The sequence below is a fragment of the Microtus pennsylvanicus genome, chromosome 8 (genome assembly GCF_037038515.1).
Source record: "Microtus pennsylvanicus isolate mMicPen1 chromosome 8, mMicPen1.hap1, whole genome shotgun sequence".
In the NCBI taxonomy this organism is placed as follows: domain Eukaryota; kingdom Metazoa; phylum Chordata; class Mammalia; order Rodentia; family Cricetidae; genus Microtus; species Microtus pennsylvanicus.
Window position 1 is genome coordinate 53,237,879 of NC_134586.1, and position 1,068,111 is coordinate 54,305,989.

Genomic DNA, 1,068,111 nt, shown 5'->3' on the forward strand with positions numbered 1-1,068,111 from the left:
TTAATTAAAACCGAGAGGATCAACCATTACAAAGAATTCTAAGCGCAGAGTGATATCAGTAGCCTTGTAAAGACACTTAACTTCATTCCAGTCAACCAATATTTATCTTAATACTAAACTGCCAAATAAACCAGATAAAAACAAATGATAAAATTCCATATCAACCTCAAGGACAGTTTTTGGTCTGTATAGATTAACTATGGCATCAAAAATATGTCCAGATGGGTAGCAGGTAAAATACAAGAGAAAATGTCTTTTTAATCTAAATGTTCTGCTCAGATTGCTATTTAAGATTCTTTTTTTTATTGTAAAAAGTCTAATTAGAGGAGGCACATAGTCATGGAAGACAGGCGTGTTTCGGTCACTGTGACTGCAAATGTAATTACATCCAATTCCCAGGAGTCTACCTAATAAGAGAAGGGTGTACCAAGGATGGCTAACAAGGGAAGCTAATCGCGGTAACTTCTTTTCAACATTTTCCTCGGCTAAACCTATTTAGCAGAGTTGCTGCAAGGACTGAGACTCCCTGGCTCTAGTTGCCTTCCTCTCCTCCACACACCCAGTATCCCTCAGCCAGTCTCCTTCACCCTTTGATGAAGAAGTCAGGAAGCCATGAAGTAGCCAAAAGCTGTGGGAGGAAGAAGAAGGAAGAAAAGCTGGCCAAAACCTAGAAAAAAAAGTAAGCGATTTTTATATAGTAAAATAGCAATGAACATATTATTTTTATAACAGCATTCTGATCAGACATACATGTACTTGTCAAATACAATTTAATAAACCCTAAGTGGTGCAGAAAACAATTTTTTAAACATTAAAAAATATAGATATGGTAAACACTTCCTTTTGATCTTTATTCTAAAAATTTAGACCAGTTGTTTCTTCAACAGGAACTCTGCCATCTAGACTCTTGCTTATTACACCAAAAATGTTCAGTTTTAATGTTTGCATAGAAATTTAGTCAGAGAAAATGACTATGTTCTTTTCTTGTACAGTAGTAATTGACTTCCTCTGAAGCACAGTGGTGCACACATCCAGCCACAGTGAGCAACTCATTGCCTTAGCTGGAAGTGTTGCCAACAGATGTTTTCAGTTGTTCAGAGAGACACCCAGAGTTGCCTCCTCCTCCTGGAGGCAAGTACATCCAAAGACTGACCCAGTTTCGTTTGATACACATGCACTAGTTATTCAAGTTCATTACCGCCCTAAACATACCTCACCGGGATGGTTATCTTCTTAGCTCCCAAGGACCCTGTGGGGTGACTGAGCCCATTCCTGGTTCTACATCACATCCTGGTTCTACTTCACAGCTCTTGTTCCCTTGCCCAATCCTGCCTTAAGAATATTGCTAGTAAACACCCCGAACAATTTCGTCTTTCTCAGGGAGCTGCCCTTCTGGGTTGTTTGTTCATTTTTTCATCTTGAAAGGCCTACTAGTTAAGAAACACAGATATATCCTTTAATATTGGAATGTCTACATCAGAATTTGGTGGTTTTCTGTTTGTCTTTCTCCCCGAACCTGTGTATAAACTACATTATGATTGGATGTGGCTAAGTTACCAAGTTCTGTTCAGGGGATCGTGGAGGAAAGAGACAGGTGACCCTTTCTCCCAGCTTTGAGGAAAAAAATATAAAACTATATAAATCTATAAATCATTTAAAACATTGAATACAACACAACCAGCAATAGTATTGGCATCTGGGCACTTATTGTCAAAACAGCCTCATTCACTTGGCCACATCACAGCTTGCTCGGTGGTCCTCCCTGAACCTCCTTTGTCCTCACACTGCACATCATCCAGAGGAGGGCTGTGTGAGCCTCAGACAACACGAGATCTGGCCCAGTTGCTTTCAAAGGTTACACTACAAACTCAAAAGGTCACAAAAGGTTGCTGTGCAAACCGTCTTTGAAACCTCCACGCTACGCCATGTGTCTGTTCCAAGACCTATGGTGTGGATGAGATGGGGAATACACAACACAAAGATTCTTAGGCCCACACTGGAGGCGCAAAAACTTATTTCACTTCTCAAATTCCTCCCATTTTTGTGGTCTTTGGGGTTGCAATAGAATTCAAACCTTGCTGGGTACAAGTTCATGTTATCTTGACAAACTCTGACTTCCTATGGGAGTGAAAGGAGGTTTTGGTTTTCTTGTTAAATGAAGGTAATTTGATAAAATAGATAGTTTTGACCAACTATAAGTGAATTAAGACTAGATTTTGTTAGCATACACATGGGAATGAAACATAGGCAGTGACCCTATTTGAGGTTGCCTTTGCTTTCTCATTTCAGAAAATTGAGAATTCCTGTTTCAAACTTGGTAAGAGGGCAAAAAGGCACCGAACAAAAATATAGGGTTTAAATAGGCATATCATTGTTAATCATTGAACTTAAATTTGATCTCAGGCATCTACGCTGTTATCCTCTTTCTGGGATGATATGCATTTATTTATTATATCAAGAGTTATTGTGTCGTCTTTGTGAAAGGGTTAGAAATTAGCTCTACAGTGGGATGGGGAGATTTTGAAATACATTAGTAAGTGCAGTTCATAAACACATCTTTATAAACTGAAACGGCTGCAAAGACAATAGTAAGTAGACTTCACCAACCAAGAGTGAGAAGTAGGCTGTGTAGACAAGGTTTCTCCAGGCCCATACACATGAAGGGACATGGACTACATTAACTTCTCATGAGAAACGAAGACAGAGAAGGGTTGGGACCACTTGGAGATTGTGATTAGAGCATCCTACAAAAATGATTCAGGATGTCCTGAGGGTAGCATGGGCTGGATGACCCCAGACAATGCAACGTCACTGGAGAGGGTAGCATGGGCTGGATGATCCAGACAATGGAATCTCACTGGAGGGTTTTAAGCAAAGAGATAATGAGGTCTGATTCACTTTTTAGAAACCTCATTTCAGTTGTAACGCATATACTCCATTTCAAGGGAGATATGAAAGAGAAAAGGTGAGAGAAAGCAGGGGATAAGAGATCTTTAAAAATCGAGACATGCAAGAAATAAAGGCAGAATGTATTTATTCATCTATTCCTTTGTCATTGGCTGAACTCTTTTGGAACTCTGTCCAAACTGACATGAATGTGCAGTGTTTGAATCCATATAGCATGGATTCCATTAAGTATGCTTAGTAAATTACAGTCAGGCTTGAAGGAAAATTTAAAGTTTGTGAATTGTTTAAGGCCACAAGAATCCAAAATATCTCTGTCTGTGATTATACCAATGTGCAAAATATTTGACTATCTGGGTTTGGGCCAGTGTTTGCATGTGATGCTGAAGGTCATCATGAGAGTGGGCCCTCTGACAGGGGTGTTAGGAGATGCTCTTGGCCTTGGACCAGTTACCAGTTAATGGAGAAGGCAGGCTGTATCAAGCACAGTGAGTTTCCAGTTGTTCTGTGCTTGTGTTTACAGACTATATGAATAGAAAGGGGGGCATGCCATCTGTTGCCTAGTGGCCATGTTAGAAGGGTTAAGATGCTTCATAGAAAAGCTTTATTAGGGATTTTTCTGACTGGATCTCATATGTTCCACCATTTGGAGATATCATACACCACATGGGAACATTGGCAGAAGCTGTATTAGGCTGATTTCTCTTTTAAGTATGTCACAGTCCTCCAAAAATACCTGTAAGATTGCCTAGGCTTATTCATGGATTATCTGTTCTGGACAAAGTGGACATTGAGAGTCCCACATTGCCCCATGGTCTTGACAAGTGCTACTGAACCCCCATTTGAGATCTGTGGCTGTAAATTTCAGGTGAAGTCGGTTGCTTCTTTAAAATATTAAGGTAACCCAGACCTAGAAAGACAAACATCACTTGTCATTTCTTATTGTGGATCCTCACTCTGAGTCTTTGGATTTGGATACTTAACCAGAAATAAGCCCCAAAGCCAGGAAAGGGGGAAGGGACCATGGGTTAAATGGGGGAAAAGGACTGGAGAATACTGGTGAATGGGAAAATGGGGAGAACTTTACCTGGGTATAGAGGGAAGAGGGGTAAATAACACAAAGGATATTTGGAAAAATCATAGGGAAACATGTTATTTTTTAAGCATTCTTAAAATACATATATGCATGTGTTTACATGTACATGCACATGTGACCATTATGTGTGCACACTAAGTGCCTAGTTGGACTGAGGGTCCCTTCAACAGGAAGGAACTAATGCCTGATACTCTAAACATAGTTAAACACCCATGACTGCAGAGACCATAGACCCTAAAGGAGAATCTTCTCTGCCATTTTCTGAGAGCAGTATAATTTCTGTGTTCTAAAGACTTAACCACAAATATGCATAACAACCCTCATCAGAGAAGCTTCTTATTGTGAGAGAGGCTACTACAGAGACCCATAACTGGACAAAAGGCAGCAAATAAATGATGGTGGGGTGCCCAAGCCCAGTCGACACATCTACAGTGTAACTCCTAACCCCAGACGACACATCTACAGTGTAACTCCTAATCCCAGCCGACACATCTACAGTGTAACTCCTAATCCCAGCCGACACATCTACAATGTAACTCCTAACCCCAGTCAACACATCTACAGTGTAACTCCTAATCCCAGCCGACACATTACAGTGTAACTCCTAATCACCGTCGACACATCTACAGTGTAACTCCTAACCCCAGTTGACACATCTACAGTGTAACTCCTAATCCCAGTTGACACATCTACAGTGTAACCCCCAACCCCAGTCAACACATCTACAGTGTAACCCCCAACCCCAGTGGACACATCTACAGCGTAACCCCCAACCCCAGTGGACACATCTACAGTGTAACCCCCAACCCCAGTGGACACATCCACAGTGTAACCCCCAACCCCAGTAGACACATCCACAGTGTAACCCCTCTACCTAAGTGCCAAGGAAGAATGACTGTAAGAGCCAAAGGACAAAGACGCCTGCTGCATCCATGAACTCCCAACAATATGACTACCTGCATAAGAGCAGCATAATAGCGCTCGCTGACATGCTAACACGGACAGGGGAAGATTTACCAGGTCCCACATCCAGATGAAGAGCTGCAAGGAATCCATGGCTACTGAGAAAGGAACAATCTGTTTTCTCCAGGACAAGCTTCCTGATATCCAAGGCAATCCCAAGTGGTCACATGATTGATACTAGATGGACTAAGACGACTGTGCATGTATACATATATACATATACATATATACACACATATGTAACAATAATAACTAAAGAGGAAGAGGTCATGATTTTGAGAGGGAATCAGGTGGACAGAAGGTGCAAGAGGGAAAGAAGGAGGAAAGATTTTGCAAATGATGTAAACACAGTACTCATGCAAGAAATTCTGAAAACAAACATAAAATATTCCTACAAGACAAATAACATATTCAATTATAAGTTTGTTTAGGGCTGAACACGTAACTCAGTTAGAAAAAAATCTGTCTCCAGAATTTAGATGTGGTAGCCTGGATTCCAGCACTGGTGAGGCCAAGACAGGCTGATCACTGGACAGTCAAATTAGCTCCAAACCGATGAGAAATCTTTCCTCAGAAAAGGAACAAATGGGTGGACATGAAGAGTGACAGAAAAACAACACACACAGCTGTTCTCCGGTCTCCACACACATGTGCACACATGTACACACACAGCTGTTCTCCGGTCTCCACATGCATGTGAACACACGTACACACACAGCTGTTCTCTGGTCTCCACACGCATGTGCACACACGTACACACATAGCTGGTCTCTGGTCTCCACACGCATGTGCACACACGTACACACATAGCTGTTCTCTGGTCTCCACACGCATGTGCACACACGTACACACATAGCTGTTCTCTGGTCTCCACATGCATGTGCACACACGTACACACACAGCTGTTCTCTGGTCTCCACATGCATGTGCACACACGTACACACACAGCTGTTCTCTGGTCTCCACATGCATGTGCACACACGTACACACACAGCTGTTCTCTGGTCTCCACATGCATGTGCACACATGTACACACACAGCTGTTCTCTGGTCTCCACATGCATGTGCACACACGTACACACACAGCTGTTCTCCGGTCTCCACATGCACGTGCACACATGTACACACACAGCTGTTCTCTGGTCTCCACATGCACGTGCACACATGTACACACACAGCTGTTCTCTGGTCCCCACATGCGTGTGCACACACGTACTTGCATGCATGCATGCATGCGCACAAGGACACACAAAGTTTGTCTATTTTATTTCCCTTAGTTGTAGCTTGGGTCTTTTCTTAGGTTGCAATCACTGACTGAGCATCTGTTAAAAGCTTAATGCTGTGCAGACTGAATCCTCAGCATGAAGCTAAGGGAAGAAGAACGGGGGTGGAAGGAGACGGAGGAGGTGGAAGTCACGAGAAAGATGGAAATAAAATCAGCAAAGGAATCCTTAATTCTTCCTCTTCACGTCCCCTGTCACTTCCGGTCTAGTTGATTTGGAGGGACACATGACTCCATGTTTATGCTGCCTTCTTCAAATCCTAAGGCTTAGTCAGGTGTGATGATGGCTCATCCCCTTCTCTCTGCCGTACTCAGGGGGAAAGGCAGGCAGATCTCTGTGAGTTTGAAACCAGCCTGGCATACACAGCAGAGTTCCAGGCCAGCCATGGCTTCATAGTGAGATCTGTCTCAAAACAAATGCAATTTGAGGGCTTACTTAAGCACCAGCGTTCTTGGCAGGCTCCTAGGGAAGGGTGCGATCAAAGTGCTGCTTATGGCATAGTTCGTATCCCACGGATCTGAAACAAGCAACTCTTAAAGATTTGAATATCTTTAATCTTTACAATTGTGTTTCTCTCTGTCCTTCTCCTCTTCTCCCTCCTCTCCCTCCCTCCCCCATCCCCTTTTTCCTGTTCTGTGCAGTGCAGTGTGTGTGTGTGTGTGTGTGTGTGTGTGTGTGTGTAGCTCAGAGGACAATTTTCATGAGCCAGTCCCACCATGTGGGGCCTGGGGGTCCAGTTCAGGTTGGCAGGCTTGGCTTGGCAGCACCTCCCTTACCTCTTGAACCATCTCACTGGTCTAGATTTAGGAATCTTATTTAATAAGCAACAACAGCAAGTAACTTTGATAAAGTTCTCCTCAGATGCCATGCTCTGAGCTCTTGGTGGCATTTTCTGTTCCCAAGGGAGGAAACAAGAGAAACTGCTGTTCAAAGGTTTGTGTGCTGCAACTTTTTGCTGTGTCACCGAGAACACAACCCTACAATTTGGATGCACACACGCGCATGCGTGTGTGTATAGTTATATATAATTATATACAATTTTGACAACATTATTAAATATTTGCAGTGGTGGCATCAAAGTCCGCTCTCATTTGCATTTCCTTTTCTCCATTTCTAGCTCTTTGCATTGACGTTGTTCTTGACGCTGATTTAGTGAAGTGTGGCTGATCTAGACACTAACAGGGCCGCGTGCCACTCTGGGGATCCTTTGGTTGTCTCGCCAGTTTTCCCAGGAAAATGGTGAAAATATCTCCCTACTGTAAAGATCTAAGACAGAACTTTCTGTACTCCATAGTAAGTCTTTTGCAGTTCAGGTAGGCATCCACGATCTAGGGAACAGTCGTTCTTAGTCCGAGGCCACTGGGTGAGTACAATGTCTAGACATTTTTTCATTGTCAAGGAATGGGAAAAAAAAAGTATAGGTAGAGACCAGAGATGTGGCTAAGTTTCCCAAACTGCACATGGCAGCCCCCACAACAAAAAGTTATTTGATCCAAAGTGCAGTGGTGCTGTCTATCACTCCTTGCTATTTGAATGTGTTCCCCGCAGGGCAGTGTGTGGAAGGCTCGCTTGGCAGACTGTGATGCTATTAGAAGGTCAAAGAACTGTTAAGAAATAGAGTTTCGTGTGAAGAAATTAGGTCACTAGGGGGAAAGCTTTGAAGGGAGTAGAGGGACCCTCACCCCATCATCTATTTCTTTCTTCTGAGCTGTCACCAGGTGAGCAGTATCTCTCCACCATGCACTTCGACCTCGACGCACCACCTCACTGCAGACGCCAGAACCAGGTACCTGACCTGAACTGAGACACCCAAAAGAAATCCTGCCGCATGAAACAAGCTAGACACAAAGGACAGTCATTGAGTGACTCCTAGACTAGCCCTGTTCCTAGTGTTAGAAGTTATTTCCAGGAGTGAGCTCAAGGGACAGCACAGAGTTATCTCTGAGGGGTTCAGAATTTTAGTTTGGGATAACTAGAATGTTCCAGAGATGAATGGTAGTGAGGGTTCTACAAGCACAGTGTCCTTATGCATAGTGAAGTGTATCCTGAGAAATAGGTGCTTTCTGTGCTTTCTTACATATAATTATCCCGGTAAACTATTTTAAAGTAATCATAATATAATAAGATTATTTTTAAATGCATATGCTTGAAAAAAAGCATAGCATAATTTATTCGATATGTTATATACCACGCTGATCATTTTAGAATGCTTAATTAATTCAATCCTTGTAATAATTAATGCTTCATTAACTAATTTACTTCCAGGACTCAAATACTCACGTAGCTCAGTATTCCCACGCAGCAATAAGGTAACCCAAGTTTACATAGCTAGGAGGGGAAGACCTCGGATTAAAACATAGGTATCTCCCTCTACCTTTTCAAAAGACACAGATGATTTATTTATTTTTTAAAGGGTACTTTCAAAATGCCACACATGATTACTTATTATGAATCCTGAAGCAATCTGGATGAAGATGAGGGGTAGAGGAACTGAAGACCCACACAAACCAAGATGACCCCCAGCTGATTGCAAACCTCAATCACAACCCTGTCAGCAGTAGAACAGGAAGGAGATGCAATGTAGGCCGCAACTCCATTTAGCCCTGTCCACCTCACCCTCACCAAAGATGCCAGTCACCTGCTGATCAATGGCATTGCAGAGTTCTGCATTCTTCACTCTGACCTTAGACTCCATGGGAAACCCTCATGATGATGTCAAAGTCACCAACAGTCTTCAAGGTGTGTATGGTGTATCCAATACCATTCCTTTTCTGACACGAATAACCTGTCAGACTTGGCGTATCACACACTTAGACCAAGAATATTTTAGAGCAGTGGTGGTTACGGGGAGGTCTCTGAGGGCAGAACTCAGCAGGTCTTTATTCTGCATAACAACACTGCCAAACAATAACTTGTTGATGACATTATTTCTCTTCTGGCTTAGATGAAGACCAATGAATGTTCTAACCTCATTCGGTTCGTAAGACTGGCCCATTTGAAGAATATAGTAGCTTCCACTTTTGAAAGGATGCTTTCAAGTGTTTTTCTTCATATCCTAGGTGACAAGACCATCCAACACTCTCACCAGATGACTTTTGCAGTTGCATTATCACAAATATCAGACAACACAGCAAAAATCACCAAACGGAGACCTCCTCTGGCCCTGCTTGTTCTTGACTGTGTGGTGGATAGAGACATGAGAGGTAGGTAGTCGTCTCAGACCACGTAGACTCTGGTTGTGCCTTCTCTGAGTGAAATTCCAACAGCAGCACCTACTAGACTGATTACCTGGAAGGAAACCACAGTTTCTGCACTATCTAACCCTTCTCTTGAATTCCTTCACCAGCGGTTGGGGGGGGCGTGGTGGTCCAAGCACCATATGTGTTTATGAATCCCGGGCAACATTGAGAACTGTGATAGGGATCTTGGCCTTCGGTGCACACAGCTTGACGGGAGTCTGAAGGAGTGTCTTTGCTCTACTGATGTAGTCTGAAATGCGATACCATATGGTCTGCGTATGCCTTCAAGGCTAGGTAGCACCTGGTCTCTGAGGCGTCCTTGCTATTGGAGCCCTGCATCGCTGTGGACACTACCACGATCCTCCAGCTTACATATGATTTCCACCAGCATCGTTTTTTGGATGCAGCTCTCTGTAGGGTTCTTCTGCCCATATTGATTGGCTCAACCACTGCAGCAACACTTATAGCTGGAGAAGCCAGGACCTTCACGAATGCATACAGGTTCAAATAAAGTCTGGCCATATTGGCATCATCTTCGGGAAAATTATGTGCCAGCATGGACTGAAACCACCACCCCCTCCCCATTTCCGGAAATCCATTAGCTCAGACGCATTTCTGACTGCCAGGCCGGCGTCTCTGAGAGCTTTTTTTAATTAATTAATTTATTTATTTTTTAAAGATTTCTGCCTCCTCCCAGCCACCGCCTCCCATTTCCCTCCCCCCAATCAAGTCCCCCTCCCTCATCAGCCCGAAGAGCAATCAGGGTTCCCTGACCTGTGGGAAGTCCAAGGACCATCCACCTCCATCCAGGTCTAGTAAGGTGAGCATCCAAACTGCCTAGGCTCCCACAAAGCCAGTACGTGCAGTAGGATCAAAAACCCATTGCCATTGTTCTTGAGTTCTCAGTATTCCTCATTGTCCACTGTGTTCAGCGAGTCTGGTTTTATCCCATGCTTTTTCAGACCCAGTCCAGCTGGCCTTGGTGAGTTCCCGATAGAACATCCCCATTGTCTCAGTGTGTGGGTGCACCCCTCGCGGTCCTGAGTTCCTTGCTCGTGCTCTCTCTCCTTCTGCTCCTGATTTGGACCTTGGGATTTCAGTCCTGTGCTCCAATGTGGGTCTCTTTCTCTGTATCCTTTCATCACCTGATGAAGGTTAATATCCAGGAGGATGCCTATATGTTTTTCTTTTGGGTTCTGACTGCCAGGCTGGCATCTCTGAGAGCTTTTTACCATGCCTCTAGTGATTAGATTCAAACTAACAGAGGCAAAGTTTCAAGAAAGTTCTATGAGGCTAGTTTTGTGAGACGCTGAACAGGGAGAGGTGACTGGGAGCCCTGGTTGAAGGGTCTGAGCACCAGGCACGCAGGAGACATGCACATGGAGCCTGGCATTGCTGCCTCATCTTACAATTCAGGAAGTGGTGGGCAGGGCTGGCCACTAGACTTCCTTCATCACCTGGTCCTTACATGGAGATGTAGTCACAAGTCTTCAGTCTTTAGTCCAGACCTTAGAAGAATACTACTTTATTCCTCCTGAAAGCAATTGTGAAAGAGTTCCCATTAACTCTGCACAAAGGTGAAAACGGAAGCACTGGGAGGTGCAACAGCTTGCTCATGCCTCATCTGTAGCAGAACTGGGAATCCAAGCCAATTTAAAGCCAAAGTCTTCATATAACTCCCACCCTGAATGACCCACGAGATTCCTAATCAAGTATATATTTTTTGATATTTTAAATTTTCTGAGCTGCAGATTCATTTTATCTCACCAATACAGTTCTCTCCAACACACCAATATTAATTTGCTTGATATCATCGAAGAGCTCAGGGAGTGGAAGTTCCAGGGCTTAGAATATAGCATAAGTATACAGCATTATATGTTTGCTTTAAAGAAGTATCTGCCTGCAGAGGACCAAAAACTAGCTCTTCAGTGCAAAAATGCAAGAGGAAACATTCAGGTGGCAAGAATGGTTTCTCGAGAGGCCCTTCTAAAACCCTCCAATGAGGTGCCTCTGAGGCCAAAAATCTGTCATGCTAAGATTAGGTCATGTGACAATTATTTAGACATTAATAATAAATGCATGTTGTATGTCTACATGAGAATATGCCTACATAATTTGAGAAAGTTGAAATCTTCCGATGGTCCCTCCAACTGCTGTTCCCACACTGGCCCCATGTGGTACTTTCTTCTCAGGAGTTATCTTTGCCCCACTACTGAGACCTGGGATGCTGTGTGAGCCATGGGTCTTTGTATGACATTGGTAGCTTGCTTTTTTAAGAAGTTCACAATTGCCCCCAGATTACAGAAAACAGGGCAGGACAACTTGGAGCCAAATAAGGGGCTCTGCAGCCTGTATCCTTGGCCTGTGCAGCTCTTAAGAGAGGCCCAGGAAAGGCCAAGGACTCAGATTTATTTTGCTGTGCGAGTTCTCTAACAACCCCTGCTCCTTAGGCAACATAGGGAAAAGGCCAGGTTTCCCATAGCAGAGCAACCTTTTATTAACATCAAGTGGATCCGGTGTCTTGACTAGAAAGAAGAAATGACCTGAAGGCAGCAAAAGAAATAAGAAAGGGGTTGGCACAATTTTCCCCTCCTCTGCCTCCCATTTTCCTCCCTCCCTCCCTCCCTCCCTTCCTTCCTCCCTTCCTCCCTCTCTCCTTCCTTCCCTTCCTCCCTCCCTTCTTGACCTTTTTCTCTTCACTTCATTGCCCTCCCTCCAAGCATGAGAGTATCTTCCAGGAACCCACACCTAGATCTCAAAATTTTTACTTAAGGGAATAATTGGGTATCCCTTGACGATTACAATGCTTAGAAGCTGCTGGCAGTAAAGGGAATCACTTCCTGAGGACTGTTATTTTTGGTGGCTCTAGGAATCAAATCCAGGATCTGCCCTATGCTAAACAATGATCTTCGTGGGGTTACATCCCTAGTCCCCTGCAATTTTTGTTGTTGTTGCTGTTGAGAAAATACATATCATTTCACAAAATTTAGCCAAAGTTTGGGTAGCTAGTTTAAAATACTCCCCAGATTTGCACGTTGTTGCCGATACCGTGAACCCGAAGTGCAGCTGTGATTTCAAGACTGGCTGACCTCACCGTTCTGTAATATTCGGGAGGGCACATGAGCCTCTGTCTGCAGAGGGTTTTGAATTATCCTCATCATCTAATATTCATGCTATAAAAACTCTGCAAAATGCTATTTCCTAAATAAATGTCAAGAGTCTAGATGGCATTCAGTGGATGATCCCACGAAGAGCGCAAACAGTGTTTCCTTAATTAAAAGCAAGCAAAAATGATAGTTAATTAAATGTCATCATGAGCGGGAGAAAGGAAGAGCTCCTGGGGAAACCATGTCAGAGGATGGGGTGCAGATTCTGAGATGAGCCCACAGGGGAGGCTGGGAAAAACACCCCTAACTCTGTAGGGTCAGATCCAACAGTGCCCATGGGCTAAAATATTAGAAACTGAGTCCACAGAGGAAAGGCCTGGAGAACATAACCGTCCACCTATCCCTCCTTTCATCCCTCTCTCCCTCCTGATTTCCCCAGTGAAGATCTCACTGTGTGGGCCAAGCTGGCCTGCAATTCTTGATCCTCCTACTTCCAGTTGCTGGAATAATAGGCTTGTGACACCATGTTCATCGTTAGCATCCATTTAAAGCAACAGAAACCATAGGAAATGACTTGGAGTCTTTATTATTATTATTGTTGTTGTTGTTATTATTGTTATTATTATTATTATTAAAATCAGAGCAGACTGTGCTGGGTCACCCTGCCTCCGGTGCCGAGGAATATCTCAATCTGTCACTGAACATCATTTCACCAAATGAAGTTTGTGAAGGACACCAATACAGTTTGTGTGTTTGTTTGCCAGAAAGTGGTATTTTGAGTTCCCTCCAAAGTATCAATCCCTATCAGAAGAAAATTTGGCACATTACTGAAGTTGTTGGGAGGACACTGCCTTCGTTCCTATTTTGAACCAGAACTGGTATTTCATGTGATTTAGTGGGTGGGTAGGCAGTACCACAATCTTTTTAGCATGGCAAAGTTCCTAAGTGCTCGCCAGAGCCAGTGGTCTCCATTACTGCTGCTCTGGCTGTAACTGCCACCAGGCACGTCCATGGACAGGAGAAAGAAAGGCACACAGCTTTGCATTAGATCGTGTGACTGTCCTGGCAGGACTGAAGATACTCTACAGGACACCTTGCCCTTGACTTTGGCTTCCAGACTATTGAGACAATGGTCTCCAAGAAATCAGGATTTGCCTAAAAATCCCATGCTGAGAAGAGGATACACAGAACCTTCTTGCCAGCCAAAGAAATTTGTGTTCTAAAAGAAGATTCCATGCAGTTCTGTCTGCTGGTCAGGCCACCTTGCAAGACAGACTGAAGCTGAGAGACCGGTGGATCAGCGGTGGTCAGGGTCACACCTTGACCAGCACTTATTGGCTGCGCATAACTCTAACCTTTGGTTTAAACCCAAATCTCCTGTTGGGATCCCGAGATTGACTCACTGGTGGTGGGAGAGTCACTGGACCGCTTTGCTTCTCTGCATGATGTGATTGTTTTGAATAAATCCCCTTTTTCTGGTTTTCACTCTTGTGTTTTTAACCTACTGATGTTGAGCCTAGCTTGTTAGGGTTGCTGAGGCCCAGACCCTAACATCTCTAACAATTCTCTCTCCAGACTTAAACTTGCTTTGAGCCCCATGACTGGAATCCCATCTGTCCATCTTGGCTATCCTGCCTGCTGGAGATTCCTGTTGTTATTCTGTGCACTCTGTGCCTCATCCCACCCCATCACTTCCCGGGATATTTCTTCCCAGGTTGCAATGACATGTCCTCTTTCCAGGCATCTGCTTCAGGTTTCCTGGATGGCCGTGTAATGTGTTTGTTTAACTCACTTAGCAGTAGGCTATAGATTTTGCCAGTGGCCTCTGGCACACCGGCCTCAGGATGTTTGTTTTTCTGAGTTCTGCCTTATCTTACTTCCTCTGAAAAAGTCTCACTTTCCACCTCTCAGCTGCAGATCGAGCCTGCAGCTCCCTGGGCCCTGCCTAGAGAGCTTGCCCAAGTGTGAGGCCAAACCATCTGCAGTTTGAAAATCACAAGCTCTCTGCCTTGTAGTATGTCATCAGGTGAGAAGACCAACCCAAGACGGTGGCTGGGACACAGAGGACTGTATCAGCAGCCGTGTATTTCCGCCTGCTACTTAGTCTCTCACCAGTGCATGAAAGTTGGCTGAAGTTCAGAAATTCTCCTACCCATGGGATGTGCTTGCGTAGCTTGACAAAATTCAAATTCCCGACTCACATCTGAGAGACCAACTTAAAACAGCTGGAGGGGCCTGGGGCAATTATGAATTAACTCATAATCATTTTATTATTAACTAATTCGTAATTATTTTACTGCCCATGGGCAGTGCTTTTAATTGAAATACCCCTTGATGAAATATAGATCTGAATGGGAGAAACCTCAATAAAGTGTTGGGAACCTGGCCTTTGAACATCCCGTGTTAGCTCGCTGAGCACCCATCTAAATGCCCTGAACCCATTGTCTTCAAATGTGGGCAGAAGAGAAGTTTTGTGAGGGTCTCCTGGATTTGGCACAGCCACGCCGGAGAGCAGTTTTCATTTTCACATTGTTTTTCAAAAGGGTCAGAAGAGAAACGAAAACAGGGTTTGAATGTACAGATGGTGGGCCTAGAGACGAAGAGCAACATGTACAGAGACTGCAGTATGAACGGTAGAAAGAATTGCCTTCCTCGGCCATTTCTGATGATCTACGGCACATGCCTCTTCTTGGCTTGGCACTGTCTTGAGCATCTTTCAGCAGTTTCTACTTCTTTAGAGAGCGGAGCTTCCAGATGCCTGGGTCAAGCCTGTAGCAGTGGTTAATTCTCTCCATATGCTCGTCTTACTGCTGATTTCTAACTTGATGTCTGCCTTCCTGGCAGAGACTGAATTCCATAAAGCGATGGGATCTTGTTGCCCATACCTGCCGTTATTCCTGGGCTTCATAAGATGAGCCTGGTATACAACCTTTGTGGATAAAAGGTTTCCAGCATGTGCTTGGTAGACTCACCCATGCTGTTCAGCTCTGGAAAGGAAAGTCAGAGACACCGACGTGCCTGGCACAGAAGGTCCATTCAAATGGATGACTTGGACATCCTTGCAATGAACTTGTTGACTCTTATGTTTTCTTCCAGCCAGCGAAAGCATCTTCTGGAACATCTGAAGAAAATTTCGGACCATTTATTAAAGAAAGGCAAAATCATAACGAATGCAAATAGACAAATCGCACAAAGAAACCCCAAATAACAACATCAATATTAGTTAGTTTTCCATGAAATGCCTGAAGGGGCAATCTAAAGGATGCATTTCTACAGCCTACAGGACCTGTTGGGGTTGGGGGAGAGTTAGAGGGATCGAGACAAAATTATTTGATTTACCAATCTTTGAAGCTTTGCTGGTTTCCCCTCCCTCATATGGGAAATTTTACATCAGTGCTAATGTTCCCCACACAAAATGGGATTCACTGGGAGAATGAATGAAGTATTACATCAGACCCATTCTGCATGCTGGGGAAACAGCAAAATTCACACACCATTGCCAATCTAGAAAAGCTGAGCTCAAGTTTTTCTCCATTGTCTTTTGATTTCTGATTCTAGACTCAAGCAGAAAGCCACTTTTATATCCTTTGACACGTGTTTCTTGTCAGGAAAGAAACCTTCCAAGTGGAAGTCGACTCGGGGAATAAGTGCAAAGCTCTATTTCTTTTGGCATGGAGTCTTTACTTAAATTTTGTTCACCTGGCTGGAGTTTACATTTCTATGCTCTAGAAAGACACCTGGAATAAAAGTGAGGGAGGCTGTGTTTTTAATCAGCTTAGTTCTTAATACAATTTAATCCACAAGACAGTCCCTTAGACTGAATGTTTATTCTTCAGTACAATGCCGTAAAGACTCCCAGGTCATGCTAACAAGTACATGAAAGTGGGCGCAAATACACCTTCATCCTTTGTTTTGTAAAGTCATGGAGACGCCATATTTAAGGTTTTCTACAGAATTCTGTTTATTTCACTAAACCCCTTTTTTTCCAGTAAAGAAAATACATTGAGAAGGTAGAAACAATTTATTCTCCAGCCAAATGCTGCCAGCTCCAACCCCAGATGACCCCCAAGTTCTCTGAGGTCATTTCACAGAGGCCGGGAACTCAGACTGACTAAATCCTACCCTCTGGATTGCTGTTTCAGCTTTCTTGGGCTTGCCACTTGTCACTGGCAAGGACCAACCAAGCCAGTGTGCCCTTCCCATACACTCAGGTGGCTTAGGGTAGGATGTTATATGGGAACAGAATTGCTTTCTTTCCCACCTTCAAAAAAAATCTACCAGGAAGAACAGCCCACCCTTCCCAATGTGGGCATAGGGTAAGATGATTTCCCTGTAGCCGTCAGCAAGGTGTGTTCCTCGGGAGCCAGGGCCCAGCTAGAGCTTCTCCAACAACCCCATGATGCTTTTACTTTTTACTTTTAATACAAGATGATGTATCACTCAGTTAAAGAATAACACAGACATCATTTATATTACCTCTTTCCAGATTCATTGACTTCTATGGGTCAGCCCACCTGCCTTCCAGCATCTCTCTTAATAATTACAGAATCCCTGTTTAGGTCACCAGCCCCTTCCTTACTCACCTACCCTGTCCTCTTGTTGGGCCTTTTGTATTGTCAAGATTTACTGTGGTAGTCTCCGAATTGTTGCATGTGTTTTGCATGCAAGTCATAGAAGGCAAGAAAAAATGGGAACACTTGCTTGTTTCACACACTGTAATGCTTACTGATCCTACCCTTCTCCTTTATGTCGTTGGGTTCTATTGCCTTACTTCCCTTATCTGCCATAAACATTCTGTTTATTAGAGAAAATGCATGATGCACTTTGCTTTCAGTAGTGCCGGCCTAGCCCTGAGGCCACTCTCTCTAGAGTCAAGAGGATCCATCGCGTGGAAAAACCTGTCACACAGCTTATCAACTGGGAAATCGCACCCTGAAGAGTTAGCAGATGTGCAGAAGGTGACCCCATTTCATCTGCTGCAAATATTCAAGCTGATAAACGGATCCTTTCTGTTGGCCCATGGCAGACTGGCTGCTGGGCCAGGTATCCACAGTGAAGTCAGGAGTGAGCTCTGGAGTTGGTGTCCTCTGGCCTTGTGCCCACTCCCCCCGCAACTGTTCACAGAGCACGGATGCTCTATGATGGGGACGAATAGCTGCCTCTTTGCTGACACGTGGCCAGTGCATTTCTTCTTTCCTGTCTTGGTTTCTGCTAGAGGCAGAAAAGCAGAGAGAGGAGGTTTGAAGGAGGGCTGGTCCATTCTCTGCATGGCTGGGGGATTTTTTTCACTTCCTTTCAATTACAGTCAGGCTTCTCTGATGGAGGAAGATCATTGGTCAAATAAAGAAACTGCCTGAACTTGCCTAAAGGTGAGATGATCTCTCGGGGTTCCTGATTCATGAAGGAGTCTGTGAGACATTCTACAGGACACAGCAGATAGTGACTGAACTGCCTTTGAAATTTCCTGCTTCATTGAAATGTCTGCTGGAAACTATGGGCCTGTAGGCCGAAGATGGATGCCCCAACTGTACAGAGGAACTTTGGGTGACTGTCCAGGCAGCAAGATGTCTCTGTGATTTCTAGAGTTTCGTAATACTATATTTTTCTGGCGTCTTTGATGGAGTTGAAGAATAGATAGATAGTTATAGTTTTCCTTTGTTATGATAAAAGATAAAGTAGATATAAATATTGTAACTGTAATTCTTACTTGATAACTGTTTTGTTATATGTAATTTTGCTATGTTAAAGTTAAAGCCTTCCTTCCTTTTTATTTAAACAGAAAAAGGGGAAATGATGGAGGAAGGCCATTGGTCAAATAAAGAAACTGCCTTGGCCCTGATTGGTTAGAACATAGGTGGGTGGAGTAAACAGAACAAAATGCTGGGAGGAAGAGGAAGTGAGCTCAGACGCTATGCTTCCCCTCTCTGGGCCAGACACGATGCAGCCAGCAGCCAGGTCAGACATGCTGAATCTTTCCCGGTAAGTGCACCTAGTGGTGCTACGCAGATTATTAGAAATGGGTTAGGCAAAATATGAGAATTAGCCCGTAAGAGGCTAGAGCTAGTGGGCCAAGCAGTGTTTAAATGAATACAGTTTGTGTGTTGTTATTTCGGTGTAAAGCTAGCCAGGTGGCCGGGAGCCAGGGCAGCAGGAACACAGCCCGCAGCTCCCTCAACACTTCTCTCTCTGTCTGTCTGTCTATCTGTGTCTGTCTCAGCACTTGCCTCTGTGTGAGTGTGCACACGCGCACACGCATCTCCCCTAGCATGTGTGTGCAAGTGCATATGAATGTGTAGGTGGTGTCTACTGTTCCTCAGTGGTTGTTAACCTTGACTTTTTGAGACCAAGTTTCTCACTGCCTTGGAACTTCCCAAGTAGCTTAGAGCAACTGGCCAGTGTGAAGGGCAAGTTGCTCTTTGGGGATCTCCTCACATTTGTCCTTGTGTCAATTCTGTGTACCTTCAAGCCAACAGCTGGTTCTGATTTTCAATGCCAGCACTGCAAATGCTGGAGACAAACATTGCCAGGTGGGTGGCCGTTGGCAGAGAAAGTCACATTAAGATGGGCTTGTGGGTATTGGTAGGATTCCAGGTGTTTTCCAAATACGTTTTTAAATTCTAATTCTTGCCCCACATTGAAATCTCTGGGCTCTTTTGTCATTATTATTTCCAATTAAATAGTTTGTCTTCTTTTCCTTTCCATCAAAAGTAGCCCATACCCATATCTCTGCATTAATCTACAAATGAGTAAAGTGAAAGAAAACCCAGAGGTACCAATAACACCATCATGTAACTAGAACCCTAGTTAGCACTATGTATTTCTCCTAGTCTTCCCATACATACTGTTCAGTTACTTGAAATCATGGAAATGTCTGTGTATAATGTATTATAAACATTTCCTACTTGCTTATGCATCTTGACTCTTTTTAGAGGCTGAGGGATGCTATTTGGTGCTCGAATCGGTTCTGCTCTGTGACTCTCTGTGTGGTGATATCATTGATTCATACTCTTTGGTAACATGGCAGGTAGTAGCTTAATGCTTTGGGTTTTTTTCCCCACTATAAGACAAGTTTGTAGCTAACATCCCCATAACAATATCTTTACCCTCACACCCTCAGGTTTTTTTTTTAAATCTCCTTTGAAATAGCAAAAGCACAGAATGTTATCATTTGACTTTGAAGTGTCTTGTGTTTTAAATGCATCATTCTTAGCAAGTAGCAGCTTAAAGAATGTAGGCTCTTCGGCAAGGCCTGGCTTGTGGAAGAAGGTCACTAGGAGTGGTGCTGTGGGACAATGATCTTGTACCCTGCAAGGATTTACAATTTGTATTGCTTTAATAAAACACTGATTGGCCAGTAGCTGGGCAGTATAGGTGGGACAACCAGGCAGGAAGTATAGGAGAGGTGGCAAGAACAAGAGAATTCTAGGAAAACACTCAGTCTAAAGTCATCACCCAGACACAGAGGGAGCCAGACACAGAGGAAGCAAGATGAGAACACCTCATTGATAAAAGGTACCAAGCCATGTGGCTATCAAAGACAAGAATTGTGGGCTGATGTAAGGTATCAGAGTTAATAAGATCTGAGCTAATAGGTCAACCAGTTTATAATTAATGTAAGCCTCTGTGTGTTTCTTTGGGACTGAACAGTTGTGGGACTGGGTGGAACAAATAACCTCTGTCAATGACAGTAGCCAGGAAGTATAGGCAGGGTGACCAGGCTGGAAGTAGAGGCAAGGTGACAGGAACAGACAAATTCTGAGAAGAGGAAAGACTCAGTCTGTAGTCATCACCCAGATGCAGAGGAAGCCAGACTCAGAGGAAGAAGGAAACACCTCACTGATAAAAGGTACCAAGCCACGTGGCTAACATAGACAAGAATTATGGGCTAATGTAAGGTATAAGAGTTAATAAGAAATCTAAGCTGATAGGCCAACCAATTTATAATTAATGCAAGCCTCTGTGTGTTTCTTTGGGATGGAAATTTCTGTCAACAAATGGTGCCAACGTAGACAACTATATCCACATAAAACATGAGAGAGTTTGAAAAGTAATTATAGACAAAAAAAAGTTAACCATGGCTTCTTAGTAGCAGCATTTTCTCAGATGGGCTCTGTTTGCTAGAGGCAAGCACATCTCATTTAAAAGAGATTTCCTGACTCAGCTTTAACTGCAAAAAACTTACAGCTCTTTTAAGAGGCTCTGCTACAAAGCATTTGAGTGGTGTTTATGAGTAGCAGACAGCAAGCTTCTTGGTGGTGGCAGGGACTTTGAAATGCCATAGAGTTGTGGCAATAAATAGGGCTCCAGCAGCACCTATGCCATGAGGCTAGACTCTCAGAAAGCTAAGGAATGGGGTGGATCCAGTTGTCAAAGCCATAACTTTAATCCTGGCCATACAGCTTAGCAAATTAAAGACTCATGTGGATAAAAAAAAAAGACAAAAACAGATATACAGTAAAGATAGATTCAGATGAAGAAAACCTCTAAATGGTTTACAATGTGTTTAAAAATATATGTAGGCCTGGGAGAGAAAGCAAAAAGGATAAAGTCCTTAAAATAAAATATGTGTGGTGGTACATACCTTTAATCCCAACAATTGAGAGGCAGAGACAGATAGATCTCTGTGAGTTCAAGGTGTGGTGGCACACACCTTTAATTCCAACACTTGGGAGGCAGAGGCAGGCGGATCTCTGTGAGTTCAAAGACAACCTGATCTACGGAGTGAGTGCCAGGACAGCCAAAGATACACAGAGAAACCTAGCCTCAGAAAACCAAATAAATAAATAAAAATTAAATAAATAGAGTTTAAAATAAAGTCATGTAAAGATAGAAAATATGGGCTGGTGAGATGGCTCTGAGGTTAAGAGCATTGCCTGCTCTTCCAAAGGTCCTAGCAATTACATGGTGACTCACAACCATCTGTAATGGAGTCTGATGTCCTCTTCTAGCCTGCAGGCACACACACAGACAGAATATTGTATACGTAATAAATAAATAAATAAGATAGAAAATACACAGAGAGTCTGGATACTGTATATTATTGTGTTGTCTTTGAATTGTATGACTGCTGAGGAAGGAGCAACAGCTGCCAAAAGACATTAAAGTTTCATATTTTGAAGCATTTCAGACTATGGTACTGAATTCCATGTTTGAAGCGAGTGTTCATGTGGTCAATGACATTGGTTTTATTCTCAAGTCTACTTGTTGCTTAGATAACTGCAATAAACTAACTCAACTTTGTCATGAGCAATTATCTTCTGTGTGGGCGGTGTTTGTGTGAGTGTGTGTTTGTTTGAGTGCACATGTATGTAGAAGCCAGGGACCAACCTTGGATGTTGTCCCTTAGAAGCTTCTGGACTTCTTGTTTTTGTAAATGGAGTATCTTATTGGCCTGGATATTAGGGAATAAGTTGAGCTGGCTGTTCAGTGAGCTCCAGGGATCTGCCCATCCATCTCCCCAGTGCTGGACCTAGAAGTGTGCACCACCACATCCTACATTTTTGCATGGGTTCTGGGGATCAAACCCAGATTTTTATCCTCTAGCAGCAAGGACTTTCCTAAGCTTGTTATCCCCAGGCCATAGTGAATTATTTTTAAGTATCGTGTATTATTTGCTTGTCTCATTTGTAATTTTCCTTTTGCCATCCAGTTTCTAAATGGTGGGTTATCTTCATCCTAAAAAGAATTCAGTATCACCCTTATATGCTAGGAGTTGAGGCGCTACAGTCTCTCCTTGCCCTATAGAGATCCTAAGACTGGATTTCCTTGATCTTTCAGTCCCATTGAGCCAGTCCAATTTTTCTTAGAAGCTATGATTTCACTCAGTGACTCATTTTGTTCCTTGTGGATGGTGCCACCTTCACACAAAAGCTCTCATCACACCCATCACGGGCAATGAAATGAGTCTCCTGGGAAGTCCCCTCTGCTATACAACCTCACAATAGCTGCCTTGGAAGGCTTCTGACAGCAACTTCCTGCAGTCTGATGCTGCTCAGCAGATACTGGGTGAGTAATGCCTCCCACAGGGGAGGAGATGCTTCTGTTCAGTCATTGCCATGGTCTCTCTCTTCCCTTTTATTCACTCGTGTGCTGATCATAACTTTCATTAATTTTCTGAAAAGATCAGAATACCACCATGAGGTTATTATATTACCATTTGGTTATTGCTAAATAGATGCTATTTTTTTGAATTTATTTATTTATTAAGGATTTCTGCCTTCTCCCCGCCACCGCCTCCCATTTCCCTCCCCCTCTCCCGATCAAGTCCCCCTCCCTCATCAGCTCGAAGAGCAATCAGGGTTCCCGTTTGAAATATTATAATTTAATATGCTGGACACTTTTCCATATGATTTGTCAATGATGGTCAACTAAATGCAAAACTGGAACATCATTCTTCCATTGGAGAGGTGAGTAACTGTTTGTGCTGGATAGTTTTATGTTAACTTGACACAGGCTAAAGTCATCTGAGAGAAGGGGGTCTCAATAAAGAAATTCTGTCCATTAGATTGGGTCATAGGTAAGCCTGTAGGGTATTTTCTTAATCAGTGATTGATGTAGAAGGGACAAGCCCATTGTGGGTGCTGCCATTCCTGGGCTTGTGTCCTGGGTTCTCAGGAAAGCAGGCTGAGCATCCCAGAAGGAGGAAGCCAGTAAGCAGCACTCCTCTAAGGTTTCTATATCATCTCCTGCCTCCACTCTCCTTCCCTTTTTGAGTTCCTGTCCTCACTCTCTTTGAAGATGTCTTAGTCAGTACTCTATTGCTGTGATAAAAACACCAAGATTTATAAAGTTATTATAAAGGAAACTCTTATAAAGGGAAGGATTTAACTGGGGCTTGCTTACAGTTTCAGAGGTTTAGTCCATTATCATAATGGTGGGGAACGTAAAGACATACAGTCAGGCATGGTGCTGGAGAGGTAGCCCAGAGTTCTACATCTGGATTGGCAGGCAACAGAAAGAGAGAGAAAGAGAGGACTTGAGCATTTGAAACCCCAAAGCCCTAGGGACATAATTTTTCCAACTAGGTCACACCAACTCCAACAAGGCCACACTCCTAATTCCTGTCAATAACACCACTCCTGATAACCAAGCATTCAAATATATGAGCCTATGGAGACCATTTCTACTCAAATCACCACAATGATGATGAAAGTGTAAACCAAATAAACCTTTCCCTACAACTTCCTTTTTGGTCATGGTGTTTTATCACAACAATAGAAACCTTAACCAGGATGCTCTTCTCTTATGTCTGCAAGACACTGGATCTGCTTTGAGCAGGAAAATAAGCAAAACATGACAATGAACCATTGTCGGTTCAAGCCTTAATAGGCTTAAATGTCTACTTCCTGTCCCTTAGAATCCACATTCAAGGGTGAGGCTAACTTCCAAGTGGGAACTTCAACAACTGGAAGCATCCCATGTTTGGGGAAAGTCCACATTACCCCTAGACAGCATACAGACCTAACTAACCACCCACCTGCTCTAGTCACCTGTTTTATTTAGGGTTTCTATTGCTATGAAGAGACACCATGACCACAGCAACTCTTATAAAGGAAAACATTTAACTGGGGATGACTTACAGTTTCAGAGGTTCAGTTCATTATCATCATGGTGGGTAGCATGGTGCAGGCAAAAAGGGTGCTGGCTATATCTTGACAGAAGACAAGAGGAAATGGTCTGTCACACTGAGTGAAGCTTGAGCAGAAGACACCTCAAAGCCCAACCCCATGGTGAAACTCTTCCTCCAAGAAGGCCACACCTATTTCAACAAGGCCACATCTACTAATAGTCCCATTCCCTTTGGGATTATGGAGGTCAATTACATTCAAACTACCACACCATCCCAGCCCAGCTACCAGGATACGGGTGGAGAAGCCCTCAGATGGGTCAGGTTTACTGCCATCTGACTATGTCCTGGAAAGGACTTGGGGGAGAGGAATACTCATGATGCCATCTGTCAACACATATAACTGAACAAGCTCATGATAAAAGTCTTTCTTAAGCAACTACAGCCTGACGTAATGGGAAACAAGATAAGGAATCATCTTATTTAACTTTTATTAAATCCTTTGGAGGCAGAGGCCACCATGATGCTCATTTTACAGATCAACAAAGAGAGATTACATGCTTGCCCACATTTGACCTAGAAAGGTGCAGCATGGAGGAGAAGCTGTCTCCATGACTACACACCTGCCAGTGCTCAGGAGGGCAGGACACATGTTTTGATCTTTCTTTCTTCATTGCAACTAAAAGCAAATGTTTTGTGTTCACAGGACCCTTTGAACCTAATAAATATAAACAACCATGAAAAACAAATGAGGCAGTATTTGTTGAATGAGGTGGATTAATTGGACAAAAATAACCTGTGTCTAATATGAAACTTTGTCCTGAGAGAGTGAAGAAGTTCTCTGAGAATTCACAGCTCAGGAGGCAGGAGGGAAGGTTCTTGGTTCCCTGTGTTCCATATACTTTCCCTAAAGACCATGATATTCCCATAGTCAGTAGGAATTTGCTACTTAAGAAGTATTAGCAATTAACCCTCTCTTTAGAGCAATTGTTTTGGGGACTTCTTCTGTGACTATCATTGCCTGGTGGCTCTAGAGTTTGACCAAAGTCATTGACTAAAGAAACTCAGTGATGGAGAAGCAGAGACAAGTGGCTCTCTGGGACTTGCTGGTGAGCTAGACTAGCCTTGTTGGCAAGCTCCAGGCCAGTGAGAGATCCTCTCTCTTAAAAAATGAGTACTACTTGAGGAATGATATCCAAGGCTATCCTCTGACTGCCACAATGCACATACACACACATAAAATGCACACTTTCACACATATGCACAAAAAGAAATGGCAAGAGGGCAAAGAAATCATGGCTCCTGAAACAACTTTTAACCAGAATGCATAAGACAATCATCAGGGAAATCTTTGCATAACCTGAACACCTGGACTGCATCCTAACAAACCATATCACGATTGCAGGAGAATCGGACTGTCCTTGCACAACCCCCAGGTGATTCCGATGCTCAGGTGAGGCTGAGGGCTGTCCCTATGAAATTGGCTCGAAGTACTGAAGGTATCCTTTGCTGGCACATGACTTTCCAGCTCTCCTCCCTCTCTTATTCCCCCTTTCACTTGGTTCTAGAACTTGATGAAGTTATTAACTTGTTCATTCAGATGTATGATGGTTTCTGACTAGACAGGTAGCCTGTATCAATGTGGTCCCCTATGGATACCTGCTGTGCTGACATGGGAAATGGAGAAGACTCGGACTTGTTTCTAGACAAACACAAGTTGGATTTTGGTTGCATTGTGTTTGCTGTGTTGTCTTCATAGAGTAGAGCTGCTTGAGATTCGAGCTGAAGGTTGTAGCCCCCTCTTGTAGGGAAAGGTTGTTCACTCTAAGTAAGGGTTACATTATAGTGTAAGAGGTTCAGATAGATAGAGATAGAGAGGAAGGGGGGTAATGTGATTCATACAACTCCACCACTTCCCAAGGCAATTCTTGTGTTCCCAAGGAAAACTAGCAACTCTGCCTCCCCTATAAAACTAAAGTGAAATATAAAATTGGAAAGCACTCTTTTAGAATATGGGCCACTGCTTATGGGAATGGTGTGGTCTTTTGTGCAAACATGTTCCCAGGGTGAAGCTTATTTGAGAAGCTATCACTTCCTGTATCTTTTTTCATGGCTTATAAAGACCTACCCAATATAGTCCTTGACTCTTGGCCAGGCCTCATTTCCTTTCCAGGTGTCCCTGCTTCACTTTTCTCAAACCATTGAGCTTTTCAATACACACAGAGCCTTCTTCCTTTCCTCCTTTCTCTTCTTTATTTTTGGAAAAAGAGAGAGAGGGAGAGTGTACATGCATGTTCATGTGTGCTATGTGCCTGATGTATGTAAGCCAATGTGCACACACATGCAGAGGTCAGAAACGGATTATTGATGACTTCTTTGCTCACTCTCCATCTTGTATATTGAGACATCGGAACTCCATTTGAACCCAGAGCACAATCAATCACCTGGTCTGGCTTCCTGTCTTCCTCTGGGGTTCCCTTGCCTCAGTTTTCCAAGTGCTGAGCTTCTAGGTGAGCCACCACACCTGCCCAGCCTTACATAAGTGCTGGGATCTGCTCTTCATCCCACACCTGCCCAGCCTTACACAGGGCTGGGGATCTGCTCTGCATCCCCAGACCTGCCCAACATCACACAGGACTGGGGATCTGCTCTCCATCCCACACCTGTACAGCCTTACACAGGGCTGGGCTATGCTCTGCATTCCCACACCTGCCCTGCCTTACACAGGGCTGGGAATCTGCTCTCTATCCCTCATGCACACATAGTACTCATCCGCTGAGCCATCTCCCCATAGGCTTTCCCAGGTACCTCTTGCTCAAAGTCAAAAGTGAGCCTAAGGAGAGCTATCATCTTTTCCAAAAGGCTGTGTCTACATTTAACAGTCACACTTGCCTTTGCTTTTAAAAAGCATCTATTTGTCTCTAATACATTATTTTTCACTTTACCTTACCATTACCTTTATAATGTCAGGACTTTGGGGATTCCAATTCCTGGAAATTAACTAGTGCATAGGTGTCCAGTAATCAGCTTTCCTGAAGCTTCCCTGCTGGTGCATCTCTGTTCATCCCAGTCGAGAGCTAACCCTGCCTGTTACTAAAATTGGCTGCATTTTTCCCTGATTCTCATATAGTGTCTTCCTTAAGCAAGAGACTATAACAGTAGACTCACAAGACAAAGCTAATTGCTAAAGATGTCCCCCAAATGCAAAGTCTAAGGGTAAAACTTAATTGTTGGTGTTGACCTTAAGCACCAAATTCCCATTGCCTGGTAGGACTGTGTTGTTTCACAAGGAAAAAATACACAGAACTGGAGGGCAAGCCACGGGTGGTATATATGCCAAATTCAGAATTTTCCACATTAGTGTCTTTCTTGGATATTACACGTTAAAATAAGATAGGAAAGTAGCTTAGCAGTCCTCTTGGGAACAGAGGTTTTGGCATTTTAAAGGTCACATCTGTACCCCAAGGGAACTGTATAGAAAATAGCAGCAGGTTCATTCCCTAAGCCCATGACTTGAGTGATTTGAGGACCATGCTGATGTGGCTGATGGACAATGTGGAGCAACACAGGTTGACAAAGAAGCAAAAGCAAAGCAGACAAATCTTCTTTTCAGAGGAAATCAAACTATAATCCCAATTCCTAGAACTGATCAAAGCACAGGAGCTCTGTTTGAAGTGGATTTGTAGCCTGGAGGCCCAGCTCTGTCAGGTAGCTTTATGCAGTCCCTATCCCCAGGAGGCCCTGGAGGACAGAAGCCTCATGCTCCGCTAAGTGTGATTTGGAAAGCATTATCTTAGATACTGCCTTTCAGGGGTGATGGGTACAGATCTCTTCTAAGAAAACCTGCGATGAGAACATTGGGCTAATGAACGGCAGATACAGCAGGAATCTGCTTTCTTTGGTTTCACCATTGCATGTGACAGTGAGATTGGCCACACTTGAATCCCTTCTGAAGGCATTTCTGTGCACAGAAGCATCTTCCAGAGCTGTGATAGATCTGAGATATGGCTCCAGATCTGCGATTCTGCCGAGCTGCCGAGGGCTGTCATAAGTTTGGGCTCACATATTGAGACAACATGAGGCAGAGAGAAAGAAAATTGGGAATGTGTCCAGCGTTTGAAACCTCAAAACCCACCTCCAATGACACACCTATTCCATCAAGGCCACACCTCTTAATCCTTCCCAGACAATTTTGCCAACTGGAGACCAAACATTTGAACATTTTAGCCTATGGGAGCCACTCTCATTCAAACCACCACTTCCACATTCTATTTCCTGGCCCCTATAGGCTGGCAGCTGTTATGGTAAAATGCTGAAGGTCCCCAAGTGGTGGCATTAGGCAGTGGGCCATGAGACCACGTCAAGTCACAAAGACAGCCAGTCCCAAGCAGGGAGCCATGTGACAGGTGAGAGATAGAGATGGATAGACAAATAGGCATGCCATGCAGAATGAGGTTGGCTATTTATTTAGTGGGTTATGGAAGGGAAGGAGAAAGGGGAGAAGGGGAGAAGGGGGAAGAGCAGAGAGAGGCAGAGAGAGAGAAAGAGAAGCAGGGGGGGATGGGGAAGAGAAGAGCCATGGCAGCAGCTACCTCTTCAGGAGAAAGATGGCAAAGAAGGAACTCAGGCTGGAAGTAGAAGGAAGATCTGCTTGCCTCAGTGGATGATGGTGGAGAGGGAGTTGGCGGAGCTTGTCTTTTAAAGGGACAGGACAGACCATTACAGTGGCCATCCCTAGGAGGTGTGCTTTGAGAGTTCAAAGACCCATGTCATTCCCAGTAATCTCTTGCTCTTTGCCTCCTTCTTGTGGATCAAAAAATAGCTGTCAGCTATTGTTCTAGCACCATGCCTGCCTGGCTGCTGCCAGGTTTCCTGACCCCAATGGTCGTGGACTCACCCTCTGAAAGTGTAAATTCATGATAAACTCTTTCTTCTATAAGTTGCTTTGGTTATCGCATTTTGCCACAGCAGTAAGAGATTAACCAAGCAAGAAACTTATGCCAAAGAGTAGGCTACTGCTTTCACAAGCCATACCATGCTGTATTTGGAAGGAATGTAGAAGTTTTGGGATTTGGGGCTGGGAAAATGGTTGAACTCCATAAGCAGAACTTTATTGGCCTTTATCATAGAAGCTTGGAAGACAGTCATGCTAAGAGCAATGTGGTCTATGGAGGCCCCGCTCAAGAGATTTCAGAGGGGAATAGTATTAGTAATGGGACTAGAAACTATTGTAATGTTTTGGCAAAGAATGTGGCTGGGTTTTGCCCTTGTCTTAAGAATCTGCCTGACGCTAAACTGAAGAGTTTGGGACTAATTTCACTGGCAGAGGAGATATCAAGATCGTCTAATAATAGTTCTGTACTTGGTTATTAGTAATCACTCTTATGAAGTTCTACAATGAAAAAGAGCAACTAGGGCAAAAGAAACACAAAATGCACAGTTTAAAGAGAAAGGGGGACAATTGGAAATTTAACATTGATGCCAAGGCTTGTACTAAAGGAGAAGGATGGGAGGCTTGAAGGGAAGTAGAAAAAAGGGAGTGGTAACCTCAGGGCAAGACCCTCCCAACTAAACATCCACCTTGTAATAAGAAAATGCTGAAGGATAACTGTTACTAAAGCAACAATCAAAGCAAATCTTATGTAAATGTAATTCACATAATTGATCACAGTTAAGTTCTCTCCCAAATGCTAGAGCTGTGGATATATGCCAAGGAGAGCTACAGACAGGGCATGGAATCAGCCTAAGAGAGAGAAATATGTTACAGTCAGCAAAGCTGTAAGGAAAGAGCCACCCAAGCCTATTAGCATCCAAAATAGAGCGGGATTTGGAGTTTTTCCTGCTAGGTTTTACTCTTGCTTTTATCCAACATTTTTTCGCTATGCCCCCTTTCCTCCCTTATGGAATGGTAATATGTATTTTGTGTTCATTATATGTTGGAAGGATGTAATTTGCTTATTTTATTTTTACAGGGGGTTATAATTAAAAGTGCCTTGAGTCTCAGAAGAGACTTTGAACTTTTAAACTTTGTTGAGATTCTGAAGTTGAACTAAATACATTTTGCACTATGATGTGGCCACAAGCCTATGGGGGGGCCAGGCAGTGGGATGTAGTCATTTGAGGAGGAATGACCTCCAAGGGCTCATTTTTTTTTTTTGGTTTTTTTCGAGACAGGGTTTCTCTGTGGTTTTGGAGCCTGTCCTGGAACTAGCTCTTGTAGACCAGGCTGGTCTCGAACTCACAGAGATCCGCCTGCCTCTGCCTCCCAAGTGCTGGGATTAAAGGCGTGCGCCACCACCGCCCGGCTGAGGGCTCATATTTTTGATCACAGTGGTGGAACTGTGTGAGAAGGATGAGGAAGTGTAACCTTGTGGGAGGGGGTGTACCCCTGGAGGTAGGTTTTGAGGTTTCAAAAGTCCAAGCCATTCTCAGCCTTCTCTGGCTCCTGTTTATGGACAATACGCAAGCTCTCAGCAACTGCCCCAGCACCATGCCAGTCTGCCTATTGCCATGCCCCTGACCATGATGGTCATGGACTCTAACTTTCTGGAACCCTGAGCCCCCAAATTAAATGCTTTCTTTTTTAAGTTGCCTTGATCATGGTGCTTTGTTGTGGCAATAGGACAGTAACTAAGACAAGGATGTACCTTCTTCCTCTAGGGACTGAGGATGCGCAATTGCAATAGTCTGTAATGTTTTGGGAGTCTCTTGGAAAACCCTGATCTCTAATTACATCCTAAATATTTCTCCTTATGTATATAGATAAGTGCAGTCCTCATCTCTCATCGAGGAAACTTCTTTTTGCAACAGATGGAAAGCATTACAGAAAACTGCAACCAATAAAGGTGGATGGCACTGTAAAAATGAGACCTGAAGTTGTCCTCTGGACTCTTCATGCATGTGTACACACAGGTACACATCCCCATGCACATAAGTACATTCGCATACACACCAACGTGCACACTCACATACACACCCCACTGCAGCAAGTCTTTCTCTGTACCGCTAGCTCCCAAATAACAACCCAGAGGTTTATTTTATTTTTTTAATTAATTAATTTATTTATTTATTTATTAAAGATTTCTGTCGCCTCCCTGCCACCGCCTCCCATTTCCCTCCCCCTCCCCCGATCAAGTCCCCCTCCCTTGTCAGCCCGAAGAGCAATGAGGGTTCCTTGCCTTGTGGGAATTCCAAGGACCACCCACCTCCATCCAGGTCTAGTAAGGTGAGCATCCAAACTGCCTAGGCTCCCATAAAGCCAGTACGTGCAATAGGATCAAAAACCCATTGCCATTTTTCTAGAGTTCTCAGAGATTTATAAATTATGAAAGCTCAACCTTAGCTTAGGCTTGCCCGGCTCACTCTTATAACTTAAACTAACCCCTTTATTTTAATCTACGTCCTGTTGCGTGACTCATTACTTCATCTCTCATTCTAGTCATGCTGCTGACTCTGCCTTCTTCCTCCCAGAGTTTTTCCTCTTCCCTGAAGTGCCGCCTATACCTCCTGCCTAGCTATTGGCCATTGAGCTTTTTATCACACCAATCACAGCAATACATTGTCACACAGTGCACAAATATCCCACAACACCCCACACAAAGAGTAGAATCAAAGCAGGCATAACAACAATGGACCATGGATAGCCGGGGAAATTTATGCAGGGTAGAATCTTAGTTTTGCTAAACTGCTTTGAGTTTCAGTTTTCTCAAGAGTGAATCGGAGAAACCAATAGATGTAATGTCATTAGGTTTTGTGAATACTTACTTAATGGTTAGTGTAAAATGTTTATCACAGAGTCTTTTACATTTTTTAAAAATGCTGCAAGATCCCCAGCGGCAGTAGGCAGCAGGAATGCTGTAGGTCCCAAATGGTGGTAGCAAACCATGTGGAGGCAGACAGTGGGCCCTGGGAGCAGCCAGTCCCAGGCAGAGATGGCTGTCAGTCCCCAAGCAGTGGCTGGTCCCAGGCAGGGAGACACATGGCAGGTGGACAGGAGACTGAGATGTGGATAGACACGACTTGCAGAGTGAGGTTGAATATTTATTCAGGGGGTTATGGAGGGGGAAGGGGGAAGGCGACAGAGAGAGAGAGAGAGAGAGAGAGAGAGAGAGAGAGAGAGAGGAGAAGAGGAGAGAGAGAGAGAGACAGGGAGGGGAAGCAGAGAAGTGGGGAGAGAGGCAGAAACGAAGCTACCTCTCCGAGAGGAAGATGGAAAAGAGAGCAAGCTCAGGCTGGAAGCTGAAGATCAGCCTGCCTCAGCGGATGGGGGAGGGAATGGGTGTGACTTGTCTCTTAAAGGGACCAGGGGCGAAAACCACAACAGAGTCTGGTACACAGTAAGAACTGAATCCAGCAGTAGCCCTGTGGTTGACAAAAGCAATACAAAAGATGGCTATCAATGCCAGCAGAGTCCACCCAGGAGGCTCCCTTTAAGAGTTGCAGGTTAAGAATTAGTGTGAACTCCCCATGCCCTGGTCTTATGTAACAGGACAGAATGGATAAACCTGGTTTTGTACAACTTCCAGATAAACCTTTCTGTAAGGTGTGTGATGTCACTACAGTAAGGCCACAAGTTTACTGAGATACTGAGGAATGGAGTTACTGGTTGGAAGCCAGAGGACAACCGTATAGAGACAGTCAAGGGGTGGGAAGAGTGGGGGGTCTAAAATGAATTCTCCACAAGCCTCTTTCTACAAGGTCCAAATACTGGCAGCCCAACTTAGAGCCTGCTGCAGATAATTGGTACGAGGGTTTCTGGGGCAACGTGTTCCAATCATCAGCCAGCCATTGTAAGCAGGTTATTTTTAGCCTGATTACTAAACGGAAGAATGTGACTTTGAAAGGCAAGCTTTAAGAGTTCTCTTGGGCAGTCAAGCTTGTGTGATCATTACTACCAGGAAGTGTGTTTTCTCAAGTGTTCGAGGTTTTTTGATACAGTTGTGATTGTCAAACACTCTGCCCCCTTTTACTGTGTGAGTAAAATTCTGTTTGTCTAATCAGATACCTTGAGTTTGTGGGGAAGTACTTGAGGAAATCTGAGCAGCATAGACCAGCACAGATATCACATTGAATATTCTGGGTGTGTTGAGGTAAAAGTCCTGCTTATTATAATTCGGCACGACGTTTCCTGTACCTCAGTTATGAGTCAGAGTTGCCTTTTGTTTGGCCTTTGCAGTTGTAAGTGACAGAAACTAATTCAAACCAGGTTAAACTAAAGGGGATTTACCCGATATATAACTGAAAAATCCTGAGGATTCATGGTTGGTTGGCTGGCTGCATGTTCTCAACCAATGACCTGGTTAATGGGCCTGCTTACCTCTTGCTTCCTGTCCACTTGTGTTGGTCTTACACTCTTGTGTTGACTCATCTTTGAATGTCCCCAGAAGACCTTGGCATAGCCTACCAACTTAGTGTCCAGACAAGAAGGCTGTAACTTCTTGAACTATTTCGTCAAAATTTCTGGCTGAGTCTGGCTCATTTGTCGTCCCTCTTCTATCAGTCAGAGGACTGTGTGGACCACATGCAAGATCCATTCCACTTTCCGCCTCAAAGATACTGAGCCTGTGGTGTCTATTATGACTTGAATGAGAAATGGCCCTTACAGGCTCACATGTTTGCACGCTCAGTCCCAGCTGTTGCCATTGTCCCGGGTGGTCACAACCTCTACTACCTAGGCCATATCAGGCAAATAAAGTCAAACTTTGAAGCTCAGAGGCCATCCCTTGCTCTCAGTTCCATCTCTGATTTCCTGATTTGCCAAGATGTGAACAAACCAAGCCACACACCTCCCCATTACCCCTTCCTGCCAGGATGGCCACACCCACTGAGGTCAAGAGCCCAAATCAATCCCCCCTTCTTTAAATTGCTTGAGTCAGGGTAATCTGTCAGAGTACAGAGAAAACATAAGACCCAAAGAGGATGGCATCGTCACTAGGGAGGGAAACAGAAAGTCTCCTGCATTTCCCATTGCTTCTTTATGGCTAGTTTTCCTCCAGTGAAATCCCCCTCTCACCCCTTGGGATCTACCTACAAGAGATCTGCCTCTTGCTTACCGATGCTACTCCTCTGGCAGCTGAGTGTCTGAAGCACATGTGACCCTGTGACCACTGTGTTCTGCCTGCCAACTCTCTCCATGTGAGTGAATATTCCTGGAGATTTTCTTCCTGACATGTTGACTTCATCGGTCTCCATGAGAGTCTGCCTCTCAACTCCTGCAATCCTTTCACAGCTGTAGAAAGGAGGGAGATGCTTGCTGCCCTGGACTGCCAGGAAGTGATGCTTCTGGGGTTGCCTAGGAAACGTGGAGATCCCTCTGTGCACCATCTTTGCAGCATCACTGGTAACAGAAGAATGTGCCCACAGCTCGTCTTAACCAGAGCTTGCAGGATGATCTACCCATATCCCATCTGCAAATAGCGTTTAGAGAACCAATTACTTAGGCATTTTCAAATGAGAACCGCCGTCCCTATGTGGAACAATTTACTTTCTTCACAGAAAACTGACATGGTATGCGATAAAAAACCTTAGCATATTAATGCTCATAGCGAGGCAGGAGGAAGAATTCCATTTGCCTGGCATTTAACTGAAGATCTGAGGATTTGGAAAGGGTCTGGGAGACAAAACATGGACACTTCAATAGAATACACATTTTTACTTAATGCAGTGAATTAAACCTCCTGGAGGGCTGATTGCAAAGGACCAACATTAGTGTTGTGGAATATTCCTTTACCTTGTGTAAAATGTGTTACTGTGATTGGTTCAATAAAAAGCTAGACAGCCAATAGCTAGGCAGGAGGTACAGCAGGGACTTCTGGACAGAGAGAGCTCTGGGAAGAAGAGAAGCAGAGTCACCAGGCTGATGCAGAAAGAGAGAGCAAAATAAGCCTCAAGTCACATGGTAACACATCGATGAATAACTGGACAAGCCTAAGCTATAGGCCGAGCTTTCATAATTAATAATAAGTCTCCATTTTGCTATTTTGTGAGCTGGAGACCCAAAGAAAAAAATCCATCTGCACACTGGGGGCTGAAGAGATGATTCAGAAGCTAGCAACATTTGCTTCAGGTTCTGTTCCCAGCATTTATGTCAGGCAGCTCACGAACACCTGTAACTCCAGTTCCGTGTAATCTGATGCCCTCTTCTAGCCTCTGCAGGCACCCATACATATGTGTGCATACTCACATACAGAAAATAGTAATAAATAAAAGAAAAAATTTAAAGTGCCAACAATTATGCACTGTTTGTTATCTCCTCAGACAGCCCATAAAACCCATTCACTTAACTACACTTTTTGAGAGGGAAAATACTATTTTTATTTCCATTTGCTAGTTAAGAAAACCAGGGTGCTGTGAGGGTTAGCTCCAGGAACTGCTCTGCACGGAAGCTTCCAGCCATTGTTATTTGGATCCTAGACTCTAGCACACTGGCAATAGCAGATATTTCAGCTATTCATAGGCAATTTAGTTTTAATTTTTAATTAAGTATTGAAGGCCTCAGCAGTGCCAGAGATACACTGAAAGTTTTTGAAAAATAATTTCCAGATAGTTACCTGAGAGAAAAGGCAACAAAACCGAAAACATGCAGACACTTTCTGATTTATCCTTTATTCTACTTTACAAGTTCCATTCTCTGACCCTCACACAGCTTCCTGAGTTAGAGACGGTGCCCAGTTTAGAGAAAGGAACGAGGGCCATAGAGAAGCTTACTGATGAGCATCTATGAGGTGAGAGGTGGGGCTGTGAACTGAACCCACCAACCTGCAACCTTTACCCTTGATGTCCTATGCTATGACAACCAGCTGGAGCCTGGCATCTTCTAGCAGAGGCCAATCACAGCCTCTTAGGATCCAATGACTTTGTGTGTGTGTGTGTGTGTGTGTGTATGTGCGCGCGCGTGCACGCGCGCATGTGTGTGTGTGCCTGCATGTGGGCATGGTGTAGAGGTCAGAGGTCACTATTATTCCCTGCTTTCATGCAAACACACACACACACACACACACACACAATTATATATGTGTGTATATATATGGAGAGGGAGTCTTGCTTTGTATCCCACTCTAGCCTCTGACTTGTGATTCTCCTGCCTCTGCCTCCTGACAACTGAGATTTTTACAAGCGTGGATCTCCACACCTTGCTTAATCTTTTAAAGTTTTATTTTTGAAGTCCTTTTAAAACAACTCACGATGGGTGTTTCCATTAAAATTCAATTTCAAAAGGAGAATAAGTGGAGTAAGATTCATGTTGCTGAGGAAACTGACAGCGCTGTGTTCTTCAGTCATCTTACAAATTTCCCAGAAGCTTTGGATGCCATGGTCCATGCTGGGTGCAATACACAGCCATGCATTAACATACGCTCTGGCAACAGGCAGATGGAGAAGTGCAAGGCCTTTGCTACATGCTGAACTAGAGGAAAGGTTGATCCACATTAGGGGACTTTCTCAGATGTACTTGCGCCAGACAGTGAAGAAATCTTCCAGCAGCTGGCTATGGAAGACGCATGCTCCACCAAAGGAATGTATTTATAAAACTGCGTATTTCTTTGAGAACAACTTCAACTGCAAATTTTAAAGACTGCCAACCTAACAGATATTGAAATAGTACCCAGCCAGGTAGCTTCCAGGGTTAGCTTGGGTGCTCCCTGGTCTCACTGGATCCTCTGGTTTGCTGTGTTTGTTAGTTGTTGCTAATTCCCACCTATATGTGGGAATATAATCTTCTGTATTATCACAACATGGCTGCTGTTACCCCACATGACTTCAAGGTAGAAAGTGGGCAACAGAATGTAGAGGGAAAGTATCTTCCTTATGATGGTACTCTCTTCTAGTCAATGAAGGAAGAAGATTTATCTGAAGTTTCTCAGAATACTTCACGTTAGATTGGTGTAATGGTGTCAAATGTCCCTGGATCATATGGCAAGAACGGACTGGACTCAACTTGTGCCACGTAGTGTTAATCTTTATTCAGAACCAACTTTTGGAGATGTTGCTTAGGTGGGTAAGCAGGTTTCTCAACACAGAATCATTATTTGCCTCAAAAGTATGTCTTGAGGTCCCAAGGATAAATAATGTGAAATGCTTTGGGTTTGGTCAGTTCCAGCCACTTTGTAGCCCTTGTCAAAGACTTTTGTATCTGTATCAGCCTTTTGAGTTCCCTAGAGGACTTCCACACTTGCCTAAACCTGTGGTATGGGACCGTGTGGGGGTTAGCTTTAACATCACCCCCAACATAAACAGGATAATGCTATATGTAGGCGCTTGCACATATAAACTTGTGTCTGCCCAATCCAGAGGCAAAGTCAGGTCGCGTTTAAAACGCCCTCAGCAAGAATCTTCTCTCAGACATTTTGGATGCCACTGCTATAATGGTTAACGTGGACGTGGTTAATTTGCAAAAGGGAAATTATGAATCATGATGACTGCTCCCTCTGCCATGAACACAGTATGGGACTGGGAAAACCTGGACTTCGTGACAAACTGTCACCTGACAGAGCCCTGTATTCAGCTGCCCTCCCACTCCAGCAAGGGGAACATCTTATGACAGAGGGGAGGTGAGTTCTGAACACTGCGGAGGCTTCTCCTGAGCTTGCCACCTGAGTGCTTACCTGCTAAGATGTGCAAACGCATGAGGGTAGGCTTTGATCTAAGACTTGCTCTCACAGTGACTTCTTATCAGAAAACAAGCTTGAATCATAAGGGGCCCGTCTGAAGTGCAAAAATATTTATGGAAATAACCACGTTGTTTGGCCAAGTAGGCTGAAGGCTCTCACCATGGAGCTGGCGTTCTGACAATAGACTCCAGGGAACAAGGAGATAACTCACAAGCCGGGAGTTCATTTCTTGAAGAGACATGTCCAACAGTCTAGAATACTCTGGGATCATTCATTTAGTTCTTTTTCTGTTTGGAATATTTTCTGATTTATTGAGTAATCTGGAAGGAAAGTCTTAGCTATCAAAATAAAATCTCATTTGATTTTGTATCTAATGACCTGATTTATTGAAGTTTTTGAGTAAATCTGAGGAAGTTCAGGAGGGAAGAAATCAAGCCCAGTTGCTCTACCTCTTCACAGGCCATTGTGATTACCTCAGACACTAGACTCTCGGGTATCAGCTGGGTGCTTCTGTGCGCTTCCATGGTTTCCTGTTTTAGAATGTCATTTGACTGACTGGGGAAATCATGGTCCTGTAAGACGCATGCTGGGAAAGTTAAGTCCTTTGTGGCACTAACTCTGCTTTAGTGTGGCATCCACATATTTAGTACTGAGCTGCAAAGTGGAGGGAAGCTGGGAATAAATGCAAGCCGAGTCCTGCCCGATCCCTTTGAGAAGAGGAAGTGGGTCCTTTCTAATCTTTGATGCACAAAAGCACATTGCTTGATAACGGATATTCCACAGAAAAAGCAAAATGCAAACAAACAACATCATTTTGCTCTAGCCTACGTACAGCGTCAGTGAGATTCCAACTATGCGCATGGTGGGAGGAAAAGAACGGCGTTCTTCCCATCCTCAGCCCGTGCCCACTGCCCACAATCTGAGCCTTGAACGCACAAGGACTGATCCACATCCACTGCTGCTTCTTCCTGGGCTCTGGAATTTGGACTTCAGTCCATGTTTGTTGTTGCTGCTGTGCCTGTGGTGCTGGGATGGGGAGAGGAGACTGCAGGATTGCACTTGTGCTAGGCAGGGATTCATCCCTCATCTGACCTTTGCTTTGTGTTTGAATGTGTGATATGTGATTATATATGGGGTGCGCGCACATGTGTGGGGGTGCCTGTGCACATGTGTGAGGGTGCCTGTGCATGTGTGTGGGGAAATGAATGGGCTGAAGAAGGAGAGAGTACAAAAAGTTTTTGGAAGGAGGTACCCTTTACACTGAGACAAAGGGAGGGGAGATGCGAGCCTTGCAGATGGAGGAGGGGTGGAAGAATGCCTGGCAGGGGAAAGTGTATTTATTGCACAGTACAGTGTGGCAACCATAACACAGGGGACAGTGTGTAGCAGTTTGCTGGGGTGGAAAGTGATGCCAGAAAGCTTGCACCAGACAGAGGTGTCTACATGTTCCCCCTCGGGCTACACGAAGCCTGTATTGGAGGAGAAGCAGGAATAAACTCAAAGAAGGACACTTCAGGAGAAGGAAGAATTCAGGCTCAGTTGGAAATGGAGAGAAATAATTACTTTCTAGGGACGTTTGTGGTATAGAGCCAGAGAGACTTGCTGGAGAGTTGGGGAGGGGATATTCAGGTGATATTAGTATTTGACTTCATGAGGAGGCTAGTGGGATTTTCATCTATTGAGATAAGACTTGTAGGGAATGTTCTTGATGAAGAAGAGCCAAAATGACTTGAAGGCAAGTAGTCTGCATGAAATAGAAATCTGGTGTGCCGACGAAAGGCTGATTCTGACTGAGGAGGAATGTGGGTGTCATTGGCATCTAGGTTACACTGTGTAGGAATGACATAGTTTAGGATGGGGACCGGTTTTTGACAGTCGGTCAAGTCAAAGAAAGTAAAAGGAAACCAGCAGAATAGAAGAAAATATTGTAAAGATCTGCTTATTATTCAGGACTTGTCAAAAGCTTTACAATTAAGCAACAGGAAAAAGATTTAAATGGATATTTCTCTCAAGAAGACATACAATCTTTGCATATTGCAAAAATGTAAATGAAAGTCACAAGAAGATGACTCTTCATGTCCACAGGATGCTGTTGTCGTTGGGGTTTCTGTTGCTGTGGTAAAACACGGTGACGAAAAGCAACTTGAGGAGGAAAGAGTTCATTTCAGTTTGCAATTTACAGTTCATCCTCAGGGCAAGAACTCAAGGCAGGAACCTGGTAAGCAGTAACTGAAGTAGAGACCACAGAGGAACACTGCTTACTGACTTGTTCCTTATGGCTTGTTCAGGTGGCCTTTTTAATGCATCCCAGGACCTCAGGAGTGGCACTGACCACTGTAGGCTGGGCTCTCCTCTATCAACTAACCACAAGCCGATCTGGTTGGGGCATTTTCTCAGATGAGATTCCCTCTTCCAAAAGGACTCTAGCTTAGGTCAAGTTGACAAAATGCTAACCAGGACATATGCTATCAAGAATAAATGTTGACAAAAATGTGAAAATGTCAGGACCTTTTTCAGTTGCTATAGAAGTGTAAAATGATTCTACTGCTATGGAAAGAATCTTAGTAAGTTAATATATATATACATCACATACTAGTGGATTTTTGCTAAGTCCTCCTCATGCATCTAAAGGATAAAAGCAGTGGTTTGAATGAATAGCTCCCATAGGTCCATAGGGAGTGGTACTATAGGAGGTGTGGCCTCGTTGGAGGAAGTGTGTCACTGGGGGTGTGCTTTTAGGTTTCAGAAGCTCCAGCCAGGTCCGTGTCATTGGTTGCCTGCTGATCCAGACATAGAACTCTTAGCTACTTCTCCAGCACTATGTCTACCTGCATGGCACCACACTTTCCGCCATGATGACAATGGACTAAACCTCTGAGACTGTAAGTCAGCCCCAATGACATGTTTTCCTTTGTAAGAGTTTGTTCTTGATCTTATTGTCACAGCTAAGTAATATTTCATTTGTGTATGTGTATCACGTGTTCTTAATCTGTTCTTCAGTTGATAGACATCTTGGTTAATTCCATTTCCTAATTATTGAGAACTGAACCACAGTGAATGTGGATGCGCCAGAGTCTCTGTGGTAGATATAAAGTCCTTTCTATCCAGGAGTTACATAGCTGGGTCAGATGGAGTTCGGCATCTTGGTGTTTTTGTGTTTTGTCTTTTGTCTTTTTAGAAACCTCCAGAGTGATTTCCAAGTGGCTGCAGTCGTTACTAGTTTACATCCCCGCTAACACTGTGTAAGGATTCTCCTTTTCCCCATCCCCACCAGCATTTGCTGTTACTTGTATTCCCGATCATGGCCACTCTGACTGCCATGAGATTAAATTGTCAAGCCATTTGAATCTTCACATTCCCTATAGCTATGAGCACTTTTAAAGGTATTTCCTAGCCATTTGTATTTCTTGTTTTGAAAACTTTTAGTTCAATTCCATAACCCATTTCATTAAGTTGTTTGCTTTCTTGAAGTTTAGGTTGTAATGCTCTTTGAATATGCGTGACACTGATTCTCCGTCAGATGTACAGCTGGCCAAGGCTTTCTTCTGCTCTGTGGCTACGTCTTCACTCCATTGACAGTTTCCTTTGCTCCGCAGAAGCTTTTGTACTTTCACGAGATCCCATTTGTGACCCATTTGTCCTGCTTCCTGTGCCGTGGGAGACCAATTCAGTTTTGAATTAACCAGAAAATATTCACCCTGCTTACTAGTTTACATAATTCCATAAGATGCTATGCAGGTTGCTGGGGGAGAAAAGTCATCATTGTTCTTACCCTGCTCTGGGCCATTCATCTACAATACCAACCTGCTGCCAAGATGTACATGAGACATGCTCTCTAGCAGGGATTTCGTACCTGGTACTATAAACATGGTCAAAAGCCCATGACTGGGCAGGTCATGGGCCCAGGGGACCTCCCGTTGTTTTGTTAAATGACCATGCTCTGACACCACCTTCTTTGTGTTAATATATGTTTATTTGTGCTGTCTCAATTTTGATCAGAGAAGCTTTCTTTTGCAGGGGGTAGTGGTTAATACAGACAGTCATAAGTAGCCAAAATGCTGTTTATATGTAACTCTGAGCACTCAGTTATGGATGGATCATTGATATCAACCTCCTACCATACACAGCTCTAGGAACTTTACAGAAGAAGAAAGAATGGAAGCGGGAGCAGATGGAGAGAGCTATGAAATGTATCAAATCCAGGCAGTCTCAGCTGCCTGCAGAAGACCTGGACATGATCAAGCCAATGGGGGAGGGACTCCTCGGACTCTAATCATAGCAGAGGAGCTGTCGGCAGTCCAGAGCTACTGTGGGAAGGATTGTCACTCTTCTTTGAATATAGGGTCACTGATAGAGTGTTTGTTCCCTAGTAAACGACTGTATACACACACACACACACACACACACACACACACACTCATATAGGCACTTACTGGACTCAGGGGGGTACTAATAAAAAAATTAAGAGAGGACATAAAGTTGGGAAAGAAATAAAGAAATGGTATGGTCTGGGGAAGTTGTAGGGAGGTAGTGGTGGATCTATCTATACAGTCAAAGTGCATTGTATGAACACATGAAACTTTCAAAGAACGAAAAAAATCATTGTCTTTAAACATTAAAAACAGAATATCACATGTTTTTAGCCTGCATTTCTACATTTAAGAGAAATGAAGGCATTTGTTTGCACAGAAACTTCTTCATGGGTGTTTATAACCGTGGTTATTCATCACAGCCCAGAGGCAAGAAGATCAAATGCTTATGCCCATCATCAGATGAGCAGATTCGTACATTTAGTTACATACGTAAAGTGAAATATTATCCAACCATAAAAGGGCAAGCCTTGGAAATATTCTAAGTGAAAGACAAACATAAGTCACATAATGCATGAATTTTTAAATAAAACATCTATAATAGAGATGCTGTCAAGGCAGAAAGACACATTGTATTTGCAAAGGGAAGAGGAAGAAGGCATGTGGAATTTCTCTGAGGCCATAAAGAATTCACACTAAAACACACAAGGGTTGTATAATATGATTACTGTGACAAATGCCATTGGATTCTACATTTTAACATGTTTAGCATTACATGAGTTCCACCTCTGCTAAAACAGGATAAAAACAACACTGTCAGATATGTATTCCTGGTGAGAAATGCATAATAAAACAATGTATATGTACAGGTACTCAGGCTTACAGTATGAAGAAATGTCTGTCACATTTGAAAACAGCAACATAAAGGACATGGACAACAATTAAACAGCTTAGGTTGTAAGTAAAGAGAGCAGGCAGCAACAGAAATCTCCAGGAAGAACTGGAGCAAACCATCCACAGTGAAGGAAAGATCAGTCTACCTTCTGCAGACACAATCTCACTTTATTATAGATCCTATATGATACATACAGAGCTTCTAGAAGGCGTTTGGCCTAGGTAATATATATATATATGTATACACACACACACACACACACACACACACACATATATATATACATACATACATATATATATATATATATATATATATATATATATATATATGGGTTTAATTTGAGTTACCCTACAGAGGAGATGCTTCTCTAAAAACCTATGGGTTACCAAGTAAAAAGCCATATGTATGTATGTACATACGTATGCATGTATGAATATATTTAAAGATGACAAAATTGGAGGTGTAGGGAGAAGGCTAAATCTGGAAGGAGTTAGTTAGGAAGAAAGGAGAGTAAATATGACCAAAATACAATGTATAAAATTCACAAAAATATTAATAAAAATATTTTAAAAGAAAAATAAAAAGCTCAAGTACCAGGTGAGATCAGCGTTGTCGAAACATGATAGGCTGCTGCTGTCATTCTTAGTTGTCCCCCAGAACTTGATATTAAGACCTTATTGCTGAAGACTCCACAACTTTGGTCACAGTCCTGGAAGGGTGCTGTGCAATCTATTGGGAGAAGAAAAGACCATCAACAATTTTACTCAGTTGTGAACACTTGGAGTTACGACAACAGCTGTGCCATAAGAAGTGTTGATGGGTGCAATAGAGGCACAAATATTATGGCATCAACCAACTACCTTCGGATTGGATTTAAGGCTTGCTCTAGAGAGGAGATACCTGCCTGATATTACACATCTGGCCAAGAACCCATGGTTGGGGAGTTCACAGACTCCATGTATGAACATAACACTATTACTTTTTAGATGGACTTTGTAGTGATCTGATATTTCTATACTGCTAGGTTAGGATAGTTCTCACATAGGAGAAGTTTCTTTGTACAGTAAACAGCAGCTAATGCAGAAACTCACAAAGTGCAGAGAACATGGATCTGTGGAGCTCTCAGTCTGAAGTGGGACACTTGTATCACACCCGCTCCTCCAAAGCTCAGGATTGTTTTGGAAGAAGGAGCAGAAGAATTATGAGGGTGAGAGGTTGGGGAGGACTGGAGGGAAACAATGACTTCTGGATATGACAAGACAAGTGTACTCATAAACCCACAGCTTCAGTGCTCGTCTGCATAAGACCTGTGCAAGAGCAAGCCACTCAGTATCCCAGCACAGAGAGGGAGGCTGTCCTGAGTCCCCACCCCTCAATGAGGAACTGTTGATGGTTGATGGCTTCTGGGAATAGAGGAGTCCACTTTGAATAAGGGTGTGGCTCTTAGTATGTTAAACAAGCAGGCAGGGTATGGTTCCCCACCCAAGCTATATAGGCAGTATAAACTGGACTTACTATTTGTTATTAAAAAAAAAAGAGGAAGAAGATTTAAAGTTGAGAGGGAATGGAGAGTGGAGCGTGGAAATAAACCCAGCAAGAACTGGAGGTAAGAGTGACAGTAAATATAATTTAAAACACATTGTATTTATGTATGACATTCTCAAAAAATTAATGAAAACTTATTTTAATTTTTAAAATCAAAGACATGAAAATGCTGTACTATTATATATCTATCCCTTGTAATGGCGACAGTAAAAGAGGGATAAAATCTATGAGCAACATTTGAAGCACGGAAAGCCAAAAGCAAAGTGGCAGAAGTAAATTGAACCTTAATTACAAATAATTACCCAATCCAGTCAAAAGGCAGGGATTATCAGACCGTATTAAAACATGAAACAAGACCCAAGTATACGCCTCATAAAGGAAACACACTTTAGATCCAAAGATACAAATAGGCTGAAAGCAATAGGAAGGGAAAGATAAACCATGCAAACAGCAGCTCTGAGCAAGCTGCATTAATATCAGACAAAGGGGACTTTGAAATAAGAGCTAGAAAAGGGAAGACCACCCAGGAAGAAGACAGGGGTAGCTAGGAACAGAAAGTTTGGGGTGAGACTCTGGGAATTCTCAAATTAAGAAGTAGGACAAAGAGGAAAGATTTTTGTGAAAGAAAACCCATACTATGGCCTTTCTGTAGGCCATGGTCTAAAGTGCACACCTTAGAAGCCTTCAGCCCCTGCTTGCGCACTGACCCCGTGTCTGACAAATGAGGAACCGATAGACATGAATAGTGACTTTCCAGGCAGAGGGGTAACAAAGCAGGGCTGAACCTAAAACCTTCTATTTTCTTTCTCTGTGTCTTTCTGTTCTACCCTCCCTTTATTCCCTACCCCCTCCTTAGACCCCTTCTTCTCTCATGCTCATTGGGGTTTGAATTAGTCAGGGTTCCCTAGAGGTGCAGAACTTACAGAAAGAATCTCTGTTTATAGAGAAAGGGGTTTTATTAGAATAGCTTACAGGCTGTGGCCCCACTGGGTCAACAATGGCTGCCTATGAAGGCAATGTCTAAGAATCCAGTGGCTGTTCAGTCCACAGGCTGGCTGTCTCAGCTGGTCTTCAGCAGACATTGGAATTCCAAAGAAGTAGACTCTAATGCCACCACAGGAATGGGCTTGCTACAGAGACAGAGCAAGCAGGCAAAGAGCAGCACCTTCCTTCTTTCATGTCCTTATATAGGCTCCCAGCAGAAGGCTTGGCCCAGATTGGAGGGGTCTCTTCCCATCTCAAAGATCCAGATTAGAATTGGATCATTCCACTTTAAATTCAGGGGGAAAAATCCCTCAGAGATGTTCCCCATGTAGAGGCTTTAGTTAATTCCACATGGAGTCAAGTTGACAACCAAGAACAGCCATCACAGTCTATACAACTACTTTTGGAACTTCAAAATTGTAGATGTGCAGCCTGCTGGGATTTTTGGAGAGGCACCATCAAGATTTCAAGTGTATGGAAGGAATTCAAGCTGTCCTTGAACTATCTGTTCCTTCAGGAATGACTGGCTGGCTCCCTGGGGTTTAGATTTGAAAAGTCACACTCCTAAGAAGATGTGACTGCTGCGTGAGGAACATGCCCTACTTCTGTGAGTCGATGCATTGGCTTGAAGAACACAGTCATCCTATCAGAGACCTTGAAAGCCCAGGGAGATCCGAAGGGACCTGTAAGAAGTAATGCCCCTGCAGCAAGAACTTGATCCACAGGTAGAAAGAGGCAATTAGGGAGAGTCTAGAGATGCTACCATGTTGTGGCTTTGATGCCATTGCAAATATCCCAATGACTCCAGATGTTTGAACCCACTTAGGTCTACAAGAAAGCAAATGCATGGCCACTCTTACCATGGAAATGTCAATGATTCTTTATTGCCTGGACATTTCAATTGTTTGTTGGCATTGACGCATGACGTCTATGCCCTTGGGTGGCTTTTATTTGGGAAAACCATCAACAGGCAGATCCTCCCATTCTCAGAGGTCCATGAGAATTCAGTAGAGATAAGCCGAGTTTATGGTTTATATCCTTCATAGTGATGTCCCTGCTTCCTCACTGGCATTATCTGCAATAAGAATCTGATCCCAGGGCGAGTCCTAATCAACCACAGTAGAATCAAATTCCTCTCCTTAAGGAGGAGGGGGAAGAGGAGGAAGGAATAAAGGGCTGTTGTATACAGAATTGTATTTAGTAATGGTAAATAGTAATTGTTTAGAATAGTACATCACTATCACAATAAATACAAACGGAGCCAGCTCCTCTTGGAACATAAGCAGTGATGAGGGCAAAGATTACGTAGTTTGGAAAACCATAGAGCCCTGACATGGGTTACAGCCGAAGGTCTCAGACAACTTGCAATTGCATTCATGAAGAATGAATTTGACATGGGACAGTGTAAGGCGATTTATTGGTTCCTTCCCACTGTTATATGAGCATGGGAGGCTGAGCCAAACATTTTGTTATTTATAAACTCCAGCATATTAAGCTATTGCTCTGGGCTCGAGTTCATTTCACATAACTCATTTCCTCTTCAATTCTAGGCATCTGGGCACAGTAAGAATTCTGATACTCAGTGGAAGGTGACCCTGAGGGGTGTTGGCAGCTTTCCTTATTACTGTCAATAGAAGAAAGAAATTATCGATGCATAAGTTCCGCTTTTCTGCTGATGCCTTATAGAGAACTCTCAGATAGCTTGGGGCTCATGAAAGAGACAGAATCACTATTGACAATGCTCCCTGTAGGACATTATAAGTGAACCAAATTGGACTACTCAAGTGCACGGAGAGAGGTATGGGTTCGCATGTTTACTTGAGTGCGTATATATGTATAGGCGCCTGCACGTGTGTGGAAGCCAGAATTTCAACCACAGGTATAAGTCTTCAGAAGGCATTCACCTTGGTTTTTGAGACAGAACTCACACTTGAATCTGTGGTTCACCTATTAAATTAGACCTGGTGGTCAGCCAGCCCCAGGATCCAGCTGTCTCTACCTACTCAGCACTAGAATTATAAATGCATGCCATCATTCCTGACTTCTTTTATGTGGGTCCTGGGAATCGAACTTAGGCCCTCATGCTTATTCTGCAAATACTTTAAAAACTGAACCACCTCCATACTCCTTAATCCTCTCTCAGTTTGGTGTTCATGATGTGGAAAGTAAGAGCCATCATGACTTCTTAGGAGCAATTGTAATGTGGAGAGAGCATGGAAGGAAAAGGAAACCCTAATAACTCTCATTGCTATAATTCATCACATCTTTAAATGTTTAAAAAAATCTTTAGTGTTTTCTTAATTAAATATGGATGCTACTATTAAGAAAGAGAAAATAGACTTGTGGACATTTATAGTCAACTTTTATCAACAAAATTGTTTAGTTCTGTGTATGCAACTTTTTAATATTAAAGTATAATGTCCATCCTTATTTCTGAAGACTATGAACCAGGTAAGTGTAACACATGTCTCTAAATACAAATGAAAGCCAACAGTGCTGAATATAGAAAACACTCTTAAAACACAACTTGTTTTTACTAGGTCCTAACCTTTTCTTGAGATTTTATTTCATTGTAAAGATTTTATTCCTTAGGAACTTCATTCACAATATGGTAAGCAAAGAGTCATTAATAAGAGTCCTGTATCATTATAATCTGCTGGACTCCACGCTGACGCTTTATACGTGGTGCTTCTCAACCACAGCAGCATTATCTAAAGCTGCTCACATCAATATATTAGTTGTGTTTTAATAAATAAATCTTGTCTGAAGATCAGAGGGCAAAACAGCCACACTAGTCAGCCATATAGGCCAGGGAGTCATGGCAAACACCTCTAATCCCAGGACTCAGGAGACAGAGGCAGACGAATCTCTGTGAGTTTAAGGCCACCCTGGGTTACCAAAGATCGGTCAAGAAACAGATCCGGGTGGGGGTGGTTCACACTTTTAATCCCAGCACTAGAGACATGGGGAGAGGAGCGACATGACTGGGCAGAAAGAGGAGGATAAAGGAGAAGAGACAGGAACTCACTGCGGTGTGGAGTCTGAGGATTTGTGGAGACAGGATTTCGCCTATTCAGTATGAAGATCTGGTAGAGGTAAAAGGTCTCTCTAGTGCTTGACTGCTTTGCTTTTCTGATCTTCAGCTTGAACCCCAACATGTCTCTGGGTTTTTATTATTCTTGCCATACATCAATGTACCAATGGGCCTGTGCCGCGTCATTTTTAAGTCTGCCAAATCCAAGAAAGCACTGATTGTACCCATTCAACAAAAATATTGCCTGTCTAGAGGGATAACCAGAATAGCAGAAGAAATCAGCTTCCCAAATGCTTTTCCCGCCACGATCTAGTTATTCTCTCCTGCAATATTCTAATAGATATACCCCTATGTGGCTACTTAAAGAAGGAAGCAGGGCTATGTGTGTGAAGAGATAGTTTCCAGAAAGGGCTCTGTCAGGAATCATCACTGCCCAAGTCAGGTTGGCATGAGCACTAAATGTCTCTGTGGATAGCCATTTCCTCCTTAGCACCAAAGATCCAATCAATGATGCTTCTTAACTGTCCAGGAATCCCAAGCTGGATTGACAGGAATGAGTTCCTTGTCTTCTCATTCTATCAAACAGAATAGCTGTAGGCTTTCTACAAGGAGGCAATGTCAGGAAATAATACAGTAGTGTCAGATAGTCCAGGTTTGGAGGTCCTCCTCGGGATCTCAGAATTATCTCTTCTAAACTGAATGAACGTAAGTCACTGGTACCCATCTCATCTTGGAACAAGGACTCCCTTGAGAATCTGCAGAAGGAGTGCTGGAGCTTCTCCTCCCTGAAAAATACACAAAAATAAAGACTTCCTTCAAACCTATTCATAAAACCAGCTCAGGTGAGGGGAAACAGGCCCAAGAACCCCAGGTTGCCTACCCATGTTCCTGTTAGTTGCTCCTCTTCAAATTATTCATTGCTACCTTTTACAAGGGCTGGATTACACTCAGGGGTCGCACAGCAACCCGATGAAATCACATTCAGGTTCCGTGTGGTCCAGCTTTCTTTACCCCAGAACTATGTTTGTCAAATGTATCTATACATCAGGTGCTATGCCAGCTCATTCTTCCCTTTTCTGTCCCTGACCTCAAACCAAAGCATCAAATCAGAAATCCTACCTAATGGGTTTCACTGCTGGCAAAGTCCCGCAGAATACTATTCTGCTGGTGCTTTCTGTGAGGTGAAAGCCTTCCAAATGGTCCTAGCTCTACCCAGAACATGCAGTACTTTTCCGGTACTTTTCCGATCTAATCTGATTCCCTTTTCAGCAATGGAAGCCCTTGCTTACACACTACATTTGTGTGCACTTACATCTCGACAGAGTTGTCATCTCCACGTGACTCTCCTCACGACAGACATTTCTACTCCACGCTATTTCTAAGTCAGTGCAGCTGGGCAGGGAAGATTGACAGGTGGGTAGTAGTAAGGCTTCTCATTACAAGCATGAGAACCTGAGTCCAAATCCCTGACGCTCACATAGAAAGTGGGGTGTGATTACATATATCTATAACCACAGCCCTGGGGGTGACCAATGACAAGAGGATTGCTTGGGTTTGCTGGCCACTAGCCCTGCTCCAGGTTTGCAGAGAGACCCTGTCTCAAAGTAGGAAGTCTGTCTCAAACTGATGGACACATGGAGGCCTCTGTGCTCCGCACATATACAGTGTCCTGTGTACCAGTGCATGTGTGCACATGCATACACACACACACACACACACACACACACACACACACACACACACACACCAGACACACACCATACAAACACACACAATGTAAAACTAAAAAAATAATCAGTACTGCTGCTTAATCAAATGTTTCCCCTTCAGAAATATAGTTTGATTCATTTTTCAAAGCAGCAATGACTTCTCCCTGGATCCTCTTTTGATTGCCCACCTTAAAATTCCCAGCCGCTTTTCTTCTTCCCAATTCTTATAGCTCATGCCCATGTGTGTGTGGGGAGGGGGTAGTAGTTGATCCTGTTTGTCTCTTCCTTCATCCACCACTTAGTACCACCAAGCAGGTTTATGGCTCGCTATTGACTCTACCTCACCTCTTGATGAGTCAGTTTAAATGAAGACTGGTTTAAAAAATAGAAAAGAAGAGAGAAAGAAAAGGTCATTCCTCAAATGAGCCCAAACTATCAGACATTTTAGTCGACCACTAAGGGCTGTCCCCATACTGGCTGAAAACATGGAGTCTGCCTTGAATATGGAGCCTTAGCTGAGAATGTTCCTCTGGCTTCTATTTTCTTTCACTGTCGTTTTTTATTATTAAGACCAATTACCCACACTACAGGTTGCCTTTGGGAGTAATAGGGTGAATATCACTCAGGCCAAACCAACCAGCCTCTTTCTGTAAACGAACTTTGTACAAAAGGAGTCTAACATGGAGTAGCTTCCATTTCACTGCATGGCCCTAAATGCCTCCTGGTTGTAATTAAGTACTTCAAAGTCTTCCAAACACCCTTTTAGAAATGACTGCCCCAAATACAAAATGATGTCCAATCAGATGTAAATCATCCCGCAGCAGGGAGGGAGACGCTTGGGCAGCAGTCATCAGCCCTTGGACTAATCAGAAAGCCTGGTCCCCTGATGAGGATTTTCGTTTCCTCGTTTGTCATTCTAACCACTGAGGTCTCAAGTGGCCAATTTGCTCCCTATTGGTAATCAGCTAGTTATTTTTACTCTCGTTCCTCCCTCTGGGACTGTCAAACTACTCGGAGTAATTCATCACCCTTTTGGGCCAAACTCTTCTATGACGGGAAGTGAGGGAAGAGAGATATTATCCTGCAAAAGATAAAATCGAAGAATAGTTCATCATTCATATTCAGTTTTTAAACAATGATTTTCCCAATGAGGTAAGTAAAATGATGACACAACTGGGTAGATGTGGAAAAAAATGAAAGAAAGAAAGACAGACAGACAGAAAGAAAGACAGAGCAGCTCCAGGCTAAGCACATTATGCAATGGAAGTGATCTCCAGCTGTGAAGTCTGTAGCTCTGAAATGACGTGTTCTTAGATTGTCTTTACAACTCCCCAAAGAGTGTCATCTTACATTCATTACTTACTTTGCAGGAAGCTGCCCCTATGAAAATTATCAATGCAGAAAGGAGCATACTAAGGCTGCAGGAGACATTAGTGGTTATCCTAAACCACGCTAACCCAGCCGCCACCTGGGAGGAAGGTAGCCTTTGAAGGTTGTTTGGTCTGAAACAGGACAGTTGCTGTGGTACCGAACATACCTCCTTCCATCTGCCCCTGCGGGGACTTCTCACTTACAGGATCCTACTTTGGACCGCCTCCCTCATTTCCCTCCTTTCCCCCCTAGCAATTGCCGTCTGGCTCTAGCAAAATCATTTCCAAACACGGTTGGTTCCAGGCGTTTCATTTCTCAGAGTTCACCTTGGGGGCCACGCAAAGGTTGGCTTCGCTTCTCTCTGCAACCGAGCCTCTTGATGTCAATATGCTTTCTCATTAGTGGGTGTCTGTGGTGCTGTCCTCTCAGGGTTCCCTCAGCCATCCTGAAGAACCAAATTTCAAGGGCCGACTGGTCCCTACAGCCGGTAGTTTGTACTCCCCAAGTAAGTCCAGGCTCAGCCTTGAGAGAGATGTTAGTATGACAGAAATCGGCATTTTCTTGGCATTTCCTTTGCCTATAGCCAGCTCTTTATTCCTTGAAAGAAAGCTGAGAGCTGAATAGCCCTTCTAGCTGTTTCCTTAGAGACCGGCTTTGGGCCGCAACATGATCTGAATCTTGAAAGGGTTGTCTTCCTCTGCCAGTTTCGCTGTCTTGAACCTCCTCTTGTGTCTTTACACTGTATACATGTTGCCCCGCGTCACTTTTCAGTTGTGCCTATCTCTAACGAGAATGCAAGGCGACAGAGAAAGCACATTTACACGCCCATTTCAAGTGCTCCAACTTTTCGTCTGCTAATTCCCTCCAAGCAGGGCTGTTTGCACACCAGGTGATGTCACCCAACAGCTGTCTTGGACTGAAAACTGAAATGCTTGTGGATTTCCAGTCTTTTGTCTTACCTACCCAACGATCTGTCTCCTTTCCAAAACACTAGAGAAATAAAAGAATGTTTGGCTCCCTTGTCCGAGAATTGAATCTTATGGCTTTAAAGAAACTGTTTCACAATTTACTCAGCTAATGCTTTAGTGTAATTGTCTAATTTAGTTTGTAATTGTCAAATTTGATTCTAAATTTGCTTTCAAGAATCATTAACTGTAATGTGTTATAGAAATGAGCTTTAATATTTAGTGGAAAAAATACATTTTTATACAAGTCTATTTTCCAATTTGTAGTTTGGGGAAAGGAAGTGTGTGTGTGTGTGTGTGTGTGTGTGTGTGTGTGTGTGTGTTTGCATGTGTTTGTGTGCACGTGTATTAAAGAGTGTGCACTAGGGTGGGAGAGATTATAATTTATCTGCACAGTGTCTCCAGGTTTACCGAAATATACTACACCTTTATATCTGGTGTAGTTTAGGCTTATAAATCCCTTAGATATAATAAATGGAGCTTTCTGTGTCCCGTTTTATGCAAAAATTAATCAGTTTAATTACGTATCTTTTAATGGGTATCCTTATTAGCCATCCTTACCAAATGACATCCTGTTACATACACACATGCGTTATCAGTGACATCTTGATTTCTCCCCCCATCTTCTACCCTTTCATCTTGTTCTCCAGCATCATGACACTGCATCCTCTGCTCCTTGCCCCTGCTGTGGCCATTGCGTTCATTCTCTTTATTCCTCCAAATGTTTGTTTATACAAGACCAAGGCAGTTGCCAGTGACTGCCATGGATCACCTGGAGGCCATGCGGACCTTGCTTGTGGTGCAGCACCACGTTCTTAGAAACTCTATCTGTTTAGCCAGCACCCAAACTGAGGGAAAGAATTCCGAAACTGGAGGGCACTTGACATAATCATTATAAACAAAACAGTAGCTCATATTTTGTTGTCTCCCTCTTTCCTCTTCCCCTTTTACTCATTATCTTTTATAAATGTTAAAAAAAAGTTATTGGCTGGTGAAAGATTCAGAAAGAACCATCCAAACCAAATGAAATTAAACAACAGGACAGTCCTTTGTCTCAGGTCAGTTGGAAAGAACTCACTTTGATAACCTAAAACCCTATCAGATTTTGCCCCAGCTTGAACCCAGTCTATTCTAGGTTGCTTAGGGAGCCTTCTGTAAAATTGTGAAATCTATCTGTCCTTTTCAGGGACCCAGCTCTCCAAAGAGTCAGGAGCACACCCCTCCAGCACGCTTCATTACAAGAGGCTGCTACGCCAACTACAAAGCCATTTATTTGGGCTTAAATGAAGTTACAACAACATGTCTCTTCAGGGACTTAAAGTCTCTTGCTTTCCCTTAGGGCCCTTGCCTTGAAAATGTCAGAGAGGTCCAGAAATGACGAGGGAAAGGCTCCCTGGCTGAAGGCCAGCCTCTGGTACATTGATTACATCATGAGGTACGCCATAGGAATTATTTCCCTGGTTCCTGTATAGAAGCTGACACACAGGACTGTGCTTTTCCTCCTTCATGTTAAGATCATCTGCAGATGTCAAATTTTCCTGTCCTGAATGGGTACAAGCTGTGATATTGCCATTCAAGGACTTCCAGTAGCAGCAAAAGGAAAATTACGAACCAACTCCCCTCGGAGAGGAAGTGCCTATTCAAACAGCCAGTGTCGGCCGTGAGCACAGGCAATGGCTACCTCCTTCCTTCCAGGAATGGCCCGGTCTCCAGCCCCGCTGCCTCTCCAATCACCGGCTGGTAATATTGGCACTGAGGGAGGATGCTTGACAAAAGCAGTATTTGGCATAGTCTCACGTATCCCAGAAGCACTCGGGGAAAGAACTGTCTACGTGCATTTTTTACAAAAACAGAATCACGCTCATTCATTGATTCTGTTAAAGTTATAACAAATGCTTTAAAAAAAGGGGGGGGGCAGACACAGCTTGGAAGTCTTCTACACATTCTAATGACAAATGTCTCCAGGATTGCCATCTGCTTATCCTCACTACTGGACTGGGGTGTGGCCAGGAAAGAAGTAGGGCAGAGAGGAAGGGCCCTTGCTGGGTCACCTCATGTCCTTCTCTCATTTTCAGTCTAAGACTGGAGAGAGAGCCATTGGTGCGACCACTCAGTCCACCTTTTTATTGTCTCCCAGGAACCTCACTGTCTAAGTTCTGGTGCCTGCTTTTTGACCAGGTCTCATTTGGGATAAAATAACGGGAGGTTTCCAGAAGGGAGTCCCTCCTTACATGCCTTTCCCTTCACCTTTCCTTCACTTGTTTTGGGGGTCAAGACAAAACACGCCTTTTTAAAAAAATGATTTATTTTTATCTTGTGTGCATTGGCGTTTTGCCTACATGTATGTCTGTTTGAGGGTGTCAAATCATTTAAAGCTGGATTACAGACAGTTGTGAGCTGCCATGTGGGTGGCGGGACTTGAACCTGTGTTCTCTGGAGAAATAGCAGTGCTTCCGACCTCTGAGCCTTCTCTCCAGGCCCAAGACAAGACACTCATAATTGTGGGGGTGGGGCTGCCTTCCTGCCAAGGGCTCTGCCTGGGTATCACTTGAGAAATACTGGGCAGATGAATTCTCACCACTAATAACTCCAAAGTAGGCCCTCAAAGTGGAATCCCTTCTGTGACAACAGTGACAAAGGTTCACTGTGGCCTTCACAGGAATCTCTTCTTAAAACGCCCTGCCTGATGAGGATTGTGCATTATTCTTGTAGTTGTGAAAAGATACCCAACAAATACCTTAAGGGAGAAAGGCTTTGTTTTGGCACAGAGTTTGAGCGCACAGAGAGTTCATCATGGGGGTTATGATGGCGGGAGCTCAGTGCATCCACAGTCAGGAAGCAGGGAGAGATGAAGGCTGCTTCTCAGTCCCTGTCTCCTTTTTATGGGTGGCTCTTTCCACAGTCTTAACGTAATGTAGAAGTTTGATCACAGAGATGTCCAGACATTTATCTCCTCTGATTCCAGACACTGCCAAACTGTCACTATTAACTATCGCAGGTGGTATTTAAATCATTGGTACTAACATTGTTACTTGATTCCTTCATACAGGTCACCCTCATGTTTGGGGGCCTTAGCTAAAATCTGATACTGTGCTCTGGACCAGTGGACAGCTTTGAAGAGGGCATACATTGTCCCTTGCCTACAGAGCCCCATTTGCTAGGACACAGAATATAAGGCCAGCAGATATATCAGAGTGTGATATGTGTAGGAGACTTTGCCAAGAGGGACTTCTAAGGACTGGGGCTGGGACCTTGACTAAGCAACCTGGGTCACCTCTCTATCATCAGATTCTTCCCTGTGTGCTGCTACTAATGAGCATGGTACTTCCTGGCAGGCATTGGGGTGTGCAAAGGCCTCATTATCATGTCTCCCCTGGGATCCCAGCTGTACTAGCACACCTTAAGGTGACTTCCTTCTAATGAAGCTCACCTTCCACCTTGAGGTAAACATCAATCAAAAGTAAGACAGGGCTGAAAAGGAAGGGGAATAGGTAGAGACAAGAAGAGAATCAACAATAGAGACCAAGAAACAAAAAAGATATCTATGAACAGGAAGTGGGGTGGGCCGGAGGGAGAGAGGGAAAGAGAGAACGTGATCATGCCGAACTTGCAAGTAGTCCTACTGACATTCTTCCTTGTCTGGGAGCACACATATATAGAGCTTGACTCAGGACACCTGGATATGAGTCACACGCCACACTCCCATCACGCACGAACTCTGGCTTTTAGGACATATTGTCTCTGTATCCTCATTTGCAAAATAGGAGTTGTAAAGATTCAGTCCCACAAGCTGGGCTTTCGGCACTGGAATAAGATAAGCAAGTTGATGCCCGTTAGCAGTGCGTTCAGTGTGCAGAAACGCTTTAAAAGCCTCCTGCTCATTGCTCTTCGCGTAAACGAGCGTATGTACTGTGAATGTGAAAAACTGCTCGCTGCCTTGGAGTTGCTGAACTTAAAAGGCAAACTAAGGCTGTGGAATTTTGTGCTACCCAGAAAGAGGGAACGTGGGCTCTTTTCTCTACAATATTTGCTTTCTCATCGTCTCCAGTGTGTCCATGGTGTTCCTAATGTCTCAGCGCTCTCATACATCAATCATTTCCCATCTGTGCTCATCTATCTTGATGAGCTTGCTATCTAGTGACCACATCCAAGCTTGCAGGAGTCCACTTGCCAGTTCTTTGGCATGTGTCCATGAATGTTCTCATGAGGCTGTAGGGAGATAGAACACAATTGCTGTCTGAGAACACTTATATTTGGCAGGCAAAGTCCTCCTACATTGTATGGCTCTGCGAGCCCATGGGGAAGAAGAATTGCAGTACAAGGAGCTGAGGCCAGACTTAGGGGAGACCATTTGTGAAAGCCATACTTGCCAAGTCAAAAGCTATCAAGTTTGTGAACAGTTGGTTCTTCATGAGCACCCAGAAAGATGATAAGCTAACTTCTTACCTTCGGTGCCTGAGAGTCTACTGTTCATTAGCAGAAGAGAGTTTGGCATGGGGAACTGAGAGCAACAAACTTTGAGAAAACGTTCCAGTTTGGTAGTACTACCGAATGATGGTTGGAGCACAAAGACTCCACAGTCATCAATGGGCCCGGCTACTGATGGCTTTATAATGTGTTGATCTTATTGGGAATGGGAGAAATTTAGAAGGTGGAGTTGGCTTGGACGAAGCAAATTACTGGAGCATGTTCTTGGAGCTGCGTCACCATCCATGAGGTGACAGCTGTACTCTTTCACTGTGACATTCCATCTTACCACAGGCCCAGAAACATTGGGACGAGCTGAATATGGTCTGTAACATCTTAAACTGTAAGCCAAAATACATCTTCCCTCCTTTTCAGAGGCTCTCGAGTGTTGCTCTTGGGAACTGCTTCTCCACACTAGCTGTCTGTAAACAGAGATTGCGCCTTTGTTTCCTGGCCATCCAGACATGAATAATCACATAAAGCTATATTAATTACAACACTGTTGGACCAGTGGCTCCAGCATATTCCTAACTATCTCTTACATCTTAAATCAACTCATTTCTATTAACTTATATATTGCCATGAGGCTGTAGCTTTACCTCATTTTCTAAATGTCTTGCTTTCTTGGCGGCTGGCTGGCTTCTTTCTCCTTCGGTAGCTACATGGCTTCTGATTCCTCTCTCTCTCTCTCTCTCTCTCTCTCTTTCTTTCTCTTCATATATATATATATTTAGATTTTCTTCTTGGATTTACTCTGCTAAGCCATTGGCCAAAACAGCTCTACTCATCAACTAATAAACGCAACATATATACAGAAGGACATCCCACATCAGTTGTCTGCCTCAAAAAGAACAAAACCATTAGCACCATGCTGCAAAAGGGCATGCTCAAGAGGATTGAACAGGGAGAAAAGCAAGCAACCACCCAGATTCAGGCCACCTGGTCTCTCAAGGAGTGAAACAAGGTGGACCACTCAAGTCAGGACTGACTGTGCACAGTTCTTCCTTGCTTTCGATTCCTCATCTATCCAGGACAGAAGAAGGAACAAGGAAGGGCAAGGTGCTAGAAGGCAGGAGGTCGGCAGGGTAAAGGGGCGGTCAGATAGGAGGAAAGGTAGTTCAGTTGTAGGAAGGGCAGGAGAGTGGCAGTCCGAAGAACAGAGAGGAGTTGGACCTGAGTTTACAGCCCAGCCACACATCACTTATTAACTGAATAATCTTGACCAGTCTCTGTTATTCTTGCTGAGACTCAACGTTCTCATCCGAGAAATGGATACTATTGTTTTTCAGCTACTATAAGAATTCCAAGAGAAACTACTGAGAAAGTACTCGGTCTAGCGCCTAACATATAGTGATGCTTAATCTGCAGTAGATTTTTTTTCATTAATTCATTTGAGAGGACCAATATAGTTTAGACCTCTTAAAAATCTTTCCTTCATTTCTCAAAGGTGACTTAATCACTGATTCTTGTCTGAACTGTTTTATCTAGACTGTGAGTTTGTGTCAGAGACCCTATTGCCACAGCTGCCTCCCAACCAAACTCACCAACCTTTGGTGTTGCCTTGTTTCTATCCCAGGGGACCATCTCGTTTGGTGGGTCACATAGTTGACTTAGTTTCATGATGTCCATTCTGTGTCATACTGGCATTGACCTTTGCCTCTAAAACTTCTTTTTTTTTTTGCAAGTAGAAAGCAACGTGACAAATAGTAGGTGCTAAGCAATACCTACAAAATATACTAGAAAGGACTCAAGCAGTCACTTAGGTATGGATGCAAGGCTGGTGTTTCCTGGCACTATGAATGTAAAGTTTTGAAAATTCCTGTTGGCCTGCTTTCTCCCCTGTAAGCTACTAAAGATGCTCTTTTTCTCAGGGTAGATTCAGAGCATAGCAGACCAAGCAAACCTGGCAAGAACAGCCTACCATCTTTCAAAATGAGAAGAGGATCTGAGAGAAAACAGCAAAGAGAAGCTTCCTCCATACTGCAAGAACATCAGTGTAGGCTTTGAGATGCCCAGGGAGACATCAAGACACATATACGGTCAAGAACTGCTCCTGCAAATGTCTCCAACTGAGCGAGGCTCGTGTCCAGTGTGGTGACCAAGATAAAGAGGCAGAGGACCATTGCCATCTTTCAGGGTCATCTCTAGTGCATCCATAGGGACAATTGCTCCAGGTGACAACATAAGAATGTATCTTTGTACCCTTCCCCTGCTTCTGGGAAGTGAAGATAGGCAACATCATTACTGTGGTCCAGTGCAGGGTCTGAGCAAGACTGTGGCCTTCAACATCTTAAAACTACTAAGGTGACCAACACCAAAAACAGTCCCATGAAGTCTGAGACTGAATGGTATCTGACCCCAAATCAAGTTGTTTTCCCATTCAAAGAAAGCAAAACAGCAACAGCTACTGGTGGTGACCGTTTCCAAGCTCAGAGGGTGGAGTGAGATAATCCCTGGGGAGCACTGGCCAGTGTCTCTGGGGCAGAATCGCCACTAGTTGCAGCAGCTGAAATACATGCTGAAGAGTTTCTTGATTTACGAGCTAGAATCTACAAGAAGACAATAAACCTTCTTCCATCTGTCTGGATCCCTGAGCCTACACAGCCAACCAGGTGGGCTTGCCTCTCCTCGGCACCTCGTTTTTCACATTCTGCTCCAAAATTGCACACCGTGTGGGTGGCCAGTGGAAAGTTCAGGCACTGTCAGAGGTTTGGCCCACAGGTTGACTAGGGCTGGGATCAGAGCAGCGTGGCTGCTCACAGATCTGTCATGCTCCCATGAGTCTATCTTGTGAGCGAAGTGAGAATCATTGTCACTGGCCTTAAGCACCCGGTAATTCCACATTTTCTCAAACCCAGAACAAGGCTCTCCATGACAGCAGACATCATCATCTGGAAATGTGTGTGTGCTCATGCATGCTTACATCCCTGAGGCTGGGGATGTGCAAGAGTCACCTGAGTTTCCGGCTAATGGGGAAGGCAGCTGTTGCCTTTTCCTACATCCCTTCCACTAATACGTAAACCTTAAGGTAGATTACTGGAATGTATTAAAAATGAAACCTGAAGCCAGCTCAATTCTGGGATGTTTTACTTCATTGGGGAAGAAGCTTAACCTTTCTAAAAGTGGTTAAAACTAGCATTTGTTGATGTGCCAGGTACTTTATATGTATTCATCATTTATCCAGCCATTTGCTTGTTTAACCAGCATTGATTGAATGCCGGCTTTATGCCAGCCACTGTGGATACAGTGTTGAATAGGATGTCTTTGCATCCTATATCATGAAGCTTTGATATTGATGATGTAGGTAAGAAACCTGATATCCTTCTATAGAAACCAACTCAGTTCCCTGAGACTTAGCCTAGCTACAGATGAGCGTCCGTACATTTAGGAATACATGTAGGCCTAAGGCGAAGGCTCACCTGGGAAACTACATGTTCACAAACACAAGGACCTAGTTCAGATTCCCAATAGCCAATATTATGCCTGTAATCCCAGTGCTGGGGAGACAGAAGAATCTATGGGGTGCCTCGTCGCAAAGTCCAGCTGAATCAGTCCAGGCTCAGTTAGTGACCTTATCCCAAAAGATAAGGTAGAAGTCAATAGAAGAAAATACTCAAAATTCACCCCTAACTGTCATGAACATGTTCACATGTGTGTATGGGTGGGCAACCATACAGAAAAATATACGCATGCATAAACACACACACACACGCCACAAAGAATTAATTGAGCCTCCATAATTTAACCAACCATTATGCCTCCATTTCTTAAACATTCCAAGACTTTTCAAACAGGGACAAGAAATTTTAAGGGAACAATGATTCCTGAACCCTAACACACTGGATTTCATGGAGTCCGGATTTAATAGATTCAGTTCTAACTCCAGAACTGGGGTTCTTTCTGGCCTGCTGTAACTGATGTAATTCATAAAACTATATTTTAATATTGCTAAAAAGATCTTTTGCTAAGTCTCTGAAATCTTCAGGGCGGGGGTCTCTGAGGAGGTTCTGGTTCATCAAGTCCAATGGACTGAGAAAGTGAGGGCACATCTGTGTGGTTCCACGTGTGATTGGGTACACAACACTGAAGAAAACATTGCCTGGATCTTCCCGCCACTCTGCTCCGGGACTCAGTTACAGCACTTCGTGGTGGAAGAGAATACTACTGTTTGTCTTGGCTCTCCACGTCACTCGCAGTCCCAGCACTCTGGACCTTGGGGTCCCCCACTACGTCAGGGCTTCCCAAGTTCATTAAATGACGGTCATATGCCCCAGTCTGGACAACTGTCCCTGAATCCCCAGAGAAAGCATCCAGGAATAGGCCCTTACTGGAAGTTTCCATTTGACTGAGTCGTAGATGATCTCAAAGGTCCCTTCTGACTTGGAAATCCTCTGCATCTATGAAGTCAGTCAACCCCAGTGGCCGGGAGACATTACAGAACAGTGGAGAACGCAGGCAACATTACAGAAAGCTCAGCTCTGGGGAAGTGGGGCTGGGCATTGACGCATGGCCAAGACCCGCTGCTCCGCTCGGCAGTGTCTTTGTGAAAATAGTAGCCCCCCCCCCCCCCCGACTGATTTATGGGACAGTTGGAAAGCAGCTCCCAGAACAGCATGTTCCTCCCCTCCACTATTAACATAAACATGTGCACGGGCCCTCGGCTCCCACTTATCTGTGTACACTAGGCTTAAGGGGCCTTGAAAGCCGCAGGCCAGCTGAAGAAAAACCAGAGAGAGGAAGTGTTGTTGGAGACCCGAGAATGAAAAGGGGAAAAGGACAGGAGGTTGCTAAGAGACAATGTCAAGCTGGGCCATGGGATTAACAACCAAAATCAAAGCAAGAACTTAATGGTATATTCTTGCAGTAGGAGCCTTTCCCAAGCACAAAGGGGGAAAGGGTGATTACCCAAGTAATTCCACTCCAAGTCAGGCAGAAAGGGCTCCCTTTCCTTCTTGGACGGATGGAAAGTACAAGCTAAGTGATTAAAAAAAAATAATACTAGCTAATCCTATCCTCTAGCTTGCGGTAAAGCGGACAGTGCTCAACTGCAGGCTGATTTGCCGTCTTTAGTGTGCTAATGAGCGGCGAGAATTACCAATGCTGAAATTATGTGCAACCTGTTTACTGAGAATGATCAAACATTTTCCAAGATATCCTTGGGAAACTATGGTTTACCAAATGACTACGATGATATTTCAGAGCCCCGTGCTTTTGTTTCACATAAATCAGTTTATTGGATTTAAGCAACAGTCTTATGAATTGGTTGTTTTCTCCCCACATATGCAGAAGTAAAGACACCAAGAGTCTCAGCAATTCATCCAAAATGACTCAGCCACTGGAGAATAAGAAACTGGGGTAGGAGTTTCTAGAAAGTGGATTTGAATCTTGCCCCTACCAACACTTCAAACTCTGACTCAGTTTTCACATGTGAAAAATGGAGACATATCTTCCAGGGTGGCTGAGCTTAAAGATAATATAACACACATGCTATATATCCCCAAAGTAGCTGCAGATAACATATTCCTTCTCAGATCATCACCACCACCACCATCGCCATTATCATCATCTTTGCTTGGAAAGGCAGTTCACAGAGACACGCAGCAATGAATGTGTATCTTGGTTTAATCAAGTGAAATAAAAGGTTTAGGTATGCAAGAGTCTAGGTAAATGATGGATTTATTTAGAGAAACAGAAAATCTTGCTTTGGGCCAAACCTCTTTATACCCAGTCACCATCTACCACCACGGCATTCCTTTGGGGTTTATGAAGCCAACAGCAAGAGACTTCATGGGATTGGGTTCTGTTTTACAGCAAGTGCTTAGCAGAGCAGAAGGAACTGGTGACTTTTGTCTGGCTAGTCACCAGAATCCTTCAGGGGCTTGTTCAGACAGCTTTCTAAGCCCTGGCCCCGGTGTGCCTAAAGCCACACGTCTATGATGGCTCCTGGGAAACATGGGCTTATGGAACGTGCAGCCTGCTTCTGAAACCACTGGACTGGACAAGGTAGCACAGTTTTAAATCCAGCACTCGGGAAGCAGAGGCAAAGACAAAGACAGAAGCAGGTCGTACTTTATGAGTTCGAGGTCAGTCCACATAGTGAGTTCAAGTTCACTAGGACTACATAATAAAAAAAAAACTGTCAGAAAACAAAACCAAAGAAACGAAACAAAGGAATAAACCAAACCTACCAACCCCTGGACGGATTCAAACTTGGGAAGTCTTTCTATTCATTTACCCCTCAAGGATTCAGAGGAACTGGTGGAATAATTTTTTTTTGATCCAGAGAGACTACTGTGGTCTTCCCTTGTGCAAGTACACAACTTTCAGATGTCCTGAGCTCTGAGTGACAACTTTTTTTTTCCAGGCTTCATGTTCAATCCAGTGGCCTGAATTGGTGGAAAAACAGATCTTGAGAAGGGTTTGTGTGGTGGTAATGCACAGGTTTGTATACCAGACAGGCCTGGGTTCAGATCCCAGTGTGGAATTAAGAAGGGAGAGAGGACACACTCTAGCTGGGAAAAAGACAAATATGTGGTATGGGGGCCCACTCTCAAAGACCCTGATATTCACAGTATTTAACATCACTGCCATCAGCTACATAATGCAAGTGAAAAGCCAGCAGGAGACATAAAATCCTCAGTTATGGTTTAGTAATTGCTTTCAAGACAGCAGGAAATAAAAACGCTCCCAAGTCCTTGTACCTTGGCATGTTTCCCTTCGTGGATGCGCATGCGCACGGGTGACATTTTCATGACTGGCTTTAAATTAGCCTTGATTTCTCTGGCAAGAAGAGTTCAAGTTTACTGTAAGATATTTCATTGCTTGTCTTAAAGTGATAACTTCAAATCTTCTAAATATTTAAGCCACTGTCATTATTTAGGAAAATAATCAAAAATAAAAGGCTATCCTTCACCACTATTATCGGCCCGGAGTTCTAACGTATGTGTTAAAACAGTTCATACCTGAAAATCAAATTCTTTATTAAAATGTCACTGCAATAAGATATGTACTGGAAAAGAATATGAATGCTTGCCTCTTTCTAGCTACATAATCAGAGACAACATTCACAAACTCTTTAACTATTTTTCTTCACCTTGATTCAAAGATAATTGTATCTGAGTTTGATGGTTTCAAGGAAGGTGAAGTTAGAGGACCAATATTCAGAGCTGGCAAAAGTGCGGCATATGCTAAAGGCTTCAAAAATTGTAGCACTCCTCTTTAGTTTGGTTCAATTCAGTTTACACCAGGTTGTCTGTCTCCTTTGTGGATAAGCACCGGTACCTCCCTGTGAAATGATGAGCGGTCCGCTCATCTGTGAAATAGGAATAATGATATATATTTACAATGTTGTCAATGTGATATGGGTGATAACTACATGCAAAACACCCAGCATCCTGCATGTTAATCAGTGTTGACTTGTGTTATTTTCAGGAATGATGCGCTATCTTTTTGTTGTTGTTGTTCAAAACTCTTGAGTCTTTCATTTAAAAACGATACCATTCATTTGTTGGGATAAATACATCTCCACCCATTTTGGAGCCCTAGAAATGTAGTAACCCAAAACTGGGATGTCACCGCTTTCTTTTCTCCGGAGGGTTTCCCTCTAACGTGGAAGGGACCGAGAGTCGAGTGTAAAGAAGCAAGTGTTGCACCTAGCGAGACCCAGGGCCCTTTGGCCTTTGGAACTTTTGTTATCATCTTCCAAAATGTTCTGTCAACCATAATGCTGACTGACACCAGATACAATGCAAGAGACTAAGGGCAGAAGGATAAACTGTGTTGAAGATTTTATGTCGACTTGACAGAAGCTAAAGTCATTTGAGTAGAAGGAAACTCAATTGAGAAAATACCTCCATAACATCGGGCTGTAGGCAAGCCTGTAGGGCATTTGCTTAATCAGTGATTGATGGGGGAGGTCTCAGACATCTGTGGGTGGTACCATCTCTGGGCTGGTGGTCCCGGGTTATATATATATATATAAAGAAGCAGGTTGAGCAAGCAATGGAACGCAAGCCACTACGCAGCACACTCCATAGCCTCTGCACCAGGTACTGTGTCTCTGCTCCTGCCCCTGTCTCTAGGTTCCTGGCCTGTTGGAGTTCCTGTCCTGACTTCTATCCATGTTGTTTTTGTCATGGCGTTTCATCACAGAAATGATAAACCAGGACAGTGCTAAACTGCTGGCGCTCTCTTTCCCCCATGAACACTCTAGACGAAAGGAGGAGTGCTCATTTATCTGGGGGTGATGCGGATTGAAGAAGACGGTGTTTGATAGAGCGATGGGGAGAGAAACAGCTTGCTACAAAGAACACACAGAGCAGAAGCATGGGTGACGACACACAGTCAACTCGAGGTGACGTAAGAACAGTTAAGACCAGACAGGGAAGCCTAGGCCAGGACAACAGGCCTCCAGACCCATGGTAGGATGGGTGAAGAGCAGCATGGACCACCAAAAGATTCTGAGCAGGGGGCTGTCATGATCAGACCTGAGTTTCAGGAACTCCATCCTGGCTGCTTTGTGGTGAAAAGTGTAAGTATACGGAGCAGAAGAGGGAACTTTCAGCTTCTTATATCTGCCATCGTAAGTGCTCCATTCTCTGAAGTGAGTGTAAGAGGCAAGAGTCTAGGAAAGTGTGAACGTCAGTGTGGCTATTCCTTCTCAGGGCATTTAGAGGAAGTAGATATGCCGCTAGACACGGCACACAATTTCTGCGGGAGACGGGCTTCACAGCCTGCTCTCCCTACCCTTGAATAACCCTTTCCTCATGAAGGGCTGCTGTACTTCTTTTTAGCAAAAGAGCGTAGCTAAAGTAACGAGAGGAGACTCCACGATTGTCTGCAGAAGACTGCTGGCATTGCTCCTAACTCTACCCTGATGAAATCCATGCAGAGAGGCCCACATATCAAGGAACAGAGCAGTCCAACTGCCCTCAAAAAACCAAATCCCATCCACAGTCCCTGAGCCTGTGAACAGTTCCAGCCTTAGCTGGGAAAGGCAGAGCCTCCTTGAGCTTGAGAGACATCCCAATACAAATGAGTTGGATAAGCTGTGCCTGGCTTCCCAACCCACAGGAAACGTTAAGCCAGAAATTGTCATTTTTTAAGCTCCTCAGATGGAACCAGTGTGTTCCACAACCCTTGGCTGGATACTCTCATATGACGTCAGACATCAAGAGAAGGCAGAGCATTGAAGAGAGTGGATGACATGTCTTATCACAGGTGGTCAGGAGAGTGGATGCAGCGAAGGATGGTGAAGCAGGAGGAAGCTTTACTTCTGGCAAGTAGACAGGTGCTATGATTCACAACGAAATCATGTGACCATTCTGGGAAGGGTTGGGGAGGAAAGGGAATCAGGGACCCCATGGACTTACACACACCCCTTAAGTGATGCTTTTAAGGTTAAACTCCAGTTACCTCTACAGATAGGGGCATGACTTTTTGAGGATTAGTAATATATGATCTGGTTTTGGTTTCTATGTTATGCTCAAATTCTTGTTTGGATGTTATGATCCTGCATTTCTAAGTGCTCCCCCAAAGACATTTATTAATGAACTTAGCAGCTGGCTCTGCAGTGACCCTCCAAGTTCTTCCTTTTCTCTGGATTCTGAACCCAGTGGTCCACTCCATAAACCCTGACCATGTGTGTCTTTTCTAGTCTTCATCGGTCATCTTTTGGGCTGACTTAGAAACACTGTGGAAAATCTATACACGCGAGAAGATCCGAGTGTGAAGTTGGAATCTCCCCAACTACGGAGCCAACTTTTTTCTTTGCTGGAATTTTTTGCCTGTCAGGAGTTTGTGGGTTGTGACGGGTCACTCTCTCCACCCTAAACTGTCCCATTCGGCTTAGAAGCAGAACTGTCGAGGGATCCAGAGCTACCACTGCTTTGCTGTGTTAGTTCAAGGAAATGTATCAGCCTTTTTGAGCCTGTCTGTGGGACTGTTTGGAGGAAGGTGGCAGAACTAAGCAAAGGCCGAGCACCAACTCCCAAATGCTCAGGTCTGTGATAAAGCAGCTAACCTTTGTGGTTTCGTACCTGCCTGGTAAACACTGCGGTCCTCTAGAAACTGCCAAGCCAGCAGCTGCCTGAGACACGTCATAAACAGCCTGCAGGGCAATTTGCTTTCAAAGAGAAACAGGCAAGGGGTGGAAGGAGGCAGCCATCAGTGGGCCCAGCCCTAAGTCTGGACAAATTTGGCAGCAGCAAGATGCACGTTGCTCAATGTGTGTCTCTGCAGGACCTCACAAGCTCAATGCTGTCCCAAAACCCCACCCTTGCATCCATGAACAAGATCAGTTAGGGCTACCCCATGGCACCTGTACCTACCTATTCTAAAGCCAGGAAATCATCTTGCTTTTGGTGTGTGCCACCAACGATTTCCCCACCTTCTGCCAATCAAGTTTGTTTTTCTCTCCTTAACGTCTCCTGAGGCGGTGCTAGTTGGTTGTGGCACCAGGACTGGACTTTTAAAAGCATAGTTACGCCATCCAACATGTTAGTCATGTATTGCTGTTGAGTTCTTGAACTGGGGCTGCCCTAAACTGAAATATTCTATAAATATAAACTACACACTAGAGTTGAAAGACTTAATCCCAGTTGGGTAACCCTTATGCCAAATGTTTGGGACCAGAAGTGCTCAGCTTTCCGGATTTTCAGGTTTGGGGATATTTGCATAGGCTTACTGATTGAGCACACTTAAACTGAAAGTCTGAACATGCTCAGAGCTAACATGATCCTCAAAAGCTTTTGACTTTGGAGCATTTCAGGGTTCCCAGTTTTATATTAGACATGGTCAACTGTGTGATAATGAGGAGGTTATTAAGTTATGCCATTACTGTATTTACCCTGATTGCAGTATAATTATTATTTTATTTTATTGGTCTTTAGAGACAGGGTTTCTCTGTAACTTCAGAATCTGTCCTAGAACTAGCTCTTGTAGATCAGGCTGACCTTGAACTCACGGAGTACTGGCTACCTCTGCCTCCCGAGTTCTGTGATTAAAGGCATGTGCCACCATTGCCTAGCGTATAATGATGATTTTATAAATTAGGTGAAATAAAGTAGATTACCATAATTAATTTTGGCAGCCTCTTCTTCTAAAAATTCCATTTCAGTTGTATTTCTGTGGTACAGCGCTGAACTATTCCTTTTATCATGGTACTAGTAAGAAGCGAAATGCCAGTAGACTTGACGCAGTATCTCTACGGTCACTACTGGCACCAGTAATTTAGAATCCTCTCTACTGGTTTCAAAAGTTCATTTTTAAAAAGTTAAAAAAAAAAGTTAAAAGTTTAAAAAGTTCAACCACGAAAACAGATAGGTTGGTTAAAATGATGGTAAACCCACATTAAAAGCAAATAACTAAAGCCAGGAAAAGCACATTTCCAAAGTAAAGGGGGTTGTTTTTGAATTAAAGGGGATATCTTAGCAAACAGAGAGGTGAGTTCATGATGCCTGCTTTAGTGTTCTCTCTAGGGAGGAATTATGAACATCTTGGCTGAAAGTAAAGGCACTGGCACTGAAGCTTCCAAACAGAAGGGAAACGTAACAGGAAATTAAAAAGAGAAAGGTGTTGTTTGTTTGTTTGGTGTGTATGTGTGTGTATGTCTGTATGTGTGTGTATGTGTGTATGTGTGTATGTGTGTATGTGTATGTGTGTGTATGTGTGTGTGAGTGTATGTGTGTGTATGTGTGTGCATGTGTGTATATGTGTGTGCATGTGTGTGTATGTGTGTTTATGTGTGTGTGTGTGTATGTGTGTGTATGTGTATGTGAGTGTATGTGTGTGTATGTGTGTGCATGTGTGTATATGTGTGTGCATGTGTGTATGTGTGTTTATGTGTGTGTGTGTATGTGTGTGTGAGTGTATGTGTGTGTATGTGTGTGTATGTGTGTATGTGTGTGTATGTGTGTGTATGTGTGTGTATGTGTGTGTATGTGTGTGTGTATATGTGTGTGTGAGTGTATGTGTGTGTATGTGTGTGTATGTGTATGTGTGTTTATGTGTGTGTGTATATGTGTGTGTGAGTGTATGTGTGTGTATGTGTGTGTATGTGTATGTGTGTACATGTACATTGTATGAGCATAATGAGCTTTACCCATGAATTTTTAACATAGCAGTTCACAACCTGTGAGTGACTCCTTTGGGGGTTGAACAACTCTTTACAGGGGTCAACCAGGGCCATCAGAAAACACAGAGATTTAAATGATGATTCATAACAATAGCAAAATTACAGTTACGAAGTAGTAAAGAAAATAATTTTATGCTTGGGAGTCAACACAGCATGAGGACATTGAAGGGTGGCAGCACTAGGAAGACTGAGAACCACTGCTCTAAAGGCATCTTTGACCGTTATGTCTGCTCAGGACCACAACATGCACATGCAGACGCTGTGAGCATGCAGACGCATGCACATGCAGACGCTGTGCACATGCAGACGCTGTTCACATGCAGACGCTGTGCGCATGTAGACGCTGTTCACATGCAGACGCTGTGCGCATGCAGACGCTGTGCACATGCAGACGCTGTGCACATGCAGACTTGTGCACATGCAGACGCTGTGCGCATGCAGATGCTGTGCACATGCAGACTTGTGCACATGCAGACGCTGTGCGCATGCAGATGCTGTGCACATGCAGATGCTGTGCGCATGCAGACGCTTTGCACATGCAGACGCTGTGCACATGCAGACGCTGTGCACATGCAGAGGCTGTGCAAATGCAGACGCTGTGCACATGCAGACGCTGTGCGCATGTAGACGCTGTGCAAATGCAGAGACTATGCACATGCAGAGGTTGTGCAAATGCAGACGCTGTGCACATGCAGACGCTGTGCGCATGTAGACGCTGTGCAAATGCAGACACTGCAGCAATGAGTGTGCTTGATCGCAGCACTGCTACTTTTGTGTCGCTGCTACTGAAAGGTCCAACAGAAACAACTTGGGAGCGGGAGTTTGCTTCAGATGACTGCTTCAGAGGTTCTCTAGCCGTGGTGATGGGGAAGGCCTGGCTCTAGGAGTGTGTGGCAGAGGCTTGTCATACAGTAGATCAGAAAACAGTGTGGCTAGAATGAGGGGCCGGGCTCCAACCTGTAGAGATGTACCTTTCTGATCCACTCCTGCAGGCTGGGCACGGCCTCTGAAGGGTTTGAGGGTCTCCCAAAACAGTACCACCAGCTGGGAATGCCTCACAAATGAACCTGTCGGGGACAGTTTATATCCAAGCTCTAACGATGTCTTACACCTCTGGAACACTGCTGTGAACAATTTATTAAGTCCTAACAGTGCAGAGAAGAATTAAAACCAGTTCTGGTCTAATAGATGAATGGGGCACCTCACTAATATTATCTGAACATGCTCTGCAGCGAAATGGAAAGCTTTCCCACTCACAATCAAAACCTCTCTCTCTCTCTCTCTCTCTCTCTCTCTCTCTCTCTCTCTCTCTCTCTCTCTCTCTCTCTCTCTCTCTGACATTCTGGTCCCTATACAGGAAATGTGTTTTCTCTTTGTTTGTAAAACTCACCTCTCACCGTCCCACCATATCCATGAACACAGACTCTGCCACGAGACTCACATTTGGACGCATTTTTAGGATGGTGGATATTGGGCTTCAGGACTAGGTGAAACTGTACATACTGACTAGATCTTGGAGTGGTTGAGCAGCCCACCCATATCTTGGAATCTCAGTGGATATTTTGGTATATTCATCTCACTTCATAAAGAGATGTTTGGAAACGTGCTACCTTCTTTTATTTCTGAAACCATAAATCGTGGGGTTTTATTCTCTTGTTTTCTTCCTGGTTCCATCAGCACAAAGAGATGAGACTCTAGCTTTTCAGCCCGAATGCTGGGGTCCCGTCTAAGTCACCAGGGCAGAAGGAGTGAGGCTTTGCTATGCATGTCTGAAGCATCATGATAGCAAGAGTCAGTTTGTTGGTGGAAGGTTCTAGTTTAGAGAAAGAGGCGGGGAATAGGGTTGTTTACGTAGTAACTCAGGGCTAGTGTGGACTGCACCCAGTCATCACGTTCCTGGACCCCTTGGAGCTGATGATTCCATTACCTCACCTTCACCGTGCTTCATGGAAGTCACAGATCAGTGGGCACAAGAGGTCGACAGCATCAGTAAGCTGAGACTCTTTAGCAGTGTGCTGAGAGTGAAGAAATCACAGGAGCTTTCTTTGCACTGATCCTCATGACACAGGATTCAGTTTTTCTGGTGTGGGACACACTGATACTTTCTACAGATCACTGGAAGTTAGTTCTCTACTATGTACAGTGTCTCGGACATGGAGATCTAGAAAGATGTTCTTAAAAGCGGTGAGTGGTACTTGGGAAACATGTTTTCCTTCCTGGAAGCTTTCATGTTTAATTAAATCTGTGAATTCAACATTTCCCCCCTTCTTATTTTAAATCCCAGCCAACTGGGGCCTTGCCTTTCTGGCCCAGACAGCAACCTACATGTCTAGCTTTGCAGGTAATGGTGGTGATTCACTGTTGTAACCGAGGGAGGGAAGAAAACACACACAGAGGGCTTCTTCTCTTTCGGCAGAGCACAGAGTGTCATTTTTGGAACAGTCAGTAACTTCTAGTTAAACATTGCCAGGTTTATTTTAAAGGGACATTCCATGGCTTTGTTTGTGTGTAGTTTTTATTTTTATGTTTGAAGTTATTTCAAAGTAAAGATAAAAAAGGTTAACTATTCATGTGCATAACCAAGTGTGGGGTTGTAATTATTTGCCTGGGTAAAACATCAGTAACCCTGAGGTCAGAATGCCCCATTCTGCTTAATTTTGGACATTAAAAACAGCGAGAGCTTTTGGCAGTAAGACCCTTAGTTACCTTTTGCTGTAACTCGGATATTTTTCTTATTCTATCCGAGTTCTTTTCTACAGTGTTATCCACCACATTGCCTTGATGATTTGAGTACCCAGAAGACAAGCAATTTGGCTTTTATCCTGCGGTGAAAGAGGAAATAATTTGATATAAATGATTAAGACCTTTATCTCCATAATTAAGAACTGGATCAAATGACTCAGATTTCTACTAAATCCCGAAATATTAGGCAAGGAATTTAGCGTTCAGAGTTCTCTGCCTCGTTACTACCTCCTGGCCTTTGAACATGCTGTTCCTGCCGACACCTCCCTGTCCACTCCCTGTTTTTCCTCTGAGTATCTCCCAATCATCACTCCTCAGTTTAATGTCATGTCTCGGAGCCTGCCTGGCTAGTTTAGTCCTCACGGAGTACTCTCATTTTTCTTACAAAAATTGTAATTCATCATATCTGCTCAAAATTTATGGTCTGTGTCGAGGCAGTTATTGTGAGGTAAGAGTGGCTGCAGTGTCAAGTTTCCCGACTTATTAAAGACTCTGTTGATATTAATTAATCCATTTAACTGACACACATGCTCTTTGTTCTGTGCATGGCATCACGCCACACAATGCCAACAAACTCAGATTCCAGAGCAGTGTATGTTATAATCTGAACTGGGACATGTGTGTGCGTGTGCACACGCGTGCGTGTGAGTGTGTGTTTTGTGCTCTCATGAAAATACATGATTTAATTTTGAAAACAAAGATTTTAAACATTTTCCCACTGTCATTCTTTAGCATGTAAGTATTAAATGAAGCTATCTTTGGATTACACTATATTAGAATGTTTCCCATTAAATAACACTGTTTGTATTGCTGATTTAAGTGTCATTAAAATAAACAAACAAACTAAGACATTCATTGAATTTTGCCTTGGGATTAAGGCAGAATTTCTAACCATTTCTGAAGCGGCCTTACACATGTTTCTGCTGTTTTGTGCTGCATAGCTATAAGGAACCTGCTCAGGGTTCATGATCATAAAATCAAAACACTGATCAACTCTGAAAAACGGTGATATTCTACGACATGTGCTATTAAATATTTAGGAAAATATATGTTTACAAAACTATCTTTAAGTAAGTTTACAGTTATTATTAGTAAATGTTTGGTTTATATTCCTGTCTTATATATACCTATATATACTGGGTAATACAGAAAGTTCTTATGTGTAAAGGAGCCACGAGGGGAAAACGTCTAAGAAGTCCCATTTCAGAAACCATATTTTGACCAAATCCAGCTGCCATGCTTGCAAATATAGAAGCTGTCCTTCTGTCTCACTGCTATGACAAAATATCCGACAAAAATACCTGAATGAAGAGTGCATTTGGCTCACCATTGGAGGGCGCTCTCCGCGCTGGCGGTGAGGTCATGGCAGCGAGAGCTTGAGGCGGATGTCCCACTGTCCCACTGTGGACATGCTGGGGAGCAGAAATGAGGAATGCCTGCCTTGCTCGCCCCTTTTAATTCAGTCCAGGATCCCATCTTGAGTAGATCTTCCTGCCCCAGGTCATCTAATCTAAATAATCCACCACAGGCATGCCTACAGGTATGTCTCCTAGATCAGTGGTTCTCAACCTTCCCAACACTGTAACCCTGAAATACCGTTCCCCATGTCATGGTGAACCCCCTCCTCCCACCTATTTTCATTGCTCCTTAATAACTATAATTTTGCTACTGTTAGAAATCGTGATGTAAATATCTGTGTTTTCCAGTGGTCTTAGGTGACCCCCTGGTGAAAGAGTTTGGATGTTTGACCAAAGTGGTCATGACCCACAGATTGAGAACCACTTCCCTAGATGATCCTAGAACCTTTCAAGTTGGCAATGAAGATAAACAGGTTCTATGGAGAGGTCCATGTAGAAAGAAGCTGAGGCATTCATAACCAGTGAAGGCCAGGATCCTTTAGCTCTGAAATAGCTTCTGAACCTTGAGCTCATGGTTTCGGGAAGAAATCAAAATATGACAGACCTAATTTTCGATTCTTTACACTTTGTCAGACAACATCTTCAGAAGGCGTCCGGAAATGAACGTGGGAACTTGCCTGGCCTGGATAACACAGCACTGACCTAGGGTGCTTAACATCTGGGGTTTCATACTCAGGACCAGGAAAAATGGGGGAAGTTTTATGGGAACTGCACAGTAGGTGAACGCTTGCTCAACAGGTTTAAGGCCTTGAAGTCTACCCCAGCCCTTGGGTGGCATGGACAATAATAATTGTAACAGAGATGAAAGTTGTTTTCATTTGTCTAATATTGATTGAAAGCTCAGACTCTGAATATTCTTCAGAACCAGACTAAAGCAATGGGTTCTTTTCCATTAAAATCAGTTTCGTGGGTCAAACAATAGTTTCAATAACCCCAATCTCATCAGCAAGCTGGCCTTTATATTTTTCATAATGAAGTTTTAGCTCCCAGAATACTTCAGTCCACAATGGCTTTGTAGGCCACACCTGGAATTTGACTTTTTGCATTCTAACTGGTGGTTTCTGGGAGCATTATCCCTCAGGAAGAAGAACTTCAATCAAACTGCAATGTGTATTATGTAGTTTATGAAAGTGTTGGTCTCTATGCAGCTTTTTCAAATCCCTGGTGTCAGACATGCCTCTCTCTTCCCAAGTTCCTGATCCCTTAGTACGTCTGCTCTGACCTTTCCCCCCACGAGAGGGTTTCTCAGGCTTCAAACACCTTAAGTGAAGACCAAGCATGGTGGTGGACAGAGTGCACACCGCCTTCATTGAGGACAGTGTTGCAGGGTGAGGGCCACTTGCTTGTCCCAGATGCCTGGCTAGCTTAGCCCCAAAATAACCACACAGAAATTGTATTAATTATATCACTGCTTGGCTCATTATCTCTAGCCTCTTATTGGATAAATCTCACATCTTGATTTAATCCATTTCTATTCATCTGTATCTCGCCATGTGGCAGTGGCTTACCCGGAAAGATACTAACCAGCATCTGTCTCAGGCAGAGGATCCATGATGTCTCTCTCCTTTCTTCCTCCCAGCATTCAGTTCTGTTTTCCCCACCTACCTAAGTTCTGTCCTATCAACTAGGCCAAGGCAGTTTCTTTATTCATTAACCAATGAAAGCAACACACAAACAGAAGGACCTCCTACATCAGGACAGTTCTGAGCACTTTGTCATATTAACAAGGCAAAGGATGACAGACTGCATCTACTCCCAACATAAAGAACATATGTGCTGTGCTGTTCTGCTGCTTCATATCTGTCCCCATTTTGTGTCATGGAGCCCTTGTTTTCTGTTTCCCCAAGTTGTTTTTGTTAGTGTGTTTCTGTTTTTCATTTTTGTTATTGCTGATTGGTTGATGGCTTTCTTGTTTTCTGGGTTTCTTCTTTTTTTGCATTTAGGCTGGCTTTAGTTGGGGTCGTCTGATCGTTTGCCATACTAGCCTGTGTTAGACTGCACATTGTATCCTGTACTTCAAGGGCAGAGCTGCTCCTTTTATACTTTCATACTTCCTTTATTATAATATATTCTCATTAGAGAGATAACAAATCTCAAGTGATAGACAAGTATTTAAGGCAGATGAAAGTCACCTCTGTCCCCTGTGTTTAATAGTTTTGATTGTATATATTTCAAAGTTTCTATGTTTGTGTTTTCTTTGTATAAGTAAGAATATATGCAAATTTTGAAATTTGGGAACTTTTGTATAAACAAGAGCAGTTAATAGTATTCTGTATCTTTAAAAAATCTCAACAATATAAAGATATTTATTTAACAGAAGTAACTTACATTTACTGAGCAAGTTGGATGCAAAATCATCTTCCCTAATCCTCAAACAAGTACCATGTGAGGACCACTGCTAATGTCTCTGCTTTATAGATAGTGGTGTGGTCTTAGAGAATTTAGCATCTTGTGTGGTGCCAGATAGCTAGCTAGTAAGAGTTGAGCCAGTATTCAGTTTTCAGCAGTTGTACATTAGAGGCAAATCTCAGGCACCATCCACCTCGCTATCAGGACTGTGCCTTTTCAGAGCAGTCCCAAATCTCTGATTTACATGTGCTGCATTCCATGGTCACCTTGTCTGCCCTCGAACGGGAATGGGCATTATCCTGCTTAGCCCTCTCCAGCCACCTCCCCTTGCTGGTCACAGTTTTGCTCTACGGTGGCCTACAAGCAGTGACAGTCTTTTCTCTCAGGGAATGTTTTTGCCCTCTTAAAAAGATCTAAAAGTAGAGTTAAGGATTCGGTACAATTTGGGAGTCCTTATTCATGAAATTTTGTGGGCCTGGCCTCTTAGAAATAAATACATCTGAAGGGCAATGGTCCCTTCTCTTTCTTTCTTTCTCTTCCTTGCACTGTTCATGCCTTACTCGTTCGTGGTTTCCCACTGAACGTTCCCAGCAATGCTTTGGGCTTGTTCCCATGGCTTTAAATTTTTCTCTTGAGAAAGAAGAAAATCTACTTGCTCTGTGGCCTGGAATTAGAAGGAGGATGGGAGGAGATCAAGGGGCATGGAGAGGTGAAGCAACTGCGCTTGGTTTACAGACAAGGAAGGCAGTCTAATGAGTCTCTAAATCCATACAGTGTCATGACCCAGGCCACTCCCGGATAGGGCCCAGGGAAAAGCACATTTTCTGAGAAGCAGACCTAAGCCTTCAGGCAGGAGGTGGGCCTTCTGCTTTGTTCTTGGCACAGGGTAGTATGTAGTTTTCCTTTTCTGGGATGCAAAAGGCCATCAGGGTTTGGGAAGTTGGTGACTTCCCAACTGGCTTCACCAAGGGAACTTCCCTTCACCAGGGAACTCTGGGACTTTTTACCAAACAGATTGCTCTGCAGCTTGCGGAGCATCAAGTCTCTGATGATCTCTGATTTTTGGAACTTGCCCAGCAGTCCGCATAAAGCAACACCAATCACACAGTGTGCGCAGGTAACCATGCAGCATTTTCATGGTAACCATGCAATGTTGTCATAGAAGCTGTCAGGGAACTAGGCAGGAGGAGCTGACTCTGAGGAGAGGACAGACTTGATACTGAAGGTGAGCTACAACAGGCCAGTTCTGGCTCTCCACTTCCTACTTCCAGCAGCACAGACATTAAGGGCCTCATTGAATAAATGGGACCTCCTGAGACTGAGAAGCTTCTGTAAAGCAAAGGACACTGTCACTAAGACAAAAAGGCAACTCACTGACTGGGAGAAGATCTTCACCAACCCGGCAACTGACAAAGGTCTGATCTCCAAAATATATAAAGAACTTAAGAAACTAGACCGTAAAAGGCTAATTAACCCAATTATAAAATGGAGCACTGAGCTGAACAGAGAACTCTCAACAGAAGAAGTTCAAATGGCCAAAAGACACTTAAGGTCATGCTCAACTTCCTTAGCGATCAGGGAAATGCAAATCAAGACAACTTTAAGATACCATCTTACACCTGTCAGAATGGCTAAAATAAAAAACACCAATGATAGTCTTTGCTGGAGAAGTTGTGGAGAAAGGGGTATACTCATCCATTGCTGGTGGGAATAAAAAATTGTTTTCTGTATGTGAGCTTTTGCCTGCAAGTATGTCTGCCTACGACACACATGCCTGGTGCCTGCAGTAGCCAGGAGAAGGCATCAGATTCCATGGAATTGGAATTACAGACAGTTGTAAGCTTTTGAGTGAGTTCTGGGAATCAAACCCAGGACATCTGGAAGAGCACCAAAACCCGAGCAGCGAAAGCAGTGTGGTGTATTTCCAGTAGTGTAATTCCAGTTTGGGGTGAGTGGGGTAGAGACAGGTAGATCCCTGGAGCTCACTGGCCAGTCAGCCTAGAGGAATGGTGAACTCCAAGGTCAGAAAGAGATCCCGTGTCAAAATCTAAGGTAGCAATTGAAGAAAATAACTCACATTGACTTCTGATCTCTTCATGTATACACACACACACATATACACATACACGGGCACACATTTATTCACACATGTACACATGAGCATATGCATATACTATACATACACAAACAAGAAAGCTTCATTTGCAATGGCATGGCTCTTGTATTACTAGAGGTTAAAATGAGATACTCTGGTTGTTTTTTTGTTGTGTCTTTGTGCAAATTATTTAATGGCTCTAAGGTTCAGTTTTCCATTTAGATTAAATAAACATTTATTATAGAAGATTTTCCTAACAGTTTATTCAAATAATTCAATCCTCTTGGAAGTATCAGAGGGACTCTATAAGGAATTAATAATATCACTATTCTTTTCCTGCAAATAGCTTATGATTTCAGTTGGTCTAGGAATAGCCGAAAACAAATTTCAAAATGACATGAAATTGACCCCCCCACCCCCGTGACATGCTTGAGGACTGCATCTCCTATGCCCACCCAGCAAGCTCCTTTTCTAGGCAGCAACCTCAGGGCTGTATCAACTTCACTTACTTATACAGCATTCCTGCCCATCCTTCTTTCAAGGTAGAGAGCCTTGAAAGAGTCGCTATTGAAGATGTGTACTGAGCACCTCCTCCAAACACCAGAGGAGTGCCTGTGACGATCAGTCCTCTGACTCCACAAAAAAGTCTGCTTTTAAACTTAGAGATGTCACCCATCCCTAGTGTATCTGGGACCAGTTCTAATACCAAGCATCAACACTAAACTGTCCCAAGACTGAACCCTAGGTACCATTCAGCCGGTCCACAGCGTGTCAAGTTGGGATAATAAGGAAACAGAGATCCAAACACCCACTGAGAAAAAGGGAGACGAAATACCCAAACCAGGGAATTCTAATAACTACCTAAGTCCAGATGTCTGGGTCCCATTGCAAATACAGAAACAAAATCATGAAGACAATGTATCTCCTCCAAAAATTTGTAAGCCCTAAAAAAAGCAATTAAGATGTTGTACAAGACGAAGATTTCAAAATAGCAATAATAAATATTATCAAGGAACTCAAAGAGGATAAGAATGAATTCTGAAGTGAAGATTGTGAAAGCACAAGGAATTTAATGAAATAATGAAAAGAATTCATGATATGAAAATAAAATTTAATTGAGATAGGATTTTTGAAGTTAAGCCAAGCAGAAATAAAACTCAAAATGAAAAAAAAATATCAGAAATTCAATTAGGAAAAAAAAAACTAGGGGCAACGTTTTAACAATAGATTGTATAAAATGGAAGAGAGGATATTAAGGTTTTTGGAAATATTATTATTATTTTGTTGGTGTTTTGTCTATATGTCTGTCTCTGTGAGGGTGTCAGATCCTGGAGTTACAGATAGTTGTGAGCTGCCATGTGGGTGCCAGAGATTGAACCCGAGTTCTCTGGAAGAGTTGTCAGTGTTCTTAACCACTGAGCAACCCCTCCAGCCCCAAGATTATCAGGGTTTTAAAGACAATGTAGAGGAATTGAATCACTTCAATTTTAAAAAGAAGTTAAATCTGGAAAAAAATAAAACAACTATAAACAGAGCATACAGAAAGTCTGGGCATGATAAAAAGATTAAATCTATGAATCATAGATAGAGAAAAGCAAAAGAGACCCATGTAAAAAGCACGGAAAACACTTTCAATAATAATAGGGGAAAAATACTCTTCTCTAATCTAAGGAAAGAGAAGCTTATCCAGGTGCAAGAAGGATCTAGAACAATAAATAGAGAGGATCAGAAAAGAAACTCACGTCATCATACAAAGGCCCAAACACCAAATATATAGAACAAAAAAAGAATACTGAAAGCTTCAAGAAAGAGCACGTCACATATAAAGGTTTATCAGAATAATAACTTATTTGTCAAAAGAGACTAGAAAGCCCTCCAAGGGCTTGCACTGCTGTTCTACAAGTTATTAAAGATCACAGATGCCAGCCCAGACTTCTATACACAAAACTGTCAGTCATAAGAGACAGAGAAAAAAAACTCTCCATGATAAAAACAGATTTAATGAATCTATGACCGCTAAGCCAGGTTTACAGAGGATGCTGGAAGAAATATTTCAGTGTGGAAAGGTTAACAGTTTCTAGCACCTACATGGTGGCTCACAAACATCCATAACTCCAGCTCCATGGCTCGAATGCCTTCTTCTGAATTTCAAAAACACCAGGTAGGCTCCCCCCTCTCTCTCTGTCACACACACACACACACACACACGCACACGCACACGCACGGGCACAGAGAGAGAGAGGGGGAGAGGGAGGGAGGAAGGGAGGGAGGGAGGGAGAGAGAGAGAGAGAGAGAGAGAGAGAGAGAGAGAGAGAGAGACCCATATAACATCAAAAGCAGTGAGGGCAGTAACTCACATGGAGCAGGAACCTGGAGGTAGGAGCTGATGCAGAGGCCAATGGAGGTCTTACTGGCCTGCTCCCCATGGGGTGCTCAATGTGCTTTCTAATAGAACCCAGGACCACCGGTCCAGGAGTGGAACCACCCATCGTGGGGTGGGTCCTACCCCATCAATCACTAGGCTGCCCACAACAGGATCTTATGGAGCTTGTGTAAAATTGACAGAAAACTAGCCAGCACATGACCTGTCTTCTTCAGTTGCTCTTCACCTTAGTTTTTTGAGCCAGAGCGTCTCACTAAAATTGGAGTCCACCAGTCCCACTAGACTGGCTGGCCAGTGAGCTTCAGGGATCCACTTGTCTTCACCCCACCCATGCCAGGACTGGAGTGTTCATGTACGCACAAAATAAAAGCAAATAAATATTTTTAAAAGAATTTGCACAACAAATTAATTGTGATATCTAAAAAAAACTCAACACAGTAAAATAACAAAAACTAATACATAGTATACAACAATAATTCCCAATATTGACAATATCATTTCCCCCAATAAAGTGATACGGACTATCAGATTGATGAGAAAACAGGATCTGTCTTTTTGTTGCCTCCAAGAAACACCATCAAAGATTGACACCACCCCAGGGGAAGGCATTCCATGAAACTAAGAAAGAAGTTAATGTAGCTACTCCAATACCCAGCAAAATATACTTCAAACAATAGTCAAAGACATAAGAAGGGCTCATTAAAGACAAATCCACCTATAGGGTGTTATAATCCTAAACATGTATGCTTCCTGGTTTCATAAAAGAAATACTATTAAATCTAAAACCACAGATTAAACACAGCATAGTGTTAGCGGGCAATCTCACTACTTTATTCTTACCAATGAAAAGGTCATCTGGAAAAAACTAAGCATAGAAACTCTGGAGTTAAATTAAATCATAAATCAAATAGATCTAACAGATATCTACAGAAAATTCCACCCAAGCTCTAAAGAACACAGGATATTCTCAGTAGCCCATGGAACTTTCTCCAGAATCAGCCACACATTAGGATATAAATCAAGCCTTAACAAATATAGGAAAATTGAAATCACATCCTGCATTCTGTCTGAACACAATGGAATAAAACTGGATATCAACAACAATAGGAACTACCAAGAATACACAAACTCATGGAAATTAAGCGATGTTCTACCAAACGTTACTAGGGTAATGAAAGAAATCAAATAGAAAGTTCAAAAATTCCTAAAATTGAATGAAAAAATAATAAGTATGTCTATTATATGATATATTATTCATATAAAATACACATTCCCATATATATAAATAGATTTCATCAAGTAACTGAAAGACTTATATAATAAAGGCTTTTAGACACTGAATTAAAAACTGAAGATACTAAAAGATGAAAAGACTCACAGATTTATAGAATATTGTGAAAATGACCAACCTACCAGAAGCAATCTATAAGTTCAATGCAATTCTCATCAAAATTCCAATCCACAACTTTATATAAATTGAAAAACTAATCTTCAGTTTCAAATGGAAACACAAAATACCAAGGGAAGCCCAAACAATCCTCAACAAATGATTGTTGGAGGAATCACCATCTCAGATATCAAGTTGCACTTCAAAGATATAGTAGTAAAAACAGCATGACACTGGCTTAAAAGCAAACTTGTTCATCAATGAAATAAAATTGAGGACCCACATAGAAGGCCACACTCCTAAAGCCACCTGATTTTTGACAAAGACACCAGCAGTCTTTCTCTCTTATCCTGCACAAAACTCAACTCCAAATGAGTCAAAGACCTTGTGTTGGTTAGAACAGGTATTCAACCCCCTCCCGTAGACTCATATGTTTGAATGCTTGATCCATAGGGGATGTCACTATTAGGAGGTGAAGCGTTATTGGATAGGTATGGCCTTGTTGGAGAACGCGTATCACCATGGAGGCGGGCTTTGAGGTCTCACATGCTCAAGCCAGGCCTAATGTCATAGTCCCCTTCTGCTGCTGCAGATCAAGACGAAGAACTAGCTATTTCTCCAGCACCATGTCTGCTGTGTTTCCCACCATGATGATCACAGACTAAACCTCTGAAACTGTAAGCCAGCCCCAGTTAAATGTTTTCCTTTATAAGAGTTGTAATGGTCATGTCTTTACAGCAATAGAAACCCTAACCAAGGCAGAAGAGAATGTAGAGAATATACTTCAACCATGGGCACCAAAAAGGACTTTTCGAACAGGACCCTGGTACATAGGCATTAAGACCAACAATTAATACATGGGACCTTATGAAACTGAAAGGATTTCTGTTCAAGCAAGCACACCATCCTCTGGGTGGAAAGGCAGCCTACAGAATGGGAAGTAATCCTAGCATGGAGTCCCAGCCTAGCCGAGGAGCTGCTAGAAGTAGGACCAGGAGTTTGTTTGTTTGTTTTAATAGCATGGTCCTTGGTAGGTTGACCACACACCCAAGAGTTATAGAGACAGCACAAATTGGACTTGATGTTTTTTTTTTAATTGAGGGTGGTCCCCAAAGCTTCAGAGAAACCCTGTCTCAAAAAACAAAAACAACAACAACAGAAAATGGAGTGAAAATTAGGGGCATGTGTGGAATAGTGTGTAGATTTGGAGGAACTAGGGAAGAGGGGTAAATATGATCAAAATACAATGTATGCAACTCTCAAATAATTATTACGAAAATGAAAAAAATGTCATGAAAAGACCATAGTACCTTGCAGATCTTACAGCTTCTTAAGTGTCTGTCAGTAAGATGTGTTAGAGTAGTATTTCTCAACCTCCCTAATGCTGTGACCCTTTAATTCAGTTCCTCATGTTGTGGTGACCCCAACCATAAAAATACTTTTATTACTACTGCATAACTGTGATTTTGTTACTACTGTAAATCACATTGTAATTATCTGATATTTCTGGTAGTCTTAGGTGACGTGTGTGAAAGACCCACAGGTTGAGAACCACTGCTTTAACGTCATTTCTGCCCAACCACCCAAGAATAGGCTACCACATAAAACTTGGGAAGCTCAGTTCACTTTAATTTTTAGTTTCAGACAAGTAATTAGTGGAACATATTTATAATTACTTTTTATTTATCTGAAAATCAAACCTTATTTCTGAGATTTCAATGTGCCCCCAAAGGTTCATATGTTGGAAACTCAGCCCCAAATTAATCTATCAATAATATTTGGAAATGAAGTATTTGGGAAGTCATTAGGATCCAATCAGGTCAATAATGATGGCATTAATTGTTTTATAGGAAGAGAAAGGGTTGTCAAGATGGTCATATGGGTAAGTGCACCTGTGGTGCAGCCTGCTGAGTGATCTGAGCTTAACCCTTGGCCCAGGTTCCGGAAGGGGAGAACCAGTTCCCTCTGGTTGTCTTGTGACCTTCACACACTCACTGTGACACACCCTTCCCCAAATAAACAAATGTAATTTAAAAAATTAAAGTAGAGAGAGAGAGCAGAGCTGGCACACTTGCTCTGTCTCACCAGGGGATACCCTATCCTGGTGAAGGTAGGGTAGTTATAATGAAGCAAGCAGGCCCTCAGCAAATGCTGGGGCGATGCCAGCACCACGTGATCTTACCAGACTCCAGGATGTTGAGCCACTATAAACTACCATTCTTAGACATTCCTTGGACCAAGATCCTTTATAACAACTCAAAATGAACTAACCTTGAGTAGCTGAGATCTATGATATTACTGAGTAGGAGAAGTGGTTAAAATTATAACACCTATTGGATGTATTAATTATAAATTATGGGGTCCATTATCTAGCATCACAATGGCATTGGAATTCATTGTATTTGTAAGAACACTCAAATATTTTCAAGCATCTTATGTCCTTTGCTCGTCTCCCCAGCTCCTGAGGGGGCAGGGTTGGTATTTTTGTACCACTAGCAAAGGGAGGAATTTAGAATCCAGGATGAAGAGGCAACTTAGTCCAAGTCGCCTTGCACAATGAATGGGTATGACCCACAAGCTTGGTTCCAAAGTCCATGTTCATTTTCTGACTTGTGGCACTTCCTTTTGTGTATATATATTCTTGCATTAGAGCTTCCAACAAGGTCTGATTCAGCTTTTATTAAATTAAGATCAGCACTCATAGCCAAAGACAACTGGGGTGTTCCTTGTTATAAAAATTCCCTCTATGTTGGATTTTTTCATCCCTATTTATCTATAAGGTAATAAAAGCAAATAATTCACAAATCCTGGGGAGAGATCAGAAAAACAAATCTCACTGCTATTTTTGGGCAATAAGCACAGTGAGCAAGGGCTGTAATTGGTAGCAAATGTTCTGTAGCCTGCACCATTTCGCCCTGCTGGTCATAAAGCAAAGGGCGCTTCACCTCACAAGTCTTTAAGACTCCCGACTATCATTTCCCCATGTTATTACAGCAGTTTACATTTTCAGCAGAACTCCAAATGGTCATTTGGAAGTCAATGGCCTTCTTGTTCTGTGTGTCTCTAGATTATCACTGCTCATCTTTGAATTTCTTTCTACTTAAAAAGAGAGAGAAAAAGAGAGGAGAGAGAGAAGAAAAGAAAAAAGATGTTTATGGAAAATGCTGTGTTTGGAGACCTTAAACGGGAAGAGCTTTGAAAGATCAGGCAGGCATCCAAGCTAACCTCAGGCCAAAGACTCTCTGAAAGCTGATGGTCTCCAGCCCACTGGTACAGCACAGCATGGGAGGAATGGATGATGGGCTGATGGGCAGAGCCACGAGCTTCTCTGTCCTTCTGGAATACCTGCTGTTGGGGACAGAAGGCCAGAGGCAGCAACCTTGTGCTTCTGCACAAGGACTAAAGGCCCAGCACACACAGTGCATGTAAGATGAGCAAGGAAAGAAAAGTAATTCATTGTGTGGATTAAAACCATTATTCACGGTGGGGTGGGGGGAGGTAGAGGAAGCAGGAGGAGGGGAGGGAGTGGGACTGGGATTGGTATGTAAAATGAGAAATGTTTTGATAAAATAAATATTTTTTAAAAAGATCATTATTCATTCAAAAAACAAGTAGAAACAATGACGACAACAACAACAACAAACCTAACAGAATAGAATATAAAATTGAAATGGTTCTTTGTGAGTGGCTAGTCAATATGATATGATTCCACTCGTAAGCAACAGATTTCCAGACGAAACCAGTCTAAGTGAAAGCAATGAAAAGGAGCACACGCAGCAATGATTGATAGCTCCAGCCAGGGCTAGATTTGGGTCTTTAAAGTGTCTCTAGGCCCCCTAGATGTGGGAGTTATTTCTTTCTAATTTGTTGCTTTCATTGGTTAATTAATAAAGAAACTGCCTTGGCCCATTTGATAGGCCAACCCTTAGGTGGGTAGAGTAAACAGAACAGAATGCTGGGAGAAAGAAGCCGAGTCAGTGAGTCGCCATGATTCTCCCACTCCAGACAGACGCAGGTTAATATCTTTCCTGGTAAGCCACCTCGTGGGCTACACAGATTATTAGAAATGGGTTAGATCAATATATAAGAGCTAGCCAATAAGAGGCTGAAACTAATGGGCCAGGCAGTGTTTAAAAGAATACAGTTTCCGTGTAATTATTTCGGGGCATAAACTAGCCATGCAGGCGGCTGGGTGCCCGGGACGCAGCCCGCCGTTCTTCAACACCCGCCCACTTCCTATTCCTTCTAGAAAACTGGAAGCTGCTCCCTCCTGTGTTCTTCAGACTTCCTAATTCTGTCTTCAACAGCCCAGGAGATGAGAGCATCTTTCAGTAGCTTCAATAGAAGATTTGTCCAAGTGGCTTTGCGATGCCCTGTCCCACACCTAAGGTAGAGTGAGCTCCATGCAGTTCATGTAGATTGAGGGATTACGGAATAATCTGGGGAATTGGCATCCTACAGAAAGGGATGCAGGCCAAGCAAAACCATATACTCTGGACTGTTTTTGCTAGACTGTTTTTTTGTTGTTGTTTAGAATGACTTGTAACAATCCTGTATTAAATATTATAATTTATCACAACCCTACGAAAAGATTTAAGGTTTTGTTTTGAAAGGTATTTTGAAGCAGGGATGGGTCTAGCACCTCCAGGGTCCTACACTTTAATGTCTACAGTTGCCTTCTAAGTCGTTGGCTAGCAGCTCATGACATCAACAGTGGCTACTCCGGCCACATTTGGCCTTGCCATAGATAACGACCATAAAAATAAAAGAGCACAGGCAGGGCCTGTTGATGCTTCCCTGTGCAAATGAGGAAGCAGAGAGTGCTTTGCCAACCATTCAATGCTCTGCCCCCACTTCCTCACATACTTTTTATGACACATTTGCGAGACAAAGGAGGCAGGGTACCATACACATCTCCATAGTTACTTAGCTGCTGGCAAGCCAAAGGAGTCAGTGAGCAAATTCACTTCTCTTTCCGTGCTCCTAAATTCCCAATCTAAATTTATCTTCTGACACTGATTTCACTGTGCCTGGAATTATTAGGTAGTCAAATATGTCTTTCCTTTTCAAGGGGTCATTGTGACTGGTACCTGGTATCTGTGAATTACTCCTTCTTAGGGGACATAGAGCAGGAGTGCTGTAACTGTAAGTGACAGAGAATTGACATTGATCCAGGTTCCTGACCAATGCTTTTGTGGAGGACAGACACCTCTGTTATGATTTCAGCTCAAGGGCTGGGCTCTTCCGTCTCTGCTCCTGAACCTGACCTTGCTAGATATTATAGAGCCAACATTCTTTGCCGTTCAGGGATAATGTATTCTTAAAACTGATCCATTACAGCTATCCTCATGGCACAAGGCAATATGCTGTAGCTGCATCATGGGAATCCTGCCTCCAGGTATTGACAGTCTATGGAGTGTTTGCATTGCCTGGGTGGAGACAATACTTCAGCAAGTATCTCTATAGAGACACTGAGCCCAGCTCCTTCCAACAAGAAGAGGTCATCTCAAAGATGTGTCCTGCTTCATGAAGCCACTGCCTTGTGGAGAGTCTTTGAAGGGAAGGTAGTTTGTAAGGACTGGTTTCAGTTTGTGAGATGGCTTGAGATCTTGGGAAGAAACGTCAAAGAACAGGATGAGTCCTCCTGGCTTGGTCTTCCAGAAACGCTTCAGGGAACTTCCCTCTGGAGGGGGCTCAGAAGCCCAGGCTCGTGGAGCAGTGCAAGTGAGATCTGCTGCTCTGGGAAGCTGCTTCCTTAGCAAGCAATTTGGGGAAGAATATATTAAATTTCCGCCTCTATTAAAGAAGCAGATCATAGTGATGGAACACACCACCATCAATCCCAGCTCTGGAGAGGATGAGACTGGTGGGTCCCTTGGACACCCTGACCAGCCAACCTAGACAGTAGCAGACCCTGCCTGAAAAAGGACATAAATGGCACCAGAGGAGTGACATCTGAGGTTGGCCTCTACACACACACACACACACACACACACACACACAAAGGCATACACATAGACATGCAGATAGACAGACAGACACACACACACACAGAGGCATACACATAGACATGCAGACAGACAGACACACACACACAGAGGCATACACATGTAGATATACAGACACACTCACACCACACACACAGGCATACACATAGACATGCAGACAGACAGACACACATACACACACACAGAGGCATACACGTAGACATGCAGACAGACAGACACACACACACAGAGGCATACACATGTAGATATACAGACACACTCACACCACACACACAGGCATACACATAGACATGCAGACAGACAGACAGACACACACACAGGCATATACGTAGACATGGAGACAGACAGACACACACAGGCATATACGTAGATACACACACATACACACACTGACAACTTCTACCTGCAGCCTTCCTTGCCTGACTTTCTCTAATCACAGACTTGCCTTTTGTCTTGATACTTCACATCCCTTCCTCTGTTCCTGAACTATTCAGTTGTCTTCTTATCATTGGGTCTTTGAGCTCACCATCTTCTGCTCCCCCATACACATCCGAGATGCCCTTTCTCCTGTTCCATCCTATCAAGGTAGGGTCAGCTAATATTTTTCTTCCTCCACGATGTCATTCTCCTTTAGTTTCTTCCTCCTCAATATTCTTTCTAAGGTCTTTGTTACGCTTACCACTTCTATAGCTGTTTTTCTCTACAGGGATATTATTGGACTTTGACAGACTATAACTTTGTTAAGAAAGGGTTCTCATGGCTTTTATGCCTATGCTTTCTAAGTACCATCCTGTGCTCATCATCCCCAGGGCTCAGTTAGGATACCATCCTCTGCCCGTGGCTGTGGAGAGAGGATTGCTGTTTCACAGACAGACAACATCAGAACCTGACTACGGTTGGAGTTTTGAAACCTCTTTTGTGTGGCAGCACCCCACACGCTATGATCTTCCAAGGCTATTTCCGCTGAGCCTGAAATTTATGTGCTTGGTATTGGTGGCATTTATGGGAATTCCTTTTGGAGTTTTACCAGCTATAGAATAATGCTGCCTCTGTGTGTCAAGCTAAATCAGGGCTTTTTAGAATTCGTGAGACTGCTCAGATGCATTGGGCATTCTGTTCTCCAATTTTTCTTTCTCAAATACTGCTTCTACCAGACCTCACTGTGATTCCTGTCTGAAACAGAAAAAGGCGAAGGGAACAGCGTGCCTCACATGATTATGTCACTCTCCCATCAACATGTCAGTGCTCCGGTACAGTGACTCAAAGGCACCATGACAAGCACCTGCTGTGACCGTCAGCACTGAGGCCATGCTCTCGGTGTTGTGCTAGGTGGGCTGGAAAGACCATGAAAGAGGCTGCCCATTAACCATGGCTACTGAGCATTAGTGCTTTAGTAACCAGCTACCTGCTCCTTAGACAAGACATCCGTGAAGCACATTCTTCACTGCAGTCCCGAGGATCGGTTGTCCAAAAATTTAAATCATCTTTTTCATGCAACTTGAGTTGGTTTTAATTTCCGGCATAGCTTCCTGTCTCTCCTGCTAATACTTCTTATACATTCACCTTCCATATAAAACTGCTTACATTAAATCCTTATCTTGAGATTTGCTTTTGCTGCCGCCTAATCTAAGATTGCATTCTACAATTAAACATGCAAAATAAACATAGATATATGTGTTACGGTCATCCCCCCCCCTCCGCGTCAAACCCTCCCTTCTATGACCTTTGACTTCTCTAATGGGCTAATATGCATTGTGAAATTCCAAGGCAGGGCTTGTGGCAGCATTCCCTTTAACTGTGGAATCTGAAGGATTATTACCCTCTCTAAAAGAAGCATGTGTAACCGGTGTACCTTAGAACAACACACACTTGAGCAATCATTTATCCCGGTCAAGGAAGTTCAGAAGTATGCTTCTGAAATCCTAGAAGTCAGGAGGCTGAGGCAAGAGGATTGTGAGTTCAAGGCCAATACTGAGACATTATCACAGCAGCAAGAAAAACAATAGCAATAGTAATGATAACCACTTATCCCGCTCCTGCACACATTCTTTCTTTGGTAGCAGTCCCCTGAGCTCGGAGTTCTGTGGTTCGTCAATTGGAAGGCAGGAGCAACCCTCCTATAGCAGTCTGCAAATTCGCTTGGCAAAAGTGGCCAGTTTAAAAGCAACAGGACAGAAGAACCTTCCAGAGTCGCCCCTTTTCCCAAGCAAGCATCAGGCTGTAGGTGAACAGCCAATCTCGTCCCTTATGTTCATCTTGTCCTGTTGAACACCACAGGGTTAGAAGTGAGCTGATAGGAGCTGGTATATCGATGGTTCAAAGGTTGGGGATGGGAGGGTACTCACAAGCCAGCCCTTCACACCACCCAATGTGAGACAGATAGAGGCAGGGTCTGGTGGAGCCTCAGCCCAGGACAGGAAGGCCAATGCAGAACTGAGTTGTGAAGATAACCAATCTCTACTCTCACTGTGGCGTGTCCCTTGTCAGGAGAGCTTATGTCCGGAGCACTAGTCTTGAAGCAAGGACTCACCAAGGCCAGATGGACTGGGTCTGAATAAGCATGGGATAAAACCGGACTCGCTGAACATAGCAGACAATGAGGACTGCTGAGAAGTCAAGAACAATGACACTGGGTTTTGATCCTACTGCACGTACTGGCTTTGTGGGAGCCTATGCAGTTTGGATGCTCACCTTACTAGACCTGGAAAGGAGGTGGGAGGTCCTTGGACTTCCCACAGGGCAGGGAACCCTCACTGCTCTTTGGGCTGATGAGGGAGGGGGACTTGATTGGGGGAGGGGGGAAATGGGAGGCGGTGGCGGGGAGGAGGCAGAAATCTTTAATAAATAAATTTTTTTTAAAAAAAGGATGTGAAGGGTGAGGAGGGATGACTGTCAATAGGGAGACTCGAGCCTGAGAGTAGAAAGAAATGAGACTTCAGGGGACCAGTTTCCAATGTCTGGAGATGACAGTGACACACAGTGGTGTAGACAGATGAGCGTGGGCCAGGTCAAGTTCCTGTATTTGCTTCTGAACTCAGCTTCCCTCTTGCTCCTGCTCTGTAAAAGGGTAAAGGGATAGCAGCAGCTGCTATGTGGGCTATGTGAGGGGATGACTTGAAATTAACATTTGTAAAGGACTTAAGGACCATCCTGCCCTGAAGTTCACCTGCCACTTTCTTCAGGGACTTCCAAGACTCAAAGTTGGCTCTTTCTGGTGGGTCCTTCCCAATTAGCAGTGCTGATATATGTTCCAGGTTGACTCTGTTGACTGTCTCTCATAAGATTCTGTGAATTATTAAGGGGTCCCTGTGCAAAATGATTTTGAAAATATCTAGAAATTAAACATGCAAAAAAGTGGTTATAATACTTTAGAAAGAAAATACATTTTTTAGATTTTTAATTATAATCATTATGACTATGTTTTGAAATAGGTAGAACAGAATAGATTTTAAAAAAATCAAGATGGCCATGTGGTGACTTAATGTCATATTTATAACTCTCCCTCCCAGAACGTGAAAAACCTCCGAAAGTCCTAGGTGTTCCTCCTGGCCCAATATTTAGGAATTACTCATTTCCCTGGTTCTGGAAAAGAAAATCATGTGTAGGACTCACCTCCTACCAGGAATTGACTTAAAAGACTATGAATCAAACTCGAGAAAGAGTCCAGCCAGTGTTGACACTCCTCTTTAAAGAGGAAGGGGTACTTCCTGCTTTTAATGGAACTCAATATGAAGTCTAGGAGTGGTCCACTTCCGGTCCTGGCAAGCATCCCACTGCTCAGAGCATTCGTAGACCCATTGGCTAGCAGCAGCTGCAAGTGCACTCACACGCAGGGGCACTCATGCTGGTGCAAACACCACACACACACACACACACACACACACACACACACACACACACACACACACACACGGCAGCCACATTAGCTTCATTTCTTTACTTTGGCTCAAAGGCTTAAGGGATTTTCCTGAGTATTATATTGAGAACTGGGCTTAGGTAACACCTTGGAATTATTAGAGAAGTCATTTTGACCCAGAGAGAAAGCATATGCACACAAGGTTCTTATTCCCCCTTTGTATGTAGCCACAAACATACCACCAGGCTGTGGGTTCAAGCCCACTAAAAGAATGAAGAACAAAGGGCTAGTTACATGAGTTTTACAGGGTTTGAACATTCTTAAAAGCATCCATTCTCTATACTCCCACCCCCTGCAGGGTGTGTGTGTGTGTGTGTGTGTGTGTGTGTGTGTGTAGATATGTCACAAAATAGAGAGGGAGATCCGAGGACAGCAGATATGGGTTGTCACCTTTCACCTTATTTGAGATAGCGTCATTGCCATTGCCTAAGCTAGCCTCGCTGGTCCACAGGCCTTGGGGAATTCTCCCATTTTAGGCTCCCATCTCACCTGAGTGTTCTGGGATTGCAGACATATGTTGCTATGCCCAGATTTACATGGATTCTGGGGATCCGAACTCAGTTCCCTATGTTTGCCTGGCAAGTGCTCTTGAGCCCTGCTCGCTTGTCTCTTCGGTTTTTGTTTACACCCTCAGATCACAGAGTGTCTTAGACTGACAAATTCCATGAGCTGGAAAGTGTTTGGTGGGGAAAAAAAACTGCTGTGGTATTGAGTCAGAACGCTGATGCTGCACGAGGAACTTTTATGTGGATTAGGATGTTCAAACCAGAGACAGACAGATAGACAGACCGACAGACAGAGAACTGTCTCTTGCCAAATTCTCTCCCATCTCTCTCCTCCAAAAACCTGCAGCTTCCTGTATCATCCCGAAGCATCTCAGGGGACAATCATTTATTACGTCTACTTTGCTTCACATATTGCACAGACGTGCTCAGAGGAGGGAGAAAGCAGCCACTTCTCCAGCAGGCAGACTCTCGGCAAATATTTCTGAGGTAAATCAGGATTTATTTGAAGCTTCAGATGGAGGATGTGGACTCCAGATGGCACTTGTGTGAGTATGAACTTTTAAGTAAAACATGACTGACCTTGGAGTGTAAGGAGCACGTTTTTGCAAATTATTAGACCATCTGTCACTTGAGGACATTTGAGTAATGCCTTCCATAGGAAATTGGAAGAAATTATATGCCTGTTTCTGAAGGTCTCATTTCTGAAAGAGTACGCGCATGAGGCATTTCATCGATTTCAGAGGGTGGACCCCCAGGGTATCCAAAAGGTGTGCTGAAACCCTCAGGACCTCCTGATTCCCTTCAGCAGCCATGATCAATCAGTGCATTAAAACAATAAACAAATAGAATATTTCCATGTGTTGGTGCAGAAGGGTATTTCCAGTGGTCGGCTCAGTGCCGAACTCTGATGTTCCCTGACTTGCTGGCGTTCTATTAGGAAGGATCTGAGGCCCTTTTGAGATAGAGGTGAAAGATACAGTCTGAGGTCTTCAAAATCAGCAGTCATGTTTCTTAAGGCCTGGACTTATACTCAATAGCATCATCTTTCCTGTGTTCAGTCTGTGATAACCCCATCTTCATTTCCTTCCTGGATGAGGTTTTTTTTTTGTTTTTTTGTTTTTTGTGCAAGATTCTCCTGGGCAAATCTCATTCAGCCAGGCAGGCATCACTTGGTTCTCCAGATGGCAGTCCCACTGCGATCCTGTGAGCAAGGAGCTGTCTCTCTGGGCTGTGAGGACCTGCAAGGATGGTGTTAATCATTTCTGTACCTCACCGACATAGGATGGAGCCTGAAGCAGCTGTGATGGAACGAACTAGAAAACGAAGAGTGGTCTAAGACACTAATGCTGCTCTTGTTCATGGATTGTGTAACACACACACACACACACACACATGCATACACGCATGTGCACAAGCATGCAAACATATACTCAAAGAAGAGCAACGAGATGTATCTTAATGGTTACCTGAAAATGGTTTGAAATAAAATCCAAACATCACCTGGCACAGTTTTTGAATGTCTGTACTGGGAAGAGGTACAATGATATTAGTGTAGGTGTACTATGAGATTATATTTTATGAATCTTTTTCAGTTATTTATTTATTATTATGGGTGGGGGCATATACATTCCTCAACATAAATGTGGAGGTCAAGGGACACTTTTCTTTTCTCTTTCTTTTATTTATTTATTTATTTATTTATTTTTGAGACAGGGTTTCTCTGTGTAGCTTTGGTGCCTATTTTGCTAGCTCTTGTAGACATGACTGGTCTTGAACTCACAAAGATATACCTGACTCTGCCACCCAAGTGCTGGAACTAAAGGTGTATACCACCACCTCGCGGCCAGGGGACACTTTTCAATTACACTTTCTCTTTCCAAGGACCAAACTAAGGCTTTCTGGCTTCAAGGCTCTTTTACGCACTGAGTCATCTTGCCAGGCCCTTATGTAAATTTTTTATGAACAGCTAATGTAGTGGTCCAATGTGTCATTTTTATGGGTCAGAGAAGCTGGGTTGGATCATGTGACCTTATACAAATAACTTGTGCTGTCTCCAAATTCCAACATCATTGCTGTAAACTGGGGGATAACTTTATCGCATCAACTTATTATTTTGGTTAAATCAGTGTAAGTGAACTTGCTTACTTTGGCCCATGGCACAGAGTCAGTTCTCAACAAATATTAGCTATTTTCATTATCAAGCAATAATCTGCACTGGCATTTGGGAGCCAAATAGGTTTCAAATGAAAATGCATAGCTTTGCTCAGCTTAGCAAACCTTCTCACCGGTGCTCATTGTGTTGTGTAGTATGCTGGGTGCAGGATGCTCAGGAAGGATGATGGATGCTCCTCTCTCAAAGTCTCAAAATACATCATGGAAAACCCAAACATAAGCAAGTCATTCAAACATGGTGTCTATGTATGATTTCTAGAGTCATAAACAAGGTGCTGTGACAGACATGGCAAACGGATTGTTTGCTAATCAAGGCTAAGACTGGCTGCTGTGGAATGCTGTTAAGAAGAGACCTGTGATCAATTAGTAATTTCTGTTGGCTATAAAAGTCAGGCAACTTAAGGGTTCTAGTACCACGCACATATCTATCGAGAAACAGAGTGCAGGAGAGACAACCAAACAGAATAGATGTTTCCATTATATGACCGTTCATATTCTTGGGGCAAATACAGAATGGTAAAGGGATAAAGTAAGGCTTGATAAAGTTAGTTTGATCAGTGATTCATCATGGATTGGACAGCCACTAGAAGTGGCTCAGAAGTTTCTAGAAGGGAATGTAAACTGAATTTTTTGCAGGACGGGCACAGAAGTAAAACAGTAAATCTTTGGTTGTAGTCATATAGTTGTTGCAATTGGTCTACCTCATTGGAAAGGCCCTAGTTATATAAGGATGAGTTTGTTTGTTGCTTCTGATTCATTGAGCCTGAGTTCTGTTTATGTTTTTCTTATAATATAAGCATTTATAAGGAACCAATCAAGTTAAGCTTTACTTATTCTTGCATAAGTGATTAAGGTTGTGGCCAAGAGTCTAGCTCCATGGTAGAGCTTGTGCTTAGCATGTTCAAAGCCCTTGGTCCAATCCAACGAAAACAACAATAGAGCCAACAACGAAATTAAACAAGTTTGAGCCTAGCATGCATTTTCCACCTAGAGAGTCTTCAGACTTGTTTACATTTGAATTTTCTTTAGCAGGGATCATATCTAAAGCAATCCTGGGTCTGTTTTATTTATTATTTGCTTGCTTGAGCCAGCTAACTAGAGCTAGGTAGGCCCTGGTATGTTGCCCATACTCATCTTGAACTCACGGGGCTCAAAAAAATTCTCCTTCCCCTCCTGCCTTCTGAATAACTGGAGATACAAAAGCGTGCCACCATGCTCACCTGCGGAGTTGAACTGGCACTTGTTGCCTTTGTTTTGTACAAGTTACTAAGTATTTCTGAACCTCATCGGTCACCAAGGTAACACGGAGATGATTATTGTGTGGATTACATACAAATACCTGGCAACGGGCTTGGCTCTCCGAAGGTGCTCAACAAATGATATTAATCATTGCCACAGTGACCAAGGACTTCCTAAACCACCTTGCACTCATGATGTGGCCACATTATTTTCTGCTCACTCAAATCAAAGACTCAACCCCATCTGATATTAAACTGATAAGAACAGATAATACACTTTATTTTAGCAAATATGCAAAGAAGGGATTCAACTCCATTCGAAATTCAGGAAAATAGCTCTGCTGTTTTTTTTTTCCTTATCAAAACTACAGCTCCCTCTTTTACCATCGTCCTCAGTTGCCTCCCAGAAATTGAAGACACCACCATGTTGGCTGGAGGGCTTATAGTACCAAAAGGAGCCTTATAAGCTGCCAAGGGAGAAATCTTACCCAGCTGTGACACCCACGAACCCTAAGGACCAGAATGACAAGCTATTCTGAAAGGCGAGTTAGCAGCATTTATATGTTAGGGTAACAAAAGCCATCTAATTGGATGTAAGGACTGCTCAGTAGGATGGAATCCATGCCTAGTGCTGAAACCTTGAACTACCCTTGACTGGTGAGGCTAGGAACTCAAGAGGAGAACCACAACCGCTACTTCCCAAACCACTGTAATTTATAATTCCATTCTAAGCACTTATACCCAGAGATCAGTGTAGCATCAACAAAGCAGACAAAAACAATTACAGGAAGACATGACCGGTCACAATCCAGAGAACTGACTGTGGGAGTCCCCAACTCCATTTGTTCTATCCTCAACAGAACCTCTGCACTTGAGTATCATAGAACCGCTCTGAAGAGCAGGCAGAAGGATTGGTTGTAGGAACCAGAAGACCAGGTCATGTAGAAGACATGGAGGCTGCACCCAGGAAATCTCAGCCTAAACAAGACCTGAACAATGATGACACCAATTGATGAACAAACACAGGTGGGAAAAATCTCATAAAACCCCACCTTTAGAAGAGCTATAAACAATAGGTGCTAAGTGTAGGAGAAAAAGTCTCTCCAAAGAAGAACCCCCTGATAGATTATCTAATTCCAAGTGGTCAGCCCTAATCACATCCATATGAGAATTATTAAATGGGCTCATCAGGTTGTATTTCTGAATATGTGTGTGAATATATATACATGCATATAATGTGATAATTAAAGAATATGAGGTTATTGGATTTAAGAAGGAATGGAGGGGACAAGGAAGACCTGGAAGGAGGAGAAGGAGAAAGAGAAGGAAAATTGTATAAATATGGTATTTAGACATGAAATTATCCAAAACTTAATTAATTAAAAAAAAATAATTGGTTTCAAAAGAGACCTGGAGAGAGAATTGAGAAAACCTACCTACTTTCTAGTAAAAAGGTCAGTGGCACAAATGGTTCTCATTCTCAATTATTCTCTTAAAAAAATGCATCTTGTCTTTTTTTCTAAGCAAACTGTAAAAATCAGAATTGTATTATACATGAGTTCTATAGATCTCAAGCACACACAGTGAGTGTTTAATAAGTGATAATGATGAAAAGAACCCAGTAAAATATGAAAAGTATTAAAATTGTTTCATTCAGGCTATGAGAAATAGGAAAAGCCAAACTTCAAATCTGTAATGCTACCTTGTCGCTAACAAGCTTTCAGTCATATGATCATTCCTCTTAAATATGATAGGCAAGAGAACCAACTCATATATTTGGCATGCATATCAACCTGTTAGAAATAATTCTTTTTTATCTTTTGTGTCGTGCAGATAACTTTGCATTACAGAGCTGTACAAATGGCTCCCAACTTAGCATGGCCTAACTCCTTTCAGCTTTATGATGGAGTCAAAACTACACTCACTCAGTAGGAGTGAATGACTCATTTAGATCACTTCCAGGACTGTAGTTCTTTCTGTGATTTTGGGCACTGATAGTGAGTCTCATCTCCCAGGCAGCCACATGACATAACAGAAATTTTGGGATATTGTGTTTTTTGAGTTTCATAATTTCTGAAAGACTCCCATGTGCAAACACACACACACACACACACACACACACACACACACACACACACTATAAAGTGGATTTTTTGTGTTAGGTGGTGTTGGCAAATGAAGTAGCCAGGACACAGATTAAATAGGTACACTAGACTAGACCTTAAATAGGTACATTAGACTGGACCTTAAATAGGTACACTAGACTAGACCTTAAATAGGTACACTAGACTAGACCTTAAATAGATATACTAGACTAATCAATGATGTTCAGTAATTTAGAAGTACCAAATGCATTTTCACCATATGGAATGTTCAGCTTCTCATGGGGTTACTAGAGGCTGCAATCTCACTGTCAATCAGGAGTATCTGTATATAGACCCGGAGCCCACACCACATGCTTGATTCTAGCAAGGTTTGAGATGGTTAAATCTTGCACACTTGAGTATAATTCTTTAACATACTTTGATTTTCTTCTGAAAGTTATAGGTGATGGCTGTGGGGATAGGTCAGTCTGGTAAGTGTTTGCCACTCAAGCCTGAGGACTAGGGTTCAGTCCCCACCCAGACGTGGTGATCCATGGTGCTTATAAACCTGATACTAAGGAAGTAGGAACAAGCAGATCCTTGGGGCTCCCTGACAAAGAAACTCTCGTGCTCAGTAAGTTCTAGGCCAATGAGAGACCCTATCTCAACAAGCCTGTGGTGATTCCTCGAGGAGCACCTAAGACTGTCCTCTGCCCTCCACATACATAGGCATACGTATATTTTCCTGTGTACCCCCCACACACACATCACAATTATAGATCATGAAGTCAGGGTTACATTAAATTCAAAGACTCAAAACTCAGTGCTTCTGATTCCAAATGCCATGACCCATGCTCCAAAAGAAACAAGTGTAGTTTTAATGTTTATAAAATCAAAAATTCATAAAGTTTGTTTCAAAATCTTAAAAATGTGTCTGTCTAGCCCTTGCTATACTTGTTCAGTTTATTCAGATTTTCCTATCTAAAGCTTGATTGACTCAGAGCACACCTAGTATGACTTACAAATTCTGAACCTGTTAGTGCCTTTAGAGTCTAGCAAAATGCTGACACATAGTCACCTTGTAAGTCATGGCTATAAAAACGAATAATCAACTGATTGAAATCAGCGCCGCACATCCGACTATGCAAATATCCAGTTAATCAGTGCCAGTAATTCTTACGTTTAGATGCTTTTGACCACTAGATTATTTCACAACCACCTTGGGAATTTAGTTCATCTTTATCAGGACATAATCAGCTCTATGGTTGTGAAACACTGTGTCCTAAGTCGTGACTGGCACTGCAATAATTGTGAGGTGTATATCATTTCCTTTTTGGTAAAGTAGACAATAGAAACTTAATTAGGAAGGTAGTTTACCCACTGCCAATAGACATATTTTTTCTCTGAAATACAAGCTTCATCACTTAATTTCAAAACTTATGTCTGCCATAAAAGGAAACTTGGGGCCATTATGTGATCCTTAGAGATTCTACACAAATACAATCAACAATTGCCTTGTCAAAGTATAGAACCAAAATGTCAGCTGACAATACATCTATCACAAGATCTAGCTATACCATTCCTGGGTATATACCCCAAACCAAAGGACTTACATCTTGCTACGAGATCTCTTTTCATTCATGTTCATTGCTGCTCTATTCATAGTAGCTGGAAATTGGAAACAGACTAGATTTCCATTAAATGATGAATGGATAATGAAAATGTGATAATTTACACAATAGAATATTATTTAATGGTTAAGAAAAATAAAATTACAAAATTCCCAGGCAAATGGATGGAGCTAGAAATAATTATCCTGAATGAGGTGACCCAGAAAGACAAATGTCTCATGTTTCCTCTCACATGTGGAGTCTAGTTTTTATACTTTTTATATTCCATTCAGAATACCCACAATATTTAGCTATAAAGGGACCATGGGAGAGATGAGGGTCTCCCAAGGAAAAGGAACTAGAATATAGTGTTATAAAGGAAAATGGAAGAAATTAGAATAAGAAAACGAGATGAGGTCAGGATGGGAGAGCAGGGTAGAGGGGGGACTGTGAGGAGAGATAATCACTACTAACAGCCTTTTTAAAAAAGGCATATGGGTGAGCATCTAAACTGAGGGGGACTTGATTGGGGGAGGGGGAGGGAAATGGAAGGCAGTGGTGGGGAGGAGGCAGAAATCTTAAATAAATAAAAAGGCACATGGGGAAATATTACTGTAGAAGCTCCCTAAACCACATAACACATATAAAAGGAGTTTAGCCGGGCGGTGGTGGCGCACACCTTTAATCCCAGCACTCGGGAGGCAGAGGCAGGTGGATCTCTGTGAGTTCGAGACCAGCCTGGTCTACAAGAGCTAGTTCCAGGACAGGCTCCAAAAACACAGAGAAACCCTGTCTCGAAAAAAACCACAAAAAAAAGGAGTTTAAATTGAATTACCATAAAATGACAATAAATACCCCAACTGGGTACCATATGCTATCAATTAAAACCCCCAGTTCCAGGAACAGGTTACATCTTTTAGATTCGTTGGCCAAGGAGATTTCAACGACACTCCCTCCACCCACAAGCATCACAGGCTGTTGCCAGTACTATTAGTTACCATCTCAAACTTGATGACAAGACCCTGTTGCTAAAGGCAGCACATCCTTATGGCAGAGAACATGGAGAAATCTAGATGTTCCTCAATAACTGAAATGTTCACCCCTACTGCCTAGTATTCATAGTGGAATACTATTCATAGTTCATGCCACCAAAGGAGATGAGTAATCATCAATGTTATCCAGCTACGAATCCTGGAAGCTACAACAACCTGCCTGCAAGAGAGGCCCACTTGTGCAATAGTGGCATGAACATATGGAAGTAACCAACCACTTTTTAAAAATCAGATTTCAGGCCCATTCCGTGAGATAGAAGCTACAGATGACAGTCTCAATAAAGCCAAAACCCTAAGGTTATGTAGGTCAGACGCCCTAGGGGAAAAATGTACTACTTGTATTCTAGTAAATGAACATAGCAACAAAAAGAAAGACTACTTATGACATATTACTACACCTACAGATCACCGTATCGCTAAACCCTCATCAGAGACGCTTCTTGCAGTAGACAATAATTAAACTTGTCAAATATGTAGAGAATAAGAGACTTTAGAATGTTCAGTCCTAAATGGGATATCTGCGTCACACCCCTCCATTCAAGGTTTAAGCATCTTTGCAAAAGTAGGGGCAGAGAGATAGCAAGTCTGAAGAGATGGATGTTTTACACCACACAACAGAGCAGATACACACATGAATTCACGGTGCTTGTGACAATAGGCACAAGACCTGTGTAGGTTCAAGCTAGACAAAGTCCCAGCACGGTGGGAGGAAAGTGAGCAGGAAGTCCTATCCCTAATCAAGGAGCTATTAGAAACTGATAGCTGCTGGGAGAGGGAAAACCAGTTTTCTTCACTGGAGTGAGCTCAGGAGCAGTGGGCCATCTCAAAATGGACTCTGTTTTCTTTTCTTCTCTTTTGGAAGAGAGAGAGAGAGAGAGAGAGAGAGAGAGAGAGAGAGAGAGAGAGAGAGAGAGAGAGAGAGAATAGCATGTTAAGGAAGCAGGAATACAGGAGACATTCAGGAGGCCTTGGGAGAAGGGAATGAATATGATTGAAATAATTTGAATGAAATCCTCAAAGGATAAATGAAAACATTAAAGAAAATCAGTAAATTTAAACAACAAAAACATCTTAGGGTTTGTTCTTTTTGAATTTTACTGCTAGTACGTGTGTGTGTGTGTGTGTGTGTGTGTGTGTGGTGTGCGTGTTAGAGTAGATACAAACATGCCATGATGCATGTGTGGAAATTATGGCACAACTTTCAGGAGTCAGTTATCTCCTTGTACTGTATGGGTTTGGGAACAGAACTTGGTCACAGAGTTTCATGGCATTTGCCAGCTTTTACTGGCTGAGCTGACTCATTGGTGCTAAACAAAGTGTCATTGTACAGAGCTCACTGCACCTCCTCAGTTCCTTCATGTAATTAGAAAACATATAGACAATATACACTACTTAATTAGATGCATACATGACCAGGTCTACAATGTGAATTAATAGGCATTTAAATATTAAATCTCTCTCTCTCTCTCTCTCTCTCTCTCTCACACACACACACACACAAACACATGTACACATGTATGTATGTGTCTGCACATGGATCTGCTTACATGTTAATACACTGTATAAGCATACTTGCATGCACCCAAGCATGCACATGCACTATGCACGCATGCACACATACACACAGTCATTTTCCTTATCTCATTTTTACTTCGGGAAAAACAGCAAAATCATTCTATACCTACTGTTAATGTGAAAAGTGGTTCTTTTCCATTCAAAGACTATGATTATAGTGGGTATGTGGCATAGTTTGGGAATTAACTCTATCTGGTTTCTATCTATACCATTTGCAGATAACCAGATGTCACAGAGATTATAATGCAATGCTCTGAAAAGCCCCTCTGTGGAATGTGACCCCAGCTAAGATGGAGTAAGCATGTTCCACCTGGTTTCCCCCACTGAATGTAACTGCAAACCTCAGACAGAAGACAGGCAGCATGCATAAGAAACAGCATGCCATGTATGATCTAGACATGAAGTTTTCTGGGTCTACTAATCTGGGTCCCATAGCAAATGAGTTAGTGTTTGAGGCACAGAGGGAGCCAGCCCAGCAGAATCTGCCCCACTAGTCTGAGCTACAAGGAGAGCTCTAAGAGACAAAGAAAATAACAGAATGTGTTATGAGTTCCTTTTCTTCCTTTTACATTGTGGTCCAGAAGCCATAATTCCAGGCAGTGGCAAGCACCGAAGAGTCATGCAGAGGGAAGAGAATCTGCTGGCTGAACACCGCAAGTGGGCTCCAGGGAGATGAGAAAGGGAAGGTTGCAGGGACTTTCTTTTTATTCCTCTGTCCATTTCCTGATTGCCCTGGCAGCAGTTGCAGTTGTGAGTACAGGGAAGATGAAGTCTTTGTTTCCTAGTGAAAGGACCAGCACAGTGTAGCGTTCCCTGTCAATCAAAGAACATCCAGTAGAGATAATGTGTTTTATGCAGTCCACGTATCTGAGCTATTCCAACAGCAAAAGTATTAGTTGATGTATCAGTTTACACACACAAATATAGTGCATTTGATTTCGTATGGATGTAATACACACATATATATTTTTATGTGCATATGTATGCGTATATACACACACACACACACACACATGTCTGTGTGTACTAAGGCCTCTGATACTCTAGTTCTACGTGACTTTTGAGCAAACAAAATGTGACAAGTTAAAACTGAGATGTGCTCTCGGGATAAAATCCATATTAGATTTTAAAATGCATTTTGAAATGGATTCTTCAATGTCAGTACCTCTGATTACTCTTTTCTTAGTCAAATCACTAGAAGATGTACAATGAGTTCTAATCACGTTGCGATATCGTGCTGCTATAGGAGTCAGTATTTCACTGTAAGACCTTTGGGGAGATGCTGATGCAGGCTAGGCCTTGGGGAACAGTGCCACTGAGTGTCGTGGATCCTTGAGGGCATGGGTACAGTTGGAAGCGGGGGGGCTGCTTTCCCATTGATCAGATAGGAGCTGACATGGGAAACCCTAGAACAATGATTCTCAACCTGAAATCCACACATACACTTGGGGCCGCGTATCTGATATCCTACATATCAGATATTTAGCTTGTGATTCATAACAGTAGCGAAATTACAGTATGAACCACCACAACAAGAAGAACTGTATTAAAGGACCGCAGCAATAGGAAGGCTGAGAACCACTGACCTAAAGGGAGGGAAGTCTGTAGATTCCTAAGACCTCTGGTGTGAGGATGCTGAAGTTTGCTCTTACCAATAAACTTAGGAAGGCTGGGGGGTCCTATGGAGCTGACTTGCTCTTCAAAGCCAGGACCCAACAAAGAGAGTCTGCAGAGGAAGTAGGTGACCCCCCCACAACTAAGGAGTATCTCTATTCATTAGCATAACACAAAGCCTTGTAGATAAAAATCTGGCCTAGAAGCTGTCTGGTCCCAATTTACTGACATTTTTTTTCTCTAGGAAACAGTCTCGATGGAGGAAGGGCGGTTTTAGGTGACTGTCTTCCCATCCCCAATTTTGCTGAACTGAGTGTTAAAAAGAATAACCCTGGCTTGGATTTATTTAACAGCTTATAATGTTTCTGAGACTGTACTGGGGGCTCTCTCACACATACTCTAGGGGAACATAGGTCTGTAGATACGAGTAATTTTCTTTTCTAATAAAGGGAAAAATGCTCAGAGCAATATACATATTCAATCAACTGCACAGCCGTAGAGTCTGATTGGAGGATGTAGGCTGGCTCCTCAAGAGCTGCCCCACTGTAACCTCAACAGTGGGTTGGTTTCTCAACTACTGCAGCCTTCAGCATCCTCCGCTGCCCCCAAAGGGCTCACAGAAACAAGGATGTTGTTTCCAGCCTGCCAGAATCAAGGACCTGTGTTGCCACTGAGATCTGTGAGCTTACGTCACATCCCAGGGAGTACTTTGGGTCAGGTATGCTACTTCAGAAAAGTGAGCAAGGAGATCTGCTCCTGCCCAGCTTTGGGTGAATAGAGTCTTGTTCTAGCACTATGGAAGTTTCTTTTGCCCAGGACAATGGCCGAATTTACTAAATCACAATTCAGACACACGGAGACCCACCCTGATGAACGAGCGCTATTTCCACACATTCTCAGCTTCTGCTCAGTCCCCATGGCTTTGAGAGTCTGGAACTGGTCTATTTCCCTCATAAGTTGGAGGAGTACAAGGCACAAAACAGCCACCCAACACGGACTGCTTTAAATAGATTCCAATTTTCATGTCCACCTGACTCTACCTCCAGCCCATAGCAAATACAAAAATGTATCTGCTTCTTGAATCAAGTCCCTGGGAAGTAAAACAATAAATGAAGCTCGGAAGTAGAGTAGGAAGGAGGCATCACCACTAAGTGTGTCTAAGGAGGAAAGGGGAGTGGCGAGGCACAGCCTGAAGTCATTAGGAGCCACGGAAACCGAAGTGTGGGAACAGCCTCCAGACGTGAGGGTGCTCCAGAGGCTTCCTGAAGGACACGCAGAACTATTGAACTCTGTTTTCCAAACCGTAGGTCATGATCTTCAGGTCAGGAAATCATTTTCATGAATCACGACCAGAAATATCTTTTATCATAAAGCTTAATCAAATAGAATGTAGAATACCATATATATTACTGTTTCACAGCATAGAGCTTATTTCTCTATGTAACTGTAATCCGAGAGTTGAAAATCTATTGCTCTGGGCTCTGATTCCCGAGAGGATGCTACTCCCTAAATTCAGCACACCCTGCTGACGAGCTTTCCCAATGCTAGTAACGGGAGCTGGGGTACAATACTCTCATCCCAAAAGCACCTTTCTCCTTTCTCCTGTCTCTTCCTACAGAGAACAAACCTCAGCAGAGTATTTTGTCAATGAAGATAAGAGCTAATACTTACACACATGATCCACATTCAATCTTCCTCGCACTGCCTTTTCAACTCATAGCTGCCACTACAAGGCAAAGGGGCCCCTCTGCACCCATGTGAAGAATCGGGGTCAGGCTTGATGACATTATTGATAGGCACTTTCTTGCAAGTTGGTTAGGATGAGATTTGAACCCTCTCTTTCTTGGGCACACGAGTGTGGTGTGCACGTGTGTGGGGTGTGTCTGCACGTGGGGGTGTGGTGTGCACGCGTGAGTATGAAGTGTGCGATACGTGTGTGTGGTGTGCAGGTGTATGACAGGTGTGGTGCGGGTGTACATGTGTGTGTGTGTGGTGTGCAGGTGTATGACAGGTGTGGTGCGGGTGTACATGTGTGTGTGTGGTGTGCAGGTGTATGACAGGTGTGGTGCGGGTGTACATGTGTGTGTGTGTGGTGTGCAGGTGTATGACAGGTGTGGTGCGGGTGTACATGTGTGTGTGTGTGGTGTGCAGGTGTATGACAGGTGTGGTGCGGGTGTACATGTGTGTGTGTGTGGTGTGCAGGTGTATGACAGGTGTGGTGCGGGTGTACATGTGTGTGTGTGTGGTGTGCAGGTGTATGACAGGTGTGGTGCGGGTGTACATGTGTGTGTGTGTGGTGTGCAGGTGTATGACAGGTGTGGTGCGGGTGTACATGTGTGTGTGTGTGGTGTGCAGGTGTATGACAGGTGTGGTGCGGGTGTACATGTGTGTGTGTGTGTGCAGGTGTATAACAGGTGTGGTGCGGGTGTACATGTGTGTGTGTGTGTGGTGTGCAGGTGTATGACAGGTGTGGTGCGGGTGTACATGTGTGTGTGTGTGGTGTGCAGGTGTATGACAGGTGTGGTGCGGGTGTACATGTGTGTGTGTGTGGTGTGCAGGTGTATGACAGGTGTGGTGCGGGTGTACATGTGTGTGTGTGTGTGCAGGTGTATAACAGGTGTGGTGCGGGTGTACATGTGTGTGTGTGTGGTGTGCAGGTGTATGACAGGTGTGGTGCGGGTGTACATGTGTGTGTGTGGTGTGCAGGTGTATGACAGGTATGGTGCGGGTGTACATGTGTGTGTGTGGTGTGCAGGTGTGTAACAGGTGTGGTGCGGGTGTACATGTGTGTGTGTGTGGTGTGCAGGTGTATGACAGGTGTGGTGCGGGTGTACATGTGTGTGTGTGTGGTGTGCAGGTGTATGACAGGTGTGGTGCGGGTGTACATGTGTGTGTGTGTGGTGTGCAGGTGTATGACAGGTGTGGTGCGGGTGTACATGTGTGTGTGTGGTGTGCAGGTGTATGACAGGTGTGGTGCGGGTGTACATGTGTGTGTGTGTGGTGTGCAGGTGTATGACAGGTGTGGTGCGGGTGTACATGTGTGTGTGTGTGGTGTGCAGGTGTATGACAGGTGTGGTGCGGGTGTACATGTGTGTGTGTGTGGTGTGCAGGTGTATGACAGGTGTGGTGCGGGTGTACATGTGTGTGTGTGTGGTGTGCAGGTGTATGACAGGTGTGGTGCGGGTGTACGTGTGTGTGTGTGGTGTGCAGGTGTATGACGGGTGTGGTGCGGGTGTACATGTGTGTGTGTGGTGTGCAGGTGTATGACAGGTGTGGTTCAGGTGTACATGTGTGTGTGTGTGTGTGGTGTGCAGGTGTATGACAGGTGTGGTGCGGGTGTACATGTGTGTGTGTGTGGTGTGCAGGTGTATGACAGGTGTGGTGCAGGTGTACATGTGTGTGTGGTGTGCAGGTGTATGACAGGTGTGGTGCGGGTGTACATGTGTGTGTGTGTGGTGTGCAGGTATATGACAGGTGTGGTGCAGGTATACATGTGTGTGTGTGTGTGTGGTGTGCAGGTGTATGACAGGTGTGGTGCGGGTGTACATGTGTGTGTGTGTGTGGTGTGCAGGTGTATGACGGGTGTGGTGCGGGTGTACATGTGTGTGTGGTGTGAAGGTGTATGACAGGTGTGGTGCGGGTGTACATGTGTGTGTGGTGTGCAGGTGTATGACAGGTGTGGTGCGGGTGTACATGTGTGTGTGGTGTGCAGGTGTATGACAGGTGTGGTGCGGGTGTACATGTGTGTGTGTGGTGTGCAGGTGTATGACAGGTGTGGTGCGGGTGTACATGTGTGTGTGGTGTGCAGGTGTATAACAGGTGTGGTGCGGGTGTACATGTGTGTGTGGTGTGCAGGTGTATAACAGGTGTGGTGCGGGTGTACATGTGTGTGTGGTTTGCAGGTGTATGACAGGTGTGGTGCGGGTGTACATGTGTGTGTGTGTGTGTGTGTGTGTGCACGTGGAGGCTTACAACAGCTGTTTTCCTTGATGACTTTCACTTTGTTGAGTCATGGTCTCTTGATGAACCCAAACTCACTGACTGCAGCTAGCTTAGCTCCAGGCCCCGCTCAGTCTCTGCTTCCTTAGTCCTGGTTTTACAGGTGGCCGCCACCTCCCTTCTGCTCTTGATGCTAGCGAAAACTGCCCAGTGCCGTCAAAATTGTTCCTGGGCCAAGTTTAAAGTGGGGCAGCATGGATATGCAAGTGTTAGTAGCGTTGCCAGTCAGACTATGCAGCCTGGGTTCTGTCTTTGGATCTGTCAACTCCTGTTTCAGAAGGCTGGAGTTTTGCATTTCCTAGTTCCAGATCATGCCTTGCTCTCTTGTCTAGACTCTGCATCCTCAGATCCTCAGCAGGGTGGGGCCACTTTCACAGTTGATCACCGCGCGGCATCCCAACACCACATCTTACCAGAGGCCCTGTACTGCTTTTCAAGTTCTCTCTACAGTCTCGTCTCTTCTGGTTTGCCTCAAATGCAAGCTACATCAACCGCCTGTTCCCGTGTTTCAGTGGCTTCTCTTTGCCAGTACATAGAGACAGTCTTTGCCAGGGCAGCTTCATAGCACTGTGGTCTACCCACCTTCTCCTTTTCAGATTTCTTCCCTCCCCAAATGTAATTACATATTTATTCTGTCACTTTTGGCATCATTTCAGCAAAAATTACTAATGAGTATCATAAAGGTTTCTTTACACTTTCAAATGAAACTTTTTGGTTGGCAAAGAAATGATTTCATTATATTAATATTCTTTCTCTCTTGTTTTTATTAGATTTTGATGATTTCATACAATGTATTTTTTTATCTTATTCATCTTCTTCCTCAGCCCCTCCCAGACCCATCCCTCTTCCCTACCCAGCTGGTTTTATGTCCTCTCTCTTTTTTATAGACTCGTCAAATTCAAATTATGCCATCTATATTCTTGTTCATGTGGCCGTCCACTGGAGTGTGGGCCTCTTACTGCGGTCTACGCTGTGAAAGCAAGCTGCCTGTCCTCTCCCTGATGCTGCCACTTCTCAGCTAGGGGCTCAGATTTCTTGGTATTATAATATTTGCCGTGGTCCTTCCCGGGATCTTGACCCAGGCTGTGCTTTCTCCTGGCATCGCTCGTTTTATTGAGTGCACTAGAAGAGGTCCCCAGCTTTCCAGGCAGGTGACTTACTATGCTGTCTCAGGGCACCCTGGGGCTGTTGCTTCACAGTGTTGTTCTTATTTGATGTCTGTCTTCCTCACTGGACTATGCGCCCTGGTAGGACGAGCAGAGTGTGCATGTGCTTTCTGTCCCAGAGTCTAGAACTGTGCTCAGTTCCCAGTATGGAGGCAGACTTTTCATAGTGAACTTTTTTGACTTCTTTAGAAGCAGGTGTGTGAAAGCCCCAGGTGCTCCCGTTTGTCCTGGAGTCTGGGATCAGTGGGGAACACCCAAAGGCAAATCTCCAAGGGATTAAAGAGCCAGGCTGAGGAGCAGGGAGAAACTTTACATATCAACCTTGCTGCCTCAATGCCTTGGTGTTTATAGTTTCTCCTTTATTTGGTTTGGACACAGGAATCCCTCTATCCCTTTTAGAGTCTGTCATTTCCTTGTTTAGAAATTTAATTAAGTCTGTTCCTAACTTGCTACAAACAGAGAAAGAGAGACAGACAGACAGAGAGAGAGAGAGAGAGAGAGAGAGAGAGAGAGAGAGAGAGAGAGAGAGAGAGAGAGAGAGAGAGAGAGAGAGGTGTCTGCTTTATGGCACCGGGGGAAATGTTAGCTGTGCGCAGTGAGGTGACACTGGAGGATTTACTGTGTGTAATTCCACGGCTCCACGGCAGAGCACACGTGCTGGTAGCCTAATCCCAAATTTCAAGCTGTTCCTTGGGCTTTGTGTTTTCTAAGGGATGTAAGGATAAGCCGTAGCAAAAACAGAAATCAGACTTATCCATAAACAAAGAAAATTATCTTCTTCAGGCCCCTAATTCCAGCGATGGATGGACCACGCTGTGGGAATGCTAGCAGTTATCAGCGGTAGTAACAACAACTGTCTGGAGCACCAGCCTTGATTGAGCTTCTCTTTTATAGTCAAGGGTTTTGGCTACCCTGTCTTATTTAACTTCTACATCGACCAGGGAGGAAGCTGCAGCAGAGAGAAGCCAGGCTCCTTCCTGGAGACCACACATGAAGCAACAGGTGGTAAAAGGATTCTGAGCGAGGCAGATGATCTTTCTGTCTCATCCCCCTTGACCACCGTTTTATCTGCCCCCTTTGGTCTTTCATCATTCCTCCCATAAATCTTTTATTTCAGGAATTTATTGTATTATGGCCACTGGGGAATCAAAGGATGATAGCTTCCAAGGGGCTCGCTCCCTGGAAAAGCTGACCGCCCTGGGGAGATGTAGACTCACCAATTCCCTTGTTGACATCTTTTCTCTTTCCTCTCCTTTTCGTCTTTTTAAATGAATTAACGAATTCATTTTGTTAAGAAGAATATTACCCATAGTCCAAGCTGGCCTAGAATTCATTATGCATCCCAAACTGGCTTTGAATTGAAGGCCACTATCTTTTCTCAGCCTCCCAGGTGCTGGGATTACAGGCATGTGCCCCCATGCCTGGATTCTTGCTGACCCTGACTGAGCACTTCTGTGACCAGGCTTGTGATACTGTATCGGGCCTCAGAACTATTGTGTTACCAAGTCGATGGTCTTACCTGACACCTTTTAGAAATGAGAAAATGAAAGCGTAAGGAAAAATATCTTACCGATGGATTCAGGGAGGCACCTAAGAGTTAGTCAATTCTAAGGTCATTTACTCAGGCCGGATGAAAGAGGGCTTCAGGGTCACCTGACTCAGTCACACGTCCCTACACAGCGCCAACCACGGCGATATGGAGAATGCACAGGCAGGGGGACCTTCAGAGCACTGTAAGAGCACTAGGTAGGATGCACGTGACTTACAGCAGAGAAACCGGAGATGGTTTCTTGGTGAAGTCTAGTGCTGAGAAAAGGTAAAAGTATAGAGTTTTTGTGGTCACTTTGCGCTTTGCATTACAAGAGCTATACACACAATCTGGCAGGGACTTCCACCAAGTACCAATTCCTTGGCTTTCCCACTTAACAGTCTGTCTTCTTAGAGTGCTAAGGATCAAATCACAGGCCTTGCACACACTAGAAATGTACTCTCCCACTGAGAGTACATCCAGCATCCTTTCCCTGGATGTTCTGATGCCATAGGTCAGGGCCAGATTCCCAACACACCTGCATCATCTGCATTTGTAACAAGCTCTCAATGCAGTTCTTGAGTTCCTGTTCACTGTGACGTCACTGAACCTCAGGTGAATAGAGAAGGTATAGAATTCTTTCCAACATCGCAGGTCTCCAAGCTCAGGTTTCCCAGTGCATGTCGTAAACCATTCGGCTTGAAAAAGGATCAACTGTCTTGTTCTTTGGAAAGCTAACCCGTGGAGAATCTAGACTTTCTAGGTTGTCTTGTCTCCATCACGACGAGTCAACTTAAAGCCACAGAGAGTGTGTAAATGGGTGGGCTGGTTGTGCTCCAGTAACATTGGAAGAGGTGGAGTAAGCACTAATAACTTTATTAAGCACTTGCTGATTGTCTACTGCCATAGGAAAGCTTTGATCTAAATTTGTAATTCTCAACCGGAATGAGTTCGCTAAGTAGGGTGTGGTGGAGTCCTTTATAATCACTGTGACAGGAAGAGGCTGTGAAGACCCATTGGTGGAAGCCAGCAATGCTGCCAGGTACCTACAGGACAAGACAGCGCTACATGTCCACAGGGCCAGAGACAAGAAGCTTGTCTGATTTCTGCCGTGCTGTAAAGTTACAGGGTGAGGAGGATGCTTGAGAAAACATTAAAACAAAACAAAAGGACCAGGGCAGTAAGAAATTTAATCTTGTTGCCTCCAGGCTCCCCACAGTGAGAAACTGTGCACACACTGCTAAGAACTGGAGTACAGTTACTCACGGCAACGGCAAACAACATCAGTGGCCACTCAAAGCCTCTGACACCACACGCTCCTGCCGTGGTTTTCAGAGCACCCTTCCCTCCTGCCCCTTCTTCCCTTTGGACCTCATCACCTTTTGTCTACTGCTGATGCATTAGGTAACTGTTCTAGAATGTTGACCAGCCCACAAAACATATCTACAATGACCACTGAAATACTCCTTATTAAAGCCTTGCATTCCATCTGATGACAGCCTGGCCACTTACAATGAATTACCTTTGTGACATTAGACCAGTGATTTTAATCTACAGGTCTTGGTTTCACCATCTGGAATGGGAACAATACTTAATTCAGTCAGTTCCACTCAGACAGAAGCCATAGGCTCAAGATTGTGCCTGGAGAATTGGGGGGATCCCAGGAATGCAAAACCTCCCAGGGAGAATATGTTGAGGTGATGGGATCTTGGAGGAGGAGGAGGCAAATTCCTTGTTTTTATAAGCCAGCCCAGATCCAGTTTCCCCAGCAGCTAGAAGAATGTTGCAAAGTATGGAAGTGGGTTTCAGGGGGTCTGGACAGCATCACCAAAGGACAGTCGTTAGCTCTTATGCGTGGTCGGGTATAAAATGAGCCAGAAGGACATGAGTGGCGGCACATCAGGAAGGGAAAAGATGCTAGGTCTGCCTCCAAGAAGACAGTGAAGATGACCATGATCAAGATGCCTTGAGGACATCATCAGGGCCTCTGCTCTCCGGACAACTCATTCTCCTGTCTGTTAATTAGGAAATGTGAAGCCTGGGCACTTCATTTTTTATCACGGCTAAGTTGAGCGATCCATTTGAGACAGTGCATGAATAAGGAGGCTGTTTCTGGAAACACGATGCCCCCGTGGATTCTCATGAAACCCTGAAAGCAGTGCTCAGAAAATAAAAGCAACCGAATAGCAGGAGTCTTTCAAATGGCACTTCCTAGCTGTAGCGTCTGGGGATGGCTTGAAGCTCCCAGCCACAAGAGGTTAGGCGGTCCTCACTGCCTTTCATCTTTTGCTCTTCTTGGTGACATCAGCTCCTTTGTTCTCCTTCCATCTATACCACTCTGGCAGTTCAATTATTTCACAGAGAGAGGAGAGTTGCTCCTGGAATTGGAAATGACAAAAGAGAAGCCACAATCGTGATGAAACTTTCTTCTCAGGATCTCATAGTCGCGTGGAAATGAGCAACGGCCGAGCCCGATGTGCTTGCTCTTCACAGACACCAGGAATTAAAGAGTAAGGAAAAAACTAATGAAAGACATGGCTCTTATTCACTTATCCCCTCTCCCCAACATTAACACAGGAAGGAGAAATAATATGAGGAGAGTGTGGGTCACAGTCTGAAGACATCCAGGAGGGTGCTGAGTAGGGAACTGTAGGTACATCCCCGGGAGCTTCACGGGGATTGCCCAACTCGCCAATGGCTGAACCACATACTTCTTCAGTTAAGTCATAGCAAGGACTATGTCCTTTTATGAAGGGTGTTTTTGGCACATCCTAATTTGTTGTGCCAGAGTCTCCTCTTTGCTTTTCTCATGTCTACTTTCGACACTGCTTTTAGGAAGATGGTAAAGAGAGTGAAAGGCATATTTGTAATCGAGAAAACCTGAGGTTCTTGTCTTGGCTCTACCCTTGGTTAACCGGATGCATTTGAACCGATGGATTCGCCTCTCTGGGATTTAATTTTCTTAATCTTCCAATGAGGAGATTTTATTGATCTCACTGGCTTCTTGGGAGAAATGAAGGAAATGGTGCATGCCAGGTGCTTAGGCTCTTTAAAGTGGCAACTTATTTTCTAGGCAAATAAAAATGAAATGACATTGATACCGCAGGGAACTGTTTATTGAAGATACTTGAGCTGGGAAATGGTTCCAGGGCTGAAGTACTTCCTGAGTGAGTAGAAGGTCCAGCATTCAGGTCCACAGAACCCTTGTAAATTGGAAATAGATGTAGTAGCCTGTCTGCAATTCCAGCCTTGAAAGGTAGAGATGGGATCCCTAGAACAGGCTGACCAGCAAGACTAGTCTTCCAGCTAGCTGTAGGTTGGCTGAGAGACCCTGCTAGTAACAGGTTACTTTCCCATTGCTCTGACATAGCATCACAATCAAGGTAAATTATTGATGGAAGCATGTACTCGGGCTTACAGTTCCAGAGGGCTAAGAGTCCATGATAGTGGAATGGGGGCAAAGCAACAAGCATGGAGTCTGAGAGCTCACATCCTGAACTTCAAGCACAAAACAGAGCGAGAAAACTGGAAATGGCATGGGGATTTTAAACTTTCAAAGCCCTTCTCCTGTGACATCCCAGGCCCACAAAGCCATACCTCTATGACCTCCCCAAACAGAGCCACCAACTGGGAACCATGTATTCAAACATTTGAGGTTATGGGGGACATACTCATTCAAACCAACACTACCTTGATAATAAATAAGATGAGAGAGAAATCAAGTAAGAATCCAGAAACTGGCCTGGGGTTTCACATGTGTGTGTGCCCACACAGACACACACAGAAAGAGAGTCAAAGGTATCTAGTATACCTCATAAAGAAGGTGAGCTTGCCTTTGGTGTACCTGATCATCAGTGGCAAACCACACTGACCACAGTTTTGACTCCTTGCTTGGTTAGGTGGCTGGTCAAACTAGGAAGAAACAGCACAGGGGAGCAGAGACAACAGCCAGGGTCAGTGCACTTACAGGAATCCAGATCAGAGTACAGATACACGATTTTTAAGGAATCCTTGTAAACACAGGGTTAATCTCCAACAGGAGCACAGTCAGATCTGGTTCATGTTATCATTTCTGGGTTTCCTAAAACCAGTGACTCAAAACCGGGCCGCCCTTTCAGCCTGGGAAATCTGTAAAGCGGAAACTGGGGGAAAGAGGCCCTTTGTGATTCGCCTCCAAATGAATCACTAGTGATTAGAGCCAAATTCAATTTGGGATTCATTCAGCTCTGTTACCTTGAAAAGTGGAAGCACCCTGCCTTTCCCTTTTCCTCTCTTTGTTCCCCTCCCGGCCAGGACTCTCTCCCTCCACTACACCCTTCACCTTTTGCACAAAGACCTTTGGAATCCCAAAACTTCAGTGGCTCCCTGGGGAAGAGGCCAGTGGACCTCCCACTCCAGGACCACCCTCTAGTCTTTCCCCTCAGGTGCAGTCAGGGAAGCTTGACTCAGTTTTTCCTCGGCACAACCGTGGTACTCTGTCTCTCCTCTCTTTCCGAAACTCCCACGAGTCAGGTCATCACATTTGAGTTAGCAAATGCTTGGGGCATGAACCCAGTCCTCATTGGTGGACGAGACTCAGAGTTGTTGATTGTGTTCAAGGCAAGGTGAGTTTCATACATCTCCAAATAGGCATTCCCACTGCCTAGGAAACCTGGTAGAATAGATAACCAAACAAAGGAATCTGGGAATTACTTGAGCATAGGCTCCTCCGGTCCTCTGTGGGGCCTCTTGGGGAAGTGCTGGGGACAAGGATATTTGGGATGTCCCTTACTGTCTTCTGTCCTAAGACCATCACTATGACAAGGGTAAGTCTGGGGCCGACTTTCAATGTTTTGTCATCGACTTCAGCTCAGTCAACTGTCCCTGACTGTGGGATTTCTGGAACCTACAGGTCTTACTTTGGCCCCATCCTTACCTTCTGAGAACTGCCTTCCATGGGAAATAGCTATGAAGTCATCTGTATTACAACATATCCCCTTCTCTAGTGCTGGCCTGCTTGATTGCACCTCACCTTCACACCATCCCTAGAAAGTCAATGAACAGACGGCATTTTTCCCACAGTGGTTCTTCAGGTCATCCTTCCCTTATTACATGTAGTTTCATCCTAACCAATATGCTCTGGGAAATTATAGGTAGATACATGGTTATACTATTATATGTACACATGAAAATAAATACTTATATAAGGAAAATTGTTCATCTGTGTACCTTGTGTGTGGTATACTGCCCATATTCCCCATGGTGTGTGTTGCCCACAGGAGATCCTGGTCACATGGTAAACTATGTTTAGCTATGAGTCAGATGTCTCACAGAAGCTGAGGCAGTAAGTCCAGGGATCAGAGAGGTGGAACAGGTGTGGTAAACTTCCTTAAGAGCTTGGAACTAAGACTCAAAACATGAAAAGGAGTTTGCTAGACATTCCTGGTGGGAAACGGTGCTCCCAGCACAAGGAACAGAGACTTTTAGTTTTAAAATAGTGGAGGAGGAGTAAGGACAGGATATTTATCTAATCGGTATTTTATGAGTGCTTACCTGAGTCACGTCTATCAGCCTTCTTTGTGATGCCGAGACCACTTACAAGGAAATTTGATAAGCAGTTCCTCCTCAGGTTGTTTATACTCCAGTTAGATAGTAGACACACACACACACACACACACACACACACAGACACGTACATGGACACAGCTCTCACCTATCTCTGGATTCACACACAGCCTTAGATTCAGCCAATCCAAACAGAAAATTATGCCTTTATAGAAAAAAAATGGGATCTTTGTTGTTGTTATTTCTCCCTATGCAAAATGGTATAACTACGTCTATTTATATCATACTGGGTGTTAGAAGTAATCTAGATATGCCTGGAAGTGGGTGGGAAGAAGGGCTAAGGCTATATGCTTGAGCAGCTGCGGACGGTCCTGTCCAAGGGGGCTGCTAAAGTCAATCCCCTGCAGACACAGAAGGAAAAGTGCACAGGCCACAGAGATAAGCATTTGAAGAGAGTGCACACTTAAAGGCCAGAATAGCAACCCTGCTGATAAGAGTCAGTGTGAGCTCTGAGGGGGAGCTCCCATAGAAGCCCAGACTGGAAAAGGCATCCCAGAAGCCAGGGACCATGAGGAATGAGGTGAAATCTGGAAGGCAGAGTAAACAATACTTCAGGCTGGAGGAAGAGATGAGAAGAAACAGAGGCGGCAAGCCAGCGGGGCTGCAACCCCAGAACCTACAGACCCTGCCTCCATCCTTTGCAGCGAGGCAGATGCAGATGGTAGGAACAGCTTCTAACCCAAGCGCTTAACCCAGTGTTCCGGGTGGATACTACCAGGATCTGTGAATCCTGTGAGTTCCTACATGCCCTGGGGGAGGGGCTCTGAGCATCTCTACTTTTTGCCATGGCCTCCAAAATCACTTAGGAGTTTCTCAGTGTCTTTGGTTTTCTTATCCCAGCCTCCTATTTTGCTTCTTTAGAGATCTGATTTTTTTTTCATTACCAAGAGAATCCAATTTTCACAATCTGGAAAGCAAACAAAATTTCTCAGAATGATGAGATTAACTTGCCCAAGGACGCTCAGTAAAATGGGGCCTCTCGGCGAGGTCAAGGTCTAACGCCCACCAGAGCTCTCTGCCAAGCTCTCTGCTTCCTTGGGTTTTCGCATGGCTTACACGCCTTCCCCGGCTCAGAGTCTTGCCTCCCCGATCAGGACTTTATCATCTCAGCTCCGTGAAACATTAGTTGGGTATTCCTCCCGGTCACTGACCATGACTTGTGTGCACATTTTTTTCCCTTTGACACTTGGCTCTGCTACCCACTTCGCTGTCCTCAAGGGTCACAAGAACTTGTAGAAAGGGAGCTGGCTTCATAGGCCTTTTTACATCCCCAGAGGACAGCGCGGTATTTCCTCGCACTAGCATGACATGCAATGATGGTCAGAAACAGCGCTGCCCTTTACAAACTGAGCCTGCTTGCAAGTCCACTGCTACTGCGTGATTATTACACCAATCATCTCTCGTTCTTCATTATGTAACAGTATGGTGAAGTCGATAAGCAAGCCTCACATCCTCGCCTGCTCCTATCATCGAACGACTCACGGCCAACCTTGCTTCCTCTTAGCTCTTTTCATACACAGTGCCTACTCAGATTGTTTTTAAACAAATGGTATAGATCATACAGTTTTGCCTCCAAACATTTCAGCATTGTTCAGGATTTTAAATAGACTTTGATATATATAAATAGCCCGGGGCTCTTGCCAGGCCATAGAAAAGTCTGAGGCTCTACAATACCACGTGGGGGCAGGTGGATAGGAGCAGCCCCAAGGTCTCTCTCTGAAATATTTCTTTGTTCAGCTAGAGTCTCTTGGACCCTGTGAACTACCGCTTGAGTCGTTTCTGTGGAATTAGCTGTGTAAGCTTGGTTCTGTTATCTACCTTGTTTGGTAAACACGCACGGGCTCCAGCGCCACCAGGATGGGAAGGAGTCGTGTGAACGTAAACTAAATTTCACATTCACTTACTCACAGCTCAGCTGAATGCAGAAAGCAGTGCCAATGGCCTGGCTTCAAGGGAACAGGCCCTGCCTGCATCAGAACCTACCTGCGCCATCCACCTCAGCCCACTGGGGGTAATGAACCCTATCCATGTTACACCTACGCTACATCTGGGGGTTACAGACGCCCCTTCCACCATTTCCCAGTAGCTCACAAACAGCAGCCCTGCTGACACTCATTTCCACAGGCAAATGCCCGGTCCTTCGCAAAGCTGACTACAGTACATATTGCTGTACCTACAAATCTACGAAACATTTAGCATGAGCTAAGTTGTGCTAGTACTTAACCAGGTTTTATCTTTTTTTTTTGTTCCTTTCTGCAATTTTTGAGAATTGTGCACAAATCCAGGGTTTCCCAGCCTTAGCCCTGCTAAGATGCTGGCTGGGTAATTCGTTGCTGGGGGTAAGTGGGAAGCCCATGTATTTAAAGATGTGTAGTAGCAGTTTGTCCTGGTCTTTATTCACTAGGAATGCCAAACTCTGATCTCCCCTACCACACCTTAGCAACCAAAAAACGACTATAGACATTGCAAATATCCCCTGGGGATAAGGGTCAAAAGCACAGAAAATCTTTCTGAGTGGTTGGGAATGGTTGCCATAATTCTGCTTCCCATAATCTCTGTAGTAGCTACCACGTTACGCAAATAGGATCGTTTTAGAAATAAGTGGGCATTACAGCAGAGCCTGTTCTGTCTGTACCTTACACAGATACCTCTGAACAGGTCCGCAAACTACATGACTTACTATGTGCTGTAGAACTAGCAGTGTGAATCTACAATTCAAGATCACTGATGGCTAACAAGATCTCTGCTTTCAAAGTCTGCAGACCTTGAACCATACCAAGTCTTATAACAAGAATAATGCTGGCAGCAATGGCTACCATTTACTGGGTTGACTCATAGTTTGACCTTCACAAGAGCTGCTCCTTCGGGTCACTGTCCACCACTCCTCACATGCAGGTCTTTAATAGACAGAACCCTAAGGAAGAAAATTGAGGCCCTGAAAATGGAGTAATCTGCTTGATGTCTGCCATCTGTCTACCTGAGAAAGAGAGGCATCAGGTCTTGGCCATAAACTACCTGTAACGCTCCTGGAACCTCTTCCCAAGGATACCAGCAGCTACTTCCTAAATACCTGTGCATGTTCCCAAAGTAGAGACTATCATTCATAATTCAGAAGAGTCAAAAGTTCTGCCGTCCTTACCCAACCCAACTAAATATGGCAAAAATGATCTCAGGACTACATAGAAACTGTATGCTGCTGTTAAAAGTAAGGCAACAGAAATGAGGCTGATTATCTAGAAATGTGCTCACAGATTAGGATTTTTAAAATGTATCATTCTTGTATGCATATGTGGTGACTGTGTGAGCACAGGAATGTGCATACCACAGCATGCGTAAAGAGGTCAGAGGACAATTGGCGGGCTAGCTCTCCCCTTCCAAATCCCGGAAACCAGGCCTGCATGGCTAGCGCTCTTAGACACCGAGCCATCTTGCCTGCCTTATCTTTTTTTTTAAAAAAAAGAAAAAACAAGCAAAACAAAGAAACAAAACAATTCTTGTCCATTTGTTGAGATAGGTTATCACATATCCCAGGCTAGGCTTGACCTTACCACAGGGCTGAGGATGACCTGGAAGTGTTTATCCCCTTTTCTCTACCTCTCTAGTGCTGGGATGGTAGACGTGAGCCACTACCTTCAGCTTTTTGTGATGCTGGAGATCAAACGCAAGGCCTAGCGCCTGTGAGACAAGTCCCCTGCTTGTCACCAATGTCACAAGCTGTTCTCATGCTTTACCAATCCAACATCATATATACTGTTTCTACATTAAAAAAAAAAATCCAGCCGGGCAGTGGTGGTGCACGCCTTTAATCCCAGCACTCAGGAGGCAGACGCAGGTGGATCTCTGTGAGTTTGAGGCCAGCCTGGTCTAGAAGAGCTAGTTCCAGGACAGGAACCAAAAAGCTACGGAGAAACCCTGTCTCGAAAAAAAAAAAAACAATAAAACAAAAAACAAAGACATTATCTCCAATCAAGAAGTACCCTTACCGCTGTCTGTGTACAAGAAGAACGGAGTATATTTTTAAACAACTTCTTTTTGTATATGTTCAGCCATGAACATACATTACATACATGTAGGTGGATTTATTTTTTCTTTAGAAACATCTTTAGAAAGGGGGACTGCGGACAAAAATTGCACAAGAGATAATAACAGAGGAACTAGATACTTAATGAGTTCAAGTTGGATTAAATTCTAGAATACAAAAGGCCTTGCAGATGTGATTACAAAACCACTGTCAGTGCGCTTAAAGAAGTCAGGGACTGGGATGCAGGCCAGGGTATTGGAGACAAGAATATGCTACTCCAGTCTGCAAAAATGAGGAAAATGTGCATCATGAAAACTAGAAGGCAGCGAGCAGAGGATACGGCATCCGATTATTTCCTCCTATTTTGGAGCCTTTAGGAAGGGATACTTGGCAAAGATGGCTGGGAGCCTGCAGGGCTTTCAATCCACTGCCGTGAGCTGCTTCCTCTTTCGATGGTTTACTTTTGATAGATCAATAAAATATCTTAGACAGTATGCATTCCCGCAAGCTCATTTGAGACACAGATGTGTGTGTTTCTTTGTGAAGCACGGGCTGATGATCTGGTGATTGCATTCACAGCTAACTGAACTGTGAAGCGTCACTACCAAAGGCTCCAAACTGCCTTCCTGGTAACTATGCTCAGTACCTGGGACTGAGCATACCAGGCAGATGGCCACCATGGCTAGTCTCACGTCCAAAGGCAGAGCTTTGGATGCTTCCAGGGTGGAATCATATTCTTGAAGACACACCATTTCAAGAGCTGAGTTGGGACTGCATTTTGACCTCACAAGCTCTCTATTGCCTTCCTAATAAGCAATGGGATTGAAAAGGAGGACTCTAATTAAGGCTGTGGTTTTTCTCCCATGCAGTATGTGGATAAATGTTTCCTCAGAATTAGCTACCCTGTACTGGGTTCCACTTCCTCTCCTTCGCTCGGACCTGGGTGGACTTTTCAACGGGTGTAGCCGGGCCAGATTCCCTAAGGGACTCCAGTTCCCTTTTTCCAAAAACATCATCTCTAAGGCCAATGTGAGATTTATGTTTTGCCTGAATAAGAAAAAAGGATTTAGCCCATTTATTTTACTAGTTCAGTCACAAACAGATCTTTTGGGATAACAATCCCTCTGGCTTTAAAAATAAAGGATTTCTTTCTGTCTTAAAGGTTCGCCAACAGTACTTTGCTTTGGAAGCAAAGAAAAGAAGGAAAGGAGAGACAGCAAGAGGTGGGTAATGAACATGGGGAGGAAAGACAAGGTTTTTAAAGAAGGGAAGAGAGGAAGAGACCCACAAAGCAAGGAATAAGCTGTGGAAGCCTCTCCCTTGTGCGGTATAACCAAATTCCTCTTCAAGTCAGCAGGGCAAAATTAAATGGTTGCAGTTCCCCCAGCTGTTTGGTCTGAGATGCTGTGTAAACATGCCCGCCCCTCATCTGGCCCCCAGGAGGCTGGAACCTCGGGAGGGGAGGGAATCCTGCTCTGCCAAAACCACCATGAACTCTGCAGTGGGGTCCCTCGCCTGCTTAGTCAGCAGGAGCCACCAGAGGAATTCGACTGTTTCCAATTTCGTTTCTTCTCCATGCCAAGAGGGGAGTTTTCAGGTGAAGGGTGAAGTCCTGGAACAATCGAGGTCAGTTCCAGCTTAGAAATGGGGACATGGCTCTCAGATCATTCCTGATAAAGTGGCGTCCAAGTTTGTGGCGAGATTACTCCTCTCTGGTGTCATCTAACAAGCACAGGGAGAGTTTGATGGGGCAGAAAACTTTAGGCTTTGTGTTCCGCTGTTCTTTGTGAGACAAACTTTAGGCTTTGTGTTCCGCTGTTCTTTCCCTCTCTGTACTATATCCTGGCATTTTTGCATCAATGGAAAGCTCTGTGGTCATTAACAGATTTGGCATAGTATTGAGCAATATATATTGTTTGTCATGAGAAGGTGCCCGCCATCCATTGGCTGCAGAAACACTGCAATTAACATCAGTTATCTCTAGAACGTGGTTTTGAAGTTTTATATTTTTCTTTAGTTAGATTCTTCTGCTTAGGATTATAGGTAACATGCACAAGGAGCTTCCTGTGCATGAGGTAGCATTTCACATCAGTCACCCCAAGGCATCCTTGCAAAAGACCCATAAAGTAGCTACTGTTCTATTTGATGAGGCAACCTTATAAAGTCACTCGCCATGCTTATGCAGCCAAAACAATAACAGAAGTCAGGCTTGAACCTCCAACCCACACTAGAGGCCGTTCTCAGTTCTCATAGGCACCTGTGCTGATACGGTTTAAAAAAAAAAAGCAGACCAATTAAACGTAAATACATTCTGAAAACTTTTATAATCTGCTTCCAAACCGAATGCAGATAATTGAAATGAATTGGCAGGCAAACCCCTACTAACATGCACAATGTCCCTAGTGCTAAATTATGTGGCCAGGCTGACCGCAGGCAGCATTCTGTTGTTTGCGTGTGCTTTGTGTAGCCCCCAAGAAACACAAAACCTTCCATCTGATATGCTAACCACTGTTCCTTTAATGACAGGATGGGATAATTTTAGATTCTTTTTTCGATTCTTGGTATTTTAAAATTGTCTGTCATAGCAACTATGACTTTTGTAGGAGGCCCAGGTGAAGGATGGGGTGAGGAGCTTCAACCCCACTTTCCAGCTTTTCCATGTACCACCTCAGTCCTCTGTCCTAAGGAGCTTCTTGAACAACTGCTCATCTTCCCCTTCTCTGTCTACCTGGGGAATTCAGCTTTCTTTAGAGAAAACTGATGCTGGTGCCTTGAGACAAGACACACAATCCAGGACCTCCACAGAGTTGGCAACATACTGAGAGATAAGGCTGACTAAGTTTTACTTCTCTGGCCTGACTACACTTTGGCAGCTCAGAGGCCAAGAACTGCTTATCCGATGGCGCTCATTAGTGCTAAAATCCCTTGATTCCTGGGGCTCGGGGATGGGCTGATCATTAAAAAGTCATGTTAAGATTGCCGACAAGACCTCCATGAAGGCCACGTCACCCTTTTCCTTGTTCCTGAAGGAGAGGCTATGTGTCAGGGAGAAACTGAAGAAACCCTCCAGGTTCCCTGACTCCTCATGCATGCTCCGTTCTTCTCTGTAATCCAGGATTGATGTGCTTAGTGAGTGCCTACTATGGTCAAGATAATGTTCTGATTGATTGGGAGGGTCTGTGACTTGAATCTGAAATGTCCCCAGCAGGCAAAATTTATCATGTGTGGGAGAAAGCATCCAGGTGCTTTTCATATAGGTCTTTGTGGACATTTTTTATTTCCCAGCCATCTAGTAGCTAGAATTAAAAGAACAATTCTCGATAAATGATATCCTGAAAAAGGCAACTCACAAGAATATAAGAGCGAGCAAAGGTTGCCACAGATTGAAGCGAATGAAGATCAGAGTTGATTACAAATGTGCAGAAAGGAAACTTTGAAATGATGGCCCTGTTCTTCGTTTGATCACTGTAGTGGTTACACAATGGTCCGCAGTGGTCCAAACTTGTAGAACTAATATTCTTTATAGTTGTGTTTGGGGATAGGGAAGAAAGAAAACAGGAAAACACAAACGGTCTTGGACTTGGTGCCTGTGGACACTTTAAAATTAAAAAATGGAAAGAAGAAATAAAATTCTCCCCAATACTTTACCTGGCATCTCCAAGACTGACCGCACAATAATGGCTCATGGTCAACACCAGGAGTCGACCCACCCAGTGATACAATCACCCTTGTTCGTTTCTCAGTCCCACCTACTTTTATTTACTTCTGCCTCTCAGTGCTACATCCATAACCAAACAGCAGAAAAGGCTTCTGCTTAAGCTCTGCTTTGAAAGGAACTTGGAGGAAGACATCAGCTATGTCTCTGTGATAGGCTTGTCAAGAGAAATTGGGGCTAATATAGGTCCTGGATCCACACCCTGCAGCACGCTCTTCCCAAACCTCCTCTTTGCCTTTCTTTGAGCTAAACCAAAGCCACAGACTGGACCAACGTGAACTGACAAGAGACTTTGAGAGAGCAAGTGTCGGGACACTTGCCCAGCATATTCCAGTGCCCGGGTTTGACTTCCACACCCCCAAATTGCAAAAAAAAACCCACAAAACCACATAGATAAATCCAGATATCCAAAGAAATGGAGAAATGATGGTATGGAAGAATTTTGCTTAATAAGAACGACAGAAATCTGGATGTCGGAAGGGAGCTTGGTTCATGAAGTGCTCACCTAGCAGGCGGGGTGCTCTGCATTTGATCCCAAGAGCATATTAAACTGGGTGCGGTGGAGTTTAGTTCACGGAGTATGCTTTCCAACTGGCTTCACCAAGGGAACTTCCCTTCACCAGGGAACTCTGGGACTTTTACCAAACAGATTGATCTGCAGCTTGGGGAGCATCAAGTCTCTGATGATCTCTGATTCTCGAACTTGCCCAGCAGTCCGCATAAAGCAACACCAATCACACAGTGTGCACAGGTAACCATGCGGTGTTGTCATGGTAACCATGCAATGTTGTCATAGAAGCTGTTAAGGGAACTAGGCAGGAGGAGCTGACTCTGAGGAGAAGACAGACTTGATACTGAAGGTGAGCTACAACAGGCCAGTTCTGGCTCTCCACCATAAAGGAAAGAGAGTTCTGCAGAATCAAAAGGAAACAGTTCTATGTTTGACTTGTAATGCCTGAAGCATAATGAAGCCGAGTATGTGTCCACAGGACTAATCAAAAAGTGCTTTTAAGACTGAGCTCAGCTCTACTCCTCCTTAGCCGGAACAAGAACCTCGTATGATCAACTTGATTTTGTAGACTCACCTAGCTCTGCATCCCCCCCACCCCCCGCACCACCTTAAACCAGGTGCAGGGGTATGTGCCTGCAGTCCCAGCACTGAGAGGTAGAAGCAGGAAGATAGCGTGGCCAGAGGCGTAGTTCCTTAAATACTGAGTTCAAGGCCATCCTGGGAGATTTGAACGCCTGTCTTGTAACAAGGGAGATACTGAGACCTTCGTTTATGGGAAGCTATGGTATCTTAAGGTCTTTTTCTTAAAGCAACACCATCCTTAATCCCATATATTATCACTGAAATTGCAAGAACCTTAGGGGTATGTGAGTGGTATGAGTAATGGATCTAGAATATAGGACTAAAATTAATTCTCTATCTGTAGAGAACTCCTTACTTCGAAGAAATTGCTGCACTTAGTTCTGTATTTCAATGACCACAGTTGGGAGGAAGGATGGAGAGTGTCACCAGCCCAAAAGCAGGAGACCAAATGAGAGTTTTGGGCTGGAAAGTTGCTGGGTTTTATACATACAGTGCCTGTGGGATTTTCCATTCCAGGGGCATAGAACAGAGGCGCTCACAGCCTTGGAGACAGCACCATAATACTAGATAAGCCTGAAAGGATTTCTACAATAATTGGGGATATCTAATGGATAAGAGGAATACAGGAGCATCTGCACTTGAAGTAGGGTTGAGGGGGAGTCTCTAAGTGGATTTTGTTTGTTTGACATTTGCATTTTAATGTTTCATTTACTGAGGAATGCAGGTGTGCCCGTGTGTGAGTATCTGGAAGCCTAGACATCAACATAGGTGCCTTCCTCTGTTATGCTGTACGGCCCTACTCTTTGAAACAGGGTCTCTCACTAAGCCTGAGCTCACCCATTCACTAGTCTAGCTAGCCAGGAGCTCCCTGTATTTTTCTTGTCTTCAACACCTTCCCCACCCACAGTAGGGAATTATAGATGCATATGCTTAGCTTTTGGGGTAAGTCCTAGAATGGAGGGTTCCAAACTCAGTCACCATCGTCACATGATAAGAACTTTATCACTAGCCCCAGAAGGTAGATCTCAAAAGGGCTTCCCTGAGAAGATGGTAGGAGGTAGCCTAAGGCCCAGTCTCCCTTCCTGGAGCTAAAGCATGTCAACACGTGTGTGTGTGTGTGTGTGTGTGTGTGTGTGTGTGTGTGTGTATTTGTATATTTAGAGAATGCATATGGATGCCAGAGCACAATCTCAGATGTCATCCATCAGAAGCTACCCACCTTCATTTTATTGAATTTTGAGTCAAGTTCTCTCATTGGCCTGAAACTCAGCGAGTGGGTTTAGGCTGGCTGGCTAGTGAGCTGCAGGGATCTGTCTCTCTTCGTCTATGCTAGTAGTGAGGTTTCAGGCACATGGTTCCCTGCCCAGCTTTTTTCACATAGTTTCCAGAGGTCAAACTCAGGTTTTCATACACTTTGCTGACTGAGCTGTTTCGAAATACCTTTTCAGACCAACTCCAGCTAGAGGAGGAAGTCCCAGAGTGCTGTGGTAGAACCTTGGTATCAAAGTCTTCGCTGAGCATGGCTTCAACAGCTCGAACTTAATAAGAAAGCAACGGCACCGCCCTTACCTTCTACCCTGCTGGTAACTACAACGCTATGCCAACTCCTTTCCGTTCGCCCTCCACACTGCCTTTGCTGACCATGGATAGCTTAGAGAATGAAATGACAATGGAAAATCAAGTCATGAGGTGAATCTAAGAATGCATTGTTCCTCTGAGATGTAGTTTATAGATTAAAAAATTCACACCGTGCCTCTTCCTCTGCAAACACCATTGGTCCCAGATAAGGAACGTCATCCTAAGAAAACTCACATCTGTCTCCCTCCCGCTCCACTGCTTTTTGCTCCCTTTCTAACTATGTTGTTTTTGTTTTTTATTTGCTTAGGTTTGTTTTTCGAGACAGCATTTTTCTCTGTAGCCCTGACTGTGCTGGAACTTATACTGTAGACCAGGTTGGCCTTGAACTCAGAGATTCCTCCTATCTCGGCCTCCCAAGTGCTGGGATTAAAGGCAGGTGACACCACTGCCTGACTGTCATTCTTACTGGCTCGTCTCATCATTAAGTCTTATAGCACTGTGTAAGGACAAGTCAGCTCAGGTTGAGTTTTAATCACATGGGATTCAAGTAGCGAAAGAGCAAGCCAGCTGCCATGAAAGCAAGCGTTCCACCATCTGCCCCTTCCTTGTCTCCCCTCCTCTGCACATGTTCAGATGTTCTGTCTTGTTTATCTGTCTGCAGGATGAAGAGTTGTCGTTGTCATCCTCACTCCAGCCGCTGGATGCTACTACGCCCTAAGCACCATGTTTGTAAAACTAAATACATATAAATTACTTTAGATAAGCCAAAGCGAATGAAGTAGTAAGCCCCATTTTCCTGGTGGTAAACGGAGGACGAGGAAGCTGACGGGACTTGCCAGACGCCACATGGCTTAAGTGGGGCTTTCAGGAATTTGAACCTCTCCCTTCTGAAGAAAGCTTGGGCTTCACTGAAAACCATCAAGTATGTTTGGGTAGCTTTGGCACCCTTTCCATCTGCTCTTTTAAGTTTCTAGAATTATTTTTAGGAAGTGCATGAAATTTAGTGGGTTTCCTGATGGCATTTCCTTGTGCGTGTATCAGCGCACTTTGCTCTTGCTTCTGTCCGCCGCAGCTCTCTCTGCCTCCCTCCTGCCCAGTGCCTCTCCTTCCCTCAGAGTCCCCCGTTGTTTTTTGTGTCACACACATGTAGATGTACACATATGCACTATAATTCTGGATCCCGCACTTGTGAGATCGGGCAATACTGTTTTCCTTTCTGTTATCACGGTCTTTTCTTGATCCTCCTCCTGTCCCCCTCCCACGTCCCCTTCCTGCGGGTGTTTGTATCACGTTTTCTTTATGTGCTCACCTGTTGACTGGCATCTAGACTGGTTCCATATCTTGGCTATTCTGACTAGGGCTGATGAACATCTCTGTGCAAGCATCTCTGAAGCACCCTATTAGATTTGTTTGTGTATCTACCCTTGATTTACAGAGTCGGATGGTACGGTAGCTATGTTTTCAGTTGTTTTGAGGAACCACCATACTGACTCGCACAGCGTCTGGACTAGTTTCGAGTATGCTCTATTCAAGCTAGAGAAATGCCCTTCCGGCATCTGCTTTCTCCAACCTGCCAAGGGTCTCAAGAATTCCAAGATTATCTTCTCTTGTAGACATTTCTACCTGATAGGACAGTCTTTGAGGACCAAGGGCTGGGAGTCAAAGGCTTGAACCTGCTGCTGAGTCTCAGAGCTTGGGAATCAGGCAGAGAAGAATGGGCCTGCTCCGTTTTCATGGAGGAGTCCTCCCTAAGACTCTTCAGTGACTGATGCGAGGGACCCTTCGCCCCCTCCCCCGCGTGCAACACTTCCCAAAACAGATACACGCAAATTCTCAAATTTACTCAGACCAAAGCTACAGTTCTTTAAGGCCATGGATTTAAACCCATAGAGTTTGAGGAAGTAGCGAGGACGGTTTTTATAAACACAGCAGTTTCAGATCCCTGGCATGGCTCGTGTCAGATGGGCCAGGAGCTGGCTTTCTAGAAAACAAAAACACGCTCTCTGACTATTCATCCCCTTCAGTCCCCAGAACATGTCTTCTCCCCGCTGTTGACAGTCCAAAACATTTCAGTTGGCAGAACAATAGACTTTACTCCGGGTAGACCACTGAGAGCTGACTTTGGACAACGATTGTTCTATTTCCAGAACGTCGCTGGGGATGGTGGAAGGCAGCCTCAGAAATCCAGCCACAGTCAGATACCACCTCAGGGGCTTCTGCACCCCAGACCTTCCACCCCAAGCCTGGAACTGTGTGTGCAGATGGTTTGCAATGTTTGAACTTCACCGAAGAGCTGGAGGCAAGGGGGTGTTTTTCCCGCACTGCTCTGCTCTGCAACTATGCATCTGAATTCCGTGTCCCGAAGACCTCGTGTGTGCCGACCCGGGAGCCGCTAGATGCAATTCAACAAGAAAGTGCTTGTTCTTCCCACAACATTCTGCTCTATGCAGGAAGAAAGGTTGGGTAAGAGGTGTTCTGGGCCTGCTATTGGCCTCAGATGTAGGTTTGCGGAAACAAATGTATCCCTGAGGGTTTTCTATGGTAAGAACATTTTTCTCCATTACTAAATGAGTAATTAATGTTCTAATATGGAGTTAGGCCTTATGTCTAAAATTTATGTGCACAAAACCACCCTCCTTTTCCCTCAAAGCAACTAGATCCCCCCCTCCCCAAATGACTAGGAGGACAGCTTAAAATAAGTAAACATTTGGGTGGTCTGTTGATATTCACAGAGCACATTTGAAATGAACTAATTTGCCTTCTATGAGAAACAGATTTTAATGCTGTTCAAAGAGTTGCTTCTTTGAAATGAAGTAGCACGGGTTGTCTTTGCATGTCCTCGGACTTGTTTAGGATGTAGTCCTAATGGCGGCATGTGCTGATGAAGGGTAAAGAAGTTGCCAGACCTGGGCACAGAGGCCCAGAGGATCTTAACCATCAGCAGCAAAGAGGCAGAGGCAATAGCAGTCCCGTATTTCTGATAATGCCCCAGGGGACTGAGCCTTGTAAAACACGTTCTGGATGCTCCGGGACTAGCCAGACTCTAGCCACGAAGCCACAAGGAAGGGGGATCCTTAAAGGCTTTCCTGCTCTCTCAGATTCTGTAATCCTTTACAGTACACCAGTTCCAGCATCTCCAGCCCAAGGGATCTTCAGGAAGGCTGAGCTTGTCAATCTCTGGGCATCTTCCCAATGCTCCTGTTTCCCAAGCCACTCCCATACCAATTAACAACTTTCAGTGCAATTGGTTAACTGCCAACATTGTGAAAAGTGACTCTGCTGGCTTTGCCTGAGAAAGCCTAAAGAGGACTAGGAGCGTCTGCTAATGATGGCTCTAGAGTGGAGACATGCATGACAGTCCCCTGGGATTTAACCTTTCCTAAGCTTTCTGATGTCCTGTGCCAAGCCTTGTAAACTAGAATCTCAAAACATGGGATTGAGCAAGTATACCAATGTCAAGGACAATGGGGCAGGCACCTCTGACAGGGCATCTCCCAAAGAAAGGATTTATAAATAGAAATATTAAACATCATTTTTGTAGGTAACATTAATTATCCCAAACAGTGGGCTTCTGTATGATACTTTCATATGGCCCTATTCACTTTGGGTATTACTCCTATTTATAAAATGTTTCCTATCAAGGGCACCAGGTAGATGTGAACCATTTCTTTGATGAATAGTTGTTATGAATATGTCATTAACTCTTGCTGTTTCAGGGGCAGTGACAGCCGAGCAGCATTTGACCCTGCAAACACGTTAAGGTTGAAGCAATGGTGAGTTTTTCTTTTACTGAGATATAATACTCCAGAAACTTCACCCTTTTTAGAGGCAAATTCTATGGATTTTAGGATGCTCTTCATAGTTGAGCAACCACCACCACTATGAACTTCCAGATTTCTGTCATCACTCCCAATTGAAATCCCATAACTGTTCGAGCCTTCTTCTCAGCCCCTAGAAACCACTAACTTCTGGTCCCTGTGGACTTGCCTGCTCTAGCATTTCATGTAAGTGGAATTAGGCAGACTTTCACAACTGGCTTCTTTCACATAGCATATTATCCTCAGGCTACATTTGTTTTATAAATATAGTCTTTCATCCTTTATGGCTGAGCAGCCTCCCACAGTGTGATAATACCCAGTCACTTTACCTTGGCGTTGGCTGACAGGCATTCAGATTGTGTACCTTTGAGGTACAGTGCTTGATACTCTTATCAGCATTTGGGCATACGATGGGATGTGGGCGTGCATACCAGTTCTCTTGAGAACTATGTGCTTTTGACTACCCACACAAGCCCTTCTTCGTTCTCATGATCGCTGTTTGTGGTTCGTATGTGCTTGATTAGTGCCAGGGATGGCCATTTGATCAAAATTAGTCAACGAAAGGATTCTGTACTCTTGGCCATGGTCATCAGTTCATTCAGTAAGGATCATTTAAAGTGAGCCAGTCAGTGTCCTTTGCTGGAATAATATGGCTACCCAGACATAGGTAGAAGATATGATCTCCTCGGAGGGTAGCTAATCACATCGATATGAGAGTTCTCCCAGTAGGGAGAACCTACTCAAATCATGGAGAGAAGCATTTGAGTGCCTGGATCCTCCAGGCTTTGAAGTTACACTGCTGAGCTTACTCTTTTTTCTGAGTGCTACAGGGTCACTGTCTGCTTCTCCCCACCTCCCCCAGTTCCTTGCTTAGGAACCAGAAGCATATACAGAAGCATCTCCTTCTGTGTGATGCACAACAGAAAGGGTTGGTTCTGTGTTTCTGGGGGCTGGTGGGCTGAGAGATTCCAGGCTCCTAGGGGCATCCTCTAGAGTGCTTCGGGTTTTGTCGCTCTCGCTTTTGTGGCAGCGATGAAGCTAAGAAAAGAAAATAATTCCTCTTTGCATCGAAGAGGCTCGTTATGGAGTTGGTTAGCCATTTGGGTAAGAAAATGCTCTTGCCTGGACTGCTTGTAGTTATGCTGTATGAACTGGACTTGGAGGACCCACAGAAAAATGACAGCTGAAGCTGCCTAAAAAAGGTGAGACAGTTCTTCAGGGTTCCTGCTTCATGAAAGAGTTTGCAAGACATTCTGCAGGACACAGAAGAAAGTGACTGACAAACTGCCAATATAGGTCAAACTGTCTTTGAAATTTCCTGCTTCATGGAAAAGTCTGTGGGATACTGTGGGCCTGTAGTCTGAAGATTGGATGCCCCAACGGTACTTTGGGTGACTGTCCAGGCAGTGAGATGTCTCTGTCAATTCTAGAGTTTTGGAAGTTACTTATAATGCACTTCCTGTTTACTTTGTAATATGTTTTTCTGGAGTCTTTGAAACGTTTGAAAAATGCCTATCCATTGAAATACATCTCTGTACATCTAGAAGACCTAATTAACATGACTACAAGCTTGACTGTTATTGATGACTATCTATTAACCTGTATTTTTTTAATTATACATTACATTTTTAAATGAGCTGCACAAACACAATACCTTAATCAAGAGCAGAAATATATGTATAACAAAATTGACCTTAAATTTGTATCAATAAAGCAAGATCCATACCAATGCAAATCTCTATAGCACTAACTTCTTGATCTTCTCTTGGAATGTATGTTTTTTCTCTTACCTTTACAGAGCAAGTTTGGGGGTTGTATTTGGAGCATGCTTGCAGTACTGGTGCCTGGCAGCAGAGGTAGGGAGTAGAGCAGTGGTTTGCATATTTTTCCTGTTTTATGTCGATCTTATGTATGCCAAATGACCTTTTAAAAGCTTTTTATGTTCTGTTAGTTTCCAGAGACACTGAATTCATGGTGTGACATCTGTCATAGGCATGAGCATTTCCGATGACACACTGAGCAAAAACAAGCCAAGTCAGGATCAAGGTGGCACTTCAAGGTTAGAAAAATTAAAGGCAGAGTATGTTCAAATCAGAACGAGATAAATCAAAGAGAAGAACTTAGGCTTGTAAGATCAGATTGGAGGCAATAGATATCACTTCTCCCTGGCCCCATGATCTTGTTGGCTTTCTAATGTGATAGGAAAAGTGACACGGTTAGCAAGCACTGACATGATCTAATTTCATCGTTGCAACATCTCTGTGATCTAATTGTTCTCATTACCATTATGTAGATGAGAAAACTGATGCTCAAAGAAATTAGATAAATTGCCCAAGATCATACAGCTCGTATACAGCATTAATCTCCATCCGTATGGTACCAAAGCCTTTAAAATGAGAGTATGAAACTGCCGATCTATACACGCAGCTTTGATTTTATTTTTAGTTGTGTAGGTTTTGATTACTCAAAAAATCAAGCCATAAGTTTTATGTAAATAAAAAGAGAGAAGTTCCCGTCTTTCTCCTTATTATTTTCTGTGCCGTCTCTAACTTCTTGCATGGTCCTGGCTATAGCTTCATGGACCCTGACCCAATCTTCAATGCCTTAGCCACTGTTGACTTGTTAGGAAAGTTGAGCATTTTTTTCTGGGAGAATAATATGCCCAGTATTTAATATTGACTCTGTTTAAATCAAATTAATACTGTGTATAACTGTTCAATCTCTTTGTCATAGTATACTTTGTAAAGTTTAAGAAACAAAGTACCTCAAATATACATATCTAGTACTTAACTCCGTAGCAAGGGACACGGGAGGATGACCAGAAGGGCTTAAAGAGAATCGAACAGGTGGTTTATACATATGTAGTCAGTTAGCAATGCGAGAGACACAGAGAAGGGAGGGGTTCATGAAGCTCCATCCCTATCTGACGAGCTATTAGCTGTTGTGGCTCTTGGAGGAAGGAGGATTGTTTTCTCAGTGATGTGTCTACTGGTAAATTGTCCTTACTCTAGTAAATATAACTCAACACCCATGCTCATAAAAGCAACCCTAATTAAACCCAGTAGATCAGTAAAAACAAGTCAAGAGGGGTCTTGTTAAGAAGAAGGGAATACAGATTAAGATATATGCACGTATGACTTTATCACAGAGTGAATGAATGAATGTTTTTAATTTCAGAACAAGATTGTGAGTTTTGTTCAAACTGGTTGACTTTATGGCAATTAACTCCAAACTATAGGCTTATCCTTTTCTTGAACAAAAAATATTTTCACGGCTAAAATAAGGCATGCATCCAACTTTATGAAATCCGGGCTCTGATTAATAGTCAAATTTAGTGCAACTTTACTTCCCTTAGAGGAATTATCTGAACAAATTTTCTGTAATAAAGGAACTAGTCTCTGACTCATCTGGCTAGGAGAGCCGCTGGCTAGCTTCAAGCAGTCTTTGAGATTTCGGTATGCGTGACCAGGAAACTAAAGCTTTAACTTCATTTAATTTTGATTGATTAATGTTTCATTTGAAGAGCCATGTGGGACTAGAGACCACATTATTGTATAGTCAACTCCTGGACTGAACATCGAATGGCCTAACCGTGTGAACTAGCTAGAACAGTTAGTATGACTTTGAAAGGGCTCAGGGTACTATGCGTCTTATTTCCAAGCTTGGGGACTGCCATAGTTCCTTTTGTCAACTTGACACAAACCTAAACACATCTGGGAAGAAGGGAGCCTCAGCTGAGGAATTGCCTCCATAGGTCATGGCTTGTGGGCATATCTGTGGGGGATTTACCTGATTGCCAATTGATGTAGCAGGACCCAGCCCAGTGTGGGCCTAGCTTCCAGCAAACAGGCCTGGGTTGTATAAGGATGCTAGCTGAGCACGAGCCAAAACAAACAAACAAACGAGCCAGAAAGCAGCAACCCTCCATGGTCTCTGCTTCAATTCCTATACCTTCAGGTCCCTTCCGGGGCTTCCTTGGATCATGGACTATAAGCTGCAAGCCAAACCAACCCTTGCCCCTCCCCACCCAAGTTGGTTATGGTCAGCTTTCACCACAGCCACAGAGGAACAAAGGTGGTCAGGGCTATTTTTTTTCCAATCAGTCTATTTTCTTTTCCTCCTCTATTTCCTTCTGTCAATCTACGCACTTCTTCTTTGCTGAAAAAAGCGGGAAGAGGCTAGTCTGTTTACAGACGGCTGCCAATGGTGGCCCCCTTCCAGCTTTCAGGTCACACTAATGCCTCTCTGGGGAGAGAGACGCAGTCCTGGGGCACTGCAGTTGGGGTGGACGCAGGCCCAGCTGGGGACAGAGAGAACGGACATGCTGTCCCCAGGAGGTGAGGAGTAAATGTCACGAGAAAGTCCTTGGAAATGGTTCTCATCGCGTCTCTCCATCAAGGACCTTGGGAGATGAAGTGTCCTGTAAGGCTGGACTTTAGTGTTATTCAGGTCCGAGATGGGCTTTTCCTGGGGAAATCCCAGAATAAGGAGATCACTGGATTTAATTGTTTATCAGGCTCTTCATACAGAGAACGACATTATCTAATAAGAAAGAGAGGGAGGGGAAAAAGAAAAATCTATTTTCCTTGTGGTAAGCCCATGCAAAAGGGATTGTGGGTGAGACAGCATTATTTATGAAGCAGGGACATTTCAAAACAAAAAGAGGTGGGGGGAGGGGTAGTGGAAAGAATGCCCCTTTTAGAGGACTTGGTGTACCTCGCTTAAAATGAACCAGGTAACTGTGTTTGTGGAACCTTCTCCCTGGTCTACGTTCCTGGCTCTTGCAGGGTCTTTTGCCCTTACGGAATTCAGTGCTCTTTCCTGCTGGATCCTCAGCTTCCCCACACTAGCGCCCAGAGCTGTCCAAGGCTGCTTTCGGTGGTTCTTCGGCATGGGATCCCAGCAGTTATGTTTGGCTTCCTTTGCCTTGAAGACTGTCTGAAAACAGACTGTTGTTTGCCCTGAATTTGGGGGGAGCCTGTCTCGGAATAGGATCTAAGGCCCAAGGATTCTGAGTTAGGAATCCATTTTCCAGGCCTGGCATCCTGCAAGGCTGATTTCTTCAATCTTCTTCTTTCGCATTGCTCCAAAATAAACGGAGGCATTTACTGGAAGGTTAAGAAAACTTTGACGGAAGTCACAAGAAGTCCCAGCGAAGGAAAGAAAGTCAAAGCAGGGACGCTGGCTGCTTTCAGATAGCCTTGGAAATTTTCCCTTCAGTATTTCTAAGCCCTGTTCACTTTAAAAGGAAAGACTTCTGAAACTATGTGTCAACTATCCCATAAAACCAGAATGCTTATCATTCCCCCAACCTAGATAATGGACCTAAACAATGGTTTATTGCTCTACTGTCCCTTGTTCGGCAACACTGTTCCTGAGTTATAATAAACGCGGTTTGTTGAGTAATTACTGTGACTCAGCCGATGTGTAAGAGCTGTCAATGAAGGGTCTCTTTCAATACTCACCATGCACAGTTAGTGGTGTGTTCCCCTAAGAAAAGTTAAACGCTTCACTCGAGATTACTTATCTAGCAAGTATGAGACCTAAACCCACAGACTAAATGCTAGGTGTGCTCAATCCTATGGCCCAACTCAACAAGATCTTGAGTTCTAAGCCCAGCTTTGAGTGTTAGAAAACAAAGAAGTTGTTTGGCTTTATGAGTATCTATCTGTTCACTTATTTGTAAAATGAAGATGATGATATTCTCTTAAAATGCTAAGGAGTTAGGTGAGACTTGTGAGAATTTATGCATCCGTTAGTGGCATACTGTTAATAAGATTCTAATTAATTGACAAAGTGTGCTCAGATGGTAGACAGAAAGCCTCACTATCTATAAAAGGAAGACATTGGTGTAAAACCTCCTGGCTTTGGACTTGATCCAGCTTGGCTGAGTTACTGAATGACATTGAGTAGCTCACTAAAAGCTGGTCTGGCTAATGAAATAGCCAAGTCCTAGCTCCCTGGTTTTGCCCTGCATTTTGACACTCTAATTTATTTTTACAAAATATGTAAACATACAGGAGTCCAGATAAGAGACAGTTGCACTGTTTGTCTTATATGTGTTTAGGGTCTAGGTTAGAAATCTTGGCATGAATTTGAAGAACCAAATAATTTTTGCCTTATTCCAACTTTTGGGTGATTTTTCTGACTCTGCCTATTCTATATTATTACTGCTATCCTAATGAGTCAGATGATCTTTCTAATTTTGAATGAAGCTTCTCCTGACTTAGGGTTCTTTTTTTCTGACCCAGAGCAAAGAAAAGCAAAATGGACTTCATTGAGATCAGTTTTTGATAGTAAAGTCCTGTGTTTTTTCAGAAAAGCTAATGTCATGTGTCTCTAATCAGAGAAATGGCCTTCTAAAGTTATCCAGGACAGGATGACACAATTTTAGGGGACATGAACTTTAACATGTTGGAGAACTGTTCCATGCAGTATTGATACTTAACTTTTAATTTTTCAACTTCAGGAAAAAAAAAATGCTTTCCTAGTTTAAACAAAGCCTTCTTTAAGGGAAACTGGAAGAAATAGCCAAGTCACTGGAAACCTACTTGGCAGCACTGCTGAATATTCATGAGATTGAATTTTTAAATCATTCTCAAGGCAAATTTAGTGGACATGTCAGATTTCAGCAACCAAGGGGAAAAGAAGTTAAACATACCCACAGACATGATCACAGAATATGATCTATTTTCCATTTCTTCCCTAGTGGGGCACTTCTGAAGACACTGTGAGAGAATCTGTGCCATTCCGTAACCTGAAGTTAGCAAGATGGTACCGAAGTGCTAGGCAAAATGATGCTGATGCTGATGATTGATGGTGATGAAAAAGGAGAGGGGAGAAGAAAAAAAAGAGGAGGAGGAGAAAGAAGGAGGAGGAGGGAAGGAAGGAGAGTGAGAGAGACAGAAAGAAAGACAGACAGACAGACAGAAAGAAAGAAAGAAAGAAAGAAAGAAAGAAAGAAAGAAAGAAAGAAAACATGCCTAACATTGGTTAATAAGTGAGATATGGCAAAGTTACATTCTTTTTTTTTCTCCAAATATTTGACTCTTCTTTCCTCCAGGTATTATTAATGCTCAGAAGACATTTTCAAATACCTGACCTCCGTGTCTAAGGCCAGCCAGGAATTGGGATTGAGGGAAAGGACAAACAAAAATCAAAAGAACCTAGGAACATTTGGCTTGGACTTTACATCAGGGAGCAGTTAAATAAAATACATGGCCAAAGAAATATTTACCTAGTAAATCCTACCTGTCAACATCACAAATTTGATATTAAAAGCCCCAGACCTGTATTTAGGAAGCAATGATAGAGCCAAGGGAAGACAAACAAAAGCAACCATCTGCTTGCATTTAAAAAGCCTTCTGTAGTAAATTCTCTAGGTCTTCTTAGAATGGGATTGATCATGCCTCTTTGGGGGAAGAAAGGCAGGAGAGAAAACTTACACCCTTTATGTTGACACATACCACATGAAGAAGACAAAGCCTTCGAAATTTGATTAAGCTGACCCTTGATTTTCTCTTCTGAAGGAAAAAGACTATCTTGATTGCTCTTGCAGACTGTAAAAGCAAGGCTTACCTCTAATTATGTGTCTTACCAATGAAGCCTCAGAGGGCATGGGAAAGATCAATCTGATCATGATTAGGCTTCCTGTTTTAATTTGATTGATGCCGAGAAAGCTCTATCACTTGGAAGGCTTCAAACAGCTTTCAAACACAACCAGGCCATTTCCTTGGCCCCAGCAGGGCTCCTGAGACTTGGGCCTTAAGGTTTTCTTTCTGGTTTTTTTTTTCCCTCCTCCCTCTCTGGGTTCTGCATATGAATCAGAAAGCTTTGTACCATGGAGAAACAATATAGATAAATCATGTGATAAAATGACCTTTTTGAAATCATGTTTTGGCTGGGAGATGCTTTCTGCAGCTGTCTCTCTGCTCCGACTGTAGACGCTAGTGAGAGTGGAGCTTTTACAAGCCCCACGCTGAAGTCTGATATCCGTTGAATCCAATTCTGGGGAAGCTAAATTCAACACACTTTTCTCTCTCTCTCTCTCTCTCTCTCTCTCTCTCTCTCTCTCTCTCTCTCTCTCTCTCTCTCTCTCTTTCTCTCTCTCTTCGAAAACCCACACTGTCAGCGACCTGGCATATGTACAAATAATATCCTTATCTTCGGCCTTCCACGTTGCTTCTGGAGAGAAGAAAGTGGTTTCTGGGAGAAGGGGCCTGAGAAAAGGATCTGAAGACAGACTGTTCATGTATTTACTGTGTTTGTTTACTGGCTTGCATACGAAAGCCAGTTGAGCTGTCTTGGGAATTGTTGCCTTGAGTGGCATAAAGAAGGAAGAGACTTGAGAAGTGACATGGGAGTCCTCTTTGTCTGTTGTACTTTCACTAAAAATTGTGACAGGTCTCCACAGGCCAGGAGATGAGACACAGATACTGGGGGCAGGGCGCGAGATGAGTGGGGGGCCCATTTCTCCAGGTGTGGGAGCTTTGAGGCGGTATCTGGCAGATGCTCTATTTGTCAACATGGCCTAATCCACATGTCAAACAACATTTTCTCCCTGTTTCCAGGACAGGTCCTGTTTGTGTTCCTTTCCAGAAGGATTAGAATTCACAGATGCATGAGTTCCCATAAGGATGGAGAGGCCATGACAGAGAAAAGCATGGCCGTCTGGACCGCTTTCTATCTTCCAGTTTGTTTCCAGTAAGTTTTTTGTAAAATAAAATTTTGGACCGAGACATCTTATGTCATTGGAAGCAGAATAAGAAGTAGAAGTTATGCATTCTCTCTCTCAAAGCAGTTCTGGAATTCCTACCCCTTGCTTTCCTTGTCACACTATGTTCTTTCGGAAGGATGCAAGGAATAAGTTATGATTTAGGAGCAAGAAACATTTATTCTCGTCTAGTGGCCCATGTGTGGCTCTGCCTGGAAGCTCCGCACTATTTTTCTGGTCCCCTCCTTTGGCTCACTCAGCTCTTTCACTTCTCAGAATTTGTCTACTTCTAATTCTCCTTCTCTTCTCTCTCCCTCTTTATAAGACGGTCTCCATATCTAGTCTACTTACTTTTTAATTTAGAAATTGGTTTATGGTTTTCCTCAGAATCCTAGTGCAGACACAGCGCACTGAGGTGGACATGGAAGAGGGATGGAGTCCCCCTCCTCCATTCCTCTTCTGGACTTCTTTTTGATCATTAAGCTGGAAATTGAGCTTGTTATGGGCCAGTTCCATCAGCAATTGTTGCAAATTCTACAGCATAAATAAAGAAGTAAACAAGCAAACAGTAAAATAAATCAGAGTCTTAAAAACTGAGTTAGCTTCATCTCAGTGGTCAGACTTCCATCTGGACAAGAAAAAAAGTCCTTTTGTGTTTCTTGAGGTCAAGTCATAAAAAGTAGATACTTTATCCTTTTATTTACAGTTTGAAATTTGGTTATGTCTTGCATGGGGGGAAAATGCAGATAAAAAAATCAATGTCAACCATTTAATAAATGTAATAAATAGATAAAATACTTCCTTTGCATTAAAGACCATTGAGATGCTAGCTAAACTCTAGTGTAGATTCCATAATGCTGCCACCAGTCAGCCATTTTCAACCTACAAAATTCAGACTTTCGTGTGGTTCCACATAAAGGACTGAATTTATGTAAAATTTTGATTTGGGCTAAGTATCTCAATAGTTTCTAGGTCTTGGAGAACCCACAGGATTCCTCCCTCACTCCGCTCGTCAATCCTCAGGATTCCTAGGGGTTGGCTCTTTTCCTCTGACGATGTGATGCTACAGCTCGCCAAAAGGCACCAATCACAAGTCAACAGCTTAGCTCGTATTGATCTAGTACAGGTCAGATATACATCAGGAGACGCAATGTCTCAACCCGGACTATGCAATTCTAAGAGCTGTACGTGACACACATGATGAAGATGTGGTTGTGTAGATCAGAGATGGCATGCCATACTGTTTAGGATGAGATCAGCCTAAAACATCCATTTTCACCAACCCTTTAAAAGGAGAAAATGAGTACAGGGGCTGGAGCTCATTGGGAAGGATGCTAGCCTAGCATATACAAAATCCTGAGTTCAGTTCCCAGTGCTGAATAAACTAGGTAGATGACACATGCCTGGGATCCTATCATTCTGAAGGCAGGCAGGTAAGGAAGTTGTTCTCAGCTACATACTAAGTTAAAAACTAGCCTGAGTTATAGGAGAACCAGTCTCAAAAAGTGATGAAAATAAATAAAAGGTCAAAAAAGAAACTATAACACACTTGCAAGTGACTTAGAGTTTCTATTGCTGTGAAGATGTGAAAGAACACCACAACCAAACGAAAACGTTTAATTAGGACTCGTTCACAGGTTCAGAGACTTAGTACATTATTAAGGCAGGAGACACGGCAGCATGCAGGCAGACATGTGCTGGAGCAGAGGGTTCTACGTTTGGATTGGCAGGCAGCAGGGAGAGGAAGAGAAAGAGAGAGAGAGAGGAATCCGGGCCTGGTTTGAGCATTTGAAACCTCAAAGCCCACCCCCAGTGACACATACTTCCTCTAAGAAGGCCACACCTATTTCAGCAAGGTCACATGCCCTAATCCTTTCAAATAGTGCCACTCCCTATGAGGCTCTGGAGGCCACTTTCATAAAATAGATAGATGATAGATAGATAGATAGATAGATAGATAGATAGATAGATAGATAATAAAAAAAAACACAGTAAGCATCAACACCAGACCCTCACACAGTACCTCAGGGTGCAAGTGTTTATACCTTTGTGCTTAGCTTTAACTGCTGCTGAATGTTCAAAACCAGAAAGGGACTTTCCCTGGCTATTTACCTGTGGGAAAACCCCAGAAAATAGAGATTTGCATTAGACTGAGGTAAAACTCCAGCCCAGCATGTGTTGAGAAGATTTGATGTTTTGCAACTTCCATGTTTCCTCCCCAGCCCAGGCTTAGTGACAGCCCTTGCCCCTCCCTTGGTCCTACACTAAGTTTTATCAATTCATAAGAAAATATGAAGCCACTCTTCCCTACTCACTTCACTCCAATGAGATTTTCATACGGTCCATCAATAACATATAACATTGTTCATCTGTTTATACGACAGACATCTGCACTTTGAACGTAAGATGAGTATGAGAATTTGCTCTAAGGAATACATCTAATACATTTAGATTTCCACCACTTTTCCTTCCTACAAGGCTATTTACAATTTACTAAAGTCTCTGTTTGGTAGATATTATTTTGGCTTATTTACAGCACTAAGTGGTTTACTGAGCCAAAAATAAGTAAACACCATATATCAAATTATAATCATTTTAGTCCCTCACATATGAATTTGATGAAGTATGAGTTTGAAGAGAGATAAAAATTTGTTTAAACAAATGTGATTTGCTTGAATAGAAGTAGCCATACTCAGTGGAGCTTCATTTAGTAGCTTTTGACTACTGTATTCGTCCATTTATGCTGCACCAAGAAATACATGATGCTGGTTATTTTATACAAAAAGAGACTGCTTTTGCTCACAATCTTGGGAGTTGACAATCCAAGATCAGATGGCCTCACATGTTCAACTTCTAAAGAGCCCACTGGGCCACCATAATATGGTAGAGGGGCAGAAAAGGCCAGACATACGGTCTCTTTGTAACAACTCTGTTGTTGAGAACTAACTCTTCAAGATTAGTGTTCATCCTTCCCGAGGATGGAGCCCCCAGTAACCCACCTCACAGTGTGATTTTTCACTCACGTTTCCATTGCTCCAGCACTGACACACTGGGGACCAGGCCCCACCACATCTAAATTAAAGCAACTATCCAATAAGACATCATGCCTTCTGATGCCAACAACTCAGCAAGCAGATAAATGCAGAGCTTAAGATGTTCGTTATCTTACAGAGCTAGTTCCAGGACAGGCTCCAAAGCCACAGCGAAACCCTGTCTCGAAAAACCAAAAAAAAAAAAAAAAAAAAAAAAAAAAAAAAAAAAAAAAGATGTTCGTTATCTCTGGGATATTTTTAAAGACTTAGCTCCAAAGATACGGCATTGAAAGATTGCAAAGGAGTGTTCGTTAGTTCACAGTAACAGCTTCTCCCCAAGTACAGTAGCACCTTGACCCACATGTAAATGGATAATTAATGGCCTTGTCGGAATTCTGGAACAGAGCCAATGAACGGTTCTTCTATGCGGTTCTATTTTTGCCAAGCCCGTGTCATTATATCCTTTCCCTGTTAAAGTTTGATTAATCAATGAATCAAAAAGGTAACAACTTTCTCTTTTAAACTCATATTTTAATTAAGGGATTTCATTACTCTCCAATTGTCTTTCCCGTCAATACTTCTAATTTAGTGAAACTTTTCCTTCGAGTCCATTTTTAACATCTTTCTTAGCGTGGGTCTATCGGTGTTGGGGTGGTTTGGTTGATTCATATGGCACTGATCATTTTCAAAATGATCAATCAGAATTTTCTTTGATGAACACGAAATCTGGAAAAAATAAATGATGCTTTTCTAGAAACTTTTGGTTAATTAGGTCATATTAGGGAATAAAACCTATGTACATAATAAGTATGAAGAATGACTCCTTAATGACTCTGCCGATGAACACGAGGAGGCTCTCAGGCAGCAGCCGAGTGTCCCCTGCTGTGCACATACAGGAAGCAGGCCGAGTGGTCGAGAGCTAGTTCCAGATTTGCAGGCTATATATATATATATATATATTTGTACATGTGTATATATATACACATGTACAAGTATATTTTCAGGAAGTTTCTCTAGCGCTGGGTTTCCATATGACTTTTTCACATAGAACCTTTGAAGAATTTCCAAGTCCCCAGGATCTGATGTCTAAACAATTAATCAAACTTGTCATTGTCTCAAGCCTTGAGTTTCTTAAACATGGAAGCCTAAAGTCATAGATAAGGTGATGGGACAGCAGAACTCAAAGTCTCAAGGCTTCCTGTTGCCATATCATCTACACCAGAAGTCTTTAGTGAGGGATGGGACTCATGATCCTAACCTCGAATGTGTTCTCGCTCTCTGGCAAATTACCTGCCCACAGTACTAAGGCACAAAATGCAGGGAAATATGTTTTGTTATTCCTCCCTCATCACCCCATGAGGAAATTAAAGCTCAAGGTGCTTAAAGTTACTGCGCAATCCTTCTGTCGGATCACAAATCCTGGGCTGAGACCAGGCCATTCATTCTCAGCTAGGGCAGATTCTTTTTCCTTTCCCAGTGGTCATCAGGCATTGTCTGGAGATGTTTCTAGTTGCTTCCACTTGAGAAGAGTGCTACTGTGACCAGTGGCTGCTAGCTGTTCAGCATCCTCTAGAGCAGTGGTTCTCAACCTTCCTGACCCTTTAATACAGTTCCTCAAGTGTGGTGACCCCCAAACATAAAATTATTTCATTGCTACTTCATCCTAACTACAATTTTGCTATTCTTATGAACTGTAATGCAAATATCTGATATATGGGATATCTGATATGCGACCCCTGTGAAAGGGTCATTCAACACCCCCTAAAGGATCATAGCCCACAGGTTGAGAACCAGTTTTCTAAAGTACAGGAATGTCACTGTGTGCATACAATGGGGCCATGGTATCACTGTTGAGCAAACTAGGTCCAGGGTCTCCAGTACTGTCCAACTAAACCCTTGCAATGATGGATATGTTCCACAAATCACTTGAAGTGCTGACTGACGTGGCTGGGATGAAGTTAATGGCAATTCCTGTCATTCATAAATGCTATGAGTAGGCCAGTGGTCATTCAGCCAGACACTTCGGGTCTTCCTTCTGTAGTAGTCAGTCCTTCCTTGTTTGTGGCACACCATGAGAGTAACACTTCCACAGAGATACGAGAAGAGTGGAATACAAGAAGTGTGTGTGGATTAGGCTAGTAGCTGCTGTTAGGATACAGACATGAAATCTATACAGTTCGGGTATATATGTATAAAAGCTTAGGGACAGAAAGGGTTTTTGTTTTGATTTTGGACTTTTTTCAGATTTCGAACTACTTAACTATAATGAGATATTGTAGGTATGGAATCTGAGTTTCAACTCCAAATTCATTTGTGTTTATACACACACACACACAAACACATACATATTCTCTAGAGGTAACTTTGTACAGTATTTTAGTAATTTTGTGCATGAAACAAAGTTTGAATACTTTGAACCACAAGGGGTCAGGTATTAAATCTTCCACCTGTCTAATTGTGTTGGCATTCAAAATATTTCAGATTTTGATATCGTGGATGCTGAACCTACATGTGAATACTGCTAAGTGTTTGCATATGTTTATTATACGCACACACACATCCCTGAAGCAATTTCCCAAGGAATGGTTTTAAATAATAACTGCATGTTTAGAGATCTCACAGAGGAGAAAATGAGAAAGTCCTTGATCCTGCTTAGTCCCCATGAGCCATCTCCTGCAGCTGCCATACATGTCAGGACCCCAAATATGAAAGACCCACTTCTCCTGGACCCAGGAACAACAAAACTGGCATAAATCGATGAGAATGGATATTAGTGCTAGCAAGGCCCCTAACTTCCACCACCTTAAACAGGTTTCCTTAAACAGCAGTATTGTTGCTATAACCACAGTGAGATCTAAAGAGTAAGATGTGTGTGCCCTTTGTGGAAACACATCGTTTGATGCCTTTCTTTTTAGTGTCCCGGAGACCAACTCTACTCCTGTAGCTTCAAAGTGTTTCTGGAAGAAAAGGAAAGTGACCCTTTAGGACATTGTGTCGGCCCAGGGGACTAGGCAAGCTCTCTAGTGATGGCCTTTGGAGGCTGATGTTGGGGGCCGGACTCAGATCTTTATGCTGCCAGGGAATAAAGTTAGTCCTTACATCTCGACGTGTCCATGTGTCAGAGAAAGGAATCAACTGATGAAAAGCCTCGCAACTTAATATTAGAAAAAGGTCAGTTAAATTCCCTTTGCATTTATGTTCTCATGATCTTTGAGTTGCGCGCACTGGGGAACAGTGTCTAAACTCAGAAGAAAAGAGTCCAGGCTTAAAGAATGAGTCAGGAGAAAGATATATGGTCCTTCCTTCCCATCTTTTTTTCTGGGTTTTGTATCCCTTGACAACTTTCTAGAAAAACTGATCCCAAACAGCATGCACTCTTTGCTCTCATCTGCCTTATTGTTTTTATCTTAGTAATTTTCTTCATAACCCTCAGGAATCATTACTATGTGTTTGTAGAGCCACTGCCTAGTGTCTCGATGTCTAACCATTGCCATAATGTGCCTCAAGGTGGAAACAGTTTCTACCCTTTTCATCAAGACATCATCTATAGAAGCTAGCACAGTACCTGATACACAGTCTGTGGTTATTGAACATGTGGATGAAGGAATAAATGTAAACCACATTGATTTGCCCCGAAACACAGCCAGTTCCTTTTTTTTTTACTCACATAAGCCATGAACCACTACCAAAAGATAAGTTTCTCATGTTCTACAAATGAATATTCACAACTTAATGTTTCTCCCTGGATTTGAGATAAGTTTGATTTAGAAGTAGTTTCCCAATTCATAATTGTCTCTAGCTTCAAGATCACAGGAATAGAGCTTCCTAGGATGAGGCCCTTAAAGGGAAAATTATTCAAATAGTTATGTGAAACATGCAAAGGTCGGGTCCAAAGCCCACTTAGACATGAGTTCTCGGAGAGTGCAGGAGGTACCCAGCTCCACGATGTTCAACAAAGCCCCTATTTTAGAACCTTTGGGTATACAGCTGCTGAGACAGCCTTCTTGCAAGCACTTAGCACTTACTACGATTCTACTGTGCCTACTGGAACAGGGGTCAGGGTTAAGGCACAAAGAATATCAAGGTGTTACAGCTTCATTTAAGCTAGTAAATCTTACAAATCTGGTTTTGCTTCCCAGCTTGGTCACTTTCTGGTGGTATTGGACAAGTTACACATCTTTCTTGAACTTTTCATTTCTTGTCTGTTAACCAAGGTGACAACAGACTGTACACTGTACTGCTGCAATATGATTTGGGTGTTTTTGCTTAAGAATTTGCTACAGTGTCCAGCATATAGAAAGTATTTTATAATGTCAATCAGATATGATAGTTTTAAAACTGGCTTACAAATTCTTTGGTGTTGTTCCATTGAAAGGTGAAGGCAAGTCCCTTTTCCAGACTTATGGATGAGTGTCTGGTGACTCATTAATGATAAAGTATGGCGACCCTGACATTTAGTTGCCTTCCAAGCAAGAAGTAGTAAGAAGATAATAGCCCCCATCTTGTTTTCTGGAATATTGACTGACCTTGGAAAGAGGTCAATAACCCACTTCCATGAGGCTACCATGCTGTGCACTTGATGCCCTAAGCTACTTGGCCAGTGAGCTTCTGGGATTCTCCTGGCTCTGCTTTCCATCTTCCCATAGGAGTGTTGGGTTTCCAGGCAATCAATTACGCTGCAAGCTAGACTCTTAGGTAGGGTCTATGGATTCAAATCCAGGTCCTCAGGCTTGTACAACTTGTATTTTACCCACTTAACCACTACCCCTGTCCTATTCTGAAGTTCTGAGAAGTCCACTCATGTTGCTGGCCTGCGTCTATATCTTCTCATCCAGTTTTCAAGGGGTGAAGAATATCCCATCCATACAGTTTCCCCTTCATTCGGCAAATCAAAGTCTGTTTAAAACCAGCATCCAAATGCCATTTCAGATACTTCCTTTGTCTTTTTAAGGAGTTTTGATCCCTGTCAGGTCTGCTGATGGCCTGACCCTGTGTAGTACAAGTGGGTAAACAAACGACCTCTTTCTTTCTTCTTTCTTTCTTCTTCCTTCCTTCTTTCCTTCCTCCGTCCCTCCCTCCCTCCGTTCCTCCCTCTTTCCCTCCCTTCTTCCCTCCCTCCCTTCCTTCCTGTCTGTCTGTCTTTCTGTCTTTTCTTTTTTGTTTTTTTGAGTAACTATGTGAGGGTGTTAAAATGGGCTGTTAAGGTACTTTCTCTGACACATTTTGTCCCCTCCCCTCTTCAGAGGAATCAACTAGGCTTATTCATAAGGAAATGAATGACTGGTCACAGAGTCACCCAGAAACTGACCCTCCTTGGCAGCTGCAGAATGCTTTTTCCTGTTTCATGTCTGTTCAGAAGCACCCTCGTGCATACATCCATATAGAACTGTTCCCGACCAGAGAAAACCTTTAATTATGAAAGAATTATGGAATCCTGTGGCCTTGGATCAGCAAAAACCTTAGAAAGAAGGAAAATGGAAACATCTCCCTAGGAGCACACCTGTGAGCCCCTCTGACTAGGGCGTTGTGAATGAAGTGGCCTGTTATCTCTCTCCCGGTGTTGTGGCCACAGCTAAACACTGGCACCCACACAGCTGTTCACAGCTGCACACAGGATGTCAGCCAGCAATGGTGTCAGACATTTGTCCTCACGTGGTGCAGCTTCATTCGGTTCCTTTGAGAATGAACCCTAACACCGTGTTCTAGCAAGGATCTAATCAGCAAATCTGAAAGGCACGCATGGCCCTGATTTCCTGGAATGAGGTGATGCTCTCTGCAGGTCTCTCCTCTCAGTCCTCACCCCCACCCTTAGAACATAGTGAGTCCTCAGTAGCCCGCCCCCAACTACGAACACATTGAGCTGAGAGAGAATCTTGACAGTGTTTTTAATAGACCCTGAGCAGGAAGTGAACTGAGGTGGAACAAATGTCCTCATGATTTGAGGGAGAACCACAGCTGCCCTGAACTCCTCAGTTGTGTTAACTGACACCAGAATGTTCTTCACCAAACAGTTCAATGTCATATGACAACAAAAATATTTTTTAAACAATTATTTTTTTTAAAAAAAATTGAGCATTTACTACATGCCAAGCAAATGTACAGGGCCCCAAAGGGCTCCAACATGTTTTCTATTTATTAGAGTACAAGTTTCACATTTTGCTCCTGAATGCCTTTAACATGGCAGGCACATTTCTTATGTTCAATAAATGGTGAAGGAATGAAAAATAATACACACAGAAAATTGATCTGGTGAGCCACCCATGATAGATTGGCAGTAGCCCCCCAAGGACCAGGAAGTCACATCCAGGTACAACAGAACTGTGATCCTGAGAGCCGTGTCTCTTAAGGGCAGGAAAAGGTAAGATCCATGAGTGGGCTGTGCACCAGCCCTTTGTGTGCTAAACATACCGGATGCAGCTGTTCCTATGCCCTTCACCTGCCAGCTTAGGGGCTTGATTTTCTTTTTAATGCTTTGCTCTCAGTTTCTGAAATGAGTGGCTATCAGGGTCTAATTCCTGTAAAACTCTCTATCTTTGCAGTCCCCAGGTCTTCTCAATCCACGCACTTCCTCTTTACACCCCAAAAGTTTTATGGTTTTTGTAAGTTTCACAGTATATCTTGCTAAGAAGAAGAACACTGAAACACACACATTTAGTCAGGTATGGCGGACCATGCCCACTATCTTAGCACGTAGGAGATGATGGCAGGTGGATCAGGAGCTCAAGCCCAGCCTAAGCTACATGAGACCCCGTTTCAAAAACAGTGGGGCTCTACATACAAATGCCATGCTCTAACAGCAACACCAAGAATACAGAGAGACATGAGATCTGCAGAGGGAGATGGCTAGCTAGATCAGCCAAATTAGAGGGCTCCGGGTGCTCAAGTAAGAGATCCTGCCTCAATACATCATGGAAGGAAACCAAAAAGACACCTGACATCAAACTCTGGTCTCTTCCATGTCCACACAAGAAAACATAATCACATACACAATAAACCCACACACGTAAAATACAAATGTTTAAAACTCATGCTCAATTAACAATGCTGTCCTCTTGCATTTAACTCTATTAAATTGAAAAGAACAAGCTTGGGCATTACGAGAAGAAACTGCAAGACAATGCTATTTTCTGAATGTTATCTAGAGTTTCGCATTTAAGGGTTCAACTAAACTCATCCCAAAACCCTTGGAGAGCACCTCCTGTGCCAGCAATTGGGGGCAGAAATATCTAACCGCAGCTTCTGGTTGCAGAAACCAATCTAACAGATTTTTGAACAATTAGGTCCAAGGGCTTGCCAAGCATAGCCAACTTTTCCCTTCATTCCTCTTTTGGATTTTTAATAAGTGTGCATTAACTCATAAATCAGAGAAAAGAATTCATGTGAATTTAATAAAGAAATACATGTGAATATATAATCAGAAGGTCATGTTTCTAATGACATCTTTCTTTGATATTAGAAGTAAATGAACCAGATTCACAAGTGGATGCCTAGCTGTTCTTCCTTAAAATTAAGACCCAATGTGATGGAAAACTTGAACTTAGCCATTTTAAATAGTAAAGGGAAGTGAAGAATGGATTCCACATCCAAGTGGCATAGCACATTATTCCGGTGACGTTAACATGGCATAATATCTGATCTGATAAAATTCCTCATTCCCTATTTTTTCCTGGAAATATTTGTTGGAGAAGTAAATAAAGATATATCCATACTTAGAAACATATCTTAGTGGTATAAAAAAGATTAATCGTGTGTGTGTGTGTGTGTGTGTGTGTGTGTGTGTGTGTGTGCCTGAGTGTTTTCCATGTGCACCATGTATGTGCAAGAGCGTGTGGAGGTCAGGAGAGGGCATCAGATTGCATCTGGAACTGGATGTTGTAAGCTGCTGTAAGAGTGCTGGGAACTGAATACTGTTTCTCCAAAAGAACAAAACATGCTCTTAACTGCTGAGCCATCTCTCCAGCTCCTTGGGATTTCTGATTCTAAAGTGAAGGTTTAAATTCGTGGACCATACTGATAGCCGAGAACATGAACAGTTGATACGGCCATCTTGATTCCTGAGCATGGGTATGCTTTGAAACCCTCACAATCAAATAAGTACATAGTAAAGTGAACACGTAACTAAGTCACTGAAAGTGTGGCACTAACCACAGCAGTGGGGATTAGAGAACATATTGTAATTCCTTTAAGTTGCCGGTGTTAGCACTTACAGTTCAAAGCTACAATTACATATGCTGCTGCTCATATAGTAGGAGACCCCCTTAGCCAAGCAGACAATGGAGCCTACAGCAATTGGCAGACAGGAAACACCCAGTTATGCACAAAGCCTCCATCTCAAGCCTACTTCGTGCCTCTTGGAGACAAGTTTCTCACTTAGGGATTCAGTTCCATGCTACCAGTATCAGGATGGATTTGTGAGAGGTGTTTCGTAATCCCAAGAAAACAAAAGCCTATGACACGCGAATGACTTATTGATCGATCAGTGGAGATGAGGAAGAAATAATTTGAGTTCTAGCCCTATGAACAGAATTGGAAAGATACCAGAAGAGAAAGGCTGGGGTTGGGTGATGGATGACTGCTTACTACACTAATAACTACCTTGCTAAGAGGAGGCTGGGGCATTGGTTTACATATTAGTTATTTCTTCCGACTGCTATGACAAAATGTCTGACAAAGAGGAACTAAGAGAGGAAGGGTTTATGTCATGATCTTCCAGGAGTCACAGTCCATTGTGGCTGAAAGGTGGCGCTCGAGCCACTGGGTCACACTGCATCCACAGTGGTCACACTGTATCCACAGCGGTCACACTGCATCCACAGTGGTCACACTGCATCCACAGTGAGCCACTGGGTAACACTGCATCCACAGAGAGGCACTGGGTCACACTGCATCCACAGAGAGGCACTGGGTCACACTGCATCCACAGAGAGGCACTGGGTCACACTGCATCCACAGAGAGGCACTGGGTCACACTGCATCCACAGAGAGGCACTGGGTCACACTGCATCCACAGAGAGGCACTGGGTCACACTGCATCCACAGAGAGGCACTGGGTCACACTGCATCCACAGAGAGGCACTGGGTCACACTGCATCCACAGAGAGGCACTGGGTCACACTGCATCCACAGCGAGGCACTGGGTCACACTGCATTCACAGCGAGGCACTGGGTCACACTGCATCCACAGTGGTCACACTGCATCCACAGGGAGACACTGGGTCACACTGCATCCACAGAGAGGCACTGGGTCACACTGCATCCACAGAGAGGCACTGGGTCACACTGCATCCACAGCGAGGCACTGGGTCACACAGCATCCGCAGTGAGGCACTGGGTCACACTGCATGCACAGCTGGAAGCATGGAGGCGAACCCTGGTGCTGAGTTCCCTACCTCCTTTTTACTCAGTCCAGTACCCCAGCTCATGTGCTGATGTCACCCACATTTAGGGTGTGTCTTCCAATCTCCATTTCCCCAATCTAAAAACATTCCTCACTGAGGTGCCTAGAAGCTTGTCTCCTGGCTAACCGTAGAGGCTGTCAAGTGGACAAGCTCCAGGCTTGTGGCTGAGGATGGCGGTCATTGGCTTATGTGTCGAGATCTGGCTTGGGCTCCCTGACCTACCTTTGTGTTCTCTTTCTTCATAGGTCTGGATTTTGGGTCAGAAAGAAAAACTCTGCCCAGGGTAACCTCCAGCTGTTGTCCTAACAGCCTATAGGGCAGCCTTCTGTAATTGGCTGCCACCGAACCTGAGCTTACAGAGACTGGGAGAGGAACCCCTTGAACGAGCTTGAGTTTAGAGACAAGGCACACTGTATACTGTCCCCATTCCAGGGACAGACCGTGAGCCTCATTCTTGTTCTCATAATCTGGGGGACGAGACACTATCTTGAAGACCATGTCAATGCTTCTGAAATCGTAACAGTCGTAGAATTGCCTGATGGTCTTTTTGAAACAGACAGCTAGCTCTGACCTCAGAATCCACAGTGCAGCGAATCTGGGGCCCAGTGACGTCTTCAAGCCTGATTCCAGGTGTCGCTTTTCTCTGAGAGCAAGCTTCTGAGGACCACTGTTTTAGAAATCATTTAAAGTGAGGTTGATTTTATTTTGTCTTAAAACTCCTTGGACCAGGGCTGTTTCTGTAATGCGCCATGCGCGGCCAGAAAAGTGAAAAGATGCCATTATATGCACATGACCTCCACCGTCCGCCTGGATCCCACCAGCAGCATCCACTGTTCTCATTCCTGCAAGCATTTCCCAAACGATCTCAGTTCTTCCTAGTGCCAGGCCTTGGCTCTGGCTCCGCCATGGCTCCCTCCCTGATGGGCGGGCACTGTTTAGGCATCCCTCCAATGACTACTTGCCTCACGAATTTCTAGAGTAAAATCCAAAAGCCCTAAACCTAAACCATAATTTGCTGTGCTGGCAGCAAAAACTAGCAGCCTTCTTTTAAAGGCCATTTTGACAGTTTCACATGCAAGCAATGCGCAGGGCTGTATTTCGTCCTGCTTTCTTTCTCTCTGTCTTTTCCCCTACTAGCTGTCCAGTGGCCACACCATCTAAGCAAATGACACTTCCTGCTGTAGCAACCATCAACATGTAACGGTCAATGTAACAGGAGGGGTGAGTCCCCTGGGCGCCCCTCTACACATGATGCAATGCCGAGGCCCCAGGCTTGTGCAGTGTCTACTCCTGCTTTGTGGTTGCAGTGGCCATGCGCAGGTGGATGGCAGCATTGCACGGCACCCCTCTCTACCCCCCTGTTCTCACAGTCTTCCCACCCGCTTCCTTATGCTCCCAGCGCCTTGGAGAGACGATGGAGACGTCCCATTTAGGGCTGAGTGCCCAGCCATCATATGCCTTCAGCACTGCAACCAGAGCTGTCTTTCACGGTTAAAGATGAATATGGTTTGTTTCTTTCAGGCTGATTCAATATTACAAAAGAAAAAAATATTAGTGTTGCTCCCGGTGCAGCATTCTCAAGCTGCATCTCTTGATGTATTTCTGGGTTTCTATGCATAGTGCTACACTTCACATGAAGTGTGCGTGTCTCCCTATGCTGCTTTCATTGTCTTTCCCTATATGTGGGGTTGCTGAATTATGAACTAGCTCTGTGTTTTGATTTTGAGGAGCCTCCACATTCTTCCCATCATCGCTGTACTATTTACCCTCTCACCGGCAATGGATGGGTCCCATTTTCTCCACATCTCACAGTGCTTGTTATATTTGGTGTTTTTTGATAGTAATCACCCTCGTAAAAGTGAGGTCCTATGTCCTTGTGAGTTTGATTTGTATTATCCTGGTGAGTTTTTTTTATAATGAGCCCCTTTCCCTATACTCTTGGTCATTTGATAGACTTTTGAGAAATACCTGATAAAATCTATCTCCCAATTTCCAGTCAGGTTTTTTATTTTTGCTATAGATTTTTTAAAAGTCCTTCAAGAGGAAGGCCCTAGCAAACAAGCAGCTGTCATCCGATCTCCTTTACTGTCTATGACATGTGTCTCTCTTTTAAACATTGTTGAGGCCTGGTTGTGTATTCCTTGCTGTGTGCCGGGAGCATTGTGTGGTTGCTAACTAAGGCATGTTCTTTACTGACTCTCTTCACTGTAGTCTGAGCATCTCACAGACAAGACACTCACCCTCAGCTCAGAGGAAAAAAGTGAGGTCCTGGGAATGCATCATGTGCATGAGATAACTCTGAGAAGGCAGGTGCACTCGCGGCTTGTAAGCCTGTGTCCTCACACCTGTGTTTCAGGCTTTGGTCCTTCTTTAACTCCAGGTCTTTTCCTTCAGGAACCCAGACAAGCTGTGTGCTTTATGCAAAGCCTCCTGGGAAGGCACTGGGAGCCTGAGGACTACAGGTACAGCTCTACCCTTGCTAATTACGTCTGGGGAGGCTTCACTTTCTTGTGTGAGCGTCAATGAGTTCTCAGCCAGTTTTCAAGAACGATTGCTCCTGAGAGCTCAGGAGACATCCTACAACAGATGGGCTCTGTGGTCAGGTCATGGGAAAGGGTGTGCTGTCTAGGATCACTGCCATATTCTGGGCTGTAATCGTGAGCCAGGAACAATGGTAAATTTTTGATATGTTGTTTATTATAGCATTTATGTCTGCATCTCTCTGACCAAATACGAGACATCACAGCTTAAGGGGAGAAAGTTTTCTTTTGGCACACAACTTCAAAGTACAATCTACCCCTTTGTGGAAGACAAGACTCAACTCAGTGGTCACGAGCCCATGGCTGAGCCTTGTTCACAGTCTGGCTGTGGACCAGGAAGCAGGAGGAGAAGACTAGAATCAGAAGAGAGCACCATCTTTCTATCCCACACACCAACATCTACAGTATCCAAGGCCTTCAAAATGATGCTCAGATTAAGCTTAAAAATGAAGAACCTGTGGGGTAGAGAGACTGACTAGAATATGGGCTCTTTTGAGATGGATGCAGCTAGGCACTATATTAAAGGATTGACTTTACTTAACACTTCCCTAAACTTAGAGGTAAAGGAATCCCTTTCTTATACAACCATTGATTTAAACAATGTAGATGCACATGGAAATAGACTAGAAACAAAACACTAAAGGTTTTTTTCAGCTCCCACATTCTATGATCATATGAATGCTTTTCATGCTCAACACCTTAGAAAAGCCCAAAAAATTCAAAAATAATAATAGGTCTACCTTATAGTAAGTGCTCTCATTAACCCTACACTAGACCAGACACCTAAATCCTGTTCAGAGTGCTTTATACTAATTGGCTTACTTAACACCTATAACCAACCACTGCACTATGACAATTGAGTAGCTATTGTCTATAATTGGTATAGACAGTTGGTGTGGGAGGTCCTTCTGTCTATGTATTGCTCTTATTGGTTAATGAATAAAGAAACTGACTTGGCCTGATAGGGTAGAACAGAGCTAGGCAGGGAAAACTAAACTGAATGCTGGGAAAAAGGAGGCAGAGTCAGTGAGAAGCCATGTAGCCCCACAGGAGCTGGATGGAACTTTACCCAATAAGCCACAGCCACATGGTGATACATCGATTACTAGAAATAGGTTAAATTAAGATGTAAGAGTCAGCCAATAATAAGCTAGAGCTAATGGGTCAAACAGTGGTTTAATTAATACAGTTTCTGTGTGGTTATTTCAGGAGTCTGGGCAGCCAGGAAACAAACAAGCGGCCTCCTACAACAGACAGTATTATCCCATTTTACAGATGAAGAAGCTGAGGCCCACAAGGAACAGCCTTTTCTAAAAATGAACCCTCTCAGAGAGACTTGGGTTTTCCTGTTGTCCCGCGGGCAGGGTTAGGCAACACTCAAACATTCAAGCCCATCCTATTTGTACTTGATTGCCCCACACTCATCAAAGTCCCTAAGGTGGCTATAATCTGTACTGTTGAACATTTCTGACTTTTTCTATTGTCCCTCTGCTTAAAAACCTGGCTCACGTTCATCACCCTCTTGATGAAGTTACAGACAAAAGCAGCCTTCAAATGAGGCCGATTAAGATTTATTTTTAATGAGGAGATAATTCCTCTAACAACACATGCCAGACTCGTGTGGGTATGATTACACAATCAGGCTGTCTTCAAAAAGAGTAAAGAAAAGCAGGTCTGTGCCTCCCTTTGCTCGCAAGGAGGTCAGTCTGCCTTGATGAACGCCATGCTCCTAAAAAGCCACACAGTACAAGGGAGAGCTTTTGTGAGCCCCCGCCTCCCCATCTAGGATTAAGCTGTCACTGTGACAGAGGGAGTTTCTGGTCCAGGAATGTGGACATCTTTAGAAGGTGCATGTCCTGAGCTGTGGAGCTGGAAGTCACCAGAGGAAGGCCAGCCTGTTCCTTCTCCTGGCTGCACTGTCCTACATTCCCCGAATTCCCTGGCTAACCCTCAGTGGTTTTCCTGTGTCACTGCAGGGAAAAAAATTTGACAATTGACCCCAACATTTTGGGGTCCCTCTGTCTCATTTTTATGCTTATTTTATAGTGGAAAATGATGTGAAAAGAAACTTACCATACGCACTTTCTAAAATACCCCAAGTCATCTTTAGACGTCTCTATCCTATGGGCAATCCTTTTTTTTTTAACTCCAGGCAAACAAATCACTTTACTTTAATAAGTAACTTATCTAGTAATCTCTTTATATTTAAAAACTATCCCAAATATTCACAAATATGAAATTATCATATAGTTCACAGCAAGGAGAAGTCAGGCCATCGTAGACTCTGTGATCCCTAATATTACTCCCTGGCTCTTTTGCTCTCCTACTGTAGCGCTGCGGAGAGAGCTGATTAATCTACTCGAGGAGCAGATGAGACTGAGCAACGGCACATTGTTGAAGACGTTTGTGCGGAACTGATCTTAGCAGGAACATCAGGCAGAGCTCCTAAGCACAGGCAAGGCAGACAGATAAAGGCAACCATGGAGAAGCACTAGGGTCATCAGCATGCCATGGGATGCTTCTGCTTGTAATCCTAGACTCAGTCAAGTGGTTAGCTTGTTTGTGTAAGCACAGCAGGAAGTGCTGTGCCATGGTCAGGGGATAAGAAAATGGATCACGGACAATGGGATGGTCCAAAACCAGGAGATCGAGCCTAACGTGTCCTAGGGCACCGCGGCTCCTGTTCCCACCAGATGTGCGCACACATTAACACGTTCCCACATGACTCATCATGGACTCTTGCACACTTCATCTGTGTAGTAAATGTGTCTTCTTCCAGTTCTGTCAACACTCAGCTTTTGTTTTCATTTTTCTCCCACTTGGTTGTGATCTTTTTTGCGTACTGTTTTGGATTTCTAGAAGTCTCTTCATTCCAACATTCACATGGCTTTTTTTTTCTCTCTCTCTCTGCTCTTCTTCGTTAGCTCAAGTAAATCACGCACAGTAACTCAAGGCGTTATTTCTAAAGCCATCCACCCCACTGGTTCTGCATCTCGTTTGACTAGTTATTCAGGTGTAACACTGAGTGACTGGGTTTGCTCTTTCATTCTTTTCAGGCTTGTTATTATAATGATCTTTGAAGGTAAAGAATCCATCCATCCTGCCTTTTCCTATAGCCCCTGCCCACGAAGAATATGATAAAATAAGTACTTTATATTTAACTTGCTTAGCATACGTTACTTACTGGTTCAAATTTCATCAGCCATTTTGGTTTTCATTTTCTGGTATGAATTCCCTTCACTGGAGGTAAAAGTTGGGCTGCTAATGTGAATCCCAACCAGTTTTTAAGGAATGACTCTCACCTCCCATTCACGTGTTTTGAGTGTGGTTTCACCCACCACCTCTCAGTGAGTGCTGTAGGTAAAACTGCTGGAGAACTCCGTCCTTTGAAACGCCACTTAATATTTCTCCCAGATGAATGTGCTGCCTCACAATAGGACTCTTTGTCTCTCACATTTAACAGGCTCTTTGTCTAGGCTGGACTCCAGCATCCCAGAGTAAAATGTCAACGCTCTCTGTTTAATCAGTGTTTGATTCTTGGCTTGTATTTCAATAAGGGGGATGAAATGGTAATTCAAATGTCGTCGTAGATATACCTCTTTGTCCCCTTTCCTGGTATATGTTATGTGAATCTCAACAACACAGAATTTATTTTCAACCTGCATCAATCCCTTAGAGAAATGCGCTATTCATTTGCCAAAGGGCTAAACAGCTGCACTGACATGTCAGACACCAAAAGCATGCATATCCCTTCCCATCAACAAGGTCGTTTGATTGCGCTTTGTGGCTCTTTTCCTCCTCCTCTTTTTTTTCAATTCAAAATTGTCAGTCTCTATTGTTAAAAGACTACTAGCTCCCAACGTCCATTTTGAGGAACACTAATCCATAACATAAATGTTTTAAAGCATGGTTTGTGTGGATCAAAGTGCTTCAATACCCAAACACTAACACCAAGACAGAGAAAATATATCAGCAAAGTATCCTGATGCATTTGATTGACTAGTTCCTCAATTTCTTTGACTGTAGCAATGGTTCACAGACTGGGGTCTCCAGGCCACCAGATAACTTGTTAGAAATGTAAACTATTGGGTCCTGACAGTAAATTATAGAATCCAGAACCCTAGAGGGGAGAGGAGGCCTTGAAATCTGTATTTCACCAGCTCTTGTGGGGGTGTTGGTGTATATTTAGCTTTAAAAGCCCCTGGAGGGGGATGGCGTGGTGACTTGGTGATGAAGAGCACTTGTTCTTGCAGTGGCCCCAGGTTCAGTTCCTAGCTCCCACACAGTGACTCCCAACCGTCTGTAACTCTAGTTGCAGGGAACCCAATGCTCTTTTCTGACGTCTCTGGGCACCAAGCATATGTGTAGTACATAGACATATGTGAAGGCAAATGCTCATACTCATAAATTAAAAATAAATAACCATAAAATTTTTTTAAAAAATACAAAGAACTACTGGAATATGGAATTCATGGGTTAGGACCATCTTCCTCTGTCTTAGGGCCATTGTGCTTCATTCATCTGGGAACCACACAGTAGATGTGGGTGTGGCCCATGATTTCACACAGGATACAAGCTGTTAGGTAATATTGATACTTGGAGTACACATTGAATAGCAAGACCTTAAAACACTCATAGCCTGAGACAGGCATGGCTGATGTGGATACAGGAGACTGTTTAGACAGGTTATTGTAAGAAAAGTCCCAGGCGAAGTGTTTCCTGTGCTCCATCTGACTAGTGGTCCTCCAGCTCTCCACACTCATTGTTGAAAGATGAGTGGAAATAGCAACGAGATTTTCCCTTATCAGCCACACCAGGTGGCAGGGGAGGAGGCGGGGCTACACATTCTGGAACAGTGGCAATTTCCTTGCAATCACAAGTGCAAAGGTAACATGGTATGACATTGGCAATGTGCACAACTACCATGAGACTCAGTTTCCCCAGTCAGTCAAAGCACCGCGGGGGGGCTTAGCTGTTAGGAGAGGCTGACGCTGTGGCACAAAAGTGACGATGATGTCATTATGATGAAGTAGCTAGTAGTCACCTCATGGTTCCATCGGAGAAAAGGATGTGAAAGCCAACGTCAGACCATCTTGTTTCTTCTACCCCTGGGGAATACAAACTGCCTTTTCATCCTGACTCTCTTTGTGTAGTTCCATGTGTCCTAAGAACCTGCTGACATACCCACCTCTTTGTTAACTGTAGACTTTATAAGCCCCTGATCCTTTATTTAAAAAAGAAGAAGAAAAATATATGTGCCCATACACATACACACATATATCAAGAGACTGGAAAAAAAGACAAAACCCCCGGTCTCCCCTAAGGGTTTATAACTTCCCCTCATCTCTAAACATTCCAAAGAAGAGTTCCTATTTACTTGGGCTCTGTGCCTGTTGCTGTGTGGGCTAGGTGATGGGCAAGCTTGTCCAATGGGAAGAGTTAGCTGGATACAAACTAGAAAAACCAGAGAGCTACATGTGAAAAGAAAACCAAGTCTGTGAACTAAGGTTCGGTCAAGGAGAGGAGGCTGGGAAGACAGTAGGGGTCAGCCGCTGGGGTCATGTTTGGAGATGTACTAGCAACTGCTGCAAGAAGAGAAACTAACAGAGGGACGTGAGCGCACGTCTGTGGCCTTGAACTACATTTTCTATCAGTGCATCTCTTAGAGGAGAGTTCCAGAAGAATGTAAATTTAATTTTTATAGATTTGATGTCAGAATCCCACTTTTATTTATTAAAACAAAATGCCAACACTAACTCTGAGGTGATACATTATTACCTGAATAACATGTTTCCGTATTTTATCAATACAAGGATTTGTTATGTTTATAATAAGAATGACTAACATCTACTTCCTCCTTTAATAAAGGAACTATCTCTTTAAAATGTAAACACTTAGATTTATCTAAATTAGTGTTTTTCAGCTGGGGACTGCTTTACCACGCTCACCAGGAGATTTTGGCAAGAGCTAGATATCACTTGTTACTGCTGTTATTTTTTTAAAGATTTATTTATTTGTTGTATACATATGTGTGTGCCTAAGTGCGTTCATGTAGGCATCTGTAGAGGTCAGAAAGGTATTAGATCCCCTGGAATTGGAGTTACAGGTGGTTGTAAGCTTCCTGACTTGGTTGCTGGGGCCCTAACCCGGATCTTCTGCAAGAGTGGACAGTGTTTTTTAATCCCGGAGCCATCTCTAGTTTCTTTTATTGCTTTTTTTTTTTTTTTGAGAAAGGATCTCATGTAGGCCAGGATGGCCTTGAATTGGTGATCTTCCTGTCTCTACTTCCTGAGAGCTGAGATTATAGGTATATATGCCATGCTTGATTTATGTGGTATGGGAGATGGAACCTGGCTTTATACATACTAAAAACCCAAAGCCCTATGCATACCGGGCAAGCGTGCTACAAACTGAGCTAGAAGCAAGGTTCCAAAGCATTGCCCAGGTTTACTTTGAGTTCTCTGTTGTTGTTGTTGTTGTTTTGAGTGTTGTTTCTCTGTGCAACCTTCTGTCCCAGGCTGCCCTTGAACTCAGAGATCTGACTGCCTCTGCCTCCCAAGTTCTGGAATCACAGGCATGAGTCACCATGCCCAGTTTATCCAGTATTTATAATCGAGCCCAAGGCTTTACACCGTATGAAATATTCCGACAGCCAACTGAGCTACATTCGAAGCTCTAGGCATCATTTTGGTTACCACAACTTGGGGTGGTTGTTAGCATCTGGCAGGGAGAAGCCAAGGGAACTGCTAAACATCTGCAATCATAATTAAACCCTTGCAGAACAAAGAATTGTCTGGCTCCAAATGTCAGTGGCACTGTAGATTCCAACTACAGTCTGCTTTGCGGGGGAGGGGTGGAAATCATCTCAATATAATTTATACACTTACAGTAATTAAAACTCTAAGGGAAGTTTTCTACATATATTAAGTAAGGGGCTATTTTCTCCCTTTTATTTAGTCATGTCAATCCTAATAATGACCAGTTTGGGAGGAATAATGAACTCAATTGACAAAATATCTAATTCTATGTCGTCCTATGTTAAAGTTTTCCTGCAAGTAACAAGATATGTGTTGTCGGGTCTGACTGGTAGGGTCAGTGCTTCCCATGCAGCCGCCATCTTGGCTGTTTTTGCCAAGCAGGGGAGGGGTGGTACTGCCTTAGTAAGAGCTCCGTGGAGTTCATGTGCAGGCTCAGTCCAGCGACCCTTAAGCCCTGTTCTTTCCCATTTGTGCTAAGGCTCTGTGTACACTCTGAACTCTTGATCAATGTGAACTCTGGCTGAGAGCCTTCTCCATGAGGGAATGATGCCTTTCTGTCCATCTCTGACAGAATATTAAATAAAGGTCAGGTCAGCCTCGAGTTCAAGTGTTTGTGCTGCTCCTGAATAAAAGTTAAAACAAAAAAGGAAAGAAAAGGAGGCCTTGCCAGCGCTAAATTATGTCTAAATGGAAACGGAGTGTTTTCCCGACTATGAGAAATCTGTATCCAAATAGAATTTGAAAAATAACAAAGTGTAGATTCCCACAACACAACAGTGAATCAACACTAACATCTGTGGGATTTGTTTTTTCATATGCCAGACCAACATCACATTACAAGCCATGGCTAGCACTAGCTCACTCTCCCTGTTACCCCTCCGAGACCAAGCAAAATAGTTTTAAACACACACACAAAACAATTTGCTTTGACTTCATTGTAACAGAATGTAAAGCAAAACACACCTTTGAAGTTCCCCACACAGATGGCTCGGACCAGCCCTTCCATGGTAAATGCTAAGCATAAAATGTGACTTCAACCACGGGAAGCTGAGGAGACCACAAATACCTAACACCACACAGAGAAAGCCCCCAGAAAGCCACAGACCTCTGGGAAATATGCTGAGCCTACCATTGCTCTGAAGCACTCACTCTATCTCTGGCACTTCTGTGGCAACTGCTTCTTTTATTTTTTATTTTTATTTTTTGTTTTTTTTGTTTTGTTTTTAATTTATTTATTTATTAAAGATTTCTGCCTCCTCCCCGCACTGCCTCCCATGTCCCTCCCTCTCCCCCGATCAAGTCCCCCTCCCTCATCAGCCCAAAGAGCAATCAGGGTTCCCTGACCTGTGGGAAGTCCAAGGACCACCCACCTCCATCCAGGTCTAGTAAGGTGAGCACGGGAACCTGCTAGTCAGCTTTTTCATCTGAGCAATGGGGCTTGCTCTCCTGGGTCTCATAATTTCAGTAGGAGAAAGGGATATGTGTACTACCTTGGTGACATCTACTACCTGGTTCCCATGGTAACATGCAGCAGACATTGGCAAGGCTTCCTCAGGTTTGGAGTCATACTGGGCAAACTGTTTTGACCTCAGCACCCAGTACACACAGCCGCACGGACTCTTAAGCACCTACCAATCCTTCGTGAATCTTCAGCCCTCTATGTTTAGAGTGTAGGAAAGTTCTTTTTCTCTTCTGTTCTCAGCTTCCTTTCTGCTCACAGGCTGGTTATCAGCCCTTGCTTTGACTCAATAGCCCAGTCAGAGAAGTTCAAGAAAATCAGGATCTTTACAACAACTTTTAGTACGAGCAGTACTCACCGGCGTAAGCCATAGTCTCACATAGCCCTAATCTTGGCACTGAAGCCAAGTCAACCCTCTACCCTTCCTCTGGAGTGATGTTTTCACTGTGCAAAATGGATGTGATTTTTCACCTACTTCACACTCTTTAGTGGGGACCGGGAGGATCTGATTAATAGTGCATTTGCTGCATAATCATGGAGATCTGGGCTTGGATTTCCAGTACCCATGGACAACGCTGGACACTGAGCTACATGCCTGTCGTTTCTGCACAGGGCAGAGACAGGCAGATTCCTGGGCCAACTCAGTGAAATCTAGGTCTCCAGGGTCAATGAGAGACCCACCCTCAAAACTCAAAGTGGTGAGCAATAGACAAAGACACCCAACATCGATTTCTGTCCTCCTGATCCATATGCATGATACTTGCAAGTACAAGCAAGTGCCTACATACACATGAACACACACATGCCTTCCGATGGCTTCTTGTTCTCCTTTGGAGAAAGGCCTTCATAAGGGCTACAGAGCTTGTCGAGACATGGTTACCACTCAACTTCTCTATCTTTAGCCCTCAGTGAAAAGTCTGCATCTGCCATCCGCTTCTGTGCACATGTGTGCACAGAGCTGTCAGGGTCCTAAGCACTTGTTGACTTTTCCTGCTAGGTCTTATATAACCAGCACCGTCTGCCAGATCCTTGTTCCCAAAATGTACACTATACACATCAAAGGAAGGCATAAAGTTTTTATTTTTATTTTATAAAGAAGCCAGTTGGTGTTCTCTAATTCAAGTCTTGAGAAGTAGCATTCCTACTTCTAGAGACTCAGAACATTATTTTTTTTTTGCCATGTATTTTGCTTTTCGCTGTGACAGGGTCTCGTGTAATCCAGGCTAGCCCCAGGCTTTCTATGAATGAGGACACCATTGACCTTCTGATCCTTCTGCCAACACCTGCCAAGGGCTGTGCTATGAGCATGTGCCACTACCCCACACCAAGTGTATGCAGTGCTGAGGACCACACCCTAGGTCTCATGCTGAGCTGCATCCCAGCAGCACAGTAGAGACTGCCAGCTACAGAGAGGACCCTAGGGAACTCAGCTGACAACACAGAAGGACACAAGAAGAGAGGAGGCGAGAAGTTCAGCAAGACCCCAATCTTTTTGCTGAAGGGATAACAGGAACCTTAGTCCCCAAAAAGGAATTTGAGTAAAATCTCATAGCACAAGCCCAGTAAGGATCTTGGTGGGAAGTAATGGTTACTTCAATGTGATTCTTAAAGTGCAAATGAAAATTCTATAATCAGTGTGTGCTATAAGAAATAATCATACGTGAAAGACAAGTGATGAATGATTATATGCAAGTTAGGCTTTTGAGAAAATAAAACAAGGGTGAATTTTATACCCCCATATTAGTAAGTTATTGCTTTTCTGGTAAACATGTTTATATACGTGTCCACATGTGGCTAAGTACATGTGTGTGTGCAAGTGTATGGGAAATCAGAGGTTAAAATGGGTGTCCTCCTTGGTCACTTTATATACTTGGTCGTCTTATATATTGATGCAGGGTCTCTCACTCAAACCCAGAGATCACCAATTCAGCTATTCTAGCCATTGAGCTTGTTTCAGAAATGTCCTGCCTCTGACCTCTGAGCACTGGGGGCTACCAGGCCCACACAGCATTTGCTTGGATGGTTGGAATCCAGCCTCCAGTCCTCATGGTTTCATGGCAAGAACTTTACCCCCCAGATCTTTGTTAGATAAACTGTAGTATCTGTGGGTGAAACTGAATGAAAAGAACATTCTTTAGAAAACAGATGAAAATTAAAATGCCAAAATGACAATAAGACTAATGTGGTCCTTTCTTGGCTTTTATAAGTTTTATGCATCTCCATAATAAAAAGTTAATTAAAATCATTATGAGATAGATTAGGAAGAAATATGCTTGGCATCTTAGATTGGGTTTCTTGGGAAAGTGGCTCTGAGGTGGAGATGTACATAGGACCTAGTCTGTATTCTCTTGAAGAGGTTACAGGAAGTAGAAACAGGCAGAAAGCGATGTTAAACTACGACACAGCCACAGGAAGGACCACAACTCTACAATGGAGGTTTGGGGGCTGGCATTAGGGAGCCGGGTTCTTGGGCGCCTCTTCTCATCCTTCTCCTCACATATATATGCTGACCAACCAATCACCAGAGGGACATGGCTAGGACAAGACACTCTGGCTGAGGAAAAGACCTACAGAGTGACTCTTGTAACCAAGACCCTGAACTTTCGACATTGGGGGCTGGGAGAAACCTTAATCCTTGAAGAAGAAACTGGACGAAATAACATGACATCCACTACACTCATCATTTCCTCACTCTTTTTTCTCTTGTGTGTTGTGTGTATATTATATTCACAAGCATGCGTAATTGTGTGTATACAGAGACCAGGAGGACAACAGTGAGCATGTTCCTCTACTCTGCTTTGTTTCCTTGAGAGTTCATGTTTTGGCTAGTTTGGCAGCCAGTGAGCTTCAGAAATATCATCTCTGTCCCGCTACCCCCAGCATCAGGATTTCAGGCACATAGGGCCACGCCTGGCTTTTTGTGAGTACCGGGGATCCTAACTCACAACCTCATGCTTGCAAGGTACATGCTCTTACCATGGAGCCATCTCCCCAGGCTTATCTCTCCACTCTTACACATTCGCAATGACAATGTACCCTGCTCTGCACCTTGTGGAGCAGATGATGGTGTTTGTGTACGGCTGGCTATTGTAAAGAGGGGGTATATTTGCATAAAGAGGGCATGTTTTGACAAGACAGAGATCTCCTGCTCTACATTCCTCTTGCAAGTGGTTTTCATTGAAATAGCAGGAAACTAATGTCCTTTTAAAACTTTATTAAAATCATCTGGATGTACTCAGCCTAATAAAAGCACCGTGCATGGCTGCTGGACTTCCTGTAGCTGTAGATAGGGAGAAAAGGCTTAAGCAGTATCCTACATTTGCAATCATGTAGACAGATATGCTATAGGCGTACGGAAATATGTCTGTAATGGGGTAGGCTCACTAATGGCATCCCTGCTCCATTTCCGGGGCAGAACATCTGGTGTCTTAGTCTATTCTGTCTCACGTGGTCCTTTTGTTGCCTGTTCACAAACATCAGTACCATCTTGTTGGGCCTATCACCTCATCTCTAAGACATCTCACCTCTGTACTGGGGAAAGGCTAGTTACCAGGTGTGCCTTTACACAGAGCTGTCCAATAACCGCAGACTTCAGAACCGTGTCTGCTTCCTTTTCTAAACACCAGAGGCCAGTTCCACCATTGTAACTCAGAGCTACTTGGCCATCTTAAGACTAATTGTTAACCAGAGGGATGAGGCAGCCATGTGTAATGAGCTCACTCACATGGAAGTGGCCAGGCTTTCCTCAATCTCTTCTCCCTCGGCCTCCTCTTGCTTCTACTCTCTCATCAGTTCCTCTCTTTTCGATTTTTTCCCTTTTCTTTCCTTTATTTTTTAAAATAAATTTCTGGCAAAAAAAAGAAAGAAAAAGGAAGAAAGGAAGAAAAAGAAACATTTTGAGCTGCTATTCACTAAGGGCACAGATGTATATGAGTCCCAAACATGCCCTCCAACTTTAACATGAAACCTTAACTGTATTTAATTCTAGAGCTTTGAAATGCAAAGATAAACATAAAACGCAGTAGGGAGAATAGTTCTTTGCAACCGGGAACTAGGAGGAAGTCGTGAATAACATTGCTCTGGCCAGTGTATACAAGCTGAACACTACATTTAACCTGTGGCCATGTGCATTGAAGATGAGTATTTTTGCCTGTGAAAAACTAATGTCCCAGACCTCTGAGAACTATTGTTTCTTTGTGTAAGTGAAGCCTGTAAGATGTCTTTTAACAATGCAACCTTTTGCAGGAAGTAGATCGCTTCTCTTCCGTGGCCTGTGCAGCTAGTTGAGAAGGAATGTGAAACAAGGGGACCGCTGTCAGGTAGAGACGCTGGGGTTCACAACACAGGAATGGTCGAGCTGCCTGGTGAGATGGTGAACCTTCCTGGTAAACAAATAAAATATTTCTTCTGCTTTTTTGTTTTGATCTTGTAAAAACATAAAGGCTTGTCTGCTCTTTTCTTGGCTAATAGACTAAGCTTCAGACAAAGAAATCTCGTTTTAAAAGTCATGGTCAGGAGAGCTCCACCGAGGATGGGGCTGGCCTGGAAACGGTACGAGCTATGGGATTTATGTTGTGTCTGGAGTAGAGACCGTGATAACCAAGTCTCAGGGGGGCCGATACAATTTAATTTTGATGAATGACCAGTTTGGTAAGTATTATTTACACTACTGCAGTTGGTGCTGTTTCGTTCATGTTTGAGCAGCTCACGCTGTCTTCTGTGAAATAGTTTCTCAAGTTAATCCCCACAGGCCGCCTCTCCCCATTGTTAATTCACAATTACGAGGATGATTGGTAATGAGCAAGCTTTGCTTTGAACTAAAAATGAGAACATGAGCTCATCACTCAGTAATCTAAAATTGTAACCTTTTTTTTTTTTGCCTGAAAAACTTCAAAAGTATATTTCTGACGATCTACAGGGATGGAACTAATATTTTTTTAAATTTGTTTCTGCTTTTAAAATATAAATATTGTGTGTGTGTATGTGTGTGATGTATGCACACAGTGCACATGTGGGCATATGAGCATGTGAGGTGTGTGTTCGCCCACGGGTGCTCTCGTTCCTGCATGAGCATATGGAGGTCAGAGTTCAGCATCTGGTGTTTTCTGTCGCTCTCCACATGACTTTTGGAGGAACGGCCTCACACTGAACCTGCTGCTCTCCTGTCTGGCGAGGCTGGGAGCCCTAGGGACCCGCCTGTCTCTGACCAATCAATGCTGGGGTTATAAGCACCATCACATCTAGGTTTCACGGAGATATTGGGGATTTGAATTCAGGTTCTCATGCTTGCATAGGCCAGCAAGGCAACCTCTCTACAGAGTCAGATCCATAGCCCTATAATATTAAGCAAAAGACAAGATTTAAGCAAGACAGCCCAGTCTAGTCTCATTCCTTTAATCCATCCGCATTGTGTCCTCCCCTCTTTGTCCTGGTGTGTGTCTGTTTATTCTGTGTTTGCAAAGCACTTCATGTACGTCAGCCTGTTTTCTGGGTAAGGGTCAGCAAACACATTTATCACAGACCAGGTGGTATTAGGTTTTGAGGGCCCCATGATGTCTGATACAACCACTTAGCCCCCACATGCAAAGTTGTTGCCAATAACACATGAGCAAAGAGGTTGGTGGTGTTCTAATAAAACTTTATTCATAAAATAATGGCTCCGAATTAGCCCAGTGCTACCACAGACTGTGAAACTATAGACACAAGTTAAAGAAAAGGTCTTATTGAATATTGCAATGCTGGGGGTGGGGCAGTGGGTAACTAATAACAAAAAAGAGTGATTATCATATTTCTCATATTAAAATTAAATTAGTTCAATTTAAGTTCAGTGTGATGACTTCTCAGCTTTTTTGTGAGTGTTCTTTGCACCTAGTCAGCCAGCATGATTTTCCTGCCTCCTCACATCCTGCCTAAGAACCGCTACCCCAGGTCTCACTCAGTCCTCCCTCTAATCCCTTTAGTTCATCCTAACTTATGGGAACACAAAAGAGAGAGCAAGGGCATCAATGTGTTCGTCTTATAAGCGGTTCTGCCTCTACTCTTTGCTTCTGCTTTAGACAGAGAAACCCAGAAATTCTGATTAGAAAAGATTTATAAATGCAGAAGGTGCTGAGTATCGGCTGTGGAGTTGGTGCTAGCATCTACAGCTGTCCTGCAGCTTCAGGGGATCCTGAAAACCAGATCCTGAAGACTGGAAGTTCAGAAAAATATAAGGGAACAGACACGCAGGACCCCACGCTTCCGGTCAGGTTTTGGAGACTGCTACCGTGTTTCAACCAGCCCCTTGCCATTTATTCAGCTGGGAGTAAAGTGTCTTTAAGGCAAGTGTGCTCTTCTTCAAACTCATCAAGCATTCATTGAATGCCACGTGGATATAGAGTTCAGGGAGTAGGCTCCTATCGGGGAAAGACTCCCGGGTAGTACAACACAACCCCTCTGTCTAGAAGACAGTCCTGAAGGGAGGGGACAGGTTTGGGGTTGATGGAGTGAGATGACAAAATAAGTGGGACAAAGTCTTCTTCCTCTCTGCCAGACATTTGGTGCCAACCCTACTCCAGGACTCGGGAGCACCAGAGAGCCGCTGTGCTCAGCCCTCTTACTTACGCATGTCTCTTTGGGGAGGAGCTTCACTGGAGCTCTCTAATAGGGTGACAGAGTTCTCCAGATAATAAGAATGGCAAACATATCTGAGTTTCTATACATCAGTCACAAATGTTACCATTTGCTCAATCCTCATATCTGACTAACTAGGTAGCGCCATTATCATCCTCATTTTATACATGGGGAAACTGAGTCACAGGAATAGAGACTTGTACAGCCAAGCCTAGCCCTGGGATTTGTGTTCTCCATGTTTCTTCTCCATGACTCCCATGAGGAGTGAGAATATTGTGCTGAAATCTTCCGTGTGAGAACACATCCAAGTCGTAGGCTGTACCCCAGGCCTTATGCAAAGCTTCCCTCTCTCCGACAAAGGCACTGGGAAAACTGACATCTGTGGATACCCAGCATTCTGCACGATGTGTACTGAGCACTGCGTTTGGTAGATGTGAACAGAAACACCAATCTACACCAATAAATTCAGCCATTTTTGGAAGAAAATGAGGGTTTTCATCTCTCTTGCTTTGCAGCTTGTATCTAATTTCTCAAATACCCGCTATTGAGGAACAAGGATGTAATTAATTCTTGTCCCATTACCCCAACATAACATAAGTGTGGGCAATAGCAATAGTGAAAAGTCGCTAAAATAACTGTGACCTAGCAGGCATAGATCCATGTCCAGGGTAGATCCCATGCATTGCTACTATTCCACTGAGGGAGAATACTGCGAGGTATAGAAGGCAAAGAAGGAATTAGATTTGAGGTTTTCAAGTGGGCTTTTGGTAGATAAAAGGGCAATGACTATTTTATTGGCTACATGACGTCTTAATAGGCAAGTCTGAGATTTGATTACAATGGCCTTTGATGTTAACATCAAATAATTTTGCCTTTCATGGAACCACTCACAATAGTTGGTAATTAGTATTGTCTGGGAGCATTCAAAGGTAGAAGTGGCTCAGAGGTACTGACTGCAAAATAGCAATGCAAGATTAGGTCAGGTCACCGCACTGGGAGACCACTTTGATCTGTCCTCCTCTTCAGCATGTGGACATAGCCGATAGCCTGTCACTTGCACTATGCACACAGCCCCGATACTCTCAGCCTTGACGATATATTGTAGTCTCCTCCTGCTACTTTCACAGCGCACACAGTGGAGCCTTTCCAAAAGCCATGGCTTTCCCATACAGGACGTTCAACACCAGCCTTTGTTTAGGATGAGAAGAAAATCTGTAGCACGCTGGACATTCTGAGCCCTGTTGTCTGTGGATCCCTGTGCTCCAGTCCTCCCTCTGTTTCTTCACCACCTTGTCTCCCTTGGCTGCCTTATATTCCTTCCTGATTTGAGTTTCATCCTCTTCTCCTGAACCCTCATTCCCTAGTGTGGTTGTCTCATTCATAAACATACTATTCTTCAGGTTCCACTCTGAATGTCGTACCTTTGGGCTTCCTTCTAAAGGAAGCTTGGATTAACAGTTCCTCCGCTAGAATACCATGTGCCTTACTCTTCCTGTATTTCTCAGCAGGTATCTCAATCTATTTATTTGGTTTTTCTAGCTATGAATTCTTTTGTCTGACTTTACAAGAGCAGATGTCTGTCTTGTTCACTGTTCTGATCTCAGTGCCTCACGTCATATGTGGAACATGCTTGATACTGTCTGTGGACATTAAATCTTGGTGATGTTGTAAGCCTAAGGCTTCTATGCACAGCACTGAGGTGGTCAGTACCAATATCAGTGATAAGTAATTTAAATGCTGTTGATTTATATCTAGTGGATGCAGTTGCACAGACTGTGAACTTTCCAGCTCCATTACTGTCCACCTAGACATTAGTATCAGTAGCGTTGATTAGAAACATAAAGCACACGGCTCCTTATTGGGTAAATGAAAGAATAAATCAATGGAGTAATGACAGAAACAATTGATTGGCCATTAATCCAGAATTATCTACTGGGGTAAGCCATATTTGACAGACTATCTTTCCTAAAAACTGCAAAATTCCATGTGGATATAAATGTCTTCATATGTCATATGTCAGAGCCCCAATTATTTTGATATTACACGTGTTCCAAATGAAAACTTTTCCCTCGTCATTTGAATTCCACAAATACCTTTTATAATCTTGAACCTCACCCTCCACGTGACAGTATGACATCCTGTTTTGACTTGTTCAGTGTAAAGGGACCTCATTTTTGATTTGCAGTGAGAAGGAGCTAAAAGCTGCACTCATTGGGGAGCCCGCATGCACTTTCAATATAGCATCTTCTCCACTGGGACCCCTTGAGTGACAGCTGCAGTATGGTAGTACGATAGCGAATTAAATGCAATCATCAGGGGAGGAAATGTGACACCCAGAAGAAAGGTCTAGATTGTGGTGCTGAGAGTCAAATTAGAAACGTCAGATAACTACATGGCTGTTTGGCTGGGGTGCCCTTCTCCAGGTCTTCTCACACAGGACCTTCTGTTCCTGACCCCAGGCTCTAGTTCATCCGAAACTGATGTGTGCTTGTTAGCAGTGCCATTTATTAGTACGCTTAAAAAGGGAAATGGTGCAAGAATAAAACGAGGCCTTAGAAACAAGATGATGCATACAGCTCAGCAAGGAAGAATTTGCCTACCATGCATGAGGTTATTGTTATAATCACCAGCGGGGCAAAAACCAATCCTTCCTCCTCCTCTCACTCCCATTTTTATTGATTTTTATTGATTGATTGATTGATTGATTGAGGGGTGGGGGCAAGACTGGTTTTGACAAAGTCTCTTGTATCACATATTGGCTTTGACCCACCACGTAGATGAAGTTGGCATTGAACTTCTGATCCTCCAAGCTCTACCTCTCTGGTGCCGAGGCCTCAGATACAAACACCGCACCTGACTGACCTCTGGCCTCTGGACAAGCACACACCCACATTTATATACATACGAGTACCTATAAATACATGTAGCACACTATTGATGACACACTAGCGTAAAGGCATTTAATAACAGTATTCTAACAAACTAGAGGTCCAAGAAAGAATGGAGACCACTGAGGGGAGACACGGGCTACATCATCATGCTTACTGTCTGTTGGTGACTGCTGTCATGGTACCATGCAGAAGGAAACAGAATCAACTAATTATGACAAACCCTTCACAGCCTACAAAGTCTAGCATACAGTTTGTCTCCTCATAAAGTTTGCTGAGCCCATTCTGGGGTGACATTAGCTGACTCTAAGAGAATGTTCAGTGAATGAGCACTCTGAGGAGGAGACACCACTTTCTATGTCGGTAGCAAGGAAAGCTCTCATCTCTGGATGCTGAGGTTAGAGAGGTAACTCTCATCCCACTCTCTTTGCTCTGTAGTTTCTAGAAGAAACAAGCATTGCTTTGATAATAAGAACATGAATAAATGCTATGGGGATTGCTCTTAAAAATCACTCTTAATATTTTACCCCTCTTTCTTGAGTAATTTTTAAAAATTTTTTACCACCATTAATGATTTTGTGATAAGATGGCCGTTTAGAAATCTTCTCTGAGTGGATGGGGTGGATACTGAAGAATTGTCTCCTAACACTGATCCATCCCCACATTGAGTCAAAGGAAAATATGTTAACAATGCACTGTAGACAGAGAAGCCTCACTAGCTTTGGGGTAAGTGGCCAACTGGCCATCCGACATTTCCTTCTTTCTTTCTTTCTTTCTTTCTTTCTTTTTTTCTTTCTTTCCTTTGTTTTTGTTTTTTTTGTTTTTTGGTTTTTCTGGCCATTATTCTGGTGTTTCATTTCTATATGTTTCCCTTAAAACAATAGGGTTCCTGAGCTGTTCCTACAACAACTTGCTATATATGATTGTATATACATTCTATGCTGAGAAAAATGGTCTTATTTAGCCTGTGGGTGGCAGTGCTTTTTAAATTCTTTAGCGAATACAGAATAACAGCCCATTTCTGGCTATAAAAATAACATAGCCAGCATTACAATAATATTACTAATGATTTTGGAACAATTCTCCAAAGAAACACCAAGCTCACAGTCAGTGCGTTCTGTCCTCTTAATGAATTTTCAAGATAGAGCCTGGCAGCCCACTCCACCTGAGAAAGTCAAACTCTAGGAAAGGTGAGCAGGTGTCCAAAGAGTGACCTCCCGACACACAAACAAAGAGGGGAGAAGGGGAGAGAGTGAAAAGAGAGGAGACAGAGAGAGAGAGGAGACAGTGTGGGGAGGAGACAGAGAGAGGGGGAGACAGAGAGAGAGAGGAGATGGTGGGGGGGAGACAGAGAGAAAGGGGGACACAGAGAGAGAGGAGATGGGGGGACAGAGAGAGGGGGGGAAACAGAGAAAGAAGGGAAAGAAAGAGGAGGAAAGGGAGAGAGACGAGAGAGAAAGAGAGGGGGGTCACAGATGTCATGACACTCAGGAGTGGTGAGAAGGCCTGACTTTTGTTCATAAGATCACTGAGAATATTATCCAGAATGGACAGAAAACACAATCAAATTAATTTCAGGTGATGCTAAGAGACTTCTTATTTAAAATAATTTTAGGAACTTTTTTGGTAAAATGCTCTATAAATCCAAATTGGGTTTTTTTGTCCAAATAAATACTAAATTTCAGACAGCAGTCACACTGCTGATTTTCACACTTCACCTGACATTATTTATTATATCACATGGAAAAACACAGGCTAGATGGATAAGTCCATTGTGTTCTGGAAATTCTGGAGAAGCGTGTTCTCACCACTTGAAACCTTTTTGTTTTGCTGTTTAAATTAAAGCAAGCATTGTTGGCTTTCTGACTTGGCGACCATGGGTCTGAAGAGATGTTGGAAAATGTCTGTATCGATAATTGATCTTTTCATAGAACTAAACGGAAACAGAACTATTTTAGCATTTTGAAATTAGTATTTTTAGTTATGCCAAACAAACACCCAATTTTTGGCAAAGGCTTCTCTTTTCATATATAGAACTGAAAGTCATTCTGTATTCATCCTATAGTAAAAGAAAATACTAAGTTGGGTTTTGGAACCAAAATATAAATGCTAGAATACCATCTTATTCCAATAAGAGTGGCATTTCTTTAGAAACACTGCTAAAAATCTGGACAAAGGGGATGTTTCATGCTATTGGTGGAAACATAGGTTAGAGCAGCCATTGTGGAAAATGGCACCGAGGGTCCTCAGACAACTAGGGCCAGAACCACCATATGTTCAGCAAAAACCCATAGAAAATGTGCTCAGCATCCTGCTGGCACATCTGCTCTCGCAATACCCACAACAATCAAGACATGGCTACCAAGGGGTCTACTGACAGATGAATAAACAAAACAGAAGCTCCCTGCCCCCACCCCGCCACACACACACACACACACAAACACACACACACACACACACACACACACGCAATGAGGCAATAGTCAGAGACAAGAATGAATTGCTGACATCTGTGTCAAAATGGACAGAATTAGAAGACACTTTCTTCAATGAACTATCCAGGCATAGAAAGACAAACAAGGCAACAAGGCATTCTCTCAGTCATCGTGGAGGCGAAAAGCTTCATAAAGCAGACTACAGGTCATTAGGGATTAGGAGGGAAGTGGTATATACACAGAAATATACCACTATTGGCGTGTTCAATAAACAGGAGGAATGACTTTCTGTGTTTTATGCTGAAATGGGGGAATTGTTGCCTACAACAATTCATGATGTACTTCAAAATAACTAGAAGGCCTTGGTGCTTCCCAGGGCACAGAATCATAAATGAGGGAATGGAAATGCAAAATCCTCCAGCCTGACCTTTACTCATCATGTGCACACGCATTAACTTACTGTGCCGAACGCCAGAAAAATGGACAAATGTGAATTAATTTAATACATGTTAAGCTGACAATTTACCCTCAAATCATGGGACCTTCTACTTGAAACACACAAGGAAATCGATAAAAATAGAATATATTTTCAAACCTTTACATCTTCTTTGATTGAACATTAATAAAATTAGGTATTTTACTGTTATCTTTATTTTATAGAAAAAGACCTTGAAGTTCAGATGGCTCAGGAAACATGCCAAGAATACTGGGTATGCCTGCCATCCCAGTGCTAAGAAGGCAGTGACAGATGGATCTCTGGTCAGCCAGCCTTGTCTACTTGCTACAATCCATGCCTGTGAGAGACTATGTCTCAAAACAAGGGCAGTTTACACACTCAAACCTGCACATATACACAACATATACACATACAAAGAAATAAACACACCAAGGTCACACAACCACAAAGAGGCAACATAAGACATAACTTCTAGACTGTGAGGCTGGATTTTTCAGTTTGGATGCTGTTGACATGGAGCCTGGATTGTCCTTTGTGTCCCAGGAGGTGGCATGTTATTTCAAAATTGCTCAGCAGCCATTTGATGGCTGTAGTAGATTTTCTGTCTCCCCAAGCTGTAGCAATCAAGTGTCCCTGGGCTACCAGTTCCTTCAGGTGCCATGTCCCTGTTTTAGAACTCTTCTTGAAGCCCCTATCTTCAAATACTATGTTTTCTGCCTTTTCCAGACAGGTCAAGATCACCTCTGTTCAGTGGCCCGAGCAAGTTCTTCTCCATGTGTGCACATCTGGACCATAGCCAACTTCAATTCTCTCTCATTTACCTGGGAAGGAAATGCCAGGTGCTCACAGTCTGAGGTGACTTGGGATATGGATCTAGAGCTAAATGAATAAAAAATAATGAATTGTCTTGCTCTCATTACCAGAGATCTGAGCTAGAACTGGATCCATGTGCTCAAGGCGGGGACTGTTGAGGGGAGGCTGGGTGGGAAGACCTCAAGTTCTGAGTATTCACCGCTTCACTTAGAACTAATTTGATGAAGAAATACAATGAGAAATGCAAAGTCATCAAAGATGATGGGTTTTTCTTTATGACCCTTGGCACCAGAACAGAGGGTCTATTTTTGTGGGTTTTTGAATTTCCAGAATAAAGAGAATAAGAATGTTTAGGTAATGTTTGGATGGTTTGGAGACTATTCTTACATTAGCGATAGGTCAATTAATATCAGAACAGTTCAAAGAAGCAATTATTTTAATTTATAAATCACTTCAGAGGTAGGAAGCTGCCATCTATTAATGTGGTTTGTGCACATCAGAGCGCGCATGGTTGTGTGTTTGTGTGTGTGCTTCTCGCTCCATGTCGTCCTATCTGGACCGAATTTTCCAGACCGGATTACATACCTCCCTGATTATGTATTTGTCTCCAGGGCTATGCCAAAAACATAAAGCATCGAATCTTGACATTTGAGCTCTAGCTGAGACTGCCTTCCCTTTCGAGTTTTTGCTGAGAGGTAGCGTCACAGACGATGTGGCTTCTCAAATTCTCTGTAAATGGCAGGGTCTGTGAGTGGGCACTCCTCCCTAGGTCACATAGCTTCCCAGTGACTGTGCAAAAAAGAGAAAACCAGAGTGGTTTCTGGGTAGAGTGAGCATAGTGAACAATTAGCTGGTGAGTTGCCACCAAATGTCATTTAAAGCTTTGCAAATCAAACTTTTTTATTCTTTTTTTAAATCTATTTATCAGTCTGTTTTTGTTTTTGGTTTGTGTTTTTTGAAACAGGGTTTTCCTGGGTAGTCCTTGCTGTCATGGACTCACTTTTTAGATCAGGCTGGCCTCGAACTCACAGAGATCTGCCTGCCCTGCAGCATCACGTCTAAGCTCTCCCTCTCTCTCCCTTCCTTTCTTCTTCCCTCTCTCCCTCCTTCCTTCCCTCCCTCTCTTCCTTCCTTCCTTTCTTTTTTCTTTCTTTCTTTCACCAAGAACTCTAGTTCCAGAGGAAGTAAAACTTTCTTCTTGCTTCTGGAGCACCCATATAACTTTAAAAACAAAAAACAAAATATCAAAAACAAAACAAAATAACTCCTCAACACAGTGCCAAGCACTGCGCCCAGCACTAGAGCTAGAAAAAGACTCACGGCTCACGGCAAATACAAACTTAACGGGGAGGCCAACTAAAAAGCTGAGTATTGGGGGAAACCTGCTTTTTGTCATGGGTAAAATATATGCTATCATCTTCTAGAAGTTTTCAGAAGGAGAGGACTATCACCTCAAAGCTGACATGAACAGTTGTAGCCTAGTCACTTGGAGCACAGGAGGTGCAGCTGAGGTGGAATGAGGGGAGGCATAGCAAGGGGCAGGAGCCAAGGTCTAGAAGCAGGAGAGTTTCTGGCAATCCCAGAAAGTAGATTTCAAGACAAAGGAGCTCAGAAGAAAAAAGGGGTGGGTGGGAAGTGGAGCTAGCAATGTGAGCAACCACAAGAGCATTAAATATTTCCTAAGTCACGAGAGAGCTGAGCTGAGGACATTGGCATATGCCATCAGGATATGGCATATTGACACTTCCTCTGAGCTGAGGAATACTAGGGTAAGAGTAATGAAGAACAATGGGAACCAAAGAGTCCTGCTGCAAAAGGGGCGAGGGAGCAAGCATGGTGGGGGAGCATAGTGGGAGAGGTGGTTCTGGGCCCAGGCCAGTGAGTGTGAGACCAGAAAGTGGAGCTTCTTATGGTCAATGACATTTCAGAATTTAGTTGCGACTCAATCCTGCTAATAATAACCCTTTCCATTACATATCTTTCTCATCTAATAATTTAGAATATAATTCTGTTGTCCGAAATCAAGATTCAGAAATCGAGATTCAAGCTAGTGGACACACACACACACATATACACACACACAAACATACACACACACACACACAGAGAGAGAGAGAGAGAGAGAGAGAGAGAGAGAGAGAGAGAGAGAGAGAGAGAGATTGATTGTATTTTAGGCTTTTTTTTTTTTTTGTGCCTACTCCATGCCTGGTGGCTCTGTTCCAGGGCTGACCATTGCTATCCTTGCTTTCAGACCACACTCTTCTTAGTCATGGGATGGGACTGGTCCCCGGAGTGCCAAGCAGGTGTTCACACAACAATCAGCTCTAGAGACAAGAAACCACAAGATTACACAGCATATCATTCTTTACAGAGAGGAAATCTCTTCAAAGGTGATGCTGCAGCTAAGACAACAGCCAAGAAGAGCCTATCAAGGTAACTCCAACGCACAACCAAGGCCCTGGGATGAAGTGATGCTGGGCTAGAGACTCGGGGAAGAATATTACAGAGATTCAGGGAAGAGTATTATAGAGACTCGGGGAAGAGTATTATCGAGACTCAGGGAAGAATATTATAGAGACTCAGGGAAGAATATTATAGAGATTCAGGGAAGAGTATTAGGAGGAGCCTTGTGAACCACAGTGTGGCAGCTTAGAGACCAGGACATGTGGATGTTAAAGTCACTTCCTTAACAATTCGACATTGGCAGACCCATTCCAAAGGTTGAAATAAATGGTCTGCTTTGAGCTATGACATTTCTGTGCGATTGCTGCAAATTGTTTATTGTGAGATTTCTACATCCCACCTTTGACTGATAGAGCCTTCGCTGTAATACATTTCAGTGGGAAAGCAAAGCAGATGGCCTGCATAAGAAGCCTTAATTAGAGCAATGACTATTCTAGCCCAAGTCCAGGCTGCTAGGTGTGTCCAGGCCACCAGGTGTTGGTCAATAATCCCATCCTTTTCTGGAAAGAAGAAGAAAAGGAAGCTGCGGAACTTTCCACTTAGAGGAACACACCCAAAACAAAGAGGACCTGTGGGCCAGGTCCCCCGCCAGTAATTAATTCAACTCTTTAATTATGAAAGTGTTTAGGAAACTGAAGTAATGAGATGAGCAGCCTTGGGGATGTCTGTGCTCCCAGGACCCTTCTGCCACTGCCAAGTCTCCTGTGCCAGCTGGGAAGGGATTTAAGCATCTAGAGGAAGGAGATGGTTCCGTGTGTTAAGCGCTTGCCACACAAGTATGCGGACCTCCGTTTCTATCCCTAGATGCCACATAAAAGCTAAATGCAGTAATACAGGCATCTGTAATCCTCATGCTCCCATGGGAAGATGGGCAATGGAGACAGAATTCTGGGAACTTTGAAGTACAGCCTGCTATATGCAGCAAGGAGACCTGTGGCAAACCAGGAGGAAATGGATGAGCAGCATCCATGATTCTCCTCTAGCCTCCACATCCCATGCACATACCCACACAAACACCCCGGACGTACACACACACACACACACACACACACACACACACACACACCGTTGTGGGTGTGAGACTGGCTTCCATTTCTTACTGTGACCTCAGGGATAAAACATCTCAACCTCAGTTTTCCAAGTCTACAAACTGGGGATCATTACTGATGAGGGGAACCCCAGGACACAGGGTAGACGTTGTTGCTTACACTTTGTTGGCTTCTTGGCTCCATGGGCCTCTCCTATTCAGTGAAATACGGGTTTTACAGCCTCCAACTATCCCACTGGTTGGTTATTTCTTCTCCAGCCACCACCTTCCTCTGTTAACTTGGCTTCGTTTTATCACCACCAAAGGATGGCTGTTAATCAAGGCATGCTATAAAGAAAACCATGAGATTGTCTTCATGATGAAAGACTTACCTAAAGGCTATTGTTTGTTATTGAAGTGCTGTTAGTGTCTAGCAGAATTTAAAAATACAAAACAAGATGTGGGTTGAATACATGGAGGCTGAGGAGGAGATTTCTTAGAACTGTTAATTTATGTGTGGCTCATATAACATGTTACATCACGCTGTTTTGAAAATATTATCATAGTACCATTAAATTTAATCTTCTGGTCCAATGACATTATCACATGCAAGTCAAGAATACTTGTTCCTATGAAGGTATATCAGTAGATAGAAACTTAGATAGTCATTTTATTTTGGATAAATTTCAACATTTAACACCTCCTACTTTGTTCATGTTTTGTGGAATCTTAACATTCAGAGACCACAGGAAACTGAGTGGTCTTGAAAGAATATGGGCGTGGACCCACTTGGTAATTAATTAGGTGTTACCTTCACAAGACTTGGACAGTTTTGTTGCAAACTCAGGAACTGTGAAGTCTGCCATTTGAGTCCCAGCTCTGCCTCTTAGCAGATATTTGATCTTAGTACAAACCGTGTTGTCTCTAAACCTCAGTTTCCTTCTCTGTAAGATGTGGGAAACAGCAAGAAGATTCACCTTATAAGCTGTTATTAGACTTGAGCCCTGGGACAGTGCTTGCAGGAGGACCTACCAGAGTAAGAGGTCAGAGAAAGAAGCCATCGTCCCCTGCTGGCTGTGCTGCCTTTAGCAGGTCACTCTAAGCAACCTGGACTCTAAATACTTCATCTGTAAAACACAGGCCTCCCTCCTGTCCCTCCCCCCGCCCCCCCCCCCCCCGTGCTCTGCCCCCTTCTCCCTTTCTCCTTTTTGCAAAGTCTTTCTACAAAGCCTGGAGAAGCCTTGAACTCATAATCCTTCTGCCTCAGCCTCTTTCATACCAGCAAAATACAGACTTTGGATGAGAATCAGTGTTCTCTAAATTTAATTATTCTTATATGGATTTTAAGTTAGCATTTTTGTGAAAAATATAATTCTAAAAAGAAATTGCCCATGGTATATCCATGTAAATCTATGAATTTAAAATAAATATGTCATTCTGTGTAGTAAAGGGACTGTTTGATGTGGGGATCAGAGGAAACCCTGAGTGAATGAAGTCCTTAGTGAAATCTGTGCTGTGGCCACAGACATGGCCATATCAGGGACCCCAAAGCTTCAGCCTCATGAGAAATGCCAAAGTCTTACATCCTGGTCCAAGTGTGTGTGGGAAATGCCCATCATAGCTTTCTCTCCACCATGGATACTTAGAGCCTGAAGACTGCTTCCTTCTAGAAGCTGCTCCTACTGAGATTAGCTAACCAGCCTTCTTGGTTCACTGTGTACCATGACCCCGCCTCCTTGATTCAGTTGTGTGCAATAACCCCACTTCCCCATCCAGCTGTATACGGTTATACAGCTTATAATCATAGACTCCACCATCATTACCCAATGCAGTGTTTGCAATTTCTAAATGAATTTATTGATAGCTAACAAATCCTTCAATTTTCTCATTACTTATTCTATACCCACTGGAAGATAAACTTACTGATATGTCTCTCATGTCTAGGATAGTCTTTGACACATAGCAGGGCTTTAATAAATAAGTCTTTAATTATAAAACTGTTTAATGACTGAAGCTGGAGAGATGGCTCAGACGTTAAGAGCACTGGCTGCTCTTTCAGAGAACCAGGTTGAGTTCCCAGCACCCACACAGCAGCTATCTCAAATTCCAATTCCAGGGGCTCTAATGCCCTCTTCTGGCCTCACTGGGTATCAGGCATGCACAGACATACATGCAGGAAAAATACACACATAGGATAAAAATAAATAAATTTAATGGAAATGACTCTTTAAAAACTGATTAATGAAGTACATTACATTTTTTAATGAATATCTCTTGAATTCCACAAGGTCCTCTAGTCCATCTGGCAGGACCCACCTTGGTGCAAAGGTAAAAATGCTTGCTTCCCCAGAGGCCTTTTAAATGAAGGCTCCATTTTCACATCTGTGCTCCTGCCCAGCAACAGAGGACTAGATCAAATGACCTCCTGAGAGCTCTCTGGCCCTTGACATTCTAATTCAATTCTACTTAAATGTCCTAAAAGTAATTTGTGGAGAAATTCTTTTCTTCCTCCTTTCTGGACTGGAGTTTGCATTTATCTAATTATTTCCTTGGTAGATTGACCCAGCTTGAAAGAAGCACCATGTCATCTCCCCTGGACATGCTCTAAGCCCTCACTCTATAAACCGGGAAGGCTAAAGGCTCAGCTCTCTAGGGAATTAAATTGCATTCGAATAAGATTAAGGCTTTTTGACTCACAAAAGCAAGGACAATCAGAGGCCAACCAAGCCAAAGCAATTGTTCAGCAAACTAATCCAGACATGTTATTCACAAAAGGACTCTCACAACTGGTTGGCAAAGAAAAAAAGTGCCCAGAAAGGAATTCTGGGCTGGGCTGGGCTGGATTGAGTTAGGGGAGAGTTCTTTCTTCAGATCTGAAACCTTGTCCCTCCCCTCCAAGGTGCAGAATGTGTCCTTCCTTGGATCTGCTGACTCAACACCTCCCAATGACCTCAGTGAGAACCAGTGATGGGGAAGTAGGATGTTGGCCATCTGCAATGTTGGGCGAGTGGAGAGCCAAGGTGGAAAACAGTGTCACCAAGGGTCAAAGGATGAGTTTGTGTGCCTTGATTCGAAGCATGGTATTTTGATTGCTTGCAGAATAAAGATTCCTTCCTAAAAATACTATTTTGGAATAATAAAGTAAAGAGCACAAAATTGCAAAGAAAACTAATTCTACTAAAATCAATGTAGCAAAATAATCCCCCAAAACAGGTGCGTAGTGCATCTGTATTTATTCATTAACATAGCAAGTCGAGGACCAGCAGCAGTCAGTCTTTTAATCATAATAATTTTATAGTGGTGACAAGTTTAAATGATAGTTGGGTGCATTTCAACAAACAGTAGTGTGATATAAAAATACCTACAATTGTATACATTTTGTATGAAAAGTCCAGACATCACAGGGAAAGCCTGTGCTACTATGGCTTACTCTCTGCATTCATACTAGAAGGAAGTATTTAATTTTAGGTAAATATGAGTGTGAGCAAAGATGGATGCACCCTTCCCATTCAATTCAGCTCTATCTCAGGTTGGGAACTCCTGGTGTAGACATTGGAGGGTTCTCAAAGGTCCTTCCGTAGCTAATAAACAGTGTCCCCACCTTCACTTGTAACATTTATTCTGACCATTGGCAGCCAACAAGTATTCTTGCTGGCCAGGTCAGTAAGTAGAAAGCTTGAATAACTGGAAGGTGACCAGTCCTGTCATGTGTGCTTTCTGCTTTGAGAATAGACCTCTTCAGACCGATGAAGAAGAACTGCCAGTTGCCATAGATTCTGACTCTGGATGGCTCAACTTGCCCCTAATGTGGCCACAAGTATTGCTCGAGCAAAACAAGCCTCTCCCGTAGAAACAGCTCAGTCTTTGACAATGCAGGATGATTAGTGGGCGCTCTAGAGTTGGAACAGAACGGTGGGATCCCACCAGAGCATTTACCTCTCTGAGACTGAGCATCTTAATCTCAATATCGGAATCACAACATCGTCAAGACTGTAACAAGAATGAAGTGAGATTATACATGGAATGTGGTGTCTGTCGTAGTCTACCCACTTAAGATGCATTGTCATTTGTAATCATTGCTGCTGTTGTTGCAGCATCTCCTTTCTTTCCATTGGTCTGACTATCCTGTGTGCTAACGTAACATGCAAAATTCAAGACCCTCCACATAGTCTGCTTTTTCATAAAGATAATTTCAGATATGTATGAAAGAGCATGCTCAGTTAAACCCATGAAACTGACAAGTTTTGTAGGACAACAGTCTACGATTGATAATGTCACACAGTCCAGTGCAGTATATGATGTCTCTAGCAGGGACTGGTGTATAGGAGGCTGTCTCTGTAAAGAGCCAGCCTGCCTGGCTTCCTTCCTTCCTTCCCCCTTCCTTCCTTCCTTCCTTCCTTCCTTCCTTCCTTCCTTCCTTCCTTCCCCCTCCTTCCTCCTTTCCTGATTCTGCCCATCCTTCCAGAACATTCTCAACTCATTGTTTCCACAGTCACCCCTGATGTTCTGTGAGGCTTCTCGTTTTCTGTTATGAAACTCTTTTCTATTAAGACAATTACTTCAGTGCTTAATAAAGTTATTCTTAACATTATATAAGCTACATGAGAAAAATAATAAATCAAACAACATGACGGTGCATGCATGCCTGTAATCCTGGCATTCAGGAGGCTGAGGCAGGTTACTTAGTGAAACTCTGTCTTCAAAGAAGAAGAAAACAATTAATAAATCAAAAGAGAGATTCTTAGGAACTGTGTGTTAGCTCTACACAGCAGCCCTGAGCCACCTACACACTGCGCTGAGAAGCGGGTAGCACCTTGTATTATTTCCTTGATTCATTAGCACATGTGTGGGTTTGTAAATGTAATATTTTTTGTAAAAAGTAATATATTCCTATATCTTTTATAATAGTCATTGTCATAAGGAAGCACATTAATTGAGGATGATTGAAAATGAGAACTTAAATACCATGGAAAATGTTATATAACTGAGGTTGGGGACTCAAAATACCATTGCTTTGGTAAAATCATTTAACTCAGTATTGAGAACAGCACTGTCCTATGCGGAAAGCCCAGCTTCATGTGCCTCTGAATTCCCTGAAAGGCAATTAGCAGAAGTGAAGTGTGGCCATGCACTAAAATGCTGCAGCATGAAATACGCTCTGGATTTCAAAGACTAAGATATAAAATGCATCATTAATCATCATAGTGATCGCACACGGAGAGCTCAGTAATTTGGATGTATCTAGTATTTCCATAAATCCAAAGTTTAGCCAATAACACAAAAACAGTAGTAAAATAGCTTCTCTCTTTAGACTGGCTTTTTCCAATGTGGCTACTGGAACACATAATGCCTCATACGTGACCCAGCCAAATGTTCCTGGACAGATGGGTAAGTGAAATGAAGACTCATGAAGTAGAACACTAGCCTTAAGGAGGAGTGAATTCCCTCCACAACAACACAGACAACCTTTAAAAACACATCACGGTAAGAAGAACAAGTCAAACACAGCGTTGTACATATTGTTGGATTCTGCTTCTAAGCAGCACCCAGAGTGGGCAAATCCACAGAGAAAGAAAAAGAGGATTGAGTGATGGAGGGGAAAGAAAAGAACAAACAGAACACGATTGCTGAATGGCTGCAGAATTCGCACTGCGGGCTCTGGAAATGCATAGGAAAGAAGGACCACGCAACAGAAATATTCTGAATACTACTGAACTGTGCTAAAACGGATGGAACGGTAAATCTATGTTATATGTATTTTGTCATAGTCAAGGCCTTCCACATGGCTCCCTCGTGAGGCTTACATATCGGGGGAGGCTGCTCTAGAGCTAGCCAAGTGCTAAGAGGCAAGTCCTACCTGCCACGCTTCTGTGGTTGCTGTGCTCGCCTTTGCTGTAGGAAACCACGGGACTCGGGTGCTGGCTAGTTCAAAGAGCTTGGGACATGCCAGAGCTGTGACTCCTTCAGCTTCCTCATCTGAAAAGTAGGGACAGCGTGTGGCTCATTGTGTTTGTTCGTCTAGTGAGTGGCATAAACAGAAGCGATGCTGAACAAGTGGCGCTCACAGCCCACACAGGGGAAGCCAAGGCCTTTGGTTGCTGTCGAGATTCCACTCTTTTAAGGCTGCCTAAGGAACACCCCAAAGGTCCAGGCAGTGTTGTGAGATTGTGCTTGTGTTCTGACAAATAAAGCTTTCCTGGAGATCAGAGGGTAGAGCTAGCCACTAGTTATCCATAGAGGTCCAGAGGTCTATAAAGACAGACAGGAAGTGATAAGGCTGGGCAGAGAGAGGAAGTGATAAGGGGAGGCAGAGATGGGAGCTTAACCCTTATCAGTTTGAGAAGTCGGAGAGGTAAGAGGTGACAGTGGCTGGTCCTTTACTTTGCTGATCTTTCAGCTTTTGCCCCAATATCTGACTCGGTTTTTATTTTTATATTTTTATTTTTTGGTTTTTCGAGACAGGGTTTCTCTGTGGTTTTGGAGCCTGTCCTGGAACTAGCTCTTGTAGACCAGGCTGGTCTCGAACTCACAGAGATCCGCCTGCCTCTGCCTCCCGAGTGCTGGGATTAAAGGGGTGCGCCACCAGCACCCGGATGGTTTTTATTGTTAAAACTAATTAGAGTTGTGCATCATCCAGCACTTAACATGGGGCTAAACGTGACCCTGAGGTTAAAAGTCTCGTGCTCTACCGACGGCGGTGCCACCCAGTTTTCCTGGGCAAAACTTTTCTCAACAAGTGTAGCTCCCATTCTGGGGACCACAAGAGAAGGGTTGAGCTCTGTTTTATAGGAAATGTATACTCTGGGGCCATGCAGATAGCTCGGTATATCAAGTGTTTGCTGCACAAGCACTTGAACCCAAGTCCAACTTCCTGAACCCAGGCGCCGTGGCACGTATTTGTAATTCTGGTCGTGAGGAGAACATTATAATTCCTGAGATCTTTGAGGATCCTGGCCAGTAGGCCTGACGGAGTCAGCAAGCCCCAGACCAAAGAGAGACCCTGACTCAAAACACAAGGCTGAAGAACAGCACTGGAGGTTATCCCCTGCCCTCCCTACACATACACTCGTACCCGTGTATGTTCATGTACCCTTCCTTACATGTGTGCGGCACCCACAGCGGTGTTCTCTTTGAATCCCTCATTCTCATACAGCAGCTCATGATGGGACAGACTCCCCCCAAAAATTCTCCTGTCCCAAGATGCGCACCAGCAACAGCTGAGCCAGAGAGGTGCGGATGACGTCAGCATTCCTACCTTTGTCTCTAATGAAAACAATGTGTTGCACAGGGACGGGGCCAGGCAAGCCATCCAGCACTGCTGAAATCTGCTGTCATGGTGGTGGTGGTGGTGGTGCACTTTAAAATGCACAGCCACACGTGTGCACACACTGGCAAGAGTGGGTGAGCCAGGCAGTTCCGCAGCCTCGCCAGGACAAGGGCCAAGAGAATGCAGCTGGAAGCAGAACTCCAAGCCATGGGGCTGCTACAGAGCTGGGCACCACAGGAAGTGCAACCTGCCAGGACTAAGAGCCAAGTTGACCCTTGGATTCCTGTTTCCGAAGATGCCCCAGATGTGGACACTTGTGTTAACGTATTCTTTTTTTAAAAAAAAATTGACTATCTCCTAATGGCAATAGTATTGCAGGGCAAGCTGAGGTTATCCTTTTGGATCCTTGCTGTCCCGGGGCACCTTGCCTATGGAAAAGAAACATCACTGATGAATTCCTTCCGCATGCCCAGGGCAGACAACATCTGCTTAGAATAAAGGTTCAGAACTCTGAACCAAGGGTGTCTGTGTTTGTTTCGTTCTAACAACTGTGCTCCATAGATCATCCTGCTTGTTACTTGGTGCAATGCCTCTGCACCAACGATGCCACTAAGTGCAGCTTGCAGTAGCTGCTTTACTCAACAATCCCATAGCAATTGAGTTGCTTTGGGCTTCCCATTAAGTCTGCTAACCCCCAAAAACATTCTCTTTTTAGGCTATTAGAGTTAGAATACAGATGACCAGAACCTTGCGTCCACTGACTCCTCAGCCCTTTCTGAATTGCCCTTTAACTCTAGTGCCAGTGAAAACAACTTAGATGACCCACAACTATGTTGTTACTGGTATTTGAAAGACAGGGTCTCGTATCAAAGGCCAGGCTGGCCTCTCATAGCAACACCCCTGCCTCAGCCTTGGAATTGCTGGGATTAAAAGTGTAAACTGTTCATGCCAGCTGATCCGGGGGACTTTTCTTGTCTAAAATAAACAATGGAAGCAGAAGGGGAGATCATCATCTTAGTGGGGCTCTATCTCCGGGGCTATTTTTATGAGTTTATCACCTGTCGAGTAAGAAGCAGAAAATCCCTGGCTGATTGCAGATAGCAAGCAGCCTGTGTAAGCAGGATTGTCCGTATCCATCCCCCACTGCAGTTACTGATGAGCACTTCACAACAAGCAATCAAGTCTTCAAAGCTAGCAAGACGTCTAATGAGGAAAGTTCTTGATTAAAATTTAAAATTTGCTGCCCCTTCTAGGGTGTTCAGTTAATGAGGGCCCACTTGCCTGTAAGATACTAAAGAATTCAAATGTCGTAGGTAAGTGCCCATCTCTCAAGCCCTCCAAATGTCCCTTCTACAAGGTGATCACAGCTGCCGAGACTTCTGGAGCTACGTGCTTCAGTTCCTGAGAACGTCCCAGCTTTGCAACTGGACGATCTCATTAACCAGTGCCTCCTCCCATACTGTTTAGTCCTTGCTTCCAGCCTTGTCCCTGCCTTTCTTCCACTCTGGAGCTACACTCCTGAGATCACAGCAGCCCGTTGATATTCATGACTCAAGGAGCAGAGAGAGAAAGGACACATCGGGAAACAACACGATCCTGCTGCTCTGAATCATTTAGCTACCATTTGAGCTACTGTTTGAACACGAGTGTGTGTGTGTGTGTTTATGAACAACCTCTAGATGCTTCAAGTTCTGTGGGTTGACCCTATTTGATTTTCAGATAAGCCTTTTTTAATGTTCAAGAGTGTGTTTAGGTATTAGTTCAATGCTGGAATGGAGCTCACTTGTGAGCATTTATAAAGCCCTGAGTTGGATTTTTAGCATCTCAAAAGTTTTTTCAGCTCAAAGATTAAGCCATAGATAAGGAAAGGAAAGAAGGAAGGAAGGAAGGAAGGAAGGAAGGAAGGAAGGAAGGAAGGAAGGAAGGAAGGGAAGGAGGGAGGGAGGGAAGGAGGGAGGGAGGGAGGGAGGGAGGGAGGGAGGAAGGAAGGAAGGAAGGAAGGAAGGAAGGAAGGAAGGAAGGAAGGAAGGAGGAGGGAAGGAGGGAGGGAGGGAGGAAGGAAGGAAGGAAGTTTGTTGAGTATAGTTTTCCCCCATTCCCTTTATCTTCTTCTGCAGCTCCCCCTTGGATACTCAGCTCTCAGATTATCCCCCGAAGGTACTCAAGTCTGCATGTGTTTCCTAAGCACTCTTGAAACTCTTTGTCCTAAGTACCTGCACATCAGTTGAACTGACCCCAGCAGGCTGTCCACAGCAAGCTATGCTAGTTCTACTTGGTACTGAGAAAAGAGTATACAAAATCTCTTGGGCTATGGTGAGCCGACTTGTACTGAGCAATGGCTATAAAATTACTGTGGAGAGGTGGTCAATTTAATTAACCACTTTATCAGACTTAGGCAGGTCTAATTAGATTTGATTCCTCTTTAATGTAGTACCAATGAGAATATTTTGATGATTCTTCTGGGCTTTACAGAAGACCCATGCTCATCCCCTTCCCTTGGGCTCTTTCCCTCCCTGTTTTAATGGATGCCATGATGAATCATCCTAAAGTCTTCCTGAGAGCTGAGGATGGGATCTGGGGCACTCGGGCAGCTTCTGGCTGTGGGCCACTTCCCTAGATTATTCATGTGGAGCCAAGATTGGTGTGTGTTCAGCCACAAAGAACCAGGACCAAGGCCCAGGGGGGAGACTCTGGTCAGAAATAATCACAGACAGTTCTCCTGGCGCCTCTGACTTGGAAGCTTCAAGGAGAACCACATGACTTCAGCCTTAAGTCCAAGTAGCCTTCGACCCTCCGCCCAGTTCTTATGCTCACCAGTAGAGGAACTCCAAGGAGTTAAGGTGTATCTCTGACCTGTCTTAAGCCTGTTTTTTGAATCTTTTTTTTTTTGAGCCACCCTGCAAAGGCTTTTAGAAAGTCTTGAGATTTTAGAACAAACAACAATCTCTAACCCCTAATTCTCTCCTTCTGAACGCTTGCAATTATCCGATTGGCGTGAAGTTGATTCTGTGTTCTTAGAATAACCACTGAGTGCCCATGTCACACACACAGTGTTGAGAAAAGCAGGATGGGGCTGTAGAGGTGGAGAAGACACTGCAATGGTGACTTTACAGGGAGCCACCTTGATAGCTGATGTTAAAGGCGAAGTTTTTAGGTGAAGCTTTTAGAAGAATTCCGAGGTTCCGCAAAGAATCATGGGATAGACGAGTGGGCTCTAGTCTTGCCATCTGTGGCAGAGAACCCCTTCTGACCAGCATTCTTATACAAGAGATATGATGTCCTCTTTGTCACCCATTCAACTTGAGGAACATGTCAGCCAAAGAAAACTAGTTGCTACTACTTTCTGTATACCACATCTGTGTAAGATGTTAGGTAGGCATTTCATAAATAGTTACTTTCATAGTTTAAGAATACTTAGTGTTGTCCCATCAGGGTCACTAAGTTTGATCTATGGAGTCTTCTCGACGCTTTAGATGCAGATACATGACTTTATATTTATCCAGTGTGTGATAAAAGCAGGCATTCAGCATCTCAGAGCTGTCTTACACTTCAGCCCTCCGCTCTCGCAATGTAAACTGTTGGTGGCACTTTGATTTCTTAGGTCCATTCCAGCTCCATGAGCTGCATCTCATTTCCCTCCCTTGTGGATGGGCTGGACAAACGTCACTGACAGAAAGTGATCAAAACCAGGCACGGGCCCTGTCTGGAAACAGCTTCGAGGCTTATTGGCTGTCATCTTGAAAAAAGAAAGGGATGCTTGCTGCTAAGTGACCACACACAGCCTATCTGAGTAGATGTTGGGTTCCCCTAGGTTTGTGGAGGTTTCAGTCAAGGAAGTCACCCAGGGTGTGGTAACTTAAGTACACAGAGTGACTATAAGATTTGCTCGTCTCTCATAGCTATGACCAGGTCACTAAAGGCATGCGGGAAGAAAATGTTCCGATAAAGGCTACAAAATTGTTAACACTTTTAATTATGTTCGGGGCACCCAGCATTGTGAATGAACGGGGTGGACATTATTGAAACCCGTGTCAGCTGTCATTCAGTTACTCAGCCAGCCAGGGAAGCTCCTGGGAACCTTTGCTCTGTCCTTTATTCAGGTTGTTTGTCTATCTGTGTGACTTTAGGAATGCTCTTCTAAACAATACGACAGCTGCTGACCCTAACAACCAACAGCCTTTAATTCTAGTTTTCTTTGTCTCATAATAGTTATACCAAAAGATAGAGAGGAATATCCCCTTGCTCTATTTTGCTATTATTTCCAGAATGTGGTCTCAAAAAACAGAGCCAGTTGATATATGGGAGAATGCAAACAGATTCTATCTATCTGTCTGTCTGTCTGTCCGTCCGTCCGTCCGTCCGTCCATCCATCCATCCATCCATCCATCCATCCATCCATCCATCTATCTATCTATCTATCTATCTATCTATCTATCTATCTATCTATCTATCTATCTATCCATCCATACTAAATATGTTTCCTTAACCTGTCTTAGAAAACACGTTGGAATTTAAAGAGCTGGAAGACACTGTCCCTTACCTTTGTATTTTTATTTTGCCATGCATTCATGCTTGAATTGAAGCAATATTTTTTATGACATTTTTAAAAAGGGCTGGATATGGTGGTAGCCCCCTCCCCGTATTTGGGAAGGCTGAGCAAGAAGGCTTACCTGTAACAGGCCAGCCTGGGCTACCTAGCAAGGTCCTATCTCCAAAACAAACAAAAGGAAACACACACATCAGACAAAACAGAAAGATAAAACACTACAAATGTCATATTAAAATTTGAAATCCAGAAGAAGGGATTGGCACCAGGTAATGAAACAGCTTACATTTATGAGCTAGCTGGGGGCGATACCCTGAATCTTGCTGTGGAAAGTTACTCCTTGGTATTTGTTCGGGGAGGGGGCAGTTACTGTTAGACCATGTATAAGAAGGAACTGCCTGAGACAACTGTAAGGGTATTAAGCAAAAGACCTGGAAGCTTTCCTTCCCAGCAGGTCAAGTGAGTGAGCAGACCAAATAGTTGAGCCCTGCAAGCAGCCTCTGGAAGAAATAGTGGAAATGGGTTTTGGTTCCCCACCTTTCATTCTTCTCAGCTCTCCAATCAGAATGAACCCAGCATAACCTTCAAATAAGAGCCAAGCAGTATCCAGGAAGGCTAAAGAGAGGCAGGAGGCCCTCTGAGTGTCTGAAGCTGTATCATTACTTTCTCTCTCCATCCATGTCTTTCAACCTCAGATGGGAGGAGGCAATTGCAGAAATATTTCAGGGACACCCAGCAGTCTCTGGATTTGCATTAGTTCTAACTGCTCTTTTGATTATTCCTGTATCCAAAGCTTTTAGCACCCCCTTTAATTGGTCATCCTGGTGTTTGGCCAGTTGGGTGGCTCTTCCGTAGGTTTCATGTGACGTGGGTTATAAGACGGCCTCACCACCATGGGCAGCATCTCACGCTAGCTCAGCTTGACTCATCTTTCTAGAAAGAGGCTCTGGATCTTTACCTGGGTAACACCATGCTGAGGGGCAACAGTGACTTCTGATTTATACTTTGTGGGGGGCTGCAGAACTCTAACAACTTAATCCACTCAGCAAGAATGGGTAACAGGAAAGACTTTGAAGTGTTGGTGAAAGAACAGAGGACAAGACTCCAAGACTTGGAATTACTGCCTCCAAGTTAAGGCAAGGGAGGGTGATGTAGACATTTTTTTCACACACAGAAAGGCCCTCAGTCCTGATATAGAAAAGTGGCCTGCCAAAAATGAGTTGGGTATTTCCAAAAAAATTCTTTTCCCTCCACTGGTTTAACACCAGAATGAGTACTGGCCATATATTTTGCCCAATTATTTATTTCTCATGGTCTGAATTAGTAATCACGTATTCTTGAAAGCACCTGTTGCACATTGTAAAATAAGCTTTTATTCTTTTTTGGTCACTGAGGTTATGGAGTGCTAGTGATGTGAACAGAAAGTTAGACATTAGAGTGTTTAGGTTTTCAAAAGCATCGCCTAGCCACTCTTGGGACTTCAACATTGAGAAATTGTCTTAGCACAGCCAACTTGAACACTGCAGCTGTGTAACGGACATACTCACACACAATTGCTTCTGAGCTATTTGTCTGGAGGACCATGTGCAAGATCAGAGACTCTCCAATTTGGAAAGAATCTCAGCACTTTCCTCTTTGATACCCTACTGTGGTCTAAACGATTCAAGACACAGGGACTTGGCTTGAACTGATATTCCCTTCACGCCAAGTCCCTCTCCCCATCACATGGCCACCCTGCCCCTGATGGTTTAAAAATGCATTTATGAATATATAAGATAAGTGGACCCTGAAGGTGTTTTATAGCCTGGGCAAATGAGAGAGAGGGAGAGAGACAGCATGTGAGGCAGAGAGGGAAGGAGGGAGAGAAAGAGACGTGATGTGTTGAAAGACAGCAGAGGGAGAGACAGAAGATAGCATTCAGAGGTTTGGGCAGTCTTCCAAAAAACAGCCTGACTTTACTTTCCCCACGTTCCAGGCAACTGCAGGCAGCTAAGCATTGCTGTGGTGTGAGAGCATTGTCTTCCAGATGTGCTTATATTCTTCCATGAGGCATATAGACAGGAAAAGACGACAATGCACACAACATTGCCTCTAATGTCCTGCAAGCTCTTGCTTCAATTTAGGCCACACTAACCCACACCTTGTTTTTTCCATCGTTATAAAATGGGGGTGCACTATCACCTCACCAATGAGTGACCCCCTTGCACCTATCCAGTTTTGACACCCAGAGTACTAGAAGCCCAGCATCCATTTGGGGAGGTGTTTTGCTAAGTGATGTCCCTTCATATGGCAGAGAGCACAACCAGTAAGGCCTTGAGCCTAAAGCTGGGGAAGATGGGAAGAAAACAGATCCTTGGGCTCACGGCCACTGAGTCTAGCCTAACTGGCAAGTTCAGGGCTAAGGAGAGACCCCATCTCCATATAAAGGCAGTGCCTAAAGAATGACACTTAAGGTTTTCCTTCACACTTCCTTTTCATGTGAATACACAGGCATGTGCACACACCCCCCTCCCCCCGCCAGCACTCAAGGGAATGCACTTTCCAACAGAGCCCATTAAAGATAGTTTTCCTGGCAAAGATTTACAGTGGCTAGCTTTCGGCTTCTCAGGAATATCCATTTGTTTCCCTAATTGCCACAGATTCTCAAATTGTTATCAGTGGAGTGTAGTAGATATTTATTTAGGACTATCGTTTGCAGCACTTTCCCCTAATTGGAAACAAAGCGTCTGCCTTGTCCTTCGAGGAACAAGGCTTGTCCCTTTGATCCAACATTTACAGCAGATAGGGATTACACGTATTTACTTAGGATTTTTAGAAACAGGGCTGGGGTCAGTTCTTTGCAGAATGGAAATGATTTCTTGGGAATCTTCAGCCGTGAGATTACTGCAGTGAATGGAAAAGCAGTAACTTGAGATTAAATGGCACTCCCCTGGCTCAAACACTATGCACAGGGTGTTTCTACCTGAAATGTGCGACTTATGGGGTCGTGGTCTTCGCTGGCAGTGGCTGAGAGCGACCACGTAAATCCACAAGGTTGCTGACTTCTTAACCAGTCTGCTAGCTGGCCACACCAGGAGTTGTTCTCCAAGATCGATTGCTCACTCCAAAGAGGAAAAAAAAATCATGTATGGTCTTGCCGTTAATTCAAACTATAAAAACATAAAAATGAATGTCTAGATTTTTAATGGATAATTTGCATTGTTTTATTGTGGACAAAATGAGGCAAATGGCTTAAAACCAAGCTTTGTTTTTAAAACTTAAAGTGGATGGAAAGGCAACATTCTTGCTTGTGTTTATGCATAAAGTATATGATGAATATTGGCTTTTCCCACATAAAAAAAGGTATTGTTTGTATATGAAAAAACTGCTACACTTTTAGGAAGGAAAACTTAAAAGTGAGTTGACTCTTACTGTAGCTGTATTAACGTAAGAGGAAAAGGCTGTGTTTACTAATGCCTTAGTTAACTGTGTGAAGTTTAATTTATAATTTATAAAGAATCATATACAAGTAGTTTATTGTTTACAAATTTCTCTGTTGAAAAAAAAAAGTCTTAAAGCAGAGATTTAAGTAGACTTCTATCAACAGAGCATTCCCACCCACAGTCACTGGGCAGCTGTTCCAGACCATCTTCAAGGGAGATGGCTTCTTACCCAGTAATCAACACAGTCTAGTAGTCTTCTTTGGGGTGGAGAGGGTTGGGAATGGGCATGGGCATTGCTTTCCACTCCAGTTCATGATATTGGACAATAGTAAATGTAACTAAAGGTTCTTGTCCATGTCAGGAAGTTGGTCTGTGTTTTCGCTCTTCAGTGTTGAGAATTGAACCCTTAACAGAATAGGATAACAAGTTGGTGTCATGGACTCCAGGAGCAGCCTGAGGGCTCTTTTCAGAATTCCCACACATAAAACAAAATAAAACAAAACAACAACAACAAAAAAAAAAAAACCTCAACGAGATAGTAAAAGTAAACACTGGACCCAAATAGCAAGGGTCAGAAAGTATGCCCTTGAAGGTTGCCATCTGAAAAGACAGCCATGGTGAGCTTCAATAGCAATGGGGAAACCAGTTCTGGAGGTTGGCTTCTTCATGGTCACCAGTCTTCAGTGACAACAGTCCCAGATCAAAAGCCAGGCCTTTACATCACCTGTGCTCTGGAACTCTTCATGGTCTTTCTCTCCAGATGATTTTTATTGCCTTTGCAACAGCTGTGATAACACCATGTGCCTTCTTTGGGTAGGGTACTTGAGTATAAAATGTGTTCTGTTTTTCTTTTTCTTTCACTTTTTTGGGAAAGATTCTTGTGTACGTGAGAACGGACTTAAAGTCTATTTTTTCTGCCTCCACCATTCAAGGCAGGCATTACAGATATGTATAACCACACCCAGTGTATGCAATGCTGGTGTTACAGATGTGTATAACCACAGCCAGTGTATGCAGTGCAGGCATTACAGATGTACATAACCACACCCAGTGTATGCAGTGCAGGCATTACAGATGTGTATAACTACAGTCAGTGTATGCAACTGCAGCCATTAGAGGTGTGCATAACCACAGCCAGTGTATGCAGTGCTGGCATTATAGATTGCATAACCACAGCCAGTGTATGCAGTGCTGGCATTACAGGTGTGCATAACCACAGCCAGTGCATGCAGTGCTGGCATTAGAGGTGTGCATAACCACACCCAGTGTATGCAATGCAGGCATTACAGGTGTGCATAACCACAGCCAGTGTGTGCAGTGCAGGCATTACAGGTGTGCATAACCACACCCAGTGTATGCAGTGCAGGCATTACAGGTGTGCATAACCACAGCCAGTGTGTGCAGTGCAGGCATTACAGGTGTGCATAACCACACCCAGTGTATGCAGTGCAGGCATTACAGATGTGCATAACCACACCCAGTGTATGCAGTGCAGGCATTACAGGTGTGCATAACCACACCCAGTGTATGCAGTGCAGGCATTACAGGTGTACATAACCACACTCAGTGTATGCAGTGCTAGAAACAGAACCCAGAGCTTCATGCTTGTGAACACTGCCAACTGGGCTAATGTCATATCGATTGATTGATTGATTGCTCAACATTTGTCTCTTCTTTAAGTCATTCCTTGAATCCTCAGCATCAATTGCATGTCTGATAGCAAACAGATTTGAGTGAAGAGATGTTGACTAAGGTATAGTTTCAAGGGATGGAGATGTTGCTCAGTGATAGAACACTTGCCCGGAGTCTATGATGCCTGGGGTTTCACTCCTAGATCTACTATATTAAAACAACAACCAAAAATGTTAATAAAAACCTCATTTCATTGCAAAATTTTTTTTCCTTTTCTGGTGCTTTGAGATAAGATTTCTCTGTGCAGCTTTGAAGCCTGTTTGGCACTTGCTCTGTAAACCAGGCTGGCCTCGAATTCACAGAGATCCACTTGCCTCTGCCTCCCAAGTGCTGAGATTAAAGTCGTGCATCACCATTGCAGGGCAAGTGTATGTATTCTCACAAGGTATGGACAATGGATGATCAGGAGCACATGGGGGTAAAGGGATGCTTGCTGGTGCTGACCTTGAAGACTGGCATGATGTGGCCCCAAATCCAAGAAGGGCCACCTAAAAAAGCAGAAAGACGCAAGAAGACAATTGCATCCTAGAGCCCCAAAGAGGGTATGACCCTGCCAACACCTTGATTTTGGCCAGGGGGGACACCGATTCCAGGCTTTGGGACTAGAGCACTGTGAGAGAATTACTTTCTGAGCCTTTTCTTTTTTAATTATAGTACTTACAGGGAGCTAATATACTTATGAAATGGAGGAATTGTATCTTTGCTTTTAAAAACCTTGGGCCACAATATAACTACTGTCAAAAATGTTGAATAGACAAATTATCCCATTAAAATCATACAGCTTTTCAGATAAACCCATCTTTTCTAGCATACATGCTTCTGAGTTAACTGGAGTATATTTTGTATTTTGCATGTATTTACAAGAGGTTCTTCCTGACAAAACTCATAGATGCCTTCAAAAGACTCTTTTATCTTACAAGCAAAGTGTGCAAGCAGTATAATCTATTACATACCTTTTGCCAAGAAATTTATATGGTATTATGCTACTGTTACAGCTTTAATTTTTTCAGAAAATAATTTTTTATTACTTTTTAATGAATTATAAACTATAGTTGCATCATTTTCTTCTCCTTTCTTTTCTCTCCAACCTCACACAAGCCCCCAGCTTTCTTTACAATTCATGGCTTCTTTTTATTATTGCTGCATACATACACATACAAACGCATATATATGCACATATATGTACTATTAAAGTACTATTTATTTGCTTATACATAAGCAAATACAAAAATGCAACCTGTCTCTAGGGCTGACCACTCAGGATTGGATAACTGTTCGGGACTCATCTCTGGGAAAGACTAATGGTTCCTCTCTTAGCAGTTGTTAACTGTCTGCAGCTCTTCAACAGGGGTAGATTCCTATGTGATTTTTCTGTAAACTGGCCCCAAAGCAGGACACACTCCCTCTGGAGGAGTTAGGCTACAGACAGTTCCCACGGCCATCCACTCCTCCTTCTACCTCAGCATGGAATCAGATCTAGTGCCTCATCTTGGTTTGCATGGTATCCGCTGTTTGATTTTGTCTTTAAAAAAAATGCCTATATAAGTTTAAATCTTAATCATGTATAAGCCAGTATTGCAAAGGAGGTGGCAATATCTGTTGCTTATTGATACACTGACCCTTTGCTATATAGGGAAGCACAATTGAAAGCAAACAATAAAATAAAAGAATAATTAACTATTGCTATATATTTTTCTAAATCAATTATGACTAAGGTTAAAATTTTAATGTCCACTAGTCTGTTGGCCTTAGGGTGCATATTGCTAGGCATTAGCCTCCCGTAGCACTTGAGATTCATCTTCTGGGAGTTGACTGGCTTTTGTGATATGTTTATCCACAGTTCCCATATGGTGAACACAGAAAACAAACTTGCTCAAAGTTAAACAATTAACTCATTCCAAAATAAAACATGTTATGATAAATTTTGTATACTCTTCTGTCGGATATCTCAGCACAGAAAGAAAAAGAATGTAGTGTTGTGTCTACAACTGAAGTAAGAAGACACTCCCAAGGGACAGAGGTAAATTGAGACTCATTCTCCTGGAGAGCAAGAATCACTTGTTTATTGCTATTGATGGTTAGAGTGCGAGAGAACCCACATCAAGTCAGAGTAATATGGGTGGCACCATTCTGTGGGATGGATGGATTCTCACAGCAAATAAATCTCATGTTCTTTTGTTAGACTCAGAGGAGGTGCATACATGAGGAGATGAGAGAGAACGTAGTGGAATAATGACTGAGTGCCTATTGTGTCTTAGGTGGCACTTTGGGAGATGTGAACAAATATGTAATCTCAGCTAATCTTCACAAAAGCAGCATCTGCTAGCTATATTGCTAGAAGAACATGGAGGCTAAAACCTCACTATATTTTGCTGAGATTATAAATCTAGTAGGTGGCTGACCTGTGATTCATACCTAGGACTGACAGAATTCAGAGACACTGCTGATGTCACAATTTCACATAACGTATTTGTGATGCGTGTGTGTGTGTGTGTGTGTGTGTGTGTGTGTGTGTGTGTGTGTGAAGAGACAGAGAAAGTTGGAAGCTTATGTTAATGGATATTCCGTAACCCACAGCAGAGAAACAACTTTCAGAAATGTCATATTCGTGTCAATCTACATGCCTGATACACAATGACCCAATAGTTTACAAAACGTACAATTACTTAGCATTTCCTCCCTCTGTCTAGCATGTCATATTCCAATCTCCCTCCTCCCATAATTGTAAATAAAAATCTTCATAACCATTGAGACCCAATACAGATGCCTTTTCTAAAAAACAAAACAAAAAGCCCTCTAGTTGATTCCTAAATTTCTCCAAACTAATGACTTTTCATCCTTTTCTTCTCCAAGTTGTTCATATGGAACAGCTGTGATCCTGAGGCTTTTATGATAGCAAGAATTGTGTGCGTCCTTCCTTTATGATGCAAGTACTGTGTGTGTGTCCTTCTTTTCTGTATAGGACATTTGTAAGATTTACCCTCTGCGATGTCAATTGTCAACTTGACAAGACATTCAATTATGAGAAATAATTCTAGAAGAGAAATGTAGCCCTAGCTGCCTACATTAAAAAGTTAGAAAGAGAGCAAATAAATGATTTAGTCATATAATTCAGAGATTTGGATAAACAAGGACAAACCAGACCCAAATCCATTAGACAGCAAAAAATAAAAATCATAGTTAAAATTAATGAAATAGAAACAAAGAAAACAACACAAAAAATCAAAGCCTCTAAGAGTTGGTTCTTTGTGAAGATCAACAGACCCTTGTTTCAACTAAGCAAAAGTAAGAAAAAAAGTACACAAATTAACAACATAGGAAAAGAGCTGGGAAACATTATAATATGAGCCAAAAAAATTCAGAATACCAAAAGTGAATAATTAAAAAACCTGTACTCCATTAAGTTTTGGAAAACTTAAAAGAAATGCACAAATTTCTAGATTCAGTGAAACCACCAAAAGTCCACCAAGAAGTCCACAACCTAAGCAGACCCATAGCAAATGAAAATACTGAATAGATAGCAAAAAGTCTTCCAAAGAAAAACCTCCTTGTCGATCAATGTGCTGCTGTCGTTCTCTGTTCATTCGGGCCAGAGGCCTAAGGAAAAAAAAAACCCTCCAGGCCCAGATGGATTCACAAATGAATTCTATCAGACTTTAAGAGAGGACTAGCTGAACATAGCGGACAATGAAGAATACTGAGAACTCAAGAACAATCGCAGTGGGTTTTTGATCCTACTGCACGTACTGGCTTTGGGGGAGCCTAGGCAGTTTGGATGCTCACCTTAGGAGACCTGGATAGAGGTGGGCGGTCCTTGGGCTTCCCACAGGTCAGGGATCCCTAATTGCTCTTCGAGCAGATGAGGGAGGGGGACTTGATCGGGGGAGGGGGAGGGAAATGGGAGGTGGTTGCGGGGAGGAGGCAGAAATCCTTAACAAATAAATAAATTAAATAAAAAATAAAAAAAAGAATTGTACATGTTCATGAAAAATTTGTAATAAAACTGGGAAAGCACTTATAGGCAAAAAAAAAAAAAAGAGAGTATCTTCAGCCAATGCTTCTTTTTTTTTTTTTTTTTTTTTTGGTTTTTTGAGACAGGGTTTCTCTGTGGCTTTGGGGCCTGTCCTGGAACTTGCTCTGTAGACCAGGCTGGTCTCGAACTCACAGAGATCCATCTACCTCTGCCTCCCGAGTGCTGGGATTAAAGGCATGCGCCACCATCGCCCGGCCAGCCAATGCTTCTTAACTGTAAGTAAGTAAATAAGTAAACAGAAGGAGCAGGCCCAAAGTCGTTTGAAAGCAGGATCATGCTAATATCCAAACTGGGTAAAGGTACATCAAAAACAACAAAATCTATAGGTCAATATCTTTATTGAACATATATTGAAATATGCTCAATAAAATACTTTCAAGATGATTACAGACATACATCAAAAATATTGTCCACCATGACCAAGTTAGGTTTATCCCAGGCATGCCAGGATGGTTCAGCATAAATGGACTTTTAAAAAATTACATGATGATCTCAATAGACTCAGAAAAAAACTTTGACAAATTCTAACATGCCTTCATGATAATGGGCCTAGAGGACTAGAGGGAACACACCTGCACATAATAAGAGCTATATAAGAGGAATCTACTTTTAACATGATCATAAATGGAAAAGTCGTAAGCCAATCCCACCGAACTCAAGGAAGAAATAGGGCTGTTCATTATTCCCACTCCTTAATATTGGGCTTGAAGCACTAGCGGGAGCAATATGACAAGAGAAGCAAATTAAAGGATTACAAAAGGAAATTAGTCACACTATCCCTATTTGCAGATGGCCGGATACAATACATAATCAATCCCAAAAATTCTACAGGAAAACTTCCAGAACTAATAAACAATCTCAGCAACGTGTCAGGGTACACAGTCAACGGGCATAATTCAACAGCCTTTCTATACACCATCAACAAATGTACAGAGAAGGAGATCATGGACACACTCCCATTCACAACAGCCTCAAAGAAAGTAAATGTCTAGGATTAATCCTAACCAAGAAAGGGGAGGACCTTTAGGGAGAAAACTATAAACCTCTGAAGGAAAAGAGAGAGATACTAGATAATGGAAAGACACTCATTACTTATGGAGTGTGATACAATGAATATTGTGAAAATATACATTCTACAAAAGCCATTTACAAATTCAATGCAGTCTCAGTCAAAATTACTATCGTTTTCATCACAGAAATAGAAAAAAATTATCCCGAAGTACACGTGAAATCATAAAAGACCCTGAAGAGCCAAAACAATCCTGAGCAAAAAGAACAATGCTGGAGGGATTAACATTTGGACCTCAGATATAGTGCAGATACAGTGTAATAAATACAATATGGGATTGGCACAAAAACAGATCAGCGGAACAAAACTGAAGATCCAAGCACGAGTAATAAAACTATAGCCATCTAATATTTGCAAAGATGCCAAAAACATACACTGGAGAAAAAAACAGCATCTCCAACAAACCGTGCTTGGGAAACTAGATATCTACTCATAGACGAATGAAATGAGAGCCGTAACTATTACCTTGCACAAAAATTAACCTCAAATGGATCAAAGACTCCAATGTGAGACCTGAAACACTGAAACTGCTAGAATAAAACATAGATAGTACTCTACAGGATATAGGTGCAGAAAAGGAATTTATGAACAGGACCCCATTTGTTTAGGAATTGAGGCCAAAAACTGACAAGAGGAGACTGTGAGTGTGTCTTTGCCACTTATATTTTGGACAGAGTAGTAATATCCAGAATATGTAAGGAACTCAAAAAACAGAATCACAAAACAAATGACCTATTCAAAACACGGACTTGGGATCTGAACAGAGAATGCTCAAAAGAAGACATGGCCAAGAAACATACTAGGGACATGCAAATCAAACAAGTTTGCGATTTCATTGTATCCCTGTCAGAATCTTCAAGATAAACAAAAACAGCCACCAACAGCAAATGCTGAAGAGGATGCTGGGGAAAGAAAACCCTCACTTACTGTTGGTTAGATTGTAAACTGGCCCATCCACCCTGGCCCTCACCCTGGAAATCAGTGTGAGGAATCCTCAGAAAACTGAAAATGAATCTAACATATGACCAAGCTGCATCACTCCTTAACATATTCCCCCATTTACAGCCTACTCCACAGATACTTGCTCAGGATATTCATTGCTTCTCTATTCACAATAGTTAAGAAATAGAAACAAGCTAAATGTCTCTCGACTGATGACTGGCTAATGAAAATGTGGTATGTATACATGATGGAGCACCATTCAACTGTAAAGAAAAATAAAATTGCCAGTTATGGTTTTACATGCCTTCAATTCCCGCACTCAGAAGGCAGAGGGAGGTGGATCTCTGTGAGTTCAAGGCCAACATGGGGTACATTGTGAGTTCCAGGACAGTCAGGGGTATGTAGAGAGACCCTCTCTCAAAAAAAAAAAAACTGAAATAAGGAAACTTTCAGGTAAATTGATGCAACTAGAAGAAACCATATTGAACGTTTTAACCCATAATCAAAAAGGAAAATGTTGCATGTCTTTTCTCATCTGTAGTTTCTAGTGCCATGTCTTCAATGTGATATAATCTTGACTAACTGTAGAAATCAGGAAAACAAAAGGGGACCATGGTGTGGGGTGGGAGAGTAAGACAATAAAGAGCAACAGTCAGGTGCAAGTGATTTGAAGAGAGAAATGAGAAAGTGGGGAGCTTTGTTTAGAGTGGGGGGATAAACATAGAAGTAGGAAGGATAGAACAATGGTAAGGATGTCTGCAAAGGCCACAGGAAGCATATTACTGTCAATTTACCTAAAATTATACATATGAGTTTGTGGATACATATGCATACACAGCTTAAGGCAATCTCCTATGGACTGACAATGCTCATTCCAAAAGTCATAGACTAGATTATCTAACAAAACCCTCCAATATCAGCTCTAAGAATTCCCCATTTGCGTTGTTGGTCAGGGTTGTCTAAGAGACTCCCCAAGCATTGTAGGTGATTGCCATTGCCCTCGGTTGCTTCCCAGAGGTGAAAGGTGAGTTCCTAGTGATGAAGACAGCATGCTCTTTAGAGAAAAAATCAGAAGACCCCCTCTGGGTCTGACTGGAAGCCTCTTCCTGGAGAACTAGCATCCATAGTACCTGAGGGCTCCAGGCCAGGTTCCCAGGGACAGAAGTAATCAATAGTTCTATTCAGCTATGACCAGCATGGCATAAAATCCCTAAGAGGGTAATACTGATAGAACTTGGTGATGACCAACATCTTTCTAATTGGTTTTATGGCCCATTCAACAAAAGGGCAATATCGCCTAGTGTTAGAAACATAGAAGCTAACTGGGACTAGTGAAGTCATGGATCTTGGAGGAGAGCCTACAACTTTCACTTTAGTAACCAACATACTGTAACTGCATAATAGATATTTATCCTTATGACTACAAATAAATATAACTCTCAGCCCTCATCACAGAAACTTCTTTTTGCATCAGATAAGGAGGCCATTATAGAAAACTACCACAGATCAAAATACAGAGAACAAGTTGGTGCCCAGTCCCAACTGATAAACCGAAACTTGATTCCTGTACCTAAGACTCAGACACCATTATGGAAGAGGGGCAGAAAACTTATGAGAGGCAGACAAACAGGAAGTTTGCTGTGAGACTGTGTCATTAGAATGTCAAAAAATGCACACCCAGGGAAGAGCCTCCAAACTTGTTACCTAATGCCAAGATCCGATAATATCACACAGACTGAGAAGGCTGTGTTTATGTATGTATATATATATATATATATAAACACATGTATATATGTAACAACAATTAAAGAAAAAGAGCCTATGCATACATGAAAGAGCAAGGGGGATATTTAGAAAGATGCACAGAAGATATTGGAGTGAAGAAACAGAAGGGAAAAATGACGGAATTGCAATTTCAAAAAATGAAAAAATTATATATAAAGCAAAATTACAGAAGAAAAATCTCTGGGTGTGTCTGTGAGGGACTTTCAATATTATGTTAATTGAGGTAAAATCATTGTCCCTAAATGTGGATAGCACTATTCTATGGGACTGGAGTCCCAGAATGAATGCAAAGGAAAATGCAAACCAAACACCAGCATTCACTGCTCTCTGCTTCCTGAGTCTGGCTGCACTGCTGACTAGCTACCACAAGTTCCTGCTACCATCATGCTCTCTCTGCTATGGTGGACTGTATCCTCTCAAACTGTAAGCTAAAATAAAACCTTCCTTCCTTAAATAGCTCTTTGTCAGGTATTTGGTCACAATGACCAGAACAGTAACTAATACACTGTCTCGGCCTCTATTCCTCTATATTTGGGTATCAGTCTCTGGACTCTCTTTGAGGAATACTGTTTCCCTTATATTCAATTACTGTGGTTATTTTAGAACTGGGTCCACTCTAGCTCTATGATTGGGCATTGACAGAGTTCTGATCAATCAGAACCTTCTCCCAGGCTCAGTGGTTGACCCGTGACCCAGTCAACACTAATAAAGCGTTATCTGTAGACTTTTGCTGGAGTGTATGATAGAAGCAGTTGGGGGAGAGTGAAGGCATGAGAGTCTGCTCTGTCACATGCTATGAAATATAAGTAATATATAATATAAAATCAATAAAAACAATGTAAGATCTGGGGCCTCTATCTAGCTAAAGTCTGTCCAGAAGAGAAGTAGAGGCAGAGGGAATTGAAGTGAGAGGATTTGGAAAGGCCATCCTGGTGACATCTGCTTGAATCTCCTGTGTTAGACAGTGGTACCTCTACTTCTTCAAGCCCATAAGCCAGAATATTTCAGTTTCAGATCCTTCCAACAAAACATTCCTAACTCCAGCTACCCAGAAGAGCATCTGACTGGAAGTGCTTAGAAAGCCTCCCTGGAGCCAACTGAATGGAATCTGTTCACACTCATTGGTCCAGATGACAAGTTCCTAAAATCAAAATCAAGTCCACAGCTGCTTCTTCCAAGGTTCGGAGGTAGCACTGACATGTGCCTTTTGGAGACTCACAGAACTCTATGTTCTCTTTCTGTCCATGACACAATAGCAGGGAGATACATTGTGGTTAAAGAAATGCATGTGGAAGCCAGAGCTACTCCTGATGTTTGCAAGGCCTTGGAAACTGGTGACAAATCTGCTGATGTGTCCAACCCATCTGCTCAGCTGTTCCCATCAACTGTTTGTCATGTGTGCAGGGTAAAGATGTTTGAGATGTTAACAGCATAGGAATAATAAGGTTGAGACTTTTTTTCCTAGTGTCTTCTTATTGGCAGTTATGTAAACTTGTTTGTTCTTGGGCTTCCCTTCCAAATAGAGTATATGACACTTCTTGGTTTATACAACCAGTTTACAATGAATTATTTACTAATTGTCACCCAATCCATAGTAAAAGACCAACAGAAGCCATGTCTGCAGTTTTCACAACCAATAGGAATAGAGATGAGAGTCTGAAGTGGCCCAGGTCACCGTTTCCTAGAAAGAACAATGTTGATTCAGTCATTCTATGTGGGTGGAGCTCCTGCATGTGGCCTTGGGAGATGTGGGTGGGTATCTTTCCCCATCTCGTGAAATGAGCAGAAAAGAGCAGCAGATGAATATACAGCCGAGCTGGGCATTGCCTCAGGCCTTGTCAACTCTTCCCTTGCCCATTCTCATTTTTCCTCCCACTTCTGTCTTCAAACTGTTACACAGCAAGATCATTGTGTCTCTAGAGGAGATAATGATTTTATGTTGATGTTACCCAGGTCGATCTCAAACTGCGTAGGCTTAGGATCACCCTGTATTAATGGCTCAAGTAACTGACTACATGTTCACACCTGGGTAGTTTTTCATTTATTGATTGAGTTAACCCAAGGTAATGTCTGGTTCATTCCACCCTTCCCTGTAGTGGGAGCTGTGGGCTGTGTTCCTAACGCCTGGCTCCTGGCTGCCTGGCTAGCTTATGCCCCAAAATAACAACACACAAACTGTATTCATTTAAACACTGCTTGGCCCACTAGCTCTAGCCTCTAACTGGCTAATTCTCATATTTTGCTTAACCCTGGCTTACCAGGGAAGATTCAGCATGTCTAACCTGGTGGCTGGCTGCATTGCATATGCCCTAAAGAGGAGTAGCATGGCGTCTGTCTGAGGCACCTTACCTCACTGCCTTCTTCCTCCCAGCATTCTGTTCTGTTTACTCCACCCACCTATGTTCTAACGTATCAGGACAAGCAGTTTCTTTATTAATTAACCAATGAAATCAACAGATTGATAAATGACACTCCCACATCACTTTCCCTCAGACAAAACCTCATACATCAGCCAAAACTTTACTAACATGGGAATCACCAAGATGGGAAGGCTAATAGCAAATTCCTAAAGCCCCAAAGACATTTCTCTCAGCACCAAGAAGAAAACAAAGCTGCCCCATATCCAAGGTGCCGGACTAAAATAGCATGCATAAAACTACTCCTTGGGTTCACACCACTGCCCAAAGTGGATTCCTTCTCGCAGTTTTCAACCTGCTGGTAAGCTGGGAAATTCACTCCTAAGTTCCATTCTATGACTTCGTAGCAGCATTGGCACACCATAGAGACGGCCAAATTGAGATACTATGCTTACATCATCCCTGCCTGTCATGGAGATAACTATTCAGATGTTCAGTAAAGCCAGTGTCCTTTACTAGCACATCAGATGGTTTGGCACTCCTGTGTCTCAATGGCCTTCATTGGGTAGGATTTCCCCAGATTGGTTCATTAAGAAGAAACAGGCATGATGACTGTATCAGAACACACTGGTAGGTTTTTCTTCTCCCGTTACTGTTGCTCATTGGTATTTGTGGAAGGCAACAGATTTCAGGTTATGAAACCTATGTGGTAGAAGGGAGTGTCATCACCTCTAACACACAAATGAATTGGCATCATTATAAAAAAAAAACATCTATCTTTGTTTTTTTACAGCTGAGCAGATGAACCGTTCAAAACAATAGGACTTTTTTTGTCCTTAAAACAATGACCTTTCACTTGCCATGATTGTCACATGATCCACACATCATTTGATATCCTTTCTTAAATGCCTAGATAAAGTTACAGATGTCACACTAATGACATCTACAGATGACACGAAGCTGGGAAATGCTGCTTTTGTTTTTAAAGACAATGACGTCGAAGGCCGCCAGATACAGCAACATCAGTAATGAAATGAAGACCATTATACTCTTAAGAAAGAGAACAGGAGTTGTAAAAACTTAAATCTACAGGGCAGGAGTAGAGTGAGGGCAGACAGACAGGCCCTGAGAACATCTCATATCTACACAGACACACAGCGGACAGCAATTAGAAGTTCGAATACCCTGGGGAATGAGAACCGGGCTATTTTTAGTCCCACAAGCCCGGGCATTGTGTCTCAGAACAGATAGTCTTTTCTTCTGAAACTTTAATAAGGCCGCACCTGGCATGGGGTGTGCGGTTCTGGAACTGTACCAGAATGACATGAAAATACATTCTAAAATGGAAATTTTCAGGTTTTTGTTCTCCTAAGAAAGAAATGCAGCCATATCTTTACATTCCCCAAGTTCTTTCTGACAACGTCTCAACTGTATTTGTTGATTGGCTCATAACTGAGCATATCCAAAAGAACTGTGAACGCCTACTAAGCAAATTATTCCCCAAATTATCATTTCCAAGCCCAAGCTCTGGCCTGCTTCCCAAACGCCTGTTGAAGCCTGCCCACTCCTCGGGGTTTCCCTTCTCAATTATGGAACTCTGGGACTCCACTTGGTCCCAACTTTAGAGCATCCTGAGGCTCCACTCTTTAAACAACACATCCAATTCACATCAACTACTAGTAGCTTTACCTGCACGTAGACCCATAGACTATAACCACATATCACATTTTCCCATGCTACCACACAGATGCAGATCATGTGAGCTGCCTTCTCAGAAGACCCCACCGAGTCAATAAGACCAGAGAGGGTCAGACTCCCTTTACTCCACTCCTCACATTTTCTATTCCTGCCTTGCACTACTTCACAGCACTCCGGCATCTCCGCCATTAATATAACACCCAAGGCAAATTTGACTTGTGTCTTTGCCTTGAGATTCCCTACGCCTGGAATTGCCTTGTCTGGATAGACACATGGCTCTCCTCCTCACATTTTATTTCAAAACTGTCTTTCTTTTCAGGAAGCAGGAGAGGGGGCACTTGTATTGATACCACACATCTGCTTTCTTCTTCTTCATACTTTATCTTTCCCATCATGCCTTTCTCCATCTACAGTGCAAATGACTTCCACAAGGAGGTTAAACAGCACTTTCTATTCTCACCTGTCTAGCTGGAACACTGCTCTGGGAATTGAATTTTTAATCCCTGGGAAGATAGTCACATAAGTGGGTAATAGCTAAGGTAAAAGTCCGCTTTAAAAATCTCAGAAATTAGGAGCATGGGGTTTCTGAAATCTAGTGGAAAGAACATTCATTCAAGAACTGGACAAGAGCCGACGTTGCCAGCTGGTGTTTGCAGAGACCGTTGGTGTCAGCTCACTCAAAAGTCACGAGCACAGTTAAAACAGAACTACTCTTGCTGTCCCCCTCACACTGACGGGAAAGGAAGAGAAAGTGGGAACACTGCTCAGTGTCCAAAATCTCTTAACAGGCAATAGGGTCGGTCTCCCCGGAAGATGTGGCTCCAGAGTCCACGTTCTGACACAAAGATCTTCAACTGCTTGGGCTCAGGACTCCCTTACATACCTGAAAAATCAATGCAGACCCAGGATCGTTTTGATTCTGTATAATATATGATTGATGTTTATTGTATTCAAAATTAGAGTTTTTAATAGAACATCCTCATTCAGTTATTTTAATAATAATTATTTAATAATAAAAAATTCACTATATACTAACACATATACCATATTTTAAAGTGAAATTATTGTATTTTCCAAAAAATTAAAACAAAACAAAAACAAAAACAACCAAACATTTGGTGTGATAGATGATAATCTTGGTTGTCAATTTAGCCACATCTGAATCAACCAAAACCAAGCATTTGGCATGGCTGTTGGGGATTTTCTTGGTTGGATCATTTGGGGTTGGAAGATCCATTTTAAACTAAGATCAGCTGGGGTCAGAAGACCCATCTAAATCTAGGCCACAACCTCTGGTGGTGGCACATGTGAAAGCACATGGAACGGGGAAGCTTGTGTTTCTTGCCGGCTTGCCCTCCCTCTCACCCACAAGTTCATCTACCCCGTTGCTGAGACATTCCTCCGTTGCTATACCTATTTCTTCCTGGTTCCAGTGCAGAACAGAGCCCAGAAGCTCTCTAGGTATTCCCCAGACCCCCCCCCCCCCCAATCAGACTGGGACTGATGAGACAGCCAGACCTGTGGAGGAAACAGCTACCAGATCCTTGGCCTCTCTGATGGGAGACAGCCATGACTGGACCACACAGCCCACAGCCTGTCAGGCACGCCAATAAATTACATATATTCATGCTATCAGCTCGGTTCCTCTGGAGACCTCTGACTAAGACACTTGGTAAAGGATGGGTATCCACTGGCCTGGTATATCTGGTTGAACAGAAAGCGGCTTGATGATCCTATCTACTTCTGCTCTCAATCCGCTGCGATGGGTTGTTTTGACTGAAGTCTATGAAGATAATCCAGCTGCGCAGATGCATAATTGGAAAAGGAGCCATTTTGATAGCTTTCTCAGTCGCTGGAGCCATGCTTGAATAGCATGCCGTACCTGACGAGCATAGAATCTGAAGGCATGGCAGTGAACTTTCCGTGGTCTGTTTCAGGAGAAGCTCTGTCTTCTCTGCATTTTCACCAGCTCATCAACTGAGGTGAGACTCTTCAATGTTACGCAGTGGACATTCAGAAGTACGGGTTCCCTGGGCTTCATCAATCTTCCCAAAATTGTTTTTAGAAGCCACCCTTTTTATGTCACCTCAGCGGTCACTTATAAAGGCCTTAAGAGGTGAAAAGTTGACAAGGTCCTTGTTGGGGCCACATGTTTTCTAAAATTCTATTTTTATGTACAAATCATGTTATTGACAACTGTATGTGGCTGTCCCAAGGGCCTTTATCGTCACGGATACTGTTTATAGGCATTAGTTTTCAGAGACGGTCATGCTTGTCTTCTGATGCTTTGTGTGGCTGTGTTTATATAAAACCCTCATTTATCTAGGGGAAAACCTACTTCAACTCCATGATTAACGTTGCTAATAAAAAATTAAACATGTTTCTGAGGTAGAGACAGCTTTATTCACCCTTGCTTCTGACTCACAGCTGCAAATGCCAACACATTACCAAAGATAAATAGCGTCTTGGCACCGTTGGGAGAGATGTTGACCACTTGCCCCTTGCAGAGGCGTTGGGCATCACAGAGCATGCAGAGGCCACTCACTGGGGACTGATTCACAGTGCCAAACACACATAAATTGTACCATTTACCTCCTCCAGGCTGCAGTCTCCCACCCAACATAAAACAAAGATATTTATCTTATATGTATGTATATAAATATATACATATGATATATCACTCTGGTTTTGCAAGATTGTCAAGGCAACTTCATGCATTTGTAAGTCAAGTTCTTGGAAAAATATGCGGCACACCGAAGGTTCTTGAAAAGTGGTCATGGCTAAGCCAGTGCAAATACTAGAAAGAAATTCTTGCTTGCCCCGCTGCTTCCTACCAGCTGAGCACAGCAGACCTCAGTGTGGCTCGGGCTGCAGGAAGGAGCAGAGGAGCCCATTCTTTTCCGTTGATCCGCCATCTTCCTGGTAAGTGCTGGGCAATGACGGCAGCAGTCAGGTGATGTCGAAGTTGTGAAGACTACGATCTGTTCGTGGGTTCTAAATGTGCTGTCAACCAGCTATGTGACCTTCTTTCTAGTGTAATGTCAGACTTGGATAACGAGAACATCCTGGGAGGGAGCCGTGAGAATTAAATGAGATAACACACAGGTAGATGCTTAGTAATGCATGTGCCCCAAATAAGTGTTCAACTAATGGTTAGCCTCTTGTTCTTATAATAACAGGGCTCATTGGGTAAATGTACCTGCTACCAAGCCTGGTGACCTCAGTTCAATCTTAGGGACCTACACAGTGGAAGGAGAGCACCAATTCCTGAACTTTGTCCTCTGACTTCCACATGTGAATCTTGGCGTGAGTGCCTAGAAACACACACATACACAGAGGTTCAAAATCAACCAAAAGTTCAGTCAATCAACCAACATAAAAATAATAATAGGCACCTTTTCTTAGGTTCCAATCTCAGTTTAGTATCACTTTCTCTGGGAGATTTTTATGGCCACCCCATAAAGGTTACCTATTTTCAGATCTCATTGATCCTTACACCCTCTTTCTAGACGTGCAGCAACAGCAGCACTATGTCTTGTTACACATGTGATTACCGTTTGCCATGCACACAAGGCTCCAAGTTCAATGAAGACAGACAAGAGTCTGTTTTGCCCTCTATTATAGGCCTGGTGCTGGCTCGAGGCCTGGCACAAAGCAGGTTTCAATAAGAACTTACTGAAAGAATGAATGAAATAACTAATTTACTAGCCTGGCAAGGAATAGCTTTACTTCATTATAATTTTATCAGAACTTCCTCTAGCACTTGTGACTCCAGTGTGGTCTGTAGACCAGGACCAGTAACCCTTGTTGAAATGCAGATTTCAGCCCTGACTACAGAGTGAAAAGCTCACAAGTTAACGCAGTCGGTCCCAAGGTGATGTATATGTTCAAAAGCTCACAAGTTAACACAGTCAGTCCCAAGGTGATGTCTATGTTCAAAGTACTGATGCCCTGTTTCTCTTCTTCAGGCATTGTGGAGAGAGAAGAGAAGACTCAGGGGAGGAGAGAGAGAAAAGAGGGGGAACAGAAGTGATGAAGTAAAGCAAAGAAGAAAGAAGATGACTCCCTGATTCCTCCTGAGGAGCACCCCTTCCTGCTATTCCAGGTCCATTCCATCCCAAATACAAACACTGCCACGAACATTGCCCTGTCCGAACCCCAGCTGACTCATTCAGCGAGCTCGCCTCTCATTTTATATATATTGTTTTCTTCCCAGGAGACTATTTTAGCCTAGGTTAAATAATTTATTATAGACTTTAAATTCTAAAATATTCTCTAGAGGCTAAAGAAACTCCATCCGTGCCCACTCCTGGATAAACATCACCAGGCCATGTTTTAGTGTTGCCAACTCTGAATGCCTTCTTGTCCTTTGCAACATACAGCAAAAACTCCTCTATTCTAGCACCAAAGCAGAACTTGGGCAACACAGAGGAATTTTTAGGCAACAAACAACTTCCTGCTGCCTGTCCACCCCCAATCCCATGCATGGTGGGGGGAACCTAGCTCCCTCTGTAATAGAAAGGCCATTGGTTTCAGGATTTATCACCACATAGACATGGTAAAGCTATGCAAAAATCTGATGAAGGCTCCTTTTTCCCATGCTCGATCTTCCTCACATTGTGGGGACCTGCCTTTGGCATTCCCCTTGCTGCCGTGGTCCCTGCTCCCAACAAACAAAAAAGTTTTGGTTTGTTACCCAACAAACCTGGAACATAATTGAATGTGTTGGTTGGAATCTCTTTCTCTCTTCTCTTCTGGTTTTGTTGTATTTTCCTTGGGCCTAGACATGGTGACTGATGGTAAGGCAGAGATGGTTCAGTTGGCAAAGAACTGGCTATGTAAGTTTAAGAACTTGGGTTCAACCCCTAGCACCCACATACGAACCTGGGGGCACACCTATAATTCCAAATTTCTGGAGGCAAAGTCAAGAAGATCCCTGGGGCCAGTTTAGCTAAATCGTTGAGCTCCAGGTTCAATGAGAGACTCTCTCTCAAAAAATAAGACGGAGAGAGATTGAGGAAGACAGCCGGTGTTGACCCCTGCACACACGTGTGCACTCACTGGAACACTTGTATACCCAGAGAGACAAAAGAAATGCTGATGGGAAATGAGAGGAAGAAACGAGGGAGGATCAAGAGGAGAAGATAAAAAGCAAAACGTTCGAGCTAGAACTGATCTGCAAACATGACTTACACAGAGTGTGTTTGTCTAACTCACTACACCTCCGAGGTTATAAGGAGAAGAAGGATTTTTTAAAAACACAAAACCTACTACAGGTTTATCTATTTTTTTATCTTTTCCATTTACCTATTTGAGGGTTATTTTTTTAAAACTCTTGGTTCCACTATTGAAATACGTTTCTTTTCTGCCACCTGTGTGCTTCATTTTGGTCTTTATGAACTCACAAAGATGTCTCTGACTCATGGTCAAAGCTTTGAAGCTTCCTCTAATTGCCCAGTGGTGGCCCAAGGAGGCATCTATTGTAATCATAGGATGGTTCTGTTATTAGCACGGTGGTGCCCAGAGAAAATAATACTTGGGGAGATTGATGGGAAATCACATCTTCATGGAACTCTTCACCTGTGGACCTCTTGGTGGCAGGCAACACAGATAATCTGTGATGGTCTCTTTGTAGCAGAGAAAACATCAGTCCCCAGATGTCTACTGACCCTCTCATCCTTAGACATTGGTGTCTCTGGGAGGAAAAGTCTAGACGGTGAAGATAGGAATCTCCCTCCAGTCTTCTGGGCCATTGGTGATGATGAATGGAGTTGGTTTTTCTTGGAAGATGGTAAGAGGGGTGGGCAGTGTAGCCTGAGCAATGAGCTACAGAAGGATGTGCCTCGGCTATGAGTGCCATGGAAACGCTGTTGGGATGTTTAAAGTCGAGGCATCATCCTATTTGGCAAGGGGTTGCTAACTTAGAACATTAACCACGTACAGCATCTTGTAGGCAGTTAAGTTGTTGGACTAGTGTGACCTGACCAGCTGTCTCACCACACATGAATTCTGTGACAAGTGGCAAGAGCTGTCTGTTTCCTTCACTAGTTGTGCCGAGTCACAAATGACGCTTTTCTGTAAGCTTTCTGATGTGCTATGAAGAAACATGGCTACAGGGGCTAGAGAGACGAAAAGTCAGGAAGCAACCTGCTGGCCTTGAAAGCGTGAAGACCTGAGCTTGATCCCTAAAACCCATGTTTTAAAAGCCTGATGTGGCATGCCTTTGTAATCCCAGCATTGAGGAGGCTGAAGCAGGCATTCCAGGGCTCACTAGCTCAGCAAGCTAGCCTACTTGGCTCACTAGCGCAAGCTCCAGACCTAGTAGACTTTGTCTACAAACCCAAACAAAGAAAACAAAACAGACAAAGGAGACAGACAACACCTGAGAAATGGCCCCAGAGGCTCTGGCCTCTCCATACACAAACATACATACATGAACACGCATGTGTTCACACACACACACACACACACACACACACACACACACTGGAACATACAAAAGAATTTACAAAACAGAAAGTAGAGCAGTCTGGCCCTTTAGGATGACCTGGGGGGACACAGTCCAGGTCACACACTATGCCCCGCTGAACCTGAGTCTTGGAGGGATGCAGGAGCAGGCTTTGTTTTGAAAGTGTCCCAAATGATTCTAATATGAAACCATGTTACAGTTTCTAATATTCTAATATGAACCAGAGGTCCAGCCTAAAGAGGCTATGAGCAGGGTAATGTGGTCAGATCTAATATCACTTTAAATGATTCATCCGGGACTCTTGGCAGTGATGGATCCTGGGCAATCGAGGAAGGCAATTTTCGGAAGGTGTTGACAACTGTTTTGGTATGTTTTATGAAACATTTTATGAAAAGTCAATTATGCCTACAGTAAGGGTCAGCACTTCAGGAAGTATAGGAGATAAGCCCACAACCTTGATGGAAAACAAAACAAAACAAACCGACAAACAACATCAAAAACACAACTTCACAGATGTTTTCACCTGTGTTCTCTGCCGCAGTCACAATGAACACGGCTAATGATGTGAAGACCAGGACCGCGACAGCAGCAGCAACGGGCATTCACGGCATCCGCCCTGGCCAGCTACTGTGCTAACCACGGGGCGGTGTTTCCTCAGAACGTATGATAACTGAAGAAGTCGAATCACCACCTCAGTCTAGAGAGTCAGCACATGTCAGAGGTGAGGCTTCAAGCCCCAGATACCATCCACAATTTTAATTTCTTTAGCCGATTTTTAAATTTTTCATTTGGTATCACCAGAACACCGGAACTATAGCCTCACAATATCCTATAGAAAGCATTTGCTGAGGTTAAGCCTGTTCGGATTTCTGAGCCTGGCACAGAACATGGGAACTTGGTGGTTTTTACCAAAATATATTTATTAGTAGATGCCACAAATGTCAGGACACAAACTAGAGAACATTTCACTCACTTAGGTAGAAAGGATGATGGTGACTGACATATAGAGGGTATTTTTAGAGGAGCCTGCCAGACCGAGACTAAAGGAAGCATGCCACAGGGAGTGAAAGACCACATGGACAACAGCAAAAGTCGAAAGCTCCCTGACAAAATAAATACCTCGCCTGGATCAATCAAGCCTCACCATTTAGCTGAACTGAAATCACTTGCAGGCTTTTTCAACACACTAAGGAGCCAGCCAAGTCCCGGGGCTTCTGATGAACTGAAATTTGCATTTCTTAGTGAATTCTCACGAGCAGCTTTGGACTACTCTGTGCTGAGAGCCTCTTCCCCCAAACCAAGGAAACTGTCTGGAACCCCCACCGCTTGTGTCTAAACCAGGAGAGAGACGCCAGGGTCGGCAAGCCCCGCTCCAAAATTCCCAGAAGACCTGAGGCTTTCTTTGCCTGCAAGGAGTGGTAGTGAAATTTTACTGTTAGTTTTGGGAGCAATTAATACTGAAGCTGTCCAGTGGGAGGAAATGGGAAACCACAGCTTGAGGCTGAGCGGAGGGAACCTAGGATTTTATGGTGTTTCTGTCCCCTCAGTGCCCCTATTCACAGGCGGGTGAGGGCCTGAGGCAAGAGCGTTGAGAAACACTAGTTCTTTTGTTGTGGGAGTGAGGAGGGCGTCTGATTTGCAGGGAAATAATGTTTTCACAATTCCTCCTCCAATTCTGAGGCTGCGTCTCCTGACTACAGCTGAGTTTGTATGTCTCAGGTGCTTCTGTGGACCTCAGCGCCCAGCCAAGAGCTAGGAGGGATAAGCAGGAATCCTAGCCCCAGGAAGGACAGGAGCAAGGCCTGGCCAGGCTCTGTGGATGCAGCTGGGACAGATGAGAGCCCTGGGAAATCCTTCCACTTCTAATTCAATGCCTATGCTCAGTTCTTATTTTCCAGGATGGAAAAAATCTCGACTCTGAAAGGTCAGCTTCCAATCCTTGAATCTCCCTCTCTGGCCACACCCACCGACTCCCACAAACTGGCCCTGCAGCTCTGAAGGTCACTCTGCCCAAGAACAGAGGAACAGGAACCTTCTAAGCCTGCACTTCTTTTCGCCAGGTTGCTTTGCCAGCTGACAGTCATCAGCCGCGTTAACATTCCTGGCAGGTCCCCTCTGAACCCGCCATTATTGGCACAGAGGGTAAGGAAAAGAGGGCATTGGCTCCTAGAGACCGGGAAAAGGAGATGAATTCAAGACATTCGGGTTCTGTGGTCCATCTCCTCGTTCATTTCTGCTATCGCTTCTCGTTGCTCTGGAAAAGTCTTGTGGAAATTTCTCGAGATCTACTTGGCAGTCCCCTTAGCTACTAGACCATTACGGTCCCAGAGATACTTAGTTCAGGATTTTCGTTGTGCTACTGCTGACCAAGAAGGAAGAGTCTGAGCACAATTATCCAGAAGGCAAATACTGCCGGAGTCAGCACCATCCTATGTCCTTTTCACCAGGGACTTAGGCTGTTCCTACCCGGGTAACGGAGGTCCACACTTTCTTTCCAGAGAGGTAGTATTTTTGTCATCATGTCTATTCCACACAAGAACACAATTAGGGGAGATTGCCTCAACAGAGGAAGCTGATTAAGTTCACAGATTCATTGCAAAACCATTCGGGAGTTGTGGAAAATGAGTTTCACTGCTAAGCTTTCTTACTTTAAGGCGAAAAAAAAAAAACCCCACCAAACTGCACCTTGAATTATCCGTCTATAACAGATCATAAAATACCCATAGTCTTCCATGTAGTTTATTCATCTCGAGAGAGATGCTGAATGCTTCTTCCAGGTTCTTAGTACCGTCCCAAGAGGTCAGTGATGTTATGGGATGGGGTGGTGGGGGTGGGTAGGGCGTGGGGGTGGTTCTGACCCTACAGTAGGGTTGGGCAGACAGTGGCGTGCTGCCGGGATACATGTCACAGTAGAAGACTGTACTTCGCGGAGCTTGCACACCAGTGGGCGGGTGAGCCTTGTTTTGTTTTGAGTCCCGGGAAAGCTGCTGTAAATAGGACTGATGTAAAACGGAATCCTCTTTCAATAGCAACGAAGACAGCATTAATGATGCACTTTTGACCTGAGTCCTGGAGAAGTAATCAGAAGCCATACCCCCAATCCTTGCTTTAATGGGGGTACCAACACACACAGTTTCAGCTTTCGCTTATTTAAGACAGTATCTTCCATGCTGTTGCTGACAGGCTTGCCCAGCTTCTTCAGAATACGTGGGGTTTTAGGGTGAGAGCGTTCAAAATGGTGCTCCATGCGGTGTGCCCCTTCATTCAGAATCCTTAACACTTGAATAAAAGGGAACAGTTCATAAAACTCTACCTGAACTAAGCATTTCTGTTTTTATTTTATTAAATCAAAATTTCAAGAATACCGAGATGAACATTATCTCATTTGCCACACGCAGGGCTTGAGCGTTGGATTGGTTTATTGAAATGAATGATTAAAAGTGCAACTTGGCTTCAAATCCATTCTCGTTGCCCGGTCTATGATCATTAACCACTAAGCTTATCTCGTTTCTGATACTCTTATCACGGGACTGCTAAATGGACCTTAATTCACCATTGCTTTGTTTAAAACAGTAAAAAACGCAATTGAGTTCCTTTCTAGCCCTAACAGGTGATCATCTTTGCTGGGATCTGTAGTTTTCAGTAACAGAGCCCGCCTGGTATCTCTCTGGGTGATAGCTTTCCCAGCATCATATCATTGTCTTCCCGTCTTCCAGGGCTTCCCTTCCCATAATCCCTTCAAGCATGCTTTTTAGGATTGACATCTGTATGTATGTTGGATATACAAAGGTGTAAGGGATCAGGCTGGTGCTGGGTTTGTAATCTACCTTGGATAAAGCAAATTTGCTCTGTGTAGGGCCCTGGTCTCCCTTATTCCTGTGGTGCATTCATGAGGACAGTTTATGATCAACTACTAAGCTTCCTGTGTGTTTTTGTGCTATGCCTGCCCCGCCTGGTGGTTAGCTGTAGGGCATTTATTCCATTGATAATATGGTAATTTCCCACCTGCCTGGGTGGAGATCCTTGTGCTGCAGTCAGGTAGATAAAAACTCCCCCAACGCTGAATAAAGTGGCATTCGGCTGATCTCCTTTCGAATGACCCTGGTCTCTCTGTGTCTTCTTTTCAATCTCCAGGCCCTTGCCCGACTCGCGTTCGGTACAGAGGCGCGCGAACTGTACCGAGGGTGTAACACCAAATCGGGTGTTACAGCTCTGCAAAAGTCAAGTGTGTAAATCATGATAAAGAAATGATGTTCAATGCCTAGAGTCTTATGAGATTTACATTTCTTTCCTCTGCCTCCTCCTTCTCCTCCTCCTCTTCTTCTACAGAACTATAATTCAGGAATGCACGTAGAACTGTCCTCTCTAAACAAGAACAATAGGCCAGTGGGTCTTGCTGTCTTGCTGCCTCCTGGTCATCACCCTGTAAGAGCTGCCAAGTTCAGGACATCTCTGTGCAGAGGCACAGAGAAAGCAGAGCAGCAACGACACAGGAAGAAACATGATCCACAGAGGGTCAAGAGCCCGCTGGTGGAGGCACAGATGCAGGAACTCCTGGCTCACTTTTTATAATGTGGAATCCTAGATTTAGATTTCTTGTATTATTAATATCTTATGGTGAAATTATATAAGAGGAGAAAGAGGATTGGGGAGAGGCAAGGGGTGATTCGGAATCCTTCAGTTAACCTCAAGTTAACTGTTAACCAAATCTGGAAAACACGCACAAGGGCAGTAGGCTCAGACAGGAAAGTGCTTGCAATGCGCGCATGAGGACCCGAGTTTAGACTCCTCAAACACACTTAAAAAGCCTAGAATGTTAGGACACACCTGTAATTCCAGTCATGGGAGACAGGAGGATTTCTGGAGCTAAGCAGCCATCAGTATTACTACAAAGTGGGCTTCACATTCTGTGAGAGACCCTGTCTCAAAACAATGAAGTGGGGGACGGTTTCAGAAGATCCCTAAAGTCGCTCTCTGGCCCCCACACACAAGTAAACACACACACACTCACACTTTTACTTGGGAATCACACTGACTACTAATGACATCTCTGGTACAGACACTTGCTCCGGAAATGGGACTTTTGAGGCAGGCAGAGTGAAGAGTGCAGCTATTATCAGTGACTCGGTCATAGCAGGGGTTGAGTCCAAAATGGAGAAGGGATGTGCTCAATTCTGTGCCATTTCACATGACCCCTGACCTTTTCATTTCCCTTCACCTCAGTGAAGCTGGTTTCCTGGACAGACTTAGCTATGTCTAGGAACACATCTGTGACAGGATCCATCCAGCTTTTGCCACTGCCGACAGTCAGGACTAATTTAATGATCACCTAAATGGACTCAGCCCTTCCTTTCTCCATGGACCAAAGGCCCTGCATAGATTACTGCTGTGTGCAGAGGGGTTTTGTTGTTGCCTCTGCTGTCGATACGCTCCAAAGGTTTTCCCCTTTGACCTCCAGAACATCTTCGAAGGCGGGAACTGTCATTAGTTATGTGAATACGCCGAGTCTTGGGGAGAAATGGATGTTTAAGAACACATCTTTCCGGGGCAAGGCAAGGACAGTCTGCTCAGGCCTGGCATTCTGTGATCTGTACTCGCCACAGTGAGCTCCCATCCCAGCCTCAGTGTCACAGTATGACTGGACAGGAACACCTTTTACCATATTACTTTGCTAGACAGATACGGTACGTTCTGGAAATATAAATAGAAAGGAAAAAATGTGGGACCCATGTATCAAATGTGAATTTGTGAATGCTATTACTGTAAGTGGGACCTCCAATGTTGCTGGGGGGAAAAACCAGGAGATCATTTATTTCTGGAGAAACACTAATTATATGACATATAAATTCATCTGGATACAATTGCCATGAGTACCAATGTTGCCTGAAGCCCATGCCAACTTAATGTAGTTGAATCACAGTTGACATATTAGAGTTTGCTCTGTTTCTCTACCTTACCAAAAACACTTAAAATTGCTTTTTAGTCATTTTAGTTTTTGAAATACCACATACAATAAGGCCCTTTCTAAAATTAGGTTATCTCATAGGAAATAATAAAAAAGAAAATGAATATAGGGCCAAGAATATCAGTTGTTACATGAAAAGCTTTTAGAGTAAGGTAGAAGCTATTGGGCAAAGAGGTGTGGATGCTGCTCCATGGCACAGCACTTGTACAGCTGGCAAAGTCCCTAGGTTCAATCCCTAGCACCTGAAGAAACTAATGAGTAGTAAAAAGATATGAACTATCAAGTCACACAAGAAGGGGAAAGGTTATCCCAATGCCTAGCTAAAGATGCTGGTCTGAGTGACCACTGTGACGATCCTACCTCTATGGCATTCTAGAACAGGTAAAGCTGAAGAGTGGGAAAGCATTGGCACCTGCCTGGGGAGAGTGGGAGGTGGGAATGTGGGTGATCTGGTAGAGCACACGAGACTTTGAGGGTAGAAAGACTCCTTTATAATTCCCCGTACAGTGGTAGTTATGTGTCATAATACTGACCAAGAGCACCATGGACAATGCAGAGTGAACCTACAGTAAACTGCGTACTTGGGATGTAATACAATTAGTATAAAAGAGTATTGTTACTGATTTATCACCCGTTTAGCAAACCCTAAATGCAAATGACATTGCTAGGGAAAAGTAGAAGGAGGTGCTGGGGAACAGGAGGCAAGTCATTGTACTGTCTTTGTGTTTATCATAGGAATTTACTCATACAGTCTTAATTTTAAAAATTAAACGTGAAGCTGAAGAGACACACACAGTATTTCCATAGATGGCATGCCTGTTTTGGGGGGAAGGAGAATATTCTCAAGGCTCCCTAACACCTTGGCACTTGAGCTGTGACAACCACAGAGTATATGAAAGGTCAATTTCATCCTCTCAGTGAGTCATAAAAGACAAGGCAGACTTTGTCCCCAGGAGAATTCGCCCCTTGAAACCCTTGCGATGGCAGGAGATAAAACAATACTCCTTATCAAGGCAGATTAACCAGCAAAGACACGTTTGCTCTCCATTTATCCTATAGGCTTCTAAGGACAATGGGCCTTTTGTCCTTGTACCTGCGGTGGGGGCAAGAGCCAGGACGGAGGCTGCTGAGGGCTAGATGAGGTCATTGGCTTCAGATTTCTTACCTGCTTCTCCAATGATGCATCCCATTCTGTAACATGCTTCCATGGAAGAACATGCTCTTAGGATGCAGGGGGATGTGAGCAGGTCCCAGTCTTAGTGGAGGAGAGAGATACAATGAAAATCCTAGCTGGAGGGAAACAGAACATGGCTGTGGCATGGTTCAGCTTTCAAGCAGACTTCAGATATGGGTGCCTTGAAGGTCTTGCTACTGCCTTGATCTCAGCTTCTAGTGTAGCACGAGGCATAGAACAGGGGGCTCACCAGAGGCTCAACAGGTGGATGAACCTTGAGGTCTTGTCTGTAAGAAAAGAACACAGAAAACCAGCTCATCCACATCAGGTTTACCCATCTGCTGCACTAACGTTTCTTGGCTCACGGTTTTACATGTGTGTGTGCTGATGTCCCACATCCTGAACTCACTTGGAATGGGATCTGTCAGTTTTGACTTTCCCTTTGCCTTTTTTGGGGAACAATGCTCTAGTTTTACTTTGAAGCCACCAACCTTTCCCCTCCTCTTAAAATGTGAAGGCTGAATTCAATACTTCTGCTTCACCTAAGGGGATTGGGTATGGCCAGCCAATCAAGGTGCTGTTTCCATTTTCTCAGAGAACAGCACATAATTCATGCTGAACCCACGAAAATTTCCTCCTGGAAACTCACTGGATGGTCTGTAGTGCTTTGGCGACCCATGACCGGGTAAGCCTAAAGCGGAAGGGCTAGAATAGAACAATTGCTGTTTAAGTATGAGGATGCAAGTTAAATCTCTGGAATCCACATAAACACCAGGTGGGTGTGGCGCCTGCCTGTAATCCAAATGCTTGGGAGACACAGACAAGGACCCCAGGGACTGCTGACAAGCTAAACTAGCTGAAGCTGCAAGCTCTGGGCTGTAATGGTAAGACTGTGCCTCGGTGAATAAGGTGGAGAGTGATTAACTAAGACTCCTAGGGTCAGCTTGGAGTCTATTTACCTACACACACACATACATACATACACACAAACACACATATTCATACACATATATACACACATACATACATACACATACGCACACATACACATACACACAACACACACATACACACACAAATACATACAAACACATAAAAGTCTGAAACTAGAGCTAGAGGTACACATGGCCAGACCTCTGAAGAAAGGGATGTCTGTTAAGATAGATACGAGAGGCATACAGAGTACCATTAAGACAGCACCCAAAAAAAATTCTCCATAATATATATTAATACAAACATTAAATATACAGAATGAAGGTAGGATATTAAAAATTGAAAGAAAAAATACCAAGTAACATATACAAACAGACTAATGAGAATAACACCTAATTTCTCAATGGGGAATTTGAACTCTGGAAGGGCCAAGATTAATGCTCTACAAGTTCCCATTATAAAAAGAAATTTAAGGAATAATCTTAAAACAATTATACAGAGGATAATAGAAGGAAATATTTGTTTGAAGCGAAGATTAAACACACCCAAAAAATCACAAGGAAAAAATAACACCAGAAATGTTACTCAAAATAAGTCTAAGAAAACAATATCATAACAATAACAAGGATTAGTAAACACTGTTCAATAATAACTCTCAATAGTAATAGCCTCAATTCCACAATAAAAAGACACAGATTGACAGACTGGATTAGAAAATGTGATCCATCTTTCTGCGTCCTCCAAGAAATACATCTCACTATCAAGGGAAGAAACTACATTAAGGTAAAAGGATGGGAAAAGGTATTCCAAGAGGGTGGAACTAAAAACAAGCAAGCATAGCCATTCTAATAGCATGTAAAATATTCTTCAAACCACAAATATTCAGAAAACATGGGAGAGTACACTGCACATTCATTAAAGGAAAAAATCATCAAGAAGATGTTACAATTCTAAATATCTACACCAAACACAGTAGTACTCAATTTTATAAAAGAAAAATAATTATATTCTAAAATCACATATTGATCCTAACACAATTATAGTGGGTGACTTTACTACTCCACTATTATCAACAAACAAATCATTCAGATGGAATTTAAATAGAGAAATGTTGGCATTAAATAACATTATAAATCAAATGATCTAACAGATATCTAAAGAGCATTCCATTAAGACACTAAATACAATTCCTTCTCAGCAGTCATGGAACTTCCCACAAACTTGGCCACATATTAGGACATAAAGCAAGTCTAAATAAATAACAGACAACTGAAATAACAATCAGCATCCAATCTTACTATGAAGGAATAAAGCTAGATCTCAGCAACAATAGAAATGTTATTTTTTAAAAAATATACACTCATGGAAAGTAAACAACACAATACTGAGTGAAAATTGGGTCAGGAGAGAAATCAAAAAATTAAAATCTATGGAATATAATTAAGGCTAAAGGAACATTTACAGCTCTAATGAGCCTACATTTAAATAAATAAATCAATAGATAGATCCCGTATTAATAACTTAATGATATCTTTGAGCTTTAGAAAAGTGAGACCAACTGATAGAGGGTTAGTATCTAAAATATAAAGACATAAAATAACTGAACATCCTGAAAACAAGTAACACAATTAAAATTAAATATGCGGTGAAGAACTAAGCAGAGAATTCTCAAAAGATGAAACACACAGAGAGGTATGACATACTTAAAGAAATGTTCACTATCCTTAGCCATTGGAAAATGCAAATTAAAACCACTTTGAGATTTCATCTTACATCAGAGTGGCCAAGATCAATAATACAAATGATAACACATGCTGGTAATGATGCAGAGAAAGGAAAGCACTTGTTCATTGCTAAAGGGAGTGCAAACTGGCCCAGCAACTATGGAAATGAATGTGGTGGTTCCCCAAGAATCTTGGAATGGATATACCTCAAGATCCAGCTATACCACTCTTAAGCATATATCCAAAGAACTCTACATCCTACTACAGAGACACTTGCAAAACCATGTTCATTACTGCTCTTTCATAACAGCCAGAAGCTGGAAAGAACCTAGATATCCTCCCTCATTCGATGAATAAATAAATAAAACATGTCACATTTAAACAATAGAATATTATTCAGCTGTTAAAAATGAAATTATGAAATCAAAAGGTAAACATATGGAGCTGGAATTAATCATTCTGAGTGAGATAACCCAGAGTCAGAAAAACAAATATCATGTATTTTTTTCTCAGCTTTGAATCTTTAGATATGTGCTTCATTTGTAATACCCATAGAGGTTATAAAATTAGTAAAGTATATAGGATATTTCAAGGGGGAGAGATAGAACATAGTGTTATACAGGGAAAAAATAAAACAGGAGTCATTAAATGGAGAGTTAAATGAGAAGGCAGGTAGAGTAGGGGAATATAGGAAGGGATAACTAATACTGAAGACATTTTTGAGAAAGTCATACAGAAGTTTATTACTATAGAAACTTCCTAAAATATATGCTTACATGTTTATAAAAAAATTTAAATTGAGTTTTTTTTTCTGTAATGAATCAGTTATATATCTAGTAGATACCATAGGATAACAAATAAAAGCCCAGTGTCAGAGGTACAGTTGTGGGCAAGTGATGTTACACAGACCTCCAAATATTACAAGATATTGCCAGTGCCCTTGGTTGCCCTCTAGAACTTCACAGTGAGACATCACATACTGAGTCCCTGAACAAGGAGAAGACAAGCTGCTATTCACCTGAAAGCTTCATTCCAACTATTTTTCATAGGCCTGGAAGGTGCAATGTATACTACCAGGTGAGAAAATTAATAATCTCTTTTAGCTGTGAATGCTACAAGCTACAAAATGACTAGCTGGGCAAGGTAGTCCCACTGGTTCAATAGTGGCACAAATGTTATGGGAGCAAACAACCACTTTCTGATTGCACTTAAGGTCCACTCCACAAGATGAAACACACAGATGCACGGTGTGTGGGGGAAAATCTGTGGTATGATCAGCTCAAAGGCTCTAGGGGAAAACCTACTACTATTATTCTGCTAAATAGACATAGCATTAAACTGACTGCTGATGAGTTATTGTTATACACATAGAGTAGTAGTGCATCTGTTAACCTTCATCGGAGAAGCTAGCTTCTTTTTCTTTTTAGTATGTGGTCATTACCTCAAATACCCGCAACTGTTCAGGGTGCAAAGAATAAGAGACTGCAACATTCTCAACCCTAAATTGGACATCTATTTTATTCCTACCCATACCCCAACTGAAGCTCAGGAGGAAGAGGGGCTGAATGACTGTAAGAACAGAGGTGGTGAATAACAACTATGAAGAAACATTTTCCTACACAGAAGGCTATTTGCACAGTATGAATTCACAGTGGTTCTGACAGCATATACAAGATCTGCACAAGGTCAAGTCAGACAAAATCCCAGCATGGAGCTAGGGGAGGTGGTAGTGGGGTTTCCCTGACTAAAGAATTATGGACAATTAGAGCTGTTGGGAGAGGAAGGGTCAGTTTTCTTTAAAGGTCCAGCCCATGGTGGGTTGAGCAAAGGCAGAGAATGCCACATATTCAAGAGTAAGTGAGCAGCAAAAACTATATTTGATGTGTTTCTGTTGTTGTTTTGTTTTTTAATAGCAAAGTTGAATGGTAAGAGAAGAGACATGGATTTGGTAGGAGTCTGGGAGGGGTGAATACCATGAAATGCACTGTATGAAAGTCTCAGAGAACTAATTAAAAGGAGAGGGATACATTTACTTTTATTGCAATGCATGTGCAGAGTGCTCAGGTCAGTACGATGCAAGTTCTCTGCTTGGTGGTATTGGCACAAAAATAGAAACACTGATAGACTTGAAGAACCAGAAATAAGTCTACACACCTATGGACACCTGATTTTTGGTAAAGAGCCAGAAATACACACTGGAAAAAAACATATCTTCAACAAATGGTGCTGGTCACACTGAATGTCTGCGTGTAGAAGAAACCAAATAGACCTGTACTCATTACCCTGCACAAAACTCAACTCCAAATGGATCAAAGGCCTCAACACAAGGCCAGATATACTGAAACTGATAGAAGAGAAAGTGGGAAATATTCTTGAACTTAGCAGCACAGGAAAAGACTTTCTGAACAGAACACCCATAACACAGGCACTACAATCAACAATTGCCAGGCAACAGTGGCACACACCTTTAATCCCAGACTCAGGAGGCAGAGGCAGGCAGATCTCTTTGAGTTTGAGGCCAACCTGGTCTATGTTCCAGGACAGACTCTAAAGATACACAGAGAAACCCTGTTTTTAAAAAAGGCAAATGAAAAAACAAAAACAAAAAAAATAAACAGTTAATAAATGGTGCCTCATGAAACTGAAAAGCTTCTGTGTGGCAAAATAGCAGCCTAAAGACAGGGAAAATATTTTTTTAAACTACAAATCTGATAAAAGGCTAATATCTAAAACCTAAATAAAGACCTCAAAAAAACTGGACATCAAGAGAACAAGCATCCTAATTTAAATACAGGGTAGCCATCTAAACAGAGGATTTTCAAAAGAGACAACTGCTTGGTTAGAGTTAACCCAAGATATTTTATGCTATTTGTGGCTATCGTGAAAGGTGATGCTTCTCTTATTTCCCTCTCTGCTTCCTTATCCTTTGTGTATAGGAGGGCAACTGATTTTTTGGAATTAATCTTGTATCCTGCCACGCTACTAAAGGTTTTTATCAGCTGTAGGAGTTCTTTGCTGGAATTTTTGGAGTCGCTTATGTACACTATCATATCATCTGCAAATAATGAAAGTTTAGCTTCTTCCTTACCAATTCGAATCCCTTTGATCCCCTTATGTTGTCTTATTGCTATTGCTAGAACTTCAAGCACTATATTGAAGAGGTATGGAGAAAGTGGACAGCCTTGTCGTGTTCCTGATTTTAGTGGGATGGCTTTGAGTTTCTCTCCATTTAATTTGATGTTAGCTGTCAGCTTGCTATAAATAGCTTTTATTATAATTAGGTATGACTTGTATCCCTAATCTCTCTAAGACCTTTATCATAAAGGGATGTTGAATTTTGTCAAATGCTTTTTCAGCAACTAATGAAATGATCATATGGTTTTTTTTCTTTCAGTTTATTTATATGATGGATTACATTGATAGATTTTAGTATGTTGAACCAGCCCTGCATCCCTGGGATGAAGCCTACTTGATCATAATGGATAATTTTTCTAATGTGTTCTTGGATTCTGTTTGCCAGTATTTTATTGAGGATTTTCGCATCTATGTTCATGAGTGAGATTGGCCTGTAATTCTCTTTCTTGGTTGAGTCTTTGTGTGGTTTTGTTATCAGGGTAACTGTAGCTTCATAGAAGTGAAGGATCTATTTGACAAGAACTTTAAGTATTTGAAGAAAGAGATTGAGGAGGATACCAGAAAATGGAAGGATCTCCCTTGCTCTTGGTTTGGGAGGATCAACATAGTAAAAATGGCAATTCTACCAAGGGCAATTTACAGATTCAATGCAATCCCCATTAAAATCCCATCAAAATTCTTCACAGATCTTGAGAAGACATTAGTCAACTTTATATGGAAAAACAAAAAACCCAGGATAGCGAAAACAATCTTATACAATAAAGGAACTTCTGGAGGCATTACCATCCCTGACTTCAAACTCTATTACAGACCTTCAGTATTGAAAACAGCTTGGTATTGGCATAAAAACAGAGAAGTCGATCAATGGAATAGAGTAGAAGACCCAGATTTTAACCCACAAACCTATGAACAACTGATTTTTCATAAAGGAGCTAAAAGTATTCAATGGAAGAAAGAGAGCATCTTCAACAAATGTTGCTGCCAGAACTGGTTGTCAACCTGTAGAAGAATGAAAATAGATCCATAACAATCGCCATGTACAAAACTCAAGTCCAAATGGATTAAAGACCTCAATATCAGGCTGAACACACTGAACCTGATAGAAGAGAAAGTGGGAAGCACTCTACAACATATGGGCACAGGAGATCACTTCCCACGTATATCCTCAGCAGCACAGACATTAAGGACAACATTGAATAAATGGGACCTCCTGAAACTGAGAAGCTTCTGTAAAGCAAAGGACACTGTCACTAAGACACAAAGGCAACCCATTGACTGGGAGAAGATCTTCACCAACCCTGCAACAGACAAAGGTCTGATCCCCAAAATATATAGAGAACTCAAGAAACTAGACTTTAAAATGCTAATTAACCCAATTAAAAAATGGGGCACTGAACTGAAAGAGAATTTACAACAGAAAAAAAATTCACATGTCCAAAAGACACTTAAGGTCATGCTCAACCTCCTTGGTGATCAGGGAAATGCAAATTAAAACAACTTTGAGATACCATCTTACACCTGTCAGAAAGGCTAAAATCAAAAACACCAATGATAGCCTTTGCTGGAGAGGTTGTGGAGTAAGGGGCACACCCATCCATTGCTGGTGGTAATGCAAACTTGTGCAACCACTTTGAAAATCAGTGTGGCTATTTCTCAGGAAATTCGGGACCAACCTACCCCAAGATCCAGTAATACCACTCTTGGGAATATACCCAAGAGATGCCCTACCATACAACAAAAGTATATGCTCAACTATGTTCATAGCAGCATTATTTGTAATAGCCAGAACCTGGAAACAACCTAGATGCCCTTCAATGGAAGAATGGATGAAGAAAGTGTGGAATATATACATATTAGAGTACTACTCAGTGGTAAAAAACAATGACTTTGCGAATTTTGCATGCAAATGGATGGAAATAGAAAACACTATCCTGAGTGAGTTATCCCAGTCCCAAAAAGATGAACATGGGATGTACTCACTCCTAATTGGTTTCTAGCCATAAATAAAGGACATTGAGCATATAATTTGTGATCCTAGAGAAGCTAAATAAGAGGGTGAACCCAAAGAAAAACATATAGTCATCCACCTGGATATAGGAAGTAGACAAGATTGCCGGGCAAAAACTGGGAACTTGGGGGTGAGGTGGCATGGGGCTAAGGGGAATTGGGGTAAGAAACGTGAGAAGGGGAGGATTGGGGGAGCTTGGGGGAATGGGATGTTTGGGATAAAGGAAGGGTGGACATGGGAGCAGAGAAATATATATCCTAATTAAGAGAGCCACCTTAGTGTTGGCAAGAGACTTGACTCTAGAGGGGCTAGCAGGTGTCCAGGGAGATGTCCCCAGATAGTATCTTGGGTAACTGAGAAGAGGGAACCTGAAATGACCCTATCCTATAGCCATACTGATGAATATCTTGCATATCATCTTAGAACCTTCATCTGGCGATGGATTGAGATAGAGATAGAGACCCAAATAGGAACACTGGACTGAGCTCTTAAGATCCAATTGAGGAGCAGAAGGAGGGAGAACATGAGCAAGGAAGTCAGGACCACGAGGGGTGCACCCACCCACTGTGACAGTGGAACTGATCTATTGGGAGCTCACCAAGGCCAGCAGGACTGGGACTGAATAAGCATGGGATGAAACCGAACTTTCTGAACATGGCGAACAATGAAGGCTGATGAGAAACCAAGGACAATGGCACTAGGTTTCAATCCTAATACATGAACTGGCTTTGTGGGAGCCTAGCCTGTTTGGATGCTCACCCTCTTGGACCTGGATAGAAGTGGGAGGACCTTGGTCTTCCTGCAGGGCAGGGAATCTGGACTGTTTTTCATTCTCGAGAGGGAGGGGGAATGGAGTGGGGGGGAGGGGGAGAGGGGTAGGGGAGTGGGGGGGGACAATGTGTGGGAGGAGGAGGAGGGAAATGGGAAATGGGGAGGAGGCGGAAATTTTTTTTTCAACAACTAAAAAAAAATAAAAAAAACAAAAGAGAAAACTCAAATGGCTGAGAAACACTTAAAGAAATGTTCAACACCCTTATTCATCAGGGAAATCCAAATCAAACTTTCTTCGCTATTTCATTTTATATCACAATGGACAAGATCAATAAAACAAAAGACAAATCATGCTGACTAGGAAGTGGTGTAAGAGGTACACTCATTTGTGGCTGGTGGGACTGAAAACTTGTATAGCCACTGCAGAAATCAGGATTGCAATTCCTCAGAAAGATGGGAATCAAACTATCCCATGATCAAACTATACCACTCTTAAGCATACACCCAAAGGATGCTTCATCCTACCCCAAAGATGCTTACCCAATCATATTTGTTGCTGCTCTATTCATTATAGGCAGAAATCAGAAATATCCTAAATGTCTGTCAGTGGGTGAATGGATAAAGAAAATGAGATACATTTATATAATAGAATATAACTCGGCCATTAAAATAATGAACTTTGCAGGTTAATGGATGAAACTAAAAAAAAAAAAATAATAATGCTGGGTGAGGTAACTCAGGCCCAGAAAGACAAAATGTGGTATGTGTTCACTTGTATGTGAATGTTGGCTGTTAAGTAATTAATAACCATACTACAATCCATATAATCACAGAGGTTTATGTGGAGTAAGGATCTAATGCGGAGAGTGAATCTCCCTAGGAAAAGGATATAGAATGGATAGTTAGGGACAAACAGGGCAGGAGGACTGGAATGGGAGGATCAAGCTTTGAGTGAGGAAAAACGAGGAACTCCAGGGAGGGGAAATAGGGAAGGACAGCTAAAACTAGAGGGACATTTTACAGTAGAAGCGTCCTTTAATATCGATATATGAAGGTCATCTAAATGAAATCTCATGTAGTGGGGGAGATAAAGCCTTAATTGGATATCTCATCACCAAACGAAGCTTCCAGTACCAGGAATGGGAACATACACATTCATTTTCTGTGACTAACTGCTTCAGGCTTCTGTAAGGGTCTGTCCTGTCCCTTTAAGAGACAAGTCCTACCCACTCCCTCCCCTCCCCCATCCACTGAACCAAGGGGGATCTTCCTTCTGCTTCAAGTCTGAGCTCTCTCCTTCTTTTCCATCTCTCTCCCAAAGAGGTAGCTTCCCCTCTCCTCTCCCCACTCTGTTTCTCTCTCTCTCTCTCTCTCTCTCTCTCTCTCTCTCTCTCTCTCTCTCTCTCTCTCTCCTTTTCCCCTTTTCCCCTTACCCCCTTACCCCTTTCCCTTTTCCCTCCATAACCCACTAAATAAATACTCACTTTCTCAGCAAGTCTTGCCTATCTGCCTCTTTGCCTCTCACCTGTCACAACTCCTCATGGGGGGAAGCGACAGACCCTGAGGTCTCTCACCAGCTGCTCTTCCCTGCCTGGAATCCACTGCCCCTTATGGCCCATGGGCCCCTTGGGGAACAACGCTGTTTTATTTTTACCATTACTAAGAGAGTGAATTCCTGTCTCATCCCATTTTATAGCCCTATCTAGTGCTCGGATTATTGGGGTTCAAGCAGAGAGATCAGATAAACAAAGCAGCCAACCACTAGAGAGCTCTTACCTCTATGAAATCTTCAGACTGAAAAGAGAGCAAGTTCTTGAATATTCCTAGCACAAACTCTCTGCCGACACAAAAATCCCAATCAAGCCAAATCACAACAAGCCAAATTAAAGGATATTCAGGTTTAATGGGATTCCTGAGTTCTTGGGTGGGGACGACATGGGGACCATGAAGGAACTTTACAGGGGAGCAGTTTAAATAGACTGGGGGCATGGTCAAGATTTTGGCGGGCTGTCTTGACCCTCCTCTGGGGAGGGGTCAAGGATTGACGGGAACAGGGACGGGGGGGGGGGGCTCTAAAGTTAGAGGCTAGAGACTAGGACTTACATCATGCATCACCACTGCCCAGCCTCTGTGACTAACTAGTGTGGCTGCTGGGATTAAAGGTGTGTGCCACACTGCCTGGCCTGTATGGCTGACTAGTGTGGCTAGTTTTGCACTCTGACCTTCAGGCAAGCTTTATTGTCAGATCATAAATAAGATATCACTATACACAGGAAACCTCAGAGCCCGCCCCCACAGTAACACACTTCCTCCAACTAGGCCACACCTCCTAAAAGTGCCACTCCCTATGAGATTCTGTGGGCCAATTACATTCAAGCCATCACATACAGAGAGTGCGAGACCCCAGAACACTCAACCCTAAAAGGGATATTTCTATCAAATCCTTCCCCTCAGGGCTCAAGAACACTGAGGAAGAGAAGGGGAGTAAGAGGGAATTAAGGACACCAGGAAATCAAGGCCTTCTTGACGCAATAGCACTGAAACATGTATGACCACACAGGGCCTGCATGGGTCTGCGCCAGATGGGGTCCTCGAGCTGAAAGAAGCGGATGCATGCTCCAGTCCCTAACCCAGCAGCAATCTCCAACTGACAGCCACTTGCAAATAAATACTTAGTTTCATCAAGAGAGTCTCACTGGGGAAACAAACCACTGACTCTTAAAGGTAGACCTACCATACAGGTCCTTTGGGTATGTATTATGGCTTCCAGTTTTGGGTGCTTAGGAGAATCCCGAGAGTGTGAGAGTCTCACATTCCTTATACTTTTTCTTTGGCTCTTTTTCTTGTTTGGTTGTTTTGTCCTATTCATATTTGGTTTTATTTTATTCTTATTCCTTAGAAGTCCATTTATTTTCTAACAAAAGACAAGAAAGGGTATTGATTCAGAGAGGAAGGGAGAGGGAGGAACTGGAAGCCATCATCAGAATAGGTTGTATACAAAAATCTATTTTTGATAAAAGAAAAAATTTAAAGATAACATAAAATTATAGGACAAAACAAAATAATATACACAACTTAAAAAAAGAAACTTGCAGAGAAATGGGTGGACTGGAAAATATTATACTGTATGAGATAACTCACCCAGAAAGGCAGATGCCACATGCTTTCCCTTGCGTATTGAGTTGCTCTGAATTTTCAGAATTGAATATATAACTGCATAAGAGCAGAAGCCAGGAAATCAAAGAAGAACCATGGGAGTAGGAGAGAAGAGAGTGGGCTAGAGACGGGGAGTAGGACTCGGGTATCATAAAGGGGGAAATCAAATAGGCAGGGGATTTTACCTGGTGGGGGAGGGTAATTCAGAAGATGTTCAAAAAAGACATAAGAAACATATTACTTTAAAAACTTGAGCCGGGCGGTGGTGGCACACGCCTTTAATCCCAGCACTTGGGAGGCAGAGGCAGGCGGATCTCTGTGAGTTCAAGGCCAGCCTGGTCTACAAGAGCTAGTTCTGGGATGGACACCAAAACCACAGAGAAACTCTGTCTCGAAAAACCAAAAATAAAAAATAAAAAAAAAATAAAAACTTGCTTAAACATGCACACACACTCTCTCTCTCTCTCACACACACGTATGTGTAAAACAACAATGATTAAAGAAGAGGTTATGGAGGGACACAGGAGGAGGTGGAAGGGGAGAGAGGAAGGGGGAAATTACGGAAATATAGTACTTGTGTATATGTTTCACCAAAGGATAAAAAAATTAAATTAAAATACAAGTTAGAGTCAGTGAAGTACGGTATTATGTTGTTTCCTATACACCATGTTAAGAACCAATAATTCTGATTAAAGGAGTAAGTCACCATGTTTTGACGCGACTGGGCCTTCAGGCCTAATATTGAATAGCCTCTGAGTGCACTTAGAACCCCTTAGCTGCACTAGTTTTCCTTGCTGGCTACTTATGGTAACAGATTTACATTGCGGGGAGGTGGGAGGTGGAGGTGACATTTAGACAATTTATTTCAATGACACTTTGATTCTAAAGTGGCAAAGCCAAGACCTGACTTTAATATTTCTGATATGAAATTCCATCCTGCCGCCTGCTGTGTGATACCAGCATCCACACAAACACATACATGAGGATTAACAAATATTATTAACAATCCTTAGAATGTGCTGTGTAATAAGACACACAGGAAGTGATAAAAACACTTTCCCTACCCTATCCCTTGCAGGTGTGTAAAATACTTCTTCCCCAAGTTTGAGTATTAACAACAATCCTTGGGCACTGATCTGAAGGTCAAGGGTCAATATGCCTTGCAGCTTGGCATAGATCACTCAAGCGAGCATTTTGCTTTTAAGTTTTCTGGGAAATTATTTATCTATAAAATGACCATAGTACTTGTTGTGTTGTCTTTGAGGACTCATGACAGGTAAGTCCGTGCATTCTTTCTCTCTTTTTTTGTCCCAACAATCAGAACACTGCATCTTGGGCAATCATTCCATAGGAAATTAAAGTTACTTCCTTTACATGTTTATGGCTCATAGTACAAAAGAAAAGAATAGATGAATTATGCATTTGTTCTATGTTTTATCAAATGCAAAAGATTGTATTATTGAGCTTCTGCCCTAGGAAGCCCTGCTTGGGTAATTATTTTTGCTTTTAAAAATAAGAAACTACAGTCATCTCTTAGTATTTTTGGGGAATTTGTTCCACCTTCATGAATATCAAAACCCGAGGGTATCTGAGTACATTGGATAAATGGATGATGTTTGCATAACCTGTAAACCTTTCTGTGAGCCTCAGAACAATATACGACTCAAACATGAGATATGTTCATTTGTTTTTTTTTTTTAAAAAAAAACTTCATTATTTAGGGAATGATGACAGAGGAAAGGGTGTGCAAATACAATTTAGTTTTAAAATTTTAAATCCAGGGTTTGTTGACTGAGGATAGAAAGTGCCAACTGAAATTGTTGAAGAACCGTGAGCTTACATTCAAATTAGGAGTCCAGTAGCAAAATGTTTGTAATGTTGCCAAAGTTGCTTGTAAACTTTATGTCATACAGGTAAGGAGTGTGTGAGTTTCTCATAACATAAAGCTAAGTAGCTGTATATGTGTGTATGTGCATGTGTGTGTCTAAGTGAGTGTGTGTGTGTGTGTGTGTGTGTGTGTGTGTGTGTGTGTGTGTAGATATTGTCTTACCTTGCCAGAAAACCCCAGGGATCTTCCTGCCTCTCCCTTTCCAGTGATGAAATTAAAATATTCACACCACACCCCTGGACATTTTAGACAGCTTCTGGGATTGAGAAAGGTACTTTTCCAACCGAGGTGTCCCACCAGCTCCCAAAGCAGCTTTTATTGTTAGGAAGTGGGTTTGAGACTTTCATTTGAATACACCTAACATGTGGAGAGGGTATTCAGTGTTATTTAGCAATTTAGTCCAGGTGTTTGGAAACAGAAGGGGACCTCTGACATTTCCAGAGCTTATGAGACCCCAGGCCTAGACTTTCCTGACAGACTGTCTCAATAGATTGTGAACCATTGTCTAGGCAAATGGGTTGCATTGGATAAGAATATATATTTGAATACATCTACGAAACAACTCCCACACCTAAGGCTCAGGAAACCCTGTGGAAAAGGGGACAGAAAAACTGAAAAAGTCAGAGGATTGGGGGTTTTGCTATGAGACTGTCTCTCAGAAACATCGAAGGCTATACTTATAAAGTCTCACCAACACGGCTGCCTAAACATGAACTAAATAAGGACAACACCAATAGACACAGCCAAGTGCACTGGAGTTTAGAGAGCCCAAGAGGCCCCTGACCCTACACAAAGAAGTGTAGGCAACTAAGGAATGCTGAGTGTGAGAAACAGACTTCCCCTAGGAAGAGCTCGCCAGTTAGCTATCCAGTACCAAATATCAAATGGTCATCACTGGAATCATACACACCAGTGACATTATACAGTCCGAGTAGGTTCTATTTAGAAACAAACACATACACAAATATGCATCTAACAACAATGAATAAAAAACAAGGCCATGAATTTGAAAGAGAGCAAGGAGGGGTAGATGGAAAGATTTGGATAAAGGAAAGGGGAAGTTAATGTAATTACATCGTATGTAATCCCAACAACAAAAGGAAGAAAAAAGAATACACATCTGCACTTTGTGCCATCAGTCCAAGCATTGATGTCTAACACCATCATCTCCGCCCTACCCATAAAATCCTGCTTGTATTTGCATTCAGTCTTTCTACCCAATTAATCTTCAAGTGTTACTGTTTCTGCTTGATTGCTAGCTCATACCCATACTTCCAGTTAGGACTATGGCCCACCTAGATGATGATGCCAGCCTCTACGTGAGTTACCTGATCCTTTCTGCCTTTGGTCCTGCTGCTTGGTAAGTGAAAGGTCTAATCATATCACTCTCTGACTTAATCTCTTCAATGGCTTCCTGTAGCTCTTCAGATAAAGCCCCAAGTCCATTGTACAGCTAGCAGGCCCTGCAGGAGGGGGCCTTGTTAATTGTCTGAGCCCCCAGGTCCCTCTCCTCCATTTCTCTGCTTCAGTCAAGTAAAACTAATTTCAACAATTCCCGTGCCTCACTTTCAGACTCCCATGCATGTGGAAAACACCCTCCCTTTTCAAATCCATAGCTAGGGTTTGCCTCCCCATGAAGGCTTGCTCTCCTCCCAGGCTTGTTTCGTGTCTCCTGCTCCAGGACTGCTTTCTTCTTTCGGATTATCCTATCCATTCATCAATTTCCTGAGCACGGGAACAGTCTCTGATCCTCTGCTGTACACCTGCTGAACACTAGTCTGCACATCTACTAGGTCAGTGATTGTCCTTTGGGCTGTCTCCGGGTTTTCGTTATCATGAACAGCAGCGCTGTGCATATCCGTGTGCCTACCTCCTACACATATGCAAGATTTTTGCTGAAAATGTTGGGTCATAGAATAAATGAATCATTAACTGGCAGATGTTGATTTTCAATCCAGTGAACTAAAACCTATTTTTACTCCCATCAGGTACATACAAGAAATCCTATGGATCCACATCCTTAGCAGTACTTGGAGTGGTCAGACTTTTCCTTCGAGCCATGCCAACGCCCACAAAAGAGTGCCTAATGTGATCTTGAATGGAATTTCTCTAATTGTGAATAATACTGCACATTTCTTCATGAATTTATTATCTATGTTTATCTCTACACATTTTAACAGTTCTAATTTCTGTCCTTTTTTTCTCTGCTCATTTGTCCTATTCTTACTGGTTTCTAGGAATTGAAATTCATACTATTGTGTGATCACTGAAGACTGTGTGTCAGCTTTTTTGCTGCCGCTAGTACCTTGCCTCTCTGATAGGACCAGAGTGTCCTAGCCAGAGTACAGCACACAAATGTCATTATGTGCGTTTATCTGCCCTTCATAGTGGCTGCTCTTTCTGTATCGATTTTCTCACTTGGAAGTAGTTTAAATTTTTTTTTTGGTAGTGTTTTTTTTGAGGAAGGGTTTCTCTGTGTAACATCCTTGGCTGTCATGGAACTCAATATGTAGACCAGGTTGGCCTCTAACTCACAGAGATTCTGCTGCCTCTGCCCCCCGAATGCTGGGATGGGACTTACGGTATGCACCACCACACCCAGCTTGGGAATGGTTTACTTTTTAGGATGGTAATATGAGGTTTGCTTTCAAACTATAATTGAGTGAAAATGAGATTTTAAAATGGAAAATAACCTAAAATATTATTTATGAATGTAATAAAATTTATTTATTTATTTTTGGTTTTTCGAGACAGGGTTTCTCTGTGGCTTTGGAGCCTGTCCTGGAACTAGCTCTGTAGACCAGGCTGGTCTCGAACTCACAGAGATCTGCCTGCCTCTGCCTCCCGAGTGCTGGGATTAAAGGCGTGTGCCACCATCGCCCGGCTTGTAATAAAATTTATATTAAACTCCACATCATGCAAGACACTGAACTATATTGAAGTAGACTCCTAGGAAATGAAACTACTCGATTTCAGGGCTCAAAAAGTCAACAGCTGCTTCTCCACTAGGACACACTGCTGTGCCCACTGTCTTACCATGCACATCAGGGGATTTTACCAGAATTTCCTAGAATATACTCAAGTGCTTGGTGGGGAAAAAAAGCAAGCTAATAAGAACACTCATTGATCAAATTGTTCACACAGATGGCTTATTTTTGAAAGAGGACAGATGTGTTATATAAGTTAAAACTATGATTGACCTGAGTTGATTCTGTCGCTAAGGAACTCTTACTGGCAAGATAGGACCTATGGGAAGGCTTGACTGTTCTCTCCCACTCTCTAAATCGAGGTTTTTTAGAACCTTGATAGTTTTTGTTTTGTTTTGCTTTCCTTTGTTTTTCCTTTCACTGATTCATTTTTTTTATTTCACTATTATTTTTATGTGTGTATGTGTGTATACACACACATGCATGCACAAGTGAGGGCACCCTAAACCACCACACAAACCCCTTATGGACTCGTCTTAAAGAACTTTTGCACATTGCCTTAGTTACTTTTCTCATAACTGGGACCAAAATACTTGTCAAAAGCCTCTTCTGGAAGAGAGGATGGATATTGGCTCACAGTGTCTGGAGATGGTCTCCTGTGGCAGGGAAGTAACAACAACATTAGCTTGAGGCAGCTAGTGAGATGTCATCTCCAGTGAGGAGCAGAGATGGATAGGGATTAGTGTTTTCCTCTCTATTCAGTCTGGGGCACTGCCCCCTGGGATGGCACTGTCCACATTAGGGATGGTTTACTTAATCTCAATAAACACTTACAGATGATCTCAAAGATTTGCTTCCATCGTGTTACTAAGGCCCATCAAGTTGATTATCAAGCACACACATTATTGTAGAATTTAATATTGATGCTAAAGAAAAGTAAAATTTAATTATGGCTGCATAGAGACAGCTACTCCTGACCTTGAGGTCCTAAGAAACCCACCCTCTCTCTCACCACTGTTTAGTAAAAAGCAGGACTCATGAGCATAGCCATTTTGATGTAAAATTATAAGTCTGCTCTTCATGTAAACTGTGGGACCCTCAACCTCTCTGAGACTCCTCATGTGACTATTATCCATTCTACCAGAACTTCCATCTTACTCCTAGGAGGGCCAAGGAAAGACTTAAGAAGCAAAATAACTTGTATGTGGAGGTGAAGTGAAGATGCCTCTTTTGTACCTCATTTGGTCATGTTTTCCACTGTAAAAGTTTAATGGTGAACTTTAATATTTTTTTTGAGGCAGGGCTTCTTTGTAGCTTTGGAGCCTATCTTGGAACTAGTTAGTTCTTGTTGACCAGGCTGGCTTCGAACTCACAGAGCTCTACCTGACTCTGCCTCCCAAGCGTGCGATTAAAAGTGTGCGCCACCACTGCCCAGCGAACTTTAACTTTTTAAATTACTGTGTTCTGTAATCCAGAAGACAACAGCATTGCATCTGTGCAGGGTAAGGAAAAGTGTCCCACACACCCTGTCTATGTGCCCATGGTTAGTGACAGAACTACAGCAACTCTACTCTCGCTGTCTGCACCAATCCCCACCTCCCTGTCTGCACCAATCCCCACCTCCCTGTCTGCACCAATCCCCACCTCCCTGTCTGCACCAATCCCCACCTCCCTGTCTGCACCAATCCCCACCTCCCTGTCTGCACCAATCCCCACCTCCCTGTCTGCACCAATCCCATCTCCCTGTCTGCATCAATCCCCATCTCCCTGTCTGCATCAATCCCATCTCCCTGTCTGCACCAATCCCCACCTCCCTGTTTGCACCAATCCCATCTCCCTGTCTGCACCAATCCCAACTCCCTGTCTGCACCAATCCCATCTCCCTGTCTGCACCAATCCCATCTCCCTGTCTGCACCAATCCCCACCTCCCTGTCTGCATCAATCCCATCTCCCTGTCTGCATCAATCCCCACCTCCCTGTCTGCACCAATCCCATCTCCCTGTCTGCACCAATCCCCACCTCCCTGTCTGCACCAATCCCATCTCCCTGTCTGCACCAATCCCATCTCCCTGTCTGCATCAATCCCCATCTCTTTTCATTTGTTTCACTCAGAAATATTTTAGTGATCACCAGATGTCATGCACTCTCTGGACCCTGGAATAACAGACAGGAAACTGAAATAACAAACAGGCAAGCAAACTGCTGATTTATGGAGCTTCTTCTCTCTCATGTTACAGAATTGCTTTGTGAACTCAGGTTATAAGTGTTCTGTAGAACACTTGTTTAGATGTGCAGCACCCTAGGTCTAATCGCTAGCATCAGAAACAAATAACATGTTTTAAAAGATACTCTTCTGATGTGGGGTCTGTCCTTCTCCTTAACCTTATAGCTTTAATTATGTAACTATGACTATCCAAATTATTTGTACTGGCTGGTTTTGTGTGTCAACTTGACACAAGCTAGTCATCAGAAAGGGAGGAGCCTCAGTTGAGGAAATGCTTCCATGAGATCCAGCTGTAAGGCATTTTCTCAATTACTGATTGATGGGGAGGGTCCAGACCATTGTGGGTGGTACCATCCCCGGGCTGGTGGTCCTGGGTTCCATAAGAAAGCAGATTGAGAAAGCCAGGTGAAGCAAGCCAGTAAACAACACACCTCCATGGCCTCTACATAAGCTCTTGCCTCCAGGATACTGCCCTGTTTGAGTTCCTGTCCTGATTTCCTTCAATGATGGATTACAATGTGGAAGTGCAAGCCAAATAAACCCTTTCCTCCCCAACTTGCATTTTGTTAATAGTGTTTTGTTGCAGCAATAGAAATCGTCACTAAGACATTACTTGTGAGCTTACAATAGCACCATATGTATTCTTGTAAGCTATTTTATCACTTAATGATGTTATACAGGAAATACTAGTCTATTTTTAGTCTTTGAGGTTTTCTATTGTGTGCCAGTGTCACAGTTTATCCATCTTTTTGCTGCTGAATGTTTCACTGTTTTTGAAATTTTTACTATTGCAAACAATGCTTCTATAATATGTATTACACAAATATATTCAGCTTATTATATGTGCATTTTACCTTTGGACTTATCTCAGCATTTATTTCACGCAAAATTTCTGACATGACACACAAATATGGAGGGCACATGTGTGTGGAAGGAAGCTGAGTCTTAAGGTAGGTATCTGCCTATTTTGGTGGCTGCTGGTGGAGGATCATCAGGAGTGGTTATGACCTCTGCGCTCCCCCCACAGAAGGTTTGCATATCTGTTCTGTCCCTGTGAACCGTGTTCACTCTACTGCCACCTTCCATCTGTCTGATAAGTAAATATAGTGAGGATTGGGCAGAGTGTGCTGGTTGTTTGATGGCTTCTCTCGTGATACACAGATTCTGCCTTCTTTGTTAATTACTGCATATTACGCACATATTTTCTGCTGATTGGATATATATACAAGTTTATATATAAAATAGTATGCATGTCTATATCTCTAAACATACAAAAGACCACAGAGAAACTGCTAAGTAAATACGACAATAAAATGTGCTTATCTCATTCCCAACCTCAGAGGTAAAAGAATTCACTTAAATCACATTATTTTAGGTCTTAAATAGGTTAACAGACAGCAGAAGTTCCTTTTCCTTCAGTGTCAGGTTTCTTTGTGTGTGTATCTCACAACTTTAATAGAATATTCTAACTATTCTGTACATATTGAAAATATTGTACTCAGTTATAAATGTGTTATCAGTTAAGGCTAAGCACGCTCTACACGGCTAGTCATTGTGGACACGGCTGTCCCCACTGCCCAAACCCACAACCACACACTTTGGAACTCCACACAAACCAACCACCAACTAGTCACTAAGCCCAGGGGTGGCCCTGGTGTGCACAGGCCAAGCTGAAGCTGTGCTCAGCAAGCCCTAGTGAGGAAGTGGTAGGTTTTACTGTGGAATCAATCTGGATTTCAACAACTTTCTCTGTAGCTATAGAGATAATCACATGCGTTTTCTTTTCCTAATATGCTTAGTTGCATTGGGTGATTTCTCTTTGCAACTCTGTAAACTGATAAAATACATATAACACAAAATTTGCTGTGTCATTTTGGTATAGAACTTGGTGATGCTAAAAACATTGACTTCCAATCATCTTTATAATTCTTTCATCTTATAAAATCAAAAGTCTACCCATAAAGCAATAACCTCTCATTCTTCCATGCCTGACAACCCCGCTATTCTGCTTTCTACTCCTGGAACTTGATTATTTGATGTGTCTCAGATGAGCAAAGTCATATAGTGTTTGTCTTTTTGAGATGGGCATATTACTCTTAGCACAGTGCCCCAAATGTTCATCCATATAGTGGAATAATACAGAATTTCGCATTTGTACTTATAGGTAGGTAATAATAGTACCCAACTGCATAGGTTCAACATATTTTTTTTATTCATGAACTTATCATTGGATCTTTGTGACTTCCACGTTCTATTATGAGAACTGATGCTGTGATTTGCCTCTCACAGTCCCAAAGTGGAGCTGCTGCATCAGGTGGGAATTTTGTTTTTAAATTTTGAGAAACCGCCTTGTCATTTTCTGCAGCAGGTACAATCATATTTTTAATATAATCCCACCAGCAAGGATTCAATTTTATTCATGTTCTTGCTACACTGGCTTTTTCTTCCTACTTTGTTTTAGACTTTTTGCATCAGCTATCCTAATAATTATAATGTGGGATTTGTGATTCAGATTTGTCATTTCCTAATGATTCATAATATTGAATATCGTTCATGTTCATCTGGGCTCTCTGTGCCTCCTCACTGAGGTGGGCAAATGTCTAGTTGAGTCCTTTGCCCATTTTTACAGCTGGTTGTTAGTGTGTAGTGGTGCATGCCACAGCCATGGAGTGCATGTGAGGTCAGGTGACAACTTACAGGAGTTGGTTCTCCCCCTTATCATGTAGACTGAGGACCGAACATCACACGTGGCAGCCTTTCCAGCTCTTATTTGCCCAGCTTTGAATAAGCATTTTGTCGTTGCTGCTTCATTTTAGAAGTACTTATTTGGGACATTAATCTCTTCTCAGACACATGATATTAAAATTATAAAAATCTTTCCTCACATTCTATGGGTGACACATTTTATTCAGTGGATAGTACCTTTGACATGCATTTTTAAAAAAAATTATATAGTCCAACTTCTCTAATTTTTCTGGCATTGCTTATATATTTTGTACCATATCTAAAAATGGTTACCAAATCCAGCCACATGAGGCTTTTGTTTTCTGTTTTTCTTCTAAGCGTTGCACTGGTTTTCTGCTCCATTCTCAGTTCATTTTGCATAACAAATTTCATATGGACAACCAGTCTTCCTGGTAGCTTTCTTAAGATAGCCCTTTCCTCACTAAACACAGCCTCAGCACTTTTGTCAAAACTATTTACATATACATAAGAGGTGTGTGCATGTGCGTGCATGTGTGAAGAGATATGAAATCCAGAGGACAACCTTACGTGTAATTCCTTAGCTACAATCATCTTTCCTCTTTTTTAGCCAGTCTCTCATTGGCCCAGAGATTTCCAAGCAGCTAACTGAGTGTCCAATGAACACCAGGGACCTGCCTGTCTCCACCCTCCTAGTGCTGGGATTACAAGCATCTGCCACGCCATCTAGTTTTTTCCCAGCGGGTTTTGGGTGATCGCACTCAGATCTTTGTGCTTAAAAGGCAAACCTTTACAAACCGAGCCCTCTTGCTCTCTCCTGCAGTAGTTATTCCTGACTCTCCATTATCTCTATTTAGTCTATATTATATTGAATTGTCTTTATGCCTGTATTGCTTATTCTACATTAGTCATAAGTTTTGATACCAGAAGATGGAATTCCTTTAGCTTTGTTACTTTTCAAGATTATGTTGACTATTTAGCATTTTAAAGAATCTATGTGAGTTTTTAGGTTGCTTTCCTATTCTTACCAAAAAGGACAAAGGGATTTTGATAAGAGTTGCAGAGACTTTGCTGAAAACATTGCTTAATGTGGCCATTTTAACAATATTAAGTTTTCCAACCCAAGAACATGGATGCACTTCAATTTTTAATCTTCATTTATTTGTTTCATTAATTTTGATTATTGGCCTTTCATGACTTTGGTTGGGTGAATTACTAAATATTTTACTCTTGAATGCGAATGAAGTTTGTTTCACAATGTTTCTTTTTGATTGTTCATTCTTAGCATGTGGAGAGGTGACTGACGGGCCTTTTAATAATGATCTAGCTCCTTTGCTGAACTGATCTACTAGTTCTGAGGGATTTGTCATCTTCACTTTTTCATAGAGCTCTTATGGTTTCTACATAGAAAATCCTGCCATCTACAAACAGATATAATTCTGCTTCTCCTTCCTTGTTAGGAATATGTGTTTTTTCCTTGCCTAATCTTAGAAAAAGTTGTAACTTTTTGGCCACTGGATGTGATCCTGCCCGGGAAGTTTTCAAGCATAGTGTTCACTGTGCTGCCACACATTCCTGTAGGCCTAGCCAGGGAGTTCTAGGATTACAAGATGCTAATTTTAAAGGATTCTCAGTTGCCTTCTTGTCCATCAGTTGAGATGATCATAAATTTCTTTTCTTTTCACTCAGCCAAAGTAATGCTTCATATATTGGCACATCTCTGCCTCCTGAATGGATCACACTTGGTCATAGTACACAGACCATTTAATATGTTGCAGGCTTCACTTTCCTAGTATTTTACTAAGAATTTCTCTATTCACGTTTCAAAGGAATAATGAACTATACTTTTGTTGTGAAGTATCTTTCTCCAACTTTGATGTCAAGGTAATGACCTCATAGGATGTGTCCAGAAAGACTGCTTCCTTTTCAGTCTTGTTTGTTTGTCTGAAAAAGTTTGAGGAGGATTTGTATAATTTCTTCTTTCAGAGTTTAGTGTCATTCACGAATAAAGCCATCAGATCCAGAGCTTTTGGGGAGATTTTTTTTTTGTTATTCATTCAATCCCTTATAAAGCAAAGAGATCTGTTCAGTTTTAGATTTTGTTCTTTATATTTCTTCATGATTTGATAAGTTTTATATTTCTAGGAATTTTTCAATTAGATGTGGGTCATCTGGTTTACTGGTGGCTTCTTGCTTTCCCTGTGGAATCACAAGCAATGTCCTCAGTTTTATTTCTAAGTAATGTAATTTGAATCTTCTCTCAGTCTATAGAGCTAAACGCTTGTCAGGCTTGTTGTTATCCTCAAACAATCATCTTTGATTTCATTGTTTTTATTTTGTTTTGCCTGTTGTTTTTCTGTTCTATTTTATCTCTGTTCTAATCTTTATCACTTCCTTCCTTCTGATAGTTTTGAGTGTTCTTTTCTAGTTTCTTAAGTTGTTAAACTAGATCGCTGATATGGAGTCTTTCTTATTTGTCAATATGAGTATTTATAACTATGAATTTCTTCCTTGTTGCTTCTACTGCATCAAGAAAGTAATAGTATGTGGTATTTTTGTGTTCATTCATTTCTGCAGCAGTGCTGTGTGTTCAGGTTTTTCTTTTCTTTTCTTTCTCTTTCTTTTTCTTTTTTTTCTTCTTTTTTTTTTTTTTTTTTTGACACAGTGCCTCACTGTGGTACCCCTATGTGGCTGGTCTGGAATTCCCTATGTAGACCAGGCTAGCCTGGAAAGCATAGGGATCTGCTTACGTTTGCCTCCTAATGCTGGGATTAAGAGTCCGTGCCACTACCCTTTGTGGGTTTTGCTTGTTTGTTTTTATCTTCACTTTTTGATCTACAACACCCTTGATTACCAGGCAATATCTGATCCAAGTACTAATCAGGCCTGACCTGCGAAGCTTCTGAGATTGGACACCTTCCGAGTGGTATAGCCAATCATGTTCATTCACTTCTAAGTGTTTTCATTTTTCTGATTTTTTTTTGGTATGTTTCTTTTTTAGTCTACACGTAATTTAAATGTATAGTTTAATTGCCACAAATTGTTTGATGATTCTAGTGTTAATCTAAGTAGTTTCTAACTTTGTCCTCTCGCATTGAGAGAAGATCTATTTTTAAAACCCTATTGAATGGTGGTGCACACTATAGCCCTGCCTCTTGAGAGTCCGAAGAAGCAGGACCCTGGTTTGCAGTAAGCATGGACTGCATAGTAAGCTGTGATCTCAAAAGACTCTTGACACTTAATTTGGAGCATGACACAGTCTGTCCTTGAAAGGCCCGTGTGCTGTTAAGGTGTAGGGCTCTGTTTACATCTCCGTCCTCATGTTAGTCTACTGTCTTGCATACATTCTTCATATGTGTATCTACGGGCATGTTGTTTTATCTATGATAGGAAGAGACATATTGAGGTTTCCAACTATTACTGCATAGCCATCTTTCCCCCATCAGTGAGTACAATTTTTCCTTGTATAATCTGAGAACCCAGAATGTTTATAATGGTTGCACACACTTGTGAACTGGATTTTCACTAACATAAAGTATCTATCTTTTTCTTGTCTCACTTGAAATCTTTTTTTCCCATATTGGCAAGCTTATTTTCCTCTTTGGGTAATCATTTGCATAGAATGTCTTCCTTCATACATACCTTCAATCTGCTTGTGTCTTTAATTCTAATGTAAGTCTCTTACAGATAACACATTCCTATTATCTGCTTTTACCCATTCTATCAATTGTTGTCTTTTGATTAGGATGCCCGATCCATTTGTGTTTAAAATAACTACCAATAAGGGGAGAGTCTTCTCTCATTTTATTGTTCATGCCTCGTAGATTTTTGCCCTTCATTGCCTGCCTTTCAGGACTTAGCTGATTTCTCATAGTGAATATTGGGAGTTCATTCTCATTTTCTTTAATTTCCTCCACTATCAAGTCTGTTTGCTGGTATCCAACAGATTACATCAGCTACACTCACTTCTTTCTAGTCTTTTTTCTTTCTGTTACTTAGAGTCAATCCTTTCTATTGTTCTATCTTTAAACACCCCGATGAATTCTTCCATCTGCTCAAATCTTCTTGTGAGACCCTATAACAAATTTTTCGTTTCAGTCATACCTTACTTCAGATTGCTTTTTTTTAACATGCTCGATTTATTGGTTTCTTTTTAAAAATACATGAAGTTTTTTTCCTTTGAATAGCTTCAATCAAAAGAAGATTTCATAAGGTTATTTACAAGGCTAAATGTACAATTATGAATATCTACCTTTTTGACAACAGGGCATCATTCTTGAACAGCAATACAATTTTAAAAAATACAAAGATGTGGTGTTACTTCTGATATAAAAAAAATCCATGGTCTTAGGGAATCACAGATCTTAACAGGAAGTAACTTCTATTAATTTCATGTGTGCATAATTACCAAATTGTAATACCCTAAAAATACATGTAAATGCCCAGATAGTAAAAAGTTAACACCTTATCTTGTTAAAAAATTCCGAGTAACCTCTCACTATAAATAGTAAACCCTTTTCTTTGATTCATCAAAGCTGCATGCATGAGACATTAGATGATCTCTGAAGCTCAGAGGTGCTCTTAGCTGGATATGAGCTTCTGTTACTGTGTTTTCTGGTTTCTATTCTTTTTCACTTCCTCTACATCTATGAGCATCTTGAAGACATTTTAATGCCTCTATAGAAGCTGAGTTGTCAAGTATTTTCCTGGCCAGTTTTTGTAATTTCCTTTTTTAAGATCAGATCCCTGATTTTTTTTTTAATGCCTTTCGATTTGTTGTTGAAATTTGAACATTTGAGCCTAAAACTCTGGTGACTGTGGAATCAGATTCTCCTCCTCCTAATGGCCTTTGTCACTCTTCTGCTGTAGTTGTAACTGGCTTTAGAGGTTCACTGTCTGCATAGTGCCCGTCTGAGATGTCATCTTAGCTCTTCTCAGACCCCGTATGCGCCTGCACGTTCTGCTATGCACGAACAGTCACTTTCCAACTTTTCCTATGTATGCCACTGTTGTGGGGTTTTTTGCATATGTATCTCAATTTTATATCAGTGTTAATTTTAAATGGTGTGTTAGGGTTTCTATAACTGTGAATAGACACCATAAAAATGCCAACTCTTTTTTTCTTATGTGTTTTTTAAAAAGAAAACAAACTATCTTTTTTATTTTACATACCAACCCCAGTTCCCACTCCCTCCCCTCCTCCCATGCCATCTACCCTTCCTTACCTTCCTCCTATTCCAACCCCCCATCCACTCCTCAGAGAGGGTAAGGCACATTGCTTTGGAGAAAATCCAAGGCCCCCCCTACTATATCTAGGCTGAGCAAGTCATCCATCCAAAAAGACTAGGTTCCCCAAAAGCCAGTACAAGCAGTAAGGATAAATCCTGGTGCCACTGCCAGTGGCCCTGCAGTCTGCCACAGTACATTCAGAGGGTCTAGTTTGGTTCTATGCTGGTTCCTCCCCTGTTCAGCTGGAATTGATGAGCTCTCATTAGCTCAGGTAAGCTATTTTAGTGTGTGTCCCTATCACGGTCTTGGCCTCTTTGCTCATATTCTCACACCTACCACTCTTTATCTGGATTTTGGGAGCTCAGCCCAATACTCCACTGCAGGCCTCTGCCATGGCAACTCTTAAAAAGGAAAGTATTTCATTGGACAGGCTTATGGTTTCAGAGGCTTAAGTCCATTATCATTATTGTGGGACATGATAGCATGCAGGCAGACACTGGGCTGGAGAAGGAGCTGAGAGTTCTACAACTTGATCTGCAGGCAACAGGAAGTGTACTATCCACCACACTGAGTACAGCTTGAGCAAAGGAAACCTCAAAGCCCACTGCCACAGAAACACACTTCTTACAAAGCCACACCTACTCCAACAAGGGCACACCTCCTAATAGTATCACTGCCTATGGTGGCCATTTTCTTTCAAACCACCATAGTTGGCATACAACCTAATAAGTTTCAATATGATATATTCACACACACACACACACACACACACACACACACACACACACACACATATATATATATATATATATATATATATATATATATATATATATACTGTAAATCTTTCATTTCCTCCTCCAATTTCCTTGTTTGTCCCTACTCCCTTTTCCCACTGAATTCCTTTCTCAACCAGTACTTCTTAGTTTTTGTCAACTTGCTATAAACTAGAGTTACCCAAGAAGAGGGAAACTCACCCGAGGAATTGTATACATCCGATTGGCTTAGGCAAGTCTATAGTGCATATTCTTGATTGGTGATTGATGATTGATAGGGAAAGGGTCCATGTCACTGTGAGCAGTACCACCCATGAGAAGGTGGTTCTGAGAACTGCAAGAAAGAAGGCTGAGCCGAAGCTGGTGGTCCATGGCTTTAATTCTAACACTCACGAGGGAGAGGCAGGCAGATCTCTGTTGAGTTCAAAGCCAGCCTAGTCTATGTAGCAAGTTCCAGGATAGTCAGGGCTACATAGACCTTGTCTCCAAAAAAATGAAAGAAAATAAATAAAGGTGGGGGGGAGAAGGAAAGGAAGGAAAAAAAAAAGAAAGCAAGGAAGGAGACAAGGAGGAAGTAAGAAAGGAAGAGGGAAAGAATAAAGAAAGGAGACAAAATAAAGGAAAAAAAGGAAGGCAAGAAGGTTGAATAAGCCATGTTGAGTAAGCTAATAAAAAAACATTGTTCTACAGCCTCTGCTTTAGTTCCAGTCTCCAGATTCTTGCTACAAGTCCCTGCCCCGACTTTCCTTGACAATTGACTCTGGCCTAGGAAATGCAATAAACCCCAAGTTTGTTTTGGTCAGTGTTTTATCCCAGAAACAGAGACTCAAAGTAGGATACATTCCAAATATTGCATTCTATTTTATATCAAATAATGCAAAGGTTTGTGGACGAGGAGGTAATAAGGTCTATGGTAGGATCTGCCATTGGACAGTGTCTCTCCCAGAAGACATGGGCAATTAAATGAAAGTTGCAATACAAGGCATGGCATATCTCTATCTAAGTTCCTGGTCAAGGAGGCTGCAGAGGTCTCCAAACCATCACAGGCTATTGATTGCCATTGCGCTTGGTTATCCACCACAACTACATGGTAAGAGAGAAATCAACCCCAAATCCACATGGAAACTTACTCCTTGCTGGCTAGCTTTCACAGTGTTGGAAGATGCTATGCATGCTGCTATAGGAGAAAAGGTTATCAGCAATCTTGCCCAGCACTGCACTCTGTGTCCTTTAATATTGACAAGCTATTCAAACGTGTTCCCTGGCGCAATAGTGGCATGACTGTTGTGGGGTATGGAGTACCTACTCGCTCACTGGATTTGAGACAGGCTCCACAGGAGGGAATTGCATATTTTCTTGTGATCCTGCTTAAGCCTTTCTGGCCTAGTACTCTGCTCTCAAAATTCATTTTACCTGCAATCTACAACCTCCTTTCCCTTACTGTGTCTTTCTCTTAAAAACAAAAAGTTCCCGTTCTAGTTTCCTAGCTTCCACTTGTGCTCCAAATTGAACACAACACAAAAGATTTGAAGTTGGGTCCGCCTATGAGAGAACACATGGTATCTGTATCTTGTTTTCTGGTTCTGAGTTACTTCACTGGGTATAAACTTTTTTTCAGTTCCAATCATTTACCTGCAAATGTCATGATTATATTTTTCTTTATAGCTGAGTTATGTTCCATTGTGAATATGTACATTTTTCTTAATCATTTATTCATTGATGAATACTTAGATTGGTTCATAGACATTGTGAATAAAGCAGATATGATATAAAGTCTGTGGGTATGTGGCCTCAGTGATATAGCTGGATCATACAGTAGTTTTATTTCTAGTTTTTTTTAGGACTCCTCCATGCAAATTCCCCAAATGGCTGTACTAGTTTTTCAGGCAGTCAACAGTGCACAAGAGTCCCTCTTTGCCACATTCAAACTAGTATTTATTGTTATGTGATTGTTTAATTTGGCCAATCTGACTGGAGTGAGATAGAATCTTAATGTAATTTTAATTCGCATTTTACTGATAGCAAGGATGCTACCTTAGTTTTCTTTCCACTGCTGTTATCAAAAATACTGACCAAGACAAGGCTGTCCACTGTCTCCACGTCTATTTAATATAGTACTTGAAGTTCTAGCTAGAGCAATAAGATGACAAGAGGACATAAAGGGGATACAAACTGGAAAGGAAGAAGTGAAACTTTCACTATTTGCAGATGACATGATTGTATACATTAGTGACCCCCAAATTCTACCAGGGAATTCCAACAGCTGAAAAATACCTTCAGTAATGTGGCAAGATACAAAATTGACTCAAAAAAAAAATCACTAGTCCTCTTTTACACAGATGATAAACGGGCTAAGAAAGAAATCAGTGAAACATCACCCTTCACAATAGCCACCAACCACATGAAATATCTTAGGGTAACTCTAACCAAACAAGTGGAAGACCTGTATGATAAGGACTTTAAGTCTTTAAAGAAATAAATTGAAGAAGATATAAGAAAATGGTAAGATCTCCCATGTTCTTTGGTAGGTAGAATCAACAGAGTAAAAATGGCAATCTTACCAAAAGCAATCTACAGATTCAATGGAATCCCTATCAAAATCCTAGCACAATTCTCCACAGACCTTGAAGAGCAATACTTAACTTTGTATGGAAAAGCAAAAACCTCAGGATAGCCAAAACACTCCTACACAAGAAAGGAACTTCTGAAACATCACCATCCCTGACTTCAATCTCCACTATACAGCTATGTGGTGTCGGAAGTCCTTCTGTATATATGTTGCTTTTATTGGTTAACAAATAAAGCTGTTTCAGCTAGTGGCTTAGCAGAATAGAGATAGGAGGGAAAACTAAACTGAATGCTTGGAGAAAGAAGGGGGAGCAAAGGAAAGTCATGTAGCCACCCACAGGAGACAGACATACCAGAACCTTGCTGATAAGCCACAACCATGTGGTGATACACAAATTAATAGAAATGGGTTAATTTAAGATATAAGTTAGCCAGAAATACACTTAAGCTATTGTCCAAATAGTATTGTAATTAATGCAGATTTCTGTGTGATTATTTTGGGAGTCTGTGTAGCCGGGAAATGAGCAAACATCCTCCCCAAACAGCTATAGTAATGAAAACAGCTTAGTATTGGCACAAAAACAGACATGTGGACCAATGAAATCAAATCAAATCAAAGACCCTGATATTAACCCACACACCAATGAACACCTGATTTCTGACAAAGATACTAAAATTGTACAATTGGAAAAAAGAAAGTATCTTCAACAAATGGTGCTGGCATAACTGGATGTCAACATGTAAAAGAATGCAAATAGCTCCATATCTATCCCCATGTACAAAACTCAAGTTCAAAGGATCAAAGACCCTCAACATAAATCCAACCACACTGAACCTCATAGAAAAGAAAGTGGGAAGTAGCACTGAATGCACTGGCACAGGAGAAGACTTCCTGAATATAACACCAGTAGCACAGACACTGAGAGAAACAATTAATAAATGGACCTTCTGAAACCAAGAAATTTCTGTAAGGACACAGCAATACAAAACAGAAGTCTACAGAATGTAAAAAAAAAAAATCTTCATCAACCCCTCTTCAGAAAGTTTATCTCCAAAGTATACAAAGAACTTAAGAAACTAGATATCAAAATATCAAATAATCCAATTAAAAATGGGGTACAAATCTAAACAGAGAATTCTCAACAGAGGAATCTCTAATAACCAAAAGGCACTGATCAACATCTTTAACCATGAGGGAAACACAAATCAAAACAACTCTGAGATACCATCTAACACTAGTCAGAATGGCTAAGATCAAAAACACTGATGACAGCTTATGCTGAAGAGGATGTGGAATAAGGGGAACATGCCTCCTCTTCTGGTGGAAGTGCAAACTTGTACAGCCACTTTGAAAATCAGTAAGGCAGTTTCTCTAAAAATTGGGAATCAGTCTACCTCAAGACCCAATAAAACCACTTTTGGGCATATACCCAAAGGATGCAGACCCATACCAGAAGGATATTTGCTCAACTGTGTTTACAGCAGCATTATTTGTAACAGTGGGACCAATATTTATCCCTAGTGTATGAACTAGCTCTTTGTAGCCCATTCCCAATGAAGGGATACCTTGCTCATCCTAGATACAGGGTGGGGAGGACCTTGGTCCTGCATCAAGTTATATGACAGACTTGGTTTACTGCCCATGGGAGGCCTCACCCTCTATGAGGAGTGCATGGAGGGTTGGGTGGGGAGGTAAGAGGAGTTGGAGAATGGGAGGGAGAGGGAACTGGGATTGGTATGTAAAATAAGATTGTTTTTAAATATACTGAAAAAACTTGGGAAGAAGAGCATAATTTTGGTTACATATCCAAGATCATAGTTCATTGAGAGAAGTAAGTCAGTAACTCAGGACAGGAACCTAGAGGCAGAAACTGAAGCAGAGACCATGGAGGAATGATTATCCTGGCTTTCTCAGTTTGATTTCTTGTACATGCCAGAAAACCTCCCAGGTCTGGTACCACATACCTGGATTGAATCTTTCCACATCAACCATCAGTTGGGAAAATGCCCCTGCAGACTTGCCTATAGGCCAAGCTTATAGGGGAATTTTCTCAATTGAAGTTGCCTCTTCTCAGATGACTTTAGCTTACGTGAAGTTGACAAACAACCAACACAGATGTTGGCACTTTAGAAAAAAGTTTCCTGGCTATTTTCATTTCTTCTCTTGAGGATTTTCAGTTTAGTTCTATAGCCCATTTTATAAATTGTGATATTTGTTTTCTTAATGTTTAGTTGTTTTCATTCTTTGTATAACTTGAACACAGATCCTTTGTTAGAAAAACAGCTGGCAGAGATGTTTCCTTATTCTGGGGGCTGCCTCCTTTGGTCACTTGGCACTTTCAAGTTGCATGAACACTTGCAACTTGAAACCAGCAACATTTGTCTGTTGCTGGTCTTATTTCATTAGAAGGCACTTACCCGTGCCTATAAGATGAAGTGTACTCCCCCATTTCCCCTTCTACCTCTTAGGTTGAGGCCTTTAATCCATTTGGAGTAGAGTTCTCTGCTGGGTGAGACATAGGATCTAGTTTAATTTTTCTGTTTGTTGAAATTCAGCCTTTCCAGTATCATTTGTTGAAGATGCTGTCTTTTCTCCACTGTATATTTTCGTCATCTTTTCAAATATCAAGTAACTGTAGTTGCATGGACTTACATCTGAGTTCTCAATTTTATCCTATTCCATTGATCTGTATCTGTTTGGGGCCAATGGGATGCTGTTTTTCTAACAATGGCTCTGTAGTATAATCTAAAATCAGGTTGGTGGTAGTTCCTACATTCTTTTTTGTTAAGGGTTATTTTATTTTTATTATTTTATCTTTTTTATTTTCATTTTTATTTTATGTTTCCATATAAATATTTTTGGATGGTGATTTCTATGTCTGTGAAGAACAGCATTGGAATTTTTATTGTGATTGCATTGAATCTATAGATTACTTTTGGGATGATGGTTATTTCATAATATTATGTCTTCCAGTACATGAGATAACTCCCTATCTTCCTCCTATTTTTGACTTAAAATGTACTTTTTTCATATATTAAATTACCTGTACCTGATTGTTTTTTAGTTTCATTGTCTTAGAATAACATTTTTTTTTCATCCTTTTACTGTACGATGGTATTTACCTTTGGTGGAGAGGTGTGTTTCTTGGAGGCATGATGTATATCCTGTTTTCTAATCCAATCTGCTAGCATGTCTATTTTCATTGGTTAAACAAAACCATTAACATTCAGAATTATTCTTGAAAAATGTATGTTAATTTCTGTGGTTTTACTGATTTTGTAATATTTTTCTTAAACCACCTTTGAGTAGTTGTGCTGGTTTTGTTATTTACACTGTGCACTTAATATCCTATTCTCTATTGTCTGGATGAGAGATGAGCAAAGAGAGAAAAGAACATTGGACAATGGCTTTTTAAAGGTGTTGGAAGTGACTTCTATTGGAGGAGGAAGCAATATAATGCTGAGGTAGGTGCAAGTCAACAAGCATTGACCTCTCATGGTTCTGGAGGCTGGGGAGTTAAAGATCAAGGTGTTGATGGATCTGATGCCCAGTGAAGCCTATTCCTGGTTTGCACATGGCTTCCTTGTCTGCATGCCCCCATATGTCAGGACTGAGAAATATAGGCAAGTTCTTAGTATCTCTTCCTTTAAGGGTACTGCTCCCACCTTTACAACCTCACCCAAACCTAACTATTTTTTCAAGGATGCATCTTCATACCATCTCATTGGGGATTAATCCATCAACAACTATATTTTGAGAATGGGAAGATATACTGTAGTGAAATGCAGAGGCCATTCTGAACACATGAATTTACTTTGTCAAAAGTTACACTAAGAAAATACAGAGGAAGGTAGTTATTCAAAATACATAGAGACAAAGACAATAGGAACCTTAGTTAGTCATTTCAAATTAATTAAGTAAGTAAGCAATTTTTTGTTGCTGTGGGGTCAAACCCAGAGCCTTTTTGAATACCAAGCAAGCCACCTACCACTGAACTACAGTTCTAGCCTTAGCCCCATCTCCTTCTCCCCTTCTTAAACCATTTCTGATCTAGTATATACTCAGTTTGGATGTCTAACTTATTTGCTCCAGCATTCTTTTTTTGAAATGAGTAAACTTACGTAGGAAGCATAAGATCATATAGGAAGAGGCAAAGCTAATTATCTGACTTTAGGTTCTCAACCCTTGAGGGTTAAATCATTCTATTTTTTTCATGATTCTTCACAGAGTAGAGTTCATAAGAGCTAGCACTGTTCTTTTAATATTTGGAACCTCAATCAGAATGAAAGACTTCAAGACAAATAAATCTTAGGCGAGGTCTCTGATTGGACCCTGGTATGGGTCACATGCCAACAGGCCAGAAGTAAGAGTGCTATAATTGGATACTGTTCTTTTTCAAAGGAGAAAATAAATTTTAAAATCAAATATTTCCAAAAATAACTTTTCACAATTCCACATAAGATTTAAGCCATAGCTTTAAAATAGTCTTGCTAGGTGATGGCATCCAGTCAAAAGACAATAAGAAGAAGGAACCAATTGGTTTCTTAGTCAAGCCAGCCTACTGACCAGCTACATTCGACAGACAGAATGATAAACCAGATTGAAAGCCAAGACATGTCTATCAAACCACACTTTCTGTGTTTATCCTGATATATATTCCACTTGAGACTTAATATTCTACTCATAAATGTGGCAATTGTCATAAGTTGTTCCCAAAGCCCTCCCAGCTCTCAGGTAGTTCTAATTTTCTATATTTGGTCATGAATTTTGGAGACAGATTTCCAGATAGCTGGGTATGGGGAAAAGAGAAACGTTATATTCTGATTCAGTAGAAATGCCTCCTTTTATCCTTGTTTGGTCTTGCAGTGCTTACTTGCTTGTAGGACCAGAGACATTCTAGTTCTCCATGGGCATCACAGGGAGTGCACATATTCTGTGCAGTGCCCAGCTTACTCCAGTCAGAATCTTACAGAAGGAAAATTTAAACAAACAAAAGCAAACAAAATACCACATTATTGTTCAGTGAATCGGATTCTCCATAAAGGAAACTGAAGCAAAAGTACAATTTGAGCTCTCACTGGGGCCAAAAGAACACTAAAGAGGAAAAATTGCATAAGTACTGAGATCATTCATCAAGAGCAGTTACAGAGTTTTGTAGCCTTTTGATAAACACCCCACGCCAGCTCCCAGAGTTTCTCAAACGTCTACCCCTGTGGTGGAAAACTTTTTCTCCCATTATCCATTAATAGTCAACAAAGCCTCCAATTTTCACATGCTGTTCCTAGGAAAGACTTATTAAAATTTGCTTGTCCCAACTCTGTAATTTAAAATTTTTTATTTGCCAATTAAGTCAAAATATTAACTATGTATTTATTACCCCCTGTCCACTCCATCATTCCCCTAGCCATGGAAAGGAGGCTCTAATATGGCCCCCTTGCTAGAAGAAAAGGCACTCAGAAGACACTCACACTAATAATCCCTGCTTACCACAGACTCTCCTGTTCTCTCCGTGTATTTTTTGTTTGTTTAACTTCTGCAAGGCGGTTTCTGAACATGATTCCTTCATGAATAAATGACACACAATAAAGTTCCATGAACACTGGCTGTGAAATTGCTGGCATGATTATTTGTGAACCATCATGGAAGGCCAGCAAATGTTAGATTTTGATGGTACGTGCTGCTGTGCCCGAGCTACACACTGCATAGCTCCAGGGGCTGTGAGCCTAACTCCAGTGGGAAAGATGGCTCCTGTGATACCTAGGCAATAACAGATATGAGGATAGATGGATGAATGGGGGTGGGGGAGATAGATGGGAAGCCATCTTATTTTACATTCTCAATGAACTCTGTAAATTGCCCAGGATCGGGGCGACTGAATTACCCAGCCTCATTTTCTGCTCCCGCTGCACGGTATCATCAGCAGGGCAGGAAGTCCAAGCCAGCCAAGTATGCAGCATCAGGCCATCGGGATCCTAGCCAAGTGATTTCCCAGGCCAGCTTTGGAAAAGGAATAGCATTTGTGACCCACCACAAATGGGAGTGGAGACGTGAAACATCCAGAAGGGGCCACATGAGGTCTTCTGTAACTTCTCAGGCTCACAAGGAAAGAGCTTGTATCATTTTAAATATTGGCTGTTTCGATTGGGATCACCCCGAGAGCAGCTGCTCAGTTGTACTGAGTGTACACAGAGGAGGGGATCTCTCTCTCTGGGCCCGTGGTGAATGTCTGCTCTGCAGCCTGTGGGATAGAAGTGTTTCATAACCGGGGATGCTTCAGCTCATGCTGGAGACGTGTGTCCGCAAAACAACTGGAAAGGACAGGACAAGTCAGAGCAAAGGAAGACTGGAAGATGTTCAATTCACCACAGGCTCCTGGACCATGTGTTTTATGGCATGAAACACTCCAAGAGGAATGTGACATTAAAGGAAATAAGGGGATCTGTGACCAAACAATAGTAGTGTGGAGAATTCTAATTGGCCTTTCTACTCAGAGAAGTTCAAATCCTTCCAACTAGTGGAAAGTGTATCTCCTGGATCACCCGCACGTGAAATGGGACTGCTAACTTTTCTACTCTCCTCCCATCCATCCCTTATTAACCCCAATAATGCCAAAAGCTGGGCTTTCGTGGCAGGAACTATCTAAGCATTTGGTTCCATTTCAAAGGCTATTCAGTGCCTACCTACTATGTGCTGAGTAAAAGGGTGGCAAAGTAGGACTACAATGAAAAGAAGTACACTCTCTCCTGGAAGGCACATGGAATGGTCAGCCGAAAGGGAAATGCTTACACAGGGGCAAGCGTGCAATCACCCAGTGACACGCACAGTCCTTTGAGAATCACGGGCAATCAGAGAAAATAAGACACAAATAGCCAATTTTGTCTCATAGGAAATTTAGAAAGAAGCCTACGACACAAAGCAGTATTGAATTTAGAACAGAATCGTATTTGCTGAGGGAAAGATACCCAGGGCATCTCCAGGGAGGTGCACATCTGTAGCGTTTTGGGAAGTTGTGTTTTCACCTGCTAAACTGAAGTTTCTATCTATTTGGTTTCACCTCAGACATTGAATCCATGATTAATTAACTGATGGAGGGAAAATTCATGCTTTAGTTACATCTAATTTATTTGCTGAACTCAATTTTTTTTTGGGGGGGTGAGCAAGTGGGTTAACAGCCTTTAGAAACTCTTCCCTCTGTCTTGGTTTCTAGCTACACACACCCTTCACCCTGCAGAAGTAATCACCACTTTCAAATGCGAATAGGAAAACTGGCTAAATTTGAGCCTGGACAAACAGAAGGCCATTTATACCAGTTTAATATCTTTGATATTTAAAAAAATAATCCAGCTGGGTGGTGGTGGTGGTGCACGCCTTTAATCCCAGCACTCGGGAGGCAGAGGCAGGCAGATCTCTGTGTGTTCGAGGACAGCCTGGTCTACAAGAACTAGCTCCAGGACAGGCACCAAAAGCTACAGAGAAACCCTGTCTCAAAAATAAGAATAAATAAATAAATAAATGATCTGGTAGACAATAACAAAATTGGAATTTTTAATTTTTTAAAATGAAAATATAATTATATAATTTTCCCCCTTACTCCCTCCAACCTTTCCCATCTACTGCCCCCCCAACTCTTTCTCAAATTCATGTCCTCTGGACTCTTTAATAATCATATATATATATATGTGTGTGTGTGTGTGTGTGTGTGTGTATACATATACATATATAAAATTAGGAATATATATGTAACATTAGGAATAGACATGTACCTAATGGTGCAAATACATGTTTCTAATTATGTAAATACAATCTGTTCCGTCCATATAATGTTAATTCTATATAAATTATTTCATGGCTGACTACTTGAAAGTAGATAACCAATTGAATATCTCCTGGGGAAGACTATTTTTCCTGCTCTTTGTATTCCTTAGTTGTCCAGGATTGAGGCCTGTGAGACTTCCTGCTTCCAAATCAGTAGTCAGTTGGTGTCCCTCCTGTTCAGCTCTTGTTTCGGGAGCCATGTTGTTGAGACTTCATGGATGCAGCTTCCCTGCCATTTCTAGGAGGAGACAGAGTCTCATAGCAGACATCCTGTTTCTCTGGCTTTTACAATCTCTCTTGACCCATCACTACAACATCATCTACAATGTTCCCTGCGCCTTGGTGTTGTACGTGGATCAGCACCACATGGCCATCTGCTCTCGGCATTTTGACCAGTTACTTTCTGTAAGGATTTTCATCTGTTGCAAAAAGAAGTTTCTTTAATGAGGGGTGAGAGCAACTGGGTGTAAAGGCATCTCTGGGTATAAGGAGAAATACTTTAATACAATTAGTAATAGTGCTGGCTTAGTCAAATATAGGTTCACTTCCAAGATCCACAGCCTCACTAGGCTCAAGTAGTTAGCAAGACTTTCAGGACCAGCCCTCTTGTTCATCAGACCTTAAGTCCAATAAGAGAGCTGTGGGTCAGCACCAAGATCTGAGTGCCAACATTGTGCCCTTCCAGTTATCATGCCACGCATGATGCTATGTAAGCACTGTAGCTTGTGGGAGCCCATGGATGGGAATTTGTTCCACCTTGACCAAAGGTCAAAGAGTTCAGGCCTATTCTTGCTCCTTCAAGGCTGTACGACAGGTGGCTTGACCCAAGGTGTGGTTACAGGATGTTTGGACCTAGGGTGTGGTTACTTGATGCTTTGGGTATTGAAAAGGTGATTGTTTTGTTTGTTCCTTGAACCATGGTAAGGAAGTCTTTTGTCTGCCCCCCTCTTCTTTGGATTGATATACATAAAGCCTATGAGAAGTAAACATGGGCAGACTCAGTATTCACTGGGTTGCCCTCCCAACACTATCTTGTGTCTCTGTCTTTTCTTTTGTAGCTTTCATTTTTCTGCCTGCCACTTCTTAATCCTCAAGTTTCCCAGTCTCTGTGAGTGAGTGACAGACAGACACCTACTCCCATGGGATCCAATTTTTCCCCAGGGGGTTACATCAGCACCATGTCCTTTTAGATATGTATTTAACCTTGGAGGAGACCATACAGTTTACACCAAGAAAAAGCAAGCTCAGTTTGAAAGAGATCAAGTCTGGGTTTTCTTTTCCCTTTCCTGGAAACGGAGCTCTATTGTAATAGAGTTGAGGTTAGGCACCAAACCCATAAGTGGATCATATATAAAGAGGAATTTCCATAGTTCATTTTTATATGAATACTTGTGCTTTAGAGTCACATACAATCTGCCTCAGGACAAGTTCAAAGTCTGGCGGGGGCAAAAAAAAGTCTTTATTAATGTGTTCCCTATGACAGTCAGGAGAAGACAGAAATAATTCTTCTTTCATTATAAAAGGGGCCAGAGAGGCTCTGGCTGATGTAGACAAAGGGAGCCACGAGCACGGCTTCATTCAGTGATTTCCTTATCAGTTCACTTATGTGATGGTGGATGTTCCTTACGGTAGGGCTGTGGGACAGTTTTCCATGTATAGATGCAGTCACTGTTTTGATTTGTAAATGTACTAATGTTCCAAACTTGTGAAATAGTGTGTAAGACTTCTCAGATAAGAATTTGAATATCCAGATTTAAAGAGATCAATCATAACAGTTTGCTTATTTAGTTAATACCAGGGAAAATGAGGCACAGAACAAATAGAGGAGGTATCTAGCTCACAGGTGGCAGAGAAATCTAGTCACCTGAAACTGAGTGACCTTTCTACTTGAATTGCTTTGGCACAGGGACTCCCGATTCCTTGTCAGTAGTGAACATCAATATTCCATCTTACTATTGTCCCCAGGAAGATAAATCTATTTTGCCCCCATAAGACTAAAATGCTTAATGCGATTGGGAAGCTATTACTTAATGATGGGCACCTAGTGAGCAACAGGCAGGGTTTAGGCAGCCTTTGGTGGTAACATCACAAAGACCGTATGAGGTTGACACTGTCACCAATGTGAAGACTGAAGCTAAGAGAGACTATGTATCTTGGTCAAAGCCCCACAGCCCATGGGCAGCTGAATGAAGATTTGACTGTAGGTCTTAAAAAGAAACGTGTCCATCCATATATGCATATATTTCACTCAGTTTTCTGTGCTGTTTCAATGCAGTGATGATACCATCTTTACTCTGCTTTTCAGTTATCCAGATTCTGGAGAGGTGGGTTTCTTTTTCCTCTCTGAATTCAACAGTAAGAGCGGATGTTCCAAGCTCGCTGGCTTTGAAACCCAAAGCAGGCCTCTATCTTTGCCATCTCACCTCTGTTGTAACTTGTTGCAGGTCAGCGGAGATCTTTTCCTGAAAGCCATATTTGGCAAAATACAGACTGCCTTTTGTTCGTGCTTTCTTGAGGCTATGCTTACTGCATGCCGTGTTTTATCCACTTCCAGCCCCCACCCCACCCTCACCCCACCAGCTGCCTCACACAACTTCCTGACCATCCTTGTCCTGGGACAAAAATCAACACATTCAGCCCTGCTGGTCCTGGCATGGTCCACAGAACTAGGGCCAGGCCACAGTCAAATCCTCTAGCATTTTCCTGCCGTTTGCCGGCAGGAGGAATCCCACAGGTTTATGGCAGCTTTCGGTTATATACAAATGTCACCCATAGACCAAGAGACCTGGCATATATTCTAGGGCCTCTATCTTGCTTAATCAAAAGTGGAAAACTAAAATCTAAAAACCCAGGAGTGGTTTCTTAGCCATAACTTTGTTAGTGGCTCACCCAAGTCTGGAGCACGAAGTTCAAAGAAGATCACAACAGTGTCCCTTTTGAAACATGAAAAGAATCCATGAAGTAGACCATTCCTCAACCAGTATGGCCAGCCTTGGACAGCTCAGCTTTGCTGCCAGATTAGAAACTGGGAATTCCAACCAATGCCTTCAGTATTAGCATGTGGCCCTCATGGGTCACAGGTCACCAGCCCCTCTGTAAGCTTTAATGTAAAGTCAAGGAATATCAGTGGTACCAAATGATCATCTCAAAAGAGCAAAATTCTTTTTGCTTCCAATTAAAGAAGTCAAAAACAACTATCATTGATGTTTGTGTACTGGGAGCTAAGAATCCAGCCTCTGTTGTGGAAGCAATACCCTCCTTCTGTTTCTGAACTGTCTAACTTCTGCTAATCACATGTTCCCGTCCCCTTAGGAAGATGAGCAGATCACAGCCCCTGGGGATGTTGGCTATGATTGCTTGCTCTGCTAGCATAAAACCCAAGTTGCTAAAAAGAGTTTTTCCTATCTGCAGACACAGGCATCATCAGTAAACAGTTTATTCTTACCTCCTTAATACTAAGAGATACTTAACATAAACTCGGAATTATTTAAACTCTGTGCAGTGCTTGGAAACACAGCTGCACCTCCTGGTGTCTTGTTGAAATCTCTCTGTTTGGTCTCCATCAGAATCATATAGCAGTCATATGCTGGGAAGCAGAGATAAATAGTTCTTGGTTTCAGCATCTCCGTACATCTGTGTTTGTAAGCACTGGGCTGGTTGGAGGTATAGGCAAATGTCATCTGAGGTTCTTTGGTTGAGTTGCGCTGAAGAAGTGCTGTGTCCACACAGACTACAAGTGAAATCTAACCAGCATACACATCCAAACTAAACAAGGAAAACAGTTTATAGCGCATGCAGACAATACAATGATTCTTAGGAAAGAGAGATTCAGGGGGTTAGGGAAATGGAAGACTCAGTGGGTAAACTGCTTGCTGTACAAATATGAAGACTTAGATTCCATCACCCAGAACCCTCTTAAAACTGGTGCATCTGTAATTCTAGCACAATGGCATGGGAGGCAGCTGTTCTTCCTAAGAACAGCTTGCTTGCTAGCTTGAGAAATCCAGCAGCAAACAAACAGACACTATCTCAAACCAGGAGGAAGGCAAGGACCGACACCCAATGATGTCCTCCATTGACCTCAAACACACACAGTGGCGGGATCAGGCATGCCTCCCCCACCTCTCTCTCTCTCTCTCTCTCTCTCTCTCTCTCTCTCTCTCTCTCTCTCTCTCACACACACACACACACACACACATACACACACACACACACACATACACAAACAAGAGAGAGATTTTTAAAAAGAGAATGTGAACTCATCCTATAAGGGGGTAGTACTGGGCATGCACACTGAGTAGCATTCCACTAGACATGAATGAGCTAGATGACACACACACCTACAACATGACTTTGAAAGCAAAAGCTTGCATGCCAATTTGTATGTCATTTACATGCCTACTCTTATGCCTGCCACATTCTAGATTTATTTATTTTTCTTCTTCTTTAACATCCTTTCTTCCCTCTCCTCCTAAGAGCTCTGTCTGTGTGAGTGTCAGTCACATGTGCATCCTCAATTATCCCTTATCCACTGTCATTATGCCTGTAGTACATGGTTTCCATTCAGCAAACATTTATTGAATTAAAATTCAATCCACAATCTACTTCTCTGTTACTTTTCCAATCTCATCCTATGAATTATTTGTTTTTGCCTCTGTCTGCTATGATGTGCCTCTTATTTGCCTCAATTGTAACATTAAGTTTACAGCTATGTGGGCAAGATAAAAAGGATTTATAGATTAGAATTCTAATACTGAGGCATGATGAGGCTGAGCCCATCCCAGGGGGTTATCTTACTGAATCATCTGAACAGCACCGTGAAGCTAGGAACCATTGCTCTTGTGATGTTGCAGATGACAAAAGACAGAGAGGAAAACCACTGGTTCAAGGTTCCCCCAGATCACATGTGGGAGATATAGCTCAATTGATGTGAGATTCTCCTCTGATGCTACGAATATGTTTTATTACCATTGGTTAATAAGAAGCCGCTTTGGCCTATGGCAAGACAGAATATAACTAGACTGGAAAACTAAACTGAAGGGAAGGAGAGAGAAAGTGGAACCAGGCAGATGCCACGTAGCTCCCGAAAGAGAAAGATGCCAGAATCTTACTGGTAAGCCACAGGCTCCTGGCGATACATAGATTAATAGAAATGGGTTAATGTAAGATGTAAGAGCTATCTAGGAATAAGCCTGAGCCATCAGCCAAAGAATGTTGTAATTAATAGAGTTTCTGTGTGATTATTCAGGTCGAAGCAACCGGGAAACTAAAGCACAGTCTCCATTTACACTCAATACTGCCCACTTCATCTCAGCTCTCAGATCTGGGGCCTGGTCAACAAGTAAACCATTATTTCAAGATTCCATACAATAAGGTATGGCTAGGTCCCTCCTTCAAGACACCTGCGATCTCTATGAAGTGGAGAAAAATACCAAAGAAGAAAGGCTGAACGAGTACAACAAAGATATCACAAACTGAGCAGTTCATAAATGCCAGAAAGCTGTTGTTGACAGCTATGGATAGTGGGAACTTGGGATCAAAGTGTCAGCAGGGCTGGGGTCTGAAGAGCACTAGTTCCTCACAGGTGGTACCTTCCATGTGTCCATGTGGCAGAAGTACCAAAGGGCCTGCAGCATCCTAAGAGACTGGCTTCCTAGGAGACCCCAATTCTTATACTGTCACCCCGGGGGTTAGGTTTCAAGAAGTGAATTGTGAAAGAATGTAGACAGCCTTTAAGAAAACCAAAAGGCAGAGGAGGGAAGGGCAGAGTCTATGGCTCAGTCCACCACCAAAGCCAGCTCATATATGCATGGTTTCTAGGGAGGGTTTGTTCGTCCTTGAGTTGTTTCTATACTTTCGTCTTCCGAATGAGTAGAACAGTGCAGGAAGCACCAGTTTATTGCACGAAGTCTACTCAGGAAGCCAAGAGTTGCTGGAGAACGTGCCACAGTCATCTCCGAGGGGCTTTCCTCTGTGTAGCTGTTCTTTCCCTTGCTTGCCAATGTCAGGGAGAACATCACTGGGAGATGTGGAGGAATTCCTTACCTCTCCCCACTTCCAGGCTACCGATTTTCCCACCAGAGCTGTGAACACAGGTTTAATGTATATCAGTGTTTGACTCTGTCCACCCGTTTGGACCCATCTGAAAGATGTGACTGGGGGAAATATCTCTGCTTCCTTCATGCCTTTTTCTGCCCATTTCTTGGAATTAAGGCTGTCTTCCATCTTTGGGACAGGGTTCAAATGCACACTGACCAAGAGCTTAGTTATCATTGAACATTTTCCAGGGCTTATCACAACTACACAGGTAGAAGGGATGCCTACGAAAACAGGAAGGGGAGAAAAAAAGGTACCGCCTACCTATGTGCACCAAGTGGAGCTTTGCTGCAAAGACCTTCGTGGGCTCGGATGCTCCTGTTTGTAAGATTTCTATCTAGGAAAATGAGGAAATTGAAAGTCCTCAAGAAGTGATTTTTCATGAATTTTAAGTTTGGAAGGAGTTTTAGCAATTTTTCAGGTCGGTAATTTTATAAGTAAAGGGACCAAAATATTCCTGCAGCAAGACAATTTTGTTCCTTTCAGTAAAGATCAGAAAACAAACCCCAAACACATTTAAGAATTTTCTATTCCTAACTTGAAAATGAGGGAGAGCTAGTAAACATTTCATAAAAGTGTATTTCACCCTCAAATAAATACAAAGTACTTTCTTCTCTTTGCCTTCTTCTTCGCTGCCCTCCTCCCCAGGTCTGAGGTCTCGAGACTTTTCCGTGTGCTTTTCACAACATGATTATGAAAATTTCTTCTCACAACCTGACCTTCTTGCCGGGCAAAATCATCCTTTCTATTCTACTACATCCCCAGTGACTTTACTATATTAGAATGCATACAAAGAAAAGTCACTTTGAGAAAAGGGCTATTGCACTGGACTCAATTCTTCTGTTACTAATAAATTAAACTGTTTATCCAATTGCCGCCACTCAAATTTCTGTCTGGTGACTGAAGGGGCTGTAAGTGTCAAGTGGAAAGATCACCTCCTGAGCCTCCCCCTCCCCAGATCCCACACTGGGCTGTAGAAAAAGACATCCCTACCTCAGGAACCCAGACAGCTGTGCCACAAAATCATAGACTCATTGAGTGCGGGAGGTTACACTTAAAGAAATGGAGGGGGGATCTGTCAATCATTCTATCAGCCTCCTATGAGTGGCTTCCTTCTCTCACTGCCTGGCCACTGCAGCATAGAGAAGCCATGAGGTCACATGGGTAACCCCAGGCCACCAGGGCTATGCTCCATCATTCTGGATGTTTATACTGGCCTCCTTCCAAGAGACTAAATATTTTCAGAAGAGGAGGAGGGGAGAATTAAAGGAAAAGAAAGTGCTTCTAGTTAGAGTTGTCTAGCACTTCCCTGCAGAGTGAACTTGAAAAGAAGCAAACCGGAACAACCTTGCCCATGTGGAATGTTGGGGGATCCTCCAGACTTGTGGGAGGATCCTGAGCGTTTCCTAGGAAGCCAAGTGACTCTGGCCTCATTACTAAGTGGCCCCGCAAGGCCTGCAGTAGTACCAGCTCTTCACGTTCTCTTCGTTCCCTTCGTGGGCACAAGGAGGCCTCGGTCTTGGCTTCCCTGACTCCTCAGCCTTACTTATCTAATGCCCATGGATCCCTGTGTCTCCGCCTTCATTTGTCTCCTTTGGGGATACATTCCCGCCTATCATCACCACCCACGTGTTCTGGAATACGTGCTGGGAAATCGAAAAACTTTCATGAAAGGTCCAGATAGCAATTATCTTTGCCTTGGGGAAGAAAAACAAAAAAAAGAGGCTTTGCCTTGCAACAACTCAGGATTGCCATTGGAGGCATAGTGAACAGGAGCACATTTGTGGTCTGTGTTCACTGCTTCAGTGAAACTTTATTGATGGATACAAATGATGAGTTGGATTTTGCCAACAATAACCTATGTTTTCCTGGTATCTTTATCTTTAGTCTGTCAAGACATAAACAAGAAACCATGAGCATAATAAGCACATTGGGAGTGTAAGTCTCTAATATCTATTCTCACAGACAGCCAACACAGTACATGATGTCCAAGAGGGGCTGTAGGTGAAGAAAGTGATGGTCTAGCAATCCATAGACCAATTAATGCATCCATCCAATTTCCTCTTCCATAAACTACTTTTTCTTCATAAAATAGAGCACAAACAGTTTCTTTTGTTGTTGATTGAGATGGGATGTATGTAGCCCAGGTAGATCCAGAACTTGCTACCAAATAGCCGGAGATGATCTTGAATTCCTGATTCTCCCGCCTCCACCTTCTAATACTGGGGTTAACCAACCCTGGCTGTGGAATGTTTTGAAAAACACTACAAATGTGTTTGGATAGGAATGGCAGATGGAGTTAGCAAGAAGTTTGATGGGGTCAGTTCTCTGAGAGGGGACAAAAAGCACATAAAATGTCTTCTTTTTTTAAGACTGATTTTTAAAACCGTATATGCACGAATGCTCTGCCTGCATGTGTGTACGTGGTCCGGGAAAGTGTCTAGTGTTTGTAGAGCTCAGAAGAGATAGGAGATGCCCCAAAAGTAGGGTTGAGCATGGTTGTCAACTGTGATGTGGGTGCTGTCAACAGAACTCAGTAGAACAGGACTTGTTCTTAACCACTGAGCCGCCTGTTCAGTCCCAGGAAATTTCTGGGACAAGCAACAGTCTGCTTGCTGAGGGAGCTTACTGAGACACTTTCCTGAACTGCCCTCTGCTCAGCACCCAGCCAGCCTGGCTGCTTCTAGGCAGGCTTTTCTGGCTGTCTCGCCAAAGCTGTGATAACTAGCTATAATGCCTGGGCAAGACTGGGTAACCTTCTGTACCCTTTGTGGAGTAAGGAAATCTCCTTCCGTCCAGTCCAGTCAGTAGATCAAAGCCTCCTTTGCTTTTCTGTTCCCACCTCCTATGTATTCCTGTCAGCATCCTCCCCTCTCTTCCTTTGGTTACATGCTTTGTGTGAGCTAAGTCTAGGGGAAGGTGCACACTCAGTCCTGTGCATCCCCCTTCCTGGCTTGAGAGACTTACTCAGACCATCCCAACTTTAACCCAACTATTCCTGGGACTTCCAGAAGAGAGACTGGGGAAAATGTGCAAGTTCGAAGATACCATATATGTAAGAATTGACTGGCTGCTACTCGATCAGCAGATACCGGGTGAGCGACAGTCAAGGTTAGGATTCTTGCCTCCTTTTGTTTTGTGCTTTCTGTTTGTTTTTGCATTTTTGAAACAAGGACCCACACAGCCCTGGCTGCCTTGATGCTCAGGCTTGAATTCATTATATAGCCAAGGATGATCTTGAACTTCTGATCCTCCTCCAGGCCTGGGGCAGAACCAGGGTTCTAGTGGGACTGTTTGGGCCTCTGATCCAGCCTGACCTGCCTCTTAGCATCCTCTCTGAAACTTCCTGGATTTGGGGTCAATACACTATGATTTTTACTTAAGTTTGAGTCTGGTTTTGGACACTGTGGCTCAAGGAATTCTGGATAACGCAAGGCATAAACAGTCCCATTAACTGCTGGAAAAAGCTGGGGAGCGTGGGATTCCCCATTCCGAGAAAGGAATTCTACCATTGGCTCTGCTGAGATTTCCTCTTGACACTTTCTCCTGTGGTAAATACACATGAGGAAGTGACCTTTTTTTTTTCTTGGATTTTTGAGGCAGGGTTTTTCTGTGAAACAATCCTGGCTGTCTTGGAACTCACTTTGTAGACCATGCTGGCCTCGAACTCACAGAGATTCACCTGCCTCTGCCTCCTGAGTACTGGGATTAAAGGTGTGCACCACCACCCCCTGGCAGGACAAATTTGTTGACTTCACTGGGAAATCTAATGCACCAGGGATTGAACTCAGGGCCTTGTACATGCTGGTCAAGTGCTCTAACATGGAGCCAGACCTCAACCCTCAGTGTTTTCTTCTAATCACACAAGTGCAAGGCACATACGCACCCACACTTAGACACACACCTACGCACACACAGACACACACACAGTCAGGGGGGCAGAATGTATTCCCACTGTTTCACCTTGATTGACAGGAGGGGGCCCAGCACAGAGTGACTGGTGTCATCCTTGTGCAGGTCCTGGCTAGAATAAGACAGCAAGCTGCAAGCCAGCAAGCTGAGAGCTAGTAAAGTGGACAGCCTCCTCCATGGTCCCTGCCTCTGCTGCTGCTTGAGGTCCTGCCCTGACTTCCCTCAGTGATGTGGATGTGTGAGTCAATTAAATCCTTTTCTCTCCCAAGTAGCTTTTGGTCAGTGTTTTCTCACCGCAGCAGGGGACACACTAGGACACATGTGTACTAGGCTTTGCTGGCTAGTGAGCACCTAAGGATTCTCCTGTCTTTGCTTCTCCTCTCACTGTAGAATCTCAGGGATTACAGATGTTTGCCACCATCTGTAGAGGACCTGGACTCTGGGGACCCGAACTCAGGTCCTCATGATTGTGCCGCAAGTGCTTTACCCACTGAGCCATCTCCTCCGCCCTGGAATACTCTTTCTTCGCAAGGAATTTTACCATAAATCACTTATGTCCTTCTACTCTTAGTTTGTATTTCCGGGGTCTTGTGGTGAGAAAATAGTAGAATTAGGATGTATATATAGATTTGCCCTTTTAAAATGCTCATTTATTTCAGCACTATTTATAGCAGTTCAATGTCTGAAACATCCTAAACATCCATGCACTGGAAGTGGCAATTGTGTATGGAATTTCAGGAATGGCTCAGTTTGGGCTGAGTTGGCTCGAAGACCCATCGTTAGGAAGTTAGAAACCACTACTTAGTAAGGGTGAGTACTGGCCAGCCTCTAACCACTGACGAGGATACAGCAAAACACGGGCACTTGAGATAGGTGCCTTGTATTCACTTATTTTAGTAAAGGTGGGTGGATTTAGTTTATTCTATGCATTTGTGGTTAATAAAATTTATCCAAACACACTAAAATGATGAAAACTTGTTCATTTGTATGATTTCTTTGTTTGAGGGGGAAAAAATCATGAAGTGGCTGTACAGCACTTATAGCCACTTGTATATCTTATATGACAATATACAAGTAAAAGAAAAATCTAGAAGAGTATTTAAATAATCTGAGCAGTAGGCCCAAAGATTTCATTTTATCTTCTCTTGCTGTCTACTTGTTTTCAGTGAGTGTTTTTCTTTATTTGTCTTTCGTGAACATCTCCCCACATAGCCCTGGCAGTCCACAGCTCACTCTATACAGTAGGATCGCCTTAAACTTGTGCTGATTCTATAGGGTTGGCATTTTGTTTATTGTTCTTTAAAAGTATTTTTACTATACAAATTAAAATGTGCTCCCCGTTTGAAAAAGAAAATCACCATGCAAATAGAATCCAAAATAAAAACAACTCCAGGTCCTTCAAATAACTGCTTGTTCATGATTTCTTGGGTGCCCTTCCAAAGCACACACAAGCACAGGTGAGGAGAGCTGAGATTTCCATGGTATAAAGTTTGCTGGATGTAGAAATAGAAGCAAGCCAGCAGCACTGCCTGGAGTTAGCTCTTCTTTGCAGTTTATCTTGTGCAGATTTTAGGACCAGTGCTTATAAATAAACCCACGCTTTTTTCAAATCGCTGCAGATTGTTCCACTATCACGAAGCCAAACCAGTTGTAACTCATTTGCAAATCTCAAATCCTATTACAATTTTTCTTCAACAGATTTGCAAATATTCGGTGCATTAGGCTATTGGAAACGGAATTGGAAGGACCATGGATATCAGCGTGATTATCTTTGTTTTATATGCTTGTATTTAATATTCTCTAAGATTCCATGGTGCAAGCTTTAAAATAAAAAAATACATATAAGCTACTTTTAAGTGACATTGGTGAAGCACAGTTCTTTCATAAGTCCTTGTTAAGTTCAACCGTTGTTCATTTGACCCATGTAGTAAGCTTATTGTGGTGCCATGCCCAAAGGGCACATTCTCACTGAGATGATGGCTAGAGTCCAAAGTCACAGACTTAATATACAGTCCGTGTTATCATCCAAGAAAATCTCGCGGCTATTTCCCAACACTGTAAACCTATTTAACAAAAGAACCAGCCAAGAAAGTGTTGGCTGGAGGAACTGGGGCTGTACTGCTGATGTCTTTCGCATCAAAATGCCATGGAGACAGGCTTGAGAGATGGCTCGATAGTTAAATACACTTACTACTCTTCCAGAGGACACAGGTTCAGTTCACAGCTCCTACTTCAGTTTCAGGGAATGTAATATCCTCTTCTGGCCCCTGTGGGTAACAGGCATGCACGTGATGCACACACATCCATGCAGGCAACAACCTCATGCATAGAAAATAAAAATCCTCTTTCGATGCTACTGAGGGAGGTGACGTGGTGAAACAGCACAAGGGAACTTCCGTGGTTTATTACAAGTACCACGGCAGGACGGGGAGATGGGACTGAAGTTCCATAGAACCATTGTTCAGACAAATCGGCTCTAAGTCATCCCAGACTATTATTACCAAGCAATGTTAGTGAGCCAGGGTTGAGGCAACATACAAATGACTAACAATAATTCTCCTTGCAGCTGAGATCATAGCAAAAATCCATTAATTGTGTGTTCAGGGATAAGATCAGAAAGAAGCATTAAAGCAGCCATTTTTACAGGATGATATGGGAGTGTATTTGCTATGTTTCCTCAAAGGGGAGGAAGGTAAGTGTTCAGAACATTCCTCAAATGGAAGAAAATGTGTTTGCTTGGCTCACCCAGACACGGGATTAAAATAACACCATCCAACTAATTATCTCCCACTCCTTAAGCTTCCTATTCTGGTAACCTTACTCAGCTTGTTTTAAAATATATTGTTTACAGAAATGGAGAGATGGTTCAGTGCTTAAGACCATGTACTGCTCTTGCAGAAGACCAGAGTTTGGTTCCTAACACCCGTATTAGATGGATTACAACTGTCTAGCTCTGGGGGATCCAACACCTTCTTCTGCAGTTTGTAGGCTCTTACACTCATCTTTGCACAAACCACACATACATGCATAATCAAAAATAAAAATATAAACCTTTTATATAGGTATATATTTTTTGTGGCTCAACGTTTACATATAAATAATATAATAATAAAATACATCTAGTTTTGCTTTGTGGTTCCACCTCTAAAAATTGTTTTTGATTTGTACTTTCTTAATGCTGATGCTAGCAATAAATCAGAGAAAATTAACTTACGGCAGATATAATTCAGATATTAGATTAAATACATTTAGAAGCCAGAGAATAGAAGAAGTGAGAGGGATTAAAAGTAAACAACAGAATGAACAAGGCAGAGGCTGGAGGGGATGGTTCAGTCAGCAGAGTGCCGGCCATACAAGCTTGAGGACCTAAATTCAATCCTCAGAACCTGTGTAAAAAAGCCATGTAGGGCATTGCCTGCCTACAATCCCTGTCCAGGGGTGGGAGGAGGGTATGCAGGGGAAAGGAGGTGGAAAGGAGGCAGCAACTTGGAGCCCTCTGATCAGCTAGACTAGCCAAACTGGTGAATTCCAGGTTCAGTGAGAGACTATCTCAAAAATACAAAACAAAATAACAAACCAAACAAAAAAAAAAAAAAGAAGGAGCACGAATGATGAAGGCACTTGACCTTGACCTCTGACCTACACACATGCATACACACGTGTGCAATCACATATGCACATCTACAAAAAGAATGAACGGTTCTGGTGTGTGTGTTTTCTGAGCTGTCTCCACCACACTACTCAGTCCCATTCAATAGCTCCACTTGGTCCATGGCTTCTGGATTGGCCAGTGTGGGTTTAAAACAAACCATCACAGGACATTCCAGTGGAACGCACCCTGGGAATCCTTCTCAAAGTCTCTAATGTGGCCATCCTAATTCACACAAGTACCACTCAGGTTTCTGAACGTCACCACTAGCCATCCCCATCTCACTTTTAGTCCTCCCTTTCATGCCATCAGGTAAAGGAACAAGAATAGCTACCGCTAGTCAGAAGTTCCCAAAGGACAGTATGATGTATTACGCCTACTTCAAGGTCTGGAATAGAACTGACTCTTACTACATGTTTATTGACAAACTGACGGATCTGTTGAAGAAGGAATGGAAGAATTCTCTGCCACAACTAAACTGATCTTTCCAGACAACCCGTGGTCTTCTTAAAGGACAGCAAACAACAAACTAAAGTCTAAAAAGAAGCACTGGGCAGTAGAGACCATGCTGTTCTCAATCTGTAGCACAGACTTCGGTTAGACTTGCGGACGCCGTCGCATCTGTACGCTCCTCATGACTGTAACGCTTCCTGTAACAGACAATGCCGTGTGTGGTCTGCAGGCTTGCATGCCAAGAGAGCACACATGGCTGTGGGAAGAACACTGTCCATGCATCGGCTTAAATCTTGTCTCTGCCACTGTCATCTTTTCAAATCTCCCCCTCATCTGCAAACAGAGGAGCTGCTCCAGTCAGCTGATCACCTAACCATTGTTTTTTTCTTTAAGCTGAGGAGCAAGATACAAGAAGCAAAGTTCTGTGACATTACCTAGCATGAGAACGGATCATGAGACACACAACGGAACCCACTTTAAGAGTTTACTGGGTGAGAACTGGGCAGTGGTGGTGCTCGCCTTTAATCCCAGCACTCAGGAGGTAGAGTCAGGCGGATCTTTGTGAGTTTGAGGTCAGCCTGGTCTACAAGATCTACACAGAGAAACCCTGTCTCAGAAAGAGAGCGAGAGAAAGAGAGAGAGGGAGAGAGAGAAGGAGGGAGGGAGAGAGAGAACGAGGGGGAGAGAGAGAGAGAGAGAGAGAGAGAGAGAGAGAGAGAGAGAGAAGGAGGGAGGGAGAGAGAGAACGAGGGAGAGAGAGAGAGAGAGAGAGAGAGAGAGAGAGAGAGAGAGAAGAAAAGAAAACAAACCAAAGAAAAGAAATGAAAAAGAGAGAGTTTATTGGGAGAAAAATAAAGACACATGCCCAGACATGGGTAAGCTGGGGTTGGGGAAGAGAACGTGGAGTGTACGTGTTCAGCTTTTAGCTGCGTAGCGCATGCTTACAGGGTCTTACATAGGTATGTTATATGTAGATCATGTGACCACGTTACACGTAGATCACGTGGGGTTTGAGGACCCTGGGTGGCTGTGTAAGTTGCCTGAATGTTTGATGAAACATGTACAGTCATGGAACCCGCAGGTGCCGGAGTTTGGGGTATCTAGACATTTGCCAGAGCACTGGGTGATGGAAATGGTAACACCGTGGCCTTTGCCATCCATGGTATGTGGCAAAACAGACATTGTAGGAGAAATTAAGGTCAGTAATGAGTAGACTTTGCAGCAGACTATCTGGAGGGGCCCTGCTTAGTCACTGCACTTGAGAAGCAGAATGCATCCTGGCGGTGCGGGGGAAGAGGAAATCAGTGAGACTCAGGTATGAGGTGGGGGATGCATGCCCTTGGGCCCAGCATTGTGAGACTTGAACAGGAGAATGCCACGCTTGAGATCAGTCTCAAACTACAGATTGAGACCCTGACCCCACCACAAAAATACAAGGAGGGTTCGGGGGGAAAGGGAGCTTTCCATTGCTGGCTTTGAAGTGACACTGCGGGGGTCACATGAGAAGGACAGGATGAGCAATCTTTTCTAGGAACAAATAGATAAACACCAAGTTATCTTTGTGAGGAAAGGAGTCAAGAACTTATCAGCAAAGGATGCAGCAAAGTCACGCCAAGCTCCATTCGCTCCATTTTGTCAGCAGCCAGAGCAGGCTTCAAGTGGAGTTTTCCAGACCATCCAGGCTGACTGAAACCTTGTAAAGCCCTAAGTAAAGATACCGAGGCCACCCAGACTTTCAGCTTCTAGCACTCTGAGGTATGGGCTGTTACTTTAAGACTCGGTCTGTGGGCTGAGGAGATGGTACCCACTGTGACTGAAAATGCTTGCTGTGCAGGGATGAGGCCATCTGCAGGATTATTTGAAGTACTTTTGTGTCTGAGTAGTGTGTGTTGTGCGTCTGTGGGTGCGAGTGCAGGGGCCAGGGGGGGGCAGCGCATCCAAAGTCTTCCTCAGTTGCTCTCTGCCTTACAACAGGGCTCTCCTGTGATCAGCCAGGAGCTTGTCTCTATGCTAAGCCAGCAGGCCAGGGAGCACTCAGGATCCAGCTCCGCCTCCCACTGAGAGAGCTACACGCATGTGCAGCTAATTTCAGGTTATGTGGGCGCTGTGGGTTCTATCCCACTCTTACCCACCAACCCGTGCCCCTATCCCCATCACAACCTTTTGTGTTTAATGTTTCATCTAGGTGTGGTAGAACCATTTTTACAAGCAATGACACTGGGAATTGCTTTTAAATCCTTCACTCGTGAACACAAAAGCTATGTGCAGCATGTGCCAAAAGAGCGACTGAAGCTTTACACCCTGAATCAGAGTTTAATGGCCGATTTTTGGCAGAGAGAAAAAAAAATAAGAATAAAGTAACTGTTGGAAAAGCTCAAGATTAGATTTAAAGCTGAGAGGGCTGGAATGCGCCTTGCGGGTTCCTAATGACTGTTGAATAGAAGATAAGTGATCTGTGTCTTGGTTACAGACTTGGAGGTAAATTGGCCCCATTAAAAAATAATTTGAAGAATCGTATTGATGATGATCATGCTAATGTGGCAATAATAGCATTCCACTCTGACCTTGACTGGGTTTTGGTTCCAGCCAGCTTCCTTCTAGCCCAACCACTTAGCTCACACTGACTTTCCAACTGCCGATCATCGTAAACGTTTGCATCCCTTGTTCAGGACAAAGGGCAGCCGCCTACCTCAGAAGTAAACAAATAAACATGACAGTCAGGCCTTCCCTGGATGCCCACCCAGGTGAGGCTTTTGGCCAATGTGACCTAAGATGCAGACAAATTTAAGGGACCTTTGCCATTTACTGGAAATCTATGTAACAGGAAGACTTATTGAGGCCAATGATTCTAAAACAATAAATACAAAAGATAGGGACTCAAGTCCCAACCCGTACAAGACTGCCTGGCAGGTTGCAGAGAAAATCTAAACACTAAAGGAGAAACGTGGACACAAACCATCACGCTTCCGTCAGCCCGTCCCAGCTGTTTATAATCACTGCCAGCCAAACTTCATTTTCAGGCAAGATTTCTGTAGTTATCTGGACATAAGCATGAAAATGACCTCTTATCATGGTAAGCAGGCAGATCCAGGGCTGTATTTTCACTGCCTAAGAACAGCCCTGGCGTCATACGGTGGGCATAACTTCTGCAGCCGCCATCTTAAGCCTAGGAAATGCGGTGCAGTGGTGGATTGCTCTGACCAAGGGACAAACACACCACTCCTCCTTCGCTGTCTCTCCTCTCCGTTCCTGGCTTTCTTCATCCTCTCCCCTTCGTGAGGTTCTGTTTGGGGTTGCACTTTTAAACAGAGAGCTGCTTACTCACACATGTTCCTTATCCTCGGTGAAGCTAAACCAAAAGTGCAAAGCACACTCCCACCGTGGCACTTGCCAATGAACTCTGCATGTGTCTGGGGCTGATCTCATCCTTAACCTCCCTCCAGGGCCCATCAGAATAATGGATAGTGTAACTTTTCCCTGCTAATGTGTGTGCTGCAGTTGGGGTTTTTTGCTTCTCTGATTAATAGGTATTCAGGCCTTGCAACCCTCTCTCACTGTTTTCTTTAGATTAAGAGCAAGCTCAGTGTCCAAATGATGAAGCCCAAAGGGAGGTAAGGGGGGCTTTTCAAACCAGGGCGGAAGGAGTTGCTATCATTTACTTTCTGCTTGCTTTTCACCTAGTAGTACAACCAGGCACTAGTGGACGAGGAAGGCCACACTGCGTTTTTGCTGAGTTGGCAGGAAAAGGCACTCCAGAACTTTCCAGCCCACCTCCTCTCTGGGGTGAAACAGTAAGAGTCTCTGTCTCTCAGAGGTTGTGGGAGTCATTATACATGTGTGCACAAGTCCGTGTGTGTGTGTGTCCGTGCACACACGTGCATGTGTGTGTGTATCTAGGTGGAAAGGCTACAGCTCAAACTCCAATATTGTGCCTCAGGTGCCATCCACCAGGAGCTCACTATTTAGGGTAGGCTGGAAGCCCTGGGAACCCCAGAGAACCCCAGGGATCCTTGGATTTTCACTCTCCACCTCTCAATCATGAATGAGTGTTGCTGTGTCCAGCTGTTCACTTAGCTTCCTGAGCTCAAACTGGGGTCTTTATGCTCGTAAAGCAAGCACTTTGCCAACTAAGGTGTCCCCTTAATCCCATTAGGAATTATCTTGCCAGATGAGATGACTCTAATGTTGCCAGAAGGGTTCTTAAATTCCCCAGGGAGCCTGGGGTCAGGTCTCAAAATGAGCTTTGGCCTTGGTTACCTGGCTGGCTGTTCAGGGAAGGACAGAGCATTATCAGATAGCAGTGCAGGTGTTGCCAGGGACATCGGAGTCCCGGTCTTAGCGTTCTTGGTCTTGTTGATAAAATAATTTAAGAACAGATTTGAAAGGAAACTGGAGGAAGCTTTATTAGAACTTTAAAAAAATATCTCAGAGAGCTGTCAGTCTAGAGAGCTGCCCAGAGGAGGGAGGTCGGATAGAGGACTAGAGAAAGCCATGCCATTTGAATTCAGCTTGGTGGTCAGTCGGGTGGTGGGCTCTCAGTAAGGCTGGAGAGGGAGGGGAGTTCTAGAGAAAGTGCCAGAAAAAGCATATTTAAGCTCTGGTCAGCATCCAAAAGACAGCAGAGAAGAAAAAGGGAAAGTTAGGACTTTGAATCTCATGGTGACTGTACTGACCACATTTAGGGGGTGGGGATTCTGGGAAAGAAAGCACATTATCACATTAAACAGATAACTGTTCCTTCTATCTCTTTAGCATGACTCAAGATGGATCTGCCTTGTGGAGCAGTGGTCCCTTAGTCAAGTGGTTGATTATGCAACTCAACTGGATTCGTAGGTCTCCAACCAGGTCGGAGATACCATTGTCTTGACCAGAATGAAATTTAATAGTTTTTCCTTAATGGGCATCTACTGTAACATAGGTGCACACATGGAAATGACCTCGGGTTTGTAGACATTAAATATAATGGTAGAATTAATGCTCTGTGTTGAATTGATACTGGTGTTTACAAATTTACAGAGATAACAGTTTGTGGTGGGCAAGGAAGACATGTTGGTTAGAACCACTCCGGCTCGTGACAGTGGACACGTCTCATTGTATTAGGCAACAGGTAATAGAAAAGGCTTGGGCAGGAAGTACGGTCAGGTTTTACCCTTAAGGCCTGTCCTCTCCCACCTACTAATTACCCATTTCCTCTATATTCCACCTCCTAAAGGTTCACAACCTAAACAACTCTATCTGCTGAACACCAAGAGTGTGCACATTAAACCTGTGGAGGACATTTCACAGGTAAAACATAAAATATCTTATTTCTAAATGGACCATGACAAGACCTGAAGATTCTCTCTTGCTACGACAACAGGGCCATGACAGCTCAGAGCTCCTTGAGTTTGGTTCCAGTAGCAACGGAGTCTAGAGATCTCTCAGAAATGCAAATTCCTAGGCCCCCATTCTGACCTAATATTTAAAAATGATGAGGGTGAAGCCCTCAAAATACGTGTTAAGAAGTCATCCATGTAAATATGACGTGCATTAGAGAGAAACATCCGGGGCCTCACTGACAGGGTGAGGGATAAGACTGGAGGAACCTGTTAGAGGAAGCAAGCTAAGGGCTGGGTCTCCATGCCAGAAGTGACTTGGTCCTTTGAAGAGCGCATGAAGCTAGCAATCAGCCATCATACTGTGAAAGTCCTTCTAGATATGGATGTTAAGCACAGCTCAGCCAAGCAGCTGACTGCTACTTCTGTTCACTCTGTGGTATTAGGGAGCAGCGCCAGGAACTAGGGCAATGTTGGCTTTTCTGCCCTGTGAGCCTGTAGTCAGGAATGGAGATGAAGTAAAAAGCTCCAATGTGCTGACTCTGAGGACAGAATTTCAAAGTCAAGCAGAGTGAGGAGCAGACATGGCTGCCGGACTTCATTGCCTGAGAACATGGCTATGGTGGGTGTTCCTTTGTTCTTAATCTTGACCACCACCACCCTCATCTCATATAAGCGGCGGCCAAGAGCCAGACTGGCTCCATGTTGGTTTCTCAGATAGGCTTTAACTGAACATCACATGGGCCAGAGTTCTTTTCCTTACCATAATGATTGGTCAGGAAACCTCAGCTAGTCTGTGAGAACAGGTTATGTCCCTAATGGAGAGACCAGAGTGGTCCAAGCCAGAGATGTTCCTTGGTCTGAATGAAGCTCCTTATTAACTGCATTGGAGATGGAGTTCACGCCCATGAATAATGGATGCTTACATTGGACAAGGCTGACATACAGAATCATAAAAGTCAGGCAGGAGAACTACCAGTTCCATCCTTCAGCATGTCCCAACTCTTATACAGTGTGGGATTTACAAGAACTGCTGCATGAAGCTAGAGGGAGGAAGGAAGGATTGCTGATGCGACTAGAGATAAAGAAAGACACAAGAAATTCAAAACAAAATAAAAAAACAAATCAAGACAGAACATGATAAAATCACTACATACAAGTCTAGTGCTATAACTCAACATTGGAGACCTCATGACTCCCACCACTGGGGTCAGGGCTCAGAAGGTATGACATGTGTGATGTAGAATGTAAATAGTAAGACGAGGAGTGGAAGTAAAAAGACCCTTTGAGGCATGTCAGAGATCTCAGAGCAAAACGAAATATAGCAAGTATAACAGATTGATGATAAAGCCAGCAGTTAGAACAGACAAAGCAAGAAGCATGGTACACGAGTACTCTTAACAGCAGTGTTCCTGGCGGGTTGAGGTGGTTGTTTCTTTTACTCTGTTGAGTAGCTGGCTCCCATGCACAAGTTAGCCTATGGTGGGCTTTATTCTGTGGGCCACGGGAGGCTACACATTGAACTGTAGTGCCGTGATTCATTTTGGAGAAAGACAAGTTCATGCGCCCCTCTCCTCACTAGTCTCTGCCCATGCAATGATGTGTGAGGGGTCACAACGCTTCTGTGATCTTGGCAGAATCCATAGGGTTTCCTCAATGGCCGTGGCAACTTTTCCCACTGACGGGAGCTTTGGGAAAGGTAAAAGAGGAGCTCACACATCCATTCCCATAGAAAGGAAGCCCCACACAGAGCCCCGAGCTAAAACGGACACTCCTCAACCTTGGAACATGATTCCCAATAGGTCCTGCAGCTGCAGCTGGCTCCAGTGCTGTGTCACCTGCAGGAACAGAGGGTTCCACTTCCTCCAGTGGCCATTCCCTTCAACTGGAAGAAGCTCCCAGTGCTCTTTACAGACTCATGTTTCTGAAACTAAGACAAGAATTATAATAGATACTTAATATAGGATCATCTACTTTACCCTCAAAACAATGCTAAATAAAAGGTGTGTCTTATAAGAAATGGTACGAAGATGATACTCTTGATGATGACTATCTTCTTTCAGTGTGTGTGTGTGTGTGTGTGTGTGTGTGTGTGTGTGAACTGATGGCCATATGTGTGTATGCAGGTACACAGCTGTGTGCCAGTGAGTATACACGAGTGTGCCATGGGAAGGCCAGAAGTGGGTGTTGGTTGTCTTCCTCTATTGCTCTCCACTTTATATTTTGAGACAGGGGCTCTCCCTGAAGCTTGTGCTTACTGATTCTGCTAATTTGACTGGCCAGTGAACCCTAGCATCCTCCTATTTCCTCCACAGTGTTGGGATCACAGAAGTACACCCCTACAACCAGATCTGTATGTGCTGGGAGTCTGAACTCAGATCCTCACACTTCTGTGGCAATCACTTTCCTGACTGAGCCATGCCCGCAAGTCCCTCCTCTCCTCTTAGGTTAATAAAACTTTAAGGTTTGCATTTTCCCCTCACTGGCACATACAACCTGTTCGAGTCTTTCCTTTCCCCACATACAGTGAGCTCCCCTGGGACAGTGTTGTATTCCCCTGGACACCTCTCCTGTCTCCTGGCCAAGCACCACTTAGTAAGTCCTAGCACATACTAGGTGTACAACACTTCTTGAATTAATGGAGAGACTAATGGGTGGCTATATAAATAATACCCTAAACATGTATGGTTCGGGAATATCTTCTAAAAAGCACTTATTAGTAACATATAGTTCTTTTTCCTCTGTAACCTGGGCAGAATCTATAATATTGAACATTTTTTAAAGGACCCACAATTGAACCAAACTCTGTGCTAAAAGCTTTATATGAGGACACCTCATTAAACTGCAAATGAAGCTTCAATTACTATAATATCATTCTCTCCATCTTTTAGGATGTACTGATGTGGGAGAGTCTGTGTCCCCAGGTCAATAGCTTAAAAGTAGCAATGAGACACCTTAATTCTGTCCCCGGACTGTCCTCCTAGTGAGCAGAGTGACTGCTCAAACATCCCGCCTCTGAATTTCAGTATGAAGTTAAGGACCAAGCTCCTCCGAACACTGAGACTCTGTATCCTTTCCCAGCTCTCTGCAGTCAGAGCAGACCTGGCTGCAGAGTCGGGAAAGCCACATGGTGAAATGTGCCTTAACTCCAAAACCCAGTTCAGGAAAAGATAGACATGTTAATAGAACTGTTTGCAGATTTATCTCTATCTAGGGGATTTTCTTTTATCCCATTTCAAGTGGGTGAGGTTTATCTGCTGAATTCAACTCTGAATGTAAAAATGCATGCTTACTAAATCAGACACCGTAATGGGATGAAGGCACAGATGAGTCAGCAGAGATAAAATTCAGAGGGAGGTATTTTTCCATTCAGATGAGAGCCCAATCACGTTCCCGGACCTGGCTGTCTTAGGAACTGCTAGTTGTTTCTGTTGCCTGGGCTTTTCTCCCCTTAGGTAGGAAGAAAGATCTCATTTTTAAGGGGGGTACCTGGAAAACAGAAACAAAGACTGTACTTCTCAGGGTTGTGGGGAGGCAGATGGTTGGAGTTATGTGTCTAAATTCTGCCCAGAAACTTGTAAGTGAAAGGATCACATGACTGATTTCAAGCACAGCTTGAATGGCTGCTGCCATGTCTCCCTGTGCTGTCCTTTTTATCCCTTCCTTTCTGATGGCTGAAGTTTCAGTGTAGCAGCTGAAGGTGAAGTCACCATCTTGGGCCATGGTTCCCTTGGGAATGAAAATTCCATACAGTGAAATGAGACGGAACAAGATGGAACCTTCGTTACAGATCTGCGCTGATTACATCTAGATTCTGTTGTTGATGATGACAGGGGCGATGATGTGTGTGAGTGTGTGTGGGGGGAGGTGTGGGGGGGTGTTCCTATGCTGTGACACAGAGGCGGAGGTCAGAAGATGCCTTAGTTAGGTTTCTGTTGCTGTGAAGAGATCCTGTGACCACAGCAGCTATTATCAAGGGAAAACATTTCACTGGAGTGGCTCACACTTTCAAAAGTTAGTCCACTGTCATCATAGTGTGACGGGGTGGTGTGTGGGCAGGCATGGGGCTGGAGAAGTAGTCAAGTGTCCTGCATCTTGTCTTGCAGGTAACAGGAAATGGTATGTCTCACTGGGCATGGTTTGAACATAATGAGACCTCAAAGCCTGCCTCTACAGTGACACACTTCCTCCAGCAAAGCCATACTGCCTAATAATGCTACTCCCTTTGGGGCCATTTTTTTTTTACACCACCACAGTGGATGACTTTAAGAAATTGGTTCTGTTCTCCCACCATCGGGTCCAGGAATCAAATTTAGATCACTGTACATGCACAGCAAGCACTTTTACCTGTTGAGACATCTTGTACCTATTTCTACATTTGAACACAAGAGAAGAATAAACATATATTTTATAAGCCATTGTCTGCAGTTTAATATTTTAAGTCAGATCTTATTGTAACATATATATGCCAGTAGCATTCAGTAAGCTCTGATAGTAACTCATAGGTCACCGGGATGAATGCCAAGTGTATACCAATCTTACAATGGGATCAAATAGCTTCCTTTTAAGATATTGGTATTTTATGCATATGCTACCTGGAATTATAATACAAACAAATGATTATTTCTCAAGAGTTAAGAAGCTCTACAATCCTTAGAAAAATAGTTAATAAAACACACACACACCTCCCTCACCCCCAACACAAAACAAAACACCATGAAGAGTTGAGCTGCAAAATGCAAGAAAGATATTCACCTAGAAATTAGAGCAGTAAGGGTAGGGAAGAGGATGGGCAGCAGGGTAACTTGACAACTCAGGATGCTTGGGAAAGCTGAACAGAAACCTCTTTTCTAAACTTCATATAAAAGACTCGGAGCTATGCTCATCCCACTACCCACTGACTCAGCACAGCTCTCAGATATCATCAGAGAATGATGGGTGATGATGAACACAGAAGCTCCCAACTGGTCTGTACTGGCTAGGCTTGGGTCAACTTGACACATGAAATGGAGGTATTTGAAAGGTGGGAAGTTTAACTGAGAAAGCACCTCCTTAAGATCCAACTCTTAGGCATCTTATCAATTATTTACTGATGAGGAGGAGCCCAGCCCATTGTGAATGGTTCCATCCCTGAGCTAATGGTCCTGGGTTGTATAAGAAAGCAGGCTGAGCAAGTCAGGGGAAGCAAGCCAGTAAGTAGCAGCCCTCCATGGCCTCTGCATCAGCTCCCGCCTTTAGGTTCCTACCCTGTTTGAGTTCCTTTCCTGGCTTCCTTCAGTGATGACTACGATGCTAAAGTATAAGCCACATAAACCCTTTCCTCCTCAACTTGCTTTTTGATCATAATGCTTTGTAGCAGCCATAGTAATCCTAACGAAGTCATGGTCAAAGTTCAAATAACTGAGTGCACAGCCAAATGGGACCTTTTTCACACCCTCTCTTCAAGGCCCAGGGATCATCTCAGAAGAGTGGAGGTTGAAAGATTGTAAGAGCCAGAGGTCAGAGAGGCCAAGAGTGAAACTGTCTTCTGGACATGATAGAACCACAGCAGCACCATCATGAGATCAAGCCGGTCACATTCTTGCATGGAACAGAAAGGGGTTCATGAGACCCCAACACTAACTGACGGCTCCTGGGGAGGGAGAGTCAGTTTCACTATGAGTTGGCTCCTGATAATCAATTCCACTCCAAAGGATTGCCCTACATCCAGAACTTAACAGACAGCACAAATGAGACATAAAATACATATAAGGATATAGTACATAAAATAAGTATAAGAATATAGAATCACATTAAATAGTCCAATGAGAAGTAGGATATGAAAACCAATTTAGGTTGGATCATTAAGATCTGCTTAGTACAATTTATTTCCTAGGCCCGTGAAGAGCCTATCACATGACCCTTCATCCTCAGCTCATCCCATTTACTCTGTTAGAGCAGCAAGTACTCTACCTGGCCACAATGAAAATGAAGATACTGCCTTAGACAACCTGGGAAGACCTCTACACTCTGTCTTTTAAAAGTATACATTGACACATAATACTTGTATATACCTACAGGGGAGAGGATAAAATTCAATACATACGCAGAATACGTAATGAGCCAATCAGAACATTTGGGATTTCTAGCTTCTTAAACATTTGTTTCTTTCTCTTTGTAGCCTAGGAAATCTTTCCTCAGGCTTTGGAAATCATTCAGTAAGTTATTGTAATCAACATTTGCTCTGTTGTATATAGAAGCATCTCATTTATTTCTCTTACTGAATTTTAGAAGTCACCATCTAACATTCCTTCATCCTCCCCCTTGACCTCACCAGCCCTTTCAAAACTCTTAGTGACTTCTTCTCTCTCTTCTTTGACATCTGTTTTCTTTGCTTCTACATATGGTTGAGAACACGCAGGATTTGTAGCCTGACTTACTTCACTGCCTATAATGTTCTACATTTCTTTAACTTTTGCCATAACTAATAGGACTTCATTCTACTTTAGTGATTAAATAAGAGTCTATATACTACATCTACACCAAGTTTTCCTTGTTCATTCATTTGCTGGCAGGCATCGTAGTTGAGTGTGTCTGCTAGCTACTAGGGGGAGTGTTCCAATAAATACTGGGATACACATATCTTGTTAGTATCCTAGTTTCATTTCCCCAAAACATGAACTAAGAAGTGAGAGAGAAAGCTTAGAGGTTAAGAGCACTGACTGTTCTTCCAGAGGACCTGAGTTCAATTCCCAGCAACCACATGGTGGCTCACAAACATCTGTAATAAGATCTGGTGCCCACTTCTGACCTGCAGGGACACAAGCAGGCAGAACACTGTATACATAATTAAATAAATCCTTTTTTTAAAAAGTAAGAGCAGGATTGCAGTGGAAAAGATTCCACACTGGTTCCCTAATGGCTGCATGAATGTACATCTCAGCAGCAGTCAAACCAGCCTTCCCTTTGAGCTCCACGAGGGTGGCATGCTGCCAGTTCACAGGCAGGTCATGTTCGAGTACAAAGACTCCACAGAGTGCCAAAGAGATCTCTGAATTCTCAACCAGAAACTTCCATTTTCTGCTTAAAGCCCTCCAATAGCTTCCCCTACCATGTCTCATGAGACCCACCGTCACCTGGCTTGAGCCACACAGCTGTCACAACAACCCCCCCACCCCCGTCCACACTGTGGCTGCCACAAGTGGATTTATTTCTGCCTCTGAACCCACTGCCATCATCCCCTCACCATGTTTAATTTTGTTTATATGATGCCTGAGGGCATGAGCATTTCCTACTTACCTAATAAGCCTGTGGAATGGACGTTTCTGGAAACACAGTGTTCTCAACACCTAGAGCAGTGCCTCCTACAGAAAAGGAATTCAGTACAAAGGAGTGATAAAACCTCAAGGCTGGGGCTGAGGAGACAGCTCAGCAAATAAAATACGTGCTCAGCAAGTGTGCACGAAGACCTGAGTTCGATCCCAAACACCACCTAAAAAGGCAGCTGTGTGTGCACATGTGTGTAGTCCTAGTTCAGGTGAGGCAGAGACAGGGGGATCCCTGGAGCTCGATGGCCAGACAGCCTAGCTGAATTGGCAAACCCCTGGTTTTGCTGAGAGATCCTGTCACACACAAAAACACATCAAAGACGACAGCAAAAACCACAGTGGAGGGCTCCTAAGAAACAATAACCACAGTCTGGCCTCCACGTATGTATATGCACACACACACACACACATTAAAAAATGACAAGATAAGTAAAAAGTTGGACTCCCAAACCAAATTTAGCAAAAAAAAAAAAATCATCTCCAAGACCCATACAAATCAGATGGACAAGAGGAGCTTAAAGACTGAGTAGCAATGCCATTGTCTATAACACTACACACACACACACACACACACACACACACACACACTCACACTCATACACACATACTAGCATCCTAGAGGAACTGATTCTAATTTACAACAATCACCACAGCAAACAGTTCTGGAGCTGTACGCCCAGTCTGACAGCAGATGGTGCATCCCCAGCAACATCAGAAACAGCCATCGACCAAGACAACACATGCCGTTGGGCACACGCTTAGGCTTTGGTGTAAAGGCCAGCCTCGGGTTTCAGAGAAGGGCTTTTGTGAGACTGTTTCGGTAGCAAGGGAGATGTGGCCACAACAACTGAGATGCCCTCTCCCACTGCTGGCCTCCTGAAGAAAGTGCACCTCACGCAGTCCATCCTCCTGCCTCTTGTGATGCCGAGAAACACGAACACGCACAGACCAGGAGGCTGGCCAGTTCGTGCCATGGAAAATGGCCTTCATGTGTTTTCTTTCAGCTCACCCCTGATTCCCTCCACAAGGGTGGAAATAAAACATTTTGAAGGTCTGAGAACATTCAAAACAAGCCATCATTTAGAAGTAACGGCTGCTTGTGCTGTGCACATAAATAAAAATCCACTCTAAGCTTAAACACATTTACAAGGTCTATGTAAAGACTTTGCCTTTTCTCTATAAATGTCTGAAAAGATTAATTAAGAGCAGTTTGACTCATCCATCTAGATTGATTTAATGTATATTTAAGGGTCAGACTGGAAACAATGCTTAGACACATTACCATACAATTTGCCCACGGTCATTAGTCTATTTATTTTACTTGCTGACAATATTTCTAGAATTAAGTCATTGTTAATCTATGTCTGGGAGGAGAGACAGGACCACCCAACTCCTGATCCAAGAGGACACATCTTCTTCTCTTTCTTCTCAATATGACCCTACTTCTAAATTCCAGTCTTCTTCAGAGTTTGGGATGATATCAGGATATCCCAATATACAGGGAATGTTACAAAAGGTACCGTCCCACTCTCAGGCCTCTGAACAACACCTCTGGGCTTCTTTATCTTGTTTTAAACAGTGTCCACTTGCACTAGGGCACATTTTCTGAAAACCTTCAGGGAACGGCACTGGCTGCATTTCTGTTGCTGTGACAAAGGGACATGACTGAAATCTGCTCATGGAAAAAAAGAGTTTATTTTGGCTTGTGGTTCCAGGAGGAGAGTCTGTCATGGTGGGTAAACATGGCAGCAGGTGGCCAGAGCAGGAAGCAGGGCGACCATATTCACAACCACAAGCATGAAGCAGAACGAACAAACTGGAGGTGGAACCAGGCTATGAGCTCTCAAAGCCCGTCCCCAGTAACATATGTCCTCCAGCAAGACTGAACCACTAGCTCCAACAGCACCAGGAACATGGGCTGAGAGCTCAAGTTCCGTGACTATGGGGAACAAGTCTTGTTCAAATCACCATAGGAACTAATGTCCTCTTCCCAGAAACAAATCATACTATGTATATGAATAAAGAATAATAGCTAACTATTTGTAACATATCTTTACATGCTTTGTGCCTTCTTTAATTAATATGCATAAGTCTGTAAGAAGTTCAAAATGTTTTCATAGATAAGAGAAACTTTTGACTACTTTCCTGCAACTTGAAGGGCTGTAATTGGGTTTCTATATATAGATGTAGGTAGCTTAGTGTGTCAAATCTATACTCCAGGATTTTTGTGTCAGATCTTGGTCAGATCTGCTGCCTTGGGGTAAGCATCCTAAATAAGGGCTAAGTTCCATCACTGTCCATACACCTAGTGGCCAAGCAGAGTCAGTCTAGGTCCCTCAAAACTTTTGGTGGGGTTGTTGGAATGCTTGGTATGTTGGTAATTTTTATTTGGCTGCTCTTTGGTTATGGTGGCCCGTTCTCAATGCCATGTTTATTGATATAACTCCTAGGAGGATTTTTAAAGCTGATCATGCTTTTAGGCTGACCACACAGTTCTAAAATGAGACTACCAAACAGAGTGAAGGAAACCAAAGTAGAAGGAACCAGGACGCTGGTCTCCTGATGTGTAGGATTGAGTAAGAAGGAATCTCTGGGTTGGGATCTGCATACTACCATTATTCTTGCGCAGGAGAGTCACCTCATTTGAATTTCAGACTTAGGGATAGTTGACTTATAGGGTAATTGAAAATATGAAATGAGATGATGAAGATAAGGTAAGGCGTATTGTGTCTGTCACATAGCAGAGTCCCAAGCATTAAGCGTTCGAGGATCCCTGCCTTAGGTTCTATGTATGATAAATAACAATGCTGATGGTGGTAGCTGTTTGAACAATATACTAGGTCTTGTTCTAAGCACCTTGTACCATAACACATTTAATGCTCACAATAGCTCTAAGAGGAAGTTGCTTTTTACTGATATGCTGAAGGCCAGAGAATTTACCTGTTTTCCCAAGGTTATATTGCTCATAAGAAACGAATGCAGAAAATGAATGCAGCCTCCAGGGCTGTCCATGTCTCTTCCTTCCCCAACTTCCTTCCCACTGTTTGAGTTTCTAGATACCACGAAGCTAAGGAGATCGCATATGGCAGACTATTCTGCTCTAACATAATTCTTAAGAATGCAGCTCTCTTAGATCCATTTTGATAGCTTTTAAGATGCTAGCATGATGTAGCCAGTTTGGACAATAATGAAACACAACATAGCACTATCCAAGTAAAAGTCTTACACCCAACAACTTTCTCTAATCCAGTCCATCCCCCAGACTTACTCTCCCCATGAAGGTATCTGCTATGATGTATACTTCTGCCTCGACAATACCTCATCTCCAGGTACCCACCTCTCCTCAGACCCCAATCTTACCCACATGATTCTACTTACCTCCCATGTTTCAGACCGGAGTTTCCATATGGCAGAAAACCCAACTGGATACCAATATTCACATCACTCTGTTAGGATTAACTAGCGTAGCATGAATCTGGAATATTCCCCCAAAAGTGGTTATTATTTAGAAGATGGGGCCTGAATGGCAGAAGTGGGTCACTAGGGACAGGTCTTTGAAGGAGATATCCACTCCTGGTTCTAATCTTAGTTTCTACTTCCTGGTTCATCATATCCCTGATGCCAGGAATTCCACCATCCCTTGCTTGTGATGATGCACTGTAACTATGAGTCAAAATAACTTTTTGTTCTCCTTCATTTCTGTCAAAAATTTTGGTCACAAGACCAGAAAAGTAGCTAATGTAAGTGGCCTTTGCTGAGTTGCTGTGGGGTCCATCATAATGTAAAGCAGCTATTCCTCCTTCTGTGTCCCCCAGTAGCCTGAAAATTCCATGAGGGAAGAGATCAGAGTCTACGATCTTCATCTGTCACCAAGTGTACCACTGTGCTTGAGAAATATTTAGACACCTCATCACATGGGTACCAAAGGTAACCTTGGATAACCACAAAGCAGAATGTTTTGGTCTAGTGTATGAGCGTGACTTGGTGACTTGTTTTGTTCTAGCAACAGAATGTTAACTATGACTGTAGCCCACAACGTTCAACTGATCTGTTCATTTCAATGCCATTTATTTTTTTTAATCTTACTCCTACCTTTTAGGGTCGGGGGTATTTTAAGCAAATGGAAATTAAACGCAGGCGATTTCAGTATTCACTGGCACTCCCTCCCAATTCTATCCTATTCTTCGGTTTTATTGTCTTCCCTGGCATCTTAGTACCCTTTACTACTCTTCTAATCCCCAAGCCCCTACCCTGGTAAGTGGCATTTTTGCCAAAGCTTATCTCCGCCAAGGGCTTCAATGGTAATTATAACATTTTTCTTTAGCTTTGTCATCTAGATTTAATATCACTACCTTCTTCAGCTTTCCCTCTCAAGTCTACTAACAATTTTCATTGCTTTATCATTTCTTTATGTCATTTAAATCTTATGTTAAAACCCATAAGAAAATAACACTTGAAAACATAATTTGAAATAGTCTAACCTTTGATCACAGAAGGCTTAAAGACAAAAATAAATAAATAAAACAGAAACCCAAAACTTGATCTGTTAACATCTGCCAAGTGGGACATGAAATAGAAGTTTAGTTGATGATCATTTGGTCTCATTGTGTGTGTGTGTGTGTGTGTGTGTGTGTGTGTGTGTGTGTGTGTGTAAACCTAAGGCTCATATTTTAAAATATTTAAAACATGTGCACAGGCTAGGGAAGAGGCTGTACTGGTACATGGAAAAGAACATGCACTGTATGTGCACAAGTTCCTGTTTTGCTCCACAGGAACGAGGGAGAAGGAGAACAAAAAGAAAGGACAATCAACAACCAAGAAGTATTTAAAATGCTCTTTAAGTTAATTTGAAAGAGATTGTATGAAGTCCATGGCCTAGCATAAACATATACATAGGATATTAGAAATCATTATCTCCAGAATGTTCTGTACACTCTGGTTAAAGTCGAGGAAATGCTGATTGGGAGGGGGGGTGTTATTTTTTTCACAAATTAATCTAGTAAAAGAAGCAGTAGTTTCTTAATACTTATATGATTTTGACACAAGTAAGCAGGGTTTTTTCACTTGGTTGGCAATGCTAGAAAATGGACTAACTCCTCAGGAGAGACTACATTGGTAATATCTAGAAATGAAGGAGAACGTATTGATGTATATAAGTGTAAGCCCTGGCTCTGGTTCCCTTGGCAGAATAACAGGTCCACCAGGCTGATCCAAGCCTTCTCTGAGCATCCTACCTTCTAGAAAATTCTCTGCAACTGGCTGTCTACTTGAAGATACCCTGTGAAGTGTAAAATGATATGCAGAATGGTGGACTTTCCTCTCATTACTTCCAGACAAGAAGGATTCAGGAGTGCTGAACTTGCCCATGGCTCTGAAGAATGGGAAGAATGAGGTGACGTAACTGGGGAAGGTCAGATATTGTAAACTTAATGGAGTCCTCTGAAACCCTACCCCTAATATGAAGGTATTGGGAGAGGTCTTTAAGGAAATAGGTATAGTTAAATGAGATCGTAAGGATGGAGCCCTAATCCAGTAGGGCCAGTGACTTTGCAAGAAGAAGCAGAGATACAGGAGTCAACATACAGAGAGGGGAAGAGCCACCTACAAGCCAACGAGAGAGAACTCAGGAGAAGACAAACCTCCAACATAAACTTCCAGCCTTCTAGACTCTTGAGGAAAAGAATTTCAGTTGTTGAAGCCAGCCACCCAGTAGGACTGTATTATGGCAGTCCGAGCAGGGTCACATGGGGGCGTATCTGGAACAATTGGTCTCAGTAGGGAATGGTAATAGTCAATGAGTTAGGAAGAGTTTGGTGGCAAAAATCCAGAGGTTGAATGTGCATTTGGTGGTCAGGTATCCAATTTGGTCCTTACAATCAGAGCTATGTGTCCCAGATGCCTTCTCAATGCCCTACTGCTTGTTGTAAGGCATTAGGTTTTGGAATGGGTTGTCTTTTGGCCAGAGGAACTCAGGAGACCATGACCGGTCTCTTCTGGAGGCACACAGCACACAGTGAGGGTTCCTAGCTTTGTTTCTAAGGCTCGCCACTTTAGTTCCTCCCTCCCAGTGTTTCAACAAGCAAGTCTGTCCCTCTGCCTCCCCCTCCCTCTTTTTCTCTCTTCCTGTTTCCCCTGAGGCTGCTCTGAAAAAGCTCTCTCCGGGCTAATAAATAAAGAAATAAACAAACACACCTTTTCACCCATGTACTCTTAGCCAGAACCTGGCAGAAAGGGCCCTAAAAATACATAGCACATAATAGCGAGAACTACGCGAACTCTGCCCCCTTCTGTTTTCTCGTTCCTCTCCAGGGTGAGTCAGTTCTCCCACTGATTTGCCATCACTACCTTTACTAGCATCCTTCCCTTCCTGTGTGCTTCTCCCATGCCCCTACTGGTATTTCCTAAATAGCACCAATGAGCCTTTTTTTTTTCTTTTTCTGGAATCCTGGTCTTGAGATGTGCTTCAAAGAATATAAACCAAACTATTGCGCAGCTGTAAACAGAGTTCCCCAATCTTTCTGACCCTGGTTTCCTTAACGGTGAGTAAAACAGGGGCTCTGCGACCACTTACAGGAAGTCATCGTGAGGACATATTTTGGTGATGCTAACCAAATTAATCCCCAGCACTGCTTTTGGTGATGATGGCGCTTTAACCTCTGTACAGTCTCTGATGGTTGGGCAAGCGCACTCAGTGTTCAAGTGACAGGCCAGGCTCTTCCTGGAGACACAGGTTATCATCCAATAAAAGGCAACAGATACCATTAAACACAGAGCCATAGTGCAGATGGATTTATTGTGTCCACTCTCCCCCCCAACAGTCACGTCCCAAATCAGAAGTCTCGGGGCTGTGCCGCAAGTCCCCGTCTGAAGGACGCCATGGCTCCTGAGTTCCTGGTTAGCACACTGGGCTGGAGCCTGCTGCGTGCCTGACCCCAGGAAACGGCCCGGATCTCAAGGAGGAAAAGAGTCAAGGAAGTGAAGCAGACAATCAGAAATCACATCCCCGTAGCGGAGTAGACCGTGAGCGTGACTTCTTTGGGGAAGGAAGCTTGCCTTTTCTCCTGTCGAAGAGAAATCTGTCCACTCTGAACCCTGCCCTCCCTGTGACAGCCAATAAGTACAACACGCAGCCTAGTAAAAAACAAACAAAACAAAACTTAAAAACAGGCTTCCTCCTCAGAGTGCACATTCCATGTGCTTTGGTTTTTCCGGTTCTTATTTAAAGGTGATCTTCTTAGTCCCCCTTAGTTATGACTTCAAACATTCATGGGGTCTCCGAGGGAGAACCAAACACCACGGTGCACTCCAGGAACTCAGAAGCTCCCGGGGCCCTGAGGTAAAGCAACCTAAGATGTCAAGAGCAGCGCTCTGGATCAGGGCCAGGCCAGGAATAACAACAAAGCTGAAATTACCCAAGAGGACTTGGAGTGGAAATGACTATTTTAGAACCCGGGAACATCTAACCCGCTTCGTGGAGACACTATTGGGAAAACCCCTTTTTACTGGTGTTGCCTCTCGTCCTGCAGTGTCGGGGACATTTCCTATTAGAAAATCATAAGGCTCCAATGTGGCACTTGGAGAAGCTTGAAAGGTTGCCCTGGTTACAAGCTTTGACCCTGGTTGAAACGCTAGCGTTTCTCCTTTCAGGGGAAAGCAGTTTCGTTCTAGTGTTTTATTGGGTAACAAAATTAAAACAGTTTGTGCCACGGTCTCTCTGGTCATGGAGTATAAAGTCTTAGCAATTTATGCTTGCATGCAAGGGTTTCTAGGTACTTGGAGAACGAGTACGATGGGAATAGAATGTGGTGGTTTTAGCTCACACAGCCTTGTTCTCTCACGGCCTCGGGAACCCATCTGTTCCCACAGAGAGCCCTAACCCCACCTCCTGACAATGTTAGAAATACCTAAGGTACAAACTCTCAAATTCCTTTTACAAGGCATGCGCTCAAACCAAGTGAACTCTGGGATTTGAAGGAGCCTTGCGGTTCTTCAGTTCCTAAAGAAAAGAATGCAAGGGCCAGGCCTTTGTGAATTCCAGGCCAGCCTGGTCTACAGAGCAAGTTCCAGGACAGCTAGGGCTGTTACACAGAGAAACCCGATCTCGAAAAACCAGAGAGAGAGAGAGAGAGAGAGAGAGAGAGAGAGAGAGAGAGAGAGAGAGAGAGAGAGAGAGAGAGAAAAGGAAAGAACACAAGTCCCTCCTATAGTGGTTAACTGCTTTCGGTAGTGTCATAAACCAGATTTTTTTTCATGCCTGCGATCTTGAGCTGTTAAATCCAGGAATGGGTTTCTAAAAAATAAAAATAAAAGCTGTGCATGCATGCATGTGTGTATGTATGGTTACATGTTTGTAAGTATGTGATTATGAGTGTGAGTGTGGTTGTGTGGGGGAGTTACATGTTTGTAAGTATGTGAACATGTATGAATGTGAGTGGATATGTGGGGGGTTACATGTTTGTAAGCACGTGAACATGTATGACTGTGTATAGTGTTACATGTTTGTAAGCATGTGAACATATATGAGTATGAGTGTGGGTATTTGTGTGTGATGTTACATGTTTGTAACTATATGAGTGTGTGTGTGTATGATGTTACCTGTTGGTAAGCATGTGAACATGTATGAGTGTGTGTGGTGTTACCTGTTTGTAATTATATGAACACGTATGAGTGTGAGTATGTGTGTGGTGTTACATGTTTATAAGTGTGTGAATATGTTTGAGTGTGCATGTGTCGTGTTACAGGTTTGTAAGTATATGGGTGTGAGTGTGTGTGTGTGTGTGTGTGTGTGTGTCAAGGCTGAGAACAAACTCAAGTGCTCATCCTCACTGTTCAACGTGTTTGAAACAGAGTGTGTTGGCTGACACTGTGTATACCAGTCGAGCTGGCCTGCAAACTTCTCTGCCTCACGCGCTTTCTTTACCCATGGACCATCGCCCCAGTTCGTGGGGGAAAATACTTGACAGCCATTGTGCTGGCTTATTTCATGCCAACCTGATGCAAGCCAAAGTCATCTGAGAGGAGCGGATCTCAAATAAGAAAATACACCCAATTGCAAAAGAGTCATTGCAGAGGTTTGAGGTCTCTGGTTCCTGCTCCATTTCTGAGGCTGGGCCCTTCCTAGAGCTCCTCCTGGTCATCCTGCTATTGCCCTGTGTTGTGTAGATTATGCAAGACCAGTCTGTTCATGTACTCCAGCAAGATCAAGTTTTCTTTTTTTTTCCTCTTAAATTTTATTTTATTTTAATTTGAGGGGGAGATTGCAGAGGCAGAGGGCAGATATGAAAGGACTGGGAAATGAATGGGATGGAGATGCATGATGTGAGAGACACAAAATAAATAAATAAATAAATAAGAAAGTTTTTTAAAAAAAGAAAAGAAAAAGAAAATACACTCACAAGATCAGGCTAGAGGCAAGCCTGGATGGCACTTTCTTAATTAGTGATTGATAGGGAAGGCCCACCCCATTTTGGGGCTAGTTGGAGCTCATTTTGGGTTCGTGGACCTGAGTTCTATAATAAAGCAGACTGAGCAAACCATGGGGAGTAAGCCAGTATGCAGCACACCCCCCCCACACACACACACACATGGCCTCTGTGTCAACTCCTGCCTCCAGGTTCCTGCCCTGTCTGAGTTCCTGTCCTGACTTCCTCTGATGGTGGACTATGATGCAGAAGTGTGCGCCAAGTAAACCCTTTCCTCTCCTACATACTTTTGATCATGCTGTTTCAGCCTGGCCACAGTAACCCTGATTGAGACCGCCCATCAGAAACACAGGATAGTAACATCACAATTGCTGGGGAACAACTTTCAAGACTACAGACTCCAGCCAAGATGAAGCTGGCGACTCCTGTTATCACAGAGGGCAATTCGGATCCTCGGATGTCATGCTGTACCTGCTCCATCCGTCTGAACTCTGCCACAACAGTCTCCGTCACTAGTGTGAGGCCTGGTAAAAGGAAGGTGTTATGAATTTTACATAGAGTGTTTGGTCTATGAAAGATTCTGTTACAAATAACAAATTGGGCCAGAAACAAGGCTACCCAGACCAAGCACATGTCTATTTCCCTGCAATTACGAGGCTTTGTTGTTGCTAAGTGAGAGACCGTGGAGAGGATTTGCAGCTTGCACTCTGAGCGTGTCTGAATCTATATTGATTACAGCGAACGTTCCCGGCTTACCTGCACCTTATGTTGTCCATTCATTTACTTTTCCATTGGTATTTATTGTTTTTTTTCTATTTAATTCACTCGGTACAAAGGGAAAAATTAACCTTCTTGTTCTCATTTCACATATGCCATGTCCCCATGTCCAAAGCTCACTGAAGATTAAGCAGCATGATCTTGGTCAGCTCGGTGTGTGCCACCTGGGGATTTGCCACCACTCTGGAAATGAGTTTCCAATTCTATGTATGCTTATGCCTACCTAGAGTTAGAGCAATCCCTGCCTGGCAGGGCATAGAGTGAAGAGCTAGGCTTCTGGAGAATAGACTTCATTCATTGTTTCCTTTCAGTTAGAAGAAAATCTGAAGTCTCCCAGAAGTACTAAGAAGCCAATAGATGCGTTAATTTACTTTCCATCTCTGTAACAAAATACCTGAGGTAAATGACTTTTAAAAAGACGTCTCTTGGTCTACGGTTTTAGAGATTTTAATTCATGGTTACTTGTCCATGGGCCTTCAGGCTTGAAGCAGAGCATCGTGACAGGTAATGTGGTCATCTCCTTGTTAGGAAGTGGAGAAAAAGATAAGGGCCAGACTGTCCATATCTCCTTCAAGGTCATACTTCCTATGACCCAGCTTCCTCTGGTTGACTCTACTTCCTAAAGGTTCATTGCATGCCATTTCTGGCTGGTGACAAGGCTTTAGCATACGGCCCTTTGGGAGATGCTTCAGAGCCATACCACAGCAGTAAACCAACCACAAGTCACTTACAGGCTCCATCACAACCAAGAGGCCCTTGACAGACAGCTCGACCCAGCAATGAATTAACAGATAGAAGCCTTCCTGCGTGCATGGAAACAGCCACTTTGTAAACAGCATCATCCACATCCTCTCGCTGATCCCTTCAGACCATCTTACAGATGCAAAATCAACACCAAGCACCACCAGACAAAAAAGAAGCAGAAGGGCTGGGCAGGGAGAAAAGGATTTAAAGCCCACATCGGCAAAAATTGAATGTCAGTGACCGTCCATACGTGCTCAGTTTCGCTGAAGCACTGAAGAACTCAGTCACATTTTCCATATTCTGTTTTTAAAGCAAACATTATGTTAAGGGACCCACATAATTCTTTAATTGTAAGACTGAAACATTTTAGACAGTAACCTAGAGGAACTCCTGCATCTCAAAGAAGTCCATGGTTTGCGCACTCAGTGCTACGCATGTCTCCCTGCCAGTCCACGGGTACACTGTGAGGATGGCCACATGTACATTAATGATAACCAAGGAGCCCCCGAGTTGGAAGGCTCATTCTGAAAACTAATGTTGGTGGGCTGCGGTGATGGCTCAGTCAGTAAGTGCTTGCTGTTACAAACAAGAGGGCTTGCATTTAAATCCTCAGAATCTACAAGAAGAAAAGCAGATTATGGTAGTGATCCCATTGCAGGCCAGGCAGAGCTACACTGATCCCTAGGGATCTCTGGTCAGCCAGCCTAGCCTGCTTGGCAAGTTCCAGGCCAATAAGAGACTCCATCTCCAAAAACAAGGTGTCTAGAAACTGAAAAATGACACCTAAAGTGGTCCTTGGGGCTTTATACACACACACATGCATACATATCCACACACATGTATCTGCACACACATACTCATGCACACACATAGACATCCACTATTAAACTGGTGTTTATTTACTGGCTTTTTTGTCCACATTGAAAATACTTGGAAAACACACACACACACACACACACACAGAGAGAGAGAGAGAGAGAGAGAGAGAGAGAGAGAGAGAGAGAGAGAGAGAGAGAGAAAGGTTGCATTGTCGTTATGGCAAGCCATGTAGTTGGGTTTGCAATGGCTGCATCTGTACTGACCTAAGCAGAGGCCATTTGCGTTGAGCCAGACTGCCGTAAATACTGGCCAAGGAGCAAGAGCTAGCCCAGCAAAAGACCTGAGCTGTGCCAGGCTTCATCCTTGGGTCATGAGCCATGGCAGTAGCCTGCTGCAGGGGGCAAGAAGAGAGAGCACAGAAGTTCTTTATGATGCAACCCTTCTCTCTATGTGTTCAAGAGGCTCTGAAGAAATTCCAGAACAAAAGTGACACAATCAAGATTTGTCTTCAATACTGTCCTGACAAAGTGTGGCAGTGAAAAGGAGGGAAGGCAGGTTTAAGGAAGGTGTGAAGCTCCCAGCCCGGGCACTTCTGCTGGCCGGAAAGATCTTCCCCAAACTGGAGACTTAGCAGGCTGAATGAAGCTCAGAGATGACTATGCCCAGTATTGTACAAACTCTTTTCTTCTTGAAATCCCTGTTCTCAGTTGACCAAGCAGCAGTTCAAAGATGTGGACCAAGAAGAACGACACCCCTCCCCCACATTTATAGGGGAGGAAGTGTCGTCCAGAGCAAGCCCACAGTGCAATCTCCTGTGAGTGTAACTGTGTGTTAGCCATGCCTCACTAGAATTGGAATCCTTTTCAAGGGTTTGTTTATTTTTATTTTATGGGTATGATTATTTATTCTTATTTTATGTGGATAGGTGGATGGGTGCTCTGTGCATGACGGGTGCCTACAAAGGGGATATGTGAACCCCTGGAATTGTATGTAGGTGCTGTGAACAAGGGATCTCTGAAAGAACAGCAAGCCATCTTGACTGCTGAGCCATCTCTGCAGCCTCTAAAACAGAATTTAATGCATGGAGCTTTGAAAAAATAATAGGCTTAAAATGCTGGGAAAACAACTCTTCAATGCCCATCAGCAGGAATGAATGGCAAGCGATGATCCACAAGCACACTGACTTCAAAAACAAAAGACTAAGTAAATAATACGAATAAGTGAAAACTGTAGTCTGAAAGTAAACATCAAGAAGAGTGAGATACAACACTTGGGAAGGGTGCACAAGAATCTGATTCTTGTAATAAAGAATCAGAACCTTGAGCAAACAGTCAACGTTGCTTATCTGGGAAGAAACCTCAGTTTTAAAAAAAAGGAACTATTTCAGACATCAAGAGGTGGATAGGAATCATGAGGGCTGCATTCCAGGCACTAGGAAAGGTTTGGTCAACAAGAGACATAACGACAACAACAAAATTACAAGTACATGAGCTGCCTTCTTTACAACTCTGAAACCTGGACAATGAAACGCTCCTCAGAACAAGGGCTGAAAGTGTTTGAGATGGCATGTCTCAGGACGATTCTAGGCATCACACGAAGAGATAGGCTGTGCAGTGATGACATTAAGAAACATCTCCATCTACAGAAGGAAGTAAACTACAGGATACAGCAATGGCACTTGAGATACTTCGGCCATGTTATGAGAATGAATGACAGCAGATACCAGAGATAGCACTGCTTGGAGGAGTGCACGGGATAAGGCGAACAGGAAGACCTAAAAATTGCTGGATAGACAGCATAAAGGAAGACTGTGGAACCTTGGATATGACAATAACACAAGCATCTAGGACTGCCCAAGACAGGAACAACTGGAGAACCGCCATAAATTGGCTGCCTGTGCATGCTTAAGAGTTGCTGGGGCATAAGTGTCTGCCATATAAACTTACGGACCTGAATCTGAATCTCCAGAACCCACACAAATAGCTGGTCACAATGTATGGACCCATAGCCCCAGTACTAGGGAAGACAGAGACTGGTGATTTCCTGAATCGCATTAGCCTGCCAGCCTTGCTAAATCAATGAGATTCAGTTTCTTTGGGGGCCCTGTCTCAAAACCATTCAAACTGGAAAGAAATCAAGGAAAGACACCAACATCTATCTCTGGCTTCCAGAAGCACCATCTACATGCACGCATATACCTACACTAACACACACACTACACATACAATATAACAGATTACATATACCCCAAAATACTTGACAGAAAATATTATCAATTCCCATATCTAATATGCATAGCATTTAAAACATGTTTAGATATGAAAATTTAAGATTACTTAATTTTGAAGATTACAACTCTTAGCAGGCTGTGCTAATATTAGCCTAAAAAGTACTTTGAACTGCTGGCTGAGTTCTCTGAATCATAAGGGAAAATCAGTGGTATATTCCGTGTGAAGGCTGAAGCAACCTAGGCCTCAACCCAAGGCTTAAGGCCTGAATAGACAGGTAGTGGGGTAGGAGCTGTGCTATTGGTCCATAGTGCCGCTTAAGCAGGGACCAAATTTGCTCTTATTTGGACTCTTTATTTCAAACCTTCAAGGCACTATATGAATTCCATCGGAACTGGTGAAGTTGCTCTTCAATCATTCCGTTTGTATTAACGATAAAGTTCATCTCTTACAGAAACACCCACACAAAGTAGTAATTCACCCACACTTTGGGCATCCAGTAGCCCTGTGAAGTTGACACACAAAATTAATCATCACAATATTTTCCCCTGGCATCTCTTTTTGTAAGTTCTCCAGTACCTATAGATAACATTCCCAAAGTCAGGGAGAAAGATAATGAAGTGACGTGCCCTTTAATATGAGGTACAATTTGTATCTTCAACTTGGCGTTTCAGTAGAACAAGCCAAAATATGATCAGGCCAGGTTTGTTTAATGGTTCTACATGGTCAAGAGAAATTCCAGGTGACGAGAAAAGCAGAATGACTTCAATGCCCTTGAGTTCTCTTTTGCAGACATTGTGGCATCAGTGTAAGATGATCCATGGGCTCTAACTGCCTGGCTTCCAGCTGCGTCTCCTACTGTGTCTGTGACATTATTTCCTTCATTTGCTCTTCCTGTACCTCGAGGGAGACCTGCATGTCTCCCAGATGCACCAAACACCCTCCTAGCTGAGGCCTTTGCACTTACAGCTTGTATTTTCCAAAAACATCTGCTCCTTTGGGTGTTTTCAGGCTCACTTCCTTCCTTCTCTCACACTCTTCTTGAACAGCCATTCTACAAGATGACTTCCGTTAGCCCCTTAGCCTGTTTTTTGTTGTTATCAGGAATCCCTGAATCTAGGCACTTTGTGAAAAACAGATTTATGTAGCTCATGATTTTGGAAGTCTGTAAGCATGGTTGGCATCTGGGTGGCTTCTGACGGGCTCCTGGGTTACTTCAAGTTGTTAGAAAAGACAGAAGGGAGAACAGTTGCTTGAAAAAAACAAACCACATGATGTGACCTTGTTTAAGAAAACCACACTCTAGAAAACTGACCCACTTTCCTGGAAGCTAGATTAATCCATCCGTAAGAGAAAATCCTTCATGTACTGAAGTGCCCCTTCAAAGTCACATCAGCTATCAATGAGATCAAATTGGAAATCTAACTTCAACATGAGTTGTGCAGGAGACAATGAACACACAAATCAGAGCAATCATTAAGTGGGACTCATTCATTGCTCATTATTATTATTTTTATTATTATTATCCCTTCTAGAGGCCCTGGATATTCCCAGCATTTGTGTCTACCTACTTGCATCTTTTTGTATTTATGATCTACTCCTACCCCACCAGAAAACAGAAAATCCACGAATGTCAGAACTTTGTTCTTTTTCCTCTCAACTCCAAAGACCTTCAGCTTGTGTTGGCAAATAAATCCAATCAATAATTATAGAAGAGAAAAATGGAGAAAAGAAAAGAAATATCAGTGTACTAAGATGGCAGAAGTTATTCCCATTAACTGTACAATTTTATTAAAATGATATCTACTAATCATCTTCTTTCAGAGATTTAAACTTTTTTATTAGTAGCAAAATACATAGAGCATAGGTATACCATCATAAGAATTTTTAAGTAATAGTTCAGCAGTGCTTGCTGCAGTCACCACCATCAACACCCTTCACAATAGCCACAAATAGTAGAGAATATCTCGGAGTAACTCTAACTAAACAAGTGGAAGACTTGTATCACAAGAACTATAAATCTTTGAAGAAAGAAATTGAAGAGGACACCAGAAAGTGAGAAGATCCCCCATGCTCTTAGGTAGGCAGAATTAACATAGCAAAAATGGCAATCTTACCAAAAGCAATCTACAGATTCAATGCAATGCCCATCAAAATCCTAGGAAAATTTTTCACAGACCTTGAAAGAATGGTACTCAACTTCATATGGAAAAGAAAAAAAAAAACCTGGATAGCCAGAACAACCCTGTACAATAAAAGAATTTCTGGAAGCATTGCAATTCCTGACTTCAAACTCTACTACAGAGCTACAGTATTGAAAACAGCCTGGTATTGGCATAAGAACAGACAGGAAGACCAATGGAACCGAAATGAAGACCTTTCTCAAGACCCAGTAATACCACTTTTGGGTATACATCCAAAGGATGCTCAATTGTGCCACAAGGACATGTGCTCAACTATGTTCATAGCAGCATTGTTTGTCATAGCCAGAACCTGGAAACAACCTAAATGGCCCTCAACTGAAGAATGGATAAGGAAAATGTGGTACATGTACACAATGGAGTACTACACAGCAGAAAAAAATAATGACATTTTGAATTTTGTAGGCAAATGGATGGATCTAGAAAACATTATTTTGAGTAAGGTAACCCAGACCCAGAAAGACAATCATCATATGTACTCACTCATAGTTGGTTTTTAAACATAAAACAAAGAAAACCAGCCTCCAAATTACAACCCCAAAGAACTTAGACAACAATGAGGACACTAAGAGAGACTTACATAGATCTAATCTACATGGGAAGTAGAAAAAGACAAGATCTCCTGAGTAAATTGGGAGCCTTAGGGGAGGGTTGAAGGGGGGGGGGGTAAAGCAGGGATAGGAGCAGAGAAAAATGTAGAGCTCAATAAAAATCAATAAAAAATGTGTTTAAAAGAGATTTATTTTCTTTTATGTGTAGTATCTTTACTTCGTGTATGTAAACCATGTTCATGCTTAGTCCCCAAAAAGGTCAGAAGAGGGTGTCAGATCCCCTACAGCCCTTCCAAATAAATCACATGTACAAACAGTGAACTTCTGTATAAATTTTGTCTCATGGGGAACCCTGGACCTGGCTCTCCATTATAAGCTTCTAAATTCATCGGATGATGTGAGATTCCCCCCCTGTATGCTGTAATTAATAAAGATGTGATTAATAAAGATGCAGCTTTGGGCCTATAGCAGGGCAGAACAGAGCCAGGAGAGGAAAACTAAACTGAATTCTGGAAGAAACAAGGTGGAGTCAGAGATGATGGAGGAAGGTCATTGGCTAATAAAGAAACTGCCTTGGCCCATCTGATGGGGCAGAATTTAGATAGGCGGAGTGAACAGAACAGAATGCTGGGAGGAAGAGGAAGTGAGCTCAGAAATCATGCAGCTCCTCTCAGAGCCAGACGCGATGAAGCAAGCCGCCAGGTCAGACATACTGAATCTTTCCCAGTAAGCGGACCTAGTGGTGCTACACAGATTATTAGAAATGGGCTAAAGTAATACGTGAGAATTAGCCTAGAAGAGGCTAGATATAATGGGCCAGGCAGTGTTTAAAAGAATACAGTTTGTGTGTTGTTATTTCTGGTAAAGCTAGCTGGTGGCGGGAGCTGGGTGGCAGAATGCAACCCGCAACTCCTTCAACACAGAGAGAAGCCATGCAGCTGCTGCTAGGGACAGAAAGAAGTGTTGGAACCTTACCAGTAAACCACAACCACATGGCACTAATAGATTAATAGAAATGGGTTAACCAAAGATATAAGAGCTAGCTAGTAATGCGCTTAAGTGATTGGCCAAGATGTGATTTAAATAATACAGTTTTGTGTGATTATTTCGGGTCTGGATGGCCAGCAATGAATGAGCAACCTCCAACAACAATCAGACTTTGTAGCGATATTTTGGTTCAAAAATTTATGCTTCATTCCTAAATATTTTCATTAATGAGGTCAATTTTTACATCATAAACAATGCAGTGTAATGTTCTTCTGCCAAAGCAAGGTAAAAGAATTTGACCCCCAAACAGAACAGCATGACCCATTAATTTATAATACACTGAGTCCTATGGTCCAATGATAAAACAAAAATTTAAAGCAATATAATTAACTATTTCCTGTTTCATCAGTGATCTAAGGAACTCTAAGCTGGACCTTAAACAGTAAGCATGTCAGACACCTGTGTTTGGAGCTCTTTATGAACAAGGAGTGGATCAAATGACCCTTGAAACCCAATTGTTTTAGATCATAAGATTGACCAGGTGGCAACTGAGCCTAGGGGAAGGCTGCCCATCCAAGTAAAGCTAGTACTCCATCTGGGTCTTTTGACAGCAAGTTCTGATAGTTCCTTTACACTAGGCTACAAAATGGCATTCCTGGATTAATAGGTTCACTTCCATCTTTGTTTTTTTATATCTACTTGGCTATTCAAAAGTCATTCTACATGGAAATCTCTTCCTTCAAGACTCACATCAAACTTTGCTTTTTTTTTTTTTAAGGGAAACTTAGAATGAACTCGGTAGACTACATCTTAGCAATAAAAACACCTTTCCTCAGAAAGTGGCTTACCATAGCACCTGGCAGCTAGACCTTACTTTAGGAAATACAACTTTATTGAATTGGGGTGCTGAGAAGCTTGGGATGAATGCAGCATTTTAATATAGTTTCTGGCCAGATGGTATTCACTCACGCCTGAACTTCCCCTTGTATTATTACAAGATGGCTTTATTTAGATTTCCATAGTAATGACTGAAGAGGTTGGGGGTCACAGTTTTGATCCTAGAGGGATCAATTTTCTTTTCTAGAGCTTTAAGGTGTTAGTGGATGACTGGCTCCATCCCACGGGCAGCACCATTTCAAGTCACAGAGTGAAACAGGAGGGAAGACTCAACACGAACCCATTTCCAGAGATCCTGCAGCAAGTAGTCAAGACACTCAACCAAAGGCAACTATGAAACTCTAGATATATTTGCATATGTTCTATACATCTAATCCAGTGCAGGGGATACTTTTAAATAAATACAAAATGTTGCTTTCTCGTGGCTTTTAAAATCATCCTTAGTGTTCTTTATCCCTCTACCCTCCCTTTCACTCAGTGTCTCCCTCTACCCCCTCCCCCACTAAAGCTCCATCCCCCATTTCTTTTATTGCCTCATTTACAGCACCCATTTCCTAAAGCTCTCACACCCCTTCTCTACTCCCCCTTTATACATCCCTGGCTTCTGCTCTTATCCTGGGTGATATATTCACCTCTAGAGACTCAGAGCCAGCAGCCACGAGCCCAAGAAAATGACAGCATCTGTCTTTCCGAGCCGGAGTCCCCGTTTCTCTTGCCGTCCTATTTTCTCGGTCCATCCACTTATCTACACATTTCATCTTCCTCCACGGCTGAGTTGTGTATATGCAGCGCATTTTCATTTTCTGCTCACCAGCTGAATGGCGTTTAAATTGTTTCCATTCCCTCAGTATCGTGAGGGGGGGTGACAATGAAATGGCTGAGCAGGCGTCTGTGGAGCAGGGTGTTGAGACCTTTGTGTGTATGTCGAGGAGTGCTATAGCTATAGGTAGATCTACTTGTAACTTCTTGAGACTTCTCTATACTTATTTGGTATACAAAATTTCAAAAATAGCCAGGCGATGGTGGTGCACGCCTTTAATCCCAGCACTCGGGAGGCAGAGGCAGGCGGATCTCTGTGAGTTCGAGACCAGCCTGGTCTACAGAGCTAGTTCCAGGAAAGGCTCCAAAGCCACAGAGAAACCCTGTCTCGAAAAAAAAAAAAGAATGTCAGTTGTCAGCTACCTGCAAGGGTCTAGTTTAGGGGAATTGAGTCACTATGAAGTTCCCACTCAGATGAACTATGAACATTTCTACAATATAGTTTTTGTTAGAAAAAGATAACCCAGGTTTTGGACAGGTTCTCAGAGAGCAGAAGCTGATGTTGCTATCTGCATTTCTATGTGGAGATCATGACCCTGAGTGTCTGAGAGATCTACGTTTGAATCTAGACCCTGGACTTTCTGAAATCGTCATTTTTACCTGAGTGGGTAGGGCATTAGCTACTTTTTATAGCTATGACAAAATGCACAGCAGAAATAACTTGAGAAACGATACATTTTGGTTAATGGTTTCAAAGTCTGTCATTATGGAGAAGGAATACCAAAGTAACTCAGATTATGACAGTGGGATGTGGGGCAGAAACTACTCACAGCATGGTGGATCAGGAGAAGGGAGTGGGTGAGATTAGTTCCATAGGTTGTAACAGTATCTAAGATCCATCCTTTTAAGTCTAGGATAGGCTGAAGTAATCTTTCTTCAAGAAATGGTTGGGAGGGTTGGCAATAACAAAGCCCATACCTGCTCGATAATATGAACATGCTAACAGTGATGTTATTGGGGATAGCAATGGTAAGGATGGAACAGCAGGTACCCAAGGTGTGAACTGCTGATAGCATGATGTTGATATGTTTGGTGTGTGTTTCTCTTGCATCCAAGTCATTTCTTTAACTGTGTGATGTCACACAGCTGAATCATATTGAAATATATAGGAAATATAGTAATCCCAAACTCCAAAGACTTTGAGATTATTCCTCCATATTTCCTAGGCCAACCCATCCTTTGAAACGAAACTAATTCATGTGAGATGGTTAACTTGCTTTCACAAAGTTAATTGGCCCTGCCAGGAACAAGATCTTGACCTCACTAATATCATCTCATACCCAACTAAGCTAACTAGTCTAACACAAGAATGAAAATGGTCCCAAAACAGACCCTGGGATATTTTCATTGGCTCCATTATGGAACTGGCTGCAAGAGATATTTTTTATTATTCTAGTCCTTTTTAAAGCTCCTCGGCGAATTTTCACTTGGAACATTTTCCTTTGAATTGCAATGGTTCTCTAAGCAAAGGCTTAAGAAGGTGGAAAGCAACATACTTTCCTGAGACATAAGAATAAATATTCCATTTCATTGTGATGATCTAATGAGCCAAAAAAAAAATGCAAGCACCATAGTAACATGGAAAGTCAAGGCAATTTGAAATTCCAAAGAGAAAACAGCAAACAGTAAGTTACTTTCCTTTGTAACTCTATTTTCTTTACTGTATGGAAAATATCCATTACTCCATACATGAGAAATGGATACCTGCACAATACTATTTTTTTTTTACATAGTTTGGTCTTTAATGGCATTAGCTGGTCAGATTTCAGCATGCACAATGAAGGAAAAGCTTTGAATATGCACAGTTCAAAATGGGCTGAGAACTACATCAACATGTTAGCATTTGACACCACTGTCTACAAGTCGGCTTCTGCTTTGGCAACGCCACACGCTTCACTTGTAGCCGTTCCAGCTTGGTGAAATGTGTCACACAATACTTAGCTACAGTGTTTTCAAAACCTTTAATAAATGTAGATGGAGCCTGGCCTGAATTTCTTAGACAAATATCTTTCCTTATTACATTGTCATGTAAGAGGTAGAAAACCAAGGGTTTGAAACAATGAAATTCATCTAATATTTTTATTGAGCTCTTTAACCCTTGTATCACAGTGATTCTGTTGGGAACATAGTCATGTTCCACAAAGGGTTGGAAGTGAATGTTTCAGTGTGAATAATGAAAATCTGGAGGTTGCAGGAAGAGTCATTTTTTTAAAAATGGGAGTATATTAGTTGGGATTCGCTAAAGGAACAGAACTAATAGAATTAATATACATATATCTTATATTTATATTACATATGCGTACATATAATTAAAGGAGGATTTATTTGAATGACTTGCAGGCTATGTTTCTCATAGTCCAACAATGGGCCTCTCAAAGGAATGACCAAGGATCCAAAAGTTCTTCAACCCATGAGACTGGATATCTTAGCAATCCCAATCTGGTGCTGGAGTTCCAGAAGAGTCTGAAAGAGTTTCCTGTCTTTTAGGCCAGCAGAATGTAAGGTTCCAGGAATAGGAAGCAAAAAATTGTCCCCATGAATGATAGTGAATAATACTTCAATTTCCACCCCTGATTCCTGGATCCAGGCATCCTGCCTAAGGGAGAAACTGTAGACAGAAGTTTCTGTCCTACCCAGTCCTGGAGCTGTTCAGTCCCCCCCCAAAAAAAAACAGAGGGTTATATTGACTATAAGCTGTTTGGCCTGTTAGCTCAGGCTTATTATTAATTAGCTCTTATAATGTAAACCTCAATTCTCGTCTATGTTTAGCCATGTGGCTTGGTACCTTTTTTCAGTGAAGCATTCTCATCTTGCTTCCTCTGCTTCTGGTTGGTGACTAGACCCTCTGATTTCCTCTTCCCAGAAGTCTCCTAGTCTGGTTGCCTGTCTGGTTACTGGCCAATCAGCATCTTATTAAACTAATACGCGTGACAAATCTTCACAGTATACAAGAGTATTATCCCACAGCAAGAAGCCATATTGGATGCTGATTCAAAGCATATATCACCCTCTGAAGAATCCTGCCCCAGCCCTCCAGATTACTGCCACCTCATTGGTGCTATAACTGTGTCTTTCAAAAGAAGACAATGTTCAGTTAAATCAGCCACTTTAAGACAGTGAGGGACATAGAAATATGAGTGAATTGCATGAATGTGGGCCCACTGTTACACTAGCAATGCATGAGTCCCTTGGTCAGAAACAGTCCTGCATAGAATACCATGATGGTGAAAGTCTACATATGGCTGTTTGAGTAGAAGCAGTACATGCAGGAAAAGCAAATCCAAAACTTGCTGTGGAATAATCTTCTTTGTCACTCTAATTGGTTTAAGAAAATTAAGCTCCTGATTGGCCAGCAGCCAGTCAGGACTTATAGGAGGGATAGCCAAACTAGGAGAATGATGGGAAGAAGGAGGGTGGAGTCAGGAAAGATGCCAGACAATCACTGAGCAAGTAGGATGTGTAAAATGTGAGGTAACAAGCCAGTAGCCACATGGCAAAGTATAGATAAAAATGGGCTAATTTAAATGAATGAGTTATCTAGTAATAAGCCTGTGCTATTAGCCAAGCATTTATAATTTATATTCAGCCTCTGAATCAGCTGTTTGGGACCAAGCAGTGGGAACAGAAAATGTCCATTTACAATAACCAGAATGAGTATCCACTTCTATAAGAACAAAGTGTTACACTTCCCATGAAGGAAGGGGTTCAACATAGTCAACGCCCACCCCACCCCCACCAGACCATTGACTGGAAACAGCATCATATCTGGGCTCATTTTTGGTCCCTAATGCTAGTAGGTCTGGCACTCTGCTGCAGATGTAGCTAGATCAGCTTTGGTGAGTGGAAGTCTGTGTAGTTGAATCCATGTATAACCTCCATTTCTGTCACCATGGCCACTTTGTATGACAGGGATAGCTGGGGGAAGAGGTTGACTGTCCACAGAACTGGTTATCCTATCCATTCAACTACTGACCTCCTCCACCAAAGTACCTTTCGATGAACATTTACATGAGACACAGTATCTTCATACCCTTCACCCATTCGGATAAATCCATCCACATTTGCTTTCCCCCCGATGTCTTTCTCACCAATTTCCCAATCACTCTTTCCAAGGGGCTGACTATCTAGGCAATCCATTAGCGTCACCCCAAAAATCAGTGAACAATTCTATATCTGGCCATTTCTCATTGCAAACAAATGTATGGCCATGTATACCACCTGAAGTTCTTTCTGCCCACTGTGAAGATTACTCTTCACTTGTGTCTTTCAGGGTGGGCCCAGAAGGACATGCTGCAGCTGTCCACTTCTGGGTGGTGCCTGCATAGTGTGCAGGACCATCAGCAAACCAGGCCCTACTCAGAAGACTTCCTTGGTCGGCAGATCATAGGGCACACTCCTCTAGGCTACTGGTGCATGCTTCAGAGAAGGCATTGTAATGGGAGCAGAAACCATAGGAATTTGGGCAACTTCTTCAGGCAACTTTCTTGTCTACTCAGGACCTTCATAGTCCAATCACATATGTACAACTTCCATTTGATATTGGATTGCTAGACCTGTGTATGTCCTATTTTATGGCTTGATAACAGCCAGCTCATGATGGGCAACTCAGGCTGCATGATAACTTGGTGGCCCCAGTGCCCAGCGTTCAGCTTCCACTAAGGTCCAATGGCAGGCCAAGAGCTGACTCTCAAAGGAAAACTAGTTATCTGAAGATGATGGCAGAGCCTTTCTTCAAAATCTCCAAAGTCTTCACTCTGATTCATCCAGCATTAGCTCTGTTAAGCATATCTTATTTAATTAATCATAGCACTCCAAATAAAAAAGCTACTATGAAGTAGAAAGGAGGATTTATTGAGCTACAATGTTTATCTAAATGGTATTATAGGAAAAGAACATCCCAACCTCCAAATACTGTTTTTTTAGAGATACAGGCATAAACATATATACGTATGTACATAGTTGATTTCACTTGACACCCCCTAGTGTGAAGAATGGAGGAAGCAATCCCCAGCCAAAACAACCTTTATATCTCACTTATTCATCATTTGTCCCTTGAATTTGATTGATTGCTCTGTGCCATACATTATGGTGTCTGGAAGTCCAGAGAAGATAATGAGACAGACCTGCTTCTGCCTTCAAGGCATTCACTGTGCAATATGAGACTCGTAGCAAATAATTGAAAAAAATTTCAGTTCCTGTTTGTGATAAGGTCCTTGCTAGCAACAACCTAGGTCCTGAGGTGGAAAGAATGGGGAGGCTCTAGCAGGAGATCATTCTGCTGAACTGAAGAATGTTCTGAGCGTGGAACAGTAGGTGCACAGGGCAAATGTGCCCTATGGGATGCATCCCATCATGGCTGGAGCCTTGTGAGAGATTAATGAACCTTGGTATATAAGGCAGCCATGCTTTCATGAAGACGAACACGGTTTTAAAAATGTCTGCCTGTGTGTGAAGGGAAGCAGGCAAGGAATTTAGGCTTGGGCATAACTGTGGGCTGCTGTACTATGAAGACCAATTGTACTGGCTTCTCTGGGCAGAAAGGTTTCCCAGTGTAAAGAAAAGTCTTGCTGTTACCGGAGAAAGACAATATAAGATGGCTGTTGGAAGAAGAGGGTGGTTCTTCAGATTGGATCAGAGGTTTTCTAGCCCCAGGAAATTTCTTCCAGGACAACATCAGTGATGTTTAAAGGAATGTATGGTTTAGGAGCCCCCACTGATAGCCAAAGGAGAAAGAACAGGGAGCTACCCACAGTGTTACAGGGCTGAGGAAAGCCCCCGTAACAATGACAGGAACCCACCTGGCCAAATGTCACTAATACAGCTGGAAAACCCCAGGCTACAGACTGGAAGTCCTGACGGACACAAGCAGTTATGGTCATTTTGTTTGAACTACAGAAGAAGGGCTCTTAGTGCCTGGAGAGTGACAAGGGCACGGGAGGTGTTCAGCCTGACCATCCCAGGGTTACTACAGCAATGATGAAATACCGGGATCAAAACCAAGCTGAGGAAAGGGTCTACGTTGTAGTCCATCGCTGAAGAAAGTCAGGGCAGGAACTCAAACAGCCCCAGAACCCGATGTAGAAGCCATCGAGGAGTGCTGCTTATGGTTTGTCCTTCATGGCTTGCTCAACCTGCTTTCTCATAGAACCCGGGACCACCAGTCCAGAGGTGACACCATCCACCATGGGTTGGGCCCTCCCCTGTCAATCACCAATTAAGAAAATGCCCTACATCTGGGTTTTCTGGAGTCATTTTCTCATTAGCAGGTCTCTCCTCTCAGATGACTGTATCTTACATCAAGCTGACATAAAACTAGCCAGCACGATGACTCTGCAGCTCTCTGGCTTAAACAATGGTGGGGTGCCCTTTACTGTGACAGAGGAGGCTGAGAGAAGCTGAACTAATAGCATGGAACTAACTCAACTCGGCTTTGAATATGTCAAATCTGAGCTGTGACAGAGCCATGTGGCGAGGGCAGATCTTCCAGAATCTAGAGCTCATGGATATTGGTTAACAGTGATTAGTGGGCATCATTGTGAGAATTTTGTTTCACATCATTTTTTTCAATTCTATCAAGTGAAGATCGACATTTGTTCTTTGAATCCTTTTGATGTATAGTTAAGTTTCCACATTAGAACCAAAGAATCTCGCTCTAATATTAAAAAATTTCCTCTCAGATAAGAGCACACTACTGAAAGCTAACAGTAAACACATGTTTCCTAATCACACAGAGGACCAGTGAGATGGGGCATCCTAACCACTCTGCCATAAACATCTTTCAAATTGGATCATTATTGTTCAAATGGCTTTCACTGGTTTTAACTTTGGAAACATCCTGAAATTATTTGTCTTCTTTCGAATCTCTAGTTTGGACAATAGCCACACTTTGCTCCAAGGAGAGCACCACTTAAGAAATGCATGCACGCTTTCTAGAAACAATGGAACACTCTTAGACAGGCTTCTGCCATTTAATATTTGTGCAAAGCCATCTGGCCTTCGACTTTCCCAGCCAAATGACACAGTGTCTTTAAAATAAGCAGATGGTCACTCACTCAAGTCAGAGAGCCTGGAGAAAGCCCACAGCCAGGCTCTGAGTTATATGATACAGAAGTCAGACCCCCGTGCCCTTGATGGATGTCTGGGAACAGTTTGACTCATTTGGTCTGAGAAAAAAAAAGAGGGAATCTTAAATAGCATGACTCTGAAAGCTCATATTGTCCCTGCCTAGGTCCTCTTGTGGTTATGAGATTCAGCTAGACCCTTAGGAAAACGGGACTCTGGTTAGGAATTCATCAACACAGCCAATTCTTGGTGGAGTCCATTTGTAATTTGGCGTGAGCCCAGAGGTTCAGGTCAACCCGCAGGAAAAGAGAAAATAAAGTACTTTGTTCAGTGGGGAAAGAGCTGCTCAGCTCGGTCTAGGGATGCAAACTACTGGTGGTCCTCACACATCCTGGGACGGTCTATCAGAGACTTTTCTTCAGTTACTGATCCCTCCATGCTACTGAGATCTTGGCAGGGCTGTTCCAGGTGAGAAACACTGCTGACAAGCAAGGCCCTTCCTTGACATGACAGAAGGTGCCCATCCATCTACAAGGGCCGTAAATACAGTCTCCAACTGCATCCTGCAATGCATGTTTTCTTTGTTAGGTCCAAGGCGTCTTCAGAGAAAAAAAAAAGAATTTCTAAATTCTGCAGTTGGCGAGACTGTATTGAAAATCCCTTCCTTAGAGCCAACAGCTTTTCCTGCCCCTCGTTACACAATTTCCTTAGCTGTTCTAAAAGTGGCTTTGGGAGTTTTTTTTCCCCCTCCAGGAAAGGAGGAGGGTCAAAGAATGGAGCAGTGAGCAGAGCTGCAGTGCTGTTTTGGGCTGCTGGGAGCAGCCAGGACAAGGTGCTTGTGCTAGGCAGTGTGGAGCAACAAGGTACCTCCTCCCATGGGTCTGCTACCTTGCACAGGCTGCCTGGTCAGGGAAAGGACTTTTTCACCTCACTAGTCCCAAACAGAATTTCAACCAAAGGCTGTAAAAATGCTGGAAGAATGCTTTTTAACACGCAGTTCAACCTACCTACCTTTCTGGAAGAGGGCATCTCTTCTTTGGGAGGAAATGGGGAAAGTTTCATGATATCTGTAATTCCACAGAATATACAATTGATAATGTCCTAATAAGCAAATATATAAACCTTCCACTGCATTCACTCTTCTTCTATTTTATGGCCCATATTTTAAAATTCTGTGTATCCTTACTTTGTGTCTTATAGTTTCAATTCAATATCATTAGGAATTTCTGCAATACGTGTACCCTGTTGGATGATTAGATCCTTGAATAAGGAAAGAATTAAGCTTATATTGTGGGCCCAGCTCTCTGCAGGGATTTTATCTACAGTGGTTAACTCATTTAACTAGTAATAAACAGTGAACTCATATGCATATTCACATTGGTAGTATACAACTATCTTTAATTCTGAAAGCAATGAATGTATATTCTTTATCCATAAAATTAATACATGAATATCAAATGGATGACGGCAAAAGAAATATAAGCTTGGAAAGAGGTCATAGTCATATTCCCAAGAAATAATCACTGTTTAGCATTTTCTCACATTCATTTTCCATGTTAAGATTTTTTTGTCTTATTTTACATGTGTGAATACTTTGCCTATACACACACACACACACACACACCCTCTTGTGCTGAAACTTTTTAAAAGTTACTTGCAATGATATTAAATTTAGTTGTCATGCATTACTTTTAATAACATAATTGTAATAATGCATAATGGTTAATTCTTTCAAACAACATTAAAAATGTCTTTTGATAATGCATTGTCACCTTAGGTTTTTTTTAGTTCTCTGAGAGTTTTGTACAGCCTGTTTTGACCATATTTATTCCCCACCCCTCAACTCTTCAAAGATTTACCCATTTTTCCCTACCCACCCGCGCAACTTTGCAGCCTTTTTTCTTCTTTTTTAAACTCTTGGAGACCAATTTGTGCTTCCCTAATATCTTTGGGTGTGTGGTCTTCCACTCGATCATGGCCAACTTACCAAGGGCTACACTCAGAAAAATGTCTTTCCCTCTCACAGCAGCTAACAATTGCCAATAGCTCCATGGCTAGGGGTGGAATAGTACGTCAAACCCATCCTTCATTCTGAAATTTGTCTGGCTTGGCTTTACACAGATTTTGTGTATGCTATCACAATCACAAGTTCACATGTGCAATTGCCTTGGTGTGTCCAGAAGACAGTTTCCTTTTAATCACCCATCACCTTTGGCTCTTACACTTTCTCCTCTCCTTCTTTCCTATCTCTGAGCCATGGTGGGGGGTTGGGTAGGCTGCTGTATATGCATTGCAGTCAGTTGTAGGTACCTGCATTCATCACCATCTACTAAAAATAGAAGCTTCTCTGATGACCTATGGTTTTAACAAGTTAGTTAGAAGTTAGTTTAAAGCTATGTCTATTTAGCTTTAGCAACACAATAGTATTGTTTATCCCCTCAAAACCATGACTGGTCTATCCATAGGGCTCAGCAATGGTGCTCATTATAGGTTTTCAGTTTGTGGAGTGAAACTTAAATCTAATGGGAAAGTGATTGTTTACACGCATGATGTCTGTGCCACTATTGCATCAGTGGACCTGTCTGTTGTTGTAGCTAGCAGGGTTCACGGCTGGGTATGATTAATAGTTACTTTTCTCCTCCAGTAGCTTCTAGTACTATGAAGGTTAGTCAATAGGGATGAAGCTTCCCTGTCTGTACCAGATTGATTTCTTCGTAGTCTATGACTCAACTACGTTGTCTCTTCAGGAATATGGTCTTAACATCATGTTCTGGAGGGTAACCTCAAGCAATGGCAATAGTATGTAATGTCTGGGGGAATCTGTGGGACCTCATTGCTTGACAACTTTAAAATAGGTAACCCATTCCTACTACTGGGCTTTTTATTTGTTATTATCTGGTGTGTAGTAAGGTCATTGTTGACCTGTTTGGGGATAAAACCCCTTAAACTCTCTCTCTCTCTCTCCCACTTCTTTCTCTCTCTCATTCTGTGTGTATGTGTGTATACACACACATACATATAAACACATAAGCTTCTAGAGTAACAGGTATCCATATGTATTTTCAAAGATCTTTAGTTTTAGTTATCCCTCCCCATACCCTTTTCCACTACCTTATGCTCTTCTCTGCCATCCCAGTTTAACATGCCCTCTTCTAGTTCCATTGCTCCCCCTTTAACCCTTTATACCAGGGTGTTCTTTCGCCTTGCCTCTGTCAGGTCGCTTACTAATTTTCTGACCTCTATGAATATTTTAAATGAAACATCCATAACTGAAGATATATGATTTTTTTTTCTTTTTGGCTGGGTTAGCTCATTTAGAATGACTGTTTCCAGCTCCATGCATTTACCTACACGTTTTATTTTTTCCTGATAGCTAAATAATATTCCACTGTGTAAATACACCACTTTTTCTTTGGTTTGTGGACATCTAGGCTGTTTCTATTTCCTGGTTATTATGAGTGGAGCAGCAGTGGACATGGATAAGTGGATATCTCTAGAGTAGGATATGGAGGGCTTTGGGTGTGTTTATGCCCAATAGTCAGATGGTTGGATTGTATGGTAGACCTATTTGCAGTTTTCTTTAAGGAACTTCCACACTGTTTTCCATAGTGATTGCACCAGTTTGCACCTCACTAGCGGTGAATAAGTGTTTTCCTTTCCCCACACCTATGACAGTATTTGTGACAGTATTTGGTTTTTTTTTTTTTTTTGGACCTTAGCTAATTTGATTAGAGGAAATTAACTACCAAAGACGTTTGAATTTGCACTTTTTTGATGGCAAAGGTGTTGAACATTTCTAAGCATTTCTCAGCCCTTTGTATTTCATTTTTTGAGAACATTCTGTTTAGCTCTGTACCCGACTATTTTGAACCTTTTTTGATGTTGTTGGTCAGGGAACTCCTAGAGACTCCCAAAACAATATAGACTATTGCTGCTGCTCTTGATTTCCCCTCAAAAGTCAAAGGTAAATCCCTGTTACCAAGGACATAACTCACTTTGGATAAAGAACTTGGAGGAATCAAGCTGCATCTGACCCAAAAAGCCTCTTCCCTGAAGATGTACTTCCAACTTCTAGAAGCCCAGTTATGACAGACATGAACCACAACAGAGATCAGGATGGCAAGATATCCCAAAAGCGCAAGAGTGGCATTTTTATCTTGGTGGTAACTAACAGCTAATTGGACTTAAGGCTCATTGAACAGGAAGGAAATCATGCCTGATACTGATAACTTAACCAACAGCTGTGGTTAGTGAGGTCATAGGTCTCAGAGGAAAACCTACTACCACCGTTTTTCTAAACCAGTTTAATCCTTATTGGAATTCTAAATCCTGTCTTTACTCCCAGAGATAAGCATAGCTCTCACCCCTCCATGAAGAAGCTTCTCTCCAGAGCAGACAGAAATCACTACAGAAAACTACAAGTGCGGAAAACAGCTGACTTAGGGTACACAACCCCTACAACTATTTTGTTTATTTTTTTTGTTTTTCAAGACAGGGTTTCTTTGGTAACCCTGGCTATAATGGAACTTGTCCCGTAGTCCAGACTGGCCTTGAGCTCAGAGATTCACCTGCCTCTGTCTCAAGAGTGTTAGGATAAAAGGTGTGCACAAGGATGCCTGGCTGTATGACAACTCTCACACCTAAGGCTCGGGAAATGTTGTGGATGTAGGACTGAAAGATTGTAAGAACCAGAGGACCAAGAAACCTCATGACAAGGAAACTACACCCATGAAATCTCACCAATATGGGTGCTTAACCAAGATGAGAACAATGGCAGCACCAGAGGCTTGACATGCCAACATGGATGGAGAGAATCTCATGAGACCCCATCCCTAAATGAAGAGTTACAGGCAATTAAAAGCTACTGAGAGAGGAAGAATTAGCCTTTTCTAGAGGTGAGCACCCTAAATAATTATCAAATCCCAAATGGCCAGTCCCATAAAAATACATATATACAACACTAAATAAACTCAGCAGGTTGTACTTTATATATGCATATATATGCATATTTACACATATACTCATGGTGTGTGTGTGTGTGTGTGTGTGTGTGTGTGTGTGTGTGTGTGTGTGTGTGTGTGAATAAGCAGCCATGAATTTTAAAGGGGATAGTGAGGGCTACAGAAAAGGTTGGAAGGAGGAGAGGGAAGGCAAAATGATTATTAAATAAGCAAAGGAAAGACAATCAGAAAACAAACTACTATTCTCCTGTCTGTAGCAATCACCCCTATGTTATGGAAACTGTTACTTAACTTGATAGACACCCTTGGTCATATGGCTACAACAAAATACCACACACTGATGGTGTAATTCAGAAGAGTTTTTTCCCCTTCTAGTAATGGAGGCTGGAAGTTTAGTGTCTGTAGGTTTTGTTTCTCCTGGGTTTAATCTCTTGGGCTCATAGGTAGCTGTCTCATGACTCATATGGTCTCTCCTCACCATGTACGTTTCTTCCCATGAATACTTCTGATTTTGAAGGAGGGCCTACTCGCATGTCCTCATTTTACCTTAATCACTTCTCAGAAGGCTGTGTCATCAAGTACTGTCACATTCTGTGGTCCTAATTCAACATAAGAATATTGAGCAGATTTATAAACCCTTCACACGCATGCGTGGTTCTCATTGAGGAGACCCTTTTACCTTCCCTCTCGGGCTAGGATGATGAGCAGAGAATCTCACTTCTAGAAAAGGAAGAAAAGGAAAACAGATGTGGCGTCTCTCTAACACTCCCCAGCCTTCAACATCAAGGGAAAAACAATCGAAGTTATTTTCCCCATCTGAAGTATCAAATCACTACTGCTTTGGGCAGGTTTTCAAATCTTGGGCAACATTTCAGAAGAGCGAGACCCACGACGTTTGCACTGCATTCCTTTAAGAAAGAGCCCCAGTTTAACCTGCAGTGTCAAGAAAGAGGAAAAGGGGGAGGGAGGAATGAAAAGAATATGCTCCTGGAAACTGGCTCAACACACCCTGGAGGCCACTCTTGTCAACCAGCCTCTGACACCTGAGCCTTGGGAACACTGTCCAGGGCTGGCCATGGGTCTGTCCCACTTGAGCCCCAGACTAGAAATAAGCCCTCCTTTCTTCTTTGTACCTGACTGTAGTGTTTCCTACTAAATCAAAACTCAAAATCTGCCCTGAAAGGGATCCTCAAGAAAAAAATATATATACTGTGAACTAAAACATCTGAACCTCTAATGGTTTTGTTTAAAATGAACCACCAAAACCTCCATGTCAGAAGGAAGTTGAGGCCCAGCAGACACTCTTTAGGGAAGGCTCTTCTTTGAAGACATGGCCGCTGGCTCCTTTGTTCTCTGACTTTTGCACGAGACAGGGGGGCAGGTTTTTGTATCCTTTCCCGTATCTTTTTGTGAAATCTAATCCTGTTTCCCTAAAGGTTGCCTCCTGTTCAGTTTGCTGCACAGGTGGGGGTGGAAAGCTGCAGTTTAACCCAGCATGGAGCTCTCTTGAGCTTATTACACGGGGCTGCTGAAGAAAGTCAGTCTCCCTGCAAGGGCCGCGGCTCCCAGGCGAAATATCCGCTTTCTCTATGACATGTTATGGTAAATACAATACCAGAAGATTATTGTATTTGAGATGAAGTGACTGATTCTGAATTTCCTCTCTCTGCTGAAATGAAAATAAAAGATTACACAAAATCCTAATGGGAGCACAGAGAGACCGTTTTTGCCTTTCTTTTGGCTGGTGATAGAAACAGATTACTCTTGGGTCTTTTTCTGTGTTGTGACTGTGGGCAGGCCACCTGCTCTGTCAGGAGCCTGCTTGTTGTGGACCATTACATGGGGCAGAGCAAAGGACAAATGCTTCATCGCTTTCATCTTCTTAAGATCATTTCATCAACGCTAGGGAAGAAAAGCCCACCGACCAGAGCAGATGTGCTTATTTCGGCCCTGCTCTCCTCTACGGCCTGAGGCAATACTGAAACCCCACCGTGTCCACCATGCAAGGAGACATCACTGTCATTTTAAAGTGGATGAGTTCAGGAAAATCTCTAGAAAACTCAACTCATCGACCTGACAATGTAAGTCACAAAGATCAACTTTCACTATTTGAAATGTATAAATTTCTAGTGTTTTTCTCTAAACCATAATTCTGTGAGATTGGATTGAATGAGTAAAGAATTGAAGGAGAGACTGAAAAACAACATCCAAGTACAGCACATGACCGCTGAGACCTTGAAAAGGAATTAAATGCTTTAATTCTGTGACCACGAAGGGTTTTTCTGAACGATGCCTGTGCTTCTTGCATAAGGTCAAGTATTTTAGTCTTCATTTTTCATCTCTGCAATAAAAATAACTATTTTCTGATTTCATATTCTAAGTTCCTGACTCTTGGTTGACCAAACATCCTTACTTGGAATTGCTAAGGTTGCTGGGGTAGAGGATTGGGGGTTAACCTTGGAAAGCTCTAGGGAAAATAGGCCAGGTAGTGCACACTGTGACCCTGACGTCACATTGGTCTTTATTCATCTCATCCTCACCAGAGCCCTCTCAGATACACTGCTACTTTTATTACCCCATCTCTCAGCAAGACTCATGTATGTTGAGTACCAAAAACTCAGAACTGTCTTTGTCAAAGTCTGAAAACTGGTTACATACAAGTAGAATAGGAACGACAGTGACTACTGATTGCATAATCCTAGTACCTGAGGTGATGGTAACAAACCCCCATGCAGTATTTTATTATCCACAATTATCAGTATCTCACCATTTACCTGGGGTTAAATCATTCATCAGTAACCTAAGACTATCAGCATCCGAGGGTGGAGACCGGTCCCTGTACTAGTTAGTGTTCACATCCACCTGTGGGTTTCATGAGACCAAATCTACTTTGTATTTAATCAATACAAAGGAAACCAGAGGATCACCTTAGAGTGGGGCTTTTATACCTACTTCGTTCTGGGGTCAGCAAACATAATAAAGTCAGAAAAGAAAGAAAAGGCAGAACTTGAAGAAGGAAGGCACGGCAGGCTGGTTTCTAATCTTCAATAATACAACTGCTGTGGTTTGTATCATGGGTAAAACCTTACCATGAAGTTGGCATGGTGGAGATTTCAAAACAAGATGCTTACCTAGGTTTGGTGAAAGAAGTTTATTTGGGCGTTGCCACCAGTTCTTGACACACACCATCTGAACCCTTGAGGATTTCCTGACAGATGGGGTGAATCAAATTCTGCCACCCAGGAGAGTCCCCATTGTTTCTGCTCTTAATGTCTGGATGGTAAGTTGGGCTGAATTGGCTTAAATAATCAAAACAGCCTCAAGAAATCTGTCATAGATGGTGAATTACTATTAAGATGAAAAACTACTGTCAACAATGTGAATGAACACAAAGCAAGGCCAGTATATACGCAGATAAAAGAGAACATAAAATAGCACTTTTCTAGTAATATTAGTAAGCAAAATTACAGGTCTATCAAAGACCATGGCAAATAAAGTTCAAAGAAAACATTTAAGACAGAAAGAAAACATTTACAAATGAGTCTGATAAAGGTCCAGTATGAAGAATATGTAAAGAATTTCTACAACTCAACAGGGAAAGACCACCATGTTTTAAAATAGAAAACTAAATAGATATTTATTTCTCCAAAGGTATACAAAGTTCAACAAGCACAACAAGACACTCTTGGTATTACTGGTTAATTGGAAAATGCTTACCAAAGTCACAACGAGGTACTTTATACACATCCTCCTTCTCTCTCTCTCTCTCTCTCTCTCTCTCTCTCTCTTTCTCTCTCTCTCTCTCTCTCTCACACACACACACTCATACACACACCACACATACACACACTCATTCACACACATCACATACACTAACACATGTACTTATATACAAACACAATCACACACTCATACACACACAAACTCACATACAATAACATACACACACTCATACACACAGTCAAACACAATACTATAGCACACACACCATAGATTGCAATATTTAGAAAATAGACAATAGCAAGTGTTGGGGGGAATGTAGAGGAATTGAAGTTTTTGTGTATTTCTCATTGGAATGGAAAATATTAATACATTGGTTATTCATCAAAAATTAAAATCAGGATTACCATATTATCCAGAAATGCAATTCCTAGACAAGGATAAATTAAAAAAAAACTGAAACCAGGGACTAGTGCTATCGTTCAGTGACTATTCCAATAGCATGAAGATCCATGTTTGGTCCCTAGGACCATGTCTTCAAACTGGGTGTGGTAGCATGAACTTGTCACCCAGCACCACTGAGAGGTGGAAGGTCCTCAGAGCTCATGGCCAGTCAGCCTCACAGAATTGCTAAAGCCTCAAGTCTCAGCAAAAGACTGTCTTGAAAACTACGGTAGTCAAAGCCTGAAGACAACACAAAGATTAGCTTGTAGCATCTATATCCACACACACTTAACACACATGTGCACTTGTACTCACATACCCCCCCCCACAAAGTCAGGAACTCAAAAGATATGTACATGTGACTGTTCACAATAACACCCTAAATGTGGAAAGAAACTCAAGTGACTTAGATTAAAAAAACTAAAGAGTGTTATATCCAAACAATAGGGTATTACTTGATCGTAATAATTATATTGATACATGCTACAATTTAGATAAACCTTGAAAATAGGCTGAATCAAAGGAGCTAGACACAGATGGTCACATATGAGTCCATTTGTGCAAAATGTCTAGAATGAGCGCTAGAGAGACTGAATGAAGACTGGTGGTTACCAGGGCCTGAGGAAGGAGGAGGACGGGAGAAAACAATTACTTAATGGGCACAAGGTCATTCCTGGGGTGATGAAAATGTTTTGGAACTAGATGTGATATTTGTACATTGTGAATGTATTAAAGATAACTGGAATATTCACTCTTAAATGGTTAATACAGTGTGTGACTTTCATCTAAATAACAGCCTAATAAAAATGGAAGTATCATTGGGATAATTTCATTAGAACAAATTTCATTTTAAATGTATTTAAAAATATTTGCTTACGAAACAAATCTTGCTATGCTGCCCAGATTAACCACAAACTGCTGAGCTCAATGAGTCCCCTGATTCAGCCCTCCAAATGGCTGGGACTATTTGCCATGCCTAGTTCTACATGTCATTTTAAAGCAATGTACTAAATGTGTCTGTTCTTTTTTGATTGGGTAAAGATTTACTTGTTTCTTCTTCACAGATAGTCCATTGGAGAGAAATGCATGATGTCTGATGTGTCTGATAAACAGGGAGAGGATGCTGTGAAAATCCCCACACAGCAGGGTCACCTTGAGTCTGAAGCATTGGCAGCGGCCATGACCCTGCTCCGCAATCTCAGATCTACCATGTCCTCGAGTTTAGCATAACGCAGGACTGTTGTGCATAGTTGGCTTTCCTGGACTCCGTTAACTTACTACTGGGAAGGTTTGCTTGTAGCACATTTAAATTTTTTCTCATTAACTATTTTATTATAAATTTCCTAATATCGGACATAAGCTTGATTCAGCTTCTTTTGAAAATGGAAAATTTAAAACAGCATCCAATCACTTTGATTAATCACTTTGTTAAACTTTGGATCTACGCATGCACACAGGTATGATGATATGTGTATACACATTTGCATAAAATATTGTCGTCCTTTTCATGCAAAGCATGAGCAATTCTCTGCCACTGAAGGCCTTCGTTCTTCATACCCAGTCTCCTCCCGATGTCTGCAACGCCGGTTTTATTGTTGTTCCTTCACTAGAGGAGCATGCTTAAATAAACCCAGGGGGGTTCCAGATATTTCCTTTGCTCTGACATTCAATTTTCAAACTTTTATTTCTTCTTTTTCTTTACAGCAATATAACACCAGCAAATTCAGTGTTTAAATCCTTAAAAATAGGAATCCAGCATACTCATACTTATCTGTGGGCTAAGTAATCTAGAAGTTTCTGACACATTCAGACAAACGTCCTTCTTATTGCCGTCCAGGGACCATTGACCTACATTCTTGGCAAAATGGCAGTCATTAACCAAAGGGTTACTTTGCCTTTTTAAGCCTATTTTTAATTAGACAATCTATAATATGGTTTCAATATCCAAGAAGAATAGAGCACACAGGGAAACAGTACATACGGCTCCCTGGGAGTAACCCATATCCACAGCCTTTTTCATTTCATTGTAGGAAAAAAGGAACGACACATTCATAAATACTAGTAATCCACATATTCTGCACCTTGTGCTTTCTACCTGTTTGTGTTATTGTAACACACATAGTTTACTCTTCTTTACAAATGTTTATTCTACATTTTTGCATGTCAATACACTACACCAATCTGTTTTTGATGAATGTTCAAGTCGTCTTTAACCTTTGACACCTGAGAACCATCCTCTGAACAGAGCACTTAGTCCAAGAACTAGGATGTGTCTCTAACTCAAAACCACCTTGCTGTTTTTACCGATGTTGAACACTACTTCAAATGAAGGCCTTAAAGCAGGAAGAAAAGCTGGAAAAACTAAGTGGTTGTTAGCAGGAAACACCACAAGTTCCCCAGGCTGTGCACTTGGGAAGTTCCTGGTCTCCTTCTTCCACAGCTTCCCTCAGCTTAGGGTTGGAAATTTTCAGAAGATAAACAGCGGAAAACGGATGGGTGCTAAAACCCCAAAGGCAGAATCACTTCCACCCCACAGCTGCTGTCCAAACCAGGAACTACAACACCTTGCGCCAGAGCACTGTCTGGATACAGGAAGGACCCAGGCTGAAGCCCTGGAGCGGTACTTAGCACTTCCTGTTCACAGATTCAGAAAGAAAACTCGTGTGGGATAGAAGATTTTCCACAGATGTCATGCACATCCTGACAGATTGAAATTTCAAAATCTCAGTGATAGGCATTTACTTAACTCTGACTTCCTATTTTTATGAAAGAAATTGATTTCATTTACTAAATGGGAAACTTTTGAAGAACCTTCAAAGTAGCAGGGACATTGATCACCATGGTGTAACTTAATGAATTTTTTTCATAAAGTAAGTGCATTTAGGAAACTTCCATGCAGATCAAGCTGGAATGTGACCAGGAGCCCAGAACTGAGACAAATCGCTCCCCCCAGGAGCTCCCAGTGTTCCTGCATCTCTATGGTTCCCGCTGTCCTGCACCATTGCGTAAATTGAAGAGCACGATGTGCTCTTCCCTGCTCTGCTTCTCCGGGCAGCGTAGAATTTATCTGTGGTTCTACTTTTATCTTTCTTTTGTGTGGCTTCAACTCATTCCACAAATATTTACGGTTACTCTATGCTCCGCACGATGCTGGTACTGGAACACAATGGCAACCATACCGATAAGGTCCCCGCTCTTCTGGAACACACACGTAGAAAGATTGTCTTCTAATCCTGAAAGGGAACATCTGAGGATTTAAAAGTCATTGCTTTCCAGGGAGTCGAAGGTGGTTTGTCAACACTGGTCACTTCGGGGATTCCATTTGTTTACAAAATCAAGGGTATTGTTGGGACAAAGTGGGCTTCAGGGATTTCCTGCATTTGGACCCACAGATGCGCCCAGAATCGCTACCTGCTATAAAAGACCAGAAATCGGCAGAATAAAAGTCTTGGCTACGTTTCAGAATTGTATTCATCTTAACACTGACTACTCTAACATATCTACCACGTCAGGCCCTAAGGGGAGGCAGTTGTATCCGTGAAATGTTGCTTTAAACGAGCGTTGCAGAAAAGTAACGGCCAAGCAAGGCTTATCATTCATTCATTCATTCATTCATTCAGCTTCTAACCTTTTCTTGGCTGAAAAAAATAGACTGGGAAATACACTTCATGTGTGCTAGTGGGTATTCTGAACTAATCCAGGAAAGAGGATAGACTAGGAACATTTTGGTATCACTATACCAGTTTGGTGGCTCACATAGTCAGACATTCGAGTATATGCAGGAAATACTGCTGTTTTCAATGTACCTTTAAAAACTTAAATTAGCACAGCACTGAAATAATAGAATATGTGTGTTTACCCAAATGCCTAAAGTGTCAGGACACTACAAATAAATTTGAAGTGCCTTTAACCAAGCATCTTCTACAGACTTGCTTCTCTTTCCCCTTCCTCCAGACAAGAATTTGGAGCATTCTAGACCTTTATAAGTGTCTATATATAAACATCTAGTGAACTATTTTTTAGGTAAGTGAGCATATTGCAGCTTAGATTCTTCCCTTCAGAAATACATGGCCAGTCAGCTGCTACCTGGTTCCCTCTTTGGATCTGAAATAAAGTGTCAGAAACTTGTCATTCCTTGGCCTGAGGGCTGAGGACATGTAGCCTCCTGCTCATCACCTTCTAAGCAGTGTTGCTACATACATCCTTGGCATGAGTTCTTTTACATGCCAACACATATATCTGTAAAAGTGACTAGAGGGACCGCGGAGATGGCTCAGTGGGTAACAGTATTGGCTGCCCAAGCACAGAACTTGTCTCCAAACCCCAGAGTCCACATAAAAACAAAATAGAGGGAGGGTGCAGGAGGAGGGGCTTGCTGGCTGCCAGCCTTGCCCCAGGTTCAATGAGATGTTGTTGGAGAGGAGTAAAGTGGAGAGTGACCGAAGCAGGGCACTCAATATCTGCCCCTGCTCACTCGCTCTCTCTGTCTCTTTCTCTCTGTCTCTCTCTCTCTCTCTCTCTCTCTCTCTCTCTCTCTCTCTCTCTCTGTCTGTCTGTCTTTTTCTGTCTCTCTCTCTCTCTGTCTCTCTCTCTCTCTGTCTTTTTCTGTCTCTCTCTCTCACAAACACACACACTCACACACACAAACATACACATTGGTAGTGCAAATAGAACTCATGCACATATGTCACATTCACATAAACACACAGAGAGAAGTATCTTAGTCTATTTTATCCTAGAGATTAGACATTTTGCTGTCTTCATACATCTTAAGTTACTTAATCGGTCTTCTATTAATTTATATTTCTTTGTAAATTTTTTTTTTGCCATTAGAAATGATCTGATTATCCCATCCCGGCTTTTTTGATTGAGTCGAGAAGCACTTCTACTCTGAAGAGCTTGTATATGGCATTTCCTGCGCATGAAAACATGACACATTTAAAATGGAAAGGGCCAGGCCAAAGTATAGGATGTTCCGTCCTGATGCAAGTTATCAAGTTGCCGTCTCAGGAATTAGGGCAACTCTGACACCCAACAAAGGTGTCTAGGAACACCCAAATCTTATCCGACTGTGTTTATCAAATTGTAGGATTTACACATCTGGTAAAGGCTGAAATCAGGAGATTTTCAATTTGTATGTTTTTTTATGAGCAAAATCGAGTATCTTTTCCTATTTGTGACACATATCTCCTTTCTTTCCAGATATCTTCATGCTGTGCAAGTTTTTCTTAGATGCTGAAGGAAAACTCTTTCTTGTGTTATGACTTGAGTTTTGCTTTTTTGTTTGTTTACTTGTTGGTTTGTTTTTCTTGTTTGTCCTTTGATTGTGATGAGATGTGGCTTGAATGTGTCTACTCCAAAAGCAGATGTTAGGAACTTAATTCTAGGAGGTAGGACCCAATGAAAGGTGATCAGGTCATGAGGGTAGAGTGAATGATTTAATGTCATTATTGCTGGAACGGATTCCTGCTGAAGGGAGAGTTCAGCGTCTTTCTGTTTCCCTCTGTCTTTTCCTCACCCTTCCACCACATGAGCTAGAATGCAGTAAGATGTCCCTCGTTAGATGCTGACACCGTGATATAGGACTTCCTGTCTCCAGGAACTGTTGGTGACATAGGGCTTCCCCTCACCGAGAACTGTCGGCTGTTACCTTTCTGCTCTTTACACTTTGCCCAGTCTGAGGAGTGGGTGAAGACACGATGTTTCTTGCCAGGCACAGTTTGTTTGTTTGGTTCCTAATGAAGCAGAACATTTTGTGTTTTTCTTTTCTGGCTCATGGATTTTGAGTCATAATCCAGAGGGCTTTCTTCTGATGCTTCAGTCACAGGGACAATATTCCTTCCCGCTTTCTTCTAGAGCAGAATTAATGTTTTATGCTCAATTTCTGGTACATTTGTTACAGGCGAAGCATACATTTAAAGTATCAGGTACAGTTTCCACTTCATAAAATGTTGTGTGTGTGTGTGTGGGAGTGGGACTATGTATGTATATGTGTGTATGTACATGTGTGTATGTGTGTATGTATATGTGAATGTAGCGGGCTGGGCAGGTGTATATGTGCTTGCACAGATTCTGTCTCTAGCACCACATAAACTTGCAGGGGTCCGTGCCTGTAATCCTAGCCTTCCAGAGGAGGAGACAGCAGGATCATAAGGTCAAGGTCATCCTTGAACAGAATGGCAAATTACTGTGAGAATAAATATGGAAACGAGCTTAACAGAAACTATATGAGTTTTCTGTAGCTCTAGATGAGGAAGAACCGTTGGTACCATTTGGCTGTGTATCTATTATTTGAGACATTTAACCTATCTGGAATAGGTGGAGTTGGTTGTTTATCTAGCATAGGTGGAGTTGGTTGTTGTTTTTCTTTGTTTTTATGATGGGAGGATGAAGTTAAATAAATGCCAGTGTGACCTGGTTGCCAGGCCAAGCATTTCTGACGTGAGTAGGAGCTGAACACATCCTTTGACTACAACTCCCTAATGTTCTATTTGTTGACTGTCTCTGGACAGTCCCTTTACAGCAGGACAACCGAGCAGGATAGAGACGGTTTCCCTACTACAGCCTCCATTTGGTTAGAAACGGAATCACAGAAGAATGAATAAGTACCTGAGTCCAGGTTTATGTTCATGATTAAGAGGCTAAATAATCTAAGGAATACTGACTTCAGATTTTTACATAGGTCCATACTGTGACCAGACTTCACTGATGCTCACTGATACCCTGATGCCCAACAAGGCCCTGGTGTCTGAAGCTGTGCCTCCTGAGCACATGCATCAGTAGCTGCGGCCTGTTCAGTTATGTTCCTGTGAATGCCACTGATGTGCGCAGTCACACCTTTTCAGAGTAGCGGGACAATCTGTACAAGGAGTTATCCTTCTCAGCACCTGATAGGGACTTGACAAGACACTAATTGCTAGGCTTACATTCCAGGAAGCAACTCACCCTGCTGTTGGCATTTGTTAATGCAGAGGTCATGCGTGGCGAATACACCGTGGACAACTAGCATTGATCTCATGCCGGTTAACCTCATTACCGGGTCTCGTTGAAACATGTGATACATGCATGGTTCTGTAGATTTCCAATGTCTGCATGTTCCTACAGAAAGCCACCTGCCCCTTCCCACTGTCCTTGGTAATGTCCTCTAAGAGTTGTTTGAAAGGCTCTTTGGAGAGGCCCCAAATGAGCTTGCAAAAAGCACAAATCCAGCCCCACTTTGAAAGCCCCAGGCAGGTGATATTTATTCAGAAGAACCACAGCATAGCCTAGAGAACATAAAGACCCTGGACAGAACTGGAGACAGTGGGGCTTAAAGGAAGGGGTGTGAATGCAAAGCCATTGAAGACCAGGGACTGCAAAGGCCAGTCTTTTTAGTCTAACCTTCTAGGACAATCATCCACTAGGTGCCTAGCATCCCAGGTTCATGACAGACTCCCTGCGCCATTTTCATTGGCTCCTTTGCTTCCAATTGCCTTAAATTTGAATTCTGTTGACATTCACGTCTCCATTCTCTGGAACAAAAGTCTTAGGCTTTATCATTTACCCTGAACTAAGGTTGGTAAAATAGAAACACCTGTGAGAGACGCAGAGCTAGTGGAGGCTCTGAAATCAGTCATCATGGCTTTGCATCCTCATCCAGTCACAACAGCTGCGCATCTCCGGCTAGTCGTCTAACTTGTCTGAGACTTCATTGCTTCCTCTGCAAAGTCTTCTTTGTTCTTGGGAAGATGACTCACTGGCCCCGGATGTGAGCTTTATTATAATATAATTAGGACAGGAAACCTATCAAACATCATCTGACACCATTACTTAATTAAAAACTTACATTTTTGTGCATGTGTAAAAACTGATTTACCATTAAAAAAAAAAACAGGAATGTCCTTAAATGTTCACAGGGAAATTAAGTGTTGGCTATTTCAAGAATTGTGGGACCAGTAAGATGGGACAACTTGTAAGGGACCGTTCCACCAAGCCTGTCAACCTGAGTTCCATCCCCAGAGTCCACGTGGAAGGAAAGAACCAATGCCCTCAGTCCTGTTACAAAGAAGTCAAAGCCAAACAAACAAAAGACCACTGGATATCAAGAAAACAAATGCCCAATTTACAAGAGGGTTGCAGATCTAAACAGAACCAGCAAAAGAGGAAACTCAAATGGCTGAGAAGCACTTAAAGGAGTGTTCATTATCCTTAGTCATCACGGAAACGCATGAAAACTACTGTCAGAAGGGCTAAGATCAATAAAACAAATGCCAACTCATGCTGGTGATGACGCTGAATAAGGGGTACACTCATTCATTGTTAGTGGGGCTGCAAACTTCTACAGTCACTACAGCAGTTCCTCAGAAAGATGGGAATCAAATTACTTCAAGATCCAGTGGTACATATACACAATAGAATATTACTTAGTCATTAAAAAAATGAAATCATGAAGTTCACAGTAAATAGATAGAACTTTAAGTAATATCAAGTGAGGTAAACCAGATGCAGGAAGACAAATATAGTAAGTATTCACTCATATGTGAATATTAGCTGTTAAGTCAACAATAAGCAAACTACAGTCAATCCATAGAACCACAGAGAATGAGCAAATTGTCTATACCTGTTCCTTGTGCCTTTTCTTGGGTTCTTTTCCTTCTGCTTGTTTGTTTTGTCCCTATTCTGATGTGTTATGGTTTGGTTTTTAATCTTATTACATTATATCGTATTGTGTCTCTTAGACACCTAGTTGTTTTCTAATGAGAGATAGAAAGGGTAGATCCTGATGGAAGGGAAGGTTGGAGGGGGGGAATAGTTGGAGGAGTAGAAACTGCAATCAGGATATAGTTTACTTAAAAAAGTCAATTTTCAGTAAAACAAACAAACAAACAAAAAACCCAGGTAGTCCTCTACCCTGCCAGTATATGCTGTGACATGCAGGGGGACGAGGGTGCACACACACTAAATAAACAAATGACAAAAAGTCCAGATTAAAAAATAAAATAAAAGGTGAAATGCCTGAGAAAGAAACGTGCAACCTACATGCACTGATTGCTTGATGAGGATATGAGAAGAGAGAGTAAATCTCTTTCAATATAAGTCAAGCGAAGGGACAACCAGGCCAGTAAATTATTTGCAGCACAGGCATGAAGACCTGAGTTCAAGCCCTTGAGCCCCTGTTAAAAATCTGAACATGGGGAGGTAGAAAAAGGTCGAGCCTGGACTCATGGGCCAGCCATAGCCAAGTAAGTGAATTCACAAACCAAGAAGGACACACACAACTGTACTCACATGCATATATATCTATAGATAGATATGTAGATTATATACAGACACACACACACACACACAGGCACACACAAAGAAAAACAAATTTGCCAAACAATGATGGGACTAGCAGCAAGGGTATGTATGAGAAACGTTCAAATCAATGACATGTAAGAACACATTGGGGAAGTGGAGAAGGCTCTTAAATTGAGTGGGATGATGGGAAGGCTAATTGACAAAGAAATGCTAAGCCTCTAGCTCCCTCTTGGTCAGAAATCAAGACGGACCCCTCAATCAGCAGGCAGGTTCCAGGGACACCACTGACTGGAAAGTGTAGAGACCTTGACGTGGAGACAGTGTTGAGCCAGCACAGCCCAGTCTTTTCCTGGCACTCTCTAAGACTGGTGACCATCACTCCTCCATCTTTAGGTCCTGTAAAGATATGTATTGTCCACAGAAGAGGCCTAACTCTTGCGTGCTGCACTGAGGAGACATGGAGTGTTCCCAGGTGTCTGGTGAGTCATAGTCTAGAAGCAGCCACTACAGGAGACTAGCCCTGAAACTATCTTATTCCAGGAAAAAAAAATGAAATTCTGATGATTTTTACTAAAGCAGTACTTGGGTCCCCCAGAACAGTGACATCATGAGAAACAAAAATTTACCTCAACTGTGTAAAATTGCACAAAATCTATATGAGTACACATTTATTACAGAATGGTTTTTGCAAATGAAATAAAATGGCCCCTTTAAAAACAAGAACAAAATTGGTGACAACAGTCAACACATTTAAAAAGTAAGGCAGTACCTACTCTGTATCCTTGTCCTTTACATTGTTTCATGGGACAACAAGCACATGCATTCCAACTGGGCTGGAAAAAGTTCCGGACTCTGGGCATGCACATTCTAATACAATTCTAAACGACCTGACGCTTGCCAGCTTCCGGGAGGATATATGTATGGTAACTGTCTCTGTCAATATCCTCTTTTAGGAAAGAGAGAACTCAGAACAGCCCAAGTGGCATCCACATCTAATCTAGCTTTCGTTGGGGTGGCTTGGAGGCTAATCTTGAAGTCCGGCATTTCTGAATTCCATTTGTGGTTAAACCCTGGGGCCTGATGGTCTGTCTCACTCCATAGGGCACCAGAGGAAGCAGCGGAACAACGTGCAGAGTCGCAAAGGAATCAACGGTAGGATTCATATTAGGAATCACTAGACACGCGGTGTCACCAGAACAACAAGGAAGCAAGGTGATTAACCAGGCCAAAGGTGGAACCAATGTTATCAACCAGATGTGTGTTTTGAAGAGCTATCTCACAAACAGGACCAAGGACTTTTACAGAAGCTTTTCAAAACACTAAATGCAGCAATGTCCTCACATGTCGGGTATAAAGGCTGAAAGACCTTGAATAGCCAGACAGAGGACTGTATGTCAAGTAGGCTGTTCTGTATCATGGAAACCGCCAGCTTTGGAGCTGAGCCCAGTTCGGATCACAGGGCTACCCAGCACTCTTGGTTCTGTGATGCTCGGCAGTGCACTGCCCTTTGGCGGCTGAGTCTCTGCTTAAGAGGAGGACAAGAAAAAACCTAATAGATTGCTCTAAGAACTAAATAACTGGCACAAAGGAAGAACTCAGTGGTGCTCACCCGTGATCCCGGAACTCTGGAGACAGAGTCAACTTCAACTTCCAGGCCAGTGAGTTCCGGGTTACCCATAATCTTGTTGTTGTTAATGATGCAAGAAGCTACGTTCTAGCATGATACTTTGCTTGACGTCAGCAGCTGTAACACTAAAAGAATGTACACAGGACATTTACTCCTGTGGCAGGCAAAGATGTGTTTTCTTTCCAGTTCCATCCTGTAGATAAGTGATTCCCAGGGCTCGAGCAATGGTTCACTGTGTCAGAGCACCAGCTTCTGTGGCAGAGGGTTGTATTCTGAGCACCCATGTGGCTGCTCACAACTCCAGTCCCAGGCATGCCCTCTTCTGGCCTCCCCAGGTATTGCACACTTGGTACACAGACACCAAGCTCAACATTTAAACATATGTATGCATGCATTATGTATGCATGTGTCCATGTGTATGCTCTCCTTCCTGTTGTTTCAATGGCATTTGTTTCAGCAAATAGAATCATCTATGGTATGATCTCTCTTTTTTTCATCATCTAGACAATCCACTGCCAACATCACTCCTCAGGGACCCAATTTTTATGCAGAATCAGCCAAAGAAGGCCTCCACTTTAACCTACAGTAACATTCAATTCCAGTAAAAACCCAGAGAGGAAAACTGGCTTAAAAACTCTGTGTTAACTCAAAATGACCTCAGAAAGCACTGAATCTTTCAGAGGACAGTTTTGTGTGCATGGGGCGGGGGTGGGGGTTCAGTTAAAATCCACATTTCTCTTCTAGACTCAGGTAATTTTAATACCACTTTATATAGCCAACATCCAACACCCTTCCCTGTGTGAGCACATGTGTATTGAAGGTGAAGGGTTATAGTGAATTATTTATTTATTCAAAGCTTTTGAGCACACACTATGTGTGGCATTGTTGCAAGTTCTAAGGAAAAGCTATAAAAATCCGAGACAATTATTGCTACTCTGCATTAGAGAAAAGTTCAAGCTAAATGTGGAGGCTCACACCTCTAACTTCAGCTACTCTTAAAGATGACACCAGACGATGACAAGTTCAAAACCTGAGACCTGCCTGGGCTACAGTGGGAGTTCAAGACCAGCCTGAACTTCTTAGATCCAGCCCCTGGTTCCAAAAACAAACAAAACACAAAAACAAAAATCTTTTTTCAGGACTAGAGACATAGTGGTATAGCACTACCACAGGATGTGATAGGCCTGCATTTAACGGTTTAATCCCCAGAACTGGGGAGAAGAGAGGAGAGGGAACAGGAGAGGAGTGGGGAGGGAAGGAGAGGGCGGAATAGGAAACTGAACAACAATTTTCTGGACAATATTAGCCCCCCTCTCCAAATCTAGCTAGCCTTATAATTAACCATTGGTTGTATAATAATTATGGGTTTATTGTTTGTCTTCTGAGATGGGTATTGTATACCCATGACTGGCCTGGAAGTCACTGCATAGAACCAACCTGTGAGTTGTGACCCCTTGGGGGGTGGGTCAAAAGACCCTTTCACAGGGGTCGTCTGTGACCTTTGGAAAACACAGATTCTTACCTCATGATTCATAACAGTAGAAACATTACAATTATGAAGTAGCAATGAAAATAATTGTATGGTTGGGGAATCACCACAACATGAGGAACTATATGAAAGGGTCATAGCATTAGGAAGGTTGAGAACCACTGGTATAGACCAAGCTGTTCTCAACTTCACAGAGACCTGCCTGCCCCTGCCTTCATAATACTGGGCAGGATTCAAGGTGTGTATGCCACCATCTCAGCTTACAGATAATAAGTATGAAGTTAGATTGAGCTTTCAAAATAATTTGAGTTATGTCACTTACTAGTCAAGGATTCTTGTCCAAGTACTTCGATTTTTGTTTTTGTTTCTTAAATTTGGTATTTTAATTTATAAAATGAAATAACTATCACCTCCTGCCTTGTCAGGCCATTATACAAGCTGAGTTAGATGCAGTGTATTAGCATGCGGTCTAGTACGGGGTAAATTTTCAATAAAAGAGGTATTACTTAAGATGAACACCTGATTAGCAAGCTCACTGATCTCAGGATTTGAAACATGCTTCTCTGCTATGTTTTGTTCCATCTTTGTGGCTCAGAACTTCTGATGCTCAGATGCTCGCTTTACAGATGCTCAGATGAGCACTTGCATGAAGATGAGAAGTCATGAGCCTGTGGTCCTGAGACCTCAGGAGGTCACAGCAGGTACTGCGAACTTCTCTTCCAATAAGCTCTTATGGAAAACATGACCCCTGCCTCAGAAACGATTTGAAAACTGCAAACTGAATCTATACTCCTTTCTAAAGATTTGTTTTCTATATATTGAGGTTTTGCCTGCATGCATGTCTGTGTGAGGATGCCACATCCCCTGAAACTGGAATTACATTTGTGAGCAATTTGGGTGCTAGGAATTAAAGCTGGGTCCTTTGGAAGAGCAGCCAGTGATCTGAACCACTGAACCATCTCTCCTTTCTTAACAATTTAGAAAGAAACCAAAGGACTGAAGCTACACACATGTCCCTCTGTGTGGTGAGTTTTAAGATATTTTTAAATTTCTAATTATAGGTATGTGTGTTGTGTGTAGAGGTGCTGGGAAGGCCAGAAGAGGGAATCAGATCCCCTGAAACAAGTTAGGGACAGTTGTAAGCAGTCATGTGTGTGTGCTAGGAACCAAGCTCAGGACCTCTGTAAGAGTAGCAAGTGTTCCTTAACAAGGAGCCATCTCTCCTGCCCCTCCTGTAGTAATGCCTGAGCTGTTAGCATCTCTTGATCAGGAGGTATCTGAGTTAAAATAGAGGAACTTCCTGCCTGGTAGAGAAGAGTTTCGAGGGTGCCCGGCTTGTGAAAATGGTAGAGATGCTGTAAGGTCTCCACTAGAGTCAACTCCTGTAGATTGATTCCTTGATGTTTCTTACTTCAACTCTGAGCATCTCCCAGGAGCGAGGATGAAAAGAAGATGGCGTCCTTTAAAAAATTCCTGTTTCTTTTGTTATTTTATTTTGTATTGAGATGGGGTCTTCTAGCAGCTTAGGCTGGTCTAAGATCTCTCCAATTTCCTGCCTGGGCCTCCTGATTAGGGAGATTTCAAGTGCACACCACGCAGGGAAACCGGGTGTCTGTCCCTTTCAGTGGTGCCTAACCAATTGGATTAGCAACATCTTTGGGAAATTGTAGCCCTGCCAGGTCATTTTTCCGCTATCATCAGAACTGTATACATCATTGTTTTCAGGATGGGCGGCGCTCCCAGCGCACTGTTTTCGGGTTTCTATTGGCACTTTGATAGTCTCAGTTCTGAGTGGCAGGCCAAGCAGCAGCAAACTCCGGTTCTAGGAAACTCGGGCAATTATAAATTTGTTAGTCATATCTCTTCCTGAAATTGCCATTTCCTTTCCTTTGGAATGAGCACATCCTCTCCTTCCTGCGAGCTAAAGGGAAAAGGTGCTTTTGAAATATCCAGGATTTAACAGTTCTCCCTCTTTACCTCCCTTCCCCTCTCTTTTTCTCCCCTTCTAGAGTTCTGACTTTCAAACGTGCACCCTCAACCGGAGAGAGGTGATAGCTTGAGGTGTCTGGCTTGGAGTCACTTCCCTGCTCCCATGTCTCTACTGTTAAAAGCCAGCGGAAGTGACTGAGAAATCCCGGGGAGGGGGGTCGAGTGACACCCCCCCCCCCGAGACCAACAGCTTCTCAGTTTTCCCCTTCTCCCTTCCCCTCAAATCTCGGGCAGAGTCGGGGGCTCCCAAACTACAGTAAACTTTTTAACTTTTTGTGAGCGGTGACCTACAGAAACCCGTAGACGCTCTAGCCATGGGATAGACTCCTGAGAAGACCCGGGTTTAAACTGTTGCAAACTTTCAGGGAACTGCGGATCTGAAACAGAACCTGGAACCATAGGAGTCTAAAACTCTTGACTTGGGTCAATTAAACGGAGAGTAGAGCTCAGGTGACAAATCTGATTCCTCGTGATCAAGTATGAGATTGGGACTCCGGCGCAGCGCTACTTTCTCTTGTAAGAAATCCCAAGTGCCGTAGTGAAAAGAGATGGGGACAAAATGAACGGGACCGGCAGAAATGGGGAAACGGGGAAGACACAGTAGAAAGCAGAGAAAGAAGAGACCATCGGAGAGGAGGGACGGGCCCAGAGAGATCCTCACCAAGACCTGGAGAGGGAGAGAGAGATTCCAAACCGGAGAGACCCAGATAGGAGAGGAGGAGAGTCGAAGTGAATAGCAGAGCGCCACCGAGAGAAGGGAACTTTCTCTGCTCTCCCTTCCTAGCAGGCCGACTCTGAAAACCCCACCTCGGGGAGGTGACGCGAATGGCCACCGGTTGCTCCGGCCATTGCGGGCGTCTCTGGCCTCCGCCTCCGGCAGCTGGAGGGGCCTAAAGCGCTGTGTCCTGGCACCAGCGGCTGAGGAGGGGACTGGAGGCGGGCCGCCTGCCTCGTTTTCTCCTCCCCTCTCCTCCTCCTGGAGGCGTGCACCCAGGGTATTTGAGCGCCCGCGGGGGCCCCCGCCCCCTGGCCCCCCATTCAAGAAGCGGCTCGGCTAACTCGGCCAGCACAGGGCGCCCGGCGCGCCTCGGAGCGCACGTTCCGCGCCTTCTCCTGTCCGCTGGCTGGACATTATGCGGCCGAGCAGCCGAGCCCCAGTCCTCCTCCTCCTTCTCCTCCTTCTGCGGCCAGAGCGGCTCAGCTCACGGCAGGCGGCAGCGTTGCTCAGCCGAGCGCACACGGGACCCTCTCTGCAAGACCTCAGCGACTCCTAAAGTCAAAAAGTTGGCGGCAGGGCGCTGGGGTTCCGCGCGCTCTCCACTGCTACTGCCTTGCGTCGCCGCCAGCCACCAAAGCCGGCAGGAGGGAGGGGGGGTGAGAGAAGCGGGGGGGGAGGGGTGAAGAGCACCATGCAGTTAGTATCCTGGGCCACACTGCTAACGCTCCTGGTGCCGGACCTGGTTGAGATGAGGAGCCCTGACGCCGCGGCGGCCGTGCGCAAGGACAGGCTGCACCCGAGGCAAGGTAACGTGGCTCTGGACCCTCAAGGTCCCCCCTCCCACACACACACACTCCGTCTCCACCTCCTCAACACACGCTCTGGGGCGGGCACCCCACAACAGAGGCCTCTCTCCTTTTCCTAGAAAGAATTACCTCGCGTTTTGGGCCTCTCCCTTTTCTGGGTCATCCTTAGCCAACCGGAGGGAGGGAGGCACCGCAAGAATTTTAGGGCCACCCCCAGCCTTTTTTTTGCCTGATTTTTACTCTTTCTCCTTATTCCCCGTCCCAAATCAATGCTACTTAGTAGCTGGGATCACTGGAGAGCGCACATTTGATTTTATTCAGGAATTTATCAGAACCTGTAATTATTTTATGTTTCTAGATTTATTCATTGTCTGAGTTCTCATGTTGTATTCTGGGCGCCTCGCATAGTTGTGGGCTGTTACTATTACAGTAGGCGTTCAACAAATATTTGTCCAGAGATGGAAGGTGAAAGAATTGACAGGACGGGCTGCGAAGTTAGGACAAAGCCCCCCATCTCCTTTTTAAATTAAAGCTTTCCCAGAAACGAATCATTAGCTCATTTGTCTCTGCTTCTCCCTGCAGTGAAATTATTAGAGACTCTGAGCGAATATGAGATCGCGTCTCCCATCCGAGTGAACACCCTCGGGGAACCCTTTCCCACGAACGTGCACTTCAAAAGAAGGCGACGAAGCATTAACTCTGCCTCTGACCCCTGGCCTGCCTTCGCCTCCTCCTCGCCTTCCTCTACCTCTTCCCAGGCACATTATCGCCTCTCAGTCTTCGGCCAGCAGTTCCTATTTAATCTCACCGCCCATACCGGATTTATCGCTCCACTGTTCACTGTCACCCTCCTTGGAGAGCCAGGGGTGAACCAGACCAAGCAGTATTCAGAAGAAGAAACGGAACTTAGGCACTGTTTCTACAAAGGCCATGTCAATACCAAGTCCGAGCACACTGCGGTCATCAGCCTGTGCTCCGGAATGGTAAGTGGGCGCGTGCCCCTTTCCTCCTCCCCGCCTCCTCGTCTGCTTCTTTAAGACTTAATTGCACCCTAGTCTGAACCTACGGAGTCTATGCTCTGGGGTTAAATATCAACACTGGCTTTGGTCCCAGGATTTGGGGGTCTACCGGCGGGGTGCTTGCGCTTACACTCGAGAAGAAAGTACGCATCTATCCCCCAGAGGGTCGTGGATCTTATGAAGCTGTCTCGGAGATGCATTGCGCTTGCTGCGCGTAGCCCAACTCTGCAGAGTAGCTTGCACGTCGACTTACAAACTCAGAGAAAGTTGCTGGGGTTGTGGTTTCTTGTAGCAAACTTGGCCGCCCTGGAGCGGAGCAGCTGAGCACAGGGCGGACCTAACTCCTCATTGGTGCTTCCCGAGCCAGGGATGTAAACTGACAATCCCGGGACACCCCTTCTGGAGTGCTGGGATATCTCTCGTTATGGACAGGAGTACATAACCTAGTGTCCCCGCATTCTTTCTTCTCGGAACCTTTTATCACGTGCAAGGAATTTTGAAACTGAACCAGACTGACAGGGAAGCCAATTCTGTCCCGGGAAAGGAAGGGTGGGCCAAGTACTCTGAGAGCCCGGAGTGAGGGCGGAGCCTGTCTCTAAGGCGGTATTTGAGGGTGGAAGGGCGGCGGCGGGGGGCGGGGGGGGGGGGTAGCACTGCAGTCCGACTCTGCACCCTGCTGGCGTGGTGGCTGCTGGAGGCGCTAGAGTAGTGGGAGAGAGCCTGGAGAGGTAGCCTTAAGAAGAGTCCCGTTTTTTCTAGAACCCGTGGCAGTTCCAAATAGACAGGAATAGGAACAAACAGCGCACTTTTCTCTACGAAGGTTGAGTGTGACGGATACCACCCTGAGCTGCCTAGTGGGCACTTAGTGGGAGATCCAAGTTGGTATCTCCATCCCCTCCTTCCTGACCCCTCTGTTTACCCTCCAGTGGAACTAACAAGGCATCCGCCTCCAATTCGTACGACAATTGAGAGTCTCTTAAAATTCTGGACCCAACTAGGGTGGTCCTTCACTTTCCCAGGCGACGTGCGTCCTTCCACGCGCTTATGACGCAGAAACTTTCCCACGGCTCGCTCTTCTAGCTCACAGCACTGCGCATTACGCACAATTGGCTATTAAAAGTCCGCGCCCCCGGGGCATTTACTCTCTTCCCTTGGCACACCCACCCACCTCCTCCTCTTTCTAAGTGGGGGCTTGGGTACTCACTCGAGAGCTAGGCTGCCACATTCGCTGGCTGGTTCTTGCGTCTTAAATTCCCGGTCTGGAGGTTACATCCTTCTAAGCCTTCGAGAGCAGAATCCTGGCGAGAGCTCCGCACTCCAGAAGACTGGGTGGAAAGGCCGTCTAGCCTGCTGGGTTATGGGGAAGGGGGTGAGCCCCTTTACCCACCAGCTAAGCCCTGGGAATCCTGGCGCCCAGAGTGCCTGGTTGAGATTGATTGGGGATAGGCGGAGACCGCAGTTTGTCACGGGGAGGGGATGCTGCGTTGAGTCATCATGGCCTCAAACCTGGTCCTGGACGCTAGAATGGCTCCGCTTTTGAGAGGTTATCGCCTAGATAGGCTGAAAAGCCTTGAGGCGAATCCCAGAGAAACAACGCACCCCTGATTTAAAGCTAGGGACCCCAATTCCTGGTTCTTAGATAGGGCTGCTGTGTACTTGGTTGGTAAACACTCTTTACTCCTCCTCTTTCCCCGCCTACACACCGGTGGAATCCGAGTGGCCCCAGCAGTTGTATAAATATTTTTCTGCGTAGGACCTTAATTTCCATTGGTGGTTTTACATGGTAACACAGTGCACGTGGTCTCCTTGAGAACTGAGAATCCGGGCTTCTGGACTGACCTAACCCCATTCGAAAGGCATATAATTTGCAACGGGCCTTTTTGGGGGGATAGGGCGACATATATTTTAAAAATATGCCAACTAGGTTTTTGTATCTTTGGCCACTAATCTAACTCTGAGCTTCCTGCCTTCGTTGTCTCCTGGAATTTTTATTTCCTCCCACAACTCATCTTTATCATTTCTGTAGCGGTCTCTCCATAATGGTGTTCCTGACTCCCCAGGAAGGCTTCCAGGAAATCTGCCCTGTTTGGAGTGATCTAAAACGGTACACCTGCCACACACACTCCCGCACCTGCCAGTTCTCAGTGTCTCTGACTCCCATCTCACACATGGCTCTCCTCTGCTGAGCGAATGTATGTACCTCAGTCCATGCTCCCCTTCTCTCCTCAGGACCACTGTCTGAGAAATACCTCCATCTACCTGTTTCTCTTCTTCTTTTGTTTTTGTTTTTGTTTTTTCGATCCCTGCCGCACATCAAGAGCAGGTCCCTAAGTGGGCTGTGAGATCTCATTGCTGTGCTTGTCCCCATAACCTACACATCTCCTCATAGTCTCGCAAACAGTAGCAAGTGCCGCAGCTGGTGTTTAAGATTCTGATGTTACATCTCCTCACCCATATGTCCCAACAAAGTCCGATTTCATCTTAGTTTCTTCTTCTGAAATTCCCTATTTCAAGTAGTCAGCTTTACGCTTTCTCTAAACTCTCTTAATTGCCTATGTTCAGTCCATATATTTCCCGCCGTGTGTGTGTGTGTGTGTGTGTGTGTGTGTGTGTGTGTGTGTGTGTGTTGCTGATAACTCTGGGTCTTGTATCTGCGAGCAAGAGAGCTAAATTCCTGGGTCAACATTTTTTCTTTTAAAACGTTTCATGTTTCTTCCTTACAAGACTCCATCGTCTTCCACCTGGTGTCCTCTGCTCCAAAATCATAGACACTGTTTCCTTCAGCTGTGCCCCGTGTTCTCTGTGCCCGTGTTCTCCTCTTCTGTCCCAGGCATTTGCACTCACGCCTAGCTGTTCCTCTCGCGTGCTGTAGTGTAGACTGAGCATAGCGTGTTTGTGGATATGGTGATGGCCATAATGGTCACCTCAGCCAACACAAGATATGTGGGGTCCCGGTGATTCTTTCTGAAACAACAACAAAATTCTTTCTGAAACAACAACAAAATTACTTTTTCCTCCACATTGTTACCATTTATTGAGCTTTTGCTGCATGATCTGTGATACAAGGCCCCCACCATCAGAGCTAACCATTTTTGCTGGTAAGAGTTCCTGGGCCTTCAGAACAACCTTCTTGCCCCAGACCTCATGCTGATAGGTGACCAGGTTGTAATTTCACCTCAGCCTTTCTTCTCCATACTTTTCACCAGAGGCCAGAGGCCCCGTTCACACTCCTCCGGAGAAGGACTTTTATTTTTTGCAGACACTGATGTAAAATCAGGATTCTGAGTTCAAGAATCACCATTAACACTAACCTGCTCTGTACTACTTAAGGGCCACTTAGGACAAGTCCCTTCCTTTCTGTGCCTCTCGGGATTCTTTCACTAGTCCCGGCTCCGGTAGGCTTTCCGTTCCCTGTACTTAGGAAACCCCAGTTACATACTGACTGCAGATAGACATGCTTTGGCTAGCATGAATGTGCTGACCTGGTGCTTCTCTGGGATCCGTCAGTTTGTCACAGACTATGCTAAAAGTGACTGAATCTATGTGCTTGAGTCATGAGGGGGGCTTCTTTAAAAAGTCCGGTTCTAGACGTCACGTCTAGAAATTTTGAATCTGTAAATACAGAGTGGCGCCCCCCTCAAATCTCAGCAGGAAAAAGAATTCTTTCAGGCTTCTCGATCTTCCTTGGTTTGGGAAAGCAGTGCCTTAGCCTGGCGGGGCGTCTTGCATGCCATTTCTTGTATACGAACCATGGGAGCGTCTTAAAATTTTCATTCTTGAACTGATCCCAGAGATTTGGGTGCAGGACAGCAAATGTGAGGCAGAGGATCTGGAGGATGCGGGTACAGGTGTCCGCACTTCTGGACAATGCAGGTACAGGTGTCCGCACCTCTGGACGATGCAGGTACAGGTGTCCGCACCTCTGGACGATGCAGGTACAGGTGTCCGCACCTCTGGACGATGCGGGTACAGGTGTCCGCACCTCTGGACGATGCGGGTACAGGTGTCCGCACCTCTGGTCGATGCGGGTACAGGTGTCCGCACCTCTGGACGATGCGGGTACAGGTGTCCGCACCTCTGGACGATGCGGGTACAGGTGTCCGTGCCTCTTCAGGGCTCTCTTTTCTTCTGTGCCCAGGAAATAAGGGAAGACTTCTGGTTATTTTCAGTGTGGGAAGAGGGAAGAGTTTGGTGTCTCCTCTGAGACGCTGCCCATTGGGCACTTTCAGCGTTCATAAAGCATTGCATGGTTCAAGCTGGAGGCATCATGGAACATTTGCAAAACTTGGAGCTACGTGAGGAGGGGGGCGGGAAAATGGCTTTTACAAGGTGCCCATCATACTCGGCAAGAACAAACTGGCTCAAAACTAATGAGCTACACCAGAACCCACTGATCACTTCAAAGCCTCAGAAGGCTTGCACACTGGGCTACGCGCGTGTGGCTGGGATGATCCCCTTTAACCTTCACAGGTGATGTTGAAGAAGGAACTTTATCTCCAGCTGACGAAAGTGACAGCTCAGAGCAGTGAGAACGTTGCTCAAGGGGGATAGGTGTGGTGCTGGGTGTGCACGCAGAAGACTGTGACAACACTGCCTTTTGGGATATCACTCTGCCTTGGCAAAGGGAACAGGAGGAGACTGGGTCAGGGTGACAGGCAAGACCACCCTGAGGGCACTGTGGCCATCCTGTACCTGGTGAACGTGAAAGGAGGAAGTTTTGGCTAACCAGCTTGTCCCTCCGTTATGCCTTGGCATTTGTGAATTTCTAGGCAGCCTGGGCACTTAGTACTCTCGTTGAGCCTCCTGGAGGAAGAATGAGAGATTTGGAATTTAGGTACCAAGGAAAAGCTAGACTTGGAAAGCAGGCATAGCATGCTACAATCTAGTCAAGAATTAGCTTCTAGTGTGGTAGAGAGCAAAGATAAGACACAGCTGCCCCAGGCTGCCTTGGTCCTCTCAGGGAGGGGCCGGACAAACTACTCTGCTCCTACCTGGGATTAGCTCCTTCTTTGTGTTGTGTTTTTGCCCCTCCCATTGATTGAGTTGTGTTGAATCAACCTCTCATCTCTCCACAGATGGGTACGTTCCGATCCCATGATGGAGATTATTTTATTGAACCACTGCTGTCTGTGGATGAGCAAGAGGATGAAGAGGAGCAGAACAAACCCCACATTATCTATAGGCGCAGTGCCCCTCAGAGGGAGTCCTCAACAGGAAGGCGTGCCTGTGACACCTCAGGTATTTGCTTCTTGATTAAATACAGATGCTGTGTTGACGTGTGTTCATTGCCACACTGCAAGAACGCAGCAGCTTTTTTGCTGTTTGCAGAACACCGCCGTGATACGATATGGTTTATTCAATGCTCTGGTAAGGTAGGTATAGCCCCTTGTATAAATGGAAACTACAAAGAGATTTAGTGACTTTTCCAAGGCTGCACGGCTAAGAATGTACAGTCAGGATTCGAAATCAGAAAGCAAGGACTCCAGTCCATCTGTGGGCAAAGTCACCTCTTCTGTTGAAGTTGTTGAGACTTCAGACAAAGCTGGAGTCTGAACCTGTTACTGCGGTGAGCAGTCGTTGGCACTTTCTTGATGGCTTCTTTTCGTTTGGTTTCACTTTTGATTTGTGTCACATTTGTGACATATGCATGCTGCACAGGGTTTTGGATTTCATTTTGTTTTGCTTTGCTTATCTTATAATGGAATTCACAAAGCCTGCTGTGTGTTTATTGATCTGGCTAATGCCTGCGGTTTTAGGAAACCCAGAAATGGATCTGGAAGCTTCCTTCTAGGTTTCAGTCCCATCCATACACTGTGGGCCTGCTGCTGTGTTTCACTGCATTCTGGGCAGATTGTCACTGGTGTTTGGCTGATATACAGTCCATCCCTAAAGATGCATTTTCCTGGGCACCTGAGGAAATTGATGCTTGTCTGTGGCCTTCAGTCTGCAGTGTTGTAACATCCCTCACCGACCTCTAGGCCTGGCTGTTGTTCACCTGCTGGCAGCATCCCACTGAGTAGCATCCTTAAGGTTGTTCTTATGTGCTAAGATGATTGTTAAAATGTTTTTAAAATTTCATCGATTTCTTGCTTATGGAACTCTTTCTTCATACCTGTATCAACAAAGTAAGTAGCTATTCAGAGTTTTCTGGTATCTTTTACTACATATCATCAGAATAGTCAACAGCAAGAGGATAGAATTACAGGTCTTTCAGCTTATTACATCCATTCTTGTGTTCTCACCATGACAGCAAGGTGGGATATAACTGGAGTCACTGTTACCTGCTCTCCCTAAAGGAATGAAAAAGCCATATGTGGAGGATCGCAAGTTCAAGACTAGCCTGGGCTACTTTGTGACTTCCAGGTCTCCTGGTCTATATATTGAGACTTTGTCTGCAAAGGAAAAAGGCAAAAAGAAAAGTCCAAAAGTTGTTGTTGGGTGGTTGTCCTCAGAAACAATAGTCTCAGGAACTGGAGTAGTGGCAAGCCTGCTAGCTGCCAGCTACTTTAATCATTAGGACATTTGTCCTAGTTTTATTTTTTTTTTTTACTATCCTACATCAGGTTTATTTTATTTCTCAAATATGCAATAGCAAGTATATATTTTAAACATGTTATACACTGGATAGAAGGGAAATGCATGATCTTTCCCTTCTGTCTAATTGATGTGTTAAAAAGTACATGGTACTTATATTTAATGCACTGAACACTAATCTAGATTTTGATGTTCTTCTCCCTAAAGTGGCTACAGAATAGCTTTTTGGAAGTCAGCCAGAGATGTCCTGACTTTTTCTAGATAGTCACCAAAAGCTCAGGCCCTTCCCTCTTTCCCTTCATCTCTACTCCAGACTTAACTAGGCAGGACTCCCTCTCATTGCCTCTTATCTGGTAAGGAAATTGATACTCACACAGATGAAGTGACCTGCCCAAGGCCTCACTGACCGTCCAAAGGAAAGCCCTCCAAGTGTTTTCCTCCTCTGCCACCCATTTTAATGTAGGCAGAGACTGCTCATTTGTTCCCGGCCACCCAGACCCGAGTATTCACACAGAAACTATATTAATTACAACACTGCTTGGCCCATTGGGTCAGGCTTCTTATTAACTAACTCTTACATCTTAAATTAACCCATGTCAATTAATCCATGTATCGGCATGAGGCTGTGGCTTACTGGTAAGGATCTGGTGTGTCTTCTTTGGCAGCTACATGGCATCTCCCTGACTCTACCTACTCTTTCTCGTATCTCTTCCAGCCGGGCTTTATTCTATCTTGTCATAGGCTGAAGCAGCTTCTTTATTAACCAACGGTAATAAAGCATATTCACAGCATACAGAAGGGAACCACATCATTTTAATTCTGTAGGAATGCATGTGGGGAAGGGAAATAGGGTAGAGAAAGTCAACACTATCATTCAGGAACATATTCAAGGTCTTTTTTTCAAATGAATTATACAAGTAATAGACTTTTGATTGTTTTGGTCTAGAGGACACATTTTCAGATCTTGTTTTTTAAAAAAGAAAAATACAAAGAAAAAAGTTTATATATATGAAATTGAGGATGATCAATGAAAGGTACTCATCTTTGCAGAAAAGGTCACTCGGGCTCTAGTCATTGTTGATATTGAAGTCTGAGGGTACAGCCTCCAAAAAACCAAGACCAAGTGTTTGTTTGTTTGTTTTCTGGTATTTACTTGCCAGTGACCAATCTGCCAAACACACTCCCTTCACCCTCTGTGATGAATCAGGAGTCTGGCAGTTTTAGATTGTTTGTTTTAAGACAAGGGCTTCTGTGTAGCCTAGGCTAACTTGTAACTCACTTATGTAGACCTGGCTGGTTTTGAACTCATGGAGACCCACCTATCTCTGTCCACAGAGCACTGGGATTTAGGGTGTGTGTCACCACGCCCAGAAAGCCTGGCAGTTTTCATTGGCTCTGCCAAAGGTGTCTGCAGGACCCTGCCTCTCTGGTTTTCTGTTCCAGTTGCTCCTGTGTCTCTTTGAACTCAGATGCAGGAGCCCTACCGTTAGGAAAAGGTTTTGGAATGTGGCACAATTCCCCAGCACCCTTACAGGCACTGACCCGCAGATACAGGTAGCCTTTGCCGGGAAGTAAACATAGCATGCAAGTGGGAAGCAATAGCTCTTGGCAGAGAGGGAAAGAGATGCCCAATGATGTCTGTCCACTCAGCTACAGTGATTTCTCCTTCTAGTCATGAGCAGTGATTGGTCACCTGCCTTCCAGAGTTCCCATATACGAGTGCAGATTCCCATAAACAAAGAAACCAACCAACCCGTGTCTCTCAGGCAAATGGGGTAGAGTCATACCAGCAGTTTTAATAAGTGTCCAAGCAATTGGGATAGTCTGGTAAATCTGAGTGTCACTGCTGAAGCTGAATTTAAGGCATTAGTCACTCTCTGGCACGTGTGACTTGTACCTTAAGGACTTCACTTTCTCAGGGTAATTTTTTCCGATCTTTTCTAGAAGGGTAGTAGAATATTTGGACTGAAAGAATCTTCAGTAGTTACGTCTAGTTCAACACTCTAGTTGTAGATGGGAGAGGAAACTGGAGTGCAGGGCGTAGAGTCGGTCGCTTATTATCAGGAACACACCACATATTCGACACCTGTTGGAACTTCTCGCCCAAGTCTGAGAGTGGCTCCTGGAAGCCCCATGCAGAGTACATGTCACATTGTAGTTACTGGGTTATGGGATTCTCAGCAGGGCAGGCTACTCTGGCTGTTGCACTGCTACATACAGTAGGGACGTGAGCCTTGCTCATTTCTGATTCTTAATGTAGGTCTCATTTTCAGAAAGAGTCTGAGATCATGTAATCAAAAACTGTGTGAAGGAGTCTAATGTGCTAGAAACCATGGGCTTACGAAGGAAAAAGTGGCTTTGTATGCAATTTTTTTTCCCACTGAGTAATCAAGAACTTATTGAGCCACTTGTCTATGTCATGATGAGAAAAGTAGAAACCATCCCTATTCTATTGCGTGTGACCTAAGTCACATTATAGAATATCAAGTAAAAATGACGTGACCTTGCCGAGGTGTGCTCAGAACTGAGCGTGAAATAATGGAGGTCCCGGGACAGGGTTAGCAGATGGTCGGCATTCACAGGCTGCAAGATGAAAAAGAAGGGTCATGAAAATGGGGAAGATAGCATTGTGGTGGGAGAAGGGGAAACTGGAAACACCAAACCCAGATGTAATCACTTGGAGCTTTGCAGTAAACACATTGTAAATCAATTATGAGACTTGCCCAAAGCCATTGTGCCCACCATGGTGGGGCGGAGAGCACTTCCTGCTTGCTTATTTTCCCTTCCCCCGTGTAGAATTCTGTTGATGGAAAGCTTCTCTTGGCCTAGCATCTGCCCTTTCGGGCTCAGCTTTGTTTGGAGGTCAGTTTAAATGTATCTTGACTGCTTGGATGTCTCTCCGTGCTTTGTCCTTTTATTCTGTTTTCAAGTCGTTAGGATTCAAAACGGAGAGTAGCGGGGTGCTGTCTTCCTGTGGCGTGTGTTTGTGAGGGCAGGAACAGATTTTTTCTGGGATCTCTGTCCACCTGCCCTTCATCTCAGGGCCCCCGGAGGGGCGGGCTGGGCACCTCAGAAAGAACATTGCTGTTAGTCCTTTCCACTGACTGCTTCCAGGTAAAAGCACAGGTCCTATGTGCCCTCTTTCTCTGTCTGTGTGTGTGTGTGCGCGCGCGCACATGCATGTTTTTGGGGTGTGTGTAAGTCTGTGCAAATGCATGTGAAGGCTAGACATTAACATCAGGTTTCCCCCCAATGCTCTCCTTATTTCTTCGGGATGGGGTCTCTCACTAAACCGGGAGCCTGTCAACTTGGCTAAGATTGGCTGGTCAATGAGCCTCAGCGATCCAGCCGTCGCCATCTCCCCAGTGCTGGGATTTGTAACAAGCTCCCTTACTGAGTGGGCTTTTTATAATGGTTTAAGGCCCTCATGCTTGCACAGCTAACATTTTATTTTATTTTATTTACCTTTTTTCCCCGCTTATTTATTTATTAAAGATTTCTGTCTCTTCCCCGCCACAGCCTCCCATTTCCCTCCCCCTCCCCCAATCAAGTCCCCTCCCTCTCAGCCCAAAGAGCAATCAGGGTTCCTTGCCCTGTGGGAAGTCCAAGGACCACTCACCTCCATCCAGGTCTAGTAAGGTGAGCATCCAAACTGCCTAGGCTCCCACAAAGCCAGTACGTGCAGTAAGATCAAAAACCCATTGCCATTGTTCTTGAGTTCTCAGTAGCATTTTACAGACTCCCCATCCCCAAGTTCTGTTTCTGCGTGACCCTGAATTTTTCACAGGAGGGTTAGCTCTCATCAATGAACTAATCAGATTCGCTGGTGGGCAACGGAGAAGAGGCATTTTGTCTAGACCTGTAAGATACTGCTTCCTGTTGCAACAATTTCTCCTTCAGTCTCCTATTGCACCAAGGCCAGCTTCCCCCATCCCCATTAGAACATTTAGAATTAAGTGCTCCTTGGTGTATCAATGCCACACCTAAAGGAACAGTCAGCCAGTGGTGTGAAAGTTTGTGAAATGGTCAATGCTGTGTATGGAAGGAAAGGACTATAAACAAAACTCCTAGAGAAAGATGATAAATACAATACCTTGCTAACATAAGGATTCCCGTGCAGCCATTACAAATGAGGGTGTAGATTTAACATATCGAGAAGTACATATTTAGTGATCAGACAGATGATGAACATCTGTAAGTTCCTAGCTTTTAAAAATGATAGAGTTTATTTATGTTTATGATTTTGTTGGGTGCTGTATCCTGGGGTTCAAGTGGTCAGTGAGTCATATTAATAATAGTGGACCAATAACTATATATTTATAATTCACATATAATTATATAATAACACAGTATAACAGTATGTGCAAGTAAAATTAATCTTTAGCAGAAACACAAAGATATGAGAAGTGATTGTTTCTGGTTACAAAGAACTTAGGCAATCTTTGGTTTTTAAGTTGATTTTTTTTATGTTTGTTTTATTCTTTTGGTTTTATTCTGTAGTGCTTTCCACAAGATTTACCAAGTGTGTCCAACCTACGGTTCACTGGCTACATGAGCCTGAGGATGCATTGCTCAAAACAAAGAGTTTACCTGAAATGTTATGAGCGCACGCACACGTATTTGTGTGTGTGTGTGTGTGTGTGTGTGTGTGTGTGTGTGTGTGTTTGTGTAGTTAAACGGCATGGTTCTTAAGCATGAACTTTGTAGATGGCAACATTGTGTTGCAGTGTCAAAGAATTGAACCCACCTCATTGTAATCCCTTAGGACTAGTGATTGGCCAGCAGCTTTTAAGTGGGCTTGTCATGATGAGACAGATGAAAGCCCCACTTTGTGTTTACGTCTCTGGGATACACATGGCCAGTCAAAGTTGAGTCTGTCTCTCAGCACAGGTCAGCTGCCTCTTGAACTGGCCACTGGGTACTAGAGAGTTTGTACTCTAAGCACTTGGTTGGACCTTCAAGAGTGCAGGCTTAAAGGCTGGTCAGTCCATACAGTTCAGGTCATGCATCAAACTCTCATGTGCTTGATGGATGCTCTGCCACGTACGTTATATTAGCATATCAATATGTTCCTCACCATCATGGGGAGGGCATCTTGTCCCTATTTAACAACTGAGCAAAAGCACAGCTCAGAGAAGTTGAACAACTTTCCAAAATCACACCGATGGTAGAAAATGGCCCTACAGCTCCATTTGTTCTATGGTAGGGGCCAGACTTGACTGAAAACACAAACAGAAGCTCCTTTCTAGAAAATTCTTCTCCTATCCCCCACTTTGGTGAGGCAAGTTGTTCCTGTATAGCCTCCCCTCCCCTTGAGCCTCTGTTTCCCCTCGCTCAGCCTCTCAGGACTAAGATTACAGGCGGTGTCGTCATACCCAGCTAACAAATCCTTTCCGACTTAAATGTGCAGAGCATCTTCTTTGGTTTGGATTAACAACGTCCAGTTTTCAAGCAAATTTCCTATGGCTTATGTTGGTCATGCATCCTATATGGTTCCAAGCCTTTACACGGATTCTATGAGGTTTTGTCTTTCATCTTTATTGCTCTATGTGTATTATACATAGTAGGTATTGTTATGACATGTAATACAATGATATTCATGCCCCCCTTGCCGTCTGTTGTCCCCACTCTTTTGCTGCTCCCTTTCCTTTTCCCAACTACTTCGTGCCCCTTAACTCTGTTTTGTAATGACCCAGTGCGTTTTAGTAGGGCTGCTTACAGAGGATGAGTGAAGGGTGGTTTACAGGAGACTGTGCACCTCATCAGTGGGTCCACCACTGAAGTAAATGTTTCTCCCTCAACCCTACCAACCATTAACAGAGTACAAACCCCCAGGCTGGGGTGGAGCCTTGTGAGCTGCTTCTGTTTGTTAGTGAAAAAACTGAAACACAGGAGCTGATAAAGAAGAGCTAGCCAAGGTCACAATGCTCCCAAGCCTAGCATTTTCCCCACGCCTAAGGTCTGGTCTAGTTAGAAGACTGCTCCTTTGTGGAGCCAACCACAGTCGTAGGAATTACAGTTCTTGGGCAGATTGTAGACTTGCCTGCCTGGAGTCTGGTTTGATATGAGGAAATCCTTCCTCCAACTTCTCACCAAGACTCTAATGACACCCAACAGCTTTGTGGCTCTAGCATGCCCCAATTGGAGTGTCTTGCTTGTTATAGATTAACTTCTGGGATCCCAGTAACAATTTAGCATCAATCCACTGATTAGATTAGCAGCCCTGTGAATTGGGCCCCAAAGCAGTGAAAGGCGGCCCTCAGGATTCCCTCAGCGGGCTTTCTATGAACCACCGGAGGAGGTAGCCAGTGTCTGGGGTAATAGTGGCCCATGGTGTGCTAATCGGTGTCTTGGGCTGAAATCAACCGGACTCTCCTTAGTACACTTTTCTGCAGCCCTCTTTCCTCTCCATCTCTCATCCTGGGAAATAAGAACAGGTAACTTCTAATGCACGGGCACCCTCGTATCATGGTGCAGATCTCAGATAAGTCACTGGACAGTAGTGCAATGAGGGACTTTGGATGTAGGAATAAATGATTTCTTCTTTTATTTATTCTCATAGTATCATTAGCTACCCCAGGCTGGTCTTCAATTTGACCTTTTACTCTTAGACCCCGAAATCTAAGAATGTAGGTGTGCCCCCACCACATCTGGCTCCTTTTTTTTTTTGCTTAAAAAGAAATCCACTTTATTATGAACATATTAGTGTACATAAATACAGGTGACAGCGGAGTGACCACCATTGAATGCACCATCTACACTGAATAGAGACCAAGAATTTCCACAGTTACTTCCTGTTTGCTTGCTTTTTTTGCTGGGGTGTTTTAAGGCACACTCAAGATACCTGACTTTCCACCTCTAAATATCCCAATATGGGAAACAAAGGCTATTTCTCTATGTAACTGAAATACATTTACTGTGGTGAGCACCCACACCTGAACAGCACCTATATTAAAGCTGCTCCTAGTGTCTCCCAGCTTTCTGTTTGGTTAGATTGTGATCTCAACACAGTCTGCACTTTGTGAGTGGTAGCTGCTTCTCCAATAGCCTTCATGGTGACGTTACAATTGCCGCAGAGGTTTAGATTTGTTCTACCTGGCCAATTTTTCCCCACCCACTTATTCTAGTCTGTGTTTCATCCTGATCAGTTTCCTGCTATACTAAATCGTATAGCACAGATGGAAGTAGCCCTCAACCACAGAGCAGGTACCACACAGAGCCTCTGATGGCTCCTCCAAAACGGAGGGGTTTGGTGAAATACAAAAGGCAACGCGGTTGGGCGTTTTTGTTGCTGCTTGCCTGTGTGCAGTATGCATGTATGTAAGTATGTGTGTTCACAAGTATGTGGACTCACATTTGTGCAGGTATGTATGTACATATGTGCTCTTGTGTATAGAAGCCAGAGTCGGTGTCAGGTGTCTTCCTCAATTGTGCTCCACTTCATTTATGGAGGGAAGGTTGCTTGCTAGACACGGAGCTCATTAACTCTATCTAATCTAGCTAACAAGCTTGCCCTGGGGATCTTGCCTCCCAAATGATGGGTTTACTCCCATTCAGCGTCTCCGTGGGTGTTAGGAGTCTGAATTGTGTCCTCGCATCTACACAGTGAGACCTTAATCTGCTGAGCCATCTCGCTAGAATTGGGCTGTTTTTGTGTTTTGTTTATTACGTTGTCTCTTGCCGGCGTTTTCCGGCCTATGGAAACATTCTCAGTCCACAGTATTTCTTCTCACCATCTCCCTTGCCATTCAGGATAGTCCCTTACCTGTGATTTCGCAGAGGAGCTAATTTGAGGATGGAAGTGTACAGTGGCCAGCAGGTTTGGACCGGAGGGCACGGCTCTTCCCACCGATGTGCGAAGGACTATCCTGTCCCCTTCTTAGAGCACTTTGAGTTTCTGAACCCAGAAAGAGCCAGGGGGTTGGGCTCATGGCTGCCAACCTCAGGCATTTCCTGTGTCTTGCCCAGCAGGATCTTTGGAGTTCCTGCTATACTTCAGACATTGCTCTCAGTTGCTAATAAGGGAGCAGGTAGGGCGGCTGCTGGCTAACGTTGTCATACTCCCGGAGGCCACCTGAAATGGGTACGGATGCTCATCTTCTATAGGCGGGCCTGAGAATTAGCAGACAGGGGCAGAGCTCTCGGGAGTTAACATGAGGATCCTTCCTCCAGCCTTTACCCAGGATGGGTTATTTTCAAATCAGACATTGTAGAGTCTCTTTATAGGGAATAAGATCATTGGGCCAAGGAAAGGCTGTTTATCATACCATGGAGATTTAAAATTCACAGCTTTGTCTCCACTGAGTTGTTCTGTTTTTTTTTTGTTTGTTTGTTTTGTTTTGTTTGAAAATCAGACTGTTTCGGAGTTGATATTGTAGTCATTCCTTGGTGAATCATTTGTGGGTGAATTTTTTTCATGTGTCTTCTTTATGTTTGGACCAGATGTCTGCATGAATACACTATGAAAATGCAAATCCTTAATGAATAGGAAGTACTGCAGAGAGAGAGGTAGGAAAGTCTGAGTCTTGTGTGTACTGGCACTGATAAATTTTACCCAGAGAGCAGACCGAGATTAAGGCTGTGTTGGGGTGAGTCTTCCTTTTTTTATTGGCTACCTGTTCTTGTGTGGTATTAGGATAGAGCATTTGAAAAATGCAGTTTGTGTCTGGAAAGGGTTCAAGCTGCTCTTTCCGAATGTTACAGAACTTTTTCTTTTCCTCTAGTTTCCCAGTGTTCATCTTTCCATTTTATATTAAGGTACATCTTACATGCTCTAAGATTCATCTTCTTAGACCACAGTTCTGTGAATCTGGGCAAATATTATCTTGTCATAATATTAGTATCACTTTTCCAAAATATTATATAAACAGGATCAGCAAGCTCATTGCATTTGAGATTCATCCACACTGCTGCCTTTACCAGTCCGTCACCCTTTATACTATGGAGTACTATTCCGTTGTCTGGTTATAAATGTTATACTATGGATAGCCATAGTATCCATTGTATATCCATACTATTCATTGTATGGATATAATATTCACCCACTATATAGTTGATGAACACTGGTTTTCTTTTACATTGCAATAAACCCATTCTAAATCTTTGAGTACTTTTCTACAAATAGTAATTCCTATGGAGTGACCTAAGAACCCTAAAGATCCCTCCACCTCAGTACTCCCAAACTAACCAATTTCAAATGGTGTCAAAGTGCATACTATTTATAACGCTGTCTCTGAGACCAACAATAGCCAAGAAAGAGCCTTGGGTTTTACCCACTTGAAGCTAAGGACTTCATTTGTTTGCTTCTTCCACTCTTATCTAACATAATGGGCTTCTGTTCTGCTCCTTTTCTCTGTGCTGAGAAGATCAAAGCCCTGAGCCAGGATGAATGGCAGCTTAAGCCCACGACCCAAGCCTCAGTTTTCAGACCTGTAGCCTTTCTGGGGTATGACTCAAGGGAAAGCTGCTTGTGGATGGTGCCCAGAAGGGGATGTTTCAAAGCAGGAGCAAAATGAAGTTCGGATCTAAGTGTGAGGATAATTAAGAATGAACTTGTGGGGTTGTTCAAGAAGCTGCCTCAGACCTGCAGAAAAGAAAGCTTTCGTCCTTTTGTTCATTTAAGAGATTAAATTGTCCCTGCAAGAGCTGAATGGATACAAAATACAACTTAAGAGTAACAAAATAGCTGCTGGGTGTTGGAAAGATGGCTTGGCTAGTGAGTGCTTGCCACACAATGAATGTATAGGTGAGCTCAAATGCCCAACACTCACATGGAAAAGCCAGACTCAGTAGCCCGTGTCTGTAACCCCTGGGGCATTGGGGAGTGGAGACAAATTAGTGAACTCCAAGTTAAGTGAGAAAATGAGACAGAGAAGAAATTGGATGTTGACCTCTGGCCTCAACACATATGAAAACATATGTACACGGTAGCTTTACATACACACACACACACACACACACACACACACGAGAATGATAAAAAAGAAAAGAAAAACAGAGCTCTTTAGAACCAGGCCAGAATACTGGGAAAGGTAGCCTATAACTGTGGAGGTCAGATTGACATTGGAAATACAGAAACCTAAGGACTCCTCCCTTCCCTGTCCAGGGGAGTAGGCACCCTGGGGAGGGAATGAGTTACTGTTGCAAGCCCTGTTGGACAGAGGCATCCCCATCCCCAGGAGGCTCCTGTATCAATCCCATTCAGAAGGAATGCTCTCTGGGACTTGGTCCCAGTCTTTAAAGAGCTCCAGTCCCACGAGCTCTTTAATCTCAGCTCTGAGAAGGAAACCTTGTTCCTGCCACAGGCATTGCAAGGCCACCCACGGGCTGTACTGAAGTGTCAAGACAGCAGGCAAGCTCAGGAGCCACCTGGCTCTCGCAGCCTCAAGGCAGCTACTAGGTGCCTTGGAAAGCCACCACAGCTGTCACCTCTAGAGCGCTTGTCGTGTATAGACCCTGTAATACCCAGTACATCTTAAGTCGCTTACGTCTGCCTGCCACCCCAAAACAGAGTAGCTGGTAGGTGTTCACATTTTGTAGGTAAGGAGAAAATGGTGTGGGTGCAAGGTCACACAGAACGGATGTGGAGAAGCCGGGATTTGAACGTAAGTCCCTTTGAATGCTGACCTGCATGCACATCTGAACTCCCCAGTCCCACTGCCTCCTGCATTTACTTTGTAAACTACCTGGAAGGCTCCATCCTCTGTGGTCTCCAACTGGTCTTGGACATGGCTAAAGCTGTGTCTTAAACTGGTCATACTCTGGATAAGGTATATTAAGTAGACTATATTATTAAGATCAATTTCTTTTTAAATATTTGTATGTATGTGCATGCATACATGTGTGTGCATATGTATGCATATGTTTGTGGGGGTATATGGGTGTGGGTGGGCACATGTACCACAAACTGGGGACCGAGTGTTCAAATACCTGAGCCTAAGGAGGATGGTGGACATGGCTCGCTTAAACCAGCACAGGTCTCTTTTGGTCCCTGTTTCATGCCATATACCCACACTCACTCCTGTCTCTCTCTCTTTTTCTCTCCCCACTTTCTCTCCCTTTCCCTCTCTCTCTGTTCCCCACCACCACCATGTGTGTGTGTAATTCTGGGTGTTATCCCTGCCTGAAATATGACTAAGAAAGTTTTCCTCCCAATCTGTTGACTGTCTCTTCACTCTGTGCTCTCCTTGTTGTACAGAAACTTTTTAATTTCATGTGGCTACATTTGTCAGTTCTTGGGGTTAGTTCCTGGACTCTTAAAACCCTTTGCAGGAAGTTCTTACCTGTGCCTGTACTGTCAAGTAGCTTCCCTATGTTTTCCAGATAGATGTTCTGGAAATATCTTTTCAAGTGATGTCAAGCATCTTTTGGTTTTCTATCTATGACCTAGAGTTAATAATCCCTGCCAAAGTGGTCTCCATGAGGAACAATGAAGTCCATCTCTGTAAAGTGCCTAGGACAGGAACTCCTACAGAGAAAAACCACACAGAGCAGCCAGTAGCATCCTCGCCCAGAGCTGTCATTGCTGCGCCAGGACAGTCTTCTCTCTTTGTAAAGAGAGTTCTCATATGCAATCGTCTGTCTTGTTGTATTTCCCGGGGTGCTTAGTTCCCACCCTTCTCTTAAATGGGGAAAGATCCCATAACCTCATGCACACACACAAGAAGTAATTAAATAGATGTAAGCTGGTTTCTGTCATGAAAGATGTCTCAGAGCTCTCAAAATGCTTCTATGTGTGGAGAAAGTTCCAGATGTGGATACTGTCTGACGTGTTTAACCTAATTAACCTAATTGATTTGTTTTTGAAAATACCTGATAAGACTAATATCCATAAGCTACTCTCACAAAACACCATTCATCAAGATTCAAGCAGTTAAAAATAAGTCTTTTCACCCCAAACCTCTGTGCCCCTGCCTTTGCACCCGTCAGTTGCCAGCACGTGAATAAGTCACTTGGCAGTGGGTGGCACAGCCCTTTTGTTCTTGTTGCTTTTATTTTTTTCAAAACACAACTTCTAGTTTGTTACAAGAACTGGTCTTGGGAACATGATCTTGAGAGTATCTCAGGATCCGCTATTGTTTTTGAAGTTAGCATGCTGAGGGCCCTTCAGGAATGATTAAACCATGTGGTTTCCACTCACACCAACTAGTGCTTTATGCAAGTGTAATAACCCCTGCCCCTCACTGAACTCTTTCTCCCCCTGCATTCCAGAAGCACATGGTACTTCATTAAAACATCCATGGGGTTTGGGGGGCGTTGTTTTCTTCCTTTTTTCCCCTAGCCACATTGTTTTGCTGTTCTTGTTGTTTATTTTTGGTTTGTTTTTTTAAATTCCTATGATCCCAATAGAGCTTTTCTCTCTCGCCTTCTTTTGTCTCTGGTCAAAGACTTCATTAAGTATCCCCAACCACATCCCCAATAGTGAAGATCTTAGCTTTGACTAGAACTAAGATGGTGGAGGCTAGTCTGCTTTGGGCTGTAGACTTAGCTCCCAGAACGGTTAAGACGTGAGACTGTTGCAATGACCCAGCCTCCTTTTTTCCTTGCTATCTCGAAATGCCTGATGAAAGAACTTACAGAGAGAAGCCTTCATTTTAGGTAAAGGGGTATAGACCATCATGGCAGTGGGAGCATGAGGCAGCCGGTCACACTGCACACTCAGTCAGGAGCAAAAGAGACTAAGTCAGGTGCCCCCAACTCCTCTTCTTTTTTGTTCCATCTCTGGCCCCAATCTATGGGGTGGTGTTGCTCACATTCCGGGTAAGCCTTCCCCTTTCAGATAAGCCTCTCTGGAAACAGCCTCTCAACTGCCCCTGGTGTCTCCTTACTGATTCCAAACCCAGTCACAATAGAGGTAGAGATTAACCATCAGGGCCAGTCAGAGCTCAGGCTCCGCCCTCTCACTGCCGGTCCTTATGCGCTTGTCCAAATCCTTTGCAAGCAGGAATCGACTGCTCATGCTTTCAGATCTTCTCTCCTCTCATCTATCTTCCCTTCCACCGGTGGTCTTTATAAGAGTCACTCTGTTGTATAATTGTTTGTTTGAAGGTCCCTAATTCTAATGCACTCATGTGTAGAGAGGAGTCTCTTCTATACAGTCAGTATAACAGTACCCATTCTCTTACCGTGTTAAGTGGGGGTATTTAATCTTTCCTGTAAGCTGGGCCCTGCTCTAAAACAATTGACTGTATCATCTCCTTTAGTATCTACAACTCCCCTCTTACATATTTACCGGTATTATCTTTAGTTTACTGATGAGGACTCTGAGGTTTCCAGGCAAGAGATTATCCAAGGAAGGGCAGCTACTATTGAGTTAGAACATGAGTGAGAACCAAGACCTATGACCAGGATCGAAGTGGGAAACACTAATGATGGCTTCCTGCCTTCCTCCCTTGGTTACGTTCAGGTGAAACAGAGGGATTGGGCCTTGTTCTTGAACCCTTCCTTTGGTCCTTGCCTTGTGATTCCTCAGCCCACCAAGCCCGTGAGGTCACTCTGCCTTGAGAACGCTCAGTTAAAATTTGATAAGCCTTGTGAAAATCTGCAGCAGTAATTAACTCCCAGGGTTACCATTAGCTTTCCCATTGGCTCTGCTCAGCCCAGTTGGCAGAAACACTTTGGTGAGTAGCCACTGAGTAACAAGGTGTGTGTGTGTGTGTGTGTGTGTATTTTTCTCTAAAATAAGTCCGATTCTTTAGTAGCACAATAAGCACTTCCTTGCATTGTAAAATGAAACTGACTTAAAATGTTTTTACCAAAGTATGAGCAAATATCCTCAAAATTTTGATTGTAAAATATTTCTTTTTCCTAATAATGCAATCTTAAATGTTTACAATAGGAGGACTTTAAGGGCTGAACTGTTTTAAACTTGCTTTTTGGTTATTTTTCAACTTTCTTAGGCACAAAATTAGGTGTTAAACTTCTGATTCGTAAGAAATGTTTCCTCTAAATCCTTTCTTATTTAATTTCCAAGCACCCTTTAAATGGAAGCAGGATATGTTCTGCTCATTTGGGAGACGGAAGCCCACCCTCAGCACCTCTGGTTGACCCCCTGTTATTCCTTCTACTGTAAGGTCCAGTCAGATGTCAGGAACAAATCGTGGTATGCTCTGTTCATCTGTCGCACCCATGAGGACAAACAACACCTTTGGAAGCATTATCCCAAGCCAGAACATTATTTTTAAGTGTACTTAGTCACTCTACCTAAAATGGTTCCTTTTAAAATCTAACTCGTATTATAATTTTATGACTGGTTTAAAGATAGCAAATGAGAATAACGATGGGATTTATTTACTCCTTCCTGCCCACCAGGCAGGAGTTAGCATGTTGCAGTTCATAAACACCCATTATTCCTCCAAGAAGCTGTAAACAGACAAGACTTCCCCTGAGTTTCTAAGTGGGAGACCAGAGTGATGGACAGGGATGTTCCCAAGGTCAAGAGGTGCTGATGCACGCAGTCTCCTCTCACTGTGTGGGTTCCTAAAGCCCCAGTGGTTTGGTGATTGGGAGAAGCATTAGTATTTGCCTTTTGACAGCAGTGAAGCCAAAATGATTGCAAATGCCAACGTTAACCTAGGCTTAGTAATTACCATTCACAACTTTAGAGCTGATGGGGTAGTCACAGGAAAACACACACTGCCTGACAGAAAGTCCCCCCTCTCTCTTTCTATTTGTGTGTGTGTGTGTGTGTGTGTTGTATAACATGTAGCCCAAGCTGGCTTCAAACTCTAGACCTGCCTGCCCCCACTTCCCAAATACTGGGATTACCAGTGTGCACCACCACAACCAACAGAGAATCTGTGTACATGCCTCTGTGAGACTCGTATTGCTAAATACTATCTTTTCTCAGCCATGGGCTTGGTCCTTAGAAGACTCAACACATTATTGTAGGGTTTGAATGAGATCAGGTTTCTTGTAAACTATTGGACAAAATAAATGAAACTAATTTTCCAAGACTGCTTAAAGAACAAGAGACATGTAAAAAGATAGCTTGTTTCTGGGGGTTTTGTTCAAACCTCAGGAGGCAACATGGCTGATGAAATGGCTCAGTGGGCAAAGCCGCTTACTGAGAGGACCTGAATAGGCCTGGAGGCTTGAAATAGATTCCTAATGGGGGGCCAACTCTGCCAGGGGGGCTGTCCCCTGACCTCCATGTGAGTGCCATAACATATATATGCCCACACTTACACAATAATACAATTTAATGTTTTTTGTTTGTATAGGCAGCCACATTGGAAAACAATTTTTGTAGCTGTTCAAAATGTAGAATGTGGAGTTGCCTTCAGCTGGTTTGCTGACTATCCACCCAGATGCCAAATGGACAGGCATATCTGCATATTCCTCACAATGGGCCCCTTGACAGCAAAAGCAATAGACTAGATCTATACTACAGCTTGAAAGCATCGAGTGAGGTGAAAGACTCGAGATACAAATGCTAGGTATTGTACGAATCCGTTCATGTGGCACTGCAGAAGAGGCAAACCCATGGATGGAAAAACATGGACTACTATTTGGTAGGGCCCGGGAAAGAGGAAGAATGGGGAGTGGCTGCTGAGAGGTATAGGAGTTCTCTTGGAGACAATCGGATTGTTCTAAAATCAGACAATGGCGATGATGGCTCGTGCCGTTCCATCACTTAGTCTATTCTGTGAATAGGCTATAACTCACTAAACTGGGCTGAAGGTGTAACTCAGAGGCAGAGTGTTTATATAGCATGCATGAGGTAATGGGCACCTGTGAGAGCGCGTGCGCATGTGCACACAGACACACACACACACACACACACACACACACACACACACGGTGTGGGGATTATACATTTTAAAGGTATGGAAATTTAATGGTATGTAAGTCTTAACGAAATGGTCATTGAAAAGCTATAGTAAATAAGAAGTTGTGTATGAGGGGGGAAATTGCACTACTACTTAGTCAAGAATAAAATTTCATTAATTAGTCCATTCTTATAAAAGTTTTAGCCAAGGGACATTGTAAATTCCTAAGACACAACCCTTGGTTGTATTATGCTGGAAGACCACTGAAGAGCAGTGTGGGTGAACTTCCTTTTTTTATCCTAACAGTGTGTTCCCTCAGCTGAGAACTAAAACTATTACTACAATTCTATTTTGAGGCTAGAGAATAGGTAGGTATATTAGGTGCAGTATCTATTTTTGTGCCATTTTAATGCTAATTTGTTGTTGTTATTGTTGTTGTTAAAATTGGGTTTCACTATGTCATCCTGACTGTCCTGGAGCTCACTATATAGACCAGGCTGGCCTACAACTCACAGAGATTCTCCTGCCTCTGATTCCCCAGACTGGAATTAAAGATGTGGGCCACCACCCATGACTCTAGCGTTACATTTTGAATCGATTGCTACAGTGATCAATGTGCTAGGAATTAGTTGAACTAATTAAATCTGTAGGTAAGATTCTATCGCATGAGGAGACAGGTGAAGTCAGTAAAGGCTGAGCAGGATCTCCCAGGAGGATGTGCTGGTTTGTTAGGAAGAAATGACTTGGTTCCTGCAATTTGGTTTCATTTTTATTTCACTTTTCATCTGCACATGGGAGGATGGGCTAGTGAGTTCTGGTGTAGAGGTAGAGTCAGAGCACAAAGTTCCAAGGTCAGTTCTCTCCTCCCACCCTGTGGATCTTGGGGAGTCAGGTTGTCCCATTTCTAAGTTCATCCTGATAACTCTAAAAGCAAACTGTTTTTTTTTCCTTCCTGGTTATAATAGTGAATCCCATGCCTTTTCCTTACTGAAGATAGAGTTTTCTTTAAGTAAACCAAACCCATCAAATCACGGTGTGCTATCATTTGGTGTAGATTGTCCCTTCAAGGTTTGTGCATTCAGGTCTCAGTCCCAGAGTAACAGAGTAAAAACTGAAGGATTTTTTTTTTAAACTGAAGGATTTTTAATGGGTGAGATAGTAGGTGAGACCTGGTGGAAGGCTGCTGGGCTGCTGGGCTGCTGGGGGGTCTCCCCTAGAAGAGACTTGGTGACTCTCTTGAATCCCTTGTTAATTCCTGCAAGAGTTTATTAAGAGTGAGCCTGGCCCTGCGTCCTAACATCCCATCTCACCATCTGATGATGTCTGTCGCACTTGCTTCCCCTGTGATGCTAACGACAAACAAATACGCTTTTCTTTATACACTGCTCAATTCTAGGTATTTATTACAATGTTTTTTACAATAAACATTAAGAATTATTTAGTTTTAGCAAGCTTAGTGACATGTTTTTTTGTTTTAAATAAAGCTACTTATTTAGTTTTTGAGAATTTCATTTGTATGCTGTATTTATATCAAACTTCTTCATTTCCTTCCAGTTCCTTCTAAGTCTCTCCTACTACTCAAATTCGTGACCCCTTATTCTTTAATTATAATTTCTAGACACACACACACACACACACACACACACACACACACACACACCAGATTATAAGCAAAATTTGCAGCGATCATTGAGTGTTACTCATGTGTTAGGGCTGACCTCTTGAGATTTGCTAGCCTATCAGGGTCTTGTCCCTGTGGAAGACTGATTCTCTGTCTCTCAGCTATTATCAGTTGCCTGCAGTTATTCTAGAGGGTAACAGAGATTTCTTTGTCAAGTCCTTTGGGCATATGGCAATAAGGGGTATAGCTGGGCTATATGGTAGATCTATTTTTTGCTTTTTGAGATTCATCCACACTGATTCCCATAGTGACTGGGCCAGTTTACAACCCAAACAACAGTGAAATCTCTGCCCCCACATCCTTGCTGGCATTTGTTGTTGGTTGTTTTGTTGGTCTTAGCTATCTAACTGGTGTCAGATGAAGTCTCCAAGTTGTCTGAGTTTGAATCTCCTAACTGGTGAAACTGTTAAACATTTTTGAGATATCTCTTAGCCATCGTGATTTCTTCTTCTGAGAACATTTGTCCTTTGTTGTCTTTGCTCTGGTTTTGGAGTTCCTAATATGTTCTGGATATTAACTGTTAGCTGCACAGAGGGCAAAGATACTTTCCCACTCCATGGGCTTCCTCTTCACTCAGCTGGTTATTTCTTTTGCTGTACAGAACCTTTTTAGTTTTATAAGGTCCTATCTGTCAATGATTGGCTTTAGTTCTCAGGCAAATAGAATCCTGTTCCAAAAATTTCACTAAAGTGGCAGAATACAAAATCAATTTAAGAAAATCAGTAACTTTTCTATGCATCAGCAAGAAACACACTGAAAAAATAGATTATGGAAACAATTTCATTGGCAACAACTTCAAAAATTGAACAAACCTAACCAAGGAGGCAAAAGATTTTACAGTGAAAACTCCAGAAAGAGAATGAGGAGACCCCAGAAGCTGGAACGGCCTCCCATGCTCCCGGGTTGGCAGAATTAATACCGTGAGAATGACCATCCTACCCCAAGTCATTTAAAAATTTAATGTAATCTCTATCAAATACCTACAGGCATCTGATATTTGACAAAGATGCCAAAAATACACATTGGGGAAAAGACAGCATCTTCAACAAATGGTACGGGGGAACTGGGTGTCCGGGGGGAGCGGGGGACAACGGGGGAACTGGGTGTCCATGGATGGGGGGATGAAATCAGCCCTGTGTCTGTCACTTTGCACAAAACTCATCTCTAAATTGATTAGAGACCCCAGTGTGAAACTTGAAACACTGACTCTGGTAGAAGAAAAGGTAGGCAGTGCCCTACAACGTATTGTCTTTTGAAAGGAATGTGATCAAGTCGCTCTGGCCGAACTACTCAGTCATGTAATGTATAGAAGCATGTGGGGTACATCCACAGATAGATGGAAATATTACGGCTTTATTGCACACTTTGAGATTAGAACACCGTTTCTCTTTAGGTGTCACGTTCCTCTTCTCATCCTAACTGCATCCCTAGCCTGCAGCAGCTGCTCCTCTATCTTCTCACTCTACACATATTCTTGTTCTGAGCTTTCCATTCGACTGAAGTCATTGTGGCTGATAGCTGTCACTTTGCTGATAAAGTTCTACACAGTGTCTTCTGATGGACTCAAAGGTCAAATCAGTAGGAAAGTCCAAACTGTAAGCCTGGTACAGTCAGTAAGCAGAAGGACCTGAGTTTAATCTCCAGGACCCACAGAGCAAACAAAAGCCTGTTTGACAGCTGGGGAAAAAAAAGTTCACCATTTTAATAATCAAAATGTTCAGGTTGGTCCAGGGCACATCCTGGTCTTAATTTTTTTCAGCAAGTGGTTATAATTGTCAAGTATTTGGGCCCTTCAAATATGAAGCCGCTCAGAGTTTATCCTTTTGGTTTATATTCGTTTGGTGTTGATGAAAGAAAGAATTTCTCAGGTTTTAGCCACTGAAGCATACTTCTTAGTCATACAATTCTGCTTTGTTGTTATAATGTGAATGAATGCACATTCATGAACCAGTAAACAAGGTAACTGATTAAATGAAGTTATAGTCAAAATGTGTTTTTAGCAGGCCCTTTTATGAGTGTTCTGTTTGCTCTGTGATTGGTGATATGAAAATTGAACGGGGTATTTCAAAATTCGAGCACACTATGAAACACTTTGGGGACAGTTTAAGCCTAGCTTCTGTGGCTACACCACACACACACACACACACACACACACACACACACACACACCCCTAGGCCTGGGATCTCCTTCCCAACAAGCTTCCAATTCTTCCCAGGGCTGCTGCCCCATAAACCACAGTTTCTCATAGACTGGAATCCAGGATACCTGGAGATTCATCTCACTATGCTGAAATAAGTCATGGTCCAGCTCCTGGCCCACACTCTGCCCTCATTTGCTCCCTTTACTGATGACTGAAATGAATCAATTGCAAGTTCAGAGACATTGAATGGCAGTGACTCTATTCTTCTATTTCACTTGTGATGGCAGCCTGATAAAGAAATGGAACATTTTATTCTGTGTTTTCTAGTGTCTTTTGTGTTGTCTGTTAGACAATTACCTCTCAGACCTCTCTCTCTGCTATCTATCATCAAATTTCAAAAAAAAAATATTAAAAGGGAATATAATTTTTCTTCCTTCCAGCTCTTTTGTAAAATTGACTTTTACTTTATCCATGATCCTAACAAGGCTTCTGTTACCCAATGGAAGGAACTGCATGCTTCCATTTCTTTTAAGCCAAGCCTGATATTTTAGAGTAACCAGTGTACATCAACTGAATATTCTTTCCTGTAGTAGGAGACCGCTTGTTCATTTCCCTGCAGCCCAGACTCACGTAATAATCACACAGAAACCATATTATTTAAATCAATGCTTGGCCCATTAGCTCTAGCTTCTTATTGGCTAACTCTTACACATTAATTTAACCCATCTCCATTAATCTCTGTATAGCCACATGGCTGTGGCTTACCAGGTAAAGTTACGACATCTGTCTCCTCTGGTGGCTCCATGGCTTCTCTCTGACTCTGCCTTCTTCCTCCCAGCATTCAGTTTAGTTTTCCCCATATAGCTATGTTCTGCCCTGCTACAGGTCCAAAGCAGTCCTTTATTAACCAATAGTATTCCTAGCATACATAGGGGAATCCCACATCATATCCCAGGGAAGCTAGCTCCAGACACATAGGCATTTCAGAGAGAGTGTGGCTTGGGTTCTATACAACTCATAGTCTGTAGTTTATTTTGTATGACATTTGACTATAGAGACATTCTATTTACTTATGTTCTTATTTTTTGGGGTGAGTGTGGTATGTGTATGTGTTCTTGTGTGTGTATATGTGCATGTGTATGTGCATCCAGGTGTACATGCACATGTGTGTATATGTGTGTGTGCATGTGTGTACCAGTGGACTCTAGAGGTCATTGTTATTAGATGTCTTCCATAGTTGTTCAGTACCTTATTATTTTTGAGACAGTGTCTCTCTTGAACCTGAAGCTCACCAATTCATCTATACTAAATTACCAGTAAATTCCAAGGATCTGCCAGTGTCTACCCTCCCAGCCACAATATTTCAGTTCTCAGAACCAACCTGCCTTTACATGTGGGTGCCAGGGATCCAGACTCCAAAGTCAGGCCCTTGTGTCTGGACAGCAAGCCCTTGACTGATTGAGCCACCTCCTTACCATCTAAGGCATCATTTGAACCTACGAACAGTTCTGAGGGTAAATAATGAATGTCATCTGATTTCTTACAGAACTCAAAAGTAGTCGCAGTAAAGACAAGCGGAAAATCAGAATGCAAATGCGGACAAAGAGGAACAGCCTGGCCGACGACGTGGCGCTGTTAAAGAGCGGCTTGGCAACCAAGGTGTCCTCTGGGTATATCACCAAGACAAATGGCACCAGGGACAGAAGGAACCACAAAAGAACCAAACGCTTTCTGTCCTATCCACGGTTTGTAGAAGTGATGGTGGTAGCTGACCACAGAATGGTTTTGTACCATGGATCAAACCTTCAACATTATATTTTAACCCTCATGTCAATTGTAAGTATACCACACGGAAGGCGATTCATGGGTTGACCCAATGTGTCTGGAGGACGGGTTTTCTTTTCCATTCTGCTTGTAGCATCAATCAGGGCTGGCATTTCAGCCATCTGGGCAAACAGCCAAAGGCAGTATGTGGTTGTTCACAGCTGTCAATAGTGCGTGTTGATCCTCTGCTAGATAGTGCACTCACTACTTGGAAAGCATTGTTTCTAACCCTTCCGGTGATGGGCTTAGGTTGAACTACCATCCTCTTTTTATAGGACTCTCAAAAAAAAAAAAAAGTTATGCCGCTTGCCCATAGGCAGGCAGAGCTAGCCAATGGCTTAGATGCTATGTGTGACCTTCTTCTTGTTCATTCTGGAACCTCATGTTCTCTGTCTAACTTAGGAGCTACGCACAGCCTGGCAGGAGTGTGTGATGCTGGCTTGGAGTCCCAGTTATCCCCATTGCTTTTTCAGAATGCATCTGTCTAGTCTTGCATCTTACTGAGGGTTATAAGCAAACAGGCTAGGGGTGAAGCCTACAAATTTCTGGTTTTCTACTCTCATATTATATTGGAGACACAATGAATCTGTATGATGGGAAAGTCAAGTAAAACCTAATGTAAGGACCTGAGTTCAACCACAGCTCATATATCGAAAGCAGGTGTAGTGGTGTAAACTTGTAATCCCAGAAATGGGAAGGCAGAGAAAGCTGGACTGCCTCCTTGACAGGCTTTCAGCCTGTGAGAACCTTTGTCAAAAGGGCAAGGTGGACAGCTTCTGAGGAAAAAAAACCACTCCACATGCACAATTGTGCACTCAAATACACACATATACATACACATGCATATGTATACACACACGCTTCAGAAAAGATCTTGTACCTATGCTAAACACATGGATTTTCTTCTTATCATTCCCTAATCAATAAGACATAACAACTATGTACATTGTCTTAGCTATTCTAAGTAACCGAAAGGCCGTGGAAGGTTGAACACGGACTCCTTGTAGAGGACATACCGTTTTATAGAGGCAGTGTGAGTGTGTTCGTGTTTTGCTCTCCTCAGCAATCCTGGAGCCAGGGTCTCAGAGATACAAAGAGATTACTTCACAACTTTCATTCAAGCAGAAAAGGAACATTCTCATATACTCCCCTATACCTCGGTATTTTTTTTTAATTAATCTTACATGGTAGTGCATGGATTAACCCTTCTTTACCTGAACAACAACCTGCTTTGAATAAATTCCCAGTTGTGTTGTGAAAACCACCATGCTTGCAAAGGTTGCTTTAGGGCCTAAGGCTTAGCTGTTTCTTTCCTCACCATGACCTGTCCTGCTCCTTGCTTCTTCCCTTGCAACTGTGAGTTATCCCCACCCCATGTTACCCAGCCCAGCTCCCCCTCAACCTTATCCTCACTTCTGTCCCCACATGTTCCATACACCCCCGGGCCTCTCATACCCAGGGGATAGAAGGAAAACCTGAACAGACCTTGTAAGTCTCAGCTCCATATCCACGCCATTATTTCAGGTCTATCAGAGACTTTTGACTACAGTAATGGCTCTTGGGTCAGATGGCATAGGCTGTAACTTCCGGTTCTGCTGTTTGCCACTGGATAGCCTCAGACAAGTTACCTAATCTCTCTGAGCCTCCATGACATCCCTGTTTCAAAGGGACAGTCATGGTACCTTGCCCAGAGTTTGCTGTGGGGACTAAATGCAAATCTAGTTTTCTGCTGGAATCTAGTCTATGGTAAGTGACAGTTAATGTAGCTGACATAATAAATTATGATAACAAAACAATGCAGAAATCAGGTTACACTGATGTCGAACATATTAATGGACAATGAGCATGAGGAACAAGTGTCAGCATTGATGTGGGAAACCAAATGACAGGCAAGTACTTGATGGAAAGTTAGTATGCAATACTTTGAAACGAATAACTGTCATATGATAATTCAGCTTCAAGGGAAAATGCCTCAGAACTTAAATTTGCTAGAGTTCATTTTTATCTAAAACTGCCATCTATGAATTTGACAGAGACTGTAAGTCAGTGTGTGTGCAGTGAACATTCAGACCGGAAAACACATGTGTTGCATGAAATATCTAAAGGGCTGGAACACAACCTAAGAAGTGAATTGCTTGTTGCTTACACAGAGCCCACCATTAACTTTGAAAAATTTATCTTGGTTGCAGGTAGCTTCTATCTATAAAGACTCAAGTATTGGAAATTTAATTAATATTGTTATTGTGAACTTAGTTGTGATTCATAATGAACAGGTAATAAAGTTTATTTTTCTCCCTTTTTTTCTATCTGTATCCAAAATGGCATATCTAACTGGTGTTGATGCATAGACCAAGAGCATTTCTTCTCTGTGTTTAGGAAGGACCTTCCATAAACTTCAATGCCCAGACAACATTAAAAAACTTCTGCCAGTGGCAGCATTCCAAGAACCACTTCGGTGGGATACATCATGACACTGCTGTTCTGGTCACAAGGTAAATGGATTGCTCATTATTCATACCTCTTGGTGTCAGGCCCCAGTTGATGGGAAGGGTCCTGCATTGCTGGGAGCCAGTTCTGCTAGGGATGTTCTCGGCTTAGTCACTATAGACGATGGGAAGGGTCCTGCATTGCTGGGAGCCAGTCCTACTAGGGAGGTTCTCAGCTTAGTCACTATGGATGATTTAGAGCAGATAATTCTTTGTTGAACAGGCTGCTCTAAGCACGGTAGTACTCTTAGCAGCATCTCTACATGTCAGTGAAACTCTCTCTTCTCAGTTATGACAACCTGCGGGGTCACCAAACACTATCGCTTGTGACCTGAGGATAAGGGAGGGTACCGTTCTAGCTGAGAATCTCTATCATATACACGCCAGAAGAGGACTCAGTATGTAAAGCAGGCCTGAAAGCAAATGTCCTTCTACAGCAAGGGAAGCTGCTAACCGCATCCAGCCAGTGGCTGCCTTGCAGGACCCTAAATCTAGTGTTGCCGACTTATGTGATTGGTTTTGTTGCGGCTGCTGCTGTTGTTGTTATTTGGTTTTGTTCGCAAAAAGACAGAAAGAAGGAAGTGGTTTTTAATGAGAAACTTCCCCATTTTTATATAAGTTTCTCTTGAAAAATGTTGTTTAAATGTAGAAGGCAGGAAGGAGATGCTGGCTTCCTGGTTTCTCTCATCTTGGACCATCTCTGAAGTCGTTATAAACACGCTCATTGCCCCACAAGCCCTTGCTGGAAATTGAATCCAGGGCTTTGCTTGGGCCTTGCGCATGGATTTTACACCTAAGCCACAACTGCCAGTCCACCACTCCTCTTAAATAAACTCAAAAAGCAGTGAGCACTTCAGTGGGTGTTGAGGGAAGTGTTTCTGCGGTGGGGTGCATCTAACCGTTCTGTGGCTGTGGAGACAACAGTAGACTTCAACACATAACCTTTAACCCTTAAATCCGGGCTTAACCATGTTTGCGGGTTGCAAAACCCTGGCCTTGCCAGTTTGTGTTTTGTTATTCCCCTCCCTAAAAAGAACTAGATATTGAGGGTTTTCTTGTGTTGACCTGTGCTCTGGTGTTGTCACAGCCTAAGTCTGCTTTTTCTTTTAGGGAGGATATCTGCAGAGCACAAGACAAATGTGACACCTTAGGTGAGTCCTCGTCCGTGTCCCCATGGCTAGAATGGTCTTCTCGATGTTTCTCGTCCAAGTCACAATTGCTTTTGAAAGTAAATCCGTGTTGGTCTCTCCCCTTCCGTCCTAATAGGTCTTGCTGAACTGGGAACCATTTGTGACCCTTACAGAAGTTGTTCCATTAGTGAAGACAGTGGGCTGAGCACAGCTTTTACGATCGCCCATGAGCTGGGCCATGTGTAAGTCATCCTTGTCATAGACGTCTAAGACTTTGTTCCTAAACCGGGTGGTGGTGGCACACGCCTTTAATCCCAGCGTTCAGGAAGCAGAGGCAGGCCGATCTCTATGAGTTCAAGAGCAGCCTGGTCTACAAGGACAGCTAGGATTATGACATAGAGAAACTCTGTCTCAGAAACAAAAAAACAAAAAACTTAGTTTCTTTTTACCTATGTCTGTCTTCTACTTTAGTGGAGTCAAGACTTCAGATTAGATTTGACAGGATTGAAGGAGCTGAGCCTTGGTGAGAAGCTGAGTACAGGCGACCCACCCTCTTGAACCCTAGTTCTGTGTGTCTTTGGGTGAGCTGTTTATGCTTGATGTGCAAAGTTTAATAATTTTTCTCTTCCCACTGGGGACTTGGAGAAAGGCATTTTTATTAGTTCTAGCACACTGGAGGATGAATTAGCTTGGAGAATTTTCTTGATTCACATCTATGTCTGAAAGGTTGCCTCGACATAGCTCTGGTCCACAGATTTTTAACTAATCCAGATCATTCCCAACTCACAGCTATAACTCAGACAGTTAGCATCTAAAACAGTAATGTCCTCCTTGAGAGAAGAAGAGGAATAAAGCTGCAGAGAAAGATTCAGTTTCCAGATTACGGCCAGAAGGTGGCCATTATGAGATAGATAACTCCCCTGTTTGTTTTCCTGAGAGACAGGGCAAATCGGTGTAAATCTCCCAGAAATGTTCTGATCTGGGGCCACGCTAGGGTCTTCTAAAATAATTACAGTGCGTATCATTGCTTTCTTTAAGATGGTCTCCTCAGGAGAAACGTTAGTGTAGTGGAGCTGCATGTCCTTTCGTGTCCAGTTTGAACTTGGTATACAGCTAACATCTAACATCAGCGAAGGACGCTTCTTCCATTGAAACACTTTTCAACCACCTCTTGTATATGCTGTGCTAGGGATGAAGCAAGATGTATATGCACATATACAGACTGACAAGCACACACCCAGAAGTCCAGTTCAGTAAGAGACTTTCACCCTTTGCCTTTTCATACACCTTTGCTGTTTCTCCCAAGGAAACTTTGTCAGAGATCAAATGTTTAGGATGGAATCCAGGCTTTCGATGGAGGCAGGCCAGACTGGCTTAGTCAGCATCTCCTTGGTCCTTCTGATTCCTGAGCCATAGTCATGAAATGCAGAGACTCCTCAGGATGATTTCTCTCTCTAGTTCCCTGTCTGAGTGACACTATGACCTGAATTATCAGGCGTTGGAAGCTCTGTGTGCCTTAGTTGCTCGTCTACAAAGTGTGGGAAATAGTACACTCATTGTTGGGTGTCTGTGAGAGACTGGTTCCAAGACCTGGATACTCCACAGACACTCAAGCCCCTTTTATGAAGAGGCATTGAATTTTCATGTCACCTGTGATAATTTGCTATATACATTAAATAAAATTTAGAGACTCATAATATCTAATATAATATAAATAGCCATTATATTATATTATATTATATTATATTATATTATATTTATTATATTGGCTGGAGGAGGAGGAAATCCATGCATGTTCTATACAGACACAAGTTTGGTTTCTATCCACAACTGATAGTCCCTGAAGATGCTTGACCCTCGGCTGCAGTGAGTCAAATGTACCGTTCACTGCATAAAATAAGTTGAGAAAGAATATCTAAAACACAGAATCCAATCTTAGTGTACTATGGATGTGAACAGTCTTGGCTATTATTGGTCAGTAAGTATTTCAAAATAGGTATTATAGTCCCAGCAGTGAGCAAATGTGCTTATTTAAATAAAGATAAGTTTTTGTTCATTTGTATGATAAAATAAGTAAACTTGATTTGACCTAGTTCTGGTGAGTTGGGGATAAAGGGGCAGCTCTTGTCTACCATAGAGAAAGAAGCAGGGTAGGGTTTGAATGCTCGCCTCGCCTGAGGTGTGCTTGAACCAGAGTTCTGTTATCCTCTTTTAAGAAATGGGCTCTTCAGTATTAAAACCTTTAAGTAAATTCATCCAATACAGATTACATTTTCCCATCTCTACTGGCAAACCAAAGGCCCCACATTTTTTAAAGAAAAAAGAAGCAGAACACCAGAGAATTAGTGGAGCAGATGCACAGGCTTTACTCCAGATTTTTCTTTTATAAGAAACAGCTCTACACCCTTCTATCTTCCTCACATTTCCCGAGTTCAGCGTGAACTAGGGAAGGGAATTCCTCTCTTGGTGCTAAATTAACCACATGTTCAGTTTTCTGATTGACAGCAGCCTTTCCCAGAGAGAAAAGATGACCCCCTGACCTTGTCACCTGGTAGATAATTGCCTGGGCTGGGAGGCCATGTGGGTCATGGAGGGGGTGTGCACTGAGGAAATGCTATCATTTTCCCCGCACGTCCTCTGGTGAAGCCAAGAATGGAAAGTATGTGTGAATGCTGTCGTCACCCGCCCAAGCCCAAGAGGACACTGGCATTGCTCCATAGCCTCCCCTCAGGCAAAACGAGAAAGAGTTTGAAGTCTTTTTATGCTTGCCTTTTCCAGCTGGCATTAGTGTGTGAATCCCTTTGCCATCTTTACCTTCAGTTGGCTGGACTTGTATGCCTGTGGTGTCTACGTCACTTCCTACAAGTTCATGCACACACTTTACATACCTTCAGAAGGGTACTTTACTTGATAAACATAGGTGTATCACTCGTCACCCTGATCTAGAAACGGAAGATGCAAGACCCACAAGGATCCTCTTTTTGCAAAGCACTTGGCTTCCATTTTTGACACTGATTCATTTTTATGCTGACATTAGTATAGCATCCTGCTAAAATTTTGACTCTATGGATTGCCCTGTAACTGTCAATTAGGATTTCCAACTCCTGTATTCTAGCACCAACTACAGCACATTCAGAGCCTCTGCAATTCCAAAAAGCATGCTTACACCCGACAAATGGCCATGCATTCACCAAAGGTACTTTCCATTAAATTGGATAAAAATCCCCTCGTGTTCTACACTCCATCTTGAATTGTCTTACAATTTATCCTGCTCACCTGGATTCATACTCTTTCCCATAGCCCAGTAGACGGTTATAATGTTTTCTTAATCAACTGTTAAGCAACAACGCCTGCATGAAGCACTGGTGTGCACTGACATTCTCACTGTTGTTTCATTGACTTTAGGTTTAATATGCCTCATGATGACAGCAATAAATGTAAAGAAGAAGGTATGAAGAGCCCCCAGCATGTCATGGCGCCAACATTGAACTTTTACACCAACCCTTGGATGTGGTCGAAGTGCAGTCGAAAATACATCACCGAGTTCTTGGAGTAAGACTTAAACTTTCTTTTAGTTGCGGCCCCTAGGGTAGCAGTTCTCAACCTGTGGGTTGCGACCCCTTTGGGGGTTGAACAACCCTCTCACAGGTGTCGCATATCTGATATCCCGCGTATCGGATGTTTTCATTATGATTCATAAGAGTATCAAAATTGCAGTTATGAAGTAGCAATGAAATGATTTTTTTATGGTTGGGGTCACCACAACATGAGGAACTGAACGAAAGGGTGGAGGGGTAGGAAGGTTGAAAACCGCTGATCTAGTGTCTGGTCTACATGAAGTAAACCAGGAAGGGAAAGACAGTGCAGAGTTGAGCATTCCTTTGGGGTGATTGTCTTTGATAACATTCCTTGGAAGAGGAACACAAATTACCCTGTTCGTTCATAGCCTTGGCAGTTTGGGGGAGATTACAAACTGACCAGAGCAAAGAGTTGGGTTCTTAAAGGGAATATGCAAATATTTCTGCATTTGTGTAATGCTTTGAAATTTATTCAGGTCTTTGGAGAGCACAGTGATGATGAAGGGCTTAAATATTTATGTACCACTAACCTAGTAATCTTGGCTTGGAATTAATGGGGTAGTATGTGGTTGCCAGAAGAGAGTATGTGGTAGAAATAAGGGCATAGTCAATCAGTCTCTCTCTCTCTCTCTCTCTCTCTCTCTCTCTCTCTCTCTCTCTCTGTCCCCTCTCCTCTCTCCTCTCTTTATGCCCTTTACCTTTTTAAAGCTTCCCAAAGATCCACTTACATTATACAAGGGCCACACATCACAGACTGACGCTCTCCTTCCCCAGAGGTGCAGAACATTAAGCAATTGCCTCAGGTCACTGGTTTGTATTTCTGCAACCTGAGGCAGGGAGGGGGGCTTTGTTCATCAGCACTCACCTGGTGTAAATTTTCCAGAGGAGATGATGTTTGCAGAAACCTGGATGAACTAGAGAGGGCTGGTGTCTTTCTAAGCAGGTAGCCTGAGATGCTTTCTTGCTCTGAGTCCTTGAACCCTTCCTCATCAGTTCAGCAAACACAGGAATACCTCTTGCTACAGACTGGGCCCTGTGCAGAGACAAACAGACAGTAGCTGTGGCCCTAAGATACTTACAGCCTATTGGGAAGGATGGTAAACAAACAAGCAGATAATGGTCCCTCAGACACTATACTTCCTCCTGGCTATGTCGTATGTGAAGAATCTCTTTCTACAGAGTATGTGTCAAAAATACACCTTTAGCGTCTGGATTTACCTTGATTTGTCTTTGGATGTAAAGAATAGATCAAAGCCAAAAAGAACAGTTCTTGCTGCCATTAGGTGTGTGTGTGTGTGTGTATGTGTGTGTGTGTGTGTGTGTGTATGTGTGTGTGTGTGTGTGACTGTGTGTGTGTGTGTGTGACTGTGTGTGTGCGTGTGTGTGTGACTGTGTGTGTGTGACTGTGTGTGTGTGTGTGACTGTGTGTGTGTGTGTGTGTGTGTGTGTGTGTGTGTGTGTGTGTGGCCTTCGCCCCATCTGCAGCCTGCAGAAACCTGGCTCACCATCTGTGTTTCTGCTTCCCGTAGCACTGGGTATGGCGAGTGTTTGTTGAATGAACCTGAATCCAGAACCTACCCTTTGCCTTCCCAACTCCCAGGCCTCCTCTACGACGTGGATAAACAATGTGAATTGATTTTTGGGCCGGGTTCTCAGGTGTGCCCATACATGGTAAGTGTTCGGGGTAGGTTTCTGCCCTCCACTGTTGACTCTGGACTTGTTCATGGTCACATTTTCCCGCTGGAGTCTCACTCTAAATCAGTTACGCGAGAAAAGGTTCAGAATGACCTTGTTAATGTGCCTGCGATGTGGTTATGAGGCAGTGGTGGGCTCAGCATCACCGCATTCAGCCCAGGTTTTCTCATGGTGCTCACATGATAGCCCAGAGGGGAAATGCCATTGTCATCTGCAGAAAGTCAGAAAGTAAGCCCAAGATTGTGGAGGCCCTTTAATGCCCTTCGGCTTGTAAAAGCGACCTGAATTATAGGGACTCTTCCAGATCCAGTACAAGGAATTCATGAGCCAACCGTGGCTCCCTGACTTAACTTGTTAGGCTTGTGTTCTGTGACCAACTGGGTCTTCAGTTCTCTTCTGGTCATCATCCAGCTGGCTGGCTTGCTGGCTTGGTGGCTGGATGGTGTTTTAATGTATGAGGATTTAATGTATCAAGGATTTGTGTGGGTAAGCGGACTCACGCTTTTGTGGGATGCCTCGGGTTGTGTCTTTGGGAAATGTATGTTTGTTTTGCTCAAGAGGAATACTCTGGCAATGGTTGGTGATTGGAGAAATATAGGGAGTCCACATAAGTGATTTAAAAGGTCAAATAACTCCATCCAAAATAATGTCCACTTCTGTGTAATTCATAAAAATGTTGAGCCACTGGTTATAGACATGGTAGTATCTATCTATAATCCTAGCACTCAGGGATCTGAGGCAGGATGATAGAGAGACAGCCTGAGTCTAGCACAAACTAAATAGTTCTGTCTCTAAACACCACTGGTTGTAGGAAGGTGATGGGAGAAAGATCAAGCACGTTTTAGTGCCTTCTTTCAGTAAACTATTCCATAGCCCTGTAAATGCTAGATCCTTAGGAATGTACTCCACAACAGACAGTTTGATAGCGTAAGTCTTCAACATCAAAAGGAGAAAGGAAAGTACCCCAAACTAGGGGGCTTCTTTTGCTGCTTTTTAAAAATGAATTTCTGGTAACTGTTAAACTTTTCTTCTGTAAGTATGGTTTGTTTTAATAATTAGGATAAAATTAAACTTTAGAATCATCTTTTAAAAGTATACCTTGAGGGATTGGAGGGTTGGCTCAGTTGATAGAGCACTTCCCTTGAGAGCAGGAAGATTTGAGTTTCGTCCCCAGAGCCCATGTGGAAATGCTGTGTGGTAGCCTTGGCTTGCAAGCCCAGTGCTGGGGAGGCAGAGACAGGAAAAGCCGGTATCTTGCTGGCCAGCCAGTCTTGCCTAACTGGTAAGCTCCACGCCAATGAGAGAGCCTGTCTCAAAGAATGTAAATGGTGTTACCGAAGATGACACTGGGGCTATCCTCTGGCTTACACACACACACACACACACACACACACACACACACACACACACACACACACACACATTTGTGAACATGCCTGAACATACACCAACATACACAATTACGTATGCACACACACATTTGTGAGCATGCCTGAACATACACCAACATACACCATTACATATGCACACACACACACTGAAGAGAATACCTTGAAATACTTCCATACATACGTACATACATGCGGATAAGTCTTAAAAGCAGAACTCGGTAGAGGGAAGAAAGAAGTTGCAAAGTGTGTTGTGTGCTCTAGTCAATAGGAAGCTTAAAAGTTGTGTATCCCTGGTGGATGTTTAAGCCTCTGTACTGAAGCATCTGTATCCTGAAGGCATGAGCATTCCTAAAGATAGAGTCACTTTTGGGGTCAAAGGAGCAGGAAAGGGACACAGGATGTATACGCAAGGACTTAGCTTGCTTATGAATTGATCTTTTCCTTAGTTTTGTAATGATGACATCTTAACAGAAGGGAGAAATATATTTTAATTTTTTTCTGTATTTCCTCCCAAAGTGTCGAGAGTTTATGGCTCATTACATGATCATGATATTATACACACAGTGCACATGTACATGAAAATGCTCATGCACAGACACGGGCACACATGCATGCACAAAAACACACTAATTTTGGAACTGAGACAAAGCAAAATTCAAATCACATCCATTTTCAGAATTCTGGTGTAGTTTCAAGAATGATCCTGCGTCTCACTGTACCTCAGTTTCCTCATCATTAACACAGGGGTGGTCCAGACAAATGACCCTGTGATGTCATGCATATCTCAGAGTCTCCTTCAGAAAGTCTCCCTTTTATGGAACAGTGTCTCTCCCTGGAATGGAAATGAGTCTCAGGTGGCTGTACTTTGGAATACTTTAGAATGATAAAAATACCATACCAAGAAAAAAAACATCCCTTTGCAAACCAACTTCTACCCCTGGCAAACGGTGACTGGAAAGGGACACTTGCCCTATGTGCTCACACTGTGTCGTGTCTTCCCTGAATGGAACAGATGCAATGCCGGCGTCTCTGGTGCAATAACGTGGATGGAGCCCATAAAGGCTGCAGGACTCAGCACACGCCCTGGGCTGATGGAACCGAGTGTGAGACTGGAAAGGCAAGTAACGCGGTGTGGTGCCTGTCCTCTGGGGACAGACCCGCTCCTCACTTGGGTGGATCCAGCGTGGTGTGCGTCATATAACATATTACAGTGTGGTTCAGTGGACTTATTCTTTTCAGAATGAAAGCATGGCTTGCTATTGAGAATGCTGAAACTTAATAGATAAACCATTTAGGGTGTGGTGACATTTTTTTTCTCTTCTGAGAGTGGCATTGGAAAGTAATTATGAGCATATTACAATAAAAGAAATGCCCAAACACTGCAAGCCTAACACCTTCGTTATTGTTTTACCAGGCCTCTTACCAAGTATGCTGTTTTCTTTTATATGGTGTCATGATGTTACCCTGAACGTATCTCAACCCAGATTCTCATGAGCTGATTTTGGTTTTAATGGTTCTCACCATTTCGTTAATAACTAAACAGAGCCCACTGTTTGTGCAGGCCAGTGATAACAGAGTCCCACGCCATTGGAGTATGATTAATCTAACCTTCTGTACCTGCTGTGCCCCTCTGAACAGTGGCCGTGGGCTGCTCATATTGTCTTCATTATCACCCAGTCACTTACTGAAGGGAATTTTAGGTCTAGGTCCACATGACTTGTGTCTCTCACCAGGGATGCAATCTGTGGGCTCTATTTCCAGAACTCTTGTCATCCTTATCATTTCTTGCATTTTTCCCTCTCTTCCCATTTTTTTTTTTACTTTGCTTCCTTTGAACAGTTTTGAACATCTGACTTCTTCACCTTGTAAATTTAATCATATCCAGGATGTTTCCTTGGAAGAAATCACTAACAAATTGATTTCCAGAATTTTATTCTCCCTTACATGGTTTTATACTTAGGGAGCTGATTTAAAACACACACACATACACGTTTTTTTCTCTTGAGATCAGTCAAGTCATTTGGGGAAGAACTGCCCCAAACCCTTCCAAGGTGAACCTTTCCTACCATAGTTCTTCTGCTTGCTTGTGAGAGACATTGGGTTGCTTGATGGACCCTGAACTACTTCATTTTCCAGTGGTCAAACATGAGGACTCCATTTTCATCACTGTATCTCAGTGATGAAAGGAAACAAGGATGTGGAAATTATTTGGTTAAGTTATATTTTTGAAGATGATTTTGTATAAAGTAAGTTGATGACAAAGTCAGTTCATCCCTCCATTTCCCCTGTGCTATTCCAAAAAGATAATTCAAAGTGCAGCTTTCCCTAGTGATTGCCTAGAAAGAAACAATAGACTGAGTGGCTTCTGGAACTTCCATTATCTTAAAAGAAAAGCATATCTCTTTGTTCAAAGATCGAAGTTTGAGTTTTTTGTGGAGCATTAAACTTAATGCGTTGAGGGAGGGGAGAGGTGGCTCAGTGGTTGAGAGCACTGTCTGCTCTTCCAGAGGACCCAGGTTCAATTCCTAGCACCCACATGGTGGCTTCCAATTGTCTGTAACTCATATGCATGTGGTATATAGACACATGCAGAAAAAAAAATGCCAGTACACACATTAAAAACAAAACAAACAAACCTTAGTAAGTAAGTGGGTGTAGGCCCCAGGTGTTGGTGGGAATGTACTTCTCAGGTTCCCATAGCAGTCAGTACAAATTGAATGTGACACTCATTCTTATGCAATCAAGATGTCACTTCTGAGTCCTTCTAAACACTGTAACCCCAAGACTGCTATCAGTTTGCTAACTGGTAGCTAACAATAAGCGTGACTCCTACTTGACAACTTGATTAGTTGATTAGGATAGAGCCAGCTAATCAGGTAGAGCCACCATATTCCATGGTGTGGTAGTGCATACCTTAAGACTAGAACTCAGAGGCAGAGGCATTTGCCTCTGTGAACTCAAGGGCAGCCCGATCTACATAGGAAGTTCCAGGCAAGTAAGGACGTTGTCTTCAAAACACAGAAGGAAACATCACTGCGGGGTGAGAGAAATGAGTCAGTGGTACAGGGCGCATGTTGTTCTTGCAGAGGACCTGAGTCTGGTTCGCAGCACCCGTTATACCTTTCTCAGATGCGGTGAGAAGATGATTACAGAGGAGGCCAGATAGCCCAAGACTTTACTCTTCCGTTTCCCACCAAGCCCTTCCCTCCTAGGAAGGATGAATCTTCCCTTAGTGTCCTTTACCTGCCTCTTGCTTGCCTCTGCAAACCACCCCTGGCCTCCTCCTTCCTCTGCCTCTTACCTTACTCCTGCTTCCCCACAGAGATGTCACAACAGCCCAGCTCCGCTCCACTTCAGAGATCAGAGAACCGCAGGGATCACCCTCCCTGGGCTGTGCCTTTCTTTTTGTCTCCTGACCAGTTGCTTGGCTTTAGGTCACACACAAACAATAGCAGGGAGTGGAAATAAGTCCCTCCACTCCCTGTCTTGCTGGGGAGTTTTATTGTGTTTTATTATTACCACCATTTTAAACATCAAGGCTCTCCTGATGTAGAGAGTCTGAAACCATCAGTACAAGAAAAATATAATAAAGCTTAGGACTCTGTAATCTGTCTCTTTTGCTTTAGTCTAATCCTACGTGTTTTCTTGGGAGTGGGTTTATAAGAATTAAGTAGCTAATTCCTCCTCCCCGGTTTATTTGAAATTGGGGTTTTCAAATAAAGGGTAATATAATAATAAAACCTTCGATTTTAGAAAGACTGCAGAGTCTCCAAGCCTTGCTAATAGAGATTCACTCTGCAAATTCTATACTTCATTTTGGCCCCTGACTGCAGTCCATGCCCCATTTCCACTCCTCCTTTTTCCAAGCACACAGACTAATTGAGCAGTTTAAAGCTGGCCATTAGAGCTACCCATTTAGGATGGAGCCAATCACGCTCACTGGCCTGTGATTTTTAGAGCAAGCGGTAAATGCAAACACCGCCTAAAATCAATGAGCACGATATTAAAATGCCTGCAGTATCCATTATTCATAGAAGTAGCACATTTGCAGTGCTTCAAGCCAGCGCATGGGGGAAAACTTGAAAATGTGATGTATTTCTGGGGACAGCTGGTCCTCTGATGACTCGCAGCTCCCAGCTCTCCCTCACTCTTCTCCCTATTAAATACAGCACTGCAAATTTGGATTCTGTGTTCCCAAAGAAACGGAGGCCCCTGCGATCGATGGATCCTGGGGAAGCTGGAGTCACTTTGGAACCTGCTCAAGAACATGTGGAGGAGGCATCAAAACAGCCATCAGAGAATGTAACAGACCAGAGTGAGTCTATGTCTATGTCTATGGCTGCCATCGGTGATGCAGCAGGGTGGACGAGTACCCGGAACTCTTCAGCTGGGGGCTGAGGAGGAGCGAGTGGGTGGACGTCCAGGGCTGCGAGACCCCGGGTATCCTGAACACCTTCATTCTACAGTATTCTTTCTCTTTCCGGATCTGCTGCTGTTCGTTATATCTGTCTGCCAAACAATTGGTACTTTTGCATCGGCCGCTCTTAATGATCAGGCAGCTCTCATTGCACCCTAGAATTTGGGATGGCATGCTCAGAGTGAGCAAATAGATTGCATAAGAAACGAGGCCCGCCACAAGGACAAGCTGGTGCATCAAACACTAGCTGGTGCAGGAAGAGGCACCATCAGGCCCGTGGGTCCTAACTCTTGTTATTTTGTTTGCGTTTGGCCCTGAGAGGCCTGATGGCAGAAACAAGAGCCCCTAAAATCGGCGCAGTCTTCAAAGCAGGAAGGAGAAACAAATGGCCTAGTTAAGAAGGCAGACGCATCTCCTTCCTTAGTGATTCTGTTCTGTTTTTAAATTAAGAAATAGGCTAAATTTCAAGATAATTAATTTGTCAATTTGGAACAGAGATTGTGAACTAAATATTTCCCACTCGGGCTCTTACCATAACAACTGCGTATAAAATCTTACTTTAAGATATCAGGACATATCTGTTTCATTTTTTAAAACATAAACTCTGATTTTTTTTGTCAGTACAGATAAAACAAAAATGTTTATATTTTTTTACATATTGATTCCTTGGGCCATGTTCATGCACAGGTGTGCCACACACATGTGGAGGTCAGACCTGGGGGAGCCTGAACCTTTACCTAGCAAGTCAAGTAATTGTGGGCTCCCCCCATCCCCACTCCCTAGTTTTTGGAAGCAGGGATTAGATGAACCATTTTCAAAATGTTGAGAACCGGTTACTATGGAAGAGCCATTAACTCATGATACAATTTAAACATCAGTCCCCTAGTGTGCCCCATTAGAAAAGATCATTGAAGGTAGATTAATAAAATTCCCTCTTTTCTTACCTAACTCTTAAGTAGAAATTCTCCCCATTGAGACCTCAGCCTCTTCTGGTAGCCTGGAAGCATAGGAAGCAGCCTACCTTCATTATTTCAGGAAAGAATTTTTGGACTAACCCAAATCTGATTGCACTGATTCATGCAAATAAACAAAGGAGCTGATGTATCTGTTCCAGCCAATTTGTAGACAAAAACCCAGGTGTCTTTAAGAGTAGAATGCACCTGTGATGGTGTTTGCAAAAACTCCTTTGTAACATTAAGGATGTCTGTTCTCAAATTTAATCAGCTGGGTCGTATAACATGTACTTGAAGGAATGACCTAAGCCGGCTGTGCAGAGTGATAATTAATCTCCCAATTTCCTGAAGTCCTTTGTATTCCTATTTGGCACAAAGTATTCTTAAAAAATCTTTTTACTAGGGAGATGTGGCTAACAGTATTTCCAAAGTTGAATTTCCAATAGTTTCAAAATTTGCCTACGTGGAAAAAATAGTCATACCCAAACAAATGTTTTAATTATGAGATTAATTCTTCCATTCTGAAACGTTTATGGCTGTAGATCTCCATGTTACACAGTACACACAAATGAGATGGAAACTGCATTGCCTAGGAGACATGTAGTTTAAAAGGGCACCTTTCCAGTCCTTAAAGCCATATGCAGAGTTAAGGAGGAAATTATTGTCTGCCTTTACACACGCAAAAACTAACAAACAAACAAAACAAAGTCACAGGCTGAGTTTGATATGCAGAGTTCCTAGCTATATGCACTCATTTTAAAGAAAGGGGCATCTGGAGCTCAGGACACAGTAAAGAGAGCAATAGTCAAAGCCAGAACCAACCATACCACCTCCATCCTACCCTAACCCCATTATGGCCATGATTGGTGTGTTTCCCAGCACTTAAAACCTCTGTTTGAAGAACAAAACAAAATCCGGTTCTTATACTTAGGATTACTCCGAAAACAATCATTGAAACAGAAAAAAAAATGTGAACTTCCTCTTGGAGCTCCATGGTGTTCAGAAACAGCTCTGTATTCTGAGCTGTTTGAGTGTTTGTGGTTGAGTTCTGAGGGCTTCCCTACCTCTGTGATGAATTTGGCCAGCTGCTGATAGCTGGGGGGGGGGGGTGTTGTGTAATTTATACTCTGGGCAACATCTGGAAAAGACACGTGCAGAGTTTCACACTGAGAATGAACTTGCACCATGGTGCTTCGCCAGAGTGTACCCCACTTGAGCAACAGAGTAAGGAAATCAGTGTGCTTCCTCCCCCTATGACACAGACCAAAGTGTGGACATATGCACACTAGTTTATTTTATAAACCAAATCAAAAGAGTAGCTGTTAGAAAGAAGATGAGGGAGGACAAAATGAGAGGTGTGGAAGGGAGTGTGTTCCTGTGGTCTCCTGTGAGGAGGTCAAAGGGTAAAGGACAGACAGAAGACAGTCTAGTAGCAGTACCACCTTTCCTTACAAAATTATTAAAGTTGAAAGGCTGCAATCATTTGGGAAAAAAGGAGACAAAGACCAGCTTCATATGTTCAGACTTTCTGTTTGATACTTGACATATTATCCTCAAAGCAGGTTTACAAAAACTAGGTATGGCGATGCATGCCTATTCTGGAGCTAGAGGCAGGAGGATTCAGATTTCAGGGTCATCCTTAACTCCACAGGGAGTTTTAGGACAGCCTGGCATACATAAGCTAGTCTCAAAGAAAACAACAGCAGCAAAATCCAGACACAAAACAGGCACATCCCATTTCATAGCTGAAAACGCTGAGGCAAGGTTTTGACAATTCTGGCAAAGCCAGAATTGATAGGAGGCAGAATGCAAACCTGGAATCTGGAGCCATATTCTTTTCCCTTTGTCATTTGTTATTTCAAAGCTGCTTCCTAGAGACCCAGCCAGTCATAAGTGAAGGAGTGATGAGGAGAGAAACAGGTTCCCATACATTGAATCTGTTGTTTCCATGTTTTCTTTTCCAGGCCAAAAAATGGTGGGAAGTACTGCTTAGGGAGGAGAATGAAGTTCAAATCCTGCAACACCGAGCCGTGCCTGAAGCAGAAGCGAGATTTCCGAGAAGAGCAGTGTGCCCACTTTGATGGCAAGCACTTTAACATCAATGGTCTGCTGCCCAGCGTGCGCTGGGTCCCTAAGTACAGTGGAAGTAAGTGCAGTGGGGCAGAAGCTTGTGGCTGCCAGGCTGGAACTCAGTCCAGGCATGGGAGTCACGGAGCCTCATGATCTTCCTCTCTAGTTTTGATGAAGGACCGATGTAAGTTGTTCTGCAGAGTGGCAGGGAACACAGCCTACTACCAGCTCCGAGACAGAGTGATCGATGGAACCCCTTGCGGACAGGACACAAATGATATCTGTGTCCAAGGTCTTTGCCGGGTAAGTCCACGTGACAATTTCTTCACTGCGCTGTCTTGTTACCTAATTGATGTGTGCCTCCCTTAGTTAAATGACAGCTACTTTTGTCTGTGCTCCTTGGCAGTATTTCTCAAAGTCTGGGCCCTGAATACTGTTAGCATCTATTCTGATGCGTGTTATACCAAAGAGAACCACAGTTCTAGACTGTTCCTGATGTTTTCAGTCTCTATGGGAACATATGTAAAAATTCTCCTTATGGATATTTTTTATACCAGCTTACACACACACACACATACACACACACATGCACACACGCACACACATGCACATACACTCACACACATGCATGCATACACATGCACACACACGCATACACACATACTGCGCACACACGCACACATGCGCACACACACGCACACATGCACATACATCTGCACACATGCATACATACACTTTTACCATAACTGAGTGCTTAAAAGCAAACCCAAAAGCTTCCTAACAGAAATATTTCTAGGTTGAACTGCTGTGTTCCAGAACACGGGAAGGAGGAAACGCCAGCCTTCCTCAGATGTCTCTGTCATTTTAACTACAGTTGCCTCACCCAATACACACCTGCCCTTAGTGTTGGAAAGTAAGCTGAGAAATTCCTGGCGATGTGCAAAGAATCTGACAGTGACTTCTCAAGCCCTTAATACTATTTCGTTGTTTTTATGAATTAGAAATCATTGCTAGCTCGGCCAAGCTCTGAACTGATGAATGTGGTCGCTGTATGGGGCCCAAGGATCAACTAGAAGTACCAGTGGATCTGGTTTCGTTGAAATATCACCTAAGGGGCTAGAGAGGTCATTCCATGGTTAAGAACACCAGCAACTCTTGCGGAGGACTTGGCTTGGGTTTCCAGCACCTGCAAGGCACTTGACAACCATCCCAAAATCCAGGAGGATCTGGTGCCTTCTTCTGACCTTTGAAGACATTAGGCATGCATATAGTTCACACACATATGCAGGCAATACTTGGACATACATAAAATTAAATAAATATTTAGAAAGGAAGAGTGCCTAAGAGGTCTACCTACCTTTCGGCTTGCACTGACAGTGCAGATTCTCTTGTCATTCCACTCAAGGGCACTGCATTGAGCTGCTCTAAGAGAAACGCACAGTAAGGAGCGAAAGAGATGAGGCTGTGGTCTCCCTTCTGCAGGCTTGGCTGTTGCCATGGTCCTCCCTGAATTTTCCAGGGTCCTCCCTCTTCATTGCTTTGTTAAATAAATAAGGTGCTGAGGGGACTGCACAGCAAAACAAACGCCCAATTTCTCCTGATAAACTGAAACTCTTTAAACTGGACTTGTGGTGCTAAACATCATCAGAGTGACGAGCAGCTTATCTGTCCCTTAGATGTGTAGGAGCTCTCTGGTGTGGCACCTAGTTTTCTTTGCTGGACAGTTTTTCTCCTTTACTCTGTTTAGTCATAGACCATTACATCTCAAACTTTAATCTGTGCATGAAGCACCTGGGCAGTTGGCTAAAAGGCCAGTTCTGATGCACTAGAGATGCGTGGCTCTAGAGGTTCAATATGCCGACCAGCGTCAAGGATGTTAGGTTGCTGTGAGCTTAATGTCCACATCTGAAATGGCAAACTGTGGGCAATTTGAGTTCTCAACCTTTGCGAGCTTTAAAGGGCTCAGCTTTCTTGTCTGTTTTGGATTCACATCACTGAAAGGAATACATGACTTGCCATTTTTTTATCGCTGTAATACTTACCGCTTATTTCAATTGTTTTCTTTTCAAAAGCAAGCTGGATGTGATCATATTTTAAACTCAAAAGCCCGGAAAGATAAATGTGGGATTTGTGGTGGCGATAATTCTTCATGCAAAACAGTGGCAGGAACATTTAACACGGTCCATTATGGTAAGAGTCAGCTCCTAAGAACCAGGGGGAAGAAAAGGTTTAAAAATAAATTGTTGACTTTATGTAATACAGGAAAGCATTAATGTGGGAGTAAAATCAGCCTTGCTATAGTATATGATCAATCTGCCTATAAGACATTTAGTGGTGGTAATTGTCTTTCTTTGCTACCTGACTTTTATTCTGTCCTTAGAGAATGCGAGATGTTCAGTAGAATACTGATTTTCTGCTAAATTCTACGCAGGTTACAACACTGTTGTCCGAATTCCGGCTGGGGCTACCAGCCTTGACGTGCGGCAGCACAGCTTCTCAGGGAAATCCGAAGATGACAACTACTTAGGTAAGAGCAGCGTCCCTGATGTTTCCATGAATCCTGAACCCTGAGTCTCTTCCCGGAGCAGCAGGTACTCCCTGCTTCCTTCCTCTCATGACGAGCTTCCTTCCATCAAAGGAGTTGATCATGAAATTCATTATCCTTTCCTCTCCTGAATTTCCCCTCAGAATATTGACTCAAGGGTTATATCATTGCAGCATTCAATAGCAAGGGATTTGCTCCAGAGCTTGCATTGTCCGAGTCTAGCATAGAGTCGTGGATCTCATGGAACACTTTGTAAACGTCTGTCTCGTGGGGAACTGACTTGCAAATGTTTTCTTAAAAGCATTATTTGACTGAATTTGTATATTATCAGCTCTAACCAGGAGCAGACTCTCTATGGGCCTATTCGATATTTTATTACGCCGGGTCTATAGCTCCATTTCTTCCAAAAGAGCTATAATGGCGTGCATTTTTAAAGCCACTGTTAGAAAACTCAGCCAACACTGCTATAGTGTTGACTCCTCAGTTTTTTTTCTTTAGAATTATTTCACATATTTCTTTATATCTAACCACACAATTATTTTATATATTTTCTTATACTTTACCAAGTAAGTCGTTCATACATATTCCTCATTTTTAAACCACAACACACCAAAGACTTCTGCTGATTTTTTAGCAGCCTCTCAAACCACACCAACTGTAATTTATTGTTCTTCAGATCACCTTAAGTAACAATGAAATTTGCCCACTTCCTGTGAAGGAAGGATATGAGGAAGAGCGGAGTGACTGAGAGGGATTTGGCAGGTCACCTTGTACAACTAGGCTCCTTCTGCCTTGAAGCTTGGTCATAGCTGGTACTTGGCTCTAGAAGAAATCAAGGCCATCTTGCTGAGTAGTTATTGTTTAGAAAAAAAATTGATTTACTGTTTTATTCTATTTATCCATCTGAGTGCGGCCCATAGAGGCCTAATCCAAGCATTTGGACATGCTACACTGGTTAATGGATAGTTTTTTAATCAAATGAGAACCTCCATCTGTATTTTGAAATTTCTGCATGAACTCATGCATTCCTAGCCAGGCATGCTAGTCATGCTAACTTCTATGTGACTCTGCTAAAGCATTTTCTGCTATGCCACCGTCCCTTCCTGCTTTTACATGTTTATCACATGTCAGCGTTACTTCCAACACAGTAAACCAAACAGACTAAAATCGCAAAGACCCAGGCCGTCTTTTCCTGGGTCAAGAAAGACAATAAACAGTAACATAATCAACATGGTCTGTACTGGAAGAAAATGCTAAGTGGTATTAGAAATCCGAGCAGCACACAGAGTGGATTCCAAGGTTAAGACAGAGCTGAAACCTTTACAGTGACAGGCCATTCAAGAAAGTCATTCTAGGAAGAGGGAGTCCTTGGAAACCTTTGCGTATGTGTGTGGAGGTGGTGGTGGAGTACATGCATACATGCGCACACAGAGAAGATCATATCCCCTACCCTGCTCTATTGCTCCTATTGCTTTTATCAGGATTCTCACTGGATTCAAGCCTAGGCTGAGGGCCAGCAGGCAACCTTAGTGATCCTCCTGTATCTGCTTACCATATTTCCCTGGACTTAGATGCCTGTATAGCCGCCCCCATCTTCTTACTTGGGTGCTAAGGATTTGTATTCAGGTCCTTAAATGTATGTACAGCCAGTGCTCTGACTCATTAAACCACTTCTCAGCCCCTCTTTGCAAAGTCTTTGAAGCAGGAGTGGGCAAAGAGCAGGAGGGTGTATCTGTTACTGAATGCAAATGGAGCATCGTAGGGCTAAACGGCATTAGGACGAGATCAGGTTGAACCCTGTGACTATCATAAGGACTTTGTTGTAAGCTCTGAGAGGCACAGGGAGCTGTTGGTGGTTTTGACCTGGTAATGATGTACATTTTCAAAAGTACTTTTGGGCTGTTATGTTGAGCATCACTGGTAGAACAGCAATACTGGTTAAGGTGTATCTATCAAGAATCTAAGAGAAGCTTGGTGTGGTGGTACCAACCCTTCACCCCTGCACAGCAGAGACAGGAAAGGATGATAGTGCATTTGAGGTCACTCTGGGCTACATAGGGAGACTTTGTCTCAAATTTTAAAAAGCAAAGATAAAGAGAAAGTTTCTATAAAGAGGGGTGCTGATGGTTTGGCCTCAACAAGGAACATGGAGGTGATGGTGAGTGGTAAGGGTCTGTCTCTTTTCAGCTTCCACTATCTTGACTTGTTGATGGGTTGAGTGTAGCATAGGAGGGAAAAAGAAGGACCAGGGACTATTAACCTTGGATTCTGTCCCTTGCACCCCACGAACAGAACATGATGGCAGGTACCTGTAATCCCAGGACTCAGGAGGTACAGTCAGGAGGATCAGAAGTTCAAGGTCACTTCAACTATATAGTGAGTTTAAGGCTAGCCTGGGCTACATGAGACTCATGAAAGAGAGAGACAGAAAGAGACAGAGACAGAGAGAGAGAGAGAGAGAGAAAGAGAGAGAGAGAGAGAGAGAGAGAGAGAGAGGAAGGATTAAGGGAAGGGATGAAGGGAAAGAAATAGAGAGAGAGAAAACAATGGTCAAAGCTGTCTTAAAGTCAAAGGAGTCAAAAATTCTTAGGTTTAAACCTAAGTAGTGGGAAGGAGGCAGTTGCCACCACAAAGATAAGACTTGTTACTTATTCATCCACACAAGCCCAGTAGTTTAAGGTCAGGGCTGTTGCCTGCCTGTTTAGCTCCTGATACAATGTGCACATGAGAAGCCTGAGTCAATATTTGCTGGATTGCCGAACAACCATTGCTGATTCTTCATGGAAAACACGATTCTCTCAGAGATAATGGCTCATCTTCTTTGAAAGACTATAAAGTCTAACTTGTAATCAATTACTAAACAGCTGCATCTGTTTTTTAATACCAAGTATTAAATTGAGTGGTAGTTTTACAAGAAAATGAACTGGATTGTGTTCATAACTCAACTATGAACCATGTGTTTACAATCAAACATTTACTGGCCCTAGGTTCATCAACACACACACACACACACACACATGCATGCATGAATTGAAATAAGATAATTAGCCACCTTCGAGTTACTCTTTTGGGGAACCTCACATTTCTCATTCTACAACTGTTTAAAGAATGTCAGGCATTTTTCTCCACGTACTTAGTTATAGATTTGAGCCTCCAGTAGTTTGTGTGTTCTGAGTTCATCCTTATTAAGTTAAGCAGCATGGCATGAAGTGTCCCTTACAAATTAATTTCTTGAGAGCTGAAGGCCATGTTGAATTGTTCTGTTCTTCGCTTCCAGAGGAAAAGGAAGGGTTCTCTTCTGTTTTCCTTGGGAAAATAACCTCTTTCCAGATAGCGGCCTCGGTTCTGTTTGGCTTAATCAGCACATGTCAGGAGTCTGAAGTCTGATGGAATCTCCTGATGATCTTTTCTTCTTTGCTGGACGTTTCTTAATCCCCTTGTTAAAGAACGAAAACAAAATTAAGGAAGATTCATCCGGGGACGGGCAGTATGGGGACGACACTTCTCGCCCCATGATGGCCTCTCTGAAAGTGAATGAGCAGCGTGCAAGCATTGACCGCAAGTCACAGCTCACTGAGTGTGAAAACAGACCTCGGGGCTGAGCTTCACAATGGTTCCTTGCAGGGTTAGGGAGGATTTGACATCCCCCAGTGAAGGGGGGTGGTGCATATTTACTCTTGGCTGGACACAAGGTGCTGTTAGCTACTTTACAACCCACCACCCCAGTCTTGCTGAGTCTAGTCATTGATTCTCTATGGCCAAACAACCTTCCTCCTTAGCCCTGATAGCTGGGTAAAGATTCGTCAAGTCTCACACTCTTCCTGTGTGTTTTGAAGGGGAAGGTTTTTCTAGCGGACCTTCTGTAGCAACCTCATGGGTGTGACAGGAGAGACAGCAATCCAGGAAATTAGCTTCTCCCTAATCTCATTAGCAGGAAGTGGAGCAGGAGTCTCTTGTTTGGGGGAAACAATTTGTTTCACCAGGTACTGAAGCAGAAAGCCTGCCAGTCAAAGGTCACCTTCCACTGGGATCTCTCATCGGGTGAAAACCATGTTTACTGCCTCTGCTGAGTCTCTATCTCTTTAGGAGAAAGTGTAACCAGTTCTGTGAGCCTTCCTTGCCTCTGGGATGCTTAGCTCTGAATTAACTCTGGCAGCGGGAAATCACACATCCATGCGGTGCAAGAGAAAGCTGGACTTTCATTTCCAGTCTGTGGGCAAACCATCTGTAGGAACCAATCACGAGAAGGGTTTTACGTCATTCGAGAGCTTGCAGTGAAGGGTGCCATTCCCCCAGTTCCGCAGAGGCACGTGAGGCAACTTGAAGCCATGGGAAGAGACCACGTGCATTTTGAACAAAACCAGATTGCCGCTCCATTTGTAACTCTGGCATGTGACATTTCCTTCCCCTTCTCGGCGTAGCTAGTGTGTGACTTGAAAGAACTGGGTGGTGGAGTGGACAGCACATATGTAAGTGACCTGCTTTGGAAACAGCCTGAGGTGCTAAGGGAACAACCTTATTTAGCCTTTGTTACCCGTGGAAGATCTGCATCCGACGTGGCTGGTAGCTCATTCACTGCAGGAGCTAAGGGTGAGGCAGGGTTTTCTGAGGTTCACCCCAGCTAGGGGACAGTCATGTGGGCGGACGTGTTCCAGTCTCCTTCCAGGTGTACCACCTTTAAGAAATTAATTTAAAGATATGAAAATTTATTTCTTCCATCTTATAACTAATCAAATTACATTTTAATATCAATCATGCCACTGCTATTGTAATGGAAGTTAAATGGTCAATCCAACAGTATTTTCACACAGGTTATTCAGTCATATCACATGGAAAAGTAATGTGTTCTTAGGATTCAGTTTATTGGCAAACTGCAATGTAGTCATTTTAGAGAGAATTTCTGGTTACACTAGTCATGGTGGCCTCTGCTCTCAGTCCCAGCACTCAGGTGACAGAGGCTGGAGGAACACTGCAAGTTTGAGGACAGAGTGATAAACACAGTGAGTTTAGCCCAACTCTGGCTACAAAGGGAGACCTCACTTCAAACAAAAGCTTCTGGAACTTTTAACTTGCCAGTAGCTTCTCTCTACCCTCTAAAAAGTAAGGAATTCCTTCTGGGGCCGCTGCCTCTACACCTGGTAGCCTATGTGTGTATCAGATCTTAATGCTTTAGCTTCCACGTATAATCCCGCAACTGTCAATACTGTGTAACTAACTTCAGGCTGATGAGGACGTTTATATAATATTTCTCTTAGTTTACATAGGCACCATAATGGGTGGGTGTTTCTATGCCCAATAAAAAATTGAGACCAAGAAGGATTGGTCATCCACGGTCACATAGCTAGCATACAGCGAATCAAGGCTATGAACTCATGGTCTGGCTGAGAAGCCCCCATTCTTCTGCCAGTCCCTGCCAATTCAAATGTTCTTTCTTTGTTTGTTGTTTTGTTTTAGGCAGCACCTCACCTAATTCTCTTTTCTCATCTGCAGCTTTATCAAACAGTAAAGGCGAATTCCTGCTGAATGGAGACTTCGTTGTCTCAATGTCCAAAAGGGAGGTCCGCGTGGGGAGCGCCGTCATTGAGTACAGCGGGTCGGACAATATTGTGGAAAGACTTAACTCCACAGACCGCATCGAGGAAGAGCTCATCCTTCAGGTAGAAACACGGCTTCTGGCCAGTGGCTCTCTCCTCGTGGCATTGCGGGGCCCGCAGACTTCTCTTCAGTGTTCCCCGTGTTGCAGGTGCTGTCGGTGGGAAAGCTCTACAACCCTGACGTGCGGTACTCGTTCAACATTCCAATTGAGGGCAAACCTCAACAGTTCTACTGGAACAGCCACGGGCCATGGCAAGCCTGCAGCAAGCCCTGCCAAGGTATCTGCTCAAAAGTTTCCGCCTTTGTGGGTTTAAGGATTTTTTGGGGGGGAGAGGGAGATGTTTTATTTACTTACTGATTTTTTTTAAGAACAGTTATATACATATAACCTGTAAACCTTTCTACCTGCATCTTCTCACCTCATTTACCTGGACCTTTCTGGTTATTTTGGCTGTCAAATTGAACTTCATAGGATTCAGGTCATGACTGGTCATGCTGCATTTTCTCCTCAGAAGTTCAAATATATATGTGAAGCCATGCGGAATCAATACTGCCACCTTAATTTTCCATCATGTGGCTTTACGGGTCATAATTTATATTGGTTTTGTTTCCTTGTGTTAAATTGGGGTCAGCAAACTACAGCAACGGGATCAAATTCAGCTACCACACTCTTTTTATTAATAAAGTTTTATTAGAACATGGCTACATCAGCTTGTTGACATACCGTCTACGAACAGCTGGTTTTGTCCTGTCCTGGTGGAATTGAAAAGTCTAACAGTAATCATATGGCCAACAAAACTGAAAAAAAAAAAAACCAAACAACTCTATAGAAAACTTAGGCAAGTCCTTGATCTCATTTAGATTAGGTTATTTCCTTGGCATAATGTTCCTACTCTTTGCTTAGGGGAGCGGAGACGAAAACTTGTTTGCACCAGAGAGTCTGATCAGCTCACTGTTTCTGATCAAAGATGTGACCGGCTGCCCCAGCCAGGACCTGTCACTGAAGCGTGTGGCACGGACTGCGACTTGAGGTATGGTCTCTGTTCCTTGTATCTTTCTTCCAGAGTCTGGAGGGCTTGAGGGGAGTTTCTGTGGGGAATGAGTTAGAGACAAGAGTTGCTGACCTTTTTCTAGCCTTCCAGTGTTTTCCTCACACAAGCTCAAGACGGTTCTAACACCACTTAGCCGAGATCTGTGACTGGATCTCTTGTTCTCCTAAAGATTCAAAGTAGTTAACACAGCATAGCACTTGTCGGAATACATTCTCTCTTGATCTTCACGACTCAAAGATGAGCTATTGACCCTATCACTGAGTCATATCTTATGTAAGAGTCCTCGTGGTGTTCCCCTTCCATCCAGAGTAGACACCATGCAGAATTTGTATGTACACAAAAGTTTCAATCCACATATGCCATACACATACACCACTCACAAAGACACACAGAGGGGCAAGAGAAGACGCTATGCATTAAGGTAAAAGGCATGAGGGAATGAGAAAAAAATTCTAAATACAACTATCTAGTCTGTGTTTAAGAAAGGTATGGCACCTGATAGGAGAAATAATTGAGAGGTTGGAGAATTCTCAAGTGTTGCGGTTGCCTGAGAGGTTGACTGTGTCATATGTAAATATCTAACAGCTGGAAGGCTGTACAGTGTAATCTGCCTGTCAGGCTGGTGACTACTTGACCATTTACAGAAGAGAGATTGTTAGCATAGAATAGTACAAGAATGTGATAAGGTCTCTCCTCATTAGCATAGAATGATAAGTCTGATAAGGTCTCTCCTTTCACTAACATACAATAGCAGGAGGATGTGCTAAGGTCTCTCCATTCACAAGTAGCTGAGTACACACAGAAGCGTTTTGGAGGTTCCACATCACCACATTATAAGGCCCTCTTGTGTGCCTGAGAAAAGGTGCTCTGATGAATTACTAGTGTTCTGTCCTAGGAGTCAACAAGCAAGGGTAGCAGGTGTGCCAAAGATCTTCCAATCCTAACCTGAGGCTCTGATTTCAAACCAGGCTCTTTCCACCCTACCACACTTTTTCTGAAGCAATTGTCACCACCTGGGTTGCTCAGCAGCTTGTCAAAAAGTGTGGACAAAAGTCATTGTAAAAGCAAGACGTTACAAAGTAGATGTTAATGTAAATATTAGGCAGATTTTATCTTAGGTAGTGTCCATATAAACCCGGTTTCATTTGTCAATTGAGTCAAATTAGAATTAAGGAGTCTTTGATGGGGGTGGGAAATGCAAGTAACAGTTGAACTGAGCAGTCCCTGAACTCATGTACACCTTCCTTGAGATGCAAGGTTAACAGGCCGAGGAAGACGACATTTTTAGATTGCCCTGAATCCAGCCATCACTATATCTCCTATAAGTAATTATGGCAGAGGAAGTCCTTTCCGAGGTCTGGGTTTTCTTGTGGATGTTGTGTTTGTTGTTGTTGTTGCTTTCTGAGTACTGGGGGACTTGTACATGCTAGACCAGTGTTCTGGCCCGGAGTCAACCCCCACCTTCTCTTTACTTTTAAAGAGAGAGTCTCACTAAGCTAAGAATTATTTTTTTTTATTGAGAAAAGGAGAAAAAAAAACAAGTTTCCACCTCCTCCCAGCCTCCCATTTCCCTCCCCCTCCTCCCACCCTTCTCCCCCTCCTCCCATCCTCCTCCCCCTCCCCCCACTACTTTCCCCCTCCTTCTCCAGTCCAAAGAGCAATCAGGGTTTTCTGCCCTGTGGTAAGTCCTAGGTCCTCCCCCCTCCGTCCATATCTAGGAAGGTGAACATCCAAACTGGCTAGGCTCCCACAAAGCCAGCACATTATGTAGGATCAAAACCCCATGCCATTGTCCTTTGCGTCTCATCAGCCCTCATTGTTCGCCATGTTCAGAGAGTCCAGTTTTATCCCATGCTTTTTCAGTCACAGTCCAGCTGGCCTTGGTGAGCTCCCAATAGATCAGCTCCACTGTCTCAGTGGGTGGGTGCACCCCTCGTGGTCCCGACTTCTTTGCTCATGTTCTCCCTCCTTCTGCTCCTCATTGGGACCTTGGGAGCTCAGTCCAGTGCTCCAGTGTGGGTCTCTGTCTCTATCTCCATCCATCACCAGATGAAGGTTCCGTCCTGATGGGATTCCTCAGCCTCTAAGAATTATTTTTAACAGCTATATGTAATATCCCCACATTAGTAAGATGGTTTTTATTATCCTTTAGTACAACTAATAGCCTATTAATTTTTCAGTTACTATTACTGTCTTTGTCATTGTGCCGCAGCTATGAACAGACACTGTGACCAAGGCAACTCTTTTTATTTAATTTCTTTTCATTTTTTTAATTAAATTTCTTGGTCTGTTTTACATCCCAACTAGTTTCTCCTCCCTCCTCTTCTCCCATCCCCTGCCCCTTCAAGGCAACGCTTATATGAAAAGAAAGCATTTAATTGGGAGCTTGTTTACAGTTTCAGAGGCTTAGTCCGTGCTCATCATGGCGGGGAGCATGGTGGCGCACATGGTAGCAGGCAGGCGCAATGCTGGAGAAGAGATACCCCCTGACCTTTAGGTGAGGGACTTGGCATGAGCTTCTGAAGTCCCAGGGACACACTTCCTCTCCCAAGGCCACACTCCCTAAACTTTCCCAAAAAGTGCTGTTCCCTGATAACATTCAAATATAGAAGCCTATGGGGCCATTCTTATTCAAACCACATCTCTAACATAGATTTTATCCTTGTTTTGTGTGTAAAAATCTTAAATCTGAGAGTTGCTATGCAAGTTGCTTTAGATCCCGCTGGTTCGCATAGTAGCCTAAGGTGAGATGTGGTCCATCCCTTAGGAGGGCCTGTATGCTTCAACTCGAGAAGAAAGCTGTTCTCATTCTTACTTTGTTAATTCTGTAGCATGGTATTCATATCCCACATATGAAGAATTCATCTCTACCAGTGTCTGTCCTGTCCCATCCATTCTGGGACGTTCTGGGGCTCTGTGTATCTGGTTTTTCTCCACATGTTTGAATCAGATTGGAGCTTGTCACATCCTGAACGATACATGCAGATACTGTAGGGATGCTGCGGAGACCACTAAACCTCCTCCTTTTATGATGCCAAAGAAAACAAGTCTGTACAAAGCATTTCAAGACATAGAATGTGACAGTAAAAACAAACAAATGATATTTTAATAATCTTATTCCAAGTTTACCTAGCAAGTGTTCTTTTCAAAGCAGAGTTACTTTTTGCCCTGTTACTTCAAGAACCAAGTACTTTTCTCTTTGAGCAACCTCCATACAAGCCACAATTTGGGGTGCAATGGTGCCAGTTTCTCCTGCAGGGGAAGCTGTAAACACAAGGTTTACCCAGATCTTAAAGATCTATGCAGGACAAGGTAGGATCAACTCAGAAGAGTCAGGCTGCACAGAATATCACAAGGGGGCTGCCTCCTCACTGGCCAATGCTTCAGACTTAGTGGAAGCTCAGCATCACGACTTATGTCTGGGTTCTCAGCAGCAGGGAAGCAGAGGCGGGACACCCTGATCTCTTCAAGACCTTTATCTCCAATGCTCTTAGTACTCTTGCTAAAATAGAAAAAAAACATTGTAAAATATCAACCATGAATTTAACAAAGTTACAACCTCCCAAGAGAATTGGTAGGAAGGCTGAGAGTTTGAGACCAGCCTCAGCTACCCAGTGAGACCCTGTCTCATTAAACCAAAGGCCCAAGATGCTGCAGCATGGACAAGGCTCTGGTCTGATCTTCAGCACTGCAGAAAATGAAGGGTATGAGGCAAAAATAGAAGTTTCTTGGAGAATGAAATGCCAAGGATAGCAATAGTCATAATAATCATAGCTAACTTATTGAGTATCTTCTGCAGTTGTTAAATGTCCATCTTGTCCCAATTACGACTCCCTCTATGAGGTGGCTCCTGTTTCCCCCATCTTGCAGGAAGCTTCAGCTTGATGAGACGAAGTGATTGACTCAGGCTGCCTTCGGTAATAAGTGTGGGAGCTTCCATTCATACCCAACGCCTGCTGATTAAATAACACGTGCTCTGATTTTCATTTATATTTTCATAATAGCAGATAAATCTTTGGCCCAATTTTTTTTTTATTCTGACCAATAGCTAGGTCAATGTGTTATTCTAAATCCCCCATTCAGAGTCTACTTTTAGAAACTTTTTTTTTTAAAAAAAAAAAAAAAAACAACTCTGCAGAGGCCAAGTGAGGACAACAGCCGGAAACCAGGGTTGGATGACAAAAGCAGTTCTGATTGCAGATAAGAAGGCAAAGGGATTTTCTCCCTTCAGATCAGAGTGGGGAGGAAGTAAGGAGCAAGTGGCGGAGAGAGTTCAGGATTAACTTTAGAGCTACCGAACTAGGCACGCGTATGCTCGTGCCTAAAAGTCAGTGAGAGACTATGGCTTTCACTCGGTGCTCAGACTCATCTCTTACTGGCTTCTGCTGATTGCTGGAAAAAAATTAATGGTGCCTGCTAAAATATACAGAGATGCAAACCAAGCCTAAGGAAGATACACCGTCCCCTTTGCCCATCTGACAATCCGTCTAATCAAAACTTATGCCAAAGTGTGGCCAATTAGCTGTGTGCACCACCGAGAGAATGGAGAGGGAATGGTTACTGCTCGGTCAAATTCCAAAATAGCTTCTCCCAGAGCATGTTTGTGGATCGCTAGTCTGGTGGAGTTCACCAGCCTCTGTGTCTGAGCGGCCCTCCAAAACATTGTCTGCTGCGTGGAGGCTCACGACACTCGCTGATCATGGCTGTGAAGCTCTGAAGAGCTCCAGGGTAGGAACCCATTTCACCTGGTAGTTCTCAGAGATGTTTCACCGCCAGCCCCCATTGCTGCTCCTGCACTGACATAACACATGTTTCTTGATGTTCACTTGTTAACATATTGGAACATGGGTTTTGTCTTACTTATTCAGTATTGGTGGCTGAACATAGACATCACTTTCCGCCTCCTAGGCAAGGGCTCTGCCATTGAAGTATATCCTCAGTCTTCAGGTTTCTGAGGCAGGAGATCTCTATGTAGGATAAGCGGCTGTAAGTCCACAGTTCTCCAGCCCCTGAGTACCAAGACACATGTACGCACCACCGTGCCTGACTAGAAAATACTTTCCTGAAATTTAATAGTTGAATAGGAGAATAGTATTTTATTGCCCGTAAAATGAACTATGAGTACATTGTGCTGAAGAACACATCACTGTCCGGAAAGAATATAAGGCAAATTAGATATCATTTTGAGTTTTGTTGCTTTTTTTTAAGGTAGCGCCCATGAACTTCTTGCAGATTCTTCCAGGATCTCTGCCTGGACCCCTAGGGATTATGGGATATGAGGGAAGTGACTTTGGCAGCCTGAACTGCCAGGACACCTCCCTCCTTTGGCCAGATGGTAAATAGGCTTCCCACAGGGAAGTGACGCTGGAGACCACGGAGAGGTAGCCAAAAATCAAAGTGCAGATGAAAGTTCCAGATGCCTCTGTTGAATGAGCTCCCTTTTTTCACCTCACTTCCTCTAGGAAGTGACAGTTTGCCCCAGCGGCCTGTGACAGGATGAGATAAAGGGCGAGCTTACAAGGCCTCGTTTACCGCGTTAGAACAAAATCTCCCTGACGCTGTCTCCCTGACGCTGTTTCAGCGTAATGGAAAAGCCACAGCCTGCTTTATTTGCCGGTGCTCAACTCTGACCTACTTTCGGACATTACTGAGAAATTCCTTGATAAGCGTGTTGGCTTCTAGTCCTCTTTCTTTCCCGACTCCTCCCCCAGACAGGTGTGCACGTGTGAACTGTCAGGAAGTTGAGAAGTGGCATGCCACCCAAGCGCTCAGATGTCGAGAACTGACAGTGGAGAATAAATCGCCTGGAGAGAGTAGAAGGAAATGATCTTTTTCTAGATTTCCAAATACATTTCAAGATCGCTGACTCAGAAAACTCTAACTTTTTTTTTTTTAATTTATGTTTTAAATTCAAGCACTCTGGACTCTGTTCCTATTGCATTGTAAAAATAAGAGTAGGCTTTAGTCTATGCTGTGCCCCTGAGTGAGTCTGAAGGCTTCATTATGGATATCAGGGATTAAAAGGTGGCCAATTCTGATGGACTTAAAAGTGGAGAAGTAGGGTTAGGGAGACAGCCCAATTGTAAACCCAGGAAACTGAGTTCAGTCTCCAGAACCCACACTTAAAATGTTGAGTAGAATGGTGTGGCCTTGTAACCTCAAAGCTGGGGAGATAGAGGAGCCCTGGGTTTCTTGGTTGACCAGCCTACAAAATCGGAGAGTCCCGGGTCTCAGTGAGCCTCCCTCAGAAAATAATGTAAGGTGGTAAGACAGTTTAGGGGGGAAAGGCACATGCCCCAAGCTTCATGACCCATGTTTGAGCCCTGGGGCCCATATGATAAATGAGAACTGACTCTCACAACTTGTACTCTGACCACCAGACCTGGTACACACACACACACACACACACACACACACACACACACAATAAATGTGATTAAAACAGCAAGGTAGAGGGGCACCTGAGAAGCAACACCTGATGTGGCCTCCACATGGACCCACACATATTTACATCTACACAGACACACACACATAGACACACACTTACAGTTAACACTGGCACACATGTTCATAACACATACAAACACACACACAATGCCTGCTGTCCTCAAGAAATTTACTGTCATGTGTGTGTATGTGTATAGTATATGCGCTCATGTGAAAGGCTGCTTGCCGGCTTCACAAGCTAGAGGAGGAGGCCTGCTTCATTACTCTCTGCTTCATTCTGTTGAGACAGGGTCTCTTCTTGATCCCGAAGCTGGGCCGGTGGTCAGACCCAAGAAGCTTACGTCTTTACTTCACAGCATAATAATAATGTACACCATGTATAGTGCACTTGAAATTTTTCAATTACACTACATATTATTCATTCCTGCATTGTTATCAGAATAGTCACTGAGCACTTACAAGCACAGCCACATTCACAGGGGAACCCTGCAGGTGAGTTTTCCAAGAGCGGGCCTAAGGAGCCAAATGAGATGCTTGCCTGGACTTCTTAAATATAAAAATTGCCTTTTTTTTTTTTTGCTATGCTGAGTCCCCTCCCCCCCCCCTTTTTTCTTTCTGTGGTTTGAATTTCAGACAGACTGTACCAGGCAGATTCTTCGCAGAGATAGCATTTCTGGCTATGGTTCTGTGACTTCCATGTACATTGGCAGCTGTGAAAAATACATGGATACGTTGGCTTGAAATTGGATTTTTAACTGGCTGTGGCTTTGAGCTTTCATCATATCTGAATTAAGAAAGAAAGAAATCACCTTTCCCGCTAGTTGGATGTGACACATAAATGTAATGCGTTGTTGGTTTTCCACCGTTATTTCTGCTTAGGTGGCACGTGGCCAGCAGGAGTGAATGCAGCGCCCAGTGTGGTTTGGGTTACCGCACTTTGGACATCTACTGTGCCAAGTACAGCAGGGTGGATGGGAGGTCCGAGAAAGTCGATGACAGTTTTTGCAGCAGTCAACCCAAACCGAGCAACCAGGAAAAATGCTCAGGAGAGTGTAACACAGGTGGCTGGCGCTATTCGGCCTGGACAGAAGTAAGTCGGTTCTCGCTCTGAGAGAGTCTTGGATACTAAATTCAATGAGTTGATGGTGGCTCCTTCTTGGATTGTGTTACGAAACCCATTTAAACTGGATGGAAAAGAGAGCTGTGATTGATTTATAATGCCTGGCCAAGTCAAGCTTTGCAAGAAAGAATCCCAAGGTTAAATTGCAATGTCTGACTCAGGCATAACATCCAGAAAATTGTTCATGGTGAAGCTAATCAGCCAACCATTTTTATAGCCTATTTTTGGTCTCAATTTGCCAGTGAGATAATATTGACTTCAGGATAAACCTCATAATGAACATTGAAAAAGAATCTCCCACATAAAAACTAGAATCGGCTATGGTAGGGCACTCGTTTCTTAAGGGTTGAAAGAAACGGTGTAGCCATGATTTTAAGCGTATTTTATAAGTCACTCAGGAATGCCCAATTTCTTTATTGTTTATGCTCCTAGTGTTCTAAAAGCTGTGATGGTGGTACCCAGAGAAGAAGAGCTATTTGCGTCAACACCCAAAATGATGTCCTGGATGATAGCAAATGCACACATCAGGAGAAAGTTGTCGTACAGAGATGCAATGAGTTCTCTTGTCCTCATTGGAAATCAGGGGACTGGTCAGAGGTGAGGAGGGCAATGCTGGTCCCTAGGTCAACTCAAATGATCATCCAGGGTCCGGTGGGGGTGTAGACTGCTGAATCTGTCTTTCTTCTCCCCTGGGGAAGCAATGATTCTTCATTTCCATCATGATTGAAATCCTTCGGTCCACCAGGGACTTCAGAGTCACTTGTGCTTTGCCTGACTCTTGCAGCCAGTAGCTGCTGCTGCTGCTGCTGAGTTTGAAGTAATGACTCTTCCCCTCCCCGTTTTTGTGTCAGTTGAAAATTAATTAAGTGTGAAGTTAAAATAGTTTAGACACGAGTCCAAGAAGGAGGGTTTCCATCTTCCTTGTCTTTGAAATATGAGAGTTAGAGAGCAGTGAACAGCTCACCTGACTTACACATCTGGGCACGTGGGAGCACTTGCCAGAAAGAGAAGGCCAGGCTGAGTGTCCAGAATGATGCGTCTCATTCCTTGCACGATGAAACCCAAGGCAATCAATCCTGTTTATGTCTGTCTCCCTATCTTTGGATGCAGTATCCATCCTCACTATTACTGTAGCCCAGCATTGTCACAGCCCAGTGAGGTTCTCAGCAAGACGGAGCCTAGATCCACCTTCATCCATCAGGGGATGCAAGGAGTTGAGGAGTAGGTGGTGCCCCTTATTAACTGGCCAAGTCAGGAATGTGGTGGAGCGAAGTAGCCACAACCACAGCTCCTGTCTGCAAGCCCTTCCCTTCCCCATGTGAGCTTACTTCGGATGTCAAGCCTGCAAAAAAAAAAAAAACCCTTCACACTCCTGGAATGGTGAAACAGGACTGTGCGTCTCCACCGGTGTCTGCTTTGTGGGCAAATGATCTAGTGCTTTCCCAGGAGGCAGTGGGCTAAATCCTTGATTTTTAAAACATAACAGAAGATGGTGGTGTCACATTTTACTTAGATAGCTAATATTAGTTCAAGTGGAATTATAGATGAAGTAATAGCCAGGCATGGTGGACATGCCTGTAATCCCACCCGTGGGAGATCAGGAGTTCAATACCACCCTTGGCTGCGTGTAATGTAGTGAAATTAAGGCTTCATTAGCCTGAGCTACATGAGACCATTTTCTAAAACAAAATAAAAAGGAAAGGAAAGGAAACTTTTGTAGCTAGTCTTAGCTGCATGGGAGTTTGAATCATACTGAATATACAGTGTGATTGTTCCAGCACCCAGTTCCCACGCAACACCCTTGGATAAAAAGACTGGAAAGAAAAGAGTAAAGAGTATAACATACTTTCAATTATTTTAGCTTTGTCTTGTATGCTCCTTCCACGGTTTTTAATTTTTTTCCAAAATGAGCACAAATGATAATGATGATTATAGTTAACAATTTTTCTTTCTTGAGAATGTCATACATGTATACTGTATATGCTAGACGTTTTAGTTTCTCTGAGTCAGAATTATTGTTATCCCCATTTTACAGATGTAAATATTGAGTCACAGAGACATTGTGACTGGGTTATAGAGGTGTATGAGTTGATTGAGCTTTTAATTCTTCACACTGAACCTCTGGGCTGGGAAATCCTGACTATTGCTTCTCAGAGCATGGTACGCTGTTAAGGTTCTGTGTTTGAATCTGGGCATAAGACATTAAATATAAAGGGAACATGAGGAAATGATGCAGGAGGGAAAGAGGAAAAGGAGATCAGAAAAAGTTTGGAGGAATGGGAGCAGCTAGCGGGAGCAAACACGGGTGAAGCGTCATGGTGTGTGTATGTGTGTGTATGTATGTATGAAAAAGTCAGAATGAAGTCGAGGAAGAATCCAGAAAGAAAGGGGCTGACAATGCAGCTTCCTTAGCAGAGCACTCGCCTCGTCCTCAAAAAGCCCTGGGTTGGATCCCTGCAGCACATGAACCAGCCTTAGTAGGCACACCTATATGGCAGGGGTGGGCAGGAGAGGCGAGCGGATCAGAATGTTCAGGCTCCCTCAGTCACAGAGTGAGCTGGAGGCCAGCCTGGGCTCTGGGAGGCACTGCCAGGATAAAAAGAAGGAAGGGGGAGAAGAAAGAGAAAGTGATGAAGGCGCGGGGAAAGAGCTGGCTGTATTTGCTCATTGCTGCCGAGCAGCAGAGAGGGCCTGTGTATGAGAAAGGGCCACCTGTTCTCATTAGCCACCAGCCCCCAAGGGCCCCAGCGCGTTGATCAGAAACAACCCTGACAGCCTCTGCTTTTCATTCCAGTGCTTGGTCACCTGTGGAAAAGGACAGAAGCACCGCCAGGTCTGGTGTCAGTTCGGCGAAGATCGATTAAGTGATAGAATGTGTGACGCTGGGGTCAAGCCAGAGTCCAGGCAGACCTGTCAGCAGCCAGAGTGTGCAGCCTGGCAGGCAGGTCCCTGGGGACAGGTATTTTGAATGATAAGATTCTTAACTGCATTCTTTCCTGCTTATCTGAAGAGGGGCATTCCAGGGGTGGGGTTTCACCACCAAGCTCTGTGTAGGTTGGTTTGCCCTGTACCTCTGTGGCTCTGGGTTTAGTGCAGGGGACTCAGTGGCCTGCAGCCCTGCCGTGCAGTGAGGGTTACCTTGCCCTGCTGGAGCAGATTACTCCGGTTACAACCCCACGTGCAGGTTTTCACCCCTTCCTAAACTGCAGCACACAAGCATTTAAACAAATTCACAACAGACGTGGCATCTGGCAGAAGCAATCCTCTGTGGGGATGTGATCCTGTCTGCCAGCTGATTTGGAGCAGAGGGGCTAGGCTGGGCTTTGGAAGGGATATTTCGGCTGCCAGCATAAGGGATCCAAAACTCCACTCTCATAAATAAGTGAGATTCTTCAGACGTAGTTGGTTAGATCAAAGGGGTCCGGAATCATAATCATCAGGTCGAGAATCTTTTCCCAGTTGTCTCGAGTGTAATAGGTTCCACTGCCTTAGCCTTCTACCATTTCAAAAGGAGAGAGGGCATGTCCCCTGGGCCCAGTTTGCTCTTGGAATCCAGTCTTTCCTAATATAGAAGCAAGAGAGTGCTGTGTACGATTTAAGCAGCACTCCAAGTTCCCCGAAGAAGTGAACAGCTGTCTGCTGTCACTTATGCAATCTGTTGAAGAATGGCTCCTCCACCCTGACCAGCCACCGGCACTCCTGTTCTTCAGCCTCTGTCTCCATTTCCAAACTTGTGTGCAATGTGCAGGCAGCTTTACAGCCACCTCTGGGGCTTCCTCATTCTTACTGATTAACATGTAGTGTGTGTGTGGGGGGGGGTGTTAAAGAGGATGTGTGCGAGTCTGTGTGCCATGGTGTACTTGTGGGAGTTAAGGTACCACTTACACAGACGGTTCCATACCAAGAAGCCAACTCAAGTCTTACTCTTAAAGGCAAGCACTTCTACCCTCTGAGCCCTTTTCTGACCCCCATACTGACACTTTTCTGCTAGAATATTCTGAACAAACAAGAAGAGCCCCTTTATCCTTTCTAATAGTGCTTCCTGTTTGTCCAAATCTAGAGAGTTTCTCGATTAAGGACAAGGTGTTAGCACACGTTGAGATCAATGTCAAGATAGGACTGTCACATCTCCTACAACTGACCGACCCGTCCATCCTTCTCCCATCTCTTATAAGCGATTTGGTCTTTCTTTAACCAGGCATGCAACTTAGGCAAACAGTTTTTAAGATGTTATTAAAAGAGTCAATAAATATTCGCATGAAAATATTTTCCAAAATATGTGATAGCAAAGAGAAAAAATCCAACACACTGCTGAAGTGAAAAATGCGGGGCATTCTTTGTTGTTGTTTGGCTTTTGTTGCTGTTGCCATTTATTCAGGATTTTTATATTTGTAAACTTGGAATTGTATTCTGTCTGTATTTTTTGATTGAAAAGAAACATGCAGGGCATGTTTGACTGTCTTAAAGGGAACAGCTCAGTGGTATTCAGTATATCCATGTTTTATGATCTCAGTGTACTGTCAAACTGTTTCCAGCACTCCAAAAGAAACCCCATATACATTCAACAGCTCTTTCCCATCCCCTGCTTCCCTAACCTCTGGCAACCATCCATTTGCATTCTGGGTCTGTGGATTTGCATATGCTGGACTGTTCATAAAAGTGGGCGGCGGTGCTAACACATGGCTGATGGGGCCGGCGTCAGTCACACTACATCAATCTTTTGGCACCCATCCGCACAGTAGCGTGGGCCAGCACTCCTTTCTCTTAATTTCTGAATCGTATTCCACTGTGTGAATGAGCATCCAAGATAGACATTTGGGTTCTTTTCACATCTGGGCTACTATGAATATTTCTGGCATAAATGAACAAGTATTTATTTTCATAGCTAATGCCACTTATTTGGAAGCTATTACCCAGAGAGGTAATTATTGGTTCCTATAGTAATTCTGTGTCGAGGTTTTTAACTTCCAAGTGGCTTTCTATGGAGGCTATACCATTTTCCATCCCTCCCAGCAATATGTAAGCAGTATACAATTTTTCCATGTCGTTGTCAACAGTTACTATTTTCCACTTTTGAAACTGTAGTCTGCCTACTGAGTGTAAAGTGCTGTCTCACTATGGCTTCTAGTTATATTCCTTTAATAGAAAAAGATGTTGAGCAGTTTGTCATGTGTTTGTCACCATTTGAATGTCTTCTTTAGAGGAATGTCTAGCCAAACTGCCTGTCCATTTAAAAAGATTATAATTCACCCCATTGGGATCAAAAACCCATTGCCATTGTTCTTGAGTTCTCAGTAGTCCTCATTGTCTGCTATGTTCAGAGAGTCCGGTTTTATCCCATGCTTTTTTAGACCCAGACCAGCTGGCCTTAGTGGGTTCCCGATAGAACATCCCCATTGTCTCAGTGTGTGGGTGCACCCCTCGCGGTCCAGAGTTCCTTGCTCGTGCTCTCTCTCCTTCTGCTCCTGATTTGGACCTTGAGATTTAGGCAGTTTGGATGCTCACCTTACTAGACCTGGATGGAGGTGGGTGGTCCTTGGACTTCCCACAGGTCAGGGAACCCTGATTGCTCTTCCAGCTGATGAGGGAGGGGGACTTGATCGGGGGAGGGGGAGGGAAATGGGAGGTGGTGGCGGGGAGGAGGCAGAAATCTTTAATAAATAAATAAATTAAATAAAAAAATGAAAAAGAAAAAAAATAATTCACCCCATTGGAGCTGGGGCTGTAGCTTCACAGGTAGAGTGCTTGCCTTGCACAAACAAAGTCCTGGAGTCCATCCCTAACACCGCAGACACTGTAAACAGTGCTGCATTCCTATCATTTCAGTAATCAAGAGGTGGAGGTAGGGGGATCCGAAGTTCAGGGTCAACCCTGAGGATCATAGACAGTGGAAGGTCAGCCTGAGTTACAGGAAACTCTGTCTAAAAACGGGGAGGGGGAGAATCAATCAATCAATCAATCAAACAAACAAACCTCTAAACCACTTTAAAATGGACCTTCTCCCATTTTTCATGCACTCCACCGTTCCTTTTCCTAGTCTCATCCAATTCTTTAAAGGGCGTGAGGTTGTGGATGATACTATGTGAATTGTGCATATGTCCCTGGTACTAATTTTTAATCTCCCTGGTTGCCTTTTTACTCTGCTGATCATGTCTTCTGATGGGCAGATGTTTTTCCATTCTGATGGAGTTGCGATTCCCTTATTCTTTTGTTGTCTTTGCTTGTAATATCACAGTGGACAAACAAACACCATATCACACATGCCCTTTTATTTTTTTTAGAGTTAAATAGTTGGCTTTAGGCAACTGATCCATTGTTAAGGTTTTGTACATATGATGTGGGAGTCTGGCTTCACACATGTGGGTAAGCAGCTGTTCCTGCTCTGTTTGTTGAAGAGACATACTTTCTCCATTAAGAGTATTGGCACACCTGTCAAAAATCACTTGAGCAAAAATGCAGTTTTTTCCTGGACTCGGAACTAGTCTGATGCCTGTCTTTATGCCAGCATAAGACCATTCCAATTCCTCTCAAAGTTTTTGAGATTGGAAAATACAAGTCCTCCTAATTTCTTCTTTTTTTATATGTGTTGGTACTTGGAATCTCTTAACTTACCATTTTGTATGAACTTAAAGATAAGCTTTTTCATTCTTCACACAGGTCATGTGATTTGCCATTGGGTTTGAATGAATTCTGGATCAGTTTGAGGAATATTGGCATTTTTAGCCGTAGTTTACAGTGATTAAGTAATTTTCCATTTATTTAGGCCTTTTCATTTCTTCTGCACTCCTTTAGAGATTTTTACTGTAGAAGTCTCACATTTATGATCACATTTTTTCCTTTATTTTCTATTCGTTGGGATGTTACTCTAAATGCACTTACTTTCTTAATTTCCCTTTTTGTTATTTCTGATGGTGTATAGAAATACTTCTGATTTTTTTATTGTTATTTTGCCTCAGTCAGTGTCCTGAACCTGCTGGCTTTGCACGGTAGCTATAGTGATTTCCCTGCAGATTCTTTGGGATGTTTGTGCCTGTTGTGGTAACCTCTGCAGATAGTCCAGGCTTGGTTTCTCTCTCTCCAGTCTGCCTTTTACTTCTCCTAGCTTTTGCCTCTAGCTAGACCTCCAGTGTGTGCAGAACAGCAGAGATGATAGAAGACACCATTGAGTACCAATAATGCTTGTAGGGGCTTATAGGTACTCTTCACCACGTTGAGGAAGTGTCCTCTCATTTGTTTTTTTGGGGGGAGTTCTTTTGGTGGTGGGTGTAAGTTTGCCTGACAAGTTCAATTTTGCCAACTTCTTTTTATAGGTTGATATGTTCATAGGTCTTTTTAGGTATTTTTTTCCTGTTTTATCTACTTATATGAACTTTTAAAATTGCATTCCTGTGCTAAATCCCACGTAACTATGACCCACACTATGCCACAGGATTTGATTGTTAGTGTCTTCCTGAAAGGTTTTGCATCTTTATTTACATGAGATATTTGTCCTTATTCTTCCCCCTTCGCTTTTGATATTAAGATAATGCTGGCCCTCTGGGATAAATTCTTAAGAAATAATTGAAAGTTGCATCAGTATTCTGGCCTAGAATGCTCATTGCAGTGTTTTTTTAAAATAAGAGACAAGATATTTTGTTCATGCATATTTAGGTGCTGACCTTGTGGGAAATGATTACTCTTCTTCCATATTTTGGAAGTGCCTGAAAAGGGCTGATGTTAACCTTTTTTTAAAAAAAGATTTAGTAGCATTTGCTTGTACTTTTTTATTGAATTTCTTTTTATTTTTAAAATTTTTATTATTAAGTCAGTGTCTTTTGTGGATATATTCATATTCATATCTCTCTCTCTCTCTCTCTCTCTCTCTCTCACACACACACACACACACACACACACACACACACTAGGGATTGAACCTAGGACCTCATGCACACCAGTCATGAGCTTTCCCACTGAAGCACATTGCCTGTCCTCTGTTGTTTTATTTTGTTCTGTAACCTGTTCAGATCTATTCTGGACTTATTACTTTCTTTGTCTTTGGGGTTTAGTTTGCTCTGCAATTTGTTCCTTGAGATACAAAGCAAAGTTAGGTTATTTTTTATTTCTTTTAATTTATTCTTTGAGAATTTTATGCAGTGTATTTTTCCTCGTGTTCTTTCCTATCCCTTAACTCCTCATAAATCCTCCCGACTCCTACCTACCCAACATCATGTTCTTTCTCTCTCTTAAAAAAAGAAAAAGAAAAAAAGAAGAAGAAAGAAATAGGAAAGGAAAGGAAAGGAAAGGAAAGGAAAGGAAAGGAAAGGAAAGGAAAGGAAAGGAAAGGGCCACTAAAAACCATGGAGTCTGATTCTTATTGGTCATCTACTCCTGAGATTGGATCTGCCTTGGAGTATTGAGCTTAAACAAAGTCACCACATGTAGGGGACAACATCCCAACTAGACACCAAATGCTACCAAATGAAATCCCCAGTACCAGTACTGGGTTACACATCTTTTTGAGTCGGTGACCAAAAGGATCCCATAGACTCCCGCCCCAAATACTATAGGCTATTGCCAGTGCTATCGGTTACCCTCCACAACTTGATGATAAGCTCCTATTGCTAAGGCTCGGCTGCTGTTTTAAAGTCTTTGTTCTTAATGTGTATAGACATTTGCAGTGATACGTTTCCTGATGAACGCTGCTTTCTCCATGTCTTCTGGTTCTCTACCATGTCTTTCATCTTTCTCTCCAGTGTTTTCTAATATCTCTGTGATTTCTTCTCTGACATATTGCTTAAGAATCTATCAGCTCCCACACATTGGTTCCACATACAAAACACACATCAGTTCCACACACAAAACTTTCCAGGTTTGCTTCTGTTATTGTCCCATTTCTTTGTTGTCAGAGAAGATAAGCATGTTACAATGCTATCTTTTAGATGTGCTAATACTTGTTGGGTGGCCTCCCTGGGAGCCTATCTTGAAACAATTCCTCATGAGCATTGAGCTGAATGCACCAGGTGGTTGAAAGAACAAAAGTGTTGAGCTACTTTGTTACCCAATCTGGCAGCTTCTTCCTTAGGTACTCCTCTACTTACTGCATGGCTTAAAAGTTATTATCACTACATCTCCAGCTCCATCAACAGTGCACCTTTAGCACTTGTTGCTGGCTCAGTGAGCTCTCCGGTCTAGGAACTGATTCTACATCTTTGCCTATCTTCCCCATAGCGCCCCAACCCCCATGCCCTTCTTTGGCTTGGAACTCTGGCAGTGTGCCTTGCACCCGTCTTATTGATCTCTGTATTACTCATGTGCTGTGATATATTTAACTAACTCTTGGCTGTTGCACATGTAGGTCCTTTCCAATATCTTATCTCTTTCTCATAAATGCGACTGCCAAGCGTGTCCTATGCAGAAACATTGATTCAGCTTTCAGTTATTGCCCGAGAATTCTTTTCCAGAAATCAAAGGTCACAGACCTTTGTTAAGACAGACACCTGTGTTAGCCAGAACGCTCCAGTGGGTAGAGTGAAGACTATGACAATTATGGATATTCTCCTCTCCCACCTGGCGCTCACGGTCAAGGAGTTGTGCCTTTTACCAGTGTGATTCCATTAGCAGACAGAGATCCTTGTAAATATCATTACAATGATGGACCAGTGTAAACTGTATAAAACGGGATAGCATAGTTTTACCTAATCTCTGGGTGTCGGCCCTTGGTTCACTCTGGTAGGAGGACTTTTCTCTTACAGAATATCATGGGGCGAGGACATGCAAGAAAAGGTTTTACAGTTTTGTCTCGTTTCCTTCCCCCAGTGCAGTGTCACTTGTGGCCAGGGCTACCAACTGAGGGCAGTGAAGTGCGTCCTTGGGCCTTACATGTCAGTGGTGGATGACAATGACTGCAATGCCGCAACTAGGCCGACCGATACCCAGGTGAGTCTCCCATCGCAGTCCAGTCATTGGCTGGGGGTGGTGCGGGGCCAAAGTGTCGCACTGGTTCAGGCAAAAGTGAAACATTTTCATAGAGGAATCCATACATAGAACACCTGTAACTAGAAGTTACTTATTTTCTACATTTAGAATCTAACTTTTTGGGGGGCGGGGAGACAGGGTTTCTCATGGCTTTGGAGCCTATCCTGGAACTTGCTCTGTAGACCAGGCTGGCCACGAACTCACAGAGATCCTCCTGCCTCTGCTTCCCAAGTGATGAGATTAAAGGCATGTGCCATCTCTTCCAAGCTTAGAATCTAACTTTTTTTCTGGTTTTATCTTTTGGTTTGTTTAAGTATCTATAGATTAGAGTTTCATTCTTGTTGGCTAGCAAATATTAGTCAGTCTTGCCTTGAACTTGGATATCTTACATTATTTATTTAAAGACTCCAGTAGCTCAGACACAATTAATTGCAAGAAGTGTGTTCAGCTCAAGCCAGTTTGGAGCAGCTCGCAAGACCCAACAGCACTTCAGAGAAGCCTCGGGAGCTAGAGGCTGCGTATGGCTTCTCTTTAACTGGGAAACACTGGAGAGGAGGAGAGCTGATAAATCCTCAAAAGTCCCCACTCAGATTTTTACTAGATGTCGCAGTCGCCTGTGCTCACAGGGTCACTAACATCTGTACGTGTCTGTGGTGTGCTGCTAGAAGTGTCTCCTTAGCACTGTATCAAGGTCAAGTGCATGGCTTGGAGACTGGCCTGGTGAGAGAGCAAGGCACACAGATACCAGCAGGAGCTATAATTACAGCTTCGTTTCCTGCTTGTCAGCTGTTACCACCCTAAGAAAGTGATGGGGAAACTTTAAGAATCTGAAGTGGTTTCACTACCAATAACACCCAAAAGTGAATATTTGAAGATTATTATCTGGTTCTGCAAAGAATTTTTCTCCTGTCGGGTCTCAGGCAGCCCAGCCTGGCTGCATTCTTTGCAGTTAAAGACAATCTTGATCTTCTGATCCACTGGTAATCTACCTCCTGAGCTGTGAGATTTCAGATATCTGTTGCCCTAGTTTAGCAGTTCTGCGTGTTGAACTGAGGGTTTCGCGCATGCTAGCATGGACTCTGCCCACTCAGCTGCACCCCCACTCTCACCTCAACAAGATTTTCCAAGGTTGTAGTCAGGTTGGAAGAAACATCTACATTCCTCGTTCACCTTCCTCCTAAACACCCAACCGTTATAATTCAGTAACACACTTTTCAACTATATTTTCAGCAATTATAGTCATCCTTTGGCAATAGGTTCAAAAGTTGAGCAAAAAAAAAATCAATAAGAGCCATTTATATTTGCATCAGATGGCTAAATAAAATTTGAGATCGTTGTAAATTTTAATGTCATTTGTAAAATTTTTGCTATACATCATTTAACTCAGTAAAATTTCTACACACGCACACAGATACAAATATCTGTATGTAATGTCTGTGTGTATAAGCAAATGCACACACACATACATGTACACATGCACACGCATGTATATGAGCTGTTCCCCTCCTAAGAGTGCTGCCTCACAAGCTCACTGTTGTGTGCCTGCCTTGATCTTGGTATTATTTATGATGAGAGAAGATTTGAATTTTCATATCAGATTTGATAACAATGAAAGTAGATTTTAGCCAAGGCTGTACCGGGAACTCATGTCTTGAGAAAGGCCTTGTACAGCCAGTCGGCTCCCTCTGTGTGGGCACTCTCAGCCGGATGCACTTCATCATGTATCATCTATGGATAAAGACTCACAAAGGGTGAATATGGTGGTGGTGATCATATTATTGTTGCCAATCAACTACCCTAACAAGTACTGTACCTGTATAAACTTTGGGGTTTTTTTTCTTCTTTTTATGTTTTTTGTTTGTTTATTTGTTTGTTTGTTTTGGGTTTTTTTAAGTCAGGGTTTCTCTGTGTAACAGATTTGGCTGTCCTGAAACTTGCTTCATAGACCAGGCTGGCCTCGAACTCACAGACATCTGCCTGCCACTGCCACCCGAGTGCTGGGATTAAAGGCATGTGCCACCACCACCCAGTTTAAACTTTGTTTTTATAATTTTTCTAAATGTTCAAACTGACATGGAGGTGGGGGCAGGGAATTGGCTCAGTTGAGAAGATTCTTGCTGCACCATCATGAGAACTTGAGTTCATTTCTTCAGTTCCCTGTATAAGCTGGGCATGGTGGTGTGTATCTTTGATGTGTGTGTAACCTTGAGGCAGGACGCAGAGACAGGTATATCCCTGGAACTCATGGGCCAGCAAGCAAAGCTAGCCAGTGAGCTGTGCATTGTATAAGAGATCCTGTCTCTAAAATTAAGGTATGGAGTCATTAAGGAAAACAGCCAATAAACGCCCTCTGGCCTCCACATGCTCACATACACATCACACGGTCCTTAGTCCCAAGAAAATGTCAGTCCTTACATCAAGTGCCAACTTAGCAATTTCCTTAAAGATTCAAACCAGGATTCTCACTCTCATTCTAGAGTGTTCCTTTGTCCGTAGGCTCCCACGGCTGAAGCCTATGGATAAGTTATTTGCTTTTTGCAAAAGTCCCCTGGACTCTCTTTGGTGCACTGGCAAAGGGAAAGGCCAGGCGTGGAGCCAGTAGCAGAATTTCTCTGCCATATGTAAAGGTTTAAGGCAAGGAAACATCAGTGACCTTCAGTCCCAGACCACAACGCTTTTGCTCCAGGTCAGCAGGCTCTTGGGCCTTTGATAACTATGTCTCGAATCGAGGCGGCTGGGAGTGATTATAAACAGGTGTGCTCTTTGGTTCTCCACTCTGTAAATAAGAGCCTACTATCCATCCACAGACCACTGAGTTCACTACAAGTCTCTCGGAGTGACTGAAGGGCATTATGTGAATTCCAGCCATTGGCCTGCAGAAAATTCCTTTTATATCTGAGGCTGACCTTCAGGACCCTGGGTGTTATCTTTAGGTGCCCTGGGAAAACAAGTTCATGATTAGCAGGTTTTGATTAGGAAACTACCTGAAATGTGAGAACACAATTTAGCCTTGAGAATTTTTAAACATTAACAGTTAATAATTTTTAGACGCTATCCTGCTCTTTCCAGACATGCGCAGTGCTTCACAATGTTCCCTCTCTTTTCCTAGGGGCAGGTGAATAAACACGGCTTTAATGACTAAGTAGACCCTGCCTTGTGTTAAGGCATCCAGAAAATGATTCAGATTGTATCCCTCTTTTGCCATTGAAGAGACTGGGGCTAAGAGGGGTCGGGAGACTTGTAGAAACAGACAGAAATAAAAGTTCTTAGATTTCTTGGTACAATACGCTTTCTGACCATGACTGTACATCTATAAACGCCTGTTTCCTGGAAGGTAAATGTTCTCTCCTTTCACATCTAGGACTGTGAATTATCATCTTGTCACCCTCTCCTACTGGGCCCGGAACCAAGGAGAAACACACACAGTGTGCCCAGAACCCAGTGGCGATTTGGGTCTTGGACTCCAGTAAGAAACAGACGGGGAGAAAAGTGGGGAGGTGTTCAGAGGAGACAACTATTCTCTGGCATGACTCTAGAAAGAGAGCTAAGAACTGATAAGAAAGTGGGCTAAGTGAAAAACACTAAGCTGCCATTTCAAATGACATGTCTGTGTCCTTTCACTCCAACACCCAGTGCTCAGCCACTTGTGGAAAAGGTACCCGGATGAGATACGTCAGTTGTCGGGACGAGGATGGTTCTGTGGCTGACGAGAGTGCCTGTGCTACCTTGCCTAAGCCAGTAGCCAAGGAAGAGTGTTCTGTGACACCCTGTGGACAGTGGAAGGCGCTAGACTGGAGTTCTGTAAGCGTGGATTTTGTGGGGTTGGGTAGGATTGGAAGATGGGGGAGGATAAGGAGTTGAAGGGTCCATATTAGGAATGGGTTATCTATTTTAGAGTTGGACTTGAGATTTAAATTGTCCTGTTCCATATATGTGTATCTAGCTAAGTATAGAAGAAACCTTAGTCAATCGTGCAAGGAACGCACATTTAAAAACCTAGTCATTTATTGGTTGCCCGATTTTGAGCAAATTAAAGTGTTTGGACCTCATTTTTCCTCTGCTCTTAAGAGAACGGGCTGAGGATGTTGGTCAGTGGGGAGGAGTACTCTGTGCCAGCCTGAGAGTCTGAGTTTAAATTCCCAGCACCCATGTAAAAGCTGGGCATGGCTGGTACACTGCTAAACTCAGTGCTGGGGAGCAGAGATAAACAGACCCCAGTGGCTTCCTAGAGCTTGCTGGCTAGCCAACCTAGCTGAAAATTGAGAGCTTCTGCTTTGTGAGAGACTGTCACCAGGGTCTAGGACAAGGAGCTCTAGATGGACAACACCGGCCATTTTCTTCTGGTGTATACAAGCACACACACACACACACACACACACACACACACACACACCATACAAATGCACATACACACAGAAATAAAACTGAATAGGTGAATAAAATTAAATTTTAGAAAGAAACAGGGTGAATACCTATTTTTTGATGTTGTTATGATTGAGATTATATACGTTAACTGCTTAGCAGAAAGTGAGTAGTCAACGAAAGACGAATAATCTCACTTTTATGCATGCAGTAGGGTAGAAAAGCACAACGCTATCTGTGTGGTGCCACAGATACTGCAGAAGACAGGATGCCCCTGAGATGGAGTTTTGGGTTTGTTCGAGAAGCTTTAAATGCAGTATATGGAGAATGTGAGAACAGCCAAGGAAATAGCCAGAGGCTCCATAATCAAGGGCCTAGCAAATCAACAAGGAGTTTGGGTGTTATTTTAAGTGAACTGGGAAGTCACCAGAAGGATGCATGAGTTAAGCGGTAGTGGGTGGCATTTTGTCACTGGCAAACAGCGCATATGTGGGGCATGTCAGTCTGGAAGTCCAGCTGGTAATGATTACATTAATCCTGGCAAGGGAAGGTTATGCTTTTCATAGACAAGAGAAGTGAGGGTAGAAACAGAGCGGCTGGATCTGGATGTGTTTTGAATGCTGTGTTTCTTGGAGAAAGAGATATTGGATGGGAACAAAAGAAAGTAGTCAAGATGATTCTGAGACTTTAAACTGGGCACCTGGGAAAATGTTCAGCCACCCAAAGAAACATATTTTCAATAATGTAAGTTGGACTCCCAAATGATAGCCCCTTTTTCTTTCTGGATATTCAACATAGTGTTCCGTGACTTGCGGGCAAGGTAAGGCGACCCGACAAGTGGTGTGTGTCAACTACAGCGACCACGTGATTGATCGGAGTGAGTGTGACCCAGATTATATCCCCGAGACTGAACAGGACTGTTCCATGTCACCATGCCCTCAACGGATCTCAGGCACTGGCTTGGTTTACCCATATCAAAATGAGGACTTCCGTCCCAGGAGTGACAGCCCTAGCCGCACCCACGTGCTTGGAGGAAACCAGTGGAGAACTGGCCCCTGGGGAGCAGTGAGTATCCCCTTTGCCTGTCTCCCCTACTTGTGCCTGGAGGAAAACAGACTAGAGCTGCTTCTGAAGAAAGTTTCCTTTGAAAGTTTATTGACACACATTTGCTGTCAAGCTGGGTGAATACAATGGCTTCATTGCAGTCCCAGAGTAGAGTTCCTTTGTAGTTGGAGGAGGAGGTGTCCCTTCTGGGTGACAAGACTTCTGTTGAAGGAGGAGGGGCAGGCAGAGTATGCTGGAGGAGAGGGGCCAGAGGAACTTTTCTGAAGAGGAATTCTTTTTTCTTTCTTTACCTTTTTAATGTTTATTTATTTATAAATGTGTGCATCATGGCACGGTTGTGAAAATCAGAGGCTAGTTGGCAGAAGCTGGTTCTCTTCTTCCACTGTGTGGGCTCAAGGATTGAACTCAATGAGTCTGGGCAGCAAACATATTAAACCTGTTGAGCTATCTCCTAGATTAGAAGGGAGTTCTTAACCAAGGCTGGTGCCCTTCCCTCTGTAGGCCTCAGTTTCCCCGGCTGCAAAAGAAGGACAACATTGTCTTGCTTTTGATAGTTTCCGTAGCTAAAGGAGATGATTCGAGGGAAGTGCTTTCTGCTTTGCTCGCTACAGGATGGAGCCAGCAACTACTGTGACAGTTATCTTTGTCACAGTCCTTACTGCTGTCCTTCTGACTACAAAAGGCCTTGAAACGAAACATAAAAAGGAAAAAAAAACCTGCATGTGGATGTTTTAAACTGTTTTGCTGGAAAATTTTTCAAGAATACATTGTGGAATACTGAAACGCTGGCTGGCATATTCTGAAGGGTCTGGGTGACAACAGATTCTGGGAGCCACATAATTAGAGGGGACAGGCTGACCACTGTGAGGTCTTGTTAGCTTTTTAATTTTAATGTCTTTCTGGGTCTAGGACTGCTAACTATGTTATTTCTGGGCTAAAAGGAATTAGAAGTCTGTCATTCCCTAAGGTAAACGTAAATGCAGAAATACTGGCCCCTGAGTGCTGATTGGATTCTGTGCTTAGACACCTCAGTGTGACTGTTGGCTTTGTGCTAGCCAGCCCCTTCACCTTCTCAGCTCCTCCTCTCCTGTATCCTGGGAGTCTTCCCATTTGGGGAAGCTTTCAGTTCTAAAAACTGGTGGAGGATGGGGAGAGTGTGTCCTGGGCTTTCCTGTTTAAAAAAAAAAATTAGGAAGTCACATATGTGTATTTTGGCGATCCTATGAAAGCTTTTTGTTGTGATTTGGTTTGGTGTGGGGGTTTGTTTCATGGTTTAGTGCTATTTTCATTTAAATCCATTTATAGGGAACATATATTTGTTTCAGGTTGAATGATTCTGTCCTAAGGTAGAGTGGCTTCCCCCTCCCCCCCCCCCATCAAGGAGGGTTAGTTGGAGAAAATTGCATTGCTTTGGAGACTCAATGAGTATAAGCTTGCCAATTTTACAACAAGGGTCATATAGAGGGTTCTAGGATATGCACTAGGTTAAAGAGGGAAAGACTTTCTGGAAAGAGAAGCACTCCACCTGTACACTCATGGGAGAGCTATGTATGAGAAGTGAGTGGGGGAAACCAGCTGAAATGCAAACAACAGCCTTTCAAGAACATTCCACTGAAACGAACCAAGGAGAGGTTGGTGGCAATGGGATTCAATTGAGCTCATTGAGGAAGTGAAAAGCAAATAGAGTATGTCTTACTACCATCAGCCACTAAAATATAGGCTCTTGTGAAGAGGGGGAGAAGGGATTATCCCCCACTAGGAAGTAATGTCTAAATGACATTCTGTGGTACATTTATGGACTCACTGAGTCTGTGTGGAAGTTCACTTTCCACAACTGGCAGTTCATTAAGTATGAGTTAACGTCTGTATTCAAAGAGGCCCCAACATTGGTTCTAAAGGAGCTCTTGAGACTTTGAAAAAAATGCCCACAAACAGTGTCCCTTGACACTTCTGTCCCTCTCAGAAATGTGGACAAGGTGGGCAATGAACGGGGCTGCACAGAGGACTCCATAAACAGTATCACTCCATAGGGCTGACTACCTACCGATGGCCTGGAGAATAGGGGGAGAAGCTCCTCTCCACCGTCCAGCCATTTGCCTGGACGGTGAACAGCCCCACCTTGGGGAAGTGCCCAGTTTTCCAGTTACCTTCCTCCACTGTGTATGAAGACCTAAAGGCAGTCTCTGTCATTTGTCACTGGCCTTTCAGCCAGCTGGTCTATGTGTGTGTGCAGAAGGCAAGCGATGTGAAGATAAATCTGCTGTTGTGTGTGCTTAGTGTTCTAGTACCTGTGCCGGAGGGTCCCAGAGGCGAGTGGTGGTGTGTCAGGATGAAAACGGATACCCCGCCAGTGACTGTGTAGAGAGAATCAAACCTGATGAGCAAAGGGCCTGTGAATCTGGCCCATGTCCCCAATGGGCCTACGGCAGCTGGGGAGAGGTAAGAGCAAACCATTTTCTATCTTTCCTCGGTTGATTGGCTGCTATTGTTTAATATTTTATTTTTAGGAACTAGATTTAGGAGGAGCTTCCAGATCTGGGGTTCTCTAGGAGATCTCTGTTAGCTCTCCCCTGCTTCTTAAATGTACGTATTACTAAGAAGAGAACGCCTGGATGGGCAGGGGCTGGAGAATGACAGAAGATTGCATGCGTAAATCTAGCCTAAGTCGTTTATTAGTTAACCTCTGATGATTAAGAAATGGATGCTTTTTAGGAAGGAAATCACATGTTGAAGTAGCCTAAGGGAGTCTTGCTATTTCTGCTATAGTTTTGGGTTCACTTATTACCGTGGCAGAGTGCCTTCTAAGATTTCAAATTCCTCACAAAACCAGAAAGGGTGTTATTCTTACCACAGATGACATTAAAGGATGAGCTGTATAAGAGTGATTTCTTCCACTGTTGACTTTATAGAATTGCCTACTTTGCCTGACAAAGGGAAACACAGTGCATAAAACAGGTCCATTTCCTGGCCCTGTGTGTGTGTGTGTGTGTGTGTGTGTGTGTGTGTGTGTGTGTTTTAAGACCATATTACCTCACTTCCCCTCTTCCCTTTTTGCTATACTCTAGGCCTTTCCATGTACCCCTTGTTCTCTTTCAAATTCATGGTCCCTTTTTTTCTATATGTTTTATACATACATATAATAACCCTAAATATGTAAATACAATATGCTCTTTTCCTACATTGTTACTTGTATGTACATGATTTCAGGGATGACCCCTTGCTATTGATAACTAATTTGGGTATTCTTCCCTGAGGAAGACTGTTTCTCCTGCTCTCAGTATTCATTAGTTGCCTGTAGTTTTTTGTTTAGGGTTTGGGCCCTATGAGATGTCCCTTCCATGTTGTCAAATCTATTGGTGCCATCCTTGTTTGGAGCTTGCTTAGGCAGTCCTGTTGATAAGACTTCGTAAGTGTAGTTTCTCTGACATTTCTAAGGGATGAACTCTCACAGAGAACATCCTGTTCTCCTAGCTGCTACAATTTTTCCATAGCTCTTCCACTCTGATCCCTGAGCCTTAGCTGCCTGGGTTGTGTTAGCTCTAGTTAGGACTGGGCACCACATGGCTACTTATTCTCTGTATTTTGATTGGTTGAGGTTTTCTGGAATGATTGCAAAGAGATATTTCTCCAATGGTGGATATAAGAATAAATACTTAGAATGAAGTTAGAATTATGCTGATCTAGAAAAGTGGTGGCTATAGGTTCTTCTCCAAGACCACAGATTTATTAGCCTCAGGTAGCTGGCTATGTTTACAGTACCTTGCATGATTTCTCTTTCACTGAACAGACCTTAAGTCCAATTGGAGAGCTGTTGGTTACCACAGAGATATACATGCCAATACTGCACCCTTGGGGCTATTACCATGCTGGATATTTTTATTGCATAGGCATCGTAGCTGGGTAGGACTGTTGGTTACTTTCCTCATTTGAAAGCTTGCATGGCAGCTTCTGGTCCCACAAAGCTGGTCCTCACAGAGGAGTCTTTGAGCTTGGATCCTCTGGATCCTGTACATGGTGTCTTCAGCAGTAGGACCTCTTCCTTCTCTGGGAGGCAATCAAGGGCAACTGCAATAGCCTATGTTTTGAGTTTCTTGACAACTCCAACCAACAACTCAAAAGAAGGCTTCTCACCTCTGGTGTCGGGGTACTGTTAGGTAGCCCATAGCTCTTGGAAGGAGCATTGTCAGCCGGGACAACATATGCAACTATATGTGTACATGTATACACAGATTTATCAGTCTTGTATATAATGTTAGGTGGAATACAATGATTCCTTCTGACTTTTACAGACATCTCTACTGTTTTCTTACCCTCCTCTCCACTTCTTTATCTTCCTCCCCTAATTGAAGAACCCCCTTTTGTCCCCAGTCCTCTTCAAATCACTTGTACAATGTTATTCGCCTCTCGATTGCTTCCCTCACCCCATGGTCCCTTTCGAGAAATGCAGATGAGAGAGAGAACAGTGATATTTGTCTCTCTGGGTCCACATTACTTTTTCAATATTATCTTTCCTGGGTTCACCCTGAGAATTTCATGATTTCATTTTAGTTTCCAGCTGAATGATATTTCATAATATATATGTATCACATTTTCATTATCTGTGGTCAGTTGAAGGACTTTTAGGTTGTTTCCCTTTCCCAGCTATTGTGAGCAGAGCTTCAGTGACCACAACTAAGGAGGTGTCTGTGGAACAGACGTCCAATCCTTTGCGCATATATCAAGGAGTGGTATATCTGGGTTGTATGGTAGATTTATTTTTTGCTTTTGAGGATTCTCCATGCTGATTTCCATCTGGACCAGTTTTCAATCCCACCAACAGTGGAAGAGAGTTCCCTTTCCCTCAGATCTCCTCCAGCAACTGTTATCACTTGGTTTATTAATCTTTGCCATTCTGACTGGGGTAAAATGGAATCTCAGGATTGATTTGATTTTTATTTCTCTAATTGCTAGGGATGATGAACATTTTTTGAGATATTTCTCAGCCATTTTTTCTTTTTTTAAGAACTCTCTATTCAGATCGCAAGCCTATTTTTTGTAAAGTGGGCCTTTTTATTTTAACTTCTTTTTGTACTTTGAGTTCTCCATGCACTTATGACAGGTATTAATTCTCTGTCAGATGTATAGCTGGCAAAGATTCCTTCCCACCCTGTAGGACTCCTCCTCGCTCCACTGCTTGTTTCCTTAGCTGGACAGAGCTTTTTAGTTTTATGGGATCTCTCTTGCCAGTTGTTGGCCTCAGTTGCTGGACAAATTGGGTCCTGAAGAAAGCTCTTCCCTACAGCTCCATCCTATGCCTATGTTTCTTCTGGTCATTTCCATGCTTTAGGTTTCGTAATTAAGTCTTTGGACTATTTGGAACTAGTTTTTGTATAAATTGATAGGTAAAGATCTAATTTCATCTTTCTTCAAAGGACAGCCAGTTTCCCAAGCACCATCTGTTAAAGATGCTTTTATTTCTCTAATATTCATATTTGGAATCTTTTTCAAATATTATATATCAGAGGACTGTAGTTTAGTGTATTCATATCATTAGGTATTCAATTTGGACATCCTATTGTTCCATTGGTCTCTATGTCCGTTTTTGCATCAGTACTTTTGTTTTTCATGGGTTTTTTTTTCCTTGGAAATTTGAGACAAGCTAGAGTTATCTGAGAGAAGGGAAATGAGAACATGCCTTAACAAGATGGTTCTGTAGGCAAGTGTGTGGGACATTTTCTTAACTAGTAATTGATGTTGGAGGACCCAGCCCATTGTAAGTGTTATCATTCCTGGGCCAATGGTCCTGGACAATATACGAAAGCAAATCAAGTAAGACATAGAGAGCAAGCCATGGCTTCTTAATCAGCTCCTGCCTCCAGGTTCCTGCCCTGCATGAGTTCCTATCCTGATTTCCCTCAGTGAAGGGCTGTTGCCTGAAGTGTAAGATGAAATGAACACTTGTTTCTTTGGGTCATGGTGTTCTATCACAGTGATAGAAAAACCTAAGGCAAGTACATGTTGTTTAGATTACTATGATCCTGTAATACAGCTTGAGGTCTAGAATGCTTATCTCTCCAGCATTGTCCTTTTGATCAGGATTATTTTTGCTATTCAGGGTCTTTTTTTTGTAACAAGATTTTTTTTTCTTAAGTTTCTGTGAAGAATGAGATGGTAATTTTGATTGGGACTGCACAGAATCTGTAAATAACTTTTGACAGGATGGTCATTTTCACAATACTAATTCTGTCAATCCATGAACATGGTAATGGCATGCCTTTCCATTTTCTAGTACCTTTCTATATCTTTTCCTTCCGAGATTTAAAGTTTTCATTGCCGAGTTTGTTTACCTCCTGATTAAATTTATTCCTAGATATTTTGTTTTCCTTGAGCCTATTGTGAATGGGAGTATGTCTGTGGTCTCTTCCTCTGTATGCCTGGAAGTTGAAGGCCATGCGAGCTGGGGTGTGACTGTTTCAGGGCACTGGATGAGGATGGCTACATCTGGGGAGCTGAGGAGGTGACATGGAGGGAAGGATCAGGCAGTCTCACCCAGCTAGACCTTGACTCAGGGTGTGCAGGTTCTGGCTGGACCTAGGCATGACCTTTATCATTTTTGTGATATTAACAAGTAACATAATTTGGCTCAATTTTCATGTCATTACACATAAACTGGAATAGTAATAGTACCACCTGCATAATATTTATGACTATTATATGAGATAGCATCCATTAAGTGCCTAACATGTAACTTTCAATCAATCAAGTGATACTATAATAATGCAATAATAACTTTATTCATAGTAAGAATGATAATCAATAGCAGTAGTGTTGGGCCTTTTGAACTCTTGTTATACTTTATAGAAGGATTTACATGCGTATTTATGTTACTAAAATCTTCCTCTCTGGTTGAATCTGTAAGAGACGCACATATTTAAGGCTTACCGAGTTGTTGTGTCTTGACTGTTTACCAAATAAAACCTGAAAATGAACACCTGGAAGACCACAGCACCAAGAGGAAGTAAAAAGGCATAGGAGATGATGGGCTCATTAGGCCACCTTCCTGTGTCTCATCATTTCATGCACATAACCTAGAAGGGACAGGCAGTTGGCCCAGGAATTTTTGTTGACTTTCACTGATGTTTTCCTAGGCAGTGATGCTGAGGGAGGGAGGGGGAGAGGGGCTTTGAGACTCCTGGGATGTGAGTCTTCCCAACACTCAGTGCAGTTTTGTCCTGCGGGATCCATAATTAGACTTCTGTAGTTGAATCCAAGCCAGGCGGAGTCCACGTCTTTGCTGGGCTGCTGTTAGTCCTCATAGGCTGACCCTTCCCCGTGTGGGAGAGCCGCCCTTGACGTAGCAGGGAAACTGGATGTCTGTGTTCCTGGATCTGAGTGCAGCGGCGCTGTCCAAGAAATACAACTTGTTCCCGTCTCACAAATGTGAGTCCTGCCGGGAGTCAGGACGTCAGCTCGCGTCCATTCCCGTCATGCTCTTGTTCATCCTAAGGGACAGTTGTACTTGTCCTGAGGTCCAGAGGCTGAGTTAAATGGTTGCACATCACAACTGGAATAAGAGAATCAGCAAAGGTCCATCCGTGACAGCTTCATAGAAGTTGCCGGCACATGTGGGTTGTATAAAACTCAGTCCCTGGATTAAATCCTCAGCAACATTTTAAAATAAAACTTGGAGTTGACCCTGACTGCTTGTCTCTATGACCCCAGCATTCAGGAGGCTGAGACAGAAAGTCAGTCTGGATTCCACTGAGTTCCAGCCTAGCCTAGACTGCACAGTGAAACTTTGTCTCAAAACAAAAGCCAAAGAAAAACTTATCAACTACCATAAAATAAAAGGAATAAAACTAAACAAAACAAAGCAGGCCAAGTCATTATCTCTTTTATTTGATATTGAAGTAGTTTCTGGTTATTTTTTTTTATTTACTTGTTTCTGTATGCCTCAAAGAACTTTATCTTAGCTACTGGCTAATGAATCAAGATTGATTACATTCATTTTAAATATGAGGCAAGTAACTGTGTTCTCAACCTGATGAGGCGAGCTATATAAAAGCCCTTACTTCAGATCTAAAGGAAGCCCTCACTGAGGGATACTTAATATTCCCAGGAACCATGGTCCATTGACTCTGTCATTGTTGGCAATTCGCCTTGGCTCTGTCTGTCAGACTTAGGCTGCCCAACATTATAACAAAGTGTAGCCAAGAAAAGTTTCCTGTGGGGAAATAGAATTTGCCATGTGCTGTTCACACAAAATAACTGTCGCGTTCTTTGTCCCTCTTCCAGTGTACCAAGCGGTGTGGTGGAGGCATGCGGACAAGACTGGTGGTCTGTCAGCGGGCCAACGGTGACCGGTTCCCAGATTTGAGCTGTGAAGTTCTTGACAAGCCTCCAGACCGTGAGCAGTGCAACACACACGCTTGCCCACGAGACGCTGCATGGAGTACTGGCCCTTGGAGCTCGGTACGGCCCTAATGCTGCATGTTTGCTACCCAAACTCTCAGTGTTATAATATTCTGGGGCATGCCTTCACAGCCAAGAACTGTCACGCCCGTGAAGGCGTCCTAGATACTGTGCTATGAATGCCCGGTTACCTTCTCTCTATTCTGCCATGGTATAATTTATACCGTGTGATACTGCCAAAGTGACTTTATAGAATCCATATACCTCATGCAGGAATGGTGCCAAGAAGTAGCTTCCTTTGCCTAGAAGAGCTGTATGTATGTACATTGATAATGATTTAGAGAAATGGCTCAAAAGTAGCCAGTCTTTGCTTTCTAAGCTGTGGTAGCTCTGTCTATCAGAGCAAGGTTCCTGCTTATTGAGGCCAAGGCATTTTTTTTTCTTCAACTACTATCATTTGCTTCTGCGAGGCTTGGAAATACCTTAGCATAACCCGCATAACGTTTAGAGCCACCAATAGCTAGCAATTTTGTAAATATAGGTGACCAGCCGCGTAACCAGTGACCCGATACCTTCTGAGGTATCTGGAATCTCTTCCCTGCCCCCAGACAAGAAGGCCATCTGAGATCAGCTTTTACTTTGCTCCTCGTTTTCCTTAGGCAGGAGCTGGCACGGCAAGGCAGGTTTGTCACTGTAAATGCAAACTACTGGGGCAGCTCTTAGCAAACAGATGGACTAACCGTGTCAGCACAGTTCCTAGGCTAAGCTGTGACAAAAAATTATGAAGCCAGTAGGTCTGATGTATCTAATACAGTAAATATTCCTGGAAGCACATTCATTGCAATGAAGCTGAAATCAGTATTATTTCACTTCCAGATGACTTTTTATTCAGACTTGTCTTGGAAGGTTTTACTCATTCCCAATGCCAGGTGAACAGCAGGTTAGCTGAAGTAGCTTGATTGACACCCACTGATGTGTCTCAAAGTCAGGCTTTCGGACATCAGTGGCTGCCTCGGCAGGGCTGGTTCCGTGCCCCAGTTAGCCGCAAGGCTTCTGTATGCAGTAGAGAACTGGGAGAAGAAACACGAGCTCGGGTTGTGCTCTTTCACTAGGCTGTGGGATTTATCCCAGAGTTTAAGAAAAGTCACAGCGGCACATCTGTGGTTCTCTAAGTGTGGTGTCTTCATCGCTGGCACCTTTCCAGATGCATGCTGTGAAGAAAGTCTGAGGTAACGTTAGGGCAGACAGGATAGCCTCTGAAAATCCCAGTGTCTCTGTCACTGCTGCTTACTACTGTCCTTGAAACGTTCCGGCTCGAGCCCATGGCATGCTCACTCTGTGTACAGGCGACACCAGAGCTAATTCCCCCGGGTCCCTTCACACTCTCAAGAGTAGTATGTCGCTAGTTCTAACGTCACTGGTTACACTGCTGTGAGAACCTCCTCGTGCATAGTCTTGTGGTTTGATGAAGAAAAGAAATCTGTGTTTTCCTTCTCTAAATATTAACCCTTAGATCTCATACTTTTCTCAAATACATTTTTAGGAAGATAGAAAAAATGTATTCATAATGAGTTATAAATATAGTTCTGGGGATGTGTCTGTGTATATGCACACACACACACTGTGTGTCTGTATATACATATATATGCTAGTTCCTTTTTCTGAGATGTTCTGACAGTATATCTCCTATTAATAATTTAATAGCTTAAGTCTTTAAATATAAGCTGCTGATTGTTTTAACTGAAAACCTGGGGCATATTTAATATTGCTGTTCTTCTTGGGGCTACATATAGTTTTCTAAACTATGAGAGAGGAAGAAAAGACAGTAAGTCCTCTGCGCTCCAGCATATGTAGACATAAATTTTAAAGCAAGCTCTACTGCCTGTGTGATCTCAGAAAGCGACTGTTAGTTTGACTTCCAGATTTCAATTCTACTGTCTTAAGAGAGTAGCCACTTTGGCAAGGCTTTTAAACTGTGATTTTTTTTTTTTAAAGAACTAAATCAAAAGCATTTTGTTTTAGTAGATAGGCCGTTTAAATAGATTAATTTTATGTACACGGAAGAGAGCAATCATTCAGACTCTTGCTATAGCATTTTGGTTTGGATTATTTTATGTTTATTTAATGGATGATTTGGTATAATGTCTTAGGACTTCTACATTTCAGCATACCTCAATGACTCCTGTTTCTAGCTCTAAAGTCTTTCCTATGGTGCTTTCCCACTGTGGCTACAGTGAAGTTAGCAAGTGGAGGAAAGAGAGACGCACATTCGAGGTGCTAACGTCTCGCTTCCAATAGAGCGCAGGGTGGCACTAACTCCTCCAGCAGGTTGCTTTTGCTCCCGGGGACTCCCACACGTAGACACTGTCATAGCACAAAGCAGCCACCACTGTGGGACACAGCCAAGGTCAAGCGGAGACAGCTGACGTCAAGCTGCCTGGGAAGGAGTAGCATTTGAGAAAGAAACCCAAATCATTGTTGCCACAACCCCCAGAGTCTCCACAAACAACCCTTTTACAGAGACCTTGGCTCTGACTTGAGTCACAGCAGGTCTGTGACTCATTATTGTAACACTGGTTGCAGCAGCTCACATCTGTGACCCAGTACTCAGGAGAATGAGTCAGGAGGATCACCTATAGTTTGGGGCCATAATAAGTTTCAGCGCAGCCAGAGCTACAAGACTCTGCCTCAAAAAAAAAAAAAAAAAAATCCTGCAAAAATTTCTCTTCTGGCCTTTTAAAAATAACATCCCTGGACTCTTGCTTTGTTTAAGAAACTGTTCTTCAGCTCTGTTGAACTATGGAACTATGGATCTAGTTCTAAAAACAAGCTGGGAAATAAATATACCTGTCCCATGACACATGGGACAAGCCGGACAGAGAACTCTCTACTGTCAAGGGAAGCAAGAAATGTCCTACAAATCAGGAGCATTCTAGACTGAGCAAATGCATCCAGAGGAAGAAAGTGGTGTCTGCCACTGCCACCGCCACACCCCCAGGGTAGTTCAGTGGCGTTTGTTTTTGCATTGCCCTGTATTTCTGTTCACTGGTCTCTTGTAGATAGTGGTTCTTCTCTACAGAAATTGCTTGTTTGGGTGTTTTCATGACAACTCAGTGTATTCACTGAGCCTTTGAGAGCTGTGCTCATGGCTCTGAATGATGAGGGGCCATGAGCGGGGAAGGGGGCTATGCTTGTGTTTCAGCCTGGCCAACTTAAGGATTTGTGTCTACCTCATTTTCATATCACACTGTGCAGTGCCTATAGGTAGAAAGACCAAAGGTTTGACGTCAGTGTTTGACAACCTCATTATATCACAGAGTCAAAGATGATAAATATCACAACCCGTATTTTCTGAAAAATAGTTTCAAGCAGTCACATTTACGTATTTCTGAATATTTTGGGTGGTACAGATTTATATGTCTTTATATAATAAAGCGTATTTATTTTTCCAAGTTATTTAATTTCGTAAGCAATGTTTAAAAAACTAGTGTGTGAGAGGCGACTATGAAGGCAAATATAAGATTTAGAAGTGAATGTATGTTTCTTTTGATTAAAATATATATATATATTTAAATTTTGTAAACTCTCTCTATCACCCCCCTCCTAACTCCAAGTAGCCATGTATTAAACTTCATGTCGTTGGCTGAGCTGAAGTGTGCGTTTGAAAGGTTGCTATAAAACAGTTCTGAATTAGAGATGATGATGAGTTCTCTGAACAGAAATCTGTGAGGCTTAACCTTGCGTTGGGTAGCTTTTCCTTTCCTAATAATGTTGTCTTGATTCATTGAGTTTCAACTATGAAATCAGAAAGCCTTGCTTACTGAATTTGAAGATACTGGAAAAAAAAAACCACCCAGAAGACAAAGAAAGATGGGCTAGAAGAGAAGATTCTGAGACAAAGCACTAAAGCATCCACACAGGGGTCCACCTGGTCTCTGGCCAGACAACGGCAGAAGGCTTCCGTTTGTCATTTTTATTTGTTCACCCTTGATACACATCAAAAAGAATCTATTATTAAAGACAAATAAATATTATAGCAATGAAGGTGGAAGTTCCAAGGCAGCCTCCCCTTTGCCAAAATATGTATTCAGATGATAATGCCTCGTTCCATCCTCCACGTCACCCCATTGTTGGTAGTAGTACTTGACACAAAAAAAAAAATCCAAAATGAGTGGAGGGGAGAGCTACTTGTGTGAGTAAGAAGTTTATAAAGATGTGACAAAAAATAGCATTGCAAAGTAGATAACAATAACCATAGCTAACCTTATTGAGCATGTCTATGGGCGCCAGCCTTTTTGCTGTCCTGTGAGGGGACCACTGCTACACCACATTACATGTTACTATAGCTACACCACATTACATGTTACTATAGCTACATTAGTGACAAGACTGCTCGTGGCGGCTGTCCACTCCATTAATCCTATTTTGGGAGACGTGAAACAGGTTATGTTCAGTGAGTTATGAGACCTTTGCTAAGAGATTCCTGAAATTCAAATACCATCCTCCCTGAACAATGCTAGACTGATTCCGACACTGTGCATTTGAGTTCAATAACAGAAAATCCTAAATTATTGCTGCTATTGGCAAATTCCCATAACCAGATGTTTCAGAAATGTCATGTAAAGGCAAAACAACTCTCATGTTACAGAGAAATTTTTGGCCAGAGTAGGGCAATCATGTAAGATTTCAACTATGAATAAAATGCAACTAAGTATAAAAATGTAAATGATATTTTTCCTAAGTGAACACGAGTCTTAAACACACACCTAGACTTATAAAAACAAAAGATCCTCACTACCTGTTGGCTTTATTTTGAGGCAACATCTTGCTGGAGCCTAGGTTGGCCTTGAACTTCTTGGCCCTCTTCCTCAATCTGAGCTAAACAGTATTGTTTTGGATTTTTTTATTATTCAAAAGACCATGACTTAGAAAATCACATTTTCACTAAGTTCAATATAGATTAAGACAAACTATAAAACACCTCTGTCCAGTGTTTAGAGCCATCAGAATGCTTGTCTGCATCTACTAATTGAGAAAGAAACTCAACAGACTGTAAATATTGCTTATCTGTTGATGATGGCTGTGTGACTGTGTCACCTCTGTGGACAGCTGTTTTATCACATCTTTTGACAGCTTGTTCAGGGTGGCTTAGCAGATCTCTATTCTTATGTATTTACAAAGCCCAGAGATGGGAGGATGTGCTCTCAGGGAAAGCTATGCCCTCTACCTGACTCAGGAGTTGTCTGGCTAATGAGGAGAGGGATGAGAACACTGGAATGTGGAGGGGGAAGAAGGGGTTACATCCAAGAGTAATTGGCTGGGAGGGGATCCTGGACATCAGCAAAGACTTTTCCAGAAGGTTCGTCTTGGGGAAGAATATAAGGGATTAAAGATGTCACCTTGTTATCTTCCAAATAAAAGCCATCCATTTGCCAGCAGATATTTCCGGGTGCCTACTGTGGGTTGGGTCCTGTTACACACATGACAGGTACAGGTACAGCAGGGAACTTGTCAGAGCCGTGCTTTACAAAGGACAAAGGGAACTTTTAGCAAGAAATGGAGAAAGTCAAGCTCCTGTAATCAAAGACCCAACACTTCTTTGGCTGGCAGCTCCATCAGCTAAAAATAAAAGAATAAATTGCTACTAGAACCCACGACTTCCCTGTTGCTGATGATATTCGCTCAATAAAAAAAATTAGCAATCCGATTAGAGGTGAAGTTGTTCAATCATTTTTAAATAGACACCCAACACCGTGGAAACAGAACCTTAGTTGTTATTGTTGTTTTGTTTTTGTTTTTTTAAGTCCTGCCCACATTAGGTCCCTAATGTGACTGATTGGTCTGGGCTCCTTCTGGGGAAGCTGTGCCCTAAGGGCACAGATCCCCTTTGTTATTTAACAGAGGCCAATAAAAACATCTGGAGCAGAGTGCTGTCTTCCCCACTTTTTACCATTCCCTTGCAGTGGAATTGTTGTTGTGAACAGTTTTAAAACCCTTTCCAGAGTTTGTAAAATAGAAAATTGGCAGGTAAAACAAATATACAGTTAGCAGTAAATAAGATAGAGCACACACTGGCTTAGTGCAGAGCCCATCGTTCCTGTCCAGATCTGCATCCCATTGCTCCTCTGTGGAAGAAGTTATGCCTTGATCCACAGACCTACAGCATCTCACAGTGAGGAAACTATTCTGTGTTGCTGGTGTCCAATATGAAAGTCATTGGTAATATGTTGCCAACACTAGATACATACATACACATACACACACTGGTGACACAGGCCTTTAATTTCAGCAACAAGGGAACTTGAGGCAGGAGAATCCCAAATTTTGAAGGCCTTGGCTTCCAGGCAAATTAAAGATCAGCCTGGACAACTTAGCCATCCCTTTTTACAAAGATTCTCTGGAAAGGTTAAAAAGTAGTTAGGGATAAGTACAGCTCAGTGACAAAGCATGTTCTAGCTGGGACCGGGCCCACCATTCTATCCCCACACCAGCCAAAACAAATCCCAAACACATAGAATGTAAACAAGGGGCTGGAAGCCTCTCTTTTAAGGGTATTAACTTATAAATCTATTAATCACCCTAAAGACTGCAATACCAGATGGACAACCTGGCAACAGTGCATATTTAACAATTAGTTATAAACTAGACAAAAATCAAATTTATAAAAGTAAAGGGAGAAGACTCCTGTGTCAGTACGTCCCCGGTAACTAGTCTTCTCCTGCCCTTCTTGGAGTTTGTGCTTTTGTTTTACAAAACATCAGTGGGCCACAACTAGGCATTAGAGAAAAGCAGGGTAGGGTAAAGACAGACAGTCAGAACCAGCTGTGCTGGGAGGCATAGCTCCAGCTTTTCATCATCAAAGCAGCTGTTGAAACAAACGCTCCTCTTCTGTGGCTGAGCATTCAAGTTCGCAGTGACCAGAAGCTCACTAAAGAAGACAGTCTGTGTGTGCCATGGGTTGGAAGGGCCAACCCTGGTTGAGGCCTTTAGCGAGAAGGTGAAATTGAAAGCTCCAGGTAGACTCTGAATTTCCAAGAGATCATTGTCTCCATGAGGGGAAAGCTTTAGGAAGACAGCTTTTTCAGAGTCACTGAACCCAGCAGGTGACATGGAGCAGATTAGCTTGGCAGGACTCCATTTCAAAGACACATCGGGGGACTCCAGAGAGGCACTGATCTCGCCCTCTTCTCCTTTGTTATCATCGCCTCTGCAAACCCCAGCCTCTGTGGTGTTAAGGAAACCTCAATGGGTCCATTCACAGCCACACCTCAAACTGACAAGCTCTCTCCCCCACCAAACTGAAACATGTGCAAAAGCATCCCCTGCAAATTGACTCACAAGGTCCTCAATTAATTGCTATTCTCAGTGGCCAGACATAAAATCCTCCATGCACACATTTTAGGGAGGCATCCTAAATTGAGATGCCATCCAGAAGGTGGGCTATCTAAATATTGGAACAATAAAAAATTAAAGTAATTTTGCCCCTAAGCCACTTCCAAAACATTAAAAACAAACAAAAACTCTCAGTCATCCAAAAATGACCTGATAGTGTGATGGTTGAGGAAAATGATCATAGCCTGTATGTAGGTGAGAAGGCAGACACAGGTAGCCAGAGGGCTGACGGACTGAGGGAGCTGTTGATGTTGGTGGTCGGGGGAACTCCAGATGAGGTGGGGAAAGAGAATGCGCATTTGAAATTCCACAAAATTCTTAAACATCTATTTAAATAAATATGTTCATATTGCCTTTTCCTTCACAAGGAGGAAAAGAGTAGATTTGGATTTATTTCAAAGCATTAAACTTGGAGAAATTTTAGGGGGCATTTGTCACCACACTTTGGCCCTGCAGTGACAAAGAAAGGGGCTTGCCCCTCCCACCCAGGATCCAATCTTTCCTTTCTTGCTTTTCGCTTTCTTGCCCTCTCTCTTCCTCCCTGTACTGTTCCCTCTGTCCTGTGCAACAGAAATAAAAGGCCTCAGGGCATCTGAAAGCTGTGCCTTTTATGTCTCCCTTCCCCAGGGAAATCCAAGCTTTCTTTCAATGCAATCCCTACTCTCAAATTCTAATACATAACACAGGCCCCCTTTTAACTCACCCCTACCCAAAGTCTAAATTCTTTGGAAAACAAAAGATTTTTTTCCCCCAAACATGTGTGCTGTTTGTTTTCTTTGAGCATAGTCAAAACCCCTCGACCAGCCAGCTTACCTGTTGTGCAGTTCTGTATGCAGGACACTGATAAAGCCATGTTCCCTTCTCCGTGGTTGCCTTGAATCAGATGTGACCTAAGCATCCCTTAGATGGCCAGTCGTCAGCTGATGTCAGGGAGAAATGTTGTCCCCTAGAGCTTGCTACTGTAATTGAAATCCTGTTAAACATGTTCCAAGGGATTTCGTGCTGTACAGGACATGTCCTTTAGAGAGAGAGAGGCTCCCCGACTTATTGACCCAAGTCCCTAACTTTGCAGCAGTGATACCCACATGGCTCTATAACCTCCATTTATCAGGAAGGCTGTGTGCCCCACCCCCTCAACATCTATTCAAATCAAGCCAGCTCAGGGAACTTGAAGGACTTTCCAGGAGCCTTAGGATAAATCACTGATTCTCACGTGGGACTGATTTTATCCCCAATGAACCTTTAAGCAAAGTCAGGAAACACTTTTGATAGTTTCTTCTGGGAGTGGAGGTTCTCCCAGCATCAAGTATTTGAAAGGGGAGTGGTATTAGTCATTCAGCGAAGACAGGACAGCCCAGCAAAGTTTTACTTCACCTAGTACCTCGAAAGAGGGCTAAAATGGAAAGGTCTGGTATATATTAAAGAGAGAGAGAGAGAGGAGAGAGACCTTCCCATTGAAAGTCTGACTGATGGAAGAGCTATTGGAAATCCCTCTCCAGAGAGGTGACATTCCTGTCAAACAACATTCTGAGATCCTAGGAAGCCATCCTTATCTGTCAACTCCCAACAAGATTAAGCTGAAAGTAGAAGTCTCCAGAAAGTGGATTGTCTAGCCAGACTGTGGACTTGCAAACCAGGAAAGAGTGCCACTCATTCTAGAGGCTGAGCGCACAGGGAGCACACAGGGGTAGGGGTGAGTGTATATGTATGCTGAAGTGGCCCATTAAGGCGAGAGAAATTTCACCTGGCAATTCGGGCTTGAGTAAACACCTTTCTAAACCAAATAGTGACCATGCAAATGGGATATTCCTCGACATTCCAGAACATTTGATAGTTCTTGGTGATTCTTTTGAATTAGCTGTTCTGGCAATGACAGAACTCCCCTCCCTTGTAAGAGCCCAACTGCATTTAGCATCTCACGAGGTTTAAATGTCACATTTGAATATGTAGGTTGCTGTTTGGGAATATTTTCAAAAGTAAGATTAATTCTAATGAGCATGTTGTCTGGGAAATGGGTGAGCATGATTCTGATTAGGAATTAAAATAGCGGTGCATAGAGCAATCTACACATTTTAAACAAGTATAGATTAGACTTTTCCCATCTTGACACTTGAGACCAGATACCTCCTTCCTGGAGGGCATCCTTCTGGGCACTGGAGAATGCTTATCAGCTTCCCTGGTCTCTACCTTCCTGGTGCCTATTTCACACCCTCTACACTGTGATAACCAAAACTGTCTTCAGACATCAGTCAATGATGGGCTGGGAGGATGGCAAAATGACCTGCCCAATAAATTTATTGATTTCTCACGGCAGAATTTGGCTTTTCATGTTTTTATAAGCACTGGGTCACTGACCCTCAACATTTCCAAATGTACTTGATACCAAATCCCTACTTTTGAGTCAGTAAAGTCTTTGAGGTTGTACAGTTATTCTCCTCCTCTTCGCTGGGAAGAGCAAGGTTGTCTTGCACAGATGGCCAAGTTTTCGCTATTTTGTGACCTCGGGACATTAATTATGTCTCAGTTTTGTTTTAATTCATTGGAGGAAACTATTCAGAGAATCAGTTATTCAAGATGTATGACTTTGACTTTTTCTGTACATGAATTTCTGGGAAAGAGAGTTTCTGAGTTCCATTCCTCCAGACAAACACATTTTTCTCTTTGCAAATCCTTGCTGCTTTAGCAGATGGCAAATGCTATATATCTGCCAGTCCTCCACCCATGCCACAAATACAGACAAATAGACTCAGATTGGAAGGTGTGATTCTGAGGTCACAGAGGCAGAGAACATTGTAGTCCATGAATTTCTTTGATCAGAAAGGAAAGTCGTATTTCTTCTCTTTTTAAAAAAGGTCACAAATACAACCAAAACTCCAGACCCTCAAATGCCTACTAATGACATTGCTAACTTCACAGTTCACACTTAAGAATTATACAAATGCATTACAAAAATATCAGAGTGGCTGGAGAGATGGTTTTTCCAGAGAACCTGAATTTGGTTCCCAGCACCCAAGTCAAGCACCTCACAACTTCCTGGAACTCCAGCTTTGGGGTATCTAACACCCTCTCGTAGTCTCCACGGTCATCGGCAAACAGTTGACACACATTCACTTAAACACACACACACACAAGTAAATAAAATCTAAAAACAAATCTTTGTGAAAATCATCACACGCACAAATTCTCTTACGTTTTCACTAAATCTGTGATTTTTGTGCTGGACACACTCACCACTGTCCCCAGCTACATGGGGCTCCAGGTCTGTGTGTGTCGACCCTGCCAAAGTGCCACTAAAGCTGGGATGCTAGCTAGCTAACATAGTCAGCTGGTAGGGAAAAGCAAATAAAATAAAATCCAGGTACTGCCATTATCCTAAGGAATTGCATAATGGGGTTTAACATGTAATGAAATAATGCATCCCCCACACCCCAAATTTAAACAATTTGATGGAAGAAGACTGGAGAAAAGCAGACATTCATATTTGACTCCCCATGAGATAAATGAATGCAGTTTTCTACAATTAAATTGAACCTTAAGTTGTTAATGGACCATGCCAAACAAGCACTTTAAATTAAAGTTAGAAGGTCTGGGAAGCAGCTCAGTAGGTGAAGTGTTTGCCTAGCGTGCACAGAGCCCTGGGCTCCAGTACTGATGCTGCATGAACTGGCCACAGCTCAACACTCAGTATTTAGATGCAAAAGGATCAGGAGCTTAAGGTTATCCTCAGCTACCTAGGAAGTTCAAGACCAGCCTGGGATACATGCGACCATGTCTCAAATTCATTCATTCATTTATTTTAATTTTGACCTTTGAGCACATATAATCTTGCCAGTAATTCAAGGTTAGATTCTAATGTGCAGATTTTCCCTAAAAACGATGAGCAATGAAGCCACTTGAAAATCATACTTGCTTGACTTAATCCACTCCCAAACAGTCTCCGTTCGGCGATCCATTGGCTTACACTTCTTGACTTGGCACACTAGGTACCCATCTGTAGTTGATCAGATGGTTTGGACTGGGATGCAGAAACAATTACAAAGACACCCAAATTTTGGACCTGTGCTCTGAGCCATGGCCCAGATCATGTGTGTTATACACATCACTGAAGAATACATTTGATTGAGTCTATCGTGTGGGTAGGAAAACTGTGACACCAGAAGGTTAAATACATTCTCAGAAAGCTTTGGATGAATATATGATGGAGTCCAAAGCTCTGAGTTTTGAGCCGACTCAAATCTTCCATCAAAAGTTCCATTAAGAAGAAAAGCACCCCTTGCCAGGTGAAAAAGGTTTAGCCCTACTTCTGCTTTTGAAAATTCCTTGAGGCTGATTCTTTGATATCCGAAGGTTCCCCAAGTGTGTTTTAGCCAAGACTTATTTTTCTCCATTTTACTTATCACTAGTTGAGGGAAGCTGAACATTTGCATTGTTTGAACTGGATCTTTTTTTCCACTTCGCTTGCTTCAATAAAGCTATCTAGGGACCTTGGAAATTGGAATTGGTCACCCAGCATTCTCTGAGCACTGACTTTGAAATGACTTCATTTTTCCCTGACTATTAACAGTACTCTGGAAGGCTGAGGATTCATTCCTGTGTCTGTCCTGGAAACAAAGGATGTGCTGTCTTTCTGGACATGGCCTCATCATAACAGCTGGAGAATTAGGACCTTGCCAAATAGATAGGTGTGCTGGGGGCATCCTCCCCTCCTCCTCCTCTTCCTCTTCCTCCCCCTCCTTCACCTCCTCACTCCTCCTCTTGATCCTCTCATGGAGACAGTCTCATGTATCCCAGGCTCGTCTCTATGTAGCAAGAGAATAACAGGTCTGTCACCAGACCCGCTTTTACTTGATGCTGTGACTCAAGCATGGGATTTCATCCATACTAGGAGAGCTCTCTACCACTGAAACTGTATCCCTAGCTCTTGCCTATTGCAATATATATTTACATTATATATATTTCTCCCTGGAAAATCAGAAGTCATCATCCGTTATTCCCTTCTTCCCCTTCCGTCCTTCTTTTCTTTCTTCTTGATTATCATTGCTGTTGTTTGAGGCAGGTTCTCATTATGTCACCCAGGCAGGCCTTGAATTTAGGATGACCCTTCTGTCTGGGCTTCCTGAATGCTGGTCTTACAGACAGCGTGTGCCACCACTTTCAGCTCAAGCTGAACTTTCATATGCATTTGAGGGTAGCATAGTGCTCAGTTTCTAGTTTCTGCCTTTTGCTGTTTGTTTGCTATTACAATCTCAGATACGCTTCTTCTTGGTTGTCCCCTGTACTGTGCTCAGCTTTATAGTTGTGAATTAAATACTAAACCACAAGGGTAATTAGTCAGTTTGAAGGTGAATGGACACAAGAGATTAGAGATAACAGTTGCTATTTATTTGTCCTTAGACTGAGCCTTGTGAAAATGTGGGCTTATTACTTCAGTGTTCTTGGGATAAATGGCTGTAGCTTAGGTGCCCTACAACGATGCACTCATTTGTGTACTGTATAATTATTTGGGTGTTTTCCATACTCCAGACATGCTTTTAGTCACTAGGGATTCAACAGAACACACACACTATTGTATACAGGAGCGCGTGCGCACACACACGCATACACACACAGTCTCAAAAATTATTAAGTGTATATTCTAAGAAGTGAAGCGTTAAGTGTTATTTATAGGGAAGCCTATAAATAACAACAACATAAAGACTAGAATAGAGATCTTGAAAGAAAGTGATAAAATTTATAGGTAAAACTAGATTAAGGGGGAAAGAGTAGGGATCTGCATGGAATAGGAGAAGGGAACTATTGTTTTAAGAACTGAGGAAGTCTCCGATAATCTCCATTTGACATAGACAAGGGAAAATACAAAAGAAAACCAAGTGGCATCCAGAAACAGGATGCTTCTGGAGGCAGGAGTGAGCTGCATTTAGTGATTCAGAGAGGCCAGGCGAGCTGAAGTAGAGGAGGTAGAGACAGGATACAGGAATAACGGAGGGAATGGGGGACGGGGAGATAAACTGTGGTGTGAGCAGAGGGAGGCAAGGGTTAGATCCCTGAGAGAAAGATAAGACACCCCTAGGGAGGGATGGCGTGGGCTGAACAGGAACATGGGTTTATTTTAAAAGGTTGCCTCGGCTTCTGAATTCAAGGAAGGAAGCGGGGGTACCCCTTTCTAGGAAGCCACGTGGTGACTGGCGTGACAACAACAGTGGCTGAATAAGGATGACAGTGGCTTAGATAACTGTGGACACAGGAACCGTGAGCAGCATGGGGGGTTCCCGAGATATTTCTGAGCTAGAGCTAAAGTTAGCTGAAGTCTGGATATAGCATACAAAAGACATAATGGAGTCAAGTGACTGCAAGTTTTATGGACTAGGAAAATGGAAATAAGGTGTTCCTATTGTTTAAAATGGAAATATCTATAGCAGGAACAGATGCGTGGCAAGATAAGAGAGCTTCTGTCGGGAACCTATGCATTTGAGATGCGTGTTTGCTGTGATTTCACAATTCCGCTGATCACCAACGCAAGTAGACATCTGCAAACAGTGTTAGATGTCTTTAGTAGTATAACAGAGGGAAGTATGGCACTTACCAAAGCAGAACCTTCTTCCTTAGCCTTTGGATACCCTCTCCAATAAATCCTAGAGCAGTGCTGCAATAATTTCAATTTGTGACACAAAACCAAAAAAAAAAGCATAAGTCTTCCTAATGTCAAGTTGTTTATTTTGCATACATGTCAGTCTTGATTTCTTCTCCTCTCATCCCTTCTCAGTGGTATTGTTGAGACATTTCTTTACCAAGATGTGGGCAGAAGGAGGAGATGAGGAAAGAAATAAACGATTTGAATAAAGCATGTTGGAAAGAATGAAATGCTGTTTGCTCTCTCAGTAGAGCAATATGAAGCTGGATGAGCATCTGATGCAATTCATGTTTAAAGTGACCTTTTGTCCATCTGTTCAGACACCAATCTCTGCAAACAGGCTCAAATATTTATGCATGTCTCACTTCTGGGGTGGGCTTAGTATCCACCCAAATGCTACTTGGTTACCCAGGCTTCTTCCTAAAATGTAGGATATTATTTTTTCAGTTCTCCCTTGGTATCTTGGGGGCTTGGGGAGTTCCAGAACCCCTTGCTGGAATCCCTATGTTCTGTAGACAGAGAAGTTTCAGTTCCTTTATAAAAAATAGTATATTTCTATACTACCTATGAATGTCTTCCATAATACTTTAAATCAATGTAAATGTCCTGCAGATATTTCTGTGCTGTTTAGGGAACAAGAACAAAGAAAAGTTTCTACATGTTAAGTGCAGGTGTAATTTATTTTCCCCCAGATATTTTTGATCCAAGATTGGTTGAATCTATGGACTCAGAGTCCAAGGACATAGGGAGCCACCTGTGTGGTCTAGTTTAGAGCTGCTTCATATAAATAAAGAAAGATGTTCCCTTTACACCAAAGGAGAAAGCAGGGCAGGCCGGAGGAGACAATGAAAGCACAGTGCAGCCATGTCTTCTAGATGACTGATCGGTGCGTGGCTAGAGAGGGATGCAGTTCTGCAGGCGCGCACCACAGACAAGAGACAACCCGATGAACTGCTTTCCTACAGAAGCCTTCCTGGTGGTGACTGAAGCTTCCCAGACCTTGGATACTACTAACACAGGCCACATCAAGTGGGACTGCCAAGGCTTGACAGCTGCTAGCTGACAACCATCTCCAGATGGCCTCGATCCTTCCCGTCCAAGCCCTTGTTCACAGTCTACCACCTTCAAGTTTCAAGAAATTTTGGGTTACTGTTCCTACCAACCCTAGCTTGCCCATCAGTAACTGACTCAGACCCCTCTTATTTTTCTCCCTTTTGTGTATGGCACACAGGAACGTGGGTGTGAGTATTCAAATGTGTGAGTACATGTGCCTGCACGCGCTCCTGCACAGATGTGCACATGTACAGAATCCCCAGTCGTCTGCTGTTGCCCTCCACCTTATTCATTGAGTCGGGGTCTCTCAGACGAACCCAGAACTCTCCAATACAGCTAGTCTTAGTGAACCAGCTTGCCCTAGGGATCCCTGTCTCATCCTTCTGAACGACAGTGACCACCGTGCCCAACTCACGTTTACACAGGGCTGGGGTCTTAAATACCAGTTCTCATGTTTACAACGCCAGTGTTTGAACCCCTGAGCCACCTCCCAGTCCGCTTCTCAGACACCTCTTCACCTACCATTGGACTATTCGACTAAGGGTTTTGGAGCTTGTGTCTCACCCACTACCCTCTTTTTCTTCCAGCTGGTTCTGTACTTTCATTGTGGGCAGAGTGGGTCCTTATACTATCGTCATCAGTCCTTCCCTGGAAAGCATCCTTACTGTCTTTAAGCCGGATTACAAACAGCCATAATGGGTAACCTGGAGAAGGACAGCAGAGCTACAAAACTGGGTAGTGGCCTTGGACATGGGGAATGACAGGGTACGGGTACATAAAGAGGATCAGGCCTGGCAGTGGAACATGCCTCATACTGTCAGAACACCATTTAGCTATGATAGAATTCACCTGACACCATATTTTCAGATCTTCATGGGTGTTGTGTCTCTCTTGTTGAGGGGAAAAACTGTGACAATCACATCCTTGTAGAACAAAATGTATAGCAGTTTGGATGTTCAGATCATCTGATTTCATGTGCTTTTGTGTTTAGTGTTAAAAGACATTTCTTCCTCTAGTACGAACTAGTTACACCATAAGAAGGAGCATGGAAAGGGGAAGCTGGGGAACCCTGTGTGTGCCTCCTGATTCTTGGGGGGCTGCTGGATTGCAGGCATGAGCACTTCTTGCTCTTTGTCTCCCTGGCCCTGGCATCTCTCTTGTTGGGAGAGGTCACCTACTTGGCCTCAATACTGACAGATGTTTTGAAGTGTGGCCCAACAGTTGACATGTGAATCACAGTTCCTTTCCTTAGATCTTTTTGGCATTTAGCATTAACAGATGGGCTAATGCGGATGGGGTGGGGTAAGGCCAAGAATGAGAGGATGGCCCAGTGCCCCTTCCGGCTGGGATGATTGTGTCTTCCCTATCAGCTTTCTTCTGCATGGTTCCCTGACAACCTCGTGCCTTCTGGGGTCCTTAACATTTTAATATGTGCCAGAGTAGTCCCAGCCATCAAGCAAGCCTGTCAACGCTGGCTTTACACCCTGGAATCACAGCTCTTATTTCCTACTGAAACGCTCTTTTCCTGCTCAATGTTTTGGTTTTGACAAAGGGAAGAAACGACTCCCACATGAGTGTGGACAGGAAGGGAGTGGATATATATTTAGTGATAGTTGTTTCTGATGCTAATTCTGTACTGAGGCTATCTGACATAACAACATAAAGGCCAGGGTGAGCAGAAGTGTGGATGGAGGTGAAAAGGATAAAGAAAAGTGATGAGCAGAAAAGGTGCATGGTCTCAGACACGGTGCCCATGTTTCTTATTGTGGTTCAAAGAGACCTATGGAACAGGGAAACATCTAGAGAGGAGCAAAGGGAGCTAGCAAAGGTGATTTTAGCACACATGTCTGCTCTGTAGATTTCTTCATGCTCTTTAGAAAAGAAGCCCTTCATACGTTCACCCTCCTGGAATTTTGCCAAAGTCCTGTCTTCAATGGCCAGCATCACTTAAAATGTCATCTTAGGGTACATAAGTTGACAAATATTTTCTCTAAAAATGCTACCTTTTTGAAGGCATATTTGGAGACATCCAAGAAGACTCCATTGGGTTGAAAATAATGGTGATAATAGCAAATCTGTATTATTTTTATGTTGTCTGCCCAAAATACCAAGAGTTTTTAATGCATTGTTTTCTTTAGCTGTCACATAACAGCGTTTCTCAGAGATACTGTGCCTGTCTTATCTTAGCGGAGGACAAGTCTAAGCCAAGGGGAGTTATGTATCCCCAGTAGTAGGGTGTTACAATGGCAGTTGTGGTACCAGCTGACGTCTGCCTGACTTCAAACCCTCTGTTGCGTTTGAGCAAGGTGAACCCCTTGTGACCCCTGTCATTTCCTGCTTTAGCTTCCATGCATAACCTCCTCTTAGATAGACTCTGTTCTTTACTGGCTTCGCGGACCCACTCTGACTCTGGTCCATATTGGTCCCGAGCATCCCTCAAAATCAGAAGACTTTTGATCTAGCCTTCATGCTAACTGTGGATGACATACCTCATTGGCAAAGCAAAGAGTCAGGTCCTGGTTAGCTGTAGTTCTGGGCCACAGCCCTCCAGTGTGGCTAATATTTAATGGCTTCCTCTTCTGATTATCAAAACTATATGTGTGCCTTTCTTTCTGCATTACCTTAAATGTATCATCATGTGTCTTCCCAAGCCTTGAGTCTGAAATCAAAAGCTGGACCGGATAATCTTCATGATGGCTCACATTTCAAGTTTGTGAGAAATTGACCCTCCATGAATTGAGAGCCCATAACTTACAGCCTAGGCAGGTCCCAATGGGTTAATATACCTCGAAATGGTCAAGAGAGAACAGGGTGTGTTTTCAGCTAAGGGGCAATGTGGGTTTGTATTTATGTGATTGTATCTGTTCTTTATAATGCCTTCAGTTTCCCGAGTGTTGACAATACTATCAAAAGGTGTTGGAGTCAGAACTACTAGCAAAGCTTAGGCACTTGCTTTTTAGGGGGCTGAGTTATCAGAGGACTCTGAAGGAGTCTTGCAAGGCATTTGTAGAAGGTCCTCATGTCCAGGCATTCCCATAGGGAGGTAGAAGTGAACACTTATCTGGCCTTACCCAGCTCCTTATCTGGTCTCAGGGGAGAGATACATGCTGCTTTTAAATTAGCTTGACTCTGCTGCTTCCTACTTTCGTGATCTTGGGTAAGTTATGGTACTCAGGCCCTCAGCATCTTTGTCTATATAAAAGACTCTTAATAATACCTGAGCCACATGTTTCTTTGGAATTAAATGAGAGAAGCTAATGTACTTTAGCCCAGTGTCCTGTTCATATTAACAATTAAATAGGAGATGCCTAATCTAGTGGTTAGTAATTATGGACAAAGTTTATCTTTGGGTGGCCTTCTTGAATCTTCATTTGTAGCAAATTAGCTCAGCAGTAGCACCGAGAGATTCTAAGGGGTTCTTCCTTTATGAATATAATATGTCACTTATGGTGCTATTCTATGATGGCTATAGCTTTTCTGTGTTCATTCATTTTATAAATATGTTCTGAGTGGCTATAGGGCACAGAGAAATAAATTTAAAATGTGTGAACCGTAGCTACTTTCTACCGTCTTTTCCCATATTCCACATGGTTCTCTAGGCCTGTTGCTCATCAGACTTCGAAACTGTGACCTCAGCTCTGAAGCCTTGTATTTGCGTTGTTTCTATGGTGGAACAGCAGTTCTAGGCAGTTGTCCTTCTGCCTTCCCCAGTGCTGTGACCCTGGGGCACTGTTCACTTCATTTGTTGCTGTATTGGCAATGGCAGGCCTGAGCCTTGCCCCTGTCATTGCATCCTGTCTGGTGGAATACCTTGTGGGTGACATTTAATTTTGTTTTGCTAAAGGCAAAATGAAGCTAGAATCAAAACCTTCTTGTTATGACCAGTAATTTTAATGTAATAGTTTATGTATTATTTTCAAATTCTGTAGGATCAGAAAAAGCAAGTGATAAATACAGTGTGTAACTAGAACTCTATCCACCTGCCTCAGAATGGTGTTAGCCATCTGACTGCCAGCATCACTTAGGCTAATCTCACTCTGCTGCTAACAGGCCCCAGTACGTGACATTCTCTTGGCCTTCCAACCCTTGTTATTTTCTACCTGAAATTAGTCAATCCTGGGCTTAGAAATACATACGAGTTGGTCAGGCTCCCTCACTATACATTTCACATCAACACCACCTCATCAGTCAAGATTGCAAATCAACAGCGCGGACACTGAGCAAGGGCTGTCGTCCTGGACCACTCACTAACCCTCATCCTTCAGACATCTGGTACAGTTAGTTCCTCCAGTCCTGACCTACATACAGCCTCCCAGACCTGAAACCTTCAAGCTCCACCCACACATTTTCCCTAAGTACACCTGACCCCCACCCTCTTCTTCTTACCTCCACATCCCCCTCTTCTTCCTCCTGGGTTCTTTGTGATGAACTTGCCAAGTCCATGCAGAACTCCATCGTCATGGCTATGTCCGCATCCTCAGCAAAGGTACAGCCCGGAGAATTCCTTCTCTTTTGGCGTTCAGCCCTTCTCAATCAGGCGCGTGCACCAGGGTTGTGTTCAGACTTCTTGATGATTAAGGAACCGTGACCCTTAGCACAAGTGAAAAGACGAACACAAGGATCCCCCTAAGACCAGGGCTAGTGCACCAGACCCACATCCATCCTCATAGACAGAGCTACTTCTCTAGAGAGCTTAAGCCTCAGGAAGAAACCAAGAACACACTACCTTCATCTTGAGTTTTATTCCCCCCAGTGGAGCTGAAATGCAAGGATTTCAAATTTTGGACCTTAGTGAGTACGAGGTGTCAGCACGTCCGAACACTGCCCAGCCCGGATCATGCCCTTTTTTGAATGGCCTCATGGAAACAAGCTTGCAATGCCAGGCATTCAGCTGGCTGACCTTGGTGCTTCTGAGTACCAAGCAGTGGTTACGCTGTTCAAGAATCTTGCTCAAATTTGGAGGGGGGAAGGGAAAGAATCAATCTCTTAAATAGTTGAGTCATTTTCCAAGAGGAAAAAAAAAGTCGGTATTACTGGCACACTCAGAGGATATTTCAGCTGCAAAATGTAAGGAATTAAATGTTCCCAGGAGCAAGAACTTTCAGATATGTAGCCAATAAATAACAAATTCTAGATGACGTACTAAATATAACGGCCATGTCTTGGTGACGCAGGTTGATGTAAATGTCATCTTTGCCTGGGGGAAGACTGGGAATGATCCGATGGAATTTTCCCCTGGAATGCCAGAGCTAGAACCTGTATTTAGTTGACTCTTACAGTGGGGGCTCCTTTATGAAGTCATAATAGACCCATTAATAAGCTTGTTAGGTTTGAGTATTTCTATGAACAGCTGCTTTTCTTCCTTGGTAATTTAGTAAACCTTAAATGGAGAGCGTTTGCTGTCAGTTGACACCTTGAGGGTTTCCTAATCACTTTGAGATCTTAATAATTCCGGGCAAATAACATATGTGGTGAATCATGCCTAAGTCTTGCATTCTTCTTTCCTCTTGCCATTTGCATTCAAGTCCCCTCCAAAGAAAATGCACATAAAAATGGGCAGAGAGCAGCTAATCTATGTATCGAAGGCATTAGACTTGGATCGTTCATCACTGGCTCGTTGGCAATAGACGCTAGTGGATTGGTGGCCTGCCTCGAATTAGTTATTGACAGCAAGACTCTTGATCACTTATTTTTTTCATAGCACTGTTATTTTTTTCCCATCAGAAATATATTTACTTGTACTGGAACAGCATTGTGACACTGTATCCAAAGCATTGTGCTTGTACTGTTGTGCAAATACCACTTGATTTGGCTCTGGGAACAGTACCTATCTCTTTTATTGAACTGTGTTGGGAAGTTGGGATGGCTAACCTGTACAAGTCTTAGGGCTAATAGCATCTTAGGGCAGTGGCTGAATGTGAGAACATCAAGTCTTTTCTAATTCTGACTCTGGAGATCATTGCCTACTTTTAGACTGTGTCTGCTAATGACGCTGGCACTTTATTAACGGCCTCATGATTCCCTTTTCCTACTTCCCATGGAGGACTGGCTTCTTTGGACAGCTTGCATACTGAAAGGACTATTCCTCAGGATATATTTGTTCTACATTCACTGTCTATTTGATGAGCCAAAAAAAAAAAAAAAAAGAAAGAAAAAACCTAGTTTTTTACTCTAATCAAGCATTGTTCCCTGTGCTTTCTCTTAGACCCGCTTCCTACAGGTAAAACCCTCTCGCCTCTTAGTGCTTTGCTCCAGTGTGTACCATCTCTTAAAGCAGTAGCAAATGTTGTCACCATCGGTTCAGCTGCCCAAACCAGAAATCTGAATGTCACATTTGCCCTTTTCCCTACAACTGACCCATAAGGTACCTTCTTTCTACTTAAAAAAAGAAAATGCAGCCTTAACCTACCATGTTTCTCCACCCAAGCCTTTCGTACACTTCTCCAAGCTGCCGCCACCTCTCACTAGCACAAATAGGCTGACTTCCTTCATGGTGGAAATGAGGGCACCCTGTCTTCACATCTAGTACTTGACGCGGTAATCAACGGAGAAGTTTTGAAATAAAAATTAGATAATTCCTTCCCCTGAATTAAGGCTCCTCAGAGATTTCCCATCACGGGCCGAATATAATTCAATCTCATTTTTATGACCCAGCAGCTCGGCTGGTGTAGCCCAGTGGAAGACCACAGGGAGCCTTCCTCTAATCACTCGAGCTTATGTGTTTCTTAGAAGTCAGTTCATGAATATTCATATACAGTACCTACATTTGTCATCTCTCAATCAACGTTAATTTCTAGTACTTGTCTATGAGCTCCCTGAGGTCAAGGACTATGTCAATTTTGTTCTCCTGGTATCTCCAGTGTGTTCTATAATTTCTAACACATGGTATATACAAAATAGATGTTTTGTTCACTAAGCAAATGAACTTATCCCAAATTGTAATTATGACCCCATCTTTTCTTGTTGAAGTAACCCTTTAAAAATTATGGACTGGTGACTTACAATAGGCAGTATCCTTGTGCAAGTCTTTAGCCATTCTCTGAGACTGAAGTCCTAAGAACCTTGTCACAGAAGCCTTTGTAAAGAATCCTCAGTATTCTACATGAATCCAAACTCTGTAGGTTAACTGTCACAGGCTTTGTTTGGATACAGACCTTCAGCTCGCTCTTTCCAAATTGTAAAATATGACAATTTCCAAAATAGGTACTCCAAATCATATATTCATGAATATTTCACATCTTAAAGTAAGAAGTTAAAGCCAAATGTGTTAATATACATATTTTAAATTTCTCTGCCAGTTCAACTGAAACTCTTATAATGGTTTGTTTTTAACAGAAAAACATGTTTGACACATGTATGAATGCTATAACTTTGAGGATGTCTGGTAATAATGATAAAATTAGTATTAGGCTCCTTGTTTGACATGGAGTTGTTAGTCTATTAGGGCATCAAAGGGCACTCTGGTAACTTAAGCCAAAAAATAACAAAGTTATTGGGGGAAATAAGAAACATGAAGTCAAGAAAAATCTAATGGGAAGTCTGTTTTCATTGAGACTTTACATTTTAGTCTTCTTTCTTAAATTTACCCCCCTCTAGAAAACAAGGGGAGTAATTTAGGTAAATTTATATTGGGAAATAAATTGTCTTTAAAGACCTGAGCCACCAGTTTAGGGTGGCTGTAGTAAGGACTTTGTAATTGCTAATGAGGCCTTGGATGTTGAGTCTCAGTGCATCCATTGGGGCCAGCCTCTTGCCTGTTCTACGCGAAGCTGTCACATCAGATTCTTGTCCAGACTCCGTGGGCACTTTGATTCCTAAACCTTTCTGAGAAACCTAATCTGAAATCAAAGTCAAGTTTCTTAGATGTGGTCAGACAAGGTCACATTTAAAACAGCTGAGTGAACCCAGAGATCAAAGTTGAAAGGTAATGCCTCCCTCCTGAAGTTGGCACCGACTTACCCACCAGTGAACCTTTCAGGGTTTTTTTTTTTTTCCTGCCTTTTTCACCTCTTTCCAAAGGGCTGGGGAAATGAGAGTTTTTTTCCCTTAAAGAAATAGCTGTAGGGTTTCCTTAAATTCGATCTTTAAAAAATTGAACACGGTCATGTTGGAAATGCACTTTATACCAACCAGTGAATCAGGAGACATCTTACCGAAAGTGTGTTTTAGTGTTCTGTAGTGGGATTTCCCTCAGGAAAAAAAATCAGTGAATCAGGAGACATCTTACCGAAAGTGTGTTTTAGTGTTCTGTAGGTGGGATTTCCCTCAGGAAAAAAAATCAGTGAATCAGGAGACATCTTACCGAAAGTGTGTTTTAGTGTTCTGTAGGTGGGATTTCCCTCAGGAAAAAAAATCAGTGAATCAGGAGACATCTTACCGAAAGTGTGTTTTAGTGTTCTGTAGGTGGGATTTCCCTCAGGAAAAAAAAGAGACCATAGTAATTTCAGATCATGAGGTTTTCAGGTTAAATTGTTACTATCCTCCCATACCACCATGTTCACCAACATGCCACACAGGGCTGTTGCTACTGTCATGCATAGGGCTTTTTGGTTTTTTTCCCCGTTGCTATCTTTCTTCCCTGTAAGGCTTTGAATTATTCTCCAGATAACTCTGGAAAGAAGGAGGTAATGATAACTCTCATAGACATGATCTTATCGTCACATAACACTTTTGGGGCTTTTTTTTTTAAAAAAAATCAAAGTCACTGTGATTAAAAAACAACAACAACCTTGCCATTGCTTTATATTGCAGTGTTCTGTCTCTTGTGGTCGAGGGCATAAACAACGAAATGTTTACTGCTTGGCAAAAGATGGAAGCCATTTAGAGAGTGATTACTGTAAGCACCTTACTAAGCCACATGGGCACAGAAGGTGCCGAGGAGGACGGTGCCCCAGATGGAAGGCTGGCGCATGGAGTCAGGTGAGCAACGCTTCTCCTCTACCCAAACGCTCCCTTCTGTTCAGCCCCATGCCTGACACCAGCACGTTCTCTTACGTTTTTTTCTGTGTTGTTCTCATCTTACAAACCAGGAAGAATCTTCACCTGGGCAGCCTGGGTGGCCTTGGACAAGTGACCTCAGTCAGCAGAGCTTTGGCTGTCCCTGAGTGGTGCGGTTGGGAGGCTGAATCTCACACAGTGATAGACGGCAGGTGCTGTAAGGCAGACTAGTCCTTCGGTATCTGGCTGGTGGCCACGTAGAAAAAGCCCAGCGTAGGTTGCACTTAGGTGAACTGTTGTCACCTGACCGGAACTGAGGCTCAGTTTACCTTGGAGATTCTCAAAGTACTTTCTTATGACTGTCCTGGCTTACCTCTCAGAAAGAGCCTATGGCAGGGAGGGCGTAGTTGGAATTACTATTTCAGGGGCTATCCATCTATCGCAGGGAAGGCAAGGCAGCTGGCAGAGCGCAGTCTGTGAGTCAGTGTTGGGCAGGGACACAGCTTTTCACATCTTGGCTGCCAGAAAGCAGAGAGACAGAGCTAAAAGTGGGACCGATCTGTAACCTTCAAAGGCAACTCCAATGACCTATCTCTCCAGTAGTTACACTTCCCATCCCAAAGGTACCACAACCTCACAAAACAGCACCACTGTTTGTGAAGTAAGATGACCCTGTGGGACAATTCACACAAACCAGAGCAGCGTCAATATAAAATACTAGCCAATATCTCTCTGCCTGTTTGCTTCTTTACAACTGAGACTGATGACATAAAGGGAGAGTGTTGTATCACTTTGTAGCTGTGTAACATTGGGTGGTTTGTTTGACCTTCCCTGGGCCTATTTCGTGTGGTCCTTAAGAGGGTTTTAGCTCTGGCTCTCTGCTTCCTGACCTGCCAATGATCTGCAACCAAGAGCTTTGCTCAGGGGGGCCTTAATACAGTAGACTTTCAAGAGCGATATTTTGTTTGGATGAGAGTGATATATGTAGGCTTTAGAAGGGGAAGAGAAGAGGAACCCAGGGCATCAATTACAGTCTCTTGTTGAACCTGCAAAAGCAACTTTAAATGCTTGGCGAATTGAAGTCTCTTGTACATACTCATTTGAATAGGTCTCACAACCCCCACTGCTTGTATGCTTTCTCATCATGGTTTAAGGTACTTTCTTGAAAATAACAAGATTCGATTTCTTTGAAAACATTCTGTGCTTATTGCTCAGCCTTCTCTCTGGAGATCAGATTCAGCAGGCGCTCTCCAGTTGTCTCCTTCTCTGATGCCATGGTGACTCATGCCAATGACTCCTAGGGATCAGTAGAAACTAGGCTCAAGGTGGGTGGCCTCGGGAAGAATTCCTCCAGCTTTGGATGCAGCCCTATTAAACGCAGGAAGAGCTGAGGGTTTTCCACTTTAATGTTCTAGTGGGAATCCCTCTAGAAACCTGGATGTTCCTTGAATGTCCTTTCAGTGACATCATTGCTCTCTATACTCGTGTTCCACTTTACAAAAGAATCAGCGTAGCGCATCGTTCCCCAGCACAGTTGCCTTGTCCTTCTCGAGGCTTGTGTCATAAAGAAACATCTGGGTTTTGCTTGTTGGCTTTAATTTGGCAATCAAAGAATCGGTGCTCTGTCTTCCTCTGGCTTCTGTCGGGGATCATTCTTGTCCTCCCGCCTAATGGTTTCTAAGTGGCCATTATCATCTTCTGACTTGCAGCCCTTTTGTTTTTGGAGCTATTCAGTCCCTGCGAAGCCCGCAGCTAACATTCTTTAAGATGCCACACTAATTAGGTTGTCCTCTTGTAGGCTTTCATGCTCTGTTACTCTTCATTCTATTCCTTGGCCTTTTCTTATCTACTTATCTAATGCATTTTCCCCAGAATATTAAGCTCAGGGCATGTCAGCGCCCTGCGTCTTAAAGGCTAATTTATTCACTAAAGCGATGAATGAAAGAATCTTTGGCTCTTTATTGGTAAACACAGACTGAGTTTTACTACAATATCCAGGAGAAGCCTAAAATTGGTTATAAAGCTAGGATGGTTAGGCCTAAAGACTTTTTTGTTTGTTTGTTTAGCAGACATAGATTAAAAAGTATTATCAAAATGCCTCCCTAGAAAGAAACACAGCCACCTGTTCAAGACAATCACTCAGAATTCATTTGTAGGGGTAAATCATAAGAAGAGGAAAGACCTGAACATCACTAGAGCCACTGATTGATGGAGAAAGATGATCTGCATGATCGCTAATTATCCCGTGGTAAACAAGACTATTCCTAAAGCAACGATATTAGCAAAAGTAATGAGCGCTCACTTACTACAGTACTTAAATTTTATATCTGGCCTCTCTGTTTTCTGCTAATAGCTATACTCCAGTCATCTTGTCTTCAAGGTCTGAAGAATAATTAGAACAGTTTTTCATTATGTCAAAATGTCTGATGATGAGACACACTGAAAGTTGGCACAGGACACTACCATACTTAATAATCCTTCCACAAGTGCAGTGTTTTGAGATGGAAAGTGGTGGTTTCATTTCTGGATCCTTCGAAATCTGGAAGCTGTAAAGAACGTTTACTTTAAAAAAAGATCCTCGCTAAAGTCTTAAAGGATTTCTTTTTCCCTCAAACATTCATGTCTAATTTGTTTGGATGATCTTGACCAAGAGCTAAGGGATGCTGATGAAATTTTAAGACAGAAATTGCCGTTGGGTTCTTGAGTCAGCCTATGCTGTGAAGGCTTGGTGCTCTCCTGGGACCAAAGCCTTGCAGAGAAGAGTTTGCCAGGATTATGCCAATCCTCTAGGAAGCCCTCTCCCCATCTCTAAAATGATGGGGAAAGACATATTAGATTGAAAGTAATACTTCCTTCATTCATCAGTCCAGTTCATTCATCATCACTCCCGAGCCACCAGCCTTTTTCTCAGCTTAACACCTTTGGGGTCAGGAGGGGCCTTACAAACCGTGGTGGTTTGATTTACTTCCTTACCGACCTAATACAGAACAGAATGCTATAAAGCCATGGTGCCTTGGAGTCATAGGAATTAATTTTCAAGTGATCTCTGTCTGCAAATGTAGAAATGAAGCTGGCAGTTTGCCCTGAGAGTCAGCCGCCATTCTTGAGGTTGACTTTTCCTGTAGTGAGAAGGAAGGCAGCCTGATTGTGGTGCTGGCTGCGGGAGCATCTCCCGCGGTCTCTGGAAATGGTGGTAACTATGCAGCTGAGGAATTAAGGAAATGACCCTATGGTGGTGGTGAGAAAGCGTTGCTTTAGCACTTTCTGTTCTCTTGGTTCTTAGGGGTTTTAGTTTAGCCATGAGCCTTGATGGTGCACCACTGCCTGGGTGTGAGCTTCCTGCCCAGCTTTCTCTGGTCTAGCGCTGTGTCTAGCCGTCATGGCGGCACTGGGTTTTAAAATTAGGATCCCAGTTCTAATCCACAGCGCATTGCCACATTGCCTTGCCAAATTTGGTTTTGATTCGAATTCTTTTTTTTTTCTTCTCCTTCAGCTAAGGTAATTGTCTCTGTTCTTCATTTTATTTATTTGTGGAATATCTATTGAAAAGGCTTATTAGGAAATAAAAATTATTTTATAAAAGATGCTTAGTATGCTGCTGGTGACCCAACAAGAGGTAATTCTGTACCACATGAGACAATTAGCAATGTCTGGAGATAAAGGAAAAACGTGCCCAAGCGTCTACAGCACTCAGAGCATCCCTGCAAACAAAGAAGCGCATTGCTGAGACCCTTATATAGAATTCAGCCTATGGGATGCACTTGGTGAAAGACTAGTGGCTGATGTTATTATTTATGAAAGTTGATTTATATACCCATTTTCAAGTTAGTTCCCGCCTTAAAATAAATGGTATCGTTGTAATAGTAGGAGAGATTGTGTGTGTGGGGGGGGGGGTATCCTTTCTAGTTTTTCAAGAATCTGTTGATTCCCCAAACATGAGGAATTTCACAGAACTTTTTTGTTTGTTTGTTTGTTTGCTTTGTTCTTTAAATCTACATTAGTGTCAAGTTCTGCTTAAGCCAGTGAGTTCTGCAGTCTGGCTTCGCACAGCAGGGAACTCAAAGAGATGGGGCCTGGCTCCCAGCTCAGCAGTCTGCCATGAAAACATCTCCTTTGACACCCTTTCAAACAGCCTGGCCTGCCAGGATGATGGGAGGGGTACATCGTAAGGGCGCGCAGATGTCCTCTGCCTTGGAACTAAAAAGTTCACTGAGCCTCACCAGATCAGGACCGTGCTGGGGACATTCTACTGTTGGGTTTTTCCTCAGGGATTCTGCACAAATCTCTCAGAATTTATCAAAAAAGCAGCTGTCTCTATACATAAATTGTTGTCTCTCATGGACCAGCGCAGGAGAATGAAACGTGCTTGTAGCAGATATGACAATTGCATTATCTAGAAAGGCGGGGTTTGCTCTGTACTCTTCATTGAAGGCATGGTGATAGTTTTTAATTAATAAAAGGTCATTTCAAAGTTGCCTTCAATTTTATGATAATCAGAAGCCAGAACAACATACTATATGATAAAAAAATTTCCTGCGCCCCATTAGTCTTACGCAGAATTATGAAACATTGTAAGAAATGATTATTAAAACCATAGCTACTGGTGACTCTTAGTACCTTCCCTTCGCCACACTTTGGGGTTTGGTGGCCTGGGGAAATAGCTCAGCAGGAAAACACATGCTCTGCCAGCATGGGTTTAGATTCCTGGCACCCAGGTCAGAAACTGAGTGCACACCCTTGTAGTCCCATTGCAAGGGAGGCAGAGCTAAAAAGGTCTCTGGTGCTCGTTGGCCATCCAGTGTAAGCTGTGAGCTCTGTGTCCAGGGAAAGACCCTTCCTCAATAAACAGGGTGGAGAACTTCTGGAGACCATACCCTACACTGACTAGGGGGCACCATACACATGCCCGCAGACAACAAAGGAGTTTTCATTTATTCAACAGCCACATCAGTGCTTGATGCTCTAAAGCTCTTTCCCATCTTCTCTGTTGTGAAAACTTGATGTGACCTTTCAACTTCCATCAGCTTTGTATCAAAGTCCAGTGTGCTTACATGATTATCCTCTTTATATTTCTGGTTGCACATTGTTCTAGATGTGTACTCTTGGATTTAAGAGTCCAGATTCGACTATCCAGAACTCTTTGGCTGTCGTCGATGACATTTGAATGTTTCTGTCACTTACTGGGTAACTCTGCTCCCAGTCTTTTCCGGTACCGCCAGCGTGAAGCATTACTCACGTAGACCCTGTGAACATTAAGTGGCTCTTGTCTGGGGACAAAGCCATTTGTGGCATTTAAGAGTCCTTGCCTTCTCCCAGAACATAATGACTTTAAAGTCTGGTTTCTTGTGGGTCACAAGCTCATTCAATTCAATTAATCCAATTAAACCCAAACAATAGCAGCAATGTTGGGACGAAGCATTGTCTTCGGCTCGCTTTGATGTGAGCTACGCCCCAGCATAGATTTTTCTGAAACAATGGGATTTCGCAAGCTGCCTTCTAAGTAAAGCTTAAGCTGCAGAAGCATCCACTTGGGTGTACATCTTGACAGAATTTCCATCATTTGCAGGGCACCTTGAATTTTCCTACCAGTAAATCAGACAAGCGTGCAATCGCAGTAAGGAGCCTGGTTCTGTTCTAAGAAAAGATTTCCTCTTGGCTCTAAGGCATGAATGTCTGATAACTTTGTTTTCTCAGCACCAGGCAAATTAATAGAGATTGAGTTATACCCCCCAAAATTGCTAATAACCTGTAATAACTAAGTGCATTATTATGCAGTTCTTTCTAATCAAAGGTTGCCTTTGGTTTCTGACCGCCAAAACTGTAATAAAGACAATAATTCTTGGCTTGCCCATAAGTGAGATTATGCAACCAGCAATGAGGAAACCATTAAAAAATTAATTTAGGAGAAAGTTAATTCATGTTTTGCAACTTGGTCAACAAAATGTTTCATCATGATTAATGGGAATTTTTCAAGGACTGAAAACATTAAGCCTGAGGAAATTATTTTTCCTTATTAGCTTTTATTCTTCATCTGTTCATTTGAGATTATAAGTAGGCAGAGATTCTTAAGAGAAGTCCACGATTTAAACAAACAAACAACAAGCAAAGCAATGTTCTGTCTCCAGAAATAGAAACTAGAAAAAAACCTAAAGGGGCGGGAGAGTATCATTCTACTTGTACGGCTTTAATCATCAATGGTTGGTTCTCTGCGGCTTCGACTCTAGAACTGTCTCTCTGTTTTCACAAGCCATACACCTTCCAGGCAATGGAAGTCATGCACGGTTTTTTTGTTTGTTTGTTTGTTTGTTTGTTTCAATGTGGTAGCGTTACTTCTGGGCTGTGCCATTTCCCCGCGGTCTCTCTATCCTCTGTCATCCACTGAGCGCTTTGGTTCATCCCCACTTGGGGCTCCTGCTCCCGCTCCAGCATTGCCAGTGAGTTTCCAGCTTTTAGACATGACCTTGGTGTCCCCCTCCTTGGGAATGAGAAAGCATTTTGACTGCTGTGAAAATCATTGGATTAAGAAAGCATTGCCCTCCTCTGCAACCCACCCCTTCCCGCCCTCCAGCAAGAGCCCAAGTGCCTACTTACCGTCCTGTGTCTTCTCAGTGCTCTGTGTCCTGTGGCCAAGGCGTGCAGCAGAGGCATGTGGACTGTCAGATCGGGACACACAAAACAGCCAGAGAGAGTGAGTGCAGCCCATACACCAGACCCGAGTCGGAGCGTGTCTGCCAAGCCTCGCCATGTCCTCTCTACACTTGGAGGGCAGAGCAATGGCAAGAAGTAAGTAGAGCCACGAAGTAAGTGCGCACCTGCCTGCCTGTCGCTCCGCCCCCTTGTCAGAATCCTATCCGCACCCTATGGAGGCAGCAAAGCCATTGAGCACAGTGGCATTGCTGGCTCCTTCCCAACAAGTCCTCTGTCAGTCTCTAGGCAATTCCTGTGTATGTCTCCCTGTTTTCTTGAAGGTTCCAGAGCTGTCTTCACTGAAAGGGTGTGTGTGTGTGTGTGTGTGTGTGTGTGTGTGTGTGTGTGTGTGTGTGTTGGGGGAGTGGAGCTTTAACTTGCCTTTGGCCAAGAGTATAAACGTAGGGACAATCTTCACAGGAGAGGAGATGGGAGGAATATTTTAATACGTCAGTTTGGATTTGGTTGTTCTGTGTTAATTTAAATAACCATAAACTGCAAGTCCCAGCCCTTGGGGTAAAACCTAGGCTTTGTTTTCCTCCTTTCTGTGGCACAGACTGTCAGGGAGCACAGATGAGCGCTCATGAGAAACACTCACTAATTAGTGTAGGATTTCCAACAGTTTCAACAATAAGTGACGTCCAAAGAACTGTCGAGTTAATGCAAGAAGAGGCCAGGCTTATTGGTCCTTTACTCCACAAGTTAATGCTTGACTAAAATAGACGCTCAAGTATCCATTGCTGGAAAGTCTAGTGGCTGGGAGGTGGGGGCAGGGGGAGAGGAGGTGTAAGACATTATAAGAAGGCAACCCCAGTTTGCAGAACAGAATGCTAGACTGTAGTAAGAGGGGAACAGAACTGGGAAGTAAACGTAGACCTGCTAACATTGGAATGAAATAAAACATGCACCCTGCGTAAGCGGGGAGATGAAGGACTCCCCTGCTCTGAGAGTTGGCTCTCAACTCAAGGCAGTGTGGTTGGGAGGTCATCGGCCTGCACTTGGCACTGCACTGGGAGCTTCTGTCCATCATCTCGCTGTATCTCCTGAACAGCTGGATGAGGTGAGACTTGGCATCATCCCTTTCGTCAGGTGGTAAAACTAAGGCTCAGACAGACTTTGCCGCGGGTCCCAGGGTCCCACATCTAGCACCTGGAGGCAGTCACACATGATGCTGTTTGTTCTCTTCAGTCTTCGGGATTTTCCCACTGTAGTCTGCTCCCCTGGGATCAGTGTCCCAGCCCTGCCCTTCCCCGTGGTGAATCCATTCCTTACCGCAGTGATTCTTTAGGAATTCCTCCTTCTCCACCGGCCTAGTCTAGGTTTTTCATTTCCCTTCTGGATTTTTCTTGGCTTCTGTCAGATAGTATCAGGGAGAATACCTAAAGCAGTTAAATTTCAGATCATCTGAACTGGAGCCAGATACGTTATCTATCAGGAACTCGGATGCTAAGAATAATATCAGTGTGGTCCCTATCTCAGCTCTGCCATCAATGGCCCCATGACTCAGAACAAGCATCCTTCTATCTCTGAGCCTTGGCTTGCCTCCCGGAGAATGGGAATGGTAGAGTTTGTAGAGCTGTTTTGAGGAACTGGGAAAGGCCACTTATCTGTGCTCAGCTGCAGTCCTGGGACTGGCGGTGTCAGGTAGAGAAGAGGTTACCTCACCTCCCTGATAAAACTTGCCACTGTCTTTGGAATTCTTACCTAGGAACTATCCCTGCCCATTTTCTCCTCCTCATTCCTCACACTGAACTCTATCCTGTGTCCCTGTTCCAAAGATCAGGAAGTGAGAAAGGGTTCCCGGGTGAATCTAAGCTTACCCTGTAGCCAGCGTGCTAGAGTCCAAGAGCCAACCACGGAGAGAATAAACGTTCCCAATTCCTTCTGATTCCCTTAGGGTAGAAAACTACACAAGAGACTCGCCCAGAAGCTTCCGTCTTTGCATTTACTGTGCAGATGGCCTTCTGAAAGTCTTCCTCAAATGTTGCTATCAAGCTCCATATAAAAAGACCAGAGTGGTGGCGCACACCTGTAATCCCAGCACTCAGGAGGCAGAGGCAGGTGGATCTCTCTGAGTTCCAGGCCCACCTGATCTTCATAGTGAGTTCCAGGCCAGCTAAGGATATATACTGAGACCCTGTCTTGGAGGAGGAGGAGCAGGAGGACAATGACTTGTGGCCTGGTGGGGCTTGTATTTAGGAAATTCAGCAGAGATTAACCATAGTCACAGAGTGAATGGGCTCTGTAAATGCTAAGAAACCAGGTTCCCGGCTTTACCCTTCCTCTACTGTGCTTTCTCGTATGCCCAAGGAGGAGAGTTTTAAGGGGCGCCAGATGGTGAGGGTGGCTGGGAACCCATAAGGGGCACAGGGTGGGAAAGTGGAGTCCACAGTAGCAGAGGAGAGAGAGGTCCCATCAGACCCTTTGTGTTTCCCACTCGCAAGGCACGGTGGGCGGCTACTCGAGATGTCTGCAAAGCATCAAGATTTAGAGGGAAGGTTGAAAACCACTAGGCAGCTGTCTTAAATTACCACGTCAGGGATGCCACAGCCTCAGTCCCGCTCACCTGCAGCAGGGCTACGCTCAAGACCAAAGTTGCTCTCATTAACCAGTAAGTTGGTGTCCAGTGTGTGATGCAGCACTTCCCCGCCATCTCGTCCCTGTGCGGGGTTGCCTAGGGACACACGACCTAAGGTTGGTGATAAACACCAGCACAGCCTCCCAGCCAATCAAATGGGACACACCTGAGCTTCATCTCCCAGAAGCGTCTTTCTTTCCTAGCAGGCCTTGGCAACCTCTTCTTGTCCTGTTTGCCTTTTGTCTACGCATGCCCACCTTTTGCTCCCCCCTTTGTGTACTATTAAGACTCAGTAGATTGTTGTCAAGATGAATTTCCTACTAGGCTCGTGAGCAAATGACAGCCCTCTCTCACTAAGAAATAACCAGGGCACCGGAAATGAGAAGCACGGCTTTTGAGTGTTCATCTGCAATGATTATCTGGGCTATTTTATCCAGGATTGCGAACTGCACAATCTCAGGGAGTGCTTTTCCTGTAGCGTCCACCGTGAAAAGCTTCCCTGGGAGTTGTCTAGTTCAGAGGTCCCACACCGATAATACAAAACACAGTAGAACGTAGTGTTTACTAAGAAATGAACGAGGCATTTAATGATTATTTTACATGAAGTAACCTGTTGAACTACCTCCTTGACTCTTTGATGCAGTCATGTTTTATCCCATTAATTTGAAGAAACGAGACACTAAGGCAGGTTAATCCATCAAAGGTCTTGCATGAAAAGCTAGAATTGGAGGCCTGGGAGCCTGGCCTCTAGAACACAAACTATGAGCGTTTCTGTTCTTGGTTCCTCATGTCAGCATGTCCCTCGCCCAAGTTATTTTATTTCCTTCTTAATGGTGTCATAGCCTTTTCCTGAAGAGTTGGTTTCAATGTATCGCTTGCTTTCCCGGGTTGCATTCCCACCTCCTTCTAAAGTCACGCTCCTCTGTGCGCTTGGGCAACTCTGACCTACAAACGGTAGGAAGGCTTTGGTGTTGGTGCCTGTCTGTTCAGGGCGATGCCTTTGGCTATGCCAGGGAGAGAGTGGCAGCTGTTTAAGATGGGGACTTTGTTTTCCAGCATTTGTATAGTCCCCAGAGGACATAGGATACCAGTGTGTAGTTGGATCTAGGGACCGAGGGACAAAAGCTGTTGTGGGGAGCAGGGATGGGGTGGGCGGGCCAGGCCTCTTCAGCTGAAGAATAAAGGCATTCCAGTGTCTTCCGGAACAATGTTCCTTAGCCAATGTTCCTTCTGGAAGGGCAGCGGCTGTGTTTTCTTGTCACAAGGCCATGAACATGCTGTGACTTTGCAGAACTGCCTAGCCTGTTGCTGTTTGGCCCAGAACAGGCACTGGGGCCTCTCTAGCGCACATTTCAAATTTAAGAGCATTTATTACACTCAGCTGTAGAATGAGTTCCAAGTTCATCTCCTTAGAGTAGAACCGTTGGAATGAGCAGCAGTTCCTTGGTCAGCTGAGTGATAAGATTTTCATGGTGTTTACAGCAAGGAGTAGAAAGAGCTAGTTGTGTTCGGAGTTAGCCCTCAACCCTTTTGTATACACTGCCTCATTCGCTTATTAAATCATATGTGTCAATCACCTGAAAATTACCAGGCACTGAGCATTCGGAGTGTTTAGTCTTTGTTTTTGTTTGTCTCTTGTTTTTTGACCCCAAACCTCAAATCCTATCCCCTAACCTCAACTTAAGGCTAAATGGCATGGTGGCATGTGCCTACATTCCCAGCAACAAGAAGGCTGAAGTGGGAAACCAACCAGGACTGTATAGGGAGACCCCAACCAAAAAAGAGCTGAGCGGGTAATAACTCAGTGGTAGAGCTTTGGTTGCTTGGCTACCATGTTAAGACCTTGGATTCAGGCCCTGGTGCTATGGAAAGGTTAAAATGAGAGGAAATGCGATTGAAACCCTACCGGCTGGAATCCTCACCCCTGCGCGTGCTGTTGCTGCTAACCTCCGTCCTTGCAAAACTTGAGAGGTCCTGTTCCCTTCTGACCCTAGCTAACTCACTTCCTCCTTCACCCCTTTTCATCAGCTGCCACATCCCCCACTTTTACACAGGAGGCCCTTGGGATCAAACCTCAGTGGTTACTTAAGGGACATGGGAGACCCCAGGCAAACAGTGGCTGGCTGAGTTAGAAGAATTGGAAGCATCAAGCTGACTGACTCCCAACACAGACCTGTGCCCATTGCAAATGTTAGTCAGATGGGTGACGAGAGACTTCAAGAACGCCTCCGTAGCAGTGCCTCTGCCTCTTTTTTGAATGACTGCTTTTTCTTTCTTTTAGACAATGGTAGATGAATCCATTTGTCCTAACCTTTCATTGGGACATAAAAACCCAGCAAATGCAACCCAGTGTTATCCACCCGTTGGGTCTATGATTCATCTGCCCATATGCTTCCTAACACCAGCAATCTGCTGCCAGAAATGACACATCCCTTCATCCTTGGGGAAGGCATCCTTTAAAAGGTAGAACCTGTGAGTGTCCAGTGCTTTTCTTTTCCCCCGTGGCCAGGGAACTGTGACAAAAGACATGTTTCAAAACAAAAAACAGCTTTATTATAATGTTTAGACCATCAGCCTATGCAAACGGACATGTTAAAAGAAAATAGTACCTTAAGGGTTTATTTTAGGTCTTCCTCACCTCGGATTTTGAAGTGTTTTTCTGATAGTTTCAGCCCCTTTGATGGCATGCATCCTGCAGGACAGTGGATGCGCTACCCTGTTGAACCCGACACTGTGATTATTTCCTTTCTGCATCTCACGCATGCTGAAGTTCAGAGGCTGATGCTTTAGTCCTTTACTTGGTTGCTGCTTTTTTAGCTCAGAAAGTCATAATGAAAACCCGGGAAAACCTTCTGCAAGTTGAAATGAGGCTGTTTGAATTTTCCATTTTCTTAGAATAGTCTAGATGATATTTCAGGGCAGGAAGCATTGTAGATTATTGAAGTCCAGGGGAATGGCATTTACCAACACAGAAGCACCCAGTAGCATGGGCTGGGTTTGCTTTCCCCCAGCACTCTGCTAAGGTTTAAGATTCCAGAAGAAAACCTTTGTCATGTGGTTCCCAAAGTGTAAAAGACACCAATTATTTACCTTGTTTAATTTTAATTCCCAGAAAGTTTTCTTCTGGGTAGATTTTCTCAGTACAATTCAATGCCGCTGTCAAAACAGATTTTATAATAGTTAACTATTCTTCAAGACTGGGAAGGAAAATACTTAATGAGCAGAAACTGTTGAGGAACCCTGGCATTTCTGCTGGGATCTGTTACTTATTGACAGTGATTCAGCCTTATGAGGTAGTGCAAATGTACTTTAATATAGCAAGAGTTAGTTTAGGTTTAGCTGTGATCTGATGTCCGGAAGTCTTAATTTTCCAAGGAATTATTATTATTTTCTGTGGGTAAATGTTCTTTTTTCAGAGATCTGGGTGGTTTCTAACATTCAGCAAAACATTGCAACTCCCCAATTGCTGTCATTTTACTCCAAGGGGAACCAAAAACTCCAGACTCCTGAAGCTTGAACCGGGGAACCAGGCCCAGCTGGTCCCCACTGGTTTGAAGTGGTTCAGCTTCTTCTCATCTCGCTGTGACTTCAGGTCATATTTATGCCTCTGGATACATGCCAGCTATGGAGATTTGCTTCCAAGCAGAGAGACGTTCGAGTTTCCAAAGTGAAAACTACTCAGATGACCTAGCAGGTATCTTTTGCCTCCCAAAAGAACAGAGTGACTCATGAAAGACAGGGACCACTGTCATCTGCTCCAACAATTCTATTCCTAGCACAGACTCAGAAGAATCAAATCAAGTGTTCAAACTGGCGTCTGAATGTCCATAATAGCATCATTCATGGTAGTTCAAAGGGAAGCCACCAAATGTCCATTAACAGATAAGTGAGTAAACTAAGTGGGGCATATACATACATTGAGGCTGGATGTATGGATATACACTGAAGCCCTGAGACATGCTCCAATATGGAAGAACTTTGGAAACACTGTGCTAAGAGAGAGAAGCCTAGCAGAAAAGAGCACATACTGGATATGACCATGAAGTCCCCAGAATAAGCAAATCTATGGATACAGCAAGCATGGTCATAGTTGCTAGGGTCTAGGTTAGAAGAAGGAAAGATGGGTGATTGCTTAATAGAGACAGGATTGGAGTGATGAACCTGTTCTACCATTGTGTTGTAGCAATGGCTGCACAACGTTGCATTCAGGTCGCTGCACTTTCTTATTTATCATTACTGATGTTTGTGTGTATGTGTATGTGTGTACACATGTGTGCAATCATGTGTGTGAATGAAAGTATCTGTGAGCCACACACGTGGTGGTCAGAGGACAAATGTTACTTGTTTGAGAGAGCCTTGTGTTGTTCTCGGCTGTGTGCCCAGCTAGATGACCCTCTACCTCCCAGGATCCTCCTGGCTCATTTCCCACTTCCCCCACAGGGGTGCTGGCATTGCCAGTACTCACACTGTTCCCCCAGATTTTATGGAGGTTCTGGGGATTCAAATTCAGGTCTTCATGCTTGCATGGCAAATGCTTCTACCACTGAGACATCTCCCAGCCCCTGTACTATTCCTTTTTTTTTTATCATGCATACATTAAAAGACATAGGTGCATTGGGGAAGACATTTCAGAGTGAAGCTGTATCTCAAACTCAAATGGTTTTGAGGCAAAGCAGATAAAAGAAAATTCCTGCCTGTGCCGGCTAGTTTTATGTCAACTTGACACAGGCTGGAGTCCTCTATAGTATGGGCTATAGGCAAACCCATAGAGCAGCTTCTTCATTAATGAATGACGGCAGAGGGTCCAGCCCTTTGTGGGTGGTGGCACTCTCTGGGTTCTATAAGAAAGCAGGCTGAGCAGCCCATAAAGAGTAAGGCAATAAGCAGCATCCTCCATGGCTTCTGCATCAGCTCCTGCCTCCAGGTTCCTGCTCTGCTTGGGTTCCTGCCCTCACTGCCTTCAATGATACACAGGGATGTGGAAATCTCAGTGACATAAACCCTTTCCTTTCCAAGTTGCTTTTGGAAATGGTGCTTAATCACAGCAATAGAAACAGTAAATTAGGTACTGCCATTATGTAGAGAGAGAGACAGAGAGACAGACAGACAGACAGACAGACAGACAGAGAGAGACAGAGAGACAGAGAGAGACAGAGAAACAGAGAGAGAGAGAGAGAGAGAGAGAGAGAGAGAGAGAGAGAGAGAGAGAGAGAGAGAGAGGTCTATAGCCCTCCCTACAGAACTTAAAATGCAGAGTTCTGAAATTTTGGAAGTATGCTAATAACACAGCCAAAGCTGGTGTTTGAGAAGCAGGGGCAGCAGACACCCATCGACGTAAAGGATTCACACCCCTCATGGCAGCAGCCAGTCTCTTCCCTGAAGTTTTCTGAAGTAGTCCAAACTTAGAATATCAGGTGACAGTGATGCTTTGGACAGGCTTTGGTGATGAAGCAGACGGCAGAGGTCTACCTTCCAAGCGAGGTTTGCTGTTGAAATGAAAGCCTGCCTCTTGTTCTGTTTTCCTTTGCTGGATTATGGGAGGAATCAGGTCTAACAGGGCAAGTGACATAGGCTCCAACAGTCCCAGGTTCTACACCTATGGGTTGGAGATGAAGGCCTTTGCTCTTTCACGCTGCCCTTTACTGCCCATCCTTTCTGAGAACCAGGGAGGTCCTGATCACGGCCATCCTTGTCCATCAGGACCTACCTTCCGTCGCAACTCGGTGGGTAGCTCTCTAGAATTGAGAGCAGAGAGCAGTCCACCTGCCAGACCACACCTGACAGTGGCTTCATTGAAGATGGAAAATGGACCCTTTAGGGGTCATGGAATAAAAAATAGACCAAAGCAGCATAATCTGTGAAGACATTATTCTAATTATCTATGGGATGTGATGAACAGCTGGACAGGTAATAACCTTCCTGGCCCCTAGAAGTGTTTTGATGCTACCTTGGCAATTGTGAGACATGGTTTCTTTTCTTCTCTTCTCTTTTCCTTCTACCTTTCCTCCTCGTCCTCCACTTCCTTCCTTTTCTTTTTCAGACACCATCTCTCTGTGTAGCCCTGGCTGTCCTAGAACTTACTGTGTAGAACAGGCTAGCTTAAAACTCCAAGATCTGCCTGTCTCTGCCTCCAGAGTGCTGAGATTAAAAGGTGTGTGCCACCATGCCTTGTGTTTGTGCCTTCTTTCTCTTCCTCTACCTTCTTATTTCTCCTATCTTCTTTCTATTTTCCTTCCTCCCTTTCTCCTCCCATCTCTCACATCTTTCTCTTCCTTCCTCTCTTTTTCCTCCCCTCTCCTTTCCTTCCTATTCTTTTCTTCAGTAATATAGATTAATCCCAGGGTCTTACACATACTAAACAAGTGCTCTCTTCCTGTGCTACATCCCCAGCAATGGATTTAGTGTTTAAATGAATGTTGAACTAAAAAAAAAAAAAGCTTGAAAGTCTCATCCAAGCAGGTATTCATTCATTCATTCATTCATTCATTCACCCTTTCATTTTCTCATTCAGACAGACAAGTGTGGAAAGCACATCCCTGTGTCAAGGATAAAGCTGTCAGATATCTAGATAGAAACAGCCAATGACTAGGGATCTTGCCACTTTATCAGCTGGCTAGCTAAGTCATCAAAAAGCTGCAAGAATAAGAGTGTGAAGCTGTGTACGGCTTCATCTCACCCCAGCCCATTTGTCTCTTGCAGTGCACCAAGACCTGCGGTGAAGGCTCCCGGTACCGACAGGTGGTGTGTATAGCGGAGGACCAAAGCGAGGTGCATAGTGCGCACTGTGACCCAGACCAGCGGCCTCCAGACCGTGAGAGCTGCAGTCTGCAACCCTGCGAGTATGTGTGGATCACAGGAGAATGGTCTGAGGTATGGTCCTGGGGAATGAGGGAATTTGTCTAGGGGCTGATGCCTTCAGGTGCCAGCAGAAAGCTATGTAGGGATGTATCTTGAGGCTGGGGAGAAAACTGTGTGAAGTGTTTGCAGTGCAGGTGTGAGTACTTGCGTTCAAATCCCAAGAACCCAAATAGAAGCTAAGCATCAATGACTTGAGCATCTATAATTTCAGTGCCCCTACTGGGAGATGGAAAGTGAAGAAAAGATAATGCTTAGAAGTGTATGGGCAAGCTAGCCTGTGGTATGCAGAGGAAGGGCAAGCTAGAGACCCTGTCTCTAAACAAGATGGAAGATGAAAACCAACACTCAGGGTTGCCTTCTGACCAGCATGCACCCTGTGGCATATGCATATCACATTCACACAGATAAATTTGCATGCACACCTACACATGCATACACACACTAAAATAAAAATAAAAATGATATCTTAGTGTCAGAGAAATACTAGGTAGAGATGGGGACAGGGAGTTGACTGAGACAGTGGGCAGTACCCTGAGTATAGGAACCCTCAAATCCTGTCCCCACAGTGATTACTCTGTCAAGGTCATACCCATTCCAACAAAGCCACACCTTCTAATAGTGCCACACCCTATGCTAATTACATAGCAATGGTGACCAGTGACCAGGCTCTCTTCTACGGTGATGGTTGTGCACAAACATACATCGACTCTCCCCAATTGGAGTTCTCAAAAGAGGATAAAAGTGGGCTCCTAATTGAGAAACAAGGCCTGACATTTTTATTTGAAAATGTTTCCTTCAACCTGGGTATGGGTTGCCCATTTAAAAACCTTGGTCCCAACAAAACAAAGACTGTTCTGTGATATCTAATAGATCCCAAGCCTCTTTTTTCATTATAGGCTCCTGAGGGCAAGGCCTACATAGACAGCTTTAGTTAATAAACCAATACCAACCATAGCATGATTACCTAATCTTCAAACCTCATAGTATTTCAAAGCAATGGAAGATCTAAAACTTCAGAACCATTGCCGTTGCCCAAAAGAGCCCAGAGATTTAAAGTCAAAGCACATTGATTCACAGGACAGGTGATAATGATGATGGCTAACATACGTGTTCACATGGGATCTCTTCATATAGGCCAGAAAGTTCACCCCGAATGACATGAGTATTTGCCTTTATATTTGCTGTGCTGAACTATGTCTTCACTCAAATTGGCCCCAAAATTCTTTTCTAACCATGTCCCCCCATCCTGTTCCCTACAATACTGATTTTCATCCTCTGAGGGGGCCTTTGTCAATGTTCGGAGACATGTCTGGTTATCACAGCTAGGACAGGGCGTACTTCTGGCATGTGGTAGGTGGAGGCCAGTGTCATTATATAGTGATGTACAGTGCACTAGACACACCCACAACACACACTTCCACATTTGAGGTCCAGAGTTCCGAGGTCTTTTCTCCACCATGTCCCACACATCTCCCGACAGCATGAAGAGCCTTTAGACAGCGAAGGGAGAGCTGGGAAAGCCTGAGAACCTAAGTTCAGATCTCCAGCACTATGGAAAAAGCCAGCATGCTCACACATACCTGCAGTTCCACGGCTTTGGGCAGTGACAGGAAGCTCTCCATGGATCCCACTGGCCACTCAGCCTAGCCAATCAGTGAGCTCAAGCTTCAGTGAGAAACCTCTCAATAGTGGAGAATGAGAGAAAAAAGATTCAGCCTTGAACTTGGACTGCTACGTGTGTACCTATGATCATACATACACACATGTGCATGCATGTATGCACACACACAAAGATACAACATTACGGTATACATTTACACAGTTGCCAGCCAGGAACAGGTGAGTCCAGAAGCGTGTTCAGAAAATTCATTGATTAGCTTGGGGTAAAAGCTTCCAACCCTTTAGGGAAGGCTGGGAAGGGTCTCTGGATGCACCTCCTCTCCTTTCATCCCTTCTTCTTCTGTTCCTCAGCAGGCATGGCCTCTAACTTCTGACCATTGCAAGAGGTCCAGCTCCCCTTGCTCTCAGCATGGGGAGATCTCTCCCTTGGGCCCCCTTCTGTCTCTCCACAGGTCTCTTTGTCTCTGCGCCTTTCCAGCCTTCTGCCTCTCAGCAGACTCCTCTTTTTGGCTCTCATTTTTCTCTATCTGGCTGTAGTTTCTGTGCCTCCCTCTCAGCCCAAACTGGCATCCACCTTTGGTCAGTCTCTTCTATGGGGCTTATTTACGTCGACAGACTTTTTGTCTCTTTCTGAGAGCCACAATGCACCTTTAGTCTTACCATAACCTCAACCATCAGCAGATGAGAGAATGTCTTTGTGTGCACGTGTGTGCATGTTTATGTGTGCACATTGTTTAAGTGTGTGTAATGGAGGCCAGAGGACAGCCTCAAGGGTTATTCCTCTGGCACTGTCCACCACTGTATTGTATTGTATGGTATTGTATTTTTACATTTTGGACACCGGGTCTCTTACTACATCAGGTTATCAAGTAGGGTAGGCTGGCTGACCAGCAAGCCCCTTGGGTCCACCCGTCTCCCTCCTAGGGCTAGGATTCCATGTGTATGCCACCACTTCTGGCTTCTTCTGCATGGATTCTGGGGATCAAACTCAATCCTTTTAATTGCATAGCAAGCATTTGACTCACAGAGTTACCTCCCCAGCCCTAAAAAAACATCCGTTGGCACAGAGTTTTCCATGCTTCCACAGATTTTTTCAAGTATGTTATGGATTGAAAGCAAACCCACATATTTTTATAGCAAAGGGTTAAAAACAGATCTGGGCACAGAACACAAGGACCACAGCGCTTGCGAGGAGACAGTCAGGGAGAGGCTATTCCTTTACTCTGAGGCCTTGGCTGTGGGAGAGTTCTCTGTGTTGTTCTCAGCATTCACACCCCCTGAGTGTGCAAGGCCTAGAACAGACTTGTGAAGAGGGGCTGTAAGGACAACATGCATCTCCGGCATGAGGCCTGAAATACAGCCCTGGTGAACATGGGGGTGTTGGTGTTGCTTTGTTGTTTCATTCAAGTTAGAAAAGGAGAGTTTCCCTGTGCACACAAGGCCACGGCATTTGGAGTCTACTTACCATAGTGCTGCTAATCACGCACTTCCAACCCCTGGCCTAGAGGGTCTGGGGAAGCCCAGCAATTGTTTCACAACGCTGCCAGCAACTGGCCCATAGTATCTAGCTGTTCTGGATGCTTCTCAGGGATTTGGAGGCTTCTGACCACGTTTGTGGCCCAGGTTCATCAGCAAATGTGTGTCTCCTAAGATGCACAAATCGCCGGCAAGCTGCTTTTGCTTTTGATGTATAAGAGCTTGGCTCTCAGCATCCGCCTTCTCCAGCATACAGTACAGACTGAGGCTATAAAGGCATGAGGTCATACTCTCTAGAACACCCACAGCTCAGCTAGGCAGAGCTTGTCAACATCTCTCTACGCCGAGACACTGGGGTAGCCTGAAGTCTCCTGGCCAGGAGTCAGCTGGGTCCTCCCACATGTGAGCAGCAAGAGCCAAAGAAGGAAGAAATCTGGATGGCCCATTTCCAGGTCTCCAGCCAGCTGGGAGGGAGAGCTGGGGATGCTCAGCATGCCTCTGGCTGACTTTCTTCTCTCTTGTTGCTAGGATTTCCATCAAGGCCAGCCCAGAAAGGTTAAAGGGGAAGAAAATGGAGTAGCTTAAAGCCACAGGGCACGGGACATCAGGCAGACAGGGTGACTTTAAATCATCTTTGGGGATTAATGAAAATTGGACCCTCACTCAGGAAAGAACACAACATGCATGTGGCATCCTATGTCCAGGAGTTCCTCCCGTGCCTTACAGTGTAGGGAGAGGTGTAGAGAAGACTGCCTCCACCCTGTGTCTGTGCAGAGCCTTTACAAAGAGTGGCCCCAACTCATAGCACTGCCTGGAAGTGCCATCCAAATGGCATGAATTGTAACTTAATTTTATTATTTCTATTAGCATAAGTAAATTATAAATTTAAAATGGGTCTCGTTATGATAATTTCATCCCATTATCCTCTCTCGTCCTCTCCTATTCCCACTGATCCCCTTATCTTTCCTACTATTCCCCCTTGTACTGTATGTGTGTATATGTGTGTGTGTGTGTGTGTGTATGTGTGTGTGGTGTGTGTGTATGTGCGCGCGCATGCATGTGTGGTTGGAGTTGCATTAGAGTTGCTTACAGGAGCATAGGTGAGAAGTTATTTGTAGAAGAATATGGTGGGCTACCCCACTGGGAGGAAAATGTCTCTTTCTCTCCCAGAAACCATTGATTTCGTACAGATCCTCAGAAGGGGTGGGGCCCTGCGCTTCTCCTCCCCTCCATAGACAGATGTTGACTGGCTCAATTGTGTACGGCTCTCCTACGGGCCATCACAGCTCCTGTGCTCTCAAGCCTGCCGCAGCCATGCCGTGCCTAGCAGTCCAGCATCCCACGGATCTCATCATCTGGCTTTTACGTTCCTTCTGGTCTGCCCTCTCTTCCACAACCTTCCCTGAGCCACGGAAGGGGTACTAGGATGCCTTATTTATGGCCGAGCACCCAACAGTCTCTTGTTTTCTGCTCTCTGACCAGTTACGAGTCTCTGTAATAACTGCTGCCTACACAGAAAGAAGCCTCTCTCACCAGAGCCGATGGCAGCACTACACAATGGACATAAATATAATTATTTAAGAGCCAGCTGATGGGTACATCATGTCCACCAGTGCCCAAGAGGCACGCTGGCAGTGCCTGAGTAAAGCTGTTGTTGACCGGTCTCCCGGCAGCAACCTGTAGACCACAGTCCATCACTGTGAAATTAGGGAGGGCGCTGCCAGCTGTTTCTCCAGGTCCTACTGTCAACGTGTGGGGTATCTTTAGCCAGTAGGGTCTTACCATCTAGTTATGGTGGACAACCACTCTCAGCAGCAGTTGCCTCTATCATTTGGGGGCTCACTGGGAGGTGGGCTACCTCATCGGTGAGATTTTTTCAGTTTTGTTATCTGTAGTTTATTGGGTCATTTTTCTTCACCTCTTCTGGATAGACTTTGGAAAACATTTTATTCTTAGTTTCTCTTTTTAGTTAGATTGTCAGGTTGCCCTGCACCTTTTCCATATATCCTTGGTTTTCATTGTCCCCCCCCCCCGCCCCCAGCGACCCTATTGCTCGTCTCCCAGCTCTGATCGCCCTCTCCACTTAAACCATTCCAAACCCAGTCTTCACCCTTCTGTCTTCATGCACTCTACTGCCCTCCCCTGTCCACTCTCAACCTCCACCATGGTCCCTTTCTAGTTTCCTGACTTCCATACTTACGCTCACAGAAACATCCACATGTACAAATCAGCAGCTAGGACCTGCTTATGAAAGACAACATGCAATATTTGTCTGATTTGTCACTTAATATAAACTTTTCCAACTCCATCCATTTTCCTGAAGATTTAAGATTTTCATGTTTATTAATGGCTGGGTTAAATGCCATCATATATGGCCTTTAATTTCTTAAAGGCTTGATTTTTAGTTATGTATAGATGTATGTGTCCATGGGAGGCTGTTCACCTGAGTGTAGTTCTCAAGGAGGCCAAAAGAGGGCGTCAGATTCCCCTGAAGCTGGAGTTACAGATGGTTGTGAGTCGCTGCATGTTGGTGCTGAGACTCAGACTCAGGAGCCAGTTTGCAAGAGCAGTGTGTGAATCTAACCAGGAAGCCGTCCCTCCAGCCCATGCACCACGTCTTCGTTATCCATTCTTCTGTTGAAGCACACCTAAGCTGGTTCCATTCCTCCCTATTGTGACTAGAGTAGCCATAACCATGAGTGTGCAAGCGTCTGGGTGATAGGATTCAGAGTCCTCTGGCTTTGTTTCCAGAGCAGCATATCTGGGTCGTGGGGTAGTATTATGGGAAACTTCTACACTGATTTCCATAGTAGCAGCATCAGCTCACCCACCCACAGTAAATAAGGTGTTTCCATTCTCTCTGCCCTTGCCAGCATTCGCTGTTAATTGTTTACATTACAGTAAGAATTTTGACAGGTAGAGGTAGGACCTCAAAAACTTTTAATATGCATATCTCTGGTGGAAAATGATATTGAACACTTCTTTAAATGTTTATTAGCTATTAAGAATTTTTATTTTGAGAAGTCTCTGTTCAGATCCAGAGTCTTTTTTTTTTTTACTTTTATTGATTCTTTGTGGATTTCACATTATGAATTCCAATCCTGCTGAGCTCCATGTCCCTCCCCCCGTATCTGTTCCCTGCTCTTGCAAACCCCCCCACAATTCAGAACCAAATTTAAAAAGAAAAAGTAAAAACAAAACAAAGAAACCAAATAAAAACAAACAAGCCCAAAACGCCTGCCATGGAATCTGTCATCTGTTGTGGAAGCTGTCACGTGGCATTGAGTCAGTTTCCCCTTTAGTCCATTCGTCTTTATGTACAAGTGTTCATTGCCTGCAGCCATTGGTCTGACTAGAGGCCACTCGTTTTTGCTATATTACCAATTATGGGCTTTTCCTGGAGCTCCTCTTGGATCTCCTGTTGCTGTCCTGTGTCACAGAGCTCCCGCTCCGTAGGTTCGTTCCCTTCACATGCTCCAACGGTACATAGATTCGGTAGCTGTTGGGGTGGCCCAATTCAGCCCTGGTTCTGGGCCTGGCTAGAGCCTGCCAGCTCTCCCTCATCATCACTACCCAGGCTAGCTCGCCCCGTGCATCCTACAGCAAGGAGTGGGGCCAGTCCTTCTGCTCCCAGTTCTGGGTCCCCCACACTCACATCACCAGGCCCAGCTCTACTGTTTTGCCCAGGCAAGGTGCAGGGCCCTCTCTCCCGATTGCTGTAGGGGCGTAGGGAGGGAGCAGTGGGTGGTCAGCTCTCCTGCTCTCAAGCATCATTATCAAAGATCTGGTGGCTGTAGCTGTGTGGCTTATATGTAGTTCTCAACCTGTGGGTCGAGTGAGACCCCTTGGGGTCACATTATCCTATATCCTGCATATCAGCTATTTACATTGCAATTCATAACGGTAGCAAAATTACAGTGATGAGGAAGCAATGAAAATGATTTTATGATTGGGGATCACCACAACATGAGGAGATGTATTGGCGGGTCACAGCATTAAGAAAGTTGAGAAGCACTGTTCTCTTCTATTTCGTTGTCCTAGGTAGATCTGTTTTCATGCCAAGACAATGTTGGTTCTATTACAGTAGCTCTGCAGCATAACTTGAAGTCAGGCATGATGATACCTCCAGCGTTATTCTTTTACTAAGGGTTGCTTTGGCTCGTTGGTGCTTCCATATGAATTTTTATTTTTATTTCTTTGAGGAATGACATTGGAATTTGGGTGGGCACTGCCCTGAATCTGTAGATTGCTTTTAGTAGGATGACTGTTTTTTTCAATATTAACCCAATCCATAAGAGGTTTCTGCATCTTCTCAGACCGCCTTTGTACTGTGGAGTGCCGCTGTGGAGAGCTGTCGCTGCCTTGTTTTGGCTTCTTTCCGAGTTGGTTGGATTTTTCAAGGCTGTTGTAGATGAGATTGTTTTCCTGATTTTTTTTTTCATGCTTGTCATTGGTATACAGGAAAGCTACAGCTTTTTATATGTTAATCTTGTTTCCTGCCATTTTGTTAGGTGTGTTTATCAGCTGCAAGAGTTTTCTGGCAGAGTCCTTAGAGATTTTATGTAGAATCATATTACCTGCAAATAGGGATGGTTTTTACTTCTTTTTTTCTACTTATCTGTCTTTTATCTTGTCACTATCACTCAGACTTCAAGCATTCTACTGAGCATAGAGACTGGACAACCTCTTGTTCCTGATCTTGGAGGAAATGCTTTGAGGTCCTCTGCTGAGTGTGCTTGGCTATAGAATTGCTTTGTACAGCTTTCATTGCGTTAGAGTGCCTTCCCTCAACTCACAGACTCTTTGTGGCTTTTATCATGAAAGAACATTGGATTGATGTCAATGGCTTTTTCTGCATCTACTGAGAAGGTCACATAGTTTCCATCTTTGAGTGCGTTTAAATGATATATTGCATTTGTGGATTTACATATGTTAAACCATCTCTGCATCTCTGGGAAAGCGCCGACTTGATCACAATAAGTAATACTTTTGATATGTTCAGGAACTTAGCTTGCAGGTATTTTATTAATTTTTGTGTTTGTTTTCATCTGGGCTATTGGTCTATCATTTTCATTTTGTCATTGCTGTGTCTTCTGCCATAAGCTTACAATAAAAGAATCATGATGCCATGATTTAGAAAGAAAAGAAAGCAGGAAGGTGACTTGGTGTCCAAAACACATAGCGAAGGAGAGAAGAGAGAAGGAAACTGGGAAAGGCAGATGTGCTCAAGCAGAGCATCACAGAGAGTAGGAGACTGAATGGGGGGTGGGTTGGTGGGTTCTAAGGTCTCCTGAAAACGGTCTACACTGCACTCTGAGAATGTGGCTCACAAGTCGGCTGCAAGCCCCCTTTCCTCTCTACATGCCGTTGAGTTTCTGGCATGGTCTTAGAAGCATAGAAAGGATGAGTTTGATGGCATGTGGGTATCCATATCCTTCTCTGGGAGCCCCAGAGAAAGAAGGGTTTTGAGGTCCCTGCCTGGAGAAGCCCCAGTTTGGGGAGTTTCTGACAGAACCTGCTGTTGCCTGAGATGAAGGTTTCAACCGATAAATAAGAGAGAACATTCTGCAGCTCCCACGGGAGGGCAAACTTGATATGGAGGGTTGGGGCTTATTGGGGTTGCCACAGGAAAAGTCTGGAACATCCTCTCTTGACCCCCTCTCTTCTCAGTGCTCAGTGACCTGTGGAAAGGGCTACAGGCAAAGGCTGGTCTCCTGCAGTGAGATCTATACCGGCAAGGAGAATTATGAATACAGCTACCAAACCACAGTGAACTGCCCAGGCACACAGCCACCAAGTGTCCATCCCTGCTACCTGAGGGACTGTCCTGTCTCAGCCTCCTGGAGAGTTGGTAACTGGGGCAGTGTAAGTAGGGGGCTGGGTTGTGAACTCTGAAATCACAAGCTTTCCCTGAACCCCTCCTGCCTACCTGCAACTTGCTAAGGCTGATAGGTGGAGAACTGGCTTAGCTAACTCTAAGCAGCTGATGGGTCGGCTTGCTTCGTCCCAGGAAAATGCAAGTTGTCAAGTTTTTTGCCTCAGTTTCTTCATTTGTAAAATGGATACCTATGAAGCTGATTCAACCTATAAAAGGCATTTAGATTTTTGTGGTCGATTTTATGTTACCTTTTGCTGTTTTTCCTACATCTTTACTACACATTTTTCCAGCCAACCTTTAGAATCTGGCCTCTCCTAAGAGTGGCGCAGGGCGTGTTTTGACTGCTTCCATTGTGGAGGATTCAACACTCCAGTCTGCCCGTGCTGGGAGAGCTTTGTTTACTTGGGACACAAAACAGAATATTCTAAATAGAGTCTGTTTGGAAAAATCATTATCACAGTCTTCTGGTTTTGGGCTCCCAAGCTCTGAGGCGAAAGGTGTGTGACGTGATGGAAGTCATTAGGACTTGCATCCCAACTCCACTATGACCTTGAACAAATTCCTTGACATCTGAATCCAGATCTTCCATCTGTAAAAGCAAGTAATGTCCATGCTATCCCACAAGGTTATTTATGCAGTTTAAATGGGGAGAGTGTGTGGATCACTACATACAGTGACACACATACATAAATGTTTTATATAGAAATGTGTTTTATTCATATATAGTATATATATTCATATATATGTATTCATGTATATATATATGTATTCATATATATATATATAATCAAGTAAGTATATATGAAGCATAACAGCAGCTAAGCTAGCCATGGTAAGAAATCAATAAATGCCAGCTGTTTGTCACACAACCCCAAGGCTCCAAGCTTTGTGTCATGATGCTTACACCTCCCCGGTTCAAGAGCCACCCACTGACTCTGCTTTGCCTTCCAGTGCTCGGTGTCCTGTGGCGTGGGAGTCATGCATAGATCTGTGCAGTGTTTAACCAACGAGGACCAACCCAGCAACCTGTGTCCCTCCGACCTAAAGCCAGAAGAGCGAAAAGCCTGTCACAACATTTATAACTGTAAGTCGCTCGACTGAAGTCCTCTTTGTCCGGCACGGAGAGCGAAGCATCTCTGTTTGTCTGTGTCTTCTTTAGAAATGTAATTTTCTGTGCTTGTACGGTGCGCTCGTGGGGACTGCACTTTTATGCTCACATTTTTGGAGGCCAGAGATCGATCTCAAGTGCTTTTCCTTAGTCGCCTCTACCTTTCTGTTGAGACAAAGTGGTCTCAGCCTAGCGCTCCTGCGGATCTTTGTCGTCCCTCTCTCTCCGCCTCCCTGACTCTGAGACTCCACAGTGCCTAGTCACAGCCAGCTGTGTGTGAGTTCCAGGACATCAGCCTCAGGTCTTCATGTTTGCCTGGCAAGCTCTCTACTGACTGAACTGTCTCCCTCTCCTAGTCTCTCTTCTCCCCACCAGCCTCCCTCTCTCTTTTTAATCTAACTCTTGGCTGGTTCGTGCAGACAGTGTGACGTGTTCTGTTGGTAGACTGTGAACATAGGAGATAATTGCACCATTTTTTGGATTTGTGTTTCCTAGGCGAGTTACCCCAGAACTGCAAGGAGGTGAAAAGACTCAACAGTGCCAGTGTAGATGGCGAATATTTCCTGATCGTCAGAGGGAAACCCCTAAAGGTGAGTGCCGAAAGCAGTCGTTGTTTGCAGACTGTTTACACGGCCATCTCTGCTCTCGGTCGCCCTTCCTGAGTGCCTCTGCTGGAGTCTTCCTCATGTGTGTTGTAGGTATTCTGTGCAGGCATGCACTCCGACTATCCCAAGGAGTATGTGACCCTGGCCCACGGTGACTCCGAGAATTTCTCCGAAGTTTACGGGCACAGGTAGGAGACTCGGTCCCAGAAGAGCTTAGCTGCTTCCAGGGGCCCTAGAGAAAACTTGCCCATTCCTACTGCAATGCTATCTTTGTTGCGTAGGTTGCACAACCCAACAGAATGTCCCTATAATGGGAGCCGACGAGATGACTGCCATTGCCGCAAGGATTACACAGCTGCTGGCTTCTCCACTTTCCAGAAAATCCGGATCGACCTGACCAGCATGCAGATCATAAGTGAGTTCAGGAAAGCACCCGGCAGAAGTGCTCAGGTCCCGGGAGTGGGGAGTGGGAGAAGGGAAGTCACAGTCTGGTAGTGACAACCCTGCCCTACGCTCCACAGGTCAAGGCTTTGCCCTTTGTGTTCTGTGCTGAGTTTCAGTGTCTGGAGTGTGACTGGCATAGGCCAGGTCTCTGGTTTTTATTAAATGAGGGAAGAAAAGAGATAAATATTTGCCATGGAAGTCTCACCAATGCACACTGGGCCTCAGTGCAACATCACAGTGGGCGTGGCCTTGGGACAGGACCTTAAGGATGTGATGGGGTTAGACACTGGGTGTCTACACAGGGAAAACAGTAGAGCAGAAAGAAGCTTCTAGAGAAGAAACAGCAGCTAGGAAACAGTAGCAAGGTCATTTTTAAGACACATCCCCCGCCAGATGGCTCTCCCCAGCACAGAACACATACATACATAGGCAGAAAACTCATTTTATCTGATTGTTGATTTATGGAAGAAAAATGGCTCCAGAATTACCTTTCCTAACAAGTCTGCCCATAGCCTGATTTCATACGCTGGCCAGGACTCTGGTTCTACAGGGCACATTAATCATTAGAGCTGCTAAAGACAGCTAAAATACCTAAACAGGCTCTCTTGAGTAGAGGAATAACAGAAATAATGAAGAATTAAATCTTTTCTTATTAACATTGCACAAATAACATTGCATACCCTGGCTTCCTCTTGAGCTCGACTGAGCGTGATTTGTCCTGAGAGTTTTTATTTGCCATCAGCTGTACAGTTAGGGATAGATGCAGGGGCTCTATGGTTTCTTAGTTGAGAAAAAAATGCCCCAACTTGAGATCATCAAGACGGGGTGGGGTTCACAGCCTTAACCCCTGAGAAACCATTGCCTTTAAATCCTCCTCCACTCAGGAACTAAAGGCAGTTAAGTTGTTAGGGAAGGGAGACATGATTTCTTTAGTGGTGTAGCCATGGAAATAACCCCTCACCCATATTCCTGTAAGTGATGAAACATATCGGGTCATACACACAAAAGAAGCACCAAAGATACAAAAATAAGTAAAGTACTTGGGAAGAGGAAAGAGTTGAGTGGGCCTGGGAGGGGGACAAGAGGAGGCATTGGGTGAATATGGTCAGAAGATAGGTAGAAGATAGATAGATAGATAGATAGATAGATAGATAGATAGATAGATAGATAGATAGATAGATGATAGATAGATAGATAGATAGATAGATAGATAGATAGATAGATAGATAGATAGACAGACAGACAGATAAGGTGTGTGCATACATATATGTGGAGTGCCCTAACCCACTATTACATGTAATTAATATATGCTAATGAAAACTTTAAGAAGAAAAGACCCCAGTGAGGAGCTATTGAAGTAACCAAGGATGACTTTCCTTCAAAATGGGAGTCTCAGATTTCCTTCCCGCGACAGCAGAGTTTGCTGTTGAAAGTGCCGGGCCCGCAGCAGTCCCTGGAAGGGCAGAGAGATTCAACCACAAACCAACACGACCCACTGCCACCCTCTGCGGCCCCTCTGTGGCTTGTCCTGTAGCCTCCCGTGCGATTGCAGAGCTTCGAGGAGCGGCAGCAGGGTTAAGAAACAACTGTGGCTCAAGAGTTTCTGGTGGCTTTCCCCCACTTTTAAACTAGATGCTATCCCCGGACCCGAGAAATTGCCCTGAGTCATCGCAAGCTGTGTGTTCTAATTGTCCTCCGTTCTGGCAGGAATAGGGCCTAGGCCACTGGAGGACAGAGGAAACTTGGGGGATGGCCCCTAAGGGGCTGAGAATACCTTCCTGGCTTTTTGCCCTGTCCTTAAGCCCGGGATGCAGGGTAACAGGAGGTTCGCCCGGACTCAATTACTGCACATAAGTGATTCCTACTTATGTAGGAATCAATTCTAAGGTCACATTAAACCTCTTTTTGGCTCCTATGCTCTGTGGAGACAGACAGTCAGTGCTGATGAATCCCAGGGAAAGGAACTCTCAGAACCACAAGTGTGATGAGGAAAACACCAGTGCACATCTGGATCCATTGGCTCACTAATGATTTGAGTTTTTTCTTCTCTCCCATCCCTTCCTCCCCTTCTTCCTCCTCCTCCTCCTCCTCTTCCTTCTTTCTCTGTCTCCCATATCCTTATTGCTGTCCTGTCCCCTCATTATTTCTCTCCCCTGCCTTTCTTTCACTTTCTTTAACCCTTCCCCCAACCCCCACAGCCACTGACTTAGAGTTTGCAAGGACAAGTGAAGGGCATCCTGTCCCTTTTGCCACTGCTGGGGACTGCTACAGCGCTGCCAAATGCCCACAGGTATGTCCACAAGCCTTCCCCCTTCCCGGGAACTGTCTGCTCGCCCTGCATCAGAGGCCGTTCTGTCCATGCATTCCTATAGCCAGAACCTGTGTAGCTGATCATGGGGCGGTCAGGCTGCATTGCATCAAGGGCCTCACAAATGTGTTTGGAGTCTAACCCAGGACTTTGATTTTTAAGAAATGGTCACAGCTACAGGCATGACTTCTGCATTCAGCAAGATGCATCGGGTATCATGGTCAAGACTTATAAGCAAATCAGACGTAGGGTGGCAAAGACTTGGCCCGATAAATTATGGCTCAATAAATGAATACTGCAGTCAGTAGAATGCTGGTTAATGCTCACCGACAGACTTTCCATAAAATTCATGCTTTGTAGCAGTTTCCAGTTTCTATGGTATAAATATTCTTCCCATGACTGATTTAAGCACTGACCTGTCTGTCACTAAATGGGAAAAAACACACAGAATTGACTCAAAAAAAAATCAATATAGAGCCAAGCCTGGTGATGCAGGCCTGAGGTCTCAGATCTTTGAGAGGATAAGGCAGGAGGTGTGGAAGCTGAAAGTCTACGTGGGCCACAAAATGGGTCACAAGTCAGCTTGGCAACCAGCATTCATACACAAGACCACAGATCCAATCCCAGCACCTATCCAGGCAAACCAAGACAAGTGGAGGAGGAAAAGATCATAAATGAGTCTTAGCATACCTGTTTGTCTTTATAAATTCTGAGTATTACAACTCTAGGAAAACACACATGGAGTTACTGAAGAGAGACCGATGTCAAAATTATAGCGTGTACCATGACCCCATCTGTGTGTTCTGGGTTGTTTTTCAGGGTGTATATGTGCATTATATGTGTGTTGTGTATGTGTGTGGTTTAGGTGTGTGCCATGTATGTGGTACGTATGTGTGTGGTGTGTGAATGTATGTGTATGTGTGGTGTGTGTGTGTATGTGGGATATGTTTGTGGGGTAGTATTGTGTGTGTGTTATATGTATGTTGTGTGCGTGGTATTGTGTGTTATGTGTGTGGTGTGTGTGATATGTATGTATGTGGTTGTGTATTATATGTGCATGGTGTATATAGGTATATGTGTGTGATGTGTGGGCATGTGTGGTGTGTACATATGTGTTGTGGAATGGTGGTGTATATGTATGTATGTGAGATGTGTGTGATGTATGTGTGTGCTGTGTGTGTATATATGTATGGTATATATGTGTGGTGTGTATATATGTATGTGGGGTATGTTGTGTGTGGTGTGTATGTGGTGTGTATGTATGTAGGTTATGTTTGTGGTGTGTATGTATGTATGTATGGTATATGTGTATGTTTGTGGGGTGTGTTTGTGACATGTGTGTTGTGTGTGGTATGTGTGTATGTGGGTATGTTTGTGGTGTGTGTGGTGTGTGTGTGGTATGTGTGTATGTGGGGTGTGTTTGTGGTGTGTGTGGTGTGTGTGTATATGTATGTGGGGTATATTTGTGGTGTGGGAGAATGTGTATGTGTGTGGTGTATGTGTATGTATGTAGGGTATGTTTGTGGTGTGTATGTGTGGTGTATGTATGTATGTGGTGTGTGTTTGTGGTGTGTGTGTGGTGTGTGTATATATATGTGGAGTATATTTGTGGTGTGTGTGTGTATGGGGTGTGTGTGTGTATGTATGTGGGATATGTTTGTGGTGTGTGTGTATGTGAGGGGGTATGTTTGTGGTGTGTGTGTCTGTATGTATGTGGGGTGTGTTTGTGGTGTGTGTGTCTGTATGTATGTGGAGTGTGTTTGTGGTGTGTGTGTGGTGTGTGTATATGTATGTGGGGTATATTTGTGGTGTGTGTGGAGTGTATATGTGTAGTATGTGTGTATATGTGGGGTACATTTGTGGTGTGGGGGTGTATGATGTGTGGTGTGTGTGTATGTGTGTGTTGTATGTTTGTGGTGTGTGTAGTAGTGTGTGTTGTAGTACTTGGAATTAAACCCAAGGCCTCTTGCATGCTAAACGCCTGCTGCACAGCTGAACTACACCACCAGCCCGTTTTCTCTTAAATTAATATTTTGAGTATTTCATGAGTACTGTGTTTACATCCTTCCCTCTCCCCTGCGCTTTTAAAAAATGTGTATCGGTAGAGAAACGGTCTGGAAGGGGATTTCTTTTTAAAGTATCGTGGGGTGTTTTATGATTTTAAATAAATAAATATTGGATCGGAGGTCTTGGGATTCGTGAGGCACACACGGGCATCCTCTGGCCCGACAATGCCAGGCCTCTAGAGCAGCAACTGAGCCGCCACTGCTTCTACATTTGCTCTGAGCCAGGCCACATCTTTGTTATTGGAAACTCACAATCAACCATGATATATTCTAAAAGTCCCCTTCGCCTGGGGCTTGGGGCTCTGGAGGCCCTGATTCCGTCTGTTAGCTCCACTCCAGATGGATGGAATTTTGTAGAGTTCGTACCAGAAATGCAAGCTAAGCATCTTCACCTCTTCCTGCCCATTCTACAGTCATAGCCTTTGGGGGAAATGCTTCATTTTCAAGTGTTAATCAGCCTGGACTAATTTTCAAAATGGCCAGTAGCTTTTGCAAGAAGCTTCAGCACTTGGGGTGTAGGACAAACATGAAGACTCCTCTTCCAGACAGGAGCACAAAGCTCGCTGTTTTCTTCGGTTCCTGTGAGGTCTTTGCAAAGCTGCCCTTAGACTGCACTGGGAACTGCCCATTTGTGAGCGCTCAGAAGTCTGGGCACTGGGATTGAAAGATGCATTCCGAGTCCCAGATCTTACCTCTGAAGGATGGGTGCATTAGTCCCCAACCACAGATTCATCCCAACTCACCTGAACTTTCTTCTAAGGAAACAGTGTCCTCAAAGTGTTTTATGAGTCCCAAGCTCTAGGACAGCATCAGGAGGCATTTTAGAGGCACCGCAGGGGCACCTGTAGCAGAGAGAAAAGCAGCAAAGGACCCAGTGGTTAAAGGGGACTTTCCTCCATCACCAAGGAGTTCTAAACGTTTGCAGTGCAGTTTCTTTAGAGAGTGGATGACTCCAGGCATCCGTCAGCGCAGCTTGCATCTCAGTGGCTAAGAGGCTGACCCTGCCCTGCCCTTTTCAACTGCCTCAGGATTTTCTCCTTTCTAAGTGCATATCCTTTGAGAAGTTAACTCTCCAGTAAATGAAGGGTAATTTGTTTTTTATTTATTTTAATAACTCAGAGCCGTGAGCTCATTGACTGATCTCTAGTAAGAATCAGGAAGCTATTGTTAAGTAAGAAAACTCTCTGCCAGGGAGAAGATTGCTGTTTTGCATCAGCCAGTTCTACTGGGTCCCTTCAGGGCTCCTTAAAAGTTCTTTGAGCACTGGCTGTACCTTAGTGAAAACCTGGATTTTTCTGGTTGTTTTTTTTTTCAATTTGATATTCCATGGAAAGGTTTATAGGCAGCCTGACTAGGTGCGGTCTGCAATCTCATGTTTGCACTGAAATCAAAGCAGGATACTGAAGGATGCTGAAGGATACTCCGTTTGAGCCTCTCTTCCTTCCTCTTCACCTTTTGTCTTTGCTTTAAAACCTGTTTTTCAGTACAAGTAAATTCCCTAACCATCACCTCAACAGATGGCTAGGATATGATTTTTTTTATATTTATTTATTTAGTATGGATACAATATTCTTTCTATAGTATGCCTGCAGGCCAGAAGAGGGCACCAGACCCCATTACAGATGGTTGTGAGCCACCATGTGGGTAGCTGGGAATTGAACTCAGGACCTCTGGAAGAGCAGGCAATGCTCTTAACCACTGAGCCATCTCTCCAGCCCCCTAGAATATGATTTTTTTTATCCTGATCAAGATAACTCAGTATTGTTTCCTCTGACACTGAAATCAATCACTCACCTTTATGGAGAATTTTCTGTATTCCAGGCATTGTGCTGAACATTCTTGAGACATTAGCACAGAGTCTCAGCCTTCCTTCCATCCCCTTAGGATGAAATTCTAACGTTGCCACAGGACACACACAAATGTCTCCAGACAGGCTGGATTTGATTTCAAGTCATCTGAATTCCTCTCTGCTGTGGCCAATGTTTCTTTCTCACCCTGTTTCCAGGCCGAGTCCAGCCACATCTACTCCTGCAGGACAAGGATAGGGTCCCTCTTGGTCTGAGTACTTCTTCTGCAGACCTCTAGAGATCAGCTAGCCTCTGTACAACTCTTTGTTTCTCTCCCTCCTAAATCAAGAGTCAGTAGTTACAAGTCTTACGCTTTTTAGCATAAGATGCCAGAGACAGGACCGTAGGTGCAAATACATCCTACAACAGAGACGGAGAGACCATGAGATCTCTTCTTCTCCAGGGTACTTAATTTTTAGAGTGCCAGTCACCTAGAATGTTTATGGGAAAATGCAAGCCATTCAACCAGAAAATTCCAGAGAATGAGGAAGACAACCTGCTGTTGCCTTCAAATGTGTCCCCCTGCTGAGAGTATGGACCTAAAAAGATGACAGGGAGCATGCTCAGTCACAGAAAGCCCAGAATGTTAGGGGCACTGTGAGAACAGGAGCTAGGCTGGCTGCATCTACCTCTGAGAAGGGCAGTGCCCAAGCAGGCCAGGTATTGATTTTTTTAGGCATGCAGCAAGACAGAGGGAATGGGGGCGGGGGAAGGTAGGTAGGAGGGGGAAGACAGCAGCCCGGGTAACTGTGTGATGTGAGACATGATGTCTGGTGGGTTCTGCCCCTCTGAATAGCAGCAGCCATGAAGTAGTGACCAGGGGGATCTGGGCATGGCAATCTACACACCAGCACTCTCGACACTCTGGAGGCCAAAGCAGGATGGCACTGGGTTCCAGGCAGCCTGGGCTACACAAGGAGACTTTCTCTCCAAAGTGTTCTGTTTTTTCTGTTGTTGCTGCTGTTTAATTTTTTAAGATTAGGAATGAAAACAAAACAAAAAGACCAGAAACAGAAAGCTGTGTGTGGAAGCTGGTGTGAAAGGTCAGCCCAGGCGTATTCACAAACACCTAGGCTGAGGCCACTCAGTGAAGGACTTCTAACACCTACAGAGTGTAGTCGTTAAAAATATCTAGTAGCACCTTCTACTCTCTGCCAGGGAAGGAGCTAGGTGCAATGTGGGGAGCACGGGTTCATCCCATAACCTCCTTTTCCAGGCTTTGGTCTGACGAGCCCCTTTGATGGGTGGGCTGAGGCAGTTAGCTCCTTGCTTACAGTCTACTGGGGCAGATGCAGGAGGGGGTGCTGTGGAACGATTCCATCTTTACCCCCAACTTTTCTCACTCTCAGCTTGTTGGATCTTGTGGACCAGGCCTGGGTAACGCTCTGTGGGAGACCAGGGCTGTCCTGTTACAGGCAATCCTGTGGAGTCTTTGATGTCCACCTGCCGCACATCCTCCTCCCCTGCCACCATCTGGGATGCCTCAGACTGTCTATAGATGTTGCCACATTTCCTATGAAGACGTTTCACCCCCACTGTGACCACTGGCCAGTCACCCCATGGACAGAAACCCTCTTTCCCATGTCATGTGCCTACACCTCAGCTCCAGCAGGGTTTGCACGTCTTGGTTGTACCTATTTAAGGAGCCAGTGGGAAGAAAAACCCAGAGCCACACCTCGTCCAGGAGTTTTCAGCCACACACTTAGGATGTGCCGTCTGCTGGGAAATCTATCAGGTGTCAGTTAGATCCCTGCTGGTCACTGGTATAAACAGACAAGTAATACTGAACCCCTCCCCTAAATAGCTATCATTATTCATTGAAAACAAGAATCTATGATGAAACAATTAGAAAATGTAGAAATCAAAATCAAATTTTGATTATAGATACCAGTATTTCTGCTAAATATCAACCATACAGGATTTTTATTTATTTGTTTGTTTATTTACTTAGCCTAGAGTTTCATTTTTGCCTTCAGGCAGATTTCCCGAGGTAATGCAGATGGCCTAGATCTGACTGCCATACCCCTGTCTCAGTCTCCTGAGCATTGGGATCGCAGGCAGGGGCCACCATGCCCAGTTTATGTGTGGCTGATTAATGTATTCCTCACTACAGCGAATGAGGAAGGTGTGAGCCTTACCTGAACCAGCAGAGGTCTTGAGAGGCTAGGCTATCTCCCTGGGATCTAAAAACTGCTGAAGGAATTAACTCTTTTATACCAGGGTTTGGTTGTGAGTGGCCCCTCCCATCCTCTCTTTGATTTAACTTTTGACAAAGCTGTGGGTTCTCAGTTTGGGGGAGAAAGTAATTCTAAGAGCGTGTACACGTTCAAATAGAACATTCTCAGCTCGGAAATCGCCAGTGGTGGAGATGGTTTTAAAAGAAAGAAAAGACCGAGACACTGCACAGGCTCCTTAGAGATAAATATCAAAACGTCCCAGACCACACACCCTGGGGGCCTTTGGGAAATCTGTCCCCGGAGCAAGGCTGGGAGGGCGGGGAGGGCTAGCGAGGGTGGGGATGGAAGCTTCTTCAGCAGGCCAAGCGCGCCCTCTTCTGGCTGCTATGGGGAACGCGCCTCTGCTTTGAACTCACATCCAGCGGTGTTTGGTACACAGTGTGCTTGCTCTTCGCCCCAGGGAACTGGAAGCCCAGGAAACTTTGGCAGCTAGATCTTGTTAGAAAAATTACACTGTGGCATTTTGGTCGTGAAGGAATCTGATAATTGTGAGCAACATCAGGGAGGGTTGCTGTGCTACGGAGGCCGACTGGAGGACGCTGTGAGGGAGGATTTAGAAGTCAGTAAGAGATGATGACCTGGGCGCTTACCGTGTACTGGAAGGAGTTAATCACCTGCAGTCCTGGGTTTCACGGTCTGAAAACAGAATCTCTACCTAGAAATCATGAATGTAAAGTGTGTGGCTCAGATAATGGAACAAGATACCCCCAACAATGAGTGGCCATCAAAACTAGTTAACACCCTTCTCCTTACCGAAGTGCCTTTAAATGTGTCATCTTTAAAGCTTTGTTTCCTTTGGTACGTCTCCTGGGCTGAAAGTCTTCTGTGCTGGCCATGTGTTCCAGGGACGCTTCAGCATCAACCTTTATGGGACCGGCCTGTCTTTAACCGAGTCTGCCAGATGGACGTCCCAAGGGAATTATGCCGTTTCGGACATCAAGAAGTCTCCGGTAAGGCGGCTACATATTGCTTGGGGGATAGGGGATGGCCCTTGCTTTCATTTTATGATATGGTGGCTGTGTGCCGTAGGAACCAGTGTCTTTTCCCACTCTTCAAATCTTTTCTCCCCCCAGAGAGAAAATTTAGAATGTAAATAGAGACCCAGGGGAGTCTCATTGCGCCTGGTTGGAACTTTTCCCACCTAGTAAATGCAAAGCTGGCCAGGCACCTGGGAGGACTACCTAATCAAACAAGAGGCAGGGGGCTCTAGAATACACACCGCTCAAAGGTCTTTACTAGTCCAAGGCGTGATCCCTCACCGGTGTGAACCTAGGAAAATGATGTTTTGCTTTCTTCCACTCAAAAGCAATTGTGAGCCCAACAGGAAGAGGTTATGGGGTGATCGTGTCTGGGAAGTTAGGGATACACCTGGCTTCTATGATAATCCACTTTGGGGCCACCCTTCACCCAGTGCACGTGGCCTGTCAGCATCACAGAGCATGTTGGAATGCAGGCCCTGGGACTCTGGTCTGCTGGGCCCAGTTCTGTAGCTGAACGAGCCCCAAGTGATTGACAAGCACAGCACAGCCAGGAAATGCTGCATCCTGTGTGCAGCGGAGTCATCGGGGAAGTTTAAAGGTACCGGCTGGTCCCTCTGACTGGGTTAAGGAATCTGAACCTCTGGGTCTCTGTCTCCATGGTGATTCTAAGAGATAGAAGGGCAGAAACTCCCCCATCCCTTACAGCCCTACCACCCAGCGAGAGTCCCCTGGAGACAGAGGACATTTCCCCACTCCTGCTCAGGTGCCTGAGTTGAGTGGAGAAGAAAAGGAAGCAGGTGAAGAAAACAGACCTGAGTCCAGAATAATGCGGCCAGGTGAGGCGCAGAGCCTGGTTAGAGCTGCAGTTAGAGCTGCAGTTAGAGCTGCGTTAGAGCTGCAGTTAGAGCTGCAGTTAGAGCTGCAGTTAGAGCCTGGTTAGAGCCTGGTTAGAGCTGCAGTTAGAGCTGCGTTAGAGCTGCAGTTAGAGCCTGGTTAGAGCTGCAGTTAGAGCTGCGTTAGAGCTGCAGTTAGAGCTGCAGTTAGAGCCTGGTTAGAGCTGCAGTTAGAGCTGCGTTAGAGCTGCAGTTAGAGCTGCGTTAGAGCTGCAGTTAGAGCCTGGTTAGAGCTGCAGTTAGAGCTGCGTTAGAGCTGCAGTTAGAGCTGCAGTTAGAGCCTGGTTAGAGCTGCAGTTAGAGCTGCGTTAGAGCTGCAGTTAGAGCTGCGTTAGAGCTGCAAGGCAGCTGTGAAAATGTGAAATGGTTTTTTGTTTGTTTGTGTTTTTTTAACTATTTCTTGAACAGGATAGGATATGCATATTTTAAAAATGATCTGTCTCCAACTATGGGGTACACACCTGTAGCTTCAGCAATGGGGAGGCAGAACTAGGGGTGTCTTCAGTTTAAGGCCTGCTTGGGCTACATAGCTCGACCCTGTCTCCAAACCCCCACTACTACAAGGTAACATGTTGCTTATATAAATCCATATTTGACTGGTGGTGTCTGTATTTTCTTTTGCTAAATTTGGCAGCCCTTTCAAGGGTGCTACCTCGGAGTTAGAACCAAAGGATAAAGTAAGAGTTCAGCCTGTTGTGCCCCAAAGCTCCAGGATGGGGAAGGCCCCATTCCAGCTTTCTCAGGAAAATGTGTTTCCTGACCCCTTTTTAATCTTCTGGAGTTCTATCTGCATCTCAAGTCCTGATTTTGCCACCAAGCTAGTGAGGGATCACAAATCCGACTCAATGGCCACATTGATAGCTCGTGATTTAATCACAAGTACTGCCCTCCCCTCCCAGTTGAAATGGCACAGTGACCTTTGACTGCACCCCGAGATTACAATATTCTCTCCCTAACATTCCCCCATGACTCCAGATTTATAGATTTATTTTTTACAAGAAATAAAATTAGTATATTTTTTGTGTTGGTTTTTTGATTGTGCGATGTCTCAATGACCAAAATTGAAAATTTTAACTGTTTTAAATGTGGCTAAGTGAAGTCATGTTTATAATACGTGTTATATTATATATGTAATATATAATATACATAATTACAATTCTGGTAGACTATTTCAATACTGAAAGTTCAGCCAGAAACTAAAAATATCTGAAGGCTGTGGTGCCATCTTATGGACATGATGAGTACTGCAAGGTTGTTTCCCACCCTCTGAGAATTTAGTGTGAGTTCTTGGAGCTCAGGCAAATTGAAGGTTAGCAGGCTTTTCTGTCAGCCTATCTCTCTGTCTCTCTCCTCTCTCCCTTACCTCCTGGCAGTCTAGAGCAGAGCTGCTGGTTTAGCTTCAGAGCAGCACCCCCTAGGGGTGATCCGTGGAAATGGACTTTCCAGAGCTGTGGTTGGGAAAAGGTACAGCTCTTCCTGAAGAGCATCTCCTGCCTGCAAGACTCAGGGACCACCACAGAGGAGCAAGTGGAAGCATTGTAAGAGCCACAAGGTGTGGACTTCTGAAGCAGCTGTGTCTGAGTTGCTCTCCGCGAACTCACAGTGGCTGTGGGCACATGCGCAGGACATGCACAGGATCACAACAGCCCAAAGTCCAGCATGGAGGGAGGAGGGGCTCATGAAGACCCACCCCAGCCTGAGATTGCTACTGGCAGTTGATGGTTGCTGGAGAAGAGTCGGTTTCCTGCAGGGAGGCAGCCCCGAGAGGGTACCTATGTCCCAGCAGACGGTCTCATAGCCACACACATACAGGCAGCTGCCAACGGACTCAGTGGGTTTTAGGAAACAGGAGAAGACAAGATAAAGTTGGGAGAGCAGTGTGGTAGAAGGATCAGGAAGAGATTGAAAGGGAATAAATGGGGTAGGTTTGATCAGAACGTAGTATAAGTATGTATGAATATTAAATAGTACCTTTTTTGTTTTTTTGGTTTTTCAAGACAGGGTTTCTCTGTATAACAGCCCTAACTGTCCTGGAACTAGCTCTGTCGACGAGGCTGGCCTTCGCCTCACAGAGATCTGCCTCCCAATTGCTGGGGTTAAAGGCATGCACCACCACCACCTGACTAAATAGAATATTTTTAAATTAAAACAAAATTGTGAAAGTCATAGGAACATTAGCCTTATAGTGAAAATGGTAAAATATTGACATGAAACCCCTGTGACCTTATTTGAACCCCTGTGACCTTATTTGAACCCCTGTGACCTTATTTGAACCCCTGTGACCTTATTTGAACCCCTGTGACCTTATTTGAACCCCTGTGACCTTATTTGAACCCCTGTGACCTTATTTGAACCCCTGTGACCTTATTTGAACCCCTGTGACCTTATTTGAACCCCTGTGACCTTATTTGAACCCCTGTGACCTTATTTGAACCCCTGTGACCTTATTTGAACCCCTGTGACCTTATTTGAAGCTGAGTCCCACAGAAGAAGCAGGTGCTGCAGTGTGTTACCCGCAGGGCTTGATAAACCACAGCCAACTTTTTTTCTTTAACTCTTCCCCCGCCCCATTTTTCTTTTTCTTTTTTTCTCCCATTCTTGGTACTGGGATCAGATGTAGGTTCCAGCACATGCTCTATAACTGAGCTGCATGCTGAGCCCGCAAATGTCCCTAATCTATCTAGAAGAAACCAGAAACATCTATCTCTAATGGTTTCCCGGGAGATGCCATATTCCCAGTCAATAACTACGGTTTGAAAACTCCTGCCCTTTGTTAAGTCAACCTGCTTGTCACATTCAGACCTTCAGTAGGTCTGCATAAGCTGTTCTGCGTGGGGCACTCTGGGAACTGTGTAACATTTCCACTCCCAATCAATGCCCCCCACGCATTCTCCCTGAGCAAAACTAAAAGGAAATCCCAGTGGTGCAGGTTAAACATGGATCTGTAATGCCGCAGAAAGCCAGAGATGCCACCTCACCCGTGGGGACAAAGTTTCTGTGCACTTCCTTGTTCACAGCGGAAAGAACCTTGATGCCCGTCTTTACCTAAGACAGATCATTCTTATCATTCTGATGCTGTGGTCCCCTCTTGTGCTTGGATGACTCTCAGTAGATTCCTGAGACCTCAGGACATACCAAACTCTAACTTTACTGGTTTTCCTCTGTCCATACCTATGATGGCTTAATCTGCAAACAGGGCCCGGTAAGAGATTAACAACTTCTAATAAAATAAAAGCAATTGTAGCGGTGTGTTCTAAGCAGAGAGGTGTGAATATTTGCTGTAAAACATCCTGTGCTCACCTCATCATGTGATAATATTACATGGGATCCCTTTGAGAGGACGTGAATGTACAGGAGCTGGACGAAGTGTCGGGCTGTGTCGGAGTTCCTTGACCGCAAACCGTGATAGCAGAACAATTGACTGGCTACCGGGATGCTCTGAGTCTCTGAGGAGCAGGTGTATGTGTGCCGTGGATAAGCTGGACCAAGTAGGGTAGAGCATGATAGTGAGAAGTTTTACCATATTCAGAGTGGCTTGGATTTCTTTTTGAAAATGCTAGCATTTAACTGGCCTCCCTAAGTGGAGAACACAGGCACCTCCAACACCCTTCATCTTCTCTTCAGTGCTTCTGCTGAAAAAATTGGCTTTTACAATGTCAGGCTGCTTAGGGAGCCTTCCCTTCCCCAGAACTTCCACTGGGTCTTCAGGACCAGGCAGCTGAAAGGGCGCCCTCTTCTGGTTGGTTGAGGTTGATGCTCAGGGTGTCCCTGCCTTGCTTATGTGCTTGGGGGATATTTAAGGTAGGGGGAGCCTGTTCTCTGGGACTGCCATCTATCAGGGATTCCTTGTGCTATAGGAAGGATTGTAAATACTATAATCGCTTTATAAAATAAGAAAAGTTATATTGTGTGGAGCAAACAGGCGTTTTCTACCTCCGAATTCCTTTATAATAACAGAGTTAAGAAATGAACATTGCACGTGTGTGTTCATGGTATAGTGGAATCCAGTGTATGTGTGTGGACTGCCCTCCACCTTGTGGAAACCCACTATTTACCAAGTCTCCAAAGCATTCCACAGACCTACAAGGTCGAGTTCTGTAGATTCTTATTTTCTATGCATGTACATTTTAGTCTGCACGTTTCTATGGAAACCGTACAGTGTTTATGCGTCAATTTGTACGTACATAGTTGTCTGAGGATCATGTTTGGGAGAAAATACGTGTGCTGTGTTTTGTAGGTAGTTTCAGATAAAGTTCATTTCGCGTGTCATCTTAACCCTAACATTTCATTTGAAGTCCTAAAATTATGTCTTTAATTATTAATATCACCATGGATTTTCTTAACAAACCTGAGCCTCCTTCCCTGTCCACTAAAGGCAGGCAAATGAACATACTTAGTGAGATAGACCCCCTCAGTAAATCACAGACACCAGATTTCCAAAATCCTATCCCCTGAGAGAAATGAAAGACTTAGTGAAAACTGAGAATATAGGCTCTGCTGATGAGGCCGTGAGTCATTTTCTCCCTTTATTATATGCAGCAGCTGGAGCGATGATTAACAAAATATTTATTTAAAAGAGAATTAGACTGGAATAAAGAAATAAAAGCCAGAGTTTCATTACATGTCAGAGAGGGCTTCTAGCACCTTTTTTTCTATGAAAGAAGCTGTCTCCATGGCAGCCATGTTTTCTTACTGCGCAATTTTGTTTTGCTTTGTTTTCAGTCTGGCAACTGCCGGGATGCTGACATCTTCAGCCTCCTCTGAGAGCAGTATCGTCATCCATAGTTCAGCTTCTCTCAATTGTTTTGCCTCAATTAGCAGAGTCTCATTGGAGGAGACAGTGTGACTATCGTAAAGCCAATAGCAACTTTATTTTCTTTTCAATATATTACTGCTCAGGTCTTTTCTGTCAGTGAAGACAGGCTAGGATGGAGGTTCTCACAAAATTAATGTGTAAGGACAGAGAGATATAATCAACAAAGCACTATGCTCAATTCCAGGAACCCACATAAAGTAGCCGGCTGGGTGTGGCAGCACACACTTACAATCCCAGCACTGAGATAGGCAGATCCCTGGGCCTCACTGGCCAGCTGTAGCCTATTTGGTGAGTGCCAGGCTGGTAAGAGACCCTATTTCAGCAAGTGTGGAACAATACCCAAGGGTGGCCCCAGGTTCCACACATACATACAAACCTCATGTGCACAGATACACACACAAGTGCCTCCATGATAGGACACAGATACACTCACAAGTATCCCCTTGATAGCAGTTTATTAAGCACACAGGTTAAATGAACCCTGTGCCAATGGCTGATATGTGTTATTTCACTACAGAAAAGTATGAGGAGAGACCAGTTTGCCCATTTAACAGATGCTCCAGGAATCCGCAGCTGCCAGGACTTCTTTAAAGAGGCCGATCCTAAGCCCTGCAACCAAAACAAATTGGCAATGCATCAGTAATCCCAAACCAAAGCAACCAATGCATCAGTAACGAGGCCATATCAGCTGCAGACCTGAGTTCCAGAGCCTCTCCCATGATGGACTGGGAGAGTCTGGGCTCAGCTTAGATTTGAGGATACTAAAGATGGCCCTGGATGTCCTGACGGTCACCAGCCCTCTGTTACAACCAGTGTTCTGCTTACAGCTCCTGACTGGAGAGCCAGAGGCTGCAGGGACTACTTCCAGACCTAGCAGACAGGAGCCAGCACCAGAGGAGTGATGGGAATCTCTTCCCGTATCAGTCACACCCAAAGTCAAATGTATGAAAAATCTTAAGAGAGAGAAAGCATTTTGTTCTCTCATTTTGTTGTTAAACTCGCAGTGTTTTCTTTCTTGATCTCTCTTCCAGGATTCCTCCTTTCCTCCCTTAAAAAAAAAAGAAAAGAAAAACAAACAAACTAAACTGAGATGACCCAGTTTTTGCAAGAGACATCACAACTGTGCTATAGGAAGCCGGTCTTTATGACCCTTGCCGCAGTTCTGGGGATGGAGCCCACAGACATGAGGGGAAAGTGTGTGCAGGTCATTCTCCCGTCATGGAGGAGGCATGGTTTCCAGGGCTCACGTGGTGTGGGCAACACAGAGTGGGGTACGGCACTGGCACTACACTGGAGCAGGGCGTGTTTTCAACATGCGGGAAAGCCTTAGCGAAACTAATTAACAAGGCTTTTACAGCTCAAAGAGAATCGGGCTTTGATTTTTCCATCATTCATCTCATCATTTAATAAATGTGTGATTGGCGTCACTGTTAGCCTTACACAGCCCTTGCTCTTAGATACTTCCAGTTTTAGCAAGATGCCACTTTTACATCATGGAGCTTACATTCTAGCGTGAAAAAAAAAGTTATAAAAAAAGGTACAGTTGCAGAGAACTGGCCAAGGACAACTGAGCCGAGAACACGTCCCAGAGGAAGCTGCCTTTGAACTGAGCTCTGATGAGTTTAGCAGGGTCGGAGGGATGTATAGGAAGCACAAAAGAGCATCTCAGCCGGCAGAGAATGACACGTGCAAAGGCCCTGTCAGAAATGGACGTGTGGAAGAGCCGCACGAGACGAATGTGCCTGGGTTCCAGCACTGACTATGAGGGACTTAGACCAGGAATCAGCAACCCTTTTCAGTGAAGGGCTACATAGAAAAGATTGAGGGTTTTTCAGCCAAATGGCAGGATTAGTTATATTATATATGTATAATAATGTATGTTGTCTGAGGTTTCTGTCCTGCCCAGCTCCCGCAGTCATTAAGTCCCAAAGAAATCACACAGAGGTCTACATTAATTATAAACTGATTGTCCCATTAGCTAACTTGTATAACTTATATTAGCCCATTATTCTTGTCTATGTTAGCCACGTGGCTCAGTACCTTATTCAGTGAGGCAGTCACATCTTACTTCTGTGGCTGGGTCACGACTGTAGTCTATTCTTCCCTCTTCCCAGCATTCTTGTTTCCTCGCCTCTACTTCCTGCCTGGTCGCCCTGCCTATACTTTCTGCCTGGCTACTGGCCAATCAGCATTTATTAAAAATAATACAAGTGACAGGATAAAAGACCATAGTCCCACAGCATATGTATATATGTCAAGAGAATACAGACATGCTCAAAAATTATATTAGTGAGGCTGAAGAGATGGCTCAGTGATTAAAGCACTTATTGCTCTTGCAGAGGACCCAGGTTTCATTCCTAGAACACATGGGGGCTTGTCACCATCTCTGACTCCAGTCGCAGGGCACCTGCTGCCCTCTTCTGGTCTCTTCAGATGCATGTGCTTGTGCGCACGCATTCACAATTTTTTTTTTTAAATGTTACTGGTTGAATTCTAAATATACTAATAACTGAGTAGCATTTTAAACACAAATCTACTAAGGGAGGAATTTCTCCAATATTGGAGAAATAAACATTTGATCTCACTAGTGTTTTCTATTATCAAGATTTATGGTAAACATTTGATTGCTGGTGATGATGGAAATGAAGTTTTGTTTCATGTTGCTAAATGCCTTTTTACGTAAACAGATATTGGCAAACACAATTACCTGTTACCTGTTCACACCTATACAATTTTAATTAAGCATGCTCATGTTTGGCCGGCCTTGATATAATTTTCCCAGAGTTGTCTTTTGATGTTGGCTAGTTTAAAAAATGTGTTGATTTGTTTATATGTGTGCTCCTGCCTGCCTGAGCTGTACTCACGAGATGTGTGCAGGTACCCAAGGAGGCTCGAAGGTATCACGTTCCTTGGAGCTGAAGTTAGGGGCAGTGTGAGCTGCCTGGCGTGGGTGCTGGGAACCAAGTCCAGGTTCTCTTCAGGAGCAGTGAGCATTCTTAACTGCAGAGTCATCTCTCTAGCACCGTGATACCTGCTTTTCAATGGATCATTTGCAGCTGAAAATTACATGGAAGCTTCTTGTTAAATAACCTAGTTAAATGGATTTTGAAATATGAAGGTTCTTTTCTCCTCACATTAAAGCCCAGACCACACTAAAGGGTCTGCAGTTTGTGCTCAGGAAATACAATCACTGTAAGTGTGTGCGGGATAGAGATGCATGTGGCTCCTTATTACAACTGGTGATGGACCAGGAAGAATGCTTAACATCACTTATTATGTAAGCAATATTATTTTAACATAGTATAAGGTTTCCCTGTACGGGTCATTTTCCGCGGTTATAGGGTAAGTTTCTTAAGGACTATTACAGACTTCATAGCAAAGCTAACATTCAAAGTCACTTAAAGTGACAGGGAACAGTTTTTATTCTCATCTCTGACCTCACAAAACTTACTCAAAATATTGACGGATGCTAAGTCCTTACACTCCTGCACAACGGATGAGTCAAGTGTTCAGGCTCTAGGTCTCACCAAAACCAATCCTAGAACTGGGTGGTGACATCACAAGGGCTGGGCTCCCGGATCAGCGGATCAGCGCTGTTTCTCAGCCTCCTGACAATGGATACAGTGTTGTGACCAGCTGCTCACCCTCCAACTGCCCCTGCCTTCGCCCACGTGACTCTCAAACTGCGGCCTCAAATAAACCCATTCTCCTCCCTTAAGTTGCTTTTGTGAGGAATTTTGTCGGTGAGAAAAGTAACTGATAGAACATCCCAGAGAGTGGTTCGTCCCTCTGCTCTGGTTCTTTCTCAGCCTCTTGGAGTCTGTCTATTTAACAGAGGCAGTGCACAGGCATCCGTTCTAGTTCCTGCAGAATGAGTGTTGTCTCCTCAAATAAACAGCAACATCTGTTGACTCATCGGGAGCCAGAGAAAAACTGGACAAAGTGATCTGTCTGCCTTTCTCTTAACTGACTGATGCCCTGCCTCCCATTCCCAGGGACTCGCAAGAACCCCTTCTTGCCAAGGAGCCGATATTCTCAGGCCTGCTCATTTCTTCTCTAACCGCTTCTTTGGTTCTTGCTGTTAAACCAAACATAATTAACTCAATGGGTAAATTATTTTTTGTTATTTTGCTAATAGTTGAACCACATGGAATGCACTTATTCTCACTTTCCGTGGTTGTGAACCCAGTATACTGTGTTGCTAGCCTATCTTAAATTTTTTACATTCCGACCACTGCTTCCTCCTACATTGGAAACATTGTAACAAGTGCTTAGTGTGGTGACGTCAGTGTATGTTTTCTTCCTTCAGCACCTGTGTGCTGCCACGGTGTGATAAACGCAGTCATCTGTCGTCTGGAGTTGGCCCCAGATCACTCGCACGCCCCTGTGTATCAAAGCAGGTCATTTAAAACCCACTGTTCTCATCTTTTTCTTGATTATCACGGTGCAGCAGGCTGGTGGCATGTTAGTCACTTGTCCCATTGCTGTGACAAAATACACAACAGAAGAGACCGGAAGGAGGAAGGGTTTCCTCCTACTTGGTCTCAGGGTGCAGGCCATCATGGTGAGAAAGCATGGTGGCAGGATCGAGACAGTGACCACAAGGCATCCACGGTCAGACAGCAAAAAGATGGAGGGGGAACACATCCCGCTTTCTGATTCTTCCGGGCTTTGGTTCAGTCTAAGCTCTGAGCCTGTATTGAGAGTGCGAGCTTCCCTCCTCTGGAACACGTCCAGAATTGTCTTTCTAGGTAATTCTAAAACCCAGACAAGCTGACAATGAAGGCTCGCCCTCGCAACTGTAGTATGAAAATGTTATGATTTCTCGATACACTTCACCCTCGCAAGAGCTGAGTTGCGCGGCTGGGATTCACGGTGTATTGGGCAGCGGCACAGAGTTAGAAACTATTCTTTTCTCTTATGACAGCGTGAAAGCAGCTATAGGCTGCAGGCACATAAATGATGCTGACCGTGCCAGAATTTGAATTTTCAGGTGTCAAGATATGATTTGATTTTTCTCGACTGCATAGTAAAGTCAAAACTAACGAGGCATGGAGATATATACCTTTAATCTCAGACTCTGGGAGGCTGAGGTAAGCCTGGGACACATAGCAAAACCCTTGCTTTGTTTCAGACAAACCAACAAGGTAAAAACCACTCTAGCTTTTAGGTCAACCAGAGCCAGACGGTAGTGTCTGGATTGAATCTGCGAGCCTCGTCTGCCGGCCTATGCAATTAGACCGGTTTGGGTGTGTAGAGTTTCATTTCAACACTTACTATGGGTACAGGGATTCATTTCCCTGAAAACCAGTTATAAGCCCCCAAAATCCCCAACCTCACAAGTCATCTAAGGTGATGCGTGTTTTTGCAGGATGGTACCCGGGTTGTGGGGAAATGTGGCGGTTACTGTGGGAAGTGCACTCCATCCTCGGGCACTGGCCTGGAGGTGCGAGTTTCATAACTAAGGTAAGTGCCCTCCCCGCTCCTTTCATCTTACTCTGTAGCCTACTGACGAGCAGATCTGAGTGAAGTGTCCTTTCCTCCAGACAGGGCTCCTGTCGAGATCATGAAGCTGACCCAATAATGACATTCTTGCTTATCTGACGTTCTGTGCCTGAGACATCTGTCTCTCGCTCTTGACCCCAAGTCTCAGGTCTTAGACATTAGTTCCTCTGTATTGCCTGTTGAAAACCTGCCTGCTGGGCTTCACCTCCAGGAACCTCACTTCCTAAGGTCTCTGGTAGATCCAGAGATCTATGTTTTGAATATTAAAAATTGTGATGCAGGGGGGTTGAGATAAGCCCTGCAAGAATATAATAAGCACAGTCGCGCCGATGCTTTCTGAGCTCCGCTGTGCTGAGCAGCTTACCAGGCATGGTTTCATTGAATCCTCACAAGGACATCGTGAGGTAGAGCTCCTGTCCTTATTTTGCAGTAGAAGAAACTGAAGCCCACAACCTTATGGTCACAGTGACCTTCCCTTGCAGCCCCAGTGAGAGCTTACATCAACAGCAATGCTCTCAATCACTGCAGATTTGCCACTCCCAGTGGGACCAACAGCTCAGTGTCATCTAGATCTTGTTGTAAATGCGGGTCTTAATGTCTCCCTTCCCCTCCCCTGCGCACACACACCTTATACAAGAGATCAGAATCTTTATCATAATCCGCAAGAGACTCATATGCCAACAAGTGCTCCCTCTGCTGGGCAAAAAACTACACTGCCCACTTTTCATTATCCTGATGCCTTCAGCTACAAGGCACAGGTCAACAAAACTCAGCTTATATATGCTAGAGACCCCATTTTCATATGTGTTTTATATCTGCTTTTCTTGTATGTTATCTGTCATGAAATATGAGTACATATGTACAAAATTTATATGTATGTAAGAAGACTGGAAGGAAATGTCATAACATTTGAATATTATCACAGATGAGATTTCTAGGCACTGAACTTTTTTCTCTGTCATTCTTTTGTAATTATTCTTTTTTTCCTTTTTTAAAAAAATTACATTTATTTATGTGTGTATATGTTGGGGCATGCACATTTGTCACATGCCTATGGACCGAAGGCCAACTCACAAGGCTCAGCTCTCATCTTCCAGCAAGTGCCTCTCCTCAATACACCGCTTGCCTGTTCTCTGTTGCACAAATTCTAGTTGGCCATATAATAAAAACCCAGAGTCAGATATTAGGGTAAAGCTGAAAGATCAGAGAAACAGAGCAGTCAGCCACTAATGTTCTTTTTACCTCGACCAAATCCTCAGACCAAAGGGTCCAAGATCCTGTCTCAAAATTTTCAGACTGAATGCCACTAGCTCCTGTCTCCTCCTGCCTTATATTCCCCTCTCTCCACCCAGCCATGCCCCTTCCTGTCTCCATCTTGCTAATGCTGGGATTAAAGGTGTGTGATTCCCAATACTGGGATTAAAGGTGGTGAGCCACCACTGCCTGGTTCTGTTTCTCTTTTAGACTAAATCACTTTCATGTAGCCTAGGGTGGCTTTGAATTTACAGAGATCCTTGGGCCGGTCACCCGAGTGCTGGGATTAAAAGTGTGTGCCACCACTGCCGGGCCTCTCTAGCTGACTAGAGTCTTAGCTCTGCACACTGATCTTCAGGCAAGCTTTATTTGTTAGATCACAAACAAAATATCACCACAGCTCTCCTTTTGTGGTTCTGGAGTCAAACCCAGGACCTCACACAACTAGACAGACACCCCACTATGGAGCTACCTCTCCAGCCCACTTCTGTGTTGCTTATGGAAAAGAAATAAGTAAAGAGATGACCAAATAAATAGGAATTCACTTTCTAACCTGGAGAAGATCCTAAGCGACGCTTTATAATTCTGCATGTGGAAGTAGCTGATTCGCCTTTTCTTGACCTCCAGTCTTTGGTGTAGAAAGTTTGTAACTCCTGACTTGTTTTTTTTTCCCAGGGGCTCTGAAGAGGAAGCCATTATGGAATGGATGAAGGATAGTAATTCAATACCTCCACCTTAAATTTGGGTGCATCTGTGTGCGTGCGTACAGACCTGTCTGCTTGTGTGTGTGAATGTGTGTGTATATGTGTGTACATATGCATATATATAAATATATATATAAATATATATATATACAGGTTGAGCATCCCTTATCCAAAAATTTCTGAAATCTTTTGAGTACCAGCATGAGACCTCAAATGGAAAATTTCATGCTATGAAACTTTGTTTCATACACAAAATTTGTTGAAGTGCCATGATGCAAAATTACGTTTCTGTCATATATGTAAAGGTGCATTGGCCCATATCCCACATTCTTGGGCATGTGTTGCTCTCTTCCTGAGTACCCTACTGCTTAAAATCTATACTAAAAAAAAATCTCCTAGTGAACCCCAACTCCATTTAAAAGAAGGAAACATGAGTGAATACCATATTCAGATTTGAGTCCCATCCCCAAGATATCTCACTTTGTATATGAAAACATCCCCAAGTCTTTGAAGTGTCTGAAATATACACTGACGGTCTCAAGCATTTCAATGAGGGATACTCAACCCGTGGAATACCCTGATGATGTAAAGTTTAATATTTATGTTTGAAATTATTTATTGTGATGTAATATTTTTGTACGTAAAATGATTTTTATTGCGACTGCCTGTGCATGACGTCCTCCCTTGCAGTCATACCACTGCATTTTACGTACTCTACATTATATGTAGTATATGACAAGGTGACCCTTCATTATCACGGTACACTGTTGTTTACTTCTTACCTGAAAATGTGTTTGACTGTTACCTTTTGAGAATTGTAATTATTTTTTTTAACAACCTAACTGTCATCGAGGTGCTATGTGAGTTGAATAAGGGTATTTTTGGCAATTGTGGGAACGTTTCATTAGCCAATGAGCGAGTTAGCAACATCACAGATTGTACCAACTGCTAACTATAGTATCTATTCCGTTTCATGAGATCTCGGGGAAAAATATACTGCCTTGGTGCTAATGTTATATGTTTTTAAAGTAATCTTCAGAGTAAAAAAAAATAAACACTTACTAAAAGGGAGTAACAGAAAGACAATTCCCAAGGGATAAAATTACTTGGCTCGGGTAAGATCCACTATTTATACTTATTTTTAGAAAGCTGCCGTTTTTGGATAGTAGCCGAACTCGTTTCTTCCTGCTGCTGTTGGGAATATGCTTTACTCCGGTCCATGGTGCCCTGGACTCCTCGCCATCACTGGGAGGGTCCACCAATAGCTTCATTACAGAGTGACACTGGGAAAGGGGGCATCTCCTGCTGTTTTGTCAAGATATCCTCAAAGACACCCAAGTTTACCAGCATCGAGACAAAAGTTAAACAGCGGGAGCGTAGCCTTCCCACCCCTCGGCCTTACTGATGGCCTTCAGCACCCCTGAGCACACTCAGAGAGCTACAGGAGCAGATTCTGAGCCGTGGAGATCGACCACCTTTTACATGAAAACTTTGGCCAATGAGATGACTTCCCCGCAGGCTGGGAGCCTAATACCCTGCCGGGTTTCCTGTGGTCTTCAGCGTCGGTGTGAGAAATGAACTGGCATATAAGATGCCCAAGTCTTTCTGCGCTTCTGCCAATCCGCCTTTTGTTACTTCTTTCAGAAATGGAAGTGCTGAAGCAGTGGTCACAAGACACTTTGCTTGAGAAAGCCTGCCCAAGCATTCCGAGACCAAAGAGACTAGGAAAACCCTGACAGTATTCTCCAACTCCACAGAAATACCAGAGCACGGTATACTCGGTATATGAACAAGTGTCCTCCTCTATTGTTAATATATGTGAAACATATTATAAATAAATATTGTGACCACATCCAAACCATGTATGGTTCTCTTGGCTTCTAGACTCTTGATTAACGTTCAATTACAAATGTCTCTAGGTTTTTATTCCTATATTTTTGAGATTATAATATAATTTCATCATTTCTCCCATCCCTTTCCTCTCTCCATACCCTTTATCTTAGGGTTTCTATTACTGTGAAGAGACACCATCACCATGGCAACTCTTCTAAAGCAAGAACATTTCATTGTGGTGGCTTCCACTTCAGAGGTTTAGTCCACTGTCATCATGGTGTGACGTGGTGTGCAGGCAGACATGGTGCAGGAGCTGAGAGTCCTACATCTGTCTCACTGGGTGTGGCTTGAGCATATATAACCCTTAAAGCCCACCTCCACAATGTCACACTTCCTCCAACAAAACTACACTTCCTCCAACAAGGTCACACCTCCCATTAACACCACTCCTTTTGGGTGCCATTGTTTTTATCTGAGTTGTTCTATTAACCAATAAAGATTCAGGAGTCCGATATTAGGATGAAAACCTGAAGAAGCAACCATCTGACCTTCGTTTTGGTCAGAGACCCAGCAAGAGAGCATCTCTCCACCCATCCCAAACCAAAAAAAAAAAAATCTACTCTTTCCTCTGAGTCTCTCTATTGGTATTCCTGGCTTCTCCATCTTTTCTATAGCTAATTCCTGTCAACTCGTAACTGGCCCCGCTCCCAATCCAAGGTTAATTTTATTAACACAGTCTCTAAGTTTCACAGCGCCATCAAATATCCCACAACAGGGCCATTTTCTTTCAAACCACCACACCTTCCATACACTCCTCCTTGCTCTCTTTCAAGTTCATGGCCTCTTTTGTCATTAATTGTGGATACATGTATAAATACAACTTTCTCAGTCTGTTACTTGTCTGTCTGTTTTCAGGGCTCACCTTTTGGTATTGCATAACCAGCTAAGGTTGAGGTTTCGTGGCCTTGCCCCGTCCACTCTGACATGTCTGGTGGTGTTATCGTGTTCAGTTCGTGCCTAGGTAGTCATGTTAATGAGATTTTATGGATGTAGCTTTTGACATTCCTTGGAGACACAGTCTCACAGCCAACTCTCTGGTCCTCTGGCTCTTATTGTCTTTCCATCCCTCTTCTACAATGTTCCCTGAGCCTTAGGTGAGGGAATGTTTTGTAGATGTAATCATTGGGACTGGGCTCCACAACACTGCATTTTGGTTGCTTGGGATTTTCTGTAATGGCATCAATCTGTTGCAAAGAGGTTCCTTGATGAGTGAGGGCTTTACTTCTCTTTGGGTATAAGGACAAGTATTTAGAATGTAGTGAGGGATTGTGTTGAATCAGTAAAAGTGGTGGTTGTAGGTTCTCCTCCGAGAGACATGACTTCACCATCCGTGGATGCTAGCCAAGACTCTGCCTTGTTAAGCAGGTGTCAAGTCCAATTAGAGAGCTCTTGCTTTCCACCAAGGCCTGCACACCACTACTGTACCCTTGGGTTATTGTGCTGTGCTGGTCATTGTCACGGCTCATATGCACCATAGCTGGGAATGACTATTGGTTGGTCCCTCCTTTGGAAGCTTGTGTGGTGCCTTCTGGTGCCATGAGCGAGTACTCAGGGAGAAGGCATTCAGGTCAGTTCCAGCTCAGGGGCCTCTGGTCCCTGTGTCTGAAGTGCATGGTGTCTTCAGCAATAGGGAATTACCTTCCACCACTGTGGGACAACCAAGGGAAATATCAATAGTTTGTAAGTTTTTTGGAGTCCCTTAGACAACCCTTACCAATAGTTCAAAAGAGGCTTCTCCTGTATGTAGAAGGAGCAGCAAGCCTGCTTTTTGTCCTGCCTGGCTGCCGGCTGCCTGGCTAGCTTATGCCCAGAAATAACACACAAACTGTATTCATTTAAACACTGCCTGGCCCATTATATCTAGCCTCTTCTTGGCTAACTCTCATATCTTGCTTAACCCATATTTAGTAATCTGTGTAGCACCACGAGGTGGTGTCTTACCAGAAAGATTCTAGTGTATGCCCATCTTGGGCTGGAGCTTCATCGCGGCTGCCCCAGAGAGGAGAAGCATGGTGATTGTCTCACTTCCCTCTTCCTCCCAGCATTCTGTTCTGTCTACTCCACCAACCTAAAGGCTGGCCTATCAAATGGGCCAAGGCAGTTTCTTTATTAACCAAATGACCTTCCTCCATCATTTCCCCTTCTTCTGTTTAAACAAAAAAAGGAAGGCTTTAACTTTAACATAGCAAAATTACATATAACAAAACAGTTATCAAGTAAGAATTACAGTTACAATATTTACATCTACTTTGTCTTTTATCATAACTAAGGAAAACTATAACTATCTATATATTCTTTAACTCCATCAAAGACTCCAGAACGATATAATATTACCTAAGCAAACAAGAAATAAGCAACTTCCAAACTCTAGAAATGACAGAGACATCTCACTGCCTGGGCAGTCACCCAAAGTTCCTCTGTACTGTTGGGGCATCCATCTTCAGCCTACAGGCCCATAGTATCCAGTAGACATTTCCATGAAGCAAGAAATTTCAAAGACAGTTCAGTCACTATCTGCTGTGTCCTGCAGAATGTCTCACAGACTCTTTCATGAATCAGGAACCCTGAAAGACCATCTCACCTTTAGGCAAGTTCAGCAGTCCTTTTTCTGTGGGTATTTTGTGTTCAGTTTATGCAACAGTCCAGACAAGAACAGTTTCTTGCCCAAATGGCTATCAACCTCTCTTGTATATGTAATCAACTTTTTGTATCATAGTGGTTATTTAGATAGATGGTTAATCATGTGATTCCTTGTAGCCTTTTCAGACATCCTTATTATTTTACCCTCCTCTCTCCTTCTGTATTTCCTCCCTCCCTCCCTCCCTAGTTAGATCCCCTCTTTTTTTTCTCATTTCCCTGATCAGATAGTTGAACCCTACTGTTCTCCCCTTTCTATTGCTCCTCCATCCCCCCCCCTACTCTGGAAACAGTCCCTTTTCTACTTTCCTGGTCTCTCTCTCTGCAGTTGCTCTAGGATATATGCTCACATCTGAAATTTTGGAGCTAGTAGGCTCTGATGAGAGAGAACATGTGATGTTTGTCTTTCTGGGTCTGGATTACCTCATTCAACAAGATATTTTCTAGTTAAATCCTCTTGCCCTCAAAGGCCATGATTTTGTTTCTCTTTACCGCTGAAGAGTGTTCACTAGTATATGAACCACATTTTCATCATCTGTTTGGTGGCTTAGGACATTGAGGTGGTTTCCATTTCTTTGATGGGAACAGCAATGAGCATGGCCAAGCAAATATCTGTAGAGCAGGGTGTTGATTCCTTTGGGCATATGCCGAGGAGTGGTAGATCCAGGTCGTATTGTAGATTTACATCTAGGTTTTTGAGCATTCTCCATGTTGATTTTCATAGTGTTTATACCAGTCTGTAATCCCCAGATATGTGACTGAGGGCTGGTTCCTCTGTCCCCACATCCACATCAGCGTTGGTTGTTAGCTGTTTGGTTGATCTTTGCCATTCTAATGGGGATAAGATAAAACCTCAAAGTTGCTTTAATTTTCATTTCCCTAATTGCTAGGGACAAAGAACATTTTTTTTCTTCTTTTGAGAACTCTCTGTTCAGGTTCTAAGCCCATTTTTTGAAATGGGTCATTGTTGGGATTTATGGGTTTTTTTGGTTTGTATTTTTGTTGTTGTTGTTGTTTTTATTCTCTATGTTTTGAGTTCTTTACATATTCTGAATATTAGTCCTTTCTCAGATGAGTAGCTGGCAAAAATTCTCTCCCAGTCTGTGTGCTTCCTCTTCACCCAGTTGACTGTTTCCTCCATGCCCTGTGGCCAATAAATATGGTGTCTTCAGCAACAGGGTCTTACCATCAGGTTCTGATGGGTAACCATAAACTGTAAAGTGTCCTGTGTTGTTTGGGAGATCTCTGCAACACCTCTGATAAGCAACTAAAGTAGTGGTAGTCCACACATGGCAACCAGGCTTTTTATTTAGCAACCTATAGCTTTTAGGTTGAAACAATCCCTTGTGTAGGGTAACTCCAATTAAATTCTTGTATACGAATCTATGTGTGTGAAACATAAAATATTGGACTTCCATATGGCATTTCAAATACCCTTAAAGTTGGCTATACCTCTTCCAGCACACTCCTCTGCTATGCCCTCCCATCTCTTTTTCAAGTAAGCCTCCCTTCTCGTTATTCCCTCTTCCCCTCCAGTCACCTGTGTTCTACTCTCTCAGCTCCCTGGGATCTTTCCTCTATCTCCCCTCTAATCGTCCCTTTCTAGCTCCCTTGATTCTATGAGTACTTCAAATTAAACACAAGAGTCAGAAGATTCGCTGCTAAGATCTGCATATAAATGATAATATGTGACATTTGTCTTCTAGGGTTACCTCACTCACGATAATGTTGTCTAGCTCCATCTATAATGAAACTTCATCATTTATTTTTTTTACAGCTAAATAAATTGTCTGTTGTCTACATTTTCATTATCTATTCTTCATCTGCCATAGCTATTGTGAATAGAGCAGCTATGAAGATGGATGATCAGGTGTCTTTGTGGTAAGAAGTCCTTTGGGTAGATGCCCAGGAGAGGTAGAATTGTATCATATGAAAGATGTATTTCTAGTTTTCTGGGGAATGACCATACTGATTCCCACCTGTTTACACCCCTATCAACATTGTTCAAGTGTTCCGCACACCCCATAGCCCTGTAACCTCTTTAGAACTACTGTTGGTTGCCTTTTGTTCTCTTAACTTAGCCACTCTGACTGGGGATAAGATGAAATCTCAAGGTAGTTTTACTTTGCATCTCCCTAGTGGCTAAAGATGGTGAATGCTTTTAAAAATATTTCTTCTGAGAACTTTCTGTTCATTTATGTACTCCACTTGTTTTTTTAAGATGCGTTTATTATGTACCCCTGGCATGCCAGGAACTTAATTTGTAGACCAGGCTGGCTTCAAACTCATAGAGATACCCCCATCTCTGTCTCCTGAGTGCTGAGATCAAGGCATATGCTACCACACCTAGCCCCATAGCCCACTGTTTGATTGGGTTGTTTGTTTTCTTAAAAGCTTAGCTTTTTCACTTCCTTGTATTTTATAGACACTAACCCTCAGTCTGATGTATATGTGCAGACTTTCGCTACCCTGAAGGCTGCCTCTTTGGTTGATTAAAAGTTTTCCTTTGCAGCACAGACACTTTTTGAATTTTATGAAGTCCTGCTTGATGACTGTTGTCTTACTTCCTGGGTACTAGAGTCCTATTCACATAGTCTATATTCTGAAGTGTACTCTTTCTTCTAGACATTTCCGAGTTCCAAGTCTAACACTGAAATTGATCCTCTTGGAAGTGATTTATGTGCAGAGAGAGAAGAATCAGGTTTCATTTTCTACACATAGATATCCAGTTTTATCAACACCATTTATTGAAGATGCTGCCTTTTCTCTAATATATGTTTTTTTAGTCTTTGTCAAAAACAGGTAACTGTAGTTGCATTAACTTATATCTGGGTCCTTGGACCTTTCTCCTCTGGTCCATGTGTCTGTTTTTGTGTCAGTATCATGATGTTTTTAATGCTATGGTTCTGTAATAGAACCTGAAATAAGGCACAGTGATATTTTCAGCAGTGTTTTTATTCTTCAGTATTCTTTTTTTTTTGACACATAAAGTTGTTTAATTAGGTTGACAGCAATTTAGAAAACCAGTTTGTGAGGATACATCCCGTTCGTCAGATGGAACTGAGAGCGCAGGTAGCCCTGCAGCTGAGGAACAGCTTTGATCTTTGGCAGAATCTGCAAGTCCACCGCTTTCTGATCAGCCTTGCGCTGCTTGTATTCTCATATTTCTCCTTCTCCGTGTCAAAGATCTCGCCCTCCTGATGCCTGGGCTTACACAGCTGCTTTTTCTTGAAGTAAGCATCAGTCAGGTGTTTGGGGATTTTAACTGTGCTGATATCAACTTTTGTAGAGGTGGCGATGACAAACTTCTGATGTGTTCTTCTTAAAGGAACTCTGTTGAGGGCAAGAGGTCCTGTCACAAGCAGTAAACCACTGCCCAGTTGCTTCAGGAAAACCACTCTCTTGCCCCTGTGGCGCCCGGTAAGGATGATGAGGACAGTCCCAGGAGTGATGCTGGCACGCAGGCATCTCACATGCTGACTGAAGGGCTTTTTGCCATGGCTCAGCAGCTTCCGAGGCACATCTTCAGTAGGATAATACCAGGGCATTTTTCGAAGCTTAACCACCCGGGTACCACCATTCTTGTCACCACCAACTGGTTTTGTGACAGTGGCAAGGACCTTTTCCTTTTTCTTCTTTTCAACCTTGATTTTCGCAGCTGTATATTTCCTTTTGTACGTGGCCTCTCTGGAATACATAGCAGATCGGGAGTACCTGCCAATTCCTCTAACAAGGACTAGATTTCGGCTACAATGGGGCTTCCCCTTCTTGAGCTTTTTAGCCTTAGAGTCCCTTTTTTTGGCTGCACCAGCGGCAGGGGCATCACTGCCAGCCTTCTTGGCTGCAGGTTTCTTCTCTTTTGTGTAAGGTTTCTCGCCTTTTTCACCCGCCATCTTGCAAGATGGGAAAGAGAACTAAGGTCTATTCTTCAGTATTCTTCTTGCTATCTTGGGTCTTCTGTGCTTCCACATGAATCTTAATATTGTTTTTGAAATTTCCGTGAAGGATTGCATTGAAATTTTGATGAGGATTATATTGAATCTGTAGGCTGCTTTGGTAAAACGTTGATGTTTCAGAATATTGATCCTACCAATCCATGGGCATGGGAGATCTGTTCATCATCTGGTACTTCACCTTTTTTTCAGTGTCTTGAAGTTTTATAAGACAAATCTTTCACTTCCTTGGTTAGATTGGTTTTCTAGGATTATTTTTTGAGGCTATTGTGATGGATTGTATTCCTGATTTCTTTCTCTGATCTTGGCATATAGAAAGGCTACTGATTTGTACATATTCATTATATACCCTGCTACTTTGATGAGTGTTTTTATCAGCAATAGGAGTTTTCTGGTGGAGTCATTGGGATCTTTTATGTATATAAGCATATCACCTGCAAATAAAGATACTTTGGCTTCTTTTTTTCCTATATGTATCCCTTTGTTGTTGTGGAATATTTAACTATGTAAAGATGTGTTTATGATGAGGAATATCACTTAACTGTGTAAAGGTGTGTTACATTGGTTTCTGCTGCCTTTGTTAATGATGTAAAATGCGTTACTAGCTGACCACAATAGAATACAGTGGGATATCAGCAACACTGCTAACTATAGACTCAGACTCATGAAAACTAAACATGACACGACTGGAAGATAATTGAGTCATGGGGAAAAAATCAAGAAAGAAAAAATTTAAACTCCTTAAACTGGATGCAAAAGAAAATACAGCATACCAAGCCTGTTGGGACACAAAGAAGGCAGTTCCATGAGGAAAAATTATATTACTAAGTGCCTACATAAAAGAATATGGAAGATATCAAATTAAAACTTAATGATATGTCTGAAGATCCTGGAAAAACTAGAAAACAATACCCCAAAACAGTAGATAGGAAAAGATAATCAAATCAGGAGTGAAATTAGAAAGAAACAAATTAAAAATAATGCAAAGATTCAATGAAAAGGAGACTTGGTTCTTGGAAAAGATTAACAAGATTGACAAACCTTTAGCTGAATTAACCAAAAGAAAGAGACCCAAATTATCCAAATTAATAAAATTTGTGTTGAAAAGGGAGCTATGATGACAGAGACTAAGGAAACTTAGTAAAGACGTACTTTAGCATCTATATTCCATTAACTCAGAAAACTTTAAAAAAATGGATGAATTTCCAGATGAATATGGCCTATTAATGTTAAATCAAGATGAAGTAAATAATTTAAACAGACACATAATAACCGATGCAATAGAAGCAGGAATTAAAAATCTCCAGGTGAAGTAAGCCCAAGGTCATATGGACTCAGCACAGAATTCTAGATAGAGAACTAATACTAGTACTACTCAGATTATTCCACAAGATAGAAAGGAGGAGGCTCCTCTCAAGACTTCTTCTGAAGCCAGTACGACCTGAGGCCATTAATACTGAGTTATTATAGATCAATGTACATTAATTCCAGGGTTTTGATGTTGTTGTTATTGTTGTTGTTATTTTGTGGTGTTTCCTTAGCCTTTTTAAAAAATTAACTGCCCTAGAATTGTTTGTTTATTCCCTGTGATCTCTTTCTTGTGTTTATCCTTGTTAACAAACTGAAGTATTCCTCCTGGAATCCTACATAGAACTGGCTAAGGGTTCATAAATTCTTTCATCTGCCTTTATCATGGAAAGTGTTGACAGAGGTTTCTGTCCTGCCTGGTCCTGTAGCCATTCAGTCACAAATAAAAACAGAGGTCTATATTAATCATAAACTGATTGGCCTAGTAGCTCAGGCTTCTTATTAATTATTTCTTACATCTTACATTAACCCATTATTCTTGTCTGTGTTAGTCATGTGGCTTGGTACCTTTTTTGGTGAGGCAGTTACATCTTGCTTAGTCTGTGTCTGTCTTCCTCTGTGTCTGAGTTACGACTGCAGGCTGAAACTTCCTTCTTCCAAGAATCCTCATTGCCCTGCCTCTACTTCCTGCCTGACTCCTGTTTATTTGAAATACAAGTGACAGGGTACAGACCATTGTCCCACAGCACTCCCCCATCTTTTTTTAAAACAAGAACTCTGAATCAAATCTCCTTTGTTTAGCTTTTCTCCTGACTATTATCCATAACAACGTTAACCAACATTCTAAACAAAGGAAAATATCCATCGTCCATTTTTTGGCAATATGGGCATAGTTTTCCAGGCTACTTCTTGCTGATTGGGCATACTGATAATCTTATGAGGACCTAAAGTAAATTTAGAATTATGGTCAATTCCTGGCTGCAGTATTCTGTGAGGCTTGATCATATCAGCCAACAGTCTTGAAACTGTTCTGGATGTAGAACTCAGACATCTAGGCCATCAGCTCCTATTGGAAATTTCTCAGGGGGTCTTCCTTGATCAAATCTGATTTTTCTTACCCTGGAATGAATCCACAGCCTCTCATTTCCTGTGGAAACAAAAGCAAAACCTCTTCTCCAAAGTAACATACATTTTGACTTCAATTTTGAATTGAAGGCATTTTCAAAATATATATGTTGAATTAATCCAGCAGCATTTATAACAAAATATCTTTTGGCAGCTTTTTCTCCTTCCTCAACCATCAAACAAGTTAAAGACAACACAATAACATACTGTATCCAGACTCTTTGTGCATTTTTCATCTTTATGTGGCTTTATTTTTATATCTATTTCTTTTATTTTTATTTTTAATTTTTTGCTTTTTGAAACAGGGTTTCTCTGTGTATCTTTGTCTGTTCTGGAATTCACTCTGTAGACCAGGCTGTCCTTGACTCACAGAGTTCTGTCTGCCTCTGCCTCCCAAGTGTTGGGATTAAAGGTATGTACACCACACCCAATTACTCTTTTTTTTTCTTTTAAGGACTTTATCCTTTTTTTCCCCTTTCAAGTCTACATATATTTTTAAATGCACAATAAACCATTTAGAGGTTTTCTTTGTCTTTGAATCTATCTTTACTATATATCTCTCTTTTTCTGATAACATGAGTCTTTAATTTGCTAAGCAATTTGACTAGGATTAAAGTCATAGATTTGACAGCTAGATACAGCCCATTTCTTAGCTTTTTTTTCTGAGAGTTTAGCCTCATGGCAGAGGTACTGCCTGGAATCATGTTTATTGCCACAACCAAGATCCCTGCCACCACCAAAAAGAATGCAGTCAGCTTTTCATCAAAACCATTTAAATGTTTTGTGGCAGGACCTCTTAAAGAAGTTGCAAGGTTTTGCAGCTAAAGCTGAGTCAGCAAGCCTCTCTTAAATGAGAGTGCTTACCTCTAGCAAGGAAAGCCCACTTGAGAAAATGCTGCTATCAAGAAGCTGTGCTTAACTCTATTCTTTTATGTCTAGAAGTACTTCCCAAGCTCTCTCAGGCTTTATGTGGATGCAGTTGTCCACATGGGCACCATTTTGTTGTTTCTGGCCTGCCTGGTCCTGCAGCCATTCAGTCCCAAATAAACACACAGAGGTCTATATTAATCATAAACTGGTTGCCCTAGTATCTCAGGCTCCTTATTAACTCATAACTTATATTAGGCCATAATTCTTGTCTGTGTTAGCCATATAGCTTGGTACCTTTTTTTGGCAAGGCAGTCACTTCTTGCTTCCTCTGTGTCTGGGTGACAATTGGAGACTGAAACTTCCCTCTTCCCAGAATTCTCATTGTCCTGCCTGGCTACTGGCCAATCAGCATTTATTTAAAATACAAGTGACAGGGTACAGACCATTGTTCCATAGCAGGAAAGCTTCTGTTTTTCTTTCTATTTTAATAAATAGTTTTGCTGGGCATGTTATTTTGGGTTGATAGTTATCTTTCAGAACTTGGAATGCATCTTTCTAGGCTTTTCTGCCTTTAAAAGCTTTTGTTAAATAACCAGGTTTTATTCAAATGTGCCAGCCTTTATAAATTATTTTCCATTTCCCTCTTGCAACTTTTAATTCCCTCTGCGCTGCCTGCACATTTCTAATGGTTTTGTTCCAATATGGCATGTTTTCTGGTCCTGTCTATTAAGAAATCCATGTGCCTTTTTTAATTGATGGGCATGGTTCTCTCTAAGTTTAGGATTTTTTTCTGTGATTTTATTGGAAATACTCTCTGTGCCTTTATTCTGCCACCCTTCTTCCACAATCCAAAGATTGTATCTTTTGATAATGTTCCAGATTTATTGTTCAATTTGGTCTTTACTGAGTACTCCAGTTCCATTGTCATCTGCTGTCTTTGAGTTTCTGTTTTTATATTCCATTAGCAAGGCTTTCCACTGAGGTTTTTATTTGGCTTGTTGAGTTTTTTTATTTCCAGTGTCATATAGGTTTGAATTTTCTTCAGCAATCCTATCTCTATTTCCATGTCCTGGACCAACTTCCTCATTTTAGTCACGATCTTCTAGAGTATATTTATATCTCCTTTGCATTGTTTGAATAAACTTTTAATCATTCTTTTGGAATCTTTGGTAGTTCCTCGAGGTCATTTTTATTAGGTGATGTTACAGGGTTAGTGACACATCTTGGTATTTTTAAATGTTATTTTTATTTCTTCACCAGGAAGGAACATATTTGGAGTTAGTACATTGGTTAAGTTTTTCTTTATTTGTATTTTTTGTTTTTAAGATTGTAGTTACTTTCTCTCACTCTCTCTCTCCTCTCTCTCTCTTTTCCCCCTTCTCTCTCAATGGTAGTATTTTCAGTTTTCAGTGGAGAACTAAGTCCTTTCCCTCTGTGATATTTAGAGCTGGAGGCTTTATCTTCAGTCTTCTCTGAGGTTGAGGTACTATCCTATGTCTGCCAAAGCCTCCTACCTGGGTCTACAGCTTTCCTTTTGAGTTGTGATACTATCCACACACATTAGGGCCTTCCCAGTGTCAGATCTGATCCACTTCCTGGTTTTGAAGCCACTGCAAAATGTAGAACTCCCCAAGCACCAATAGACCTTACCTAGGTTCAGATTGCTTTGCCTCCTGGCCCTTGGCAACCACCATGCTGGATCTGCTGGGAGATGTGGAATTTCATGAGTGTTTCCCATCTTGTTTTTTGAGATAAGATCTCTTACTGGCCTGGAACTGTCCAATTAGGCTGACTAGTGGTTGCGTCCCAAGGATCACCTCCACAGCACAGAGATTACAAGCATATATCACCATACCAACTTTTATATTTAGGTTCTGAGGATCAGGATCAGGTCTTCGTGTTTGTATAGCAGTAAGCAAATAGCTTACTGACTGAGCTATTGTTCTAGGTACAGAGATACTTTCATTACACAACTATACAACTGAAAAAGAATCTGCTACATGCTCATTACGAATGGAAAACACCTGTCACCAACAGACGGTAGGTGGGGGCCTATTCAATTCACTTTTATGTCAAGCCCAGGCCCTGGCACTGTTGAGCTGTTACTTGCTTTTGTCTTCTGCCCAGAGTGATGACAATCCTTGGATACCCTAAGCCCCCAACAAGCAGGCTGTCCCGTGGGATATGTCTTTCAGAAATAAAAATACCTTTAACTCATAATCCTAATATTTTTCATGATAAGTTTATTTCTGGTTTGGGTTTCTTGGGGGTTTTGTTATTGTTGTTTTCTGTTTTACCAATTATGAATTTCCTCTAAAAACCTCAAAGCCATCCTTGCTGTGACCCTGGGCACATATTTTATCTTCCTGGTGGGTGATCCAGTTAGTTTTACATCATTCATCATAAAGACTTCTCATGGGAACAAAAAGGACCTATCATTCAAAGATCAAATAAGAGGACTATCCCCATTACAATGTCAAATAAAGAAAATGTAACTCAAATAGAAATGTCCACCTTTATATGCAACTTATATGGGTGACTTTGCTAAGACCTAGTATCAAATGCCCTTCAGACTGTTGACATGGTATCAGGATGCTTGAACAAGGGGCTCATGTCTAAGAAATCTATTTAATAATTTACTTGTTACTTTTTAAGTCAAGGGCCTAATTTCTCTTTAAGCCCTTGAGTTCTGCTTGCTAATCTTATTATTTTACTGACTGATTAGCTTAGTTGTTAGAATTTACTATAAAATGAACTCAATGAGAAAGAGAAAGAAGGAATGGGGCTAAATGGGTGGGGGTGGGGAGGATCTGGGAGGAGAAAAGGGATGTAAAACTATAACCAGATTATATTATATGAAAAAAATGATTAGAAAATTTTTGGATGATATTTATTTTATCATAATTTAGTTCAATATATTTAAAGCAATATTTATATGTTCCATGGATTTTATTTCTATCTAGTTCATTAATAATGTGACATAGCAAGCAAACTTTCTGAACTTAAATAAAACTTTAAATAAAAAATATAATTGGTATAATTAATTAGCTGTTTTGAAACACTCCAAAATGGGAATTTAACCTAACTTAGAATAATGAGATTTTTCTTGTTTGCTTTTGTTGTTCTTTATTTTGAAACAGAGTCTTGGTATGTAACCCTGGCTTGTACTGACTGACTGTACAGTGATCCTCCTGCCTCTGCTTCCTGAGTGCTGAGATTGTAAGGATATACTACCACATCCACTCACTTAGTAAAAATTTTATGTAAAATCACATGCCTAACTCAGTTCTCCACGGTATACTTTAAGAAAGCTGTCTGTGAGTTTAAATGTTGTAAATCATGACATTTATGTAAAGTATTAAATGTTCACGGTTTTAATACAAAAGTCTTAATACAGTGTTTCTTAACTCTTTAAGCATTTTTTTTACCTTAAATGGATCTCCTCGTGAAAACAAAATAAGCTTTTCAGTAACTGCTGTATACCCAGAGATGTCTCCTGGGCTAAGATCAGGAGTGTCAGGATACCAGTGCTTCTGTTTGCTTCTACTGGATAAACTCTTAGGTGACCCCACGTGAAGTTGACAGAAGCCGTTCAATGTCTTTCCTATTGCTATGGCAAATCCAGTGGCCATAAAACAGTTTCATTGTCTTGGTGTTCTTGATGTCAAAGATTCTCTTGTCTTTCCCTGTTTCTTGTAGTCTTTTGCTTGAGGCATTCTTCAGCTTTGAAATCAGAAGTGTCTTACCTTCAAATCTGTTTCTTCTCACACCTGCTTCTGGTGTTGACCTGGTGCGGGAGAATTGTCTGTATTCTATCAATCATGTTTTAAATAAACGCTGATTGGCCAGGCAGGAAGTAAAGGTGGGACAACCAGACAGGAAGTAAAGGTGGGGCAATAAGAACAGGAGAATGCTGGGAAGGAGGAAGCCCATTCTTCTCACAGTCCTGCCCAGACCACAGAAGAAGCAACAAGATGTGACCAACCCTGCTAAAAAAGGTACTGAGCCATGTGGCTAACATATACTAGAATAATGGGCTAATATAAGTTATAAGAGTTAACAAGAAACCTGAGCTAATGGGCCAATCAGTTTTATCATTAATATAGACTTCTGTGTATTTTCTTTGGGGCATAACGACAGTGGAAATCGGGCAGAACAGAAACTCCAATGAGCAGGCCCTTGTGTTACATTGACCTGTTTGCTTCCTTCCTGTATGGACCCTTGTGATCACACTGAGCCTACCAGATGAGCAGGAAAATCTCTTCATCTCACAATGCTTCATTAGGCATGTCTGCAAACTCCCCATTTCCTTTTGCAGTAGAAAATAACACAGAAGCTTCAAAGACTGAGACATAAGTATCTTTAAGGGTCATTATTTTGTTCAACATCCCTTCGCCAAACAAGGGACATAGTAACCATACCATAAGAATATTTGGAACCATAACTATGAAGCGTGTCTCAGCCCATCTGAAAGGTCATAACAAAACAAACACCATAGACTGGGTATATATATATATTACAGAAATATGTTCCTTAGTTCTAGAGATTGGGAAGTTGGGGATCAAGACACTGAGAGATTCTCCTCATTCAAACTCCATACAACAGAAAGATTGGGGGGTCTCTCTTGCTTTTATAAGGTCATTAATACTATTCATCAGGGCTTTGCCCCCAAGGCCTAATTACTTTCCAGGAATCCTAACTCCTAACAGGGCCTCTTTGGAGGTGAAGGTCTCTATACACAAATTTGGCAGCAGCAGCAGCAGCGGCACAAAGATTCCAACTGCAGCTGCCCTTGTTAACCTTAACTGTTACTTAGCCCAGCCCTTAAAGTTATCTGAGAGGAGAAACCTCATTTAGTGACTACCCAGATCAGGTGGGTGTGTGGGCATGTCTGCGATGAGTTTATCTTGATTATTAATTAGCATAGGAGGGCCCACCTATGTGGGTGACACCATTCCTCAGGTGGTCCTGGGCTGCATAAAAGAAATCTAGTGAAGAGCCAAGGAGGAAGCCAGCAAGCGGTGTTCCTTCACAGTCTCTGACCTAGGTTCCTGCCGTGAGTTCTTGCCCCGATGCCCCTCAGTAATGGACGGTGACCCAAAGTGTAGGAGGCACTGAAACCTTTCCTCCTTGAGTTGTTTTTGATTGTGGTGTGTGTCGTAGGAGCAGAAAGAAAAGAGAGCCCCAGCCATCCTCATTTGTCTCCTGTTACAGTGGGCAAAGCCAACTTGGGGAGGAGAGGACTGATTTGGCTTATAGATTACACTCTGCCATGGAGGGACGCCAAGGCAGAAAGTTGAGGCAGGGACTCAAATGGAGACCATGAAAGTATGTTATGTACTGGCTTCCTCAGTTCTCCTGTTCTTATACTGACCAGAAGTTTTGGACCCTCCCACATCAATCATTGATCAAAAAAGCACCCCACAGACATGTACAACATGCTTTTGTGATGGAGGCAATTTCCCAAAGTAAGAGTCTTTCTTCCTAGTGACTCCAGCCGTGTCATGCTGACAGAACAGTACAACAGTAGACTGACTTTTTTTTTTCCTGATACAGGGTTTCTTTGTGTAGCCTTGGCTGTCCTGGAACTAACTCGGTAAACTAGGCTGGCCTTGAACTCGGAGATCTGCCTGCCTCTGTCTCCTGAATTCTAGGATTGAGGTCGTGTGCCACCACTGCCCAGCTTGTTGTGGGTTAATTTTGTGTTAATTTTGAATAGACTAAAAGATATGGTTTGTGGTCAAACAACAGTCTCAATGTTGCTATGAAGGTAATTTTTTAAATATTTATTTATTATGTATACAGTGTTCTGCCTGCACACCAGAAGAGGGCATCATTACAGATGGTTGTGAGCCACCATGTGGTTGTTGGGAATTGAACTTAGCACCTCTGGAAAAAGCAGTCAGTGCCATCTTAGCACTCTGAGCCATCTCCCCAGCCCCATGAAGGTTGTTTTTAAAATATGTATAATAACATTTAAATCCAAACTCTTGGAGTAAAGCAGATTAACCTCTATTAGGTTTTATTTAATCAGCTGAAGACATTTAGAGAAAAAGACCATAGTTCACCATAAAATTAGGAATTCTGCCTCCAGACTCAGGAGGCAACATCACCTCCATACTGTTGCTCCAGCTGACCATCCCTCCTGCCATGCAGACTTGCAATTGCCAGACCTGACTGCCTGTGAGTAATTCTCCTTCCTCCTCATTGCTATAGACAATTGTCATAGAGCAACTCAGATACATATATGTAGCGTATATCAGCACAAACATACAACTCTCACCTTAAGAGGTATAAGAGAGTTTATTCTGGAGTCAATTAGAGTGGCATGACCTAGGACATGTTACAAGGTAGAAGCTATGTCATGAAGCTTTTATAGTAACAAAGAAAGTCACTAATCATTGTGCTTCTCAAATAAATACACTGGAGGATGTCGTAAGTGGGCAGTTACAACAAACTGGCGAAATCTCAGCTGTAGGCTGATGCTATCTGATGACTTTTGGTTTAGAGTAGCCATGACTTCATTAAGACAGTCCATGTGTTTTCATCTGTTAGTTATAGGATATCAGGTCCAACACATAGGTGAACAAGGGCCTAAAAATAGCCCAAAGGTAAATTGTAAGCTCTAGACTTTGAACATTCTTGCCTCAACATCTTTGAAACTTTAAAGAGTAATTCAACATTTGCAGACACAGCTTCTTTCCAAGAGAGAGATACAGCTCTAAGTATGGATGACATCGTTTGTGTATCTCAATATTGTTGGTTCTCTCTCTATGGAGATCCTGACAATGACCCATACAGTATATGACAGACCAGGGTTTATTCTGATTCCAGGGGATGCCATGTGCCCCAAACCCAAAATTCTACAGGCTTTACTAAACTCTTATGAAGTTCTCATGATACCTTTCAGCCAGATCTGCTCTTTTTATTCCCATTTTAAAGACGAGGGAATTGAGCTGACTCATACTCACTATCTGGCTCAGTCAGTGTAAGTGAGCTCCAAAGTCACTGTGTCTAAAACATAAAGCTGAGGTGCAGCACAACACTGGAGCCAGAGCCGGAGTCCTGACATAATGGCCTTCACCCTAACAGCCTCCTCACGGGAAGCAAAGCAAACAGGACCTTATGCTTCATGGGAGCTCACGGAAGAAGAGAGAATTGGTCCTCATAGACTAGTTCCTGTTCCTCTAGACTATTCTGCCACAAAAACTAACCGTTAGAAGTCCCAGGCTGCTCGGAACTAAAGATAAAGTCATTTTCCAGTTATTTAGCTAGGACAGCCTCCTCTTCACTTGCTCTTTTTGAGTCAAGTTTGGAAGCTGTTAGAAATGCCTTAGCTCTTTGGTACAGAAAGATCCAGCAATAGTACAAGCTCATTTGCACCCCTCAGCAAGAAGAAGGAAGTAAACACTCCTTGTCCAAGGAAAGAGCCAAGCTTTTCACTCAGCAGCCGTCTGAGGTGCAGAACCCCGTGGCTGTTAAGTAGCCCTGTGTGTTGTCTTTCTGAGGTGAGAGTTGTTTTCTGACTCCCCCATGAGTATTATTCAATATAGTAAGTACAGTGTTAAAGCAATTGCTAGGCTGGTTTAGGCTCACCCAGGGGTTAGCAAATCCATGCTTCTTGTACAATTTACCAAATATTTTCTTTGTAGTTGTCCTTGAAGCCCAAGTGGGACTAATGGCTTTAACTACCACCCAACATGTTTCAAAGTGATTTCCACACCAGGAAGCCATTGTCAGCTTCCCCAAACACTTAATTGGTACAGGATGTGAGCCATTCTAAAAGACACACTTCTGGGCTTGCCTCAATCATGGTTCCAAGAGGGGCTGGTTCCCAGTAAGCATTTCCATTTCTGCCTCTTTGTGTACCCTTAATCATTTTGTGGTTCCATTTTTTCTGTGGACTCAACAGTTTCCTTGGTAATGAAAACACATTATAATCACCCTTGGTACCCAAGAAATGGATTTGGCTTTGTTGTCACAAGACTAAGTTGCCATAAAATCATAGAGGAACTGTTGTCAAGCATAGACTTGTCAGTTTGGGGGGGAGTATGTGGGAGAGAAAGTGGGTGGGTGTGGATGGGTGTGTGGCTAGGTGTGTGGGTGGGATATGAGTGGGTGTGGATGTGGGAAGGCGTGTGAGAGGGAGGATGTGGGTGTAGTTATGGGTGTGTGTGTGTATAGACAGGAAGGGGAGTGGGTGGGTTTGTGGGAAGGGTTGTGGGTAGGTATGGGAGTGTGGAAAGGGGTGTGGGTGGGAGGGGTGTGTGTATGTGGGGAGTGTGGTTGTGGGTGTGTGGGTGTGGATAGACAAGGGGATATAAAAGAGTGTAGCTTGAGTAGCTGAACAAGTTCCTTCCTTTCAGGCCTCAGTTTCCTCATCTGTGGAGCAGTTCAATGTGGACAATAGTGACTCAAGGATTAATTGAGTAACATACACTTCATTAGAACAGAGACTGGCACACAGGACAGGAACTACATAATTTCAATTTCCCTTTTCTTTCTCCCATCATTGCCATCATTTTCATTATCATCTTGGAGGAAGGACCTCTTTTCAGAAATGATGGAAACTCAATCAGGTTAGCACACAGAAAATTTAAAAATCACATATGAAAGAAAGAAAACAACCTGAACTGAGTCTAAAGATAAATTACAAGGTGGGAGGAAAGTGTTTTCCACGCACCTGCCAGATGTAAGGCGTTACTGCTACTGACAAAGAAGAGCTACCTGTTTCCCCCCCTAGGCTATTTTTTACCTTTTTAAAGAAAATCCTGACATTACAGAACTAAACTGAAATGTATGAACATTCTTCTCTTATATTTCCAAGATAAAAATTCATGAGCCAATAAAAGGGAAAAAGGGGAAGAAGCTTATAAAATATGGGTATCCCACCATAACTGTTTGACCGAGAAAGGAATGAAAATGCTTTAAATAAGAAATCATGAGTGGATGATAAAGTATGTAGAAACTGAAAATTGACAAACTATTTAAAACCTGGAATCACAAACTGTTCAGAACTACCTAGATGGATCATGAGTGATGGTGAACAGCAGAAAGGGATTATGGATCTTCTTTTCCTAATTTAGGGTTGGACAGTTTAAAGAAAGAGAGGGAATCTGATAGGCTCACAGCTTGGAGTAAAAATGTCTGTCCAGGGTCAGCCTTGAACGTATTAGGTGAGTCTGCCATCAGGGGCCCTGCTGGGAAGGGAAGGAGTTGTTGGGCTAGTGTCAGGTCAAGGGGATTTGAGAGAGGTCAGAAATTCACCATCTTTATTATCTGTCTGAGGCCTCTTCCCCATCTCTCTGCCTACTCCTATCCTTCAGAAAGAAAAAGAAATCATAAGGAAAGAGACAGCCTCAATAAGAAAGGACTGCACCTGTAGAATGACACTCAGTTGTCACCTCACATCCAGATGCATACAAACATACACATACATGCACCACATATACGTATGTACTCTCATTCACACAAACACACACACAGAATGCTCACTGAAGGGAGAGAACAGAGTAGTCAAAATACAGGGTGAAGATAGAAAAAGAACGAGGAGGGAAAGAAAAGGAAGAAAACTGATGAAAAGACAGAAATCTGCAGTTCTCAGAACATTTCAAATAAAGACAAGCAAATGAGAAATGCCCGGTTTATTATCCTAATGAATAATAAAGTATCAATGAAAACATTCCATTAGTAGAAGAGGAAAAGTTGTTGAAAGCAGAGGCTGCTTGTTTGTTTACTGGCCACTCAGCCCCGAAATAACCACACAGAAACTGTATTAATTAAAACACTACTTGGCCAATCACTTAAGCATATTGCTAGCTAGCTCTTATATCTTAAATTAACCCATTTCTGTTCATCTGTGTATTGTCACAAGGTTGTGGCCTACCAGTAAGGTTCCATCTGGCGTCTGTCCCTTGTGACAGCGACATGGCTTCTCTTTGACTTTGCCTACTCTGTCCTCCACGATCTTCTTGGAATTCCTACCTTGCCCTATTCTGTGCTGCAATAGGCCCAAAGAAGATTCTTTACTAACCAATGATATTCACAGCATATAGAGGGGAATCCCACATCGAGTTGTTACTGCTCAATAATTGATAAAGTGTTCTCTGCAATGTATTTATCTTTATTTAAACTACTTTTCATAGCTTACTTCTTTACAATACTTTAAAGAAAGCAACACTGACAGAGGTATAAATTGGAAAATTATCTGGAGGTTAGTTTGGGAATTCTTACAACCCTGAAGCCTTAAGAACACTTTAAGAATGCTTTCTTTTTTTTAAATTTATTTATTTATTATGTATACAATATTCTGTCTGTGTGTATGCCTGCAGGCCAGAAGAGGGCACCAGACCCCATTACAGATGGTTGTGAGCCATCATGTGGTTGCTGGGAATTGAACTCAGGACCTTTGGAAGAGCAGACAATGCTCTTAACCTCTGAGCCATCTCTCCAGCCCAAGAATGCTTTCTTAAAATGGGATTAGGAAGTCTATTGCATCATTACTCATTGGAACAATAGCTTGAATGTCCCTTAACAGTGGGTTAGCTATGTGAATAGATGTAAACTACATAACGATGTATCAGTTGCTTATTGCTGCATAACAAATCAGGCTAAGCCTTAACAGCTTCAAACACATGTATAATTACTACCAGTTAAAGAAATCATAAGAAGCCCAAACAGCACGCATTTATTTTCTCATAGTATCTATGGCTTGGCAACCAGGTGTGGCTCCGCTGAGTCTAAGATAGATGGTGATGAGATTTGTAGTGAGTTCTGGAAAGAGCCAGAAAAAGAATGGTGGGGTGAGACATTCTCTCTCTCTCTCTCTCTCTCTCTCTCTCTCTCTCTCTCTCTCTCTGTGCATGGGTGGTCAAATAAACTAATCTCAGAGGTGACATCCTAGCCTCCTTGCTGTATTCTATTCATTAGAAACAGTTCATTAGAAATTTTCAGCATTGCCAGGCGGTGGTGGCGCACGCCTTTAATCCCAGCACTCGGGAGGCAGAGGCAGGTGGATCTCTGTGAATTCGACACCAGCCTGGTCTACAAGAGCTAGTTCCAGGACAGGCTCCAAAGCCACAGAGAAACCCTGTCTCGAAAAAAACCAAAAAAAAAAATTTCAGCATTATGAGTTTTCAATACCAAATTATTCAGTGTTCATCTCTGAGTCACAAGAACCTTGGCCTCATCAATCACAATGCAATCATGGCATCTAGTGTAATTAAAATAATTTCTTATTGTCACCTTAGATCCTGTTTTCATTTTAAAGAATTTTCAGTTGTCCCCCAAATCTCTTAGAGATGTTTTGTTATATCCATGATCCAACTAAAATCCACATATTGAATAAAGTTGATTGCTGTGTCTTTTAACTCTCTTTTAACCCAAACCACCACTGCCTTTATATACACATACCATAGACTTATTGGAAAGAGAAGAGTGTAGTCCCAACATCTTCTGGATTTGTCTGAGTACTTCCATGGACATTCTTGAACTTATTCCTTTTACTTCTGTATTTATTATATAGATACTGGATTTTAGCATTCAGAGAAGCTATTTCTTAAGTGCTATCATTTTCCTCCTGTTGCAGGAGTTGCATATGTCTGTTTGTATTACTACTTGAAGCTTTAAAACTGACCAGAATGGTTTTTTAAATGCTCAAGTCCCAGGCTAGAGAGGTAGCTCAGTTAGTAAAGAGCTTGCCTTGCAAGCATGAAGACCTACGCTTGATCCCATAGAAACCACGTAATTCCCATAAATCCCCCAATCCCTGCTGTGCTTATCATTTCAGCCTGAGGAGGTTGATCCCTGGGGCTTTCTGGCCAGCTAAGCAGCCTACCTGGTGAGCTCCAGGCCTATGAGAAACCCTGCATCACAAAACAAGGTGGATAACCCTCCAGCCTCCACACACACAGGCACCTGTACCCACACACAAGTACACCCCAAGGCACACATGTACCTCTAACATATACATGCTCACCCCAAAACATACATGTGCACCCCTAACATACACATGTTCACTAACACACACATGCACACACTCGCATGCATTTTCACACACATAAAAACCCCTCACCATAATTCAACCACTGTCTAATTCTTTAGCCATTTGTCCTTTGAACCTGTCAAGTTCTTTCTCCGGTTAGCACCTTTGCACCGACAGCCTATTGTACTATGAGAACAAGGCACCCAGTCTGTAATAAAGTCAAGAGTCTTGTGAAATCAAAGCAGTCCTCCACATACCAATCTGTAGAAAGGGACTGTTGTGATACGGCGTGAGAGAGACCTTGGCAGGTTGTAGCCAAGGGGTCCCACAGCAGGTGGGAGACAGACACGCCATGCAGAGAGCCCTATATGGAGGGGCTTTTACTGGGAGGGAGGGAATGAAAAATGTGAGGGGCAAGACCAGCCTCTGGGGACAGGAGCTGCAGAAGAGGAGAGGCAGAGGGAGAGGTGCAAGGGCTGCCTGCCTCTTCAGAGGAATGTGGCGGGAAAGAGAGAGGGAATGGGAAGAGTTTGTCTCTTAGAGGGGCCTTTTGCGCATACATATAGAGCCTTAGGCAGCCACACATCAGCACAAGTACGTAGATTATATAGTGATATACAGCCGTAGGACCCTTGGCTGACTAAGTGTTTGCCTGAGTACTGACAAGGGCATCCTGCCAAGTGATGAGGGTGGGCCAGCATAATATCTGAATGCTAACATTCCAACTTTTGTTTATTATTAAAAGTGAGTTAGAGATGACAACTGGGAGTGGAAAATAAGGGCACCGAGTTCTCAAGACTGCCTCCTGCTGATTTATGGGTGTTGAACTCTTGGGGACCTAAGAAACCTGGGGTTCTGGCCACAATGTCCTGGGGTAGCTGGTTGTTTCACAGGCTCTGTGGAACCACCTGGCACGGCTTGGACCTGAAGAGGTGCTAGCAGATCAGAGGACAAGGTTAAGTTTAGGGGAAAGAGGAGGGGAGTGTCAAGACCAGGGAAAGGTAGGGAGGCTTAGGCTGTTGATTGACAGTACTTAATTGAGGGGTACATCTGGTGTGTTCAAAGTGTATCCTAGTTGATTTCCTTGAACTTACAAGAATTCTTTGAGTTCGTGAAAAGATAAGTTTTAGACACTTTAACATTCCCACTGTCTATAATCTGTACTGAAATCCACATTGGAGAAACAGCAGTGTACTCATGCCAGAAATGATTCCGGTTGAAAGCATCAACACTCTTTTTCTATCAAGAAAACTGGGACAGATGTTTTTAGCACAATGAAAGGTACCTTTTAAATTTATAGTTAGAAAACAACCAAAGGGAATTTAAAATCCTGATCTTGTAGCTATGACTGTCTAATGTATAGTATGGTGTTTAGTACTCTGCCAGAGCTAAGTTAATAGTTTATCAGGATTCCATCGATTAATATTAAGACTATGAACTTTTGGAGTCCTCATATAACAGTGGCATAATGAGAGAGAGAGAGAGAGAGAGAGAGAGAGAGAGAGAGAGAGAGAGAGAGAGAGAGAGAATCGTGTTTCATTCTTTTAAACATCTCAAATCACTTTCTCTTTATTAGCCGTTAAGTCTTTTCACCATCAGACCTCCATGGGTTGTTGCATCTGCACACCTTAAGTGACAACAAATAATAAATATAACAAACAATATTGAGAACAAAAGTTTTGCTAAACATTCTATCTCAAGGAGTCTAAATAATGTAGAGAGTAACTACAATTATATAATCTTCACTCCTCGGCCTCTAGAGCCAGTTTAGGGCTTGGATTAGAGGCTCTTCTTACCCTGATAGCAAGTACCCTGTCCCAGTCTCCCCCCTGGAGGCTGAGCCGCACAGGGGTGGCATTGAAGCAGCCATGGATTGGGGGAACTGCCATTGAAAATAGAAGCATAGTAAGCCACGGTGGGAGGCGTCGGAAGATCAGTGTTGCAGTGGGCAGCTGTAGTGGGCGGGAGAGAGAATACCAGCGTAGCCAGTTCACACGCCAGGAACAAGAGGCAGACAGACAGGCAAAGAGAACAGGGAGGAATAACAAAGAAAGCTTGGGGCAATAGGTTACCCCCTTCCAACTACTGAATGTTGTAAAGGCCACGTAAAATACCGGAATATGAGGTGCCAGTAAGCTGCCAAATGGATTGATATCTGAGGGGTACTGTGGCAAAGGCGGGTAAGTTTAGGCACATTTTCCATGAGTGAGGTAGAGAAATAAGGTCCAAAGGCTGAACTCTAGTTCCCCAGAAATTCAGCGAGGACCCACAAGGCAGCACAGGTTGGCCTTGGGTCACCACCACAAGGTCCAAGGGCTATGAAGAGTAGGCACACACTGTACCCTACATCATCAGAAAGGAACAGGGGCTGAGAGGGGCTTTGAGCCCGAGAGACACATGGTTGCCTGGGTACCCAGGCTTGCTGGCAGAGCCAAAAGGTGAGAAACCACAGTTGAGAGAGAAATCCTCACTCTTGGGAACTAGCCGGAGGTGGAAAAAATCCTCACTCATGGGAGCTAGCCAGAGGTGGAGAAGGAGGGGCTTGCCAATCATGTCAGTGTTGGATGAAGGAGAGCCTTGCCAATCATATTAGTGTTGAATGGCGAAGGAGGGGCTTGGCAATCATGTCGGTGTTGGATCGAGGGGTCCAGCGATCTTATAGTTGGAAGAGTGACTCAGTTGAAAGTTTCAGGGTCCCGGTGCACTTCAAGGTGGGCACCAGGAGGGGCCTGTCATTGAGTCTCAGCACAAATGTTATGATATGGTGTGAGAGGGACCTTGGTGGATTGTAGCCAATGGGCATCCATGGTGGGTAAGAGACAGGCCATGTAGATAGCACTTGCGTGAAGGGGTTTTTATTGGGAGAGAGTGAATGGAAAATGGGGGGGGGGAGACTGGTCTCTGGGAATAAGGGCTGTGCAAGAGAAGAGAGAGGGACAGAGAGAGACAGACGGGGGGGGGGGCAAAAAAGACACAAAGAGACTGACAGAGAGAAAGAAGTGCAAAGGCCTGCCTGCCTCTTCAGAGGAGCAGCGGGAAAGACAGAAGGAATGGGAGGAGCTTATCTCTTAAAGGGGGCCTTTTATATGTGCATACAGAGCCTTATGCAGCCACGCAGCACATGTACTTGGATTATGTAGTGATGTCCGGCAATAGGACCAGGGGCTGACTAAGTATTTACCTGAATACTGACAAGTGCATCCTGTCAGATGACGGAATGAGGGAGCAGTATAATGCCTGAATGCTAACAGAGACCCCAGCGTAGAGAAAAGGCTGGCATGTGGATTTGATGCAAGACAGTGGTTTTTACAGTCCTTGATTGTGATAAATCCCTGCCTTCTTTTTCCCACATGCTGGTACTCCGGAGAGATACAATCTTCCAGCATAGATGCCTTCCCAAATTCCCCATCCTTTTGACTCACAATACAAACGCTTTCTAATGAATGCCCTGTTGCTTTTCTGATGGGGTTCAGTCATGTGGCAGACAGCCTGCAACTTTCCACCTCTCAGAGTTCTGAGATAAGCAGGCAGCAACCGCCATCTGGGGGAGATTAGTGGGTGTGTGGGAGGGGGGCTCAAACGGGATTCTTTGATGAACTCTGAGTGTGCCTCGTGCTGAAAACAGACCTAGAACTTTGTATGGCTGATTGTTTTTCACCTCTTCCCAAGAAGTCACCCTTTAACCTATGACCTTGTTTGATGCACATGTGTGCATGTGTGTGTCTGTACATAAAAGTATATTCTCTGTCTCCCACTTGAGATGTAAACTACTCTAAAAAAAAGCCATTATCATGGTTGCCCATTTTTACACCCCAAACCTTGCAACAAAACTTGTCCCTTATTAGAGCCTTGATTAATATTTGCTGAGCATGTAAATGAGCGTAACCAGAATTATTTTCTTAGGCAGCTTACGTTGAGAGTATTGATGCCAAGATACAACTCTCACCTCAAAGGGAATAAAAGGTAGTTTATTCTGAAGCCAGATACCCATGACTGGAACACAATTTAAGCTGACTCAAATGCCATATTCTAGTGTGGTAACAATTTTTCTAAGTTTTTATAGTAATAAAAAAAGCAAAATATCAAGACTCAAAACAAAACCAAAAATTGGCAGAAACATCAGATAGGTGGGTCAAAGCAAGGTGAAATGTCATAGGCCACCATCACTCCGCAGTTAATCCCCCTTTTAGAATCTTTAACATAAATGTCGTTTTTTGTTTGTTGTTTTGTTTTGTTTCTTTGTGGATATTTCAGTTCACAAGCCGAAGATCCTAGAACACCTACTAGAGAATGAAATGAAAACACTGCCCAGTCTTTCTCCTTCTGGGGAGCACTGCCCAGTCTTTCTCCTTCTGGGGAACCCTTTGCTTGCTCTTCTCCTTCTCTTTTGTAGGCTATGTAATGCTTTCGTGGCAGAGAGGGTGGCTTCTCCAAGTGTCCATCCAGGCACTTGTTAGACACACAGAAGCTCCTGATGAGACTTACCAAACAGGAGCTTCATTTAAAAGCCCTCACGGGGTTCATATTCATTTTATTTGCATTACAGCTTATTAGGCTATGTTTATGTATTTACTTTTACCTTTGTTTTTAAATTAGTATAAAAAGTAATAAATTTCTCCATGCACACTCATTAGTTTTGGATGATTCCTCTCCCACTTCATCCCCCTGATGTCTACACTCCCGCCTCTCTCCCACTCCCACTCCACCCACCCCTACCCCACCCTACTCCCTCCCTCTGGATCCTTCATCCCCATTAAGGCCCCTTTTAATTTCATCTCTCACATGTTCTCTTGCCCAGCTCATCCTCCTCCCTTTAACCCCCTTTTCTCCAACTCCTAGGCCTCTTTCTAGTTTCCTGGCCTCACCTGCCTTTGGCTGGCCCTGTAAAAACCTACATCAAATTAAAAGCTAAGGGCGACAAGTGGGAGAGAACACGCATTATTTATTTGTCTTTCTGAGTTGAGGTTTCCTCAGGTTTTTCTCTGTTTTGTCTTTGTTCTTTCTAGTTATATCCATTTTCCTAAAAATTTAGCAGTTTTGTTTTTACAACTGAATAAAATTCCATTGTGTGTGTGCTACATTCACAGGCTCCACTTCTCTGCTGATGGACGTCTAGCACGATTCCATTTCCTCTACATGCATTTTAAAATTGGAGAAGAGCTCATCTGAACCTTTCTCTCCTTCTCCCTCCACCCTTCATAGCCCCTAGCCTCCACCCTTTCCTCTCCACCCTCCACCCTTCCCCCTCCACTCTCCACCCACCAGTCTGAACCCAGCCAACGTCATTGTTAAACTTCAGGGCCCATCCCAGGAAGCAGCTTTGGTGGCTCTTGGAGTATTTATCTACTCAGTTCCTTCCCTGCAAATTTGAGCTGTTTATAAACATTAAAATTGACTTGTAAACTAGGCTGGCACACATCTGCAGAGGCTCCATGTTTCCTGGCAAGTCCGTCTGTCCCCTTCCACTTCAGCTCTCTGGGGACAGCTTTGCCCCCACTTAAAGAATGCTGGCTTTTCCCTTAGTCTTGACTGACAAGCAGTTGATACTGGTGTTTACTTTCAAAGCATGAAGGATTTGCTGCGGTCCTCAGCCGTGGGTTTAAGACACAGATCACCACGACTGGTGCTTTTGGGGAGCAGAAGGTCCTAAGACTGTCCCCAAAGCCTCCTTTATGTAAGACTCAGGATCCTTCCCTCTTTTTCCTTGGGGAAAAAGAAAGCTGCTTCGGAAGCTACACACACACACACACACACACACACACACACACACACACACACACTGAGGACCAGGGAGGGTCAAGGGCAAAGCTTCTTTTACCTCCACTCAGCAGAATTTTCCTGAGCATCTATTATGTTGCGTTGATGGGAGCCATTCTCATGGACCATAAAGTCCAGTGTAAATGGGACCAAGAAGTATTCTCAGTGCATTTAGTTACAGAAAAGACATCACTGAAGTATGTAGACAACACTAGAGTATATATTATTTTGTTGTTGTTGTTTGATTGGGCTTTTGGTTCTTCTTGTTGTTGTTTGGTTTTTCAAGGCAGGATTTCTCTGTGTAACCCTGTCTGTCCTGGAACTCGCTCTGTAGACCAGACTAGCCTTGAACTCACAGAAATCCACCTGCCTTTGCCTCCTGAGTGCTGAGTGCTCATGATTAAAGGCATGCAGATTTATTAATGTCTTCTGTTTAAGAAACAGCAAGGTTAAGTCAGGAAGTGTGGCAGTACAAGCCTTCAACCAGAGCCTGAGGACATGGATATCTGAGTTTGAGGCCAGCCTGGTCTACAGAGTGAATTCCAGGACAACCAGGGCTACACAGAGAAACCCTGTCAGACAGTGCAGGCCTTTCATGGGGGAGGTGTTCAGTGAAAAGTTTTTGCAGCCCAATAAAACTCTCCACTGAGGCAATAATCCAAATCAAACCAAATTAGAAAAAGCGCAGGTTTAATGAATACTAGCATCTCCTCAGAGAAGAGAGGGGGAAAGGAAGACTGGAAAACCACATGTTTGTTCTGGAAGCAGTTTAAACACCCTGTGGGAGTGGTTTGGAACATCTCTGGGGAGGGGTCATTGCTTGATGGGCTTTCTCAGAGGTGGAGTCTGGACTGAGGCAACTCCCAAGGGAGGGAGGGGGCTTGGGATGGGACTTTCACCCAAATATTCCAGGCTTTTTGGATATATAGATGCCAGGGGCTGAGGTGAAGCCTCAACCCAAACATTCCATACTCTTTGGGTATATGGTTGCCAGGGGCTGGGGTGAAGCCTTAGCCCAAACATTCCAGACTCTTTTGGTATAGGGGTGTCAGGGGCTGGGGTGAACTTAACCCAAACATTCCAGAGTCTTTGGGTGTATGAATGTCAGCGGCTGGGGTGACACTTTCAACCAAATATTCAGGGCAGAGGGTTCCTGGTAAGAATCGGAGCACTCTACCTGCCACATGCTTACAAGGTGATGGGGCAGAGGGAGCTAACAGGGCCGTGAACAGTGAGTGAAAGAACACAGGACTCAGCAGAGCATCTCTCGGGGCAGTCCCCATTGGACAGTCACAAGGAGGGTAGGGGTGGGGCAGTTATCATTGGAGAGTCCCGAGGGGAGTGGAGGTGGGGCAGGACCTAGGCTTTATAATGGCCAGATATTATGTGGAGGTCAGTGTGGCAGGAATCTGGGCTTTAATGTTGGAATGCTAATGACTGTGCTTCGGGGGAAATTTGTCACTGATTAGCAAAACTGGAAGAACCAACAGAGATTTTAAAGCCTCATTCTAAAATTCTCTGTTCAGTTTCATTTTTAGTAGCTCATTTGTGTTATTGATAAACCTTCCTAGGTATTTAATCTTTATAAATCTACTAAATTAATCTAATTGGTATAGGGATCCTTAAAGCATCTTAAATACTCTAACTTAATTAGATTTCAAATTAAAATTCTGAATCAAGATCAGTTATTACTCAATCACACATCTTAAGTGGATTCTACTGGGCTCGCCCATTCATTCTCATAGAATTATTAAATATAAACATATAAAATGTATTTTCACACAAGCCATTTAACATGTGTTGCTATGAATTTGATCACGTTGGCATTTATATATATATATATATTTTAAAAAAATAAAGTCTACTCATAAATTTCCACAGTGTTGGAATGATGGTGATGGTCCCTTCAGATCTGAGAGGCCTCCTTTCCAGCTTGTATAACTTGATGGCTTTTGTGGCTTTAACTCTTCAACTCTCCAAAGATACCTAAAGAAAGGTTTGGGGGGATTGAATCAGTCCTTCTGCTCCACAAAAGCATCAGATTTGGGAATCAAGGAGACTCATGATATGGTGGTCCATGTCTTAGATCCATGTTTGGGAAACAGAACAGAACATCCTTTGTGCTTTGAAACTAAATGCCAGTAATCATGTCTTCCTGCTCAGGTACCAAACATTGGCTGTTCCTTCTTTTTCTGTGCACAACTAAGTCCATTCATTCCTATTTGCCTAAAAGGTACATGAATTTAACCAGAATCTGGCTTTTTAAAAAATAAGTTGATAACCATAGGACAATTGCAGATGTGTGGCTGAATTGTGACTTTCTTTCTAGAAGATGTGAAATTTTAAAGTCTAATGTCCAAGACCATCCTCCCAAGATGTTTGAACTGAAGATAGATCAGAGCAAGGAGATTGTGGCTGATGTGAAGACTGCTGTTTTATAGGTGATCAGGGTTAGCCGTGGGATCGCTGGCTGAGAATGGAGTGGACAGGGCCATGAAGACTGCCTTGCATGAGAGAGTAGTGTTCAAGGTAGAGGACTTGCTTGTCATTTTTGAAGGAACAAACAGGAACACAAGTGAGGGGAATATGTTGAGGCACGGGGTGGGGGCGGTGAAAGTAGAGCAGAGGGCGTTTATGCATTACTATAGGAATCAGGTCTTTTTCAAGTAAGTTAGAAGACATTTATTAAACTTCAGCTATAAGGAGCATCCTCTTTCTATTAGAGACAGAAGTCCAGGGATGAGATAGAGGTAGAGAAAAGGTAGGAAGAACTTCCTGAAATAAGCCAGGTCAGAAAACATGTGGTCTGTGGTTGCCATGGAAACGGTGCAGTGTCTAGCTCTTAGACCTGTCTTCATAGCCACGCTGTGATTAGCAAGCAGAGGGAACTGGGAGAACCACACACCTGGAAGCATAAGGTACATCGTTTGGAAGCCTGAGACTGGTCATCAGGGAGGCACACCGGGGAGATACGGAGGAATACGGGGAGACACCGAGGAACACGCAGGCATGTGGAACTAGAACTGGGGTGGAGACAGAATACATGGCTGGCATCCGTTCTCATCCAGCTCCAGGCTGGTGCCCAGCTGCACTTTGGTGCCTCCACCGCATGTCTAAACGGCATCTGGGGCTGAAGCAGGAAGCAGTGACTCTCCGTGAGCACTGTCTGCCGTGGGTGTTTGGTGAGAAAGAGCCTAGGGGAAGGACTTGATCTTTTCTACTAAGATAAGTAAACCCTCTGGATGGGTTTCTAGAATTCCTAGTTACTTTTGTGGTGGGATTTTAAGGCTAACCTGTGCCAGCTGTCCAATCAGGCTGAGCCAATTGGATGCCATTTCCTTAGTACATGGCAGGCTAAGGACTCAGCATGAAATCCTAATGTGAACCCATTCACCCACCAACTTCTGACATTATGGGGGTGCTTCTCATGTGCTGGGGTATTTTGCAGAGATGCTTAGGAAATGTCAACACTTTCTCCCCTAGACACGGGGGCCACAGGCCAGAAACAAGTTGTAAGCAGAGCTGTTCTCCCTGGGAGATTCAAAGAGAGACCCTTTGGCCACTTGGGATGGTGGTAACGGTTGGCATTCCTGCGGCTTCAGCATTTTAGTCTTGGCCTCCAAATTCAAAGTCATCTTCTCTTCCTGTCTCCAACTCTCATGAGGATCTTCTCATTGGATTTAGGTCCCACCCGAGTGACACAGGATGATTGCATCTCAAGAACTATAAATTAATTGTATCTCCATAGACCCGTTTTTCCAAGTGAAGTCATCTTCACAAGTCTGGGAAGCCAGAATGTTGAATTCATCATATCCAGAAGGTGCTCAAACCAAAAGAAGGGTTCTACCATTTCCATATTTCTCTACCAGTGAAGTCTTCAAAGCACTATTCTTTGGGCATACGCTTTATTGGTGAATCCATATTGACTCCTGCAGATACTGAGTCAATGATCACTGGTGAAAGCCTACCAGGCTTCCCAGCTTTAGGGAGCAGCATAAAAACACTGGGCCCTCCCAACTGCTCATGGCTTTCTCTTGTCTGTAATTCTGTTCAGTCCTCTCAGTTAAGGAGTTAGTACCTCAGATAGGGAGGTACCTATCCAGGCTTGCATCCACCACTGTCAAACAACTCGCACAGAGTGACACTCACTAATATGGTCAGGTTTGGAACTCAGGTCGTCTCTGCCTCAGCACAGCTCGCTCTGGCTCCATCAGCTTTGCTGTCCCCCAGGACACTCTCTGCTCTTGTCAGGCCTGACTGACCACTGTGGCCCAAAGCTCAAGATGAGAGGAAGCAGTTTTGAAGTGGATGTCTATCTATGTAGCTGGACAGAGTAAAACATGCCTGGAGTCTTCAGGTCAATTCTTCAGGCAAAATGCTCTTGCTGATTTTATATTCTGAAAATCTATAGGTCTTGGCTTAGCCTACAATGAGAAGCTTCAGAGGCCTCCATCCTAGTAAATAATCCAAGAATGACTTAGGTATCTTTGCCTCAGCAGCGAAGGATTTGGGTTGTGTCTGAAATCGATATCCTCAAAATCGATTACATCCCCAAACCAATACTCCTTATATTGATTATACTGAGAGCCAATCCAGAGGCCCCACCTGGAGAAGCATGCCTGTATGCAGAGCAGGTTTTGGAAAGATGACCTTTGTTTAGCTTTACTATCTAGAAAGAAGTAAGAGAGTAGGGAAGCCATTTTTTAAATTTTTTTATTTCCCACAGTGTAGCTTCCAAAGCTCTGGCCTGGTCCCAAGAGCCCTGCAGTCCTCTCAGTGATGCAATTCTTGGTCCCTGAGGGACGGAGGTTGTGCTGCTTCCAACCTGAGCCTCAGATTCGTGTTTCCACAGTCCCCAGTCCCCTCTGACTCTGAAATGTTACAACCACTTAGTGCTAATTCCATTAGCTAGGATGTGTTCTTATGGTTAGGCACGGTTCACATTTTTTAATAAAACAGATGGATGAGGTTAATAAGAATAGTTAATTTTAAAAGATATTGAATTCTGAGTAGACATTCTGCTATGAATTAAATTATGGGGAGGGATAATTATGTCGCTCTAGGACTTGAAATTTGTCCACTTGCTGCACTCACCAAGCGATGGGCAGTTTCTTTATAGTCAGCTCTACCGCACTGCCTGGGCAAAAGGAGCGCACACTTCCTAAGTGTATGACAAATTCAGGGGTACTGTCGTGTGGCATCATGGGACTCTTTGTTAAGTTAGCACACCCACAATGAGTAAGAAATGTCCATTATAAAAATGTCCCCCTACTCTTATCCCCCAATGTGTGCTCTAACTACACAGTTGCCCTTAGACATACAGACTCTTACTTGCAAACTGGCACACTCTACCCCTTTAGGAAACTCCACTCTGCAAGCAACTCAATGGACAGAGGTTCTGAACTAGGGTGTGGCCAGACAGTAGAACTGGGATTAGTTATGGTGCATACTTGTCCCCTTGGCAATGAACATTCTGTCCCACCAGACGGAGCAACCCTGTCTGTCTCAACCGCTTAAATCCCCACTCTGCCCAGGATTATCTTTTCTTTGAAACCCCCTGAAATAGCTTTGTTAGATGTTGCACACAGAGGATCTTGGGCGTGGGGGAGAGAATGACGTCTTGGAGGAATGGAGAAAGAGCCTATGGCTGAAACCACCCAACATGAGTGAGGTGTCTGGGCTTTACACAGGTCTGGCAGATCTCTGGAAGAAGGGAAGGAAACCTTATTCAGAGGCAAAACAAAACAACTGAGACTTGGACAAGGATGACGCTGATTGAAAAGGGGGGAGGGTGCATGGAGAATAAGGTTTGAAGCTAAATTTCCTCCTAGTGCTAATGGATTATTTGGAGGAAGACAGGGAGGTAACCACAGCTAACGTAACACTGTGATGAACACTAAACATGTATTTGTTCATTTCCTCCATGTAGTGACGTGACCATGGCTTTCTCCACTTTGCCTGGGGAACTGTAGGCCCAGAGAAAATGAGAAACTTGGACAATGGCTGAATAAAGAAGGTAAGACGGGAACCACAGAATCAGGGTGTGTGTAAATTCTTGCTCTGTAACAGGGATCCTCAGCTGCAGAGGGATTTGCTCCTGGGGACAGTTGACAATGTTTGGAGAATATTTGGGGCTGGGGTTCTGTGGGTATATCATGGGTGGAGGCCAGGGACACTGGTAAACATCCTCCAAGTCACGGGACAGGCCTACAGCCAAGATCCGCCAAGAGGGAAGGGCTGCAGATTGTCGGAGACTTCCGTGGCTCCAGCTCAGACATGTGTGGCAGTATTAGGAGTGATTCTCTATTCTGGCAAGTGGACCATAGTATGTCATCCTGGATTCATTAGGCTGTATCCTACCCTCTTCTTAGGCTGCAAAGCTGCTAACAAAGGAAAGAAACACCAGGTGTATGTCAGTTATCCCTAGGGGGGGGTAGCTCAGTCAGCCAGTACTGTGCTTAACACCAAGCTCGAGAAGCTGAGTTTGAAACCTGGCACCTGCACTATGAGCCAGGTGTGGTGGCAGAAGTTTGAAATCCTGGTGCTGAGGAAACAGACAGGTGGACCCATGAAGCTTGTAGAACAACCAATGAAGCCTAGGCCGGCCCCAGTGAAAGCCTGTTTTAAACAAGATGGGCGGTTCCTGAGGAGCACCGCCTGCCTTAGTTAGGGTTTCTATTGCTGTGAAGAGAACCATGACCATGGCAGTTCTTGTTGTTTTGTTTTGTTTTGCTTTGTTTTGTTTTGTTTTGTTTTTCGAGACAGGGTCTCTCTGTAGCTGCTTTGGGGCCTGTCCTATAACTAGATCTTGTAAACCAGGCTGGCCTCAAACTCACAGAGATCCGCCTGCCTCGGCCTCCCTAGTGCTTCGACTTAGGGCGTACACCACCACCACCTAGCTGGCAGTTCTTATAAAGGAAAACATTTAATTGCTCAGAGTTCAGAGGTTCAGTCCATCATCATCATGGCAGGGGCCATGGCAGCATGTAGGCAGACATGGTGCTGGCCACAGCTTGATCAGAAGGCAACAGGAAGGGTTGTATATCACACTGAGCCAGGCTTGAGCAAGACCTCAAATCCTACCTCCACAGTGACACACTTTCTCCAACAAGGTCACACCTACTTCAACAAGGCCACACCTCCTAATAGTACCATTCTCTTTGGGATTATGGGGGTCAATTACATTCAAACTACCATACCACCCAAAGTTGTCCTCTACCCCCCACATATATGAGTATACCTATGTAAACATATACTCATGTACACGAATATGCACTCATGAACACAAGCACATACACACACACATACATAAGAAGCTAAAGAACACAAAACATAGGGTGGAGACAGCATGGAGGCAGATATGAGGCCTAAAATGATGACATTTCTAGCAACCGTAGATCTGGTGTGAGGTTGTGAACAGTCCCTGTGCGGTAGGGAGCTATAGAGGACTGTGGAGTGATACCACTGAAGGTCACTGAGTGTCCACTTCCCCCTTTTCCAGTAAAACCCTCAACATATCTGGGGATAAGCTTAGAAGTCTAGTACACCCAAAACTCTGGATTCAGTCCTAGCTTGTTGCATTCCTATAATCTGCATCTGAGATGTAGAGACAGGAAGGTTCCGAGATCAAGGTCATCCTTGGCTAGGCGATGAGTTCACAGGATACAGGGGACCCTGTCTCAAATAAACAGACACCTCAGAAAACAAAACAATAACAGCAAAACTCCAACCAACAAAGCACCACCACCACCACCACCAACAAACAAACAAACAAATCTCCCTATAATTTAACAATAGGGACAATAGTATGCAATCAAGAATCATTCCTATCTCTTGGGAACAGTGAGTTTGGAGACGATTATTTCATCCTTCAAGGTCTCAGTTTCTGTCTCTGTAAAATGGAGCTAGTAGTCATGTCATAAGATTATTACAAAGATTAAATGAGAATTTATGTCATGTTGAAAGACGATCTGGATGTTATATATTTATAATGTATGATAACTAAGTATTATAGTATCTATAATATATAATTGTGTGAGCCTTTTATTGCAAATGTCTCCAAAGTCTCTACCATGGAAAGACTAGAGCTGACATTATAGTCACCTTTTGACTGATTTGTTTTCCTGGCATTCCTGTAAGTTAGGACAATTCCTATAAAATAATGAATGTTCAATAAGGGTTCACCTGGGTAATGAGACTTTGAAAGATCTGGAATTGAACTCGAGGTCCAAATTTTTGAACACCACCATCTTCCCTTTCGCCAAAATTTGACTTAGGAAAAGTAAACTTTCATTCTTATGCTCCCTCCCTGCTCTTCTTTTCCCACAGCCTTCTCTTAGAGGACCTCAGACAACTCAACTTTCCTGTACTATGATCAAGGACACCTCTCCTATGGCCATTTGCCTTTGAAGTCATCTCTATAATTTTGGAAACTAATAATAGCGTGGGGATCTGCGTGCAGGTAGAGAACTCATCAAGGACTCAGGAAATGAGGTAGAGACTGTTAAGCTGCCAGAAATTTTGAGAAGATTGTTGTCGTTCTCAATAGTTTTTAAACGTTCAACCTCTGCCTTAAAAATCCTGGATTTGTCTTGTAAAGACTTGATCATATTTTTATTATCAAACCACATAGTACCAAGGAAAACTATGAATCCCAGAAAGATCCATAGATGTGGGGTGATAGACACCTCTTGTAAAATCTCCCACATGGTACACTCAAAAATTCTGTTAAAGTCTCGAATTGTAATGTTTTTAGACATTTTATTTATAAAAGAATTTTTTTTACCTGCAATGACCGGTTCCTGCCAGTGGTGGCGAAAGAGTCCACTTGAGGCCACGTGGCCTAAGTCTGAAAGAATTGACTCAAAACAGAAAGTTGGAACAGACACCAGACTGATAAATAGCAATTGGGGGGGAAGGCCAAGAAGCCCGGCAGAGCCAAGGCCAAACTAAGCCACCCATGGGGAGGAGATGCGCTGTGTACTGATTACACTGTTACAGAGGCGCTTGTACCACTGTAGGGCAGGGTGGGGCGCACAGACTCGGCTAATTCCAAACCGCCGGGGCTAAATATCCCGTCCCATTTGGCAACTTTCTAGCAGGTGCCAGGAAAAATCGAGTCTCTGTAGATGTTCAGTGAATCAAAATCTCAGCTGCTTCTGCCACTGTAGTCGGGCAGAAGCAAACCGGCAAGGAGCAGTGCTGAGAGGATACAATCTGCGTGAAGAGGGAGGCCTCCGGAGGGGGGTTGCCGCTGGCTCCCAGCGGTCGCCCCGAGGAGGCTCTGATTTGGGGCGGGTATCCGCAAAGCCCCACGTTGGGCGCCAAGTGTACTGTCGTAAAATGAATGCAGACAGATTGTAAAAAATATATACAGCTTTAATGTAGAAATAGACTTACAGTACCACAGTTCCCGTGAAGAAACAGGAAGCAGAAGGGGCGGCTGGGGGCTTAACCCTACACATGAGACTACATTTCCCAGCTTCCCTTGCTAAGTGTAACCATGAGTTGTAGCTCTGGCACAGCCTGTTGGAGAGAACTTGCTAAGTTTGATCCATCACAACTTCCCTTCCTCCTTCCCTTACAGGAGGTCACCTGTTACAGACAGAAGACCCCAAAGAGGGATGGTACCTGTGTCTTTGAAGTGATGATCAAAAGAGATGCCCTGGCCTGCAGATCATTTATTGAATAGGTCAAAATTTCTATGTGAAGGCTTTGAGTTTGGGAAGATGGATATTTACCATCCATATCACTCAGTGTTCCCTCAACCATTACAGCAATAAGTGACCCCACAAAAGAAAGCTGAATGAGATACAGTCAACACTCAGCTGTGGATTCAATTAGCCATTATCTATTAAGAACAGAGTTAGGCCTGTTGTTGTTGTATCAGCTCTAAACATTACACGTTCTATTAGTGCCATCATTTCCTAAATAACATAATACAAGAGATGCTTGCAGAGCACTGATTTTGAATTAGGTAATCGGGGCAATACAGAGATGATTAAAGCTATCTGGGAGGAGCTACAGAAAGTAAATGCGAACGTTACCCTTGGATTTTAGTTTTTACCGAAGGGTCTAGATTACTGGATGCCAGGAGGTTGCTGAGGCAGGGGGTTGTACTCTGATGCTGTACTGACTCCAGGACAGGCTGGGCAGAATGTGTTCTGGTCCTACCTCTACCCCTCCCTGTCTGTGCTGTTCCTCTGAAGACTCTGAGCAAACTTTTAAAAAATACCAAGTGTTCAGCTGCCCATCACGGCATTGCCATTCTCTTCTGAAGTGATTCTAGGAGAGCCCCCGAGCTGGAAAACAAGGCAAGGGGTTTTTGACTTCAGCTCCATTTTATATTTCTGCCTTGGTTAAGAATGTAGAGTTTAAAATCTCCATGGGAAGAGTTCTCATCTCTGGGCTTTGCCTGTTTCTTTCTCTGTGTGGTGGCGAGCATGGAAGCAACTGGCCAAAGTTCATGATCAACGCCGTCTCTCCAGGAGTGTGGCCTCAGCCAAGTTTCTTAGCCTTTCTTGATCTCTGCTGAAGATACCACCACCTACCTTTCCAGGCCCTCATGTGGATTAGAGACACACTGTTAAGTGATAACAACACAATAAACCCTTGCATCTGATGTCACATCTTCTGGTCCTGTCTCCACTAACTCCTTCATTCGGCAGCCATTTATTGAGTACCAGGTAGTGATCAAGATGAAACCCCTGCCTTCAGAAGCCTTGAAATCTAGCACATTATTGAATGTGTCCTATGTTAACAGACTTGTAAAAGAATTACAAAATGTAATAAATGCCATAAAGGAAATAAATAGATTGGTGAGAAAAAGAATATTGAGAAAGAAAAGAGGGGAGGCATATACTGAATATGGCAGTCAGGGAATATTTCCCAAAGGATGTGACATTTTATGAGTCCCATAGACTAAAAGGTAGCCAGACAGCAAAACTATAGGTAGGTCCATCTGGCAGAGATAGGAACTGGTGTGAAGATCTCTAGGTGGACAGGGACAGGCAGGAGGCAAGGGGCTAAAGCAGAGGAATTGAGAAACTGGAAGATGAGCTGAGCCATACACTGCCCAGCAGACGATGTGGGACAGAATGTGGATTTTTAATGTTTGTTTTATATTTATGTATTGTGGTGTTGGGGATGGAACCCAGAACTTCGCATGTTCTAGGCAGCTGCTATACCACTGAACCACAGGTTTGGCTCCCACCCTGTGCTTTGACCCAGCATGGTTTTAGTGTGGTCCTCAGGTCAGCAGTAACACGGGGGGTTTGTGAGGAATGGAAGTTCTCATGACTACTAAATCAGAAGCCATGGGTGAGCCTCAGTGGTCTGAGGGTTTTCAGGGCTTCTGCTCTGGTCTGAACATCGAGTGATTTTTTTTTCTATCCATCTGCACAGAAGAATCATCTAGACACTTAAGGAGCCATGCATGTTGGCTTTCTTTCTCTGCTCCCCATCTTCAAGACATCTTTAGTTGGAGATTAGTTACCTCAGCTCTGAAAAGTTTCCAGGGTGAGGGCTACAGAAGCTGGAACCATGATTCCACTGCCTTCTGAAGGCAGCTGACCCATGAACTAGACAACGCCCCGGACAGCGATGGTGACTGGTATTAAGATGGTGTTGCACAACAGGGAAGAGCACATGAATGGCTTTAAACACATTTTGATAAAAGATTAAACATATCTTTTAGGTTGATGGAGGCAGGAAGTGGCACTTAAGTTCAACATCAGAAGGAAGATTAAGTAATTGCTGTCTCGTGCTTTCGGTAGCCACCCCCTAGACACCGTGGGATCATGGTTATTAGGACCATATGGAGAGTAGGGACCAAAGCAGTCCACCTTCTCCCTCTGCCTGGCTGTGAAGGCTGTGATTTTTTCCTGAGGCTTCAAGGTACCAGCCTCTCTCTTTTTTCCTCCCTCCTCTGAACTTTCTCCCTCTGCCACTCCTCTGTGCGCTTTACCAAAGGCTGCAAGTGGGAGGATGACCAGCAGGGGGCGAGCAAGACTCAGAAATATGCTTTCAGGGCGCAAGGCAGGTCTTGATTTTGCCATTTACCAGGTATTCGATGAGAATCACGTTGTGTGCTTTACTCAGCAACTTCTACGTGTGAGAAACTGTGCAAGTGTGTTGTTGGATGTTTCTCATCGAATCCTCCTTAGGTGCCCTCATATCATACAACTCAAGAGTCAGAAGTGACATGGCCAGTGTCATCCAAGCAGAGGCACAACTGGACTTGCGCTCTAATCTGTCTGACTCTTGTCTTCAGCAAAAGCAGGCTCCCCATAGCTCCTTGCCAGTGGTAGGGCTTTGTTTCTCTCGGAGAGATGGCAATGGAAGGTTGCTTAGCTAGCTTAGTTACCAGCTTAAAGGCATGGAGTCAGGCTCCCCTGACTTTTACCAAACACTTGCTGTGTGATGGTGAATGAGCGACTTAGCCTTTCTGAAGTTTACACACGTCTAGAATGAGTTCACACATGAGGTAGTAAGCCTGTAGTTAGATGATCCTATTGAGAGGACCGAGACCCTTGACTGGACCAGAGGACGGGCTCAATGACAAGTCACTCTTCTGACCTGAGTGACATCACAGTGGGCAGATAACAATTTTGAGAACCCTAGGACTGTGTTTTCCAGAAGCACATAATGTAGAGAATGTTTTCTGTGCACTGTCCAATAGACAAGCTCTGGCCATGCGTGACTCTAGAACCTTTGGTACCTAGGTTGTGAGGTTGAACTGAATTTAAAATTTCAAATGCAATGAACTTAATTCTCGATTCCCATGTTTGACTAGTAGCCATGCTGTTAATAGCGCAGGTCTAAAATGTAGCTAAGTGTAAAAATCTACATATCCCCGAGAACTCCTTGGGGGTGAAATAAAATAAACCATGCTCACCATTAGTAGCCTGGTTTACAGCAAGGGTTTGATGCATTTGAGTTTGGAAGAAAGAAGTATAAAAGGAAGGACAATCTGCAAGCGGTGTTACATTTTGTGCTTGGCAGGTTTTGTCGGGGTGGGGGGGTAGGCTTTCTTAAGGGAACCCTCTTCTGCCCCAGGAGAGCTCAGCACCTGGGGGGGGGGGGGTAGATGCTATGGGTCGTTATATTTGTTCCCCTCTCAAGCAGAGTTCTTTAAATATTGCTCCACCTTGCATTCAATCCGCAGTGTATGTTCTATGCAAATTCCCCTCACGCATTTGCTGAGTAAGGAAGTCTTCCTGTTTGGAGCCTCTCACTTCAGTTTGCTTTAACAGTTTCATAGACAGACAATCCCACAGGAAAACCTTAAAGGTTTCACGTGTAAATAATAAAATAATTGGGCCCTCTGATCAGTGCAGTTCTCGGTTTTGGAACTGTCTCTGTAGGTATTCGGCCTGTAGGTAATGGCAGCGGCCATTGGTGGTATCTGCAGGAGTCTACTGGCAGAAAACCACCCTACAGAGGTCAGTCTGCCTTGGGGACAATGTTATTCGTGTCTCCCTGAGGGGTGCTCCTCTGACACTCTCAGGGTCAGTTCGCCTCCAGTCATATAAGGCTGAATTAGCAGGCACAATGTTTCCAGCATATTCTAGAACATGAGCAGTGTTCCTTGCACACAGACACCCTGAGCTGCTGGCTTGCCCCTCCTCTGACCCTGGCCTAATTACGACACAGCCACTGTCTTCCTCTTTCAGAGGCTTTCCTGCTTGCTCACCAGGTCCTGCTTTCCTGGGTGGCCAGTTAATCCCCTTGTGTCATTCCTCACCTCCCTGGGGACTCGCATTCTCTGTGGGTGCCCTGGCTACCAGGCAGAACCCTAATCACAGTAACTGGAGCAAGATTGATAGCTCTGGCAGTGAGCAGCCAAGGGAGGAGCTGGTTTTGCTTCCTGTGTTCTGTTTCTTTTTGCTGCTTTGTTTTTCCTCATTGTACAAAGATCCGTCCTTCTGTCTTTTTAGACTTTTTCTTGACACAAGCACTTTGCCAGTTTTGCCACTAAGGTCCTTTTGACTACATAGGGCCCCGAAGAAAATAGAGCACTTGCCTATCTGACTTCACCATAACAGAAGCAAAGGCATCTACAGACTGACTTCCCACCTCTTCCCTCACCTCAGTGCACCCTCCTCCTTCCCCGATTGTGTGTCTTTGTCCCTAGAATTGTAGCAACCAAGCAGCTATGACCTGTCCACAAGGTGTGTGTAACTGTTGTCAATGAGAGAGTCCTCATAGAACTCTGAGGCTCTGTAGGACAAGAACCTTCTGCCAGGCTTAGCTGACTCCTTCTTGAAATGCCCTGGTGGCTGGGTTACATTCTTGCTCCTCAACATCAGAATCCTTGCCTCTGGAGCCCTTAGGAACTGGTTTGCTTCAACCTTTTCTCAAGGGAGAGGAGAAGGGGCTACCCTCATATTCTCGCCCTGGTATCTTGGAATTTTCCACTCCAGGCTCCCTCCCCTGCTCATGGTGACTGATCATTGGCCATAGCCCTTTGGAGTTGAATTGGGCTCAGCCAATGCAGAATCAAGGGACTTGGGGACGAATAGCAAGAGGGTGGGGATTCCTTGACCCTTACCCTTGAGATTCCCCTACGCCAGGCAGTGTTAGCAAACTAAGATCTCTGCTGCTTTCAGATGGTTCCTGTCACACTTCTCTCATGGGTGCCAAGCACCACTTTCTTCCGTTGTTCCACATCCTTGAAGCGTGCAGAGCCCACTGTTGCCTCTGACTCTGCATTCTCTCTTCTCCAGTGCCCATTGGTTCCCGGACACATGGCTTCTCTAAGTGAGTATTTGATTTCCAGTTAGCCTAGCTTGAGTGACCCATCTGGCCCTCTCAGGTCCCTCATCAATCACTTTGGCGTATTGATACATTTCATGCCTTTGCTGTATTTCTGCTCTTGGCTGTTCCATGAATCTTCCTATTGACATTTCCTTTTCCTATTTTGGGTTGAGTCATTTGCTGAATCTTCCACCATCTTGAATGTCCCAGTTCTGGTCTCTTCACAAAAAACATCAATCTGTCCTCCTTCCTCTTCCTTCTTGCATCCTGTCCTTCCTTCTGTCTTCTCTGCTGCCCTTCCTCCTGGCCAGTTGTGCATATAAAACACTGGAATTGGCCTGCCTTAATTCAATTCCCAGGTTATCTACCTACTGATGTTGCGATATGGACTCTTGAACTTAAATTTTCCCCTTTGGCAGATAGGGCTAGCGATGTGGGTAGTCACAAAAACTAGGCAACATCTCAAGATGCCATTTTCACCTTCTAGGGTCTTAACTCAGGTTTCCAAAGACTCACTTGCTTGCCTTTCTGCCTGATCTCTGTCCTCCCCTGTCTGTCCATACTATCCAGAGTCCTGAAGTAACCTTGTGAGTCCTAATCACTAAAGAAATCCTTATCTCTAATCCACAAGGAAATCCTGGCATGCCCAATATAACCAGAGAACAAACTCTTACCTACTTCCTATACTTCAGGTTGCCTATCGCCCATAGCTACTGGTGGAGGGGAACAGAAGGAAGTTTTAAATTGGATTATTATTTTTAGGATCCCCTATCTAGATATTCACAGTGCCACGGAAGGAAGCATCAAGAGACACGCATGGCTCTTTTCTTGCCAGAACTGGGCACAGCAAGAGGGACTGACACCAATTCTAGCAGGCTTAAGGAGGAGGAAAGAACAGCATAGGTGAACAGTGAGTGCTTGTGGCTTTGCACGGGGCTTCACACAGATTGTAGAAGAGTCTCTACACCAGCAGTTACGCTTACCTCGACCATTTGGGAAGAAATGCTCCAGTCCACAGCTGGACCACTGACAGCTTTATGGAGGGCTGACAGTATGATCTGTTATTTCTAAGCATCTGAGGGTTTTAGGAAAGGAATCGGGAAGGTAGTACGTGTGTGTGTGTGTGTGTGTGTGTGTGTGTGTGTGTGTTCACACAAATCACTGACAGAGTTGAAGATGCAGTTAGAATACACCCACAGCTGAACCAATTTTCCTGATGCTCCATTTATTTTATATTTTTATTTTCTTAACAGTTTCCCAAAATAGCAATCTATGCACATTTGTCTTCTCGTCTAATTTTGCCTTAATAACAGTTGGGAAAACACAGCCAGATGCTTTCTTTAAAAAAAAGAAAGAAGATGTCTTCGTGTTGGTATCAATGTAAAAATTAACCCTCAGGCTCCAGGAAGGCACTCTTTCAATTAATTATATTTCAATAGTTTCAATTATAATTCAATTAATTTCAATTAATAATTCAGTTGATAATGCTGTTCGCACACTTACCTCAATTTCTGGGATGGCACAGTTACAGTCTAAACCTAGATCTAACCTCAGCAAAGTCAGCTAGCTAATTTTCTTCTTCTCGGACCTTTCTGGAAAATCATGCCCATAGGTAGGCTTCCCTGTTTAACAGTTAAATGTTACTTACCTAAGTAGGAGGTGAAAACATATATTTAGGGTCTATTTTTCCAGACCTTTTAATTGGATTTTATAATATATATATATATATATATATATATATATATATATATATATATACACATACACACACATAGAAAGTAAACAGCATGTGTTTTTCTCCCGGCCCACTTTTCCCATCAATTTCTTAGTCTTGTTTTCTCTGGCTTCATGAAGATTCCTAAGACCACAGAGACCTGAGGAGCATGTTGTTTATTTTCACTTGGAAGTAGGAAGTTGCCAGAGCCCTTTCTGTGTACAACTTACAATTGAAAATGACATAAAGTGGGGACTCTAGAATGACTTAGTAAAGTATTGTTGTGCAAGCGTGGGAAGCTGAGCTTGGATTCCCAGCGCCAAGGGAGGGAGGGAGCTCTATAATCCCAGCACTCCAGAGGCAACAGGAGGAACCTGACAGGAGGAACCCAGGGCTTGGGGTTGTGGGCTGGCTAGTTAGTGTAGCCAAATCAGTGAGCTCTATGTTCAGTGAGATATTCTGTCTCAAAAAACAACGTGGAGAGTGATCAACACTCAGTGTAAACCTGTGGCACACACACGTGAACATACGTGTACGTGCACATACATGAACATGTACATACGTCTATACTACATATACACTCTCAGAAAGGGGAAAAATGTCAGGTGGTAAAAAAAAAATCACCTCACTTTTACTTCCAGTCCAGTGATGCTTAATAGAAAATTAAGAAACACTTTCCCGCTAAGAATGTAGCCATAGAGTTTAAATGGGGAAGATTTCATATAGTGTACATTTTACACACCAAAAACCACATTCGCAAAAGGAAATGGTGCAGCCCAAAAGACACGCTAACAAATAAACAGCGGTAGATGGGGCCAGTGCCCCCACTCCTCCCTTCTTCCCTCCTACTGTATCCCCTCTTCCTTCTTTCTCCTAATTCAGCAAAGTTCTACTTACTTGACACATATGGGCGTTTGGGGAGCCTTGTGCTGCTTCAAGGTCACTCAGCTAAACCTCCCCCACCCCAGAAACTTACAAGTCACCCAATTAGAGCTCCTTCTGGTCTCTTGCATCCCCACTGGGCCATGTCAGTGGTTAAGTCCTCTGCTGATGGACTGGGCCCTAGCGCTGTATCTCTCTCTCTTCTATGACTTTTCATCGTCCAAAGCAAGTTCTGTGGCCACATATGCCAAGTGGACAGGGACTATGGATGCAGCCCTCCCCTCCCTAAAGAGAGCAGCACGAAGAACTAGCATCTTGATTTCTGCTTGCTCTTTGCTTCTTGAGGAAAGGTCTCAACGTGCATTCTAGGCTGGCCTTCTGCCTGAGTCCCTGTCGCTTGGGTTATAGGTGTGTGTCACCATTCCCAGTTCTAAAATCTCACCTTAAAAACCTATCATTTTACTTTTTTTTTTTTTGTCAGTATAATAAAAACTTGGTGGTGGCAGGGTAGTGGTCAACAGTGTTTTTATTTAACTTCCCCTTTAATCCAAGCCAGACTCTTGTAGTTGTATCCTCCGTGGCAAACTCATCTCCTCGCCCCCTATTCATGGACTTTCTGCCTTGAATTTCTTAGTGTCCCAAGCTGGCGACTTAATGCTGACGGAGGCTGTACTAAAAAGGATTATAGGGTACTTTTACACATCTACCCTCACAGGACACCACAGGAGGCTGCTGCCACTATTATCCGCACAGGGGAAGACTTGTCTTTAGAGACTATGCCTACATGGCCATGATACTCTCACAGCACACAGCAAAGCTGGGATCAAATTCTGTTTGCTCCTCTCCTCCAAGGCTTGCCCTCTCGGCTGCACCCTGTGCTACCATGTATTCAGTATCTTTTCAGAACAAACAAGAAGGCATTAGAAAGGGGAGAGGCAGATTAGACACACTGGGTAGGCTGGCACACTGCCCTCAAGGCAGTGGGAACTCCGTGCATGGTAACGACTAATTGAAATGTGGCCTGGGCAAGACACCTGCAATCATATTTGGCACATCCTGAAATCTAAACGGGTAGTAGGTATTACTAATTTGCAGGGCCAATTATGTCAGCATTTACACCATTCAAATCCTCGGAAGATCAAGCTTCCCTTGTCCTCATCATGGGTTTCAAAGGTACTAGGGGATAATGGTATGATGTAGGCACTTGGCAAATATTTATTTCTTATTAATGGATATTTCACAGACTGAGGATTATCCTCCCTGTGAATTAGAATTACACTTACTTTTGATGAGTGACAGAAGCTGTCTTGGCATGGATATCAATCAACGGCTGGCACATCCCTAGTTATTAATTCTAGATATGGTTCAAGAGCTACAACTCCCTGTAATAGAGAAGCTGTCATTTGATCGGCTCATGTAATCTGTACACAGGGTTCACTCCTGGTTGCTATTCTTTTCTCTGCCCCCCTCCTCCACCACTCTTCAGACCATTGCATAAACTCCAGCGCCCCCTCTGGCCCAGTACGGAGCTGGGGACAGTGCTTCCCTACCTCCGTAGTGCAGAGTTTCTCATGCTGTGTCACCGTTGTCATTTCACACGAGTCCCAGACACCTCATTCACCCTGAGTTCCTGGTCGTGTCTGAAGTTCCTGATTGCTTCCCTGTGGTCTACAGATGCAGGACTTTTAAAGAGATGCTGTAGTGTCTTTTAACTGTCTCCCCTAGAGTTCACAACGAATTGGAATAAGTCCAGATTCCCAGGACTTTTCCTTCCTCTAGCCTTCCCCCACCCCCTTGAGGGCAAACCAGGTCACATTTTTCTAGCCAGGTCTCTGTTACCAACGAATGTATTGTTTATTCAGTTAATAATTATGATTTATTCATTGAAAAATGTTTTAAAATTATTTTTAGCATTGACCATATGTCATACATTGGGCTAGGTCTGGGAGACACTAGAAAATGTAGTTGACAGTGTATATCAACTGGGAACCTAGAATCCCGTGGGGACGACAGATATCCTTCAGAGGTACCCAGGGAACAATAAGACGGTGCATGACAGATACTGTGGAAAAACTCACCAGGGACAGTGAGGGCATAAAACAAAGGGTTGGGAGCATCAGGAAAGGGAAAGTTACCCGGAAGCTAAGCACTCTGTGTGAGTTTGCTGTGTGGTGTGAAGGGAAGATGGTCCAGGGAAAAGTACATCATGGGGCCTTGGTCAGGAGGACGGGCCTAATGACACAGGGAACACATCCTAGAGGCTCCGGAAACCTGGAGAAGAAATCACGCACCAAACTGCTGCCTTTCAAAAAACAAATGCTCCTCTGTTGGAACCAAAATAACTGGCTGGTGGGTGAGAAACCCACGATCAAAACAAGTGGCCCAGTTGTCACTGAATTGGAAAGCATTTTATTGACGTCAAGATGTTTAAAAATATGAGTGGCAAGTCTAAAATAGCCCCTTCCTGCTTTTTCGGGAGCTGTTCCTTCTCTGATGATCAGAACTTCAGACCTTCGGGGACCTCCTGGGAAGGAGGAGTCAGTGAGCCCTGGTCTACTTTTGGCCTCAGTCTGTTGGTGGAGGCAATGATCCTCAAGGCCTGAAGGGCAAGTGTAGAGGAAGAGAGGCAGGTCTGGAAGCCCACTCCGAAGACTATACCCGGATGTATAACCTTACTGTTATCCATGATTTTTGCATCTGCCTCTTGAACATTGTCGTCTTCAACTCAGCAGTCAAGAGCAAATGCAACAGGCGTTACTGTCGCGTCCACCCTCGACCAGCAAGGAAAACGCAACACCCAGAGCTCTTCTTGCAGCAGTTTTCAGGACTTTATTTACAGCAATCTATCTCCTTCTCCTCCTCTTTCTCTCTCTCTCCGGGCAAACCTCTTCCAGCCCTTAAGTAGGCATGGGCTGCCAACCCCGAACTGTCAGGTGGGCACTGCCCATAGGTTCACGTATATGCAAGCAGCTGATAATAATTGCGTGATCATAGCATAGGTCAGGCCTTAGCCATCTCAGGAGTTGATTATACACCTCCATCAGGTGTGACACCACGCAGCTTGCTACACGTTACCTCCCTGTCAGACGTGGCCCGAAAGCCCTACACATGTCTTCTTGCTGAATCTCTGCAGAACTCCACAATGCAAACAGTTAGACAGGAGGATGTTAGTTGTCGATATCTGACAGCTTTATACAGAAGGTTGGTTACATAAAGTGGAGCTAATGATATTTTTTTTCTCTAGGAGTCATAGGGCTTACGACACAGGTCCCAGTTCATGGCTAGGGAGATGCTGAGCTGAGATTCCCACCCGCTTGTATAGGGCCAGAGTTACAGTCTTCCGAAGAGATATAAAGTGAAATAAAGAGGAAGGGAGGCGGGAAGTAATTACCATGAAGGTTCTCACTCTGTCTCTCTCTCTCTCCTCCCTCCTTCTTCCCCTTCTTCCCCCCCTCCCTCTCTTGCTTCCTCCCTCCCTCTCCTGTCCTTACTGACCAGTCTCTGTGACTAAGTGGGTTCAGATGAGGGAAGAGCCAGAAGAGCTGGGGTTGAAGAGACTGCATCCATTACTCTGCTAAGCCATCCCCACCCTCACCCCATTGAAACCCATCTGCCATCCAGAGGGGATCTGTGCTAAAGTCCTGAAAAGTCTGCACTCATCCGGGCAGACTCAGGCTCTCAAACAGTACTAAGAAAGACTCTCTGTCTAGATTTATCAGATCGTTTTTTACATATTGGTGCAGGCTCACAGCCCACAGCCCATGGCATATCACCCCACTGGGGAAGGCACGGGGGAGGGGGAGGAAGGGAAAGGACAGGGAGAGGATATGAGGCGCTTCCAAAGCAATACCATTGGCCTCCATACCATGTATCAAGGTTTGAACAGTGATGCTCCCTTCCCTCTCTTCCTGGGAATGTACCAAATGCTTTTCCTTTTTTTGCATTTGATAATTTTATTAAAAATAGAAGAATAAGAATAGACAGCTTCTCCATCTTGACATTTTCCCCAAACCTACAGCTAACAAGACACATCATGGTGATAGATTGCTTTCTTCTTTAAATTTTTTTTATTAATTTTTAAGAATTTTATATGGTATATCTTGATCATATTTATCCCCCATCCTCCCCTCAGGTCACTCAGGTCATTCCAGAACCACCCTCGCTCCCCTCACCCAACTCCCACTCTCTGTCCAAAAAAAAAAAAAAGAAGAAGAAGAAAGAAAAAGGAAAAGAAATTTACCTTGAAGTAGACTTTCCTGGTCCTCTGGCTCTTCCAGTCTTTGCACACTTGGTTCAACAATGTTCCCTGAGCCTCAGGTGGAGTTGTGTCGCATTTATGGGGAACAGGCACCCTATGGTCAGTTGATCTCTGCACATTGACTAGTGGCTTTCTTTAATGATCTCTGCTGAATAACAAACAAACAAAGACTTTGTTTTTAGCCTTTGGAGAATTCTCCGCAGGGGTTTCCACGCTGGTTGCACCAGTTGGCAGTCCCACCAACAGTGAAGCTCAACCCCCCTTCCCACATCTGCGCCAGCATTTGCTCTGGGTTGTTTTCTTGACTTTTTCTGTTCTGACTGCAGTAGGGTGAAATCTTAAAGTGGTTTTAATTTGCATATCCCTAATTACTAAGAATACTGGGAAGTTTTAAGATATTTCTTAGTCATTTTTGTTTCTAGTTTGGAGAAATCTCTGTTCAGATCTATAGCCACTTTTTAACTGGGTTGCCTTTTGGTGACTCTTTGTGTTTTGAGTTCTTTATATATTACAGATATTAATCCTCTTTCAGGAGTTTTGACTATTTTAAAAAGTGTTGGTGATAGATCTTCATAGAATTCTGCTGTGTATCCATCTCTGCCTAGGCTTCTTAGTTGGAAGGCTTTTTAATCACTGTTTAGACCGCATGGTTATGTGTTTGAGTTGTCAATCTCTTCTTGGCTTAATTTTGGTGGTTTGGATGAATCTAGAAATCTACCCATTCTCTTTAGATTTTCTAACTTAATGCAGGGTAGTTTTTAAAGTACTGCCCTGTAATATTCCAACTTAGTGTTTTGTTTGTTTGTTTGTTTGTTTGGTATTTATAAATGCTTATCTGTTCAGCTCTGATTCTATTCATTTAGGTCCTCTATTTCTTTTGGCTTTCTAGGCAAAAGGTCTCTTGATCTTGTTTATCTCCTCAAAGAACCAGCTCTGAGATTCATTGATCTTTTGTATTGTTTTCTTTTATTCTAGTTCATTAATTTCTGTTCTGATTTTTAATATTTCTTGCCAACTGAATTTAGGTTTGGTTTATTCTTATTTCTCCAAAGTCCTGGAGATACATCATTAAGTTATTTATTTGTGCTCCTTCTGAGTTTTATGTGCACTTGGGGCTATAGGACTTACGTACCCTATAGGATGTATAGGGCCTTATGTACACTATAGGGCATGTAGGGACTTGTGTGCCCTAAAGGGCATGTAGGGGCCTTCTATACACTATAGGGTGTGTATGGCCTTATGTACACTATAGAGAATGTAGGGCCTTATGTACACTATCGAGGGTAAATAAACTTATGTACACTATAGGGTTGTAGGGCCTTATGTACATTATAGGGTGTATATGGGGCTTATGTACACTATAGGGTGTGTAGGGACTTGTGTACCCTATAGGGTATGTAGGGACTTATGTACCCTATAGGGCATGTGGGGACTTATGTACACTATAGGGCATGTAGGGATTTGTGTACCCTATAGGGCATGTGGGGACTTATGTACACTATAGGGCATGTAGGGACTTGTGTACCCTATAGGGCATGTAGGGACTTGTGTACACTATAGGGCATGTAGGGACTTGTGTACACTATAGGGCATGTAGGGATTTGTGTACCCTATAGGGCATGTAGGGATTTGTGTACCCTATAGGGCATGTAGGGACTTATGTACACTATAGGGCATGTAGGGATTTGTGTACCCTATAGGGCATGTAGGGACTTATGTACACTATAGGGCATGTAGGGATTTGTGTACACTATAGGGCATGTAGGGATTTGTGTACCCTATAGGGCATGTAGGGACTTGTGTACACTATAGGGCGTGTAGGAACTTGTGTACCTTATAGGGAGTGTAGGGACTTATATACACTATAGGGCGTGTAGGGACTTATTACACTACAGGGTGTGTAGGGGCCTTTAAAATGCCCCAAAGGTTTTGTTGTAATGTTTTTTCACTGTCATTTTGTTCCAGGAAGTCTTTCGTTTCTTCTTCGGTTTCTTCTTTGACCCAATTAATCATTCAGCAATGTGTTGTTTATCTAATCTTCCTCAATTTGTGTTCTTACTAGAGATTCATTGGCTATTGGCTATGCAAATTGGTTATGCTTTATCACAGTGTGGCCAAACATTTGTGATGTTTATTTTTCTTCCTTTTTCTCCTCAACAGCTCTACAAATGAAGAGCTCTCATTGCTACCCCATTTCACAGAGACAGAGGGTAGACTACAGCAGGAATGGTTGGGGAAGCCATGGCAGGACGGAAAGCTAGTAGACTCGAGGTACGCTGCCTGCCTTTCTAAGGACTTGGAACGCATGATAGCCACGGCTATGTCTGTGATGAGGAGCTGGATGAAGGATTAGCTCTGAGGAATAAGTAGCACTAATTCCACACAGACTGATAGCATGAGACTTTTTTTCCAAGGGAAACACAGTTCCTCCCTGGAGAGGTGGGTGTGAGTACCATACAAGTGCGTTCCACTATGAGACTCCTGAAATTCCTTTGTTTTTCTATTTTTTAACACAGAGGATATTTTTCTCTGCAGTCTGAGGGTGTGCCCCAATTTCAAATCACTGAGGCTATCTGTCAAAAGTTCAGAGGAAGGAAGTGCTAATTAAAATGTCCCCACTGGGTTCTAGGGTCAGAAAAACCATAGCATTATACATTAGAGAGACTCATAGCCTATCGCTTACTACCAGGAGTTGGAGGCAGGATAGCCGGCAGCGGTTCATCCCAAGAGCAACAGAGAGATAGGTCTTCTCCAACTCCTTTTTTTCCATGTACAAAATGGAGATAAAATCATGTAGTATATTGATAGAATTGGATGACTTAATACAAGGCAAATCTTGGGCCTGGTGCTTGGCATATGGCTAAGAATACTGTGTATTCTTAGTACATGGTAATGACTGACAGGAATGTTAAAGCTATTCAGATAGCAGAAGCCTCGCCACTCTTCCTCACAGGCCCCTCTTAACGCTTCTGTTCTTTATACAGGATCACAAGATCAAGGGCTTCTCCCAATATCTATGATCTCAGAGCTCCCTTGGCATTTTTCCCAGGACATATGGTGTGAATTGGGGATAGACAACATGGCTGCCATCCACATGTGTCATTCCAGGGTTTTCTACCTTCTTCCGTCAGAGGTCTGGTCAGGAGTATACCAGTGACACACCGTGGTGCCATTATTCCCTCCCACTGCTTGGTTTCCTAAGGGCATCCTGGTCAAACTCTATACTCCACCATCCTTGGCTAGTTCTCCTGGCAGCCTTGCAGGGCTCAGCCTCAGAACCCGCTTTTCTGCCCTGCTTTCTATTTGAACTCTGCCAGGGCTCTGTGCACTTGACACTGTAGACTTTGGTCATTTCCTGATTGATGGATCCAGTTTCTCTTTGTAGCAAATGACAGAAACCCAATTGAGGTGAACTTAACAACCATGTGATTGTAAAGTCAAGACACAGTAGAATCTAAAGATTCGGACAACATTGTCTGGTCTCTGTCTCTACTGTTCACCTCTGTTGGCTTTATTTGGGTGGCTTCCCAATTAGGAGACAACAGGGCTACCAGTAAAGATAGCGTACATTGGTTGGCTGCATGACTGAGCTCAACTGTCACCCATTCTGTGTGCTGGCTCTCTGCCTATGACGTAATCTCTTTCACCAGAGGTAGAGCACATTCGGCATCTTACCCATGTTGTAGAGAACCTTGATCTTCGTAAGCCAAAGGAATAGAGTTGTAAATCACAAGGTGCTAGTTCTGAGCCTGTGTCTTAAGAGAAATCTCCTGTTTCCATTTGTTGCTTCCTTGTATGTTTGAAATTGTCCTGAGCAGATGTCACACACAGCCTGCTAGTTCGGTAGAAGCCAAAGACTATGAGAGGAGAGCTCCGCCACACGACCACAAATGCACACCCAGAAGCAGAGATACCCTGGGTACCTAGAGAGGTGTGGATGTGGTAACAAATACTGCCATACGACACTGGGTTATGGGATGACAAGTTCTATGTCATTATTAGATCGCAGTTGATAAATGTACAAACCATATGCTAACAGCCATGATCCAAAGAGATTTTCCTGTGGACAGTCCAGTTTCCATTGGGCAGACTTAGACCCACCGCTAACACCCAGATGGTAAACAAAGACAAGTATCCCATACAAAACCACAGGATCAAAAGTGAAGAAGGAATCATGGTGCTGGTGATGAAAGAAACATAAAGGATGCTGAGCGGACAAAACGACTTATTCTCATTCACCATCCCAGAATGGATTGTAGACTGTATAGTCCATGGTAAACCAGGACTCAGGCATCTCTTAGCTCCACATGGCTACCTAGGGCAGAAATAGATCCAGGTGCTAACCACCAGAAGGCCATATAGTGAGTCCAGTCTGAATTTGCAGCCAATCCAAATCAACAAGTCTGTACCTTGACTTCTCTCCCTTTGCAGGGTGGGTTGTTAGCTAATGGGCTCCACTTGGCAACACAACATCTTTCCCCAAAGTATAGTTCAACCCAGAGGAGAAAAGTAATGACTAGCTGCCGAGTCTGTGCTTGGCTCTGAATTAGCCCAGATCTTTCTTGGCCAGCCCTGAGATTTGAGTGTACACAGGGGTCTTTATTCTCCAGTCTAGCAATAGCGCTCCGTGTTTGCCTATTATAGAGAGCAGACCTGAACTGGAAGCATGACAAGAGATAAATGTAACTCTGTGCCCTACTTCATGGGGCCATTGTGCCTTCTGCTGGATATAATGTAAAACTAAGAGAGACAAAAGCTGCAGGGGCCATGTTTTCCTTTCTCCCTCCAAATTCCACTTTTCTGTTCCCATCTTTCCCTTCTTGATTTAGCAGCTGATGACTCTAAGGAGCGCTGCTTGGTTTGAAGATGGCATTATTGTTATCATTTTATTTTTGTGCAGGGTGGGTGGGATGGGGTGAACATGGAGGCAAAAGTTGGCATCTGGTATCTTGCTCAATCATTCTCTGTCTTGTTTTTTGAGATAGGGTCTCTCTCACTGAATCAGGAGCTCATCACTTCAGCTAGACTGGTTGGCCAGCAAGCTCCAGGACCCTCTTACCTCCAGCTCTCTCTAGCACTGGAATTACAAGCAAATGCAGTCTTTTCTGACTTTTTTTTTTACATAGGTGTTGGGGATCTGACCTCAAGTGCTCATGCTTGGACAGGAAGCAGTTTTCCAAAGGAGACTTCTCAGCCCATCATGGGGCATTTTTGATGGACACTATGTTGAGAGGCGGCTATTTTATGTCTCATTCCGACGGCATTTATCTCAGTGCCACAGGCATCTTGCATTTCCTCCAGGGCATTTGTTACTTGGAAATATTTACAGTTAATAAAAAGGCTTTACTTTCTTTACTCTCCGGAATCACCCAACACTTTTGCTACATCCCCTCTCCCCCCATGCTTTCTTTAAATGCCAAATCTCCCTCTGGAGATGGGAGAAAATGTTGGGAGAAAGCCCGGTGGGGAAAACAAACAGTGGCCAGTGTGTTCCCTCTGATTAGGCCGTAAGTGCCAGACAATAGCTACTGTGGGCCCAAGCAAGCAGAGTTCAATGCATCTTTCTTTCCTTCTCAATACAGCTCTGATCCAGCCATGGCTACCCAGGAGGAATGGCCATCTAACTGAGGCAGCTCAACCTGGGAATCAGGCGCCACTCTCTTGGGCTGTCTCCTCATGTGATCTGGGAAGCACGTGAGACCAAGCGAAGTGTTTGCCTAACATGAACCACATTCGCACCAACAGAGACCCTTACAAAAAGTCTAACCTTTTATCCTTCTTTTTAAAAATTGATTTTTATTGAGCTCTACGTTTTTCTCTGCTTCCCTCCCTGCCCCCCCCCCTTCAACCCTCTCCCAAGGTCCCCGTGCTCCCAATTTACTCAGGAGATCTTGTCTTTTTCTACTACCCATGTAGATTAGGTCTATGTAAGTCTCTCTTACTGTCATCTTTGTTGTCTAAGTTCTTTGGGGTGATTTGTAGGCTGGGTCTCTTTGCTTTATATTTAAAAACTACTTATGAGTGAGTACATGTGATAATTATCTTTCTGTGTCTGGGTTACCTCACTCAAAATGATGTTTTCTAGCTCCATCCATTTTCCTGCAAAATTTAAGGTGTCGTTATTTTTTTCTGCTATGCAGTACTCCATTGTATAAATGTACCACATTTTCCTTATCCATTCTTTGGCTGAGGGCATTTAGGTTGTTTCCAGGTTCTGGCTTATGACAAAAAATGCTCTATGAACACAGTTGAGCACATGTCCTTGGGGCACGATTGAGCATCCTTTGGATATATACCCAAAAGTGGTATTACTGGGTCTTGAGGAAGGTTGTTTCCTAATTTTCTGAGAAATTGCCACACTGACATCCAAAGGAGCTGTACCAGCTTGCATTCCCACCAGCAATGCAGAAGTGTTCCCTTTACCCCACACCTTCTCCAGCATAAGTTGTCATCAGTGTTTTTGATCTTGGCCATTCTTACAGGTGTAAGATGAAATCTCAGAGTTGTTTTGATTTGTATTTCTCTGATTACTAAAGATGTTGAACATTTTCTTAAGTGTTTTTCAGCCATTTTAGATTCCTCTGTGGAGAGTTCTCTATTTAGGTCTGTACTCCATTTTTTTTTTATTGGATTATGTGTTCTTTTGGTGACCAGTTTCTTGAGTTCTTTGTATATTTTGGAGGTCAGACCTCTGTCTGATGTGGGGTTAGTGAAGATCTTTTCTCATTCTGTCTTGTTGACTGTGTCCTTTGCTTTACAGAAGCTTCTCAGTTTCAGGAGGTCCCATTTATTAATTGTTTCTCTTAGTGTCTGTGCTACTGGAATTATATTTAAGAACTGGTCTCCTGTGCCAATGCATTCAAGTGTACTTCCCACTTTCTCTTCTATGAGGTTCAAACCCAGGATAACCAAAACAATCATGTACAATATAAGAACTTCCAGAGGCATCACAATCCCTGACTTCAAACTCTACTACAGAGCTACAGTACTGAAAACAGCCTGGTATTGGCATAAGAACAGGAGGGCCAATGGAAACGAATTGAAGACCTGGATATTAATCCACACACTTTTGAATACCTGATCTTTGACAAAGAAGCAAAAAATATCAAATAAAAAAAAGCATATTTAACAAATGATGCTGGCATAACTGGATATCATCATGTAAAAAGTCTAACTTTTGTTAGCACACAAATCTATTGTAGGTAGGATTAGTAGCTAGACAGCAGGCTGCGATCTCTCAGGCTCAAATCTACTGGCGTTTTTTGTGAGGTGGTACTTACCATTTTGCCTCTCTGGCGCCATATTAGACTTCGCCACTAGGCGGCATCAGAGGGTGATTGCAAAGCTCTGGCGGGGGGGGGGGGGGGGGGGGGGGGGAGGCGGGAGGCTTGTGTCTTCTAATTCTTAACTTCTTCCTGCCAGTAGCATTTGTTTTATTTCTAGCTTTCTCAACACTATTAGCACCAGCCTCTTACTCATTTTTCTGTCCCATGATTAAATCTACAAAATTTACAAAATTTCTCCTCCTTTGTTAAAAGATGCTCTTCCGGTTTTTAAAACACAATTCCTGCTCTCTGTATACATTTTTGCTCGAAACACAGACGAGAAACATGAACAGCTGTTTCCGTGGAGAGAAAGGTCCCTCATGCTTAAAGATCCAATTTCCTCCTGGGTGGTGGATAAAGCTAAGGAGATAAAAAATGACCTTTCACCTCCAGGCACAGTAATGCAAGATTAATCTGAGGCTTTGAAACTAATGAGTTGGCTCATCTCTGCAGAGCAGCCCATGAATAGCACACCGTGTGTGGAGCCAGCAACCTGGCAGCTTCGGTTCATCATATGGGGCTTGGGAGGGAGGAGCGCCGGGAAAGAAATTCATTTTTAAAAATAATCCTCAGAGGATGCTATCTGCGAGCTCCCCCACGAAGCTGGTATTAGAGGAGGAAGTGGGGGGCGGGGGACTGTGAGCCTTTAATGAGTTTGGCTTTTCACCTCAGAATAACAGAAGGACTCTGACAGGCAAGAGCTCTGTGAGGTAGTTAAGGCCATGAACTTGGAGTTAGCCCTCTTGGTGTCCAAGGCCCGATCTGTGGATTTCTCCATGTGTAATCATGTGTGTGTTTCTTAACTTGTGCCTTGGGAGGTTTGGATTAGATAGTTCACGGAAAGTACGACATGCTAGCCAAGAGTCTGGTTAGGTTTGCATTTTTACTAGTGATTGAAGGAGGCAGGAACAATTTGAGGGTGATTTATCCAAGGGGTAGAAAGTCTAAGGTTTCTTCTCTGACAAGAGGAAATGTCTAACAGCAGAATACAAAAGTAAATCACAGAAACACTGGTCTCAGACTCGCCCGAGAAGGAGTGAACAGTCCCAGCACCCCAGGATGGCTGAGCAGCCAAGGGGAGGGCTGTCTAAACAGACACTGTGAACACCATCTCAGCAGGCACCCATGCAAGCGGAAACCCTCTACTCCAGGAAATGATGAGAGAAGTTATTTGTTAGGATCCTTATCCTGCTAAAAGTCTGCCTGTCCTTCTTGTTAAAAAGGGCTCCTAGAGTTATTGGGTTTCTCTGGTTTGCTTCGTTTGTGAATTAAGCTGATAGAGTTATTGATCTCCCTCTTAGGATCATGCTCCCTTTGTCTGTTAATTCCTCCGACAAACTAGCGCTCATGAAGCATAGGCACCGTGCTAGGAACTGGGACACTAATAGAAGTGGGGGGATATATAGACATTGATTTGGCAAAAATGCAAACGTTTAGTGAAGGGGACAGAAAAATAAACAGGCAATTATAAAGCAAATTTGCAGGCACACGGATAGACAGCCATTGATTGTTCTGGGAACACAGAGCAGGGACACCTAACGCAATAGAGAAGATGTAGGAAAGGAGCCGGAGAATGCTTTACCATTGGACGTTGCTGAACCGATTGCACAGAGAAGCATCAGAAGCAGAAGAGGCTGTAAACAGATACCTAGAAACAGGACACAGCAAAGGGCACAGGGAACTATAGAAAAGTAGCGCCACAAAGTGGGACGCAAGAGTGAGCGACCCAAGATGAAGCTTAAGAGGTGGCAGAGGCATCGGAACGTGAGTCCAAATCCTGTGTATCACCATCATCAGTAGCTGATCTTATGTAGTAGAGTGACGTCCAGATTTCCAGGTCAGAATGACCTTTCTGGAGACAGGTCACTGTGGAAGATGAATTAGAAAGAGACCAGGCCAGGCCAGCAGCTGACAGGCTGTTGAAGTCAGCGAGCCATCTAAGCCAGAAGTAAAGATGCCAGTGACAAAGCTTTGCACAGAATGGAAGGAGCAATCTGATCACAGGATGCCCTTGGAAGCCCAGAGCAGCAGCCTTTTCTTATATGCAGAGGGTCGGTATAATTAGAGTCACTCTGTAAAAACTGGATTGGGGGCTTATTATAAATCTGAGCCCCCTATATGAGCTAGATTTGGCTTAAAAGCTGCTTCCCTGAGGATAACCTTTCATGATGCCTGAAGGTGCCATGTAGGCTTCCAAGTGAGGGAAGCCACCAGCAGTCATACCTGGCTACAATGCCTATGAGCTAAAACAATGACTCGCCCCAGCATGGCATGATATCCCTAAGGATGCACTCGTGGCACACATACCTTGGTGGTAACCAACAGCTCTCTAGTTGAATGTAAGGCCTACTCAACAGAAGGGAAACCATGCCTGTCCTGAAACTTGCTTTGTAGACTAGGCTAGCCTCGAACTCACTGAGATCCATCTACCTCCACCTCTCGAGCGCTGAGATCAAAGGCATGTGCCACCATCACTCAGCTAAGTATAGGTCTTATTACACATCTAATAAACATCTTGAAACAGATATAGACCATTATAGAGAACCACAACCAACCAAAATAAAGGGAGAAGTGACCCTGTGGTACCCAGCCCTAGCTGACACATCTACAATACAATTCTTGTGCCAAAGGCCCAGGGATTGTAGTGGAAGAAGGGACAGGAAGACTGTAAAAGCCAGAGGAACATGAAGTTTGCTGTCAGATTTCACCTCCTAGAAATGTCAGAGAAGCTATACCCTTTTAGTCTCACCGACATGGTTGCTAAACAGGACCTGAACAAGGATGGCACCAATAGACATGCTCACATGGAAATAAATGGAGCCCTAGCCGTAGACAAAGACTACAGGCAACTAAGGAATGTGAGTAGGAAAACTAGTCTTACCCAGGGAACATCACACCAATTCGTTATAAAACAGCAAGTGGTCAGTGCTGAAATCATATACAAGTAATATTATTCAAACGAGTAGGTTGTGTGTGTGCATAATTAAAGAAATAGGCAGCACGAATAAGTCAAGAGAGAACAAGGGGTCATGGGTAGAGGGGACGAACAGAAGGTAGGAAAGAGAAGGGAGAAAACGATGTACTTGGCCTTCTCATAACTTTACCTAAGCAGGGACAATAAAAATGCACACATGTAGTCTATAGGAATATTAATGGTGCTTATCCCGAACAAAAGCTTTTAAGATGGTAATGAGACCATTGACTTGCAAAATCATTTTGAAGATGTTTCCAGAATAATAATAATAATGTTAATAATAATAATAGACTGAATTTTGTTGCTAATGGAAGAATGAGGCAGAGAAACACAATATTGGATTTCACGCAGGCCAAGTAAAAGAGGATACTCTCAAGTGTGCTGAGCTGCTTTTGCAGATAGCTGTAAATTCACCAGCATAATCTTTTGTTCCCAGCATATTTTGGATCTTTGGAAAGGTGCCCTGGAATACCCCACCTCAGGGAAATAGAGGGGAGTGTCTCCGTGCAAGTGTGGTGTCTGCTTCCAGTGCTGTTTATGGCAGAGTAGAAAACTGTCTTCGAAATTAACAATAGATGTGCATAAATCTTCCTCAGTTACCTAGCAACTGATCTAAGACAAGGCTGAGGTTCACCAGGCTGGGTGGAGGTAGCACTTGTTTCAGGAATGCCTGAGGGTGGTCTAATAATACTTAGAGACTGCAAAAGGGAAAGAAAGAAAATTAACGTGGTAATTAGACGTTCAAGTTTCTTCTTGGTGGTGTTGTTTTGTTTTTAGTAGAAGTGATACAATAATAAAAACCTTTTGCTATCTCAGATGTCTAACAATAGCAAGGTTTTAGAAAGACTGACTAGGGTTGTCTTTTTTTTTTTTTTTGAAGGGAAGTGGGACAGGGTGCCACTATTCAGCCCTGACTGGCTTGGATTTCACTATGTAGACCATGATGGGCTTGACCTCACAGGAATTCACCTGCTTCTGTCTCCCAAGGATTGGGGTTAAAGGCATGCACCTCCACATCTGGCTTACATTAGGTGGCTTCTGATGTATGTTTCCTAAGCTAAATTTGAGACCATTAATTAGTTGTATGATCTTGTGTGTAAAATTAGAAGTCACATTAAAAAGATTGTAGTTTTAACCTCATTTCTAGGATTTATGGGACCCCAGGGTGCTTGGGTTGGTTTTGTTGAACTTGACACCAAAGGCATTGTGTGCAAGGTTTAGGTTAATTTTGTAAAAAGCAACAGTGTTGAAATCAGATGCCATAGGTGGCTTAAGAAACACACATATGGCATGTGTTCTCCTCTCTCTCTCTCTCTCTCTCTCTCTCTCTCTCTCTCTCTCTCTCTTTCTCTCTCTCTCTCTGTCTCTGTGTGTGTGCACATGCACAAGCAAGTGTCCATACAAATGTCTATATTATTCATGTTGTTTTAGTTATATGAATCAGAGCATACATGAAACTTTAAGTTAGATATTCTACATGTTAGCTATGCTACATGCCCAGGCTGATGGATGAAGAATGCAGAGACACACAGTGAGTCAGAGAACTAGAGTCCAGCACTGCCAGATCTTTGACTTTTTTTAAAGACCCAAATCCAGAATCTATGTAGGTTGTACTGTTTTTAAAATATTAACAACTAATTTGAATTTTTTTTAAAAAAAACAAGTAGTATGTGGGCTAAGCAAAGTAAAGAAGTGATGTGGTTGATGAAGATTCATGAAAAGGATGTAAACTTGTACAGACTACTGGCTAACAAGATTATCAAGTCCCTTTAAAAAACTAAAAATTTAAAGTTATTTGAACAGAGTGAAAGGCAATAATAGCATTCTCCATAGTCTGTGCTTCAGTCTGTGCTCCAGGTTCCTACCTTGAGGTCCTGTCTTAGCTTCTCTCAGTGATGGAATATAAGCTGTAAGATGAATTAGACTGTTTCCATCAACAGTTGCTTTTGGTTACTGTGTTTATAACAGCAACGAGTAACCAAAGCAGGACTCCACATGTTCAGTAACCCCCTATTGGGAGGTTAAGGAAAGAAAACAAGAGATGTGTAAGAAGGGTTCTTCATGCACAGAGTCCCAACCCTTCTAGTCCTGTTATCTTCAGGAGCCCTGAGTTTTACTTGACTCTGCTGGGGGAGCCAACTGATGTTTTACGAACCCTGTCTCTGTGTCTCAATATTTTCACAGAAGGATACCAGTCTTGGTGGGTTAGAGTCACCCCAAGACTTCATTTTAGCTTACCTCTTCAGAGATCTTATTATCAAATATAAATTCTTTAGTTACTTTCTTACGTAGCCACAACGAAATACTCAACAGAGGCAACTTAAGGCAAGAAAGATTCATCTGGGCTCATTGTTTGGAGGTGTAGCCTATCATAGCAGGTAAGGCATGGTGATTAAGAGCAGCCTATAGCCATGCATAAGGCAGGGCCCCTGGGCACAGTCTATTGTCATGGGTAAGGTATGGCTGCTGGGTGCAGCCTATTGTCTTGGGTAAGGCATGGCTGCTGGGTGCAGCCTATTGTCATGAGTAAGGCAGGGCCCCTGGGCACAGCCTATTGTCATGGGTAAGGCATGGCTGCTGGGGGCAGCCTATTGACAGAGTAAGGCATGGCCACTGGGTGCAGCCTATTGTCATGGGTAAGGTATGGCTGCTGGGTGCAGCCTATTGTCATGGGTAAGGCATGGCTGCTGGGTACAGCCTATTGTCTTGGGCAAGGCAAGGCTTGTTGGGTGCAGTCTATCATGGTGAGTGAGGCTTGGCAGTTGGGTCTAGCCTATCCTGGTAGGTAAGGCATGGCTGCTGGGTCTTCTTGTGGATGTGGTGGCAGGAGTGTGTGGTTGTTCAAAACTGCAGATCAGGAAACAGAGAAGGAGCCCTCTCCACTGGGGAACAGGGCCAACCTATAAGCCAAAAGACCATCAGTGCCCCACTTCCTCCAGTGAGGCCCCGCTTTCTAAAAGTCCTACAACCTCTCCAAATAGCCCAAACAACTGGGGACCAAATGCTCAGGCACACAAGCCCACACAGGACATGTTCCACTCGAACTATAACATTGTGAGATACTATGACAAGGACTTTAAGGTAGGAAGTGGGAGGCACAATTCAGCTCACAAGAGAAGCCATCCATTTTCTTTTTCACTGATGTCATTTTAAAATCACTGTTAGTGTCGGTGTGGCTGAGAGACGCCTCTTGCACTCTGAAGCCAGAGTATGTGGCAGGATATTGGAGGACCTGAGGCCATGTCTTTATCTCCTGACTCCCATAAAGGCTGACCCAGCTTTCAGAAACCACAGCCCTTGCTGAGGAGGAAGGCAGCATCTTCACAATCTGTGCCTCAGCCTGACACTGTAAAATGCAAGAAACGGGAGATTACAGTTAGCAATGCCAGGGCTTTTGTTTGTTTTTGTTTTTTTAAAGCATCGTTGCTTCTATCCACCTGCTTTGATAACATGGATGTAAAGGAGTAGCATTATTTATTACATCAGAGATTGGAAATGATCTCAAAGGCCAGCGAGAGGTTTCGGTGTAATAGGATTTTATGTATACTTTGGAAAGTGCTGTAGAAAAATTGGTGATGTGTGAAAATACACATGATGGATGAAATGAAAACAAAAGCTCTTTACAAAGAAATACCTAGTGTTTTGCCTTGAGCTTTTAGAAATTTTATTTTGTGTGCATTTATCTTTATACTTATGTTTTCGTCTATAACGAAATATAATAATATAAATAATATAAATAAATAAATATAAATAATATACTCCAACAATATTTTAAGTTACTGATTTCTCAATGAAGTGACATACTTTGAATTTTCTTTTGTTGTCCTAATATTTTCTGTTCTCTAACTCTTGCAATAAAGGGAAAAATTAAAATAAAAACCTGGGCACACAGTCTGCAGAGAATGTCCTTTTCCTTACTTGCTGTCACAAGGAACTGCTTTACTCTCATGGGGATGGCAATTGTAAAATCCCATCTGGACCAGGGAGATGGGAAGACTGTTTGCAAAGCCTGAAGACCTGAGTTAAGTACGGTGAGCACATGTGTCTTAGTCACTGTTACCATGAAGAGACACCATGACCAAGGCAACTTATAAAAGAAGAAATGTAATTGGGGCCTTGCTTACAGTTTCAGAGGCTTAGGCCATGGTGATCGTGGCAGGAAGCACGGCAGCAAGCAGGCAGACATGGTGCTGGTATAGCAGTTGAGAACTCACACCTGCTCTGCAATGTGGAGGCAGAAAGAACGAAACTGAGCCTGGCATGAGCTTTTGAAATCTCAAAGCCCACCCCCAGTGACACACCTCCTCCAACAAGGCCACACCCCCTCCCAGAAGAACACACCTCCTAATCCTTCTTAAAGAGTCCACCAACGGGGAACCAAAAATTCAAATATATGATCTTATGAGGCTCATATAGACAACCACAGCTTGTAAAGCCAGACCAAATCGCATGTGTCTGTAATGCTAGCACTTTTACAGTGAGATCAGAGACCAAGACAAGACAATCTCTTGAAGTCTATAGGCCTAGTGTACACCTTGGTGAGACCCTGTCTCAAGTGTTATGGACAGCAAAGACACACTCATGAGGTTGACCACCCACATGTTTTCAGTGACACACACACACACAATTTTTAAAAAGGTTTAACTTATCATGTTTTCCGATATAATTCCTAGCACCACTCCCTGTATTCTAGAAGTTTTTTGTGTGGTAGGACTGAGAAGCTCTTCTCTCCTTTATATTTTCCTATGGTTCTCAGTTCCCATTAAAGGGTTATGGAAAAGATACCATCCCACAGATCTGGAAAAAGAGTAATAAAAATAAACAAATGGACTACTTTAGTGTGTCCAAAATATCATCCAAGCTGACCTAAAAAGAGGGAGGATGTTGCTTCTCTTTCTCTTTGTCTGAGGCCTCCTTTAGACACATCTTTTTAGAGCAGGCTTTGATTGGTTAAATACTCTACAATGCATTATTCTACAAGGCAGGCTCAGGGGGAGTGTGCTGTCAGGGCAGTAGAGGGCCAGCTCCAGGCATCCTGGGTTCATCAAACTTCAGCGTTCCCTGCAGAGCTATTGTGAAGGTGAGGGCTCCACAGCATCACAGAACTAGAAGGGACCTGGATTGGGATCCTGAATATGATGAACTCTGTCCATACAGTTCATGCCCTGTCCCTTTAATGTCTCAGTAGGCAGTGACTGACTACAAGTTGTCCTCATTTGGTTTTCTTTTGCTGTGATAAACACTATGGCCGAATGCCACACTTGGTGAGAGGGGTTTATTTTTGTCTTTTAGCTCATACTCAAGGAGGGAAGCTGAGGTAGGAACTCAAGGTAGGAATCTGGAGTTGAAACTGAAGCAGAGACCACGGAAGAGTGGTACTTATAGGCTTCCTTTCTCCGGTTTTGTCAGAGCTACCTTAAGTTTTCTTTGTTTCATTTCTTTATGTGTGTATGTGTGTGAGCAGGAGGAGTCCATGGAAATCCCAAGAGAGCATCAGATCCCCAGGAACTGAAGTCCCAAGAAGCTATAAGTTGCCTAGTATGGGTGCTGGGAACCTGGGTTCTCTGCACTAGCAAGCACTGTTAACTGCTGGCCCATCCCTCCTGTACATGTTTTTTTTCAATCTATGTTTTGTTTTAGAATTTCATACATGAGTATTGTATGTACCTAATTATCCCTTCTCTCCCTCTGCCAACACCTCCTATGTCCACCCTTAGTCTCTCTCAAATTCATATCTTCTTCAGTTACTATTATTTACACATATATAACTTATTACAAGCATCAACATTATACATACATACATATATACTTACACATTCTATTGAGTCCATTTAGTGTTCTTCCTATGTAGATGTGCTTGAGCACTTGGGATTGAATGACCTCTCAGACATCTTGATCCTGAAGGAAGTTGATTCTCCCCCTTTCAGTAGCTGTTGATTGCCAATAGCTCTTCTTCTAAGGGTGGGACCTTGTAGGGTTTCCTCCATCCACACCGGTACAACTGGTGGTATCATTATACGGTAAAGACTATAGTTCAGACAACTATATTGTTGAGATTTTCTGGGTGCAGATTCCTTATCATATCTAGATACATGCCATCTAACATGTGGTCCTGGTCCTTTGGAATCTTTCTTACCCTCTGTACCAAAACTTCCTCTGAGTCTTAGGTGTAGAAGTTGGGTTATAGATGTAGCTACTGTGGTTGAACACCCAACAGTCATGTGATCTCTGTGCTTTGACCAGTTGTGGATCTCTGTAGTAGTTCCCTTCTGCTGAAAAGGAAAAATAAACCAAACCAAAACAAAACAAGAAAACCATTTTCATTGATGACGGGTGAGATCTGTGGACATAAGGAGAAGTACTTAAAATGCACTTAGAAATTACTTCAATTTTGGAAATTGACAGCAATAGGGTCTTCCCCTCCTCCTGAGTTTGTGGCCTTTCCTGCTAGGGGTGCCTGGCTAGACTATGCAGTTCTAGGAATGGACTTTCTCCTGTCAAGGCAGTCTTTGGTTCATGTAGACAGCTATTGGCTACTCTCAAGAGAAAAATGCCATGATTGTACCAATGGGCCCATCTTGCCAGGCCAGTCAGGTTTGCAGGTTTTGCAGCTGGGTAGAGGTACCTTAGCAGCTTGCATAAGACCTACTCAAGCAGGAGACTTCCCGGTCGGTGCCAGCTTGATTTCTCCAGGTCCTATGTCTGATGTGTATGGTGTCTCAGCAATAGGGTCTTATCTTCAGTTTCTGGGAGGCAACCAGGACAACAGCAAGAGGCTACATTGTTTTAGGAGTTGCTTAGAACTCCCTAGTCAACAACTCCAAGGGAAGTTTCCCATGTCTGGCACTGGCATGTTTACTAGATAGTCTTTGGCTGTTGAGGGAAGCATTATCTCTGCATGTAGGATAACCTCATAAAAATTACATATCATTATTTTATATATATTATATTAATATATATTTAAAATAATATACAATTTAAAAATATGTATATGGCCAGTGTCCACCTGCCTAAGGATGGTACCTCCATGGTAGGTCGGACCATCCTATATTAATTAGCAATTAAGAAAATGTCTCATAGACATGACCATGGGTCAATCTGATCTAGACAATTTTCACATGGGATTCTCTCTTTGAAGCACAATTAATAAAAACTCAGGGTCAGAAATTGGGGTTCAACCGAAGATCAGAAAAGCAAAACAACCAGCCACTGGTGGGTTACCTCAACCAGTCCAACATGGTGATCCTGCCTCAAGGAATCTCAGAATGAGACTGTGTCTGGGGGCTGACCCCACCCAGGGCTATCCCTCACTCCTCAGTCTCTCTAGAGCTGGGATTAAAGGCACGCACCACCTGATTTCTATGGCAGCTAGTGTGACTACTGGGATTAAAAGTGAATGTCATTGTGGCTACTGGGATTACAGGTGTGTGTTCCCATAACCTGTAAGGCTCCCCAGTGGGGCTGTTTTACTCTCCATCTTCGGGCAGTCTTTATTGAAATACAATTGAATTGCCACTCCACCTCTTACCAGGTGACTTCTTTGTATCAAACTGACAGCTGATGCATTTCACCTGTATAGACATGGCGCATGCATGGCCTAGCTCATGAGCTAACCTGTTTAACTGTTAGAAAGCAATGACTATTGTGATTCTCTTTTTGCATATAATTTAGATTCCTTCACACGTTGAAATGGGATCACTTTGCTAGTATAACCCAAGTCAATCCCATGGCCCAGCATAATCAGATTTCTGAACTGAGTCAAAATGATTGCAATGGAAACTTGACAGTTTCAGAAGGATGACACACAGCATCCAATTTGTAACCTTTATAGACTTTCTCAAGACCGTTTTACTTTTCCTTCCTGAGCCTTTCAGAGCATCTCACCCATTGCCCTCACCCCGGATCTCTCTGAGAACAGCCCACGGGCTTTTTATTTCATTAGCCCTCACCTGCGTTCACGCTCAGCAACACAGTGGATCGATTGTTTTCTTTTTCCTCTTTCTGCTTGATCTTCATTCTTGTTCTTCTTTCCCTTCCCTGCTAGCCACACTTTCTACAACAAAGGAAAAGCCCACGAAATGTTTAACAAACAAAATCTTGCCCCTGCTCTTCTACCCTAACAGGGTTTGTTTCTCTAGATGCAACATCCTGGTTTTATGATTTTTTTTTAAAAGATGGAAACTAAGGACAAGTGAAGTTGGTGTCAAAGACAAATTTCCCTTTATTAAGATTAGGGTGGTTTAAAAGTGGCTGCCTGGCTAATTAATAAGCCTTGTGCTCATTCCAATATTGACTTCTCCACCTGCCCCCATAGCCCACAGGCCCTTCCATAGGGTATGTCCTTCTCAGGCCATTTTAACAGACGGGTATTTCAAACAAAACCCATCCACTCCCAGCTACTGTCAATACACTTTTTTATTCAGCCCCTGCTCTTGTTTCCACCCTCTGGGAATATCTCCAGCTGAGTTACTGGGGAATATTAAACAATACTGTTTTGTGCACTGGTGGCTTAGAGTGAAATATATCCACTGCACTCTAGATCCTGGTCCGTTCACGAACCAACGCTGGCTTTTTATCACAGTTCTTTCTGCCGTGCGACACTGAGCCACTCAACCTCACCTCAGCTTCCCCCTTCTGTAAGTGGAGAACCATAGAGTCAAACTCCAAGTGTCATGAGTTTAAGTTTAATTAGCTCAAGTAGAGTGCTTTTCCCAGTGAAAAAGCTAATTCTATATAGTGTTTCCATTTTGATTTTAACCGGTTTTTCCTGTCAGAAGAGAAGGGTGATTTAGCCAGGAAAGTGTACCAGTCAAGTTCTCTAGAGAAACGGGACCAATACTAATATTTAAAGTATTTTTTTTGTACATGTCTATAGGTGGTTACTAGATTGGATTACATGATTGAATGCCAGAGAGTCCTGTTACAATCGTATGTGTACAGTGGAGAGGCAGAGAAAGCAGCAATTGCTTAGTCGAGGGTGAAAGTCTCAGAAAAAAGGGGACCAGTGATGTGGACTCAGTGCAAGGCTGAGAGTCAGGATGTCCATGGAGATCCATGGAGACTTTCTGGAATGCATCCCCATGGGAAGGATACAGGAGGACCACAGGCTATGGCAGCCGCCAGAGGTGTTCTCTGAAGGAGCAGATCTCACAGACTGACTTTCTCTCCGTCTGCTTTACTCCGCTCAGGTCACTGCTGTAATGGACAGTGTGCTGCCCGTGGTCCAGGAAGGGCTTTTCCCCTCGGCTGCTGTTCCAGATGTTCATTTCTTTCTGGGATGCCCTCACAGACACAGGCAGGAGAGCACTTCACTAATCCCCTAGACATCTCTTAACCCAGTCAAGTTGATGACCAAGATGAATCATCACAGACAGGAAGGAGATCTGGGAAACAGCTTAGAGCAGTTGTGCCCAGGAGCCAAATTCAACCCACTACCTGTTTCTGTAAAGTTTCAATGGAGCCTACTCACACTTACTCAGGGATGGCTGCCTTTGCAGAGAGGAGTCGTGATTTAAAAAAAAAACAAAACAAAACTGTATGACCCATAGAGCCTAACAAATTTCTTCATCTGGCCCTTTACAGAAAGGTCTTGTCATTGCTTGGCTTAGAATATAAAAACAAAATAGCCTTTCTATATGACCCAGAGTGATGTGGAGTCTAATCTCATTTTTCTATCAGAGTTGTTGACCATTGTTTAGGCATTCTTGTGCCTAATGGCTAACTCTGTTGATTTTTGAAGTCTTTGTTTTTCTAGCAAAAGGTAGCATCCATGAGGCTCGATCAAGATGGCTCAGAGGTTAAGAGCACTGCCTGCTCTTCCAAAGGTCCTGAGTTCAGTTCCCAGCAACCACATGGTGGCTCACAACCATCTGTAATGGGGTCTGGTGCCCTCTTCTGGCCTGCAGGTATACACACAGACAGAATATTGTATACATAATAAATAAATAAATAAATATTTTAAAAAAAAGAACGAGGTAAGAGGGCTTGGGGTGTGGCTAGTGGTACAACACTTGACTTGCATAGCCTGTGCAAGGCTCGGTGGCCAGTACCCAGCAATACATGCAACAGCACATACCAGGATGCATTGCTGTCCCTTAGAAGCTTGGCTGGTGCTAGTGGTCATGTGGCAGGTGGAGTCTAAAACAGCATTGCTCTTCTGCTCAGACCACTGTGGTGGTGATGCTAAGCCTGTGCTTATATTACCTGAGCACAGGATAGGACGTTTCTCCTCCAGGAGGGCACGTCCTGACTCAAGGTTCTGAAAATGACTTGAACGGTGAAATAAAGCTGACACTCTATGCTAACCCTCCCTTGTCTCCTCTTCCTTGTCTGTAGGTTAGGTTCATACAATCCAGTGACAAACTCTAGTGTTTAAAACAAGCAATCTAACAGAACTTTTTGGAATAGTGGAAAGTTTCTATTCTGCGTTGTGCTGTCTAGTACCATCTAACTATATGTAGCTATGATTGAAGAAGCGGATTTTTACTTTTAATTCACATACCTGAATAGCCACAAGTGACCAGTGACTACCATAATAGGACAGTGAAGTCCTGTGTGATGCACACGCAGCCACTAGTCACAGACCTGAATATTTGGGTAGAGCTGAGTGCTACCTCCCACCTGCCTGTGTCCTGCAACCCTCTCAAGCACCTCCCACCCTCTCCACCCTCTCCACCACCTCCACCCTCTCCACCACCTCCACCCTCTCCACCAGCTCCAACCCTCTCCACCACCTCCACCCTCTCCACCACCTCCACCCTCTCCACCACCTCCACCCTCTCCACCACCTCCCACCCTCTCCACCACCTCCACCCTCTCCACCACCTCTACCCTCTCCACCAGCTCCAACCCTCTCCACCACCTCCACCCTCTCCACCACCTCCACCCTCTCCACCACCTCCCACCCTCTCCACCACCTCCACCACCTCCACCACCTCCACCACCTCCACCACCTCCACCCTCTCCACCACCTCCCACCCTCTCCACCACCTCCACCCTCTCCACCACCTCCACCACCTCCCACCCTCTCCACCACCTCCACCCTCTCCACCACCTCCACCACCTCCACCCTCTCCACCACCTCCACCCTCTCCACCACCTCCACCACCTCCACCCTCTCCACCACCTCCACCCTCTCCACCACCTCCACCCTCTCCACCACCTCCACCCTCTCCACCACCTCTACCCTCTCCACCACCTCCACCCTCTCCACCACCTCTACCCTCTACACCACCTCCACCCTCTCCACCACCTCCCACCCTCTCCACCACCTCCACCACCTCCCACCCTCTCCACAACCTCCACCCTCTCCACCACCTCCACCCTCTCCACCACCTCCACCCTCTCCAGCACCTCCACCCTCTCTAGCACCTCCACCACCTCCACCCTCTCCACCACCTCCCACCCTCTCCACCACCTCCACCCTCTCCACCACCTCCACCCTCTCCAGCACCTCCACCCTCTCCACCACCTCCACCACCTCCACCCTCTTCACCACCTCCACCCTCTCCACCACCTCCACCCTCTCCACCACCTCCACCCTCTCCACCACCTCCACCCTCTCCACCACCTCCACCCTCTCCACCACCTCCACCCTCTCTACCTGCTTCATTGCTATAGGCGTAAAAACACACTGTTCTTCTGGTAGTTCTTTGGAATTTAGTTTTCTTGGAATAGCCAGAAGCCTGCCCTGACTAATACAGACCCAAATCCCATGAATCAATCTACCACTCATCTATTTTACAAGCTCAAAGAATGCCAGGAGCCATTGTTTGGGTCTCGTTTCCAACTTAGTCCATGGCGCTGATTATTTTGATTAAAAGGCAAGGAGGACACCGAGCAATTGGCCGACTGACCCCGACTATGAGCTATGAATGAAGGTTCTGTTTCTTCCAAAATCAAGTTCGGTGATTTTTTTTTTTTTAAACAACCACTCTAAATTGTACATGCCCGATACATGATAGAGAGAGAACCATCTGGTCTGTTGATTTATGTATGGTGTGGAAGAAGAGCACATGAAAAACAAAAGCAGAGGTTTCAAACCCAGGAGCGGAAATGAGTTCATGTCCAGGAGGCACTGAGAGGCCAGGCAGCCCTCTCTCGGGGCAGTTCCCACGCGGGCCATGAACATTAGCATAACATTTTTCTTGGTCCTTTCCAAAGTGTAACGTTTAACTGGCCACTGGAGCAAGATCTCTAGAGGCGCCTTCTGATTCCCGGACCCTCCCCTCTCCCATAGTAACTCAGGAAAGTCCTTGAAGTTTCTGTGGTGGTATTTTGCTTGTTCTTTAACCAAGAAAGCTTGCCTGAATATCAGACTGCGGAGCTAGCCACACTAGTTAGTCATGGAGCCCCAGCAGTGGTAGCACACACCTTTCATGCCAGCACTCAGGAGACAGAGGCAGACAGATCTCTGTGAGTTCAAGGCCAACCCAGGCTACAGAGATTGAATCAGTTTAAAAGAGAAACAGAGCCTCGCAATGATGGCTCACACTTTTAATCCCAGTCCCAGAGAGGTGAAGACAGGAAGCGATATGGCTGGATGGAGAGAGGAATATAAGGCAGGAGGAGACAGGATCTCAGGGCATTCCGTCTGAGGATTCCTAGAGACAGGTCTAAGGATTTAGTAGACATAAAGACTAGTCGCTGGCTGCTCTGCTTCTCTGATCTTTCAGCTTTCACTCCCTAATGTCTGACTCTGGGTTTTTATTGTTAAGACCAACTAGAATTCACGCTACAAGTTTCTTTCCAAAGCAACAAGAGTTGAGATCACAGCAGCAACTTACCTACTGTGTGCATCGACCTGCTTCTGGTCAAAGGGATCTAGCATAAGATTTCTCATTTAAAAAAAAAAGCAGAACCAACTCCCCCCATCCCCAACTTTAGAATCAAAGAGATCTCCATCAAACATCAAATCCTGAATCTGTCACTAACAAGGACAAAGTCACTTCACTTTTTCCCAGCCTTACTTTCTTTCAATAGAGAATAATAATGAACCTACCTCTCAAAATCTCAAGGATGCAGAAACACGTTAGCAGACTGAGAGTGGTGGCGTGCAACTTTAATCTCAGCACTTGGGAGGTAGAGGAAGGCAGATCTCTGTGAGTTGGAGGCCAACCTTGTTTACATAGAGGATTTCAGGACAGCCAATGATACAGTGAGACCCTGTCTCAACAACAACAGCAACAAGACCCCAAATACAGGTGTAGGTGTGTGTGTGTGTGTGTGTGTGTGTGTGTGTGTGTTGATAATAAAGACACGCACTAAAGCAGCATTTTGTAGAGTCCATATCTTGGAAAAACTAAGTGATTGCACCATATAAATCCAGGCCCCATGAATCAAGGAGGTGCTTCTGGGTGTCCCTGCATTGAAGCTGTGGGCTTGCACCTTCATTAGAACAGTCCTTCTCAAACTATAACATGTCTTCCTATTGCGGGGAGATCCTGTTCCAGGAAGCTTCTGAGAGATTGGACCAAACAAGGTCAGGGAGCACACGGGTGACTGCAAGGCTGCTGGGTCTCTGATATTACAGTCTGGGGCAAGGAATTGGAACCTCATTTGATCTTCTCTGTCTTCTGTCAGCTACATCAAGGGAAGAGAAGTCACAGACTAATGTGAGTACTGAGGATGAAGAGGCTTGTTAAAATGATAACACGGAACAGCATAGTGCACAGAAGCAACATCTGGGCAGGTGAGCAGAACACCTGGGAAAAAGAAAGATTCTCAAGCACACTAGACTTTTAACTTACCTGGAGAACATTAAAAATGATCATCGTCTGGTCCCAACTCGGGATGCTCTTTTAAGTCATTTGGATGGGACCATCTGTGACATAAGAAATAAAACAGCTCCCCAGCTAATTCTAGTGTGTAGCTGGGTCTGAGAACTGCTGGGCTAAAGAGGCAACTTTCCAGCTGGAAAGAATCAGGGACGGGTCCAGTCACTATGCCAAAGTTGTTTGGGTTTTTGTCTGCTGTTTGCTTTGCTTTGTTTTATTGGTTTTTGATTTTTTTAGGGGCTGGAGGAGTTACTAGTTACATAAGAAAAAAAAATCACAGTAATTTCAGGTAGGATAAATCAGTTGGTTGAAATCTTAAACAATCAGATTCCTTTGATCACAAGATTTTAGAAAAACATTAAATCTCCAATTCACCTGAAATCACAGACATTTAGCCTTAAATCTTTAAACTGATTTGTCTGTTGAGACTCCAAGTGTAAGAGAAATGAAATCTATGATATTTATTAAGATTGGACTTGCTTCTCTCATTAGATTGTGGATTTTGCTAGACTCCGTGCTTGCTGAAACTGGGGAACTAATTTTAATTAGGACATGTAAGCTACTCTATTTTGGGAATCTTTGGGGGCATTTGCCACAGGGGCAGTGAATATTAGCATGACATGTCTCTCAGTCCCTTCAAAAGTGAGACATTTAGCTTGTCACTGGTGCAAGACCTCTGGAAGCAGTCCGAAACAAGGCAAGCTGATGTCACACTCACTGCTTGCGACCTACTGTGTGCATCGTGACCTGCTTCTGGCTAAAGTGATTCAACGTCTGATTTCTCATAAAGAAAACCAACATTGGAATTAAACAGATCTCCATCAAAATCCTGAATCTGTCGCATACTAGCATGGACAGAATCACTTTATTTTTCTCAGACTTACGGTCTTTGATAAGGAGTAACAACAAATAAACCTACCTGATGTGGGAATCCCCTCTGTGTGTTGCTTCTATTGGTTAATGAATAAAGAAACTGCCTTGGCCTGATAGGGCAGAACTTAGGTAGGCGGAGAAGACAGAACTGAATTCTGGGAGGAAGAAAGCAGAGTCAGAGAGACGCTATGGATCCACAGGAGACAGAGGCTGGGATTTTTACCTGGTAAGCCACTGCCACATGGCAATATACAGATTAATAGAAATGAGTTAAATTAAGATGTAAGAATTAGCCAATAAGAAACTAGAGCTAATGGGCCAAGCAGTGATTTAATTAATACAGTTTCTGTGTTGTTATTTTGGGGCTAAGCTAGCCTGGTGGCCAGGATGAACAAGCAGGCCTTCCTTTAACACCTACCTCACAAAAAAAAGATAGCAAGGATGCAGAAATACTTCAAGCAGGATTTTGTAGAGTCCATACTGCAGGGAACAGAGGGTTTGAACTGTCCTTTGAATGACTCTCTTCCTTCATTGAGAATGTTGTAGAATATGGCACAGTTTTTTTCTGAATATTAATCCATTTGAAAAGCAGTTTACAAAATAGTAATTAAAACACACATATCAAAGATCTGGGGAAACCACTGTATTTAAAGATAAAACATGAGCATTCATAAATAAATAAATAACAGAAAGAAAGAAAATTCCAGAAATGACAATAAAAAATCTTACTAGTTAAGATAGTTTGACTTTCAAGTGATTGACTAGTTTGCTGTTATGATTATTAATCTTCACATTCTGTGTCTTCGTTAGCTCTGAAGAGACACCAGAACCACAGCTCTTTTTGCAAAGGAAAATATTTCATTGGGGCTGGCTGACAGGTTCGGAGGTTTAGTCTGTTATTGTCATGGCAAGAAGCTTGACAGCATGCAGGTGCTGGAGAAGGAGCTGAGAATTTTGCATCTTGATCCACAGGAAGCAGAAGGAGTCTGTGAGACACAGACAGGCTTGAGCTTCTGAATGATGTGGGAGTGTCATATATCAATCTGTTGATTTCATTGGTTAAGCAATAAAGAAACTGCTTGGCCCTGATAGGTTAAAACATAGGTGGGAGGAGTAAACAGAACAGAATGCTGGGAGGAAGAGTAAGTGAGCTCAGAGACGCCATGCTCCCCGCTCCTGGGCAGACACATGCTATGAAGCTCGGACCCAGGATGGACATAGGCTAGAATCTTCCCGGTAAGCGCACCTCAGTGCTACACATTATTAGAAATGGGCTAGTCCAGTTGCGAGAGTTAGCCGAGAAGAGGCTAGATATAATGGGCCAAGCAGTGTTTAAAAGAATACAATTTGTCTGTTGTTATTTCGGGGCATAAGCTAGCAGGCGGCCGGGGTGCTGGGGACGCAGCCCCGCTGCTCCTATTACAACATCTGAAACCTCAAAATATGACCCCACAGTGACACACTTCCTTCAACAAGGCCACACCCACTCCAACAAGGCCACACCTCCTAATAGTGTCACTCCCTATGGGCCAAGCATGTAAACACATGAGTCTATGGGGGCCATACCTATTCAAACTATCACAGTCTGCTTGGATAGATTTAGAATCACCATGGAAATACACCTCTGAGGGTGTCTATGAGAATGTTTCCAGAAAGACTTACAGAGCAGAGAGGAACTACTCAAAATGTGAATGGAACCATTCTATGGGCTGGAGTAGTGAACTAAATAAAAAGGAGAAAGTGAGCCTGGTGGTGGTGGTGCACACCTTTAATCCCAGCACTTGGGAGGCAGAAGCAGGCAAATCTCTGTGAGTTTGAGGTCAACCTGGTCTACAGCGTTAGTTCCAGGACAGCTAGAGCTGTTACACAGAGAAACCCTGTCTCGAAAAACAAAAAAAACAACAAAAAAAGAAGAAAGTGAGCTAAGCACCAGTGTTCATCTCTCTACAGACCGCGTGACAGCCGCCTCATGCTCGCGTGACAGCCGCCTCATGCTCTGGCCGCCATGCCTTCGCCACTGCACTGGACTATATTCCCAAACTCTGAGCCAACATAAACCTGTCAGCCTTAAGTTGCTTTACTCAGGCATTCTGTCACAGCAATGAGAAAAGTAATTAATACAACTATTGACCTTTTATACAGTTTGTTTATGTTTCTTCTTAAAATGGGTAAAGCTGAAAACATTAATTCTTAGTTCATTTGAGTTTTGAATGCTGCAGCCCTCCGGATGTCTTTAGGTACAAAATAGTGGATTTTTAACTAATGTATTTATTTTCAATTTATACCAAAATTAAGGTTTACTTTTAAGCTGAAAGTATACATTTTAAATACACACAGATAATTGTCATATGAGATAAATATTAGGAATTTTGATGAAGATATTTCAGATCTTTCTCTTTGCAATTTTCTAACTAATAATAACTTTTGGGTTATTATTCCAATGAATATTATATGGGTTTTTTTGGTAATAACAGAAAACTATGCCTTTGGCCTCTTCAGGCTTTACTAGGTGTGTGTGTTTGCTAAAATTTCTCTAAAAGCATGATGATCCAAAGTTAATTTTAGTCACATCTTCCTTCTGTCACAGACCAGTGCAGTAGAGCATGTTTCTCAGTGTCTTTATTAGATAGAGCCTCAGTGAAGATGGGGATGGGGGGAGCAAGTAAGAGCGCGACTTGCCTAGTCGCCAGTCCTAGAGAGAGAGGTGGCCGCAGAAGGGATGAAACTCAAGAGTATCGATCCCTTCGTGTCTCAAGGAATAACTTCATCTGAAAGTCTCATTCACCCCCTCCCATGGATTGTTCAGCTCCCACGTGTAGCCTGATATGAGATCTGGATGCATCCAGAAAGGGTTAGTGCCTTCCATTCACCCGGAAGTGTTCTACAGGAACCAGCACACCCTAGGAAGGACAGCATGTTCCGGGGGTGGGGAAAGAGTAGACGTTCACAGTCTCTTCATATTTGTTTCCTGATAAATCCTAACCTTTTTCTCCAGTTCTTCCCCAGTGTTGTACTGCTTCTCTGCAATGCTTAGGTTGGTCATAGCATCATATAAATGAAAAGAGCTGCAAAAAGGAAGAAGGACACTTCCACGCATAGCCTTGCCACAGTCTTCCTAATCCATCCTTGAGAGGCACCAAGAAATGAAGGCTAGTGTTTGGACACAGAAATTTGTTATGTCTTCTCAATAATAGATAAAAATTAATTCTCCCTGTTCATCTCCCTTTCTCACATTCTCCCCTCCACACATACTGAACTCTTTGTCTCAACAAGGATCAGAATTAGGGGCTGGAGAGATGACTCAGCCAGTGAGAACACTTGTTGCTTTTGCAGGGACCCAGGTTTGTGGCAGCTCACAACCAACCATAACTCCAGTTTCAGGAGGTCTGATGCACTCCCCAGCCCTCAGAGGGCACCAGGCATGCACATGGTATATATACATGCATGCAGGCAGGCCAAACAGTCATATACATAAAAGAAAATAAAAAAAATCTTTTTAAAAAAATTAAGAATTAGAGTGGTTTTCCAGCTTTCTGTGCTTCTGATGGTAGAACTGGGGTTTAATCAAATTCAATCCTAGCTAATGGATTAAAAACTTCCAAACAAAACTCAAAGTAGGTCAACTACCGGGACATGACCATTACAACATGAGCATTGTGGTGGTTTGGATAGGAATGGCCTCATAGACTCATGTGCTTGAAATGCTTTTCACTTTCAGGAGGCGTGGTCTTGTTGGAATAGGTGTGGCCTTGTTGGAGGAGGTGTGTTACTGTGAGGGTGGGCTTTGAAGCTATAAATACTCAAGCTAGGCTTTAGTATAGCACACAGTCTCCTGTTGTTGCCTGCAGATCAAGATGTAGAACCCTCCGGCTCCTTCTCCAGCACCTTGTCCATCTGCACACAGTCATGCTTCTCACCATGATGATAATGCACTAAACCTCTGGAACTGTAAGTCGGCCCCAATTAAATGTTTTCCTTTATCAGAGTTGCCATGGTCATGGCATCTCTTCACAGCAATAGAACCTAAGACAGACATCAACTGTGGGTCTCCTTTCCCTTTGACCAGGACACCTAAGCAGCTCAGTTAGAACACTGTCAATTAAATCTGAATCTGGGGCAAAGTCATGACCTGGTCATACACATTTTAAGAATTTCCCAGGTAAGGTTTTGGGAGTAGGAAAAGGAAGAGGAAAATGACAAAATTGTATTATAATCTCAAAAAATAAAAGAAATTATAAAAAAGAGCTCCCCAGGTAACTCTTTAGAGCAAGTATCTTTGCCCATGTTATAACAAATATTCCCCTAGGCAGCTGCTGTAGCTGCGGTCAGTATCTAAGAAACTGTGTCCAGTTCCACTTCCATCAGAATGACCTGGTCAACAAATCCTGTGATGGTTACCATGGTATCTATGGAGGCAGGATCTGGTCTCTACAAGATTTTGTATTTGGCATACTTGGTATACTCTGAACAAGTGATGTTTGTGTATAACCAAAATAGCTGAAATAAATAACTTGAAGGAAGGAGATATTATTTTGGCTCACGGTTCCAGAGGGTCTTAGTCCATCGTAGTAAGAAAATACAGTTGAGTGGCTCAGTCTGTGGCTGTAGGAACATATGGAAGAGGCTGTGCCCTAGAAAGCAGACCAAAGCATAGGAAGCTGGGCACCTGGGTCTGTGATCTGTGTAATTAAAACTCTTGGTTATTTAGTAGTTTCTGTTGTTTAGTAAGCTCTGAGCTTAGATGTTCAGATAACTGGTGACTCTCTTGTCTCAGAAACAACACTCCTTTAGCCACGTATGTGTCCTTGTGTGCCTTTACCATTTAGGATGAGCTGGGCCAATGTCTCTACAAAGTGCTAAGGCTTTTCAAAGGGAAGTATTACATTGGTTAGTTCTTTTTTATCTTCCCAAAGAATGTTTGCTTTAAATGCATTATTAGTTCCAGATGATTTAATGTTTTGTGAAGTATTCGGCCTAAACACTCTATTTTTGTTCTTTCTTTTTAAATTTGTTTAATGAATATATATCCACATAAATAAAATGATCCATATATATATAATGATGCAAATATATATATATATACATATATATATCCACCTATATGTAAAATGATCCGTGTGTGTGTGCGCTATTCTGAGATACAAAAATTTGTCAAGTATAAAAAATGACTGGTTGGGAAGAAAGAGAAAAATCTGTGTATTTTATCACTCAGAGAGAATTCTCTCTGTGTCTCCCTGGCCCTTAATTTCCCCAGCGCTCTAAGTCTAAAAACCTCTTTTGCAGAATGCTACTTGTAGACGCCTGATTCCCAAGGACATGCTGATGGTACTTGTAAGTGCAGGCTGCGTTCAGGGTTATTTTACCCCTTTTACCACATCCACAGTTGTCTCTAGTACACACCACAAATAAATGTGCCCCTGGTGAGGCTGCACTTCCACACTCTGTTCTTCGTTCCTGTTATAGGAAGCTCTTTATGAACACATCTTTGAGGTTTTCTGCAGGTATGCTGGCACAGCAGGAGAGAAGCTTCACTTGACTAAAAGAGAAAAAAAACACAGATTTATATAAGAGAAAAAATAGAAAGCCAAACTAAATAGGTACCTTTATATAGGTTAAGGTGAGGGGAGACACATAGAGTTTGCTATACCTGGTCCAGATTTGATGTTAAAAAAAAAAAAACTCTCAAGCATCAAGGGCATATCTCTCCATTTTAGATACTTTCATTTTTCTGATTATAGAATGAACATATGTTCATTGCAGCAAATATATTGCAGAAGCAGAAAGGTGAAAAACGTTATAACATCACATCAATCTGTTCTAAGGTGTGGTGCGTGTCTCTCTTAACCAATGCTACTCTGACTTAGCTTTGGTTTTCCACTTTATGTTTCTGCAAAGATCCCCATGCTAGCAAATATGTATGAAGATTGCTTCATGTTCCCTTAGGAATCACATTGTCTGAAGAGACAAGGGAACACAAATCAAAGATTACAAAAGCAAAGATACAGCCAAACGAAGTTCCCTGGTGTTTGCATCAGCCGATGGGAAGGGTCTTACTCTCCTTTCTTTCTAAATTTTATCTTCCTAAACAATAGAACGTGACTGATGAGTAGGTGGGGATGATCTTACAAGCCACAGGATGTTTGCACCTGCCTGGTAGAAATGCCTCAGTAAGGACCACGTCCATGAGAAGGAGTTCTTACAAAAATATGCCTGGAGAAAGCACTTCTGCAGCCTAATTTGTGGGGTGGCTAGGTCCTGGTACCAGTGTGTTGTGAGATACTATCCCTGGGGAGATATGAACAAATGTCTACTCACCCCAGATTGGGAACTAATGACAGACCAAAGTGTGGATATCACCAAAGAGCAATTTGGTGAACAGGTGAGTTCTATTGGGTTTACTTAGAGTAATATGGGTGAGGGGTTACATCCAGGAACAGAAATGACTCAACTACAGCTACATCAACAAAGCTCACCCACCGCTGGTGACAGCTCATGGAATCTTGGAAATCTGGAGCACACTCACAGCTTGCAGGCAGCTGTACAGGTTTTTGAGTATCCTTTCTAGGTCTGAGCCTTTTTCAGGCAGCTCGGCTTGTCTAAGCGTGTACCCCCAGCAGTCTTTACTGTTTATATATGCCCAGGAAGGGAAGAACCTAGTGAAGCTGCTCAGTTTCAGGGACTTCCTAAAGTCTTTGAGTTGTTTACTTCCTTAGCTTCCCTGTAAGAGAGAGTGTGTCATCTCCATTTAGAATAACCTGTGTTTCACCCCCTTTCTAACCTCTTAATATTAATTCTCTCCAAGCAGGAAGGTTTTAATTTCAAAGAAACTACTTGTGTCCCCTATATACTACTCAGAGGTATAAGACCATCTACTGGATCTTAGTAGACCTACCAAAAAACATACCCTTAAAGAAAATTGACTTTCTCTCCCTGAGAAGTCATCAAATGCCAGTAGCTCCTTAGAAAGGAATAGGAGATGGAGCCCTTTCTTTTCCACATTGGTTGGAATGGTGATTGGCTTGATCTGTGTCAGTTTCCCTCCAGATGCTATGGCTTACTCTCTACAGCTGCCGCCAAATATGATAGTGGATGACCACCACTCAGATCGATGAAATAGAAGATAATCAGTCCTCTCTGTCTGAATTTCAGAACACTGTTTGTGTCCATATGTGTCCATGTCCAAGTGTGCGCAGATGCTCTGCTGTCTTCTCTTAAATGTTATCCTCTCTGTTTTTTTTTTTTTTAAACAGGGCCTTTTGTTGGTCTGGAGCTCATCAAACAGGCTAGGCTGGCTGGACACTGAACCCTGAAGCTCTTCCTGCCTCCATATTCCCCAGCTGAGTTTGCATGTGTGTTCCATCGTGCCTAGCTTTTGTCTTGTAGTTTTTAAATGTGGGTTCTGAGGATTGAACTCAAGCCTTATCCTTGTACATCAAGCACTCTGCCAGCCCAGCTCCCCCTGTGGCCCTCTGAGTCTCAGAGCGTTTTTATCAGGGCTAGGAGGAGGGTGAGGTAAGTGAGGCAGGGCAAAATAAAGTAGATTCTGTAGATATTTTTTGATATTGATTTTGTTTCTTTGGTTATGATACAGAAATATTTGTCTAAATTACTGAATTTGTCCTCTGTAAATTTTGCTCCCGAGGCAAAGACGTTACATGCCTCCCCTTAGTTATGGCCCAGAAACCAAACTAAACTTTACTGTCTTGTTGGAGAAGATGGATGGGTAGTTCTCATGGAGGAGGGGGTCTGAGTTGTGTCCTGCTATTCTTTTGACTTTGATAGATAGGTACACTGGTGCTGTAAAATATTATTTTAAGATGTGTTACATTTGCTTTGCTGTGCAATATTTGTTTCATGATGCAAAGATATCTTGCATTCTTTTAGGTTGCATTTTTTTAAAAAACTCTGCGACGCTGTGTTACTTTGCTGGTCTAAAACACTAGAATTGTCTAACAAAGAGCTAAACGAACAAGGCAGAAGAAAGGATAGGCAGGGCTGGCAGGCAGAGAGAATAAATAGGAGGAGAAACCTGGGAAGAAGAGATTGAGGAACAAGAAAAGGAGGAGAGAAGGACATCAGGGGTCAGTCCCCCAGCTACATGGCAAGCCACATGTTATCCCAGGCTGAGATGGCTTTCTTCTTCTTATATATAAAGTGCTAAGCCAGACATTCAGCTCTTTTTCAAAAATGACAAGAAGCCTTCTTTGGACTTCCAGGAGTATCTAGAGTGTGAAAGCACTGTGTAATTGCAAATGCAAAGAAGACAATGACCCTTTTGTCATATTGGTTTGGTGGAGAACGGATAACTTCAGTGCATACTTTGTATGGCATGAGTGTGTAAGAGATAGAACAGTAGGAAATGGAGCGAGTGCAAAGAAAATGCTTTTTGAGCTAAAACATCAATGAAGAATGGACACGATAGCCTGTGCCTCTTAGGACGACATCCTTGTTACTGATCCCTAATCGCCAATGAACCCTGTTTGTGCCTGTACAACAACTCACATGTCCAGACCCATTCTTCATTGATGCTACCGGATATGATGGAGGAAGGTCATTGGTTAAATAAAAAGAAACTGCTTGGCCCTCATTGGTTAGAAGATAGGTGGGAGGAGTAAACAGAACAGAACACTGAGAGGAAGAGGAAGTGAGCTCAGACTCCACAACTCCCCTCTCGGGAGCAGACACCTCAGAGAGACGCCATGCTCCCTGCTCCCGGGAAGATGCACGCGATGAAGCTCGGACCCAGGATGGACATAGGCTAGAATTTTCCCGGTAAGACTGGTGCTACACAGATGATAAGAAATGGGCTAGTCCAGTTGCGAGAGTTAGCCTAGAAGAGGCTAGATAGAAATGGGCCAAGCAGTGTTTAAATGAATACCGTTTGTGTGTTGTTATTTCGGGGCATAAGCTAGCCGTGTAGGCGACTGGGGTGCTGGGGATGCAGCCCCGCCGCTCATATTACTACAAAGATTTCTGTCACATCTTTATAAGAAGTACTGATAGAAGGGTAAAAACAAGACTTTAATCCTATCACTCCTGTCTTAGGGTTTCTCTTGCTGTGAAGAGACACCATGACGATGGCAACTCTTATAAAGGAAACATTTAATTGGGGTGGCTTACAGTTTCAGAGGTTTAGTCCATTGTTATCATGATAGGACATGGTGACATGCAGGCAGATATGGTGCTGGAGAGAGAGTCCTACATTTTGGTTCACAGGCAACAGGAAGTGAACTGAGACACTGAGCATATCTTGAGCACAGAAGACCTCAAAGCCTGCCCCCACAGTGACACGCTTCATCCAACAAGGCCACACCTTCTCCAACAAAGCCACGCGTCCTAACAGTGCCATTCCCAATGAGTTTATGGAGGTCAATTACATTTAAACTACCACAACTCAGGAGGCAGAGGCAGGCCAACACTTGTGAGTTCAAGACCAGTGTCTTCTACATAGGCCAGCCAGGGCTACATAATGATACTTGTGTTTGTGTGTGTGTATATATACATATGCATTTATATTAGACACCCATATTGATAAGACATACAAGTTTAACAAATGTTGAGAGGTCACTAATACACCGTGGAAGAAAAGGTGGAATGAAGGGATGTGGTGTCACACTCTACATAATACAATTAATGAGCATTCAATGAACACTTTACTATATTCCAGACTCCGTACATTTAGGGGCACAGCTGATCTTCTGTTCAGCTCTTCTTTTCTCTAAGTCATCTACCAACCTTAATGAATGTTAATTACATTTCTAGAAAAGCTTTAAGGGGTCATGAGACTATTTTGTATCATGATTGTGGTGATGGTTGCCTGCGTGTTATGAATTTGTCAAACAGGCCAAAGCTATGCACTAAATAGGTTAACTTTTACTCTATGTCACTTAAACATTAAAGTATAAAAAATTAAAAAAAAAAATCACTCATCTCTGCATCTCCACCCGACATCTGTGAAGTACCCCTGCCCCCTAACTTCGGGGACCAGGGTGAGCGGAAGAGCTTTTAGGGGCTAGGCCAGCCAAAGAGTTCTCCCCAGAGGGCAAGGAAGCAGGAGAAAGGAGAAAGTGGCCTCAGCTGGTGCCAGAGAGGATGGGACTGGCTGGGGGAGGGCGGGGAACACGCGGAGAGGGGAGGGACCAGCAGGCGGGGAGCGAGCTGCAGAGGGAAGGGAGGAGGGGAGACGTGCTCTCCCGAACCAGCCGGGACAGCTAGGCGGAGACCGCCCGGCTGACGACCGCGCCGGCCCAGGCCACCCGCCCTCCCGGTGGCTGCGGTGCGGACACATCCAACCGACCGCGCTGCGTGCGGGAAGCGCCCGGCCATGTTCAGCCGGAGCTCACGGAAAAGACTGTCCCGCCGCTCGGTGAGTGTCCTCCACCCGAGCGGGGCCGCCCGCCCGGTCCCCACCGCCGGCAGCCAGCGCCCGGGCCCAGCCCCTCTCCGCCCCGCGGCGGCGCACCTGTGGCCCCAGGTAAGCTGGTCCCGCGGGCGCGCGAGGGGCTGGGTCCTACTCCAGGCCAGGCGACAGTGCCACCAGGGACCTGGACCCTAAATGCCATAGTTTGGGGGCGCCTGGGGTGAACCTTCTTCATTATCCTGTCTCTTAAGGAAAATGGGAACCCCAGCGCCCAGACCAGACCTGGGACTGGCTTTTGGATGTTCCCACTACCGTCTTCCTAGGAGCCCCAGCTTAGTCCAGGGCAGCCACCAGGTGGTCCCCGCAACTCCAGGGAACAGAAAGGTCTTGCTTTTGTTTCTTAGAAACCGGTGACCAAGGTGTCTGGGGGAGACAAAGCCCCAGCCAAGCCATTTCTTGATGATTCTGTGCCTATGCTCTATAGACAGCCCACCTGGGACCACACGCCCTTCTCCAGGTGCGAGAATCTGTTCCCAAGTCCCCAACATCAGAGAACAGTTGAGTCCAATCTCAGAGGCAGGGTGGGAGGGGCAGGCCTCCCCGCCTAGGATACAAGTGGGGCTTTGAAGGAAGCCCTGGTGGTGGACATGCTTGTGTTGTCTTTTTGTTTTGAAGTTGACCGGACTGGGTCGGATTGAGAGAGGCCAGCCATGTAACGCCTGTGGTGACCAGTGCCCCGGGTTCGCCTTGCATAAATGGAGGTAGGATGGTCTTAAGTGCACCACACTGTAGGGAGGAAAAGAAATACACTTTCCCCCCTTTTAAGTCTATCCTGTAAGTCACATGGAAAGAATGCAAACACTGTTCCTTTAAGAGCCCAGCTACATCTGCTACAAATATTGAAGGTGGAAGTGGTGGCCAGACACCGGAGGATGCAGGAGATGCATTTTCCTGATGCCAGAGCTTTAAGTGGGAAGTGTCTAGGTAACTCGGCCCCAAACAATTCAAACCTGGAGCCTGACGGTGTTGCCAGGCACCATGGTACAACGGGTGGAGGATTGCCTAGACTAACTGGTGTTTTCCAATTGTGCTTTCAGCTGAGCCCTTGTAACTCTGGGTCCCAACCACAAATCCACCACTGCCTGTGCTGTGTCAACCCTCTTCCCGGGGCCAGATGTTTCTTATTAATGTGCCTCGAATGTTGATTTTCAGGCAGCCTCAGCTGGCTTGCAATGATTTTGTTTGGGAGTGGAGGGATTTGGGTACCCTCCCACCGCATCGGATGGGTAGGGCGGTGGTTGGGAAAAGTTGGGGTGTGGTGTTCACAGACTCTGCTTGGTGATAGAAAGGTGAGTCCTCTTCCCTTGGCGTCTTCATGGAAAGGAAAAAGTGGGCACAGTGGATAGTTGACCGGTGTCATTCCTGGATTAAAGCGACCCCCTCCACACCAATCACAGCTCCTTTGAAGAAGACGGTTTAGCACACAAAGGAGGAAAGTTATCTCTGCCCCCTGCCACCTTTGCATATCTCTGGTTTCCTACAACCATGGCATCTGCTGGGCACCCCACGTTAAGGAAATCCCCGGCTGGTTTCTTCAGAGATGAAGTGCTTTTGTTCCCACCTCAGATGAGTCTGGCAGGCTCTCTGCCTTTGTTTCAGGACACTGAGCACAGACTTGGGGCTTTCAAGCATGTAACGACCAGTGTGGCAGAGTCAGGTGGGCAACCTTATAAATATGTGGTTGGGGACATAGGCGTCTATCAGTAGCGCTAGTGCTGTCTTCAGGTAGGTGTGGCACCTGTGGGCGGGCCCTGTGGATAGGCCCTGGGGTGTCTCGGGTATGAAAGTGGGTTGCACATGGGCTGGGTTTTGAAACCTCGTTTCGCAAAATTCAGTATGAGCGAGAATAGCTCGTGGCTTCCCTTGATCCACTGGTAATGTAATGGAAGTGATGAGCAGGGCAGGTGACTTGAAGCTTCCCTGTCTTCCTTTGCCTACAGGTCCCTTTCTGACCAGAGGCCAGGAGGCTAATGTCTCTGTGAGAGTATATGACTCAGCTTGTTCTTGTTCTCAAGCCTTGAACAACCTCTGAACGTTCGGTCCCTAAGGGTCCATCGTTCCCCATTTCTCTACTTGTTAAGATGGGGGTGACAAGGACGCTTATCTGAGGATTACATGAGATATTGAAAGTATTGTTTGTTTATGCCCAGGCCCAGAGGAAATGTGCCCTGATTTCGTTGTTCCCAGCTTCCTGCCACGGGCTGCTCAGGGGGAGATGTAGCTCATTTGTTTGAGGATGCTGGATGACCGGGGTCACTTTGACCTTCATGATCATGGTTCTTCGAACTTTACAGTTGATGTTGTGATGGGAAAACAAGGGTTTTATTTTTAGCCCGTGAAGGAAAAGAGACCTTTTCATCAAACTGAGGGATTTTCACATGGAAGCAATTTCCCCCCTAGCTCCAGCAAAAAGACATCCCTTTGTGCCATGAATAGGGTTTTATGGTGTTTCCTCCCGTCCTGGACAGGAAGCCGCTTGGCTGACCTTCTGCCTGATCATTTTTGGTTTCTAGCAATCTTTGTAGTCTTCCTTAAAAGACCTTGTTACCCTCTTTTACTGGGAAGCCCTAAGTCGATGGTGGACACTGATGCCCATGTAGGAAGAAGGGTTGGAGTGTCAGACACTGGGAGCTTATTTTTGTCCTGACCCAAGGAGAATACACATCGCTTTCCCCAGATTCCAGGTCTTATTGCTGTGACAAACTGTATGGCAAAAGTAACTTAAGGAAGGGACAGGGTTTTTTTGGTTTTTCTTTTTTAGCTGTAATCTGAAGGCAGTCTCTGATGATGGAAAGGACACAAGGGTAGACGCTTGAATCAGCTAGTCACATCATAGCCACAATCAGGAAGCAGAGAAAGCTGACTGCTGGCACTCTGGCCTGTGGGGTCGTGTCTCCCATATTCAGCGTGGTTCTCTCCTCCTCAGTTATACTTCTCTGGAAAGAGTCCCATAGATATACTTAGAGATGCATTTCCTAGGTGACGCTAAGTCCAACCAACTTGACAATGAAGACTAGCCATTACAACAACAACAACAACCCTAAGACCTTCCCACGTGACTTCAACCACTTTCCTGGTCTGTGTATATCCAGCTTGATCCTCCTCCTTCTCACTTCCCACCTGGGCATCTCTTTGGAATAATGTAGGATTAAGATATCACCTCCCAGTCCAAAGAGCCATGAGTTCTAGGAAGGAAGCAAGCGGAAACAAACTGCTTTCTTCTGGCATCGTGCTCAGACCTGGAGCTTTGAAGTACACCCAGAACTTAGCTGGCATTTGTTCTGTGGCTAGCTCTGTGACCTTGGACTCTTTCCTGTCCCGCTGGAAGACTCTACAGAGCAAGTATTTGGATGGCTGTCACATGCCAGGTGCTCTGGTGGTGGTGGTAGTGGCCACTCAGCAAGAGACAGGCCGTCAGGATGGCACAAAGAATTAGATCCTAGATAGGGCGGTTCATGCAACGACATTTGGGTGGAGATGACGTTGGGTGGAGAGATTGGAGCTGGTAAGGGAACTGTCATTCCAGCTCCTGGAAGCCTGTTAGGAATGTACAGTCTGGATCCCATCCCCGGATGACCCACTCAGTCTATCTTGAACGGGAGGAGCCTGGTACTGGCTGACTTGCATGTCCATTTACATCAAGAGGCACCCGGTGAATGGCAACATTGTTCCCCTCCCTTTGGGTCTTGCCATGAAGCGGGAAAGATGTCTGTGAGAGACTGTGGGTCTTGTCAAAGCTATTGGATTGTGTTACATGGGCTTTGCTGAGCGATGGTGCACTCCCATTTTTATTGTTCCGTTTTCCTTTAGGCAGACAATGCGGATATTTTCTAAATTTCTATTAAAGATAGGGGTTATGTGGGTCCTTGGGAAACAGGACCCACAATCCTTGCACTTTGTGTGGAGCAGCTGGAAGCAGGTGACCTAGTGAGGAGAAATCATCCTCTCATGGTAGCTTAGTGAAAACTGTCACAGCTTTCAGGCTGCAGAGAAGATCCTTAGGAGGAGAATGGAAGAAGGCAGCTTCATGGACTGTGGCTGGGTGCTTACTACTCTGCTAGAGCAGGGCTACTGGGAGCCTATTATGCTTGCAGGTTTGGGGCAGGGCATGGGGATTTGCACGTGAAAGTTTAGTCTCTGCACTTTCGTATACTAATGGGTAATGGTACCAAGAGTGCCAGATCTCCATCACAGAAGACCTGCAATAACAGGACAGACTGACTGGTAGGTGTCAGGCTCCCGGGTACAGCACATCTTTTTAGTCAAGCTTGCCAAACCTTGTGAGGTAGGTGTTATTTTATTGGTAAGGAAATCAAAACTCCCTAGCTGCTACATCACTTAGCCATGACCACTGGGATACCGAGGATCATGCTCATCCCCTGTGACTTGCATGCCTCTTGCCTTAGTCTAAAGCAGTGGCCACAACCCAAAGCCTCAAGTCGCTCAGCAGTTACTGGGTTCTGTTTTCTGAGCTTGGCATATTAAGCAAGTAACCCAACAATATTAGATTCTGACCAGCTCTCCTAGTTGACACAAACCAGTGACTCTTGATTGGTTTCCCTTCAGATGGGACTGACTCTGGCTTACCTTAGGCTCCAGCATCCCGGTTAGTTCTAGGACCTCTTTGGAGTTACCCGTCCAGTACTGGAAATCCCAAGCCACCGCTCTCGTCTTTGCAAATAAGGATTGGGGGGTGGGGAACAATCTTCTCTATTACTAGCCACCCTGTGGAAAACAGTGGCATAACCAGACAGGGGCTTTGTGTCCTTTCTCCCAGGCTTGGCAACTCTTGAATGTGGGCGTGACTACTCATTCCTTTAGTGGGAGGGAAATTGAGTCTCAGAGGTGTAGCAGGTGATCCTCCAAACCTGACTATAAATGTCTTTCTTCTGGAGCACAGCATCTCAAATTTTATCTGCCTATAAAGGATTTTTGCTCAGACTCAGGTTCTGGTTCTCTTGGTTTAAGGTAGGACCCAAGAGTCTGTCCTTCTGAGAAGTTCCAAAATGCTGCTGTTCCCATGCCAGGGCCCACGTTGTGAGTTGCAAATATCTAGGCGATGACCTGCAAACTCTGACTCTTGACCTTCTAAGTCTCTAGTCTTTTGCATGATCATAAATCAAAACTGGATTTTATAATTTTAAAGAGCAGGGGGATTATTAAGAGAATAATCTTCTACAATTTAGGAAAATAATCTGAAATTCAAATTTCCATATGTTTATATATGAATTTACTGAACAAAGCCTAGCTCATCTGTTGACATTTCACCTTTTTTGTTTTGTGACAGCGGTAGGGTTGAGTAGTTGAGGATGAGACCATAGCTCACATAGCCCAAACTATTTAGTATCTGACACTTATTTACCGAAAACCAGTGCTGGCCTCTAGTCTGTATTACTGTTTAGAGTGCATGCATGCCTAGTTTAGAAAGAAGGAATCTGAGAGTCTTTGGAGTCAGGGTCTTAAAGGCATTTCCCTCCTAGCCAGCTGAGAAGAGAGGTAAAATAAAAGCAGTCAGAGAAGCAGGGCACAGACTACAGCTCTTCCTAAAGGGCTGTGGTAGACAGGGTTTGCAAGGCCAGATCAATGACCCTCCAGGGGCTTCTAAGCCCCTTGTAATCTCTTTAACATTGCAACTTTACATATACATGTAGGTTCAATTTGAACAGGAAGAGGTAGACTTTTACAACAGCCTCCTGGAGTCCCATTTTCATGAGCAGCTGACCGGCAGTCCACAGCAGGGCTGGCTTGGCGAAGCCATTATAATTATGTAGAACAGTTAGTCTCTGGATAAGGGAGGCTTTTTCAGGCACATGCTTTGGCTGGACCTCGGTTGCTCCAGAGGCATTGCCCTTGTTGGGGGCAGGCAGCCACGCCTGTGCCTTGAAAAGCATCCTTTCTTAGTTGCCTTGGCGACTCTGGGCTGCTAACTGCAGCTGTAATTTGGGGTGAAGCTGGCCTGGTTTCCTTTAGTGGATTGTGATTTGGCTATGGAGTAGTTTTCCAACTATTGTGCTGTCTCAGTCGATGAATTTGCCAAGGAAAGAGAGAATGTGTCTGCATATGAGTGAGACAGACCGATAGACAGACAGACTGGCTTAGACACTTACGCCTGGGATCATCTTCTAGGCAGGACTAAGAAAGTTGCTGGTTATATGATTTGCATTTGATAAATTTATAAATTTGATAAATATATGATAGAATTTGAGACCATTAGTAGGGGTTTCTTAAGAAAAACACCCAGTCCATTTCAATACATTTGACATCTCTTATTTGGAAATGAATATTGGTGTTATGAAAGGAATTAAAATCTTCTTCCACACACACACACATGCGCAGCAGGCCACCGAAGAAGAAAACTGCCGCTGTGGGGCAGAGCCTGCTACCTGTTTCTTGCTTTGGTTCTTGCTTTTTTCATGCTTAGAAATAATCTGTGGATATTTCCCACATTCGTCTATACAGGGCATAAAGAGCTAATGCATTCCTTGCTGTCCAGCCTCCGTTGTATATGGAGCATACAGAGTCCGAGATTTCACGGTCATGTTGTTTCCACCGCTTCGTATCGAGTTCACACCGTCACTGTCCCCATGCCCGTGTTTGTCCAGTTCGATATTTCTGTCACATAACTGGCACTGCTGGGTCAGAGGATATGGACGTGAAGAATTTTAAAAACACTCGTCAACTTCTCCTGACAATTTCTGTCCTAACTCTTTTAAAAGCCCAAGGGCGTTCGCATGCTCGTAGCGCTGCGATGTTGAGGCATCTCAGCTTGTACGGCAACCTGATAATCCTTGCTTAATTGCCCCAAGTGACAGTGTGTGCCTGACGAACAGTGAGAAAACACAGGCCATCAGTGGCGGCCATCTACTTTCCACGATATATTTTAATTTCTCTCTAATCTGGCATGCGATGCCCACACTCTGTTGAGCGGCTTCGCTCACCCCAGTGCCTCTGTGGTTTACCTTGGCAGGAGGAAGGAGAACCGAATACATTTGCTATCTTATTGTCTTTTGGTTCTAAAGGCTCAAAGGTTAGCCTTTAACCTTGCCATGAATGAGTACCTCAGAGGGATTCCCCTGTGCAGAGAGGGAACATTGCCTACTGGGAATCATTCCCACCTCCCTCAGCTTCTTGAGATCAAAGGTTTTCTACGTCGCTCCATATGGGACAGTAAATAGGTGCAGTCTCTGGGGGCAAACGTGTGGTTCTAGCCACTGCCGTAACTGTGTCTTGGAGGCTTGTAAAGACTTACCTGGGAGCCTGAAAGTGGAGTGGCTACAGGGGCAGACTTTAAGAGCTGGTTGCTGGCTTGCTGTCCTTATGTGTGTGGAGGTCTCAGACTCAGATGTCATCCCACAGGAACCACTGCTTTATATTGAGACAATCTGTCTCTCACTGGGGCTTGGGGCTTCCTGATTTCAGTGAGCTGGGACTGAGTCTCAGGGGACCCCCTCCTGCTTCCACCTCCCCAGAGCAGACTACAGATGTGTGTGCTGCCACACCCAGCTTTTTACTTGGGCTCTGTGGATGTCACTCAGTTTTTCATGCTTTTGTAGCCATCCCCTAAAAAGTCACCTTGGCTCTGCTTCTGAGGCTGCACTGCCCTGAGCAAGGGATGTAACCTTTCTGCACCCAGCTTTCTCAGTGAACTGGAGGTATTATGATTTGTCTGGTGAGGTGGTTGTAGGATTAATGGGATGAAACATAGATACTTCCCCCTGTGCCTTCGATGAAGCTTGGGTTGCATGAATGCATTGACTTCAAAAAGATTCAGCAGAAACAGGGCTGTATGAGGAGCTAGAAGATCTGGGTTCAAGGCCTGAGGAACTGTAGGTTATAAGATAGATTTAAAAAAAGCTACTCGCCCAGGGACTGAAGACATGTCAGTCTCAGTGGGAATGATGATTCTCCTCTTAGAGTCAGAGAGACAATATAGCACTCCTTCTTGCCTTAGCTGATATTAACAGAATGAGATCTCACAGAAGGGTGGATTTAGATCCTTACTGTATGCAGACTCTCAATGATGGGTTTATACACACCATGTGGAAACAAATGGCTTTTGTTAGAATTATACCCTTATAACCTCCACCCGAGTACAGTATGCATAAGGTGTTCATAAAAACAGTTTGCAAAGTCCAAGAGGAAGGTAACTTTCAAACTTGGCCTCTAGGGGCCTCTAGTGAGCATCCTGCTTCACCAACTACACTATGAAAACTGAGGTTCACAGTCTGTTTCTCCCTGGCTAACCTGATAATAGTCACTGAGTCTGTGACCTCCTGCCTTGCTAAGAGCTTCCATTTATACGAGCACTAGTCCTTAATTCAAAGATCCCTCTTAATATGGCAGAACATCTAAGTAGAACATTTATTCAATATCTGAACCTGAGAGCATGTTTTGGAACCTCTTAAAGCAAGATCTGTGTTTGTATCTTGTTAGCATTATACAGGATTTAAATCTTGAATTGGTTGACATTTGATAATGGGGGCAAACATATGATTTTTTTTTGCCATCTTGCGATAACTGAAACTATATGCCAACTCTCGTCTTACAGTTTTTTTAGATGGAGCATGCGTGTCCAGTGGGCACAGTTGCTACCCTTTGTCGTCTTCTCATACTTGCGCTGCCTTGCTTGTTCATACTGACGGCTAGTCTCAGTACACAGCTGCTTTTGTAGCTACAGATTTGAAAGAAACCATGGCCAGAAGGATGCTAGGAATGTTAAGTCACTGCTTGGCAGGAACAGCCATGCAAAACAAGACATCTAGGCAACAAAATCCTCCATGTCTGGGAGATGCTGTGGGGGTAGAACTAACGTGATGGAGACCTTATGTGTGCCTGGTGTCTGACATGCATCACTTCGTGTCATTTTTCAAAAGGTTTTTTTGAGATTTGCCTTTGGCCCTCCATTTTTCAAGTGTAAGCAAGCAGGGAGGGGATGTAACCAGCTAGCAAAGTCCCGTTCACACCGACAGCAAGTCACAGGTCTTTGGGGCTCAAGATACCAAGTTGTTCAAGACGTGTTTAGTTATAGTGTTTTGATTTTCAGTGTCAACATGAAACTGCACTGTGGCATAACCCATCTTCCACGTTCACTAGCTTGCGGATGGAATCTGCTTCGTGTCTGTAAATGAACACAGTATCTGAAGGACTCTGGATTAGCTGCTGTGTGTGAGGCTGGGGCCATTCACGTGAAACTCCTCTCAAATTGGAGGGGATGGTGATTGTTAGGTAGGGTTCCTGAAGGGTGCTTCCTGGAGTCCCAGCTCTGTAGAAGAGGAATTAGAGCTTGACCAGATCTGTGAGCATTAAAGGGAGCATCATTCATGTTGATAGCTTGGGTTTTGGTTGGGCAGACTGGAGAGTCTGAGGAGGAAATGTCTTTAAGAAGATCATCATAAGGGCCTGGGGAGCTGGCTCAGTGAATACAGGACTTTCCCGCCATACAGGCGTGAGGATCCCTAGAAACCATGTAGAAACTGGAGGTGGTAGCTAGGACCCATAATGTCAGCACACTTATGGTGAGATAAGAGAGACAAGAATTTCTGGCCCAGCTGTGAACAACGAGGGACCCTGGCCCAAACCAGGTGAAAGACGGGGACTAGTACCATAGGTTGTTCCTTTGACCACTATATGCATGTGTGGCACATGCGCACCACTCTGACACATGAACATACACACATACATACTCCCGAAACCACATACATAAAAACCAAGAAAGGTTGTGATCATTTGCATGTTTCCTGAAGGAAATCCCCCACCAAAGGGACCAGCCAACAGAGAACTCATAGTATGCCCTTGACGACCAGCTTGAAGCTAGCATAACAGCATGTCATGTGACCATTTTTCAGTCTTTGGACTTGGGTTTTGAATGCGTGACTTGACACTTAGGAGATCCAGGTGTCTCCGTGGCAAAATGAACGCAATCACGTGGTGGACAGTGAAAGGCTTGAATGTGGGCATTATGAGATCTTATGTTTATTAAAGAATGAGGTGATACAGAATTGGATTGCCCAGGCTTAGGCATTGACTCCTTATGCGCACGTATAACATGGGGACGCATGCTCCACCTTCAAATGCTAAGGAGCTAGGCCTCAGGGGGAACTTATTCAAAGAGTGCAAGTGCTTTCTCTTTTTCAATGGCTCCACAACATTGTCTCGATGACATAATTTTCAAAGCCTTTTGCTTTACAGTCGGGCACCCAGGATTTTCTTTCTCATTTGTCTCTTTGATGACTTGGCTTTTGAAGCTTGCCCAGCAACTTGTTGAGTTGTTTACAAATCTCGGTGTTTTTAATCTTTATGAATCCCAAGATTAGAGGCAGTGGATGAACTGGAGAATGCCCATGCATGCTTTCTCTTGGGCTTGGAATCTTGGTGGTCCTATGAAGGACACAGTGGTTTTTCTTGTGTTCTAGAGGTGGAGGAACAATAGCTATGTCCTGAGATCTGGGGTTATTTTTACAGTCCGTGTGAGAACGTTCCCCGCGGACTCATGTGTCTAAATGAGCCTAGCTCGGGTACTAACTACTTGGGGAAGTTATAGCATGCTAGGATGTAAGGTCCAGACATGGGGTTTGAGAAATCTCAGCCCTTTTTTTTATCCTGTCTAATTCTTAAATCTGTCAAGTTGTGAACACACCACAGGCACCACTATGAGCGTCCGCTGTCACAGACAGAACAGACTCTTCTCTGCCATGATAGATACCCCCTGTAAACTGAACACAAAAAACTCCTCTCTTTTAATTGCTTCTGTGGGATAGTTTGTCACAATGACAAGAAAAGTAACTAATAGGGAATTTAATTTTTAACGTAGTAGATAACAACATTTAAAGGTAGAATCATCTCTTAGTTTAATTGTGGTTGAATTTCCCCTTCTTCTGTGGGGTTTCCCTGGATCCTAATGTTTGACTGTGGGTCTCTGCATCTGTTCCCGTCAGTTGCTGAAAGATGACAATTGGGCTAGGCAACAATCTGTGAGTATTACAGAGTATTGTTAGGAATCATTTAATTGACTTTTTTTTTGCCAGTTGTGTTTGGCTCTATCCTGGGTCTCTGGGCTCTGTGTAGTCAGGAAAATTTTGAAGATTCAGCAAATTGATTTATGAATTAACATAAAGAATGAGTATAACTCCACCACCTAGAAATGTATAGTCCCAGCAGTAAGATGTGATTTTCTTCTAGTCTGTTTCCTTTGCGTACAGCTTCCCATAGCTGTAAGACTTCCTGAGAGCTTCTGAGACACATTCCTAACTGACTGCCTGAAAGCAACCAACAGAAGCTCCCGCGTCTTCTGAAGTTAGAGAACTCCAGAATCAAGGTATCAGTGGAGTGTGTTCTCCCTGGAGACTATGACAAATCTGGTCCATGCCCCTCAGTGTGCCTGGTTTGTGGGTTCACCACTCCATCTCCTCTCCTTCATCATATGGCTTTCTTCCTGCTTGATGTGTCCACTAAGGATTTATCTTTGGATTGAGAGCCACCTTAATCCAGAATGATCTCATCTCAATTCTTAATTATATCTGCAAAGACTGTATTCTTTTATAATAAAAGAACCCTGTCAAGTCCATCCTGCCAGGTGCATCTTTTGGGAGTCTCTCTATTGATGCCAACATAATAGTCATGGGAAAAAAATTTGTGACTGTTCTTATATACAAATTTTTAATAAACTACTTAAATAAATTTAGGAGTATAATATCCTAGAAGTAATAAAAGTGATAAAACAATTTTCAGCACTGGTACATTTTTTTCTCTTGTACATTACATCCTGGCAATTGCAGTTTCCTCTCCCTCTATTCCTCTAAATCCCTCTTCCAATTTCTCTGCTCAGATCAACTCCTCTGGTTTTCTTACAAAAAAAAAAAAGCAGGCCTCCCAGGGATATCCACCTAACATGGCCTAACAAGTTGCAATAAGACAAGGCACAAACCCTCATACCAAGGCTGGATGAGGCAATGCAATATGAAAAGGGTCCCAAACACAGGCAGAAGAGTAAGAGCCCCCCCCCCCCCCCGCCTACTGTTGGAGTCCCATAAGAACATCAAACTACACAACCATAGGTATATGTAGAGGACCTAGGTCAGACCCTTGCAGGTCCCCTGATTGTCGCTCGAGTCTCTATGAACCCCTATGAACCCTGCTTAGTTGATTCTGTGGGCTGTGTTCTCATGCTGTCCTTGACCCCTCTAGCTCATACAATCCTTCCTCCCCCTCTTCTGTGGGGTTTTCCTGGCTCCTAATGTTTGACTGTGGGTCTCTGCATCTGTTCCCGTCAGTTGCTGAAAGATGACAATTGGGCTAGGCAACAATCTGTGAGTATTACAGAGTATTGTTAGGAATCATTTAATTGACTTTTTTTGCCAGTTGTGTTTGGTTCTATCCTGGGTCTCTGGGCTGTCCTACCTCTGGTTCCTGGCCATCCAGGAAGTGTCGGGGGTAGGCTCCTTCTCATGATGTGGGTCTCATGTTGGATCAGTCATTGGTTGGCCACTCCCACAAGTTCTGCACCACCATTACCCCAGCCCATCTTGCAGGCAGGAAAAATTGTAGGTTGAAGATTTTGTGTCTGGGTTGATGCCCCAATCCCACTGCTAGGAGCTTTGCCTGGCTAGAGAAAATGGCTCTGTATTACCCATTATTAGGAGACTTCGGTGACAGCAGTCTGAGCTCTGTATCCATCATTACTAGGAGACTTCAGTGATTACCTTCTTTTTTTATTTTTTTAAAAGAAGGAAATAAACTATCTTTTTTATTTTACAAACAATCCCAGTTCCCACTCCCTGTCCTCCTCTCATTCCCCAGTGCTTACCTTCTTATGTATCCTGTCCAATATTAACTTTCTTTAAAAAAAAGAGATTTATTTTACTTATTTGGGTCTTTCCCTGAATATGTACGACATATGTGCCCCTAATGCCATTGTGATGGTTTGAAAGAAAATCGCCCCCAAAGGGAATGTCACTTTTAGGAGGTGTGGCCTTGTTGGAGGAAGTCTGTTACTGTGTATTCAGGCTTTGAGATCTCATATATGCTCAAGCTATACCCAGTGAGACAGTTCACTTCGTATTGTCTGTGCAAGATGTAAAACTCTGAGCTACCATGTCTGCCTGCATGCCACCATGTCCCACCATTATAATGGACTGAGCCTTTGAAACCATAAGCTACCCAACTAAATGTTTTCCTTTATAAGAGTTGCTGTGATCATGGTGTCTCTTCACAGCAGTAGAAACCCTAACTAAAGTAGCCATGGAACCAGAAGATAGTGTTGGAGCCCCTGGAAGTGGAGTTAAGGACAGCTATGAGCCATCATGTGGATGCTGTGTGCCAAACCCAGGCCCTCTATAATCGTAACCAGTGTTCTTAACCATTGAGCCCTCTCTCTGGCTTCCAGTAATGGCTTTCTAACTGTGTCATTTGTAATACCACGTGGCTGCATATAATAGCTGAGCCTTGACTTTGGGGCAATTTTGTAAGGAATCCACTTGACCTTTTTAAAGGCACATATTGAGGGCTTGCAACAGGAAAGGATTGTTGAAGCTGCTATCAGTGGATGGAATTCTGCAATGGAATTTGGAGCTCATACTGGTGAGGTCTGAATCATTTGACACACGCATGCACACACACACACACACACACACACGGTCACCCTACAGAGTTCATGCATCCATGCATCTTCTTTTAGTTTTCTTTTGAGCCTTGCCAAGAAAACATGTAGGAAATGAACTAGTAAAGTGTGGGGAGTTATTTGTGTAAAGAGCATCTGACCTTTTGACCTTTTAATGAAGGTCATATAATGAATTCACTCTCAAAGAAGAGAAAATAGTCTGTCTTAGAAAAGGAGATGTTTAATAATCCGGAATATGAATGCCATTCCTCCCAATCCTGCTGGAGCCTGATTAGTCCCCATAAACTCCACTTGGTAAAGAGAACCAGGAGAGGCAGAACATTAATGCTCCCTCCCAAGTGTCCCATTTCAACCCTGTGAAGGGATCTAGATTTACTAGAGTAACTCATCTAAAGGAAAATGAAAGCAAACAGTGTTTTTTTTCTATGTTGTGTTCATTAGCTTATAGCTATCATTAATTGAACATTTACAATTTGCCAGGAGTACTATAAAAAGCACATTCCTTGAAATCTCTTATATGGTAATAATAACTATTATTTTTATTTGAGACAGGGTCTCCCTTGTAGCCTAAGCTGGCCTAGAACTCGAAGTCTTCCCAGTACCTTCCCAAGTGCTGAGGTCAGAGGTATCACCAGCAAACCCAGTCTCTTAAGTCAGGTTTGAAACCACTTAGAAGGCAGAGAGCATTGCCTTTGTTGCCTGCAGAAACTGAGCTGCTCTGCTGCAGGTCTTGGCTGTAGAGCAAGTTGTTCCCAACATTGATATTATATGTCTTTTGGCTCTGATTGAAGTCTGGACTCTTAATCTGTATGCACCCCTCAGGCTCTGGAGGGCTGGTGTAGACTTTAAAACACTAGAATATTCTGGAGCTTGCACATCAACCTCACGGTGTCCATTTATTTGGTTTTACTTGGGACTTAGAATTGAAAAGTTCTCAGGAACTGGTAGTCTGGGAATGTGGTTGGAAACTTGTGAGTCTCAAATGTAGCCCAGCCTTCCAAAATTTGATAACCATGTCAAGAACACCAGAAGAACATACAAACACATGTGCGTGGCTTAAATAATTTAAACATCAATTTCGCCCAGCTGCCCAATACCTTGCTTTATTCACAGACTTCAACTGCCTGTTAAAGGAATTGGGGTGGGGCTAGCAAGGAGATTGAATTAGAGGGAGACATTCCCTCCCTCTCTTCATTCCTCCCTTTCTCTTACCCCCATCCCAACCTTGGACAGAGTCTCCTGTGTATAACAGACATGTACCAAACCTGGCCCTGGGTTTTCGTTTCTCACCATCTCCTTTCCTATCATTTACAGTTTGTGGACTTAGTGGTCTAAATCATGGGTCGGATGTAGACTTGTACAAGCCAAGGTTATAATATATCCATGAAAATGATCAGTCATGAATGAGACAGCCTACGACAGTGGTTTATAACCTGTGGCTCATGGCCTCTTTGGGGGTTGAACTAAGACCATCAGAAAATGCAGATATTATCATTATGATTCATAACAGTAGCAAAATTACAGTGATGAAGTAATAATGAAAATAATTTTATGGTTGGAGATCACCACACAGAAGAAACTGTATTAAAGGATCACAGCAATAGGAAGGTTGAGAACCACTGGTCTACTGGGTAGTAAAATGAACACCCTTAGAAATCAAAATATTATAGACCTGGACAGAAACAGAGCCCTGGGACAGAGCAGAACACTGAAAACTAGATCCAAGCCTCTGGGAACCGTAGAAGTCGGGTGGTTTTTCAAAAGAAGTGATCAATTGATTTGATCGATGTTACTAGGAAAAACACCCAGTTTTCCCTCTGGCTTGGCATAAAAGAGATAAATCTAAAACTAAAAGAAAAACCCACAGGGCTGGAGAGATGGTATGGCAGTTAAGAGCACTGGCTGCTCTTCCAGAGATCCTGAGTTTAATTCCCAGCAACCACATAGTGGCTCACAATCATCTCTAGTGGGATCTGATGTCCTGTTCTGACATAAAGGTGAACATGCAGATAGAGCTCTCATATACATAAAATAAATAAGCCTTAAAATAAAAGCTACGCTTTTATTGAGGTCAGCTCTTACAGACTTGGGAGAAAAAGGCATATCTAAACATAGACTTTTAGCATCCTTCCTTCCCTCACTGCCCTGGAGCCACACAGACAAAGCAGTAGGTACCTTCTAGCCTCAGGCATTGGCACATACTGGGGGCACCACCTGGGTGTGTTTCTGTGGCTTGATCGTCTCTTACCCACCAGGCCAGTCTGCCTGTTCCTTCTCTAGAATCGTTTTCACAACTGATCTAAAATGAAACTCGAGTTCCTAAGCCCCCCTTTCTCTTTCATGTTTTCATAGTGTGTGCCCCACCTGAAATTATATGTGAATGAATTATGTGCTTTTTGTTTGTCCCCGGGAATAGTTTAGCTTATGTAAGCATGCCAGTGCCACGCGGTTATTATATTGCTTGCTGCTTTTGTTCAGTCCCTGACCCCTGGAGCAGTACCTGGTGCTTAGCAAAAATCCACTGCAGGTACATTGACTGACTGAATAAACAGGAGGGGGGCATGAAACTCAGCAGTCGTAAAGGAAGACGGATTATTTTGTCATTAATAATTTTTTAAAAATACAGAAAAAAATTTACAGGCAGGAGAAAATTTGAACAAATTATTTGGTTACCTGTACTATGCAGAGACAGTCTTTTTAATAAAGAAAACCATTTCTTGCTAATGACAGAAATAAGCGTGAGACAATTTCTTCTGAAACAAACATACTCATTCTTGGCAAGGGTCTCAGTAGAGAAGCTAAATAAGAAGGTGAACCCAAAGACAAACATATAGGCACCCTCCTGAATATTAACCTTCATCAGGCGATGAAAGGAGACAGAGACAGAGACCCACACTGGAGCACCAGACTGAAATCTCAAGGTCCAAATCAGGAGCAGGAGAGGGAGCACGAGCAAGGAACTCAGGACCGCGAGGGGCGCACCCACACACGGAGACAATGGGGATGTTCTATTGGGAACCCACTAAGGCCAGCTGGCCTGGGTCTGAAAAAGCACGGGATAAAACCGGACTTGCTGAACATAGTGGACAATGAGGACTACTGAGAACTCAAGAACAATGGCAATGGGTTTTTGATCCTACTGCACTTACTGGCTTTGGGGGAGCCTAGGCAGTTTGGATGCTCACCTTACTAGACCTGGATGGAGGTGGGTGGTCCTTGGACTTCCCACAGGTCAGGAAACCCTGATTGCTCTTCGAGTTGATGAGGGAGGGGGACTTGATTGGGGGAGGGGGAGGGAAATGGGAGGCGGTGGCGGGGAGGAGGCAGAAATCTTTAATAAATAAATAAATTTAAAAAAATAAATAAAACATCAAATCCCACAAAAAAAAAAGAAAAAAGAAAACCATTTCTTGCTAATGACAGAAATAAGCGTGAGACAATTTCTTCTGAAACAAACATACTCATTCTCGGCAAGGGTCTCAGTGGGTGAATGTGAGAAAACCGTATTTGTTTTCTCAAGGGGGGTGTGACTGTTTCTCTTGTTTCTGTTAATTTGCACATCCAATACAAGCCGACTGTCTCACGGCGAACTCTGTCTCCAGTGAGCGCGACAACGTCTTCTTGTAGAAATTGCTAAAATAGTAGCTATCATATAATGTGCTCAAGGTTAAGCTTGATTCATTTCTGTCAAGAGTTTAAAACCTCTTCTGGTACTGAAGGATTTGGAATTGCCCATAAGTGTAACAAGATTGATAATTGTGATTCTGTGATCTAAGGAATAGTAAGAAAGTAATGACAGAACTACCTTTCCAGACCTCAAAACATCGCCTTTGCATTTAGAGATCCATGGATTTGGGCACCTGTGTATGTGTGTATGTGTGTGTGCGCGCGCCTTTATTTCTTTCTCTTTTTTTTCCTTATCATGATGAGTAAGAATGGGGCAGCTGGCATTTAGTAGGCTGGGGCCAGCGGTACATTAAGCATTCATGAAGTCTATGAGAAAATACCATGGAGGTGGAGGTAGTCCTGTTCCCAAGGGGGGAACGGAGTTGGAAGAAGCAGGTGCCCATGGATGAATACATGCTACCCATGTTTCTGAGGCTAGTAGACCCGGTAACCTCTCTGGACATGGTCTTCTGCATTTATAACTAGGAAGAAGTTGTAGAATCAGAACGGTTCTGTCATCATGAACACTCGGTAAAGCACATTCAGAAGTCTCTCTCCAGAGCCATCTTCGAAAGCTTCTCACTGTGTACAAGTGCGTCTTCCTACTGCCAAGTGTACTTGGGCTGTTGGCTGCTGTGCTCCCAGTCACCTTTGGAAACCCAGGAAGCATGGGCACAAAGGGAGCAAAACTACTATTCCTGGGGAAACTGAGCCGAGTGCTTGGGTATAACTAAAAAGGAATGTTAAAACCAGTGATGTTAACATGCTGGAAGCATAAAAGATTAGTAAAGAGGCAGATTGTAAAAGGAATTTTTTTTGACAATGTCTTTAAAGTTTAGACACTACTCTTTAGAAAGAACAAAGTAAATCCCGAGCTGAAATTTAGAAGAATTTTATTATAGGTACGTTTGATTCAAGAAATAGAAGCTATTTGAATCTGTAAAAGCTATATTTAAAGTCCTTTACCTGATTAGAATGAGTCCATAGTTACATATTTCAAGAAAAAGATCAAGATTGAAGATTTATATCCATGTGGTTTTTGTGTGTATGTATTCCTTAATGTGACAATTATTGCTAGTTATCCCTACATTCATAATTTTATCCTTTGGATTATATCCTTCCAAAAGAAAACAAACAAACAAACAAACAAAACCAAAGAAGCATAACCCCCAGTGAGTGTGTGACCCAAGAACAATGATCTCGTTTCTAGTCCTCGTCTCTCCTAGGACTTTCCCTTCAGTTAGGTTCTAGCCAGAGGGATAGAAGAGAAAGCTGTGGATGTGCAGATATAGCTCCTGCGATGTGTGTTATGGAAAGCAAACAACCCTTTCTTTCCTGGCTCCCACCCATCAGAACTTGGGTGAGACCGTTGAAGCTTACATAGCTGCAAAGAGGTAGAAACTCAGTGTTGAGAAAGGCAGACAAAGAGCGTGTTTGTGACAACCAGAAAGATGCTGTACTAGCCTTGGGCTGCATAATTCTAGTCTACATTTACTTGGGGGGAGAAATGAATTTCCATTTTGTTGAAGTCACTATGATTTTTGGTTTTACTTGTTTATAGCTAAATTTCATTCCAGCTGGATTCTTAAAACTTAACAAACCAACTGCAGATGCTGATTCTGCTAGACAAAGGGTTCCTTATAGCAGATACTGCCCCGGGGTTAAGAATTAAATTCAACTGCTCAGCAGAGTTGCCATAACTGTCTTTTCTTTTGAAACAAAATATTTACCTTTCTTTTCAGTGTATGAGTTTTTTTTTTTTTGCCTGCACGTATGTTTCTGATCTGTATGTATGCAATGCCCATAGAGGTCAGAAGGAGGCATCGGATCTTCTTGAAACTGAAATTACAGAGAGTTGCTAGCTGCCATGTGGTTGCTGGGAATTGAACCCAGGTCCACTGGAAGAGCACCAAGTGCTCTTAACCACTGAGCCATCTCTGCAGCCCAGAACTGTCTTTTCTAACTATCTCTTCTGTGTTCTTAGTGCTTGGAAATTTAAAACCAACCTTTCATTTTTAGACATTCAAAAATATATTTTAATTAAAATGGAAGTCCTTTTTTATTCCTTCTGCCCCCTCCCAGATAACCCCTTATAACCCCTTCCATGCCACTCCCTCAAGTTGATAGTACTTTTTCCTTTGGTTATTATAGTAACATGTGTGTTTGCATGTAATACATGTATAAATATATATTTTTGAAGCCTTGGCTAAGGACAAATGTCCTCTTGCAGATAATGACATTGTCAGAAATCTTGGCTTTCATAAGTTGCTAGAGGAAATTTAATAAATTTGGATGTAGTAGGTATTAAGAGATGGCTTATTTTCACACTCAGTTTCTCTGTGACTATGTGCCCTTATCTATCACGGACTGACCTGAACCATCTTAGGAATGCCATCCTGTAACACAGGCTCCCATCATCTGAGGAAGTGCATCTGTTGCTGTAGACTGCATTTGAGAATGCTTACTTTAGGATTAGAGGGTATAGGATGAGTGAGCCCTGTGAATCCCTCTGATAGCCCCTATCGAGTTACCAGCCAGCTAAGCAGAGGGATCAAGTTCAGGTTACGTCTTTGGAGAGGAATGCCTGAGAGCTATAGTGTGAGTGTGTGTGAGGGGTGAAACCCTACCACCTTGTGTGTGTGTGTGCACCAGGGTGTGTGCCTTTTAACCTCTTAATTCAATAATCACCACCCAGAAGATGTTCTTGCTGGGAAGTCGGCTTTACTGCTTGTGACCCAAGATAATGTGTGAAGACTTTAAGCTTTATCTTTCTGGTGGTCATTACCAGCTGGCTTCCTCCAAGAAGAGTATCAAATTGGTGATAAAGGCTTGAGAAAATGGGACTGGAGAGATGGCTCAGGACAAAAGCTCTCTCCCTGATTGTTTGAGTGCCAGTACCCACATGGCTGTCAAACTGTTTGTAGTTCCAGTTCCCAGGGGTCCAGCACATTCTTCTGACCTCGAAGGGTACTACGTATATACATGGTACACAGACATACATGCAATCAAAATAAAATAAAAAATTAAAAGTTTAAAACCAGAATATTGGCTTACAAGAAACTTGGTTAAAGAAATTTTTTTGTGTGCTGCCCCTAGCCTCATATTCAATGAAATATGATTTAAAAGGTATAAGTTTCTATGTTTAAATGTAGTTGCATATCTTTTTTAATGTACATAGTTACACATATATATTCATACTAAGGTCAATGTGACTGTGTGTGTTTATGTAGTGTTTGTGTCTGTGTCTACGTATGTTTACATGCTTTGTAAAAATATATAAGTAATGTTAAATCAGACTATTTATGTAGCAGTAGGTCTTATAGCCATTTTGCCTTCTGTACATATAAAAATTTCTAAAAGACTGTATAATATCATTGCACCATGTAGTTACACTGTATTTTTTTTAACCAGCTCTCCACTGATGGTCATTGTGAATGTTTTCATTGTCTACTTATTCTGAATGGTATCTCAACATTCATTTGACTCTGTGTCAGTCCTGCGCTGAGGAGAGAAAACGTCAACAGGATAAATTCCTACAAGGAGGGCGATTGGTTCCAGGAGGACATAACATTTTCACTGAGTGGCTATTACTAAAAGGGAAAAATGCCATTATTCCAAACATGTGTAGACCTGTCAAATCGTAGGAGGGAGAATGCTAGGCAATTCTAGATGTCTAAAAAGAACCTGACTTTAGTAAACTTTGGAATTCTATAAAAAAAAACTTATTAAAATGTTTTCTGTTGTATGTTATCCTGATAGTCTATGTGAGAACACAGCTACTGCCCTAATGAAGACATGGGCCCATGTGTGGACAGTCATCTAGCTAATGTGTGTGGTTATGAACTCAGGCGGATCGGAAGAATCACTTGTTTCCTCATAGCATTTGGGGGAGGGAAGCGCATGGCTAGAATTTGAGTCTATTCTGCCTCCCCCTTTTAATCCCTTTTCTCACGGGATCTGTATTTACACACTTGTGAAAGGCAAGGGCTACATGGTTTAGGGAATAAGGCCTTTTTCCTTCGTCCTTTCCGCCACACCTTCTAGAGCTATTTCTTCACAGTAAAGCTTGAACCTAGTTTGAAAAGTCACAGGTTCAAGGCCAGGTCCGGTAGTGCACCCCTTTAATTCCAGCACTCAGTAGACAGAGGCAGCATGAACTCTATGTCTAAGGTCAACCAGGGCTATGTAGTAGGACTCTGCCTCAAACACACAAACAAATACAACCCCCTTCCAAATAACAACAAAAACAAACCCACACACTCATCCCAAACAAAAAAACAAGTCATAGGTTCTTGTGTCTGGAAAGTGTATCAATACCTGTGTCCAGACAAACATGGATTCTTGCCTGTGTACTTTTGTTCACCTTGTATCTGCCCTCCCCACTTCTCCCTTCTCCCTTTAATCCATTTTCCACATGATAGTCAAATACAAAGAAAGAGTTCTATAAAATATTGAGCAGATGCAAAAATATCGATAAAATATGTATAACACACAGACAGTGGGCGTAAGTGAGCCTCCTGCTTGGCTTTAGGAAAATGAGTCTTGCCATCCTATTTTCTGTTTACATTATTGCCTCCCCATCACGGTACCACTCTCTTCAATTACATTCTTATGATCTTTGCTTAATGCTTTTGTCAGAAACATGTTTCTCTGGTAGTTGGTTTCTTTGTGTGTTCTTTGGAGACACAGAGACGAGAGTGGCTCTGGCATACGGAGCCAGCAGTGGGTCTGCAAAGCCGTGGTATATGAGTCTGTAGCTTTGCTAGATAAAGAAGCATTCTTTTCCAAAGACATTTGTTCATTTGTGCTCCTGTTTGCAGATAAGATCCTACTTGTTCCTTACCTTTCTCCCTGTTTAATCTTGTCACATCTCTAGGCCCTCTTTTTACATGTGGTTTCCTCCTTCTCAAATATCCTCCCCCTGCCTTTTCTATGTGAGCTTCTCATCTTACCCTCCAGGTTTGAGGCTAAACATCCCCTCAGAGCCCCTTTTATATGCTGTGTTCTCCTTGCCCCAAGGCTGTAAGCTCCAGGGAGGGCTGTGTCCATGTCCCTTTGGTTCCCCAGGTTGTTCTCCCAGTACAGCACTACACCTAGACATGGTCGATGCTTAGAATCTAGTTGGCAAAATGAGTAAGTGGCTGTGAGTGAAGTCCTCTCTGTTGAGAAGTTCTCTGTTCAGTGAATATGAATTGGATAAAGATGTAAGAAAGTTAATGGAACCCTGTTCCATGGGTCCTCTGGCTTCTGAGCCATCCCGTGATAACATTATCTGAAGTCGTCTTCAAAGGACCCTAGAAGCTAAACTACACTGGTGGAATAGAATATTCCAGCACTGGACACTATAAGGGATGTCCAGATGAAATAAACAAGCACATAGATAGAACTATGAAAGAGTCATTCATATGCATGTTCGTCTCCAAAGACAAAGAGGACATCAGTGGGGGAGGCCTTGGGTGTATGTTAAAACCTACGAACTGACCAACGTTACATTGAAAATACAAGTAAAGTTAAGTGGGTTCAGATGGGCAGCCTGGAAATGTTTTCTCGGAGTCCAGGCTCTCCTGGTAGCTGTCCAGATTTGTTTATGGGTAATTTTGTTTTGTTGCATGTGCTCCTGGGGATTAGAGCCCTTCAGGCCTCACAGTTGCAGATTGCCTGTGAGCTGTGTGTACCAAGCTGTGCAGTGCAGCCAAGTACCAGGCATCCAGGATGCAGATGTCTTGCTATCACTGGAAACAGAGGCAAGTAGCTCTCTAGAAGTTGTTGGTCCTCCTATGCAGAATCCCTTACCATCAGAAGAGCCTTCTCCATACATCATTTCATCAGACTGGAGGTGCGGAAAGCTGATGGGTGCTCAGTGTTCCTAGCAGGAGAGACACCACCCGTGAGGTCTGTAATAGGCTCTATCAGGAGTCTCAGCTTGATCATTGTCTGGCTTTGAACTCTTAGACTTGGCAAGTCGCTTAGCATGTGCTTTGGCACCCATGGAGAACAGTGGTACAGCCAAGGTAAAAGCTTTGCATGGTACCCAGTGCATGGAAAGTTCTCGGAGACTTTTGCTCTGTTTAGCTATAGTGGAGTAGGGCGTGTGTTGAAGAGATTGGATTGCTGAAGTTGTAGAGTTCAAACTGTGCCCAGAAGCCACAGCCCATTGCTCTTTACTCTGAAATTCCTCTGTTAATTTCTACTGAGTTAAGACCTTGAAGACCTCAAACCTATCAGTTAAATTCTGTGAAGGGTTGCTTTTAACCTTTTTTAAAGCTTTCTTATATATTAATTTATTTCTGCTCTCATATTTACAAACAATAAAAATTGGTTGAGTCAGAGATAGAAGGCAGAGCTAAGCAATAAGGGAGGATATGTAGAAAGATGGAGTAACTACAATCTCTCCTCTGTTCAGCTATGACTCAGAAAATACTAAATCACCATGAAGGTTCAACAGGAAGACCCACCTGACCCCAGAAACATGCTTAGACTTCCCAAGAACTGTGTGTGAAGGCCCCAGCTGCAGAGGTGGTCCATTGCAATGCTCTGACTGAGGAATTCTTAAGCAATCTGACTGGATTCATCATATGCATAAGGACATGAGATTTTAAGTCAGTGGTACATGGATACTGTGGTTCCTTTGCAGTGTTTTGTCGTAACAAAACACAAAGCTAATACAGTGGCGAACCATCTGAAGATATCCTTCTGCTCTGGGGTTAGACGATGCTCAGCATAGCTCAGGAGACTTGGGACTGACTGGTTCTATGACTGCGACAAGGGAAAGACGGCGCTGCAGAAGAAATTCTCTGCTGTCTAAATTGTTGGGAGCATGGGAGGGTAATGGGTCTTAGAAGTTTCTTTGCTGATGGGCATTGGCTCCTAACTAGTGTTAAATTTTGAGGTGTTCTGGAGGAATTGCCACATTACTGGGGAAATCATCAGAGTCTCCTCTTGGGGTTCTGTCTTAGTTACTGTTGGTTGATCTGAAGAGACACCATGACCAAGGCAATTTATAAAGGGAAACAGTTATTTAGGGGCTTGCTTACAGTTTCAAAGGGCCGGTCTATGACCAGCATGGAGGAAAATGAAGTACCATGGTGCTGGAGCAGTAGCTAAGTGCACATGTCTGATTGGTAAATTGTAGGCTGAAAGGGAGAATGGGCCTGGTCTGAGATTTTTAAACTGTGAGTGACACACCCCCTCCAACAAGGCCACACCCCTCCAAAAAGGCCACACCTCTTAATCATTTCTAAACACTTCATGAACTGGGAATAAAATATTTAACTATATGAGCATATGAAGGCTGTTTTCATTCAAACCACCACAGGTTCTTCATCTCATTAATAAAACAAGAAAGACTCCAAATGAAGCTTGAGGAAGATTTTCTTAGTGCTTTGAAGAAAGGCCCAAGGGTGGCAAGCTGCAAATCTTAGCAGCAGCTTAGAGGAGGAAGATGGAGAGGAAAAAGAGAACAAATCTTTCCATTTGAGTTAGGCTGGCATGGACATCATCCTCATGGTCAATGAGCCCACATGGTGGGGGGGGGGAGCTACCGAATCAGAAAAGCTCTATGTGGACTCTGGCCAGCATCAGAAGGACAGAAGAGAAGAAAAAGGAGAAGTTGGCCTTTCAGAGTCAGGACTTTCCCCTCAAATCTCTTTCCAGACACTGGCCAAAGCTTTCTTTTCTCTCTACACCTGCTGTTAAACAAACGGAACTATCTATACACTTTTAGGGCCATTAAATCCCATGGGAGGGTGTTCCCGTGCTACACGCGACAGCTCCACTTGGGTCTCAGAAAGGCAGGCAGACCCAATAGAGCCTCCAGATAGTGCTGTAGCAACTGCACATAGCGCAGGAATTCAGGGAAGGAAAAAGAATGTTATCGCATTGAAGGGATAATTATTCCTCCTGTCTCTGTAGTGAGACATAAGGCAGATATACTTTCCTGAGGGGTGGCTCCTGACCAACCTGGATTAACTTTTAAGGACAGAGACAATGGCATATCTCTATCCAGGGGTAGATTCCGTTTTTTTACTGCTAACATTTCCCCCTCTGAACAGATAACCCCAAAGTCATTTAGGAAATGGGCTGAAATTAGGTAATAGACATTACCCATTTTACCATGAAAATCTGGAGATTCAGTGTCAAAACTCTTCACCAAAAGAGGAGCTGTCTGGAGGTCAGTTTCATTCTCAGATACAGACTTAAGGTAGGGTGTTCATTTAGGAGGAGATAAGAAACCTCTGGCACTCCTGGAAGAACCGAGAACGGTTCTGGAGGTGCTGCTTTGGGGCCTCTGCACTCGACTGCCTGCCTAAGTTTCTGTCTCCTGTTCTCATCATCCCCAATTACCAAAGGAACTTCCCTTCAGGGGATTGATCTTTCTCTTGGCTTTGAGATGAGTGAGGTTGTCAGGTGTATCAGTTGGGGGTACCCCTCCAATGTTATCTAGGGGCTCCCAAAAGTGGATCAAGTGATTCTTATTTAACAGCCACGTATAAGGAGGAAAGGAAGTCTTTGTCTGGTGCACGAGAACAGACTTGAGGGAGGGTAAAGGCAGCAGTTCCTAGGATTACAAACCCTTGGCAAAGAACCTGGAGCAGCTAGAACAAAGGACAGTTATAAGATGTCTGTGCTAAAGTCCTTAGATCGCTTCATTGCTTCCCAGAAGCATCTGACCATTGACATCTTTCTCTGGTTTTGTTGTTATTTCTTTTCGTCTCCAAAGCTGAACTCAGGGTTCACTTTCAGAGACTTTGATAGCTTCTAACCAGGCAAGAATCAGAGCTGGAGAGATGGCTCAGTAGTTAAGAGACTGACTGCTCTTACAGAGGACCAAGTTTCAATTCCCATCACCCACATGGTGACTCACAACCACCTGTAACCCCAGTTCTAAAGGATCTGATGTCCTCATCTGATCTCCACAGGTACCAGGCACACACATGGCAAACAGATATACATCCAGGCAAAACATTCATACACACAAAAAATAATTTTAAAAAATTTAAAGTGCTAGAATCCCAGTATGAGGTTCTTCTTGGATGGCTTCTAGAGAGGGAAAGAGGGAAGAAATTTAATCACTGTATTTTCAGGTTAGAGCGATATTGGGGCTGTGCTCTGCACCATAGGTACCTTGTGGGTGCACTTGCACTAGTGGTGTTAAAATGGAGCCAAGTCTCATAACTTGACAATATTTTTTCTTAGTAATAAAATCATTAGTTATCTGAATTAAAAAATCAATAATCGTCTGGATAACATTTCATGAATTTCAGCCAAATGTCCAGAGAGTGGGATCCGTTGGAGGTGTTTTCTAAAAAGCATACCAATATTAACCTTTGATTATACTTTTCCTATGGATTGTCTAAGGCCATCCAGGCAGCCAAATTCACAATTTTCTTTTTTATTGTCAAGACCAGTTAAGGATCTGGTTCTCTGTGGTTATTTGGGCTGGGGGAGGTAACTCCTTTAGCTTTTTTTTTTTTTTTTTTTTTTTTTTTTTTTTTTTTTTTTGCTATTTTTTCCTTCTGTTTGAGAAAGAGTTGGAGGTCTGACTGGAATGTAGCCTCACTTGGCTGCTGTGGAAACTCCTTCAGCCAATAGCCTTTAAGATACTGGCACACTTTGGGTGTGGTGACATGTATATACAGATGTAAAAATATGTACAGTCCCTTGGCTGCTGGATTTCATTCCTATGCCCCGCTCATGCAGAGGGCTGCTGATCTGTGAGTCTACCCCTAAATAACGAAACCTTTATTATATTCCATTCTGAACTAGTGTGGGACTATTTTATTATAATTGACAACACTTGGCAGCACTGAAGGGATTTTCCTCTTTGCTGACTTTCCTCTCTGCAGAATGCACACCAGTTAGAGTCTGCCTGGTGGGGTCTCCATGGCATCTCTGACCAAGAGGACATGTGACTTGCCAGAGCTGTAGACCATTTTGAGAGATGCCTCATAGTTCCCTGGAACCTGGTTGATCTTGGAAGGAAAGGGTCAAAATAGCATCCCTTTTAGTCCCTCTTATTACATTAGTTTAGGTATTGAACACCCTGAAATTCATGGTACTAGTAACTTTTGTGTATAATTAGCGTAGACATGAATAAGAGCCAAACTTTTTATTTAATTGATTTTTATTGAGCTCTACGTTTTTCTCTGCTCCCCTCCATGCCTCTCCCCTCCCCCATTCAAATTTTCCCCAAGGTCCCCATGCTCCCAATTTACTCAGGAGATCTTGCCTTTTTCTACTTTCTACTTCCCATGTAGATTAGATCTACGTACGTCTCTCTTAGTGTTTTCATTGTTGTCTAAGTTCTCTGGGATTGTGTTTTGTAGGCTAGCTTTCTTTGCTTTATGTTTAAAAACCACCTATGAGTGAGTACATGTGATAATTGTCTTTCTGTGTCTGGGTTGCCTCACTCAAAATAATGTTTCCTAGCTCCATCCATTTTGCTGCAAAATTCAAGATGTCGTTATTTTTTTCTGCTGTGTAGTACTTCATTGTGTAAAAGTACCACATTTTCCTTATCCATTCTTTGGTTGAGGGGCATTTAGGTTGTTTCCAGGTTCTGGCTATGACAAACAAAGCTGCTATGAACATAGTTGAGCACATGTCCTTGTGGCACGATTGAGCATCTTTTGGATATATACCCAAAAGTGGTATTACTGGGTCTTGAGGAAGGTTGTTTCCTAATTTTCTGAGAAATCGCCACACTGACATCCAAAGGAGCTGTACCAGCTTCCATTCCCACCAGCAATGCAGAAATGTTTCATTTTCCCCACAACCTCTCCAGCATAAGTTGTCATCAGTGCTTTTGATCTTGGCCATTCTTACAGGTGTAAGATGGAATCTCAGAGTTGTTTTGATTTGCATTTCTCTGATTACTAAAGATGTTGAACATTTTCTTAAGTGTTTTTCAGCCATTTTAGATTCCTCTGTGGAGAGTTCTCTATTTAGGTCTGTACTCCATTTTTTTTTATTGGATTATGTGTTCTTTTGGTGACCAATTTCTTGAGTTCTTTGTATATTTTGGAGATCAGACCTCTGTCTGAGGTGGGGTTAGTGACGATCTTTTCTCATTCTGTAGGCTGTCGTTTTGCCGTGTTGACCATGTCCTTTGCTTTATAGAAGCTTTTCAGTTTCAGGAGGCCCCATTTATTAATTGTTTCTCTCCTGTCCTGCTGGGGTTGTATTTAGGAAGTGGTTTCCTGTGCCAATGCATTCAAGTGTACTTCCCACTTTCTTTTCTATAAGTTTCATTGTGAGCCAAACAGTTTTAACTAAACCTTTATTTGTCCTATAGCTTCGACTTTTCAAGTCACCCCTTGTAAGTGTGACTAAAAATAGCCTAATGATGGCAGCGGAGACCTGGGCTGACCAACTCAGTTACCACCCAGGCCCAGATCCAGGCTCTTGACTTCACCCACCCAAACATCTGCCCCATCTATAAGTTGCTAGAGCACATAAAGGGGCCAGTCCTGTGGAACCATAGCTGCAGGATCTCCATGACTTAGGACAACAGCAGGATATCCAAGAGGAGTATCCATGAGTGTCCAGTATTGATGGTGTAGCTTGAAACTGACCCATGATTCATTGCAATGAATATTTGCAAGTAAAGCTATTTAGGCAAAGGGGTAGACACTGCGTGACACCCCCAGCTTTCAGTGCCACTACAGTGAGTGAGTATGTGATGGGGAGCTGGGAAAGATGGAGGCACGGAGTGGCACAGGCATGACGGGACTGGAGAAGCAACAGCTGTGACTGTGTGAGACAAGGCTGCGATTGAGAGGGGACAGGTCATTGCTCAATGGAGTCAGCAAGATGGTTTCTGTTTGGTTTTTTGTTTTTGTTTATTTTTATTTTTAATTTTTTATTTTCTTTGAGAAAGTTTACAAGGGTAGAGGACAGATATGGAAGAACTGGAAAATGAGTGAAATGGCATTGCATGATGTGAAATTCCCAAAGAATCAATAAAAAATGTTTAAAAATGTTGGACTATATTTTTTATTGTGATACTAATATGAGAGCTGGATAAACATGGACGGAACAGTTATAATTTAATTGTGATGTGTTATGTGTCCTGTTGACCAGGGGTCAGTTGTTGTGGCTGGGTTTTTTTTGTCAACTTGACACAAACTAGAGTCATCTGGAAAGAGGGACCTTCAAGAGAGAAAATGCCTCCTTCAGATTGGCCTATAGGCAAGTCTATGGGGGCATTTTCCTGATCAGTAAGGGAGAACCCAGACCACTGTGCATAGTGCCATCCCTGGGCAGGTAGTCCTGGTTTGTATAAAAAAGCAAACCAAACGTGGCATGGGGAGCAAGGCAACAGTAACATTTCTCCATGGCCTCTGCTTCAGTTCTTGCTTGCAGGTTCCTACCTCAAGCACCTGCCTTGGCTTTCCTCGGGGATGTGGAAGGAAATAAACCCTTTGCACCTCACATTGTTCTGGGTCAGAGTGCTATCACAGCAACAGAAAAATGGTACCACAGCAGTGACATAAATATATTGAATGTTGACCTCTGAAAGTTTAATACCATTTGTCGATAATTTACTGTCTTCTTCAGTTTTACAGAGGAACACATGCCTTTTGTGTATGATTAGGTTTGCAAGCTGTCATGTGCTGTTTGAGCTCACTGAGAAACTGGCTCTGAGGATGGGATTTGACCTTCCTACTTTAGACTCAAGCATGTTTTTCTCAAAGTGTCTTTCAAAGTCATCTCTCCTGAGTCAGTCTGGCTCCTAGACTGTGACAGAGAGAAAGGAGAACAGCCCGAGAGTACACACATCGTACCCTTCCACGGACCTCATGTTTAGGAGTAGTTGACCAACCTACAATGGGCTCCACAGTTTGTGGGTGCTTTTATTTGGATACAGTTTAGGGTGTGTGTGTGGCGGGGGGTATTTTTGTTGTTGTTGTATTGGGTTTTTGTTTGTTTTTTTTGAGATAGAATTTCAAGTAGGGAGGGAAAGAGGATCTGGAAGGACTTGGAGGAGGGCAAGAATATGGTCAGAATATATTTAAATTTAAAAATTGTTTTAAATAATAAAAAGTATTTTTTTAAAAAAGGGCAGCTAAGGAGTAAATTGCTCCCAACAGGGACCACTGTTTATAAGATGTTGTAGTAGAGATAGCTAATAAAATCTGTGGAGAGGAGTCTGCCTAGACGTCCTCAATCTGTAACTCCAGCATTGCAGTTTTAACAGGGTGACCCTAGTTGATTTGTCCTAATGATATAAACAATATCAACGTGGTAATGTTTTGACATTTATCAGCAGCATTTTTGTAACTTCAACTTACACTTATTTAAAAGCATAGCTATGGCAGCTCATTCTCTGACTGTACAGAACACACAGAAAACTTTTGACTGGCTTATGTTTTCTATAAGATTTTCCTGAGAACTTATAAAGCCTAGGAGTTTTATAGTATATCTGTAAGTCACATTAATTTATTTCATTATCTGTATATACTGTTTGGATTCTGCTATCTTTTAATACGATAGTAATTTTATATACTAGTGGTACAACACCTTATGGTATTAAACATGAACTCAAATAAGAAGCCATTAAGTAGGAAAGAGAAATGTCAAAAGAATGTAAACATAAAATTTTGTAGTAAAGAAATATTTCTGTGTGATAAGACATTGTCCTGTGATGGCTGGATATTTCCAAAATGCAAAAGGTAAAAAATAAATCTGGAAGGCCTAAATGCCATTAAAATGCTGAGTGAATTACATAAGGGATGTGAAAGATGTTATTTGGACTGGTATATGTATCATATATCACAAGGCAATGTCTTATCACACAAAAATATTTCTTTACTAGAAAATTTTATGTTTACATCCTTTTGACATTTCTCTCTCCTACTTTTTTTAAAAAATATTTATTTATTTATTATGTATACAATATTCTGTCTGTGTGTATGTCTGCAGGCCAGAAGAGGGCCCCAGACCTCATTCCAGATGGTTGTGAGCCACCATGTGGTTGCCGGGAATTGAACTCAGGACCTTTGGAAGAGCAGGCAATGCTCTTAACCACTGAGCCATCTCTCCAGCCCTCTCTCTCCTACTTAATGGCTTATTTTATTTCATGTTTAATACCAAAAGGCATTGTATTACTAGCAAATAAAATTACTATCATATTAAAAGATAGCAGAATCCAAACAACATATAGAGATAATGAAATAAATTAATATGACTTACATATATCAGATTTATACATATCTGATATATACACACGAATGCTATTAAATTTTTAACAGTCTCACAGACCTCTTTGTCTCATACATACTTAGTTACTATGAAGTAAAGCTGGAAGAGCTAAAACTGAGCAGTGGGGACATAGGCCGGAGTAGGAGCGGCTTTGGAGATTTGTTAAAATGAAGCAGAAGTGAAAGGCTGTTATGAAGAACTCCAGCCCTCACTGTCTCTGGCTGACAGGGAAGGGGAGAGCCTTGGGGTTGCTCTGTGGCCCTCGCTTGCTAATGAGTGTAGTCTTCTTTTAAGACTGTGGCTGAGAGGCAGTACCTTTGTCAAAAGTCACAGTGTGACGAGAACTGGCAGGCTAGTGTGATAACTAGCCAGTCTGTGAGCCTGAAATATGCCCTCCAAGGTGGCAGGCACCTTCTGGCCTCTAGTTCTTCTTTTTCAGCCCTGAGAATTCTGGACATAATTCTTTTCCAGAATACTTCCTTACTGCAATCCTACTCCTGGAGCTCAGAATACTCCCGAAACTTGGGTGGGAAAGGTTTGTTTTTGCTCCTAGTAACCCCTGTTTGATCTCTGGCATTTCCCTCAATTAAGTATTAATCAGAGTCATTAGAATACCTGTGGTTTTGTTGTCAATAAAATTCCAGATGTTTTCAAATCATCAAACAGTTGTGGCAGTCATATTGAAGTATGGCTGGCTTATGTTCATCACTGCCTGGAAAAGATAGTAACCATTAGTCTTTTTGCTGAGCTTTGTGTATCATTTTAATAAACATATTAATACTACATATACTAAATTATATGAGACACATGTATGGTGTTGTACAAGGTATATTATATGTGCATGTATTCCATGTGTATATCTACATGACAGATGTATGTGCTGTCTACCTAATAAATACTTTATTATAAAGTATGCAATACATCTTATGTGTATATACATATGTTCTATATATTAACCTATGAGAGAAATGTAAATTATGCCACCAAAGCTTAAAAACATTTTCATAACAGTTCTCATGTAATTTCTTTATGTTTTGACACATTTTGTTTTGTTCGTTTTTTCGTTGATAGGGAGTACATTAATGTCCCCAGAGACTGCCAGGGCGTGTGAGACACAGAGAGTTATAGCCCTGGGCCTGCTGTGAAGGGCAGGAAGTGTTTGTTCTAAGAGAAGCATTTGCACCCGGCTGTTCTGTGCGTTATCCTGTCCTCTGAGCCCCTTAGGATAGAGACAGAGAATATTCAGTTATTGGAGATTTTTGAAGGCCTTGGTGGCTCTGCCTTTCCATCCCAAGTCTTCTCCTCATGGTCACTGACATCACACAGAACAGGCAATTACTTTCTCTTCCTCTCTCTTCAGTGGGTGATGAACCCTTTCCCCCTCCATCTCCCAGCCTGAGCTTGGAAAGGGAGGACACACTACATTTGCTGAGATTCACTGGCAAAGGGACAAGGCCTGACAGCCTGGTTTTCCCTCCAGGGTACTGTGACCAGCTTTTCCTCTGCCCCGGTCCATGGCTTTTGTCACGTCTAAGGACCCTCCCTGTTGCTAGAGATTCTTTTGTGTCATGGTTTGTTTGAGAGCCCCATATGCGAGCATGTGTCTGACTCCACCATGTGTTAAACCTCATGGGGCTCAGTGCCCATTTCCTTGTCTATAATGTGTGACTGGAATGGGCTTCCTTGGGCTCTTGCTGTGAGGGTAAAGTGAGTCACCACATGGAGGGCTGAGAGCAGCAAGGGACATAATAACAGCCACTTAAGCACCGGCTATCAAAATTAGTGATTTATAGCTTAATGTTTTCCTTAAAATTGGCTTACTCAAGAACAATGGCAATGGGTTTTTGATGCTACTGCACGTACTGGCTTTGTGGGAGCCTAGGCAGTTTGGATGCTCACCTTACTAGACCTGGATGGAGGTGGGTGGTCCTTGGACTTCCCACAGGGCAGGGAACCCTGATTGCTCTTTGGGCTGACGAGGAAGAGGGACTTGATTGGGGGAGGGTGAGGGAAATGGGAGGCGGTGGCTGGGAAGAGACAGAAATCTTTAATAAATAAATAAACGGAAAAAAATTGGCTTATAAAAATCAACATGGTACATTTGGACAGGATATGACTGAAGAAGAGAATAGTGTGTGTGTAATGGAGGAGGAACTTTGTTTTGGGGAGAGAAGGAATTCTTGAGTGAGACAGCACAGGCTTGGGAGAGCAAGGAGGAGTTGGGCATAGCATGGGCCTGGGGGAAGCAATGGTGAGGAGGGAGGTATGGGCACAGCACAGGCTTCAGGGAGTTCAAGGACAGCCAGGGCTGTTACACAGAGAAAAACAAGAAGATAACTGTGTTTGCTAGGTTCCTTCTTGAAAACGATGATACCATTCTCAAAATCATTTTGATTGGGCTTAGCCTAGGGGAGGATTTTGTGAACTTCATGGTTTTGTGAGGATTAAATGAGCTAATATATTAATGTTTTTACAAGTGCCTGATATATATTAAATCCCTTCTCAACTATGAATTACTGTAGTGATCCAATAGAGGTATTTAATAAGTGTTACCTTCAGCTGTTGTCAAGCCTGCTTGCAGTGTTTGTTCAATCTCATTATTGAACGTGTGTCGTTAATGTTAGCCGGTAATGGCTAGTCCTTGGGGCTAGAGCATCTAATCACAGAGAGATTCCCCTTAATAGTGATGCCTAATGGGACCCAAGCCTCTTACCATTGACTCCTTCCCTAAGGAAGCATTCAATTTCAATTTTTGTTTTCTCTACAGTGGATACAGGCTCTGTGAAGAGGTCTGTGTATTCTCTTTCTTAAAAGGTGAAGATTTATTTTCTTGTCTTGGCCTTGACACCAGTCCTCAAGATTAACAATTAAAAGAAAAAAGAATGAGGTCTTTGAGAAAACCACTTCAGCTTCATCTCCTTAGGAAGAGGAGGGAGGTTTTGTGGTAGGGTATCCATTTTCAAATATCATGAAAGATTGCCTCTGGAAAGCAAAATGTGTTCTTGTGAAAAGTTCTAAGGCATAGAACAGTCACTGGCTCTGAAATAGCAGCGGAGATTTCCAATTCAATCTTTCTTTCTTTCTTTCTTTCTTTCTTTCTTTCTTTCTTTCTTTCTTTCTTTCTTTCTTATTTCTTCCTCAAACTTCCCAAGGTGGAAAAGGTCAGGATAGTTTGTGAAGAAAACTGATGCAGGTTTTATTTTTCTCATTTTGTAATCATTTTCCTTTTTTTTAAAAAAAATTATCTCTTCTCAAGTACCAATATTCTAAAAATAGCCTTGTGTTGGTTTGTGAGCTTCCTCAGTCTGGGCCAGGATAATTTTTTTTTTAAGAGATGTTATCGTGGCATTTGGTTTCAACTGATAATTTACATGGCCACAGAATTCCCCAAGCAAACCCCTGTAAGGTCGTCCAGGGCAAATGTTTAACATTTTGCCAAATTGTCTCTGTGTTTGTTTAGCATTTCTTAGCTTTTGAAGCTGCCCATAAATAGTTATGAAGTTATCACAGAGGAGATCAGCGCCAATGGATTGGTGTTATTCCCAGATGCACGTCTAGTACCAGAAGCTGGCTGGTATTTCTAGAAAGTGGCCGTGGGAACAATATTAACTGTCTCGTGGAAAGCCGTTCATTGTTGCCTCGCTGTAAGCAGCACCGTTTGTGGTCCTCTGTGAGACCAACCCTGCCAGACTTTGGAATTTTTACTTCATCCTAAAGGGATGTAAGTAAGAATTAGGAAACAGAAAATCTATATTCCTCAACCATAGCTTGATGAATGTTTCCATTTGGGAGGAAACATGAGGTAACCCCCAAATACTACCCCAGCACAAATACACTGTCAAATCTGCCATCAAGTATTTGGAGAGCCCAGAATAGAAACACATACCAGAATAGATAACTGTATCAGCTTCTGTGACCTGGGTAATTGGACTAATGACCTTTTATGTTGGGTTGTGGAAGCCTTTTGCTGAGAAGCATGGCAGATATATTATGCTGTTTGAAAGTCCTGCCTGAGATACCAGCTCCAAAATATGATGACCTCAGAGCTCTCGGTGGAACACAGGGTAGCACCTTTGCCAGGACCTGGGTACCCCCTAACCTGATGCAATAACTTAATTTCCATTGTTGCGTTGGCTCTTCTCCTGCCACCCTCCCAGGCTGGCACTGTTAGAACCATTTTACAAGGGGAACAGTTGAGGCACAGGAGGATGAAGTTGCTTGCCAGGCGCTACAAAGCTAATGGAGTCGTATTCTGTCGTCTCCACTGACCATTTGAACACAGCCTCCTGTCGTCTATGCGGTCTCCAATCCTTTGTTACACCATTCTCTTATTATACTACTTTATTTTCTGAGTAAGATCAATTCGTCCCCGTTTATGGCAAAGTACTGCTTCTTTATTTAATATAAAAATTAACCTAGCATTTACATTCCTAAGCATTTGCGTTAGGGGGTATTTTCTTCTGTTTGTGCTTTGGGGGTCGTGGTGGTGTATATGTATGTGTGTTGTTTTTCGGCAACCCTGGGGAAGGGATTGAATCAAGGACATCACACATGGGAGTTACATCCCCAGTGCAGGAATTTGGATTTTAACAGGTTCATTTCATTTTATTATTTTTTTAAATTTTGAGATTATAATTTAATTACAACATTTTTGTCATCCTTTTACTTCCTCCAAACCTTCCCACTTTCCCCTCACTGCTGTTCTTCAAACTTATGGCCTCCTTTCCCACCAATTAGCAGGTTCATTTTCTATGAGAAGAGACATATCCACATTGGTACATCTGTAATAATGGAAGTGGGAAGCTTTTGAGGTGGAAGGAGAAATTGGCTGTGAGGAGGTTGGTCTTGTTGATGGCATCATGGTGGGGTTCTCTAGAAAGCTGTAGTGAAAGAAGTGGACATTAGGGGCTGCCCTGCTCGGGGTATCTATCCCCAGTGCAAGTGCAAGCGGCATCTTACACAGTGAGTTGTTTTGTTTTCCTTAGTTTTGAGGCAAGATCTTGGGATGCTCATACCAGCCCCGTTCTGTAGCCACATCACCGTACTCACTTTGGTTGATTACCTTGGTTACCTTATCCTTCTGTCTCAGCCTCCCACATGCTGGGCTTACAGGCCTGCATCACTACACCTCCTCCGTATGATACCCGGTGTACCAGGAATCAAGCCCAGAGCTTTGTGCATGCTGGACAAGCACTCTAACAACCAAACCTATCCCTAACTCTGTTACTCAGCTCTCTATCACTTGGGAGGAGTATATGAGAAAATCGATGTGAAGGAGGGAAGATTTACTTAGCTTGTAAGTTCAGAGGTTTCTGGTTCAGGATTGGATGGCTGTATTGCTTTTCTACCTATGAGAAGGTAGAGCATCCGTCATGGCAGGCAGTGGGTGGTGGAGCCAATCTCACTTCATGATGGCTGGGAGCAGAAGGAGAAAGGAAGGACCAGGGAAAAACTGTGCCCTTCAGGAGCACACCTCCAATGACCTGCTTCCCCCTGGGCTCTCCTTAGGAGCCACTTTGAAAGTTTTTTCACTCTCTTTCAAATAGTAATCCACTGATGAGGTCAGAGCCTGCCTGATCCAGTCGCCTCCCCACCTTTGCATTGGAGACTAATCCTTAAACACGTGAGCATTAGGAACACTTAGCATCTGCATCATAACAAGAAGAAGCAGATGCCCCCACTCTTGCTGACTTAGTTTTTAAAAGCTTCTGGTGGTGCAGGCTGCTCACCACACCGTGTAGAGCAGGACACCCCTGACACGAGTCTTTTAATTCAAGCCAGTGACTCTCTGCAGTGTTCAGTAGACGCATCAGTGTCTGTATTATCGTTGGAGGAAAATGGCCACCGTATACTAGTAGAGGTGGTTAACACTCATTGAGAGGTCATGTGTTTTCACACAGCCCATTTCTAAGAGACCATGATTCCTTGCAGCAGGGTTTCTGAACTTCAGCACTATTAACGTTTTAAAGCCCAATTTTCCTTTGCTGGGGGGCTTTCCTGGACATTGAAGGACAGTTAGCAGCAGCATGGGTCTCTGTTGCTAGACATCCATCGTGACAATCAGTAGTATATCCAGACACTGGTACATGTCCCCTGCAGGGCAAATCTGCCTAAGTCAAGAATTACTGCTGTCCTTGAGCTGATTTTGTATACTGACTCTGAAATCTGCGTCTTACCTAATATGAGGCTTCTGTTTATGAGGCTCCTGGAAAGCGGCCATGGATGTGCTACCCTAGGTCTGTAGAGATGGGTGAATCTCCTCACCCTTAAATCGTTTATTGACTGATCATTTACTGAGCTCATGTGCCGGGTATTGATCTGAAGGCCCCGGAGCTGCAGAATGAAGCTCCAGCTGTCACAAAGGTTAGATGTTGCTTCTTTGTGATCACAAAGTACGAAGCATCAAATAGCAGGTGCCCTGAGGGAAACGCACGGCTTGACAGAACTCAGAGACCCAGGGAAGATGTCACTGAATTTGAGAATCCGAAGATGCCTGCATAGGAGGCAAGCGAGGGAAAAAGTGTCTCTGGTCCTTTTGAGCAGAACAGAAAGCAGCTTCACATGGTGTATGGGCTTCAGGCCAGACTACTTAATATGTAAGAAACTAGGCAGATTCGGACAGATGCGCCAGACCAGGAATGCCCAGGCCAGACTGTCATGGAGATTAACGATTATATCCGAAGAACAGTGGGAAACCGATGAACGATTTTGTGCAGGGAGTGACGTGCCATGATTCGACTGGCACTTTGAAAAGATCAATCTGTTCCTGCCTGGGTCCAGAAAGTACAAGTTCCCCTCTAGCCATGAGGGTTCATCTTGTTCCCTGCTGGGCCACTTGGATATGGAGTCTTTTGACGTTGTCACTGCCTTTGGTGCCTGTACCCTTCCTCCAAGCACCCCGATTGGGAACCTTTTAAGTCTTCAAATGAGAAAGCAATTCCTGTCCGTGTTCTACCTTTGTTCTCCTTTAAACTGTGATTGAAGTCAGGCTCCAGATCTTTGAAAGCCCCAGAGAAGAAAATGATTTCCATGGTAGCTGTAACCATGGGAAACCTTAGACTAACTCCCACCCTGTGTTCCACGGTGCCCCTTTCCCTCTCAGTCGGTTGATGAGAAACGAGGACTCATGTTCGGGTCTTTTCATCCCAGTGCATGCAGATGAGTGCCTAGCTTCTCCCTTCATCCCGTCATTATTTTGGGAGAAGGAAAAGTGTTGCTTGCATACCTTCCTTTGTTCGCGGCTAAAGGAACTCAAGTGGATATTGGTGTAGAGGATACAATACAGGTTTCGCTCTGTAAACTGTTACTCGGCCGGTTACTCAGTCTAGAGGTTGTTACCCGCCTGGCAGTTCAGTAATTCCAGGGTCCCGGAGAGGTGCTATCTGGAAGATATGGGCGGAAAGAGAGGAAGGAGGCCAAGTGGGGTTCTTGTCAAAGCCTCCGTTTATTAGAGACAGGGTTATAGCTTATATAGAATAAGGAATTGGGGGGGGGGGGCACAGGGGCCTGGACTTTTGCCGTGTGGTTCATGTTGGTCACGTAGGCCAGGAAGTCACAAGTTGACACACCTAGTTCTCTAGATAGTTTGGAATGTGGGGCAGGTTCCGCTAACAGATAGCTCTCTATTAACAGATAATTGGGTGTGGGGTAGGCTCTGCCAGTAAAACAGTTCTTAATACAATTGGGAGTGTGGGGTTCTCTGCAGACTCCCCAGGGCGATGGTTCCTGTAATAATTTTGTGGGAAAAACGGCTCCTGACATCGCTCCCTGCCCCTTGCCACTCCTCAAGTTGAACGACAACTCCAGGACAACATAGATCTTCTTTGAAGTACGTGAAGATTAATTTTTTTTCACAAGACATTAAAAGTAGCTTTTATCAGTTTCTCTTCAATTTTTTTCTCTCATGCTCTCGGTGATGAAACATCTCTTAGTCATTTATAGACATGTCCAACCTTTTGACAATGTGACATGGCACTCTCATCCACGGATGTGTTTGGGGCTAAATTCCTAGCTGTCCAAGACACATGTGGACTGTGGTCCACAGGTTGAAAACAGCTATCATTAAAAAGATCCTTAAAACACTTCCAGGAACACATAATTCCCTTGTGAAAGTCTTACATCATCAAGATCAGGGCTTCAGGATGCAGTTTCTAGTCCATTGCCTCTACTGAGGATGGGTACAAGGCAGAAGTGGGCTGATCAGTCTCTCTGTTTCCCTCTGTCTCTCCCTCTCTGTCTCTCTCTATTTCTGTCTCTCTCTCGCTCGTTCTCCCCACCATCCTGGCTTTTTAAAGACAAGGTTTCTCTACGTAACAACTCTGGCTGACCTGGAACTCAGGCTGGCCTCGAACTAGCAGAGATCGGCTTGCCTCCTGAGTGCTGGGATTAAAGTGCACCCATGCCCAACTCCAATGTTCCTCTTGATGATTGTATTCTAAAGACTGAATCAGAAGCTGCCATAGACGTGAATAAAGAGACAGGAAGGCTGTGGGAAGAAGTGGGGTGTACATGAGATATGCTTGAAAAATATAGTAGAGAATGCCCTGTAATAGACTAGGTAGAGAATGTACACATTAACCCCAAACAACTGAGCAATATACAAACAAAAGTCAAAATATCATGAACTCTACATATATGCATATGCAAATACACACATATGTAGAGATTAAAAAATAAAAAATAACTTCCCACATCCTTCCATTTTCTCTCATCTTTGTCCCCTTTACCTTTAACCCTCCAGAGCGTTCACAATCTCTAAACTCTGTGGACTCTGACTGCATCCCTCCCTGCTCTCTTTCTTATCCACCTCAGTTTCTTTCTTTTCTATGTTGACTTCTGTGGTGTCTGTTCTCAGTTGTCAACTTGCCTTTGTCTGACTAAAAAACCTAAGTAGCTGGGCACACCTGTGAGGGATTTTTGTTGTTGTTGTTGTTGTTGAGTTATTTGAGGTGGGAAGGCCCAACTTAAATTGGGGCCACACTTTCTGATGGCAGCCTATATGAAGGACATGGAAGAAGGAAGCTTTTTATTTTTCACCTGCTTCCCCTCACTCTCACTGGCAAGGCCATCTATCCTGTTGCTGATGCACTCCTTCACTGGTATTACAGCCGACTTTTTCAGATTCCTGTGTGTACTGAAGACCACCTGAGGCATCCAGCCTCACAGACTGAACAACTATTGGATTCTTGGACTTTTTGTCAGGAGACAGCCATTGGTGGACTAACTAGACCACAGTCTGTAAGTCAGTCTAATAAATTCCATATAAGTGTGTGTGTGTGTGTGTGTGTATGGTGTGGGATGTCCTTCTGTATGTGTGTTTCTTTTATTGACTAATAAATAAAAACATTTTTAAAAAAAGAGACAGGAAGGCACAAGAGTAGGTGTGCCTTTGGAGAGACTTCAGAGGAGAGCTTGAGAAAGGAAGTTCAAAAGAAGCTGAAACAGTCTTACCTCCAAAACCTTTGAAAAGTACATTGTAAATGTATTGCCCAGGTTCAGCCAGCTGTGGACAGTTTTTATATTCAGCTCTTGTCTGTGTTACTACATAGCCAGATTATTTTTTCATCATCTCTCTGTATGATAGACAACAGGGACGATGCCCTCTACACAGCAGCCTCTTCTCAACACGGTGGTACCCTGTGGCCTCCAGAACACCCTTCTAAATATAATGAGCAAGTGTTGTTGAGCTGGACTTATCTTCTGTTATTGTTTGTTTGGGTTTATGTTCTCAAACAAGGTCCTCTGGGACAGTCAGAATCACCAAGCTGGTAGTTAGATGTAGACAGAGGGACATATTGACAGTATACAGAAGGGAGAGTTGCACTGGAAGTTGGGCCTGCCTTTCCAGGTCTTCCTCACCCTCCCCGCCCCCCCCAGCCCCGCATTGCCATCTGTGTGTCTGATGGGAGTACACTTGTAAGCGTTAAGTAAGATGGCCTGTGGTACAGCAACATAGCCCAATAAATGTCAGCTCCCGGATCTTGTTAAGCTCTGGTGAAGCTGATCTTGGGGACAACAGTGGAATCTGGGAAAAGGATGCTTGATGTGGCTGTGGTGAGAGATACCTGTCAGCTCTTTTCTAGGAGGCCTGTGACATGGAGTCAGACCAAGAGACAAGGACTGTGTCTTAGTTTCTGCTCTCATTGAAGGCAATTAACCGGCAAGTAATCATTTCTCTACAAGCAGTCCCCAAGAGTGTGGCATGGGACAGTTTGGCTTGCTAGTATGTGACAGCCTCTCTGAAACCCCCTTCAGTCTCCACCCCCACACTCACAGCCTCCATTGCTGGCACCCTGCACTTTGAATTTCTTCAAGTTGGCCTTGAGGAAAGTGTTCTTCCTCTTAATCCATTAGCATTTAAATAACAACCACCTCTGAATCTTTACAGTGTAATTGGGCTCATTAATTTTTTTCAGTGTGTATCTGTCCTTAGTAGTTCGAGAAATTTCTCCACGAAAGACTTCCTGTCTTTGCAGACTCTGTTGTTCAATGCTTGAAGAATAGGAGCATTTTACTCAAGGTTTTACTTAATCTCAACACAAACTCCCTTCTCTTTATTTCCCCTAAAGTGTCCCAGACCAAGGACAAAGTGTGATATGGCTTACCTCTTGTATCAAGTTGAGAAAAGTTATTCACGAGGGAGGGAGTGACTCTCAGAGAGTGGTTTGGCTGTATTGCTGAGGCCAGATCCTGGGTGTGGGGTGATAATTTTCAAACTAAGGTCTGTAACTCTTAAAATTAAAACAAAAATAAAAGTTACTCATATATTTAAAACCTCTGTCTTAACATGGGTGATTTAGAACTGATGGATGTTTTAATTGCTTAAGATTTAAGTTGGCTTAAGGTTTTTCCAATCACGGTCCTAGTCCATGGAGACTGGCAGATGGGGGTGAGCATGCTGAGCTGGTGAAGGAACTGTCACACTTACATACTCTAAGGCTTACTCTACAAAAAGGTGAGCTTTAGGTGTAAGGCATCTGACTCCGAAGGGTCAGAAGACTCTGGAATTATTCTGGATAATCTTTTGGAGTGCTTTTTTGTGAGTTCAGTTTCTAGTACTTCCAACTTTTGTTGCTTGTGAACAAGATATTTACTGAACGGACTAACGCCCTATTCCTTTGCACCATGATGAAGTTCACAAGGCTACTGTAGAAATTGATGCCTACCACAGTCTATGGTTGGTATTCAATCAAGGATTGTTGTTCGAGAGACCACGGGGATTGCAAATTTGGATGCTCAAGTCCTTTGTATAAATTAGCATAGCACCTGCATATAGCCTGTACTGGTGTAGTAATAGGAGCAGCGGGCTGCTTCCCACTGCACGGCTAGCTTTATACCCGAAATAATTACACTGAAACTGTATTCTTTTAAACACTGCTTGGCCCATTAGCTCTGCCTCTTACTGGCTAAATCTCACATCTTGATTAACCCATTTCTAATAATCTGTGTAGCATCACAAGGTGGTGTCTTACCGGGAATATTCTTAACCTGCATCCATCTCGGAGAGGAGAACTATGGTGACTGTCTCACTGCCTTCTTCCATTCTGTTCTGTCTACTCCGCCTACCTAATTTTCTGTCCTATCAGGGCCAAGGCAGTTTCTTTATTAACCAATGAAAGTAACACATAGACCCTCCTCCATCATACTGGTACTCCTGTATACTTTCAGGCTTGTCCTTCCACTTATACCCTGAGGGATACATGTGCTCCACGATAGCTTGCAATGTGACCCAACACAAAATTATATAATTAAAACATTATGAATTTTTGGGGTTTTATTCTATAACTTAATTATGCAGTCCTCAAACATGAACTTTATTGAATGTCATGCCACTATGTCAATAGCTTAGACACACCTACATAACTTATAAAACATAATATAGATGTACAAGCATGGTGATGCATGTGTTCTTAGTACTCAAGACACAGAAGGGTCATGAGTCTGAGCCCAGCTAGGTTATATAGCAAGACCTTGTCTCAAAAAAAATCTCCATAATACAATATAAATGCTCTCTGTCATCAATATTATATTGGTTATGGGATATGAAAGAAGCAAAATCAGTACAGTACAGATGCAATTTTTTCTATGAATATGTTGTTTGAATCCATGAACTTGGAACTCCTAGACATACAACACTAACTGCATATAAAGTCTTTAGCACAGATACTGATATTAGCTAAAAGCTGTTATTAGATGCTATGATTGGTACCTAATTTCCACTCTTGAACATGAACCCAATGTCAACAAGGAGACCTCATCCAACTTTCCTGTAACAGGAAGAACTTTTTTAACCAGCTGATTGCTTTCTTTTTGCTACTTCCCTTAGCCTGACAGAATAGCACTAAGTAAGAAAAGATGGCATTTGTTAATTGGATATTAACGGTTTCCTCTTAAAAGTTTCCTGTATCCATATTCAGATGTATCCTCTGAATTTAAGCTTTTTTTTTTTTAAACCAGAGTCTTGATAGACCAATTTTATCTACATATTTTGTTTCTAACCCTTTCATTTATCCTTGGGAATCTGAGTCCCCACAGCAGGGATACAAAGGTTCTATTTAAAAATATATAACTGTAGAGGAAAAACCCAGGAAATCTTTCAGGTCAATGCAGAAATGTATTATATATCACATTTTCTCACACATGGAACTAATTGTGACATCCTGGAGCCAGTTCCTGCACATGGATCCCAGGGCTACACTGTAAAGATTATTGGAATCCCACCTCTGCTGATGCCCAGTTGGAGAGCCTGCAATATCAGCCCAAAGCTATGAAAGAATAATAAAGCTGAACCGTTTGTTTGAAAGATGACCCATATGTTTAATACATTTCTGTACGGGAACTGAAGTCAGGCTTGATCATAAGCCATATAATAACTTCAGTTAGACTGTGCTCTTAGTTCTCAGAGAGGAAGGTTTTTTTTTTTTTTTTTGAGCTGGGTTCTCTCTCTGGAAGCTCCAATCTCCCTGCCTCTGCTTACCCATTCTGTCCTACTACAATTGGAGGATACTTTGAATCTTGCATTCACTCTCTGAGGTCCTAGGCTATGGTTTCATGAACATGACTTCCTAGATAAAAGCAACATTAATCATAATATTAGAGATAATAGAATGTTACGCTTCCCACACTCTTGAAAAACCTCTTTAAATTGAAATTTCATGTTTGATTGGATAGTTCTCAGTAAATGGATCCCATTGAAGTTGATATGTTTTTAACCTATAGAGCATCAATCTTTATGACCGAGGATCATTTTTAAGTACTGTTAGTTCACTTTCCCTTGTTACACACCATTCAACAGGAGTGCCTCTTGAATATATGACTGTGGTATCTTGAGGAGTCACTTAATTTACATGTTTTAAAAAATTGTTTTGCCTATTACTATTATCTGAGGTGTCTTTTGTTGTTGTTTTACAGTTGCTATTTTGTAGAGGGTGAAAGGGGCTTGTTCAGCAGAACTGTGATATAACAGAACCAGGTGAAACTTTAGTCCTTGTCTCTGCCATTCCCAACCCTCAAAAGAAGCTTACATCAGAGTTAAGAGAACATTCAACTTCCCGCCCTTATAAAATTCCTTTAGATATGTAGACGGAAGCTGCTCGTTCATTCGTGGCCATTCTGATCTGAAATAGTCACACAGCAACTGTATTAATTTCAACACTGCTTGGCCAATGACTCTAGTGTATTCCTAGCAAACTCTTACATCTTAAATTAACCCATTCTTATTATATTTTACCATGAGGCTCGTGGCTTACTGGCAAGATTCCAGCTGGTGGCTCGTGTCTTTCTCCTCTGGTGGCTACATGGCTTCTCACTGACTCCACCTACTCTCTCTATATCTTTTCCGGCCTGGCTATATTCTGTGAAGCCATTGGCCAAAAGCAGCTTCTTTATTAACCAATAAAAGCAACACATATACAGAAGGACCTCCTACACCATTGATAGACCACTAACCAACAGGCCAACACTTAGCTTTATGTATATCTTCCATAGCCAAGTGATACAGATATGAGTTCTAATCTGTATATTCCCTATGAGGTAAGTGAGAATCCCATTTTACAGATGAGAAAACAAGCTCATGAAGCCATGTCTTGTACAAGTTTGGAAATTATTAAGACGTCAGTCACAGGTGGTGGTGGCGGCAGCACAAGCCTTTAATTTTAGCACTCAGGAGGCAGAGGCAGGCAGATCTCTGTGAATTAGAGGCCAGCCTGGCACATGAATCTTGTAGGGATACACATGAGTCTTAGGGATGCACATGAGGAGTCTTAGGGATGAGCACGAGTTTTAGGGGTACACACGAGCCTTAGGGGTGCACACGAGTCTTAGGGATGCTTCTTGAAGTTGCCTTGTCTTTGTTTCTCTGGGCCTTTTCCTGATCTCAAGGCTGAATCTCAGGGGTGTGAGTTGTTCTTTTCAAAGGGCATCCTGTTGTCTGTGATGCTCTCCAAACATCCCTTCCTGTGGTTACAAACACTGTGGGGTTCTTGTTCCATTTGGAAGGCAGAGAGCAGAGTTGAGTAGGTCAGAGTCCTCTACTGGCACAAGACCCAAGGTTCCTGAACTTGAAAAATCCAAGTATCTAAACTTCCTGCAGTACTGACAATGCACAGCAGAGGGCAGCCTCCCACATATGGCAAGCTGTCTTTGGCCCTGAGATTATTTAATTGAAAAACCTACAGAAACATAATTAGCCTGGCTTCATAAGAGAGGCAAATCCCTTGCTGCTCCTCAGCCCATCTATTGTTTGAAGAAGACCATTTGTTCTTGAAGTGGAGATTCTTCCCAGTCCTTCCCCTTTTGTGCCCTGCCCTCATTGTTAGGTATAATTTCTGTAACTCAAAGATAGAAAGGGGTTAATTTTGGAGAAGCAACCCCCATTTACTTTGTTCTATATGCAGAATGGGAAGAACATTTAAACATGGCACCACCAGGCTTGCAGTTTGTCAGACTTTCTTGGTCCCCTCTTGAGAAGACAAGCCTGGAAGAAGGGTCTGAATCCCAAGCACGTGTTTCGCTCCCTCCTGCCAGGCACTCCGGCAAGGCTGTCTCACCAAGTGAGCATAGATCCCCTAAAGCAGATCTGCTTACTGTTGCCACTTGCACAAGGGAGATGGAGACCCTGAAATTGACAGGTGTGCTGTGTGACTCTCTGAGCTTTACCTTGCTCAGATGGTTTAAAACAGGGAGCATCAGCTCAGATAGCTTTTGAAACCCCTGTTTCCTCTCCATTCGGGACAAAAAGCACAGAAGCCAGGTTTCACAGGAAAACGGGTGTGTCCAAGGGAGGAGGTGCTGCTGTTATTGACAAAGAGCTTTTGTTACTGTTTTCCAATTCCCTGGGCAGAGCCTATGCCTCACCAGAAGCTCAACGCTGGCTCGGCTTATCCATCAGTACTAGGCTGAACCTGGTCCAATTTTAGCAGGAGCCCGTTTCAGCTCCACAGGAATGTTGCAATGGGAGTCGCAGCCCTGGTTCTGCAAGCCTGGCCGGCTCCAATAGGCTTCTGCTCATCCTCAGAATACAGACATCAAACGTAGGTTCCATTTCTCAGGAATGATCCACCTTGGTTTTCTAAGAGTCTCTCTCTGGAACAGAAGGACAGATAGAGACAGGTCAGCAAGCCCATGGGAAGCCCGCCTCTTCCTCTTCAACACTGGGACCACAGATGCCTGTCACATACTCATCTTCTCCTTTCTTTCTTTCTTTCTTTCTTCCTTCCTTCCTTTCTTTTTTTTAAATTGGGCTTTGGGTATCAAGCTGTGGTCCTTGTACGGCAAGCTTGTTGGCTATTTTTTACTAGATAGAAGTTTTACTCTCTGAGGCATCAGTCAGCCATCAGATTTATTCTGAGTGTTTCCAGCCAATATTTCACTCTGTAAACCAGGCTGGTCTCAAATTTACAGAGATCTGCTTGCCTCTGCCTCCTGAGTGCTGGGATTAAAGGTGTGTGCTGCCACTACCACCTAACTGACACCTTAATAACTTTCAGACTTGTGTAAGACATGGCTTCATGAGCCTGATTCCTCATCTGTAAAATGGGTCTCTAACCCAGTACCAGGTCCTGGGAGCTACTTGACAGAAGTTGGACAGTTGCTGGAGTGAAAAAGTCACACTGTGATGCCTTTAAAGTAAATATAGGCACACCTTGGCCACTGTCCTGGTTAGCCTTAATGGTCTACTTGACCTGGAGTCGTGAGAGGAAAGCTTCAGTTGAGGAACTCCCTAGACTGGGTTGGCCCACAGACTCTCTAGAAATCGACTTGATTATTAGTTGGGATAGGAAAGCCCAGACCACTGTGGGCTGAACCATCCCTAGTCAGGAGGGCAGGGCTGTATAGGAAAAAGAGCTAAGTCCAAAGCCGTGAGCCAACTAGCAAATAGTGTCCTTCCATGGCATCTGTCTCAAGCTGCTGTCTGAGCCCATGGCTGGACTTCTCTTAATGATGGACTTGACCTCTGTGAGTCAAATACATCCTTTCTTGCCCGAAGTTGCTTTTTGTCGGAATGTTTTGTCACAGCAATAGAAAGAGAAGAGAAACAGTTACCTTGCAGCTGGTTCACAAAGGTTATAAATGGCAATAGGTACAGATTTTATGGGTTTTATGGGTTTACAAATCATGTGACTAGAAGGCATCATTTAGAGAGAGAGAGCGCGCTGATGGTAGGAGTGAGATTTTTTTTTTTAACTGGTTGCTATATTAAGCTGTACCATATGAAATCGCTGTTTGCTAGGGAAGAGCTGGGCTGGGAAACATAAATTTGGGAAGCATAGGCATATTGATGGTATTTAAATCTGTGAATGAGATCACTTAAGGAGAAAATGGAGGTAGGGCTGGGACTGAGAGCCTGCTGCTACATCCTGAGGCCCTGCAGCCTTTGGAGGAGTCACAGAAGAACAACCAGCCCTCAACAGAGTTATAAAGGAGGGAAACGTGTCCCAAGAAAAACATCCTTCCTAGTTGTGAGCTTGACTGCACATGCGTGTGTGCATACTTGCACACGGTTAGAAGTCCTGGTTCTGTGATTGCTTTTGACATGTAACCTCCCGGCTGGTTAGCCTCACTTGGGGAAGATGTGGATGAAGGCAAAAGGGTAGCAGGGGCTGAAGCTGAGCTGATGACTCATTATCTGTTAATGGTTTCTCCCCATGGTTTCCCTCCCTTCCTCCTAGCCCACACCTGCTTTTAGTGAAATTTTCTACATGCTATCTAGAAAATCTGTCTGGGTAAAAGTCTCCAGGATTTTGAAACCTGCAGGGCTGCTCTTGATGGATCATTTTGTGTGTCAACTTGGCTATTCCACAAGGCACACAGATACTTGATCTTACAATATTCTAGGCTTTTCTGTGATGGTATTCTTGGAGGGGATGAGCATCTAAATCCTTGGACTTCCCTAAAGCAGAGTGTTCCTTAAAATATCGGTGAGTGTCACCCAGCCAGCTGAAGACCTACACGAAATGGCATCAAGATCGCCCCTCCCCACTCATGCCCAACATGGGCTCTTTAAGCCTGGTGGCCTTTTAGTGGGAACAGTGTGTGTCTTAGTTAGGGCTCCTATTGCTGTGAAGCGACATCATGATCACAGCAACTCTTAGAAAGGAAAACGTTCAGTTGGGGCTGGCTTAGGTTTCAGAGGTTTAGTCCATTGTCATCATGGCAGGAAACCATGGTGGCATGCAGGCAGACGTGGTGCTGGAGAGGAGCTGAGAGTTCTACATCTGGATCCACAGGTAGCAGGAAGTGAATTGAGACACACTTCCCCCAACAAGGTCACACGTACTCCAGCAAGGCCACACCTCCTAATAGTGCCACTCTCTATGGGGCTGTGGGGGCCATTTTCTTTCATATCACCACAGTGCATCTTCCTGGATCTTTTGCACACTAGTCCACACTGTAGGCTTGGCTTTCTCAGCCTCTGTGGTTGTGGGAGCTGATTTCTTGCCATCAGTCCCTGTGCTGGCCCCTCCTCTGTCTGCTTTCCTACTTCTGTCTTTCTGTGTGTCCATCTCTTATTGGATTCGCCTTTTGGAAAGAACCCCACCTAAGACAGTGCTTTAGAGTCTCTGTGTAACATAAGCTTCCAAGGCATTGGCTCGGGTAGGACCTGTCTGTTACACCATTGCTGCTGTTGGGACACGCTCCACAGGGTGAGGGTCTTGGAACCGTCACATCCAGTGAAAACCTCTGCTTCATAGGCCTTCATGATGGAGATGCCGCCCATGTTAGATGTTCATAAGGCCTATGCTGACAAGAAACACTGTTTTGTCCCTCTCCTGATAGCTGCTTGCACTGTGCCTGATCAGAGTTGTATGCTGACGGAGTCACCCTTTTAAATTTTAGTCTTTGCTTTTTCAAACATGCTTTGCAGGCTGTTTTCTTGGAATTCATGAACAGAAAGCCAGAGAGAATGAAAAAGAAATGTTTCTGTTTTCTTTGCTTTACCGTGTACAACGCAGTGGCTCCTCTAAGGTGTCCTCCAAACATATTTTAAGCAATATTTACTGTTTGTTTTGAAAGACATCTTTTCATGAATTAATTAATTAACAACACAAGATTCCTGGAAGGCATAAAAATAAGTATTTCTCAGGGGTGGAATTTAGTCTGGAGGCCCCAGCACAGCTGGGCTGTGGTTAAGGTGCCAGTTGACAACAATTTCTGAAGCCGTGAGGTGGTGACAGTGCTCTGAGAAGTCAGGTAGCAGCCGGACGGACACAGATACAGCATAGTACTGATGAGGCTAGAGCACCAGGGGGGACTTTGGGGAAGGAGTGGGGGTTGGAGGTGTGGGCGACATTGATAGCTGAGGCCAAGCTTGGCTTTCTATATCTAGGTCGTGTGGAAGGAGCTGATACTTGCTCACTGGCCAAGATGCACAGTGGCATCTGGACTCATTCTCATTAGAGCAAGGTGCCTGCGGCTGGGGCCCTGGTGATTGGGACAGAATGTCTTTGGAAAGGGTTGGGGATGTTTCCCTTTGTCAACCATCATTTAGACAGGGACATCATTTGCTAGTAAGGACCTCACCACACAGGAGGTTATGCGAGTGAGTCCCCGAATCAGCAAACGACTTGGGAAATGGTTTGATCCATCATATGTGGTACGGTGGCTGATACAAAGCAATGTTGTCAACAACCCGTGTTTCTGCATAGATAAATGTGCTCCAACCTTTTGACATGTGTTCTTAGATCAATGTGTATTAAGTTTATTACTTTGGATATGACAGACAGTTGTTTCATCCTGTGGGAAAGTAAGAAGGCTGTCTGGCACCAAATGCTAGGCTTCTGTTTTTTCTCCCCGTGACTCCTTGGAGCCTGTGACGGTTTGAACAAGAATGGCCCCAATAGGCCACCAGCTCCTGGTTCCAACTTCTGTTTTAGTTACTTTTCTATTGCTGTGAAGAGACACCATGGCAAACGTAACGTCTAAAAGAGGCCTTGCTTGTTGTTTCATAGGGCAAGTCTATGGCCAGCACAGTAGGGAGCATGGTCATAGGCAGGCAGGTAGGATGGTCCTGGAACAGTAGCTAAGAGCTTACATCTTGACTGAAAGGCAGAGGCACAAAGCAAGAGACTGGTCTTGCCTTGGGCTTTTGAAACTTGAAACCCTCAGTAACATGCCTCACCTCCTCCAACAAGGCCACAGTCGTTAGTCCTTCCTGACACAGTTCCACTCACGAGGGACCAAGAGTTCAACTATATGGTGGGGGTCATTCTCAAAGCACCACAGAACTTTGCTGATTTCTTCCAAGCATGAATTTTACAAATACATTTACAGTAACCAGTCAGACCTTGTGTCTTTAGTCCTGTCCCATTTGCTCCCCTGGACACATTCTTAGTTAACGTACAAAAGGACAAAACATTAAGTCGGACTAGTAGCACCGAGTAAGATAGAAAATAGATTTTTAAATTATTATATAGAATAGGCTTCCTTCCTGTGGCTGAGAAAGACTCTGAAGCACTGAGGATTAGTTATAAACAATAGAGGGAGGCATGACAAGCCCAGCAAGGTTCACGGAAGAGAGAGAGCAGTTCCATGGGAAAAGCAGACACACCCAGGTTCAAGTCCCGACTCTTCCTTTTGCTGTGGGTTCTTGGCCCATTTGTTTCACTCTTGGCATCAGTTTCTCGTCTGTAAAACTGGCTTACTCAAAGAGTATGCATCTGCACACAGGTTTATTTTAAGCCTTAAGAGGAGCAAGCGTAGAAAGTGCTTAGCATGCTATGGTGCCTAGGATATGATTGTTTACTAAGGGCTTGTAATTGTCGCTGTTTGCATTGGGAAGCCGTCATGGGCAGTAAACACACTCTATTCTAGATCTGTCACCAATGTCCATGCTTTCATGTTTCCCTTTGTTGGTATCGACCATTCTGGTTTCCAGTATAGTCCCAATTCGTGAACTTTTCTTCCAGGTGATTGATAAGTTATATATAATTCCACCAATATGTTTCAGAAATGTCTTAGTTTTGCCATATAGACCATCCTTCTCTGACCACTATTTCTCCATTGGAAGAGAAAAATAAAAACAAAGGAAAAAAAAACAAAAACATGTTCCAAATTGATATGGGATTCAGAAAGTGATTAAAGTCTCTGCCAGTGCCCTGGAGCACTGTAGTTTTGAATGACAATTATGGATGGATTTCTCCCTCTCTTGTTTTTGCTATTTGTGGTGTCCCTTTGTTCTGACTGTGAGCTCAGTCGTGGGCCTGCTGGGCCAGTAAAATGTCAGTTAACCTAAGGCAAACAAAGACTAGGAAAAGGGGCCTATGGTCTGCTGCCATCTTCCATGGCATTGCTGTTAGAAAAAAAAATACCTGGTTCCAGAGAATGAACAGCATGGAAGGAAGCAGAGTAAATACCAGTGCCCCATGTCGGCCAGCGTAGCTGCAAAGGGAAGCCCTGTAGACAGGCTCGAGAGCAATGACTCACAGATCTTATAATTCAACATTGTTGCTGTAATAGGGTAGTGATATACCCAGGCTTGGGGAAAGTATATATTCTAGTAGTCAAATTTTCCATGGGGGAAATGTTACTTTTTTGCCTTTTAAAATTTTTATTTCCCAAATATGTTTGGTACCTCAAAGGTATTGTAGCTTCAAGCTGACATGTCCTCAGCAGTGCCAAGCAGATTTTCAGCCCGTGGCAGGACATCGTTATTTAAAGTCTGTAGGGAAATAAAACCTGTGTACTCATTTGGAGCGGCTTGTAAGTGTCAGGAACAATCATCTGTAAAAATAAGGAAGGGGATTATATTTCTCTGCAGAATTCTACTGATAACTACCCAGGATAGTGAGAGTCTAGGTCCTCACATTGCTATCGAGTGAAATCTCTTAGATGCACTCATAATTGCCCTGGTACATACTGATGCAGACTTCCTGTGTGCTCTGTTGCCAGGGGTGAAGGATTGTGACAAAGGACAAGTCACCTTTGAGTGTTGTAAAGGCTGGGGTGTTTGTGCGAGGCTCCAGTGCTAGGGATTTTGGCAGGGAAACTACTCCCTGTGTCTACCATCTTCTAGACACATGATCCTGTAGCCGTTTATTGAGCATTTCATTTTCCACTTAGTGTCTGTCTGATGTGTGAGCATCACTCATTCGATTATGATTCCTCTATGGGCAGCAAGTGGGGCTTATTCTTTTACTTATGAAGCATTTAGCATACTCTTAAAACTCACAGGAGGGAGGAAGGAAGTGAAGAAAGTAAGGAAACAGGCCATTAAATATTGATAAGTTGCTGCTTTGTCTTACATGGACTGTGTACTTTTAAGACCCTAGAACAAGAACGAGAAAGAGGTCTGTGTAATGCTAGACATGCTATGCAATCTCTTCAGTATTGTTTTCCCATAGGTCTTGTTCCATAGGGCTGGGATGAAGATGTTGAATCAGGCCCAAGGGATTTAGTATAGAGTGCTGTACACATTGCTGACACTAAGCTATTGCTGGAGCTGATGATGCCGATGGAATTTAAAGCTTGATAATATACATTATACCTAAAGACATACACTCCTCCTCCAAGAGAATTTACACAGAATACTTCAATAGAACCAATACAATAAGAAAACTAGTCCCAACAGAAGTCGTAGTAAGGACACAGCTGCCACAAACATCCCCTGTATGCAGTACAGGCTGAAAGGGTCACAGGAGCATGGGTTGGGCAGAGACGGTCTAAGGGTGGGTGGCAACTGAAGGATGATGAGACCTAGCTCATGTGACATAGACTTCAGGTCTTCATGGAATCCTGCGGAAGTACCTGTCTGCCAGGGCTAGTGGACCTGGGAGCTTGGTGAGGAAGCTGCACCTCACATAGGGAATACTGTAAGGGAAAGCCTGGCCTTGCTTCTTGGACACTGTTTGGTTCTACTCCCAAGTTCTGGAGAGAGAGACTGCAACTCAGAGACACACTAGTTGTTTCTCCTGCTTTGTCTTTCCGTTTCTTTTTCCCCCCATATCTTCTATTTCTTTCCATCAGTCCATAAAATACCACACTTGTGAATTCGGAGAGATCTGAAGTCTAGGTTCAGACACTGCCACTTGCTTATTTATCTGTTTGCTTATTTATTTGCTTATTCAAAAATCATAATTTTGCTTTGTGGTCATTTGCATGTATTTGGCCCCCATAAGCTCATAGAGAGTGGCGCTTGGAGGAGATGTGGTCTTGTTGGAGGAGGCTGGATGACGTGTACCTTTAATCCAGACCTGGAAGCTGGAGGGCACACCTTTAATCTGGGCCACTCTTTCTGTTGGAAGTGTGACACTGTGGAGGGGGGGCTTTGAGGTTTCATATACTCAGGATACTTCCCAGTGTGCCTGTTGACTCCCTGTTGCCTGCAAGATGTCGGGCACTCAGCTATTTCTCCAGCACCATGCCTGCCTGCATGCCACCATGCTCACCTTCATGATCAAAATGGACTGAACCTCTGAACTGTAAGTGAGCCAAAACAATTAAATGCTTCCTTTATAAAAGTTATCATGGTCATGGCGTCTCTTCACAGCAACTGTAAACCCTAAGACATGCTTTTTTTTTTTTGCACTCTTTTTCTCATCTATGAAATGGAAAAAATAATTCCTATTTGAGAAAGTTCTTGGGAAGGCAATAAAAGATAATATATAATCAGGGCTGGGTTCTGAGTTGATAGGAACAATTACCCCTTCTTTTTATTCCTTCCACTATCTAGGTAAAGGAGTCTTTACACCCGAGTTGAGCCTCTTTGACAACCAGTTTAGATAGTTCTAAGTGGCCTCACGTTCCCCTGGAGTGGAGCTCCCTCTCTATAGTTGTGTAGGTTTCCTGTGGGCATGGCTTGGTACTCACATAGGCCATTATGGAAAAGTGCCAAAAGTTTCCTAAACATCCCCAGATATTTCCTGATGAAGGGTGATCTTGGAGTGTGCATAGTGATGTCCTTGGTAGAGAATGTGTGATTAGCCAAGGGGAACTACTGAGTAATTCTCTCTCTCTCTCTCTCTCTCTCTCTCTCTCTCTCTCTCTCTCTCTCTCTCTCTCTCTCTATTTCTCTCCCCCCCTCTCTCCTTTCCTCCTTCCCTCCCTCTCTTCCTCTCTCCTTCTCACCCTGTGTGTGTGGTAGTGAGGTAAAATTTACTACAAAGTGTTACGTAAAAAAAAAATAGCTATTGAACACTCGCCACTCAGTTCTTTAGCTGTGCTTTTCAGAATTGGTGGGTTGCAGGTCTCAGCGGTTCCCGTAGCTCCTGGCAGCAATTCTACCATTTGGGGATTGGCTAGGTGCTGGGGAGCACCTTTGGGAATCAGATGCACTCTTCCCCTTTGTAGGCCCTGCAGGGTGTATTAACACCTTTGCTCTCAAGGCTTAGGCAGCAGGAACCTTGGAAGAGAATGCCTGTTTACCTTCTGTAGTAGTTACTCCTCTCGTCGGTGTCACACAGTGTGGGACAAAGTACGAGGAAGAAGTTGTTCATCTTGGCTCACAGTTCGAAGGTACAGTCCACGGTGGCTGGGAAGTTATAACAGCTGAACCTTGAGGCGGTTGGTCACATTGCATTCAATGCCAGCCTCAGCTTGCTTTCTCCTAATGTGGTCCAGGGCCCCAGCCCAAGGTTTGGTGCCCCTGACAGAGTTAGTTAATCCAGTGTAGAAACTCCCACACAGACATGCCCTGGCCCAAAGATTTTTCTGGAAGGTGATTCTAGAATCCTGTCAAGTTGAAGGTCATTATTAATTGTTAAACTTTTTTATTCCATTCTAGAGATGAAACATTATCTTTGATCTGGGATTTCATAAAACAATATGTATGCCTATGGGATCTCAACTAATGGATTTATTCTCTTTTTATCTTTGGTATAAAACAAGAAAAAAAGGGACTATAAATATTCAAAATGTTTAATAAACACTGGCACAGATGCCCAGTGTGGATAACCTATGGTGACAATGGCCTTGGAAGTGAGCCTTGGAGGACCCCTCCTGACCCAAAGTAAATATTTTTGTGTGGCAAGGGTATCATTTGGAAGGTACAGACAGATGGCCGTTTGCCACTAAGTCCTGTCACATTGCTGCAACAGGCAGGGGTATTAATGATGACCACTTGAAAGTTATCCTTGAAGGCCAAGCATGGTGACCTTTCATACATGGGAAGCTTTCCCATGCCACTAAGAGCTAAGTCCTGTGCATGATCTCCCTTGCCTCTGGATGGCTTCCTCAGTGAGTGACACTCAAATTCGTTTTTATGAATTATACATATGTCCAGTTATTCAGGACAGGCATTGTACACATTGAACAAGAATGTAATACGTCTGGAAGGCAGTGATGTCTCTCCCATTGCAAACCAGTTCTGTTCATCTTTGTGGGGGGGTATTAAGAATAACCTTTTATTAACATTGAAATTCAGGCTAAGATCTGAAGTATAAAATACTAACCACAGTGCTGAACAGAGAACAATAACGGCATTGAGACCTGAGGAATACACTCATCAATTGTGTATAATATTTTAATGCAAAATATATGCATGATCGAATGTTTATTTTTTTTAAGTCTAGATCAGAGATACTTGTTCATTCCAGGAATAGGTTACTTTATCAGAAGTCTGGTCCAGATTAACTCGTTAGGAAAGATAAGAAGGCAAATAGGTACCTGCCAGGATTCGCTTGTTTCTTTCTTAAGATTATTCTGTAAAATTGTAATTATTTCACAATATCCCTAGAGACTTAAGGTTAACTCCTACAAAATGTTTCTTAATCATATCAAAGTAAGTTCATAACCTGAAATAACTTATAAGATATACTGTGAAGCTACTATCTCCTGAGGTAGAGATGTGGTACTTCCAAGGGTTTCCACTTGTACCTTTGCATGCACTGACCTGGAGACACACAGTTGTAGGCACAGAGAGTTTCCTGCTTATCCTAGGGGTCATCAATGACACTCATCTGTGAATATAAAAAACCCTGCAAATGAGGACCATGTTTATATCATCTCAATCCCTCCTCATCCCTTCTCTAACACCTTCTGTCTCCCTTCTCTCTCCCTCCCTCCCTCCCTCTCTCTCTCTCTCTCTCTCTCTCTCTCTCTCTCTCTCTCTCTCTCTCTCACACACACACACACACACACACACACACACACACACACACACACACCCCTGCTGAGTCTATTTAGTATTGCTTGCTTATACATATGTTTAAGGCTGATCACACACCTAGGAATGAATGATCTATCAGGGAGCCCATCCCTAAGGAAGACTGATTTCCTGTCTGGGCAGCCACTGAAAGCCTGTATCTCTTCAATTAGGGCTAGTGATTCATGAGATTCCCCCATCCAATGTTGGCATGTCAACTGGTGTCACTGTGCCGGTCTTGTTTCGGTGACCATGTTGTTGAGCTTCTGTAGGTATAGCTCCCTATGATATACAGAAGACACGATTTTGCAGCAAGCATACTAGTCCTCCAACTCTTACAGTCTCCCCCCACCTCTTTCATATGTTCCCTGAGTCTTGGAGGGGTTGTTTATATATGTATCAATTGGAGTTGGACATCCCACAGTCATGAATTCTCTGCATTCTGACCAGTTGTGAAACATTTTGGTAGTCATCAGCTGCTGAAAAAGTGGTGAGAGTGTGAACTATATTTATCTAAGGGCACATGAGTAAGTATTTGGAACGCAGTCAGAAATTATATTGATTTAGGAAATAGTAGTAGGTTCTCTTCTAGGGGTCATGACCTCACCAACCATGGGTAGATTAGATGTCAAAGTTTATAGTACCAAGTATAAATTCCCTTTCATTTAGTAGACCCTAAATCCAGTTAGGCAGCTGTGGTTGCCCCTAAGATGGAAGTGACATTGTTACACCCTTGGGGGATGTGTTGCTGTGTTGGTCATTGTTGTGGTTGTGAAGATTTACACGGGTAGGACTATAGATTGCTTTTATCCCTTGGCAGCTTGCATGGCTCCTTTAGATACTAGGAGAGCTAGTCTTCCGGCTTCCAGGTCAAATTTTTTAAAGATTTTTTTTAAATTTATGTATATACCTGTGCATGCATGTTATGCATATACGGGTGCCTACAGAAGTCAGAAGAAGGCAGTCACCTCCTGAGCTGGGGTTTCATGTCTTTGTGAGCCTTTTCACATGGGTACTGGGAACTGAACTCGGGTTCTCTGGTAGAGCAGTGAGAGCTTGTACTCTTTGAGCCATCTCTCCAGCCTTCATCGTACACAAGCTTGTCTTTCTACAAATGGCCCCGCCTTTCTTCAGTCCCTTAGAGTGTGGGCTGCTGCTCTCTGGGAATCAATACCCGGCGCCTACTCTTGGTGGTTACTCTGGTGGTTTCAGTACAGACCCCTTCCATTTGTCCAGTGTAGCATACATGCTTGGATAGAACTTTCTGAAGTTAATTGACATACTTCTTTTACAAATTGCTACCTTTGGAGATTGCTTTTCTTTGGCAAATTCACTCTCTGTACAGAATCTTGGCAGCCTCCGATGTGTGCTTGGCTTTTGTGTGTTTAATGTTATACTTCAGTGGTTCTCAGCATATGGCTTGTGGCCCCTTTGACAAACATCTATCTCCAAAAATATTTACACTAAGATTCATAACAGTAGCAAAATTACAGTTATGAAGTAGCAACAAAATAATTTTATGGTTGGGGGTCACCACAACATGAGGAACTGTATTAGAAAGTCACAGCATTAGGAAGGTTGAGAACCACTGTACTTGACTTGATATCTGATCTTACTCGTAACGTGGTGGGACTGCTTTTGCCCAGTGCCTTCTGTGCATACAAAGAATACTGTAAATCTCTTAAGTGTAATTTGATTTCTGCTCACTGGAATATTTTAATAGGCTCTTTAAGACTTCAGGGCAGAATGGGTGATGTTGAATCTAGTTGATAATCACTAACAGCCCAAGTGAGAACATGGGAAGGGATACTTTTCCTAATTATAACTCAGAAATGTGAATGAGCCTTTGAAAGAAAGTGCATATGAGTTGGTGGAACTTCACAGCAGACTGTTCAGCAAATACTCCTGAAGCTGCAAGTCATTACACCATCATTATTCCTGGCTTTAGGTGAAAGGACTTAGTTTGTCAATTGCATTACCAAAAGAAAAAAAATGCCTCTATAGTGGACTTACTGATTTTAGGAAGTCATTTATTTATTTGCTTGTACTGTTGAAAATGTTCAGGGTTAAGTTTTTTAATTTTAATTTAATTTTATTTTATGTATATGGAGATTTTGCCCGAGTGCATGTCTGTGTACCCTGTGTGTGCTTGGTACTCATGGGGGCCAGGGGACACTAGAACTGAACTTAAAATGTAGTTGTGACCTACAATGTGGGTGCTGGCAATCACACCTGGATCCTCTGGACCAATAGTAAATGCTCTTAAACATTGAGCCATTTCTGTGGCTCAAACTTCTAAAAATATTTTATTTTAATTCGTTCTTTGAGAATGTCATTTATTTATACAATGCCCTTAGGTCACACTCGTCTCCAGATCCTCTACTCAGCTCCTCTCATCCCTCTCCCCTTTCCAAATTTCATGCTTTCTTCTTAAAAAATAAATTTATAACTTACCATGCTGGTTAGTTTTTTTTTTTTTTTTTTGTCAACTTGTCATAGACCAGGGTCATCTAGGAAGAGAGACCATTAGTTCAGAAAATGCCTCCATTAGATGGACCGGTAGGAACATCCATGGGAGCATTTTCTTAATGAATGATTGATGTGAGATAGCGCAGCACACTGTGGACAATGCTACACTTGAGCAGGTCATCCTGGGAAGTATAAAAAAGATAGCCAAACATTAGACCGAGGAGCAACCCATGAAACAGCATTCCTGCCCAGCCTCTGCATCATTTCCTGCCTTGAGTCCCCACCTTGACTTCCCTCCGGGATGTGCTGTAACTTGTAAGGCCAAATAAACCCTTTCCTCCCCAAGTTGCTTGCTGTCATGGCGTTTGCCACAGGAATAAAAGAAGACTATGACACTCGCCCAGTCCAGTTTGTGCTGCCCATGTTCTCGTGGGTGTTGGACCGTTCACTAAGCATGGCCAACTTACTAGGGGTCATGTTCTTTAAGAAAACAGGTTCTTCCTCCCCCAGAAGTCCTCAGTTGTCAATGCCTTCTGAGCTAGGGTTGGGGGCTTGCGAGCCCCAGCCCTGTCTGTGCTGGGAATGTTTTAATTTGATCTTGTGTAGTCCTGTGAAGACAGCCATGGCCACTGTGAGGTCAGGAGTGCAGTGCTCCTGTCGTGTACAGGAGACACCGTGTCACTTCCTGCCCCTCTGAGGGTCCCTGAGCCTTGGGATGAGAGGACACAATATAGATGCCCCATTGGTGACGAAGCATGTGGCTTTCTGTGTTAACGGCCATCCATGGTTCAAAGGACATTCTCTGATGAGGTCTTCGAGCCACACTATGGGTAGAGAGATACATATTTAAAGGGATGCTTGGGACTGTGTCCATTTAGCAAAATAATAGTGGTAAGGTTACCCTTGGGGCCTGTGAAGCTATGGTTTCTTTGTCGGATTTACTGTATCACACATCACACATGCATTCTTTCCCATGGATGGGGCCTTGAGTCCAGTCAGAAACAAGGGACACGTTTTCTTTTTTCTCTCTACACTTCTTTGTACTGTTTTGGTTCTTTGCTCTTTGGGAGGCCTGCCCACCCTCCCAGCTCCCAGTAAATCACACACAGAGTCTTATTCCTTCTTATAAATCCTGGCCTTAGCTTGGCTTATTTCTAGACAACTTTTCTTTTTTTCTTTTTTAAGTTCTCTTTAAAACCTTATTTATCTATTTTATGTATGTCTGCATGTACACCAGCACACCAGAAGAGGGCATCCAGCCTCACTACAGATGGTTGTGAGCCACCATGTTACTGATGGGACTTGAACTCAGGACCTCTGAAAGAGCAGTCAGTACACTTAACTTCTGAGCCATCTCCTTAGCCAAGGGATAAGTTTTAAACAGATAATTATCTAATCACAGATCAGCACCCTGTGTAAACTGTCACTGAGATGTCACACAGTCCCTGCGATGGTTCATATGGCTTACTCTGGTCCTCTTGAAGGACCTGAAAGGCTCATTCTCATCCTTTCTTTTCCTCTGTGGTCAGTGTTCTCACTTTGCTTTCTGTATCTGAAGCCCCTGCTGAAATTTGCAGAGGACAAGTGTGAGGACAGCAGTAAAGGCCACCAGAGGGGAAGTAAGACGTTGGGGAAGGAATAAAGTGAGACACAGACCAGCCCTTTGCCCAGCTGACGCTCTGGGGGTAGCTCCAAGTGTAGTGTACAAGGTGCCCAGCATACACTTCTGTATTGTGATAAAATGTGGTAGAAATTTACAAACCAGGAATGGTAGAAATGGCACTTAGCTGTTACTGGTGCAGCTCTCCACCATTTAACATATTAAGAGCTTTGATTCAATTGTCCCATAGCTTCAGGTGGCTGCAATTTATGATCTTTATTTCCTTGAAGGAGAAACTCAAACAAATAATTGTTAAACTGGAAATGGGAAATTGTTGATCCAAATATCTGACTTCCATAATATTCCAGAAACTAAATTTTCTTCGGCATCAACATGATGCGATGGACGGGAAATTCCAGCACCTGACTTTGTGACAAGCCAAAATGTGGTACTGTAGAAAATTACTTTCAGTCCATGTAGATAAGACATCTGAGAATCATACATGATGGTTTCATATTTAGACGTGGCTCTCATCACCCAAATTTCCCATTGTTTATATATGTAAATATTACCCCACCCCACCGCACGGGAGTTATAAGCACATACTAGTATGCCTGGCTTTTTGGTTTTGTTGAGACAGGGTTTTTCTGTGTAACAGTCTAGGTTGCCCAGGAACTCACTTTTGTAGACCAGGTTGGTCTCGAGCTCACAGAGATCCCCCTGCCTCTGCCTCCCAAGTGCTGAGGTTAAAGGCATGCGCCACCACCGCCCGGCTGATGTCTGACTTTTTGACATGGAGTCTGGGAATGAACTTCAGGCTCTCATATTGGAGGGAAAACACTTTCCTGCCTGAGCTATCTCTCTCTCCAGCCCCAGGATTTAGAGCTTTTAATATTAATATTTGTCACAGAGTTCCTAGAAGTGCATCTGGTTTCTATTTTTCAAATTAACTCAGATATAGGACCTCCCACCTGCGTTTGTGTGATACTAATAGAGATATGTTATCAGAAATAGTTAAACTAGAATGAAAACAGTTCCATTGTCTTCATTATAAAGTTGGGAAGACATTTTTGTTGTGGAATTTTTTCATTCCAAAATAATTACATCTTATCGTTCTTTAGTTTTACCCCTAAACAAGAGCATTTCAAGTTCCTGTTTTTAATTTTTTAGTTTTTTAACTTTTTTATTATCTTTTTTCATTTATTTTACATACAGACCACAGTTTCCCCTTCCTCCTCTCCTCCTGGTTACCGTTTAGTTTATAACCAACGTAACGTCAACTTTTGAGAGAGTACATATCATGTTTGTCTTTTAGGTTCTGAATTACCTCACTCAGGATGATTTTTTTCTAGTTCCACCCATTTGCCTGCAATGTCATTATTTTTTATTGCTGAGTTATACTCCATCATGTAAATGTACCACATTTTCTTTATCCATTCTTCAGTTGAGGAGCATAACAATGCTATGAACATAATTGAGCAAGTGTCATTGTGGTATGGTTGAGTATCCTTTGCATATATGCCCAAGACTGGTATTGCTGGGTCTTGAGGTAGATTGATTCCCAATTTTATGAGAAACTGCCATACCAATTTCCAAAGCATCACCTGCAAGTTTAATTATTTGCAGTTGCCGCCAGACTCACTTTTAATTCCAACACTCAGGAGACGGATAGAGACAGGTAGATCTCCAAAAGTTTGAGGCCAAATTAGATCTCCATAGTGAAAGACCATGTCTCAGAAACAAGAAAGCAACAATAATAAAAATCTGTTGCTTTTCTTTGTGGCTGGAAATCTCAGAAAAGCATATTTAAAACAATGAGTTGGTTGAACACTGACACACAGTAGGTGTTGATTCTGTACCAACATTGGCTAGGAAGTACTCAATCTGCTGGGACTGAGAATCCCCAATTTGTGGGAGCTGGGAGATGGCCCAGTGGATAAGAGGGCTTGTGAGTTTGCATAGGGACCTAAGCTTGAATCTCCAGGACCTACATAAAAAGCCAGGCGAGACCACGTGTCTGTAACTCCAGCCTTAGGGCAGGGGCAGCAGGAGAATCCCTGGGGCTTGCTGGGTACCAGCCTAGCTCTAGGATCAGTGAGAATGTTAGAGTGGAACCCCTGACACATTCCTCAGACCCACACCCCCTGCACACACACACCGCAAAGACTCCGTGTTAATTCAGAGTGGAGTCCTTCCAAGATGTGCTATTGTTCTTCTGACTTAGTGTTTGTGGTGAGATGTGACTAGAAGGCAAGCCACTAGATCAGTCCAATCTCTCATCTGTATAGTTGAAGAAGAACAGACACCATCTCCCAAAATTCCATGGGCCAATAAATCATGAACTCAGTAAGACATCCAACAGAGCAAGGCAGCATATGGCAGAAACCTGTCCTTGGATGCTGTATGGGTTTGTCTTCCCTCTGTTCCTCTCTTTGTTCCTCCTTCCCTCTTCTCCCTCCCTCTCTTATGTCCTCCCTTTCTTTATTTTTATTTTCCTTTGTTGCATCAGCAGTTGAACTAGTTGTATAAGGATACTTTCTGACATCAAGAGGGAACATGCAGGAAAGGTGGACTCTTGGGAGGAACAGATCCCGCGGGTAACATGCTCTTTGCTTTGAGGACCCATCCTCTGCAGGTCTCCGACCATGCTGAACCTCCAAAACATCAGGGAAACCCAGTTCCTCTGTTAGAACTTGAGATAGTGCAAAAGGCCACTGCAGCACAGCTTCTGCCCCACTGATGGTCCGCGGTACAGTTCTGGTTAAAATAGCAAACATCTTCCTCCCCAGCAGTGCCATAATTGTGGTAGGTTTTGTTTTTACATTTCTGTCTTTTAAACTTCATTGACAATTCTGCTCATGCCTTTAAATACTCTGGGCCCAGAGTGAGGCCTTCATGGTGCTGATTTTGATTGCGCCCACACACTGTACTTATTTGCCATTTAAATTATCTTTGTCTAGAGCAGGTCCCTCAGCTGCAGCATCTGATCCCTGCTGTTGTTGATGAAGGATAAGGGAAGGGGAGGCAGGTCCCCTCCGAGCAGCCTATTGTGTGAGGATCCCATGGGAAGGGGAGAGAATATGAAATTCAGCAGGACCAAGAGCGGTTGGCTGTTGTTGGAGAGGCTTTGTCTGAGTTGGTGTCTCTCCCTGGTCCTAGGATTGATGGATGGATGAGCCTCCAGGACTGCTCTAATCATGAGAAATACACAGCAACCATTGTTTGCCTTCCATTCAGTTGTTTGGGTACTTTTCTTGGACTCTGGCCCCTTTCGTCAAGGGTGATGTCAAGCGCTGGGTGACCAAGAGCTGCCTGTTGGCCATGAGTGTGAAATCTGGAGTTCAGAATCCCTTCCCAGTGCCTCCTGCTTCCCCCTATTCCCCGCCTCTTGTCCCCCACCCAAGGCAGAAGAGTAAAAATCAGGTGTTTGAATAAACTATTCTTAAGTAATGGCACAATTTGAACAGAACTAGGACTTTTGAAGAAAATAAGGCTGGCAGTTAACCCCATTTCTTCTTAAGACTTTTTGCTATTTTCTTCATTGTCAATTTATTTTTTTGTATTAATTTACTAAGAATCAAAACCTGGAGTCCTCTAGATGTCAGGGAAGTCGTCTGCTGCTAACCTGCATAGCCAATCTTTTGATCTTCTAACAATACAGTTTGAAGTTGTTCTCCATCCTTGAGTTCTTTGATGCACCTAAAATTTTGTGTCTAAGGATCTCCACTGCTTCCCATGATCCCTGTAATCCCTAGTAATAAGTTTGACATGAATGTTTTAAAAATGATTGGGGGTGAGTGCTAGAGAGATGGCTGAGCTGTTGAAAGTGTGCCCTGATCTTCTAGAGGATGAGTTAGATTCTCAGAACCTACACTGGGGCAGCTCACAACCGCCTGTAACTCCAGCTCCAGGGAATCTGATGCCTCTGGCCATCACAGGTAGCTAGCTGCACAGGTACCTTCACTCATGTGCAGGTACACACACATACTCATACACTTGCACATACACATGCATGCACATATACAGATGATGGAGGAAGGTCATTGGTTAAAAAATAAAGAAACTGCATGGCCCTGATAGGTTAGAAAATAGGTGGGTGGAGTAAACAGAACAGAATGCTGGGAGGAAGAGGAAGTGAGCTCAGACGCCATGCTCTCCTCTCTGGAGCAGATGCGATGAAGCTCTAACCCAGGATGGACGTAGGCTAGAATCTTCCTGGTAAGCACACCTTGGGGTGCTACACACATTATTAGAAATGGGCTAGTCCAGGTGCGAGAGTTAGCCGAGAAGAGGCTAGATATAATGGGCCAAGCAGTGTTTAAAAGAATACAATTTGTGTGTTGTTATTTCAGGGCATAACCTAGCCAGGTGGCCAGGAGCTGGGCTGTGGGAAGAGGCCCGCAGCTCCTTCAACACACAGAGAATTAAAAATGTTATAAAGATACTTTTTCCATTTAGTATTTATTATTCAGGGTTGTGGGTGTTAGGGGAGGAGGCCGCTAGTCAGTTCCCAGCCACTTAGCCCCGAAATAATCACACAGAAATTGTATTAATTAAATCACTGCTTGGCCCATTAGTTTTAGCTTCTTAATGGCTAACTCAGTTTAACCCATTTCTATTAATCTGTCTATTGCCATGTGGCTGTGGCTTACAGGTAAAGTTCCCAGCATCTGTCTCCAGCGGCTCCATGGCTTCCCTCCAACTCTGCCTTTCTTTCTCCCAGCATTCAGCTTAGTTTTCTCTGCCTAGCTAAATTCTGCCCTGCTATAGGTCCAAAGCAGTTTCTTTCTTTATTAATGGTAATCACAGCATACAGAGGGGAATCCCACATCATGTGGGGACTGGGGGATTGACCTCTAGTCATCAGACTGGCAGTAAGTGCCCCTGTGTACTGAGCCATCCCATGAATACTTTTAATAACACTATTCTTGTATTATTGGTTATGGTATTTCCTGTCTTTTGAACTCTGGTTCCAGGCATGATGAATATATTGTCAGCCCTGACGGAAGTAGATACAGTGGCTATTCCTATAGATATGAAGCTATGGAGACACCAAGAAATTACTCAAGTCAACATATAAGCAAGAAAGGTGAAAGCAGGAGGCTCTCCTCCATGTGGGTCGCTCTAATTCTCTTCTCTAGTCCCTCTGAAGGGTGCTTCCCCCTGCCTCCCATTCTCTGGAGATGGATCTCCTGGTTTTCCCAGTTAGCAACTAGAACTTGTTCACACAAGACACTGAGTGTCATCATTTCTGCTCAGGTGATACCCACCAAGATCAAGTGGAGCCTGAAATACAAGATCTGAAGGGTGTATGTGGAAGTTCTCATTTGTATCCATCCCTGAAGAAAGGCTAGAGGCATGCCAGTCTGGTGTCTTCCCACTCAGAAGAACAGTGGCTCATATAGTAATTGTTTATATAGGGCTCTTGCACAAATATAATATGGAAATATTGTTTTTTCAGTGATATTATAGCTTATCTCTTTGCTTTCACTTGTGTTTTTTTTTTTTTCGCCTTGAATATATTCACCTTGAATTCTTGGGAATCTGAAATTTTATTACCCTCATTCTGTGCATTGCCCACTATGGTAGCCATCTACCTCCTTTGGCTAATTCTAATTAATGTATTATCTATGCCAGTTCACACTGAAGTTTTAAACCACAAAACCTTAAGTGCCTTTATATTATCAAAGTATTTTTTAATTAAAATAATTCTTTTTTTTGCTGGGCATGGTGCCGCACACTTTTAATCCCAGCACCCAGTCAGAGGTAGGTGGATCTCTGTGAGTTTAAAGTTAGCTTGGTCTACATAGAGAGGTCCAGGACAACTAGACCTACATAGAGAAACTTTATAAAAAATCAAAATCAAAACCAAACAAACAGAAAAAGAAAAGAATTCCTGTCTTAACCAGGGCATGGAGGCACCTACCTTTAATGCCAGTACTTGGGAACAGAGACAGATAAATGTCTGAGTTTGAGGCCAGCCTGGTCTACATAGTGAATTCCAAGACAGCCAGAGTTGCCTAGAGAAACCCTGTCTCAAAAAAAATTACTTTAAAATTTTTACATCATTTTTTTCATACATTATATTTTGATTAAATTTTCCACCTCCATCACTTCCTCCAAGCTCCTTCCCACCTCTCTATTTACCCAACTTCATGTCCTTTTCTCTTTCTCACTCAAAAAGAAAGGAAGGAAGGATGGAAGGAAGGAAAAACAGTAACAAGAAAAACAACAGAAAATAAAAAAAAATAAAAATCAGTAAGACAAAAGCAAAACAAAACATGAAACACACACATACACTCAAAACAGAATCTGTTTTTATGTTGGTTTCCTACTCCTGGACATGGTACCTACCCAAGTGTAGTTGACATACTCAGCGACTCTATTGAGGAAAACTGATTTTCCCTTCCCCAGCAGGTAGCAATTACAAAGAGCTTCTTGCTTGGGGTGAGACTGTGTTGGTTCCCCTTCTCGGTGCTGGGGGTTTTGTCTGTTTTGAGCATGTGCAGGTCTCCTCAGAGTCTGTGAGTTCACATTTGTATCTGTTTTGTTGTGCCTGGAGATGCTCATTATATTTGATGCTCGCTTGCTTGTTTTACAGAACTTTTATTTCACATGCATCAGTGAGTGATTTTTGTTTCATTTCTGCAATGTCTACTAGATCGTCTTATTAAACATTAGGACTCAATAAGCCTATTATATTTTGGCATAAGTTTTCTCACAAAATTGTAGAACAGCAACTCTGAGTAGCCACCCGGGCAAGGTTAGGCTTCCTTCTGTTTAGAGGGTGATTGTGTAGCAGTGACGTAGCAGGAACCTCTGCATGGTTCTCTGAGAGTTGGTGTCTCCTAGTGGTGGTTCTCAACCTGTGGATCACGTCCCCTTTGGAGGTTGTATGTCAGATAACCTGCATGTCAGATACTTACATTACAATTCATAACACTAGTAAAATTACACTAACGATGTAGTAACAAAATAATTTTATAGTTGGTCACCACAGCATGAGGAACTGTATCGAAGGGTCACAGCATTAAAGTTGAGAACTTTTTTGTGACAGCTCAGGACGCCACTGTAAGGTTTTATGTCCTAGCTCTCTTTACACATCTGGAGCTTTCTTACTTCAGAAGTCTACTTTTGATGTATTTCCTCAGGATGCTGCACACCTTGCTGGAGATAGTCTCTCACTTTTACTTGGAATCCACTAATTTGGCTCCCAGTAGCCCCAGGGGTTTTCCTGTCTCTGCCTTCTCATCACTATGACTATAAGCTCGTGGTACCACATCCTGCATTTGACAGGGTTCTGGAATCAAATTTAGGTCCTCGTGTTTGCATGGCAAGCACTGCACTGACTGAGTACCTCTGGCCCCAACACAACATTTAAAAATAATTATTCTAATTAATATGTCATCATGTACCTTGCATGCTGAGCCATGAGGCAATGAAAATGGAATTCCAAATGTCTCTCTTGTTTACTAGTCCTGTAGATTCTGGTAAGGTTCCAAGGCCCTCGAGGTCTCAGTTTTCTCATTTATAAAATAAGGCTAGCGTGGCACCTCCCATATTAAGCAGTGTTAGGATTCAGTGAGGTGCTGTGCATAGAGTACACAGCACAGCAGCGGGCTAATAAAGCTGAATTAAGTCACTGATGATTATGATGAACAAGAATGTCTTCATTCACTCAGTCCATATTTTACTTTGCTTCATGCTAGGCTCCTGACTCAATTTTGGTTCTAGAGGACTTCTTGCTTCTTGGTGGAGGTACCCTGTAAACAGACGATCCAAGCCTATGCTTATAACCCATGACCCATGTGGCTCACTCAGTCCCAGAGTTGTGTGCATACAAATGGCATTTTGAACTAATTCAGACTTCTAGGAACTCTACCACTGAACCCTAATTTAGAGTTCTAGAGCACTGTGGAAGAGAAGCAAACACTCCTTCAGAACTATCTGCTTCCTTCTTTCTCTTTTATGAGCATTCTTAACCCTTTGAGACCACAAGTCAGTTCATGTCATAGATCTCTTTCGACTTTGCTGGCTGACGTCCACAATATCCTGATGCCAAGAGTCCCAGAGGTACTGTTATTCCCTTGCCTCTAATTCTCCACATGGCATTCACTCTGCTCCAAGTCTGTCTCCATTGCTGCAACTCGGGTTATACCTGGTTTTTCTTCCAGGCTTAGCTCACTTGTCACCTTCCGTGATGGTCTTGTTAGTGGTCTTGAATGATGTCCCTCTTTGGAGTTCTCCAGTATCCAGGGCAGGCTCTCCTGAGCTCTTCAATGCTTTGACAATGTAACTGTTGACAACTTCCCGTCTTCCTGAATGCCAGCAGGTGACAGGTTGATGATCTTCCTGAGGGGATAAAGGACTCCTAGTGTCCATTAGTCCATTGGCATCCTGGTATCTTGTGGGATGGATGGGTGAGATGAGAAAAGTAACCCTTCTTTTTTTTTTTGTTTTTTGAGACAGGGTTTCTCTGAAGCTTTGCAGCCTACCCTGGAACTAGCTTATGTAGACCAGGCTGGCCTCGAACTCACAGAGATTCACCTGCCTCTGTTTCCCAAGTGCTGGGATTAAAGGCGTGCGTCACCACCGCCCAGCAAAAGTAACCCTTCTTATAAATAACCTAGAACATCTAAGTTTGACAGTCCTCATTGGAGATAATTTCTAGTACGATTTCCATATGTAAATGACATTTTCAGGCATAGCTTATGAAATGACAGCAAAAGTAGATTAGGGTAGTCTACTATCACTTTCAACTCTTCAATCTCCTTATGGCCAAATGGACATGATAACAGAGCTTGCCCTGAGGTTGCTGTGGGTTTGTGGGATGATCCAGAAAAAGCCCACCTCAATACTTGGCACCTGAGAAAATCTCCAGGGACAGTAAATGCTATTACTGAAAGTGCAGAAGAATGTTCCAGAGACTTCCAATGTTGTTTCTAAGATGAACCACCACCAATAGTTTTCTTCAAGGTATCAGCTTGATTTTTAAAAAACAAAGATAATTAGGAAGAGAGAAGCAAACACCGTATTGGTTGCAGAGAGGGAAAGGTATTTTGTTTTGCTTGGTTTTGCTTTTTTCACACCTGCTTTCTCAAAGGAATGGAACTCAGTGTCTTGACAAAACTTGGCAACAAGTAAAATATGTGGTTTAAAGTCGTCAGCAGTCATAGCAAATGTGAAACCAAATCTCTCATTTGCTTTGGAGGGTCTGGACAGCAAGGACAGCTGGAGTGTTGCTATTTTTTATTTCAAATAAAAGAGTCAGCTATTCGTTACCATAGAAACCTCCAACCTAATTATAAGGAGTTTTGCTCACTGGATAAAAGTCATCATTTCTCTTTCCTTCCCATGCTCACCCAGATCTCCAAAATATTGCCATGGATTTGGTCTTGGATGAAGGGATTTGCTCCCCTTTTCAAGATGATTAGAATGTATTGACAGCTAATCCAGAAAAGAAAAGCAAGAGACTTGGAAAACCTGCATTCACATCCACAACTTGTCTTCCACTTTGAAGGAGAGAAAGAAAAAAACCTAAATAAAATTCACAAGCAGCTACCAAGAACAAATTAATCTCCAAAATAAAATCCAAAGGAGCGGATGGTTCTAAACCTGCCATGCACATGTTAGATACTCTCGTTCTTATGTAAGGTCAGAAGAGTGGTTTCTATTCTAAGTCTAGCTCTGGGGTCCTCCTGGTCCACAATCTAATTTAGCATTGTATGGCCAGTCATATTACACAACAGTCCAGTTTGAAGGAGTACTCCCTGTACCCTGAGAATGAACAGGTTGATCAGAGCAAGTTTGGAGATAGTTACCATCCATGGCAGCATTTCTCAGAATGTGGGTCCTGACCATATTTCCTATGGTCTTAGCAACTGAGACACTGCTCAGTAGCAAAATTACAGTTACAAAGTAGAAACGAAAATAATCTCATGGTTGGGAGTCACCGCAGCATGAGGAACTGTATTAAAGGGTCACCGCGTTAGGAGGGTTGAAAACTATTGATGGAGGGTCAACTCGGGGAGCTTGGTTCCGTCTGTCCTTTATATAACTGTCTTTAAACTTTGTCTGCCTGTTTACTGGTCATCATATTTATCTGTGTCTATCTGGATTGTTTTTTTTTTGCCTGACCTCAAATAAATATTCCCCCAGTAGTTAGCAGATAGAAAACTAACTGGCATTGAGGAGCAAGCATTATGGATATATTTTGGATGTAAGATTCCTCGGGGATTAGAGATTTGTATCTCCAGCCAGTATATTTTGAAGGGATTGCATTTATAGGACATAGCAGCTGTAAGCTAATGCTAGTGTTAGGCGCGTTGCTTACATCGTGTTGACCTAAAATGCTCAGTTGAGCTATAAATGTTTTATACATTCTAGGAGTTCTGAGACATCCTTCGGGCTATTTGGGATTGGAGGAGGGATCATACTTCAAAGGACAGACAAACATCTGTGAAGATGAGGTCTTTGTGGAGGCTGCAAACACTACAATAAACATAGAAGTCTGTTGGAGACAGCTGGCAAAGAGTGTGTTAGAAATGGAGTAGTTTCCACAATTTCTATAACATTCCATGATGAGCGACTTATTTTGTGATGCCCAGAGCAGATTTCTAGACCTGGACAGAAATCGTCTTTCCTTACACGCTTGTGTGTGTGGTTTTGCTTTGCTCTCCCTGCACTTCCTCCTCCTTCCCCATTGCTCCTCCCCCTCCTTCTAGCTCTCACTTTGTGGGGTGGTCATACATGTATGGGAGTGTGAAGGCGTGTACACTTGGAGGCCAGAGTAGGACGCCAATTTTCTTCATCTATCACCTTCTGAATTTTGACCTTGGAGATCGTCACTGAACTGGAAGCTCACCTTCCTAGCTGGGCTGGCTGTCTAGAGGCCTCTCGGGATCTGCCCATTTCAATATTGCCTTTCTAAACACCCAGGGCCATACACATGAGATCATTTAAGATTTTTTTTTTTAGTTCTTTGAAAACACGATACGTATTGTTATTAGCCAGTCAGCCTACTGGGCAATAGAACACTAGAACAGGTAGCTGTATAACTGACACCCCCCGCCCCCCGTGAGCAGCATCTCTCCTCCCATGAACGCTTCCTCCAGCTCTGTTGTCTCCTTCCCCATCCATCCCCCTTCCTCTCTGCTATCCACTATTCTCTTCTTCCCAGAGCTCCACTTAGGCACATCTAAGTGCCATCCTATGGCTTTGACCTTTGTGTCTCTGCATCTGCCATGTTTCACTTAGGGTGACATGCTCTGGGCTTATCCATATTGTTACAAATGACAGACTTTTTGCCTCTTTTGGATTGCGGGTGTTTATGTCACATTTCAAGTGGCCCAGTTGCATTTCCTTTTGGCTGTTGTGAATCAATAATGCTACAATGACCATGGAGAGAGGATGCCTCTTGAGAATAGTGTTTTCAGTTTCTTTGGGTCTGAACCCAATTGTGGGATCGCTGGCTTATGTGGTAATTCTTTTCTGATCTTCTGAGAATCCTCAGCACTGTTTTACGAAATGGTTGTGCTAATTTGCAGTCTTACCAGGAGTGTCCAGGAATTCCTTTCTCTCACATCCCTGTCAACACTTACATTGTTCATCATCTAACAGGTGTAAGTTGATCTCTTACAGCGGCTTTGACAATGAACATTTTTTTTCCATGTGTCTCTTGGACATTCCTACCACCAATCTGTTCTGCTGTTCTTTGGGGAAATGTCTAGTCAGGCCCTACTGAATTTTGTAATAAGATTATTTTTCAGTGTTGGAAAGTTTGAGTTTCTTCTTCATTTTAGGTGTTAGTCCCTTGTGTGATGTGTGATTTTCAAATTCTTTGTCTTGCCCTGTAGGCTGTCTCTTCATTCTTTTCACTGTATTCTTTGTTGAACAAGTTCCTTCCCATTGATGCAGATGCTATTTATCGATTCTGGCTTTTGTTGCCTATGATTTAGAGTCACATTCAAGAAGTTACTCCTTAGGTTGATATCATGTTGCCTTCCCATTTTTTTTTCTCAAGAAGTATTTCAGTTTGTAGTCTTACATTTGAATCTTTAAATGTTTTTCTTTAGTTTTGAGAATCTCATGCATGAGTGCAATGAAATATGATTGTGCCCCCCACTTCCCCTCAACTCTACCCTACCTTCTCAAACATATCCCCTCCCAACCTCATACGTTCAGAAAAGAAACTAACCCTCTAGTATAGTTAGAACTGTCCACATGCGCCTGTGTGGGACAACTCTCTCAAGGATCAGTTGACTACCAATTTTGGGGTTTATTTCTGGGCTGTCTCTTTCATTCATCAGTTTTGGGGGAGTAGAATTGTGCTTTGTAATGTGTCTTGATTTCCAGTACTGTGACTCTCCCCCAGTCTTGTTCTCTTTGCTTCAGATTATTTGGGCTATTCATGGTCTTTTTGATTCTATATGAAATCTGGAGTTGTTTTCCCCCATGTCTTTAAAGAATGACCTGGGAGTTTTGAGGATTGTCTAGAGCTCTTGGCATTATGGACACTTCAACAATATGATTTTTTTTCTAACCCATGAATGTGGAATGCTTTCATTTGTGTCATCAATTTATTTATTTGGTGTTTTATAACTGTGTTTTATATAAGTGGGGTGTTTTAGTTCTATGGTTAGTTTTATTTAGATGCAATTTTCTTGATTTCTTTTTGGATAGTTTGCTATTATATAGAAATGCAACTTAATTCTTATTTCACTTGAAAGAGTCAAAGTTTTCTACATGTAAGATTATAGCATCTACAAACTGGCAATTTTACTTCCTCTAGTCCAATTTGAATGCCTTATCTATCTTTTTTCCCCAATTGCTATAGGTTTTCAATATGTAGATCTTTAACCTTTATGTTTAAATTTACACCTAAGGGTTTGTTTTTGTTTTGTTTATTTTGATGCTATTATTATTTCCTTATTTCTTTCTGATATTTTTGCCACTGATTTTTTTAATATGTATGGAATTTTGCCTGCTTATATTTCTATGTTCCATATACTTGCCTGGCAGCCTCAGAGGCCAGAGCCGGGCAGCAGATCCCCTGGGGGTAGAGTTAAGGAAGGTTGTGAGCTGCCATGTGGGTGCTGAGAATTGAGTCCAGGTCCTCTGGAAGAGCAGTCTCTACCCTTCGTTGATGAGCCACCTCCTCAATCTTTGCCTCTCTGGTCTTATTATGGGATGCTCTTTGTTTCATACTGGTTTCTTTTCAACCTTAGCTTCCTCAGAGAGCACTCTACTTTCTTGGCTATCTTGGTTTTTATAGTAGCAAAATGCATTACCCATCCTTCACCGATCTATCCCATTCACCTGTTAAATTTTTCTTACAGAATTTCATAACACTGTTTAATCCTATTATCAAGTGTGATAGAGAAGCTTAGTTTTCTAGAATATAAACTTAAAAGGAATATCCTCTAAGTTATTTCCTTGTATTTACTTACAGTTTAGGATACTACTTCATGCTAAGAATCCATAAATATAGGTTAAGAGCATTAACCAGCGAGAAGTTGGCACAATAAAATGAATGCTAAGAGTTATAGTGTTGTCTTCGTCTAGAGACAAAGAAGCTGAGCTTAATTTTGTAGAGATAATTGTGATGTCCTGTGCTTCCACAGGGAAAAGGTAAGTACTTGACTTTCCTAAGACACTCTGCTCCTTGAGTTCGTTAACTCCTGAAATTGTTATTCAGTGATCCAGCCCTGCCAGGCCTAATACATTTTCTCGGTTATACAACCTTATTGACTGTATTTGAGATGTTTTATTCATAAGACACCGTCTTAGTCTATTTGTAACTCTCTTTCATAATACCTGAGATGGAATATTGTAAGCAAACCGTGCCGGCTCATATAGTCCTGGAGGCTAGGAAGTCCAGGCTGCTGTCTACTTCCTTTACCGTCCTGTGGCAGAAGATAAAAGGGGGAAAGAGCATAAAAAGGAAAACAAAGGGAACCTCAACTCTGCCTTTTATAATGGACACGCGCATGAGCCTGAGGTAATGACATCTGTCATTCCACTCCTCCTCATGACCTCATCACTTCCCATTGTCACACATCCCAACTCTTTTGCATTGGAGATGACATTTTCAAAGTGTGGTGGGGGGTTTTCCCTGGGGAGGAGGGGTAAATCTTCAAGCCATAGCAATGACTTCTAAGTCACTGTGTGAATTTACTTTTGTTAAATTTTAGCAATGCTGTTGTAGGTTATTTTATCAGTAGTCATACATGATCGGCCAGTTTAAATGATGCAAGCTCTCCTGTTTCAACATATGCACAGAGTCACTCATCAGTTCACTTCAGAAGCTGAGCATCACCACCCCTAGTAATGAATTGCATCATCCCCTAGTCTAGTCTAGCGTTGTCTTGTAGGTTTGCCTTTTCTGGTCAGTTTACAAATGGAGTCACCAAACCCGTGGCCCTTTGCGTCTGACTTCTGTTACCTTGGCATTCTGTTGTTGAGATTGTTCTGGACTGCAGCAGGTATCAGTACTCCATATTTGCCTCAATATATCACTTTTTATTGATTGATTCATCCTTTGATGGACATTTGGGTTGTTTTATTTTAAGGCTATTCTGAATCATGCTGCTGTATTTATGCATATGTTTTTATGTGGGCAGGCATCTTCAACTTGGGGGTGGGGTTAAGCTTTCTGAGGATTTCCACTAACTGATTTTCCAAGGTTGTTGCTAATCTTTCTCTGTCCTGCCAGTCAGCTCCCAAATCATGACAAAAGGACGTATTAATTATGAAAACTCGGCTGATAGCTTAGGCTTGTTCTAACTAGCTCTTATGACTAAAATCAACCCATTTCTAATAATTTATGTGCTATCATGTGGCTCATGGCTTGTTACCTCATCTTCTACATGGCATGCTTCCCCTGTGAGTCTCCTCACTAGTCCACCGTCTTCTTTCCAGCATGTTCTCTGTCCCGAAAATCCTGCCTAGCTATTGGCCATTCACAGTGTATGTAAAGATGATTCTACAACACGAACAATGTCAGAGGGTCACTATTTCTTCACACTTGTTATTATCTGCCTTTTTATTTTTTGATTACAGACTATTAAAATTTCTTAGTGTATACAAATGGGAATTCAGTGTTGTTGTTTTGTTTCTCACAGAGAAGGTAAACCGTGAGAGCTGTCATCTTGAAAATGATATGGTCTAAGTAAAATTCTGAATTTGATTGTTAAAAATTAAAAAACAGCCACCTTTTATTTATCTTTAGTAGTGAAGTAATTACATTGATTTTTTTTTAAAAAAATAGCTCTAGTGAGATGTAATTTACATCCCACACAATTCACCCTTCAGCTAGTATAATTTGGTGATTTTTAGTAATATTCAGAGAATTATGCATTTGTCATGAAATTTTTCAAATATCTTTTTATTACCTCAGGAGGGAACCTTGTGTTTAATCCCAAGATTTCATTCCTGTAGGTACCTCTCCCCAACCCATCCATAAGCAACCATTAAGATTTATTCTGTCTTGATTGATTTAACCTCTTCAAGCATTTCCCATATTTTTTTAAACAGTGTTTACTTTCCACTTACTTCAGAATTTATTAGTTTTCTCAGGAATTTAAAGTTTCCTTTAAATAATAACACTAGTCAGCATCAGTATCACATCACCATAGTAACAGTGATGTGTGCAAACAGGGTAGAGGTTACCACAGAGGTTGTGGGATCCACTGAGCTGGAGACAGCCACCTGGTTGAACAAGAGCCATTGTTTGAGAAATGGTGGCTGATACTTGTTTTTTCAGTAGAATGGTCCAGAAGAATATGACATCTTTGTGCACACATCCTCAAAGAGTGCCTGCCTGCCTCTAGGGAACTGAGTGACTCCCACTCTCCAGTGTGCTAATGGGTCATAAAAATCTCATACTGTTGTGATTTCAGCAAGGATAGGGAGATTGACAGAGGAAAAGTATGACCCAAACTGCTAGCTGGTTTCAACCATAGCCACTAGGAAGCTCGGCTCGTACCCGTCCTCTGTCCTCCTCAAGTTTTTGTTTTCCTTATGTATCCCAAGCTGGCCTTGAACTCACTACGTAGCTGAGGATGCCCTTGAACATCTCTGCTCCTGCCTCAGGCTACTAAGTACCAGGATGGCCTCTGAATCTGAGTTTGTGTGGTGTGTTAGAACCCATGGCTTCATGCACGCTAGCTAAGCAAGGACTCCACCAACTGAGCAGCTCTCCCGGTTTCACCAGCTGCCTCCCTACTGCATTGGGCTCACCTCCCAGGCAGGGCTTGGGTATAAGAGTATTCACTTCTAAGCAAGGAAAAGCTTTGCTCAGCTGAGGGTATTTGCGTAGCTGTGTTTTCCTGCTCAAACATCCCAGCCAGCTTTCAAGTTTTAAACACACTGCCCTTAGCTGTGTTGACAAAACCACAAGTTACCTCTTTATGTTTTTGCAAATTGTATCCAATCAAATCCTGCCAGCCACGTTCTGTGGTGGGCAGAGTGCTTCCTTATGGGCTTCTAAAGTGACCCGAAGGCATGTACACACATCCATACCTCAGCATTTGGAAAGCATCAGCAAACCAGAAACATGCTAAATGATTTCTTTTAAAAACATTCTGCAAGTGAAGTGGGATTTTAAAAATTCATTTAACATGTTTTGCTTTGGTTGGATCAACCATATGTTACAGCAAGCTTCACCTATGGCAACAGTTTTCATCTGAGGCTTATTATAGCTTAATAAAATAGTGTGGGGGTGGAGAGCGGAACTTTGTGCAGATCGGCGAGGGAAAGTGGGACTAGTATTTTGCCTCATTGATCTACAGATGGCCTGATTTTTCACCTTGATTGTGGATGGGTGAAGCTAAGTCACCATTACTAAGGACCTTCCCTCCAGTCAGCATGCCAAAGAACCACACTTTGGGGTCTCATTTCCCTAGCCTCAGTCCTGTAGTGCCCACACACAGCACGGTGGGCAGCCACAGAAAAGGCTACCAGCTGGCTCTGAAGAAGTCCTAGGAAAATCGCAGAGGAGATATTAGAGTTGAAATTTAGTGGTTAAACACCAGTGATGAGTGTGGCAGCGGGAAGCAGGCTGCTGTGTCCGGATTAGGAAATGTCAGAGAGCCGGAAGGCACAAGAGGAAAGGTGCAGGAGGACAGGAATCTGGGGAGGGAAAGGAAGGGTGGACAGGAATCTGGGGAGGGAAAGGAAGGGTGGACAGGCAACCTGGGGAGGGAAGGTACAGGTGGACAGGAATCTGGGGAGGGAAGGTGAGGGTGGACAGGAATCTGGGGAGGGAAAGGAAGGGTGGACAGGAATCTGGGGCGGGAAAGGAAGGGTGGACAGGCAACCTGGGGAGGGAAAGGAAGGGTGGACAGGAAACCTGGGGAGGGAAGGTACAGGTGGACAGGAATCTGGGGAGGGAAGGTGCAGATGGACAGTTATCTGGGGCTGCATGTGGTATGAGCTGACTCCACAAGGAAAACCTCTTCTCTGGTATACAGATGCCTCCCCAGGCCTGTGGGGATCTGTGCAGATGGTACCTTGTGACCTCAAGGACAGAGGTGTAAGATCACCAGATCTCCCTAGGCAACTTGGAACAGCCCCTCCCCTCAGAAAGACTTCACATGTACGCTGGCTGGCAACATCTTCTGTTCGGAAAGGGTAATGCTTGGTGTTCATATCCCTGGTTTCTGTCTGGTCACTTTTGGGTTGTGAGTAAAAAAAACAAAATCCAAATGACTATCAGGCCATGTGCCTAAACAGCCAGTGGCTGTTGCTGTAGAACACAGGACGAAAGGATTGTTCAGTGGGCCTACCTGCCCCAGCCTGTCTGTCTGTCTCTGTCACTTTGCTTTCTTATGTTCCTTCTGTCTCCTTCTCCCTTTCCCCCTCTTTGCTCCTTGGTGTGATCCTGAAAGACTGCCCTCTCCTTGTATAGAAGGAGGCCCACAACATCTGAGATAGCACACTGTTTAAATGGTACTCAGTGAAAGAATGACCCTCTGTCCTGATTATCCCTGTAAACTTCATGACGTAGCCTTGCACTGGCATGGTAGATAGATATGCCCATCTCTGAGCTTTCTGGCCAATCATGGCTTCTTTGTATTAGACTAGTACTAGACATGCCAGTTTGCCTAGCTCATGGATCAAAGGGGGGTCCTCCACAAAACAAACTTAAGAGATAAAACCACAGTGGAAATGGATCTTGAAGCAAATGGAGAACAAGAATATGCTGGAAAACATAGTTCCCCTTCAGTGTGATCTAATCACACTGGTCAGCGGAAGCCAGATGACCTGCACTAGATCGTCAGAGCAATTATCAAGGAGGGAGGAGGGGAGTAGAGAATAACTACATGGTGGGAAGACAGATTTGCAGCAAGGTCTAGTCTCGACAGGTACCCCCTGCCTCTTAGTTTCTGTTTAAACACCTTAAGAAAAGAGAGAATTGATTGCATTTAATTGCTTATAAAATGCTGAGAAGATATTTATTGCACAGTAGAAAAGGGTAAACACCTGCAAGATGAGGCCACTCACCCAAAATCAGAAGCAGAAATGGGGAATTGTCATTTTGCTTGTATTTAGGATTTAGCAATAAGACTGAAGCTAAGAGGAGGCTATTGACTCGGGACTGGTCGCTCATCATACTGGCTGCACGTGGAGACTGGAGGGTCCCAGGACCAGGGTCAGGCAGCGCAGGCTCACTTCACAGGCATAGGATTGGTACCACACTCTTATAAGGACACACAAGAATGTTTTACTCCCCAGGGTTTATCAGTTATGAAGTATAGACATAGGTTACCTTCCCCCTCTGATCTTCATGCATGATTAAAAAATTGAAATGGGGCCAGTAAGATGGCCCAGCAGGTAAAGGCACTGACTGCCAAGCCTGACAACCTGAATTCAATCCCCAAAACGCACACAGTGGAAAGAGACAGCCAGTTCCTCCCCATTGTCCTCTGACGTCCACATGTGTGCCGTGGTGCATGCAGACACAAAGAAATAAATGCATAAGTAAAATGTAATAATAAAAATCTTGAAATGCTCTCCACATATAGCTGTTTCCTGTAACAATTTTGGAGAAGGATTAGTCAGTATTTGATGTAACAGAATGGATGTCAGGTGGAGAAGCCACCGTGGTAATTCTCTTTAGGGCTGACTTTTAGAAGCTATGGAGCCATTGTGGGGATGGCTCTGCAATGCTTGGCTGGCTAGAAACCATGGGAGGCTATAAACCTTCTCTTTTTCCCTGGGAACTGTCCCTTCTGCTGAGGCTATCCTAGCATATCGTAGGCTCGTATATCGATTCTTTTGTTGCTTTTTGTTCTCTTACTAAAGTCTGTGTGGACATTGCTTTTATGCACGTGAAACCATGTTTGAATTATACATGCAACGTCATAGGCACATGCTCACAAATGCTACATTGTCAGTGAAAGTTAGGATGAGGTCATATTCAAGAGTTAGTGAGAAAGCCAGAAATAGAAGAAGTGAGTTTTCCTAACAGTGTCTGCATGGCTTTATAAATTCCAGATCTCTTCATTAGTCACAAACAATGGCTGTTCTTACTGAGCACTCACTGTTTGCCAGGTATTATGCTGAAGTTTTTACATGTCTTATTTAATTCTCACAATTTAGTCCTTGAATGGTAGCCTGACTTGAAATAAACATTGATTGTCCAGCTGAAGAGAAGTAGCGGCAACAGCAGCTTATCCTATTCTCACCATGTTCCAGGTACTGTCAAAATAATCTTATTTGAAATCATTTTCTGTTAATATCTCAGAGAAAGCATTATATTTTGCCCACTGTCTTAGAACTTGTAAACACAAAACTAGGCATTAAACTTAAGCCAGTTGGATGTGAAGGCCATATGCCCATGTTGCATGTAAGTGTTTTTGGCTGAAAGTTGGTGTTTGGTCAACTTTGCATCCATGTGTAGAAGCCAGGGGAAAGGTCTGTACCATGTCAGGTTCAATTAGCAATGTAAAGTAGCACCTCAGGAGAGAGAGAGAGGGAGGGGAGGGGAGGGGAGGGGAGGGGAGGGGAGGGGAGGGGAGGAGAGGGGAGGGGAGGGGAGGAGAGGGGAGGGGAGGGGAGGGGACGGGAGAGGAGAGGAGAGGAGAGGAGAGGAGAGGAGAGGAGAAGAGAAGAGAAGAGAAGAGAAGAGAAGAGAAGAGAAGAGAAGAGAAGAGAAGAGAAGAGACATTGGTGGTATTTGTGGTCCTGGTCTAGTAGGTGTCTGTCCCTTTAGGATGCATTGCCTGAAAAGCGGGTTGTGAATTATAAGGCCAAACAGAGCATACTCTATTAGCTGTCTCTCAGGTTGGTCACAATAGGCCTTTCCAGACAAGGTGACTTTGACCTGGCTGTTCCAGACCTTCTGTAGGTCCCACTTGCCATCAAGTAGGAAATGTTCATCGACTTCTGTCATTTACAATGAGACCACTTCTTGCAAGGAGATATGGTTAGACAGCCTATGTAAACACTGCTCCAGGCCTCGAGTTGTACTGCTCTTTTTAACGCTCCAGTCTTTTTGCTTTGCCTCTGGAACGCCCATCTCTCTGCAGCTTGGTAAAGCCCAGGCACTCTCTGTGCTGCCCTCATTCCAGATGAGGAATGGGGACAGCTCTCCCGAAAGCATGGGTTCTTAAAGAGTTAACAGATTTCTGTATATTCCGTATGTGTAAGAAACAACATGCAGAGAATTGCAATATGAAGTAGAAGGTGAAAAGACTAACATATCAAAGACAAAACAGGAAGGTAAGCTGCATTCCAGAAAAGAAAAGTGAAACTGGTAATTATAGGATCAAACAGCATAGTCTAGTAAATCCTATGTGGCTTTTATGGTCATACAAAAAAACGTTTTGAATGTCCAAGTCTCCTACAGGGGGTCCTTTACTGAACCATTCCCTTGGCTCCTGGGTTCTTCTGAACTGGATTTGCCCCGGTTCTATGACAGCTCCCTGGGCATTCTGCATGGTGGGCCTGTCAGCATGGTGAGCCAGCATCCTGTGGTACAGGCTCCATGCATCTCAGGCAGATGAAGGCAACATGAGCTTTGACAGATCTCCAATTTTCCTTCTAATTACAAGCTATTGTTGGAGGCAGACCTCATCGGGGCTTTTTGTGTGTGTGTGGACTAGTGACCCTCCCCATCTGAGTTCCTGCAGCTTTCTTCTCTGAGTGGTACTTGTGAACTCTGGGTTAAAAATTATACAAAGAATGACATATGTAGGACAAGGGTGCCCGCAATCATTGCTCTGCCCTGGGGACATACAGGACAATCTCTTATCAGAATGGATTAGCTGACATTCATGACCTTTGCCAGCACTAGACCAGCAATGAGAAGACAATTTAAAATAAGAAAAAAGTGGAAGGCAGAGGCAGGACCCATTCTTGACTTTTACAGATGATAACTGCTTTGAAAGTGCCTTCCAAAAGGGCAAAGCACAGGAAGCGGGACGTTCTGGAGACGTCAAATTCACAAGGCGAGTGGATTTCAAAGGTTCTGTGCACCAGCACACAAACAGTACAAATTAAAATGAGCGAAAGAAAAAAAAAGGCAATGCCATTGTGTCTATCAGATAGCAAAGGCGTTTTTGGGAGTGTGGAGGGGATTGATTGCATGTTCCTGGGGTTAAGTGTTGATGAACGGTTGGGTGACTGACACTCACATAGTGTTAGGGACACACATTGGTTCAAAATCTGACCCAGTGTTATCAGAAGGCCAAGAAAAGTGTGTACTTTTTTGACTCAATAAGTAATATCATTTTCAGGAGTCTTGCTTAGGAAATAATCATAAAGGGGAAGAAAAAGAAGTGTTTATGCCAATGTTATTTTTATAGTTGCAAATTGGAAACAATCTAACTGTGTAGCCTTAAGGTATGAAACATTCTTGCAATAGGCATGGGAATAGGAATGCTGAAATAATGTAGCTATTAGAGAGATGGTCTCAAAAAACTCCGATGATGTAGGGAAAGCCCATTCAATCGAATGTATTTATTGTGTGTGTGTTCACTTGTGTGTGCCCTAGCCCATGTGCAGAAGCCAAAGGACAACTCACAGGAGCTGGCTCTGCCCTTCCATCTTGTGAGTTCCAGGGATGGAACTCAGGTCTTCAAGCTTGGGCGGAGTGTGCCTTTACCTGACATCTTGCCGGTCCAGAAAAGCGAATTCTCTATTAAAGATGAATGTCTTATAGTTTGCTCCCCGATGTTTTTTTAATGTAAAAAGGAGTGTGTCCAAATGTTAATAACGATTGCTTCATGGGTGGAATTTTCTTATAAATTCTGCTCCTCCCCTTTTAATAAAGTTTCTATGCCTGAGTATTTTAATTCTCTTCAGCATTGATGTCAAAGGATTAATATTGGTCAGATGCTGATTATGTATCAGCACCAATTTATTAGTGCTGTTTGTTGTAGAGGCATTTTTGTTTCTGTGTTCATAAGTGCAGGATGACACTGAAAGTGTCTTCCTTATGACTGTCAAGTGCCGAGCCCTAGCAGATGAGGTGGCTGTTAGGCTGGGAGCCTAGGCCCCAGTCCCTGGCATCTATCTCAGTCCCCAGGCCTGGTCTGGACTTCAAATCCCAGCAGGCCAGTGCTGACCCCTCCCTGGGGGGTGGGGTCAGGACCACTCCCCAGGGTACTTAAGTGATCCCCCAAAAGAAGAACACGTGGTCCCCCTTTCTTCCTCCCGGGGGTTGCATTCCTTTGTTGTCCTCATTGTGAAGGTGCTGTCCGTCACTCCTCCATTTTCTCATGCTATTATGTCATAGTCTTACAAATACTAACTTGATATCTGGAACATGGCCTTAAGAGATGGTGCTGGAGAGGTTAGAGAGATGGCCCAGGGTTTCAGAGCTTTTGCAGATGACCAAGTTCAGCTTCTAGTACCCATGGCAGGTGACTCACAATTGCCTGGAGCTCCAGCAATGGGGGAACTTGAGGCATCTGGCCTAAGTGGGCACCTGCTCTCATTCAAATCCCGCTCCCCCCATATACATAGCTAAAAACATCTTGAAAGAGCTTTGGAAAAAGAAATGGCACTAAAGGTGCTATGAAAATGTCAAAGAAATCCATATGTAATAGATGCTGAAAGCGCAGAATTTACAAGAAAATGCTCACGAGAATGTAGTCAAGGAAACAAAGCCCAAACCAGCAGATTCGCCACTACCCCACCCCCACATCAGAAGGTACCTTAATCACCAGGACTGAGGGGATTAGCCAATAACTGTAGAAAAGTGGGCAGTAGGTGTGAAAATATGTGTTGAAATGACCTGACTTAAGGGCAATTTGAATGCCTGGGGCAGGATTGTAAGTATATTGAGGCAGACTTTATCCAAAATCCCTAGGTTAGGATGATCTGGTTAAGCTGATTCTTTTGTTCCCAGGAATAATACATCCTCTTACATATGAAAGAGCCAGATGCAGTGGTGTCCATTTGTTTTGTTTGTTTAATTTATTTCTGTGTGCATAAGTGTTATGTTTTCATGTGTGTCTGTAAACCAAGTCCAATGCAGTACCCTTGGGGGTTAGAAGCAGGCACTGGATTCTCTAGGACTGGAGTTACAGATGTTGTGAGCCATAATGTGGGTGCTGGGTCCTCTAGAAGAGCAGACAGTGCTCTGTATTACTGAGTCATCTTTCTAGCCCCAATGGTACACATTTGTAATTGTTTCACTCCTACTGGAGATGGGAGGCAGACATGGTGGATGGGAGGCAGACATGGTGGATGGGAGGCAGACATGGGGGATGGAAAGGGATCGGAAGCAGACATGGAGGATGGGAAGCAGACTGGAGATGGGAGGCAGACATGGGGGTGGGAGGCAGACATGGGGGATGGGAGGCAGACATGGGATAATCACCCACAACTCTTGAGCAAGTTTACTTGGATTTTGCAGAACAGCTGAAAGGAGAGGCCCTGCTTCAGCGAGGTAGACAGAGAGAACCAACTCCCAAAACTTGTCTATTCTCTATACTTGGACATGGCACTCATGGCCCCGTGCTCACCCATACATCATACACATAGACTACATTGAGTTTCCATCACTTCAGTCTGATCGAGTACCCTCGGGGAGACTAAAAGACAGCTGTTGTCCAGGATGTCAAGGAGTAGGGAAAAGAACCCTTATGCATTGATGCTGGGTATGTAAATTAGTCTGTCCTCTATGGAAATGATTGTGAAGGGTTTTCAAACTATTAAAAATAGAATTACCACTCTTAGATATATGCTCCCACGAATCACTGTAAGTACACAATAGAGGTACCTGCTCAACTACAGTTACTGCAGTGCTATCCCAATAGCCAAGTTAAAGAACCAGCCTAGGCTAAGGGTGTGTGTGTGTTTGTGTGTGTGCGCATGCGTGCATGCATGAGTGTGCTTAATTTAAACACAGAATGGAATTTAATTCAGCTATTAGAAAGAATAAAATTATGTCCTACACAAGAAAATGGCTGGTGCCAGAGATTAACATATTAAGTAAAATAAGCCACTTTGAAAGACAAGCATGCTTTGTCTCCTGTGCCCAATGTAACTGGGGAAAAGGTAATTTTAGGGATATAGAGGGGAGAAGGGAGAGGAGACAAGAACGTGCAATAGAGGGCAATTGTGTTCCCAGTGCACCATGTCATGTACAGAAATACCAGGAAGCCCACTGAGTTGTGCAATTAATATACACTGCTAAAATATTGTTCAAAACTGGGCGGTGACATGTCAGGCACATGATGCTGAGAGACTGGTGACGCTTGGTGACGGTTGCCCTTTTACAGGGAAGATCAGTGTATGACTTACTGCTTAGCAGCCCCCACCCTCACGTGAGTTCTCAGGTTGAAAGATGAATTGAATCTTTCCAGTGTTGTGAAAACAGCACCGTCGGTTCCTGAATGATTGTGCTACAGCTCAGAGACGATAGACTTGAAAACACTACAAATGTGCACGTCCACCCCCGCCCGCTTCTCCCTCTCAGCGTCACTGAATGCCACGTCTGAAGATGTACAAAGCATTCTCAGGTACACAGTGTGCAAGAGAAGCCTTATGTTTACAGGAGGCTCTATCAGAACACTGCCTAAGATGATGAGCTCACTCAAATTATGGCTCCTTTATTAAGGCTTTGAATTTAGAGCAACTGCTTAGAAATGCCTGGCAGAATGCATGGTCCTCCAGTGTTTAAGTAGTTTGCTGTTTGCAGTGTCTGGTCTGCTGTAGCAGTCAGTGGGTGTATGCATGCTAGTATTGTTTAATGGGACATTCATTCTCAGCTATTGGCTTTTATAAAGGCCAGTTATGCGTATTTACATAACTTCTTGCTCTGGGACTGTTTCACTTTTTGTAAAATGGAGTTATTTGAGAATTAAAGTGCCTGTGTGCATATAAAAACTCAGTATTGTATCTAGAACTTAAACATGGTGCCAGGCAGGTTAGAATGAATGACCTCCCCTTATTACAACTATTACTATTTTTCCCCTGTGTGGTAATCCCCCAAAAACTTGTTGAAATTCCTCTCATTCCCGACCTCACTACTTTCCAATATTGTTGGACGTTTTCATTTTATCTGAGAGGCTGTGCCCTACTTTAGATAGCGTTTTCTTTCTGATGTGAGCAAAGAGCAGGAAGCAACTGTGTCTGGTAAAGGGCACTGTTTGTGAGCCATTTCCTAGTGATCGTGTTTGGAAAGCACACAACTCTGGGAGTGGCTGAATGTGAGGCCTGTGCTGGGGATGGATGGGGTTGGCCTGGGTCAGTATCTAGGCATTGGCTACTCCGAGAGAGACCCTCCAGAAGTGAGCACCCTCTCTCAGTGGCCATCCCAGGAACTTGTGCACCCTACTTCTGTGCCAGGCCAGGGGTAGATGCCAGGTGAGAGGACTGGCAAGGCACTGGGACCTCTTTCTGTGATTTTTCTTCCCTTTCTGTTCTGCACTTTCCCTTTGGCTGCCTGAGAACACAGGGTTCTGGTTGTTGATGTGCTCGTGGCACTGGGAAGTAATGCTGCCTGTGTTCTTTGGATTTCTCGTGACAGAACATGAAGATTTACTCCCCAGTCTCTCAGACACACACAACCTGGTCTGTTTTCCTCCAGTATCCCTTTTGCCTGTCTACTATTCTGAAACTGAGGATGAAGAGGTACCACTGAGGAGACCGGTCTCCTTTGCAGCTGAATGGATCATGTCCCTCCTTTAGAGCCAGTCCTTATATGGAAATCTAGGGTCACACACCACTTTCTCCCTAGTGGATGGACTGTGGCTGTGGAGTTTTGAATGAGAATGGCCCTCATAGGCTCATAGGTTTGAACACTTGGTGTCCCCAGTTGATGAAACTGTTTGGGAAGGATTGAGGGGTGTGGCCCATTGGAGAAGATGTGTTACTGGGGGTTTTGAGGCTTTTCCAGTGTGTTTTTCTATGCCTCCCACTTGTGTACCGAAATGTATCTCAGCTGTTCTGCCACCATGCCTTCATTCCGCCATCATGGACCCATAACTCTTCTCTAAATTGCCTTGGTCATGGTGTTTTATCACAGTAACAGAAGAGTAACTAAGACAGTGTCAGCGGGAATAACAAGCCATCTCTGCCCTGTGAAGATGCAGATAATGGTGCCCCCAGGAAGGATTCTGGGTCCCTGGTTCCCCGCAGTCTCTACATCAGCCTTGTGCATACTCGACTGTTGCACAGAGAGAAGGGAATGTTCTCCTCAGAAGCATGGCTATCTTGAACCGTGATGATTGACCTTGCAGCCATGCACACACATACATGTGCACAAACATGTCCTTTGGCCCAGATCTATGACTGTGTCCCCAGAAGCTTCTGTAGATATGTTCTCAGGGCTTTGGAGTATCTGTGACTTGCTTCCCAAGATACGAGGAGACAGAGTTTGCAGTTAGAGGAATCTGCATTTGAGATTTGGCTCTGCTTCTCATTATCTGTGTGTCTCTGAATGAACTAACCTCACTGAGCCTTGAGGTCCTGATGTCTCCCTCGGGAAGTATTTCTGAAAAGCATTTTAACCATTTCTTGAGCATATGTCACTTAAGGAGGAGCTTGGTGGATTTGGTCGTGAGTTCTGACATGTTGGGATCATGGCACTATTGTTTTCATCAGTATGTATCTCTCGATATATGCTTTTCAGAACTGTGTATCTGTCGTGTTGACAGAAAAGGGGGACACTAGGGATTTAAGACTAAATTGTGAAGTTAGACTCTTTATCACATCTGTGTGTGTGTGCGTGTGTTTAACTGCATGAACACAGCAAGTTTCCTAGCTATCTGGGCCTTGGTTTTTACAGCTATAAAATGGAAGCAATAATTTATGTCTTCAGAGCCTGCTGTGATGTGAAATTGACAGTCACAGCCTCCCTCTTACACCATTTCAGTCTCTGCGGTCCTTGACTATTAGTGTACTAGGGCTGCAAATGTCACTAGTGTTAGCTGGTTTGTTCCTGAAGTTCAACAATTAAAGATACATTTTAGAAAAAATAGATAGGCCAACATTATTGGTGAGGATTCAGGACCCATTGGCCTAAAGCCAAATCCTGCATTTTTTTTTCAGTTCTACAAGGAATTTTTTTATGTTTGTGATAGTTAGAATAAACCAATAAATGCAGCATGACATGGAGAATAATCTCAAACTCAGACTTTGGTGTCAGCAAATGCTCCGATCAGGTTTCGCTCACACCCATCCATTTCTCTTTCTTTCTCTCTTGCTACAGCAGTGGAGCTGTGTAGCCAGCGACAGAAATAGTCAGGCCCACAGACCTTAAAATACTTTCCCTCTGGCTCTTCCCTGGAAAAGCTTGCTGACTCTGATTCTTGGTAAATTAAAGACAGGGTTTGGTACAGTAACATGAGTCTGTTCATCCTTTTACCACCAAACTAGCTTCTTTCCTTCGCTGGGTTCTTTACCCCTTTGTCTCAATTTTCTAATCTATATATGTCATAGGATTGTTTTAAGGACCAAAAAAAACCTATGTGTATGACTATGTATGGAAAAGAATAAAAATAATCTCTATGACAAAAGCTGCTGTTTGAAACCATTTTTACCATGTTTCTGAGAAAATTATTATGTGTATATATACATAAATATGGGAATATATGTGTGAACATATGTATGTATGGGAATATATGTGGAGAATATATGGTGGCATGCATGTGTGTATGCATAAGTGTTTCCAGTTATATATATATATATATATATATATATATACACACACACACACACACACATATATGCACATATATAGTGTATCTCTAGTAACATATGTACAGAGATTTATATGCATTTATATATTTAAACTATATGTATACATACACATACATATTTAAACTAATACCATTGAAAGGAGATCCTGGGTGGTAGAATTATAAATGATATTTTTAATGTTATAAATCTGTGCCTTTAGGGGTTTTATGTTTTTTATTTTCAATTTTATACACTGAGCATATAATTTACAAGGTATTTCAAACTAATAAAATAGTACTAGCATCAGTAGCATAGAAGGAGCAGAATCAACCCAGTCTAACCATGTTTTAGGGCCAGTGTTGTGCGGAAAATAAAGAAGTTGACATACCAGTGTGTCTCATGCAAACCTCTCCTGCTGCTTTGGGTGCCACCTGGAAACGGATAGCCTGTTCTTTCCACACTGTTCTTGGCTCCACCAGGGACCTGGCATCCCCTGGGTCCTCTAGAGATTGTATATAAGAATTTGTGACTTCCGAGAACACCCCAGAACTTCAGCTGCTGTAAGAACTGCATGTCCAGGGGGAGCAGCTGGCTTACTAGTTTCCCTGGTCACATTGCCCAGAGCCAGTTCAACTTCTTAAGAACGCACATCTAGGGCTTGCATGCAGGCTAGCCCCTCCCCACCACCTTGGGGTTGGACCTTCGGTGTCTATTCTTGGAGGGCTTGTGGAGTGAACTGATGACAAGGAGCTGTCCAAAGAAGATAGTTTTCAGCGAAGGGACAGAGGTGGTTTGTAGGACACAGTGTACCAGATACCAGCCTCTTTATTCAGCCTTGGACTTAGCACCCGGGTACCAGAAGCACCTTGCCATCAGAAGCCACCCTGTTGTGGAGTCTCTAAGATTATGAAGCTAATACAACTCATCCTTTGTTTTCTTCAGGGCCTGGGCACACCAAATGTTCCCCAAAAGGCATCTCAACAGGTGTTCTTAAAAGTATGAACTTTACTTAGATTTCCTCAAGCTATAGCACTCAGTGGAAAGGAAATACAAGATGGAAAATATAAGTCCCCACACACAAAAAAAACCCAGAGATTAAAGAACAGTCATGTTCCATCAGAGGAAAACCAATTCACCATTGTTTGTAATGGGCTTACACTGGGCTTTTGTTCCAGGGTGAAGGAGACAGAGAGAGGCAACTTCACACCAATAATAGACAATAATAACATCAAAGGGGGAGCATCTCTTTCTTAATTCAAAATGGGTTATCTAGTTGATCTCTGTAACTCTATAGAACTTAAACTTCCTATGCCCATTTTATAGATGAGGTAAAAGAGGCCCCAATGAGTCTGAGTTGCCTAAGGCTATCATGGGAGATTTGGTATTTAAACCCAAGCCATCTGAAGCTAGAGTTCTGCACAGACAGTATTTCTGCAGACATTTTCATGGTTGAACACAGCTTGCCCCCCTTTTTTGTTTATCCGTTCTTTGGGAGCCATGTATCACTATGTAGCTCCAACTCAGGATCCTCCCTGTTCAGCCTCTCAAGTGCTGGCATTACAGTTGTGCGTCCCTTCTGGCAGCTGAGACTGCTCCCATGAAGCCTAGAGGGTACGAGAGAAATGCCTTCAAAGTCAGACTTCAGGCTGGCCTTGGAAGACGTGAATCCCCCATGCTTTGAAAGCTTTAGTTTTTGATTTCACTAAATAAATCTGTGAAATGCCTGATCCAAAAGAACTAGCTGCTGGATCTTGTGGAAATGTGAATCCTGCAGGTGGCTCAAGGTAATAATTAGGCAGGTATTGAGGTGAGAATCCACTTCTCCACTTAGACCTTTCTGCTTCTGTTTCTCAGTGCGACAAAAACGAAAGCATCCACCTGACTGCTCTCTGTGGCCAGGCCTCTCCACTTGGGTGTCCTGGCGCTTGGAGGCCTGGCCTGTCTGCTGTAGCATGTCACACAGCACCATTTAATTCTAGGCACGCTTTCACCCACTCTTCCAGGTGATGTCCCCTGGGATGGGAAATGACTCCCTGCTGAGAGTCACATACTAGCCACTCTGCTGCTGGATGCTGGCACCGAGGACGGTCCCTTCCATTGCCCTAGACATAGTCTCTCAGCTTTAGGTTCCTCCTCTACATTTAAAAGGGAAGGTGAATCCCTGTCCCGATGGTGGCCCAGTGGATGGAGTGAGAAAAGCAAAGCGTGCAAATGGCAGGCCCTAACATACTCGTGCTGGCTAGTTTAAGGCTTGAAAGGAGTCCCCTCTACTCTCCACATTGAAATCTCAACTAGGGAATCTCTGCCATCCCATTGGCCTGTGTGGGACATTTTCTTGATTAATGATTGATGTGGGAGGACCGAGCCCACCATGAGTGGTGTCACCTCTGTGGTCCTGGGCTGTGTATGAAAGCAGCAGGTTGAGCCCCATGGTGGTGGTGGTGGTGGTGGGGGGCAAGCCAGTAAGCAGCGTTCCTGCATGGTCTCTGCTTCAGTTCTTCCCTATAAAGCAAATAAACCCTTTCCTTCCCACATTGTTTTAGTATCCCAGCTGGGATACAGTGGTGTATCACAGCAACAGAAAGCAAGCTAAGACCGTGCTATGACTGATCTGCCTGCTTTAACCATTCTTTCCCTCCGTCCTCCCAAATTCAACCAATCTAATCTTAGTTTCGGATTCTTAGTTTCAGTTCACATATGTGTGATAAAACAAATATATTTATATGGACGGCAACTCTTGGGAATGAGAATGTTGGGCTTTTTCTTCATTATCTCCCTCTCTCCCTGCTCAGAGTTGATAGATCCCTTTTCTTTTTCAAAGGCCACAGGAAAGTCTTTGATGCTCCTATTCAATGTGAAGCATTACTTCATAGTCAATCAAGGCCAACTCCTTTGAAAACAGACTAGAAGTTGAGAAGGAAATCAGCTGAAATAGCAGCTCCTGGGACTTTTTGATAAAAGGAACTTTCAGGCAAAACTAGCAAACAGTGGGTGTTCACTGCTGGGCCAGGGGTAGAATGGCCTTTCTTGGGGAATGGCAAAGCCTAGAAAGGCACTGATCTGGAACAGTCAGGAGTAAGGCTTCTTTGGGAAGCATTCCAAACCTTGTGCTTTCACCCTTGAATAATCTGCCAGCCTCCCTCTGGACCCACACTTCTAAGAATGGTTCTGGGACAAGCCGAGAGTCTAATCCTTCGCCTCCCTTTGGTTCTACCTGTGACCCTTTCTCCTTGTCTTCACATCATGAAAAAGAACCTGAGAGATGGTTGCTGAGTTTTGACACTCAAGACCTTGGCAAATGCAGAAAGAAAAGAGAAACAGTCGTCCCATTCTGCCAGCTTAGACATTGTATGCTTTCAATGTGACTGCATTACTAGAGACAGAACCAAGCCGGGGTCACGGGTCTGCTGGATCACACTGCATTGTTTGGAGAGGACTCAAAGCTTCCAGGAAACCTATCACACACACACACACACACACACACACACACACACACACACACACACCTGGTGGTGGGGAGACAGAGACCATGAATGGACAAAAACCACTCCTGATCCAGTTCAGACCGTGTGTTCTATCCTGATACCTCCCCTCCAGTGGAAGGCAAAAATGCTAACATAGCCATTGAAATGATGGCCTGAGATCTTTCAGACTTGTCCTTCGCACAATGCCCTGTGCTACAGAGCTACAGCCTGTTGATAAGTTGATATTATTGCCACTGTCCTCCCTGCCACCTCTGACCTAGAAACCTCAGGTTTTTCTCTCAGTTTCCAACCTACTCACTAATTCTAGACAATTCCAAGTGTTTTTTTGTTTGTTTGCTTGTTTGTTTCTAAAAGCTCCCTCCCTGTTTCCCATTTTGGCCTTCCAATTCATTCTAGCCACAGCATCTTCACTGATCTGGTTCCCTACTTTCTGCCCTTTCTCCAAGCGGCAGCTGGAGCTATCTTCAAATGTGCACTGTGTGTCATTTCCTTACTTAAAACCCTTCCTTCACCGGAAATAAAGCTAACTCTTTGCCATCGTGTGCACAACCCTGCTCTGTCTAAAATGGCAGACATTGTCCAATACCACTTTCTGTCCTGCCTACTGTGTTTGAGTTCCAATGATCTCTGATCATCCTGGGATGGATTTTTCTCTCCCTTGGAATCTTTGCAAAGGGCTCCCCTAGCAGGTTTTCTTTTGGGCCACCAACCAGCTCCCAAATCACGACACAGAACTTCTTATTAGTTATGAATGCTTAATCTTAGCTTATGCTTGTTTCTAGCTAGCGCCTATAACTTAGTTTAACTTGTTTCTCTTCATCTGTGCTTTGCCTCGGGGCTTTTTACCCTTCATTTTGTGTGTCCTACTTTTCCTGCTTCCTCCCTGTCTGGCTTGACTGGCTTCTCCCTTTCTTTCTCTCTTGTTCTCGCCTCTTCCCGAGAGCCTAGATTCCTCCTCCTCCTTATTCTCTCTGCTCGCCAGTCCCACCTATCCCTCTACTGCATAGCTATTGGTCACTCAGCTTTTTACTAGACCAATCAGGTTCTTTAGGCAGGAAAAACAACACATCTTTACATCATTAAGCAAATGCAGCATAAACACATGTAACATGTCTTTACATAGTTAATGTTCCGCAAGAGCCTGCTTCTGTAAATTTCAGGCTATTCTGAGATCCACTTCTCACTTGGGGCTTCAACTGTTTTCACTTCTTCAAGGAGGCCTTAGCTGCAGATACCCCTATGAAGCCTTTATCTTATTGTATGTCATGTTTATTCATAACTTGGTGTGTTTTGTGATGGTTCCCTTGTATTTTGTCACATTCTCTTTCTGTCACATGAAGAAGCATCGTTGGTTTATTCACCAGCCTGCCCATGGCTTCTGCTTCAGTGCTTTTTGTGTCCTTTATGCTTAGGAAATACTCATGGATTAAAAGGTTGGATGAATGAAACGTGAACAGGTGGATGGGCTTATTTTTCTCTTGTCCACAGATACTTGGATAATAACTCCTGTGACAGGACCTAGCAGAGCCCCCAAGAGGAGCAGGAACAGAGTGCTAATGACCATACATAGATGTATTTTAATTTTTCTAGAAATACTGGATGGGTTTTACTTTTTAGACACAGTTCTGTAATTGTATAATTTTTTTCCATGTTGACTGCTACAAAATTAGAGCCAAATTTGTGGCCCATACGTCTTTTGGGTAGGCAATTCAGTCCCATTCTTGGATCTGTTTCATGTCCCTGTCCTCATTTTTCTTCTCCTTTTGTTCCTATTTTAAATTATGCCATCTTATATTTCATATGTCCTCGTAGCTGCCTTAAGTTCCCTCTAAAGCAAGACAGAGTGTCAATCAAGCAATATGTGAACATGTGAAGCAAAAAGCCCCTGAAGTATAAAGCGAGTGCCTCCTGCCTCATGGAGGGAGCAGTGCCCACATGAGTTCTGGAAGCCCCAGGGAGCAGGTGGAGGGATAAGAGACATCTCCAGAGAGGCCATGCCTCCTCGGGCGCAGGAAATACGCCGTCAACTGAGATTATTTAAGAAGAGCTTAATTTTGGTAACTGGTTATTTTGCTTGTTTGGGCTGCATACCGAGGCTCTAGATGTCACGCTGGGTTTTCCCACTATCTCCTTCCTCTAGAAGCACCATATAATTTTCAAAATAATTGGGAGTCACCCATTCTGCCGTCTGACATATACGTATATATATTCTAAATGTAAGCCTTCATCCCCTGCACTAAATGGGAGTAGAGGAATCTTAGTGATGTATCCCCCAGGGCCTAGAGCAGTATCTAGCACACTAGTTCTCCATGATTTTTGTTGAATTAATGAATGAGGCCATCTGTCTTCTCGTGTGAGAATGACTTGCATTTCTTATTGTCCTTTAGCCTGATGTCCTGTCTGTTTTATAAGATACCCTGTAAAGTGTTAATTGCTTTGACAAAACTGGGGCTGATTCCTCCCAAAGGCAACTGTTTGTGACTGTGCAGTCTTCTCCACGTAAATCCAGCACAGCTCTTCAGTAACCTCTCTCCTCTCCTTGAGCCTCCTAGATCCATCTGGAAATCATTCTAACAACCCTTCTATAAAATAGATTACTGCTTTCCTTTTTAATAGGACTCTGGATCCCCAGAGCCCACAGCCAGCATTGAGATGGATTCCTTATCTCTCCTGCTTCATTAAGAATGTGCACATATTTGGTTGCCAAAGCTACAGTCCTCCACAGTGCAGTTTGTTGCAACAAAGGAAAGTGTTTGCCAAATGACTTGTCAGCATATGTTCCAGAACTGCACAGGCATACTGTATGTAACTGGAAAATACTGATCCCAGTTAGTTAGAGATTAAAGACCAGGAAAGAAAGACTCTAGCATTATTTAAAGGCACCTAGAAGTCTTGGATAAAAACACAAGGGTTTGGTGGTGTGGAAAGAGAAAGGTAGGGGAGAGAATAGAAAAATAAGCAGGCTATAGGGAGCACAATAAAATTCTGGAACCACAGAAACAGGGTTCAGCTCCCAGGTGCTGATGGTGCATCTTGCCCATCCCCAGTGTCCTTCCTGGTATTAACTAACCTGTGCAAGCCCACTGGTGGCTGTATCAAGTATGTGGAACAGAAGCATCTTTGGACTTTCTAAGGTGGACCTGGCTATAGCGAAACAATCCTCCTGCATGCTGAGCCCCTAGATGGGCTGGGGAGTCAGAGGCACTGGTGCTCAGCAAGGGGAATTCTGAGTCCTGTGGTTGTCGGCCACGTGTGCACTCAGCAGCTGGCCATTCCGGCAGCCTCTGGGGAAAACGTGTTAGTAAGCCTGGCCTCTTCGCTGCAGCAGAGGAGTGTCTGACTTCTTGATGTTCTCCAGACAGTTTCCTAATTAGGAAACTCTGGCAGATCTCACAGAATAAACCAAACATGACTCGCAGTACAGGCAGAGCTCTCATCTGTATGTTCAATGCTGAAGCCCACAGCACCAGGGCAATCAATGGCATGGGAGCACCTCTTAGACTCATCGCTTGTGGAAACAGTGAGCGGCGTGCAGGTTTGTTTTCATTAAAAGGACAATTTCTCATCGTGAAACCCTATATTGATCTAGTCAAAGGCTTGCTTCAGCTGGCATTCCTTGGGGTGATGTCAACAAGTCAGTGTAAGCGTTTGCAGGACAGACAGGGGTATCCTCTCAGGACAGAGGGCTTCTGCTAATTGCGTTTGTGTTGTCCTGGCAGAGGTATCTCACTGTGTGCTGCTTCTAATTGAATAAACTCAAGAATTTACAATTGGGAGATCATGGCAGGGCTTTACAGTTTGATGGTTGTGGCTATGAGAAAACCTGTCTGAGAACGAAGATACTCGAATCACAGAAAAAATGGGGAACTAAAGTACTTGTCCTCTCTCACACACACAGGGGCTGCTGGCTTCAGCTGCCTCTGCTTTACATTATGTCTGAACTAACAGTTTTCTGTGGATGGAAAGCAGCCTCCCCCCAGTCCCCACCCCGTCCCCCAGTCATGTCAACAGGAAGAGATTTTACATTAAAAAGAGATTCCTCAGGAAATGAAGAGAATGTGGAGTTTGGCTGAAAAATTCCAAATGGTTTTTGAGTCAAGTGATTTTTGTCTTTCTGTCTAGTTGGCAAGGTGACCTCCCCCACAGCCCCACTCAAGCTGAGAGGAAGTACATGCTGAGGACATGTAAGGCAGCCAGCAGCAACGGGGGCAGCAGAAAAGCCATCGCAAGCATGAAATGTGGTTCATTATCAACCCAGGTGGACATCTTGGGCAGTCGGCTGTGCAGTTCTAGCAGATGCGATGAGCAGCAAGCGCTTTGCCATGGTTAGCGTCCCAACTCTCTTTGGCTAGCATTTGATTACAGTGGTGTAGGTTCTTTTAAAGTGTCTTAAACACACACACACACACACACACACACACACACACACACACACGGACAGAGTGCTGCCTACAGATTATGTTTTCATCGTGTTACATGAGAGGAATGTTATGTTTTCTGCGAACAATCTGTGAACACTAATAAGGCATTGTTCCAACCTGTAGCAGCTTCTTCCCTTAGGGAATCATGTACTTATGGTGGACAACCCAGATCTACTTTGGATTTTCATATTCTCTTTCTCCATCCCCTTCAAGTCCTGCTTTGAATTTGGGGACAGCCTGGACGACATAGCAAGACAGTGTCTCCATACAACAGACGCCAAGCTAGTCTTCCCAGTGTTGTCCCGTAGGTATGTGAATACCTGTGCCATCATGTCTTCTGGGGATGAACACATTATCATTTTAGTAGTTAGGTGTAGAAGAAGGCTGGATACAAGGTCTCCAGGGTGCCATACTCTGAGGATCTAAGTATCAGAGTTGGATGTGATGTAAATAAAATCTTCGCGGACTTCTTGATGCTTTAAAGATGCTAAGAGGGACTTAGAAGACTTTCAGGGACAAAAGACTCAGGTCCTACACAGACTACTATATAATATCACCCTAAAGCAAAGCAAGATTCATCAACCCATGGGTACTGAGCCAAATCGAACTTGTGCATGCACACGTGTGTAGAGGTCAAAGGGCAACTTCAGATGTTGTTTCCCAGGTGCTATCTGCCCTGTTTTTAGGCTATGCTGGCAGGGCAGTGAATACCTGTTTCCACCTGCTCTGGGATTATGAGTGTGGACAACTAAGCCTGATTTTTTTTTTAAATGTGAGTTCTGGGGATCAAACTTTGGTCCTCATGTATATGATGCAAGCACTTTGTTGACTGAGCTATTAGCCAAGTCCCTCACTGCTCTCTGTTTTTTTTCTAAGTAAAATTTTATGGGAATATTCCATATGGTTTTCTGCTGCTTCTGTGTTGTAGCAGTAAAGTTGAGTAGTTATGACAAAGACCATATGACCTGCAAAGCCAAAAAAATAAATAAATAAAATCACTGTCAGGTCTCTTGTAGACTTTCCAATGCTTGATCTAAAGCACTGGTTCTCAACCTGTGGGTGGAGACCCCTTTCGCTAACCTCTCTCTCCAAAAATATTTACATTAGAATTCATAACAATAATAGCAAAATTGAAATTATGAAGTAGCAATGAAAATAATTTATGGTTGGAGGTCACCACAACATGAGGAACTGTATTAAAGGGTCACAGCATTAAGAAGGCTGAGAACCATTGCTCTAAAGGAATGATGTTTAACTTGCCACAGTTCTCCAGGAACGTTCACTGATGATGGCCTTTAGTAATAGGAGTTCATTGAAGTTACGTGTAGAATGGTTGCCTGTGTGTATATGCATGCCTGCATGAGATTTTCTCGAGAGGGTCGTGCATTATAGCAGTCCTTCCAGGGTGTCTGTGATACTAAGACAAAGATATGCATGTTTTACCCCATTTGCACTCCTGACCTCTGCTTTCTCTTAGAGCCTGTTTGTGTATAAGTGTTTTTAGTATCCTGTTAAGTAATTGGTTGTAAACATGAATTAAATCTGAAGCATTGCATCCCCGGTCTACCATGGAAGTGTTTGGTTCCACACGTATAGTGTACCATCAAATGGGGGTTAGGGTAGGGTGGGTGAGGCTCATATTTGGGTCTGCCATGCCAATTTCAGAAGCCACGATTATTCACTTTTAAGACTTGGCTTTAAAAAAAATTCTACTCTGGGCAACTTCATGCTCCCTAGAATGTGGAGCCTCTTCCCAAAAGTCCCCAGAAAGAATGCCATAATGTTGGTGCTCAACAATGTGTCACCTCCCCACACACCCATTTCCACCTCATCTCACTTCCTGCAATTTCTTCCTTTACCTATGGTCCTCAGTCCAGGCCGTCACCGGCATCATCTGGGAAACATCTCCAAATGCAAGTTCCCAGTGACCAAGCCCTGCTACATCCAGACTTCTGCCGGGACGTAGCCAGGGAATCTGTTTATTTTATTAATCAATGTAAGCAGCTGTGTTCTGGTCAGCCAAGCACAAGAACAGCTATTCCAGGTCGCAGGAACTCTAGACCAAGTAAGGTGGCCATTGTGAGTGAGGTCTGTGCACTGCTGCTGGGAGAACTGACTGCCTAAACTCAAGTGACCTGCCCATTTGCAGAAACAGGCAGCATGTTCCCTGTGTGCTCTGGGTTTCCTGTCCACAGGGAGCCAACTGTTTGTGGGTGGTCCTAGGCTCACAGGAGGGCTCCCTTCTGCCACAGCCCTGGGAACAGGCTGAGATGCATTTGGTTCTTACGGAGGAAGAGTAGGATGGGGGTGGCTAGCCCGGGAGCAGGGGAATTAGGAAGTCATTTGGAACACCAAGTAGAGTGGGAGGAAAAATTAGCGCCCCCCCCAAGTATAAAGTCTTTACTAATATTTTCATTTAACTCACAAGAGTCATGAAACTTTGGCATGATAAAAAACAGTTTATGGCCTTTTATTTCATCGTTTGTGGACAGTAACTCTGGTGTTCAAACGAATGGCCGCCTCCAGATCCTGTGCTATTTATACATTGTCAGCTGGAGTTGAGATCTTTGTAAGTCTAAAACACAAACCAACTCTGACTGTGAGGGGCTGGTTGCAGGTCTGAAGCGGCTGCAGAACAAAGCCGTGCATTTGCAGATACTGGACGAGAAATCTGTATACAACCGAAATTAGAGCAAGGCGCTGTGTCTGTTTCTGTGCATGCACACGCACTGGTCTGCCCTGGTCTTTTGCCTGAGGGAGGTGGTGGGTGTTGGAGCAATTAACCTTATTTTTTTCTTTTAACTAGAAGTTTAGAACATTTAAAGTTTAGAAAGTGCACAAGGAACAGATGTATTTATGTTAAACTTGATATTTGAAAGTTTTCTTCCCCCCCTCCCCCCCCCCCCCCCACCCAGCGCAAACACAGCTAACTTTCACCTTAAAAGGACTAAGTGTTTATTTTGGAGCCACATGTGAGTGGCCATGCCCCTGGAACAAAGATTCAGATGACCCCAAATACCATGTTCACTATGGAGGTGTTGACATGAGACTTTATTAATTACAGAACAAAGAAAGTCATAAATCAAGACATTCACCAGTTATATTCATGGAGACCACATGTTTTATGTTGACATTCTTAGCTTTGGAATCAGTGTAGCTCAGAGCTGGAGAGATGGTTCAGTAATTAAGAGGACTTGCTGCACTTCCAGAAGACTCAGGTCCAGTTCCTAGAACCCACATGGCAGCTCACAACCAACCATTTGGAACTCTAGTTCCAGGGGATCCAATGCCCTCTTTTAGCCCCTGTGGGCACTAGGCACCAATATGGTACACACACACACACACACACACACAGGCAAAACACCCACACACATAAAGAAATACATTTTAAAGGTTTTAATGCTTTAATAGTCCCAAGGATGTTAGGGTGGACAGTGGATGCCTTTCAGGGGCGCCCTTGTAAGGACTCAGGGAAAATGGGTTCTAGTGGCTAGCATTTTAATTCTCCACAATCATGAAGTTCAGTCATTTGTTTAAACTATTTAATACAGGTGTGTATCCTCCCCTCGTTCCCAGGAGAACTTCAGTTTATACTCCACAGCAATATGAGTCCTGCATGTAGCTTTCTGCCTGGCTTTTGCTGGTAAATTGTGATGCCCTCGAAATCTCCAGGGCACATGGAAATGTTATTTTTAGCATTTTGCTAAAGTACTTGACTCCTGGGTTAACTCATGCAGGAGGGATATAATAAATGAGATGTAAATTACCCATAGCATCTCAGCTAATTGAATTTTTAATTGGACAAGCCCTTCTCACGTTCAAACTTCTCTGAATCCTCTGCTGTTCGAACCCAACCGGTAAGTAAGTTTGGATTCTGATGCAATCTCATGTTCTGTTAGTGTGTGGATTTAAGAAGGGGCGGCAGATGGAGGTAGGCTAATTAAAATGAAAGCTCTAATTAGCCGTGGAGAAAGAGAACAATTCGGCGATGCACTCGTACAACATGAACAGTCATTTCTTTCTCTGCCATCTTCCCCGGACTAAGTTGTTTTTTAAAGACCAAGACACGAGCCCCTTCCCCCTGTGAGTATTTCCATCTCCTCAAAGAGGACTCTCAAAGCAGACACTACTCCATGGCAAAGCTGGTTCAGAAGCTGGTAGCTCTGTTACTCAAGACCTTCCTGGAGGGGCTTCGCTGCCCTGCTGCCCTCATCTTCATTCCTCCAAAACAAAGCAAGACCCATATTTTACTCTGTAGCAGTAGACAGGTACAAAAGTGGGACTGGGTCAAAAATGAACCCCAAACTTTGGCTTCAATCATCCCAACTGCCCTCAGACTGGGAAGATTATGGGAGTGGTCCTCAACACCCTAGTGTTTCCAACAACTTTACTGAGATGTAACTAAACTTTAAAGGCCATTAGTGTAAAATGGATGGCTCATTGAGTTTTAGCAGGATCTTTTAACCATAGTCACTGTTTGGGGGGCTTTTTCTTCACCTGTAGAAAGGTGAAAAGGGATCCTTCATCCTTTGGCAGTAACCACCTCCATCCCCCTTCTGCCTGTTCTCCCCAGTTCTGGGTAATCCCCAGGCTAGTTTCTGCCTTTACGGACTTGACTGTTCTGGACATTTTGTATAAATTGAATCACTATGTGGTCAGCTTTCCCTGGCTTCTTTCAAAATGTAGCATAATTGTCAAGGTTCATTCATATGTGTGCTAGTTAGTTTTTGTAAACTTGAAACAAATTAAAGTCCTCTAGGAAGAGGGACCTCAGCTGAGGAATTGCTGTGTGTGTATGTGTGTGTAGGGGGGAATATGTTCTTGACCAATGATTGATGCATTTGCTTTCTTATATGTAGTAATATGAGCGTTGGGTGCCGTTCTGTTGTATTAGGAGCGGTGGGGCTGCGTCCCCAGCACCCCGGCTGCCTGGCTAGCTTATGCCCGAAATAACAACTCACAAACTGTATTCATTTAATCACTGCTTGGCCCATTTCTATCTAGCCTCTTCTAGGCTAATTCTCACATATTAATTTAGCCCATTTCTAATCATCTGTGTAGCGCCCCTAGGTGCGCTTACCAGGAAGATTCTAGCCTATGTCCATCCTGGGTCGGAGCTTCATCACTTGCGTCTGCCTGGGAGCGGGGAGCATGGCGTTTCTCTGAGGCGTCTGCTCCCGAGAGGAGAGCTATGGAGTCTGAGCTCACTTCCTCTTCCTCCCAGCGTTCTGTTCTGTTTACTCCTCCCACCTATCTTCTAACCAATGAGGGCCAAGCAGTTTGTTTTTATTTAACCAATGACCTTCCTCCATCATTTCCCCTTTTTCGGTTTAAACAAAAAAAAAAAGGCTTTAACTTTAACATAGCAAAATTACATATAACAAAACAGTTATCAAGTAAAAGTTACAATAATCTTTATCATAACTAAGGAAAACTATAACTATAACTAACTATTCTTAACTCCATCAAAGACTCCAGAAAGATACAATACTACCTAAGAAAACAAGAAAAAAGCAACTTTTAAAACTCTAGAAATGACAGAGACATCTCGCTGCCTGGACAGTCACCCAAAGTTCCTCTGTACCGTTGGGGCATCCATCTTCAGCCTTCAGGCCCATGGTATCAAGCAGACATTTCCATAAAGCAGGAAAATTCAAAGTCAGTTCAGTCACTATCTGTTGTGTCCTGCAGAATGTCTCGCAGACTCTTTCATGAATCAGGAACCCCGAAAGATCATCTCACCTTTAGGCAAGTTCAGTAGTCCTCTCTCTGTGGGTTCTCTGTGTCCAGTTTATGCAATAGTCCAGGCAAGAGCAGTTTCTTGCCCAAATGGCTATCAAACTCCATAACGAGCCTCTTCGATGCCCATCTTCCTCTTGAAGTAGATTGGTGCTGCCAAGAGCAGAGTGTCTCATTGTCATGAAAAGTCCTCAGTTATTAAAACATTTAAAATGCCATATTCTATAATCTTTGAAAAATATGAAGAATGCCTATCTAAAATATATCTACGCACATCTAAAAAATATTAACTAACATGACTACAAACTTGACTATTATGATTATCTATTAACTACCTATATATCTTAATTATACAGTACATATTTAAATGAACTACACAATCACAATACCTTAATCAAAATCAGAAACACTTATACATATAACAAAATTGACCTTAAATCTCTATCAATAAAGCAAAATCTATACTAATACAAATTATTCATATCTATATCATATCCCCCTTTAAATGTAAAAGAACATTTATAAACCATATTTGGGAACATGGGCGCAGTTTTTTCTCTCCAAACTGCTTCCTGCTGAATGGGGGCGTCGTTAATTAGGTCTTTCATGGTATAACCTGTGTGCTAGTTTCATCTCAGTTGGCAGTTGAGCGAAGCAATTTTCTGAAGATGTTCACAACAACCCTTCAGGAGGGCGTGGTCCATCATACCAAATCGGAATAGAAGAAATGAACATGATCTCATCCTCTGTGAAAACAAAATAAGAAACTCCTTTTCAAAGCATCATGTCCTTAGATCCAAATTTCAAAGTCAAGGCATCAAAATATCTATGTTGGATTAGTTCAGCAGCATTTATAAACAAATATCTTTTAGCAGCTGTTGCTCCTTCCTCAGCATTCAAACAATTCAAAGAGAGCATAATAGCATACAGTATCAAAATTCTCTATTTTCCATCTTTGCACAGCTTTGTTTTAACCTCTATTTCGTTTATTTTTACTTTTAACTTTTTGCTTTTTGAGACAGGTTCTCTGTATCTTTGACCTAGAATAACTCTGTAGACCAGGCTGTCCTTGAACTCTCAGAGATCGGCCTGTCTCTGCCTTCCAGGCATTGGGATTAAAGGCGTGTGCTACCACACCTTGAAGTCACAGAGGTCAATCTCCCTCTGCCTTCCAAGTGTTGGAATTAAAGGTGTGTACTACCACATACAACAACTCTCTTCCTTTTTTTTTTTACTTTAAGAACTTCAACTTTTAGCTTGCATATATTTTTAATGCACAGTAAACCATTTAGAAATTTTCTTTGTCTTTGAATCTCTCTTTACTATATATCTCTCTTTTTCTGACCACATAAGTCCCTATTTTAGCAAGCAATATCAGTAGGATTAAAGCCATGGCTTTGCCAGCTAGATCCAGTCCATTCCTTAGCTTTCCAGCCTCATGGTTGAGGTACTGGCTGTAGCCATGTTTACTGCCACAACTCTATGGCATTTCAAGGTCCCTGCCAGCAAGCGAGATTCAGCAGCCTGTACTTGCAAACCGCACGAACCACCTGTGTAAAAGAGTCAGCGTTTGCCCTGGCAGGACAGCCCAGAAAGCTGGCATTTTTAAACAGCGCAGCTTTTTTCCTGCTATGGCTGAAAACCGAAAAGCATGCGTTCAGCTTTTAGTCAACACCATTTAAGTGTTTCGTGGCAGGACCTCTTAATGAGCTGCAGGGTTTTGCAGCTAAAGCTGAGTCAGGAAGCTTCTCTTAGATGAGAGCGCTTGCTTGCCTCTAGCAAGCAGAGTGCCACAAATGCTTTAAAGCCAGAGTTCACACTGGCAGCACAGCCCCAAGAAGCTGCGCTTTAAAATGACATAGCGTTTTTTCTGCTGCTGTTGCCGAATCAGGAAATCTCTCTACAGCACGCCACCAACAAGCAGCAAAAATCTGTGTTAAACTCTCTCTCCCTTATTTTTAAGCCTTCTCAGGTTTTTTAAGTGGGTTTAGTCCATCACGTCAGGCGCCATTTGTAGTAAAAGTTAAAGCCTTTTTTTTTTGTTTAAACCGAAAAAGGGGAAATGATGGAGGAAGGTCATTGGTTAAATAAAAACAAACTGCTTGGCCCTCATTGGTTAGAAGATAGGTCGGAGGAGTAAACAGAACAGAACGCTGGGAGGAAGAGGAAGTGAGCTCAGACTTGACAGCTCTGCTCTCGGGGGTAGACGCCTCAGAGAGACACCATGCTCCCCACTCCCAGGAAGATGCACGCGATGAAGCTCTGACCCAGGATGGACATAGGCTAGAATCTTCCCGGTAAGACTGGTGCTACACAGATGATAAGAAATGGGCTAGTCCAGGTGCAAGAGTTAGCCTAGAAGAGGCTAAATAGAAATGGGCCAAGCAGTGCTTAAAAGAATACAGTTTCCGTGTAATTATTTCGGGTAAAGCTAGCCGTGGGGGCGGCCGGGTGCCGGGGACGCAGCCCCGCCACTCTTATTTCAACACTTATATAACAGAAGACCAACTGTCTGTGCGTGTGTGTGTGTGTGTGTGTGTGTGTGTGTGTATGTGTGTGTGTGTAAGATCAGAAGACATCCTTACAAGATCTCTTGATGTCCAGTGTTATATATACAAACTAGCAGGCCTGTAAGTGTAATACGAGAGCATGAACAATAAAAAACCAGAGACAGATATTGGGGTTCAACCTGATGGTCAGAAAATCAAAACAGTCAGCCATTGGCTCTTACCTCTACTTTAGTCTGAAATGATAATCCTGTCTCCAGGAATCTCAAAATGAGACTCTTAATTTCAGGACTGTGGGTTTGAGCCCCACATTGGGCGTTATATGTAAGCATCTAGCGTTCTCGTGTCCCTGCCACAGGAACAACAAATATGCTGCTGCATCTTCCTTTACATAGCAAGGCATCTAAACTTAGCCTCTGCTGTTTCCCTGGTACCGTTCCTCCATACATTTTTTTCTTTAAGAAAAGATTTATTTTATATTCATGAGTGTTTTGTATGCATGCATGTATGTATGTGCTCCATGTGAGTACCCAGTTCACATGGAGATGAGAAGAAAGCATTAGATCCCTGGAACTGGAGTTACAGGTGGTTGTGAGCCACTGTGTGGGTGCTGGGAACTGAACCCAGGAGCACTACAAGAATAATAAATGCTCTAAACCACTGAGCCATCTCTTTAGCCCCCACATACTTTGTACCCTCTCAGGAGAAAATATTTGAACATAGACTGCCAATCAATGCATATTTACTCATCAATAAATGATGCACATATAGTATAATTATCTAAATCAAGTAGTACTTTGCATAGTAGGGTGAGACCATGAACATAACCACAAAAGCCAGAATTTTACCAAGCAATCCTAATAAGCAGTGAGAGAAATTTTAATTGTAATGTGACCTTTAAAATACTTTGCAAACCATTAAAAAAATCTCTTATTGTTGGTTATATTTGCATAGGGAAATAAGAAAAATGGTAAAGCTAATGTTTGCATAGTGCACTTAAAATTAAAATAAGAAACATGGAAAATTAAAATATTGTATTTCCTTATAAAATCTTATCAAGAAGAGTTTGTGATAATCTTTTATCTCCTGTCACATGACTACAATTTAAATCAGGCATGTTTTCTGTAACTTGACCAATTGTCATATTTCACTTAAGTTAGGGAATCAGTATCTAATACTCTTGTGGTTTCAGTATCTTGAAATAGCTCTGAGAGATTGCTTAAGGTCGAGCTTTTCGTTTGTCAGTTCTGCTGGGACAAATTCATCCTTTCTGTCAAAACCACTTTCCTGTTTTATATGGACAAGGTAGCATGTATTAAATTCCTCTGACAGTGTAACTGGGTTTTCTTCACTCTGTGGTCAGCTCTTTCTTTTATAATTCCATTTACATTCTATTTTAATTTCACTCCCACAGTTATTGCCTTTTGGTTTGGAATTGCATTTCCAATTTTGGTGGCCACTTGACTCAATTTTGGAAAAGGTCAAATATTGTTTCATGGCAGATGAGGAGGCGGTGCAGCATGCAGTTCACTATCTGAAAGTGAAATGAGTAATAGCTATGCAGTGACCAATCACTGACAGACTTTGAAATGGATGTGCTGGTCATTGACTGCCATGTGCATTGGTTATGTGCATAGTGATTTGAGGCCTGAAGCAGCAAATGGTTCGGTGAATGCATGGAACCTGAAATTTGTATAGACCTGAGCTATTAAGTAGAAATTGCCTTTACACTAAAACAAGCTATGTAAAATCCATACTTTAAACAGTCACCTTGATTATTTTTATTTTTATAATCAAATTATCATTACTACTTGTTACTGTTTTTATTTTATAGTACGATAGTCTAGAGTTTTTCTCAGATGTAGAACATGTACCCATGTGATCATTTTTTTTTGTTTTCATAACTTGCATAATTACAGTTATACTCTATGGTTTTGGTTCGAAAGAAAATGACCCTCCCAAAGGGAATAGTAATAATAGGAGGTGTAGCCTTGTTAGGGTAGGTATGGTCTGGTTGGAGGAAGTATACCACCATGGTGGTGGGCTTTGAGGTCTCATAAATGCTTAAGCCACACCCAGTGAAACAGTCTACTTCCTTTGCCTGTAAGATGTAGAACCCTCAGCTACTGTTCCACCACCATGTCTGACTGTACACCACCATGCTTCAACATGATAATGAACTGAACCTCTGAAATTGTAAGCTGCCACCTCAATTAAATGTTTTTCCTATGTAAGAGTTACTATGATCATGGTGTTTCTTCACAACAATAGAACCCCTAGCTAAGATAGAAGTTGGTACCAGGAACTAGGGTATTGCTGTGATAAATAAGCTGGACCTTGATTTTATTTGAAGGAATTTTGTACTTTGGAACTTTATATTAAGAAAGCACAGAAACTACTTTAAGCACTGCTTAATGGGTCATACTAGTAGGAGCATGGAAAACAGTATTGCTGAGTGTGATTTGATGAAATGTGTGGGCCATGCTTAAGAGGTTACAGAGGAGAATACTAATATGTGGCCTAGAAATTGTGATATTTTGGTGAAGAATATGTCTGCTGTTTGCCCTTGTCTGAAGAGTCTACCTGAGGCTAAAATGAAGTTTGGATTAAATCTGTTGGAAGAGAAAGTCTCAAAACAGCCTAGTGTCCTATGGTTATTAGCGTTAACTTTGATAAAGATTTATAATGAAAAGGAGCAAGCTGAGCAAGGAGAAACACAAATGTGTATAGATTGAAAAAAGGGACACCAGGAATTGGGATAGAATTAAATCCCATGTTCAAGGAGATTAACAGATTAAATGGAGTGGTGACTTCAGGGCAAGATCCCACCCAACTAAGTTTTCAACTTGCAAAAAGGAACTAAACAAAATCTTAAAGCAGGGTACATACCTTTAACCCCAGCACTCAGAAGGCAGAGGTTGGTGGATCTCTGAGTTTGAGGCCAGCCTTGTCTACAGGGCAAGTTCTAGAACAACCAAACTCAGGCAATGAAGGAAACCATCAAAAGCAGAAAGATGGGAAAGATATTATTGAAGGGAGGGGGCATGTTTCAGCCCCAACAAGCATCAGAACTTGGTGGTCTTGGTCATATAGTTCTGGGGTTAAGGACAAAAGAGAATGACTATGTAATTTGCCTCTGGCTAAGGAAAACCACGGAGGCCAGGCATGTGTCAGCAGTGTCCCTGAACTGAAGCCTAGACAGGCCATTGCATGAAGTTGTGAAGTCGGAGCCTGGATTACCTTGGACACCCAAAGATATTAGAGGTGCTAGAGCCATGGCATACTTGCCAAGGAAAGCTGCTAACAGGGAGTGGAACCAAATCAAGAGAAAGAAGCATGTTTCAGTCAACAAAGCTGAAAGGAGCTGGAGATCTGAAGAGCGCTTTGACATCAGACATGGAGATGCAGAGTTTGGAGTTTGCTCAGCTGGTGTTTGGTCTTGCTTTGGTCCAGTATTTCCTCACTATGCTCCCTTCCCTACATTTTGGAAAGGTAATGTATATCCTGTGCCATTATATGTGGCAAATATGTGATCTTCTTTTATATTTTAATTTTACAAGGAATTACCGTCAAGAGATTGCATGAATCTTAAAAGACTTTGAACTTTGGACTTTTAAGCATTATTGAGACTGTTATAGATTGTAGAGACCTTTGGAGTTGAACTAAATGAGTTTTGTATTATGATATTGTTACAAACTTTTGGTGGCCAGGGAGTAGAATGTGGTGTTTTGAAAGAAAATGTCCCCAAAGGGAATAGCACTATTAGGGGTGTGGTGTAGTATTACTTTTTTTTTTTTTTTAGCAAAGAAATACACTTTTTATTCATTGCTTTCACATGAACCATGGCATCTTTTTTCCCATTTATTTATTTATTTATAATTAAAAATTTCCACCTCCTCCCATTTCCCTCCCCCTCCCCCCGTAGTATTACTTTTTCACTGGGATCACCAACTTGCAAATAACAACATGGAGACATATTATTAATTATGAAAGTTTGACCTTTATTTAGGCTTGTCTCAACTAGCTCTTATACCTTAATTAACCCACTTATATGCATCTATATTCTGCCACATTTCATTACCTCTCTTCCATCTTTCACCTCCTGTTTCCTTTCCATGTCTGGCTGACAACTCCACCTTTATCTTCCCAGAGTTTTCTCTCTGTCCAGAAATGCCATCTATACCCCCTGCCTAGCTATTGGCAATTCAGCCTTTTATTACACCAACTACATATCTTCACATAGTTTACAATATTCTACAACAGTATGACCTTGTTGGAGTAGGTGCAGTTCTGTTGGAGGAAGTGTGTCACTATAGAGGCGGGCTTTGAGGTCTTATATATGCTTAAGCCACTCCCAGTGAGGTGGTCCACTTTCTGATGCCTTCAAGATGTAGAACTCTCAGCTATCTCTCTAGCACCATGTCTGCTTGCATGGTACTATGTCCCACCATGATGGGACTGAACCTCTAAACTGTGTAAGCCACCTCCTCAATTACATATTTTCTTTATAAATGTTGCCATTGTCATGGTGTCCCTTCACAGTGATAGAAACCCTAACTAAGACATACTCCATTGATTTTTGGGGGGTAGCAACACGTTTAGATTTTTTGCAAAAATTCAGTGATATTGTCTACAAATCTGTAAGTCTCCTTTGCCTGATAAATTCAGTAATATTTAGTCATGGTACATATCTTAGGGTTTCTATTGCTGTGAAGAAACACCATGACCATGGCAACTCTTCTAAGGGAAACATTGGGGTAGCTCACTTACAGTCCAGAGGTTCAGTCTATTATCCTTATGGTGGGACACAGTGGCAAAGAGGTAGCTGAGAGTTCTACATCTTACAGGCAATAGGAAGTAGACTGTCTCACTGGGTGTGGCTTAAGCATATATGAGACCTCAAAGCCCACTTCCACAGTAACACACTTTCTCCAACCTGACCATACCTACCCCAACAAGGCCACACCTCCTATTATTGCCACTCCCTTTGGAGGCCATTTTCTTTCAAACCACCACAGTACATTCAAACCTAATCTTGGATGTCAACACTGCCACCTGTCCCATACTGTAACACTTTTGTCTTCTCTTTGGGGGCTGTCAGTCCTGCCACCCAAGAGGTATGACCATGAGTATCTGAGAGCTTAAGGAGTTCAGTATTAAGCCATGCATTAAACAGCTTCACAGTTTAATTTCTTAAGCATTATGTAAAAGTTTAAGATAAACTTTAATATAGCTACTTACTCTTCTTTGGCTACTAATGGACTAGACTTCAGGTTGTGCATGAGTTGTTCTGTGGCTGGGGTAGAATCTGTACTTCCTAATACTAGCATGTTGAGTTCATGGGAAGATCCTCAGAGACAGCGGTTAGGGTTTGAATGGACCATGTAGAAGAAGTACCCAGTGGTATTGAGCTTTGAGATGTTATATCCTGGCCCTGCTTTCTGTCTGCTCTCTGCTTCCTGTATGCGAAAGGAATGTGACAAGCCACATCATACTTCTGCCTCTATGAGCGGCCGGATCCATTCTAAAACTAAGAGACATAATCGACCCTTCCTTCTGGAAGGCCCTTTGTCAGGTCTTTTGTCACAGCAGCGAGAAAAGCAACAAATACAACAGCTACCACACTTCTGTCATGGATTCACTTGGGGAAACTTCTGAAAAGGACTCATGCTGGAAGCCCCACCCTTGTCCTTTTAAACAGGGTCCAAGCATTCGGCATATGTCTTTGTTAAACCCTACAGTTGGTTCCAATACACACCTGATGTTTATAATGTACCATCAAAGGAAAAAAGGGAATGCTCTGGAAGATCTTTCCCAGGTCACAGTTTCCATTCATTTGTAAATTGAGTGTGAATGTGTGGGGGGGGCGAGTGTGCATGCATGCGTGTATATGTGTTTAGGCATCTCCGATAACCAGTCTTCACTTTGCACTGTCTTCTCAGAGACATATATTTGCCAAGGAAGAAAACTAAACTCTCTGGTCATTTCTAGAGACTCTGTCCTCCAGGGATGATTTGTAGTCTTAACAGAAACCTCCATTCTGTAATAGGCCTTGTAGTGTTTATCTAAGCAGTATTCTGCAGTTACAAGCATGCAGAGGCAGTCTTGGTGTACAATAGCTGCCATAGAATCCAGACAGCTCAAGCTAGTGCTGCTCATTCAAATGTTCTGAATATAAAGGAGGTGCAGTCAGTCTCAGAAGGATGAAGAGAAAGAGATACACAAGAAGGACAGTTCCTTTCCATACACAGAAATCCAGCAGGGTTGAAGGAGTTAACTCTGGCTCACGATGTATGTGCCAAAACGGATTCTTGGCTTACCACTCCAGGACTTGTTAAGTATAGAATTTTCTTGAGATCCACCTGTAGTTGAATAATGAGAGAATTAATTAAGACTCATGTTTCTGAGCACCACTAGAGCATCATGGAGGTGGTAGAGAGGCTCCATTTTAAATGAAGTTCCTGGTGCCTACTCCAAGGTTAAGCTGGTGGGTCAGGGTGGTAGCTTAAAATGACTCCCTGGGGTAATGTTTGGTTCCTGTATACCCCTCCCAAACCAAAGCCTGGAATCTAAAAAACAAATGCAAAAGGCTTTTGATGTTCATATAGAATTAAGGCTGCATTTTGAATACTCATCCAAAACAATTATTGTGTGTCTTTGACCAGAATACTTTTGTAGCTGGGTGGTGGTGTTGCATGCCTCTAATCCAAACATTCGGGAGACAGAAGAAGGCAGACCTCTGTGAATTTTAGGACAGCCTGGTATTGTGGGACTTTGTTCCAACAATAGCTTTGGGGTACTGGCCTTAGGATGTGGCCTTGTATTCTGCACGAGAATGGACAAGCTGGAGGGGAAGCATGGTGCTTGGTGTGGTCAGAGACCAAGTGGCAGAGAGAGAGCAGGATCAGTGGTGACATCAGCCTTACTCTGTGTCTGTGAGTTTGTCTTTTTCATTATTAGTAAATTGGTTTATATATATATATATATATATATATATATATATATATATATATATAGTTAAATATATGTAGTTAGATATATATAGTTAAATATATCTAATGTTTATATATTTAATGAATAAATATATAAAATGTTGTGGGTTTTCGCTTCAAGCCTAATCTACGTCATGAGTTCCAGGATAGCCAGGGCTACATAGGGAGACCCTGTTCAAAACAAAACAGAAGATTTTGTAAACATTGTTTACAGAAAGCACTGTTTTTCACAATGCAAACAAGATATGTTTCTTAAACTATTGTGAGCGCTTAGATCCATGGCCCTCAGGGAGTGGAGAAACTTTAGGATCAGACCCAGGATCAGGGCCCCTCCTTCCCTCTTCCGCTGATTATTTGGAGCAAGTTGTTTATACTTCCAGTTTTGGTTCCCTCGTCCGGAAATAAGGAAAATTAAATCTACCTTGATTTAACTAATCTGCCTACTACTGTGAATCTTCATTTAGAAAATAATGCTTGGAGTCTCAATTTTAAAAAATGGTGTTTCTTTTCTACAGCTTAAGTAATATTTTTCAATTCCTTAAATGAGTAGATCACATTTAAAAATATATGATATATATTGGCTAAAGAGTATTTCACACAAAACTTTTTTGCAGAAGCGCAATTTTTTTTCAGACCAGCAACCTTCAAAAACACTCGTTTAGCAATAGAGAAAAGGAAATATGAGAGGACATCATGCTTTTTGTTTATGGTATGTCGGAAATCCAGTTGGGGAGACAACATGCAATGCTTTTGTTCTGCTTGATCCCGACCTGCAGTTTCCAGGATGGCCTCATGTATACTCAGAGCAACGTGAGGAGAGCAGATGTGGTAATTCTCCTCTTCACCTCCATTATGCCTTCCGAGAGCCTTCAGCTCCACCACTGCAACTTGTATTTAAACCCAGAGCTCTTCAGGGGCTGCCCTTCCTATGATCCAGATGTGCACCTTGCAGCTTTGATGCTGCTTTCTAGACAACACATCCTTTGCGTGCTGTTCCAAGGAACAGGTTTGGCCTGCGCTGAGGTCTGAAACAGACCACGCTGTAGGAAATGCTCTGGAGTTTCCTTATTAGCTCTCGCTTTCTCTTTCTCTCTCTCTCTCTCTCTCTCTCTCTCTCTCTCTCTCTCTCTCTCTCTCTCTCTCTCTCTCTCTTGTGCTTTTATTGCATGACATACCAAGTTTACAGAGGCATCTACCACTGACTCCAGCTCTCCTCTTCAGTGTTGACTTGAACATAATTCAAATGCGAGTTAAAGTCAGAATAGCCATCTTCTAAGTATTTAAAAAGGAAAAAAAAGTCCTTATTGAAATTGAATTAATTAGCTGCTCAGATCAGTAACTATTTTAAGAAATGCAAAGAATGTTTTGGAACTGTTTTTTAAAACATAAAATAGGCCCAAGGCTGCTTGCCTGCTTTAGACTAAAATATTATAGCTCAAGTAAGCGGATGTGTGTGTAAGTGCAGGCCTGGCCATCATCATCCTCATCATCACTTTCATCCTGAGGCGGTGGTGACATGACATCCCCGCCCTGTAGTTTCTGGTAGTATTGAACCTGAAACACTCCTCTTGCCTTAGTCTTTCAAATGCTAGGGCAAGAGCCATTTTTGTCATCGTTGAAACCATCAATGATTTCTCTTCATCCTCATCATCTTCATTATTATCATCACATCCAGATTTTTTAGGTAACGACTATTTCAAGGACATGAAAACGTTTTTCCTTAATAAACTCCAACCCTTTTCCTTCTCCTCCTCCCAACTACCTTTGCATTTTTGTTGCTGTGGGATTTGGCAACCCAGTTTAATTTATGATAAGACACTCTGGAAAATTGGAATGCGATAACATGAGTTGATTGGGGGAAGAAAATAGCTTCATCTTAACTCCTGAAGCAGAAGACGTCGGGCCCTCTAATTCCTTCCTTTCACCCTTGGAAACAGAACATCAGCCGCGGAGCACACCTGTGCCGAGTTCTAAACTGAATCCGCGGCAGCCGTTGCCAGAGTAGCAATTAGACAATTAAAGCTAGATTTCCACCCACAGAGGCAGACTGAAAAATACTGGCGGTTTGGCCTTCCACACTTGGGGATGAAGTAACTAATCCATGGGAGGTAGGGTGATGTCATGGAACTGGTTGGCAGGGAATTCGGTGGTGTCATTCTGCCCTCCGTGGCCTGAGGGTTGTTAGATGTAGCACCATTGAACGCCTCCTCCTTTGTATGCATTTGTATGGTTCAAATGTGTGCACATATGCATGCATGCACTTGGAGGCTAGAGGTCAATGTCATGTGTCATCCTCAGTCATTCTCAACCTCACTTTTTGAGACAGGGTCTCTCACTGAACATGAAGCTTACTAATTCAGCTAGACTAGCTGGCCAGTGAGCTCCATGTAGCTGCCTGTCTTCCTCTCACCTCACTCCCAGCTCTGGAGTTAGATTGCCTGGCTTTTATGTGGGTGCTGGGATCTGAACATGGATCCTCATGCTAGTATAGGAAGTACTCTAGCAACTGATCCGTCTCTGCAGCCTCCTCGCCCCTCCCTTGCTTTTACTGTGCACTCCTGCAAGAGAGAGGCCTATTACACTTGCCCTTCCTCCTTTCAGGGCAGTTGACACCCAACAACCATCAAACCTTCTCTGTTGCCTCCTCTTGAGAGAGAGCTGAGTATAGATAGCACAAGGCCTTTTCACCTGTCTAGTCTCTCAGTGCAAATGTAACATCCATGATGAGAATCCTTCTCATGTGCTTTGAACTCATTTTGTATGCCTAGCTCTCAGAATGGAGATTGGTCTTAACATGTTCTCAGTAAACATAGTTACATAAATGTGTTAAAAATGTCCTGAATCCATAAAGCAAAAAACCCAAACTGAATGAATGCCCAGGGGCTAATTTTAGCTTGTTAACTTGCCTCTTCTTTGTTTGAATTGCACAAAAACGTTACAGTATGAAGATAGTGGATTAGTAGCCAGCACATAGGTCTAGAGCATATCATGCAAAAAATCGTGCTCCTGGCTTCTATTAGGAGAGATGACTAGAAAATTGTAGAGTAGAAAGAATGTAAATTTTTGGTCCTATCAAGCAAATTTTAAGAAAGCTTTCAAATAAATGTGATTCTCCCTAGAGTATTAGACTCACTCCCTACCCTCACTGCTTATAGAAGCCTGATGTTCTGTGAAGCAGAACCGGGTCATTCTTCAAGCTTTGCCACACTTTCTTACCACACAGTGAACCCAACCTCACAGCGACCCCATCTGCTCTTTTATAGCCAAAGAACATTAGCTCCCCCCCCCACCCCGGGGATTCTGAGACTTAAATGAGAGGGTGTTTTACAAAGCAAAGGGCCAGCCAGAGAGTGTGTGCCAGTGATGTCATTGCAGTTGTCTGAACAAGCACTGCCTCTATTGGATGGAATCAACACTAGGTCTCTGTTCGGACATCACACTCTTCCCTCTTTAAGGGACTGTCACCCCTGATGTGAACTGCTCCTCCTTCCACATTCTCCCATTAAAGGGCGGCAATGTGGGATGTGCCAGCTGCAAACATAGTGGAAATCTGGGCCCAGAACACACTTTATCCTCTTCGGGTGCCAGGATCTCTGTATTACTTTCTTGCTCAGTGTGACAAAAATCAACTTGGTGGGAAGGGCAGGTATTTGGGCTCATGGTTTGAGAGGTTGCATTCGTTTGGCTTTGTTACTTTTAGGCTAGACACAAGACAGATATATGTACCAGAGGCTGGCTTCTCACATCATGCCAACCAGAAAGAGGGGAGCAGGAGGGAGGGGCAGGAGCCATCCATACACATGATAGACTATGAAAGGCACACCCCCAATAACCTACTTCCTCTAGTGTGTTCCCATCTCCTGTCTTCTACCACCTTCCAAAAATGCCATCAGGTTATGGAATCATCAGTTTAAAGCACTGTTTCACAACCTGTGGCTATGACCCTTTTGGCAAACCTCTATCTCCAAAAATATTTACATTAAGATTCATAACAGTAGCAAAATTACAGTTATGAAATAGCAACAAAAATAATTTTATGGTGGGGGGCTCACCACAACATGAGGAACTGCACTAAAAGGTCACAAAATTAGGGAGGCTGAGAACCACTGCTTTAGAGGCTGGAACTCATAGAATACAACCCATTTCCCAAAGCCCCATCTCTAGACATTGCATTCAGGACCAAGCCTTCAATCAACAAGTTCAGGGGCACATTTCCTATCCAAACAATAACAGTCTGAGCAATGGTAATATTACTATGTTCACTTCATAGATGAAAGAATAGAAATTCAGAGAGGGTAAGTAATTTGTCTTCGTCTACACACCTGATAAGAAACAGACAGTGGGAACAAACACCAGTGCTAAACTTCAGGGTTTCCCGCTCATCTATGTTCTCAACACATGGAACATTTACCTTGGTAGTTTGCAAATGATTTCAAGTGGTATTGGGAAGGTTTTACATGGAAAGGGAGATGGGTTTGGTTGTTATAAAATTGTGCATTCAGTTAAGGTACACAACAGACAAGTTAATATGTTTTAGATCTTTGATAAACTTGAAAGTTCAAACTGGTGCTAATAGGCTACTTACTGATGTGTTTATTTGTGTGCATGGGGTGTGTGTATGTATGTGCATACTTTGTACATGTGTGTTTGCACTCACCTATGTGTGTGCAAGTGAATTCCAGATGTTGTGTGTGTGCACACTTTGTACGTGTGTGTGTGTGTTATGTGTGTGCACTTACCTTTGTGTGCATGTGAATTCCAGATGTTGACATCTGGTGATTTCGTCTATCACTCCTCTCTTTATTTTCTGAGACATAATTTCTCACTGGTTCTGAAGCTTGACATTGGCTAGCATGGCTGACCAGTGAGTCTCCAGGGTGCATCTGTATCCATTCCAACCCTCGCCCCCAGCACCAGAGTGATAGATACATTTTTTGCCTGGACTTTACATGGGTGTTGGGGATCCAAACTAAGTCCACATGATTACACAGCAAACACTTTACCACTGAGCTGTCTCCCCAACCCCTAACAAACCTTTTAAAGAATTCCAGTGTGATCAGATTTAAGATGGTGTCAAGTAAAATTGAATAGTTTTAAAATGTATTGATTCTACTTAAAGTGAATAAAAGTGACTTTTACATTTAGATAGTCTATAAAACTGTGTTCAGGTGGGTTATTTTCATGAATGAATAATGAATTAAACCTGTGGACAATTTGTGATCTTCAAGGAGATCTGCTGATCTGGTGGAGGCAGCAGACTCTCACTGGTCTCTCAAGGTCTGACAAGTTGAAAGTCTAGAATAAACTGGAACTAGACGAACACAAGAAAAGGCATGCAAATGTAGGGCATGCATATGCATGAGAGTCTCACAAACTATAAGACAAGAAAGACGGATGATTGAAGCTTATAGGCTGTCTTGAATATAGAAAGAAATTGGGGGTTAGAGTTTTTGGGTGGAGGACCCAGTTAAAGGAAGGCAATGGAAGGAAATATGCGGGTCTCTTGCTATGCAGATAAATGCTCAAAAAGATCAGTGGGACTACACATTTGGCAACAACTAATTGGAATCTGAGTGTTCTGGACACAGAATCAATGAGTGTACGGAGGCTACATGATATCCCTATATATTGTACATCTGTATATATGTTGAAATGTTACACTCTGATCTCAAAATATGTACAGTCAAGAGTCCATTAAAAATTACATAAAATCTCCCAGTCTCAGCCCTCAGAAGAGCAGGTGACAAGCAGTGCTATACTCTCTGGGCAGGGTGTTACCTTTTAGTCTTCGGATAGGCTCCAGTCTTCAATGCTGAAATGACTCCTAGAAGATGGGTCTTTATCAGAGAAGAGAATTTTCCAAAGGCTTTCAGTTTAGAGCAAAACATCATGTCCTACCATGAACTCCAACATGGCATATGTAATAGAGAGGAAACTTAAATAATTAAGAGACACAGGGATGGCTCCTACTGTCCTAAGAAGAAAGGACACTGATGGCTACTTTCGTGCCCAGGCAGTCCCATGAGGTCTCTGTTTAGCCCTCCAAAGTGAGTAGTGGCCTGTAGTAGCTTAATCTGAACTGCACAACAGAAGTCTGGTTGAACGTCAGTTGAGAGGTCATTTAGAGGGGTATTGAGCTGAGAACTTGGTGTGCAGGTACTGAAAGGTATATGGACCTAAGACGCAATGACAAGCACCACCTCCCAGTAGGTATCTTTAAGTTATGGACAGATCTGATTGGGATCAGTGCTATGAGAGGGGAAATAGCGACTTATATTTCTTTAGGTAACTAACTTTCAAGTTACTGATTTGACTTCTTTTAGAATAGAGCATCCCCAGCCTTTTCCTTCCAGAAGATGACCCTTGAAGTCTTTGGGAAGGATGGGGAGACTTGCATCTCCCTATTGTCAGCATTTTTGGCCTTGGGCAAGTCACTTAACCTTTTGTTACCTGTAAGATGTGAGGAGTGTGTTGGATGCGGATTAAGCTGATAGATGATTCACATAGAATCTGCAAGGAGTAGGATGGACTTTATTGAAGGTAGAGGTAGAGTTGAGTGGAAGAATGCAAACACGTATATCCTTCCCACCTAAAGCTCTAAAGGCCCGTGGCTACTCTGGGATCATCATCCAGTTGTGTATTAGGGCTCTCAGAAAGCAACCAGGAGGATGGAGCCATGTTTATGGAAAGAGGTGTGTTTTGGATGCAGTTGTGGAGGCTGGCAAGTCTAAAATCTACAGTTAGCCGGGTGGCCTGTTAGTTGAACTGTCACTTCTTTGTGAGGAGGGCCTTGTGGCAAAGTCTTCAAATAATGGGACAAGGCTTACCTGCTGAGGAAGGCAATGCATTCCAGTTAAAGCCTGCTCTGTTAGAACATAGATCAGCTCCACCCAAACCCAGTGGACAGGAGCCCAGAGAATGAGTATTTGCCCCGGGGAAATAAGAAAGCTATAATGCTTTCAGGATAGGGCAGGATTCTGGGCAAGCCAGAGGACCATGTGAATGCTCCACCCTCACATGCCCATGCCTTTCTCCTCCCTGCCTGCCTCCTTCCCCTCCTCTGTCTTTCCCCCTCTCTCCTCTGTAGTGCACAAGGCATTGTATGTTCCTTTGAATACTTGGATGCTCTCTTCATTTTGCAATTCCCAATTCATCTAAGGAAGCAGATGCTCCTGAAACCAGCTTCCTCAGAGAGCAGCTTCCAGCCTGCTCCTGAAAGTGTGATCATTGCCCAGGGACAACTTGGTACTGGCTGATTAGTCAGAGCCTTGCGCTTATGTTCCCTGTGTGGGAGGAAGGAACTCAAAGTGTCTTGGTGCTGACTGATGCTGGGGGAAGGCAAATTGTGCGCGCTCTCTCTCTCTCTCTGTGTGCGCGCGCGTATGCATATGTCTATGCCTGTATCTATGTGTGTCTTTCTGTGTATGTCTATGTCTGTGTACTAAGCCAGAGGTCAACAACAGGGAATTGGAAGAAAACATTTTCAACTTATCTCCGATTAATAGCAGACAGAAAGAAGCTGCTTCCTGGAAAAAGCAAAGATCAGCACAAACACTGTAGATTATTTCCATTGTGTGTACAAGCACACATACATGTATGTGGTATTGTGTTTAAAATGTCTTTATTGAAAAATTTAATTCACATAGCATAAAATTCACCTATGGAGTATAAGCTCCATGCTGTAAACATATGTGCAAGGTTGTGGAACCGCAAAGCCTGAGCTTAGGACAGTCTCTTCGTCGTACAGAGAAGCTGCATACCTGTCAGCAGCTGCTGCCCATCCTCCTATTTCCTTCCAGTCCACATCCATGGCTTTCTTTCTGTCTCCATAGATTGTTAATGCACAGCTTGTAGCCTTTCATAATTGGCTACTTTCTCACAGCATGTTCAATTTCGCCTATGTGATTGCACAGATTAATACATCATTCCTTTTTGTGGCTCAGGCCAAATAATTTCCCCTGTATGAGTGCAGCATAGCCAGGGGACCTTTGGGCTGTTAGGCATAAGTGCTACTGTGAACAGGGGGCTACGGGGTTTTGTGTGATCGTGGGTTTTCACTTTTCCTGCGTACTGGGTAGAAGTGGGATCAGTGCTATGATGGTGACTTCGCAGGAACTGTCCAATCCCTTTCCAGGGCAGCCGCACCATTTCACCTTCCCTGACATAATGAGAAGATGCTGATTTTTCCTTATTTTCATCAGCTCTTGCTGTCTTCTGTTCTCTGATTAGAGCTATTCTAACTGATGAAAAGTGCCATTGCTTGTGGTTTTGATTGGCATTTCCCTACTGGCTAATCATGCTGAACGTTTTCATATACTTATTGGCTATTTTTGTTTCTCCTTTGGAGAAACACCGCTATCAATTTATTGAGTTGTGTGGGGGCTTCATGTGTTCTAGTCACAAACACTTTTGACTTAAGTGCTTGGAGATCTGTAAGGCCTTGACTTAGAACAGCTTCTAAGTTAAGGAAACTATTCTTCATTCAAGCCTAAGGGGACGCGAGGGGTATCAAGTGAAAATACTGCCAATGCTTTGGGTACCAGGTACTTTTGAATTTTATTCTCCCCCAAAGTTTTTACTTTCTTTTAAAATCTGAAACAGGGTCTCGTGCAGACCAGGCTGACTTCAAACATACTCTGTAGCTAAGGATAAACTTAAACTTCTGATATTTTTGCCTCTAGCTCCTAAGTGCTGGCATTATATGCGCCACCATTCCTGGTTTATTCTGTGCAGTGGATCAAACCCAGGGCTTCAAGTATGTTAAGGAAGTGTTCTACAAATCGGACCATATCCCATCAACTTCATAATCATAAAGAACTATCTGAATTATTTAAGTGAAATAATAATACCAGGAATCGCCACCTTTGTGGTGGCTTGAATGAGATGTCCCCTGTGTTCTTGGGTATTTGATCGCTTGGTCTACGTGTATTGTCATTGTTTGGGGTGAGTTGGGAGGTGTGGCCTTGGGCATCACTGGGAGCAGCTTTGAGATTGCAAAGCTCCATCCAGCTCCTGGTCTCCTTCTGGTGTTTCTCATTTGTTATGGTTTGAGATGTGAGCCTCAGCTCTCAGCTACTGCTCCAGCTACCTGCAGTCTGCCAATCAGCTCCCCCATCATGGAACCACGGGCCAAATAAGCCCTTCCTTCTATAAGATGCCTTTGTCGTGGTGTTTGATCACAGCACCTGAAAGGTTACCAGCGCAGCCTCCCGTCGGATTCTCCCACCTTTGCTTTCCTGTCTGCGCCGACTTTGTGTGTGTGCAGCAGCGAGGGTGAGGAACTTAGACGCATTGTCTTTGTCAATGAAGGCAAAAGCTGCATCGTCAGTGTTTAAGACCTAGAGAAAATCTAACTGCAAACTTTCACGATGCTATCAAGTACTATCTAACTACAGCCAAGTCCCTGTGATAGAGTCACGGCTGTCTAGTCCTAAGTAGTATGGCAGACCCTTCCAATTTACATTAAGACCTTAGCAAGCTGCTTCCACAAAGAAAAATAATTCACAAGAGATGGTGAGCAACTCTGCCCGTTCCATTCTTGAGGCATGATGAAGCCCGAGGCAGGAGGGTGCAGCTGTGCTCACGGAATTCATGTGTCTCTTGCACTAACGATGCTTGCACATGGTGCTGTCATGGGTTCCTAGTTTCTTCTCTTATAATTAGCAATGGGAAGTTAATTTCATGTATGTACACTTGTTATGCACTGTGGCTTTTAGTTTATGTAGCACTTATACATTAGTATATTACTGTAAGGGATCATCAGTTTTTGGTGATTTGAGAGATCTTGTATGTTTATTGATTAATTTTCTAAAATTATCATATAAAGGAATTGGTTTCATTATGGTATTTCCATACATATTGTTTTTGTTGACCCTCTTACATTTCTCCTGACCTTCATCTCTAGCCTGCCTTCTCTTGGTCCCTTTCCTTCCCACAACAGCCCTGCTTCTGCTTCATCCACAGGTATTACCCACTATCAGATGCATAGTTAGAAAACACTTTTTTTTCTATTCTGTAGCTTGCTGTTCTGCCCAAATGATGTACAGAGCTTTTTCTGTTTTATGAGGTCTCATTTATTAATTATTGGTCTTAGTGTATGGGCTATCTATCAGTATCCTGTTTGCATAGTCTTTTCCTGTGTCAATGAGTTCAAGTTTATTGCTGCGTCCTAGTCTATCAGATTGGTCTTATATTGAGGCCCTTAATCCATCTGGACTTGGGTTTTCTGCAGGCTTATAGGTATGGGTCTATTTTCATTCTTCTATATGCAGCCATCTGCTATGACCAAAATAGTTTGTTGGAGAGGCTGCTTTATCTCCAGTGTGTGCTTTTGGCTTCTTTGTCAAGTTTATAGGTTTCCATAGGTATGTAGAACTATGTTATGTCTGGGTCTTCAATTAGATTTCATTGATCAACATGTCTGTTTTTATGCCAATACCATGCTGTTTGTATTACTACAACTCTACAGTAGAATTTGAGGTCAGGGATGGCGATACCTCGAGCAGTTCTTTTATTATTCAGGATTGCTTTACCTAGCCTATATTTTTTGTTTGTTTGTATTTCTATATAAAATTAAAGACTATTTTTGTTTTTCTGAGATTAGATAGGTCATGTGCCTAGAGAAAACTCAGTAATATTATTCTGCCAAAGGAACATAGCAATAAAATAACTCCTAATGACACACTGCTATGCCCATAGAGCAGTGCCTTGCTCAGCCCACATTAGAGAAGCTTCTTCTTGTAGTAGATGGGAATTAACACAGACCCCACAAATGGACAATGTGCAGACAGTGAGAGACCCTGGAACATCCAGTCGTAAGTGGGATGTCTTCATCAAATCCCTCCCTCAGGCCTTAGATATGGATGGGAAGAGGAGGCAAAAAGATTATAAAAGTCAGAGATGATGAATGGCTTTGAGGAAATAGTGTTTTCCAGACACAACGGGCCTGAAGCACATATGAGCTCACAGAGACTGTGGCAGCATGCACAGGGCCTGCATAGATTCAAGCCAGATGGGGTCCCATCACTAAGATGGGGATGTAGACAGTGGCCCCCAACACTAACAAGAAGCTGTCTGCAACGGACATCCACTGGCAAGGGAAAATCCGTCTCCTCCAATGGAGTCTCACTAGGTTTATGAACCACAATCCAGGGCAGGCCCCATGGTGAAGAGCAGTTGGTCAGCACAAAAAGAAAGCAAAGGAATTTGTGTGGACTTTTTGTTTAATTTTTCTTTATTTTTGGCTTTTTTTAAAAAAAATCTTACTGTTCTTTGCCTGTTTGTTTTGATTTTCATTTTTGTATTTTTATGGTTTTTGTTTGTTTGTTTCTTGTTGGTTTGTTTTTTAAAGAAAAGAGAGCATAAGGTTATGTGGATAGGGAGGCAGGGTGGATCATGGAGGAGTTGGATGGGGAAGCATGATCAAAGTATATTGTCTAGAAGTAATAATTAAAAAAGAAAGCAAACAAAGACAAAAATGGCCGAATATTGACTAAAATGATTAAATATCTTCTGGAAATTTCCAGTCATCAAATATTTATCTCCAAAGACCAATGTCTTTCTCATTAGGAATTCACCGGCTTGGTCACTGCTCCTGGAGCTGAGGGCATGTAAATGCCTTTGCTCTCCCTGGCAAGCTGGTGGAATTTGATGATGACACATATCTGCATTAGCTTCGGAGAAGGCAGGCATCTGAAAAACTGAGTCACTTAGAAGGGTCAGTGGAGAGCTTGCTCATTAGGTGGTGGGGTGGGGTGGGGTGGGGGTGAGCATATTTAGTACAGAAGGAGAAAAGTCAGACTTGGGGCAGCAGTGCTGTGAATGGCTTTCTGCAAACTGCCTTGAGAGCTCATCAATCTAAAATTGATGCAAGAGCAGGGAGCAAGATTAGGGACTAGAAAGAAATAACAAATGGGGAGGAGGAGAATGGGTAAAGGGGAGGAATAAATAACTCTGTGTGTCTGAGCATGGCTCAGAATGCAAGTTCTGGTTCCCATACTCAGAAGCCACTTTTATTAATAGGAATGTTGATCAGAATAGTTAACCATTGTTAATAACTTAGATACTGGACCCTGTATTCATTCCTTTCCTATTCATTGTTTTTCATTTATTGTCTATGTGCTCAGCTACTGCCTGAAGAAACACACCTGAGAAAACTGGTTCAGACTTACCTCCAAAGGGCCACACTGCATGATCTAGGGAGGAAAGGATAATGGTGGTGATTGTAACATTGGTGCTATGTAAATGCCAGGTGTCCAGTTCCAGTGCCTTCTGCTACCTGAACACCAGTGCTTCTATTAGAACAAGGCAGACTGTGATGAAGAGCCCAAACAACAGCTTCGCAGCAGGGGTTTATTCATTTAATGACCAAGAAGTTGGAATTCAGTGGCAGCAAGCATTTTCTAAGTATATACGAAGCTCCGGGTTTGGTCCCCAATACAGACCCCCACTTCCCAAAAGTTCATTTAACAGATATTTATTGAGTTGGCTCTCAGTACTACATACATACCCTAAGAACTGAATGGGTGTCCCACTAAGAAAACCAACCTTTTAATTTTTATTTTTATATAAATTAGACAAAGGCTCTTAAGATATTTCTATTTTGAGATTTTGTTGAGTTTCTTGTGCCCTTATCTAACCCTTGACTAAAATCTAACATGTGATTCTGTTCTATCTCTAAGTCTCTCATCATTGCAATAGCAATCTGAGTTGGATTTTACATATCAAGTTGGGACTGGGAATAGGAAAGAGGGACTGAAAAGATCCCAGAAGGAACAGAAGGGGTTTGGAACATCAGAACAAGAGCATGCAATAGAAGAGCTAGGAAGGGAATACTGTTTTGGAATGCTGCAGGATTCCAGAACATTTTTATCATTCCTCTTTAGTGATAAATATAGTTGTGTTGTAAGGAGGCCACTTGTTTTATTCCCAGCTGCTTAGCTCCGAAATAACCACACAGATACTGTATTAATTAAATCACTGCTTGACCCATTAGCTCTAGCTTCTTATTGGCTAACTCTTACATATTAATTTAACCCATTTCTAGTAATCTGTGTATTGCCACGTGGATGTGGCTTACTAGGTAAAGTTCCATCTGGTTCCAGAGGGGCTACATGGCTTCTCTCTGACTCTGCCTCCTTTCTCCCAGCATTCAGTTTAGTTTTCCCCACCCAACTCTGTTCCCCTATAGATCTGCTATAGGCCCAAAGCAGTTCCTTTATTAACCAATGATATTCACAGCATATAGAGGGGAATCCTATATCATAGTTGAGTATTTTTGTAGTATAGATGAGGGCCCTTTTCATTTTACTACTCAATAAAATAAACATGGAAATGTTTGATGGTTTTCCTGAAGACACATAGCTGGCTGACTCTAATGCCAGAATTTAAAATGTGTTGACAGAAGTTTCTATTCTGCCTGGTCCTGCTGCTGTTCAGTCTCAAACAAATAGAGGCTAATATTAATTATAAACTGTTTGGCCTATTAGTTTAGGCGTTTTAATAACTAGCCATTACAATTTAAATTAACCCATAATTCTTATTTATGTTTAGCCACATGGTTGGTACCTTTTCTAGTACGGCATTCTCATCTTGATTCCTCTACGTCAGACTGATGACTAACTCTCAGCCTTTTCTTTTTCTAGAATTCTCCTAGTCTAGTCACCCCACCTATACTTCCTGCCTAGCTACTGGCCAGTCAGCATTTTATTAAACTAATATGAGTGACAGATCTTTACAGTGTCCAAGAGCATTATCCCACAACAAAAACGGGCCTTACTGGCTGACTCTAGACCAGGTTTCATCCTCAGTTCCCCTTTCAGAATGTATTCAGAGTCTGAGCACCGTCTGTAAGGCAGCTTTTCTGTCACTCACCTGAGCCATTGTGGTTTTCTGTCTGGGTTACTGTGGCCACTCTGCCCATGTGTCGCCGCTGCTACCCTTACTTTCCTGTCTACAGTCTGTGCTTACCACAGAATGATGCTTTCAAATGGACGTCAGAACACAGTCCTGCTGGGGCTCATATCCTTCTGGCCACTAAAGCCGAAGTCCCAACCCTAGCCTACAATGGTGGTAGGTAAGGCCTTGAAGATTCAGAGCCCCAGATTGAAATTACGGAGACTTCATTTTCTGTGCCATAGCTAGGCTGTCTCTATACTGTTTGCACCTCTGCTTGTCTCTCCCCAGGACTCAGTTCTTTTAGTACTCTCTATCCGCAGTGTTTTTTCTCCAATCTTCTTTTATACTTGTGCTGGTCATTTCTCTTACGTCACCTTAAGAGTAGCCATTTTATTAAGTAAATTTAGAAAAACCCACTCAGTGAGTCTGGACCATCTAAACTGTTAACATTATTACTTTGCAACAGGCCTAGCCAGAGGCTGGTATGATCAGAAGAATTATAAACTGACTCTTATGAATTTAGAATCTGATGTTAGTTCCATGATTTATTAAGTATTGGTAGAAGGTGGAAGGAAAGTGTCTAAATTGGACTGTGCCAATCCTATAACAAAAGAGTTATAAATATAGTGACACAGGAGCCGCTGGTCCATATACTAGTTTGGAAGTTACATATCACCTCCAAGAGCCAAAAAAGCTGAGACTCGACTCCCAGTTCTTGAGAGAATACAAGCTTGCTTTTAAAGCCCCCAAAAGGTAAATTTTAACAACAATACACTAAAGGTTAGAAGCATATTGTTCTTCATGGTTTCCTGGTAAGCAGCCAGGCTGGCAAAGCTAGATTTTAGTCTAGGGAGACCCTGAGCAGAGCCTGGGCAGGCCCTGTGGATTCTGGCTTGTTGAACTCTGAGATAGTGAATGAGTGATGTTATACAGGGACTAAATATGTGGTCATTTGTTAGAGAACAACAGAAACCCAATACAGAAGACAAACAGAATTGATCTCTCAGGGCCAATTTGATCTTTCAGGAGTGCCTGTCTACAGAACTGTGGAGAGGATTCTGCGCATCCAGTCTACATATCGGGAATACAGCATGTAGCAGTAACTGCATGTTTTCCCTAATTGATAGGTCCATGCTGTTTGAGACCTTTTCTGCTGTTAGATACACATAGCTAAAAATCAGACCATGGTCACAAGATTTTCATGGCAAATGCCAAACGTGTTTGCCCACTAAGCAATCACAACAGCCCCTTCTATTAGATTAAAATAGGGGGTAATTCAAAAGAAATTCTCTCCTAAACACATATACTTTCTCTCTCTTTCTCTCTTTCTCTCTCTCTCTCTCTCTCTCTCTCTCTCTCTCTCTCTCTCTCTCTCTCACACACACACACACACACACACAAGTGTTGTGTTATGAGCGGTGGGCTGCTGTGTCCCGCCACCCGGCTAGCTTTACCCGAAATAATTACATGGAAACTGTATTCTTTTAAACACTGCTTGGCCCATCAGTTCTAGCCTCTTATTGGCTAGCTCTTACATATTGATCTAACCCATTTCTAAGAATCTGTGTAGCCCACGAGGTGGCTTACCAGGGAAGATCTTAACCTGCGGCTGTGTCTGGTGGGAGAATCATGGTGACTGCCTGACTCGGCTTCTTTCTCCCAGCATTCTGTTCTGTTTACTCCGCCTACCTAATTTTCTGTCCTATCAGGCCAAGCAGTTTTCTTTATTAGTCAACTAATATTATTTCTTTATTAGCAACAGATAAGATACAAGACCCACCTCCATCACACAAGATCAGTAATCACTAAAGAAAATCAGTTAGAAAAAAAAAAACAAATTCAAGCCTAACACTTAAATTATGGATAGTGTTAAGGCATGAATTCTGCTTGTTTTCATCTCTACTCTGGTCTCAATGCCATGGAGAGAGTTTGGCATATTATGTAACAGATGCTTAATAGACTCTCTTGAGTTGAAGATTGGCAAGGGGATGGTTAGAAAAGCCTCCTAGTTAAGGAAATGTTTTACGGTAATAAAAAGTCCTGAAGTCAATTTTTTCCCTCACTGAACAGTTTCTTCATCTCAGATACAGAAATAAGAATATACTTTTACAAATGGTTGTGAGGATTAATTGAGGTAGGATGTCTGTATTATGATCTAAACTGTTATGTCTTCTCAAGGTTCATCTTTTGAATGCTTCTTTTCCAATTAGTGATGCTATTTTGAGGACCCTTTAGCAGACAGGGCTTAGCTAGTGGAAGTATGTCATCAGCAGTAGAGTTTTGATGGCACCAGCCTGGCTCCTGCCTCTGGGCCTTACTTTCCACTTCCTGGTCTACTGTGAGCAGCTGTCCTCTGCATTTACTCCCATTACCATAAACTGAGTTGCTCCACCATGCCTTCCCTGCAGTCATGAATTGGAACACTCTAAAATGGTAAGCCAAAATAAATCATTTTTCCTTTCAGTTGCTTTTGACAGGCATTTTATAACAACACTGCAAAAATAATTTATATAAAATGAGATACTCAGTCCAGTGATTTGCTCTGACCGGCATTTACCTAATGTTTCAAGTTTAAAACATTTACGTGTAAGGATGTGTGCACACATGCATGTATACGTGTGTGTGTGTGTGCATGTGTGACTTTTCATGCATGGGAGAGTGCCCACAGAAATCAGAAGATGGATACAGATCCCCTAAAGGTGGAGTTACAATTACTTATAAGCCACATGACTCATGTGTGAAGAACTGAGGGTCCTTTGCAAGAGTAGTATATGCCCCTAACCATTTAACCATCTCTCCAGTCTCTGCTTTCAAATGTTTATATCAGTCTGGGTTCCTAATTGCAAGCAGTAGGATAGTCATGAGCTTGAGATGGTACAAGCATGCAGATTATTATCCGACAGTTATCATGACCCTCATAGAAGCTGCAGTACTGGTCCATGTGAGTCCAGCTCTGGTGTGCCGTGAGGTGTTCAGCTCATGTACCTACCTAGTACACCACTCCTGTAGTGTTGTGTTACCTCTGGAGACTTGTGCTTCAGTTTACATCATTGTCCCTTCCCTGCTCTCTGGCACCATGAGAGCTGCATTCAAGATGCTGGACAAATCCATCTCATTGTTCACACCCATGTTCCATCTACCCAAAGGGCTGGTGATAGACGTGTGGTCTTGCCACTTCTCTGGTTCACGACTAGCTCTGTCTGCTACCTCCAAGACCAAATTCTTCACATATATGAAAGGGTTTCTATGCCAGAGAACATACCTCTCCTCCCCCCTGAAAGCATAAAATTGCTTGTATTCATCATCAGACTGCTAATCCAGGATCAGAAATACTCTGTTTGAGGGGGCAAGGGAGGCTGTGGGATTCAGCCGCAGGATGATTTGAATACGAGAACAGATTCATGGGACCAGTACTCAGACTGGGAAAGGTCTTGTCCTCTGTCAGAACCCAGCTTGCAGGCTGATTTCCTTCTGTTGGATCCTATACAGGGGTTATGAATGACTTAGACGTCACATATCTACCTGCCCAATGTGATCAGCCCAGGATTTACCTGTGGGCCTGAGCTTCAGTGTGGTTCCTGAATGCTCTTCTGCATCCTGATAAGATCCGCAGACACCTGTAAAATGGCCAGTAGTAAGCAGGTTTAGGGCATTACAGGCGAAATGTTGCCAATAGCTCTTCCTGGTTCTTTGTCTTCTTCTTCTTCTTCTTCTTCTTCTTCTTCTTCTTCTTCTTCTTCTTCTTCTTCTTCTTCTTCTTTTTTTTTTTTTTTTTTGGTTTTTCAAGACGGGGTTTCTCTGTGGTTTTGGAGCCTGTCCTGGAACTAGCTCTGTAGACCAGGCTGGTCTTGAACTCACAGAGATCTGCCTGCCTCTGCCTCCCAAGTGCTGGGATTAAAGGCGTGCGCCACCACCGCCCAGCTTGGTTCTTTGTCTTCTAAAAATGACCATATGGTAACATGTGACATTTATCTAATGCTTACCATTTTGTGGCCACTGGCAGAAAGCTTTTTGTTGAACACCATCTATTTTTTAACTCAAGCGTAGTGTAATTATCCCCAGAAGGTAGAGGCTTGGGGAGCAGGTTATCAGGTTGCAGGTGGTGAAACTTGACCCTGACACTAGAGCTGTGGTTCTACCCACATGTTTATATAAAGCTGATAGAGCGTGAGCAGTTAGAGGTTTTATTTGTTTATGTATGCATTTATTTATTATTTGTTTACCTACTTATTTATTTTGGTTTTGTCTTTCCTATGAAAATCATGCTCTTCATCATTAAGCATCTTGAGAGGTCAGTGTTTTGTGCAAGTTCAGCATGAAAATTATAAGAAAAAACTACACACACATAGTTTGTAATTTGGCGTGCAAATTCTGGAATACTTTGCATCTTGGAGTCTTTGGTCAAGATCCTCCCTGCCGATGAGGTTTCTTTAAAGTAGTAGTAGCAGGGTGAGAGAACATAGCTTTTTCTTTCTTTTTTTTTTTTTTTTTTTTTGGTAATCAAGATAATGAAACTGAGTTGCCTCTATTTATTTCCATTAACATAGTGATTACAGGTAATTAAACTAAGGCATCATCAGAAAAGGTCAGACAACAGCAACCACAAAAACAGGATAGAAGAGATGAATTCTCTTTCACAGAATAGGATCTGGGACCTACCAAGAAGATCTCATGTCTCCCCATGCAGCGGAGCTAAGCCCGGGGTTCTGCGTACCTAATGTTGTCGCCGACACTCTATCCAAGCTATTACCCACTGCATTTACTCCTTGCCATCTGGTTCTTTTAAAACTTGAACTCCTTTGTGTCTAGCCCTTTGGGTTTTGTTTCAGGTTATGTTTTTTCTTAACTCTTTCTGTGTATGATACATGTATGTATGATATGTTTGTATATGTGTCCATGCTATGGCACATGTATGTGGGTCAAAGAACAACATTGGATGTTGGTACTTGCTTCTGCTGTATTTGGGACATTGTCTCATTCTTGGTTTGCCAGTGTAGGCTCCAGGTTAGCTGGTCCGATGGGTATGCAGAGTCTCTATTCTCTGCCTCTGACTGGCGGTGGGAGCGCTGGGCTTATAGATCCACTCCACCAGACCCAGCTTTGTGTAATCATGGGAATTTGGACTCAGGCGCCACACTTGCACAGCAAGCATTTGACCTGCTCTGCCATCTTTCCACCCTGGGACTGGCCTTTTGTTTCCAGCTTTGATAATTCTCAAATGGTGGTAAGAGATCAGTTATATAATTTGGGTTGATAAACATTCATAGATTTGTTGGTGGATGTATTGAGTAGATATGGAATGAGATAAGAGGAAATTGTCTCAGCCCAGGGCATTTATGTGTAGAAATTAGCTATTAGGAAACACTGTTTAAAAGGGAGTGGTGTAGAAGCACAAATGTTCATTTTCTTTCTTCCTTCTTTTCTTCCTTCCTTCCTCCCTCCCTCTCTTCCTTCCTAACTGTTCTGTGAGTCATGGATTTGGTCCTGTCTCAGATGGATAACGTGCCTCTCTTTCCCATGGTATTAGTTGAGACGACTCAGTTGGTTCTGCAGAATAAAAGCTCTGTGGGTTCTTGGTGTCATCTGTCGGCTGGGTATTTGATCTTGCCACATGTGGACTGTCTGCGGTGACCTCTCATCCTGCCATGGCCTGCCTCTCGTCTCTCTAGCCGGGTGGTCTGGACTTCTTCACTTGGTGGCTCACTTCCCAGAGAGAAAGTGGAAGCTCCAAGGCTTCTGAATTCCAAGGCTTTGCCTCCAGAACATGCTATGCATCACGGTCACTCAAAGAGCCACCTCAGCCAGTGAGGCGGGCATTAACTTTTGTTGGGAAGACCAGGAGCGACACATTGCAGAGAAGGTTTAAACATGGAATATAAAGAAAGGCCACTTTCAGGGGAAAACTTACTTTTTATTGCGATGAAATAGCATAACATTGACCATTTTAACTGTTTTCGGGGGTAAAATTTAGTGGGATAAAGTGTTGTCAGCCCTCTTTGCCCTACCACAGATGGAAAATATTCAGAATAAAACTGCTTCTGTATTGAGTGTATAGATTTTTAAATCATTATTTCTTAAATGGTGGAGTAGTACAATATTTATTTACATAGGACTATAGAACTTACTTTATAGACATGAAAACTAACCTGAAAATCCAAAAAGTTTCTTAAAAAATCTGGAAGATTTTTGACACTGTTGTGACAGAAATGGGCAATGCTATTACCAGGCCTTACGTGAGAAATCCGAACCAAAGCCAAGGCACACTAAAAACATCGTCTTAAATGACCATTGTTATATTTGTATGAAGGTGTGTATAAACATAAATATTTTTCTTAGATTAATCCCATTCCCTAAATATCTAATTCTCTCTATATATAAATATATCAAAGTTCAAAACAACACAAAAATCTGAGCTATTTGATCTTAAGATTTTGGATACATGAGTCTAAATCTGCTACTGTGTTAGAGGTACTCCAGTGTTTAAAGTGCTGGAGAAGATGGGCAAATGCTGTGCCCTTTGAATTAGGGACTTAGCATCCAGCACTGTAATAGTTGCACACTCTCCAGAGTACCCGGTACTGAGTAATTCTTGTCTTTCCTTAGTCCCTGGAAATCATCATTGTCTGTCTGTCTGCCTGTCTGTCTGTCTCTCTCTCATCGTGTGTGTGTGTGTGTGTGTGTGTGCGCGCGCGCGCGCGCGTGAACGCACGCATGTACATTTGAGTGTGAGCAGGTATGTGCAGGTTCCTATGAACATGTATATGACTGAATGTGGAAATAGTAGATTGTCATCTGACACCTTCAATTCCTCCCTGCCGTATTTTTTGAGAGCAGTTCCCTCTTAAACCAGGACTTTGCTGAGTCCTCCAGACTGGCTGGCTGACAAACCCTAAACATCCTCTTATCTCTGTGCACTGGGTATTGAGATTACAAGCACATGCTGCTTTTTCATGTAGGTGCTGGGTTTGAACTTCATGCTTGAGCAGTAGGCACTTTCCCGACTGGGCCAGCTCCCCAGCCCCACAGTTTTACATGTGTGAGTGGCCTAGGCTTATTAATATTCTCAAAGCTACGATGTAACGTGCCTTCCTTTTTAAGGGTGAAAAACCTTCCACAGTATGTATGTACCTTGGGTTCTCCATTCATCCGTGCGGTAGATTACTTCCACCTTTGGGCTATTATGAATCGTGCATCTATGATATCAAGTCTCTGCTTTTAGATCTAGATATTGACCCAGAAATGGAACTTCTGGATCATCTTAATTCAATTAATACCAAACCCCACGCCAGCTGCTCCATGTTAGAGAAAGGTGCTCTCTGTGCCTAAACAGAATACCACTAGAGAGACTTCACTGTCCTCCTTTATAAGCAAGTTTTGTTTTTTGAGACAGGGTTTTAAAGATCTTTTCTGCTGAAGCATATTAGAAAACTCATTTTTCTCTTTAAAACACACTCCCCCCTTCTGTTCCCACATGCATTTATGGCCTAGAGAACTTAAGTCAGGCATTTCATCATTCTTCAGCAAACTCTTCCCTATGTCGCAGAGACTGTCTACCTCCAGCTCAGTTCAGTGGCAAGGTCAGTACCCAAGGTTTCTTCTCTGCTTTGCTAATACACCACAATGCATGTGGATTTCTAGGCTTGCATGGCCTCATTTTCTCTGAAAAGCTTTGCAACTTCACCCCAGAAGCTGACTCTGAAACACCTTCCACTTCCTGCCAGCCCTCTATGACTAATCTGAAAATGGATCTTTTGAGAAAAAGAAGGGATAAAAACAGAGAATAGAGCACCCTTCCAAGACAAAACAATGAGAAATGGCTAAAAATAATTGAAGCTCTATTGCCTCTGTTCCTAAAGGCCATATTTTTGGCTAGCTCTAGTGATTATTCATCCCCCTGGGGCACATTTCATTTTCTCTGCAAGACTGTGTAAGGGGAATAACTTGTAATTTGGGCTACAAATTGTGTGTGACATTTCTGTATCTTATTTGGTGGTTATCTCTATTATTGTCTAAGGAGACCATTGGCTATTTCATAGATATTGTTTGAAAGCAGGTAGTGACCCGCAATCAAGAGTTCTCCTGCCTACTGTAAAGATGATTTCTGTGCTCTTTGAAGAATCAGATGAACCTGCCTTTGCTGTATTGTTCTATACCCTAGACTATAACAGGAATGGCTGTGCTCCTCACATCCCTGCAGCATTCAGTCCTGGAGAGAGAACGACAAATATAAATCAATAGGTGTGTATCCAGGCTTTGGGGGATAAGGAATAAGTACATGTCCTTTTGAAGGTCAACTTTGACTCAAAATTCTGTTTTCAGAACTTAAATGTTGTTGTGGAGTGGTAGTCAGTGCTGATTTTCAACTTGACAAGACCTAGGGAATTCTATGAGGGATTGTCTAGATCAGGTTACCCTGTGGGGATGTCTGCGAAGGATTAAATAGGTTAAGTCAATTGAGATGGGCTGGGGTCAGGACTCAATAATAAGGAGAATGTAAACTGAGCCTGAGAATTCATGTCCCTCGGCTACATGACTATAATTGAGTGCTTCCTGCTCCTGCTGCCCTCCCTCCCCTGGCCACAGTGGAAGTATTCCCTCAAACTACAAGCAGACTAACCCCCCCCCCCCCAGTGTGGTCACAGTCAACAGAAAGGCTAAATGTGGGTACATGGAAAGTCTACAGGGTACCAATGAAAAACTAAGAGCACTATGGTCTGGCATGTTGGGTTTACGGTTGGAACTGCCCTAACTAACTGTAAGACCTCGATCAAATTATTACATCTTTGTCTCTTTTAGTTACTGTGGATTCAAAATGCACAGTTCAGTAGTGCATTCCTCAGTGACTGAGTTGAAAGTGAAGGAGCATTGCCTGGTCCAAAGACTATTCCTTCTTATTAAGACCTCCCTCCAGGCATAACCAGACTCTTTTCATGTATGAATGCAGAGTTTCTTGAGAATGTGATGGTGAATTTTAATTTTCAACTTGATTAGATTGAGAACCACCTGGGGAATTAGTGAAACCCACCTCTGGGTGTGTCTGTGAGAGCATTCCCATCCAAAATTGAACGGCGAAGAGGACTCTGAGTTAATAATGAGTGGGTTAATCCCTTGATGAATTTATAACATGATGACATTATTGGGAGGTGATGAAAATTAGGATACAGCGCCTGTTTGGAGAAAGCAGTACAGTGGGGAATGTCTGAGAAGGGGTTATATTTTGTTCTGGTCTCTTTCTCCCTGGCTCACTTCCTGGCTGCTATAATATGAACTGTTCTGCAAGCCAGCTCCACCATGATGCACTGACACCTCCAAAACTGTGACCCGAAATACGTCTCTCCTGTCTCAGGTTGTGTTATTTTTGTCCCAGTGATGAGGAAAATAGCTGCTATACATAGTAATAACTCAGAGCTGAGCTGCTGAAGGGAACTGCTAGAAAATAAACAATGTGAACACCGTGCAGCTGTCTATAGTGTATCCATGCACCGCAATTCAATTTGTTGAGAGTTTGCTATGTGTTAGGCATTGAATTTCAGAATATTTTCTATGTATTCTTTTAAATCTTTACATGTATTGGCTATTCAGATCCCTGCAGTCACCTGCAGAGTGACGGGTGTTAGATAGATGCTCGTGTACCAACAGGGAGACAAGAGGAGATAAGGAGGAGTTTAGTTAGGTCTCTTAGCAAGAAGCAGAACCCAAATCTAATCCTGTCACTCATCTCTAGTCAGTAGATGGTACAGAGTATCAGTTTGTGCTCTCAGTGTCTCTTGCTTCACTATGAAGAGGTTTAGGTTATAACTACTCACAGCTACCATAATTTACACTGTTTAAAAATTTTGTACTCTTTCTTAATTTTGTATATGACAAAAAGATTTTGTTGCTGACAACCATACTTACCATATTTTCTACCACAACAGGAAGTAGTCAGTGTGAACACTGGCATTGTTTTAGGATATCTTAATGTCTGTCTTAGTAGAAGACAGAGGAATAATTGTGTGTGCTCCTGCGGTCAGTTTATTATGGTGTAGGTCTGGAACACAGCACTTCCTTCAAGGAAGAATGAGAGTTGATGTGGGAGTCTCCTCTGTGTGTTGCTTTTCTTGGTTAATGAATAAAGAAGCTGCCTTGGCCTGTTGATAGGGCAGAACTTAGGTAGGCGGGGAAGACAGAACTGAATGCTGGGAGAAGGAAAGAGAGAGATGCCATGGATCTGCCACAAAGAGATGCTGGGAATTTTACCCGGTAAGCCACTGACACATGGCGATATATAGATTAATAGAAATGGGTTAAATTAAAATAAGAGGTACCCAATAAGAAGCTAGAGCTAATGGACCAGGCAGTGTTTTATTAAAACAGTCTCTGAGTGATTATTTCAGTTCAGGGCGACTGGGACAAACAATTGGATCCTTGCAACAGAGAGTAAAAACACCAACTATTGCACGTTTGATACCTTTCGGGGACCCTGTGGAAGTATTTGGGGAACATGATCCACTCATTCCTTTTCTGATAAGAATTTTATGATCAAATTAGAATAAGGAAGAAGCAAGCGTGTTAGCAACTTCTCCAAATGAGCATCAGAAAAGTGCAGTCAATGGCCAGATTTCACCTGAGTCAGGAAAAGTTGGATCCCTTCCTTCTTCTCTCCTCACCCTGTAGGCAGTGATTTCCTCTCCAGGTGGTTCTTTGTCTGTTTCTGTTTTTGTTTTTCAAGAAGGCTTCTCTGTGTAGCCCTAGCTGTCCTGGCACTCGCTCTGTAGACCAGGCTGGCCTTGAACTCACAGAGATCCCAGCTGCCTCTGCCTCCCGAGTGCTGGGGTTAAAGGTGTGCACCGCCACCGCCCGGCCTGGAGATGGCTCAGCCGTTTAAGTCTAGGCTCACATCCAGGTGGTTCTTAAGGAGCGTTTCATTCAGTCGTTCCTTTGGACACCCAGCTGCTGTCTAGGGAGCTAGCAGATGCCACACCCTGATGAATGAGAAACAGATGATTGTGTGAGGTGGTGGCAGTTGTGGTGTGGTGACTGTGGGCCACATCAGTGGACATGGCTGCCGGGTGTCAGAACTGGAGAACTCAGCGAAGCCTACACCGACAAGCTGCCACCTGCTCTAATCTGTAACTGATGCAGCTAAACTGCAAGAAAAGCAATGTTTAAAAAACAAAACCAAACCCTGGGATTTAACCAAGATGCTATTAGCCGCGTAGGGTCTCTGTTTCAAGGGATTTTAAGAGGATCTTCCAGGCATTCCGTGTGTTGTGACCTAGTATTATCATTAACCGCTGTGAGCATTTTAGAGAGAAAAGGGGAAATGTAGCTTGTGCTTTATGGAAGCCTGCTTAGCCGTTCACGGGCTTTGGTAATTCAGGTATTTTTCCATTTATATCAAGAGTCAAAAACAGCCCACTCTGAATTATTCTTTCCTTGAAGATTTCACTTTGAAATGCTGGGGGATTGTTTCCTTTGAGGCTCCCTTTTCCAACCCAAACATTCACAGATCAATTTCTTGGTCAGACATTGTAATGCTCACTTGCTCCCCGGCAAAATTCAGAGGGAACTGGCTTCTCTACAGCCAGTCGGAAGCTTTTATCTCCAGGTTTTTTGCATTCGATGTTGGAAACTGCATTACGTGCCCTGGCTTGTGTTCTGTTTTCACTTGGAGTCCTGAGTGGTCTTCAAAGAGAACTAAGCGACTAATCAATGCAGACTTTTTATTTACAATTCTCCTTTTGGTACCAATGCTAAATACTTTGTGCAAAAAGCTTCTGTACTTCACACTCCAATGCTGATAGAGAAAAACAAAACAAAGTCTCTCTACTGTAGTTACCACCACTTGGTAAAATGGAGGCATGTTTGCCTTTCTTATGCAGAGGCCAATATTTGGTGTTGTAGTATTAGTGTGCGCTGCCACAACAAAATGCTACAGCCTGGGTGGTTTCAGCAATAGACTTCTTCCCCACATTGCTGTAGAGCAGAAACTCAAGATCAAGGTACCAGCAGGCTTTGTTGTTGTTTTAGACCCCACGTCCTGGCCTGATGACAGCTACATCTGCCCTCACATGGTCGTGTGTGTGTGTGTGTGTGTGTGTGTGTGTGTGTGTGTGTGTGTGTGTGTGTGTCTGAGAGAGTGGGAGGGAGAGAAAGAGAGAGAGAGAGAGAAACAGGATAACCTCGGATGTCACCTCTCAGGATGCAGTCTTCTCGTTGTTTGAGACAGGGTCTCTCACTAGCCAAGAACTCACTATCTGGGCTGGCTGTCCATTGATCCCCAAGGATTTGCCTGCCTCCACCTCCCCATTGTGGAGGGGATTGAACTTAGGTCCCCATGCTCATAGGAAAAGCACTTTACTCTCCAGCCTGCCTGACTTTCCTGGTCTATGCAGATAGACAGGCAAATAGCTGATATCCTCCTCTAGAGGTCTGGTTAAACTAAGTTTCTTCCCTATGACCTAATTTGATCTTTATTACTTTCTCATATACACCATCTCCAAATATAGTCACATTCCAGCTTTGACATATGAATTAGATAGAAGGGAACACGGTGCTATAACGATCAGTGTTTTTTTTTTCTTCCTTCAAGAAAGCTAAGATGGAAGTCTTTTCTGCGCTCCTATTCCTGCGGCGCTCTTGTCTACTCCAGTTTCTGCAGGAGAATGCAGCTAACCGGCTGTGGGTGTAGAGAGGACACAGTAAACCATTGCAGCCCGTGAGAATGACATGGCAGATGAAAAGCGCTGGGAGTTTTTAATCTTATCTCGCCTTCTCATTCCCCCATCCTCCGAGTGCAGCCTGTCCTATTTGTAACTGCCTGCTTACTTCTCAGCCCCTTCCTGATGGATGCCTGTTATTAAAGTGGATCAGGCCCTGAAGTGATAATAACAGAGGCCGTTTCCCAGGGTGCTGAGGTTTGCTTAGTGTGGAGATTAGCCTTGTGTTCAGCAATCAAGTCTATATCCTGACACTGGGGAGGAAAGACCGGGGCTGGGGCTCCAGGCTTTCTTCATATTTTTACATGGAACATATGCATCAGGTCAGTTTCCCATGTGATTTCCTTTGGCCTCAATTCTTCTCTGATCACTGACTTGCCTTGCCTAGGCCTTTGTGGTGGTTGAGTACTAGGACCCTGGTGCAAGTCACTCTCTATTATTCCAATAGTTGGACTCCGCATCAACGTAGAAACAGAAGGTACAAACGCCCCTCAACTCTAAATGCATAAGTAACCTGTATTCAAGGATGGTCACAGAGTTCTACTGCAGAAGAGTGGGCCCTGCCAGCGTTTACCTCAAACCCAAGCTAATCTAAAAGACAATTCAGAGAGAAACAAGGGGTCTCATTAGGGCAAGCTATTAGTCCCCATTTTCCTCCTATAAAGCCACGGAGAGTTTTCCTTTGTTGTGGGCAGACCAAAGCCAATTTGATTCCTCTTAGGTTCATGGAAAAGCTGCTAATGAAGTTAAAGCTGGGAGTGTTCACCATTCTTCTATAATCTCACTTTCATTTTAATAAAACCAGGCCTCAGACCAAGTTCACCCCCACACACAGACATTTACTAAATGAATATGCATTAGCATAGCAAGCTCAGAACAGCTCATAAATCCACTCTGCATGCCTAGCACAGTCCTGGTTTGCTGTCTGTCAGGGGGGAAGCTTTTCCCTGACCATGTGCTGCAACCATCAGGGTATGTTCTGAAGGCATTAGTGCTGGTCTTACCTCCAGACATTTCTATGCGGTTTTCATCTGGATGCAGCCTGCTATTTATGCAAAGGCTCTGCCTGCCACATTCATGTTAAGCCAAATTTGAAAACTAGATTTTGAGATGTCCCAACCACACCCTCTGGTTCATTTAAGGCCACCCCACAAGCATCACAGAGGCATGGTTCTTTCGTCTGAAAACCTCCAAAACCAGTGCCTTGGGATTAAAGGATGGGCATTGTCATACAGGGTATGGGGTACCAGGCCAAACAGTTTCCATGCTTCATTTTTGGATGAGTGGGAGGTGTCTGCAGATTCCTGAAGCTGCTTCACACATCCTAAATGGCTTCTGTTTCCACCATGAGAACATATTTCTAACTACCACTTTCTTAGCGGTTAGCAAGGTCGTGCTTTTATCATTAGAAGTTTATTTTGAGTATTTCTGGGATGTGAATATTCCAAATTTATTCCCCATTGTGAGGTGTTAAGAGGAGAGAGAATTCCACGGTACATTTGGGAATAGAGTCTTCGGGAGATCGTGTGGTTGAATGAGACCCTAATCCAACAGAACTGTGGCCATATAAAAAGAAGAGAAGCCTGAGCTAGACAGTCTGCCTCACCACCTGGTGCTCTGTGCTGACTTGAGGTTCTATGAAGAATCCCACCAACAAAAAGAGCCTCACTAGCAATGACCCGCTCCAGGCTTCAGATTCTTCCAGGCCTTCAGAACCATGAGACAAATGATCCTTTATTCTTTTTTAGAGTCCATCTGTACTAGCCAACTATAGCAACAGAAAATTGTCTAGACAGCCTTCTTGATGCTAATTAGCAACTGCTGGTTGTTGACCAAGCTATGTTGAGAGATTTGTGCATAAATTAACCATCTCTCCGGGATGGCCCCTTCCAATTTGGTGCTGGCTGACCTCACTGAGTCTGTGTATTGTTAGTATGTTTATGCCTTGCGACCCATGAAGACTAACCTAGCTAGCATACTCCTGATATCATGAGTATGCTTCCGTATTTTAAAGTACATGGTAGTCATAGTAGGTGTTTCACTTCCTGTAAGCAAAAGAGGTGGTAATTTTTGCTACAGGAATGAGTTGTAACGGCTAGATGAGTCTCAGTTGCTAATCATAGTCTTCACGGTGAAGCCTAGGCAAAGTCTGGTGATCTTCTCTGGCCCCCAGATTTTATATCTAAAATGGAAGAGCAGCAACTACTTCAGGAACTACTTCCACAGCACAGTAAATGAAGTAGTAGAGAGTAAGCCACAGTCTTTATGCATGCTATAAGACTGGTATACAGTACCCTCTGCAATCCCAAAGGCATACGTGAGTCATAGGACCAAACCCAAAACCAATGAGTCAACAGGTCCTACTTTTAAGGTGGTATATTATATGGGAGAGAGTGGATATTTTTTGAGCAGTTATCATATCTTCAGGAAGAGCAATATTGTTGATGGGAGTTTCTATCTCACCCAATCCTACAGCTGTTCAGTCCCAAATAAGCACATGGAGGCTTATATTAATTATAAACTGTTTGTTCTACTGTGCAGGCTTATTACTAACTAGCTCTTACAACTTAAATTAAGCCATAATTCTTGTCTGTGGTTAGGCATGTGACCTGGTATCTTTTCTCAGTAAGGCATTCCCATCTTGCTTTCTCTGCATCTGGCTAGAGACTGCATCTCTGCCTTTCTTCTTCCCAGAATTCTCCTAGACTGGTCGCCCCTCCTATACTTTCTGCCTGGGTACTGGCCAATCAGCATTTTATTAACCCAATTCGGGTGACAAATCTTTACACCGTAAAAGAGCATTATCCCATGTGGGGCAGTGGTGGCACACACCTTTAATCCCAGCACTCAGGAGGCAGAAGCAGGCAGATCTCTGTGAATTTGAGGCCAGCCTGGTCTACAAGAACTAGTTCCAGAACAGGCTTCAAAACTACAGAGAAACTCTCTCTGAAAAACCTAAATTAATAAAAAAAATAAAAAAGAGCATTACCCAAGCAGAATATCTTATTTTTTTTTATCATTGTCCTTATCCCAAATGCCATGGTAGTAGCAAGAAAAGGGTAAAGGAGGGTGTTTATATGAAGGAAACCATCCTATGTCAAGCTTTTGAGCCATATGTAATGAAGTGATGGGAAAGAGTTGATGCAAACACAAAACTGAAGTTTAGCAAAGTCTAGGGAGAAGTCTTGGAAAACAAGGATGGGATGCTTCCAATAGTTCAAGGTTGGGATGCTTCCAATGTCACTGACACATTGTAGAGTAAGATTAAGGCATTTGTTTAGAGAATCATCCACCCAACAGGGAAGGGGAGTTTGACACAGTTGGTGAAACCCTGAGACTGACAAAAAATATTCCATTTCATGATTATACCTCAGTGTCCCCATACTTCTTGGTAATCTATTACATATGCTTGCTTTGATGTCACTGGGGGCCCTGCCTTTGTAGAGCCTTTGTCTAGCAGTTAGCTGGAATAGTGTGTTTTATATGAGCTGTGCTGGGGAAAACCACTTAGCAGGCAGAATGCAAAAGAACAGAACAGAGAGTTACTTTCTATTGTAAAAAAGATGCCTTCCCTCTTTTGGCTTCTAGTTGTCTGTCTGTTAATGGATAAGGTTGCCTTTGCATAGATTGATGTTTCTCAGGCTTCTGATTCAGAATCCTGTTATAAAGGTTTTCCAAGAAGAGGAGAAGAGTAGATTGGGTTCTCTTGGGGGTGGGATCAAATGCATTTAGAAACAATATAATAGTTTTCCTCACTGAAGGTCACTTAGAGTCTTTAGCATGCTAATGCTCGTTGTAAATATCTAAAAGGGGAACTCTTTAATAATTATTTTTTAAAAACTCATCTGACAGTGGAATTTCTTTTTCTAGGAATTTGAACACAGCAGTACCATAAATGCTGCCCTTGGGAATTTTTTGTGCTAAATTTGTTAAATTGGTTTTTATTTTGAAGAAAAACGTTAGACAGATACATTGGTACTCCCCCCTTCTTCCTCCTCCCTTTTCTCTTCTCCTCTTCTTTTGTTGATTAAACACTTCTCTTTGGTGTGCTGTTTTTACTAAACTCTGCATCCTCTTTTGAGCCTCACTGATAAAATCACTTTCAGCATGGACTCTGGCAGGGCTAAGGTCTGGGTAGGGAGAAAATATGAAAATCAAATAAGCATGCTTATTAGCACGTGTCCTTGCTGATTTTCTCTGTCTGGCTAAGGAACCATAGTTCTTGCATTTCTGCTATGGAAATGATTTTTGTTCTGGGCTAAGCATCTCTTTTGAGAAATGGGTGTGATTGCTTCAGGCTTGGCTCCTTAGCAACATACTTCCTCTTCTCTCATCTGGAAATCTGTCGCCAACCCTTCAGGGGGATGATTCTGAAACTATTCATTTTCCTTTGGTCCCTACAGCCCCAACCATTTGACAGTCCTGGGAAAGTCCTGCTTTTGTTTGTGTGTTATTGTTTCTGGGTTATTGCTCTTATTCATGATGGGTGCACACATATGTGGATTCCTCTGTTGGTCAGTCTTATCCAGTGCTCATCATCTTTGCCATGAAGACTCTTCAGAGGTTTCCTTCTTTTCCACCTGGTCCCCTGCCACAGTAACAAAACACCAGAGCAATCCAGGAGGTGCAGCTCCAGCTAGGTCCTCTCCCACTTCAAGCTCCTGCTTTCTTGGTCTTCTTCCTCATGAAGTCAGAAGTTGCCCTAACCTCTCTGCAAATAATAAAAGTAACTAACTTATTTCATCTCCACAGCTCCTTTCTGTTTTGTGTTTTGAGATAAGTTCTCACTCTGTAACCCAGAGTGGCCTGTAAGTCCCAGACATCCTCCTTCTTAGCCTCCCAAGGGGGCCCAAGCCGTCACATTCGGTTCCCACAGCTGCTTGTGACATTATCATCACATCGGTTTTATAGATGAGGACCCCGAGACACAGAAATGATGCAGTTCACAGGCATCACAGATCATTGTGGTTTAGACATGAAATGTCTCCCGGAGGCTTATGTGCTGGGTCTTCATGCAGTGTTTAAAGGGACAATGACCAGATCATGAGGGCTCTGACCAAATCAGTGAATTAGATAGTAGAAACTACTAGAGATAGCACCTAATAGGAGAAAATAGGTTACTAGGGGCATGGATTTAAAGTGTCCCTGACCCCTTCCAGTCTCCCTTTAGTTCTTAGCTGCCATGAGATGAGGCTTTCTCCACCTTACCCACTGTGGTGGTCTGAATAAGAAGGGCCCCCATAGACTCAGAGGTTTGAATGCTTGGTCTCCAAGGAGTGGCACTATTAGGTGTAGCCTTGTTACAGGAAGTATGTCACTGGGGGTGGATTTTGAGGTTTCCCAAGCCCAAGCCAGGTCCAATGGCTCTCTCTTCTGGCTGCCTGTGGATCCAGATGTAGAAATCTCAAGCTACTTCTCCAGCACCACATCTGCCTGTATACCATCATGCTTCCTTCTATGCTGATAATGGACTAAACCTCTGGAGCTGTAAGCCAGCCCCCAATTAAATGCTTTTCTTTATCCGAGTTTGCCATGACCATGGTGTCTCTTTCCAGCAATGGAACACTGACTAAGACAACCATGATGTCTCAGCCTTGCCTCTTATCGACAGCAACGGAGCCAACCAACCACTGGTTGGGAACCTTGAATCCGTGCACCATAAGAAATATTACTTTCTTCCTCTCAGACATTTGTCGCAGACAGTTGTAAATCTCACACCTGAGGGAAATTTAACTTCTATAGTCAGCTTCCCAAATCCAGGCAATCTACCCTGATGTTCCTGTCATTAAAATGTAAATTTTGACAGGTTCTAGTGTGTTCACAAAGTTTTATAGCCAATATCAAAGTCTAATTTCAAAAAATTTTCATCACTAACAAAACAAGACTGGTTCCTGTTAATAATCAACCTGCTGCCCCTCTGCCCCAGCTTCTCCTCATCACTGATCTCCATGGCCCTGGAGTCTCCTGTTCTTGATATTTCATGTAAATTGATTGTATAAAACATGGCATTTTGTTGGTACCTAGCTTCTTTCACGTATTACCAAAGTTCATTTGTGCTGTAGCCTGGATCAGTTTTATATTCCTTTTTAAATGTTTAATTGTACCCATTTTGTTTACCTATTTGATAGCTGGTATAAATTTGATTTCTTCTATATTTTTCTTTTGTGTATATACTGCTGTTAGTTAATATAAAAAAGTGTAAAGAGCATATGTTTTTGTTTCTCTTATATATGTGTATTTACATGTATCTTGTTGAGTCACGTAGCAAGGAAATATGTTTAATATTTTGAGAAACTGACTAGCAGTTTGCAGAGCTGATAGAATTTTGCAATTTGATAAAATTTCACCACTAATATTTAAAGGTCCAGTTGTTTCTACAACCTCAACAACATTTGCTGTCCCATAAAGTGATATTTCATTGTTGTTATTTTTCTAATGACAAATGCATCCTACATATTTTTTCATAAAATAGTGGGTTACTGTATGACCTCCTCATGCATATTATTATTGTGCCTTGAATAATCTCCTTCACTACCTTTCTGCAAGTCAACATTGTTTCATTGTTTATTGTCCATTTGTATATCATCTTTGCAGAAATGCATATTTAAATCTTTTGTCATTTTTAGTTTTTTGTTTTTATAAGAGTTCTTTATATCTTCAGAATGCAAGTCTCTTTCAGTATACATGTCTTATATATACTTTACCTCATTCTCTTGGTTATCTGTTCTCTTTCTTGTTACCATCCTTTGAAGTACACAGAATTTTGCTTTTATTTTTATGACATCTAAGTCATTGTTTCTTTTGTTGTTCATGCTTAATCAATCCTTACTTGAGTTGATTTACGTGTCTTGTAAGAAAATGATCCCAGTTCGCTCTTCTGTGTGTGAATGCTTCCTCAGGAATCCCCTTTGTTCCTCTTACACCGCAGCTCTACCAGAAGCCTTCCATTGCTCTCTCTGGCCATGTCTCGAGAACTTCTGCATCTAGGCACAGTTGTCTTCCTCTGGCTGCTTTAGCCTTCTACCTTGCCATGACTCTGCTGTGCCAAGATGCACATATCTTTTAATCCATCATGCTCGGATCTTATTGAGCTTACTGGATACACAGACTAATGCATCTCCTCAAGTCTGGGGCATTCTGACCCTTCCTTCCTTGTCTCTTCTGAGATTCCTGTTATGAATACATAACAGTACACTTGAATAGGTCTAACAGGTCTCTAAGGTGTTTTTTTTTCAACATTTGATCTTAATTTTCTTCTTCATCAGGCTAGCTATAACTCAAAGAGCTGGGTTACACCTCAGCTTTATGATCGATTCTTCTGCCACCTCAGATGTGTTCTTCAGCTTGGAATCATATCAAGAGAATTTTTTATTTCTCTTACTACACTTTGCAGTTCAAGCAGTTCCATGTTGAATTTGTATATGCTCATCTTTTTATTGGTATTCTCTCTCTAGTAAGTATTGCTCTCATCCTTTGCTTCAGTTGTTTATGTGTGGTTTTCTTTCATTATTTTAGCATTGTTTTAGTGTTAAGTTAAAATCTTTGTCTCATCGTCATAGCATTTGGAATTCTTGGAAACAGGTTATGTGGAGTGCTTTTCTTTTCTTTATATTGTGCACAGTTTCCTGGGTTTTTTACATCTTATAATATAAAATGGACTCCAGATATTTGAAATGATATGAAGTTAACATCTGGAAAGTCTATGTGCCCCACCCAAAAGTGTGCAGTTATTGTGTATTTAGTGACTTTCTTGGGTGTAGTCTCCTGTTATTTCCATTTTCTTTGTCATATACATTTATATGACTATGTCTGCCCCATTACCCTAAGGTTTATCTAATATTGGACAGGGGGTTATTAACTATATGGGACTAGAATCCCCCTTTGCCCGTATACCGGAAGGATGCAAGCCTTTCGTAGTCAGGCAGTTTATAACACATGTGAGTTTTCATTTCTCCCTTGTCAGGAGTCTTGGCACCAGCTACTGGTGAGAAATAGGCATTATTCTGGGTCTCTTTCCAGACATATACACAGTTTTCCTCATGTTTGTAAATTCCCAGGTCACCAGGAAATGGTTAGAACTTCCTTTTGTTACAGTCTCTTTCTCTCTCTTAGCTCTGCCTCCCACTGAATGATTTTTGTTTCAGATATCTTCTGTGTTAAACAATTATGGATAATTTTTCTAAATAATCATATGTGGATAATGCTTCCCTATTAAGTAGGGCAACCAATAAACTCTGTTAATGGTCTTTTTCCAGGGAAGCCACAGCATAGTTAAAGGGAGCAGCCTTCTGTTACTTGTCTGCCTTGTTCTGTCTCTTCCTAGGTCTTACCATGCTATGACCCCCACCTCCACCGCCAGTTATCCTTATTGCAAGACGGTGGGTCTCTAAGACTGCACAGAATTGAGGAGGGGATGAGGATAATCCTACTCCAAATGTCACAAAGTGTTATGCTTGCTATGCTTGAGATGCTTGTAGAGATGATATTGTTTTTTCTGTAATAAGTGGTCCTCTGCTTTGATCCAGTTTCTATATTTTAAAGAAGTATATATTGACATTTTTGTCAGTGCCCTTGTGGTTTGGGCTGTTTTGGAGATACTTGCTTTGTCATTCTGGAACTGCTTCTCGAGGCAAAGTTAATTTTTGAACCTGTATTTTAGTAAGTTCGTGGCAAGTTCTCTGAAAACCTGATTAAGAGTGAAAGAAGGTTGGAAGTCATATGTCCATGATAATTCAAAGAACAGATACAGTTTTTTCTCCTTGTTCAAGATCATCTGAGGACATTGTAGCCAATTCTGTACACACCATGAACAGAAAATCATTTTTCCTTGAGTTCCCTTTGTAGTGATAAATTGTGATTTATTACTAGACACCACTGAGTTCATCTGTCATTCATGGCTGTTGACCATAGTCCAGATACATTATTAGACATATATCTTTGTAAATGTAAGTCAGGTGATTAGACCAATCCATTCAGCAGACTTACTAGCTAAAAAGCCTTGACAACTAAGGCAACACTTTTTGTTTCTTTAGTTCTTGAGGCCTTGTTACAGTCTCTGCGATGTGAGTGTTGTGGGCAGCTTTCTTATGATTCATCTTTGAATCATCCTCATCTTTGTCATCCTTTGTTTTCAAAGATCTTCAATATTTAGAGAGAGTCTGAGAAGTGGGAAACAGCATAATTTCAAAATAAATTTTCTTTACGTTCTTGACATATTTTAAAATGTTTAGCTGTATTAGTGTCTATGTGTGTGTGTGTATATATATATGCATGTGTGTCTGTCTGTGTAAATGTATGTGCACACCTATATGTGTATGAAGGTGCCAGAAGAGAGCAACAGATTCCTTAGAAATGGAGTTACAAGTTTCCCTACATAGGGACAGGGAACTGAACTCAGGTCCTTCGAAAGAACAGGAAGTGCTCTTAACTGCTGAGCCATCTCTCCAACTCTCTTGGCATCTTTTTAGTTGAAATATCTTTATATTTAAAGCATTGGAGAATAATTGTAAGATGTGCATAGTTTCTGGACATGTTGTACATTACATTATTGACCAGATGTTTTATTTTACTTAAACTTAAGATAGCTGTGCCAGTAAACAGCCTGAGTGGCTAAAACTTTCTTAGAATTGAAAGCTTGGAGTTTCGGCTATTTCTTGTGACTACTGTTTTTTTTTCAAATATGCTTTAGAAGGATGCTGAACTCTATAGAGTAGTGTGACCCAAAGGAGTAGCCTATAGAATTCCATCTCCATGTTCTGCTGACTGTACTAGATGAAAGTTACACAGTTGTAGAACTTGAGTGTTTGTAACACATTTTAAAGGATAAGAATCTTGATTTCTTGCTAGATAACCCAGGCTGGCCTGGAATTTATGTTTCTGCTGCCTGTTTCCAAGAACTAGCCTTACTGGCATTCTGAAGCACTCTACCTAGCCCTTGACAACAGCCCCCTCCCACTCCCCCAAATAGGGCTGGCTGGAGGTTTAGGTCAGTCAATCATAAAGCACATTTAGTGTGTATGTTCAACGTGAGGCCTTGGGCTCAATTCCTAGCAGCAACTGCCCCTCCAAAAAATAAACAGTGTGAAAAACCAACAGTTTCAGACTGGCCTGGTCAGTAGAGGGCTTGCTGCACAGATATGAGTTCAGACCATAACATTCATTTTTAAACAAGTGGAACATTGTCATCTGTTCCTGTAACTCCAGGGTTGGGAGATAGAGACAGGAGGGTTCCTGGGACTTGTTGGCTGCATATTCTTGCCAAATTGGTGAGCAGGTTCAGTGAGAAGGCCTATCTGAAAAAAAAGGGTGTGGGGTGATAAATGTGAGACAGAAAGCTCTGGCCTACACAAACACACATTTATGCACACATCTGCACGTGCACACACTTACATACGGACACAAAAGTTTCAGGGTTTTCATTGCATAAAAGTTGGCAGAAATGATCTTTTTCTTGACAGCCTTTCTTTCCCTTACCTCAATGTTTATCTGTCTGTCTTTTGATAGTTTATTATCCATCCTGCTTTCTGACACAGAGTGTATAAAATGTGTTTTAGGCAGACCATGTTGAGGTGCTAATTGCCTCATTAGGAGAAAGCTGGTTCCTGTGCCAGTATCCTCTGGCAATAGGGTTCAGGAAAGAAAACTGACCCTTTGGTAATTCTCAGTTAACTTATAGGCCAAATCCTTTAATACCAACATGGCAAAACCTTTGAGTAAAAATTGGACTTCCAGATCTCAAACAAACAATGGCCTGCTCATCACAAGCCATGAAATCCCAGGCCTATGTGAGTATTAGGACTTTTTCGTAATGGAATTTGGCCTGCAGTCATGCTTGGAAACAGAGTGAGGCTTTAGGAATGATTGTGTGTGTGAATGGGAGAAGGAAAGGCCTCATTTGTGTTTCTTTGAGACATGCTATCAGCGAACCGGGGCAGCCCTCTAAGAACATGATGAATCCTTGCACGTATCCAAGAGATTAATAAAAGCTATTCATTGTAATATGAGCAGCCACCAGGGCTCCTAGAACAAACAGTGGCTGCTAGTCTCTGCCACTGGCACCTGAGATGCTTTTAGGAACTGTCTGTTGAGTGAAGAAGAGATTAGATGCACCTGCAACTTATGTTTCCAAAGACTGGGAATGGAGAAGGTACACAGGGTGAATCTGACTTTCCAGAGAGGTAACTTTTAATTACAATATTAACAAGTCCAGTCTTCTCTGAATCTGCTGGCCAGGGTTCCGGTGGCTGCTGTAGGTTCTCTTGCCTTTGACTCTAGAGGTGTGTAGTTGAGGAAGGAAGCTGTGTTGTCACCATGAGCTGCAGAGGTGGGTTTGTGCGGCCTAACTGAAGTTTTCTGAAAGAGGCCTTGGGGGTTAGATAAGAACGTATAGAGTGAGGAGTTGGATCCTTCAGCCACTTGTGTGGCTGTGGCAGGTTCCCTCTGTTGAGATTAGTGGAGATGACTCTGGGCCCTCAGCTATTGTTTAAACATAAAATTACCACCAGAACCAATTATAATAATTAATAATAATATCAGAAAACGCTTAAGGATCACTGGCACTAAATGTACTGTCTGATGGAAAAGTCAAGGGTTTGTAATTTAGCCCTAGCACCAAATTAAGTCTGTAAATCATATTTTCTTATTCTTTATAGATAAAGATTTGCTGAAAGTAGATACCTCTTTTTTCTGTCCTAAGTGGCAAATGAGGAAATTACAGTGAAAAGAGTCCAGGTATTTCATCTGAAATAGCATCACTGCTAGAATTTGAACAAAGTCGATGTAACTCCATGAATCATGCATGTGGATTGGGGAGATGGCTCAGTCAGTACAATGCTGGCCTTGTAAGCATGAAGACCTGAGACCTGAGTTGAACCCCCGAAACCCATGTGAAAATAAAACAACAAGGGCTCACAAATGGGAGAGACCACGCGGCACTTGTCTTTCTGGGTCTGGATGGATGACCTCACTCAGCAGAGTGTGGTCTAGATCCACCCATTTACCTGCAAATTCCATGATTTTATTTTGGGAATAGAATCCCCTTGTGTACCACATTTTCATGACCTATTCATCAGTTGAGGGGCATATAGGTTGTTTCCATTTCCTGGCGTTTGTGACTAGGTTGGCAGTGATTATAGATGGTCAAATATCTGTTGAATGGGAGGTTGACTCCCTTGGACATATGCCAAGGAGTGCTGTAGCTGACTTAGATGGAAGATCTGCTTTTAGCTCTTGAGAATTCCCCAATATTGGCTTCCACAGACCTTAGCTCTGACCCTTTAGATGTGAATGTATAACCTAGAGCAATTGTAGAAACCAAAAAAGTGGAACTAGGTCTAGAGAGGGGAGCAGTAAGACACGGAGTCTGTGAAAGGGAAAGTGGGAAGAATAAGAGGAGAGGGGCTTTATCTGGGAAGCACAGAGGAGGGAGGAGGAATAAGAACAGTAGAGATGATTGGGAGAGCCATGCAGAGGATAACTGATTATAGGGTGCCCAACCCAGCTGATACATATCTCACACAACTCCCACACCTCAGGCTCCCAGGGCATCATGGAAGAGGGGACAGAAGGACTGTAAGCGTCACGGGACCAGGATGTGTGTTGTGAGGTAGCTGTCTTCTTTCTAGAACAGCAAGCTGTACTCAAGAAAGCTTAACAACATGGTCACCTAAACAAGACTGCCACAGTGCCAATACCAGCAAACATCCTAGCATCCCAGTGTGGTGAAGGGAAATCTCACAAGACTCCACCCATACATGAAGAGCTATAAGAAGTCAAAGACTCCTAAGAGGGAGAATCAATTCTTTTTAGGGATAAGTCCCCTGATAGGTTATCCAATACCAAGTAGTCATCCCTAAACACACGCACACCCACTTATGGACAACACTAAATGGACTCGGGAGTTTGTGTGTGTGTATAACAATAATACAGAAGAAGAGGTTATGAATTTGAGAGAGAGTGAAAGTGACAGGGAGATTGGAAGAGGTGATGGTGGCCTAGAAGTGATGTTAACTCAGTACTCGCATATGGAATTCTCAAAAAATACAATAAAATAAATGTAAAAATGTCAAGGTATGGGGGAAAGAGCCTGTAATCTTGGTATCAGGAAGACAGAGATGCATGGCTCTTTGTTGCTCACTAGTCAGCCAATATAGCCTATTTGGTGAGTCCCAGGCTAGTGAAAGACCCCGTCTCAGATACCAAGTTGGATGGTACTTGAGGAAAGTTACCTAGTGTTGTTCCCTGTCACATGCATATGCACATGCACACGTAAGTGCACCAACACACACAAAAACATGCATGTACATACATAAAAACCATGCATGTAATCACCTTCCTGTCATGTATGCTAGCCATAGAACCTGTGTATCTTTGAAGTAATCATTCTTGGCTAAGTGATTGTTCAACTGTATTAATCTAACCTTCACAGAGCACCCAGCATGGGCCAACCTTGGTACTGCAGCGGTGAGTTCAAGTGGCTGGCGTGGCTCCCCTCTCGTGGGTTATTGGCCATATTTATGAAGTTTAGGAAAGAAATTAGGCATGATTCCATAAGTGACCTTTCATGATGGATCCTGCTTCAGATCAGGAACAAAAAATACAAAGACTCAGGGCCACAATGAGGACAGGCAAGGTGGGAGACATGCCGCATTCCATACAGTAGAGGAGCATATGTCGAAATCAGGGACACGGGGGGGGGGGACCATGGCCTTTTAATGGAGTGGCACAGCAGCAGGGTGAGGCTGCGGGGTTTGGCCTGGGCAGACCATGAAGGGCTCTGTAGATCACATACAAGGCTCATTTCACAAGAAACACAAATACGTTGAGGGGCTGTAAATTTAAAAAAAAAAAAAAAAGGTCAGGTGAATAGATCTAGATTTTGAAAAGATCTCTTTGATGTCTTTAGCAAGTACAGAGGGAAGGGATGTTAGTCAACCGCTCCCTGTGGTTCTGATGCTACCTCTAATTGCTCTAGAATGTGGCCACAACAGTGGATAGAACAGACAGTTCTGACAGACAGCTAGGGAATATCACTGATAAAATTCTGAGGAATACAGTGTGCCAGGCACTGATGTCCAAAGGTCCAGCTCAAATCTAGGTTCTATTTTTCTCTCCTGATATTTGACCTTGCTGTACCTTCAACTCTTCATCCTGTTTTGGTGCTTTCTTCCCAACCCTGTGATGAAATTAAGGAGAGACAATCCTTGTGAAGACTTGACTATGTGGCATCTTATGCATTCTGCCAACCACTTACTACATGCCCCTCAGAAGCACCTTTTCCCTAAGTGACCTGATTACCTTCACTCTTCATTTCATCTGTGTTTTCTGAGGTCCCTCTCTCTTGTACCTTCTCAAGACCAGTTCCTCTTTTCATAAATTACCTCACCAGGTTTTGGCAGCCTCTCTCCTCCTTGCTACAGAAAAGGGAGAGAGGAAGAAATAACACAGTAACTGTTTATCCTAAAGGTAGTATTCAAATTTGTGTGGTAATGTCTGGTGGAAAGTGAGATTTTGAAAGCAACCTTTCCTCACAGTTGGGCAATAGATGAGGTGCTCCCAAGGCAAGACTGGGCTCGCCTGAGGAGCAACCCATCCCCTTTCAGAACTGCTGGCCAACGTATTTAGTCATTCTGTAGTAACTGGCCTAGGAATTCTTGAGTTTTTTAGGCATCCTGCTTTATTAATGGACTAAAAGAGGGTACGTTTATGTGATTTTATTGCTTAAACAACACAGCCAAGTTTTTTACTTGAAGGAATTTAAGGAGTTTGAGCCCTTTGATTTGGTTTCATACATTTTTTCACAATATATTTATTGAACGTGGCACTGTGTTATATAAGGGCATTTTATACAACTATGTATATTTTAAGCACAATCCCCCTATGCCCTCATGCACTTTTACCCACCTCTCTTCCTGTTCATTCCCTTCGTCCCCCCTAGATAGTTTTGCTTCTGCTCACATGTCATACATAATATTTGTCTTTCTCCAATTGCCTTAGTTTGCTTAACCTGCCTATCTCAAATTGCATCCAGTTGCAAACACCATAACTTCATTCTCTTTGTGGCTGAAAAAAATGCTACTGTGTATATATTAGGTATTTATCTACTCCTCTGTTGTTAGACATCTATGCAGAGAGCCCTATTAAACACCGCTGTGAAAGCATCCCTGATGTGTTGACTTGGGGTTCCTTGGGAAGATCCCCAGGCGTAGGATAGCTGGGTTGTACAGCAAATCTTTTTTGAGTTGTTTAAGGAACCTCAATCCTGATTTCCATAATAGTTACTAGAGTAGTTGGCATTGCCATCAACAACGTATAGGGATTCCATTTTGTCCTTTCTTCCTTGATTCTTAGTGACTGCTATCCTGACACAGATAAGGTAGAGTCTCATTGTAGTTTTAATTTTTATTTTTCTGATGGATAGTGAAATAGAACATTGTCTTGTGTGTTTATTTGCTGTCTGTGTCTTATTTTTAAGAACTGTCTGTTCACTGCAGGATGGTGGTGTTTCATACCTTTAATCCCAACATTCAGGAGGCAGAGGCAGGCAGATCTCTATGAGTTCAAGGCCAGCCTGGTCTACAGAGCAGGTTCCAGGGAAGCCAGGGCTATACACAGAGAAACCCTCTCTCTAAAAACAACAACAACAACAAAAAATGCTGTCATGTTCACTTCATTAGTCATTTATTCTTTACTGGGTTGCTTCACTTTGTATTTAGCTTTGAGCTGTTGGTATAGTCTATGTTCTGATTGTATGTAAGAGATGTAACCAGTATAGGTTTTCTCCATGTGGGGAGACAGTCTAATCTCTTCACTTGATTCTTTCTTTTGATGTACAAAACCTTTAACTTCATGAAATCCTGTTTGTCTATTGTTGACATCATTTCCTTTGTAACTGGAGTTCTATTTGGAAGTCTTAGAAAGTCCTTGCCTGTGTCTACATATTGAGATGTTTTCCTCTTTTCAATTGACTTACATGTGGGGCAAGAGATCAAAGATACAGGTCTAGTTCCATTTCCTTACACGTAGATGTCCAATTTTCCCAGCACCATTTGTTGATGAGGCTGCCCTTTCTCCAGTGTATGTTTCCGGCATCTTTGCACTGTCATCCTGTTACTATGGCTCTGCAGTATAGCTTGCGATCAAGTATGGCAAGACTTCCAGAACATTGGTTTTCTTCAGCATTACTTTATCTGGAATCTTTTGTATTTCCATATGAATTCTAGAGGATTTTTTTCCTTTTTCTATGATGAATTACACTGGAATTCTGTTGGAAAGTGTGTTGACTCCATAGATGGCTTTTGGTAGGATGGCCATTTCACAATATTAATTCTACCAATCCATGAGTAGGGGAGGTCTTTCCATCTTTCAGGGTCTTCTTCAGATTCTTTTTTTTTTTTATGAGAAACCAATAAAATTTTTATTGATAAAATCCAAAGGTTTGTTTCCAACCACACAGATCTGGATTCGAAGTACTATTTCTTTTTTTTTTTTCTATTTTTTTTTAATTTATTTATTTATTAAAGATTTCTGTCTCTTCCCCACCACCGCCTCCCATTTCCCTCCCCCTCCCCCAATTAAGTCCCCCCCCAGCCCGAAAAGCAATCAGGGTTCCCTGTCCTGTGGGAAGTCCAAGGAAACCCCACCTCCATCCAGGTCTAGCAAGTTGAGCATCCAAACTGCCTAGGCTCCCACAAAGCCAGTGCGTGCAGTAGGATCAGAAACCCATCGCCATTGTTCTTGAGTTGTCAGTAGTCCTCATTGTCTGCTATGTTCAGAGAGTCCGGTTTTATCCTAGGATTTTCCAGACCCAGGCCAGCTGGCCTTGGTGAGTTTCCGATAGAACATCCCCATTGTCTCAGTGTGTGGGTGCACCCCTCGCGGTCCTGAGTTCCATGCTCGTGCTCTCTCTCCTTCTGCTCCTGATTTGGACCTTGAGATTTCAGTCCTGTGCTCCAATTTGGGTCTCTGTCTCTGTCTCCTTTCATTGCTTGCTGAAGGTTAATATTCAGGAGGATGCCTATATGTTTTTCTTTGGGTTCTCCTTATTTAGCTTCTCTAGGATCACTAATTATAAGCTCAATGTCCTTGGTTTATGGCTAGAAACCAAATATGAGTGAGTACATCCCATGTTCCTCATTTTGGGTCTGGCTTACCTCACTCAGGATAGTGTTTTCTATTTCCATCCATTTGTATGCAAAATTCAAGAAGTCCTTGTTTTTTATTGCTGAGTAGTACTCTAATATGTATAAATTCCATACTTTCTTCATCCATTCTTCCATTGAAGGGCATCTAGGTTGTTCCCAGGTTCTGGCTATCACAAACAATGCTGCTATGAACATTGTAGAGCATATACTTTTGTTGTATGATAAGGCCTCTCTTGGGTATATTCCCAAGAGTGGTATTGCTGGGTCCAGGGGTAAGTTGATCCCGAATTTCCTGAGAAACCGCCATACTGCCTTCCAAAGTGGTTGCACAAGTTTGCATTCCCACCAGCAATGGATGAGTGTACCCCTTTCTCCACAACCTCTCCAACAAAGGCTATCATTGGTGTTTTTGATTTTAGCCATTCTGACAGATTCTTGACTGTTTTGACATTTTCACTATAGATGTCTTTCACTTGTTTGAGTTGGTTTTTTCTAAGGTGGGGTTATTTTGGTTGATTTTGTTTCAAGTGTGAATGGAATTAATGTCCCGATTTCTTTATCGGTGTTATTGGTATGACTTTTTATGTTAATTTTGTACCCTTCCACTTTGGTGAGCAGCCTAGGTTTAAAATACTCATAGAGCTCAGGAAATTAGGAAAGGGCCATGGAGACGGGTAGTTTTCAACCGAGGGGAGATGAAACTCAGGGGTATAAAGCTGGAGGGGAATAAAGGAACAGAAGGGGATAAACTGGAGTGGACTAGGGAGGGAAGGCCAGAGGAAAGATAATGGGGAGGGATAATGAACACTGAAGGCCTTTTGAAAAAGCTCCATGGAAACCTACCACAATGGACACTTCCTACAACATACATGTATGTAAAAAGAGTTTTAATGGATCTACCCTACAACAGGGTGGACAGTACCCCAACCGGACATCACATGCTAGTAAATAGAAAGCCCAGTGCCTGAAATTGGCAAGCTACAAGCCAATGGGATCCCATAGACCGGCAAGCATTACAAGCTATTACCAATACTTATTTCTTCCTCATGTTCAGCATTAGGCTCTTGCTATTCTAGCATGTTTATAAATCTTTGATTCTCATCTATAAATGGAAATTAAGAACTTTATGGCTTTAAGATCCTTTCTCCTGGTTGGTTTGTCAAGTATACAAGCTAGAGCTCTCTGGAAAGAGAACTCTGTTGAGAAAATACCTTGTAAGATTGGTATATAGTAGGCAAGTCTGTCAGTAATTTTCTTGATTAACTACTGATGTAGGTGAGCCCAGCCTACCTGGTGGTCCCACCCAGGGGCAGGTGATGAATAAGAGAACAGAACAGGCTGAGCAAAGCCAGGAGGAGCAAGCTAGTAAGTGGCATTTCATCATGGTCTCTGCTTCTATCCCCACCTTCAGGTTCTTGCCTTGAGTTCCTCCCCTGCTTTTCCTTCATGTGGACTAAACCGTAAGCTGAAGTCAGCCCTTTTCCTTCCCAAGCTGGTTTTGGTCACAATGTTTTATCATAGCAACAGAAACCTAAGACTACCTAACTTTCTCCTCCTTTCCCAAGAAACAATTCTTTCCTTCTCCCTTTAATAATTCTTGTATTTTTTAATAAATTAAGTACTTAACTAAGTAAGTATTGTTGATTTAAAACATCCTAAAACTGTATGTAAGTTTCGTAAAAATAAATCTGTACCAATTACCAGCTAAATGTTTTCAATTAGAATCACAAGAACAATGTGTTTTTCAAACAGGATGGATTTTCTTAAACATTAAAACATTTACTCAATATTTATGTTTCAAAGCACAAACAGTAAAGGCTTTTTTTGTGGGTTTATGTCTTCTGAATGTCTCTGTATGTCATGGGAAATCTCACTAGAGTTATACTGTGCTGACCTGGTAAGGAAATGCTTGCCATTCCAATGCCTTCAGAAGGTACCTTGGCAACTGCCTGGGCTTCTGTGATTTCGGAATCCCTATGTGAGACATGGACTAAGTCGTTCCCTTTAATGCTTTTGGGTTGTCCTAACCATGTTCACGGCTAGTATGCCTTGACATTGTAAATTTAAAAAGTGGCCAGCCTATCACTTGTCTTTCATAGACATTAACTGTGGAGCAATTCTCCTAGCTGCTCCGTGTTTACCACATGGGGTTTGTAATTGTTAATTTTTCATGGCCTCTAAATGTCTTGCCTGGTAAGTGACCTTTTGGAGTTATTGGAAAGCAACCTGTTTGTGAAGGGGAGGAGGGAACAAGGCAGGGAAGAAGGGATCTAGGGAGGAAGAAAGAGATGGGGGAGAGAGGGAGGAAGAAAGGAAGGTAGATTGCTGTCTCCCGGAGCAGTAACTTAGAGATGTGAAGATGAGGCCAGGTTTAACTTTAGACATCTTGACTGATGTGCATTTCCAACTTCACGTCTTTTTGGCTGTGGAGTTGTCCCAGGTCATTAGCTGCTTGAGGAAGGACTAAAGGCCATCATCTGTGCAGACTCTGGCCGGCTCAGTCATAGGAGGAACGGGTACAATAGCTGCAGCTGATTGAGACTGTCTGATCTCAGAGTCTAATACTTTCATTTGGAAGAGAAAGGATAGATGTTTGTGGTTCAGCGTCAGTGGGAGATCCTAAGACGTGTCTTACTGTGAGCTGGATTTAGTAGTTGTTCCCTTTGGAAGTCAGTGCTCACGCTTAGGGTTAAAGTTGCTGTGGTTTGGTGCCATCTCTGTATCTCGTCTTGAAATAAATTGATCAGTATTTCACAGTTTTGATTAAACTGGAAAATTATTTTAAAAATTGGAGATTTAAATACTATTAATTTAGCAAACATAAAAACCATCTAACACTCTGCAGTTTCTTTTCAGGGATGCAGGGATACAGGTTTTCCTCTTATTACTGCCACACAGTTAGCATGGCTTTCTCTGTATGACATCATCATTTAATGCAATTAGCACACATGTTTTCTACACGCATTGTTTATCCTCGGGTGGTTTTAGGCATTTATTCACCACCACTACCCTGATCTTATGTGTGTATTTGAAATGTTTACTCTATCTCATACCGCTGACTGAGAGTACCAAGTTCTAGTCTCGGAATTCAGCGGTGATGGGTAAAGAGAAATGTAGATCCCAGAAAGGATCAATAAAATGACCATATTAAAGAAAAGTAATGAACAACAAGATATATAATAGTAGTCATAAATAGAAGGGCCCAAGCCAGTTGTTCTTTTTTTCAGGAGCCATAATTCTAGTTATACATCATTACGTGGTCACAGACGATCATTCTCAAAAGTAATAATAGATCTTTTTTTTTTTTGCCACAGAAAGTGACAGACAAATCGGGCATCAGAAGCAGACATAAGTGACTTTTGTCAACTGATATTACAATGTTTACCAGTCCATTTTGTTCTATGTTGAGCTGCAGGTGGCAGGAATGTATTGTGAAGGCTCTTGCCAATTCTAGAAACCTGAGCCATGAAATCAAACATTTCTGTGTCATCCACACAGACAGACATCATCCAAATGTAAAAATAGCTATGTGCCAGTGCACACAGTGATACTGCACCATGAAAAGATGCGCGCTCTGTCTGCCCGTGCCCACGCACACATGTGCTGACGAGCACATTCTGTCCAGGTGGAGCCCTCCCCCACGCCTGGCCAAGATCCTCATTCGAGAAGTGATTCCAGATGCTTTCAGGTGCTGACATCTGTCAGGGGAGGAGTGCTTCCTGGGCAGCACCGGGACTGCCATGGGATGTCCTGTGAGTGTGCAAATGTGCCCTTGCTATACTACACATCCTTGCACAAGTGTTCTGCCATTTCTTTGGTGGGATGGACTAGAGTGCCACCTTGGAAGCTGTTTGGGCATTTGTCAACCAAGGGAATTTGGCAGCAGAAACCAATGTTGTTTGCCTGTGAGGCTCTAGGTTCTTTCTTGGTGCAAACAAAAGGCACCAATTTCTGTCATGTGAATCAGCTCCCCCAGGAAAATGTTGGGGGTGGGATTCTTGTTTGTGATTTTTTTTCAAACTCTAGGTCCAGAGTAGCAGACACAGTCGTGAAGTGGAAAATGGTGAATAGAGCCCAGGAGCAGGGGCTGAAAGTGAAGACCACAGGCCTCCACCTGCCTCTGACTGACAGACTGACCTTCACAGAATTAGGGCCTAGCTCAGCCAATTCTAAATTTCTCAATAGACCTCTAAACGTCTCTATCTCTGTCTCCCTCTCTGTCTCTGTCTCTCTGTGTGTGTTGTGTTATTCTGGTTTTTCAAAGTTGGCAACTGGTAGAATTTCCGTAGAACACAAGATGAGCTAAACATAGCCTATCTGTTGTTAAGCAGAACGGTCTTATGCACTGAGAGCAGCCATTCCAAATGTCCCCTTACCAGCAACCTCAGGATCATTTGGGATCTAGGTGAGAATTTAGACTCCCAGGCCCCACCCCATCTTTGCTCAAACATTTTAACAAGATTTTGAATAATCACTTTCATGCAAAAAACATTTGAATCATATCTAGAAATTTTGTTTGTTTTTTTCATTTTGTGTTTTTGTTGTTATTGCTGTTGTCGTTGTTTGTTACTGAGGTTTGTTACGGTTTGTTACATAGCCCAGGCTAGCCTTGAGCCTTGTGATCCTCCTAGCTTGCCTCCTCCCTGAGTCTTGTAATTCCTGGTGTGTACCACACCCAGTTCATTTTGGAAAAGAACAGTGTCTTTCTTAAGACACCGGCCTACCATGTTACACTCAAGCATGCTATTGGTTGGTGAGCTCATGGAGAAAGAGGTCTATCCTGCTGGACATACAGTACCTCTTGACCTCTAACACTGAGACAGTACCTGCTTTACAGGAGTGTTTAATGAACGAGCAAATGCCGTGAAACCTCATTACATGGTCTAAATAGACTTGAAACCTCAGCCACTGTGCAAGGGTTTTCAAATGGTCTAGTCTCTTGGCTTTATCTTCCATTCTGCTGTACCTTTTGTTCGCTTTGTATTCTTAGGATCTATTCCTTGATCAGGTATACAGTAGGCATACATTAACTGAACTAACTAGATAAATCAAAAGGCTCCAGGGTGGCTCCTACGTCAATGGTTCTTTTGCCATCATCCTTATTCCTTTAAGAAGAGACTGTGGCTTGTGACTTGAAGAAAACTCATAATGTATGTTAAAACTATATGTGTGACTGTCATATATGTATGAATGCATATGTGTGTATGTTTCCATCTACTCACCAGCAATACCACGTGTTGTGATAGGGCTTTAGTGACCCTTCAGAAGTATAGAGTATTATCTGTAATGGTCAGGGAGGGTCACCTGCTCCTCCAGTGCTTACATTTACATCAATCACAGACTGTCTCTAAAATAGCATATAGATAAGAATGAGGAAAATGGAACAGCAGATGGGAGAAATACGTTTCCTGTACAGGTATTTATCTTTTTCAGAGTTTATGTACAACTTTTAGGTATAGGATGCAAAATCTTTGGATTCTAGTAAGAATCCTTGATGTAAAAAAAAAAGAAAAAGAAATGATAACTGGACACACCTGCTTTTTATGAGAGATATGTTGTCTCACTATGATCCTACCCTTCAAACAGAAGTTGATGTCCTGGAACCTTTGTGTAGTATATATGGTAGGGCCGTGCCAGAGTTTGTTCCATGTAGCTGCATTATCTCGTGTCTTACTTTGTGCTTGTGCAAGTGCTGGGCTTTCTGTTCTCATTTTGTTTGCTTGTGGCTTAAAACTCTTACTTTACATCTACCATGGACATTCTGAGCATTTGGGTTCAGTTTTGAAAAATGCAGGAGAGCTTTTCACTATAGATAAGAATTAGATAAATGAGAATAATAAGAGTTCTATTTTAGGCCCCAAAGAGCTATAAAACTGGCTGCCATAAATGTGCTGTGTAACTTATTGTTTTTTTTTTCATTGTGAACAACTGAAGGAATAATTGTCACTTTTGAGAATTATAATTGGTATAGGTGTTTGGTTATAATGAATTTGAGGCTTTTATACCTTTTGTTAAATGACAAGGATGGTGAACTATGCTGTTAAGTTTAGTCAACTGATGTTTTTCTGGCATTCAGTTTTCAAGCAGGGTATTTGAGCAGACCTTTAATAACGTCTGCATAATTAAAGGGCAATCATAAAAAGATGATGCACTTTAGACTGTTAATAGTTTGTTACACTGATGATAAACCAAAGATGCTGGTTGAAGGGAAGAGTGACTTTCACTTTATGTACAATCCACTTGGAATTTTAAAAGCTTGTATGGCTTTTGTGATTTAATTGAAATGAAAGATATGATAAATAGAGGAATTTCATAAACCCCCTCTTAACAATAAAATCCATTTGAAGATATTTTTTATCCTATATTTTCAAAGTTCATTCTAAAAGTGGTATGTGACAGAATTTTTGGATGGAATTTGGTGTATGGATGGTTGAGAATATTTTTATCTGCCTTTGGGGTGTTTTATGACATTTCTTTTAGGAAATAATATTTTGTGGTCTTGGTAATTGAAATAGTTGTTCATATTATATAAGTTTTTTATAACTTCATGGAAAATGGAAGTAAGTGGTACACACACACACATACACAGATACACACACATGTGGAGGTAACAGGAAAACCTTGGGTACCAGTTCCTTGAGACAAGAATGATCTCCTTGTTTACTACCACTGTGTGTGCTGGGCTAGCTGGCTTGTGAGTTTCCAGGGAGTCTTCTTTTGTTGCACCTCCCATTTGGTGCTCAGTGCATCCGACTTAGACACATGCACTGCTTTGTCCTGCTTTACTTATGTTCTGGAGACTCAACCTAAGGTCCTCACATATGCATGACAAACACTTTACCCACTGAGCAGTCTTCCCACTCCTCAAAATCAATGCTTTTTAAGACAAAAGTAAATGCATCTGAGAGTCAGAGTTGTCTAGTTTAAAATCAGAACTCCAGAACACAGACTGCCTGGACTCAGAGTCTGTTACCTTGTAACCATGTGACACTGGACAAAATTACAAGATCTCTGTGGATTTACATCCCCCCCCCCATTTGTGTGCTAAGTAACAGTATTATTCCCAAAGAACTGATGTGCAAGAATAAATAGGCTAACTTATGTAAACTTCTTTGAAGGCTATCTGACACAATGTAAAGACTGGATCAGTTAGCTGATGCTGTGTAACAAAACACCCTGAAATTTGGTTGATGGGTTTGATTGTCTGAAGAGTCCTGGGCTGCTTTGGCTAGAGATGGGTGGATAGGCGAGGGTGAGTTTGCTTGTTTGTGTTATGTGATAACAGGTCGAGCATGGGGTTGTAGTCACATTAGCCTCAGCACCAAGACAGCAAAGCTCAAATGCAGAATGTTCTTCCAAATCTTTTTTGCTATCACATTTGCCAACACCCTATTGGTCAGAGCAAGTCATATGGTCAAATTCAGTTACCATGAGAAGGGACTACTGAGGAACTGAAGTGCAAAAAGGGAACCTGTGCAAAGTGTTTTGCAGACCTTTTCCTTCAACATGTTAAAAGTATTAGACACTATTGTTATTTTCATTATTATTGTTATCATCTCTCTAAACATAACGCCACTGAAATTAACTGCTCTTGAGGATGCCTTTGGTTAGTCATTAGTGTGGCTGTTTCCAAATATTGTGGGAGCCTCAAAAATTAATACTTGCAACAAGAGAGTTTTTAAGACGAGCTTATTCTGCAGAGCTGAAATTATTATTTTTGTTACAAACTGTAGCTGTCCCTGTTGGTCTCCCTGGGAGCATTTTGCAAGCTATAAAATACAGCGATTACTATGGTAATCATATTGCAAGTATAAAATGGCTTTGACCTACTTGTTAAAATGCAGTGTGTATTAAAATAAAGACTGTGATCTTAAAGCTAAATGAACTCAGAATAAAAACAGAATGGCAAGTCCACAGAGCTACGAGATCTTCACTGGAAAGGAAGGTGTTGGATTTAGAGGTGCACATTGCTTTAGCTCCCCTATTTTCTCCCTGAAGCTATGTCCTCTGGGAAATGACACCCAGTCTCCACGTTCCCCTCCCTAACTTGCAGAGTCACCACTTGCAGAGGTGCTGGGACACTTTTCACATAACACCGTGCTTGCTTTTCCAATCCATTCCTAGCTTCTTATCATAACAACACCGTGAAACAGAACTTACCATTTTCCTTTTATCAGCAAGGAAACTAAGGCTCAGAGAGAATAAGCGATCTGCCCCAGGCATAGAAGTCCTGCCTTCAAAGTTAGCCCAGTGAAGACACAGGAGGGAGATTCTGAGACTTCAAAGAAGAAATCAACACAGTTTCACGAGTTGATTTGGTTCCATAGACTCCATTCATTAGACATTTTCATTGCCTTTGCAAATTTGACACTCCTTTATGCAAAAGGTATTTATTGGCTACTTCCTGTGTGCTCGGCAGCATGCTGCAGTTGTGCTAGTCTGTAGATGGGGCTCAGTGGGTTTTGGAGTGAATGAAGACTCCTTAGATGGTCCAGATGAGAGTTGGAGGGTAAGCAGGCACTGTTGTGTTTCAGGTGGAAGACCTGCACAAAGGACAGCTAAGCACAATGTACAGATTGGGAACTGGGGACATTGGGAGCCAGCAAAGGTGTTGAGTAGGTAGTGATATATTCACAGGGGCCTCTTAATGCAGTCGCCATAGCCACAGTGTGTATGATTGGATTGGGATTAACTGAAGGGAGAAGAAACAAGACTTCCTGTGGGAATTCTGTTTGATGGGCTGGTACCTAAGTCTAGAAAAGAGGAGGGTGTGCGAGGAACAGGACTCAGCAGCAAGGACTGAGAAATAAACAGTGCTTGGGGTATCCTGAAGCTATTCAGCTGTGGAGAGGAGTAAAAGGAGGGGGAAATGGTGTCTGGTGTCTGTCTGTCTGGGAAGTCTCAGTAAACGACTCACCCGAAAGAAGAAACATGCACCAGCTTCTAGTGGAAGATTAAACCTGGGTCTGTAAGATTTAAGGGTGGGCATTCCCAGTAGGGACACATGATATAACAAAACTTTGGGCAACTTTCTGGGCTGGGGGCAAGCTCTGAGGTCAGCCATGCCCTCTCCATTCCTTCCCCCTCCTCGTCCACTTCATTGTGCTTATTACCTTTCTGCACCACTGCAGAAACTAAAGCCAGTACAGGCAAAGAATCCATGTGCTTGATTTATGGAAAAGACCTGCGCATAGAACAGAGACTGGCAGAGGGGAAAAGATGCCTTGGAGCAGATGAGGTGGTGCACGCCTTTAAGCCCAGCACTCAAGAGGCAGAGGCAGGCAGATCTCTGAGTTCAAGGCCAGCCTGGTCTACAGGGGTGAGTTTAGAACAACCAGGGCTACACAGAGAAACTCTGTCTTAAAAACATGAGAGAGAGAAAAAAAGAGATACATCTCAAAAAGGGGGAGAATGAAGTTGACCTTGCAAAGTAGAGGAGCTGAGAGGCACAGAGGTCCCAGATAAACTTGAGAAAGAACAGACCTGGGAGTCTGCCACAGAGAAAACTGAGCTGGTGCCTCTCCTCTCAGCTCTGGGGGCATCTTCAGAGGGAGCGGCCATGTGCATGAATGGCAGAACATTTAGAACTTCCAAGAAAGCAGGAAGAACAGCCCTGAAAATACGATGGTTTCTGAAAATGACCAACAGCATGCATTTCTTTTTCTCCCTCTCCCTTCCCCTTCCCTTCCTCCCTGCTTCCTCCTTTACTTCTTTCCTCTCTTCTTTGTTCTTTTATCTTTTCTGCATTCAAAAGTAATTTTGATCCAAAGGCAAGCTGGCCGTAAGCATAGGTGAAGAAAGATGACTCAGTCCCTTGAGTTGTACAGGAAACAAAAAGGTTTTTTTCTTTTCGGGCCATTGGATCACTCAGGGCTTCCTTCCAGAGAAAAGTGCATTGGGAAATAATTCAGGGGCTTGTTCCAGGGCCTGCTGGTCTGTGATCATTAGTGTCCTCTGCTGTGGACCTGGACATGGCTCTTGTCATCTCTGACAGGTATTCACTTCCTTCAAGAGAGTCAATTACTCTGAGACATAATTATCCAGAACCCCTCCTCCCGACACACACACGGAATATATCCTCTAAATGTGAATTCTGCTCCCCAAGTGTCTGATCTTCTGCTCGGCAGCTCCTGGCCCTCCCGATGGTCTCACTGGCATAATTTGCTAGGGAATTAAATCACGCCAGGGTGGAGATGGTCTTTTTTACAGCCTGATAATTTTCCTGCTGCCCAAGACAGTTGTTCCTCCAGAGCTTGTAAGTTCAGGCTATCAGTGTTGCCCGCAATCATTTTTTCTTTTGATATAAATAATTTTGAGATATATAACACTCAACATTATAATTACCCAAGTCATAGTAATTGGAATTTGATAATTATAGGAGTGAAAAGAAACTACTCGTAGATGGGCTAGTAAATTTAGGAGCATTGATTCTAGATTCAGTCCTAGGAAGAACCCTAAAGGCAAAGGCTTCATAATAGAAATAGTAGGGTTTTTTATATAAAAAAAAATGTGTTCTGCTATTAATGGTTTTCAATTCATGGTATAGAATTATCAGAATTCTGCTCTGTTTGCTTCCTTTGTTCTGTTGTATAGCCATCTTCTCTCTCCCCACCCTTCCTCCTCCTCCCTAAGTATGCCAAAGCAAGCTTCAGGTGTCATTTTCTTTAGCCTTTTGTGTCTCTGTATGTTTCTTTGAAAAGCTTGGGTGCTTTCTAGCAGAATTACATCTCACCTAGCAGCAGCTTGGTTGGTCAGAGATCTGAACCCATGTCCCATAAGCAGTCTTCAGTAGACCTAGGCTGATCGAAGACAAAACTCGAGTTGTGAATAGAGAAGGGATGAACTTGAACACTAGCTCCAAACTGGGAGATGGGTAGCTGCCAGTTCTCAGCAGCGAAGAGCTAAAGGAAGGACCCAGCTGTCCCGGGACACACTGAACAGGCTTAGGCACGTTTGGCCTAGAGGATGAAGTTGAGTACACTGTAGGGAGGTTTTGTTCGTGTTATGGGTACTGTTTTGAAGTCCCTGCTGTGTTAAGTACTAGACATGCTATGAGTGCTATTTCTTCCCCTCAAGAGCTTCCACTGTGCAGTACAGTATCCTAAAGTGTGAGGCGGTAATGGTAGGTAGGTGGTTCAGTACCAATTCATTCCATAACTGGCATCATTATACATTGCTTAAGGAACAGTCTTTTGGTCTTCTAAATCTTGTAATTATCTATCTCAAAGACTAAATTTCACTGGAGACTGGGATTCCAAAATGTCATCATCTCCCTTTGAATTCGGGAGGAGCAACTTCACAGCCTTTGTCAGTCTGTGCTTCTTAATTAACTATTTGAGGTTTTTTAATCATCTGCTTACTTACATCGTCATCATTTTTAAAAGATCTTAGTAGAAATGAATGAGATAACAGAAAATATTCAATACAGAAAAAAACGAAAGCCAAAATGACAACTGGAAATGGGTCTGTGTTTTGGTTTTTTTTTTAAGTTTTTGTTTATTAATATTTCATGCAGCAAAATTCACTCATAGGTTTCCAATTTCATTAGTTTTGACAAATGTAACCATCTTTACAATCAACATATTGATCAGTTCTAAGTCTCCCCCAGGTTTTCATGTTACTCAATGTCACCTCTCATGCTCAGCTCTTGGCAACTATGGATCCACTTTTGGGTTGTTCCAGTAATTCTGCCTTTTCTGGGATATCATATAATAGAACCATCTAGAATGTAGCTTTCTGATCTGTCTGTTTTAGCTTGCATGTTACATTTGAAATTTACCTTTTGGTTGCATCTGAACTACTTGGTAGTAATCACTAGTAGTACTATAATATCTATATTATCACAATTTATTATGAATAACTTAAAGTAGATATAACATATATGCAACATGAACATGGCACTTAGTAAAATCATATTTTGTAGACATCTTTAGAGTATTACGCAAATAGCCTAGGGGTAGGTCTAGTCTTAAGCAATGTATGGACTGCTGAGTTGTTTACCACAGGCCATCTTGTATTGATTTAGTGTGTGTGTGTGTATGTGTGTGTGTGTTCATGTGGCACAGGTACATGTTGAAGTCAGGAGATAACTTGTGGGAGATTCTGGGGATCAAACTCACGGTGTCAGGCAAGTGCCTTTACCTACCGGGCCACCTCACCAGCTCACACAGGTCATTATCTACTTATTTATATCACTGACAGTGGATCCTATCAAAATATGAATATGCTCCCCTCATGTTGTCTTAAACCGGAACAGAGCTTCTGAAGTGTCAAGCTGCACTCCACAGTTCCCTAAGGCACCCTTTCCACATTCTCTTATTCATTCCTTTCCACCCATTTCCTCTCTGCTCCCCTTCACCCTTATCTTCCTCTTTTGCTCTCTAGCTCTCTCTACTCCCCCGCCCCATATTCCATCGGCATTTATATAACTGAATTAATTAGACCTGTTTCTCAAGGAGCTAGTTTTCCATAAAGTTCACTTTGCAGTTGGCATGACAGAAGAGCTGGCATATTAATCAAATGCTACAATTTGTTCTTTGTGTCTGAACCAGTCTGGGGTCGGGCTCACTGCTTATCTGTTGTCATTTGTACCACTCTGTCCCCTGCAGTAGGGAACCTGGCTTCTTTGTGGTTGGGTGGGTGATGGTTGGGAGTGTTGATTGAGAGTGGAGTGGCTTAACAGGGACAGGCCATATCTCTATAGATAGTGTTACAGAGCCCTGCGGATATAAAGTGTCTGTATGAAAAGAAATAACAGCTTTTCTTTTCCTTGTTGGCTGATAATATCTATAGTGTTTAATGGAATAACGTGATGAAAACCTTTGTCCTCTCTTAAATACCATGTTATCTGCTGTTTTGTGTATTCGTTTTGTGTTTCTGAAATATATTCACTTAATAGACATTCCTTCTCCCTGATGCATTTTAAATCCTCAAGCATACTCTGACTATATGTGTTTGATATAGTGTGTGTGTGTGTGTGTGTGTGTGTGTGTGTGTGTGTGTGTGTAATGAGGAGGAGATATTCTATGTAGCTCCTGGAGGGATCAGAATGGGTAGTTTTCCTTTAGTCGGTTTGTCACAGAATATAAAGTCTGGTGAAGGATTTCAGTTCATATTTTAAAGTCCATCAGAAAATTTTAAACTATATATTTCTCTCTCTGTCTCTCTCTCTGTCTCTCTCTCTCTGTCTCCCCCCTCACACACACAACATCACACACACACATACATTTTAGATATGGAAATTCTTGGTTGCCTCTGCTATTGCTGTTGAATTGAAAATGCTACAGTAAGAAAGATTAGTTTTGTTTTCTCATCTGAGGGTGTGATGTTTGGACTATTGGGAAGTATTGTTAGAGGGGCCAAGCGACTCCTATCCAGTAACACGACAGACATTACTAATCAATCATAGTATACTTCTCTGCCAGAATATACCTTCCAACTTCTTGGTAAGTCAGCATTCCAGAAGCCACTACTGATCAGTGAGCGTTGTTACCTAAGAGATGAAATCTGATTGCCACCCTGAAACAAGTATTGTCTCAATCCTAAAAATAGCTGGGAAGGTTTACAAAAGTTGGAGAGCCATTGGGTAGTCCAGAAAGAATGTAGGAGGGTGTGGGTAAATTAAAGTGAAGAGCTGAGATTTCAGCATGTTATGCTCTCTGAAGGCAGGCACCATGTTTATTCATGTTTCCCTTTTTACCCATGCTCTGGGCAAATCCTTTCTCATGGTAGATATTGCAACATCGTGTATATATAGCCATTAAAGGCTGCATGAAAGAATGGATGGAAGAACATGTCCTTGCCAATCTTTGCTCTCTCTGTAAGACTTCAGAGTTCACTGCATCTTCTGAAGAGCAGGCAGGCTTACTGCTTTGAATGTCACCAGCATTAATCCAGTGCATTCCTCCAGACTAGATGGCTTTATGTTCTAACATGGCACCGTTGGCTGCATTTGAGAGTTTCCTTTCCACCCTATGTTCTTATCATTTGAGAACTTCCGGGGCCAATACTGTGGAGGATGCATTGAATCCTTTCCTGACTTGATTCTGAACACTTCCACATTGATCAGTAGTTGGAAATGGGAGACATAGAGAATTGCATTATGCGTTCAGCTTCAGCCAAAGCAGGAAAATCACTTCCTTGGAATCAAACATATGTAGACCTTGGTACTTGTTTGGAAGGGTAGTTATGGTTCTTCTATGACAAGGACTCTGAGTGTTGATGCTATGATAACCTTGCCTCTGGAAGATTGATATTCGGGAAGCATTTTCCACGTCTTCACACAGTTTTGTGAAACAGGCTGAAGTCACCGTCCTCTTTAGCTCTTAGGACAAAAAATATCTTTGCCAACAGAAAACATTTTCTTTTCTACCCAGGCATTGTAGTTGGCACAATAATAATATTAAGTGTCCATTTTATAAAAGTAAGTTGTACAGGCCAGGTACTCCTAAATTAGTATACAGTCTTCTAAGTTTCAAAACAACCCTAAAACTAGTGCTATTGCATCCATTTCAAAGTAAGTGAAGCTTAGAGACGTTACATGACTCAGCAAAACTCAGAAAATAGTAAATGGCTATGCTGGGGTCCCAAGCCAGGCCTAACCCTGAAGTGTTCCCCGAAGATACCAGTTTGGCATTTCCTTTAAGAAGCCTCCACAGAGCTGCCTTTTCTTGCGAGTCTTTACAGGGCTGACCCTCCTGTGCACAGCTTCCCTTGTGACATGCTCTGCATTCTTAATGGACCTCTGGTGGGTAAGATTTTCAATGGCGAGGAGTTCTGGCTTCATGGCTCTTTGCATTCTTTCTCTGTGTCCTTCTGCTGGTTTTCTGCAGTGACGGAATATATCCATCCTTCCTAGAGTATCTCTGCCACTTTGCCCGGTACCTGGACACCATCTATGAAGTGCAGGTATGAGGAGCTGCTGTCATTTGGTCTTCATTGTGTTTGCAGATGAAAGAGCAGGGAAATGCCTTCCAGCTGCACACGCGGAACATTGCCCAGCTCCTGACTGCTGAGCCCTTCGCTCCCCTCTGACATTGCCTTATAGGACGGTTTCATTTTCCCCTGCGTCAGTTTTTTTTAAATTTACTGTAGCCATATGAATAATTAATCCATGACTGTTTTCTCTGTTTATTTTATTTGAGATACATCCTGATTCTCGAGTGTGATTTGTGCATTTTATGAATGCCTGGAAATTCTTAGCCATTATGTCCTCAGTTCTCACTTCTCTCCAGTTTCTTACATCCTTTTTATCAAATAGTCTGTGAGCTGACATGTGACTTTGCTAGGTCCTTAGATGCTCTGGGGTTTTCCAGTAGGAACTACTGCTTTCCTTATCTGCAAATAGCCTGAATTTGAGCATCAGATCCCTAAGGGCATTCAAAAATTTTTTTTTTGCTTGGGTAGGGCTTTCTTAGTGTTTCATGAACAAAACTAGATTTGATGTTAGTTTTCCTTCAGAAATCCCTGATTCAGCCTTTCGATTTTCACACTCCAAATTTCCTGAATGCTGCGGGCCTCAGGCTCCTAACTCTGGGGTAAATTTTCTCCTTTCACCAAGAACCCGTATGGAGATACGGATTTCACTAACCTAGTTAACGGTCTTCTCATCTCTATATTCATTGCAGACTCATTCACCCTTAATGAGTCTTCCTGGAAGGCCTTGTGGATCTCCTGCATGCATTAAAATCCAGGCCTGTGTTGGCTGCTTTTTCTGTTTCTGTGATAAGGTGCCTGGGGAAAAAAAGCAAAAATCAAAACCAAAAACAAATAAATAAATAAAAAACCCTTTAGAGGATAGGATTTATTTTGGCTTTTGGTTTATAGTTTGAGGATCCAGTCCATGATGATGTGGGAGGGGCATCCTGGTGCCAGGAGCTGGACACAGTGTGTAAGCAGAGACTGATGAATATTACTACTCAGCCAGCTCTAGCAGGCTTTTTTGAACCACCAGCCCCCAAATCATGACACAGAGACTTATAACTAATTATGGAAGTTCAACCTTAGCTTAGGCTTGCTTTTAACTGAAGTTAACCCATTTCTATTCATCTGTGTACTGTCACGTGTTTTACCTCTCCTCCTGCTTCTTCTCCTTACATGTCCTGCTTCCTCTGCATCCAGCTGGACTTGTCTTTTTTCCTCAAGACCTCTCTGTCCCCATAAATCCTGCCTATCCTCTTCCTGCCTAGCTATTGGCCATTCAGCTCTTTATCAGACCAACCACCATGACACATCTTCACACGGTATAAAGAAATATCCCACAACAGCTAGCTTTCTCCTCTGTATGCATTCCAGGACCTACACCCCGGTTTAGACCCACCCTATGGAAGATGGGTCTTCTTACCCCAGCTAATCTAATTAAGATACACAGACAAGGACAAAATCTAATAGTCTAGATACTTCTTCACAGATGTGCCCAGTGTTATGCCCAGTCCGTGGGAATCCCAAAAGACCGCCAGAGAGACCAACTCACTGAAACGCAAAGCCAGGTTTATTGAGTGCACAATTACAAGCCGGCAGGGACCTCGTCAAAGCAACTGACACAGCAGTGACAAGAGGAGGTACCCGCCCTTCTAGAGGGCCTAATTTAAAGGCAAACCCCCAAAAAGTTACATTCACAGGATGTGGAGTGACTGGTTCAATCCTCATTGGCTCATATCTAGGGACTTTTCAGAGATTTTATTTTTGAACCTTGCTGTTGCTTTTCAAGTTTTCTTATTATCTGACCTTTGGGTGGGGACACTCTGCGGTTATCTGTACTTTCCAGATGGCCACCCTGTTACTTTTACCCCTAGCCATTTCTGAGGACTGGAATATTTTATGGGAAATAGCTTACACAAGACAGAAGATGGAGGCGGAGGACAAAATGGAGAAATTTGGGGTTTTCACACAGAAGCTGGTCTCCCAGTCTCCTAGTTTGTTCTAGATGATACTGAAAATGTTCTAGATTCTGTGATGATAATGATCATCACAGCCCACAGAGATCCAGGACAAACCTTATCCCAGCAGACTGTCACCCCGCCATCTACCTCATAGCTGTAGGCTGACTTGGCCTGCTTCTCACTTACTTCTTTCTGGTTATCTCACCACATGGGTGCTTCCCTGCCCTTATTATAAATTAGTTAAGAATTTAAAAGTTTTTGTTACCTACTTGACAGGGATGCCCAACCCATGATCCAGGGGACTGCATGCACCCCAGGAAAGCTATGAATGGACCCAACCCAAAGTTATAAACGTGTTGAAGGGATAAGAATTTGGGAGAGGGACTTTCTTTATAATTTGATTGCAAGGTTCTTGAGCATGATTTTTGTAGGTGACAATGTTGAGTCACAATGTCAAAAGGCTGGGCATACCTGTGACATGTCTAGATATTTTAAAAGTTGGATTTTTCCAGCTGTCATTCTTATCATTTAACACAAGGATATGTATTAAAATATTAATCTTCTTTATTAATATTAATTCCATCTGGAATCTGCTCAGCCCTTGAACCACTTTGCTAGACGTACTAATTTTTGTTATTTTCTTAAGCATATTTATAAAGCCATTTTGTGCATATATAATATGAATCTACATGCATAAAACTTGGAGATTTGTTTATGCCAACAAGTATATATTTCATTCTCTGAACTATATACCTAACAGTTCATTTGAAGTTCATGTCACATGGATGCTTTTAGCTTTGCTTCTTTTTTCCTCATAGCTGTATAGTATCCCATTATATGATGTACGATGATTTATGTACCAAGTTCCCTATTCTGGAATAGTTGTTTTCAGCCACTTTCATATTAGAGAAAATTCACCTATTCTGTCTGCCTTGCTTTGTTCATTTCATGTAATCCCCTTTATTTATCTGTCTATCTTTTTAAAATTAATCTATTTTTATTTATTTTTGGTTTTAGGTTTTTAAGACAGGGTTTCTCTGTGAACTAGTCCTGGAACTTGCTTTGTAGACCAGGCTGTCCTTGGACTCAGAGATCCTCCTGCTGCTGCCTCCCGAGTGCTGGGATTAAATTGTGCGGCACCATTGCCCGGCTGTATCTGTTTTTCATTCCACCCCTCCACATCATTCTCCCCTATGGTGAGTGCCTTTGGGTTGAGGGCTTCATCTTTCATTGGTCATCCTGAGACCCGGCACAGCTGGCCGCCAGCAGTTGATTCTTAGTTCCTTTTTATCTTCTGAGTAACCATTTTCTAGGAAGTAAAACCAGCAGTCAGACCTATACTCCTGTTAGAGTCCCTATATAAGCCCAGTTATAAATTCTTGCTACTTGAAGCATCTGTGGGTGCACCCACTGGTCTCCTCTGTAGCTGTGCTGGGAACTACTTCACAGTCCCCAGCGTATAGAAAGTGACTGTGCGTTGCTGAGAGGCAGCACGGGCTCAGGTTAACTATGAGAGACTGGGGTCAGACGTGAGCCCTGAAATAAACACTGCTTCTTAATTAACAGTTGTATCAGCATGCCCACTGCAGACATGCTTCGCTGTTATTCCTTGAATAAGTCAATCCCGTTGATTTATTCAGTCAATCAACAATTATTGCCTGGAAGCTCACTGTGTTACAGGCAGGGTATGAGACGTCTTGTTGATGGATGTTAAGACTTTAACCCTGGCACTGCTATGGCCAGGTTAAGAAAAAAAAGGGGGGGGTAAAAGTATGTAGAGGGCCAGAAAGCACACTAAACAGAGACTGGGGAGCACTCTGCTTCCCCAAGGAAGACCTTGAGCGTGTGTAGTGTACCCGTGGGCCGGGAATGAGGAATTTAGTCCCGTGTGCCTGGCCCATTTCTTTCTTGCTTGCTCTAATACCAGCAGCTCCTATGCACACTGGGCTCTTGATGCCTGTGTCCTGCTACAGTGAGGTGTTTGAGTGTTTCTCAGCCCTTTCTAATTTTAAAGCTGTAGCTCCCTAGATTTAAATCTCAATTTGGGAACAGACCTACGATTGGCCCGCGGCTGGGAAGTTTCACCAATGAACGTCTGTAGGAGGTGGGGCAGTGTCCCTTTAAGCAGCCCAGGAGCCGTCTGGAGAGCTTGCAGCTTCTCTCTCAGGCGCTGAAATTTTCCAGGACCCAGGGCTGCTCCAAGAGCAGCTCCTGCCCCGGGAATGTCCCCACTTTTGTCAGCAATCCCTGCAGGGCCCTCTCAGGCTCTGCACCCTTGGCGGCCAACATCCTGCAGAGACCCTTAACCGCTGCTCCTTTCGCTGGTCCCCAGCGGTTCCCCTGCCTCTCTGCAGTTTCCCAGGGGCGGAGTCGTAGTGGTGACCAGGCAAGCGGACCAAGGGAGACTGAGCCTGGTGAGTGGACCCCACCCAGCACAGGGGAGTAAGGATGCCTGGACAGAGGAGAGTCGGGGCCTTCCCCTGGACAGAAAGGCGCCTGGCAATGAGAAAGTGACATGGGAATGTGGTGGAGGGGAGAGAAGAGGCGCCCTGCCCCAGAAGCTAAGTGGGGTTCATTGTGCTTCCACTGGCTTTCTTATAGCCACTTTGTGATCCCCAGAAAGGGTTAACCTTACCCCATTTAGGACTTGGTGGTGGTGGCTGCGGCAGTGGTAGGGTTAATCTCAGAATTTGTTTTTTAAATTAGTATTTTATCTTATAATTCCTTTCATTTAAATATTTAAAATATATACTGCTGACGATTTACTTGTTCTGTTAAGCTGGCTGAAGTACTCTGAGTATTTCCACGAAGGTCGCCTTTACGTATTGTTTATGCCTTTCCTCATACCTTATACCTTGAGCTTAGAGTCCCTAAAAGTTAAAGTGTTGCTGGGACTTTAAAATTTCTTTTCTTGGCACCTTGGTGTGGCTGTATAGCATTAATCAACCCTGGACCTGTACAGGTGTTTTCTCTGAATCCAGGTAGAAGGAGTCCCCTCTCCTCCTGCCCTTCCTAGCTGTCTGCTAGGAGAGAGAGAGGGAGGGAGGGAGGGAGAGAGAGAGAGAGAGAGAGAGAGAGAGAGAGAGAGAGAGAGAGAGAGAGAGAGAGAGAGAGAGCTGAGAGCTGAGAGCTGAGAGCTGAGAGCTGGCAGGAATGAGGAGCCCAGTTCTGTTCGCCCAGAGCACCTCAGACACCCTCTTAGCTGACTGAGAGTCAGGGAATAGTGAAGCCTGCAGTGCTGCCGGCCTAGAGGGCTTGGGCAACTGCACCCTGGAAAGTTTAAATTCAAATTAATGGAGAGAGGTGGTGATTCTCCAGGTGGCTTAGATTTAAAAGATGCATTCAGGCAGCTCCCCAACCTGGATCTGTTTGCTTATTTGTACCTAAGCAATATGGTTGAAGGTAATGCAGAGGATCAGAGTTTATTTATGTATTTTTATTTTTAAAGAGGAAGCAGCTGGAAGACATGCCTTCCAAAATTGGAGTAACGTCTGATGCATGGATTGCCAAACTCCATTTCCTCCCGTATTAAATTGTTCTGGCTTCAGCAGCCTTCATTTGCTGGGCTGGCTTGCGTTTGCAATTGTTTAGGTGGTGTGAATCATTTGTATACTTTGGGTTCCCTGCCTTTTGCACACAGATGCTTTTATCTGGGCAGCTAGTTGAGTAATTAGACAGACATGGCCCAGTCTCTACAGACAGGAAGGGGGAAAAAAGCGCTTGGGAAGGATGTGTGCCTTTCTTCTTTCAAATCAATTGCCAAATCGTCCTAGCCACTGAGCAATTCAGATAAAGGTGTCGAATGGCCTGAGTAGTGAAGAATTTATGTCTCGCTAATTCTGGTCATCCTACCATCCAACGTCTTCCTATGGGGCCAAGAAGGAGATAGGGGATGTGAAAACAAGCTTGCGTTCTTATTCGGTGACTGCCCAACTCTCAACGGATTTCTGAGGACTTGCCAGGAGAAACTGTTGACTGGAGGAAAGTTTCAAGAAATGCAGAGCAGAAAGCAGCACGGCCTTCCTGAGTGACTTATTTCTGTTTGAAGGAAAGGAACACTTTGTTAGAATAACAAATCATGGCTGCTTTTCAAGAGGAAAAAAAATTCTTGTTCCTAAGGCAGAGATGGATTTTAAAGTGTGAATCATTTGGTGTAGGCTGTGTGTGTGCATCTGTGTGTGTGTGTGTGTGTGTGTGTGTGCATCTTTGCGTGCGTGCGTGTGTGTGTGTGTGTGTGTGTGTGTGTGTGTGTGTGTGTGAGAGAGAGAGAGAGAGAGAGAGAGAGAGAGAGAGAGAGAGAGAGAGAGAGAGAGAGAGGAGAGAGAGAGAGAGAGAGACTTGGAGATGATGAACGTCCTGTCTGCAGAAATTACCAAGAGAGTTGAGCATTTTCCTGAATCAGCCTCAGATGGTCCGCAGCTTTGCATGTAACACAAGAAAGCTCTGTTACTGCGCAGTCTTCTCACCGTTGATCTCTTTAGCCTCACTACATCCTTTCAGCTTCTCCATCAATAAGCCTTTTTAAATTTTATTTATTATGACTATTTTGAGTTGTACCTCCATTTAAGAAACTGAAATAGCTCTCACTCTCACATTCCCTTCCTGAGTTTCCCCCTTTCCCGCCCTTGAACTCATGAGCCTCCTTCCTCCCTTCGCCTCTCAAGTGATAGGATTCCTCGCCTTGCTGTTTTGGATGGGATGGCTCCTTCCTGGGCTTTATAAGATGGAATTTATTCCTGAGACCATTGTATCTAGCCTGTTTCCCCACTAGCCTCCTCCCACCGTCTTCGGCAGGAAGGACTCTTGGCTTCTTTTCACAATATTTCCTTTCTGCGGCGATTGTTATCCTCCGGGACACAGATGTCTTCAGGAATGGGAGCAATGCAAAGGTTTGACCCAGTGTTCAGCAGCTTGGTGGTGGCAGTGTTTATGGTCTTTGTAGGGCTATTTGCAAAGCAGCAAAGTGCTTCTGTGTTGGGTTTACCCAGAAGAGCATCAACCATGAGAAGAACTGGCAATTAAAAGACTCCCAGGGATACGTGAGAGGCACAAGGCAGGGCTGTGTGGCTGTGTGTGCAGAGAGCTGTGCTTTTTAATGTGGAAAAACAAATCTCAGAGTTTCTTTATTCCCCAAGATATCTTTCTTAATCATTCCTAAAAATTACCCAGGCACATTAAGCCCTTCCTAGCTCTGTTATAAAATAGGACAAGCTGGAGATTATAAACACAGTGTGGTATTCATATGTCAAAGCAGAGGGAACGGTGATTTTTACTATCAAATCACAGACTGGTAGTCCTAGTTAAATATGCTGATACTCAATGCAATGTTCTTAAAAAGATTTTTTATATACTTTCCTTTTTCAAAATGTAACTGGAAAGACATTTTTTCTAAGATACTTAATATTTGGCTAAGATGCTGATCTTTTGGGTGGCTTTTGTGTTGTTTTATATCCTGCTACGGGACAAACAAGACTTTTTTCTTTTAATATTATAATCTAGATGACTGCCGTGTGAATGAAAGGTGTAGGGGGTAGCACAGGGGGCAGACACATCAGCGTCAGGCAAAAGTCATGGGTGATTCTGTGAGCTGAGACTTAGGGCCTTGGAGAAGCACTTTACCTTTGACCTTAAGTAGTAAGGCCTGTGCATGGCTGTCAGTTGACAGAAGAGTTTCCCAGCCTAGATGCCATTCCATCCCAGTATTATATATGACACTGCTCATTATAACTTTGAAGTTTACTTGGCTTTGCGTTTTTAAAAGACTACTTAAGTCTGTAGTAGTCTTGGTACAAGATTATTCTGCATTCACCTGGGTTGTTGTCCGTAGTCATTCAAAGTTTTTTTATTTTATTTTATGTTTTGAAATGGACTATTGCTCTGTATGTCATGATAGCCTTGTCCTATCTCTATTGCCCAAATGCTTTATTTATTAGCAACTGAGGCATGTTCAAGTTTCCAGGGATGAGCAAATGTTTGTTGCACTGGATTTTGGATAAATCCTGTTTGAACACTAGAAAATCCAACCTGGGAAAAGAGACCTCCCCATGGCCTATTATAGTTGATAACAGTAATACACAGTATGATAGCTGTGTGTTTGTCAAGCACAGACCAAATGTTTTAGCATGCTCCCTGACTCTCCCATGTATGAGAATGCCCTTTGAAGTCTCTGCCTCCACAAGTCTATGGTATGATTTGGAAGTCTGCCTTTTAAGACACATCCAGTATAGAGCCTTGGACTCTTCTCTTTACAATCATGTTGTTCATTACCATTTTAAAACCATAATAAGAACAAGAATTTCCAAAGGCCCATTCTATTAATATGTCATTTCTCAGGGAAATCCAGTCACTTCCCTAGGTTACCAGTCTACTAAATGGCCTTCCTGAGCCTGGGACCATCCATACTCACAAGTATAGCTTTCAGGTCTTTAATTCTCAGATGCTATCTAAACTCTGCCCCCTTACAAAAGTATCCTCTCTAAAATGCCCACCTTCTGTAGATATAGTCCTTGAGGACCCCATGACTGCAATGAGCTATGAAATTTAGGGAGACTAAAAAGAAGTAAATTCATACCTTCCTGGTCATGGAGCCTTCAAGTGCTGGATGGAGCCAACTCAAGATAGGATGGGTGGCCATGTATATATTGAGACTCTTCTTTCTAGCATTCTCTTTCCTTCTATAGACCTTTCCACAAATGCCACTTCCTCTCCACCAAGCCAGGACAACTCCTTACCAACCCAGCAAGGCTGAACCTCTTTTGCTGACCATGACAGGATCCCAGTGTAGCCTCTTGTTCTTCCTCTGTCTGTATGCTCTTCCATTCTGGGAAGAATCCTGCAGACATACAAAGGCTTATTGCCAAAAAGAAAAAGACAGGCATAGAGAGGCAAGGAGACGCCTCCTTCCAGTCTGCTGACTGATTTCTTTCTTGGCTTCCCCTCTTTCCTCTTACTTTCCGGCCAGAGGACTGGTACTTTTGGGGGTTTTGTTTGTTTGTTTATTTTTTTTGTTTGTTTTCTTTAATCGCTGTAAGATTTTGATACATGTAGACCTCTTACCCGCAAGGGCTTCGTTTTCACTGTCTGAGAAGTAGCCCACATCACCCCTGTGCTGGCTATAGAAGTTACAGCATATCTGTGAAAGTTGTTCCAACACAGTTTGAAGAGGTGCCCATGCTGCCTTATGGCTGCGGTCTCCTTCCTGTGGTGCAGAGGGTGTCTTCTTGATGAATTGTTTCTACAGCAGAAGACAGAGAAGGTTTCATGGAATCTTGACACATGTGGTCTTCCATGTGTCTGTCTGGAGGCCTCAGCGTTTGTACCAGCATCTGAAACCTGAGAGGCCTTGGAAGATAGAAATGTCTTTAACCTTGGCTTTGCGTGTTATAGGCTATTATGGCCCTGGATCCATTTCCAGTCTCACCTTTGGATGTGCTGCAGAGCACACGGAAGGAGAAGCTACGAGCTAAGTGGCATTTTGACTTGCCTCGCTGTTGAACCTCACTTTCGTTGTCTGTAATGGGGAAATCAAGTTGAGGAGTGGAGAGATGGGCCTCTCCCTGAGAGCAGTGTACTTCCAGATGGGTCACCCCCTCCTGCTTCTCTGTAGATGGCAGTGTCCCCACTTACTTTACCTACCTTTCATCTGGGATACCTTGCTGCTCTTGCCTCTAAGTTCTGCAGAAGTTGGACTGCCCTGTTCTTATCCTTCTGAAAAGAGGCGACTCTTCTTCTTTTAATGCCCCTTTGCTGGTGTCATTTCCCCCGTGGCTTCATGTTGTCATATAGAAATGTCCAGCAGGTTCCTATCTTCAGCCTGGACCTCGGTCCTCTGAGCTCCAGATGTGTGTTGTTGTCCCTTAGTATCAGCAGGGGACTGGTACTCCTACGGATGCCAGAATCAGAATTCTCAATCCCTGCAAACCAAGTGCTGTGTTTGCATATAACCTGCGTGCATCTCTAGATAACCTAATCTTCTATAGCAGGGTAAATACTAATTAAACGACTATAGTGCTGTACTGTTTAGATAATAATGGGAACAGGGAACGTGTGTACCTATTTGGAATGACACATTGAAAAAACTCCTTTGAATCTGGTGTTTGTTTGTTTTGTTGAATTTGTAGATATGTAACTTATGAATTCAGAGGGCTGACTATAAGCACATGTCTATTTTAAACTTTTTTTTTAAAATAAGTATTCAGTAGGCTTCTCAAGCTTGTATACTATAGCCCTGGATTTGCTCCTATCTCCAGATCCTCCTCATGTCAGCCTATGGCATCTCCAGCTACTTGGGTAATCGTCTGAAAACGTCTTCTCCAAAAATGCATTCCAAACTGGGGCAGACTGGGTGAGAGGGTATCACGTGAAAACCGAGTGAAAATGAGTTTGAGGTACCTTTCTGGGGTGCTATGACTGTATTATGTCTTAGTAAGAACTGTTTCATGGATTTGGGCATTTGTCAAATTTTTTCGAATGCTACACATATGAGTCATGCATTTAGCTGTGTGCAGATCCCATTAGGATGGAAAGGATATGTGTCTCAATGGACACTGCTCACTGCCTCCACACTTGATCACAGCCCCAGGCCAGGAAGTAGTGTTTATCTGTGTGTCCACCTTCAGCCACGTCACCATCATATCTCACCTTGGTTACGTAGTTACATTCCTTCACACGTGTCAACGTTTAACACAGACCTTAACATTCCTCTCTCTATAGCTTCAGGCAGCTCCCCACTGCAGTAAGAACAAACTCTCTTCCGTGACTCTTACTCTCCGACTCCGTCAAGAGAAGGTCCTTGTCTACTAGAAGACATCTCTCTCAAGCCACTAGCGCCTAGGCTCCAGCCACATGGGCTTGTGATCACCCATTTCCTCCCCACACTGGGCCTTCTGCCTTCTTGGAAAGATCTCTTAACTCACAGTTTATCACCTCTGAGGTCTTAAATTCCATCATGTCAGGAGAACCTCTTTTATGGTGCTAGTTCATTTCCCCCTGTTAGGGCTCACATGTTTCTTGTCTGCCTTCTCTAATTAACCTTTCTCCAAGGTACTCCTCAAGATCTGAAACATTTGCTTTTGAGATCATGACCCTTTCTGCCCATCCTTCCTAGTCCTTGAAGTCCAGCGGCTCTGTCCTGTGAGTCTCATCACTGTTGGCAGTACTTGTAACTTATTAGTAGCTCCCTAAATTGATTCTGACTGTTCCCTTGCCTACTGCCTGACATAGCAACTGCAAGAAAGTTGTTGGCTAATTAAAACCTTTATTATTTACTCCCTTCTCTTTCCTCCACTTCCTGAGATATGGAAAAATTAATGTGTTTCTTGACCCTGCTAAGTTTCTATACTTAACATTGCTGAGCCTCAAGTTTTTTTAATTGCAAAGTGAGGTCAGCGATCATCACCTTGGGTGGAGGTCTATAACCTCTTGGAGGAAGGTGTCCTTGCAGTGGGTGTATATGTTTCATCACCTTTGAAAAAAAGGCACTCTGGCTAATGGCTTTCTTTGAAGCCTTGGCTTTTGAGCTTTCTTGTCTAGGAAGTTTTTCATCAGATGCAGCTGTTCAGGGGAATTCACGCGGAATTCCAAAGTCTTTAGCACCAACTGCAACTCCCTCACATGCCTTTGGAACTTAGAGTGCAGTAAACATATTTATGTTTGGATCTGTCAGACAAAGCCTTTCCCTAAAAACAAAGATTGAACTGTACACACAGTACTGCGGACGTCCTGTCCATACTGACTCGGGAGTCTGCTTCCAGCTCTTACCCAGTATCACTGCTGGAGTGCTTGCAAAGTCTGAGGACGGAATAAATAAAACCCAGCAGATACTGGTGTGAATATCCTTCCCTGGGAAAGAGGAAATAATAGTGTTTCTGGAAACCCACAAGCTTAGCTTACTGTTTTTGCACTGTTCCTTGTGTTACCGGGATTGGAATGGTCCTGAGGCTTTACTTGCTTAGGGCTATGGGTAAAAAGAAGGGGTCTTTCTAGTGATGACGTGAAACTGGCAATGTCTGGACTAATGGAAACCACTATTGTTCATATAAGAGAATGTGAGAGGGCTGAAGAGTTGGCTTAGCAGTGAAGAGCACTTGCTGCTCTTGCAGACCAGGTTGAATTTCCAGCACCCACATCAGAGCCATCCCTAACTCTAGTCCTAGGAATCCAACCCTCTTCTGACTTTCATGGGCATCAGACACACACGGTGCACGAACAAGCATGCAGACAAAGCATTCATACATATGAGGTCATATAATAAATATTTTTTTAAAGAAAGGGAATGTGAGAATTGGATGGGTCCATGGACATCATCCAGGCTGACTCTTGCTATATAACTACTGTTACTGCACAATAAGAAGGCTTTAGAAAAAAATTCTTACAAGCTTGACAGATGGTAACTGTTAATCTTTTTCTTTTGATTGCTGGGGATTAAACCTAGGGCTTCGCTTATGCTAATCCCATGCTCTATTAATGAGCTCTAACCCCAGGCTCTCGACCTCATAGGCCATTGTTCCTCTTGGGTCATCTCACTGGCATAGCATGGTCTACTGCAACACTTTCTCACAGTGTTCATAGATCCTCATGAGGTAATCCTGAGACAGTTAACACTGAAGAGAGCTACATTATTATTCTCCATTCTCAATGAAGAGTGAGGCCCGAAATTATAGTAGAGACTTTGTGTGGCTTCTCTAATCTCTGGAGTCCCCGGATCTTCCTTTAGATGATGCTGGAGGAGGTGGAGTTAATGGGGAGCATATTGATTTCCTAGGACTGCTCTTCCAAAGGGTCGCAACTTGGCCAGTCAGGAAAAATCATAGTATTCTCTCAGGGTTTGGGAGCTAGAACTTTGAAGGTCAAGGTGTTAGCAGGGATGTACCTCCTTCAGATGCTCTGGGAGAGTCTTCTTCCTCGTCTCCATCGCTGCAGGCAGCCCTTGGTTTGTGGTCATATCACTCCCATATGGGCCTCAATCTGTACACTGACTTCTCTGCCATGTGACACACCGGCCTTCCTCTTGTGAAGTACTCGTGATGATGCTTAGGACCCATTTGGGTAATTCACCATGATATCCTCATCGCAATCCCTTTATCTCCAAAGACTTTTTCCACAAATAAGGTTATGTTTGCAGGTTCTAGGGATTAAGATCTAGACAAACCTTTGAAAAATAGTTTTCTCAATCTACCACAGTAATTCAAATCAGGAAACCTGGGCCAAGTTCCCAATTTGCCATGAATTCCCGTGGTCACAGATAGGTACATACATCACAAGTCAGACCCATTTTTTTTTTATCCCCTTGAAGTCCCTGTATCCTCAAATTTAAAAATGAAATATAATTACAGACGCTTCAGTAATTCATATGTGTGTGTTTGTGTGTGCATGCATGCGTGAGTGCCTGCCTTTGTGGAAGTTGGAGGACAACCTTGGGTATTGTTCCTTAGGCACTTTTGTGTGTGTGTGTGAGACAAGGTTCCTTACTGTTGAGCTCCCTGGGCTAGGTTGACTGGACAGTAACCCCCGGGGACCCACCTATCTCTGACCTCCCAACGTTAGCATTCTAAGCAAACCACCATGTCTAGATTTTTCACTTGTGCTTTAGAGCTTGAAGTCAAGTCATCATGCTTGAAAGGAAAGTACTGCCTGAGCTCTTTCCTCAGGCCCAGAAAAATAATAAATGTAGCGCAGGTGGATACGGAATAAATACCGCTGTATTATGCTTATTCATTCAATGGAATACGGTGGCTCAGATCTGTGATCCCAGCACTTGGCGAGGCAGACAGTATGATGGACACATGTTTTAGTGCAGCCTGGGCTACCAAGTAAGAACTTATCTCCAAAGCACTATGATTTTACTAGCTGGGCCGTTGTCACCACCATCACTTTCCTTCTCTTAACCTTATTGTTAAGAGAGGTCAGGTGGGCTTGTCTAGCCCAAGAATACCCAGGGACCCTTTCAAAACCAGCCTACTAAGTTTTTAGATCACTGGAAGACCATGTGTTATTTTTTAAATTGTTGCACTGATACACAGCATGTACCTATAGAAGAGTAAACGTATTGTCGTACTTTTCTTGTTGCTGGTACAAACACATCTAAAAGAGAAGGGTTTCTTTGGTTCATAGTTCCCGGGTCTGGCCCATCGTGGTGTGGAAGCCACGGCAGCAGGTGCTTAAGAAGGCTGGTTGGTCTCTCTGCATCCTGTGTCAGGAGAAAGAGTGTGATGAACGCTTGTGCTTACGGCACTTGGGTTTTTCTTTATGACTTTTACAGTTCCCACCTGTGACGCGGAGCCACCCACTATTAGGGTGTGTCTTTCCACCCCAATTAACCTAATCTAGATAATCCTTTCCAGACATGACTAGAGGCTAACCTAATCTAGATAATCCTTTCCAGACATGACTAGAGGCTAACCTAATCTAGATAATGCCTCACAGATGTGCCTAGAGGCTGGTAGCCTGAGTGATTTTCTGATCCTGTTGACAGTCAATATTAAAAACCATAAATATCATAGTTGCGTGACTCACCAAATATTCATAGATATGCTGGTTTTGATCCACATATAAGTCAAAAAAAGTTTCAGTGTTTCATATGTCCCCTTTTGACCTCGCTCCATATCCTTTACCAATATTCACGCGGAATTCCAAAGTCTTTAGCACCAACTGCAACTCCCTCACATGCCTTTGGAACTTAGAGTGCAGTAAACATATTTATGTTTGGATCTGTCAGACAAAGCCCTTCCCTAAAAACAAAGGTTAAACTGTACACAGAGTACTGCGGACGTCCTGTCCATACTGACTCCGGAGTCTCCTTCCAGCTCTTACCCAGTATCTTTCTGTGCCCATTTTGATCAGTATTTTGTTTGTGAGTTTCCACTATTTTGTTATATATACATATAAATCATTCATTTTAATTGGTATGTATACTATTTAAAGTATTCCATCCCTCTCTGTATGTGTGTATTATACCACTTGATATAATAATGCTACCCACCACTACCAAGACAAACTCTATAGACTAACAAAATCCCCAGTGCTGGGCATGGAGAATCTCCCTTTGAGTTATTGGTCATGGAAATTCAGGAGACTCCCAGAACAATACAATTTATTGTCATTACCTATCCTTGGTTGTAATGTCTATTGCTGAAATCACCATGTACTTTGGGCACAAGACTTGAAAGAATTGAGCTGGCTCTGACCTGGAAGGCTCTTCCCCAAAGACTCACAGTACCAGAAGGTGCTTGCTACACAACCTACCAAGGGAAAAAAAAGGAATTAATAGTCCCACCCAGTTGTAAAGCCACCAACCATAACAATGACTAGAATGACAAGATATCCCAAACTGTGCAGTCGTGGCACTTACATCTTGGGGTTAACCAACCACTGTCTAACTATACTTAAGGCTTGCCCACTAGGAAGGATCCTTGCTTGGTGTTATAAACCAAGCCTATTACCTATGGCTGGTGAGGCCATGGACCCTAGGGAAGAGCCTTCTAATGCCACTTTCCTAAACCAACCTAATTTCTAACTGTATCCTAAACACTTATCCTATAGCCACAGGTAAGTGTAGCTCTCATCTCTCATAAAAGAACCTTTTTGAAGCAGACAGAGGCAGAAGTCCACAACTTGTCAAAATATAGGGAACAAGCAACTGTGGGGTGGCCAGCCCTACTTGATACATCCACAATACAGCTCCTACACCTAAGGCTCAGGGGACATCATGGGAGGCGGAGTGGAAGAGCGAAAGAGCCAGAGCACCAGGACGTCTCCTGTGATATCATGTTTTCTGTATGCGGCAGATAAGCTGAACTCATGACACCTGAACCATATGGTTGCCTAAACAACACATGAAAAATGGCAGCAATAGTTCCAATGTCGATGGAGGAAATCACAGAAAGCCACAGCCCTGGATGAAGATCTAGAGACAGTTAAAGACTGCTGAGACATGGAGATTCAATCTTTGCCAGAGATGAGCCCCCTGGTTACCCTTCCATTCCCAAGTGGTCGTCCCCAAAACACACACACACACACAAACCATTCAAGGCACTTAGCAGATTATACTTAAATCTGTGTATGTATAACAATAATAATTAATAAAGAGGCTATAAATTTGAGAGGGAGTGTGTGGCAGGGGACATGTGAGGACTTGGAGGGGATAATATAGATATATCATACATAAATTCTCAAAATAAAAACTGTTTAAAAAAAAAAGAAGAGAAAATGTACCACAGTTTTATATTTAGTTGTGTGTGAGAATTTGGTTCACTTCTAGTTAGATGCCCTTACAGATAGTGCTGGTGCCAGTTAATTTTAGCTGCCAACTTGGTATGGTTTAGAATCACTAGAAAGAGATTCTTAAGGAGGAATTATCTAGATCAGGTTAGTCTTGTCTTGCTTGTTAATTGAGGTGAAGACCACCCAGAATGTGGGCAGTACCATTCCATGAGCTGTGCCCTGGGCTAGGTAAGAGTGGGAAAAACAGCTAGCTCTCTAGCCAGCAAACCTGTGTTCGTTCTCTCACCATGCTCGGCTGTAGGTGTGGCTCTTTAAGCTCTTGATTCGCTTTACTGAAGTGATAGGCTGTGATCTGGAAATGGGAGCCAGATAAACCTACCCAGATTTGTCTTGTGTCGGGTTGTTTATCAGAGCTGCAGGCACGAGCGTAGGCCGCGGCTGCCACAGACATTCTAACACGCAGCTTCCAAGGGAATGTATAATGTCGGCGCACAACCCCCAGCGCTTTTAACCAATAATTTCCCCCATAATCAATTGTTCCAGCTACTGCATCACATGGAGAACTTTTAAAAGCCGAAGTGTTTCAGCTGAATAATTTATAAAAAAACAGAATCTTCACAGTTCTGGGAGCTGGGAGATCTAGCACGTTCACTGCTGCTGTCGTAATACCTTCTGTCTGGCTGGCTGATGGGACGGGAGAGCTAGCTAGCTCCTTGAGAGAGCATTCGTTCTCATTCTTTCCCTCTTCCTCCCACTCTCTCTCCATTCTCCCCCCCTCGTTCCTATTCTGTCTCCCTCCCCCCCTTCTCATGTATGAGTCAGGGTCTCACTTTGTAGTGCAGGTTCGCCTGGCATTGACTGTGTACCCCAAGCTGTCCTTGAACTCAACGGAGATCCTACAGCTTCGGCCTCTGGAATGCTGAGGTTATAAGGAAACCATCATACCTAGCATTGGGGATTCCTTCTCATAGGCCACCAGTTCAATCCAGAGAGCTCTGTCCTTAGGACCTGGTTGCTTCCAGCTCCTAATACTGTCACCTCAGGTTAAGATGTCAACATATGACCTTGGGAGTGTAGGGGCCTGGGTGATTCAAAGGAACAATTCTCTTTCCAGGGATTTCCCCCCACCCCACCCTCCCAATCTCTTGGCGACTTTTTTGTGTTCTTGATGCTCCAAGCTCTTTTGGACAGCCACTCTTTTCAGAATATGATCCCTAGTTCTACTTCGGAGTAGACTGGATGAGAGATACTGCTCTGCCTCCCTGTATCCCACTAGGTGCTGTTCACCTACCCACCCCTTTCTTCTTTGGCTGCTCTGAGGAAAGAGAAGATGGCCATCGTGAACAGCTTCTACCCTCCCGTCTGAAATTCTCAAAGACTGGATTTGGAGCAGCCCAGACTGTGGTGCAGATGCTAGCTGAAGGCTGGGGCCGAGGCAGAAGTTAGTGGGAGGAGCTGGCACGGGCTGCCAGAATGCTATGGACATGCGCCAGAAGCGTGGTGCCACTTTCCAAAGGCTCGGGAGCTGCCAATTTAGCTCAGCCGTATGATTTTTCTTTTACTGAGGAGGCCGAAAACCATGCTTCCTCAACTCCTGCTGTCAGTTCGAGACAACTGGATTCTTGTGTTGATTCTGGTCATAGAATAACAAATGAAGTGTTGCTGTGATGTGCCAACTGGTTAATAACACATGTGAGCGTCTCTGCCCAGGATTCATTCATTTGTGTCAGGTTGGCAATTGTTGAATTAGTTGGGAAAACGTTACATGTTGGGCTCAGTTACCAAAACACTCCAAAGAGATCTAAATAATATTGGGCTCGGTGCCCCAAACTCCTAACCTCTTCTTCATTTTTTTTTATTAGGTGGCCTTAAAATCACTTCTGTGATAGGTGAATGGGGAGGGAGGCATTGGAGGAAAATGTGTTTTAAATATCTGTTAGGCTCTTGTGTCAGATTTTCTTGCACAATGACCAGGAAATGAGGAAGAAAAAAAGGAGTAGAGATGTTCAGGACAGATATAGAAAAGACACTGGGAAATTTGTTGCCTCTCCAAATCAATAAACATTTATGCTATGCTTTTCTTTGGTACCGTAATAGCTCACAAAAGTTCATCAATGATGAAGGTATTCTGTCTTTTGGGAGTATAATTATAACCATAGCTGTCCTTTATTGAGCATTTTCTTTGTAACCAGCACTGTGACAGGGACTTTTTCTACATCATGGGCCAATGGATGTTTTATAAAGATTCACATGGCAAATATTTTAGGTTTAGCAAATCATGAGGAAAAATCAAGGGTGTACCTATGTAAAGAGAAGACAAGTTCCCACAGAATTCTGTTGATTAAGTTAAAAATACAAAGAGGCTCGTTGTATTCCTTTGGGGGGAGGAAGGGATAAAGGGCTCGGAGTTACTGTCCCCTGTCATTAAGTTGATGGCAAATGTTCACCTATAAAAGTCTCTCTTAGCTCAAGAGCCACAAAAGCAGGTGGGGGTATGTCCTGCAGACCACAGTTTTATTTACATTATTGCCTGAGAGCAGCTGTACAGATCTGGTCTCACTGCTTCGCTGTCCTGGAGACCCAGATTTGTTTTGTCCTGCCCTGCCAACGTAGCATATGGCTTCTTTCTTCAAAGTCACTCCATGGTCACAATCTTCTCGACTGCTGCCACCACACTGCAGTCCAGGCAAGCAGAAATAAGATGAAGGGAGATAAATTCACGTCTCCTACATTGTAAGGAGATGTCTCAATGCTCCATCGAGTGCTAACACGATTGCCTTGCTGGGACAGGGACGTAGGAGCGTCCTTGTGTTCAATGAGGCTGAGAACGCATGGTTTGCTACAGCTGCTACTGTGCTTGGATAAAAACCCTGAACTGAAGTAGAAAAGGAAATACCGGGGTAATAAAACAGTCCACTCCTATCTGGAGTTTCATTTTCCATGGTTTAAGTTACCTTGGCCAACTGTGATCTAAAAATATTCAAGGGCAAATGCAGAACTAAGTAGTTTAAGTGTTTGGAGCTGTGACTGCCCTGACAGCTCTTGGGCTGTGACTTGGGACCTGCTGTGTATTACCCCTTTGTCCTCTGTGTCCACTCTGTATATGACACCTGCCTGCCACTCACTCAGTCACCATTTTAGTGATCAGATTGCCATAATGATACATTTGTAACCAAGGAATATATGGTTTCAGGGATGGGGGAATGATTAAAGTGCCGGCCTGGCTAGCATGGGAACCTGAGTATGATCTCCAGAATCCACTTGAAAAAAACAAAACCAAAAAAACATCTGGGCGTGATAGTAACATCCTTATAACCCTGGTTCGGGGAACCGGAAGACAGTCATGGCGCCCCAGCCAGCCACCCTATCCTACTTGGCAAGTTCCAGGCCACTGAGAGATCCTGACTCAAAGAAAAGTGGCAAGTGTTTGAGGAAAGACTCACACAAGCACACACATGACCATGAATGCACCCCCCACACACACACGCGCGTGTGCGTGTGTGCACGTGCACACACACACACACCATGAACAGTACTGTCTTAGTCAGTGTTTCTATTGCTGTGATAAAACACCATGACCAAAAGCAATTTGGAGAGGAATGAGTTAATTTCATTTTACAACTTGTAGTCCAGCATCCAGAAAATCCGACCAGGGACTCAAGGCAGAAGCCTGGAGGCAGGAACGGATGAAGAGCCAGAGAGGAATGTTGCTTACAGCTTGATCCTTTTGGGTTACCCAGCTTGTTTTCTTATATACCCTAGGACCACAACCCAGGAGTGATAACAACCCATAGTGGGCTGGGCCATCCCACACCAATCACCAATCAAGAAAATGCATGACAAACTTGCCTACAGGCCTATCTTATGGAAACATTTTTTTTTTAATTGAGAGTCCTCTTTTGACACAAGTAACTCTAACTTGTGTCAAGGTAACAAAAGACTAGCCAGCACAAATAGCATCCACAGTTTCAGACATCCGCTGGTGGTCCTGAGGCTTAGGCCCGGCACATAAAGAAGAAATGCTATAACTAGGGTCTTCAGCATGTATAATGCAGTTAGAACATGAACCCCACATTGATAACCACCTTCCCCAAGGTCTTATGCTACAGAGCAGTGTTTAACCAAAGTCTCCCCAACTCAGTCTTCTCTCTTCTCTTCCTCTCCTGCCTTCAGGCCTAGTGATCCGGTACCCATGCCTATTCTTGGGAATGAGCTGCTAGCTTGATTTGCATATACCCTGCTCCTTCCAAAAACATTCCCAAGGAACCTGTGAGGGAGGTTGAGACCCATCATCCTTTTGTGGACAGCCCTGGAAAAGCTAGAGCTGGGTACGGCTAGAGCTGCCTGAGGGTAAACCCAAAATGGGGCCCTCCCAATTTCCCTAAACACAAAAGTACTTGAGATCATACCAAACCCTTTTTCTATACAGAGGGAACAGAGACAAGTGCAGACATCAGCAAGCCAGGGCATGCAAGGTGAGAAAGCTGGCAGATCCTTGTCTGCCCAGAGACCAAAATGCATGGAAGAAGAGCCTGAGACTGAGAAAGTAGTAACCAGACAGGTGACCTTCCTCAGTGACCCAACTTGCTACTGTGACTTAGGATTAGTCCCATAAAGTGCACATGACACGGAACGCTGAAGACCGTCCGTGGTTTTTCTCCATGCGCATGTGTTTCTGGCCCTCAGGGAGAGTGTTAGGTGCTTGCCAGGTAGCACTGAGTTCATCTTGCACCATCTCAGTCCTGTGGGGTACCATCAGCATTCCATCAGAGGATAAGTAAATATAGTGCAAATTAGGAAACTTGCCCAAGACCACACAGCTCATAATTGGACTCAGGGTCAGGTCTTACATTTTTTTCAACTGTACAGTTCATGGTTATAATACTTAAGTCACCCTGTGAGATAAAAGCTGTAATAGTATTATCAAGAAACATGGGATTATGGTGGTTAATTTTTGGCTTAGGAAGAAGGATGGGCGAAGATTGTAAGAGGTAATAGCTTTGGAGCTGGGCTCAAGGAATGATAAAGGCTGTGTGGGAGGGGAAAATAAAAGTCCATTGAGATAAATCATGGCTAGTTTCCTCTGATATGCCATAATCATCAGGAAGTAGGCGTGGCAGTTAAGAGATACGAAGTGGATCTCAGGCCCCCTGTGGTTTTTTTCTGACCTTCCTCTGAGTTATCATTATCGACACTGCTGTTTTCAATCTAGAGGCCTCTCCTCATTTAGCTCTGCAGCATCTGTCTGCCATGCCAAGATGCAGACACAAAGTTCTAGTCAGAAGATGACTCGCACTGAGTTCTAAAGGCCTTCCACGGAATTGTCTGCCCCTCTTCCCACCATACTCATGACGCAAAACATGGCCTGGCTATGTTTCTGTGTGAAGGAATAAGCTCATAAATAAAGAGAGGAGGCCAAAGTAGGTTTTAGTAATGAGGCTCTTGCTTAATCACACCAGCAAGCCAAGAGGAGAGCCAAAGAATATTTATCAAACGGTTGCATTAACATCTCCACCATGCTTGCTGCAAACACCGGGGCTCTGTACGAAATGCAGCTCCCCAGAACCAAGCAAGAGAAGCAATCGTTTTTTGAGGCCCAGCATACATCTGTGTGATCATGAACTTGCTCCCAGCTGAAGCACTTTGTGAGCCTGTATTACGACCACCTGTTGCATAAGAGGGAGTGTTGTGGTTTAAGCGCAGCTCTCCACAGTCACCAGTAGAGACCCTGCAGGCACCTCACCTTGAGATGACTCTTGTGGGGTGGCCCACAGATCCCCTGCACATTCCTCCAAGCAGCTCTGATTTTTCCCAAGGCCACTGGGTCTTGAGAGGTTTGTTTATGATTAGATTAATGGTGACAAACTGCGTTGATATACAAGTCCTTGATTTTTTTTTTCCTCTCTTAGTTTAAAGAATTCTTCAAATAGCTGGGTTTGCCCTCCCCGGAGACTGCAGATTGCATCAGCAGATCTAACAGTTGTCCCATGGCCACCTCCAAATAAGGCATGCCATACATATTCCAGCAGCTGCGAGGTCTCAAGCTGGTCAAGAAATCAATTATTGTGTACTAAAAAGCAATTCCTCATCTGGAGTCATGAACTCCTGTGTTATTTTTAGGCCAGCCTTTAATTTATGTGGTACACAGAACCAGGTTTTTCAAATGAACTTCTAGAAGGTTCATGGGAGAGAAGTAAGAGAGGAGGTAAGTTGGGGGGCGGGCTGAAATGTCCGAACCACTCTGGGAGAGTTTGAACAAGGGCTCCAGGGTTCACCCCGCAGCTGCTCCCACACTACCATGCTGTAACGCTGAGCGGGTTATTTATGCCGCTATCTCCCTGCCTTTACCTATAAGATGTTTTCGTCACTTTTCATAATGCTCTGAGGATTAAATGAGAGCCTAGTCATAAAGCCATTAGTAGAGTATTTGGTATACCGTTATAATTTAACAAATGATCACTCTTACTACTATTTTATAAACTTAGAATTTCGAGCCAGAGGATTTTCCACATGGCTAGATAGAAGGCGGCTGATGGATGATCGAGTCGTAGACACTCAGAACTAGGAGGTGATATGCCAGGAGTCCCTAATTCAGGAGGCTGTCAACAGTGGCCGCCTGGCTGGAACCTGTCTAATTTTTTGAAAAGTAAAGTTTTATTGGAACACCTCCCTCCTCATGTATACTGTCTTTGACTGTTGTTCTGTCGGGGCAGAACAGAATACTCACGATGGAATCAACATGACCCATCAAGCCTAATATTTTTACTGATCCGTACAGAAAAAGTCGATTGGTCCCTGATCTTATCCAACCTAAATACCCTTGAGCAAAGCAAGGCTATGGATGAGGGAAATGACCTGCCAAGAAACCCAGAAGGACTTTAATAAACGCTTCCTGTCCTAGGGTGACTTCCCGCTGTTGTGCCTGCTGTGTCCTTGTTCTCTTAAGAAGGATTATACTGAACCTAGGGGAAAGCCCAAGTCACTTGTGTGTAGGAAACCATAGCAACAGTGTTCTCCAGCCAGCAGATGTGAAGGGTCAGTACGGGGTAAGCAGCAATGGTATCCATCCCTGTTGCTGTACCAACTCAAGTTCCATCCTCATGGCCACTGTTTCTCCAGCCTGGCTTCCAATCAATGGTGAGGCTGTATACTTCTAGCTGGCCTCTCAAGCATGTGATGGGTGTATTTGATGGTGACTGAGTTTAGATTTTCCTAAGACATAGGTTATCTTAGAAAGTAATTTGCAAAGGGCCTTTTTCCTTCTAGTCACGCTGATTATCTCAACATTTTCATTTTGTTGTTTCCTATTTGAAACACTTCATTTAATTCTCCCGGGAGCTTTATGTGAGGTAGAAAACTAAGGGTGTAGGTTCTTTCTGCTTTTTAATTGTTTTGGACTATTTTGGGTTGATTGAAATGCATTTTTAAACATATTGCTTTAATACCTCCATTGTGTAGTATTAAACTGTGGATTCACCCATAAAAGAGTCTCAGGAGACAAGCTATAAATCACATCTATGTGCAGAGTGGCAAGAGACCCCTCTCCTTAGATGGCAAATCAGGGCAGAGGGCAATGGATCTCATGCTTGCATGCCTCCAATGCCTAGGACAGACTATGCCATAGTAGCTTAGTATATACACGGAAATGGTGACCAAGCAGGAACTGACAGGCTGTTGGGATTCTTTTTGGCTCTTCTCATTCAAAACAGTCCCTCAAAGGACTCTATTAGCAGAGATAGTTCAAATTTATCTTAAATGTTTGAAATTGCCACCACCTGCAAGTCTCAGTCAGGGACATGGAAATGACCAGCTGCTTTCAGATTGGGTCCCACATCTTGAATTGTTTATTCCTTCATCAAAGGATCATGTGTGTGTGAGTGTGTGTGTGTGTGTGTGTGTGTGTGTGTGTGTGTAGTGTGTTAGGGCCCAAACATCAGTCTTAGGTACTATCAGAAGCGCTCCATCTTTGGTTTATTGATTGATTGTTTTTGTTGTTTGTTTTTAAGACAAGATCTTTCTTTGGTCTGGAATTTGTGGATTAGGCTAGTCTGAATGGCCAGTAAACCCTGGGATCTGCCTGTATCTGTCTCCCCTAGGACTATAAGCATGAGCCACCACATCTGGCTTTTTTACATGGGTTTTCTGAATCAGATTCAGCTACTACAAAAGTGATTTGTGTGGCGCTGGCTGCACTCTCTCTCTCTCCAGCCTTATTAAAGGATCTTTATTGTGTTTCTATTGAATATGAACAATAGAAAGGGAGTGACATGTTTAACAGATCACAAAAAGTAAATACAGGGCATTTCAGATGCTGACTTCTGGGGTGCTGTTAAGCAGAGGGTGACCACAAAGACCATGCTGCCTGTAGATCTGTTGGTATCTCAGCATGATGACAGGGGAAGAGTGTCTTGCCTGGAGGTCAGTATGTATGACAAGTGCCCAAGAACAAAATGGAGGACCCTGGGACCTAGAACAAAGGAAGTAGATTAGAAAAGAGGGAGACTCCAGATTGCGTATGGGTCCTGACTGGCTTCCCAGGGCGCTTGATTCTGAGGGCGTCTCCTAGCTGTGCTTTAGGAGTACCATGGGCAGATTGCTTGGGTGTCACTAGATGACAAATGAAACCATGATCAGCCTCAACAGACTGTATAGACATGCGTGTGGCCATTCTGTGCTATGGACCTAGTTCCTGACACTTTGATGAGCATCCTCACACAGCATTAAAGAGCTCTCCTGTCAAATTGGCTTCCTTTTTAGGCAAGCTCTCACCACCTACCCCCCAAAGTGACCCTCTGTTGTGGGATATTTGAACATTGTGTGAAAAATGTATTGTTGTGATTGATGTAATAAAAGACTGAATGGTCAATAGCTAGGCAGGAGGTACAGGCGGGATTTCTGGGGAGAAAAAAGGAAGAGGAGAAGGAGGAATCTGGGCAAATGAGAGAGACACAAGGAGACACAGAGAAAACAGGATGGCTGGTAGGTGATTAACAGAAATTGGTAAATTTAAGTTATAAGAACTAGTTAAAAACAAGACTAAGCTGTAGACTGAGCTTTCAAAATTAATAAGAAGTCTCCCTGTCATTATTTGGGAGCTGGCTAGCAGAATAGAAGAAGACTTGTTATAGCCCTTGGCAACTCTGATTGGCAGAGGGTCATGAACTCTTATTTTCCCAGTGCTATCCTCAAGCCTCCTTCCCAATAATACTGTTTGACCTTACCTTGATATTACTCACACTGACAGACTAATAAAGAAGGAAGGAGCAGCATAGGAATTGCTGGTTTGTCTATTTCTATCATGTGCCTTTCTCTAGGCCAGGTGGAGTTGACCTCTATATGACTCAGTGACACTTCTCTGTCCCCAGGAACATTTCAAATATCTAGAGACATTTTTGTTTGTTGCAGCTTGGGGAAGGACGAGTTCTATTTAGGTTCTGCAGAATGTCTCCTGATGCACAGGCCTGATACACAGGCCCTTCCACTGAACAAGCAACTATCTCCCTGTAACTAGAGTTTTCTTTCCTGCCTGCCAGTTCCCAAATAACCTTACTCTGTGGCTTAATATTAATTGCAAACTGTTTGGTTTGTTAGCTCAGGCTTATTATTAACTAGCTCTTAAGACTTAAATTGACCCATTTCTATTAGTTTGTATTTTACCACAAGGCTCGTGGCTTGTTACCTCACATCTTGCTTCTCTGGCAGTTGGAGGCATCTCCCCGACTCTGCCTTCTTTTTCCCTGTATCTTTGCTTGGATTTCCTGCCTGACTCTATGCTACCTGGCTATTGGCCAAATCAGCTCCTTTATTAACCAATGGTAATAAAAAAATTCACAGCATACAGAAGAGCATCCCACATCATCTTCCCACCATGTTAGAAATGTTGAGGTTGAGAATCTAATTCTATAGCTCTCTGAGGAGAACCATTGGTCAGACCCAGTATAAGAAGCTTTCTTTCCCAGTTTCCATAACATTTGCCAATTGGTAACAATGCGGTAGAAAGCCAAATCAGGCCTTGGTAAGGTAAGGTAAGCACTGTGGTGTTAGATGTTCTAGGTTTAATTCTACTGATGCTCAAGAATTTTGAGATTTGGAGTAAATTTTTTACCTTCTGTTAAACCATCTTACCCAATCAGCGCCAAAGTTGATAGAAGTTCCATGTGGAAGCAATTTAGGAACTGGCGCATGAAATAAGAAATAGCTTCTAGTGTACCTGGTGTATGGAAAGTGTTAGGTGAGGCACCATGTTTTCTGTAGAACAGTGTCCACCCTCAGAGTATCTCCAGAGAAACTGGACACTGTTGTAGGAGGCTGCTTTTTTGTTTCCTGATTGCTCAGCCCTAACATAATCACACAGAAATCATATTATTTGCAATACTGTTTGGCCAATAGCTTTAGCATATTTCTGGTTAACTCACATCTTAAATTAACCCATCTCCAATAGTCTGTGTATTGCCACAAGGCTTTGGCTTACTGAATAAAGTTTCAGAGTCTGTCTCTGGCTACATGGCTTCTCTTTGACTCTGCCTTTTTTTTCTCTCAGCATTCAGTTTAGTTTTTCCTCTCCTAGCTCTGTTCTACCCTGCTTTGCTATAGGCTCAAAGGAGTTTCTTTATTAAACAATGGTATTCACAGCATACAGAGAGGAATCCTACATCAGGACACCCAAGATTGGAGACCAGTAAAGAAGTATTCTCAAAAGGTAGAAAAAGGCCTCATGGTTACATTTAAGCACTTCTGCAAGCTACAGGCCAGAGTTAGAACCCCCAGAAGCCATGCAAATGCTGAGCACATGTGATAAATCACTTGTAATTCCAGTCTTGGAAGACAGTGGCCAGTGGAGAGGCAAGCTGGATAGTGACACTGTGTGTGTGTGTGTGTGTGTGTGTGTGTGTGTGTGTGTGTGTGTGTGTGTAAATGTATATATATACACACATATATGTATATATACTGTCTAATTTTTAATATGATTAAAATACATTGCCTCAAAAAAGTGTGATGGTAAAGAAAAATGGAAGAAGATTTCTGCCATCAATTTTGGGCCCACACTCATGTGAACACAGAATATACATGTGCACACACATGCACATGAAAAGAAAAAGAAATAGCATAGGAGACTGAGATGTGGACAGCAAAACACTCTAGTTACGTGATAGAACATACATAGGTTCCAGATAGAAGCGTGTGTGGTATATGAAGATGTATTTACCAGGTGATTGTCCTCTGTTGGGGATGGAGGCATGCAGTAAGAAGGGACGGGGTGTGTGTGTGTGTGTGTGTGTGTGTGTGTGTGTGTGTGTGTGTGTGTGATAATCCTTTACTGTGAACTTCTCTTGGACAAATTCATTAAGTAAAGACTCTTATATCGAAAGTCTACTAGTTAAAATAATTACTGTTTTCCATGGTTTGCTAGTGCATTTTACTTTCTAGAAAGGTCAAAGATAGTATTTTGAAGATAGTAAATCATGGTTAAAAAGACTTTAAAAACTGGTAAATCATAGGGGCTTACATTAAATCAGTTTTAAATTATGGCTTTCCATGAGGAATAAAAAAGAATTTCCCTTAAGAATTAAATTCAACTCAGTTTTCAGCTTAAATTACTTTGCTAGTCAAGGTAATATATCACCCTGATTTCTGTAGAGTCCACTATTATGATTTGACTTGGTTTGCTACAAGAATTTCATTAGGATGAAAGGTTTGCCACACTTCACAGTGTGGGATATCAGAGAGGGGCAGAAATGTTTTTCAAAAAGAGGTGTTACCTTAGCATATGAAGGAATCAGGTTTTCCAGCTGTGTTTGACTTGCTGGCTTCATCTTTTACTCCTTTGATGTGAATGGTGATTGATCTGTGGTTCTTTCTTGACAGCTCAAGACTTTAACCTTCTTCTGTTTGTGGTGGACTTTAATTATGGGCCTACAGTTTTGTAAAGGAGTGGATGAATGTCTTGTGTACACAAGCTGGTTGCATGTTAATTAACTCCCTGGTTCTTTCTGATTAGAAACTTACCAGGGAAAGGAGGCAGTTTTACTGAGTTGACTTAACAAGTTTATATATACATATACACATATACATGCTTTGTATATTTGTGTGTATAGGTATATCTATACCTATATTGTTTTGTTTCTTCCATACCATTAAATATTTTCCTTGAAATGCACAAAGATGATTAAGAGGACTTAGATGAAATCTAATCTGCTAAGGCAGATCATTAGCAGGCAGTTAGCGGGAATGACCCACAAAATTGACTGTGTTAAATTAACTGTCTAATGTGTATGCAAGTTTCTTCTGCTGAGAAAGACTGCCTTTTGGGGGAAGAGATACTGTGTGTTCAGTCACACTGCAGGGGTCTCAGTCAGGACAAAGTCAGAAAGTTTGATAAAGTTGGTTTTTAGTTTTTAGACTGGTATGGAGTGAGCTTGGGAAGAGTGTCCTTTTTTTTTTTTTTTTTTTAGCTGGTGACAAGCTGGTAAAAATGAGGTCAGACCCAGAGTCACTTTGCTCTTTGGTTGACTTTTAGCCCCTTGTGCTGGGACTATAAGGTAGGATTCTTAAAGAATGAAACTCCATACTCCATTACCTATGTAAATGGGTTTCCTTCAGTAAGAATCCTTTTACATTGTCAATCTGTTGACATTCTACATCAGGAGGTTATTTTGCAGTCTTTTTAAACTCAAAGTACTGCAGAAGAAACCAGAAAGAAAAGGTTGGGTTTTTTGTTGTTGTTTTTTTTTTCATGTCTTGATTACAGCCCAGGATAAGTTCTGACCTCTCCTGCTTGCATCTTTTCACTCCTTTTGAAAAAAATATCTTATTACAGAAAGATCTTCCTGCCTTGCTCTTAATTGCTGCAAATTTTTTGCATAGTTAAACAATGGGCTGAAAAGAATCCACCTACAATTAAAGCCTGATTCAGGATGATACAGGAGGGTTATGTGTGATGTAAGACAAAAGGATCGCAAAATCCAGTGCCTCTGGGAATAATAGTCACTTCAGAGAGTCTCTCACACCTTTCAGATCTGAAGGCTTCAAGGTAATCTGTGCCTATAAATACTTGGAAGGGACATAAAAATAGAGCAGTGGCGCTAAAAACAGCTCCCTTACATCTTTTGTGTCCATTAAAATGCATGCATTGAAATCGCTGCCAATATCAAACTGTGGTCACGCAGCCCAGCCTTAAGGGGGAAGGGTCTATGATAGAAACTAAGCGATCAGGAATCATAGAATCTGGACACTGTTCTACTGATTAGTGCTAGAATTGTGGCTTTGCATAGGTCACATAACATGTTTGGTTTCAGGATCTGCCTGTGCAAAACAAGACACTTAAATATGTGATTTCAGATATGTTTACAGTGCATGCAGGTGTGGTGTGTGCGTGCATGCCTGCCTGCATGCATGCATGCATGCATGCCTGTGGAGGTCAAAGGACAATTTTGGAAGCTTTCGCTAGGTACCACCCACCTTTTTTTTTTTTTTTTGAGTTGTTTCTCCTTTTTCTAGAGCTCTCCAAGCAGGCTGAGCTGGCTGACTAGGGGACTGCAGGCAGTCGCCTGTCTGCACTTTCCCATTGCTGAGAAGACAAGCAACACACCACATCTAGCTTCTTTAATATGCATCCTGGGGGGGTCTAACTCAGATCCAGATCCAAATCTTGCAAGGCAAGCACTCCATTGACTGAGATATTTCCTGAGCCCTCAAAGATGCAATTTTTGAAAAACTCCCTTCAACCTGAATCATGATGCCTGTCTTTTAAGTTGCCTATGTATACACAATACTGAGTCTTTGAATCCAGTGGTTAGAGCATGTGTCCTGCTCTGGGAGTCCTTGATGAATTGATCAGCAGGGACTTTGGGGAGCCAGAGAATGTGTAAAGGGACTTTCTCCCAGAAATATAACAGTGATGAAGGCAGGGATTAGCACAAGAAAGCTAAACATTGGACTGAATCAAACCCTGAAGAAATGCCTCTAACATTCATGCTTAAACGTCTAAGTCAAACATCCTCCGAGTAAACTATCACACTAGTTAGAAATAAAACTGCCCAGGCTCCTCCTACCTGAGACCCACTGACAAGCAGAAAACCCTCAGGTAGCAGCCCAGCCTTGTGTATTTGGCAAGCTATCCACATGATTCTGCTGCACATTAAAATGCATGTGATTATGCACATGTGCACACAGACATGCGTTCATGTGAAAGTCAGAGAACAGCTGCAGAGGTTGTTCCTCAAGGGCAGGCAGTCCATCTTGTTTCCTAAGCCATGTCCTCCCATAGGCCTAGAGGTCACCAGTAGGCAAGGCTGACTGGCCAGGGAGCCTCAGACATCAGCCCATTTCCACCTCCACGAAGGTTACAAGCATATGTGCCACCATGCCTAGTTTATTCTGCAAGAGTTCTGGAGACTGAATTCAGGTTCTTGTACTCCCAAGGCAAACACTTTATCTAATGAGGCATCTCCCCAGTCCTTGTTCTTTAAATTTTCAGAACCACTGATCTAATGAAACCCAGATCACAGGTGTCATCTCATGGAGAAACTACAAGATCAGAAAGGACCAAAGAGAATCCTATCCTTATTTTAATGGATAGAATGAGAGGCATGAGGAGAACTGTAGGTTGGGTTGGGGATATCTGATTGGGTATCCTGAAATCTTTTCCAATTCTAGAGCTGTTTTGATGATAGCACTAATACCTCTGAGGTGTGCTTTAAAATGACACCTTGCCCATCACCTTTCTTTCTTTCTTTCTTTTCTTTCTTTCTTTCTTCCTTCCTTCCTTTCTTTCTTTCTTTTTTTGCTTTTTTGTTTGTTTGTTTTTCAAAATGTGTTTTTTCTGTGGAACAGTACTGGATGGCCTGGACCTCCCCTTTGTAGACCAGGCTGCCCTTGAACTCACTGAGATCCACCTGCCTCTGCCTCCCAAGTGCTGAGATTAAAGGCGTGCACCACCACCATCCAGCACCAATGACATTTTCTAATGAAGAGGGAAATACACCAAAGGGATTTCATTCTGTGGTATTCAGAAGAACCCGCACGTAATGAGAATTATTTTAGTGAACTGTCAGTTACTAAGAGAGAACTCCGTGTCTGCAGAAATGACTGGGTCATTCATTGGCAATTGAGAGCTCAGACTTTTTCTGATGGTTGGTTGTATCATTCTTGCCTTCCTGTAAACTGATAGCTCAACCTGGGATCATCAGCTAAAGAATGCTGAGATGCTCCTTATCCTGAATTGAAATCATTCTTGGGAATTACCCATTAATACAGAAAGGAAACTCTCTCCTAGGCTTCTCTATAAGAATGATTGGTCAGGAAAGCACTAGTCCTGCCACCTAGTCCACAGCCTTGTTCAAAGGTGTGTGAACACACAGTACCTCTTCCATGATCCTTTCCTTTGGAGTCTTCAGTTATTAGCAGGACAGGCTCCTAGCAGACGCATCAGTCTACAGCTAGAACATGAGTTTCTGAACATTCTGTCTTGAAGTAGGAGGAAGCAGAGCTTGATGGGGCAGGCTTATCATCCCAACTGCTTGATTATGTGGATGCAGGAGGATCATGAGCACAAACCAGCCCGGATAACCTACTAGATCCTACAAAAAAAAAAATACAAAGAGGACAGGGTCTGCAACTAAGTGGTCGAATACTTACCTGGAGGGGCAATGTCCACATTTAGTGTCCAAGCCAGTGGGGAAAAACATGAAACAGAAAAGCGAAAGTAGAAAGCTGACCGTAGGAGTGAAGCCCACTTCTGGTGCCCTGTCTCTAAAAATGCCTCTGAACCCAGCGCCTTTCTATTTGTCCAGGTTTGAGAAACCCAGTAGACCAGGAAAGATGGCTTTCTATCCATACTCATCTAATAACCAACCTTTTGTTCCCTTCATCTTGAGATTCACAAGAAAAAGACCAGTTCCACAATTTTGAGCCAAATTTGAAGCAATCTTGAATTAAATACCAGCCAGGAAGATGGACTCTGGGCAGGTTCACCCCTCGGTTCTCAGCGAGTGGCCATAAGTCATGTTCTATAGAAGCTTTTTCACTGTATTTCCCATCAGATCCAATCAGTGGCAAGCATACATCCTGATGTATTTCCTGTCTAGGTACCTCCCACCTACATGTGATCAAGCATGTCTGGTGTAGGAATGAAAACGTGTGGTTTGTTATTCCTGAGAACTACAGCTCCCAGCATTCCAGGAGTTATCTTGTTTTGTAGCAAGTGGGGCTTACAGGTTAACTCTGGTTCTCACCGTTTGTGGATCACAGTCACACACTAGAAATTAGATTGTGCTTCATGCCTCTTACTTATAAATCACCACCCATTAAATTCATAAGACCAAATAACCCCACCTTCATCAGGGTAGATGTCAGTGTTAGAGTCTATGTGTTTTATTATAAGAAAAATGTAAGCACACAGATCAAGCTGTAACAATCTAAGTTAAAGGGTTCGCTGTATTCTTCCTGAGTGCAGCACACTGGCTTAGAGACATCAGTCTATGCACAACCTCCGTGCCATCGTCCATGTGTATTATGTATACAGTTATCTCTTCCATTTTTAAACTATGAGCAACTGGATCCATAGACTCTACCTTATTCCTCCTGCATTCCATAAATAAGATAAAACTGGGATTACGCTAAATTTTACTTTGCTGAAAGCAAGAAATCAGTCAGGTCTAAATACTGCCCACCCAGCCCCTACCCCAACACACGCCATTCACCTTTTCTCCTCTGGGCATAATCACTAGTTCTCCCTTCATTGTCGTCACCTAGTGGCTACATTAGTAGCCATCAGAATGTCCAGCACATGCCTACTAAATCCAGCATAATTAAATGTCAACCCTAGTTAGGGGGAGTTCACTTCTCCATGTGACTTGATAATTAATCCTGACATTTTCAAGTGGGAAACTAATTACTGCAGCAGTGCCTACATGACTCCTCTCTGCCAGCCAATGCGTCTCATCTCTCCCCAGAAAAATGGTAGCACAAAAATGAGAATAAAAGTCAGAGCATATTGGTCTGAAGTTTCCCATTGGGACTGAGATCCCCTGGTTTCTAGCTTTTGATTACTAGTGGTAACACAAATATATTCGCTGACTTAGTTCAGCATTCTACATCCACCATCCTACCCACCCCCAAGTCGTTTTATTGTCATCAAACATAAGGTGCTGCAGGGCTCTTGTTGATGAAGGTCAACTATCAAGGCCAAAGCACTTCAACTTCTGAAATGCCAAGTGTCATTCAGAGTCCCTGTGGTGGTGCCTTGCAAGTTAATGCTGCAGGGTTCTCTGTCTCCTTTGGCCTGTGGTTTTGTGCCCGCTAAACTGATGATAGGACTTCCCTTTAATATGTCATTTTTCCTGTTCCACAATGTGCCTGGCACAGGTTGGAATACTCCAATTGTGAGGCAAAGAACATGGATGATACAGAAAGAGCACTTTAGGACACTCCAAGATACTTTCAAGTGGAAAGTGATGGAGGTCGTTCAGAACAGAAGGTGAACGATGCGTGATTCTTAGAGGAATGGCCTGTGCCACTGTGCTCCCATGTCAACTTGCCAGGAACTAGAGGCATTTGGGAAGAAGGAACCTGGAAAAAATACCCCCACCAGATTGGCCTGTGTGCCAGGCTGTGGTGCATTTTCTTGATGGATGTTTGATATAAAAGGACTGTGGTGGTTTGAATGAGAAAGGTCCTCAGAAGTATATATATTTGAATGCTTGGTCCCTGCTTGGTGGATCTGGTTGGGAAGGATTTGGAAATGTGACCTTGTAGGTGAAGGTGTGTCACTGGGGCTAAGGTTTGAGGCTTCAAAAAACTGGTGCCATTCCCAGTGTGTGACCCTCCCCCCCTTCTCTCTCTGCCTTTTGCTGGTGGATCAAGCTGTGAACTCCCTGCTGTTTCTGTGCCATGTTCTTGTTTCGCCATCATGGACTCTAACCATCTGAAAGTGTAAGCCTAGTTGAGCTCTTTCTTTTATAAGTTGTCTTGGTTATGGAGTTTCATCACAGCAGAAGTAAAGAAAAGAATACAAGGGCCCAGCTCACTTGGGTGGAGCTGCCCCTGGGCTGATGAACCTGGGTGAAATTAGAGAATAGACTGAGCAAACCATGGGGACCAGCCAGTAAGCAGCACTCTGCAGCAGTCTCTGCCTCACATTCCTGCCCTGACTTCCCCCAGTGATGGACTGTACCTGGGAGTAGAAGATGAATTCAGCTCTTTCCTCCCCAAGTTGCTTTTGGTCCTGGTATTTTATTATAACAATAGAAACCCTACTAAAACAGTTGCGTTTGTGATCGATATTTCCACTTATGAGCCTCACTTTACTTGTGCATGAGATGAGGTATTTAAATTTGCTATCTACCAACATCCATTTTTAACAGATGTCCTAGTGATAGCTGTTGTTGCTCCACTTGCTGTGTGCCAGATACTTTGTTCAGAGCTCCATCTAAATTATGTCTTCTGTTTTTCAGAAGATATGTCCACATATTATAGTGAAAAGTTCAAAGAGACTGAATAATATAATAATAAATTTTTTCCCCAAAAGGCCACACAGCCTGTAATGGATTGAGCTGAGTTTTATACTGATTCATTTCACACAAGAATTGGTACTCTTCTTTTCCCCTGTGTGGCCCTTCGAGAGGCTTAAGAAGGTCTGGAAGTTGCTGGGTGGTGGTGGCGCACATCTTTAATCCCAGCAGTTGGGAGGTAGAGACAGGCAGATCTCTGTGAGCGCAAGAGCTAGTTCCAGGACAACCAGGGCTATTATACAGAGAACAAGCAAATTAGGTCTGGAAGTAAGATTCTGAACTAATTATAAACCAGTGGTTCCTAGTGTGGTCAGCTGAAAGGACAGCATCACTTTTTGCGGACATCCTCGGTTCTTGGGCTTGGGGAAAGACTAACTAGTAGGACCTGGTGGATAGAGGCCAGAGATGCTACTGGACACTGTGCCACTCAAGCACGTGCTGCTCAATAACTGTCAATCATTAAGTGATTTTTGTCACTGTGCAAAAATCAAAGTGTTGGTTTTTAAATTGAGATGGCCTCCAATCCCTAGATGATAGAATGAGATCGCTGTCATATACATGATCTGTCTTGGCTAAAGCATTATCGTGCCATATTTGACAATATTTGGCACAAACACCACCAACAGCAAATCATACACAAATTGTCTATGATGTCAAGGTGGGGATGTTCTAGGCCCCGTCTAGCATGAGGCACTTAACTCAGTATCTCCATGATCCACAGACAATAATTTGGAGGGAAAAAAAAGGCATCCTTAGGATTGGCATCCCTGGTTTTAACCTTTCGCATTAAAGCTCATCGAATCTAATCCTCTTCATATATCATGACATTTAAACATCACAGACTTTGATACAAGAAAGACCTACATTCAAACTTCTGTATCACTTTCTGTTTTCTTTTGGGACACCCTTTACACCCCTAAGCCTCATGTGTGTTGTTCTGCCAATAGAGATGCTCATTCCTGAGCTTGGGGTGGTGACTCTCTGCTAGACGCTCACTCAGTTCAGCCTCACAGCCTTTGTTCCTTAGTGTCTGTTTTTCCTTTACAAGTCCATCAGTCCAACTATGTTCCTTTTACACAGGATTGGTATGCTCTTGTCTCTATTGTCAATGCTGACAGGCAGCAGATTGTCTGGTGCAACCTTCTACTTGGTGACTTAAACATGCAAAAGCTAGAGTTGATAAAATCTTCCCAAAGCAAAGCCTCTATAGGGCTGGTCAGTTACTAAAGCACTTGCTAGCTATACCTGAAGGGAACCTACATAAAAAGCCAAGTAGGATGGCGCACAATTGTAATCTCAGCACTGGGGAAGTGTAGACAGGAGAGGCAGACACAGACAGATCCTTGGTGGCTCACTATTCAGACAGCCTAGATGAATGGACAAGTTCCAGGTTAGGGAGAGACCCTGTCTCAAAAAAAAAACCAAATGGGATAATATCCTGGGTAATCATAGCCAAGGTTAACCTCTGGCCCCTCCTGTGCATTCACACACAGACACACACACACACACACAAACTCACACTGTGGGGTGGGGGAAGAAAAAAGAAGACATATACATACATACATACATACATACATACACACATACATACATACGTACGTACATGATGAAGGCTGCTGTAAAGCAATAACTGCAAGTGTGTGAAGAGGGTGAAAGAGTCCATGAATCTTGGCCCCTAGCCAAGGCATCTGCTGGAGTGGGCACAGGGTTAGTTAGTTTTACTATAGAAGAAATTGTTACTCTATAATGTAAATAGAAAATTAACTTATGTAACCAATCAAAGAATCTTGGTGAACCTTTATAAAACACATCATCCATATAGGCTGAAGAATTATGCATTTTCTTTAAAAAGAATGTTTCTGGAGTAGACAGGATGGGAGCAGGGGGAGTCAGGTGGAGGACTCTGCTTTATGCAAAGGGTCTTGAGCACAGGGTGGTACTGCATAGTCCTCCGTTAATTTCTGTTACCTCAGTTGAAAAGCAAGGTACCGGCTAGGCTGCTGAGATTACATGGATATGGTGGTACACATCTTTAGTCCCAGCACTTTGAAAGCAGAAGTAGGCAGATTTCTGTGAGTTTGAGGCAAGCCTAGTCTACATAGTGAGTTCTAAACTACCCAGGGCTATGTAGAGAGATACTGTCTAGACCACACACGCACACACTGGGGCTTCTAGAAATGGGGAGATAAGGAAGCAGAATTGTGATAGAAAGGCCCTGATTATAGCCACTATCTGAAGAAATAAGAAAAGATGAACAGAAGTTATGCTGGTTAGTTGCTGTTGTTAGTTTGGTTTTTTGTCAGCTTGGCACAAACTACAGTCATCTGGGTAGAGGAACCCTCAGCTAAGAAAATGCCTCTCTCAGACTGGCCTGTGAGCAGTGCCCCCCTGCCTCCCTCAGACTAGACTGTGGGCAGTGCCCCTCTGCCTCCCTCAGACTGGCCTGCGGGCAGTGTTCCTGTGCCTCTCTTAGACTAGACTGTGAGCAGTGCCCCTCTGCCTCCCTCAGACTGGCCTGTGAGCAGTGCCCCTCTGCTTCCCTCAGACTGACCTGTGAGCAGTGCCTCTCTGCCTCCCTCAGACTAGACTGTGAGCAGTGCCCCTCTGCCTCCCTCAGACTAGACTGTGAGCAGTGTTCCTCTGCCTCCCTCAGACTAGACTGTGAGCAGTGCCCCTCTGCCTCCCTCAGACTAGACTGTGAGCAGTGCCCCTCTGCCTCCCTCAGACTAGACTGTGAGCAGTGCCCCTCTGCCTCCCTCAGACTAGACTGTGAGCAGTGCCCCTCTGCCTCCCTCAGACTGGCCTGCGAGCAGTGTTCCTCTGCCTCCCTCAGACTGGCCTGCGAGCAGTGTTCCTCTGCCTCCCTCAGACTAGACTGTGAGCAGTGCCCCTCTGCCTCCCTCAGACTGGCCTGTGAGCAGTGCCCCTCTGTCTCCCTCAGACTAGACTGTGAGCAGTGCCCCTCTGCCTCCCTCAGACTGGCCTGTGAGCAGTGCCCCTCTGCCTCCCTCAGACTGGCCTGTGAGCAGTGTTCCTCTGCCTCCCTCAGACTAGACTGTGAGCAGTGCCCCTCTGCCTCCCTCAGACTAGACTGTGAGCAGTGCCCCTCTGCCTCCCTCAGACTAGACTGTGAGCAGTGCCCCTCTGCCTCCCTCAGACTGGCCTGTGAGCAGTGTTCCTCTGCCTCCCTCAGACTAGACTGTGAGCAGTGCCCCTCTGCCTCCCTCAGACTGGCCTGTGAGCAGTGTTCCTCTGCCTCCCTCAGACTGGCCTATGAGCAGTGTTCCTCTGCCTCCCTCAGACTAGACTGTGAGCAGTGCCCCTCTGCCTCCCTCAGACTAGACTGTGAGCAGTGTTCCTCTGCCTCCCTCAGACTGGCCTGTGAGCAATGTTCGTCTGAGGCCTCTGCTTCACTTCCTCCTCCAGGTCCCTGCTCTTGCTTGGGTTCCTGCCTTGGCTCCCCTTATAGGTGGACTGTGATCAGAATGTAGTAGACAAAGAAATCCCTTTGTCTGGAGTTGATTTCAGTCATGGCATTTATCACAGAAACAGAAAGCAAGCTACAGGAGAAGGCATAACTGATCCTCGAGCTTTCCAAAGAGCCTCTAGCTAATCTGATCCAAAGCACAGGCATACAGGCATGTCTCCCCACGGCTTCTCTTTTGTAGGATGCGGAGCAGATACTGAAAGACCAGTGTGATGGCTTATTTATTTAGATTTATAGAAGTGGTTAGACACCTAAGATGGGGAGAAAAAAAAACCCCAAAAGTCGGTCTTTCTCCCTGCTTTTGCCAGTGCTGCAGGCCTCCTTTTCCAGGCTATTATCATTACCCTGATCATATCATAATCCCACGAAAGACATAACAAAGGGATAAATGGTTATTGCAGATGGACACAAGAGGCAGCAGCTTCTTGAAGGATAAATGTCTTGGCCAAGTCACAAAGCAAGGAATGTCAGGAGATGTCAGGAGATGGAGCCTTTATCCCTGAATTCCAAACCAAGCCATCTCCTCTTTCCAACCTGCAGGCTCAGTGTTTCAGTCTAAGAAATAAATATGTACCATACAGATTAGTGGATGAGCCAGGCACATTTGGTACATATCAGGGGCTCACGGGAAAGAAAAGTGAGTACCCAAGAGCTTTATTTATCCTTCTTCATAGCGGAGAGGGAGGTGAGCAAGTAAAGGATTCTGGCTAAATGAATGAGTCCTCAGGAAGGTAGGCAATCAATTATCTGGTCGAGGAGTCAACTTCCTGCCTCTTCTCCTACAGTGTGGGTTAATGTTCCTATCATAGGGATGGATCTTTAAAAAAAAAAATTGCCAAGGATGGTTTTTTTGTGACAACTGGCTCTCTCTGGAGAACCTGGCTTACTTAGTCAAGGGAAGCCCAGAGGCAGCCCTGTGTGCATCTGCAAGTTCCCAGATACACTCAGTGTGAAGCCAACATCGTACCAAAGCAGCTGCACCAAAAAAGCTGGGGAGGGTATTTCCTGGATTCCTTCCTGGTATTAAGTTGTTTTAAGTTAGAAATGATTGAGGTTCTGTCATGAGGGTCTGATGAAAAACTAAAATTCACGGATACAAACACACGGCATATGCATGCTCAAAAGCACGTGTATGTGGGCACACATTTATGTGGGCAAAATAGGTGCATAAGGGCAAGAAGATCACATGGATCCCCTGTCTCCTTTGGTGTTTGGGAACAGGTAAGTTGATGCTGTAGAAAACCAGGGGTTGTGTCTCCCGCTAAAAGAAGATAACTCAATCCGGATGACGGCTGTCTCTTAGGAACCTGATCACCTCAGGGCCAGGTACTATGGTGTCTTTGCTCTTTAAAAATATTCAGAAGTCATTGTTCAGGGGGCCAGCAGAATGACTTGCCACCAAGGCTGGTGACCTCAGCTTGATCTCTGAAACCCACATGGTGGAAGGAGAGAGACGACTCCTGCAAGATGGCCTCTGACCTCCACACACCGGCTGATACAGCGTGCCTCTACTTAAACATAGGCAAAAAACTTAAAAGACAATTGTTTGACTATCAAGTCCACAAACTGTAATTTGCAGGTCAGATTTACGCCTGCCCCAGTCTGGTTTGATAAAAATGTTTTTGGCATAAAGTTGGCACACCATTTGTGCTGGTGGACCCCCGTTACCAGATTGACTGGATGTAAAATTACCACAGGCATACACCTCTGCATGGAAGGTATTTCTGAGGAAGTTTGCATTTTACCTAACTGTGGTTAGAACCAGCCCATGGGCCTGGGTCCTGGCCTGAACAGATGGCGGGAAAAGGTTGAGTATCAGCCTTCATCTCTCTGCTTCCTGATCACAGAAGCGGTGTGGCCAGCTGCCTCCCGTGCTTACCGCTGTTCCTTTCCCACTATGATGGACTGTGTCCCCACAAACTATAAGCCAAAATAAACCCTTCCTGCCTAAAGTTGCTTTCATGGGACAGTTTATCATAGCCATGAGAAGGGTAACCAGTGTGTCGTCCTTGTCTAGGACAGCTTTCACTCCATAACAACAGAATTGAGCTTTTGTAGCAATCTAAATGGCCTAGGCCATATGGCTTTCAGATCTCACATACCTACTTCCTGGCACTTGGATCAGTTTCATGATCTCTAGTGTAAATCCGATAAAACCAAAATGTGATTCTGATTTCATGTGGAAGGCACCAGCTGACCATCCTGAGCCCCTCAGAGACTCTTCTATCCTCCTACCTTGCTCACTATCTTCTTCCTTCCTTTTCCTTCCTTTTATTTGGGAGGGGGTGGAGAGTACTAATGGTGGTTACGTGCAGAATCCTTGGAGGTCATGTGCAGACTTCAGTGGCTTGGCTCCATACCTAGAGGGATAATTCAAAAAGTCTAGGACAGTGGTTCTCAACCTGGGGGTCACCACCCGTTTAGGGTCACACATTAGATATTTGTATTACAATTCCTAACAGGAGCAAAATTGCAGCTATGAAGTAGAAATGAAATAATTTTATGCTTGGGGGTCACCACACCATGAGGAACTGTATTAAAGGATTGTAGCATTAAGAAGATTGAGAACCACTGGTCTATGAGGAGGGGAAGCCTAGGAATCTGGATTTTCAGCAGGTGCTGAGCAAGATCAGGTATCCCGTGCTGTTGGGGAGAACTCCCAGCACCTGGCCAGTAAAGCAGATGACTTGGCCAGAAAAGATGAATTAACTCTGCAGAGCCCTTGGGACCGACTTATTGAGACATTTTAGCTCACATAGGGACTTTGGCAAGGAATTTATGGGTCCCCAGCGTCCGGTTTATTCCATCAGCTTTAATTGTATTCCATGGGCTCCTTCCAAACTCAGCTTCATTTGGCTTGAAAAGGGCTCCCTATGTTCAGTGTCTCCCTTTATTGTAGCTATGAACACAAGTTATAGCTGTTAATCTTTCACTCACAATGAGCACAATGAACTTGACCACTAGTTCGTTGGGACTTGTTCTTCAAGAGTATGTCTTGGCTTGTCCAATCGCTTTGTGCTACGGCGGTCCACACCAGGTGTCCCTTATATCATGATCAACCCAAACCTCACAAAGAAAGAGAAGTTCAGATTCAACAGACTAAGTGGATTTTAAGAACAGAAATACACAGGAGTAAGAGGAAATGGAGTTAAAATTCAGTTGGATGCTTACACTAACTACTAGATGCTCGTGACTTTTATTTCCTTATCTATGACAAATGAGGCTGTAGGTATAGCCCTGAAGGGTTGTTGAGAGGGTTGAACTAGGTGTTTTGTATGCAGTAAATGTTGCGTACAAATCAGAGTGGTAAATATTTTCTTCTTTCAGTGTACCTATGGCCTGAACTACTAGCAGTCATCTTCATTGAAGATTTGTGAAGGACTTTGGGCTTGGGGCTGTCTGTGGATAATACTTGGTGGCTAAGATTGAGCTTTTCAGTGGTTCTATCCAGGTCACTCTCTTGTTTTTCCTGGGCCAAAGTTGCATCCCTTTGTACTCCATTGCCACCGCATGTCTTCTCTTATCCCAGCTGGTTGAACTCCTTCTAGGTAGCCTTTTGGGGCCAGACTCCTAACAGTCCTCCTGCAGCCTCCTCTTTGTGATGACTTGAGTGAGGAAAGCTGTGCCAAGCCCCTGCCCTCAGTAGGGGTTTGCTGTGTGCACCCTTTAAGGGAAGACCAATGTGCCTCTGGGTGATGAGTCACGGGCTATCACCTTGCTGTGTGTGGAGCTGTCTGTGAAGTTCACTCCAGGCCCTTCAGAGAAGGTGCTAAATAATTCACCCAAACAGCCCGCTCTTACATCTGTCCCAGCCTGTCCCCTGGTGACCTCCAGGGCGTGTTAGTACATTCCCATTAGCAGTTATTATGGGAGGAGGGCGGGCAGGAAGATGAACAGGCAGCATGAGCTTGCCTTTGCCATTAGGGACTCTCCAGGTTCTAGAATAGATAGTGTGATTGGTGTGTACTGATGACCTTTTGAATCTAAGGACATCGGATGCTGTGTTTACACTCAGGTAGTATAAACACTTATTAAGCAGCTACTGTGTGCTTGACAATTTGCCTTTCTTATCTTATAACCTAGCAAGTCCCCAAGGCAGAGACTACTGAATGGGCTCAGAGAAGGAATATGACATTTCCCACTCTGTACTGCTTATAAGGGGCAGAGTCAGAACTGGCCCATGACCACCTCTTACTTGACATATACCTGTGATCAGAGGACCCTGGCTGTGGGGTCACTTTTGGCTTTTATAGACTGTGGCTATCTTGATGATTTATGCTCCTACACATTAGCCCAGATGCTACCAACTTCTCTAGAAGAAGCATAGCTGTGGCACATGTTAAGCCCTTCCTGCTACTCATTTGGGTTGTTTCAGGGCAGATGGTTTCATTTTATCATTATGCTTTTATGTTTTGACCTGGTCATTTACCGATCAAAGCGAATGACCTTTGCCATTCAAAGTGAATGAATAACTAAATCCTTTGCAAAATAATGTCCTGTCCCAGCAACTTCCTGAGTGGAGGGAAGATGTGTGTTATTAGACGGAATTCCAGGAATCTCCTGCAGGGCTCAATTTAGCCTGATATTGAACAGTGCGAAGCACAGACCCAGAGGAGGAGAGGGATAGACTAGGAAAGATGTACCAACAAGGAGTACTTAGTGTCACAGTTTTAAGAGGACAACTTTCCCATGCATAATCCGTCGTGATAAGTCTATCTTCCCAGCCACTCCCATTAGATGTCCTTGCCTACCATACTTGGAGGGCAGGTCTATATGGGATCTGCTTTGCAGGTAGTTATAGTACCTAATACCCATTGGGTGCTTCTGGTGTATCTGATATTATACAAGGTGCTTTGTAAACATACTATGGTTATCAACCATTGTTCATATATTTAAAGAAAAGGTATCTTCAGAGCAAAAGTGGTAATCAACTTACCTAGACACCACACACACACACACACACACACACACACACACACACCACAATGGGGGTAAGGGTGGGAGAAGGAAAGCAATAGACTAGACCAGGCCAGGGATAAACATACTTCTTGATTTTAATAAGAAAATTCGTTCCATTATAGCAGGACTTTGCTTCAAGCAAAAATAAATTATTTACCTTCTGTAGCAAGCTATCTATAGGTATAAAGGAATATTTAATATTAGAAAGGAAAAGACAGAATCCAGAGAAGCAGGTTGGAAGATACAGGTGCCACAGCTGTATGTCTCATTCCTTTGTCTCCATCAGTCACCAACCTGATAACTCCACGGGTGTCACAGACTCTCTGTGCTATAATCAAAACAAAAATAAGTTATGTGGTCCCCATCCTCAGCTTTCGCCAAGGTGCTCCGTCCTTCCAAGGGAGCTAAGACTTGACTGAGGGGAGGTACTCACATCGTCCTGTAACTGGCTTTCCCCTGACAGTCTGCACCGTGACCTCAGTCCCTGAGCTCCCTGCATCCCTTCCCCCCTCATGATATACAAGGTGATGGCTGCCATGGATCAGATCGGTGCCCTCATTAAAGCAGCTGATGTCAGTGTGGAACTTCTGTGGCCTGGCTTGTTGGCAGAGGCTCTTGTCAGTATCAATCAAATTGGGGGCCTCATTTGCAATTGGGGTAGCGGGCAGGAGCTAGAGCCATGCCTACAGGCGGTCCTGAGGAGGAGAGAGTGTAAGAGTCCAACGTGTCTGATGATGACGTGGGCTTTGGCAGTTCTGACTAAACCTCTTGTTAATGTGTCCAATGAAAAGCCAAACTGTTTGTTTGTAAGTTAATTAGAAATGAAGAGGTGTGGTTTGTCCATTATTTTCATCACCCTGAGTGTTATTGGGAAAACTGAGGTTCCATTTTGAAGTCCCCAGTCTGATTAATAAAAGGATTTAGAAGATAGACTCAGAAGGAAGGTCTGGACAATTTATCAGAAAAGTGGTACAGGTTAGGTGAAAATCCCAGCATTTGCCAGGAAGAGCTGTGGAGAAAAGTTGTCTTTAAGTTAGAAATGGAGGAGAACTAGAGACAGCCTGTTAAGAAAGGAAAACGTATTCCCAAGAATAGAAGCGAGGAGAGAGCCGTACAGCATCTTTTACACTCACCCCTCCCTCTTGAGTATCTGGGGCTTCTCGTTCCCATATATTCTTTGGATGATGTCATGGTAAGATGATGTCCCAAGCTTCCTCTGCAAACTGCCTTCACTTATCTGTTCATCTTGATAGAGTCTTTTTCCAATTCCTACTCTGTCAGAGGAAGACATAATCAGCCATTAGATCTCACGGCCAGCCATAAACTAGGCTGTGGGTCATGGGCACTTACTTATCCATTCGTTTAGCCAGTCATTATCAAAGGACTGTTAATGGAGCTGATGGGAGTCTAGGGAGCAGGCACTGAAATTTATGAGTTTGCATGGCTCTTTACAATGAGTTGTATGGAATCATACCCATAGTTACAGCAAAGGAGGTAGTTCATTTAGTGGGAGAAACAGGCCTGGCGGTCACAATATCTCCCCTGTGGCCTGGCTCCAAGAGGACAAGAAGAGCTGAGTTGAGGTCTCTAGTGGCATTTTATGCATTGTTAACATTGTAACCCGACGCCAAATTCGTGTAACCACCAGCTTTTCCAAGCATGCTCCCCTGGCTGTGTGAAGTTCAGGTGGTAAGGACTGCCACTTCCCGGTCGTGTCATGTTGTGTCTCCTGTCATTGTCGTCGTGTGTCCTCCCCCACTCTTGCTTTTTATGCTCATCTCTGGAGCGTCCTCCTGTGCTGTTTTCCTGCCCCAGGACGACTGTGTGTCCTGGCTCTGAGAATAGAAGGCAGAGTAGAGCTGACAAGCTTTCTAGTTCCATAGTGAGAACACAATGCTGCTGCCTAAGTAAAACACATTAATGCCTAATGAGCACCGGGTTTAGCTTTCAGAGTGGCAGTGCGAGAATCACGGTAGACCCTTTGGTTGACAAATAATTTGCTGAAAAGCACATTAATACATATTTTAAAAGCAATCATTTGCTGAAGCAGTAATTTGCTGAAAAGCATATTAATACATATTTTAAAGCAATCATCTAAGGCTTCTGGAAAATTTCCTAATGACATAAAGCCTAATGGTAGAATATCTAATGAAGAAAATCTACAAAGCCGTGGAAGGCGATAGTCTATGGCATTTGAACTATGACTCTCTCGGTTTCCTCTTCCCTTCTAACACAGACCAGCGTGATGGGAACTCTGCTCTGCAAGTGTACAGCCAAGAGCCAAAGGTCTAGACCTATTGTGTTATTTTGGGAGGGGCAGCTCTAAGGATGGACAACACCCTGCCCTTGCAAAGGAGCCTCTCTTTCATCAGAGCAAAGTTTTGTGCAGTTTGTTGCAAAAGGTATTGGCAAACACAATAGAACAATCAGCCAGCCATAACTACTAGCTAACAGATAAGTGTGATACCAATAGACACAGACCAGCCAAGTTGCTTAAGCAGACAGTGCTTTTGCCCTCTGCCAACCCACACTACAGGAGAAGCGACTCCATTTAACATGCCTAAATTAGTCACTAAAAGAAAATAAGCAAACTAACTATGGAAGGGTGGAGGAAGGGTGGCAGTCAAAAATCACCACAGTGGACTATGGGAAATGTCCATCTCAGCAAAATATTTTCAGTTTTTTAATTTTTCTGAGAGTTTCCAACTTAAGTGCTGTGTTTGCATCACTTCACCCTCCCTCCCTCCACCAACTCCTGTGTCCCTCTATCCCCTCACAAATTTATAACTTCTTTAATTATTATTGTTTTACACACCATACATGCATGCACACACACAGATAAATCAATTTTTTTGTTGCTCACATGTGTACATAAATAGGGCTGGCCACTTTGGATTGAACAATCTATAGGAAGTTTGGTCCTGGAGAAGACCAACACCCCATCACTCGGCAGCCATTAATTCCATAGTTTTCCTTTTGAAATGGCACCTTGTGAGATTTCCCCATCCATGCAGGCAGGTCAACTGGTATCAGCATTGTGGAGGTCTGGTTTGGAAACTATATTGGTTACCCCCAAGATCTAAGTGACACCATTGTACCCTTGGGGATATCTTGGCCAGCTAGCCATCCCTGTGGTCTGTGGCCTTTACTGCTAGCGAAGATTATGGATTGCTTTTCTCCCTTGGGGGCTCACATAGCGCCTTTGGATACTATGAGAACTAGTCCTCAGGGAGGAGGCATAAAGGTCAGCCCTAGCTGGACTCCTCGGAAATCCTGTATCCAATGTGGGTGGTGTCTTCAGCAGTCTGGTCTTCCCTTCAGTTCCTGTCAGGCAGCCAAGGGCTATGACAATAGCCTCTATTGTTTGAGGAATCTCTAGGATCTTCTGGCCAACAACTCATAGGGAGGTTCCCCTGGCTAGCACTCATAGACATGCACTTTATATGTGTATGATTTTAAGTAGATTCTAAACTTCCTTAGTGTTCTTTCTCCTCCTTCCCTTCCCCAAAAGCACTATTACAAGCAGTAAACTTTATTAACATGTGTATATATGTATCTATGTATATGCATATGAATAGATGTATACATAATTAATATATGTATTTTTAAGTAAACATAAAATAATATGATACCCTTTTCAGTCATCCACAGAGTTCCTTATCCCTCCCTTCTTTCTTTCTGTATTGCCCTCTTTTCCCTCACTTCAGCTAAAGCCCCCCTCTCTTTTCCCATTTCCCCTTCATAGCACCTATGTATAATAAATTTTGGGGGGGCTGCCAACTTACAAACAAATGACATGGAGACTTATTATTAATTGTGAAAGCTTGGCCTTAGCTTAGGCTTGTTCCTACCTAGTTCTTATAACTTAATTAACCCGTATCTTTTAATCTACATTCTTTTACATGGCTTGTTTACCATTACTCTTGACTTCCCGTCCTGCTTCCTCAGCTTCTGGCTGGAGGATCCACCTTTCTTCCTCTCTGAGTCCCCTCTGTCCCCGCAAGTCAGTCCCACCGAACCTCTTCCTGCCTAGCTATTGCCCATTCTGCTCTTTATTAAACCAAATCACAGTGACACCTATGTCCTACTGTCCCCTCTCTAGAGCTTCTCCCATTCCCAGCCCTTCCTCCCCCCACATGGTCCCTTTTTATTTTTCTGGTTTCTGAGATTAGTTTGGTTCTATATTCACATCTAAAGATTTAGCACTAGGATCCTCAAATAAGAAAGAACATTTGTCTTTCTGGGTCTGAATTGCCTTATTCAGTATGATATTTTCTAGTTCCATCCTGGAAATTTCTTGATTTTATTTTTCTTACAGATAAGTTAAATTCCACATTGTATATATGCCACATTTCCGTTTACCAGTTGAAGGATGTTTAGGTTGCTTCTATTGAATAGCCACTGTGAGTAGAGCTGCAAAAACATTACTGCACAAGTAGAGTATGAGTAGGTGATTGAGTTTGGGGCCATATGCTAATGAGGGGTATATCTAAGTCATATGGTAAATCTACTTGTAACTTTCTGAGGGTTCTCCATGCTGATTTGTAGAGTGACCGCCCAGTTTGCAGTCCTGCCTACAGTAATTAAGAGTCCCCTTTCCCCATGTCTTTGCTAGCCTTTGATATCAGCTGTTTTCTTGATCTTTCCCATTCTAACTAGGATAAGGTCAGATCTCAAAGTACTCTTAATTTTCATTTCCCTAATTGCTAATGATGTTGGATACTTTTTAAAGTATTTCTTAGGCATCATTATTATTCCTTTTAAAAATTCTCTATTTAGATACAAAGCCCATTTTTAATTAGATTTTTTTTCTTAATTCTTTAGTTTTGGGTGTTCATGTTCTTATTCTGTTATTTCTGCTAATACTTTAAATAGTAATCTCTATAGAATGTGTAGCTGCCAAAAATTCTATCCCAGTCTATAGGCTGTCTCTTCACCAGAACTTAAATTTTACTTTTGTTGCACAGCAGCTTTTTTGTTTTATGAAGTTGATTTCTGTTGATTTTTCCGCAATTCTTCAGCAAATGGAACTATATTCAGGAAGTCCGTTTCTGCACATAGGTGCTGCCTCTGTTTTCTTCTAGCAGGTCCAGTGTTTCCGGTTTTACATGGAGGTCTTTGGCTCTTTGGAATTAATTTTTGTGCTTGGTAATAGATGTGGATCTAATTTCATTCTTCTACATATAAACACCCACTTTTCAAGTACCATTTTTTAATATCTTTCCTCCAGTGTGTCTTTTTGGCATATTTGTCAGCTATCAGGCATGTACAGTTACACACAATCCTGTTTGAGTCTTTCATTTTGCTCCATTGATCTAAATATCTGTTTTTGTGCCAGTACCATGTTTTTTATTACTTTGACCTAGTAATGTAGCTTAAAATCTGGAATACTTCTAGTGTTGTTCTTTTTGCTCTGAATTATTCTAGTTATCTGCGATCTTTTGAGAGTGCATATTAGGCTTTGGAAGTTTATATTTATAATAGTTTATATGAATAAGTGCTGAGTCATAAACGGGACACTGAACCACCCCTCCAAGACCCAGGGGACCTGGCAGTAGAGGGAACAGAAGGAATGTAAGAACCGAGGGAAGAGTAGGACGTTGTAGAATGCTGTCTTCCGGGAATGATATGGCTGCTGCCCTCTTGAACTCAGTGCAGCTGTGATTATCTGAACAAGACCTTCACAAGACTGGGTGTGTTCATGTCATGCCATCGAGTGTAGTTGGAGGTTCCTAAAGATCTACCTTTCCCCCAAGAGTTAGAGGAAGTTGGTGGTTTGGGGAAAGAGAGAAATGCTTTTTTTGTGATACAGTCACTGGTAAGGTGTCTATGATCCTGGAAATACTATAAGGAAAATATTTATGTCACAGACAAAAAAAACCCTAAAAATTGAAGGGGGACAAGATGAGGACAAAAGAGAGTACCGGTGAGGGGAGAGCAATGAGATGATCAAAACACACTATATACAAGTCTGAAAATGTCATAATGAGGGCTTCGGGGATGCCTCAGTGGGTAACACACTCACTGTGTGAGTGTGAGACTAGAATTCAGATCCCAGAATGCATGTAAAAGCTGAGTGGCTATGACAGCCAGCTGCAATCCCAGCTGGTGTGAGGTGGAAGCAGGATCCCTGGAACAAGCCAAGCTAGCCAAATGGAGTGGGGAGCTCTGTTTTCACAGAGAGACCCTCTTCAGTGTGTAAGATAGAGAGCGATTGAGAAAGACACATAACGTCTACCTTGGGCCTCCTCGTGTGTTTGCATGCACATGTACCTGCACACTTGTGTGTCTACACACAAGAACACACATTTTCATACCATATAATATATAAAAGCAAAAAATATATAAATGTCATAATGAAACCCATTGTTATACAATTATGTATAATTAACATGGGTTCATCATTGTTGAAGTCAATGTCCTCATGTCTTTCTTAACCTCTGAGTCATACTACCAGCTGAGGAACAATGTCTGTTCTGAGGGATGGGATACTTCATCTCCAAACCATAACAATATACCATGAAATACGAAGTTTGGCAATTAAGAATGAATGAAAAAGTTAGGATATAAGCTACAACATAGATAAATTTAAAATATTATGCCAAAGAAAAGCCATTAACAAATGTTTGCATATGATAAAGTTTTATTTGTATGAAATATGCAGAATAGGAATATTTGCATATACAAAGTGGATTAGTGTTTGTCTAAGTCCAGGATAGTGAGGCCACTAGAGAGCAACTTATTAGAGAGTTTCTTTGTAGGTCAGTTAAAGTTCTAAAATTAGACCATGATAAGGATTGTGAATATAGTGGAACTATGTATTGGTTCACGTTTATATGCGTAGTGTGTAAAGTATGTCTCAATAAAATGGTTTTACGAGAATGTCAGAGGAAACGAGTCAGAAAAATGGAGGAAAAGGCCCCACCGGCTGATGGTGGATTTGAAAAGTTGACAGGGAGCCATGCTACTGTCTACAAGACAGACCATTTCAGAGGGAGAGCTTGTTCAAGATCCTATATTTGGGTTGTAAAAAGGTAGAGAGCAGTAGGAAAAGATGTTAGGGACATATGTGGTCTCGATGCACAGGGCTACCTCTAGACATGAGCAGAGCTGGTGGATTTTGTGTAAGAATCTGACACAATCCAGTCTCCCAGTGAGACTCGCCAAAGGTGCCATCTTGTTTCTAGACCAAGAGGAAGCCTGCGTTGGTGATTCCCTGGATCTCCATACAGGAGAGACATGGTGGTGACTTGGACTGGAGTGATAATAATGAAGGTAGAAGAAAAAATGTTGGGTGGAGCCAACATCTAACTCAATAGGGTTAGGTAAGGGCTGGAAAATATTTAGTGATCAAAACAAGATTATGGATGTCTTAATTTTGGCAAACCACAAAGTGTTTGCTGGAAACTATTCAAGTTTGTTGTAGCATGAATGTAGCTATAGATACCTAATGTAGACACATAGATGGTATCTAGATACCTAGTATAATTGTATTCTAATGCTTATGAGAAGACATGAAGCAAACTGTGTTTGGTCTTTGTGGTACAAATTTTCCCTCATATGTGTTACAAGTTGAAGTGTAACAGAAGAAATATATAAAGATGATCTCCAAAGAATTTGCTCTTTTTTTCATTGTAATGGTAGAGTTGCTATTAACTAATATTTCAAAGACAGAAGCTAAAGCAGGTTCGTGGGAGATGTGGTACATACATGATAGTTGAAAAGCCTTTGACATCTGCATTTTTGATATGATGTAGGCAGGTAGACATGCAAGCCCAGAGTTAATGGGAATGGTTTGGCCTTAACTCACTAGCATCAAGACAGAAGTTACAGCCCTAGACCAGACCTAAGTAGTGAATGAGCATCGAGAACATAGAAGTGTCCCACACCTGAGCCCAGCTGGGAGTTCTCCAGTGTGGATCTGTCAAGAAGATGAAGATGAGCTGGGGGAAGAGACCAAAATGTTGGAACCATAAAACTGTGGCTTCCACCTTTTTCTTTCTCATTCCCCAGAATTTGTCAGAGTGCAGAAAACAGAAAGCAGTTATTACAGAAGTAACCCCAAATGTCCTGCAGTTTTCACAGGAAAAATTGCCAAACCTTTCATTAGTTGTCAGAACACAAGGTACCAGGTGCTTAGAATAGAGTAGTACAAAGCAACAATAAAGATCTGCTCCGAGACAGCATTGAGTTTAGTTAGAGTGACCTTAATTAAATCATTATGGCTACTTTTCGATTGCTGTGAAGAGACACCATGACCAAGGCATCCTTTAGAAGGAAGAATTTATTGAGGCTTACAGGTCCATAGGATTAGAGTCCATGACAGGGAGCATGGCTGCAGACATGGTGCTGGAACAGCAGCTCTTCCACAGTTAGGAGGCAGAAAGAAAAAGCTAACTGGAAATAGCATGGCTTTTGAAACCTCAAAGCCCACTCCCAGGGATACACCTGCTCATACAAGGTCACATCTCCCAATCCTTCCCAAGCAGTCCCACCAACTAGGAGCTAAGTATTCCAGTATATAAACTTATGGGAGCTCTTCTCATGCAAACCACCACAGTTGGTATTAACCAAGGGAGTTTTGCTACCACTAAGAACGAAAGACTATGAAACAGAATAAGAACTCTAAAGAGAAGAGCTCTTGCCTCCCAGATAAACCCTATGTGTTCTTTCTTTGTACAAAGCAATCTGCTGTTTAGAGGAACAGAGAACATTCTGTGCTCTATGTTTTTATTAAGAAATTCTTTTCAGCATATTATACTCTGCATACTGTAATAACACCTGGGCTTTGAGAGTTGTGAAGTTTTGAGTTAAATGAAGGGACAGGGGTGTTGTAATGACCCAGGGATAGATCTCAGTTACAGATCCTTATTCCATTATTGCATCCTCTTTGAACCTCAGCGTCTCTGTCTGGATGGTACATGATGATGAAAGTTACGTTTTTAGACGAGGACTCTGTGACATCGTGTGCATAGAGCACCTGGTTCTCGTCCCTGTGAAGAAAAACATGTCAGGTTGTCCGTCTGTGATGTTTCCTCTCCTGAGATAATTCTCCCGGGAAGATCTTTGCTGTCCATTTGCTCCTTTGTGAGACAGATTGTTTTTTCCAGTCTTCTTTCTAAAATACTTGATGTGTTACCACGGTTCTCTCAAGAGAAGTGTCTCTCTGTAGCTGCCTTTGGGGAAGGCTAGAAAACCAAAGCATCCTATGCAATGAGCACCTTGTTCTCCCCTATGGAAATTCCGGTTTCTGCTGAGCTTGATGATGGGACCAGTAGTCCAAAAAGCTGCCAGAGCAAATGCAGCTCCTTTTTTTCTTAATTAAAAACCCATTTATTAGCACGTCATGCCAGTTTAATGGCGTGCTAATGAAAATGTGCCAAGGTGTGCCTGTTTAAACTGTTGATGCAATTGTTAACTTTTTGGAGGGAGTAAGCATGGTCTTTAATAGTCGTTAATTTTGATATGTACATATATATTGTCTATATCTCACATTTTAATTACTATAATTAAAAGAGGATAAAAGGCATTGTATGCATTTCATTATTGGGATCAAAGATAATTAAAGTATATGAAATGTGGCAATTCCTAAAATGATAAGAAAAATACAGAATATTGTTTTTCCAAATTGAAAATGTGACACGTGGTTTTTCCTAAGATTTAGAAATGTCAGTGATTTATGGAATATTCGTGATATAGGTTTTTCATACACGAACAAAGAATGCCTGGGAGAAGAGAGCTTATCCTTATGTCTACCATGAATAATTTTAGCATGTGTTGCAGCAACAATCTTTCCTGTGCCTTTCTTTGAAAATCAAGTGGAAGGGGCTAGAGAAATGGCTCAGTGGTTAAGAGCACTGGCTGCTCTTCCAGAGGTCCTGAGTTCAGTTCCCAGCAACCACATGGTAGCTCACAACCATCTGTAATGAGATCTGGTGCCCTCTTCTGGACTGCAGGCATACATGGAGGCAGACACTGTATACATAATAAATAAAATAAAATCTAAAAAAGAAAAAAAGAAAATCAAGTGGAAGACGATATATTTTGACATATAAACTAGTCTACAAAGCATTTTATATATTGTGGTTCATCTAATCATTCTTAAGCTTGAATGATAGACATGTCCATTTTGTAGATGGAGAAAGTGAGGCTAGGATATGCTGTCATCAAACGTGAACATGCATCTGGGAGAAGAGAAATCCAGATTTAAACCAGATCATGTTTTTAGGCTTGTTCATAAGACATTCTTGAATTGGAAAAGTGGTCAGAGGCCTTTGAGGATGTCTCTCCTGAGCACTTCCTGCTGACAAGCTAGCCCCGAGTCTGTGGGTGCCTCATGTCTCTGCTTCCCCAGTAGAAATGTCCCACACTTCAAACGTGTATTCCTTGTAAGGTAACTTGGTGTGGATACTGTTGCTTGGATGATGATGAAAACCCAGAATACAGATTTTCATTGTCAGCCTGTTGGCCTGTAGCATGTGCAGTTTCCGTTCAGAACCACCTGATGGCTACAGGTTTTTTTCAGATGCTAAACATCCACTGTTTTATGACATCCTCCTTTTAACAGACTGCACCTTTTAGATGTCTTTGCACAGCAGAAATGATGTGTGCCGTGCATTGCAGATGTTTTTATTGTCTACGTTCCCTCTTCTGGGACACAGGCTTCTCAGCCTCCTTGCAGTTGGATGAGGTCATAGCATGGACTGATCAATCAAAGTGCTGATATTCACCTCCAAGTTGAATCACACGGAAGCCTATTCATTTCTTCTTGTGTTGTTAGAACATGGAAATTACAGGTTGAAATCCTAGACACAACCGGATTGGGTGAGATCCCTGAGCCCACAGCTTGGAGTGGAGGTATCTACAAAGCCTATGTTCCCTGCCCTACCCTCCCCACTTCCCCCAGACAGCCTTGCCTGAGTGAGAAATCAATGTTTCCTGTGCTGAACCACTGAAATCTGAGACAGGTTATTATGTTATCGCCTGGTCTGTCCCTTTTAATATGACAATTCTTTGTTACCTTCCCCACCTCATTGACTTTGCTGGATTTTGATGTCTGGATGTTAGAAAAGTTCCTGTAAAGACTATATATTTAAAACTATATATTCACATGAGTGTGCATGTGTACAGCATACACACCTGTGAAAAATGAAGTTAAATGACCCTTATTAGATGAGTGGTTTGAAGTCTTTAGTAGTAATTAGCATTTTATGAATGGTCCTGACCTTAACCAGCTACGATGGTCTTTATCTCTTTTGATTTCTCTAAAAATGAAAATTTCTCTAAGTAATGCATACCAGCTCTTATCTCAGTACTTAACAGCCTTACTTAAGTTCATTTCAGGTTCATCCCTTCATATTTGATACCTATAGAAATGGAAATTAAAAGTTGCTCATTACACCCTTCCTCAGAAGGCCCCCCTGTAGGCTGTCATGCTCCCTGTCCCCACTTCGCTTCTTTTCTCTACGCTTACAGGCTAACCAGACAGATTCACAAAGCCTTTTCTTGTGCTTCTCTAGTAGGGTCCTGACCAATACCAGCTGGAGTCGGACGACATTTGCTTTCCCAGCCCACGGAGTGGTCTCTTTGTTTGCTGCCACTGTTAAACTGGTGCTTCCCGCTATCCTATACCCATGATGCCAGGGTTTTTAATTCTCCATTTGTTGTTAATTCTGTCCCTTCCTGCCTAGACACCCTCTCTAGCTACTAAAATTTGACCTTGGCAATTTCAGCAGGACTTTCTTTTTTTCTATTTATAGCTTCTAAATTTCATGTCATGTTTAGGATAGGCCTTCCTCATAGAAAATTGTTTCTAAAAAAGCAAAAATTGCTTTGACCTGAGGCATAACTCAAATCACAGTTTTCCTGGTCCTTTTTTTTTTTTTTAAATCACATCGGACACAGTCTTATCCTCCTTTCCCTCTTCCTACACGGTATTGTCGCTTCTACAATTTTCCACTTTCCAAGCTGGATACAAAGTTTTAAATGTCAGCATCTGCATTTGTTTCCCTGGACTTTAATGGATTCTTGATGGGTTTGCATGCCCTGTGCACACACTGCCTATTCTTTCCTACCGCTGCCCATGAAGGTTGCTTTCATCAATGTAGCATTTTCCTCTGCTTTTACAAGCACAATATGCACAGTACAAGTTTGTCAGTGTACCAGGCCTTTGCACTTTCCCATGTGGTTTTTGCATGATCTTTTTTTTTTTTTTGCTTACCTTGAAGCATATTTTCAAAAACTCCCCAACAGAACAGTCTCCATCATAAGGAATTGTCTGTGTGTAGATATTACTTTAATAGTCTGTGCAGTCCTGATTCCTAGATATTCTGCTTCCTCCATCTGCTGAGCTTTGGAATGCCCCTCTGGACTGTAGCTGGACCTCCTAAGGGCCACATAGGCTGTCTCATAGCACACGTCACCTTCCACTCTAGTGGCTTATTTCATTGTCTTCACTTATGCTGTGGAGCTCTTTGAAGGCTGGATCTGTATCTGTCTTGATCACCAAAGCATCCCCTAGGCCTGAGCCAGTGACTGAGAAATGGGGGGGGGGCTCATGTAATGTATCTGATCCCCAGCACCTGAAGATAATGAGTAGATGAAGCACACATTCCAGAAACATACATATAGACACCGACATAAGAGAGATTTGATGGTTGTTTCCAACCTTCTAATAATACAAAAGCCTTAACTTTGAATTTTGAATTTTAGGTGGCTTGGTGCTTGCCTACAAAGCTGGCAGTGGCAGTGAGCTCCAGTTCTGTGGTAGTCATGTGGTCATAAGAAGAAACACTGGTAGCTGGGTAGATCAGGTGTTTCGTGATCATTTAAAACTTATATTTTAGCTCTCTTTATTAGGATGGCACCTCACTGTGTGTAGAGGAGTATCTTTGATGGTCTTGTCCCAATATACAGTTTCAGAAAATGAAATGTCTCCCTTCTGATGTCGATCAGTTATTTTTTTATGCCTTCTTACCTTGTATTTTAGGATTCCAAGGAGTCTGTGTTGGAGATTATAGAATAGGGCGTGTCAGAAGATTACTCACTTTTGGTGGAGCTATGAGGGTATATACCCTTGGAAGTAGGAATAATTTTAAAATCTTCCTTTCAACCCTTGAAATCAATCGATTAGATCGATAGTGCCAGAGTTAGTGAGGGTAACATTATTTCTTCTATGAATAGCTAACATGTGTGCTGTATAGGCTCAATGCGAAATATTTCACATTAAATTCATTTGATTATTTCCCCAACAGCTCTATGAAGCTAAGTACTGTTAACATCCCGTGTTACAGTTGGGGACTCTAGGCTTAGGGGCTGACAATGTTATTATGTGATGCAAGGCTTTCCTAGCATGTGCAAAGCCCACCCAGAGTTTCAGTGCTAGCACCAAGAGAGGCCCAGGCTTCAAATCTAATGGTTTCCATTCCGGATGCCATACTATGTTGCTAATTCCACTCTATATTATCAAGTCTCATGACTTCTCTAGCCTTGTGTCAAATCTGTTCCAGCTGAAGATGAATCTCGTGTTGCCTCTCCATTGCCAATTACTTGTGAATCGTGTGTTATTGTCCTCATGGAGTAACGCCGATAAGGTCAGAGTCAGGTGGGCCCATTTTCCCATGACAAAACTGGGCCATAAGCTAGTTGAAAAGACTTGACCCTGGCCTCCCTGAAGTTGGATGTCACCCCTTCCGCTGGGCTGTTGGTGGCTCCAAATGATTTGGTTTAGTAACTAACCTTTTGAAGGATATTGAGGGTTGGCATATCCATATGATGCCCCACATGTGTGACGGGGACTTAAAACAGACTGTCTCTCATGTTCCATTTCTCTGGGTAAAAGTTATTCCAGGTCCCATGTTGTTAATCATAAAGGTCTTCGGTGAACCAGAAAAAAAACCTTCTGGAAGAAATGATTAAGCATTATTAATACAATTATGTATAACAAAAGACATAATTTACCTTCTCAACATCCAACAAAGAAACTCATTTGAAGCTTCAGGAGCTCCAGCTGAAAGGGCAGGTCTCGTCACAGTGGGCTTTCTAGCAGAGGTGGGGTGGGGGCGAGGAGCTGCACTGGCTGCTTTGTCCTCAGGGACCTCAGAGCGTGATGGACTGGGCCTCTCTGCAGCTGATACCCTCACAGACACAGACAGACACACACACATGCACACATGCATGTGCACACACTCTCTCTCACACACTCACATACACATGCACACACTCACACACATACAAGCATGCATACACACACACTGCTTGCCCATAGGGTTTTCTTGTCTGAAGTTAGTTTAAACCTGCTGTTCACCTGGTCTGGGGGACTACGGGGAACATGGAAAGAAAATTAGTTTGGAGCAATAGGAGATGACAATGGAGAAAAGTTGTCAGAGAAACATAGCCCCCTCTGGAAGACTATTAGACGGAATAGCATTTTGATTGCTGACCCCAAAGTTGGCCATTCTGTTTGTGCTTCTGTTACTGCACTTTGGTACATAAACTCAGTGTGTACAGAGACTGTGAAAATGCCCAGTCCCTATAGTGTGTGTGGTGTAGAGTATATGTCTGTTAAACATTTATTAATGGGGCTCGGAAGTTGGTTCAGATGGTAAAGTGCTTGCGTTCTGGCATGAGGACCATTTCCAGACCCCATGGGAAAAAGTCAGTCATGGTGCCTCCTGCTTGCAATCCTAGCACTGGGAAGGCAGAGACAGATGGACCCTTTAAAACTCGAACTAGCCAGCCTCCCCTGCTTGGTAAGTTCCAGGCCAGGAAGAGGATGCTGTTGTAAAAACAAACAAACAAACAAACAAAAAACTCCTTAGGAACAATGCTAAAGGTAGAAGGTTCAGTGGAGGTTCTGGCTCCTTTGCCAAAACCCAGGCAGATGTGGGAAGAAGCCTGTCTCCATTCTGCCTGCTTCCCGGCCTCGGGATGCTGCTCTCCTTGTGCGTCTGAGGGTTTGTGATGACGATGTCCTCTATGCTCTCTTGAAATTGGAGCAAGGGGTCAGGGACTGTATGTGACCAATTTTACATCCAAAGCCAGTGGTGACAGCTAAATGCATTTTATTCCAGGTTTATAAACTCTCAGGTGACTTGATCCCAGGGCAGCAAAATCTGACACCCTGGAATGAAAGTTGAAGAGGGGAAAAGTACAGCATTTGAAGGTTCAGCATAGTAAGAGGTAGAGAGGAAAGGAGAGAAAGGGAGAGAAGGGAGGAGGAGGGGAGAGAGAGAGAGAGAGGTGTGTGTGTGGGAGAGAGAGAGAGAGAGAGAGAGAGAGAGAGAGAGAGAGAGAGAGAGAGAGAGAGAGAGAAAGAGAGAGAGAGAAAGAGAGAGAGAGAAAGAGAGAGAGAGAGGACTCATTCTGGTTGTGCTGCTGTTGGGCTAGTACAGGTTCTGATCTGAACCTGGCTACCAAGCTATACCTGTGGCCAGCTAAGATCTCTGGCATGGAGCTTCTTTTTTAAAAACAAAAACAAAAAAGGTGGGGGGCGAACAGTCGTGTGCCTTTTAAGCCTCTCTGAGATGTGATTTTTGTTCTTCCTCCGCTCCTTTGGTGGCTTCATAGCTGGGCTTTTACATTGGGAAAGGTTTCCCTCTCCCCAACACATTGGCTTAGGGATTATTGATTTGGAAGGCAAGGGTAATTTACATGTAAATAAATCTCAACCCTGGGCGGCCAGACTGGGACGTCCAGATGCTGTGACTGACTTGCTGACATCACAGCCTCATTAGCATGCGGAGGATGCAGGCATTGGAACTGCGAACAGCGACTTCTCCGGCTCTGCCAGGCGCTCCGTGACAGTTATTATTATTTTTTGGATGAGCTGCACATTTCCTGGTTCAGTGGCCCCGGCTTTGCGAGCAGCTGACTGGTCTCCTAGGTCTGGCTCAGGATCAGCGGATGACGCAGAGACTGGGGTCTGTGACTTCCTTCAGATAATCGTGAAGTCGGCGAGTTTAGAGGAAACTGGGGTTCTTGAGAAGACAATTCCAGGGCTCAGGCAGGCCTAGAACAAGAGCACAAGTCACGGTCCCCGGCTTGGTAGATCTCCAGCAGGGTCTGCGTCTGGGGACGGTGTTCTCTCCGAGGGAATGCAAAAGCAGACCAGCTGGGGTTTGAGCCTGCTGCCTGCCTCAGGAAGGGCTCAGATTTGCAGACTCAGAAAAGGAGATGTGTGGGCTGCCCGGGGTCCTGCTTGCATTTTCTGATACCAGCTCCAGGGGGACAGTGAACTGGAGCAACTGACCAGATCAAGACCCAAGCGAAGGCTTCCTTCCTCTGAAGCTTGGCAGCTCATCCTTTAGGAGGTAGGTAAGAAATCTGTAAATTCCCAAAGCAGGCAGGGATGTGTTTTGTAGCCAGGATGAGAAAGAATCTAGGGTCTTTGGATGGAAAAAGGTGTTCTCTCTGGTACTGGTTTTGGTGGTCCGGCACCTATTTATTAGAAAGTTCGAATGCAAAGTGGCGTGGTACAGACATGCAGTATCTTCAGACCTCAGTGCTCAAGAAACAGGGTTTCTCTAAAAGTGTCCCTTTCTTAACAGCAGCAGAGGAGGGGGGTGGGGGCATTTAAAAAGCAAATAAAGATAGGTAGCATTGATGCACTACCGCTCGGTTTCGGCACGCATCTGAAACATCAGAGATGTCAAGGCACACTTGGCGAGCACTTCCCGATAAAGAAATGACTCTCAAATTATTTAGGTTTAATTTTAGCCAGTCCCTTTGGCTGCGAAATGGTGACAGAGCTTCCGAATATGACGGCATCGCCTGCTGTAGCATATGATGGGATGACTTCCCTACTGGCCTGTGCTCACAGTTAGTTCCTCTCAGTGGCCTTTGGTTTCCCCCAGAACCAATCATAGCACTGTTGATCTGCCGTGGAAGTCTGAGGATGAAGTTCTGGGTTTTAATCTTACTGTTGTTTGCTGTGTGATCGTGTACTGTGCTAGGGTCTATTGGGCTTTTGGGAACTAGAAATGTAGATGCCAGATGTGGTGGCATCCTCCAGAGTGGCTGGGAATTACCTAGACTTATAGATCGCTTCCCCAGTGATAGAGATCACTTACTGTGAGCATGTGCAGAATCATGGGTAAGGAGGGCTCTAGATGACATGAATATAGACATCGGGGTCATGCATAAGAGGCCTGCGGTATACAAGGCTGCATGTGCTTTGCTTTGCTGTGTATCTCTTCCTGAAGGCAATTTTTTGTTTTGTTTTGTTTTGTTTTGTTTTTCGAGACAGGGTTTCTCTGCATTCTTTGGTTCCCGTCCTGGAACTAGCTCTTGTAGACCAGGCTGGCCTCGAACTCACAGAGATCCGCCTGCCTCTGCCTGCCCAGTGCTGGGATTAAAGGCGTGCACCACCACTGCCCAGCCCTGCGGCCCTGAAGGCAATTTTAACCCACTTCAGCAAGGCTGCTTTCATCCTGCGCCCTAGAAGGCAGCCTGCCTGCTGGTGACATTCACAGGTGGGTCGGGATGACCATCCCCAAGGGCTCAAGAGTAAGTCACAACTTTGATAGAATCACCATATTCTGAAAACTGAGGTTTTGGTGCCTCTTAGAGTACTTGTAGAGGTTTTTCCTTTCCACCAAATGCTCTTTCCCCTTGGGAATTTTCTTTTTTTAATGTGAGAATTTAGACACACTGACTTTATCAGGCATCGTGTTCTTTAACACGTTACAGAGCAGTCCACAAAAGAGGGCAATTTCGAATGGTACAGTTATTTTTGTAACTTCCCCCATGCAATATGTATGGGTTAGGGTGGAGTGGGGAGAGATAACAATACAGGAAAGACAATGCTTTCTAGAAGGGGAAGGGGTGGGGAAAGGACTCAGAGACGATGTTCACATAGCGCCTGGACCCTGAGAGCTGGAGAGACGTAAGGATATCTCTTGGAGTAGCCATTTCTGTTTGTGAAATCGAAAGAGCAGTGAGATCTATATATAGGTAGGGTGATAGGTGTAGGGCTTTTGTGATGTGGCATCTAAACATCCCCAAAGCTCTGTACATGCTCAGCAGATGCTAGCTGTTAGCATTGTTCCTTTACTCAAGTGAGCATCGTAAACATTGTTGCAGAAAACAAATCAATCCATGAAAAGGCCACATGTTCACTGGTGAGAGGTAAGGCTAGAAAGAAGATGTGACCTTAGTCACTGCGGAAGCCAAACTCTCCCACTCAAAAGAACTTCACACCCCATTGGTGGAGTTGATATAGTAAAATATATTAGCTAGAACTACTGTGCTGTGGACCCCTAAAAGGTGGCCGAAGGAAAATTAGCCAGGGCCGGTTGGACTAGACTCCCTTAAGGAAGGCCTCCTGTCCTGGAAGCTGACAGGTCACATGGAAGAAGCTGTGGGGTCTTAATTAGAATCAACGCCCTTTTGGATTCCAACTGTGCCTGTGAAAGGCGGATTTTCTCCATTCTTTCTTTCCTACACTATACTTGGTCTCTTGTTCTCTGCCCAGGTTGGCCCTTAAATCTGCATTTCACCTGCTGGAGGGCTCAGAAGTTCCAGAGCTAAACTGATGCCACCATTTGGGTGGTTTCAGCCTCCTCGGGCTGTCTGGAAAGAGAAAATAATAGTAGGTTTGCTTGCCTGTTTAGGGCATGTCTTTTCTCTCTCAACCCCCCCCCCCTCTCTCTCTCTCTCGTGTGTGTCCCCCCATCCATCTATCCATCCCTGTTTATCTATGGCCATGATACCACTTTCCCAGTGATTTGCTGCAGTCACATAGTTGGCCTATTGATGTCCTCCTGGTATCTATTTTTTCTTCCCTCCTTCCTTTCCTCCTCCTTTTCTTCCTTCCAAAACTGGACCTGCAATGCCAAGACTATTAAACTAGCCAGTGACAAAACACCTGCTAGCACAAAGACGTGGTGGGGTAGAGTGGGAATTCACAGAGCCAGAGATGTCTGGTATAAGGTCTGTTTTCCAGAAACTCGTTTGGACTTCCTGGTTGATGTGATCTTTAGTACAAGCATCCTTTTTCTGGAGCATACTATTAGTGAAACACTTTGATAGCAGCCTACCCTCATTGCCCTCTGAAAGCATATGTGATCTTCGGAGAATCACTTGACCTCTCTGAAATTTGATTTTTTTTCTGTCATAGGAATATTGGAAACAAATCCCCCTCCAAATGTTGTGAAGCTGGTGGCTGTAGAGTCTAACCCCTGCCCCATCCTGGGTATTAATTGGCTTTGGTCTCCTCCAGGTGCCGATGGCTTTATTTCCCAGTCAATGCCAAGCTATGAACAGTAGAGGGCAGTAGACTTAAGATTTGTTTATCAGAAATATTAAAATCCTAAGAGTTAAAATAGCCTCGGTGACAGATGGTGACAACCTCTGGCTTTTAGGGCACCCAGAGTGGGAAGGCTCCTGCCAGCCACTCACTTGTCTGTCCTGAGGCCAGAAGGCTTCGTTCCTCTCTCTGCAAAGCCTGCCCCCTTTATTTCCACTGCTGTCATTATCCATACAGTCAAATGCTCTATCCCTCAGATAGGCTCCTGGGTATTCGGACGGTGACTTCCTTTTGTGTGTGGTAGCCATCAAGGGTTTTCTTCCCTGAGTCTCTCTGTGACGTTGTTACTTGGGAAACTGCTGGGGCCTGTGAGCTATTGCAAACCAAGAAACGCATACAAGACTTGGCAAAATCTGCTGTCCTTGCTGATGCAATCAATGAGTCCTGATGCTTTGTTCTTGTTCCGACTTTTAAATAACACTTTTATGTTTAAATACCCTGACCGTGTGTGTGTGTGTGTGTGTGTGTGTGTGTGTGTGTACAATCATATGATTGAGTATAGCAAAGGACACCACTTTTATTAGAAGCTTGGCCACTTGAGTTTGGAGTCTCAATTTTTTGTTCTCTTGGTGTATTATTTAAGCAGTTCATTATTTGGAATCTGAAAAGCAAGCATTGCTTAATTTTATTATTTCAGAGGGAAGAAACATTCAGACTGCTGGATATGGTTGAGGGGTAGTATTCTTGTCTAGCATGCATGAGGCCCTGGTTTCACATCCCTAACACCAGTCCCAGGGTATTTTTTTCAAAAAGGGGGGCAATTGTGATGGGGAGAGGGAAGGATAGAAAAAATTTCTCTCCCCATCTTTTCCCCTAAATCAAAGTGAAGCCATTTGAAATCTTGACACTCATTTCACTGAGTCCAGCACCATGGGCCTTGTGAAGGAAGCGTGTTGGCAAGCATGCTGTGAGCCTGTCTTTGCATGGTGGAGGACAGGGTAAACTTCTAGCACGTTTGGTCCTGAAGTCTCTGAAAATCAAGTTGACTCAACACTTCCTTTCAAATAGGAGAGCTAATACTCATGATACCTTAACAATATGGATGCCTGGATAAGAAAAATAGCACCAAAGAATATGCCAGTGTGGAAGGGGATGAGGGACTCTCACCTGTCCTACCCCTAGACAAAGTACTGCAGGCCACTAACAACTGCTGACAGGGAGAATTGGTCTTTCCCAGGAAGGTGCCTTCTACTTGGCTACCCAATGCCAAGCGGCCAACCCTGAAATCCTGTACCTACAGGCAACACGAAATGGACTCATCAGATTGTATTTCTATATTTATGCATGCACACACACAAAACCTATAATAATTAAGGAGAAAAGACCATGAGTTTGAGAGGGAGCCAGGGAGGGATAAGAGAGGGGTAGGAGGAAGAAAATGGCATAATTATGTTTTTATTTAAAAATATCACAAAAATAAAAATAATTTGGATGAGGAAAACAAATATGAAGGCCAAGTTGGAAGATGAAATGTAATCCTGTAGAGAGGCACAGAATACAGAGACATGGCTGGTTGGCAATGTGGACATAAAGTGAGAGATGACCTATTGGGAATGTGTCATTGGAGTCACACCCTCGCTGAGTCACAGTGTGAACTGATAGCAAGGGGGAATACTAGAGAGTTATTTTTTGTCTTATATTTTTTATGCTTTTTTTTTAGAATTTCATGCAGTATATTTTGATCATATTCTTTCCTTTCCCCCAGCTCCTCCTAAATCTTCCCCTACTTCCCTAGCTATCCAATTTTATTTTTTCTCTAATAATAATAATAATAATAATAATAATAATAATAATAATAATGACGATGGCTGGAGAAATGGCTCAGCAGTTAAGAGCCCTGACTGCTCTTCCAAAGGACCTGGGTTCAATTTCCAGCACCCACATGGCAGCTCGCAACTGTCTGTAACTCCAGTTCCAGGGGCTCTAGTACCCTCACCCTGACACCAATACACTTTTAAAAAGCAACAAAAAGCACACACACACACACACACACACCGTGAAGTCTGATTTGTGTTGGCTACTACTCCTGAGCATGGGACTTGCCCTAGAAAGTGACTACAAACCCTACAAGCTCCAAACAGCAAGCTGTCTGCAAGATATGCCCACTGGTGCAGTAGTGGCACAGATGTTATGGGAGCACTGGAGATTTCTACTTCTTCCCGCGCTGGTATATAAGCCATCAAGAGCAATGCAAGGACTTGTGGAACCCTTTCTGTCTTAGCATGAGAGATAAACCCTCTGTTACTCCTTTCTCAGTCACCCAGCCTGTCTCAGATGACAGATGCCTGGCTTTACTTGTCTTTCCTCTCACACTGGGAGCTTCACTGGCCTCAAGTCCTCCTCTCTTTTTCTCCTCAAAATCAAACTTTATAAATATGACCCAGACCCATCCAGGATTAAGAGTAACTGGGACAAAAATTCTTAGCATTTTATTTTTCCTGGGCAGGGTACCATTTTCCCAACTCTTTTCTAGGCATCAGCTCATCAGTTATGAGTCCTTAGAGATATTGATTCATGAAAGCTCCAGGATTCAACTGAGGAACATATATGTTTCCGTTTCAGAATAGTTGCAGTGTACCTGGAAGTACATGCTACTATGTGTTTAGGTGTTTTAGTGGTTGGATGTATAGAGACATTAACAGCTATCACATCTTGAGGATCTACTTGCTACTCAACATGAATTATGATTCATTACAACTCTCATGTATCTAGTAATCGTGTGATGAACATACATGTGGGATTGGTTGTCTGAGGTGACTCACATAAGAGGACGGTCAGCATTATCGTTAACTGAGTTTGGGGTTATTTTCAGTCTTGGTCTTCCAAATTTGGACATTGTGTTAGATCCCTTCTTCCTCCTTAGCAGGAAGAACAGAGTTCTTTCCATTGGATACATCTTGTGTGCAGAACAGAGCAGTCATGAGAATTGTTAGCCTGAAAGTAAGTTTGCAGCAAACCTGCCTTGTAAGAGGATGTCAGAGAAGGTGAGGCAAAGGTATTATTAAACAATTGAGCAAACAAGACTTTAGAGGCTAGGTTTTACAAAAAGTGAAGAATAAAGATGAGGCTCAAACCCAGCATTACCATAGTCCCAACACTGAGTTATGTCTACCCCTTTAAGAGGCTTCTGTGGACCTATATGGCGTCTTATGGATATTGTCTTTGGACTCCTCAACAGAAAATTATCTGGTTTTATAACCATTGAGTGAATTCCTTTTAATTTGGGGGGATTAGAACCCCCCAAGAACTTGACAGAAAAGAGAACATAGTGGTTCGTTCGACACCCATTGCTTTGAATCAGCTTGTAGGTTTAAAGTGTGAGAATGGTTGGGAGATTCGGAAGACAGACAGGAGATGTGTTTCCCAAAGGCCAGTGGAAGGCATGTAGCTAGGTGAGAGGGAACATGGGAAATTCTGCCAAATGTGCTTTGCCTATGTACATGCCCTTTGGATCCTGGGGAGAGGGGCCAGAACTGTTGCTCAAGACCTTTTCTTTAATGTCAGGGTCTGTGTTTCCTTTTATTCTTCTCTCTTGAGACAAGGGATTTGGAGTCAGCTGTTCAGTAAGTTCATTTCCAGCCCTGCTCTTAATGAGTGTGAACTTTCCAAGTGAATCTGATCTTGTCAGTGAGGGGCTGTCGTTTTCCCTGCTGGATGTTCATGACAGAGACCTTAAAGGTCCCGTGTTAGACCATGACCTGGCCTGACAGTGTTGTGAGGATGCGCTGGGATGTGAGAAGCCAGTCCTCCAGAGAGGTTTCTGAAATGACATCTGACCTTTGCATTTGTCACACACATAGAGCAGGTGGTTGAGGCCACTGGGGGAACCTTGGAAACCATGAAACCAAGCTGTGCACTGGGCAGGATCAGACTTCCATATTTGCCTTTATGTACCTGGGGCATCGCAGAAATGCAGGTTCTGCATTTCTGGAAAGCTCCCTGGTGCTGCTGCTAAATCGCCTTTGTCACAGGCACCCCAGGGCTCCACAGGAAGCAAAACTACTCAATTCAGAAAGCTCAGGTTTTCACTCCTGATTTGAATTAGCTGCTCCAGGGCTTAGTTTATACCCCATGAGTAACAAAAGCAGTGAAGAGTCCCATGTTTCCTGCATCCCATTATTTCAGAGGATTCAAGAAACTTGCACATGTTGGAGCAATGGGCTATCCAGTCTTATTCAGGCTCGGTCCCTGAGAAATACCTGTCTCTTAGGAAGCAGGGTGAAAACGCTGCCTAGTCAGATCTGGGGAGCTAGTGGGGAGATGGCTCAGTCAGTAGAGTTCCTGCCATACAAGCATGAGGACCTGAGTTTGGAGCCTGAGCACCCATGTAAGAACCAGGAATGGTAGTACATCACTGTGACCCTGACTAGATGACCTCCAGAGTCCCTGAGAGATCCTGTCTCAAAAACAGAAAAAGACAACAAACATTGACCTCTGTCTTTCACACACTTGTAACAGAAGTATGTTTACCTACATTCACATGTGTGCATGCTCATAGGAACACCTTCAGATGCCCACATGAATACACACACACACACACACTAAATAGATACACAATAAAAGACAATATCACCCAAACAATTCAGGTATTCCTCCTCTCTAGACATTGGACAGTTTGTTTGTTGGGAAGAATGCCTTCTGGGAGGTGGATAAATGGAAAGGAGCATAGTTGCTGGACAGAGCCAATCAGAAAGCCTGAAACTGTCTTCCTTTCCTTCTATCTACTGCTGCCTAGCCTGCCATCTCAATGCCAGTGTGCCAAGCCCTTAAAGCACTTTAGAACCGGTTTCCGTCCATCACTGAAGAGCTGCTGCCATGCAGCGTCCTTGGCTGGTCACTGTGCTATTGTGTGTTAGTTTGAGTTTTTAAAAGAGCATGGCAGGGAGTGAGGAGTAGCATTTCAGTATCTTCAGGGTGCACAGCCCTGGTGAAGGCCCTATGGGAAGTCTGAAATAGTAGAGGGTATTTTGTTTCTTTTTTTTTTTTAATTTAATGGATTTAAAGTTTTGTGTTGCAAAACAAAACAAGGACTACTGACTGACTATATGATGATGTGAACACGTGTAACACCCCTAGCCTAAACCCTGATAAATGGTTGTCAAGATATGTCTTAAAAATGTTTTATGCAATTAAAAAAAATTAAGGCACAAAAATGTTTGCAGAATGGATATGTTTGTCTATTGAAAAAGTCATGAAGACTCATTGGAAACGCATTGCTTGTCTCTGTTCCACCATGGAAAGTGTTTCCAAGTTTGAAGGGAAAAAACTATTTTTTATTACTGAATTTTCCTTTTTATAATTACATAAGATAGTAATTAAAAGATGACTTCAGTATATCTATTAAATGCTGAAAATATAACATTCTTCCATTGGGGTATTCAGAAATGAACATAGAATATTATAGGAAAAAATGCCAAGTACCCCAGCTTTCTTCCTACTCCTGAAGGCATCATCAGGTCACCCACTTAAGAACTACGAGACTGAGTGGCACATGGCTGAAATCTAGCTCAGAGAACCCTCGTTGGCTGGTATAGGACTAGGAAACAAGCAGCGTATGGCCCTTCAGGAATACGTTTCCTGGGCGCATGCCCACCTGGAATCGAATGCTCCATCCTGTTGGGCTGGCAGGGCATTCTAGGATTTCCTTCCACTTTACAGATAGGTAGATCAAGAGCCGTGGCCTCAGGTGCTGAAGCCATGGTAGTCCTTGCTTCTTCCTTTTCTCAGATACTTTCTCTTGGCCCTTTCACAACTTCACAGTGCTTTGGAACATTTACTTTGGGTAGACCAGGAGTTTTTAGTCTATCTGTTCTTCAAGCACTCTTTTCAATGTTGAACAGTCAATAGCACATATAGAGTACGATCAGTTGACACTGAAGTCACAGTGCTCAGCAGTAATATTCTTTCGTGTACTTCAGCAGCAGAGGCCAGAGGTAGTTTTCTTTGATGTGATCTTTGTGATATACCTCTCTCTCTCTCTCTCTCTCTCTCTCTCTCTCTCTCTCTCTCTCTTTCTCTCTCAACCTTTGGTTCTTCAAGACAGGGTTTCTCTGTGCAGCCTTGACTGTCCTGGAACTCACTCTGTAGACCAGGATGGCCTCAAACTCACGGAGATCTGCCTGCCTCTGCCTCCCAAGTGCTGAAATTAAAGGTGTGCGCCACCTCCGCCCGGCCTGATGTACTTCTCATCTCTACTACACTACAAAGTTGTGTCAAACTGCAAAGTTGGCCTCTTTGTAACAGTATATATTTTTAGTTATTGTAGAATATAACTCTATAGCAAAATTTATATGCCAATAATAATCTTGTTTTCATGCCTATAAAGAGTATGTGGCTCACTGTGAACTACAAAATCAGAACTTGAGATTCACGTTATTTCATGAGCTACTTACTGGATGCTTATTGTTCTAGTTGCCAGACCTTAGGAACTGACATTCCATATGAAAAATATGAGAGACATGCCGACCAGAAAATAATTTCAAATAGTGACAAGTGCTAAGGAAAAATTTAAAGGACTGGAAAATGAGAAGAGGGGTGAGCTTTGAAAAAGAGAGGGATTGATGTCTTTGAGTGACGACCTGAGTAGTGACAGTCGACCATGACAAGGCTCTGAAGGGAAGGTTTTCTAGGCAGAGCAGCAACTGCAGTGTCCGAGTGAGTTGTCCTCAGCAACTTCAAGGAACAAAGGCCAACATGGCTGCATCATTGAAAAGACCGCCAGCCGAGTGCAGTGACGCTGGAGAAGATGAGACTGATTCCTCAAGATCTTATCATGACCACAGTTAAGGAACTTGTCCTTTGCTTTATCACCACTGTGTACTGCAAGCTGGAGAGTAGAGAGTGGCCAGCATCTCTGTAAGACAATGGTGGAAATGAGATCTTAGAAGGGCGAGAGTAGGAGACAGAATAGAGTTCATCTTATCTTCTGTGCTTAAAGAGTGTGGGCATCACCCCATCCGCCTGGTCTGGGAGGAGGGGAGGCAGGAGCATCCATCTTCGCTTGATTTCAGAGTCTTCCTGCTCTGGACCATGTGAATCCAATCCACTTAAGGCTTCTTTCCAATAAAATATGAAACCAGGACATGTTATTTTCATTCTACGTACTTCATTCCTTCCTTTCTCTCCAGGAGAAAGAGGAAGCAGGTTCTGGCCAAGAACAAAACCACAAAACCCTGCTTGGAGCAGGGAAGTCAGCATCTTGTCTTAGTTTTTTCCTATCCGTCCAGTGGGAAACCCTGAGTGTTTTGTTTTGTTTGTGTTTAAGGCCTACCCTGAAAAAAGAGAAATCATCTTTCCCTGTGTGTCTAACTCAATATGGATGACAGGCTTTCCATCCAGTGTCGGTATTTTTTTTATAAACTCACAATTTGTTGATGCCTTTGTTTCGCAAGTCCACTGGGGTCGTCTTGAGCCTTTGGCCTCAATCACCAAGACACATAGATTTCTGGGAAGTCTTCGCCTTGAGCTCTTCAGTACAGATATTAAAGGGCCCCTGTCAAGTTCTGAAGGGTGTGACTGGTGCCAGAACCCCCACAAGCCAAGCCCCTGAAGGATGCTGCTGCCAGCTGGCCCCTATTCCCAACAGAGATGGTTGGCTTTCTGTGGCTCTCTGTGTGTGGAGCTGGCCAAGTTCCCTTGGATGAAAGGCGGCCTAATATAAACGGAAAACGTTATTAATAAGCAGCCACTTAAGAATTTCCTACGACTTGCCAGTGATTTGGGGGCCTCTGTATGAGCAGAGAGAAAAACACTGCCTGGTTTACATGGATTAAGGGATCGACGTAGTCTGTCTGTGGGGGCCTCCTAGAGCCCTTGAGGTCTTGGTGAAGGCTTGGATCAGTTCCAGAAACTCTTTCAGTCTTGGTCGTCCCGTCTGTAAAGGGAAGATAATGCCTATCTCATGGTGTGGTTTGAGGATTAAACAGTGGGTGCAGGAGAAGGGCTCAGCGGAGTCTCTTAACACACACTCACCAAATGTTTCCTTAAAAAGCAATGTTGAGATGAAGCCCCCAGACATGGAACCAAACTGACTCCCCTTCCTTTGGTTCAGAGGAAAAAAGAAATCTGGCATTCCAGAACCCCCAACAGAGCAGACCAGTACACACAGCCTGGGACTTCTCGGGGCCTACTGTCCACAGCTGTGACAGCTTTGATCGTCTGACTGGCCTAGGAGCGAGTATAAAAAAAAATCATGTAACCTAAATTGAAAGCGTTTGCTGAGCTCTAAAGTGCTTGATCAGCCCAAGAGATTATTAATACCTAATCTGTCTTCTCTATTATATGTTGAGACATGAAGAATATCATTTGTATAACCTTGGAAACAATGAAAAATCATGGTAAACGTTATATGATCCTTAACAATCAATATCTTGCTTAGTCCATACCTAAGTATATTAAATATCCGGTGAAGCAAAATGGGTACACTACAGTATCTATAAATACCAGTTAGCACATATATAAAGTGAAGTGGAGACAGCTGTCCAGAGGACTAGCCTCTACTATCTGTCCTACTTTATTCTTAGCAGAACAGCAAGTCTGACAGCTAAAGAATTCAGAGCATCTCTGGATACCCACAGCCTTGCACAGGGATGCAGTGATGCACGTAGCAGTGTTGCCATGGAGACACCATCCGTGGCCAAGCTCTTGTCCTCTGAGAGCTCACTCTGTCTACTCATAATGGTGCTGAATTAGCTATCTGTGAGCTTGGGAGGCAGATTCCACACTAACTTGTGGATGCTTTTTTTTTTGTGGATGCTTTTTCAACAAAGCCAAAACTCCTAACAGATTGTATGTGTCATTCACCACCTGCCATGCTGTCAGCATTTGGTCCTGAGTTGTCTCAGTATCTTAGTGGCACCATGTTCTCTCCCACCTCCACACCTTTATTCGGCTGCAGGAATGTTCTCTCCTTTTCCTTTTGCCGAAAACTTTCTACTCTGCTTCCTCAAGGGGACCCTCTGTGACATCCATTACCATCAAACCCCTTAAAGTGCAGTGCACATGAACCATGGCTGAAGATCATAGTATTCTCTACTTTGTTTCCCTTTTTTTCATTTTTCAAAGCCGTGGTGTTTTCTGGTGTATTAGGCCCTTTGCTGTTCCTGTGATAGAACACCATGACCAAGGCATCTTAGAGAAGAAAGATTTATTTTGGCATATGATTCCAGAGGGAGAGTCCATATAGTAGCAGAGGCATGGCAGCAGGTGGCCAGAGCAGGAAGCTAAGAGATCACATCCTCAACTGCAAAGGCAAAGTGGAAGCAGGGGAAGGCTTTAAACTTGCAAAGCCCAACCCCAATGCTGTAATTACTCCAGCAAGGCTCCACCTCCTAAGGTTCCATAATATTCCCCAAATAGCACCGCTCACTAGAGAGCAAAGTGGCAACTACCTAAGTGATGTGGGATTCCCCTCTGTATGCTGTGAATATCATTGGTTAATAAAGGAACTGCTTTGGGCCTATAGCAGAGCTATAGGGGAACAGAACTAGGTGGGGAAAACTAAACTGAATGCTGGGAGAAAAGAGGCGGAGTCAAGGAGAAGCCTTGTAGCCCTGCTGGAGACAGACGCTGGAACTTTAGCCGGTAAGCCACAACCATGTGGCGATACACAGATTGATAGAAATGGGTTAAATTAATATGTAAGAGTTAGCGAATAAGAAGCTAAAGCTAATGGGCCAAGCAGTGATTTAATTAACACAGTTTCTATGTGATTATTTTGGGGCTAAGCAGCCAGGAAATGAACTAGCTGCTCCCTTTCAACACCTGAGCCTATGGGGGACATTTCTCATTTCAATACCCACATGTAGAAGTTACAAGAATTAGTATAGTGAGTTTTTATGTACAGTTCTAGATCTTCCTGTTAATGTGTTTTCACATCTGTGCTGCATGCTCCCTCCTCCTACTTTCTCCCTATTCATATCTTCTCTCTCCCCTATCTTCTCCATCTCCTCCCTCTCTCATCTCTCTCCTTCCCTCCTCCGTGTCTCATCTCTCTCCCTCTCCATTTCTCCTTCCTCCCTTTTTTCCCTCTGTCTCTCACCTCCTCCTTCCCTTGCCTCTTTTTCTTAGCCCTATCCATAGGCCCTGCTTCCTCCCTCCCTCTCTAAACCCCTTCTCCCTTTCTCTCCCCCTTCACTCCTTCTCCCACTCCTATCTTCCGCACATCTTAGTTCTGCTGGTCCATCTGAGATTAGCCACACGCATCATCCTTCATCTGCATATGCTTTAGCATGCATCTCTTCAGAATACGAGCATCCTCTTAAACAACTTGAGTGCTGCCTTCCTAGAAATTATGGCCTGGCTCTCTGTGGTCTTCCTTGGCTGCAGTACCTTGTGGCACAGCCCATGACCCACCGCACAAAGCAGACGCTCAGTAGGTGATCTTTCACACAGTGGAGCTGCCTTGCCACAAACATTCTGTCACTGCCCTGAATTCATTGACTCTCCCACGCCAGCGGACTCTAGCCTGTGGCTCCCACTGCCACAGAGATGCATTGTTCTGCCCTTGGCTGCTTATCTTTTCCTGTGCCAAGGGCCTCGCTATGGTCTTCTGCCAAAGAGTGCAAAGAATTGGAAGATAGTAACCCTGTCTCTCCTTCAGCCAGCTTTATCTGAGGAATATTCCAGATAGGCCCTCATTCCCAGCCTACAGAGGACCCTGTTTGTCCAGTTCACCAATCTACACTGCCATTATCCCACCCTCTGCTGTGTCCTGGGGTCCTTTCCAGCATCTTCCTTTTCTTTATTGTTTCTTCTTGGGACGGCCTTTTGAGGGTCTCATTCTAAGCTATGGCTCATCTGTCACTGAGTTGTCCTACCTGCCACGCTAGAGGTGGTGTGCGACCTTTAAGAGTGAGTTCTAAGCGAAGTCATCCAGAACGGGCTCTTTTGCAAATAGAGTGTGCTCCCGTGCCTCCCGAATTACAAATCCATCTGCAGCAGGACTCTGTTATGAATTGGCATATTAAGAGGAGACACCTGGCATTGGGAACTTCTCTCTGCTGCCTTCAGCTATGCCAGGAGAGAGGGGCACCTCTGTGCAGATGGCAGGAGTCACCAGCCAGACGAAGAAGGGAAGTGGGACAGAACCAGGCAGCAGGGTTCTGGCACTCAGCATGCACCAGCCAAGTCCCCAGCTGGCCTTGTCACGGTCCCCACCCTTCAGCTCTGTATTCATGAGGAAATCTTTTTTCCTTTCTCACAGAGATAGAAATCTTTCTTCCAGACATGGCAAGTGTCAGGGTTCATGTCCTTCATTCAGTCTGAACATTTGCCAAGAAAGGGATAAGCAAAGTATTGTGACTGGAGGGGGGTGGGTGAAGGAGCCAGAAAGGCTGCCCCTAACCGGATGTGCTGAAGTCTGGGTAGATTCAGGACAGAAACGCAGGAATTCGAGGGAGAAGTGTCTTAGAAGAAAGACTTCCAGATGCCCGCTAAAATGGAATTCCTCCTGAATTTCACATTTATGCCTGGGCTTTAGGACAGGCTGTTGACAACCAGTCTGGCCACTGCCATTCATGCAGTTGCCGCTGAGGGAGGAGGGAAGCTATCACAACACCTCCTGAGAACCTCTCCAGCAGCCTTCCTCCACCTCTACACCCTCCACCTCAGTGCCTCCAGGCGGCGGGCGGGCAGTGGCGGGCGGGCAGTGGGCGCCTGCTTTCCCTGTTCTGGGAAAACTCCACCCTGGTTGTATTCTTCTAGCTGCCTGGCAGCCAGTAGGCTTTTACCGGTGGCTCAGATGTGCCTTCAGTGGGAAGGGCTTTCCCAGCCCACCCCAGTCCCTCTCTGATATAACATTTATCACAATCTATAATGGGAAAGTTTATCCCTGATTACTCGATGGTTATACCTTTTTTTAGCTTGAAGTTCCACGAGGGTATAGAGATTTCTGCCTTATAATTAAGGCGGATTAACAGCTAATGCCCAGAAACTTAAAACGATGCCTCGCACTCAGTAGATTACCACTCCGTATTACTAGATTGATGGTGAGTGGGTGAACTGATGGATCTATGTGTGGAGCAATGAGTTAGGGGGATGGATGAAGAGGAGGAGGGACAGTTTGGACACTTTACATTGGAAGCATTGGTCTTGGAGCTGGATAACACAGGTTCTAATCTATGTCAGCTTTAGCCAAGTTCCTTCCGAGTTCATGCCTACACGTTTGTATCTGACTTCTCGGCCATACGATTATCTCAGGGCCAGCAGATTTTACTTCAGTTCTTACTGACTCAGTTGAGCAAAACAGGGTGTGTCTCTCTGCCCAACATCATTTGTTTGCTTATTTCCTCCGGGCATCTTACAGTCTAGTAAACATCCTTTCACTCCAAATCCAGGAAGCTGGTGATGCCAGAAGTCTGTAAGCTTGAATGGATGTTTAGGTATTGAAGACTGGTGGAATTGTTCATGCGAGGAGTTGATAGGCTTGTTGGGAATGCAGGAAAGGTGGAGAGTAGAGCTAGTGAGGGAAGCCAGGCTCTTTTCCACAAAACAGCTCCATGGGTGGTTTGAAATTATTATTATTATTATTATTATTATTATTATTATTATTATTATTAATGATTAATTAATCCGTGAGTGTATGACTGACACATGAAGATGCAATTCAGAGCCAGATCTTAGTGGTCTTAGATTGTCCTTGCTTTATCTCTCTCTTCTTGCACAGGAAATTGGAAGTTGATAACTAAGGAAGTCTGTTTTTCAGATGGATTTTATCTGAGACACTTAACTTTCAAGATACTTAGTTATCTGTAGTTATCTGTTATAATTGTAGTTTTACACATAAGATAACTGGCTTCCATACGAAGTAAAGTCTGAATCCTCGTTCAGGATACTAGATCAGAACCAGCTTATGAATCTTTGCTGAATAATGTACATCTGTGCTCTGAGAATTTTTTTTTTTTTGTGTGTGTGTGTCTCATATCTTGTTGTCCAGACCAAAGTCTTATCCCTTGGCTCATGGGGAACACTGATTGAAGTCTGGTCTCTGCATCTTTGTACTAAGGAAGAAATGGTCCAGCAGCTGTTTCTGTTTAACAGTGGTTATCTTTGGGATTGTGGGTGTTTAAAATGTTTTTCCTCCTCCTTACTTAGCTGTAATTTGTGACTTCTTTCTACATTAATTGTATGTTAAGGAGAAGAAAGCAGTAACTTTAAATTATGATAAGTGTAATAATCAGGGAAAAAATCCCCTCTTTCTTCTTTATTGCTATGAAGAAAGGGATGATTCTTTTGTCTTCGGTGTGGTAGTCATGGGAGAATTTAAATACCTAGGGACACTTTCATCAGTTGGGGGAAAGCTGTGGATACCTCTAGGTTAGGTTAGCCTTTTGTCTTTACTAGAGGTTCGCTTGCCAACTATTCTGTCTGCTGCCTGATGTATGGCCTTGTTGAATCCTCATCTTTTGTCATTTGGTTTACAATGGGCCTAAAATGCGCTAAGCAGCCTGCTGTGGTCCTAAACAAATGTAAGTAGCCTAAATCTGATCTGGCCTTGGACTCTGGACTGTGTAACCCACACCCCAGGTGGGTGGGGGGCAGATGGCAGAGTAGCAAGCAGAGATGCCACTATTACAGCTGATGTAGTCTTCCCTCTCAATGGGATGCTTCTTCACACAAGATACCCAGATGAGTAACAGGTGAGCTGAGTCCTGTAAGAGCTTCCAATGGGGCCATTATTTTGGCTTGACATAAATCCTCTTGAAAAAGTTCAAAAATGTTTATTGTTTAGATTTCTTGGAGCATCATGCCTGTTGTTAGAATTCACTGTTTTTTAGACTGTGATCTAAGGGGCTTCTTTCCATCCAAGAGACTACCTATAAAAGAGCATCCTCCAAGTGTTTTCAGAAGCTGACTGTCTAGTGATCTACTGAGTCTTGGGAAAATGTACAGTCATGGGTCCTGATTGAGATCTAATCTATCACAGGGATATGGCCTCTGTTCCCCAAGTGTCTCCTATTACAATGTCTTGGCAATGAGGTGAACAGTTCCCTATGACCAGACCAGATTCATCATGTATGAGGACTTCCATGATTAAGAGTTAATGCGTGTGTGTGTGTATACACATATGTGTGTGTGCATATGTGTATACTATGAATTATCTATCAGAAGCTTTTGTTTTATTTCTTTCATCTTTCAAGTTATAAAGTACACAGTTCCTATTTTTGTAGATCTTAGGAATTACTTTAGAGGATCCAGAAACTATAACAATCTTCAGACTTGTATCTTTGGAACCCAGGCCTGGGAGGGGACCACAGACTTGTCATGGAGTTTGGGGAGGAGGTTAGGCTTGCTGTCTCTTCCAGTAACATTCATTTAGACAACTCGATTTTATATATGAAGCTTTCCACTTATAAGTTCTTTTACAAAATTGTCTCAATATAAAGAAAAATGGGTAAAGGGGGGGGAGGAGAACTTGATGCTGCTTATAATCACTTCCAAAGCCAAACCAATGCATCTGCCACAAATGTTACCTATCAAGGTAGAACCTTTGCCCTTGCCAGTCACCCTCCTGTCCAGTTATAATGAATTCTTCCACTTCATGCAAATGAGTTAATTGGCATAAATCTTTAGTTTTCATGCAAATGCCGTGGTTGCTGGTGGAAACGCCTGTGTGGACTCGCTGAGATAGATCAGGAAATGGCCCCACCTGACAATTTTGTATGACCCACAAAAGAGGTAGTCATGGATTTCATGCTGCAGAACCAAATGAATTAATTGGTCACTGCTCTGGCGAGGCATTTGCAAAGATTACTTGGGGGCAAAGGCTGGGAAGAGAGGTGAACGCAGCATTTCCACTGTCTGAATCAGGGATGGTTTCTTGGAAACCTGTCATTGACAAAGCCAATTATGGAGAGGTAGAATGTCAGCTCTGACAGAATGAAACCAATGCATTCTGCGTGCGTGCGTGCGTGCGTGCGTGTGTGCGTGCGTGTGTGTGTGTGTGTGTGTGTGTGTGTGTGTGTGTGTATACGCGCGTGCACGTGCGTGCGTGCACACTGAAACATACATGCACAGGTATTTAATGAATTTCTGCTTTGCTAGCTGGTTCTATATTCACAAATGTGTATTTTTATAAAATCCAAATCTTATATTTGCCCATCCATGCACATGCATACACACACACACACACACACACACACACACACACACACTCCTGATTATGCTTTATTTGGGTGAAATTAATTAGCGTACTAAAAAAGAAAGCTGTTGGCTGCCACTGTATTTTTTTCAGAAGGGAAGAGAGAGCTTGAAGAACCAGAGATCCCTCCTGGCTTTGCCTCTGTCTTACTTCTCCTTTCAAAGCACCTCAGACTTGGGTTTCCAACTTGTAAATGGAGATTATTAAATTAGCTTCGCCAGTGGTTGTCAGGGAATCACTCGGAGGTTCCAGATTCTTTGCCTTGCTGTGGTAGCTTCAGTTAATTATAAATGAGGAGTAGAGGGCTGGCAGCTAGCAGAGAAGGCAGATAAAGCCCTGGTGGTTTTGATTTACTGGGTTTATCCGCCCCCCCCCCTTTTTTTTCCTCCTTGACTTTGGTTTTTCTGAGTGGTTTTGTTGTTGTTCAGGAGCGAACAGCTATTCCATGTGAAATCAAGTGTGTCTTCTGTAATATTTGTGTTGAGGGCTCAGCCAGGCCTTCTGTTGGCTCCTCATTCTATCCTCCCCTTAGGGGTTCGTTCCAATAAGTTCCAAAGAAGGCATACAATAAACACTTAAGAAGATGATCGACTTCCCTGGCCTGGCCCTTGGGAAAATGGAAAATCAAGACCACAATTAGATATGGTGTCACATCCACTAGGGTGGCCAGAGTCAATAAGGTAGACCGCAAGACATGTGTCGGGAGTTAGAGGAAGTGTAACCTGTCTTCGTTGAAGGCAGCAGCTTCAAATTGTTTAGATATTTTGTAGTACAGTTTGACAGTTCCCCAAAATGATAGACATAAAGTTACCATGTGATGCAGTGATTCCATTGCTAGGTATATGCCCAAGAGAAATGACTGCATAGATCTCTATAAAATCTTGAACCTCAACATTAAAATTAGAATTATTCAAAAAATTGAGAGTCCAAATATCTACCAGTTGCTGGACTCACCAATGTGATACATCCCTACAATTGGAATATTCCTCAGCAATAAATAAAAATATTCAAGAGACTGATGTGTGCTACAGCAAGGGTTAACTATACCATTATTTCATGTGAAAGAAGCTAGTTTTGAAAGATTGCATTTTGCGTGGCTCCTGTATATGAAATCTCCAAAATAGGCAAAACCAACAGAGACAGAAAGATTAGTGGTTGTCAGGTTGTGTGAGCCTGGACTATGAGAAGTTACTGCTCGTGTTCATGAGTTCAGTGGGCATGTCTAAAATTAGTGGTGGTTGGGGAATTCTGACTATATTAAGAGCTAGTGAATTATATGCTAGAAGGGTAGGTTCTATGCTATGTGAATTATCTTAACAAAGCCGTTGTAGCAAAACCCAGACACATGTGGCGATTAGAATTCTGGGTTCTTCCGTTGCCTTTATAATGTGCTACAAAAAGATCAGCGTGCACACAAATAGCTTGTCAAAGTTTGCCTCCTCCATGCTATTCTGTTCATTTCATTGGTAAGAGAGAGAAATCTGTGTTGCTTGACTATGTCATTTTCTTTGCTACAATATTTAGATAGGGATAAGGTTAAAGAAGTTGCAGGAAGCCTTGAGGGAGAGGCTGGGTTTGAGGAATTTGCATCCTTGACTGGTACTGGAGTAATTGGGACACGTAATTGGGAGCTGGAAGGAGGAACAAAGTCAGGCATGGTAGCACACACTCATGATCTCAGCACTGGAGTGGCTGAGACAGGTGGATTCCTGGGGCTTCCTAGCGTTTTGGAACATTTTGGGTGGACTCTAGGCCAACAGGAGACCTCTGTCTCACAAAACAAGGTAAACAACACCCAAGAGCTCCCCCCCATCTTTCTCTACTGGAAAAAAATTCACATGTGTGAAGTTATATAAAATAACTACAAATAATGATACTTTTTGTGTTTATGACTCTGAATCAGGAAGCCTAAATGACTGTGAACTTATCTTCCTGTGAAGATTTTTGGGACCGCATTTGTTTTAGTGGAAAACTGTTCTTACTCCTAAAGAAAAGATCGTATCCATGGTTCTTTTTATGACCTGTTATGATTTTGTTGTTGTTTTTTATGTTTTTGCATGATTTAAGAACTTTAAAAAAAAAGGAACTTGTCAGCGATTGTTAAATTTGGTAATATTTCTGATTAGTTGTGTGGATTCTATATATTTAATTCTATAAATGTTGTCATGGTCCATATTTAGAGGTGTGTGTGTGTGTGTGTGTGTGTGTGTGTGTGTGTGTGTGTGTGTGTGTGAATTTGGAAGAAGAGGCTGGGTCTGTGTATCAGCATCAACGGCATGCTCACCTGGTAGTCTCCGATCTCCTAGATGACTTGACATGTGTCCCTTATAAACCAGTGTTCTCTAGGCTGTAGCTGGTGAGTGTGTTTATGGGTTGGAATCCAAAGGCTGATGACCTGCTGTGTTTGCTGCCTGCAGGAAGATCTGTCTACACTGCAAGTGTCCCCAGGAGGAGCACATGGTGACAGTGATGCCGTTGGAGATGGAGAAGACCATCAGCAAACTCATGTTTGACTTCCAGAGGAACTCGACCTCCGATGATGACTCGGGCTGTGCTCTGGAAGAGTACGCCTGGGTTCCCCCGGGGCTGAAGCCTGAGCAGGTAGCCATCTTCCCATGCCTTTAGCTTCAGATGTTGTCTTTCCAGCATTCCCACACCCCACACTTGGAAGGGAAAGGTCGCTCTGCTGATTCAGGGTTGTTTGGCAGTAAATGAGTTAAAGATATCCCGGGCCTCCATGGGAAATGAAGCTGAGCCTGGAATAATCCATCACTAATCCATTCTGTCTTTTCATTGTCAACCGTTTGTAGACTGTCTAGAAACATCTTAGAAATGTTGAATATTAGACGTTATGTTTTGGGGTGTGGGGAGAAGTCCGATAGCGTCAACATGAGTTGTCACATTCAGATTCTTTACAAAAGGAATCGAGGACTTGCCTTCTCGGTGGTGTGTGCTGTGTTTAAATATTAAACTTGACCTTAGTTTATAAAGACATTGCTCTTCCCTAAGATATTCCTGGCACTCGCACAGGCTGTAAACATTGCTGGCCTGATGAGAATATCTCTTGTCTTTGCCTCTCTCTGGTTTGCATTTTTCCCAGTGATACCCAGCCATGGTCTTGCATGCCATGGTCCTTGGTGTTTTCTCTCCCAGAAATCTGCAGTCAGCCTGACAGCACATCTGTAAGCGGGACCCTCTTAGCATCTCCCTGATAATGACTTTCAGAGACAGGGAGAATCTTCAAAGTGTTAACTACCATTGTCTTCCCCCCAACCATTCAATTGTTGAGAGAGCGCTGTGTCTGGCAGAGTATTTAGAAGCTTAAACAGCATGACGTTGTGTGTCAGAAACTTTAAGTGTGATAACGCTTTCAGGAAAAGTACTTTGTAATTAAGACCCAAGAATCCACTAATAACCGGAGAAGTGGCTCTTCGACTGTCTCTCTGATTAGCCATTTTCCATTTTCTTTGTCCATTGTCCTACTTTCATTTCTGTTTCTGTGATAAAGTACTCTGGGGGAAAAGCAGCTTTGGAAAGTAAAGGTTTATTTTAGTCTACAGTTCCAGCTCACACTGCAGAGCTGTCTCTGTGGCAGAACTTGAGACAGCTAGTCATATCACATCAACAGTCAGGAGCAGCGAGAATGGATACACACTCATGCTTGCCTGTGCTTAGCTCAATTTCCCCACCCTTATGCAATTCAAGACTCTGCCTAGCAAAAGGTGCCTCCCTCAGTGGGCTGGGTGTTTCCACACCAATTAGCTTAATTGAGGCATGCCCACCAGCCAACCCAATGCAGACAATTCTTCATTAGGACTCTTCCAGGGTGACTCTAAATTGTGTCAGCTTGACAATTAATGCTGTTCTATCCAAATTGATGTACCAAAATGGCATATAAAATTGTCTTTTAGGTATGTCTAGTCAGAGAAATATTGTATAAATGTAGGAATGTTTTTCACATATAAATTTAGAGTGTTTGCAATGCTAGAGGTTAAACAAAGGACCTTGTATACTCTAGGTAAATGTTATACCCCTGTGCTATAATTCCAGTCCATGAGTTTATATTTTCAGCTGAAATATTTGAGGATCTAGAATTTTATTTCTGCAGAAATACAATTGCATGGAGTGGAGCACTGCCCATTCTCTTCAGACAAAATCTGACCTTTGCAGGTCGTCTCCGTTTCTGCTCTATCCACTTAATCTTCCCACTTTATTTCCTTATATATTCTTCAACCTTGTGGTCTCCCTTCTAATCACACGGAGAAAAAGAAAGTATCTTGGACAAGAAACACCCACAGAAAACATTTCCCGTGAGAGCTGAAGACTGCTTTCTAGGGTTATTGGCCGAGCCACCTAAAGGTGCTGTCCTATAGCTTGTGGGCTGAGACTATGTGTTTCTTTTCCTCTGTCTAAAGACTGCATTGTTGAAGAATTTCTTTGAAAAGGAGAGGGTATGTGAATTTTTCTAGGTGAATTTATTGGGTAGGGTGCTGCTGACTGAATTTTATTGACATAGCTGTTACTCTGAGCTATTGAGCTTGTACACCTGGGTAGATCTGGGAGCTTGTTTCCCTGCTGACCTCACTTCCAGTAACTTCCATGTGGCCCATCTTTGTTGTCGTTTACTTGAATGACATTGCTTGCTGTTGAATGAGGCTTTGAATTTTCCAGTGTTCCTGCTTAAGCAGATTCTTCTGTAAGACCACTAACAATCTTCAGCAATGCTCAGATTCCAGGAGAATGTTCTACTTGTGTTGATCCAAGAAAACAGACAGTTGTAGAAGCTAGGATCCTGATTAACCCAGCAATTCTAATTGAGAATGACTGAGGGCCATTTGACTCATTCAGCTGTCTTGAGAAAATGTAAAATTGAAGTTTTTAAATGTATTTTGAAGGAAAATGATGAGCACCCTTAAACAAATGGTTGGAATTGTGCCAATTGAAAGAGTGTTCCTATCTCTTGTGGTTGTTCGTCAGGAAGTCTTCCTTATTCCCAGCACTTATGAAACCTCTGTGATGCACAGAACTAGAAAGGAAAACTGCTCCCCAAAGACAGAATATCAGGGTTTTGGAAGGGTTCTGTATTTACCCAATAAAATGTGAGTCTACTTTTTAAAGTCTTTGAAGAGGTCATGTTGTACGATAGACATGGGCTCCAGGTTTAAAAATTTGAGCTCTTTTAAAGTTTGTTATTTACAAAGATATTTATGGGCATAAAGATTTTTAAAGGCTGTCTGGTATGCACTTAGATTAGAAAGAATGTGATGCCTAAGTGCCTTTTTCTTAACAAAAGTTGGGCTGATGCCAGGTGATAGCGGTGCACACCTTTAATTCCAGCACCAAGGAGGTAGAGGCAGGCAGATCTCTGTGAGTTGAAGCCAGCCTGGTCCGCATAGTAAGCTCCAGGACAGCCAGGCCTACACAGTGAAACCCTGTTTTGACCCCCTCACTAAAATAAATAAATAAATGAAAAATAAAAAATAAAAAAGTTCTGGTGGTTAATATCATGGTAGTTGTCTATGATTTGAGAGAAACCATTTTTCTATCAAGAGAAATTATGGTGAATATGAAAAATGTTTTGTGCTAGAGGCAAAATATTAAAGACTAATTAGGGTGGAAAATAATGTACTTTAATTTTGGTTTGAAATCTTTCCTGCCCATGATCACGAGGCCAATGGGATACCTTCAGCTAATGTTCTTTATTATTCTTTCTCTTGAGTAACTCCTACAATTTAATAAAATGTATGTGAAATTCATCTCACATTTAGAGACGTATTCTTGAACATGGGCATTTAATTTCATAAGAATCGTCAAAAACACTCTTTCTTAAACTAGTGTGAAAGTCGTGAGAGGGCTGTCGCCTGGTGGCTTCAAATGACTCAGAACTGGTGGCAGCTGTTCCAGTCCTCTGCTTCAGCTCCCACTGTACTAAGGTGTCCATGTTCTTTGGAGAACCCTGGGATAGCCAACCAGAGAGCCGCAGTCTACCCTTAGGAGGCCACTGGGAGTCAGTTTCCAGGCTCTGGTTTTTGTTCAGCCTCAATTAATGATTGGAGCCATCTTCTATAAACGCTTTGTGACAAGGTTACAATAATCATGAACAAGCTTAAATAAAACGAATAACGAGATTTCTCGCTGTTGGCATTTCTAGAAGGATAGTTCTCGTCTTAGGCGAACGTCTCTGTATTAAAGAATGGCTAGCCTGAGTCATCATGTCCACCTACAGGTGTCAGGTGTGCTTCTTAGTTGTGAGAGCCAACTATGTCTTCAACGTTGCCGCGTTTTTAAAGAATGAAATAGCCATTGGATGAAAGTGATATCAAAAGTTGGAGTGTGAGGGACTGAACAGATGGCTCGGTGGCTAAAAGCATTTGTTGCTCTTGCAGACGTCCCGGATTCTGTTCCCAGCATCCATGTGGTGGCTCACAAGCATCCATAACTCCAATTCCAGGGGATCTGACCCCCTCTTGTGACCACTGAAGGCACCAGGCACACACATGGTACATATACATATATGTAGGCAAATACTCATACATAAAAAAAAAAACATGTCATGTAGCTGTAGATATACAGATAGATACTTGGAGTGTATCTCACCAAGAGCCTGGTTCAGTTAAGGCAAAAGAGGATGACTGTACTTCACACATATTCATTTAACACACATTATACTTTGGCTCCTGCATACCAACTGCTGTCTTGTAATACGGCCAAGTGCTGGTAGAGTACTAGGCCCACTGGGTGGAGTACTAAACCGACTGTGTTTGAGGCTGTCTTCTCCACTAAGTCAAAACCAGAATTGGAATTGGGGGAGGGGCTGTTGTGAGTTGTTCCCCAGTTTGGAAATAGCTTTCTTCCTCTTGTTATTAAAGGAAGATATATAGTCAAAAAAAAATGATGGGAGCCAAAGAGATGGGACAGTGATTAAGAACACTTGCTTCTCAAGTATGAGGACCAGACGGTGGTCATCTGCACACATGTATGTACCTATACTCAGACATGCGTACACACACATAAATAAACAAGATAAAACAGATATTTTCTAAAAGAAAATAGGAAGCCTCTATAAAACAGCAAATGAAAATCAATTCCACCAAAATGAGAAAATTATATCCTAAGCTTTTTAGTGTGTTCAAGTATCAGTGTACAGAGAGAGGACTATCCTTTTATGTTGGTTCGGATAAAAATGTGTGACGACCTTCTCCACCTTCCCTAATCCGACTCTTGCCTTTCTTATGACCATTTTCCTATATCAGCTTACTTCAAAGCTAACTCTCTTCTGTCGTAATTGGGTTTCCCAGCATCTAATCTGAAGTGTCACCCACCACTAGGAGGCTGAAACATTTGGAAGTATATTTTGGGGGTTTGGGGGAGTAAGTTCTCTAAAGGACTGGCAGATTCTACCGGTCTATGAATAGGACTTTGCAGTACTGAACGGCTTAAAAACTGTCAGATGACCCAGGACAAAGGAGAATGGCCACCACTGATGTCAGGAGCTCGAGGTTTGATTTGACCACTGCTTTGTTGTTAGTTTACATCTGAGTGGCCTAAAACAGCAGTAACTGTGTAGGTCTTGGAAACAGCCCTTCTCCTCTTCTTCAGAACAGCCCTGTAAGCTACTCTAAGGCATTTGTTCACTGTGACAAACTGCCCTCGTGTGAGGTTCCAACTGCGCATTCTCAGGTGAAATCTGAGACATGGCGGTGTTGTTTGTATTTTTTCATCCTTGAAAAATCTGAAGAGACCCTCAGCTTCCCTCTACCTCCTGAATGTCCTCTTCATTGGCATTTTTGATACCCCTTGTGTCCATGACAGAATCTCACATATAAATATGCCAAATCCTCAGTCTCCAAAAGTTAGTAATCTTCCCTTGACCTTAACTTTGTCCTAGTGCATAAAGTAGAAAGTCAGTTATTTTTTCCAGATTGTTCCACATTCTCTTCAGACTATCCGAGCAAGAATGAAAAACAGATGCCAGGAGTAATTGCCCATTTTTTTTTGACTTTTGAAGCACTCTTCCAATGAAAAATAAAACACCCCAAACTTCCAGAGATGAAGTGAGTTAGTTGGTTTTGACCTTCATGAAATTATCTCTATTGAAAGATAATAAATCCCTTTTTTTCCCATTTCCATGCTCACTGCTTATGCATTAAGCATTGGATTAAATATATGCCCTCAGGGACATCTTGACCAGTCTATGATTCAAGATCTGGGCCCCAATTCTGAACTTTGTAACAAAATCTTGGAACTTTCCTTAATGTGTCTCAAACTCACAGTTGGATATTTATTAGTATCATGATTTGCTCAATATTTAGCTCCCCTGGCTTGACTCTAACTCTTGGGTGGGCAGAGATCTTGCCTGCTTTGTTCTTTCGGGGACCCACCGCAACAGCAGCCTACAGCACAGCCCCTGAGAGAGTGTAGGCACCAAGCAAGAAGCTATTAAGAGTTGGGCTGACAGGCGTTCTCTGCAGAAGGGAAAATGTTCATGGATACATCACATCAAAAAGATGACATTTGTCTTGTTTTGTTTTTTTCCCCTAAATGAGAGATTGTTTCATATCACCGGTTTCCATTCCCCGTGCTTCCTCTGAATAGATGCCCTCTAAGCAGATTCCTAGCCATCTTAATCACGCTAGATGTTTGTTAGGCTGCACAAAGGCAGGAGAGAGTAGCATGCTGTACGGCCTCTGCTCTAGTGCAGACCTGAATCAGCACTGCTGGCTCCAGTACCAGGGTCTGGAGCAGTGGGGGAGGAGCTGAGGGCTGGCAGCAGATTGCCTTTCCCAACCCAGGCATCATCTGTGTCTGAGTCAGTCCCTGGAGCTGCAAAGCCGTGGCCTACAAAAACAGCAGCCCATACCAGGAGCCGGTCTAGCCTTTGAAGTCAGGCACATCTGGACTACTGACCTGTCACTTTCTGACCTCAGGAAAGTTGTTCAGCTCCCAGGAGCCTCTGTCCCCACTTAAGGCGGAGGAGGACAGTGGCGGTGGCAGTGTTACTTGGCTTTCAGTACAGACGTGTGTGTTCGCCACCATTTTGCGTGGGCCTGTGTATGTGAGTGCATGTTCATATATGTGGGTACACACGTGTGAAGTTCAAAGGACAACCTTGGGTGTCGATCCTCAGGCGGAATTCACCATGTTGTGTTTGTTTGTTTGTTTTTACAGAGCTTAAGGAGGCTAGACTGGTGGAGCCACCCCTAGGGATCCACCTGTCTTGGCTTTCCCATTGTTTAATTCTAAGCACTTGCTACCATACCTACCACCACATACACCTTTTCAGTGTGTTCTGGGGATTGAACTCAGGTCTTCATGCTTGCAAAACAAACACTTTATTGATGGAGGTATCTCTCTAGCCTTCACCACCATTTACAATATTATTACCTTTTAGGTTTTTGTACAAGTATCTATTATATATTGAGGATACTCCCGAACCATCCTCTCTTTTCTTGCCTTCTCCTCTTCCTGACAGTTCTCGTTGTCTCCTAGACTGTCTTCTTTATGCTCTCATGTCTTATGATTTTATGTACCTTTATAAAACCTAGGAGCCATAAATGAGAGAAAACATATAACAGTTGTCTTCTGGAGACTAGTTTAATTTTATGATCTCCCATTCCAACCTTTTTCCTGCAAATGACATAACTTTATTCTTCTTTATGGCTAAAAAAATTCCATTGTGTATATATATAATATATTCCATTTTCCTTATCTGTTCCTTTGCTGTAGGATAAATAGGTTGGCTCCTTAACTTAGTGATTGCAAACAGTGCAAGGATCTCTGTGGAGTGCTGACTTGGGGTCCTTTGCAAGTCCCCACTGTTTTTTTAGGAACCTTGCTTTGTCTCCACTGAAGAAATGAGTAAAGCAAGGCTTCGAGATGTTAAATAACTTGCAGGTAGCCAGCCCCTGGAACCAGCATGCTCAGACCTGTCGGTTCCAGGACTAGCCTGGCTCTGAATGAAGACTCGTGAAGCACATAGACATTGTTCAATCAAATAGTTGCTTCTTTGCTACCCTTCTTCGAAGATGGTATCGACTAAATGACTACCCCTGTGCTGAGTTGGCTCACAGAGGCAAAAGCAATGTTTGGCTGTCCAGGAAAGAGCAAAGCTAGCTGAGGATGTAGGAGAGGGACTAGCATAGATTTTATAGGGATCCGGTTTCTTCTCAGTTTTCTCAGAGGCTGTGTCTCTCAGCATCCCTCTGGAGTGTGCCACAAGCCTGACTCACAAGGGCTTTAATGGAAAAACGTCAAGTCCTCCCAGTCCGGGACTCTCCTCAGATGCTCTGTCTGAGGTTGGTTTAAAAATATTGATGTCCTCAGAGTAAGGTCATCTAGGGTTGCAAGAATGGATTCTTTTTCTCTAGTCATTTAAAGAATAAAAAAGCAGGAAAAGCAAGGTCTCAGCACTCAGCCAGAATTTACTGAAAGCAGAAGAAAAAAATGTGTGTGCGCGCGCATGCAAGGGCGGGGGGGGCACAAAAGCACACCAAAAGACAGACTCCCCGAGGTGAGGGGGTGACCCAGAACTGATATCTGAATCTTCTTAAAGGATCGGGGTTTTGTTTTTTGATTTTTTTTAATGTTTGAGAAGTGGATGAATTCTCATTCTCCTTCAGAATAGGAAGCCTACCAAGTCTTTGTTTTGAAGGAGAAGAATCAGAAAGCTGGCCATCTTACTAAATGTTCAAGTATATTCATTTACCTATATAATCTCATTTCGCTGACGTCTGCCTGACAGAGAGCTGACTTCCTATGACTACACAACTTAATGCTGGTCATCTTCTCTGACCCCACTGTGCCTGAGTTGCTTGGACCAGGACCCAGGCAGAGCCACCTGAGTCAGGAATACCCAGTGCCTCAAGCAAGCTTCAGGACCATCTACAGGACCAGTTTTCATTAAGAAGTGAAAACTGCCGTCCACCTTTCTTAGTTGCTTATAGTCTTGGCTTCACACCCTTGAAACCTACAGAAGCCAGTCCCTGGAGCATTCCCAGTAGGCTACTAGGAAGAATATTTACGCACCGTTCTGGGTGGAGGGAAAACAAGCAGGTCAGCCGGAGACGTCTGAACTGGCCCCCTATTTACCCTGTGACCCCTGTGTAGCAATTGTCTTTAATGGCTGGTCGTTGAGATCCTTGGGACCATTTCACTCAATTTTTCTCCCTAACGAAATGTGTAAAGAATACGTGGAAGCATATGCCAGAAAAATGATGTAGAAAAGAAATGGCTATCGGGCTTTTTTTGCTTATTAATTTATTCCTTCAGCAGATATTTATTGTATACTAACTGCATCTCAACAATGGGTGAAACAATTAAAAAGATAATTAAAGTTCCCACTGTACTGTAACTGCAAGGATGATGAAGGGAAATTAAGAAACAAATACGTGATCAAAATGACTCCAGATTATTGGTTTTTAAGAAAGTGTGCTGATATTCATAATCGTGAACAGTAGTGTTGGACAACGCCCCATGTTTCACACATTGTGTCTCTTTCAAACTATACAAGACTAGGAACTGATTCCAATGTCATGAACATGGTCCTGGGTGTCGAAAGGTTGCTTCCTTTGCCCTGATCCCTGAGGGAATGGCAACTGAGGGCTGCATCAGCCTGACTTGTGTGTTCTCTGGAGTGAAGCTTAGAGAGGAAACCAAACTGGCACTTATTTCATACAAAAGCATCTGGGGAGAATGTTGAAGGAGACTTTGAGGAGAGTGAATGGAGCCCACACAGTGGCCAACTTTTGCCAAGGCATCCAGGGGCACGGGGGCTAATAGAACAACTGATGACATTCATTCAGAGTGGGCTAGGGGAGCCCTGAAGAGCCACTGCCACATGCAAGATTTGTAGCAGGCAAACACTTACCCTGTCGTCTTCCCCACCTTCTGAAATGTGACCCTATTCTAGGGAGTCCCACATATTCTTCTTCACTCCTGGAAGTTCATAGCCCAATAATTTCAAGTGCACGTTCACTGTTGAGAACCAGACGGTGCATGAACAAACCATGGTACTCCATCCCCCCTTATAAATGTTGAGATTCAGACATGATCAGCAAACAGATCAAGAAGCTAGTAAGCCCAGAGCCGGATCTACAATCTATATCTGCCCCATTCCAGGGGCCACCAGCACTTCCTCCTCCACTCTGCCTTCTCCCTAGGTGCCGTACCCAGGTTATCAGATATCGTGAAAGAGTAGAGCAGTGTGTTTCCCACCAGCTTTCTTTCTGTGGGCCAGAAATTTCCCCTAATCTTGTGTTGGCCGTGATGACTAAAGAGTTTCCCCATCATAACAGGAAGCAGCCTACTCCTACCTCCCAAGATGTGTCCCTATTGTCAATGTCTTGTTGTCTTTGACTCTTCACCATCTCTCATCCCATCCTGACTCTACTTCACCCAGACTTTCCTGTTCCAGGTCCAGGGTCATACATCTGGGCACCAGCAGTGATAACTCATTCACCTGGGGCATGCATGCTGAGTGCCAGCCATCTTCTCAGCACTTTCCTAGTCCCTAGAGGAGGGCAAGGACAAAGACACAGTGTCTCTACCCTTATGCAGGTGGCAGTCCACTGGAGAACACAGATGGATTAAACCTCTGTGAAAACTGTCATTAGACTTGCCATCCATTTCCAGAATGATTTTATCTCATTATTCCAGCAGCACAAGCTGAGCTCCAGATGAAATTCCATGGCCGCAGGGAGCTGCATCCTTCTGCAACTGAATGGATAGATTTTGTTCCCCCATAGCTGTAGTTCCTGCTTAGGCTTCACTGTCAATTCACCCCAATATTTTCAGTGTAATTCCAGAAATGAGTGGGTAAGAAAGGCCGCCAAGCAATCTCCTCCGTGATTCTCAGGAAATTAGTCACATGAACAGCGTGTGTTTATCTTGGCTCCAGAGAGGCCCTGATGTCATCGGATGAAGATGGGAAATATGCGTGGATGTGCAGCATTCAATACAACAGCCAGTTAATAAACTTGTTTTCAACAGAGTTGTCAGGGATGGGGCTAGAACCTGGGTTTCAGGCACTAAGGCCTCTGCCAGGTGAAGTCAGCCACGGCATGGCCAGATTCTGCCAGCAGGGACTTGTCGAGGCTCATGTGTAGAATGTGAGGCCCAGGGAAGCCAAGGAGCATTTGCAAGGGCAGGATGGAGCCTGCTGTTGGAGTTCGCACTCTCAATACAAATATCTCTGGCCTTCTCCGTGCGTATGTCCTCAGGTGCTGCAGCGTGGGTGTGGGCCCCTGGAGTTGGACTTCCTATGTGAGTTTACAGCTGGGCACACTCTTTGCTAACTGGGCAGTCTGTCCTGCTTGGGGGAGAGCTGCCTTGTTCTCAGGGTGATCTGCTCAGTCTTAGGGCTTGTGGATATGTTAGCAACAGTGGGACGGGTAGAGGAATTTACCATCCACTCATCAGACAACTAACTTCTTCTTCAGCTTTCAGGGTCTTGCTGTGGTTATTTTGGGTTTGTTTTTGTTTTTTTGAGACACAGTTTCTCTGTGTAGCCCTAGCTGACCTAGAACTTACTTCGTAGACCAGGCTAGCCTCAAACTCAGTGATCCTCCTGCCTCTTCCTCCGGAGTGCTGGGATTAAGGGCCTGTACCACCACTGCCTGACTCTTCCTCATCTTTCTACCTGTTTGTCCATCTATTCATCCACTCTAGCATTTAACTATTTGTTCCTTCAGCAGTTGCTTATTAAGCACGCGTTATATGCGATCAATTAGCCTAGATGGTTCCTTTCTGGATGCAACGTGACCCCCCAGTCTCTGATTTTACTTTATGTACCATAGTGAACGTTCTTGCTCATGGAAGACCCATACTGACTCTAATCTTTGGTCTTATTGTATGTAGTTTCTAACTCCTAAGTGCCTGTCCTTCTGAACTAGCCTGGAATCCCTCTAGGCTCGTAGCTTTGACATTTGTGTGCTCTATCTTCAAATCCTGACTCCTGCTACTATCTCATATTGACCCATTTGCCTTTATAGACTTCTAATTCATCTTTGGGAAGTAAGAATGCCGTCACCTAACTAAGCATGGTTATGAGGATTCAGAGAGGCCATGTCTTGAGGACTGACACTTTCAGAATGACTGCTGTTTCTAACAGTAGAAGGTGGGAAACCACTCAGATGGCTGTCAGCAAATGAGTGGATAAATGAGTGTTACAGCTGTTTAAGATGCTACTGTTTAAATAAAAGGCAGCAAAACTTTCATCTATACAACAAGGTGAATGGATCTCATATCATTATGCCAGATGAAAGAGTGAGACAAAACGGCACATGCACTATGATTCTGTACATCTAAAACTCTGGATAATGCAAATTGACTGTGACAGCAGATTAGTGCTCACTTGTGGGTCAGGTGATAGGGGAAGGAGATAGAAAACAAAGAACAAAAAGTCCAACCTTCAGGAGGTAATAGGTGGGCTCACCGTGTTGAATATGCTAATACTAATATGAGGGTGTACCCATGTCGATCTAGTTGTAGCTGTAATTTAAATATGTATAGTTTGTTATATGTCAAATACCCTGGCAAGTAAGGAGAAATTGCTCTTCAGCAAACAGGAAGGCACACCAATGGAGTCTTCCTAAATCTCCGTGACTCGCCTTGGGAAGTAATTGAGCCTTCTGGCCAATTACTGTCAGAATGATCCACTCAATATTAATTATGCACAGTAAAAAGAGGAATTGGAGGCAGAGACTCAACAAAATCTAAATGGATGGTACCAGAAACTCAGCTCCACAAACTTGCTTATTTCATCATCTGTGAATTCCCGAGGGTGGTGCGTGATATGTAGTTGGCACTCGGTAACTAACGGTTCTAGCTATTATGGGATGGAAGTTAGGGAGGCTGATTAAGACTCTGCAGTCCCATCTTGCTCAAGAGAGTTGATTATTCCAGAAGTTTCACAAACAAAAGAATGAATTCATAGCCTGAGGGTTTGGATGAGGCGGGTCTGCCACATTACAGGTACACAGTCTGTGTACAGTCGTGTGCTGCACAGGGTAGAGGAGCTATGGGGAAGTGACGCTCACTTCGGCTGTGGTGGCCTCAAGAAGAGCATCATTTTACAGATGACACCTCACAGCTTACCCAGCTGTGACGCAGGACTTCTTCTGCCTTCGCTGGGCATTTCCTTTTTCTCACTTGTAATTAGAAGGCTCTATATCTCAAACTTACATAAAAGCCTAGCAGTAGCTTACAACATTGACTTCCCTGCCACCTTGAGGTCCCTGGGAAACTCATTTTCAGCACTGGGCAAAGAATCCTACAAATAAAAGGAGATGATGCTTCCATGCTTACTGGTGTTTCTCAAGGGGCTCATGGTTTCCTCCAGAATCGATGGCCCAGACTGAACTCACATTTTTAGTCTCTGTTGCACGATCCATCTTTCAGCAAATTGTTGTAGGCATCACAGCCCAGAACAGAGAGGCATGCGAGGAAGGACCTGAAATGCCTGTGTGTGACCAGCCAAGAGTTCATCTTGATGACGGATGGGCTGTAAGAAACTGCTCTGCTGAGATATGGCCATTGCACAGTCCTTCTGCAATAGGTCGGCTGTAAAACATGGTTTTGGATCAGCCACACTGGGAACCTCCCACGGTTCTGCCTCTCTTGTGCTACACAGTATTTATGATTCGAGGAAGTTACTTTTTCCTTTCTAATCTATATAGTGAAAATGAGTGGAGTCTTGCCTCATGGAATAACTAACTGATATCTGACATTTCAAGAACCACTAGAATTATTATTGCTTGGAAATGGTCAGCAGCTGATATGAAAACATTTTTCTAGGCAAGGCCTAACTGAGGAACTAAAACTAAGATTAACATCTCAAATTCTCATCCAGAGGTAGCAGAGTAAGGACAACAGGATTCAAGGATATAAACAGAGATACAGAAGAGAAACTACACAGCCCAAGCCTTGCATCTGACAGTCAAGATAGACTCCCAGAAAGTACAAGACATGCCTTACTGTCGGGCTGTCAGAGGTAAGGGACAGATAACTCATACTGACGTTCTTCTTGTGACACCAGGGGCAAGACTTCCAGTTTCCAATGCCACTTGCACTGTGAGGATATGAAATAGGTCTTTCCTATTCGTTGTAAAGCAAGAATAAGCAAGGCAGTGTTCCCAGTTCATAGCATGACAGTGGTAAGAGATCATGAAGAATAGCGCTGTTGCAGCAGTTCCAGAACCTTCATGACATTTGTCCTTTTGATCTACCAAGGCCACAGAGACACATCTCACAGTTGTTCTAGCTATGTATCTCTGTGTACTTCAGTTTTTCCTTTGCGAAGATATTTTGGGATGCTTGAAAGTTTATGATTACATTACATTTTAAACAGATTGTTATTTTATTTTGGAACAACTGTATTTATTTCTTTTTTGGCAGTAGTAAAGATTGAACCTACACCTCAGGCATGCAAGGCAAACTATTTCACTGAGCTACAGCCTCTTTTTTTACATTTTTGTTTTTGCATTTAACTTATTTTAACATAAAATTAATTTTTATAGCTTAAGGTTACTTATTGACACATATACTAGGAATTCTTTCTGAATGCTGGCAGCTATTGCAGAGTAATCAGCAAGTTGCATCACTTACAGACTTCTAATGGCCACAGATATCCTAATTAGTTAGAACATTGTTTTTGACGTTTTCCAGTTATATTTGCTTAAATGCTATTTTGCACAGTGTTAACATGACACACTGTCTTTCCTTTGATGAAAAACCATAAGACTAGACTCTTTTGATCCTTCATTTTCTGTCTCTTAAGAGGAACTCTGTAGGTAGCACATGATAGATGCTGCATTTTGATTTTAAATAAACTCTTGATACCTGTCATTCAAGTGTAGGTAGACATTATATATTTCTATTTATTCAGATAATGTACATAGTAAGTGCTTCCAGCTTATTTTGCCTTTTCTCGTACAACACCCCCCTTTATTTATTTTCTTGACTTATTTTTTTGAAGTCTTCCCATTTCTCTCATCTCCTTTGCCTGACACAAAACTGTGATATGTATTTGTATTCTTGAAGTGATTATCCCATAGTTGGTAATGGCCAGCCATGATAGATCCACAGTTGTTGATGGTCAACCATGATGGACCTGAAGTTGGTGATGGCCAGACATGATGGATCCACAGTTGGTGATGGCCAACCATGATGGACCTGAAGTTGGTGATGGCCAGCCATGATAGATCCACAGTTGATGATGGCCAGCCATGATGGATCCACAGTTGGTGATGGCCAGCCATGATGGACCTGTAGTTGGTGATGGCCAGTCATGATGGACCTGCAGTTGGTGATGGCCAGCCATGATGGATCCACAGTTGGTGATAGCCGGACATGATGGACCTGTAGTTGGTGATGGCCAGTCATGATGGATCTGCAGTTGGTGATGGCCAGCCATGATGGATCCACAGTTGGTGATAGCCAGCCATGATGGATTCCTTGCTACTCGTCCTAGTCTGTGCTCCTGTGAGAGAATCCTGGCTGTGCAATGTGTAGAGAGCAGAGGTTCATTCTCTCGCAGTTGAAACCTCACATGTTGTTACCACACACAGCAGTGTGGTATTCTGCACTTGATTACAGATTCACTATTTCCAGGGAGCTTTTAACTTCATATATTTTCTTGGAGCCTGACATCTAGTGGGTTGACACTGTCTGGCATCTAGTGGTTTTTTTATTGTTGTTGTTGTTGTTTTGTTCTGTTTTTGCTGCCTCCTTACGTGACAGAGGGGCAAAAGACAGGATGAGCACAGTAGTCCCAAGTGCAAGAGCACAGAAGAGAGTTCTCTCTCTCTCTCTCTCTCTCTCTCTCTCTCTCTCTCTCTCTCTCTCTCTCTCTCTCTCTCTCTCTCTCTCTCGGCCCATCTTAGAGCAGCACTAACTTCTTAATTAGGGCCTGAACATCTTCACCGTCTCTACCATCCATCATTGTTACTTGGACACTTTGTTTCTGGTGCATCAGTTTGGGGGCAATAGTATCACCTTTGAAGTACTCCAAACCCCTTCAGCCCCAGCATCTTTGCATTTGCTGCATTTAATGATGGCTGTGTCCTTATTTTACATATTTTACCAACCATCCTGTTACTCAGAATGCTATTCCCAGATGTGATAGTGACCTTTATGAGCTTGACTGTAATTACATAGCGTTCCCATGGGAGATTTTCCCTCCCATCTTAAGTACCCCAAATCTCAATATGCTTCTGAACAGACTCACTTGGTTTCGAGTTTATATTTGCTCAACCCTGTGTCTAATGCAGTTTCGGAAAACTTTTCACTCCTCATCCACTCTTTAACTCTTTCTCTGTTTTTTGTTTCACAGTTTCATTATGCAGTCTAGACTGGATTCAGTCTTTCAATCCTCCTACCTTTGCTTCTCCAGTGTTTGCCATTACAGGTGTGCACCACCAAACCCAGTGTTGGTTTCTCTTAACGTGTGTGTGTGTGTGTGTGTGTGTGTGTGTGTTAGGGAGGCAGATAAACAGACACGGTGGGGGGGGGGGGGGACAAAGAGGCAGAACTAGTTCCTGTGCCTATGTACATGTACCCCATGCCTGTGTGGGTGCCTGCAGAGGCCAAAAGAGGGTGTTAGGTTCCCTGGATCTGGAATTACAGCTGGTTGTGAGCTGCCCAATGTGGGTGCTAGCAGCCAAAGTCAGTCCTTCAAAAGAGCAGCAAGTACCCTTGACCACTGAGCCATCTTTCCAACTCTTTGCACAGATAAGAACTGATTCTCAGGCTTTCTATTTATGAGTCTCCTTCCTTAAAAAAATGAGAAGAAGAAATGAAAAGCATGATTGAAGCTTTTTGTTTTCCTTTCTTATCCATGTCCTAACACTGTCCAAACGGGGTTTAGGATGGTGAAGTAGCTGCAAAGTCAGAGTGCTGAAGGCAAGGCAAGGAAGGGGGTGGGGGTGGGATGGGGAAGCAGCACTAGGGGGCAGTGCTGCAGCTTGTCCCATGAAAGGCCACAGTGGGAGCAAGGTTTGAGATGAGAAGCAGGGCAGGCTGGGATGCTGGAGAGTGCCCCACCCTGAGAGCCACCTCTATTGAGTGACCCTTGTTCATCCTGAGTGTCCCTTTGATTGTTGAGCTCCATATCACGCTGCTTCTCATGCAGTCCTTGAGTAATGGGAGGAAGAGCCTGCGCTGTAATGGGATTTCTGTGATCGGTAAAATGTCATGTTGATGGTGTAGCCTAGGATATTCCAGAGATAAGTGACCCACTATCCACTGTGGCTTGTCTCCATGGAGACACAGCAGGAACAACTGAGTCCTCCGCTCCTTTCTTTGGCTGCAGCTCTGTGGCTATGATCTTTCATTGTCTTAGTGGAAACAGAAGGAAAGTTGTGTACAGTACTTAAATGTCAGTGTGGATGTGCTGTCTGACTCATGCTTCCCCCTCCTGATTTTCCACCGTAATTCCTGAGACGTATTACCAAAGGAGAACATTTGGTCCCAACGTGTAATGAAAATCACTCTTAAGTTGTCAAATTTCTTGAGACACAGTGGAGAGCAGTGGAATCAGGGGCTGGAGAAGGGAGAAGTGGGGAGTTGCTCAGTGGATGCAGGGTTTTTGTGTGGGAAGATGAGCGATTCTGATGACCATGGCATGGGTTGATTGTACAGCAGTGTTGTATTTAATACCACTGAACCGTGCACTTTGACATAGAAAGTGGTAACTCTTGTTATGTGCATTTTACCACAAAATAAATACATGTAAAATTAAAGTGACATAACACGGCAGATAAGATCACTGTGAAGAACTGGATCCTTCACCTCCAGATCCCATGATCTCTGTTGGGAATAAGCCATGGCACATAAACTTGTCTCCCTGTGACTCCAGGGGAAAGCTTTCATCAAGGTCAAGTCGTTGTACATGATCTTCACAGCAAGATATGTGTGCACACTTCCAAAACATATGCATAACCAAACCACACACTTGATTTCCACCTTTGGAATTCAAGGTTTCCCAATTAGGACTCTAAGCTGCCCTGTTTCCCATTCATGGTTTTAGCAAGAATTGTAAGCTCAAAGAGTGAATGATGACCACATTGTTCATAATCCATCAACTATAATCCTGACCCATCTGTGGAGAGGATGGGAAGAACGAGGTTTGAAATCCGGTAAAACTTTAAATCCTGAATCCACCTTTACTCTAGAGCTCAGAGGCTAGCTTATGATTTAGTTGATCCTCATTCTCGATGATACCATATTCACAAATTTGCCTCCTCACCGACATTTCTTTGCAACCCCAAAATCAACATGCATAGTATTTTCATGGTCATTAACAGACATGCATAGAGGGACAAAAACTAAGGTGATACTTGGCCTTCATACTTGAAATCATACCAAATGGTCTACTGCATATTCTCACTTGGTGCTTTTTATGTCGTTCAAAGTGGTGGGGAAAATTGTGATGTACCCAATTTTCCCAAGGGCAAGAAGGCTGTTGTTTGTTTTATGGAGAAATTATACATGTTAGAAACTCTAATCAGGTATGCCTTGAGTTCACTGGGTTAGTAAATCCATGATACATATTTTTAAAGTGTCCTTAAACAGAAGTCCCCGTGAGCCAAGGCCATGGACCGGTCAGCTGATGGCATGTCAGCAGAAGGCTGTGGGATCCTGGCTTCTCTTCCCTACTCATCCATTCAGGCTTTACTACAGGGTTTTAGAGCTGAGCTTCTGTGAATGAAAAGAATTCAGTGCACTTTGCCAAAAATACCCTCTTTGGGTGCATGAATGTTTAATGATTGCTCCCGCATTTTCCATGGAGAAGGAAGGAAGCATTTCTTACAGCCCCATTAAAACCTGACATGCACATGTGATGTAATGCAGCTCGTAAAAGGCGAGCAGGAGCCATGCACGTCACATACAGGTAGAAGCCTTTTGAGAAGGCTGGAGGAGTCCATCTCAAACCTCCCTCTTCCCTACCGCCAGCACCAGGTGTCACTATAGCTCTGCCCTCACCTAGCCTTTGGCCTGCCCACCTGCAAGAGATGCTTATGGGTGAAGAATAAAGTGGGTGTGTGTGTAGTGTTTTAACATCCAGAGGATATGAAGACCCTCTTCAGGCCCCAAAAAAAAAGGCAGCTGAAGGGAAGGTGGGGCAAGAATTGAACTAAACACTTGTCCAGAGAAGACGTACAGACTTTACATAACTGAAAGGGTGCTCGATCCATCACTGGTCACTAGGGTGACACAAACCCAAACCTCAGACTGGTCCCACTTTGTGCAGCTCTGAAATAGCTATCAGTTTTTGCAAGTGGAATATGTCAAGTGTTAGCAAAGCTGTGGCAGGATTGGAAGCTCTGTGAGAAGGGAAGGTGGCGCAGCCACTGTGGAGCAGTTTGGCTGCTGTTCCTTAGAAAGCTTCTGAGATGCACCATGTGACCTAGCAAGTCCACCTCAAGACACATCGTTCAAAACAACCCAGGTTCCCTCAGCCGGGGAATATGTGGCAAAATGCATGTTTGTGTATTTATGTACCTAAAATTCTTACATAGACCATGAATATGACTGCTGGTCCAGCAGCTATTTTGCAGTTTTGAAAATAGCTGTCATGTCACCATGAGTGCAGAAAAGGAAGAACTCGGTATCCTGATCCCTTTTACAAGGTACTGACCTAAACCACCCCCCTCAGGCCATCACTCACAGCCCAGCGTGATCATCGTCTCCAGCTTTGTCAGTTTCAGTAATAGTACCAGCCGATTTGACCTTCACGCGGCCTTGTAGTTCCCAGTGTCTTTTGATCCTCTGCTATCGTTTACCCAACATGTTCGCTTACCGTGCTTTTAGAGGGAGGACCTGGAGTTCAGAGACTCAGGTACTGTGGCCTTGAAGCTGAAGGCTTGGCCTCTGTCATAATTAAGACTCAACATAAGACATCAACGCAGTTCCTTTCTCCCACACACTAGGCAAGCATCAGCTTAGATTATTCTTGAGTAGCTGTCCCCAAAGTGGAGACTTTAAGGGAGAGCCACTGACCACCTCTAACGCAGACTGATAACCATGTGTACCTAAGTAAGGCTTAGGGAGTTGTTCTTATTCATGAAGACGTACAGTGTTCCACTTCCTTCCTCTTTGACTTTAGGCGACCAATCAGCTGGCAATACCCAGTAACTTTCAGTGTTCTCTTCCGTATTCTCTCATGGTGTTAGAAAGGAAACAGGAGAGGGGAAAAGAAAAAGACACAGAGAGGAAGGGACACTTCTGGGGAGATGGGGGCGTGGGTCCTGTGAAACAGGCTGAGACGGAAGATGCATACGTGGTCTAAGGTCCACAGGGGACTCTGTGCATGAACTGTCTGACCGTGTGATCTGTGGGGACTACAGAGTTCAGCAGCTGACGAGCCATTGTCATCACAGCCCTTGCAGGACCCTTAGCAGCTCTCAGACCCCTCATCTTCAGCTTACCCACTGGGCATGTTTTTCCACAAGTTTGCCAGAACTCTCCATGGATGTTTCTTTTAACTTTTCTTTGAAACTTTTCCCTTTTTTTATTTTTTTTAAATTTATTTATTTATTAAAGATTTCTGTCTCTTCCCCGCCACCGCCTCCCATTTCCCTCCCCCTCCCCCAATTAAGTCCCCCCCCCCCAGCCCGAAAAGCAATCAGGGTTCCCTGTCCTGTGGGAAGTCCAAGGAACCCCCACCTCCATCCAGGTCTAGTAAGTTGAGCATCCAAACTGCCTAGGCTCCCACAAAGCCAGTGCGTGCAGTAGGATCAGAAACCCATTGCCATTGTTCTTGAGTTGTCAGTAGTCCTCACTGTCCGCTATGTTCAGAGAGTCCGGTTTTATCCCAGGATTTTCCAGACCCAGGCCAGCTGGCCTTGGTGAGTTCCCAATAGAACATCCCCATTGTCTCAGTGTGTGGGTGCACCCCTCGCGGTCCTAAGTTCCTTGCTCGTGCTCTCTCTCCTTCTGCTCCTGATTTGGACCTTGAGATTTCAGTCCTGTGCTCCAATGTGGGTCTCTGTCTCTGTCTCCTTTCATTGCTTGCTGAAGGTTAATATTCAGGAGGATGCCTATATGTTTTTCTTTGGGTTCTCCTTATTTAGTTTCTCTAGGATCACTAATTATAGGCTCAATGTCCTTGGTTTATGGCTAGAAACCAAATATGAGTGAGTACATCCCATGTTCCTCTTTTTGAGTCTGGCTTACCTCACTCAGGATAGTGTTTTCTATTTCCATCCATTTGCATGCAAAATTCAAGAAGTCCTTGTTTTTTATTGCTGAGTAGTACTCTAATATGTATAAATTCCATACTTTCTTCATCCATTCTTCCATTGAAGGGCATCTAGGTTGTTTCCAGGTTCTGACTATCACAAACAATGCTGCTATGAACATCGTAGAGCATATACTTTTGTTGTATGATAAGGCCTCTCTTGGGTATATTCCCAAGAGTGGTATTGCTGGGTCCAGGGGTAAGTTGATCCCGAATTTCCTGAGAAACCACCATACTGCTTTCCAAAGTGGTTGCACAAGTTTGCATTCCCACCAGCAATGGATGAGTGTACCCCTTTCTCCACAACCTCTCCAACAAAGGCTATCATTGGTGTTTTTTATTTTAGCCATTCTGACAGGTGTAAGATGGTATCTTAAAGTTGTCTTGATTTGCATTTCCCTGATCGCTAAGGAAGTTGAGCATGACCTTAAGTGTCTTTTGGCCATTTGAAGTTCTTCTGTTGAGAATTCTCTGTTCAGCTCAATGCCCCATTTTATAATTGGGTTGATTAGCCTTTTATGGTCTAGTTTCTTGAGTTCTTTATATATTTTGGAGATCAGACCTTTGTCAGTTGCGGGGTTGGTGAAGATCTTCTCCCAGTTAGTGGGTTGCCTTTGTGTCTTAGCGACAGTGTCCTTTGCTTTACAGAAGCTTCTCAGTCTCAGGAGGTCCCATTTATTCAATGAGGTCCTTAATGTCTGGGCTGCTGGGGTTATACGTAAGAAGTGGTCTCCTGTGCCCATGTGTTGTAGAGTGCTTCCCACTTTCTCTTCTATCAGGTTCAGTGTGTTCGGGCTGATATTGAGGTCTTTAATCCATTTGGACTTGAGTTTTGTGCATGGTGATAGATATGGATCTATTTTCATTCTTCTACAGGTTGACATCCAGTTTTGCCAGCACACTTTGTTGAAGATGCTCTCTTTTTTCCATTGTATACTTTTAGCTCCTTTATAGTAAATCAGGTGTTCATAGGTTTGTGGGTTAATGTCAGGGTCTTCTATTCGATTCCATTGGTCGACTTCTCTGTTTTTATGCCAATACCAAGCTGTTTTCAATACTGTAGCTCTGTAGTAGAGTTTGAAGTCAGGGATGGTAATGCCTCCAGACGCTCCTTTGTTGTATAAGATTGTTTTGGCTATCCTGGGTTTTTTTGTTTTTCCATATAAAGTTGATTATTGTCTTCTCCAGATCTGTGAAGAATTTTGATGGGATTTTGACTTTGGTCATACTTTTCCCCTCCTACGATTTTTCCCAGATCCTCTCCACCTCCCCCCCACCCAATTTGATGCTTATTCCCAGCCCCTCCCTCTCCAAAAGACACACGGGAGAAACAAACAAAAACAAGAATCAAAACACTATAACAGATAAAATCAATACGACAAAAAAATAATAAAGCAATTCTACAAAGAAGTTTCTAGTGATGAAGTCCTAAAATACTGCCTTGCAAGTGTCAAGTGATTGAATTTTAGGACTTGTGCAAACATTGTATAAATCTGCTAAATATAGTCACAGGAAAAATTTAGTCTTGCCGGGCAGTGGTGGTGCATGCCTTTAATCCCAGCACTCAGGAGGTAGAGGTAGACGGATCTCCGTGAGTTCAAGGCCAGCCTGGTCTACAGAGTGAGTTCCAGGACAGGTGCTAAAGCTATACAGAGAAACTCTGTCTTGAAAAACAGTATTTTATTTAAACTGGGATGAAGAATCTCCCAGTAGATGTAACCTCCCTGGAAGTAGTTAAACTGCCCTTCTGGTTCTTTGGCCTCTCCTATTCTCGCCTTTTCAGTAGTGGGATTTGAACAGTCCCTCTACCATTGAACCACATCCCCAATCTCTTCCTTCTATTTTGTATTTTCATGGCAGGGTTTTACTGAGTTATCAGACTTGGCCTTAAACTCACTCTCTAGGCAAACCTTGAACTTGACATCTTCCAGCCTCAGCCTCTGAAGTATTTGGGGCCATGGGGCTATTTCACCAGACTTGGCCGTAGACCTTTCCATCCAGATAATAAATGACTGACAGATAATGCTTAGTGAGCCGGAAAGTATTTGCTAACTAAACATTTCATCTCATACTATACATTTTAAAATAGCAAGAGTGGAAATGAGAAGGAGACTGTAAGAGCTAACAAAGCAGAGCAACTTGAGGGGTCAGTCTCTATTCAGATGGTGTCACTAAATGACAGGGACCCTGAGAAGCTCCAACACCTCCTGTAGCTGTCTGAGCAGACCTGAGTCTCTGGAAGACCACAAGACTCATAATGGAGTCCCAGCTAACTGGAGACCCTCTGGTTTGGCACCAAAAACCCAGGGCACTGCCTACTCTCTGCCCTTTGTCTGCAGACACACTGCCTGGACATACTGTCCCCTTTCCCACCCCATACACCCTCACATGACGTGGGTTTCTTGCCTCTCAGACTCATTGGACAATAACTCGATATGACCTTAGCTGATCGGGTAACATATCCTTATGTGCCAGTGAACGGACACATTGAAGCAGATCAGCACCTCCATGCAGTCTGCTTCCCAGAGAATCCCCCCCGCCCCCCGGTTCCCCACCAAGCCACCAATGAGAGGGAGAAAAACCACAGAGCAACTTGTGTGACTGGAGTCATAGTACCTGTTAAGGGGTGATCCAGCTATTTTCCTAAATTTCTTCAAATACTGTGGCTCAGCAGTTAAGAATGCTTACTGTTCCTACAGAGGACCCATGTTCAGTTCCCAGCACTGAAGCACAATTAATAAAAACTCAGAGGAATTGGGGTTCAACCTGAAGACCCGAAAAGCAAAGCAGCCAGTCACTGACTCTTACCTCGATCTCAGATCCAAAATGGCGATCCTGCCTCCAGGAATCTCAGAATGAAACTGAGAGTTGTCTCCTGTTTTATAATCCTTTCTAGGGCTGGGAATAAAGGCGTGCACCACCCGGTTTCTATGGCAAACTAGTGTAGTTACTGGGATTAAAGGTGTCTGTTATCATTGCCTGATCTGTAAGACTGACCAGTGGGGGCTTTTTACTCTCAGATCTTCAGGCAAGCTTTATTTATTAAAATACAGTTGAAATGCCGCTACACAACACCCATGTCAAGCAGCTCACAACTGCCTGTAACCAGGGCTCCAGGGAATCTGACCTCCTCTTCTGACCTCTGCATGCACCTGCACGCACACTGTGTACAGAAACTGATACATGTATACCTAAAGGAAAAAAAATAAATTTTTAAATTTTTTTCTTCGAATGCTAACTTAGGGTCTGGAGAGAGAAATTAGAGGCAAAAACACTGTTTTCTCTTCTAGTCCACTTAGGTTCTATTCCCTAAACCGATGTCATGGCTCACAATTATCTAATACCTCTGGTTCAGGGGGATCAGATACCTTTCTCTGGCCTCTGTGGGCACTGGGTGCAACTTGGTGCACAGACATTCATGTAGGCAAAGCATTCATGCACATAAAATGAAAAAAAATAAAGCTAACAAAAATTTCTGTCTTCAAATAGAAACATTTTTGTCTCATTCTCTTGAAGCAGGATGTTGGCAGTTATCCTAAACATCCTTAACCTAGGATCCACAACTTCAGCCATTAATCTTTGGAGAAAACACACCTGCTTGGGAAGCTTCTGTCTTTCTCCAGGTCCTCTTGAGGCCTCGTCATTGTTTTCTCTCACTACACATGTCTATCTGGAGCTGTTGATCAGATAGCAAGACAAAATGAGGTTTGAACACAGAATGCATTTACTCAACAATATAAGGCAGCCACACTTTCCTTCAGGGTTTTAAACAGAGTCTTAGATGCTGGAGAGGAAGCAATGGACAAGGAGTCAGCTTCACAGTCAACCGTAAACTTCTTTAAAGCCACACAGGCCAAGAGTTTATTCATTCTGTGAGGTTTGTGTTTTTGGTTTTGGTGTTTGTTTGTTTGTTTGTTTGTTTGTTTTTAGTCACCGTTGTAATATGTATTTGTGTGCACCTGTACGTATGAGTAAACATGTTGTACAGCATGTCCAGAAGTCAAACTTAGATGGCTTCCTTTAATCATCTGTGTTTTGAGACAGCCTCTCTTCATTGAACTGGAGCTAACCAATTGGCTAGACTGGGTGGCCAGTGAGTGGTGTAGATGCTCCTGTCCCTGCCTCCCAGTGCTGAGAGAAGAGAAATGTATAGCCATGCCCAGGTTTGTACATGAGTACTGGAGATCCAACCTCAAGATCTTATACATGTGCAGCTAGCAATTTACCTACAGAGTCTGCTCCTAAGCCCCAGTGTTGATCTTTTTCTTAGATTTATTCTTTATTTTATGTGTGGGTGTTTTATCTGCATACTTATCTGTGCACCACTTGTATGCACCACCCACAGAGGCCAGAAGAGGGCACTGGATCTCCTGGAACTGGATTTGTAAGTGGTTGTGAGATGTTCTGAGAGCTGAAGCTGGGCCTGCTGCAAGATCAACAAGCGCTCTTAACCACCGAGGCATCTCTCCAGCCACCAGAATTGATGTTTTAATGGAAGCAGACTTTGCTGCTGCAGATGTGACCTCAACATTTAGGAAATTTAGCAGCATCCTTGGTCTCCACCCACTGAATGCCCCCACTAGCCCCTCCCCTAGCTGTGGGAGTTTAAAAGTGTCTGTAAACATTGTGAGATATCCTGGGGTCACTGGCATTCCAGCGTAGAAGCGTGGACTAGACAACTCTAGAAAAGTGTGGTGCTGGCTAGTGAGGATAGTGAAGGTAAGTCCCTCTTAGCATGTCCCCTGAGCAAAGAGTAGAAGTAAGGCTGTGTCCTATGGAGGAAAGGCCCTGAGGTGGTAATGAAAATGGCATCCTGAAGAGAATTCCTGGGCCTGGTGAGTCCAGTAGGGGTTGAGAGAAAGGTTACAGAGCTACGGAGTACTATGACCTTGGATCTGCAGGGAAAGGAGGTACCTGCCTAGTGTTTATGCAGACAGCATGGCTCTTCCACTGAATAGAAATCGAGGACAGAGGCTCAAAGGTGAGAGCAGAGTCCAAAAGCAGCTGTAGCTGCAGCTCAGAGGAGCCAAGCTAGTCTGGGAGGGGCAGCAGGTCAGGAGGGAGGAAATGCCCTGAACACATGTTCTCTGTCTTCAGAACCTATGTGTCAGGATTTGTTGCTGAACTGTAACACTGGCACAAGCAATCAACTAGATCTCTCGTTGCAAATATCTCAAATGAGCTTTTACTTCTAAATTTGACTCCAATTCTGCAGGAATCTGAGCATGATGGAGATGTTTGGGGACTGCACCGCTGTTTCCCCGCTTGTGTTCTGAGCAAACCAATTAAAGTTATAATGTGCATCTCCAGGGGAGAAGAGACAAGCAGAGGTGGTGGGTTTCTCCTCAGACACCGCTTTACAACACTTTCTCCTACTGCTTGGTTGATGAAGTTTTGGCAAATTGGAGCAAAATAAGCTGTTGGGCCCCCAGAAGCAGTTTGTCCCCGTAGCTATAGTAGAACCCAATTGTTCTCTAAGTCCCCATCAGAGACCCAGTGTACACTTCCCATGAATCCTGCTACATCCCCCCAACTTTGGCCTCATCTTCCCCATCTCTGCTCAGCCTTCCTATCACAGGGCTCTGGGGGTTACAGATCTCATCTCCCCAGGTCACGGGTGAGCCAAGACTCTGTGCTCTGTTCTCAGAGAATGGTAGGCAAGAGCCCTGTGCTGTGGTAGGTCACAGGTGAGGATGAGCTTTCCCCAACCTTTCGGAGTGCTGGCTCACATCGGCCCTTCAGGGATTACGATTTAGAACTTTCTGTCTGTGCCTGGCAGAGTCATTCTCGCTTTCTTCTTAAGCCTGACCATCTCCCTGTGGAGTGTAAATTATTTGGTCAGACTTACAGGCTCCTTTTTCTAACTCAGAGGGATGCAAATGGACACGGAGGTCAGTAAAGGACTCAGGTGATCTGAAGTATGCTAGTGTTGAAAAACTTCCGCTGTCTCGGGAAGGTTTTGTATATTAATAGGCACCATAAATAAGGAAGGTATTTTTCTCATTGGCAAAAGAAATTCAGACAGGCAATTTAAGGGTCAATGTTGTCAGTTTATTAGTTTTATTATCATTATCATCATCAGTTATGTTTTGTTTTGTTTTTGATATACTGTGCCCCTCTATGTAGTCCTGACTGTCCTGGAGCTCGCTATGTAGACCAGGCTGGCCTCGAACTCACAGAGGTCTGTTTGCCTCTGCCTCCTGAGTGCCGGGATGAAAGACATGTACCACCTTGCCAGACTAGTATTGTCATTCTTTTTTTTTTAATCTTTTTTTTTATTGAGAAAATGAGAAAAAAAACAAGTTTCCACCTCCTCCCAGCCTCCCATTTCCCTCCCCCTCCTCCCACCCTTCTCCCCCTCCTCCCACCCTTCTCCCCCTCCCCCCACTCCTTTCCCCCTCCCTCTCCAGTCCAAAGAGCTGTCAGGGTTCCCTGCTCTGTGGTAAGTCCTAGGTCCTCCCCCCTCCGTCCATATCTAGGAAGGTGAACATCCAAACTGGCTAGGCTCCCACAAAGCCAGCACATTACGTAGGATCAAAACCCCGTGCCATTGTCCTTGACGTCTCATCAGCTCTCATTGTTCGCCATGTTCAGAGAGTCCAGTTTTATCCCATGCTTTTTCAGTCACAGTCCAGCTGGCCTTGGTGAGCTCCCAATACATCAGCTCCGCTGTCTCAGTGGGTGGGTGCACTCCTCGTGGTCCCGACTTCTTTGCTCTTGTTCACCCTCCTTCTGCTCCTCATAGTATTGTCATTCTTAAGGCATGATTTTTAAAGATGCTGGCTCCTAACTTTCTGTACTATTCTTAGGCCACAAGTTCCAGTCTTAATTTGATTTCATTGTACAATATGGCCGCTGGAACTCCAGCCATTCTGTTTATTTATCTTTCATGCAGAATACAAGATAAAAGAGGCAAGTGACATCCTAGGAAGAGCTCAAAGAAGCCACGCCATGAGTGCTGTTAGCTAGAGTACAGTCAAATGGGCGTGTGTACTTCCTAGGGGAGGAGTGCACAGAAACACTGTTCTTAGGCAGGTACATTGATATGCCCAGTAAAATAGTTGAAGAAGGGGCAAAGGGACAAATGTAACCGCTCTGACTGCCGCCGCATCCTGGCGTCATCAAGCTGTGGCGGTGTGGGGGACGCTTAGTGTGGGGAACATTTGTACCCTCCGCAGCTCACTTTGAATTTATTGGAAAGCCCTGTGTTGCTCTGTTATGAAGAACACCAGAAGAAAACATATTCTTCATCTCCATAGACAACTATACAAACATAATGAGAGTGCGCTACACGAAGGACTTTTGATCCTCTTTTCCATACATCTGCAAATCTCTTTTGAATCCCCAAAGAGCAGAATCGGGGGATGAGGAAGCAACGTTCACAAGCAATGCTGTGTCTGAGTGTGTGTGTGTGTGTGTGTGTGTGTGTGTGTGTGTGTGTGTGTGTGTGTGTGTGTGTAGTGTGTGCAGGTCCACATGCACCTGTGTGCGTGTCCTTGAAGATACTAGAGGTCAACCTTGAGTGTCTTTTTTTCAGGTTCTATCTACTTTGTTTTTTAACACAAGATCTCCTAGTTTTATCTGGAATTTGCCAGTTTGGCAGACTGACAGGTCAGTGAGCCCCAGTCTCATCCTCAGACTCCCCCATCCTAGGATTACCAACATTCACTGCAATACCCAGCTCTTCTGTGAGTTCTGGGGTCAGATGCAGGCCCTTGTACTTGCGCCATCACAAGCACTTGCCTCGTCAAGCTGTCTTGCCAGCCCGGACTTTTCTTTGTAATGGCATGCTCTGGTGGGCATGAAACTCCCACCTCTTGGTGCTTGAAGAGCTCCTAGAAAACGACACATCCAAGCACTTCAGCCCCGAGAACCACTCAGTAAATAAAGAGGTCGCGGATCCCTTTCTTCCAATAGACGGTGAAGCACAGATGCACGCGCTTTGCTTTTGTTGGGTTCCTGCTATAAGCAGATCTGAATAGAAAAGTGTTCTCACCTTACATCATGAGTGTTCTGCCTTTAGAGTTCTCACCACAGCCTTTGAGTCTCCCTGACGTACTCCCAGCAGGAGGAGGAGACTCCTAAAAAGCTAGAAGGGGTTAAACAAATTCTTCCTTCTTTATAAGTTTCTGGATTTCCTGGAGGAAATCGGAAGTCTGTGGTGGTTGTTGAGAGCAAGCAGTAGCTGTAAGACGGTCAGAGCGTGGACAGTGGGCCAACAGGACACTCTGAGTGGTTACAGGTGCACATTGCAGGGCCCCGTGCCTGCCAAATTAGAAGTCAGCGTTTTCCCAAGCCTTCCCGGTGATCCCAGCGCAAGCTCCAGACTCTGATCTGCTGCCCAAAACCAAATGTTTCACGGCAGCCATGGAGGCTGCAGCCATGCTGCTTCTGATGCAGCTGCTCCTGACAGCAGCACTCTGAAGAGTGCATGCTTTTCTCCCAAATGCACTCCTTGACTCCAGCTTCCATCTCCACTCGGGCAGAAATGCCGTCAGATCTGCAGTTCCACCAGACAAGCCCCGCCTTCACAACTGGGCGAGGCCTTGCTTTGTAGAATGAGTTTACACATCGGGTACAGTTCTTACCAACCCATCCGACACCGCCAGAAGCTGTTGCCAAGTTGCCTAGACCGGGAGTGACATCTTACATACAAGTTTCCGGCTGCTTAATTTTCTAAGCCAGTTTGCGATGCTCCCATTGCTTTTGTGCAGGGACAGTGAACCCAGTATGACTTCACCCAGAGCAGAATCGCAGGGCACTCTTACCTGGGAACACCTAAGTAGAGCAAAGCTTCTAGCACATTCAGCAGGCTCACTTTTAAAGAACAACAGAATTAGCACCACTATCGGCATGCCAATTGATTAACAGCTTGGTAACAATCATTATTGATAAAAATCTATTAGGTTTGCTTATTTACTTATAAAATGAACAAGTGAACATGTTTGGGCTAAATTAAGCCATGTGTGGGTTTTCAAGAGGTAATGCCAAGTTGAATTTTTGTAGTGTTGAAAAGTGGATGCCACAGTTTCTCATTTCCATTGGTTTGGTTGGTGTTTGTTTGGGAGCTTTCCTGGGATTTTATGGCAGGGGACACTAGGAGAGAAGTCATGAAGGCTCCATTGACTGGGGACTCATAAGAACTGTCCCTTCCCCTAGCTGATGGCTTTGCCCCTGTCCCCATTAGAACTTCTGGCAGCCAAACCTCAAGAGACGGAGGTAGTGACTTGGTTATATGACTTGGTTATTGCTTATCATATTGGTGATTGTAGTTGACATGAGGTTGATGTTTTGGGAACAGTCAACTTGCTAAGTATTAAGCTCTCCGTCAATTGTTGGTGACCCTGGATGAAAGTATTTTAATAGATTCTATACATGAGGACTTATAGAGGTTGCTGGTAGAAAGGATGAATTTCAGTGGTGGTCATGAGATGTGAATTTTAGCAGGTGGTGGTGTTTGTCCAAAAAGGAAAGAGCTGTGTTACCAGAAAGCCATCCCTGCCTCTGTTGACTTGAGAATGCTGTCTTTAGGATGGCCCTCAGCTCTCTGTTACGGTTTGCATCTGAAATGTCCCTGCAAGGCCATATGCATGTGGCACTAATGTTATGCCAAGTGGTAGAATCCTGAGGAGGTCGAGCCTAGCGGAAGGAAGTGATGTTAGTGTGGGCATACCCGGAAAGAGGATATTGGAGCCCAGCCCCTTCCCTCTGTTTCACTTCCTGGCAGCCGTTACGTGGATAGTTTGCTGTACCACACATCTTTGCCACATTCTTAGCCTTGCCACAGCCCAGAGTGACAGGACCAAGAAACTATGAACTGAATGCCTGGAACCATCAGCTAACTCTGTCCTCTTTTCACATTATTGGTCTCAGATGCTTTTGTCCCAACCACAGGAAGCTGATGTACCACCAAGGCAAGTGTTTGCCCCTAAATGTCTCCTGAGTTCTTGGTCACTGCTGGCCCTACCTTCACCCAGTCCTTTGTTCTCCAGTCTTCAGCCGTGTGGAGCTCCTTGCCTCCCATCTGTCAGTGTAGACCCAGCTCAGGATGGGTATGGGTACCCAGGACCCTTCTCTGGGGGGGAATTATAACTGAGAAAAGCTAGTTGGTCTGGGACAGACGACTGAACTGAAGCAGTGCTGGAGCCTTCAGGAACCTTCAGCTCTAAGGAGGCTCTGCAGGGAGAAGAGAATAGAGCAGAGGCAGGAGAATTCTGTGATGAGAGAGATGAGAAACTAGTGAGAAATCATCATGCTTTTCTAATAGTCTGGCATTTTTATCCTTAGAAATCAAATTCATTTTAATAGTACAACATTCCTACCTACATTGCAATGTACTACGTCACAACCTATTTCTCTCTCTCTTTTTTTTTGTATCTAATTAGCTTTATTTTGGAACATTGTACAAACTCCAGTCTAAAAAAAAAATGTAGTGGTCATTGAGTTACACATGTTTAGGCTAAGAGAGGTGGCTCCCAGATTTGGTCTCCCTCTCTACACCACCAGTGTTGCTACAGTTCCTAACAAGAGAAAAAGGCCATTGTATTAGTCAGGGTTCTCAAAGTGAGCAGAACTGAGAGAATGAAGTGTGTGTGTGTGTGTGTGTGTGTGTGTGTGTGTGTGTGTGTGTGTGTGTAGAGGGGGATTTATTAGAATTGTAGACCGTGGTCCAAATATTCCAGCCATGGCTGTTCATGATAGAAGACCAAGGATCCAGTAGACCCTTGATCAGCCCACGAGACTGGATGTCTCAGCAGTCCCAGTCTGAACCTGGTGCTGGAGTTCTAGGGCATTCTTAAGTGAGCTTCTGGTTTTTAGTTCCCATTAGAATCCCAAAGAAGTAGGTCCTAATGCCAGCCCAGCAAGGAAAGCCTCAGCAACAGAGTGGATGGACTTGTCAGTGAGAGTGAGGGCAAGCAGGCAAAAAAGCTTCCTTCTTCCGTATCCCTTAAGAGGGGGGGGGGTGCCATCAGAATGTGTTAGATTTAGGATAGATCTTCCCACCCCAAATGATCCAGTCAGAAGATCTCTCAGAGGCCTGCCCTGCTGCTTGGGTTTTAGTTTATTTCAAATGTAGTCAAGTTGAAAACCACGATCAACCATCATGGCTGTGAAACATCTCGAGTCTTCCATCTTGATTAGGTCAGGCTGGGTGGTTCATCATCATGCATTTATGCTATATGTGTCTGCTCTGATTTAGTCCTCGTGATCTTATGATGAGTCTGAACACTTATGTAGCTTGCTTGGGAACCTTACAGAAGGGAAATGACAGAGCCACAGCTAGAGGGTCATGCCTTTCTGCCATGGCTGTAGAGGTACCCTGAGTGAGTGTGGGCAGCATCACCGCAGGCTTGGTTCAATGTACCACTAAAGAAGGGCGCTCAGGATGAGTGCCGTGAAGATAATGAGCAGTGATTGGCAGGAGGATCGGGCAAGCTCCCATGGTCTATCTTATCAAGCGTGGCAGGCCTTCATCTCATGTCAGTGATTTCTGCTTGTTTCACAATTACGAAAATAGTGAGAATGGCTAGAGAGAAGCTGCCTTTTCCTCTTCGTTTTCGCATCTCTCTTCTTCTTTTTCTTCTATGATTGTTGAGACAGGGTTTTACTATATAGCTGAGGTTAGCCTCAGGCTCACAATCATCCTGCCTCAGCCTCACAAGTTCTCGCAATTATGTCTAAGAAGACCTCTTCAAGCAGTGTTGTGACATGGGGGCAAAGCTCAAGTGCCGACCTACAGAGACGGGGTGCTTTGCTTTATACCTGGCCGCTGTCCAGTGAGACGTACGGTACAAGGACTCTCAGAAGGCATTCCCAGAACAGTGTGGTAGTCAGAGGCCAGAGAGCCAGCTACTCATCTCAAGCTGGTCTGTGATATGAGGGGCCACTTCTCAGGAGTGCTAGCCTTCTGTGACCTACCTACAAAACTCATAGCCATTCCTTCTACCCAGCACATGGCCCCCTGACAAACACCTCGAAGGAAGGACTACACCAACCCAGACTTTCTCCCAAAAGCCAGCTAGTCTGAAGTCTGTGGTTGCCTTCGGAACTAGATTCAAAGGGTGATGGGCATGCCGTGGTGAATGGGTCCCATTATTTTAAAACTAAGGATGGCTTTCACATTTCTCAAAGCCTTGTCACCCGCTTGTCCCTCTAATGCTCATAACTTGGTTTCTAGAAATCAAAGTGAGCAAGACTTTTACAGCTCTTCTTCCCAGAATATTTGTTCATACTCACTACTCCTAAGGCAAAGGATTTAGAGGGAGCATGTGGAGGACGATATGGAGTGTGAGATTATGATGGTATTAAAAGCCCGGTCTCCATCCCCAGCTCATTGAATAAGGGTCTTGTTTCATGAGTGCTGCTTATACTGCTCTGTGGGAGATCTTGGAAGCATCTTCTATGGTGTCTGTGCCTATGAGGATTTTTTTGCCTCTTCTATAAAATAGCATCCTGTCTGTCTGTCTATTTGTTATTATTAACATCCTGTCTGTCTGTCTTTTGTGTATCTTTTTATATTATATGTTCCTGTTTCTGTAGTTTGTACACATATGTGCGTTTGGAGAACAGAGGTGAACATGGGTATCTTTTTTCAGTCACAGTCTACCTTATTATATTTGAAGCCAGGGTCTCTCACTGGACCTGGAACTTGCTAATTGCTAGGCTAGCTGGCCAATGAGATCCAGATATCTACCTACCTCTCTACCTCTACTCTGGGTCATAGATGCTTGCTACCTTACCAGCTTTTTACGCTGATGCAGGGGATGCAAACTCAGGTCTGCATGCATGTGTGGTGGGTGCTTTACTGACTGGGCCATCCTCCAAGCCCTTCCTGACAGCTTTTATTTCTGTTGCCTGGTGAGTCACTTCTTCTGTTTCTGTTGGTCTAAAGGTGTCTGTGTGCCACTTCTGTAGTAAGGACTGGCTGGGTCTTTGTCTCTGTCCATGAGCAAAGAAATGCCTCAGAACCAAGGATCAGGGAGTCAGACTGTCTCCTAGGATGTCAGAAACTACACCCATAAAGTCTCACCAACATGACTGCCCACTACCCTCAGGGACACCTGTAAGCACTGATACACATATGCTCACAGGAGCACACATACATACACATAAATATATAAAAATAAATATTTCAATTGAAATATAATTACACCATTTTCTTCCTTCCCATTTCTCATACACACACACACACACACACACACACACACACACACACATATTCTTTTAAATCTACAAAATACTAGAAACTTACTGCTTCTGGGAGAAAAAAAAAGGGAAAAAAACCCACTTAAACTAGGCCTGTTATGCTCCTCCTCCTATACCCTAGACGTCCATAGCCTTAGTAGAATGTCCTCCTTCTCTTCTTAGGCAAATGTTGGGTACTTTCACCGGTGTTTAAAAGCAAGTGAACCTCAGAAACTGCTGGGCTATACCAGTTAAATAGAGCAGCATTGCAGGATATGCAAAGGTCCTTGCGCGGTTGCTGCTGTTGAGTTACACGCTCTGCAGCCGGCGTTGAGTCTCTGTTCAGTGTACTTCAGTGCTTCCTGCACGGCACATGGCTCAAGACCTGGAGGGCTTTTGACGTAGGTGGAGGCTGAGACACCCAGGAACCTACAGAGTGCCAGGGAAAGGTTTGAGAACAGTATTTAGGCAGGCACCGACACATCCCTTGGCTAGAGAGGTGCCTCCCATGGGACAGCGGCACAGAAAATGGTAGAGCAACGCTGCGGGGGGGAATCGGCTGGGAAAGCCTTGCCCTCTGGCTTCACCTGTGCCTTTGCCGAATTCTCCTGTGATAGGGAATTCCTTTGGCTTTTCCTTTCCCCTGCCAGAGAAGGATAGCTCCCAAGTGAGGGGCAATTCACTTGGCTCTGTCTTCAAGGGTGCTCTTCTGTGTATGCCTCAGAAAGGACAGCAGTTGACTGTCCCCAGGAGTGGCAGGAGCAATGGAAACAGCCAGTGTCCCACTGTGAGCCTTTCTCAGGGTGGTGAGGATTGGTGACGTGGTCACATGTGCTCTGTGCGTTCTGTCCCTCAGGTGCACCAGTACTATAGCTGCCTTCCAGAAGAGAAAGTCCCGTATGTCAACAGTCCTGGAGAGAAACTGCGAATCAAGCAGCTATTGCACCAGCTGCCGCCCCATGACAATGAGGTAAGGTGTTTGGAGGGGGCTTCTGCTGGACTGACCCTTTTCCTAATCATTGTGATCAGTAAGATTGCTGCCAAAAAAGCCATCTGGCCATTGATATGAAATTTTAGCTTCTTTAGTTAGAATGTAAAGAAACTGGCTGATAATTTGGGTGACCACTCCTTATCCCACCCCTCACCCCCCCATCCCCAAGAAAAGCGGTCTCACCCTGGACAGGGTTAGACTCCAAGCCTGGCGTGACTGAGTAGTACAGAAGCAGGGAGTGCTATTTGAAAGCCCGGGCCAGTGTTTTCTGACTGGAATGTGTCCTGCCAGTTGCTTGTGGGAGTTGGGAGGATGACTAAGGACTGCTTCAGGACTGGAAGGAACGCTGTGAGTCTCTCAGACTTTGAGGATTGTTTCCTAAGCAGTGAATGTACAGGTTCTCCGTGTCGAGGGCAGCCAAAGTTCCGGGTCTAGACTGGCAGCTCTCACCAGGACGTTTGTCAAGCCAGAGTCCACCTTGTCAGAGTCAGCCATCTGTATTTTGAGAGTAGTGTGAACGTGGACATTCCTTTTGTCTAGTTCCAGAAACAGAGCTCTGGAAGCAAGCGTTTATTTATTTGATTCTGAGTTTGGTTTTTTGAGAGCTGCTTTCACTTTATCCAGGATAACTTGGAACCCTCTCAGCAGCTCATGAACTCTTTCTCTCGCTCCTCCTCTTCCTGGGTGCTGGGCTACAGAGGCCCTCCCATGCCTGGCCATCGTTACTTATTATTGAAATCACATTGATCCTAAAGAAGAAATCTGAAAGGAAGCTTCTAAAAGATCGTGTGGGAGGAGATTAGGTTCCTAAGCTGGAAATTAATTTGTAGGTATCTGGTTTCAAAAATCAAGAATCCTATAGATTTTTACTATTTAGCTCTCTATTTAAAACAAAAGCATAATATTTAAATTGAAAGGAAAGAATTACCCCTGCAGAGAGCTGGACACTAGTTCCTACCAACTCATCCAATACATGAGCTGAGTCTCAGGTGACATATTTAGATAAAAGGGAATATTATTTTTTACATTTTTATGAGGTGTGTGTGTGTATGTGTGTAACACTCACATACCACATCATGTATGTGGAGGGCAGAGAACAACTTATGGGAATTGGTTTTCTCCTTCCACCATGTGGGTTTTGAGGATCAAACTCAAGCTGAGAAGATCATATTTTGCAGCAAGCATCTCTGCCTCCTGAGCAATGTCTTGCTGGCCTGGAAGGAGGCAATTGGCACTGCGAATGCTGAGGAACTGAGAGAGCAGATATTAGTCCAGCCCTCGTCCAACATGTGCAAAGCCCTGGGTTTAATCCTCAGCACTGCAAAACTAAATACATGAATCTGAAGAAGTGAGACAGTGTCCCAAAACCTGAAGCCGCTCCCTAGAAAGCGGCGTCTCTCTCTCCTACTGCCTATTTCAGAGTTCATAAAACAAACACAAAAGCTGACTCCTTTAAAGATGAAAGTAAACACTGTAACCGGATGCCTGGATAACGAATCTGGAGGTGAAAACGCAAGTTTTTACAAGCAGAAGGGGTGTGCCTGTTTTTAAAAGCATGCCCATAAAATGTCATCGCAACCATGTTTTGTGGGCTGTTAGGTTTCTAGAACATTCCCCTGAAGACTTTTCTTTTAACTGTCACTTGAGGGAGGGAATTGATCTGCCCTCGTAGTGGTTCGTTCCGTTTATGGGTAACTGAGCTTTCATTATGACTCCATGTGGGTAAGACGTGATACATGAGAGCCAGCGGACAAGATCTGCTCATCTGGCATGGGGACATGGCCTCTCCTGAAGGCAGAGGCTGACTCTAAAGCAAATGCTTGATCATCCTCCTCTTTTCATTTGGACAGCACAAATCTGAATAGACTTAGTTGCTCTGACTTTCAAATTAACTCACAGCAGTCCTAGTTGAGAGCTTTGCTTGTTATTTTCTTAATGAAAAAATCGTCTGCACAGTGTAGTCAACATATCTGTAGTCTGATATCTGAATTACTCCAGAAAAAAAAAATCATGAGACGCATGGGACCACCTTTCCCAAAGGAAGGTATAAGTATGGCTTGGGTGGGGTGTGAACATGGCAATAAATGAAATTGAATGTGTGATGAGAGCCTGGTTCCTTTTACATTACATGTTCTCTTCGTGATGCAGTGATGGGACAAGGAAGAAGTCTCAGTCTGGTCCTGGCAGGTCTCCGAATATCACTACAGCCCATTGTGTTCTCCCACCGTCAGTAAGCACATCCGTTTTAGCATCTCCTGGAGATGCAGTGGTCGGCTGGGATCTAACAGTATGGTTTTGTTCTGTTTGAGAGTTACCTTCCCAGCTTTGCGGCTGACTGACTTCTCTCTATGTAGTAATAACCTGTTTTCCTTTTAAGTAAATGCATCCAAGTTTCTTGAAGTGAGTCATATTTAAAAGTATTGTCGATAAATAATAGTTCAGGATCATGGCACGATCACCAAGTGCAGAAACGATGGGACAGAGTGGCAGATCCCAGACGCAGGTGCCTTTGCTGTCCTCCCTTGATTCTTCGACACTCTGCGTTATAAAAAGAAGGAAGTCTCTTTCTCATATTGTCACATTAGAGTCCAGACAAATGCCTGCCTGTTCTCACATCCCAGAGCAGTTTGGAGAACAGGTGATGTGCGTATCTGACAACCAGATCGGGGCCATTCTTTGGTGCAGGGCTCGTTCACATAGACACGGACACATGAAACCTTCAGCTCCTTACAGTTTGTAAGGAGAATGTTCCAGGAAATTGCCGTCTCTGAGCCACTCTTGGTGACTTCCGTGTGAGTGTGGGGAGAGTGTGAAGGACAAGGAGCAGTTCTCAAATGTCTCTCCTTCCGGAGGCATGGACTCCAGAGTTCACAGCCTGCAGACTTCCCTTTGCTTATCACCCGTCTTGGTGCTGGCTCACCTTAAGTAGCTCCAAGCTGTGAGCCCTGCAGAGGGACAACAGTACTTCCCCCCTGGAGCGATGAAGCCTCCTCCACGCTGTCCTCTCTGTGTTCAGGTTCGATACTGCAACTCCCTGGATGAGGAAGAGAAGAGGGAGCTGAAGCTGTTCAGCAACCAGAGGAAACGTGAGAATTTGGGCCGAGGGAACGTCAGACCCTTCCCCGTTACCATGACAGGAGCCATTTGTGAACAGGTGAGGATGGATTGGAGCCGGGAAGAAGTTCATTCTCCAGTCGTTTTATCGAATACCTGGTATGTGCTCAGCCCTCTTTTAGGTCTCAAAGATACAGCAGTTAGCAAAAGACACAAAAGCTTTGCCTTTTTCACATAAATAACTATGCACCAGGGGAGGTCATCCAATAATAAATTAAGTCAGTAAAATAGAAAAGCTGCTGCAGAAGGGGGCCAGGAAGGGCTAGAAAGGTGTGATGACTGCAGTCTCAAGGGTCATGGAAGAGCAAAGGCATGCAGAGGTGTGCAGAAGAGACGTGCAGATCCTGAGCATGAGAAACAACTAGCATGGGGACCTTAAGGCAGGAGGGTAGCTCCTGTGGACAAGAGACAGTGGTCTGTGACTGGATCAGGGGGACTAAAGGACCGGGATGTGCTGATCATGGCAGAGTTCATGGAGAGCCATGTAAAGAACTGGAAGGACCAGACAGGGTCATGCCTTTATCCTTTGATCTAGACCACGAGTCAGTCTCTCATCCAGGATCATCGCAACATGGATAACCTTTAAAGGATGGTGTGAGGGATGATACCTGAATTCTTCTGAGTTTGAGGGTTCTTTGTCAAAGTCTGAGAGACCCCATGCCATCTCCTCGGCACCTCATTGAGTTGAAGGATCTGGAGTTACCTTCTGCCTGCTCTGCTGTAGCAATGCGTAGGGTGTGGTAGAGGAGATTGCTAAAGCCGGACAGGTCTATCACCTGCCTGGGCCAACCTGCTTTCCAGGGAAGACCACCATGTCTTACCCTCAGAACCTAGCTCTGTATTTTAATCCCAGCGGTAAGCATGAGTCGTCTGTGATTTCTGACTTGTATATCCTATGGTACTTTTCAATCAAGATTATATGAAGAGATGCTGTAGGGAGCTAAAACTCATGCCTAAAAGGCATAGGGAAGAGGGAGAAGCAATTTAAGAGTGAGTGGACTATATGTACCCTCTACCCTCCTGTTCAGTAGTCCAGGCCACTACCCCAGCCAAGCCCTCTCTCTGTGGCCTTTCCTGCCAGTGTTATGTGGCTATGCCTTTGCATGAACTTTGGGATATGTAGGAAATGGTTAGGCCTTTTCCCCATGCTTTATAAGTTGACTTGTTGACTGCAGATCTCACCTACCCCGTAAACTACCATGAGGTAGGATGTCTCTCTGTATGCTGTCTATGTCTTATTACCATTAGTTAATAAAGAAGCTGATTTTGGGCAATTCTCAGGCAGAATAGAGCCAGGTGGAAAACTCAAATAGAGATAAAGGGTGGAAAATGTCAGAGTCAGGGAGATGCCATGTAGCTGCCAAAGGAGAAAGATGTCAAAACATTACTGATAAGCCACAGCCACATGGTGATAACAAATTAGTAAAAATGGGTTAATTTAATTAAGTTGTGAGAGCTAGTTAATAATAGCCTGAGCTAATAGTCCAAACAGTTTGTAATTAAAATAAGTTTCTGTGTGATTACTCGGAACTGGGCAGCTGGGAAACGAAAGCACAGCCTCCAGTTACACTACCATGCTGAGAATCCATCCCACACCTTCATGTTTCTCATTCCCTGTTACTTAAGTTGTCTTACTTAGGCCCTGGGGTGGGGGCTCCTAGGAAGAACAAGGTAAATGTGCCCTACCAGGTATGTAAAAAGCAGGGGACACACTAACTATTATGCATATCACGCCCTCGGAGCTAGCTGTTGGTAGTCGTTGGATGCCATTCTTACACAGCTGATGTTGATGCTGTTTCTGTTTGCCTTGCAGTGCGGAGGGCAGATTAAGGGTGGGGACATTGCTGTGTTCGCATCACGTGCTGGCCACGGCATCTGCTGGCATCCACCCTGCTTTATATGCACCGTCTGCAACGAGCTTTTGGTTGACTTGATCTACTTTTACCAAGATGGGAAGATCTACTGTGGTAGGCACCATGCTGAGTGCCTGAAGCCGCGCTGTGCAGCCTGTGATGAGGTCAGAGCCCCATCCGTGTGGGAAGAGTTTAACTTTCCTGGTATATCCGTGGGAAGTAGAAATGGTACCTTCCGTGTCATGACGTCTGTTTCTCTCTGTCTGCATCTCTCCCTCCCTCTGTCTGCATCTCTCTCCCCCCCTTCTGTGTCATGACGTCTGTTTCTCTGTCTGCATCTCTCTCTCCCCCCCTTCCGTGTCATGACGTCTGTTTCTCTCTGTCTGCATCTCTCTCTCCTCCCCCCCTTCCGTGTCATGACGTCTGTTTCTCTCTGTCTGCATCTCTCTCTCCTCACCCCCCCCCCCATAGACTATTTCCAGTATTCTTACCTGCCCCACGATCCCTCTGTTGTATTACACATACACATGGCCTTTGGCTTCCCATATGGGGAAACAACCTTAGCTGACTCTACCCTCTTATGTTAACCCTTTCCAGAGAGAACCATCACCCATATCCCAATCATGGTGGACCTGGCATCTGGCGTATGACCCATAACACTCAGCATGGTGGATTCCGGGTCTCCCGTGTAAGAACAGGGTGAAGAACCACATACTACAACCATCGAAGTCCTCAAATGCCATGCAGCTAACTTACAGTTAAATATATAGACACTCACACATAAATAAATAAAAATATAAAGGAACTATTGAGCAACTTTAGATTCCAGCTAAAAACCTACAAAGTCCTCATCAGAGATAGAACTCCATTTCTAGAAAATTCTCTGGAACAATTGATTAGTGAGAGGAAGAAAATGGATGATGGTGTTTGATTTTTTTTTCCCTACAAATGTTTTGGAGATCAGTGGGTAACTGTCTGGATGTTTCCACCCCTGGCACCATAGGTGTTTGAAAGCATTGTGGTAAGACATCAGAATGTCTACCTGCCAGCTCCACCAGGACAAGGCCAGTTGTCCATTCAAACTGCCTAAGGGCTTCAGTTTTTCTAGAGACCTGGTGGGCCTTTGCTAATGTGAATTCTGATAGTAAAGTTGAGGCGCTCAACTCCCTGGCCCTTGTTAAAAAAGCGAACACAGGTCAAACTCTGGGACTCTAGGCAGCCCCTTCGCCTTCTGCCTCAAGTGCACAAGTGCACACCACAAAGTTGAACAAGCACCACTGCTACCTGATCGCAAATCATGTTCACAACCATGAACAGTCAGCACCCTCCATCCACTCGATGCTCTTCTCCTCTTAACCCCATCGCCCAGCCCTGTCCCTGTCTGGATTCACAAGTGCTAGCATCTCATATACATCAAATCTTCTCACGTTTCCTTCTGCCTCTGGATTCTTCCACCTAGTGTGATGGTTTCAAAGTCAATTTCTGGTGTAGTAAATATTAGCATCCCATCCCTCTCCGTGGCTGAGCACGAATTGCATTACTCTCTATGAACAGTTTTATGCACATATCACATTTGGCTTTGCCATTTAGTAACTGGTGTGCATTTGTTTCTGCTGTTAACCATGATGAACAATGTCACTGATGTGTGCATTTCCAGATGCACATAAATTTTAAAATTTGAATGCTTTTTATGGTAATTCTAAGCCTAAATTTTGAAGGAAGGCAAAGCTATCTGCTAAAGCAGCTGTCCCACCTTCCATTCTTATTGCCAAGGTAAGATAATTCCAGCTCCTACACCTGCAATTGTATTGTTTTTTATTGTACCCAACCTAACAGGTATAAAATAAGGCCACAGTTATATTTTAATGTATAATTATCTAGCCATTCATAATGTTGAGTACCTTATAAATATTTTTGTCTATTATAGTAATAGACAAATAATAATAATTTGTTTATACTAATAAACAAACATTTTGTTTATTAATTTTGGGAGGAAGAACTATGGGTTGTAAGCCTTTGCTCATTTTTCACAGTCAGATGAATTTTTTTCTACTTGTGAGGGTTGCTCATATGATCTGGATGTAAGTCCATTGTCAGGAGCATGGTTCACAGAGATGGTCTCCCATTCACTTTGTATTTTTCCTTTCTTACTGATATTCTTCAAAGCATGAAGGTGTTTATTTTGATGAAGTCCACATGATCTATTGTTTACAGATTGTTATACACATTTATGTTGCCATGACTGTGAAACAATTACTCAGACCAAGGTCAAGAAGATTTACAGCTTTCGTTTCTTTGAAGGCCTTCATCACTTTTCCTGTTAGCTCACTGATCCCCCTTGAGTTACTTTTTGTTTATGGTGGGAGGGAGGGATTCAACTGATGGTTTTCCGTGAGATTTCTAGTTGTCCCAGCCCTATGTGTTAGAGTCTATTTTACCATAGTTGATCTTAGCACCAACTTTGACAACCAAATTGATTCACGGACTCTTAATTCAGAGAGTGCATCTATATGTTAGTTTTTATGACAACACCACACTAAACTGATTATTGTAGCATCATAACAATTTTGAAATATATGCTTTTAAGTTTCAAACAACTCTGATGGGTCAAAACATGAAATACTTCTCAGGACCAGGAAAGTATTAGACATGGTGATGACCAATTCTGAGGCACGGGGAAGTGTTAAGAACCATGGCCACCTGGCCACATGGCCTCTCGTCTGGAAGCAGCAGTCACTTTTCTTAGCTGAGGATTATTATCATACTAAATGCATTCCAAGCATTGCCCAATTTGATGTTTTCAAGAAGAAAAAGAAGAGAGTTCCAAGGATTCATATGACATTCCCCATTTTAGAAAACCCTGTGCCTCAGCCAAATGAAGCTGGTGTGTGGAAGCTATTCTTCCCAAGGGAGACCATTCGCTTTCCACCAAAATGTGTCAGTGTAGTGAATTGTGCTTCAGGTATGAGCTGGTATGTGTGGGGTTAGCTTACGGACGTGCAGTGCTGCTTGTCAGCTTAGAGGTCACCCCTGCTTTCTCACTCTCTCCGCTGTGTCGTCACCGTGAGCCCTGGACACTGACCAGTGACTTTCCCGTCTCCAGATCATCTTTGCAGACGAGTGCACGGAAGCTGAGGGGCGGCACTGGCACATGCGACATTTCTGCTGCTTTGAGTGTGAGACTGTGCTGGGGGGCCAGCGCTACATCATGAAGGAAGGGAGGCCCTACTGCTGCCACTGCTTCGAGTCCCTGTACGCAGAATACTGTGACACCTGTGCCCAGCATATAGGTAAGGCCATGTTTGGCGCTCAGCTTGATCCTTCTGAGATGAGTTCCACCTTGTGTCTGACACAGTTAGAATCCCTTTGGTTATAAATAATAATAATAATAATTAAAACCAACTCCTGCCAGCTTCAGTGAAAGGGAGTTTTTGGATATTTTACCAGAAAAGCCAAAGAGTATTTGGCCTCAGGTAGAGGTAAATGAAGGGTTAAAAATAATGCCTGTTGTTTTGTTTTTCTCTGTGTCAGTTCAGTTTGCCTTCTCTTGGCATCTTTAGGAGCAAATGATGTTCACAGGGTGGTTGAAATGTTGTTCTGGTTATACATAGTCTTTATGTTCTCAAGAGGAGGAAGGAATTGACACACCAGTTTCCTGTTAGTTCCTCTGGATGGGACCTTATCAGTCCTGACTTGACCCTCCATCTACCTTCAAGTAGGACTTTGTGGTGTACTTTTCCACTCTCAGGAAAAAGTGTGAAGTCCCAAAGGGAAAATGTGGGGGACATGGACATAACCCTCCACAACATTTTAGAAAAAATCAGGAATGGGCAGAGGGAAGAATGGGGTGGGATCCTTTGGTAATGAGGGATGGCCACTGGCTTCCAGCAAGTCTGCCTTCTAGAGACTCACCAACAGTGAACCTAGGCAAAGGCAGAGCAAAATGAACAGTTTACAAACTGTGTGTCCCCAGTTCACGGCAGATTGAAGGAGGTGAGAATCCTTCCCATTCGTTCAGCCCTTCAGCAGGTCAGCTTCATCAGATGGGCTTTTGCCTTGCCTTTTCTGGTGCCTTGGGAATGGACAGCACTGTTTAAGAAATGGTGGCAGTGGACAAATATTGATGGTCTTTCTGTGGTCACAAAACTCCAAGAAGCCTGTTTGGAAGCTGCCAATATCATACCTGCGGTGAGGAGATGCAGAGACTCCCCTCTCATGGCTCCATTTTGCTCTACTTCGCTTTTGTAAGGATTCAAAGGAAGCAGCCTTTTCCCTGGGGTTCATCAGAAATGAGAGCTCTCACAGTGCCTTCTAGACTTAGGTGATGGCAAGACCCTTTCCCCAAAGTGCCTTCCCCTCTCACCAAATGCCACCTTGACCAGGTGCCCAGAAACCGTTCTGTTTCTAGGATTGTCACATTCAGACATGCTGATATGTGTGTGTGTGTGTGTGTGTGTGTGTGTGTGTGTGTGTGTGTGTGTGCTTTTAATTAGGAAGTAGGGATCTAAGCTGTGAGACAGGGAAGTGGGTGGGGCCATCGCAGAGACTGTGGTGTGTTGTATTGACTCCAGGCTGTGAATGGGTGGGTTTCAGTGCTTACCCAGGTGGGAAAGACGGAGCATTAGACACTTAACCCACAACATCGACACCATCTTCTGACAGCTCTTCTGTGTCCTTTCCCTTCCCACAGAGGCCAAAAGCCTAGCCACAAATGGCTACTTAAGCGTTTTCTCCCAGAAGCTGGGAGAGAAAACTCTGTTTATGACTGTCTTGTGTGTACCTCAAACGGCTCCTCAGTCTTCCGTCTTCCTTCAGCTGTCCACAGCTTTTATTGGCATCCTCCTTTCCTCTCGAACCCATAAAAGGCACCCGTCTGTATTTTACTAGAAAAGGTGACTGCTGTGGTCTGCAGTCTGTCTGCTGCAATAGTTAAGTTGCTGTCCCTGATTTTTTTTTTACATCTACTTTTCTGCAAAATGTCATATCCCTAGGACAGCGAGATCCTGCTGTGTGTATCATGTGTACCCCAGCCATCAATGCCACACCTCAGCCCATACTGTACAAATATTCCATATTTATGCAGCTGTTCAGAGCAGATCCTACATCAGGCAGCCGTTACCAAGGCAACAGGACTCTTGCTTGTGCATAGCAGAGTAAACAGTCTTATAAACAGATGAGGCCGTGGTGGCAGCAGATGCATGCTCCTTTAGAGAGGGCTTAGAGGGCTTTGAGGGGGGATTTTTTTTAAGGCATGCTTAGATGTTGAACACAGAGCCCTTTTCCAGATGTTTGGAGTTCAGGAGCAGTTCAGAGGGCCATCTGACATCAGTGGTGTTTATCAGAGGCAATGTTCAGCTGCCTGCCTGGCTGCTTTGTAATTTGCCGCCCCTGCATTCCCCCACTCCCCACCCTGTCCTGTGAGCCCCCATTCCAGAAATCTTGGCCCTCTTCTAACACCTCTGAGCCCACCCCCATGCTCCCATGCAGTGTGGTGGTGGACAGGGCAGGGGACCTGACCTTCCAAGTTCTTGGTGGAGCATGGGCAAGGACGCAGCTGTGGGATACCACACTAAGTAACTGCATGTCACCAATGATCCCGGGCAGCTGAAGATACCAAAATGAGCTCTCGACACAGAGAAGAAAATCTGCAGAGGAGGAAAGAGAAGCCATCTCGGGGTTTGTTTCTGGATAGCATCTAGGCAGTGGCCCTCTGCAAAGAGAGAACTAGGCTTTCAGACCTAATAAAACCAAAGGAAAGACAGTTTCAGTGACTAGCAGGCTGAGACGAAGCATTCACAACAGGCTAGTCTCATCTCTGTGCCTCTGCTGGGGAAAGCAAGGCCTAGAGTTGAAATAGGCCTTGGCCCACACTGATGGAAAGCACAGAATTAAGATTCAAACTCAGCAGATGGGCCTCAGCAGTTTCACAGCCCCCGGAAGTGGCGGAGCTGGGCTGACTCCGCTCTCAGCACGTTTTCCTACATCCCATTGTAGTCCGTTGCTTCCCCCTTAGACCTGGGCAGAAGCATTAGCTGGAGCCCCAGCATAGAGATATCTATTCCCAGCCCCATCCCAGCTTTCCATCCTCAGTCTCCCTGGGAATGCTGGCGGTCATGGGGGTAGAGTTAGGTACACAGTGCCCTTCTCAAATGGGGTTGCCACGTAACAGCTCTTGTCCTCATGGAGTTTCCCTCTTATTGTCCATAGGGATTAGTGCCTACATGAAGAGACACTTCCTTCCCCAGTTTGGGGAACATCTAGTGGGAGAAGAATCTGCCTCCTTCACACCTGTCTCTGAGCTCTAGTAACACGAGTAGAACCTGCTAGGAATAAGCTGCTTCCTACAGCGCTCTGGTCCCAGCAATCAGTTCCCTCCCAGTTCTTGGTTTATCCCTCTCTAGAAAGGAGTGTGGATGTCACACTTTGAAAATCCAGGCCATGAAACTCTGGCCACCAAAAATAGAAGTTTGTTTTAGTGCTGTGGGGATACCTTTATCATCACGCACTTCAGTCTTATGAGATCGGTTCCTGCCCACAGGAATCCCAAGGGTCGATATTCTAATAGGCTGTCCCCTGGGCAGGGACTCCAACTGCCTGCTTATTGCCTGTTATAGCTCTCTTAGAAGCAGCCCCAGGTATCCCTCTCACTGCCCTTTGCTGGTTATGAGCCATCCCTAGACCAGAACCCAGGACTAGAAGATACTGTTAACTACTAACCAAGGTTTGTTCCAAGGGTGATTTCAGTGCCCTAAGCTAATGGCTTGGCCCAGAGATGGCGCCCCCAAGGGAAGCACCCTCTTTCCATCAAAAGAGGCCAGAGGAACTAGTAAGAAGCAAGAGAAGGATTGAAGGGATGTGGGAGGCTTCCTACACACGGGACTATGACAGCCGAGTTCTGCCATGAAGGAACTGTGCTTCCTCTTTTCCTGATGACACTGGGTTCAGATTGTGTGCCAACAGGATGACATTTTTTGCAAACATACCCATGTTTTTTCCTTATCAAGAGTAAGCAGGATTTACCCCACTGAGAGTTGGAGCCCACTTCTCCCTTCCCACTTCTTGCCTTTCCACTGACTTAGTCTGTTCAGAACCACAGGGTGGGCAGTTTCTAAACAGTGCAAACATTCCTCACAGCTCTGAAGGATGTGAAGGCCATGGTCAAAGACCTGACAGATTTGGTGTCTGGGAAGGTCCACTTTTAGGCTAAGAGCTGGTATCTCATTATGTCACCATATGAGGGGGTGAACAAGTTCCCTCGGGTCTCTTTTGCAAGGATATGGATTCATTCATCTGGACAGAACCTTCATGATTGAATTAACTCTCAGAAGATCCTACTTCCTAATACTAGCATGGGTGGGAATTAGGAATTGAACATGGAGTTTGAAGGAGAAACAGATACACTATAGTATCCAACAAGCAGCTACTGTAACTGCCCTATGTCTGATGAGTAGTGATATAGTTCATCTATCCATTCACTATAAGCAGTGATACAGTTCATCTATCCATCCACTGTTAGTAGTGATACAGTTCATCTATCCATTCACTGTAAGCAGTGATACAGTTCATCTATCCATCCACTGTAAGCAGTGATACACTTCATCTATCCATCCACTGTAAGCAGTGATACACTTCATCTATCCATCCACTGTAAGCAGTGATACACTTCATCTATCCATCCACTGTAAGTAGGAAGAACTATTACATAGGTCCTGGAGGCCCCATGGAGACTTCTGACCCTGTCTCCATACAGCACCTATTTCCGTGAAAGAGATATATAATAAACCTGTACCCAATGGTGTGATAGAAAGGAGTATTGACACTATACAGAAAAGTCAAGAAGAAGCCAGGGCTACTATTGGCAGTGGACAAGAAGGCTCTTGAGAAGCAGGTTCCTGAGTAGAGTAAAGAAGACAGGACTGTTATGGCTTTTCAGAGCAAGACTTCTGAGTACAGATCTGGTCTCTGACGCCTAATTAATTTTATTACCTTAGGCAAGCCATTAACCTTCTGTGTCTGCATTTCCTCATCTGGAAAACAGAAACCCTGGTAGAAACTCACCTCAAACAATCAAGTGCTTTATCAGACTAGTACTGTCCCAGATTGACTATCCCTTAAGTGGCAGAATTGGTTCAACCTATAGAGTCATGCGTGTCTATAATGAGGTACTTGAAGGCTAGGATACAAGTCTAAACATGGAACTCATTTATATTTCCTATATAGCTTATGCATATAATCTCAAGATACTTTTATGTGACATCTTAAATACTATACGAAGCAATTTCATTATACAGAATTTTCTGCTAGCGGCATCTTGTTGACACCAAAATTTTGGCTTTTGAAGCATTTTGAGTTTGGATTTTTCGATTAAGGATGCTCAACTTCTGTTGCTATTTGGGGAAAATGTGTCTCTGGCAGAATTCATGGCTAAGCTGTTCTGATCTACATTTTCCATGCTGCTACCAAGGGAAGTTAAGAAGTCAGCTGACTAGTAGAATAAGTTCTAACTTATTCTACTGGATAAGGATGTGGGCACTGATTGCATGGGGCCTGATCATAGAGCAAGTGACGTAGTTTTTTGTTTGTTTTGCTTTGTTTTGGTGTTGTTTCATGTGGTGTTGTAGTGCTTGGTACAACTCCTCAGCCTCCTTTCTGTCTCTTGCTTCCCAGGAATCGACCAAGGTCAAATGACCTATGACGGTCAACACTGGCATGCTACCGAGACCTGTTTCTGCTGTGCTCACTGTAAGAAGTCCCTCCTGGGGCGACCGTTCCTCCCAAAGCAGGGCCAGATATTCTGCTCACGGGCCTGCAGTGCCGGGGAGGACCCCAATGGCTCTGACTCATCTGATTCGGCCTTCCAGAATGCCAGAGCCAAGGAGTCTCGCCGCAGTGCCAAAATTGGCAAGAACAAAGGCAAAACAGAGGAGGCCATGCTGAGCCAGCACAGCCAGCTGCAGGTGAGTTCTAACCGGCTCTCGGCTGATGTGGACCCCCTGTCCGTGCAAATGGATCTCCTCAGCCTATCCAGTCAGACACCCAGCCTCAACCGGGACCCTATTTGGAGGAGCCGGGATGAGCCCTTCCATTATGGGAATAAGATGGAACAGAACCAATCCCAGAGTCCTCTGCAGCTCCTCAGCCAGTGCAACATCAGAACTTCCTATGGCCCAGGAGGGCAGGCAGCAGGAGCCCAGCCTGACGTGTGGGCCAAGCACTTCAGCAACCCCAAGAGAAGCTCATCAATGGCCATGAAGGGGCATGGTGGCAGCTTTATCAAGGAATGTCGTGAGGACTATTACCCAGGGAGACTGATGTCCCAGGAGAGCTACAGCGATATGTCCAGCCAAAGCTTTAGTGAAACCCGAGGCAGCATCCCAGTTCCCAAGTACGAGGAGGAGGAAGAGGAAGAAGAAGGTGGCATATCAACGCAGCAGTGCCGGCCCCGTCGTCCACTCAGTTCCCTGAAATACACAGAGGACATGACACCCACAGAACAGACTCCTCGTGGGTCTATGGAATCACTGGCCCTGTCAAATGCAACAGGTAGGTTGGTCCTGGGCACTACAGTGGTTTTCTGTACAATGCCCTCTTCCAGATGGATGGTGAGGAAGGTTGACTTCTGTCTTTAATGTCTCTAATAGAGAAGAAGCCTGAGTTCAAAGTCTGGATGCTTATGGTACATGATGAGGTTTAGGGGTGGGCAAATGCTCTTGGTAGAAGGAGAGGAGCCAAGTCAGAAATGATGCCTTCTCTGGGTTTGCCGGGTGGGGCTCTGGAGATTGTGTGGCATTTCTTCTGGTGACATTCAGACTGCTGTGCATCCTACCATGCCCACCCATCATTGCCTTTGGACTCCTTGAGAGTGGCATTGTTTGTGTATGTGGGGGAAATATAGCAAGGTTGTAGGGGTGGCCAGGGGTAAGGCTTCAGAATGTTGGCCAGCAGCATTCTGAGTAAGAATAGCTGTAAGGTGGTGGTGTTTACCACATGCTTGGGATGCAAGTGCCCCAGCCTGGTGTTGCTTGAGGAGCCCAGTCCCAGGGGTTTTCTGAACCCCTGTATCTCAAAGATATACAAAAAAATGTAATATATAAATATTGTATATATAATATGTATATGAAATACAGAGAAATATGCAGATGAGGAGGAAAGCTGACTAAAAGGGACAGGATGGAGGCAGACCATCCGAGGATACTGTCTCCAACAGTTTTCCAGCTGGCTGTAGAGATCAGACAGTTGCCTACAATGACCATGGCTTTGCTGTACATTCTGTGTGCTTCTCTTACTGATCAGGGTATGCAAGCCAGCCAGAGGGCTGTATCAGACTCAACCAGTGCGTCATTTGTCGGGAGTGTTTCAGTCAGGCTCAGCACAGCCATGTGTTAGTCTGCACCTGGATAAGAACGATCTAGGGTGTACTCGGTGTACTAGTGTTTCTGGCTCTCTAACAGCGGAGAACCGGAGTCACGGGTGTACCTTCCTACCTGGTCCCACAGTCAGCGACATGTCTGGGGTCTACACCCCTTTGTCATTGCGGCATAGAGACATCTCCTTGTAGGCCATGGGTGAGGCATGCTCGGACTGTGAATAGAGAAGGTAAACTCTGGTAGCCCCGTCTGCTGGGCTCAGCTGCTGCTCAGCCCCTGCTGCCAATTATCATAAACAGGAATGTTTCAGCTAATGCATGCCGTTCTTACCACATGCCAACCATTGTTCTGGGCACAACGCAAATATTAGCCATTAATTAAGTTGTCACAACACTACAAGGAAAACATCATCATTCTTATTTCTGAGCTGTAAAATCAGAACCACAAAGTTTGAGCATTATTCAGTTTTTTAAAATTAATTAAATCTGCCCTTTGGCAACTTCATGTATGTGTATAGCATATTCTGATTACTCTCCTGCCCCAACCTCTCATCTCCCTCTCAGGCCTGTTCTCTTCCCCTCCTCCCAATGGGTCCCTTTTTCATGTCCATGTCGTTTTGTTTTGTTTTGTTTTGTTTTGGGACCCACTAAGTTTTAACCAGAGGTTTTCTGAGTGACTGTGACCATGAGCATGGAACTACCCATGGGAGCTTGGAGGGTACACATCCAAAGATAATGACTCCCCACCCTCCCAGAGCCCTCAGTAGCCAATAGTTCAGCAGGAAGTGATGGAGGAAGGTCATTGGTTAAATAAAAAGAAACTGCTTGGCCCTCATTGGTTAGAAGATAGGTGGGAGGAGAAAACAGAACAGAATGCTGGGAGGAAGAGGAAGTGAGCTCAGACTCCACAGCTCTCCTCTTGGGAGCAGGCACCTCAGAGAGATGCCATGCCCCACTCCCGGGCAGACACATGCGATGAAGCTCCAACCCAGGATGGACATAGGCTAGAATCTTCCCAGTAAGACCGGTGCTCATAGATTATTAGAGATGGGTTGATCGGGATATCAGAATTAGCCAGTAAGGGCTAGAGCTAATGGGCCAAGCAGTGTTTAAAAGAATACAGTGTCCGTGTAATTATTTAGGGTAAAGCTAGCTGTGCGGGCGGCTGGGGTGCTGGGGACCCAGCCCAGCTGCTCTTATTACTACAAATGGCGCCCGACGTGATGGACTAAACCCACTTAAAAAACCTGAGAAGGCTTAAAAATAAGGGAGAGAGAGTTTAACACAGATTTTTGCTGCTTGTTGGTGGCGTGCTGTAGAGAGATTTCCTGATTCAGCAACAGCAGCAGAAAAAACGCTGTGTCATTTTAAAGCGCAGCTTCTTGGGGCTGTGCTGCCAGCGTGAACTCTGGCTTTAAAGCATTTGTGGCACTCTGCTTGCTAGAGGCAAGCAAGCGCTCTCATCTAAGAGAAGCTTCCTGACTCAGCTTTAGCTGCAAAACCCTGCAGCTCATTAAGAGGTCCTGCCACAAAACACTTAAACAGTGTTGACGAAAAGCTGAACGCATGCTTTTCGGTTTTCAGCCGTAGCAGGAAAAAAGCTGCGCCGTTTAAAAATGCCAGCTTTCTGGGCTGTCCTGCCAGGGCAAACTCTGATTCTTTTACGCAGGCGGTTCATGCGGTTTACAAGGACAGGCTGCTGAAGCTCGCTTGCTGGCAGGGACCTTTAAACGCCATAGAGTTGTGGCTATAAACATGGCTACAGCCTGTATCTCCGCCATGAGGCTGGAAAGCTAAGGAATGGACTGGATATAGCTGGCAAAGCCACAGCTTTAATCCCACCCATATTGCTCAGTAATTTAAAGGCTCATGTGGTCAGAAAAAAAGAGATATACAGTGAAGAGAGATTCAAAGACAAAGAAAATTTTTAAATGATTTACAGCGTGTTAAAAATATATGCAGACTAAAAGTTAAAATTCTTAAAGTAAAAAACAAAAAAAAAAAGAAAGAGTTGTTGTGTGTGGTAGTACACACCTTTAATCCCGACACTTGAAAGGCAGAGGGAGATTGACCTCTGTGACTTCAAGGTGTGGTAGCACACGCCTTTAATCCCAGTGCCTAGAAGGCAGAGACAAACAGTTCTTTGTGAGTTCAAGGTGTCATAGTGTACACCTTTAATCCCAATGCCCAGGAGCCGGGAGCATGGCATCTCTCTGAGGCGTCTGCTCCCGAGAGGAGAGCTGTGGAGTCTGAGCTCACTTCCTCTTCCTCCCAGCATTCTGTTCTGTTTTCTCCTCCCACCTATCTTCTAACCAATGAGGGCCAAGCAGTTTCTTTTTATTTAACCAATGACCTTTCTCCATCAAGGAAGGAGTAGGGCCTGCATGACCCCTCCTGTCCAGGCTTGGCTATTGACCCCAGTGTTCCAGGGATGAACAAGGAGGTGCCCCCTTGACTCCAGAGCCACGCTTTCTGTTAACCCAGCAGCTGCTGCCATCATATGCCCCCACTTGATTAGATCTTTCAGAGCAGTTAAAAACACAGACTTTTAAAGACATGGAATCCATTTGAACCCTCTCCATGACAAACAAAAGCCTGAGTCGTAGGATGTCTATACAATGAGTTTTACCTTGTCTCTCTCCTCAGAAGCTTTTACTAACTGTGTTCCCGCTTGTCCCAGAAGACAAAGCTAGGCTGTTCTTACGCCCCTGTTTCAGATGATGGAAAAAATGAGACTTGGGTGAATAAGCACCTTCCCTGACATTGTAGAATTAAGCAATTGGTGTGGCGAGGACTTCCCGGGAACACTCATGTGCTATAATCGTAAGAGGAGAGTAGGTAAATATGCTCTTCAGCCTCTGAAGCTGGTTCAGGCAAGACCACGTGCCCTAGAACCACTAGGACATGTGGTGAGATGTGTGTTCCTCAGCCTTCTCCCCAGTGCCTCTGCAGCACAGCTCACCAGAGGCAGAGACCAGGCATCTGTGTTTGCTAGCTCCTCCTTGCTGTTCCGATGTGTATTGCTGTCTTAAAACATGTTCTGGGTTTGTCTATTTTGACCAGAACATTAGGGGATCTTATGAGGAAATTGGGGGCATCAAGTAGGAGTCTGAGGAAGGCCAAGAAAGCACACACAGTCTCCAGTTCTAAGGGAGAGATGGGGGGGTTGTTTACCCTGTAGTTCTCAGAGGATCATCAGTGGACACTCCCTCTGCCTCTGATTTCTGAAGGGAAGCATGGAGCCATGTGTGAGGAGGCTGAGAAAAAAAAAGACTCCGGAGATCAGCACTGTCCGATATGGTAACTAGCAACCATGTGTAACTATTAAAATTAGATTAATTAAGATTAAATGTAATGAATGTCACAGATCATTGGTCTATAGGTAAGATATAGTGCTATATTAGTGAGGGTTCTCTAAAGGAACAGAACTGATATAAAAACATTCATGCATACATACATATGTACTGGGAGGTTGTACAGGGAGGTATTAAACTAGCTTACAAGATGTATGTGGTTCAGGAAGTCTAACAATGGCTGTATCACAGTCAAGAGGCCGAGAAACCAGGAGTTGTTCAGTCCACAAGGCTGGATGTCTGAGTGGCCCCAGTCTAGTGCTGAAGGCCTGGGGGATTCCTGGAGAACTGCGGGTCTACAGTCTGTATTAGAATCCCAAAGAAACTGGTCCTCACACAGGCAAAGGAATGTCTCAGAGACGGGATAGAAGAACTTGCCTGCGAGGGTGAGAGCAAGCAGGCAGAAAGCAAAGCTCACATCTTCCATGTCCTTTTAATCTGGGTGTCTGCCAAAAGATGCCACCCAGGTTTAGAGTGAGCCTTCCAGCTTCATGTAACCTGTTCAAGAACTCCCTCACTGGAGTGCCGGCAGCTCGAGTTTCAGTTAATTCCAGGGGCAGTCAGGTTGACAGCCAAAAGGAGCTATCTCAAGTGCAACAGCAATGGACCGAAATGTAAATTGCCTTTCCATTAATTTAAATTGCATTAACCGCATGAAGCTAATGGCAGCCCTGCCAGACGAAAGGACAGAGTAAGTGTATGGTCTGTGTGCAGGGTTAATCCCACTGTCAGTCTCTGGGAGCTCTTGTACAAGCCTTGGAGCCTTGGTTTCATGCTTTTTCAGCCACTGGTTGAAAACAATAGTAGGTTGGGAGTTACAGTTCCGATGTTAATTTCTTTAAAATCATTATTTATTTGTTTTAGACAGGGTCTCGTGACTGATCTCAAACTCATTATATAGCTGACAAGGGCCTTCAGCTTCTGGATCTCTTGCCTCCAGTACTGGGATCACAGGAACACACCACACCCAGTTCATGAGGTGCTGGGGGTTGAATCTGAGGCTTTGGGGAGAACACTCTACCCAGTTACCTCTCATATGGACTCTGGGCTCAGATTGTCCCTTCATCTATTTTTTAACGCATGACTAGGGATTGAACCCAGAGCCTCACGCCTGGATCAGTGCTCTACCCCTGAGCTGTACCTCCACTGCCTTTTTCCTTTCATGGTTTGTTTTGAAGCTAGGTCTCACTCAGTTGCCCAGCAGGCCTCCATTAGTGGTCCTTCTTGCTCAGCCTCCTGAGCAGCTGGATTACAGGCCCTGACTACCAGGACTAGCTCCACTTCATTGCTCAGGAGTCCTATGACTTTAAACAAGTCTCAAAACAAGTTCTCAAAGACTTGATTTTCTAGAAATCGGGATTTAATGACTTAATACTTCCTTTGTAAGGATTTTACAAAAATTCAAGGGTAGGTGTAGTTAAATTCAAGAGATATGTCTGCCCCTCTGTAATGGTTTCTGGATACTGAATATTGTTAGTTTATTTTCCTCCAAGACACATGCAAGATGACTCAGCTGTCCCCTCTCCTGGTGGTCACCAATGTGTGTGTGGGGGGGGGGTTGCTGTGTGTAGAAATACCCCTGTGGCCTCATCTTTCCCCAAGCAGCAACTGAAGAAAGCAGGAAAGTGAAGAAAGTCGTTTTGTGCCCTTGGTTTACCATAGGACTATCAGACATGACAGCCAGGTAGAAAAATGAGGGCTAATATTACAAGCACAGCTTCTGGTCCTCCTTGTAGCACAGCATAAATGAGTTTTTACATCCTATCCCACATAGCCCTACACTGAAGATACAGCTTTGAAAGCTGTAGAAAGCTGGCCTTCTCTTTTCTGATCCTCAGGGATGCATTTGAAGTCCGCCAGAACATTTAGTAGTCTTTTGAGGAGACAATGATCTGAACCATTCATTCATTTCTAAGCCTTAGAATCATAGACTGAGTTACAGATATCAGTCACTAAGCCTCTAAAGCTTGGTTCGGGAAAATGGATTTATTCTTCCTTCTGAGATAGGTAACTTATGCTATTGGGTAAGTTCAGTGTTTAATCTGGCCGACAGCATGGTCCTTTGTGGACAGCATTGTTCTTTTGAACAGATCTTAATAAAAGCACAACTCAGCCATTTGCCAGCATCTGATCTGGGCTATGGCACTACCCAGATTGTTTAGAACTAGGAGTATGCAAGCCCTTCTCCATGGAAAACGCGGTCCATGCCTTCTGCTACCACTGGATGACTCAGGAAAGCACAGTTACCACTGTGTAAACACCAGTGTGAGAACGTTGTGAAGCTCCTTAACCCTGCTCTTTCCCAGATGTCATGGGGCCTTATATGATAATGGTGATCATAGAATACCACTGATCATGAGTCAACACGTGCATCGTAGTTTTGAATCCTCAGAGATAAATCACTATCACAGCCATTTCGGCGATGAGAACGCTAACGTTCATGGCAGTTGTCAATGCTGACACCATGCCTTAGATAAAAAGAAGTTCCTACTTCTTTAATCTAAGTTCTAACAAATGGCAGTGACTTGAACCCAAGTGGGGCAGACTGTAAAGTCCGTGCTCTTACCTGCCCTGATCCATGTCCTCACGAGAAGGGCCATGATCACAGCCAGGGGATTTGCACAGTGATTTTATATAAAGAAACGAGGCCTCCCTTCCCTGCTGTAGCTGGTGTGTGTGTGTCAGTCTGACTTGGAGGTGAAGCATAAGAGCAAAAGTCTGCAGTAAATCCGAGGGACAGGAGGCAGAGGGATCAGTCGTGTGTGATGTGCCGAGATTGGTCAGCCTTAGAAAGACAAGGGAGACCAGGACAAATGATCCACGGGTTGGTGCCCAGAAAAGCGAGATAATAGAAGAAGGCCAGAGCTGACCCCAGTGTGTGGCAGAGATGGGACTGGAGGCCCCTGACAGAAGCCATTACCACTGGGCAGCTCTAGGCTATAAGTCCTGGTTAAAGAACTGAGCATGGACCTCAAGGAATAGCTGCTTTCTGTAGGAGGTGGTTAGAGCAGCTAGAGCTGAGACCAGCAGGAAGGGAATTCAGGTGCAGGGAGTCAGGGAAAGGGAAAATGACTTCTTCATTAACCCTCCCGTTCATTCAGCATCTGTGACTTGAGTGCCTGCTCTGTGAAGTACAGCTGGCTGAACAAGAGCACAGGCTGTGCAGGGCCTTCGGAAGTCGAAGGCTGGCTTACCTATTCTTGCTTCAGTGTCCTCATCTTTAAACTGTAATGTCAGGGTTGCTAAGGAGAATTTAGAACAGCACCCTGGAAGGGCCCATAGGACATCAGCAGCTGCTGACATTAGTAGGGACAACTGTCTGTACGTGCTGCTAAGGATGTGCTACTGAGCTAAAATGAGCTGGGACCTTCTCTGCTTGTATCTGTAGTCTAGCGGAGTTGACAGTAGCCATGCAAAGGAGCAGTATAGAACTGCAGATGGTAAGGATGGTATCCTACAAGCTTGGTGCAGGCGGGCAACCGGGGAGGGCATCCTGAAAAAGAGAGACAATAAAGGAAGGACTGTGAAGAGTGTGAAGAGCAGCACGTGCAAAGGCCCTGTGGTTGTAGGATATGAAAAGTGTGTGCTGAGGGAAGCTCATGGCTGGATGGAAGACAGCCACAAGTCTGGTAAAGAAGGAAAGACCTCCGAGGGCTATGGGAAAGCCTTTAAAATGTCACACCAAGAAGGGAGCAAAGTGATATCATCTGATCTACACATTGATGAGATGGCCATAGCAGTTTTAGGGGCATGTATATAGCAAAGGGCCAGAATGGCCTCATAGGAAGATGGAGGGGTAGGGAGTCTAGAGTACTATTCAGGGTATAAACAGAATAAAGAAGTTCAAAATAAGAGGAAGGTCAAGAAAGCCTGTTAGGGGAAGAAATGGGCAGAGGTTTGCAGCAACACAGGGAATGAGTCCTGGGAGCCAGGGGAAGATTGACTTGTGAGACACTGGTGCTGGGTGAGAGGTTACAGCGCCAGAACCACTGGCTTGTGCCAGCATTGGCAGAAACTGCCTGTGTGGTTGGCCTGGCTCCGAGGAGAGAGCTGACAGGCTCCCCACCTTTGGTCACATCCATGGCACATTTTGTCATTTGTACCTTTGGACAGGCCTCATCTCCCTCCCTGGAGAAGGGGGAGTCGATGCAAAGCCATTGGTGGCTGGGGGTGGGGGTGAGGTAATTTTTTCAGCGCTCATGGAAAGCTGGAGAAGTTGTGAACAACAATGTCAATCTGAAGCCACCACTGGCAGGGCTCGCTCTCCTGGGAATGTCTGAAATGCTTTTTAATCCTTATAATGCAAACTAGTTCCAAAAGCACTAGGGGTGGAACAGTTCCTCTGTTCTGTATAGCTGGGCTATCTATTCTTCAACCCGGTTTCTTTATTTAAATAGTTTAGCAGAACCCCCTTAACCACTGGGTACCATTTGAGGGGCCACACCTCAGATATGATCAGGAAACGTCTGGCTCTAATCTACCAGTTAATTTCTGTGTTAATAACTTGTCTTGTTGTCGTGGCAAAAGCAACTGAAAGAAGGAAGATTCTGTCTGGGCTCACAGCCCCAGAGTAGAGTCAGCATGGTGGGGACATCAAGGCAGCAGGACGGCATGCTCGCCGAGGCCTGGCTCATGGTGGCTGACCACACTGCATCCACAGTCAGGAAGAAGAGAAAGATGAGCATCGGTATTTGGTTTGCTTTCTCCTTTTTATTCAGTCTAGCACCCAAGTCCAGGCAATGGTGTTTGGGGCTGTGCATTTGAAAGCCTAGAACCCACTTGAATACTATCCATTGACCTCCTCACCAGGGTCTGCCTGGGAAGGACTTGGGAACTGCTTCAGAACTGTCATTGCCCTGGCATACAGACTCTTGTTTGCAGTGGGCAGGGTCTGCACCATGTGTTTCCAAGTTCTTGGCCTCTTACTCAAGAGCAAAATAGAAGTCCACACAGATTATAAAGTAGCATGGTAATTAATCAAAAGCAAAGCCACAGTATGGATTATAAATAAATAATACATTGTCAAGATTGACAGTGGACACATGAGTGAGGGTACTCAAGGTGCCTGATTATTGTTTGGAGCTTCTCTTTATGACATTCAAGAGGTAGAGATTTTAGGTTACTAAGGATATAATTTGAGTGGTTCATTATTTTGAGAAAGAGGCTTAGATCATATAATTTTTGCTCACTCCTCATATCCTTTCCCGTAATGCATCTGATTTTAATTGTATGAATGCCAGTTATGCCTCCATATATATACCATCTTATATACCATATAAGATGGTAATTAGGGGGTCCCATTGCCCTTATTGTTATGCATCTGGACCTACCTGATCAGGCTGGTTGGGTCCCTAACCCATAGGTCCCCATTTGTGTTTCAGAATGTGTTTGAATAGAAACAAGATGTTATCAGGGCATTTGCTAAGGGAAAAACTTATTTCTGTTGTTTAAAGCGAATATGAGACTCTATGCAGGTGGGAACCCAGGTTGCCTACAGGTTGCTAGGTGCTTTGGAGAGGGGTGTGCTCACAAACCAAGGCAGGTTTCTAAGTTACATAAGATGCTGAGTTACATAATGTGGCTGTTACCAGCCCTATCCCTTAGTATCCAATAAAGAGGAAAGAGATTAATTTTTTTTTCAGTAGTCCATTCCCAAAGTCCAGAATTAAATCTCATTGCTCTGACTTGAATCACTTAACAGTTCTTAAATTGACCTCCATGGCCAGAATCACATGCCCAACCCAGGACTAGGCAGTGAAGTCAACCTTTCATTACTGCAGCGGGTGGGGGGTTATACTACCTACTTTTATGTTGGTGTGATATACTACCATGACCAAAGCATCTTATAGAAAAGGGTTTATCTTACCTTAGAGTTTCAGAGAGGTAGAGTCCATCATGGTGGGGAGGCATATTTATAACCTCTTTGGTGTAGTAAATATGAGCGGCAGGGCTGCGTCCCCAGCACCCTGGCCGCCCACATGGCTAGCTTTACCCGAAATAATTACACGGACACTGTATTCTTTTAAACACTGCTTGGCCCATTATATCTAGCCTCTTCTCGGCTAACTCTTGCACCTGGACTAGCCCATTTCTAATAATGTGTAGCACCGAGGTGCGCTTACCGGGAAGATTCTAGCCTACGTCCATCCTGGGTCGGAGCTTCATCGCATGTGCCCGGGAGAGGGGAGCATGGCGTCTCTCTGAGCTTACTTCCTCTTCCTCCCAGCATTCTGTTCTGTTTACTCCTCCCACCTATGTTTTAACCTATCAGGGCCAAGCAGTTTCTTTATTGCTTAACCAATGAAATCAACAGATTGATATATGACACTCCCACATCACTTTGGGATCTGGACAGTCAGTTCAGTCAAGAGTAAGTAACCGTGGCTGCTGATGAGAGAGAAAGGGTGGCTGATTTTGTTTATTTGATCACCAAAGGAATGACACTGGAAAACTGTTCAACAAAAAAATGTATCTTGGCATCCTTCATTTTCCTGTAAAAGCATGACAGCCTTAAAGACAAGCATCAGCTCTCTCAAAACTTGTACGGTGCCGACCTTCCCATGATCACCTGCTGTGTGTCCCTTGCGCTCATTCTGGTGTTAACACAGGATCTTTCAGTGGTTCCATACCAAACTTCACCCATCTGCCCTCTACTCCTTTATTTTATGGGAAGTTCCTCCCAGAGCAATGGGATTCTGATGTGATTCAAACCTAGATCCAGCTTCAAGGAGTACATTTCTCTTTCTGTGTGTGCGGAGGGATGTCTGTGTATTATTCATGTGGGTGTGTGCTAGAGACTGACATGGAGTGTCTTCTTCTATCACTCTGCCTTGTTTTTTGGTTTTTTTTTTTTTGAGTCAGAATCACTCCCTGAACCTGGAGCTCATCTGTTCAATGAAGCTGACTGGCTAATGGTCTTCAGAGATTGGCACCTGATTGGTTGACAGAGTTTTCCCATGAGCCTAGGGGATCTCCCTGTCTATGTCTCTCCGGCACTGGCCTGTGACTGCTATGCCACCATGACTGCCCTCCCCTTTTAGTATGGGTTTTGGGGCTCAAACTTGGGTCCTTATGCTTTCGAGCACTTTACCAGCTAAGAGATCTCTCCAAACCCTTTTCCCTTATTAACCAATCCCATACTAACCATCTTTCAATTCTTGTGAATCTCTCATCTCGTATACTTTTGACTTTCACTTTGATTCTAGAACTAAAGTGGACCCTGTTACCAAAGCCGTTCACTTTTTCTGTTGTGTTCATTTGAGGACATAGACAGGGAGATCCCCTAGGCTCATGGGCTACCTAACATAGCCTACTTGGTGAATCCAGACCAGTAAGAGACTATGTCTAAAAGAAAAGATGGCACCTAAAACATGAAACATGAGATTGTCCTCTCATCTCCACACACATGTTCACACGTGTGCAGGCACACCTACATACACACACCACCACCACCACATCACATCACACACCAGACGGAGGGATAAATTCCCTTTACTGGAGACACCCATATGGCCTAGGTCAGAGGCTGTGAGGGAAGGCAAGCTTGGAGCCACAATGGGTGCTGCTGGCTTCTAGTAGAGGCTGGAGAGACTTCCAGACATCTTATGGTGCCCAGAGCAGCAGCCTACACCTGCTGCTCCAAAGCATTTCCTGGCACCATAAGAAATGCCAAGGCACAGAGACTAGGCTAACTCTAAAGAATTCCAAAATCCTCATCCAACTCAGAGGATGGCGTGATGGCCAGCGGCGAGAACCCCGCCTCCTTCATCTGCTCCAGCAGGAGTAGGCCTTGACTTGAGCTTAGCAGGGTGAGGCTGACCTTGGCATCTTCCTCCTCTGCAGCTCTGCGCTCTATCCCTCAGGCCTGCAGCTCGCTGATCAAAGGTAAATTCTGCCACATGAGGGCACGGGGAGGCCTGAGGCGATACGTCTGAAGCCTTTCCTCACTCTGGCACCTGGCACCTTCGCTACTGAAGAGTTTTATTTCTTTTGTTAGGCACCAAAGTGTCTACCTCCTGCAGAAGGGAACGGGGATGGAATTTGGGAATCAACTCTAACAGAAAGACTAGAAGGCACGTGTCAGAATTAGTGAGTGAGTGTGAGGTTTGGCCACCTGGAGATGTCAGCTACCCGACCTGTGTGAGCTCTCATGTCAGGCAGCCCTGCTGTTTGGGCGGAGGACGGGTGTGGGGCAGAATTCTCTTTAGCCCAAGAGTTGAGCATTTTCTCACTGGATCTGTTTTACTATCTTTCCTGAGATAGAAGAGATTACCAGAACCCATGACCTAGTTATACCCCTACCAGCCTCACAGTCAGAGTGGCTGTCACCTCAAAGTTCTGGTTTCCTCACCACCAACAACAACATCACCGCCATCACCACCACCACCACCACTACAACCACCATCATCACCATCACCACCACCACTATCAATTAACTTCTCAGAGAAATCTTATATGGTCCAGCAAATGAATTTGTTCATCGAGTCTATGGATAAAAAAAACTGGCCTGGCTAAGGGGTGAGAATTAGGAAGACAGTGGAGACATCAGAGCCATAGACGTTTTCCTTGGAGATCATTTTCAGCTCTAGAAACGAGCCTATCATGGCCCTGGGCAATGGGTCTGCTTCAATTGCCGCGCCATCTGTTGGGAGACAAACACACCAGGTCTTGCTGACACTGCCCTCCAGCTTCCCTACAAGAACTCCAGTTTCACCATGCCTAAGCTGCTCAGCGCCTGGGATTAGCAGGACTTCTGTCCTGGGAGCATCTCTGAATCTGATGCTTTTTCTCTTCTCAGGCGCTGGGACTCCCTAAGACACAGGTGGCTTCCTCTATCTTTTCTGTCTTCTGGAGCTGTTTGTTGTAGAGGTCATTTGGTGACAAGGCATCTGTGTGGCACACTTCTGTCTGGCTATATTGAATGGAGCACATGAGGGAAAGGGACATATTTTACTTCATATTTTGTTCTTCTGAACCCCAGAACTTGTAGAAGAGAAGAATTTTTCAACCCCCATCATGGACTCAAAGAATATCAGCACCACCTGTCCCCACCACCTGTCTTCCTCAGCTAAGCTCGGGGGCCTCTCTTTGATTTGTGGATATTATTTACTCTCAATCCAGTCCCTAATATCTCATATCTCATTTGCAGAAATGGCCTAAGATGCCACCCCTTCCCTCACAGCACCCTCCCTCCCCAGATCTACTCTAAGGGGCTGGCTTTCTAGTGTGCTTAGCTGGAGAGCCTCAGCAACCCTGCTTTATCTGCTTTCCAAACCAAAATTTAGTCCAAGATGATTTTGAAAGGACAAAAATGAAGAGAGAATGAAAAGGTATCTTAGGGAATTGTGATGTTGAATTGTTTTATTTTCATTTATTCGACAAATATTTATTGAGTGCCTACCATGCTTCAGGCACCTTGCTCGTTGCCAAGTACACATTGATAAATAAGTCTGATATACTCTCTGGATGGGTCGGGGCCCCAGCAGGAAACAGCTGCTATACTCAAGAGGTAATTAAAGAAAGCCCGATGAAGAAGCAGCCTCTGGATTGCAAATCCAGTCTCGGTAGAGAATTGCAGCCACCCTGTAGCCTACCAGGAGGGAGCCAGACCAGTATGTCTCCAGTTGATCGAACTTACCTGGGAGTCAGAGATCAAAGGGAACCCCCAATGCAGCTCTCAGGGCAGAGCGCCGCAGAGCCCTGGTTTGGAACCCAGCAGGGATGTGCAGGCACAGAGAGAAAGCAGATTGTGGCAAGCGCAAAGAAAGAGATGAGCCAGATTGGAGAAGAACACGTCAAGGCTCAGCTTTGCAGAGAGAATGGTCAGGGAAGCGTTCTCAAATGGTCTTGCAAGGGAGGAGGGAGAAAAGAGGATGGTGACAGATAACATGTGCAAAGGCCCTGGACAAGAGAGCCCTTGCCTAGTTCCAGGAGCTCAAGGAGTCCAAGATGGTGAGAGACCGTTGGAAGAGATGGCTTTATCTGAAACTATAAAGCACATCTCATCGCTGGTTCAAACTTAGCTTCCTGCTGTTCCTCTGGCAGCGCTGCCCTGCTCCTGTTTGCTTTAGTCAGGTGCATTAAAGTGGAAAAAGTCAGATGACTTTCGTGGAAGGCTGAGAAAGCATATTTAGGACCATAAGGAAGCAGGGATCAAAAATAGCACTTTTGCTGGGTGAGGGAGAAGTTGCTATTTAAAGTGGAAACAAGAATTAAAAAAAAAACTATCTATGCACTCCTTCTGTGGGTATTTGTATCGATAAAGTTTACCCTTTTTTTGGACTGCTTTCTGCCCTGGTTAGATCTGGATTTCATACACAGTTTATTCCCATCCTATCCAGATACCTCCTTAACCAAACAGCTGATTAATGACCAGAGCACAAGCTTCCCTTCAGATGTGCTGTGAGCTTTGAAATCATGGCTAAACAGAAGTGTGATTCTCACAGTCCCGTCATTTATCTTCTTCTCTTGTACAAACAAGCCAGCGTCGGCTATGGACAGCCAGCTCCAAGTGCTGTGCACCCGTCTATTTGTCTTTAAGGAGAAGGATGAAAGAGTTGGCATTTTCCCTGTATATGATGACTGTTGCCATAGTTACAAGGCTTTCATCCATCTTTCAAAGTTCTGCATCTTTCTGCTTGTCTTGGTTTCTTTTCTTGTTGCTATGATTTGAAAAAAATAAAATTACCTTGACAAAAGCAACTTAAGGGACAAAGATTTTATTTTGGTTCAGTGTACAGACTGTCAGTGAGGAGGTCATAGCAGCAAGAGTTGGAAGGGGCTGATGTCATTGCATCCGCGACCAGGAGGAAAGAGTGGCGGGCGCACGGATGCGAGCATTCGGCTTGCTCCCTCCACTCTTACAGTCTCATTTTTAACAACTAAGCAGAGATTCTCACATCCCCATCCTTCCTGAGTTTCTGATTCTTTCCACTCCCACTCCCTTGTCCACAGTCTTGCTTCTGCGCATTCCCAAGGCAACCAAGACCCTACTGTCATAAACGGAGCTAACAGCTGGCAAGCCTTCTAAGTAGGACACCGTGTTAACGCCTACTGCATAATTATCCCAGCGAATTTTTGTAGTAATGCCATGCAGTATATGTACACAGGACAGTCCCACAAGAATTGTTCAGCCCCAAATGTCAATAGAGATGAGGCTCAGAACCTTGCCATAGGCTGGATGAGGTAGCGCACCCCTTTAATCCCGGCAGTCAGGAGACAGAGATAGGTGGGTCTCTGTGACTGTAAAGCCAGCCTGGCTTGCATACCGCATTCCGGACTAGCAAGGGCCGTATAATACGACTCTTCTCACAAAACCTGCCACAAAAACTGTCTTTTGTGGGGAGGTTGTCTTGTAAAAAAGTTCTTTTTCCTTTAAAAGGTAACATGGCATTATAATATTAAATAAGGCTTTTTAAAGTAGCCCTGGCTTCCCCTTTGCTCTGCAGCTCTCTCGTTTCATTTGGAGAATGGTCCACACTAGCCGTCCTTTGAGTTGTGAAGGACTGGGTTTATTAAGAAGGCATAAAACAGAAATAAAAGAAGAAAACAGCAAGCAGCAGCAAGGCGGTAGAGCTTCGGGTCAGACAGTTACTCCATCACAGAACTGAGTGGGGAAGCCCCAGGGACAGGGGTGCCAGCTGGAGCAGAAAGTCTTCTCCTCGGTGACGCTTTTGATTAGCCGTTCCCACGGTGGGCATTTGTATACCATGACAAACTGTAGCTGAGACTTCCCTTTGGGGAGGTGCTGGGAACAATTTACCTCCCAGCTGTGTTCAAGGACACAGTACTTTCAGGCTGACAGTTCACTCTCAGGGGTGTGGTATGTTCACTCTTGTCTGTTCTGCTGGTCTCCTTTCCCATCTAATAGGCTTGGGGGGGGGACACAGCCTGGACAAGGGGAGTTGGAGGACACTCTAAACATGCTTGGGTCTGAAGTGTGCCAACCCCACTTCCAGAACCAGCCTCTCAGTGAACTTAAGCAGCACACAACAGTCTGCTAGCAAGGTGTACTATACCCACCTCTGGTGGGGGACAGAGCAGTCATTCCATGCCTCACTTTGTGGATCCTGGCACTTGGCTTTGTTCTCAGCAGTAGAGGTGGACTCTGCCTTCAGAACTGTCTCTTTGCCAGCATGGATGTTCTGGGTCTGTTTTGTACCAGCAGCAACTGTGGGTGTGGATCAGGCAAGCGTGTGCTCTTGCCACTGTTAGATCTATCCTAGGTGATCTCAGACCAGGCTAGCCTGGTTCAAGTGCCACTTTTCTCTTCCTCTGCCATCTTGCTGTTAGCAAACGGTGAGCTCTTCTCCCTGTGGTAGCAAACCCATTGCTGTGAAGAGGAGAGACAAGACCTTTCATAATCCTCTAAAGCCTTGGAGGATGGTCTCCCTGCTCGGCCCTGCTAGGCCTCCATCCTAACAACCCCCACACTCTTTCCAGGTTAATCACTGCCTGTTGCAGTTCATCAGCTAAGACGGGCAGCTGAACCAAATCCGGTGGCATATCTCGTTGTCCTAGCACTCAGGAAACTGAAACGGGAGGATTATGTTTGAGGTTATCCTGGGCTATATGATGAGATCCCGTCTCGAGTTAAGAGGAGGAGGAGGAGGAGCAGCTGAAGCTGTTTGATTTGGTAAGCTAACGTCATAAGCTACAATCAAGAGAGAGAAGAAGTGAAGTTATCCTGAATTGTGATCTAGAATAGCTTACCAAGCAGAGAGTGGGAATAGAGGAAATACAGGCTGACCACTGAGGTCTCAGAAGAGCAGGAATCGCTCCATGATGGGCCCTTACGGAAGGTCATCCTTCATCCTCCTTAGCCAGGATTTGAATATGCCCTGGTCGCTCTGCTGGGTTGCTCTCAGCCTCCCTTAGACTCGGGTTGCTCTTTTGGAAAACGAGAATAGCACTGAATACTCAAGAATACTCTTGAGATTCAGATGGGGTTAGAAGTAGGAAATTGCCTGACCCACACAGATATAAACAGTGGTAGGTCTTGTCAAATGCCAAGGGAGAAAACCTCACAAGTGGGCCTGCTGGGCTACTGCAGGTGGGCACAGAAGTAGCAAGAGGGATTGGTTCTGGTCCCCCCGAGAGGGGTACTCTCTGCCAGAACGCTGGACATCCTCTGTGGACAGGTAAACTCTTACTTCCTGAGTGCAGCCCCCATAACGTAACCTCTCTCCTCTGCCCCGAGGTGTTTTCTCTAGAACGTCTGTACAATTTGACATCATAGGTTTTACTTGTGACACCCTGTAATGGGTTGAATTCGAAATGTTTCCCGATGGAATTACACATTCGAAGCCTTAGTCCCCAGCTGGTAGCACCGTTTTGGGGAGGAGGTGGAGACATCCTGGAAAACAAGCCTTGAGGCTTTGTAGCTAGCCTGCCTCCTGTCCACTCTCTGCTTCCACAGTGTGGATCCAGCCTCCGGCTCCTGCCAGCATGCCGCCCTCCTCTGCTGCCATGTCCTCCCCTCCATGATGGATTTTATCTTCCTGAAACTGGGAACCAAAATACGCCCTGCCTCCCTGAAGTTGCTTTTGTCTGTGTATTTTATCCTAGCAATGGCAAGGTCAGAGAACAGGAATTGTATCTGGTTTTTGTGTTTGTTTTTCTTCTGCTGTCCCAGTAGCTGGAGCAATGACACACAGTGGGCACTTAATGAAACTGGTCCTTGTTGACGTTCATAAGCTACTTGTTAAATTAACCGCCTCTCTTTTACAGAGACATGAATGGGCTTAGAGAGACTGAGAAATCCGCCTCTGGTCACATGACTAAAAAGAGGACCCTTGAGCAGCTACAGGAAATGCTTTGTTTCACCAGTAGCACCGACCCCGTGGCTCCCTCAAAGGTGCTGCAGAGACACTAGGTCCCTCCTTAGAGTTCAGAGCAGTGAGGCTGAGGTGTAGGTGGAGTTAGGATGACTTGAGATGCCAACAAGATCTAGGCCACCTGACCTCTCATAACTCCCCATGAATCCAGATATGCTTAGTTGTAAAAAAAAAATTCTAATAACGTCACCAAGATCTGAACCATCTCTCCAGTCCCTGCCCTTAATTCTTTTAAACCATCCCATTTTGCTGGACTTTTATATTTTTCCCCAGCTTTTTACTGCCTCAATTTGTAGTGAAATATACTTCTGACTTGTATTTGCATGCCTGCAAGAAAGTTTCCATACTATAAATTCCTAGAAGTGAGATTGCTGAACTAAGGCGTATGTATATTATAAATTTGTATTAATATAAGATAGCTAAGCCATCCTTCTAGATCCTGTATCTGTTGCTTATCCATTGAAAAAGTAGGAACTTGGAGTTGAGTGCTAGATGGAACCGATCCTTGCTTTAGGATTGGAGCTGCACTGGCAGAGTAGACTGGCATTTTCAGATTCTAAGCACTCAGCAGGGAAGAGCTCTGACCGTCCATGCTGGAGGCAGATCAACTCGAGTCTCTCCCTTTGCCAGATCTCTAAAGCCCTAGTGGGGTACCAGCCATCTGAATGGTTTCCAGGGAACTGGGCTGCCATCTACTCTGCTGAGTCCATTCTTGGTCTGTTGGTGCACAGACCATATTTAGTGACGGGAGCAGGGGAATTAAGTCATCAGTCCTCACCCGCCAGGATCTGGCAGGAGAGGTGGCATAAACAGTCCTGGAAATCCTGCCTCCGACAGCACCCCTTGGGTTTGCTGCCTGTAGAATCTTCATGCCTTGATTGGTGCCAGCAAGGCAGAGTGACCGAACAGGCAGCTTTCCCAGCTGTGAAATCCAAAGTTGCCCCCAAGTATGGAAGCAGTAGCTTTGATGGTTTGGGGCATAAAAATCAACTGGAGAATTTGTGGAAGCTATGGAAGCTTGAGTGACACTTCCAGAAATTCTGACTGTAGATCTGGGCCCCAGAACCCATGTAAGGATGGAGCCCCATGCTGCTGACACTGACCACTGGGATATACATGTATAATTGGAGAAGCAAAGTGTAGGCACCGCACCCTCGTGAGAGTCCATGATAGGTTTGGATTGGTAGGAAATAGTGAAACAAATTCTTTCTCACACACACCCCGTTTATTCCCTTTCCCCCTTCCCTCTCAAACTTACAAACAACTCAACCAGACATTTCCCAGCTATCTGGGCACCTTCTAAATGCTTTTGTGTCTTCCTTTCCTGGCATCTACCCTACTCACCTTTCTCTCTTGCCAAGACAGACTCTGCCAGCTGTCTTTTACTGGGGGTAGAAAGTAGGGGTAGGGAGGTTATGTCTTCCAAAGTTCCTTCCGTAGTGATCCACACCGGTCTGAAAGAGGGTGGGGTCCCCAGATTAGAACCATCATCTAATCGAAATCCCTTTCTATCAGAGAGGAGCAGCCTTGAGTAACTCTGATAAAACGCTCAGGAGAGCAAGCCAGGCTTGGTGGGGGAGGGATTAATGTGGGGACTTGTTCATGGGGGTTTGCAGCAGGGTAACCTGCTCTCCAAGCCAGGTGCTTTTCCACTACCCTAGGGAGCTCAGCAAACAGTAAACAGACAACACATGAAATTGCACAAACTCTGAGCAAAGATTTACCTAAGGTAGAGTATGGTCAACTGACTGGGTGGGCCACATGACAGGGACATGCAAAACCCTCAGCAATCATGTAAAAGAGCCTTCAAAGGCAAACTGAAGAATCAAAATTTGTGACCAAGAAGAAAAAATCCATGATTTAATAAAATAGGTAATGAGGTTTTGGTTATGAGCCTAAGCTTTAATGACTGAGCCATTTCTCCATCCCAGGAATGAGGTTTCATAGCTAGGCCCTACTTCCTGCTCTCTCTGTGTCCAGACTTCACATGCAGCAGGACCAGCCTGCCCCTGCTTCCTTCACACCCCTCGCTCGCCTGCCACCATGTCTTCACTTCCTTCATGGACTGTATTCCCTTGAACTGTAAACTGAAACAGCCCCCTTTTTCCCCTGAAGCTGCTTCTTGTGAGGTGTCTGTCACAGACAAGAAAAGCAGCAAAGACCCCAGTGTTCGAGAGGTCCTGAAAAAAGCCCACAACTTACTTGCTTTCACAAAAAGTCTTTTCAGCGTCGTTTAGAGAAGATGTGTGGAAAAGACTCCCTTAACTCACAAGCTGCATCCTCCAGAAGGTTTTCAAGGAGGGAGACAAAAGATGTGAGGGTCTGGGGATCTCCGCGGGTGCATGGCTCCTTCCAGCGAGCAGCTGTTTATCCATCTGTGCCGCACTTGAACCCAGCCAAGGCCAAGTTGCCCCAGGAAGCCAAGCAAACGGTACAGGCTGCTGCTGGGAACTGAAGGATGAGAAGGGGAAAGACAGTTCTGGGACCCGGTTTGACATTCTTATGCTGTTTTAGGAACCCAGGCCTGGCTTCATTGTGTCTCAGCAGAAGTAGGGTGCTGGGTGGGCGATGGTTTCATATGCATCCTTGAGAAGAGGAAAACAGGGCCGAGCAAGGCCCTGCTCTACATCCCTGTTTCTATGGTTCCCTGGCTCCCTACCCAGAAGCTTGGGGGTTTGATATGCCTGTAGAAGAGTGTTGTGGTTAGTCACCAGGACACACAGCTTCTTAAAAGTGGTGCTTGGCTTTTGTTTTATACTCATACTTTTGTATTTCCAAATGTGGTCTATGGGGCTATGAAGATGATTTAGCCAGCAAAAGTGCTTGCTGCTAACCTGAGTTTAATCTTCAGAACCCACATGGTAGAAGGCTAAAATGAGCTCTTGCAAGTTGTCCTCTAACCTCCACATTCCAATATACACATACACAATACATACATATAAAAAATTAAAAAATAAAATCACTGTGGTCCATGGAACAACTGTATCAGCATCTTCTAGGAGATTGTTAGAAATTCAGAGTCTTAGCTCCACCTTAGACTTAGTGGACTGGATCTTGTTTTAAGGCAGTCCCTGGATGATTAGCATGTCTGCTGAAGCTGGAAAATGAGCTTTCTTAGGAAATCGGGAAACTACTCCAGTCCCTGTCTCCATCAGTGACTCCCACCCTCACCCATGACCTTGGGTAGCACGATCATCTCTTTCTATTTTCAGTTCCTAGTCTGTCAAGTGGAAGTACCTCTACTGGCATCTCCTGAATCACATTATGTTATATGTCTTCAAAAAGGATAAGCTCTGTAAAAGCTTAATCCTTTTCCTGAAATTATATTCTATAGCTTGTATTTTATAAAAGTTTGACATGTTTGGAAAATTTCAGCCATGACTCTCCTGTTCCAGCTCCCCTTCTACGTTCATTCACTTATTAAATCATCCAAAATTTTAGTAATTGGCCCATCGCCTTCATCCAGTCTACCTATCTACTCTTTAAAATATGCCATCCTGACCTGTCCATTCTGTAACCAAGTCCTTCTTCTAGCCAGTTTTGTAAAATAGCTTCATCCTGAGTACAGTCATGAGTGACGCTCTGTCAGTCTGTAGCTCTGGAAATGTAGGATTGGAGAAGCACAGATCCAAAGCCTACAAGGGAGCATTGTGTGCTGCCTCTTAAGTCTCTAGACTGCTTCCATCCAAATGTCTTTCCTCCTTTGTCAAGCTGACATTACCCAATAAATAAATGCCTATGCCCAAAGGGGAAGGAAATAGGGTAGGCAGGCAGGTATAATACACATGAGTTTGGCCAGGCATCGAACCATCAATGGAAAAGGCCCCTGAGCATGCCAACTTAAAGCAGAAAGAGAGAGAATGGGGATGTGGCTTGGTGGATGAGAAATGCTTAGCATGAACGAAACCCTAGCTTTCATCCCCAGCACTGCAAGAAGTGCGTTGGCCACCAATTTGAGTCATGTGACAGAAAGATGCCCTTGAAAAAGTATGCATTGGAAAGGGAGAGTTCTCCAATATACATTTAATATTGTCATAACTAAATCCCTGCGTTTGGGGGGTAGGAGATATTTAATGATCATAGGTGCACACAAACAGAAATATGCAGGCTACACATGGAAACTCAGTGTCACGTCCCACCCTCGTCCCACAAGGATGACGCGACCACCGGAGCTCTTCTTACTACAGTTTATTCCAGGACTTCTATCTCCTTCTCCTTCTCTCTCGTTCCTCTCTCTCTCCGGGCAAACCTCTCCCAGCCCTTAAGTAGGCACAGGCTGCCAATCCCGGATTGCCAGGTGGGCACTGCCCATAGGCCCACGCATATGCAAGCAGCTGATAATCATTGCGTGATCATAGCATAGGTCAGGCCTTAGCCATCTCAGGAGTTGATTATACATTTTCATCAGGTGTGACACCACACAGCTCGCTACAACTCAGTGGGGATTATACTCCTGCTGCCATATCCACAGTCAAGAGCAGACGAGCGCCCAACAGCTGCTTTGTGCCTCACCCCTGCTGCACCCCTTCCCAACACCTGACAGCACAGACCCATTTGAAGTTACGGTTCCACAGAAATGGGATCAGACAGGGCATGCTTTTATATCTGCCCACACTGACGTCATTGTATTTGTATGATGTCCCTCCATGTCGCGTGTAGCAGCAGTTTATACAGAAAACTGTACATCAGTGAAAAGGATTACATCACTGCTGCTACCGAGTGACTTGGTCACTAACGCCTGTCTACTTCCCCCATTGCTGAATGCCTGTGTCTTAGCCACATTCTCTCTCGTGTTCTCAACACTGAAAAGCAAGCATACAGAAAACGCCTGGAGTAGCTACTGTGTGTGACCATGAGCGGATTCGCCCAGTTCTTCATTGATCATTTGAAAAAAGAATGGAGATGTGATGACACATGTAAAAATTCCTTCAAATAATAAACACAGGTGAGGGCCAGTGAGAAGACTTGGCGTGCATGTGATCTTAATGCACCAGCAGTGTTTGGACGGCTCTGCATTGACCCAGGTTGTATAGTTGCTCCCATTTTATAAAAGCTGTCTGGATTTTCTTTGCAGTTATTTAGTGTGTGTGTCTACACACGCACTTGCACACTTAGCACACGCGTGAAGGTCAGAGGACAACTTGGGGGAGTTGGTTCTCTCCTTGCACCATGCTGGTCTCAGGTATTAGGCTCAGCCACGAGAATCTTTACCAGAAGAGCTGTCTTACCAGCCCCCAAATCTAAACTAAGGTGGCATGAAGCTGAAAAGTAAAACCCAAAGTCACTGCCCTTCACCACGCCCCTCGCTGCCCCTCAGAGGTCTTTATTAATCCTCCCTTCAGGCACACCCAAGGACCTCTTTCTCAAGCTCCTGTTTATGTCCTCAGTCTGATCTTACCACTCGCATCCTTGCATAGAATCTTCTAGCTACATAGCCCTTCTACCACTTCTTAGAATACAAAAAAAAAAAAAACACTTTCTCTGTCACAAAATGTTCTTGTTTCTGCTGCCTGGAACATTTTCTCCACCCTTGGCTGTCTCCTTATCCTTTAGGTCTCACCCTAATTATCACTAGCATGGAATTCTTGGCCGACATTGTCAGGATTAATACAGCATGTTGTCATCCACCCTGGTCTCCGTTCTGCTTCCTTTCTGGGGTTATTCTCTGTACTCTTTGCATTTCTCTATTGTCTTGGTTATGACTTTTCTTATATAGAGGAATAGCTGGTAAGATGTCACCCAAAGCATCCTGCTCACAGTTGTGCATACAATGCCTGACAATGTCAGGGTTTGGTTAACATCTTTGAGGAAACTGCATGACCTCCAAGCCCTTGGCTCCCAACTGTTGTAGGAGGTCGCTTGCTCTTTTCCTGGCCACCCAGACTCGAAATAATCACACAGAAACCATGTTATTTACAATACTGTTTGACCAATAGCTTAAACGTATTTCCGGCTAACTCATATCTTAAATTAACCCATCTCCATTAATCTGTGTGTCCCCACTTGGCTGTGGCTTACCAGCAAGATTACATCCAGAGTCTGTGTCTGGCAGGATACATGGCTTATCTTAACTCTGCCTTCTTTCTCCCAGCATTCAGTTTAGTTTTCCCCACCTAGCTCTGTTCCACTCTGCTCTGCTATAGGATCAAAGCAGTTTCTTTATTAACCAATGGTATTCACAGCATACAGAGGGGAATCCCACATCACCCAAATCTCCAACATTGGAAGCTATAGAGCTCCTGTATCCCAGTATCTGTTGATGCCCAAACCAACATTCCAATGTGGTCTGCTTGTTGGCTAACCATATCTGGAAAGCAGCATGGTAAGCCTAGAGTATATTAGACAATCTTCAACTGGTTGGAAGGTCTTCTACACCCTTTAAGTTAGAAATAGACACTATGACACACAGAATCCCCCAAGTAGTACTGCCTAAGATTCTCTCCACGTGATTAAAATTAGCACTACTTATTTGCAAAAGATATCTTTCTAAGGTTCTCCACCATTCTTAAAAGGCTAATTTTTATTGCCCATTTCTTCTTAAATGTTTTATTTTTAATTGTTCCATATAATATATAATATATTTTGATCCTAGTCTTTTCCTTCCTCTAACTCTTCCCAGAGTATCCCCACCTCCCTACTTACCCAACTTCAGGCTATCTCTTACAGTCTCTTTCTAAAACAAAACAAAAATTAAAGCAAACAAGGGGGGAAAAAACACAAAAACGCACACACAGAGTTATGTTGACCAACTAACTAGTCCTGGGCATAGGGTCTGCCGTAGAGTGTGGTTGACACAAAACCATCTTTATTGCGACAGTCAACTGGTTTATTAGAAAATTAAAGGAATGAACAAGTCAAGGGTTAAAAGACCTGATCAGGGGTAGCTTGGTTAATGTACTAGCTCTGTTCCATTCTGGTGCCTCCCCAGCTGGCAGGCTCAGACCTCATGCCTGTCTTTGGTACCAGCTGGCCGTGAAGAAGCCAGTCAATTTGTTTGAGTCTTTCAGAGTGTGCCAGAAATGCTCAGGTGGCCTTTCCCAAGGGGAGGGGGCAGGGAAAGGCTGGAGAAGGGTGAGTTGTAAAATCAGGAGTGTGCAGCTCCTACCCTTTCCTCCTACAATGCTGCCTTGGCACTAGCTGGCAAAGTAAGCACTCTGAGATGTGCCAGCACTGTTCACTACAGGAGCAGCTGACAGTGTACGCTGTCACCTGATGGGATCTTCTGGTCCCCGGGAATGCTGAACATGGGCTGATGACCACAGTTAGAAGTCGAGAAAGATTCTCTGGTAGCCGGGGACCTGAAAAATAAGAGAAGGGGCCCTTCACCGCAAGGAACTCCTGAAAGCCACTAGAGAGAAGTGTGAGATTGTCAGCCATTACACAGAAAACAGGCTAGCAGTTCCCAGGGTTAGTGGAACACGGGGGCTGGTGTGTCTACACCTTATAGAAATCCTGTTTCCATATGTATACATCCGACTGGCACTCTCGATACACTGGAGAGACTCCCTGTAGACTCTGGTCGGATGGCAGCTGCCAAACTGCATTCCTTGGAGCTGTGGTTCTTTTCGTGCTGATTGTGCCCTCTTTTGGCATCTGAGGCCATTGTGAGCTGTCATAGTCACAGAAATGTGGCCACACATCCTGAAGGCACAGGGCTGCCACACAAGGCCTATGTTACCTGAGGTGTGGGTACTGTTAAGCTTGAGAAACCCTGATTTGGAGTGTCTGAGAGCCTGGAGGCAGGCTTGTTAGGAGAGAAGTATCTTCTTTGCAAAGAAATTCTCTTAATTGTTCTTCTCTAGAGTTGTCTTGAGAGTCCCCAAGAGGCCTTGTTTGAACATAAATTGGGATTCTATGATTCTGGGTAGGTCTAATAGGCTCCTGACATGCCCCTGTCTATGGATCCCATTTGAGTCCCAAGGACTGTGTGTGTCTAATCCCTGCCCCACTTCCCTCTATCTCCAGCCCCTCCCCCAGCCTTCCCTGTCCCACTCATTTCAAACATTTGATCACATTGGCCTTGTCATCAAGAAACATGTGCTGGTATTTAAACTCCACCGCCTAGATGACAGTTCCTCAGCAGCTGTTGCTTGAAGTTCAGGGTGCTGATGAAATCAATGGACTCAGTAAGAAAAAAAGGGTCCCAAGGGACCTGATCAAACAATGCACCCCCACACATACACACACACACTCCCCAATCATGAACGTCAAGATCTTTCTTGCGTGATCAGAGGCACACTAATGCAAGCAAATTGCTATAACACAGTCATTTCTATAAAGGACCAGAACATAAATATTTGGGGCTTTATAGGCCATATATTCTTTATAAACAGAAGAAAACAATTGGATTCTGAGAAAGAGTCATAGGTAATGTACATATAAGTGAGTATGGTTGTTTATAATAAAGTTTTATTTACAAGAAGTAGGCAGTGAGGTGATTTAGGCTCTAGACAATAGTTTGCAAATTCCTGTTCTAAGTATTTTAATTTTTTTCATGTCTCTCCAGCTCTTACATGTAGTCTGTGGTTTTTATCTAAAATAATTCCCATTTCTTCATCAGCAGAGACAAAAAATAATGTAGGGGAAACCTTACTGAAAGGGGGCTAAATCATCACTTTGAGAAGGAAATGTCTAGGGGACAAAAGGGAGCAGATTCTATTTCTTCTACTGAATAACAGTGTTAAAAGCAAGAGTATCTTTTAAGTTGGCACAATCATAATTCTCTGTCTTCTCATGCCAGTTTTTCACAAGGAGGACAAGACAGGGTGACAAATAAGAAACAGAACATTGTGCCATGGGCTATCTTTAAATTTAAGGCTGTCTTTCTTCTTAAGCATGGATCTTCTGCTGCTGAGACACAAGGGGGAGGGGAAGGCAGCAAAGATTACATCTCTCTGCTGCTGACCGTGGACATTGTTTGAAACTTTGGTTTGTTTTCTCGCCAATGCCCATTTCTGTGGAAGCCTCCTCTTTGTAGAGTGTAACATAAAGGGCCTGCTTGTTGGGATTTCTATCCAACCCAGTACCCCACAGCCAGCAAGCCCCAAAGAAAATCACACAGAGATCTCCATAAGATTATAAACTGATTGGCCCATTAGCTCAGGCTTCTAATTAACTCTTGTAGCTTATATTAACCCATTGTTTCTTATCTATGTTAGCCACATGGCTCAGTACCTTTCACAGCAGGGCAGGTCATATGTTGCTCCTTCTGTGATCTGGGCAGGACTAGGAGGAATGGGCTTCCTCCTTCCTAGCATTCTCCTGTTCTCATCACCCACCTCTACTTCCTGTCTGGTTGACCCACCTATACTTCCTGCTTGGCCAATCAGCGTTTATTTAAAACATGATTGACAAAATACAGACAATTCTCCCGAACCAGTAAAGGGCAAGGATACTGCGAATATGAGGATGCTGACGTCACTCACAGCAGTCAGACTGAACTAATGGGTTGAACTGCAGAGATCCACAAACTAAATTCCACCTTGACCCTCTTTGGTCTAAGGGCATTAAAAGAATCAATCACATATATAGATGGTCCTATGAGACACAGACTTTTTTGTTGGTCCAGGCACAGACCCCTGGAAAAAGATTTATCTTTAAAATCTGTGCATAAATTTATAGCTAAAATGGCTCTGCAAAGGAACAGCCACCCCGTTCTCTGTTCCCTGCCTTCTCACGGAACTAGCAGGATCCAGAACCTTGTGAGTACTCAATACAGAAGTTGAAGATAAAGGCAAGCAAATCTCCATGCAGCCTACAGCTTGGGTAAAGTGTGCACAGCCCTTGGTACTCAGATGAGATCCATAGACAGGGGCACATTCAGGAGCCTCGCAGACCCTACCCAGAATCAAAAGAATCCCAATCTACGTTCAAACAAGACCCCCTGGTGAATCTCAGACCCACCCTAGAAAAGAACAATTCAAATCTTTGCAAAGAAGATAGTTCTCTCCTAGGAAGCCTGCCTTCAGGCCCTCAGACACTCCAGTTCAGGGTTTCTTAAGCAAAACAGTACCCACACCTCAGGTAGCATAGGCCTTGTGGGGCATCCCTGTGCACTCAGGATGTTTGGCCCTTCTGTCTACCATCCCTGTCTTAGCTAGGATTTTTTGTTGTGAAGAGATACCATAACCACAGCCATGGAAACTCTTTTTGGTTTTTTGAGACAGGGTTTCTCTGTGTCACAGCCCTGGCTGTCCTAGAACTCACTTTGAAGACCAGACTGTCCTCAGACTCACAGAGATCCTCCTGCCTCTGCCTCCTAAGAGCTAGGATTAAAGGTGTGTACCGCCATAGCCTGGCTGGCAATTCTTATATATATAAAAAAAACCATTTAATTGGAGTGGCTCTCTTTCGGTTTCAGAAGTTCAGTTCATTATCATCATGATGGGGAACACAGGCAGACATGATGCTGGAGGAGTAACTAAGAGTCCTACATCTTGCAGGCAACAGGAAGTTGCCTGAGATCCTGGGCCGTATCCTGAGCATAGGAAACCTCAAAGCCCGCCCCGACAGTGACACACTTCTTCCAACAAAGCCACACCTTCTAATAGTGCCACTCCCTATGAGATAATGGGGGACAGTTACATTCAAACTGCCACAGTCCCCATCGGATACCAATCACAAAGCCTTTATCGTTTGAAGAAGAAAACCCTGTCTACTGACAAAACAATTCCACTTGAAAGGACCTGGTGTCTTTGTCACTGTGATGAGGGATTCTCTACCCAGATTCTTCAGCACCAGGACACCCGATCATGCCAGTTGTAAATGTGAGGTCAGACTTCTCTGGAACATTTTCCACAGAATGTGTCACTCTTCCAATATCTGTGCTTGTGCATAGGTATGCATGCATACATATACAGAAATACACATACACACATATGCACAAACACACACACACCTATCAATTTCTACACTAGTGTCAGGAAAAGTGCATGTGTTTGAGGAAACGGGGACATCAGAGGAATCTCACTGCTTGACCCATTATACTGATTTTTCATGTTTTGACAGTAAGTCCTTCTGCACAAAGTAAAGAGTTGAACATCAACAGTATAAGGAAATATAGGGAAGAAATCCTAGACGTCACTGGAGAGTCACACTATTCTTAATAGTTGCTGGCAGTCTAGTGAACATTATGATGTATCAGACAGAACATGGGTTGTAGTTCACAAGAGTCATTCATTCACATCGAACCACATTTAACCAGTGCTGTTTTGTGTTTGTTTGTTCATTTGTTTGTTTTATGAATATCAAAGTCTTGGGTCATGATTTCTTTCACTGGGGACTTCCAAGACTTGCTTTCTCCATTTTTCTCCATCCCAAATGGCAGATGAGGTGAGGCAAAGTAGTTAACAGGAGCACATACTCCCACCGTCTTGGGACTTAGCCCAAACCAGAAAGATTGATAAGACAAAAACTCACAGGTGTATGACTATCGTGATGTACTTTAAACAACCCACTCGTTGTCCCCCCCCCAGAATCACTCCCTCTTTCATACCCAGGTATCATCGTTGTGTCCACTTTAATTATGCAGCTCATGGGGTTTTAAAAGTGGCGTAGCCAGGAGGAGGCCATCTGGCCGTGCATAGTTTAAGAAGGGGAAGGGTTTCTCAATGAGAGTATGAGCTGTGAGGGTACAATTCTGTCTTATGGACCTAAGAACGGCTAACTTAAACCAGCCTCCAGAGCTGTGACCAACAAAATAGAAACATGTTCTCAGTTCAGGGAGCTAATTACAAATCATATCTTCCTCAGCTTTAAAGCCACGAACGCCCTGATGCTGAGCTACACTGTGGTTTGCCAGAGACCACGAGACTGATAAGCTCAGTTGCAGTATTTTGTTCCAGGTGTTTACAATTTTACGCATTGGAGTTGCATCCTGGCCCATAGCAGGTCAAAGGTGATCACGTTATCCAAGCTGTGGGCTACATGGGGCTTTACTGGCCTTTATTCTGGACTTCTGCGTTGAGTTCCCCCAAGGTTCTGGATCCTGCTAGTTCTGTGAGAAGGCAGGGAACAGAGAACAGGGTGGCTGTCCCCTTGCAGAGCCATTTCAGCTATAAGTTGATGCACAGATGTTTAAAAACTGAAACAGTGTGGGCGGCTTAAGTAAAAGGAAAGGAAAGTGTGAGCAGGTTCGTGTTAAGGAAGGGGGGTGGGCAGTCACAGCTGGGGTAGGGGACTCGAGAAATGTGACTTGATGGTAACTTGTATAGAAAAGTGGAGAGCCAACTACAGCAGGACCTTGAAGTTTGCATAAAAACTTTGGATTCCCCAATAAAGAATTAACCCCAGAACCACCCTCTTTAGGCACAAGTACACATGCATTGCTCATCTCTGAGCTGCCCTTGCATGTAAGAAAACCCTAAAGGAAACTGTGACTTCACTCAAGAGTAGCAGGTGGAGCCAGCGATCTCTTCGCAGGTCCCCCGGCACGGTAGCTTCTGTTTGACAGGATTACTAATGGACCCCGGGCCTGAACACCATAAACTCTGCGGATGACAGAGTGCTTTTGTTTTCAAGGGCATGGTGTGACCGAACCACAGAGCACCTTGGAGAAGTGAGCCTGAAGAAGCCCAACCCTTCCTCGCTTCTCCACTAGAGCAGAGCAGAAACTACTTTCCTCAATTTTTCCTCTGCCTGGAACTAGGAACCTGCCCACATACATCTTAGAGATATTTTACTGCCCGGCTGGTTGGGGAGAAGCCTGCATGAGAATTTATGGCCTTTGCTAGGTTGTTGAAGCTAACCTCCATGCCACTAAATAACTTACCCAGAAAGTTCTGCAAAGATAGCGGTGCCCCTTGGGTAACTTTTAGAAGATTCTCTTTTCTTCCTTGAGAGAGTTCATCTGCTCAGATAGCCCGTTCGTCATTTTAGCATGTCTCCATCTCTAGCTAGACAAGGCTCTGAAGTGACTAAATGGTTGCGGGTCAGTTTTTGTGATTTATATGCCAGAGATAAACAGTGAGAAAAGTGGGGCGTGGAACACCTAGCTCCCTTGCTCTGACAGTTATCAGTGATAAAATCATTTTTTTTAATTACTGGAGAGTATTTAATTACAGTTGATGCGCTCTATGGATTCCACACCTGTGGAGCCAATCAGCCCCCAGTGGGAATTCGGCGAGGTCTGATGGCTGCATCTCTGTGAAACCATGGCCAGCCTTTTATCTTGTTCTTTACATGGAACAGAACAGCAACTACTTACACTGAATTTACATAGTATTTAGGATGGAAGTAATGTAGAGGCATTTTGAAGTGTATCCAAGGTCCTATTACATAGAGACTTGAGTACCCTTAGTGCCTTCAGGAGGAAACATGAGATGAAGGACACCATATTGAGAAAAATAAGAACAGCATTCTTGAGGGGGGGAATATAGTATAGAAGACAAAACCAAACACAGGCTGAGAGGATATTTTACATGACTCATTAAATGTTTGTCCAAGGATCATGTGTTACCATGCTCCCATTGGGCGTTTTCTCCCTGAATGTGATCACTTGGGGCTCTTACGTTAAGTTCTTTTAAATACCAGTGACTGCAAAATGAGTTCCCAAATCTGGCCAGCTAGCCTCCCCTCTTCGTACACTCGCTTCCCTGGCAGTGAGGGAGCAGCACCCGCTGCACACAAGAACCCCGTTCAGCCCCTAGTTATTGACTTGCTGATGCTTCTCTTGTCTGGTATCAGTATGAAATTACGAATTCCCATTTGTCTCCATGGTTTATAAGTAACTACCTTGCATAAATATTTTAATGTTCAACATGTCCAGAGTGTGCCATTGGGAACCTCCTTCGGGGGGGGCGTGGTCTTCTAGCAAGCTCTCATCAAATGTCCTTTTTAACATTTCCTTTTTTGCATAAGATGTTCTGGACTCATCTTTTTGCCTTCCTACTCTAGTCTGAGCTCCATTTCTCCAACAAGCCCAGATACCTCTTAGTGAGTAATGGCAAACAGAATCACAATATTTATCCATTTTCTCATTGGGTGGCATTAAATGATTTCCAGTACCAGGCTTTTATAAGAGAGCCCCACTGTCTGAATATGTCTGCATATTTTGGAAAGGCGTTTACTAACTTATGCTGGAGATAGAACTAGGGATGGCAGTGGATAATTGAGACCTCTGCACCGGAGAAATAACACCAGAAGCCCACACAGAATGGTTTTCTTCATAACCCATGTATGTTTATATATGTATACTTAGCTTTAGATAGTACCGCATATTCTAAAAGGCTTGCAACATTGATTTAGGTCTGTCAGGGATCCCACTGGGAGGCCAAGATAATCAGTAGCAGAGGTAATGGTGGCTTATTGCTGTCGATGATCAGAAGTGACAAAATGGCCAAACGAGTTCTGTTTTAAGATATGCAAAAGAAATTCCCAGTGCACACATCTCCCACTATCTTCAGAATGGCTTCAGTCTCAGCCCTGACAATGTGCAGCGCTTTAGGAGTGGAGACCCATTTCTTGGGTACCAGCTCTGCCATGGTGGTTAAGGTCACTGCTTCATTTTTAAAGGCTTCTCTCTGGGGGACGGAGAAATGACCCAAGCACAATTCCTATCTTCTGGCTGCTAGAGAGTTATTGATAATCCCTGGGCAATCAATCACTGACAAGCCAAGAGGATAAATATCTCTTCTTCTCCATCTCGAGAGTCGCTTAATGTCTGAGCCATTTGAGATGGATGGCTACCTGCCACTTAGGGACGAAGGCCAAGCAGAAAACTGCTTTGGGCCAACAAAAGTAAGCTAGTTCAGGACTTTAGAATTAGATTCTAGGCTTACTGTAGTAAGAAACAGCTTAAGCCTGGCCAGTCACTGACCAGATGGCTATCAGCTGTTGTACAAAGCTTATAGAGCATGGTTAGAATTGAAGATGCAACAGAAATATTTGGCGATGTGAAATTCTAAATAGAGAAAAAGTGCACAGGACGTACAGTGAATTCTTAGTAACTCGTCAGCCTTTGGAGAAATCAGTAACCACGAAAGCGCATGTCTAGTGATGGTTTTAAGCTTTTATATTCTCCGCGTTGGGAGTCCCATGCCGTGCAGACAGCGTGAGCGCCTTGATGTGTTGCACAGCCACAGTCATGCCACACCCTGAAGAGACCCCAGACTGAGAGTAATAGTGACACCTTCCACCCCATTGCTGTACATGTGCATTAACTATAGTGGTGCTCTTCTCTCCTTCCCTGCCCCCAGGCCTGTCTGCGGAAGGCGGCGCCAAGCGCCAGGAGCACCTGTCTCGGTTTTCTATGCCTGACCTTAGCAAAGACTCTGGCATGAATGTCTCAGAAAAGCTGAGCAACATGGGCACGCTCAACTCCTCCATGCAATTCAGGAGCGCAGAGTCCGTCCGCAGCCTGCTGTCTGCACAACAGTACCAGGAGATGGAGGGGAACCTTCACCAGCTCAGCAACCCCCTGGGGTACAGGGACTTGCAGTCCCATGGAAGGATGCACCAGAGCTTTGATTTTGATGGCAGCATAGCAAGCAGCAAGCTGCCAGGGCAGGAAGGTGTGCGCATCCAGCCCATGAGTGAGCGCACTCGGAGGAGAACTACTTCCAGGGATGACAACCGCCGCTTCCGCCCTCACCGGTCCCGAAGGTCCCGACGCTCGCGCTCAGACAACGCCCTGCACCTAGCCAGCGAGCGAGAGGTCATCGCTCGGTTGAAGGAAAGGCCCCCTCTGAGAGCCAGGGAGGACTACGATCAGTTTATGCGCCAACGGAGCTTCCAGGAGAGCCTGGGGCAGGGATCCCGGCGGGATCTGTACGGGCAGTGTCCCAGGACTGTGTCAGACCTGGCTTTGCAGAATGCCTTTGGGGAACGATGGGGACCCTACTTCACGGAGTATGATTGGTGCTCCACCTGCTCCTCCTCCTCAGAGTCCGACAATGAGGGTTACTTCCTAGGAGAACCCATCCCCCAGCCAGCCCGCCTACGCTATGTCACAAGTGATGAGCTGCTGCACAAGTACAGCTCTTACGGTGTCCCCAAATCCTCCACCCTAAGTGGCAGAGGACAGTTGCACAGCAGGAAAAGACAGAAGAGCAAAAACTGTATCATTTCCTAATGTGATTGGGGCCGGGGAACGGGGGAAGATGGGAGCTAAGAATGTAAACTCAGAAACGTGCACTGTCGTGAATTCCCAAGTCCTCTTGGGGATGGTTCCTAGGGGAGAGATGGAGAAGGCTCTCAGTTGAGGGAGGCAAGGCTGCGGGTCGACTTGGCAGATCACTCGATGTCACAGTTTTGGGCATGTTAAATATGATTTGTACATTCCACTTTGGAAACATGGGCTGTGGAGGCCAGGGTAGGTCACGTCCTTCCAAGGTGGAGTGGCCATTTACCAGATGACACATTGTAACCTGCTCACTTATAATATTCTTTCTGGTTCTCTTCCTTTTAGGACCCCTTTTTCAGTAAATACTTTATTAGCCAGGACCCCAAACTAAGTTATTTACATGTCCATTGTAAATGCAATGTAAATGAGAGTTCTGATAAAAATATTTTTGTATTTTGTAATAACAAAAGAATTTCTATATGGTAGGATTCAGTGGGGACTTGCATGCATGTCCTCCATTATCTCTGAGTGGTAGTAGATGGTGGCCCAGGACCACCTGGCTTCTGTTTGTTTGTTTCCATTTGGTTTGGTTTTCTTTCTATACAAATCTGTTACATGTCAGTGAGACTCTTTTCAAAGAAGTATATTCAATTTGGCTTTTTTGTGGCTGAAAAAAGAAAATTAACTCTTCTACCCAAAGCATTTTATGCTCTAGGTCAAAAAGGAGCCATCTTTAAGTCTGTCCCCACCCTGAGTAGAATTTATTCCCTACAAAGTAAGTAGGTTTTTTTTTTATTTCAATTGCAAATGTCGCTTTTGCTGGTTAGAGATAACAACCAGTGTCAGTCCAGTTCTGTGAGAAATGCCATCCCTGTTTGGAATTATTGAAGTTGCTTAATGTCGATCTGTCCCTTGGGGGGAATCAAAGTGACTGTGAGTGGTGCCGACGTGTGCTGTCAGCATGGTGTTGTTTTGAATGTGGAGTTATTGTTTGGTGCTCATGTTTCCTGGATTGTGTTTTCTGCTTTCTACTTCCAAGGCAGCCAGAGCTGCTGCCTTAGCCTGACAGCTGTTTGTCCTCATACAGATGAGCTTCAGCGTCTGCCACTCAAGGGCAGAAGGACGCTGCGGGAGGGCTCTGGGTACTTGGTGTGGCACACATTACCCATGGATAGGGAACAAGGAAATTTGAAAGCAAAAAGCAGGTAGATGTGGAAATGGGGAGGTGGGTGACAGAAAATCGGGGAGAAAGACCTTGTAGAGGGAAAGCAGAGAGGTGGCAGCCACCTTGACTAGTCCCCAGTGCTTTAGAGAGGATCCAAGTTGACAAGCTTAGTCACCACGAGAGCTAGTTTATTACCCAAGAGGGTCAAGCTGCTGAGACAATAGGGTAGCAACATGGAAAACAGACCTTGTGGCAGGAGAGATTTCCATTTTGAACTTTGAGGACTGTTGGTCAGACAGAAAGGCTCAAGAGTAAGTTTGCTTAAAGAAGATATTTCACTGCCGGTGAAATAAATAGAACGTGAAATAAAACTTCTTGGCTCGCTTCAGTTTAAAAGAAAAAAAAACAACAACAAAGCACTTGCTCTTGGTCCATTCTCTTCCACTCCTCAGTGGACCGTGGCAGAAATCCACTGGAGGACCCACCTTTCGTGAGATGTGCTGTCCCTGTAATGCAGTGTGTCTCCGTGGCCATTTGCCGTGATAAGGCGAGCATGGTCCCTTTTCGCTATAGTACTTAACATTTTCTAGGGGATTTTTTTTTTAAATGGAGAGAATGTGAAAAGTGGCTTCTCAGACGCCATTCTAACTGGGTCTGGGGGAAAGGAGATTGAAAAGGATGAGAGGATGATACTCCAGGATGTATTAAAATGAATTGCTTTTTTAGGTATTAATATGACATTTGTCATTGTCACTGATTTTTTTGAAAAAGCAATGCAAATGTTGGTTGTGGCTGTTTTCCGCATGCTATCTTCATATCTAAATGTTTCATTAATTATCCAAGCCTCTGGAGAATTAACTTTATTACGTTTGTATAGTAAGTTAATAAACTGCTTGGCAAACTGTTTAAGAGATAATACGCAGCACCATGCCACTGTCGTGGCGGGTTTCTGGTAGACACTGGGTGAGTCCAATTTGGAGCTTTGCGTTTGTTGATTGGTGAGAATTAAAAGACATTATTGAGAAATGGGAGGGAAAGGAGATCGCTTAGCAAATGGTTGAAACCACATATCCTCTCTGGCCCCAAATCCAATGAAAGAAATTTTCCCATTGGAAGTTGTTTTCTCCCTCTGTCCTTGGCAGAGTGCCTCTTCCATTTCCCAGATACAGTTCAAATCACCCTCAGCCCGAAGAAGAAAGCAGCCGAGAAACGACTTAACTCGCATCAGGATCATTCTGGCCAAAACTTAACATATAATGAGATACAGGCTTCGGGGTCCACCTGTTCACCACCTCCTTCGATTTCTTCCCATCCTAAATGCAGCCAGGCGCATTACAGAGAATGTCATTTGAAGAAGGCCAGTTCCTCATAGAGGCCATGGGTCCTTCAAGTGACTGCCCAGTAATGCGTAGAACATCACTGAACTAGCATTTCTCTACCTTTAAGTAATAACTTAGATATAAAACCCTAGAATCTCATTCTCAAGATTCAATTGCATCCTTTTCTGGGGTGAGAATTTAAGCTCCTCCCTGATTCCCCCTGTGTATCCTTTACCTCGTATTGGCCGACTTTCCCTGGTGAGTGGAGCCTGTACTCAATTCCTTTCTATCGTGATTTTATCTTCCGTAGGCCAGTTTTCGGAAGATTCATCTTTCCCCACGTTTCTCTTGTCTTTGATTATTTGGTTGACTTTTTTTTCCCATCTCCTATTCTTGGGCTGGCTTTGCTCAGAGGTACAGCTTTACAACTGAGTTCCTCTCCTCCTGCTGCCAGACCCAACACCAGGTAAACCAGCATTCTTCTCCAGTCTCAGGAATGCATGAATCCTTGAAAGCTTGCTGAGAGGTCTTGCTAGCACACCTCACCTTTGATACTGTGAAAAGGTTCCATCCTGACGCAGTAGCATTGAGCGTGGCATTCGGGGACCCTTCCTTCTGTCCTGTGTAGCTGTGGATCTTCTACCGCATGGGAAGGTAAATGAGGTGAGGAAAATCTGACTTCAGTCCCTGGTGTTTAACATGCACAGAGGAGAATTGCTGGTGTTGGTTGCTTGAAACCCTGAGTCCACAGTCTGTGGTCCATACAGCTGCGTGAGCAGTCCGGATTTTTCTAATAATACGGAAAGTCACAATTTCTTCCTGTAGAATGCTCCCCCTACAGAGCTGTGACAAGATGGCATTTGCTGCTCCTTTTCTTATGACCTCCTAGCCATTTTTGCCTTCAGGTGGGGCCAGCGCTGGCATGGATATAGCATTTAGGCTCTCCCTGCCAGCAAAGCAGATGACAGCCATGGGTTAATGTAGACTTTCCAAGGAAAGTCAGTTCTTGTCCCAGGCATCTTTCCAACTAGTCCAAAGGGGCTGGTTGACTAGAGCTGGTCTTCTCTGTCTTCTAACACATCTCATTTGTGAGCTGATTCTTCCCTGGGTCCCTGGGAGAGAAGCCGTGCGGCAGACATCTAGGAAACATCCATCATCAGGGACCAGGGGACTCGAGTCCCTCTTCCTCCCACACTGTGCAAGCTAAAGGAAGCTGACCCCTTAGGCCAAACGAGGCTCTCTTGGGCCCGCGTTTTCATGCTCAGGGTCTTTGCCAGTTACGGGGGCAGCTCCTGCTCACTCTGCTGAGGTCAGATAAGAGTCTGGTTCCTCATCTGACCCCACCTTACAGGGACGTAGGACACTTGCATTCCAAAGGGCGGTGTCCTTTGCATACTCCTGACAGAGACCAGACGCTGTGCTTCACAAAGATCCACCTATGGCCAAGGAAAGTGGAAAATCGAACCAGTGGCTTGAATGTCACATGCAGGAGAGTCGTTATTGTCACCTGGGTGGCATCTTCAGGCTCTGCAGATCAAGTTTCCACAATTTCCTCTACTGATCTTGCAGACAGTGGCAGGTTAGCATCTTTTGAGAGGATTGATATCTCTTTGAGCAAAAGGGAAACAGGAATGAAACCTTCACCTTCTCGTCAGTGGTTTGCCCCGGAGTTTGTGTGACCATCCAGAAGCCGTGAAGGTCAGGCTGGAGGAAGGACTGGTTTCTTTTTCTGTTTTCTCATATTAGGAGTCCAGTCATCACAAGCCCCCTATAGAGCATGACTCACCTTTGGAAGCTTTTGCTATTATAGAAATTCATTTCCTGCTTCCAAAACCAGCCTCCCTTGGAGAATTAAAAGGAGACTGGAAAGGTCACGTGCTATTAGCAGACATTTCTGTGGTTCAAATGTGGTGAACTCACAAGATAGATGTCTAGTTCTATCTTGAGCATTTCCTAAGAAAAACTTGATGGTCTGGGCATTTGACCATGCATGTTCAATAGGTCGCCAATCAAACATCTCTGAATTTTGGGAGGTCACTTGCCAGTAAGACCTCCTCTTGAGTCTATCTAGCTGAATTCCATTGTTTTCCATAAAGTATTCTGGTTTAGTCCTGACCCTGAGTTAACAACCTAAGACCTATGACTCCTCCGTATTCTTCAGCAAACTAGGCCAGCATTTATTCTCTCAGACTCATTCCTTCCTGCACAGAGTTGCTTTGCCCAGATCCTATTTAATTCCACAAGCATAAACCAAACCTCAGAGGGCCCAAGAAGGTAAAGCAGGCTGGAGTTTGTGTTATCTGTAAGTGTCAAGCTGTTTGTTAGGAAGGCCTGTCACGGGCCTTTGGTGTGGGCTCTGCCAGAGACTGTTCTGAACACTTTGCTTGAGATCCGTGCCCTGTAAAGTGGATATGATGTTTTACTGATTCTGTAATACATTTGTAAACTTCCAATAAAATTTGAATAAAAGAAATGTTGTCATTCTTCTCAATCTTCACTAGCTTCCCAGATTTTGAGAGTGGCCTTGGCCTTTGGGAATCTTAAGGAAGATAAAAGGCATATGAGTCTGAGAATGATATTTATGGCAGGCCTTCGAGCTGTATTTAAAAATGATATTTAGAGCAGAACTTGAGTGTAATTTAACATCCGACAAAATAACAATAACAGGTTCTACCCCAGGGCCTAGGACTTCCTGAGTCATTGACTTCTGACCAGTATTGCAGTAGCAGGCATAAAATTGCTTCCAATGGGATTCGGATCCAATCAGAAATTGGTTAGTTACTCCATAAGAAGCAGGCCACTCTTGCATCAATAGGCAAATCTTGCCGACAGGTTAGTATCACAGCATGTGGGTAAGCATGCTGGTCCAGCCCTGGGTAAGACCATCGGTGTCTTTTTCCTCCCCAGGACTCTGTGTAGCACTTGCAGGCACTGTGACAGCTAGCCAGCAGGGAGGGCATTTCCTGGCTGGTTTGAGGTTAACTTCTCTATTTTCTTCACCCAAAATATGTTGTGTCTTCAGAAATAGGGTCTTATGTAGTTATTGTGGGTAACCAAGGGCAAGGGGGATAGCCCAACTTGTTTTGGAATCCTCTCAAACATTATTTAAGTTGTATTTTGCAGTTAGCTTTCTAGCTAGTTTTCATGTGACTTTTCATAGATCCTCACTTTTTTATTAGCCTGCCCACTACCTCCTCTTCCATATCCCCCCTCCCTTACACTTTTTAAGTTGGAGTATGAGATAGTAGACTTCTATATGGCTTTTCATACCCAGTTCTTTGGATCGTCCCTCCCCATCGCCCATGTTCCCCAGTCCCCCATACCCTGCTTAAGCCTTTTCACCATCCACGTTCTGCCTCCACTTTACCTAAAACTTCCTACCGCTTTCCCTTATGTGCTCCTCAAAAGGCTCCTTTCTTGTTTCCTGGATTCCCCTTGTGTTTCAAGTTAAACACCAAATAAAAGATTTGAAGCCAGGATCTGTATGAGAAGACAGGATGTTTATCTTTCTGGGCCTGAGTTACGTCACTCAGGATACTTTTTCGAGTTCCATCTATTTACCTACAAATTTCATGATTCCATTTTTCTTTAGCTGCGTAGTATTCCACTGTGCTTATGGACCACATTTTTCTTATCCATCTCTGATGTACACCTAAATTAATTCCATTTTCTGACAGTTATAAATAGAGCAACAATGAACATGGATGTGTGAGTATCTCTCAGTAGTATATAAAGTTGTTGGGTAGATGCCCTGAGGTGACATAGTTGGTATAGGTCATATGGTAGGTATATTTCTAGTTTTTGGATAAAGCTCCAGGCTGATACCCAGAGTAGCTACACTTCTTTACACTCCCCTCCCACCAACAGTGCACAGGAGCCCCCCCAGGCCACACCCACCCCAGCATTGTTACAGTGCCCAGGAGTCCCCCCAGGCCACACCCACCCCAGCATGTGTTACAGTGCCCAGGAGTCCCCCCAGGCCACACCCACCCCAGCATGTGTTACAGTGCCCAGGGGTCCCCCCAGGCCATACCCACCCCAGCAGTGTTACAATGCACAGGAGTTCCCACTGGTCACACCCACCCCAGCATTGTTACAGTGCACAGGAGTTCCCCAAGGCCACACCCACCCCAGCATGTATTACAGTGCACAGGAGTTCCCCAAGGCCACACCCACCCCAGCATGTGTTACAGTGCCCAGGAGTTCCCACTGACCACACCCACCCCAGTTTGCAGTGTCCCTTGTGTCCCTGATGATGGCTAGTCTTCCTGGGATGAGATGGACTCTTAAAGTAGTTTTATTTTCTATCTCCCTGATGGCTAAGGATGCCGAGCACTTTTCAAAATGTTTCGTAGCCATTTTCATTTCTTCTTTTGAAAATTTTGTTCAGTTCTTAAGCCCATTTTTATTGGGATTCTTATTTCTTAATATTTTGTTCTTTGTATATTATTGACACTAATTGCAGTGAACATCTAACAAAGATTTCCTCCCTTTGCGTCAGCTGCCTTTTCACAGTTTTCTTGGCTGTGTAGCAGCTTTTTAATTTCATGAGGTCCCATTGTTGATTGGTGGCCTTATTTCCTGTGCTCCTGGAGTCTTATTTGGGAAGCCCTTGCCTGTACCTATAAGGTGAGGCCACCTGCTTTCAGCTCTAGCACTTTCAGGGTCTGATTTTTGAAGGTCCCTGATTTATTTAGAATTGAGTTTTTTGCGTGGTGAGAGATAAGGATCTAACTTCATTTTTCTGCATGTTAAAATCCAGTTTCTCCAGTACATTTTTTTAAAGATGCTATTTTTTCCCAGTATAGATTTTTTTATATCTTCCTCCAAAACAACAAGACAACTGTAGTTGTATGGGTTTATCACTAAGTCCTCAACTCCCTTAACCATGTTTCTGTACTAGTGCCATGCTCGTTTTGTTACTATGACCCTGCAGTATAATCTGAAATCAGCTATGGTGACACCACCCACAATGTTCTTTTTCTTTGGAACTTTTTCTTTGCTTTTGGTGACTCCATCTAAATTCCTAGAGTGTTTTTCCCATGTCTGTAAAAACTGGCTCTAGACTTTTGATTGAATCTATAGATTATTGAAAGGATGGTCATATTCACAATATTAATTCTTTATATACATGAACATGGGAAGTTTTTCCATCTTCTAGTCTCTTCTTCAATTTCTTCATAATTTTCATCGTATAAGTCTTGCTTTTTCTCATTAAGTTTATCCCTAGTGAGGTGGATGGAGGAGGGACTTTTGTGTTTGATAGGACAGTTGTTTGTTTTTCCTTATTTTGTGTATTTGCACACACACGTGTGTGTGTGTGTGTATGTGTGTGTGAAAGAGAAAGAGAGAGAGAGAGAGAGAGAGAGAGAGAGAGAGAGAGAGAGACTATTGTAAATGATATTGTTTCCCTGCTTTCTTTTTCAGCCAGTTATTGGTATGTAGGAAGTCTAACTAGATAACAGTGTTTTCCAATGTACAGGAGTAATAGTGCCTTAGAATCCATAATGAAGCCATTGGCATTTCAAGTACTATCAACTGCACATGCAGAAAGCAAAAATCAAGAGTTCATGGCCCTGAATTATAATCAGATGATTTATAATATAATGAAAGAACCATCATTAAAGAAGTGGAGATTTAAGAATAATCAAATCCATATGGATTGGGAAAAATGTTACTGAGAAATAAGTATATATTAGCAAATGGAATAAATTACCATATTTTAACATGCTTCCTTCATGGACCTAGTGCTAATTACAGTGTCATTGTTTATTGGAAAATGTGCCTAAGCAAGCAAGGACAAAATCAGGGCACACTTAGTGGGTAATAGGACTCTGTACTGAATTGGAAATACGTTGCATGCTACACACAGTTTAATAAAGCTCCAATGGCAGAAAGCACAGAGTCAGGGAATAATAGTGGTATTTTCCACCCAATACCAAAAAGATACTTGAAATAGCAAATGTTATTCTGGAAAATGCTGCCATCCAAAGTTCTGGAGACAGGAAGGCTGTCTGTCCATTTTTCCTGGAGACAGGAAGGCTGTCCATTTGTCCTGGAGACAGGAAGGCTGTCCATTTGTCCGGACATCTAGACTCTTTTCTCTCTCTTATCAAGTGGAAAACAGATCTTTTTAACTGAAAATAAACACCATGAGATTGACAGGGGTAGGGAACAAAGGAATATGGATATACACCAAGGTCAATAGTCAATAGTAAATTTCCCTGGTGCAGAAAGAAAAGGAACTATTGTCCTTTTGTTTTAAAATTATTTCCAGATAAAGGCTCAGAATCGGAATAGGTCTGTTTATTTGTAAGTCCTGCCTATCAACTTTTCTAGGTTGTTTCTCAGGTCTCGTGAGATGAGGTTTTGAAAAATTCTGTATACTGAATATGTTTTTGCTCACCAAATACCCATGTGTCCCAACTCCGATACCTGCCCCCTGGCAGTCCGGCAGGGTTGTGTGATGGAAAAGTAAGGCGGTGGTCAGCCTTTCGTGTTTGTCACTCACCTCCAGCCATGCTGAACTAACCGTCCGTGCTGAGATGCTGGATCATCACGTAGAAGCGGATGTACCCCTGAGTCACTGTTTCCACATAAAAAGAATTGCTGTAAAAAGAAAATAATCCTTCATCATGTTAGCTGAAAAGATTCAGGAGGAAACTTTGTGCTACAGTGTAATCCAGCCTGCTGGGAGGAATAGGTGGAGATCAGTACCCAGTGACCCTCCAGGTCTCTTTCAAATCTAGAAGTTACAGTCAGGAGTATCACGGGATGGTGGGAAGTTCTGAAGGCAGATGGGCGTAGCACTTTGGATACATGTTTTTTGTTCGGTTGGTTGTTAAGTTGCTTTGATTTGGCTAAAAGTTACCCTTTAATCAGAGCCTGCAGTTATGCTGTAGGCCCAGCAAAAACACAAGCTATGGACTAGCAGCACAAGGAGGTTCTCCCCATTGTTTCACAAGTAATAAATAGTCCATGAATCCAAGGTGTAAAAGAACTAACTAACTAGTTGAGGTGCGAAGATTATAGCCATTGTGTTGAGTCCTTAAGTCTGGAAAGAGAAAGGAAGACCTCCCCCTCCACAGAACAGCAGAGGCTGTGGAGGAGAATCTCGGCGCTGAGCTCATTAGGCCGTAGACTCGCTGCTAAGATAATCACCAGGTCCCTACTGTGAACACTAGTCCAAGGCCACGGATAGGGCAAAACAGCAAGTCAGATAAATTTCCAGTCTCACTGGGGGGTCTGCTCTGCTTATGTCTTTTCTTTTTCCAAATCTGGAATTTGTTTTATGACAATAAAAATACTCACAGCTATTTGATTATTTGAGCTATCTGATATAAAAATATTAAATCATAGAAGAAGAGCAAATCACGTCTGTCTGGAGCCGTGACCCCTAACCTGCCTGCCTTGCTTTCCCATTGTGTGGATCTCCTAGGAAACCCTATCTTCCCTAGGTGTCCTTTGAATTGAGTCCATGGCTCCTATTCCCCAGCCTTACCCTAAGAACCTCCAACCTGGTGTTAAGGAAGGGTGCTTCCTTCTACAGTTGCTTAGGTCCATTGTTGTTTCTGTAGCCCCTCCCCCAACCAGGAGTTCAGAAGAATGAGTGTTTTCAAGAGGGTGGGCATCCCCAGGGAAATGCTCCAGTCATTCCTAACTGAAATTTTCACCACACCGGCAAGGCTCTAGGAAATCGAGGAATTCCTCCCAGGGTCGCCCCTGACGCTCTCATCTGAGATCACTCAAACAACAAAGCCTCTCCTCCTCCCCTCACTGCAGGGGCCAGCTGGCTACCCTTGAAGAACTGAGATGGAAGGTAACTTCCTAGCAGCCACTGAGTGTTTTGAGGACATTCACCCTTGTCTAGGACACACATGTCCCCAAAGCACTCTTTTTGTAACAGCAGACTTCATCAGAGCAGCCTTCTTCTTTCTCCTCTTCCTGCTCTTTATTTTAAAAAATTAATGCCACGCAAAGTATTTTATAAATAAATTGTTTTAATATGGAGGCCAAGTGTAGGACCCGATAGCTCAGAGCAGGAACAGGTTCCAACCTCACATGCTGACGGCTGCACACGAAGTCCTTAGAGAGAGCAGTGAGCTGTTTTGAACAGGACAAGCTATAGAGGAAGCCCGGAAGGAAATAGGACTCCGGGGAGCAAAGGCACCGGAAATCACTTACACTGCTGCCTTCACGGAGTCTGCTTCTGCTTCTGCCTCTGCTTCCATCCCACCTCTGGATGTGTGCCGAAGGCCCTTGGTGGCTACTGAAAGCGTCTTGCTTCAGGTAAAGCACAAGTATAATCATGGGATCAGCCACATCCAAGGTGTTAACTGGTAGTGAAGGAGGCTTCAAGCTTGTCAAGAGTTTACCGGCTTAGGCCAGAGCAGTGGACTTGAGGAACCTCGGCACCTATGGTAGGTGGGAAAGCCGGAAGGTACTCAGACTCCTCCCCTTCCTGGCTTCATGGTTCTCCATTTTCAAAATCAGAACAGAACACACCTTTCTGACTCACCCCGATGGGTTTTTGTCCACCATGATAGCAACAACAAAGAAAACCCGTCCCAAGAATAGCCGGGGAATATTTGATAAGCTTCTCAGGTGAATATTACTTAAACTTCAAAGCGGTACGCATTGCTAATTTGTCTGGGGATTTTGTTAAGTGAAGTAAAATTCAGTGAGTCATCTATATTTTGTGCCTGCTGACCGATTCTCTCAAGATGTTTTCGTTGTTTTAATTAAATGTGAGTGTGGGGGAGGGGATACGTGTGAGTACAGATGCCCCTGGAGTTCAGGGAGGGTACGGAGTTTACAGGACCTAGTGGCTTCACAGCAAGGGTGCTAGGAATCCAATCAAGTCCTTCACAGAGCGGTATTCACTTCTAATTGCAGAGCCATCTCTCCAGCCATTGTGTCAGGTTGGTTAGTTTTTCCCTTTCTCCTTTCCTCGGAGACTACACCAGGAAGCTCTGGTTATAAACTGACCTTCTTTCCTTCGAGTCTGTCATCGGCTGCCTTGAGGGGAAGTGATCCCTAACACGGGGGCTCCAGAGGCTCCACACTCAGCAGCACCTGGCCCCGGGAATCTCCCCCAGGGCCTGACTCCATGGACAGTAAGGAAGATTGCAGCATTTTTCATGCATGCATGTGTGTATGCTATAGGTTCATAGAGATTTGCTTTTCCAGCAATTATTATGTCCGGCAAAGCAGGTCAGATTCGGTGTGCCGCATGAAGTCGACCAAAGATATTTTGGACATAAGTGCTTGTGACAGAAAGTTTTAAGGAAATTCCATGAATTTGCTATTTCTTAGAAGCCTGTTGGTCGAACGAGAGTATGTGGGAAGAGAAGCCCAAAGACCAGTGAGAAGAGGCAAGTGTGATGAGACTCTTGAGAGGAGCAACAGAAGAGTAATCAGAATGTCCCCAGAGTTTGAGCAAGCCATAGGCACTGACGATTGTGCATGGAATATTTTGTCATTTCCTACTTGTTTATCTTCCTTATGGTATGCTGGGCTTTCTTTTTCCATTTATTTATTTGTTGGTTTAGGACAGGGTATCATATGTACTAGGCTGGTCTTGAACCTGCTCCGTTGTCGTGGGTGATCCTGAGCTTCTCATTCTCCTGTCTCCACCTCCTGATTCCTGGATTACAGGCATACAGCGCCATGCCCTGCTTCATGTGGTACCAAGTACTGTCAAGCAACCTCCACCACTGTGATGGGTGCCTGATTATAGAATGAGGGAATATTTAGTTTAGCTGTGCTTTCAGAAGTTTCTATCCAGCATTGCTTGACACTGCTGTTTTGAGTCAGTGATAACACAGTCCAGCATGGCAGAAACACGTGGCAAAGGTCTATTCACGTCATGGTGGTTGGGAAGCAAAGAGAGACAGGAAGAGGCTAGAGTCCCACCAGAATCGCCTATTCCAGTGATCTAACTGCTTCTCACAAGAACCCCCCAAAAGTTTCTACCACCTCTGATACCACTGATAGTATTGGTGGCTGATGACCAAATCTTCAGAACTTGGAGTGCTGTGCACCGTGCCCCCGTGTCTGCGCTAAGTGCGCTATTACCCAGTGCGTGAGCTTCGGGCAAGGGAGCTGGAGATTAAAATACACAGACACACAGACAGAGAGACAGCGACACGGTCATCCTTGAATTCCCCAAGAATGCCCGCTTTATTGTGTTCAGGGGCAGATTATATAGAGATAGCCCCACCCCAGCCAAACCCACCAGAAACCACTCTCCTGCCATCAGGAACTCCTGAAGGTCTCGTGCTCAGAGCAGCTGTAGGCACTCAGATCAAGGGATTACAAGAAATTTAGGGTCTGGGGTCTCACTGCTCCCAACATTGGAGGGCACATATAAAACCATGACATGGTGTTTCTTGCTCTGTGCTAAGTACAAGAAGGCCTTTGGAGTGTTTTTTAGCCTGTGATCATTTTAGTTGTTAAGATTAGAAGTTCTCAGGGCTGCAGATGGCTCAGCGATTCAGAACACTGACTACTCTTCCAAAGGACCTGGGTTCAATCCCTAGTACCCACATGGCAGCTCACAACTGTCTATAACTCCTATTCCAGGGGACCCAACACCTTCACACAAACATACATGCAGGCAAAACACTGATGTACATAGAATACAAATTAATTAATAAAATTAGAAGTTCTCAACAAGCAGCATAAAAGCAAACTTGGTCAAATCTAGATGGTCTTTACAGCAGTGACTTTTTTTTTATTTATTTATTAAGGATTTCTGCCTCCTCCCCGCAACAGCCTCCCATTTCCCTCCCCCTCCCCCGATCAAGTCACCCTCCCTCATCTGCTCGAAGAGCAATGACTTTTAAAGCATTAAGACACAGGCAGGCAGAGAGGCTGCCGATCCCGTTCTCTCCTACTGCTCACTTCTTACATGCATACATAATAGTTATCCAACCTAGACTTTGTGCTCAAGGAAACTACAAACCTTATCTGAACAATGACAGACATCCCTACACATGTGCATTTTACGTATAGCATTGGGTAAAGGAGTTTTGTTCTAATTAGGGTAGGGTTTTCAGCTGCTGGTGTGTGTTTATAAGGCATCTGGGTGTAAACTGATTAGCCTCCGGTATGAGGCTGCAAAATGCTGTCTCCTGAGTATCCCAGGGAGAAGGAAGGGTATAATGCATGCTTGGTCCATCATAAGGTTGACATCTGCCATTGGGTCCTGGTATCTGGGCCTCCCATTCTCTAGCACTCTGCTAAAGTTCATCAGAATAGACAGTGTCCCCTAAACTCTAGGATCCCACTCTGATTAGAAGGAAAAAAGCAGTAAGCCAGTAAGAGAATCCTCCAGTCTTCCCTGTCTCTCTGTACACACCAGAGCCAACCTGAAACGCCGTGTGCACCTCTCCAGAAGGGAAAGCTCAGTAATGGATAAGCCTCTTGCTGCATCCTCTGCCAGGGGCTCCAGCTCTTCAGTGTGCATGTGCCACACTCATCTTAGGTTTCCACCTTCAAGATTACACACTACACCCTGAGTGACTTTCTCATCTTGAGATTTGATTTCTGCCCAAGAAGGAGGAGTCTGAGCGTTTTATTTTCATAGTTCAAAGTAGGGGTTTAAAAGAAAATATTTTATGATTGTATTTGCTTTTGTTTTATAACACAAGAGCCAGTTTCCCATATTCTCCCCCTGCACCAGTCAATGCTTTATTCATGTTTGATGTATGAACCTGACTCACTGGATGTTGAAGGAACAGCCACTTGACATTTGTCTCCCGGCATAGAACAGCTGAGCCTGGAAGACTTGGAAAGACTATTCTAGATCAGAAGAAAGGAAATGTGTGTCATTGTGCTAAATGACTCCCTGGAATGATATAACAATCCTAGGTTCATGACTTTGTGCTAAATTTGGATAGAGAGCGTTATACACACTGAGTGAGTCTCACATCTCTTAGACTTGTTCAAGTTCAAATCTCTTCGAGCCAAATGAAAGCATTCAATTTAGAGACTCGGGCCATGAAAAGTTAAGAGTGCCTGACATCTCTTGGGAATTGAGTTGATTGTCCAGCATAGAAAAGAGTGTCTTGTGACTGTGTATAAAACCTTTGAACATTTGTGGAAAAATAAGGGAAACAGTGATGCTTCTGGATCATTTTAGCATCTTTGGACAAAATTACAAAAGAAAAAATGAACTAAGTAGTGAAATTGACCAGCTCCAGATGTACATAAATAATCTATGAGTTTCTAAGTGTGCCCTGGAAGAGATTCTTCTCTTCCGCAGCCCAAGAGCTCAAGTTGCAGAAAACTAAACCCAAGCCTTCATCATATGTTTCCTTAGTTAAATGCTAATTTAATTCCTGCTATAGGCCTCACCAGCACCCTACGGAATAGGTGCTCTAACTAGGATGGGGGAAGGAGGTCAATGCAGAAGAAGAAGGAAGGAGAGACAGGACAAACAACACTAATAATGTTTGATAAAGCCTCAAGAAACTATATTGTTTTGTGTTAAATATATAGATAGTAATATTAATATTTGTATATATAATGTTATACCATTTGAGCTGACAGGGTCACAAGAGCCATAGACTATCTAACAAAAACCCCATACCAAACATGAGAAACCATTTAAGAGTTGTTAGGGTAGTCCAAGCGGCTCTGAAAACAATATAGGCATTCATTGTTGCCCTCGGTTGCCTTTCAGAGGCTGAAGGTAGTCCCTATTCTGAAGACACTGTACACACTTCAGACACAATACTCAGAAGATTCAAGTTGGATCTCAACCTACAAACCTTCCTCCTGCAGTGTAGTTCATAGTATCAGAAAGTACTATGCAAGCCACCAGGGGAGGAAAGTGATGTCACTATAACAATGGCCAGAATGGCAAGATATCCATAAAAGTGCAATAGTGGCATTCATATCTTGGTGGCAGCCAACAGATGTCTATAAATCCCACTCAACCAGAGAGAAATCAAGCCTGGTACTAGAATTCCAGCCAATTACCTAGGACAAGTGAGGTCATGGTCTTGGAAGAGAACCTCCTGCCGTCACTTTATGAACCAGAGTAACTAAATAACTGCATTCTGAAACTCATGCTCGTTAGTAAGCGTAGCTCTCACCACTCATCAAAGATTTTGTTACAGAAAATGGAGACCATTACAGAACCCCACACCATGTCATAGTGCAGAGACCAGTGCATCGCGTGGAACCCAACCCCAACAAATATATCTGCAACACAACTCCTGACCTAAGGCTCAGGCAGCATTGTGGATGAAGGGATAGAAAGAGTGTAAGAGACAGACAGAGGATTAGGAAGTCTTCTATGAGGCTGTGTCTCCTAGAAATGGCAGGGAAGCTACACCCATGCTTCCTCAACAGTATGGCTGCCTAAACAGGACCTGAATAATAATAATATCAATAGACAGGCTAACACAAAGGGGGGAAATATCACGAAGTTCCACCCCTAAACCAAAGAACTAATAACTACTAAGAGAGAGAGTGAAGTAGCCTCTCCCAGGGACGAATCCTCTAATTGGTTACCCAATACCAAGAATGTAGAGTTACAAACATACAAGATACATTAAATGGACTGAGCAGGTTGTATTTACATATTTGTGCATATGTGTATAACAGTAATAAAAGCAGGCCATTGATTTGAGGGGAGCATGGGGTGTATTTGCACAAGCAGAGCTGTTTAGAACAGTGTGGCTCATATGCACCTTTGGGATTCTCTGATCAATTTTGGTATTTCCTGGAACAAAATGGATCAGAAGCCTACTTTTTTGGATCTACATATACAGAAAACCTCTAGAACAAAATTTTTTAAAGCCTGGGTCATATTGCAATAACAGGGAGTTACAGCCCATCAACCAATGTCCTCATTTGAACCAACCCCCAAATGCAGAACCCTTTGAATGAAGGGAAAGCCAGTTCTCCCGAGGAAAGACCATGTTATAGTGTAAAAGAGTTTTACTGTTAGCCTTTCTCCAATCTCCCCCAGAGGGATCTATGACCTTTTACTAGGGAAACTGTACACTGGAGCAAAGGAGGTAATATTTGGAGAGGGAACTATTAGATATCGGTTCTGAACTAATGGTAATCCAAGAGATTTCAGGAAGCATTATGGCTCTCCAGATAAAGTAGGAGAGGTGTGGTAAGTCCTTCTGTATATGTTTTGCTTTTATTGGTTAATGAATAAAGAAGCTGCCTTAGCCTGTGATAGGGCAAAGTAGAGCTAGGGGGAGGAGGAGGGGGGCTAAACTGAATGCTGGGAGAAAGAAGGCAGAGTCGCAAGATGCCATATAACTTGGCCAGAGACAATCAGAACTTTACCTGGTAAGCCACAGCCACATGGTGATACACAGATTAGTGGAGATGAGTTAGTTTAGGATGTAAGAGTTAGCCAGAAATATGCTTGAGCTATTGGCCGAACAGTACTGCAAATAATATAGTTTCTGGGTGATTATTTCAAAGTCTAGGTAACCAGGAACCAACAAGTGACTTCCCCCTACGTTGGGGCTTATGGAGTTCAATTGATTTATGGAGTTTTGGCCAGTCTCTCACTCACAATGGAGCCAATGGGACCTTGAACTCATGTGGTTATTTCCCCAGATCTAGAATGTATAATTGGGACAGATACACTTAGAAGTTGACAGAATCCCCACATTGGTTCCCTGGCCTGTGGAATGAAGGCTTGTTATGGTTGGAAAGGCCAAACATATCTTTTTGGTGTTACCTTTAATGTGAAAAATAATGAACCCAAACCACTATCTTATCCCTGAAGGGGTTAAAGAACTAGCATCACCATTAAGGACTTAGGTAGCTCTCCCTTTATCGCTCCTATTTGCCCTGTGTGAAAAACAGATAGATCAAGGGAATGACAGTTGACTGTCCACAGCTTAACCAAAGTAGTAGTTCCAGTTGCAGCCACTGTAGCAGATATGATTTCCTTACTTGAGCAGATTAATACATCTCCTGGTATTGGTATGCAGCTATTGTTCTGGAAAAGGCTTTTTTTTTTTGCCTATACTTTTTCATAAGGACCATCAAGGGAAATTTGCTTTCAGATGGCAAGGCCAGCAGTATAACTTACAGTTTTTACTCAAGGGCATATTAATTCTTCAGCCCTGTGTCATAACTTAGTTTGAAGGGATCTTGATCACTTGTCTCCTCCACAAGGCATTATACTGGCCCACTGTCTTGATGGGAAATAAATCTAAGCAAACTTCAAGGACCTTCAACCTCTTAGGAATCCAGTGGTATGGGGCATGCAGGTATTCTTTCTAAGGTGAAGAGTAAGTTACTGCACATGGCCCCTTACTTCAAGAAGGAAGCATGTGATTGGGCGGTACCTGTCTCATCTGCCTGTTTCCAAATAACTGACACAGAGGCTTAATATTACTTATAAATGCTCAGTCAAAAGCTCAGGCTTATTACTAAGTAACTCTTATACTTTAAGTTAACCCATATTCCTTATTTAAGCTCTGCCATGTAGCATGTTCATCTCCTGCTCTGCATCTGACTGACAACTCCAGACTTTGCCCTTCTCCTTCCCATCATCCTTAGTTTGGTCACCCTACCTATACTTCCTGCCTAGCTAATGTATAAACAACATTTTATTAAACCAATTCAAGTGCCAAATCTTTACAGTGTACACGAGGATTATTCCACAGCTGCAGTACAGTGTTTAGTTGGCCTATTTGGATTCTGGAAGCAGTCTATTCCTTACTTGGGTGTGTTACTCCAGCCCACATATTAAGAGCCTGAAAAAGGAGAAAGCTCTTCAACAGGTCCAGGTTGCCTTGCAGACTGCCCTGCCACTTGGGCCATATGATCCAGCTGGCCCAATATTACTGATGGTACTTAAGGTGCCAGTGGCAGACAAGGATGGTGTTTGGAGTTTTGGTGGGTCCCCACAGATAGATCACAGCAGAGGCCCTTAAAATTTGGAGCAGAATTTTACTGTCATCTACAGGCAATTATTTTCATTTTGAGAGATAGCTCTTGGCCTGTTATTGAGCATTAGTGGAAACCAAACCTTTGACAATGGGCCACCAGGCTGTCGTTTGACCTGACCTCTCTTTATGAGCAGTGTTATGTGACCCACCAAGCCATAAAGTTGAACATGCACAGGAAAAATCTATGATTCAGGATTAGATCCAAGAATCATGTGTATGAGAAGGGAGGAGGCAGAGAAAATACCATGTTCCTTTCTTGCCCAGAAAAAACTGCTGACTTCAGCTCTGCTCTCACTGGTAATAACATTTGCTTTCTTTTCTGAAATGCAAAGTCTAAATTGGGCTTTTCAGTGGCAAACTAAAAGACCCAAGAGGGCAGTCATGTTCTCAGTGTTCACATTTGCTGCAGTCTGGCACAGATATAGACCCGGCTGGTCACAGCTTTGGGGAACTCCATGAGGTCAAGAAGATACCAATGCCTCTAGCCCATTAATTAGGATGCAGTGCCCACATTTCTGGACATTATGCTCTCCTAAAAGCCATTCAGACAACAAAAGCTAGTGGTTACTAATTAACCCGAGTAAAACACTGTCAGGGTGGCAAATCCGAAAGGAGCAGTCCGGCTGGCTTCTTTTATAACAGTTAATAAAAACCAATGTCTGTTCATACTGGTCACAAGAATCTCGAACAACACCAGTCAAAATTCCAATGCCGCCCTTCATTAAAATGGAAAATAAGACTCTAAAATTTATATGAAAGCACAAAGCACTCTAGAACCTGCCAGCCTAGAGTCTAGGTAAACAAAGCAACATAGAACAAAAAGAACAGTGTGGGAGGTATACCACACCCGATTTCAAATCCCACTACAAAGCCATAGAGGGGCAGCAAACACATAGATGGAGGGAATAGGAGAGAGGACCTAGAATGGGACCTGCAAAGTGACTGTTTTCTGGTTTTGTTGTTGTTCTTGGGTTTTGGTTTGTTTTTTGTTTGTTTGTTCTGTTGTTTACAAAAATGCCAAAAATATACACTGGAGAAAAGACAGGCCCTAGGAAAATGATGTTGGGTAAACTATTATCCACACGCAGAAGAATGAAACCAGATTCCTATCTCTCACTCTACCTACAAGTCAGTTCAACATGGACCAAAGACCTTAATGTAAGGCCTGAAACGTGGATACTTGAGGAAAACACGGGGCATATGCAAGGAATTCCTGAGAAGGACTCTGGTGGCTCAGAGAATAGGACTCAGCTGACAAATGCAGAAAATTAAAAAGCTTCAGCATAGCAAAGGAAAAACTGGAGTGAAGGAAAAGCCTAAAGGAGAAAACCAAACAGTGCAATCAATAAATCAGCTAATGAAGTAGATACTTGGTTCTCAAAGGGTAAAATACTGATGACTAAGAAACAAAGGAAAAAATGTTCAACACCTTACCTATCATTAAAGGAGAAAAAAATGCTAGAGAGGATGTAGGATAAGAAATAGAAAGCAAAATACGGTAAATGCACATTGGGCTTACAAACTAAGTAAATATCAGTTCTAATAATAGCTGTGTATCGATTAGAAAGTATTTATATCGTGTGTGTTAGCTCCTCCACCCTGGCCTTTAAAAGCAGACTTAAATATGTTGTCATTCTCTCTCGGGATCAAAGAAAGAAATGATCGTTTATTTAACCCCTAGAAAGATCAGCCCCATTCAATGGGCCCTCAGTACTAAGGAGAATGGAGGGAGAAGCTTGTGTGTCATTTTTTCTCACCCATGGCAAAGGGGAGGAGTTTGGGAGAGAAATGACTCAACCAAGAAAAGAGGATCACTCTGCTTCTGATGTCTTTAAGGATGTCACAAAATATTAATACCTGGCATACCTCCTACTCATACTCCTCCCTTCTGCCCTGTCTCTATCCCTCTTTGTCATGTTTTCTCTGTAGAACAAGATCAGGACTCTCTCAGAGTTTGTGGGAACCAAGAAGAGTGTGAACCTGTATGTTGTATAAGATTGTTTTCCATTCCCACATGACAGTCCCACCTGGCTCCCCTAGAGTGCTTTGAGATTCAAGGTACTCCTTACAGCGATGGCTTCAAAAATGTCCACGCTCTCTGGCATTCCCTTGAGCTTGTGTATGGCAATTCCCCTTTCCAGGACCTAAAAATGTAATTTAATGACTCACTTCTAATTAATAAAATGTGGCGGAATTGACCTTAGAGGTTATGGTACAAGCCATCAGAGGTACTGGGGTTTCCTCCATGCGTCCTCTTGAATAGCTCAGCCTTGAAGACTCCAGTTACCATGTTGTGAAGACACTCATGCAGTTCCGGGGGGGATGGGAGGAGGGAGGGCCTTCTGCCAGCAGCCACTAGGGAACTGAAACCTCCTGCCAATGGCTACAAAAATCAAAATTTCCACTGTTTTCAACCTTTCACAGTCTCGACACCATTTTAAAGTCTGAAGTCTCCTCTGAGACCCAAGACAATCTCTTAACTATAACCTCCTATAAAATCAAAAACTAAAATTACATATCCCCAACACACAATGGCCCAGAATATACATTACCATTCCAAAATAGAGGAATAAAGGTTCAGTGAGAAAACTTGATCAAGGCAAGATCAAAACCCAAAGGGCAAACTCCAAATCCTGTAGCTGTCTTGACCCTTCCAGTTTTGCTGCCTGCAACATAGTCTCTTGGGCTGGTTCTGCTCACTGTGTGCAAATATCCTTAGCAAACATCTAAAAACTCTCCCTAGCAACCACATCATGGCCGTAGTACCACTAGGCTTCACTCTCGCATCTTCATACTATGGCCTCTCAGGGATTCTTGTCCTCTCAGGACCTTCACGCTGGGCCTGCCCTGGCACACATTGCCTGACCACAGAGGAAGACTCCACTACCCATGAAGGACCCTTCATGACTCTCAAGCCAGAGCCACGTAGATGACACTGCCAGGTAAGAATGCTGCTTTGGGACAGAGCCAGGCCCCCCTGAATCACGTTCACAGCTGCTCTCCTTTGTCATTGCTTTCTAGGGACAGAAAATTCTCTGACCTTTTTCTTTCACCAGTTGCAGCCTTAGCTGGACCAGCTCTTGCCTGAGGGTGCCCCTCGCTTTATCCCAAGGCAGATCAGATCTTCTTATCTCTTGCAGCACAACTCTTGCTCCAACATTAGCTTCCTGGTGCTTTTTTTCCTCTTCAACCCTTACATTTTGTGTTTCTTTCACACACACCCAAAAAAAATTGCTCTTTTTCATTGTAGATCTGTCTAACACTGATTACTAATAACCAAATAACAGATCAATATTAGGCTGTCTTCAGATATCCTCTACCAAAGAAATCAATCCTTTACTTTTCAGTTTAGCCTCAGGCTAATTCTTGGAACAAGGACAGAAAGTCGGGCTGTGGTGGTGCTACAAACTCAGAGAGCCTCCTCATCCTCTTTCTGGCCTCCCATTTCTGCTGCTGCCTTCTACTCTTCAGGATTTGTACATTTCCCACAACACAAAGCCTGCACACGAATTCTTCATCACTTCTTCAATCTGAACTGCACACCTCACTCAAACCAAAGAAATCTAATTACAGCAAAGCTGTAAATGTGCCCTCTTGCATATTCTTCTGCCTTTCTCTCCCGCTTTGAATCCTGTACAGATGTTCTCATTTTAGCTGTCTCTAGCCTCCCCTCCCCTTTCTTTAAGGTTCATCAGCTTTCTCCCCATCCCACCCTCATATTTTCCCAACTGTCCAAAAGCTGTGATTTTCCCACTTTCATCATTACAAACTTCTGTTGTTATATTGCCCACACATCTGTTCTATTTTCACACTCTTTCCTAAAACGTAGAGCCCCTTTCTCTTTTGTAAGGAGCCCTTTGTGCCCAAGACAGTGTGATAGGTGCATCTGGCTCTAGGCAAACATTGGTTGATGCTTCTAATTCTGTCACAATCAGGAAGACGCAAAATCGCAGCAAGTAGCCATGAAGAAAATTAAGTGTAAGTATTGTGTTCACTTGCCTCTGCAGTAGCACTGCCTCTGCGGTGTGATGCGAACCAGCTGAGTCATCTAAGGCTTCTAATCAAGCTCAGCACCTGAGGAATGATGACTGTGCTTGCCTCATGGGGCTGCAGTGGAGATAAAAAGTGTTGGGTCACATGGGATTCTTCCTGTTTGTAAGTGGTCAAGCCGTGGTAGGTGTTACCTTCATTGGCTGGGTCATGAATTTGAAATCACAGGATGCATATGGTGCAAAAACACATATGCAGGCAAAACACCCATACACATAAAGAAAAAGACATTTTGAAGAAATTAAAAGCACATGGGATGATCAGCGTGTCTCATGGACCATTGCTATTACAAGCACGGTTTAGCAATGTCCTCACTCCTGAGCCTCCTGAAAGACTTTGTGTAGCTGTCTTAAAATGTACTTGAGGTTTATTTTAGTCAGATGTGGTAAGATGGCAGACACGGAGCTTTTGAAAAAAAAAATTGTTATTCACAGATCCCAAGAGGAGAAGATGGTGCTAGGGAGCAGCTGAAGGAACAAGGGGAAAGCATGGACAGAAGCCCTTGATAGTTATGGTGGTAAAGGGTGCTGAGGTGCTACTGTGCCTCCCTGCACAGAAAGTGAAACTGATGTTGGGGTTTATAGTCATAGACTCTGTGACGTCATCTCCGTGCGCACAGGGGATGCAATACATGTAATCAAACTTGGCTATTAGTTTGGCCCAGGATTTCAACATGTCAAGTAATCCACTGCAGAATATCAAGAATGATATACATTAGCATCCCCAAAAAAATTCCTCACTGTGGAATCCTATGACCAGGTAAGAGGCCCACCTGCACTCAGAACCTTCCCACACCCTCAGATCCCAAAGACCCAACCTGCTGTCACCCTCTCCCACCCCAATGCTCATCCCCCAATGCCATGTCACCCCCCCCACACACACACACACTTCAAACAGTTACCCTCTGCTCAAGTAGAGGCCACACCAGTCTGTAGAATAGGTACAGGCCATGCCAGCCAAAAAAAAAAAAAAAAAACAGACCACATCAGCCAGAAGAACAGATAGGCAAACTCAAGCAGAGACCAGAGATCATATCAGCTGCCAGAATTCCAGACAGGCAGTCTACCCATGGACCTTTTCCACTCTCTTGGTGCCCCCAACCATCCTCAGCCCCCACTTCCCTACTCATCACCATGTCCCACCCCCAACTGAGGCAGAGACACCATGCTGAGCCAAAGGCTAACTTGCCAGAAGTCCTGCCCCCAACTTGGATGAAGACTCCCTGCTGGACCACAGGTCATACCAGCCATGAGAAATCCAGGCCACAAAGACCAAAAACCAAAGAGGAAACAGAAGCCAAGGAACAAAATATCCATTTAACAAAGACAAACCCAGAATTGGCACAGATCTATAATCACCCCAAACCCAGATGTCTAGACACTAGTGTAAGAACACAGCCAACAATAGCCAGGGCAATATGGCACCACCAGAGCCCAGCTACAGAAATCCCTGAACATCCCATCACAGGTGAAGCACAGGAAAATAACCTTAAAACCAACTTTAGGAAGGTGACAAAAGTCCTTAAAGAGGAAATGAATAAATCCCTCAAAGAAAGGCAGGAAAATACAAACAATTGGAGAAAATGAGTAAATCTCTCAATAAAAGACAGAAAATCACACAAAATTGGGGGAAATCAATAAATCCCTTAAAGAAAGCCAAGAAAAAATAAACAGTTGAAGGAAATTAATTAAAATTGTTCAAGACTTGAAAATGGACATAGAAACAATAAAGAAAACACATATAAAGGAATTCTGGAAATGGAAAATCTAGGTAATTTAAAAGAAACTACAGACACAAGCATTACCAACAGAAAACAAGAGATGGAAGAGAGAATCTCAGGCACTGATGATAAGATAGAAGACATAGATATATCAGTCAAAGAAAATGTTAAATCTAAAAGATTCCTGACAAAAAGCATCTAGGAATTTGAGACACTATAAAAATAATAAACCTAAGAATAATAGGAACAGAAGGATATGAATCCCAGCTCAAAGGCCCAGAAAACATTTTTAACAAGATCATAGAAGAAAATTTTTCTAGCATAAAGAAGAACATGCTTATAAAGATCTAAGAAGCTTACAGAACAACAAATACAATGGACCAGAAAAGAAATGTCCCTCATCACATAATAATCAAAACACTAAACATACAAAACAAAGAAAGATATTTTTTTTTGTTTTTGCTTTTTTGTTTTGGGACCACCCCCAAAATGACATACTTCCTCCAGCAAGGCCACACCTCCTGATGGTGCCACTCCCTATGGGCCAAGTCTATGGGGGCCATTCCTATTCAAATCACCTCACCAAGCAATGGACCCAAGAAGCAAACTGGTATAACTATTCTAATATCTAACAAAATAGACTTCAAACCAGAATTAATCAAAAGAGATAGGAAATGACCCTTTATACTTATCAAAGGAAATATCTACCAAGATGATATTTCAATTTTTAACATCTATTCCCCCAAACACACGGGCAACTGCTGGTAAGAGAAACATTACTAAAGCTTAAATCACACATCAAACCTCACACATTAAGAGTGGAAGACTTCAATAGCCCACATCACCAATGAATAGGTCAACCATACAAAAACTAACCAGAGAAATAAAGGCGCTAACAAAAGGTATGAACCGAATGGACCTAACGGACAACTGTAGAACATTTCACACAAACACAAAAGAAAATACTTTGTTCTCAGCACCTCATGGAACGTTCTCCAAAAATTAACCACATTCTCAGTCACAAAGCAAATCTCAACAGATTAAAAAAAAATGGAAATAACTCCCTGTATCTTAGTAGATCACAATGGATTAAAGATGGATTTCAGAAACAACAGAAAGCCTGCAAACTCATAGAAACTGAACAATTCTCTACTAGATTACTACTAAGTCAAGGTAGAAATAAAAAAAATTGAAGACTTCCTATAATTCAATGGAAATAAATGCACAATATACCCAAACTTGTTAAATACAATGAAAGTGGTGCAAAGAGCTCATAGCACTAAGTGCCTTCATAAACTGGAGAGGTCTCATTCTTGCAACTTAACAGCATGCCTGAAACCTCTACAACAAAAAGAAGCAAACATACCCAAGAGGAATAGATAACAGGAAATAATCAAACCCTGGCTGAAATCAATAAAATAGAAACAAAGAGAACAGGAAAAAAGACTCAGTGAAACCAAGAGTTGGTTCTTTGAGAAAATCAACAAGATAGATAAACCATCATCCAAACCAACTAAAAGATAGAGAATATCCAAATTAGCAAAATCAGAAACAAAAAGGAGAACATAAAACAGACACGAAGGAAATCCAAAGAATCATTAGGTCATATTCAAAAGACCTGAAATCCACAAATTTGGAGAATCTAAAGGAAATGGTAAAATGTCTCAATAGATACCACCTACCAAAATTAATTCAAGATCAGACAAACAATCTGAATAGACTTATAACCCCTAAGGAAATAGAAGCAGCCATTAAAAGTCTCCCAACCAAAAATAGCCCAGGACTAGACAGTTTTAGCACAGACTTCTACCAGACTTTCAAAGAAGAGCTAATACCAATATTCCTCAAGTTATTCCACAAAATCAAAACAGAAAGAACATTGCCAAATTCATTTTATGAGGCTACAGTCACCCTGATACCCAAACCACACAAAGACTCAACAAAGAAAGAGAACTACAGCCCAATCTCCCCCATGAACATTGATGCAAGAATACTCTATAAAATACTCCCATACCTAACCCAAGAACACATCAAAAACATGTAGGCAAGTAGGCTGCATCCCAGAGATGCAGAGATGGTTCAACATATGTAAATCTGTCAATGTCATCCACCATGTAAACATATTGAAAGAAAAAAAACGCATAATCATCTCATTAGATTTTGAAAAAGCTTTTGACAAAATTCAACATCCCTTCATGATAAAAGTCTTGGGAAGATCAGGGATACAAGGAACATATCTAAACATAATAAAGGCAATTTACAGCAAACCTATTGCCGACATCATATTAAGTAGAGAGAAACTCAATGTAATCCCATAAAATCAAGAACAAGACAAGGCTGTCCACTCTCTCCATACCTAGTCAATATAACACTTGAAGTTCTAGCTAGAGCAGTAAGACAATTAATGGAGATCAAGGAGATACACATTGAAAAAGAAGAAGTCAAAGTCTCATTACTTGCAGATGATATGCTAGTATAAATAAGTGGCCCCCAAAATTCTACCAGGGAAATAAACACCTTCGGCAAAGTGCCTGGCTACAAAATTAACTCAAAAAAATCAGTAACACTTCTACACAGTAGTGGCAAATGGCCCAGGAAAGAAATCAGAGAAACAATATCCTTTACAATAGCCACAAATAGTATAAAATATTGGGGTAATTCTAACCAAATAAGTGAAAGACTTGTATGCAATAACTTATAACTTTAAGTCTTCAAGATATTGAAGAAGCTATCAGAAGATGGAAAGATCTCCCATGTTCATGGATTGGTAGAATTAACATTAAAAATGTCCATCTTACCTAAAGCAACCTACAGATTCAATGCAATGCCCATTAAAATTCCAATACAATTCTTTACAGATCTTGAAAGAATAACACTCAACTTCGTATGGAAAACAGAAAGGCCAAGATAGCTAAAACAATCCTGAACATTAATAGATCTTCTGGAGATATTACCATTCCTAATTTCAGACTGTACTACAGAGCAAAAGTAATTCTTTTAAAAAGGCATTGTATTGCCATAAAAAGACAAGTTGATCAGAGGAATAGAATCAAAGACCCAGATGTAAGTCCACACATGTATGGCCACCTGATTTTTTATAAAGCTAGAAATATACAATGAAAAAAGAAAGCATCTTCAAGAAATGGTGCTGCTCTAACTGGATGTTGGCATGTAGAAGAAGGCTGTTAAATTCATATCAATCACTCTGCAAAAAACTCAAGTCCAAATGGATCAAAGACCTCAACATAAACCAGACACACTGAACCTGATAGAAGAGAAAGTGGGAACTAGCCTTGAACGCATTGGCACAGGAGACCACTTCCTGATCAGAACACTAATGGCTGTGTGGCTGGCTGGCTGGCTGGCCCCTGCTGTCCTCCTCCCCTTCTCCTTTTCTTGCTCCTCCACTTTTTTTCTCTCAAGCCGAGGTTTCTTCTCCTATTTATTCTCTCTGCTTGATAACCCTACCTATCCCTCTCCTGCCTATCTATTGGCTGTTCAGCTCTTTATTAGAACAATCAGGTATTTTAAGCAGGCAAAGTAACACAGCTTCACAGAGTTAAACAAATGCAATATAAAAAACGCAACACATCTTTGTGTCATTAGACAAATACTCCAAGCATAAATGAATGTAACACATCTTAAACTGAGCACAAGATCTAAACAGGGAATTCAAAAGAATCTCAACTGGTCAAGAAGCACTTAAAGAAATGTTTGTCATCCTAGACAATAGCACAGGCTCTACGATCAGCAATTAAAAAATATGACCTCATAAAACTGAAAAGCTTCTGATAGGCAAAGGACATCATCAATATGTATGAGAGAAGAATAAACAAACAGATGATAGATGATAGATATTTAGATAGATACAAAAATAGATAGATAGATAGATAGATAGATAGATGATAGATAGATAGATAGATAGATAGATAGATAGATAGATAGATAGATAGATAGATAGATAGATAGATAGATAGATAGATAGGCAGGAAGACAGACAGACTGACAGACAGACAGACTGACAGACAGACTGACTGACTGACAGACAGACAGACAGACAGACAGACAGACAGACAGACAGACAGACAGACAGACAGATAAAAATTCCTGCTTGTGGTGGTTCTTTGGTTTTCAGTGGCTCCTCTTACTGCCAGTGATGTTGTGTATCTTGCTGCCTCGGTGTGGCCTTGTTGGGTCCTGGTTTTCTTTAGATCTCTGACTCTTCGGCCCATTTTGTTCCCTTCCCTCTCTCTGAGTCTGTGTTCACCATTCCTGAAGGGAAGTGTGCTCAGCTTTGTACTCTTCCTCTGTGTGTGTGGGCTGTTCCATTTCACAGACATGTTTGGAAAACAAAGAAGTTGAAGTCATGTCATCATGACAACCCTAGGCAGAGCTTATTTCTCCATGTCACACACTAAACTTTATCATTTGTAGACACACAGGATCCTCAAAACCTTCTGACTTAAAAAACATCAACATGAGGCAGACTGAGGGGCCACTAGCATTGGCACCAGGATTTATCTCTGCTGCATGTGCTGGCTTTTTGGGAACCTATTCTCTTTGGATGTATACCTTGCTCAGCCTAGATATAGTAGAGAGGGCCTTGGACCTTCCACAAAGCACTGTGCCTTACCCTCTCTGAGGATTGGATGGGGGTGGTGTGGAGGGAATGGGAAGAGGGGGAGGGAGTGGGAACTTGGATTGGTATGTTTTTTAATCTAATTTTTAAAAGTCAACAAATATCAACATAAAACACAGTTCTAGTATAGGAGGTATCTTATTCTGAGCCAGATCTGGGTGACCACAGCCTGGGAACAGATTCAGACTGCCCTCTGTTGTCTGATACAGAAGTGATTATAGTCACCTTTGTAGTCACAGAAAAAAAAATGACAAAGTCAAAGCACTTATCAAACACATTGCCAGAGAGAAGAGGTAGCTGGGTTCCAACTAAGTAAGGAAACCTTATTCAGATGCTCTTTGATAACATTTAGTCTGATATATTTCAAGGGTTTTAATGCGGTAGCTTGAAAAGGAATTAGGTCAGACTTAGATGTGAACAATATGGGTATTTAGGAAACAAAAGGTAGCCAAGAAAAATTGTCTCTTGATCTGCCACATTCCAACCATGTTCTAATCCTGCTGTTCTCAACCTGTGGACCACAACCCCTTTAGGGGAGCACATATCAGATATACTGCATATCAGATATTTATATTATGATTCATAGCATTACCAAAATGCCAGTTATGAAGTAGCAACGAAATAATATTATAGGGGGAGTTGGTCACCACAGCATGAGGAACTGCATTAAAGGGTTGTAATATTAGGAAAGTTGAGAGCCGCTGTTCTAACCAATCAACGTTTTAGAATCTTCAGCATGGGTGTAGCTTTCGAGGAAGAGTTCAGTTCATAAAAGCTTGTGGGAATTTCCTGAGGCTGCCTAAACCTTGTGTTCCAAGACTCATTGTCCTACAGCATGTGGCATGGTGAGATTACTTACTTTTAAAACAGGACCCAACTACAGTCAATATCTATTCCCTATTCCAAGGAAACATCTGTTTATATCCACACCCTGTTGCTGCAGAATTGCAAGCAGCCCTGGGCTTTGAAGATGCACATCTCTCTTTTTCACTGTTTGTGGGCTGGCCTTGTATCCTGGCTGGCCTTTTATCCTGGCTGGTTTTGCATCCTGGCTGACCTTGTATCCATACTGTTCTTTGGGTGCTTCCATTCCCCCCTACTACGATCTCCTCCTGCTTGAATGAATATGAGGACCCTGATATACAGCCTCCTGCTCTGAATTATGGGAGCTTTTTAAAAATAATTTTGTTTATTTTGTGTGTGCACACTCGTGTGTATGCAGGTGCCCATGTTTAGTCATGCATGTGACCGGGAGGAGGAAGACTTCTCTCCATAGGAACTGCTTGGTTTAGGTTGCTTGACAGAGGATTCCCAGCACAAAATGGTTAGTGATGAAAATTTGGAGGCTTTTGATTTGGGGGTCTTATGATGCAACAAAAGCATTATAAACCATTCCACACCATTTTTAATTGTGACTCTTTTCCTGAACCCACAGTGACACACAACTGCCCATTGTTTCCGATGCTAGGCGGTGGCGAGCTTCAGCTGCAGCCTCCTGTAAAACTGAGAGGCACGCAAGCAGCGCGCTGTGATGGGCCATGTGAATTACCTAAGGGGGCCTATGAGTTTAGGGCATTCAATGCATTTGGGAGCTTGCCGGGTTTTGCCATTTACACTGAGTTTTCAGGATATAAACCGTCATTAATTCAAGGAGCGCTGTGTGTTTGGGAAGGAAAGTCATCCTCAGTGACAGCCCTCGAATATGCATGACAGTAATTGTCTTCCTATCACTCCCTCTGTTCCCTTCCAAATTGGACATCCTATTATCCGCTTGGGTAACCATGCTGTTGGGCTTCGTGAAAAGGACAGAACAATACCAAGAGGGCTCATAACGGGCTCAGCAGGGTGGAACAAAACCCACCCAGGTTCCAGTGACAGTATCGATTCAAGACTAAAATGCAGCTGCATCTTGCTTCATTTGCTAGAAGGAAGTGTGATCAGTTTCATTTTCTCCGTGACATTTATGAATTGAGGGAGGGGCTGGCCGAGGAAAGGGTATGAACCACAATATGACAAGGTTAAGAAGCAAGGGGTCTGCACAGAAGCTTCGCGTTCATATGGTTGACATGCCTGGTTCACCAATCAATCTTGACCTGGTTAGGCTTCAAGCTGGAGTAAGTTCTGTGAGATTTAGCCTGCACCATAAAATGGGATGTGAGAATAAAGCGAAACCAGTCTTTACATTTTGAGAAAAGATTCATAATTTAAAAATGGAATCCCAAGTGTCTTCAGCCAGGAAAATGATTGATTAGAGTCACACAGGTATCAACTAACCATAGGACAGTCAAAAGCACAGACACTTCTAGCTCTGTAGAGAGGAAAATGTCCCCAAGGCCAAGAGACCCTTCAGCTAAAAGCCCTCCATCCTGAGAAGCCAGGCTTGACATCCACACCTTATTTTTTCCTCTCTTGTCTGTCTTCTTGCTCTGTTCTCAATGCCCATAGAGAGTCTATAGTCTCACAAATAGAGTGTTCACCAAGGAAGCTGCCACAGACAGAGCCATGCCGTTAGTGCATGGCCGACCACATCCGGCTCTGCTCATCCCAGGCTTCATCCCCGCACACTATCAGAGGTTGAGCTGCCTTTGCCGGACTGGTTCCTGTACCTGGAAGGTGCTGTGCACACTACTGGAGGTGAAAAGGTAATCATCAGCTTTATTCAGCTGTGAACCCTGATAGCTACAAAAATGACTGGGCTAGCCAGACATGTCCACTGGTACAATAGCGGCACAAATGTCACACTAATCTACCTATTATCCCATCCGATTTCCTTTTTTTCCAGAGAGATCCCTGAGCCTACATAATTTCCCAACGCTATACCAGTTATAATCAACCCCTAATTGATGTCCCTAACCCTGAGGACAAACTTTGTTGGGAGAGGGGACTTTGTCTTCTAGAATTACTTCCAGCTGTCATAAGGACGATGTTCTTTCTATGGGATCCTGTAAAACTAAAATGATGGTTAAGTTTCTAAATTACTGCCTTGTATAATTGCAAATAGTCTCTGAGTAGTTGGTAGGGTTTTTTCTGAAGTTCTCATTTGAAGTTGTGGTCAGAACATTGCAAGAGGGTACACCATTTCAGCTAACAAACTTGAAACCATCATGAGCAGCTGGTATCCAAACCCGATCTTAAAATAGCACTATCAGCATCATGATGTCATTTCAATCAGGTAGAGTCATTGTTGTGGGGTCCCATCTTTTTCCTGAAAACTTCGAAGATTACTTCAGGAAAATTTATTGTTCATTGTGGAAAACTTAAACAAACATGCATTCAATGCAAGGTATGACAGAAACAAAAATATTTATGGGGAAAAGTAAAATCTTTTCTAAATTTTTTCTACTTTCTGTCCTATACCAGATGGCTCCTGATACAAGACATAAAATCTGAATTTTTCTTTTAACAACATGCTTAGATTTAGAGGATAACCATTATCCAACTCCAAAGCCAACTTTAATTTTTCAGTGTGTGTGTGTGTGTGTGTGTGTGTGTGTGTGTGTGTGTGTGTATTCAAGTAATGAAATTTTACCCTGCAGATGACATATCATCATAAGTCAGATTTGTCTTTGCTTGGTGATCCTTTCTGGATAGTTATCTTTTCCTTCTTTTGACATCTAAATGTCCAAGGTCTCTTGATTTTTTTGAAGATGAGTAGTTTTCTGCAAAGACAAGAACAGAACCCTGCCCTAACCCTTATGAGGTTTCCTCACCAGCTGTATGATTGTCACCTCTGTGGAGCTGTCATTTCTCTGTCTCAAGGTGTTTCTCTTTTTCAAACTAAATCTGTATTTATTTTGATGGTATCCATAGCTTTTTTTCTCCTGTGGAAACAAGAACAAAACCCCTTCCCCAACGTAGCACATCTCCTGGTTTCCATTCTGAGGTCAACACATCCTTGAAATAAACCAGCTGATTTAATTCAGAAGTTTTTCTATATTCCAATGTCTCCCTCCTGCCATTGTTCCTTTCTCATTAGCATTAAGAAAGTTCAAGGTTAATAATGCATTATGCCATCTATTTCTGGGGGTATTTTCCATCCCTTTCTGTTTGTTTAATATATCCTTTATAGTTAGATGTGATCTTTCTATAACTGCCTGACCTATAGGATTGTTTGGTATATCTGTAATATACTTTATATTATAATAAGCAAAAAACTGTTTCTTTTTCTTAGACCATTATCTGTCTTTAGTTGTGCAGGTATACCCATGATGGCCATAACTTCTAATAAATGTGAGGTTACTGAATCTCTGAGCTCAAAGCGTTGGCCATTGAAAACCTGAATAAATGTCAATGATGTGGTATATATATTTTAATTTTCCAAATTTTGTAAAATGGAACACATCCATCTGCCAGATTGCATTCCTTTGAGTACCCTTAGGGTTACTCCCTGCAGGTAGTGGTGTTTGGTTATAGAAAGAGCAAGTAGGACATCTCCTTAAAATCTCCTTAGCTTGTTGCCATGTAATAGAAAAGTCTTTCTTTAAACCTTTGCTATTGACATGATTTTTTTTAATTCTGAGGCCTTTAGCATATTTCCAATCAATAATTAATCAGTTTCTGCATTACCTTCTGCATTACATTGGTGGAATGTGTGTTTTGAGGATTCTCATATTGATTTCCAGAGTGACTGCATCAGTTTACATTCTCGCCAACAGTGAAGGAGGGTTCCTCTTTCTCCACAGTCTCACCAGTTTTCGTTCTCATTATACTGTTGATCTTGGCCATTCTGACTGGGATGAGGTAAAATCTAAAGGGTTGTTTTAATGTGCATTTCTCTAATTGGTAAGGATTTGATGAACACTTCTTGACATATTTCTTAGCCATTTTTGTTTCTTCTCCTGAGACCTCTGTTTAGATCCCTTTTGTAATTGTGTCGTTTGTTTTCTCAACTCTTTGTTGTTGTTCTTTGTTTATAAGTTTTTCTGCTTTTGTTCTTTCTATTAACTGGATGTTAATCCTTGGTCAGATGTACAGCTGGCAAAGATCCATCCCATTCTGTGATTTTCTTCTTCACTTGACTATTTCCTTAGCTGAATAGAAGTTTCTTAGTTTTATGAGATCCCAGTTTTTAGTTGTTGACCTTAATTCCTTGGCAAATGGAGTCCTGTTCAGAAAGTCTTTTCCTACACCTATATCCTGTAGGTGCTGCCTATATTATCTTCTAGCAGTTTAAAGTTTCAAACTGAGATCTTGATTCACTTGGCTCTAATTTTTGTGCAGTGTGATAGATACGGTTCTAATTTCATTCTTCTTCATGTGGGTGAATATGCAGTTTTCCTAGCATCATTTGTTGATTTTTTTCTCCTATTTATTTTTTTTCTTCTTTGTCAAATATCAGGTAGCTATAGATATGACTACTCATGTTTGGGTCTTCTACTTTATTCCATTGTTCTCCCTGTCTGTTTTTTAATTCAATACCAAATTTTTTATTACTATCACTCTTTAATATATCTTGAAATCTAGAATAACAATTCTTTTTCAGAATATACTTAGCTATGTGGGGTCTTTTCTGGTTCCATATGAGTTTTAGAATTATTTTTCTATTTCTGAAAAGAATGTTATAGGTAATTTAACTGGAATTGCTTTGAATCTTTAAATTGTTTTTGGTAGGATTGTCCTTTTCACAATAATAATTCCAATGATCTTGAATCTTTCCCTTTTCTAGTGTATGTAGAGGGCAAAAGTCCCTATGCACACAGATAAGCACTGGAGAAGCCAGGAAAAGTTAAACACGCAGCTTATCTCTCCAAAGAGAGAAGATATGTGGCTGCTGTCCTGGAGTACTAGGGGGAAATGTAGTTTACAACCTGGTTAATCTTCCACTACCTGTTGAATCAGGCTCCACCTATATTCCCCATAATATTATGTTGGTTTGTCCCAGGCTTCCCCCCACTCCCAAAACCTTGAGAATTGCTTCTAGACCATAAAACTAGTTCTTGTGAGAGAGGTCATTTGTACTTTATAACAGCCTAAGTTACTTCCATGTTATCTTAGGGCCGAGCCAAATACCCAGTCATTCTTCCAGACCCTCATCTTGAGCCTTGTTTCTGAATTAGTAGAAATGTCTTTGTGGAAGAAGTCTCAGGGACTTTGTAAAGAACTTCAATGCAAGGATCTGTTAAGTTTTATTGTACTCACAGGACTGAGTTAACTGTTATCAGAAAACTTTTTTCCCCAAAATCGTGCTGTGTTTAAATATGGCTAAAATAAATAAACTGGTGTCAGACTCTCAAAGTTTTGGCCCAGTACTGATATCTAAGCTAGTCTGAACTGAGTTTTGTTCTTGTCTCTTTGGGACCATTGCCCTGCCATCCAGAAACCCTGAAGGGACTCTCCACAAGTGCAATTCTCCATCTATTTCTTTGAAAGTTTGAAATCCATTGTAGAAATCTTGGTTAGGCTTATTCCAAGGTATTTGACTCTCTCTGATGCTGTTGTGAGAGTGTTTACATGATCTCTTTTCCAGCATGCTTGTTGATGATGTATAGAAAGGCTACTGACTTTTGTAAGCTGATTTTGTAACCTGACATTGTGTTAGTTTTTTTTTTATTTTTCCAAAGTTTCATGGCAGAACTTTGGGAATCTTTTATGTATAATACATTAACATATATTAATATATATACATATATGTGTGTATCAAAAACCGGCAGCAGAAATATCCTTTCAAAGAGTTTTCAGGGTAGTCAAAGTAATTCCCAAAACAATATAGATTATAGATGTAGCCCCTGGTTGCCTCTCAGGGGTTGAGGGTGAGTTCCTATCACTGACGACACTACACACTTAGGACACAGGACTTGGAGGATGCAAACTGAAAGCCTTTCCCTGTGGTCTATCTTCCATGGTTCCAGAAAATACTATGCCAGCTGCCAAGGGAGGGAAGTCATTAACAGTCCTACTCAGCTGCAATACCTATGAACCACAAGAACTACCAGGATAGCAAGATACAATAAGTAGCATTCATATGTCAGAGGCAGCTCATAGCTGTCTAATTGGACCTAAGGCCAACTCAACAGGTGGGAAATCACCCTTGGTACTGGAAACCTAAACAGCCTCTTGCAACCAGTGAGGTCACACACTTAGAATAGAATCTACTGTTATCCCTTTATGAAACCAATATGATTTCTTCCTCCACTCAAAAACCTTACTCTTATACCCACAGTCAAGTGCAGCTACCGCCCATCAGCAAGGAATCCTGTCTTTACAGCAAACTGAGACCATCCCAGAAAGACAGGACTGGATACAATGAGGAACTCAACAGATCCCCCAGAAGCCCAGCCCAGATAGATACATCTACATCACAGCTCTTTCATCTGTAGCTCAAAGAACCTCACAGGTGATGGGGTAGAAAGATTGTAAGAGTCACAATACCAGGCGGTCTACTGTAAAACAATATCTCCTAGAGATGGCTGTATAATCAAGATCAGAACAGTGACAGTATCAGTGGACATGTTGACATGGAAGAGGAACATTTTCTCTAGACAAAGAATTATAGGAAACTGATAATTACAGGGAGAGCTAGTTAGACCCACTCAGAGATGATCCCCACTACTGGTGGTCATCCTTGAAACCATATACACACCACCAATAAAAATGGACTCAGCAGGTTAGACACATTTGTGTGTGTATTTGTGCAATACATACACCTATGTATGTATATAATAATGATAATCAAAGAAAAAGAGGCTATCAAATAGGGAATAGTGGAGCATAAAGGGGTTAAAGAGAGAAGAGCTAGTAGGGGTTGGAGGGAGGAAAAGGAGAGGGAAGGTGATATAATCCTATTTTTCATTAAAAACTTATTTAAAAATATAAGATCTTGTGGACAAACAAAAAAAGGAAACATTGTAGTTTAATAGAGACTTATTATGTGTCATGTTGACAAGGTATCAATTGTACTGGTTAGTTTTTTTAACAACTTGATAGAAGCTGAAGTAGTATTAAAAGGGGGAAACACAGCTGAGAAGCTGTCCTCACCAGATTATCATCCCACGGCAAGGCTGTGGAGAATTTTCTTGATTAATGAATGACGTGGGTGGACCCAGCTCTTGGGGAGTGGTGCCAATCTTGAGCAGGTGGTCCTAGATCTTGTAAGAAAACAGTATGAGCATGGCTGTAAGTTCTCCATGGTCTCTGAATCAGTTCTTGCCTTGAGTGCCTGCCCTGACTTCTCAGAGAGATACTGCTGCCTAGAGATAGAAACCGAAACAAATTCCTTTCTCTCAGATGCTTTTGGTCATGGGGGTTTTATCACAGCAATAGAAAAGCAGCTAAAACATGTATTTACAAGAGAAATAAGCATTGACGGATGTAGCTCAGCAATATTCAATGCAGAAAGCCCATTAGAAGTCTCTCCAGTCTTTATTCAGAGGTTTTCCATGGCAGGAAGTCACATAGAGGAGTAAGAACACTGCAGCCAAACTACAGGGCCTACAATTATTGACTGTGGTACTTGGAATATGCTACCTATTGTCATTATGCCTTGAGTTCTGTACCTACCAATTATTAGAATGCCATCATAAAGATTAATTGTATACATATTTATAAACATATGTATATGTAATCATATTAACATAATTAGATATATAAATGCACACATGGTTAATTCATAAAGAATAATTACAAAAGCAAACTGTCCATAAAGGGAGTCTACCATGGAATAGGTTGTACCAGTCAGTATAGTCAGCTAACCATAACCCCTCCTGTCCTTCCAGCTTCTCCCCTGCACACGACCAAAGGTAAAGTCTGCCTTTGAGCGATCCATAATACCAAATCCCGAGTCCAAAATGGCCTAAAACGCAAAACCTTTTCAGCACCGATCGAAGTCACACGCAAGAAAATTGCATACCTGACCTCGTGTGGTAAGTCACAGTTAAACACGGGCACACTAAAATAGTGTGACTTTAAGTTCAGCTATATTTATGAAATGTACATTAGTTTCATGTTCAGACTTGAAGCCGTTCCCCTAGGTATCTCATTGTGCAAATATTCCATAATGTGGCAAAAATCTGAAACTCATCACATCTCCAGCATTTCAAGGAAGGGGGACTCAAGCTGCGGCTGCCGTGGAACAGCGCTTACGTAGGTAGCGTGGGCTAGGTGAGATACAGGTATTTGCTATTGTGATAACTGTGTCCAGGTTGCTCCACAAGAAGAGCCAGGTTTTCCTGGTTGAATACATCTAAGTTCTCTTTTCCTGCTCATCCGTACCAGTTCTCAGGCAAGGGAAGACATTCCCGTCAGTTCTCTGCCTTTCCTGTGAGACACCCCATGCGTGTAAAGGGGATTTTATGTCTCTTTCCTCTTTTCTTCCTCACATCCAGCAGGAGAGCACCTGCAAATGCCATTCCTTCTTCCCAGAACATCGTTCCCTCTCATGTACTTCATAATGTAACTCAGATTTTATCAGGATGCCTTCCCTGATTTCTTGACATACTATTTATGCATATTCTCTGTATTTACAGATAAGGATAATAGAGTATTTATTGTACAGGCCTCCACAGCTGTCTGCACATGTTACTATTTTAGTGTGTGTCCTGGCTAGTTTTATGTCAACCTGACACAGGCTAGAGTCATCTGAAAGGAGGGAACCTCAACTGAGAAAATGCCTCCTTAAGATCCAGCCATGGGATGTTTCTTTTAAATCAGCGATTGATTGGGGGCAAGCCCGGCCCATTGTGGGTGGTACTATTCCTGGGCTGGTGATTCTGGGTTCTATAAGAAAACAGGTTGAGCCAGGCGGTGGTGTCACACCTTTAATCCCAGCACTTGGGAGGCAGAGGCAGGCAGATCTCTGAAAGTTCGAGGCCAGCCTGGTCTACAAGAACTAGTTCTAAAACAGGCTCCAAAGCTACAGAAAAACCCTGTCTCGAAAAAACCAAAAAAAAAAAAAAAAAAAAAAAACAGAAAAAAAAACGAAAGAAAGAAAAGAAAAGAAAACAGGTTGAGCAAGCCATGAGGAACAAGCCAGTAAGCAGCACCCTCTGTGGCCTCTGCATCAGCTCCTGCCTCCAGGGTCCTGCCCTGTTTGAGTTGTACCCTGACTTCCTACAATGACGAACAGTAATTTGGAAACCTAAGTCAAACAAACCCTTTCCTCCCCAAGTTGCTTTGGTCATAGTGTTTCATCACTATGTGATGTTAAGAAACCTTAGCTTGGACAGAAGTTGGTTCCAGGAGTGGAGTATTGAGGTGACGGACTTGACAATGTATTTTGGGGAGGACTGTGGAAGGACTTTGGAACTTGGGACTGGAAAAAGCACTAAGTGTTCAAAGTTTGGTGAGCTGTTCGGTGGGAGCTTGGAAGACAATACTGAGAGCGAGGCAGTTGATGGAAGCCTGGCTGTGAGGTTTCACAGGGAAGTTTGAGAGTCCATTAATGATGGTATCAGGGTCATTTGTTATTTTATGTGAAGAATCTGTGGTTCCGGTTAGCTGGGGCTGAAGAATCAGCTGTGATTAACAGGGCCCAGAAGCACTACAGTAAAAATTTAGTTTTTCTGGGATACTGATGCTAGTTCTGGGGTGACGGAGAAGATATCAGTCCTGTTAAGGTACGATCTTCTGGGAAGTATTTCCTCAGAGTCAACAAACAAAAGCTGTGTTCCAGAGGCAGTCAAGGTTGTACCTCACACGGGCAGCTTCAGCTTGGTAATGTTAAAGTCACCCAGGTGGTACTGGTTTTGAAGGTATAGGGGTCATGGGGAGCACCTGAGGCTTGGCACTGTGCAAGGCCAAGAGAGGCCATTGGTGAAGATGCAGTGTCAGGGGCAGTTGAGGCTGTAGGACTGGGTGGGGCAGAAGCAACAGTCTACAGAAAGCCCAGGATTAAAGGGGTCATACAGAGAAGTTGAGTCTTGGCATCATGAAGAGGGCCCAGGAGAATCTATCGGTGAAAGCTATTGGTGGAGTCAGCCATAGCAAAAGACCCCAGTAGTTTTAGAGATACCAGCACCACGGGGTGACCGCCCAAACCAGCAGCAGCCATTGAGTGAAACCAGCTGGAACCTGGTAGACAGACTGTGTGCTGCAGAGGAGACAGAGAAGAGACCAGGGATCCTCGGAAGAGCACAGAAGATCATGAGTAGATCCCAAACGTTGGATATTTACACCTTTGGAGTTTGGTTTGGTTTGGTTCAGATCGTGACTGTGTCCAGATTCTTCCCTCTTGAAGTAAGAAGGCATTTAATTTTTTAAATTTATTTTATAAGAGCCCGCAGTTGAGTTCGAACTTTTAAAGTGATTTTTGGAATTTTTACAAAGACTTTATCTTTTAAAGGAGACAATATTTTAAAAAGACTGAATTTTGAAGTGTTTGGATTTTTTTTAAAAACTGTGGGACTTTTAAAGTTTGGGATGTTCATATTGTAATGTTGATCTGTGCTGGGGTGAGCGGCAGTATTGGACCCAAAGCCACCACTCCTCAGAAGTCTGTTGGTGGGTATCCTTGGCCTGCCTGCCTGAACAGCACCTTCTTCAACATTGTTAATGACTTCCTGTTTAGGGAGTCTCTTGGACTGCCCTGACCGTCATATCAGAATGCTGTTGCTTGTGCCTGATACTGGGATTTTTGTTTAGATAGTCTGTGGCTCTAAGGATGATGGCTACTTTTGTGCTATTTGCTTATTTCTTAAAATGGGTAAGTTGTTTTCTTGACTGTTTTTTAATTCTCTATGTACTCTGGATATACATTTATATGTTCTGGATATTAATCCTCTGTCAGATATTTAGCTGCCAGAGATCCTCTCCCAGTCTGTGGATTTTTTCCGCTTTATTGTTTCCGTGGCTGCACGGAAGCCTTTAGTTTTAAGAAGTCACCCTTGTTGATTGTGGTCTTAGTTCCTGGACAAATGGAGTCGTATTCAGAAACTCCTTTTCTACACCTATATCATGTAGCACGCTGCCTATATTTCCTTCTAGCACTTTTAACATTTCAGGTTTCATACCAAGATCTTCAAGCCATTAGGAATCAATTCTATGCAAGCTGATAGACATGTCTTAGTTCCTTCGTCTGCGTGTGGACATCCAGTACTCCCAGCGTCGTTGGAAGACGGTCTCTTTTCTCCAGTGTATGTTTGTAGCATCTTTGGCAAATAGCAAGTGACTCTAATTACATGTACTCATTTGGGAGTCTTTTATTTTGTCGCATTGATCAGTATGCCTGGTTTTCATGCCAGTACACTATTTTGTTGCTATGACTCTGTTATATGTCTTAAAATCTAAAATGGCAAACCCTCCAATATTGTTTTCTTTATTTTTCTTCATAGGATTGCATTTGATTATCCAAGGTTTTTGGTGCTTCCATATAAATCTTATGATGTTGTTTTTTATTTCTATGAAAAATGTTGTGGGGACTTTGGGATTTTGTTGACTCTCTAAATGGCTTTGGTATAATGGTCATTTGCACAATATTAATCCTTCCCATTAGCAAGCATGGGAAGGTTTTTCTATTTCCCAGTGTCTACCTCAATCTCTTTCTGCACATATTTAAATTATTCCCTGTGTAGGGTAGTGAGTTGCTTCTCTGTTCCTTCTCTCAACTCCTTGATTTATTTGATGAAGTTTGTGATTCTTTAACATTTTGTATCTTAGGCTTCATCTACGTAATTCTAATGAAAGAGCACTTCCTTAGGATTTGTGGGTTTGGGGATACATACAGTCTTGATCTTTCACGGTGCTAGTGTCTTTACAATGAGGCATAGATATGCAGACTTCTGGTTTGGTTCTGTACTTTATGTGGACATGGCATGTTTGGACAAAGAATGTGCAGACTAGGTTAGCCTGGATGTTGGGTACAGCGTGTGTGACATGAAGTCAGATGAACGCAGGATTGGGCTGGCATTCAGGAATTCCATCCTGGCCCAAGCCTGGATCTTGGATGTGAGCAGGACTCACCAGACTAGACCTGTGCACTCGATGTGGAATGTGGGCTACATCTGAATCTAGGGTAGGGGACACGGGGGGTAGAATCAGGCAGAGTCGCCAGGCTGCGGTGTCAACACAAGATGTATGGGACCAGGCAGAGTCTGGAGATTCTGTTTAGAGTGGGAGAGATGAAGTCAAGATGGTCATAGTGGGGCCTAGGCTGGCACACAGAGTGTAGGTCCTGGCCCAAGCCTAGAGATCGGGGATAGCCCAAATAGAGCTCACCAGATGAAGCTGGGACACTGGGTGTGGGACTCAGGCTAGAACCGAGGATTGTGGAGTGTGCATGGAAGGCAGAACCAGGTGATCTCAGCTGCCTAGGCCCAAGATGTTTGAGTCCCAGCTGGGCTAGGAGGTCGGAGGTGGCATTGAAGGAATGTGGTTAGGGATCATAGGGGGCTGGCCCATATATAGAATTGTAAAAGTTGTTCTCATAATTCAGAATAGAATGGTGGTTACCAGAGGCTGGGGAGGGTGAATAGTGGGAAGGATGTGAGATGGCTGAGCATTGGCTAGGTACCAAGTTATACTTCCATAAGGAACTGAGAAGTTCTGCTATGTTATTTCACAGTGTAATGACTATAGATAAGGATTGTTTATTATAGACATTGGAAGAGAAAATTTTGCAAGGGTTGTTTTTTCACCATAACTGAGAAGATATATATCTTTATCTTGATTGTAGAAAGTATATAAATATAAAACAATAATGATACCCCACTAATACATATAATTATTTTATACATTAATTAAAAATTAAATTTAAGGGCTGAAGAGATGGCTCAGTGGTTAAGAGCATTGCCTGCTCTTCCAAAGATCCTGAGTTCAATTCCCAGCAACCACATGGTGGCTCACAACCATCAGTAATGGAGTCTGGTGCCCTCTTCTGGCCTTCAGGCATACATGCAGAAAGAATACTGTATAAATAATAAATAAATAAAAAAAAATTAAATTTAAGATGGGAAAGCAGAAGGGGTAAGAAGAGGGAGGATAGTGAACTATACAGGGATATGCTCTCAATATATTATATGCTTGTAATAATGGACTTATGTAATCATATAATAAAAAAGAAAAATGTAAAATTGAAAAATAACCTTGTTACTGGGAGAAAGAAACAGGAAGAAGTGGAAGAGGTGCTTGAATTGTGTAATAAGCAGATAAGGCAGGACATTAAGGCAGAATCATCCTGGAAGAACAATTTGGCTCAGGATACAGCATCAGAGCTTTGAAGAAGCACTGATATACCTAGGCAGAAATCATTTTCAGAGCATGGCAAGATTTGAAGTAGAGTCATCCACAGAGATTTTGTAAAGAAAATTTGCTTTGTGCAAAAAAAATGATCTCTCCTATTTGATTTTCTCTTATGTAGGGATTTAAGTGTCTTTTGATGTTGACACCTGCAAAACTGTATTTCTTTGAATAGATGTGGCAGTGCCTATAGCCCCAGGTGTGTGGAATCCTAGTCGTGTGGCAGGGAATATATGCAGGGGGGCTGGCTGTGTGCAAAAATCCGTGTCCTGTAGGGGACTATAATTGGCATGTCACTAAAGCTTATCGTGTATATGAACAACCCAGCACGAGTGAAATTTAATAGTGATCCATGGGCCTCTCTGAGTTGTGTGTGTACAAACACAGGCTGTTTCTGCTGGTGTCCACATCGTCAGGCACACTCTTCACCCAGTTATGGACTTAAGGAGCAAATCAATAATTGGAAGGAAGACCAGAGGGGTACTATTCCTTGTCTTTATTTTTTTCTGTAAACCAACGGTGGAAATGCTCTTTAGAATATAATGTTAATATAAAGCGTTGAAGGAACAGTGGGCCTGCTTTCTGTTGCCCGGCTCCTGGCCGCCTGGCTAGCTTATGCCCCGAAATAACAACACACAAATTGTATTCATTTAAACACTGCTTGGCCCATTAGCTCTAGCTTCTTACTGGCTAATTCTTACATTTTGATTACCCATTTCTATTAATGTGTATAGGATCCCAAGGTGCGCTTACCGGGAAGATTCTAGCCTATGTCCATCCTGGGTCGGAGCTTCATTGCGTCTGCCCCAGAGAGGAGAGCTATGGAGTCTGAGCTCACTACCTCTTCTTCCCAGCATTTTGTTCTGTTTACTCCGCCTACCTAATTTTCTGTCCTATCAGGGCCAAGGCAGTTTCTTTATTTAACCAATGACCTTCCTTCATCAATAAAGGACCAGAACTCATCTAGATACTGGGTTAGTGACTTCTACCCCAAAAATCCCAAGGGTATCTCTCAGTGGTGTAACTCTGCTGGACTCTCTGGCTGTTATTGGAAAAGCCTGGATTTTAAAGGAATATGTATCACCCTCTGGGTTCTCACAAATGTGAAAAGATCCACTGGTCGTATCAAATTCTAGGCTCCCATCATCAAGAACTGTCCTAATTGGAGAGAGAAAAGGAAGTTGGCACTGTCTAGTTCTTTCTGAAAGGGAGAATTATGAATATACCCTTCCCCATAGGAACTGTAATCGCACTTAGTGACAACATCAGCCAAAAATAAGACGCGCAGGGAAGGAGGCTCTTAAAAGACAATTCAGGGGTAGGCCACTGCTTAGAGGCCACTAATTTCTCCTCTTGATGCCCAATCCAGTCTTCTCAAATGTCTCTAAGCTTATTACCCTTTTGAGATTAAAAACTTTTCATGTTTACTAAAGAACACTTATCTTAAATACTGTCATTAGGAAATTGTGTCCTTTGGGTAATCTTTTATAGTTTCATCAGAATTGGCCTCACCTTTTTAATAGAAAGAACACTTTAAATTAATTTACTGGTTTTTTAGAATTTCATACATTAGTGCTGTATTCATATCATCTCAGCCCCACCATCTCCCCACTTCAACTCCTTTCATGACCCCCACTCCTCCCTGTCAAATTTATACCTTCTTCATTAATTATTTTTGCATACATATGCATACATGCATATGTCCATTTAATGTTGTTCATATTGTTTATGTTTAGGGCTGACCACTGAGATTGGATAGCCTATCAAGGGACTCATCGTGGTGAAGACTGTTTCTTATCTCTCAGAAGCTATTTGTTGCCTGTAACTTTTCATCTAAAATGATGGTGTGAATTCCCTCCAATCCATACTGTCAAGTGAGCAGATGTTGCCACTGTGCAAAACTTGTTTAGGTGGCCAAATTGTTGAGATCTCATAGGTGCAGCTTCCCTCTCATATACTGAAGACATTGTCTCGCAGCAGATGCCCTGGTCCCCTGGCTCTTAGGATATGCCCATCCCCTCTTCTGCAATGTTCCTTGAACCTTAGGTGTAATGATTGTATTATAGATTCATCAATTGGAGTTGACTGTACTCTACATTTTGACAAGTTATGGATTTTTGTAATGCCCTCTTTCTGCTACAAAAAGAAGCTTCTGTGCTGAAAGGCAAGAGCTACATTCGCTTGTGGATAGAGGGATAAGTATTTAGGATGCAGTTAGGATGATAGTGGTTAAGGAAAACAGCAGTAGGGGGTTCTTCTTTAGAGTCTATTATGCAGAAGTGATGGGTAGTTGGCTAATAGTACCATGGATGAATTCCTTTTCCCTGGTGGCATGTGTCTGAGGACATATTAATTACTTTTCTTTTGCTATGATAAAACACAATGACCAAGGCAACTTATGAAAGAAAGGATTTAATTGGGCCTACGGTTCCAAGAGTAGGAGGCTGTCATGGCAGAGTGAAGGCTAAGCAGCAACTCTGCTGGAACAGCAGCAGACAGTTAAAGTAGTTCCTCCAGCAAGGCCACAGCTCCTAATCCTTCCCAAACAGCCACCAACTGAGGACCAAGTACTCAAACTCTGGAAACTTATGGGGGACTCATTTAAACTAGCATGATGGAGGAATGTTCAATGTGAGTTTGAGCAAGCAGAGTTCAGAAGAGGGGGTTGGATCCCCTGATGTTGGAGTTGTGAGAAGCTCTGTCTAACATGGGTGCTAGGAATCAAACTCGGGACCTCAGCAAGAGAAGTATATGCTATTTTTTCCAATTGTTTATTGAGCTATATAATTTTTCCTACTCCCTTCCTTTCCTCTCCCCTCCCCTCCCCTTCTACCCTCTCCCATAGTCCCCATGCTCCTAATTTACTCAGGAGATCTTGTCTGTTTACACTGCCCATGTAGATTAGATTCATGAATGTCTCTCTTTGATGTCTAGGTTCTCTGGGATTGTGAATTGTCGGCTGGTTTTTCTTTGCTTTATGTCTAAAAGCCACTTACGAGTGAGTAAATACTATATATGTCTTTCTGGGTCTGGGATGCTTCCCTCAATATGATGTTTTCTAGATCCATCCATTTGCTTGCATATTTAAACATGTTAACTTTTTTATGCTGTATATTACTCCATTGTGTAAATGTGCCAAATTTTCCTTATCTATTCTTTGTTTGAGGAGCGTTTAGGTTGTTTCCAGGTTCCAGCTATGACAAATAATGCTGCTATGAACATAATCGAGCACATGTCCTTGTGGTATGATTGAGCATCCTTTGGGTATATACCCAAAAGTGGTATTGCTGGGTCTTGAGGTAGGTTGCTTCCTACTTTATGGAGAAATTGCCATACTGATATCCAAAGCAACTGTACCAGTTTGCACTCCCACCAGCAATGCAGTTGTGTTCCCTTTACCCCACACCCTCTCCAGCATAAGTTGTTATCAGTGTTTTTTATCTTGGCCATTCTTACAGGTGTAAGATGGAATCTCAGAGTTGTTTTGATTTGCTTTTCTCTGATGACTAAGGATGTTAAGCATTTCCTTAAGTGTCTTTCAGCTCTTTTTAGATTCATCTGTTGAGAGTTCTCTGTTTAAGTCTGTACCTCATTTTTTGTTGGATTATTTTACCTTTTGATGACCAATTTCTTGAGTTCTTTGTATATTTTGGAGATTAGACCTCTGTCTGATGTAGGGATAGTGAATATCTTTTCCCATTCTGTAGGCTGTCGTTTTGTTTTGTTGACCATGTCTTTTGCTTTACAGAAACTTCTCAGTTTCAGGAGGTCCCATTTATTAATTGTTTCTCTCAGTGCCTGTGCTACTGGGGTTATATTTAGGAAGTGGTCTCCTATGCCAATACATTCAAGTGTACTTCCCACTTTCTCTTCTTTGAGGTCCAATGTGGTTATTTTTATGTTAAGGTCTTTGATCCATTTGGACTTGAGTTTTGTACATGGTGATAGATCTATTTTCATTTCTCTACATGTTGATATCTCCTTATGCAAGCACCATTTGTTAAATATGCTTTCTTTTTTTCCATTTGATATTTTTTGCTTCTTTGTCAAAAATCAGGTGTTCATAGATCTGTGGATTGATATCCAGATCTTCAGTTCAGTTCCATTGGTCCTCCTGTCTGTTTCTATGCCAATTTCATGCTGTTTTCAGTACTGTAGCTCTGTAGTAGAGTTTAAAATCAGAGATTGTGATTCCTCCAGAAGTTCCTGTATTGTATATAGGATTGTTTTGACTATCCTGAGTTTTTTGCTTTTCCATATGAAATTGAGTACTGTTCTTTCGAGGTCTGTGAAGAATTCTGCTGGGATTTTGATGGGCATTGCATTAAATCTGTAGATTGCTTTTGGTTTGTATGGACTGTCCTATAGATGTCTGTTAAGACAATTTGATTTGTAAGATTTGTTAGTTCCCTTATTTCTCTGTTCATTTTATATCTGACAGACCTGTCCAGTGGTGAGAGTGGTGTGTTGAAGTCTCCCACTATTAGTGTGTGGGGTTTTAATGTGTGGTTTAAGCTTTGGTAGTGTTTCTTTTACATATGAGGGTGCTCTTGTATTTGGGGTATAGACATTCAGTATTGAGAGTTCCTCTTGATGGATTCTCCCTGTGACTAATATAAAATGTCCTTCTAGTCTCTTTTGATTGATTTTGGCTTGAAGTCTATTTTGTTAGATATTAGGATAGCTATACCGGCTTGTTTCTTAGGTCCATTTGATTGGAAATTTTTTCCCCAACCCTTTACTCTGAGATGATGCCTGTCTTTGAAGTTGAGGTGTGTTTCTCGTATGCAGCAGAAGGATGGATGCTGTTCTTGTATCCAATCTGTTAGCCTGTGTCTTTTTATAGGTGAGTTGAGTCAATTTATATTAAGGAATATTTTGGTTTTGTTGTTAGTGATGTTAATTTGTGTGTTTTTTCCCTTCTTTGGGATTTGCTGCTGTGAGATCATCTATTGTCTGTGTTTTTGTAGATGTAGCCAACTTCCTTGGGTTAGAGTTTTTCTTCTAGTACTTTGTGTACTGGGCTGGGTTTGTGGCTAGGTATGGGTTAAATCTGGTTTTGTCATGGAATATCTTGCTTTGTCCATCTATGTGATTGAAAATTTTGCTGGGTATATAGTCTGAGTTGGCATCCATGGTCTATTAGTGTCTGCATAACACTTAACCAGGATTTTCTGGCTTTCATTGTTTCCATTGAGAAGTCAGGTATAATTCTGATAGGTCTGCCTTTACATGTTACTTGGCCTTTTTCCTTTGAAGCTCTTAATATTCTTTCTTTATTCTGTATGTTTAATGTTTTGATTATTAAGTGGTGAGGGGACTTTTTTTGATCCAGTATGTTTGCTATTCTGTTAGCTTCTTATATCTTCATATGCAAATCTTTCTTTAGGTTGAGAAAATTTTCTTATATGATTTTGTTGAATTTGTTTTCTATGCTTTAGAGTTGAACTTCTTCTCCTTCTATATCTATTATTCTTAAGTTTGGCCTTTTCATAGTGTCCCATATTTCCTGGATATTTTGTGTTAAGCTTTTGTTAGATTTAATGTTTTCTTTGGCCACTGAGTCTATTTCCTCTATTGTATATTCAGCGCATAAGATTCTCTCTCCTATCTCTTGTATTCTGCTGTTTATACTTGCATTTGTGGTTCCTGATTATTTTCTCATTATTTCTGTTTCTATAATTCCCTTGGCTTGTGTCTTCTTTAATGTCACTATTTCAGTTTTCAAGTCTTGAATAGTTTCTTTCATATGTTTGATTGCTTTTTCTTGATTTTCATTAAGGGATTTGCTGATGTCTTCCAATTTTTTTTTGTCTTTTCCTCCATATCTTTGAGGGAATTTCTCATTTCCTCTTTAAGAGTCTCAAACATTCTCCTGAAGTTATTTTTTAGATCATTTTCTTCTGGTTTATCCATATTTGGTTGTTCAGGTCTTACTTTTGCAGGGTCTTTAGATTTTACTGATGTTGTGTTGCTCTTTGTGGTGTTGCATGTGTTCTTACCTTGTCTACTCATCTTTTTCTCTAATTGCTGTGGTTGGGGCTGTGTCTCTGGTGATCAGTCTTCCATGTGCCAGTGGACCCAAGACTCAGATGGTTGCTCCTTGTGGTGTAGTCAGGGCCATGGTTCCAGCTAGCTGGATGTCACTCGGGTGTTCCTAGAGGTCACTTGGCACTCCTGGGTGTCACTCAGTAGTCCCAGACGTCATTCAGGTCTACTCCCATGGAGGTTGCTTGATTGGGACTGCTCCCTCAGCAATTGCTCCCTTGTATCTGCTTCTCTGGAGGTCACTGCCTCAGGCCTGTTCTATGGCCGTCGGTGGCTGGCTCAGACTGGCTCTGGCAGAGGTTGATGGCTCAGACCTGTTCATGTAGTTGTCCTTGGCTTGGGCCTGCTCCTGTGGAAGTCCCTGACTTGCACCTAGTCCCACAGAGGTCTCTGGCTTGGGTCTGCTCCTTCGGAAGTCCCTGACTCATGCCTAATCCCACAGAGGACTCTGGCTTGGCCTGCTCCCTTAGTGGTCACTCCCTTGTAGCTGCTCATGTGGAAGTCTAGCCTCAGGCCTGCTTCTGCAGAGGTTACTGGCTCAGGCCTGCTCCTGTGGAAATCACTGCCTCGGGCCTACTCCAGCAGAGGTCACTGGCTCAGGCCTGTTCCCTGTAGATATCCCTGGCTTGGGCCTGCTCTTGCGGAGGCCCCTGGCTTGTGCTCAGTCCTGCAGAGGTCTCTGCATGGGTCTGCTCCCTCAGTGGTTGCTCCCAAGTAGCTGCTCCTGTGGAGGTCACTGCCTCAGGCCTACTTCAGTGGAGGTAACTGGTTCAGGCTGCTCAGACCAGTTCCCCTCAGATGTCCCTGACTTGGCCCCATCATGCAGAGGTCTTTGGCTTGGGCCTGCTCCCACGAAGGTCCCTGGCTTGGGCTTATTCCCTCAGCAGTTGTTCCCTTCCAGTATATGCTCAACTGCTGAGCCATCTCTCCAATACCTAATTTATTGTTTGACTACTCAAACTTTTGCAGCTCCCTAGCAAATAATTGGTTCTGCTTTACCATTAAATTTGATTTACAAAGTTTGTAAAAGCTGTTTATGATCTCCTCTATTTATAAGAGATTAGATAGCTATGTTGGTTACTTTTATGGCACTTGGACACAAGCTGAACTCATTTGGGAAGAGGAACTCTCACTTAAAAACATGCTCTATAAAACTGGTCTATAGGCAAGTTTGTCAAGCATTTTCTTGATTAATGATTGATAGGAGGATGGGGTAGCTCTCTGTGGGTGATGCCAAACCTGGGCAGGTGGTCCTCAGTTGTATCAAAAACAGACTGAGCAAGTCATGGAAAGCAAGCTAGTGAGCAGCATTTTGCCATGGCCTCTGCTTCAGTTCCTGCCTCCAGGTTCCTGCCTTGCTTACCTCAATGGACTATGGCCCAGGATGTGTAAGCCAAATAAACCCATTCCTCCCTAAGTTTCTTTTAGTCATGGTGTTTTATTACAGCAATAGAAACCCTAACTAAGACAATAGCCATCATGTATATCATAATGATTATCTTAGAGAGAGGCTATTTTAATTTTTTTCTCTTGGGTAACAGCAAGAAATCTAACAAGAAAATAAAACATTGTATTTTAAAATATTTCTTTAATAAGGAGTAAGCAGAGACTTATTTGTGTTCCAGGGCTTTCAGAGAAAGTGAATATATATATTTTTCTGGCATTTCTCACATATGTTCTAGACTGTTTATGAAAATTCCACACTAAGAGCAAGGAAAGATTAAAAACAAGAAGCTGTGTGGAGATATACAAAAACATTGTTATCTTAGAGTAGGAAAACCTTAAGTTGACCAACTAAGGTCCAACTACCAAAACAAAAAACTGACAATTTAAAGTATTTTATTAAATCAACTTCTACTCCATGTCAGTGTAAGATTGGCCCACATTATGGGGGTCAAAAATAGAAGTTGACTTATTTCCTTTCTCCCTTGGTTAGATGAAAGTGACGCAGAGAACACTACTGATGTTCAGCACGCGTTATCTTGAGAAATTGAAGGAAGGCTGAGAATAGGTGATGTGTGAACAGATTAAAAATCTGTCTTCTTCTCGGTTGTATAGATCATGTGTGTAACACAGCTTTCACAGGGAAGTGGTGTTCCGGTTGGGTTCACTGACATTTATGTGCCTCAAAGCTGTGAAAGACAACAGGCCAATGTCAGTCTAAGGACAGTCTGTCACAAGGCAACGTACCATGGCCATCTGAGGTGCCGTTCCGTAGATGAGTGATTCCTCAGAACAAATACTGAGTTGTATTGATCTACGGATAGGGTACACCAGATAGCAGCGATATTTTGAGCAAGAATAAGGAATTACACAGCATACACAGACCACAAAGCAAGAGAGATACATTGGCTGCATTATTTTGCTAATGGCCTTTAGTTGTTAATGAGGGATGCTCCCTAAGACAATCAGGATGAGCAGATACATAAATGGAACCTGCTGATATCCTTACTAAAAGGGTTTTTAGCTAAATAGTAATTTGCTTCTAAGCGGTCAAAGGTTCCATTTTTTCCTTAATTGGAAAGCATTTTATCAGCCTAATGATCGGGAGGCTGCTGGTTATGAGAAATGCCTGCACTATCAAAACGGCCTGTTTGCATTCCATTTGGATGTAGTAGAAGGGAAATGCAGAAGGGTTCCCTGAGGTTCCTGATGGCATTTATGTGAATGGCTCTCCTGAAGTTTAGCCTCAGATAAAGTGAGCAGAGGATAGCAACTGAGGTGGGGGTGTAGACGCTGCACCCTACCACACAGAGGTGGGAGCATAGACGCTGCACCCTACCACACAGAGGTGGGAGTGTAGACGCTGCACCCTACCACACAGAGGTGGGAGCGTAGACGCTGCACCCTACCACATAGGTTCCAACAATCAGTGATTGCCAGCAAATCAACACAAACCCCTGGCATTGACCATAGTAAACACCCCAGCCTCATAGCTCCAGTGCTTTGGCAAGGATGTGAAAACCAGAAGAAAAAGGAACAAAAGATGGTCCCTGGAGAGATCTGATGTACGTGAAAAATATCTAAACCCAAAATGAAATAAACATGTTTAATCAAGCTCATGGCAATGTACAAGCAAAATAATGAGATATGCCAAATTGAAAAATGAAAACAAGACCTGGATGTAAACCATGCCCAAACACCTTAGAACCCCCAGATGATATGTCCATGATTGAGGGAAGAAACACTAAGGAGGAACTGAAGCAGCGCTAAAGACCTGAATAACTGAGCTGATCAATATCTCAACCTTCTACTCCACGTACACACACAAGAGAAAGAAAAGGAGGGGGGCAGAACGTCTGCTTTTAAATAGAAATAGATACATTTAGTGCTATTTTTCCATCTTTTAAAAAAACATATTTTAATTGAAATCAAATTAAATCCCTTTACCCCTCCCTTTCCTCCTCCCAAGCCCACCCCAACTACCCTCCCTCAAACCTCTCCCATGTCCCACCCCACTCTCAAGTTGGTAGCCTCCTTTTTTTTTTTTTTTTGATTGGGAGTGAAATACAACCTGCCGAGTCCATATTCGTTAGTGGTGTGTATATAGTTCAGAGCTGACCACTGTGTGTCAGGCAGACAATGAGGGGCCTCATCTATGTGACAGCTAATTTGCCTCCTCCCCACAGTCACTAGTTGCCTACAGTTCTTTGTATAGGAATGGGACCCCATGACATTTTCCCTACTCCATGTTAACGTCCCACTGATACCACCATTGTTCTGGTCTTGTTTATGCAGTCCTTTCTAGGAGAGTCTGCTCCATATCATGCTTCCCGGCATTATGACTCTTACAATCTTTCCATCGCCTCTTCTGTGATGTTTCCTGAGCCATTGATGCAGAAGCTGTGATACAGATGTTTCTGTCGGGGTCGGGCTCCCCAGGATCTGTGCATCTCCGGTTGTAGTTTCCAGACTTCTTTGATGCTGCGTGGTCGCTGCATTCACCTGTGGGTGTATGGGTAAGATTTGGAATGTAGTAAGGAATTATGGTGGTCAGGCAAAGTGACGGTAGTAGTCACTCTTCTAAGTTCCCTGTCCTCATTGGCACCGGAAGCTGGCTAGATTTCTAGTACCAGGGGCGATTTCCCTCCTATTGAGTGGATTTGCATCCAGTTAGAAGACTGTTAGTTACCACTGACCTGTGAGTACCACTTACTGCGCCTTGCCATGCTGGTAATTGCTGTCCTTCATAGGTGCTGTGGCCAGATAAGACTTAATGACTCCCCTCCCATGGCAGCTGGTGTAGTATTTTCTGGACCCATGGAAGCTAGACCACAGGGAAAGGCTCAGATCAGACACAGCTTGTATCCTCCAAGTCCTGTGTCTTAAGTGTTCAGCATCTTCCATGGTAGGGGCCCACCCTCATCCCTGAGAGGCAACCAGGGGCTACAATTATAATCTATATTATTTGGGGGAGTCGTTTGGACTACCTGAAGAATCCTTTGAGAGGATAATTCTTCTGCATGGTACTGGGGATTTGATTGGTCTATGAATCTTATAGGGAGCCTGTCAGCCCAAGTGGCTTATCGTCATATTATATATCGATATATAATATATAGTGTATAATTTTGGGTAAACGCAAAATACTATGGTTCCTTAAGGCTTTACTAGACAACCTTGGTGTTATTTGTCCAACATCCATCCTTCTCCTCTGAACTGTCCTCCTTCCTTCCTCCGCAGTTGGAGCCCCCTTTTCATTGTCGCATTACACACTTCATGTCACCTTATGCTACGATTTCCTTCCCAAGCCCCTCCCCACCTATGGTCCCTTTATGCTTTCCTGGTTTCTGTGGTTACTCCATGTTGTATACTTACATCTGAAGATTTGGAGCTGGGAGTGAGAGATGAGGAAGAACATGCAGTGTCTGTCTTCCTGGGTCTGGGTTACCTCACTCAATATAATCACTTCTAGGCTCATCCTCTTAGCTGCAAACTTCATTTTTCTTAACAGCTGAAGAGTATCCCATTGGGTACATGGATCCCATTTTCGTTATTTTTATTCATCTGTTGAAGGACATTTCTGCTGTTTCCATTTCATGGCTATTACGAAAAGGGTTGCTATGAGTGTTGCAGAGGAAGTATCTGTGGAGCAGAGTGCTGTCTTAGTTATTTTGCTATTGCTGTGATAAAATACCATAACATAGAAATCTTATAAAAAGAAAGCATTTAATTGGGCCTATGGTTTCAGAGGGTTAGAGTCCGTGCTGACAGTACAAGGGTACAATGGCATGAACAGCTGAGAGCTGACATCTTAATCCAAAAGTACAAAGCGGAGAGAGGCACAGCGGATTTAGTCCAGTCTTACAAAGCATCAAAGCCCATCCCCAGCGACACATCTCTTTACACATGGCCACATCTCCAAATCCTTTTAAAAAATTTGAGCCTATGAGGTCCATTCTCTTTCAAACCACCATGTTCCACTTCCTGTTCCAAGTGGGCTTTTAGCCATATCACAATGAAAAATGTGTTGAAACCAACTTCAAAAGTCTACGTAGCCTTTCACTGTCTCAACACCATTTTAAAGTCCAAGTCTCTTCTGAGATTCAGGACAATCTCCTAAGCATAAACCCCTATAAAACAGATCACATAATTCTAGCACACAGGGCCATAGACTATATATTATCTTTCCAAACGAGAGAAATGGGGCTTGCTGAGGAAGTAATGGGCCAAAGCAAAGCTGAAAACCAACAGGACAAACTCCAAATTCTGTAGCTCCGTGTCTGATGCAAAAGGACTAAGATGGCTCAGCCCTTTAGCTGCTGTGAGATCTCTCTCTCTCTCTCTCTCATTCTTTTACTCCCTGTGTCTCTGTCTTTATCTCTCTCTCTCTCTCTCTCTCTCTCTCTCTCTCTCTCTCTCTCTCTCTCTCCCTTTCGCTCTCTTTCTCTCTGGCTTGTTCCGGTCCCTGTGTGAAATTCTCCTTACAGATATTCTGAGAGCTAAAGTTATCTTTTAAGTTTAACTTATTGTGCTTAAGAGATCTACATCTTAGTTAGGGTTTCTATTGCTGTGAAGAGACACCATGACCACAGTAATTATAATAAAGAAAAATGTTAATGAGGTGGCTTGTAGTTTCAGAGGTTTGGTCCATTATCATCATGGTGGTACATGGTAGCATGCAGGCAGACATAGTGCTGGAGAGTCCTGTATCTTGGTCATCAAGCAACAGGAAGTAGACTGAAACACTGGGCATGGTTTGAGAATATATGAAACCTCAAAACCCACCTCCACAGTGACACACTTCCTCCAACAAAGTCACATATACTCCAACAAAGCCACAACTCTTAATAGTGCCATTCCTTGTGAGCTTATGGGGACCAATTACATTCAAAGTACCATAATCGATAAAACAAAAATGCCTCTAGCCTATAAGTCCCACTTGTCCAAGGACAGACTACTACCTGGAATTATGGGGGCTGTTGTTCATGTAAAGTAACAGGCCATGCATGTGTTTTCATATCTGTAAACAAGGTTGATTGCCCCGTCTGCACAGAGTGTACTTGATCACATGGACAGGAGGTATGCATCTAAGTGGAAGCATCACCTCAGTCCCTGGCATCCATATACTCAAAGAGTCTGGAATATTTGGGTAAAGGCTTCACTCCAGCTCCTGGCCTCCATATATCCAAAGAGTCTGGAATGTTTGGATTGAGGCTTCACCCCAAGCCCCCTCCCCTGGAGCTGTCTCAGTCCAGGCTCCACACCCGAGAAAGCCCGCCAAATTATGACCCCTCCCCAGAGATGCTCAAGACCACTCCCACAGGTTATTTTAAACTGGCCCCCCAGAATTGTCCTGTCTTCCTTTCCCGTCTCCTCTCTGGGGGACTAGAAAGCCATGCAGGAGCGTTCGTATCCATTAAACCTGGTCTTTTCCTAATTCGGTTTGATTTGGTCTGACTTGGATTACTGTGTCAGTAGAGATGCTTATTGGGGTGCCAAAACCTTTCAGTATGTAGGCAGGAAATACATAAAAATGTATGCTTGCCCCCAATTGGACAAACACAGGAAGTATGTAGCCTTGTGGGTTTTATCTTTAAGTTCCTGACTAGATTCAGGGCCATTTTCTGGAAACCGCACATGAGGACCTGACCAGTATCCATCATCCTGGCCAATATTAATCTTCATTAAATTGCTTCAAATTTGGCTCAAAAATTGTAGTAATGATCTTATTCTCACCTGATAGAATTAACATTTCCTGACTTTGTCGTATCTGACATCTTGGGGTCTCAAACACAACCCAGGCTTCACCATCACAGCCTTGTCCTCTTGATCTCTCAGGTCTTCAGGCCTCAGCAGCTCTCCTCAAACATGGAAGAAGATTCCACGCCCACTTCACTTGTGCACCTTTTGTTTCCTACCCAGACCCATGTGGATGACCTACCAGGCTACGCTGCCCCCTGATGGGATTCTTCATGTTTCTAACCCAGACCCACATGCCCGACACTACCAGGTTCAGCTGCCCCCTGATGGAATTCTTCATGTTTCTAACCCAGACCCACGTGCCCGACACTACCAGATTCAGCTGCCCCCTGATGGGATTCTTCATGTTTCTAACCCAGACCCACGTGCCCGACACTACCAGATTCAGCTGCCCCCTGATGGAATTCTTCGTGTTTCTAACCCAGACCCACGTGCCCGACACTACCAGATTCAGCTGCCCCCTGATGGAATTCTTCGTGTTTCTAACCCAGACCCACGTGCCCGACACTACCAGGTTCAGCTGCCCCCTGATGGAATTCTTCGTGTTTCTAACCCAGACCCACGTGCCCGACACTACCAGGTTCAGCTGCCCCCTGATGGAATTCTTCGTGTTTCTAACCCAGACCCACGTGCCCGACACTACCAGGTTCAGCTGCCCCCTGATGGAATTCTTCGTGTTTCTAACCCAGACCCACGTGCCCGACACTACCAGGTTCAGCTGCCCCCCAGAGATGGAGTTTGGCCTTTTGGATCACATTTGAAGCAGTTTTCCTTTGCTGCTGCTTTTAGAGACAGAAAACTCCCTAGGCCTTTTTCTTTCCAAATTTCAGGATAAACAAGGCAGGGTGGGTGGGGGTCTTGTGCTGAGGGCACCCTCCCTTATCCCAGGGCAAATCAGCCCTCTCCTTGACCTTCTTGTCTTTTTAACTCCAAGCCTTTTTCTCTTCAAAACATACGTTTTGTATTTCCTTACGTGTCACTTGCTCGTTTTGACTGTAGAACTGCATAAGACTGATTAGTACTAACTCTACGACAGAGTCAACATTAGGCTAGCCTGAAATCTCCTCCACCAAAGAAATTAATCCATTACTTTTCACTTTAACTTCGGGCAAATTCTCAAAACAAGAGCCGAAAGCAGCCACATTCTTTGCCAAAATATCACAAGAACAGTCCCTAGCCAATTGCTAATATTGTTCCCTCTGAAACCTCCTTAGCTGAACCCCCAGAGTCTACGTTGCTCTCAGCACTACCCAAGCTTCTACTGAAATGGCCCATTAAGCTCTACCTAGCACTCAACTGCTTTTCTACTCCATAGTCCCAAAGTCTTCCATATTTGTCTAAAAAAATCTCACGGCCAGCTCTGTACATTCAGATGTACAGTAGATATGGCAATCACAAAGCCCCATTCTCTATAGTAAGCACCATTTCCTAGGTCAGTGCATGGTCGCCATGGGCTTCTGCTTCACATTTATTCCTAACAGCCTTACTTCTAGAGGTTGCTCCCTAGAAGCTAAAAATTAGAAAGAAGGGGGAGGGGGAAATGCTTAGAAGCAAACACATTGACAGGAGCCAGAAGTCACAGCTAATGCCTTGTCAGCTGAGGGAAAGAAAAGGAAATTTAAAAGCACAGTCAAGAGTCCCATATGGCCCAGTAACCCCCAAAGGCTTCCCTGCCCGTTTTAGTGATTGATGTTGAAAAAGATGACCCAGGGGCCCTTACTTGCTACTACTAATGGCTCTTCTATTGCCTGAGAAGCCCAGCTTTAAAAATTCAGACAGTGACTGGTGGTGCACGCCTTTAATCCCAAAGGCAGGCGGATCTCTGTGAGTTTGAGACCAGCCTGGTCTACAAGGGCTAGTTCCAGGACAGGCTCCAGAGCTACAGAGAAACCCTGTCTCGAAAAATAAAAAAAGAAAAAAGAAAAGAAGGAAAGGAAAGAAAAGAAAGCCAGACAGTGACTCTCCCTTTCCTCCCGCATGTCACTGATTCCCAAGTCACATCGAGTCACTAAGATCTGCATCTGGAGACTCTGATACCTGGCCACAGGGAACGAAACGTTTCCCTAAAGTCTTAACAGATAGTTTCTGACACTCCACTTTATCTGCTTTTAATTTTTTATTTTTTTTAATTTTGGTTTTTCAAGACAGGGTTTCTTTGTATAGCCCTGGCTGTCCTGAAACTCTGTAGTCCAGGCTCTTCTCAAACTCAGAGGTTTCACAAACTGTCTGCCTCCGCCTCCCCAGGATTAAAGGTTACTTTAATCACCCCTGCCCAGCTTACTTTAATCACTTTACTGAATAGCAGTATGAAGGACATCTACTAGTCTGTCTTCTTGGGACACATGCTAGGGTGTGGTATCTACCACAGGTCAAATGACACAGGCTCGTCATCATTTATGAATGAAGTTTTTTATTGTTTTTATTGAGCTATATATTTTTCTCCACTTCCCTCCCTTCCTTTCCCCTCCCCTTCTACCCTCTCCCATGATCCCCATGATCCCAATTTACTTGGGAGATTTTGTCTTTTTCTACTTCCCATATAGATTAGATCCATGTATGTCTCTCTTAGGGTCCTCTTGCTGTCTAGGTTCTCTGGAATTTTGAATTGTGGGCTAGTTTTTCTTTGCTTTATTCTAAAAACCACTTATGAGTTTGTACGTATTGTATTTGTCTTTCTGGGTCTGGATTACCTCACTCAATATGATGTTTTCTAGATCCATCCATTTGTCTGCAAATTTCAAGATGTCATTTTTTCTGCTACGTAGTACTCCATTGTATAAATGTACCACATTTTCCTAATTTGTTCTTCAGTAGAGGGGCATTTATGTTGTTTCCAAATTCTGGCTATCACAAATAATGCTGCTTTGAACATAGTTGAACGCATGTCCTTGTGATATGATTGAGCATCCTTTGGGTATATACCCAAAAGTGGTATTGCTGGGTCTTGAGGAAGGTTGTTTCCTAATTTTCTGAGATATCACCATACTGATATCCAAAGAAGCTGTACCAGTTTGCACTCCCACCAGCAATGCAGAAGTGTTCACTTTACCCCACATCCTCTCTAGTATAACTTGTCATCAGTGTTTTTGACCTTGGCCATTCTTACAGGTATAAGATGAAATCTCAGAGTTGTTTTGATTTACATTTCTCTGATGGCTAAGGATGTTGAACATTTCCTTAAGTATCTTTTAGCCATTTTAGATTCCTCTGTTGAGAGTTCTCTGTTTAGGTCTGTACTCCATTTTTGTTATTGGATTATTTGTTCTTTTGGTGGCCAATTTCTTGAGTTCTTTGTATATTTTGGAGATCAGCCCTCTGTCTGATGTAGGGTTAGTGAATATCTTTTCCCATTCTGTAGGCTGTCATTTTGTCTTGTTGACCATGTCCTTTGTTTTACAGAAGTTTTTTAGTTTCAAGAGGTCCCATTTATTAATTGTTTCTCTCAGTGTCTGTGCTACTGGGGTTATATTTAGGAAGTGGTCTCATGTTCAAGTGTACTTCCCATTTTCTCTTCTATGAGGTTGAGTGTGGCTGGCTTTATTTTGAGGTCTTTGATCCATTTGGACTTGAGTTTTGTGTATGGTGATAGATATGGATCTATTTTCATTCTGAATGAAATTTTTAAAAGTCACACCAGTGTCATTATAAACCATAGAAGTAGTTATTAAAAGTATGAAAGTTTCCCATTTTACCTGAATGAAATAATGAAGATAATTTAGAAGTCAAACAATAAAGAGATAGCAATATTGGAGCGAACACAAGCTGAAATGAAGATGTATCAACATACCAATTAGAAAACTCAGGGGGGAGCCTTTCACACAGAATGAATCAAGCCAAGGAAAGAATATTATGGCTTAAAGACAAAGTAGAGGATTAGACAAACTAAGCAAAAAAAAATTTTTTTTAATTAAAAGCAAAAGATAGGAACAATTTGGAAATATATGATGCAATCAAAAGACCAAATCTCCAAATTATAGACAAAGAAGAATGTTGAGAATACCATGCCAATGGCTAGACAAGATCTTTAACAAGATCACAGAGAAAAGCTTCTCCAAACTAAGAAAAAAATACCCATATGGATACAAGAAGTGTGGAAAAGACAAAAAAGAAAAGAAAGAAAGGAAACACCTCATGGCACATCATAGATAAAACACTAACTATACAGAGGCTGCAAAAGGAAAAACACAAATCACATATAAAAGTAAACTCATTAGAATAACATCTAATTTTTCTGAAAGCCAGAGGAGCCTGGAACAATACACTCTAGTTCTAAGAGTCCATGGCTGCAAACCTAGACTATTCTAACAGGTAAAACTCTCTGCAATGATTGAAAGAGAAGGAAAAACTTTCCATAATCCAAACAGCCTAAAAAAGTTTATATACAGCAACAAACAAAATAAAACAAAAAAACAAAAGTTCTAAACAGAAAGAAACCAATACTTCAAAACTGAAGAGAACTAAGCAACTCTAGAAAGAAAACAAAGGAAGCTATAATTCAATGAAAAACAAACCACAACTAAGAACACAAATCAACAAAAAACATCAAAATGACTACAACATACACATTTTTCAATAATAACTCTAAATATTAATGGTCTCACGTCTTCAATCAAAAGACACAGGCTAGTTGAATGGATTAAGAAATAATATCCTTCTTTCTGATGGTTATAAGAAACTCATTTTAGCTTTTCAGATAGACACTACCTTAGAGTGAAAGGATGGGGGAAAGTAGTCCATACAAATGAGATTAAGAAGCAAGAAGACATTGCCACCTTAATATCTGAAAAAATAGACTCATACCAAAACTAATCAGAAAAGACAAAGAAGGCATTTCATTCTAATAATAGATCAAATGACTAAGAAAATATCAGAACACTAAATATATATGCACCAAATTCGGGTGCACCCAAGTTCATAAAAAGCATACTAATGGAACTTAAGATGTAGATTATTTAAACCAAATAATAGCAGGAAATTTCAATACCTTACATTATCCAACAAATAGGTCATTTGGACAAAAAATAAATAGTGAAGCCTTAGAATCAAATGACATCTTATGTCAAATGAACCTAACAGACATCTACAGAATATTCCACCCAAATGCTAAAGAATATATATTCAACTCAGCAGCCCATGGAAGCTTCTCTAAAATAGATCACCTGCTGGGACACAAAGCAAAACTTAACATATAAAAATAAGTTGAAATAATACCATGTGACCTATCTGATCATTATGCAATAAAACCTAAAACTGATAACACACAGCACTCTAGAAAATGTATAAACTCATGGAAATTAATAACAATTCATTACTGAATGACAAATGGGTCACAGAAGAAATAAAAAAAGAAATAAAAATATTTCTGGAACTAAATAAAAATGAAAACATAAGACAAAAAAATCTTTCTGGGGAGCCGGGCGGTGGTGGTGCACGCCTTTAATCCCAGCACTCGGGAGGCAGAGGCAGGCGGATCTCTGTGAGTTCGAGACCAGTCTGGTCTACAGAGCTAGTTCCAGGACAGGCTCCAAAACCACAGAGAAACCCTATCTCGAAAAACCAAAAAAAATCTTTCTGGGGTACATTAAAAATATTTCTAAGAAAGAAATTTATAGCCCTGAGTACCTAAGTTTAAAAAAATCCGATGATTACAAATAAATAACGTAATGAGGCAACTCAAGAATTTGGAAAAACAAGAACCCAGAACCAGGACATGACAAGAAAAACTAAAAAAATTATAGCAAAAATTAATTAAATAGGAATGAAGAAAATACAGAGAATCAATGAGTTTAACAGCTAGTTCTTTGAGAAGCTAAGCAAGACCAAAGACCTTTGACCCAAATTACCAAAAGAAAGATAGAGAGGACCCAAAATAACACTATTACAAATGAGCAAGAAAACACTACAACAGACAAAAAAAGTACAAAATATCATAAAGGAATACTTTAAAAACTCATATTCCATTAAGCTGAAAAACCTAAAAGGATGAATTTCTTGATTTATTCAAATTGCCAAAGTTAAACCAAAAAGATCCATGACAAAGGATCTGTTTACAGAAGAATAAAACTATATATGACAAACCCACAGCAATCCAATTAATATCAGAAATGACACAGGCTGCCCACTATTCCCACTCTTTTTCAATATAGTGCTAGAAGCACAACAATGAGACAAGAGAAGTAGTTGAAGTGATATTAATAGGAAAAGAAGTCAAATTTTAAGAGATAACAAAAAATATACCAGAAAACTTCTAAAAAACAATCAACAATTTCAGCAAAATGACAAGAGTAGAAAATAAACTTACATAACCCAGTAGCCTTTCTATACCTAAAAACAAACTTTCAATGACCTCTCCTGTCTGCCTGTGTGCCACCATGCTTAACACCAGGATGACAATGAACTAAACCTCTGAACTGTAAGCCAGCCCCAATTAAATATTTTCCTTTCTAAGAGTTGCCATGGTCATGGTGTCTCTTCACAGCAATAGAAATGAAGACATTTGACCTTGTTGTAAGCACTTCATATGTTACCTGGTCCTAACACAATAACCCTGTAGAAGGAGTGGGCAAGTACCCATTTTATAGATAGAAAATCAGAGACACAGAAAAGCTGATGTTCAAGACCACACAGAGATTAAAACATGGTCTGCCGCTAAGCCTATGTTAGTGACACTCTACCACAAATTAAAAGCATAAGTGAAGGGTAGGTAAAGCAAAGATGCTCTATCGTATCTGATTAAAGAACAGAATGAGACTCGGTGCCTATTCACTAGCTGTTTCTGTGAGTCTTCAGAACATGAGGTCTGGCCTTGGTAATGACACATCTTGCTGTAGCTTCCCCTACCCTACCTTCCTCAAGTTCATAGCATACATGCATTGATCATGTCAGGCCTGTATACCATTATCTAGCTTGATTCATGTGGAACAAACACACATGAGTCAGAGAGAATAGTTCAAGAGTTAAGGGCAGGGGAATGGTCTGTGTACTGCTACTGTCTCAATTTCAAAGCTACCCAAAATGATCCATTAAGGATAGCATTTTCTGTGGCTGCATTTCTTCCTTCACATCTCTGTGTGTTTTCATCATGATATGGACAAAAATTGGGTACCCTCCAAATTCATGCATTAAAGCCCCACTCTCCAAATACCTCTGGATGCGACTGTACTTGTAGATAATATAAAATTAAGATAAAATAAGCATTTAAGAGTGAGCCTTGAACCTATTTTGTGTCACTAGAAGAAAAATGGATACCAACCTATGCAAAGAAAAGGCCCCATGGAAACTCAGGAGCAGAATGGCCATCTATAAGCCAAGAGGACATCAGATCTGAACTCTACGAATACCTCTGTCTTGGCTTCTTAGCCGCCAATGCCTGTGATTTGAGACGAACCATGTCTAGTACTTTGTTGTGACTGCCTCAGCTGCCTCACACATTGATTAAAGAATTTTTAATTCAGAGCCTTCATAAGAACTACCTGTAAAATCCTCCACTGCTTAAGTTTATTGAGGAGATTACCTCAAAGATAGGGAGAGACTTGAGTTCCCTGTTACGAGGCAGAGGTAGGAGAGACAGAGGCATGAACATGACCCTCTGACACCTGAGGAGTGAGGACATTGACTCCAACGAAGACCCCATCCTTCTCACCTGTAAATTTCATGTCCACACTTACACTTGAATTGTTCCAGATCACTGAGATGCAGATTTGGAGAAAGGAGTTGTTTTATAGTCTGACGACTATTAAGAATTAAGCTGCTGTCATTCCCAGTAGGAATAGAATAGCACTTGAAGAAGGCCAGACCCATTAAAGCAGCAACCCCCCAACCTTGGAAAGACTCCAAGACTCCAAGCACAGCAGAAAAGTCAAGGTGGTTCCTGCCTGGTCATCTATCAACCTACTTCTTCTGATTACATACCCTGGTGCATTTGGGAAGAATTCATCTCACTCATACATACCAAGTGCATTGTCCTGGATGACTGGCAGAGCTTGACTTAACAAAAGCAAGCCTAACGATCATCTACTCAAAGTACCAGGTGCTGGAAGGCAGAGTGAGCCCCGTCATCCCAGCTTTGGTTTTACGAAGCAGCTCACCAGACTGTAGAAGTTTCTTGGACAGTCCTAACAAGAAGAGTATTGCTACAGGCTTTCCACACATCCTGTAGATGCCACCACCTCTTCCCTGAATACATTCTATTTTTGTTTATGTTGACTACAGTTCTTTTCTGTGGTAGATACCTACAGAGGTCCTCTGTAGTGACATGATTATAGTAGAATCAGATGCTGAAAGGTGAGAAGGGAACAGGGAATATCATACATGCAACACCATTCTTCTTAGGATGTCATAACCCGTGTCTTCTTAGGATAGGAGCAGCAAATATATTACACCAACACCATTCTTCTTAGAGTGTCATAACCTGTGTATTGAGATTGTTGTGCTATTTCTTCACAGAATGGATAATCATACAAAGTTAAATTTATGCCTATTGATGAATTAATGAATAAATTTATTTTTTATGAATTTTAGCACTTTATCTAATAAATCTTTGCCTAGCTTAAGGTCATAAAGATTTTTCTCTTCCTATTTTCTTCTATAGTGTTTATAGCATTGGGTTGCAATGATTGGAGACAGGGTTACAGGTTTAGCATTTGCATATACAAATCTAATTGCCCTGGCATTACTCAGTTAGAAGTGACTTACTATGCTTGCATTGCTTTTGTTCCTTTGTCAGAATTTCATCATCTGTGTATGTGGATCTGGGTCTTGGCTCTCTAGTCTATTCTACTAAACACTATGTCTGTCTTGGCACTAGCACCATGTTATTTTGATTACTATTATTTTTATAACAAAAACAACACAGAAGGAGTGAACATGTAGGTACATAAAGTTGTAGACATCATGTTTTTTTAAGATTTATTTATCTAGTATGTATACAGTGTTCTGTCCACATGTAAACCTGCAGGCCAGAAGGAGACACCAGATCCCATTATGGATGGTTATAAGCTATCATGTGGTTGCTGGGAATTGAACTCAGGACCTCTGGAAGAGCAGCCAGTGCTCTTAACCTCTGAGCCCTCTCTCCAGCTCCAGGCATCATGTTTTATCCCTGAATAGTGTGAAAGTTTTAGCTTCTCATAGCAAAAGGAGTTATTAGCAACCCTAGAATATCACTTACCATACGGTCCTTATCTAAATTTTGCTAATGTCTCTTAAACATCAATGGCTATTTTAAAAGTGCGATAGAGCTCTTATCAATATCGCCAGCTTCCCTTTGATAATGTGCTCGTGAGTTCACTTCTAGCACTTTATCCTTCTAAGTGTGAAAAGCTGTCACCAGAGTCGCTCTGAGGTTATTGCTTCAGGCCTGTATCTGTACTCTCTTCTCTTACCATTGTCTTGATCTTAGTTGGTTCTGTTCACTCTTCTTCTATCGCTCTTGTTCATCTTAATTAGAATCTTGAAGAAACTGTCTCTTTCATTAGTCTTTGCAGGAATCGGGGTTTGGATATATCCTTCCTTCCATCTACCTATGCTATTTTATTACTTTTGACGTACTTCTTTCAACCCTCTTCTTGATATTTTTGGTTTTATTTGTTGATCTTTTAAAAATACATATATATTAAAGTACAGCCTTGAACCCTTTTTGTTCTATTTGACAGTAAGATACTCACAGCTATAAATTTTGCTCTGGGCTGATATTTCCTGTGTTTTACTCCTTGAAAGCTGGTCATTTTTCTTTTGATTTCCTCTTAATCCAGAGATTAGCAGCAGCTGCCTTTTTATGTCCAAGTAGGTAGGACATTTTAAAATCATTTATGTTTAATTTTGTTTATTATTTATTGAAAATTTTTGGGTTATAATTGTAAACTATTGGTTTCTTTTTTGTTTGTTTGAGACAGATTTTCTTTTTTAAAAGATTTATTTAAATAAAATAAAATTACCTAGGGAAAAAAAAAGATGGAAAGAATTCATGAACTTGATTCCGTTCATCAACTCTAAATAAACCAATCAGCCTGATGTCCTGTAACTATGTATATTAAAAATAATAATAATAAAGGTTAAAAAAAATAAATAAAAATAAAAGATTTATTTATTTATACAATGTTCTACCTGCATGTATACCTGCAGGCCAGAGGGCACTAGATCCCATTATAGATGGTTGTGATCCACCATATGGTTGCTGGGAGTTGAACTCAGGATCTCTGGAAGAGCAGCTGGTGCTATTAACCTCTGCACCACCTCTCTAACCCCTTATATCACTTTCTTAAGGTGATTTTTATGGGTATTCTTGGACTTTTGGAAAGAATGTACTTTTCTCTTATTCAATGGATGCAAAATTTGTTAAGTATAAGTTACATCACATTTGTTGAACATGCTTTTTATTCCTTTATTTTCCTTTTCTCTCTCTGCTGAATAAGCTAATTAAAATATCAAGAAAGGCATGGTTAAAACAATAAGTTCATAAAGTCCCCTTGGCTTTATAATGACTTTTGCTGTATACATTCACTTCTGGAGTCTGGTGTTCAATGTTGGGTCTGTGTTGTTGCTTTAACAAATAACACTTTTGTGGTTACAACGTGACTGCATCCTGTTGAGTGATTTTCATCCCTCCTCCTCTTTCTATGACTTGAGGTATTTGCTCTGTCTGTGGTTAGTTTTGAACAGTAATTATTCCTTTGAGAAGGGTATTATTACTTTTTTAACATCTGTCCATCTTTTGTTGATCTGAACCTAGGATTGTTAGGTCGCTGTTTCTTGCAATGGCTCTGCCAGGTTTTAACTGCCAGTGTTGTACAAGAGAGGCCTTCAGTTACTCTGATAACTCTGTCTTGCTCCCCCTCTGTCTTCCTATGAGTGCATAAGTCATAAGTGTGTGTATATGTGTGCATGCATGTGTGCATATGTGTGTGCACGTGTGTGTGCCTCTGTATATGTGTGTGTTCTGTAGGAGAGTGCTTAGAAGACAAGAAGAACCACATCAAATAAGGGTTATCACCATGCACAGTTCTAGGAGACTCCATAATTATCAAGGTTCATCATAAGCATCACAGGTGATTGTGACTCAGAGCCTTTCTGTTCCCTTCCAGCCTTGTCTTTATCACTGATGTCCCAGGTTGGGTTTCTAGGCACTTTCTCCAGCTCTTGTATGGAAAATTCTTTTACTAGTTTTCTCTACAATAACTTCAACAGTTCTAATAGCCTCAGGGTACATAGTAAGTTCAGGACCAGCATGTGATCTAGAGACCCTGTCTCAAAAAAAATTAAACAGATTAGCTGCTAAGGTATTGTCTTTGTATCTAGGCTTCAGAAAGTAGCCGTTAGCAAACTGTGAGTCAGAGAGAGCATAGGACACAAGAGTCTCTTTGTAGTACCCACATCCCTAGAACATCTCCTATTCCTCCCTTGGAGAGAACTTTTTAGTAAGACCTGCTAAGAATATTATCTTTGAAGGTATGAGCCCTTCAAATGTAGAAACCTGGGTGGCAACATTTCAGTTCTACAATAAATTTAGCATCATTTAAAACAGATTAGGGGGCTTTTGATGTGTTTCAGTGAGTAGCATGAAGGCGTAAGTCACAAACAATCCCACACCAGTTTGGAATTATGACTAATAGAATGGTTATTTATTTAAGGGGGAAAAAACTTACAGATCACTGTCCCAGACAACAGCCCTCTGAGCAATCAGGAAAGGAGCTTAGTCACTGGAAGAGGAGCCGGAAGCCAGGGAGCTGGAAGCCGGAGGGCAGTGGCTGCTTTTTTAAAGAGAGAGAGACCACGCCCCAGTGGGCTTGTATCTCAGCAGCTATTGGCTGAAGGAGCAGAAGGAGCTCCCGCAACAGTAGCAGGGTTGCTTAGCATGTCTGAAACCCTGAGTTGGATCTCCAGCACAATATGAATTAGGTATGCTGGTGGATGTCTGTAATGCTAGCATTCAGGCAGTAGAAGCTGGGGGATTAGACTTTCAAGGTCGCCATCAGGTACACATTAAGCGCAAGATTGGCATGAGATACATAAGCCTCTGTCTCAAAAAATAATAAACTATTTGAGGGAGCCATTATGGACCTAGGAAAATTCCAAGAATCCACAAGTATGACCGCAGCTAAGACCCTAAGCAATAGTGAAGAGGATGCCTGAACTGGCCTTCCCCTCTAATCAGATTAATGGATACCTTAATTGTCATCACAGAACCTTCATCCAGCATGGATGTAGACAGAGATTCATAGCTAAGCACTGGGCCAAGATCCCACAGTCCAGTCAAAAAGACTGAGGAGCAATAATAGGAGCAAAGGGATCAAGACCATGATGGTGATACCCTCAGAAACAGCTGACCTAGCTGAGCTAGTGGGAGCTCACTGACTCCAGACTAACCTGAGGAGTGAATGGGGAAGTGGGGTGGGGAGAGTGGCGGAATCAGGAGGAGAGGAGGGAGTAGGAACTGGGATTGGTATGTAAAATGAGGAAAGTTTGTTTTAAAAAGTAAATTAAAAAATAAGAAACAAGAGCCAGGTGGTGGTGGTGCATGCCTTTAATTTCAGCACTCGAGAGGCAGAGCCAGGCGGATCTCAATGAGTTCGGGACAGCCTGGTCTACAAAGCAAGTTCCAGGATATCCATGACTGTTACACAGAGAAATCCTGTCTTGAAAAAAAAAGTGAAAACAAAAAAAAAAAAACAGATTTGTTACTAATTTCCCTTATAATTCAACTAGGTGTGTTGATGCCAGCGTCTCCATTCTTAAAAAGAAGGATGTTAATTTTCAGGCTACAGTTTGACTTTGTGTACAGTCTATTTTAAAATGAGTTGATAAGGCTATTGGTGCACTACGGTTAGGCAGACTGAGCACTTACACGTCCCCTGGGAAATATTCCTATTCCATGTGATGTGATCTGATTAAAAGAGAAGGAGCTGTGAAATTGACATGTTTGGCTGTTTCTTTGTGCTTCCAGAAGGTGTGTACTTAGAGAGAAGGAAGACAAAATATATTTCTATAAATGTGACAAGGCCATAAAAGCCACCCAAGGCATTTGAAGATTTAAGGTCTAATATTACATTGATTGTGCAGAAGCAAAAGCCTTGCTAAGCTGAGAAATTATTGTCAACAATATGAGAAAATATTTTTCCTGCCTTGTAAAAAAACTGAAAATAAGAAAATAGGAGGAGAGGGGAGTCAGAATGAAGGAACAATTTATATGAGTGGGCTAGAATAAAGTAGGCTTTTCTAGACCTTTTTTTTGTGTTGAAATATACATAACAAAATGTGTTGTATAAACCCATTTTTTATTTCCTTAGAGACATGGTCTCACTAAGTTTCAGCTTCCAGACTCAAGTAGTCCTCCTATCTCAGTGTTGTGTTTCTCTGAATCAAACCATCCCTCTTTAAGACTCTGTAAATAGCCAGTGGTGTCGTGGCACACGCCTTTAATCCCAGCACTCCAGAGGCAGGGGCTGACAGATCTAAGTGAGTTCAAGGCCAGCGTGGTCTACGTAGTGAGTTCCAGGATAGCCAAAACTACATAGGGAGATCCTGTCAAGCAACAAAACAACTCAGTAAGCAAATGAAACTTCCAGGAGTTAGGATGTAAACATGTACAAGGACACACTCTTGAAAATTCCAAATGTCCAGGCCGCTTCCCCAAGGTTGTATGAACAGCAACAACTGTTGAGAGATACTCTCCAAGCAGCTGGATTTCCTACAGCCCAGGCAGGACTCCAGCAGGCAGCTTTTACACATTGTCATCCAGGCTAGGGTGTGCGCTCTCTCTCTCTCTCTCTCTCTCTCTCTCTCTCTCTCTCTCTCTCTCTCTCTCTCTCTCTCTCTCTCTCTCTCTCTGCTTGTGGGTCATGAGGTAGCTCTCAGCTACTTCTCCAGTCCACCTCCTGCCAGCTGCTGTGCTCCCTGCCTTGATGATAATGTTCTAAGCCTCTGAAACTGTAAGCGAGGCTCCTATTAAATACTTTCTTTTATAAGAGTTGCCTTGGTCGTGGTGTCTCTTTATAGCAATAGAACAGTGACTAAGACACTGCTCCATAAACTTCATCATTTTTGACAGGTTTTCCTCCTTCTATAGCTAGTCCTATCTCTACCCCCTCTCTCCACCCATCACTCTACTTCCCTGTTGCCATCATTTTCAGTGTGGGTCATCTTTTCTCTCCTGAACATACAATTCTTTGTGCATCTATCAGAGCCCATGGATGCAGATTTGTACCACCTTGACCAAAGATCAAAGAATTCAAGCCAATTCTTGCTCCTTAAAGACAGGTGGTTTGACCCAGGGTGTGGCTGCCTACAGGATTCTTGGCCTAAGGTATGGTCACTGTGTGTCCTGCCTAAATAACAGAATCCTTTACTCAGGATATAGTTACCTGATATTTCGGGCAGTAATAGGTAATTACTCTGTTTGTTCCTTGTTTGTGTCGTGGTAAAGAAGTCTTACTCTCCCCCACTCATTTTTTGGGTTTGAGTATTTAAAGATCATGAGAAATAAACATAGGCAAATTCAGTATTCACTGGGTTCCTTTCCTTTCGTATCTCTGTTTTATCTACCTAACATTTCTATTCCACCCGCCCCTACCCTGGACATACAAAAACCCATTGAGGCTGCACACCGACATCCATCCTCCACAGAATGAACTCCATGGTACCAATGGTTATCCTTCACCAAGGAACACCCATAACATTTGTGGGGTAAATAGGAAGGAGAAAAAGACAAGATCTTCTAAGTAAACTGGAAGTGTGGGGATCATGGGCGAGAGTAGAAGAGGAGAGGGGAAGAAGGAAGACAGCAGAGAAAAATGTATAGTGCAATAAGAACAATAAAAAACTTTTATAAAAATAAAGTTCTCCCCACTGGGATTTGAAGGCTGTTGTGGGAGCTGCGGGCCTGCTTTTTGTCCCGCCCAGCTCCCACACTGCTAGCTTTACACAAGAAATAACAACACACAAACTGTATTCTTTTAAACACTGCTTGGCCCATTATATCTAGCCTCTTCTCGGCTAACTCTTGCACCTGGACTAGTCCATTTCTAATAATGTGTGAAGCACCCCAAGGTGCGCTTACCGGGAAGATTCTAGCCTATGTCCATCCTGGGTTGGAGCTTCATCGTGTCTGCCCCAGAGAGCAGAGCTAAAGCATATGAGCTCACTTCCTCTTCCTCCCAGCATTCTGTTCTGTTTACTCTGCCCACCTATGTTTTAACCTATCAGGGCCAAGCAGTTTCTTTATTATTTAACCAATGACCTTCCTCCATCAGAAGGCTTCTACTTAAGGTCAGTATAACTGACTGAAAATCAAGATAGAGGACTCAGGGATGACTGTGATCCTCTGGTAGTTCATGTAACCTTGTAGAGCTAGGAACCCCCTAGATAAAATTAACATGGTTGATTCCCTCAGTCAGAACTCTCCTCTATTTGGGGGTTCAAGGACTAGGAGGAATATGGCACCCAATCTCCTCATACATCTAAACAGAGATGTCCTGTCTGTAAAAGGGGGAAATCATGGAGGGGTTTTACCACCACTTCTAAAACAATAGGCATTGCAACCCACCTTCCTCTAGGAAGCAGTCATACACCTGCCAGATAGGAGAGTACTGATTCCAGCTCTAAAACATCTAGTTGATCTCTTTAGATACAGGATCCTTGGGCAACTTTCCTTATGGAAGCTGGAGCAAGGTCCATAAAAGAAACATTCTTTATTGACTATCTTCTAGTGTATTACCCAGACTCTCCCAACTGTCCTTTCTGTGGCCCTTTTCTCCTGGCTCATTCCTCATTTTCAGTCTCCCCTTTTCCCAGCTTCTTTTTCACACAGCCATCATATGCTTTACTTGCCTTACTCCTTTTCAACTTGACCAAAAGAATTAAGACACAAAGGATGATGTTATTATAATAGCTCAATATTCTCACAGACAGTCACTGGGGACACTTTATATCTGATGGCCCTTGAGAATGTGAGCATGTATTTTCCTAAATGGATACTTCAGGGGCCAGAAGAGATTTGTTTCAGTATTTCTCCAGGCAAACAACTATTGGCTTAGAGTTAATCTACTTCTGTTGTTTCTTGGAACCCCTTTTCAAGATATCAGATGACAAACCTTTTAATGGAAGGTGCTATCATAGATGTTTGGGCTTTAAGAGGAACTATAAAGGACCAGGGACCAGGGTCCTGTAGGCTTAATGGGCAGAAATGGGAGGAAGTTAGAAGATGGTGGGACCTGATCCATGGATATAAAAAGGAAGTTCCACAGGGTTTCTATTGCTGTGATAAAACACCATGACCAAAAAGCAAGTTGGAGAGGAAAGGGTTTATTTGGCTTACACTTCAGTATTGCTGTTCATCACTAAAGGGGGTCAGGACAGGAACTCAAACAGCACAGGATCCTGGAGGCAGAAGCTGATGCAGAGGCCATGGGGGATGCTGCTTACTGGCTTGCTTTTCATGTCTTGCTCAGCTCATCTTATAGAACCCAGGACCAGCAGCCCAGGGATGGCACCACCCGTGTTGGGCTGAGCTCTCTCTACTGATCACTAAATGAGAAAATGCCTTACAGCTGGATCTGAAAATGCCTTACAGCTGGATCTCGTTGAGGCATTTCCTCAGCTTCCTCTGATGACTCTCGCTTGTGTCAAGTTGACACACAAAACCACCCAGTACAACTTGACAAACATCACTATTAAGCCATGTCCCTTTTTTTCTTAGTCATCTCACATTAAAAATCAGAGTTTTTATAAGTTTCATAGTCTTTACCAATTCAAACACATTAAAATTTCAGTCTCTTTAAAATATCCAATCTCTTTGAAAAGTTCAAATCTTTCAGTTGTGGGCTTCTTTAAAAATCAAAATTAAATACCTTCTTCAAGAGGGAAGAACCAGGGCACTGACACAATCTGAACGGAGCAAAACAGTATAAATAACTTAATGCTCAATTATCTGGAATTCACTCATGATTTTTCTGGACTCCTCCAAAGGCTTGGGTCAGTTCTACAGTTCTGCCTTCTGCAGCACACACAGCTTGTCTGCTAGGCTCTGGCTATCTCCACTCCATTGCTGCTATGTTCTTGGTGATCATCCCATGGTACAAGCATCTCCAAAATGCTGGGGTCGCTTGCTGCAACTGGGCTGCATTGCCTCTCATGGGTTCTCTTCATGGGGCCAAGCCTCAACTTCTCTGCATGATTCCTTCAGTCCTGGGCCTTTAACTGCCACTGAGGCTGCACCCTCACCAATGGCCTTTCCTGACCTCTCATAATGCCAATCTTCAGCAGCTTTCCATGACACCTTCATGCCTTCAAAATCTGTGCAATACTTAATCATTACCAAGTCCCACTGCCAGCACAGGGTACAACCTTGGCCACCTCAGGAACACAGCTTTCTGTGCTCTCAGGAAACACTTTCCAGAAGATTTCACCTGAGTGGTGCCGGTCTCTTCTTCATCACCACTAATTTATTAGCTCCAGCCAGCCAGAATCAAATAGCCCAGGAAAGCAAAATTTTGCTTTACTAGTTCTGGTATCTTTTTAATCACGGCTGATTCTTCAACCCCAGCTAACCACAGGAGAACCCCAGCTAACTACAAGATCTTAATTCAAAATAGCAAATGACCTGGTTGAGTCTTTAAACTTCCCTCTGAAATTTTGCCAGGCAGGCTTCTATCCTTTTCACTTCTCTCAGTATTCTTATCATCTAAGTTCCCACAGAACATCCCACTGAGGTTTCAATACTCAATGGCTTCTCTAGCCCAAATTACCAAAGTCCTTCCAAAATCCTCCCCAAAACATGGGGTCAACAATACCCCACTCCTGGTACCAATTTATCCTAATTAGAGTTTCTATTGCTGTGATAAAACATCATGACCAAAAAGCAACTTGGAGAGGAAAGGGTTTTTTTGTTCTGTTTTGTTTTGGTTTTGGTTTTTTTTTTCTTTTGGCTTACACTTCAGCATTGCTGTTCATCACTGAAAGAAGTCAGGACAGGAACTCAAACAGCACAGGATCCTGGAGGCAGAAGCTGATGCAGAGGCCATGGAGAAAGCTCCTTAATGGCTTGCATCCCATGGCTTTCTCAGTCCACCTTTTTAAAGAAACAAGGACCACCACCCACCATTGGCTGGGCCCTTTCCCATTGATCACTAAATGAGAAGATGCCTTACAGCTGGATCTCATGGAGGCATTTCCTCAACTGAGGCTCCTTCCTCTAAGGACTCTAGCTTGTGTCAATTTGACATAAAACTAGCCAGTACAATTTCTCTATCTTTCCTCCTCTATCAAATTGCAAACAGGAGGCAGCAAACTCCACAGGAGCACGACTTAGCCAGAGACCTGGGCCAGAGCAGGCCTGAGGCAACAAATTCCACAGGAGTATGACTGAGCCAGCCACCCAGGCCACAGCAGGTCTGAGGCAGTGAACTCCATGGGAGCAGGACTGAGCCAGCTACCTGGATTGGAGTGGGCCTGGGATGATGAACTCCACAGGAGCAGGAGAAAATCCAGACCAGAGACATTTGTGGAGGCAGGACTGAGCCAGAAACCTGGGCCAGAGAAGACCTGAGACAGTGAACTCCACAGGAGCAGGTACAGGGAAGCAACTGCTGAGTCAGTGGGCCAGAGCCAGAAACTGCTGTGGTCTGGGTGTGAATCTGGGACCTTTGAGGGAGTAGACCTGAGCCAGGACACCTGCAGGTCTGGGTGTGAATCTGGAACCTCTGAGGAAGTAGACCTGAGCAAGGACCTTGTGGGTCCTGGTATTGGTCTGGGAGTAACTGGGAGTAACTAGAACCATGGCACTGACTATACCATGAGTAACAACCATCTGAGCCTTGCATCCACTGGCACCTAAAAGATGAATCACCAGAGTCACAACAGCCCCAACCACACCATTTAGAAAAAAAAGATGAGTAGAAAAGGTACTAACACATGCAACATCACAAAAAGCAACCCAACACCAGTAAAATCTAGAGACCCTACTACAGCAAGACTTGAACAACCAAATATAGATGAAACAGAAGAAAATGACCTAAAAAATAACTTCAGGAGAAGGTTTGAGACTCTTAAAGAGGAAATAAATTCCCACAAAGAAATTGAGGAACAGACAAAAAAATTGGAAGACATCAGCAAATCCCTTAATGAAAATCGAGAAAAGCAATAAAACATATGAAAGAAACTGTTCAAGACTTGAAAACTGAAATAGAGACAATAAATAAAACACAAGCTGAGGGAATTATAGAAACAGAAATCATGAAAAAATTATCAGAAACCACAAATGCAAACATAAACAGCAGAATACAAGAGATGGAAGAGAAAATCTCAAGTGCTGAAGATGCAAAAGAGGAAATGGACTCATTAGTCAGAGAAGACATAAAATCTAACAAAAGCTTAACACAAAATATCCAGGAAATATGGGGCATCATGAAAAGACCAAACCTAAGAATAATAGGTATAGAAGAAGGAAGAGAAGTTCAACTGAAAAGCACAGAAAATATATTTAACAAAATTATAGAAGAAAACTTTCCCAAACAAAGATGTGCCTTATGAAGATACAAGAAGTGTACCGAACATCAAATAGACTGGATCAAAAAAAAAAAGTCCCCTTGCCACATAATAATCAAAACACTAAACATACAGAATAAAGAAAAAATATTAGGAGCTGCAAAGGAAAAGATCAAGTAACATATAAAGGCAGACCTATCAGAATTACACCTGACTTCTCAATGGAGACAATGAAAGCCAGAAGGTAGTGGTCAAGTGTTATGCAGACATTAAGAGATCATGGTTGCCAGCCCAGAGTACTATACCCAGCAAAACTTTCAATCACCATAGAAGGACAAAGCGAGATATTCCGTGACAAAACCAGATTTAACCAATACCTAGCCATAAACCCAGCCCTACACAAAGTACTAGAAGAAAAACTCCAACTCAAGGAAGTTGGCTACATCAACAAAAATACAGACAATAGATGATATCACAGCAGCAAATCTCAAAGAAGGGGAAAACACACAAATTAACATCACCAACAATGAAAACTAAATTAACAGGAGATAGCAATCGCTGGCCATTAATATCCTTTAATATTAATAGACTCAGCTCACCTATAAAAAGACATAGACTAACAGATTGGATATGAAAACAGAATCCATCTTTCTACTATATACAAGAAACACACCTCAACTTCAAAGACAGACATCACTTCAGAGAAAAGGATTGCAAAAAAAAAAAAACTTCCAATCAAATGGACCTAAGAAACAAGCTGGTGTAGCTATCCTAATATCTAACAAAATAGACTTCAAACTAAAATTAATCAAAGAATCAAAGAAGTATATTTCATATTAGTCACAGGAAAAATATATCAAGAGGAAATCTCAATACTGAACATCTATGCCTCAAATACAAGGGCACCCTCATATGTAAAAGAAACAGTTCTAAAGCTTAAATTACACATTAAACCCCACACTAATAGTGGGAGACTTCAAGACTCCCCTCTCACCACTGAACAGATCTGTCAGATAAAAAAATAACAGAGAAATCAGGGAACTAACAAATGTTATGACTCAAATGGACTTAACAGCCATCTATAGAATATTCCATCTGAACAGAATATACCTTCTTCTCAGCACCTCATGGAAGCTTCTCAAAAATTGAGCACCTACTCAGTAACAAAACAAATCTCAACACATACTAGAAGTCAACAGCAATACTAATTCCACAAAGCCCACGAAGACATGGAAATTAAACAATGTTCACCTGAATCATCAATGAGTCAAGAAAGAAATAAAGGGAGAAATTAAAGACTTCCTAAAATTCAGTGGAAATGACCACATAGCATACCCAAATTTATGGGACACAATGAAAGCAGTATTAAGAGGAAAGTTCATAGAACTAAATGCCTACATAAAGAAGCTGGGGAAATCCCACACTAGTGAATTAACAGAACATTTGAAAACTTTAAAACAAAAAGAAGCAAACAAAAAGAGAATTAGATGTCAGGAAATTTATCAAATTGAGAGATGAAAAAAAATAGAAGCAAAGAAAACAATACAAAGAATCAATGAGACAAAGAGTTGGTTCTTCAAGAAAATCAACAAAATAGACAAACCTTTATCCAAAATAATCAAAAGGCAGAGAGAAAACATCCAAATTAACAAAATCAGAAATGAAAAGGGGTCATAACAACAGACATGGAGGAAATCCAAAGAATCATTAGGTCATATTTTGAAAACCTGTACTTCACAAAATTGGAAAACTTAAAGGAAATGGACAACTTTCTGGATAAATATCACTTACCAAAACTAAATGAAGACCAGATAAGCAAATTAACAGACCTATAACTGCTAAAGAAATAGAAACAGTCATCAAAAGTCTCCCATCAAAATAAAACTTTGGGCCACATGGTTTCAGCACAGAATTCTACAAGATTTTCAAAAAGAACTAATACTCCTCAAATTGTTCCACACAATAGAAAAAGAAGGAACATTGCCAAATTCTTTTTGTAAGGCTACAATTACCCTGATACCCAAACCACAGAAAGATATTACTAAGAAAGAGAATTACAGACCACTCTCCCTCATGAACATTGATGCAAAAATACTAAATAAAATACTGGCAAACTCAAATCCAAGAACACATTAGAACCATCATCTACTATGATCAAGTCGGCTTCATTCCAGAGATGCAGGGATGGTTCAACGTATGAAAATCTGTCAACACAATCCACCATATAAACAAACTGAAAAATAAAAACCTCATGATCATCTTATTAGATGCCAAAAAAGCTTTTGACAAAATACAACCCTTCATGATAAAGGTCTTGGAGAGAGCACTTATACAAGGACTATACCTAAACATAATAAAGGCAAGATACAACAAGCCAATATCCAACATCATATTAAATGGAGAGAAACTCCCAGCGATTCCACCAAAATCAGAAATAAGACAAGGTTGTCCACTCTCTCCATATCTATTCAATATAGTTCTTGAGGTCCTAGCTAGAACAATAAGGTAACAAAAGGAGATCAAGGGGATATAAATCAGAAAATAAGTCAAATTCTCACTGTTTGCTGATGATATGATAGTTTACATAAATGACCCCAGAAATTCTACCAAGGAACTTTTACAACTCATAAACACTTTCAGTAATGTAGCAGGAAACAAGATTAACCAAAAAAAAAAAATCAGTGACCCTCCTGGACACAGATGATAAATGGGCTGAGAAAGAAATCAGTGAAACATCACCCTTCATAATAGCCACAAATAGCATAAAATATCCTGGAGTAACTCTAACCAAACAAGTGGAAGACTTGTATGACAAGAATTTTAAATCTTTAAAGAAAGAAATTGAAGAAGACACCAGAAAGTGAAAAGATCTCCCATACTCCTGGGTGGTAGAATTAACATAGTAAAAATGGCACTTACCAAAACCAATCTACAGATTCAATGTAATGCCCATCAAAATCCCAGCAAAATTCTTCACAGACCTTGAAAGAATGGTACTCAACTTCATATGGAAAAGCAAAAAAAAACAAAAAAACAAAACAAAAACAAAAAAAACAGGGTAGTCAAAACAATTCTGTACAATAAAAGAATTTCTGAAGCATTGCAATCCCTGACTTCAAACTCTACTACACAGCTATGCTGTAGGAAATCCTACAGCCAGTAGCTTTTAAATTACTGGCCCACTTAGGCATGGTCTCTTATAATATTTATGCCAATGTAAAGCATGCGTCCAGCCTCTTTTCCAGCTACAGGATTCAGTTGTTGTTTTCCATTCCAGAAAAGGATGTTGGTTTGTGAGTCTACCCTAAATAAATATCCCTCTATTATTCTCAGTTCTGAGCTAGTGTTGGATTTCTTTTAAGAGTCCTTCTTCAGAGCTACAGTACTTAAAGCAGCCTGGTATTGGCATAAAAACAGACAGGAGGATCAATGGAACCAAATTGAGGACCCAGATATTAATCCACACACCTTCGAACACCTGATTTTTGACAAAGAAGCAAAAAATATCAAATGGAAAAAAGAAAGCATATTTGATAAGTGGTGCTGGTATAACTAGATATCAATATGTAGAAGAATGAAATAGACCCATATCTATCACCATTCACAAAAGTCAAGTTCAAATGGATCAAAGACCTCAAAATAAAGCCAGCCACACTCAACCTCATAGAAGAGAAAATGGGAAGTACACTTGAACATGAGACCACTTCCTAAATATAACCCCAGTAGCACAGACACTGAGAGAAACAATTAATAAATGGGACCTCTTGAAACTAAAAAACTTCTGTAAAGCAAAGGACATGGTCAACAAGACAAAATGACAGCCTACAGAATGGGAAAAGATATTCACTAACCCTACATCAGACAGAGGGCTGATCTCCAAAATATACAAAGAACTCAAAAAATTGGCCATCAAAAGAACAAATAATCCAATAACAAAATGGAGTACAGACCTAAACAGAGAACTCTCAACAGTGGAATCTAAAATGGCTGAAAGATACTTAAGGAAATGTTCAACATCCTTAGTCATTAGAGAAATGCAAACAAAAACAACTCTGAGATTCCATCTTACACCTGTAAGAATGGCCAAGATCAAAAATACTGATGACAACTTATGCTGGAAAGGTTGTGGGGTAAAGGGAACACTCCTGCATTGCTGGTGGGAATGCAAGCTGGTACAGCCCCTTTGGATGTCAGTGTGATGATTTCTCAGAAAATTAAGAAACAACCTTCCTCAAGACCCAGTAATACCACTTTTGGGTATATATCCAAAAGATGCTCAATCATGCCACAAATACATATGCTCAACTATGTTCATAGCAGATTTGTTTGTCATAGCCAGAAACTGAAAACAACCTAAATGCCCCTTGACCAAAGAATGGATAAGGGAAAATGTGGTACATTTACACAATGTAGTACTACACAGCAGAAAAAAAAATAACAACATCTTGAATTTTGCAGGCAAATGGATGGAACTAGAAAACATCATTTTGAGTGAGGTAATCCAGATACAAAAAGACAATTATCACATGTACTCCCTCATAACCATAAAGCAAAGAAAACCAGCCCACAAATCACAATCCCAGAGAACCTAGACAACAATGTGGACCCTAAGAGAGACATACATAGATCTAATCTACATGGGAAGTAGAAAAAGACAAGGATCTCCTGAGTAAACTGGGAGCATGGAGACCTTGAAAGAGGGTTGGAAGGGAGGGGAGAGGAAGAGAGAGAAGCAAAGAAAAATGTAGAGCTCAATAAAAATAAAAATAAAGAACAACTGAGGGAAGTGCTGTGGGATAATGCTCTTGTACACTCTAAAGATTTGTCATTCATGTTGGTTTAATAAAATGTTGATTGGCTAGTAGTCAGGCAGGAAGTATAGGCAGGGCAACCAGACTAAGAGACTTGTGGGAAGAGAAAAGGCAGAGATGCAGTCATCAGCCAGATGCAGAGGAAGCAAGATGAGAAAGCCTCACTGGGAAAAGGTACCAAGCCATGTTGCTAAACATAGTAAGAATTATGGGTTAATATAAGTTGTAAGAGCTAATTAATAATAAGCCAGAGCTAATAGGCCAAACAGTTTATTATTTTAAGCCTCTGTGTGTTTCTTTGGGACTGAATGGCTGTGGGACCTGATTGAACAAAAACTTCCATCTACAAATGGCACCCAAATTTTGGCAAGAATTTTCACTTAAAGCATGAGAAAGCTTAAAAAAATTCAAGACATACAAGAACAGAGTCACGCACAGCTTCTTGGTAATCATCTTTAATCCAATAGCCTCTGTTTGCTGGTAGCAAGCAGAGGAACAGCTCCTATAAGAGAGGCTTCCTGACTCAGCATTAGTGGCAAAAACCTTGCAGTTCTTTTAAGAGGCTTTGACACCAAACACTGAAATGGTGTTTATGGGCAGCCAGAATCAGGCTTCTTGGTGTTGACTTGGATCTAGAAACTTGACAGAGTTGTGGCAATAAACATGGATCCCACTAGTATCTCCACCACGAAGCTAGACTCTTAGAAAGCTAAGAAATGGGGCAGAGTCAGCTGCCAAAACTACAGCTTTAATCCTAGCCATGGTGCTTAGCAGATTAAAGGCTCATGTGGTCAGAAAAAGATAGGGATATACAGTAAAGACGGATTTAGACCAAAAAAACCTCTAAGCTGTTAAAAGTGTTTAAAAATATACATGGCTTGGGAAAGAAAAGAAAAAGGATAGAGAAAGTCCAAAAAAAAAAAAAACAGAGTAATCAGGTGTGGTGGCACATGCCTTTAATACTAGCACCTGGGAGGCAGAGGCAGATGGATCTCTGTGAGTTCAAGGCCAGCCTGGTCTACAGAGTGAGTTCCTGGACAGCCAAAAATACACTGAGAAACCCTGTCTCAAAAAAATATTTAAAAATAAAAGCAAAGGAAATAGAGTTTTTAAAAGCCACGTAAAGATGGAAAATACACAGAAAATCTCGATACTCTATGTTATTGTCTTTGAATTGTTCGACTATTGAGGAAGGAGCAATAGCTGCTAAAAGACATTTGATTATAAATGCTGCTGTATTAATCCAACCTATATATTTTGAAAATGCCTTGACTTCAAAATTTAAGTCAAAAGATATGTTACTTTGGAAAGGACGTTTTGCTTTTGTTTCCACAGGACATGAGAGTCTGTGGATTCATTCAGGGTTAAGAAAAATAAGGTTTGATCAAGGAAAACCTTCTGAAAAATCTCCAATAGGAGCAGATGGCCCAGATGATCCAGGGTTTTAGAGCACATTATCCATCCCTACAGCCTTCAAGGTGGCTGTCACAATTCCTGGAACAACCTGGTGGGCCAACTCACCTCCCACAATGAGAGGCTAGATTGGCTAGCTTGAACAAAACCCAATAGATCTCTAAGCCTTCTAGGACTAACTTCACCTTGTAGGCTAGGAGTTTTTTGACACACTCAGACTTTTGCTTGCCTTGGAGTAATTCCCACTACCCTTACACTCCAATGAGATATTCCCAGGTTGTGGGGCTATCACTTTTACCCTAACTAAACGCAGGCCATTGTCTTCTAGAAGACAATGGACCAGAGAAGTGACATGCCAAGGGTCCCAATAGCTGTAGCATCTCCTCATAAAAGAATAAGTTCAGGTCTAGGGATTGCAGGGAAAATAGAATGAGCAACTTGAGAAAAGAGAGATAAATTCATTAGAAAAGGCCTCTATGTCTAGAGTAGAACATAAAGTTGGCATTTTTGTTTTTGTTTGTTTGTTTTTGTTTTTTGGAGGAAGGAGAGGGCTAAAATGTTTTAGTAGAATAAAATTCAAGGTTAGAAGAATGAATAAGGAACCCAGAATGGATTTTCCAAGAACATGCCTCTACCCCCACTTGGGACAACAAGGCCTGCTAGCTATCTCAATTCAAAGAGGATCTGAATTGCCCTAAATGTGGAGGCAAGGACTAACAGCTTCTTTTGCCTTTATTTTACCATTGAAAATAGCATCTTGTAATATGTAATATGGCATGCTGTGTTCTAACTGTCCATGTTCCCCAGATGAATGAGGAGATTAAGTTCCCAGTCATTAAACTCACAGGGTACACTTGCCCTGAACACCCATCCTGTATCCATGGGCTATCTCTGGCAAGTCTACAAAACAAACCCCAGGGGAATTATATTTCCCTCTTAGTTTGGAAGTTAGTGGATGGCATCTGACTCTTCCCGCAGTGAGATGGAACCCTGACTTAGCCCAGATGTGGCCTCCAGGGCCCACTACTATCAAAGAGCATGTCTGGACAGGGGATGTGGCGTTTGCTGCTGGGAGAGAATGGCTAACGGCACTTACACTCGCTGATCTCTGGTGTGAAGTCTGTAAGCATCTCCCTCTACACTACAGGGCTCTGCCGTGTGGCTCAGCCTGTTGCACGATGTCGTTCACCTCGCTGAAGAAGACACATTAATTATGACATCTGAGGAGTTCTCTTCACTAGCCTTGTCTCTTGATGTTTCCCGTGAGGTGGTGACAGAAGACACAGTGGCTGACCTCTGAACTTGAGTTGGCTGGGGGGAGGTTTCTTAAGGTCTTGAATCATGCCAATGGTCTTTTCCATGCCACATACCTTACACGGACAAAGGCAACGGAGACACCATCAGCCTTGCTGCCTGCAGAGGTTTCCCATGGTTCTATTGCCTGATCTCCTTCTCCAATAACGGTCCACCCCCAGCTGATCGTCAATCATCGTCTCAATGAGAGTTAGAGTTATCCTTATGGTTTCGCTCTTTGTCACTGAAGTGACCCCAATCACTTAATACAACGTCATCAAACGACTGGCTGTCCTGCACCCCAGATCTACACAGGCAATTAAACTCTATCAAAGTTCTCTGGATTGTTCCTACAGGCCTGCCCTTAAGGGTTCTCCTTTTTCTAGTCAATACCCTAAAACACTGGCCTCTCGTCAGTCAGTAGTCAGTCATTGCCCCATCCCTGACTATAGTTTGTGTTGATCTCTGAGCGGGGAATGAAGGGATAGTGGGCTGATCTAGAAAACAGACTTGCCCCTTTAAGAGGGGTTTCTCCTTGCTCTTGGGATTGTTTTATCACATACACACACGCTTCAGGACATTGTACCCTTTAAAGTTGCAAGAATTACAAGTTACTGTTGGTCACCAGGAAGGATCAATGAGGGACAAAGGGAGGCCAGAAGGAAGAAGGCCCTAGGAACCTATACAAAGTGTGATCCAGAGCCCTGGGGTGTACTCCATCTCTGGGCCCCTCCTATTCCCTTATGGGAGTCATGGGAGCTATTTATCTATCCTAATAAATTTTGCCATTTTTATCACACCACACACACACACACGCACACGCACACACACACACATGTGCGTGCGCCCATGGTTGGCACTTGCTCTATTTTCCACATCTGCAGCTCCCTTGATCTGTCACCTCCACTTTTGGATGCTAGCCACTTTCACAGTGGGCATCTGTGTCCTCCTCTCCTCACCTGTCACCCCAGTTTCCTGCTGGCTTTTACTTTCCCTGCATGAGTCTTGTTCCCAGGATATATGATTCTTTGTCTATCATATGGAATGAGCTCAGCGGTACCCCCTGGATAATCATCCTCATCCAAGCCCCCCAGAGTAGTGATTTAATGGGATGAATGGAGGTCTTGAGACCCATTGAGAAGTGATTTTGCAAAAGCTCTGGCTAGGGTAAGGAGCGCTTCAGGTTCTACTAAAATGGAAACAAAGATTTAGAAGGCATTTACGGAACACACAGGAGGAATCTAGAAAGAGGCCGTAGGACCTAGCAAAGTGACCTTGAGGACGGTGTGCAGGGTGGGAGGATGACAAATGTTTGCAGTCTTTGTAACAGGTGATTAAGTTTTAAAAGACAACTTTAACACAATTTAAGTTTCTATTAAAAGTCACAGAAATAGTCAAAGGGTATTAACAACAACAACAATAAAAGGCAGAATAGGATTGATGTTCCTTTAAAATATATATATATATATATATACCCAACAGCTCAGAAGAAGAGGAAGTAAAGACTCCTTAAGAAGTCGATAAGCATGATTGATGGTACAAACACAGGGGGTGGGAGTAAGCTGATGGACATCCATTATGGAGGAGCGTATGGTTAACCCATATCATGATTAGACTCATGGAACCTAGACCCAGATGTTTGAGTTCCTACTCTCCTGTGTCCTGCTCAGAGCAGGGACTGGCCTGTAAGCTGGTCAAGAGTCAAGAAGGGACAGGACATGCCATGTGCTGTGAGCACCATACCCAGGAGGGTAGGGAGCCCTTTCCCTGCCTCTGGGAACCGTTCTCTACAAATGTCCACATTTATGATCAGAACTGCTGGATACAAGACTTGGGAAACACTGGAGCCACTCACAGGTTGTCAAATAAAGGAAAGAAACAGGCCCTTCGCTGACATGATTTCAAAAGTTCTGTTGTCTCAGAATGTGGGGGAACCTGACTCTTTGGAGGGTTCCCCACTCCATCTCAGTCTCCATTCTTGATGAATTATGTCTCCTCTTAGAGAAGTCTACTCTTGACCAAGGACTTCCTCGGCTTATCTAACAGCACCTGAGTCAGAGCCTTGGCTGCAGGTCTGGGGCTTAGTGTAGGGTTATGAGCAAGGACGCATCGTGGATCCATTTCTTTCTATACTTCCCTGGTTTCTCGTTCCCTGCCAACCAACCCTGTGTTTGGGATCATTGCTGCATTTTTGTTTACGTAGTCCCTTGTTTACCAAACGCCAATACAGCCTGCCCAGCTGGCCGCTCCTATGTGCTCCACCAGGATGGCAGAGAAGTCAAGACAATGTGTTCAGGGATGCCTATCTCAGGAGCTACTGCTCACTCCATGCCTGGAGCCCTGGAGCAGCACGTTCCCTCTGCTCTCTGAAGGGAACCAACTACTCACAGAGTCCTTGCTGATCAAAGATAGTCATGCTCCTGTCTTTGATCCATTGATACATTTTCTCGTCAAATTTAGACCCTCCTGTATATATTCCTCAGCCTCTAGCCTTCCTTGGGTGCTGTCTGATAACTCCGGACAGCCTTCAATAAAGACGGTGTTTTTTAGTTAAACTCTCCCCTTCGTCCCCAATAGCTTACTCTTACTTTATCCAGTGCCCAACCTGTTCCTGGCTATCTATCCACATGTGCCAGTACCACTTCAGCAGTGAGCCCTCTCTCTCTCCTCAGCCACAGGAGACACCCATCCCACGATAACAATCAGACTGCAGCTGTCTTCTTAGGGTATGTTAATGAGAATCATGGGGTTTCTTTTTTAACACTGCTTATCTTTCCTGCCTATCCTTCCCCACCATGTGACTCTGCAGTAGCCCCTCAACACCCCCCCATCTCAGCCCTGATGTTTTCTCTCTGGGACTCTGTAGAAGGAGCTGCGGGAAGGCCTGCTTTTCATCCCGCCCAGCTCCCACACTGCTAGCTTAGCCCCGGAAATAATAACACAGAAACGGTATTCTTTAAACACTGCTTGGCTCATTAGCTCTAGTCTCTTACTGACTAACTCTCATATCTTGCTTTAACCCATATCTAATAATCTGTGTAGCACCACAAGGTGGTGTCTTACCAGGAAGATTCAAGTGTACGTCCATCTTGGGCTGGAGCTTCATTGCGTCTGGCTCAGAGAGAAGAGGCATGATGATTGCCTCACTTCCTCCCAGCATTCTGTTCTGTTTACTCCACCTACCTAATTTTCTGTCCTATCAAGGGCCAAGGCAGTTTTTTTATTAACCAATGAAATCAACTCAAAACAGAAGACCCTTCCATATCAGGACTCTAGTCCATCCTAAATGCCAACATGCAGCGAGCTTGGTTGTCTCGAAGCTCAGACTCTTGGTTTCCTGTGCCTCAGCCTTGTTTCTCTGCTTCCCGAATAAAATGATTTCAACTATACCAGGCTTTTTCTTTGGGGCCACCAACCAGCTCCCAAGTCATGTCACAGAGACTTCTTATCAGTTATGAATACTCAGCCCAGTTTGGGCTCGTTTCTGGCTAACTGTTTTAACTTAAATTCACCTGTTTCTCCTTCTACCTTTTGCCTCAGGGCTTTTTACTTTTCTTTCCTTTGTATATCTTACTTTCACTGTTTCTCCTGGCTGGCTGGCTGGCTGGCTGGCTGGCTGGCTGGCTGGCTGGCTGGCTGGCAGCTGCCTGGCTGGCCTTCAGTATCTCCCTCTTCTCCCTCATTCTCTCCTCCTCCTCTCTTCTCCTGAGCCTAGATTTCACCTCATAATTATTCTCCCTGCCTGTCAGCCATGCTGATCCCTCCTTTGCCTAGCTATTGGCCATTCACCTCTTTCTTAGGCCAATCAGGTGCCCTATGCAGGCAAGGCGAAACAAATGCAACGCATCTTTACAGAATTAAACAAATGCAGCATAGACAAATGTAACATATCTTCGCCCAGTTAAAATATTCCACAACACCCAATATTTCTCTTCATGAGCTGATCCTCCCCTGACTCTGGAACTGTCATTATCCCTGCCCCTTAAGGCTAGCTCAGCTTGTCCAGGTTGATGGCTCCATGATTTCCCTCACTGGACCTGTGGTCGCCTTATACCATCTCCACCCACTCAGCCCTTTTCTCTGTTGGGTGGGTCCTCCTCACTGGCTGTTCTCGTCTGCGTTTGTATGACTCCCTCTTACCAGTTTCTCCCATCTAAGGCCTGACCTGCTTATCTTCTAAGGTCAGACAAGATTCGAGGGGCTATGCAGACTCTTCCCTCATTTCTAAGCACATGAGCCTTCCTGGAGATTGCCACCCTCGCCTCTCAGCACCGTCTGTAGCCACTCCTTGCTTGCCTGTGAGCCTCCTGTCCCTGCGAGAGCCTCCTGTCCCTGAGACACTATGATGTTAGATACTCACGCCAAGAGGTCTCACGGTGTCAATATACGTGAGAATGCCTTCGTTTCTACCATTCCTACCCATTTCTCAGTTTCTCTCACCTTGGTAAAAGGTTTTGTTTGCCAATTTCAGAGGACAAATATCTGAGTCAGGTTGCTAGCTACGGCAGCCCAGGCTTGGTCCAAGGTCCAATAGTGCCCTCTGCTGGCTTGCCTTGGAATTTTATTCACACAGCTCAGTTCAGACTGTCGAATTATACTTCTCACTTGTCTGTTCATTTGCCCTCCCCAGAGCAACATCTAAAGTAAGGGTCTTGTGTTATTGAAGGTGCCAGGGCTGGTACCTCCTTATGTGGGCCAGTTTTGATAAACTATATAGAAGGTCTAAGGCAGCGAGTGGTGGACTCTACGCTAAAAGACGGTGCCTGTACCACATGGATGGTTGGAGTGTGTGTGCCATCTGGGTCGTAAAGCTACAGGACCTGTCTCACCCAGCTCAGCTCCTTCCCCCTCCACTCAGGCCACACCATCCTTCTGTGCTTTCTTGAATACAACAAGCCTTTTTTTTATGACTCTTCAATTTCCCTTCCCTCCTCTCCTCCCAGTCCTCCCCTCCCCTTCCCCTCTGTCCTACCCCCATCCACTCCTCCTCCATTTCTATTCAGGAAAAGGTCAAGCTTCCCATGGATATCAAATTACAGTGAGACTAGGCACTTCCCCACACACACACATGCAACCCCATAGGAGGAATAGGGTTGTCCCAAAAGTCAGCGAAAGAAACAGAGACATCCCCTGCTCCCTCTGTCAGGGGTCCCTCCCACAAGAAGACCAAGCTACACAACTGTCACATCTGTGCAGAGGGCCTAGGTCAGTCCCATGCAGGCCCCCTGATTGTCAGTTCAGTCTCTGTGAGCCCCTATGAGCCCAGGTTAATTCAGTGAGCTTTCTTGTGGTGCCCTTGAGCCCTCTGGCTCCTACACTCCTTCCTCCCCCTCTAGCAGGTTTCCCTGAGCTTCTCCTAATGTTTAGTTGTGGGTCTCTGCATCTGTTTCCAACAGTTGCTGGATGAAGCTTCTCTTGTGATAACTGGGTTGCTGGATGAAGCTTCTCTTGTGATAACTGGGCTAGGCACCAATATGTGAGGATAACAGAATATCCTTAGGAATCATTTTGTTGACTTTGTGTGTGCACCAGCCCTGTTTGGTTCTGTCCTATGTCTTTGGGGGCATCCCACCTCTGGGTCCCGGAGCTCCAGGCAAACCAAGCCTGACTATAGTGGGCTTCGGCTGTCCCTCGTGTGCATTCTAAAGAGCTCATCTGCATAAGTGTGCTGGCTCACATGATCACTCACATGTTTTTCAGGGATCTTGGCATTTGAGGGCTTCTGGCTTTTTAATTTGTTTAGTCCTATAAGTAAGTTAGACCACACAACCTGGGATCCTCGTGTTCACATTCACGTGTGAGAAATCAGTAATACCAGGTTCTGTAATCAAGATGTATGCGGGAGAGATGGCTCAGAGGTTAAGAGCATTGCCTGTTCTTTCAAAGGTCCTAAGTTCAATTCCCAGCAACCACATGGTGGCTCACAACCATCTGTAATGGGGTTTGGTGCCCTCTTCTGGCCTGTAGACATACACACAGACAGAATATTGTATACATAATAAATAAATATTTTTTTAAAAAAGATGTATGCACATTTCACCGGCTTTGTGGAGCCCATTCTCTGTGGAGAGATGCCTTGCTCAGCATAGGCACGGCAAAGGGGGGCAGGTGGGGGGGACACATGGGACTTTGTCCTGCCTCGACAAGATGATGGGACAGGCTTAGCTGACTTCCCAGGGGACGCCTAAAGAGCAGATGGGAGTGGGGTAAGGGAAATGTGGGGAGAGTGAGAGGAGAGGAGGGAGTGGGAACTGAGATTGGTGTGTAAAAAAAAATAACTACTTTTTTAAAAAGATGTATGCATATTTAAATTTTGGTAGAAAACGTCTGACTGCTATTCCAGCACCTTCAACTTAGTGTGATTTTAAAATTGTAGTTGGGAAAATGTATGGAATAGATGCACTGAAGGGAATGAAGCGATTGCTCAGCAGTTAAGAGTTCTTGCTGAGGACCAGAATTTGGTTCTTAGTTCCAATATTGGGTGGCTCACAACTGCCTGTAATTGCAACTCCAGGGAATCCAACCCACCCACACTTCTAACCTCATAGGCCCCTTCACACACACACACACACACACACACACACACACACACACACACTGTTTTTAAACACATACAATGAGTTCCACCCCTCTGACAGAGTCCCTGCACCTATGAAACATTCTGGGATCTCATTGACTTCTCAGAAGTGAAGCTGTGTCTGGTAAGAGAGGAAACTGCAGGAAAATGATGTTTAAGGCAGGAAGCCTGAGCCACTGAGATTTTACTAGCCAGGCCAACCAGAATTTAACCATGTGATCAAAACAATATTGTAGAGAATTCAAAGAGGCCACCGACAACATGAGGTGAAGCCAGACAGACCCCATCCTGGGATCAGCTTTGTCAGTGGGAGTAAGGCAGTGGGATGCAGCTGAAAGGCAGAGTGAGCCCGGCTCTGCCTGCAGGCTCAGGCAGCGGGCAGCTTTTGGAGTTGGAGGTTCCTCCTCCAGAGAGTGGAAGGAGCAAAAGTGAAGTTTCTATCGATGCAGCAGCTGCTCTAAGGATGGGAGGCTGCATAAGTGTGGCCTCACAGGCTGTGTGTGAGGTGCTGGTTACCAGTTAGCTGGGATCACGGACAGACAAGGAGATGCCCCTCAAGCTCCCGTCTTAGTCAGCTTTCACTCCCCTCCCTTTGGGGTAGCTTAGCAGTGATATGTGTGTGGGCAGTGGCACAGCAGATCAACCCCCCACCCCAGTCCTTGCCCTTCAAGTAGCAGGACTCTGAGCCTTACAGATAGAGCTCTTGTGTGACCTAAAAAGTTGAGATTCCTCGACCCTCAATTGTGGCTGCTGCTGCACCCTACAGGCAGACCAAGGAGACAGGATTCCTCAGCCTTGGAAGCAGCTGTCTGTCTAGCAGGTGTAGGCCTAGGAAGCTGGGATTCTCTTGCATTTAACAACAGTTAGTATTGTACATAAATGCACACACTCACACTCTTATGCACTGTATTTGATCACACACCTTCCCATTTTCACACACCTCTACACACTCATACACAGTCTCTCATCACGTGCATAAACACTCAGCTCACACTTGCACACTCATAGAAACACAGACATCATGCACTCACCTACACTAACACACTCTTGATGCGTATGCACTCATAGATACACAGTCACATCTTCACACCATCGCACACACATAGCAACACGAACTGCTGCGCATCTTCACTCACATATCCATTCACATCTTTACAATCCAATACTGACACACACAAACACACTCACTTTTGAACAGTATTGCAAACCCAAGCTCCTAAACACACTCATGCACTTGTATCCATTCCCATAGCCATATTCAATCACACCCTCACAAAGTCACAGGCTCACAGGAAACATTCGGATACCACACACTTTTACATACTCAGGGCACATCCATGCCCATACACACTCACGCCCATTCACAATCTTACACACTCACACCTAATAACACACAGAGCTACAAGCTCATGGTACTCTCAAAAACACAACTACCAGCCAGGCGGTGGTGGCGCATGCCTTTAATCCCAGCACTTGGGAGGCAGAGGCAGGCGGATCTCTGTGAGTTCAAGGCCAGCCTGGTCTACAAGAGCTAGTGCCAGGGCAGGGACCAAAAAAGGTACAGAGAAACCCTGTCTCGAGAAATTCAAAAAAAAAAAGCAAACAAACAAACAAACCACCTTCATGGTTGCTCACACTTACTAACTCAGATAGCTACACAATCATACATTTACCCATGCTGAAACAGTCACATTACTGATACAATTACACACATCTGTTGTCATGATCTCACACCTTCACACGCTTTGAATACCTTACCCACTCATACACATGGGTTAACACTCAAAGTCAGACTCCCATTCCCACAGATTCACATCATACATGCTTCCTCCCATTACACACTCTTGCACACTCACCCAAACATACTCTTGAACACTTTTGTACTCATACACACAGAGAGAGAAAACACACACACACATTGTCATTGGCTCAGCCACATGCAATCTCAATAACGGACTCATGTGGTCTCACAGCTCATCACACAATCATATAATTTTGCACATCGATTGTGCAATCTTATACATTCATGTGCACTTTCATACACTTTTGCATACATACACAAGCAAATCTACAAAAACACATTAATATGCGGTTATACCTGAATATGACACAGACTGAGTCAGCCACACAGTTCACACATGTCCAGACACTCATGTGCACTTACAAACACGAACTTTAACACTGCCCTAACTCTAACACTAATCCTAACCTTAATACTAGACTAGCCCAAACCCTAAAACTAACTAAAAAGCAATCCCTAACCATAAATCTAAAACTAAAACTTATCATATCCCTATCCATGACCATATCTATAGCTCTAATGAAAAACTAAACCAAATATATGCCTAACTCTAACCCTAAATCTAAGTTTCTCCAAATCCAACCATGACCATAATGCTAAGTTGAACTCTTTCAACCTAACTCCATTTCTAACACAGCAGCAACCCTAACTCTAGCACAAACCCCTGCTAAACTAATCCCAAGCCTCCTCCTAACTCTAACCCTAAACCTAAAACTAGCTTAGTGCTAAAACCAGGTCTAACTTAATCGCTAACCCTAACCCAGGCCTTAGTCCTCGCCCTGACCCTGACTCTGCTGTGGCCCTAACACTAAACCTATTCCTCACACCGAACCTTCTCACTTTTTACAAACCTTAAATAACTTACCCACACTGTCATAGCTTGCAGAAGTTTTTAGTTTTCTTTCCCATTCCAGAAACCATCTAAATCTTCTCGCACAAATCCATCATTCCTAAAAATATGCCATGTTTACATTCTTTTCACATGTTCTTGTGCTGACTCTTATAATGACAGGAACGAATGAATTTGGCATCCACTGTGAGGATAGTATCCTCACATCCCTGGGGAATAGTATGCAATGTCTACCTCTCCCCATACGATTCCAATGACAAACAAAATTTCAAGTTCACCCTGTGGGACCAATGGGCTAGTGCCATCTAGAATGACGGACCCTACCCGTGTCTGGCTCTCCAAGAGTGTAAGTAGCAGGTAGAGATAAGCCATGTGTGTGATGGCTGTTCTAACTACATCTAGAATCAACTAAAACCCACACAGTTACTCGGATCACGTGAAGTAGAAAGATGCACCCAAATTCTCGGCCACTCCCTGTGTTATCGGGCCACACCATTGGACATGGAAGCACCTACCCCCTCCCACTTCTATACCAGACAGCCATTCTCAGAGCCAGAGAATTCTCTGCCGGTGTTCTGGGCTTGTTCAGGCTCTCCCTAGTGCTGCTCATACTAACTATAAAGACAGAATCCCCTCTGAGGGCTGGAGGCCATGAGCCGAAGTAGGGTCATAGAACTGCAGGCTGAGTGAACATGGAAGACTCTACCTATGGGGTAGGCCAGGGGGTCGGGGCAGGAAAGCAGGGGAGGGAAATGGCGATGGGGGGTGGGGGACAGGACAAGACTCTCCCGACATAAGATCTGATGGAAGGCTTCGAAGAGTCCGCCAGTCCTGGCGCTCAGCTCAGCCTTCCCGCTGTTCTTCAGCTCAGACCACCGGAGCAAAGGATCAGGAACTGTATGGCTTAGAGCCCGACCCATTGCCCCTTATTTCCAGGCAGAAACCCAGAGCCAAAGCCTGGGTGGGGCTTCTTCCGTCCGGACACTGAGGGAAGGGTCTGTCACGTGGGGTGCGGAGAGTCACTGCCACAGGGACCTAGAAGTGGTCTGATTTCAACCTCACCGTGCTACTTACTAGGCATTGGATCCAAGCAGCCCATTTCCTCTTCTGGGCCTCAGTTTCTTGGTCAGGAAAAATGGAGGAATCGACCCAGAATCCCAATTTACTGGCTTGCAGACTGTCCCTTGAAAATCCTATTGCTTAGAAGTTGTATGTAAAGTCAGAAACTTCAGATTTCTGTCCCTTTCTGGGCAAGAACCCCCTTTACTCTCAGGACAAAGATATACTAGGACCCTTGAGAGGCATCAAATATCTGTCTTGAAAATCTAAGCTCCAGGCCTTGGATACAGCAGGTGTAGCTCATACAAGATACCACATTTACCATGTGTGAGTTCCTGAATTCCAAGCTCAGAACCAAGCAAGCCAGCAAAAAAAATAAAATAAAATAAAAAATTTAAAAAGCCTGAGGAGCCTGATGTCTATGGGAAATATTCCTAAAGATGGGGCAGAATTCCAGAGTTAGCAAAGAAAAACCTCAGGAACACAAGGCGGCCATTGCCTGAACCTTAGCAACGACGCGTTTTTGGTGTGTTTCTAAAGTTGGCCATCAGAGGGCAGCAGAGGTACACAGTTGTTGCAATGTTGCAGCATTCTGTGGGCCATGAAGGGTTCATTCAGCACAGGATCTTGGGAGACACAGGCACCAGGAAAGTGCAGATAAAAGCTACTGACCATACAAGAATCAAGGAAGGTTTCTAGAATCTGTTGAGCTACGCTTTAAGGCAAGATTTAAGGTCTGAAGAGGACCTCCAGAGAGAGAGGGACAGCCTGAACAAAGATGCTGAGAGGCAGGCAAGTTTGAACCAGGGCAAAACTCGGCTTGAAGCAACATAGCAGGGCCTGGAATTCTTACATCCCTTGAGCCAGTATTTCAGACAAGTATTAGAAGTTCACTGTGAACTGCCTTAAGAAAAAAAAACACCCTCCCGCTTAATTAAAAACTCCGGGAGACACTTTCGGGCCTGGCTACATCCAAGGCCTCTATGCCACTGTGTATCGTGACTCCGCCTTTCGGCTCTGACTCTGGCCCCACTCTTGGGCAATCTTCCTTCTCCCTGTGACAGTGTGGCCATCGGCAGCTCTGAGCAGATGTCTGAACTTCCCAGCAGCCAACAAGGAGATAGCCTCACCCTTAAGAATGCTACCAAACATCCTGGAAGTTCCTCTGAAGTGCGGGGACTGTGTTACCCAAATATCCAGGAACTTTGTTGCTACTCTTGATGACCTGGTGTCCCAGCTGCCTATGAGAGGTGGACTCAGCCCCCTAACTGACCCTAGGAGGCAACAGTCCCCAAAGGAGACAGGCACCTCAGTTAGCCATGGGAATGAGATCTAACACACCAGTAAGCCTACGTAAGGAGGCTCAGGCAGAAGGATTGTGAGCTGGAGGCCAGCCTGGGCTACACAGTAAGACTCCTGTCTTATAACACAGGAGGCAGTGGCTGGGGATGTAGCATGTGTGAAGTCCTGGAGTCAATCCCTAGCACTGCAATAAAAGTAATACTTTTTTTTTAAAGCAAGTATTAACTAGGCTTGGTGGCGCACAGTTTTAATCCCAGCATTTGCGGGGCAGAAGCAGACAGATCTCTGAGTTCTGGGCCAGCCTGGTCTACAGAGAGAGTTCCAGGACAGTCAGGGCTACATAGTGATCCCGTCTCAAATTTAAAAAAAAAAAAGTCACCCTAGGATAGTAAGTTCAAGACCAGCCTGGGCTACATGAGACCCTGCCAAAGAAAGAAAGAAGGGTCTCTCTCTCTCTCTCTCTCTCTCTCTCTCTCTCTCTCTCTCTCTCTCTCTCTCTCTCTCTCTCTCCTCTGTGTGTGTGTGTGTGTGTGTGTGTGTGTGTGTGTGTGTGTGTAGGAAAATTCAAGTCTAGGACTTTCAGAACTTTCCAGAACCTATACAGCCCACTTCTCCCACAGGTCATGTGTCTTCTGTTTTATTTTTTAAAGCAGCCAAAACTCAAGGATCTCTGAGGAGGAAGGCGCTCACTCTAGGACACCAAGCCTCGTGTTCAGGAACACACAGAGAAGCCCATACTGGATTCCAAGGGACATGACAGCAATCCAGGGACATTAACACTATAATTTGGATCTCTCTCTCTCTCTCTCTCTCTCTCTCTCTCTCTCTCTCTCTCTCTCTCTCTCTCTCTCTCTCTCTCTCTCTCTCTCTCGGCTACCAGCAGGGTTTTGTATCCAGAAGATGCTCAATGTGTACATGTTATTCAGGATAAAAAGACAACTTAGTCCTTAGCTATCCTCCTTTGCTTTCTGTTGCTGTGAAAAACACCATGATCAAAAGCAACCTGGAGAGGAAAGAGTTTATTTCCTGTTATAGCATACAGTCCGTCACTAAGGGAAGTCAGAGCAGGAACACAAGGCAGGACCCTGAAGGCAGGAGCTGAAGCAGAGGCCGTGGGGGATGCTGCTGACTGGCTTGCTCACCGTGGCTTGCTCACCGTGGCTTGCTCACCGTGGCTTGCTCACCGTGGCTTGCTCAATCTGCTTTCTTATAGAAGCACCCAGGACCGTCTCCCCAGGGATGGCACCATCCACAATGGACTGGGTCCTCCTACATCAAACTTTAATAAAAAAAAATGCCCCACAGACTTCTCTATAGGCAGATGTGCTGGAGAGTTTTACTCAGTTGAGGCTTCCTCTTTCCAGATGTTCTGAGCTTATGTCAAGTTAACAAAAAACAAAAGCAAACAAAAACCCACCAGCACCCTCGCAATGAATAGTGTCAGTAAAGGAGAGGAGCAATGAAAAATACATAAATAATTGATCCTGTCCTTGACAGCGACTTCAGAGGAGACACCAAAAAGAGAGTAAGCCTCTCTAGAGTGAGAAAATTGTGCTGGAAAAGAGGTAGGGGAACAGTAGAGAGGAAGGTCAGAGTCACCAGCGGACTATGGGTGGAAAGGGGGGGGGCGGTCTTTGAAAGGGAACAAAGCCAATGTGGCATCAGGTTCAAAATGGCCCTGTGGGCATGACCAGGAGCATGTCACTCTACCTTCCTTTCTGCCCAGTGTGGAGCCCACTCACTCCTGTAGGCTCTCGTGGGCTGTAGTGACCTCTGAGTCGGGAGGGAGCCTCCCTACCCACAGCTCCATGTTGGCTTGGTTCGCCAAGTTTGGTTCACATGCCTACATAGTGGAGCCAGGAAGTAGCATCAGGTCTCTGAAAGGGCTCTCACCGGCCAGGGATCCTTTTCTGGAAGCAATGAGAGGCCTGAGGCAGAACCAGAGTTGACCTACCTATGGCAAGGGGCTCTACAACAGGCAGAATCTAGGGACTGTGGATTAGGTGCTAGGACAGCCATAATGAAGTAACACTGGAGACTTGGCCAGCAGACAGGCCAAGAAAGCCCCAGAAACTAGAGGTCAGGGGAGCCCCACTTTCTCTGAACCTGCAGGCCACCCTTTCTGCCTCCTCTAGCTGTTCAAAGTCTGTGGTCCTGGCATGCTTTGATTTATGGATACATGTCTTCCGGCCTGTGCCCCTAATGTGACAGGGCCATCCCCCGGTTTGTCTCCATGTCTCTTATAAGGGCACACTGAATTAAGGATATCACCATGTTGACTTCTGTCACGTATTCTACAATGACTATGCCTTCCAACAGAGGTCACCTTCCGTGATGCCAAGGCTTAGACCTTCATCAGCTACCTGCCACCGACTCCTTTTGGCAATGACCAGCACTGCCCCTGTGGGAAGGGCAGTGCTTCCTTGCCTGGGGTAGGGTGGTCCCTGTGGGCCACGCACAGTTCTCAGACAAGGACTCTGAGTCATGTTCAGGCTAGTCTCAAACTTGTGACTCTCCTGCTTCAGCCTCCAGAGTATTAAGACCCAGGGTTTAAAATCATCCTAGACTACGTAGTGAGTTCAAGGCTGGCTTGGAATGTGTGAAACCTTGTCTCAAAAACTAACAAAACCAAGAAAAAACCTGATGGTCTATTATCAAAGGCCAGAGGACCTTCTCTGGTCTCTTCAGCTGTCTGGATACTAACGTTGCTCTGTAAATGGCCATGATGTTATTCCTGTGTCAGACCAATATCGTGAAACATGTACACATATGTGGGCCTTCTGGAAGACTGGAACTGCTTAGCCCAGGCTCCAGGGCACCTAACCTGGGAAGCCCCAGCCCTGCTTCTTTCTGAGGCTCTGGCCCTGCCCAGCCATCTCCCATCTCAGCAGAACCCTCACCGCTCCCACCTGGGTCTGGGCTGTGGTCCCAGCAGGAAATCAATGCCATTGGCTGCCGTCTTCTTCCCCAGCACACAGAACTGTTTCACTGTGGAGATGTGCTACAGCCGTGTGTCTGGGCGAGCCATGTGGTGGCGGCCGTGCTTGGCTGCGAGGCACATTCATTAGGGAGGCAGCCTCTGTCCGGACTTCCAGAAGGACTAGGGAGTGGAGGAGAGCACGCTTCATCCTGGTACAACCAGCCCAGAGTTATGACGGCCAGCCTTCGCCTGGGCGTCCTGTGTGCCTCATGCTCTCCCCTCACAGCCCGAAGGACAAATGCCAGTTCAACAAGCCTGGGAGGTGGGCATCATAGACCACCCTCACACTGTGCAGGAGAGATGAAAGAAGGGAGTGCCTTGGTCAATCAAGGATGCTCAGATATGGGGTCAGGGACTCTCTAGCCCAGTCACGTAGCCCCTGTCCCGTGCACCTGTGGGTGACTTTGTGTGTCAGCAGGATGGGCCCTCTATACCTGCACTTCATTTCCTTCCAGCTCTGTGCCAGGGGCTGATGATGCCCATGCTACCAATGTGGGATGCCTGCTCAGGGCCACTCAGCTGATCAAGGAACAGTTCCTTTCTTAATGTGTGTGTGGGGGGGTGTGCACACATGCATGCAGTTGCCTAGGAGGCCAGAAGAGGATACTGGATCCTCTGGCTGGAGTTACAGATGGATGTGGGTCACCTGATACTGATGCTAGAAAATTAACTTGGGTTCACAGCAAGAACTCTTAACCCCTGGACCAATGGGTTAGTCCTAAAGCAGTCATTTCCAGTTTGATGGTGGTGGTGGTAGTGATAAGTTTTATAATTTATTTTTATGGTATGTACATTGGTGATTTGCTTGTGCCTTTGAGTGTGTGAGGGTGTTAGATCCCCTGGAACTAGAATTACAAACAGTTGTGAGCTGTCATGTGGGTGCTGGGAATGGGGCCCTGATCCTCTGAAAGAGCAACCAGTGTTCTTAACCACCGAGCTATCTCTCAGGCCCTAAAAAAAAATTTAATATGTACTTGTGCATATCTGTGTGTGTGCGCCTGAGTATATGCAGGTGCACCTCATGTATATACAAGTGCCCAAGCAGGCAAGAGGAGGGCCCCAGATCCTATGGGACTGGCATTGCAGGCAGTTATGAACTGCCTAACAAGGATGCTAGGAACCAAACTGAAAAAGTAGCAACAACCCTTAGGTTCTGATCCACCTCATCAGCCCCATTTTGGTTTTTGAATTCTGAAATCTGACTCCAAGCCTTAGTGTTTGTGCCAGGATGGAATTCGAGACTCGGGCACGCTAAGCAAGTGTACTTCAACTGAGTTGCGCCCAGTCCATCCTCCTCGGCTGCCCCCACTGGGGGACTTGTCTCTGGGCTTTGGCATGCTTTTTGCCAATGAGAGCGTCTTTGTTCATTCCCTAATGTCTGGAGCGGAGATGAGACTGGGACAGGCACAGGGAAGAAGAGAAGGCTGTGACCCCTGCAGTCAGTGTTTCTTCCTGGTAGGCTCCAGTAACACCAAGGTGAATCCAGAGAGCCCATGTGTTAAAGAGGCACTCTAGAGAGATGGAGGTGACTCCATTGGTAATACAATTGGCTATACAAGCAAGAAGGCTTGGGTTCAATTCCCCAGAAACCCTCTTCAAACAAACAACAAACACTTGGCACTTGTAATCCCAGTACTGGAGAAGTAGTGACTTGGAGTTGCCGGACACCCAGCCTAGCCTACACAAAGAGGTCCAGACCAGCAAGAGACTGTCTCAAAACAAAAAGGCTTGGCAGGAAAAATGGCTGTGGTGGTTTGGAAGAAAATGGCTCCCAAAGGGAGTGGCACTATTAGGAGGTATGGCTCTGTTGGAATGGATGTGGGCCTGTTGGAGGAAGTATGTCACTGTAGAGGTGGGCTTTGAGGTCTCATATACGCTCAAGCCACATCCAGTGTCTCAGTTTACTTCCTGTTACCTGCAAGTCAAGACATCAGACACTTGGCTTCTTCTCTAGCACCGGGTCTACCTGTTCTCCACCAAGTCACACCATGACAATAATGGACTAAGCCTCTGAAAATGTAAGATGCCCCAATTAAATGTTTTTCCTTTTTAGGAGTTGCCATTGTCATGCTGTCTCTTCACAGCAGTAGAAACCTGACTATGACAATGACTCATCAGTTAAGAGAGCTTCCTGAGACTGGAGACATGGCTTTATGGTTAAGAGCATTGGCTGCTCTTCCAGAGAACTTGGGTTTAATTTCCAGAACTCGTGTGGCAGCTCACAACTGCCTATAACTCTGACACCCTATTGTGACCTCTGTGGGCACCCAACACACCTCTCTCTCTCTCTCTCTCTCTCTCTCTCTCTCTCTCTCTCTCTCTCTCTCTCACTCACTCACACACACACACACACACACACAAATAGATAAGCGCATGTGAACACACAATAATAAGCAAGCTGGGAAGCCTGGGGCATAGCCAATGAGCCACACAGGATTCAGTTGTGCTCTGTTCTGCTCCTCTTCCTTTGAGACAGGGTCTCATGTTGCTCAAGGTGACCTGGAACTCCTGAGTCTCCTGCTTCCACTTCAGTGATGTAGTGGGGGTCAGAGATAAGTCCCAGGGTTTGAGCAGGGTAGACCAGCACTCCACAAACCCTTCCAGCCTCTCTCTTCTGTTCCTAATCAGCAAATCTTGTGAAGAGAACTCACCAGATCCAAAAGCTTAAGGATATTTTAGTCCTTTAGTTAATTGATAAAAAATTAAACAAGTTTTAAAAATTATAGAGAAAATATGTGTTCCTGTGAAGACATTCAGGAGGGGGGTGGAATTGAGTATTCTAATACCTTTCCAGCTGCTCTCCCCCTCCCACTTCACTCCCTGGGGCTGCCCAGAGAAAAGTACTCTGCCTGGGCACCATACATATTTAGGGAGGTGAAGGTAGGAGCATTATTTGAGTCTAGACGGTCTGGGGCAGCCTAGGCAACATGGCAAGACCCCTATCTCAAGGAAGAAAAAAAGAAAGAAAAAGAAAAGAAAACTGTAGATAGATAGATAGATAGATAGATAGATAGATAGATAGATAGATAGATGATAGATAGATAGTAAGATAGATAGATAGTAAGATAGATAGATAGATAGATAGATAGATAGATAGATAGATAGATGATAGATAGATAGGAAAGAAAGAAAGAGAGAGAGAGAGAGAAAGAGAGAGAGAGAGAGAGAGAGAGAGAGAGAGAAAGAAAGAAAGAAAGAAAGAAAGAAAGAAAGAAAGAAAGAAAGAAAGAAAGAAAGAAAGAAAGAAAGAAAGAAGCAGAGCTCAGTGGTACCCATCTGTCTGTCGTCACAGCATTTAGGAGGTTGAGGCTGGAAGAGAGCTTGTCTAGTGCACATGAGGCCCTGAGTTCAGTCCCCAGAACTGCCTGAAATGGGCACAGTATTGCGTACCTGCCTCCCTACTGGGAGGTGGAGGCAGGAAAACTGGATGTTCAAGGTCATCTGCTCTACACAGTCCAGGTTGGCCTGGTGTACATGAGACCCTATCTCCAAAACAAAGAGCCAAGTGTGTAGACATATGCCTTTAACTCCAGCCTTGAGAGGCCTCAGCAGGCAGAACTCTGTGAGCTTAAGGTCAGGCTGGTCTACAAAGCAAGTTCCATGCCAGCCACCCCATAATGAAGTCTTGTCTCAACAATAAAACAAAACCACTCTCTGGGTGTCAGCCGATTGTTTCCTTTGACATCAGGGCAGCAGACAGATGAGTCCCTGTAGAATCAGCATGGGCCTTGACCAGGGCAGAAACATTTCTAGGGTTGGGCCACACTCTCCCCGGGTGCTCCCTCCCCCGTCCTTTCCAGTGGTGTTGTGGGACCAAGGTGACAGCTGAGAATGGAGTTCATTGCTCACCAAGGCTAAGTCTCTATTAGCAGCCATACAGAAATGCTGGTTCCTAGGCTCTGATGACCCCACCCCTGTTTCTCGGAGTAGAGCCTGGAGCCTGGGGTTTCACACACCCACACACTCTCTGCTCTTGAAAAGCATTGTTCAAGGTGTCATGAGTGTGGGAGAAGGAAGAGCCCAGGGGGCAGATGGGACTTGGAGAGGTGAGAAAGCAGCCCCTGGAAGTTCCAAGAGATGGACCTGAAGCCTACATTTCCCTCTATGGTGGAGCTGAGCCCAGGTACCTGGTCTAGCCTATTTCCAGCCAGAATCTCCCCAAGGCTGGAGCCCCCAGGATGTCCCCCTCCTTCTCAAAATGTGCAATTAGCCCAGCCCAGCTTCCAGGTGAGCCCAGGGCTTCTGTCAATAGCTTCTCACTCAAGTAGAACATTAATTAAATGTAAGAATAATAGTCCCAGAAACCCAAAGAAAATAAAATCGTAAAGCGCAGGGAAGGAAAGGGCTCTGTGGTGGCTGAAAGCCTTAGCTGTTGGACATGAGAAAGGCTGTCTGCCCCTCAGACTGGAAAGATGATTCAGCTGCTTTTGAAGAGGACTTGAATTTGGTCCCCAGCATCCAGGTGTCTGGATCACAGCTACCTGAACCACTGCAGCTGTAGAGGATTCAACACCCTCTTCTAACCTCTGCAGTGACCTGTACACACACACACACACACACACACACACACACACACACACACACACTCCACTGAAAGAAAGAAAGAAGTCTTAAGAACATAAAGCACTCTGGAGGCAGAAGTAGGTAGATCTCTGTGAGTTCCTGGCCAGCTGGCCACATAGAACGACCCTGGCTACATCATGAGACCCTGTCAAAAAAGGAAGAAAGACTGCCACTTTGGCATTGTCACTAGGCCAAGTGACTCAAAACAGCTCACCTTGGTTGGGATGGATGTAGGGATGACTTGGGGCTGTCTAGCCCGGGAATCTGGGAGGAGCCAGGCCATCACAGAAGTCCATGACAAGGCCTACCCGAGCAGCCTAGCCCAGACCCTGTGGGAAAGAAAGTCCAGACTACTGAGTGCTCCGCCCTATCCTTCCCCAACTCTACTTTCTTCCTCCTGGCAAATTCCTATTTATTCTCCAAGGCCCATCCCCCAAAGTCCCCACTTTTGAAAAGAAATTAGCCAAGCCTAAATTCTTCACTCCACCTGCACGACCTCAGCCTAAGCTCAGTTCTCTGGTTGCCTCAGCCAGACTTCCGGGGTTTGTCCTATATCCCTAGAACACTACTAGGGTCTCCCCAGACCTCTCAAATGGAAATCAGAGTCTCCATGCGTAACTGAGGATGCGGTGAAGGTATGCTGGGCGCTGGGCATGAGGTGCAAGGGCTCAGATATGCCCCATCCTCCACCCCACAAGGCGGCAGCTTTCTTCTCTGCCAAGCAGGGAAGTTATCTAAATTAAACACCGTGTTGCTAACAATGCAGCAAGACTCATTACACACTCGACTGCTTCCCGCCAAAGCCAAGAACTGAACCTGCCGCCAGGAGCAGGAGGGAGAGAAGAATAACCAGTTTGATCCAGCCTCACCTTGTAGGACAGGAAGAAGCTAACCCTCTGGGTACTTCATTCTTCCACCCTCCCCGAGCTAGGAGGGCTGCTGGCTGTTCCCGGGCAGGTGCTAGAACTCTGATCTCTAACAGGATCCTTGCAGAGGTACCTAGGCATCTGGCCTGCTCCATGGCCTCTCTGAGACAGTATTACCTTCCCCTGCTGGGCTCTTATCTCCCAGTGGCTTGGCCTGGGCTCTCTTGCTCCAGCTCCAGGCTCCACACCCTTAAGTCCTCCTTGCACAGATCCCACCACACTCTTTGTACCAGGTGTTCCTCCTGGTGACCTCCAATCACCAGCAGTAGGATGCCTTCTCTCCCTGCACACAGATACTGAGCTCTTACAGCAGGCCATGCTCCATGTTCCTCTGGACCATTACAGCCCTTGTCTCAAAAAATAAATAAATAGGGGGCTGGAGAAGTGGCTCAGTGGTTAGGAGCACTGACTGAGGCTGGGTGTGGTAGTGCATGACTTTAATCCCGGCACTTGGGAGGCAGAAGCAAGCAGATCTCTGTGAGTCTGAGGCCAGGCTGGTCTACAAAGTTAGTTCTGGAACAGCCAGAGCTGTTGCAGAGAAACCCTGTAAAAAAATAAATAAATACCAAAGCACTGGCTGCTATCCCAGGGAACCCAGGTTCAAACCCCAGCACCACAAGGCAGCTCACAGCTGTCTCTAACTCCAGTTCCAGGTTATCTGACACCTTCTGGCCTTCAGAGACACTGCACACGTATGGTACACAGTCACACATGCGGTGAAAACACCCATACACATACACCTGATATCCTAACTGAAATATTCCTCCCAAGATCTTCATAATATTCCTTTATGAGACCCTGAAGGTAAACATAGCATCATGCATCACACATCTATAAAAGCAGAAAAATTCTAGAAGATCACTATCCAGCTGTACCACTGCTCAGGGAGGAGACTGAGCAGCAGAGCTGGGAGAAGATTCCCAGGCCTGTGGTGTTCCCTCTGCAGTGTGCAGAAAGCTGCTCAGTGCTGTTGGGGGTTGTCACCCTTACTGGGGTGGGCTCTCTGCTGATACAGCTAATTTTGACACATCCCTGCTCCTTTTAAGAAACCCCTCACATATACTCCTGTTAGTGACCTCAGTGGAGTCATTAGTGAACCAAGTTGTACTTTAGTGGAATCATGGCTTTGATCTGTAGTAGGTTCCCTTTCTGGAATGAGTGGATATGTGTGTTGTGTCTCCCTGGAAAATTCTGTTACACAACTCGCTCATTGCAGTTCCTGGTCTATAATGTGTACATGTGATGTGTAAGTTACACAACTCGCTCATTGCAGTTCCTGGTCTATAATGTGTACATGTGGTGTGTAAGTTACACAACTCGCTCATTGCAGTTCCTGCTCTATAATGTGTACATGTGATGTGTAAGTTACACAACTCGCTCATTGCAGTTCCTGGTCTACAATGTGTACATGTGATGTGTAAGTGCCCATGTTGGGCAGCTCAGAACGGCTGTAACTCAAGCTCCAAGGGAATCAACGCCCTCTTCTGGCCTCCTTGGGCATCTACACACATGCAGCATATATTCACACAGACACCCAGAAATAATAGTAACATTTTAAAAAACTATCAAATCATTGCATAGTGTTATTTTTTGTTTTAATATGTGTGCACACCTGCACAAGGGCATAGAGCCTTGGAGTCCAGAAGAGGGCATTGGATCCTGTGAAACTGGCGTTACAGGTAGTTGTGAGCTACATGGGTGGTAGGAACTGAACTCAGGTCCTCTGCAAAAGCAGCAGGTGCTCTTAACCACTTAGTCATCTCTCCAGCCCCATTCTATCATACTGTTATTTAGTATGTAAATGTATTGTTATACATAAAATGCTATTTTTTTGAGCCAGGTCTTACTGTGTAGTCTGACTGTCATAGAACTCACTATATTGACCAGGATAACCTCAGACTCACAGAGATCCACCTGCCTCTACCTTCTGGGTTTAAAGGTGTTCATCACTGCTGGACAGTGGTAGCACACACCTTTAATCCCAGCACCCGGGAGGCAGAGGCAGGTGGATCTCTGTGAGTTTGAGGCTAGCCTGATCTACAGAGTGTAGTCCAGGATAGCCAGGGCTGTTACACAGAGCAATCCTGTCTCGCGGGGAAGAGGGCCGTTTGCCACCAAACTCAACTAAAATATTATTTTTTTGTTTTTGTTTTTGAGACAGGTTTTCTCTGTGTAGTGAGGGCTATCCTGGAACTCTGTAGATCAGGCTGTCCTCAGACTTGGATCCACCTCTCTGCTTCCATGCATCACCTCACCCAGCTAAATATATTTTTATTTGCTTTGGCAGCGCTAGGACTCAAACCTAGTACATATTAGACAAGGACTCTATCACAGAGTCGCACGCACAGAGCAAGGGAGTATCGATATATTTGGGCCTGTCTAGGGTTCTCTGCATTCCTCTCTGAATAAAGGATTATGCATCTCTCTCGGTGTTCTTGTGGGTCTGTGGCTGTCGCTGTGTCCTCACATATGCCTTGCACATGTGTAGATCCCCACATGTAATTCCAGATGTGTTTGCCTTGATATGTATATATTCCTGTGGCTCCTTGTATGTCTTTCCCTCTGGCTTGTGCCTCTGTGTCCTCATTGTCGAAGTTTTCACATGTGGTTGCTCTCGACTGTCAACTAGGCAGAATTTAGAGTCTTCCCTCGGTATGTCTATGAGGATGTTTCCAGAAAGTCTTAACTGAGGAGGGAGGACCTACCCTGAATGTGAGCAGCACCATCCTGGGTGTCACACCACCTCCTGCGGAGTGGCACAAGCTTCAAGGAAGAGTGCCTGCAGAGAAGGGGTGTGTGTGTGTGTGTGTGTGCGCGCGCGCGTGTGTGTGTGTGTGTGTGTGTGTGTGTGTGTGTGTGTGTGTGCTTCCTGCACTGGAGCCCTTGCACTTTTGACATTACCTGCTTATGTTCTAAGGAACACAGTCTGGTTTCTTATGGAAGGGAAGATAGTATGTTTAAGTTTCCAGAGTCTACTGATGAGCCATTGCCATACACAGGAGTATATGATGCTAATGGGGAAAAATGGGTTAACATTCAAGAGAGAAAGGTTTCCAGGTTTAATCTGGTGCTTAGTAAGTAAAGAACAAAAGGCAAACTTAATTAGCAATTAAGACAGATTCAGCAAAAATGGGATAAGGATAGAAGAGAGAGATAAATGCCTGTAACTTCTTGAGACTGGTTTTGGAGAAGGTTTGAAAAGGAGTTAGAAATATGGAGAAGGAAAGAAGAAGTTCTTCTGCATAGATTGCAGAAACATAAAGACTGTTAAATACAACCGATTGCCCTTAGCTCAAAATGCCATGAACTCATAGCCTAGATAAAGATTTATATCAAAACTAATGCCAAGCCATGTCTAACATGACCAGCTGCAGACTCACACCAGGGACATCTATCTGATGAAAATCTATTCTCATGTATCTGATCTAATGATTCTAAGAATAATCTGTGTAACATGAAAAAACAATACATGCTGTTAAGCATTTTTCTATATGAAGGATGAGCCTCATGCCTAGTAAAGACGCATTCAGATGCAATTTCTTTGAGCCTTGTGTCTGTTTGTCATTTGCCAATTCCTTACCCACCTATCCCGAGACCCTGTCCTGTTGGTCCCAGCACCCCGGCTGAGCTGGTCCAGCACTATGTGACCTCACACTCCCGACACCATGCCTCCCCACTACAGCGGACCACATCCCTCAAGTTGTAAGCAAAATAAACCCTCCCTTCCTTCAGGTGTTTTTGCCAAGGGTTTTTGTCATGGCACTCAGGAAAGTGGCTAAGACGGTGTCTCGGTCTCTGCGATATCATGCTTCACCCACCGCCACACCTCCTTGAGCCTTCCATCCCATCCACAGAGACACCAGCCTCCATCTCGGGTGTGGAACAGGCTGATGGCTGGGAGGGACTCGGCAGGCTGCTGCCCAGGCCCAGGAGGAGAAACATGACTCATTTGTAAAGGTCTCCATCAGTCTCATCACCCCCCACGGCGGTAGTCAATCTATTTGTGACTTACCTGGATGGGGACTAAAAAAATGACTCTTAGTAATTGAGTAGGTAGGGTGGGGCCTGTCTGCATGAGGCCCATCAGGTTTATTAAACTTTCTTTTTTTAATTTCTTTTAATTTCCTCCACCTATTGGGCTCATCAATCACAGGTGGGCCACGTGTACGTGTACGCTGCGTCCTCATCCTGCTGCCTGCTTCACAACATCCGGCCACTCCTGTCCCTACCAAGAGCCGATGTGCTAGCCCAGCCCTCGGTGCCCATGAGAAGGCCAAGCTTGTCCCCCTGTCTTTGTCGCATTGCATCCCCCTCACTGCAATCTGGAACACTAGAGGAGGGTCCAGAGGACCTTTATGGACAGGGATCTGCAAGTTCATTACTAGCAAGGCACCCAGGATGCCGTCATTCCCGGCCTGTCTCCGATTTTCAAAATCTACTCTCCAGCCTATCCTAACCTGGAAAAGCTGGCCTTGCCAACACTCCCTTCTCCCTACCCCACCACCCTGACTTGTTTTGTTTTGTTTTGTCTCAGGTACCCCAGGCTGGCTTCTATGTGAGCTGTATGAGTTACTTGTTCTGTGGCTTTGACAAAACACCTGACAAAAGCCAACCAAAAGAGAAAGGATTTCTCTCTGCTTACAGTTCCAGGGCACGGTCCACCATGGCAGGAAATCATGGCGGTCGGAGTGAGAGGTGCTGGCTCACTCAGCCAGTTTTTTTCTCTTTAGTCAGTTTACAACTCCAGCCTTGAAATGGTTCCACCCAGGTTCAGGGTGGGTCTAATCTCCATAACCTCTCATAGGTGATTCTAGACCTTGTCAAGTTGAAAAAAAATGGTTTTTGAGATAAAAAGTCTTACTATGTATCCCTGGCTGGCCTGAAACTCAGTATATAGACCAGGCTGGCCTTGAACTCATGGAAATCGACTTGGTCTCTGCCTCTCAGGTACTGGAATTTGAGGCATGTACCACCATGCCAGGCTCAAAGGGGCAATATTAATCAACACCATACCTAAAGATGGCCTTCAATTTCTGTTCCTCCTATCTCCAACTGTTGAGTGCTGAGATTGCAGGCATGAGCTACCATGCCCAGTTTATGCAGGGCTGGGGAACACACAGGGCCTTGTACACACTAGGCTAACAGTCTATGCACTAGGCTACATCCCCAGCCCCTGGTTTCCCTGGAGGTTCTTTCACGGGAAGGCTGGAGAAGGAGTAGGAATGACCTAGCTTCCTTTTTGAGAGGTCTCTCAGCTGCAGGCTACAGTTCCTGCCAAGACCCTTTTAAGAAGCCACCTTTCTCTGGAAACTGCAGCTGCCCTCACCATTATAGGCTTAGGGCTGCAGCAACAATGGCTCCCTTCCTCTCCTCCTTGAGGCCATGCTCTGTCCTTGTTTTCTTTCTCTGTGTTGGAATGGAACCAAGACCTCTCTCACACTCTGACAGCAGCCTCTCGCTCAGGCACAACACCCCAGTAATTTCTAAGCAGTGCTTTTATGAAGCGATCTTCTGACTCCCCATTTGAGGTACCTTCTGTCTCCTGGAAATATTTTTGACTTTGAAGAGATGCCTTCTCTCTGGCCTATAAATAGACATATTGTCATTCTTTTAATTAAAAAAAAATTCCCCAACTATAATTATTTCTCATGTCCAGTGGGGTAAATTAGGAAGGCAAGTGCCATGCTAGGTACAGTCCATATCCCCTCCCTGCGCTCACGCAAGGTGCGATTTACTATGCTTCTTGGATCCACGAGGAATCCAAGGCCCAGCAAGGTGTCATTGTTTGCCCCACAGTCTTAATGCCGAGTAGTGGCCTACCAGGGAAACTGAATCTGGGACATCCTGCTCCCTCCTGCAGATCTGCCCCCCCCCCCCGAGAGCCCTGGCTTCTCTGAGCATCCATCACGGCTGGCCTGAATTCATCTCTGACTTCCAAACCAATAAAAATCCATTTTCTGTAGCTAGATGGGTTCCTGGAGCAGCCCAGAGGTGCCCACCCTCGGCCTTTAGCACCGCCAGGCCCCAGATGCTCAGGCTGGGTGGTTCTGGCACTAACCTCTCTGACCAGCTGGGGGTCAGAGTTAGAAGCAGCCATTCTTCCTGACTTCAGATTTCTCCCCTGGCATCCATGCCCTAGATTACAGGCGACTCTTGGCCACGTGCTCATGAAAGTGCCAGAAATAGCAAGGACCGGGCAGACCTGCAGGGAGAGAATGCGTGTTCTGCCCTGGACTGGCTTTTCCATACCCTCCACCTGCACATGGGGCTCTTTCTCTGGCTTTTCAATGCTAACCACCCCTCAGGTACCCAGGTAGCTAGCTGCACCTTACACTTCAGCTGGACTAGAATCTTCTCATGAGATAGAAATAAATAAATAAATAATTGTGAAAAAAATAATGCCAGGTGTTCTATTCTGATTAATTTTTTTGTCAATTTGAGATAAACCAGGGTCATCTGGGAAGGGGGAACCTCAATTAAGAAAAGGACTTGGTGGGGCTGGAGAGATGGCTCAGAGATTAAGAGAACTGGCTGCTCTTCCAGGGGTCCTGAGTTTAGTTTCCAGAAACCACTTGGTAGCTTACAACCATCTGTAATAAGATCTGGTGTCTTTTTCTGGAAGGCAGGCTTACATGAAGGCAGAACATTGTATACATAAGAAATAAATCTTTTAAAAAAAAGGAAGAAAGAAAGAAAGAAAGAAAGAAAAGAAAAGGACTTCATTAGATTGGCCTGTGGGCAAGTTTCTGGAGATGTTCTTACTTAGTGATTGATGTGGTAGAGCCCAGACATGGAGGGTGTGGTGTCCTTCGGCCTATGGTCTTGGGCGATATAAGAAAGTAGGCTGAGCAAGGCATAGGGAGCAAGCCAGTAGGCATCATTCCTTCACGGTCTATGCTTCAGTTTCTGCCTCTAGGCCTGCTTGAGTCCCTACCTTGGTTTCCCTCAGTGACAGCCTGTGATTTGGATCAGCCAAAGAGACCCTTTCCTCCCCAGCTGCTATCTTAATCACAGCCATAGAAATCCTAACTGGGACATCCCTTAAGACCAGAGTGAGTGAAATACACAATTTGAGCAAAGATCTCATGTGTGAGGTCGGTGAGACAGGTGTTTGCTACCAAGCCTGACCACCTGGGTTTGATTCAGTAACCACATGGTAAAAGGAGAGACCCAGCTTCTTGGGTGGACCTCTCACCCCCACCCATACATCGTGAAACATACGTAAATAAATATTTTTTGAAAAAAAATTTATACGGGTATGGTGTCATACACCTCTAACCTTAGCACTCGAGAGACAGAACCAGGTAGATCTCTATTAAGAGTTTGAGGCTATTAAGCTCTATTAAGAGTTTGTAGCCTGGCCTACAGAGTGAGTTGAAGGCCAGGTAGAGTTATCTAAAAAGATATTCAATCTTAGCCAGGAAGGTGGCACACAACTTTAAACCCAGCACTTGAGAGGCAGAGGCTGGAGGATTCCTGTGAAGTCTTCTCAGAGATTCCTAGACTTGTCAGGAAGACATGGTGAAGTCATGCCTTAAACAGACAAATAAATACTACAAACAAACAAACAAATAAATAAATAACAGGGACGGATTTATCGCTTAATTGGAAGAGCAAGGGTCAACCTTAATACTGATTGGAGAGGCCAGCAGAGGTCCAGCTGGGCAGCAGTGCTATTGCTGCACATATTGCCTTCGAGAGCTTTGCCCAACAAAGCTGATGTCGTGCCCTCAAGAACCTAGGAAGAGCGGGCTCTAAGCCAAGGCATATGATCAGGAAGGGATGTTCTTTCCAAATCAATAGCAAGATACTGGTGAGCGGGACAGCACAGCGTCCACCCCAGATGCACTCGCGGACTCTCACGGGGTGACAGAAAGAGGTGCACTGAAGGTCTCATCAGCTCCATCTCCTGTCACCGTGACTCATGGCTCCGGGTTAGCACACTCATCCCTGCTCCCCCGTTTCCAATATTCAGGATGCAAATGCCGCTTACGTGAGGGCAGGCTCTAATTAGCTCGGGACATCAGGATCAAGCCCACTGCGTCTGACAGCAAGATAAATACACCTAAATAGCCAAGTGATTGTAGTTGGTTTTTATTTTGTTCTAATAATAAGCAGCTACAGGAAGGGTGGGGGGCTCGTTATCTCTAGCAGGCTTGATGGATGATGGGGTGTCTGGTCTGCCACGTAAATGTAACTTCCTGGTAGCAAGATGTCTCTCACCACCACCCCACCCCGCCCCACCCCACTTCCGCCCTCATCAGAATTAGTATATGCCTTCTGGAGGTTATCTGGTCTCAAATGTACATTTCAGAAGGCAGGGTCTTGCCCCTTCTCTGCCATGAACCTGTAAGGTCACAGATTCTTGGTTAAAGAAACTGTTACAAGAGAGGGGAAGAGAGAGAGACAAAAGGGGGAGAGAGAGAGTGAGAGAGAGAGAGTGGGAAGAAGAGAGATGGGGGAGAGAGAGAGAGAGAGGCAGCAGCCACCTCTTCAAAAGATTGACTGGAAGGGAGAGAGCACAGGTTAGATGAGGCGGAAGATCTCCTTGCCCCAGTCAGTGGAAGGAAGGAGTGGGCAGGGCTTGTCTCTTAAAGGATCAGGGTAACCAGGCCAGCAGATCGTAACACTATCTGTTAGGTTGGGAGCATAGGCCCCAGTCCCTGGCATCTATCTCAGCCCCCAGGCCTGGTCTGGACTTCAAATCCCAGCAGGCCAGGTCCTGACCCCTCCCTGGGGGTGGGGTCAGGACCACTCCCCAGGATACTTAAGTGATCCCCCCCCCCAAAAGAAGAACATGTGGTCTCTCTTTCTCCCTCCCGGGGGTCGTGTTCGTTCAGCGGCTTCCCGGTTTCCCCCCTCAGGGCCACCCGAGAGCACAGATCTCCCATTAAACCTGGATATTTCTTAATTTGGATTGTTTTGATTTAGCTTGATTGGGAATTTTTGCGTTGTCAGAGAGCTCACTTAGGAAATATTCCTAACACTATCTTTCCCTTATCTTGTACCTGCTGATACCCCACTGTGGCCCCAGGTACAGATCTGCCTGAGGCTGTGCAGTGATATAAGCACTTGCTGAATAACAGATAAAATGATGGCCAATGTGAGACTGAAAAATGTTTCCAGTAGATTCAGCATCAGGGAGCTACAGCCCACCTCATCAAGGCTTTCCAAAAGAAGGGAAGGGGCCTGGAGGAGAAAGGTATCTGGTTTGATTACTATGGAAATTGACTATTCTTTTTGGGAGTTTGGGGGTTTTTTGGTTTGTTGTTGTTGTTGTTGTTGTAGACTATGCTGGCCTCAAACTCAGAGATTCACCTGTCTCTACCTCCTTAGTGCTGGTGCCATCGTATCTGGCTGAAATTGACTACTCTTGCCAGAATTCCTGAGATAGTTTTTATGATCTTGAGCAGAAAGTACCTACACTGTTTTCATAGCAAAAGCTATTATAAAGAAAAGAACTGAGTATATGTCCATGACATTTTCTAAAATTTGTTTGTCTTGATTTTTAAGACAGAGTATCACGATGTAGCTCTGGTTGTTCTGGGACTCACCATGTAGGGGTCAGGCTGGCCTCAAACTCAGAGATCCTCCTGCCTCCCTAGTGAAAACCATTGTAGGGCTAGAGAGATGACTCTGTGGGTAGGAGCCCTGACTGCTCTTACAGAGAACCTGAGTTCCCAGCATCCACACAGTGGCTTACGACTATCTTATCTGTAGCTCCAGTGTCAGGGAATCCAACAGTCTTTTCTGGCTTCCAAAAAGGCACCAAGCATGTACAAGGTGAACTTACATATAGTCAAAGCACTCAAGAAAGAAGGAAAGAAAGAAAGGAAGGAAGGAAGGAAGGAAGGAAGGAAGGAAGGAAGGAAGGAAGGAAAGAAGAGGAAGAGAAGGGAAGAGAAGGGAAGGGAAAGGAAAGGAAAGGAAAGGAAAGGAAAGGAAAGGAAAGGAAAGGAAAGGAAAGGAAAGGAAAGGAAAGGAGCAGAGAGAGAGAGAGATTCCAGAGCTGGAGTCCATGCCTTGAGAGGCTGAGGCAAAATGATCATTGTGACTGAGGGAAGCCAAGTTAGGTAAGATCGTGTTTCAAAAAGAAAAAGAAAAATTTAAAGTAAGATAAAATAAACATTTTATTTATGCGTATGTGTGTGCTTGTGTGAGTTTGTATGCCCCATATACATGCTCTACCCTCAGAGGCCAGCAGAGATTATACTGGAGATATAAATGATTGTAAGTCACCATGCTGGTGCTGGGAACTGAACCACCATCCTCTGGAAGAGCAGCCAATGCTCTAACCACTGATCCATCTCTCTAGATCCTGCCCCAATTTTTCTTAAACAACCATCTTGTGATTGATAAGCAAACCTGAACATAATAAAGTTGTATAGACCTAACCGCATGTGTACACACATGTACACATACATCATCCACATATGCATACATGCATAACTAAAGAACAGCCATGATTTCTTTGTATTTTTTTCTTTTTATTGTTTATTTATTAGCATGTGGAGGTCAGAGAACTTACTGTAGTCAGTTCTTCCCTTCCACTTTGTGAGTTTAAGGGACTGAACTGAGGTTGGTAGGCTTAGCAGCAAGCACCTTTACCCACAGCCCACTGTCTGAATATTATTTCTTAAGACAGTATACAGCTCCATGATGATATTGGTATTGCTCATGGAAGAACACAGCTCTCATCTCAAAAGAAATTAGAGATAGTTTGTTCTGAACTGACTGGATTGTGGCCCAAGTGTTTGATTGAAAGTGAGACCCAGCCCTCTGACACCCCTATATGCAAGAAGTCTAGGATGATTGGAAGGGTCACCCTAGCCCCTGGCATCCATCCTAAGTCCCCTCCCCCTGGAGGTTGCCTTGGTCCAGAGTCCACCTCCTGGAAACCCACCAAGTGCTGACCCCTCCCTAGGGAGTGTAGTAATATGGAGCGGCGGCAGGGCTACGTCCCCAAAACCCCAGCCGTCTGCCTGGCTAGCTTATGCCCCGAAATAATTACACGGACACTGTATTCATTTAAACACTGCTTGGCTCATTTCTACCTAGCATCTTCTAAGCTAACTCTCCCACCTGGACTAGCCCATTTTTTATCATCTGTATAGCACCAGTCTTACCGGGAAGATTCTAGCCTAAGTCCATCCTGGGTCGGAGCTTCATAGCATGCGTCTTCCCTGGAGCAGGTAGCATGGCGTCTCTGCTGAGGCATCTGCTCCCGAGAAGGGAGCTGTCGAGTCTGACCTCACTTCCTCTTCCTCCCGGCATTCTGTTCTGTTTACTCCTCCCACCTATCTCCTAACCAATGAGAGCCAAGCAGCTTCTTTTAATTTTAACCAATGACCTTCCTCCATCAAGGGAGGGTCAGAACCACTCCCACAAGCTATTTAGGCTGCCACCCAGAAAAGGAACACGTGATCTCTGGGGTTTGTAAGGGCTCCTCTCCCCTCCTCTCTCTCCGCCACGCTCTCTCTGCCACCGGGGAGAGTGCTGCATTTATTAAATGTGGGCATCTTTGATTCGGTCTAATCTGGTCTGACGAATTATTTGCGTCGGCGAGAGGCTCATCTTAAGAAATATACCTAACACCAAGAACACAGATTTAAGTCACTTCAAATTCCTTGTTCTTATGGTGAAGCAGTTTTATCAAACTTTTAATAGTTATAGAACAGAGAAAGGCAAATACATTGGTGGAAACAGGTGGGCTATAGCAAAGTGGGGAGCGCTCTGCTATAGGCCTTAGACCCATCTGACAGCATTCTTAGTCCTTTGATTGGTGCAGAAATTAGGGGTCTGTCCATAGATTCCAAAGGATTTGTATCTGTTAGTCACAGGGTGTTAGGTCTGGCACAGAGGTGGGCAAGGAATAGCAGCTTTTTAGGGGACTAAAGCTAGCCCAAAGTAAATGTAATTAGGCCCTGGGCCTGAAACATTCCAACCTGTCCACATCTCTTCAGTTCTACTCAATCAACAAGCATTTGCAGACACGGCTTCTTTCTAGGAATTCTCACACACAACATAACAATTGTAAAACTAGGGTTGGAGAGATGGCTCAGAGGTTAAGAGCATTGCCTGCTCTTCTAAAGGTCCTGAGTTCAATTCCCAGCAACCACATGGTGGCTCACAACCATCTGTAATGGGGTCTGGAGCCCTCTTCTGGCCTGCAGGCATACACACAGACAGAATATTGTATACATAATAAATAAATAAATATTTTAAAAATTTTTTTAAGTTGTAAAACTAAACAGAACAAACCATTAAAACACCCTCTCACTGAAGCTCAATGATTAAGGGCATTTACTGCTCTTGCAAATGAGTTCACGTCCCAGCCAGCATCTGCACCAGGAGCTGTAACTCCAGCTCCAGGTTGTTGGCCTCCACAAGCAACTGCATACACACATGTGCAAACCCCGCACAATGAATATTATCTACAATAATAAAAATAAATCTTTAAACAATCCTACCATTTACAGAATTAACAGGTAGGTTAGATGGAGCCGCTGCAGGCCCTTATTTCTGCTTGGAGTTGATAAAAAGTTGGGGGAGGGGGTTAGAGAGATGACTCAGTGGTTAAGAGTACTGCCTGCTTTTTTAAAGATCCTGAGTTCAATTCCCAGCAACCACATGGTGGCTCACAACCATCTGTAATGAGACCTGGTGCCCTCTTAAGGAAAAGACCTGATCAGCCATTCTCATCAACTTAGACCATGAAACCCAATATGGACAAGCTCAACAGAACCACCATATACCAGCTGCCCATGCATGCTTCAGCATTGCCAGGGCATAAATTTCATTTCATTCATTCATCTGCAAGAAACCAGTGAACAAGGGAGAGGAAGGACTGGGGAACTGAGAGAGGTGGGTTCATGAAACCCAGCACTGCCCTGGGATTCCTTCATCTGGTTTAGGCTCAAAGGAAAGGCGATGAGACCAACTCAGAAGGAAACAGGGCCATTCTATTAAAGTTGGAGAGAAAAACGGCAGCCTGGAGATCTCTGGAGGAAGGAGATAGCTTAGAGGAAGAGAGAAAAGCGTAATCTAAGTCCAGAGACAGGTTAAGACACCTATGTGGGGAATGGAGGGGTGAGGGAGAGGAGACAAGGAGAGGGAGGGAAGGAGGGGGAGAGGAAGAGAGGAAGGGGTAGGAAGGAAGGGAGACCAACAGAGGCGGAGGGAGAGAGAGTGCCCACCAGAGAGTGTCTGGGTAAACATGAAGGAGAGATGTGAGGCTGTAGCTACGACTCAGAACAGCAGACAAGCTGGGCCAGTAAGACCTGTAGGCAACTGCAAGAAGGGCTTCCAACTGCAAAAACAGTAAACAACCCCAGTCCTCCGGGGAGAGTCTTGGCGGCGGCGGCGGCGGCGCCCCCCACCCCTTGCCAGCGTCTTCAGGTGCAGAGCTCTCCTGGCGAGGAGTGGTCCAGTGAGGTTGATTCCTAGGGTATCAAAAAAAAGCATGTCCTTTAACAACTGAGTGTTTTAGGTGGCCTGTCTCCACAAGGGGCAGCGGTAGGACCCAGATTCTCTTCTTTCGATCAGAAATTACATAACAGAGTAGACTAAAGTGAATTATAAGAAGATAAAAAACAAAATCCACAAAGTAACCAAGTTTTCCCAGGAGGAAACGGCTTTCCCTTGCTCCTTCACAAAGCCCGGTAGCGGCTTCTTCCCTTTCTTATGCTAATTATGAGGGACGGTTGTGAAGCCTCCTCTATCCTTTCTCCGGGCCTTTCAAATTCTAAGAAAGGTGACTGTCTCATTGTCCCCTTTCTTAAAATTAGCACTTTCACTGGGAAAACAGGAGGCGTGGCCCAAAGCTGATCGTGAGGAGGGAGGGGCCATCCTCAGTGGCCTCTAGGCTCGCTGGTGGTCAGATCACCACCACCGCCTAAGGCCGTCCAGATTTAGCACGCCTACGGTGGTGTGCATTAGGGCTCTTGGAGGTTAGAAATAGGTTAAATAGGAAATAGGAGGTAGAAATAGGCATGTCTGTCACAATAATCCCAGCGTTCACGTTCAAAGCTCCAGTTGAAATAATCTGAGAACTAAAGACAGGAACCGCGTCCTTCTTTGTAGTTCTTTGTAGTTCGACAGGAGAGCCCTCCCTTCGGATCCTCAGCAAAAGGGAGAAGGACTTGCTGTGAAAATGTAGGTTGGAATTCAGGCACATCCAGGTGTGGTGAAGTCAGAAGGACGTGGCTAGGACTGAACATTTTGTAACAGCCATGGTGGCACAGTCCTGTAATCCGTTCTCAGATTGGAGGCCACCCTGGGCTACATAATGTCAGGCTAGCTTTAGCTACACAGCAAGACCCTGTCTCAGAATAAAACCCAGGATAGCTATGAGGAAAGGAGCGGAACAGTGGGGCATCCACCCCACACCAGGTGACAGGTGCTGCGCAGGGAAGTCCCAGGTCAGAAGGTGAAGCTGGTGGAGGGAAGAATGAGGGCTAGAGACGGCTAATAGAAGGGGCTGGTCAAGACAGGCTCATCAGGTTAGGACTGGCCAGTGTTGGTCACCAGAACTGGGCATAAACACTGCAATAGTTGTCTTCTGGTACCCGCCTTAACTGGCTGGCCGGCGGGTGAAAGTGGTTTAGAACACCTGAACTTTAACGAGGGTGTTAGGAGCCACGGCTGGGAAAGATCACACGGCTGGGTCATTCTGCATATGAAAGGGTCGCCTGGGCTAATCCTAGAGGGGTGATCTCTCCAAAATCAGCAAGTCCACAGGGGTCAAAGCTAAGGAGTTCCCACTCTGTTTCCTTGGGCTTCCTAGGAACACCTCTCTTCTCTCCCGCCACCCTGGCCAACCCAGCAACAGGCCCATCAGCGGGCCACATCCTGTGCCCTCCAGCAGGCAACACTTCATATCCTACTCCTTTTTGTTGCTCTTTTATTTATTTATTATGTATACAATATTCTGTCTGTGTGTATGCCTGCAGGCCAGAAGAGGGCACCAGACCCCATTACAGATGGTTGTGAGCCACCATGTGGGTGCTGGGAATTGAACTCAGGACCTTTAGAAGAGCAGGCAATGCTCTTAACCTCTGAGCCATCTCTCCAGCCCCTTGTTGCTCGTTTTTATGAGACAGGGTTTCTCTGTGGTGCTCTGGCTGTCCTAGAGTTCACTCTGTAGACCAGGATGTCAAGTTGGGAGCGTAGGCCCCAGTCCCTCGCATCTATCCCAGCCCCCAGGCCTGGTCTGGACTTTAAATCCCAGCTGGCCAGGTCCTGACGGTGCTGTTTCTCCATGGGTATATGCTGCCACACAGAAGGAAAAAAAAAACCAACTCATTAAGGACTGGCAGTGAAAAACAAGCCTCCTGCATCATGCTGAGTGTCCATCCTGGCCTGAAGCTCACCCTCGCTCCCTTTCTCCATGTAAGGAGGCTTAGTGGTCTGCCAGTGGTTTTCCTCCCCTCTACTTTTATCCTGCACTGGGTCTTGTAGCTCACTCCACAACACACAAATTGCAGATCTGAGAGTCATCTTGGATAGACGCCCACTTGATTTAAGCAGCCCCCTCCTGACGGGGAGGCACCTGGCATTTGCATCTGTGGCTTCAAGAAGCCATTCTGTACCAGATACCCTCGGATGGCTTCCTTAGGCACAGGCTGGAGAATATCTGTACGAGGGAATTGTCTTTGCGGGGAGAAACACCTAGTAACTGCTCACATCTGCAGCCCAGGGTCCATTCTTACTTGCATAGGAAAGCAAGGTTGATGGCTTAGCTAACTCATGTCACATGACCTTTTCTGGAACTGGAGAAACATTCTTTCGCCCCAGAGGGTGTCAGTGAGTCAAAGAAAGGTCTAGCTTGGTGAACCAAGGAGTTTATTAGGGTTACATTGTGGAGCATGGGTGAGTCAAAGGCAGCTACATCACTAGGAAGTACCATGGGGGCAACTTACAGCTTCGATCTCCAGCCCATAATCAGGGCATGTTAACAACCTTCGCTAGTGAGGATCGTCTGTGGGTGGTCACAGCTGCTCAGAATAGCCAAGGTCATATCCAAGCAGGAGGAAACAGGCAGGGGACAAATTCTTCAAACCCTGGAGTCTGGCTGGGGGGCAGGGGTCAAACTGGGGTCTTAGATTTCCCATCTGCCTGATGACACTCTTATGACCCAGAGACATAAAGGTGCCTGGAGATCAGGAAGCTGAGTCAGATGAGGACCCCAGATCCTAACTGTCTTCATCTGAGACCAAGGCAAAGACCCCAGCTAAAATCTAAACATCCCCTCCCAACTTTGTCTTCAGTAGCTTTCCCTCCGTAGGGCCCTGACTCTTATCTGTGAAATGGGATAATGACTCCCAACTTGTATCTTTTTTCTCCTGCTGGTGACAGGAAGGTGTAACGAGATGACTGGTGGGTGTGGAAATGCCCAGAAAGTTCGGCCTCTATCTACCAGGAGCAGGAGTTACATGGAGATGCCTTTGTAATCCCTTGCCGGACTTATTAATATGCCTGAAACATACACAAAATACTCAATTATTTGGACTGACAAATCAGAGTGTGAGGTTATCAGGGGCTCTAATGTCCCTCTTGGAAGTCCTCAGGATGAGGTGGGAAGCATGGTCACTGGGAACATCTTGGCTCAGTTCCAGCTGGTTGAGGTCAGGGAAATATGTGGGACCATTAATTTTCCAGAAAAGTCAATTTTGTTCTTTTTTATTATTAGTTTTTAATTAAAATTTTTATAAATTTTTTAATAATTATTTAAGGTGGGGGTATGTATTATGGGTGTCACAGTACTCAGAGGGTAGAAATCACAGGACGACCTTCTGGGGTCCATTCAGGTGATCAGCCCTGGTGGCAGGCACCCTTAACCACTGAGCCATTTCAAATACCCTCAATTTCGTTCTTAGCATCTAGCTTTGATGTTTATTCAGGTATTTTCAGGATCTTGTCAGAGTTGAGCCAAAAAGTCACATAAGCTGGTTGTAGCCATAGTGCACCTTGCCCTCTTCCATTGCACAGATGAGAAAACTGAGAGGAGGGGAACTCAGCCAGTGACACAGCCAAGACCAGGTGCCATCAGTCACTACCTCCTTTCTCTCACACCCTGCATCGATCTTGTTTCTGGGTGTCTGCGTGCATGTGTCTCTTGGTCCCCCTTTTCTTGCCACCTTTCCATCTCCGGCTACTCCCGGGATGTCTGTCCCTCCCTTTGTTCCCTAGTCAAATGTTCTCTTAGTCAACAGACCTCGGGAGCTGGGTGCAGCCACCAACCTGCGCCAGCCGCGCCTCCTTGCTTGGCCCCCACCGTGTTTCCGGAAAGCGGGCGGGTCCCCCGGCTCGGCTCTGCCGTCAGCACCCCTGCCTTCGGTCTGCGCCCCCTCCCCGCTGACCTCACTGGCGCGGCATCACGAGCGCATATAAGCGACGGCCCCTCGGAGGAGAGAGCAGTCGACGCGGGATCCTGGAGCTCTGCAGAGTCTATCCCACCGGTTTGCACTCTGCAGCTCAGCATCTCCAACTGCACAGCGGAGTCTCCACCGCACAGGTAATGCCTCCGACCCCGGGACCCCAAACAGGTGTCCCCCTTCTACTCTCCTCCATCGCCTTTATGGAGCTCACTGACAGGGACACCCGGAGCGCTGGATGGAAGAGGTCCACCAACAGGTCTACGCTACAACGGTCGGACCCACCCCAGAGTTCAAGGCGTACATTAACATTAGAAGTAGAACCTTTTCGTTTGGGAATTAGGATATGGGCGTCCAAAGAGACTCCTGGTTTAGCTTAGACAGGAGCCGCAGGGTTGCACGAGGAGTTCTTGCAGCGAGCCAGAATCTCAATTCTGGAGTAAGGAAGGAGGCTGGCAGTGGAGGGCTAGGGTTAGAATGAAACCTTGGGGACAATTTTGGCAGCGATGACTTTAGCTTCTCGGGCCAGCGCTGCAACCTTGGTGGGTAACACAGGAGTTTCAATCCCAAACGCAGCGCTGACTTCCTGTGCTTTAGGAGACAGTAAGGGATGGTGGGGACAAAGGGGTTTCCACCTCCACCGCCTCCTGACTTGGCTGCTCTAGTGGACCAGGAGAGTTGCCAGAGGCTTAGATGCACCAGACAGGTGGCGGGTGACCCTGTTGTTGGGGGTAGGGGTGGCCCCAGAGGATCACGGTGCATTCACCCTTGTTCCCACTGTCTTTGACCCTAGACGCCACGATGCCGGGCCCTTGGCTGCTGCTGGCTCTGGGCTTGATCTTCATCCTGACTGGTGTCCCCGAATCCTGCGCCTTGCTGGAGGCAGCCCAGGAGGAGGGTGCAGTGACTCCCCACCTGGGGAACATCCAGATACGTCCAGAACGTCGATTCTTGCAGAAAGACCTGCAGCGGGTGCGAGGGGACCTAGGTGCGGCCTTAGGTAAATATAGGGGGTAGGGGAGCTATGTGAATGGGTAGGGAGCCACCTGTCATGTCCCTTCCAGACATAAGTTCAGATAGCCTCATAGCCACTTCCTCAACAGGGTGAAGAGGTGACCAACCCTTGGGACCACAGTAATTCTTAGTGCTGGACATAATCAGAAGACAGACTTCAGTAGTCACAATTTCATGTGATCCCTATCTGTGACAGTTTTAATTGCTTTAAATACTAAGCACTTGTATGTATTGCCCTACCTATACGGGAACATTGCCATTTTGTACTGAAAACTGAGGTTCAGAGAATTCAAGTGACTTATGGTCACCCAAAAAGGAAGCAGAGAGCTGAGGCAGTGCCCTTAAACATCTCCCCCCCCCAGGGTGGGGTTGTCTATAAGGCCTGAGGAGCAGACAATGGAAGGAGCTGTCAGCAGTGCTAGGACAGTAGAAGTCTGGAGTGGGTCATGGCCTGAAGGCTAGTGTCCCTGATGAAGGGACCAGGTTCTCCAACCCTGGCTTTTCCTTCTCCAGACTCCTGGATCACAAAGCGTCAACATCCAGGCAAAAGGGAGGAGGAAGAAGAAACTGAAGCTGAAGAGAGGGGGGACATGGGAGAAGGGGGAACCTGGACTCCCCACAAACGACAGCACCCTGGCCGCCGTGCCAACCAGGACAAGTATTCGTGGGTGGACTCAGAGGACAGCAACTGGATGCCACAGTCCAGGGTACCAGATTTCTTTCTGGATTCCTGGTTCCTAGATGCCCCCCAAGTCAAGCGGCAGCACCCCGGCCGGAGATCTTCCCCCTGGATGGAGTCTGATCTCACCAAGAGGCAGCATCCGGGCCGGAGATTCATAGATCCCAAGCTTCAGAGAAGCTGGGAACAAAAAGAAGAGGGAGAGGGTGTCCCAATGCCTGAGAAACGCCAGCATCCTGGCAAGAGGGCATTGGGTCACCCTTGTGGGCCCCAGGGAACTTGTGGCCAAACAGGCCTGCTCCAGCTCCTGGGTGAACTGAGCAGGGGTCAAGAGTCCCTGGAGGAGCAAAGTCCAGAGCTGGAAAACTGGGTCAGGGGGCCTCTGTTGGAAGACTAAACCCAGAGCCAGGCTTTAGTCTAGGATGACTGAAGCCCTGTGTGCTCCACCCTGTCTCCTTCACCACCTTTCCCCCCTCAGAGGTTAACCCTGAGCCCTCTGTTCATAGCATCTTCCCAATCCCCTTCCTTACCCACTTTAATGACCCCAGTCAGGAAGTTAGAGCCCTACTTGTCCCTGCAAGCAAGAGGGGCCTGTCTCGTTGTCATTGTCCTTGTCCCAGACAGCCCCACAGTGTCACACACTCCTCGGCACTGGCCAAGATGGGACCTCCTCGAAAGGGTGGGATTGAAAAGTTTTGGTGTCAAAATCCAAGTTCCATCCTCTACCCCATGTGGCAAGACTGACCTGGTATAATTTCAGCACCCCCCTTCAAGGCTGGGGGCCCTGGGAAGTTTGGGGGTTGGTATTCTGACATGCCCTGGGGGGCCACATCTTGTATATATCCCATGCTCTTGTTAATCTCAACAACAATAAAATAAATTCAGGTCATCTGTTGCCTTGCTCTTCTGTCTAGATTGCAGGTTTTCTTTGGGGGTGTTTGGGGATGGCACCCAGCCACAGATGTTTGTCCGCTCAGAGGACATTAAAAGTGTTCACTCTCCACTGAGGAAATCAGGACTCTCTTGCCTGTCCACAATCTCAGACCACTATGTAACTGTGGCAAAGGGGTCTCGGCTCTAGAGTCTTATTGGCTGGGTGTGGTGGGTAGAGATTAGGGACTGGAGCAGACCTAGCGAGCAGCAGAGGAGCCTAGAGTCTTCCAGACTGGGGGAGCACATGTTACTGTGACTAAAACTGGGGGACTTCTGGAGTTCTGGGAAGCAGGCTAGGAGGGGGCAAATTGAAGTCACCTGACACCGTATCCGCGAGCGCTGTCCCTGAACACGCACTTGTGCCGTGCATACAGTCCTCCTAGGTAATGTTACTCAGTGAAGGAATTGGCTCCTGTGCATCCTTTACCTGATGCCACCTTCTCTGTGTGGGTACGTGTGGACACTTCCTTCAGCCTGGGACTCCCGCACACATCTTGCTCAGTATAGGCTAAAGTCAGAGAGGGAGCCGCTCTGCACTTGGCAACTACATTTCCCAGCCTCCTTTGTGAGTGGGACAAAGTCACGTGATCGATTCTGGCCAATGGGCAGACTTAGGGGGTGCAGAAACAAAGTTAAGTCCCTGAGAGTCTCTAAAGAGCGTCACCAAACTTAACCAATTGCCAAACAAACGCAACCTGCATTTTCCTACCACATAAAAACCCTTACCAACTTCCGTTCCTCCTCGAAGTCTCCTAGATCAGGGCCTGACCTGAAGAAGGTATTTGATAAACGCTATTACAAGCTTCAAGTCACCTCTGTTTTAATTTTCCGGCCTGACTTTCCACCAGTGGGAAAACAAAACAAGCGAACAGAGGAGGACAGATTGGCATGAGAAACACTGGTTCGGGGAAATGAGAAGGAAGGAGAAACTGGCAAAGCAGAGAGGCCTCCCTGGAGGAGGAAATATCTAAGCCCAAGTCTCAATTGAGAAAAAGCACCTGAGGCAAAAGTGTAGGACATCAACAAGGGCCGCTGGCTGAGGCTGCTTGTTCTGGGGGAGTATGTGAGACGGAAATGTGTGCGAGCCTCTCTTCCCTCTCCCACCCTCTTCCAAGCTCTGAGGGGAGCAAATGCCATGTCTTCTGCTGCCCAATCCTGTCAGGTTCGGTCCAGTTCCCACACAGAAGCTTTGAGGTCCTTGGGTCTATAGGATGACTGAGCAGGCTGCTGGCTAGTTTTGTCAACTTGACCCAAGCTAGAGTCATCTGAGAAGACGGACCCTCAGCTAAGAAAATGCCTCCAAAGGTGAGGCTGGAGGAAGCCAAGCCTGTAGCACATTTTCTTAATTAGTGATTGGTGAGTGTATTAGTTAGCTCAATTCAGGAAATAACCAGGCTAACTACAAGATAAAGCAATTACAGTTTTATTTATTATAAGGGAAAAACCTCACAAAACAGAAACGAGAAGTCCAAGCTCAGCTGTGCTGCGTGGGAGCCACAGAGAAAGCCCAGGTGGGCCATGTGCCCGCCCATTCCCCAGCACCACAGGTCCCAGAAGGCTACACCCTAACTTGGTCCCACCTGTTGAAGATAATTGGTTAACAAAGCTTCCCCATCAGGTGGAGAAGGGTCCAGCCTGTTGAGGGTGGGGCCTCCCCTGGACTGGTGGTCCTGGGTTCTGTAAGAAAGCAGGTTGAGCAAGCCATGAGGAGCAAGCCAGTAAGCAGCACTCCATGGCCTCTGCATCAGATGCTGCTTCCAGGTTCCTGTCGTGTTGGTGCTTCTGCCTTGACTTCCCGCAGTGGACCATGGCTCCGGATACGTAAGCCAAATAATCGCTTATTTCCACAGGTTGCTTTTGATCAAGGTATTTCACCACAGCCAGAGTAACACTAATTAAAACATGTCCATGGGGTGTTGCTATGACAGTCGTGACTGTGTTGCCTGGGGGAAGATTGTATAAGGGCTTCAGGAGTGTTGAGAGCTCAGTGAGCTGTCCTTTAGGAGTTTAGGAAATAAGAAAGTTGAGAGCAGTCAGGCGGTGGTAGTGCAGGTAACGTACGCCTTTAACCCCACCACTCAGGAGGCACAGGCTAGTGGATCTCTGTGAGTCTGAGGCCAGCCTGGTCTACAGAGTGAGTTCCAGGACAGCCAGGACTATACAGAGAAACCCTGTCTCAAAACAAACAAAAAGAATGTTGAGAAACCATGCAGATGTTGAAGGCCTGCTTTTTTATGATGTTCCAAAGGGAAGCAAAGAATCTCCTGGGTCATTTGTGTGAAGAATATGTGGTGTTTGATCCACTGGGGCTAAAAAATCAGCCATGATTAACTAGAGACCAGAACCACCAAAGTGAAACTTTTGTTGTACGGGATAATTACACTAGTCAGCTGGAGCTGAGAAATCAGCAGTGATTAAGAGGAGACCAGAACGGCTGAGCTAGACTCTTCTGGGAAGTGTTTCCTGAGAGTCAGCACACAGAAGCTGTGTTCTAGAGGTGGCCTAGGCTATACCTTGTGCTGGCAGCCAAACTTGGTAATGTGTCAAAGTCTCCCAAGTGGTACTGGTTCTGAAGGTCTGTAAGGGTTGTGGAGAGGCCAGGAGAGACCATTGGTGAAGCTACAGCCTCAGTAGCAGTTGAAACCCCAGGACTGAAGGGGTCATGAAGAAAAGTCTAGGCTTGGCACCATGAAGAGAGTCCAAGAGAGCCTATTGGTGATAAAGCGCTGCCCAGTTGCAGTCTAAGACCCAAGGTTTTGAAAATACCAGTACCTTGGGATGACCACCAAGAATAGCAGCAGCAGTGGGGTGTAGCCTGCCTAGTTTAGAAGACAAGCCGTGTGTGCCGCAGAGGGCAGAGCCAGAGAAGTGACCCAAGCCCTTTGGAGGAACCCAGAAGATCATGAGTTGCTCTCAAATACTGGACATTGAAGTTTTGGGTTTTTTTGTTTTGTTTTGTTTTTTGTTTTTTTGAGACAGGGTTTCCCTGGGTAGCCTTGACTTGGCTGGCCACAAGAGCTCAGAGATCTGCCTGAGTTCTGGGATTAAAGGCGTGTGCCACCGCTGCCCAGCTGACATTGAGTTCTGGGATTAAAGGCGTGTGCCACCGCTGCCCAGCTGACATTGAGTTCTGGGATTAAAGGCGTGTGCCACCGCTGCCCAGCTGACATTGAGTTCTGGGATTAAAGGTATGTGCCACCGCTGCCCAGCTGACATTGAGTTCTGGGATTAAAGGCGTGTGCCACCGCTGCCCAGCTGACATTGAGTTCTGGGATTAAAGGCGTGTGCCACCGCTGCCCAGCTGACATTGAGTTCTGGGATTAAAGGCGTGTGCCACCACTGCCCAGCTGACATTGAGTTCTGGGATTAAAGGCGTGTGCCACCGCTGCCCAGCTGACGTTGAGTTATTTACACTGCTCGAGTTTTTTGTTTGTTTTGTTTTGTTCAGATTGTGACCATTCCCTGGTTCTTCCCTCTGGAAGAAAGTATTTATTTTTGATTTTTACAAGAGCCCCTGGTTGAGAGACTTTAAATTTTTTATAAAGAGATGCTGGAGTTTTATAAAAAAAAAAAAAACAGAGCTGCCCTGATATAGGGTATGTAAGCATGCAGCAGCTCTCTGCATGTACTTAGTTAACTGCTATGGCAGCTGTCTGGCCAGGTTCACATCCGCAGTATGTGTGATGATTGATTGGTTGATTCTGATGCTGGACATTGAACTCAGGGCCCTTTACATAAGCACTCTACTACCGAGCTACACCCCGCCCTACTCTGAGCTTTGAAAGTGTGCTCATGTTATAGAATATATCAGTACTTCCTTTTTTTATAGCTAATAGTACTGTCTTGTGGTGATCAGCACTCTATCATAAACTCTGTCTTAGGGCTGAGGATGTAGCTCTGTGGTAGTCTGGCTTGCAGGAGACTCCTTCCCAGCACTCTGTCACACTCAAACAGAAGCCATAGTGTGAAGTGGTCCATTCCTGTAGTCTCAGCTTGTGGGAGGGTGATGAAGGAGGGGTTATCTGAAGGCCAGGAATTTGGTGCCAGCCCAGGCAGCAAAGGTCCTATGAAGAGACAAAATCAAACACCACCAACCGGGTGTTGGGGGTACATACCTTTAATCCCAGCATTCAGGAGGCAAAGACAGATAGATGGATCTCTGTGAGTTCGAGACCAGGACAGGTTCCTGAGCTACAGAGAAACCCTGTCTCAAAACTACTACCCCCCAAAAAACCCACCAAACCAAATATGTTAAGTATGTGTGTTGTGCGTATCCTCACACACCCCTTTCTTGAACCCATTTTAAGCATACATTATTTTGCTTTGTTTTTTGTTTTATTGTTGTTTTTAAAGACAGTCTCACTGAGTTGTCTAAGAGGAACTGTGTGTGTTTTTTCTGCATGTATGTCTGCATATCATATGCTTACATACTTCCCACATGTAGTAGGATCCCACTTGTTTGTTTCCCTGCTGCCCAACAGCTCAGACCCAAAATAACCACACAGAACTGTATTAAATCACTGCTTGGCCTATTAGCTCTAACTTCTTATTGGCTAGCTCTTACATCTTAATTTAACCCATTTCCACTATTTTGGGTTTTTTTTTTTTATTTTTTGAGACAGGGTTTCTCTGTAGCTTTGGAGACTGTCCTGGAACTCCCTCTGTAGACCAGGCTGGCCTCGAACTCACAGAGATCCGCCTGCCTCTGCCTCCCGAGTGCTGGGATTAAAGGCGTGCGCCACCACCGCCCGGCCAACTGCAACTAGTTTTTAAAGGCTGTGATTTACTAGGTAAATTTCCAGTGTCTGTCTCCGGCAGGGATACATGGCTTCTCCTGACTTGGCCTTCTTTCTCTCAGCATTCAGTTTAGTTTTCCCCGCCTAGCTCTCCTCTACCCTATCACAGATCCAAAACAGCTTCATTATTCACCAAGGTATTCACAGCATTCAGAGGGGAATCCCACATCACCCACAGAAGTTAGAAAAGGGCATTAGGTCTCCTGGAACTTGTGGGTGCTGGGAACTGAACCCAGGTTCTCTGCAAGAGCAGCAAGTGCTGTTAACCACTGAGCTGTCCTCACCTTAGTAACTTTTTAAATGGCTTTTCTAAGTGGTACAGTCACTGATTTGTCAGCCATGCAACATGAATACATTAATGGCCCCTAGATCTCTCCTCGTCTCTTCACTCCCATGATGGCCCCTGAAGTATGGCTCCTTCAGCCCACGCCGCCCCCTTTCCCTTGCTGCCCCTAAAAAACAATGACAAGCACCCAGTTCCAAGGGCAGTATTCAAATCGCTCAACAGACATCAATCAGACAACAACAATCAATCAGTACACATGCCCTGACCAATCAGAATGTCCAGATTCTGACTGCACAGTAAGGCTCAGAGTAGAAGAGCTGAGCATTGTCAAGCTGGCTTCTGCTTCCTGCTGACTGGTTACCATGCTTCACTGTGCTGTCCTGATGCTCTGCCTGCTCCTCCTTAGCTGTCACCTCAGCCTTCCCTTTGTCAGAATGTGACACCGCAGCCCTGAGGTCCTCTCCTTTCTCATAGTTATCACGATCTATAATTACAGTTACCTGAGACTGGGTGCCCCCGGCACCAGCCCTCAGACAAAGGCTTGAACACAGTTTACATATATGGACTTCCAGGAAGCAGTGGTCTGGAATGAGGGACAGATACAGGGAAGGGAAGGGAAGAATTTGGACCATATCGATAAACAGGTTGGCAATGGGATTCCATCTTTTGGGGGATTTTTGGGAGACAAAGACCACACCTCAGAGTTGTCCAACTTTGACAGGCTGAGGAAGCTGGGAATATGTCTTTCAGTTTCCTCCCATCAGAGACTGATGGCTCCTCTCTGATGATGCCCTTCTGGCCACAACTAGCTGGCCCTGTGAAGCTGCTTCAAGAAAGTCTATAGGTAGTCACACGCACACTCCACCTCAGAGAATACCAGATAGTTCTCCACTGGGCACTGTCTTACTCCTCTGCTCTATGGCTCTAAGAAGCTATAGTGAGCTGGGTTCTGTGTAAGACTCTTTCCAGCTTCCCTTTACACCCTCATGTAGTAGTTTAAATCTTGGGAGTTTAAATTTTAATTACGTGTGTGTGTACATGCATGTGTATGTGTGCATGCATATGTGTATGCATGCATGTGTGTGTGGTACACACACCACTGCATGCTTGTAGAGGTCAGAGGACAGACAATTTTCAGGAGTAGGTTCTCTCCTTCCGGAAATCAAACTCAGGTTGTCATGTTTGGCAGCAGGTACCTTTATCTACTGAGTCATTTCATAAGCCTCCTTAGATCTTGAATGTCCCAAAGGCTACATGTTAAAAGCATGATCCCCCACAGTGGTGCTATAGAGAGATGGTAGAACCGTTAAGAAATTGTATTCAGTAGCAGATCCTTAGGTCATTGAGGGCATGCCCTCCAAGAGGACTCTGGGACCCAAGGGCCCTCCTTCTGTCTCATTACTTCTTGGGATTTGGGGTGCTCTATGCCATGGGGTTGCCTCACCACAAGAACAAAACAGCTGGGGCCAAGGAGTCAGGGCCCAGAACCTTCAAGCTAAGCTAAACAAACTTTTTCCTCTTAAAAATTTATTATCTCAGGCATTTTGTTACCACGAAAGAATGCTAGCTGATAGCCCCCCACCCCTCTAAAAATGACAAATATTTGGCTCAGAGTGGTGATGTCACTTATAAAAGTCACAGCCTAAGGTCAGTGCAATGGCTCAGTGCAGAAACTTGCTATCAAGCCTGATGACCTAAGCTTGTCCCAGGATGCACATGGTGGAAGGAGAGAACTAACTCCCAAAAGTTGCCCTTTGACCTTCATGTGAGCCTTGGCATGAGTGCCTGAGCGCGTGCACACATGCACACACACACCAAAAAATTTTTTTAAAAAAATTATAAAGGCATAGTTTAGCTCTGTAAAACTTCAAGTACACTAAGTGCTTCAAAAATATTTATTTTTGTATTACCTACATCTTTGCTTTGAGCTTCTGCAAGAAGCCAGCTAGCACCTCCAAAAGGAGGCAACCTCTCCCATGCAGTGAAGCCACCATTTCCTCTGATAGGTCCTGTAATTAATTCTTTCTGCAAACCTTGTTTCGATTAATTATTTGCAATCATGACACTGATTTGCTGAGAGACTCAGTTCCTGCTCCGGGCCTCTTGGGTGGCCTGAGAACACGAAGGGCTTCTTACCTGAAGGATGTCAGCAATTAGCGTCCATTTCGATTGCCGGGCACGAGCTGACTGTCCAGGAGAACATCAATTAGCTCACTAGCTAAATCGTGCTCAGAAGCATGGGTTACCAAGGGGACTGTGGTCAGTGCCAGGATTTAAGTGGTGCTTGTCTTCGGGGATCGTCTTTCCTGAATTGCGGCCACATTCTGGGCCTGGTGATTATCGGCAGGCTGATTAGACCTCGTCCCGCACGGAGAGTGACTTCCTAATCACCAGATGCTGAGGAGAAGAGTGTCCAGGCACACGCAGGTACGCCCCGTGTGACGTGCTGGAGGCTGGCAAGGGTCCTGCACTGCTGCTTTGAGCCTACAGTCCCAGAGTGGGGGACAGAGGGTATAGGGCATACCCGTGACTAAGTTAGGAACCCTTAGAAAGAGTTCAAGGGGCTGGGAGGCCCTAGAGGGCATGGAACTCTGGGATCATTTCCTGGAAGGTTGCAGACGTTTCCCATGGATGCTGACCTGGGAAGAACACTGTATGCAGTGTCAGGCGCGGGGCTGAAGACAGCCGTGTGCTGTGTAAACGGAAATAGTCAACCGCTAGTTGCGGATTCTGCTGTCATCCCTTCGGATGATAGAACCTACAGGACGGAGGTGTGGTTCCGTGCAGAGCACTTGTGAGATTCTGGGTCCCATCCTTAGAATTACTAAATAAAGCAACAAAGAAAAACATAAAAGATTATATCATGGCTGGAGAGATGGCTCAGTGCTTAACAATGCTGCTCTTACGGAGGACTCAAATAGGATTCCCAGCTCTCAAGTCAAGCTGCCCACAACTGCCTGTAACTCCAGTTCCAGGGGGGATCTGTTACCCTTTTCTGACCTCCAAGTGCACTGCAGTAATGTACATGACCTGCCCCCACCCCAGTCCCACATACATAATCTAAAGAATGGTTATACCACATAGCGATGACATCGAGGACATGATGCAGCTATGATGTTCTCACGATGATAAATCTTCCAGTGAGGCCTTCCTGGAGAGAGTCTCCACACCAATCGTTCAAGACTGAGTTTACTACGTCAGCGCTTACTGAGCTCTAGGGACTCCACAGAAAACTGAGGCACCCTGGGCTGAGATGTAGGTCCGGGCAGTCTCCTCTACAGGGGAGCGGCTGCAGAACTCTGGGTCTCTTGCTTTACATGAACACAGCAATTCCAGAGTTTGCCCCAGGATCCTTGGGGCTCCTGGAAGCTTTCACTTCCCTTGTTTAGTGGGAGCCCAGGTTCCTTTATATTTAACCAAAGCAACGACAGGAGGCTGATGATGCTCAAAGCACTCCTACCTTGTACGATATCAGATATTCTCATAGTTTGCACAAATAGACTAATGCCACTGTCTTAGTTAGGGTTTCTACTGCTGTAAAGAGACGCCATGACCACAGCAACACTTATAGAGGGAAACATTTAATTGGGGTGGCTCTCTTACAGTTCAAAGACTTAGCCCATTATCATCATGGCGGGACATGGCAGTGTGCAGGAGACATGGCGCTGGTGAAGTAGCTGAGGTTCCTACATCTTGTAGGTCTGTCTCACTAGATGTGGCTTGAGCGTATACGAGACCTCAAAGTTCATCACCTCAAAGTGTATCAAAGGATACACGTCCTCCAATAAGACCACACCTACTTCAACAATGTCACACCCCCTACAAGCGCCACTCCCTTTGGTGGCCATTTTCTTTCCAACCACCACAGCCACTCTTGGTAAATTGTTTTCTTTTGAGAAATGCTAATATCTTCATAAGCATATACAATTTATGTTACAAATAAAGTTTGTTTTTATTTTATCTGTATGAGTGTTTGTGCATAAATGTATGTGCACAACATGTGTGTGTGTACCCTTGGAGGTCAGAAAAGGGTGTTGGATCCCCTGGAAATAGAGTGGTGGGTGAGAACTGACATGTGGGTACTGGGAACTGAACCCAGGTCCCCATAAGCCATTGTTCCAGCCTTGAGGTCATGGTTTATCACTGCTGTGGAGTTGAAAATTCTAAGGGCTGGAGAGATGACTTGGCAGGTAGGGACCCTCGTTGCCAAGCCTGAGTTCAGTCCCCAGGACACACGAAGAGGAGAGAACTGATGTTTGCAAGTTGTTGTCTGTCATTACCACACTCTCTCACTGTGGCACATGCATGACTCTGCTGGAACACACAAAATTTTGAAGTTCTAGTTTGGTTTCTAACATGGGAAAATAGCAATATCTATCACTCACATAATGAAATTTTCCTTCAGATGTTCAATCATTTTAAGGAGCATAACAGTCTTGAGGCTGGAAGGACTGAGAGCTGTGACATCATGTCTTAAGAGCTTGTGTTGGATATCTGCTGGGTTAGTCACTGCTCTAAGTATACTGCAGTCTGCCACCTGCCTTGTAATGACATTTTAGTCCACAATGGACCGAATAGGTGACAGTGGTCAACAGAGTCTCAAACATCCCATGTGTGCTTTGTCCAGACCAAATCACTTTCTCTTGTGCTTGATTTCGGATCAAGGGTTCATCGAAGACCCAACACAAAATTTACATGTTTTATGTCATATAATGTTACAAGTAAGAAACCTTATCAAACAGTTGACATGGAAATGAAATTTAAAAAACAATTAAGTGGGAGAGTCGGTGAGATGGCTCAGCTAGTAAAGGTGTTTGCCACCACACCTGACTCCAAGTTCAGTCCCTGAAATGAGAAGAAGGAACCACTCCCACAAATTGTCCTCTGACCTCCATACATGTGCTGTAGCACACATTTCCCCCAAATAAATAAATAACTAAAATTTGATTAATAATAAATAAATGAATAAACAATAAAATTTTAATGAGTGAGAGACTGGGGATGTGACTCATTGGAAAAATGCTTGCCCAACATACGTGAAGTTCCAAATTCTACTCCCAGCACCACAGTGTTGAAGGGGCTGCGGGCCTGCTTTTCGTCCTGCCTGGCTCCCTGCTGCCTGGCTAGCTTATGCCCCGAAATAACAACACACAAATTGTATTCATTTAAACACTGCCTGGCCCATTTCTATTAATGTGTGTAGCACTGAGGTGCGCTTACCGGGAAGATTCTAGCCTACGTCTATCCATCTGGGGTCGGAGCTTCATCGCATCTGCTCCAGGAGAGGGGAGCATGGCGTCTGAGCTCACTTCCTCTTCCTCCCAGCATTCTGTTCTGTTTACTCCACCCACCTAAAGGCTGGCCTATCAAATGGGCCAAGGCAGTTTCTTTATTAGCCAATGACCTTCCTCCATCACCACAGGATGAAAAGAATAGTTAAGAACTATGTGAGAGGGGCTGGAGAATTGGCTCAGCAGTTAAAGGTACTGGCTATTCTTCCAGAGATGCTGGGTTCAATTCCCAGCACACACATACGTGGCGACTCACAAATGTTTGAAATGCCAGGCCCAGAGGAGTCTTATACCCTCTTCTGACCTCTGTGGCACTCTGTGCATGTGGTCCATAACATACACAAGGCAAAACACCCAAGTGTAATATAAAATGAAGAATTTAAAATAGGATGTTTTTTATTTATTCTCTGACAGTTTCAGACTCATGCATAGTGTATCTTGTTCGGATCCACACTCCCAACAGCCACCTTTAGCTCTCCCCAGGCAACTCCCACCCCCATCTTCAAGTCCTCTCTTTTTTATTTGTAACTCACTGACTGTAATTCGTGCTTCCTGCTAGAATGTCGGCTGATCTTGCTGGCTCAGAGTTTTGTGGGAGAGCATAGCTGCTGTCCATTCATGAGTGCAACAGCTGTCACGTCCAGAAGTCAGCACTTCACAGCTCTCCTCCCCAGCCTCAAGCTCTTAACGTTCTTTCTTCTCCTCTTCTATCATGTTCCCTGAGCCTTGGCAAGGGTAGAGGGAGTTGACGTAAATGTTCCATTTAGTAATGAACACTCAATAGCCACTTATTCTCTTCATTTTAACCAGTTATGAGTCTCTGCAGGAGCCACTGACCATTGCAGAAAAAAAAAAGCGTTTCTTCCCATGGCTGTGGGCAGCACTAATCTATGAGTATAACTGTAACTATTTAGAAGTCAGTTTGCCCACGTGTCCAGTTAGCAAGACTATAGCTGTAGGTTCCTCCCTAGGGCCTATGGCTTCCCAAGTTGTGGGTTTGGATCAGGTTTACAGTACCAGGCATGAACTCTTTCCTGTGCAGCAGGCCTCAAGTCCAGTGCAAATGTAGCTGACTACCCCCATAACCTTCATACCTTTATTCCACTAGGGGGCATTTCTTGCCTGGCATGTCACCATAGTAGTGTTCAAGGTCCAGTTCTGGATAAGACCATTGATGACTTTTCGCTCTTAGTGGCTTGCATAGATCCTTCTAGCATTATGAAAGTTAGGTCGCTCCCAGCTCAATTTCTGTATGTCCTACAACTAAAGTATGTCATGTCTTTAGCAATTGGGTCTTCCTTGATACTATGTTGAACTTACTTTTTCTCTGACTGGTTTGAACTGTTCAGAATTTGCTGTGCATTATACAATGCCTGCATGTATACATATAGAGAGCTACAACAAGGGTGTCTAAGAGTTTGACATTATGCTACACATGGTTATACTTGGCAACTGTGTGAGCCAGTTACCAAAACAAAAACTAAAAAAAAAGTTTCATGAAGTTATTTCTTTATTTAGAGACAGGTGTAGATGGAAGTTTCTGTCCTGGCAGGTCCTGCACCGTTCAGTTCCAAAGAAACACACAGAGGTTTATATTAATTATAAACTCTTTGGCCTATTAGCCCAGGCTTATTATTAACTAGCTCTTACAACTTAAATTAACCCATAGTTCTTGTCTATGTGGCTTGGTACCTTTTCTCAGTAAGGCATTTTCATCTTGCTTTCTCTGCATCTGGTGGTGACTGTGTCTCTTCCTTTCTTCTTCCCAGAATTCTCTTAGTCTGGTTGCCCCATCTACACTTCCTGTCTGGCTACTGGTCAATCAGCATTTTCTTAAATCAAGATGAGTGACAAATCTTTACAGTGTAGACGAGCATTATCTCACAGCAACAGGTCTCAGTGTGTAGCCCTGGCTGGATTGTAACTCCCTATGTAGACCAGGTTGACATCCAACTCCTAGATATCCTCCTGCCTCTGCTTCCCAACCATGGTCCTTATCAGAATGTTTGAAGTTTCCAGTCATGTTGGACTGGCTTTTTCCTCACACCCTAGGGTAGTCAACCTCTGTGCCACCAGCTCCCTATTTGCAGCTGGGACCAGCCAAAAGTGAGTCTGCCTACCCTCAATCCATACCCTGCTCCTGACCCCCATCACTGGGCTGTCTTTAGGGTACCAGTGGGATAGCAACATCCTTTTCTTGGTCCCTCCACTTAGAAACTGGGGACAGTGGCATCTGTGGAAGAGAAACTGAGCTGGGCGCTTAGATGTCAGTTTTGATTGCCAGATGAGTAATGTTACAGGAACGGTCAGCTCAATGTGGTCAATTTGTGTTTAACTTTTACTGGGTAAGGATTCTGAGCTTTCAACAAATTCTCAAAGGAGTATTGAATCAGGTCAAGAGTAATAGCTTGAGGGTCACAGGAACTGCTGGAGGCTCTGGGCTGGCTGAGGACACTACCATCGACAATCACTCATCAATGCTGCTCTGAGGGTCAGCTTACCAATGTCCTGGTGCTACACAGATGATTTCTAGCTTCTTTCCTGCTCAATCCAGGCCTGGGTCCTTTTGACCTCCTGAACTGTCATCCACAGGCCCATGCTGTTAACCTTGAGAGCAGAGCCAGGAGAATTGGGTGATGCAGGGAACACTACAGCTATCAAAGAGAAACAGCAGTTCTGGAACAGGTTCTCCTAGGGGCTCGCACTCTGCCACCCGGCCTTTGGGCTCCCAGGCCAGGCCCAGTTCCTTGCCAAAGACACCAGCAGCACCAACCTGTGTCATCGATGGGTCCCTCATCTTTTGGCCCTTCTCATGGCATGATGTAGACAGTGGTTTTGACAAGGAGGGGAAGCTGGGGTTATACACTGCTCCCAAACCTTGCATGGTTGACATGCCAGCCAGCTGGTTCCCCTTCTGGTCTGTGCTTGGTTGGTCTTTTCTACAGCCTTCCTCACTGGAAGAGACTTGGGGGGGGGGGCAGGGAATAAACATAATATTCTTGGGAAAAGCTTTTTCCTGAAAATCAGATCTGACCCCAACCACCCCTCAGTTGCACTGTCAGCACCTCAGGAAGGCCAAGTTCAAAGTCTTCTGTGATGAAGACCCATCTGTCTCAGTTTCCCCGACCCACAGCTCCCCTCGCCCACAGGACTCTTCCTTTTTCACTTGGAAAACCCCGGATTTACAATTATCATAGGCATCGCCTATTGTGGAATATTAGTTTAAGATGTGTTATATTCGTTTATGCTGTGTTATATCTGTTTAATGATGCAAAGATGTGTTGCATCTTTTATGTTGCATTTGTTTAACTCTGCAAAGCTGTGTTACTTTGCTTGTCTAAAACACCTGATTGGTCTAATAAAGAGCTAAACAGAAAATACCTAGATGGGAGAGAGAAATAGACAGGACTGACAGGCAGAAAGAATAAATAGGAGGAGAAATCTGGGGGGGGGAGATATGCTAGGGGTCAGCCATCCAGCCAGCCATGGAGTAAGAAGGAAAGAAAGAATAAAGAAAGGTAAAAAGCCCAGAGGAAAAATGTAGTTAAAGAGAATGGGATCATTTAAGTTAGGAAAGGTGTCTAGAAACAGGCCAAACTGAGGACAGGCATTCAAAAATAAGTCTCTGTGTATTTATTTGGGAGCTGGGTGGTAGGCCCCAAAAGAGTTTAAAAAAAACCACAATCTCCTTCTCCAGGAAACCCTCTCTGACCTGACCTTCTGCAATGGTACCAGGCCTCCTCAATATTCCCTCTAGCTAGAGTTGGGGAGATCTGGGGTCAGAAGAACCTTTAAAGGTTGATCGAGAGCTGCGCATCTCCAAGAGTGATCCAGCATCCCATGGACACTAACAAGACATCTGTTCTCAGGCCCCATGTGGCAGAGGAAAGTAGTTGAAAAGAGGGTCCTAGAGGTTGAGAAGCACTGAACTAGTCCAAGCCTGTGAAACCCAGCTAGAGCTCCGAGTTTGCAAGGCCCCATTAAATCATCTGCCAGTGTAGCTCAGCTCTTTGCTGCACTAGGGTCTGGCCACCCCGCCTCCAAGGGCCTTCTACAAATAGGGTTGAGGCAGGAAAGAATTGCCTTCACCCCAGGTTCTTCTCCCACATCCTGCGGGCTCACGACCAATTTCAAACTGGTGTTTTCTTTTATTGGCAAAGACAAGGCTTGGGCACCTGTCTCATTTATTTCTCATCAACCTCTCTCGGTTCCAATCCTGTCAGGCAGGAACCTGCTGGGCTGGAGAATCAAACTACTGCTTATCGACACGTTGTAAATTCTGTGGGGCTCTTGCTAAGCACACCAAACACGATCTGGAAAAATACAACTTCTCCCTTCTCTTGCTCCCTTTCGGTTGTCACTCAAAAGGTTGTATGCACCGCCGCAGACCAGATGTTCTCTGTTCCATCTTCACCTCTGGTAGGAAGAATACACTTTCCCTCCACCGCTGGACTCCACTAAGCTGTCAGAATTAGAAGTTCTTCTTGGTATCTAGTCTGTTTCTTGCTGCCACTGGCTCCAGACCAGCCTGTGACACTTTTGTCTCCGCTTTATAACTCTGGAGACTAGCACAGGCTAAGCACACAGTAGGCACTCAGTACATATGGGTTTAGAAACTGGGTATGAGGGTGCCCGCTTGTAATCGTAGCACTTAGGAAGGTGAAGAAACATGAGTTTGAGGTCAGCCTGGGCTTCACAGTGAGACCCTTCTCAAAAACAAAACCCCAAGTCTACACACGAACACATACTAGTTTAGTATGTAGATGAATGGATATTAATTAAAATCAAAATTGATCATTGAAAGTGAGCATTCATTTGAAGACCTGGTGTGAAGTTTTCCTGAGGGGTTGCTGTTTGCAAAGCAACAGCAGCTGTTTAAAAAAAAAAAAGAAAGAAAGAAAGAAAAGGAAAAAAAGAAATACACCACATTTTCTCCATTCTCCTGCTCCCCACTCCCTAGCAAAAATTCCCCCCCGGGGGGGGTGGTGAGCGAAGAGGGGGAGGGTATAAACAAGGTCACTCTATGCAGTCCTGGCTCTCCTGGAACTCACTACATGGACCAGGATGGCCTTTGAACTCAACAAGAGAGCCACCTGCCTCTGCCTCCCAAGTGCTGGAATTAGAAGCACCGTTATGTTATGCCTGGCTTGAATTTTTAAAACTTTTGACTTTTGCAGACCCAGGAGACATGTGACCTGATTGTGAACTTTTAGCAACTTTGGTGGTCACAAGGTTCTCTCCCCCTGACCTCCCACCCCACCGCATCTGTGGGTTTGATCATTCTTCCATGGTTAGCCATATATTTCATCCTATTTGCATATCTCTTCCAGCCAATTGGGGCCCAAGTGGGCCCTGGGGTGGGTGTGGGGTATACATTTAAGTTTCAGAGTGCAAGACAGCCCTGGACCTCGATGGAGGAAGAAAAGAAGATAGGTTCTTTTTCAATTTCATCAGAGACCGAAGCAACCACACTTGGTTTGTTTCTCCAGCCCTCTCCAGCTTCCAGACATGGAGACCTGCTGCTTCAGGAGCCCACTGCTTTGGCCTGCAGGAATTGTCACACTTCTCAGGGCTGCACCCATTCAGCTAGTGTCTAAGACCTAATGATGTCCTGCTGAGGGCTGGCCGTCTTCTGCTACCTCCTGAGAGAGTGAGTATGGCAGGAAGCAGCTCTGGGATGTGCAAGAGGGGTGGGATCAGAGAGGGAGTCTTGGTGGATCTTTCATAAAAGGCTGAAGCAACTGCAGCAGAGGGGTGGGGATGGAGGGAGCTAGAGCAGGGAGCAGGCAAGAGCCAGGGACAAAGGACACGAGGAAAAAAGACCTATTCCCACCACTGGGCCAGGGATGCTGTTAGAGGAGGGGGTGGCCAGATCAGAGAGGAGCCTGTAATTGCTTCTCTCTTCCTTCCCAACCCCTTAAGTGCCAAGGAAGCAACTTATCAAGGAACCCCTCCCCTTCTCTCCCTCCCTAATGCTATTTAATATCCTAAGTTTAGTCAGTAATAAATTAATGTTGACTCATTCTAAAAAAAAATCCTAACATATATAGCTTCCTGAAGCCACAGTTAATACTCCCACCTAGTCTGCCTCTCAACTTGACAATTTGGTCAGGGTTAACTAGGATCCATCTAAAAGCTTCATGAGAAGTGGCTGAGTTCAGCTCCTTTAGAGGTGGAGGGAGCTGTGAAGTCACACAGGGATGGTACCCTGTGATCATTGCCTGATGGTCAACCCTGCTCATCCCTGACATGAGGAAGATGCTGGATGGACACCAGAAAGCTTGCATGGAGTAGAGCAGAAGAGGAAGGGACTTATCCTCTGGCCCCTCCCCTTGGTCCTGTTTGCTTCAGGGAAATAAGCTCTCTTGCCCTCTGGCAATGCTGGTGCGTGCTGTGGCTCTCAGGTCTTCTTGTGGTTTCAAGTAAGGAAGAAGGTTTGACAGTGAGGAATGATGAGACCACAGATCAAGCAGCAAACCAGCTAGAATGGAGGACCTTAGCAGGCTCTGGGTTAAGGACTGTCTCAAAATATTGGTGGCCCGCAGCTACAGTGCTGAAGGAAGGCTTGCTTGCAAGCAGTCTCCTACTCTTCCCTGGGAGAGCAGCCTGCCCAGACCCAGGATCTCCATATGGCAAAGCATCAGGAACACTGGTGGAAAAGGCAGTTAGCTTACAAGGAATCACATGGCCTGTGCTGGCCACAGCAGTACAGTCTAGAGGCTAGTGGGGCAGACTGTCCAGGCCGCCTCCAGCAGGGATATGGTTGTCTGTCTGCTGTAGCCACTCTGCTTACAACTCTCCAGAACTTCAGGACTGTTCTAGAATAGGCTAGGCAACAGAGTCAGGCGAGATCCGCCAGACCTCTGATCACACTTGGGTAACAGACTCAGGCGAGATCCTCTAGACTTCTGATCACACTTGGGCACACTCACAGAAGTGTGTGGCCTGCACACCTGTCTCTGTATTATCTCTCACACATGCTTTCTTTTTCAGACATTGTTTCAACACTTTTTATTTAATTAATTGCTTAATGTGGGGGGGGGTAATGATGTGGAGGTCAGAGGGCAACCTTAGGGAACCCAGTCCTGGTCTTTCCATCTTATTTGAGACAGGGAGGGGCTCTTTGCCACTGCATAAGCCAGGCTAACCCAAGAACTTGTGGGATTCTCTTGTCTCTATTTATTTATTTAGTAGATGTTTATGGGTATTTTGCCTGTATGTCTGTCTGTCTGTATACCGTGTGCATACTTGGTACTCAAGGATGCCAGAAGAGGGTGTTGGATTCCCTGGAACGGGAGTTAGAGATTGCTGAGAGCAACCAGGTGAGTGCTAGGAATTGAACCTGGGACCCCAGGAATAACATCCAGTGCTTTTTAACCACCGAGCCATGTCTTCAGCCCCATTCCCAAGACTCATAAATCCCCCTCTATATCTTGCCACATCCTTTGGGTCCACATCACATCTCTGTCCTTTTTATTCAGTGACAGAGGCCATCTGGATACAGCACAATCCATCCTCACATGTGGGAATTGAACCCAGGCCCTCTGGAATAGCAGCCAGTGTTCTTAATTCCTAAGCCATCTCTCCAGCCCCCACCTTAATCTTTTTTTAATTGATCTTTCTTATATACATTCTCTCTAATTCAAAAGAAGTCTCGAAGCAGTTTTTATTCAAAGATATCCAAAGAAAGCATTCAAGGATTGTGACTAGATTGTGTATATCTTAGTCTGTCTCCATTGATTCAAAGCCTCACATCAGCCTAAGAGCTGTGTGACCTCGGCAAGTCTCTTTCCCTTTCTGCACATCGGTTTCTTCACAGTAAATAGGGTTGTGGTATATGGCAGCCATATATACCTCTCTCCACTGTAATTCCAAGGCTAGGTTTCCACTAGCTGCAACAAGCCAGTGACTGAGTCCTTGGACTCATAACGTAGGTCCCTTCTCCTGAGATTCAGGACCGTCTGTGGGCTTTACAGGCACTTTCTTAGAAGTCCCACCTCTCTATTTAAAATATTCACTGTCTATATGAGTTTACTTTTGCTGCTATAACAAATTACCATGCACTTACTGGCTTTAAAACAAATAAGTCTATTTGCTTATAGTTTTGGCCACCAGAAGTTGCCTTGTATGGGTGCTGGGAATCTAGTGCCCTGGAGGAGAGCAGCCTGTGCCCTTTTAATTGCTGAGCCATTTCTTCAGCCCTGGTTGGTTGTTTCTGAGACAGAGTCTCACAAGGTAGCCCAGGCTAGCTTCAAAGCCCTGATCTTCCTGAGTTAAGGGCGAGGAAGGTCAGCCAACTTAAATAAACTGCGCTCCACGATGCACATTAACACTCAACAAGAGGACACTAGTCAAGGTGTCCTCTTAAGTGACCAGAAAACACGTGGGAAGCCACTAGGTCTAGCACATGGGTGCAGGACTCAGGCAAAAGCGAGCGGCCCCCAATTCTGGTCATCAGAAGTGTCACCCGCTCTCAAATAGAAACAAGGGCAGGAGGCAGTGGCCAGACAGTATGGAGGCGTGGAGGAGGCTTTAATTAAAGTGCTTAATGCACTCGGCGATGTTTCTATTTTTCTTCAAGGCTGAAGTCTCACCCGTCCCCATCCAGAGTTCCACTAATGACAAGCAAGAGTCATTCATAACTTGTCAAGTTCAGCAAATAATTCCTGGGGTCAGGCCCTGTGCAAGCACAAAGCAACAAGATGCAGGCTGAGAGGTGTGGAGAGATAATAACTCCCTGTCCATCAGGCACTCTGGCCCTGCCTACAGTAGTTCAATCCTCACCTGGGTCCTCAGAGTCCCATATTAAAGGTGAGGAAAATATACCAGGTTCAATAACTCAATAACTCCCTCAAACATTCATAGCTGTAAGGGCACTGGAGTGGCAAGGCTCTCTCCCTCTCTCTTTTTCTTTCCCCTCTCTCTCCTTTCTCCCCCCACCCCCGGGCTCTTTTCTTGTAGAAGTTTCTAGTTTCCTGGCCACAGGTTTGTTTGGAAATCACAAGACATGAAGTACCACCTCTGGCAAGGTCAGGGAGAATGGACACTGGAAATGGGTCTATCCAGGTGAGGAGTGGACAGGAGAACAGGAAAGGATGCCGGGGCAGGGAAGGACTTGGGCAAAGACAGAGAGGTGAAAAACAGTACATAAATGAGGAACTTTCTGTTGCCTAGGGTGCGGCTCAACGGTGGAGTGGCATTGTAAGGCCTCGAGTCTCATCTCCAGCACTGCAACAAACCAAACCAAACACCAAGCAAAGGAAACAAGAGTGAGCCTGGCAGAAATGCATCTAGAATAGGCTCAGAGTGGTGTCCAATGGGAGGCTCCCAATTCAAGTGTCCTACTTATTAGAAACAACCCAGGGCTTTCAAAATAAAGGAAGGAGGTCTGGCTAACCCCTGTTTCTGTTCCCCCACAAGAGGGATATGGGTCCTACCCCATTCCTCATATCAGCTGGGGACCCATCTAGGGAGGGAAAGAGACTGGTAGAGGGTGTCTGCACAGGATGACCAAGGCTCATGGGGAAGGAGGGGGTTCACAAGCCTCTCTCCTAACTGAGGAGCTGTGAAGAGTTGATGGCTCCTAGGTAGGAGTCAGTTTTCTTGAAGGGTGTGGTCACTGATAGGTCAAATGCACTCTAGTGCATGGCCCCCACCTGGGAGTTTATAAGGCAGCACAAGTTGAACTGAATGGATTATTTTTAAAAAGCAACAAACAAAAAGAGGACATAAAGTTGCAGGGAGGAGATGATGGTGGATCTGGGAAGATTTAGGGGAGTAATTAGGATGAACGTGACCAAAACATTGTATGAAGCAGGGCATGGTGGCGCACATCTTTAATCCCAGCAGAGACAGGAGGCAGAGACAGGAGGCAGAGACAGGCTGATCTTCATGAATTTGAGGTCAGCCAGGTCTACATAGAGAGCTTCATGCTAGTCAGGGCTACACATTGAGACCCTGTCTTAAGCAGAAAAGAAAAGAAAAAAAAAGAAAAGAGAAGAGAAAAGGAAAGGAAAGGAAAGACAAAAAAGTATAAAATTCTCAAAGAATTCATTAATATTTTTGAAAAAAAGTTAAAAGCAAAAAAGAGGTAATTTAAGTTATTAGAGAAAGTCTGGATTCTAATATACATAGAAAAACAACCATGCAAAGAGATGGAGGAGGCTGCTACCCACAAGTCAAGGGGAGAGGCTCAGAGGGAACCCCATTGCCATGTCTTCCGGAAAGCAGCGGCTTTAAGGCCCTGAGCTTCTGCAGCTGGTGCTGACTGACATACCATCCTCTGTGGTGCTCAGAAGGAGGTCAGTCTGTGTTTCTCACTATTTGAACCTAGGGTCCTGTGAGTCAGGAAGAAAGAGCAGCAGGCAGGCTGCTGCAGCTGTCCCATGAAAGATGGGATTAGACATCCTCTGAATCTATCTAGTGGCAGGACCTGCTGATGAACTGGAAGCAGACATGACCATTGCAATCAAGACGGCCAAAGGTTTCCACCCAGAAGATCTGGATGGGTAGATGTGCCCACAAACTCTACTACCTGCAGGCCTAGCAGCCTTGGCTTGGGGTTGTAAACAGAAATAGATGTCCGGGCTCATTTGAAGACCCTGTGCCAGTCCAGGACAGGACAGAGTGTCCTGCTGTAGCACACCGTGTATTAGCCGCTCAGTGTGGCCACACAGGAGGAGGCTAATTTCTGGCCAGTAGTACAGCTGCTGGTCTGTGGGGGCTGGCTTTCCTTTGCTGGACACAGAAAGCTCAACTTTCGAAACCTGAGCTATTTGAGTGCGTCTTAGGTGGCTATATGGCACCCTCTGGTGGCTGGTATAGCTCTTGACAACCCTCTGATTACACAGAACTGCATCCCAGATTGGGGCAAACTGACCCGCAGGCAGAAAACTTGGAAGCCTGGGGGATGGATGTCTCTCCACAGTTTGGCTTGCTGAGTGTACCGGGGAGAGACAGTGAACCCGAATCTCAGCCTATCAAATGGGTACAGCTGGGGACAAACGTCTGGACAAGGAGGTGGCTTGAGGAACCTGTCCCATGTTCATCTTTTTGTTCACTTTTTAATCTTTCCCATCTATCTTTTAGTCATTTACTTCTGCTTTCAGTACATTTGAAAAATATACGTGGAAGAGACAAGCAATATCCACTGCGAAGAGTAGACCTTACTCTGGCCGAGGTCTCTCACACCTGGGGGCAATACTATCACAAGTGATGTTTCAAGCCAAGAGACCCAAGAAGCACACTTTAACTGACATTTATCTGGTACTTGGTATGTGCTAAATACCCTTGCTATAAATAATTACTTATTTGGATGTGCCTGTGTTTATGTGTGCAGTTCTCTCTCTCTCTCTCTCTCTCTCTCTCTCTCTCTCTCTCTCTCTCTCTCTCTCTCTCTCTGTGTGTGTGTGTGTGTGTGTGTGTGTGTGTGTGTGTGTGTTTTGTGGGATATTTCACCGTACTGTGAAACTTGATACTGTGTTAATAAAATCAGCCTTGGATCAGGCTGTGGAGCCAGTAACTAGTTGGCAGGAATTAGACATAGGGAGTACAGAGAAGCCGGGAAGATGTGTGCTCAGGAAGGAGAGGAGAGGAGACGGGAGTGACTTGGAGTTTCAAGGTCTTTTTTTTTTTCCTTTGTTTTGATCAGCTGGAGAGAAACTCCCTTGCTGGGTCTCTGTCCAAAAAGGAAGGTTAGCTGGTTGCTTCTCAGCCTCTCTGCACTAGCAGGTTTTCACCCCAACATCTGACTCCTGAGTCTTTATTGGTAAATAGAACAATAGAGACTTAGTTAAAACTACATTGGCTGCATCGGCTGAACCCGAAGTACTGCTAGGCTGCAACCTGAGCAGTGGGTCTCTGACTGGTGAGCCTCGAGGCTTTGGAAGGTAGTTAAAATGTCAGTAGATTCAGGTGCAGATGCTAAGCTAACAGAAAAACGTGTGTGTGTGTGTGTGTGTGTGTGTGTGTGTGTGTATGCTTGTATGAGTTTGCATGTGAAGGCCTGAGGTCAATGTTGGATGTCTTCCTTATTCACTGTCCACATTGTTTTTCGAGATAGGGTCTCTCACTGAACTTGAAGCTAACCAGGTTGGCTAGACTGGCTGTCATTGAGCACCAGGGCTCTGCCTGTTTCCTCTCCTGTAGGAAGAAGTCGGAGTGAGAACTTTCTCCATGCCCGCTTTATCGTAGGCATGCCCTGCCACACCTGACTTTAATGTGGGTGCTAGGGATCCAAACTCAGGTCCTCATGCAGGAGGGGCAAACACTGTATTGGCTTAGCTGTCTCCTGGCCCCTGCCCTTGCTGCTTGTTTGGTTTTATGGATAGTTTGAGACAAGGTCTGGTGTAGTTGGAGCTGAGCTCCGTTTGTAGAATTGAGGCTGCCCTTGAACTCGGGGTCTTCCTTCCTCCACTTCCCAATTGGTACAGGCTTATGCCACCACACCTGGCTCATCCTTGCCACTGTTGACCCCTGCATCTTGAACTGAGTTCAAGGTCCCTTGGACTGAGAAATGTAGACTTGCTATTACCAATGACTGAGGGTTTAGACACCCTGACCTGAGCTCTGTTAATACCTTAAGGATACCTAGAATGAGGGTCCCAGGCCCCTGTGCCGGAGGCTTCTCCTTGCCTACTCAATTTCCGTCTGGGAAGAAAAAAAAAGCCCCTCTCTGCTTATTTCCTGAGCATCCTGTGCAGCCACCCTCTACTTCCCTCGGACACAGCCCAGTCCATCTGCCTGTCCTGTAGACCAAGTAAGGGATTTCTGTAATCACTCGTGTTTCTTGTGCCATCAGCAGAATGTGCTAACCTCAATTCTCAGAACCATAGTACTAGGCAGAGCCCAAGCCTGGTGTTGGGTACAGCTGGCCCTTTGGGAAGTTACGTGATATGCTCAGTTTCCTCTGATGTAAGTTTACCCACACCACCATTTCCTCTTTAGTGCCTGTCTTCTTAATACCCGGTCTATGCCTGGCCTATGGTTGATGCCTACTAGATGCTAATACAGGAAGTCTCAGAGGTCAGGCCTACACAGAGGTAGGGAAGGGGAGTGTTGTGAAGGCCTCAAAGCAAAATGGCAGTGTTCTGCACTAACCAGCAATGAGTCTTGGGCAAAGCATCTAACTCTCCATTTGCAGCTTCTTCTGAGAGTGGTACCTCATAAGACTGCATGAAGATTAAGTGAGTTGAGATGTTTAAAGTCTATAGAATAATTGCAGGCACGGCTTCTTTCTAGGAATTCTCACACACAACATAACAATTGTAAAACTAGGGTTGGAGAGATGGCTCAGAGGTTAAGAGCATTGCCTGCTCTTCTAAAGGTCCTGAGTTCAATTCCCAGCAACCAAATGGTGGCTCACAACCATCTGTAATGGGGTCTGGTGCCCTCTTCTGGCCTGCAGGCATACACACAGACAGAATATTGTAAATAAATAAATATTTTTTAAAAAAAGAATTGCCCAAAAACTAAACAAGGAAAACACTGTTTATAAACTATAATGCATCCATGCTGGCCTATTCCACTATCATTTTTTAAATATCTATGTGCATGGGTGTTTTACCTGCATGTATGTCTATGTACTACATGCATTTCTGATGTTCATTGAGGTTAGAAGAGGGTGTCAGATCTCATGGGACTGAAGTTACAGTTAGAGCCTACATTGTGAGTACTGGATCCCTAACCGGTACCCTGTGGAAGGGCAACAATTTTTGCTGTTGGTGTTTGGTTTTAGTTTTTGGTTTTTTGTTTTTCAGTTATTATGGTTTTTTTGTTTTGTTTTTTGTTTTGTTTTTAAGACAAGTTTTCTCTGTGTAGCACTGGCTGTCCTGGAACATGCTCTATAGACCAGGCTGGCCTTAAGTTCACAGAGATCCTTCTGCTTCTGCCTTCTGAGAATTAAATGATTAAATTATATCATTAAATTATAGGATTAAAGGTATGTGCCTCTTGAGAATTAAAGAATTAAATTATAGGTTTAAAGGTGTGCATCACCACTGCTGGGCTCAACAAGTGTTCTTAATCACTGATCCATCTCTCCAGCCCCTGATTTTGTTTCTTGAGGACAAGATCTTAAGTAGCCCAGACTGGCCTTTACCTCACTATGTAACGGGGCTGTTCTTAAACTCCTGATCCTCCTGCCTGTGCCTCTCAAGCACTCAGATTGCAAGAGTGTTTTACCAAGCCCAGGATGTCACTATCATGTTTAAAATACCAGTAGAGGGCTGGGGTGCAGCTCATTACCTGCCTATTGTCTGCAAAGTTCCATTCCTACCACTTGAGAAGAGTAGTGGCCAATCCACTGACTTGCAGACTTATCTACAAGCTGCCCAGCAGATTGCCATTGCTTTTGGAGCAAATGAGTTGTGAGTGTGATGTTGGTTTTGTAAATGATGACAGGCTAAATCACGGTTGAATTAAGAAGTCATTTTATGGCCTCAAATAGTTCTGCCCATCAGATTTTGCCTCATTTTGGGGTGCAGAAGGGGAAGAGGTGTAGTAAGGAGGCTGCTTGTTCATTTCTTGGCTGCCCAGACTCCCAAAATAACCACACAGAAACTGTATTAATTAAATCACTGATTGGCCAATTAGTTAAGCGTATTCCTAGTTTACGTCTAGAATTAACCCATGTCCATTATTTTATATTTTACCATGAGGCTCATGGCCTACTGGCAAAGTTTCAGCATGTCTGTCTCTGACAGCAGCTCCATGGCTTCTCCTTGACTCCGCCTCCTTTCTCCCAGCATTCAGTTTAGTTTTCCCTGCCTGGCTTTACTCTACCTTATCACATGCCTAAGACAGTTTCTTTATTAACCAATGGTATTCATAGCATACAGAGGGGAATCCCATATCACCTCCCCTTTTCTATTTTAATAAAAAGGAAGATTTTAATTTTAACATAATAAAATTACACAAAACAACACAGGTATTAAGCAAGAATTACAGTTACAATATTTATATCTACTTTATCTTTTATCATAATTAAGGAAAACTATATATATTCTTCAACTCCATCAAAGACTCCAGAAGGATATAATATTACCTAAGAAAACAGGAAATCTGTTGTAAGCAACTTCCAAAACTCTAGAATTGACAGTGACTTCTTGCTCCCTGGACAGTCACCCAAAGTTCTTCTGTACCATTGAGGCATCCATCTTCAGCCTTCAGGCCCATATTAAACAGAAGACTTTTCCACAAAG

At 43.5% G+C, this 1,068,111-nt stretch overlaps 3 protein-coding genes, 2 long non-coding RNA genes and 2 pseudogenes across 12 annotated transcripts; 3 read left to right on the forward strand and 4 right to left on the reverse strand.

The window, feature by feature from the left end:
• Positions 1 to 13,204: 13,204 nt before the first annotated feature.
• LOC142856241 (uncharacterized) lies at positions 13,205 to 339,720 on the reverse strand. 3 transcript variants are annotated; one of them, XR_012911607.1, is made up of 4 exons: positions 339,221 to 339,694; positions 220,858 to 221,153; positions 43,568 to 43,702; positions 13,205 to 15,713 (listed from the first exon to the last, which is right to left on the reverse strand). It is a non-coding gene; the product is annotated as an uncharacterized LOC142856241 (long non-coding RNA). The 3 variants fall into 3 exon arrangements; XR_012911606.1 differs by lacking the exons at positions 13,205 to 15,713; positions 43,568 to 43,702 and adding an exon at positions 45,357 to 49,321 and having other exon boundaries at positions 339,221 to 339,720; XR_012911608.1 differs by lacking the exons at positions 13,205 to 15,713; positions 43,568 to 43,702 and adding an exon at positions 182,384 to 182,437.
• On the reverse strand, positions 95,588 to 95,702 carry LOC142856634 (U2 spliceosomal RNA; annotated as a pseudogene).
• Positions 336,521 to 499,923, forward strand: Adamts9 (ADAM metallopeptidase with thrombospondin type 1 motif 9). Of its 2 annotated transcripts, XM_075983443.1 has the most exons (40): positions 336,521 to 336,997; positions 337,580 to 337,980; positions 343,092 to 343,254; positions 365,689 to 365,978; positions 368,156 to 368,239; positions 368,343 to 368,458; positions 369,563 to 369,603; positions 369,719 to 369,824; positions 372,988 to 373,134; positions 374,690 to 374,831; positions 377,259 to 377,363; positions 380,416 to 380,561; positions 383,581 to 383,762; positions 383,853 to 383,989; positions 385,759 to 385,876; positions 386,118 to 386,213; positions 391,722 to 391,888; positions 391,975 to 392,104; positions 392,731 to 392,857; positions 400,205 to 400,415; positions 400,878 to 401,042; positions 403,240 to 403,404; positions 410,241 to 410,360; positions 413,761 to 413,865; positions 414,033 to 414,200; positions 415,560 to 415,826; positions 418,104 to 418,265; positions 424,101 to 424,277; positions 448,045 to 448,212; positions 454,840 to 455,013; positions 464,195 to 464,365; positions 473,120 to 473,314; positions 474,279 to 474,411; positions 474,931 to 475,025; positions 475,134 to 475,228; positions 475,322 to 475,455; positions 477,683 to 477,774; positions 484,788 to 484,892; positions 496,003 to 496,097; positions 498,066 to 499,923. In XM_075983443.1, the coding sequence occupies exons 1-39, from the start codon at positions 336,883 to 336,885 to the stop codon at positions 496,090 to 496,092; spliced, it is 5,805 nt and encodes a 1,934-aa protein (XP_075839558.1). In that variant the 5' UTR covers positions 336,521 to 336,882; the 3' UTR covers positions 496,093 to 496,097; positions 498,066 to 499,923. The 2 variants fall into 2 exon arrangements, with proteins under 2 accessions (XP_075839558.1, XP_075839559.1); XM_075983444.1 differs by lacking the exon at positions 448,045 to 448,212.
• Positions 392,802 to 444,057, reverse strand: LOC142856242 (uncharacterized). Its single transcript, XR_012911609.1, has 3 exons — positions 444,020 to 444,057; positions 443,680 to 443,883; positions 392,802 to 392,915 (listed from the first exon to the last, which is right to left on the reverse strand). It is a non-coding gene; the product is annotated as an uncharacterized LOC142856242 (long non-coding RNA).
• Positions 499,924 to 505,637: 5,714 nt separating the features above from the next.
• LOC142855521 (large ribosomal subunit protein eL6 pseudogene) lies at positions 505,638 to 506,517 on the reverse strand (annotated as a pseudogene).
• Positions 506,518 to 584,322: 77,805 nt separating this feature from the next.
• Positions 584,323 to 924,195, forward strand: Prickle2 (prickle planar cell polarity protein 2). Of its 5 annotated transcripts, none has more exons than XM_075983447.1 (9): positions 584,323 to 584,544; positions 585,214 to 585,299; positions 835,663 to 835,846; positions 870,523 to 870,636; positions 873,674 to 873,811; positions 875,585 to 875,788; positions 878,728 to 878,914; positions 884,292 to 885,167; positions 918,373 to 924,195. In XM_075983447.1, exons 1-9 carry the CDS (start codon positions 584,503 to 584,505, stop codon positions 919,245 to 919,247), a joined length of 2,706 nt encoding a protein of 901 aa, XP_075839562.1. In that variant the 5' UTR covers positions 584,323 to 584,502; the 3' UTR covers positions 919,248 to 924,195. The 5 variants fall into 5 exon arrangements, with proteins under 5 accessions (XP_075839562.1, XP_075839565.1, XP_075839561.1 ...); XM_075983446.1 differs by having other exon boundaries at positions 584,368 to 584,652; XM_075983450.1 differs by lacking the exon at positions 585,214 to 585,299 and having other exon boundaries at positions 584,354 to 584,544.
• A 115,336-nt stretch (positions 924,196 to 1,039,531) lies between these two features.
• On the forward strand, positions 1,039,532 to 1,042,493 carry Trh (thyrotropin releasing hormone). The gene is made up of 3 exons (XM_075982004.1): positions 1,039,532 to 1,040,052; positions 1,040,706 to 1,040,912; positions 1,041,440 to 1,042,493. Exons 2-3 carry the CDS (start codon positions 1,040,714 to 1,040,716, stop codon positions 1,042,000 to 1,042,002), a joined length of 762 nt encoding a protein of 253 aa, XP_075838119.1. The 5' UTR covers positions 1,039,532 to 1,040,052; positions 1,040,706 to 1,040,713; the 3' UTR covers positions 1,042,003 to 1,042,493.
• Positions 1,042,494 to 1,068,111: the final 25,618 nt, after the last annotated feature.

Coding starts and splice junctions, on each gene's coding strand:
- Adamts9 (XM_075983443.1), top strand. CDS start 336,883: ATGCAGTTAGTATCCTGGGCCACACTGCTAACGCTCCTGGTGCCGGAC. Junction 473,315..474,278: donor GAGTTGGTAACTGGGGCAGT/GTAAGTAGGGGG, acceptor TTTGCCTTCCAG/TGCTCGGTGTCCTGTGGCGT. Junction 477,775..484,787: donor GCGCTGCCAAATGCCCACAG/GTATGTCCACAA, acceptor CATGTGTTCCAG/GGACGCTTCAGCATCAACCT.
- Prickle2 (XM_075983446.1), top strand. CDS start 584,503: ATGTTCAGCCGGAGCTCACGGAAAAGACTGTCCCGCCGCTCGGTGAGT. Junction 873,812..875,584: donor CAGGAGCCATTTGTGAACAG/GTGAGGATGGAT, acceptor TTTGCCTTGCAG/TGCGGAGGGCAGATTAAGGG. Junction 885,168..918,372: donor GGCCCTGTCAAATGCAACAG/GTAGGTTGGTCC, acceptor CCCTGCCCCCAG/GCCTGTCTGCGGAAGGCGGC.
- Trh (XM_075982004.1), top strand. CDS start 1,040,714: ATGCCGGGCCCTTGGCTGCTGCTGGCTCTGGGCTTGATCTTCATCCTG. Junction 1,040,913..1,041,439: donor GGACCTAGGTGCGGCCTTAG/GTAAATATAGGG, acceptor TTCCTTCTCCAG/ACTCCTGGATCACAAAGCGT.